Source organism: Stegodyphus dumicola, chromosome 2 (assembly GCF_044657685.1).
Source record: "Stegodyphus dumicola isolate Sdum_Otavi_A_Nest chromosome 2, ASM4465768v1".
Classification (NCBI taxonomy): Eukaryota; Metazoa; Arthropoda; class Arachnida; order Araneae; family Eresidae; genus Stegodyphus; species Stegodyphus dumicola.
Window position 1 is genome coordinate 209,895,611 of NC_140769.1, and position 1,081,332 is coordinate 210,976,942.

The window sequence follows — 1,081,332 nt, forward strand, 5'->3', positions numbered from 1 at the left end:
ATTAATAACCAAATGCGAAAGGAATACTAAAAAATAAAAACTATTGTAGAGACGTAAAATGATAAAAAGAGGAAAAGATGATACTAAAATAAGTGTAATCTCAGAGGAAGTGAGTAGGCTATGGTCGGGGGAGGAGAATCTTAAGACTTTCATATTTAAAACGGTAAAATACCTTTATTAACCCATTAATCGCCAAAACTACAAGGAATGTTTCTTTTCTCATGAAAATAATAACAAATATCAAATTAAGCATTTATAATATAAATTTACATTGAAAATAAAAAAAAAAAAAAAAAAAAAAATGCTCTCACCTGTGGAAAACGCGAGTGTTGCGTTCGCGCAACGTCAGCGGAATAAGACTACGGATGTTTAGTGAGTAGGATTGTACTCGTGTGATGTTTCTTTTGAGTGGAGCGCAGGATTACATTTTTGATGTATAACGTTTTATAAATCTACCAAATCACTTTACTTTTAATTAATTTAATATTAAAATATACATTGTATTTCTTTTACAAATACAGATTATTTCAATGGAAAGATTCAAGCATGACAAGCTTGATTACAATCATGATGTAAAGCTACATTACATACTTCGCATCTATAAATAGTCTGGCTATGGTACTCTTTACAACAAAGTCTTTTGTTATCAACGGACTTTACGATAAAATGTCTACCATCTCCATACAATGGTTTTTGAATGCTGAATATACTAGGTCTTGCCATTCCTTTCTTGTTCGCCACCAGATTCTGCAATTTCTGGGGGAACAACAACAATATCAGTTTCATTCTGGTCATTATTAACATTATCATCATCTATTTCTTCATCAAAAAATCTTTGAAGGGTAGGGCTTTTTCTAATGTAAGATACCTCGTTCTAGGCATTTTTAAACAACCAGAACATCGAAAGGAATGAGTGAAAAAGAAGATAGACTACCCTTTTCCTGCTGACGTCAGCGCAACACTTATTTTCCTTTCCTTTCCAAATCAAATTTAAACATCTGAGTGATGTAATGTTCTGATAAACGGTGACCTTGACTAAAAATAGATCACTCATAAAGACGGCGATTCTTTCTTTAAATATTTTCAGCAAAAATACACGGTCGAAAATTTTGCTTAAATTTGCTTAAAGTATGAGATTAATTATTATAAACAAAATGAATTGTTGAAGGCAAATATTTTTTACAGATATAATCTTCATAATATTCCCTACACAAAATCATCTGCTGGTATAAAATATTTTAGGTAGTTATATTTATATACGCATTTATTTTAACCGTTGCGTGAACGCAACACCAGCGGTTAATGGGTTAACAAAAATAAATTATTGTATGTTACATATCCAGTATGTAAAAACAGGATTTGTAAACATTGCAAGAATACGATTAATCATTTAAAGTGTCAATTGTTTCAAACAAATAGTAAATGTTTTCTCATAAAGCTAAGCATAAAATTAATTTCGGTAATATAAGAAAACATTTTTGAATGAAAGTGATTCTGAAGGGCATTTGTCAGTTATATTCGAGTATTTCGTAAATTGTATATCTGATATTCGAACTAAAATTGGTTTGGTAATCGCGAATAAATATGTCACTGCGCAGTTAGGGAGGAGCCTTGCAAAAAGTTAGCATCTTTCAGAGATGATATTTTGTCACCATACAGAATCTGAAGTGTAACACAGGATGGCGTCTAAATGAGGTTATCTCTAAATTTTTGAGTTAAATTTTTCCCTGTGATGGTGAAATTGGCTGTTATGTCGAGGGTCATACTGCAAGGAACTCCTTTGATACTGCCCGTTGATGATACGCGTTCTCTGCTTGGCAAAAGAAATCGAATTTACCCATTATCGAAGTAGAACAGTCTTCACATTTGTTAATTTTCTTGAAATTATCACAACGAAATTGTTGCTCACACGCCTGAAGGTCATTGGATTGAGGTAAATTATAGTAATGCAACAGAGAACCGATATTATCCTTAAGAGCGAAAGCGTATGCTTCAATACCGATACGTTTCAAATTTTCGATGAGCAAGTCAACACGTGCACAGCGCGAAGTATCACATTTTGAAACATCCAGAGATAATAATTTATCCAAATAATTATGGTCGAACATCTTATTATTCGGAAATAGCCAAAATGTCTGAAGTGTCACACGAAAAAAATTAGTAGAAGATTACACATCCAGGGACATAGTATCTTTATACGAAGAGCACGAGGTATCGGCTTACGAACTAGGTCTGGTGCCATTTTAGCTCGTAAAATTCGAAGAATGTCCCAGCGGGAAAATTCAATATCTATGGCCGAAATAATATTCATAGTAATCCAAAAATATCGCAGCAATTAAACACAGCAAAACGATCACTCAAAAAATACAAAACAGCAAGGATCGCAACAGGCATAAATACCCAGGGAACGGTGGGGAGCTATATAGCGAAATGCGGCATGAAACTTCGAACGCGCACGTGAAAGAAATCTTGAAACCAAGCGTATGCTCTGACCGTCTTAAAGGGCTACATAAAAAGCGGTCCTCAACTAAACATAATTCAGCTTTTGAAGGCATAAATCAATTTTTAATCAAAAAATATTAAAATCTTCAACACTCTGCAAATCAAACATAAGCTTTACATTTTTATTATCTTTTGTGATGGGCATAAAACTGTAGAAATAATTTAGGGACAGAACCTAGCATACAAATTAATACAAAAATAGAATTTATTCATAAGCCACCGCTCTGCCTTAAAAAGACAAAGCAGTTTCATTTAAAACAAAATGTTTATTTATTGTTATGTGTTGCAGTCTCCAACTCCAACTCGCTTTATTTGCCGCGATTAACCTGCGAAATCGCAGGTTGTGTTCCGGCTATCGAACTTTGGTGCTTCTAGGAGCGCTGCAGGTAAGGAAATGCCGAACGTAGTTCTCGTGGAGACAGGATAGCAGATGCAGGGGGTGTGACCAATGTCACGTGATGAGCGATAAGACATCTGGTTGGCGATGAGGTATCCAGGCATCGTAGCGCTGTAAATCTGAAGTTTTACAATAGTTATACATAAAATAGTACTAAATCAGTTCATAAAAGGTGTGTGTTGCAGTCATAAATGCAGAAAATAAAATACGATTCCAAAAAGTAAAATAGTATATACAGGAAAAATATAAGTAATATCTTGTGGGCATGGCTGTGTGTGTCACATGATCATCCGGCTAAGATTTCTAAACATCATTATTTACAAGTCAAATAAGTTTTTCAGAGTACTACATACTTAAAAACACAAATTATGTTGGAAAATCCTGGTTTCCACTGAGTAGAAAAGCGGCATATGGACGGAGGTGCCTGTCCTCGTGTAAAATTTCATAGTGAAATAGGTTGAAAATGTCCGTATGTTGGCACTCCTTAGCGGCGTCATAAAATGCCGTGTTAGTTCTTCTTAAATATTGTGTTGTAGTTCGCAATTTTAATAATGTATGTACCTCAAGAATGTACGAAAAAACCACTGAGTAAGAAATTGGTAATAACTTTTCTCATAATAATTTCAAATTTGAAATAAACTTTTAAAAATCCATAGCAATATCGTATCGAAACCTGTTTCCATGTCACATGTATTGCATAAAGAGATGTGAAATTTGAAGAACTAATTTTCCTAAATATTTAATACTCGAATCCGTATAAGTTGCATGCATTTGTTTTAGTAAAGTGTTATGACAGATTTTTTTAAGAGCTGTCGGAGACAAATGATAATATTCCTCGACAGTAATGAACGAGAATACCATGCATTTGTTCAAAAACAGAAACGAAGTATTTGTGAGATTTATTCAACATCCAAGTCTTAATTTTAACAGTTTTATATTATTTTTCTCTACTAGCCAGGTATAGTTTAAGTGTCTCAATCGGGTATCAAAACGCGTGTGTGAAAACACTGATCTGCACTTTGTTACTAGATATTTTTTCCTTAAATTTAGTTTTTTATATATCAAGGTGTCTGTAGTCAATGTGTATATTGTATTAATTCGGGAAGTTCCCTGATTCTTTAAACATGAGTATACAAGCAGCAGTGAAAGTAAAAAATAATTATGAAAACCAAATAGTCTATAACGATTTTAATGCCAAGTCATAAATAATCAAATGAATAACTTCAAATTTCTGAATTTGTTTAATATCACAATTTTCAGTTCCGGTTTTGGTGAGAATCGAAATAATATAAATTTGAATTCAAAATCATGAAAATCCTCAGGATTTTCACGATTTTGTTCTTACAAATCCTTGACATGATAAATAGTATCATAATAATGCTAAATAACTGAAGAAAAATGCATTTGCTGGCTCTCTAAGATTACTTGGATGGCCTCTAGGTTCAGACCAATAGCTTTTAAGATTAGTGTTTTTGAGCAGAATGAAACATTAATTTTTAACAGAGTTTTGGTCTAATAGTTCATGGTATCGATCTATTAGACTTTGCTGTATTTTCAGCACAAAGACCATATTCTATTTGTTAATCTGTCACAGCTCAAACAGCACGGTAACCTAATCTGCAAACTATGTTCGCTTGAGATGAGTAAACCTTGTTAGAAAGCTAAACTATTTGTGAAAACTGCATCTAACGTCTATCATTCAAATTTACTTTAACTTGTTGACGAATTTCTGGCCTTAAAAGCTATGTAACTGGAATCAGAAAACAAGTTTGATGAAAAAACAAATAACCCACATAGCACAAAAACATGCCTGGGATATCCCGAAGATGTTGCTCGCGGGGTATGCGCACATCCTCAGGACATCGCGGAATATCTCTCGAACCTCCTAAACACCTCCTCCAGAGTTCTTAGTGTCACATCCCAGTATATCCTCAGGACATCCTAACTAAGTCCCATCGACAGCGTACGGCATGTTATTAGGATATGAACTCTTACTTATTACATCCTCAGGACATCCCACTCACCTCCTAAACACAACCCATTTTATCCAAAAATCATCCTATCTATGTCCCATCAACAGCGTATGGGATGTTGGTAGGATTTAAAGTCCTACTTACTACATCCTCAGGACATCCCACAATATCCCAATTTCCTCCTAAACTCATCTTCCCGAGTGCTTAATGTCACATCCCAGTATATCCTTTGGACATCCTATCTAGGTTCCACCGACAGTGTATGGGATGTTATCAGGATTTTAAATACTAATTACAATATACCTTTGACCTCTTAAATACATACTGTCAACTACTTAGTGTCACATCCCAGTATATATACAGAGAAAACTTCCAGTGAAAGTATATGAAGGTGTAGTGATGATCTAAAACCTAATTACTTTACACAGATAGTCTCAAATCCTTCTCCTATGGTTACTATCGAAAAATCAGAAATGTTGAAAATATTTATACAACATATTTATGTATTTATGAATCAAAATACATGAGAAATCGCAGTGAGAAAAAGCACTGCTACCTTAATCTGTGATTATATATAACAAATTCAGTGAATTATAGTTAACAAACAGTGAAAATATTTATATTTCTGAAATATTTTATATATAACATTTTCAGTTTCGCATATGTGGCAGCTTGAGATTTTTTTTAAGTATACCAATTTTTTTAAATGTCTAAAAATTTTTGTATTTTCAAGGAAAGCTTATTCTTTCACCTTTAGTATATAAGTAATGGTAATTTACCAGATAAATTTACGTAATGGGGAATACAGAAAAATATCTAACCACTTACTTTTGACTTCATCTGCAGAGAGACTAAACATGTAGTTCAGCTAAATCTGTTATAATAAATATTTATAATAATGCTAAATCCTGCAATAACTATTAATATGACAAATTTTTGTAAACCTATTTATTTGGATGAAAACTAAACACATTCAGAAATTTATGGCACTATATTATGGTTAACAGAGGAAAAACACTTTTCAAAATTCAAAATAGTTTTTATAAATCCAATTTATCACATTTTCCTTAAATTCCTGAAAAATAATCTTATATCCATGTAAAAGAGGAATATGTATTCATCTGTATATAAAAACTCTAAATACTGGAGTTAAACTGGAGCTTAGCCATTGCCAAAAATAAATAAAATGCAATTACTACATGTGAATATAATTCATAATTAAATTTAAACAAATCACTATTAGAATGCAAATTAAAGGAAGCTTTTAAAATATTTTAACATATAGTACCTATAAACAGAGTAGCCATTATTTGTGTTGTATCATAAATTATAATACGACGTTTAGCTTAAGAGAGCTTCTCCTGACGCATGCGCCGTTCGCGTTTATCCGCGCGGTGTATGATGACGTAACTGTTTATTACGTATGTATGTATATGTATACCATTCTTACTTCTTCGCCCTTTTTTCTCTGCTGTATGCAACTATGTTTAAGTTAATCTCTGTCATTAAAAATGTTCATTGATATTACAATCTATTTAGGCTCATTTATTTCTTCAATTTGACTATTCGATTATAGTAAAATAAACATGGGGTATGCCTTTTAAATTTTTTATGTCAGAAATTAAACTCAACCTACCAGCTGAACCATATGAGCAGTTGTATCAGTCAGCCACTGGTAGGTAACCTAAATAACGAATCAACATATAAAGTTGCCAAAATAAGGAGAGAAACAAAATTATGATAATCACATCTTACCTAATCATAAAATTTAATGTGTAGGCAAGTCTAAAAAGAGTGAGAAGGAATTTATTTTGCAACACAAAGTAAAGCTGTCTTGCAGGAGCAAAAAAACTTGTCTCATGAGATAGTAAAAAATAATTAACTGTATCTGGTAACATTTATCTGACAACACATAAGTAATTGTTAACTACGTGCAGAAAATAAAATCTGGTCATGATAAGCAAAATGCAATTTTAAACTTTTGAGTTTAACTGCAGAAATCTACGAAAGACGTATATTTTATGTTGTAGCAGTAGTAAATCAAGATGCGGCTAATCTTTACTGTATGGTACACCTTGTTTTTTGTCTGAAAAAATCGCCAAGTGGTATTGGTTGTTCGTGAAATCTGGAAGCCCATTGCGACAAATAAGTTTTTCCGTTATTGTAATGTTGATAATGTTGGCGAAAATAGCCTTTGAAAAAAATAAGTTTTTGTCAATATAAAGGGGTTATTTCTGGAAATATTGCCAACGTGTTGTGATAAATTTAGTTTTGGGCTACATTTTGTAATAGTAACCCTTTTGTACGGACCCGTGTTTTTGGTTCTTACCATTCTTTTTAATTGCTATGTTTGGTTGCACGTAAGTGGTATGGTCTTGTATTTTGAACTTGCTATTATTTTGGTGTGGGTACCATCGTTTGAGTATGTCTGAGGTGAATAACAGACGATGAATTTAATTGAATTGCTTATCTGGAGGATGGAGGAAATGGTGGTGGAAAGCCTAAACGTATGCATGTGAAAAAAAAGGTATGTTAAAAAAATGACGCTTCATTTATTTATTCGTCTCTGTGTGTTAATTTTTCTTTTTGTTGTTTAATATTTTTATGTTAGAAAATATGTATTTTTGGTAACTTATTCCTCTCTGTTTTTGTATTTTTGGTTGTCTCTGTGTGTTAAGACAGTGGCGAATATTTTCTTGTAAACATGATATTTTTAACTTTCTGGTTTTCTTAAAGTGAAAATAGATCAATGTGTACATGTGCAAAGTTAAGGCAGTGCACAATACCTAGTTTGTGCAGTTTTCTGTTTTTTTTTTTTTAAGTTAAAATAGGTCGATGTGTACATGGACACCAAGTTTGTGTATGTCTTTGACTTCTTATTTTGGCCATCTTGAAATTTGTGCCGATTCTTCCAGGTGACGATCTTGATATAAAATAAGAAACGATTTGCCAAGGGTTACCGTAGAGTAAATTTTTACCAAAGATGTTCTACCATAATCACCATTTCAGTGGTTTAAACACTAGTGGAACAGTATTCAGAGATGAAGATTTCAGTTTTGTTTACACAGCATGATGGTTTAGGCACTCCAGCCGTTACGGTGAACAAGATTATAATAAACATAGCCAAAACAATTATCTATAAATATCGACGTATAAAACTGCATGAACTAATATATTTCTTATGCTAGTATGTACAGAATCCTTAATCGAAGTGAAAATGAGAAGACTGTGCCTGACTTACGTGATTACAAACTTACTCTGAGCCGTTTTTCTGTGACTCTTTTACTGTGTAGAGCTGTATAGAGATTTAGAATTAATCAGTAAAGGCTTGCAACGTAATAACGTCACAAGAGGCTTTTTTCTCGACAAAGCTAAGACTTTCGATCGTGTTTGGCTGGGTGCTCTTATTTACAATTTACACATTTCGGGGCTCCAAGAGTACATTAAACACATAATTAAATCCTGCATGACAGGTAGACACTTTGTCTTTCGTGTCACAGGAATTCTCTCTACACCTAAACTTTTCCTTGCAGGCGTCCCCCAGGGAAGTCTTCGCGGACCTATACTTTTTAATATATACGTGAATGACATACCCACTCTGAACAACACAAAACTCGCAATGTATGCTGATGACACTGCGATCCTTACACAAGGCCGGCTATACAACAGCTACAAAACCACATACATGCATTAGAGACTTGACTCATCAGATGGAAAATTAAGGTTAATGTGGAAAAGACTCAGGCAATCCTGTTAACAAAAAAGGAGAAGTTCAATAAAAACCTACATTTCTACGGAGTGTCAATTCCCTGGTACAGGCAAGTCCGACCAGGCCCGGTCGTTACAAAAACATAATACAAAAATTTCACCCTTTGGTGAAATTTATCGAACTTCTTAGTAGCTGAGTTTAAGGTCAGGTACATGTCATTCACAATCATTTCCGGAATTTATCCCTCCATCTTTTCTCAGAAACTGAGTAGCCGGGCTTCCCAGGCCCGAGACCCTCGCTAGCATTGTCATTTAAAAATGTGAAAGATGTCAGGCAGTTGCAAAAATGTCACGCTATTTGATTTATGACGATGAAATGAAAAGATTACAGAAACTATTAGCCGAAATGTTGACTGATGAAGATTCAGTTAATGAAGAAGACGAAGAAATAATTGATGAAGAACAGTTTAGTGATCACCAATCGAATTCTGAAGAGACATTAGATTCAAGCGATGAATCTAGTAATGAATTCAGCATTTCTGTTTCCGTGAATTGATATCTTGTCAAAGATAGCCATCAAATTTGAAAGGTAGAGAGCTGCTCGACACAAGAATATTACAGAAATCAGATCATTTATCTGTCTTCTTTGTTTTGGAGAATTTTGTTTTAAAATAGAAGGCTTCTCACGTAAATGTTGCGAAGTTTGGGCGACTGACGGGACAGGTCTTGACATTTTTCATCGAACAGTGTCTCATAAACGTTTTTTAATCCTAATGAGATGTTTGGGATTTGATGACCTAAGAGATCGTCCTTCTAGAAGAGAAATGGATAAACTGGCTCCGGTAAGAAATGATTTTGAAAAGTTCGTTAAAAATGCTGGCGAATACATCACAACTGACGAAAAATTAGAACCTTTTATAAGAAGATGCTCCTTTCTTCAATACATTCCAAGTAAACCTGCAAAATATGGAATTAAAGTTTTTGCTGTTTTTGATGCAAGGACATTTTGTACTTCAAATCTTGAAATTCATGCAGGAACACAACCCAAACGGTCGTGCAGCTCAGAAAATGGTCTTGATAAAGTAGTCAAGAGGTTTAGAGAGCCTATTTGGAATCCAGGGCGCAACCTTACCGTGTACAACTGGTTTACCAGTTATACCTTGGTAAAGAATCACCTTGAAAAGAAAATTACGCTCGTGGGAACTATCAGAAAAAATAAAAAAGAACTGCCAATATATTTTACTTGTGGCAGAAAAAGAGAAGTTTGATCATCATTATTTGGATTTCAAAGAAATATGACATTAGTTTCCTACACACCAAACAAAAATAAATGCGTTGTTCTATTGTCCACCATGCATAATGACAGAGCCATCGATGTTTCGACTGGAGAAGCAAATAAAAAAAACAGAAATTATGACTTTTAATGATTTAACAAAGGGTGCTATAGATGTAGTAACCATTTATAGTACTGCTAGAATTAGCAACAGATGACCAATGGCAGTATTCTTTAGTATGTTCAACATTGCAGCTATGAATACTAGAATATTATTGTTATCTTCGAGGACGCCAGTAGTGCAATATAGAAAACGAAGTTTATTTATCAAAGAATTTGCATTAGAACTTTTCAAGGATCACATTCAAGAAAGAAGCTCGCAGCAAAATTTCCACGCGAATTGAGTGAAAAATGAAATTGCAGATATAGGGAAAATTGGGAAGGACACTCGCCAAAAAAACAGGAGTGTTCTAGGGAAAGATGCCATATATGTAATAGCGTAAAGGACCGAAAACCACAAATTTGCTGCGCTAAGTGAGAGAAAAATGTTTGCGGTAAACACAGCGCGATTTTTTGCAAAAAAAATGTGAAATGTAAGTTTTTTTTTGAAAATATTTCTGTAAAAATTTAATATTACATAAATTAGTATTAAATTTCGTTTGCTCACAAAAAGAAATCAGTCTGATTTTTTCTGTTAATGATAAATAATTTCAATCTTAAAAGTGTATTAAAATACAATTTTTTTAGAATTATTAAATTCAAAGTATATTTTTATATTTTATATACTTTTTATTATTTAATTTTTTTCTTCGATTACACAAACAATTTTATTTTTATTTCGTTAAGAAATAACGTTTCGGACCTACGGAGCCCGACGCGCGTCCTCGCGTAGCTAAAAGCAGCGCGCGTCTTCGCGGGTTAACAGCGTGAAATAGCATTCTTTCTATAGACAACAAGTTACTCATTTAACAAGTCCCTTCTACGTCCAATATTGCCTTATGCTTGCTCTGTTTGGGCTTATTCTAGTTGATCCTTAAGGAAGAAATTGAAAACTGCACAAAACGGGGTTTTGAGACAAATTAGTAATGTTTTATGGTAGCTTCGGATTTACAGATTTGCATGCTGAACTGAAAATTGACCACATTTTAACCTTTTACTATCGCCTTGCTAAGAAATTCTATAAAGACATAGAGTTTATTAACAACACTGCAATTAAAATTTATGATTACGACGCAAATGATCAATGTAATATCAAAAGGCCTATGGCCGTTCTTAGTTACACTCTTGATTAAGCTTAACTGCACCATGGCTACCTTATATATAGTATGATTTTGTATTGTATGTAACTGTTTACTTTTAACTTGAGCTCCTTACTTAATTTATTCTATGATTATGATCACATTTTTAATAATGCTGACTGGGTCTTGTATTTACCAAATGTTTGCTTGACAATTTTCATGTGTTCATTTATTATTGTTCCCAATGGCTCGACGGAGTTTGCAGCTTTTCTGGACAGCATTTTCATCACCGAATCATGTATGCGTGTTACAAATATTCATCTTACAAATATTCATCAAGTCATTTATTAAGGCCATTATAAATAATTATTTGAAAAAAAACCCTTAAGATATCCTGGGCATATTTATATAATACTATAAGTTGTAACTTTGTATTGTACCCGAAGTGGCATATTTTCATTTGTGGATAGGGTCTAAGACCCAGGCACCCCGGTGCTACACCATCACTCGTTGCGTAATCTGTTAAAAGATGCCTAACACTCACAAAGACCTCACAAAAACTGAGTACTATCAGCCCTCTTTTCGATGCGAGCAAAATTTTGAAAAGGTTATCCATGCCAGAATACATCCTTTTTTGACAGATTTCCCGCACAGCAATTTGGCTTTAGAAAAAATCTCTGTGACGAAGCAGTTGGTGCGTCTGACAGAACTTATTAGAGGTGCCTTTAATAATAAACAATGTGTTGTCTTAGTCATGATAAACGTGGCTAAAGTGTTCGATAGCGTCGGCCCGAGGGTTAATTTTCAGGCTTATTTAAGCTCGAGTTCTCTAGGGAATTAACCCTAATTGTGAGTTTATTTATCACTGAGAACATTTCATATCTGCATTTCATATACTTTGAACAGGAAGCAGGTGTGCACTAATGATGGTCAGAATTCAGTTTGATGTCCCATATTGTGCACTACTACATATTTGAAAAGATAAAATTATTTTATTAACAAAGGCAAATATTGTGTGTAATATATCCAATTTGTACAGAGTAGAATTTGTAAAGTGCAGGACTATGTACAAAGCAGAATGTTTTAAACAGTGTAAGAATACAAGTAATCCTTTAAACTGTCCTGAGTCACAAACCACTAATAAACCTTTTCCCGCTAATCTGATAAAATTAATTTCTAAAATATAGGAAAACTCATACGCATGAAAGTGTTTGTGGAGAGAGGAGATTTTTCAATTATATGCTGTCACAGGGGGTGATTAATAGTTATTAAATTCATTTTATCGCTTAGGCTGTGAAGCAGATATTGTTAAAATGTTTGCATGTCAGTTTAAACTTGTGTTCATTTCTCATATTAAGCAGTATCATGAATGAATAACTTTATTTACCAGTCGACAATGCAAGTTTTTAATTTTCTGCGTTCTTTTTTCAACGGTTTTATTGGAACGTTTTTATTATGTAAAAGGCTAAAACACTTGTCTGACGCCTACACTTCACTGAAGATTAACATTTATTTGCATTCTTTCCTATCGGATTTCACAAACAGAAAATCAGTTACTGTTCTTTTTAATTTCACGGTGGTTTAATTCTTCTACTCCAACTTAACGTTTATCAAAACTACGTGATGATGCAATAAATCGAATCGATGCGATCGAAGCCAACTCTACATCAATGGCATTCCTTTAAAAGAAATTCTCAATTATTAAACCTATGATTCTATGCCCGGATTTACATTAACATGCTCTCGTTTGATATTTTATTACAAATACTTAATTTTCACTTGTAATTAATAATTAAAATTTTGCCTCAATGTATAGCTTAATGCCTTAATGTTTGACTATCATATGGGAGTGTCTACTCTAGATTATGTATCCTGACGGGTTTCCAAATATCAACCACCTGCCTTTTAAACTGGTAGTTTTCATCTATCACATTTATCTCGCATTTAGTTCTCAATTTTTCGCACTACTTATAAAACTCAGAATTAAAGCATGTTTACTTTCATTATCGGAATTCGAACATTCGTCAGTTGTCTCGTACTATCTTTCAAGCTTGTTATTTAAACTACAATTAAATTCCTGTGTTTACTTCCACCAAGCATAATCATCCTATAAGCCACGCCTCTCCGCTATGTTGGGTTACCATCCCGAACATAACTTTGCATTACGCTGTGTCGGCGAAGCGGTTATCGTTTGTAATTTCAATTTTACACCATCGCTTAAGCTGCAGAGGGCAACACAAAGAACTGTGATATAGCATGACCGACTCATCCGCGACCATGATCGCAAACACGCATGCGCATTTCGGACCGAATTATTCTCAAAATAGGGTGAAAGGATGGGGACTTTCTTTCCCTCCAGCATAGCTTTTCCGGAGATGAGAAGACCTTTCACGTCGCAGCAAATAATACCACCCCTTTTGGACGAGTCTATGTGTTTTGGCACAATGCCAACCAGGGTTGCGCTTGAGAGGGTGATCGATTCATAACAGGCATCCTAGATTTATTATTATGTTAACGAAACTAGTAGTCTCTACAAAACATTACTACTTGTTTATTACTCACCAGATTTCTCGTACACTTTTACGTTAGAACAATTCAGCTAGTGTTACGATTTTAATATTACGTGGCCGTATCTTCTCTTTTTTTAATCAAATTGCGTTGTCTCTTGAGGCGAAGCGGTGTTTATATAAAGTGTGGCATTACAGCACTCCTGTCTACATCTCGAAACGTCAGTATGTATGTGAGGCGGTTCTATAACTTTCATCCAAGAGGGAAGCTAGAATTCTTGCACATGCGATTTTCCCGTCTATTTTTCCATCGCTAACGTTTAAAAAATTTTCAATGCTACGACAATTTTCCGAAGAATATACACAGACGTCTTTGCCTTTTCAGGGCCAACTCAACAGCTCTTCTCGAAACAATCGGATACACTAGCCCGTATCGGATTGTTTGTGGAAAGAACCAAACAATGTTTACCCAGCGAAAACGTTTGTACTCGTTTTCGTAAAACATACATACACACAAAGACACTACTTGTGTTTTTTTCTTTTCCCTCTGCTGAAGATTTTCCCTCTGCTGAAGATTTTCCCTTGCTGAAGGTTTACTTGAAACATATGATTTAAAGTTTCCAATAATAAATGCTTTTTATGTTTATAACAACTTTTAGATGTTTAATGTAGATGGGATGTATCTGATTTTAAACTGCTGTAACTGTTAATATAATTTTACGGATGTCAATTTACTAAACTGCTTAGAAAGTTACTTATAACTCCACCGACTTGAAATGCAGCAACTAATTTGGGACAAAATTTTCGACCTAAACGTAACAACTAATTTGGGACGGATGGAGTATAATTCAACATTTTGTTTTAATTCCTTTTAAGAAATTTCGTCATCACGAATTATAAAGCTATCATATTAAAAAATCACTGTTTTCAAAAAGGCTTTTAACGTAATAATATTAAGAATAATAAATAGAAAAACGATTGGGATGACAAGCCAAATCTTCTTTCCAAGAATTTTGAATATAAATATATTAATTTCAATTAAAATACTTTTAATATATTTTAAAAGTGTAAAATGAGGTTAAATATTTTGAAATACTTTAATTTCCTGTAAAATTGCCTTTATTAAAATTCTACTATTAGCTCACACTCTGCCTATATCTTGTTCGAATTTCCAATCGTTCATAAAATACTCAAGTTTATCCACTCGAGTTCAAATACAATTTTTTAAGCTTGTAATGTATGACACTTGATATTAATATAAGGTATTTTCTCCCTCCTTCTAGAATGCCTTCATGGTGTAACGGTTAGTACAATTGGCTCGTATTCGAAAGATCCAGGCTCGAGTCTCGAAGAGGGCATTGCTTATTTTTCCTTTCTCCTGCATATATATATATAATAATTTATTTCCTAAACAGTATTGATTAATTGATTATATTATCTCCTAAGTTTAATTAAAGTAGAATTATTTTAAAAGCGTGCATCCATACTGGTAAGTTATATTTTGAAAGATGTTTTGAAGTAATTTGAAAGCAAAATGTTAATAATGTTTTAACGGGGACTGGAGTTAAATCATCATGAAGAATAAAATTTCAATTGTAAAAGGAAAAATTAAAACATGTAATCATTGTCATTGATCGGAAATTAGTTGACTTTTCAAGGGAAACAAACCATCTCCCGTTCAATGAACAATAATTGATAAAAATACGTAAATACGAAAGTGTTTCGTCTTTACTCGAGTTATAAGTTAAAGGCAAACCGGCAATTCTAGTCAGGCCAAATATTTCCGCGAATAGAAGGAATTATGAACCAATGCTGATATTCAAAGAACTTATTCTTATGAAGCATTTTAGTCAATTCAATTTGGAGTAAAAATCAATTACTGTAGAGAAATCCTATTTAACTCGAGTAATCGTCCCCGACACTTTCATGTTTATGCATTTGAGTACCATATTATTTGTAGAAATTAAACATTGGAAATTGTCATTATGAAATCGAATTCAAAGTAAAGTTGAAATAAACATAGAAGATTATAAAAAAAGATAAATAATGCAAAATTTGTAAAAACAAATCAAAGACAATATAAAAATAATATAAAAAATAATATAGAAAATAATATATAATAAGAACAGTGAATGTACAGGAAGATATAAAGGCCAGAAAAGGTATTAAGTAACTTACATTCTTTCTAGTGGGGGAGTTGGCAAAGTGTTCTCTTCGTGTCTGACTCAGAAGTGTAGGGTGTCCGAAAATTCTTAACGGCAGTAGGGGCTTTGAATAATATCAGTCGGTAAAACTTGAAGCAATTTATGGTAGTGGGTGGGACTTGGAATTCTTGAGGGATGTATTTTGTGGAGTTCTTATCTGAGAGACACCATCTGTTAAGATTTTTTTGAAAATACTAGTGAATGGAAATTAATTAATTTCTGGCTAATTGTCGTGTCGCAATGATTAAGAATTTAAGAAAGGAAAAAAGCATTTTCACTGTCCAAGAGCTAATAGACAGTTACTTAATACCTTTTCTGGCCTTTATATCTTCATGTACATTCACTGATCTTATTTATATTATTTTCTATATTATTTTTTATATTATTTTTATATCGTCTTTGATTTGTTTTTACAAATTTTGCATTATTTATCTTTTTTTATAATCTTCTATGTTTATTTCAACTTTACTTTGAATTCGATTTCATAATGACAATTTCCAATGTTTAATTTCTACAAATAATATAGTACTCAAATGCATAAACATCAAAGTGTCGGGGACGATTACTCGAGTTAAATAGGATTTCTCTACAGTAATTGATTTTTACTCCAAATTGAATTGACTAAAATGCTTCATAAGAATAAGTTCTTTGAATATCAGCATTGGTTCATAATTCCTTCTATTCGCGGAAATATTTGGCCTGACTAGAATTGCCGGTTTGGCTTTAACTTATAACTCGAGTAAAGACGAAACGGTTACAGCCGAAAACATCGCGGCAAAAACATCGCGGACGAAAACATCGCGGAGAAAACAACGCAAGGCGAAAACATCGTGGGAGAAAACATCGCAGTTCTAAAACATCGTGGTACAAAACATCGTCGTCGAAAATAAAGCGGTTCAAAAACTTCGCAGTTTAAAAATATCGCCGTCGAAAATATCGTGGTAAGAAATAAAGTATCTATTAATCATCGCATGACGATAACATCGCAGACATGCTTTTTTCAGGCTTTAATAACTGTAAATGGATATTCCCATAATGATTTGTGAGCGCAAGTGATGTAAGGAAGGATAATTTTTACTTTCACATTTTTTTATTAACTAATAAATTTTTGCTGAAAAAATAAGAAGGAAACTTAAGCATAGAAAATTAAATGCAACTTAATAGATTATACTTTTTATGAAAAATTACCTGTAAAATCTTTATTAAAAATAATTTATTATGGTCTTTGTTAGTTAACTATGTCGATTTAAAATTCTATTAAGTGCTATAAGTTGCATTAATTTTCTATACTTAAGTTTCCTTTTTATTTTCTCAGCAAAAATGTATTAATAAAAAATATGAAAGTAAAAATTATCCTTCTTACCCTCTTGCGCTCACGAATCATTATGGGAATATCCATTTACAGTTATTAAAGCATGTCTGAAAAAAGCATGTCTGCGATGTTATCGTCATGCGATGATTTGTAGATACTTTATTTTTTATCACGATATTTTCGACGACTATGTTTTTAAATTGCGAAGTTTTTGAACCGCTTTATTTTCGACGACGATATTTTGTACCACGATGTTTTAGAACTGCGATGTTTTTCTCTTTGCGATGTGTTCTCCCACGATGTTTTGTAGCACGACGTTTTCGCCTTGCGTTGTTTTCTCCGCGACGTTTTCCTCCGCGATGTTGTCGGCGGACACCAGACGAAACACTTTCGTATTTACGTATTTTTATCAATTATTGTTCATTGAACGGGAGTTGGTTTGATTCCCTTGAAAAGTCAACTAATTTTCGATCAATGACAATGATTACATGTTTATATTTTCCTTTTACAATTGAAATTTTATTCTTCGTGATGATTTAACTCCAGTCCCCGTTAAAACATTATTAACATTTTGCTTTCAAATTACTTCAAAACATCTTTCAAAATATAACTTACCAGTATTAACCAGTAACTTACCAGTTTTTAGAATTAAAATAAGCAGTGTGGCCAGTATTCCCTTTCACCTCCCTTTGTCACACTGATACAAAGGCACTTCCATTTCTTGCGTAAATATAAAAACAAAGATACACATACATGTATATGTATGTGTATCTTTGTATACCTATATACAGTATAGATTCACACTTTTAAAATAATTCTACTTTAATTAAACTCGGGAGATAATATAATCAATTAATCAATACTGTTTAGGAAATAAATTATTATTAACTAACTTTGCAGCAATTGCGCAAGTAATAATAACTTGTATTCGCACTAAATGGATTTAAGATCATACAACATTATATATATATATATATATAAAACCTAATGACTCTACAGTAAGAACTAAAGATTCGTATAAAATTCTATATAGAGTATAAAATTCTATATTTAAATCAAGTTGGCTCAGTCTAGACCAGTGATTCTCACCAGCTTTTTCCCCATATACCCTTTCCACCATTGCTAAATGATCATTCAACCTCTCCTTCCCAAAACTTGAAAAGTAGATATGTGTTTGTTTAAATACGGATTATTTTTTAAGTAAATTAAACAAGTATCAAACATGTTGGTAAATACCAAAATTTGAATAAATGTTCTTTTTTGTATTCATAAACTAAATCTAAATACTTAATACGTAAAGAAAAGGTGGACTAAATTACTCTCTGAAACTTTGAAATTCCCCTTAGGGCTATTCCTCCTGATTGAGGACCCATAGTCTAGCCAGAATTCGTTTTTAATAGTGACTAAATATACAGATAATTTAATTTGTCCCACTTTTCTTATACTAACTTTTGTCACAGAAACTTCGGATTACGTGCATGTTTTTTGAAAATAAAAGACACAAATTTAAAAAAAAATATATGTTTAAAATTTGATGTTGAATTCAAAAACAGTTATTTGGTAGCCAGACCTAATAAACCTAAGAGATCAAATTTGAAGTACACCTTACTTGTTCTTACTAACTTCTGCTTAATGAATTAGAATTATTCTTAGAAAAGAACCTTAAAAACTGGTGAAACATTTCATGCTAGAAAACAAGATATTAGAAACTTTGAACTCATTCAATAGAAGAAAAAAGTTATTCAAAACGTAACTCCATAACAAAACATTTTTTTTCTACTTGATCGTCAACACATGAGGCTTTTAAGAAATACCTCCTACAAGATATGTGGCCACTATTTCTGTGCTGTCAGAATATGAAATTCGTATAAGGAAATCAATGCACTTCGAGGAGAAGAAAATGACCTTAATTTGATAGTTTTTCTACCTAATAAATTTTTACATGTTATGAGTTTCTTTTTCTTAATCTAGGCGAAATAATATTCAACACGTAATAACAGCATAAAACCCACAAAAGAAGTGTTCCAGTGAATTTTCAGTTTCTAAATGCTGTTTAAATTTGCTTCAATCAAAGTTTTTGTATATAAATAATTACGGTAAATTGAAATGAACTGTTTTTTAAGCGTTTACAGTTAATCGAGTAATATAATATTTTTATTGAAATAAAAATTATTTTTAATGTGCAAGATTACTTTTCTTACAACGCTGGGCTCATGGTTCTTAAATCCTCTTGTTGCTAAGTTCAGAAACCTGTGTTATTAAAATTATTCGAATAGTTTAACTTTTATTACGGTTTCATATTTTTCATTTTAACTTTCACATGGTTGCGTTTTCAACCATATGAAAGTTAAAATGAAAAATATTACTTGTACGTAAATTTTAATATATGTAATAATTTAATGTTTTTAGAAATAGTTCAGTAGTTTTACTTTTAAACAATGGCTTTGATATAACAAGCATGTTTAATTAGTTCATCAAAAAGTTGTTAGAGACACTATCAAATCAGGAACTAGCATATTTTTCCACTCTGCAGTTTTACTGCAAAAACAGTGAATTATCCCTTTAAAAATGGTTAAAAAATATTTAATTCCTTTCATTTTCCAATTATTGAAATTTTTAAAATAATTGAAATTCTAACTAAATCCTTAGACAAAAGGTTATTCAAGAACTATACTAAAGAAATGTAAGAAAGGGGTTAACTTCAGTTACAAGCGGAATTTCAGATAATGTTATTTTCTAGTAGGTAACTAACAAAAAACATTTAAAATCCTCTTTAATTGTTCTCCTGCCACACCCTCCCTTCTGAGGCCTTCTTTGGCGCCCCAGGTTCCATAGGGAATAAAGCAATTAAGCAAGGCTCTCCTCTCTTTAACTGCTTTTTCACACAGCTGGGGGCAAAAGAAAAGGAAGGCAATGGTTTCCTGCCTGAATAGCCAGCGGCCAGTTAGAAAACTACATGACAAAAGCCCACAAGACGAATGCCCACTTAAAACCAGCACACATTTTCAGGAAATCCAAAATAACTATGACTTCCTGAAAAATTTTACGAGTAATTATTATGATTAAAAAAATTAAATTTCAAGTGGGAATGAAATTAATTTATGTAAAATCCAAGTTGTCAAAATTTAACTGGATTATTTGAAACCATGCTTTTTATTCACCATTAAAACGGTGTTTGCGCTTAATCATAATAGAATACTGTACTTTTATTTTTTTTCGTTAAAATGAAAGTTCGGCTTTAATTCTCCATATTAAATTCATATAATGCAAAATTTTCTGTAGTGTTAAATTATTCATAAATTATTCTCTGTATATGATGAAAATTTACATACATATTATACTCCTTATAATTTTGTAGAATTAAAATAAGCTGTGTGGCCAGTATTCCCTTTCACCTCCCTTTGTCACACTTATACAAAGGCACTTCCATTTCTTGCGTAAATATAAAAACAAAGATACATACATGTATATGTTTTTAATTATATTATTTTGATTGACTCTCTGTACTATATATATATATACGAATTTAATTCAGCCGGAGACGAAAATGAAATGTGTTCCGCTACTTAAATTTATTGTTCAATTATTTCTTATTCATTTATTTTTTATTTTATCTCTATTCATGACGTATATATCGGTGTGGGTTTTTGTTAGTGTGGACTTTTATCAGCGTGCCCTTCTATCTATGTGGGCTTTTATCTGTGTGGGCTTTCATCAATGTGCGCTTTCATCGGTGTGGGTATTAGTCGCGTGGGCAATTATCCCAGTGGGGTCATTTTTGTGGGCTTTTGTCGTGTGCACTTTCGTCCTTTTGTCTGGTCACCGCATGGACTTTATGTATTTCCTTCACAATGCATTTTGCTGTGAAATGACAAACATTGTACAGTTAATAATTAAAAATAAAAGTATGTTTTGACTAACAAAACTAAAGAAAGGAATATTTATACATGATTAATAAAAATTAATTATTCATGTAATATTATATCTAGAGTAAGGTACCATCCTTATACTCATTATTGGAATTGTCGTATATTGATACTTTGATACCCCCCTTACTTTGTTTAAAAATTTGAAATTAGATTCCATTTACTCAAAAACCAGTATTATATTTATTTGTTCCATCTGCTTAGTTACACTTAAGTGCTTAAAGTTCTAGTCATTGTACAAGGCATATATAATAAATATGTTTTTCTCCTATCTAAAATATCTATTTGTAAAATATCTTTTGAAGTAAATCTTTTAATTATAATAATGATTAATCTTTTATGTGATAAGATTATGTAAATTATGTATGGATATTAGATTTAAGTGACTGAAATTTAAAAATTTCAATGGGAAAGTGGTGTTTACTTGGAATATTCCCATGATTCTCGAGTTACCTGGAGTCTTGTTAGACAACAATGCTGCATAAATGTACTAGACCGTTTGGCAGATGAAGCTACTATGTATTTTTCTGCATTGCATGGAAAATAGAGGTGTGTTCTTATACCTGTTACCCATCATCTGGCTCATAAGTATGAATAAAATATTAAGATACTTATTTATTGATCTATTATTTATTGAAAAATATTTTTATGATATAAATCCAGATGTATTGCATAGTTACAAGAACTATCTATTAGTTTTCATGTTAGTTCTAAGCTTTATTGTAAATTTTATTTTTTTACTTTGAAAAAGAATAATTGTGATGAAATATTATATTCTGGACGATTATATATCTCTAAACCACAGAATTTCTAGCAGCAATTTGCCATCAGTGTCAACATTAAAAAATCATTATACTGAATAATTCACCTTATAGCTGTAAACTGCTAATATTTTGATACAATTGGACATATTATTTTAGGATATGTCTCTTAATCTTCTCTTAACTCGTTCCATACTCAAATCATCCCCTTAGAAGCTAAGATTGAGAATACTCGTCTCCTCAAGCAACAATTGGATGCTGTACGAGTCGCATCGGACATGGACCAGCATACACCTCTTACGGCAAAAGCAAACTGTGATACATTGAAAGTACTGGAGCCCCTTAAGGGTAAGTGTGTTTTTAAATATCTCAGTATGCTAAAAAAAACCCTTAGATAGCCTTGCTAATGCTTTTAATGATAATTTTAAGTTAAATATAAAAAGAAAACAACATGAAATCTCGGATAATTCAAACGCTAATTCTAACCACGAGGATGGTAAGCCTATAAGGCATACATACGTATAGTATATTTTTCAGTTGCAATACCTTATTACCACTGAGAATTTTTTGCGATTCCCAGGACGCCATAATACAGTCAAAAAGTCATTAATTCAGACACCCATAATCCGGAATGATCTATAATCCGGACCTCAAAGCTACAAACTTTCTGCGCATGCATCGCGTTTACGTGTGCTCGTAAGACCTTTACGGCTGTGACTTTGCCTGTGCACATGCGCATAATACGTTTACGCATGCGCATTTAACGTATAACGGACGGTATAAGCTGAGCTAAAATTATCTAATTCAGTTAATGTTGCAGATTGCGTTGTTCCTTAATCTTCGAATTGGATCAGGCTTATTATTTTTTGCAGACTGTTAGAGCAATTTTATAAAAGTAAGCTTGAACTTTCGATTATGTCAAACAGAATTTCCGATATATATTTACTAATATGTACAGGATCTACAAAGCAAAAGTATGTTTCGAAGTCCATTAAACAAAAAGTGGAATTGCTGCAAAAAATGGAAAAAGGCATATCCTTTGTTTCTTAACCATTCCGAAATCTGTTTATCAATTTCATGCTGCTCTGCGGGGGGGACATCGCAGCGCGCAATGAACTGGAAGTTGATTTGTCAGCACTATCCTTATCTTCAGGGCAAATGTTTTTATTTTATTCGGCTTATAATTCCTTACTAAATGTAGTATTTCCTCTCGATGTATTCCGTCTTTGATATGATTTAAATCAAATTCCTTGTCATTATAAATATCACAAGTACACATCAAATAGTTTTCTGGTTGCAATTTTCTAATTTCGACTATGCTTAATGTATGCTTTACGCATGTGCTTGTTGAAAGAAATGTTTAATAAAGTAAACAAATAAATATTAAGCTTTTTTTTGTAAATTTTGATACCCTTTAGATCATAATTGTTCTTTATTTCATAAATAACGGTTTCATATTTTTAACTGTATAATTTCTGCATGCCATCTTACCAGATTTAAACTGATGATCTATAATCCGGAATCGCCAAAGTCCCGACGAGTCCGGATTAACTACTTTTGACTGTATTTACAAAAATTCTGTGGAACCCAATAAGTACTGCGCAAATCCGACACATGCGTGAGTGAAACTGTCAATTTTTTCTTTTGTACACTTGCAGTTTTAGGTCACTACATTTAATTTCTAATTTTAAGACATAGAACAATGTGAACATTTTAAATAAGTAACAGATGAAATGACAGCGTCACGTGCAAAGCAAGAAAAATGAACGTTTCTATTATAAAATGAAGGCGTCGAAACGGATTCATTTTTTTTTTCTTTGTCTGTATTGCCATATCTATTTTAAGATGTATTGTATTATGTAAAAATATTTGGTAATTGTAAAAGTATTATAATAAATTAAAGAAATATCAAAACTGCTAAAATTCTAGGCAACCCCCTGCTGCAAGTCCAGCGACTCCAGTTTAAGAAACCCTGGTATAGACAGACAACCCGGCGAAATTACGCCCTAATTGAGATACAGACATAAAACTTATATCAAAATGATGGGGCATGCATTTGCAGTTGAAAGCAGCAAAACGCATCAAAATGGATCATTAACTTTCGAGTCGTGTGATTTTGATGCGGCTTGCTGCTTTCAAAAGCATTTTCCTACAACTTGCATCCTATTTGAGATGCAGATATAAAATTTGTGGAGCATGAAATTGCTATTGAATGCAGGAAACCGCATCAAAATCGGACAATCGGTTCCCGTGTAAAACAGATTTTAAAAAACTGTAATTCTTAGAGATGCATCAAATTTCATTGCCATGAAAAATATATTTCGTCCTCTGGACCCTGAAAACGATACTAATTATGTCCAGAATGCAGTTAACACTGTAAATCAACGAAGCACTTCAAGTCAAAATTTACCTACACCACCACAACCAAAAGTTGTTCCTCCAGTCAAAAATTCTACAATGATATAACCAGGGCAAACAAGTCCACAATACCAATTTTAAATCATATCAAATCCGAAGAACACAGGAAAAGGCCTAAAACCATCCTCAGAGACATACAATAAAGGTTTTTGATAAACGTTTAATTACTGTAAAGGCCCTTATTTTTGCAGGCCGTAATTTTCACAAAAATGAATATATCGGTGATTTCGCGAGTTGAAAATTTCACGAATTTTATATGAACAGAACAGAAAGTTGAAAAATTTTAAAAGTACTTAAGTAAAGTTGGGGGAAAAAAAAAGTATTTCGCAAAGCTTTGATTTTTGCGATTACGACGGGCTCACGAAAATAAGGGCCTTTACACCAGTTTAAAAAAGACCCAAAAAACTAATTAATTATTCTTTAACTAATTATTGTAATATACCTAATTGCCTAGCTTAGCACCAAAAATTGGGAAAATTAAAATTTTTATTCCTATCGGATCACTAATTAATATTGAAGCAGGCTTAATTTAATTTTTCCATCATGTCCTCTACCCCCTCATTCACTCAGCCATCCCTTTAAATTAGTATGGATTGAAGACAAGAAAGAATTTCAACCAATCACAAAAAATGCTGGTGGAAAAAATTGAAATAAGTGAGAGATGGAGCGCTTAACGAGGATCCTTAAGCGCTCCATCTCTCACTTTGTAATCACAGTTCAACAGCTTTCGGCCATGAAGGCGGTAGCTATCATAATCATACCACACACTCTACAACCAATCACGTTCGTCTCGATCTAGTTACTCAACCGTAAACCACAGAAGGATTTTTCGCCGATTTAATGGCTATATCCAAACTAAACAATAAAATTATCATAGGTAGAGACTTTAACTCACACCACAAAAATCGGAACTGCAGAAATGATAATTCAAATGGTCACATTGTTAATCAATTTGCCTCAACGGCCAACTTTACTGTTGTAGCTCCCTCCTACCCAACATGCTATAGATCTGCAAGCATTATTGAATTTTTCCTGCTAAAAAATATTTATCAACCATCAAGGATAGAAAGATTACGTGAACTATTCTCTGATTATAACCCTGTTTTAATGGAGGTGAATATCAGTAGCTATAGTACATCACACAAAAGAGCCTTTATTATGAACTGGGTAGCTCTAAACAACACTCAGTACCCGTTACCCGCGATACACAGTGAAGACGAGTTAGACGCAGTTATCGAAGATTTTACTAGCACACTTAACCGTGCTCTGAAAAATAGCAAGGCGGTCCCGTTGACTGGTAGGGCCAGAGATCCTGCTATTAGAGAACTTTTAGCTAACAGAAAGAGAGCTAGAAAAATATGGCAGAGGACCAGATGCCCAGAAGTTAAGAGAATTTTAAATCGGCTGAATCAGGAAGTCAGTACACGCACAAAACAAATGGTCTAGATATTTAGAATCACTCTCTACTGATGATCATGTATATGGAAAGCTGCTTCTAGATATAATAGATGCTACACAAATATTCTGCCCCTTAATGGCCCCTCTGGGATCACATACACAGAAACTGAGAAAGCTGAGTCACTAGCTGATCACTACGCTACTCAGTTTTACATTAACATCTCACACCCAGACACAGAACGCACAGTTAGTTACACTAACAATTTATACTTTTCATAACCAAAAACAGACAACATCCGTCTTGCTAAACCTTCGGAAGTTAACACCGCCACCTCCATACCTGTCCCTTTCAATGATGTTCGATCGATTATTGCGGCTTCCCCGCTCTCTCCAGATGAGTATGCGATGAGAATCGCTACTCAGACTGAATCTGCTCTCATCTGTAAAGAGTACTCGTCCCCATTCATTGTCTCTCCAATTCCGGTGTTCCCGGCACCACAGAGAACGCCTTCTCCGATGGGCAGGCGTTAGAGGTACACACCGTACAGGGCGTCGTGCAAACAGACCACCACCCTGCAGTCTTCTGGCCACGGTAAAACGCGATATCTGTCGTCCAGTCGCCTGCGTCGTGTGTCTAGCGATTTCTCCCGCTGTCTGCCGCCTGTTTCTTCTGGCCTGTAAGGCAATATACCGGTCATCTGCAGGTGTGGTTCCTCGTGAACGACCACTACTAAACCCCCGGATAGCTGTTCCTGTAGTTTTAAATTGTCTCCAAAGTCGTGAAACGATGCTGTGAGCAATTCCGATCTCTGCAGCCACACTTGTCACACGGCGGCCTTCCTCCAACTTCCCAATGACCTCGGGTAAAAGCATCCAGATGTCATCTAACAGATTGATTATTCGCCATTTCTCGCCGAGGCAGCAACTCAGTGTGATTTTAACTGCTATACGGTGTGCAATCTCTTTGCCAGAAATACTGATCTTTCACCGAGAACATGCTTTATACAACTCAGACACTCCCCCATTATGTCTACCTGCATATCTGCGCAAGTGCTACCGTAGATCACCTTACTTAATCTCGGGATTGGTCTTTCTGTCCGCTCTGCCTCTTCGTTCAGCTGATATGCTAATTTTTCGACTTCGTCCTTAATTTTTGCACACCAGTGTATTTCACGTGCTATACACAGGATAAGGTACAACCCAGAAACCTGGAAATGATGTGTGTCTTTGTACCCTTCTAAAGGAGTATGGATTGAAAACAGCCTAGGCCTTCCCCGTAGCACACTGTAAATCACACTTCACCCAATAGGATTACTCCTCTGCCAGCCAACAGAAGTTCAACAAGCTCCCGCCTACCACCTGACTACTGAACCATTCAGCCTTGAATACTCGAGGAGAGGGGGAAGAAAAAAGAAGAAAAGGGCTTTTTCTTCTCTCTCCGCCCCCGATTGCCTCTGCTGCTCACACTCCAACTAGCTCTAGGTTTTAACTTCAAAACTCATCATCTTATATTTGCTGCAAACTCTGCCATTACTACTGATTATAATGTCACAATTGCTTTCATTTCATTTCACTGCCATAACTGCTCTTCGAATTTTTATTTTTACGAACTTCAGCAACATTATTTCTTTAACATTCGTAAAAGTATTAACTTACTACACTGGGATAAGGCTATGCCCAGGAACCCACTACAACTGAACATTAGTTCATCGAGGAAGGGCATACTCTAAATGAAGCTGCAGATGTCCAAATAAAAAAGGAAAAGAAAACCTATTCACAATAAATTGTTTCAACAAAGGAAACGATTGTGTGATTTTAGATGACAGTCGGAGAGTATTAGTATCAAATATTTTATTTCATCATACCACCAACAAATATTTTCTTTTGTTTCAGAAGCCCATCAAAAACTTACATGACAGCAAATGCAAATCTAGTATAAATAACGTTTATGTTGCTAAAATAAATTCTGATTTCCAAAGATGGCCTGTTTCTCGCATTGTTGGTAAATCATGGTTGATGGGCATTAAGAATGGTCTTTCCTCTAATTCACTGGACACACACAAATTAGCAGCACGTTGGTGTTAATTCTTTTTAATTCTGTATTAAAATATACAACTTTAAACTTAGTTGACATATGCGGCATTTGAAGTGCAAATAATAAAAATTTTTCTTAAATACTATGCTTTGTTGCTTATCTTTTAGAAATTTAAAGACCTGGAATTCTGCAATTCTGAGTAAAAAATGAAAATAAAAAACAATTAACACCAACAAAAACTTGTGGTAACATGACAGACAAATTATTACAAATACTACAAAAGATCATGCCTTTTCATTTTATTTAACCATATGTTAAAGCAGTATTCTTTATTAGACCTGGAAAAGTTAGAAACAGGAATATATTTTACTACAAAAACTACACGACAATTTTGAAATTAGAAGCTTTTCTGTATGAATTCCACTCTAAAACAATGCAAGTGCAGTCTTGACGATAAGAAAGTCAAATTTATTGAAATTTAAATTTGTATTTCCATTTTAATTTTCATTTTCCTAAAAACATTTGTCAACTTTGCAGGATTTCATCTTCAAGTATATATGTACAGACATTTAAGGTTCTGATGTATTAACATCTCGTGGAAATACACCTATCCCTCAATTTATACAGTACTTACCTGTTTTACATGATTTCAGTTTTACACAGTTTAAAAATTAACAGATTTCAAAAACTTAGTAAAATAGTATTTGCTGCATAAATGCAAATACATACATTTGAAGTCATTTTTTAATCTCATTTCTTTGGTAACACTGGTGGCAACAACAAGGATGGGGATTCCCCGTGTTAGTGGAATCTCAATAGTATGTATATGTATTTATATTTAATTTTACAGTAAAATTTTAAATTATATGGTTCACGCGAACTAATGCAGTATCAGTATTTTAGCAGCAAGGATTACATCATTTTTATCTACATATCTGAATGTTTACTAGCAAGTTTTCAACATTTATAGTTTTTGTGGCATTTTTTATAATTTATGTAAATTTTTTAAAGTATTATAATGCCAAAACGATTTTTAAAAAAAAATCAAAAATGAAATTAGAAGCAAAAATTAAAATATTAGATCATCTATGTAATAGAGAAGGAGTAACAAATGTTGCTAAATTTTACTCCATGAACGAAGCCACAATAAGGACAATTAAAAAAAAAAAATGAAGACTCTACTAGAAAAAGAATTAGATATGGGTAGAAGACGAAAATTTAAAATGGATTCCAATTGATACTGATGCTATTAGAAACAAGGCTTTAAAAATTTATAAAGCACTTAAGAATCGGTCACTATCGACTTTGTCAGATGAAAAAAAGGTATCTTTTTCCACAAGTCATGGTTGGTTTGAGAGATTTAATAATATTTAAACAAAGGCATTCTTTACATAATCTAAGATTGAAAGGAGAAAGTGCATCTGCTGATTCGAATGTAACAACAATATCCAGCAAAATTTGCTGAAATCAATTGCCACGATCTCCTACATTTCTGATCAGATCTTCAATGCTGACGTGTCTACGTTGTTCTGAAAAAAAAAAAAAAAAAAAAATACAGTCAAAAGTCGTTAATCCGGACTCGTCGGGACTTCGGCGATTCCGGATTATCGATTTTTCTGGATTATAGATCATCAGTTTAAATCTCGTAAGATGGCATGCAGAAATTCTAAAATTAAAAATATGAAACCGTAATTTATGAAATAAAGAACAATTATGATCTAAAGGATATCAAAATTTACAAAAAAAAAAGCTTAATATTTATTTGTTTACTTTATTAAACATTTCTTTCAATGTAAGTTGTTTAAGTTGCTTCATTTTATGTGATACTAATACTTTCTCTTTAATTCTATAAACAGACATAATTTCTTTTCAGTTAAAGAGTTCTGCTGTTCAAGTCCCGTTAATTGCTGTGCCGAGAATACCGACTAACTGGTCAATGGAAATTTTTTCGTTTTCACTAACCTCTCTGTCACATTCTTCATGTCTTTATCCATTTTTTTCAGCAATTTCACTTTTTGTTTGTTGGACATTGAAACATACTTTCGTTTTGTAGATCCTTTGGAAGTTCCAGCATAGGAAATTCTATTTGACATAATCGAAAGTTCAAGTTTACTTTTATAAAATTGCTCTTACAGTCTGCAAAAAATAATAAGCGGGATCCTATTCGAAGATTAAGGAACAACGCAATCATTAACATTAACTGAAATAGATAATTAGATAATTTTAGCCTACACCATCCGTTATACATTAAACGCGCAGGCGAAAACGTATTCTGCGCTTGCTCACACGCATATGCGCAGTAGTCAAGTTCTTACGCGCTCGCGTAAAACGCCTGTGCGCATGTGCTAACGCGGCACATGCGCAGAAAGTTTTTAGCTTTGAGGTCCGGATTATAGATCATTCCGGATTATAGGTGTCCGAATTAACGACTTTTGACTGTACCTTGCAAATCAGCTAGTGGTCATAAGGTAGTGAAAAGTCATACAATTTTTTTCTGTTGCAATGCTTCAGGCAATTATATAATGAAACCATTGGTTATTAACAAATCAAAAACACCATGTTCATTTAAAGGAACAAATATAAATAACCTTCCCTTTTATTGGATGCCTAACAGGAAAGCACGGGTCACTGCCATAAGGTTCAATGAATGATTTCTTACCATGTTTGTCCCAGATGTCAAAAATTATTTAGGTAAAAAAGGATTGCCTTTTAAGACTCTTCTTTTAATAGATAATGCACCTGGTCATCTTTAAAATTTACAACACAAAAAAGTAGAAATAGTCTTTTTGCCCAAAAAATACAACTTCTTTATTACAGCCATTGAATCAAGTAATATTTTCTGGCTTTTACAACATTGTGTATATCAAACAAACCTTTAGGTATATTTTAGAAAAAATGGAGAATAATGAATCTTACTCTTATGGATGCTTGGAAGAAATTTACAATCTTAGATTGTGTTGGACTGTCATATACTCAGATTAAACAATCAATGCTCAACTCATGCTGGAAAGCAATACGCTGGATGTTGCTAAAGATGAGAATGATAGATTACCATTAGAGTGTGAATATTCTCAGATCACTAAATTGGCTCAAACTGTAGTAGGAGAAGGTTTTGAGGATTTAGCTCAAGCATATATTAAAGGAATAATGGTTGATGAAGAACTAAATGAGGATGAGTTAGTTAACATGATTCATGAAACAAATAAACATGATGAAGACCAATCTGAACCAGCTGCATTCACAGCTAAAGTCATCAGTGTAGGACTTGAATTGGGAAGAAAATTAGGTAATCATTTTTTACAATATGACACAAATGTCGAATGAAATCTCCGATTCCAAGGGGAGCTTAGTAAGTGTTTAAATCTATATACGGATGTTTAAAAAGATTTAGGGGGACAAAAAAACAACAGGCAATTGTTAATTATGGATTTCATCATGAAGTCTAGTCGATGTGAGATCTCCCCTAATTTATCATCTATTGAAGCAGAATTGTATCACGAATACTCAAGTGATGAAAGAGACATCATACCAATCAAGAAGAAAAAACTAATAATTCATGAAAGTGATGTCAGTCCAAAATCAACTCTAAATATGAGAATATTTGTAGAAATTTCCTGTTCTTTCAATTCGAGCCACAATTTTTCATAAATGCTACATACTTTCATTACATTATCAGGTTGCATACTTCTGATGTCTGTGTAATTTATTTAATTGATGATGTAATTTATTTAATTGATAACTAAATATACTCGATTATGTTTTCACAAGGCTTGCTAATGCTTTTTTAAAGACCACGAAAATAATCATGCAATGCAATAAAAATAGAACATCACTTTCCTGCCTCAGAATATACTACTAATAACAGGTTGTTTAAAGAGCAAAATATACAAAATTTAAATTAAATAATTATTTCCTTTTACTCAGTTGAATATACATTTAATTCATAAACATGTATATGCAGATAAAATTAGCTATGTCAATAAAGTTCTGCAAAGAATAATGAACGTGATCCTATTAGTTAAGTGTTGCAACTTTATTTCATATGAAATATTTTCTATATAGTCATTCCTTAAAAGTAGTCTCTGAATAATTAAACCAATTAAATTTGTTTCTAAATGTACTTGGGTTAATTGATAAAAGCAAGGCTTTTTTTTAAATGGCAAACTGATTTTTAATTGATTTCATACTTAGATACATCATTATACATACATTAATAAAATAAATAAAATTCTAATTATGTTAGGGCAGTTTCCATTTTGCTGGTGTTTACTAAAGAAAATTTTACAGATAGCATTTTTAACAAAAACGCTGTTTATGATCATTTAAGATTTAAAAATAAATAAATAAATAAATAAAGAGAGAGAGAGATTATTTTGTAAGTATTCATCAAGAATATTTCTTCCAATTTATGTTTTCGAAGAAACGCCTTTATTACACCAAAGTAAAAAAAAATTATCCCTCTACCAAAACTTAAATCTGTATCGATTAAAAAAGAACAGTAATGCGTATTTAATAAGAACACAGGAATAAATTGTATTAAAACTCAAATCTATTTGTAAATTGTTCTTCTCTAAACTTATGCTTTGAACCTGAAATATTTTGAATGAAATAGTGCTTTTTTTATTTATTTTAAGACGATCTATTTTAAATTTACCTAAAATACCTAAAATAATTATTTTAGCTTTTCAAGAGTTTCTTTTACATTGCTGAATTTGATGAAGGTGTACAAACGGTGCCAAATTCTTGGTTTTGGGCTGATATGGATAAATGACATATGTAATATGAAAAAATGAATCAAACTGAACAAAATGATTGCATCACATCAAGCCCCAGATTATTGAGAACTTTGGCAATTTCACCGGGGTCTCTAAATTTTTGCATCGACAAGTATGATATTTTCTATAATTATGTGTTCTTGTTGCTCATTTTTCTCACTGTATAATTTAGAAAGCTGAATAGAACATGGAAAATGCTGTTATGAATGACATCAGTACCAAAATATTTTTAAAATATAGTAACATCTCCATTTTTAGTACTTTTATCCATAAATTATTAGTACGAGTTGGTAGTTTGGTTTTTGAATCTTAACATTATTTTAATTACCAGACTAGTTGTTTAAAAATAGGAATGCATGTATTAAAAAATTCAAAAATTAACAATCATATCAGGATATAATATATATTTGCTTTAACATTTAACTGCATTTTTTTATACAAATTTGATGCTCTCAAAATCTATTCGGTCACCTTAATTTTGCAGTGGAAAAATAATGAAATAGTATAATCCTACAATTCGAAACCATAAAAATTCTATTTGATTTATTTATTGAATAAATTGTTGCAAAATATCTGAAATTTGCAGAATTTTATAAAATAATGTAGGCATGACTGTTAATTTAATTTTACATCAAATATTTCGATAATTATACATGAGCAAATAAATGCTGCTAGAACATTTAGATGTTTAATCTAACATTAAACGATTATTTAATTCATTCTTTTTGCTTTATGTTAAATTATTGTTTATGAGTGATAACGGAAATTTAAAATTTTCAGTGAAAAAGGCATAGAAAAGTTAAAGTTGGCTATGAAGTTTTCAGACATCGAAAAGTGCAGAATTTGGTGCGGAAACAAAAAAAAAAAAAAAAAAAAAAAAAAAAAACACCAGCGATTTAAATTCTCCGATTCTTCAGATGAGTAAAAAAAGTAAACAAGTAAAAAACAGTAAAAAAGTACTATAGTAAAAAAGCTAGCAGAGCTGTGCTTGCCATTGCTACCAGAGTGCACACAAGGAAAATATTTTCAACCAGAATTTTCTGCATCTGTTTTAGCTAGTCCTCACTGCAAATCTGAGGACTAATACTCCAAAAGCAGGCTCATCAGAAAGACCCAATAAAGGTTTCGTACTGTTGCATTCCTGTACAGGTTCATGCAATTTGGAGTGATTAACGATGACACTTAATAAACACACAATGTATTTGCCAGTATTATTCAGGACATCTCCAAAAACATGTTTACAGTCGTCCAAAAACTGCGACAAGCACATTGAAACAATCAGCAACAGAGCCTTTAGGCTATAACAGTGAAGACAGCTTCACAGCAAAGTGCTAGAGTACAGCTCCCGACTAGGTTCAGTCTTCTCAGAACTCGACGTACTGTCGAGATTCTCGACGCTACAACTCGCGATGCACTCCACAATAAGCACTAGAATACAGCTTCTGACTCAGTTCAATCGTTCTTGGAGCTCAACACACTCCAAGATAAGACTCGATGATGCACTAACTCGCGATACATTAAGAGACTCTCTCTACGCACTCCCCAATCAACTCAATACTAGACTGAAAATCAACTCGATAGACTCGAGATACTACTGCTATTCCGCATACAGGCAGGGTTTATATAGCTTTTAGCATGCATTCGAGAACATTCTAAGTCAAACCAGTAAGAACTCGTTCTAAATGGTTCTCCATCTGTCTACGGCATATTGCCAATTTCGCTGAAAGATGTTGCCAAATGGGTGATTTCTCGCCAAATCTAGCAAATCCTAAACCTGCTTTGTGGGAAATCTATCTTACCGCAGCTGGAAATTTTTTAACAGTAACTTTCTGAATTTGCCAATAGTCAATTTTTTAAAAGTGTTCTGTTTTCAGGTTTTTAGAATAATTATGTAATAAAGACACAATAACACGCCGAATAAATACTAATTCAGAAGTCAAACAACAAAAATCAGCGTTATATTTACAAAATTTTCACAGTGACTGTTTACTGTGAAAATTTTGTAAATATAACGCTGATTTTTGTTGTTTGACTTCTGAATTAAATATGTAATACCCTGACCTTTTCTCTTCCGCAGAACTTCAACATCTAATCTTAAAAAATTTAAATTCTTTATCAAGTAGATTACAAATATTGCAAGAAAAGGTGGAGTTGCTGAAAACTCCTAACTGTGCAATCAACCGAAAAATTCAGAATTAAATATATTCCAATTAAAAACTGAATTAGAACTTCAATTTTTAGAGAGAATGTTTCTCAACAACATAGCTCCTGTGGTATTGTAAAATAATATTTTACATTAATCCTAATAGTTTTTTTTTTTTTATTTTATTTTGTTTACTTTTTGCACACATTTTCATTTTATAAAGTAATTTCTGTTACGTTTTTGCTTAAATGAAATTTTCTATTTCAGTATTATCTTATTTTCTTTATATAAAAACTAACTGCATAAAATGTACTAAAATACAAATATGGAACTCAAAGCAATGAAAACGTTATGATTTTATAAATAAGTTTCCATTACATTTGCATTTTATTTTGAGGAAAGTTAGATTTCTTGAGTGTTCTGTGAAGTTGAAATAATTTTCTTAAATGATAGAATAAGAAATCTTGTTGGTTATGCATTTATAGATTAAAGTCAATTTTTATTTATATATTTATTTATTTAGGTCAATGAATTGAAACATATTAATGTTAAAGGAGACTAACGTAAACATATTAATAGTAATCGTAACAAATATTTTGAAGTGATGTCGGACATGCTAGCCGAAGAGTACAGTTGGGTAAGTGAAAAAAAAAGGGGGGCATTTAAATCCCTGAAGTTATCATAGGTTATTTTACATAAGTCAACATTTATAAATATATTTTTATGTACATCATCATTTACAAAATATCTTGATAACTTACATTACGTATAATATGAAATCTGCCAAATTAAGTCACACCCAGCACCCGTAGCTCTCAGCCTGAGTCAAATCTTAATTATTCAAAAAATCGAATAAAATAAGACCAGACTTCCATGAATAGTGCATAGTGCTACTAAATGCATATGTGACCATCCCAGAAGAAATAAAGCAGGTAGATATTAGCATCTGGAAAGATATCCCAATGCATGAAGGAAGAGTAATATATTTAGTGTATGAACCTGTTATGTCAAGAAGACTTTAAATGAATTAGAAAACAACATAAAATAGCAGTTTTATCTGATCGCAAATGTTTAAAATGTTATTTAAAATGTCTAACTTTTTTTTATTCTTAAAATGATGTTTAATCCTCATTTGTTCTGCTATTTAATTTTTATGATGTATTGTTACTTAGTTTGTTATCTATCCATTTGTCAGTAATTGAGCTGAATTAAGTAAAGCTTTGTTCTTTTACATTATATTTTACCGCTCGATCAGGCCGACTGCCGTACCAAAGCACTCGGGTTCGAATCTCGAAAAAGGTTCGGGGGGTTGTAAATGCATAGTGTCTGTGCATCATGGGGGCACCCAAAATATGCTGCAAGCCGAAAAGTTCTTTCAAGAAGCTGATCGTAGGGAAAGAGAACTTGAAAATCCTTGGACTCGTCCTCCGTGTGATAGTTGCATCGCAAAAATGTTATGGTTTTTAATTAATTGACTTTCTGTTTAAATATGCAGTAATTATAATTAAAAATTCACAAGTAAATTTTCCATTTAATGTATTTTTTAGAGATAGTGCAAACTCATCTCCCTGCAACAATTGAAAAGAAAGGTGCTACTATAACAGTTAATGTCAAAAAGGTTGGTGGGTGGTAAATGTATAGTGTCTGTGCAGCATGGGGGCACCCAAAATATGCTGCAACAAAGTTGCTACTACACTCATGTCCATAAATTAAGGATAATTCGGAGTCACGCGGAAATCGAACTCTAAAATATACTAAAATATCACCTGTAACATCACTACACACATCTTCAAGAATCATATGCAAATTTTAGGAAGTAACCAGATGACACCGATGGTACTTCACAATGACGAGAATGTAAGAAAGTGATATATAACGAATACAGGCAAAGAAGTAAAATTGTTCACAGGCACTTTATAAGCATTTCAGTGCAATAACCAAATAGTTCGCAGGGGCTTTATAAGCATTTCAGTGCAATAACCAACAAAGGACGCATTTGGATGATTTTTTACGTGGTAGAATTATCGGCCGTCTGGAATGTGGGCGTACCCAACTGGAAGTATCAGACAAACTTGGAATTGCCCAGAGTGTCATCTCCAGGCTTTGGCAACGATTCCCAGATGATGGTAATGTGAGTAGACGTTACAGCACAGGTCGCCCCAGAGTTACAGCGCCGAATAAGGACCGGTATTTGGCAGTTACTGCCAAAACAAACAGGTGGAGCACAGCCTGAGACCTGCCTCGTCAGCTCTCTTCAGCCACTGGTACGACAATTTCAAGGCAGACCGTGTACAGACGCTTAGGGCAGATTGGTTTATATGTTCGTAGACCTGTCAGATGCGTTCCACTTACTGCAACTCACTGTCGCCTGCGGTTAGCCTGGAGTAGAGAGCATGCACTGTGGACACCGCAACAGTGGGCTTGTGTGATGTTTTCCGACGAGTCCAGGTTTAGCTTGCAGTCTGATTCTCGCCGGACTTTCATATGGAGAGCTCCAGGTATTCGTTACCACCAAGAAAGCATCATTGAACGACACCGTTACGGTGGTGTAGGAGTGCTCGTTTGGGGTGGAATTATTCTGGGTTCCAGAACTGACCTTCATGTTCAAATTGGAATCATGACAAGCCATATCTATCGGGACGTCATTCTGGAACAACATGTACATTTGTTTCGGGGTGCCATGGGCACACAATTTGTTTATGGATGACAACGCCAGTCCTCACCGTGCAAATATCGTAAGCGAATGCCTTCAATCGGAGGATATCACCCGTACAGACTGGCCAGCATTCTCACCAGACTTGAACCAGTAGAACACGTGTGGGACATGCTTGGCCGACGAGTTGCAGCCCGTCAACCTCCTTCTACATGTCTACCGGAACTTCGGAGTGCATTGCTTTTTGAGTGATGTAATATCCCCCAAGATCAGATCGATAATTTGATACTCAGATGCCTAGGCGTTGTACGGACTGTATTGCATCGTCTGGGAGACATACAATGTATTAACAATCAAACCAACCATGTAATATTGGTTTTTTGTAAGTAAGTTTTTTTTTTTTTTTTTTTTTTGGTAATTTGCTCCAGGGAGAAAAAAAATCGCTAATTTTTTTAATAATATCAAACATATAGCATCTGTTTTTGCTCTTTACCTTTTGTTTAATAAATAAGCTTTACAAATAAGTCAAATTTGTTTTGCTTCTAACTTTTCCTTTGCCTGATTTTGCATTATCCTTAATTTATGGACATGAGTGTATAACAGCGAGTACTTTTGTGTACAGAAGCTGTCTTGAAAGCTTAGAATCTAAAATTTTAAGTTTGTATTTGTTTTTACTGAATTGTAAGTATTATAAATTCATATGTTTGGAAGCGTCCGAGTTTCAAAAATAATAAAAGTATAAATGATAAATAATAAAGCTTCAAAATAGTAAATCAAACAATCATCAAAATGTTTAGTACCTATTTAAAAATTTGGAGCTTTCTTTCAATTTTAAAGTAATTTAAAATTTAATAAATAGCTTTAAAACTCTTGCCAGTCACTGCTCATCTCAATGCATATAATAGCATTACAATTTTTTATAATAATAATGCATATTTTGTTTAATTTCATGAGGCTGAAGGAGACATTGTAAACTTATATTATGAATACGAGTCATATTTTGTAAAATTCGATGAAAGGCCATTCGAAAAACATGTATACATTGACAGAATTGCCGATATAAATAAAATATGTTATTAACAATATTAACTTCTTATTAATTAAGAAAAGGCTGCATTAAATATATTAAAAGGATCTTTTAAAATTTTTGCAGGAAATGAATTTAAGTTTCTCTTAAGTGAATGGATATTTTTATATCTTTATTACCGTATTTGCAGGCGCATAAGGCACATCCCCCTTTTTTTATACACATTTCATTATAATGAATTTACAGTATTTTAAATATAAATACAAAGTAATACTTTATACCCACAATTCATCTGGGGAAGAGCTTTTAATTTTCTTCATCAAAACCTAAACACTCATCACCATAGCTAAATGAAAAGTCACTTGAAACCTCTCCTAAATCAGCATTCGAGTCCTCATACAACAGATTGTCCTCTGTACCATCCAGTGTATTAATAATGCCACACTTCATACATGATTTAACCTCTGCCTCTGTTTTCACAGCATCCCAAGATGCTTTGACCCATTCACAAACTTTCCAAATGTTAGGCCTTCCCCTTCTTCTTGATGGTGTAACCTCAAAATTTGAAGCCTGCATCCAGCTTGCATGCTTTGTTACAGCAATTTCAACATTGTTTTTGAACCATAATTTGCCAACAAACTTAAGAAACACCAAACAGTTGAAATTTCCCACACTTAAAAGTCGTTCGCAAAAATTGCAGTTTTCATGCCAGATGCACATTTACTAAGCTCTCCGTAACTGTAATATTCCCACACATCGCAAGGAAACAAGAAAAAAATCACATAACTCCAAAAAAAGAGGAAATTTCCAGAAATTAATGCAATCAAAAACTGAGTATCGACATACAAGATGCACCTCCTTTTTTTCCCCGACTTATTTTCAAAGAAAAAAAGTGCGTCTTATACACTAGAAAATTTGCTATTTAAAACTTTCTTACATTTATTGGAAAACAAATTGTTTTATATGCTTAATTTCATTCACATAACTATGCTCACTGTAGTTATTGGCTATACTAAATATTTGAATGAAGAAATGTAAGTTTTATTTGCACAAAAACTATTAGCATATGTTTTATAGCAATACACGCAAGTACACAAAAGTGATACACAAAAACTATGAGCATATAGTTTTATAGCAATTTATGAGAGCAAAGTTTTACATAAAAATGTAAATTAATCATAAACGCATCTGTTATATAATTTCAATACAATGAGATATAACAATAATCACTGAGGAAATCTGATATGATTGTGATGACTATATTCAATAATTAAAAAATTCCTAAGATTCCAGTAAGATTTTAATAACTGGAAGAGTAACTTCTTACTGGATCAATAAAACGCTTTTCTGCTGTTATCAGTTTTACTGGAGGAGATGTCTGAAATACTGCTATTGCGACATTATACTGATTAAACTAATGTAACACTGTGCGACACCCACACAGATCTTTAAAGCAGCAATTCTCAACAGGTGGTACACAAGATAAAAAATAGGTGGTAGGCAAAGAAACAAAGTTCAAAAATTCTATGAAGAAAAAAAGAACAATTGTTAGAAAATTCCTGTGATTGCACTTTCACTGAAGATTTCATAAATAACAACTTTTGGCTACACCGAAAAAAAGAATTTAAAGGCATTTCAAATAAAGCTAAATTTTTATTGCCTTTTCGCACAACCTATTTGTGTGAACAAGGATTTTCTTCCATGTTTTATTTGAAAAATAAATACAGAATAAAATTAAAAGTGGATCACACTTAAAGCTAAGTGAAATAAGGCCAGACAAAGAAATTGATCTCTCTTAAACAGGCCCAAATTTTACACTAAATTTAAGTATATAACTTAAATTTTGATAATTAAAATGGTAAACAATTCTTAATTAATATTTTTTATGTGTGCCTATTTAATACAGATAGCCAATAGCTTGTGCAAATGGCAAAACATTTATTTTTTCTATTTATATTGAGAAACTGAATAAGTATTATAAAATGTACAATAATTATACTGGTTGTACTAAGGTTTTTAAATTTTTGTTTAGATGGTATGTGTTAGTCAAAAGGTTGAGAACCGCTGCTTTAAAGCAATTAAATTTATGTCACTTTGTGAAGTTATACAAAAGTCGCAGTGTGACATTAACATCATTATCGCAGCATGACTTTACTACCATACTCAAAGACAAAGAAGCAACAATAACAAAAAAAAGAAGCCAAGAGAAAAAATTGGTATCTTACCTCTCAGCCTCCACATCCACAGGGCTTGTTTGCTCACATCCTCTTCTTGGGCGCTTCGCATTCCTATAATAAACAAAAATAAGTACAATTTTATTACCGAGACCATAATAAACCACAGTGACAGTACATGCATAAAAGCACCAAACTTGGCACACACATCCATTTAAATCATAAATTGACATCACATAAATTTAGATACTTCTAAATGCAAGTGAATTATGACTGCACATAAATTTAGATAGCTCTAAATTTTAATTTACCACTGAAATACTGGTATACTTTTTAAACTTTTTAAAAGTGCATCGAATCTATCTATTTAGAAATTGCCAGAGATGAAAAATTTGCAATAAAATTTTGACAAAGAAAAGGCATCATTCATGATTGTGTGTGATTATGACAAAGCCTCAAGGGCTATCTGCCTGTGCCTTTGTGGAGCACTTTCTAAGGGAAACTGGCTTGTATACACGTTACACATGGGGAAAACCACGAAAACGCCCAGCCCGTTCCTGGGATTCGAACCTCGGACCGACTACCAGCGTTCGGCGACTCCACCGCTCGGCCGCTGGTGGGCCTCATTCGTGATAGAAAATTAGGCTTAAACTATAGTCCAAGAACCATGAAATGAAACCATTTCATCGATAACTCAACAACTAAATGGCACCTTTAATCTTCTAGGTGTATCTACAGATTATTTCGTATTGAAAGATGGCTTTCCAAATCACGACACGCAGAATATTCTTGTCAGATTTTGATAAATACGAAATGGTTTCGAATGAATGCGGCAACTGGCAGTAGGGAAATAGCAATCAATAGAGAAAGATGTTACAGCGCGAGGTTCATAAATAAAAACCTCGTATCCAGCCACACTATCTGCCGACCTGTAGGCGATTTTCGTGCCGAAACCGAAAAATACTAAGAAGCCTTCGACCGAAAGCTTTGTGTATGCAAAAAGTTTGTGAAACAAAATTTCTTCTATAAAATAAAATGCAATTTGCACTGAACCCATGAATTACTTTTAAAGAAATTAATATCACCTAATTTACAAATAATTTCTTTTAGCATGGAATAAATACTTAAACAGGTATCTTACAATTACATGAAATAACGTAATCTTTAAAGGCATTGATGTATACAATATAAATATTTGCTTGTTATTTTATGAAATAACAGTGTCTGGGAAGCCCACTCAAATATCCTGTAGAATTTTAACAAATTATTTTAAAGGATACAAATATGCATCTGTTTTTTTATGAAATATGTGAAATTCAAGCAAATAAAATTAAGGATTATGAAATTTATTTTAATATAAATAACTCTGCAAAAAGAAATATTCAGGAGACTTTATTCCCCTTATTTTCCTATTATTGTCATCATAAAAAAATAATAGCATTTATCTTAAAGATAATTAGCTTATTTAAAAAATACAATCTGTAAGCACTTTCTTTGACTCGATATAAGATCCATTTATTTTAAATACTTTTCTAAAACTTTTTATAAAAAGTAAGAAAATAATGTAAGCACAAACCTTGTGGTTGAAAAGTTATGCAAACCTTGGGTTCAGTACCCCTCAAATAAATAATGAAAACAATCTCAGATTTTATAGGATAAAAATTAGGTCCAAACGGGCAATTTTTTTCATTTACAGACAATCATTAGATGTTTGGGCTAATGCTACTTTGGACTAAAAGTATTTAAAAGCTACAATTTCAGACAGACTGTCTTGCACACTTAAAATACAAATGTTTTATTAATTACACTGCTTGCCTTAAAAATATGTTTCTTAATCAAAAATTTGCTAAATTTTTATAAAACATAAACTAATACTTATAAAAGAGCCTGAGGCAATTTGTTACAATTAATTAAATTGTTCAACGTTGTTTAATTAATTGTTTAGGCGGTCAGAGCCGGAACAGCTAATGAAGTTTATGAGACTGTGATATTACTTTCGGTTTTGTGAAATGAAGAATTACATAGGATACTTTCAGATTGAAGTTCTGTAGAAACAAAAAAGTAAGTACCATCCCTCTTTCTGAAGCTCTTTATTTGTTTATTGACTTTTGGTAATTAAAAGGTCACTAAAGGAGATATCAGCGAAAAAACATACATTGAAAACAAAGTTAAAACAAAACGTTGCCGACAAAAATATCCAAAGAAGTGATTTGGAAGTGCTGAAGAATAAGTTTAAAGTATTCGAGACAAAGATAAATTCCAATTTCGATTCTTTGTTCGGGTTATGTATTGAAGAAAGTGCAGTCAAAAGTCTTTAATCCGGACATCCATGATCCGGAATGATCTATAATCCGGACCTCAAAGCTACAAATTTTCCGTGCATGCGTTTACGCATATGCATGCGCGTTTAATGTATAACGGACGGTATAAGCTAAGCTAAAATAATCTATTTCAGTTAATGTTGCAGATTGTGTTGTTCCTTAATCTTCTAATTGGATACGGCTTATTATTTTCTTTTAGACTATTAGAGCAATTTAATAAAAGTAAGTTGGAACTTTCGATTATGTCAAACACAATTTCCGATACTGGAGCTGCAAAGAATCTACAAAGGGAAAGCATGTTTCGATGTCCATCAAACAAAAAGTGGAATTGCTGCAAAAAATGGATAAAGGCATATCCTTTGTTTCTCTAACCATTCCAAAATCTGTTTATCAATTTCAAGCTGCTCTGCGGGGGAGGGGGGGGACGTCACGGCGTGCAATGAACTGGAAATTGATCTCTCAGCACTATCCTCATCTTCATGGCAGATGTTTTTATTTTAATCAGCTTATAATTCCTTATTAAATGTAGTATTTCATCTCGATTTGCTCCCTCTTTGATATGATTTAAATCAAATTCCTCGTCATTATAAATATCACGAATACACATCAAATAGTTTTCTGGTTGCAATTTTCTAATTTCTATGCATAATGTATGCTTTACGCATGCGCGGGTTGAAAGAAATGTTTAATAAAGTAAACAAATAAATATTAAGATTTTTTTGTAAATTTTGATACCCTTTAGATCATAATTGCTCTTTATTTCATAAATTACGGTTTTATATTTTTAATTTTATAATTTATGCATGCCATTTTACCAGATTTAAACTGATGATCTATAATCCGGGAAAACCGATAATCTGGAATCGCTGAAGTCCTGACAAGTCCGGATTAAAGACTTTTGATTGTATTGATGCTTATGTAAAAGAGAAAGAAGAGATTGACGATATTGTCTTAGATGTAGAAGTCGAATTAAATCGTAAATTAGCTAAGCTTTCCAAAGAAATTGAATAGGAACCTTTGGTTTTCACGAATGCTTAGGTCAATGTTAAATTATCCAAAATTATTTTGCCAACGTTTTCGGGTAACTTACACGAGTAGCTTTCACTTAAAGATATTTTTTAGCCAGTGTTGATTCAAATCCTAATTTAACAGATGTGGTCAAATTACAGTACTTAAAATCTGCGCTAAGAGGAGATGCTAATGGTATTGTTCAGTCAATATCCATAGTTGACTCTAATTATAAATTAGCCTTTTCATTACTAGAAGAAAGGTTCTCTAATCACCACGAACAAGTGTATGTTCATCTGAAACGATTTATGAATATGCATCCTACGCAAAATGAGTCTGCGTCAGCAACATTAAATGTAATTGACATTTAGAGACTCTTTCACTGAACTGTGTTATCTTCAGTACAGTGGCTTTGTTTTGTATTAGCTGAGAAATACTTGGCGACAGAGCAGAATCTTGTCTAATAGCGCATGCGCCACTAGAATCGCCGCTGAAATATATTTTCGATAAACTTGATTCTTGTTGTACACATTCGGAGTTGCGAATCATATGTTACTCTGTAAGAAAGAAAGCTAGCGCTAGACTGTCGCCATGGAAAATAAATGTATTGAAAGTAAAAGTGTTATTTTCTGTAATGTGTGTGTGGTGTTATTTTATTGCGATATATAGCTATTGACGAGAAATAGAATAATTCAATTCACCAAACACACTTGAATTGAATTATTCTATTTCTCATGAATAGCTATATATCACAATAAAATAACACCACACACATTACAGAAAATAACACTTTTACTTTCAATACATTTATTTACCATAGTGACACTCTGGCACTACGTTTCTTTCTTACAGCGTAACATACGAATCGCAACTCCGAATGTACGTTTTTCTGCTCATATCTCCTTTAGTGACATTTTAATAAGCAAAAGTCAATAAACAAATAAAGAGCTTCAGAAAGGGGGAGGGTACTTAAACTTTTGTTTCTACAGAACTTCAATCTGAAAGTATCCTAGTAATCCTTCGTTTCACAAAACCAAAAGTAATATCACAGTCTCATAACATTCATTAGCTGTTCCGGCTCTGACTTACTGAGTTGGATCTTTTAATTTCTTATTTAACTACTTTTATTAAATTTCAGTTTACAATATAAAATTAGTTAAATTTTTACAAAATGTAAAATAATTACACTGCTCACTTTAAAACTATGATTTTTAATCAAAAATTTGTTAAATTTCTACAAAGTATAAAATAGATAATAAAAATATGTTAATTCCAAATTCAGGCTTCCAAGTGCCTATATGTTCGGGTGGAGGACTATGTTATCCAAAATTTAATGACTATAGGCAACATTGTTTTTCAACAATGCGTAAACATACATATGTTCATGCAAATTATCATTATTTAGTTTCATGAAATATGATACAGGGTGATAATATTTGGTGACAACAATTAGAAAAGTGCTTCGGACATTTAAAGTGATTTGACACAAAATGCCATTTTGAAACTAATAGCCCTTCTGGGGTAATTCACATTTGTGCTTTAGAAAAAAATATAAAATTAAAAATATTAAAATAAAAGCTGAAAGATTTCAAATTTTATATTACACCCAAAGGGAATTCTTTTAATGTTTTGTGTGTTACCTTTAATTCTCAAATAGCCTGTTCTTCGTACATAAATCACATAAAATTCAAGTAAACAGCTATATAAAAAAAATATTTAAAAAAGGCCTATCTTCAAAATTTCCAATAGCCTTGCATGCTAGAGGTAAAGAAATTTTTTTCCCATACAGCAATACCATTGCTCACTTTTATTCCATTATAACTGATGAAGTCACTTCAAATAATAAGGAAACTTTATGATGGTGTACAAGATGATTTGTGAACAGTCAAAAAATATTAGATAAGAAAGACATCCTACATTTTCTCAGACTAGCTAAGATTACAGGTCCACTCAATAATAATTCTATAATCTCAATAATTTCAAAATCCGGGTTAGATGGTAGCAACATTAGCTATGAGTTATGATGGAGCAGGTAACGTGATAAAAAAGGGAATTGGAGCTCAGATTAAAGCTTTTGCTCCAAAAGCAATCCATATGCACTGCACTTCTCATTACATGAATCTTGTGTTCATATACTCATGCAACATTTCTGAAATTCACAATATGCTGAACAAACTTTAAAAAAAATATTCAAATCGGCAAAAAATATTAGACCTTTTCCGGACAAGATAGATAGCCTATACGGCATTGAGGCGTACCGCCACTTCTATCACAGCTTTTCCGATATCACCGAATTTAAAGGATCCGAAATTCGATCGAAAGCAAGTCTATCGAAATACTGTTCATTGTGATTCTGTGTTTTGTTAATACAAAGCTGCATTTTAGCAGTACCTTAACTTGTCTAGCTCATTTTCCAACTAAAATCTCAGTTTTTCAAATTTAGAAAAGATTGTATATCACCGTTTTGCATCAGTTTGCGCTGATCATGTAAATGAAATTTGTGACATATAAAGATGATTTACCCTATCCGGTAACACATCGACGTATTTTCACTTAAAAAAACATCAGAGAATTGCACAATATCGGCAATGTGCATCTTCCTTTGTTCAAGTACACATTGATGTAAAAAAGTCAAAGGAAATTGACAAAAATCCAGTTTTTCTTACTCTTGTAAAAAGCGCCAAATAAGTGGGCGATTCTGCACTTCACACCCTAATTTTATATTTGCTGCGTTGTTTCAAACAGAGGATTAAACCAATTGTTTCCTTTTCCTAATATACTGTGAAAGCATCGATTTATCCGTTTATAGTTATATTTATAGTAAATTAATTGAATTCTGCTGCTATGCTCAACGATATATATAGTTAACAAAATAGCTCTAGACAAACGTTACGCAAATCAAACGACGCCAACTGTACTTTTAAATACGATGAAAATAAAATTAATAATCATGTACATACTAATGAGTGGATGAACTTTCGTTAAGTAACAATTACTGATGTAAAAAATTAAACACAAATATTAACACTTAATTAAATAGATAACCAATAGAATAGACTGATGCAATACATTAAAAGAATTTAACTACAGTTTATTATGAAAAACTTAATGCAGATAATTTAATTTTCATCAACAAAGATTTAACCGGGACATTGGTAGTACCGACAAACCGAGTGAAGTGCTAAAAAATAAATAAAACAATATAAATACGCAAATATACATTACCTGGAGCTGAAAGGCTCGGACTCCATTTCAGAAATTTTTATTTTTATTACACAAGTAAATTACAATATATATACTACAATACAAAAATTTTAATGGCAAGAAAAAAAGTATTTATTACAAAGATTATTTACAAAAATATTATATACAAATGTTAATAGTTAGTAAGAAAAATTAGTATTTATATACAAATGTTAGTAAGGTTAGTTATGTACGAAGATATTAAAGCTTAAATATCTGAAAAAGAATTAGAAAATTATATAAAAAAATATATCAAATACAAAGATAAAATATCTGAAAAAGGAATTAGAAAATTTATAAAAAATATATCAAATACAAAAATATTAAAGATTCTTAAAAAGAATTAGAAAATTATATTAAAAAAAATCAAAAATACAAAGATATTTAAGATTAAATATCTTAAAAAGAATTAGAAAATTATACAAAAAATATATCAAACAGAAAGCTATTAAAGATCTTAAAAAGAATTAGAAAATTAGATCAAATTAGACAATGAAAAATATATAGAGAATTTATAATCGCAAGAATAGCACCTAGATCCAACAAAGTTAAAGTCTAGTATGAGCTAAGGCTCCTCTAAACCTTAGTATAGCCTTAGTATGAGCCGTAAAGCTTTTGCACTTCGTCGCGAAGTCAGTGGCGAACGGTCATGTGCCCTTTCTAGCCAATCAGAAAAATCAGTTAAAAATTACACTAAAATTTCATTGGATGGATTTGCACCGTTTGCTAATTGTAAATTTCGGCCCCCTCCCAGACCCGAAGCACTTGGCGACATAAAGTTCGAGCGTTTTCACTCTGCTCTTGTTAACAACCACTGATCAAGGAAACGTCGATGCTTGTCAAAATTCATGATGTAACCCCTCACAAAATTGATTCTGGCCCTTTTTTGACACAAAAAAATTTACTAAATTAAGTCCTTCAGTGTTTTTACCTTTTTTTCACTGTAGAAGGCAGTTACTCTTGTTAAATTTAACATTTGGCACTAAATTTTACCTCTTTGCGGAACCCTCTTTTTGGCGATAAAAATAATTCTTTGATGATGTGGGGATAAAGGCATTGGTCATTGCAAATTCGAATCCTTTGTTACCATTTCAATTAATGCTGGTGATTTTTTTAGTCTAAAACAAACACTTCGCTTCCGAAAACTGTCAGATTTAAATTGAAATGAGTTTCACTTCAGTTTTAGACAAACGAAATAATTTGACTAGCTACTCGGGAGAGGCGGAATATCTTATTGTAGCAAGTACGGTTATATAAATGGCAGGGAAAACTTTCTACTACCACCTTGCAATAAACTTTCATTTAAACCTCAGGACCCCGTAATATTTACACAAATTTTGTGGGACTCCATAAGTATTGCGCAAATAAGACACACGCGTGAGTGAAACTCTCAATTTTTTTCACTTGTACTGTAATATACTATTGCAGTTTCAGGTCATTCCCTTTAATTTCTAATTTTAAGACATAGAACGATGTGAAATTTTTAAATATGTAACAAACGAAATGACAGCTTCACGTGCAAAGCAAGGAAAATGAAAGTTTATATTATAAAAAGAATGCGTCGAAACGTTTTCGTTTTTCCCTTTGTCTGTATTGTCTAGCTTTTTTTATTTTCAGATACATTGTGTAAAAATATTTGATAACTGTAAAATTATTATATTAAGTTAAAGAAATATCAAAACTGCTAAAATTTTGGCAACATCCTACTGCAGGTCCCGCGACCAACACGGGAGTCGTGACCTACAGTTTAAAAAACCCTGTTCTAGGTAAAATCCTAGTATACGGAACAGCATTTGACGCGACTTTAAAAATCGTCGCCAACACCAAAATGACACATAATGCCGCCGAATCCCGTATGTACTGCAAACTAGAATTAAAACGTGTTCTCTCTCTCACACACACACATACCATATCCATATATATATATATATATATATATATAATTTATTTACTAAATAATATTGATTATATTTATCTTCTAAGATTAATTATAGTAGATTTATCTGAAAAGAGTGAATCCATACTTAGTAAGTTCTATTTCGAAAGATGTTTTTAAGCAACTTGAATGAAAATTGTTAAAAATGTTTAACGGGGACTGGAATTAAATCATGAATAACAAAATTTCAATTGTAAAAGGAATAAATTAAAAGCAAGAATTAAATTAGATACAAATATACATATAAATTATATGCGTTGCTCTAGTTATTTCGTGCACTATTTAGGAATTTTTTACTTGTTGTAGAAGGGTTAAGGCGACTGTGCCTGGGCACCCTGTTGTGTCCAAACACCGTTCCATCGTGATACACCAAGACTCCATTAAATGTGATCACATTTTTCCAACCGGGATAGTGATTAGTGACTCTGAGTACCGTACCGAAAGACTCGCGCTCGAATCCCGGAGACTGCATGGATGTTTGTAAATGTATAGTGTCTGTGCGGCATGGGGGGCACTCTAAATACGCGGCGGGCCGAAAGTCTTTTTTCGTTTTGGAATATATGAAAGATGTTATATTATATGTTAGTCTAAACGCATATTCATCTAATATCCTGTAGAATGTGTCGCTATTCCACTTGACCCATGTCCATCCATAAACTCTATTGATATACCATATTAAAATTTAAAAGAAACCTTGTTTAAAAAAATGTATTTGTAATATTTGGATCGTATTAACCGAACTGTTGATCACAATAAGCGATGTATTTTCCATGTTTTCGTATACAAACTGAAGGGCGTTCTGCAATTCGATAACAATATCCAAATGATAACATTATTTTTCACATTGGACAGCTGATGTTTATCCATTTTCACAGTCGCACTTTCCCGTAATTCTGATAATACTCTGTTACATGCAGTTGAAAACAAGTCTGAAATCATTTTTTCCAAATGCAATTGAAAAATAGATCACTTGTACTGTTTCTGACAGAATTTAAACCACTTCAGAATTAATCAGGTTTACATGAATACAAAGCGTTATTATGGCAATGGTACGCAAGTCGCGAAGAAATTTTGGGGGGTCGCTAAATTCAAAAAAAATTTATTTGACAACAAAAAATATAACGGCATTTGAAAAGAATTTTGGATGTTTAACATTTACTAGGAATTTTAAATTAATCATTTCCATATATTAATTTTGATTGTATTGTTTTCCCCTTGATTCAGGCGTTATGCTTGAACAATTCGAGAATCGAATTTCAAAGCGCGCAGCGATAATTGTAATATGCATAGTTTACACACTTGTGTTCCCTATTTCTAACCAAATTTGTTGTCAAGCAAGCATATAACATTTTCGAAGTATTGGAAAATTCGAATGCGTGCTTGAAGAATGATAAAAAAAAAAAAAAAAAAAAAAAAAAAAAAAAAAAAAAAAAAATTCAGTTTTGTTCGATGGATAAATGGCTACACAAAGAGGGTACAATCCTAGAACGCGGTATGGTCTTGGCGCGAGTTTGAAAATTTTCGCCAACACCAAAATGACCCGTTTACTGCTTATAATAATGTCGCAAAATTCACCCAATCCCGTGTGTAACGTATACTGGGATTAAATCGGCAAGAGTGAAAATGGGAATGATGGCCAGACATCTAATAAACATTTTTCTTTCTACTTCTAATAAAAAATCAAGTAAATATCAAGAAGAGTTTATTAGATACTGTTTTACATGTTGCATTATCAGTGGAAAATGAATATCCGTTGTGTGTTAAATGCAATGAAAAATCAATGCATGAAACCTGTTAAATTAAAACTATATTTGGAAACTAAACATAACGATTTAGTAAATAAATCTGATTAATTTTTAAGAAATTAACTAACAGCGTGAAATATCAAAATGTATTTTTGAGAAAATATACAACAGTTCCTGAGGTTTCATCGGCATCCTTACAAATTTCATATTTAATTACGAAAAATCTAAAACCTCATACAATTGGAGAATCGCTCAATCTTCCTTTTCGGCAATAAAAATGACATCAATTATCCATGGAGAAAAATACAATAACGACTTAAATGATACGAAACAGTCACGATTTTATTTGAATTCGAAAAGGGGGTGGGATAGAATTCGGAAATATGCAACCGGGAAAAACCGGCAACTATGAAAAAACGAAATAAATAGGCGTAAAATGGACGAAATACGTTAGTCTAAACGCATAATTCATCTAATATCCTGTAAAATGTGTCGCTATTCCACTTGAGCCATGTTTATACATAAACTCAAACTGATAAACCATATTAAACTTTAAAAGAAACCTTTGTTTAAAAAATGTATTTGTAATATTTGGATCGTATTAACCGAACTGTTAATCGCAATGAGTGATGTATTTTTCATGTTTTCATATACAAATTAGAGGAATTTCTGCAGTTCGATAACAATATCCAAATGATAACATTAAGGGGCATTTACTGTATTTTACAATTTCTGATTAACAGGGGGGGGATTCAAACTCTTGGTTGACAGAATGACAGTTTGCATGATTTTCCTTTCAAGAAAATATGATTTTTTTTTTCATCTGGAATTGGATCATTATCCATTTTTTGGCGCATGGCTGTAATATTCTGTCACTAAATTCCAAATTCTTTAGAAGCAAATCTGGCTCCACTGTACCCGAGTAGTTAAAACTGTTGACTACTGCGTTGGCTTTTGTGATTTTTACTATGCAATCAGTTTTCCTTAGAAATTACTCCACGAAATCAAACCTACGTTATTTGGCCAATGTGCTTGGCCAAATAACCTAACCTAACATTTGAAGGAAATCAGCGTGAAACCAATTTTGAAAAATACATAAACAAATAAGTAAGTAAAATTTTAAAAAAATTCTGAAAGTTTTCAGATTTTATATGACATTCAAAACTGCGTCTTTTAACGTTTTGTGTGTTCACACTCAGGCCACATAATATTCAATTCAACAGCAATATCGCAAAATGTTTAAAAACAGAACATCTGTAGACAGTGTCGCGCGCAGGAGATAAAAACACTTTTTTTCTGTACGGTGTTGCCACTACTGGCTTTAAAATCGTTGAGTTTGTTAATCAAAAATTCCTTAAAATTTTCCAAAATATGGAAAAAATTCGAAATTCAAAATTCGGGGGTCCAGGTGCTCATGTTCGGGTGGAGGATTACGTTATTAAAAATTGGATGACTGTAGGTACCGTACTTTCTTCACAGTGCTAGAAACATGCATACATTCATGCAGCTTCTTCATTATTTAATTTCTTTAAATATAATACAGGTCGGTAATATTTGGTGGCAACAATTTAAAGAGTGATTCGCCGTTTATAGTGAAACGCCATAAAATGCCGTTTTGAGACTAATAGCCCTTCTGGCTCACCGCCCGCTCGGGTTAAAAAATTAGGTTATGTTAACTGAATACACACAGTACTGTAGGGGTATCACCTTCAGGGATGGGACGCCTTTGTGGAGGTCTTTCTCAGGAAACTAGATTATACTCGTTTTACAGACAAGTGAAAAACCAAGAGAAGTTACTCATGTAGTCCACTAGTTCGAAGAGGTTTGCAATTTTAGTCGAACTACCGGTATTGAGTGGTCACTCGTGGGGTTTTGGAAAAGCTAAGATTGATTTTTTTAAAAAAAATATTTTTATTTATTTATTTAACCAAGATTAAACTAAATGTGTTCCACATTTTCAAAGCAACTGAATATGATTCTTACTTCGTTACTTGTTTACAGATCGTTACAGCTAGCTCAAGACAGGGATAAAAACTAAAGATAACTAAAGACAGCTTTAGTTTAGAAACTAAAGATAACTTCAGTAACTAATTAAAATAGAGATTTCTAAACTAAACTTTAGTTTAGAAAAATTAACCTTGATCGAAACTTAGTCTAGAGAAAATTGTTTGGCGCGTGTTGTCTTGCCTCTGTCGCCCCCCCCCCCGCTTGAAACAAGATTTTTCGTTGTTTCACTTTTCATGCGAGTCAGTTGCCTTTCGGAAAAACGGAAGATATAATTCTTTCGTTTGTCCAGTATTAACAACTAAGCTATTTAAAAGAAATAGATGCAATTCTAAAGAATATTATCTATTTACATTTTAATATGTTTAAGTAAAAATGCACTTAATTCATGATACATCTAATTATATAGAATTGCATTTTATATTTCCTTCAGTTTTTAAGTACACAAGAGATACAGAACATTCCTGTGTTACCCTAAATGTATTATGTACCTGTATTATCCTTTAAAATATTCCGTTATTCCACCTGGGACGTCTCTGCCCATAATCTCCACTTTCAAAGGGAAAAAAAGGCCCTTCTGGACGATCGGTAAAATCAACCCTTTCAGATTTTTCATTATTATTTTTTAAATTGGCGATATTGGCGACATAAACAATTTCGAAAAAAATTAAAAACTGAAGACCATTTTGACACTAAATCCAGGTAGTCGTAAATTCTAATAAAAACTACCTGAAGTGGACTGAAGTTTAGCTTTCCTATTTTTTTTAGCCCAAAGGGCGTTGGCTCAGCAGGGCTATTAATTTCGTTTTGGCATTTTGCGTGGATTCACTATAAACAGCGAATCACTTTTTAAATTGTTGCCCCCAAATATTAGAGCCTGTATTATATTTAAAGAAATTAAATAATGCAGAATCTGCATGAATGCATGTATGGTTCTCGCATCGTGCGGGAAAAAAAAAGGGGGGGTTACTTAGAGACGTTAAACTCTGAATATCGTAGTTCTCTATCCGAATATGGATACCCGGAAACCCGAATTTAGAATTTCTTTTATTGTCTATTTCATATTTTGTAAAACTTGTCAAAACGAATTTTTGATTAGCAAACTCAACGATTTCAAATCAAGTAACGGTAACATTGTATTGAAAAATCTTTTATCTCCAGCGCGCAAGACTATCTGTCGGAAATTCTAAAGATATGCTGTTTCTAAATATTTTTAGCCCAAATGCTCTCGAAATATGTATGTGTAACGTAATGTAATATATACGAGTGTACTGCAACCCTCCTGGCCGATAATAATAGGCCTCATGGTTAACGCAGCACAACCAACACAAACGTGTATATGTACGTAATTAAAAAAAAAAAAAAAAAAAAAAAAAAAAAAAAAAGCCCCTTTGAGAGTAATATAACACGTGAAAGCCTTTCTATTTTATTTTATTTATTTATTTATTTTTTAAATTATGGCGGGCACTAACCGATTATAGGCGTTGCCCCCTACTAAGGTCAGAAAAGGAGGTCGTTTTATTATGGGGCCGGCGGCCACCGTTACGTCCTATGAAGGCACAGACAATTTACATACATGCCTTCTCCGGGATTCGAAATCAGGCTCTTCGGTTACGGTTACGTTCCCGTCTGGACGGCAGGTTTCCTAAATTAATGTTTTGTTAAATTACTGCAAAGTACACGAGGACTATCTGCCTGAGAGAAGGGATGCCTTCGTGGAGGAGTTCCTAAGTGAAATTGGCTCAAACTGGGGAAAACTAAGAAAACACCCATGCCAGCCCGTTAGCCAGGACTCGAACTACCAGTCTTCAGCGACTTTAGCGCTCGGCAGCTGGTGGACCTCCTACGTTAAAATTTAACTGCTATGAATAGGAATGGCATAACTGTTAAGCATTGATAGGGGATGTTTACAGGCTACATTTAAAATGGTTTATTTTACTCTGACAAAAAATGAATAAAGTTTTTGGAACCTAAACAATGAGTAATAAAAAAGATGTAAAACCAATCCTTTTTATGCCAGTCATATTTTATGTTGATTTTACTTTCTTACTTATATCATTTTCTTCTTTCACATAATTTCAAAATTGAGCGTGAGTCGTTGTAATGACAAATCAGAATTGCTTCAACTGCCTCCACTGCAAACTTGTTACTTTTATCCGATTCCTGAGGACCATTAATGAAAATATTCTCTGGAAATTTGCATCGTGGGCTAGAATGACAATTAGCTTAGCTTTCTTGGATATGATTTCCGATCAGTATGCTTTGTATCTGTAAGAAATTTAGCCATTTTCAAAGTAATCACACAGTTTTAAATAGTATTCTTTTTTTTTTTCCTAATTAATCTTAGTTACCTTATGGCAACCCTAGCTACTATACGAAAACGTTGGAAACGAAAAGGTAGATGTAAGGAAATTCATGAATCACGAAGTTAGTTCACTTCAACTGCAGTGTTTTAAAAGGCAGATGCAAAGCTCATAAACAGTATCTATTTTTCCGCTTTGGCGCGTATCGAAAGATGCAAAGTCAACAGAATTTTATTCGTATTTTCTGTTATTATATTCAGACATGTCCTTTAGTTACTCGCTGGGAATTTAACTTTGCTCTTGCTGTTGCCTTTCACCCTAAAGAACTCGGATATATCTTTAACGAAATGAAAGAACTTTGTTTCTTTCTTCTTTTTTCCGGTTGGCTAGGTACAGTGGCTCCCAAAAGTGTTCGAACACTTATGATTTTCATTGAAATAGGGCTCTATCCATTAATCAAAAGTAAACTTTTTCAATGAGATTTTAATAATAAGATCTATAACATATTCATAACAAAATTACATGATTTTTAAAATATAGCGAAACTTTATTTTTAAGAAATTAATAATAAAAAAATGACAAACATTTTATCTCGCAAAAGTCTTTGTACACTGAAATATTTTTAGATAAAATCAAAATTAGAATTACAGTTCGCCGCTTTTTTTAACTTTTGCAATGTGGTGACATTTAAAAAATCGCTTGCTTTAATTTTTTATTGTTTACTTCATAATATTCTATTTATTATTGAAAAATGGGTTGCAGTCGTAAAGAAATTACAAACAGCATTCGAATATTGATAATTTGTCACCACAGTAGAGTTAAATCAATTCGAAATATCGCTAAATTAGTTAACGTATCACATTCTACAGTGCAGTATGTGATAAAACGCTTTAAAGAAGAAAATCGGATTGAAAACAAGGTAAAAAAAGGTCGACCGAGAAAGTTAACTAAACGTGATGAGACTATTTAAACGTGATATACGAACTATTTAAACGTGATGAGAGATTTATTATTAGAAAATTTGTGAAAAACCCACATTTGAGTGCTGTAAAAGTTTCTGCAGAAATTAATGCAAAGTTTTCTACTTCAATTTCACCTTAAACTGTTCGACAAGTTCTCAGAGAAGCTGGATTACATGGGCGTTCACCCCGTAAAAAAATTTTGTTAGTGAGAAAAACAGAAAGCTTAGGCATTCATTCGCAAAATCAGAGATAAATACACCCGAAACGTACTGGAATAATGTCCTATTCGCTGAGGAAAGCAAATTTAACATTTTTGGTTCCGATGGTCGAATAACTGTATGGAGAAGAAAAAATGAGGAACTTTATTCTAAGAACTTAGTTGGAACAGTTAAGCAAAGCGGTGGAGGTGTACTTGTGTGGGGGGAGGGCATAACAGCATCAGGACTAAGTAATTTGGTATTAATTGATGCATAATGAATCATTCTCTTTATTTAAATATTTTAAGAGACAATTTAAAATTATCAGCCCAAAATTTGGGTATTGGAAACAACTTTATTTTTATTCATAATAACGATTCTAAGTTCTCTCAACGTTCGCCTGTAGTGTCTCTACAATTGTCCACAGGTTTTGAAAACACCAACTCAGTCGCCAGATTTAAACCTCATAGAACACATTTGGAAAGAGCTAGAGGTTAAAGTACAAAAACACGACATCAAAACGAAAAGCGAACTCAAAACAGCCATGATGGAAGAATGGATGAACATTGATACAGAAATTACAAAAAAAATTAAAATCTATTCCCAGACATTTAAAAGCTGTTGTGGATGCTAAAGGATATCCTACTAATATTAATTGAACGAAAAATGAAAATATTTAATAATATGTCAAGATTTTTTTGAAGTGTACGAAGACTTTTGTGAGATAAAATGTTTGTCATTTTTTGATTATTATTTCCTTAAAAATAAAGTTTCGCTTATTTTAAATATATTACATGTCATTTTGTTACGAATAGATTATAGTTTCTTATTATTAAAATCTGATTCAGAAAGTTTACTTTTAATTAATGGATAGAGCCCTATTTCAATGAAAATCATAAGTGTAAGAACACTTTTGGGAGCCACTTTTGGGATCAAGAGAAACAAAGTATTTTTAAATATTAAATTCAAAAATCTCGTTGTGATAGCCCTCGAGGCTTTGCCATAATCACACACACACACACACACAAAAATCTCGTGAAGAAAACTGGCTAACTAGCGGCTCAACCGTGGAAAAAAATTAAAGGCATTTCAAATAAAGTTATTAAAATTTTATTGCCTTTTTGCAAAACCTATTTGTGTGAATAAGGATTTTCTTCCATGCTGTATTTTAAAAATAAATACAGAACTAAATTAAAAGTGGATCCTAATTTACGGTTAAAACTAAGTGAAATAAAACCAGAAATAATGAAAATTATCTCTCTTAAATGGGCCCCAATTTCGCACTCAATTTTAGAATTTAATTATTATAACTTAAATTTTGATAATTAAAATGGAAACCCATTTTTAATCGAATATTTTTTATGCGTGCATATTTAATGCAAATAGCCAACAGGTTGTGCAAATGGCAAACTTTTTTTTCCTCCATTTGAGAAATTGAAAAATAATCAATGTAAAATGTAGTGGTGGAACTAAAGTTTTTCAATTTTTGTTTAGGGCCTACCAGCGGCCGAGCGGTAAAGACGCTGAACACTGGTAGTTCGGTCCGAGATTCGAATCCCACGAACGGGCTGGCTGCATAGGCGTTTTCGTGGTTTTCCCCATGTGTAACGTGTATACGAGCCAGTTTCCCTTAAGTCCTCCACAAAGGCATCCCTACCTTTAGGCAGATAGCCCTCGTGTGCTTTGTCATAATTAAATAATCCAATCCAATCAATTTTTGTTTAGATGGTACGCGTTAGACAAAAGGTTGAAAACTGCTGTTCTAACGTTTCACACAGGGCTTAATTTCTAAGATTAGGAGAGCCGAAGCCCTACCGTAGACCCACAGGAAAGAGGAACAAGAAGAAATAAATAAATAAAATAATTAATAAAATTGTTAATCATTAAAATAATTAATGATCAAAGTGATAAATAATAAAAGAAATATATTAAAATTTATTTCTTTGGTGATTTTAAATATAACTTAATCTAATAACTTTATTATTAGATAATAATTTAATCTAATAATTTATTATTCGATTAAATATACGAGTACTATATATTAGATTATTAGTCCAAAGGGGCTTTGTCTCTGAAAGACTATTGTTTTCGTTTGCGATTTTGTGTCGAATCACTCTGAATGCCCGCTTCACTTTTCAAACTGTAGTCACCTAATATTATCGCCCTGTATTATATTTGAAGAAATTAAATAATGAAGAATCTGCATAAATGTAAGTATGTGTTTCGCATTGTGATAAAAGAACGATACCTAGAGCCATCCAATTTTGAATGACGTAATCCTACTGCGAATATGGGCATCTGAAAGCACAGATTTGTAATTTGTTTCATTATCGATTTCATATTTTGTAAAACTTTAACGAATTTTTGATTTACAAACTCTACGATTTCAAAGCGAGCTATGGCAACGTTGTACAGAAAAAACATTTTTATCTCCAGCGCGTGAGACTGTGTCTCGGAAACAAAGATATGTTCAATTTAAAATTATTTTGCGATATTTATCTTGAACTGAATTTTATGGTTTAAGTGCAAAGAACAGGATATTAAATAAGTAAAGGTAACACACAAAATGTTTAAAAAAACGCCTCTTTGGACGTACTTTAGAATCTGAAACCTTTCAGATTTTCTTTTTTGTCTTTTTTTTTAAATTCATCTCTAATTTTAATAAATCTAATAAGTAATTTTTAATATAATTTTATTGCTTAAAATAAAATTTTCGATATCAAATTTCCACTGAAATTGTTGTTCAGTTCCATAGAAGAAGTACCGAAGCCTTCTTTTTTAGGGCTCCGGCTAGCATTATTATTTATCCTAAAAACTAAGAAGTACCGGAACCCGGTACTTAATAGCCGAGTTCCGGTAATTAAGTACCAGAACCCGTGCAATTTAAGCTCTGATTTCGCAACAATATAAAGGTATGTGAGACAGCGGCCAGCCGCTACCCGACTTTTTTCGTATCCTCTAAAGAAGCGGCCTACCAGCGGCCGAGCGGTAAAGTCGCTGACACTGGTAGTTCGGTCCGAGGTTCGAATCCCGCGAACGGGCTGGCTGCATGGGTGTTTTCGTGGTTTTTACCCATGTGTAACGTGTATACGAGCCAGTTTTCCTTAGAACGTCCTCCACGAAGGTATCCCTCCCCTTAGGCAGATAGCCCTAGTGTGCTTTGCCATAATTAATTACACCACCACCACCTCTAAAGAAGCAAACAGCGTTGCCATGTATTACAACATACCTTGAAATTTGTTAGACAGTTCCAAGAATTAATGGCAAAATGCAAAAACGGCAAAAATTACGGAAAAAGAACACTCAAATCCTTGAAGAGAACAGGAAAGATAAACGCGTAAACAATAATTATATGTACTGTACGTAATATTTGCTCTGTTTGGCCTAGAAATATCTTAAAAAGGTTGTCGAGTTATACGGAATGTCTGGATATGGGGAGTCATGTTTGCGGGATTCTACTGTACTTAATTTTAATTAGATTTATACGCATTTTCGCAATCCATTTTGTTATCACACATTTAGAACATGGGTGTCTAAAGTGCGGCCCAAACGCAAATTGTGAAAGTATTTAAATTTATACTTTTTTATTAAAAAATAAATGTTTGAACTCGATTCGTTGGCATTTATTTTAAAATAAAAATTTAAATAAAAACATCTTAGTATGTCATGTTGATATGCAAAGTGACATTCAACTGAAAGAAAAATTTGAAATTTTTTTTTTACTGGAGTTTTATAAAGATTACCTACCCCGCGATAAATATCCTAATTTTAACAATCATGCTTTATTAATGTCTTCACTTATATTCGTGAACAATTATTTTCAAGAATGAAGTATACAAATATAGAACAAAGATCACTGACAAACATCTTGAAAATGCATTAAGAATTGCTATCTCGTCTATTGAACCCGATATCGATTTGCTTGTTCAACAAAAGCAAATTCAACCATCTTCATTAATTCGAACTTTTCCCATTTGTATGAAATCCGAACTAAATGAAATGAAACTTTTACTAATTAATAATAACATAAATATCTAATTCAAATATTAATAAATTAATAATAAAAAGAAATTAATTTATTTTAATAAAACAACATAGAGCTAATTTTTATTTCAATTTGTTAAAAATATTGTACGTGTGGCCCAGCAAATTTTTCTTTCTTTGCAATGCGGCCTCGCAAATTTTTATCCTTTACAAAGTGGCCCTCAAACGGTCCTAGTTTAGATACCCATGATTTAGAACAAGGAAGAGAAATTGAGCCATGTGGATTTATGTGTCGTCGACATCGTACCAAAAATCAAGAATATTTAAAACAGATAGTACAGATTAGGCGACTTTGGCGTGATTCTACTGAGCCGATTAACAAAATTCAAATTGCGTTTTTCATGTCTCGAAAGCGCGACTTAGGATACGTACAGTGGGTACAAAAAGTATTTGCACACATACATTTTTGTTCACAATTTATAAGAAAATGCATTAAGAAATACAAAAATTGGCATTTAAAAATAGAATAAGCTTATTTATATAAATTAATTAAAAAATACAATAATATTAATAAAAAAACATTTTTTGCAACAATATTAAAATAGCTTATGTCAAAAAAGTATTTGCACACTCAACTCAACTTTAGCAAATTTGCATTTTTATGCTATTATTTGACAGTCATCCCGCAGTAAATAACGTACGTAAGACGACTAGGTGTTGTCGAAACGTTATCAGTTGATTGTCGATTCAAATTGTAATGGCACCTAAGAAATCTGAATTGCCGATTTCGTTGCGAGAAAAAATTGTGTCTCTACGTGAAAATGGCCTAAGTTATCGAGAAATAGGTAAAAAAGTAAATGTTTGCTTCTCTACTGTTCGGTATATTATAAAACGTTATAAAGAAAGAGGATCTACATCAAATAACTTGCGCTCTGGACGCCCAAAGAAACTTTCACTGCGAATGAAGCGAAAATTCATAAGAGAAGCATCAAAAAGTCCATTTGTTAGTGCAATTACTTTAGCCAATGATGTCGCTTCAACATCTGGAGTTCAAACCTGTGCCCAAAGTGTTCGAAATGTCCTGCATGAAGCACACATTTATGGGAGATCACCAAGGAAAAAAAACCTCTCATAACTGAACGAAATAGTCTGAAGAGACTTGAATTCGCTAAGGAATATAACAATAAGCCAATTCATTTCTGGAAAAATGTCATATTCTCCGACGAGAGTAAGTTCAATATCTTTAAATCAGATGGCAGGAAAATAATTTGGAGAAAACCTTGTACTGCTTTTCATACCCAAAATGTGTTACCTACAGTTAAACATGGAGGAGGTTATGTTATGATTTGGGGGTGCATGGCTAGCAAAGGAGTTGGTAATTTGTGTTTTATTGATGGGAATATGATAGCTCGAACCTATATTGATGTGTTGCGAGATAATTTGCCACAAAGTGCAATAAAATTGGTATCAGTAATTCGTACTATTTTCAGCAAGACAATGATCCCAAGAACACTGCCGGTATAACACGTATGTGGTTGCTTTATAATGTACCCAGAAAACTTGCCACTTCACCACAATCACCAGACTTAAATCCTTTGGAAAATTTGTGGAATTCTTTGGATTTAAAAATAAGAAAAAGGAAGATTTCAAGCAAATCTGCTCTTAAGCCCTTATTGAAGAGTGGTCGAATACTGACCCTACTGTTACAGAAAATTTAATTAAATCAATGCCAGCAAGATTACAAGCAGTAATAGATGCTAAAGGAATGCATACTAAATACTAGTTATTTGAAATTTGCTTATATATTTTATTTCTTTTGTATTCATGCAGGTGTGCAAATATTTTTTGATATGAGATATTTTAATTTTGTTACAAAAAAGCATTGTTATTTATATTATTGTAATTTTTCTGTTTGTTTCGGATGATTAAACTTATTCTGATTTGGAAATACCAATTTTTTTATTTCTTAATGCTTCTTTTTATGAATTGCAAACAAAAATGTAGGTGTGCAAATACTTTTTTTTACCCACAGTATGTTACTTCTTTCCATATTTCGATTCTACGACTCAAATGATGCCAGATTGCCGAGTTTTGTAAAAACTCGCACGGGAATTTTTAAAAAATTCGCTCTCAAAATTTTAGCTCCTCCATGTTAATTGAATTTAATATATATATTTATTAATATCTCTTTTTTATTAAACTTTTTGTATTTTTCCTTCCACATTTCGAAATTTAAGTTCATTCCAAATCAAATTCACCCATTTTTTATGATTTATTTGTTAATTTGTATTTTTAAACAAATTTTATCAATTTTTCGAAACAAATTTTGAATTCTGACCTATAAAATTTTTACCATCATCTTAAAGTAGTTGTATTTCTAAGCATATCTACGAAAATTCGAGTTTTTTTTATCCAGAATTTCCTAAGATATACGTGAATTTACACATTGGGGCGTTTTGAAATTTGGCATATTTGCTATAAGCGATAATAACGCCAAATCTCATTTACGCACTTTGTTAAAATTACTTGAAAGTAAGAACGATGACTTTTTCCCGCTCCTGTATAATTAAAAAAAAAGGAACGGAAAATAGATTGCAATAAATTAAGAGGTACTTACGTATTATCGCAACCAGGCCAAAATTCGCATAAATTGCCAAATTTGGCTACCCTACTTACGGCACCCCTACGTGTTATACGTAGTTTTGTAAAAAGAGCATGTGGAAATTCACAAAATTTTCCTGCATTTTCGTGCAAATTTTTGTAATTTATGAGAAAATAGCAGTGTACATGGATAAAGTCAACAGTGTGCGCAGTGCCATTTTTGTGCAATTCTGGGATGTTTTTTTAAGTAAAAATAAGTCGACGTGTACATGGTTATGGCGAATACGGTTTTCAATCAGTGCTAAAAGCAATAGCCAAAAGATTTCCGCCGAAAAAATAATTCTGCAACTTATTCAAATTCGAAATCGGAAGGGTTTAATTGCTATTTTATATTTTAAAACAAAATAATATAAAAAACTGTATTAAAAATTATCTGTAATTAATAAATGTACATTTTCTTTCTATTCATACTTTTTTACTCAAACTTACAAATAGCGCCAACCTGGTTGCGATAATACGTAAGTACCAATTAAGAAGTTCGCTGAGTGAATTAATCTTGGCTCAAACTGGGAAACAAAAAAAAAAAAAAAAAAAATGCTCCAAGGTGGATTTTTGAAATTTCTCCATAAATTTTTCACCAAAAATTAGAAAATTTAATATTAACTCGTAGAATAAATTAGAAAATTTAATATTAACTCGTAGAATCGAAATATAGAGGGGAAAAAAATTGGTACGTTATTTCAGAAAAAGTCCGATTTTGTGTCAAAATGCCTATGTTAGAGCAATGCTATATATAACTCTAATACATATCCTAAGTCGCGCTTTCGAGACATGAAAAACGCAAGTTGAATTTTGTCAATCGGCCCAGTAGAACAAGGTATAAAGAACTTCCCCCCCCCGCTTTTCGCGCAGTGTAAAAACGTATGCATGTCTGTGTATACACGCACACATACAGGCACCTACATACAGTTAGTCACGAAAGTCTGCATACAGACTAAATTTTAAATTAAAAAAACACTTAAAGCATAGAAAAATGTATTTTAATCATTGCATTTTTTTTCTTCTATTATCTAAAATTGTAAGCTTAAATAAAAAGTAAATAATATCAGTGTAATACTTTTTACATTTTTTCAAAAATATATTTTGTCAAAAAAACTCAGAAATTCCCTCCAGTTAAGTCTGCGTACACTTTAAAAAAAAAGCAAAATATAAGTTTTTTACATTACTTCAATACTTTGTAGGATATCCTTTATTCTTCAAAACAGCTTGCAGACGTCTGGGCATTGACTGAACTAGTTTTTCAGTGTCATCCGACGTAAATTTCGCCCATTCTTCCTGCAATTTACTAATTAGCTTATTTCGCGACGTAATATTGTGTTTTCGAATTCATTTCTCCAATTTTGCCCACAAATATTCGATTGGATTGAGGTCTGGTGACTGTGGTGGAGTACGCAACTGTTTTGGAGTGTGATAGAGGAGATATTCCTTCACAATTTTAGCTGTATGTTTCGGGTCGTTGTCTTGTTGGAAAATAAAGGTATTAGAAAGGTTTAAATTTCGGGCACTGTCTCGTAGATTTTTCTTCAGAATATCCAGATAAACATACTTATCCATGACTTCATCAATAATGTGAAAATTTCCTACTCCTTTCGACGACATACACCACCATACTACCACACCGCCAACTCCATGTTTGACAGTTGGATTTAAATTTCTCAGATTCAGTTCTGTTCCTGGTTTTCTCCATACAATAGGGTGGTCATTAACTTTAAATATTGTAAATTTACTTTCATCTGACCAAATTACATTGTTCCAGAAGTCCTGCGAAGAGTTTAAATATGTTTTGGCAAAAGCAATTCTTTTCTTTCTATTTGTCTCGGAAATGTATGGCTTAGACCTAGGTTTGCGTCTATGATATTTGGACTTTCGCAGCACTTTTCGTACAGTTTCAGTAGAAATTTCCTTGTTGCTAGTTAAAAAAATGTCTTTTGCAATGCTTGCAGAAGAAAGTTTAGGATTTTGTTTAATTCGTAAAAGAATTTTTCTTTCTTCTCTCTGCGTTAGCTTCTTCGGTCTCCCACATCTTGGTTTTACAGCAAGACTACCAGTGTCAAGATAGTTTTGAATAACTCTTTGCACACTAGAAAATGGTTTTCTAATGGTTTTACCAATATAACGAAGAGTTTTACCTTCATCTCTCAATTTGATAATTAGTTGTCTCGTAACTAAAGGAATTTCTTTATTGGTTGTCATTTTCGTCAAAGAAAATAGAAATAGCAACTTCCAATCAACGTGAAATTTGCTTCGGAAGTCAATGACCTTCAAAGTGTAACCTTCTTTGCATTCTCAAGTTTGAAGTTTAAAAGTTAGATAAGAAATCCCCTGCCTCCTTCGCGTTGTACGCAAACTTTATAGGCTTTAATTTCTGGCCACTTATCTTTTAAAAATTAGTGTGCATAAATTATTAGATATGAAAATATTACAGTTAAATAATTTCAAAGTCCCTTATTGAAACTAAATATTTAAAAAATAAAACTTTAAGAAACTACCCTTTTCGCACCTTAAAATTTGGATTTGATATTACTTTTCTTGATGTACGCAGACTTTATTGACTAACTGTAAGTCCGCACATACATATACACATATAAGCACATACATAGTATGTATGCCTCTTAAAGAGGAGAATGAAATTCCGACTTTTCCAGATTTTCCAGGTGTGTTTTGAGAAAATTCCAGTCTATTCGCATAGTGCGTGTTGGCTGCGCTGAGAAGTAAATTAATTATAGTACCATTTGTAAACACAAAAGTTTGTCAATTGCATCAGAGGCATTATATAATAAAATCCTGAAAGAATTACTATTATAGCTATAATAGGAGCTGTTTTCTCCACTGAAGATTGAGATTAGAATCTGCCCGATCTGGATTAAAAAACGAGTTTTTTTGCAGACATTTTGCAGCTAAACGAAATAAATAAATCTATTTAATGATATTTTAAAATAAATTCAGGTATTTTATATTTATTTAGCAGCATACATAAACAAAAATATGTGCATTAAATTTCGTGATAGTATGTCATCATACTGCTAGATTTAGTTTCAGAATTATGCCAGAGAAATTTGCCTAAATTTGAAAGTATTGTTAACTAATAATAAATAAATTTAGAGGATTTAAACATTAAATGCTATAAATAACAATAAAATGAAGTTAATTACTTAAAAATTGAATTACCATAATCAATGATATTTTGGCGAATATAGTCAGATTAAACGATTACTATTTTTACTGACTGATTACGATTTTTTATTTTACTGCAAAATGAAAAATAAGGCATTTATTAAAATGAAAAAAAAAAAAAAAAGTTTAAAAGATTTTGCGATAAAATCCTAGTCTTTGCTACGGCCTTGGTAGAATTTTGAAAACTGCCGCCAACACCAAAATGACCGGTTTACTGCCCAACATCTTCTTAAACAGAGACTAAGAGACAGAAAAAGGTAACTGTTGTTACTGCTCATCATAATATCACCAAATCCTGTGTGTACCGTACATGGAGGTTAGAATAAACTAAATATGTATTGTTAAGATAAAAAAAACTTCTCTGCAACAGAAATGGCTCCGTCTCAACGTTGAGGGAAACAGCTCCGTATGCGCGAAATATCTGTCGCCGGAGCTCGCGAAATTCAAAGGTCAAGTTTATCAAGAGTACATAAAACGAATATCGTTTTAAATTTCCTTTAAAGGAAAAGAAAATAATTTTTGTGCGAGTAAATTAATTAATAGATTAGCTATTTTGAGCAAAAAAAAGTACGAAAATCCGAGTATAAATTATCACGAAAGTCTAAGAACATCGCGGAAAGGGAAATTCTGGCCGTCAGGTTCCGTCGCCAAATCCCCTTGGCATTCTTTTCCCTTGGCGAGTTTTTCCCTCCGCTTTCTACCGACACTCTAGCAAACTGATTTACATTACGTCTATGGAACCTTTCTTTCTTTACATAGACATTCTTACATTAGATCAGAGTCCATGGTACCGTATATTAGGATTAAACCGATTTTGTTGCATACGAGAATGGAAAAGTATTTTCTTCAGTTCAACATAATCTGCACAAGCGAGTCTTTAGGATTCTCGCGGTTCGAAAACTTGCTTTGCCTTTCTAAAAGACAATGCGAAAATTGGCTCTACGCCAGCTGGCCGAATGACACTCATCCGATACATAAGTCGCCAACAAAGTGATCGTTTCCAACATTGGCGCAAAACTCGCTTTTTGGAGGATCACCGTATGACATAGCAAGCCCCGGCACTGCGACCTGCATCACAGCCAGCACCACCGGCCCAGGCTCTAGCCCCAACTCCTGAGGACTGCAGCTGTACTGACACTCTCCGTTGAGTATTCCAGATCTCATCTGAGTTCGGAATCGACCACAAAACCTTACTACAAGCCTTCAGAAATGCCCTGCCTCAGCTACGGACAGTCTCCACCGGACCTGAGCGAGCATTTTTTATCTACGAGGCCTACGTTGGACTCCTCAACTAAACCAGCACGTTCAACGATCCAAATAGAGATGAAGAGCTACTGATTTCGTTCTGGAATGCCAACGGAATAAAGAACAAGATCCACGAAGTCCGGGATTTTATTAATGAGCACCACATGGACCTCTTCCTCGTACAGGATTGTACATCTGGTTGAGGGACTTAGCGCGAACATCGCGAATTATGTTATGCTACCGAAATGATAGAGAGGTATGCATCAGTGACACTGTTCGTGCTAGTGGCGGTACTAGCATATATGTAAAACGCTCATTAAAGCATTCTAGAATACCCACGCCACCACTGGAGGCCCTAGAAGCGACAATTATTCAAATTCATATTCAAAATTCCCCCCCCCCCCAATAGCAGTAGCGTCCTGCTATATGCCTCCGAGACAGGGACCTGCCTTTCTCTCTGATCTCAGAAAATTAAGTGGTGTAGCAAATAACCTGATTATCGCAGGAGACTTAAATGCCCGTCATAGAAGTTGGGATTGTGTCAATGCCAACAACTATGGCGATAAACTCAAAATTTGGGCTCAGGACGCCCGTACCCAAATTATAGCGCCGAACTCACCTACCCATTACCAGTTTCCTGGGGGGTTAGGTGCTCCTTCCATTATTGATTTGGCTTTATTTAAAAATATTCCATTAGATTATTCGATCAAAGTGATTCCGGAATTGTCCTCTGACCATTATCCGGTTCACCTCACCCTTAAAACTACCAAAATCAATCAAAATTTACCGGCGCAAGTCTCGACTAACTGGGACAACTTTCGGTATGTTTTGGAAAATAGTATTCTCCCCCCTATCAAAATTAACGATAATCAGGAGGTTGACTTAGCCATTGACAGGCTCAACCAAACCCTGGGAAGTGCGTTCACGGCTGCTTCCAAACCCAAATTCAGGCCTAATCACTATAAATTACCTGACTTCATTAAGGATAAAATCAAAATTAAAAACCGTCTTCGCAGAGATTGGCAAAACACACTTTTAGAATCCTTTCGAGTACAACTGCGAAGAATCCAGAATGAGATCAAGTCTGACATTAAAAAGTACGCAGATGATAAATACTCAAATTATCTTAAGTCCTTAAAGACTTCTGACAATAGCCTTTGGGTTGCTAGCGCACGGCTTCGCAAACCTAAACATGACATTCCCCCCCTAATGAGCACGGTCAATGACCGGATGGCATTAACAGATACTGAGAAGGCTGAACGCATAGCGGACAGTCTTCAAACACAATTCTCATTAAACACTGGACTCATGTTCGATACCTGTGCAACGCACACGCATGAAGTCCAACACCAAGTTGAAGAATTTCTCTCCTCAGATACACATTCTGAGGAACCCATTACCACAACCATGACTGAGATTTTTGCAATTGTCAAAAATCTCACCCCTGCAAAAGCACCTGGCCTTGATAGGATTTCTAATCGCATGATTAAAAATTTGCCTATTAAATTCATATTTTACCTAGCAGTTTTGATTAACTCAATGCTAAGGTTAAAATATTATCCTAATAGCTGGAAGAATGCTTTAGTCATTCCTATTCTAAAACCTGGTATGGACCCAAAGTCCCTCAAAATTACAGACCGATCAGCCTCCTGTCTTCACTTAGTAAAATCTACGAAGCTATACTGCTTAGATACCTGAATGATTTCTGCCGAAACCGAAATATTATTATTCCTCAACAATTCGGTTTTCGCGCAAAACACTCAACTCAGACCCAGCTACTGAGGGTAGTAGAAATCATTCACACAGGATCTCGCAGTGGAAAGCCTACAACTATAGTCTATTTAGACGTAGCAAAGGCTTTCGACAGGTGTTGGCATATCGGAATTTTATTCAAGCTCATGCGACTTGAAATTTCGGCTAATTTCGTGCACATAATGCACTCTTACCTCAATAATCGTACCTTTTCTGTCAAAGTTAAATATTCTGTTTCTTCTCCTCGGCCTATCCTGGCGGGGGTGCCTCAGGGAGGAATTCTTAGCGCTACGCTCTTCAACTTGTATGTAAATGACATACCACAATCACCAAGTGTCGATCTAGCCCTTTGTGCGGACGACACAGCCATCATTTCTCAGCAGCCAACACTTAACGCCACTCTCAATCACCTTCAACTTTATTTAACAGACATGGAGTCCTGGCTCATTACCTGGAAAATCAAAATTAACGTCGCAAAAAGTGCCGCCACCGTTTTCTTTTCCAGAAAGAGGAACGTCCATAGTCAACTCCAACCACTCAGGTTATTTGAAGAGGAGATACCCTGGGTGGATTCCTATAAATATCTGGGAGTTTATCTAGATGCGAAGCTGCTCTGGAGTACCCATATCAACTATACAATAGCCAAAGCAAGAACTGTCAGAACCCAACTAATGTCACTTATCAACCGAACCAGCAACCTCTCTCTCAGCAACAAGATCCTCCTTTATCGCAGTACCATCCTTCCCATCCTCACCTATGCAGCTATCATCTGGTCAACCGCAGCCAAAAGCCACCTACAGAAACTCCAAGTATTCCAGAGCGTCACGCTTCGCATACTCACCAATGCTCATTATTTCGTCCGGAATGAAGTGCTCCATAACGATCTCAAAATTTTACCCCTAGATGCCTTTTTTCGGCAAAATTCGGCCAAGTTTTTCAATAGACTTTCTCAGATTGAAAACCCAGTCTTGCATTCACTTCCTGCCTATAATCCAGCAGAGCCCAGCTCTGCTAAGCGACCTAAGAGCGTTCTTGATAGAACATTTAACATCTTTCCTAAGAAGCCAAAGCGGAGGTGCTTGCTTGACTAGGAATTCTTTCTAATCTTAAACTTTAAACTTTAACCAGCACTTCACGGGCCTAACCCGGCGACCCTTAACTAACTCTCCTTTTTACATCACTGCCCGCCGGATCTAATCTGGCCTCGTTCATCGCGACCTACACCTGTACCACTAAACATGACCTCCCCCCATTTATCAGGACCTCACCTTTTCATTTTTCACGGACCAGACTTATAGCATTAAAGTTAACTTTAAAAATAAGCAATATTAAACATCAACTTATTAAACTAATTTAACTTCTAGTAAAATTTCGTTAAATTTGAGACTTAAATAATCCTGCAATAAATTATCTTTAATTTAATCATTCCTGCAGACCACCTTTTACTTAAATTTAAGTTCCAATTCCTTATTTTTTCACAGGTATTACAAGCTTGCATTTCATCACTTCACGACCCTTTTCCATAATTAAATTTAATATAATTTCTCTTTTTAATCCTTCCTTTATTTTCCCTGCTTTCCTTCTTTTGCTCAATACCAGTCCCTTTAAATCCTCTTCTAAAAATTTCTCCGTCTTTTTCGCAGTTAACTTTCTTCACGGTTCTCTTCCGCTCGAAAAGTTGCTCCCATTCTCTACTCGCCACGGGCGGTCGGAGAACTTTTCGCCTTCCTGAATAGGCTATCCCCTCCCTCCTCTTCGCATGGAGGTAGGAAGTTCCTTTCCTACCTCCATACCTCTTCGCTCCTTCTTCCCTGGATTCCAGTTTAGTCGCAAGACTCTTCCCCCCCCCCGTTCATCCCCAAGGCATCAGCCATCACTGCGGCTGTCTGTATTACCTAATATTACCTTTCCCAAGCCCTGGAACAACATGTTTCCCGGCTGTTCTCTTCCAACCTTTCCGATTCCATTAATGCAATGCGTTCTGGAATTCGCCTCAATCAACACCTCTCTCTCTTTCAATCTTGGATTACAAGTTGAAAGCAGAGAGAATTACTCGTCCCTTGCGCGGACTCCTTATTCATTTCTTTCATAGTAAAACCTTAACGGTTTGTTCATTTTTCTTTAGCCATTGCTTTTTCTTATTCAACTCAGTTTTCCTTATCGAAGTTGTGGAGGTAATTGCATTAAGTTGCGAAGGTACTCCGGAAGTCAAACGCCTTGGGCCTTGGGCCGTATGACATTCCCTGACTTTTCCCGATTTTGACTAAAATATTTAAATTCCCTGACTTTTCCCCGACTTTTTTGGTCAATTTTCGAATGCCCTGACTTTTTCCGGTTTTCCCGATTTTGCAGGTAGCGTGGCAACTCTAACATATATACGTCCATACATACATACATACATAGTATGTATGGACGTATATATGTTACATACACACACATACATTTCTGAATACATACATTTCTTACATGCATACATACACACACATACATACATTTCTGAATCCAGTCCCGATAACAGAAGAGTGCCGTTATTGTTTGATATTTTAACACTTTTATCAGTATTTTTAATTAATATTCCTGTACACCTGGAAAAAAAATTCTCAGAATTTAAAATTTGAGTTTCCCTTGAAGATTTACTACGCTGGAAGAGCATAATCTGCAGAAAACTCTGGTCAGTGATGGTATCAGCGGAAAACTAGTGATGCACCTCCTTTTACGTCAGAAGCAGCGAATCTTCTGTAAAAACTAACTACGTCGGGAAAAACAAAGCTTATGTGGGTCCAAGCTTTGTGTTTCCCAACCTCGGAAGTGAATAATTTATGAGGTGGGGTGAATTTCTCTTTCGGTCAAGAAGAGCAATTTTAACTAAGGATAAGAAACAACTGCAGGATAAAAAATACAGTAAGACCCCGCTTAACGCGGGGGATACGTTCCATCAAAGTAGAGCGTAATGCGAAACAACGCTAAACGAGGCTATCTTTACATGTAAATATTGGGGTTAGGGGAAGATGGCTAGGAAATTGGTTAGGTATTAAATTTAAAAAGTATGTTTTTTTTAATAAAAATAAAACCAAACATTTATTTCTTAAAGCCCAAATTAATACCACATTATTATTTCTTGCAAAAATAAAAACAAAATATAAATAACAAAACGAATATTCTTAAAAAAAAAACAAATAAAATTCTCAGTCAGTCATATTTAGTTAGCCTTCCGCGTTTTCAGTGTTCTGCCTTTTTGTGACAAAAGCATCTAATGTTGTTTGCTTTTTTCTTTTGCGTTGTTCTCTTAAAAGTTCTTCATAAACGGATAGAGCATCTCTAACACCACGCCTTACTTTTGAGCTCCTGTCAAAATTCGGATCATTTTCAATGAATTGATCCATTATTTCAGTTATGGTAGACAAACTCCTTTTTACAAACGCCATCGAAAGTTCTTTTTGCTCTTCTTCTGAATCACTGCTGTCAACATTTTTGTTTTCTTCTTGTTCAGTTAATTCCTTGAGCTCATCATTAGAAAGACTAGCCGCTGCTTCTTGAATTATTTCTACGACATCTTCCACATTTACCCCTTCAAAACCGGTTTGCTTCGTTAATTTCACTATCTCTTCCACTATTTCATCCACATCGACAGAGTGTCCAACGTCATCGCTCTTACTTAAATCCGGCCAAATATTCTTCCATACTCCTTTCAAAGATCTTTCTGTTACCTCATTCCAAGAAAGGCCTATGTTTTCTACAGCATCCACGATGTTGTAGTTTTTCCAAAATTCTCTTATGGACTGGTTCTCTTCTCCGTCTGTTTTTTCAAACATTTGCTTAAAGGTTCGCCGCAAGTAATAAGCCTTAAAATTTGATATAACGCCTTGGTCCATTGGTTGAATTAAGGCAGTTGTGTTAGGCGGCAAGAAAACCACTTCGACTGGAATGCATGTTGTTAAGTCTGATAAATTTGTTGGGTGCCTTGGAGCATTATCAATTAACAGAAGTGCTTTTTGTTCAAGTTTTTTAACGTTTAACAGACGGGCAGAAATGTTCAGTGAACCAATCCTGGAAAATTTTCGCAGTTATCCATGATTTTTTATTAGACTCCCAAATTACAAGTAAAGTTGATTTAGATATGCCTTTCATCGCTCTTGGGTTTTTGGAATGGTAAATTAGTAATGGTTTTAATTTAAAATCTCTGCTTGCGTTACCACCTAGTAGAAGGGTTAAGCGATCTTTTGCAGCTTTAAATCCTGGTGCCCGTTTCTCTTCACGGGATAGAAATGTTCGTTTCGGCATTCTTTTCCAAAACAAGCCTGTTTCATCAACATTAAAAACCAATTCTGGAGGATAGTTTCCTTCTTCAATTATTTTTTTTTTTTTAATATCGCTGGAAATTCAGCCGCCGCTTTTGTATCACCACTTGCTGCTTCTCCTGTAATCTTTATGTTGTGAAGGTTATTTCGATGTTTAAATCTATTAAACCATCTTCGACTAGCAACGAAAGTTTCACTTTTGTCAATTGTCTCAGCCTGAATGTAATAAAAAATTCTTCTAGCTTTTTCCATTATGATAGATTGGCTTAATGGCATATTGCGGTCAATTTTTGCAAATTTTAATGCAAATTTTTGCAGAAAATTTCGCTGAATAAAATTTGTTTAAAGACATATACCATTAATTTCATGTTCAATAGACTAGCCTGTTCAAATTCATCGAATTTCTAAACCTAATTTACGTAGAAGGAAAGATTTATTTGCAGAAGTAAAAAGATAATAAAAAAAATATCTATCTGTAGTTTAGAACAGTGTTTCTCTACTAGATTTACTCCAAAGACCGGTAAAATATTTCGGTACGTTCTAGCGGACCGGTAAGTTTAATAATTCGACCCATTGGCACAATTTTTGGACACATAGCTGGATATTTCGCGGACGGCAAATATTTTTTTGCGGACCGGCGGTTGAGAAACATTGGTTTAGAACACATTTTGTGTCTTGTGCTAATTAACATACGATGTCATTTTTTTTTTTTTTTTTCCTTTTGTAGTATGAAGTATATTAGCACACGAGACTGTGTTTTGGAAATTCTAAAAATATGCTGATTTTAAAATTATTTTGGATATTGCTGTTGAACTGAATTTTATGGTTTAAGTGCGAAGAACACGATATTTAATAAATAAAGGCAACACACAAAATGTTAAAAAAACGCCCCTTAAATTACTTAAAAGTTGCATCTGCATGTGTGGAAGAGTGAATCATGAGAAAAGAAGTTAAATATTTGTTTATATTTGGTGAAAAATCGTCCACTGCAGCAACTATGCTTTAAATGAGAAGGAAGAGTGAAAACGCGAAAAATTATCACTATGATTGTATCGTTGACAGTTGTACCGCTGGGTAGGCCCAGGTTTACATTTGTATTTAATAATGCGGACCCATAGTCCTCGAAAAAATCATAAGACTATGGGTCCGCATTATTAAATACAAATCTAAACCTGGGCCTACCCAGTGTTATAACTGTCAACGATACAATCATACACAGCGAGCGTGTCATAATACACCTCGCTGTGTTCAGGCGCGGCAGGAATCATATGGTACTATAGTGTCTGTTCTTTGTAAGATGTGCTGAAAATCACAGATCCCATCTCTGCTCTTTTAAGGGCACCCAAAATTATAATGCAAAGTGTATCCTATGCCTGGGACCGCACCTAGCATCCTCTATCTCTTGCCCACGCAGACCAGGAAATCTAAATAGTAACGATAACCACAATGAAGAAATAAAAAAATATTAAATATTCTGAAATGGAAAATATTCAAAGCAATGCTACCTCAGAAAACTCTCAAAAAAGTTATGACAGGTCACGTGATACTGCTAACCAATCTGAAAACACTAACTCATATGCAACTGAAGTTTAAAATAAAATAAATCCCATCAAAAATTCCAATTCTAATGCCAAAAAGGAACAATCCCGAGAAAAAATATAAATAACAGGCATGAACGACGTACAGGGGAAAACCTAGACAAATTCATAGCTTTCATGGCTTCAATATATGATCTTTATGATGACTTCTGTAATGCTAAATTTGTCACTGACAAAATGACTGTAGGATTTGAAGCACTCAGGATCTACAAAAATATCAATAATGACTAATACAAACAATTTCCAAAATTATTCAAATTTTAATAGACTAAACTACACCAAGATAATTTTCTACAATTGTGATGGTTTACTAAGGCAGCATTTACAAAATACTAAATTTTTGTTTGAAAACAACCTAGATATGATGTTACTCAATGAAACATCTCAAGCCCAATAAAAAATTCAAAGTTGCAAATTATGGAGTCTATAGAAATGATAAAATGCACAAAAGTGGAGGAGGTACAGCTATCATTGTAAAAAATTCTGTCAAACATACTGAATATCTTCTGCCAAATTTTTCTACAATAGAAGCTTGTGCCTGCCTAATCTAAAGCAATAATTATACTCCATATCTAATTGTTTCAGTGCACAAACCACCTCAAAAAATTATCAATACTGCCGAAATTGACTATATCTCCAACTTGGGATACCCTATCATCTTTGCAGGTGATCTAAATTGCAAACACCCAGCATGGCACTCCAGACTTACTAACAGTAATGGAGTTAGATTGTATAATTATATGCAAAACTCTCCTATCAATATTCTAGCTACCACAGAGCCAACACACATTTCGGCTAATAATAACCACATCTCTTATGTTATAGACATACTTATTACCTGCAATATCCCTCAAATTCCAGACCTTATCAATATCACAGACCTGGACTCTGATCATAATCCCATTATGTTCATTTTGAATAATATTAAGCATTATATGCCCCCACAGCCTACTCAAGTAAACTCGACTGACTTTAAATATACTAGTTTAATATCTTATACAACAATATCTCTGCTGCAGCTAAAATGACTACTCCAGACTTAATAGAAGAAGCAACTACTAAATTTAACAATAAAATTCTGGATGCCATCAATAAAGCAACTAGAAATTCATCCAAAAAAGACTACTCCCTTCCTATCAATATTGTAGAAGAAATTAGAAACAAGAACAGATTAAGGAAGATCTGGCAGAGAACTAGAGACCAGAGAGATCATAATAATTATAAAAGATGTGACTACACAGTCAAAAAATTATGCTTTGAATTTAAAAAAGACAGCTGGAACGACTCTGTAGAAAACTTATCTCATACAGATCATTCTATCTTTGAATTTAAAAAAGACAGCTGGAACGACTCTGTAGAAAACTTATCTCATACAGATCATTCTGTTTGAAAATTAGCCAGAAAACTAAGAAATACCAACCAGAAAATTGGACCTATTGAGAACAACAACACAGTTATTTATCATCCTGTAGATATTGCCAATGAATTTGCAGATGTCTATGAAGAACAATTCAAAAATAACTTTTCGCATCCGGAAGACAACAACATTAAAGAACAAGTTCATAACTTTATTAATTCCAATAGGAGCACAGCTAATCCTCCTAACACTCCCTCTGAAGTATTCTATCTGATTAAGCATTTAAATCCTAAAAAAGCCAGCGGTTATGACAAAATTTCAAATACTGCCATACAGAATCTTCCTAAAAAAGCTATGATCTTTCTTGTCAACTTATTCAATGACAGCCTGAGGAATAATTACATCCCTAATGTCTGGAAAATTGCTACTATTATTGTCATTAAAAAACCTGGAAAGGACAAAAAATTAACTACAAGTTACACCATTTTCTCTTTTACCTACTATTTCCAAATTATTTGAAAAAATCATTCAAAAAAGATTGCAACAATATGCTCAAGATAATAGCATAATTTCTCCTTATCAGTTTGGCTTCAGGAAAAATTACTCCACCACTCACCAAGTCTCCCGCATCGTTGAAAAGATCGGTGAAGCCTTTAATAAAAAGGAAACAGTAGCTGCTCTTTTCCTCGATGTGGAAAAAGCATTTGACAAAGTTTGGCATACTGGCCTTATATTCAAACTTATTACCTACAATTTCCCTCCTGCTCTAATCATCATTATCTTCAATTATCTGCAAAACAGATACTTCCAAGTTAGAATCAACTCTGACTACTCAAACAAAAGAAAAATTAATGCTGGCGTCCCTCAGGGAGCAAATTTGGCTCCTTATCTCTACATTATTTATATAAATGATTTCCCAAATTATCCAGGTACTGAGTTAGCTCAGTATGCTGATAGTACTGCTATCTTTTCTACATCCATCAACCTTACCTATGCTCAACACAAATTGCAAAATGCTGTTAATAATATCCAAGATTGACTCCAAAAATGGAAGATTAAAATTAATTCACAGGAAAGTACTAATATCATCTTCAAACGCACTAATAGAAGACCTGTATGCGATCATCTGTACATTAATAATCAACCGGTCAATACAGATAACTCGGTCAAATATCTTGGCATTAACCTAGATTCCAAACTTAATTTTAAAATTCATCCACAAGCTACCAAAGCCAAAACTATGCAAGCTTTTATGAGTGTATATTCAATAATCAATAGACACTCGAAACTGAGCATAAATACAAAAAAAATTATCTATTTACAACTCATAAGTCCTGTAATGCTTTACGGTTCGCCAGTGGGCAGCAGCAGCACGCACGAACAGAAAGCCTCTGCAAACATTGCAAAATAAAATCATAAGAACCATGCTGGGTGCTCCGTGGTTCGTAAGAAATGAAGTCCTACATAGACATATGAAAATTAACACAACTAACGAAGAAATACTAAAGACCGTCTATAAATTCTACAATAAAATCGAAAATCATCCCTCAAATCTCGTCAAAAACATGGGCAATTACGATTACATTATAGAACAGCCGTACAAAAGACCAAGGACAATTCATCACAATGTTCGTTGGTAACATATGTATATACTCATCATCGTATTTTATTATTTTATTATTCAGTATTTACTCAAGATTTTTGCTATACTTCAATTCTTTTGAACCTTGAATGAACTTTTATTGAAGGAATTACCTTATTTATCTGCAACTGTATTGGCCGATTAGCAGCTACACCTCTATACTCAAGTTATATTTTTCTTTAATCATCATGCATCAGCATCATCATACTGATATTTTTCTAAGTTTACTGATAATGTTAGAATACAATTCTATTCATCAGATTTGTAAATAGTCTATTATTTATTTTAATATAAAGCAAAATATGTCATCTTGAGCATCTCTCGACTCTGCCAATCAACATCACGGAAATAGCACACGTGACCAGCACCTCTGACTTACGTTAGTAAATTGAAATTACATCCCTGGCATAGATGTCACTTTTGTAATCAACATCTCGAATTAACACTGTGATTCAGGAATCTATTTTACCACTTACATGCATCCTTATGAGATAAGCACCAATACATTTCTAAGGCCTTTAATGGATAATATAACAGGTCAAGTAATGTACTTTTATTAGTACAAAACTTGAAGTATAACGTTATGACCTGACCTGACCTGAAAGGTCAGATCCCACTCCAACATTCAGAATAATCAATTCGGCTTTCGTCAAGGACATTCAACAACTAATTCTCAATTTTAGCAGAAAAAAATTGCAGAAGCTTTTAATAATAAATCTTGTTTCGTTGCCTGCTTCCTGGACATCGCATTTGACAAAATTTGGCCTAATGGTTTACTCTACAAAATCATCTAAATTAAAAGCGACATTAATAAAGCATGTAGAATCATTAGGATTTTTTGGAAGCCAGAGAGATGAAAAATTAACAACCGCCTTCGCCGGGAATCGAACCACGGACCTCTGGAATACCGGCCCAACGTGCAGAACCATTACACCCGAAGAACGCTAGGAAAGTGGGAGAAATACATTATATACTCCCCTTTTTGAAAGGGTGACTAGGGTTTTAGGGGACCTAGTCGCCAAATCCTGGGTGTGGAGAATCTTCATCCACAACCCTTTTAATTTGGGTGTCACTTGTAGAGTCATTAGGTTAATTAGAAGCAGAAAAGATGCAAAAATATGCAACCGCCTTCACTTGGAATCGAACCACGGACCTCTGGAATACCGGCCCAGCGTACTACCATTACACCACGAAGGCACGCTAGGGAAGTGGGAGAAATACCTTATAAGCATTTCTGAATAAATTAATGTCCCAATATTCCGCTTTTCGTTCCCATCATTGTAATAAATTGTATTTTTATTTTTCCAAAGAGGCGATTTGCCCAGAAGGACTATTAATTTCGTTTCAGCATTCTACGTTGGCTCACTATAAATGTCGGTTCACTTTTTAAATTGTTGCCGCCGAATATTAGAGCCCCGTTGTGTTATATTTAATGAAGAGTCTGCATGAATGTTATGTACAGTGGATGGACAAAAATATGGAAACACCTTGTGAAATGCACGTTTGAAAAGAAAGATTGATTTTAATGAAATATGTAGGTGGCGCTGGCATTTTTGACTACTGACGCCACCTATACAACTTCGTAAATGTGGTAAACAGTTCAGTTGTTGTCGGAGTACAGTTATGTGAGGTTGTCATTGCATTATGTCAGAGTTAAGAGACTTCGAACGTGGGCAAAGTGTTGGAGCACGTATGGTAGGTGCTTCCGTAAGCAAGGTAGCCGAGGTGTTTAGTGTTTCAAGAGGTACTGTATCAAAGATTTATTCCGCATATTTGAAAAGCGGAAAAACATCATCTGCTAAATCACAGCGCGGACGAAAGTGTGTCCTGAGTGATCGTGACAGACGATCATTAAGGGCAATTGTGACGAAAAATAAGAAGACCACAGCTGCAAAAGTTACTGCTGAAATGAATGTTGTGTTATTAAACCCTGTGAGTACCAAAACAATTAGAAGGGAGCTTCATAAACAGGGAATTGCTGGCCGTGCTGCAATTGAGAAGCCACTCATCAGTGATGCTAATGCCCGTAACAGGAAAAGGTGGTGTTTAAGTCATAAAGCCTGGACTACAGAGCAGTGGAAGCGAGTAATATGGTCTGACGAGTCTTCTTTCACATTGTTTCCCACTTCTGGCCGAGTTTACGTCTGAAGAACGCCATCTCAAGCCTATAATACAGACTGCTTGTTGCCAAGAGTGAAACATGGCAGGGGTTCTGTTATGGTTTGGGCAGCCATATCGTGGTTCTCTGCTAGCCCCATGATAACTGTGTCAGAGCACATGACTGCCAAGACTTATGTGACCATTTTGGCCGATCAAGTTCATCCCATGGTACAAACTTTGTTCCCCGATGGTGATGGTGTCTTCCAAGATGACAAAGCCCCTGTTCACACAGCTCACATTGTCCAGGACTGGTTTTCTGAGCACGAGGATGAGTTGTCCCATCTCCCCTGGCCACCACAGTCACCAGACCTGAATATTATCGAACCTTTGTGGTCTACATTGGAACGGAAAGTGCGTTCTCGTTATCCACCGCCAACATCGTTACCTGAACTTGCCACCGTTTTGCAGGAAGAATGGTATAATATTCCCTTGGCAAACATACAGGAACTGTATTTATCCATTCCGAGAAGACTGCAAGCTGTTTTGGATGCCAACGGGTTTCCTACCTCATATTAAGCAAAGAAACATGTTTTTTTAAAGGTGTTTCCATATTTTTGTCCAACCCCTGTATGTTTCTCGCATTGTGATAAAACAACAATACCTAGAGTCATCAAACTTTGAATACTGAACATTTCCACCCAAATATGGGCATTTGGAAGCCGAAATTTAGAATTTGTTTAATTCTCGATTTTATATTTTGTAAAACTTTAACAAATTTTTTATTAACAAACTCCACGATTTCAAAGCGAACAACGGCAAGACTGTAAGGAAAAATCATTTTTATCTCCAGAGCGCGAGACTGTGTATTGGAAATTCTAAAGCTATGCCCCGTTTAACATTATTTTGCAATATTGCTGACGAACTGAATTTTATGGTTTAAATGCGAAGAACATGATATTTAATAAGTAAAGGTAACATACAAAATGTTAAAAAAGCGCCCCTTTGGGCCTAATGTAAAATCTGAATGCTTTCAAAATTTTTTTTATTTATATTTATTTGATTTTTTCCCTCACAATTATTATTTGAAAATAATGCTACTACTTAGTAATTTTCTTTCAAATAATAAACAAAAGCAAAAGATCAGATTTTCACTTTGAAGGTAGGCAGTTAAAAATACGACACAAATTTTGCAATCGACTTTTTTTACAACTTGCTAGAAAGAAACCTTCCTTATGGGTGATACTCGTAGGATAAAATAACACTCACTGTAAAAGTTAAATGATACTACCAGATAAAATGAATTTTAAACCATCAATTTACACTGTATTAAGACACACACTTCTTTAATAGCATATATAAGTAAAAGATATTTTTTTGCCCTTAGAACACAGAAAAGAGACTTTTCTTCGCGATTTTTTAACCTTTTTCTAATTTGATTCTTTATAGTGAAAGCATATAAACCGTATCCCAAATGATCTAGTTTTCGAAATATTTCTGTTAATTCCCAACAAAAAGTGAATGGTTAATTAAGTGTAATCGCCTTGAATGAGAAGAAATTAATACATTCCAATCAAACATTTTTTAATGCAGTATTTTATCTGGTCTTTAAAAAATTCTGTATTAAAATGCTGCACAATTAGCTTTCTCTCACACAGAATTTCCCTTTGTTCGCTCTAAGCTTGATCTTTCGACCTGCGAGGAGAGGCCCACTAGCGGCCGAGCGGTAAAAGTTGCTGAACACTGGCAGTTCGGGCGAGGTTCGAATCCTCTAGCCGCATGCACATTCTCGTGGTTTTCCGCACGTGTAATGTGTATACGAGCCAGTTTCCCTTAGAAAGACCTCCACAAATGCATCCCTTTCCTTAGGCAGATAGCTCTAGTGTGCTTTACCGTAATCTCAATACATCAATCAAAATCAACACCCTGCGGGAAGAAAGACTTCTGTCTGTCTTAGGTTGAAGCATAAACAGAAAACTTGCTGCTTAATATGTTGTGCGACTTTTAAAAAGTTCATACATGGACGATTAAATAATTATAATTTCTGTCTAATCACTTATTTAAGTAAATTACTAATCGAACGTAATCAACTTTTAGCTAACAGTTTATAATTTAATATTTCAAAGACCTTAGCGGGGACAAAGAGCTCTTTACGTTCAAACATAAAGAAAAGGTTTGCTTGTTACGACATGAACCTTTAAAAAGTCTAAACGTAATTTAGTTCTTAATTCTACAAACTGGAAAGGAACTAGATCGAAAGAAAACGCAGCCGATTTTTGTTTTATTCAGGGAGAATTGTTTATTTTTATTGCTTACAAATCTTGAGATATATCATATAAAGTCAAATAATTTCTTACATGGCTTTACCGCTTCTATCATGTTTAGCAACATTCAGTCATATAATCTTAAAAGTCTTCAATTCTGCCAGTTCCTTAATACAATTCATTTCAAATTGTATTTAGCTCACCAGAGGCAAAGCGGAAAAATAGGTGAAAACAGGTAGTTCGAACAGGGTTCATATCCTAGCTGCATCGCAGTTTCGTCGTTTTCTTCACATTTTTGGCTTGGTTTATTTGATTACGGCATAGCACACTACCTCAGTAAGGGCAGTGATACTTTCCTGGAGAAATGTCTGAGGAAAACTGACTCATACCCACGTTATGTATGGGGGAAAAGACGATAACGCCGATGCAGCCAGCCCGTTCGCCCAAAATTGAGTCCAGGTCAAACTACCAGCGTTCAGCGACTTTACTGCTGTACTGCTATGACCCGTTTTTCTCAACTATAAAGTGGCCGGGAGCCAGGAAAGGGGTATTGTCGTGACTTGCGATGTGGCGAATTTTGGTACTTAGTTATTACTTTTGTAACAGACAGCGCCACCACTTTTTCAAGTCATTTCATCACACAGTTGCCATTCGCCAATGTAACAGCCAATTAAAAAATATTCAGAACTACCTTTCAAATTTGCATAATAAGATTTATTCTTATTAAATATTAATATATATATATATATATATATATATATATATATATATATATTTTGTCTGTTTTGCAAAATATTTATTTCTTGTGCTGTGTTTTATATTACGGATAAGAAAATTTTCAGTGTACGAAAATACAAGTGTGAATTTTTTTTATTAAATTAGCTGGTTTAAGTATTTCACTGAATTATTTGGTATTAATATAACTGAAAGTGAGCTCCTAAATGTGATGGATATAGATAATATCAAGAACTTTACGCATATAGTGAATGAAACACACCCAATTTTGTACTGCTATATTTACTTGTCAAAATCTATTTCACTTCTTGTTGTAAGCACAGCATTAAAAAGTCTGATATGTAGACCACGACTTCCCTTGCGCGGAATATTAAATTATACGCACATTTTTTTTCTGCATTTCATTGAAACTTATTTCCTCTCTCATTAGAGATAGTTTTCTCTTTCAATTAATTCAATTCTCACTTTGCGACAAGACAAAAATACATAAAACCTCAAAATAGCTTTATTAAAAATTGCAAAATATAGAGACTTGAAACACCAAATACAATTAAAACAATTAAAAAAAAACAATTTTTACAATTAAAATTATTGTTTCTACGCAAAAACAAGTAGTTATGCCAGCGACAAGAAGGCAGATTTTTCGGTGCACAAAACTTTTACTTTGGGTCCCACTTGGCAAAAAGACACTAAAAGTGCAGAAACTGAATTCACTATTTCGCTAAGTTTCAAATGCAAACAAATATGGCAGCTATAGTAAAAAAAAATTAGGCTTAGCCGCACTTAAAAAACTTTTAAATAGCTAATAATTCTACAACTATTGCATGCAGATTAACTAAAGGCATAAGAACTTTAACTGGGAGATAAGAACAACATAATTCAATCATTTTTAAAGCAAAACATGCACAATTTACCAATATATAAAAATTATTTTTAAAAAAAACTGAGCTCACGCAGCTGAGTTACAAAGTGGGTATATTTGCTTATTTATACACTTTTGGTGCAGCCGAATCCAACCAAAAAGGTAGGTGCACAACTACATGTTATATCATATACAAAATTTCAACGTTTTGAGTCTACTCGTTTTTGATTTATGCGAGCTACATACTTACATACGTACATCTAGACATCACAAAAAAATCTGTCCTGAATCCATTTTAAATCCTTTTTGCAAACCGTTTTGGGAAAAAGAGTCCTTTATTCTGTTCTTACCTACAGATGTCATGCAAAAACATCGTTCATTGTATCTGATAGCAGTTAATATATGGGTATTTTCATTGAAATATGATACCCGAAAATTTTCATGGCTGCGACACTTCTTACAAAAGTACAACTTACTTCGTTTGATTTACTTACAACTTACTTCGTTCACTGTCTGTCTCATTATTTACAACTTACTTCGTACAAGGAAGTAAAAAAGTGAGTTCTCAAATATCAGTAAATAATTAATTTTATTCCTTTTGTTCTTTCATATTATAATAGTTTATCATTTATCAGTACAAAAACTGAGGTAACTAAAAAATTAACTTTTTAGATATTTTTAGTATTTTTTCATTAACGTTATAAGGTATTTTCTCCCTCCTTTCTGCATGCCTTCGTGGTGTAACCGTAGCACACTCGGCGCGTATTCGAGAGGTGCAGGTTCAAGTTCCGGCGACTCCTTTGCACATTTTTCACAGCTCCTTTAAAATAACCTAATGACTCTACAGTGGCGCTCGAACTAAAATGTTGTGAACGATGATTCTTCACAACCAGGATTTAACGATCGGGTTTCCTAATTTCCATTTGCCCTTTAAAAGGGATAATGTATTTTCTCTCTCCTTCCAGTATGCCTTTGTGGTGTGACGGTTAGCACACTAGGCGCGTATTCGAGAGGTTCAGGTTCGAGTCCTGGCAAAAGGCATTGCTCATTTTCAAAAATACCTCTCGGCGTATTATAAAAAAATAACCTAATAGATTCTAAAACGTAATTAATGAAAATCATTTCAACCCAAAATAGGATTTGTGTTAGTGAATTTTAGTTAAGAATAGTGGCTCCCCACTATTCTGAATATTATTGGAATAATTTAAAGATTAAATCCGATAGTATCTTAAGATGGTTTTGCAATCAGAAAACAAACTCATATTGATTCATCCTTATTTTCTTTACAAATGCCGAATATCTGTTTGCAAGTCTAATCTGTTTTCAAATCAAATGCCGAATATCTGTTTTCTATTTGAACTTGATCAAATAGTGTGTTAGTGTTTAATTCAGAAGATAATATTATGCATTGATTAACATTTCCTCTAACTTCTTTTTAACTAAGGTTGCCTATGAGCAACCCCTTTAATTCTGACTCGCAGCTTTTATTTTTAGGTCAGGATATGAATGTAATGTTAAGGCCAGGATATGAACGTCGGAAGGTTAAGGATATGAACCTTTAAACAATAGGATTTCTTTTGAAGCACAGCGGCATGACAATGATCAATAATCTTAGCATCACTAAGAATAATTTTCTGGGTTCTCATACTGAAATTTTCCCAGAGTATTAAAAGTTGTAAATGAAAACGTAAGCATATTATAAAGGAAAATGTAGCCGAAAAATGCTGTGACTGCTATTTAACTCTAAAGAGGGGTTATCAAAGAGAAAATGAGAATTAATATTGATTAAAATTGCATTTTAGGTAATTATTACTGATTATAATAGACTGCAATGTTTGAATATGAATTCTTTGAATATTTTTTTAAAAAATTATGATTGCGAAAATAGAAAAATAGTTTCTTGGATTGATTCCTTTCTCACAGAAGCCAGATGAATTCTGTTTTACTTAATGAAAACTAAAATTTATTTGCATATTAATCTGTCCTCTGTGAGCACTTTATTTCAGTGATCTCTATTAATCTGCCATTTGTTTTTCTTAATTTAAATGCTTCAAGAATAATTAGAAAAGGACCTAATTCTCTTCTTGCCTTTAAATTCTTCATTTGTAAAACTGCATTTTCAGCTATAATCATGTGAAATAATTCTCTAAATATAATTCAGTGCAGAAAAAATAAGATATATAAACAGCTTGCAAATGGGATCACCACTTAGATTCTGTTTTAGAAATATGATGAAGCTTACGAAAAATCTAGGAAGCGAAGTAATTCCGTACAATATTTTATAATTTTTTATCAATGATCAACCTGTAAATATAATTTATCGACATGCAAATATAATTTAATAATTTAATGTGTACGTATATGTTACCGTGAAACACCGAAATTGGAGAATATCGACTTTCACCGGAGAATGACAACATTTACCACATACATCGGTGAAAGATCGAATATTGCATTACATTCTTGTACATTCGGACCCTCACCGGTGTTATGTCGACAATCACAGATATGCTCTGGTGTAGGTCGAAAAGAGAGTTCATAAGAAGTCATAATAGTTTAAGTTGTTGCAATAAATAAGATTTGAGTCACATAATTTAGTAAGCTTTTTATTACTATTATTTTATTTTCTCATTTAGAACGCACTGTATAATTAAGTAAGTTTTTAACTTCTATTATTTTCCTTTCTCATTTTCAATGTACTGTGTGTTTTAAGTTCTTATTTTAAGTCTCAAGTGCTTTTTTTCGTGACTGAATTACGGAGAAGAAATATATTCTTATATGTTCAACATTCACCGGTGAAAGTCGACATTCTCCAGATTTCGGTATTTCACCATAACATATGTTCTACATGTAAATATTATAATATATATATGCATGTATATGTGAGGAGAAGGTTCATTAGCGTCTGAGTGGTAAAGCCGCTAAACAGTGATAGTTCGGTCCGGAGTTCGCATTCCAGTGAACGGAATGGCTGTATGGGCGTTTACGCTCCCCGGGGAAAGCGATTAGAAATACGATTTGTATGCGATTGAAATGCGATATTAATGTGCAAAATTGATATAATTTTGAATATTTGTTTCACCTGTTCATTCGTGCTTTCCCAGTGCTCGGGTACCTTGGCAAGGTCGGGGGGCTCCCTCTCCAAGGAGGGTCGAAAGCCTGAGCAAAAGTGCCTACTACTTACTGACTTGGTGTGAACCCCAGGGTACCAGGTCGGTCTACAGACCCAGTGCATCTTATTTAGTTAAGCGTTGAATAACTCTACCTACATCAAAATGAGTTCTAAAGACATTCTCAAAGAAGGACAGGCATATATTGCCACCTTAGAGACAATATTGACAAATAAAGCTTCTGGCATAAACAAGGCAGTAGCCGCTGATATTCGACATCAATTTCAATTGATGTTCAACCTTCTAACTGAACAGTGTGTCGAGATGGCACACATGGAAGGACAAATTCATCAAACGCCAAACATTAACGACTCTTATGCGGACGTACTTAAACGTCCAGCTCGTGACCGATCCAAAACATGGAGAAAACCAGATAAACAACATGTCACTATTTTATACCCCACAAATGAAGGGGATAAACCAGACAACATCAGAAAGAAGCTCTTAAAAACTATTGATCCCACAAAGCTCCACATTGGAGTGAAAAAACTTAAAAATGAGGCAAAAGGTGGTCTCTTAATAGAGACCAATAAAGCGGAAGACATAGAGACGCTAGAAAATGAAATAAATACTGTACCAGAACTTAAAAAGGACCTACAAATTGTTCGTCCTACACGTAGGCTTCCTAAAATTATAATATATGATATTCCAAGGGACTTGACTAAGGAAGAACTTAAGGAAGCCATTTTAGCCCAAAACGAAGGCATCGATGGTGATGGCCTACAGGTTAAATTTCCTATCAAGCATAAGAACGGAAATCATTGGGTTTGTGAAACCTCACCGGAGGTTTTCAAACACTTACTAAGTTACGCAAACTGTGCGTTAATTGGGAACGTTTCAATTTAAGAGAATACATCAGACCAACGCAGTGTTTTAAATGCTGCCAATACCGACATATTTCTAAACAATGCCAAACAGAAGAGGCATGTGGACATTGTGGAGAAGTGGGACATTCCCACAAAAATTGTGACAATAACTACCAAAGATGTATTCATTGTGCAGAAAGAAATGCGAATAGTGATAAGCACCTTGACGAGCAGCACTCAAGTTTCTCAAAAGACTGTCCTAGCAGACAGCTAGAAATTGAAGATCTTCGAAGAAAAATCAATTATGGCTAGAGAACTTATTCAAAATATAAAAGCGTTGCAAATTAATTTAGCGAGATCACATGTCGCAACAGCACAACTAAAGACTTGTATCTTTGAATACGACTTGATTTTTATTCAAGAACCATACTGTATCAATGACAAGCCGTCTGGCTTTCCGACTCAAACATTTTTTCTCCAAATGACCACCCCAAAACAGCCACAGTGGTGGTTAACCCACGACTTACGGTTCTGAATACTTACGCTTCTTCTACTTTAAATGTTATTACATTAAAGATTGAACATAGGACAATAACCATTTTTAACTGTTATACTCAACCTATAACGGACTTAACAGATTTAACTACTCTGTTAAACTTAGCTGAACGTTACTTTGACGATCAACATGATCTTCTTCTCCTTGGCGACTTAAACGCGTAAAGTGTGCTCTGGGGCTCCCCCTTCAAGGATCCCAGAAAACGCACACTTAGAGAATTCTTAACAATGCATAGACTGGCTGTTGAAAACGATCCGGATGGTCCCCCTACCTACAACTGCACAAGGGGAAAGAGCTGGATTGATATTACAGCTTCCAGATCAATCTCTTCCACGCCTTTCATTCATAATTGGAAAGTTATGGACTGTATCACTTTAAGTGATCATTGTTATATCTCTTTTGAAATTACGTATCAACATTCTAGCTCAACTCAAAGAGTCAAATATAAACTTACACAAATGGATTGGCTCTTACTGAAGGCAAAAATTGGTCACTTTTTTGGTTCAATGGAATCTTACTTGCCTAAAGATACAGTTGATCTTAATCAACTTATAATTAAGTGGACTCAGAAAATACAGGAATACTGTGACTTGGCAACCCACGCCAAGGGAAAATATGTTAAAACTCAACACAAAGGTGTCCCTTGGTGGACCCCGGAACTCTCAATATTACGAAAAAGAATCCTCGCTTTGAGAAAGCGTTATCACAAATGTATTCATGATGACGAACTAAGGGCACACTATAAGCAAGTCTATGAAAAAGACCTTGCTCTCTATAAAAGAAAGCTTATGCAAACCAAAAGAACAACCTGGAAAAGATATCTGGAGCGTCTAAGTCCTAGTTCACCCTTCGGGGTACACTATGACATTGCTAAGGGGACTATGCAATCCCCTCTACAATTAAAAGCGTTACTCAAACCAGATAAAACCAAGACTTCCACAATAGAAGAAACTATACGTTTCCTAATGGATTACCACTTTCCTAAAGATATAATCAGCGAAGACACGGAGTTTCATACGACAATTCGTAACAACTTAAGGAATCCATATAATTCAATAAATGATGTTCCGTTTACGATTCCAGAAGTGGAAAATGCTATCAAATCCCTCAATCCAGGCAAAGCACCTGGAATGGACAATATATCTAAAGAAATTATAGCTGAAGTTTTCTATGCTAACCCACAATTACAAGTAGCGTTACTTAATGAACTCTTCTGTCGAGGAATATTTCCTAACTGCTGGAAGACAGCGAAATTAGTATTATTCTCAAAAGAAGGAAAAAATGGTGAGCTTCCTGATGCTTACCGCCCTATTTGCTTGCTTAACGCATGGAGTAAAGTCTATGATAAATTAATCACTAACAGATTGACTTATTTCTTAGTATCGAATTCCAAATTAAGTGAACAACAATATGGCTTCACGGCGGGAAAATGCTCAGCAGATGCCATCAAGGACAACATAGTCTCACAAATAGAAGCAAACCGACGTAATAATAATTACACCAATGTTATCTCTTTGGATATCAAGAGTGCATTCAACAATATTTGGTGGCCGTTCCTACTACAGGAACTCCGCAATCTGGGATGTCCTCTAAATATTTATAAAGTTATTGAAAGTTTATTGGATAATAGACATATAATCTATGAAATAAATAATGTTCAATACTCCATAAAACAAGAAAAAGGATGTGTACAAGGATCCAACTCTGGACCACTATTCTGGAATATAGTAATGAATATAGCTTTAAAACTCGAATTTGAAGATGGAATCCACATCCAAGCTTATGCGGACTACGTTTCACTCCTAGTAACAGGATCTATGCATATGCAAATTCAAACCAAGGCAAAGTTGGCGCTTCAAAAACTATCAGAATGGGCACTCAAGTGCAAACTTCAATTCTCTCCCGAAAAGTCAAAGTCTATGTTTATAGCAATCAAAAAGCGTGGTGCAGCCTATTCAGCACCGACAATAAAGATGAACGATCATACCATTAAGCAACAAAAATCCATTCAATATCTTGGAATAGTCATAGATGAATGCCTTACCTGGCTACCTCATCTAGATTATATTAAATCTAAAGTTTGTAAAATAATGAACAATCTTCTTAGATTACTTGGGATGCCCAAACCAGTTCTGAAAGAACTTTATAAACGTGCAATAGAGCGTACCATAGTATACACATGTCCTGTCTGGTGGTACCCACCTACGGTAAAAATGCGAAACAAAACAAACTCTATACAACGCATAGCACTTCTTGCAATGACCAAAAGCTATAAGACTGCCCCTACTGCAGCTCTTCAAGTGATTGCTGGAATTATGCCGCTTGATCTTAAATTGGACATGGAAAGCATCATCCAACGTACCAAACGAGGATGGACTGACTTTAAATATGAGGACTTAGAACTTTCACGGGATCAGATTGAATTCCCAGTACCTAAATGGCATTCTCATCCAGCTCATATTCAAGTCTTCGGATGGGACAACAAGCCTCCAATCAATAAAGGTTTAGAAATTTATACGGACGGTTCAAAAAGTGAAGACGGCACTGGAGCTGGCTTCTGTTCCTTCATGAATGGAGTTTGTCACGATCAATTTATGTTTAAACTGGATAAGACTAGTACAGTATATCAAGCTGAAACTTTAGCATTAAAGTCGGCATTACTATGGTTAAAATCACACCCCAGTCCTGCGCATATATATTCGGATAGCCAGGCTGTTTTAAAGTCTATCCATAAATACAATATCTATAATCAGAACATTATCGCCATAAAGAAATTACTGCCTTTTACAAAAGCAAAGCTTCATTGGATAAGAGGACACCAAGGCACTGCCGGCAATGAAAAAGCCGACGAGCTAGCCAAACAAGGGATTTACTCGAACACGTACCTAGACTGCAAGATCCCTATGAGTAATAGCATCAGGACGACAAAGATGAAAGCTCTCGATCTATGGCAAAGACAATGGAACGATGAAGAAACAGGACGACATACGTTCACACTTCTACCGAATGTTTCGGAGAAACGGCATTTCAGTGATTTTTTTTAAATCAAGTTATCACTAATCACGGAGCCTTTCCGATTTATATTAACAGATTCAAACTAAAGGAATCTACATGCAAGTGTCAATGTGGTAGTGAATCCGCAGATGCACTTCATATGATTATAGACTGTTCCAGTGTATCAACAAAACGTAGAGAAATTTTCAAACAAAATATAACTTTAGAAACTCTAAAACAACTAATTAAGAACGACAAGGGACGATCTTTGTTATCAAGTTTTATGGAATACATATACCATAATGAATCAGATCTGTACTTATAAATTGATTGTATTATATAATATTATTGTACTTATATTGGAATACTCATATCACAATGAATTAGATCTGTACTTGTAAATTCAATCGTATCATGTAATATCTGTAATGCCATGTTATTAATCATTTAATTATTGTAATACTTAATATTGATTCTTTACTTTGTTCTTCCTATCATTCTATGTTGCATTGTATAACTCAATTTATGTTCAAAAAATAATTTGTTTTGTAAATATAAAAACATGCTATGTAATGTATTTTTTCAATAAAGACGTTGGCGAGGCCAACACATCTCCTAGTCAGAAGACCTCAAAATTCTAACTAGGTCTTTCAAAAATTCTAATTGGCATTATTTGATCTTTGAGCTCTTGCTCCAAAATTGAAAATTTCCTTAGCCTATTGGCTCTGGTGATACTTCTGCTTAAGAAGTGCGGACCAGACAATCCATTTTCATGTTCTAAATGTTGTATGGGCGTTTACGTGGTTTTCCCCATGTATAACGCATATACGATCCAGTTTTGCTTAGAAAGTCCTCTACAGAGGCATCCTTACCCTTAGGCAGATAGCCGTCGAGTGCTTTGCTATATTTAAATAAACCACAACAAACCATATAAGTAATTTAAAAATCGCTTTATTTTATATATGCTTATAAAATGTATATATATATGTGTGTGTATGTGTAATTAAAAATTTTCTAATTGCTTCAGAACCTAACATTTATATTGATATTATATACATATACATACATTAATGAACATTGTATATTTAAGATTTTTTTCTTTGATATTTTATACCTGGTAGAGACATTAGGTATTTTTTTCCGGAATCAGGCAAAATGAAAATTAACAGAGCCTTCGCCGGGAATCGAACCACCGACCTCTGACAATACCGGCTCAGCGTGCAGAACCACTACACCATGAAGGGATGCTAGGAAGGCACGAGAAATACCTTACATACTCCCCTTTTGAAAGGGCGACTGAGGTTTTTAGGGGACCCAATCGCCAAATCCTGGGCGCAGAGAATCCTCATGAAACACCCTTTTAGTTCGGGCGCCACTTTAGAGACATTAGGTATTTTTTTCTGGAAGCAGGCAAGATGAAAAATTAACAACGCCTTTGCTGGGAATCGAACCACGGACCTCTGACAATACCGGCTCAGCATGCAGAACCACTATACCACGAAGGGATGCTAGGAAGGCGGGAGAAATACCTTATAACCTTGTTCTTTATTTTGTTGCATTTATTTATGCCTATATACATACATATAAAAAAAAACATAATAATAGGCTAAAAATTAAAAGCAAAATTTTTAAACCCGTCCTGCACTATAGATATGTGTGTATTGGACGGCAGAATTTAGGGAAGTTGAAATTTTTGGAATTTGGGAAAGCACCGAGTGTCAAAATTAAGGGATGAGAAGTATTTATGATTTAGGGAAAGCACTGGGATCCAAAGTTTAGGCATGGTTAAAATTTAGAACTTACAAAAGCGCTTTGCAGCAGAATTTAGGACCTGTAGAGGCGATACCAGGCGGTTTCAAGCGCCAGCCCTAGATAAAGCCTTAAGTATATATGTGGGAGTTTATTTATTCAGGACTCATATTAGTTTGAAGCATGTGCAAGAAATAAACGTAGGTATAGTAAAAAACTAAACTATTACAATTCAGGCTTAATTCAGAACGCTATAGGAGCAAGACAAAATTTAGCGAAACCACTTGGGTTTCGTTGCCAATCTTGTGATACATAGCCAATAACGTATAACACACGCTATTAAGTTAGGCTAAAATTATCATTACTGATTCTAAGGCATTTTAAATTAATGTAGCAGACTGCGCTGCTCCCTGACCTTCTAATTTGACCCAGTTTATTAATTTTCGCAGACTGTTATTATTACAGAAATTTTATAAAAACTAAGCTTGAACTTTCGATTATGTCGAAAAGAGTTTCCAATTCTGGAGTTACAAAAGGGATCTACAAAGCGAAACCATGTTTAGAAGTCCATTAAACAAAATGTGGAATTGCTGCAAAAAATGCATACAGGCATATTCGTCTTAAAATTATGTGAGGAGTATGGCATTGGAAAGTCCACTGTATATGACACAAGAAAAAAGAAAAAGGAACTTTTTGAATTTTTTGTGGGAGCATCTTAAACAACTTGCATTGAACGAAATGTTTAATAAAGTAAACAAATATTAAGCTTTCTTTTGTAAATTTTGATACCCTTTAGATCATAATTGTTCTTTATTTCATAAATTACAATTTCATAATTTTAATTGTATAATTTCTGCATGCCATCTTACCAAATTTAAATTTATGATCTATTATTAGGGGGACCAAAAAGTAATGTCGTTTCTACGCATGTCGACAACAACGATAGACAACAACATGCTAAGGGCAGAAGTGGACGCAAATCAATGTCAAACAATCGAGGAACTGTCAAACACTCTTAACCAACCTTGGTCGACCAAAAACATTTAAAGCAGAATGGAAAAATAAGCAAAGCAGGTGTTTGAGTCCCCCATAATCTGTCCGAAGAGAACAAAGCCAACCTATCCATCACACGCAATGTATTGCTTCAACGGCACCATACAGAACCATTTTTTGATCGCTTGATTAGTGGAGACAGAAAAATAAGTCCTATATGATAATCCAAAACTCAAAAGGCAGTTTTAATAGGGGTTACAAAGGGTTTACATCCCGAAAAGGCACTTCTGGGTATTTGGTGGAGTATTCGTGGAATTGTTCATTTTGAATTGCTGAAATCTGGAAAAACTGTTAATGTAGACCTTTATTCTGAACAATTGGATCTAGTGAACCAATCTTTAATTGGAAAATATCCGGCGATTGTCAACGGAAAAGGCGTCATTCTGCAACACGACTGTGCAAGACGAACACTGGAAAAACATAATGAATTGGGGTGGGAGGTACTGCCTCACCCACCATATTCGCCCGATATCGCACCCTCGGATTTCCATTTATTCCAATCCCTACAACATTTTCTTAGTAACAAAAAATTTCAAAATTTTGATGATGTCCAAAATGCCATCTTGAGATATTTTACTCAAAAACCAATTGATTTTTATTGATCTGGGATTGAAATCTGCATACTAGATGGCAAAAGGTTGCTGATAACGAGGGTGATTATATTATTGCTTAAAAATAAAAACTTGTTACAAATTTATTTGTTTGAATTTAATGTAAGAAAGCAACATTACTTTACAGCCCCCCACAGGATTTGGAAATATCCCAAATCCGGAATCGGCTAGTGCGGATTTCGAACTTTGTACTGTATTTATTAATACTATATGAAGAGATACTTTTTTAAATTATAAAAAATATTGCTTAAATTTTTAATGCATTTTATTCTCACTTTTTTGAAGTGTTTGTAAGAGTAAATTTTTAATTTTGCAATGTTATTGTCTGTTATTTTACTTCAATATTTATAATTAAATTTTATATACAACAAAATTTATTTTGTAGATTTCAAAATTGTGCATCATATACATATTTAATACTTCTAAATATGTCAAACAATACATAAAAAGTATTATAAATTAAACATGCTTATCTTCTACTACAGAAATGTTTAACAGCAACAAAATTTAATTATAAGATTTTTCTTTTCTTTCATGTTTGCAGCAAATGCATAAAAATAATTCTGAAGATGTTTTTTATGTTGAAAGGTATCTAGTGGCATTAACTGCATAAGATACTTTTAAGCAAGTTGTAGCTTATATTTAAAAGAGTCGCTGATATTATCATCCAAGACTCATATTTTCAAACTACAGTAAATTTTTTTATAAACATGAGGTTTAGAATAATCACTTTCCTAAAAATCAAATAATGACACAAACATCAAGTTCTTAGGAGCCTGAATTAATCAGAATCACAGAAATTCAGTGGTTATGTAGAAATTATCCACAGCAGGACAACTCAGAAAGTTCTGGGGACAAGTAAAACATGCACCAAAAATTTTGGAATCATTTGCCATGATCTTTATTAAATAAATTTAAGATGATTTCTGAAAATAAAAATTCAACTTTTTTTAAAATTAAATACTGGAAAGCACTTTCCTGTTTTCTCACATGTGCTTAAAATTCTAATTTAGAATGCAGTTGTCAAGAACTGAATTTATTGCCTATGAAAAAATATTTCATTTTCAGATTAGATATAAAAGAATTTTTTTACCTCAGTAGTACATAGAGACTTCAAACTGCAAAATGTCCTGCAAAAAAGAAATAAAAATGCATTTCAATAGTCAGTACATAACAGAATATGCTATACAATATTTACATATAAGTTGCTTCAAAGGACTAAACTGGGAAGTAAATTTCTTCTGAAATTTAAGATGAATATGAAGAAGGTATACAATAAATAATTATGAAACTAAATTGAAGACCTTTAACTAAGAATTTAAACATGCTGCTAATTAATGTATACAGAATCATAGCCTTTAGTGCAGTAATAAGGAATAGCAAATGTAATAAACAGTAACTCTTTAATCAACACTAAGAAAACTGCTGAAACTGAACATAAAACACTAAGTTAATAATTTCAGAAACAGTTACAAAAAAATAATTGTTTAAAATCTTTACATATAACAACATAACACTGTTGGGCATAATAACAATTCAGCCTTTTAGGGCATAGTACATGCAGCAGAAAAGGTTTGAGATGGCACACAATTTGCTCTCAGTTCAGTTTTATATCCCTTTGGCCAGTGAAGGCAAACTCATTAGTCAACAGAGTCAATTATCAACAGTTCAGCACTGTATTTATTAATACTTGTATTCTCTTTTCAAGTATCTTCTTCCATTCATTCTCTGCATATGTCCAAACCATCTTATACCTTTCTCAACTCTACATCTTTTTTCGCTCCACAACACTCCCTAAAATTAACTCAATATTTCAGTTTTTAAGTCTTAGTTAAACTATATATATATGTCGAATAAAACTTGATATTATACTTAATAACGATACTATTTTATTGATAAAAGAGAATTGCAATATATTGAAAAACTTGAATCGCAATAATGACTAACAAAACACTAATGTAAACAATGGCCTTGCATCTTCTTGAAAAGTTTGCATTTTGTATGTTGTTTTTCATTTTAAGCCTTATTACAAGTTTTCATGAATAAGATGACTTCTCTATTTACTCTTGACAAAAAGTTCATGCTTGAAAATTATTGATCGTATGAATATGTAGACTCGAATAAGAAAAACATCAAACGTTAGTTTTTTAAGCTGATTACATGAGTCGGGAATAATATTATTCCACATGTTTTCCTTTTCCAGATTACTTGTGCTGTGAACTAAGCACACATTTATTTTTCTCCAATGTTTCTACATCAGCACTTAAAATGTTCAAATTTCAAGTTTCATAATTTTTTTTTTTTTAAATTCAGCAATTGATTTCAGAGTTGCCAATGTGAATATTAAACAGAGAAATGCAATTCCGTTGCACTAGTATTAAGAGGTTTTTTAACAAAGGCTAATGTTGCTTTGCTGATTCAGAATTCCTGAAACCTGCTGAGAAAAACTTCTGTCATAAAACTGTTGTTTTGAAATGGCAAATGTCAATATTAGATCTATTTTCTTGAGAATGTTTCAACAGGCTTGGAAAGTGAACCAAAGTTTCTGTTTCAAAAATCTTGAGCAGAAAGAGATAATTTGCTTTCAAATGAAATAACTTCTTCCAACATCAGAAAAATTGTGTTTCCTCTTCCCTATAGGAGGTTCGAATCCCGCGAACGGGCTGGCTGCATGGGTGTTTTCGTGGTTTTCCCCATGTGTAACGTGTTAAAAACGAGCCAGTTTCCCTTAGAAAGTCCTCCACAAAGGCATCCCTCCTCTTAGGCAGATAGCCCTCGAGGCTTTGCCATAATCACACACACACACACACACCTCTTCCCTATAGTTTTTTGATTAAGCTGATTTAGATGAGATGTAACGTCTACCATAAAATAAAATTTTTGGATCTACTGATCATTCATTAGTTCTGGATTATAAACACTCATTTCAAGGAGTAATGCTTTAACTTCTGTTAATAAGGATGCAAAACATTTCAAAACATTTCCTCTTGATAACCAACGCACTTTATTATTCAGCAGAAGATCTGAGTACTCGCTCTCCATTTCAACTAAAAATTCTTTAAACTGGCGATGATTAAAAGCTGTAGTAATAATGAGGTTAACAATAATATAATTATGAATTCCATAACTTTGCAAATTTCTTCTGGAAATGTCGAGCACAAAGCGCTTCTTGATGAATGATACAATGGTAAGTAAGATCTTGTCACTGATTTTTCCTTTCAAAATAATAACAAAAACGTTTCTTACCCCGGTCATTCTTTTCGCCCTGTTTGTTGCAACTGAGACAAGTTTATCGAGATTTGGTGATCTACCAGGAGACCAGAAGAAAAAGCAGAGTTGGCAGCTGTGGTTTATAAATATAAAAAACTATTTTTATTCGAATCCTGGTATATACCAACATTTTCTGTACTTTTTTTGGTTTAATTTATAAAGTAAGTTCAAAAGCAATCTAAATAAATATATATATGCATTTTTCAAGTACTGAAAAGGAAGGGCATGATGGGAATGATCTTCTAGCAATGGTGAAAGGGGTGGAATAGGGCAAAATAGGTTGAGAACCACAATGTTAGATCTTTTAAGTATTAGTTAAAAAAAAAATAAGTTTGAAGCTTTACACGGCATTTAATTATTATTAAATGAAATTTGTTTACATCTAATTAGAATTTCGGAACACTTCCGCAAAGAACCCGGCAAATGTAAACATCGCCAACTTTGGCGATAATAGTTCAAACCTGGTAATCCGGCAGATTCAACCTATTCGCTTGTAAGAAGGTTGCAACCATTCCTCTAACGTTCATTTTGTTGAATTATCACCGTCATTGTTCGCATTTGCCAATTTAAATTATTCTTCACTTATTTATTATTATTTTTTTGTATTTTCACGTTATTATTTATGAACTTTTAACAAATAGATAGAAATATTTTCATATAATAAAGGAAGTTTTCGGTGACAGATGCTAGTTTGTGGAAGAAAATATGGCGGGAGAGGGGTTAATGATAATTGGTAACATGGCTGTTAACGTAGCGTTAAGCACACAGAATCATGAGGTTTCCAACCGATAAAATATTTTGACTTCATCACCTGCCAAAATATGCATTTTAAATAATTAATTAAGTAATGTTTTTATTATTGGTATGGTCATCTAAAATTATGAGAAAAACAATATTTATGGCTTAAAACTTTAACCAGATAATATATTGTTAATGCTTTTCCAACAATAACATTTGAGAAGATTTCAGGTGTGACACACAAAGAGATGATTAAACTGAAATAAAAAGTATTATTGATTCTCTAAAATGACAGAATAGTTTTATGGATACTCAAAGTCATCAAAATTAGCAAACCACTACTTGTGTAATGAATCCAAGTGCAAATGACTCTTCAAAAGTTTTATTAACAATGCTACTGAATAGAATTTCAATACTGAAAATTATTGGCACTGTCAAATATACTATGAAAGACAGGCAGTTGTTTCAACATAAAATGCTTTAAACTGTTTACAAGTAAATTGATAAAAATAACATTGAAAAACTGTTTATGTAAAATGGATGTATTAAAAGTCATGCATTCATTAATTTATTACAGGCACATGGCTCTTATTGAACTAAGACTGTCACTGAATGATTGTTTGGAATCGACATTTCTTGCTGTCTGAAACCTACTTCACCTATGATGTAAATATGCAGTTGTGGTTCTCACTGACATAAAGTTTAGCCACTCCTGATCGATTATATATGTCTACTGTATTTATACCTATTATACTAATTATCAGATACAATTTTGAGAATATCAACAAGCAAAACACTTAAAAATTTTAAAAAGACACTTGTAGTAGAAATATTAATATTCTATATGAATTATGGAAAGTACATGTAATGAATAATACCATGACCAAACACTTAAAAAAAAGAATAGATTAAGTATTTCCTACCTCGATACTTGAGAAAGCAATCCTGTTACACAACACATAGTTAACTTTTGATTACATGATATTACATATTACATATTTAGTCCTACGAGTGGTTAAGAAGGCTGAATAGTGGTAGTTCAATCTCGGCTCAAATCCTGAAAAACGAGCTGGTTGTGCAGGTTATTTTTTTCGTATGTGTTTTGTGAATTTTGTGACATTTTCGTGGTTTTCCATGAGCCTATTTACCCTAGAAAATATTCACAAAAGCATGCCTTTTTCAGCTAGCTCTCACATGCTTTGTATATTGAATTAAGTACACACAAACCCTTCTTATTTTTAAAATGATAAAGTTATTAAGTTCACATTACATGCAACGAAGCTTTTTACAAGCCAGGATACTTTCTTTAACAATTACAGTGCTAATTAGTGCTGTACTTCTCAGTTATATGTGAAATAACATCTCAGTGTCACTGCTTGTGACACATTTGTTTCACTTGTCTTCTTATGCAGTCATAAGCATGAAATAAACAAAACAATAACATTTGAGAAGATTTCCGGTGTGACACACAAAGAGATGATTAAACTGAAATAAAAAGTATTATTGATTCTCTAAAATGACAGAATAGTTTTATGGATACTCAAAAACTCATGGTTATGCATGAAAAACCTAATCCATACATCCTTGGTGACTGATATTAACATAGTTTTTATGCTGCATTTGTGAACTACGCGGTTAAATTGAGTGAAATTGTGACTAAATTTCAGAAGACTTATAAAATTATGGTGTGAAAATTTAAATGTGAAATTAAAATCAAGGATACATTGGACAGAACAATCAAAAAAGAAATGTTGCCCATAAATATATTAATAATAATTAATGATAAAATGGACATTTAAAATATTCATATAATAAATATATACAATTAGTGTAATTAAAATAAATATATGCATTTAAAAATGATCTAACTTGGACCATATTTGCAATTTTTGTAATGTTATTAAATATGGACTTTAAATAAAATTTTTAGCAGCATACATCATTTGGGTTTGTTTAAATTATGGAAAAGCATGGGAGAGATATCTGCCTAAAAGAAAAGATGCCTTCAAGGAGGTCTTTCTGAAGGACACTGGTTTGAATCCACGTTACATATTGGGAATACCATGAAAACAATCATACAACTTGCCCATTAGCTTGGCTAACTAAACTACCAGAGTTCAGTCACTTTACTGTTTAGCTGCTGATGAGCTGTATATCAGTTGCAAAGCAGTGCACAAAAAATGATATATTCCTTGGTTCTCGTTATGAGTTACACAGGGTTCATAGCCACATTTTAGTTAAAAAAATAAGCACTTTTCAAGCACATTTTAAGAAAAAAAATAAGCACCTGTCTAATGACATTATACACAACTGCATAACCTTAATTAGACTTGTAATTTAAAATATGAGAAATGCAGTATTTATTAAGAGAGAATAAGCATTACCTCAACCATGGAAAATAATTACTTTTTTTTTCCCTTTAAATTTTAAATAACAGTTCAATTTACAGAACTAGTTTACAATGAGAGAAAAGAAAAAAAAACTATGCAGAACTAAACTATATTACAAGATTTAATGATGAAATTTCAGTTCAAAATAGAGAAAATAAATAATAATAAGGCATATTTATTGTATTTGCTTGGAACCTAATAATAAATACAATTTATTTTTCCACTCATATTAATATTTAAATAATTTAAATCTAAATTCTGAATATTTTCTAAATTTTCATTGTATATCAGTTTTCTCTTAACAGATATTGCAAGCAAAGTAATTTAAGTAAAAAAGAGGAACATTTCTGAAATCAGAAGACAGAAATTTGCTTCATGCAGTCATCCTTTAACAGTAAAAGCTTAACTAAGCCGCATACTTGGAAACTGGCGAATATTCGGACAGTTGAGCGTAACTTGAAAAAGAGGAGCGGAGGGGGGGGGTTGACTGTGGCCACTTTTTAGATTTTTCCGCTAAATAAATGCTTTTGACATTTTGATATGTGAATCATATAAAAATAAACCAATGGAACTGAAAAATATTCTGCTTAGCAAGCACAGTAAAACTCTTTTAAGTGTTCATAAACAAATCTCAAACAGAACATCAAAATTAATTAATTAATTATCTCTGCGAAATATCGCAAACGTTATTGCACAATACGTGTGCCATAATTCTTCCCTACGTGATATTACGCAATCGGAATCAACATCTGCTGAAATTGGGAGAATAAAGAACTAAATATGAGTAACTGGGGTGTTTTTCATTCTAATTTTCAACAGACGGCGTTAAATTTCCGCAATAGAATCATTCTTCGCTTGGGTTGGTAGACCGCAGAACTTTTAGTCCTATTCAATCCAGATTGGAAAGTGACAAAAAAAAAAGTCCGTTGCTTGTTTTGCAGCGAACTTGTAACAGTTTCAATATTTGAGATTTTGGGGAGAAAGGGGAGAACCTCCCAATCTTCGCACTATATAATGTATTGGCCAAAAAAAATTAAATTATTTTGACTATTCGATTACTTTCCCTTTATTTAAGCCATTCCGAGTATTATTCCTAAAACGCTATGTTAAAATACAACCATTTTTGGAAGTTTACTATATTTCAGCAGTTACTGCAACTGTTATTATAAACATTCATACATATACTCATAATATAAGCATAATGATCATAATAAACACAAATATGAACTGACCAAGCGGAACGAGAATGCAAATTATTAAGATCTGGATAGAAATTTAAACGTGTATAGTATTTGGGTGGGAGGAAAAGAATGCCGAATGTACCGAAATTTTCTACAGCTTTCGCAATTCTTTGACCAATATAACGACGGGCACCTGTCTGTACTCTTTGTGCGCACCAAAGGTTATGTTAATGCAGAGAAAGGGGGAAAAGCTATTTCCGGGAGTATGATTCACCACCTGACATTCAATATTAAGAAAAGTTGTTTATTTAGTTTCGGCTTTGGTAGGGGGAAAATAGCGCGTTCATTAAAAAAAAAGCACTAAAAGCAAAAAATAAGCACTAAAAACAAAAAAATAAGGGCTTTAAAGAAAAAGTAAGCACCTATAAGGGCCTTTATATTTTATTTTCAAATATAAGGACTTATAAGCACTTATAAGGACCGCTATGAACCCTGGTTACATGCAAAAAAGCAAGTCTTAATAAAAATATATATGCCAAATGTAAAGTTAATATGTTGGTTTTTTCGTGCAATACATGAACATATACATAAAATTTAAAAAAATAAGTCAGAGAAGAATATAATTTATTACTAAAAAAACTTTTATGTAATCAGTTGCAATTAAGTTTCTATTTAAATGAGAATATCTATTCATTTCATTTATGCGATCATAATGGATTTTCAATCGTAGTTTTGGAAGTACTTTAAAATTATGCAATGAAGATATTAATCGTAAATTCACAATTTCTTTAGAAACTGCACTGTTAAAAACATAAATATTTTGGAATTTTATAATACTGAAAGATATTCAAAGACAGATCTCAATTTTCCCAAGAAATTGCCAAGAAAAAGGGTCATTATTACAAAGCTCAATATTACATGATTTTTCTACTTCCATTAAGCTTTACATATTGTTTTCTGTGCTAACTTGAATTAAATACAAATTTATTTTCGTGCATCGTGTTTAACCAGTTAATTTTGAATTTTCACTTTCATATGCTTAATATATTGTTTTCTCTGCTAACGTGAATTTATGTTACTTATTCTTTAATTACTTTGATTATATTCTTTAAATATCATGTTTACGCGGCTTACTTCCATGTGTTTTAATATCTCATAACCAACGCCCATCAACCATAGGTGAACTTGGCGAGTAAAACAGCAACGGCGCCAACGGGTTCTCTGTGGATGAAAATTCAGAATTTCTAAATCAATCAAACACATTCATGAAAACAAGCAATTTCAAAAGTCATTATAATAACAGTAGTCAAGAAAGCATAAAGTTACCAGCAAGAAATCTCTAACAAAGTTAAAGATCATCCATATAATCCAATTGCTATATTAATCAAAATAAATAAGAAATTCAGTACAAAGTCTGAAATCCAGACGTCCATTATCCGAAATGATCTAAAATCCGGACCTCAAAACCACCAACAACATTTTTCTCCTAAGTTTTACGCATGCACATTTGATTCCACCCCCCTCCGAGCATAATAAAACATCTGGAGTGTGCCAATTCTTAATTTCACTTTGACACTAAATGAAATACATTGTTATTGAAGAAACAAACCTTTTAGCATAAATATGTACGATCAGGATCAGTAACTTGGTTTCATTCCTGCGTATCCGCTTTATGGTACACATCTCAAACTGAAACATTCCACATAGATACATCATTGATCTGACGCCAACCTTGGGAATCATTATTTATTATACTTTCCTTTCATCACCGCATGTTTATCAAAACATGACAACTTCAGTAATGACTCGTGTAGCGATGCCTAAACAATTTTTGGTACTTTTCCGTTTTGCCGGCGCAAGCGATAAAGTCGCCAATAATGGTACAATCGATGCCAAAAGGAATATTCTCGCTGGTAACCTTTTACGCCTCATTTTCAAAACAAGTCGCAGCTTTTTCTTATCAGATTGATTGGTTTTTTCAATACTGGCATATAATTACATAGAATTTTTATCAGATAGTTCAGTTTTATGTCTAAGGCCATTTTCAGTAGTTAAGTCAATTAGGATGCAATCACAGCTCTTACCCGAAGCCGAAAATATAGAAAAGGTAAAGTCAAGGGTTAAATTCATCAATTCTAATAAGGATACATTAGCGAAGTAAAGCACTGCAGTTTTACATAATTTCTAAGTAAGCTATTCGTACGAATTGAAATATTTCTTGCATTTAAACTTGTGTTCCAAATTAAGATTTAACTTGAAATTAATGTAGATAATTACTGAGAGCATTAGATTTTTGTAGAGTAGTTTACGTGAGATGAGATAGCTTGGGGTCACGTGATATAAACCGGCGAATTAGGATTTTGAACCATGAAAGCATAGTAAATTCTTAAATTAATGTCTTTTTACAAATTTATTGTCTTTATTTATCGGCTTTTTATAAAGTTTTAAGCGATATTAAAATGTTTATGCCTTCAAAAAATGAATTCTTAGAACTAAGATTTTTTTAATATTTTTTATGTGTATACTGTCTGTTGTCGCCAATAAAGTCTGCTTGGCGAGATTTGCGCCGGCGAAACGGAAAAGTACCCAATTTTTCTTGTTAGTAATTGAATAATAAAGGTGTATGGTAACCTTATATGTTGACATTACGCTTGGCGATGATTACAGATTTAAGTTAAATGTGCTAAAAAAATGTTTACGAGGAAACATTTACCAAACATTTCTTTCCATGTGATAAAAATAGATTTTGTTGATGATACTCACAGACTCAAAGATTAAATTTATGGCTATTTGAATTAAGAATAATTGATTTGTTATTCACATAAACCCAGAACCAGCACCAGGGCTCGTATGGCTGCAGAGACTCGGAGAATTTAGGACCCACAGAGACTGCATCAGGCGGTAAGATATCTAGCGCCGGCCTTCAATAAGGCTGAAATATATGTGGGAATTTATTTATTCAGAACTCTAATAAGCCTTAAGCACGTGAAAGAAATAGACATAAGTATGATAAATAACAAAACTAATATAATTCAGGCATAATTGTCTCAGTGCGTGATAGAAGCAAGATAAAATTTAACAGAACAACTTGTCGTTAGTCGTCATGCTTGTCAAGCTCATGATGCATAGCCAAATATGTACAGTGAAGGATAGCTAAATTTGATGATGATAGCCACTAATTTTAAAGGTTTTCGGATATAGCAAAACAAAGGCGAAATTTTCCAATTAACGGATTTTGTAAAGAAATGTGGACAAGCTGTAATAAATGAGGATGATATAAAAGAAGTTTTCATTGTGATGACAATCCTTCTCAATCATCAATCAATTAATGAATGGCGAAATCTGTAGTATAGTTCTAGATCCAGAAAATACGCTACTGATAGTGAAGAAAGTGACAGAGAAGTTACTGACAACGAGAAAATTTTGATTGACAAATTAATCGGAATTCTCGAAACAGCAGTTACAGGACTTCAACGATGTAACTAAGCAAAGGATTATGCCTGTCTACAGAATTAAAGAGAATGTATTAGCGCAACAAACGGAGCAACTTAAACAACTTGCATTGAGAGAAATGTTTAATAAGGCAAACAAATCAATATTAAGCTTCTTTTTTTTTTTTTTTTTTTTTTTTTTTTGTAAATTTTGATACCCTTTAGGTCATAAATACTTCGTTATTTCACAAACTTTATCCATGTACACGTCGATCTATTTTCACTTAAAAAAAAAAAATCCCCGAATTTCACAAAAATGGCATTGTGCACTCTTTTAACTTTATCCATGTACACGTCGACCTATTTTCACTTAAAAAAAATCCCAGAATTGCACAAACTTGCATTGCACACTCCCTTTACTTTGTCCATGTACACATTGATATATTTACACTTAAAAAGTCAAAGGAGCACCAAATTCTACAATATAGGGGGGAAAATGCAAAATCTCAATAAAATACATTTTAAACCAAAAAATAAAATAACATAGAAAAGAAAAAACATGTTATATATTTAAGCACTACCAAAAGCAAATATTCACTTACCATGATTTTCGAGTTCGCTTCGTACACCCCGAGCCACGTAAAAATCAAAATATCAATCATACTCAAATGACTTTTTTCAAACCAGGTACTCTTTCTGATCGAACACTTCACATAGTGACCATCTGAACTTTTCTTCCTACAAACCCATTCAAATCCATCTAAACGATTTTTACGTTTGACTAGACGCATATCCTTCCTACATACAGAACACTTATAATGGCTACTAAGTAAACCTACATTTACACACCAGTCAATTAAAGCTCTTTTCCCCTTTTGCTCCAAATTGTACAGAAACTTCAAATTAATCTTACTACATTCGGCCATTCTACTGTCTAAAGAATCAAACCAACACACACCACAAAAACGCTTACAAAACATCCCATGATTCAAAATTTCCCAGAATCATGCACCCGATTATGTCACAATAGGGTTTCCATAACATTCAACTACTCAGGCTACCATAAATGAAACAACAACTTGGTGATAAATCAAACAACAACTTCACCATAATACAAGGGGTACCTTAAAGTCTACTCTACCCCAATTTTTTTACTTGCTATTTTCAAGTTGGCAATTTTGAGAAACGTGCGGAGCAGTGGGTGATTCTGCACTCTCCCAGTTTGTCGCCAAGGGCTCTTATAGGATTTTACCCAAATTTTAATTAACATAATCTAATATTTTAAAGTTGCAATTGCATAACATTATGGGAAGAAACGTATTCATGGAAAGGTTGTTTCACATTACGGAAAGCTTCTATCAATCTACAACTTTTATTTATTTTTAATTAAAACAAATTTTAAGACTATTTAACAGGAAGAAAGAAATAAAATAGAATGGAAATATCCCCATTATAAATAATCAATAAAGATCCTGAATTATTAAAAAAAAGTGTGGAAATTTTTCTCTTCCTAAATATTTAACATTACTGGATAAATAGTAGCATTTAGGCTGATTAGCATATTTCAGCTAAATATCCACTGTATCCTTAATTCTTACTCATCTATTACAATATAAATATACCTAAGTTTGAAAAATAATATTAGGTACTTTTCCGTTTTGCCGGCACAAACGATAAAGTCGCCAATAATGGTACAACTGATGCCAAACGGAATATCTTCGCTGGCAAACTTTTACCCTTCATTTTCAAAACAAGTCGCAGCCATTTCTTATCAGATTGATTGTTTCTTTCAATACTGACATACAATTACATAGAATTTTTACAAGATAGTTAAATTTTTTGCCCTAAGACCATTCGCGGTAATTAATTACGATGCAATCACACCACTCACCTGAACGCAAAGATATAGAAAAGGAAAATCAAGGGTTAAATTCATCAAATCTAATGAGAATGCACTAGCGAAGTAAAGCACTGCGGTTTTACATAATTTCTGAGTAAGCTATTCGTACGAATTAAAATAATTCTTGCATTTGAACTTGTATTCCATAAGATTTAACTTGAAATTAATGTAGATAATTACTGAGAGAATTATATTTTTGTAGCGTAGTTTACATGAGATAAGATCACTTGGGGTCACGTGATATGAACCGGCGAATCAGGATGAAAGCAAAGTAAATTCTTAAATTAATGTCTTTTTACAAATTTATTGTCTTTATTTATTGGTTTTTTACAAAATTTTAAACCATACTAAAATGCTTATGCCTTCAAAATAAAAAAATTCTTAAAAGTAACATTGGTTAAATTTTTTATGTGTATACTGTATGTTGCTGCCAATAAAGTCTGCTTGGCGAGATTTGCGCCGGCGAAATGGAAAAGTACCCAATATTATAATTAAATTGTCTTGGACTAAATATCTCACAAGATTAGTAAAGTTCTGCTTCAAGTAAGAGAAAAGCAGTTATGTAATTAATTGATAATACTGTATTATATTCTACAAGACATCTTTGTGTGTTTTCCAAGAGGTTTCACCTTTCAAATTCTGCCCTGCTTCAGAAAATATGTTATAGTGTCAAAAGCTGTTAAATACATGATTTTAGAAATTTTCAGAAAGATCATTTCAAAAATTTGGTTAATCTTTGGAACATGGTAACAGGTAGTTTGGTGACATTTTGGTAAGGTGATAAAGGTTACTAGCTAGGATTTTAGCAATAATCTGAGAAGTACACAGTTCGAATCACAGATTATTTTGTCTCAGAGAAATGAGAGATCATGAGACATGTCATGTGACATTTTCCGGAAAATTCCAAACAGGATTTTAGCTAATAAGCACTTAGAAACAATTTCGCTGCTAAAGTGCAGAATCGCCCACTTATTTGTTTGGTGCTTTTTACAAGAGTAAGAAGAATTGGATTTTTGTAATTTTTTTTTTTTTTTTTAATTTTTATTTTTTAAGTGAAAATAGGTCAATGTGTACATGGATAAAGTCATTTTTGTGTGCGCAATACCAAAGTGTGCACAATGCCATTTTTGTGCAATTCTGGGATTTTTTTTAAGTTATAATAGGTTGATGTGTACATAGATATCGTGTATATGCAATTCTTAAAAACGCAGCAAGCAGTGGGCGATTCTACACTTCCTCCCAATTTCGCACCTAATCTTCGTCATGATTAAGCACTTTTGTTCCATAAAAGTTCTAGCATAAGCGTAATTCGGCTAGCAGATTGTTGGAAAAAATTTTGAGTAAAAAAAAAAAATAAAATAAAACATGGCTTTACTTCGTGAAAACAAAATGGCATCCAAAAAAAAAAAAAAACTAGCAGGTTGCTGTAGCGGGAATGGTCGCCAAAGTTTCGCCAAGTTACCATAATCCGAAGATTCACCAAAAATTTTACTAAAAAATTCCCTTTTTCTACTTGCAAACTAATAACAAATTTAAGAGTTTCTAGTTTATTTACAGTGTGAGCTCCATGTAAGGTATTTTGTGCGTTATGGCATTTTGTCCCATTTTTAACGAGCATTTTAAGCTAAACATACGGTTCTGAAGAATAATGGTCAACTTAATATAACATGTGACATGACGAAAATATAGTCAGCCTATTTTTGAACTTATACTTAACATCTGGATTTATTGTAAAATGAAGACTAAGAAAACGCATAATTCAAGGAAACTAACATTTTATACTTTTAGTTTCGCACATTTAAATATTCTGGCACTTTTTTAGGAAACTACACATATTCGATTACATTTGGATATCAAACATTTTACTTTAATTGTATATTGAATTCCTACATACAAACAGATCACGAATATAAATATTTTCGCTCTAGTGTAGAACTGAGTGCCCCTTCGCTTCACGACAACTTTTTTAAATTTTGGGGATGAAACCTTACTTCTGGTTACCATGATAGTTTTAACTCTGTTTTAGCTTCCTGATTTTATTTAAATGAAAATAGATTGATGTGTACATGGGCAAATTTAAGGCAGTGCGCAATGCCTAGTTTGTGCAATTCTAGGATTTTTTTTTAAGTGAAAACAGATCAATGTGTTCATGGACACAGAGTCTGTACAATTCTTTGACTTCTTATTTTTGTTTTGTGTAGCGACCATCAAGAAATTGTACCTTCCTGGTGCCGATCTTGGCATCAAAAAAAGAATCGCCAAAAAACAAGGGGCACCCAATTGTAAACTTTTACCAATATTTTGTGTATTTGAAAATATATATATATAAGTGAATACATACACAGCAAGCCTTTTGAAGCGTTCTTCTTCATCACCCGCATCAATATCCATTGAAGTCTCGGAACTTTTAAAAAGAAAAGCACATGGTAAATAACACATTTGTTCATTGGCGCAAACACAACCAGCGAATCAGCTTTACGTTTCAACGTTGCCAAATCGCGCAATTTTCGACAAAACTATGCTGCCAAAATTCATGTGCTTGCGTTTTTGGGAAATTTTCCCTGCTCTTTTTTCTTAAACGCACATATGTTAAAATAACTTTTCTATTAAAATTACTTTATAATAAAAAGATCTTGCCCCCCAGATGGTATAGTGTTTAGGAGCTACTCTAATTTTTCATTATTTAATTTCTTCAAATATAATGCAAGACTCTAACATTTGGTGGCAACAGTTTGAAAAGTAAAACGAACATTTATAATAGTGATTCAACGGGGAGATCAGAGATCATTATTCGTTAAGTAGTGTTCGACCCGAGGGCCTTTACCACTACATGTTTATCAATCCCCTAAGGACCTGTAAAAGTTCGTTAAATTCCATAAACTGGAAAAGTCGTATGCATTTGTAATAAAAGTGCAAAGTCTTCAGTAGTGAAGAAGTTGATCAGGGGTGACGCTGTAGCCTTGGCTACTAATGTTTAAAATTAATTTATGACTAGTAACAGCATGAATTATAAACAAATAGCTAAGTTATTGCATTTTATTTTCCAGCTATCGAAATGCGACGCTACGAGCAACGTTTTGAAACCAAAACCTAGCAATCATGAATCAGAACTAGAACTAGTTGCCATTCAGCATAAAGAAATTTAAATATAAATATGAATATTAACAAAATATTAAAGTTAATTTTATAAAATAATTAAACACATGAACAAATATATGAAATAAAAAATAATTATTTCTCATGCAATAACTGGGCCACTACACTACTCCCCCACCAGTAACTAAGTTACGTTACGAAGATGGAGAAATAGGTAGTAACTAGTATTGCAGTGTTAACCACTATCAAAATAATTTAGTCAGTCCTTGAATCTAACAGGTAAACGTATAGTTCTGCCTGTGCGAGAAGGTTTTTGATTCACATCCGAATTTGAGTCCGGTCTCTGCAAATTACTGTAGTCAGGTTGTATCAACTGAGAATTTTCCTCAGCTAAAATATATGCTGGTTTCAGGCGATCCAGGGATACATTAACATGTTTTCCTTTTGTGCTAATAGTAAAATATTTGTCCTTGCGATCAATAACAGGAAATGGTCCTTCATAAGGAGGTTCCAAAGGTTTTTTTTATCCGATCTATTCGCTGAAACACATGAGAACAAGTTTTTAAGTCTTTATGGACAAATATCTGTTCAGATGAATTTTTACGAATTAGTCTCGGTCCAACAACTTCCATCTGTTTCTGGAGTTTATTAGCAAAAGTCTCCGATGCTGTCTGGATACTTGGTTCGCTGAAAAACTCGCCAGGAAGTCTGAGACTCTGGCCATAAACTACTTGCGCAATAGAATGATTGGTATCTTCTTGAATAGTACTGTTGAATAGTTTACAAACCCAAAAGTACTGTTGGTAACGTGTCCGTCCAAGATATGTTGTTGTGGGCTTTTAATGCTGTTTTCAATGTTCGATGAAGGCGCTCAACATTGCCATTACACGAGGGGTGGTAGGCAGTAGTGTGTTGTAAATTGATGCCACAGATTTTGGACAAAGCTCGTAATGTATCACTCTTAAATTGGGATCCACGATCACTAATGAGTTTACTTGGCGTTCCGAAACGCGCAATCCAGTTGCTATAAAAGGTTCTTGCGACGTTCTCAGCAGAAATATTTTCTAAAGGAATTGCTTCCATCCAATTCGAAAATCTATCTATGCAAGTAAGACAATAAATATTCCCTTTAGATGGTGGAAGTGGTCCTATGAGATCGATATGGATGACAGAAAATCTTCCTGGTGATACTTCAAACACACCTAATTTTGTTTGGTGTGCCGATTGATTTTAGCTTTTTGGCAATGAATGCAGGTTCTTGTCCACAACTGTACATCTTTTTTTATGTTAGGCCAAATGAATTTTGATGTCATTAATTTCATAGTCGATTTTATTCCTGGATGTGATAAACCATGAATTCTTTGAAAGACGTGTTTTCTGAAAGCCTGAGGAATATACGGCCGAACATGTTTAGTTGATGTATCACACCACAAATATTTCCCCGATGGTAGAGAACATTGCTTGAAATTCAAGGAAGTAGTGGTTTGCAAACTCTTCAGTTCTTCATCTTGAGTTTGTTCATCAGCTATTTTATCATAATCTATCGATGAAATTTCATTAACTCTAGATAACGTATCCGCCACAATATTATTCTCACCTTTTAAATATTTGATATCAGTCGAAACCTGGGAGATGTATTGAAGTTGGCGAGCATGTCTAGGTGTTGCTTTGTCAAGTTTTTGACGAAAGGCGAATATTAAGGGCTTGTGATCTGTATAAATTGTAAATACTCTTCCTTCTAGATAATGCTTAAAGTGTCTAACTGAAAGATATATGCTTAATAGTTCTCTATCATAGGTGCTATATTTTTGCTGAGTATCACTTAATTTTTTAGAAAAAAAATGCTATTGGCTTCCACGAGGAGTTTTCATATTGTTGCAACACTGAGCCAATCGCCGTATCTGAAGCATCTGTAAATAACGCCAGAGGTAATTCAGAATTGGGAAAAGACAACAGTGCCGTGTTCACCAGGTCATTCTCGCACGTTTCAAACTGTTTTTCAGCTTCTTCAGTCCATTCGATTTTACGTTTGTCCCTCTTTTTAGCTCCCTTGAGATACGCATGTAACAATGCTTGATTCTTCGCTGCATCCTTTATATAACGACGATAAAAGTTAAGTATTCCAAGAAAGGTTCTAAGTTCATGAATTGTTTCTGGTCGTTTGTAGTTAGTAATAGCTTGAACTCTTTCTGGCAAAGGACGGGAACCCTTAGGTGTAATTAGGTAGCCTAGAAACTCGATTTGGGGAACAGCAAAGACAGATTTTGAAACATTAATTCTTAACCCAAATGTATGTAATCTTTCGAAAACTAATTTAAGGTGATTTTCGTGTTCTTCATGGGTACTGGATGCAATGAGTATATCGTCTAAATAGGGAAAAACGAATTCTAATCCTCTAAAGACTTCGTGAATAAATCTTTGGAACGTTGCAGGAGCATTTTTTAAACCGAAACTCATTACATTAAATTCGTATAAACCGAAAGGAGTGATGATAGCCGTTTTACATTTGTCTTCTTCTGCAATGGGAATTTGAAAATAAGCTTTGAATAAATCAATTTTAGAAAAAATATTTGTACCTCTTAAAATATGATGAAAATCTTCAATGCGAGGAATTGGGTATCGATCAGGTATCGTCTGCGCATTCAATCGTCGGTAGTCTCCGCAAGGACGATATGAACCATCCTTTTTCGTAACAAGGTGCAAGGGGCTTGACCACTGGGAGTTTGATGGACGAATTATTCCATTGTCAAGCATAAATTTAAATTCCTCTTTAGCTATAGCTAAGCGTTTTGGATCGAGCTGTCGTGCCTTTGAATAAACGGGTTGACCAACAGTCGAAATAAAATGTGTAACACCATGTTTAATTTGTGTAGGAAAAAGGTTAGGTTTAGAAATTTCGGGATATTTCGACAGTAAATCGAAAATTTTTATGGATTTATTTAATGTGGTTACTGAGTAATCACTGGAAATAGCAGCGACATCACACTGGACACAAAGCTGTGTTACGCCATCAATTAATTTTTTCTTATTTATATCGACAAGCAATTTATATTTGTGAAGAAAGTCAGCTCCTAAAATACCTTTTGTGACATCAGCAATTATGAATGGAAACTGAAAATCACGACGTAATCCCAAATCAAGAGTTAGCGTTTTTATGCCATAAGTGGAAATATCTGTGCCATTAGCTGCATACAGTTTATATTCAGTTTTACATTTATTCTGTGAAGTAGCAGGAATTATGCTTACGTCAGCTCCGCTATCAATAAGAAAGTGCAAATTTTATCTTCGGTCACGAACGAATAAACGAAATTTGCGACAATCCTTCATATTTTCTGCAGCAGCGTTTGCCGCTGAACCTACTGCAGATTCGAGTTTTCCTGGTTTTTGAAATCGTTTTTTACCCAAGCACACGGAGGCTTGCATTTCTCTAGAATGAATTTTGCTCCAAAACGAAAGTGATAAAAACAAAATTTGCCAGTAGGGTCATATCGTTTACGAGGTTGGCTTCGAGATCGTGAACGTGAATTACGTAAATCCGAGTCCCTTCGTCTTGAGCGAATGGTTACTTGATCAATTTTTTGTTCAAGAAAGGTAATTCTTTGCAACAAATCATTTGCGGGAACAGAAGGAGCATTAGTACTAAATACTTCTGGTTTCCGATTCATATCACTAATTTTATCTGCCATAGACGCTAACTTGGTTACATCTTCATCACTAACTAATAATATATTTTTTATGGAGTCAGGTAGCTTCTCCAGCCATAAAGTTTTGATTAGATTTTCAGACACATCTGTAGTAGCAACTGATCTCAACTTCTGCAAACGTTGGCTTGGTTTCATGTCTCCAAGTTCGATACCAGTAATCAAACGTTTAATCCGTACATTTTCACTTTCTTTGAATAAATGTAATAACCTAATTTTAGCATCCGAATATTTTGTGGCACTATCGTTCGTTACAATGTCCCAAATATTTTCGACGAACTTAGGTTCAAGCTGTGAAACTAAATAATTAAATTTCGTTTCTTCTGAAACGATATTTCTAAGTTTGAACTGAGCTTCAACTTGAAAAAACCATATTTCCGGTTTATCAATCCAAAAAGGAGGTATTTTCACACTCACCTTATGAAGCTCCGGTGACTGTATCGTATCTTTCATAGCAGTTTCAGAAGAGTCATTTGTTGACATTTCGAAAATTAATCAGGGTCACCACGATGTAGCCTTGGCTACTAATGTTTAAAATTAATTTATGACTAGTAACAGCATGAATTATAAACAAATAGCTAAGTTATTGCATTTTATTTTCCAGCTATCGAAATGCGACGCTACGAGCAACGTTTTGAAACCAAAACCTAGCAATCACGAATCAGAACTAGAACTAGTTGCCATTCAGCATAAAGAAATTTAAATATAAATATGAATATTAACAAAATATTAAAGTTAATTTTATAAAATAATTAAACACATGAACAAATATATGAAATAAAAAATAATTATTTCTCATGCAATAACTGGGTCACTACAACGCCATATATCGGCCACAGATGAAGTTTTCGTTGGATAAGCTATAATAGCAACTAATAATTTTGGCATATCTTTTACACATTATCGTAGATTTGACACAGTATCGTACAGTAAAAATGGAAAATAATATATACAAGTCCCAGAATTTTTTTTTCTTTCGTCTGAGGCGAAAGTACCTATATCTTAATACTCATAGGGAAGGAGACGCGTATTTCCAAACCCTACCCCACTTTTCAAATTTTTGACGTCACGGAAATATCGACTAGTTTGGCAAGACGCCTACCCCACTTTTGACTACTACGGTGCGCTTTCGAAAGAATTGTGCTCCTGAATAGTGTGTTTAGGTGCTAATTGTGAGATTTTCGCAATTTAAATTATTATGAGTGGAAATTTACGCAAAATCTTTAGTGAATGGTTATTGTTTAACGCCGTAGTGTATTTGAGGAAAGAGGAGAATAATTCACTGCTGATGTATACATTAACAGTATGAAAAGTCTGGAAGGTGATACTCGGCAATAAATGTGCTGCATTTCATCGCAAAATTCAGCGACGCCAGTAAAATAAACGAAAGTGTTTGAAACACTTATCCACATCTGAAGCCACTATACAAAAATTATATGTGTGCCAATACAGCAATTTAAATAAAAAAAAAATTGCAGAAAACTTCAGATCAAGGAATAAGAATTGCAGTGCCTCTATGTGCTTAAAAACTACGAAGCATTCTGCAGACTTTCGTGCCAAAATCAGTTTGACAAATAGATTAATACATTTTATTGTTTCTTTTAGTGTATATATTTCAAAATTATTAAAATAACTTGAACAGTTGTTTAATTGCTTAAAACAGCAATAAAGTTCATTTATAAAGATACACAAGGAACTTCATAATTCATTGCTTTGATGAACAACTGAAATTTACTAAACTACCTAACTTTATAACATTAAATATCTTTGTAACTGTGTTATTATGCTCTGTTTTATAAAAGCTTAACTACTTCTAAAAGCTAACTACTAACTAAAAGCTTAGTTACTTACTATTCATTTGTTATACATTAAAATATTTTCTGATTTATTTACTAAATGTATTAAGAATTTCCATACATGCTTGTGCAGTGTGAATGCATGTTTGTGTAATGAACTTTGATTTTCATGAACGAAAAAGAAATACAATCTCCGAATAAGTACTTTTTGTTTTCCAGTTCCTGTGTTTAGCTGTAAAAGTAAATTCACTTCAAGTATATGTCTGTGCAATTTTGACGATGTAAATGCTGAAATGTATGTATAGTAAAAACTCGACAAAAAAAATATCCGGAAAGCTCTTGAAATTTTGGATAGCCGAGCATATAAAAAATGAAATATTGTAATAAGTGAATGTAAGAATAAACTTAGTCTAAAATCATAAAAACAGTTCATCTTATTTGTATCAACTTGACTATCAAAAGCCAATATTTAATATTATGCACGATTTTGAAAAAAATGTATGCTGCTGATCTTTGGAATATGATAACGGGTGATTTTTACAATGGTTGTTATGTGGATTAAGACTGCAAGTTGAGACTTTAAATATGAACAATAGTAATCTGAAAATTTGAAGTAGTAATTTCATATCCAACAATCTCTGCCAAATAACTTCTATGTTTTAAGTAATTAAAAAATATATTTTAACCACTTATTATTAATTTTATAAAGTATATTCTATAATTTAAATTTTATTTACTTTCATCTATTTTTAATGTTTGCCATTATAAATTTCATACTATGTACTTTTTTAAGATTTCATAGTTGCTAATTAAACTTCCTTTACAATTTATTTAGTTATTCTATACTTACAGTTATATTTTATGTAAGAAAGGGATTTATGTGCAAGAGATATACAGTGAAAATCATTTAACACAAAACTGAGGGGACTGAAATATTTTTTCGTGTTAAAGAATATTGAAAAGAAAAAAAAAGCATATATTCAACAAAATTAAGGTTAGCTAAATTAAGCTAATCCGATCCCTAAAGATCCTTCACCTTCGGACTTATCCAAAATAAAAACTGCGATCAAATCTTCGCAAATCATTTCAAGCAACTTAAAACATTCGCTTATCCCATCTGTTGCGAATTGTGCCAGATTATATGTTCTTCCCAAAATTCATAAAAGTGGTATTCCTTTCCGCCCTATTGTATCAAATTTAGGTACTGCCTCGTATCCATTAGCTAAATATTTAGTTTCTAGATTTTCCACTCTATTAGACAATAACATTTACACCATAAAAAATTCAATAGAGTTTGTAAAAAAGGTTAAAACATTTCTCCTCGTAATTTACTCATGGTTTCTTTTGATGTAAAATCATTATTCACCAATGTCCCAGTGGAGGGTGCATTAAGATGTCTAGAAACCAGACTTCGCGAATTTCATTTCTCTTGCATCGAAATTGATGAGCTAATTTCTCTCACTCAACTCTGTTTGAAACAAACACATTTTGTTTTCCAAAATAAACATTACAAGCAAACTGAGGGATTAGCCATGGGAAGCCCCCTCAGTCCCATCCTGGCTGATATCTACATGCATTATTATGAATCAAAATTGTTTGAAACTTTAAACTTCCCGGCATGGTTCCGCTACGTAGACGATACTTTTACCCTGTTTGAAGGTAATAAAGATGATTTAAATAGAGTTCTTTCAACAATGAATTCTATTGATCCTGCTATTCAGTTCACTTTTGAACTTGAGACTTGCAATTCTCTTCCGTTTCTCGACATTCTGGTCACACGCAACACATCCAACTTCAGTACTACAGTTTACCGTAAACCTTCATCGGTTTGCCTTCCACCACACTTTAAATCATGTCATCCGACTAAACAAAAGTTAGCTTCATTTTATTCCTATGTTTTCCGTGCTCTTCAAGTTTGCTCCTCCAAACTAGCCCTTGATGAAGAACTAAATTATTTAAAAGCAATAGCTATTAACAGGGGCTTTTCACCTAACATTATTAATCAAGCAGTTAAAAAATTCTCATCTCAACACACTAAAAGCCACACTCTTATTTTAGGAGATTATAAAAATTCTGTTGTTATTCCCTTCTTTCCATCAATTAGCTATAAAGTTGCACATATTTTGCAGAAATTTAACTTTCGGGTTGTTTACTCTCCCATCAATAAAATTCCAACTTCTAAACTCAAGGACCCCATTCCGGATATGAATTCCTGGGGTATTTATAGGATTCCTTGCCAGTGCGGTTTAATTTACATTGGCCAAACTAAGAGAGCCTTAAAATTTCGCGTCAAAGAACATGAGGCATATGTTAGAAAAAAGGAAACACAGAAGTCTTCTGTTGCTCAACATTGTTGGTCCGAAAATCACACTTTCAATTTTTCTGCTGCCGAAATTATTCAAAAAACATCTTCCATTGGAGAACTGGATTTTCTAGAGGCATTTCACATTCATAAAAATCTTTCTGTTCTAGTTAACGATCCTAATTCCAATCCAAATTTGCCTTCGGCTTTTAGAGAAATTATGTTTTAGTTCTGGTTTCGCCAACAGATGACGCCACTAGCTTATTCTTGTCCAGGCTTTCTTATCTTATCTAAACATTATTTCCTATCTTGTTCATTTGCGGTTTTGCAGCTGAAGATGATGGTTCGGTAAAACCATCGAAACTAGTCCTGTGAAAATTTTGTAAATTAACGCTGATTTTTGTTGTTTGACTTCTGAATTAGTGTTATATATATTATATATATATATATATATATATATATATATATATATATATAATCGTATAAAAATATGTTACCTTGAAAGACCGAAATTAAAGAATGTCGACTTTCACCGGAGAATGTTAACATTCACCAAATACGTCGGTGAAAGATCGAATATTGCATTACATTCTTCTACATTCGGACCCTCACCTGTGTATGTCGACAATCACAGATATGCTCTGGTGTAGATTGAAAAGAGAGGAGTGTATGTACACAATGTTATTGCAAAAGGAAGTGTTCCACAAATAAATGCAGTTGTAAAAGCAAGGGCCTCTTGTGCAATTGAAAGTGACATAACAGTTTAAGTTGTTGCAATAAATAAGATTTGAATCACGTAATTTAGTAAACATAGCTTGAGTAAGCTCCCTGTTCCGAGTCAGGATAGTTCATGTTTTCAAAGCAAGTAAAGAGGAATACAAGTCCTGATAGTGGCGCCCGACGAAGAAGAATAACCATGGCCGAGTTTCAAGAAGAACCTTTGTTGCCTGCAGAAGCGGCTCAGAATCCAGAAATGCCAGCGGCAGCCCTGGAAGGATTTTGGTACATCGTACAGACCATGCGCGCATTCATGAAACCAGAAGCAACATTTAATGGAAACTCACCGGTAACCAGTTTTTTGGAAAAATTGGACGACCACTTCATGCTGTATCCAGTCCATGAGTTCCATCAAGTCACCTTAGCTACCAGCGCTTTGAGGGGCCAAGCGCTTAATTGGTTCAAATGTATAGGCAGAAGCCACTTGTTTCAAGCGGGAAGTCCCACCTATACTTACGAAAATTTTAAGACTGCCTTAGTAAAACCCTTCCCTGTCGTAAGAGATCGTGCAAGTTTAGAAACGGAACTCTTCAGTATATACCAGCAACGAAACGAAAATCTTTCCACCTTTATTTTAAGAAAAATTCACGTCTTTAAACTCTTGTATGGAAACCGTCCGGATCCTGAGATAATCCAAGTAATTTTGCCGACTTTAGTACCCCAAGTACAAGACTTTATTTAATTAAGGAATCCGACTACACTGGAAAAGTTATTTGAGCTAGCAATCCAGTTTGAAAGTAGAAGAACGGCGGACATCGAATGAAGACGCCAGTATGAGCAACGAAGCCAATTTGGTGCGCCAAGACCACAGCAAAGGCAAGAACACGGCTACGGAAGCAAATCGAATCAGAGGGCAAGGACCAAAAAGTATCCAAAAACAACCGGCGAACGTCGACAGTTCAATAGTAAGCCAGAAAAAAAGTCTGAAGGCCAGCGGAAAAACAAGGAAGGCATGGAAAGGAAGAAAGAAAATTTAAACTAAAACGGATTTCTGCTGACGGGAGGGTGCGGAAATCCGAAGGCCAAGAAAAGTCCTCTTATATACAAATACAGTTTTATACAAATACAGTTATTGTGAAAAATTTGACTCTTCCAAAGATTGAAGTTAGAGTTTTATAAAAGATTTTGCAGCTATTGTTGAACCATTGTTAAAATTAAAAAGGAAAAAGGCAAGATTTTCGTGGACGGCCGAAGCCAATAGTGCTTTCGAAAAATTAAAGCAAGCATTAACGCAAGCCCCTGTTTTGAAATTTCCTGAAAACGATGAGAATTTAGAAATTTCAGTGGATGCTTCGGATTATGCGGTAGGAGCGATACTTTCGCAAAATCAGAAGCCCGTGGCATTTTTTAGTAGAACTTTAAATCAAACGCAAAGAAATTATTCCGCGACTGAGAGAGATTCACTTGCAGTTCTGTTAGCAGTGCAAAAGTTCCGAGTCTATTTTGGAAAGGATCCAATAACAGTGTATTCTGATCATGCGGCGGGAACTAGATTGTACTCAGGGAAAAACTTATCCCCAAGGTTAATAAAATGGGCAATAAAGTTACAAGAGTATAATTTGGTAATTAAGCACACGCCCCGGAAAGGAAAATATCGTAGCAGATGCCCTATCCAGAATAAAAATAGATGAAGAAGGTGATACTGTAAAGGTGGCAATGCTCACAGCATGTAACTTACATTCCCGAGAAACTGTGATAACCGAACTGGGTAAGGATCCTGAATTTAAAAATATTTATGATTATTTAAAGGATTCTGAAAATTTTAGCCACCAAGTTATTGTGGCGATAAGAAATAGGGCGGCCCATTACGAACTAATAGATGGTCTATTATTTTATACAAAAACTACGAATTCCAACAACGAATTTCGACCTGTTATCCCAGCTAGTCTTAGATTAAATATACTGCAGGAGTTACACGACTCCCCTTTAGCTTCTCATGCTGGTATTCGAAAAACCATCCAACGCGTACGCGAAGCAGTTTATTTTCCTGAGCTGCAAAAGTTAACAAGGGCGTATGTCCAGTCCTGCCCAACATGTCAAGCAGTTAATTATATTAATTTCCGCCCGTCCGGGTTTCTAAATAGTATTAAATCCGAATTTCCAAATGAAATAATTGGCATCGATTTATTGGGCCCTTTCCCAAAAAGTCAGTTAAATAAATGTCGCTATCTTCTTGTTATGGTTGATCATTTTAGTAAGTGGATCGAAATTGTTCCCTTAAAACGAGCCTCCGCGAAAATAGTTACTGATTCTATTTTAAATAAATATATTTTAAAATACGGGGCGCCCCTAAAAGTAATATCGGATAATGGTCCTCAATTTGTAAGTAATGTATTTGAAGACATGTGCCAAAAACTGGGCATACGCCATTTAAAAATGGTCCCGTATCGGCCGCAATCAAATATAGCGGAACGGGTCAATAGAAATGTAATGAAAATTGTCCGTAGTTATGTTAAAAATTTTCATAAAAGCTGGGTTAACTATGTCAATGAATTAGGTTTCGCCCTTTGGACCGCAAAACATGATACGACGGGCAAAACTCCTGCTGAGTTATTTTTAGGCAGAAAGATTATAACGCCGTTAGATAAATTATTTTATGTTCAACAAAGAGCCCCAGAATTTAAAATGGGCAATATAGAAAAATAAATTAAAGAAGCAAAAAAGAACACTGAAGTAGCACAGAGAAAACAGAAGCTTTATTATGACATGAAACGACGGGGAGTAACTTATAAAGTAGGAGATGAAGTGTTAAAAATTAAGCATTAACTTTCTTCAGCACCAGAAGATAAAACTGCCAAATTTTATCCACGATTTGAAGGACCATATGTCATAGAAAAAGTAACTCAGGCTTAGTAGTGTTAAAAGCCAGGAATGGTGAAACCTGCACGCAAACGTAGACCAGATAAAACCATTTTATAATCGTAATAAAATGCCAATATTTCAAGATCTTTTGCAGGATCCGGCACGGCAGGCACAAGCTCCAGAGGTGGAACAACGACAATCCCAAGGGCAAGTCATTAGTAGACAGGAGCAATTGAAAAGAAAGTTCCCCCGTTGGAAAACTGAAGGTAACAAGAAAAAGAAGTCGTTCCACCGACCAGAGAAGAGAGAGCACGACCACCCCCAGAATGAAGAAGGGAGAAGTACGACTAATGCAAAGAAAGCCAGAAGAAATGACAGCAACTATAACACGGCTCCAAAACAGAAGATCTACCCATCGGATAGGAGTCTACGCAGCAAATGTCGACGAATTGATGAAGGAAGACCAGCTGCAGATGCAAAGACGCAAGAAAAATTTGAACAGCCAGCAACGAGATCCATGCAACAACGAGAGACAGTTGTCCCGGTTCCGCCAAGACCAGCTGCCATCAAACGGCCGTGACCACAGGCAGATGCTAAAGGAAGGGACCGAAGGGCGAACCCGCACAAGAAGGAAGATCAACCAGAAAGTAGTCTTCGCCACCTTCCAGGACTGGGCAGAAAAAAGGATGTCTGAATATCACAAAGATAAGTAAAACTTTATGTTACTTTGAAACCGTAAGTTAATTTTTCAATCTTACTGCAAGTGGCAGAATTCAAGAATTTTTACCTCATGTGAGGCCTACCTTTATCGCCAAAAAGGCGAGAAAGGAGTTGTTACCTATTTTGGTATTGTTTTTCAATTACTCGCGAGTAAAACTAAAATTAATGTATTATAGGAATGTGTAAATACTTGAATATTGAAAAAGCATTGATAATCTTTGAGAAAGGTACCTTAAGAAAATTGTAAAAATTATTGTATAAAATTTTATTTAAAAGATTCTGGCAAGAAAGAAGTTTTAATCTGAAAGACTTTTGAAATGTAGAATTTCAATGCAGAAGAATTGGCACTTGCTTGGAAAAGAATAGAAGTTAACAATGTACTACTAATGTATGTTTTAAAATGCGTAAAATTAACGGCATGTTAATATGTCCTTATATACAATGTGAACTGTTATCTTAAAAGTTAAGAAATATTGTGATATGTTAAAAGTAAAAATATTAGAGTAATGCCAAAAATTTTAACTTATTCGTGTGACTGTAAAAAGAGCAAATTATTGTGAATATGTGATAAAGGTTGAAAGAATGTAGTTAGGCTCTCTGACGCTACACTTCAGAGTTAGCCACTTTTCAGAATAGTACCTCAGGGTTTAGAGATGAATATAAGGTGTGTTCTGAGGTCTTGTTATGTTGAATTTTAACACGTTAGTGTTTTGATTGCAGGCGGTAGTGTTGAACACTTGTACATAGACACGCTCGTGCTTGGTGTTTTTCTTTACAACACAAGACAGAGAGCACGGGGAGATAATTAAATAACGTCATGAATGAAATATGAATTTTAAAGGAGAAATATAAATATTCAAGTTACTTGCCATTTGATTGTGTAACATTTCATTAAACTAGTTTTCCTTCCATAAGGAACCAGATTTCAACAAAGAAACTCCTGTTTATAGATGCAGTACAGATGAAAATACTTGTCCATAGAGATGATAATGTAAAAACGACTTTTTAATATCTAGTTTCTAGAGAGAAATGTTTGTAAAAGATTGGCCTCGCGTTAGATTCTAGAGCTAAAAGTTTTCAACAAGGTCGTTTTAGACCTCAGTTTCAAACTAATTAACTCTGGCGGGTAGTATGTAAGGATCCTAAGTTTTACTAACGTTTTTGATGTAATTTAAAACGCTTAATTACAGGGCCGTAGTACAATACACAACCCCCCCAACCCCAGAAGTATAGCGATATACAATAGTGACGTGATCGAAGATTCTTTGGAAATAATCGTTGTCATCGAATGACATGCATATTCTATTTAAGTAATCGTAGTCATCGGCTTTTAATATTCTTTGCAAATGATCATTGTCATCAAATAATCATTGTAAAGAATCATTCTCATCGGATAATCATTGAAAATAATCCTTGTCGTTACATAAAGGGGCATAGTAGCTGATGTATAAAGAATTGTACTCAAATTCTAATCAAAAGAATCGCATATGTATGCAATTTATCATATGATCATTATTTACAGCAATGATTCTTATATGTTTTCGACTTACGGCTCCTAATGACGCCACGGAAAACTTGCGCAACAGTGACAAAAAGAATATTTAAAAATACAATAAAAGCTTGAAAGCTAGGGAAAATGTGTGAATTTATTTTCCTTTTATTTAAATGAAGCTTAATGTTTTTAAAGGAAATTGAATATTGTAAACAGGAATCAGCAGTTTAAATATATTTGGGATTTTGCTACTTTGTTCTTTTTTTCTTCGTAACATCATATCCTCCGGAACGGGGGGGGGAGACTTGAGTTTAAAAGGAGGTACCCTCGGATTTCAAAAATTCTTGGTAAAACTTTTCGACTATTGTTATCTTCCTACGACTATCACTCGAGATGTTATATAAAATTTCGGAAAGCGCTGGAGATCAAATTGCTTTATTTAGAAAAATGATGGCTCTTCTCACTCTCAAATCGTATTGTTTAAGAGAAATTTTTAAGTTAAAAAAATATGAAATAAATAGTATTGCCAAACTCGAAACTTATTGTTATTATTTACGGTTATATTCTGAGTTGAAGAAAGCACGTGATTACATATAACGTCACTGTATGTCGAAAAATATTTAGTTAATTTTAGTATTTTAAATGAATAGCTGCTTTTGGCAACGTTTATGTTTCACCTTTAGATACGTGACACGATATGCTATCGCTACGTTAATTCTTTTATTGAGATTTTGCAAATTTGTTATATTAAAATTAATTTAAATCATAACTTCAAATGTATTACCCCAAGTGTCAAAGGTCTTTGTTTCCTGACTTGGCAAGAAAAATTTATTTACGAATAGCTGGTTGCTTGGAAAGAATGAATACATTTTCTTCATAGTGAAATGTTTCTATGCATTTTATGCTATTCTAATTTTATTTATAAAAATTTAATTTCTTTTATTGTATAGTTCCTTTCTGAGTAGAAGTTTAAACTTCTGTAGGTATTTAACATATTTTAGATGCAATGTTACTTTACTACAGTTACATAATTTTTTTTTTCAATTTACTAAAATGTCTGAACGCAAGAAGACAGCACAAACGTTACAGCGAGCTACAGAAAAAATGACGTAAAATGCACTAGGAGACTCAGCAGGCAAGTACAAGAAACTTGTCGCAAGTAAACGAAGTATACAATACTGTCCGCGTCATCGTCAGATTCGACAGGAAATACCAGAACAGCTCAAAAAGCTGCATAAACAACTCAAGACGCTGCAGATTACGGACAATTTCGGTTCGAAGAGGCAGAGCTCATACGAGGAAACAAGCTTCGCATGAACGCATCACGACATACACGTAGTACTCTTCACAATGCAGGAAGTTTACTTTGAGCAACACACTGTATACGTAGAGCTCGTAGACATATATAGTAAAGATTTTCTTTGTCAACAGCCCCCTAGTAAAATGTATGAATTTTATATTGACATCTCACAATACCTGAAAGAAATTTTTCTATTTACTTCTTTATTTACTATTTCCTTAAATTTCTTATCAGTAATCCTGTCTATATATTATAGATATCAAAATCAGAAAAAATTAATTAATTATCTTTAAATGTATCTAAGTGATGAATACTTCGCCACTGTTCGTACCGAAACAACACGATGTAATTGTAGATACCTAGAAAGTAAAATGTATTCAGCAGGCTGTACAGCAAGCGACAACTATAAATGGTGATAACACAAGAATGTTATATAATGTTATATACTGGCAGAATTTTAAAAAAAGAACATATACATCAGTGTTTTAAAAATACGAATTTTGCATCAAATTGCAAAACAAATATCTTAAAATCTGCTTTTCCATGCATAAGAGTTCAGGATTCGGAAAATTATATTTTCGTAAGCGGTTTAGCAAAAATATCAAAAATTATTGCCTTGAAAAATGGATAATCTTGGTATGAATACGAATTACGCCAAGACTACTCGTCAATGGTTGTTTTGAACACGCCCTTAATGTATATATATAACCCTTAAAAAACGTAAAGTGAGTGAATCTACTATTCGAGTGTGTCTTTATATCTTGTGTATTTAAGAATTAAGAATTGCATTTATCTATCTCGATAAAGCTAACGCTATTGCCCGAATAACAACGTTTATTTAACACTTGATATAACCAACTTCATATATATCTTGAAATAAAACATAAATTTCCTAATCAGATACTACCAATTGCAGAAAAAATACAAAAATAATGGAATTTCTAATAACACTACAAGTAACATACCGAGGAATAAATTGCGCTGCAAAACTGATGCAATCTACAATATGTAAACCACAAAATTTATGTACCGCTATAGAAATGCAATAGAATGAGAAATGAAACTGTGATGAGATTTATAATGAAAAATTTACCATAAAGTATTAGTATATGATATAAGTAAATATATACTTTTAATACTATTCATTTAAATATGTTCAAACGTTCATAATATTCATTACTTACAAACGCTTCTTCATCCATCGAAGCATAGCACAAGCCATTCTCAATTCTGTGCTGGTGCACGTCAATAAAATAAGGATAAATCCAAATTTTTACAAAAAATGAATCTCTTTGACTCGTTTCTCAAAAAACGTATATCTACAAATGCAGTATTAATATATCACATCAATATAATTCGGGATCATAAAATCACCAAACAACGCATTAAACGCAAAAAATCGCATTAAGGCAGAATGAAGAATTTTCACTCTTACAATGACTTTTACAACAATATATAATAGAATCGAATTTCTAAACTAAGTGTTCATTGTTACACCATATTTCATTCTTGGGGAACCTTTCATGGTTGTTCAGTAATTCTAACTGTTAACTGGTATAAAAAGAATTATGATTTCATATATATGCACAGACTTATATATGTATTATATTAACACGTATCTGTAGTAACATACATCATCTTATATTATATGTATTCGCATAATTCTAAATTAATTATACTAGTCAACATAATTTGTATATTGATAGCAGCAGAGTTTTAAAATTATTATTACTATCTGCTTGCTAACGATTATATAATTAAGTACAGTGGTACCTTGACATACGAGTTTAATATGTTTCGTAACCTTGCTCGTATCTCAAAGCAATTTTCCGCATTGAAAGAAATCGAAATGCCATTAATCCGTTCCAGCTCCCAAAACACGACCTCAGCTGTTTTTTTAAGTGTTTTTGAATAAGAAAAATGTAGTTTCTTATTCAAAAACAAGAAGAAACCTTTATTTATAAATAACAAATACATATTCTATAAAAACATAATTAAAAGAAAAAGTGCCTACGGAAGCGCTTAATTTTTGTCACTGGTCTTCGCTTTTTTTTGTCATGATCTGCTCATTTTCACCCGCAGATCGTTTAAAAAAACTGTCCAAGGAGGTTTGTTTCTTCCTACCTGTCAAGGTATTGCGTAATCGAGTTAGGCAAGTTTCGTTGAACAACTCCGATTTAGGACTAGTTGCAACTTTTTCGCGGTGATTTTTATCCACGAACTCTACAACTTTATCCCACATTCTCAAGATCTGTTTTATATCTCTTGCAGGGATAACCTCCTCCATCTCTGGCTCCTCTTCAAAACTAATTTTTCGTTGAACCACCGTATGCTGCTGCAAATGCAGATCGTGTAACTCCTCGGTTGTCAGCTCCTGAGACTGTTCCTCTACGAGTTCGTTCACATCTCTCTCCTCCACCTCCAGACTCATGGATTTTCCCAGAGAAACAAGCTCCTCTACCACTGACACTTTGGGTTCCAATCCTTCGAATTCTCTTTCAGCTACAGCCTCAGGCCACAGCTTCTTCCATGCAGACGTTGTAACACCCAGCCAGGCCTGAACAATAATTCTTAGGCACATCACGATGTTAAAGTGGTTTTTCCAGAACTCTCGAATGGTAAGGTTTGTGTTCTCTGTCACCTCAAAGCAGCGGCGAAAAATGTGCTTGGTGTACAAATTCTTAAAATTAGAAATCTCCTGCTGATCCATGGGCTGCAGGATAGGAGTGGTGTTGGGTGGTAGGTAGGGAAATTTTATATACTTGAACTCTTCGAGTAAATCATCTTCGAGATTTGATGGGTGAGTAGGGGCATTGTCGAGGCCAACACCAGAACAGAACACCAGAATTATCCACTCCACAAAGAAGTTCATTCTGTCCCACGCCTTCGGATTTGCCCTCCACATATCTTCTTAAAATTATAACTGGCAGGTTTTCTTTTAAAATATTATATGACTTAAAGCCTCTGGGGTTTTCCGAATGGTATACTAGCGGAGACTTGATTTTACAGTCGCCACTCGCATTGACACAAATTGCTAGATTTAATCTATCCTTAATGGGTTTGTGACCTGGCATCTTCTCCTCTGCCGTTATGTAAGTTCTATTCGGCATCCTTTTCCAGAAAAGCCCTGTCTCGTCACAGTTGAGGACTTGCTGGGGGGGGATGTATCCTTTGGCTACTATCTGTTCGGAAAACATTTTGATGTAAACATCAGCTGCCTTTACATCCGGATTTGCTCTCTCACCATGCCTGACGACGGAGTGAAGGTCGGTCCTTTACCTAAGGTTGTCAAACCAGCCCCGACTGGCTTTAAACGGGTCTTCCGATTCCACGTTTGTAGAAGAGTGTGGGATCTTCTTTAGAAAATAACCGTAAATCGCTCGTAAATAACTCGTAATAGTGCCTTCTCACATATGATGCTTTGTGTTAAGGTTCCTCCTTGAAGCTGCTTCTCTCTCACTCACACCATCAGTAGTTTCTCCATGTCTTGACGGAGAGAGGTCGGAGCTTAAAAATTATTGTAACGCCCTTAGTTGGCGTTATACTTTAGAACTCCTTTTGTTCAAGCACAGTAAATATCATTGATGTGTTACGCCCGTACATCCTCCCCAAGTCAATTACTCGCACACCTTGCTCATGGTTTTCTATTATTTAACACTTTAATTCAATAGACATCATCTTCTTCTTTGGACCCAGGTTTATAAAAACAAATATGATAATGTTTTCTAAATGTACAAAAAGCAAAAAACGAGAACCCAACTTATCAAAAATGCTTCCAAAACGAGGGAAACAAGCACTCAGACTGAGGACTACTCTGAGGTGGGAGAAACTGTTAGACGCTGCACACGACACCTACATGCGCGCGCATGTTGCGGTCGTGTACAGCGGTGTAGTGTGCGATTCCTCGTATCTCAAATCTTGCTCTCGTCTCAAAGCAAAAACATCGCTCACTCGGTAGTTCCTGTCTCAAAACACTCGTACGTTGGGGCACTCGTATATCGAGGTACCACTGTAAATACAGCTTATAGTTTTTTTAATGTGACAATCATTATAAGCCATGTAGATTTTTCCTTGTGGCTTCATTTGCTTTCTCTTCCAAAATTTCGAACGTCCAACAGTTTTGTCAGTTTCGCGCTTTTGGTATGGAGAGTGAGAAAATGAGATAAGACTAGAATCAACTTCAGTTCTGAACTTTGCAGTTCAGCATAGAGTAAGGAGTATTGACAGATTTATGTTCGCTCTTTACGTGCGCTTTTCATCGTATTTTCTTCATCATTCTCAGCACTTTAAAGTGATAACTACTAGCAGTGTTCCTTTATATTTCGTATATTTTTGGAATTATATTTTTTACTCGTACTTTTCGAAAAACTCCAGAATTGTTTAGTGTTTTTTCGGGACAAATAAATTCTGACAAGCTACCAGCTCTTCCGCATGCTTTACGAACCTTTATGCCAGGAACAATTTTGGGTGTTAGAAGTAGGACAGAATGCTAGTGACAAGAACAATTGAGGAGCATCTGAGGCAGCTTGTGACAGTCTTTGCTGCGTTCCAGGAAGATATAAAAGGAGAGGTTGATTCCTTTACAGAAGAGATAAATGCTTCCAACAAAAGAGGGAAAGGGGAAATAATACCAGTTCAAGGAAAGATGGAATCTATCCAAAATTGATACTTAAGCCTGTCAAGAAGAAATAAAAGACAACAGTAGAAGATTTTCGAGGATTTTGAAAGCAGAAATAACAACGAAAGGGGAGTTAGAGAAACTGGAGAACGTGTTTCTGCTGTCAAACAGCAAATCAAAGAAAGAGTTAATGCTGTCAAACTACAAATCAAAGGAAGAGTTTCTGATGACGAACAACAAATCGATGACAGAATTTCTGCTGTTGTCGCCAAAGAATCTGACAGCTTTAACACATTCATAATGACAACTGGAGACGATTCTGATACCTTTAAATTGGTACCTATGTTTTCCGACCCATTTCTCATGCTTTCCACGTGTGATGGAAAAAACATTTGGCATATGTACAAGGCTCAGTTCTGTATAGCTCCAAATGGAAATGGGTAGGATTCCGAAGACAAACCTGTAATTTCGCAGCTTCTCTGAGAATAGAAGAAGACGATATCGGTCCCACTCTTCTAGAAACCCAGAGGCTAGATTTTGATGCTGTACCCGGTACGCGAAAGCTCTACTAAGAAGTGTTTAAAAGGCTACAGAAGGCTGCAGTTAATATCTCGATAGCAGAAGCTCACCAAAATAATCCAGGAGCTCGCCACTGATATCGAAATTCTCTCCCATCTCTCCTTTTTGACTGCTCAACAGAAATACGTGAAGTACAATCCATGAAATACTTCCTCGGTGGCATACGGGAACCTGAGGTATAGAAACAACTGCGAATAGTGGATCTCAAGGATTTAAAAAATGCCTAGAGTGTACGCCATGAAAAAAGTGGCAGTCCTTTCAGAAACTTGCACACACCATTGCCCAATCGGAACTACTCCAACCCAGAAGCTAGTGGACAAGTGACAGCTCGTCCAGGCAGTCTACCCACTTAAGTAAGTGCCTTGAGGCGGAACAGACGTCAGACGAAAGCGACCTTAGTATGCTAGAACTGCAGTGGTGATGAACACTTACGAAAGAACTGCAGAACACATTAGGACACAGAAGATAATGCTGCTAATCAGCAAGAAGTCACGAAAACAAATCGTGGGTGTTGAGCGGAATTTGCCAGAGATTGCCAGATATTGAGAAGTCCCACATAAAATCCTTTCAGATTTCGGTTATGGTTGGTGGCAATAATGGAATTTTCGATCATGAGGCATACAAATAGAGTTCCCTTAGTATAACAATCGATACATGAGTAATTTACCATCATCCAAAACCTCAAGTCGAGATGATAGAACCAGCATGAACAGAACTTTTCCTTCCAGGATTATAGCTGAAAACAGAAATTTCCGGTAAGGCATTATGAAATATGCTAAGAACGTTAAGAGCACGAAATGAGTACTAATAATATGTTCTTTCGTTAATTATCTAGGCCGTCATTCGTTGAAACGTAAGTGCCAAAGCTAAAGTCATTGGGGAATGCGAAGTGGTTGCATCACGTTCTCCATTGAACTACGTTAAGGGGTCTCGTACACCTTAAAACCCTCAAAATCTCTGAATATGATCCTGTTGTAAGAATTGGGATAACATATTTATTTTTAAAGCTATTACTTCCAGTTTTTTACAGCTGACTACATAGCACAGCTGAATTAGTAAGCAAATAGTTTGTGTTGCCACAAATGTTTTTATAATTTAATCTTCTTTGTGAGGTAATTTTTTATATGTTCACGTAATACTCCCACTTTGCGTGCACAATTTAAAACATTCTGTTATATATTTTAACTTCATAGTTAATATACAGCTTGTATAGCATCTAAAGACTACTGTGAACCAAAAACCTTAAGAATTTCATGTTAAATTCTCATTTTATTTAGAACTAAATTTATAGAATGCATTTTAATAAAATTTTTTAATATTTCCATACGTAAAATTTTTGACTATTAAAATATTCAATATAATTTTGGTTCAGTTAGATGATAATACTCATATAAAGAAGTCCATTAAATTTAAAGTGTGTACCAAGAACCGTTTTTATAATATCATGCGCGCAACAGTGAAAATTTATGTTTTGAGATAATCAAGTTTTAATGTAAATATTTTTTTAAATACTTCTCTTGTTATAAAATATATAAAATGCTTATTTTCTGAGAGATATTTTAATATTATACAATTTCCAATAGTTGGTATAAGCATAATTAATGTAAAATAAGCTGCCATCATCAAAGTATAACATATCAACTAAAAATGATTTGAAACTTCTACGCTATCAATGATACAACTAAAAATTTTCTTACAAATTGGAACTTACTTATAAGCAAATGTTTCAGGTAAAGTTCTCTGTAATGTATTATTGTATATCAAACATATAAATCATTTAATAGTTCTTCCACAGGGTAACGTTAGCATACTCTAAATGCTATGTATACAACTGGGAAAAAATGCATTTTAAGAAAATCGAGTTTTGAAGCAAATATTTCAGTATACAACTTTCTAATAATAAAGTGCATAGTATATTTATTTTCAAAATGATATATTTAAAAAGTATAAATCCTAATAAATTGCATAAGCTTTTGTCAATATGAAACACATTAAAATTACCATACTATATAAAATACCATGACAGAATGATAGCCGTGTATTAAAATACGTGTAGCTTATTTGAACAAATAATTTATTTTTACATAACCACATCACTTAAGTACTTTCAAGCATTTAAGAATATGATATGTATCATATTATGCAATATTATTTAAACATAGGTGGGAAAAAACCTTTACGACTTATTTGAAATTGTATGCTAAACTGCTACATTCATTGAAGTATAACATATCGACTAAGAATGATAAAACTAAAACTTCTTTACAAATAAGAATTTACTTATAGCCAAATGTCTTAAAGTTCTCTGTAATATATTACTGTATATCAAACATATAAAACATTTAATAGTTCTTCCACAATGTAACTTTAGCATACTTTAAATGCTATGTATACAACTGTAAAAAACCATATTTTAAGAAATTTGAGTTTTAATATCAATACTTAAGTATATAACTTTCTAATAATAAAGTGCATAGTATATTTATTTTCAAAATATATTTAGAAAGTATAAATCCTAATAAATTGCAGAAGCTTTTGTTAGTATGAAACACGTTAAATTTACCTTGCTATATACATTACCATGACAGAATGATAGCCGTATATTAAAATACATGTGGCATATTTGCACAAAAATTTATTTTTACATAACCACTTTAGTTAAATAAACTCAAGCATTTAAGCATATGATATGTATTATATTGTATAATATACATATTATTTAACATGGGTGAAAAAATCTTTTACGACTTACTTCAAATTGTATGCTAAACTGCTAAAATTTTATTTACAAATTAAAACGCACCAGCACAATAAACATCCCCATCATTTTTATGGAGGCCTGCACTTCTTACATTTTTTGCTGCCTTTCAAGGTTACGCTGTTGTTTTGTTTCTGACAAGCCTTTCTTTTCTGCGTTATCTATTCTCTTGTTATCGATTTGTAAAAATCCTTCAATAGAAAACTTACTTCTAAAAAGCTGTAGCTCATTCATTACAGAATGTCTACCAACAGACCTTTCGTTAAAAGCAATTACTGCTTCATTTCCAGTAATTTGAACTATCCTGTTACCAGCACGACATGTCTTTGGACAAAATTTCCAAATTAAGGAATTTAATGATTCATTATTATTTTGTGTTTTGCCGCCAAGGCAACGTCTCAATTACGAAGGTTGTGACAAATCTATAAAAACTGGCTTTATTGCCTCCATTACAGCGACTGGTTCAGAATTTATATGCTTATAATCAGCTTTATTTTGCTTAGCTATATTGTATTTGCACCATGTGGTTTCATTTGTAGGACAAACGTCATGAATCGGCTTTTCATCACTCGATATTTTGTGGTAGTAAATTGCCCAAATGGCTTTTCTCATATCACTAACAGACTCATTATATTCTCTAATCGCATTACCATAATACGAAGTTATTTCATTTATTAACATATCTGTTGGTCTCCCTTTCCCAGGCAGATTTTACCGTCATTTAATTTTACTTTTTTTCTTTCAAGTTTTAATTTGCGTAGCCATATTCCCATTCGTTTTTGAATATGTCCAACACGCTCAATTTTTTCTATATTTAATGAACCATATGGTTTGGCGTCAGTGATACCTGCAAATGGTTTTGCATCACCTATGTAAGGATCTTAAGTTTTACTAACGTTTATTTTATTTTAAATCTTTACTATCACTTCTTATTTTCTACTTCCGGCCAGAATTAAAAGCGTTAACTTATTTATGCAAAATTTGTCTGTCGAACGCCAAGTACTTAAGTTGTGGCTTTTTGCCAAGCGAGAGAGAGGATGGAGTTAGTCGAAGCAGGCCGCTTACCTTAGAAGTTTTACTCAGTTGCTGGTTGCCTTCCAGGCCAGAGGTTTAATCCTCGTGATAATTTTTAAACGTATTGTAGTGTTAACAGTTCTCTGTACTACATACGGCTTCCTGTTAATATAAGGCCAATCTTCCACGTTTATTATTCCAAAGTTAAGTTAGAGTTTAGTTAAATATTTTTATATTCTTACGTTTAGACCACATGTAGTGGGTCTTTGTATTCCGAAGTACGGAAATTATTGTAAAGAGAGAAAAACAAAGGGTTTTGTATACCCTTCTTGTGTATCCTGTCTACTTCCCACAGTTATTGAACATAGCTTTAGTAAGCTCTCTGTTCCGAGTCAGGTCCTTGCATGTTCCCGAAGAAAGTAAGACAGAACATTGAACCTGATACCGTCACCAATATAAGAAGTATATTTTACACCTCTTTTTTCCATGGAACATGAAAAATTGTTTATCTTTCCATTCATTTCCATTTTTCCTGAAGAACCAGCATGATTCTCCAAACAGGCCTTGTGTTCACTTACGCCATTTCCTAGAAATGACTCGCAACCTTTGTAATATAAAGACAGTATTTCTGTATCGATTACTGTGTTGCTTTCTGACCCTATTACGGAACAGACTCCAACCAAAGACGTATGTCGAGTCTTCCATGTACCGTCTCCACTTACAGTCACATTTAACGACGAATTTGAAAGAACGATGTGCAATCACAGGAGGGAGATCCATAACGCAGCAGAATTTCTGCATAGCAGCTTTCCCTTGACCAAGAGTTCGCATTGCATACGTAAATCTTCTGTTTAGCTCTGATATATTTTTTCGGACACCCATCATATTAGAGTTTCTGAAAGTTCTTTTACATGAACACTTTGAGCATAGTAACTCAAATTTTGAGCTTAAACCATGATGAAATAGTTCACTTAAATGAACATTACAAATTTTACAACATAAATTATTTTCAATACATTGAAATAGGATATCCAAATCAAATAGTCTATAACCACTAAAATTAGGCTCTAAAGTTATCTTTATCTCTTGGTGGCAAAACAGTGTCACTATTTAATTTTTTAAACGAAGAACTGACACCACACTTCTTATTCATTGTATCATTATGCTGATTTCCCTGGAAATTTCTTTTCTTTGGTCGATGAATATAAGATCTTTTATTTTTTACATCTTCCTCACAATTTTCCATAATTATCAGGTGATAAAAATACTAAACAAAAACTGCAATGTTATAATAAAAACACCTTCAAAAAAGTCAAAAGAAATTTAGAAATCGCAAAAGAGCTTGTAAACAATCACGTTTCACGCTAATCCAAAGCTTGAGTAAGATTTCAACACATGCCTATGTTAGATTCCTACGTTAGAATAGTGCTATGTATAAATCTAATATATTCCTAAGTCGCGCTTTCGAGACATGAAAAACGCAGTTTGAATTTTGTCAATCGGCCCAGTAGAACGGGAGATATAGCAAAGTCCTCCTTTTTTTTTTTTTTTTTTTTTTTTAGCTTGATAACACGGCAGCACTGTTTTTCCACCATCTCAAAATAAATTATGAAGATTTGTGCTTATGCAACTAGTTGAATTTCAACAGAAATACACGTTCATATGAAAACGTTGAAGCTCTTTTAAAGGGCCGGTTTTATACCTTTATGCAAATGTAATTCTACCGCATATAGCAGTACTTCCCTGTTCGCTGAATTACTTTCACACTGAGTCTTCCGATGAGAATTTTCCTAATTAAATACCAAAGGATGAATGATTATAAATTTCAAAGCACCTACTATCTTAACGATCGTTTCACTCAAAATCAAATATTCGAAAAGTGAGCAGAAAGGCAAAATAGACAATAGCTAAACATGCGAACATTGAATGTGAATAGCACCTTATTGTTGGTCTGCTGCCTTTTAATAGCTAAGATAGTACTTGCCAGAAACCGAAGATTATCCAACTGTGGGCATTGTGGTAAGAAGTCCTTTACTGAGTTCTCCAGCCGAGTAAACGTAAATGCGATTAACCTCTCGAAGCCGGCTGGTACAGCAGTTGTACAAGGAGAATGACTTTCTCAGACGCCGGCATCGGTACAACTGTCGTACCATCCATGCCCTCCCCATTTTAGAGAATCGCCTATCTGTAGATCTTTGGGTGGTCCATTGTCGCTGCTCAGAGTAGCCGCTGGCTACGCATTATTTCCCTCTTCTTATCAGTTTAGCTACATTTTGGCAAAAACCGCAGGTTTCGTCTCGCGCCAATATACTTCAAAATTAAATAGAGGCCATCTCTTTCTCAATCTGTCTCATAATTTTAATGCTATTTTTTTTTAGTACTGACTTTTGCTATGATTAAAACGTCAGCGATTTTGCACGCTCTTGAAGCTTACCATATTTAATGTTCTTTAATCATAACAAATAAGAATAGATTAATATTTTAGATTTAATGCCCTTCTAGAAAATATTTAAAACCGTTTTTATCGTTTACTCGTTTACTTCCTTTTCATACTTATGAATAATAAGATTTTATTTTGACATTGTTTTGTGGAGTGCATAAAACCCTTAAGAACTGTCAACTCTTTCAAAGTGCTTCTATTATGCAGGCAATTTTGTCTGATTTATCAGGAGATAAATAAGAGACAATTGTATGCATAATAGTTTTTCTGATTTTCATTCATTCAGTGATTGCTTTCAATGATTTTCATTGATTGTAAATTAAATAAAATCAATTTATCTTTACACCCTCTTTTAGGATGAGATCTGCCAAAAAATATTTAAATATCAGTAAAGCTCACGTTACTTCTAAACTGAATCAAAACATCAGTTAAATGTTATAAAATTTTGGCCAGTTTTATTTGCTGAAATTCTTATACTCTTCAAGAGATAGAGAGAATTCAGACAAGTTGATAAAAAAATATCTTAAAAAAGTTGTTATTTTGTCTGTAATAAGGTGTATGTCAACTTACTACTAAATGTATGAAAATTAGGATTGGATTACGGAAAAGCACGCGAACGCTATCTGCTTAAGGGAATGGATGCTTTCGTGTAAACCTTTTTAAGAGAAAATTGCTCGCATTTACATTCCTGGTGGAAAACTCCACATGTAATCAACCCGTTCTTCGGTATTGATTGGATTAATTTGTTCGCTTACTGAATTACATCATAGCACCCAACGATTACCTGTATAAGGGGAGTTATGTCTTCGCGGAGGACTTTCTAAGAGAAGCTGGCTTGCATTTACGTTACACAAAAACCATGAATCCAACTATTTATCCGGGATTCAAATCCAAGCGAGCTATAAGTGTTCAGCCACCTTTACCGCTTTACTGAAGAGCAGGTAAAAATATTGATAAAGGAAAAGTATTAAATTAACCGGTTTCATTTACTAACCTATATTTCTCAATCGACAGTACATAAATTACGCATATGAGGGGGATTATTTGTGAATAAATAAACTGTATTGCACTTTTATCCACTATGTCATATTACAATGGAATTATTGCATTTCAAAGTTATTTCTCATGAATTAATTTTGCTCTTCATGATTTTTGATATTTTCAAAGAGAAAATTCCACACTTTAAATAAAAATATACACGAGAAGATACTTTATGCACAATTTGGCGTAAACGGTTTTCTTAATTTTGCTTTGAAAATATTGCAGGGTAATCGTTTTCATTACTGGAAGAAATATAAAAAACAAATTTACTACATGGTATCAACACCCAATATTTCCTTATTCTTTTGAAAACGTGAAAGATTACTCTTTCTAAAATAAATTGGAAAATATATTATGTGCAAATAGAATATTCGTTGAAAATGAAATAGACTTCAACTTTTGGATATAACGATAGTTTTAGACGAAATTTCTACCTATGGAAAGAAATTGACGTATAATTAATTCTTCATGAACATTTAAAACTGTTCTCAAAATTCTTTTGATGATTGCATGTATAAATCACGAATTTTTTTCTCGGCTAACATAAACAAAAGCCAATTTTACAAAGAAAAATTCTCGTTAAAGATATACCTTCTTTGCCTGATAGTCCAATGTAATATTTGTTAAAATTAATTATTAAACGCAACCAATGTATCTCGGATTTTGATTTTTATATTATAATAACAAAATTATCGAAAAAAGCAGATTTAAATCTCTGTTATTGTTATGTAAAGCTTTATTATTGCTGTAAGTTCATCTCAAAATCTATTTGTATTGAATCTCATTCTAATCATCTAATGGTAATAAATATTATTATTATTATTTCATTAAATTAGTCATTACCATTATTTTATTAATGAAAATATGTTATTAAAAATCGCATTCCGGCCTGCAGACTTACAGATCTAGTCTGTATTTACTATATTTTGTTAAATTTTGTTCTCGCTTGCTAATTTCTAATACGAAAATACGCGAATATAAATGAAGAGTGAAAACAAAGTTAAAAAATTCACAAATTATTTACGAGATTGATTAGAAATAGTGAATGAAATATAAACATTGCATACATTTTGTTCTAAATAAAGTGTGCACTGGATATGCATCCAGTACTGCACATTTATTTATGCACTATTTATTTAGAATTTTGCTTTCACTTAAATATGAAAGCAAAATAATCATCGAAAAAATTGCAAATCTAGCAACTCCTCTACTATGGGACGTAGGCGTCCGACAAACATGTAAATTTTACTTCATCCATGGAGGGGAACTGACGACTTTTCTCATTAGGAAAATGTCAAAGAGGGGGCAAAACTGTTTCGGATTGCGCTGGTCTGAAAGCTATAATATGAGAATTTCGGCCCGGTTTTAGAAGGTTAAGAGGGTAATGCTTGAGAACCTATTGTAATAATTTTGTGGAAACATTTATTTGGAAGAACGTTTATAAAAGTATAAAGAAACATTACAATGAGAGAGAAAATATAAATTATTATCAGGTTTTAGTCAAATTATCTGTATATGAAACGTCGAAATGGTAATATGAGGAGTATTTTATTCATTTGTGTAAGCATTTTATATATTTTTACCTCTATATTTCATATATTTCCTTTCATTAATAATTTTTTGCTAAAAATCCAAGAAGGAACTCTTGCATTGAAAAGTTGAAAGGAAGTAGAAAATTAATGATACGTATGGGAGTACTACGCAGTATTTAATTTTTATTTTAAGAGAATTTTAAATTTATTTACTTAACTATTAAACGTTATTATTTAATTAAGTCATTTCATAAAGTTGTATTGGCAGTTCTTCATGAACAATATATTTTTAAAAAATTAAAAAAGGGAAAAGGAGCATTTATTTTAGATTAAATGTATTTAAAAGTTTTATGCATGTCTGAAATTTCTAATATTATGTTCTTTGAATAAAATTAAGACTTCTTTTGTTCTTTTTCCTTCAGCTTCTTCAAAGTAATCCTTTTATATAAGTATCCTTTGCATGTTGCGATTCGTTAGTTGTGATGACACAAGTCAGGATGAACTACGTAATATTTCAGTACCGTATTTATATTTATTGGATTATTGGAAGAGCACGTTAGGGCTCTTTTCCTAAGGGGAAGGAAGCGTTTGGGGAGGACTTTCTCAGGAAAAGTTTCGTACGCACATTACACATTAGAAAAACCACAAAATTCTCAAGCAGCGTGTTTTTGTGCTGGGTCTAGCTACCAGCGTTCAACGAGTTTACCTCTGGACCCCTAAAGCCAGATAGAGTTATTAACGGAATAGATTATTAACGGAAATGCATTCATTTTCACACTATTTTTTTGAGAAAGATCAAATTTAAATTTAGATCTAGAAAATGTAAACGCAGAATTTTACAAAAAGAAAATATAGGTACAATAAATCCTCTTGTCGATTACCATCCTAAGATGACCGATGTTTCTGAGAAAATAAGTAAATATAGGTTTTTCACAATGTCTCTCTAAGATGACCGCATCAACGGAAGACTAAAGAGATATGGAATCGTCAACGATCGCTTTGAAACGAATATTTTATATTTAACTTTACATTTATATATTTTTATAAATGATTCTAAAATATGGTTAAGCTTTTGTGTCTCAGTGTGCCACTACATGGAACACCCAAATTGAATCGCTTCGAAAGCCTCTAAATTCAACCGTAAATAGATAAAAATGCTTTTATAATATACTTTGAACTTTTCTTTTTAAACCGTAGATAGCAGCATATCACAAGGAGACACATAACGTTAATTTATTATGTGTTATTAAAATCCATTTTTTCAAGTAATTTTCTCTATTTTTTTAATGATATAAAAATTTTATTTGGAGAAAAATAGGCATAATTTTGCTGGCTGTACTCCAAATTATTTTTTTAATCTTTCATACAAAAATCATACGCAGAATCATTGAATAAAACCAGGTGTTCCATTAGCGGGAACACTGCGCCTTTAGCAATCTCATGCTGTTACTAATCAGAACATGTGTCCTCTTAGGAGAGAACATCCGTTGTTTTCGTTTTCTGTTAATTTTTTTTGGGGAGGGAATGAATTCAAACAAAGCAGCATTGAGGGGCGAGGTGGTTTTTGTGTTATGAAAGCATTAATATTGGCATCTCGAAATTTTTGGGGGTAGTTTTTAGGCGGGAATTTCATTAGTAGCTTGACTCATCTTTACTTAGACCTACGCGAAATTTTTGCTGCCTTTTTAGTCTCATTCCCGTTTATTTTCAATAATTGTGTAGATATTTTTCGTGTATCTATATATTATAAGCTTATTTTTCTTTTTTGTTAATATTAATCGTAGTTAATTATTTTAGTCTTAGTTGGTTTGTGCTTCCATCAAAAAGGTGTGACTTGCTTTGAACAATTTCACGAAGCTAAGAAATAGGAAAATTTATAAACATTTTTGTATATAGGACTTGTGTATGTAGATATGTATCTCATTTATCCGTATATATTCAAGAATATTGTGTATATCCAGGAAACCATGTATACAGCCATAATACAGAGTTTTTTCATTCTTATGCAAACGCTTCTACTCATTTTCGTGCTTCACTGCAATGCTCGCTTAGTCGCACTTTTCAAAGCTCTGGCGGCGCAGTGTTCCACCTCATGGAACACCCACAGAATTAAAACGGTAAGTGCAATTTTTACAAAATTTTACCTGTATACTTATTTAGGACTAAATAGACTGAATACAACGTTTCTTGCTGAAATTCCGACTTTAACGTACAGTGCGCCGCAAAGGATTAAATATTTTAGTTCTATGTTACGCAAATTGTATTTCTCTCTTTGTACCGGGGAGAGGCGCAGACACAAATTTGTTAGGATCGTAAAGCTCGGGTTTAGAGCTTTTAATTTGCTGTGAGTTTCAACTAAGCAGAGGTTCTCCCGAGTTTACTTGGTGAGCCGCTACTGAAGTCAGAGGTGTCAAAGTGTTCTTCGCCGTTCCTCAGCCAACTTAATGTTTGAAAGCCAATAAAGTAGTTTCGGTCAACATTATGACTCTGAGGTTTCTTGGGTTCTAGACTGAGGGAACATCAAGTGAATTTACAGTCCACTACTTTTGAACGACGGGACTTACAGTTTTCACACACAATTTATTCGAAAATGTTTTAGTTATTGCTTGAACTTTTAGAACGAAGTTCTCAGCGAACCACTTTTTTTTACGACCACTTCTTAAAAGTATAGCTGTGGAATTCTGGTACTAATTCTCATCTATTTAAGATTTCCCATTTAGGTAATATTTTATTACTGCATTTTACAATATAAAGAAAGTATTATAATTACGAAAATTTTCAAGTATCACATTTCAGTGGAAATATCCATTTTGTCCATATCTGAATCCATTTGGATGATTTTTGTGCGACATCTCATACGGACAGAATAAAGACTTCTTCCTTTTCATAGTATATTTTATAATGCATTTAGAAGGGATTTTTTCGTGTTCTCTGTATGTATGTAGATATAATATATGTGTGTATGTATCTCGCATAACTCAAAAACGATTAGCCGAAGAATATTGAAATTTTCTAAAGAGTAGGCTTGCTTCTCTCTTTATATTGCAGGTTAGCTGTACCAACCGTATATGTATATGCTCACGTATATGTACACCAACATCCTTTATCCGGCTTAAAAGTCCCTACACGACCTTTATTTTTGCGATCGTTGCTTGTAGTAATATACTTCCAGTTATGGAAATGTTTTTAAATCACGAAAATATTCATGTTTTGACGATGTCAAATTTTTAAAAAAATTCTTTTTTGACAAATAAGTAAATCCAAATTTTAATACAGTCTCGCGGTTCGTATACTTACATTTGGGAAAGTTTCATACTTGTTATCTATATAGTATATAAAGAAGAAAGTTTGTGTGTTTGTCCTCTCATAACTCGGTCACTACTATAGCTATCACCACCAAACATTCTACAATTAGGTCGACGTCACGTTTCTCAAAAAAAAAAAAAAAAAAAAAAAAAAAAAAAAAAAAAAAAAAAAAAAGTAGCTAAAATCAGAGCTATAAATAAAAACTCGGAAAAACGATAATTTTCTTTCTCATTTTTCGAGTGGCAACAGTCTCGCAAGCTGGAGACGAAAATCTGCTTTATTTCGAAAGTTGTTACCATTGCTCTCTTTCAAATCCTAGAGTTTGTTAAAATACGAAAATAGATAAAAGATGAAATAAAAATAGCTTTCCCAAACATTAAATACGTTATTCCCGATTCCGAAAATTCGAGGGAAGCCATTTCGACTATTCTCATCTTAACCACTTTCATGAGCGAAAATACTAATTAAAAATTCTGAAAGTTCTAATTTTCGCACTCATTTTTCCTAGTGGTAACAGTCTCGGGCGTTGGAGATAGAATTGTTTTATTTCGAAAAGTGTTGCTACTGCTCGCTTGCAAATCTTACATTTTGTTAATAAAAACAATTGTCAATTTTACATAACCTATATATATAAAGAAGAATGTCTGTTTGTGTGTTTGTTTGTTTGTTTGCGTTATTGATTTCTGATCAATTATGATAAATATTTTGCGACATTGAATCGACTAAAGTTGAATATAGGTGAAATATTGGATGGAACTTGAGCTGTTATGGCCATTTGATTAGAAAGACGAAAATCACTAAAAGCTGAGTGACATTGCTTCTGATACAATGAGAGAGAATTATATTTTTCTATCGAAATTTTTTATGTGGGGTTGCATATCGCACCAGACTGAAAAATGTATAACTATGAATCGTATTTTTTACATCGTTAGAGAAGGATTACAACGGTATCGTTCTCTCTGTTGTTAGATACATTGCTTTCAATCTAACTTAATTGACATCGGGTACTTCCGCTAATAAAGAAATAAAATTAGAAAAAATTCATAAACGCACGACCAAAATTAAGCAGTATACATTATTTCAAAATCAGCAACTTTCTTTTAGGAATCGGGTATTCAAGTTTGAAAGAGCAATTCGAAGAAATAAATTTAAATGATCAGCAGCAAAAAGTGTGTATAATTTAATAGGCCTTATAAGGAAATTCACATAACTTATAAGGAACAATACATAAGGCCTTACAAGGCCTTATTTGTTGTTCGCCTGAGATTTTTGATTTTAGTAAGCACATAATTTTTCGATTTTTTTCATTCGAAAAAATATGCGTCTGTTTCTCGTACTTTTCTAATATACAGTGAATTATTTCATAAGAGCATTACGCGGAAGTTTCTAATTATTCGTTTATATATAGTATATAGACAATGTCAAAAATTCGTTTCCTCCAGATGTAAACCACCTGTTTCTCGACCGGGCCCAAACAGCTTTTTACATATTGTTAACTGCAAACAATCATTCGATTTACTGCATAGTTAAATGGAATGTACTCTGAGAGCTGAAAAATGTCAACTAAGCAATTTGCAATTTGATTCATTACTAGTAAATCTGAAATCAGTTTCGTTATTTTAACAAGAAAGGGCATTTTTATGCATAGTGCTGGAAATAGATTAAAGATTTAATAAAAATTAAATTTTAGGTTCGAGTTCCATTTGACGAACATCAAAATGTTTACCTTGAAATATTAATAAAGGTATTTTGAAAATAGGAATGTAATTTTTAATTATTTTAAATCTATTTACTCTAAAGCAAAATGCCGTTACATTAAATATCAGAGGCACAAGTAGAAGATATAGAACTGGATATAAATGGCTAGAAGTAAGAAACAAACAGAAAAGAAAGAGAGAGATCAGAGTAAAATTATTCATGTTAAATTCAAATGGAAAGAATTTGAAAATGCTATATTTCAATAGCTAAGATTTAGTTAACTCTAACAGGGAGAAGTACCTCATATGGGCATAGTCTACATCATAAGTGAAGTGGTGAAAGCATACGGTATCGTGTTTTTACTATTTGAACACTTTCGAAGATCTGAATGATGAGTTTATATATGTCAAATACTCTATTAATTACTTATCTCTATCTATCTGTAATTATACACGTACTGTCCAGCAATGAATGCTCGATGTATAGGTCACAGCCACTATCCCACCAAAAGAGAAAACTTTCATTTATGAAACTTCCTAGTACGTCTGCCAGGGAAACGAAAACAGGCTTTACATCTAACATTATCCTGCACATTTTTATGAAACATTAACATTTTGATTCGACCCTTTTGTTTTATTTTGTTTTGAGTTTAAGCAAACGTTTCGAAAATCATTCCTACTTGTAAATACCTGTTTGTTTCTTGTATGTTTGGGGCACCATTGGTCATGTGGTTAGGATTGCAGAATACTGAGAGTTTTATGGAACTGATCATCCCAATTGTAATTTCCATTATTTATATACAAAAACAATATAGGAGCATGAAAAACACCAATATGGATAGTTTAATAAGACGAAACTTCAGCTCGTAAGTGCTGATAAAAAACAATGTACAATAACTAAATGTTACTGTAGGATGTTTATTATAGCTTAAATAAACAATATTCTGTTTTTGCTCAAACACAGCGTTAAAAATACCAAGTGGTTGACACGAAGCCACATAAATTTCATTTGACTAATTATTAATATATTATTATATCATAATATTAGTTAGCAGTGGTAAATCTAGGTATTAAAAAACCGTAAACACGAATTTTTGAAAATTTTAATATTTCTCTTTTCGCCACGTTTGAATTATCCATTTGAAATTAGTCATCAAGAAGGTGGCAAGGGGCCTTCATTTTCAAGGAATGATTTCTACCGGCCGTAATTTTACAATAATATTATAAGATTAGACATAATAAATCTGACAGCATGAATGCATTATATGAAAAAAGCACGGAATTTGCAATGTTTTGCTGTAGAATGTTATACTAATTCTCGATTATCCGTGTGTGGAATACCCATCTTGCACTTTGGAACTAGGTACCGTTGAAGCAATTTTAAGCGACCAGCGAATATATATTTCATTTAGTCAATTTGTCGAAATTTTAATCTTTTTAATTGCAGTTTTACATTATTTTGATTACCTTTAAAAACGAACGTGAGTAACTCATCTGAAAATGTATAAGCTGTGAGAGAAATCATATTGAATGATCTGAGCATACAGAGGAGACTAGTTATATGCCTTTGGCTTTACAATCCTTGTTAGAATATTTCATTTTCAGAGTTGTGTTTTTGTGTTTATTGCAGCTTGTAGGATGATGAGTGAAATTGCTTGGAACTCCGTGCATTAAATAAGTGCAAACATTGGTTACAGACCTTGTTAATTAAAAAAAATTAAACTTTACAAAAAATAATGTTACAGAATACATATATTTCTTTTACATTCCGAATCAATTTTTCGTACCTAGTTGAGTCACATAAATTATGACAAACTTTGAGAAATTAATTTAAAAGAATTAAATATGAAAAAAAAGAAATAACAAAACAATTATAATTTGGCTGTGCGAGAAATCTCACAAATACTACGTTTATGTTTCTGAACAAATGCATAATATTCCCTCCATTTGTATCTATCAATTTTATCAATTATCTCTCACACCCTTTTTTATGAAAATCTGTGATAACACTTTACAAACATTTAAACAAATAAATGAAACTTATACAGATTGGACTGTCAAATACCTCGAAAAATTAGTTGTTAAATTTCAAAAAATATCAGATTTCATTACGAGATATATCTGACATCGAAACAGGTCTCAATTCGATAATGTCATGGATTTTTAGAATTATGTTTACAGTTTGAAATTATCCTTATTATATGAAAAATATTAAATAAATTTGTTATATATCAGTTTCCTTGCACACTCTTGTGCTATATGTACTTTAACGTACAAAGAACGTTATAGAATAATACGTTATAGAACGTTATAGAAAGAACGTTATAGAATAGTGTTATCAATGGTTATTTAAACCAAACTGCTGTGCGTTTTTAAGGCCGAGCGGTAGCTTTCTAATTAACACGCTGAGTTCGGCGCCGAATTTGCTGTCCTTTCCGTTCAGCCGGCAGCGAGCTAAGCCTTAAAGCTAAGCCGTATTTTTGTTTAGAATGTTTCAATACATTTCATTAATGCTAAATTTGATCACATTTCATTGAGACTATATTTATTTTTTAACTTATAGTGTCGGTTCCGTGGAACGACGCCAGGCAAACGAAAATTCCAGTGTCGGTTCCCAGGGACCGACGCCGGCCACACGGAAAGTTCACTGTCGGTCCCCAGAGACCGGCGCCCCGCTCAACGTGTTAAGAAAGTTTCGGGCCGGTAAGTAAATATGTATTTAATTCAAATATATGAATTGATATGTAATCTATATATATGATTGATTGTATTTGAGTTCCATTTCGAATACTCAAAACTTAAACACAAAGAACTAGAGGCAGCAGATACATAAATCAGTTTATTGAACGCAATTTAACAGAATCGTTACAGGTGATGAGATGTGGGTAGCTCACTTCACCACAGAAAACAGCAACTCACAATTGATTGGCGTCACAGGGATCCACGCGCCGGACGATCCTCAGTCTATGCACGGAAATTGAAGTCCACGGTATTCTGGGATAGTAAAGGCATTCTGCTCATTGACGTATTGGCGAGTGGTGCTCCGGTGAAAGCTGATCTTTATTGCGCTTTACTAGAGAACATCTGAAGAGCCATTCAGAACAAATGGTTTGGGATGCTCAGTGCTGGTGTTGTGGTGTCCTACGACAACATCGGACGCATACGGGGAATTCCACAAAATATATGTTGCAGACGTTTCGCTGGGAGATGTCTGACCATCCATTCTATGGCTTCGATCTTGCTGTTAAGTACTTCCACGTGTTATTGCACCTGAAGACGTTCTTGTCTGGGCACACTTTCCTACAGGTGAAATGTTGCAGACAAATGTGACGGGCTGCCTTTCTTCCCAGGCGACAGACTTCTATGACACTCTAATGGAAATAGGTAACCGACGCTATGACAATTGGTATAGTTCCGATGTTTCTTATGCTGAGAAGTAGCAGAAATATAGCTGTATCTTTGCAATAGGTTTTCCAGGTAATAAGACTTTGTTTTTTATGGTTTACGGCAAAGTAATTTTTCGGACGACCCTCTTATTGTTTAAATAATCATTATCAAATGAATATACCTTCATCTAAATCAATATCTAACTCATTGAAATCATCATCTATATAAATTTCCTTCTAAATCCAATCAACTTCATCTGCTAATCTAAGACATCTAACTAAGCATAACTACCCAAAACACATCTTCATGTTAAACCATCATATATATATATATATTATCATCATCATCGTCATTGAAAATATCGCCAAATTAAGATAAATCATTATAGCTCAAATCAACTAAATAAAAAGCAGTATCATCTAAATCACCACCATCAACAATATGATTCTCATTTGATCATCGTCTTCATCACCTCAAACTTCTAAATCACCATCAAAATTGTTATCTGAATAACCAAGAAAGAAATTATAAAATTATCACCAGATAATTCAAAACCATCATTTAAATAATCATCATCATCGAAATCATACCTTCAGTTTAAACCGTCGTATATGTCATCATCACCATTATCATCGTCGAGATAGATAAATCATAATCTTCCAGATCATCTAAATAGAAAGCAATATCAACCAAATCATCATCTTCTTCATCCTCATTTAATCATCGTCTTTATTGTCTAACTCCTCTAAAGTATTATATAAATCACTCTCACATCATGTATAAAATCGTCATCAGTCAAAACTATGTCACCATCAAATTCATCTAAATATTTATTATCACTTAATACACATCGTCATTTTAACCATCATGTATATCGCGTCACCATGATCATCGTCAGAATAAAATAAACCATCATCACCCAAATCACATCAGTCATTCTAAACCATCCTATGTATCATCTTCATCATCATCATTGAAGTCGTCGTCAGAATAAAAAAACTTCACCTAGATACAAAGCCCGATCACCTAAAGTTTTATTATCATCCTACTCAATTATTCATACTCTTCATCACTAAACCATATACTCACGACCACCTAAATAAAAAATCAGCAGCAGTTAATCTAAATTGTCGTCCTCAAAATTCCAGTTAAATTATTCAAACCATCGTCGTTTAAATCATGACTTTTTAGTGTTTCGCTAGTGTGCCGTCAAATAGAGCCAGTTTCATTCAGGTACAGACAGAAGGATATCACCGGAAGTTCACTATCGTTGGTTCAGGTGTAGTAACCAACCGCCCTCAGATGCCAGAGGCTTGGGTACGTAGCCGAAACCTATGCCATCTTAGATAACGTGACACTCGGAAGTGACGTAAGAGTTTGAATAACGTAATGTTTCAAAAAGTTTGGTTTTTGTGACAACGAAAATATTTTTTAAAGTTTCATTTCTTCCGGAAACGACGAATTGTTTTCTTTTTTTTTTAGGCAACGGCCTCTTGAACCCCTTGAAATCTTGTTTGTAATGACATTAAAAATTTCCCTTTTATCATTAAATCTGTATTTGTTTTTAATTGAGCATCTCATTATTTACTGTTTGTTCATTTTGCATAATTTTAATATAATAATAATAAGCCAAATGCAAAATGTTAATCGTTAAAGAGAAATGCGACCAGAGATATAAAATTAAAAATTAAAAGACAAAGAATTAAATTTATATATCAAGTTTTACCAGAATAGAAAAAAAAAGAGAAAGGACTTTAAAGAATAGAATAGTTGAAGGGGTGATGAAAGCCAAAACATTTCATAAAATGAGGATTTCTGATATTTGCATTTTCAAATTCTCTACAATTTTAGCTTTCTTAAAACACCGTTCTTTAATCTCTATGAAAATTAGGACTGTACAAAATCTAGCTTTAATTTGTCATTGAATACTTTGATAATTGAGAATTTTTACATAAAATCGCGTTTACCCCCGAACGTGATTTTTTATACTCGATGTAGTACCTGTTCTCAAGAACTACTGCTCACAGGTATCTGAAATTTTTATACCTTATTTACTACGCTTCCAAATATTTGCCGAAAAGAGCTTTTGATTATAATCAGTGCTAAATTTTACTAGGCGTAACAAAATATACTGTAAAATACTCTAAAATTTAAAATGATAAAAAAGCTCTTTTCAGTATATTCAGCTAGGTATTGTGATGTTACTTCCCTTAGCGAAAGACGTTTCCAGAACATTTTATCCGCGAGGGGCGAAAGAGGGTTAAAGGAAGGGACGTAGTTACGCCGGAAAACAGAGTGGAGGCAAGCTGGTGGGAAGAACACGAGACTTGTGACTTTTGCGGTTGGACCGGCAGTCATGCCGTGTGCAAAGAGATAACTTAAGCTAAATGTATAGTAGTGGTATTTGTTTTATTGTGTATTGTTTAATAAATTAGTGGATAAAATTTCAAAGCTGATGGAGATTATTTTCCTATTATGGCGAGTGCATGAGAAATGACCGAACCCGCCTCGGACTTGAAACGGCGCGAGTTGCAAATCGGCGCAGTCGATAGGATAAGATTGTGAAAAAGGAAATCACTAAATAGTGAAAATAATAAATAAATATGGTTGTAAAAAGTTACTGAAAGTTATAAAATGAAATTCGGTGATAGTTCACGAATGGATCTACGATGAGAGAAGATTTTTATGACGAAAGAAAATGGCGCGTTTAGGGCCATGTGTGCGAATAAATTCATCCGATTTGTGAAAGCGTGATGTGCTAAAAAGTTAACAGCCAGTGAGTGGTAAAATGGGATCATCAGTGTTCATCATCCTAGTGAAATCATGAAAAGTTAAATCAGGGATAATGTGAATTACCGTGTTGTAATCATGTCAAGTTACGTGCCACTGCAGTGTGCTCATGATTAAAGTTAACAGCGTCAAGTTGTGCTCTTCGTTCGATATTTTCACTATCGGGATCAAAGGTAAGTCCTTAATTTATATATTAACCATATTAACTTAGAAAATTATAATTGTTTTTATGTCTGTTAATAACATGATTCGAATGTCAGGCGTTAAAGCCAGTAGACACCGAGAAAGTATATTTTATATGGAAATGAGAAATTAAGGTTCTTATTTTTATCAAGATATAGGAGATTCTTAGAGCAAGGGAAACGATTATTGAAACATTTGAAAATAATGAAAGGAGTTATGTTTGACCCACCATCGAAAGCTGAGAAATGGCTGTTCTTTTTACATCATGATGAAGTGATTCTTATTCTCTATAAAATATCTGAAGAAGGGAAAATTATTTTGCAGAGTTTAAAAACAAAAGTTAAAAGTTTGATCGCGACTCTCGATGAAATGGATTGATATAACAATATTATGATTAAAGACACCGTATTAAAAGAATTCGAGATTCCTCGGAAAAACCGATCGAGGCAGGCTGGTGGCGTGAATACGAGACTTGGTACTTTAGCGATTGGACCGGCAGCCATGCCGTGTGGAAAGAGATTACTTAAAACATGTTTTGCGCGCCTTATATTATGTATATAGTTGAGATTACTTAAAACATGTTTTGCACGCCTTATATTATGTATATAATTAAATGTATACTATACTAGTGATATTTGTTTTATTGTATATTGTGTACCGTTATGTGTAATAAATTAGAGGATAAAATTTCAAAGATAGAGATTATTTTCCTACTATGGCGAGCGCATAGACGAACCTGCCTCGTGCTTGTAAGAGCGCGAGGTGATAGATGTACTTTAATTACGTAAAAACCTTCAAGCCTGTAAGAACAGCAGATTTTCAGAAAAGGTAATCCAAAAATTGCCAATTCAACATTGTTGCTATAGGGTTTCCAACACCCCTTAATGAAAAGGAGTAAAATATTTTTTGAAAAAATGGCATTTATGGAAATACAAAAAAGAAATATGTTTAGCTTATGAGAGTATATAATATTTCTGTAAAATAAATAAAGTGAGAATTTAAAAGCAATTTTTTAAAATAAAAAACCAAAAGGAAATATTTATAGTTTTTAAAATCAGTATTACTTTTGTAAAATGAAAGAACTTAAAATCTTTTTAAAGTAAAAATAGCGAAAAGAAAAATTTAAATTAAAGTTTCACGTTATTAAACTAAATATTGAAGAAAGAAACATTTTTGACACGAGAAAGGGAAAATAAAAGAATTAAAAGTCAAAATTGCATTTACACAAGTTGCAACTTTGATAGAGATTCGCGTTCCTTTAAGCCTCGGGCGTCTTCCTATGACGGTCGGTTACTATTAAGCTTGTTATTGTAAACTGGCTATTCAAATTACAGTCGGTATGCGCAAAGGGGGCCTGAATCTTCATCCTGAAAAATAAACAAAATTATTGTTACACATCACATAAAAATATCAGTTAAAATGATATTTCAATTCTGAGTCACAAGCATGAGAATATTTGAGAAGGTTACATGGCATACGCAAATAACCAAAATGAAAGGTACTCGAAACGCATGTCTGTGCACTGTCTGCAAAAGTTCAGACCGGATCTTGGTCGTTTGTGGTAGGCATTGACTTGCAAGTACAAATGTGTTTTGAAAAACGTAAATGTTTGCGCTTTGGTACTTTTAAATTTAAAGTCATTTGTTTTGTAAAAATTACGAAGCCTAGCTCTTCATATGTTTCTCCGACACTCATAATTTTATGAGGAAAAAGTTTGCACTCGTTATGAAATAATTTTGAACATAAGTATCTCCGTCTGATTTCGATTGACATCAGTCAATTGTTTTGTGATTTATTTCTTATAACCAAAAGGAAAGTTTCCGAAATGAAGTCTAGGTATTGGAGGAAAGAATAATTAGTAAAATGTAGAAAACTGATACTTTTATTTTCAGCTTTTTTGAAATGAACTCATTATGCAGCGTGCCAAAAAAATTAAAAAGACTTCTCTAAAATTTAATTTTCAATGTTCTATTTTGGAAATGAAAATACCAATTAACAATAGACAGAACTCGTCCTTGACTTTGTAAATTATTCTAGAAATCCTTGACTTCCTATAGCTGGTAAAAACCTGAAATCTCTTACTAAATTTGGCATGGAATATGCCAGTAAATTTCAAACGTAAAAATGTGCGCCATTTGTTTTTACATAAAATTTCTCATATAAATAATTCTTGGATTAGACTTTTTTTGAAAAGTATCTTGACCCAAAACGTTTAAACTGTTTTCTTAAAACTTTCGTTTGCTATTGAAAATTTTATAAATATAACTAGACTGAGTTTTGAATAAATGAAATTACAACCCATAAGCACCTTGTTGGAACATTTTGTATAAGAAAACGTAATCGCATATAAATCAAGTTCTTATATCGCTTAATTACAATGCATCAGGTCTTTAGTAAATAAAGAAAGCAATAAAATACACATGGTGGTTTGGCAATACCAAAAACATCATATCTCGCAACAGCTCTTCTTGATTATTTCATACCTTAGGAAAAACGAGCAAATATGTCAATTGCGGAAACATTGCAGTTTGGCAAGCGATAAGGTGGTGCGCAGGAGAAATGATTATCGGGGAAAATATTTCTTCAAGGTAGGAGGTGATTTGTATTCATTCTGGATGTGGAAGAGAATGTTATTCTAGGACTTCGAGAAATAAGGAACATCATTTGGATAAGAGTGCACTTTCGACCAAATGAATTTGCGGAATTAGGAGTCATGTTTCTTCTTTCTGTAGTCATTTGAAGCCGTGGTTCTGATGTCAACATCAAAGACTTAACGATATCACATTTGCTTTTAGTGAAGTGTAGTTCATCCAGTGCTTTCTTCACCAGTAGTTATGGCTTTCGCCGAACGAAACAAACACTATGCAAGTTTCAAATGTTAAGTCATTCAGTTTGCGAAAGAAAATGGAAATCATGCAGGATGGTTTTCGTGAATGCTTCGTACACGAGTGGAAGAGGCATGAAATTTTACAATGATTATTGCGCCAAAGAATAAATGTGTATTGCATAAAGAAGTAATGAAATAGCTTACCGTCGGCGAAAGTGTTGGAAACTGCATTGTAGAAAATCCCCATCATCACTAGAATGGATTAATTGTAACAAGAAACAGCGTACGTTTCTTTGCCTTAAAAATAGAAAAAACGAGTGCAAATGGAAGTGAAAACTCTAAAGCAAACTGAGGTTGTGTATTCGATTTACTTCACGGAATAATTCAGTTCTCCGAGAAAAAGAGATAAAATTTTTTCAAAGGCTTCGAAAATATAGAGATAAAACTTTGATGAGTTTTTAAAAATATGTTAAACTTTATTTACTATCACGTGTTGCAAATATCGATGTCATTCCTGAAGTTTTGATATAGTAGGAGATAAAGAAACAATGATATGAAAGAAAAATAACGGTTAACATAAAATCAATAGGCCAACGAGAAATCTCACCTCACCGTACTGATCTCCTGCTTAGCCGACCGTACGAAATTAAAAGCTCATCGATATCTTGAAAAGAAAGACTTTGCTGAAGTGCAGTTTCCCGAAAGTGTTTTCATCCGTATTCACGAGAAATGATCGGCGGAGAAAAATGTTGTGAAACTGTGGATAAGAAATATTTGGCAAAAGCTTCCTTTTGCCTCAGATAATCAAGAAAGTCTAATACTTTGGGACATGTTCATCCTCCATCTAACGGATAGCACAAATATGTTGTTGAAAGAGTGTTATACAGATATGACAGTTTATCCAGGCGGATTATTGCCATTAGTTCATATATTAGACATATATGTCAATAAATCATCGATAGAATATTTTAAACGTTAGTGGAATACTCGAACAAAAGTGAAGGTGAAAAAACTAATTACAAATGGAGACCAAATACGTCATGCCAGTGCATAAATAGTGTGTCAGTAGATAATAAAATCACGGAATAAAATTAAACCCGTTTAATTTATGTGGTATATCTGACGGTCTAGATGCAACGAAAGATGATTATTTATGTGTGGATCAGAGTAAAAGTTACGGCAAAACTGAAACAGAATTCGATGATGTGCTTTAAGTTATAGATTGAGACGTATATGAGGAACTTGGATCTGTCTATGCAAGTATGGATCAGAGGTGAAGGTGAAAATGAAACAGAATCCGATAACGAAAATTTTTAAGTACATAAACTATGTTATTCTCTTAAATAAAAAGCATTTAATTACACGCAGAAATCTAATTTTATCTAATTCTAATCACTTTTTCCATATTTTTAAACGTAACATTTTTATAGCTGGCGTACAGCGCGTACCCATAAATTTCAATCTTGCATTTTCTTTTAAAAGTGCGCCTTATACGCCTGAATATACTATAGCAAACATAGCTGAAACTTAAGTGATAGAGATATTTACATGCTTGCTGAAGCATTATATTCTGTTTTTTTTCCCTTCTATTAGTGTATAAATGTTTTCAAAATTTCGATGTTACGTTTTTCAATCTTTGTGTTTAGAAAAGGGATAAAGAATTCAAACTTTTATCTCCGAAAACAAAATTCTAAATCAGATTTCTAATGAAGAAGTGAAATTCTCTATAGCTTTACTTTCCGGACTAATTAAAATTAAGAAAAAGAAGAGAGAAAAAAAAAAAAAAAATAACTGATTTGGGTAAGCAGAATATTTAGCCATTCAGTATCTATTGATGGGAATGTATATAACTCTAATGAATAGTACAGAAATAAGATAAATTTACGTTTCAGTTTGTAGGCCTTACATTTCAAAATGGTTTTAATACAGCTTAAAGAGCATAGCCAAAGATTATGCTCTCAGCCGCTTTTTCAGTAATAACGTCAGAGAATAATTCTTACAGTTACAATGTTTTCAAATAATCCATTCCTTCAAAAGTAATCTATTGTACTAAGATAATGTGTTTTCGAGGGCAGAAAATGAAACAGAACGGCGAGATCCATCAGAGTATGATCCTGTAATGCTTTAACAAATCTTTCGCAGTCTTAAGTAATAGAGAAATGTGGTAGAGCATCATCTTACACTATATTCTTGTATTCATATTATTTGTATTATGTGACTATGTGTCTCTATTCGATGTGTGGGAAAAAAACGTCTCCAACAGGTTTATATATACGATACCATTCAGATAAACGCAAAGGAAACCAACATTTCCATCTAATAATATTCATTTTATTTTAATTATACCATTTTCTAGTTAGATAACCAATTTGTGAGCAAGAATTTGCATCGTAACAGTGAATCATATTGCTGCCAAATTCCAAATATAAAAAACTAAAGTTCACGAATCACAAACCGAGAGTTTCTGTGAGATTTGTGAGGTGCGAAGGAATTTCTATTTTGAAAGAAATCGAAATTGATATAAATTCGCTTTATAACATATTATTAAGTTTATTTATCTAATTATATTATGATTCTGATGTAATGTATACACACATTTTAAAAGTTATTTCTTTCGCTCATTTCAATTTGTAATCTTGAATTTTTACACTGAAAAAATCCTGAGTAGAGACGGAAACTGTGGTATGTCAAACTGAATTTAAACAAGGTGAAAGCAAATGAAAAGCTAATGTACATACTACAATAGCTTTTAATTTGTTTAGAATTACAATCTTAGTAATGCAAATCATGCTGATTAACACATAATTAAAAGTGGATAAACATTCCTTTTTGAACGTTTCTTTGAACCTTGATATAAAGTTCTATGAATATCTGCAGTTGGATAAGACAGCTCAGGGTCAAACAAATTTTAAAATGAAATTTGTATAAATTAATTTCATGAGTTCAATTATGAAAGATATGCCGTGCAATATTTATTTGCACAATTTAAAGCCAGTAGCACAACATAAATGTATTGTTGGAAAATATTGTCATGTGTAAAGCTATGTGTTAAAAAAGTCAATAAACTGTGACTTTCCAGGTAAAACCGGAAGACCTCGCAGCCATGAAAGGCACTGAAAACATAGATCTGAACTACGAAAGAGTGTACATAGTTGCTGCTAAAATAATACTGGTATCTTAAAGTTAGCATGACTAATTACTAGCTTATAATATATCAGTAGTTACACTTACCGAGCAAAATATTATCAAATGCCGTCCATATACTAAGAACACCATAAAGTTCTTGATAATAAAAATGTTGTTGATAATAAATTTTGGTAAAATTAAGCAGGTATATGATTTATTTGTTCTATTTTTCTTTTCCGGGTCTTGCTTCGTTTGGTCATTAAATCAATCGTTCTACAGTCGGTATCCAGTTCTGGCTCTTTTCGCAGTTCAACCGGTTTCCTTTTCGGGTTTGACAGTTCTTTTCCGGTTCCAGCTTGTCTTTCAGATTTGGAATCTTTTCCGTTTTTTGCTTCTTTTCCAGGTATTGCGTCTTTTCAGACTCCTCTATATTTTCCATTTCTGGCATCTTTTCCGGCTCTTGCTTCTTTTCCAGTTTTTGCATTTTTTCCAGTTCCTTCTTCATTTTCAGGTCTCTCTTTTTTGGTTTTTGCAATTTTTCCCTCAACTTTTGCCTTTCCAGTTCATTTTTGTGTGCTTGTTTTAGCATCTCTTCAATATGTTTCTCCATTTTCAGTTCTTCTTTCTTTTCTAGTTTTTGTATTCCTTCCCGTATTTTCTTCTTTTTCAGTTCTTCTTTCTTTTCTAGTTTTTGAATCCATTCCAGTAATTGCTTCTTTTCCAGTTCTTTCTTCTTTTCTAGTTTCTGTTGCTTTTCCAGTTTTTGTTTGTTTTTCAGTTCTTCCTTCTTTTCCAGTTTTTGCTTCTTTTTCTGCTCTTGTTTCATTTTCATTTCTTGCTTCTTTTCCAATTTTTGCTTCTTTTTCAGTTCTTGCTTCTGTTCTAATTCTTGTATCTTTTCCTGTTCCTGCTTCTTTTCTAGTTTTTGTATCTCTTCCAGCTTTTGTTTCTTTTTCAGTTCTTGCTTCTTTTCTAGTTTTTGTGTCATTTCCAGTTTTCTCTTGTTTTTGAGTTCTTGCTTCTTTTCCAGTTTCTCCTTCTTTTCCTGTTCTTCCTTTTTATTCAGTTTTTGATTCTTTTCCAGTTTTTGCATCTTTTCCGGTTCTCGCTTCTTTTCCAGTTCCTTCTCGTTTTCCAGTTCTTTCTCGTTTTCCAGTTTTTGCTCCTTTTCATGATCACAAGTAGGATTTTCCAATCTACAAAAAAATCGGTATATCTTTATTTCATTAGTAAAATAGTGAAAGTAATGCAATGACGATCACGTTTAACATGTACAACACTTCCATATTTAGATACTATATAACACTTTTGGCTCAGTTTCATAGGGAAAAAACTCCCCGTAGATTATTGCCTGGCAGAATTGTTTTCTACAAAGGGTGAATTTGTTGTTTTCGTTGTTCTGACCTAAAGCCAAGCAGATAAGTTAAAGTATTTTGCGTTATTTGTATGCAATAAGCGGCCTCCATGAATCTCACGTAGAGCGTAATAATTTGCAAAGTTTCAGTGCCTTACTTTTCCTTACTTAATTTTTACATAAGTTGCAATAATAATAACAGAAATAATAAACAGGTGGCTTAAAAACAGAGGGAAACAATGACGAAAATTGCAAAATAGGAGGAAAAAAGGAAACTGAAATGAAAAGGGAAACAACTACAAACAAAGGATGGAAAAAGCATTTTAGAAGATATACACGTAACGTTCTTTCTGAATCAGCCAAACCTGTATTTTAACGAGTCTCTTTGCATCGCTGGCTGCACAGATTTCAAATTTTCTCTCGTTATTCAAAATTCGGATCATATTGCTGGTCTTTTTCGTAGTCCATCAGAGCCGCACTAGGATTTTTGCCACCATTTGTTTCAATTGAAACTTTTATTCTCATTCTTCAGTTGCATTCTTAAAGTTTATTTATTTATACAGGAAGAAAGAAAGAAATCAATCAAATCAAAGTAAATTAGGAAAAGATATACCTGTTTTCTCCTATATTTATTGTTCCCTGTAATTTCTTTTGCCTGTTGCATTAAATTTATTGAAGGAAAATTTACAAAATCATTCAAAATGTATTTCCTAAATCCTTATGCGAATTTAGCCCTTCTGATCATTTCGGCCACACTTTAATGGCTTTTACAATTTGATGTTTGAATATTGACAGCTGCCTATACTGAAATATGCTCTCCATTGTCCTCGAAAAAAGAAAAATTAAAGTTCCAGGTAATTTTGCAATGAAGGACACATATATCTTATTTGAAGGGCAAGAGGAAAAGAAAAAGATATTTTCGGATGGGAATATGTAGCATTTTAAACACCGTGTTTGTAAATGTCATCATATAGTAGCAACACTTGAGTCATATGTAATTATACACATATATGAGAGAGACGACGATGACGAAAAATTAAATGGCAAAACATGGCCGAAAACACTTTCCTGGCCGGTGCAAACAACACAAAACACAAGAAAGATCGGACACCAGTTACGCTTAGCACAAGAGAAATTAAAAAGTAGGAACAAAATTAGACACTTATGGACCTCAAAAAAGGTGTTCGAAATTACGACCTGCACCCTGTTACGGGTATCCCATCTCTCGCACATCCAACATGAGATGCTCTGGAAAATACCGTGCATCCCCAGGACTTTCCCAGCACCTGCCACAATATGTGCCACAAGTTCCTGTTGGACTTCTAACTGGGGTTTCGTGCACTTATGTGTTGAAGTACCCCGAGACGAACTGATAATGCACGTTAGTTCTCGTGATCTTGCTGAACAATGCACTGGACTATCTCTACCAAACCCATGTTTAGGATACGTTCCGAAGGAACTTTCGAATACTTTCTTTGATGGCGATCCCCTGCTTTTGTTCTTATTTCTTGGTTTCCGCTGCGCTAAGGAAAATAAAAAAATATCTTTACAATGTTCGTACCATATTTTTCTTGTGTTGTCTCTCGTCACTATGGGCCAGGAATGCGTTTCCGACAATGCATTGCAATAAACGATTATATATATATATATATAAACAATATATATACAGGATATATATATATATATATATATATATATATATATATATATATATATATATATATATATATATAATCTTATAAACATATGTTACCGTGAAAGACCGAAATTGGAGAATATCGACATTCACCAAATACGTCAGTGAAAGATCAAATATTGCATTACATTCTTCTACATTCGGACCCTCACCGGTGTACTTCGATAATCACAGATATGCTCTGGTGTAGATTGAAAAGAGCGGAGTATATGTACACATTGTTATTGCAAAAGGAAGTGTTCCACAAATAAATGCAGTTGTAAAAGCAAGGGCCTCTTGTGCAATTTAAAGTGTTATATATATTATATATATATATATGTATATATATATGTATATAATCGTATAAAAATATGTTACCTCGAAAGACCGAAATTAAAGAATGTCGACTTTCACTGGAGAATGTTAACATTCACCAAATACGTCGGTGAAAGATCGAATATTGCATTACGTTCTTCTACATTCGGACCCTCACCGGTGTATGTCGACAATCACAGATATGCTCTGGTGTAGATTGAAAAGAGAGGAGTATATGTACACACTGTTATTGCAAAAGGAAGTGTTCCGCAAATAAATGCAGTTGTAAAAGCAAGGGCCTCTTGTGCAATTGAAAGTGTCATAACAGTTTAAGTTGTTGCAATAAATAAGATTTGAATCACGTAATTTAGTAAACATAGCTTGAGTAAGCTCCCTGTTCCGAGTCAGGATAGTTCATGTTTCCAAAGCAAGTAAAGAGGAATACAAATCCTGATAGTGGCGCCCAACGAAGAAGAATAACCATGGCCGAGTTTCAAGAAGAACCTGTGGTGCCTGCAGAAGCGACTCAGAATCCAGAAATGCCAGCTGCCGCCCTGGAAGGATTTGGGTACATCGTACAGACCATGCGCGCATCGATGAAACCAGAAGCAACATTTAATGGAAACTCACCGGTAACCAGTTTTTTGGAAAAATTGGATGACCACTTCATGCTGTATCCAGTCCATGAGTTCCATAAAGTCACCTTAGCTACCAGCGCTTAATTGGTTCAAATGTATAGGCAGAAGCCTCTTGGGTCAAGCGGGAAGTCCCACCTATACTTACGAAAATTTTAAGACTGCCTTAGTAAAACCCTTCCCTGTCGTAAGAGATCGTGCAAGTTTAGAAACGGAACTCTTCAGCATATACCAGCAACGAATCGAAAATCTTTCCACCTTTATTTTAAGAAAAATTCACGTCTTTAAACTCTTGTATGGAAACCGTCCGGATCCTGAGATAATTCAAGTGATTTTGCCGAGTTTAGTTCCCCAAGTACAAGACTTTATTTAATTAAGGAATCCGACTACACTGGAAAAGTTATTTGAGCTAACAATCCAGTTTGAAAATAGAAGAACGGCGGACATCGAATGAAGACGCCAGTATGAGCAACGAAGCCAATTTGGTGCGCCAAGACCACAGCAAAGGCAAGAACACGGCTACGGAAGCAAATCGAATCAGAGGGCAAGGACCAAAAAGTATCCAAAAACAACCGGCGAACGTCGACAGTTCAATAGTAAGCCAGAAAAAAAGTCTGAAGGCCAGCGGAAAAACAAGGAAGGCATGGAAAGGAAGAAAGAAAATTAAACTAAAACGGATTTCTGCTGACGGGAGGGTGCGGAAATCCGAAGGCCAAGAAAAGCCCTCTTTCTTCAAGTTAAATACAGTTATTGTGAAAAATTTGACTCTTCCAAAGATTGAAGTTAGAGTTTTATAAAAGATTTTGCAGCTATTGTTGAACCATTGTTAAAATTAAAAAGGAAAAAGGCAATTTTCTCGTCCACGGCCGAAGCCAATAGTGCTTTCGAGAAATTAAAGCAAGCATTAACGCAAGCCCCTGTTTTGAAATTTCCTGAAAACGATGAGAATTTAGAAATTTCAGTGGATGCTTCGGATTATGCGGTAGGAGCGGTACTTTCGCAAAATCAGCAGCCTGTGGCATTTTTTAGTAGAACATTAAATCAAACACAAAGAAATTATTCCGCGACTGAGAGAGAGGCACTTGCAGTTCTGTTAGCAGTGCAAAAGTTCCGAGTCTATTTTCGAAAGGTCCAATAACAGTGTATTCTGATCATGCGGCGGGAACTAGATTGTACTCAGGGAAAAACTTATCCACAAGGTTAATAAAATGTGCACTAAAGTTACAAGAGTATAATCTGGTAATTAAGCACACGCCCCGGAAAGGAAAATATCGTAGCAGATGCCCTATCCAGAATAAAAATAGATGAAGAAGTTAATACTGTAAAGGTGGCAATGCTCACAGCATGTAAGTTACATTCCCGAGAAACTGTGATAACCGAACTGGGTAAGGATCCTGAATTTAAAAATATTTATGATTATTTAAAGGATCCTGAAAATTTTAGCCACCAATATATTGTGGCGATAAGAAATAGGACGGCCCATTACGAACTAATAGATGGTCTATTATTTTATACAAAAACTACGAATTTCGACCTGTTATCCCAGCTAGTCTTAGATTAAATGTACTGCAGGAGTTACACGACTCCGCTTTAGCTTCTCATGCTGGTATTCGAAAAACCATCCAACGCGTACGCGAAGCAGTTTATTTTCCTGAGCTGCAAAAGTTAACAAGGGCGTATGTCCAGTCCTGCCCAACATGTCAAGCAGTTAATTATATTAATTTCCGCCCGGCCGGGTTTCTAAATAGTATTAAATCGGAATTTCCAAATGAAATAATTGGCATCGATTTATTGGGCCCTTTCCCAAAAAGTCAGTTAAATAAAAGTGGCTATCACCTTGTTATGGTTGATTATTTTAGTAAGTGGATCGAAATTGTTTCCTTAAAACGAGCCTCCTCGAAATTAGTTACTGATTCTATTTTAAATAAATATATTTTAAAATACGGGGCGCCCCTAAAAGTAATATCGGATAATGGTCCTCAATTTGTAAGTAATATATTTGAAGACATGTGCCAAAAACTGGGCATACGTCATTTAAAAATGGTCCCGTATCGGCCGCAATCAAATATAGCGGAACGGGTCAATAGAAATATAATGAAAATTGTCCGTAGTTATGTTAAAAATTTTCATAAAAGCTGGGTTAACTATGTCAATGAATTAGGTTTCTCCCTTAGGACCGCAAAACATGATACGACGGGCAAAACTCCTGCTGAGTTATTTTTAGGCAGAAAGATTATAACGCCGTTAGATAAATTATTTTATGTTCAACAAAGAGCCCCAGAATTTAAAATGGGCAATATAGAAAAATAAATTAAAAAAGCAAAAAAGAACACTGAAGTAGCACAGAGAAAACAGAAGCTTTATTATGATATGAAACGACGGGGAGTAACTTATAAAGTAGGAGATGAAGTGTTAAAAATTAAGCATTAACTTTCTTCAGCACCAGAAGATAAAACTGCCAAATTTTATCCACGATTTGAAGGACCATATGTCATAGAAAAAGTAACTCAGGCTTAGTGGTGTTAAAAGCCAGGAATGGTGAAACCTGCACCGCAAACGTAGACCAGATAAAACCATTTTATAATCGTAATAAAATGCCAATATTTCAAGATCTTTTGCAGGATCCGGCACGGCAGGCAAAAGCTCCAGAGGTGGAACAACGACAATCCCAAGGGCAAGCCATTAGTAGACAGGAGCAATTGAAAAGAAAGTTCCCCCGTTGGAAAACTGAAGGTAACAAGAAAAAGAAGTCGTTCCACCGACCAGAGAAGAGAGAGCACGACCACCCCCAGAATGAAGAAGGGAGAAGTACGACTAATGCAAAGAAAGCCAGGAGAAATGACAGCAACTATAACACGGCTCCAAAACAGAAGATCTACCCATCGGATAGGAGTCTACGCAGCAAATGTCGACGAATTGATGAAGGAAGACCAGCTGCAGATGCAAAGACGCAAGAAAAATTTGAACAGCCAGCAACGAGATCCATGCAACAACGAGAGACAGTTGTCCCGGTTCCGCCAAGACCAGCTGCCATCAAACGGCCGTGACCACAGGCAGATGCTAAAGGAAGGGACCGAAGGGCGAACCCGCACAAGAAGGAAGATCAACCAGAAAGTAGTCTTCGCCACCTTCCAGGACTGGGCAGAAAAAAGGATGTCTGAATATCAGAAAGATAAGTAAAACTTTATGTGAGGCCTACCTTTATCGCCAAAAAGGCGAGAAAGGAGTTGTTACCTATTTTGGTATTGTTTTTCAGTTACTCGCGAGTAAAACTAAAATTAATGTATAATAGGAATGTGTAAATACTTGAATATTGAAAAAGCATTGATAATCTTTGAGAAAGGTACCTTAAGAAAATTGTAAAAATTATTGTATAAAATTTTATTCAAAAGATTCTGGCAAGAAAGAAGTTTTAATCTGAAAGACTTTTGAAATGTAGAATTTCAATGCAGAAGAATTGGCACTTGCTTGGAAAAGAATAGAAGTTAACAATGTACTACTAATGTATGTTTTAAAATGCGTAAAATTAACGGCATGTTAATATGTCCTTATATACAATGTGAACTGTTATCTTAAAAGTTAAGAAATATTGTGATATGTTAAAAGTAAAAATATTAGAGTAATGCCAAAAATTTTAACTTATTTGTGTGACTGTAAAAAGAGCAAATTATTGTGAATATGTGATAAAGGTTGAATGAATGTAGTTAGGCTCTCTGACGCTACACTTCAGAGTTAGCCACTTTTCAGAATTGTAGCTCAGGGTTTAGAGATGAATATAAGGTGTGTTCTGAGGTTTTGTTATGTTGAATTTTAAGACGTTAGTGTTTTGATTGCAGGCGGTAGTGTTGAACACTTGTACATAGACACGCTCGTGTTTGGTGTTTTTCTTTACAACACAAGTCAGAGAGCACGGGGAGATAATTAAATAACGTCATGAATGAAATAAGAATTTTAAAGGAGAAATATAAATATTCATGTTACTTGCCATTTGATTGTGTAACATTTCATTAAACTAGTTTTCCTTCCATAAGGAACCAGATTTCAACTAAGAAACTCCTGTTTATAGATGCAGTACAGATGAAAATACTTGTCCATAAAGATGATAATGTAAAAACGACTTTTTAATATCTAGTTTCTAGAGAGAAATGTTTGAAAAAGATTGGCCTCGCGTTAGATTCTAGAGCTAAAAGTTTTCAACAAGGTCGTTTTAGACCTCAGTTTCAAACTAATTAACTCTGGCGGATAGTATGTAAGGATCCTAAGTTTTACTAACGTTTTTGATGTCATTTAAAACGCTTAATTACAGGGCCGTAGTATAATACACAACCCCCCCCAAACCCAGAAGTATAGCGATATACAATAGTGACGTGAACGAAGATTCTTTGGAAATAATCGTTGTCATCGAATGACATGCATATTCTATTTAAGTAATCGTAGTCATCGGCTTTAATATTTTTTGCAAATGATCTTTGTCATCAAATAATCATTGTAAAGAATCATTCTCATCGGATAATCATTGAAAATAATCCTTGTCGTTACATAAAGGGGCATAGTAGCTCATGTATAAAGAATTGTACTCAAATTCTAATCAAAAGAATCGCATATGTATGCAATTTATCATATGATCATTATTTACAGCAATGATTCTTATATGTTTTCGACCTACGGCTCCTAATGACGCCGCGGAAAACTTGCGCAACAGTGACAAAAAGAATATTTAAAAGTACAATAAAAGCTTGAAAGCTAGGGAAAATGTGTGAATTTATTTTCATTTTATTTAAATGAAGCTTAATGTTTTTAAAGGAAATTGAATATTGTAAACAGGAGTCAGCAGTTTAAATATATGTGGGATTTTGCCTCTTTGTTTTTTTTTTTTTTTTTTTTTCTTCGTAACATCATATCCTCCGGAACGGGGGGGGGGAGATTTGAGTTTAGAAGGAGGTACCCTCGGATTTCAAAAATTCTTGGTAAAACTTTTCGACTATTGTTATGTTCCTACGACTATCACTCGAGATGTTATATAAAATTTCGGAAAGCGCTGGAGATCAAATTGCTTTATTTAGAAAAATGATGGCTCTTCTCACTCTCAAATCGTATTGTTTAAGAGAAATTTTTAAGTTAAAAAAATATGAAATAAATAGTATTGCCAAACTCGAAACTTATTGTTATTATTTACGGTTATATTCTGAGTTGAAGAAAGCACGTGATTCCATATAACGTCACTGTATGTCGAAAAATATTTCGTTAATTTCAGTATTTTAAATGAATAGCTGCTTTTGGCAACTTTTATGTTTCACCTTTAGATACGTGACACGATATGCTATCGATACGTTAATTCTTTTATTGAGATTTTGCAAATTTGTTATATTAAAATAAATTTAAATCATAACTTCAAATGTATTACCCCAAGTGTCAAAGTTCTTTGTTTCCTGACTTGGCAAGAAAAATTTATTTACGAATAGCTGGTTGCTTGGAAAGAATGAATACATTTTCTTCATAATGAAATGTTTCTATGCATTTTATGCTATTCTAATTTTATTTATAAAAATTTAATTTCTTTTATTGTATAGTTCCTTTCTGAGTAGAAGTTTAAACTTCTGTAGGTATTTAACATATTTTAGATGAATGTTACTTTACTACAGTTACATAATTTTTTTTTCAATTTACTAAAATGTCTGAACGCAAGAAGACAGCACAAATGTTACAGCGAGCTACATAAAAAATGAAGTAAAAAGCACTAGGAGACTCAGCAGGCAAGTAGAAGAAAACGTGCATGCTTCAAAAATGAATGAAGATACAACTAGAAACTCAGCAGGCAAGCATAGTGACAAGAAAGGTTACGCATTCAAGAAACTGAAGAAGAAACGAATAGGAGTTCCAGCAGACAAGCAACAACTCAAGAAACTTCGCTTGCTCAAACTGTATCAGACACTAGTAGCAGACGCAAAAGACCTTCAGAAAACCAAGAATCACTGCGTGCTCCGGAAAGGTAAGCAGAAGCGAAACGGAGGCCCATTAGGAAAGCGGAACGTCAAAAGAATATGCGCGATGACGGGAAGAAGTCGCAAGTAAACGAAGGATGCAAGACTGTCCGCGTCATCGTCAGATTCGACAGGAAATACCAGAACAGCTCAAGAAGCTGCATAAACAACTCAAGACGCTGCAGATTACGGACAATTTCGGTTCGAAGAGGCAGAGCTCATACGAGGAAACAAGCTTCGCATGAACACATCACGACATACACGTAGTACTCTTCACAATGCAGGAAGTTTACTTTGAGCAACACACTGTATACGTAGAGCTCGTAGACATATATAGTAAAGATTTTGCTTTGTCAACAGCCCCCTAGTAAAATGTATGAAGTTTATATTGACATCTCACAATACCTGAAAGAAATTTTTCTATTTACTTCTTCATTTACTATTTTCTTAAATTTCTTATCAGTAATCCTGTCTATATATTATAGATATCAAAATCAGAAAAAAATTAATTAATTATCTTTAAATGTATCTAAGTGATGAATACTTCGCCCCTGTTCGTACCGAAACAACACGATGTTCTAGATACCTAGAAAGTAAAATGTATTCAGCAGGCTGTACAGCAAGCGACACCTATAAATGGTGATAACACAAGAATGTTATATAATGTTATATACTGGCAGAATTTTAAAAAAAGAACATATACATCGGTGTTTTAAAAATACGAATTTTGCATCAAATTGCAAAACAAATATCTTAAAATCTGCCTTTCCATGCATAAGAGTTCAGGATTCGGAAAATTATATTTTCGTAAACGGTTTAGCAAAAATAACAAAAATTATTGCCTTGAGAAATGGATAATCTTGGTATGAATACGAATTACGCCAAGACTACTCGTCAATGGTTGTTTTGAACACGCCCTTAATGTATATATATAACCCTTAAAAAACGTAAAGTGAGTGAATCTACTATTCGAGTGTGTCTTTATATCTTGAGTATTTAAGAAATAAGAATTGCATTTATCTATCTCGATAAAGCTAACGCTATTGCCCGAATAACAACGTTTATTTAACACTTGATATAACCAACTTCATATATATCTTGAAATAAAACATAAATTTCCTAATCAGATACTACCAATTGCAGAAAAAATACAAAAATAATGGAATTTCTAATAACACTACAAGTAACATACCGAGGAATAAATTGCGCTGCAAAACTGATGCAATCTACAATATGTAAACCACAAAATGTATGTACCGCTATAGAAATGCAATAGAATGAGAAATGAAACTGTGATGAGATTTATAATGAAAATTTACCATAAACTATTAGTATATGATATAAGTAAATATATACTTTTAATACTATTCATTTAAATATGTTCAAACGTTCATAATATTCATTACTTACAAACGCTTCTTCATCCATCGAAGCATAGCACAAGCCATTCTCAATTCTGTGCTGGTGCACGTCAATAAAATAAGGATAAATCCAAATTTTTACAAAAAATGAATCTCTTTGACTCGTTTCTCAAAAAACGTATATCTACAAATGCAGTATTAATATATCACATCAATATAATTCGGGATCATAAAATCACCAAACAACGCATTAAACGCAAAAAATCGCATTAAGGCAGAATGAAGAATTTTCACTCTTACAATGACTTTTACAACAATATATAATAGAATCGAATTTCTAAACTAAGTGTTCATTGTTACACCATATTTCATTCTTGGGGAACCTTTCATGGTTGTTCAGTAATTCTAAATGTTAACTGGTATAAAAAGAATTATGATTTCATATATATGCACAGACTTATATATGTATTATATTAACACGTATCTGTAGTAACATACATCATCTTATATTATATGTATTCGCATAATTCTAAATTAATTATACTAGTCAACATAATTTGTATATTGATAGCAGCACAGTTTTAAAATTATTTATTACTATCTGCTTGCTAACGATTATATAATTAAGTACAGTGGTTCCTCGACAAACGAGCTTAATATGTTTCGTAACCTTGCTCGTATCTCAAAGCAATTTTCCGCATTGAAAGTAATCGAAATGCCATTAATCCGTTCCAGCTCCCAAAACACGACCTCAGCTGTTTTTTTAAGTGTTTTTGAATAAGAAAAATGTAGTTTCTTATTCAAAAACAAGAAGAAACATTTATTTATAAATAACAAATACATATTCTATAAAAACATAATTAAAAGAAAAAGTGCCTACGGAAGCGCTTAATTTTTGTCACTGGTCTTCGCTCTTTTTGTCATGATCTGCTCATTTTCACCCGCAGATCGTTTAAAAAAACTGTCCAAGGAGGTTTGTTTCTTCCTACCTGTCAAGGTATTCCGGAATCGAGTTAGGCAAGTTTCGTTGAACAATTCCGATTTAGGAATAGTTAGGAGTAGTTGCAACATTTTCGCGGTGATTTTTATCCACGAACTCTACAACTTTATCCCACATTCTCAAGATCTGTTTTATATCTCTTTTAGGGATAACCTCCTCCATCTCTGGCTCCTCTTCAAAACCAATTTTTCGTTGAACCACCGTATGCTGCTGCAAATGCAGATCGTGTAACTCCTCGGTTGTCAGCTCCTGAGACTGTTCCTCTACGAGTTCGTTCACATCTCTCTCCTCCACCTCCAGACTCATGGATTTTCCCAGAGAAACAAGCTCCTCTACCACTGACACTTTGGGTTCCAATCCTTCGAATTCTCTTTCAGCTACAGCCTCAGGCCACAGCTTCTTCCATGCAGACGTTGTAACACCCAGCCAGGCCTGAACAATAATTCTTAGGCACATCACGATGTTAAAGTGGTTTTTCCAGAACTCTCGAATGGTAAGGTTTGTGTTCTCTGTCACCTCAAAGCAGCGGCGAAAAATGTGATTGGTGTACAAATTCTTAAAATTAGAAATCTCCTGCTGATCCATGGGCTGCAGGATAGGAGTGGTGTTGGGTGGTAGGTAGGAAAATTTTATATACTTGAACTCTTCGAGTAAATCATCTTCGAGATTTGATGGGTGAGTAGGGGCATTGTCGAGGCCAACACCAGAAGGGAACACCAGAATTATCCACTCCACAAAGAAGTTCATTCTGTCCCACGCCTTCGGATTTGCCCTCCACATATCTTCTTAAAATTATAACTGGCAGGTTTTCTTTTAAAATATTATATGACTTAAAGCCTCTGGGGTTTTCCGAATGGTATACTAACGGAGGCTTGATTTTACAGTCGCCATTCGCATTGACGCAAATTGCTAGATTTAATCTATCCTTAATGGGTTTGTGACCTGGCATCTTCTCCTCTGCCGTTATGTAAGTTCTATTCGGCATCCTTTTCCAGAAATGCCCTCTCTCGTCACAGTTGAGGATTTGCTGGGGGGATGTATCCTTTGGCTACTATCTGTTCGGAAAACATTTTGATGTAAACATCAGCTGCCTTTACATCCGGATTTGCTGCCTCACCATGCCTGACGACGGAGTGAAGGTCGGTCCTTTCCCTAAAGTTGTCAAACCAGCCCCGACTGGCTTTAAACGGGTCTTCCGATTCCACGTTTGTAGAAGTGTGTGGGATCTTCTTTAGAAAATAACCGTAAATCGCTCGTAAATAACTCGTAATAGTGCCTTCTCACATATGATGCTTTGTGTTAAGGTTCCTCCTTGAAACTGCTTCTCTCTCACTCACACCATCAGTAGTTTCTCCATGTCTTGACGGAGAGAGGTCGGAGCTTAAAAATTATTGTAACGCCCTTAGTTGGCGTTATACTTTAGAACTCCTTTTTTTAATGTGACAATCATTATAAGCCATGTAGATTTTTCCTTGTGGCTTCATTTGTTTTCTCTTCCAAAATTTCGAACGTCCAACAGTTTTGTCAGTTTCGGGCTTTTGGTATGGAGAGTGAGAAAATGAGATAAGACCAGAATGAACTTCAGTTCTGAACTCTGCAGTTCAGCATAGAGTAAGGAGTATTGACAGATTTATGTTCGCTCTTTACGTGCGCTTTTCATCGTATTTTCTTCATCATTCTCAGCACTTTAAAGTGATAACTACTAGCAGTGTTCCTTTATATTTCGTATATTTTTGGAATTATATTTTTTACTCGTACTTTTCGAAAAACTCCAGAATTGTTTAGTGTTTTTTCGGGACAAATAAATTCTAACAAACTACCAGCTCTTCCGCATGCTTTACGAACCTTTATGCCAGGAACAATTTTGGGTGTTAGAAGTAGGACAGAATGCTAGTGACAAGAACAATTGAGGAGCATCTGAGGCAGCTTGTGACAGTCTTTGCTGCGTTCCAGGAAGATATAAAAGGAGAGGTTGATTCCTTTACAGAAGAGATAAATGCGTCCAACAAAAGAGGGAAAGGGGAAATAATACCAGTTCAAGGAAAGATGGAATCTACAGTAGAAGATTTTCGAGGATTTTGAAAGCAGAAATAACATGGTCGAAAGGAGAGTTAGAGAAACTGGAGAACGTGTTTCTGCTGTCAAACAGCAAATCAAAGAAAGAGTTAATGCTGTCAAACTACAAATCAAAGGAAGAGTTTCTGATGTCGAACAACAAATCGATGACAAAGTCTCTGCTGTTGTCGCCAAAGAATCTGACAGCTTTAACACATTCATAATGACAACTGGAGACGATTCTGATACCTTTAAATAGGTACCTATGTTTTCCGACCCATTTTGTCATGCTTTCCACGTGTGATGGAAAAAACATGTGACATATGTACAAGGCTCAGTTCTGTATAGCTCCAAATGGAAATGGGTAGGATTCCGAAGACAAACCTGTAATTTCGCAGCTTCTCTGAGAATAGAAGAAGACGATATCGGTCCCACTCTTCTAGAAACCCAGAGGCTAGATTTTGATGCTGTACCCGGTACGCGAAAGCTCTACTAAGAAGTGTTTAAAAGACTACAGAAGGCTGCAGTTAATATCTCGACAGCAGAAGTTCAACAAAATAATCCAGAAGCTCGCCATTGTTATGGAAATGCTCTCCCATCTCTCCTTTTTTGACTGCTCAACAGAAATACGTGAAGTACAATCCATGAAATACTTCCTCGGTGGCATACGGGAACCTGAGGTATAGAAACAATTGCGAATAGTGGATCTCAAGGATTTAAAAAATGCCTAGAGTGTACGCCATGAAAAACGTGGCAGTCCTTTCAGAAACTTGCACACACCATTGCCCAATCGGAACTACTCCAACCCAGAAGCTAGTGGACAAGTGACAGCTCGTCCAGGCAGTCTACCCACTTAAGTAAGTGTCTTAAGGCGGAACAGACGTCAGACGAAAGCGACCTTAGTATGCTAGAACTGCAGTGGTGATGAACACTTACGAAAGAACTGCAGAACACATTAGGACACAGAAGATAATGCTGCTAATCAGCAAGAAGTCACGAAAACAAATCGTGGATGTTGAGCGGAATTTGCCAGAGATTGCCAGATATTGAGAAGTCCCACATAAAATCCTTTCAGATTTCGGTTATGGTTGGTGGCAATAATGGACTTCTCAATCATGAGGCATAAAAATAGAGTTCCCTTAGTATAACAATCGATACATGAGTAATTTACCATCATCCAAAACCTCAAGTCGAGATGATAGAACCAGCATGAACAGAACTTTTCCTTCCAGGATTATAGCTGAAAACAGAAATTTCCGGTAAGGCATTATGAAATATGCTAACAACGTTAAGAGCACGAAATGAGTACTAATAATATGTTCTTTCGTTGAATTATCAAGGCCGTCATTCCGGTGACGGTTGAAACGTAAGTGCCAAAGCTAAAGTCATTGGGGAATGAGAAGTGGTTGCATCACGTTCTCCATTGAACTACGTTAAGGGGTCTCGTACACCTTAAAACCCTCAAAATCTCTGAATATGATCCTGTTGTAAGAATTGGGATAGCATATTTATTTTTAAAGCTATTACTTCCAGTTTTTTACAGCTGACTACATAGCACAGCTGAATTAGTAAGCAAATAGTTTGTGTTGCCACAAATGTTTTTATAATTTAATCTTCTTTGTGAGGTAATTTTTTATATGTTCACGTAATACTCCCACTTTGCGTGCACAATTTAAAACATTCTGTTATATATTTTAACTTCATAGTTAATATACAGCTTGTATAGCATCTAAAGACTACTGTGAACCAAAAATCTTAAGAAATTTATACAATGCATTTTAATAAAAAATTTTTAATATTTCCATGCGTAAAATTTTTGACTATTAAAATATTCAATATATTTTTTGGTTCAGTTAGATGATAATACTCATATAAAGAAGCCCATTAAATTTAAAGTGTGTACCAAGAACCGTTTTTAAAATATCATGCGCGCAACAGTGAAAATTTATGTTTTGAGATAATCAAGTTTTAATGTAAATATTTTTTTTAAATACTTCTCTTGTTATAAAATATATAAAATGCTTATTTTCTGAGAGATATTGTAATATTATATAATTTCCAATAGTTGGTATAAGCATAATTAATGTAAAATAAGCTGCCATCATCAAAGTATAACATATCAACTAAAAATGATTTGAAACTTCTACGCTATCAATAATACAACTAAATTTTTCTTACAAATTGGAACTTACTTATAGGCAAATGTTTCAGTATGTTTCAAATGTTCAGCAAAAGTTCTCTGTAATGTGTTATTGTATATCAAACATATAAATCATTTAATAGTTCTTCCACAGAGTAACTTTAGCATACTCTAAATGCTATGTATACAACTGGGAAAAAATGCATTTTAGGAAAATCGAGTTTTGATGCAAATATTTCAGTATACAACTTTCTAATAATAAAGTGCATAGTATATTTATTTTCAAAATGATATATTTAAAATGTATAAATCCTAATAAATTGCATAAGCTTTTGTCAATATGAAACACATTAAAATTACCATACTATATAAAATACCATGACAGAATGATAGCCGTGTATTAAAATACGTGTAGCATATTTGAACAAATAATTTATTTTTACATAACCACATCAGTTAAGTACTTTCAAGCATTTAAGCATATGATATGTATCATATTATGCAATATTATTTAAACATAGGTGGGAAAAAAACCTTTAAGACTTATTTGAAATTGTATGCTAAACTGCTACATTCATCGAAGTATAACATATCGACTAAGAATGATAAAACTAAAACTTCCTTACAAATAAGAATTTACTTATAGACAAATGTCTTAGCCAAATGTCTTAGCTCAAGTTCTCTGTAATATATTACTGTATATCAAACATATAAAACATTTAATAGTTCTTCCACAATGTAACTTTAGCATACTTTAAATGCTATGTATACAACTGCGAAAAACCGTATTTTAAGAAATTTGAGTTTTAATGCCAATACTTCAGTATATAACTTTCTAATAATAAAGTGCATAGTATATTTATTTTCAAAATACATTTAAAAAGTATAAATCCTAATAAATTGCAGAAGCTTTTGTTAGTATGAAACACGTTAAATTTACTTTGCTATATACATTACCATGACAGAGTGATAGCCGTATATTAAAATACATGTAGCATATTTGCACAAAAATTTATTTTTACATAACCACTTTAGTTAAATAAACTCAAGCATTTAAGCATATGATATGTATTATATTGTATAATATACATATTATTTAACATGGGTGAAAAAATCTTTTACGACTTACTTCAAATTGTATGCTAAACTGCTAAAATTTTATTTACAAATTAAAACGCACCAGCACAATAAACATCCCCATCATTTTTATGGAGGCCTGCACTTCTGACATTTTTTGCTGCCTTTCAAGTTTACGCTGTTGTTTTGTTTCTGACAAGCCTTTCTTTTCTGCGTTATCTATTCTCTTGTTATCGATTTGTAAAAATCCTTCAATAGAAAACTTACTTCTAAAAAGCTGTAGCTCATTCATTACAGAATGACTACCAACAGACCTTTCGTTAAAAGCAATCACTGCTTCATTTCCAGCAATTTGAACTATCCTACTACCAGCACGACATGTCTTTGTACAAAATTTCGAAATTCAGGAATTAAATGATTCATTATTATTTTGTGTTTTGCCGCCAAGGCAACGTCTCAATAACGAAGGTTGTGACAAATCTATAAAAACTGGCTTTATTGCCTCCATTACAGCGACTGGTTCAGAATTTATATGCTTATAATCAGCTTTATTTTGCTTAGCTATATTGTATTTGCACCATGTGGTTTCATTTGTAGGACAAACGTCATGAATCGGCTTTTCATCACTCGATATTTTCTGGTAGTAAATTGCCCAAATGGCTTTTCTGATATCACTAACAGACTCATTATATTCTCTAATCGCATTACCATAATACGAAGTTATTTCATTTATTAACTTATCTGTTAGTCTCCCTTTCCCAGACAGATTTTACCGTCATTTAATTTTACTTTTTTTCTTTCAAGTTTTAATTTGCGTAGCCATATTCCCATTCGTTTTTGAATATGTCCAACACACTCAAATTTTTCTATATTTAATGAACCATATGGTTTGGCGTCAGTTATACCTGCAAATGGTTTTGCATCACCTATGTAAGGATCTTAAGTTTTACTAACGTTTATTTTATTTTAAATCTTTACTATCACTTCTTATTTTCTACTTCCGGCCAGAATTAAAAGCGTTAACTTATTTATGCAAAATTTGTGTAGCGAACGCCAAGTACTTAAGATGTGGCTTTTTGCCAAGCGAGAGAGAGGAAGGAGTTAGTCGAAGCAGGCCGCTTACCTTAGAAGTTTTACTCAGTTGCTGGTTGGCTTCCAGGCCAGAGGTTTAATCCTCGTGATAATTTTTAAACGTATTGTAGTGTTAACAGTTCTCTGTACTACATACGGCTTCCTGTTAATATAAGGCCAATCTTCCATGTTTATTATTCCAAAGTTAAGTTAGAGTTTAGTTTAATATTTTTATATTCTTACGTTTAGACCACAAGTAGTGGGTCTTTGTATTCCGAAGTACGGAAATTATTGTAAAGAGAGAAAAACAAAGGGTTTTGTATACCCTTCTTGTGTATCCTGTCTACTTCCCACAGTTATTGAACATAGATTTAGTAAGCTCTCTGTTCCGAGTCAGGTCCTTGCATGTTCCCGAAAAAAGTAAGACAGAACATTGAACCTGATACCGTCACCAATATAAGAAGTATATTTTACTTCTTATATTATTATTAATTAGTTTCTAGCAATAAGATGCTCTTCTATATGAATATAGGTTTCTACTTAATTAAATTTGGGACTGAAAACAAACAGATTAAAAATTTTTAAATAATTAACAGTCTTCTTTTAAATACATATATAGTAAGTGGTTCCCTTAAATTGAGAAAAGGATAGATGACACAGATGCAGTTCGTTTTGCAGTAAATTGTGTTTCCTGGTTTTGCTTTAAGCAATTAAGACAGACACTTATTTTTGCTACTTTGTGAATTAGATAAAAATATATAATTAACACAAATATTTCTAATTTGAATGAACATACATTCAAAGTAATTATTTATTAATTTTTTTTAAAAATTTTTAGATATTCAATCTTCAAGGTGCATTTAAACATTCAAAGCAATAAAAAATTATTTCTATTCTTAAGGCTATATAAAAAGTAGAAGTGCAGTAGAAATTGGTAAAAGCATTTACTGCTCTCTATATACTCTGCGAAATAGATGAAAATATGATGATGTTACTTACCATCCTGATACCTTACTAAGTGTCTATTACTGGCCACAGTCTTGGACATCTTCTTATAGACAAGATAACTTCCAACTCCATCCCACTTGTGAGAGAATCAACTTCTCGTAACAGAAAACTTCTCCAAAAAAGACTTCCTGTTCTGTACCGACTTTCATTACAGTAATTAACAGATTATGTATCTTACAGTGGCCATTTGTTTTAGATTAGTGTTAACTCGATATGGTAGCTATGGGCTGCAAAGTGAATTTTCACTCAGAAAGTTTCAGACTTTATACAGAAGAACTGCATATTACATGCAAAGTGCCACAAGATTTTATATATATAATATATGTAGATACAGTAGATGTGCAGTATCCCAGTAAGACCAATGAGAGATGCTTCTAGCTGCTAAGGTAGATTTAATAAGGCAGGTAATATTTTGGGTATTTAAAGTACATTATATTAATCAGTGGGTAACTGTTATTTTTGAAAATACAACGATTTCAAGCAATATAATGACAAAAAGAGATAACAATATCTTTATTAAAAACTTTTTCAGATTAACCAGTAACAAATCATTCAAGCTTACAGTGTTAGGGTGATGTTTCTAATGAGATAATTAGGAACTTATATTCATTGCATGTAGAAGCTTCTACAAGAGAACAGTTGTTTTAATATTTATTTTGTGTCAAAACGTAGGCTCCAATACTCATTATTTATGCTCTCAGAAAGTAGCTATTGACATTCCTTATGTGACAGCTTCTTAGAATTTAAGTAATAGATGTGCTTCATTAGAAATTTGTAATACTGAGCATGAAAAGAGACCTTAGCGAAAATGCCAATGTATTTCTAATACAAGTGCAAATAAAATTGCTTCTTATCAATGTAAAGGAATAAATTATGTTTATTTGTTTAAAGAATGGGTACCATTAAAATATTTAAATTTAAGGAATTAGATGTAACAGAGGGAAAGATAACATAAAAAATATATAATCCATGCTTTAATTGCCTCTGTGGTACTTAACATACTTGCATTAGTTTTTCGAAATTTAAGTAATACACACTGCTACATGAGAACAGTAAGTCAGTTTTTTTACAGCTGACTTAAATCCAGTTGTGATCTCAAATTCTTATAATTTAAAGCTTAACATGGAAAAAATAAGAAGTATTGTTTCCCACTGCAATCATTCAAGCACTTGATAGAATGGGAAACCAGCACAGTTGTTCTGTTCTGCATACTGGTAATGAATGCAGCTTTATTTTGGAGTCTTGTACACTGAAGTTACCACTGAAAAGAAGTTATGCTCTATCTACTGTTTATCCAGATGTGCTTTTCCGCTCATGATTCTAAAATTTCATTCTGCAAGAGAGTGTTATGCTAAATAAGTTACCTCTCCTCTTCCACCGAGGCATACGGATCATAATATTCTGTCATCTGAAGATTCTGTTGTTAGCTGATATTGAATATAGTGAGAAAAATTGACATTTTTATTGGCAGTTATAATGGATTTGCCTTTTGTTGCCAGGTATAAATAAAAATTCAGTAGTGGCACAACACACATATTTTGGTTGAGTACTTTCTGGAAGAATTCGAAACACATTTCGTGATAATGAAACCGCAATTGCACTAGACAACTTTTGGACTGAGTTAAACACTGACAAAGCCCTGAAGTGGTTTTGGGAAACTAGTGAGTTACTTCAAAGGGTTACAGTGCTAGCACACAAAGAGAAATATCATCTAAAGCTTTTCAAAGTGAATTCTGATTAGACTCTTCGTGAAGCTTCCGTTTTGAGATTCTGCTGAAAATATGAGAGAATATAAAGAAGTGGCAATTTCACACTTAATTGCCATTGATCACAAATTTAAGTGAAATCCTAGTTTGTAAAAAGGTTATAAAGAATACATGTCCGATTATGAAAAACTGAGTCTATGAGTCTAGTTAATTTAACACACAGGTTTACCTTATAATGCATAATACATTCCTCAACATTCTGCATTTATACCAAATAGTGCTATGGTTTTTCTAAACCTAATATAAAGGAAAGTCTTTGAATTCCATATTATTTGTAGGACTAACTATCAAGTGGGATTAGTTTTGGTACTTGGAAGTTTCATAATACATGTTGTAGTGTTTATGTCTGATACTGCCGAATTGTATGAGCACATTCTTATAGCTAAAGAAGGTAGAAATGCTTCGCAGAACAGAAGCATGGGATCGATTAATCATGGTAACTTATTTCATGCCTCCTTTTCATTTTTGCCAATGATACTTTAAAACAATTGCAGTGAGTGGGGGAAAAAGATTCAGAAGTATGGGATCGATTAATCATGGTAACTTATTTCATGCCTCCTTTTCATTTCTGCCAATGATACTTTGAAACAATTCCAGTGGATGGTGAAAAAGATTCGCCACGCATCAGAGATAATAAGAAATTATTTCTATGCGATGATCTTTTCTTTAGATTGAAAAGCACTGAAAAGGCTTTTGATACTTGTAGGCAGTTTATATATTGGAAGCTACGAAACAGGTGACTAAAGAAATTAAGGAACCAAAGAAGTGGTTTAAACTAAGGAAATGGTGAACCAATTAGCTTTTCCTAAAGCCAATATTTGTTGAACCAGGAAACTGGTTCTCTCAATGTGCAAATTATGCCTAATAAATTGTCTAAATTGTTGAAATTATAATCTGATTCAACATTATTATATAATGGGATTAAGACAGTCTTGGCTGTTGAAGAAAATTACAATTACAATCATCGGAGATTTTTTAACCTTTCAATAGCTGTAAAAGCGATGGAGATTACGTATCGACATCTTTGGATTTCCGATAGTGATTGGTATGATCTGGTTCCTAATAATATTAATGAAAAATGGATAAAGTTTCAGTATATTAAAATTCCTAGATGCATTCACTTCCAGACAATGCAGTTGAGATACATTTCGTAATGCATCAGATTTTGCATACCAAAAAGTGATTAATTATAACAGCAAGAACTTAATATTACAATAGCTGTCATAACTACAGTTATTCTTCTTTTCCTAGATTAGAACTGAATGCTATCAAAGTTTGTTGGTTCCATTCAAAATATTCTGAGTTACTATAAGTTTCAAATCTTTGCATGGTATGTTGTTGCACTAATAAGGTTATCATCACCTTGTCGCAGATGAAAAACATTTACTGTTAACTGAAGTACGGAAATCTCGGAGTTTTACTGAGGTCTCGATCAGAATTACATTCCATCAAAATTATACCCAACAGACTTTGCTTCCTGGGGAGTCTGTTAGAAAAGCTCAAAATAAACTGACTGTGGTGGTCAAAGAGGCCCCTTGAATTTGACTGAGTTTTGAATTCTGTAACATCACTGAGGATCAGATGCATTGATTGAAAAGAGAACTAATACCATACTTTCATGACACAGTTTAAAAATTGAAACTTTAAGTACTTTCTTAAATAGCACTTATCGAAAAGATACAAAACTGTTTGCCAAATTTCAAGGGTGAACATTTCCCTATAACTCTTTGGAATGTAGAAAAGCATCAAGGCATTATTTAGTATTGTGGGTATAGTAAGTGCATTTTAAAGATGGCATACAATTATTAAGTTGCAAGAAACCTTTGAAAATTATAGTGTTCGCAGCATCAAATAATTTTTTTGAAGATAGCCTCCTACAAGTGGCAGGTTGTATTCAGCATACTAGAATAAATTATAATGCTAACCATTCATTTATTATTCAGTCTCCTAATAGACTGGATGAACTCTTGATTGAGCTGAATGAAATTCCATATGCAAGTTGTATAGTGGTAAATTCCATATTAAAACACAACTGTTGTATCAATGGAGCAAAGAAAATTATTAAAAGTTTCAAAGCAAAATGCATAGTTTGCAAATTATAAGGGCCATTTGCTAACTGTAGTATTAATTATACGGTCCCAATGATTTAAAATTTAACTAAGGACATGGTAAATGGACTGCTAACAGCTATGCTGTATTACAGTCAAAAGTCGTTAATTCGGACACCCATAATCCGGAATGATCTATAATCCGGACCTCAAAGCTAAAAACTTTCTGCGCATGCGCATAAGCGTTTAAGCGTGCGCGTAAGACCTTTACGACTGCGCATTTGCGTGTGCACAAGCGCAGAATACGTTTTCACTGCGCGTTTAATGTATAACGGACGGTATAAGCTCAAATTATCTAATTGTCTATTTCAGTTAATGTTGATGATTGCGTTGTTCCTTAATCTTCGAATTGGATCCGGCTTATTATTTTTTACAGTCTGTAAGAGCAATTTTATAAAAGTAAGCTTGAACTTTCGATTATGTCAAATAGAATTTCCGATGCTGGAGCTCCCAAAGGATCTACGAAAACGAATGTATGTTTCGATGTCCATCAAACAAAAAGTGGAATTGCTCCAAAAAATGGATAAAGGCATATCCTTTGTTTATTTAACCGTTCGGAAATCTGTTTATCAATTTCACGCTGCTTTGCGCGGGGGGGGGGGGAAGGGGGAACGTGGCGGCGCGCAACGAACTGGAAGTTGATATGTCAACATTATCGTTATCTTCAGGGCAGATGTTTTTATTTTATTCGGCTTATAATTCCTTATTAAATGTAGTATTTCATCTCAATGTACTTCGTCTTTGATATGATTTAAATCAAATTCCTGGTCATTACAAATATCACGAATACAAATTAAATAGTTTTCTGGTTGCAATTTTCTAATTTCGGCTATGCATAATGTATGCTTTACGCATGCGCGCGTTGAAAGAAATGTTTAATAAAGTAAACAAATAAATATTAAGCTTTTTTTTTTGTAAATTTTGATACCCTTTAGATCATAATTGCTCATTATTTTATAAATTACTGTTTTATATTTTTAATTTTATAATTTCTGCATGCCATCTTACCAGATTTAAACTGATGATCTATAATCCGGAAAAATCAATAATCCGGAATCACCGAAGTCCCGACGAGTCCGGATTAAAGACTTTTGACTGTATTCGTTTGCATGGCAACAACAGCTAGCTAACAACAGCTCACCAAGAAGCTGTCTGAGATTTAACAATTGACTGTTGCATTCAAGAGGTTTGCTGCAAGCCAAGGCATACCTGACACATTTAATGTGATAAAGAAGTAACTTTATTGCAGCAAAGAGAAAACTGAATGAACTTTGAAAGAATTACGAGAAACTACTACAAGTGTTTCTGAATGTGATTTTATCAGGCCTCACACCTTCATTCCAAGAAGTTTCTGTTGCAGAAAATAAAGCTCTGGAAGAGATGCTTGCAAATGCTGCAATCCAGATGAGTATGGTCAACCTTGGAAATTGGGGATATCATTCTGCTAAAAGGTGACACTTTCCCAGCTACACAGCCATTACAAAGAATAGTAGAGGTTTATCCAGCACAACATGGACTTGTTTGTGTTTGTAACAATTACTGCTCATGTTTTATTTCAAGCAAGTTAATTCTCCTGCCTACATTCACATTTCCTGTGATAAGGAAGTAACTTTATTGCAGCAAAGAGAAAACTGAATGAACTTTGAAAGAATTACGAGAAACTACTACAAGTGTTTCTGAATGTGATTTTATCAGGCCTCACACCTTCATTCCAAGAAGTTTCTGTTGCAGAAAATAAAGCTCTGGAAGAGATGCTTGCAAATGCTGCAATCCAGATGAGTATGGTCAACCTTGGAAATTGGGGATATCATTCTGCTAAAAGGTGACACTTTCCCAGCTACACAGCCATTACAAAGAATAGTAGAGGTTTATCCAGCACAACATGGACTTGTTTGTGTTTGTAACAATTACTGCTCATGTTTTATTTCAAGCAAGTTAATTCTCCTGCCTACATTCACATTTCCTGTGATAAGGAAGTAACTTTATTGCAGCAAAGAGAAAACTGAGTGAACTTTGAAAGAATTATGAGAAACTACTACAAGTGTTCCTGAATGTGATTGTATCAGGCCTCCCCTTCATTCCATGAGGTTTCTGTTGCAGAAAATAAAGAAGATGAAGAAGAGAGATGGCACAGTGAATGCTTGCATATGCTGAAATCCAGATGAGAATGGTCATTCCTGGAAATTGGTGATATTATTCTGCTAAAAGGTGACATTTTCCCAGCTACATGGCCATTAAAAAGAATAGTAGAGATATATCCAGCACAACATGGACTTGCTCTTGTAAGCTTAAGTTTTATTTCAAGCAAGTTAATTAAGAATCCACTTCTTCAGGACAGGTGTGATGGCTGTGTGCCACATGGGATCTGTGTTTTTACCCACATTTGCAGCATATTACAAGTGATGAAGATGGTTCATTACTGCCATGTCAAATAGCCACGTCATCATAGCAGTGCTGCTGTATTCTCCGGACTGATTTACACTTTCGGTCATGCAGTGCTGCTGACTGTCCATTTATTCCTCTTTACATTGTGTTAATAAATGTTCTTTTTTATTTTATAGCATTTTGTAACCTGGTTTATATTTCAAAAATTCTACATCCATCATAATTATTACATTCAGATACCAAAACATTGCAATAAACTCTCAAGATAATTGGTAAACTGGTGATTGGTAAACAAGATATGTAGATAATTGGATATCATTAGCTATCATGAATATTTATATATTCAGTGAAGAGATGTTGTTGAAAAGGTGAAACAAATTATGAATTCCTGTATTTCTTTTATCACAGCAGCAAAATAAATTTTTACATTTTTATTTAATTTAATTTTATAATTACATATTTCAAAACATCAACTATTTAATATACAAATCTTTTCCTTTAATACATATTAAGCAGTTTAAAATGATTGTCGTCTCAGAATTTCATATTTATGCTTAATCTCATATTATTTTAATTGAAAAAAGAATTAAAAATTTGTTAAAAGACTATTCATTATTAAAGTCTCTCAACAATAAAATTCCAAAACTTGTCTCAAGACAGAACTAACAATATTTTATTCTACTAGATATGCAGTCCTCTGTCCATGAGGTTGCCTTTGATGTATTAAATTTTATTGTCATTTTGATTATTTAAAATTGTCATTAGTATTTCATGTACAAAGTAACATACGCATTGAAGCATAGTTCATTCCAATAAGTATCAATTTTTAAATGTTCAATTATATTCTGCCTATTTTCTATTCTTATTACTGAATTAATAATATTTATCCCTCCTTATTTAAGCCTTCTGCTCAAAATGTATAAATTTATGCAAATATGATACATTTTGGTATAATTAACATATGAAACCCAAAATATGTTCTATTTTTAGCAGCTATATTATTAATTCTGACATTAAATGGCAAGTAATGTATTTCTACACAGTACATAACATATATTTCAGCGTATAACATGCACTTTTGCCAAAAATATGATTGAAATTTACGAGTGCATGTTATACGAGTGCACGACGGATATAAAAATAATAAATTAAAAATATGGAAAAAAATCGGCATACATAAGTTACATTTTTGTGTTTACTTATACTGTTTTAAAAGAAATGACATACCTCTTAAATTTAAAATCTTTTCATTATCGGATAGCATAAAATGTTCAACATGCTGGTATTCCGTTATATCCTCAGGCACATCATCGATTTCTGTTTTATCTTCACCGTCACTGCAAATCTGGTACATAAACAAACATCATTGTTGGTGAATCATTATCATTCACCAACACCAAACACCCTTGCTGCAGCACAATTTCCATTTTCTTTCACAAACTGAATGACTTTGCATTTAAAACTAGCAGTGTGTTTTTTGCAGGAACCATATTTACTACTAAAATTAACACAAGATCAACTGTATTTCAACTAAAACCTTCGATGTTCACTTGAAAATCACAGCTTCACAGAAAGAGAAAACATCTGAAATCTAATTCCATGACTTCTTTCGTGTTGGAAGTGCATTCTTTCTCCAGATTATATCCACCTTCTCTCGAAACCCTACCATAGCATTCTTTTGGACATTTGCATTGAATCCATCCTCTTTGCAGGAATATTTACTCCCTCAAGCATTTAACCCACACACATATTGTTCCTCTTAAGACTTGTCAATGCAGTACATTATTGTTCGAATGGCGCGTTATACAGATATACAAACAAAAATTTAAAAATCTAGCGTAAAATTATAGATGCACATTATACACTGGTGGGCGTCCCACGCCGAAAAATACGGTAATTAATATGCAGTAATCTTTGACTTAAATCAGCAACCATAGAGAGCAAATATTTTTTATTTATAATTTAGAAAAAGTCATTTTAAAAGTTTATTCATTTTGTTTACTTATTTATATTTTAACTATATAATTTTTCAGCGGACATTTAAATATTTTCAACAATATAAATTTCAAACATAGCTTTTTATTAGAAAAGGTGTTATTCCTGTGAAAGCCAGAAACAAAAACACATAATAACTAAAGTTATTAAATATATAACTGTTGATTTGCCTTGAGGGGTTGTAGGATGAAATATTCATATCAGAACATTTATTCATATATATTAGAACAGAACTGCATATCAGGTCTATGCATAGAAAAATAAGTTGTTCAAAAATGTCTGCTAAAATCATAGACTTATTTTCATTTTGCAAAATAAACAGTATCACTCACATTAAATATGGGGTGGGGGGAATACATTAAAAATCAAAATAAGAAGAAAAGACTAAAAATAAAAATCGTTTAAGGCTATCTGTACAATTTCCTGAGATTTTATACACAGAATATAAAAGCTTTCACTTATGAATCTGTGATTTTAGAACCTCTCCCTATCATAGAAATACTGATATAACTGCATGCTCTGTTATCTTCAACTATTATGAACTTCATATTCACATGTACTGTAAATAATTTTTAAGATTACTGAACAGTAAGGACAAAGCTAATCATAATAAAGTAACTTGCTATAGTACACAGACAGTAGCTCAGCAAAATGAAAATGATGAATGCAGAAAAAAAGTGTAGAAATTTAAAGTGGGGTAATTCTCATAAGCATAAATATAAAACACAATTTAAAAGCAGAAATTCTCAGAGTACTTTTCTTTCAAATAGTTCAAATATAGATCTAAAGTGAAAAAGTCGGATTTTTCATTCACTTCATTGCAACAGAGATATTAAGCTATCAATTTTTTAAAAAAATTACGTAAGAAGGGTTCGGAATGAATGCAACTATTATTTAATAATTAAAATCATTTAAGATTTAATTTCTTAAATATCTCATGATTATTCATGCCTCACATGCTATGTGTAAGCCTGGGTAAATGATAACACATGTGAAAACTCAAGCCTAGTTTTGAGTATTTGGTGGAGAAATTAGAAAACTGCTTTAAATTAAATTTATTCTAAAACAAAAATCAACATTTTCTATTAGCAAGTGAATGGATGCAATCCTTTCATAAAATTATTTGTAAAGAAATTTTACAACTTACCAAAATAAATGTTTTAGAAATTTTATAAATTATTCTCCCTATATAAATTAAAAACTGTTGTTTTGAGTTTTATTTCAATAACACCTGCACAATGTTCAATTAAATTATTCCTTCTCCTTGCAAATTCAATTCACAGAATGCCTTTTCATTAGTTAAGCAAAAACGCACATTTTTAAATCTTTATTAAGGCTTATCATTTGTGCCCCAAAATGTTAAATAAAAACAATATGCACATGGAGAGGTAGAAATGATTTGTTTAAGACTAAACTAATAAATTATTCCCTTGAAATGATTTATCTGGTATCTCAGTAATATAGTTACACAATTAAAATATATATGAACTAAAAATTAATTCTCTACATCTTAATTCTCGTAATTAATAAACTTAATTCTCTTAATTCTCTAAGCTAAAGGGTATTTTTATGTTTCAGACATTCAAGTTTTAAAACTTTCAATCTAGTTCCTCATGAATATTAGACAAAATATTCGATAACAACATGCAAATAAATTATTTAAAAAGGACAGGATACAGTCCTTCTATAATTAATTTGTTTTTTCATCTAAATTTGTTTGACTTGTCCTTTTCTTGATACATGACACTGACATGATACATGATATTGACTGATGAAAAGGACTGCCTTCATGAAGAAATTTCCAATGCAAAATTGATCAAATTCACAGTACATATCTATGAAGGGAAAAAAGTGATTCCCCTCCTTTCTCACAATTATTTTTTTTTAATAAAATATCATTTTATGACTAGTTTTTCACAAAAACGTATTTTACAACAATTCTTTTACCTTAACTAACCATTTTAAAAAACTTGGATAAAATTATTTTGAAGCATTATTTTCCCCCCTCTCCTGTAGTGAAAATTGCATTTCATCAATTTTATTGTATGAATCGTGCTGATTAAAAAAAAAAAAAAAAAAAAAAAAAAAAAAAAAAAAACATGAAAGATGTTTAGGAACAAAGGAATTGAAGGAAGAAAATTACTTCATGTCTCCCTTTCACCAGGTGCATTATCCTCTGAAGAGAGTTTGATGCACATGCATACTACTCCTCAAAGATTAGCTTTGCCTCCTTACAAAATACTTATTTATAATTAAAATAATATATTTTTATTATTTAATATATAAAATAATATATATTTATTATTTAATATATTATTAATATTAAAATAATATACTGTTTTACAATTAAAAAGTATATGCAGAATGTTTCAAAGCATAATTTGTTTAAAGCTAAACGTTAAGGCACGTAAGAATAAAAAATTATATTTTTCCTTAACACTTAGCTGTGAACTCTACAGATTTCACAGCTAAATGAAGTATTTCAGAATGAAAGACAACAGAAAAGTTTTAAAAAATTCCACATGGTCTTATATTTAAAGGAAAAAATTAACAAAAAAAGTGGATTTCTTTTATCCTGTGCTTTGATTTATCCTGCATAAAAATTCATGGGTTTTAACAAAAAACAATTAATTATAGGTTGAAACACTAATATTAAAATCCTCTTAGACTTCATTTTTTAGCCTAAGATCTTATTTAAAAAAAAAAAATTAAATACAAGACCTGAAATACTTCTTGAATGCTAAAAATTAGCCCAGCTTTAAAATGCAAAACTGTCATTTCCCATTTGAAATTTTCAGAGAAATGTAGTATTTAATACTATGTAAATTTAAGTTTCACAAATATATAATTACAACAAAAAATATCAAATATATTTCTTATGAAATATGAAATAGATGCAAAGTTTTTCTACGTAATTCTTAGGTAATACATGCATTTCCATAGTAACACAAGGTACCAGGGTTTGGTTTACATAATAACAGACAATTTTGCCAGCCTCCTTAATTTTTTTTCCACAACATATAAAATTTATTTCTGAAGCAATATTTTGTTGTAATAATTTTCAGATATATAAAATAAAATGTTGAGGTAATAAATTTAGTTCATATTAACAATTACTGAATATTAGTTATTAATGAGAAATTTTCAAGACAGAAGCAATTCTATGATTAGAAAAAAAAATAATAAATTGAGAAAAATGTTCCCACACTTCCTGCTTTTTTTTAATAAAACTCTTGGAAATATGAAAAAAACCTTTATTTTGTTAAATAATGTTTACAGATTTAGAAAATAAAAATATATTAATAACTTCTGAATTAATATTAGGAATTAACGTTTCTCAGTAACAGAGAAAATTATAATTAGAAATAATTTTTTTCCACAAGAAATGCTTCTTCTTTCTTTCTTTTTTTTTTAAATAGCTGTCATTGTCATACCTACTGTTTAGTGCAAGATATCTTGCATTAAATATATTGAACAACATAAAGCAATTGATAAAATTCAGAATAAATCTAATAATAGCTCTTCGAAAACTGACTGTAATTGTCAAAAAGAATAAATTTTAAAATCTTAAAAATATGTCTTGTGACATACTTTTTTGCATCCATTTTTTTTTTCACAGAAAACAAAAAATTCAGATATCAAATTCAAAAATATCTTCTTTTAACAACTAATTAACATTAGATATTAATTGGAAAATTTCAAGGAGGAGACAAAAAATATAAATGTAAGAAATATAAAGTATTGAAAAGATTTTTCTCCTTTTTCAAAATATTTGTAAAATAATGCTTCCAAATTAAGAAAATTAAACATTTCATGGCACAATTCTGAAATATTGAATTTTAGGAATTATTCATTCTGAATAATAATTCAATTCTCAATATTGAAATTACAAAGCATTATGTTGTTATTTAGTGCTTCTAATTTACACAGAAATGCCAAATGAAGTTGCACTTTTGCAAGCAGAAAAACATGATCAGATATAACAACAAATATCAATAACAAAGACAACATATATCTTGGAGATTTTTTTTTTTTTTTGTGACAAATTTCATCTTTATCTCCCGATTTCTTAGTTTTCTAAATCAAAATAATTCTAAAAATAAAAGAATTATATATAATTTCATATAATATAAATTTTTAAAATGTTAAAAATAGAAAGTTATTTTAAATATGAATGTTCAGAGCATTAAATGTTTATCAACAGCAGAAAAAGTTAATAAAAATTAATTTCAATATTTAAATTGAAAATTAATCAAGATAAATAAACTTTAAAAAATTGGTTATTTATTAAATACACAAAATTCTTCTAAACATGTTCATCTATTCACATTTCTTTTTTTTAATTCATTTACATAAATTTTCTGTACATGTTTAAACAATACAGATCACTGGGGAGTGATGAATTTGTCACAAACATCAGTTATTTAACACAATACAAAAAGATAATAGATGCAAAAACTCATTGCCATCATGTACCTGTATCAATAAGTATTAAACAAATACTATGGGAGCTCGAAATACATACAGTTTCTCCCACTTAAATACTACGGAATCTCGAAACACAGTTTCTCCTGCTTAAGTAATGTTAGAAATACATTGTGAGTATTTCTGTCAGCAGGAGCAAGGAAACATACATTTGAACAATGCAGACTGCAAGTCCTGAGTTAAATAACAAATAAGTGTTCTCTTTCATAATAAGTGTCCTTGCCTTTCAGGTAGTTAACCTAGAAAGGAACTGCTACGAAAACACACAGTGAACTTACAAACTTAGGCAAATCACAGCTGCAGTGATACTTCGCAGACATTCAGAGTGTTTCTTACGGAGTCTGGCAGTAAAATGTACCTGATTTGATTCCTCTGTTGGGGGGGGTATGAAAAATCAATACAGATAGGCACTTCTTGCCTGTTTGCTCAGGAACTGTCCAGGCGAATCATTATTATGGAAATTGTCGACACCTTTACAGTTTTTTCTCGAAACAATTCGCCAAACATAAGTGAACACAATTTTACAGTCTCTAAAATTTTGCACAGAAAGTCCTAAATCGTGGAGGACCTTAAAACCGAAATTTTGGTCAAATTCCTTATTTTCAAATTGTTCGACAAAGTTTGCCTCGATTTTCGGGAGTCGTTTCGATAAAGTCCAAAACTCTAGGCTTTCAGTTGAAGCTGGAATTTTCCCAGCTATGGCTGTGATGGAAAGGACATTTTGTAAAAGTCACCAAATTTGTATGAGTTACATTTTATGCAGGTATTTTGCATCTCCTGGGAACTTGCAGGTACATGATAAGCAGTAAAGACATCCAGAATGGTTAGGACATCCAGTTTGCATATGCCCAAAGTGCTGACACCTGAAACAGCTGCTGGTTGTTTGCTCTTCCCTGATCTGTATTTTGCTTCTGGTGGAGTCAGAGTTTTCATCCACTGATTAAGCCACATACGACAACCTTAAGTGGAAGTTGTTCTTTTGCACCGAAAGGCACTGACAGCCCGTTCTCTGCTGTGCCAGTCATGGAACATTCAGGAACATTCTCCTAAACATTTACGATTTTGTAGTCTCACCTTCTTTGGGAACATATAAAGGTGACACTGCAGAGGAATGGGGGCATCGATATTATTTTTGCCGAAAACAGATTTCTTTCCACATGACTTGAGGTCGCAGGCACATTACGGGAAGCAGACAACATTTCTTTTCCATGGGAGGTGGGACGTTGTATCCAATAAATCCATCTGCCCTAGGCAACAAAAAGAGTTCATAGAAATGTTGAAAGCTCTCATGTCGGAATTGATGCAGTCAAGAAAGAATGCATGATGAAGGCAACAGATTTTACTGTGGTTAAGAAGTTCATTTTTGATTTACAAAAGATCTCTTTTGAAAAGAGAAGCTTTAAAATCATATCACACAGTGTTGGCGCTCAATAACTCTCATCCAGTTTTCCAGACGATGTTGAAGTAGCAAATTCAGTCATAATTAGTAAACTGCTGGAGCTGGCAGTCCTGTGAGGTTGATGATTTCTAACATCAGAAAAAAAAAGTCAAAGAGAGACAAGAATTGGTGACTTAATTTTAATGCACCAGTAATATCTCTCATTTCTGGCTGAGCATAAAAGTTTTTTTTTTTTCTCCTTGCGGTCCAAACTTGTGTATTACAGCTCAGCTGATGAGTGTCTAATGCATATATGTGAGGGAATGAGCAGTGTGCCCTATTCAGTGCCCTCCCCCCACCTACTGGAGATGCATAAGCGAAAAAATGTTTTTCACAAATGGTAGCAAATTTATTCAAAAATATGAATAACATTTCAAGTGCATAGAGGATCATTTAAAAGCAAAATGCTTAGATTTTATCATCAAAATATAACATAAGATGAAACTGCAGAATTAAGCAGAATATACTGAGTTAATGTGTAAAACAAATACACAGAAATATAACCTAACATGATGAAAGTTATAACAGATTATGCCAGAATGGGTCAACATAGCCAAGAACTGTGTATAATTTATTCTAAATTACAAATGTTCAATAAAATGAGAAAAATGTATTAAAATACATAAAACAAAATATTTTTGCATGCAAATGTAGTTTGGCTCATCAATATATAAAGAAAAAACAATTAAAAAAATACTCAGTTCTAATAAAATAGAACTTTTATGGAAAGTTAGCATTTCTGATAAAATATTTTTAGTTGTAAGAGATACACAAAAAATAAAGATGGACATAATTATCTCAATAAAAAGTAAATTTGTTTTTTTTTTATATAAATATAATACAAATGCATGTTAAAATTTCATTCAAAAATTGTATTTATGCATCTTCATAATACAATAATTTCGCTAATTATTTCAAACAATAAAATCTGTTAAATTCACAAATTTTTATAAAACAACCGATTTCCTTAAACAGTCATGTTTCAACTAAGTGCAGTCATGTTTTTATATTTTACAGAATTAGTACATACTGCACATAAAAATAAGAAAATGCACAAATTAAAGCATACAATTTTATTATTTCCACTCCTCATAATAAAATGACATTTTTTTTTTCCAACAAACATTGATATTATTAAATTGATTAAAATTTCCCCAGAAAAGATTTACACATTTCTATATATTGTGCCACGCAAATTTTCTTCCTCTAATAACCTAATAACTGACTTTTCATAAACTACTTTGCATCTATTTAATAATTTTTTAAACATGACGATTTTTTAAAACAAAAATATTTACTTAGAAATTATATGCATAAAGGAAAAGATTTTTACTAAAAAATTATTGTATAGATTTTCAATAGCCTTAACACAATAAACTTTTTCTTTAAAAAATTTTCTATGATGAATTGTATTTAAATATAGTGTCAAGAATTATAACAGTGTGCTTTGACAACTGTTTTAATGCACACACAAATTTAAAATGCCTAAAATGTTGAAATTATATAATTACAGTTTAAGCTTTACACAAAAGACATGCCAACATTTAAAATTTAAATTAATTAAGGATAAAAGGAGTAATTTATAAGTGACTGAATAGTATAAGAGGCTTTCGAATTAAAGTATTAGCTCAATACTCTGAGGTCAGCAAAATCATAGAGAAGGTAGTTTAATAATGTCATGAATAATATGAAATTTTTGTTCCACTTCATGTTTAAAAAAGTGAAATAAAATATTTGAAATAAAAATATATCATCAACCTTCATAAAATTTGTAATAAATTCTCAGATGAATACTTTACTGGAGTAAAACTCAGACAATCTTGCATATTACAGTCAAAAGTCGTTAATCCGGACTCGTCGGGACTTCAGCGATTCCGGATTATCGATTTTTCCGGATTATAGATCATCAGTTTAAATCTGGTAAAATGGCATGCAGAAATTATAAAATTAAAAATATGAAACCGTAATTTACGAAATAAAGAACAATTATGATCTAAAGGGTATCAAAATTTACAAAAAAAAAAAAAGCTTAATATTTATTTGTTTACTTTATTAAATATTTCTTTCAGTGTAAGTTGTTTAAGTTGCTTCGTTTTTTATGTGATAATACATTCTCTTTAATTCCATAAACAGACATAATTTCTTGTTCAGTTACAAAGTTCCGCTGTTCAAGTCCTATAATTGCTGTGTCGAGAATACCGACTAATTTGTCAATCGAAATTTTTTCGTTTTCAATAACCTCTGTCACTTTCTTCGCTATTGGAAGCGAATTATAATGACGAGGCATTTGATTTAAATCATATCAAAGCCGGAGTACATCGAGAGGAAATACCACATTTAGTAAGCAATTATGAGCCAAATAAAATAAAAACATCTGCCCTTAAGATAAGGATAGTGTTGACAGATCAACTTCCAATTCATTGCGCTCCGCGGCGTTAAAGATAAACAAAGTTTAGGTAAACAAACGTTAAAGTTTAGATAAAAGAAGGATATGCCTTTATCCAAAGGATATGCCACGTCCCCCCCCCCCCACACACGCAGAGCAGCGTGAAATTGATAAACAGATTTCGGAATGGTTAGATAAACAAATCCTTTATCCTTTATCCATTTTTTGCAGCAATTCCACTTTTTGTTTAATGGACTCCGAAAGATACTTTCCCTTTGTATATCCTTTACATATTAGTAAATATATATCAGAAATTATGTTTGACATAATCGAAAGTTCAAGCTTACTTTTATAAAATTGCTCCAATTCGAAGATTAAGGAACAACGCAATCTGCAACATTAACTAAAATAGATAATTAGATAATTTTAGCTTAGCTTATCCCGTCCGTTATACATTAAACGCGCATTCGTAAACGTATTTTGGGCACGCGCACACGCAAATTCGCAGCCGTAAAGGTCTTACGCGCATGCGTCAACATGACGCATGCGCGTAAGACCTTTAGTTTGTAGCTTTGAGGTCCGGATTATAGATCATTCCGGATTACGGGTGTCCGAATTAACGACTTTTGACTGTACTATATTATATTAGCTTTTATAATATTAAAAAATTATATAAGAATGCAATTCATGCATAATAAATTACTTAACCCTTTGCGGCATGGTGGGTCAATATATGCCCCACCTAATTAATATTTATTTTCTCAGTTAGCAATTTCCGTTAGAAATTTTCTAATCTTTTAAAAATAATCTATTTTAGTTATTATTTTTCTCAGTAGATGTTACTACTATACCAGGGCTTAAGTTTATAAGCAAAAAATATTCAAAATAGGATCACAAGAGTGATATCCCTGTATCTCGCATTTTTCAATATTTTAAAAATTTTGGTATACAGTTTATGATATGTATGATACTTTTTAATATTCAAAAGTACTTTATTTTCAAAAATCTTAATTGTATTCAATATTTTATAACATTAATTTTGCAGTTGAAATAAGTGGGTTAAAATTTGTCCCACCACACACTTGAATTTCCGCTCAATAGATGGCAGCACTCACGATTATTTTTTCTTTTCTTTTTTGCATCTACTTTTTTCGTGATTGCGCGCGCTTTTACATCCGTTGTATGCTCTGATGTGCTAAAATGTCTAGGAAAAAATTAACAACTCAGGAAGCTTTGGATCTTTTTGCTGAATTGCCATCTGATTGCGACTCAAATGCTTCAGATGTCAGTTTCTGATTCAGATGAAATTGAAATCCAGGAGAGAATAACTGAGGTTGAAGTTATTGCTGAAGAAGAAAGGGAAGTAGTCATAATTTGTTTCGCTTTTTAAAGACACAGATGCATCTATGCATGTGGCACTGTAAATATGAATCGGAAGTATCTACCCACAAATTTATGTCAAGAGGATATATAGACTTTTCAGTTAGCGATGATTCAATTTATTGCATAAAATGGAAGGATAAAAGATCCGTTTCTATCCTGTCTTGCCTGGAAAAGGCAACTGAAATGAAAGAAATTAATAGAAAGGAACGAGATGGAAAGACAAAAAAAAAAAAAAAAAAAAAAAAGTACTGTGCCCAAACAGCATTATTTCATACAATAAGAATATGGGATATGTCGACTGATTGATCAACTGAAAGGACTATATGAAATAGACCGCAAAAGCAAGAAATGGTGGCACATGATTTTTTTTTTTTTTTTACTTTTTAGATGCGAGTATAGTAAACACATTTATTCAAGTTTGTTCGCGAACCTGATCATGATGTAAAAACAATGAAAGGTTTTCTTCTCTCAGTTACAGAAGGTCTAATGGCACTTGCAGGCAAGAAAGAGCTGAAAAGAAAACTGAAATCCCCAGTTCAAATAAAACTAAAAACCCGTTCGTACAACCAGAAAAGACACTAAAAAATGTAAGTAAAACGCCAAAGAGAACGAGCAGGAGAAGATGTGCATATTGCAGCATATCGAAAGAATAACGACGAACATTTTGCATGTGTGAAACATGTGAAGTGCCTCTATGCTTACAAAAGAATGAAATAACATGTTTTTCAAAGTTTCATGAAAGTGACTTTTTTTTCAATTTTAGTCATATATAAATGTTTTTGAATCAAGTGCCAATTTTAATATTTTATTTAGTATCATATGTACGAGTATCAAATTTTAATCTTAAAATAATATTCAAGAAAATATTTTCTTTTGTTCCTAAAATTTAAAAATATTAAATATATACTACATGCAAAATGTGCATATGCAAAATTTTACAAGTCATGCATATATGCAATAAGTACAAAATGCATTTTAGTGTGTTTATTATGAATATTTTAGAATGCACGCTTTATTTTGTTTATTCATTCCACATATAATTTTTTTTCCCTGCTATACACCAATATGCTATAAGACATGTGCTAGTTGCATGGTGGGACAAATGGTATCCCACCTTCCACCGTAAAAAATAAAAGCGCAGAATTTTTTTCAAGCCTTAAAGGCACTTAAGTAAGTCCATCTGACTTATTCTAAGGCATTTTTTTAAAGATTAAAATATATTTTAAATATGCGTGTCGCAAAGGGTTAAACCAGACTTAAAAAATTTGACAGAAAGGTATTTTTTTATAAATTTTGTCAGTGTTTTAAAAGAAAGGCAAAGATTTCCTACACAGAATTAAAAGCGTTCTGTTGCAAAGAAATCAGAACTTAGTATTAGTTCTGGTGAATTGGGGGGGGGGGAGAGTTTAAACATAATTTTGTCTGCATTTTGAATGACAATAATTTTGTCTCGGTCTTTTAGATGGTTTAGTGAAGCATGTGAATCTGAAATTTATGAAAAACTGGTTACACAATTATAATATTTTATTACAAAAAATAATAGTAGGACTGGAAGGGAATTAACTTTTTTCCTTTCCTAGGTATGTAGTGTGAATATGATCTGATTTGCATAATATATTTAGCCACTGAGTGAATAAATTCCTACTAGTGCCAGACCTGGTCAAAAGACATGTTGCCATTCATACATTACTGCATTCATTGCACTGTTTTTAAAATGATTTGTTTATTTTCTTTACAACAACTATGTAATTCTGCAAAACTCAGGAATCATGCAAACATGTGCCACAGAAAGTGGCCTAAAATGCTTGGTATAAGGATGAAGTAACTTCTTTTAGATATGTTGTGGTTTATCTTATTTGGAAAAGTCTAAAAAAATATCATACCAATTTAACCCCAGAACAGCCGAGAGATGGCAGCACATGATTACAGACCACAAAATTCTATCCCAAGATTCTCAAGGAGAGAGTCAGTCGTCGAACGCGCGCGATGGTGCACGTGTGTAGTTTGGAGGTGAAGATGAAATAAAAATTGTTAAGTTTGAAATGTTGAATCTAATTTGATCTTCCTAAATAATTATCATAGATTCTTAACAATGGTGACCCGGCCTTGCAGCAACCAAGCGTTATTGTTTTAAACTAATATTTGCACGGAAAAAAAAAAAAAAAAAAAAAAAAAAAATTCTCTTTTTTTTTTACATATTACTTGGGACTTAGCCACGTGACTGGAAATGACTGAAGGAACAGCAATAATCGGAGCAGTAAAGATACCTGTGTACAACTTCGCCGATCCTTCACTATGGTTCACTATGTGCGAAGCAACATTTGAATTGGGAACACCGAAAGCGATATCGGAGTCTCGCACGAAGTATAATTACATTGTTTCGCACCTGCCCGCCGAAGCCGCATCAATTGTGAGAGATGTAATCAAAGCCCCCAACTCCACGGATCCTTACAATCACATTAAAACTGAGCTAATCAAGCGGTGCGGAGAATCGACGCATCAAGAAATGAAAAAACTCCTCGGCGGCGAACAGTTGGGAGATCGCCGGCCAAGTGAACTCTTACGCATAATGCGACGACGCGCTGAGTCATACAGCATTTCCGATGAACTAATGCTAACTGTTTTTACAGCATATCCCGAGTTTCGTACAGGTCGATACTCGCAGCGAACACGCCTTTAACCTTGGATAAAGCTGCGGAAGTTGCGGATCGTGTCATCGATGTATCACCATCTCCTGTAGCGGTAAGTGCCACAAATATTTGTTCTGCTAATATTTCAGATTCCATTGAAGAACGTTTACTCGCAGAGATAAAAAAATTGCACGTAAGAATCGATAATATCTCGCGTGATCGTCGCCGCACTCGTAGTCAGAATAAATATCGCGGCTAAAGAGAACGCAGCCTCTCTCAAAATAAAAACAAGTTTGATACCTGTTGGTACCACCTTAAATTTGGTGAGAGAGCTATAAAGTGTACCCCGCCCTGTAAATTTTCAAAAAACGGCCCAGGCGAGGCATAGCGGCGACTACAGCCTTGCCCTCCAATTCTCGTCGCCTTTTTGTTAGAGATGCGCGCACAAATGTCAACTTCCTCATCGACACGGGTTCTGACGTATCTATAATTCCAGCAACAGCATTGCAAAGGCGAAATCGCATCCAAATGACCCTTTCAGCAGCAAACACTACACCAATTTCCGTCTACACTAGCCAAAATCTCTCCTTAGACTTAGGTTTAAGACGCATATTCAGATGGACCTTTCTTGTCGGCAGTGTTTCAACCCCTATTATTGGTGCAGATTTTTTGTATAATTTCAACTTGATGTCTAACCTCCACACAAAAAGATTAATCGACGGTAACACTAATCTTGGCTCTAAATGCAGTTTACGAGTTAGTGCAATACATTCAATAAAGACAGTATCTGGCGACAGTATATACCATAAATTATTATTAAAATTTCCAGAAATCACAAAACCACCCCGTGCTGACCAAGAAATTAAGCACACAGTAGTGCATCACATCCAAACCACAGGACCTCCCGTCACTGCTAAAGCACGACGTCTTGCCCCAGACCGCCTACGAATCGCCAAAGAAGAATTCCAAAATATGATAGAATTAGGCCACATTCGTCCTTCAAAAAGTAACTACGCATCACCTTTGCATATGGTCCCTAAAAAGGACAGCACGGAATGGCGTCCTGTAGGAGATTACAGAGCCCTCAATGCACAAACAATAAAAGATAATTATAACATTCCTAATATCTTAGATTTTACTTCTGAACTACATGGCTGCAAAATTTTCTCGTACCTTGATTTAATTAAAGCCTATCATCAAATCCCTATACATCCTGATGATATCCACAAAAGTGCTATAATCACCCCCTTCGGCTTATTTGAAAGCTGTCGCATGCAATTTGGCCTATGTAACGCTGCAGCCACATTCCAAAGATTCATCGATGAAGTTACTCGAGATTTAAAATTTGTTTATGCATTCGTAGACGATATATTAGTAGCATCTAAATCTCAGGAAGAGCATATCTCGCATCTAAGAATACTTTTTGAAAGATTGCAAAATTATGGCCTTAGCCTTAAACCTTCTAAGTGTGTTTTTGGTGTTTCCTCAATAAATTTCTTAGGTGTCAAAGTATCTGAAGAAGGAACAGAACCCCTGAAAGATAGAGTAGACTGTATTTTGAATTTTCCTAAACCTACTACCATAATTCAATTAAGACGCTTCTTAGGTCTATTCAGTTTCTATAGACGTTTCGTTCCTAGAGCAGCACACATATTAGCACCCTTAAATAAATTTTCAGAAGGTATCAAAAATAATAAAAAGAGCAGAAAACCTAAACAAAACGATCCCAAAGAAACACTTCAATGGTCTGAGGCTAGCGAACAGGCATTTACAAATGCCAAAAATTCACTAGCTACCGCAACTCTTCTTCGTCACCCAATTCCAGGAGCCAAACTTAGTGTTTGGGTTGATGCCAGTGACCTGGCAGTTGATGGTTCCTTGATGCAACTCAACACAACCAACTGGGAACCGATTGCATTCTTCTCTGTTAAGCTCACCAACAGTCAACAAAAATTCTCCACCTATGATCGAGAACTATTGGCCATTTACACTGCGGTGAAGAGATTCCGGCACATGCTCGAAGGTCGGAACTTTATCATTTTCACTGATCAAAAGCCTCTTATCTACGCCTTTAAGCAAAATTCAGAGAAGTGCAGTCCGCGCCAATGGCGTCGACTTGATTTCATTTCTCAGTTTAGCACTGACATTCGTCATACCAGTGGTGTTAATAATAGCGTTGCAGATGCATTATCCAGAATTGAGATAAACAACATCTCAAATTCCTCATTTCTTGATTTTGAAGCCTTTAGTCACGCTCAGAAAGCTGATGATTTACAAAATCTGCAAAACAGCAATCATTCACTAGAAATAAAGTCCATGCCCAGCCCAGTGTCAGCAACAGAACTCATCTGTGATGTATCAACCGGAATTCCAAGACCTATTGTGCCAGCATCTTTTCGTAAAATAGTGTTTGACCATTTTCAGAACCTCTCGCATCCAGGAACAACAGGATCTTGCAAATTAATTTCTGCTCGCTATGTTTGGCCCAATATGAAAAAGAATATTAAAGACTGGGTAAAAAGTTGTGATGCATGCCAGCGATCCAAAGTTCACAAACACACAAAAACACCTCTGGGTACATTTGCTACACCAGACGCACGATTTTCTCATCTGCATGTGGATTTAATCGGACCCTTGCCTCCTTCAGAGGGCAAAATGTACTGCCTCACCATCATCGACAGGTTCACCAGATGGCCTGAAGTGATACCCATCGCTGATATGACAGCAGCAACAGCATGCAGAGCCTTGTTCGAAGGATGGATATCCCGCTTTGGATGCCCATCTACCATCACCACAGATCAGGGTCGCCAGTTTGAGTCACCTCTGTTCAGTGAGCTCACACAAATTATGGGAACAACAAGAATTCGTACTACAGCCTTTCATCCCCAAGCAAATGGCTTAGTAGAACGTTTTCACAGAGTCTTGAAAAATTCTTTAAAAGCCCATGAAAACCCAAGATGGACTGAATCATTACCAACAGTTCTCCTTGGCATTCGAGCTGCTGTTAAAACAGACATACAAGCATCAAGTGCTGATCTTGTGTATGGAACTTCACTAAGACTTCCAGCAGATTTATTTTCCCAAAGTGCCCAAAATACAACTCCATCTTATGAGTATGTGCAGAAACTCCAGGCACAAATGCAGCAGTTAAAGCCATTTCCCAACCAAAATCACCAAACAAGAATCTTTGTGCACCCAGAATTGCAAAAGTGTACACATGTTTTCCTTCGTGTGGACAAAATAACACCACCGCTCACTCAACCATATACAGGTCCCCACAAAGTCATAAGTCGAAGCGACAAAGTTATAAAAATATCCATAAATGTCAGGCAAAGCAATGTTTCCCTAGACAGAGTGAAACCTGCATTCATATATAATGATGAAATACAACAAATTCCTCACGAGCATGAACCTAAAGTCCCAGGAAATACTACTGGAAACTCTGTCAACAATTCCAAAACCACAAAATCTGGATGAATTGTGAAATTTAGCAAGAGACTCATCACAGAAATTGGTTAACTTGATCATAATTACTCTTGAGTTACTCGATTTTCAATGTTCATCATATCACAATTATTCTCTACAAATTTCAGAACTGAAAAACCTTTATTTTCATTTATTCATGTCAATTAGATTTAACCTGTATTACTTTATTTTGTTTTCTACTTTTATTTAATTTCATGTATGTAAGTGATTTCAGCAACTGACACAACCCAGCATCCCAATTCCCTTTTGTTTATGCTATGTATGTGTAAATACTGTCGTTCTTTCACTTCGCTTGTTCACTGGGGGGATACTCTTGTTGTGGTTTATCTTATTTGAAAAAGTCTAAAAAAATATCATACCAATTTAACCCCAGAACAGCTGAGAGATGGCAGCATATAATTACAGACCACAAAATTCTATCCCAAGATTCTCAAGGAGAGAGTCAGTCGTCGAACGCGCGCGATGGTGCACGTGTGTAGTTTGGAGGTGAAGATGAAATAAAAATTGTTAGGTTTGAAATGTTGAATCTAATTTGATCTTCCTAAATAATTATCATAGATTCTTAACAGATATTTCACTTGTCACACAGAAAAAGAAAACTCAAAATAATTTTCAATTTTTTTCTTAAAATTATCCATTTGCCTTATAAAATAAATATTTAATTAAACTAAATTTTAAAATTTACATTTCCATGTGCATATTATGAAGATTATTATTATTTTATATATACATACTGTATATATAAAATATGTAGACCCAGATTTAGACTAAGCCTCATATACATTTACTTCTCCCCCCCCATTTCTTCTTTCTTGGTCTTGGTTCAATCCACAGTAAAACTGGCATAAATTTTTTTTTATGCCAGTTTTACTGCATCCTTTCCTTTAAAAGTACATCCTTTCCTCGAGTTTCTAACGACGTTTTGTTCCTAATGACCATTTCCTTGTTGCCCTAAAAATATGCTTATTTTGCTAAATGGTTTATCCAGTTCTAACTGTTTGCATGTATCATATAATAACAGAGCTGTGTCAGACACATATACTAGTGTTAAAATATTTTGTTCTTGATGTGAAATGCCATTCATGTTACAATACTGAGGATAATAATAAAATTTACATGTCTTTTTTTTATTATATGCTTGCCTACCTACTGAATTTAATTTTATATTATCATTTTTATTTTTCAAAATTGTATTTTAGAACGCCCCTCTCATTCTTTAACTTCATTTTTCTTTACTTTGAAATTCTTCATTTGAGACATATACAATTTCCTCCAATTTTAGTACAAAATCGAGGGGAAAAAAAAAGTACCTGGAAAATCTCAGTAACGATGGTGAGGTCCAAATTAAGTTAGAAATTAAGCAATTCATTTCACAGCTGCATTTTCAGCAGTGAAATTTCTTTTAAGGGTCAAAAATGTTACAACTATTACGTGTTTTGTTAGAAAAATTCTGTGTTTTAATAAATAAATGCATTATTTTCTTGACGAAAAGGAATTTCTTATAATGCTTTGTATCCATATTGTTAATTACTGGACATGCATTTGTTTTTTTATTTAATTCAGTTGGGGAAATATTCAACCACATTTTTCTGTATATCTTGCATAGAGATTGCTCATATTTAGGGTTTTCATAGATGCTAACTCTACTGGTTTTCAATCACGTTACAAAAATCTCCAGTTTTTGAGATTTCATTGTTGACAGCTGTGGATTTTCTTCAGATGAAAAATAGACATTTTTATGACTTTATTGTTTATCAATTATTTTTGTATGCTTTTGTAATTTTATTATTAAAATATTTTCCCTTTTACAAAGTTCTAAACTTTTTCTTTTTTCAGATTCACCTCACCGATGATATCGGAACAACATTATTGATGTTTGTTGTATTCAGATCTGCTTTCGACGAAATAAATTCAGGTAGTGAAAAATATTCATATGCAGATTTATTTACGCTCTTCATAGAACGGGGATGTGACGTTAATGCCACTAGGTTGGGTAGTACTGTTCTTCACTTGGCAGTTATCGAAAAACAAGAAATTTTAGTGCGAAAATTGCTCATTTCCGGAGCTGAAATCGACAGGCGTGATGAGTATGGTTTTACCCCATTGTTCTATGCATGTAGAAGAGGTAGCCAGAGATTTGTGGATTTACTTATAATTGCTGGTGCTAAATTATGCACACAGAATTGGAGAAATAATTTGATAATCTCTGGAAATGAAGAAAGCATTAAGATGCTTATATATATAAATGATAAATCCAAGCAGTGTCATACGCTGGAAAACTTGTGTTACATTAGTATCAGGAAAAGACTTCAGAATGTAGAAAGAGATGCCTTTCAACTGGGTTTACCTCCATTATTAATAAGACGCTTACAACTCAAAGACTGTTCTAATTATGTACGATGATTATTCTAATTATGTATGATGTACTGAATTGTAAAGTTTAATAAAGGGTAAAATATTGCTAAGTTTGCATTTTCCTTTTTTGAGGGGGCTGAAATAACACTTCTTTTATTATTTTACATTCTTACAATATTTGCTGTCATAATTTATAAAAGTTGCGCTATATCTATAGTATAAACAAGCAAGAAGAAAGGTGTGCATATATCATATGTTAACAACAAAACAATGCACAAATGGAAAAGTTTGTAACCCAATAAAAGCACTTTTGTTATAAATAACACCAAGCAAGAAATAACATTTGCATGGAAGGAAAGCTTTTTTAGAATTATATTTAAATTATCTGCGACAATAAAAGCATGATCAAGTTTTCTTGCCAATTAACAGAACCAGTCCAGTCCTCCTGTATACAGATTTGGGAGATATTTTAAAATTTTATTGCCTTTTAGTCCACTTTCACATTACTTTGATTACCATTAAAAATTAACATGAGTCCGGCCTCTGAAAATTTACATCTTATTCAAAAATTACAAATCTTTGGATAAGATTACAATCACAGATACAAATCTTGTTCAAAGAGTTGAAGTTATATATTTAATTATTTATATGACTTATCGTTATTATCGTTGCTAGAATATTTTATTTTGATAATTATATTTTACTTTTATTGGAGCTGGAATAATGATTGCAGTTTGTGTTTTCCAGCAGTTAATTAATTAAACTAAAAAAGTATTGCTTCTTATCATCTTTCGTTTTTTAATATAACCGTTACATGAAATTAATTCAGTTTCAGAATCCTTACTTCTTCAGAAATATTTGCAAGAAATTTCTGAAACAAAGTATACAAATGATTTCAAATGCTAAAAACTGAAAAATTCGAATAACTAGATAAATAATTATAAAATAATACAGCAAACAATTTTTAATGCCTAATCTTTTATACCTAATTCATTTTTAAAGCATCAACAGTCCAAGTCTTCTCAATTTTACTCACAAGATAAATATGTATTACTATTATTTTGGCGTGTGTTTTGGGGTTTGGCTGTATTATGAAACGCTAATACCACACAACGTAAACTGTTGGTACATCACATGATATTCTTCCGAGATGTGAAGAACACAAGTCCGGCCCACTCAGTCTCTTTCGTGCAAGGTCCAAAGAAGCCACTATTGAGATTGATGGAAGAAATTTTTTTTTTGTTAAAGTATATTTTGCCAAACAGATCTCTTCTAAATATCTGATATCACGTAATAGAAAATAAGGTAGAAAAGAAATCTCATAGTTTTCTGAATAGAAGCTCAACGTTAAGATAGGATAATCATTCTTTTTATAAATAACAGAGGTCGCTTTCAACACAAGTGCCTCAACAAATCACTTTGCTGTTAGTTTTCTATCGCTGATATCTGTCACCGTTTTTCCTTTATACAGAACAACATGTCTCAGGTATTATAATTATGATACTAAAAAGATTTTTTAGAAAGTTTAAGCATTCATCCAATAATCATGTAAATCACAGCTCAAAATAGCTCTTTAAGCTAAATCATTTAATAACAGGTAGCACATTGAAATTCGGACTGTCTCGTTTAACTAACCAAAACCCTCAAGTAACTCGAAACTCTCCTTCCCTCCGAAAAAGCCAACAGTAGAAACATTTCTAAGAAAACGACTCATGTTCCATATACAGAAATTTTGCCTGGGACCTAATAATAATTTAGAGTTGCTCTCTGAGTGTCATGTTTGTTTATACTCTTTTAAATTTTGTTCCACATAAATGTTTCCTCAGAATTGTTACAACATTAAGCATTTCCCCCCCCCTAACTCTTATTCAGGTTCACTTGGCTCTAGAACTCAACAGCAGAAACTCAGTATAATCACGTATGTGTCAAAGTACTAATTACATCTCACTTGATATGAGCTGGTAAAGCGCGTGGAATGAAACGATATTTAAGATAGTAGGTGCTTGGAAATTTATATCGTTGGTCCTTTGGTATTTAATTAGGAAAATTCTCAAAGATCCATTGTGGAAGTATTTCAGATTACTGAGAATTACCTGCTATGTGCAGTATCCTTATATCTGCATCAAGGTATAAAACAGGCCCTTTAATTTCTCTTTCAAAGTTTCCATGTAAACGTGGATTGCAGATAAAATTCAACTAGTTTCAAAAGAATAAAACTTGCAAATTTATTTTGAGATTAGCGGAAGTACAAGTTGGATTGAGAGCAATGCATCTAACAGCACAGATCTGTAATACCGCTATAATCCTTCTCTAAAAACGATAAAAAAAAGTACAATTCACATTCATACATTTTTCAGTCTGATGCGATATGGAACCCACATAAAAATTTTCGATAGAAAAATAAGCTAATTCTGTTTCATTATATCAGCAACAATGGCACGCAGTTTTGAATGATTTTTGTTTTTCTTATCAAATAGTCCTAAAAGCTTAATTTCCATTCAATATTTCACCTATAATTAATTTTAGTTGATTAAATGTGGCAAAATCTTGACCTTTATTCATCAGAAATTAATAACATGAACAAACAAACATACATTCTTCTTTATATGTATAGATTTTGTAAAACTTACAAATTTTTATTAAAAAACTCCATGATTTGAAAGCGAGCGGTAGCAACACTTCGAAATAAAGCATTTTTATCTCCAAAGCTCGAGACTGTTGCCACTCGGAAAAATGTGTGCGAAAATCAGCGCTTTCAGAGTTTCTAATTAGTATGTCAGCTGATTAAATTCGAAAGAAGATGGGACCAGTCGAAATGGCTTACCACGGATTTTTGGAATCGGGAATAATGTATTTAATGTTTGGCAATTCTATTTTTATTTCATTGTCAAACTTAGAAATTTTTTATTAATAATCTCTAGGATTTGATTGCGAGAGGGTTGCCACTCGGAAATATTAGGGCGAAAATTATCATTTTCACCAAGTTTTTAATTAATATCTCTGATTTTAGCTATTTCATTTTGGAAAAAAGTGGTGGTCGACCTTTGCAAGACCCAGAAAACAATTGTAGAAAGTTTGGTGAGAAACGCACAAATTTTCTTCTTTATATATATAGATGGTGTGAAAACAGAGTTGTTGTGTTATCCAGCTACATTGACCTATGAGCAGCCGTGCAATAATGATGCTGAACACTGGTACTTCGACCTGAGCTCGATTCTAGACAGACGGGCTGATTGCATCGGCGTTTTCATGATTTGTCTACTGTTTAAGGAATATACTATCTAGTTTCCCTTAAAACTCCTTCCAAGAAGACATTTCCCCTTAGGCAGACAACCCATGCATGCTTTGTCGTAATCAAATAATATACATATTATGTTACACAAATCATTTTGCCAGTGGGTATATTTTTGTCTTAAAGATATAAATTGAACGAATAGAAAACCTCATTACTTGCAACCGTAATGTATAATCAATACATTGTAAATAAAGGTTTCTCTTCGACAGACTTTCTTCAACTACATATAATTAAGTAAATATTTATTTGCTTGTATAATACACTGCTGACAAAAAATTGACAAGAAATGCAATTTTGAACGTTAAATAAGTACTTGAATTTCATTGCCATTGCAGAAAGGAATACTGAAGTATCATACAATATTATCAACGCAACTGGATATTCTTCACAACTACACATCAACAGCATTCAGGGCAGAGATACTTTCTTGATTTGAAAAGATGTGTCAAATAATGTTGCATCTTGAAATTTTCCAAAACAGATAAATACGTCATCTTGAAAGACCCAAATAGAATAAAAGTATTGTTTTAAAGCTGAGAAATGTAAACTTAAAGTACATGGGCATTTGGCGTTAAAAACTATAAACGGCGAATCACTTTTCAAATTGTTCCCACCCAATATTATCGCCCTATATTATATTTAAAGAAATTAAATAGTGAAGAATCTGCATAAATGTATGTATATTCCTCGCACTGTAAAATAGCGTAACCTAAAGCCATTGAAATTTGGAATAACGTAATCTTCCATAGAATATGGGCATGTGGAAGCCCTAGTTTGAATTTGAAATTTGTTTTATTATCAATTTCTTGTTCAGAAACACTTCAACGTGTTATTGACCAAAACACTAAACGATTTGAAGCAAGTAGTGGCAACACTGTGCGAAAGAAAAACATTTTTATCTCCAGGGCACGAGACTCTGTATCGGAATTTCTAAAGATATACTCATTTAAAAATTATTTTGTGATATTGCTGTTGAACTGAGTTTCATGGTTTGAATACAAAGAACATGATATTTAAAAAATAAGGAAAACGTTAAAAAAGTAATTTAACGCAATTAAATTTTTAATTAATTTAAAATCTGAAACCTTTGAATTTTTTTTCTTACTGCTTTTAACCTTTTTTCCACTTTTCACTTCACCATATTTCTTCATTCGCCTCATATACTGGTGATTATTTTATTGTCGGCACACATATGCAGTTTCCAGTGACATAATAATTGTTACTAACGCTGAATACTGTAATTTTTTTATTTCATTTTACGTAATATTGACTTTCATAGACTAATATGGTCTTTCGTTGTGTTTTGCATCGGAACGCATATATATTATACGAATCACAGCCAACTTATAAGGAGATTTTGAAGTATAGAAGATATTCCTCGTTGAAATCGTCTCTGTTAAAGACAAGTCTGAAAATGCGAATGTCGTCCGTTTTCAGACATACAAAGATAAATTTTGAAACATTTTAGAAAATTATCGAACAGTTTTGAATCGAGCATGAATAGTTATTCCTATAAGTTATTGTACAAAACTAAGCGGAGAGATTCCAGATGAACGTTAAAATAACCAAAGAAATAGTAGAGCAGGTATTAGTGCAATCGCGATGCGCATGTGAAGGGTCACAGAAATATGGCTCCACACTTAACCATTGCGGTCGCAGTTCAAAGCTGGCTTTCAGCATAATAAACCTCATACAAATGGCAACCACTTCAATCGAAATGAACATTAATTCATTATTTTCTCAAACTTCGAAAGTAACTCAAATTTTATGGGGTCTAATCATTGCCGCTGAATTTATTATAATGTTTTATGTATAAAATGTCAAACAAGTCAGCAAATTAACTCGATGTTGCTGCCATTACTTTAATGTAGGGTTCTTCAACCCGTAGCCCGCTGAAGGTGTTTTAGTGGCCCCACATTTGAATTTGAAGAAACATTGAAGAATTTTTGATTTCAAGAAAACTTGCCTTGTCAGCTTTTTCTCGTAAAAAAAAATCCCTCCTATTCTTGATATTTAAAACATTTTATTGACATGCCTCATATTATTTGAGGTAAAATTTTCTGAAAATGACGAAATTTAGGCAGTTTGCCTTATTTGCAACGGCAGTGTATCCGTGATGAAGGAATACAACATTAAGAGATATGATACTAAGCACAGTGAGACACATTCTGCACTGGAAGGTCATTTTCGAAGTGATAAGGTGAGTGAATTAAAATCAAAACTAAATTTTCAGCAGTCTTTCTTCACCACAGCGAATAAAGAATATGAAAATAGTGTTCGTGTTAGTTACGTAATAGCAGAAAAATTGCTAAGGGTGGAAAACCATTTTCTTATGGAGAATTTCAAAAGAATGTCTTCAGAGTGCAGTTGATGTACTTTGGCTTTCGAGTCATATCGAATATTAGCTTGTCTGGTGTGACAGTAGCCAAGCGCATATAGGATCTCGCAAGAGATATATTCAGAAAATTAAAATGTAAATGCAAAAAATTTGAGTCTTATTCTGTAGCGATAGATGAATCGACAGATGCAACAATTTAGATATTGCACAAGTAACCATTTTTATTCGTTGCGTTGATAGAGACTTCACAATAGTAGAGGAATAAGCCAGAGTTGTTGCACTTAAAAGTACAATACGAGGAATGGATTTATATTCCAGTCTGACACAAACTTTGGATAAATGTAATGTTGACTTCGGTAATATATCTGCTATAACCACGGATGGTGCTACATCTATGACTGGAGACAAAATGAAATTAAGAACATTACTCATATCTCATATGAAGGCTAGTGGAAATAATACTATGATGATTTTCCACTGCATCATTCTTCAAGAAAATTTGTGCAAGAAGTTATTCTCAAACTTTGAACAATGTGATGAGTGTTGTTGTAAAAGTGGTTAATTTCATTCGGTCTAGAGGACTTAATCACAGGTAATTTGAACAGTTCTTGATTGATTTGGAAGCTGAATATGGTGATGTTGTGTATTATGTGGAAGTACCTTGGTTGAGGCCACTCTTGTTTGATCTTGTCCACTCTTGAAGAAAGATGCTTCAGCGTCTGTTTTGTTTGAAGAGCGAAATTCAACAATTCATGGAATCTAAAGGAAACTCTATTCACGAGTTCAGTGATGAGATATGGTTGAGAGACTTTGCATTTCTTGCAGACATTGCAGGTCATCTCAATGATATGAACTACCGCTTACAGGGAAAAGATCTACCTATATTAATTTAGAAGTCAAACAACGAAAATCAGCGTTATATTTTCAAATATCGCAGGACTAGTTTCGATGGTTTTACCGAACCATCATATTCAGCTGCAAAAGAGCAAATGAACGAGATAAGATATAATGACAACATAAGACAAGAAAAGCCAGGACAAGAAACAAGCTACTGGCGCCATCTGTTGAAGAAACCAGAACTAAAACATAATTTCTTTAAAGGCTGAAGGCAAGTGGATTGGAATCAGGGTCATTAACTAGAACAGAAAGATTTTTTTAATGTGAAATGCCTCAAGAAAATCCAGTTCACCAATGGAAGATGCTTTTTGAATAATTTTGGCAGCAGAAACATTTAAATTGTGATTTTCATACCAACAATGTTGGGCAACAGAAGACTTCTGTGTTTCCTTTTTCCTAACATATGCCTCATGTTCTTTAACGCGAAATTTTAAGGCTCTCTTAGTTTGGGCGATGTAATTTAAACCAAACTGGCAAGGAATCCTATAAATACCCCAGGAATTCATATCCGGAATGGGGTCCTTGAGTAAAGAACTCGGAATTTTATTGATCGGAGAATAAATGACCCGAAAGTCAATTTTCTGCAAAATACTTGCAACCTTATAAGAATGGAACCTTATAAGATGGAAAGAAGGGAATGGCAACGGAATTTTTATAATCTCCTAAAACAAGAGTGGGCTTTTTTGTGTGTTGAGATGAGAAGTTTTTAACTGCTTCATTAATAATGTTAGGTGAAAAGCCCCTGTCAATAGCTATCGCTTTTAAATAATTTAGTTCTTCATCAAAGGATAGTTTGGAGGAGCAAACTTGAAGAGCCCGGAAAACATAGGAATAAAATGAAGCTAACTTTTGTTTAGTCGGATGACATGATTTGAAGTGAGGTGGAAGGCTTCAGTAAACCGTAGTACTGAAGATGGATGTGTTTTGCGTGACTAGAGTGTCGAGAAACGGAAGAGATTTTCAAGTCTCAAGTTCAAAAGTGAATTGAATAGCAGGATCAATGGAATTCATTGTTGAAAGAACTTTATTTAAATCATCTTTATTACCTTCAAACAGGGTAAAAGTATCGTCTACTATATTTGTTCGACGTTTTATTGCGTCTTAATTAAAAGATCTACTTGTTCATAATCTTTGTTATATTGTAAAAAGCTTTTAATACAAAATTAATCCTCTGGGAAAGTCAATAGTTAAATAAGAATCCCACTCACTTTTCTAAAATTGGTGGAGTGTGCAAAGAACTCTACAGCGTGGAATACAAATAATTATGTACAATGCATTTCAAATTTCAATTCAAAAGCAGATTTTGTGATTTTCGTAAAAATGAAATTAGATTGTTCTCCTTACCATTTTCAGTAGACGTTGCAAGTGTTTCACCTGAACTTCAATTAGAATTTATAGATTTAGAGTGTGACTGCAGTAAAACACAAGTTTCTTGAAAATCCTACACTAATTAATTTTTATTCGAAGTACGTGACCGAAGACAAGTATCCAGGGAATTCGTAAACATACACACTTCTTGTCTTCTTTCTTTGGCAGTACCTACATATGTGAACAGCTCTGTAGTAAAATTAAAATCCTAAAATCGAAAACAAGAACACGGCTGACAAACAGACATTTGGAGGAAACTCAGCAAGACAGATTAAACCAGATATTGAAGCTCTAATCAAGCAAAAACAACGTCAAATTTTACTTTAAAACTAAAGTATCTACCATATCCCGCCAGTAATGTAATTTGTTTTCTTTTTTTATTGTAAATGCATTTTGTAACATCGTTCCGTACAATCATCTTTACGCTTTTTTTTTCATAGTTAAAAAAAAGTTCCAAAACGTTTTAATTCAATTTCCATTTGATGTTTTGGTTCCAAAAAGTCATATATATATATATATATATATATGCAAATCTGTAACACTATATCTTTGGCTAGAATGAGTTATAGTCTTACAAAACAAAGCTCCCTTTTTTATAAATTTTCAGACTACACTATTTTTTTGTCAGACACGTGGCCCGCGGATCTTTATGAATTTATCCATGTGGCTCTCAGGCGTGAAACGTTGAAAACCCCTACTTTAATGGAAACATGAAATAATACAAAATTTTAATTTCTTAAATAAATGTTTGATTTTTCTTATCAGATATCGTAAGTGACAGGCAGTGGCGGCTTGCCATATGGATCAGGCAAATGACTGATTTGCAAGTTCATCATTAGATGTGGGAATTAAAGCAAATATGTGGAAATATATTAGTAATTAATTTATCTAGCTTAATGAGCTGCATGAGGTCTTCAGGTGGAGAGGTAAAGTGTGATATTCTTTGGGGAGGAAATCCCATCAGTCATGAAGTTCGTAATTTCTTGATCCAGAGGGTTGTTAGCTGGAAAAACGTTTGGCTTGAACTGATTTTTGAGAGAGTTGGCAAAAAGCTCTGCTTTTTCTTAATCAGTGCAAGCAGTATTCTTGTTTCTGGCAAATATTTTAAAATTTAATGGGGACAGCTAAAGGTTTTTCTTTGAAAGGAAATATAAGCAGTATTGATATTTGAAATCACTTTCAAACTTCTATACAGTTAAATGTTTGATATAAACACTCTATTCACTTCTCAACCCGTAGTAAACATGTTTCAGTCAAAGAAAAATAATCTGCGAAATTATTTTAATTGTAGATATTGGAAAAAGTAATTCTTCCATAAAACAAAAAATATTTTAGATTCCCATTTTTAATGACTTTACATGGAAAAGAACATTACCATCTTATAAAAGCATGTCATATATCAGTATAATATAAAAATTCACTTTCCTAGAAGGACATAAAATCTGCAAAAATTTCCAATGCTGTTATTTTATTTATTTTAGATATCATAGACCAAGAAGAAATTGCAGCATCTCAGATGCTCATTTAAATCGTCAAATCGTTTTTCCTAGAGAACTACAGTAGTCCCTGAATACAGTTGCAATACATTTTGCAACTGTATTAAAAAAAAATGGCACTCAAAAGTCAAATTTAGCATCATGTAAAACAAAAAAGTCTGTTTTTAGCATGCAAAAATTCCACAAAAATTCATAAATTCAATTCAACTCAATAGAAAAAGACTTTCATAAAGGATTTAAGAAAAATGTCTTATTTATGCAGTTAGGAAGCATCTTGTGTCAAATCATAGTCCTTTCTCAGCACAAGGGACAAAATTAATTTAATAACAAAGGAATTCTGGAATGCTTGTTGCTAGTTTATGAAAGATTCCCTATTAACGCAATTTGAAATTAACCAGGCCTTTTCTAAAAAGAGTTTGTTATTGAGAAAAGATGGAAAAATTACTATTCCAAACGTTTAGCTTATAAAAGAAAGCTGTTCATGAAAAGTACAAAAAGAAAAAGTTAAAATAAAGTATTAATTTTACCCAGGTCGCTCCTTGGAGGCACATTTTGTGTCTCAGTCCCAACTCGAGGGGACATCGGTGGTGTCTCCTCTGGATCCTCACATCACCTCCTACGCCACCAGGTTTTGAAACGACAGGGAGTCTAACATCCTGCCTGGCCTAAATTACACAGTATTATATTATAATTCGTTTAAACAGAAGAATTTGTAAAGAATACTGTTCAGCAATTGTAAAAACTACAATATGAATTATAATAACATTAATACATACTCTTTTCTTACAGAAATACTCAATGGATCAAGAAAATAGTTAGCATCATAGAAATTAGAGATGAATTTATTAGCCCAAATGGGCCAATAGTCTTGAAATGCAATTTTTATGTTATTTTACTTTAACACATTTACTAGCCTATGGCCATTCGAAAAAATACAAGATAATTATGTTTTAAAGTTATTTGGTCTCCTACTGATGAATAAACTAAGACATTAAGAAACAGATTAATAATATTAATAACAAAGCAATAGATTAATTTTTTTAACTTTTGAATATAATTCAGTTAAATAAAAATTCACAATATAGCTAATTTAAAACATTTAATTCATGCAGAATTGCTGATGAACCACCAAAACCATATAAAAAGGATGATGTTAATTTCGAAAATGAAATAAAAACTTGGGAAATATGGGATGATAATAACGCGATAGCAAGAAATATAATGAATCAAACTATGACAGCTCCACAAGCGTTAAAACATGCGAATGAAAAGAACGCAAAGAAGTTATGGGAGAAAATCAAAAATGAAATGGCGGCAAGAACAGACATTTCATTCATTTGGTGTATTTAATTATGGCAAAGCACACTAGGGCTATCTGCCTAAGAGGAGGGATGCCTTCGTGGAGAACTTTCTAAGGGAAACTGGCTCGTATACATGTTACACATGGGGAAAACCACGAAAACGCCCATGCAGCCAGCCCGTTCGCGGGATTCGAACCTCGGACCGAACTACCAGTGTTCAGTGACTTTACTGCTCGGCTGCTGGTGGGCCCACAGCAAGAACAGAAGATATTCAAATCAAATGTAGAATAGAATTAGTTCAACTGAAAATGACTCAAAATGAATCCGTAGATGATTATATGAATAGAGCTGTAATTCTAAAGTAAAAGTATTCAAGTTGGAGATGAAATAAGAGATAAAGAATTAATTTACTTCATACTAGAAGGACTTAGAAAGGAATTTGATGTTAAAATTATTAAAAGCAATAAAGAGAAAGATCTAGCTTCAATTAGACAAGCTTTAAAAGAAACAGAAGGAAAAAATAAACAAAGAGGAAAAGAAATAGAAGTAAGTTCTAAGGCAAAAGAAAACTGGATAAAATCGAAATATGAAAGAAGATGCTTTAATTGTGGAAAATTAGGACAATTAATAAAAGAATGTCGAAATAATAATAATATTATAAAATGCTTTTGCTGTGGAAAATTCGGCCACAAATCAACTGAATGTAAAATGAAAACTAAACAAGAACACCGACAGCAGAGAAATGTAACAAATAAAACTTATAGAATGTCAAGGAAAGAGAATATGAATCAGCTACATGCTTATTTGAAGTACCTAAGAAAATAGAAAGCACATATCTTAATCAAGATAGAAATGATGGAAAGAATAAAATAAATGAACAACAGAATAGAAAAATTAAATGGATTATTGATTCAGGAGCCACATCTCACATGGCAACTAATAAAGAAATATTTACTCATTTTAAAGATGAAGAACGACAAATAATGACGGCTGAAAAAGGGGCCATGATCAAATAGAGTTGTATTGGTAACATTAAAATGCAAACTGATAGAAATAAGAACTGATAGAAAATGTTCTGCAAGTACCGAATTTAAGGGAAAATCTGCTGTCAGTATCAAAAATTGTAGATCATGATTTAAAAGTAATTTTTATCAAGAATAAAGCAGAAGTGATCATAAACAGGGAAACATTCTATATATAGCTAACAGAAATGGAAATAAATTTGAAGTTGAAGGAAATATTGTTGAAGAAGCTAAAATTAGTTATGTTAATGATGTACTATGGCATCAGAGACTAGGTCATATAAATTATCAAAGGCTGATAGAAATGAAAAAACACTCATCGGTCATTGGGTTAGAAAATGTAAAAATTTCTGAAAACAATTGTCAACCTTATACATTAGGTAAAATAACACAAACATCTTATAAAAGTGTGAAATTTAAGCAATCTGAAGATATTTTAGAATTATGGCACATAGATTTAGTTGAGCTGTTATTTTTTAACAGTGGTAGATGATTACAGTAATTTCATATTTGTGATAACAATTGAGAAGAAGAGTGAAACTTGAGAAGCTCTAATCAAACTTATCATTCAAGTAGAAAGACATACAGGAAACAAACTAAAAAGAATTCGTAGTGATAATAGTAGTGAGTTTTTAGCTAAAAATATAAGTTTTTTTTTTTTTGAAAAAATGGGAATTAAACATGAACTTACAACGCCTTATACTCTGGAAAGTAACGAAAAAGCTGAAGGTTTTAATCGTACTATAATTGAATCTGCTAGAACTATGTTAATTGATGCAGAATTACCGATAAAATTTTGGTCTGAAAGCGTTAAGGTAGCTGTACATGTGAATAACAGGAGTCACAAAAATGATAAAAGGTTTACACCATATGAACTATATAAAGAACGCAAGCCTAACATTACTTATCTTACAAGATTTGGATGTGAAGCATATGTTCATATAAGACGAGAGAAACATAGAAAGATGGATCTAAAAGCTAAAAAAGGAATTATGATAGGCTATAGCATGAAGAGAAAAGCATACAAAATTTATAGCCCTGAACTAAATAAAATTCAAGAAGTGAGGGATGTAAAATTTGATGAACAGAAACATAGATCACCTTTACTAAAAGAAAATTATTTAAAATTCGATAAAAATCAAATATTAGAAGAACTTATTATTTTTTATAAGGAACAAACTAATGGAAATGTAAATAATTCAGAAATAACTGACAGATACTATAGAGAAGATAATACAACAGATGAAGAAGCTGAGAAAATTTTGCCATCCAACAGTGATGATGAACACGATGATAACAATTCATTGGAAAAGCCAACCGAGTATCCACAAATAAATGAAGAACCTGGAAATGATAGTCATGGAAATTCTGTACAGAAAAGACCAGCACGAACTATGAAGCCCCCAGAAAAATTAAAAGATTCGTGAGAAAAAGTCGGGAGAAATATATTGTAAATCGGATTGGCGGGAGAGCGGTCAAAAATCGGGAGTCTCCCGCCTAAATCGGGAGAGTTGGCAACTCTGCATTTCACAAGTGATTTCAATATACACATTCCAAAATTTTCCAAAAAGTTAATGTGCATTGGATGTACACGTATTATGATGTGTATTTTATAAACTATTTGTTATTCTTACTTATTCATTGCATTAAACAACAGTCTGTTTCTTATTCTATCTTACTGACACACACAGTTATACTTTATATTAGATAATTTTTATTTTTTGCCATTTACTGTTATGTTTAATGTTTATCAAAAGAAGCTTTAATGATATGCATGGACTGGTTAACAGACAAAGCCCACAAAAAAAAAAGGCCCACTATGATAATTGACCATGCGACAAATACCCACAGCGATGAAAGCGCACATTGATAAAAGTCCACACAGATATAAGCACACGCCGATAAAAGGGGCTTATTTTTTTATTACTAAATCGTGTATTTATAATTTTAATTATAATAAATGGAGTACTCAAATCTGAATTTCAATGTTTCAAATATATGTCTAGTTTGTATTTTATCACTTCTTTATTTGTTTAATTTATTACATTGAAAGCAAACTTTATACTCTCTGATTAAGTGATTAGCTATAACGTTTGGATGATAAATCTGAAATTGCATTTTATTATTTATTTACTTATTTAACTTTGGTATGAGTATGTGAAAATGAAAAATATCATTGCGGAGTTTCTCACATGCCATTTTTAAGGTAATATGACTGAGATTAAATATAATTATGTTTCATTATTAAAACCATTAACTTTTTAATTAAAAACACTTGAATTTTATTTTTAGTCCAAAGGGATTTGAATCCCGAAGGACTATTAGTTTCGTTTTGGCATTTTGCGTCGGACTCATAAACGTCGGTTCACTTTTCAAACTGTTGCCACAAAATGTTAGAGTCCTGCATTATATTTGAAGAAATTAAATAATGAAAAATCTGCATAAATGTATGTATATTTCTCGTATTGTGATAAAACAATGGTACATAGAGTCATCGAATTTTGAATAACGTAATCCTCCAACGAATATGAGCATGTGGAAGACCAAATTTGAAATTTGAAATTTGTTTTATGATCGATTTCCTATTTTTTAAAACTTTGACGAATTTTTGATTAACAAACTCAAGGATTTCAAAGCGAGCAATGGCAACGTTGTGCAGAAAAAACATTTTTATCTCCAGCGCGTGAGTCTCTGTATCGGAAATTCTAAAGATATGCTCGTTTTAAAACTACGAGTATTTTGCGATATTGCTGTTGCACTGGATCTTATGGTTTAAGTGCGAGGAACATGATATTTGATAAAGAAAGGTAACACACAAAATGTTAAAAAACGCCCCTTTGGACGTAATTTAAAATCTGAAACATTTCAGATTTTTTTTTTTTTTTTTTAAATTTCTTTTTAGTTTTTCCTTTAGTTCATTTTAGTTCCTTTTTAGTTTAGGAATATTAAAACAGTTAAGCACAATGAAAACTTGGCTAAGAGATACTTTATTCTTTACTTTAGACTGAGCTTATTATCAAAGTTTAAACATATTTCTCACTGAAAGCTTTTTTGAATGTAACAATTATAATTTGGTGATTTTCTAGAAATAGTTTCTTTTAGACTTCAGAATAAATTAAAATTGTCAGCTGACACCCTGTCAAAAAAATGAATTCCAAATGTAACCTCTTAATCTTTAAACTACAGCAATTCGGAATAGTGTTTTTAATTTTTATTTTATTTATTTATTTATTTTGGGTGGGGATGGAACAACTCTCAGAAGTCAGCATATCTACAAATTTAAGTAAAATCATCTCAAACTGTAGTAATAAATATGTAACATTTCATTAGAGATTGGGAAGATTATAAAGAACTATGCATATAATAACATCTAATAAAATTTTGTAACTACATAAATATATATTTATAGAGTCATCAAAGTTCATCGCTTTTAGATTCTAAGTATACATATTATATAAATTCATCATTCATTAACAGTATTATATATAGTAATAGAAAAATAGTATTAATGTTTCAGATTGTAATTTTTTAATAATTTCTCTTGCATTTGCTGTATATTTGTTCAAGATTTATGGATATCAGTTACATAACATGAAAAATACACAGAAACCAGCTAATCTTATATTACAGCTGATTGTGAAGGAACAATTACAGTGCTCTTAATTACAGTTACAGTGCTTTTAAATCTCCCTACGGTAAATAGCTGTTTTCTAGACATTAGATTAAATTAATTCCATTATCCATTAGAAAATAATTACAGTGAATTATATCTATTGACGACATTTCTAAGAGGTCACCTTTTGAAAGAAACCTGTATTTTTTGTGAACATAAACAAACATTGCCAGTGAATATCACATTTCTAAGATCACCATATCTACAACCAAAATCCTTTAAAACCATGAACGGTTGCGTTATAGAGGGCTCGCTATATTTTTAATAAAACATGTACATCTTCGTTATACACTTGCTACATTTTGATTTTCTGTCAAAGCAGAGGAACAGGCGTTCTATTTTTATTTAGAAGTATGTGAAATTGAAAAAAAAAGACACTATATGACAAAAATGGAATTACATTCAAACACACACCTCTTGAACATGTCTGAAATTCATTATTCTGCTCAGAATAAATTTATCTAAAGAAAATGTTTAATAAATATTAGAATACAAAGGCTAACTTAGGTCAAAGTAGTAAGGGTCAGTTCGTTTGAATTATATCTTTTCTTAATCATAATGTGACTTTTCGAACATCGAATGAAATGGGAAAGACAGAATAAGTGCGAATGGCAGCAGACGAACGACACTATTTCAAACTCGGCATGAAAAGAGAACGGACGAAATGACACTAAGCCAAGGGAAGGCATGCCTTCGTGGAGGACATTTTAAAGGAAACTCGCTCGTACACATGTTACGCAAGGGAAAAACCACGAAAGTGCCCATGCTGTCAGCCTTTCCATCGGAATTTAAACCCCGGACCGAGCTACCAGTGTTCAGCGTTTTTTAGCATGGAGGTAGGAAAGGGAGGAGGGGCCATTCCGCGGTAGAAGTGAAGCACTGCTTTGAAGCTTGGGTCACCAGACGGGGTGTTCTTTGTTTACATTCAGAAGCTCGCTTGACAAGATTCTGATAGTATTTCGACACAAGACAGTTCCATAGAAATCGAAAAAGGGACACTTTCGCATGAAAGAAACATTCATAGTGTGATGGATAATAGCGATTTTGATTATGAATTTGTTTTATAAAATTCTAAGCTGTTGCACTACAAAAATATAGATTTTAAGAAAATTGCTAAAAGAGATCTGCCAAAATTTATTTTCTAGAAGATTTGAAAAGTTTGAAACTTGATGGCTAAATGTAAATATAAAATTATGTATGTTAAAATATTTGTAATTAGGCACATAGGTCAGATTAAGTTTTTATTAAATAGAGTAACGCATGCAAGGGCTATCTGCCTAAAGAGATAGATGCCATCGTGGAGGAATTTTGAAGAAAAACTGACCTTTGAGTGGGTATTTAAAATAATACTTATAATTTTCATTCAAATTATATTCATATATATTTTTTATGTAAAACTTTCGGGTGTATGCTAAATTAGTGTAAATTACTTTACACGAAAAATATAGTGAATGCACAGAAATTAAAGATTTGCACATGCCGGAAATGATAAATAGGAAATATGTATGGGTATTTATGCACGTGCTTGCAAAAAGCATATATCTGCCTTTGACAAAATACTTAAATATTCATTAAATTATTTATAAATGTATTTGAAATGAAGAATTTATTCACTTATAAACAACTGTGAAAGTACTGTGAAGAAATCTAATGATTAAATGTATCTAATTTATAATGATTATAAATGTTATCTAAATATATAATAACTTTAATATTGAATTGTAAACATAAATTGAAATCCTGTTGACAAATACGTTATAAAACTATTTAAGCAAGAATTGTTCGTATTGGAAAGCAATCTGCTAAAAGGTATTGTAAAGCAAATGCTATGAGATGTGCACTTAAGAACGTAATAAAGAGTTTTGGAATATGTATTGTTGAAATGAAGGGTAAAAAAAAAAAAAAAAAAAAAAAAAAAAAATCTGATAAGTATAATTAAAAGAATTATTCCCTTTTCGCTAATTCCTAATAATTCTCTAATTTAAAATGAACCGAATAGAGCATTAATTATAAATTGACTTACATTTTTCGATTTAAAAGAAGCCAAAAAACCATGTCATATTTAAGAAAGAATTTTAGGAAGAAGCTCTATAAATAGAAAAGAAATAATGCATAATTTTAATATTAATAATACAATAAACTTTGATCTTAATTTTTGTACCTTAACCGAATAAAATCGAATTACCTTAATTTTTTTTCCTAATGTAATTAACGAAAACTTGTGAAAATATTTCATTCAAATTAAACCGTCCTGTGAAAAGTATAGCATTTAATTCAGTTCAGAATGAAATGCTGTTTAAAAATATGTTGTTTTCACATACTTAGGACTCTGAAGTGTTGTAGAAAAAGAAAATATATACATTTATATGTATATTTGCGACGTAATTACAAAATATTTACACCAGAACGCGTCAAATCCCATAGAACTCAATGGTAAATGACCCAATTTTTTGGTCACCACGTTTGGATCGCCGGTGCTTCAGAGCAGGGTACGGAGAAACTTGTTTAGGGCGACTCCATCTTACTTCCTACCTCCATGTTTTTTACCGCTTAGCCGCTGTTGAGCCTTGTGCCTACATGAAAAGCTTGAGAATTGGATGACTGACGCTTGCTTAATGTACAGCTTTTACTCCATTATTTATTAATTTTTATTTGTCTAACTAATTATTTATTTTTTCTGATATTTGAACTTTTTCAAAGGAACAATGTCTAGAAAGTTTTGCGAATCCAAAATAAATGATTAAGTCTTAGATGAGATACGTTCTACCAATCAAAAATTTTTTTTTCACGTTTAGAATGTAACATATGTAAGTTGTTATGCATACTGCTTATCTCAACTATTCTTATCTCAAAAAATGCTCAATTTTTTTTTCTCTTTTGAAATCAATAGAAATTTTTTTTATGAAACTAACCCCAGTAAAACATAGAATTTTATGTTTGAATGTTAGCTTCAAGAATGGAGCTAACAAACAAGTTATAATCCTTCACAGGAGCATGCAAACTGTCAATGACCTTCTGTAAGATTGCTGGTGACTTCTCACTAGTCAAAAGAGTCCGCCAAGCGGTAAAGTCGTGGAACACTGGAAGTTCAGTCAGAGTTTCCAATCCCGCAGACGGGCTGACTGCATGGGCCTTTTCGTAGTTTTCCCCATGTGTAATTTGTACATGAGCCAGTATCTCTTAGAAAGACTTCCACGAAGGCATCCCTCTACTCAGGCAGATAGCCCTCGAGGCTTTGTTGTGCTCACATACACTAAACCAAACCAAACTCACTAATCAACTTGATGTTCAGTAACAATAGAATAAGGTTAAAGGTTGAAACCTTTTATTCAAGAGTACACCTTGTGCTTAACATATAGACTACTGCTTGTGATGTTATGTTACGTAGAAGTAAAGGAGCCACCTAATATTTACCTGAAGTAAGTACACATTAGCTCTAAACACAAACTAGAAAAACAACAACATTCCGGCGTCTTCGAGTCACAATGAAATTGTGACTCCAGCCAACACCGCAAGTTCTGCACCGTCGGGCGTTAAATTAAAATGCATTACATTACATGATATATATAGCGATACATAGTTGTACATGTATATGTTTTATGGCATTATTTATTGTAATGGTACAGGCATCATCTTTCAGGACATTGCATATTGCAGTAGATAAAGGCATGATGTAGATGATGTTCTTTTAGGGCGTGTTTGCAAACATGATCTGTTTACATGAGTGTTTGCTATCAAAATTAAGTTAGCTATAAAATTGTTTACAAAGCTTACTTCATTCTGCATATTTATGCTTACTGCTTACATTTAAATATTGTTGTACAGATGTGCTGATACTTTAGCTACTCAGTATTGACGAATGAGTTGCTAAAGTTTCAGCACAACCATACAACAATACTTAAATTGTTGTGTTGATATTTTAACAACTCAATCGACAAAATATTGAGTTGCTAAAGCATCAGCACAACCAATAAACCTAAATTTTCAAGGTAATAAATAGAGGATTTCAAGATTAGCCTAACAGGCCTTTTCAGAAAATTAACTTACTGGTGCACTTAATGCAACGGCTAAACCCTGACAGCAAAAGTTGACATAGCCAATTCTCGCAATTCCTTTCAATCGCAAAAGCTTCGCCATAAATACTCTTCACTCATTTGCATTCTAAACATGTTTACTTACTAACTTATTTACATCCGGGTGAGGAAGCGGAAAGTAGAATTGACAGTACAGGCTGAAATAATACATAACAGGATCGTATTTTCTCACTTCTTCCAGCATGCCTTCGCGGTGTAATGGTTAGCACACTCGGCGCGTATTCGAGAGGTTCAAGTTAAGAGTCCAGGCAAGCACATTGCTAAATTTTCATATCTCCTGCATGATGCCTGAACTAAAAAAAAGGTGGTGGATGATGATTCTTCTCCACCAAGATTTGACGACTGGGTCCCCTAATACCCAGTGGCCTTTAAAAGGGGGAGTAAATAAGGTATTTTCTCCCTCCTTCTAGAATGCCTTCATGGTGTAACGGTTAGTACAATTGGCTCGTATTCGAAAGATCCAGGCTCGAGTCTCGAAGAGGGCATTGCTTATTTTTCCTTTCTCCCGCATATATATATATATATATAATAATTTATTTCCTAAACAGTATTGATTAATTGATTATATTATCTCCTAAGTTTAATTAAAGTAGAATTATTTTAAAAGCGTGCATCCATACTGGTAAGTTATATTTTGAAAGATGTTTTGAAGTAATTTGAAAGCAAAATGTTAATAATGTTTTAACGGGGACTGGAGTTAAATCATCATCAAGAATAAAATTTCAATTGTAAAAGGAAAAATTAAAACATGTAATCATTGTCATTGATCGGAAATTAGTTGACTTTTCAAGGGGAACAAACCAACTCCCGTTCAATGAACAATAATTGATAAAAATATGTAAATACGAAAGTGTTTCGTCTTTACTCGAGTTATAAGTTAAAGCCAAACCGGCAATTCTAGTCAGGCCAAATATTTCCGCGAATAGAAGGAATTATGAACCAATGCTGATATTCAAAGAACTTATTCTTATGAAGCATTTTAGTCAATTCAGTTTGGAGTAAAAATCAATTACTGTAGAGAAATCCTATTTAACTCGAGTAATCGTCCCCGACACTTTCATGTTTATGCATTTGAGTACCATATTATTTGTAGAAATTAAACATTGGAAATTGTCATTATGAAATCGAATTCAAAGTAAAGTTGAAATAAACATAGAAGATTATAAAAAAAGATAAATAATGCAAAATTTGTAAAAACAAATCAAAGACAATATAAAAATAATATAAAAAATAATATAGAAAATAATATATAATAAGAACAGTGAATGTACAGGAAGATATAAAGGCCAGAAAAGGTATTAAGTAACTTACATTCTTTCTAGTGGGGGAGTTGGCAAAGTGTTCTCTTCGTGTCTGACTCAGAAGTGTAGGGTGTCCGAAAATTCTTAACGGCAGTAGGGGCTTTGAATAATATCAGTCGGTAAAACTTGAAGCAATTTATGGTAGTGGGTGGGACTTGGAATTCTTGAGGGATGTATTTTGTGGAGTTCTTATCTGAGAGACACCATCTGTTAAGATTTTTTTGAAAATACTAGTGAATGGAAATTAATTAATTTCTGGCTAATTGTCGTGTCGCAATGATTAAGAATTTAAGAAAGGAAAAAAGCATTTTCACTGTCCAAGAGCTAATAGACAGTTACTTAATACCTTTTCTGGCCTTTATATCTTCATGTACATTCACTGATCTTATTTATATTATTTTCTATATTATTTTTTATATTATTTTTATATTGTCTTTGATTTGTTTTTACAAATTTTGCATTATTTATCTTTTTTTATAATCTTCTATGTTTATTTCAACTTTACTTTGAATTCGATTTCATAATGACAATTTCCAATGTTTAATTTCTACAAATAATATAGTACTCAAATGCATAAACATCAAAGTGTCGGGGACGATTACTCGAGTTAAATAGGATTTCTCTACAGTAATTGATTTTTACTCCAAATTGAATTGACTAAAATGCTTCATAAGAATAAGTTCTTTCAATATCAGCATTGGTTCATAATTCCTTCTATTCGCGGAAATATTTGGCCTGACTAGAATTGCCGGTTTGGCTTTAACTTATAACTCGAGTAAAGACGAAACGGTTACAGCCGAAAACATCGCGGCAAAAACATCGCGGACGAAAACATCGCGGAGAAAACAACGCAAGGCGAAAACATCGTGGGAGAAAACATCGCAGTTCTAAAACATCGTGGTACAAAACATCGTCGTCGAAAATAAAGCGGTTCAAAAACTTCGCAGTTTAAAAATATCGCCGTCGAAAATATCGTGGTAAGAAATAAAGTATCTATTAATCATCGCATGACGATAACATCGCAGACATGCTTTTTTCAGGCTTTAATAACTGTAAATGGATATTCCCATAATGATTTGTGAGCGCAAGTGATGTAAGGAAGGATAATTTTTACTTTCACATTTTTTTATTAACTAATAAATTTTTGCTGAAAAAATAAGAAGGAAACTTAAGCATAGAAAATTAAATGCAACTTAATAGATTATACTTTTTATGAAAAATTACCTGTAAAATCTTTATTAAAAATAATTTATTATGGTCTTTGTTAGTTAACTATGTCGATTTAAAATTCCATTAAGTGCTGTAAGTTGCATTAATTTTCTATGCTTAAGTTTCCTTTTTATTTTCTCAGCAAAAATGTATTAATAAAAAATATGAAAGTAAAAATTATCCTTCTTACCCTCTTGCGCTCACGAATCATTATGGGAATATCCATTTACACTTATTAAAGCATGTCTGCGATGTTATCGTCATGCGATGATTTGTAGATACTTTATTTTTTATCACGATATTTTCGACGACTATGTTTTTAAATTGCGAAGTTTTTGAACCGCTTTATTTTCGACGACGATATTTTGTACCACGATGTTTTAGAACTGCGATGTTTTTCTCTTTGCGATGTGTTCTCCCACGATGTTTTGTAGCACGACGTTTTCGCCTTGCGTTGTTTTCTCCGCGACGTTTTCCTCCGCGATGTTTTTGCCGCGATGTTGTCGGCGGACACCAGACGAAACACTTTCGTATTTACGTATTTTTATCAATTATTGTTCATTGAACGGGAGTTGGTTTGATTCCCTTGAAAAGTCAACTAATTTTCGATCAATGACAATGATTACATGTTTTAATTTTCCTTTTACAATTGAAATTTTATTCTTCGTGATGATTTAACTCCAGTCCCCGTTAAAACATTATTAACATTTTGCTTTCAAATTACTTCAAAACATCTTTCAAAATATAACTTACCAGTATTAACCAGTAACTTACCAGTTATAACTTACCAGTTTTTAGAATTAAAATAAGCAGTGTGGCCAGTATTCCCTTTCACCTCCCTTTGTCACACTGATACAAAGGCACTTCCATTTCTTGCGTAAATATAAAAACAAAGATACACATATATGTATATGTATGTGTATCTTTGTATACCTATATACAGTATAGATTCACACTTTTAAAATAATTCTACTTTAATTAAACTCGGGAGATAATATAATCAATTAATCAATACTGTTTAGGAAATAAATTATTATTAACTAACTTTGCAGCAATTGCGCAAGTAATAATAACTTGTATTCGCACTAAATGGATTTAAGATCATACAACATTATATATATATATATAAAACCTAATGACTCTACAGTAAGAACTAAAGATTCGTATAAAATTCTATATAGAGTATAAAATTCTATATTTAAATCAAGTTGGCTCAGTCTAGACCAGTGATTCTCACCAGCTTTTTCCCCATATACCCTTTCCACCATTGCTAAATGATCATTCAACCTCTCCTTCCCAAAACTTGAAAAGTAGATATGTGTTTGTTTAAATACGGATTATTTTTTAAGTAAATTAAACAAGTATCAAACATGTTGGTAAATACCAAAATTTGAATAAATGTTCTTTTTTGTATTCATAAACTAAATCTAAATACTTAATACGTAAAGAAAAGGTGGACTAAATTACTCTCTGAAACTTTGAAATTCCCCTTAGGGCTATTCCTCCTGATTGAGGACCCATAGTCTAGCCAGAATTCGTTTTTAATAGTGACTAAATATACAGATAATTTAATTTGTCCCACTTTTCTTATACTAACTTTTGTCACAGAAACTTCGGATTACGTGCATGTTTTTTGAAAATAAAAGACACAAATTTAAAAAAAAATATATGTTTAAAATTTGATGTTGAATTCAAAAACAGTTATTTGGTAGCCAGACCTAATAAACCTAAGAGATCAAATTTGAAGTACACCTTACTTGTTCTTACTAACTTCTGCTTAATGAATTAGAATTATTCTTAGAAAAGAACCTTAAAAACTGGTGAAACATTTCATGCTAGAAAACAAGATATTAGAAACTTTGAACTCATTCAATAGAAGAAAAAAGTTATTCAAAACGTAACTCCATAACAAAACATTTTTTTTCTACTTGATCGTCAACACATGAGGCTTTTAAGAAATACCTCCTACAAGATATGTGGCCACTATTTCTGTGCTGTCAGAATATGAAATTCGTATAAGGAAATCAATGCACTTCGAGGAGAAGAAAATGACCTTAATTTGATAGTTTTTCTACCTAATAAATTTTTACATGTTATGAGTTTCTTTTTCTTAATCTAGGCGAAATAATATTCAACACGTAATAACAGCATAAAACCCACAAAAGAAGTGTTCCAGTGAATTTTCAGTTTCTAAATGCTGTTTAAATTTGCTTCAATCAAAGTTTTTGTATATAAATAATTACGGTAAATTGAAATGAACTGTTTTTTAAGCGTTTACAGTTAATCGAGTAATATAATATTTTTATTGAAATAAAAATTATTTTTAATGTGCAAGATTACTTTTCTTACAACGCTGGGCTCATGGTTCTTAAATCCTCTTGTTGCTAAGTTCAGAAACCTGTGTTATTAAAATTATTCGAATAGTTTAACTTTTATTACGGTTTCATATTTTTCATTTTAACTTTCACATGGTTGCGTTTTCAACCATATGAAAGTTAAAATGAAAAATATTACTTGTACGTAAATTTTAATATATGTAATAATTTAATGTTTTTAGAAATAGTTCAGTAGTTTTACTTTTAAACAATGGCTTTGATATAACAAGCATGTTTAATTAGTTCATCAAAAAGTTGTTAGAGACACTATCAAATCAGGAACTAGCATATTTTTCCACTCTGCAGTTTTACTGCAAAAACAGTGAATTATCCCTTTAAAAATGGTTAAAAAATATTTAATTCCTTTCATTTTCCAATTATTGAAATTTTTAAAATAATTGAAATTCTAACTAAATCCTTAGACAAAAGGTTATTCAAGAACTATACTAAAGAAATGTAAGAAAGGGGTTAACTTCAGTTACAAGCGGAATTTCAGATAATGTTATTTTCTAGTAGGTAACTAACAAAAAACATTTAAAATCCTCTTTAATTGTTCTCCTGCCACACCCTCCCTTCTGAGGCCTTCTTTGGCGCCCCAGGTTCCATAGGGAATAAAGCAATTAAGCAAGGCTCTCCTCTCTTTAACTGCTTTTTCACACAGCTGGGGGCAAAAGAAAAGGAAGGCAATGGTTTCCTGCCTGAATAGCCAGCGGCCAGTTAGAAAACTACATGACAAAAGCCCACAAGACGAATGCCCACTTAAAACCAGCACACATTTTCAGGAAATCCAAAATAACTATGACTTCCTGAAAAATTTTACGAGTAATTATTATGATTAAAAAAATTAAATTTCAAGTGGGAATGAAATTAATTTATGTAAAATCCAAGTTGTCAAAATTTAACTGGATTATTTGAAACCATGCTTTTTATTCACCACTAAAACGGTGTTTGCGCTTAATCATAATAGAATACTGTACTTTTATTTTTTTTCGTTAAAATGAAAGTTCGGCTTTAATTCTCCATATTAAATTCATATAATGCAAAATTTTCTGTAGTGTTAAATTATTCATAAATTATTCTCTGTATATGATGAAAATTTACATACATATTATACTCCTTATAATTTTGTAGAATTAAAATAAGCTGTGTGGCCAGTATTCCCTTTCACCTCCCTTTGTCACACTTATACAAAGGCACTTCCATTTCTTGCGTAAATATAAAAACAAAGATACATACATGTATATGTTTTTAATTATATTATTTTGATTGACTCTCTGTACTATATATATATATACGAATTTAATTCAGCCGGAGACGAAAATGAAATGTGTTCCGCTACTTAAATTTATTGTTCAATTATTTCTTATTCATTTATTTTTTATTTTATCTCTATTCATGACGTATATATCGGTGTGGGTTTTTGTTAGTGTGGACTTTTATCAGCGTGCCCTTCTATCTATGTGGGCTTTTATCTGTGTGGGCTTTCATCAATGTGCGCTTTCATCGGTGTGGGTATTAGTCGCGTGGGCAATTATCCCAGTGGGGTCATTTTTGTGGGCTTTTGTCGTGTGCACTTTCGTCCTTTTGTCTGGTCACCGCATGGACTTTATGTATTTCCTTCACAATGCATTTTGCTGTGAAATGACAAACATTGTACAGTTAATAATTAAAAATAAAAGTATGTTTTGACTAACAAAACTAAAGAAAGGAATATTTATACATGATTAATAAAAATTAATTATTCATGTAATATTATATCTAGAGTAAGGTACCATCCTTATACTCATTATTGGAATTGTCGTATATTGATACTTTGATACCCCCCTTACTTTGTTTAAAAATTTGAAATTAGATTCCATTTACTCAAAAACCAGTATTATATTTATTTGTTCCATCTGCTTAGTTACACTTAAGTGCTTAAAGTTCTAGTCATTGTACAAGGCATATATAATAAATATGTTTTTCTCCTATCTAAAATATCTATTTGTAAAATATCTTTTGAAGTAAATCTTTTAATTATAATAATGATTAATCTTTTATGTGATAAGATTATGTAAATTATGTATGGATATTAGATTTAAGTGACTGAAATTTAAAAATTTCAATGGGAAAGTGGTGTTTACTTGGAATATTCCCATGATTCTCGAGTTACCTGGAGTCTTGTTAGACAACAATGCTGCATAAATGTACTAGACCGTTTGGCAGATGAAGCTACTATGTATTTTTCTGCATTGCATGGAAAATAGAGGTGTGTTCTTATACCTGTTACCCATCATCTGGCTCATAAGTATGAATAAAATATTAAGATACTTATTTATTGATCTATTATTTATTGAAAAATATTTTTATGATATAAATCCAGATGTATTGCATAGTTACAAGAACTATCTATTAGTTTTCATGTTAGTTCTAAGCTTTATTGTAAATTTTATTTTTTTACTTTGAAAAAGAATAATTGTGATGAAATATTATATTCTGGACGATTATATATCTCTAAACCACAGAATTTCTAGCAGCAATTTGCCATCAGTGTCAACATTAAAAAATCATTATACTGAATAATTCACCTTATAGCTGTAAACTGCTAATATTTTGATACAATTGGACATATTATTTTAGGATATGTCTCTTAATCTTCTCTTAACTCGTTCCATACTCAAATCATCCCCTTAGAAGCTAAGATTGAGAATACTCGTCTCCTCAAGCAACAATTGGATGCTGTACGAGTCGCATCGGACATGGACCAGCATACACCTCTTACGGCAAAAGCAAACTGTGATACATTGAAAGTACTGGAGCCCCTTAAGGGTAAGTGTGTTTTTAAATATCTCAGTATGCTAAAAAAACCCTTAGATAGCCTTGCTAATGCTTTTAATGATAATTTTAAGTTAAATATAAAAAGAAAACAACATGAAATCTCGGATAATTCAAACGCTAATTCTAACCACGAGGATGGTAAGCCTATAAGGCATACATACGTATAGTATATTTTTCAGTTGCAATACCTTATTACCACTGAGAATTTTTTGCGATTCCCAGGACGCCATAATACAGTCAAAAAGTCATTAATTCAGACACCCATAATCCGGACCTCAAAGCTACAAACTTTCTGCGCATGCGTCGCGTTTACGTGTGCTCGTAAGACCTTTACGGCTGTGACTTTGCCTGTGCACATGCGCATAATACGTTTACGCATGCGCGTTTAACGTATAACGGACGGTATAAGCTGAGCTAAAATTATCTAATTCAGTTAATGTTGCAGATTGCGTTGTTCCTTAATCTTCGAATTGGATCAGGCTTATTATTTTTTGCAGACTGTTAGAGAAATTTTATAAAAGTAAGCTTGAACTTTCGATTATGTCAAACAGAATTTCCGATATATATTTACTAATATGTACAGGATCTACAAAGCAAAAGTATGTTTCGAAGTCCATTAAACAAAAAGTGGAATTGCTGCAAAAAATGGAAAAAGGCATATCCTTTGTTTCTTAACCATTCCGAAATCTGTTTATCAATTTCATGCTGCTCTGCGGGGGGGGGGACATCGCAGCGCGCAATGAACTGGAAGTTGATTTGTCAGCACTATCCTTATCTTCAGGGCAAATGTTTTTATTTTATTCGGCTTATAATTCCTTACTAAATGTAGTATTTCATCTCGATGTATTCCGTCTTTGATATGATTTAAATCAAATTCCTTGTCATTATAAATATCACAAGTACACATCAAATAGTTTTCTGGTTGCAATTTTCTAATTTCGACTATGCTTAATGTATGCTTTACGCATGTGCTTGTTGAAAGAAATGTTTAATAAAGTAAACAAATAAATATTAAGCTTTTTTTTGTAAATTTTGATACCCTTTAGATCATAATTGTTCTTTATTTCATAAATAACGGTTTCATATTTTTAATTGTATAATTTCTGCATGCCATCTTACCAGATTTAAACTGATGATCTATAATCCGGAATCGCCAAAGTCCCGACGAGTCCGGATTAACTACTTTTGACTGTATTTACAAAAATTCTGTGGAACCCAATAAGTACTGCGCAAATCCGACACATGCGTGAGTGAAACTGTCAATTTTTTCTTTTGTACACTTGCAGTTTTAGGTCACTACATTTAATTTCTAATTTTAAGACATAGAACAATGTGAACATTTTAAATAAGTAACAGATGAAATGACAGCGTCACGTGGAAAGCAAGAAAAATGAACGTTTCTATTATAAAATGAAGGCGTCGAAACGGATTCATTTTTTTTTCTTTGTCTGTATTGCCATATCTATTTTAAGATGTATTGTATTATGTAAAAATATTTGGTAATTGTAAAAGTATTATAATAAATTAAAGAAATATCAAAACTGCTAAAATTCTAGGCAACCCCCTGCTGCAAGTCCAGCGACTCCAGTTTAAGAAACCCTGGTATAGACAGACAACCCGGCGAAATTACGCCCTAATTGAGATACAGACATAAAACTTATATCAAAATGATGGGGCATGCATTTGCAGTTGAAAGCAGCAAAACGCATCAAAATGGATCATTAACTTTCGAGTCGTGTGATTTTGATGCGGCTTGCTGCTTTCAAAAGCATTTTCCTACAACTTGCATCCTATTTGAGATGCAGATATAAAATTTGTGGAGCATGAAATTGCTACTGAATGCAGGAAACCGCATCAAAATCGGACAATCGGTTCCCGTGTAAAACAGATTTTAAAAAACTGTAATTCTTAGAGATGCATCAAATTTCATTGCCATGAAAAATATATTTCGTCCTCTGGACCCTGAAAACGATACTAATTATGTCCAGAATGCAGTTAACACTGTAAATCAACGAAGCACTTCAAGTCAAAATTTACCTACACCACCACAACCAAAAGTTGTTCCTCCAGTCAAAAATTCTACAATGATATAACCAGGGCAAACAAGTCCACAATACCAATTTTAAATCATATCAAATCCGAAGAACACAGGAAAAGGCCTAAAACCATCCTCAGAGACATACAATAAAGGTTTTTGATAAACGTTTAATTACTGTAAAGGCCCTTATTTTTGCAGGCCGTAATTTTCACAAAAATGAATATATCGGTGATTTCGCGAGTTGAAAATTTCACGAATTTTATATGAACAGAACAGAAAGTTGAAAAATTTTAAAAGTACTTAAGTAAAGTTGGGGGAAAAAAAAGTATTTCGCAAAGCTTTGATTTTTGCGATTACGACGGGCTCACGAAAATAAGGGCCTTTACACCAGTTTAAAAAAGACCCAAAAAACTAATTAATTATTCTTTAACTAATTATTGTAATATACCTAATTGCCTAGCTTAGCACCAAAAATTGGGAAAATTAAAATTTTTATTCCTATCGGATCACTAATTAATATTGAAGCAGGCTTAATTTAATTTTTCCATCATGTCCTCTACCCCCTCATTCACTCAGCCATCCCTTTAAATTAGTATGGATTGAAGAGAAGAAAGAATTTCAACCAATCACAAAAAATGCTGGTGGAAAAAATTGAAATAAGTGAGAGATGGAGCGCTTAACGAGGATCCTTAAGCGCTCCATCTCTCACTTTGTAATCACAGTTCAACAGCTTTCGGCCATGAAGGCGGTAGCTATCATAATCATACCACACACTCTACAACCAATCACGTTCGTCTCGATCTAGTTACTCAACCGTAAACCACAGAAGGATTTTTCGCCGATTTAATGGCTATATCCAAACTAAACAATAAAATTATCATAGGTAGAGACTTTAACTCACACCACAAAAATCGGAACTGCAGAAATGATAATTCAAATGGTCACATTGTTAATCAATTTGCCTCAACGGCCAACTTTACTGTTGTAGCTCCCTCCTACCCAACATGCTATAGATCTGCAAGCATTATTGAATTTTTCCTGCTAAAAAATATTTATCAACCATCAAGGATAGAAAGATTACGTGAACTATTCTCTGATTATAACCCTGTTTTAATAGAGGTGAATATCAGTAGCTATAGTACATCACACAAAAGAGCCTTTATTATGAACTGGGTAGCTCTAAACAACACTCAGTACCCGTTACCCGCGATACACAGTGAAGACGAGTTAGACGCAGTTATCGAAGATTTTACTAGCACACTTAACCGTGCTCTGAAAAATAGCAAGGCGGTCCCGTTGACTGGTAGGGCCAGAGATCCTGCTATTAGAGAACTTTTAGCTAACAGAAAGAGAGCTAGAAAAATATGGCAGAGGACCAGATGCCCAGAAGTTAAGAGAATTTTAAATTGGCTGAATCAGGAAGTCAGTACACGCACAAAACAAATGGTCTAGATATTTAGAATCACTCTCTACTGATGATCATGTATATGGAAAGCTGCTTCTAGATATAATAGATGCTACACAAATATTCTGCCCCTTAATGGCCCCTCTGGGATCACATACACAGAAACTGAGAAAGCTGAGTCACTAGCTGATCACTACGCTACTCAGTTTTACATTAACATCTCACACCCAGACACAGAACGCACAGTTAGTTACACTAACAATTTATACTTTTCATAACCAAAAACAGACAACATCCGTCTTGCTAAACCTTCGGAAGTTAACACCGCCACCTCCATACCTGTCCCTTTCAATGATGTTCGATCGATTATTGCGGCTTCCCCGCTCTCTCCAGATGAGTATGCGATGAGAATCGCTACTCAGACTGAATCTGCTCTCATCTGTAAAGAGTACTCGTCCCCATTCATTGTCTCTCCAATTCCGGTGTTCCCGGCACCACAGAGAACGCCTTCTCCGATGGGCAGGCGTTAGAGGTACACACCGTACAGGGCGTCGTGCAAACAGACCACCACCCTGCAGTCTTCTTGCCACGGTAAAACGCGATATCTGTCGTCCAGTCGCCTGCGTCGTGTGTCTAGCGATTTCTCCCGCTGTCTGCCGCCTGTTTCTTCTGGCCTGTAAGGCAATATACCGGTCATCTGCAGGTGTGGTTCCTCGTGAACGACCACTACTAAACCCCCGGATAGCTGTTCCTGTAGTTTTAAATTGTCTCCAAAGTCGTGAAACGATGCTGTGAGCAATTCCGATCTCTGCAGCCACACTTGTCACACGGCGGCCTTCCTCCAACTTCCCAATGACCTCGGGTAAAAGCATCCAGATGTCATCTAACAGATTGATTATTCGCCATTTCTCGCCGAGGCAGCAACTCAGTGTGATTTTAACTGCTATACGGTGTGCAATCTCTTTGCCAGAAATACTGATCTTTCACCGAGAACATGCTTTATACAACTCAGACACTCCCCCATTATGTCTACCTGCATATCTGCGCAAGTGCTACCGTAGATCACCTTACTTAATCTCGGGATTGGTCTTTCTGTCCGCTCTGCCTCTTCGTTCAGCTGATATGCTAATTTTTCGACTTCGTCCTTAATTTTTGCACACCAGTGTATTTCACGTGCTATACACAGGATAAGGTACAACCCAGAAACCTGGAAATGATGTGTGTCTTTGTACCCTTCTAAAGGAGTATGGATTGAAAACAGCCTAGGCCTTCCCCGTAGCACACTGTAAATCACACTTCACCCAATAGGATTACTCCTCTGCCAGCCAACAGAAGTTCAACAAGCTCCCGCCTACCACCTGACTACTGAACCATTCAGCCTTGAATACTCGAGGAGAGGGGGAAGAAAAAAGAAGAAAAGGGCTTTTTCTTCTCTCTCCGCCCCCGATTGCCTCTGCTGCTCACACTCCAACTAGCTCTAGGTTTTAACTTCAAAACTCATCATCTTATATTTGCTGCAAACTCTGCCATTACTACTGATTATAATGTCACAATTGCTTTCATTTCATTTCACTGCCATAACTGCTCTTCGAATTTTTATTTTTACGAACTTCAGCAACATTATTTCTTTAACATTCGTAAAAGTATTAACTTACTACACTGGGATAAGGCTATGCCCAGGAACCCACTACAACTGAACATTAGTTCATCGAGGAAGGGCATACTCTAAATGAAGCTGCAGATGTCCAAATAAAAAAGGAAAAGAAAACCTATTCACAATAAATTGTTTCAACAAAGGAAACGATTGTGTGATTTTAGATGACAGTCGGAGAGTATTAGTATCAAATATTTTATTTCATCATACCACCAACAAATATTTTCTTTTGTTTCAGAAGCCCATCAAAAACTTACATGACAGCAAATGCAAATCTAGTATAAATAACGTTTATGTTGCTAAAATAAATTCTGATTTCCAAAGATGGCCTGTTTCTCGCATTGTTGGTAAATCATGGTTGATGGGCATTAAGAATGGTCTTTCCTCTAATTCACTGGACACACACAAATTAGCAGCACGTTGGTGTTAATTCTTTTTAATTCTGTATTAAAATATACAACTTTAAACTTAGTTGACATATGCGGCATTTGAAGTGCAAATAATAAAAATTTTTCTTAAATACTATGCTTTGTTGCTTATCTTTTAGAAATTTAAAGACCTGGAATTCTGCAATTCTGAGTAAAAAATGAAAATAAAAAACAATTAACACCAACAAAAACTTGTGGTAACATGACAGACAAATTATTACAAATACTACAAAAGATCATGCCTTTTCATTTTATTTAACCATATGTTAAAGCAGTATTCTTTATTAGACCTGGAAAAGTTAGAAACAGGAATATATTTTACTACAAAAACTACACGACAATTTTGAAATTAGAAGCTTTTCTGTATGAATTCCACTCTAAAACAATGCAAGTGCAGTCTTGACGATAAGAAAGTCAAATTTATTGAAATTTAAATTTGTATTTCCATTTTAATTTTCATTTTCCTAAAAACATTTGTCAACTTTGCAGGATTTCATCTTCAAGTATATATGTACAGACATTTAAGGTTCTGATGTATTAACATCTCGTGGAAATACACCTATCCCTCAATTTATACAGTACTTACCTGTTTTACATGATTTCAGTTTTACACAGTTTAAAAATTAACAGATTTCAAAAACTTAGTAAAATAGTATTTGCTGCATAAATGCAAATACATACATTTGAAGTCATTTTTTAATCTCATTTCTTTGGTAACACTGGTGGCAACAACAAGGATGGGGATTCTCCGTGTTAGTGGAATCTCAATAGTATGTATATGTATTTATATTTAATTTTACAGTAAAATTTTAAATTATATGGTTCACGCGAACTAATGCAGTATCAGTATTTTAGCAGCAAGGATTACATCATTTTTATCTACATATCTGAATGTTTACTAGCAAGTTTTCAACATTTATAGTTTTTGTGGCATTTTTTATAATTTATGTAAATTTTTTAAAGTATTATAATGCCAAAACGATTTTTAAAAAAAAATCAAAAATGAAATTAGAAGCAAAAATTAAAATATTAGATCATCTATGTAATAGAGAAGGAGTAACAAATGTTGCTAAATTTTACTCCATGAATGAAGCCACAATAAGGACAATTAAAAAAAAAAAATGAAGACTCTACTAGAAAAAGAATTATATATGGGTAGAAGACGAAAATTTAAAATGGATTCCAATTGATACTGATGCTATTAGAAACAAGGCTTTAAAAATTTATAAAGCACTTAAGAATCGGTCACTATCGACTTTGTCAGATGAAAAAAAGGTATCTTTTTCCACAAGTCATGGTTGGTTTGAGAGATTTAATAATATTTAAACAAAGGCATTCTTTACATAATCTAAGATTGAAAGGAGAAAGTGCATCTGCTGATTCGAATGTAACAACAATATCCAGCAAAATTTGCTGAAATCATTTGCCACGATCTCCTACATTTCTGATCAGATCTTCAATGCTGACGTGTCTACGTTGTTCTGAAAAAAAAAAAAAAAAAAAAAAAAAAAAAAAAAAAAAAATACAGTCAAAAGTCGTTAATCCGGACTCGTCGGGACTTCGGCGATTCCGGATTATCGATTTTTCTGGATTATAGATCATCAGTTTAAATCTCGTAAGATGGCATGCAGAAATTCTAAAATTAAAAATATGAAACCGTAATTTATGAAATAAAGAACAATTATGATCTAAAGGATATCAAAATTTACAAAAAAAAAAGCTTAATATTTATTTGTTTACTTTATTAAACATTTCTTTCAATGTAAGTTGTTTAAGTTGCTTCATTTTATGTGATACTAATACTTTCTCTTTAATTCTATAAACAGACATAATTTCTTTTCAGTTAAAGAGTTCTGCTGTTCAAGTCCCGTTAATTGCTGTGCCGAGAATACCGACTAACTGGTCAATGGAAATTTTTTCGTTTTCACTAACCTCTCTGTCACATTCTTCATGTCTTTATCCATTTTTTTCAGCAATTTCACTTTTTGTTTGTTGGACATTGAAACATACTTTCGTTTTGTAGATCCTTTGGAAGTTCCAGCATCGGAAATTCTATTTGACATAATCGAAAGTTCAAGTTTACTTTTATAAAATTGCTCTTACAGTCTGCAAAAAATAATAAGCGGGATCCTGTTCGAAGATTAAGGAACAACGCAATCATTAACATTAACTGAAATAGATAATTAGATAATTTTAGCCTACACCGTCCGTTATACATTAAACGCGCAGGCGAAAACGTATTCTGCGCTTGCTCACACGCATATGCGCAGTAGTCAAGTTCTTACGCGCTCGCGTAAAACGCCTGTGAGCATGTGCTAACGCGGCACATGCGCAGAAAGTTTTTAGCTTTGAGGTCCGGATTATAGATCATTCCGGATTATAGGTGTCCGAATTAACGACTTTTGACTGTACCTTGCAAATCAACTAGTGGTCATAAGGTAGTGAAAAGTCATACAATTTTTTTCTGTTGCAATGCTTCAGGCAATTATATAATGAAACCATTGGTTATTAACAAATCAAAAACACCATGTTCATTTAAAGGAACAAATAAAAATAACCTTCCCTTTTATTGGATGCCTAACAGGAAAGCACGGGTCACTGCTGAATTCAATGAATGATTTCTTACCATGTTTGTCCCAGATATCAAAAATTATTTAGGTAAAAAAGGATTGCCTTTTAAGACTCTTCTTTTAATAGATAATGCACCTGGTCATCTTCAAAATTTACAACACAAAAAAGTAGAAATAGTCTTTTTGCCCAAAAAATACAACTTCTTTATTACAGCCATTGAATCAAGTAATATTTTCTGGCTTTTACAACATTGTGTATATCAAACAAACCTTTAGGTATATTTTAGAAAAAATGGAGAATAATGAATCTTACTCTTATGGATGCTTGGAAGAAATTTACAATCTTAGATTGTGTTGGACTGTCATATACTCAGATTAAACAATCAATGCTCAACGCATGCTGGAAAGCAATACGCTGGATGTTGCTAAAGATGAGAATGATAGATTACCATTAGAGTGTGAATATTCTCAGATCACTAAATTGGCTCAAACTGTAGTAGGAGAAGGTTTTGAGGATTTAGCTCAAGCATATATTAAAGGAATAATGGTTGATGAAGAACTAAATGAGGATGAGTTAGTTAACATGATTCATGAAACAAATAAACATGATGAAGACCAATCTGAACCAGCTGCATTCACAGCTAAAGTCATCAGTGTAGGACTTGAATTGGGAAGAAAATTAGGTAATCATTTTTTACAATATGACACAAATGTCGAATGAAATCTCCGATTCCAAGGGGAGCTTAGTAAGTGTTTAAATCTATATACGGATGTTTAAAAAGATTTAGGGGGACAAAAAAACAACAGGCAATTGTTAATTATGGATTTCATCATGAAGTCTAGTCGATGTGAGATCTCCCCTAATTTATCATCTATTGAAGCAGAATTGTATCACGAATACTCAAGTGATGAAAGAGACATCATACCAATCAAGAAGAAAAAACTAATAATTCATGAAAGTGATGTCAGTCCAAAATCAACTCTAAATATGAGAATATTTGTAGAAATTTCCTGTTCTTTCAATTCGAGCCACAATTTTTCATAAATGCTACATACTTTCATTACATTATCAGGTTGCATACTTCTGATGTCTGTGTAATTTATTTAATTGATGATGTAATTTATTTAATTGATAACTAAATATACTCGATTATGTTTTCACAAGGCTTGCTAATGTTTTTTTTAAATAACACGAAAATAATCATGCAATGCAATAAAAATAGAGCATCACTTTCCTGCCTCAGAATATACTACTAATAACAGGTTGTTTAAAGAGCAAAATATACAAAATTTAAATTAAATAATTATTTCCTTTTACTCAGTTGAATATACATTTAATTCATAAACATGTATATGCAGATAAAATTAGCTATGTCAATAAAGTTCTGCAAAGAATAATGAACGTGATCCTATTAGTTAAGTGTTGCAACTTTATTTCATATGAAATATTTTCTATATAGTCATTCCTTAAAAGTAGTCTCTGAATAATTAAACCAATTAAATTTGTTTCTAAATGTACTTGGGTTAATTGATAAAAGCAAGGCTTTTTTTTAAATGGCAAGCTGATTTTTAATTGATTTCATACTTAGATACATCATTATACATACATTAATAAAATAAATAAAATTCTAATTATGTTAGGGCAGTTTCCATTTTGCTGGTGTTTACTAAAGAAAATTTTACAGATAGCATTTTTAACAAAAACGCTGTTTATGATCATTTAAGATTTAAAAATAAATAAATAAATAAATAAAGAGAGAGAGAGATTATTTTGTAAGTATTCATCAAGAATATTTCTTCCAATTTATGTTTTCGAAGAAACGCCTTTATTACACCAAAGTAAAAAAAAATTATCCCTCTACCAAAACTTAAATCTGTATCGATTAAAAAAGAACAGTAATGCGTATTTAATAAGAACACAGGAATAAATTGTATTAAAACTCAAATCTATTTGTAAATTGTTCTTCTCTAAACTTATGCTTTGAACCTGAAATATTTTGAATGAAATAGTGCTTTTTTATTTATTTTAAGACTTGATCTATTTTAAATTTACCTAAAATACCTAAAATAATTATTTTAGCTTTTCAAGAGTTTCTTTTACATTGCTGAATTTGATGAAGGTGTACAAACGGTGCCAAATTCTTGGTTTTGGGCTGATTTGGATAAATGACATATGTAATATGAAAAAATGAATCAAACTGAACAAAATGATTGCATCACATCAAGCCCCAGATTATTGAGAACTTTGGCAATTTCACCGGGGTCTCTAAATTTTTGCATCGACAAGTATGATATTTTCTATAATTATGTGTTCTTGTTGCTCATTTTTCTCACTGTATAATTTAGAAAGCTGAATAGAACATGGAAAATGCTGTTATGAATGACATCAGTACCAAAATATTTTTAAAATATAGTAACATCTCCATTTTTAGTACTTTTATCCATAAATTATTAGTACGAGTTGGTAGTTTGGTTTTTGAATCTTAACATTATTTTAATTACCAGACTAGTTGTTTAAAAATAGGAATGCATGTATTAAAAAATTCAAAAATTAACAATCATATCAAGATATAATATATATTTGCTTTAACATTTAACTGCATTTTTTTTATACAAATTTGATGCTCTCAAAATCTATTCGGTCACCTTAATTTTGCAGTGGAAAAATAATGAAATAGTATAATCCTACAATTCGAAACCATAAAAATTCTATTTGATTTATTTATTGAATAAATTGTTGCAAAATATCTGAAATTTGCAGAATTTTATAAAATAATGTAGCCATGACTGTTAATTTAATTTTACATCAAATATTTCGATAATTATACATGAGCAAATAAATGCTGCTAGAACATTTAGATGTTTAATCTAACATTAAACGATTATTTAATTCATTCTTTTTGCTTTATGTTAAATTATTGTTTATGAGTGATAACGGAAATTTAAAATTTTCAGTGAAAAAGGCATAGAAAAGTTAAAGTTGGCTATGAAGTTTTCAGACATCGAAAAGTGCAGAATTTGGTGCGGAAACAAAAAAAAAAAAAAAAAAAAAAAAAAAAAAAAAAAAAAACCAGCGATTTAAATTCTCCGATTCTTCAGATGAGTAAAAAAAGTAAACAAGTAAAAAACAGTAAAAAAGTAGTACTATAGTAAAAAAGCTAGCAGAGCTGTGCTTGCCATTGCTACCAGAGTGCACACAAGGAAAATATTTTCAACCAGAATTTTCTGCATCTGTTTTAGCTAGTCCTCACTGCAAATCTGAGGACTAATACTCCAAAAGCAGGCTCATCAGAAAGACCCAATAAAGGTTTCGTACTGTTGCATTCCTGTACAGGTTCATGCAATTTGGAGTGATTAACGATGACACTTAATAAACACACAATGTATTTGCCAGTATTATTCAGGACATCTCCAAAAACATGTTTACAGTCGTCCAAAAACTGCGACAAGCACATTGAAACAATCAGCAACAGAGCCTTTAGGCTGTAACAGTGAAGACAGCTTCACAGCAAAGTGCTAGAGTACAGCTCCCGACTAGGTTCAGTCTTCTCAGAACTCGACGTACTGTCGAGATTCTCGACGCTACAACTCGCGATGCACTCCACAATAAGCACTAGAATACAGCTTCTGACTCAGTTCAATCGTTCTTGGAGCTCAACACACTCCAAGATAAGACTCGATGATGCACTAACTCGCGATACATTAAGAGACTCTCTCTACGCACTCCCCAATCAACTCAATACTAGACTGAAAATCAACTCGATAGACTCGAGATACTACTGCTATTCCGCATACAGGCAGGGTTTATATAGCTTTTAGCATGCATTCGAGAACATTCTAAGTCAAACCAGTAAGAACTCGTTCTAAATGGTTCTCCATCCGTCTACGGCATATTGCCAATTTCGCTGAAAGATGTTGCCAAATGGGTGATTTCTCGCCAAATCTAGCAAATCCTAAACCTGCTTTGTGGGAAATCTATCTTACCGCAGCTGGAAATTTTTTAACAGTAACTTTCTGAATTTGCCAATAGTCAATTTTTTAAAAGTGTTCTGTTTTCAGGTTTTTAGAATAATTATGTAATAAAGACACAATAACACGCCGAATAAATACTAATTCAGAAGTCAAACAACAAAAATCAGCGTTATATTTACAAAATTTTCACAGTGACTGTTTACTGTGAAAATTTTGTAAATATAACGCTGATTTTTGTTGTTTGACTTCTGAATTAAATATGTAATACCCTGACCTTTTCTCTTCCGCAGAACTTCAACATCTAATCTTAAAAAATTTAAATTCTTTATCAAGTAGATTACAAATATTGCAAGAAAAGGTGGAGTTGCTGAAAACTCCTAACTGTGCAATCAACCGAAAAATTCAGAATTAAATATATTCCAATTAAAAACTGAATTAGAACTTCAATTTTTAGAGAGAATGTTTCTCAACAACATAGCTCCTGTGGTATTGTAAAATAATATTTTACATTAATCCTAATAGTTTTTTTTTTTTTTATTTTATTTTGTTTACTTTTTGCACACATTTTCATTTTATAAAGTAATTTCTGTTACGTTTTTGCTTAAATGAAATTTTCTATTTCAGTATTATCTTATTTTCTTTATATAAAAACTAACTGCATAAAATGTACTAAAATACAAATATGGAACTCAAAGCAATGAAAACGTTATGATTTTATAAATAAGTTTCCATTACATTTGCATTTTATTTTGAGGAAAGTTAGATTTCTTGAGTGTTCTGTGAAGTTGAAATAATTTTCTTAAATGATAGAATAAGAAATCTTGTTGGTTATGCATTTATAGATTAAAGTCAATTTTTATTTATATATTTATTTATTTAGGTCAATGAATTGAAACATATTAATGTTAAAGGAGACTAACGTAAACATATTAATAGTAATCGTAACAAATATTTTGAAGTGATGTCGGACACGCTAGCCGAAGAGTACAGTTGGGTAAGTGAAAAAAAAAGGGGGGCATTTAAATCCCTGAAGTTATCATAGGTTATTTTACATAAGTCAACATTTATAAATATATTTTTATGTACATCATCATTTACAAAATATCTTGATAACTTACATTACGTATAATATGAAATCTGCCAAATTAAGTCACACCCAGCACCCGTAGCTCTCAGCCTGAGTCAAATCTTAATTATTCAAAAAATCGAATAAAATAAGACCAGACTTCCATGAATAGTGCATAGTGCTACTAAATGCATATGTGACCATCCCAGAAGAAATAAAACAGGTAGATATTAGCATCTGGAAAGATATCCCAATGCATGAAGGAAGAGTAATATATTTAGTGTATGAACCTGTTATGTCAAGAAGACTTTAAATGAATTAGAAAACAACATAAAATAGCAGTTTTATCTGATCGCAAATGTTTAAAATGTTATTTAAAATGTCTAACTTTTTTTAATTCTTAAAATGATGTTTAATCCTCATTTGTTCTGCTATTTAATTTTTATGATGTATTGTTACTTAGTTTGTTATCTATCCATTTGTCAGTAATTGAGCTGAATTAAGTAAAGCTTTGTTCTTTTACATTATATTTTACCGCTCGATCAGGCCGACTGCCGTACCAAAGCACTCGGGTTCGAATCTCGAAAAAGGTTCGGGGGTTGTAAATGCATAGTGTCTGTGCATCATGGGGGCACCCAAAATATGCTGCAAGCCGAAAAGTTCTTTCAAGAAGCTGATCGTAGGGAAAGAGAACTTGAAAATCCTTGGACTCGTCCTCTGTGTGATAGTTGCATCGCAAAAATGTTATGGTTTTTAATTAATTGACTTTCTGTTTAAATATGCAGTAATTATAATTAAAAATTCACAAGTAAATTTTCCATTTAATGTATTTTTTAGAGATAGTGCAAACTCATCTCCCTGCAACAATTGAAAAGAAAGGTGCTACTATAACAGTTAATCTCAAAAAGGTTGGTGGGTGGTAAATGTATAGTGTCTGTGCAGCATGGGGGCACCCAAAATATGCTGCAACAAAGTTGCTACTACACTCATGTCCATAAATTAAAGATAATTCGGAGTCACGCGGAAATCGAACTCTAAAATATACTAAAATATCACCTGTAATATCACTACACACATCTTCAAGAATCATACGCAAATTTTAGGAAGTAACCAGATGACACCGATGGTACTTCACAATGACGAGAATGTAAGAAAGTGATATATAACGAATACAGGCAAAGAAGTAAAATTGTTTGCAGGCACTTTATAAGCATTTCAGTGCAATAACCAAATAGTTCACAGGGGCTTTATAAGCATTTCAGTGCAATAACCGACAAAGGACGCATTTGGATGATTTTTTACGTGGTAGAATTATCGGCCGTCTGGAATGTGGGCGTACCCAACTGGAAGTATCAGACAAACTTGGAATTGCCCAGAGTGTCATCTCCAGGCTTTGGCAACGATTCCCAGATGATGGTAATGTGAGTAGACGTTACAGCACAGGTCGCCCCAGAGTTACAGCGCCGAATAAGGACCGGTATTTGGCAGTTACTGCCAAAACAAACAGGTGGAGCACAGCCTGAGACCTGCCTCGTCAGCTCTCTTCAGCCACTGGTACGGCAATTTCAAGGCAGACCGTGTACAGACGCTTAGGGCAGATTGGTTTATATGTTCGTAGACCTGTCAGATGCGTTCCACTTACTGCAACTCACTGTCGCCTGCGGTTAGCCTGGAGTAGAGAGCATGCACTGTGGACACCGCAACAGTGGGCTTGTGTGATGTTTTCCGACGAGTCCAGGTTTAGCTTGCAGTCTGATTCTCGCCGGACTTTCATATGGAGAGCTCCAGGTATTTGTTACCACCAAGAAAGCATCATTGAACGACACCGTTACGGTGGTGTAGGAGTGCTCGTTTGGGGTGGAATTATTCTGGGTTCCAGAACTGACCTTCATGTTCAAATTGGAATCATGACAAGCCATATCTATCGGGACGTCATTCTGGAACAACATGTACATTTGTTTCGGGGTGCCATGGGCACACAATTTGTTTATGGATGACAACGCCAGTCCTCACCGTGCAAATATCGTAAGCGAATGCCTTCAATCAGAGGATATCACCCGTACAGACTGGCCAGCATTCTCACCAGACTTGAACCAGTAGAACACGTGTGGGACATGCTTGGCCGACGAGTTGCAGCCCGTCAACCTCCTTCTACATGTCTACCGGAACTTCGGAGTGCATTGCTTTTTGAGTGATGTAATATCCCCCAAGATCAGATCGATAATTTGATACTCAGATGCCTAGGCGTTGTACGGACTGTATTGCATCGTCTGGGAGACATACAATGTATTAACAATCAAACCAACCATGTAATATTGGTTTTTTGTAAATAAGTTTTTTTTTTTTTTTTTTTTTTGGTAATTTGCTCCAGGGAGAAAAAAAATCGCTAATTTTTTTAATAATATCAAACATATAGCATCTGTTTTTGCTCTTTACCTTTTGTTTAATAAATAAGCTTTACAAATAAGTCAAATTTGTTTTGCTTCTAACTTTTCCTTTGCCTGATTTTGCATTATCCTTAATTTATGGACATGAGTGTATAACAGCGAGTACTTTTGTGTACAGAAGCTGTATTGAAAGCTTAGAATCTAAAATTTTAAGTTTGTATTTGTTTTTACTGAATTGTAAGTATTATAAATTCATATGTTTGGAAGCGTCCGAGTTTCAAAAATAATAAAAGTATAAATGATAAATAATAAAGCTTCAAAATAGTAAATCAAACAATCATCAAAATGTTTAGTACCTATTTAAAAATTTGGAGCTTTCTTTCAATTTTAAAGTAATTTAAAATTTAATAAATAGCTTTAAAACTCTTGCCAGTCACTGCTCATCTCAATGCATATAATAGCATTATAATTTTTTATAATAATAATGCATATTTTGTTTAATTTCATGAGGCTGAAGGAGACATTGTAAACTTATATTATGAATACGAGTCATATTTTGTAAAATTCGATGAAAGGCCATTCGAAAAACATGTATACATTGACAGAATTGCCGATATAAATAAAATATGTTATTAACAATATTAACTTCTTATTAATTAAGAAAAGGCTGCATTAAATATATTAAAAGGATCTTTTAAAATTTTTGCAGGAAATGAATTTAAGTTTCTCTTAAGTGAATGGATATTTTTATATCTTTATTACCGTATTTGCAGGCGCATAAGGCACATCCCCCTTTTTTTATACACATTTCATTATAATGAATTTACAGTATTTTAAATATAAATACAAAGTAATACTTTATACCCACAATTCATCTGGGGAAGAGCTTTTAATTTTCTTCATCAAAACCTAAACACTCATCACCATAGCTAAATGAAAAGTCACTTGAAACCTCTCCTAAATCAGCATTCGAGTCCTCATACAACAGATTGTCCTCTGTACCATCCAGTGTATTAATAATGCCACACTTCATACATGATTTAACCTCTGCCTCTGTTTTCACAGCATCCCAAGATGCTTTGACCCATTCACAAACTTTCCAAATGTTAGGCCTTCCCCTTCTTCTTGATGGTGTAACCTCAAAATTTGAAGCCTGCATCCAGCTTGCATGCTTTGTTACAGCAATTTCAACATTGTTTTTGAACCATAATTTGCCAACAAACTTAAGAAACACCAAACAGTTGAAATTTCCCACACTTAAAAGTCGTTCGCAAAAATTGCAGTTTTCATGCCAGATGCACATTTACTAAGCTCTCCGTAACTGTAATATTCCCACACATCGCAAGAAAACAAGAAAAAAATCACATAACTCCAAAAAAAGAGGAAATTTCCAGAAATTAATGCAATCAAAAACTGAGTATCGACATACAAGATGCACCTCCTTTTTTTCCCGACTTATTTTCAAAGAAAAAAAGTGCGTCTTATACACTAGAAAATTTGCTATTTAAAACTTTCTTACATTTATTGGAAAACAAATTGTTTTATATGCTTAATTTCATTCACATAACTATGCTCACTGTAGTTATTGGCTATACTAAATATTTGAATGAAGAAATGTAAGTTTTATTTGCACAAAAACTATTAGCATATGTTTTATAGCAATACACGCAAGTACATAAAAGTGATACACAAAAACTATGAGCATATAGTTTTATAGCAATTTATGAGAGCAAAGTTTTACATAAAAATGTAAATTAATCATAAACGCATCTGTTATATAATTTCAATACAATGAGATATAACAATAATCACTGAGGAAATCTGATATGATTGTGATGACTATATTCAATAATTAAAAAATTCCAAAGATTCCAGTAAGATTTTAATAACTGGAAGAGTAACTTCTTACTGGATCAATAAAACGCTTTTCTGCTGTTATCAGTTTTACTGGAGGAGATGTCTGAAATACTGCTATTGCGTCATTATACTGATTAAACTAATGTAACACTGTGCGACACCCACACAGATCTTTAAAGCAGCAATTCTCAACAGGTGGTACACAAGATAAAAAGTAGGTGGTAGGCAAAGAAACAAAGTTCAAAAATTCTATGAAGAAAAAAAAGAACAATTGTTAGAAAATTCCTGTGATTGCACTTCCACTGAAGATTTCATAAATAACAACTTTTGGCTACACCGAAAAAAAGAATTTAAAGGCATTTCAAATAAAGCTAAATTTTTATTGCCTTTTCGCACAACCTATTTGTGTGAACAAGGATTTTCTTCCATGTTTTATTTGAAAAATAAATACAGACTAAAATTAAAAGTGGATCACACTTAAAGCTAAGTGAAATAAGGCCAGACAAAGAAATTGATCTCTCTTAAACAGGCCCAAATTTTACACTAAATTTAAGTATATAACTTAAATTTTGATAATTAAAATGGTAACCAATTCTTAATTAATATTTTTTATGTGTGCCTATTTAATACAGATAGCCAATAGCTTGTGCAAATGGCAAAACATTTATTTTTTCTATTTATATTGAGAAACTGAATAAGTATTATAAAATGTACAATAATTATACTGGTTGTACTAAGGTTTTTAAATTTTTGTTTAGATGGTATGTGTTAGTCAAAAGGTTGAGAACCGCTGCTTTAAAGCAATTAAATTTATGTCACTTTGTGAAGTTATACAAAAGTCGCAGTGTGACATTAACATCATTATCGCAGCATGACTTTACTACCATACTCAAAGACAAAGAAGCAACAATAACAAAAAAAAAAGAAGCCAAGAGAAAAAATTGGTATCTTACCTCTCAGCCTCCACATCCACAGGGCTTGTTTGCTCACATCCTCTTCTTGGGCGCTTCGCATTCCTATAATAAACAAAAATAGGTACAATTTTATTACCGAGACCATAATAAACCACAGTGACAGTACATGCATAAAAGCACCAAACTTGGCACACACATCCATTTAAATCATAAACTGACATCACATAAATTTAGATACTTCTAAATGCAAGTGAATTATGACTGCACATAAATTTAGATAGCTCTAAATTTTAATTTACCACTGAAATACTGGTATACTTTTTAAACTTTTTAAAAGTGCATCGAATCTATCTATTTAGAAATTGCCAGAGATGAAAAATTTGCAATAAAATTTTGACAAAGAAAAGGCATCATTCATGATTGTGTGTGATTATGACAAAGCCTCAAGGGCTATCTGCCTGTGCCTTTGTGGAGCACTTTCTAAGGGAAACTGGCTTGTATACACGTTACACATGGGGAAAACCACGAAAACGCCCAGCCCGTTCCTGGGATTCGAACCTCGGACCGACTACCAGCGTTCGGCGACTCCACCGCTCGGCCGCTGGTGGGCCTCATTCGTGATAGAAAATTAGGCTTAAACTATAGTCCAAGAACCATGAAATGAAACCATTTCATCGATAACTCAACAACTAAATGGCACCTTTAATCTTCTAGGTGTATCTACAGATTATTTCGTATTGAAAGATGGCTTTCCAAATCACGACACGCAGAATATTCTTGTCAGATTTTGATAAATACGAAATGGTTTCGAATGAATGCGGCAACTGGCAGTAGGGAAATAGCAATCAATAGAGAAAGATGTTACAGCGCGAGGTTCATAAATAAAAACCTCGTATCCAGCCACACTATCTGCCGACCTGTAGGCGATTTTCGTGCCGAAACCGAAAAATACTAAGAAGCCTTCGACCGAAAGCTTTGTGTATGCAAAAAGTTTGTGAAACAAAATTTCTTCTATAAAATAAAATGCAATTTGCACTGAACCCATGAATTACTTTTAAAGAAATTAATATCACCTAATTTACAAATAATTTCTTTTAGCATGGAATAAATACTTAAATAGGTATCTTACAATTACATGAAATAACGTAATCTTTAAAGGCATTGATGTATACAATATAAATATTTGCTTGTTATTTTATGAAATAACAGTGTCTGGGAAGCCCACTCAAATATCCTGTAGAATTTTAACAAATTATTTTATAGGATACAAATATGCATCTGTTTTTTTTATGAAATATGTGAAATTCATGCAAATAAAATTAAGGATTATGAAATTTATTTTAATATAAATAACTCTGCAAAAAGAAATATTCAGGAGACTTTATTCCCCTTATTTTCCTATTATTGTCATCATAAAAAAATAATAGCATTTATCTTAAAGATAATTAGCTTATTTAAAAAATACAATCCGTAAGCACTTTCTTTAACTCGATATAAGATCCATTTATTTTAAATACTTTTCTAAAACTTTTTATAAAAAATAAGAAAGTAATGTAAGCACAAACCTTGTGGTTGAAAAGTTATGCAAACCTTGGGTTCAGTACCCCTCAAATAAATAATGAAAACAATCTCAGATTTTATAGGATAAAAATTAGGTCCAAACGGGCAATTTTTTTCATTTACAGACAATCATTAGATGTTTGGGCTAATGCTACTTTGGACTAAAAGTATTTAAAAGCTACAATTTCAGACAGACTGTCTTGCACACTTAAAATACAAATGTTTTATTAATTACACTGCTTGCCTTAAAAATATGTTTCTTAATCAAAAATTTGCTAAATTTTTATAAAACATAAACTAATACTTATAAAAGAGCCTGAGGCAATTTGTTACAATTAATTAAATTGTTCAACGTTGTTTAATTAATTGTTTAGGCGGTCAGAGCCGGAACAGCTAATGAAGTTTATGAGACTGTGATATTACTTTCGGTTTTGTGAAATGAAGAATTACATAGGATACTTTCAGATTGAAGTTCTGTAGAAACAAAAAAGTAAGTACCATCCCTCTTTCTGAAGCTCTTTATTTGTTTATTGACTTTTGGTAATTAAAAGGTCACTAAAGGAGATATCAGCGAAAAAACATACATTGAAAACAAAGTTAAAACAAAACGTTGCCGACAAAAATATCCAAAGAAGTGATTTGGAAGTGCTGAAGAATAAGTTTAAAGTGTTCGAGACAAAGATAAATTCCAATTTCGATTCTTTGTTCGGGTTATGTATTGAAGAAAGTGCAGTCAAAAGTCTTTAATCCGGACATCCATAATCCGGAATGATCTATAATCCGGACCTCAAAGCTACAAATTTTCCGCGCATGCGTTTACGCATATGCATAATACGTTTACGCATGCGCGTTTAATGTATAACGGACGGTATAAGCTAAGCTAAAATAATCTATTTCAGTTAATGTTGCAGATTGTGTTGTTCCTTAATCTTCTAATTGGATACGGCTTATTATTTTCTTTTAGACTATTAGAGCAATTTAATAAAAGTAAGTTGGAACTTTCGATTATGTCAAACACAATTTCCGATACTGGAGATGATGGTAATGTGAGTAGACGTTACAGCACAGGTCGCCCCAGAGTTACAGCGCCGAATAAGGACCGGTATTTGGCAGTTACTGCCAAAACAAACAGGTGGAGCACAGCCTGAGACCTGCCTCGTCAGCTCTCTTCAGCCACTGGTACGACAATTTCAAGGCAGACCGTGTACAGACGCTTAGGGCAGATTGGTTTATATGTTCGTAGACCTGTCAGATGCGTTCCACTTACTGCAACTCACTGTCGCCTGCGGTTAGCCTGGAGTAGAGAGCATGCACTGTGGACACCGCAACAGTGGGCTTGTGTGATGTTTTCCGACGAGTCCAGGTTTAGCTTGCAGTCTGATTCTCGCCGGACTTTCATATGGAGAGCTCCAGGTATTCGTTACCACCAAGAAAGCATCATTGAACGACACCGTTACGGTGGTGTAGGAGTGCTCGTTTGGGGTGGAATTATTCTGGGTTCCAGAACTGACCTTCATGTTCAAATTGGAATCATGACAAGCCATATCTATCGGGACGTCATTCTGGAACAACATGTACATTTGTTTCGGGGTGCCATGGGCACACAATTTGTTTATGGATGACAACGCCAGTCCTCACCGTGCAAATATCGTAAGCGAATGCCTTCAATCGGAGGATATCACCCGTACAGACTGGCCAGCATTCTCACCAGACTTGAACCAGTAGAACACGTGTGGGACATGCTTGGCCGACGAGTTGCAGCCCGTCAACCTCCTTCTACATGTCTACCGGAACTTCGGAGTGCATTGCTTTTTGAGTGATGTAATATCCCCCAAGATCAGATCGATAATTTGATAGATACTCAGATGCCTAGGCGTTGTACGGACTGTATTGCATCGTCTGGGAGACATACAATGTATTAACAATCAAACCAACCATGTAATATTGGTTTTTTGTAAATAAGTTTTTTTTTTTTTTTTTTTTTTTTTTTTTTTTTTTTTTTTTTTTTTTGGTAATTTGCTCCAGGGAGAAAAAAAATCGCTAATTTTTTTAATAATATCAAACATATAGCATCTGTTTTTGCTCTTTACTTTTGTTTAATAAATAAGCTTTACAAATAAGTCAAATTTGTTTTGCTTCTAACTTTTCCTTTGCCTGATTTTGCATTATCCTTAATTTATGGACATTAGTGTATAACAGCGAGTACTTTTGTGTACAGAAGCTGTCTTGACAGCTTAGAATCTAAAATTTTAAGTTTGTATTTGTTTTTACTGAATTATAGATAGATTAAATATGATATTATAAATTCATATGTTTGGAAGCGTCCGAGTTTCAAAAATAATAAAAGTATAAATGATAAATAATAAAGCTTCGAATCGAACCACAGACGTCTGGAATACCGGCCCAGCGTGCAGAACCACTACACCACGAAGGCACGCTAGGAAGGCGGAAGAAATACCTTATAAATGTAAAATTTTCATTTGAAGTTCAATATGGGGTTTTTTTTCCATACCTCACACCATTCGATTTCTATCACTCCCAAAAATGCTGACTTCATTTTTACCTACAAATATCATAGGGTTTTACTTACATAGAAGCTTATGTTAACTCAATGTGAAAAGCTTCACTTGTAAGACAATAACAAACTTGTAAGACCTATCCCAGATCCTATTATAATGACAATAAGTTATCGCTCCAGCTTGAATTCAAATGACAGAAATTTTTTTAAGGTTTCTTAAAAAGGTCTTTTTTAAAGTTCTTTTTTTTTAAGGCAATAACGTTTTTATTGAACTGTTGAAATTAACAGGAGGCACTGCTTGTGTACAGATGAAACTCTACCACCTCCGGTACTTAAAATAACATAGAACTGAGCGTTTAAATTCAAGTAAAGAAGGCTGATACTACACACAAAATAGTTTACTTAAGTAAATAACGGCGCGCTTTTTCAAAAGTCGGCTAGCAAAATATCTAAAGCCGGATTAAATTCTGGCAGAGCTGGCGATAATATGTAACTGTAAGCGAGCTCTAATTCTGAAACATTCAAAACATCAACTTAAATAATCATCAAGTTTCATTTTGATAAAGATTAATAGTAAAATTTCAAATCATAACCGGTTAATTTTACCATAAAATCCTACAATTTGACTGAATACGAAGAACCTTGAAGGTTTTCAAAACATCTTAACGAAGTGTAAATTTGCCTTTCAATTCGCTTCAACGAGAAATGGTTATTTCAAGTTATTTGGTCATGAAAATTATTTTTTCTTAAAATAGGCCCAACGGTTTCTTAATTAGCGGATTTTCTAAATATTCGTTCAGTTTAACTGCTATCGTTTTAAAAGATTACTAATATTATTTTTAATGATCCAGCTTCCACGGCTATTGAAATGCCTTGGACGCTTTGTTCGCAATTTATTTTTTTAAAAAAAATTTCTGCTGTATTTCGAAGTAAATATTTTGAATTAGTAGATTTCATGCACGCTTACTTTACACTTATTTTTCTCTTCAATTTTCCACGATTATAAAAAGCAAGTTGTATATTTTCTCTCGTCAAAAAAATATCTCAGAATTTTTTCGACGCATTTTAACAAAGAAAAACTAGAACCTTATATTTTCAAAAGTTTAAAATTCTTCCAGCTGTTTTACAAGAAAAGCCTATCAGAACTGGTTCTTTCTCATACCTATTACCGCAATGTTCCAAGACATTTTTAACTTTAATTTTCCAACGATAAAATAAATAAAATAAACAAAATACTTAAATACACAAAATAACTAATTCCTTTATTAGTTTTATTTAATTTCATCCTTTATTAGTTTTATCAATTTCATCGTAAAAGATTTAATACAGTATTACCTACAAAAAACATTTTTTTTAATAATAGTTGAATTTTTAATTACTAAATGTCCTGTACCCAGTTACCTTTCTCTTTTTTTACTTAAAAGGGCTATTGGTCTCGAAAAGAGATTTTGCGTCGTTTCTATTTATTTCGAGTCAGTTCCCGTTCGCAAACGTGACATTCTTATTTCATATTTAATCTATCTATTATTCATGAACAAACTAAACTGTTTAAGAGAAATATTATTTTCCTCCCTTTTTAATCCGACTTATTTAAAAAAATAAGCATATTTCGTTCATGATATATATAATAAAAAACATTCAGTACTTTTATAGAATTACTTTCCACACCTTGTCATTTTTTAAATATAGAGAAGATACATAACGTCCCCATGTTATCCATGGACATCTCGATCGATAATTCCTACTGTTAAAAAATATTAACTTTAAAATGGTCCATCTGGACAATCATTAAAATCTGAACTTTATTTTTATTTTTTTTTTTACTTACTCTATTCAAACGCGCTTATTCCTACAGATAAACACATTTTTAGCCCAAAGGGCGTTAGCCAAGAAGGGTTGTTAGTTTCGTTTTTATATTTTGCGTTTATTCACTATAAACGGCGAATCACTTTTTATATTGTTCCCACCAAATATTAGAGCCCTGTATTATATTTAAAGAAATTAAATAGTGAAGAATCTGCATAAATGTATGCTTGTTTCTCGCATTGTGATAAAACAACGGTACGTAGTGCCATCCAATTTTGAATAACGCACGTCTCCATCCGAATATAGGCAACTGGAAGCCCAAATTGGGAATCTGGAATTTGCTTTATTATCTGTTTCATATTTTGTAAAACATTTATGAGTTTTTTGATTAAGAAACTCAACGATTTCAAAGCGAGAATTGGCAACAACAACAACAACAACAAAAAAAAAAAAAAAAAAAAAAAAAAAAAAACACTCCAGCACACGAGACTGTGTTTTGGAAATTCTAAAAATATGCTGATTTTAAAATTATTTTGGATATTGCTGTTGAACTGAATTTTATGGTTTAAGTGCGAAGAACACGATATTTAATAAATAAAGGCAACACACAAAATGTTAAAAAAACGCCCCTTAAATTACTTAAAAGTTGCATCTGCATGTGTGGAAGAGTGAATCATGAGAAAAGAAGTTAAATATTTGTTTATATTTGGTGAAAAATCGTCCACTGCAGCAACTATGCTTTAAATGAGAAGAGTGAAAACGCGAAAAATTATCACTATGATTGTATCGTTGACAGTTGTACCGCTGGGTAGGCCCAGGTTTAGATTTGTATTTAATAATGCGGACCCATAGTCCTCGAAAAAATCATAAGACTATGGGTCCGCATTATTAAATACAAATCTAAACCTGGGCCTACCCAGTGTTATAACTGTCAACGATACAATCATACACAGCGAGCGTGTCATAATACACCTCGCTGTGATCAGGCGCGGCAAGAATCATATGGTACTATAGTGTCTGTTCTTTGTAAGATGTGCTGAAAATCACAGATCCCATCTCTGCTCTTTTAAGTGCACCCAAAATTATAATGCAAAGTGTATCCTATGCCTGGGACCGCACCTAGCATCCTCTATCTCTTGCCCACGCAGACCAGGAAATCTAAATAGTAACGATAACCACAATGAAGAAATAAAAAAATATTAAATATTCTGAAATGGAAAATATTCAAAGCAATGCTACCTCAGAAAACTCTCAAAAAAGTTATGACAGGTCACGTGATACTGCTAACCAATCTGAAAACACTAACTCATATGCAACTGAAGTTTAAAATAAAATAAATCCCATCAAAAATTCCAATTCTAATGCCAAAAAGGAACAATCCCGAGAAAAAATATAAATAACAGGCATGAACGACGTACAGGGGAAAACCTAGACAAATTCATAGCTTTCATGGCTTCAATATATGATCTTTATGATGACTTCTGTAATGCTAAATTTGTCACTGACAAAATGACTGTAGGATTTGAAGCACTCAGGATCTACAAAAATATCAATAATGACTAATACAAACAATTTCCAAAATTATTCAAATTTTAATAGACTAAACTACACCAAGATAATTTTCTACAATTGTGATGGTTTACTAAGGCAGCATTTACAAAATACTAAATTTTTGTTTGAAAACAACCTAGATATGATGTTACTCAATGAAACATCTCAAGCCCAATAAAAAATTCAAAGTTGCAAATTATGGAGTCTATAGAAATGATAAAATGCACAAAAGTGGAGGAGGTACAGCTATCATTGTAAAAAATTCTGTCAAACATACTGAATATCTTCTGCCAAATTTTTCTACAATAGAAGCTTGTGCCTGCCTAATCTAAAGCAATAATTATACTCCATATCTAATTGTTTCAGTGCGCAAACCACCTCAAAAAATTATCAATACTGCCGAAATTGACTATATCTCCAACTTGGGATACCCTATCATCATTGCAGGTGATCTAAATTGCAAACACCCAGCATGGCACTCCAGACTTACTAACAGTAATGGAGTTAGATTGTATAATTATATGCAAAACTCTCCTATCAATATTCTAGCTACCACAGAGCCAACACACATTTCGGCTAATAATAACCACATCTCTTATGTTATAGACATACTTATTACCTGCAATATCCCTCAAATTCCAGACCTTATCAATATCACAGACCTGGACTCTGATCATAATCCCATTATGTTCATTTTGAATAATATTAAGCATTATATGCCCCCACAGCCTACTCAAGTAAACTCGACTGACTTTAAATATACTAGTTTAATATCTTATACAACAATATCTCTGCTGCAGCTAAAATGACTACTCCAGACTTAATAGAAGAAGCAACTACTAAATTTAACAATAAAATTCTGGATGCCATCAATAAAGCAACTAGAAATTCATCCAAAAAAGACTACTCCCTTCCTATCAATATTGTAGAAGAAATTAGAAACAAGAACAGATTAAGGAAGATCTGGCAGAGAACTAGAGACCAGAGAGATCATAATAATTATAAAAGATGTGACTACACAGTCAAAAAATTATGCTTTGAATTTAAAAAAGACAGCTGGAACGACTCTGTAGAAAACTTATCTCATACAGATCATTCTATCTTTGAATTTAAAAAAGACAGCTGGAACGACTCTGTAGAAAACTTATCTCATACAGATCATTCTGTTTGAAAATTAGCCAGAAAACTAAGAAATACCAACCAGAAAATTGGACCTATTGAGAACAACAACACAGTTATTTATCATCCTGTAGATATTGCCAATGAATTTGCAGATGTCTATGAAGAACAATTCAAAAATAACTTTTCGCATCCGGAAGACAACAACATTAAAGAACAAGTTCATAACTTTATTAATTCCAATAGGAGCACAGCTAATCCTCCTAACACTCCCTCTGAAGTATTCCATCTGATTAAGCATTTAAATCCTAAAAAAGCCAGCGGTTATGACAAAATTTCAAATACTGCCATACAGAATCTTCCTAAAAAAGCTATGATCTTTCTTGTCAACTTATTCAATGACAGCCTGAGGAATAATTACATCCCTAATGTCTGGAAAATTGCTACTATTATTGTCATTAAAAAACCTGGAAAGGACAAAAAATTAACCACAAGTTACACCATTTTCTCTTTTACCTACTATTTCCAAATTATTTGAAAAAATCATTCAAAAAAGATTGCAACAATATGCTCAAGATAATAGCATAATTTCTCCTTATCAGTTTGGCTTCAGGAAAAATTACTCCACCACTCACCAAGTCTCCCGCATCGTTGAAAAGATCGGTGAAGCCTTTAATAAAAAGGAAACAGTAGCTGCTCTTTTCCTCGATGTGGAAAAAGCATTTGACAAAGTTTGGCATACTGGCCTTATATTCAAACTTATTACCTACAATTTCCCTCCTGCTCTAATCATCATTATCTTCAATTATCTGCAAAACAGATACTTCCAAGTTAGAATCAACTCTGACTACTCAAACAAAAGAAAAATTAATGCTGGCGTCCCTCAGGGAGCAAATTTGGCTCCTTATCTCTACATTATTTATATAAATGATTTCCCAAATTATCCAGGTACTGAGTTAGCTCAGTATGCTGATAGTACTGCTATCTTTTCTACATCCATCAACCTTACCTATGCTCAACACAAATTGCAAAATGCTGTTAATAATATCCAAGATTGACTCCAAAAATGGAAGACTAAAATTAATTCACAGGAAAGTACTAATATCATCTTCAAACGCACTAATAGAAGACCTGTATGCGATCATCTGTACATTAATAATCAACCGGTCAATACAGATAACTCAGTCAAATATCTTGGCATTAACCTAGATTCCAAACTTAATTTTAAAATTCATCCACAAGCTACCAAAGCCAAAACTATGCAAGCTTTTATGAGTGTATATTCAATAATCAATAGACACTCGAAACTGAGCATAAATACAAAAAAAATTATCTATTTACAACTCATAAGTCCTGTAATGCTTTACGGTTCGCCAGTGGGCAGCAGCAGCACGCACGAACAGAAAGCCTCTGCAAACATTGCAAAATAAAATCATAAGAACCATGCTGGGTGCTCCGTGGTTCGTAAGAAATGAAGTCCTACATAGACATATGAAAATTAACACAACTAACGAAGAAATACTAAAGACCGTCTATAAATTCTACAATAAAATCGAAAATCATCCCTCAAATCTCGTCAAAAACATGGGCAATTACGATTACATTATAGAACAGCCGTACAAAAGACCAAGGACAATTCATCACAATGTTCGTTGGTAACATATGTATATACTCATCATCGTATTTTATTATTTTATTATTCAGTATTTACTCAAGATTTTTGCTATACTTCAATTCTTTTGAACCTTGAATGAACTTTTATTGAAGGAATTACCTTATTTATCTGCAACTGTATTGGCCGATTAGCAGCTACACCTCTATACTCAAGTTATATTTTTCTTTAATCATCATGCATCAGCATCATCATACTGATATTTTTCTAAGTTTACTGATAATGTTAGAATACAATTCTATTCATCAGATTTGTAAATAGTCTATTATTTATTTTAATATAAAGCAAAATATGTCATCTTGAGCATCTCTCGACTCTGCCAATCAACATCACGGAAATAGCACACGTGACCAGCACCTCTGACTTACGTTAGTAAATTGAAATTACATCCCTGGCATAGATGTCACTTTTGTAATCAACATCTCGAATTAACACTGTGATTCAGGAATCTATTTTACTAGTTACATGCATCCCTATGAGACAAGCACCAATACATTTCTAAGGCCTTTAATGGATAATATAACAGGTCAAGTAATGTACTTTTATTAGTACAAAACTTGAAGTATAACGTTATGACCTGACCTGACCTGACCTGAAAGGTCAGATCCCACTCCAACATTCAGAATAATCAATTCGGCTTTCGTCAAGGACATTCAACAACTAATTCTCAATTTTAGCAGAAAAAAATTGCAGAAGCTTTTAATAATAAATCTTGTTTCGTTGCCTGCTTCCTGGACATCGCATTTGACAAAATTTGGCCTAATGGTTTACTCTACAAAATCATCTAAATTAAAAGCGACATTAATAAAGCATGTAGAATCATTAGGATTTTTTGGAAGCCAGAGAGATGAAAAATTAACAACCGCCTTCGCCGGGAATCGAACCACGGACCTCTGGAATACCGGCCCAACGTGCAGAACCACTACACCCGAAGAACGCTAGGAAAGTGGGAGAAATACATTATATACTCCCCTTTTTGAAAGGGTGACTAGGGTTTTAGGGGACCTAGTCGCCAAATCCTGGGTGTGGAGAATCTTCATCCACAACCCTTTTAATTTGGGTGTCACTTGTAGAGTCATTAGGTTAATTAGAAGCAGAAAAGATGAAAAATATGCAACCGCCTTCACTTGGAATCGAACCACGGACCTCTGGAATACCGGCCCAGCGTACTACCATTACACCACGAAGGCACGCTAGGGAAGTGGGAGAAATACCTTATAAGCATTTCTGAATAAATTAATGTCCCAATATTCCGCTTTTCGTTCCCATCATTGTAATAAATTGTATTTTTATTTTTCCAAAGAGGCGATTTGCCCAGAAGGACTATTAATTTCGTTTCAGCATTCTACGTTGGCTCACTATAAATGTCGGTTCACTTTTTAAATTGTTGCCGCCGAATATTAGAGCCCCGTTGTGTTATATTTAATGAAGAGTCTGCATGAATGTTATGTACAGTGGATGGACAAAAATATGGAAACACCTTGTGAAATGCACGTTTGAAAAGAAAGATTGATTTTAATGAAATATGTAGGTGGCGCTGGCATTTTTGACTACTGACGCCACTATACAACTTCGTAAATGTGGTAAACAGTTCAGTTGTTGTCGGAGTACAGTTATGTGAGGTTGTCATTGCATTATGTCAGAGTTAAGAGACTTCGAACGTGGGCAAAGTGTTGGAGCACGTATGGTAGGTGCTTCCGTAAGCAAGGTAGCCGAGGTGTTTAGTGTTTCAAGAGGTACTGTATCAAAGATTTATTCCGCATATTTGAAAAGCGGAAAAACATCATCTGCTAAATCACAGCGCGGACGAAAGTGTGTCCTGAGTGATCGTGACAGACGATCATTAAGGGCAACTGTGACGAAAAATAAGAAGACCACAGCTGCAAAAGTTACTGCTGAAATGAATGTTGTGTTATTAAACCCTGTGAGTACCAAAACAATTAGAAGGGAGCTTCATAAACAGGGAATTGCTGGCCGTGCTGCAATTGAGAAGCCACTCATCAGTGATGCTAATGCCCGTAACAGGAAAAGGTGGTGTTTAAGTCATAAAGCCTGGACTACAGAGCAGTGGAAGCGAGTAATATGGTCTGACGAGTCTTCTTTCACATTGTTTCCCACTTCTGGCCGAGTTTACGTCTGAAGAACGCCATCTCAAGCCTATAATACAGACTGCTTGTTGCCAAGAGTGAAACATGGCAGGGGTTCTGTTATGGTTTGGGCAGCCATATCGTGGTTCTCTGCTAGCCCCATGATAACTGTGTCAGAGCACATGACTGCCAAGACTTATGTGACCATTTTGGCCGATCAAGTTCATCCCATGGTACAAACTTTGTTCCCCGATGGTGATGGTGTCTTCCAAGATGACAAAGCCCCTGTTCACACAGCTCACATTGTCCAGGACTGGTTTTCTGAGCACGAGGATGAGTTGTCCCATCTCCCCTGGCCACCACAGTCACCAGACCTGAATATTATCGAACCTTTGTGGTCTACATTGGAACGGAAAGTGCGTTCTCGTTATCCACCGCCAACATCGTTACCTGAACTTGCCACCGTTTTGCAGGAAGAATGGTATAATATTCCCTTGGCAAACATACAGGAACTGTATTTATCCATTCCGAGAAGACTGCAAGCTGTTTTGGATGCCAACGGGTTTCCTACCTCATATTAAGCAAAGAAACATGTTTTTTTAAAGGTGTTTCCATATTTTTGTCCAACCCCTGTATGTTTCTCGCATTGTGATAAAACAACAATACCTAGAGTCATCAAACTTTGAATACTGAACATTTCCACCCAAATATGGGCATTTGGAAGCCGAAATTTAGAATTTGTTTAATTCTCGATTTTATATTTTGTAAAACTTTAACAAATTTTTTATTAACAAACTCCACGATTTCAAAGCGAACAACGGCAAGACTGTAAGGAAAAATCATTTTTATCTCCAGAGCGCGAGACTGTGTATTGGAAATTCTAAAGCTATGCCCCGTTTAACATTATTTTGCAATATTGCTGACGAACTGAATTTTATGGTTTAAATGCGAAGAACATGATATTTAATAAGTAAAGGTAACATACAAAATGTTAAAAAAGCGCCCCTTTGGGCGTAATGTAAAATCTGAATGCTTTCAAAATTTTTTTTATTTATATTTATTTGATTTTTTCCCTCACAATTATTATTTGAAAATAATGCTACTACTTAGTAATTTTCTTTCAAATAATAAACAAAAGCAAAAGATCAGATTTTCACTTTGAAGGTAGGCAGTTAAAAATACGACACAAATTTTGCAATCGACTTTTTTTACAACTTGCTAGAAAGAAACCTTCCTTATGGGTGATACTCGTAGGATAAAATAACACTCACTGTAAAAGTTAAATGATACTACCAGATAAAATGAATTTTAAACCATCAATTTACACTGTATTAAGACACACACTTCTTTAATAGCATATATAAGTAAAAGATATTTTTTTGCCCTTATAACACAGAAAAGAGACTTTTCTTCGCGATTTTTTAACCTTTTTCCAATTTGATTCTTTATAGTGAAAGCATATAAACCGTATCCCAAATGATCTAGTTTTCGAAATATTTCTGTTAATTCCCAACAAAAAGTGAATGGTTAATTAAGTGTAATCGCCTTGAATGAGAAGAAATTAATACATTCCAATCAAACATTTTTTAATGCAGTATTTTATCTGGTCTTTAAAAAATTCTGTATTAAAATGCTGCACAATTAGCTTTCTCTCACACAGAATTTCCCTTTGTTCGCTCTAAGCTTGATCTTTCGACCTGCGAGGAGAGGCCCACTAGCGGCCGAGCGGTAAAAGTTGCTGAACACTGGCAGTTCGGGCGAGGTTCGAATCCTCTAGCCGCATGCACATTCTCGTGGTTTTCCGCACGTGTAATGTGTATACGAGCCAGTTTCCCTTAGAAAGACCTCCACAAATGCATCCCTTTCCTTAGGCAGATAGCTCTAGTGTGCTTTACCGTAATCTCAATACATCAATCAAAATCAACACCCTGCGGGAAGAAAGACTTCTGTCTGTCTTAGGTTGAAGCATAAACAGAAAACTTGCTGCTTAATATGTTGTGCGACTTTTAAAAAGTTCATACATGGACGATTAAATAATTATAATTTCTGTCTAATCACTTATTTAAGTAAATTACTAATCGAACGTAATCAACTTTTAGCTAACAGTTTATAATTTAATATTTCAAAGACCTTAGCGGGGACAAAGAGCTCTTTACGTTCAAACATAAAGAAAAGGTTTGCTTGTTACGACATGAACCTTTAAAAAGTCTAAACGTAATTTAGTTCTTAATTCTACAAACTGGAAAGGAACTAGATCGAAAGAAAACGCAGCCGATTTTTGTTTTATTCAGGGAGAATTGTTTATTTTTATTGCTTACAAATCTTGAGATATATCATATAAAGTCAAATAATTTCTTACATGGCTTTACCGCTTCTATCATGTTTAGCAACATTCAGTCATATAATCTTAAAAGTCTTCAATTCTGCCAGTTCCTTAATACAATTCATTTCAAATTGTATTTAGCTCACCAGAGGCAAAGCGGAAAAATAGGTGAAAACAGGTAGTTCGAACAGGGTTCATATCCTAGCTGCATCGCAGTTTCGTCGTTTTCTTCACATGTTTGGCTTGGTTTATTTGATTACGGCATAGCACACTACCTCAGTAAGGGCAGTGATACTTTCCTGGAGAAATGTCTGAGGAAAACTGACTCATACCCACGTTATGTATGGGGGAAAAGACGATAACGCCGATGCAGCCAGCCCGTTCGCCCAAAATTGAGTCCAGGTCAAACTACCAGCGTTCAGCGACTTTACTGCTGTACTGCTATGACCCGTTTTTCTCAACTATAAAGTGGCCGGGAGCCAGGAAAGGGGTATTGTCGTGACTTGCGATGTGGCGAATTTCGGTACTTAGTTATTACTTTTGTAACAGACAGCGCCACCACTTTTTCAAGTCATTTCATCACACAGTTGCCATTCGCCAATGTAACAGCCAATTAAAAAATATTCAGAACTACCTTTCAAATTTGCATAATAAGATTTATTCTTATTAAATATTAATATATATATATATATATATATATATATAATAAGATTTATTCTTATTAAATATTAATATATATATATATATATATATATTTTTTGTCTGTTTTGCAAAATATTTATTTCTTGTGCTGTGTTTTATATTACGGATAAGAAAATTTTCAGTGTACGAAAATACAAGTGTGAATTTTTTTTATTAAATTAGCTGGTTTAAGTATTTCACTGAATTATTTGGTATTAATATAACTGAAAGTGAGCTCCTAAATGTGATGGATGTAGATAATATCAAGAACTTTACGCATATAGTGAATGAAACACACCCAATTTTGTACTGCTATATTTACTTGTCAAAATCTATTTCACTTCTTGTTGTAAGCACAGCATTAAAAAGTCTGATATGTAGACCACGACTTCCCTTGCGCGGAATATTAAATTATACGCACATTTTTTTTCTGCATTTTATTGAAACTTATTTCCTCTCTCATTAGAGATAGTTTTCTCTTTCAATTAATTCAATTCTCACTTTGCGACAAGACAAAAATACATAAAACCTCAAAATAGCTTTATTAAAAATTGCAAAATATAGAGACTTGAAACACCAAATACAATTAAAACAATTAAAAAAAAACAATTTTTACAATTAAAATTATTGTTTCTACGCAAAAATAAGTAGTTATGCCAGCGACAAGAAGGCAGATTTTTCGGTGCACAAAACTTTTACTTTGGGTCCCACTTGGCAAAAAGACACTAAAAGTGCAGAAACTGAATTCACTATTTCGCTAAGTTTCAAATGCAAACAAATATGGCAGCTATAGTAAAAAAAAAAAATTAGGCTTAGCCGCACTTAAAAAACTTTTAAATAGCTAATAATTCTACAACTATTGCATGCAGATTAACTAAAGGCATAAGAACTTTAACTGGGAGATAAGAACAACATAATTCAATCATTTTTAAAGCAAAACATGCACAATTTACCAATATATAAAAATTATTTTTAAAAAAAACTGAGCTCACGCAGCTGAGTTACAAAGTGGGTATATTTGCTTATTTATACACTTTTGGTGCAGCCGAATCCAACCAAAAAGGTAGGTGCACAACTACATGTTATATCATATACAAGATAAAATAAAATCGAGAAGCACAGGGACTAATTGCGTAAAAAGACGCAGGTTTCAAGCTGTATATTTTTTATGACATCAGTACCTGTGCTTTTCGAATTTACTCTATGTTGTGTTGTGTGATTTTATTTTATCTTACGTTCCGTGTTGATTCTGAATTGGATTTAATTGCAATACCATGTGTTAAAAGATATAAGGCATATATAGAAAATATACAAATAAAAAATATTACAATACGTATAAAATAGTTCATACACATACAGATAAATTGCAAAATAAAAGGCAGTTCCAAATCTAATTCAACTATGCCCTGACAGCTGCATCTTTTTATGTAAATTAGTCCCTTTGCTTCTCGGTTTCATTTTATCTTTAATGGCATATTCCGGGTTGATTATGAATTCGATTTAAATACTTCACCTTTATTTTGGAGTATATAGGCATATATAGAAAATATTGTTGCGTGCGTACGAGTTCGTAACAGATTGAATGCACAAGTCTGATAGATACCAGGTCAATAAAATTTATTCATATCAAATGAAATTCAATATCTATGGCCGAAATAATATTCATGGTAATCCAAAAATATCGCAGCACTTAAACACAGCAAAAAGATCACTTACAAAAATGCAAAAGAGCAAGGATCGCAACAGGCATAATTACCCAGGGGCAGTGGGGAGTTATATAGCTAAATGCAGCATGAATCTTTGAATCCGCACGTGAAAGCAATCTCGACACCAAGCGGATGCTCTGACTGTCTTAACGAGCAACAGAAAAAATCTTCGCGGATCGCCATTTGCCCACTAAATACTTTAACTTATGTAACTTTCCAATGGAGGTTTTAGAAAGCGGTCCTCAACTAAACATAATTCAGCTTTTGAAAGCATAAATGAATTGTTTTTTCAAAAATATTAAAATCTTCACCACGCTGCAAATCAAACATGTGATTTAAATTTTTTTTAGTTTTTGTGGTGAATATACTGAAGAAATAATTTAAGGACAGAACCTAGCACACAAATTAATACAAAAATAGGATTTATCCGAAAGCCACCGCTCTGTCTTAAAAAGACAAAGTAGTTTCATTTAATACATTGGATGCTATCCATTATGTACCTCAAGCATGTACGAAAAAACTGCTGAGTAAGAAATTTGTTATATTTTTTCTCATAACAATATTAATCTCAAATTTGAAATATTCTTTTAAAAATCCATAGCATCATCGTATCGAAACCTGTTTCAATTTCACATGTATTTCACGAAGAAATGTCAAATTTGAAGTACTAATTTTCCTAAATATTTAATACTCGAATCCATATAAGCTGCATGCATTTGTTTTAGCAAAGTGTTATGACAGATTTTCTTTAAAAGCTATAGGAGACAAATGATAATATTTCTCGACAGTAGTGCACGAGAATACCATGTATTTGTTAAGAAACAGAAACGAAGTATTTGTGAGATTTATTGAACATCCAAGTCTCAATTTTAATAGTTTTATATTATTTTTCTCTACTAGTCTTGTATAGTTTAAGTGTCTCAACTGGGTATCGAAAAGTGTGTGTGAAAACACTGATCTGCATTATGTTCCTACACATTTTTTCCTTAAATTTAGTGTTTTTTATATCAACATGTCTGTAGTCAATGTGTACGTTGTATTAATTCCGGAAGTTCCCTGATTCTTCAAACATGAGTATACAAGCAGCAGTGAAAGTAAACAATAATTATGAAAATAAAGTATTCTACAACGATTTTTAATGCCAAGTCATAAATAATCAAACGAATAATTTGAAATCTCTGAATAAGTTTAATATCACAGTTTTCAGATTTTCAGAAGCGTTACTCATGTTCGGTTTTAGTGAGAATCAAAATAATATAAAATTGGATTCAAAATTGTGAAACTCTTGAAATTACAAATCCTTAACATAACAATTAGTATCATAATAATGCTAATTAACTGACGAAAAATGCATTTGCTGGCTCTGTAAGATTGCTTGGAAGGCCTCTAGCTTCAGACCACTAGCTTATAAGATTACTGTTTTTGAGCAGAATGATACATTAATTTTTAACAGAGTTTTAGTGTAATAGATCATGGTATCGATCTATTAGACTTTGCTGTAATTTGAGCTCAAAGACCAAATTCATTTTGTTAATCCGTCACAGCTCAAACAGTTCGGTAACCTAATCTGCGAACTATGTTGGCTTGAGATGAGTAAACCCTCCTAGAAAGCCAGACTATTTGTGAAAACTGCATCCAACGTCTTACATTCAAAATTACTTTAACCTGGTGACGAATTTCTGACCTAATATTTGCTGCAAAATATATTCTTTATAAACATATAGAAGAAAATCCCCGACCTCTCATCGTTCATTATTAAATCACCGCTTTGCCTTTAACACGCAATGCAGTTTCATTGAAAAACTGTTTCATCTATTTCAGGTTATGTTTTTGCCAAATGTAGCTAAATTTTTATACAACACAAATTGAGAGGAAAACTGGTTTGCAATAATTTGTTTTTCTACCAGTAATTTAATAGACTCCCCGTCCCAAATTAGTACCTACACTTAGGAAAACATTATGATGTCAGATGGGGGCAACTCGTACAAAATAACCCATCTCTCCAAGGAAAAACTTTGTAGTCAAACTTTTCTTCCCCGAAACTTGGCATGTAATCCCGAAACTATATTATCAGGGAGATTTTCCTTAAATATCAATTAAAATTTATTTATTTGCAATTAAAGTTATCTTAACTTGACATTTTCGCTCTCAATTTTTACTTTCCACAACTGTAGCACTTATTTTAAAACACATTTTCGGCGCGAATTTACAACTATCGCATTCTGTTAAGACACGCCCCATTTAGTAAGAACTCTACCCAAGGACCTTATAAGATATGGACTAACCCAAACTAACCCAAACGTTGCCGGCTGTCACCTTGATCACATCCGGAGGAGTAGGGACGACTTTCAGAAATTTAACATTGGTTGGCTATTGCAGTGTGTATAATTATCAAGAAAAAGCTGTATGTAGCGCCTCATTTCACAAATTAGAATTTCTAGATATTTTTATTTTTGAAATTGAGATTGATTTTTAAAATTTTAGCATATTTATCAAGCATAATTAAAGTTCCAAATAATTATAAAGCTATTCCATGCTATCATGGCTCGATATTTTTTTAGCTTTTCCTATACTGTTAGGATATTTGCAACTACTTCTTTTAGAAAATAATATTTTAAATCTCAACTAATAGAAAATTTCGAACAAGCAATTTTCTCTTGCAACTTTGATGCTTTTTATGGGTGTAAATAAGTAAAAAGTACTAAAATATTTAAATACGAATTTTTGAAATTTTTGTTTAAAATTCTAAATTATGCTGCTTGTTTAAAATTATAGATGAGTATTATAGCACAATTTCTATAACGGAATTTTATTTCAACTATATTTCATAATACATCATAGTGATAAACACTTTTGACTCCTTAAAAATTTTTATACATTTTATTCTAATATTGAAATTATATTTAACCGTAATAATTAATTTTGCTTGTATTTTATACTGATTATTTTTTTTAATTTATTTTTAGTTCCTAATAAGATTTTTTTATTTACTGTTCATTTAATTTATGAGCCTAAAGGGGCTGTTAGTTTCAAAGCGGCATTTTGCGCTGTTTTACTATAAATGTCCGTGTCTCCTTGCAAATTGTTGTTACCAAATAATATCGCCCTAAATTATATGTAAAGAAATTAAATAATGAAGAAATCTGCACGAATACATGTATGTTTCTTGCACTGTGACAAAAACGACAGTATCTAGAGCCATCAAATTTTGAATAATGTAATCCTCCAACCGAACATGGGCATCTGGATGGCCGAATTTCGAATTTCTTTTAATCTATTTCATATTTTGTAAAACTTTAACGAATTTTTTATTAACAAACTCAACGAGTTCAGAGCGAGCACTGTACAGAAAATAATAGTTTTATCTCCAGTGCGGAAATTCTAAAGATATGCTGTTTTCAAATGTATGTGGGTTACGGGCGAAGAACATGATAATCAATAAATATAGGTAACGCACAAAACTTTAAAAAAAGCTTCCTATAATATAAAAAATATCAGATCTTGTTTAATTTTACCTTATTTATTTCAAAGCATCACGTATTATCAATCTTATTTAATTTTAATTTATTCGTACGCAAAATTAAGTTCATAAATTTTGTGCTTAGATTTTTTACCGTTTTACTAAAGTAAAGATGTTTGTACAAGAATTACGCGTGAAAAAAATGCGCGAAATGCAGTAAAAAGTGCTTATGAGATAGATTAAATCCTATTTGGAAAAAACTGAGGCTTTCATAATCTCATCACTATACAACGTATCACATTTAATAATTAAAAAGAGTTATGTGATACAAACGCCATAGGTTTCAATGTTAAAGTAAACAAGATCGTCCCTACTCTTTCTTGCCGACATATCGGTGACGCGCGCCCCGCCCACTGGGTTAGTCTATTTCTTAGGTCCATGGTATCAAAGCGTTGACTTCTCTGGCTAAATCATCTAAACGAGCCATCAATTGATCAACTGGCTCGTGGACTCGCACAGCTCTGACTGGGTAACGATCTCTACGAGTTGCTTGCTGGGCTGCTTCGAATTTCATGGCGTAGACTAAAGCGCTTTTCAAATCTTAAATAACCGCCATTCGCAGTGCCATTTTGTATTTCAGGGTCCCAGATGCCATCGATGAAAAAAATGCAGCGACAGGATTTCATTTGTTTGTGTCGGGCACTCCGAAAAGGCGAGATAGTACAGCCTTTCAACATCCGTGGCGAGCTCCTGAAGTGTTTCTGTGGGCCTCTGTTGTCGGGGTTTTAATTGAAGCCTGCTGTAGTCTTTTAAACACTTCTCCCCAAAGCGCAGCTCCAACGCGCCGGACAGAGCTTCGAAATCTAGCCTTTTTCTTTCAGGAAGAGTCTGAAGGATATCCGCCGCGTCTCCTCTCAAAGAAACGGCAAGATGACAGGCCTTAACTTTGGGATCCCATCCATTGGCTTTTGCCACTGTAGAAAACTGTGTCTTATATACTTGCCAGGAGGTCTTCCCATCATATGCAGAAAGCTTCAGAGAGGGACAAGCAGGCATAGATAGCAATTAAAAACATTCAGAATTGTTTCCTGCCGTCGCTATGCACTTCTTTAGGCTGTCAACTTCTTTGGCGACGGCATCAAAAACCCTGTCATCAATTTGTTGTTGGACGGCAGAAACCTTTTCAATTTCTACAACTCTGTTTTCAACCGTGTCAATTCTGTCTCCTATAGTTTCAAATTTGCTTTCTATTATGCATGTGCTTTCTCTCTTAATTTCCTATTCGCCCACTTTCATTTCTGCTTTAACAGCTTACATCTTTGCTTGAAAGGCTTCCTGTGTCGCTTTAATCTCTGCTTTAACAGATGTCACATCTGCTTTAACATAATCTTCCATGTCTTCTTTAAATGATGCTTGGCCAGCTTCCATCTTTTCCTGGCTAGATTTCATCTGTACTTTAAACGAGGCAAAGGCTGCTATCAATTGCCTCAACAGTTGCTCCGTCTCTCTTGTTATTGGCGTTCAAATCCCATTTCTGACACCAAACATTGTTGCGTGCGTACGGGTCCGTTATGAATTGAATGCACATGTCCGATGAAAAAAAAAGGAATAAGATTTATTATTATCACAAATAAATAAATCAAAACTCTTAAATTTCCTCAGATATTCGTGCAGCTTTACAATATCTCACAGTAGTTACCTTTCACATACTCGAACGTTCAACAGAACTTAATTCAAAACAGCTAGAGAAAGCTAACCTTCGAATTCGCTACAATCAACAAAAGCAGTTCTCTAAACAAACTCATAAAACAACAACCAACTAAATAACAACAACGAAGTGAGAAGTTTTCATGTCGCTTATATAAGCTTTTTAAATGCGTGAGAACTTTCTGGTATTTTCTCGAAATCAAAAAGAGATATTTATTTATTAAATGTTAAACGCACGTGCTCTTGCATTTTTAATTTTCTGGCTTAGCTTTCTTTTAATATTTGTCACGAGAAAACACTTCACGGAGAATAAAACAATTTAATTTATAATTCAACTAGCATAAGCTATTTAAATACCAAATCCGTAACAATACTTTTGTACTGTTTATTGATCCTGATTATGATGTCGTTTGAGCATTTTAAGAACTTTCAAGGTTCTACGTAATCAGTCAACAACATTTAACTGCGAAGCGCTTCCTTCTTAAATCTGTATCAAATTAGTTTATAAAATCCAGGGTTTGCACAACCTTAATCCACACCGATTTCTTAAGGACTCTTCCACAGTAATCGCACTATCTAATGAATTGTGAATTCAATGATCTTATCGCGCCCAGAAGCTGAATACTGGGTACCCCAAATCTATTTTACTTTCACTGCATTTTACGTTACCATATGTTCCTGTAGGCACTTTTTGATCATAACCTATACTGTTACGAACATTTTAAGAGGTTAGTTGCATAACCTGAACATTTGGGCATTAGGTGCACCTAATTCAAGTTTTTTGCATCGGTTTCTACCTGCGAGTGCGATGACGTCCCGCTCTGTAAGTGTATTCATTATTACCTGTATATACTGCTGTAAATATTTATATATTTTACACACGTTTTATTTAATTTGATAGACGATTTTGGTTTGGTTTGGTTTATTTAATTATGGCAAAGCACACTAGGCCTATCTGCCTAAGGGTGCCTTAGTGGAGGACTTTCTAAGGAAAACTGGCTCTTATATACGTTGCACATGGGGAAACCACGAAAACGCCCATGTAGCCAGTTCGTTCGTGGGATTCAAACCTTGGACTGAACTACCAGTGTTCAACGACTTTGCCGCTCTGGCGCTGGTGGGCTAATTTGATAAATACAATTTATATCTGTCCTGGCCTGTAATGATCTGCGGTCCCCCTTCTACCCTTCACTGCTACTCTTCGGTGAGGCACGCTCACGAGCACATGACCGTCAAGTGGCCTTCGTGCCTAATTTTTAAGCTGCCGGGAAAAGTCCTACCAACTGTGCGATATCTCCTTCATAAAGTGAAACCTGGAAATGACCGTTACTGTGTATACGAGCCAGTTTCCCTTAGAAAAACCTCGATGAAGAAACCTATCCCTCCCCTTAGGCAGATAGAAAAAACTATCACTCCTCAGATAAAAAAGAAAAAAAAAAAAAAAAAAAAAAACTATCCCTGTCTGAGGAAGGATGTTAGCCCTCGAGGCTTTGGGGTAATTACATAAACATGATCCTTGTGATATGCCAGTGGTAAGAGTCCTTACGAAATGGGGCGTGGCTTAACAGATTGCGAAAGCTGTAAATACGGGTCGGAAAATTTGTCCTAAAACACGTGCTACAGTTGTGGAAAGTAAAAATTGAGAATAAAAATGGCAAGTTGAGATAATTCCGGGATTACATGACAAGTTTCGAGGAAAAAGAGTTGGACGACGAATGTTTTTCTTAGAGAGATGGGTTATTTTGTAGGAATTGCCTCCATGTGACATCATAATGTGTTTTTAAATGTAGCTACTAATTTGGAATGGCGAGACTATTAAATTACTGATTATAGAAAAAAATATTGCAAACCAGTTTTCTCCTCAATTTATGCGGTATAAAGTTTTAGCTACTTTTGCTAAAATAACCCAAAATGAAACGGGAAGTGTATTTTTTTTTATGAAACTGAGTTTCTTCGTGGAGGCAAAGCGGTGGTTTTGCAACGGCAGTTGCGACAGTTCGGAAATTTTTCTGATTTTACATGAATTGCGTATTTTTCAGCAAGATACTTCGGAACTTTTGTTGGAAACTAGTGTCGACAATTTTCCATGCAGTGTGAAGTGTTCGAATTCATAAGAATACTCGAAATCCCCGATTTAGAGAAATATTTCACAAACGTATGCGTAAAACAAAACGTTTTCTTCAACTAAGAAAAAATAGCAATGTCAGCATTTCAGCAGGTTTTCGCAAAGTCTTTTTTGCCTGGAAGACATTGCACTAAGATTTATTTTCTATTGATTCCATTGATGGGAATGTTATAGGCTAAAGAACACCCAACCCAGTGAACCAACAAACCTGTCTCTGGCGAAATGAAAGACACTAACTGCTATAACTGCTGATTAATTTTAAATTCTCCATTTCGACTAAGAGCTTTTTATTCCTTGTTTATTGATGCAAAAAAATACACTGTATAGATTTGAGATGATGGGATGAACATAAAGCTGAAACAAATTATCTAAAAGAGGGAGACTGGATTAATTGCGAAAGATTCCTTGGGACATGCGTTGTATATTGCGTATGTTGGTATTTTTGACTTCCTCGTTAACAGTAACTTATAAATGAAACTTCCATTAAATTTCTTCAAGAGTGCCTTATTGTCTCAAAATTCAGTATCTCTGTGCAGATACTCACTTCAGAATTGAACAAAGCTGAATTTATTATATAAAATTTCAAGTGGCAGATCGAGCAGTAATTGTGTATAAAATTGAAGTAATTTTGTTCCGGGCAGAAATTTGCTTACATTAAGAAAAGTAGCAGTATTACATTTTTAGGTTCCTCCTTTCGTTATATACAATGCTACAGTTTTAAAACATTATTTTTCGTCTTTCACTTTTCAGTTAAAATTATCAGTGAAATTCAGTTAATATCCATTGTGATCGTGGGCAAAGCAAACAAGGAAAGGTATCTTCACTCTGGATGCAGTGGTTAATGGGTAAAATTTGTCAGAAGCAAATATATAGAAATAAAATAGTTCGAAATAAGATTATTCTGGAAAATATAGGAATAATACTCCTATGAACGAATGTGACTTCAGATGGAGATTGCAAGAACGTAATAAAAACTCTCAACAAATTGAACAGCAAAATTTAGTTTTCGGGCATCTGTACTTCTTTGCATTTCAGAAAATTCGAAACTCTAAAAATGCATGTGCGTCTGTATGTAAGAGTATTACCTTGTTTATATATGTAATATACACATACATAGATAGACAGATAGATTTAAAATATATATTTTTAATACAGAAATTTTACTATCCTGGAAATTAAAAAAATATTTTAAATGTAAATTACGTTAAGAAAACATCGTGCAACTAAAAAGCATTTTGATCTATATGTTAAAGCAATTTGATGGAAATAATTAACCAGAAAAAAACTGCTTTTTAAGAGAAACTTCTTTTTAAGAGAAACTTTTTTTAAAGAGAAACTTTTTTTAAAGAGAAACTTCTTTTTAATTAAGAAAATCGGCATCTGGAACCCAACAGCTTTCGCATGTGTGGTTACAGCAAGAGAAAAATCGCAAATGATAAAAGAGACCAGTACGAAAAATATAAAGAAAAGCGATTTTTCGAAAAACAATAACTGACAAAATATATAAGGATAAAGGTCATAGAAGGATAAGATATAAGGATATAAGGATAAGATTTTGAAAAGAACAGACAGAGAGGAGTATACGTTTCAGGAGTTCTGTGATGTTTGTTTTCTGGATTTACGCTTTTACATGACTAGTATTCCTTTTTTTTTTTTATGATGTGATGACACATACCCTCAGTGCAATATAAGTTTTAAAAGAGAAGAATAAAATATTTAAGAAGCTAACATCGCTTGGAATTATGGCATTCCGGTTAAGCATACTAATTACTCATATTTTATTGCTATAAGTATACACATTGGGGAATAATTATTTAAAATAATAAAATTGAGCAGTTAAATATTACTGCATATTATGCAGATCCACAAATTCTTATATAGGTGTTCAGATTGGTATTGCCCTTACTATCTGCTTAAATAGTACAAACACTCCCTTGAAAAAGTATCTACTTTTAAAATAGATTTCCCAAGCTAAGATAAAATGATGCTCAACTTTTAGTATCAAAATGATATCTCCTAAGCTAAGAGATTAATAATGTTCGCCGATTGTAGCGATGATCCGGAAATATCACACAAATACACATATACACGATCACATCGATGACATACACATACACATCCACGCCCTCATAGCGTACATACTTAGTATTGAATTGTAGGTTAAGGAGAGATAAGTATGACTAATGAATACTCATATGGGGTGTGACACAAAAAAAAGCGAGACTAGCTGTGTTCCTTGAAAGCCAAATGGTGTTCTAATGTCGCCTAAAAGGTTGCAACTTTTAATTGCAATATCATGTTTCTAGACACGGTAGAAAGTTGGATAAATTACGCCCATTATGTGTTTGAAGACAATATGAAAGTACCACCCAGTGGCTTGGGTGGAGCTTTCGCAAAGAGCTAAATTGTACAAGCAAATAAACAGTATTGTGCATTATACACATTGATACAAAGTTTGCCTGAAAGGATTATGACTTTACAAAAATGCCATGAAATTTTTGAAGGCGAATGAAATTCCTTTTCACACTTATCTGGCGGAAAACGAAAAACCACTGAGAGTCACTTTGAAGAATCTCCCATATAATTTTGCATTTAGAACATTTGGGAGAATTATTCTTAAATTTAAGGAAAACTTAAATTTTGAGTTGTTTTATCTTTCTTTACTGATGTCACAATTTTCGCACACATCAGAAACTTGCACAATTTAATGTCTGTGTCACAGAGCTTAGATGTATGATTTTAATTCAGCTGATGTAATGTTCTTCATTATCTAACTAAAAGGTTGTTCCTGCTAAATCTATATGAGAACACTAAATTTAAATAGTGTTTGTGATACTGGTAAGCTACTTAACAGTTTACCTGGAGTGTAGACCTAAATTTAAGGGCCAAAATGAGAGGGTGATTGTGATATTGGTAAGATGCGTTAAAGTTTAATTGTAGTTTAGATTTACCAGATGTTGTACTTAAAGAAACTTTGTTTATAATTTTTTAAATTTAACTACAACCGAAAACGCTCATCTTGGTCATCCTATTTCTATGCCACCCAAAGGGGACGATGGTAAGAGACACTGACTGCAGTATCACTGGTATACGAATTCCAGTGAAGGCATATAGATATTTGTAAATGAGTAGTATGTTTGCAACATGAGAAAATCTATATATGCGACTAGCCGAAAATCCTCTCGAGAGGTTGGAGGTAGGGCAGTAGGGATGGGAGGCTTTCGGACACATTAATTTGGGGTGCTGTCCTTCAATGTAGCGGCGGAATTGAGGATAGTCAAACTGTTACATATATGCTCTCCAACGTACCTGTTTGCTAGGGACAGGGGCAAATTTGACTGCTTGACATAATGCATTTCGTTGGCTTGATCTGAAACACACAACAAAAATTAGTAACGAAATAAACTATTTTGATTGCAACAAACTATTGTTTCAGATTTGTATTAATATTCTGTTATAAACCACAAGAATGGCTTAATGAACGTTTATTTGCATTTTTATCAAGCTTGTTTTCTTATTACATTGCTACTAAGAGCAGAAATTCTTAAACAAGTTAAGGTAATTTACATGTTAGCCGTTCGATTGAATGTTCACTGAGAGTTCAGGTTTGTAAGAAGGTTTAACCATCACTTGCAGATTAGGTTCCCGTGAAGTTTGCGCTTTGTCATATTAACAAAATGAATGTGTTTTCTGAGCGGATAATACAGCATTATAGAGTCCTTGATCCTTTTGACTGAAGCTGTGTTAAAAATTAATATTTCATAGGCGCACAAAAAAAAAAATAATTCTTTAAGCTAGTGGTGTAAACCTGGAGGCCGTCCAAGCAATCATATACACCCAGCGAATGCATTTTCCATTCTGTTAATTAGCATGATTATGTTACTAAGTATTATGGCAAGGATTTATAACAATTATAGGAATCAAACGTTTTTCAGTCTAATTTTATATTATTTTGATTATCATTAAAACCGAACATGAGTACCTCCTGTGGAAATCGACAAACTGTGATATTAAAGAAATTCAGAAATTTTAAGTTATGCATTTGGTTATTTATATGACCTGATATTTAAATCGTTGCAGAATATTTTATTTTCATAATTACGTTTTACGTTTACAGCTGCTTGTATACTGATGTTTGAAGAATCAGGGAACTTCAGGTATTATGACAACGCACACATTGACTACAGACATGTTGGCTAAAAAATATTAAATTTAAGCAAAACATATCTACTAATAAAATGCAGATCAATGTTTTTACACTCAAGTGTCCATACCTAATTGAAACACATGCATTACATGAGACTTGTAGAGGATAATAATATAAAACTATTAAAATTGAGATTTGGGTATTTTATAAATTTCACTATGTCTATAAATCTCACTAATGTCTTCTGTTTCTAAACTAATGCATGGTATTCTCGTTTACTGCTGTCGATCAAATTTAAGGTTAATATCTGATAGCTTTTTAAAAACGTCTATGAATACGCTTTACTAAAATAAATATGTGCTGCGTATACAGATTGGACTATTAAGGACTTGGGACAATTACTTCTTCAAATTTCTTCATACGTGACATGGAAACAGGTTTCGATTCGATGATGCCATGGATTTTTAAAAGTACAATTACAATTTGAGATTATAATTATTATGAAAATATTCATAACCATTTTTACTCACGAGTTTTTTCGTATAATCTTGCGGTATATAGAGATTTTAGAACTAAAAGACACATAAGTAAAACACTGCACCACGCACCAGCTGCTGAGGACAGTGGAGTTCATTCACGAAGGGTTTCGTAACAAAATGCTTACTGGCGCTTTATTTCTTGACATAGCCAAAGCATTTGATAGGACTTGGCATATAGGAATTATTATCAAGCTCATACGACTTGACGTTTCGGCCCATTTAATTCATATAATTAATTCGTACCTCACTAATAGATCTTTTTCTGTACGAGTTAATTCTTTCATTTCGGCACCCCGTCCTATACTAAGCGGCGTCCCCCAAGGGTCACTTTTAGGCCCAATTTTGTTCAACATTTTCATAAATGACATACCAAAATCACCTAGTATCACTCTTGCACTTTATGCAGATGATACGGCCATCCTAGCTCAACACACACGCCTTGAAAACTTGGTCCAAATCATTCAGAGATATCTCTCTAGCCTTGAGCACTGGCTCATCACTTGGAAAATAAAAATTAATGTTGCTAAATGCGCTGCTATGATATTCAAACGTAGCCCCCTCCCGTACCCTTCCATTAATATTAAATTCTTTGATGACTATGTTCCCTGGTCAAATTCTTACAAGTACCTAGGAGTTGTACTTGATTCAAAATTAACCTGGCGCCTTCACATTGAAAATGTTCTCAACAAAGCGAAAGGTGCTAGAGCCCAACTTTACCCATTTTTAGCTCGAAAGAGCAATCTGTCAATTAAAAACAAAATCCTTCTCTATACATCCATTATAAGACCTGTCTTTATGTATGCATGTACAATCTGGGGTACTGCTGCAAAAACTCATGTGAAAAAACTTCAATCTTTTCAAAGTAAAACCTTACGTATGGCCCTGAATGCAGCCTGGTACGTCCGTACAGATGTGATTCATTCGGACCTAAATATTAAACCTGTAGATTATCATATTAAAAAGCTTAGTCAAAATTTATTCCTCAAAATTGAACAGATTGATAACCGAGCACTTCAGCAGATTCCAGCATACGATCCTGCTATTCGCAGCTCACAGAAGAGACCGAGAGCCGTGATTGGCCGAGAGTTTGGCATCTATCCGCCATCTAAAAGGGCAAGACACGCCCTCTCAACTTCAGTTCCAGCCCCCGCGCCATGAAGGAAGGACGTCTCTTCAGCGAGCTGCCATATAATTGCTTATTTCATCCTCTGCTACTACTATCAAGATCTTCAAGCAAAGTTATCAATCTGTTTACTTAAGAATCACATCTCCCGCAGATTTCAAATCTGCCTATGAATATTTTCATCGCGATCTCAATAATTATTTGCACTCTCCAACACAAGCCACATGCCAATGAGCCTATTAATCGTAAAATCTTTCCTATCCACTTTTTGCTTTAGTGTTTGTACTGTGTATAAAAAATTATAAAAAACCAAAAAAAGTATAAAATATAAAATACAAAAAAATTTTAAAACCCTAAAAACTTATAAAAAGATTATGATACTTAAGTTTTTATTTCTCTTCTCTATCCCTAAACTTTCTTGAGCCTGTGGCTCCTTCTAGTGTGCATCAAGTAAATCACTTATGCAAAATTTTTCCTATTTCTGCTCGCTTTTAGTAATTCTGATGTGGAGGTAGATGGTTTTGAACCATAGGAACTCCGAAATTTTTAAATCATTGGCAGACACATAAGTTATAAAACAAGAAACTGAAGCAATTCTTAAATGAAACTGCGTTGCCTGTTATAGGCAGAGCGGTGGCTTTGGAATAAATTATATATATATATATTGTTTTGCTTGGTTCTGTGTTAAATTTTTTTTTTTCCACTTATCTGTTTAACTCAAATCGTTCTAAAAGCGTAATGCACATGTTTCATTTACAGCGTGCTGAAGATCTTAATATTTTTGAAAAAGAACTGATTTGTGCTTTTAAAATCTGAATAATGTTTAATTGAGGAGCGATTTCAAAGAATGCTCCCCCGGAAAGAATTATAAGTTAAAATATTTAGCGGGCAAATAGCGGCCCGCGAAGACTTTCCTGTGGCCCGCCTAAGAATGTCAGAATATTTTGCTATGATTCGAGATTTCCTTCAAGTGCGCGATCAAAGATACACATAGCATTTCGCTATATATTTCTTCAAAGTTAGATACTCCGCATAACACTAGAATAAAGTGATCTCTGGATGTTTGACGTGTGAATGTCTGTGCACTTTTTTTATTTATATGTGCCCTTTTTGCATTTTTGTGAGAGCTCGTTTGCTGCGTTTAAGTGCTACGAAGTTTTTGGATTACCCTTGAATATTATTTCGGCCAGAGATAGTGAATTTCCGCAGTTGGGAAATACTTCGAATAGAGATAGAGTATATGAAAATGGCGCTAAGCATACTTCTTAGACCGATCCCTCGTGCTCTTCGCATGAACATGATATGTTCCTTGATTTGGAATCTTCAACGAATTTTTATGTGTGTGAGATTTTCCAGATATTTAGGTATATTTGAATAATAAGATATACGATGACATTTATTTGGATAAATTACTCACTGCGGATTTTTTCAAAGTCCGATACTTTTCCCAAGTAGCACGGCAACAACGTAACGACGTTGCAAACTCGTCGCGGATGTCGTTGCAAAAACGTTGCAATATGTCGTCTAGTCGCCTAGATCTCCGCTAACATCCCCTGTTTTGCAAACGTTCCAAAGACGTCTTTATTATTTTGCAAATGAGGTTTTTATCGCATAGATGCCATTATTGTGTCTTTCTTAGGTTATAATACGGTTGTGAAAGCATCCTACCACGACGTCTTAGCGACGCCTAAATGTTCGCAGTATTCGACCTTTTTGAAACAGTTGTGAAAACGTCGTTATTATGTCCATGTGTTACATATTGATTTACGTAGAAAAATAAGCTTAATAATTAACGTATTTTTCTTTTTCTTTTTTTTTTTTTTTAAATTTTGTATTTCTTGTATTTTTCTAAAGTTTAAATATATTATCATTTCCTGAAAACCAGAAGATTATACATGTTTTTATTTTTAGAATAATTATGCATAATTAATAATAGCCTTAATTATTTTCAGTACTTTAAACTATATTTTTAAATAAGTTAAATTCCAAGTTACAATTATTTAATATTTCATTATTTTTGTTCTTAATCCTTTAGTATGTAAGTGAGAGTAATTATGAATGCGGTTATTATAAATATATAACATTAGTAGCAGTAAGAACCTTCGGGTGAAGTAATTACACTAATTCCGAGCTAAATTCCTACTTTTCAGCTCTGCCGCACGGACATTGAATTTTTATAACTTTCTGATGAGAGTAAAATTGTGACATGAGTAAAGAAGGATGGAACACCTCAAAATATTAGTTAAATGCTTCAATAATTATCACAAATGTTCTAAATGGAAAATTCGTTTTAGCTCATAGATCTTTTGCACTTATTTTTGAACCGAATGAAAATGAGTGATAGTGTTCTGATATTTAAAAAGTTCAAAGATTTAAATTAATCACAATATGCTTCGAAGAAATTTGGAGTAGAAAACTTTGAAATATATGATACCCGTAAATTTAATTAATTTAACTTTTAAATTTGCAACTGTGTAGGGTTTATGTGTTGTTTTCAGGAGAATTTACAGTAAACCCTAAATGAAAGACTGCGTAGGGAATACTCGCTATTGAATGAAGTGAAATTTATTGTGGCAAGAAGCCAATTTTGCGGCTTAGTTAGTTGTGTGCGTTATATAATTACATTATATATAAAGTAAGCACATTATATACCACAATAAAATGCCTGTGTCAGTATATATAATGACTATTCAAGGCATTATATATAATGACATATTAAATCGAGTAAGAAAACAAAAACGTTGGCTCTTTCCTGAGCAATGCGAGCAAGCTGATAGTCTTTCCCCTTCTGTAATAATGTTTTAATGTTACTTTTTAATTAACCAAGAAAGCTTATGTTAAATTTCAAAAAAAAAAAAAAAAAAAAAAAAAAAAAAAAAAAAAAAAAATCCTAACGAAATAAGCATAAACGCCCTTTAAATAACAGGCGCACTTATAAAGAGCCGTAATTTCCAGTTTGTTTATTTCAATAAATCTCCAAAACGCAGAAGCACAAAACAGACACTAATGCCAGTATATGACGGTCAAATGTCGTTTGAATCAATCCATGTGAAAACAATTAACACTTAGCTCCATTTACTGGCTTTTAAAAATTCAAATAAATCGGTCCGTTTTAATGCAGCCTATACGCGACGCTAGGATCGTAGGAGCAGAATCGTTGCGTCTATACAGGATGCTGGGCTGGTAGGCGTGGAATCGTTGCGTCGCGTATACGCGACGCTGGTCCTGAATGGGTTAAAGTTATATACAAAAATAAACCCATCTATAAAAACTTCCAAAGTCAAATAAAGTAAAAGAAATTAATTAGACACCTTTTGAATATGTAGTTGAGAAAGAGCTCAAAATTTTCAAGTGAACTTTTATAATCAAATAAGCTAGAATGGCTCATCTGCGAATTTTGCATGAACAGAAACGTAGTGGTTTTCCAAGAAAAAGATGTTCAATGCTGATCTGGCTCTTCTTGATAATTGATGAATTAGATTTTGATTGCATTCCTTCACCAATTTGAATTTTTATGACAATTTCTATCAATAATTTTTCTCGTTTGAGATTTACTGGTTGTTTTTTACATATATATAGGCAATTTTGTATTTTACTGATATTCTCTTTCAATGCTTTTGAGTCTCTCTGGATATGGTTCTAAATTTCTTAGTTCTTGTATATAGAGAGATAGGTACTATTAATATATAACATAGATAGATAAATATTGCTGCGTGCGTACGGGTTCGTAATATATTGAATGAACACAGGTACGTTGATTGGTTGATGAAATATATTTCTATCAAAGAAAACACATTAGATATCCGTATCTTTCCATGGAATTATTCCTACAACTCTCGATCATATCACAGAGTTCAATCAATGCTCGTATATTTCTGAAGAGGAAGCTAAGCCGGAGATAGTGAAACGTTGCGCTAACAGCTAACAACAACTGAGAGCAGATGCTCTCACCAGCCTTATATAGTTCGCACCTGACCACCGAGATAACTGTAATTCCTTTTCCTTCTCGAAATTACTGGAAGGCCATATCCGAGTCGAATTACGGTTGGAGGAAATATGGTGATATATTCGTTTACAATACCTACTACGGTGATACAGGGACCGGACCAAAATGTCATTAAATGCTGACCAAGTTGGGCGAGTTTTGGCGATTTTTGGTCAAATTACTGAGATACCCATTTCTTCATTACTAAATGGGCTTGCCTTTAAGGCAGATCTTACTGCTTTAGGTACTTCATGTTACATTACACAAAAGAAATTTTACAATTTTGCATGTAACTTCATTAAAATCATCTGTCTATGTAAAACATTTATAACAATTTATGTTTATTGCTGCGAAATGGCTAGTTACAAAGCGAGTCTAGGGTTCCCAGAGAGTTGCAAGAAAGGACAGAGTTGCCGGATTTCGCGCGAAATTGCCCATTTGGCGCCAGACCTGGCAATATGCCAAAGATGGAAAGAGAAGCTTCTAGAGCGAATTCTTACTGGTCTTCCGGAGTATCCATTCGTGGTGGTCTTCTCGAAGGTAGGTCAAAACCTATAAATATCCTGCCTTTACGCGGAGTAGCAGTTTACCGTGGAGAGTATCTTGAGTGTGTTGAGTTCGGTAGTAGTGCTTAGAGTTCAGAGATTAGCTTGAGAGCGATCGGCTGAGTTCGGAGTTGTACTTTAGCGCTTTGCCATTAAGCTGTCTTCACTGTTGCAGCCTGATAGCCTTAAGTCTGTATTGCTGATTATTTCAGCGTGTTTATCGTAGTTTTTCGGAGGCTGGAAACGTGTCTTTCGAACTCTCCTGTATAATACTGACGATTTTTGGTTCTTCATCAAAACATGTCGTCAATCACTGCCAATCCAGGAACCCTTAGAACACAAGAATAGGTAGCATAGATAACGTAGAATGTAGAATGATAAATGCATAATGAAAAGCAAGGAGTTTGATTGCGTAGAACGTTGATCTATAAGGAATAGCAAACTTGGCAGACGAGGTGATTTAAATATTCCTCTTTACTATAAAAACATGTTGCATCTGCAAACAACTTCACACATTACTAGGGTTTATTACAAATTTTTACATTTCGGTAGCTTCGCAATAAGAAGAGAGCAGCAGTCGAGCTAGGCTGAAGTGCAGAAACCACGTGCAGTTGTGTTCAGGATGAAATCTTACGTTAGAATGAGTTAGCTCTGGTTTTAATGCATTCGATTAGATAATGATTACTGCCATAAAGTTATTTCTGGCTGCTTGAGTGTTAGTTCCATTTACATCACCAGTGGTATGTTACAGTAATAAAGGTTTAGACCTAAAATAACACATTTAGAAAAACGGTATCATCTTTTTAGAGCAGAAAGAGGAAATACTGTCTTCAAATTAAACATAAATGGACTATTGCTAATTTAAATTATAATTAATATTTACATATATTTTTTATTATATATTTATACATAATTTTAATAAGGTGTATGTAATACTAAGCCTATTATTTTTTAAATGTCAGTGCTTTTAAGAGAATTAAGATGAAACTCTGGGTTAACCCCAAAGATTAGGCTTTAACTAATTCAACACTTGGTAACCCTTACACCACGCTTCTAAGTTCTTTGTACTTTCCTGGACGATTTTATTTAATTCAGTGGCTATTTGCATTTTCACGTTCTTGGGGCAGATTAATGAACTGAGCAGAAGATTACAGAACTGATTAGCACAGTGATCTGCAAGCGACTCAGCTTTCTCAGTCTCGAAGTAAGCAATGCCGCGTTGGCCAGTTAAGGGCAGAATGTTGTTGTGGCATCTCTGAAGTTTGGAAGTGGCCTCGCAACCAGCGTTATAGTTAGTTCCCTGAGTGAGAAGATAGGCAAGTGACTCAGTCATTTTCAGCGCATTTGCTTGTAAGGAGCCTGACTTCGTGGTTAAGTTATTTAATCACTGTTTTGTCTTGTTGATCTCTAGCACGTTGTCATTGATTGTAAGCGAAATTACGCCTCTAATTGAGATTTTCGAGTTCTTTTCCGCAAATTTGTTTTTTAATTTCCGCCGATGTGCTATCTACCTTGATAGCATTTTTAAGTTGCAAGGTGAACTTCCTAACTCATCACCCGTATGTGGTGCTGGAATGAATAGAGGAATGATGTTTTAAAAAATCGACCGCATACGTCAATGAATATTTTGAACGATATTTTTATATATTAACGTGTAATCTTAAAATATGGGCAGACAATGACCAATGTTTAGAAGAAAAAAATAAATGTAAAAGCCAGCCGTATTTACACGTAAAACATGTAAGAACCTGCCAAAAAGTACTAGTGGTATTTTTTAACCATGATCACTGTCTTTTCCATGCCGCTGTGGAAGGTACGGCGGTTTCAGAGCCAAACATTAAAACAGTTTTCGAGTTTTAGTGAATATTCAGTTGTCGTGCAATTACCAAAACCGTTAGGTTTGTTAGGTAAAAATTTAAATTTTCTTTCTTTGCAGCCAAAGTGAAATGGGCCAAATGTTATGCACACAGTTTTATTCTCTTATTAAGTTGCTTGCCATTGACATTAGCGGAATGATTGCTGAGGATATGTTTTGGATGCCAAGTTCTTGCTATTGCAAATCGAGCCCTTCAGATACGCCAAGGAAACATTTCATTGGAATGGACATCTAAGTGTAAACAAGCCAACCACTGTACTGTTTCGAAAACTTGCTTTACAATTTGTGTTTCCAGAAATTGTGTACTTCATATGGTATGGAGTGGTTTCTGAGAGCTCTCAGTAATGTATCTTTGCTAACATTTCTACATAGAATTTATTCTATTTTGACATATTTATAGATTTTTGAACTAATAAATGTCTTCGCCGCAAAAGTTCTCAGTTTGGTTACCAACTTTCTGTCTTTGTGTAGCAATTATTGCCTTAACGTCTTTATTTGGGAGCATATTTTATTTAGTTTTTTATTATTACCTCATATCTATTTTTCATTTCGTATACATGTAAATATGCTACTTCACAAAAATGTAAATATGTTAGTCAGGTTATAAAAAAGAATTATGCTTGAAAATTCGTTGCTATGTATTTTTATGCCGCGATGTTTTGATAAATTTTGGTTATAGTATTAGACGATCGCGTTTAGAATATACATGATTTGCTGAAAGAAAGAAATCAACTATAACTTAACGCACATTTTTCTTTTTGTCAGTTTTCTTTCCTGTATACCTTTTACTTTGAACATCGCTATAATCCCTACATATATCACACTCTACCTGGAACTGTATTACGGAACAGATAAGAGCAAAGAAACATTTATTTCCTCTCAACATTAGTGTAAATCTAAAGTACCAAAGTATAATATTTTGGTCAATTTACTGACTTGAGAAAATGTCAGCATAATCGACCTTGACTATAACGATCTCACCTTAGTCGAGCAGTCTCGCGACATATTTATATAAATATTCAAAAAGGATGCTTCAATGTCATAAATGCTACCTTCGAACCATATATACCAAAATCAGTCCAAAACTTTGACGAATAATTTCATATACTGATTATGATTTTAATATAAATACATCACTTTACCATCATGATTATAACGTAAATCCTACGATAATCGCAATCCTGCTTTATTTCGCCTACTCACCACAAAAAAACTTGAAAATATTTTCCGCTTAGCGGTTTTCTGGCATGGAGATAGGAAAGCCGGTTTCCACAACCTTCGTATTCGTCCTCGAATCTTAGGATTCTAGCTTCGGTGCTCGACAAGTGTTTAGTCTGTCTGTGCCACACAGGCAATTCTGGTGTTTGGTTTGATTTAGTTGATTATAACGAAGCACACTTGCGCTATCTGCCTAGGATGAAGGATGCCTTCGTGGAGAACATTCTAAGGGAATCTGGCTAATATACACGTTACACATAGGAAAAACTCCGAAACCTCCCATGCAGTCAACCTATTCGCCTAGAATCGAAACCAGTTTGAAACTACCAGTGCTCAGCGATTTTACCCCTCCGCCACTGTTGGGCGACAACTGCTGTCGAGCCGAAATTCTTCTAGAGAGCGTGATCTTAGGTCTTGGGAATGTGGGAGAAAGTTGTAGAGTGCGTGGATAAAAATCAACGCGAAAAAGTTGCAACTAGTCGTGCATCCTTGACACGGAGGAAGAAACAAACCTCCTTCGACAGTTTTTTTAAACGATCTGCGGGTGGAAATGAGCAGAGCATGACGAAAAAAGCGAAGACCAGTGACAAAAATTAAGCTCTTCCGTAGGCACTTCACTTTTTCTTTTAATTATGTTTTTATAGAATATGTATTTGTTATTTATAAATAAATGTTTCTTCTTGTTATTGATTCTTATTTAAAAACACTTAACAAACAACTGAGGTCTTGTTTTGGGATCTGGAACGGATTAATGGCATTTCCATTAATTTCAATGGGGAAATTGTTTGAGATACGAGCAATTTGACATACGAGCAAGGTTACGAAACGCATTAAACTCGTATGTCGAGGTACCACTGTACGTAATTATATAATCGTTAGCAAGCAGATAGTAATAAATAATTTTAAAAGTCTGATGCTATCAATATATAAATTATGTTGACTAGTATAATTAATTTAGAATTATGCGCCTACATATAATAAGATGATGTATGTTACTACAGATACGTATTAATATATACATACGTAAGTCTGTGCATATATATGAAATCATAATTCGACTTAAACCAGTTAACAGTTAGAATTACTGAACAACCATGAAAGATTCCTCAAGAATGAAATATGGTGTAACAATAAACACTTAGTTTAGAAATTCTATTCTATTTTATATTGTTGTAAAAGCCATTGTAAGAGTGAAAATTCTTCATTCTGCCTTAATGCGATTTTTTGCGTTTAATGCGTTGTTTGGAGATTTTATGATCCCGAATTATATTGATGTGATATATTAATACTGCATTTGTAGATATACGTTTTTTGAGAAACGAGTCAAAGAGATTCATTTTTTGTAAAAATTTGGATTTATCCTTATTTTATTGACGTGCACCAGCACAGAATTGAGAATGGCTTGTGCTATGCTTCGATGGATGAAGAAGCGTTTGTAAGTAATGAATATTATGAACGTTTGAACATATTTAAATGAATAGTATTAAAAGTATATATTTACTTATATCATATACTAATAGTTTATGGTAAATTTTCATTATAAATCTCATCACAGTTTCATTTCTCATTCTATTGCATTTCTATAGCGGTACATACATTTTGTGGTTTACATATTGTAGATTGCATCAGTTTTGCAGCGCAATTTATTCCTCGGTATGTTACTTGTAGTGTTATTAGAAATTCCATTATTTTTGTATTTTTTCTGCAATTGGTAGTATCTGATTAGGAAATTTATGTTTTATTTCAAGATATATATGAAGTTGGTTATATCAAGTGTTAAATAAACGTTGTTATTCGGGCAATAGCGTTAGCTTTATCGAGATAGATAAATGCAATTCTTATTTCTTAAATACTCAAGATATAAAGACACACTCGAATAGTAGATTCACTCACTTTACGTTTTTTAAGGGTTATATATATACATTAAGGGCGTGTTCAAAACAACCATTGACGAGTAGTCTTGGCGTAATTCGTATTCATACCAAGATTATCCATTTCTCAAGGCAATAATTTTTGTTATTTTTGCTAAACCGTTTACGAAAATATAATTTTCCGAATCCTGAACTCTTATGCATGGAAAGGCAGATTTTAAGATATTTGTTTTGCAATTTGATGCAAAATTCGTATTTTTAAAACACTGATGTATATGTTCTTTTTTTAAAATTCTGCCAGTATATAACATTATATAACATTCTTGTGTTATCACCATTTATAGTTGTCGCTTGCTGTACAGCCTGCTGAAGACATTTTACTTTCTAGGTATCTACAATTACATCGTTTTGTTTCGGTATGAACAGGGGCGAAGTATTCATCACTTAGATACATTTAAAGATAATTAATTAAATTTTTCTGGTTTTTATATCTATAATATATAGGCAGGATTACTGATAAAAAATTTAAGAAAATAGTAAATGAAGAAGTAAATAGAAAAATTTCGTTCAGGTATTGTGAGATGCCATTATAAACTTCATATATTTTACTAGGGGGCTGTTGCCAAAGCAAAATCTTTACTATATATGTCTACGAGCTCTATGTATACAGTGTGTTGCTCAAAGTAAACTTCCTGCATTGTGAAGAGTACTACGTGCATGTCTTGATGCATTCATGCGAAGCTTGTTTTCTCGTACAAGCTCTGCCTCTTCGAACCGAAATTGTTCGTAATCTGCAGCGTCTTGAGTTGTTTATGCAGGTTCTTGAGCTGTTCTGGTATTTCCTGTCGAATCTTAGAAGACGCGGAGAGTCTTGTATCCTTCGTTTACTTGCAACGTATCTTCATCGCGCAACTTATCTTCATCGCGCATATTCTGTTGACGTTCCACTTACCTAATGGGCCTCCGTTTCGCTTCGGCCTCCCTTTCCGGAGCACGCAGTGTTTCTTGGTTTTCTGAATGTCTTTTGTGTGTTCTACTAGTTTCTGATACAGTTTGAGCACGCGAAGTTTCTTGAGTTGCTGCTTGTCTGCTGTAACTCCTATTCGTTTCTGCTTCACTTTCTTGAATGTATAAGCTTTCTTGTCACTATGCTTGCCTGCTGAGTTTCTAGTTGTATCTTCTTTCATTTTTGAAGTACGCAAGTTTTCTTGTACTTGCCTGCTGAGTCTCCTAGTGTTTTTTACTTCATTTTTCTGTAGCTCGCTGTAACATTTGTGCTGTCTTCTTGTGTTCAGGCATTTTAGTAAATTGAAAAAAAAATTATGTAACTGTAGTAAAGTAACATTGCATCTAAATTACATTAAATACCTACAGAAGTTTAAACTTCTACTCAGAAAGGAACTATACAATAAAAGAAATTAAATTTTTATAAATAAAATTAGAATAGCATAAACTGCATAGAAGCATTTCATTATGAAGAAAATGTGTTCATTCTTTCAAGCAACCAGCGATTCGTAAATAAATTTTTCTTGCCAACTCAGGAAACAAAGACCTTTGACACTTCAGGTAATACATTAGAGTTTATGATTTAAATTTATTTCAATATAACAAATTTTCAAAATCTCAATAAAGGAATTAACGTAGCGATAGCATATCGTGTGCCGTATCTAAAGGTGAAACATTAAAGTTGCCAAAAGCAGCTATTCATTTAAAATACTGACATAAACGAAAGATTTTCGGCATAGAATGACGTTATATGGAATCACGTGCTTTCTTCAACTTCAGAATATAACCGTAAATAATAATAACAATAAGTTTCACGTTAGGCAATACTTTTTATTTCATATTTTTTTTTAACTTAAAAATTTCTCTTAAACAAACTCTACGATTTGAAAGTGAGAAGGGCCAACATTTTTCCAAGTAAAACATTTTGATGTCCAGTGCGCTAGACATCGGCCACTTGGAAAAATAAATACGAAAAATTAGCGTTTTCCGAAATTTTATATAATATCTCGAGTGATAGTCGTAGGAAGATAACAATAGTCGAAAAGTTTTACCAAGAATTTTTGAAATTCGAGGGTACCTCCTTCCAATCTCAAATTCCCCGTTCCGGATATATGATGATACGAAGAAAAAAACAAAGAGGCAAAAATCCACAGATATTTATATTGTTGATTCCTGTTTATAATATTCAGTTTCCTTTAAAAACATTAAGCTTCATTTAAATAAAAGGAAATTAAATTCAGACATTTTTCCTAGCTTTCAAGCTTTTATTGTATTTTTAAATATTCTTTTTGTCAGAGTTGCGCAAGTTTTCCTCGGCGTCATTAGGAGCCGTAGGTCGAAGACATTTAAGAATCATTGCTGTAAATAATGATCATATGATATATTGCAATACATGTTCGATTGTTTTGTTGAGAATTTGAATGCAATTCATTATACATCAGCTACTATGCCCCTTTATGTAACGACAAAGATTATTTTCAATGATTATCCGATGCGAATGATTCTTTACAGTGATTATTCGATGACAATGATTATTTGCAACAAATATTAAAAGCTGATGACTATGATTACTTAAATAGAATATGCATGTCATTCGATGACAGCGATTATTTCCAAAGAATCTTCGATCATATCACGATTGTATATCGCTATACCCTTGGAGTTGGGGCCAGTTGGGAATTGTACTACTGCCGTGTAATTAAGCGTTTTAAATGACGTCAAAAAGTCACTGATCCAGATATTTTACTACTAACTGCTGTGCATTGTGATCGAAACCGTTATTTAAATCTTCTGAATAAAATTTGGGATAATTCATTTTACATCAGAGAATAAAGCAATTTATAACACTAATTTCAACAAAACTACATGCATCGAATAACAAGAATTATATAAACGGAAGTATCAGTACAACAAATCGCTCTTTGCAGCTCCGCTTTAGTCCGACACTTGTTTTTCAGCTATCGTATCTACCCATTTGAAGATACCATGTGAAGAATACTTTTTTTAGTGTAAATTAATTACATGTATGTTATGTATATATATATGGAGATATTTTTTTGAATTAGAAAAGCACCAACTTCTTTTAACGAAACCAACCGAGACATTATCTCCAGTCCAATTTAATTTTTCAGCTAAATCATTTCTTAATTACAAAAGTTAATATTAATTTTCTTTGCAAAGGAGACTAGGTGTTGCTGGAAACAAATGAAATACCAAACAACATAAATTTATTGAAGTCAACAGCAGAAAACTGTTAAACAATTGATAGATCACTTCAATGAAATGTAATTGCATTTAAACGTATTAAATTGTTTTCAGCAGATGTTATAATCAGGAACATAGGAAGATCCGAAGAGATATTGTGCGTTTAAATACTTCTTTTGTTTTCGCTAATTTTTTATACTTTTCAGTTAACGTGTTAATCTGTGTTTTGAACGCATGGGCCGTTAAGTGAAGAAGTCTGTAGGAAGGCAATTTTTAATCCTGTGCGGAAATTGTCTAAATGGATGATCAGTCATCGACTCAGCATACGCAGCCATCAGGTTAAGATCCCAAACATTGATTAATTGCGCTCGACTGGAAATTTGATCAGCCTGATCAACGGAAGCCACCGTTTAAAAACATTTCTTGTTCTTAACAATATGCTTATTCACTTTTGTAAGATGATTAGATACTTATAATCACAGTTCCTTCACTTTCAATAATATATTTCATAAATTGTTGAAGTGCAGACACACACTTTATATTGTAGAAAAACGTTTCTCTGGAATTTTTGATGCAAATACTGGTTATTTTTTCTAAGAAGGGAAAGTAAGGGAGAGTGCCATTTATAAAGCTTAGGTTTTGCTAGATTTGCAGGTTTTTCGCGCTCGCATTTTACGTGCTTCTTAAGAATCTCTGGAAATAAAATGGGAACTTTCCATGACTTGTTGCCTATCTAATTATAGAAAAAAATTTATTCTTTATGGGGATACTTGCGGGAGGTAACCGTCGAGCAATCGTCTTATATCTGCCTCGTCCTATCCTGTTTGTTATTTTATTAAAACGTATTTGGAAAATTTTTTCCTGATTGCATTGTTTGATTTGAGATGATAGATGTCAATCAGACCTTTTAATATGGCATCCTGAGCTGTTGGTGCCAGCAGCTTCATTTCCTATTATACCTGTATATTCTCATAATGGAATTTAGGCTAATAAGAGGAATATTCATTTCCATATTTATTGTTTTTAAAAGATTTTGAATAAGTAAAGATATTTTCTTCGTGGAACATTGAGCGTTTAAAAATCTTTGACAATCTGTAAAAATGCTCGCAAACTGTAACTTACTACTTTTGACAAAAACGTGTAAATAATCATTTATTAAATTAATCAAACATCAAACATATGAACATATATATTTAATAAAATAAAAATATTTCAGCGCAAATAATTATCGACGTATATTTGAAGAAGAAGAAGGAGAAGCAGGAATATACTACAGCGATCAACTACTAGAAGAATTGGATCCCCAATGTTTAAGATTGCAATACGTGTCGGAGACGTAAGTCTTTTCGGAAAAAATAATAAAACAAAACATAATGTTTCAGGTCCAGTTTAATTATACCTTTAATAATTTTTTGACAAAAACGCTGGTCTGGAAAATAATACGTTTTCAGATTTATAATGCTTAATGTTTTTTTCATTCCTTCATTACAAAAATATATTATAAATGTTTAAGATGGAAAATCCTATTGTGAAGAATTCAAATTTATTGTCATACCTTTTGATTATGAGGAAACGTTATTGCATTAACTAATGAAATATCTAAACAGAAAGCTAATATACAAAATACACGTGTTTAAACGGCCAGTTTGTAAAATTTGTGAATGAGAAGTTGTTATGAAGTTAGTTGTTGAATGTCAAATAGTTGATATAATTAGAGTAACAAAGACAAAAAGGACTTTATGTTTATAAATAATAATATATATGTATGTAAAACAAATTACGTAAACACTGAAATCCATCCTATACTCTATTCGGAACAAATCTAATATAAATTGTTCTCTTCATCTGTTTCTGTTAGACTATATATTTCTAGATTTACAGAGATTTAGAATATTATTTAGCTCGAGTTTTGAGAATGTACTCATCAAACATAATAAAAATTTCCAGATTCCAACTTTTCATTGTAATTATTTTTTTAATATATAATATTAAATAATTTTGAATTAATAGAAAATTAAAAAATAAAAATTAATTAATTAAAATATATTTATGTAGATATATATATCCCCATCACATGATTTACATAAAGATGATGACCTAGCTAAGTGGGAATTTAAATTTCCTGAATCAAATATTTCTCTTACTAAGCCACAATGTTGTCGAACTATGCACATTTTTTCTATCTCTGTCACCGCTGACACGAAGTCGTGCTACTTTCTTCCTATTCCAACAATATGAGAAATATAAATATTCTAGAAATAGGTAGGTTTAGAATTTCAAATGAATTGTGGCCGCAAATGTGAATTGAAATAAATCTGAATATTTTATCTTATTCATCTGCCAAATTTGCTCTGTATTATAGATCAATATGTGCGATCAGAATTCCTAACATTAATTCACACACACACACATATACATATATATCTATATATATACGTTTATCGTATATATGTTATGGTGAAACGCCGAAATCTGGAGAATGTCGACTTTCACCGGTGAATGTCAACATTCACATAGTCGCTTGTTGTATGTCCGAAATATTTTCCAAATACTCTTCTGACTTACACCGGTATTATTTATTTTATTATTCTTACTTTTATATCTTGCTTGTTTATCTGAAATTGAAATCATTTAATGTCATTCCACTAGATGAAAAACTTGAAAATTTAACGCCATGCCTGCTACAGATAAACCCAAAATACAATTTTTATGAAAAACATTTAACTGTATTTACATGATTACATGCGGCACTTGACATATAAAATATATAGGACAGACTAAAAACAATCCTAACTTTCGAATCAATAACCATAGAGCTTAAATCAAAACATTCAACGCACAAAAAATAGCATTAAAATAAGTACACCATCACAACTCAATACAGCAGAATTAGAGCACTTTAAACACCATGACTTCAACTCTATTCAACTTCAGATACTAGATATAATACCCAATCACAAAACACGAATTTTTCAGGAATCTCTCTATATACTAAAACAACGTTCACTTTATCCATATGGACTTAACACTTATATACATAGTCATAGAGATACTTCTAAGAAGTCTATTTTCAGCCAATTTAAGCACTACAGCAACAAAACGCAGAGAGGAATAAGAGGAAGCAAAATAAAAAATAATGCGAGATTTTTATCCACTTTGGATACATTTGCATTGAAAAAACAATTGAAATGTTTCTTTGACTCAGACAACTTTCCCAAGAAACTTCTCAACTGTTACACTCCTGTACTAATAAATTCCTTATCAAACTAAAAAAATTCATTCAATAAAGCTACGACGACACACAAATCATTAAAGACATGATTCTCGATTTAGTTTCTTCGGACTCTCTAATAGTCTCACTCAACGCAAAATTTATTTTAAAGTCAATTTTCTACATCCGCAGTTTGACAATATTCATTTCTCAAGAATCATCAGAGATTGTAAAGATTACTTCCCCGCAGTTGATACATTAACTATGGTTGCATTTAAATATCAAAGGACCTTAAGCAACTTGCTGACTAACCACCATGAAATAGATGAAACAGCAGAATGACATTGTAAGACACCAATTTACAGCAATTACGTGGATTCTCATCACCAGCGCATAATTACTGGCAACCTGAATATCATACAGAACCATCAACTTAAAACACTAATGAGTTATGGTACAAAATTTAGACCAGTCAGAAACATGACTACAAATTTCTGTTACAAGACTTTCGAAAACAACATCAACAAAGTTATAGTTAAAGCAAGCTATGAACTGAATTTACCCATAGATACCTTATAAAAATGGAAAGCCAAAATTCTTCAACGCATATCCACCGAAATCAGTCACCTCAAGTTTAAAAGTACACTGAATTGGTCGCAACTTACATCAGATATTAAAAAATTAAAACAGCTCTTTACTATTACAAAAATAGTTAAACAACTAATAACTTTAGCATTATATGAAAACAATTCTACGCAGAAATTATTCATAAAGAACTTCTCAACGCGACTACTTATCAATTAGCCAACCTTACAGAAACATCTATAATAAACAGGTTTAAAACTTTTCATAAGAAACTCAATATTACTTTCAATGCAAACTACAACAGATTTACTAATCTTTATGCGATTCCCAAATTCCATAAAACACAATTAAAATTCAGATTTATTGCTAATGGAACTAATAAATTACAAGAAAAATATAGACTATTATTTTTCAATTCAACTTAATAAAATCTGTAAATTTATTTTCAATGATTGTAACACTAATCATAACAATCCTGGATCATTCATAATAACACTCCTGTCATTAATACTATTCAAACCATAAACATCCAAAACATTAATTGCTATGACTTTGAAAACTTATATACCTCACTTCCTCTAGAAGAAATCTATACCAGTCTACTTGATCTAACTAAACTCTTCCCTGATATGCTCAATATCATGACTCTTGACAAATGGGAAACCTACCTAAAATGCACACTTTTTCATAACTACATCAAGTTTCAAAATCAAATTTTTAAACAAGTCAGAGGATTGCCAATGGGCTTACATTCCAGCACCTTGATCTGTAATATCTTTTTATTTGTCAAAGACTTTAACTTCCAAAAAAATCTACAACCACAAGAGTTAAATTACTACAAACATACCTACAGATATATTGATGACCTTATTACAATTAATAATTTTGATAAAATTGAACACTCCGAGATTTATCCGAATTGTCTTACACTTAATAAAACTAATAATTCACAAAATAGCATAGACTTTCTAGATCTTCAAATCATTAACTACAAAAAAATTTTACTTTTTGACAAAACAAGAAACTTCAATTTCAGTACTAACAAATTAATAAATTGGAACTCCAACATATCCAAAAAAGTAATTAACAATACTATAATTAATCAAATACAACGAATTAAAATTATATGGACAGATACAATAGATTTACAACGCGAAATTTTGCTCCTTATTAAAATTCTCAAAAATAATCTAATACCCATTCAATTTATCAACCATTGCCTTAAAAGAGCAGGCGTTAAATACTCACCCTAAATCATGTAACTGATAGGGATATGATAATTTGTTCCTAAACCTGAGAAGGCGGTATAAGTTGGATGACTATCAGTTGAAGGATTTGTATATAGTGTAATTACTCAATTGTATATATTGTAAAAACCTAATTGTCTTCAGACTCATGCTGTTACTATACTGTTACTAAAAAAATGGGCCTATTTCATGACTTTAGTCTGTCTAATAGCTCTTGGACAGTGAAAAATTCCTTTTTTCCTTTCTTAAATTCTTAATCATTGCGACACGACAATTAGCCAGAAATTAATTAATTTCCATTCACTAGTATTTTCAAAAAAATCTTAACAGACATTCTCCCTCAAATAAGAACTCCACATAATACATCCCTCAAGAATTCCGAGTCCAACCCACTACCATAAATTACTTCACCCAAGTCTTACCCACTGATATTATTCAAAGCCCCCACTGCCGCTAAGAATTTTCGGACACCCAACACTTATGAGTCAGACATGAAGAGAATACTTTGCCAACTCCCCCACTAGAAAGAATGTAAGTTACTTAATACCTTTTCTGGCCTTTATATCTCCATGTACATTCACTGTTCTTATTATATATTATTTTTTACATTTTTTTATATTACTTTATATAGTCTTTGATTTGTTTTTACAAACTTTGCATTATTTATCTTATTTTGTAATCTTCTATGTTTATTTCAACTTTACTTTGAATTCGATTTCATAATAACAATTTCCAATGTTTAATTTTTACAAATAATATAGAACTCAAAAGCATAAACATGAAGGAGTCGGGGACGGTTACTCGGGTTATATCGGCTTTCTCTACAGATTTTGCTTTTTACTCCAAATTGAATTTCCAATGTTTAATTTTTAAAAATAATATAGAACTCAAATGCATAAACATGAAGGTGTCGGGGACGGTTACTCGGGTTATATCGAATTTCTCTACAGATTTTGCTTTTTACTCCAAATTGAATTGACTAAATTGCTTCATAAGAATAAGTTCTTTGAGTATAAGCATTGGATCATAATCCCTTCTATTCGCGGAGATATTTGGCCTGACTAGAATTGCCGGTTCGGCTTTAACTTATAACTCGAGTAAAGACGAAACACCTTCGTATTTACGTATTTTTATCAATTATTGTTCGTTGAATGGGAGTTGGTTTGTTCCCATTGAAAAGTCAATTAATTTCCGATCAATGACAATGATTACATGGTTTTAATTTTCCTTTTACAATTGAAATTTTATTCTTCATGATGATTTAACTCTAGTCCCCATTATTAACATTTTGCATTTTGCTAAACATTATTAACATTATTAACCAAAAACATTATTAACATTTTGCTTTCAAATTACTTCAAAACATATTTCGAAATATAACTTACCAGTATGGATTCATTCTTTTAAAATAATTCTACTTTAATTAAACATAGGAGATAATATAATCAATTAATCAATATTGTTTAGGAAATAAATTATATATATATATAATCGTTTATTGCAATGCATGGTCGGAAACGCTTTCCTGGCGCTATAGTGACGAGAGACAACACAAGAAAAATAGGGTACGAACAGTGTAAAGATATTTCTTTATTATTCTTAGCGCAGCGAAAACTAAGAAATAAGAACAAAAACATTGGATTGTCATCAAAGAAAGTATTCGAAAGTTCCTTAGGAAAGTATCCTAAACATGGGTTTGGTAGGGGTAGTCCAATGCATTGTTCAGCAAGATCACGAGACCTCACTTGCATTATCACTGCCGCTCGGGGTACGTCAACACATTAGTGCACGAAATCCCTGTTAGAAGTCCAACAGGAACTTGTGGCACATATCGTGGCAGCTGCTGGGAAAGTCCTCAGGATGCACAGTATTTTCCAGAACATCTTATGGTCGATGTGCGAGAGATGTGATACCTGCATCAGGGTGCAGGTCGTAATTTCGAACACCTTCTTTGAGGTCCATAAGTGTCTAATTTTGTTCCTATTTTTTAATTTCTCTTGTGCTAAGCATAATTGGTGTCCGTTCTTTCTTGTGTTTTGTGTTGTTTGTACCGGCCATGAAAGTTGTTTCGGCCCTGTTTTGCCATTTCATTTTTCCTCGATGTCGTCTCTCTCATATATGTGCATAATTACTTATGACTCAAGTGTTGCTACTATATGATGAAATTTACAAACACGGTGTTTACAATGCTACATATTCCCATCCGAAAATATCTTTTTTTTCCCTCTTGCCCTTCAAATAAGAAATGTGTGTCTTTCATTGTAAAATCTCCTGGAACTTTAATACTTCTTTTTTCGAGGACAATGGAGAAAATATTTCAGTATAGGCAGCTGTCAATATTCAAACATTACATTGTGAAAGCCATTAAAGTGATTTCGGCCATTAGCCGAAACGCTCAGAAAGGCTTAATTCGCATAAGGATTTAGGAAATACATTTTGAAAAACTTAGCAAAATTGAAGAAATTTAAAATATCTAGCAAGCGTAAGAAATAGTAATTGATTCAAAACCTAAATGAATCTAAAGCTCTCAAACTTATACTCGTTTAAATACAGGTTTTTCTGATTCAGAAAGAACGTTACGTGTATATCTTCTAAGATGCTTTTTCCATCCTTTTTTTTTTTTTTTTTTGTAGTTGTTTCATTTTTGATTTCAGTTTCCTTTTTTTCTCCTATTTTGCAATTTTCCCCATTGTTTCCCTCTGTTTTTAAGCCACCTGTTTATTATTACTATTATTATTATTACAACTTATGTAAAAATTAAGTAAGGAAAAGTAAGGCACTGAAACTTTGCAAATTATCACACTCTACGTGAGATTCATGGTGGTCGCTTATTGCATACATATCACGCCAAATTCTTTAACTTCTCTGCTTGGCTTTAGGTCCTTATAACGAAAACAACAAATTCGCCCTTTGTAGAAAAATATTCTGTCAGGCAATAAATCTACGGGGAGATTTTTCCCTATGAAACTGAGCCCAAAGTGTTATATAGTATCTAAATATTAAAGTGTTGTACATGTTAAACGTGATCGTCGTTGCATTACTTTCACTTTTTTACTACTGAAATAAAGATATACTGATTATTTTGTAGATTGGAAAACCCTCCTTGTGATCATGAAAAGGAGCAAAAACTGGAAACCGAGAGAGAACTAGAAAAGGAGCGAGAACCGGAAAAGATGCAAGAACTGGAAAAGAAACAAGAACTGAATAAAAAGGAAGAACCGGAAAAGAAGGAGAAACTGGAAAAGAAACAAGAACTGAATAAAAAGGAAGAACCGGAAAAGAAGGAGAAACTGGAAAAGAAGCAAGAACTGGAAAAGAAACAAGAACTGAATAAAAAGGAAGAACCGGAAAAGAAGGAGAAACTGGAAAAGAAGGAGAAACTGGAAAAGAAGCAAGAACTGAAAAACAAGAAAAAACTGGAATTGACACAAAAACTAGAAAAGAAGCAAGAAATGAAAAAGAAGCAAAAGCTGGAAAAGATACAAAAACTAGAAAAGAAGCAAGAACCGGAGAAGATACAAGAACTGGAAAAGAAGCAAGAACTGAAAACGAAGCAAGAGCAGGAAGCGAAGCAAAAAATGGAAAAGAAGCAAGAACTGAAAATGAAACAAGAGCAGAAAAAGAAGCAAAAACTGGAAAAGAAGGAAGAACTGAAAAACAAACAAAAACTGGAGAAGCAACAGAAACTAGAAAAGAAGCAAGAACTGAAAAAGAAGCAAACACTGGAATGGATTCAAAAACTAGAAAAGAAAGAAGAACTGAAAAACAAGAAAAAACTGGAAGAGATACAAAAACTAGAAAAGAAAGAAGAACTGAAAATGGAGAAACTACTAGAAGAGATGCAAAAACAAGTGAACAAAGAAGAACTGAAAAGGCAGAAGGAACTGGAAAAAATGCAAATACTAAAAAACAAAGAAGAACTGAAAAAGCAGAAAAAGAAGCAAAAACTGGAAAAAAAGGAAGAACTGAAAAACAAACAAAAACTGGAGAAGCAACAGAAACTAGAAAAGAAGCAAGAACTGAAAAAGAAGCAAACACTGGAATGGATTAAAAAACTAGAAAAGAAAGAAGAACTGAAAAACAAGAAAAAACTGGAAGAGATACAAAAACTAGAAAAGAAAGAAGAACTGAAAATAGAGAAACAACTGGAAGAGATACAAAAACAAGTGAACAAAGAAGAACTGAAAAGGCAGAAGAAACTGGAAAAAATGCAAAAACTAAAAAACAAAGAAGAACTGAAAAAGAAGAAGAAACTGGAAAAAATGCAAAAAATGGAAAAGAAGCAAGAGCCGGAAAAGATGCCAGAACTGGAAAGATAGATGAGTCAGAAAAGACGCAATACCTGGAAAAGAAGCAAAAAACGGAAAATAATCCAAATCTGCAAAACCAGCAGGAACCGGAAAAGAACTGTCAAACCCGAAAAGGAAACCGGATGAACTGCAAAAAGAGCCAGAACTGGATAACGACTGTAGAACGATTGATTTAATGACCAAACGAAGCAAGACCCGAAAAAGAAAAATAGAACAAATAAATCATATACCACTGCAAATAATACCACTGCAAGCATTAAATATCAACGTCAAAAGAATAAACACCTTTCTTCAAGGAAGCTTTGCAATACACTGTCATAAGCCAGAAGGTATAGAAAAAATCAGCTATAACCTCATTGCCAAAACAGTTGCAAAAGATATAGTTAACGTAAAACTTCCGGAAGCCACAATACCAAAATGCACAATTCATAATACTCCAAAAAATTTCAACTCTGATGAACTGATTCAAATTATAGCCCAAGAAACATAATCAAATATTTCCCACCTAAGGCCTTTATTTAAACTGAATTATCAAAATAATATCGATAAATGGATCATAAAATGTCACGGTCAAACTTTCCAAAATTTTATGAGTAAAAAACAAATATATATTGGATGGCGCACCAATAAAATAACCGAGTTTATCGGTGTACGCAGATGTCAAGTCTGTCAGGATTTCTCTCATAAGACAAACCAACCAAAATGCTCATTCTACGGCGGAAAATATGTTTCTTGCTGTTATTCCCAAACTCCGTACTGCATAATCTGTTGGATTAACAATAAAAAGTATGAAACAAAATTTGACTGTAAACATCCAGCTTTAGCTATTTCCTGGTCCACATATCAAACAGAAGTTAGACGAGTAAAATCCAATACATATTATCAACAATAATGCAAGATCCTGCAGACTATCTATAGACCCTTTCCATCAATAAAAAGAATAACAATGGCATCCGCTTTCTCAAAATAAATCTTCAAAGAGCAAAGACCGCCACCGACCAACTATGTCAGTATCAAGTAGATTATCTGGCAGATTTTATTATAAATCAAGAACATTATTGCATCACTGGCAAATTAGGAAGAAGTCCAAATAACTGGGCAATTATTCAACGTCATGCTTCAACGGGTGTTTTATCTCCTCGTACAGCCATATTCATTCCAAACAATAAATGGAATTCTACAATAATTATTAATACTCGAGATATAATCACAATTTCAATCAATACTAATGCATCTCAGCTTCTTATTACTAGTATCTATATATCTCCGTCAAAAATCCAAATCAAACCTTATCCATACTAAATGAAATCTTACAACAATAATAATAGTCCGCATGTTTTTTGTGGAGACTTTAACTCGCAAAGTATTTAATGGGGATACTTACAAACCGATCACAGAGGAAGAATACTTGAAGAATTTTTAAATGCAAACAATCTCATTCTACATAATCATTTTACTGACCGACCTACCTTTGATAATACCTACAATAATTATTGGACTGATCTTCTTATTTCTACAACACATCTTGATAATAAAATTAACAACAGATCAATACTAGATGAACATACCGAATCTTATAACAAATATATCTCTTTTGATATAACTGAATATACGTCCTTTACTGCACTTACCAGATTTAAAATCAATAATAACAAAAAAAAAAAAAAAAAAAAGAAATTTCAACAAAAGTTCAATCCAATTTCAAATGACTTTCTAAATGCTATTATTCTGTGTACAACCAAAACAGAACTTAATAATATTACCAAGGAACTTATCAGAAAGTTTCAAGATACCTACGAACGTACCTTCTTCAAAAGATCATCAATACCCATTATAAAAATCAACTGGTGACGAAAGAACTCCGCTAAGTCAAACGCAAAACACGAGCATTACGAAGAAAACTGAAATCATCGCAAACTAATGAAGAACGACTCAACCTACTTCAAAAATACAAAAAACGAAAAGCCTCATATAAAAAGCAAATAATGTCTGCAAAGCTTTAAGCATGGTGCAACTATTGTTCAAACAACCAGTATACGTATGGCTCATTGTACAAAATTGAAACCAACAAAATCTTCCACCCAACGCAACTTACAGTCACTAATAGGGGAAATAATGATAAAAATGTTACGAAGATCACTTTAGAAAACATTCTAGATGTTATTCTACCAAAAGAAAACATATATGATGATTTAACTGAACAAAGATTAATTCGTTGTAATCTACTTCCAAGAAAATGATAACACATTTACAGCCATGGAACTCAATCTATTTATTAAAAAACTCAATAACGAAAATGCTCTTGGACCAGATAGAATCTGCTATCAAATTATACATAAAAGTAATCCTAAGCTAATTCTAATCTGCAATAAATGTCTCCAACTTGGTATTTTTCAAGACTGCTATAAGACAAGACAAAACATACTCTTCCTCAAAAAGAACAAAGCTCATGAAAATCCTAATTCCTATCGGCCAATTAACCTTCTACCATCCCTTGGAGAAAATCTGAAAGTTGTATTATAGGAAGACTTGAATACCATTTTCACCATCATAAATTCATTAATGAAAATCAGTGTGGATTTAGGCAGCAAAAATCTACCATTCATGCAACCAGTGCAGTCCTAAACCAAATCCATGTTAATAAAATCAATAACCTACACTCCGCAATAATCAGCTTAGGTCTCAAATCAGCCTTTGATTCATTATGGCGGCCCTCAATTAAAGAAGCACTTAGAAATATTGAATGTACTTATAATATCTATTAAATTATCAATAATTTCCTTGATAATCGGCATAGTCTCATTTTATATAATAATTCTTTAATCAGAAGAAAACAAGTTCGTGGATGTTCACAAGGCGCATGTATAAGCGCAGAATTATGGAATATTACATTTAATAAAATTATAAAAAGTGCTTGGCTTCCTTTTGCTAAAATTACTGCTTTCGCCGATGATGTCGCATTTGTTATGAGTGGAAGGTCCCATTTAATCCTTCGAAGAAATTGTCAAGAAATAATAGCCATATTCCAGCAAGAATGCAAGAAAATTAAACTTGAAATTTCATCCTCCAAATCTAGAATCATGACAAATAATAAACCTGGACAAAATCTTACTAAGCAACTTTCTGTTAAAATAAATGGCGAAAAAAAATCAAGCATACTAAATTCTTTTCTATTACTTTTAGATCTTCCCGTTGCTTAAAAAACTACCTTATATTCACCTAACTGATTTTCTCATCAATTCGTCGACACATTCTTTTGTGACTTTTAAAGGTCATAGATTTATTGTTAGGTAACAGAATTTCAAATTTAAAGGATGGTGGCAATTCATATCGGCCATCGGAAAGAAAATTTAATATCTCTTTGAATTGCTTAACTGTGTTGGTGTGAGCAAGTTCTAGTTTAACATCTTCGGTTGGGTCTGTTATGTCAATGGCATCTAAATTCCAGAGTTCGGTTACACAAGATTAGAGGAATGCAACGACACTATATTGTTGAACAAATTATTTTCCAGTAATGCTAGAATAGTAGCTGAAGTAGATTTTTCAGATAAGCTGTTTACTTTACCAATCACAGTGTATCCGAATTCTGTCGCCACTACAGACACACCCGAGTGCAGTTTCAGAGAGCTGCCAGCAATAATGTCCCCGATGGCATCTGCTCCTAAAAGTAATTCAATGTTATATTCCTTAGCTTGCAAATCAGACAAGGTGATATTTCTACCTTTTAATTTAGGGTATTGTGATCAACTATTTTTGGAACAGATTCGCATATTTTGTTATGAGTAAGTACTTCAAAGTTATGTTCATACGTTCCCTCAAAATTTCTTAAATTAACATCAAACACTAAATGGCAATTAGGACTTGTCTCTCTCTCCCCAAGAATGGTTTGTTTCTATTTGGGACGCAGTTGCAAAAACGTGATGACCCTTTCTGAAAGATAAGATTATGTGAACTACTGTCGAAAATCGTACGAACTGTAAGTTGTGTACCTTCGAAAACTATTTTTAAATCAAATGTTTGCAAATACACATTTTTATTAACAGTTGGCTGATTAGACAATGCATTACTTGAAAAAAACAGTACTTTCAGTTTCATTTCGCTTTACAGTTACGCTATTAGAGCACATATTGGTATAGTGAAATTTATACACATGTTAAACATTTTACTTTTTTTCTGAAGGCCTGTGAGCTATGTCCAACTCGTAGGCGGCGAAAATAGACAGGCGTTTGCACCAAAGGCTTTAGTTTATCTTCTAAACACATTTTGCGAGCAGAAAAACGTTCGGCAGAATTGTGGGATTTCTAACAAAAAATACAACCTAAATTCCGCCTACCTGTATTGCCTTGGAAATTTACGAAGGCAGCAGCTGTAGAGCAATAGGGAACATCAGAATGTGGACGTGAATGAGCAGAAAGGGAAGCTCCCGACCCGGCTACGTGCGAGCTTAATCCTTTCCTCCCTTTGCACTTGGTTTCGAAGAAAGCACAAACGTTTATCCAAAGAGCGCGCACTATCTTGCTGGGACGAAGCATCATCCATTGAACAGTTTCTGGTAAGCAGGACTCAACAAGTGGCTCCAAAAATTCAGCAAACTCTTCCTTAGTTCTACCTTTGAGCTTTCGAGGGCCATGAGCTTGCTCTCAAGTAAATCATAAAGTTCAGCTAAATCTCATTTAATCCGACCAGCAGCATTTTTCGTTACTATGGAAAATGGATCCCGTACATAAATCTGAACCAAACCATCATTAAATCAAACCATCTTTAAAACTTTCGTTTTCAATCTTCTGAGCTATATCTGGGCGACTAATATCTGTAACCTAAATGCGATTTTATTCTAAATCTGCCCCCTAAATACGACTGAGCTATTTCTGTACCCTAAACGCGACTTTCGTTTTGCTTTCAAAATTTTGGTATCCGTACTTAACGAAAAATAAAATCGCGGACTCTATGTTCTCGAGATTCAATATATTGCAACCCACTAGGTTACAAAGTGCACGTTACAGTTGAAATAATCGGAGCACGGATCATTCAATGTCGAGATCTTTTTCGATATTTCACACAAGTGGAAATGTTACATTACTCTAATTTATACATAGACATAAAAAGGGATTTCCCCGTTTTGTTCGCAGAAAAGAAAAAAATGATAATAATGAAAACTAATCGAGTCACAAGCCTCTCTCCTCCTGTCGAATCCTCCGAGCAGATCATCCGTAATTATGGCAAAGCACACGAGAGCTATCTGCCTAAAGGGAGGGATGCCTTCGTGGAGGACTTTCTAAGGGAAACTGGCTCGTATGCACGTTACACATGGGGAAAACCACGAAAACGCCCATGCAGCCAGCCCGTTCGCGGGATTTGAACCTTTAAATTTGCATCCGAGTTTTTATTTTAAATTAACTTTACGAAACACTCGTTGAAGTAGCACTCGTTCATAGTAATCTCATTCCTAAATATTTTATTTCTAAATCTTTGCTTCTGTCAAATTTTTCCTATTCACCACTGCATCGATATTGAAGGTAGCTTTTCTTATTTGTTTCCGCTCGACCACAATGTTTAGTGACTGAATTTCACTGACAGTTTTAGTTGAAATGGGAAGGAATAAAAATAATGCTTTAAAACTGCAATACGAGAGGAGGAAACTGGAAAGTGTAATAGTACTAGCTATTTCACTTTGTAAGAAAATTTTATCCCGGAATAAAACTACATCAATTTTCTACACAATTCCTGCTCGCTCTGCCACTTAGAATTTTGCATAAAAAATTCAGGTTTGCTGAATTATGCAATAAATAACTGCACCGGGATCCTGAATTTGGGAATAGTAAAGCATTCTTAAAGAAATTTAGTAGGAGTTTCATCTGTAAATTCAATGTCAGCGAAAATGTCAAAAATACGCTAGTAAACGGAAGTAGGCCGTTTGCAACACATCTCCCAAGGAATCTTTCACTGTTTATTCGGCTTCCCTCTTTCATGTAATTTTATTCAGACTTATGTTCATCCCATCATCTCTAATCTACACAGTTTAATTTTTCAGCGTCAATAAGCAAGGAAGAACAAGCACGGAGTCTAAATCGTGGGAGTGGAGAGTTCAAAATTAAGCAACTTTTATAGCAATTTATTGTCTGCCTTCTTCCTTTTCGCCATCGACACAACAGCTGGTTCACTGGGTTACGTGCTCATTAGCCTTCTTAATCCCCGTAAATGGAACAATAAAAAACTGGAGCTTGGTGCAATGTCCTCCGGGAAAGAACGTTTCGCAATAAAACGTTCAAATTGCTGAAATTTTTACTTCATGAAGCCGGTCTGGTTTACCCATATTTTTGAGAAAAATTTCCTTAGATAAGAATTTCGGAAGTTTCTTATAAGTTCACACATGTAACACTAAAAGGAGAAATGTCGGCACTCACCTTTCCAAAAAGTTCGGATATATGTTACATAAAATTAGTAATCACGGAAAAACATTTTCTCCACACCAAGACATTACAAAACCACCGCTTTACATCTAAGAAGCAATGCAGTTTCATTCAAAAAAGTAAAACAATTAAACTTAGAAACTAAATGTGTCCTGAGCAAGAAAGAGACAAACTTTTATACCGTATAGGCGGACGAGAAAACTGGTATGCAATAAGCGGGCAATACTTTCTATATATAGAGTACAAGATTTGTTTATTTAATATTAAAATACAATGCGTCTACGCTGTCTTCAGAAATTCCCTGTGTTGCCATCTACGGCTTTATATTCTTCGACTACAGATATTCACGGACACTTTACTTAAATTACCGTATTGGGTTTGGGGTGAGCATGGATATAATAACTATAAAAATATGCATTCTCAGAAATAAAAGCAATGCAATTGTAGAGCCATATACTAAGGCAAAAGTTTTGTTATTAACTGCAAAGGAAAATTAAATATTTATATTAAAATATCAAACGTGTGGATGTTGATGTAAACAGCGGCATAAAATCTTGTTTATAAAAACCTATAATATTGATAATTTCCTATAAAGGAACACTACTAATATAGTAGTGTCGTTTCGATGACATCGATTTATTGCATCATCATCTAGTTTCTGATAAAGTTCAGTTGAAGTGGAAAAATTAGAACACCATGAAATGAAAAAGAACAATGCCTGGTTTCCTATTTGTGAATTTCGATATGAGAAATGAAAATTAAATGTTAATTTTATCGGAGTCAGAGAAATGTTTAGCATTTTCTTAAATTCTTGACACTTCATTCGATCTTATCAAATCTATTTCAAAAAATTTTAATGAAATAATATAAGTTCCCATACAAAAGTTTTAAAAAAGATCATTAAAGGAAAAATAATTAAAAACATGCATTTTCGACTGGTAAGCAATCTCTTTCTTTCATGATTCGGCTTATTATGAAAAATGAAAACAAATTTAAACTATTTAACAGTACCTTAATAAATGTAAAAATTTAAAATATCGACTTAGTAGCCTAAACGATAAAATGAATTTAACAAATATTAATTCTCCTTTTCTACAAACATTTATAAAATAGCATCTCTGAAGGCTACTAATTTTTCCAAGAGCACTCGATACGTATAATTCTAATGTTGATCTTTGCAAGGCCCCTCTCTAAATGCGCTGTGGCTCTAAAAATATTTATTAAGTATTACGAAACCCATATTAATTTGGATATCAGACTTGCAAGTCAAGAAATACTCTTGTGAAACTGAAAGAGCCCTTTCCTGAAGAAACACTTTCATACCAAAAATCTTTTCGTATATTTCCGAAATTACTTAACTTATTGGTAAAATGTTTGCGAGTCGTTTGACACAAGGGACTGTTTAAATGATTAAATGCATTCTTGCACTGTTTACGAATTCTGCTTGTACAGATTGGATATTATACATACAACAATAGCTAATAACAGTTAATAAAGGAAATTTACCATTTCAAATAAAAAAGTCAAAACATTCTCAACCTCGCCTGTAGCCTAATCACCTCCTCCGTAATTACACGTAATTTGGTGTCATCTCTTTTTGCGATTGAATCATTCTCTTTTTGCGATTGAATTCTCTACAATAGCTTTTTTTTGTTAATTTTGCAGTTGTTTCGCATATTGTACTTATTACCCCAAAATGGACGTTTATCTTGAACGGGATATCAGTCTCGAAACGACAGTTTGATTCGAAACATTTAAATGCGCTGTATCAGTTTTCAGATTATTCCCACCAAATATTATCGCACTGTATTTTATTTAAAGGAATTCAATAAGAAGAATCTGCGTGGATATATGTAGGTTTTCCGCACTGTGAAGAAACAACTGTTCCGATAACCATCAGATTTAGAGTAGCGCTGCCCTTCACCCCAGCAAGGCCCCATGGAAAGCCGAATTTGGAATTATTACCTATTTCATATTTTGTAAAACAAATTTTTTATTAACAAACCCAGCGAGCAGTGGCAACACTGTACCGAATAAAACATTTTTATTTCCAGCACGCGAGACCGTTTATCGGATATTCTAAATTTATGCTGCTGTGAAATATATTGTAATTTTGTAGTTGAATCCAATTTTAGGTGGTTTAAGGGGCAAAAAGTATCATATTTAATAAATAAAGTAAACGCACAGAGTGTTAATATTAAGAAGGCAAAATAAGTTTTTAAAGCCATCTTAGTAAGAAAACTGAGCGTTGAGGTGATTAGCTGAAAAACGACTGAATAGAAAAATGAAAAGAAAAAAAAAAAAAAAAAAAAAATATATATATATATATATGCCACCAGTTAAGACTGCATCGCGATTTTTAAACGCATGTTTTTTTATTTTTTTTTTGCAATTTAAAAGTAAGGTATTTCTATTAAAAAAAATTAGCTAAATATTAAGCTAGCCCAAAGGCTGCAGAGAAATTATTAACGCGAAGTTCACTGAATCATATACGAGGAGGACAAGTACTATTGCCAAGAATATACAACAATAACGACAGACTGCTATCGTAGAATTCGAACTGGTAATGTGTCCTTCAGCAAGCCGTACACGTTCTAATCTAAAACCTCCCTTAATACTACCTTTTTCTACCTCATTTAAATACGCACGAACTAAGGTTTACATTTTGACAGGGAAGAGGTAAGAGAGAACTCACAGTAAAGATGCGTAACCATAAAATACCTGGTAAATTAAAATGAATAAATATTTTACAACTTTCATCTATTTTACCGAATCCCATGTCGACAAAGTGACTATATCTAACAGATTATGTTCTATCGTTTACAGATTAGGTCAAAAGTTTTCTTTGATGTAGAAAAAATTAGCTCTTGATTTAATGATTGACTTCAGTTTTTTCTTCTTTCCGAGAATCTGACAATTTCCATTTTCAGACAGCCATTTGGGTTCAGAATTACATTGGATTGCCCATGCCACCAGATCTGTAATAAAAGTTTCCCGGAAAATTACGTTTGTTTCAACGATATTATATCTTGCCAATTTATATACATCCAGCTTCATTTATTTCACGCTCTGATATAACTTCCGAGAAGTGAGTATCTAACTGCTACTGTTGATTTCATGAGTAAATACGTTTAGGTCATATTTTGAGCTTGCTTTATTTCATGCTCTAAAGCCAATATACCAAAATATGAAAATGATGGAAGATTTTTCATCACCCAGTCCAATTAAACCAGTTATTACATTTTCTGTAAATGGTTACAAAGAAGTTATCTTTCGATTCTTGTCCTTCATTCGCTCGTTGCTTTCTACATTTCTTTAACTCATACAGATATTAATTTAAAGTGACCGCAACATATATTAAAAAATCGAGCGCATACGTCAATGAATATTTTGAACGATACTTTTATATATTAACGTGTAATCTTAAAATATGGGCAGACAATGACCAATGTTTAGAAGAAAAAAATAAATGTAAAAGCCAGCCGTATTTACACGTAAATCATGTAAGAACCTGCCAAAAAGTACTAGCGGTATTTTTTAACAATGATCACTGTCTTTTCCACGCCGTTGTGGAAGGTACGGCGGTTTCAGAGCCAAACATTAAAACAGTTTTCGAGTTTTAGTGAATATTTAGTTGTCATGCAATTACCAAAACCGTTAGGTTTGTTAGGTAAACATTTAAATTTTCTTTCTTTGCAGTCAAAGTGAAATGGGCCAAATGTTATGCATACAGTTTTATTCTCTTATTAAGTTGCTTGCCATTGACATTAGCGGAATGATTGCTGAGGATATGTTTTGGATGCCAAGTTCTTGCTATTGCAAATCGAGCCCTTCAAATACGCCATGGAAACATTTCATTGCAATGGACATCTAAGTGTAAACAAGCCAACCACTGTACTGTTTCGAAAACTCGTTTTACAATTTGTGCTTGCAGGCTCTCAGTAATGTATTGTTGCGTGCGTACGAGTTCGTTATGAAATGAATGCACAAGTCCGATGAAAAATGAACAAAAATTTATTATTATCACAACAAAAATGCTTACATTTTCTCAAATTATCATGCAGTATTACAATATCTCACAGTTGTTATCTTTTAACTACTCAAATGTCCAGTAGAACGTAATTCAAAACAGCTAAAGAACGCTAATCCGCGAATTCGCTACAATCAACAAGAGTAGTTTTCTAAACAACAACAAACTTAGCAACTACTGCGAACTGAGATGTTTGCCTCCTTTTATAAGATTTTAAAATCACTAGAATTTTCCAGTACTTTCTCGAAATCAAAAAGAGATATTTATTTATTTAATGCACGCGCTCTTGTATTTTCAATTCTCCTGCTTAGCTTTCTTTTAATATTCGTCACGCGCTGCACTGCGCGAGAAATAAAACCATTTAATTTATAATTGAACTAACATTAGCTTTTTAAATACCAAATTCGTAACACTGCCCCCTTCCCAAGGACTGCACGTCCCGGGCAGTACAATCCCTGGACAGGAAGCTAAACTTACAACTGTGGCATACATGCATTAATAAGCATTACATTACAATAATGAACAACATGAACAATAAATGCAATAAATAAAACAAATCAAATGCTATCAAATACAAATCAAATACTAAATGCAAATCAAATACTAAATACAAATCAAATCAAATATACATTTAAAAACAAAAAGGACCATGGTCTTATACTATTTACAATTATTTACATTACGTACTATGGCCATAGTAATGAGCTAACCTGTCGTAATGAACGACTTTAGAGTTCGAAGGTTTTTTAGGTTTAGAGTTCGAAGACTTACGAATCCGAACCACGATGTCATTCAGCCTATTTAGGACTGTGTACGGGCCATCCCAAGGTGACTGTAATTTCGGACAAAGTCCTTTCCGTCGAGTCGGATTCCACAACCACACCTTGTCTCCTTCGTGGAATTGATGTTCAGTAGCTCTTGTGTCGTAGCGGGTCTTAATCTTCTCTGTCGCCAATTTGACTCTCTCTCGTGCAAAGTTGTGCATCACTTCAAACCGGGCCTGGAGATCTTGAATATATTCCTCAGACGATGAAGGAGAATCCGGAGGGCGTCCAAACAATAGATCACAAGGCAGACGAAGGTCACGACCGAAGACCATCTGTGATGGGGAATAGCCGGTAGTCTCGTGCACAGCACTGCGGTAAGCCAGTAAAAAGAGTGGTAATTTCTTGTCCCAGTCCTGCTGGCTTCTGGAAACCACTAATGAGAGGTTATTAAGGATGGTTCGATTGAACCTCTCTACCATGCCGTCCGACTGGGGATGTAATGGCGTCGTTTGGGTTTTGTCAATGCCGAGTAGTTTGCATAGTTCTTTGATTACTACCGAGGTAAAATTCCTTCCCTGATCGGAATGTAACTGAAGAGGCACCCCGAACCTGGAAATCCAGTGCTGTATCATCACCTCAGCTACTGTAACAGCCTCTTGATCAGGAATAGGATACGCTTCAGGCCACTTGGTGAAGTAATCAATGACAACGAGTATGTATTTGTTACCATCAGCAGTTCGTGGCAGAGGTCCCACGTCTTCCCATCATCCGACTCGAATTTCCGGTATAAGACGCCGTTTCGAATGTGAAGTGAATCCCAGAGTGCCCAGTATTGTTTTGTTGTAGGACTACAGATAGAAATGTCCTGCCATGTAGGTTTTCTGTTTGATGACTCTATTAAATCAAGTATGGGTTTAATGTCACGGTCTTCCAGCTGGTCTTTCCTGACTTCATCATCACTCCACGGGTCTCGATCAGCCGATGTTGATGTTGTAATTTGTCTTGCGACCGGAGTCAGCAGCTCGTATTTCGCTTCCACCCTGGAACAATATCGGCAGCTTTCTGGCAAAGGTCTTCTAGACAGGGCGTCGGCGTTCCCGTGTGATGATCCCTTTCGATGACGGATAGTGATGTCATATTCTTGCAGTCTCTGTATCCACCTGGCTATTTGACCCTCAAGATTCTTAAAATTTAAAAGCCAGGCTAATGATGCATGGTCCGTGCGGAGGAGGAATTTTCTGCCGTATAGATAATGATGGAAATGTTCTACAGCTTTGACTATGGCGAGCAACTCTTTCCTGGTGACACAGTAATTCCTCTCCGGTTTAGACCAGCACTTGCTTCAGTACGCTACTACACGTTCTTGGCCGTCTATTTCTTAGGACAAAACCGCACCGACACTGTCATTGCTCGCGTCCGTGTCGAGAATAAATGGTCTGTCGAGCTGAGGATACGTCAGGATTGGAGCAGATGTTAAAGCTTCCTTTAAGTTGTTAAATGCATCCTCGCATTCTTTTGTCCACAAGAACGTTTGCTTGCTCTCTGTCAGCTTGTGAAGGGGTCTTGCGATGGAAGAAAAGTCCTTCACGAATCTCCTATAGTAGGTGCAAAGCCCTAGGAAGCTTCTCAGCTGATGGAAATTTTCGGGACGTGTCCTGGATTTAACCGCTGATATCTTTTCAGGATCCGTGCGTACACCTTCTGCAGAGATGACATGTCCCAGATAAGTCACTTCCTTTCGGAACAATTTGCATTTAGCGGGGCTCAGCTTCAGATTGGCTTTTTTCAGTTTCTGAAGCACCTTCCTAAAATTTTCTATATGTTCTTCAAAACTCTTCCGACGATGATGATGTCGTCCAGGTATATCAGGCAGGCTTCGTAGGAAAGGCCTTTCAAAACAGTCTCCATAAGACGTTCGAATGTTGCCGGCGCATTACACAGTCCAAACGGCATCGCCTTGAATTGCCAAAGCCCTTGTCCCGTAGTAAATGCCGTCTTTTCTCGGTCATCAGGGTGTATTTCTACCTGCCAATACCCACTCTTTAAATCAAGTGTTGAGAACCACTTGCTTCCAGAAAGAGTGTCCAAAATGTCGTCAATTCTAGGAAGAGGGTAACTGTCTTTCTTCGTAACCTCATTCAACCGGCGATAGTCAACGCAAAATCTTGTTGAGCCGTCTTTCTTTCTGACAAGAACGATGGGAGATGCCCATGGACTTGCTGAAGGCTCGATAACATCGCTTTCTTCCATATCCTTTAAAAGTGTTCGTACCTCTTCCTGTTTAGCAAACGGTAGGCGTCTTGGATGTTGCTTGATCGGGTGATGATCGCCTGTATCGATTCTATGTTGCGTCAAACTAGTTCGACCCACGTCAGAAGACGAGCGGGAGAAAACAACTTGAAGATCTTTAATGACGCGATCGGCAGCATTCTTCTCTTCATCGTTTAATTGCGCATTCTGCAATAACTCCGATGTAATGCTCTCTGAGGACACGGGTTCTGGGATGTTGCTCTTTCTTTCAACGCTGGTTACTGGAGTACATGCTGCAACCACGTCGCCTTTCTTAATAACTCTCGCCTTCTCAGTTACATTGGCAACTCTCACAGGAATAACCATTCTCGATAAGTCGACGAGTGTTGAGGCTACTAGTACTCCTTTCGGGGTATTAGAGTTATTGGGATATTCTATGATGCCGTAGCGAAAATCTCTGTTTTCGGCTATAGATCCAGGGAGTAAAATTTCTGTTCTTGCCGGTATTGTGATATTGTCTTGTGCTATGATTCTGTGGACAGATTTAACTTCTTCATTATTAATTCCAAATAACGTTATGTCCTCAGACGCAGAATGCAATTCATTATTTTTAAAGTCCAAGGAAAAATTATATTTCCTTAAAAAGTCTAATCCGGGTATGCAAGGATCTGTAACGTCTGCTACATATGCTATGTGATGGTAAGCGGCACTTCCAAACCTGATATTAACGTTCACTTTCCCCGCGATATCGATCTTCTCACCGGACACAGTCTGGAGGGTAACGCAGGGCGGCGTCCAGATAAGTTTGCTTCCCAATTGTTGAGCCAAATCTTTTCGGATGATGGTAACGTTGGCTCCTGTATCTATTGTCATATTGCAGGGAACTCCATTAATATGTCCTATTACAAAACGTCCATTACTGCCGCCTCTCACTGCAGAAATCTGAAGCGCTTTAAACTGGGGCTTTTCATTATCTGGCAACCTCCGCCCCACGAGATGGCCACTAATTAGTTTCCCTGCTGATTGCTAGGAGCGGTCTTAACATCCGTGCCCTGGGGTGTTCTGAAGTTTCGTCGTATGTGTCCTTCAGCACCGCAGTTCCAGCACTTAACGGTCGGTTTCTTATCACCAATATTCCGTCTCAAGGCGTTGAGTTGTCTAGTTAAATCGTCTAGACGAGCAGTGACTTGATTCTCTGGCTGCTGGACTTGAGCAGCTCTCACGGGGTGGCGGTCTCGACGAGTGGCTTGCTGGGCTGCCTCGAATTTCATGGCGTACACTAAAGCACTTTTCAAATCTTTAACATCCGCCATTCGTAGAGCCTTCTGTATTTCGGGATCCCGGATGCCATTGATAAAGTACTGCAGGGACAGGATTTCCCTCGTTTCTCTCGGGCACTCCGTAAAGGCGAGGTGGGACAGCTTTTCAACATCTGTGGCGAGTTCCTGGAGTGATTCGGTGGGCTTCTGTTGACGGGATTTTAATTGAAGCCTGCTGTAGTCTTTTAAACATTTCTCGCCAAAGCGCAGTTCCAATGCGCCGGATAAAGCTTCGAAGTCAAGTCTTTGGTTTTCTGGAAGCGTCTGCAGGATATCCGCTGCGTCTGCTCTCAGAGAAGCGGCGAGATGGCAGGCCTTAGTTTGGGAATCCCATCCATTCGCATCCTAAACGATAGAAAATTGTGTTTTATACACTTGCCAGGATGTATTCCCATCATATGTGGATATCTTCAGAGATGGACGAGCAGGCATCGGTAAGAATTTAAAACCCTCAGAATTGCTTCTTTCGTTCGCTATGCTCTTCTTTAAAGTGTCAACTTCTTTCGCAACGGCTGAAACCCTATCATCAATTTGTTGCTCGACGGCAGAAACTCGCTCTTCTATATGGTCTTTTACAGAAGGAACTCTTTCTTCTATTTCTTCTTTCACCGAAGAAACTCTTTCTTCAATTTGACCTTTTACGGAAGAAACCTTTTCTTCAATTTGCCCAACTTTATTTTCAACCACATCTATTCTGCCTTCCATAGCATCGAATTTGGTTTCCATTATGCAGGCAATTTCTCTTTTCATTTCGTATTGACTTTTTTCAATCTTTACTTGTACGGCTTTTATTTCGTCTTTAAAAGTTAATTGACCAGCTTGAATGGCCTTTATCTCTTCCTTAACGGATTCTTGTCCCGCTTCAATCCTTTCCTGATTAGATTTCATATCTTCTTTCAACGAGGTAAAGGCTGAGATCAACTGCCTTAATTGCTCTTCCATCGCTCTTGTTATTGGCATTCAAATCCCACTTCTGACACCAAAAATTGTTGCGTGCGTACGAGTTCGTTATGAAATGAATGCACAAGTCCGATGAAAAATGAACAAAAATTTATTATTATCACAACAAAAATGCTTACATTTTCTCAAATTATCATGCAGTATTACAATATCTCACAGTAGTTATCTTTTAACTACTCAAATGTCCAATAGAACGTAATTCAAAACAGCTAAAGAACGCTAATCCGCGAATTCGCTACAATCAACAAGAGCAGTTTTCTAAACAACAACAAACTAAGCAACTACTGCGAACTGAGACGTTTTCCTCCTTTTATAAGATTTTAAAATCACGCGCTAGAATTTTCCAGTACTTTCTCGAAATCAAAAAGAGATATTTATTTATTTAATGCACGCCATCTTGTATTTTCAATTTTCCTGCTTAGCTTTCTTTTAATATTCGTCACGCCCTGCACTGCGCGAGAAATAAAACCATTTAATTTATAATTGAAGTAACATTAGCTTTTTAAATACCAAATTCGTAACAGTATCTTTGCTAACATTTCTACATAGAATTTATTCTATTTTGACATATTTATAGATTTTTGAACTAATAAATTGTCTTCGCCGCAAAAGTTCTCAGTTTAGTTACCAACTTTCTGTCTTTGTGTAGCAATTATTGCCTTAACGTCTTTATTTGGGAGCATATTTTATTTAGTTTTTTATTATTACCTCATATCTATTTTTCATTTCGTATACATGTAAATATGCTACTTCACAAAAATGTAAATATGTTAGACAGTTTATAAAAAAAAATTATGCTTGAAAATTCGTTGCTATGTATTTTTATGCCGCGATGTTTCGATAAATTTTGGTTATAGTATTAGACGATCGCGTTTAGAATATACATGATTTGCTGAAAGAAAGAAATCAACTATAACTTAAGGCACATTTTTCTTTTTGTCACTTTTCTTTCCTGTATACCTTTTACTTTGAACATCGCTATAATCCCTACATATATCACACTCTACCTGGAACTCTATTACGGAACAGATAAGAGCAAAGAAACATTTATTTCCTCTCAACATTAGTGTAAAACTAAAGTACCAAAGTATAATACTTTGGTCAATTTACTGACTTGAGAAAATGTCAGCATAATCGACCTTGCCTATAACGATCTCACCTTAGTTGAGCAGTCTCGCGACATATTTATATAAATATTCAAAAAGGATGCTTCAATGTCATAAATGCTACCTTCGAACCATATATACCAAAATCATTCCAAAACTTTGACGAATAATTTCATATACTGGTCATGATTTTAATATAATTACATCACTTTACCATCATGATTATAACGTAAATCCTACGATAATCGTAATCCTGCTTTATTTCGCCTACTCACCACAAAAAACTTGAAAATATTTTCCGCTTAGCGGTTTTCTGGCATGGAGATAGGAAAGCCGGTTTCCACAACCTTCGTATTCGTCCTCGAATCTTAGGATTCTAGCTTCGGTGCTCGACAAGTGTCTGTCTGTGCCACACAGGCAATTCTGGTGTTTGGTTTGATTTAGTTGATTATAACGAAGCACACTTGCGCTATCTGCCTAGGATGAAGGATGCCTTCGTGGAGAACATTCTAAGGGAATCTGGCTAATATACACGTTACACATAGGAAAAACTCCGAAACCTCCCATGCAGTCAACCTATTCGCCTAGAATCGAAACCAGTTTGAAACTACCAGTGCTCAGCGATTTTACCCCTCCGCCACTGTTGGGCGACAACTGCTGTCGAGCCGAAATTCTTCTAGAGAGCGTGATCTTAGGTCTTGGGAATGTGGGAGAAAGTTGTAGAGTGCGTGGATAAAAATGAACGCGCGAAAATGTTGCAACTAGTCGTGCATCCTTGACACGGAGGAAGAAACAAACCTCCTTCGACAGTTTTTTAAACGATCTGCGGGTGAAAATGAGCAGAGCATGACGAAAAAAGCGAAGACCAGAGACAAAAATTAAGCGCTTCCGTAGGCACTTCACTTTTTCTTTTAATTATGTTTTTATAGAATATGTATTTGTTATTTATAAATAATTGTTTCTTCTTGTTTTTGAATAAGAAAATACATATTTCTTATTCGAAAACACTTAACAAAAACAACTGAGGTCGTGATTTGAGAGCTGGCACAGATTAATGGCATTTCGAATTATTTCAATGGGGAAAATTGCTTTGAGATACGAGCAAGGTTACGAAACGAATTAAACTCGTATGTCGAGGTACCACTGTACGTAATTATATAATAGTTAGCAAGCAGATAGTAATAAATAATTTTTAAAGTCTGATGCTATCAATATATAAATTATGTTGACTAGTATAATTAATTTAGAATTATGCGCCTACATATAATAAGATGATGTATGTTACTACAGATACGTATTAATATATACATATATAAGTCTGTGCATATATATGAAATCATAATTCGATTTAAACCAGTTAACAGTTAGAATTACTGAACAACCATGAAAGATTCCTCAAGAATGAAATATGGTGTAACAATGAACACTTAGTTTAGAAATTAGATTCTATTGTATATTGTTGTAAAAGCCATTGTAAGAGTGAAAATTCTTCATTCTGCCTTAATGCGATTTTTTGCGTTTAATGCGTTGTTTGGAGATTTTATGATCCAGAATTATATTAATGTGATATATTAATACTGCATTTGTAGATAAACGTTTTTGAGAAACGAGTCAAAGCGACTGACTTTTTGTGAAAATTTGGATTTATCCTTATTTTATTGACGTGCACCAGCACTGAATTGAGAATGGCTTGTGGTATGCTTCGATGGATGAAAAAGCGTTTGTAAGTAATGAATATTATGAAAGTTTCAGCATATTTAAATGAGTAGTATTAAAAGTATATATTTACTAATACCATATATTAATACTTTATGGTAAATTTTTCATTATAAATCTCATCATAGTTTCATTTCTCATTCTATTGCATTTCTATAGCGGAACCTAAATTTTTTGGTTTACATATTGTAGATTGCATCAGTTTTGCCGCGCAATTTATTCCTCGGTATGTTACTTGTAGTGTTATTAGAAATTCCATTATTTCTGTCTTTTTTCTGCAATTGGTAGAATCTGATTAGGAAATTTATGTTTTTCTTTCAAGATGTATATGAAATTGGTTATATCAAGTGTTAAATAAACGTTGTTATTCGGGCAATAGCGTTAGCTTTATCCAGATTGATAAATGCATTTCTTATTTCTTAAAATCTCAAGACATAAAGACACACTCGGATAGGACAGGACAGGACAGGACAGGAACAAGTACAGGGGGCACCACGCCATCGCCATTGACAAAAATGGTATAGCCCCCATGTACTAGCTCTCTGGACACAGGGGACCTGATTACAGTAAACATAGGACATAGCACTAACAACGTTTAGGTCATAGCGCAACTTACTGTTACAACATACTTCAACACATAGCACATAGCATTATCATAATATTACAGATTATTTACAATGCAAGAAGTTATGTTCATAGGACATAGCATTATCATACTATTACAGATTATTTACAATGCAAAACGTTATGTTCATACGACATAGCATTATCATAATATTACAGATTATTTACAATGCAAGAAGTTATGTTCATACGACATAGCATTATCATACTATTACACACTCGGATAGTAGATTCACTCACTTTACGTTTTTTAAGGGTTATATATATATACATTTAGGGCGTGTTCAAAACAACCATTGACGGGTAGTCTTGGCGTAATTCGGATTCATACCAAGATTATCCATTTCTCAAGGCAATAATTTTTGTTATTTTTGCTAAACCGTTTACGAAAATATAATTTTCCGAATGCTGAACTCTTATGCATGAAAAGGCAGATTTTAAGATATTTGTTTTGCAATTTGATGCAAAATTAGTATTTTTAAAACACTGATGTATATGTTCTTATTTTAAAACTCTGCCAGTATATAACATTAAATACCATTCTTGTGTTATCACCATTTATACATGCCGCTTGCTGTACAGCCTGCTGAATACATTTTACTTTCTAGCTATCTACAATTACATCGTGTTGTTTCGGTATGAACAGGGGCGAAGTTTTCATTACTTAGATACATTTAAAGATAATTAATTAAATGTTTCTGATTTTGATATCTATAATAGATAGACAGGATTACTGATAAAAAATTTAAGAAAATAGTAAATGAAGAAGTAAATAGAAAAATTTCGTTCAGGTATTGTGAGATACCAATATAAACTTCATACATTTTACTAGGGGGCTGTTGCCAAAGCAAAATCTTTACTATATATGTCTACCAGTTCTATGTATACAGTGTGTTGCTCAAAGTAAACTTCCTGCATTGTGAAGAGTACTTAATGCGTTCTTGCGAAGCTTGTTTTCTCGTACAAGCTCTGCCTCTTCGAACCGAAATTGTTCGTAATCTGCAGCGTCTTGAGTTGTTTATGCAGGTTCTTGAGCTGTTCTGGTATTTCCTGTCGAATCTTACGGTGACGCGGAGAGTCTTGTATCCTTCGTTTACTTGCAACGTATCTTCATCGCGCAACTTATCTTCATCGCTTCTCTTCATCGCGCATATTCTGTTGACGTTCCACTTATCTAATGGGCCTCCGTTTCGCTTCGGCTTCCCTTTCCGAAGCACGCAGTGTTTCTTGGTTTTCTGAATGTCTTTTGTGTGTTCTACTAGTTTCTGATACAGTTTGAGCACGCGAAGTTTCTTGAGTTGCTGCTTGTCTGCTGGAACTCCTATTCGTTTCTTCTTCACTTTCTTGAATGTGTAAGCTTTCTTGTCACTATGCTTGCCTGCTGAGTTTCTAGTTGTATCTTCATTCATTTTTGAAGCTCGCAAGTTTTCTTGTACTTGCCTGCTGAGTTTCCCAGTGTTTCTTACTTCATTTTTATGTAGCTCGCTGTAACATTTGTGCTGTCTTCTTGCGTTCAGGCATTTTAGTAAATTAAAAAAAAATTATGTAACTGTAGTAAAGTAACATTGCATCTAAATTACGTTAAATACCTACAGAAGTTTAAACTTCTACTCAGAAAGGAACTATACAATAAAAGAAATTAAATTTTTATAAATAAAATTAGAATAGCATAAACTGCATAGAAACATTTCATTATGAAGAAAATGTATTCATTCTTTCCAAGCAACCAGCGATTCGTAAATAAATTTTTCTTGCCAACTCAGGAAACAAAGACCTTTGACACTTCAGGTAATACATTAGAGTTTATGATTTAAATTTATTTCAATATAACAAAATTTCAAAATCTCAATAAAGGAATTAACGTAGCGATAGCATATCGTGTCACGTATCCAAAGGTGAAACATAAAAGTTGCCAAAAGCAGCTATTCATTTAAAATACTGATATTAACGAAAGATTTTCGACATACAATGACGTTATATTCAGTTTCCTTTAAAAACATTAAGCTTCATTTAAACAAAAGGAAATTAAATTCAGACATTTTTCCTAGCTTTCAAGCTTTTATTGTATTTTAAAATCTTCTTTTTGTCACAGTTGCGCAAGTTTTTCTCGGCGTCATTAGGAGCCGTAGGTCGAAATCATTTAAGAATCATTCCTGTAAATAATGATCATATGATAAACTGCAATACATATTCGATTGTTTTATTGAGAATTTGAGTACAATTCTTTATACATCAGCTATTATGCCCCTTTATGTAACGACAAAGATTATTTTCAATGATTATCCGATGAGAATAATTCTTTACAATGATTATTCGATGACAATGATTATTTGCAACGCATATTAAAAGCTGATGACTATGATTACTTAAATAGAATATGCATGTCATTCGATGATAGCGATTATTTCCAAAGAATCTTCGATCATGTCACTATTGTATATCGCTATACCCCTGGGTTTGGGGCCGGTTGGGAATTGTACTACGGCCCTGTAATTAAGCGTTTTAAATGACGTCAAAAAGTCACTGATCCAGATATTTTACTAGTAACTGCTGTGTATTGTGATCGAAACCGTTATTTAAATCTTCTGAATAAAATTTGGGATAATTCATTTTACATCAGAGAATAAAGCAATTTGTAACACGAATTTCAACAAAACTACATGCATCGAATAACAAGAATTATATAAACGGAAGTATCAGTACAACAAATCGCTCTTTGCAGCTCCGCTTTAGTCCGACACTTGTTTTTCAGCTATCGTATCTACCCATTTGAAGATACCATGTGAAGAATACTTTTTTTAAGTGTGTAAGTTAATTACATGTATGTTATGTATATATATGGAGATATTTTTTGAATTAGGAAAGCACCAACTTCTTTTAACGAAAACAACCGAGACATTATCTCCAGTCCAATTTAATTTTTCATCTAAATCATTTCTTAATTACAAAAGTTAATATTAATTTTCTTTGCAAAGGAGACTAGGTGTTGCTGGAAACAAATGAAATACCAAACATTATTAAATTTATTGAAGTCAACAGCAGAAAACTGTTAAACATTTAATAGATCACTTCAATGAAATGTAGTTGCATTTAAACGTATTAAATTGTTTTCAGCAGATGTAATAATCAGGAACATAGGAAGATCCGAAGAGATATTGTGCGTTTAAATACTTTTTTTGTTTTCGCTAATTTTTTTATACATTTCAGTTAACGTGTAAATCTGTGTTTTGAACGCATGGCCCGTTAAGTGAAGAAGTCTGTAGGAAGGCAATTTTTAATCCTGTGCGGAAATTGTCCAAATGAATGATCAGTCATCGACTCAGCATACGCAGCCATCAGGTTGAGATCCCAAACATTGATTAATTGCGCTCGACTGGAAATTTCATCAGCATGGTCAACGGAAGCCACCGTTTAAAAAATTTTCTTGTTCTTAAATATATGCTTATTCACTTTTGTAATATTACTAGATACTTATAATCACGGTTTCTTCACTTTCAATAATATATTTCATAAATTGTTGAAGTGCAGACACACACTTCATATTGTAGAAACACGTTTCTCTGGAATTTTTGATGCAAATACTGGTTATTTTTTCTAAGAAGGGAAAGTAAGGGAGAGTGCCATTTATAAAGCTTAGGTTTTCCAGATTTGCAGGTTTTTCGCGCTCGCATTTTACGTGCTTCTTAAGAATCTCTGGTAGTAAAATGGGAACTTTCCATGACTTGTTGCCAATCTAATTGGAGAAAAAAATTTATTCTTTATAGGGATACTTGCGGGAGGTAACCGTCGAGCAATCTTCTTGTATCTGTCTCGTCCCATCCTGTTTGTTATTTTATTAAAACGTGTTTGGAAAATTTTTTCCTGATTGCATGGTTTGATTTGAGATGATAGATGTCAATCAGACCTTTTAATATGGCATCCTGAGCTGTTGGTGCCAGCAGCTTCATTTCCTATTATACCTGTATATTCTCATAATGGAATTTAGGCTAATAAGAGGAATATTCATTTCCATATTTATTGTTTTTAAAAGATTTTGAATAAGTAAAGATATTTTCTTCGTGGAACATTGAGCGTTTAAAAATCTTTGACAATCTGTAAAAATGCTCGCAAACTGTAACTTACTACTTTTGACAAAAACGTGTAAATAATCATTTATTAAATTAATCAAACATCAAACATATGAACATATATATTTAATAAAATAAAAATATTTCAGCGCAAATAATTATCGACGTATATTTGAAGAAGAAGAAGGAGAAGCAGGAATATACTACAGCGATCAACTACTAGAAGAATTGGATCCCCAATGTTTAAGATTGCAATACGTGTCGGAGACGTAAGTCTTTTCGGAAAAAATAATAAAACAAAACATAATGTTTCAGGTCCAGTTTAATTATACCTTTAATAATTTTTTGACAAAAACGCTGGTCTGGAAAATAATACGTTTTCAGATTTATAATGCTTAATGTTTTTTTCATTCCTTCATTACAAAAATATATTATAAATGTTTAAGATGGAAAATCCTATTGTGAAGAATTCAAATTTATTGTCATACCTTTTGATTATGAGGAAACGTTATTGCATTAACTAATGAAATATCTAAACAGAAAGCTAATATACAAAATACACGTGTTTAAACGGCCAGTTTGTAAAATTTGTGAATGAGAAGTTGTTATGAAGTTAGTTGTTGAATGTCAAATAGTTGATATAATTAGAGTAACAAAGACAAAAAGGACTTTATGTTTATAAATAATAATATATATGTATGTAAAACAAATTACGTAAACACTGAAATCCATCCTATACTCTATTCGGAACAAATCTAATATAAATTGTTCTCTTCATCTGTTTCTGTTAGACTATATATTTCTAGATTTACAGAGATTTAGAATATTATTTAGCTCGAGTTTTGAGAATGTACTCATCAAACATAATAAAAATTTCCAGATTCCAACTTTTCATTGTAATTATTTTTTTAATATATAATATTAAATAATTTAGAATTAATAGAAAATTAAAAAATAAAAATTAATTAATTAAAATATATTTATGTAGATATATATATCCCCATCACATGATTTACATAAAGATGATGATCTAGCTAAGTGGGAATTTAAATTTCCTGAATCAAATATTTCTCTTACTAAGCCACAATATTGTCGAACTATGCACATTTTTTTCTATCTCTGTCACCGCTGACACGACGTCGTGCTACTTTCTTCCTATTCCAACAATATGAGAAATATAAATATTCTAGAAATAGGTAGGTTTAGAATTTCAAATGAATTGGAGCCGCAAATATGAATTGAAATAAATCTGAATATTTTATCTTATTCATCTGCCAAATTTGCTCTGTATTATAGATCAATATGTGCGATCAGAATTCCTAACATTAATTCACACACACACACATTTACATATATATCTATATATATACGTTTATCGTATATATGTTATGGTGAAACGCCGAAATCTGGAGAATGTCGACTTTCACCGGTGAATGTCAACATTCACGTAGTCGCTTGTTGTATGTCCGAAATATTTTCCAAATACTCTTATTTCTGACTTACACCGGTAAATGTCCACATTCACCATCTACTTATGGTGAATGTTGAACACATAAAAATATTATATTTTCTCCGTAATTCGGTCACGAAAAAACGCACTTAAATTAAGAACTTAAGAATATAAGAACTTAAAACACACTGTACATTCAAAATGAGAAAGGAAAATAATAGAAGTTTAAAACTTACTAAATTACGTGATTCAAATCTTATTTATTGCAACAACTTAAACTCTTATGACACTTTCAATTGCACAAGAGGCCCTTGCTTTTACAACAGCATATATTTGTGGAACACTTCCTTTTGCAATGACAGCGTGTACATATACTCCTCTCTTTTCAACCTACACCACAGCACATCCGTGAGTGTCGACATACACCGGTGAGGGTCCGAATGTACGAGTACAAGAATGTAATGCAATATTCGATCTTTCACCGACGTATTTGGTGAATGTTGACATTCTCCGGTGAAAGTCGACATTCTCCAATTTCGGTCTTTTACGGTAACATATATATATATATATATATTTATATAAGGATTATATATATATATATATATATATATATATATATATATGATATATGACAAAGATTACATGTTTTTAATTTTCCTTTTACAATTGAAATTTTATTCTTCATGATGATTTAACTCTAGTCCCCGTTAAAACATTATTAACATTTTGCTTTGAAATTACTTCAAAACATCTTTCGAAATATAACTTACCAGTATGGATTCACTCTTTTAAAATAATTCTACTTTAATTAAACTTAGGAGATAATATAATCAATTAATCAATATTGTTTAGGAAATAAATTATTATTAACTAACTTTGCAGCAATTGCGCAAGTAATAGTAACTTGTTTTCGCACTTAATGAATTTAAGATCATACAACATTTGATATGCTAAATAGCAGCTATTAGCGCTATTTATCTCTTGCCTAATGTACCCACTTTATATATTACCTCCATTCTTCTTTTTTAATATTTCAATTTTTAAAATTTATAAAGTTCTTATACAAAACCTTTACTGTATTGAAGGTTAGCAGCCTCCTTACTTTTATATCTTGCTAGTTTATCTCAAATTGAAATCATTAAATGTCATTCCACGAGATGAAAAACTTGAAAATTTAACGCCATGCCTGCTACAGATAAACCCAAAAAACAATTTTTATAAAAAACATTTAACTGTATTTACATGATTACATGCGGCACTTGACATATAAAATATATAGGACAGACTAAAAACAATCTTAACTTTCGAATCAATAACCATAGAGCTCAAATCAAAAAATTCAACGCACAAAAAATAGCATTAAAATAAGTACACCATCACAACTCAATACAGCAGAATTAGAGCACTTTAAACACCATGACTTCAACTCTATTCAACTTCAGATACTAGATATAATACCCAATCACAAAACACGAATTTTTTAGGAATCTCTCTATATACTAAAACAACGTTCACTTTATCCATATGGACTTAACACTTATATACATAGTCATAGAGATACTTCTAAGAAGTCTATTTTCAGCCAATTTAAGCACTACAGCAACAAAACGCAGAGAGAAATAAGAGGAAGCAAAATAAAAAATAATGCAAGATTTTTATCCACTTTGGATACATTTGCATTGAAAAAACAATTGAAATGTTTTTTTGACTCAGACAACTTTCCCAAGAAACTGTTCAACTGTTACACTCCTGTACTAATAAATTCCTTATCAAACTAAAAAAATTCATTCAAGAAAGCTACGATGATATACAAATCATTAAAGACATGATTCTCCATTTTAGTCTTTTCGGACTCTCTAATAGTCTCACTCAACGCAAAATTTATTTTAAAGTCAATTTTCTACATCCGCAGTTTGACAATATTCATTTCTCAAGAATAATCAGAGATTGTAAAGATTACTTCCCCGCAGTTTACACATTACCTATGGTTGCATTTAAATATCAAAGGACCTTAAGCAACTTGCTGACTAACCACCATGAAATAGATGAAACAGCAGAATGACATTGTAAGACACCAATTTACAGCAATTACGTGAATTCTCATCACCAGCACATAATTACTGGCAACCTGAATATCATATAAAACCATCAACTTAAAACACTAATGAGTTATGGTACAAAATTTAGACCAGTCAGAAACATGACTACAAATTTCTGTTACAAGACTTTCGAAAACACTATCAACAAAGTTATAGTTAAAGCAAGCTATCAACTGAATTTACCCATAGATACCTTCTAAAAATGGAAAGCTAAAATTCTTCAACGCATATCCACCGAAATCAGTCACCTCAAGTTTAAAAGTACACTGAATTGGTCACAAATTACGTCAGATATTAAAACATTAAAACACCTTTTTACTATTACAAAAATAGATAAAGCAACTAATAACTTATTATATGAAAACAATTCTACGCAGAAATTATTCATAAAGAACTTCTCAACGCAACTACTTATCAATTAGCCAACCTTACAGAAACATCTATAATAAACAGGTTTAAAACTTTTCATAAGAAACTCAATATTACTTTCAATGCAAACTACAACAGATTTACTAATCTTTAGGCGATTCCCAATTTCCATAAAACACAATTAAAATTCAGATTTATTGCTAATGGAACTAATAAATTACAAGAAAAATGTAGACTATTATTTTTTAATTCAACTTAATAAAATCTGTAAATTTATTTTCAATGATTGTAAGACTAATCATAACAATCCTGGATCATTCATAATAACACTCCTGTCATTAATACCATTCAAACCATTAACATCCAAAACATTAATTGCTATGACTTTGAAAACTTATATACCTCACTTCCTCTAGAAGAAATCTATACCAGTCTACTTGATCTAACTAAACTCTTCCCTGATATGCTCAATATCATGACTCTTGACAAATGGGAAACCTACCTAAAATGCACACTTTTTCATAACTACATCAAGTTTCAAAATCAAATTTTTAAACAAGTCAGAGGATTGCCAATGGGCTTACATTCCAGCACCTCGATCTGTAATATCTTTTTATTTGTCAAAGAATTTAACTTCCAAAAAAATCTACAACTACAAGATTTAAATTACTACAAACACACCTACAGATATATTGATGACCTTATTACAATTAATAATTTTGATAAAATTGAACACTCCGAGATTTATCCGAATTGTCTTACACTTAATAAAACTAATAATTCACAAAATAGCATAGACTTTCTAGATCTTCAAATCATTAACTACAAAAAAATTTTACTTTTTGACAAAACAAGAAACTTCAATTTCAATACTAAGAAATTAATAAATTGGAACTCCAACATATCCAAAAAAGTAATTAACAATAGTATAATTAATCAAATACAACGAATTAAAATTATATGCACAGATACAATAGATTTACAACGCGAAATTTTGCTCCTTATTAAAATTCTCAAAAATAATCTAATACCCATTCAATTTATAAACCATTGCCTTAAAAGAGCAGGCGTTAAATACTCACTCTAAATCATGTAACTGATAGGGATATGATAATTTGTTCCTAAACCTGAGAAGGCGGTATAAGTTGTATGACTATCAGTTGAAGGATTTGTATATAATGCAATTACTCAATTGTATATATTGTAAAAAGCTAATTGTCTTCAGACTCATGCTGTTATTATACTGTTACTAAAAAAATGGGCCTATTTCATGACTTTAGCTAAAAAAAATGGGCCTATTTCATGACTGTCTAATAGCTCTCTGAGAGTGAAAATTATTTTTTCCTTTCTTAAATTCTTAATCATTGTGACACGACAATTAGCCAAAAATTAATAATTTCCATTCAATAGTATTTTCAAAAAAATCTTAACACACAGTCTCCCTCAAATAAGAACTCCACATAATACATCCCTCAAGAATTCCGAGTCCAACCCACTACCATAAATTACTTCACCCAAGTCTTACCGACTGATATTATTCAAAGCCCCCACTGCCGCTAAGAATTTTCGGACACCCAACACTTATGAGTCAGACATGAAGAGAATACTTTGCCAACTCCCCCACTAGAAAGAATGTAAGTTACTTAATACCTTTTCTGGCCTTTATATCTCCATGTACATTCACTGTTCTTATTATATATTATTTTTTACATTTTTCTATATTACTTTATATTGTCTTTGATTTGTTTTTACAAACTTTGCATTATTTATCTTATTTTGTAATCGTCTATGTTTATTTCAACTTTACTTTGAATTCGATTTCATAATAACAATTTCCAATGTTTAATTTTTACAAATAATATAGAACTCAAATGCATAAACATGAAGGTGTCGGGGACGGTTACTCGGGTTATATCGGATTTCTCTACAGATTTTGCTTTGTACTTCAAATTGAATTGACAAAATTGCTTCATAAGAATAAGTTCTTTGACTATAAGCTTTGGATCATAATCCCTTCTATTCGCGAAGATATTTAGGATATTTGACTAGAATTGCCGGTTTGGCTTTAACTTATAACTCGAGTAAAGACGAAACACCTTCGTATTTACGTATTTTTATCAATTATTGTTCGTTGAACGGGAGTTGGTTTGTTCCCCTTGAAAAGTCAATTAATTTCCGATCAATGACAATGATTACATGTTTTTAATTTTCCTTTTACAATTGAAATTTTATTCTTCATGATGGTTTAACTCTAGTCCCCGTTAAAACATTTTTAACATTTTGCTTTCAAATTACTTCAAAACATCTTTCGAAATATAACTTACCAGTATGGATTCACTCTTTTAAAATAATTCTACTTTAATTAAACTTAGGAGATAATATAATCAATTAATCAATATTGTTTAGGAAATAAATTTAATATATATATAATCGTTTATTGCAACGCATGGTCGGAAATGCTTTCCTGGCGCCATAGTGACGAGAGACTACACAAGAAAAATAGGGTACGAACAGAGTAAAGATATTTCTTTATTATTCTTAGCGCAGCGGAAACTATGAAATAAGAACAAAAACATTGGATCGTCATCAAAGAAAGTATTCGAAAGTTCCTTAGGAAAGTATCCTAAACATGGGTTTGGTAGGGGTAGTCCAGTGCATTGTTCAGCAAGATCACGAGACTTCACTTGCATTATCACTTCCGCTCGGGGTACGTCAACACATTAGTGCACGAAATCCCTGTTAGAAGTCCAACAGGAACTTGTGGCACATATCGTGGCAGCTGCTGGGAAAGTCCTCAGGATGCACAGTATTTTCCAGAACATCTTATGGTCGATGTGCGAGAGATGTGATACCTGCATCAGGGTGCAGGTCGTAATTTCGAACACCTTCTTTGAGGTCCATAAGTGTCTAATTTTGTTCCTATTTTTTAATTTCTCTTGTGCTAAGCATAATTGGTGTCCGTTCTTTCTTGTGTTTTGTGTTGTTTGTAGCGGCCAGGAAAGTTGTTTCGGCCCTGTTTTGCCATTTCATTTTTCCTCGATGTCGTCTCTCTCATATATGTGCATAATTACTTATGACTCAAGCATCGCTACTATATGATGAAATTTACAAACACGGTGTTTACAATGCTACATATTCCCATCCGAAAATATCTTTTTTTTTCCTCTTGCCCTTCAAATAAGAAATGTGTGTCCTTCATTAAAAAAATCTCCTGGAACTTTAATTCTTCTTTTTTTAAAGACTATGGAGAAAATATTTCAGTATAGGCAGCTGTCAATATTCAAACATTACATTTTAAAAACCATTAAAGTGTAGCCGAAACGCTCCGAAAGGCTTAATTCGCATAAGGATTTAGGAAATACATTCTGAAAAACTTAGCAAATTTTCCTTCAATAAATTTAATGGACCAGGCAAAAGAAATTACAGGGAACAATAAATATAGGAGAAAACAGATATTTCTTTTCCTAATTTGTTTTACTGAGTTTGATTTCTTTCTTTCTTCCTGTATAAATGATTAAAACTTAAAGAATGTAACTGAAGAATGAGAATAAAATTTTCAATTCAATACAAATGGTGGCAAGACTACTAGTGCTGCTCTGCTGGACGACGAAATAGACCAGCAAAATGTTCTGAATTTGGAATAACGAGAGAAAATTTGAAACCTGTGCAGCCAGCGATGCAAAGAGATTGTTCTGAGAGAAAGATGACTTAAATGATGAAACTCGGAGATAATTTAATGATGTGTAAGGTTACCTCTACTGGGATAATAATAAGAAAAGGTTAAAATACAAAATACGTAAGTAAATTATACAAAAATTGAAGAAATTTAAAATATCTGGCATGCGTAAGAAATAGTAATTGATTCAAAAAATAAATGAATCTAAAGCTCTCAAACTTATACTCGTTTAAATACAGGTTTTGCTGATTCAGAAAGTACGTTAGGTGTATATCTTCTAAAATGCTTTTTCCATCCTTTGTTTGTAGTTGTTTCATTTTTCATTTCAGTTTCATTTTTTCCTCCTATTTTGCAATTTTCGCCATTCTTTCCCTCTGTTTTTAAGACACCTGTTTATTATTACTATTATTATTATTACAACATATGTAAAAATTAAGTAAGGAAAAGTAAGGCAGTGAAACTTTGCAAATTATCACGCTCTACGTGAGATTCATGGTGGTAGCTTATTGCATACAAATCACGCCAAATTCTTTAACTTCTTTGCTTGGCTTTAGGTCCTTATAACGAAAACAACAAATTCGCCCTTTGTAGAAAAACATTCTGTCAAACAATAAACCTACGGGGAGATTTTTCTCTATGAAACTGAGCCCAAAGTGTTATATAGTATCTAAATATGGAAGTGTTGTACATGTTAAACGTGATCGTCGTTGCATTACTTTCACTTTTTTACTACTGAAATAAAGATATACTGATTATTTTGTAGATTGGAAAACCCTCCTTCTGATCATGAAAAGGAGCAAAAACTGGAAAACGAGAAAGAACTAGAAAAGAAGCGAGAACCGGAAAAGATGCAAGAACTGGAAAAGAAACAAGAACTGAATAAAAAGGTAGAACAGGAAAAGAAGGAGAAACTGGAAAAGAAGCAAGAACTGAAAAAGAAGAAAAAACTGGAATTGACACAAAAACTAGAAAAGAAGCAAGAACTGAAAAAGAAGAAAAAGCTGGAAAAGATACAAAAACTAGAAAAGAATCAAGAACCGGAGAAGATACAAGAACTGGAAAAGAAGCAAGAACTGAAAAAGAAGCAAGAGCAGGAAGCGAAACAAAAACTGGAAAAGAAGCAAGAACTGAAAATGAAACAAGAGCAGAAAAAGAAGCAAAAACTGGAAAAGAAGGGAGAACTGAAAAACAAACAAAAACTGGAAAAGCAACAGGAACTAGAAAAGAAGCAAGAACTGAAAAAGAAGCAAACACTGGAATGGATTCAAAAATTAGAAAAGAAAGAAGAACTAAAAAACAAGAAAAAACTGGAGGAGATACAAAAACTAGAAAAGAAAGAAGAACTGAAAATGGAGAAACAACTGGAAGAGATACAAAAACAAGTAAACAAAGAAGAACTGAAAAGGCAGAAGAAACTGGAAAAAATGCAAAAACTAAAAAACAAAGAAGAACTCAAAAAGAAGAAGAAACTGGAAAAAATGCAAAAAATAAAAAACAAAGAACTGAAAATGAAGAAGAAACTGGAAAAAATGCAAAAAATGGAAAAGAAGCAAGAGCCGGAAAAGATGCCAGAACTGGAAAATATAGACGAGTCAGAAAAGACGCAATACCTGGAAAAGAAGCAAAAAACGGAAAAGAATCCAAATCTGAAAAACAAGCTGGAACCGAAAAAGAACTGTCAAACCCGAAAAGGAAACCGGATGAACACCGAAAAGAGCCAGAACTGGATAACGACTGTAGAACGATTGATTTAATGACCAAACGAAGCAAGACCCGAAAAAGAAAGATAGAACAAATAAATCATATACCACTGCAAATAATACCACTGCAAGCATTAAATATCAACGTCAAAAGAATAAACACCTTTCTTCAAGGAAGCTTTGCAATACACTGTCATAAGCCAGAAGGTATAGGAAAAATCAGCTATAACCTCATTGCCAAAACAGTTGTAAAAGATATAGTTAACGTAAAATTTCCTGAAGCCAGAATACCAAAATGTACAATTCATAATATTCCAAAAACATTTCAACTCTGACGCCTTGATTCAAATTATAGCCCAAGAAACATAATCAAATATTTCCGAGCTAAGACCTTTATTTAAACTGAATGATCAAAATAATACTGATAAATGGATCATAAAATGTCACGGTCAAACTTTCCAAAATCTTATGAGTAAAAAACAAATATATATTGGATGGCGCACCAATAAAATAACCGAGTTTATCGGTGTACGCAGATGTCAAGTCTGTCAGGATTTCTCTCATAAGACAAACAAACCAAAATGCTCATTCTGCGGCGGAAAATATCATGTTTCTTGCTGTTATTCCCAAACTCCGTACTGCATAAACTGTTGGATTAACAATGAAAAGTATGAAACAAAATTTGACTGTAAACATCCAGCTTTAGCTATTTCCTGGTCCACATATCAAACAGAAGTTAGACGAGTAAAATCCAATACATATTATCAACAATAATGCAAGATCCTGCAGACTATCTATAGACCCTTTCCTTCAATAAAAAGAATAACAATGGCATCCGCTTTCTCAAAATAACTCTTCAAAGAGCAAAGACCGCCACCGACCAACTATGTCAGTATCAAGTAGATTATCTGGCAGATTTTATTATAAAACAAGAACATTATTGCATCACTGGCAAATTAGTAAGAAGTCCAAATAACTGGGCAATTATTCAACGTCATGCTTCAACTGCTGTTTTAACTCCTCGTACAGCCATATTCATTCCAAACAATGAATGGAATTCTACAATAATTATTAATACTCGAGATATAATCACAATTTCAATCAATACTAATGCATCTCAGCTTCTTATTACTAGTATCTATATATCTCCGTCAAAAATCCAAATCAAACCTTATCCATACTAAATGAAATCTTACAACAATAATAATAGTCCGCATGTTTTAGTGGAGACTTTAACTCCCATAGTACTTAATGGGGATACTTACAAACCGATCACAGAGGAGAAATACTTGAAGAATTTTTAAATGCAAACAATCTCATTCTACATAATCATTTTACTGACCGACCTACCTTTGATAATACCTACAATAAAGATTGGACTGATCTTCTTATTTCTACAACACATCTTGATAATAAAATTAACAACAGATCAATACTAAATGAACACTGAATCTGATAACAAATATATCTCTTTTGATATAACTGAATATACGTCCTTTACTGCACTTACAAGATTTAAAATCAATAATAACAAAGAAAAGAAAGTTCAATCCAATTTCAAATGACTTTCTAAATTCTATTATTCTGTGTACAACTAAAACAGAACTTAATAATATTACCAAGGAACTTATCAGAAAGTTTCAAGATACCTAAGAACGTACCTTCTTCAAAAGATCAAGAAAACTTAAATCATCGCAAACTGATGAAGAACGACTCAACCTACTTCAAAAATACAAAAAACGAAAAGCCTCACATAAAAAGCAAATAATATCTGCAAAACGTTAAGCATGGTGCAACTATTGTTCAAACAACCAGGATACGTATGGCTCATTGTACGAAATTGAAACCAACAAAATCTTCCACCCAACGCAACTTACAGTCACTAATACGGGAAATAATGATAAAAATGTTACGAAGATGACTTTAGAAAACATCCTAGATGTTATTCTACCAAACGAAAGCATATATGATGATTCAACTGAACAAAGATTAATTCGTTTTAATCTACTTCCACGAAAATGATATCCCATTTACATCCATGGAACTCAATCGAATTATTAAAAAACTCAATAACAAAAATGCTCCTGGACCAGATAGAATCTGCATCCAAATTATACATAAAACTAATCGTAAGCTAATTCTAATCTGCAATAAATGTCTTCAACTTTGTATTTTTCAAGACTGCTTAAAAACAGGACAAATCACACTCTTCCTCAAAACGAAAAAAGTTCCTCATATTCCTAATTCCTATCGGCCAATTAACCTTCTTCAAGCTCTTGGAGAAATTCTTGAACGTTGTATTATAGGAAGACTTGAATACCATTTTCACCATCATAAATTCATTAATGAAAATCAGTAGGGATTTAGGCAGCAAAAATCTACCATTCATGCAACCAGTGCAGTCCTAAACCAAATCAATGTTAATAAAATCAATAACCTACACTCCGCAATAATCAGCTTAGATCTTAAATCAGCCTTTGATTCATTATGGCAGCCCTCAATTAAAGAAGCACTTAGAAATATTGAATGTCCTTATAATATCTATCAAATTATCAATAATTTCCTTGATAATCGGCATAGTCTCATTTTATATAATAATACTTTAATCAGAAGAAAACAAGTTCGTGGATGTTCACAAGGCGCATGTATGAGCGCAGAATTATGGAATATTACATTTAATAAAATTATAAAAAGTGCCTGGCTTCCTTTTGCTAAAATTACTGCTTTCGCCGATGATGTCGCATTTGTTATTAGTGGAAGGTCCCATTTAATCCTTCGAAGAAATTGTCAAGAAATAATAGCCATATTCCAGCAAGAATGCAAGAAAATTAAACTTGATATTTCATCCTCCAAATCTAGAATCATGACAAATAATAAACCTGGACAAAATCTTACTAAGCAACTTTCTCTTAAAATAAATGGCAAAAAAAATCAAGCATACTAAATCAATCAAATACCTAGGAAATTATAATACATCAAAACAAAATTTTATCGAATATCTCAAAGAACTTAAAATTCGTACACATTCTATAAGTCAAAATCTTCGACATGTGCATGGCACAAACTGGGGTTTAAATCGCCATATCACCAAATTACTATATCGTACAGTAATAACCAAAATTATTACATACGGCTCTGCCATCTGGCCATTCCCTATAACAACAAGAAAAGAAAAAATTCTTACCTCAACACAACGACAATTTACGCTTAATATTACCAGAGGCTTTGGAACTACCTCCAGTACTGCTCTTAATATCTTAGCTGGAACTATTCTACTCCATGTGGAATCCATTCAAGAAGCAATTTATTCTACAATATATCAACTTCGCCATAATATTACTTATAACAAAACCATATACATCACAGAGGATTACGAAATGCGCCCTGCTCCTTACAATAGACATCTCCTGCTGTATCACACCCAAAAATGAAAACATCAATAAAAACTAAAACTAAAAACAATTCAATTGAAGTATTTAATTATAGAATCAAATATTAATACTGACCGTCAATCTGCCATCTATGCTATCTCTAACCCAGAAAATCAGTCTTTTACTGCTCATGACATCAATAACCTCTCTAAGAAACAGATAATTTAAAAATTCATATATCATGGATAAGAGGCCATACCAGAAATGCCGGTAACGAAACATTCGACAAACTTGCAAAGAAGCTGTTCCTAATCAAGAAAGCAATTTCCTATATACGAAATTTCCCAAATCTTATCTTCGATTCTCCATAAAAGAACAAATTACCCAAATATGCCAAGAACAATGGAATAACGCATCTACAGGTCGACGAAATTACTAGTTCTACCCCTATTGCAATACTGACACCAAGAGTACAAAATCCTTTTTAACATGTAATATTACTGGCCATGGGCCATATCATGTTTATTTTCGTCAAAGAAACTTAATAGACACTGACTTCTGTATATGCTGCTAGAAAGGAGACAGTGATCACTATCTTTTCTCATCTCCTCTCAAGAAAACGTATCCTGTTCGCGCACCCAGAAATATTGATATATCATTCAAAAGAACGATCAGCAAATTTCAACATGTTCATTCTAATATGAAACAAATTCACCAAAACTTAACACAATTGGATTAAATCCATGCAGAGTAACCCCATCTACAACAGACGAAATATAACAAAATATTTAATTTTCACCCTTGTAGAATTTTAAGATAATTATCGATCTTTGTCACAAATACTTATTTCTACTGATCGTAATAAAAAAAGCCTTGCAAAATCCATAATAAACAGAATGAAATATAAAAATTGAGTCGTGAGAGTAAACTAGAACTGAATAGGTGAGTCATGATACTGATTTGCTGTGTCATGACAAAAATGAGCTATGAATATTGTATGAATCATGTAAAATATATGAACTTAAACGAGGAACTTTTTATGATCTCTCTAATCATGAACACTTTACTGACTTATGAACTCTGCCTAATGAATACTGAAAACTATTTGAGATCATGAATTCTAAAATACAATTTTATTCTCTTCTACATGTTATACTTATATTTTATTAATTTTATTATATGATTCATCATGTATTATCCTATATTTTAGCACTTTATTCAAAATTATAATTTTATTATAATGGCACATTATGTGTTATTGTATACTTGATGTATTATTCTACATATATTTTTCTTCTATTTTAAGAATTATTCCAAATTTGCCATATGATATCTCTACATATAATAAAAGAAAGAGTCTGTCTGTGTGTTCTGTGTGTTTCTTTCCTTTGCACTGCGCGTAAGCTAATAGACACACGGCTACAAAATTTGCTACATAGGTGTATCTAGACAAGGGCCAGTGCACCTCGAAGCGATTGTTTCGAAATTCTAATTCGAATTTTTTTTTAATTTTATGTTTTGTGACGAAATCGCGTCGTTTTGAGACATAATGGCCTATAGGAAAGCGAGATTTTACTCTACACACTCCATTTTCAAATAGTCATGAAACGTAAGGACTTAGATATTTTACGATTTTAAAATATATTTCTTGTTTCAATAAATCGATTAAATACGATTTTATTTAACAAATGGAGCTTAACACATTTTCAAAGGGATATTTTCTAAAAAAGTTTATTTTTAAAAATGTACAGTTTATTTTTCTTTGATTTTTGGACACGTTAAACTTTCATCCTTGCGACTGCTTTTACAAAAGTAATTTTGGAAAACTGATAATATTTTGTACTTTTAAAAAAATTTTTAAATGAAGTTTCCGAGTACACTTCGCACATCTCACATCTTTAAAAATGTGATTTTGGAAACAATTTTCCTGTCTTATTGTTGTTGATAGATTTTTGATGAAATCGCATCATTTTGAATAGTTTCATTCTTTTAGGGCGCACCAGCGGCCGAGCGGTAAAGTCGCTGAACACTGGTAGTTCGGTCTGAGGTTCGAATCCCGCGAACGGGCTGGCTGCATGGGTGTTTTCGTGGTTTTCCCCACGTGTATACGACCAAGTTTCCCTTAGAAAGTCCTCCACGAAGGCATCCCTCCTCTTAGGCAGATAGCTCTAGTGTGCTTTGCCATAATTAAAATACACACCAATACACCATTGTTTTAGAAATATGGGTTTGGCAACAAGTTTTCATCGTATTTCTTATGTCACTGTTTTTAAGAGATTGGCATATTTCATTGTCATTTATATATATGTAATAATAATATTCCATAATCAAGAATACACTTGAAATTCTATCTGTATGTCTTTTCATTTTTAATGGCGACGTGCTCTTATTTGAAAGTACGCGGAATTAAATCCACAGCCCCGTAGTCAAGTTGTTTTTCCCGCCTTTTCTACACGTACAGTTATAGAATGTTCTCGAAATATTTAAAGCGAACTGGATTGGCTGACGTCATTTTTGGAAGCTCCGCCTTTCCAGAGGCTATAAAAAGACTCGCAAAAGGAATATCGGGGCTTTTTGTTAAATGTTACGATGCAGTAAACTTCATACAAAAAGTTATTAGTAATTCTTTTTTATTTACTCCGCATATCTGATTTTTGTAACTGCTATTTCGCCTGAATAATAATAAATGGATCCTGTTTTTTAAACTTATCATCTGATAATTTAAGCTAAGACTACATTTATGATTCTTCAAAAAAAAAATAATAATTTCTTAAAATATGTTCTTACTTGGCTGTTGAGTACACTATTTAATCTTGCTCGTTTTTGTGCTGCTAAAAAAAACACAGCATAAATGATTGAAATTCTTCACATATATATATATATAATACATTTTTATTAATTTTTTTTGATAAAGTTGTTCTGTAGAGTAAAATTCTGCGCGGAATTTTATGTTTTTTGAGTTGTTTTCATGTTATTTTTTGCTTATTTCACTTTTTGTAAGATACTGAAAAGTTTTGCATATTTTTTTTTTCTTAAACGGAAAGTTCGTTAATTTTTTATTAGGTTAATAATTATTTGCATTAAGAGATATAGCTTATTTCATTGTAATTTTTTTCTCTTGAAAATATAAGATAAAATATCATTAATTATACTTTGTTTTCAAGAAATTTTTTGTTTCTTGTATTATTTTGTGTTATTTATTGCTCATTTCACTGTTTTTAAGATTTTGAAAAGTTCTGAGTGATTTTTTTAGGAAACAAAGTTCTTAACCTCCTTTATACCATTTGAGTTCTTAAGATTTTGCAAAGAGAAGTTGGTTAATTTATTTATTAGGATAATTAATATTTGTATTAAGGGATATTGCTTATTTCATTGTAGTTTTGTTACACGTAATAACTTTTTTTATGAAGTTGTTCTGCAGAGTAAAATTCTACGCTGTTTTTAAATTTACCGTTTGGTGTTTCTTTCAGCCATTTTTCCGGTACATTTATAGCCAGACGAAGCTGCTAATGTTCTATACAAGCTTGATGTAAAACCTGTTTTATTAGATTTCCCTCCTTTCCCAACAGCACAAAGTTTCGAGTTCTGGTCTCATCCGATGGGCTAATAATTGATTTACCCACTACAATATTACTACTACCTTCTAATGACCCTTTTTCTAGTTTTTTTCATTTCTTCTATTAACCGTTCTCCCTTTTTGTCCTCCTCACTTAAAAACTAACTTCTAAATCTCTCTTTAAAGAACTATCAGCAGGTTTATTCTTCTTCTGGGCTTCCGTCCGTGCTCTATTCGGTTAGTGATTGGGAGCTATAGATGTGCAATCTTTAATGAAGCTCCAACACTTTTACCTGTACATGTATGTATCTAAATGAAAGTGGCTCGTTTTGATGTTATACTAGCGAAACACCAAAAAAAAAAAACCTTGATTTAAATGATGATGATTTAAATAATATAGCTGGAATTTTAAGGATTAGGATTTACACTAACTGCTGATGATATTTTATTTAAGTTATCGTGATTATATGTTATAGTGATGAAGAATATGATTAATTGAGCATGATGGTAATAAATGTTTAGGTGATAGTACTTTGTATTTAGGTGATTTTTTTTTATTTGACGACTTCATTGATGATGGTGTAGATGATATATAGTTTCGTATGATTAGTATGGGAATGATGATGTGATTTGTGTGATTGTGGTTTATTTTATTCTGACGATGGTGATAGTGATCCGATGGTTTAAAATGATGATGTGTTTTGTGTGGTGAGGAATATTTAGATGATTTTGATGATGATATAGATTTGACTGATGAGGATTTTATAGCTGATATGATAGTGATCTATAGAATAGTTTAGAGGGTTTCGGCAGTGGAGACGATGGTTAAATGACGATGAAGAAGAAGATGATTTGGGTTACATTGCTTTCTATTTAGGTGAACTGGAGGATTATAATTTATCTATCTCGACGATGAGGTTAGTGACGATGTTAAACTGATGTTAAACCGACGGTTTAACCTGATGATATGTTTTGGATGATGGGGATAATTTAAATGATTTAGATGATAATTTTGATTTATCTGGTGATAATTTTATAATCTATATTCTGGTGATTTAGATAAAAATTTAGATGATCATTTACATGGTTTAGATGATGAAGATACTGATCAAATGAGAATGGTGTTCTTGATGATGAAGCTTTAGATTATACTGATTTTTTTATTTAATTTGAACGATGATGATTTATCTTAATTTGGCGATGTTTTCAATGATGATGAAATGATATATATATGATGGTTTGAAATGATGATATCTTTTGGATAGTTATGATTATTTAGCTGACTTAGATGCTGATTTAAATTTAGCGGATGAATTTGATTGGATTTTGAAGATTTATATTTAGATGATCATTTCAATGGGTTAGATACTGATTTAGATGATGATTATTTAAACAATACTAGGGTCATCTGAAAAATCAATTTTCCGCACACCATAAAAAAAACAAAGCACTATAACTTTTAAAGACCTACTGCAAAAGATACAGCTATATTTCAGCTGCTTCTCAGCATAACAAGCATCGGAACTGTATCAATTGTTATATCGTCGGTTAAGTATATGCAGTCCAGTCTCATAGAAGTCTGCCGCCTGGGAAGGAAGGCAGCCTGTCATAGTTGCCTGCAACATTTCTCTTGTGGTAAAGTGATGCCCGGACAGGAAAGTCTTCAGATGCAAGAACCAGTGGAAATACTTGAAAGCAACATGGGAGCTATAGGATGGAGGCTCAGACACCTATGGAATTCGCCGTATGCGTCAGATGTTGTCGGGGTACAACACAACACCAGCACTGATCACGTAGTGAAAACATAAAAATTGAGCAATACCGCAGCCGGGACTCGAACCAGGATCTCTCGAATACGCTCCGAGTATGCTATTGTTACATCACGAAGGCATGCAGAAAGTCAAAATCAAGAAAACGCCCTTGCAGCTGGCCCTTTCGTTCGCGTGGATTGGAACTAGTGCCCAGCGACTTTAATTCTCTATTGCTAGTGGGACCCTCACATGCTGAGCGTATAGAAATAGCTTCTAAAATTGTATATAACAGTGCAAACAAAATTTCAGAGCAGTTTAAATCCGTATGTACTGATACTACAATTATTTTCAAATAATTTTCATATTTAATGCAATTTAATAATAGAAAGGAATTTGCCTTAATATATATCTTTACAAATCTATTGCTTTTATTTCTGTGATTGCAAATTTTTATAATTAATGTACTGGTGCGCAATATGGTAATCAAACCCAATATGGTAATCTGAGTAAAGCGTTCATCAACATCTGTAGATTCATACAGAACACATAGCTGGAAACAGCAACAAAGGGAATTCTGGAAACAGGCATCCACATGCCAACGCAATATACACTCATTGCCATAAAAATTTGCACACCAAGAAGTAACTGTGAGATCGTAAGGAGATTTGGCATGAAGATACATGTCGGGTAAATATGGAAATGCTTAGAAATGCAGCGTTAGAAATAGCCAATTGCGTAATGCCACTTGATGGCGTTGAACTTGGTTCTTCTTGGGGTATAAAACAGGTAAGCAGAGATTGTTTGAGTGTCTTCTCAATGATAGAGAAAAATTCCAGAGTGGACCTGAAGAAGAAAAACTTATTTATACTTTAACCTTTAGGCCTATCCTAATTTACGCCTCATCTGCTTGCGCTGTGGTTACGGATAAGAGCATCTGTAAACTGAAAATTTTACAATCTAAATTTCTCCGTCTGGTAATTAATGCACACTATTACGTGCGTAACGACCAGCTGCATAAAGACCTCAAATTGGACGTAAAAATATCTCAATCGAAGAAATGAAGGTTTTTTTACGAAAGCCCTTGAGTGCGATACTCTGAGCTATTTCGCTACCTTCCATTATGAACTGTTAGACGAAAATCGAACACTAAGACCCTTTGTAGCTCATATGATTGATACAAATTTTCCTAACTAATTTGCGAATATTGAAATGCTATCGTGACCTGTATATAGTGTAAATAAATTTATCTTATCCATCTTAAGTTTCATATTGTATTACTGTTTGTAAAAAATGCTGTATAATATCCTCACAACAAATCAGCAGACATTATCAACTCACGAGACACAGGACAGCAAATCAAAACTCCTCCAGACCAATGAGTTGAAATTTCCCCACCCACGTGGCAATGGTCACACTCCTTACCTCACCCTCAGCGCTCCTTCAAACACGACAGCAGTTAGTCAAGAAATGCCACACCCAGGCTTCGAACGGCACTACTTCAGAGAGACGGATCACGTTACGCAGGTTCGCATGATAATTCTAGCATATCAGCGGAACTAGGAATTGTTTGAGTGTACTTAATATTTTACTCAGGAAACGCTGAGGTTGACATGCCGTTACGCTGCCATCGAAGCCAATATCAGCAGCTGTCACAGTTCGAGAGGTGGAGAATCATCCGGATGATGGAAGCTGGGTGGTTAGCTCGGCGAGCAGCTCGTCAGGTTGGCCGTTCTGAGTTTTCTTTGAGGAGGTGTTCGACCCAGTGGACATGCGACGGAGGACGTGGGCACCACCCCTCCACCATAGGTTAATTGGTGTAGCACCACGTCCACCTTTATCTAAAACAGCCGTGAAGCCACACAAGGGCCCCACACCTGGCGCCCAAACCCAACGCCTAATTCACCCCGGTGGCGGTCCTACTGTCTAAAACTGCCCCCGGGAGCTCACTCCATCCTACCGCCCGGGCACATTATTTATTTAATCATAGAAATAATATACAGATGGCATTACAATGGCTACTCATATGATTACATGCATTTTCTGGTTTTACATACAGATTTTTCTTTCTGGCACATTATATTGCTTTCTAGTACATTATAATTCTGTTTGTTACATTGTTATTCGATTATTACATATGATTGTCTGTAATTACTGATACATATAGTACAGTCATTGGATTTCTGTTTATTAGTTCGGTTCATTGGTAGTAGTTCATGTGTTATAAGCTTTGAGACATTCATAGTGTCGTCCATCCTCGGGTTCCTGCTAAACTTATTCGCTGCAGTTTATATTCACATCCCTTATTTGCTGCAGTTTTATATTCATATCCTGTTGTGAACGTTTGTTTTTGCACCTGTAATAGTGCTTGCTATCAATAGAAACTTATTTACATATTTACACCATTACATAACTCTCTTTCCACATTGAGGCAACACTTGTAATGTTGCTTGCTAGACTGAGGAGGCTTAATTACATATTTGCACTATTTATGCTGAAATCAATTTGCGACGCACTCGATTAATACTTTTGCATCAATCATATTTACATATTTACTTACGCGGAGCATATTACATATTACAAGCGATGCTTATGAAATCTATTTACATAGTTACATTCTTGAGTATTCTCTTAAATACTAGATGTATAATCTTTACTGATACCATTGGGCCTTATGATTGCATAAGATTTCTTATATTAAGGATGGCCTATATGCACATTTTCGAGTATACAGTGCACATTTTCGGGTACATATGTGATAATGCTGTGTGCCAGTAAATTGGAGTACACTTGAAAACACACTTGATTAACACGCTTGCTTAATAAACACATTTGCACTGAGCATATTTACGTTGTACTTTGAGGGGGATGCACTGTACATTGCTTGCTTGCACCACTCTACATTTCTGTTTGTATTGCTTGTTGAAGGTATGACTCATGCAAATTTATATAGTATTACTCGCGAGCTTATTATATTTATTTACATATTTACATTCTTAATACTCTCATTGATTCTGGGTCTATAATTTTTACTGCTGAAATTAAATCTTATAGTTGCATAGGGTATTTTATTTTGAGGATAACATACGGTTTATGTGACGGAGCTCAATTTGGCACAAATCCAGATTAAGTTCCGCTAATTTGTCCATTAGCTGCACAATCTTTTTAATTAGGTGCCGTTGCTTAATCAGATATTTACAGAACGGTTGTCTGTTATTATCTGGTAGTCTAATGTGGAGACCCTCAGTCAGCGGGCATGTCTCCAAGTAATGCTCTGGCGAGCCCGGTTCTCCACATGCGCACTGACTTGTATTGCAGAAACCACATTTGTAGAAAATGTCAGGAAAGGGACCATGCCCTGAGATAAACCTTGCGAGCTGCGTGTTTGCTATATTTCTGTCTGTGTCCACATAACCACAGAAGTAATGGGTCCTCCTCTCTGTGTTGCTCTCGTCCCATTCACATTGCCACTTCCCCATGGCTTTCAATCTCAGCGTACGCTTAAAGTAAGAACGCGGCCATGGTATAACTGTCTCTGCTATTGCTGTTTCTGTGGTGGCCTCCTTTGCAAGCTGATCTGCCATTTCATTCCCTTCATGGCCCTCGTGTGCTTTTATCCATTCTAATGTGATCTTAAAATTTGGATTATTTCTAAGGGCCTTCTGTATCTCTTGAATAATTTCAGAGGGATGGTCGGGGTTCCATATCGCATGTAATGTTGACAAGCTGTCAGTTTTTATTGTGGCCTGCCTGCATCTTATGGAATGTACATAGTGGATTGCTTGCAATATGGCCAAGGCTTCACTTTGGAAAACGCTGTTGTTTTGTCTGAGCCGGCCCTTCCATTTTTCTATGATGAACCCTGCCTCATGGCGGCGTAGGCACAGCCCACTTTCTAGTCCAACTTTGACCCGTCCGTGTAAGCTGTCAGGCCAAGTGGCTGGTTATTATCCTTAGGCTTCACCGAGACGTATACCCCTCTTCCTTTAGCCGCTGGGTGTACATCCAACGGGTTGCAGCTTTCCTCATACTCCTCAGGGGAGTAAATTTCTTCATCAAATGTGACCATTTTTTTAGTTGTAAGACTTGCTGTCGTGCCGCCTCCTCCTCAGCACGGATGTGCAGGGGCAGTAAGCCTGCCAGCACATTAATTTCTTCGCTTGAAGTGGTGCGATAGGCCCGGGTAATACCCAATGCAAAGGGTCGTTGAATGGCATTAAGGTGTGTTTAACCTTTCTCCCTTGCATTGGATAGGCCCATACTGCCGCAGCATACGTGACTATTCTTTCTACCACTGTGGAATACAGCACCTTTTATATGTGGGGGTTCAGTCCCCATTTATATCCATAGAACATCTTCATTTGTCGAGCTATTGCAGTTGTCCTTAGTTTAAGGCTTTGCACGTGGGGGATCCAATTCATTTTTTCGTCAAAAATGACGCCAAGGTATCTGAGTTTCGACACTATCTTAATTCGCTCTCCATTAATTTTTATTGTGGGCCTGCGTGACGTCATTTACAGGGCGACGACCTGGTCAGACCAGTCGTCGAGACGACCGTCACATCATACAACATGCACGCGTAGAGCCAACTGCCTCATTGGCCGCTATCCGGACACAGGCAGCTGCTTCAATACGGAATCCTGTGTCTTCCCGAACCATCGCAAAGCGCCTGGTTTGAGGGACATCCAGTATAGTAGCACCCATTACGTGTGCTGCCAACTACACCCACCCGACGACGCCTCCGTTTCGAGTGATTTCGCGCACAACAAGATTGTACTTTAACGGAATGGAACCAGGTCACCTTCAGCGACGAATCTAGATTCAATTTGACCAGTGATGACAATCCCTTTCGTGTGTGGAGCACTCGTGGTGAACGCCTCAATCCTGGATCCGCTTTACAGCGACAGACCGTTCCCACAGCTGGTGTGACGGTAAGGGGTGCCATTGCTTACGATACACGGTCACGCCTAATATTGATCCATGGCACAATGGTAGGCCAGCGGTACGTCCATGACATCCTTCAGCCACATGTGTTGCCACTCATGGCAGGGCACCCAAAAGCCTGTTTTCAACAAGACAATGCTCGGCCACACACAGCACGGATCTCACAAGACTGCCTTCGGCACATTACCATCCTTATCTGGCCTGCTCGATCCCCAGATTCGTCATCAAGCGGGTCCATCTGGGATCATTTGGGATGGCGAGTTGGACAGCCGACGAGATTAGCCGAAGCAGAGGCGCATTTACAGCAACTGTGTAACGATATGTCTCAGGACACCGTACGGAACTTGTATGCCACAATGCTCGCTCGTATTGCATCGTGCATTCGCGCTACAGGTGGTTTAACAGAGTACTAAAACTTCCGTTCATGTGTACTTTTTTCTGCAATAAATTATCCTCTTTTCTTTGATTTTCTAATCACTTACTTATATCAAAGTAATAATTATATATGTAAAATTTCGTTTAATTCTGACAACTCTCTCTTTACACAAATTTTTATGGCAATGGTTGTATTTTAATATTAACAAAACGAATCCTGTACTTTCAATTAAAAAATATTGCTCGTTTTTTGCATATCAGTTTTCGAGTATTTTTTATACGGTATAAAACTTTATATACTCTCCTTGATTTCGCATCAAGAAATGTTCTATTTCTCATTTTTGGAATGGAACTGCATTGTCTCTTAGAGATGAAGCGGTGGTTTTCTAATGTTTTCTGTCACAGCTGGAAAATTTTTCTGCATGTTTATTACTTCTATGCGTTGCAGCAACGTAATTCCGAACGTAGATTGGAAACTTCAGTGCCAACAATGCTGCATTTAATGTATAGTGTGCGAATATATAGGAAAATTTCAAAATTATTTTATAGTAATAATTTTCACAGCAGTATGGCAATCCAGACTTGTTTCTTTAAATAAAAGAACTAAGAGGCAAAAGTTAGCAATTTGAACATTTTATTGTGAAAAGTGTTTTCCTGGAATATAGCTCCAGTTTTTATTTTTTCCATTCACGAGGATCTAACGGGCTGAAAATGAGCACCTAACCCAGGGATGTTTCATATAATTTCTTTAAATATAGTACAGCGCGATAATATCGTGTGTGATCAACATGAAAAGTAATACATCGGATATAAGTGCTTCGACAAAAATGCTGTTTCGAGTCTAATGTCCCATCAGGGACAAACGTCCGTTTCTGCTCATTAATAACCAAATGCGAAAGGAATACTAAAAAATAAAAACTATTGTAGAGACGTAAAATGATAAAAAGAGGAAAAGATGATACTAAAATAAGTGTAATCTCAGAGGAAGTGAGTAGGCTATGGTCGGGGGAGGAGAATCTTAAGACTTTCATATTTAAAACGGTAAAATACCTTTATTAACCCATTAATCGCCAAAACTACAAGGAATGTTTCTTTTCTCATGCAAATAATAACAAATATCAAATTAAGCATTTATAATATAAATTTACATTGAAAATAAAAAAAAAAAAAAAAAAAATGCTCTCACCTGTGGAAAACGCGAGTGTTGCGTTCGCGCAACGTCAGCGGAATAAGACTACGGATGTTTAGTGAGTAGGATTGTACTCGTGTGATGTTTCTTTTGAGTGGAGCGCAGGATTACATTTTTGATGTATAACGTTTTATAAATCTACCAAATCACTTTACTTTTAATTAATTTAATATTAAAATATACATTGTATTTCTTTTACAAATACAGATTATTTCAATGGAAAGATTCAAGCATGACAAGCTTGATTACAATCATGATGTAAAGCTACATTACATACTTCGCATCTATAAATAGTCTGGCTATGGTACTCTTTACAACAAAGTCTTTTGTTATCAACGGACTTTACGATAAAATGTCTACCATCTCCATACAATGGTTTTTGAATGCTGAATATACTAGGTCTTGCCATTCCTTTCTTGTTCGCCACCAGATTCTGCAATTTCTGGGGGAACAACAACAATATCAGTTTCATTCTGGTCATTATTAACATTATCATCATCTATTTCTTCATCAAAAAATCTTTGAAGGGTAGGGCTTCTTCTAATGTAAGATACCTCGTTCTAGGCATTTTTAAACAACCAGAACATGAACCAGAACATCGAAAGGAATGAGTGAAAAAGAAGATCGACTACCCTTTTCCTGCTGACGTCAGCGCAACACTTATTTTCCTTTCCTTTCCAAATCAAATTTAAACATCTGAGTGATGTAATGTTCTGATAAACGGTGATATTGACTAAAAATAGATCACTCATAAAGACGGCGATTCTTTCTTTAAATATTTTCAGCAAAAATACACGGTCGATAATTTTGCTTAAATTTGCTTAAAGTATGAGATTAATTATTATAAACAAAATGAATTGTTGAAGGCAAATATTTTTTACAGATATAATCTTCATAATATTCCCTACACAAAATCATCTGCTGGTATAAAATATTTTAGGTAGTTATATTTATATACGCATTTATTTTGACCGTTGCGTGAACGCAACACCAGCGGTTAATGGGTTAACAAAAATAAATTATTGTATGCTACATATCCAGTATGTAAAAACAGGATTTGTAAACATTGCAAGAATACGATTAATCATTTAAAGTGTCAATTGTTTCAAACAAATAGTAAATGTTTTCTCATAAAGCTAAGCATAAAATTAATTTCGGTAATATAAGAAAACATTTTTGAATGAAAGTGATTCTGAAGGGCATTTGTCAGTTATATTCGAGTATTTCGTAAATTGTATATCTGATATTCGAACTAAAATTGGTTTGGTAATCGCGAATAAATATGTCACTGCGCAGTTAGGGAGGAGCCTTGCAAAAAGTTAGCATCTTTCAGAGATGATATTTTGTCACCATACAGAATCTGAAGTGTAACACAGGATGGCGTCTAAATGAGGTTATCTCTAAATTTTTGAGTTAAATTTTTCCCTGTGATATTGAAATTGGCTGTTATGTCGAGGGTCATACTGCAAGGAACTCCTTTGATACTGCCCGTTGATGATACGCGTTCTCTGCTTGGCAAAAGAAATCGAATTTACCCATTATCGAAGTAGAACAGTCTTCACATTTGTTAATTTTCTTGAAATTATCACAACGAAATTGTTGCTCACACGCCTGAAGGTCATTGGATTGAGGTAAATTATAGTAATGCAACAGAGAACCGATATTATCCTTAAGAGCGAAAGCGTATGCTTCAATACCGATACGTTTCAAATTTTCGATGAGCAAGTCAACACGTGCACAGCGCGAAGTATCACATTTTGAAACATCCAGAGATAATAATTTATCCAAATAATTATGGTCGAACATCTTATTATTCGGAAATAGCCAAAATGTCTGAAGTGTCACACGAAAAAAATTAGTAGAAGATTACACATCCAGGGACATAGTATCTTTATACGAAGAGCACGAGGTATCGGCTTACGAACTAGGTCTGGTGCCATTTTAGCTCGTAAAATTCGAAGAATGTCCCAGCGGGAAAATTCAATATCTATGGCCGAAATAATATTCATAGTAATCCAAAAATATCGCAGCAATTAAACACAGCAAAACGATCACTCAAAAAATACAAAACAGCAAGGATCGCAACAGGCATAAATACCCAGGGAACGGTGGGGAGCTATATAGCGAAATGCGGCATGAAACTTCGAACGCGCACGTGAAAGAAATCTTGAAACCAAGCGTATGCTCTGACCGTCTTAAAGGGCTACATAAAAAGCGGTCCTCAACTAAACATAATTCAGCTTTTGAAGGCATAAATCAATTTTTAATCAAAAAATATTAAAATCTTCAACACGCTGCAAATCAAACATAAGCTTTACATTTTTATTATCTTTTGTGATGGGCATAAAACTGTAGAAATAATTTAGGGACAGAACCTAGCATACAAATTAATACAAAAATAGAATTTATTCATAAGCCACCGCTCTGCCTTAAAAAGACAAAGCAGTTTCATTTAAAACAAAATGTTTATTTATTGTTATGTGTTGCAGTCTCCAACTCCAACTCGCTTTATTTGCCGCGATTAACCTGCGAAATCGCAGGTTGTGTTCCGGCTATCGAACTTTGGTGCTTCTAGGAGCGCTGCAGGTAAGGAAATGCCGAACGTAGTTCTCGTGGAGACAGGATAGCAGATGCAGGGGGTGTGACCAATGTCACGTGATGAGCGATAAGACATCTGGTTGGCGATGAGGTATCCAGGCATCGTAGCGCTGTAAATCTGAAGTTTTACAATAGTTATACATAAAATAGTACTAAATCAGTTCATAAAAGGTGTGTGTTGCAGTCATAAATGCAGAAAATAAAATACGATTCCAAAAAGTAAAATAGTATATACAGGAAAAATATAAGTAATATCTTGTGGGCATGGCTGTGTGTGTCACATGATCATCCGGCTAAGATTTCTAAACATCATTATTTACAAGTCAAATAAGTTTTTCAGAGTACTACATACTTAAAAACACAAATTATGTTGGAAAATCCTGGTTTCCACTGAGTAGAAAAGCGGCATATGGACGGAGGTGCCTGTCCTCGTGTAAAATTTCATAGTGAAATAGGTTGAAAATGTCCATATGTTGGCACTCCTTAGCGGCGTCATAAAATGCCGTGTTAGTTCTTCTTAAATATTGTGTTGTAGTTCGCAATTTTAATAATGTATGTACCTCAAGAATGTACGAAAAAACCACTGAGTAAGAAATTGGTAATAACTTTTCTCATAATAATTTCAAATTTGAAATAAACTTTTAAAAATCCATAGCAATATCGTATCGAAACCTGTTTCCATGTCACATGTATTGCATAAAGAAATGTGAAATTTGAAGAACTAATTTTCCTAAATATTTAATACTCGAATCCGTATAAGTTGCATGCATTTGTTTTAGTAAAGTGTTATGACAGATTTTTTTAAGAGCTGTCGGAGACAAATGATAATATTCCTCGACAGTAATGAACGAGAATACCATGCATTTGTTCAAAAACAGAAACGAAGTATTTGTGAGATTTATTCAACATCCAAGTCTTAATTTTAACAGTTTTATATTATTTTTCTCTACTAGCCAGGTATAGTTTAAGTGTCTCAATTGGGTATCAAAACGCGTGTGTGAAAACACTGATCTGCACTTTGTTACTAGATATTTTTTCCTTAAATCTAGTTTTTTATATATCAAGGTGTCTGTAGTCAATGTGTATATTGTATTAATTCGGGAAGTTCCCTGATTCTTTAAACATGAGTATACAAGCAGCAGTGAAAGTAAAAAATAATTATGAAAACCAAATAGTCTATAACGATTTTAATGCCAAGTCATAAATAATCAAATGAATAACTTCAAATTTCTGAATTTGTTTAATATCACAATTTTCAGTTCCGGTTTTGGTGAGAATCGAAATAATATAAATTTGAATTCAAAATCATGAAAATCCTCAGGATTTTCACGATTTTGTTCTTACAAATCCTTGACATGATAAATAGTATCATAATAATGCTAAATAACTGAAGAAAAATGCATTTGCTGGCTCTCTAAGATTACTTGGATGGCCTCTAGGTTCAGACCAATAGCTTTTAAGATTAGTGTTTTTGAGCAGAATGAAACATTAATTTTTAACAGAGTTTTGGTCTAATAGTTCATGGTATCGATCTATTAGACTTTGCTGTATTTTCAGCACAAAGACCATATTCTATTTGTTAATCTGTCACAGCTCAAACAGCACGGTAACCTAATCTGCAAACTATGTTCGCTTGAGATGAGTAAACCTTGTTAGAAAGCTAAACTATTTGTGAAAACTGCATCTAACGTCTATCATTCAAATTTACTTTAACTTGTTGACGAATTTCTGGCCTTAAAAGCTATGTAACTGGAATCAGAAAACAAGTTTGATGAAAAAACAAATAACCCACATAGCACAAAAACATGCCTGGGATATCCCGAAGATGTTGCTCGCGGGGTATGCGCACATCCTCAGGACATCGCGGAATATCTCTCGAACCTCCTAAACACCTCCTCCAGAGTTCTTAGTGTCACATCCCAGTATATCCTCAGGACATCCTAACTAAGTCCCATCGACAGCGTACGGCATGTTATTAGGATATGAACTCTTACTTATTACATCCTCAGGACATCCCACTCACCTCCTAAACACAACCCATTTTATCCAAAAATCATCCTATCTATGTCCCATCAACAGCGTATGGGATATTGGTAGGATTTAAAGTCCTACTTACTACATCCTCAGGACATCCCACAATATCCCAATTTCCTCCTAAACTCATCTTCCCGAGTGCTTAATGTCACATCCCAGTATATCCTTTGGACATCCTATCTAGGTTCCACCGACAGTGTATGGGATGTTATCAGGATTTTAAATACTAATTACAATATACCTTTGACCTCTTAAATACATACTGTCAACTGCTTAGTGTCACATCCCAGTATATATACAGAGAAAACTTCCAGTGAAAGTATATGAAGGTGTAGTGATGATCTAAAACCTAATTACTTTACACAGATAGTCTCAAATCCTTCTCCTATGGTTACTATCGAAAAATCAGAAATGTTGAAAATATTTATACAACATATTTATGTATTTATGAATCAAAATACATGAGAAATCGCAGTGAGAAAAAGCACTGCTACCTTAATCTGTGATTATATATAACAAATTCAGTGAATTATAGTTAACAAACAGTGAAAATATTTATATTTCTGAAATATTTTATATATAACATTTTCAGTTTCGCATATGTGGCAGCTTGAGATTTTTTTTAAGTATACCAATTTTTTTAAATGTCTAAAAATTTTTGTATTTTCAAGGAAAGCTTATTCTTTCACCTTTAGTATATAAGTAATGGTAATTTACCAGATAAATTTACGTAATGGGGAATACAGAAAAATATCTAACCACTTACTTTTGACTTCATCTGCAGAGAGACTAAACATGTAGTTCAGCTAAATCTGTTATAATAAATATTTATAATAATGCTAAATCCTGCAATAACTATTAATATGACAAATTTTTGTAAACCTATTTATTTGGATGAAAACTAAACACATTCAGAAATTTATGGCACTATATTATGGTTAACAGAGGAAAAACACTTTTCAAAATTCAAAATAGTTTTTATAAATCCAATTTATCACATTTTCCTTAAATTCCTGAAAAATAATCTTATATCCATGTAAAAGAGGAATATGTATTCATCTGTATATAAAAACTCTAAATACTGGAGTTAAACTGGAGCTTAGCCATTGCCAAAAATAAATAAAATGCAATTACTACATGTGAATATAATTCATAATTAAATTTAAACAAATCACTATTAGAATGCAAATTAAAGGAAGCTTTTAAAATATTTTAACATATAGTACCTATAAACAGAGTAGCCATTATTTGTGTTGTATCATAAATTATAATACGACGTTTAGCTTAAGAGAGCTTCTCCTGACGCATGCGCCGTTCGCGTTTATCCGCGCGGTGTATGATGACGTAACTGTTTATTACGTATGTATGTATATGTATACCATTCTTACTTCTTCGCCCTTTTTTCTCTGCTGTATGCAACTATGTTTAAGTTAATCTCTGTCATTAAAAATGTTCATTGATATTACAATCTATTTAGGCTCATTTATTTCTTCAATTTGACTATTCGATTATAGTAAAATAAACATGGGGTATGCCTTTTAAATTTTTTATGTCAGAAATTAAACTCAACCTACCAGCTGAACCATATGAGCAGTTGTATCAGTCAGCCACTGGTAGGTAACCTAAATAACGAATCAACATATAAAGTTGCCAAAATAAGGAGAGAAACAAAATTATGATAATCACATCTTACCTAATCATAAAATTTAATGTGTAGGCAAGTCTAAAAAGAGTGAGAAGGAATTTATTTTGCAACACAAAGTAAAGCTGTCTTGCAGGAGCAAAAAAACTTGTCTCATGAGATAGTAAAAAATAATTAACTGTATCTGGTAACATTTATCTGACAACACATAAGTAATTGTTAACTACGTGCAGAAAATAAAATCTGGTCATGATAAGCAAAATGCAATTTTAAACTTTTGAGTTTAACTGCAGAAATCTACGAAAGACGTATATTTTATGTTGTAGCAGTAGTAAATCAAGATGCGGCTAATCTTTACTGTATGGTACACCTTGTTTTTTGTCTGAAAAAATCGCCAAGTGGTATTGGTTGTTCGTGAAATCTGGAAGCCCATTGCGACAAATAAGTTTTTCCGTTATTGTAATGTTGATAATGTTGGCGAAAATAGCCTTTGAAAAAATAAGTTTTTGTCAATATAAAGGGGTTATTTCTGGAAATATTGCCAACGTGTTGTGATAAATTTAGTTTTGGGCTACATTTTGTAATAGTAACCCTTTTGTACGGACCCGTGTTTTTGGTTCTTACCATTCTTTTTAATTGCTATGTTTGGTTGCACGTAAGTGGTATGGTCTTGTATTTTTGAACTTGCTATTATTTTGGTGTGGGTACCATCGTTTGAGTATGTCTGAGGTGAATAACAGACGATGAATTTAATTGAATTGCTTATCCTGGAGGATGGAGGAAATGGTGGTGGAAAGCCTAAACGTATGCATGTGAAAAAAAAGGTATGTTAAAAAAATGACGCTTCATTTATTTATTCGTCTCTGTGTGTTAATTTTTCTTTTTGTTGTTTAATATTTTTATGTTAGAAAATATGTATTTTTGGTAACTTATTCCTCTCTGTTTTTGTATTTTTGGTTGTCTCTGTGTGTTAAGACAGTGGCGAATATTTTCTTGTAAACATGATATTTTTAACTTTCTGGTTTTCTTAAAGTGAAAATAGATCAATGTGTACATGTGCAAAGTTAAGGCAGTGCACAATACCTAGTTTGTGCAGTTTTCTGTTTTTTTTTTTTTAAGTTAAAATAGGTCGATGTGTACATGGACACCAAGTTTGTGTATGTCCTTTGACTTCTTATTTTGGCCATCTTGAAATTTGTGCGATTCTTCCAGGTGACGATCTTGATATAAAATAAGAAACGATTTGCCAAGGGTTACCGTAGAGTAAATTTTTACCAAAGGATGTTCTACCATAATCACCATTTCAGTGGTTTAAACACTAGTGGAACAGTATTCAGAGATGAAGATTTCAGTTTTGTTTTACACAGCATGATGGTTTAGGCACTCCAGCCGTTACGGTGAACAAGATTATAATAAACATAGCCAAAACAATTATCTATAAATATCGACGTATAAAACTGCATGAACTAATATATTTCTTATGCTAGTATGTACAGAATCCTTAATCGAAGTGAAAATGAGAAGACTGTGCCTGACTTACATGATTACAAACTTACTCTGAGCCGTTTTTCTGTGACTCTTTTACTGTGTAGAGCTGTATAGAGATTTAGAATTAATCAGTAAAGGCTTGCAACGTAATAACGTCACAAGAGGCTTTTTTCTCGACAAAGCTAAGACTTTCGATCGTGTTTGGCTGGGTGCTCTTATTTACAATTTACACATTTCGGGGCTCCAAGAGTACATTAAACACATAATTAAATCCTGCATGACAGGTAGACACTTTGTCTTTCGTGTCACAGGAATTCTCTCTACACCTAAACTTTTCCTTGCAGGCGTCCCCCAGGGAAGTCTTCGCGGACCTATACTTTTTAATATATACGTGAATGACATACCCACTCTGAACAACACAAAACTCGCAATGTATGCTGATGACACTGCGATCCTTACACAAGGCCGGCTATACAACAGCTACAAAACCACATACATGCATTAGAGACTTGACTCATCAGATGGAAAATTAAGGTTAATGTGGAAAAGACTCAGGCAATCCTGTTAACAAAAAAGGGGAAGTTCAATAAAAACCTACATTTCTACGGAGTGTCAATTCCCTGGTACAGGCAAGTCCGACCAGGCCCGGTCGTTACAAAAACATAATACAAAAATTTCACCCTTTGGTGAAATTTATCGAACTTCTTAGTAGCTGAGTTTAAGGTCAGGTACATGTCATTCACAATCATTTCCGGAATTTATCCCTCCATCTTTTCTCAGAAACTGAGTAGCCGGGCTTCCCAGGCCCGAGACCCTCGCTAGCATTGTCATTTAAAAATGTGAAAGATGTCAGGCAGTTGCAAAAATGTCACGCTATTTGATTTATGACGATGAAATGAAAAGATTACAGAAACTATTAGCCGAAATGTTGACTGATGAAGATTCAGTTAATGAAGAAGACGAAGAAATAATTGATGAAGAACAGTTTAGTGATCACCAATCGAATTCTGAAGAGACATTAGATTCAAGCGATGAATCTAGTAATGAATTCAGCATTTCTGTTTCCGTGAATTGATATCTTGTCAAAGATAGCCATCAAATTTGAAAGGTAGAGAGCTGCTCGACACAAGAATATTACAGAAATCAGATCATTTATCTGTCTTCTTTGTTTTGGAGAATTTTGTTTTAAAATAGAAGGCTTCTCACGTAAATGTTGCGAAGTTTGGGCGACTGACGGGACAGGTCTTGACATTTTTCATCGAACAGTGTCTCATAAACGTTTTTTAATCCTAATGAGATGTTTGGGATTTGATGACCTAAGAGATCGTCCTTCTAGAAGAGAAATGGATAAACTGGCTCCGGTAAGAAATGATTTTGAAAAGTTCGTTAAAAATGCTGGCGAATACATCACAACTGACGAAAAATTAGAACCTTTTATAAGAAGATGCTCCTTTCTTCAATACATTCCAAGTAAACCTGCAAAATATGGAATTAAAGTTTTTGCTGTTTTTGATGCAAGGACATTTTGTACTTCAAATCTTGAAATTCATGCAGGAACACAACCCAAACGGTCGTGCAGCTCAGAAAATGGTCTTGATAAAGTAGTCAAGAGGTTTAGAGAGCCTATTTGGAATCCAGGGCGCAACCTTACCGTGTACAACTGGTTTACCAGTTATACCTTGGTAAAGAATCACCTTGAAAAGAAAATTACGCTCGTGGGAACTATCAGAAAAAATAAAAAAGAACTGCCAATATATTTTACTTGTGGCAGAAAAAGAGAAGTTTGATCATCATTATTTGGATTTCAAAGAAATATGACATTAGTTTCCTACACACCAAACAAAAATAAATGCGTTGTTCTATTGTCCACCATGCATAATGACAGAGCCATCGATGTTTCGACTGGAGAAGCAAATAAAAAAAACAGAAATTATGACTTTTAATGATTTAACAAAGGGTGCTATAGATGTAGTAACCATTTATAGTACTGCTAGAATCAGCAACAGATGACCAATGGCAGTATTCTTTAGTATGTTCAACATTGCAGCTATGAATACTAGAATATTATTGTTATCTTCGAGGACGCCAGTAGTGCAATATAGAAAACGAAGTTTATTTATCAAAGAATTTGCATTAGAACTTTTCAAGGATCACATTCAAGAAAGAAGCTCGCAGCAAAATTTCCACGCGAATTGAGTGAAAAATGAAATTGCAGATATAGGGAAAATTGGGAAGGACACTCGCCAAAAAAACAGGAGTGTTCTAGGGAAAGATGCCATATATGTAATAGCGTAAAGGACCGAAAACCACAAATTTGCTGCGCTAAGTGAGAGAAAAATGTTTGCGGTAAACACAGCGCGATTTTTTGCAAAAAAAATGTGAAATGTTAAGTTTTTTTTTTGAAAATATTTCTGTAAAAATTTAATATTACATAAATTAGTATTAAATTTCGTTTGCTCACAAAAAGAAATCAGTCTGATTTTTTCTGTTAATGATAAATAATTTCAATCTTAAAAGTGTATTAAAATACAATTTTTTTAGAATTATTAAATTCAAAGTATATTTTTATATTTTATATACTTTTTATTATTTAATTTTTTTCTTCGATTACACAAACAATTTTATTTTTATTTCGTTAAGAAATAACGTTTCGGACCTACGCAGCCCGACGCGCGTCCTCGCGTAGCTAAAAGCAGCGCGCGTCTTCGCGGGTTAACAGCGTGAAATAGCATTCTTTCTATAGACAACAAGTTACTCATTTAACAAGTCCCTTCTACGTCCAATATTGCCTTATGCTTGCTCTGTTTGGGCTTATTCTAGTTGATCCTTAAGGAAGAAATTGAAAACTGCACAAAACGGGGTTTTGAGACAAATTAGTAATGTTTTATGGTAGCTTCGGATTTACAGATTTGCATGCTGAACTGAAAATTGACCACATTTTAACCTTTTACTATCGCCTTGCTAAGAAATTCTATAAAGACATAGAGTTTATTAACAACACTGCAATTAAAATTTATGATTACGACGCAAATGATCAATGTAATATCAAAAGGCCTATGGCCGTTCTTAGTTACACTCTTGATTAAGCTTAACTGCACCATGGCTACCTTATATATAGTATGATTTTGTATTGTATGTAACTGTTTACTTTTAACTTGAGCTCCTTACTTAATTTATTCTATGATTATGATCACATTTTTAATAATGCTGACTGGGTCTTGTATTTACCAAATGTTTGCTTGACAATTTTCATGTGTTCATTTATTATTGTTCCCAATGGCTCGACGGAGTTTGCAGCTTTTCTGGACAGCATTTTCATCACCGAATCATGTATGCGTGTTACAAATATTCATCTTACAAATATTCATCAAGTCATTTATTAAGGCCATTATAAATAATTATTTGAAAAAAAAACCCTTAAGATATCCTGGGCATATTTATATAATACTATAAGTTGTAACTTTGTATTGTACCCGAAGTGGCATATTTTCATTTGTGGATAGGGTCTAAGACCCAGGCACCCCGGTGCTACACCATCACTCGTTGCGTAATCTGTTAAAAGATGCCTAACACTCACAAAGACCTCACAAAAACTGAGTACTATCAGCCCTCTTTTCGATGCGAGCAAAATTTTGAAAAGGTTATCCATGCCAGAATACATCCTTTTTTGACAGATTTCCCGCACAGCAATTTGGCTTTAGAAAAAATCTCTGTGACGAAGCAGTTGGTGCGTCTGACAGAATTTATTAGAGGTGCCTTTAATAATAAACAATGTGTTGTCTTAGTCATGATAAACGTGGCTAAAGTGTTCGATAGCGTCGGCCCGAGGGTTAATTTTCAGGCTTATTTAAGCTCGAGTTCTCTAGGGAATTAACCCTAATTGTGAGTTTATTTATCACTGAGAACATTTCATATCTGCATTTCATATACTTTGAACAGGAAGCAGGTGTGCACTAATGATGGTCAGAGTTCAGTTTGATGTCTCATATTGTGCACTACTACATATTTGAAAAGATAAAATTATTTTATTAACAAAGGCAAATATTGTGTGTAATATATCCAATTTGTACAGAGTAGAATTTGTAAAGTGTAGGACTATGTACAAAGCAGAATGTTTTAAACAGTGTAAGAATACAAGTAATCCTTTAAACTGTCCTGAGTCACAAACCACTAATAAACCTTTTCCCGCTAATCTGATAAAATTAATTTCTAAAATATAGGAAAACTCATACGCATGAAAGTGTTTGTGGAGAGAGGAGATTTTTCAATTATATGCTGTCACAGGGGGTGATTAATAGTTATTAAATTCATTTTATCGCTTAGGCTGTGAAGCAGATATTGTTAAAATGTTTGCATGTCAGTTTAAACTTGTGTTCATTTCTCATATTAAGCAGTATCATGAATGAATAACTTTATTTACCAGTCGACAATGCAAGTTTTTAATTTTCTGCGTTCTTTTTTCAACGGTTTTATTGGAACGTTTTTATTATGTAAAAGGCTAAAACACTTGTCTGACGCCTACACTTCACTGAAGATTAACATTTATTTGCATTCTTTCCTATCGGATTTCACAAACAGAAAATCAGTTACTGTTCTTTTTAATTTCACGGTGGTTTAATTCTTCTACTCCAACTTAACGTTTATCAAAACTACGTGATGATGCAATAAATCGAATCGATGCGATCGAAGCCAACTCTACATCAATGGCATTCCTTTAAAAGAAATTCTCAATTATTAAACCTATGATTCTATGCCCGGATTTACATTAACATGCTCTCGTTTGATATTTTATTACAAATACTTAATTTTCACTTGTAATTAATAATTAAAATTTTGCCTCAATGTATAGCTTAATGCCTTAATGTTTGACTATCATATGGGAGTGTCTACTCTAGATTATGTATCCTGACGGGTTTCCAAATATCAACCACCTGCCTTTTAAACTGGTAGTTTTCATCTATCACATTTATCTCGCATTTAGTTCTCAATTTTTCGCACTACTTATAAAACTCGGAATTAAAGCATGTTTACTTTCATTATCGGAATTCGAACATTCGTCAGTTGTCTCGTACCATCTTTCAAGCTTGTTATTTAAACTACAATTAAATTCCTGTGTTTACTTCCACCAAGCATAATCATCCTATAAGCCACGCCTCTCCGCTATGTTGGGTTACCAGCCCGAACATAACTTTGCATTACGCTGTGTCGGCGAAGCGGTTATCGTTTGTAATTTCAATTTTACACCATCGCTTAAGCTGCAGAGGGCAACACAAAGAACTGTGATATAGCATGACCGACTCATCCGCGACCATGATCGCAAACACGCATGCGCATTTCGGACCGAATTATTCTCAAAATAGGGTGAAAGGATGGGGACTTTCTTTCCCTCCAGCATAGCTTTTCCGGAGATGAGAAGACCTTTCACGTCGCAGCAAGTAATACCACCCCTTTTGGACGAGTCTATGTGTTTTGGCACAATGCCAACTAGGGTTGCGCTTGAGAGGGTGATCGATTCATAACAGGCATCCTCGATTTATTATTATGTTAACGAAACTAGTAGTCTCTACAAAACATTACTACTTGTTTATTACTCACCAGATTTCTCGTACACTTTTACGTTAGAACAATTCAGCTAGTGTTACGATTTTAATATTACGTGGCCGTATCTTCTCTTTTTTTAATCAAATTGCGTTGTCTCTTGAGGCGAAGCGGTGTTTATATAAAGTGTGGCATTACAGCACTCCTGTCTACATCTCGAAACGTCAGTATGTATGTGAGGCGGTTCTATAACTTTCATCCAAGAGGGAAGCTAGAATTCTTGCACATGCGATTTTCCCGTCTATTTTTCCATCGCTAACGTTTAAAAAATTTTCAATGCTACGACAATTTTCCGAAGAATATACACAGACGTCTTTGCCTTTTCAGGGCCAACTCAACAGCTCTTCTCGAAACAATCGGATACACTAGCCCGTATCGGATTGTTTGTGGAAAGAACCAAACAATGTTTACCCAGCGAAAACGTTTGTACTCGTTTTCGTAAAACATACATACACACAAAGACACTACTTGTGTTTTTTTCTTTTCCCTCTGCTGAAGATTTTCCCTCTGCTGAAGATTTTCCCTTGCTGAAGGTTTACTTGAAACATATGATTTAAAGTTTCCAATAATAAATGCTTTTTATGTTTATAACAACTTTTAGATGTTTAATGTAGATGGGATGTATCTGATTTTAAACTGCTGTAACTGTTAATATAATTTTACGGATGTCAATTTACTAAACTGCTTAGAAAGTTACTTATAACTCCACCGACTTGAAATGTAGCAACTAATTTGGGACGGATGGAGTATAATTCAACATTTTGTTTTAATTCCTTTTAAGAAATTTCGTCATCACGAATTATAAAGCTATCATATTAAAAAATCACTGTTTTCAAAAAGGCTTTTAACGTAATAATATTAAGAATAATAAATAGAAAAACGATTGGGATGACAAGCCAAATCTTCTTTCCAAGAATTTTGAATATAAATATATTAATTTCAATTAAAATACTTTTAATATATTTTAAAAGTGTAAAATGAGGTTAAATATTTTGAAATACTTTAATTTCCTGTAAAATTGCCTTTATTAAAATTCTACTATTAGCTCACACTCTGCCTATATCTTGTTCGAATTTCCAATCGTTCATAAAATACTCAAGTTTATCCACTCGAGTTCAAATACAATTTTTTAAACTTGTAATGTATGACACTTGATATTAATATAAGGTATTTTCTCCCTCCTTCTAGAATGCCTTCATGGTGTAACGTTTAGTACAATTGGCTCATATTCGAAAGATCCAGGCTCGAGTCTCGAAGAGGGCATTGCTTATTTTTCCTTTCTCCCGCATATATATATATATATATATATATATATATATATAATTTATTTCCTAAACAGTATTGATTAATTGATTATATTATCTCCTAAGTTTAATTAAAGTAGAATTATTTTAAAAGCGTGCATCCATACTGGTAAGTTATATTTTGAAAGATGTTTTGAAGTAATTTGAAAGCAAAATGTTAATAATGTTTTAACGGGGACTGGAGTTAAATCATCATGAAGAATAAAATTTCAATTGTAAAAGGAAAAATTAAAACATGTAATCATTGTCATTGATCGGAAATTAGTTGACTTTTCAAGGGGAACAAACCAACTCCCGTTCAATGAACAATAATTGATAAAAATACGTAAATACGAAAGTGTTTCGTCTTTACTCGAGTTATAAGTTAAAGCCAAACCGGCAATTCTAGTCAGGCCAAATATTTCCGCGAATAGAAGGAATTATGAACCAATGCTGATATTCAAAGAACTTATTCTTATGAAGCATTTTAGTCAATTCAATTTGGAGTAAAAATCAATTACTGTAGAGAAATCCTATTTAACTCGAGTAATCGTCCCCGACACTTTCATGTTTATGCATTTGAGTACCATATTATTTGTAGAAATTAAACATTGGAAATTGTCATTATGAAATCGAATTCAAAGTAAAGTTGAAATAAACATAGAAGATTATAAAAAAAGATAAATAATGCAAAATTTGTAAAAACAAATCAAAGACAATATAAAAATAATATAAAAAATAATATAGAAAATAATATATAATAAGAACAGTGAATGTACAGGAAGATATAAAGGCCAGAAAAGGTATTAAGTAACTTACATTCTTTCTAGTGGGGGAGTTGGCAAAGTGTTCTCTTCGTGTCTGACTCAGAAGTGTAGGGTGTCCGAAAATTCTTAACGGCAGTAGGGGCTTTGAATAATATCAGTCGGTAAAACTTGAAGCAATTTATGGTAGTGGGTGGGACTTGGAATTCTTGAGGGATGTATTTTGTGGAGTTCTTATCTGAGAGACACCATCTGTTAAGATTTTTTTGAAAATACTAGTGAATGGAAATTAATTAATTTCTGGCTAATTGTCGTGTCGCAATGATTAAGAATTTAATAAAGGAAAAAAGCATTTTCACTGTCCAAGAGCTAATAGACAGTTACTTAATACCTTTTCTGGCCTTTATATCTTCATGTACATTCACTGATCTTATTTATATTATTTTCTATATTATTTTTTATATTATTTTTATATTGTCTTTGATTTGTTTTTACAAATTTTGCATTATTTATCTTTTTTTTATAATCTTCTATGTTTATTTCAACTTTACTTTGAATTCGATTTCATAATGACAATTTCCAATGTTTAATTTCTACAAATAATATAGTACTCAAATGCATAAACATCAAAGTGTCGGGGACGATTACTCGAGTTAAATAGGATTTCTCTACAGTAATTGATTTTTACTCCAAATTGAATTGACTAAAATGCTTCATAAGAATAAGTTCTTTCAATATCAGCATTGGTTCATAATTCCTTCTATTCGCGGAAATATTTGGCCTGACTAGAATTGCCGGTTTGGCTTTAACTTATAACTCGAGTAAAGACGAAACGGTTACAGCCGAAAACATCGCGGCAAAAACATCGCGGACGAAAACATCGCGGAGAAAACAACGCAAGGCGAAAACATCGTGGGAGAAAACATCGCAGTTCTAAAACATCGTGGTACAAAACATCGTCGTCGAAAATAAAGCGGTTCAAAAACTTCGCAGTTTAAAAATATCGCCGTCGAAAATATCGTGGTAAGAAATAAAGTATCTATTAATCATCGCATGACGATAACATCGCAGACATGCTTTTTTCAGGCTTTAATAACTGTAAATGGATATTCCCATAATGATTTGTGAGCGCAAGTGATGTAAGGAAGGATAATTTTTACTTTCACATTTTTTTATTAACTAATAAATTTTTGCTGAAAAAATAAGAAGGAAACTTAAGCATAGAAAATTAAATGCAACTTAATAGATTATACTTTTTATGAAAAATTACCTGTAAAATCTTTATTAAAAATAATTTATTATGGTCTTTGTTAGTTAACTATGTCGATTTAAAATTCTATTAAGTGCTATAAGTTGCATTAATTTTCTATACTTAAGTTTCCTTTTTATTTTCTCAGCAAAAATGTATTAATAAAAAATATGAAAGTAAAAATTATCCTTCTTACCCTCTTGCGCTCACGAATCATTATGGGAATATCCATTTACAGTTATTAAAGCATGTCTGAAAAAAGCATGTCTGCGATGTTATCGTCATGCGATGATTTGTAGATACTTTATTTTTTATCACGATATTTTCGACGACTATGTTTTTAAATTGCGAAGTTTTTGAACCGCTTTATTTTCGACGACGATATTTTGTACCACGATGTTTTAGAACTGCGATGTTTTTCTCTTTGCGATGTGTTCTCCCACGATGTTTTGTAGCACGACGTTTTCGCCTTGCGTTGTTTTCTCCGCGACGTTTTCCTCCGCGATGTTTTTGCCGCGATGTTGTCGGCGGACACCAGACGAAACACTTTCGTATTTACGTATTTTTATCAATTATTGTTCATTGAACGGGAGTTGGTTTGATTCCCTTGAAAAGTCAACTAATTTTCGATCAATGACAATGATTACATGTTTTAATTTTCCTTTTACAATTGAAATTTTATTCTTCGTGATGATTTAACTCCAGTCCCCGTTAAAACATTATTAACATTTTGCTTTCAAATTACTTCAAAACATCTTTCAAAATATAACTTACCAGTATTAACCAGTAACTTACCAGTTTTTAGAATTAAAATAAGCAGTGTGGCCAGTATTCCCTTTCACCTCCCTTTGTCACACTGATACAAAGGCACTTCCATTTCTTGCGTAAATATAAAAACAAAGATACACATACATGTATATGTATGTGTATCTTTGTATACCTATATACAGTATAGATTCACACTTTTAAAATAATTCTACTTTAATTAAACTCGGGAGATAATATAATCAATTAATCAATACTGTTTAGGAAATAAATTATTATTAACTAACTTTGCAGCAATTGCGCAAGTAATAATAACTTGTATTCGCACTAAATGGATTTAAGATCATACAACATTATATATATATATATATATAAAACCTAATGACTCTACAGTAAGAACTAAAGATTCGTATAAAATTCTATATAGAGTATAAAATTCTATATTTAAATCAAGTTGGCTCAGTCTAGACCAGTGATTCTCACCAGCTTTTTCCCCATATACCCTTTCCACCATTGCTAAATGATCATTCAACCTCTCCTTCCCAAAACTTGAAAAGTAGATATGTGTTTGTTTAAATACGGATTATTTTTTAAGTAAATTAAACAAGTATCAAACATGTTGGTAAATACCAAAATTTGAATAAATGTTCTTTTTTGTATTCATAAACTAAATCTAAATACTTAATACGTAAAGAAAAGGTGGACTAAATTACTCTCTGAAACTTTGAAATTCCCCTTAGGGCTATTCCTCCTGATTGAGGACCCATAGTCTAGCCAGAATTCGTTTTTAATAGTGACTAAATATACAGATAATTTAATTTGTCCCACTTTTCTTATACTAACTTTTGTCACAGAAACTTCGGATTACGTGCATGTTTTTTGAAAATAAAAGACACAAATTTAAAAAAAAATATATGTTTAAAATTTGATGTTGAATTCAAAAACAGTTATTTGGTAGCCAGACCTAATAAACCTAAGAGATCAAATTTGAAGTACACCTTACTTGTTCTTACTAACTTCTGCTTAATGAATTAGAATTATTCTTAGAAAAGAACCTTAAAAACTGGTGAAACATTTCATGCTAGAAAACAAGATATTAGAAACTTTGAACTCATTCAATAGAAGAAAAAAGTTATTCAAAACGTAACTCCATAACAAAACATTTTTTTTCTACTTGATCGTCAACACATGAGGCTTTTAAGAAATACCTCCTACAAGATATGTGGCCACTATTTCTGTGCTGTCAGAATATGAAATTCGTATAAGGAAATCAATGCACTTCGAGGAGAAGAAAATGACCTTAATTTGATAGTTTTTCTACCTAATAAATTTTTACATGTTATGAGTTTCTTTTTCTTAATCTAGGCGAAATAATATTCAACACGTAATAACAGCATAAAACCCACAAAAGAAGTGTTCCAGTGAATTTTCAGTTTCTAAATGCTGTTTAAATTTGCTTCAATCAAAGTTTTTGTATATAAATAATTACGGTAAATTGAAATGAACTGTTTTTTAAGCGTTTACAGTTAATCGAGTAATATAATATTTTTATTGAAATAAAAATTATTTTTAATGTGCAAGATTACTTTTCTTACAACGCTGGGCTCATGGTTCTTAAATCCTCTTGTTGCTAAGTTCAGAAACCTGTGTTATTAAAATTATTCGAATAGTTTAACTTTTATTACGGTTTCATATTTTTCATTTTAACTTTCACATGGTTGCGTTTTCAACCATATGAAAGTTAAAATGAAAAATATTACTTGTACGTAAATTTTAATATATGTAATAATTTAATGTTTTTAGAAATAGTTCAGTAGTTTTACTTTTAAACAATGGCTTTGATATAACAAGCATGTTTAATTAGTTCATCAAAAAGTTGTTAGAGACACTATCAAATCAGGAACTAGCATATTTTTCCACTCTGCAGTTTTACTGCAAAAACAGTGAATTATCCCTTTAAAAATGGTTAAAAAATATTTAATTCCTTTCATTTTCCAATTATTGAAATTTTTAAAATAATTGAAATTCTAACTAAATCCTTAGACAAAAGGTTATTCAAGAACTATACTAAAGAAATGTAAGAAAGGGGTTAACTTCAGTTACAAGCGGAATTTCAGATAATGTTATTTTCTAGTAGGTAACTAACAAAAAACATTTAAAATCCTCTTTAATTGTTCTCCTGCCACACCCTCCCTTCTGAGGCCTTCTTTGGCGCCCCAGGTTCCATAGGGAATAAAGCAATTAAGCAAGGCTCTCCTCTCTTTAACTGCTTTTTCACACAGCTGGGGGCAAAAGAAAAGGAAGGCAATGGTTTCCTGCCTGAATAGCCAGCGGCCAGTTAGAAAACTACATGACAAAAGCCCACAAGACGAATGCCCACTTAAAACCAGCACACATTTTCAGGAAATCCAAAATAACTATGACTTCCTGAAAAATTTTACGAGTAATTATTATGATTAAAAAAATTAAATTTCAAGTGGGAATGAAATTAATTTATGTAAAATCCAAGTTGTCAAAATTTAACTGGATTATTTGAAACCATGCTTTTTATTCACCATTAAAACGGTGTTTGCGCTTAATCATAATAGAATACTGTACTTTTATTTTTTTTCGTTAAAATGAAAGTTCGGCTTTAATTCTCCATATTAAATTCATATAATGCAAAATTTTCTGTAGTGTTAAATTATTCATAAATTATTCTCTGTATATGATGAAAATTTACATACATATTATACTCCTTATAATTTTGTAGAATTAAAATAAGCTGTGTGGCCAGTATTCCCTTTCACCTCCCTTTGTCACACTTATACAAAGGCACTTCCATTTCTTGCGTAAATATAAAAACAAAGATACATACATGTATATGTTTTTAATTATATTATTTTGATTGACTCTCTGTACTATATATATATATACGAATTTAATTCAGCCGGAGACGAAAATGAAATGTGTTCCGCTACTTAAATTTATTGTTCAATTATTTCTTATTCATTTATTTTTTATTTTATCTCTATTCATGACGTATATATCGGTGTGGGTTTTTGTTAGTGTGGACTTTTATCAGCGTGCCCTTCTATCTATGTGGGCTTTTATCTGTGTGGGCTTTCATCAATGTGCGCTTTCATCGGTGTGGGTATTAGTCGCGTGGGCAATTATCCCAGTGGGGTCATTTTTGTGGGCTTTTGTCGTGTGCACTTTCGTCCTTTTGTCTGGTCACCGCATGGACTTTATGTATTTCCTTCACAATGCATTTTGCTGTGAAATGACAAACATTGTACAGTTAATAATTAAAAATAAAAGTATGTTTTGACTAACAAAACTAAAGAAAGGAATATTTATACATGATTAATAAAAATTAATTATTCATGTAATATTATATCTAGAGTAAGGTACCATCCTTATACTCATTATTGGAATTGTCGTATATTGATACTTTGATACCCCCCTTACTTTGTTTAAAAATTTGAAATTAGATTCCATTTACTCAAAAACCAGTATTATATTTATTTGTTCCATCTGCTTAGTTACACTTAAGTGATTAAAGTTCTAGTCATTGTACAAGGCATATATAATAAATATGTTTTTCTCCTATCTAAAATATCTATTTGTAAAATATCTTTTGAAGTAAATCTTTTAATTATAATAATGATTAATCTTTTATGTGATAAGATTATGTAAATTATGTATGGATATTAGATTTAAGTGACTGAAATTTAAAAATTTCAATGGGAAAGTGGTGTTTACTTGGAATATTCCCATGATTCTCGAGTTACCTGGAGTCTTGTTAGACAACAATGCTGCATAAATGTACTAGACCATTTGGCAGATGAAGCTACTATGTATTTTTCTGCATTGCATGGAAAATAGAGGTGTGTTCTTATACCTGTTACCCATCATCTGGCTCGTAAGTATGAATAAAATATTAAGATACTTATTTATTGATCTATTATTTATTGAAAAATATTTTTATGATATAAATCCAGATGTATTGCATAGTTACAAGAACTATCTATTAGTTTTCATGTTAGTTCTAAGCTTTATTGTAAATTTTATTTTTTTACTTTGAAAAAGAATAATTGTGATGAAATATTATATTCTGGACGATTATATATCTCTAAACCACAGAATTTCTAGCAGCAATTTGCCATCAGTGTCAACATTAAAAAATCATTATACTGAATAATTCACCTTATAGCTGTAAACTGCTAATATTTTGATACAATTGGACATATTATTTTAGGATATGTCTCTTAATCTTCTCTTAACTCGTTCCATACTCAAATCATCCCCTTAGAAGCTAAGATTGAGAATACTCGTCTCCTCAAGCAACAATTGGATGCTGTACGAGTCGCATCGGACATGGACCAGCATACACCTCTTACGGCAAAAGCAAACTGTGATACATTGAAAGTACTGGAGCCCCTTAAGGGTAAGTGTGTTTTTAAATATCTCAGTATGCTAAAAAAACCCTTAGATAGCCTTGCTAATGCTTTTAATGATAATTTTAAGTTAAATATAAAAAGAAAACAACATGAAATCTCGGATAATTCAAACGCTAATTCTAACCACGAGGATGGTAAGCCTATAAGGCATACATACGTATAGTATATTTTTCAGTTGCAATACCTTATTACCACTGAGAATTTTTTGCGATTCCCAGGACGCCATAATACAGTCAAAAAGTCATTAATTCAGACACCCATAATCCGGACCTCAAAGCTACAAACTTTCTGCGCATGCGTCGCGTTTACGTGTGCTCGTAAGACCTTTACGGCTGTGACTTTGCCTGTGCACATGCGCATAATACGTTTACGCATGCGCGTTTAACGTATAACGGACGGTATAAGCTGAGCTAAAATTATCTAATTCAGTTAATGTTGTAGATTGCGTTGTTCCTTAATCTTCGAATTGGATCAGGCTTATTATTTTTTGCAGACTGTTAGAGCAATTTTATAAAAGTAAGCTTGAACTTTCGATTATGTCAAACAGAATTTCCGACATATATTTACTAATATGTACAGGATCTACAAAGCAAAAGTATGTTTCGAAGTCCATTAAACAAAAAGTGGAATTGCTGCAAAAAATGGAAAAAGGCATATCCTTTGTTTCTTAACCATTCCGAAATCTGTTTATCAATTTCATGCTGCTCTGCGGGGGGGACATCGCAGCGCGCAATGAACTGGAAGTTGATTTGTCAGCACTATCCTTATCTTCAGGGCAAATGTTTTTATTTTATTCGGCTTATAATTCCTTACTAAATGTAGTATTTCATCTCGATGTATTCCGTCTTTGATATGATTTAAATCAAATTCCTTGTCATTATAAATATCACAAGTACACATCAAATAGTTTTCTGGTTGCAATTTTCTAATTTCGACTATGCTTAATGTATGCTTTACGCATGTGTTTGTTGAAAGAAATGTTTAATAAAGTAAACAAATAAATATTAAGCTTTTTTTTTGTAAATTTTGATATCCTTTAGATCATAATTGTTCTTTATTTCATAAATAACGGTTTCATATTTTTAATTGTATAATTTCTTCATGCCATCTTACCAGATTTAAACTGATGATCTATAATCCGGAATCGCCAAAGTCCCGACGAGTCCGGATTAACTACTTTTGACTGTATTTACAAAAATTCTGTGGAACCCAATAAGTACTGCGCAAATCCGACACATGCGTGAGTGAAACTGTCAATTTTTTCTTTTGTACACTTGCAGTTTTAGGTCACTACATTTAATTTCTAATTTTAAGACATAGAACAATGTGAACATTTTAAATAAGTAACAGATGAAATGACAGCGTCACGTGCAAAGCAAGAAAAATGAACGTTTCTATTATAAAATGAAGGCGTCGAAACGGATTCATTTTTTTTTCTTTGTCTGTATTGCCATATCTATTTTAAGATGTATTGTATTATGTAAAAATATTTGGTAATTGTAAAAGTATTATAATAAATTAAAGAAATATCAAAACTGCTAAAATTCTAGGCAACCCCCTGCTGCAAGTCCAGCGACTCCAGTTTAAGAAACCCTGGTATAGACAGACAACCCGGCGAAATTACGCCCTAATTGAGATACAGACATAAAACTTATATCAAAATGATGGGGCATGCATTTGCAGTTGAAAGCAGCAAAACGCATCAAAATGGATCATTAACTTTCGAGTCGTGTGATTTTGATGCGGCTTGCTGCTTTCAAAAGCATTTTCCTACAACTTGCATCCTATTTGAGATGCAGATATAAAATTTGTGGAGCATGAAATTGCTATTGAATGCAGGAAACCGCATCAAAATCGGACAATCGGTTCCCGTGTAAAACAGATTTTAAAAAACTGTAATTCTTAGAGATGCATCAAATTTCATTGCCATGAAAAATATATTTCGTCCTCTGGACCCTGAAAACGATACTAATTATGTCCAGAATGCAGTTAACACTGTAAATCAACGAAGCACTTCAAGTCAAAATTTACCTACACCACCACAACCAAAAGTTGTTCCTCCAGTCAAAAATTCTACAATGATATAACCAGGGCAAACAAGTCCACAATACCAATTTTAAATCATATCAAATCCGAAGAACACAGGAAAAGGCCTAAAACCATCCTCAGAGACATACAATAAAGGTTTTTGATAAACGTTTAATTACTGTAAAGGCCCTTATTTTTGCAGGCCGTAATTTTCACAAAAATGAATATATCGGTGATTTCGCGAGTTGAAAATTTCACGAATTTTATATGAACAGAACAGAAAGTTGAAAAATTTTAAAAGTACTTAAGTAAAGTTGGGGGAAAAAAAAGTATTTCGCAAAGCTTTGATTTTTGCGATTACGACGGGCTCACGAAAATAAGGGCCTTTACACCAGTTTAAAAAAGACCCAAAAAACTAATTAATTATTCTTTAACTAATTATTGTAATATACCTAATTGCCTAGCTTAGCACCAAAAATTGGGAAAATTAAAATTTTTATTCCTATCACATCACTAATTAATATTGAAGCAGGCTTAATTTAATTTTTCCATCATGTCCTCTAGCCCCTCATTCACTCAGCCATCCCTTTAAATTAGTATGGATTGAAGACAAGAAAGAATTTCAACCAATCACAAAAAATGCTGGTGGAAAAAATTGAAATAAGTGAGAGATGGAGCGCTTAACGAGGATCCTTAAGCGCTCCATCTCTCACTTTGTAATCACAGTTCAACAGCTTTCGGCCATGAAGGCGGTAGCTATCATAATCATACCACATACTCTACAACCAATCACGTTCGTCTCGATCTAGTTACTCAACCGTAAACCACAGAAGGATTTTTCGCCGATTTAATGGCTATATCCAAACTAAACAATAAAATTATCATAGGTAGAGACTTTAACTCACACCACAAAAATCGGAACTGCAGAAATGATAATTCAAATGGTCACATTGTTAATCAATTTGCCTCAACGGCCAACTTTACTGTTGTAGCTCCCTCCTACCCAACATGCTATAGATCTGCAAGCATTATTGAATTTTTCCTGCTAAAAAATATTTATCAACCATCAAGGATAGAAAGATTACGTGAACTATTCTCTGATTATAACCCTGTTTTAATGGAGGTGAATATCAGTAGCTATAGTACATCACACAAAAGAGCCTTTATTATGAACTGGGTAGCTCTAAACAACACTCAGTACCCGTTACCCGCGATACACAGTGAAGACGAGTTAGACGCAGTTATCGAAGATTTTACTAGCACACTTAACCGTGCTCTGAAAAATAGCAAGGCGGTCCCGTTGACTGGTAGGGCCAGAGATCCTGCTATTAGAGAACTTTTAGCTAACAGAAAGAGAGCTAGAAAAATATGGCAGAGGACCAGATGCCCAGAAGTTAAGAGAATTTTAAATCGGCTGAATCAGGAAGTCAGTACACGCACAAAACAAATGGTCTAGATATTTAGAATCACTCTCTACTGATGATCATGTATATGGAAAGCTGCTTCTAGATATAATAGATGCTTCACAAATATTCTGCCCCTTAATGGCCCCTCTGGGATCACATACACAGAAACTGAGAAAGCTGAGTCACTAGCTGATCACTACGCTACTCAGTTTTACATTAACATCTCACACCCAGACACAGAACGCACAGTTAGTTACACTAACAATTTATACTTTTCATAACCAAAAACAGACAACATCCGTCTTGCTAAACCTTCGGAAGTTAACACCGCCACCTCCATACCTGTCCCTTTCAATGATGTTCGATCGATTATTGCGGCTTCCCCGCTCTCTCCAGATGAGTATGCGATGAGAATCGCTACTCAGACTGAATCTGCTCTCATCTGTAAAGAGTACTTGTCCCCATTCATTGTCTCTCCAATTCCGGTGTTCCCGGCACCACAGAGAACGCCTTCTCCGATGGGCAGGCGTTAGAGGTACACACCGTACAGGGCGTCGTGCAAACAGACCACCACCCTGCAGTCTTCTGGCCACGGTAAAACGCGATATCTGTCGTCCAGTCGCCTGCGTCGTGTGTCTAGCGATTTCTCCCGCTGTCTGCCGCCTGTTTCTTCTGGCCTGTAAGGCAATATACCGGTCATCTGCAGGTGTGGTTCCTCGTGAACGACCACTACTAAACCCCTGGATAGCTGTTCCTGTAGTTTTAAATTGTCTCCAAAGTCGTGAAACGATGCTGTGAGCAATTCCGATCTCTGCAGCCACACTTGTCACGCGGCGGCCTTCCTCCAACTTCCCAATGACCTCGGGTAAAAGCATCCAGATGTCATCTAACAGATTGATTATTCGCCATAATTGTTCTTTATTTCATAAATAACGGTTTCATATTTTTAATTGTATAATTTCTGCATGCCATCTTACCAGATTTAAACTGATGATCTATAATCCGGAATCGCCAAAGTCCCGACGAGTCCGGATTAACTACTTTTGACTGTATTTACAAAAATTCTGTGGAACCCAATAAGTACTGCGCAAATCCGACACATGCGTGAGTGAAACTGTCAATTTTTTCTTTTGTACACTTGCAGTTTTAGGTCACTACATTTAATTTCTAATTTTAAGACATAGAACAATGTGAACATTTTAAATAAGTAACAGATGAAATGACAGCGTCACGTGCAAAGCAAGAAAAATGAACGTTTATTATAAAATGAAGGCGTCGAAACGGATTCATTTTTTTTTCTTTGTCTGTATTGCCATATCTATTTTAAGATGTATTGTATTATGTAAAAATATTTGGTAATTGTAAAAGTATTATAATAAATTAAAGAAATATCAAAACTGCTAAAATTCTAGGCAACCCCCTGCTGCAAGTCCAGCGACTCCAGTTTAAGAAACCCTGGTATAGACAGACAACCCGGCGAAATTACGCCCTAATTGAGATACAGACATAAAACTTATATCAAAATGATGGGGCATGCATTTGCAGTTGAAAGCAGCAAAACGCATCAAAATGGATCATTAACTTTCGAGTCGTGTGATTTTGATGCGGCTTGCTGCTTTCAAAAGCATTTTCCTACAACTTGCATCCTATTTGAGATGCAGATATAAAATTTGTGGAGCATGAAATTGCTATTGAATGCAGGAAACCGCATCAAAATCGGACAATCGGTTCCCGTGTAAAACAGATTTTAAAAAACTGTAATTCTTAGAGATGCATCAAATTTCATTGCCATGAAAAATATATTTCGTCCTCTGGACCCTGAAAACGATACTAATTATGTCCAGAATGCAGTTAACACTGTAAATCAACGAAGCACTTCAAGTCAAAATTTACCTACACCACCACAACCAAAAGTTGTTCCTCCAGTCAAAAATTCTACAATGATATAACCAGGGCAAACAAGTCCACAATACCAATTTTAAATCATATCAAATCTGAAGAACACAGGAAAAGGCCTAAAACCATCCTCAGAGACATACAATAAAGGTTTTTGATAAACGTTTAATTACTGTAAAGGCCCTTATTTTTGCAGGCCGTAATTTTCACAAAAATGAATATATCGGTGATTTCGCGAGTTGAAAATTTCACGAATTTTATATGAACAGAACAGAAAGTTGAAAAATTTTAAAAGTACTTAAGTAAAGTTGGGGGAAAAAAAAGTATTTCGCAAAGCTTTGATTTTTGCGATTACGACGGGCTCACGAAAATAAGGGCCTTTACACCAGTTTAAAAAAGACCCAAAAAACTAATTAATTATTCTTTAACTAATTATTGTAATATACCTAATTGCCTAGCTTAGCACCAAAAATTGGGAAAATTAAAATTTTTATTCCTATCACATCACTAATTAATATTGAAGCAGGCTTAATTTAATTTTTCCATCATGTCCTCTAGCCCCTCATTCACTCAGCCATCCCTTTAAATTAGTATGGATTGAAGACAAGAAAGAATTTCAACCAATCACAAAAAATGCTGGTGGAAAAAATTGAAATAAGTGAGAGATGGAGCGCTTAACGAGGATCCTTAAGCGCTCCATCTCTCACTTTGTAATCACAGTTCAACAGCTTTCGGCCATGAAGGCGGTAGCTATCATAATCATACCACATACTCTACAACCAATCACGTTCGTCTCGATCTAGTTACTCAACCGTAAACCACAGAAGGATTTTTCGCCGATTTAATGGCTATATCCAAACTAAACAATAAAATTATCATAGGTAGAGACTTTAACTCACACCACAAAAATCGGAACTGCAGAAATGATAATTCAAATGGTCACATTGTTAATCAATTTGCCTCAACGGCCAACTTTACTGTTGTAGCTCCCTCCTACCCAACATGCTATAGATCTGCAAGCATTATTGAATTTTTCCTGCTAAAAAATATTTATCAACCATCAAGGATAGAAAGATTACGTGAACTATTCTCTGATTATAACCCTGTTTTAATGGAGGTGAATATCAGTAGCTATAGTACATCACACAAAAGAGCCTTTATTATGAACTGGGTAGCTCTAAACAACACTCAGTACCCGTTACCCGCGATACACAGTGAAGACGAGTTAGACGCAGTTATCGAAGATTTTACTAGCACACTTAACCGTGCTCTGAAAAATAGCAAGGCGGTCCCGTTGACTGGTAGGGCCAGAGATCCTGCTATTAGAGAACTTTTAGCTAACAGAAAGAGAGCTAGAAAAATATGGCAGAGGACCAGATGCCCAGAAGTTAAGAGAATTTTAAATCGGCTGAATCAGGAAGTCAGTACACGCACAAAACAAATGGTCTAGATATTTAGAATCACTCTCTACTGATGATCATGTATATGGAAAGCTGCTTCTAGATATAATAGATGCTTCACAAATATTCTGCCCCTTAATGGCCCCTCTGGGATCACATACACAGAAACTGAGAAAGCTGAGTCACTAGCTGATCACTACGCTACTCAGTTTTACATTAACATCTCACACCCAGACACAGAACGCACAGTTAGTTACACTAACAATTTATACTTTTCATAACCAAAAACAGACAACATCCGTCTTGCTAAACCTTCGGAAGTTAACACCGCCACCTCCATACCTGTCCCTTTCAATGATGTTCGATCGATTATTGCGGCTTCCCCGCTCTCTCCAGATGAGTATGCGATGAGAATCGCTACTCAGACTGAATCTGCTCTCATCTGTAAAGAGTACTTGTCCCCATTCATTGTCTCTCCAATTCCGGTGTTCCCGGCACCACAGAGAACGCCTTCTCCGATGGGCAGGCGTTAGAGGTACACACCGTACAGGGCGTCGTGCAAACAGACCACCACCCTGCAGTCTTCTGGCCACGGTAAAACGCGATATCTGTCGTCCAGTCGCCTGCGTCGTGTGTCTAGCGATTTCTCCCGCTGTCTGCCGCCTGTTTCTTCTGGCCTGTAAGGCAATATACCGGTCATCTGCAGGTGTGGTTCCTCGTGAACGACCACTACTAAACCCCTGGATAGCTGTTCCTGTAGTTTTAAATTGTCTCCAAAGTCGTGAAACGATGCTGTGAGCAATTCCGATCTCTGCAGCCACACTTGTCACGCGGCGGCCTTCCTCCAACTTCCCAATGACCTCGGGTAAAAGCATCCAGATGTCATCTAACAGATTGATTATTCGCCATAATTGTTCTTTATTTCATAAATAACGGTTTCATATTTTTAATTGTATAATTTCTGCATGCCATCTTACCAGATTTAAACTGATGATCTATAATCCGGAATCGCCAAAGTCCCGACGAGTCCGGATTAACTACTTTTGACTGTATTTACAAAAATTCTGTGGAACCCAATAAGTACTGCGCAAATCCGACACATGCGTGAGTGAAACTGTCAATTTTTTCTTTTGTACACTTGCAGTTTTAGGTCACTACATTTAATTTCTAATTTTAAGACATAGAACAATGTGAACATTTTAAATAAGTAACAGATGAAATGACAGCGTCACGTGCAAAGCAAGAAAAATGAACGTTTCTATTATAAAATGAAGGCGTCGAAACGGATTCATTTTTTTTTTCTTTGTCTGTATTGCCATATCTATTTTAAGATGTATTGTATTATGTAAAAATATTTGGTAATTGTAAAAGTATTATAATAAATTAAAGAAATATCAAAACTGCTAAAATTCTAGGCAACCCCCTGCTGCAAGTCCAGCGACTCCAGTTTAAGAAACCCTGGTATAGACAGACAACCCGGCGAAATTACGCCCTAATTGAGATACAGACATAAAACTTATATCAAAATGATGGGGCATGCATTTGCAGTTGAAAGCAGCAAAACGCATCAAAATGGATCATTAACTTTCGAGTCGTGTGATTTTGATGCGGCTTGCTGCTTTCAAAAGCATTTTCCTACAACTTGCATCCTATTTGAGATGCAGATATAAAATTTGTGGAGCATGAAATTGCTATTGAATGCAGGAAACCGCATCAAAACCGATTGCCTCTGCTGCTCACACTCCAACTAGCTCTAGGTTTTAACTTCAAAACTCATCATCTTATATTTGCTGCAAACTCTGCCATTACTACTGATTATAATGTCACAATTGCTTTCATTTCATTTCACTGCCATAACTGCTCTTCGAATTTTTATTTTTACGAACTTCAGCAACATTATTTCTTTAACATTCGTAAAAGTATTAACTTACTACACTGGGATAAGGCTATGCCCAGGAACCCACTACAACTGAACATTAGTTCATCGAGGAAGGGCATACTCTAAATGAAGCTGCAGATGTCCAAATAAAAAAGGAAAAGAAAACCTATTCACAATAAATTGTTTCAACAAAGGAAACGATTGTGTGATTTTAGATGACAGTCGGAGAGTATTAGTATCAAATATTTTATTTCATCATACCACCAACAAATATTTTCTTTTGTTTCAGAAGCCCATCAAAAACTTACATGACAGCAAATGCAAATCTAGTATAAATAACGTTTATGTTGCTAAAATAAATTCTGATTTCCAAAGATGGCCTGTTTCTCGCATTGCTGGTAAATCATGGTTGATGGGCATTAAGAATGGTCTTTCCTCTAATTCACTGGACACACACAAATTAGCAGCACGTTGGTGTTAATTCTTTTTAATTCTGTATTAAAATATACAACTTTAAACTTAGTTGACATATGCGGCATTTGAAGTGCAAATAATAAAAATTTTTCTTAAATACTATGCTTTGTTGCTTATCTTTTAGAAATTTAAAGACCTGGAATTCTGCAATTCTGAGTAAAAAATGAAAATAAAAAACAATTAACACCAACAAAAACTTGTGGTAACATGACAGACAAATTATTACAAATACTACAAAAGATCATGCCTTTTCATTTTATTTAACCATATGTTAAAGCAGTATTCTTTATTAGACCTGGAAAAGTTAGAAACAGGAATATATTTTACTACAAAAACTACACGACAGTTTTGAAATTAGAAGCTTTTCTGTATGAATTCCACTCTAAAACAATGCAAGTGCAGTCTTGACGATAAGAAAGTCAAATTTATTGAAATTTAAATTTGTATTTCCATTTTAATTTTCATTTTCCTAAAAACATTTGTCAACTTTGCAGGATTTCATCTTCAAGTATATATGTACAGACATTTAAAGTTCTGATGTATTAACATCTCGTGGAAATACACCTATCCCTCGATTTATACAGTACTTACCTGTTTTACATGATTTCAGTTTTACACAGTTTAAAAATTAACAGATTTCAAAAACTTAGTAAAATAGTATTTGCTGCATAAATGCAAATACATACATTTGAAGTCATTTTTTAATCTCATTTCTTTGGTAACACTGGTGGCAACAACAAGGATGGGGATTCCCCGTGTTAGGGGAATCTCAATAGTATGTATATGTATTTCATAACAGTAAAATTTTAAATTATATGGTTCACGCGAACTAATGCAGTATCAGTATTTTAGCAGCAAGGATTACATCATTTTTATCTACATATCTGAATGTTTACTAGCAAGTTTTCAACATTTATAGTTTTTGTGGCATTTTTTATAATTTATGTAAATTTTTTAAAGTATTATAATGCCAAAACGATTTTTAAAAAAAAAATCAAAAATGAAATTAGAAGCAAAAATTAAAATATTAGATCATCTATGTAATAGAGAAGGAGTAACAAATGTTGCTACATTTTACTCCATGAATGAAGCCACAATAAGGACAATTAAATAAAAAAAAATGAAGACTCTACTAGAAAAAGAATTAGATATGGGTAGAAGACGAAAATTTAAAATGGATTCCAATTGATACTGATGCTATTAGAAACAAGGCTTTAAAAATTTATAAAGCACTTAAGAATCGGTCACTATCGACTTTGTCAGATGAAAAAAAGGTATCTTTTTCCACAAGTCATGGTTGGTTTGAGAGATTTAATAATATTTAAACAAAGGCATTCTTTACATAATCTAAGATTGAAAGGAGAAAGTGCATCTGCTGTTTCGAATGTAACAACAATATCCAGCAAAATTTGCTGAAATCAATTGCCACGATCTCCTACATTTCTGATCAGATCTTCAATGCTGACGTGTCTACGTTGTTCTGAAAAAAAATACAGTCAAAAGTCGTTAATCCGGACTCGTCGGGACTTCGGCGATTCCGGATTATCGATTTTTCCGGATTATAGATCATCAGTTTAAATCTCGTAAGATGGCATGCAGAAATTCTAAAATTAAAAATATGAAACCGTAATTTATGAAATAAAGAACAATTATGATCTAAAGGGTATCAAAATTTACAAAAAAAAAAGCTTAATATTTATTTGTTTACTTTATTAAACATTTCTTTCAATGTAAGTTGTTTAAGTTGCTTCATTTTATGTGATACTAATACTTTCTCTTTAATTCTATAAACAGACATAATTTCTTTTCAGTTAAAGAGTTCTGCTGTTCAAGTCCCGTTAATTGCTGTGCCGAGAATACCGACTAACTGGTCAATGGAAATTTTTTCGTTTTCACTAACCTCTCTGTCACATTCTTCATGTCTTTATCCATTTTTTTCAGCAATTTCACTTTTTGTTTGTTGGACATTGAAACATACTTTCGTTTTGTAGATCCTTTGGAAGTTCCAGCATCGGAAATTCTATTTGACATAATCGAAAGTTCAAGTTTACTTTTATAAAATTGCTCTTACAGTCTGCAAAAAATAATAAGCGGGATCCTATTCGAAGATTAAGGAACAACGCAATCATTAACATTAACTGAAATAGATAATTAGATAATTTTAGCCTACACCGTCCGTTATACATTAAACGCGCAGGCGAAAACGTATTCTGCGCTTGCTCACACGCATATGCGCAGTAGTCAAGTTCTTACGCGCTCGCGTAAAACGCCTGTGCGCATGTGCTAACGCGGCACATGCGCAGAGAGTTTTTAGCTTTGAGGTCCGGATTATAGGTGTCCGAATTAACGACTTTTGACTGTACCTTGCAAATCAGCTAGTGGTCATAAGGTAGTGAAAAGTCATACAATTTTTTTCTGTTGCAATGCTTCAGGCAATTATATAATGAAACCATTGGTTATTAACAAATCAAAAACACCATGTTCATTTAAAGGAACAAATATAAATAACCTTCCCTTTTATTGGATGCCTAACAGGAAAGCACGGGTCACTGCCATAAGGTTCAATGAATGATTTCGTACCATGTTTGTCCCAGATGTCAAAAATTATTTAGGTAAAAAAGGATTGCCTTTTAAGACTCTTCTTTTAATAGATAATGCACCTGGTCATCTTCAAAATTTACAACACAAAAAAGTAGAAATAGTCTTTTTGCCCAAAAAATACAACTTCTTTATTACAGCCATTGAATCAAGTAATATTTTCTGGCTTTTACAACATTGTGTATATCAAACAAACCTTTAGGTATATTTTAGAAAAAATGGAGAATAATGAATCTTACTCTTATGGATGCTTGGAAGAAATTTACAATCTTAGATTGTGTTGGACTGTCATATACTCAGATTAAACAATCAATGCTCAACTCATGCTGGAAAGCAATACGCTGGATGTTGCTAAAGATGAGAATGATAGATTACCATTAGAATGTGAATATTCTCAGATCACTAAATTGGCTCAAACTGTAGTAGGAGAAGGTTTTGAGGATTTAGCTCAAGCATATATTAAAGGAATAATGGTTGATGAAGAACTAAATGAGGATGAGTTAGTTAACATGATTCATGAAACAAATAAACATGATGAAGACCAATCTGAACCAGCTGCATTCACAGCTAAAGTCATCAGTGTAGGACTTGAATTGGGAAGAAAATTAGGTAATCATTTTTTACAATATGACACAAATGTCGAATGAAATCTCCGATTCCAAGGGGAGCTTAGTAAGTGTTTAAATCTATATACGGATGTTTAAAAAGATTTAGGGGGACAAAAAAACAACAGGCAATTGTTAATTATGGATTTCATCATGAAGTCTAGTCGATGTGAGATCTCCCCTAATTTATCATCTATTGAAGCAGAATTGTATCACGAATACTCAAGTGATGAAAGAGACATCATACCAATCAAGAAGAAAAAACTAATAATTCATGAAAGTGATGTCAGTCCAAAATCAACTCTAAATATGAGAATATTTGTAGAAATTTCCTGTTCTTTCAATTCGAGCCACAATTTTTCATAAATGCTACATACTTTCATTACATTATCAGGTTGCATACTTCTGATGTCTGTGTAATTTATTTAATTGATGATGTAATTTATTTAATTGATAACTAAATATACTCGATTATGTTTTCACAAGGCTTGCTAATGTTTTTTTTAAATAACACGAAAATAATCATGCAATGCAATAAAAATAGAGCATCACTTTCCTGCCTCAGAATATACTACTAATAACAGGTTGTTTAAAGAGCAAAATATACAAAATTTAAATTAAATAATTATTTCCTTTTACTCAGTTGAATATACATTTAATTCATAAACATGTATATGCAGATAAAATTAGCTATGTCAATAAAGTTCTGCAAAGAATAATGAACGTGATCCTATTAGTTAAGTGTTGCAACTTTATTTCATATGAAATATTTTCTATATAGTCATTCCTTAAAAGTAGTCTCTGAATAATTAAACCAATTAAATTTGTTTCTAAATGTACTTGGGTTAATTGATAAAAGCAAGGCTTTTTTTTAAATGGCAAGCTGATTTTTAATTGATTTCATACTTAGATACATCATTATACATACATTAATAAAATAAATAAAATTCTAATTATGTTAGGGCAGTTTCCATTTTGCTGGTGTTTACTAAAGAAAATTTTACAGATAGCATTTTTAACAAAAACGCTGTTTATGATCATTTAAGATTTAAAAATAAATAAATAAAGAGAGAGAGAGATTATTTTGTAAGTATTCATCAAGAATATTTCTTCCAATTTATGTTTTCGAAGAAACGCCTTTATTACACCAAAGTAAAAAAAAATTATCCCTCTACCAAAACTTAAATCTGTATCGATTAAAAAAGAACAGTAATGCGTATTTAATAAGAACACAGGAATAAATTGTATTAAAACTCAAATCTATTTGTAAATTGTTCTTCTCTAAACTTATGCTTTGAACCTGAAATATTTTGAATGAAATAGTGCTTTTTTATTTATTTTAAGACTTGATCTATTTTAAATTTACCTAAAATACCTAAAATAATTATTTTAGCTTTTCAAGAGTTTCTTTTACATTGCTGAATTTGATGAAGGTGTACAAACGGTGCCAAATTCTTGGTTTTGGGCTAATATGGATAAATGACATATGTAATATGAAAAAATGAATCAAACTGAACAAAATGATTGCATCACATCAAGCCCCAGATTATTGAGAACTTGGGCAATTTCACCGGGTTCTCTAAATTTTTGCATCGACAAGTATGATATTTTCTATAATTATGTGTTCTTGTTGCTCATTTTTCTCACTGTATAATTTAGAAAGCTGAATAGAACATGGAAAATGCTGTTATGAATGACATCAGTACCAAAATATTTTTAAAATATAGTAACATCTCCATTTTTAGTACTTTTATCCATAAATTATTAGTACGAGTTGGTAGTTTGGTTTTTGAATCTTAACATTATTTTAATTACCAGACTAGTTGTTTAAAAATAGGAATGCATGTATTAAAAAATTCAAAAATTAACAATCATATCAGGATATAATATATATTTGCTTTAACATTTAACTGCATTTTTTTTATACAAATTTGATGCTCTCAAAATCTATTCGGTCACCTTAATTTTGCAGTGGAAAAATAATGAAATAGTATAATCCTACAATTCGAAACCATAAAAATTCTATTTGATTTATTTATTGAATAAATTGTTGCAAAATATCTGAAATTTGCAGAATTTTATAAAATAATGTAGCCATGACTGTTAATTTAATTTTACATCAAATATTTCGATAATTATACATGAGCAAATAAATGCTGCTAGAACATTTAGATGTTTAATCTAACATTAAACGATTATTTAATTCATTCTTTTTGCTTTATGTTAAATTATTGTTTATGAGTGATAACGGAAATTTAAAATTTTCAGTGAAAAAGGCATAGAAAAGTTAAAGTTGGCTATGAAGTTTTCAGACATCGAAAAGTGCAGAATTTGGTGCGGAAAAAAAAAAAAAAAAAAAAAAAAAAAAAACCAGCGATTTAAATTCTCTGATTCTTCAGATGAGTAAAAAAAGTAAACAAGTAAAAAACAGTAAAAAAGTACTATAGTAAAAAAGCTAGCAGAGCTGTGCTTGCCATTGCTACCAGAGTGCACACAAGGAAAATATTTTCAACCAGAATTTTCTGCATCTGTTTTAGCTAGTCCTCACTGCAAATCTGAGGACTAATACTCCAAAAGCAGGCTCATCAGAAAGACCCAATAAAGGTTTCGTACTGTTGCATTCCTGTACAGGTTCATGCAATTTGGAGTGATTAACGATGACACTTAATAAACACACAATGTATTTGCCAGTATTATTCAGGACATCTCCAAAAACATGTTTACAGTCGTCCAAAAACTGCGACAAGCACATTGAAACAATCAGCAACAGAGCCTTTAGGCTATAACAGTGAAGACAGCTTCACAGCAAAGTGCTAGAGTACAGCTCCCGACTAGGTTCAGTCTTCTCAGAACTCGACGTACTGTCGAGATTCTCGACGCTACAACTCGCGATGCACTCCACAATAAGCACTAGAATACAGCTTCTGACTCAGTTCAATCGTTCTTGGAGCTCAACACACTCCAAGATAAGACTCGATGATGCACTAACTCGCGATACATTAAGAGACTCTCTCTACGCACTCCCCAATCAACTCAATACTAGACTGAAAATCAACTCGATAGACTCGAGATACTACTGCTATTCCGCATACAGGCAGGGTTTATATAGCTTTTAGCATGCATTCGAGAACATTCTAAGTCAAACCAGTAAGAACTCGTTCTAAATGGTTCTCCATCCGTCTACGGCATATTGCCAATTTCGCTGAAAGATGTTGCCAAATGGGTGATTTCTCGCCAAATCTAGCAAATCCTAAACCTGCTTTGTGGGAAATCTATCTTACCGCAGCTGGAAATTTTTTAACAGTAACTTTCTGAATTTGCCAATAGTCAATTTTTTAAGTGTTCTGTTTTCAGGTTTTTAGAATAATTATGTAATAAAGACACAATAACACGCCGAATAAATACTAATTCAGAAGTCAAACAACAAAAATCAGCGTTATATTTACAAAATTTTCACAGTGACTGTTTACTGTGAAAATTTTGTAAATATAACGCTGATTTTTGTTGTTTGACTTCTGAATTAAATATGTAATACCCTTACCTTTTCTCTTCCGCAGAACTTCAACATCTAATCTTAAAAAATTTAAATTCTTTATCAAGTAGATTACAAATATTGCAAGAAAAGGTGGAGTTGCTGAAAACTCCTAACTGTGCAATCAACCGAAAAATTCAGAATTAAATATATTCCAATTAAAAACTGAATTAGAACTTCAATTTTTAGAGAGAATGTTTCTCAACAACATAGCTCCTGTGGTATTGTAAAATAATATTTTACATTAATCCTAATAGTTTTTTTTTTTTTTTTTTTATTTTATTTTGTTTACTTTTTGCACACATTTTCATTTTATAAAGTAATTTCTGTTACGTTTTTGCTTAAATGAAATTTTCTATTTCAGTATTATCTTATTTTCTTTATATAAAAACTAACTGCATAAAATGTACTAAAATACAAATATGGAACTCAAAGCAATGAAAACGTTATGATTTTATAAATAAGTTTCCATTACATTTGCATTTTATTTTGAGGAAAGTTAGATTTCTTGAGTGTTCTGTGAAGTTGAAATAATTTTCTTAAATGATAGAATAAGAAATCTTGTTGGTTATGCATTTATAGATTAAAGTCAATTTTTATTTATATATTTATTTATTTAGGTCAATGAATTGAAACATATTAATGTTAAAGGAGACTAACGTAAACATATTAATAGTAATCGTAACAAATATTTTGAAGTGATGTCGGACACGCTAGCCGAAGAGTACAGTTGGGTAAGTGAAAAAAAAAGGAGGGCATTTAAATCCCTGAAGTTATCATAGGTTATTTTACATAAGTCAACATTTATAAATATATTTTTATGTACATCATCATTTACAAAATATCTTGATAACTTACATTACGTATAATATGAAATCTGCCAAATTAAGTCACACCCAGCACCCGTAGCTCTCAGCCTGAGTCAAATCTTAATTATTCAAAAAATCGAATAAAATAAGACCAGACTTCCATGAATAGTGCATAGTGCTACTAAATGCATATGTGACCATCCCAGAAGAAATAAAACAGGTAGATATTAGCATCTGGAAAGATATCCCAATGCATGAAGGAAGAGTAATATATTTAGTGTATGAACCTGTTATGTCAAGAAGACTTTAAATGAATTAGAAAACAACATAAAATAGCAGTTTTATCTGATCGCAAATGTTTAAAATGTTATTTAAAATGTCTAACTTTTTTTTATTCTTAAAATGATGTTTAATCCTCATTTGTTCTGCTATTTAATTTTTATGATGTATTGTTACTTAGTTTGTTATCTATCCATTTGTCAGTAATTGAGCTGAATTAAGTAAAGCTTTGTTCTTTTACATTATATTTTACCGCTCGATCAGGCCGACTGCCGTACCAAAGCACTCGGGTTCGAATCTCGAAAAAGGTTCGGGGGTTGTAAATGCATAGTGTCTGTGCATCATGGGGGCACCCAAAATATGCTGCAAGCCGAAAAGTTCTTTCAAGAAGCTGATCGTAGGGAAAGAGAACTTGAAAATCCTTGGACTCGTCCTCCGTGTGATAGTTGCATCGCAAAAATGTTATGGTTTTTAATTAATTGACTTTCTGTTTAAATATGCAGTAATTATAATTAAAAATTCACAAGTAAATTTTCCATTTAATGTATTTTTTAGAGATAGTGCAAACTCATCTCCCTGCAACAATTGAAAAGAAAGGTGCTACTATAACAGTTAATCTCAAAAAGGTTGGTGGGTGGTAAATGTATAGTGTCTGTGCAGCATGGGGGCACCCAAAATATGCTGCAACAAAGTTGCTACTACACTCATGTCCATAAATTAAGGATAATTCGGAGTCACGCGGAAATCGAACTCTAAAATATACTAAAATATCACCTGTAACATCACAACACACATCTTCAAGAATCATATGCAAATTTTAGGAAGTAACCAGATGACACCGATGGTACTTCACAATGACGAGAATGTAAGAAAGTGATATATAACGAATACAGGCAAAGAAGTAAAATTGTTCGCAGGCACTTTATAAGCATTTCAGTGCAATAACCAAATAGTTCGCAGGGGCTTTATGAGCATTTCAGTGCAATAACCGACAAAGGACGCATTTGGATGATTTTTTACGTGGTAGAATTATCGGCCGTCTGGAATGTGGGCGTACCCAACTGGAAGTATCAGACAAACTTGGAATTGCCCAGAGTGTCATCTCCAGGCTTTGGCAACGATTCCCAGATGATGGTAATGTGAGTAGACGTTACAGCACAGGTCGCCCCAGAGTTACAGCGCCGAATAAGGACCGGTATTTGGCAGTTACTGCCAAAACAAACAGGTGGAGCACAGCCTGAGACCTGCCTCGTCAGCTCTCTTCAGCCACTGGTACGACAATTTCAAGGCAGACCGTGTACAGACGCTTAGGGCAGATTGGTTTATATGTTCGTAGACCTGTCAGATGCGTTCCACTTACTGCAACTCACTGTCGCCTGCGGTTAGCCTGGAGTAGAGAGCATGCACTGTGGACACCGCAACAGTGGGCTTGTGTGATGTTTTCCGACGAGTCCAGGTTTAGCTTGCAGTGTGATTCTCGCCGGACTTTCATATGGAGAGCTCCAGGTATTCGTTACCATCAAGAAAGCATCATTGAACGACACCGTTACGGTGGTGTAGGAGTGCTCGTTTGGGGTGGAATTATTCTGGGTTCCAGAACTGACCTTCATGTTCAAATTGGAATCATGACAAGCCATATCTATCGGGACGTCATTCTGGAACAACATGTACATTTGTTTCGGGGTGCCATGGGCACACAATTTGTTTATGGATGACAACGCCAGTCCTCACCGTGCAAATATCGTAAGCGAATGCCTTCAATCGGAGGATATCACCCGTACAGACTGGCCAGCATTCTCACCAGACTTGAACCAGTAGAACACGTGTGGGACATGCTTGGCCGACGAGTTGCAGCCCGTCAACCTCCTTCTACATGTCTACTGGAACTTCGGAGTGCATTGCTTTTTGAGTGATGTAATATCCCCCAAGATCAGATCGATAATTTGATACTCAGATGCCTAGGCGTTGTACGGACTGTATTGCATCGTCTGGGAGACATACAATGTATTAACAATCAAACCAACCATGTAATATTGGTTTTTTGTAAATAAGTTTTTTTTTTTTTTTTTTTTTTTTTTTTGGTAATTTGCTCCAGGGAGAAAAAAAATCGCTAATTTTTTTAATAATATCAAACATATAGCATCTGTTTTTGCTCTTTACCTTTTGTTTAATAAATAAGCTTTACAAATAAGTCAAATTTGTTTTGCTTCTAACTTTTCCTTTGCCTGATTTTGCATTATCCTTAATTTATGGACATGAGTGTATAACAGCGAGTACTTTTGTGTACAGAAGCTGTCTTGAAAGCTTAGAATCTAAAATTTTAAGTTTGTATTTGTTTTTACTGAATTGTAAGTATTATAAATTCATATGTTTGGAAGCGTCCGAGTTTCAAAAATAATAAAAGTATAAATGATAAATAATAAAGCTTCAAAATAGTAAATCAAACAATCATCAAAATGTTTAGTACCTATTTAAAAATTTGGAGCTTTCTTTCAATTTTAAAGTAATTTAAAATTTAATAAATAGCTTTAAAACTCTTGCCAGTCACTGCTCATCTCAATGCATATAATAGCATTATAATTTTTTATAATAATAATGCATATTTTGTTTAATTTCATGAGGCTGAAGGAGACATTGTAAACTTATATTATGAATACGAGTCATATTTTGTAAAATTCGATGAAAGGCCATTCGAAAAACATGTATACATTGACAGAATTGCCGATATAAATAAAATATGTTATTAACAATATTAACTTCTTATTAATTAAGAAAAGGCTGCATTAAATATATTAAAAGGATCTTTTAAAATTTTTGCAGAAAATGAATTTAAGTTTCTCTTAAGTGAATGGATATTTTTATATCTTTATTACCGTATTTGCAGGCGCATAAGGCACATCCCCCTTTTTTTATACACATTTCATTATAATGAATTTACAGTATTTTAAATATAAATACAAAGTAATACTTTATACCCACAATTCATCTGGGGAAGAGCTTTTAATTTTCTTCATCAAAACCTAAACACTCATCACCATAGCTAAATGAAAAGTCACTTGAAACCTCTCCTAAATCAGCATTCGAGTCCTCATACAACAGATTGTCCTCTGTACCATCCAGTGTATTAATAATGCCACACTTCATACATGATTTAACCTCTGCCTCTGTTTTCACAGCATCCCAAGATGCTTTGACCCATTCACAAACTTTCCAAATGTTAGGCCTTCCCCTTCTTCTTGATGGTGTAACCTCAAAATTTGAAGCCTGCATCCAGCTTGCATGCTTTGTTACAGCAATTTCAACATTGTTTTTGAACCATAATTTGCCAACAAACTTAAGAAACACCAAACAGTTGAAATTTCCCACACTTAAAAGTCGTTCGCAAAAATTGCAGTTTTCATGCCAGATGCACATTTACTAAGCTCTCCGTAACTGTAATATTCCCACACATCGCAAGGAAACAAGAAAAAAATCACATAACTCCAAAAAAAGAGGAAATTTCCAGAAATTAATGCAATCAAAAACTGAGTATCGACATACAAGATGCACCTCCTTTTTTTCCCGACTTATTTTCAAAGAAAAAAAGTGCGTCTTATACACTAGAAAATTTGCTATTTAAAACTTTCTTACATTTATTGGAAAACAAATTGTTTTATATGCTTAATTTCATTCACATAACTATGCTCACTGTAGTTATTGGCTATACTAAATATTTGAATGAAGAAATGTAAGTTTTATTTGCACAAAAACTATTAGCATATGTTTTATAGCAATACACGCAAGTACACAAAAGTGATACACAAAAACTATGAGCATATAGTTTTATAGCAATTTATGAGAGCAAAGTTTTACATAAAAATGTAAATTAATCATAAACGCATCTGTTATATAATTTCAATACAATGAGATATAACAATAATCACTGAGGAAATCTGATATGATTGTGATGACTATATTCAATAATTAAAAAATTCCAAAGATTCCAGTAAGATTTTAATAACTGGAAGAGTAACTTCTTACTGGATCAATAAAACGCTTTTCTGCTGTTATCAGTTTTACTGGAGGAGATGTCTGAAATACTGCTATTGCGACATTATACTGATTAAACTAATGTAACACTGTGCGACACCCACACAGATCTTTAAAGCAGCAATTCTCAACAGGTGGTACACAAGATAAAAAATAGGTGGTAGGCAAAGAAACAAAGTTCAAAAATTCTATGAAGAAAAAAAGAACAATTGTTAGAAAATTCCTGTGATTGCACTTCCACTGAAGATTTCATAAATAACAACTTTTGGCTACACCGAAAAAAAGAATTTAAAGGCATTTCAAATAAAGCTAAATTTTTATTGCCTTTTCGCACAACCTATTTGTGTGAACAAGGATTTTCTTCCATGTTTTATTTGAAAAATAAATACAGAATAAAATTAAAAGTGGATCACACTTAAAGCTAAGTGAAATAAGGCCAGACAAAGAAATTGATCTCTCTTAAACAGGCCCAAATTTTACACTAAATTTAAGTATATAACTTAAATTTTGATAATTAAAATGGTAACCAATTCTTAATTAATATTTTTTATGTGTGCCTATTTAATACAGATAGCCAATAGCTTGTGCAAATGGCAAAACGTTTAAATTTTCTATTTATATTGAGAAACTGAATAAGTATTATAAAATGTACAATAATTATACTGGTTGTACTAAGGTTTTTAAATTTTTGTTTAGATGGTATGTGTTAGTCAAAAGGTTGAGAACCGCTGCTTTAAAGCAATTAAATTTATGTCACTTTGTGAAGTTATACAAAAGTCGCAGTGTGACATTAACATCATTATCGCAGCATGACTTTACTACCATACTCAAAGACAAAGAAGCAACAATAACAAAAAAAAGAAGCCAAGAGAAAAAATTGGTATCTTACCTCTCAGCCTCCACATCCACAGGGCTTGTTTGCTCACATCCTCTTCTTGGGCGCTTCGCATTCCTATAATAAACAAAAATAGGTACAATTTTATTACCGAGACCATAATAAACCACAGTGACAGTACATGCATAAAAGCACCAAACTTGGCACACACATCCATTTAAATCATAAATTGACATCACATAAATTTAGATACTTCTAAATGCAAGTGAATTATGACTGCACATAAATTTAGATAGCTCTAAATTTTAATTTACCACTGAAATACTGGTATACTTTTTAAACTTTTTAAAAGTGCATCGAATCTATCTATTTAGAAATTGCCAGAGATGAAAAATTTGCAATAAAATTTTGACAAAGAAAAGGCATCATTCATGATTGTGTGTGATTATGACAAAGCCTCAAGGGCTATCTGCCTGTGCCTTTGTGGAGCACTTTCTAAGGGAAACTGGCTTGTATACACGTTACACATGGGGAAAACCACGAAAACGCCCAGCCCGTTCCTGGGATTCGAACCTCGGACCGACTACCAGCGTTCGGTGACTCCACCGCTCGGCCGCTGGTGGGCCTCATTCGTGATAGAAAATTAGGCTTAAACTATAGTCCAAGAACCATGAAATGAAACCATTTCATCGATAACTCAACAACTAAATGGCACCCTTAATCTTCTAGGTGTATCTACGGATTATTTCGTATTGAAAGATGGCTTTCCAAATCACGACACGCAGAATATTCTTGTCAGATTTTGATAAATACGAAATGGTTTCGAATGAATGCGGCAACTGGCAGTAGGGAAATAGCAATCAATAGAGAAAGATGTTACAGCGTGAGGTTCATAAATAAAAACCTCGTATCCAGCCACACTATCTGCCGACCTGTAGGCGATTTTCGTGCCGAAACCGAAAAATACTAAGAAGCCTTCGACCGAAAGCTTTGTGTATGCAAAAAGTTTGTGAAACAAAATTTCTTCTATAAAATAAAATGCAATTTGCACTGAACCCATGAATTACTTTTAAAGAAATTAATATCACCTAATTTACAAATAATTTCTTTTAGCATGGAATAAATACTTAAATAGGTATCTTACAATTACATGAAATAACGTAATCTTTAAAGGCATTGATGTATACAATATAAATATTTGCTTGTTATTTTATGAAATAACAGTGTCTGGGAAGCCCACTCAAATATCCTGTAGAATTTTAACAAATTATTTTATAGGATACAAATATGCATCTGTTTTTTTATGAAATATGTGAAATTCATGCAAATAAAATTAAGGATTATGAAATTTATTTTAATATAAATAACTCTGCAAAAAGAAATATTCAGGAGACTTTATTCCCCTTATTTTCCTATTATTGTCATCATAAAAAAATAATAGCATTTATCTTAAAGATAATTAGCTTATTTAAAAAATACAATCTGTAAGCACTTTCTTTAACTCGATATAAGATCCATTTATTTTAAATACTTTTCTAAAACTTTTTATAAAAAATAAGAAAATAATGTAAGCACAAACCTTGTGGTTGAAAAGTTATGCAAACCTTGGGTTCAGTACCCCTCAAATAAATAATGAAAACAATCTCAGATTTTATAGGATAAAAATTAGGTCCAAACGGGCAATTTTTTTCATTTACAGACAATCATTAGATGTTTGGGCTAATGCTACTTTGGACTAAAAGTATTTAAAAGCTACAATTTCAGACAGACTGTCTTGCACACTTAAAATACAAATGTTTTATTAATTACACTGCTTGCCTTAAAAATATGTTTCTTAATCAAAAATTTGCTAAATTTTTATAAAACATAAACTAATACTTATAAAAGAGCCTGAGGCAATTTGTTACAATTAATTAAATTGTTCAACGTTGTTTAATTAATTGTTTAGGCGGTCAGAGCCGGAACAGCTAATGAAGTTTATGAGACTGTGATATTACTTTCGGTTTTGTGAAATGAAGAATTACATAGGATACTTTCAGATTGAAGTTCTGTAGAAACAAAAAAGTAAGTACCATCCCTCTTTCTGAAGCTCTTTATTTGTTTATTGACTTTTGGTAATTAAAAGGTCACTAAAGGAGATATCAGCGAAAAAACATACATTGAAAACAAAGTTAAAACAAAACGTTGCCGACAAAAATATCCAAAGAAGTGATTTGGAAGTGCTGAAGAATAAGTTTAAAGTGTTCGAGACAAAGATAAATTCCAATTTCGATTCTTTGTTCGGGTTATGTATTGAAGAAAGTGCAGTCAAAAGTCTTTAATCCGGACATCCATAATCCGGAATGATCTATAATCCGGACCTCAAAGCTACAAATTTTCCGCGCATGCGTTTACGCATATGCATAATACGTTTACGCATGCGCGTTTAATGTATAACGGACGGTATAAGCTAAGCTAAAATAATCTATTTCAGTTAATGTTGCAGATTGTGTTGTTCCTTAATCTTCTAATTGGATACGGCTTATTATTTTCTTTTAGACTATTAGAGCAATTTAATAAAAGTAAGTTGGAACTTTCGATTATGTCAAACACAATTTCCGATACTGGAGCTGCAAAGAATCTACAAAGGGAAAGCATGTTTCGATGTCCATCAAACAAAAAGTGGAATTGCTGCAAAAAATGGATAAAGGCATATCCTTTGTTTCTCTAACCATTCCAAAATCTGTTTATCAATTTCAAGCTGCTCTGCGGGGGGGGGGGACGTCACGGCGTGCAATGAACTGGAAATTGATCTCTCAGCACTATCCTCATCTTCATGGCAGATGTTTTTATTTTAATCGGCTTATAATTCCTTATTAAATGTAGTATTTCATCTCGATTTGCTCCCTCTTTGATATGATTTAAATCAAATTCCTCGTCATTATAAATATCACGAATACACATCAAATAGTTTTCTGGTTGCAATTTTCTAATTTCTATGCATAATGTATGCTTTACGCACGCGCGGGTTGAAAGAAATGTTTAATAAAGTAAACAAATAAATATTAAGATTTTTTTTGTAAATTTTGATACCCTTTAGATCATAATTGCTCTTTATTTCATAAATTACGGTTTTATATTTTTAATTTTATAATTTATGCATGCCATTTTACCAGATTTAAACTGATGATCTATAATCCGGGAAAACCGATAATCTGGAATCGCTGAAGTCCTGACAAGTCCGGATTAAAGACTTTTGATTGTATTGATGCTTATGTAAAAGAGAAAGAAGAGATTGACGATATTGTCTTAGATGTAGAAGTCGAATTAAATCGTAAATTAGCTAAGCTTTCCAAAGAAATTGAATAGGAACCTTTGGTTTTCACGAATGCTTAGGTCAATGTTAAATTATCCAAAATTATTTTGCCAACGTTTGCGGGTAACTTACACGAGTAGCTTCCACTTAAAGATATTTTTTAGCCAGTGTTGATTCAAATCCTAATTTAACAGATGTGGTCAAATTACAGTACTTAAAATCTGCGCTAAGAGGAGATGCTAATCGTATTGTTCAGTCAATATCCATAGTTGACTCTAATTATAAATTAGCCTTTTCATTACTAGAAGAAAGGTTCTCTAATCACCACGAACAAGTGTATGTTCATCTGAAACGATTTATGAATATGCATCCTACGCAAAATGAGTCTGCGTCAGCAACATTAAATGTAATTGACATTTAGAGACTCTTTCACTGAACTGTGTTATCTTCAGTACAGTGGCTTTGTTTTGTATTAGCTGAGAAATACTTGGCGACAGAGCAGAATCTTGTCTAATAGCGCATGCGCCACTAGAATCGCCGCTGAAATATATTTTCGATAAACTTGATTCTTGTTGTACACATTCGGAGATGCGAATCATATGTTACTCTGTAAGAAAGAAAGCTAGCGCTAGACTGTCGCCATGGAAAATAAATGTATTGAAAGTAAAAGTGTTATTTTCTGTAATGTGTGTGTGGTGTTATTTTATTGCGATATATAGCTATTGACGAGAAATAGAATAATTCAATTCACCAAACACACTTGAATTGAATTATTCTATTTCTCATGAATAGCTATATATCACAATAAAATAACACCACACACATTACAGAAAATAACACTTTTACTTTCAATACATTTATTTACCATAGTGACACTCTGGCACTACGTTTCTTTCTTACAGCGTAACATACGAATCGCAACTCCGAATGTACGTTTTTCTGCTCATATCTCCTTTAGTGACATTTTAATAAGCAAAAGTCAATAAACAAATAAAGAGCTTCAGAAAGGGGGAGGGTACTTAAACTTTTGTTTCTACAGAACTTCAATCTGAAAGTATCCTAGTAATCCTTCGTTTCACAAAACCAAAAGTAATATCACAGTCTCATAACCTTCATTAGCTGTTCCGGCTCTGACTTACTGAGTTGGATCTTTTAATTTCTTATTTAACTACTTTTATTAAATTTCAGTTTACAATATAAAATTAGTTAAATTTTTACAAAATGTAAAATAATTACACTGCTCACTTTAAAACTATGATTTTTAATCAAAAATTTGTTAAATTTCTACAAAGTATAAAATAGATAATAAAAATATGTTAATTCCAAATTCAGGCTTCCAAGTGCCTATATGTTCGGGTGGAGGACTATGTTATCCAAAATTTAATGACTATAGGCAACATTGTTTTTCAACAATGCGTAAACATACATATGTTCATGCAAATTATCATTATTTAGTTTCATGAAATATGATACAGGGTGATAATATTTGGTGACAACAATTAGAAAAGTGCTTCGGACATTTAGAGTGATTTGACACAAAATGCCATTTTGAAACTAATAGCCCTTCTGGGGTAATTCACATTTGTGCTTTAGAAAAAAATATAAAATTAAAAATATTAAAATAAAAGCTGAAAGATTTCAAATTTTATATTACACCCAAAGGGAATTCTTTTAATGTTTTGTGTGTTACCTTTAATTCTCAAATAGCCTGTTCTTCGTACATAAATCACATAAAATTCAAGTAAACAGCTATATAAAAAAAATATTTAAAAAAGGCCTATCTTCAAAATTTCCAATAGCCTTGCGTGCTAGAGGTAAAGAAATTTTTTTCCCATACAGCAATACCATTGCTCACTTTTATTCCATTATAACTGATGAAGTCACTTCAAATAATAAGGAAACTTTATGATGGTGTACAAGATGATTTGTGAACAGTCAAAAAATATTAGATAAGAAAGACATCCTACATTTTCTCAGACTAGCTAAGATTACAGGTCCACTCAATAATAATTCTATAATCTCAATAATTTCAAAATCCGGGTTAGATGGTAGCAACATTAGCTATGAGTTATGATGGAGCAGGTAACGTGATAAAAAAGGGAATTGGAGCTCAGATTAAAGCTTTTGCTCCAAAAGCAATCCATATGCACTGCACTTCTCATTACATGAATCTTGTGTTCATATACTCATGCAACATTTCTGAAATTCACAATATGCTGAACAAACTTTAAAAAAAATATTCAAATCGGCAAAAAATATTAGACCTTTTCCGGACAAGATAGATAGCCTATACGGCATTGAGGCGTACCGCCACTTCTATCACAGCTTTTCCGATATCACCGAATTTAAAGGATCCGAAATTCGATCGAAAGCAAGTCTATCGAAATACTGTTCATTGTGATTCTGTGTTTTGTTAATACAAAGCTGCATTTTAGCAGTACCTTAACTTGTCTAGCTCATTTTCCAACTAAAATCTCAGTTTTTCAAATTTAGAAAAGATTGTATATCACCGTTTTGCATCAGTTTGCGCTGATCATGTAAATGAAATTTGTGACATATAAAGATGATTTACCCTATCCGGTAACACATCGACGTATTTTCACTTAAAAAAACATCAGAGAATTGCACAATATCGGCAATGTGCATCTTTCTTTGTTCAAGTACACATTGATGTAAAAAAGTCAAAGGAAATTGACAAAAATCCAGTTTTTCTTACTCTTGTAAAAAGCGCCAAATAAGTGGGCGATTCTGCACTTCACACCCTAATTTTATATTTGCTGCGTTGTTTCAAACAGAGGATTAAACCAATTGTTTCCTTTTCCTAATATACTGTGAAAGCATCGATTTATCCGTTTATAGTTATATTTATAGTAAATTAATTGAATTCTGCTGCTATGCTCAACGATATATATAGTTAACAAAATAGCTCTAGACAAACGTTACGCAAATCAAACGACGCCAACTGTACTTTTAAATACGATGAAAATAAAATTAATAATCATGTACATACTAGTGAGTGGATGAACTTTCGTTAAGTAACAATTACTGATGTAAAAAATTAAACACAAATATTAACACTTAATTAAATAGATAACCAATAGAATAGACTGATGCAATACATTAAAAGAATTTAACTACAGTTTATTATGAAAAACTTAATGCAGATAATTTAATTTTCATCAACAAAGATTTAACCGGGACATTGGTAGTACCGACAAACCGAGTGAAGTGCTAAAAAATAAATAAAACAATATAAATACGCAAATATACATTACCTGGAGCTGAAAGGCTCGGACTCCATTTCAGAAATTTTTATTTTTATTACACAAGTAAATTACAATATATATACTACAATACAAAAATTTTAATGGCAAGAAAAAAAGTATTTATTACAAAGATTATTTACAAAAATATTATATACAAATGTTAATAGTTAGTAAGAAAAATTAGTATTTATATACAAATGTTAGTAAGGTTAGTTATGTACGAAGATATTAAAGCTTAAATATCTGAAAAAGAATTAGAAAATTATATAAAAAAATATATCAAATACAAAGATAAAATATCTGAAAAAGGAATTAGAAAATTTATAAAAAATATATCAAATACAAAAATATTAAAGATTCTTAAAAAGAATTAGAAAATTATATTAAAAAAAATCAAAAATACAAAGATATTTAAGATTAAATATCTTAAAAAGAATTAGAAAATTATACAAAAAATATATCAAACAGAAAGCTATTAAAGATCTTAAAAAGAATTAGAAAATTAGATCAAATTAGACAATGAAAAATATATAGAGAATTTATAATCGCAAGAATAGCACCTAGATCCAACAAAGTTAAAGTCTAGTATGAGCTAAGGCTCCTCTAAACCTTAGTATAGCCTTAGTATGAGCCGTAAAGCTTTTGCACTTCGTCGCGAAGTTAGTGGCGAACGGTCATGTGCCCTTTCTAGCCAATCAGAAAAATCAGTTAAAAATTACACTAAAATTTCATTGGATGGATTTGCACCGTTTGCTAATAGTAAATTTCGGCCCCCTCCCAGACCCGAAGCACTTGGCGACATAAAGTTCGAGCGTTTTCACTCTGCTCTTGTTAACAACCACTGATCAAGGAAACGTCGATGCTTGTCAAAATTCATGATGTAACCCCTCACGAAATTGATTCTGGCCCTTTTTTGACACAAAAAAATTTACTAAATTAAGTCCTTCAGTGTTTTTACCTTTTTTTCACTGTAGAAGGCAGTTACTCTTGTTAAATTTAACATTTGGCACTAAATTTTACCTCTTTGCGGAACCCTCTTTTTGGCGATAAAAATAATTCTTTGATGATGTGGGGATAAAGGCATTGGTCATTGCAAATTCGAATCCTTTGTTACCATTTCAATTAATGCTGGTGATTTTTTTAGTCTAAAACAAACACTTCGCTTCCGAAAACTGTCAGATTTAAATTGAAATGAGTTTCACTTCAGTTTTAGACAAACGAAATAATTTGACTAGCTACTCGGGAGAGGCGGAATATCTTATTGTAGCAAGTACGGTTATATAAATGGCAGGGAAAACTTTCTACTACCACCTTGCAATAAACTTTCATTTAAATCTCAGGACCCCGTAATATTTACACAAATTTTGTGGGACTCCATAAGTATTGCGCAAATAAGACACACGCGTGAGTGAAACTCTCAATTTTTTTCACTTGTACTGTAATATACTATTGCAGTTTCAGGTCATTCCCTTTAATTTCTAATTTTAAGACATAGAACGATGTGAAATTTTTAAATATGTAACAAACGAAATGACAGCTTCACGTGCAAAGCAAGGAAAATGAACGTTTATATTATAAAAAGAATGCGTCGAAACGTTTTCGTTTTTCCCTTTGTCTGTATTGTCTAGCTTTTTTTATTTTCAGATACATTGTGTAAAAATATTTGATAACTGTAAAATTATTATATTAAGTTAAAGAAATATCAAAACTGCTAAAATTTTGGCAACATCCTACTGCAGGTCCCGCGACCAACACGGGAGTCGTGACCTACAGTTTAAAAAACCCTGTTCTAGGTAAAATCCTAGTATACGGAACAGCATTTGACGCGACTTTAAAAATCGTCGCCAACACCAAAATGACACATAATGCCGCCGAATCCCGTATGTACTGCAAACTAGAATTAAAACGTGTTCTCTCTCTCACACACACACATACCATATCCATATATATATATATATATATATATATATATATATATAATTTATTTACTAAATAATATTGATTATATTTATCTTCTAAGATTAATTATAGTAGATTTATCTGAAAAGAGTGAATCCATACTTAGTAAGTTCTATTTCGAAAGATGTTTTTAAGCAACTTGAATGAAAATTGTTAAAAATGTTTAACGGGGACTGGAATTAAATCATGAATAACAAAATTTCAATTGTAAAAGGAATAAATTAAAAGCAAGAATTAAATTAGATACAAATATGCATATAAATTATATGCGTTGCTCTAGTTATTTCGTGCACTATTTAGGAATTTTTTACTTGTTGTAGAAGGGTTAAGGCGACTGTGCCTGGGCACCTTGTTGTGTCCAAACACCGTTCCATCGTGATACACCAAGACTCCATTAAATGTGATCACATTTTTCCAACCGGGATAGTGATTAGTGACTCTGAGTACCGTACCGAAAGACTCGCGCTCGAATCCCGGAGACTGCATGGATGTTTGTAAATGTATAGTGTCTGTGCGGCATGGGGGGCACTCTAAATACGCGGCGGGCCGAAAGTCTTTTTTCGTTTTGGAATATATGAAAGATGTTATATTATATGTTAGTCTAAACGCATATTCATCTAATATCCTGTAGAATGTGTCGCTATTCCACTTGACCCATGTCCATCCATAAACTCTATTGATATACCATATTAAAATTTAAAAGAAACCTTGTTTAAAAAAATGTATTTGTAATATTTGGATCGTATTAACCGAACTGTTGATCACAATAAGCGATGTATTTTCCATGTTTTCGTATACAAACTGAAGGGCGTTCTGCAATTCGATAACAATATCCAAATGATAACATTATTTTTCACATTGGACAGCTGATGTTTATCCATTTTCACAGTCGCACTTTCCCGTAATTCTGATAATACTCTGTTACATGCAGTTGAAAACAAGTCTGAAATCATTTTTTCCAAATGCAATTGAAAAATAGATCACTTGTACTGTTTCTGACAGAATTTAAACCACTTCAGAATTAATCAGGTTTACATGAATACAAAGCGTTATTATGGCAATGGTACGCAAGTCGCGAAGAAATTTTGGGGGGTCGCTAAATTCAAAAAAAATTTATTTGACAACAAAAAATATAACGGCATTTGAAAAGAATTTTGGATGTTTAACATTTACTAGGAATTTTAAATTAATCATTTCCATATATTAATTTTGATTGTATTGTTTTCCCCTTGATTCAGGCGTTATGCTTGAACAATTCGAGAATCGATATTCAAAGCGCGCAGCGATAATTGTAATATGCATAGTTTACACACTTGTGTTCCCTATTTCTAACCAAATTTGTTGTCAAGCAAGCATATAACATTTTCGAAGTATTGGAAAATTCGATTGCGTGCTTGAAGGATGATAAAAAAAAAAAAAAAAAAAAAAAAAATCAGTTTTGTTTGATGGATAAATGGCTACACAAGAGGGTACAATCCTAGAACGCGGTATGGTCTTGGCGCGAGTTTGAAAATTTTCGCCAACACCAAAATGACCCGTTTACTGCTTATAATAATGTCGCAAAATTCACCCAATCCCGTGTGTAACGTATACTGGGATTAAATCGGCAAGAGTGAAAATGGGAATGATGGCCAGACATCTAATAAACATTTTTCTTTCTACTTCTAATAAAAAATCAAGTAAATATCAAGAAGAGTTTATTAGATACTGTTTTACATGTTGCATTATCAGTGGAAAATGAATATCCGTTGTGTGTTAAATGCAATGAAAAATCAATGCATGAAACCTGTTAAATTAAAACTATATTTGGAAACTAAACATAACGATTTAGTAAATAAATCTGATTAATTTTTAAGAAATTAACTAACAGCGTGAAATATCAAAATGTATTTTTGAGAAAATATACAACAGTTCCTGAGGTTTCATCGGCATCCTTACAAATTTCATATTTAATTACGAAAAATCTAAAACCTCATACAATTGGAGAATCGCTCAATCTTCCTTTTCGGCAATAAAAATGACATCAATTATCCATGGAGAAAAATACAATAACGACTTAAATGATACGAAACAGTCACGATTTTATTTGAATTCGAAAAGGGGGTGGGATAGAATTCGGAAATATGCAACCGGGAAAAACCGGCAACTATGAAAAAACGAAATAAATAGGCGTAAAATGGACGAAATACGTTAGTCTAAACGCATAATTCATCTAATATCCTGTAAAATGTGTCGCTATTCCACTTGAGCCATGTTTATACATAAACTCAAACTGATAAACCATATTAAACTTTAAAAGAAACCTTTGTTTAAAAAATGTATTTGTAATATTTGGATCGTATTAACCGAACTGTTAATCGCAATGAGTGATGTATTTTTCATGTTTTCATATACAAATTAGAGGAATTTCTGCAGTTCGATAACAATATCCAAATGATAACATTAAGGGGCATTTACTGTATTTTACAATTTCTGATTAACAGGGGGGGGATTCAAACTCTTGGTTGACAGAATGACAGTTTGCATGATTTTCCTTTCAAGAAAATATGATTTTTTTTTTCATCTGGAATTGGATCATTATCCATTTTTTTTGGCGCATGGCTGTAATATTCTGTCACTAAATTCCAAATTCTTTAGAAGCAAATCTGGCTCCACTGTACCCGAGTAGTTAAAACTGTTGACTACTGCGTTGGCTTTTGTGATTTTTACTATGCAATCAGTTTTCCTTAGAAATTACTCCACGAAATCAAACCTACGTTATTTGGCCAATGTGCTTGGCCAAATAACCTAACCTAACATTTGAAGGAAATCAGCGTGAAACCAATTTTGAAAAATACATAAACAAATAAGTAAGTAAAATTTTAAAAAAATTCTGAAAGTTTTCAGATTTTATATGACATTCAAAACTGCGTCTTTTAACGTTTTGTGTGTTCACACTCAGGCCACATAATATTCAATTCAACAGCAATATCGCAAAATGTTTAAAAACAGAACATCTGTAGACAGTGTCGCGCGCAGGAGATAAAAACACTTTTCTTCTGTACGGTGTTGCCACTACTGGCTTTAAAATCGTTGAGTTTGTTAATCAAAAATTCCTTAAAATTTTCCAAAATATGGAAAAAATTCGAAATTCAAAATTCGGGGGTCCAGGTGCTCATGTTCGGGTGGAGGATTACGTTATTAAAAATTGGATGACTGTAGGTACCGTACTTTCTTCACAGTGCTAGAAACATGCATACATTCATGCAGCTTCTTCATTATTTAATTTCTTTAAATATAATACAGGTCGGTAATATTTGGTGGCAACAATTTAAAGAGTGATTCGCCGTTTATAGTGAAACGCCATAAAATGCCGTTTTGAGACTAATAGCCCTTCTGGCTCACCGCCCGCTCGGGTTAAAAAATTAGGTTATGTTAACTGAATACACACAGTACTGTAGGGGTATCACCTTCAGGGATGGGACGCCTTTGTGGAGGTCTTTCTCAGGAAACTAGATTATACTCATGTTACAGACAAGTGAAAAACCAAGAGAAGTACTCATGTAGCCCACTAGTTCGAAGAGGTTTGCAATTTTAGTCGAACTACCGGTATTGAGTGGTCACTCGTGGGGTTTTGGAAAAGCTAAGATTGATTTTTTAAAAAAAAATATTTTTATTTATTTATTTAACCAAGATTAAACTAAATGTGTTCCACATTTTCAAAGCAACTGAATATGATTCTTACTTCGTTACTTGTTTACAGATCGTTACAGCTAGCTCAAGACAGGGATAAAAACTAAAGATAACTAAAGACAGCTTTAGTTTAGAAACTAAAGATAACTTCAGTAACTAATTAAAATAGAGATTTCTAAACTAAACTTTAGTTTAGAAAAATTAACCTTGATCGAAACTTAGTCTAGAGAAAATTGTTTGGCGCGTGTTGTCTTGCCTCTGTCGCCCCCCCCCCCCCGCTTGAAACAAGATTTTTCGTTGTTTCACTTTTCATGCGAGTCAGTTGCCTTTCGGAAAAACGGAAGATATAATTCTTTCGTTTGTCCAGTATTAACAACTAAGCTATTTAAAAGAAATAGATGCAATTCTAAAGAATATTATCTATTTACATTTTAATATGTTTAAGTAAAAATGCACTTAATTCATGATACATCTAATTATATAGAATTGCATTTTATATTTCCTTCAGTTTTTAAGTACACAAGAGATACAGAACATTCCTGTGTTACCCTAAATGTATTATGTACCTGTATTATCCTTTAAAATATTCCGTTATTCCACCTGGGACGTCTCTGCCCATAATCTCCACTTTCAAAGGGAAAAAAAGGCCCTTCTGGACGATCGGTAAAATCAACCCTTTCAGATTTTTCATTATTATTTTTTAAATTGGCGATATTGGCGACATAAACAATTTCGAAAAAAATTAAAAACTGAAGACCATTTTGACACTAAATCCAGGTAGTCGTAAATTCTAATAAAAACTACCTGAAGTGGACTGAAGTTTAGCTTTCCTATTTTTTTTAGCCCAAAGGGCGTTGGCTCAGCAGGGCTATTAATTTCGTTTTGGCATTTTGCGTGGATTCACTATAAACAGCGAATCACTTTTTAAATTGTTGCCCCCAAATATTAGAGCCTGTATTATATTTAAAGAAATTAAATAATGCAGAATCTGCATGAATGCATGTATGGTTCTCGCATCGTGCGGGAAAAAAAAAGGGGGGGTTACTTAGAGACGTTAAACTCTGAATATCGTAGTTCTCTACCCGAATATGGATACCCGGAAACCCGAATTTAGAATTTCTTTTATTGTCTATTTCATATTTTGTAAAACTTGTCAAAACGAATTTTTGATTAGCAAACTCAACGATTTCAAATCAAGTAACGGTAACATTGTATTGAAAAAACACTTTTATCTCCAGCGCGCAAGACTATCTGTCGGAAATTCTAAAGATATGCTGTTTTTAAATATTTTTAGCCCAAATGCTCTCGAAATGTGTATGTGTAACGTAATGTAATATATACGAGTGTACTGCAACCCTCCTGGCCGATAATAATAGGCCTCATGGTTAACGCAGCACAACCAACACAAACGTGTATATGTACGTAATTAAAAAAAAAAAAAAAAAAAAAAAAAAAAAAAAAGCCCCTTTGAGAGTAATATAACACGTGAAAGCCTTTCTATTTTATTTTATTTATTTATTTATTTTTTAAATTATGGCGGGCACTAACCGATTATAGGCGTTGCCCCCTACTAAGGTCAGAAAAGGAGGTCGTTTTATTATGGGGCCGGCGGCCACCGTTACGTCCTATGAAGGCACAGACAATTTACATACATGCCTTCTCCGGGATTCGAAATCAGGCTCTTCGGTTACGGTTACGTTCCGTCTGGACGGCAGGTTTCCTAAATTAATGTTTTGTTAAATTACTGCAAAGTACACGAGGACTATCTGCCTGAGAGAAGGGATGCCTTCGTGGAGGAGTTCCTAAGTGAAATTGGCTCAAACTGGGGAAAACTAAGAAAACACCCATGCCAGCCCGTTAGCCAGGACTCGAACTACCAGTCTTCAGCGACTTTAGCGCTCGGCAGCTGGTGGACCTCCTACGTTAAAATTTAACTGCTATGAATAGGAATGGCATAACTGTTAAGCATTGATAGGGGATGTTTACAGGCTACATTTAAAATGGTTTATTTTACTCTGACAAAAAATGAATAAAGTTTTTGGAACCTAAACAATGAGTAATAAAAAAGATGTAAAACCAATCCTTTTTATGCCAGTCATATTTTATGTTGATTTTACTTTCTTACTTATATCATTTTCTTCTTTCACATAATTTCAAAATTGAGCGTGAGTCATTGCAATGACAAATCAGAATTGCTTCAACTGCCTCCACTGCAAACTTGTTACTTTTATCCGATTCCTGAGGACCATTAATGAAAATATTCTCTGGAAATTTGCATCGTGGGCTAGAATGACAATTAGCTTAGCTTTCTTGGATATGATTTCCGATCAGTATGCTTTGTATCTGTAAGAAATTTAGCCATTTTCAAAGTAATCACACAGTTTTAAATAGTATTCTTTTTTTTTTCCTAATTAATCTTAGTTACCTTATGGCAACCCTAGCTACTATACGAAAACGTTGGAAACGAAAAGGTAGATGTAAGGAAATTCATGAATCACGAAGTTAGTTCACTTCAACTGCAGTGTTTTAAAAGGCAGATGCAAAGCTCATAAACAGTATCTATTTTTCCGCTTTGGCGCGTATCGAAAGATGCAAAGTCAACAGAATTTTATTCGTATTTTCTGTTATTATATTCAGACATGTCCTTTAGTTACTCGCTGGGAATTTAACTTTGCTCTTGCTGTTGCCTTTCACCCTAAAGAACTCGGATATATCTCTAACGAAATGAAAGAACTTTGTTTCTTTCTTCTTTTTTCCGGTTGGCTAGGTACAGTGGCTCCCAAAAGTGTTCGAACACTTATGATTTTCATTGAAATAGGGCTCTATCCATTAATCAAAAGTAAACTTTTTCAATGAGATTTTAATAATAAGATCTATAACATATTCATAACAAAATTACATGATTTTTAAAATATAGCGAAACTTTATTTTTAAGAAATTAATAATAAAAAAATGACAAACATTTTATCTCACAAAAGTTTGTACACTGAAATATTTTTAGATAAAATCAAAATTAGAATTACAGTTCGCCGCTTTTTTTTAACTTTTGCAATGTGGTGACATTTAAAAAATCGCTTGCTTTAATTTTTTATTGTTTACTTCATAATATTCTATTTATTATTGAAAAATGGGTTGCAGTCGTAAAGAAATTACAAACAGCATTCGAATATTGATAATTTGTCACCACAGTAGAGTTAAATCAATTCGAAATATCGCTAAATTAGTTAACGTATCACATTCTACAGTGCAGTATGTGATAAAACGCTTTAAAGAAGAAAATCGGATTGAAAACAAGGTAAAAAAAGGTCGACCGAGAAAGTTAACTAAACGTGATGAGACTATTTAAACGTGATATACGAACTATTTAAACGTGATGAGAGATTTATTATTAGAAAATTTGTGAAAAACCCATATTTGAGTGCTGTAAAAGTTTCTGCAGAAATTAATGCAAAGTTTTCTACTTCAATTTCACCTTAAACTGTTCGACAAGTTCTCAGAGAAGCTGGATTACATGGGCGTTCACCCCGTAAAAAAATTTTGTTAGTGAGAAAAACAGAAAGCTTAGGCATTCATTCGCAAAATCAGAGATAAATACACCCGAAACGTACTGGAATAATGTCCTATTCGCTGAGGAAAGCAAATTTAACATTTTTGGTTCCGATGGTCGAATAACTGTATGGAGAAGAAAAAATGAGGAACTTTATTCTAAGAACTTAGTTGGAACAGTTAAGCAAAGCGGTGGAGGTGTACTTGTGTGGGGGAAGGGCATAACAGCATCAGGACTAAGTAATTTGGTATTGATTGATGCATAATGAATCATTCTCTTTATTTAAATATTTTAAGAGACAATTTAAAATTATCAGCCCAAAATTTGGGTATTGGAAACAACTTTATTTTTATTCATGATAACGATTCTAAGTTCTCTCAACGTTCGCCTGTAGTGTCTCTACAATTGTCCACAGGTTTTGAAAACACCAACTCAGTCGCCAGATTTAAACCTCATAGAACACATTTGGAAAGAGCTAGAGGTTAAAGTACAAAAACACGACATCAAAACGAAAAGCGAACTCAAAACAGCCATGATGGAAGAATGGATGAACATTGATACAGAAATTACAAAAAAAATTAAAATCTATTCCCAGACATTTAAAAGCTGTTGTGGATGCTAAAGGATATCCTACTAATATTAATTGAATGAAAAATGAAAATATTTAATAATATGTCAAGATTTTTTTGAAGTGTACGAAGACTTTTGTGAGATAAAATGTTTGTCATTTTTTGATTATTATTTCCTTAAAAATAAAGTTTCGCTTATTTTAAATATATTACATGTCATTTTGTTACGAATAGATTATAGTTTCTTATTATTAAAATCTGATTCAGAAAGTTTACTTTTAATTAATGGATAGAGCCCTATTTCAATGAAAATCATAAGTGTAAGAACACTTTTGGGATCAAGAGAAACAAAGTATTTTTAAATATTAAATTCAAAAATCTCGTTGTGATAGCCCTCGAGGCTTTGCCATAATCACACACACACACACAAAAATCTCGTGAAGAAAACTGGCTAACTAGCGGCTCAACCGTGGAAAAAAATTAAAGGCATTTCAAATAAAGTTATTAAAATTTTATTGCCTTTTTGCAAAACCTATTTGTGTGAATAAGGATTTTCTTCCATGCTGTATTTTAAAAATAAATACAGAACTAAATTAAAAGTGGATCCTAATTTACGGTTAAAACTAAGTGAAATAAAACCAGAAATAATGAAAATTATCTCTCTTAAATGGGCCCCAATTTCGCACTCAATTTTAGAATTTAATTATTATAACTTAAATTTTGATAATTAAAATGGAAACCCATTTTTAATCGAATATTTTTTATGCGTGCATATTTAATGCAAATAGCCAACAGGTTGTGCAAATGGCAAACTTTTTTTTCCTCCATTTGAGAAATTGAAAAATAATCAATGTAAAATGTAGTGGTGGAACTAAAGTTTTTCAATTTTTGTTTAGGGCCTACCAGCGGCCGAGCGGTAAAGACACTGAACACTGGTAGTTCGGTCCGAGATTCGAATCCCACGAACGGGCTGGCTGCATAGGCGTTTTCGTGGTTTTCTCCATGTGTAACGTGTATACGAGCCAGTTTCCCTTAAGTCCTCCACAAAGGCATCCCTACCTTTAGGCAGATAGCCCTCGTGTGCTTTGTCATAATTAAATAATCCAATCCAATCAATTTTTGTTTAGATGGTACGCGTTAGACAAAAGGTTGAAAACTGCTGTTCTAACGTTTCACACAGGGCTTAATTTCTAAGATTAGGAGAGCCGAAGCCCTACCGTAGACCCTCAGGAAAGAGGAACAAGAATAAATAAATAAATAAAATAATAAATAAAATAATTAATAAAATTGTTAATCATTAAAATAATTAATGATCAAAGTGATAAATAATAAAAGAAATATATTAAAATTTATTTCTTTGGTGATTTTAAATATAACTTAATCTAATAACTTTATTATTAGATAATAATTTAATCGAATAATTTATTATTCGATTAAATATACGAGGGCTATCCAGAAAGTAGATTACGTTTTGGAATAAAAAAATAAACAAAGTATAGGAAACAAATTTTATTATATACAGATGAAAGCCACACTCAAATACTACTTTTCTACATAGTCACCATACAAATTAAGGCATTTATCGTAGCGATGTACGAGCTTGGAAATTCCTTCGTCGAAAAATTCGGCCGCCTGCGCCTTCAACCACTTCGTTACCTCTTCTTGCAGCTGTGCGTCGTCATCAAAACGCTGCATAGCCAGCCACTTCTTCATTGCTGGGAATAGGTGGAAGTCGCTCGGTGCCAGGTCGGGACTGTACGGCGGATGAGGAAACAACTCCCACTTAAAAGATTCAAGAACTTTACGAGTGACATTTGCCGTGTGGGGCCGGGCGTTGTCGTGAATCAACAAGTTCTTAGAGCTCAACATTCCTCTGCGCTTGTTTTGAATTGCTCTTCTGAGTTTTTGGAGAGTTTGGCAATACCTTTGAGAGTTTATTGTAGTGCCTCTTTCCAGGAAGTCCACCAAAATTACACCTTTTCTGTCCCAAAAAACAGTTGCCATCATCTTCCTTGCCGACATTGTTTGCATGCATTTCTTGGGTTTTTGGGGAGAACTTGTGTGCCCCCACTGCATTGATTGCAATTTCGTTTCACAGTTCACATGTTTCACCCATGTTTCGTCACCAGTAACGATGCGATCGAGTAAAGAGTCACCATCCTTATGGTAAGCGTCCAAAAAGTTCAACGCTGCAGCCATTCCCTGATTTTTGTGGTCCTCTGTCAAGATTTTTGGAATCCATCTTGCACAAAACTTGTGGTAACCAAGCTTTTCGCTGATGATTTCGTGCAACAAACTTCGCGAAATTTGTGGAAAACTCAAAGAAAGTTCCATTATTGTGAAATTTCGATTTTCACGGACTTTAGCATCGACTTTTTCGAGAAGTTCGGCGGTCACTATGCTGGGTCTCCCACTTCGATCTTCGTCGTGAACATTGGTTCGGCCATTTTGAAATCTTATGACCCACTGACGCACTCCACCTTCAGTGATAATGTTGTCCCCATACACTTCACGAAGCTGCCGATAGATTTCTATCGGTTTACAGTTTTTTGCAGTCAGAAACCTTATTACTGAGCGCACCTCGCAGCTCGCGGGATTTTCAATTAACGCAGACATTTCAAACCGTCACAGTATCTGAACGGAGCACAGCACGAACCTCTCACTAGCACGGCTAGATGCAGACTGAGCTGCGCAACGCTCTGACCCCAAGATGGCCGCGCTAGCCCCGCCCCTAGCGGACACAGACGGAAACGTAATCTACTTCCTGGATGGCCCTCGTACTATATATTAGATTATTAGTCCAAAGGGGCTTTGTCTCTGAAAGACTATTGTTTTCGTTTGCGATTTTGTGTCGAATCACTCTGAATGCCCGCTTCACTTTTCAAACTGTAGTCACCTAATATTATCGCCCTGTATTATATTTGAAGAAATTAAATAATGAAGAATCTGCATAAATGTAAGTATGTGTTTCGCATTGTGATAAAAGAACGATACCTAGAGCCATCCAATTTTGAATGACGTAATCCTACTGCGAATATGGGCATCTGAAAGCACAGATTTGAAATTTGTTTCATTATCGATTTCATATTTTGTAAAACTTTAACGAATTTTTGATTTACAAACTCTACGATTTCAAAGCGAGCTATGGCAACGTTGTACAGAAAAAACATTTTTATCTCCAGCGCGTGAGACTGTGTCTCGGAAACAAAGATGTGTTCAATTTAAAATTATTTTGCGATATTTATCTTGAACTGAATTTTATGGTTTAAGTGCAAAGAACAGGATATTAAATAAGTAAAGGTAACACACAAAATGTTTAAAAAAACGCCTCTTTGGACGTACTTTAGAATCTGAAACCTTTCAGATTTTCTTTTTTGTCTTTTTTTTTTAAATTTATCTCTAATTTTAATAAATCTAATAAGTAATTTTTAATATAATTTTATTGCTTAAAATAAAATTTTCGATATCAAATTTCCACTGAAATTGTTGTTCAGTTCCATAGAAGAAGTACCGAAGCCTTCTTTTTTAGGGCTCCGGCTAGCATTATTATTTATCCTAAAAACTAAGAAGTACCGGAACCCGGTACTTAATAGCCGAGTTCCGGTAATTAAGTACCAGAACCCGTGCAATTTAAGCTCTGATTTCGCAACAATATAAAGGTATGTGAGACAGCGGCCAGCCGCTACCCGACTTTTTTCGTATCCTCTAAAGAAGCGGCCTACCAGCGGCCGAGAGGTAAAGTCGCTGACACTGGTAGTTCGGTCCGAGGTTCGAATCCCGCGAACGGGCTGGCTGCATGGGTGTTTTCATGGTTTTTACCCATGTGTAACGTGTATACGAGCCAGTTTTCCTTAGAACGTCCTCCACGAAGGTATCCCTCCCCTTAGGCAGATAGCCCTAGTGTGCTTTGCCATAATTAATTACACCACCACCACCTCTAAAGAAGCAATCAGCGTTGCCATGTATTACAACATACCTTGAAATTTGTTAGACAGTTCCAAGAATTAATGGCAAAATGCAAAAACGGCAAAAATTACGGAAAAAGAACACTCAAATCCTTGAAGAGAACAGGAAAGATAAACGCGTAAACAATAATTATATGTACTGTACGTAATATTTGCTCTGTTTGGCCTAGAAATATCTTAAAAAGGTTGTCGAGTTATACGGAATGTCTGGATATGGGGAGTCATGTTTGCGGGATTTAATTTTAATTAGATTTATACGCATTTTCGCAATCCATTTTGTTATCACACATTTAGAACATGGGTGTCTAAAGTGCGGCCCAAACGCAAATTGTGAAAGTATTTAAATTTATACTTTTTTATTAAAAAAATAAATGTTTGAACTCGATTCGTTGGCATTTATTTTAAAATAAAAATTTAAATAAAAACATCTTAGTATGTCATGTTGATATGCAAAGTGACATTCAACTGAAAGAAAAATTTGAAATTTTTTTTTTACTGGAGTTTTATAAAGATTACCTACCCCGCGATAAATATCCTAATTTTAACAATCATGCTTTATTAATGTCTTCACTTATATTCGTGAACAATTATTTTCAAGAATGAAGTATACAAATATAGAACAAAGATCACTGACAAACATCCTGAAAATGCATTAAGAATTGCTATCTCGTCTATTGAACCCGATATCGATTTGCTTGTTCAACAAAAGCAAATTCAACCATCTTCATTAATTCGAACTTTTTCCATTTGTATGAAATCCGAACTAAATGAAATGAAACTTTTACTAATTAATAATAACATAAATATCTAATTCAAATATTAATAAATTAATAATAAAAAATTAATTTATTTTAATAAAACAACATAGAGCTAATTTTTATTTCAATTTGTTAAAAATATTGTACGTGTGGCCCAGCAAATTTTTCTTTCTTTGCAATGCGGCCTCGCAAATTTTTATCCTTTACAAAGTGGCCCTCAAACGGTCCTAGTTTAGATACCCATGATTTAGAACAAGGAAGAGAAATTGAGCCATGTGGATTTATGTGTCGTCGACATCGTACCAAAAATCAAGAATATTTAAAAATGTTTGCTTCAAGAGACTGAAAACCGAACAAGTTATCGTTCCTAGAAAAAATATCTCTTCTAATACTATCACAAAATATGCGTGTTCCCTTCTGATACAATGCGAAGCATTGAAAATAATACAAGAAATGCGTTTAAGTGAAAATAGTAAAAGTACAGATTAGGCGACTTTGGCGTGATGTTGGCGAAGTACACTGCGCAAAAACACAAAATGGGACACTTCCCGTATCTGCCGTTCTACTGAGCCGATTAACAAAATTCAAATTGCGTTTTTCATGTCTCGAAAGCGCGACTTAGGATACGTACAGTGGGTACAAAAAGTATTTGCACACATACATTTTTGTTCACAATTTATAAGAAAATGCATTAAGAAATACAAAAATTGGCATTTAAAAATAGAATAAGCTTATTTATATAAATTAATTAAAAAATACAATAGCAACTCAACTTTAGCAAATTTGCATTTTTATGCTATTATTTGACAGTCATCCCGCAGTAAATAACGTACGTAAGACGACTAGGTGTTGTCGAAACGTTATCAGTTGATTGTCGATTCAAATTGTAATGGCACCTAAGAAATCTGAATTGCCGATTTCGTTGCGAGAAAAAATTGTATCTCTACGTGAAAATGGCCTAAGTTATCGAGAAATAGGTAAAAAAGTAAATGTTTGCTTCTCTACTGTTCGGTATATTATAAAACGTTATAAAGAAAGAGGATCTACATCAAATAACTTGCGCTCTGGACGCCCAAAGAAACTTTCACTGCGAATGAAGCGAAAATTCATAAGAGAAGCATCAAAAAGTCCATTTGTTAGTGCAATTACTTTAGCCAATGATGTCGCTTCAACATCTGGAGTTCAAACCTGTGCCCAAAGTGTTCGAAATGTCCTGCATGAAGCACACATTTATGGGAGATCACCAAGGAAAAAAAACCTCTCATAACTGAACGAAATAGTCTGAAGAGACTTGAATTCGCTAAGGAATATAACAATAAGCCAATTCATTTCTGGAAAAATGTCATATTCTCCGACGAGAGTAAGTTCAATATCTTTAAATCAGATGGCAGGAAAATAATTTGGAGAAAACCTTGTACTGCTTTTCATACCCAAAATGCGTTACCTACAGTTAAACATGGAGGAGGTTATGTTATGATTTGGGGGTGCATGGCTAGCAAAGGAGTTGGTGATTTGTGTTTTATTGATGGGAATATGATAGCTCGAACCTATATTGATGTGTTGCGAGAAAATTTGCCACAAAGTGCAATAAAATTGGTATCAGTAATTCGTACTATTTTCAGCAAGACAATGATCCCAAGAACACTGCCGGTATAACACGTATGTGGTTGCTTTATAATGTACCCAGAAAACTTGCCACTTCACCACAATCACCAGACTTAAATCCTTTGGAAAATTTGTGGAATTCTTTGGATTTAAAAATAAGAAAAAGGAAGATTTCAAGCAAATCTGCTCTTAAGCCCTTATTGAAGAGTGGTCGAATACTGACCCTACTGTTACAGAAAATTTAATTAAATCAATGCCAGCAAGATTACAAGCAGTAATAGATGCTAAAGGAATGCATACTAAATATTAGTTATTTGAAATTTGCTTATATATTTTATTTCTTTTGTATTCATGCAGGTGTGCAAATATTTTTTGATATGAGATATTTTAATTTTGTTACAAAAAAGCATTGTTATTTATATTATTGTAATTTTTCTGTTTGTTTCGGATGATTAAACTTATTCTGATTTGGAAATACCATTTTTTTTTATTTCTTAATGCTTCTTTTTATGAATTGCAAACAAAAATGTAGGTGTGCAAATACTTTTTTTTACCCACAGTATGTTACTTCTTTCCATATTTCGATTCTACGACTCAAATGATGCCAGATTGCCAAGTTTTGTAAAAACTCGCACGGGAATTTTTAAAAAATTCGCTCTCAAAATTTTAGCTCCTCCATGTTAATTGAATTTAATATATATATTTATTAATATCTCTTTTTTATTAAACTTTTTGTATTTTTCCTTCCACATTTCGAAATTTAAGTTCATTCCAAATCAAATTCACCCATTTTTTATGATTTATTTGTTAATTTGTATTTTTAAACAAATTTTATCAATTTTTCGAAACAAATTTTGAATTCTGACCTATAAAATTTTTACCATCATCTTAAAGTAGTTGTATTTCTAAGCATATCTACGAAAATTCGAGTTTTTTTTATCCAGAATTTCCTAAGATATACGTGAATTTACACATTGGGGCGTTTTGAAATTTGGCATATTTGCTATAAGCGATAATAACGCCAAATCTCATTTACGCACTTTGTTAAAATTAGTTGAAAGTAAGAACGATGACTTTTTCCCGCTCCTGTATAATTAAAAAAAAAAGGAACGGAAAATAGATTGCAATAAATTAAGAGGTACTTACGTATTATCGCAACCAGGCCAAAATTCGCATAAATTGCCAAATTTGGCTACCCTACTTACGGCACCCCTACGTGTTATACGTAGTTTTGTAAAAAGAGCATGTGGAAATTCACAAAATTTTCCTGCATTTTCGTGCAAATTTTTGTAATTTATGAGAAAATAGCAGTGTACATGGATAAAGTCAACAGTGTGCGCAGTGCCATTTTTGTGCAATTCTGGGATGTTTTTTTAGGTAAAAATAAGTCGACGTGTACATGGTTATGGCGAATACGGTTTTCAATCAGTGCTAAAAGCAATAGCCAAAAGATTTCCGCCGAAAAAATAATTCTGCAACTTATTCAAATTCGAAACCGGAAGGGTTTAATTGCTATTTTATATTTTAAAACAAAATAATATAAAAAACTGTATTAAAAATTATCTGTAATTAATAAATGTACATTTTCTTTCTATTCATACTTTTTTACTCAAACTTACAAATAGCGCCAACCTGGTTGCGATAATACGTAAGTACCAATTAAGAAGTTCGCTGAGTGAATTAATCTTGGCTCAAACTGGGAAACAAAAAAAAAAAAAAAAAAAAAAATGCTCCAAGGTGGGTTTTTGAAATTTCTCCATAAATTTTTCACCAAAAATTAGAAAATTTAATATTAACTCGTAGAATAAATTAGAAAATTTAATATTAACTCGTAGAATCGAAATATAGAGGGGAAAAAAATTGGTACGTTATTTCAGAAAAAGTCCGATTTTGTGTCAAAATGCCTATGTTAGAGCAATGCTATATATAACTCTAATACATATCCTAAGTCGCGCTTTCGAGACATGAAAAACGCAAGTTGAATTTTGTCAATCGGCCCAGTAGAACAAGGTATAAAGAACTCCCCCCCCCCCCCGCTTTTCGCGCAGTGTAAAAACGTATGCATGTCTGTGTATACACGCACACATACAGGCACCTACATACAGTTAGTCACGAAAGTCTGCATACAGACTAAATTTTAAATTAAAAAAACACTTAAAGCATAGAAAAATGTATTTTAATCATTGCATTTTTTTTCTTCTATTATCTAAAATTGTAAGCTTAAATAAAAAGTAAATAATATCAGTGTAATACTTTTTACATTTTTTCAAAAATATATTTTGTCAAAAAAACTCAGAAATTCCCTCCAGTTAAGTCTGCGTACACTTTAAAAAAAAAGCAAAATATAAGTTTTTTACATTACTTCAATACTTTGTAGGATATCCTTTATTCTTCAAAACAGCTTGCAGACGTCTGGGCATTGACTGAACTAGTTTTTCAGTGTCATCCGACGTAAATTTCGCCCATTCTTCCTGCAATTTACTAATTAGCTTATTTCGCGACGTAATATTGTGTTTTCGAATTCATTTCTACAATTTTGCCCACAAATATTCGATTGGATTGAGGTCTGGTGACTGTGGTGGAGTACGCAACTGTTTTGGAGTGTGATAGAGGAGATATTCCTTCACAATTTTAGCTGTATGTTTCGGGTCGTTGTCTTGTTGGAAAATAAAGGTATTAGAAAGGTTTAAATTTCGGGCACTGTCTCGTAGATTTTTCTTCAGAATATCCAGATAAACATACTTATCCATGACTTCATCAATAATGTGAAAATTTCCTACTCCTTTCGACGACATACACCACCATACTACCACACCGCCAACTCCATGTTTGACAGTTGGATTTAAATTTCTCAGATTCAGTTCTGTTCCTGGTTTTCTCCATACAATAGGGTGGTCATTAACTTTAAATATTGTACATTTACTTTCATCTGACTAAATTACATTGTTCCAGAAGTCCTGCGAAGAGTTTAAATATGTTTTGGCAAAAGCAATTCTTTTCTTTCTATTTGTCTCGGAAATGTATGGCTTAGACCTAGGTTTGCGTCTATGATATTTGGACTTTCGCAGCACTTTTCGTACAGTTTCAGTAGAAATTTCCTTGTTGCTAGTTAAAAAAATGTCTTTTGCAATGCTTGCAGAAGAAAGTTTAGGATTTTGTTTAATTCGTAAAAGAATTTTTCTTTCTTCTCTCTGCGTTAGCTTCTTCGGTCTCCCACATCTTGGTTTTACAGCAAGACTACCAGTGTCAAGATAGTTTTGAATAACTCTTTGCACACTAGAAAATGGTTTTCTAATGGTTTTACCAATATAACGAAGAGGTTTACCTTCATCTCTCAATTTGATAATTAGTTGTCTCGTAACTAAAGGAATTTCTTTATTGGTTGTCATTTTCGTCAAAGAAAATAGAAATAGCAACTTCCAATCAACGTGAAATTTGCTTCGGAAGTCAATGACCTTCAAAGTGTAACCTTCTTTGCATTCTCAAGTTTGAAGTTTAAAAGTTAGATAAGAAATCCCCTGCCTCCTTCGCGTTGTACGCAAACTTTATAGGCTTTAATTTCTGGCCACTTATCTTTTAAAAATTAGTGTGCATAAATTATTAGATATGAAAATATTACAGTTAAATAATTTCAAAGTCCCTTATTGAAACTAAATATTTAAAAAATAAAACTTTAAGAAACTACCCTTTTCGCACCTTAAAATTTGGATTTGATACTACTTTTCTTGATGTACGCAGACTTTATTGACTAACTGTAAGTCCGCACATACATATACACATATAAGCACATACATAGTATGTATGCCTCTTAAAGAGGAGAATGAAATTCCGACTTTTCCAGATTTTCCAGGTGTGTTTTGAGAAAACTCCAGTCTATTCGCATAGTGCGTGTTGGCTGCGCTGAGAAGTAAATTAATTATAGTACCATTTGTAAACACAAAAGTTTGTCAATTGCATCAGAGGCATTATATAATAAAATCCTGAAAGAATTACTATTATAGCTATAATAGGAGCTGTTTTCTCCACTGAAGATTAAGATTAGAATCTGCCCGATCTGGATTAAAAAACGAGTTTTTTTGCAGACATTTTGCAGCTAAACGAAATAAATAAATCTATTTAATGATATTTTAAAATAAATTCAGGTATTTTATATTTATTTAGCAGCATACATAAACAAAAATATGTGCATTAAATTTCGTGATAGTATGTCATCATACTGCTAGATTTAGTTTCAGAATTATGCCAGAGAAATTTGCCTAAATTTGAAAGTATTGTTAACTAATAATAAATAAATTTAGAGGATTTAAACATTAAATGCTATAAATAACATTAAAATGAAGTTAATTACTTAAAAATTGAATTACCATAATCAATGATATTTTGGCGAATATAGTCAGATTAAACGATTACTATTTTTACTGACTGATTACGATTTTTTATTTTACTGCAAAATGAAAAATAAGGCATTTATTAAAATGAAAAAAAAAAAAAAAGTTTAAAAGATTTTGCGATAAAATCCTAGTCTTTGCTACGGCCTTGGTAGAATTTTGAAAACTGCCGCCAACACCAAAATGACCGGTTTACTGCCCAACATGTTCTTAAACAGAGACTAAGAGACAGAAAAAGGTAACTGTTGTTACTGCTCATCATAATATCACCAAATCCTGTGTGTACCGTACATGGAGGTTAGAATAAACTAAATATGTATTGTTAAGATAAAAAAAACTTCTCTGCAACAGAAATGGCTCCGTCTCAACGTTGAGGGAAACAGCTCCGTATGCGCGAAATATCTGTCGCCGGAGCTCGCGAAATTCAAAGGTCAAGTTTATCAAGAGTACATAAAACGAATATCGTTTTAAATTTCCTTTAAAGGAAAAGAAAATAATTTTTGTGCGAGTAAATTAATTAATAGATTAGCTATTTTGAGCAAAAAAAAGTACGAAAATCCGAGTATAAATTATCACGAAAGTCTAAGAACATCGCGGAAAGGGAAATTCTGGCCGTCAGGTTCCGTCGCCAAATCCCCTTGGCATTCTTTTCCCTTGGCGAGTTTTTCCCTCCGCTTTCTACCGACACTCTAGCAAACTGATTTACATTACGTCTATGGAACCTTTCTTTCTTTACATAGACATTCTTACATTAGATCAGAGTCCATGGTACCGTATATTAGGATTAAACCGATTTTGTTGCATACGAGAATGGAAAAGTATTTTCTTCAGTTCAACATAATCTGCACAAGCGAGTCTTTAGGATTCTCGCGGTTCGAAAACTTGCTTTGCCTTTCTAAAAGACAATGCGAAAATTGGCTCTACGCCAGCTGGCCGAATGACACTCATCCGATACATAAGTCGCCAACAAAGTGATCGTTTCCAACATTGGCGCAAAACTCGCTTTTTGGAGGATCACCGTATGACATAGCAAGCCCCGGCACTGCGACCTGCATCACAGCCAGCACCACCGGCCCAGGCTCTAGCCCCAACTCCTGAGGACTGCAGCTGTACCGACACTCTCCGTTGAGTATTCCAGATCTCATCTGAGTTCGGAATCGACCACAAAACCTTACTACAAGCCTTCAGAAATGCCCTGCCTCAGCTACGGACAGTCTCCACCGGACCTGAGCGAGCATTTTTTATCTACGAGGCCTACGTTGGACTCCTCAACTAAACCAGCACGTTCAACGATCCAAATAGAGATGAAGAGCTACTGATTTCGTTCTGGAATGCCAACGGAATAAAGAACAAGATCCACGAAGTCCGGGATTTTATTAATGAGCACCACATGGACCTCTTCCTCGTACAGGATTGTACATCTGGTTGAGGGACTTAGCGCGAACATCGCGAATTATGTTATGCTACCGAAATGATAGAGAGGTATGCATCAGTGACACTGTTCGTGCTAGTGGCGGTACTAGCATATATGTAAAACGCTCATTAAAGCATTCTAGAATACCCACGCCACCACTGGAGGCCCTAGAAGCGACAATTATTCAAATTCATATTCAAAATTCCCCCCCCCCCAATAGCAGTAGCGTCCTGCTATATGCCTCCGAGACAGGGACCTGCCTTTCTCTCTGATCTCAGAAAATTAAGTGGTGTAGCAAATAACCTGATTATCGCAGGAGACTTAAATGCCCGTCATAGAAGTTGGGATTGTGTCAATGCCAACAACTATGGCGATAAACTCAAAATTTGGGCTCAGGACGCCCGTACCCAAATTATAGCGCCGAACTCACCTACCCATTACCAGTTTCCTGGGGGGTTAGGTGCTCCTTCCATTATTGATTTGGCTTTATTTAAAAATATTCCATTAGATTATTCGATCAAAGTGATTCCGGAATTGTCCTCTGACCATTATTCGGTTCACCTCACCCTTAAAACTACCAAAATCAATCAAAATTTACCGGCGCAAGTCTCGACTAACTGGGACAACTTTCGGTATGTTTTGGAAAATAGTATTCTCCCCCCTATCAAAATTAACGATAATCAGGAGGTTGACTTAGCCATTGACAGGCTCAACCAAACCCTGGGAAGTGCGTTCACGGCTGCTTCCAAACCCAAATTCAGGCCTAATCACTATAAATTACCTGACTTCATTAAGGATAAAATCAAAATTAAAAACCGTCTTCGCAGAGATTGGCAAAACACACTTTTAGAATCCTTTCGAGTACAACTGCGAAGAATCCAGAATGAGATCAAGTCTGACATTAAAAAGTACGCTGATAAATACTCAAATTATCTTAAGTCCTTAAAGACTTCTGACAATAGCCTTTGGGTTGCTAGCGCACGGCTTCGCAAACCTAAACATGACATTCCCCCCCTAATGAGCACGGTCAATGACCGGATGGCATTAACAGATACTGAGAAGGCTGAACGCATAGCGGACAGTCTTCAAACACAATCCTCATTAAACACTGGACTCATGTTCGATACCTGTGCAACGCACACGCATGAAGTCCAACACCAAGTTGAAGAATTTCTCTCCTCAGATACACATTCTGAGGAACCCATTACCACAACCATGACTGAGATTTCTGCAATTGTCAAAAATCTCACCCCTGCAAAAGCACCTGGCCTTGATAGGATTTCTAATCGCATGATTAAAAATTTGCCTATTAAATTCATATTTTACCTAGCAGTTTTGATTAACTCAATGCTAAGGTTAAAATATTATCCTAATAGCTGGAAGAATGCTTTAGTCATTCCTATTCTAAAACCTGGTATGGACCCAAAGTCCCTCAAAATTACAGACCGATCAGCCTCCTGTCTTCACTTAGTAAAATCTACGAAGCTATACTGCTTAGATACCTGAATGATTTCTGCCGAAACCGAAATATTATTATTCCTCAACAATTCGGTTTTCGCGCAAAACACTCAACTCAGACCCAGCTACTGAGGGTAGTAGAAATCATTCACACAGGATCTCGCAGTGGAAAGCCTACAACTATAGTCTATTTAGACGTAGCAAAGGCTTTCGACAGGTGTTGGCATATCGGAATTTTATTCAAGCTCATGCGACTTGAAATTTCGGCTGATTTCGTGCACATAATGCACTCTTACCTCAATAATCGTACCTTTTCTGTCAAAGTTAAATATTCTGTTTCTTCTCCTCGGCCTATCCTGGCGGGGGTGCCTCAGGGAGGAATTCTTAGCGCTACGCTCTTCAACTTGTATGTAAATGACATACCACAATCACCAAGTGTCGATCTAGCCCTTTGTGCGGACGACACAGCCATCATTTCTCAGCAGCCAACACTTAACGCCACTCTCAATCACCTTCAACTTTATTTAACAGACTTGGAGTCCTGGCTCATTACCTGGAAAATCAAAATTAACGTCGCAAAAAGTGCCGCCACCGTTTTCTTTTCCAGAAAGAGGAACGTCCATAGTCAACTCCAACCACTCAGGTTATTTGAAGAGGAGATACCCTGGGTGGATTCCTATAAATATCTGGGAGTTTATCTAGATGCGAAGCTGCTCTGGAGTACCCATATCAACTATACAATAGCCAAAGCAAGAACTGTCAGAACCCAACTAATGTCACTTATCAACCGAACCAGCAACCTCTCTCTCAGCAACAAGATCCTCCTTTATCGCAGTACCATCCTTCCCATCCTCACCTATGCAGCTATCATCTGGTCAACCGCAGCCAACAGCCACCTAAAGAAACTCCAAGTATTCCAGAGCGTCACGCTTCGCATACTCACCAATGCTCATTATTTCGTCCGGAATGAAGTGCTCCATAACGATCTCAAAATTTTACCCCTAGATGCCTTTTTTCGGCAAAATTCGGCCAAGTTTTTCAATAGACTTTCTCAGATTGAAAACCCAGTCTTGCATTCACTTCCTGCCTATAATCCAGCAGAGCCCAGCTCTGCTAAGCGACCTAAGAGCGTTCTTGATAGAACATTTAACATCTTTCCTAAGAAGCCAAAGCGGAGGTGCTTGCTTGACTAGGAATTCTTTCTAATCTTAAACTTTAAACTTTAACCAGCACTTCACGGGCCTAACCCGGCGACCCTTAACTAACTCTCCTTTTTACATCACTGCCCGCCGGATCTAATCTGGCCTCGTTCATCGCGACCTACACCTGTACCACTAAACATGACCTCCCCCCATTTATCAGGACCTCACCTTTTCATTTTTCACGGACCAGACTTATAGCATTAAAGTTAACTTTAAAAATAAGCAATATTAAACATCAACTTATTAAACTAATTTAACTTCTAGTAAAATTTCGTTAAATTTGAGACTTAAATAATCCTGCAATAAATTATCTTTAATTTAATCATTCCTGCAGACCACCTTTTACTTAAATTTAAGTTCCAATTCCTTATTTTTTCACAGGTATTACAAGCTTGCATTTCATCACTTCACGACCCTTTTCCATAATTAAATTTAATATAATTTCTCTTTTTAATCCTTCCTTTATTTTCCCTGCTTTCCTTCTTTTGCTCAATACCAGTCCCTTTAAATCCTCTTCTAAAAATTTCTCCGTCTTTTTCGCAGTTAACTTTCTTCACGGTTCTCTTCCGCTCGAAAAGTTGCTCCCATTCTCTACTCGCCACGGGCGGTCGGAGAACTTTTCGCCTTCCTGAATAGGCTATCCCCTCCCTCCTCTTCGCATGGAGGTAGGAAGTTCCTTTCCTACCTCCATGCCTCTTCGCTCCTTCTTCCCTGGATTCCAGTTTAGTCGCAAGACTCTTCCCCATCCGTTCATCCCCAAGGCATCAGCCATCACTGCGGCTGTCCGTATTACCTAATATTACCTTTCCCAAGCCCTGGAACAACATGTTTCCCGGCTGTTCTCTTCCAACCTTTCCGATTCCATTAATGCAATGCGTTCTGGAATTCGCCTCAATCAACACCTCTCTCTCTTTCAATCTTGGATTACAAGTTGAAAGCAGAGAGAATTACTCGTCCCTTGCGCGGACTCCTTATTCATTTCTTTCATAGTAAACCCTTAACGGTTTGTTCATTTTTCTTTAGCCATTGCTTTTTCTTATTCAACTCAGTTTTCCTTATCGAAGTTGTGGAGGTAATTGCATTAAGTTGCGAAGGTACTCCGGAAGTCAAACGCCTTGGGCCTTGGGCCGTATGACATTCCCTGACTTTTCCCGATTTTGACTAAAATATTTAAATTCCCTGACTTTTCCCCGACTTTTTTGGTCAATTTTCGAATGCCCTGACTTTTTCCGGTTTTCCCGATTTTGCAGGTAGCGTGGCAACTCTAACATATATACGTCCATACATACATACATACATAGTATGTATGGACGTATATATGTTACATACACACACATACATTTCTGAATACATACATTTCTTACATGCATACATACACACACATACATACATTTCTGAATCCAGTCCCGATAACAGAAGAGTGCCGTTATTGTTTGATATTAAAACACTTTTATCAGTATTTTTAATTAATATTCCTGTACACCTGAAAAAAAAAATTCTCAGAATTTAAAATTTGAGTTTCCCTTGAAGATTTACTACGCTGGAAGAGCATAATCTGCAGAAAACTCTGGTCAGTGATGGTATCAGCGGAAAACTAGTGATGCACCTCCTTTTACGTCAGAAGCAGCGAATCTTCTGTAAAAACTAACTACGTCGGGAAAAACAAAGCTTATGTGGGTCCAAGCTTTGTGTTTCCCAACCTCGGAAGTGAATAATTTATGAGATGGGGTGAATTTCTCTTTCGGTCAAGAAGAGCAATTTTAACTAAGGATAAGAAACAACTGCAGGATAAAAAATACAGTAAGACCCCGCTTAACGCGGGGGATACGTTCCATCAAAGTAGAGCGTAATGCGAAACAACGCTAAACGAGGCTATCTTTACATGTAAATATTGGGGTTAGGGGAAGATGGCTAGGAAATTGGTTAGGTATTAAATTTAAAAAGTATGTTTTTTTTAATAAAAATAAAACCAAACATTTATTTCTTAAAGCCCAAATTAATACCACATTATTATTTCTTGCAAAAATAAAAACAAAATATAAATAACAAAACGAATATTCTTAAAAAAAAACAAATAAAATTCTCAGTGCTTCTTGAATTATTTCTACGACATCTTCCACATTTACCCCTTCAAAACCGGTTTGCTTCGTTAATTTCACTATCTCTTCCACTATTTCATCCACATCGACAGAGTGTCCAACGTCATCGCTCTTACTTAAATCCGGCCAAATATTCTTCCATACTCCTTTCAAAGATCTTTCTGTTACCTCATTCCAAGAAAGGCCTATGTTTTCTACAGCATCCACGATGTTGTAGTTTTTCCAAAATTCTCTTATGGACTGGTTCTCTTCTCCGTCTGTTTTTTCAAACATTTGCTTAAAGGTTCGCCGCAAGTAATAAGCCTTAAAATTTGATATAACGCCTTGGTCCATTGGTTGAATTAAGGCAGTTGTGTTAGGCGGCAAGAAAACCACTTCGACTGGAATGCATGTTGTTAAGTCTGATAAATTTGTTGGGTGGCTTGGAGCATTATCAATTAACAGAAGTGCTTTTTGTTCAAGTTTTTTAATTTTGCAATAACGTTTAACAGACGGGCAGAAATGTTCAGTGAACCAATCCTGGAAAATTTTTGCAGTTATCCATGATTTTTTATTAGACTCCCAAATTACAAGTAAAGTTGATTTAGATATGCCTTTCATCGCTCTTGGGTTTTTGGAATGGTAAATTAGTAATGGTTTTAATTTAAAATCTCCGCTTGCGTTACCACCTAGTAGAAGGGTTAAGCGATCTTTTGCAGCTTTAAATCCTGGTGCCCGTTTCTCTTCACGGGATAGAAATGTTCGTTTCGGCATTCTTTTCCAAAACAAGCCTGTTTCATCAACATTAAAAACCAATTCTGGAGGATAGTTTCCTTCTTCAATTATTTTTTTTTTTTTTTTTTTAATATCGCTGGAAATTCAGCCGCCGCTTTTGTATCACCACTTGCTGCTTCTCCTGTAATCTTTATGTTGTGAAGGTTATTTCGATGTTTAAATCTATTAAACCATCTTCGACTAGCAACGAAAGTTTCACTTTTGTCAATTGTCTCAGCCTGAATGTAATAAAAAATGTCATATTTAGTTAGCCTTCCGCGTTTTCAGTGTTCTGCCTTTTTGTGACAAAAGCATCTAATGTTGTTTGCTTTTTTCTTTTGCGTTGTTCTCTTAAAAGTTCTTCATAAACGGATAGAGCATCTCTAACACCACGCCTTACTTTTGAGCTCCTGTCAAAATTCGGATCATTTTCAATGAATTGATCCATTATTTCAGTTATGGTAGACAAACTCCTTTTTACAAACGCCATCAAAAGTTCTTTTTGCTCTTCTTCTGAATCACTGCTGTCAACATTTTTGTTTTCTTCTTGTTCAGTTAATTCCTTGAGCTCATCATTAGAAAGACTAGCCGCTGCTTCTTGAATTATTTCTACGACATCTTCCACATTTACCCCTTCAAAACCGGTTTGCTTCGTTAATTTCACTATCTCTTCCACTATTTCATCCACATCGACAGAGTGTCCAACGTCATCGCTCTTACTTAAATCCGGCCAAATATTCTTCCATACTCCTTTCAAAGATCTTTCTGTTACCTCATTCCAAGAAAGGCCTATGTTTTCTACAGCATCCACGATGTTGTAGTTTTTCCAAAATTCTCTTATGGACTGGTTCTCTTCTCCGTCTGTTTTTTCAAACATTTGCTTAAAGGTTCGCCGCAAGTAATAAGCCTTAAAATTTGATATAACGCCTTGGTCCATTGGTTGAATTAAGGCAGTTGTGTTAGGCGGCAAGAAAACCACTTCGACTGGAATGCATGTTGTTAAGTCTGATAAATTTGTTGGGTGGCTTGGAGCATTATCAATTAACAGAAGTGCTTTTTGTTCAAGTTTTTTAATTTTGCAATAACGTTTAACAGACGGGCAGAAATGTTCAGTGAACCAATCCTGGAAAATTTTTGCAGTTATCCATGATTTTTTATTAGACTCCCAAATTACAAGTAAAGTTGATTTAGATATGCCTTTCATCGCTCTTGGGTTTTTGGAATGGTAAATTAGTAATGGTTTTAATTTAAAATCTCCGCTTGCGTTACCACCTAGTAGAAGGGTTAAGCGATCTTTTGCAGCTTTAAATCCTGGTGCCCGTTTCTCTTCACGGGATAGAAATGTTCGTTTCGGCATTCTTTTCCAAAACAAGCCTGTTTCATCAACATTAAAAACCAATTCTGGAGGATAGTTTCCTTCTTCAATTATTTTTTTTTTTTTTTTTTTAATATCGCTGGAAATTCAGCCGCCGCTTTTGTATCACCACTTGCTGCTTCTCCTGTAATCTTTATGTTGTGAAGGTTATTTCGATGTTTAAATCTATTAAACCATCTTCGACTAGCAACGAAAGTTTCACTTTTGTCAATTGTCTCAGCCTGAATGTAATAAAAAATGTCATATTTAGTTAGCCTTCCGCGTTTTCAGTGTTCTGCCTTTTTGTGACAAAAGCATCTAATGTTGTTTGCTTTTTTCTTTTGCGTTGTTCTCTTAAAAGTTCTTCATAAACGGATAGAGCATCTCTAACACCACGCCTTACTTTTGAGCTCCTGTCAAAATTCGGATCATTTTCAATGAATTGATCCATTATTTCAGTTATGGTAGACAAACTCCTTTTTACAAACGCCATCAAAAGTTCTTTTTGCTCTTCTTCTGAATCACTGCTGTCAACATTTTTGTTTTCTTCTTGTTCAGTTAATTCCTTGAGCTCATCATTAGAAAGACTAGCCGCTGCTTCTTGAATTATTTCTACGACATCTTCCACATTTACCCCTTCAAAACCGGTTTGCTTCGTTAATTTCACTATCTCTTCCACTATTTCATCCACATCGACAGAGTGTCCAACGTCATCGCTCTTACTTAAATCCGGCCAAATATTCTTCCATACTCCTTTCAAAGATCTTTCTGTTACCTCATTCCAAGAAAGGCCTATGTTTTCTACAGCATCCACGATGTTGTAGTTTTTCCAAAATTCTCTTATGGACTGGTTCTCTTCTCCGTCTGTTTTTTCAAACATTTGCTTAAAGGTTCGCCGCAAGTAATAAGCCTTAAAATTTGATATAACGCCTTGGTCCATTGGTTGAATTAAGGCAGTTGTGTTAGGCGGCAAGAAAACCACTTCGACTGGAATGCATGTTGTTAAGTCTGATAAATTTGTTGGGTGGCTTGGAGCATTATCAATTAACAGAAGTGCTTTTTGTTCAAGTTTTTTAATTTTGCAATAACGTTTAACAGACGGGCAGAAATGTTCAGTGAACCAATCCTGGAAAATTTTTGCAGTTATCCATGATTTTTTATTAGACTCCCAAATTACAAGTAAAGTTGATTTAGATATGCCTTTCATCGCTCTTGGGTTTTTGGAATGGTAAATTAGTAATGGTTTTAATTTAAAATCTCCGCTTGCGTTACCACCTAGTAGAAGGGTTAAGCGATCTTTTGCAGCTTTAAATCCTGGTGCCCGTTTCTCTTCACGGGATAGAAATGTTCGTTTCGGCATTCTTTTCCAAAACAAGCCTGTTTCATCAACATTAAAAACCAATTCTGGAGGATAGTTTCCTTCTTCAATTATTTTTTTTTTTTTTTTTTTAATATCGCTGGAAATTCAGCCGCCGCTTTTGTATCACCACTTGCTGCTTCTCCTGTAATCTTTATGTTGTGAAGGTTATTTCGATGTTTAAATCTATTAAACCATCTTCGACTAGCAACGAAAGTTTCACTTTTGTCAATTGTCTCAGCCTGAATGTAATAAAAAATTCTTCTAGCTTTTTCCATTATGATAGATTGGCTTAATGGCATATTGCGGTCAATTTCGTCGTCAATCCATATAGACAGTCGTTTTTCCATTTCCCCTATGATATTATTTCTAGAACGGGTAATTTTAGTTGCAGAGCTTGACGTAGTTGCAGTTGCCGATGACAGTATTTTTTCTTTATTCTTCATGATGGTCCTTATTGTTGAAGTTGGCAAATTCAATGAAGCACTAATTAGAGTTTGACGTTCACCAGAATCTAATCTTCTAATCACTTCCATTTTAGTTTTGAGTGAAATGCTTTTTCTGGTTGCTTTCTTTTCTTTTTCATTATCACCCATAGTAAAAAACTAAAGATCAAAATATTTGACACTGTAATATAGTATTAAATATGTAAATTAATACTTACAATAATGTCAACAAATATTTTCAATAATAAAAATATGTCTGTACAATACCGCACCAAACAAGAAATACAAGTACACTCTTTCGGATATGTATTTGAAACCTATCGCTGCATAATATTTCGGGGAATCCCCTTATGCTGCGAGCGATTTCGTGGAATCCCCGGGTTGAAATAAAAGAGCGCTAAACCGAAACAGCGCTAAACGAAACAGCGTTAAGCGGGGTCTTACTGTGTATATATATATATATATATATATTTTATTTTTTATTTTATTTTTTTTTTTTTATTTCTTTCCCTGTACAACGTTGCCATTGCTCGCTTTCAAATCGTAGAGTTTGTTAATCAAATTCGTAAAAGTTTTACAAAATATGAAATCGATAATGAAACAAATTTCAAATCTGGGCTTTCAGATGTCCATATTCGCAGTAGGATTACGTCATTCAAAACTGGATGGCCCTAGGTCTCGTTGTTTTATCACAATGCGAAAAACATACTTATATTTATGCAGATTCTTCATTATTTAATTTCTTCAAATATAATGCAGGTCTCTAACATTTGGTGGCAACAGTTTGAAAAGTGAAACGGACATTTATAGTGATCCAACGCAAAATCGCAAAGCGAAAACAACAGTTCTTCAGGGACAAAGCCCCTATGGGCTAATTGTCTCCAGCGCGCGAGACTCTATATCGGAAATTCTAAAGATAGGCTCATTTTAAAAATTATTTTGCGATAGTGCCGTTGAATTGAATTTTATGGTTAAGTGCGAAGAATATGATATTTAATAAATAAAGGTAACACACAAAACGTTAAAAAAAAAAACGGCTGTGTGGCCGTAATGTAAAATCTGAATTTTTTATTACAGTCTCTCTTTCTTACGGAATTAAAAATCTGATGTGTACACCATGACTTCCTTGTATTGGAATATTAAATTATACGCATTTTTTCTTGCATTTCATTTAAACTTATTGGATTGAATTAAATCTACTTCGCCGACAGCGCATAAACCACAATAGAATAAATGCATTCTTTAAAATTAACTCTAGTATTTGTTTACCATAGCGACACTCTGGCGCTAGGTTCACTTAACAGTATTAATAATTATATAACAGTTAACTTATATAATAATTTTATAACGGAAACTAAGTTAACTGTTATATAATCCAATAATTATATAACAGTTAACTCATATATTTCGTTCATATTATAACTCATGCACAAAATTTATATCATTTAAAGAATAGAATTATCTAATCGTTGCCACATGTTCTATTCAAATACTATAATAAAGCTAGAATGATGTATAAAAGAAATTAAGCAAAAAAAAAAAAAAAGAAATAGTTTTTCACAGACGATTGAGTGTTTCTCATTTAATTAATTCAGTTCTCACTTCGCGAGAAGGCAAAAATACATAAAAACTCAAAATATCTATATTAAAAATTACGAAGTAAATTTTAAACGCTTATTTCCTCGAAAAAATTCCAGAAAGGATTAAGCATGATTTAAATAATAAATGAAGGCGTTATCTTTGTTGTTGCGAAGCTAAGTTTCTCTAGATTGGCAACAAATCCACTAGTCTCCTGTTTCAAATGTAAACATCAAATGGCCGCCATTAAAAAAAGCTTAGCGGCAATTAAATAACTTTAAAATTGCTGATAATTCTAAAAATATTGCACACAGATTTACTAAAGGCATAAAATCCTTAACCGGAAGATAAAAACAACATAATTCAATTATTTTTAAAGCAAAAAATGTACAATTTACAAACATATAAGAGTAAAGAAACTGAGATTACTGAGCCGGGTAACATAGTGGATATATATATAAATATACGTTTGGTGCGGCCGATTGCACCAAAATACGAGGTGCACATCTAAATGTTATAGCAGTCCTATATACAAGATTTCAACGTTCTAAGGCTACTCGTTTTTGAGTTATGCGAGATACGTACGTACGCATGCACGTACGTACATACGTTCGTACAGACGCGACGAAAAATTCTCTTCAGAATTAATTTTAAAGCAGTTTTATAATTTTTTTGAAGGAAAAGAGTATTTTATTCTGTCCTCACGTACAGATATCGCGCAAAAACATCGTTAAATTGCATTCGATAGCGGTCAAAATGGATATTTTCGTTGAAATATGCTGCCTGAAACTTTTCGCGATTACAATACTTCCTTTTTACTTCGTACAAGGAAGTAAAAAGGGCTTGCAAAAAATTCTTACACAGTATTTTATTATTAATACTCTAACATGTTTTACTTCATCAGAAGCATTTAAGCCTTATACATTGACGAGAGAATATAGCCTCTGAACATAAACAACGTGTTCCAAAATTGTATTTCTAGAACTTTTTTTTGTTTTTCACTCCAGTCTGATTTGGCAATTTGTTATCATTATATTCCTAAAATATTTTCTAAATTTATTAGTTCTTGAGAATAAATAACGCTAAGTGCGGTGATTTTAATGAACTAAACAATTACATTCTGCTTGACATCATCCTTTTTAACGGAGCTTTTACCTTATAAAACTATTTGAAAATCTGTAGCATCAATAACGTTTAACTTTTTAAATTACAATTTATTGTTTTTAGATAAGATAAATGTAAACGATTTCGTAAAAGGAAAACAGAATTTCCAAGTAAGAGTAATTATTACTCCTGATTTTATTTCTAGGAATCAGGCAAACAAAAATATTTATGGGAAAAAAGATGTTTTTTTTAATTATAAATCTGAAAGCTTTTAGATTTTACATTACGCCCTAAGGTGCGCTTTTTTTAAAGTTTTGTGTGTCACCGTTATTTATTAAATAAATTTTCTTCGCACTTAAACCATAAATTCAACAACAATAACGCAAAATAATTTTAAAATGAGCATATCTTTAGAATTTCCGATACACAGTCTCGCGCGCTGGAGATGAAAGTGCTCCCCCCTCTCCCTATAGTGTTGCCATTGCTCGCTTTGAAATCGTTCAGTTATTAATCAAAAATTCGTTAAAGTGTTGTAAAATATGAAATCGATAATAAAATGAATTTTAAATCCCAAATTAAGGCTTCTAGATGCCCATATTCGAGGGAGGATTACGTTATTCAAAATTAGATGGCTCTAGGTACCGTTGTTTGAAGACAGAGCGAGAAACATACACACATTTATGTAAATTCTTTATTATATAATTTATTTAAATGTAACGCAGGGTGATAATATTTGGTGCCAAAAATTTGAAAAGTCAAACGAACATTTAAAGTTTTCGACGCAAAATGCCAAACGAAATTAATAGCCCTTCTGGGCTCAAAAAAAAAAAAAAAAAAAAAAAAAAAAACAGATTTTTATATTACGTCCAGAGGGGCGTTTTTTAACGTTTTGTGTGTTACCTTTATTCTTTATTAAATATCATGTTCTTACTTAAACAATAAAAATCTGTTCAATAGCAGTATCACAAAATGTTTTAAAGAGCATATTGTTGGAATTTCCGATAGACAGTCTCGTGCGCTGGAATTTTTTTTTTTTTTTTTTTTTTTTGTAATAGTTTTCAGTTATGTGATTATAGTTTAGATTTCTATCATAAATTATTTGAGATAGACCGAGTTCTTCTCTTAAAAAATTAACTTTTCTCAAATGCGAATTAAATGAAAAAAAAAAATCATCTGAATTGTAAAGAGCGATTAACGATTTTCAAGAAGTAAAGCTGGGATATTACAGTCACAAACACTTGTATGAATATAATAAACATGATCTTAATGCAAATTTTTGCAGAAAATTTCGCTGAATAAAATTTGTTTAAAGACATATACCATTAATTTCATGTTCAATAGACTAGCCTGTTCAAATTCATCGAATTTCTAAACCTAATTTACGTAGAAGGAAAGATTTATTTGCAGAAGTAAAAAGATAATAAAAATAATATCTATCTGTAGTTTAGAACAGTGTTTCTCTACTAGATTTACTCCAAAGACCGGTAAAATATTTCGGTACGTTCTAGCGGACCGGTAAGTTTAATAATTCGACCCATTGGCACAATTTTTGGACACATAGCTGGATATTTCGCGGACGGCAAATATTTTTTTGCGGACCGGCGGTTGAGAAACATTGGTTTAGAACACATTTTGTGTCTTGTGCTAATTAACATACGATGTCATTTTTTTTTTTTTTTTTCCTTTTGTAGTATGAAGTATATTAGCAACTGGGTGCGTAATCTAGAGGTCCAGGTTCGAGTCCCGGCGACGGCAGTGGCGGGAGACATCTGTCACCGGGCGCAGCAACGAGGGAGCGCCAAATTGATGTTACCGAATTTTAAAATGAAATGTTTTCCATTCTTGCACACAGAAATGGGCGCAAAATCTTCAGTTGTCCCCGAGCGCTCAAAACCTTAGCTACGTCTCCGGGAGAGGGCACTGCTCATTTTTCATGTCTCCTTCAAAAATCCCAAGAACTCTACACCGTTATGCAGCGAATATACCTAAAAATTAAAAAATGCAATTTGAAATTACAGGTGCCTGTTATGCGCGGGAATATGGTATGTATTCCTGGTAAAAAGGGAGTAAAATAAATATGTACACTGGGAAAAAAAAAAAGAGACAGTTCTAAAGCTCCCATTTCTATCTAATATATATCATAAGTCGCACTTTCGAGACATGAAAAATACAGTTTGAATTTCGTCAATAGGCCCAGTAGAATGGGAGATTTAGAATTGTCCTTGTATTTTTATTTATTTATTTATTTGCGCAGTGTACAAAGGGACCAAAATAAGCAAATTTTATAATAGAATACGCTCGCGGAAATCGCGCGCTAAGGTGGTACAGGACTCTTTATAATCGGTAGATAGAGCATTTTGCTGGCGTAAATCCTGAACTCCATGCGCATATCGAGCCAGTTTACCTTACAATATCCTCAATGAAGGCATCTCTCCCCTTGGACAAGTGCGCTTTACCATATTTATAACCTAACCTGTAGAGACATTAGGTATTTCTTGGAAGCCGGAGAGATAAAAAATGAGCAATCGCCTTCGCCGGGAATCGAACCAGGACCTCTGGAATACCGGCCCAGCGTGCAGAACCACTACACCACGAAGGCAAGCTAGGAAGCTGGGAGAAATACCTTATACACTCCCTTTTTAAGGGCGACTGGGGTTTTTGGAGGGCCCAATCGCCAAATCCTGGGTGTGGAGAATCCTCATCCAACACCCTTTTAGTTCCGGCGCCACTGTAGAAACATTAGGCATTTTTGGAAGCAGGCAAGATGAAAAATGAGCAATGCCTTCGCCGGGAATCGAACCACAGACGTCTGGAATACCGGCCCAGCGTGCAGAACCACTACACCACGAAGGCACGCTAGGAAGGCGGAAGAAATACCTTATAAATGTAAAATTTTCATTTGAAGTTCAATATGGGGTTTTTTTCCATACCTCACACCATTCGATTTCTATCACTCCCAAAAATGCTGACTTCATTTTTACCTACAAATATCATAGGGTTTTACTTACATAGAAGCTTATGTTAACTCAATGTGAAAAGCTTCACTTGTAAGACAATAACAAACTTGTAAGACCTATCCCAGATCCTATTATAATGACAATAAGTTATCGCTCCAGCTTGAATTCAAATGACAGAAATTTTTTTAAGGTTTCTTAAAAAGGTCTTTTTTAAAGTTCTTTTTTTTTAAGGCAATAACGTTTTTATTGAACTGTTGAAATTAACAGGAGGCACTGCTTGTGTACAGATGAAACTCTACCACCTCCGGTACTTAAAATAACATAGAACTGAGCGTTTAAATTCAAGTAAAGAAGGCTGATACTACACACAAAATAGTTTACTTAAGTAAATAACGGCGCGCTTTTTCAAAAGTCGGCTAGCAAAATATCTAAAGCCGGATTAAATTCTGGCAGAGCTGGCGATAATATGTAACTGTAAGCGAGCTCTAATTCTGAAACATTCAAAACATCAACTTAAATAATCATCAAGTTTCATTTTGATAAAGATTAATAGTAAAATTTCAAATCATAACCGGTTAATTTTACCATAAAATCCTACAATTTGACTGAATACGAAGAACCTTGAAGGTTTTCAAAACATCTTAACGAAGTGTAAATTTGCCTTTCAATTCGCTTCAACGAGAAATGGTTATTTCAAGTTATTTGGTCATGAAAATTATTTTTTCTTAAAATAGGCCCAACGGTTTCTTAATTAGCGGATTTTCTAAATATTCGTTCAGTTTAACTGCTATCGTTTTAAAAGATTACTAATATTATTTTTAATGATCCAGCTTCCACGGCTATTGAAATGCCTTGGACGCTTTGTTCGCAATTTATTTTTTTAAAAAAAATTTCTGCTGTATTTCGAAGTAAATATTTTGAATTAGTAGATTTCATGCACGCTTACTTTACACTTATTTTTCTCTTCAATTTTCCACGATTATAAAAAGCAAGTTGTATATTTTCTCTCGTCAAAAAAATATCTCAGAATTTTTTCGACGCATTTTAACAAAGAAAAACTAGAACCTTATATTTTCAAAAGTTTAAAATTCTTCCAGCTGTTTTACAAGAAAAGCCTATCAGAACTGGTTCTTTCTCATACCTATTACCGCAATGTTCCAAGACATTTTTAACTTTAATTTTCCAACGATAAAATAAATAAAATAAACAAAATACTTAAATACACAAAATAACTAAATCCTTTATTAGTTTTATTTAATTTCATCCTTTATTAGTTTTATCAATTTCATCGTAAAAGATTTAATACAGTATTACCTACAAAAAACATTTTTTTTAATAATAGTTGAATTTTTAATTACTAAATGTCCTGTACCCAGTTACCTTTCTCTTTTTTTACTAAAAAGGGCTATTGGTCTCGAAAAGAGATTTTGCGTCGTTTCTATTTATTTCGAGTCTGTTCCCGTTCGCAAACGTGACATTCTTATTTCATATTTAATCTATCTATTATTCATGAACAAACTAAACTGTTTAAGAGAAATATTATTTTCCTCCCTTTTTAATCCGACTTATTTAAAAAAATAAGCATATTTCGTTCATGATATATATAATAAAAAACATTCAGTACTTTTATAGAATTACTTTCCACACCTTGTCATTTTTTAAATATAGAGAAGATACATAACGTCCCCATGTTATCCATGGACATCTCGATCGATAATTCCTACTGTTAAAAAATATTAACTTTAAAATAGTCCATCTGGGCAATCATTAAAATCTGAACTTTTTTTTTTATTTTTTTTTTTTACTTACTCTATTCAAACGCGCTTATTCCTACAGATAAACACATTTTTAGCCCAAAGGGCGTTAGCCAAGAAGGGTTGTTAGTTTCGTTTTTATATTTTGCGTTTATTCACTATAAACGGCGAATCACTTTTTATATTGTTCCCACCAAATATTAGAGCCCTGTATTATATTTAAAGAAATTAAATAGTGAAGAATCTGCATAAATGTATGCTTGTTTCTCGCATTGTGATAAAACAACGGTACGTAGTGCCATCCAATTTTGAATAACGCACGTCTCCATCCGAATATAGGCAACTGGAAGCCCAAATTGGGAATCTGGAATTTGCTTTATTATCTGTTTCATATTTTGTAAAACATTTATGAGTTTTTTGATTAAGAAACTCAACGATTTCAAAGCGAGAATTGGCAACAACAACAACAACAACAACAAAAAAAAAAAAAAAAAACACTCCAGCACACGAGACTGTGTTTTGGAAATTCTAAAAATATGCTGATTTTAAAATTATTTTGGATATTGCTGTTGAACTGAATTTTATGGTTTAAGTGCGAAGAACACGATATTTAATAAATAAAGGCAACACACAAAATGTTAAAAAAACGCCCCTTAAATTACTTAAAAGTTGCATCTGCATGTGTGGAAGAGTGAATCATGAGAAAAGAAGTGAAATATTTGTTTATATTTGGTGAAAAATCGTCCACTGCAGCAACTATGCTTTAAATGAGAAGAGTGAAAACGCGAAAAATTATCACTATGATTGTATCGTTGACAGTTGTACCGCTGGGTAGGCCCAGGTTTAGATTTGTATTTAATAATGCGGACCCATAGTCCTCGAAAAAATCATAAGACTATGGGTCCGCATTATTAAATACAAATCTAAACCTGGGCCTACCCAGTGTTATAACTGTCAACGATACAATCATACACAGCGAGCGTGTCATAATACACCTCGCTGTGTTCAGGCGCGGCAGGAATCATATGGTACTATAGTGTCTGTTCTTTGTAAGATGTGCTGAAAATCACAGATCCCATCTCTGCTCTTTTAAGGGCACCCAAAATTATAATGCAAAGTGTATCCTATGCCTGGGACCGCACCTAGCATCCTCTATCTCTTGCCCACGCAGACCAGGAAATCTAAATAGTAACGATAACCACAATGAAGAAATAAAAAAATATTAAATATTCTGAAATGGAAAATACGAGTATTCAAAGCAATGCTACCTCAGAAAACTCTCAAAAAAGTTATGACAGGTCACGTGATACTGCTAACCAATCTGAAAACACTAACTCATATGCAACTGAAGTTTAAAATAAAATAAATCCCATCAAAAATTCCAATTCTAATGCCAAAAAGGAACAATCCCGAGAAAAAATATAAATAACAGGCATGAACGACGTACAGGGGAAAACCTAGACAAATTCATAGCTTTCATGGCTTCAATATATGATCTTTATGATGACTTCTGTAATGCTAAATTTGTCACTGACAAAATGACTGTAGGATTTGAAGCACTCAGGATCTACAAAAATATCAATAATGACTAATACAAACAATTTCCAAAATTATTCAAATTTTAATAGACTAAACTACACCAAGATAATTTTCTACAATTGTGATGGTTTACTAAGGCAGCATTTACAAAATACTAAATTTTTGTTTGAAAACAACCTAGATATGATGTTACTCAATGAAACATCTCAAGCCCAATAAAAAATTCAAAGTTGCAAATTATGGAGTCTATAGAAATGATAAAATGCACAAAAGTGGAGGAGGTACAGCTATCATTGTAAAAAATTCTGTCAAACATACTGAATATCTTCTGCCAAATTTTTCTACAATAGAAGCTTGTGCCTGCCTAATCTAAAGCAATAATTATACTCCATATCTAATTGTTTCAGTGCACAAACCACCTCAAAAAATTATCAATACTGCCGAAATTGACTATATCTCCAACTTGGGATACCCTATCATCATTGCAGGTGATCTAAATTGCAAACACCCAGCATGGCACTCCAGACTTACTAACAGTAATGGAGTTAGATTGTATAATTATATGCAAAACTCTCCTATCAATATTCTAGCTACCACAGAGCCAACACACATTTCGGCTAATAATAACCACATCTCTTATGTTATAGACATACTTATTACCTGCAATATCCCTCAAATTCCAGACCTTATCAATATCACAGACCTGGACTCTGATCATAATCCCATTATGTTCATTTTGAATAATATTAAGCATTATATGCCCCCACAGCCTACTCAAGTAAACTCGACTGACTTTAAATATACTAGTTTAATATCTTATACAACAATATCTCTGCTGCAGCTAAAATGACTACTCCAGACTTAATAGAAGAAGCAACTACTAAATTTAACAATAAAATTCTGGATGCCATCAATAAAGCAACTAGAAATTCATCCAAAAAAGACTACTCCCTTCCTATCAATATTGTAGAAGAAATTAGAAACAAGAACAGATTAAGGAAGATCTGGCAGAGAACTAGAGACCAGAGAGATCATAATAATTATAAAAGATGTGACTACACAGTCAAAAAATTATGCTTTGAATTTAAAAAAGACAGCTGGAACGACTCTGTAGAAAACTTATCTCATACAGATCATTCTATCTTTGAATTTAAAAAAGACAGCTGCAACGACTCTGTAGAAAACTTATCTCATACAGATCATTCTGTTTGAAAATTAGCCAGAAAACTAAGAAATACCAACCAGAAAATTGGACCTATTGAGAACAACAACACAGTTATTTATCATCCTGTAGATATTGCCAATGAATTTGCAGATGTCTATGAAGAACAATTCAAAAATAACTTTTCGCATCCGGAAGACAACAACATTAAAGAACAAGTTCATAACTTTATTAATTCCAATAGGAGCACAGCTAATCCTCCTAACACTCCCTCTGAAGTATTCTATCTGATTAAGCATTTAAATCCTAAAAAAGCCAGCGGTTATGACAAAATTTCAAATACTGCCATACAGAATCTTCCTAAAAAAGCTATGATCTTTCTTGTCAACTTATTCAATGACAGCCTGAGGAATAATTACATCCTTAATGTCTGGAAAATTGCTACTATTATTGTCATTAAAAAACCTGGAAAGGACAAAAAATTAACCACAAGTTACACCATTTTCTCTTTTACCTACTATTTCCAAATTATTTGAAAAAATCATTCAAAAAAGATTGCAACAATATGCTCAAGATAATAGCATAATTTCTCCTTATCAGTTTGGCTTCAGGAAAAATTACTCCACCACTCACCAAGTCTCCCGCATTGTTGAAAAGATCGGTGAAGCCTTTAATAAAAAGGAAACAGTAGCTGCTCTTTTCCTCGATGTGGAAAAAGCATTTGACAAAGTTTGGCATACTGGCCTTATATTCAAACTTATTACCTACAATTTCCCTCCTGCTCTAATCATCATTATCTTCAATTATCTGCAAAACAGATACTTCCAAGTTAGAATCAACTCTGACTACTCAAACAAAAGAAAAATTAATGCTGGCGTCCCTCAGGGAGCAAATTTGGCTCCTTATCTCTACATTATTTATATAAATGATTTCCCAAATTATCCAGGTACTGAGTTAGCTCAGTATGCTGATAGTACTGCTATCTTTTCTACATCCATCAACCTTACCTATGCTCAACACAAATTGCAAAATGCTGTTAATAATATCCAAGATTGACTCCAAAAATGGAAGATTAAAATTAATTCACAGGAAAGTACTAATATCATCTTCAAACGCACTAATAGAAGACCTGTATGCGATCATCTGTACATTAATAATCAACCGGTCAATACAGATAACTCAGTCAAATATCTTGGCATTAACCTAGATTCCAAACTTAATTTTAAAATTCATCCACAAGCTACCAAAGCCAAAACTATGCAAGCTTTTATGAGTGTATATTCAATAATCAATAGACACTCGAAACTGAGCATAAATACAAAAAAAATTATCTATTTACAACTCATAAGTCCTGTAATGCTTTACGGTTCGCCAGTGGGCAGCAGCAGCACGCACGAACAGAAAGCCTCTGCAAACATTGCAAAATAAAATCATAAGAACCATGCTGGGTGCTCCGTGGTTCGTAAGAAATGAAGTCCTACATAGACATATGAAAATTAACACAACTAACGAAGAAATACTAAAGACCGTCTGTAAATTCTACAATAAAATCGAAAATCATCCCTCAAATCTCGTCAAAAACATGGGCAATTACGATTACATTATAGAACAGCCGTACAAAAGACCAAGGACAATTCATCACAATGTTCGTTGGTAACATATGTATATACTCATCATCGTATTTTATTATTTTATTATTCAGTATTTACTCAAGATTTTTGCTATACTTCAATTCTTCTGAACCTTGAATGAACTTTTATTGAAGGAATTACCTTATTTATCTGCAACTGTATTGGCCGATTAGCAGCTACACCTCTATACTCAAGTTATATTTTTCTTTAATCATCATGCATCAGCATCATCATACTGATATTTTTCTAAGTTTACTGATAATGTTAGAATACAATTCTATTCATCAGATTTGTAAATAGTCTATTATTTATTTTAATATAAAGCAAAATATGTCATCTTGAGCATCTCTCGACTCTGCCAATCAACATCACGGAAATAGCACACGTGACCAGCACCTCTGACTTACGTTAGTAAATTGAAATTACATCCCTGGCATATATGTCACTTTTGTAATCAACATCTCGAATTAACACTGTGATTCAGGAATCTATTTTACTACTTACATGCATCCTTATGAGACAAGCACCAATACATTTCTAAGGCCTTTAATGGATAATATAACAGGTCAAGTAATGTACTTTTATTAGTACAAAACTTGAAGTATAACGTTATGACCTGACCTGACCTGAAAGGTCAGATCCCACTCCAACATTCAGAATAATCAATTCGGCTTTCGTCAAGGACATTCAACAACTAATTCTCAATTTTAGCAGAAAAAAATTGCAGAAGCTTTTAATAATAAATCTTGTTTCGTTGCCTGCTTCCTGGACATCGCATTTGACAAAATTTGGCCTAATGGTTTACTCTACAAAATCATCTAAATTAAAAGCGACATTAATAAAGCATGTAGAATCATTAGGATTTTTTGGAAGCCAGAGAGATGAAAAATTAACAACCGCCTTCGCCGGGAATCGAACCACGGACCTCTGGAATACCGGCCCAACGTGCAGAACCATTACACCCGAAGAACGCTAGGAAAGTGGGAGAAATACATTATATACTCCCCTTTTTGAAAGGGTGACTAGGGTTTTAGGGGACCTAGTCGCCAAATCCTGGGTGTGGAGAATCTTCATCCACAACCCTTTTAATTTGGGTGTCACTTGTAGGGTCATTAGGTTAATTAGAAGCAGAAAAGATGCAAAAATATGCAACCGCCTTCACTTGGAATCGAGCCACGGACCTCTGGAATACCGGCCCAGCGTACTACCATTACACCACGAAGGCACGCTAGGGAAGTGGGAGAAATACCTTATAAGCATTTCTGAATAAATTAATGTCCCAATATTCCGCTTTTCGTTCCCATCATTGTAATAAATTGTATTTTTATTTTTCCAAAGAGGCGATTTGCCCAGAAGGACTATTAATTTCGTTTCAGCATTCTACGTTGGCTCACTATAAATGTCGGTTCACTTTTTAAATTGTTGCCGCCGAATATTAGAGCCCCGTTGTGTTATATTTAATGAAGAGTCTGCATGAATGTTATGTACAGTGGATGGACAAAAATATGGAAACACCTTGTGAAATGCACGTTTGAAAAGAAAGATTGATTTTAATGAAATATGTAGGTGGCGCTGGCATTTTTGACTACTGACGCCACCTATAAAACTTCGTAAATGTGGTAAACAGTTCAGTTGTTGTCGGAGTACAGTTATGTGAGGTTGTCATTGCATTATGTCAGAGTTAAGAGACTTCGAACGTGGGCAAAGTGTTGGAGCACGTATGGTAGGTGCTTCCGTAAGCAAGGTAGCCGAGGTGTTTAGTGTTTCAAGAGGTACTGTATCAAAGATTTATTCCGCATATTTGAAAAGCGGAAAAACATCATCTGCTAAATCACAGCGCGGACGAAAGTGTGTCCTGAGTGATCGTGACAGACGATCATTAAGGGCAATTGTGACGAAAAATAAGAAGACCACAGCTGCAAAAGTTACTGCCTGAATGAATGTTGTGTTATTAAACCCTGTGAGTACCAAAACAATTAGAAGGGAGCTTCATAAACAGGGAATTGCTGACCGTGCTGCAATTGAGAAGCCACTCATCAGTGATGCTAATGCCCGTAACAGGAAAAGGTGGTGTTTAAGTCATAAAGCCTGGACTACAGAGCAGTGGAAGCGAGTAATATGGTCTGACGAGTCTTCTTTCACATTGTTTCCCACTTCTGGCCGAGTTTACGTCTGAAGAACGCCATCTCAAGCCTATAATACAGACTGCTTGTTGCCAAGAGTGAAACATGGCAGGGGTTCTGTTATGGTTTGGGCAGCCATATCGTGGTTCTCTGCTAGCCCCATGATAACTGTGTCAGAGCACATGACTGCCAAGACTTATGTGAACATTTTGGCCGATCAAGTTCATCCCATGGTACAAACTTTGTTCCCCGATGGTGATGGTGTCTTCCAAGATGACAAAGCCCCTGTTCACACAGCTCACATTGTCCAGGACTGGTTTTCTGAGCACGAGGATGAGTTGTCCCATCTCCCCTGGCCACCACAGTCACCAGACCTGAATATTATCGAACCTTTGTGGTCTACATTGGAACGGAAAGTGCGTTCTCGTTATCCACCGCCAACATCGTTATCTGAACTTGCCACCGTTTTGCAGGAAGAATGGTATAATATTCCCTTGGCAAACAAACAGGAACTGTATTTATCCATTCCGAGAAGACTGCAAGCTGTTTTGGATGCCAACGGGTTTCCTACCTCATATTAAGCAAAGAAACATGTTTTTTTAAAGGTGTTTCCATATTTTTGTCCAACCCCTGTATGTTTCTCGCATTGTGATAAAACAACAATACCTAGAGTCATCAAACTTTGAATACTGAACATTTCCACCCAAATATGGGCATTTGGAAGCCGAAATTTAGAATTTGTTTAATTCTCGATTTTATATTTTGTAAAACTTTAACAAATTTTTTATTAACAAACTCCACGATTTCAAAGCGAACAACGGCAAGACTGTAAGGAAAAATCATTTTTATCTCCAGAGCGCGAGACTGTGTATTGGAAATTCTAAAGCTATGCCCCGTTTAACATTATTTTGCAATATTGCTGACGAACTGAATTTTATGGTTTAAATGCGAAGAACATGATATTTAATAAGTAAAGGTAACATACAAAATGTTAAAAAAGCGCCCCTTTGGGCGTAATGTAAAATCTGAATGCTTTCAAAATTTTTTTTATTTATATTTATTTGATTTTTTCCCTCACAATTATTATTTGAAAATAATGCTACTACTTAGTAATTTTCTTTCAAATAATAAACAAAAGCAAAAGATCAGATTTTCACTTTGAAGGTAGGCAGTTAAAAATACGACACAAATTTTGCAATCGACTTTTTTTACAACTTGCTAGAAAGAAACCTTCCTTATGGGTGATACTCGTAGGATAAAATAACACTCACTGTAAAAGTTAAATGATACTACCAGATAAAATGAATTTTAAACCATCAATTTACACTGTATTAAGACACACACTTCTTTAATAGCATATATAAGTAAAAGATATTTTTTTGCCCTTATAACACAGAAAAGAGACTTTTCTTCGCGACTTTTTAACCTTTTTCCAATTTGATTCTTTATAGTGAAAGCATATAAACCATATCCCAAATGATCTAGTTTTCGAAATATTTCTGTTAATTCCCAACAAAAAGTGAATGGTTAATTAAGTGTAATCGCCTTGAATGAGAAGAAATTAATACATTCCAATCAAACATTTTTTTAATGCAGTATTTTATCTGGTCTTTAAAAAATTCTGTATTAAAATGCTGCACAATTAGCTTTCTCTCACACAGAATTTCCCTTTGTTCGCTCTAAGCTTGATCTTTCGACCTGCGAGGAGAGGCCCACTAGCGGCCGAGCGGTAAAAGTTGCTGAACACTGGCAGTTCGGGCGAGGTTCGAATCCTCTAGCTGCATGCACGTTCTCGTGGTTTTCCGCACGTGTAATGTGTATACGAGCCAGTTTCCCTTAGAAAGACCTCCACAAAGGCATCCCTTTCCTTAGGCAGATAGCTCTAGTGTGCTTTACCGTAATCTCAATACATCAATCAAAATCAACACCCTGCGGGAAGAAAGACTTCTGTCTGTCTTAGGTTGAAGCATAAACAGAAAACTTGCTGCTTAATATGTTGTGCGACTTTTAAAAAGTTCATACATGGACGATTAAATAATTATAATTTCTGTCTAATCACTTATTTAAGTAAATTACTAATCGAACGTAATCAACTTTTAGCTAACAGTTTATAATTTAATATTTCAAAGACCTTAGCGGGGACAAAGAGCTCTTTACGTTCAAACATAAAGAAAAGGTTTGCTTGTTACGACATGAACCTTTAAAAAGTCTAAACGTAATTTAGTTCTTAATTCTACAAACTGGAAAGGAACTAGATCGAAAGAAAACGCAGCCGATTTTTGTTTTATTCAGGGAGAATTGTTTATTTTTATTGCTTACAAATCTTGAGATATATCATATAAAGTCAAATAATTTCTTACATGGCTTTACCGCTTCTATCATGTTTAGCAACATTCAGTCATATAATCTTAAAAGTCTTCAATTCTGCCAGTTCCTTAATACAATTCATTTCAAATTGTATTTAGCTCACCAGAGGCAAAGCGGAAAAATAGGTGAAAACAGGTAGTTCGAACAGGGTTCATATCCTAGCTGCATCGCAGTTTCGTCGTTTTCTTCACATTTTTGGCTTGGTTTATTTGATTACGGCATAGCACACTACCTCAGTAAGGGCAGTGATACTTTCCTGGAGAAATGTCTAAGGAAAACTGACTCATACCCACGTTATGTATGGGGGAAAAGACGATAACGCCGATGCAGCCAGCCCGTTCGCCCAAAATTGAGTCCAGGTCAAACTACCAGCGTTCAGCGACTTTACTGCTGTACTGCTATGACCCGTTTTTCTCAACTATAAAATGGCCGGGAGCCAGGAAAGGGGTATTGTCGTGACTTGCGATGTGGCGAATTTTGGTACTTAGTTATTACTTTTGTAACAGACAGCGCCACCACTTTTTCAAGTCATTTCATCACACAGTTGCCATTCGCCAATGTAACAGCCAATTAAAAAATATTCAGAACTACCTTTCAAATTTGCATAATAAGATTTATTCTTATTAAATATTAATATATATATATATATATATATATATATATATATTGTCTGTTTTGCAAAATATTTATTTCTTGTGCTGTGTTTTATATTACGGATAAGAAAATTTTCAGTGTACGAAAATACAAGTGTGAATTTTTTTTATTAAATTAGCTGGTTTAAGTATTTCACTGAATTATTTGGTATTAATATAACTGAAAGTGAGCTCCTAAATGTGATGGATATAGATAATATCAAGAACTTTACGCATATAGTGAATGAAACACACCCAATTTTGTACTGCTATATTTACTTGTCAAAATCTATTTCAAACGATTTGTTGTAAGCACAGCATTAAAAAGTCTGATATGTAGACCACGACTTCCCTTGCGCGGAATATTAAATTATACGCACATTTTTTTTTCTGCATTTCATTGAAACTTATTTCCTCTCTCATTAGAGATAGTTTTCTCTTTCAATTAATTCAATTCTCACTTTGCGACAAGACAAAAATACATAAAACCTCAAAATAGCTTTATTAAAAATTGCAAAATATAGAGACTTGAAACACCAAATACAATTAAAACAATTAAAAAAAAACAATTTTTACAATTAAAATTATTGTTTCTACGCAAAAACAAGTAGTTATGCCAGCGACAAGAAGGCAGATTTTTCGGTGCACAAAACTTTTACTTTGGGTCCCACTCGGCAAAAAGACACTAAAAGTGCAGAAACTGAATTCACTATTTCGCTAAGTTTCAAATGCAAACAAATATGGCAGCTATAGTAAAAAAAAATTAGGCTTAGCCGCACTTAAAAAACTTTTAAATAGCTAATAATTCTACAACTATTGCATGCAGATTAACTAAAGGCATAAGAACTTTAACTGGGAGATAAGAACAACATAATTCAATCATTTTTAAAGCAAAACATGCACAATTTACCAATATATAAAAATTAATTTTAAAAAAAACTGAGCTCACGCAGCTGAGTTACAAAGTGGGTATATTTGCTTATTTATACACTTTTGGTGCAGCCGAATCCAACCAAAAAGGTAGGTGCACAACTACATGTTATATCATATACAAAATTTCAACGTTTTGAGTCTACTCGTTTTTGATTTATGCGAGCTACATACTTACATACGTACATCTAGACATCACAAAAATATCTGTCCTGAATCCATTTTAAATCCTTTTTGCAAACCGTTTTGGGAAAAAGAGTCCTTTATTCTGTTCTTACCTACAGATGTCATGCAAAAACATCGTTCATTGTATCTGATAGCAGTTAATATATGGGTATTTTCATTGAAATATGATACCCGAAAATTTTCATGGCTGCGACACTTCTTACAAAAGTACAACTTACTTCGTTTGATTTACTTACAACTTACTTCGTTCACTGTCTGTCTCATTATTTACAACTTACTTCGTACAAGGAAGTAAAAAAGTGAGTTCTCAAATATCAGTAAATAATTAATTTTATTCCTTTTGTTCTTTCATATTATAATAGTTTATCATTTATCAGTACAAAAACTGAGGTAATTAAAAAATTAACTTTTTAGATATTTTTAGTATTTTTTCATTAACGTTATAAGGTATTTTCTCCCTCCTTTCTGCATGCCTTCGTGGTGTAACCGTAGCACACTCGGCGCGTATTCGAGAGGTGCAGGTTCAAGTTCCGGCGACTCCTTTGCACATTTTTCACAGCTCCTTTAAAATAACCTAATGACTCTACAGTGGCGCTCGAACTAAAATGTTGTGAACGATGATTCTTCACAACCAGGATTTAACGATCGGGTTTCCTAATTTCCATTTGCCCTTTAAAAGGGATAATGTATTTTCTCTCTCCTTCCAGTATGCCTTTGTGGTGTGACGGTTAGCACACTAGGCGCGTATTCGAGAGGTTCAGGTTCGAGTCCTGGCAAAAGGCATTGCTCATTTTCAAAAATACCTCTCGGCGTATTATAAAAAAATAACCTAATAGATTCTAAAACGTAATTAATGAAAATCATTTCAACCCAAAATAGGATTTGTGTTAGTGAATTTTAGTTAAGAATAGTGGCTCCCCACTATTCTGAATATTATTGGAATAATTTAAAGATTAAATCCGATAGTATCTTAAGATGGTTTTGCAATCAGAAAACAAACTCATATTGATTCATCCTTATTTTCTTTACAAATGCCGAATATCTGTTTGCAAGTCTAATCTGTTTTCAAATCAAATGCCGAATATCTGTTTTCTATTTGAACTTGATCAAATAGTGTGTTAGTGTTTAATTCAAAAGATAATATTATGCATTGATTAACATTTCCTCTAACTTCTTTTTAACTAAGGTTGCCTATGAGCAACCCCTTTAATTCTGACTCGCAGCTTTTATTTTTAGGTCAGGATATGAATGTAATGTTAAGGCCAGGATATGAACGTCGGAAGGTTAAGGATATGAACCTTTAAACAATAGGATTTCTTTTGAAGCACAGCGGCATGACAATGATCAATAATCTTAGCATCACTAAGAATAATTTTCTGGGTTCTCATACTGAAATTTTCCCAGAGTATTAAAAGTTGTAAATGAAAACGTAAGCATATTATAAAGGAAAATGTAGCCGAAAAATGCTGTGACTGCTATTTAACTCTAAAGAGGGGTTATCAAAGAGAAAATGAGAATTAATATTGATTAAAATTGCATTTTAGGTAATTATTACTGATTATAATAGACTGCAATGTTTGAATATGAATTCTTTGAATATTTTTTTAAAAAATTATGATTGCGAAAATAGAAAAATAGTTTCTTGGATTGATTCCTTTCTCACAGAAGCCAGATGAATTCTGTTTTACTTAATGAAAACTAAAATTTATTTGCATATTAATCTGTCCTCTGTGAGCACTTTATTTCAGTGATCTCTATTAATCTGCCATTTGTTTTTCTTAATTTAAATGCTTCAAGAATAATTAGAAAAGGACCTAATTCTCTTCTTGCCTTTAAATTCTTCATTTGTAAAACTGCATTTTCAGCTATAATCATGTGAAATAATTCTCTAAATATAATTCAGTGCAGAAAAAATAAGATATATAAACAGCTTGCAAATGGGATCACCACTTAGATTCTGTTTTAGAAATATGATGAAGCTTACGAAAAATCTAGGAAGCGAAGTAATTCCGTACAATATTTTATAATTTTTTATCAATGATCAACCTGTAAATATAATTTATCGACATGCAAATATAATTTAATAATTTAATGTGTACGTATATGTTACCGTGAAACACCGAAATTGGAGAATATCGACTTTCACCGGAGAATGACAACATTTACCACATACATCGGTGAAAGATCGAATATTGCATTACATTCTTGTACATTCGGACCCTCACCGGTGTTATGTCGACAATCACAGATATGCTCTGGTGTAGGTCGAAAAGAGAGTTCATAAGAAGTCATAATAGTTTAAGTTGTTGCAATAAATAAGATTTGAGTCACATAATTTAGTAAGCTTTTTATTACTATTATTTTATTTTCTCATTTAGAACGCACTGTATAATTAAGTAAGTTTTTAACTTCTATTATTTTCCTTTCTCATTTTCAATGTACTGTGTGTTTTAAGTTCTTATTTTAAGTCTCAAGTGCTTTTTTCCGTGACTGAATTACGGAGAAGAAATATATTCTTATATGTTCAACATTCACCGGTGAAAGTCGACATTCTCCAGATTTCGGTATTTCACCATAACATATGTTCTACATGTAAATATTATAATATATATATGCATGTATATGTGAGGAGAAGGTTCATTAGCGTCTGAGTGGAAAAGCCGCTAAACAGTGATAGTTCGGTCCGGAGTTCGCATTCCAGTGAACGGAATGGCTGTATGGGCGTTTACGCTCCCCGGGAAAAGCGATTAGAAATACGATTTGTATGCGATTGAAATGCGATATTAATGTGCAAAATTGATATAATTTTGAATATTTGTTTCACCTGTTCATTCGTGCTTTCCCAGTGCTCGGGTACCTTGGCAAGGTCGGGGGGCTCCCTCTCCAAGGACGGTCGAAAGCCTGAGCAAAAGTGCCTACTACTTACTGACTTGGTGTGAACCCCAGGGTACCAGGTCGGTCTACAGACCCAGTGCATCTTATTTAGTTAAGCGTTGAATAACTCTACCTACATCAAAATGAGTTCTAAAGACATTCTCAAAGAAGGACAGGCATATATTGCCACCTTAGAGACAATATTGACAAATAAAGCTTCTGGCATAAACAAGGCAGTAGCCGCTGATATTCGACATCAATTTCAATTGATGTTCAACCTTCTAACTGAACAGTGTGTCGAGATGGCACACATGGAAGGACAAATTCATCAAACGCCAAACATTAAAGACTCTTATGCGGACGTACTTAAACATCCAGCTCGTGACCGATCCAAAACATGGAGAAAACCAGATAAACAACATGTCACTATTTTATACCCCACAAATGAAGGGGATAAACCAGACAACATCAGAAAGAAGCTCTTAAAAACTATTGATCCCACAAAGCTCCACATTGGAGTGAAAAGACTTAAAAATGAGGCAAAAGGTGGTCTCTTAATAGAGACCAATAAAGCGGAAGACATAGAGACGCTAGAAAATGAAATAAATACTGTACCAGAACTTAAAAAGGACCTACAAATTGTTCGTCCTACACGTAGGCTTCCTAAAATTATAATATATGATATTCCAAGGGACTTGACTAAGGAAGAACTTAAGGAAGCCATTTTAGCCCAAAACGAAGGCATCGATGGTGATGGCCTACAGGTTAAATTTCCTATCAAGCATAAGAACGGAAATCATTGGGTTTGTGAAACCTCACCGGAGGTTTTCAAACACTTACTAAGTTACGCAAACTGTGCGTTAATTGGGAACGTTTCAATTTAAGAGAATACATCAGACCAACGCAGTGTTTTAAATGCTGCCAATACCGACATATTTCTAAACAATGCCAAACAGAAGAGGCATGTGGACATTGTGGAGAAGTGGGACATTCCCACAAAAATTGTGACAATAACTACTAAAGATGTATTCATTGTGCAGAAAGAAATGCGAATAGTGATAAGCACCTTGACGAGCAGCACTCAAGTTTCTCAAAAGACTGTCCTAGCAGACAGCTAGAAATTGAAGATCTTCGAAGAAAAATCAATTATGGCTAGAGAACTTATTCAAAATATAAAAGCGTTGCAAATTAATTTAGCGAGATCACATGTCGCAACAGCACAACTAAAGACTTGTATCTTTGAATACGACTTGATTTTTATTCAAGAACCATACTGTATCAATGACAAGCCGTCTGGCTTTCCGACTCAAACATTTTTTCTCCAAATGACCACCCCAAAACAGCCACAGTGGTGGTTAACCCACGACTTACGGTTCTGAATACTTACGCTTCTTCTACTTTAAATGTTATTACATTAAAGATTGAACATAGGACAATAACCATTTTTAACTGTTATACTCAACCTATAACGGACTTAACAGATTTAACTACTCTGTTAAACTTAGCTGAACGTTACTTTGACGATCAACATGATCTTCTTCTCCTTGGCGACTTAAACGCGAAAAGTGTGCTCTGGGGCTCCCCCTTCAAGGATCCCAGAAAACGCACACTTAGAGAACTCTTAACAATGCATAGACTGGCTGTTGAAAACGATCCGGATGGTCCCCCTACCTACAACTGCACAAGGGGAAAGAGCTGGATTGATATTACAGCTTCCAGATCAATCTCTTCTACGTCTTTCATTCATAATTGGAAAGTTATGGACTGTATCACTTTAAGTGATCATTGTTATATCTCTTTTGAAATTACGTATCAACATTCTAGCTCAACTCAAAGAGTCAAATATAAACTTACACAAATGGATTGGCTCTTACTGAAGGCAAAAATTGGTCACTTTTTTGGTTCAATGGAATCTTACTTGCCTAAAGATACAGTTGATCTTAATCAACTTATAATTAAGTGGACTCAGAAAATACAGGAATACTGTGACTTGGCAACCCACGCCAAGGGAAAATATGTTAAAACTCAACACAAAGGTGTCCCTTGGTGGACCCCGGAACTCTCAATATTACGAAAAAGAATCCTCGCTTTGAGAAAGCGTTATCACAAATGTATTCATGATGACGAACTAAGGGCACACTATAAGCAAGTCTATGAAAAAGACCTTGCTCTCTATAAAAGAAAGCTTATGCAAGCCAAAAGAACAACCTGGAAAAGATATCTGGAGCGTCTAAGTCCTAGTTCACCCTTCGGGGTACACTATGACATTGCTAAGGGGACTATGCAATCCCCTCTACAATTAAAAGCGTTACTCAAACCAGATAAAACCAAGACTTCCACAATAGAAGAAACTATACGTTTCCTAATGGATTACCACTTTCCTAAAGATATAATCAGCGAAGACACGGAGTTTCATACGACAATTCGTAACAACTTAAGGAATCCATATAATTCAATAAATGATGTTCCGTTTACGATTCCAGAAGTGGAAAATGCTATCAAATCCCTCAATCCAGGCAAAGCACCTGGAATGGACAATATACCTAAAGAAATTATAGCTGAAGTTTTCTATGCTAACCCACAATTACAAGTAGCGTTACTTAATGAACTCTTCCGTCGAGGAATATTTCCTAACTGCTGGAAGACAGCGAAATTAGTATTATTCTCAAAAGAAGGAAAAAATGGTGAGCTTCCTGATGCTTACCGCCCTATTTGCTTGCTTAACGCATGGAGTAAAGTCTATGATAAATTAATCACTAACAGATTGACTTATTTCTTAGTATCGAATTCCAAATTAAGTGAACAACAATATGGCTTCACGGCGGGAAAATGCTCAGCAGATGCCATCAAGGACAACATAGTCTCACAAATAGAAGCAAACCGACGTAATAATAATTACACCAATGTTATCTCTTTGGATATCAAGAGTGCATTCAACAATATTTGGTGGCCGTTCCTACTACAGGAACTCCGCAATCTGGGATGTCCTCTAAATATTTATAAAGTTATTGAAAGTTTATTGGATAATAGACATATAATCTATGAAATAAATAATGTTCAATACTCCATAAAACAAGAAAAAGGATGTGTACAAAGATCCAACTCTGGACCACTATTCTGGAATATAGTAATGAATATAGCTTTAAAACTCGAATTTGAAGATGGAATCCACATCCAAGCTTATGCGGACGACGTTTCACTCCTAGTAACAGGATCTATGCATATGCAAATTCAAACCAAGGCAAAGTTGGCGCTTCAAAAACTATCAGAATGGGCACTCAAGTGCAAACTTCAATTCTCTCCCGAAAAGTCAAAGTCTATGTTTATAGCAATCAAAAAGCGTGGTGCAGCCTATTCAGCACCGACAATAAAGATGAACGATCATACCATTAAGCAACAAAAATCCATTCAATATCTTGGAATAGTCATAGATGAATGCCTTACCTGGCTACCTCATCTAGATTATATTAAATCTAAAGTTTGTAAAATAATGAACAATCTTCTTAGATTACTTGGGATGCACAAACCAGTTCTGAAAGAACTTTATAAACGTGCAATAGAGCGTACCATAGTATACACATGTCCTGCCTGGTGGTACCCACCTACGGTAAAAATGCGAAACAAAACAAACTCTATACAACGCATAGCACTTCTTGCAATGACCAAAAGCTATAAGACTGCCCCTACTGCAGCTCTTCAAGTGATTGCTGGAATTATGCCGCTTGATCTTAAATTGGACATGGAAAGCATCATCCAACGTACCAAACGAGGATGGACTGACTTTAAATATGAGGACTTAGAACTTTCACGGGATCAGATTGAATTCCCAGTACCTAAATGGCATTCTCATCCAGTTCATATTCAAGTCTTCGGATGGGACAACAAGCCTCCAATCAATAAAGGTTTAGAAATTTATACGGACGGTTCAAAAAGTGAAGACGGCACTGGAGCTGGCTTCTGTTCCTTCATGAATGGAGTTTGTCACGATCAATTTATGTTTAAACTGGATAAGACTAGTACAGTATATCAAGCTGAAACTTTAGCATTAAAGTCGGCATTACTATGGTTAAAATCACACCCCAGTCCTGCGCATATATATTCGGATAGCCAGGCTGTTTTAAAGTCTATCCATAAACACAATATCTATAATCAGAACATTATCGCCATAAAGAAATTACTGGCTTTTACAAAAGCAAAGCTTCATTGGATAAGAGGACACCAAGGCACTGCCGGCAATGAAAAAGCCGACGAGCTAGCCAAACAAGGGATTTACTCGAACACGTACCTAGACTGCAAGATCCCTATGAGTAATAGCATCAAGACGACAAAGATGAAAGCTCTCGATCTATGGCAAAGACAATGGAACGATGAAGAAACAGGACGACAAACGTTCACACTTCTACCGAATGTTTCGGAGAAACGGCATTTCAGTGATTTTTTTTAAATCAAGTTATCACTAATCACGGAGCCTTTCCGATTTATATTAACAGATTCAAACTAAAGGAATCTACATGCAAGTGTCAATGTGGTAGTGAATCCGCAGATGCACTTCATATGATTATAGACTGTTCCAGTGTATCAACAAAACGTAGAGAAATTTTCAAACAAAATATAACTTTAGAAACTCTAAAACAACTAATTAAGAACGACAAGGGACGATCTTTATTATCAAGTTTTATGGAATACATATACCATAATGAATCAGATCTGTACTTATAAATTGATTGTATTATATAATATTATTGTACTTATATTGGAATACTCATATCACAATGAATTAGATCTGTACTTGTAAATTCAATCGTATCATGTAATATCTTTGTACTTTTATTTGCCATGTTATTAATCATTTAATTATTGTAATACTTAATATTGATTCTTTACTTTGTTCTTCCTATCATTCTATGTTGCATTGTATAACTCAATTTATGTTCAAAAAATAATTTGTTTTGTAAATATAAAAACATGCTATGTAATGTATTTTTTCAATAAAGACGTTGGCGAGGCCACCACATCTCCTAGTCAGAAGACCTCAAAATTCTAACTAGGTCTTTCAAAAATTCTAATTGGCATTATTTGATCTTTGAGCTCTTGCTCCAAAATTGAAAATTTCCTTAGCCTATTGGCTCTGGTGATACTTCTGCTTAAGAAGTGCGGACCAGACAATCCATTTTCATGTTGTATGGGCGTTTACGTGGTTTTCCCCATGTATAACGCATATACGATCCAGTTTTGCTTAGAAAGTCCTCTACAGAGGCATCCTTACCCTTAGGCAGATAGCCGTCGAGTGCTTTGCTATATTTAAATAAACCACAACAAACCATATAAGTAATTTAAAAATCGCTTTATTTTATATATGCTTATAAAATGTATATATATATGTGTGTGTATGCGTAATTAAAAATTTTCTAATTGCTTCAGAACCTAACATTTATATTGATATTATATACATATACATACATTAATGAACATTGTATATTTAAGATTTTTTTCTTTCATATTTTATACCTGGTAGAGACATTAGGTATTTTTTTCCGGAATCAGGCAAAATGAAAATTAACAGAGCCTTCGCCGGGAATCGAACCACGGACCTCTGACAATACCGGCTCAGCGTGCAGAACCACTACACCATGAAGGGATGCTAGGAAGGCACGAGAAATACCTTACATACTCCCCTTTTGAAAGGGCGACTGAGGTTTTTAGGGGACCCAATCGCCAAATCCTGGGCGCAGAGAATCCTCATGAAACACCCTTTTAGTTCGGGCGCCACTTTAGAGACATTAGGTATTTTTTTCTGGAAGCAGGCAAGATGAAAAATTAACAACGCCTTTGCTGGGAATCGAACCACGGACCTCTGACAATACCGGCTCAGCATGCAGAACCACTATACCACGAAGGGATGCTAGGAAGGCGGGAGAAATACCTTATAACCTTGTTCTTTATTTTGTTGCATTTATTTATGCCTATATACATACATATAAAAAAAACATAATAATAGGCTAAAAATTAAAAGCAAAATTTTTAAACCCGTCCTGCACTATAGATATGTGTGTATTGGACGGCAGAATTTAGGGAAGTTGAAATTTTTGGAATTTGGGAAAGCACCGAGTGTCAAAATTAAGGGATGAGAAGTATTTATGATTTAGGGAAAGCACTGGGATCCAAAGTTTAGGCATGGTTAAAATTTAGAACTTACAAAAGTGCTTTGCAGCAGAATTTAGGACCTGTAGAGGCGATACCAGGCGGTTTCAAGCGCCAGCCCTAGATAAAGCCTTAAGTATATATGTGGGAGTTTATTTATTCAGGACTCATATTAGTTTGAAGCATGTGCAAGAAATAAACGTAGGTATAGTAAAAAACTAAACTATTACAATTCAGGCTTAATTCAGAACGCTATAGGAGCAAGACAAAATTTAGCGAAACCACTTGGGTTTCGTTGCCAATCTTGTGATACATAGCCAATAACGTATAACACACGCTATTAAGTTAGGCTAAAATTATCATTACTGATTCTAAGGCATTTTAAATTAATGTAGCAGACTGCGCTGCTCCCTGACCTTCTAATTTGACCCAGTTTATTAATTTTCGCAGACTGTTATTATTACAGAAATTTTATAAAAACTAAGCTTGAACTTTCGATTATGTCGAAAAGAGTTTCCAATTCTGGAGTTACAAAAGGGATCTACAAAGCGAAACCATGTTTAGAAGTCCATTAAACAAAATGTGGAATTGCTGCAAAAAATGCATACAGGCATATTCGTCTTAAAATTATGTGAGGAGTATGGCATTGGAAAGTCCACTGTATATGACACAAGAAAAAAGAAAAAGGAACTTTTTGAATTTTTTGTGGGAGCATCTTAAACAACTTGCATTGAACGAAATGTTTAATAAAGTAAACAAATATTAAGCTTTCTTTTGTAAATTTTGATACCCTTTAGATCATAATTGTTCTTTATTTCATAAATTACAATTTCGTAATTTTAATTGTATAATTTCTGCATGCCATCTTACCAGATTTAAATTGATGATCTATTATTAGGGGGACCAAAAAGTAATGTCGTTTCTACGCATGTCGACAACAACGATAGACAACAACATGCTAAGGGCAGAAGTGGACGCAAATCAATGTCAAACAATCGAGGAACTGTCAAACACTCTTAACCAACCTTGGTCGACCAAAAACATTTAAAGCAGAATGGAAAAATAAGCAAAGCAGGTGTTTGAGTCCCCCATAATCTGTCCGAAGAGAACAAAGCCAACCTATCCATCACACGCAATGTATTGCTTCAACGGCACCATACAGAACCATTTTTTGATCGCTTGATTAGTGGAGACTGAAAAATAAGTCCTATATGATAATCCAAAACTCAAAAGGCAGTTTTAATAGGGGTTACAAAGGGTTTACATCCCGAAAAGGCACTTCTGGGTATTTGGTGGAGTATTCGTGGAATTGTTCATTTTGAATTGCTGAAATCTGGAAAAACTGTTAATGTAGACCTTTATTCTGAACAATTGGATCTAGTGAACCAATCTTTAATTGGAAAATATCCGGCGATTGTCAACGGAAAAGGCGTCATTCTGCAACACGACTGTGCAAGACGAACACTGGAAAAACATAATGAATTGGGGTGGGAGGTACTGCCTCACCCACCATATTCGCCCGATATCGCACCCTCGGATTTCCATTTATTCCAATCCCTACAACATTTTCTTAGTAACAAAAAATTTCAAAATTTTGATGATGTCCAAAATGCCATCTTGAGATATTTTACTCAAAAACCAATTGATTTTTATTGATCTGGGATTGAAATCTGCATACTAGATGGCAAAAGGTTGCTGATAACGAGGGTGATTATATTATTGCTTAAAAATAAAAACTTGTTACAAATTTATTTGTTTGAATTTAATGTAAGAAAGCAACATTACTTTACAGCCCCCCACAGGATTTGGAAATATCCCAAATCCGGAATCGGCTAGTGCGGATTTCGAACTTTGTACTGTATTTATTAATACTATATGAAGAGATACTTTTTTAAATTATAAAAAATATTGCTTAAATTTTTAATGCATTTTATTCTCACTTTTTTGAAGTGTTTGTAAGAGTAAATTTTTAATTTTGCAATGTTATTGTCTGTTATTTTACATCAATATTTATAATTAAATTTTATATACAACAAAATTTATTTTGTAGATTTCAAAATTCTGCATCATATACATATTTAATACTTCTAAATATGTCAAACAATACATAAAAAGTATTATAAATTAAACATGCTTATCTTCTACTACAGAAATGTTTAACAGCAACAAAATTTAATTATAAGATTTTTCTTTTCTTTCATGTTTGCAGCAAATGCAAGAAATAAAAATAATTCTGAAGATTTTTTTTTATGTTGAAAGGTATCTAGTGGCATTAACTGCATAAGATACTTTTAAGCAAGTTGTAGCTTATATTTAAAAGAGTCGCTGATATTATCATCCAAGACTCATATTTTCAAACTACAGTAAATTTTTTTATAAACATGAGGTTTAGAATAATCACTTTCCTAAAAATCAAATAATGACACAAACATCAAGTTCTTAGGAGCCTGAATTAATCAGAATCACAGAAATTCAGTGGTTATGTAGAAATTATCCACAGCAGGACAACTCAGAAAGTTCTGGGGACAAGTAAAACATGCACCAAAAATTTTGGAATCATTTGCCATGATCTTTATTAAATAAATTTAAGATGATTTCTGAAAATAAAAATTCAACTTTTTTTAAAATTAAATACTGGAAAGCACTTTCCTGTTTTCTCACATGTGCTTAAAATTCTAATTTAGAATGCAGTTGTCAAGAACTGAATTTATTGCCTATGAAAAAATATTTCATTTTCAGATTAGATATAAAAGAATTTTTTTACCTCAGTAGTACATAGAGACTTCAAACTGCAAAATGTCCTGCAAAAAAGAAATAAAAATGCATTTCAATAGTCAGTACATAACAGAATATGCTATACAATATTTACATATAAGTTGCTTCAAAGGACTAAACTGGGAAGTAAATTTCTTCTGAAATTTAAGATGAATATGAAGAAGGTATACAATAAATAATTATGAAACTAAATTGAAGACCTTTAACTAAGAATTTAAACATGCTGCTAATTAATGTACACAGAATCATAGCCTTTAGTGCAGTAATAAGGAATAGCAAATGTAATAAACAGTAACTCTTTAATCAACACTAAGAAAACTGCTGAAACTGAACATAAAACACTAAGTTAATAATTTCAGAAACAGTTACAAAAAAATAATTGTTTAAAATCTTTACATATAACAACATAACACTGTTGGGCATAATAACAATTCAGCCTTTTAGGGCATAGTACATGCAGCAGAAAAGGTTTGAGATGGCACACAATTTGCTCTCAGTTCAGTTTTATATCCCTTTGGCCAGTGAAGGCAAACTCATTAGTCAACAGAGTCAATTATCAACAGTTCAGCACTGTATTTATTAATACTTGTATTCTCTTTTCAAGTATCTTCTTCCATTCATTCTCTGCATATGTCCAAACCATCTTATACCTTTCTCAACACTACATCTTTTTTCGCTCCACAACACTCCCTAAAATTAACTCAATATTTCAGTTTTTAAGTCTTAGTTAAACTATATATATATGTCGAATAAAACTTGATATTATACTTAATAACGATACTATTTTATTGATAAAAGAGAATTGCAATATATTGAAAAACTTGAATCGCAATAATGACTAACAAAACACTAATGTAAACAATGGCCTTGCATCTTCTTGAAAAGTTTGCATTTTGTATGTTGTTTTTCATTTTAAGCCTTATTACAAGTTTTCATGAATAAGATGACTTCTCTATTTACTCTTGACAAAAAGTTCATGCTTGAAAATTATTGATCGTATGAATATGTAGACTCGAATAAGAAAAACATCAAACGTTAGTTTTTTAAGCTGATTACATGAGTCGGGAATAATATTATTCCACATGTTTTCCTTCTCCAGATTACTTGTGCTGTGAACTAAGCACACATTTATTTTTCTCCAATGTTTCTACATCAGCACTTAAAATGTTCAAATTTCAAGTTTCATAATTTTTTTTTTTTTTTTAAATTCAGCAATTGATTTCAGAGTTGCCAATGTGAATATTAAACAGAGAAATGCAATTCCGTTGCACTAGTATTAAGAGGTTTTTTAACAAAGGCTAATGTTGCTTTGCTGATTCAGAATTCCTGAAACCTGCTGAGAAAAACTTCTGTCATAAAACTGTTGTTTTGAAATGGCAAATGTCAATATTAGATCTATTTTCTTGAGAATGTTTCAACAGGCTTGGAAAGTGAACCAAAGTTTCTGTTTCAAAAATCTTGAGCAGAAAGAGATAATTTGCTTTCAAATGAAATAACTTCTTCCAACATCAGAAAAATTGTGTTTCCTCTTCCCTATAGGAGGTTCGAATCCCGCGAACGGGCTGGCTGCATGGGTGTTTTCGTGGTTTTCCCCATGTGTAACGTGTTAAAAACGAGCCAGTTTCCCTTAGAAAGTCCTCCACAAAGGCATCCCTCCTCTTAGGCAGATAGCCCTCGAGGCTTTGCCATAATCACACACACACACACACACCTCTTCCCTATAGTTTTTTGATTAAGCTGATTTAGATGAGATGTAACGTCTACCATAAAATAAAATTTTTGGATCTACTGATCATTCATTAGTTCTGGATTATAAACACTCATTTCAAGGAGTAATGCTTTAACTTCTGTTAATAAGGATGCAAAACATTTCAAAACATTTCCTCTTGATAACCAACGCACTTTATTATTCAGCAGAAGATCTGAGTACTCGCTCTCCATTTCAACTAAAAATTCTTTAAACTGGCGATGATTAAAAGCTGTAGTAATAATGAGGTTAACAATAATATAATTATGAATTCCATAACTTTGCAAATTTCTTCTGGAAATGTCGAGCACAAAGCGCTTCTTGATGAATGATACAATGGTAAGTAAGATCTTGTCACTGATTTTTCCTTTCAAAATAATAACAAAAACGTTTCTTACCCCGGTCATTCTTTTCGCCCTGTTTGTTGCAACTGAGACAAGTTTATCGAGATTTGGTGATCTACCAGGAGACCAGAAGAAAAAGCAGAGTTGGCAGCTGTGGTTTATAAATATAAAAAACTATTTTTATTCGAATCCTGGTATATACCAACATTTTCTGTACTTTTTTTGGTTTAATTTATAAAGTAAGTTCAAAAGCAATCTAAATAAATATATATATGCATTTTTCAAGTACTGAAAAGGAAGGGCATGATGGGAATGATCTTCTAGCAATGGTGAAAGGGGTGGAATAGGGCAAAATAGGTTGAGAACCACAATGTTAGATCTTTTAAGTATTAGTTAAAAAAAAAATAAGTTTGAACCTTTACACGGCATTTAATTATTATTAAATGAAATTTGTTTACATCTAATTAGAATTTCGGAACACTTCCGCAAAGAACCCGGCAAATGTAAACATCGCCAACTTTGGCGATAATAGTTCAAACCTGGTAATCCGGCAGATTCAACCTATTCGCTTGTAAGAAGGTTGCAACCATTCCTCTAACGTTCATTTTGTTGAATTATCACCGTCATTGTTCGCATTTGCCAATTTAAATTATTCTTCACTTATTTTTTTGTATTTTCACGTTATTATTTATGAACTTTTAACAAATAGATAGAAATATTTTCATATAATAAAGGAAGTTTTCGGTGACAGATGCTAGTTTGTGGAAGAAAATATGGCGGGGAGGGGTTAATGATAATTGGTAACATGGCTGTTAACGTAGCGTTAAGCACACAGAATCATGAGGTTTCCAACCGATAAAATATTTTGACTTCATCACCTGCCAAAATATGCATTTTAAATAATTAATTAAGTAATGCTTTTATTATTGGTATGGTCATCTAAAATTATGAGAAAAACAATATTTATGGCTTAAAACTTTAACCAGATAATATATTGTTAATGCTTTTCCAACAATAACATTTGAGAAGATTTCAGGTGTGACACACAAAGGGATGATTAAACTGAAATAAAAAGTATTATTGATTCTCTAAAATGACAGAATAGTTTTATGGATACTCAAAGTCATCAAAATTAGCAAACCACTACTTGTGTAATGAATCCAAGTGCAAATGACTCTTCAAAAGTTTTATTAACAATGCTACTGAATAGAATTTCAATACTGAAAATTATTGGCACTGTCAAATATACTATGAAAGACAGGCAGTTATTTCAACATAAAATGCTTTAAACTGTTTACAAGTAAATTGATAAAAATAACATTGAAAAACTGTTTATGTAAAATGGATGTATTAAAAGTCATGCATTCATTAATTTATTACAGGCACATGGCTCTTATTGAACTAAGACTGTCACTGAATGATTGTTTGGAATCGACATTTCTTGCTGTCTGAAACTTACTTCACCTATGATGTAAATATGCAGTTGTGGTTCTCACTGACATAAAGTTTAGCCACTCCTGATCGATTATATATGTCTACTGTATTTATACCTATTATACTAATTATCAGATACAATTTTGAGAATATCAACAAGCAAAACACTTAAAAATTTAAAAAAGACACTTGTAGTAGAAATATTAATATTCTATATGAATTATGGAAAGTACATGTAATGAATAATACCATGACCAAACACTTAAAAAAAAGAATAGATTAAGTATTTCCTACCTCGATACTTGAGAAAGCAATCCTGTTACACAACACATAGTTAACTTTTGATTACATGATATTACATATTACATATTTAGTCCTACGAGTGGTTAAGAAGGCTGAATAGTGGTAGTTCAATCTCGGCTCAAATCCTGAAAAACGAGCTGGTTGTGCAGTTTATTTTTTTCGTATGTGTTTTGTGAATTTTGTGACATTTTCGTGGTTTTCCATGAGCCTATTTACCCTAGAAAATATTCACAAAAGCATGCCTTTTTCAGCTAGCTCTCACATGCTTTGTATATTGAATTAAGTACACACAAACCCTTCTTAATTTTAAAATGATAAAGTTATTAAGTTCACATTACATGCAACGAAGCTTTTTACAAGCCAGGATACTTTCTTTAACAATTACAGTGCTAATTAGTGCTGTACTTCTCAGTTATATGTGAAATAACATCTCAGTGTCACTGCTTGTGATACATTTGTTTCACTTAAGTCTTCTTATGCAGTGATAAGCATGAAATAAACAAAACAATAACATTTGAGAAGATTTCAGGTGTGACACACAAAGAGACGATTAAACTGAAATAAAAAGTATTATTGATTCTCTAAAATGACAGAATAGTTTTATGGATACTCAAAAACTCATGGTTATGCATGAAAAACCTAATCCATACATCCTTGGTGACTGATATTAACATAGTTTTTATGCTGCATTTGTGAACTACGCGGTTAAATTGAGTGAAATTGTGACTAAATTTCAGAAGACTTATAAAATTATGGTGTGAAAATTTAAATGTGAAATTAAAATCAAGGATACATTGGACAGAACAATCAAAAAAGAAATGTTGTCCATAAATATATTAATAATAATTAATGATAAAATGGACATTTAAAATATTCATATAATAAATATATACAATTAGTGTAATTAAAATAAATATATGCATTTAAAAATGATCTAACTTGGACCATATTTGCAATTTTTGTAATGTTATTAAATATGGACTTTAAATAAAATTTTTAGCAGCATACATCATTTGGGTTTGTTTAAATTATGGAAAAGCATGGGAGAGATATCTGCCTAAAAGAAAAGATGCCTTCAAGGAGGTCTTTCTGAAGGACACTGGTTTGAATCCACGTTACATATTGGGAATACCATGAAAACAATCATACAACTTGCCCATTAGCTTGGCTAACTAAACTACCAGAGTTCAGTCACTTTACTGTTTAGCTGCTGATGAGCTGTATATCAGTTGCAAAGCAGTGCACAAAAAATGATATATTCCTTGGTTCTCGTTATGAGTTACACAGGGTTCATAGCCACATTTTAGTTAAAAAAATAAGCACTTTTCAAGCACATTTTAAGAAAAAAAATAAGCACCTGTCTAATGACATTATACACAACTGCATAACCTTAATTAGACTTGTAATTTAAAATATGAGAAATGCAGTATTTATTAAGAGAGAATAAGCATTACCTCAACCATGGAAAATAATTACTTTTTTTTTCCCTTTAAATTTTAAATAACAGTTCAATTTACAGAACTAGTTTACAATGAGAGAAAAGAAAAAAAACTATGCAGAACTAAACTATATTACAAGATTTAATGATGAAATTTCAGTTCAAAATAGAGAAAATAAATAATAATAAGGCATATTTATTGTATTTGCTTGGAACCTAATAATAAATACAATTTATTTTTCCACTCATATTAATATTTAAATAATTTAAATCTAAATTCTGAATATTTTCTAAATTTTCATTGTATATCAGTTTTCTCTTAACAGATATTGCAAGCAAAGTAATTTAAGTAAAAAAGAGGAACATTTCTGAAATCAGAAGACAGAAATTTGCTTCATGCAGTCATCCTTTAACAGTAAAAGCTTAACTAAGCCGCATACTTGGAAACTGGCGAATATTCGGACAGTTGAGCGTAACTTGAAAAAGAGGAGCGGAGGGGGGGGGGTTGACTGTAGCCACTTTTTAGATTTTTCCGCTAAATAAATGCTTTTGACATTTTGATATGTGAATCATATAAAAATAAACCAATGGAACTGAAAAATATTCTGCTTAGCAAGCACAGTAAAACTCTTTTAAGTGTTCATAAACAAATCTCAAACAGAACATCAAAATTAATTAATTAATTATCTCTGCGAAATATCGCAAACCTTATTGCACAATACGTGTGCCATAATTCTTCCCTACGTGATATTACGCAATCGGAATCAACAACTGCTGAAATTGGGAGAATAAAGAACTAAATATGAGTAACTGGGGTGTTTTTCATTCTAATTTTCAACAGACGGCGTTAAATTTCCGCAATAGAATCATTCTTCGCTTGGGTTGGTAGACCACAGAACTTTTAGTCCTATTCAATCCAGATTGGAAAGTGACAAAAAAAAAAAAAAAGTCCGTTGCTTGTTTTGCAGCGAACTTGTAACAGTTTCAATATTTGAGATTTTGCGGAGAAAGGGGAGAACCTCCCAATCTTCGCACTATATAATATATTGGCCAAAAAAAATTAAATTATTTTGACTATTCGATTACTTTCCCTTTATTTAAGCCATTCCGAGTATTATTCCTAAAACGCTGTGTTAAAATACAACCATTTTTGGAAGTTTACTATACTTCAGCAGTTACTGCAACTGTTATTATAAACATTCATACATATACTCATAATATAAGCATAATGATCATAATAAACACAAATATGAACTGACCAAGCGGAACGAGAATGCAAATTATTAAGATCTGGATAGAAATTTAAACGTGTATAGTATTTGGGTGAGAGGAAAAGAATGCCGAATGTACCGAAATTTTCTACTGCTTTCGCAATTCTTTGACCAATATAACGACGGGCACCTGTCTGTACTCTTTGTGCGCACCAAAGGTTATGTTAATGCAGAGAAAGGGGGAAAAGCTATTTCCGGGAGTATGATTCACCACCTGACATTCAATATTAAGAAAAGTTGTTTATTTAGTTTCGGCTTTGGTAGGGGGAAAATAGCGCGTTCATTAAAAAAAAAGCACTAAAAGCAAAAAATAAGCATTAAAAACAAAAAAATAAGGGCTTTAAAGAAAAAGTAAGCACCTATAAGGGCCTTTATATTTTATTTTCAAATATAAGGACTTATAAGCACTTATAAGGACCGCTATGAACCCTGGTTACATGCAAAAAAGCAAGTCTTAATAAAAATCGATATGCCAAATGTAAAGTTAATATGTTGGTTTTTTCGTGCAATACATGAACATATACATAAAATTTAAAAAAATAAGTCAGAGCAGAATATAATTTATTACTAAAAAAACTTTTATGTAATCAGTTGCAATTAAGTTTCTATTTAAATGAGAATATCTATTCATTTCATTTATGCGATCATAATGGATTTTCAATCGTAGTTTTGGAAGTACTTTAAAATTATGCAATGAAGATATTAATCGTAAATTCACAATTTCTTTAGAAACTGCACTGTTAAAAACATAAATATTTTGGAATTTTATAATACTGAAAGATATTCAAAGACAGATCTCAATTTTCCCAAGAAATTGCCAAGAAAAAGGGTCATTATTACAAAGCTCAATATTACATGATTTTTCTACTTCCATTAAGCTTTACATATTGTTTTCTGTGCTAACTTGAATTAAATACAAATTTATTTTCGTGCATCGTGTTTAACCAGTTAATTTTGAATTTTCACTTTCATATGCTTAATATATTGTTTTCTCTGCTAACGTGAATTTACGTTACTTATTCTTTAATTACTTTGATTATATTCTTTAAATATCATGTTTACGCGGCTTACTTCCATGTGTTTTAATATCTCATAACCAACGCCCATCAACCATAGGTGAACTTGGCGAGTAAAACAGCAACGGCGCCAACGGGTTCTCTGTGGATGAAAATTCAGAATTTCTAAATCAATCAAACACATTCATGAAAACAAGCAATTTCAAAAGTCATTATAATAACAGTAGTCAAGAAAGCATAAAGTTAATAGCAAGAAATCTCTAACAAAGTTAAAGATCATCCATATAATCCAATTGCTATATTAATCAAAATAAATAAGAAATTCAGTACAAAGTCTGAAATCCAGACGTCCATTATCCGAAATGATCTAAAATCCGGACCTCAAAACCACCAACAACATTTTTCTCCTAGGTTTTACGCATGCACATTTGATTCCACCCCCCTCCGAGCATAATAAAACATCTGGAGTGTGCCAATTCTTAATTTCACTTTGACACTAAATGAAATACATTGTTATTGAAGAAACAAACCTTTTAGCATAAATGTGTACGATCAGGATCAGTAACTTGGTTTCATTCCTGCGTATCCGCTTTATGGTACACATCTCAAACTGAAACATTCCACATAGATACATCATTGATCTGACGCCAACCTTGGGAATCATTATTTATTATACTTTCCTTTCATCACCGCATGTTTATCAAAACATGACAACTTCAGTAATGACTCGTGTAGCGATGCCTAAACAATTTTTGGTACTTTTCCGTTTTGCCGGCGCAAGCGATAAAGTCGCCAATAATGGTACAATCGATGCCAAAAGGAATATTCTCGCTGGTAACCTTTTACGCCTCATTTTCAAAACAAGTCGCAGCTTTTTCTTATCAGATTGATTGTTTTTTTCAATACTGGCATATAATTACATAGAATTTTTATCAGATAGTTCAGTTTTATGTCTAAGGCCATTTTCAGTAGTTAAGTCAATTAGGATGCAATCACAGCTCTTACCCGAAGCCGAAAATATAGAAAAGGTAAAGTCAAGGGTTAAATTCATCAATTCTAATAAGGATACATTAGCGAAGTAAAGCACTGCAGTTTTACATAATTTCTAAGTAAGCTATTCGTACGAATTGAAATATTTCTTGCATTTAAACTTGTGTTCCAAATTAAGATTTAACTTGAAATTAATGTAGATAATTACTGAGAGCATTAGATTTTTGTAGAGTAGTTTACGTGAGATGAGATAGCTTGGGGTCACGTGATATAAACCGGCGAATTAGGATTTTGAACCATGAAAGCATAGTAAATTCTTAAATTAATGTCTTTTTACAAATTTATTGTCTTTATTTATCGGCTTTTTATAAAGTTTTAAGCGATATTAAAATGTTTATGCCTTCAAAAAATGAATTCTTAGAACTAAGATTTTTTTAATATTTTTTATGTGTATACTGTCTGTTGTCGCCAATAAAGTCTGCTTGGCGAGATTTGCGCCGGCGAAACGGAAAAGTACCCAATTTTTCTTGTTAGTAATTGAATAATAAAGGTGTATGGTAACCTTATATGTTGACATTACGCTTGGCGATGATTACAGATTTAAGTTAAATGTGCTAAAAAAATGTTTACGAGGAAACATTTACCAAACATTTCTTTCCATGTGATAAAAATAGATTTTGTTGATGATACTCATAGACTCAAAGATTAAATTTATGGCTATTTGAATTAAGAATAATTGATTTGTTATTCACATAAACCCAGAACCAGCACCAGGGCTCGTATGGCTGCAGAGACTCGGAGAATTTAGGACCCACAGAGACTGCATCAGGCGGTAAAATATCTAGCGCCGGCCTTCAATAAGGCTGAAATATATGTGGGAATTTATTTATTCAGAACTCTAATAAGCCTTAAGCACGTGAAAGAAATAGACATAAGTATGATAAATAACAAAACTAATATAATTCAGGCATAATTGTCTCAGTGCGTGATAGAAGCAAGATAAAATTTAACAGAACAACTTGTCGTTAGTCGCCAAGCTCATGATGCATAGCCAAATATGTACAGTGAAGGATAGCTAAATTTGATGATGATAGCCACTAATTTTAAAGGTTTTCGGATATAGCAAAACAAAGGCGAAATTTTCCAATTAACGGATTTTGTAAAGAAATGTGGACAAGCTGTAATAAATGAGGATGATATAAAAGAAGTTTTCATTGTGATGACAATCCTTCTCAATCATCAATCAATTAATGAATGGCGAAATCTGTAGTATAGTTCTAGATCCAGAAAATACGCTACTGATAGTGAAGAAAGTGACAGAGAAGTTACTGACAACGAGAAAATTTTGATTGACAAATTAATCGGAATTCTCGAAACAGCAGTTACAGGACATCAACAATGTAACTAAGCAAAGGATTATGCCTGTCTACAGAATTAAAGAGAATGTATTAGCGCAACAAACGGAGCAACTTAAACAACTTGCATTGAGAGAAATGTTTAATAAGGCAAACAAATCAATATTAAGCTTCTTTTTTTTTTTTTTTTTTTTTTTTTTTTGTAAATTTTGATACCCTTTAGGTCATAAATACTTCATTATTTCACAAACTTTATCCATGTACACGTCGATCTATTTTCACTTAAAAAAAAAAAATCCCCGAATTTCACAAAAATGGCATTGTGCACTCTTTTAACTTTATCCATGTACACGTCGACCTATTTTCACTTAAAAAAAATCCCAGAATTGCACAAACTTGCATTGCACACTCCCTTTACTTTGTCCATGTACACATTGATATATTTACACTTAAAAAGTCAAAGGAGCACCAAATTCTACAATATAGGGGAAAAAAATGCAAAATCTCAATAAAATACATTTTAAACCAAAAAATAAAATAACATAGAAAAGAAAAAACATGTTATATATTTAAGCACTACCAAAAGCAAATATTCACTTACCATGATTTTCGAGTTCGCTTCGTACACCCCGAGCCATGTAAAAATCAAAATATCAATCATACTCAAATGACTTTTTCAAACCAGGTACTCTTTCTGATCGAACACTTCACATAGTGACCATCTGAACTTTTCTTCCTACAAACCCATTCAAATCCATCTAAACGATTTTTACGTTCGACTAGACGCATATCCTTCCTACATACAGAACACTTATAATGGCTACTAAGTAAACCTACATTTACACACCAGTCAATTAAAGCTCTTTTCCCCTTTTGCTCCAAATTGTACAGAAACTTCAAATTAATCTTACTACATTCGGCCATTCTACTGTCTAAAGAATCAAACCAACACACACCACAAAAACGCTTACAAAACATCCCATGATTCAAAATTTCCCAGAATCATGCACCCGATTATGTCACAATAGGGTTTCCATAACATTCAACTACTCAGGCTACCATAAATGAAACAACAACTTGGTGATAAATCAAACAACAACTTCACCATAATACAAGGGGTACCTTAAAGTCTACTCTACCCCAATTTTTTTACTTGCTATTTTCAAGTTGGCAATTTTGAGAAACGTGCGGAGCAGTGGGTGATTCTGCACTCTCCCAGTTTGTCGCCAAGGGCTCTTATAGGATTTTACCCAAATTTTAATTAACATAATCTAATATTTTAAAGTTGCAATTGCATAACATTATGGGAAGAAACGTATTCATGGAAAGGTTGTTTCACATTACGGAAAGCTTCTACCAATCTACAACTTTTATTTATTTTTAATTAAAACAAATTTTAAGACTATTTAACAGGAAGAAAGAAATAAAATAGAATGGAAATATCCCCATTATAAATAATCAATAAAGATCCTGAATTATTAAAAAAAAGTGTGGAAATTTTTCTCTTCCTAAATATTTAACATTACTGGATAAATAGTAGCATTTAGGCTGATTAGCATATTTCAGCTAAATATCCACTGTATCCTTAATTCTTACTCATCTATTACAATATAAATATACCTAAGTTTGAAAAATAATATTAGGTACTTTTCCGTTTTGCCGGCACAAACGATAAAGTCGCCAATAATGGTACAACTGATGCCAAACGGAATATCTTCGCCGGCAAACTTTTACCCTTCATTTTCAAAACAAGTCGCAGCCATTTCTTATCAGATTGATTGTTTCTTTCAATACTGACATACAATTACATAGAATTTTTACAAGATAGTTAAATTTTTTGCCCTAAGACCATTTGCGGTAATTAATTACGATGCAATCACACCACTCACCTGAACGCAAAGATATAGAAAAGGAAAATCAAGGGTTAAATTCATCAAATCTAATGAGAATGCACTAGCGAAGTAAAGCACTGCGGTTTTACATAATTTCTGAGTAAGCTATTCGTACGAATTAAAATAATTCTTGCATTTGAACTTGTATTCCATAAGATTTAACTTGAAATTAATGTAGATAATTACTGAGAGAATTATATTTTTGTAGCGAAGTTTACATGAGATAAGATCACTTGGGGTCACGTGATATGAACCGGCGAATCAGGATGAAAGCAAAGTAAATTCTTAAATTAATGTCTTTTTACAAATTTATTGTCTTTATTTATTGGTTTTTTACAAAATTTTAAACCATACTAAAATGCTTATGCCTTCAAAATAAAAAATTCTTAAAACTAACATTGGTTAAATTTTTTATGTGTATACTGTATGTTGCTGTCAATAAAGTCTGCTTGGCGAGATTTGCGCCGGCGAAACGGAAAAGTACCCAATATTATAATTAAATTGTCTTGGACTAAATATCTCACAAGATTAGTAAAGTTCTGCTTCAAGTAAGAGAAAAGCAGTTATGTAATTAATTTATAATACTGTATTATATTCTACAAGACATCTTTGTGTGTTTTCCAAGAGGTTTCACCTTTCAAATTCTGCCCTGCTTCAGAAAATATGTTATAGTGTCAAAAGCTGTTAAATACATGATTTTAGAAATTTTCAGAAAGATCATTTCAAAAATTTGGTTAATCTTTGGAACATGGTAACAGGTAGTTTGGTGACATTTTGGTAAGGTGATAAAGGTTACTAGCTAGGATTTTAGCAATAATCTGAGAAGTACACAGTTCGAATCACAGATTATTTTGTCTCAGAGAAATGAGAGATCATGAGACATGTCATGTGACATTTTCCGGAAAATTCCAAACAGGATTTTAGCTAATAAGCACTTAGAAACAATTTCGCTGCTAAAGTGCAGAATCGCCCACTTATTTGTTTGGTGCTTTTTACAAGAGTAAGAAGAATTGGATTTTTGTAATTTTTTTTTTTTTTTTAATTTTTATTTTTTAAGTGAAAATAGGTCAATGTGTACATGGATAAAGTCATTTTTGTGTGCGCAATACCAAAGTGTGCACAATGCCATTTTTGTGCAATTCTGGGATTTTTTTTAAGTTATAATAGGTTGATGTGTACATAGATATCGTGTATATGCAATTCTTAAAAACGCAGCAAGCAGTGGGCGATTCTACACTTCCTCCCAATTTCGCACCTAATCTTCGTCATGATTAAGCACTTTTGTTCCATAAAAGTTCTAGCATAAGCGTAATTCGGCTAGCAGATTGTTGGAAAAAATTTTGAGTAAAAAAAAAATAAAATAAAACATGGCTTTACTTCGTGAAAACAAAATGGCATCCAAAAAAAAAAAAAAAACTAGCAGGTTGCTGTAGCAGGGATGGTCGCCAAAGTTTCGCCAAGTTACCATAATCCGAAGATTCACCAAAAATTTTACTAAAAAATTCCCTTTTTCTACTTGCAAACTAATAACAAATTTAAGAGTTTCTAGTTTATTTACAGTGTGAGCTCCATCTAAGGTATTTTGTGCGTTATGGCATTTTGTCCCATTTTTAACGAGCATTTTAAGCTAAACATACGGTTCTGAAGAATAATGGTCAACTTAATATAACATGTGACATGACGAAAATATAGTCAGCCTATTTTTGAACTTATACTTAACATCTGGATTTATTGTAAAATGAAGACTAAGAAAACGCATAATTCAAGGAAACTAACATTTTATACTTTTAGTTTCGCACATTTAAATATTCTGGCACTTTTTTAGGAAACTACACATATTCGATTACATTTGGATATCAAACATTTTACTTTAATTGTATATTGAATTCCTACATACAAACAGATCACGAATATAAATATTTTCGCTCTAGTGTAGAACTGAGTGCCCCTTCGCTTCACGACAACTTTTTTAAATTTTGGCGATGAAACCTTACTTCTGGTTACCATGATAGTTTTAACTCTGTTTTAGCTTCCTGATTTTATTTAAATGAAAATAGATTGATGTGTACATGGGCAAATTTAAGGCAGTGCGCAATGCCTAGTTTGTGCAATTCTAGGATTTTTTTTTAAGTGAAAACAGATCAATGTGTTCATGGACACAGAGTCTGTACAATTCTTTGACTTCTTATTTTTGTTTTGTGTAGCGACCATCAAGAAATTGTACCTTCCTGGTGCCGATCTTGGCATCAAAAAAAGAATCGAGAAAAAACAAGGGGCACCCAATTGTAAACTTTTACCAATATTTTGTGTATTTGAAAAAATATATATATAAGTGAATACATACACAGCAAGCCTTTTGAAGCGTTCTTCTTCATCACCCGCATCAATATCCATTGAAGTCTCGGAACTTTTAAAAAGAAAAGCACACGGTAAATAAGACATTTGTTCATTGGCGCAAACACAACCAGCGAATCAGCTTTACGTTTCAACGTTGCCAAATCGCGCAATTTTCGACAAAACTATGCTGCCAAAATTCATGTGCTTGCGTTTTTGGGAAATTTTCGCTGCTCTTTTTTCTTAAACGCACATATGTTAAAATAACTTTTCTATTAAAATTAATTTATAATAAAAAGATCTTGCCCCCCAGATGGTATAGTGTTTAGGAGCTACTCTAATTTTTCATTATTTAATTTCTTCAAATATAATGCAAGACTCTAACATTTGGTGGCAACAGTTTGAAAAGTAAAACGAACATTTATAATAGTGATTCAACGGGGAGATCAGAGATCATTATTCGTTAAGTAGTGTTCGACCCGAGGGCCTTTACCACTACATGTTTATCAATCCCCTAAGGACCTGTAAAAGTTCGTTAAATTCCATAAACTGGAAAAGTCGTATGCATTTGTAATAAAAGTGCAAAGTCTTCAGTTGCGAAGAAGTTGATCAGGGGTGACGCTGTAGCCTTGGCTACTAATGTTTAAAATTAATTTATGACTAGTAACAGCATGAATTATAAACAAATAGCTAAGTTATTGCATTTTATTTTCGAGCTATCGAAATGCGACGCTACGAGCAACGTTTTGAAACCAAAACCTACCAATCATGAATCAGAACTAGAACTAGTTGCCATTCAGCATAAAGAAATTTAAATATAAATATGAATATTAACAAAATATTAAAGTTAATTTTATAAAATAATTAAACACATGAACAAATATATGAAATAAAAAATAATTATTTCTCATGCAATAACTGGGCCACTACACTACTCCCCCACCAGTAACTAAGTTACGTTACGAAGATGGAGAAATAGGTAGTAACTAGTATTGCAGTGTTAACCACTATCAAAATAATTTAGTCAGTCCTTGAATCTAACAGGTAAACGTATAGTTCTGCCTGTGCGAGAAGGTTTTTGATTCACATCCGAATTTGAGTCCGGTCTCTGCAAATTACTGTAGTCAGGTTGTATCAACTGAGAATTTTCCTCAGCTAAAATATATGCTGGTTTCAGGCGATCCAGGGATACATTAACATGTTTTCCTTTTGTGCTAATAGTAAAATATTTGTCCTTGCGATCAATAACAGGAAATGGTCCTTCATAAGGAGGTTCCAAAGGTTTTTTTTATCCGATCTATTCGCTGAAACACATGAGAACAAGTTTTTAAGTCTTTATGGACAAATATCTGTTCAGATGAATTTTTACGAATTAGTCTCGGTCCAACAACTTCCATCTGTTTCTGGAGTTTATTAGCAAAAGTCTCCGATGCTGTCTGGATACTTGGTTCGCTGAAAAACTCGCCAGGAAGTCTGAGACTCTGGCCATAAACTACTTGCGCAATAGAATGATTGGTATCTTCTTGAATAGTACTGTTGAATAGTTTACAAACCCAAAAGTACTGTTGGTAACGTGTCCGTCCAAGATATGTTGTTGTGGGCTTTTAATGCTGTTTTCAATGTTCGATGAAGGCGCTCAACATTGCCATTACACGAGGGGTGGTAGGCAGTAGTGTGTTGTAAATTGATGCCACAGATTTTGGACAAAGCTCGTAATGTATCACTTTTAAATTGGGATCCACGATCACTAATGAGTTTACTTGGCGTTCCGAAACGCGCAATCCAGTTGCTATAAAAGGTTCTTGCGACGTTCTCAGCAGAAATATTTTCTAAAGGAATTGCTTCCATCCAATTCGAAAATCTATCTATGCAAGTAAGACAATAAATATTCCCTTTAGATGGTGGAAGTGGTCCTATGAGATCGATATGGATGACAGAAAATCTTCCTGGTGATACTTCAAACTCACCTAATTTTGTTTTGGTGTGCCGATTGATTTTAGCTTTTTGGCAATGAATGCAGGTTCTTGTCCACAACTGTACATCCTTTTTTATGTTAGGCCAAATGAATTTTGATGTCATTAATTTCATAGTCGATTTTATTCCTGGATGTGATAAACCATGAATTCTTTGAAAGACGTGTTTTCTGAAAGCCTGAGGAATATACGGCCGAACATGTTTAGTTGATGTATCACACCACAAATATTTCCCCGATGGTAGAGAACATTGCTTGAAATTCAAGGAAGTAGTGGTTTGCAAACTCTTCAGTTCTTCATCTTGAGTTTGTTCATCAGCTATTTTATCATAATCTATCGATGAAATTTCATTAACTCTAGATAACGTATCCGCCACAATATTATTCTCACCTTTTAAATATTTGATATCAGTCGAAACCTGGGAGATGTATTGAAGTTGGCGAGCATGTCTAGGTGTTGCTTTGTCAAGTTTTTGACGAAAGGCGAATATTAAGGGCTTGTGATCTGTATAAATTGTAAATACTCTTCCTTCTAGATAATGCTTAAAGTGTCTAACTGAAAGATATATGCTTAATAGTTCTCTATCATAGGTGCTATATTTTTGCTGAGTATCACTTAATTTTTTAGAAAAAAATGCTATTGGCTTCCACGAGGAGTTTTCATATTGTTGCAACACTGAGCCAATCGCCGTATCTGAAGCATCTGTAAATAACGCCAGAGGTAATTCAGAATTGGGAAAAGACAACAGTGCCGTGTTCACCAGGTCATTCTTGCACGTTTCAAACTGTTTTTCAGCTTCTTCAGTCCATTCGATTTTACGTTTGTCCCTCTTTTTAGCTCCCTTGAGATACGCATGTAACAATGCTTGATTCTTCGCTGCATCCTTTATATAACGACGATAAAAGTTAAGTATTCCAAGAAAGGTTCTAAGTTCATGAATTGTTTCTGGTCGTTTGTAGTTAGTAATAGCTTGAACTCTTTCTGGCAAAGGACGGGAACCCTTAGGTGTAATTAGGTAGCCTAGAAACTCGATTTGGGGAACAGCAAAGACAGATTTTGAAACATTAATTCTTAACCCAAATGTATGTAATCTTTCGAAAACTAATTTAAGGTGATTTTCGTGTTCTTCATGGGTACTGGATGCAATGAGTATATCGTCTAAATAGGGAAAAACGAATTCTAATCCTCTAAAGACTTCGTGAATAAATCTTTGGAACGTTGCAGGAGCATTTTTTAAACCGAAACTCATTACATTAAATTCGTATAAACCGAAAGGAGTGATGATAGCCGTTTTACATTTGTCTTCTTCTGCAATGGGAATTTGAAAATAAGCTTTGAATAAATCAATTTTAGAAAAAATATTTGTACCTCTTAAAATATGATGAAAATCTTCAATGCGAGGAATTGGGTATCGATCAGGTATCGTCTGCGCATTCAATCGTCGGTAGTCTTCGCAAGGACGATATGAACCATCCTTTTTCGTAATAAGGTGCAAGGGGCTTGACCACTGGGAGTTTGATGGACGAATTATTCCATTGTCAAGCATAAATTTAAATTCCTCTTTAGCTATAGCTAAGCGTTTTGGATCGAGCTGTCGTGCCTTTGAATAAACGGGTTGACCAACAGTCGAAATAAAATGTGTAACACCATGTTTAATTTGTGTAGGAAAAAGGTTAGGTTTAGAAATTTCGGGATATTTCGACAGTAAATCGAAAATTTTATGGATTTATTTAATGTGGTTACTGAGTAATCACTGGAAATAGCAGCGACATCACACTGGACACAAAGCTGTGTTACGCCATCAATTAATTTTTTCTTATTTATATCGACAAGCAATTTATATTTGTGAAGAAAGTCAGCTCCTAAAATACCTTTTGTGACATCAGCAATTATGAATGGAAACTGAAAATCACGACGTAATCCCAAATCAAGAGTTAGCGTTTTTATGCCATAAGTGGAAATATCTGTGCCATTAGCTGCATACAGTTTATATTCAGTTTTACATTTATTCTGTGAAGTAGCAGGAATTATGCTTACGTCAGCTCCGCTATCAATAAGAAAGTGCAAATTTGATCTTCGGTCACGAACGAATAAACGAAATTTGCGACAATCCTTCATATTTTCTGCAGCAGCGTTTGCCGCTGAACCTACTGCAGATTCGAGTTTTCCTGGTTTTTGAAATCGTTTTTTACCCAAGCACACGGAGGCTTGCATTTCTCTAGAATGAATTTTGCTCCAAAACGAAAGTGATAAAAACAAAATTTGCCAGTAGGGTCATATCGTTTACGAGGTTGGCTTCGAGATCGTGAACGTGAATTACGTAAATCCGAGTCCCTTCGTCTTGAGCGAATGGTTACTTGATCAATTTTTTGTTCAAGAAAGGTAATTCTTTGCAACAAATCATTTGCGGGAACAGAAGGAGCATTAGTACTAAATACTTCTGGTTTCCGATTCATATCACTAATTTTATCTGCCATAGACGCTAACTTGGTTACATCTTCATCACTAACTAATAATATATTTTTTATGGAGTCAGGTAGCTTCTCCAGCCATAAAGTTTTGATTAGATTTTCAGACACATCTGTAGTAGCAACTGATCTCAACTTCTGCAAACGTTGGCTTGGTTTCATGTCTCCAAGTTCGATACCAGTAATCAAACGTTTAATCCGTACATTTTCACTTTCTTTGAATAAATGTAATAACCTAATTTTAGCATTCGAATATTTTGTGGCACTATCGTTCGTTACAATGTCCCAAATATTTTCGACGAACTTAGGTTCAAGCTGTGAAACTAAATAATTAAATTTCGTTTCTTCTGAAACGATATTTCTAAGTTTGAACTGAGCTTCAACTTGAAAAAACCATATTTCCGGTTTATCAATCCAAAAAGGAGGTATTTTCACACTCACCTTATGAAGCTCCGGTGACTGTATCGTATCTTTCATAGCAGTTTCAGAAGAGTCATTTGTTGACATTTCGAAAATTAATCAGGGTCACCACGATGTAGCCTTGGCTACTAATGTTTAAAATTAATTTATGACTAGTAACAGCATGAATTATAAACAAATAGCTAAGTTATTGCATTTTATTTTCCAGCTATCGAAATGCGACGCTACGAGCAACGTTTTGAAACCAAAACCTAGCAATCATGAATCAGAACTAGAACTAGTTGCCATTCAGCATAAAGAAATTTAAATATAAATATGAATATTAACAAAATATTAAAGTTAATTTTATAAAATAATTAAACACATGAACAAATATATGAAATAAAAAATAATTATTTCTCATGCAATAACTGGGCCACTACAACGCCATATATCGGCCACAAATGAAGTTTTCGTTGGATAAGCTATAATAGCAACTAATAATTTTGGCATATCTTTTACACATTATCGTAGATTTGACACAGTATCGTACAGTAAAAATGGAAAATAATATATACAAGTCCCAGATTTTTTTTTTCTTCCGTCTGAGGCGAAAGTACCTATATCTTAATACTCATAGGGAAGGAGACGCGTATTTCCAAACCCTACCCCACTTTTCAAATTTTTGACGTCACGGAAATATCGACTAGTTTGGCAAGACGCCTACCCCACTTTTGACTATTACGGTGCGCTTTCGAAAGAATTGTGCTCCTGAATAGTGTGTTTAGGTGCTAATTGTGAGATTTTCGCAATTTAAATTATTATGTGTGGAAATTTACGCAAAATCTTTAGTGAATGGTTATTGTTTAACGCCGTAGTGTATTTGAGGAAAGAGGAGAATAATTCACTGCTGATGTATACATTAACAGTATGAAAAGTCTGGAAGGTGATACTCGGCAATAAATGTGCTGCATTTCATCGCAAAATTCAGCGACGCCAGTAAAATAAACGAAAGTGTTTGAAAAACTTATCTACATCTGAAGCCACTATACAAAAATTATATGTGTGCCAATACAGCAATTTAAATAAATAAAAAAAAAATTGCAGAAAACTTCAGATCAAGGAATAAGAATTGCAGTGCCTCTATGTGCTTAAAAACTACGAAGCATTCTGCAGACTTTCGTGCCAAAATCAAGTTTGACAAATAGATTAATACATTTTATTGTTTCTTTTAGTGTATATATTTCAAAATTATTAAAATAACTTGAACAGTTGTTTAATTGCTTAAAACAGCAATAAAGTTCATTTATAAAGATACACAAGGAACTTCATAATTCATTGCTTTGATGAACAACTGAAATTTACTAAACTACCTAACTTTATAACATTAAATATCTTTGTAACTGTGTTATTATGCTCTGTTTTATAAAAGCTTAACTACTTCTAAAAGCTAACTACTAACTAAAAGCTTAGTTACTTACTATTCATTTGTTATACATTAAAATATTTTCTGATTTATTTACTAAATGTATTAAGAATTTCCATATATGCTTGTGCAGTGTGAATGCATGTTTGTGTAATGAACTTTGATTTTCATGAACGAAAAAGAAATACAATCTCCGAATAAGTACTTTTTGTTTTCCAGTTCCTGTGTTTAGCTGTAAAAGTAAATTCACTTCAAGTATATGTCTGTGCAATTTTGACGATGTAAATGCTGAAATGTATGTATAGTAAAAACTCGACAAAAAAAATATCCGGAAAGCTCTTGAAATTTTGGATAGCCGAGCATATAAAAAATGAAATATTGTAATAAGTGAATGTAAGAATAAACTTAGTCTAAAATCATAAAAACAGTTCATCTTATTTGTATCAACTTGACTATCAAAAGCCAATATTTAATATTATGCACGATTTTGAAAAAAATGTATGCTGCTGATCTTTGGAATATGATAACGGGTGATTTTTACAATGGTTGTTATGTGGATTAAGACTGCAAGTTGAGACTTTAAATATGAACAATAGTAATCTGAAAATTTGAAGTAGTAATTTCATATCCAACAATCTCTGCCAAATAACTTCTATGTTTTAAGTAATTAAAAAATATATTTTAACCACTTATTATTAATTTTATAAAGTATATTCTATAATTTAAATTTTATTTACTTTCATCTATTTTTAATGTTTGCCATTATAAATTTCATACTATGTACTTTTTTAAGATTTCATAGTTGCTAATTAAACTTCCTTTACAATTTATTTAGTTATTCTATACTTACAGTTATATTTTATGTAAGAAAGGGATTTATGTGCAAGAGATATACAGTGAAAATCATTTAACACAAAACTGAGGGGACTGAAATATTTTTTCGTGTTAAACAATATTGAAAAGAAAAAAAAAGCATATATTCAACAAAATTAAGCTTAGCTAAATTAAGCTAATCCGATCCCTAAAGATCCTTCACCTTCGGACTTATCCAAAATAAAAACTGCGATCAAATCTTCGCAAATCATTTCAAGCAACTTAAAACATTCGCTTATCCCATCTGTTGCGAATTGTGCCAGATTATATGTTCTTCCCAAAATTCATAAAAGTGGTATTCCTTTCCGCCCTATTGTATCAAATTTAGGTACTGCCTCGTATCCATTAGCTAAATATTTAGTTTCTAGATTTTCCACTCTATTAGACAATAATATTTACACCATAAAAAATTCAATAGAGTTTGTAAAAAAGGTTAAAAACATTTCTCCTCGTAATTTACTCATGGTTTCTTTTGATGTAAAATCATTATTCACCAATGTCCCAATGGAGGGTGCATTAAGATGTCTAGAAACCAGACTTCGCGAATTTCATTTCTCTTGCATCGAAATTGATGAGCTAATTTCTCTCACTCAACTCTGTTTGAAACAAACACATTTTGTTTTCCAAAATAAATATTACAAGCAAACTGAGGGATTAGCCATGGGAAGCCCCCTCAGTCCCATCCTGGCTGATATCTACATGCATTATTATGAATCAAAATTGTTTGAAACTTTAAACTTCCCGGCATGGTTCCGCTACGTAGACGATACTTTTACCCTGTTTGAAGGTAATAAAGATGATTTAAATAGAGTTCTTTCAACAATGAATTCTATTGATCCTGCTATTCAGTTCACTTTTGAACTTGAGACTTGCAATTCTCTTCCGTTTCTCGACATTCTGGTCACACGCAACACATCCAACTTCAGTACTACAGTTTACCGTAAACCTTCATCGGTTTGCCTTCCACCACACTTTAAATCATGTCATCCGACTAAACAAAAGTTAGCTTCATTTTATTCCTATGTTTTCCGTGCTCTTCAAAGTTTGCTCCTCCAAACTAGCCCTTGATGAAGAACTAAATTATTTAAAAGCAATAGCTATTGACAGGGGCTTTTCACCTAACATTATTAATCAAGCAGTTAAAAAATTCTCATCTCAACACACTAAAAGCCACACTCTTATTTTAGGAGATTATAAAAATTCTGTTGTTATTCCCTTCTTTCCATCAATTAGCTATAAAGTTGCACATATTTTGCAGAAATTTAACTTTCGGGTTGTTTACTCTCCCATCAATAAAATTCCAACTTCTAAACTCAAGGACCCCATTCCGGATATGAATTCCTGGGGTATTTATAGGATTCCTAGCCAGTGCGGTTTAATTTACATTGGCCAAACTAAGAGAGCCTTAAAATTTCGCGTCAAAGAACATGAGGCATATGTTAGAAAAAAGGAAACACAGAAGTCTTCTGTTGCTCAACATTGTTGGTCCGAAAATCACACTTTCAATTTTTCTGCTGCCAAAATTATTCAAAAAACATCTTCCATTGGAGAACTGGATTTTCTAGAGGCATTTCACATTCATAAAAATCTTTCTGTTCTAGTTAACGATCCTAATTCCAATCCAAATTTGCCTTCGGCTTTTAGAGAAATTATGTTTTAGTTCTGGTTTCGCCAACAGATGACGCCACTTGCTTATTCCTGTCCAGGCTTTCTTATCTTATCTAAACATTATTTCCTATCTTGTTCATTTGCGGTTTTGCAGCTGAAGATGATGGTTCGGTAAAACCATCGAAACTAGTCCTGTGAAAATTTTGTAAATTAACGCTGATTTTTGTTGTTTGACTTCTGAATTAGTGTTATATATATTATATATATATATATATATATATATGTATATAATCGTATAAAAATATGTTACCTTGAAAGACCGAAATTAAAGAATGTCGACTTTCACCGGAGAATGTTAACATTCACCAAATACGTCGGTGAAAGATCGAATATTGCATTACATTCTTCTACATTCGGACCCTCACCTGTGTATGTCGACAATCACAGATATGCTCTGGTGTAGATTGAAAAGAGAGGAGTATATGTACACACTGTTATTGCAAAAGGAAGTGTTCCACAAATAAATGCAATTGTAAATGCAAGGGCCTATTGCGCAATTTAAAGTGTTATATATATATATATATATGTATATAATCGTATAAAAATATGTTACCTTGAAAGACCGAAATTAAAGAATGTCGACTTTCACCGGAGAATGTTAACATTCACCAAAGACGTCGGTGAAAGATCGAATATTGCATTACATTCTTCTACATTCGGACCCTCACCGGTGTATGTCGACAATCACAGATATGCTCTGGTGTAGATTGAAAAGAGAGGAGTATATGTACACACTGTTATTGCAAAAGGAAGTGTTCCGCAAATAAATGCAGTTGTAAAAGCAAGGGCCTCTTGTGCAATTGAAAGTGACATAACAGTTTAAGTTGTTGCAATAAATAAGATTTGAATCACGTAATTTAGTAAACATAGCTTGAGTAAGCTCCCTGTTCCGAGTCAGGATAGTTCATGTTTTCAAAGCAAGTAAAGAGGAATACAAGTCCTGATAGTGGCGCCCGACGAAGAAGAATAACCATGGCCGAGTTTCAAGAAGAAGCTTTGTTGCCTGCAGAAGCGGCTCAGAATCCAGAAATGCCAGAAGCCGCCCTGGAAGGATTTGGGTACATCGTACAGACCATGCGCGCATTGATGAAACCAGAAGCAACATTTAATGGAAACTCACCGGTAACCAGTTTTTTGGAAAAATTGGACGACCACTTCATGCTGTATCCAGTCCATGAGTTCCATAAAGTCACCTTAGCTACCAGCGCTTTGAGGGGCCAAGCGCTTAATTGGTTCAAATGTATAGGCAGAAGCCACTTGTTTCAAGCGGGAAGTCCCACCTATACTTACGAAAATTTTAAGACTGCCTTAGTAAAAGCCTTCCCTGTCGTAAGAGATCGTGCAAGTTTAGAAACGGAACACTTCAGTATATACCAGCAACGAATCGAAAATCTTTCCACCTTTATTTTAAGAAAAATTCACATCTTTAAACTCTTGTATGGAAACCGTCCGGATCCTGAGATAATCCAAGTGATTTTGCCGACTTTAGTACCCCAAGTACAAGACTTTATTTAATTAAGGAATCCGACTACACTGGAAAAGTTATTTGAGCTAGCAATCCAGTTTGAAAGTAGAAGAACGGCGGACATCGAATGAAGACGCCAGTATGAGCAACGAAGCCAATTTGGTGCGCCAAGACCACAGCAAAGGCAAGAACACGGCTACGGAAGCAAATCGAATCAGAGGGCAAGGACCAAAAAGTATCCAAAAACAACCGGCGAACGTCGACAGTTGAATAGTAAGCCAGAAAAAAAGTCTGAAGGCCAGCGGAAAAACAAGGAAGGCATGGAAAGGAAGAAAGAAAATTTAAACTAAAACGGATTTCTGCTGACGGGAGGGTGCGGAAATCCGAAGGCCAAGAAAAGTCCTCTTATATACAAATACAGTTTGATACAAATACAGTTATTGTGAAAAATTTGACTCTTCCAAAGATTGAAGTTAGAGTTTTATAAAAGATTTTGCAGCTATTGTTGAACCATTGTTAAAATTAAAAAGGAAAAAGGCAAGATTCTCGTGGACGGCCGAAGCCAATAGTGCTTTCGAAAAATTAAAGCAAGCATTAACGCAAGCCCCTGTTTTGAAATTTCCTGAAAACGATGAGAATTTAGAAATTTCAGTGGATGCTTCGGATTATGCGGTAGGAGCGATACTTTCGCAAAATCAGAAGCCCGTGGCATTTTTTAGTAGAACTTTAAATCAAACGCAAAGAAATTATTCCGCGACTGAGAGAGATTCACTTGCAGTTCTGTTAGCAGTGCAAAAGTTCCGAGTCTATTTTGGAAAGGATCCAATAACAGTGTATTCTGATCATGCGGCGGGAACTAGATTGTACTCAGGGAAAAACTTATCCCCAAGGTTAATAAGATGGGCACTAAAGTTACAAGAGTATAATCTGGTAATTAAGCACACGCCCCGGAAAGGAAAATATCGTAGTTAATGCCCTATCCAGAATAAAAATAGATGAAGAAGGTGATAATGTAAAGGTGGCAATGCTCACAGCATGTAAGTTACATTCCCGAGAAACTGTGATAACCGAACTGGGTAAGGATCCTGAATTTAAAAATATTTATGATTATTTAAAGGATCCTGAAAATTTTAGCCACCAAGTTATTGTGGCGATAAGAAATAGGGCGGCCCATTACGAACTAATAGATGGCCTATTATTTTATACAAAAACTACGAATTCCAACAACGAATTTCGACCTGTTATCCCAGCTAGTCTTAGATTAAATATACTGCAGGAGTTACACGACTCCCGTTTAGCTTCTCATGCTGGTATTCGAAAAACCATCCAACGCGTACGCGAAGCAGTTTATTTTCCTGAGCTGCAAAAGTTAACAAGTGCGTATGTCCAGTCCTGCCCAACATGTCAAGCAGTTAATTATATTAATTTCCGCCCGGCCGGGTTTCTAAATAGTATTAAATCCGAATTTCCAAATGAAATAATTGGCATCGATTTATTGGGCCCTTTCCCGAAAAGTCAGTTAAATAAATGTCGCTATCTTCTTGTTATGGTTGATCATTTTATTAAGTGGATCGAAATTGTTCCCTTAAAACGAGCCTCCGCGAAATTAGTTACTGATTCTATTTTAAATAAATATATTTTAAAATACGGGGCGCCCCTAAAAGTAATATCGGATAATGGTCCTCAATTTGTAAGTAATGTATTTGAAGACATGTGCCAAAAACTGGGCATACGCCATTTAAAAATGGTCCCGTATCGGCCGCAATCAAATATAGCGGAACGGGTCAATAGAAATGTAATGAAAATTGTCCGTAGTTATGTTAAAAATTTTCATAAAAGCTGGGTTAACTATGTCAATGAATTAGGTTTCGCCCTTAGGACCGCAAAACATGATACGACGGGCAAAACTCCTGCTGAGTTATTTTTAGGCAGAAAGATTATAACGCCGTTAGATAAATTATTTTATGTTCAACAAAGAGCCCCAGAATTTAAAATGGGCAATATAGAAAAATAAATTAAAGAAGCAAAAAAGAACACTGAAGTAGCACAGAGAAAACAGAAGCTTTATTATGATATGAAACGACGGGGAGTAACTTATAAAGTAGGAGATGAAGTGTTAAAAATTAAGCATTAACTTTCTTCAGCACCAGAAGATAAAACTGCCAAATTTTATCCACGATTTGAAGGACCATATGTCATAGAAAAAGTAACTCAGGCTTAGTGGTGTTAAAAGCCAGGAATGGTGAAACCTGCACCGCAAACGTAGACCAGATAAAACCATTTTATAATCGTAATAAAATGCCACTATTTCAAGATCTTTTGCAGGATCCGGCACGGCAGGCACAAGCTCCAGAGGTGGAACAACGACAATCCCAAGGGCAAGCCATTAGTAGACAGGAGGAATTGAAAAGAAAGTTCCCCCGTTGGAAAACTGAAGGTAACAAGAAAAAGAAGTCGTTCCACCGACCAGAAAAGAGAGGGCACGACCACCCCCAGAATGAAGAAGGGAGAAGTACGACTAATGCAAAGAAAGCCAGGAGAAATGACAGCAACTATAACACGGCTCCAAAACAGAAGATCTACCCATCGGTTAGGAGTCTACGCAGCAAATGTCGACGAATTGATGAAGGAAGACCAGCTGCAGATGCAAAGACGCAAGAAAAATTTGAACAGCCAGCAACGAGATCCATGCAACAACGAGAGACAGTTGTCCGGGTTCCGCCAAGACCAGCTGCCATCAAACGGCCGAGACCACAGGCAGATGCTAAAAAAAAGGTCTTCAAGGGTGACCGAACTGGAAGAAAAAGAAAGCTCGTGGAGGAAGGAACCGAAAGGCGAACCCGCACAAGAAGGAAGATCAACCAGACCGTAGTCTTCGCTACCTTCCAAGACTGGGCAGAAAAAAGGATGTCTGAATATCACAAAGATAAGTAAAACTTTATGTTACTTTGAAACCGTAAGTTAATTTTTCAATCTTACTGCAAGTGGCAGAATTCAAGAATTTTTACCTCATGTGAGGCCTACCTTTATCGCCAAAAAGGCGAGAAAGGAGTTGTTACCTATTTTGGTATTGTTTTTCAATTACTCGCGAGTAAAACTAAAATTAATGTATTATAGGAATGTGTAAATACTTGAATATTGAAAAAGCATTGATAATCTTTGAGAAAGGTACCTTAAGAAAATTGTAAAAATTATTGTATAAAATTTTATTTAAAAGATTCTGGCAAGAAAGAAGTTTTAATCTGAAAGACTTTTGAAATGTAGAATTTCAATGCAGAAGAATTGGCACTTGCTTGGAAAAGAATAGAAGTTAACAATGTACTACTAATGTATGTTTTAAAATGCGTAAAATTAACGGCATGTTAATATGTCCTTATATACAATGTGAACTGTTATCTTAAAAGTTAAGAAATATTGTGATATGATAAAAGTAAAAATATTAGAGTAATGCCAAAAATTTTAACTTATTCGTGTGACTGTAAAAAGAGCAAATTATTGTGAATATGTGATAAAGGTTGAATGAATGTAGTTAGGCTCTCTGACGCTACACTTCAGAGTTAGCCACTTTTCAGAATAGTACCTCAGGGTTTAGAGATGAATATAAGGTGTGTTCTGAGGTCTTGTTATGTTGAATTTTAACACGTTAGTGTTTTGATTGCAGGCGGTAGTGTTGAACACTTGTACATAGACACGCTCGTGTTTGGTGTTTTTCTTTACAACACAAGTCAGAGAGCACGGGGAGATAATTAAATAACGTCATGAATGAAATATGAATTTTAAAGGAGAAATATAAATATTCAAGTTACTTGCCATTTGATTGTATAACATTTCATTAAACTAGTTTTCCTTCCATAAGGAACCAGATTTCAACAAAGAAACTCCTGTTTATAGATGCAGTACAGATGAAAATACTTGTCCATAGAGATGATAATGTAAAAACGACTTTTTAATATCTAGTTTCTAGAGAGAAATGTTTGTAAAAGATTGGCCTCGCGTTAGATTCTAGAGCTAAAAGTTTTCAACAAGGTCGTTTTAGACCTCAGTTTCAAACTAATTAACTCTTGCGGGTAGTATGTAAGGATCCTAAGTTTTACTAACGTTTTTGATGTAATTTAAAACGCTTAATTACAGGGCCGTAGTACAATACACAACCCCCCCAACCCCAGAAGTATAGCGATATACAATAGTGACGTGATCGAAGATTCTTTGGAAATAATCGTTGTCATCGAATGACATGCATATTCTATTTAAGTAATCGTAGTCATCGGCTTTTAATATTCTTTGCAAATGATCATTGTCATCAAATAATCATTGTAAAGAATCATTCTCATCGGATAATCATTGAAAATAATCCTTGTCGTTACATAAAGGGGCATAGTAGCTGATGTATAAAGAATTGTACTCAAATTCTAATCAAAAGAATCGCATATGTATGCAATTTATCATATGATCATTATTTATAGCAATGATTCTTATATGTTTTCGACCTACGGCTCCTAATGACGCCACGGAAAACTTGCGCAACAGTGACAAAAAGAATATTTAAAAATACAATAAAAGCTTGAAAGCTAGGGAAAATGTGTGAATTTATTTTCCTTTTATTTAAATGAAGCTTAATGTTTTTAAAGGAAATTGAATATTGTAAACAGGAATCAGCAGTTTAAATATATTTGGGATTTTGCCTCTTTGTTTTTTTTTTCTTCTTCGTAACATCATATCCTCCGGAACGGGGGGGGGAGATTTGAGTTTAAAAGGAGGTACCCTCGGATTTCAAAAATTCTTGGTAAAACTTTTCGACTATTGTTATCTTCCTACGACTATCACTCGAGATGTTATATAAAATTTCGGAAAGCGCTGGAGATCAAATTGCTTTATTTAGAAAAATGATGGCTCTTCTCACTCTCAAATCGTATTGTTTAAGAGAAATTTTTAAGTTAAAAAAATATGAAATAAATAGTATTGCCAAACTCGAAACTTATTGTTATTATTTACGGTTATATTCTGAGTTGAAGAAAGCCCGTGATTACATATAACGTCACTGTATGTCGAAAAATATTTCGTTAATTTCAGTATTTTAAATGAATAGCTGCTTTTGGCAACGTTTATGTTTCACCTTTAGATCCGTGACACGATATGCTATCGCTACGTTAATTCTTTTATTGAGATTTTGCAAATTTGTTATATTAAAATTAATTTAAATCATAACTTCAAATGTATTACCCCAAGTGTCAAAGGTCTTTGTTTCCTGACTTGGCAAGAAAAATTTATTTACGAATAGCTGGTTGCTTGGAAAGAATGAATACATTTTCTTCATAGTGAAATGTTTCTATGCATTTTATGCTATTCTAATTTTATTTATAAAAATTTAATTTCTTTTATTGTATAGTTCCTTTCTGAGTAGAAGTTTAAACTTCTGTAGGTATTTAACATATTTTAGATGCAATGTTACTTTACTACAGTTACATAATTTTTTTTTTCAATTTACTAAAATGTCTGAACGCAAGAAGACAGCACAAACGTTACAGCGAGCTACAGAAAAAATGACGTAAAAAGCACTAGGAGACTCAGCAGGCAAGTACAAGAAACTTGTCGCAAGTAAACGAAGGATACAATACTGTCCGCGTCATCGTCAGATTCGACAGGAAATACCAGAACAGCTCAAGAAGCTGCATAAACAACTCAAGACGCTGCAGATTACGGGCAATTTCGGTTCGAAGAGGCAGAGCTCATACGAGGAAACAAGCTTCGCATGAACGCATCACGACATACACGTAGTACTCTTCACAATGCAGGAAGTTTACTTTGAGCAACACACTGTATACGTAGAGCTCGTAGACATATATAGTAAGGATTTTCTTTGTCAACAGCCCCCTAGTAAAATGTATGAAGTTTATATTGACATCTCACAATACAATCAGATACTACCAATTGCAGAAAAAATACAAAAATAATGGAATTTCTAATAACACTACAAGTAACATACCGAGGAATAAATTGCGCTGCAAAACTGATGCAATCTACAATATGTAAACCGCAAAATTTATGTTACGCTATAGAAATGCAATAGAATGAGAAATGAAACTGTGATGAGATTTATAATGAAAAATTTACCATAAACTATTAGTATATGATATAAGTAAATATATACTTTTAATACTATTCATTTAAATATGTTCAAACGTTCATAATATTCATTACTTACAAACGCTTCTTCATCCATTGAAGCATAGCACAAGCCATTCTCAATTCAGTGCTGGTGCACGTCAATAAAATAAGGATAAATCAAAATTTTTACAAAAAAATCAATCGCCTTGACTCGTTTCTCAGAAAACGTATGTCTACAAATGCAGTATTAATATATCACATCAATATAATTCGGGATCATAAAATCACCAAACAACGCATTAAACGCAAAAAATCGCATTAAGGCAGAATGAAGAATTTTCACTCTAAAAAGAATTATGATTTCATATATATGCACAGACTTATATATGTATTATATTAACACGTATCTGTAGTAACATACATCATCTTATATTATATGTATTCGCATAATTCTAAATTAATTATACTAGTCAACATAATTTGTATATTGATAGGAGCAGAGTTTTAAAATTATTATTACTATCTGCTTGCTAACGATTATATAATTAAGTACAGTGGTACCTTGACATACGAGTTTAATATGTTTCGTAACCTTGCTCGTATCTCAAAGCAATTTTCCGCATTGAAAGAAATCGAAATGCCATTAATCCGTTCCAGCTCCCAAAACACGACCTCAGCTGTTTTTTTAAGTGTTTTTGAATAAGAAAAATGTAGTTTCTTATTCAAAAACAAGAAGAAACCTTTATTTATAAATAACAAATACATATTCTATAAAAACATAATTAAAAGAAAAAGTGCCTACGGAAGCGCTTAATTTTTGTCACTGGTCTTCGCTCTTTTTGTCATGATCTGCTCATTTTCACCCGCAGATCGTTTAAAAAAACTGTCCAAGGAGGTTTGTTTCTTCCTACCTGTCAAGGTATTGCGTAATCGAGTTAGGCAAGTTTCGTTGAACAACTCCGATTTAGGACTAGTTGCAACTTTTTCGCGGTGATTTTTATCCACGAACTCTACAACTTTATCCCACATTCTCAAGATCTGTTTTATATCTCTTGCAGGGATAACCTCCTCCATCTCTGGCTCCTCTTCAAAACTAATTTTTCGTTGAACCACCGTATGCTGCTGCAAATGCAGATCGTGTAACTCCTCGGTTGTCAGCTCCTGAGACTGTTCCTCTACGAGTTCGTTCACATCTCTCTCCTCCATCTCCAGACTCATGGATTTTCCCAGAGAAACAAGCTCCTCTACCACTGACACTTTGGGTTCCAATCCTTCGAATTCTCTTTCAGCTACAGCCTCAGGCCACAGCTTCTTCCATGCAGACGTTGTAACACCCAGCCAGGCCTGAACAATAATTCTTAGGCACATCATGATGTTAAAGTGGTTTTTCCAGAACTCTCGAATGGTACGGTTTGTGTTCTCTGTCACCTCAAAGCAGCGGCAAAAAATGTGCTTGGTGTACAAATTCTTAAAATCAGAAATCTCCTGCTGATCCATGGGCTGCAGGATAGGAGTGGTGTTGCGTGGTAGGTAGGGAAATTTTATATACTTGAACTCTTCGAGTAAATCATCTTCGAGATTTGATGGGTGAGTAAGGGCATTGTCGAGGCCAACACCAGAACAGAACACCAGAATTATCCACTCCACAAAGAAGTTCATTCTGTCCCACGCCTTCGGATTTGCCCTCCACATATCTTCTTAAAATTATAACTGGCAGGTTTTCTTTTAAAATATTATATGACTTAAAGCCTCTGGGGTTTTCCGAATGGTATACTAGCGGAGACTTGATTTTACAGTCGCCACTCGCATTGACGCAAATTGCTAGATTTAATCTATCCTTAATGGGTTTGTGACCTGGCATCTTCTGCTCTGCCGTTATGTAAGTTCTATTCGGCATCCTTTTCCAGAAAAGCCCTGTCTCGTCACAGTTGAGGACTTGCTGGGGGGGGGATGTATCCTTTGGCTACTATCTGTTCGGAAAACATTTTCATGTAAACATCAGCTGCCTTTACATCCGGATTTGCTGTCTCACCATGCCTGACGACGGAGTGAAGGTCGGTCCTTTACCTAAGGTTGTCAAACCAGCCCCGACTGGCTTTAAACGGGTCTTCCGATTCCACGTTTGTAGAAGAGTGTGGGATCTTCTCTAGAAAATAACCGTAAATCTCTCGTAAATAACTCGTAATAGTGCCTTCTCACATATGATGCTTTGTGTTAAGGTTCCTCCTTGAAGCTGCTTCTCTCTCACTCACACCATCAGTAGTTTCTCCATGTCTTGACGGAGAGAGGTCGGAGCTTAAAAATTATTGTAACGCCCTTAGTTGGCGTTATACTTTAGAACTCGTTTTGTTCAAGCACAGTAAATATCATTGATGTGTTACGCCCGTACATCCTCCCCAAGTCAATTACTCGCACACCTTGCTCATGGTTTTCTATTATTTAACGCTTTAATTCAATAGACATCATCATCTTCTTTGGACCCAGGGTTATAAAAATAAATATGATAATGTTTTCTAAATGTACAAAAAGCAAAAAACGCGAACCCAACTTATCTAAAATGCTTCCAAAACGAGGGAAACAAGCACTCAGAGTGAAGACTAGTCTGAGGTGGGAGAAACTGTTAGACGCTGCACACGACACCTACATGCGCGCGCATGTTGCGGTCGTGTATAGCGGTGTAGTGTGCAATTCCTTGTATCTCAAATCTTGCTCTCGTCTCAAAGCAAAAACATCGCTCGCTCGGTAGCTCCTATCTCAAACCACTCGTACGTTGGGGCACTCGTATATCGAGGTACCACTATAAATACAGCTTATAGTTTTTTTTAATGTGACAATCATTATAAGCCATGTAGATTTTTCCTTGTGGCTTCATTTGTTTTCTCTTCCAAAATTTCGAACGTCCAACAGTTTTGTCAGTTTCGCGCTTTTGGTATGGAGAGTGAGAAAATGAGATAAGACTAGAATCAACTTCAGTTCTGAACTTTGCAGTTCAGCATAGAGTAAGAAGTATTGACAGATTTATGTTCTCTCTTTACGTTCGCTTTTCATCGTATTTTCTTCATCATTCTCAGCACTTTAAAGTGATAACTACTAGCAGTGTTCCTTTATATTTCGTATATTTTTGGAATTATATTTTTTTACTCGTACTTTTCGAAAAACTCCAGAATTGTTTAGTGTTTTTTCGGGACAAATAAATTCTAACAAGCTACCAGCTCTTCCGCATGCTTTACGAACCTTTATGCCAGGAACAATTTTGGGTGTTAGAAGTAGGACAGAATGCTAGTGACAAGAACAATTGAGGAGCATCTGAGGCAGCTTGTGACAGTCTTTGCTGCGTTCCAGGAAGATATAAAAGGAGAGGTTGATTCCTTTACAGAAGAGATAAATGCTTCCAACAAAAGAGGGAAAGGGGAAATAATACCAGTTCAAGGAAAGATGGAGTCTATCCAAAATTGATACTTAAGCCTGTCAAGAAGAAATAAAAGACAACAGTAGAAGATTTTCGAGGATTTTGAAAGCAGAAATAACATGGTCGAAAGGAGAGTTAGAGAAACTGGAGAACGTGTTTCTGCTGTCAAACAACAAATCAAAGAAAGAGTTAATGCTGCCAAACTACAAATCAAAGGAAGAGTTTCTGATGACGAACAACAAATCGATGACAGAGTTTCTGCTGTTGTCGCCAAAGAATCTGACAGCTTTAACACATTCATAATGACAACTGGAGACGATTATGATACCTTTAAATTGGTACCTATGTTTTCCGACCCATTTCTCATGCTTTCCACGTGTGATGGAAAAAACATTTGGCATATGTACAAGGCTCAGTTCTGTATAGCTCCAAATGGAAATGGGTAGGATTCCGAAGACAAACCTGTAATTTCGCAGCTTCTCTGAGAATAGAAGAAGACGATATCGGTCCCACTCTTCTAGAAACCCAGAGGCTAGATTTTGATGCTGTACCCGGTACGCGAAAGCTCTACTAAGAAGTGTTTAAAAGGCTACAGAAGGCTGCAGTTAATATCTCGATAGCAGAAGCTCACCAAAATAATCCAGAAGCTCGCCACTGATATCGAAATTCTCTCCCATCTCTCCTTTTTGACTGCTCAACAGAAATACGGGAAGTACAATCCATGAAATACTTCCTCGGTGGCATACGGGAACCTGAGGTATAGAAACAACTGCGAATAGTGGATCTCAAGGATTTAAAAAATGCCTAGAGTGTACGCCATGAAAAAAGTGGCAGTCCTTTCAGAAACTTGCACACACCATTGCCCAATCGGAACTACTCCAACCCAGAAGCTAGTGGACAAGTGACAGCTCGTCCAGGCAGTCTACCCACTTAAGTAAGTGCCTTGAGGCGGAACAGACGTCAGACGAAAGCAACCTTAGTATGCTAGAACTGCAGTGGTGATGAACACTTACGAAAGAACTGCAGAACACATTAGGACACAGAAGATAATGCTGCTAATCAGCAAGAAGTCACGAAAACAAATCGTGGGTGTTGAGCGGAAATTGCCAGAGATTGCCAGATATTGAGAAGTCCCACATAAAATCCTTTCAGATTTCGGTTATGGTTGGTTGCAATAATGGAATTTTCAATCATGAGGCATACAAATAGAGTTTCCTTAGTATAACAATCGATACATGAGTAATTTACCATCATCCAAAACCTCAAGTCGAGATGATAGAACCAGCATGAACAGAACTTTTCCTTCCAGGATTATAGCTGAAAACAGAAATTTCCGGTAAGGCATTATGAAATATGCTAAAAACGTTAAGAGCACGAAATGAGTACTAATAATATGTTCTTTCGTTAATTATCTAGGCCGTCATTCGTTGAAACGTAAGTGCCAAAGCTAAAGTCATTGGGGAATGCGAAGTGGTTGCATCACGTTCTCCATTGAACGACGTTAAGGGGTCTCGTACACCTTAAAACCCTCAAAATCTCTGAATATGATCCTGTTGTAAGAATTGGGATAACATATTTATTTTTAAAGCTATTACTTCCAGTTTTTTATAGCTGACTACATAGCACAGCTGAATTAGTAAGCAAATAGTTTGTGTTGCCACAAATGTTTTTATAATTTAATCTTCTTTGTGAGGTAATTTTTTATATGTTCACGTAATACTCCCACTTTGCGTGCACAATTTAAAACATTCTGTTATATATTTTAACTTCATAGTTAATATACAGCTTGTATAGCATCTAAAGACTACTGTGAACCAAAAACCTTAAGAATTTCATGTTAAATTCTCATTTTATTTAGAACTAAATTTATACAATGCATTTTAATAAAATTTTTTAATATTTCCATACGTAAAATTTTTGACTATTAAAATATTCAATATAATTTTGGTTCAGTTAGATGATAATACTCATATAAAGAAGTCCATTAAATTTAAAGTGTGTACCAAGAACCGTTTTTATAATATCATGCGCGCAACAGTGAAAATTTATGTTTTGAGATAATCAAGTTTTAATGTAAATATTTTTTAAATACTTCTCTTGTTATAAAATATATAAAATGCTTATTTTCTGAGAGATATTTTAATATTATACAATTTCCAATAGTTGGTATAAGCATAATTAATGTAAAATAAGCTGCCATCATCAAAGTAAAACATATCAACTAAAAATGATTTGAAACTTCTACGCTATCAATGATACAACTAAAATTTTTCTTACAAATTGGAAGTTACTTATAGGCAAATGTTTCAGGTAAAGTTCTCTGTAATGTATTATTGTATATCAAACATATAAATCATTTAATAGTTCTTCCACAGGGTAACGTTAGCATACTCTAAATGCTATGTATACAACTGGGAAAAAATGCATTTTAAGAAAATCGAGTTTTGAAGCAAATATTTCAGTATACAACTTTCTAATAATAAAGTGCATAGTATATTTATTTTCAAAATGATATATTTAAAAAGTATAAATCCTAATAAATTGCATAAGCTTTTGTCAATATGAAACACATTAAAATTACCATACTATATAAAATACCATGACAGAATGATAGCCGTGTATTAAAATACGTGAAGCTTATTTGAACAAATAATTTATTTTTACATAACCACATCACTTAAGTACTTTCAAGCATTTAAGCATATGATATGTATCATATTATGCAATATTATTTAAACATAGGTGGGAAAAAACCTTTACGACTTATTTGAAATTGTATGCTAAACTGCTACATTCATTGAAGTATAACATATCGACTAAGAATGATAAAACTAAAACTTCCTTACAAATAAGAAGTTACTTATAGCCAAATGTCTTAAAGTTCTCTGTAATATATTACTGTATATCAAACATATAAAACATTTAATAGTTCTTCCACAATGTAACTTTAGCATACTTTAAATGCTATGTATACAACTGTAAAAAACCATATTTTAAGAAATTTGAGTTTTAATGCCAATACTTAAGTATATAACTTTCTAATAATAAAGTGCATAGTATATTTATTTTCAAAATATATTTAGAAAGTATAAATCCTAATAAATTGCAGAAGCTTTTGTTAGTATGAAACACGTTAAATTTACCTTGCTATATACATTACCATGACAGAATGATAGCCGTATATTAAAATACATGTGGCATATTTGCACAAAAATTTATTTTTACATAACCACTTTAGTTAAATAAACTCAAGCATTTAAGCATATGATATGTATTATATTGTATAATATACATATTATTTAACATGGGTGAAAAAATCTTTTACGACTTACTTCAAATTGTATGCTAAACTGCTAAAATTTTATTTACAAATTAAAACGCACCAGCACAATAAACATCCCCATCATTTTTATGGAGGCCTGCACTTCTTACATTTTTTGCTGCCTTTCAAGGTTACGCTGTTGTTTTGTTTCTGACAAGCCTTTCTTTTCTGCGTTATCTATTCTCTTGTTATCAAGTTGTAAAAATCCTTCAATAGAATACTTAATTCTAAAAAGCTGTAGCTCATTCATTACAGAATGTCTACCAACAGACCTTTCGTTAAAAGCAATTACTGCTTCATTTCCAGCAATTTGAACTATCCTGTTACCAGCACGACATGTCTTTGGACAAAATTTCCAAATTAAGGAATTAAATGATTCATTATTATTTTGTGTTTTGCCGCCAAGGCAACGTCTCAATTACGAAGGTTGTGACAAATCTATAAAAACTGGCTTTATTGCCTCCATTACAGCGACTGGTTCAGAATTTATATGCTTATAATCAGCTTTATTTTGCTTAGATTTATTGTATTTGCACCATGTGGTTTCATTTGTAGGACAAACGTCATGAATCGGCTTTTCATCACTCCATATTTTGTGGTAGTAAATTGCCCAAATGGCTTTTCTCATATCACTAACAGACTCATTATATTCTCTAATCGCATTACCATAATACGAAGTTATTTCATTTATTAACTTATCTGTTGGTCTCCCTTTCCCAGGCAGATTTTACCGTCATTTAATTTTACTTTTTTTCTTTCAAGTTTTAATTTGCGTAGCCATATTCCCATTCGTTTTTGAATATGTCCAACACGCTCAATTTTTTCTATATTTAATGAACCATATGGTTTGGCGTCAGTGATACCTGCAAATGGTTTTGCATCACCTATGTAAGGATCTTAAGTTTTACTAACGTTTATTTTATTTTAAATCTTTACTATCACTTCTTATTTTCTACTTCCGGCCAGAATTAAAAGCGTTAACTTATTTATGCAAAATTTGTCTGTCGAACGCCAAGTACTTAAGTTGTGGCTTTTTGCCAAGCGAGAGAGAGGATGGAGTTAGTCGAAGCAGGCCGCTAACCTTAGAAGTGTTACTCAGTTGCTGGTTGCCTTCCAGGCCAGAGGTTTAATCCTCGTGATAGTTTTTAAACGTATTGTAGTGTTAACAGTTCTCTGTACTACATACGGCTTCCTGTTAATATAAGGCCAATCTTCCACGTTTATTATTCCAAAGTTAAGTTAGAGTTTAGTGAAATATTTTTATATTCTTACGTTTAGACCACAAGTAGTGGGTCTTTGTATTCCGAAGTACGGAAATTATTGTAAAGAGAGAAAACAAAGGGTTTTGTATACCCTTCTTGTGTATCCTGTCTACTTCCCACAGTTATTGAACATAGCTTTCGTAAGCTCTCTGTTCCGAGTCAGGTCCTTGCATGTTCCCGAAGAAAGTAAGACAGAACATTGAACCTGATACCGTCACCAATATAAGAAGTATATTTTACACCTCTTTTTTCCATGGAACATGAAAAATTGTTTATCTTTCCATTCATTTCCATTTTTCCTGAAGAACCAGCATGATTCTCCAAACAGGCCTTGTGTTCACTTACGCCATTTCCTAGAAATGACTCGCAACCTTTGTAATATAAAAACAGTATTTCTGTATCGATTACTGTGTTGCTTTCTGACCCTATTACGGAACAGACTCCAACCAAAGACGTATGTCCTCGAGTCTTCCATGTACCGTCTCCACTTACAGTCACATTTAACGACGAATTTGAAAGAACGATGTGCAATCACAGGAGGGAGATCCATAACGCAGCAGAATTTCTGCATAGCAGCTTTCCCTTGACCAAGAGTTCGCATTGCATACGTAAATCTTCTGTTTAGCTCTGATATATTTTTTCGGACACCCATCATATTAGAGTTTCTGAAAGTTCTTTTACATGAACACTTTGAGCATAGTAACTCAAATTTTGAGCTTAAACCATGATGAAATAGTTCACTTAAATGAACATTACAAATTTTACAACATAAATTATTTTCAATACATAAAAATAGGATATCCAAATCAAATAGTCTATAACCACTAAAATTAGGCTCTAAAGTCATCTTTATCTCTTGGTGGCAAAACAGTGTCACTATTTAATTTTTTAAACGAAGAACTGACACCACACTTCTTATTCATTGTATCATTATGCTGATTTGCCTGGAACTTTCTTTTCTTTGGTCGATGAATATAAGATCTTTTATTTTTTACATCTTCCTCACAATTTTCCATAATTATCAGGTGATAAAAATACTAAACAAAAACTGCAATGTTATAATAAAAACACCTTCAAAAAAGTCAAAAGAAATTTAGAAATCGCAAAAGAGTTTGTAAACAATCACGTTTCACGCTAATCCAAAGCTGGAGTAAGATTTCAACACATGCCTATGTTAGATTCCTACGTTAGAATAGTGCTATGTATAAATCTAATATATTCCTAAGTCGCGCTTTCGAGACATGAAAAACGCAGTTTGAATTTTGTCAATCGGCCGAGTAGAACGGGAGATATAGCACAGTCCTCCTTTTTTTTTTTTTTTTTTTTTTTTTTAGCTTGATAACACATCAGCACTGTTTTTCCACCATCTCAAAATAAATTATGAAGATTTGTGCTTATGCAACTAGTTGAATTTCAACAGAAATACACGTTCATATGAAAACGTTGAAGCTCTTTTAAAGGGCCGGTTTTATAACTTTATGCAAATGTAATTCTACCGCATATAGCAGTACTTCCCTGTTAGCTGAATTACTTTCACACTGAGTCTTCCGATGAGAATTTTCCTAATTAAATACCAAAGGATGAATGATTATAAATCTACTATCTTAACGATCCTTTCACTCAAATCAAATATTCGAAAAGTGAGCAGAAAGGCAAAATAGACAATAGCTAAACATGCGAACATTGAATGTGAATAGCACTTTATTGTTGGTCTGCTGCCTTTTAATAGCTAAGATAGTACTTGCCAGAAACCGAAGATTATCCAACTGTGGGCATTGTGGTAAGAAGTCCTTTACTGAGTTCTCCAGCCGAGTAAACGTAAATGCGATTAACCTCTCGAAGCCGGCTCGTACAGCAGTTGTACAAGGAGAATGACTTTCTCAGACGCCGGCATCGGTACAGCTGTCGTACCATCCATGCCCTCCCCATTTTAGAGAATCGCCTATCTGTAGATCTTTGGGTGGTCCATTGTCGCTGCTCAGAGTAGCCGCTGGCTACGCATTATTTCCCTCTTCTTATCAGTTTAGCTACATTTTGGCAAAAACGGCAGGTTTCGTCTCGCGCCAATATACTTCAAAATTAAATAGAGGCCATCTCTTTCTCAATCTGTCTCATAATTTTAATGCTATTTTTTTTAGTACTGACTTTTGCTATGATTAAAACGTCAGCGATTTTGCACGCTCTTTAAGCTTACCATATTTAATGTTCTTTAATCATAACAAATAAGAATAGATTAATATTTTAGATTTAATGCCCTTCTAGAAAATAGGTAAAACCGTTTTTATCGTTTACTCGTTTACTTCCTTTTCATACTTATGAATAATAAGATTTTATTTTGACATTGTTTTGTGGAGTGCATAAAACCCTTAAGAACTGTCAACTCTTTCAAAGTGCTTCTATTATGCAGGCAATTTTGTCTGATTTATCAGGAGATAAATAAGAGACAATTGTATGCATAATAGTTTTTCTGATTTTCATTCATTCAGTGATTGCTTTCAATGATTTTCATTGATTGTAAATTAAATAAAATCAATTTATCTTTACACCCTCTTTTATGATGAGATCTGCCAAAAAATATTTAAATATCAGTAAAGCTCACGTTACTTCTAAACTGAATCAAAACATCAGTTAAATGTTATAAAATTTTGGCCAGTTTTATTTGCTGAAATTCTTATACTCTTCAAGAGATAGAGAGAATTCAGACAAGTTGATAAAAAAATATCTTAAAAAAGTTGTTATTTTGTCTGTAATAAGGTGTATGTCAACTTACTACTAAATGTATGAAAATTAGGATTGGATTACGGAAAAGCACGCGAACGCTATCTGCTTAAGGGAATGGATGCTTTCGTGTAAACCTTTTTAAGAGAAAATTGCTCGCATTTACATTCCTGGTGGAAAAATCCACATGTAATCCACCCGTTCTTCGGTATTGATTGGATTAATTTGTTCGCTTACTGAATTACATCAAAGCACCCAACGATTACCTGTATAAGGGGAGTTATGTCTTCGCGGAGGACTTTCTAAGAGAAGCTGGCTTGCATTTACGTTACACAAAAACCATGACTCCAACTATTTATCCGGGATTCAAATCCAAGCGAGCTATAAGTGTTCAGCCACCTTTACCGCTTTCGTGAAGAGCAGGTAAAAATATTGATAAAGGAAAAGTATTGAATTAACCGGTTTCATTGCAGCATTGAGCATTGAGGGGCGAGGTGGTTTTTGTGTTATGAAAGCATTAATATTGGCATCTCGAAATTTTTGGTGGTAGTTTTTAGGCGGGAATTTCATTAGTAGCTTGACTCATCTTTACTTAGACCTACGCGAAATTTTTGCTGCCTTTTTAGTCTCATTCCCGTTTATTTTCAATAATTGTGTAGATATTTTTCGTGTATCTATATATTATAAGCTTATTTTTCTTTTTTGTTAATATTAATCGTAGTTAATTATTTTAGTCTTAGTTGGTTTGTGCTTCCATCAAAAAGGTGTGACTTGCTTTGAACAATTTCACGAAGCTAAGAAATAGGAAAATTTATAAACATTTTTGTATATAGGACTTGTGTATGTAGATATGTATCTCATTTATCCGTATATATTCAAGAATATTGTGTATATCCAGGAAACCATGTATACAGCCATAATACAGAGTTTTTTCATTCTTATGCAAACGCTTCTACTCATTTTCGTGCTTCACTGCAATGCTCGCTTAGTCGCACTTTTCAAAGCTCTGGCGGCGCAGTGTTCCACCTCATGGAACACCCACAGAATTAAAACGGTAAGTGCAATTTTTACAAAATTTTACCTGTATACTTATTTAGGACTAAATAGACTGAATACAACGTTTCTTGCTGAAATTCCGACTTTAACGTACAGTGCGCCGCAAAGGATTAAATATTTTAGTTCTATGTTACGCAAATTGTATTTCTCTCTTTGTATCGGGGAGAGGCGCAGACACAAATTTGTTAGGATCGTAAAGCTCGGGTTTAGAGCTTTTAATTTGCTGTGAGTTTCAACTAAGCAGAGGTTCTCCCGAGTTTACTTGGTGAGCCGCTACTGAAGTCAGAGGTGTCAAAGTGTTCTTCGCCATTCCTCAGCCAACTTAATGTTTGAAAGCCAATAAAGTAGTTTCGGTCAACATTATGACTCTGAGGTTTCTTGGGTTCTAGACTGAGGGAACATCAAGTGAATTTACAGTCCACTACTTTTGAACGACGGGACATACAGTTTTCACACACAATTTATTCGAAAATGTTTTAGTTATTGCTTGAACTTTTAGAACGAAGTTCTCAGCGAACCACTTTTTTTTACGACCACTTCTTAAAAGTATAGCTGTGGAATTCTGGTACTAATTCTCATCTATTTAAGATTTCCCATTTAGGTAATATTTTATTACTGCATTTTACAATATAAAGGAAGTATTATAATTACGAAAATTTTCAAGTATCACATTTCAGTGGAAATATCCATTTTGTCCATATCTGAATACATTTGGATGATTTTTGTGCGACATCTCATACGGACAGAATAAAGACTTCTTCCTTTTCATAGTATATATTATAATGCATTTAAAAGGGATTTTTTCGTGTTCTCTGTATGTATGTAAATATAATATATGTGTGTATGTATCTCGCATAACTCAAAAACGATTAGCCGAAGAATATTGAAATTTTCTAAAGAGTAGGCTTGCTTCTCTCTTTATATTGCAGGTTAGCTGTACCAACCGTATATGTATATGCTCACGTATATGTACACCAACATCCTTTATCCGGCTTAAAAGTCCCTACACGACCTTTATTTTTGCAATCGTTGCTTGTAGTAATATACTTCCAGTTATCGAAATGTTTTTAAATCACGAAAATATTCATGTTTTGACGATGTCGAATAATTAAAAAAATTCTTTTTTGACAAATAAGTAAATCCAAATTTTAATACAGTCTCGCGGTTCGTATACTTACATTTGGGAACGTTTCATACTTGTTATCTATATAGTATATAAAGAAGAAAGTTTGTGTGTTTGTCCTCTCATAACTCGGTCACTACTATAGCTATCACCACCAAACTTTCTACAATTAGGTCGACGTCACTTTTCTCAAAAAAAAAAAAAAAAAAAAAAAAAAAAAGTAGCTAAAATTAGAGCTATAAATAAAAACTCGGAAAAACGATAATTTTCTTTCTCATTTTTCGAGTGGCAACAGTCTCGCAAGCTGGAGACGAAAATCTGCTTTATTTCGAAAGTTGTTACCATTGCTCTCTTTCAAATCCTAGAGTTTGTTAAAATACGAAAATAGATAAAAGATGAAATAAAAATAGCTTTCCCAAACATTAAATACGTTATTCCCGATTCCGAAAATTCGAGGGAAGCCATTTCGACTATTCTCATCTTAACCACTTTCATGAGCGAAAATACTAATTAAAAATTCTGAAAGTTCTAATTTTCGCACTCATTTTTCCTAGTGGTAACAGTCTCGGGCGTTGGAGATAGAATTGTTTTATTTCGAAAAGTGTTGCTACTGCTCGCTTGCAAATCTTACATTTTGTTAATAAAAAAAATTGTCAATTTTACATAACCTATATATATAAAGAAGAATGTCTGTTTGTGTGTTTGTTTGTTTGTTTGCGTTATTGATTTCTCATCAATTATGATAAATATTTTGCGACATTGAATCGACTAAAGTTGAATATAGGTGAAATATTGGATGGAACTTGAGCTGTTATGGCCATTTGATTAGAAAGACGAAAATCACTAAAAGCTGAGTGACATTGCTTCTGATACAATGAGAGAGAATTATATTTTTCTATCGAAATTTTTCATGTGGGGTTGCATATCGCACCAGACTGAAAAATGTATAACTATGAATCGTATTTTTTACATCGTTAGAGAAGGATTACAACGGTATCGTTCTCTCTGTTGTTAGATACATTGCTTTCAATCTAACTTAATTTACATCGGGTACTTCCGCTAATAAAGAAATAAAATTAGAAAAAATTCATAAACGCACGACCAAAATTAAGCAGTATACATTATTTCAAAATCAGCAACTTTCTTTTAGGAATCGGGTATTCAAGTTTGAAAGAGCAATTCGAAGAAATAAATTTAAATGATCAGCAGCAAAAAGTGTGTATAATTTAATAGGCCTTATAAGGAAATTCATATAACTTATAAGGAACAATACATAAGGCCTTACAAGGCCTTATTTGTTGTTCGCCTGAGATTTTTGATTTTAGTAAGCACATAATTTCTCGATTTTTTTCATTCGAAAAAATATGCGTCTGTTTCTCGTACTTTTCTAATATACAGTGAATTATTTCATAAGAGCATTACGCGGAAGTTTCTAATTATTCGTTTATATATAGTATATAGACATTGTCAAAAATTCGTTTCCTCCAGATGTAAACCACCTGTTTCTCGACCGGGCCCAAACAGCTTTTTACATATTGTTAACTGCAAACAATCATTCGATTTACTGCATAGTTAAATGGAATGTACTCTGAGAGCTGAAAAATGTCAACTAAGCAATTTGCAATTTGATTCATTACTAGTAAATCTGAAATCAGTTTCGTTATTTTAACAAGAAAGGGCATTTTTATGCATAGTGCTGGAAATAGATTAAAGATTTAATAAAAATTAAATTTTAGGTTCGAGTTCCATTTGACGAATATCAAAATGTTTACCTTGAAATATTAATAAAAGTATTTTGAAAATAGGAATGTAATTTTTAATTAATTTAAATCTATTTACTCTAAAGCAAAATGCCGTTACATTAAATATCAGAGGCACAAGTAGAAGATATAGAACTGGATATAGATGGCTAGAAGTAAGAAACAAACAGAAAAGAAAGAGAGAGATCAGAGTAAAATTATTCATGTTAAATTCAAATGGAAAGAATTTGAAAATGCTATATTTCAATAGCTAAGATTTAGTTAACTCTAACAGGGAAGTACCTCATATGGGCATAGTCTACATCATAAGTGAAGTGGTGAAAGCATACGGTATCGTGTTTTTACTATTTGAACACTTTCGAAGATCTGAATGATGAGTTTATATATGTCAAATACTCTATTAATTACTTATCTCTATCTATCTCTAATTTTACACGTACTGTCCACCAATGAATGCTCGATGTATAGGTCACAGCCACTATCCCACCAAAAGAGAAAACTTTCATTTATGAAACTTCCTAGTACGTCTGCCAGGGAAACGAAAACAGGCTTTACATCTAACATTATCCTGCACATTTTTATGAAACATTAACATTTTGATTCGACCCTTTTGTTTTATTTTGTTTTGTGTTTAAGCAAACGTTTCGAAAATCATTCCTACTTGTAAATACCTGTTTGTTTCTTGTATGTTTGGGGCACCATTGGTCATGTGGTTAGGATTGCAGAATACTGAGAGTTTTATGGAACTGATCATCCCAATTGTAATTTCCATTATTTATATACAAAAACAATATAGGAGCATGAAAAACACCAATATGGATAGTTTAATAAGACGAAACTTCAGCTCGTAAGTGCTGATAAAAAACAATGTACAATAACTAAATGTTACTGTAGGATGTTTATTATAGCTTAAATAAACAATATTCTGTTTTTGCTCAAACACAGCGTTAAAAATACCAAGTGGTTGACACGAAGCCACATAAATTTCATTTGACTAATTATTAATATATTATTATATCATAATATTAGTTAGCAGTGGTAAATCTAGGTATTAAAAAACCGTAAACACGAATTTTTGAAAATTTTAATATTTCTCTTTTCGCCACGTTTGAATTATCCATTTGAAATTAGGCATCAAGAAGGTGGCAAGGGGCCTTCATTTTCAAGGAATGATTTCTACCGGCAGTAATTTTACAATAATATTATAAGATTAGACATAATAAATCTGACAGCATGAATGCATTATATGAAAAAAGCACGGAATTTGCAATGTTTTGCTGTAGAATGTTATACTAATTCTCGATTATCCGTGTGTGGAATACCCGTCTTGCAATTTGGAACTAGGTACCGTTGAAGCAATTTTAAGCGACCAGCGAATATATTTTTCATTTAGTCAATTTGTCGAAATTTTAATCTTTTTAATTGCAGTTTTACATTATTTTGATTACCTTTAAAAACGAACGTGAGTAACTCATCTGAAAATGTATAAGCTGTGAGAGAAATCATATTGAATGATCTGAGCATACAGAGGAGACTAGTTATATGCCTTTGGCTTTACAATCCTTGTTAGAATATTTCATTTTCAGAGTTGTGTTTTTGTGTTTATTGCAGCTTGTAGGATGATGAGTGAAATTGCTTGGAACTCCGTGCATTAAATAAGTGCAAACATTGGTTACAGACCTTGTTAATTAAAAAAAATTAAACTTTACAAAAAATAATGTTACAGAATACATATATTTCTTTTACATTCCGAATCAATTTTTCGTACCTAGTTGAGTCACATAAATTATGACAAACTTTGAGAAATTAATTTAAAAGAATTAAATATGAAAAAAAAGAAATAACAAAACAATTATAATTTGGCTGTGCGAGAAATCTCACAAATACTACGTTTATGTTTCTGAACAAATGCATAATATTCCCTCCATTTCTATCTATCAATTTTATCAATTATCTCTCACACCCTTTTTTATGAAAATCTGTGATAACACTTTACAAACATTTAAACAAATAAATGAAACTTATACAGATTGGACTGTCAAATACCTCGAAAAATTAGTTGTTAAATTTCAAAAAATATCAGATTTCATTACGAGATATATCTGACATCGAAACGAGTCTCAATTCGATAATGTCATGGATTTTTAGAATTATGATTACAGTTTGAAATTATCCTTATTATATGAAAAATATTAAATAAATTTGTTATATATCAGTTTCCTTGCACACTCTTGTGCTATATGTACTTTAACGTACAAAGAACGTTATAGAATAATACGTTATAGAAAGAACGTTATAGAATAATACGTTATAGAACGTTATAGAAAGAACGTTATAGAATAATACGTTATAGAACGTTATAGAAAGAAGTTATAGAATAATACGTTATAGAACGTTATAGAAAGAACGTTATAGAATAATACGTTATAGAACGTTATAGAAAGAACGTTATAGAATAGTGTTATCAATGGTTATTTAAACCAAACTGCTGTGCATTTTTAAGGCCGAGCGGTAGCTTTCTAATTAACACGCTGAGTTCGGCGCCGAATTTGCTGTCCTTTCCGTTCAGCCGGCAGCGAGCTAAGCCTTAAAGCTAAGCCGTATTTTTGTTTAGAATGTTTCAATACATTTCATTAATGCTAAATTTGATCACATTTCATTGAGACTATATTTATTTTTTAACTTATAGTGTCGGTTCCGTGGAACGACGCCAGGCAAACGAAAATTCCAGTGTCGGTTCTCAGGGACCGACGCCGGCCACACGGAAAGTTCACTGTCGGTCCCCAGAGACCGGCGCCTCGCTCAACGTGTTAAGAAAGTTTCGGGCCGGTAAGTAAATATGTATTTAATTCAAATATATGAATTGATATGTAATCTATATATATGATTGATTGTATTTGAGTTCTATTTCGAATACTCAAAACTTAAACACAAAGAACTAGAGGCAGCAGATACATAAATCAGTTTATTGAACGCAATTTAACAGAATCGTTACAGGTGATGAGATGTGGGTAGCTCACTTCACCACAGAAAACAGCAACTCACAATTGATTGGCGTCACAGGGATCCACGCGCCGGACGATCCTCAGTCTATGCACGGAAATTGAAGTCCACGGTATTCTGGGATAGTAAAGGCATTCTGCTCATTGACGTATTGGCGAGTGGTGCTCCGGTGAAAGCTGATCTTTATTGCGCTTTACTAGAGAACATCTGAAGAGCCATTCAGAACAAATGGTTTGGGATGCTCAGTGCTGGTGTTGTGGTGTCCTACGACAACATCGGACGCATACGGGGAATTCCACAAAATATATGTTGCAGACGTTTCGCTGGGAGATGTCTGACCATCCATTCTATGGCTGCGATCTTGCTGTTAAGTACTTCCACGTGTTATTGCACCTGAAGACGTTCTTGTCTGGGCACACTTTCCTACAGGTGAAATGTTGCAGACAAATGTGACAGGCTGCCTTTCTTCCAAGGCGACAGACTTCTATGACACTTTAATGGAAATAGGTAATCGACGCCATGACAATTGGTATAGTTCCGATGTTTCTTATGCTGAGAAGTAGCAGAAATATAGCTGTATCTTTTGCAATAGGTTTTTCCAGGTAATAAGACTTTGTTTTTTATGGTTTACGGCAAAGTAATTTTTCGGACGACCCTCTTATTGTTTAAATAATCATTATCAAATGAATATACCTTCATCTAAATCAATATCTAACTCATTGAAATCATCATATATATAAATTTCCTTCTAAATCCAATCAACTTCATCTGCTAATCTAAGACATCTAACTAAGCATAACTACCCAAAACACATCTTTATGTTAAACCATCATATATATATATATTATCATCATCATCGTCATTGAAAATATCGCCAAATTAAGATAAATCATTATAGCTCAAATCAACTAAATAAAAAGCAGTATCATCTAAATCACCACCATCAACAATATGATTCTCATTTGATCATCGTCTTCATCACCTCAAACTTCTAAATCACCATCAAAATTGTTATCTGAATAACCAAGAAAGAAATTATAAAATTATCACCAGATAATTGAAAACCATCATTTAAATAATCATCATCATCGAAATCATACCTTCAGTTTAAACCGTCGTATATGTCATCATCACCATTATCATCGTCGAGATAGATAAATCATAATCTTCCAGATCATCTAAATAGAAAGCAATATCAACCAAATCATCATCTTCTTCATCCTCATTTAATCATCGTCTTTATTGTCTAACTCCTCTAAAGTATTATATAAATCACTCTCACATCATGTATAAAATCGTCATCAGTCAAAACTATGTCACCATCAAATTCATCTAAATATTTATTATCACTTAATACACATCGTCATTTTAACCATCATGTATATCGCGTCACCATGATCATCGTCAGAATAAGATAAACCATCATCACCCAAATCACATCAGTCATTCTAAACCATCCTATGTATCATCTTCATCATCATCATTGAAGTCGTCGTCAGAATAAAAAAACTTCACCTAGATACAAAGCCCGATTACCTAAAGTTTTATTATCATCCTACTCAATTATTCATACTCTTCATCACTAAACCATATACTCACGACCACCTAAATAAAAAATCAGCAGCAGTTAATCTAAATTGTCGTCCTCAAAATTCCAGTTAAATTATTCAAATCATCGTCGTTTAAATCATGACTTTTTAGTGTTCGCTAGTGTGCCGTCAAATAGAGCCAGTTTCATTCAGGTACAGACAGAAGGATATCACCGGAAGTTCACTATCGTTGGTTCAGGTGTAGTAACCAACCGCCCTCAGGAGATGCCAGAGGCTTGGGTACGTAGCCGAAACCTATGCCATCTTAGATAACGTGACACTCGGAAGTGACGTAAGAGTTTGAATAACGTAATGTTTCAAAAAGTTTGGTTTTTGTGACAACGAAAATATTTTTTAAAGTTTCATTTCTTCCGGAAACGACGAATTGTTTTCTTTTTTTTTTAGGCAACGGCCTCTTGAACCCCTTGAAATCTTGTTTGTAATGACATTAAAAATTTCCCTTTTATCATTAAATCTGTATTTGTTTTTAATTGAGCATCTCATTATTTACTGTTTGTTCATTTTGCATAATTTTAATATAATAATAATAAGCCAAATGCAAAATGTTAATCGTTAAAGAGAAATGCGACCAGAGATATAAAATTAAAAATTAAAAGACAAAGAATTAAATTTATATATCAAGTTTTACCAGAATAGAAAAAAAAGAGAAAGGACTTTAAAGAATAGAATAGTTGAAGGGGTGATGAAAGCCAAAACATTTCATAAAATGAGGATTTCTGATATTTGCATTTTCAAATTCTCTACAATTTTAGCTTTCTTAAAACACCGTTCTTTAATCTCTATGAAAATTAGGACTGTACAAAATCTAGCTTTAATTTGTCATTGAATACTTTGATAATTGAGAATTTTTACATAAAATCGCGTTTTCCCCCGAACGTGATTTTTTATACTCGATGTAGTACCTGTTCTCAAGAACTACTGCTCACAGGTATCTGAAATTTTTATACCTTATTTACTACGCTTCCAAATATTTGCCGAAAAGAGCTTTTGATTATAATCAGTGCTAAATTTTACTATGCGTAACAAAATATACTGTAAAATACTCTAAAATTTAAAATGATAAAAAAGCTCTTTTCAGTATATTCAGCTAGGTATTGTGATGTTACTTCCCTTAGCGAAAGACGTTTCCAGAACATTTTATCCGCGAGGGGCGAAAGACGGTTAAAGGAAGGGACGTAGTTACGCCGGAAAACAGAGTGGAGGCAAGCTGGTGGGAAGAATACCAGACTTGTGACTTTTGCGGTTGGACACGCAGTCATGCCGTGTGCAAAGAGATAACTTAAGCTAAATGTATAGTAGTGGTATTTGTTTTATTGTGTATTGTTTAATAAATTAGTGGATAAAATTTCAAAGCTGATGGAGATTATTTTCCTATTATGGCGAGTGCATGAGAAATGACCGAACCCGCCTCGGACTTGAAACGGCGCGAGGTGCAAATCGGCGCAGTCGATAGGATAAGATTGTGAAAAAGGAAATCACTAAATAGTGAAAATAATAAATAAATATGGTTGTAAAAAGTTACTGAAAGTTATAAAATGAAATTCGGTGATAGTTCACGAATGGATCTACGATGAGAGAAGATTTTTATGACGAAAGAAAATGGCGCGTTTAGGGCCATGTGTGCGAATAAATTCATCCGATTTGTGAAAGCGTGATGTGCTAAAAAGTTAACAGCCAGTGAGTGGTAAAATGGGATCATCAGTGTTCATCATCCTAGTGAAATCATGAAAAGTTAAATCAGGGATAATGTGAATTACCGTGTTGTAATCATGTCAAGTTACGTGCCACTGCAGTGTGCTCATGATTAAAGTTATCAGCGTCAAGTTGTGCTCTTCGTTCGATATTTTCACTATCGGGATCAAAGGTAAGTCCTTCTTAATTTATATATTAACCATATTAACTTAGAAAATTATAATTGTTTTTATGTCTGTTAATAACATGATTCGAATGTCAGGCGTTAAAACCAGTAGACACCGAGAAAGTATATTTTATATGGAAATGAGAAATTAAGGTTCTTATTTTTATCAAGATATAGGAGATTCTTAGAGCAAGGGAAACGATTATTGAAACATTTGAAAATAATGAAAGGAGTTATGTTTGACCCACCATCGAAAGCTGAGAAATGGCTGTTCTTTTTACATCATGATGAAGTGATTCTTAATCTCTATAAAATATCTGAAGAAGGGAAAATTATTTTGCAGAGTTTAAAAACAAAAGTTAAAAGTTTGATCGCGACTCTCGATGAAATGGATTGATATAACAATATTATGATTAAAGACACCGTATTAAAAGAATTCGAGATTCCTCGGAAAAACCGATCGAGGCAGGCTGGTGGCGTGAATACGAGACTTGGTACTTTAGCGATTGGACCGGCAGCCATGCCGTGTGGAAAGAGATTACTTAAAACATGTTTTGCGCGCCTTATATTATGTATATAGTTGAGATTACTTAAAACATGTTTTGCACGCCTTATATTATGTATATAATTAAATGTATACTATACTAGTGATATTTGTTTTATTGTATATTGTGTACCGTTATGTGTAATAAATTAGAGGATAAAATTTCAAAGATAGAGATTATTTTCCTACTATGGCGAGCGCATAGACGAACCTGCCTCGTGCTTGTAAGAGCGCGAGGTGATAGATGTACTTTAATTACGTAAAAACCTTCAAGCCTGTAAGAACAGCAGATTTTCAGAAAAGGTAATCCAAAAATTGCCAATTCAACATTGTTGCTATAGGGTTTCCAACACCCCTTAATGAAAAGGAGTAAAATATTTTTTGAAAAAATGGCATTTATGGAAATACAAAAAAGAAATATGTTTAGCTTATAAGAGTATATAATATTTCTGTAAAATAAATAAAGTGAGAATTTAAAAGCAATTTTTTAAAATAAAAAACCAAAAGGAAATATTTATAGTTTTTAAAATCAGTATTACTTTTGTAAAATGAAAGAACTTAAAATCTTTTTAAAGTAAAAATAGCGAAAAGAAAAATTTAAATTAAAGTTTCACGTTATTAAACTAAATATTGAAGAAAGAAACATTTTTGACACGAGAAAGGGAAAATAAAAGAATTTAAAAGTCAAAATTGCATTTACACAAGTTGCAACTTTGATAGAGATTCGCGTTCCTTTAAGCCTCGGGCGTCTTCCTATGACGGTCGGTTACTATTAAGCTTGTTATTGTAAACTGGCTATTCAAATTACAGTCGGTATGCGCAAAGGGGGCCTGAATCTTCATCCTGAAAAATAAACAAAATTATTGTTACACATCACATAAAAATATCAGTTAAAATGATATTTCAATTCTGAGTCACAAGCATGAGAATATTTGAGAAGGTTACTTGGCATACGCAAATAACCAAAATGAAAGGTACTCGAAACGCATGTCTGTGCACTGTCTGCAAAAGTTCAGACCGGATCTTGGTCGTTTGTGGTAGGCATTGACTTGCAAGTACAAATGTGTTTTGAAAAACGTAAATGTTTGCGCTTTGGTACTTTTAAATTTAAAGTCATTTGTTTTGTAAAAATTACGAAGCCTAGCTCTTCATATGTTTCTCCGACACTCATAATTTTATGAGGAAAAAGTTTGCACTCGTTATGAAATAATTTTGAACATAAGTATCTCCGTCTGATTTCGATTGACACCAGTCAATTGTTTTGTGATTTATTTCTTATAACCAAAAGGAAAGTTTCCGAAATGAAGTCTAGGTATTGGAGGAAAGAATAATTAGTAAAATGTAGAAAACTGATACTTTTATTTTGAGCTTTTTTGAAATGAACTCATTATGCAGCGTGCCAAAAAAATTAAAAAGACTTCTCTCAAAATTTAATTTTCAATGTTCTATTTTGGAAATGAAAATACCAATTAACAATAGACAGAACTCGTCCTTGACTTTGTAAATTATTCTAGAAATCCTTGACTTCCTATAGCTGGTAAAAACCTGAAATCTCTTACTAAATTTGGCATGGAATATGCCAGTAAATTTCAAACCTAAAAATGTGCGCCATTTGTTTTTACATAAAATTTCTCATATAAATAATTCTTGGATTAGACTTTTTTTGAAAAGTATCTTGACCCAAAACGTTTAAACTGTTTTCTTAAAACTTTCGTTTGCTATTGAAAATTTTATAAATATAACTAGACTGAGTTTTGAATAAATGAAATTACAACCCATAAGCACCTTGTTGGAACATTTTGTTTAAGAAAACGTAATCGCATATAAATCAAGTTCTTATATCGCTTAATTACAATGCATCAGGTCTTTAGTAAATAAAGAAAGCAATAAAATACACATGGTGGTTTGGCAATACCAAAAACATCATATCTCGCAACAGCTCTTCTTGATTATTTCATACCTTAGGAAACACGAGCAAATATGTCAATTGCGGAAACATTGCAGTTTGGCAAGCGATAAGGTGGTGCGCAGGAGAAATGATTATCGGGGAAAATATTTCTGCAAGGTAGGAGGTGATTTGTATTCATTCTGGATGTGGAAGAGAATGTTATTCTAGGACTTCGAGAAATAAGGAACATAATTTGGATAAGAGTGCACTTTCGACCAAAGTGAGTTTGCGGAATTAGGAGTCATGTTTCTTCTTTCTGAAGTCATTTGAAGCCGTGGTTCTGATGTCAACATCAAAGACTTAACGATATCACATTTGCTTTTAGTGAAGTGTAGTTCATCCAGTGCTTTCTTCAGCAGTAGTTATGGCTTTCGCCGAACAAAACAAACACTATGCAAGTTTCAAATGTTAAGTCATTCAGTTTGCGAAAGAAAATGGAAATCATGCAGGATGGTTTTCGTGAATGCTTCGTACACGAGTGGAAGAGGCATGAAATTTTACAATGATTATTGCGCCAAAGAATAAATGTGTATTGCATAAAGAAGTAATGAAATAGCTTACCGTCGGCGAAAGTGTTGGAAACTGCATTGTAGAAAATCCCCATCATCACTAGAATGGATTAATTGTAACAAGAAACAGCGTACGTTTCTTTGCCTTAAAAATAGAAAAAACGAGTGCAAATGGAAGTGAAAACTCTAAAGCAAACTGAGGTTGTGTATTCGATTTACTTCACGGAATAATTCAGTTCTCCGAGAAAAAGAGATAAAATTTTTTCAAAGGCTTCGAAAATATAGAGATAAAACTTTGATGAGTTTTTAAAAATATGTTAAACTTTATTTACTATCACGTGTTGCAAATATCGATGTCATTCCTGAAGTTTTGATATAGTAGGAGATAAAGAAACAATGATATGAAAGAAAAATAACGGTTAACATAAAATCAATAGGCCAACGAGAAATCTCACCTCACCGTACTGATCTCCTGCTTAGCCGACCGTACGAAATTAAAAGCTCATCGATATCTTGAAAAGAAAGACTTTGCTGAAGTGCAGGTTCCCGAAAGTGTTTTCATCCGTATTCACGAGAAATGATCGGCGGAGAAAAATGTTGTGAAACTGTGGATAAGAAATATTTGGCAAAAGCTTCCTTTTGCCTCAGATAATCAAGAAAGTATAATACTTTGGGACATGCTCAGCCTCCATCTAACGGATAACACAAATATGTTGTTGAAAGAGTGTTATACAGATATGACAGTTTATCCAGGCGGATTATTGCCATTATTTCAGATATTAGACATATATGTCAATAAATCATCGATAGAATATTTTAAACGTTAGTGGAATACTCGAACAAAAGTGAAGGTGAAAAAAACAATTACAAATGGAGACCAAATACGTCATGCCAGTGCATAAATAGTGTGTCAGTAGATAATAAAATCACGTAATAAAATTAAATCTATTAGTGTATAAATGTTTTCAAAATTTCGATGTTACGTTTTTCAATCTTTGTGTTTAGAAAAGGGATAAAGAATTCAAACTTTTATCTCCGAAAACAAAATTCTAAATCAGATTTCTAATGAAGAAGTGAAAGGAAGCTTTACTTTCCGGACTAATTAAAATTAAGAAAAAGAAGAGAGAAAAAAAATAACTGATTTGGGTAAGCAGAATATTTAGCCATTCAGTATCTATTGATGGGAATGTATATAACTCTAATGAATAGTACAGAAATAAGATAAAGTTACGTTTCAGTTTGTAGGCCTTACATTTCAAAATGGTTTTAATACAGCTTAAAGCGCATAGCCAAAGATTATGCTCTCAGCCGCTTTTTCAGTAATAACGTCAGAGAATAATTCTTACAGTTACAATGTTTTCAAATAATCCATTCCTTCAAAAGTAATCTATTGTACTAAGATAATGTGTTTTCGAGGGCAGAAAATGAAACAGAACGGCGAGATCCATCAGAGTATGATCCTGTAATGCTTTAACAAATCTTCTTTCTTAAGTAATAGAGAAATGTGGTAGAGCTTCATCTTACACTATATTCTTGTATTCATATTATTTGTAATATGTGACTATGTGTCTCTATTCGATGTGTGGGAAAAAAACGTCTCCAACAGGTTTATATATACGATACCATTCAGATAAACGCAAAGGAAACCAACATTTTCATCTAATAATATTCATTTTATTTTAATTATACCATTTTCTAGTTAGATAACCAATTTGTGAGCAAGAATTTGCATCGTAACAGTGAATCATATTGCTGCCAAATTCCAAATATAAAAAACTAAAGCTCACGAATCACAAACCGAGAGTTTCTGTGAATTTATGAGGTGCGAAGGAATTTCTATTTTGAAAGAAATCGAAATTGATATAAATTCGCTTTATAACATATTATTCAGTTTATTTATCTAATTATATTATGATTCTGATGTAATGTATACACACATTTTAAAAGTTATTTCTTTCGCTCATTTCAATTTGTAATCTTGAATTTTTACACTGAAAAATTCCTGAGTAGAGACGGAAACTGTGGTATGTCAGACTGAATTTAAACAAGGTGAAAGCAAATGAAAAGCTAATGTACATACTACAATAGCTTTTAGTTTGTTTAGAATTACAATCTTAGTAATGCAAATCATGCTGATTAACACATAATTAAAAGTGGATAAACATTCCTTTTTGAACGTTTCTTTGAACCTTGATATAAAGTTCTATGAATATCTGCAGTTGGATAAGACAGCTCAGGGTCAAACAAATTTTAAAATGAAATTTGTATAAATTAATTTCATGAGTTCAATTATGAAAGATATGCCGTGCAATATTTATTTGCACAATTTAAAGCCAGTAGCACAACATAAATTTATAGTTGAAAAATACTGTCATGTGACTATGTGTTAAAAAAGTCAATAAACTGTGACTTTCCAGGTAAAACCGGAAGACCTCGCAGCCATGAAAGGCACTGAAAACATAGATCTGAACTACGAAAGAGTGTACTTAGTTGCTGCTAAAATAATACTGGTATCTTAAAGTTAGCATCACTAATTACTAGCTTATAATATATCAGTAGTTACAGTTACCGAGCAAAATATTATCAAATGCCGTCCATATACTAAGAACACCATAAAGTTCTTGATAATAAAAATGTTGTTGATAATAAATTTTGGTAAAATGAAGCAGGTATATGATTTATTTGTTCTATTTTTCTTTTCCGGGTCTTGCTTCGTTTGGTCATTAAATCAATCGTTCTACAGTCGGTATCCAGTTCTGGCTCTTTTCGCAGTTCAACCGGTTTCCTTTTCGGGTTTGACAGTTCTTTTCCGGTTCCAGCTTGTCTTTCAGATTTGGAATCTTTTCCGTTTTTTGCTTCTTTTCCAGGTATTGCGTCTTTTCAGACTCCTCTATATTTTCCATTTCTGGCATCTTTTCCGGCTCTTGCTTCTTTTCCAGTTTTTGCAATTTTTCCAGTTCCTTCTTCATTTTCAGGTCTCTCTTTTTTGGTTTTTGCAATTTTTCCCTCAACTTTTGCCTTTCCAGTTCATTTTTGTGTGCTTGTTTTAGCATCTCTTCAATATGTTTCTCCATTTTCAGTTCTTCTTTCTTTTCTAGATTTTGTATTCCTTCCCGTATTTTCTTCTTTTTCAGTTCTTCTTTCTTTTCTAGTTTTTGAATCCATTCCAGTAATTGCTTCTTTTCCAGTTCTTTCTTCTTTTCTAGTTTCTGTTGCTTTTCCAGTTTTTGTTTGTTTTTCAGTTCTTCCTTCTTTTCCAGTTTTTCCTTCTTTTTCTGCTCTTGTTTCATTTTCATTTCTTGCTTCTTTTCCAATTTTTGCTTCTTTTTCAGTTCTTGCTTCTGTTCTAATTCTTGTATCTTTTCCTGTTCTTGATTCTTTTCTAGTTTTTGTATCTCTTCCAGCTTTTGTTTCTTTTTGAGTTCTTGCTTCTTTTCTAGTTTTTGTGTCAATTCCAGTTTTCTCTTGTTTTTGAGTTCTTGCTTCTTTTCCAGTTTCTCCTTCTTTTCCTGTTCTTCCTTTTTATTCAGTTTTTGATTCTTTTCCAGTTTTTGCATCTTTTCCGGTTCTCGCTTCTTTTCCAGTTCCTTCTCGTTTTCCAGTTCTTTCTCGTTTTCCAGTTTTTGCTCCTTTTCATGATCACAAGGAGGATTTTCCAATCTACAAAAAAATCGGTATATCTTTATTTCATTAGTAAAATAGTGAAAGTAATGCAATGACGATCACGTTTAACATGTACAACACTTCCATATTTAGATACTATATAACACTTTTGGCTCAGTTTCATAGGGAAAAAACTCCCCGTAGATTATTGCCTGGCAGAATTGTTTTCTACAAAGGGTGAATTTGTTGTTTTCGTTGTTCTGACCTAAAGCCAAGCAGATAAGTTAAAGTATTTTGCGTTATTTGTATGCAATAAGCGGCCTCCATGAATCTCACGTAGAGCGTAATAATTTGAAAAGTTTCAGTGCCTTACTTTTCCTTACTTAATTTTTACATAAGTTGCAATAATAATAACAGAAATAATAAACAGGTGGCTTAAAAACAGAGGGAAACAATGACGAAAATTGCAAAATAGGAGGAAAAAAGGAAACTGAAATGAAAAGGGAAACAACTACAAACAAAGGATGGAAAAAGCATTTTAGAAGATATACACGTAACGTTCTTTCTGAATCAGCCAAACCTGTATTTTAACGAGTCTCTTTGCATCGCTGGCTGCACAGATTTCAAATTTTCTCTCGTTATTCAAAATTCGGATCATATTGCTGGTCTTTTTCGTAGTCCATCAGAGCCGCACTAGGATTTTTGCCACCATTTGTTTCAATTGAAACTTTTATTCTCATTCTTCAGTTGCATTCTTAAAGTTTATTTATTTATACAGGAAGAAAGAAAGAAATCAATCAAATCAAAGTAAATTAGGAAAAGATATACCTGTTTTCTCCTATATTTATTGTTCCCTGTAATTTCTTTTGCCTGTTGCATTAAATTTATTGAAGGAAAATTTACAAAATCATTCAAAATGTATTTCCTAAATCCTTATGCGAATTTAGCCCTTCTGATCATTTCGGCCACACTTTAATGGCTTTTACAATTTGATGTTTGAATATTGACAGCTGCCTATACTGAAATATGCTCTCCATTGCTCTCGAAAAAAGAAAAATTAAAGTTCCAGGTAATTTTGCAATGAAGGACACATATATCTTATTTGAAGGGCAAGAGGAAAAGAAAAAGATATTTTCGGATGGGAATATGTAGCATTTTAAACACCGTGTTTGTAAATGTCATCATATAGTAGCAACACTTGAGTCATATGTAATTATACACATATATGAGAGAGACGACGATGACGAAAAATTAAATGGCAAAACATGGCCGAAAACACTTTCCTGGTCGGTGCAAACAACACAAAACACAAGAAAGATCGGACACCAGTTACGCTTAGCACAAGAGAAATTAAAAAGTAGGAACAAAATTAGACACTTATGGACCTCAAAAAAGGTGTTCGAAATTACGACCTGCACCCTGTTACGGGTATCCCATCTCTCGCACATCCAACTGACTATCTCTACCAAATATCTATCCAATGCACTATGACTATCCAATGCACTGGACTATCTCTACCAAACCCATGTTTAGGATACGTTCCGAAGGAACTTTCGAATACTTTCTTTGATGGCGATCCCCTGCTTTTGTTCTTATTTCTTGGTTTCCGCTGCGCTAAGGAAAATAAAAAAATATCTTTACAATGTTCGTACCATATTTTTCTTGTGTTGTCTCTCGTCACTATGGGCCAGGAAAGCGTTTCCGACAATGCATTGCAATAAACGATTATATATATATATATATATATATATATATATATATATATATATATAAACAATATATATATATATATATAATCTTATAAACATATGTTACCGTGAAAGACCGAAATTGGAGAATATCGACATTCACCGGAGAATGTCAACATTCACCAAATACGTCGGTGAAAGATCAAATATTGCATTACATTCTTCTACATTCGGACCCTCACCGGTGTACGTCGATAATCACAGATATGCTCTGGTGTAGATTGAAAAGAGCGGAGTATATGTACACATTGTTATTGCAAAAGGAAGTGTTCCACAAATAAATGCAGTTGTAAAAGCAAGGGCCTCTTGTGCAATTGAAAGTGTTATATATTATATATATATATATATATATATATATATAATCGTATAAACATATGTTACTGTGAAAGACCGAAATTGGAGAATGTCGACTTTCGGTAGATTGAAAACAGAAGAGTATATGTACACACTGTTATTGCAAAAGGAAGTGTTCCACAAATAAATGCAATTGTAAATGCAAGGGCCTATTGCGCAATTTAAAGTGTTATATATATATATATATATGTATATAATCGTATAAAAATATGTTACCTTGAAAGACCGAAATTAAAGAATGTCGACTTTCACCGGAGAATGTTAACATTCACCAAAGACGTCGGTGAAAGATCGAATATTGCATTACATTCTTCTACATTCGGACCCTCACCGGTGTATGTCGACAATCACAGATATGCTCTGGTGTAGATTGAAAAGAGAAGAGTATATGTACACACTGTTATTGCAAAAGGAAGTGTTCCGCAAATAAATGCAGTTGTAAAAGCAAGGGCCTCTTGTGCAATTGAAAGTGTCATAACAGTTTAAGTTGTTGCAATAAATAAGATTTGAATCACGTAATTTAGTAAACATAGCTTGAGTAAGCTCCCTGTTCCGAGTCAGGATAGTTCATGTTTCCAAAGCAAGTAAAGAGGAATACAAGTCCTGATAGTGGCGCCCGACGAAGAAGAATAACCATGGCCGAGTTTCAAGAAGAACCTGTGGTGCCTGCAGAAGCGACTCAGAATCCAGAAATGCCAGCTGCCGCCCTGGAAGGATTTGGGTACATCGTACAGACCATGCGCGCATCGATGTAACCAGAAGCAACATTTAATGGAAACTCACCGGTAACCAGTTTTTTGGAAAAATTGGATGACCACTTCATGCTGTATCCAGTCCATGAGTTCCATAAAGTCACCTTAGCTACCAGCGCTTTGAGGGGCCAAGCGCTTAATTGGTTCAAATGTATAGGCAGAAGCCTCTTGGGTCAAGCGGGAAGTCCCACCTATACTTACGAAAATTTTAAGACTGCCTTAGTAAAACCCTTCCCTGTCGTAAGAGATCGTGCAAGTTTAGAAACGGAACTCTTCAGCATATACCAGCAACGAATCGAAAATCTTTCCACCTTTATTTTAAGAAAAATTCACGTCTTTAAACTCAACCGTCCGGATCCTGAGATAATTCAAGTGATTTTGCCTAGTTTAGTTCCCCAAGTACAAGACTTTATTTAATTAAGGAATCCGACTACACTGGAAAAGTTATTTGAGCTAACAATCCAGTTTGAAAATAGAAGAACGGCGGACATCGAATGAAGACGCCAGTTTGAGCAACGAAGCCAATTTGGTGCGCCAAGACCACAGCAAAGGCAAGAACACGGCTACGGAAGCAAATCGAATCAGAGGGCAAGGACCAAAAAGTATCCAAAAACAACCGGCGAACGTCGACAGTTCAATAGTAAGCCAGAAAAAAAGTCTGAACGCCAGCGGAAAAACAAGGAAGGCATGGAAAGGAAGAAAGAAAATTAAACTAAAACGGATTTCTGCTGACGGGAGGGTGCGGAAATCCGAAGGCCAAGAAAAGCCCTCTTTCTTCAAGTTAAATACAGTTATTGTGAAAAATTTGACTCTTCCAAAGATTGAAGTTAGAGTTTTATAAAAGATTTTGCAGCTATTGTTGAACCATTGTTAAAATTAAAAAGGAAAAAGGCAATTTTCTCGTCCACGGCCGAAGCCAATAGTGCTTTCGAGAAATTAAAGCAAGCATTAACGCAAGCCCCTGTTTTGAAATTTCCTGAAAACGATGAGAATTTAGAAATTTCAGTGGATGCTTCGGATTATGCGCTAGGAGCGGTACTTTCGCAAAATCAGCAGCCCGTGGCATTTTTTAGTAGAACTTTAAATCAAACACAAAAAAATTATTCCGCGACTGAGAGAGAGGCACTTGCAGTTCTGTTAGCAGTGCAAAAGTTCCGAGTCTATTTTCGAAAGGTCCAATAACAGTGTATTCTGATCATGCGGCGGAAACTAGATTGTACTCAGGGAAAAACTTATCCACAAGGTTAATAAAATGGGCACTAAAGTTACAAGAGTATAATCTGGTAATTAAGCACACGCCCCGGAAAGTAAAATATCGTAGCAGATGCCCTATCCAGAATAAAAATAGATGAAGAAGTTAATACTGTAAAGGTGGCAATGCTCACAGCATGTAAGTTACATTCCCGAGAAACTGTGATAACCGAACTGAGTAAGGATCCTGAATTTAAAAATATTTATGATTATTTAAAGGATCCTGAAAATTTTAGCCACCAATATATTGTCGCGATAAGAAATAGGACGGCCCATTACGAACTAATAGATGGTCTATTATTTTATACAAAAACTACGAATTCCAACAACGAATTTCGACCTGTTATCCCAGCTAGTCTTAGATTAAATGTACTGCAGGAGTTACACGACTCCGCTTTAGCTTCTCATGCTGGTATTCGAAAAACCATCCAACGCGTACGCGAAGCAGTTTATTTTCCTGAGCTGCAAAAGTTAACAAGTGCGTATGTCCAGTCCTGCCCAACATGTCAAGCAGTTAATTATATTAATTTCCGCCCGGCCGGGTTTCTAAATAGTATTAAATCGGAATTTCCAAATGAAATAATTGGCATCGATTTATTGGGCCCTTTCCCAAAAAGTCAGTTAAATAAAAGTGGCTATCACCTTGTTATGGTTGATTATTTTAGTAAGTGGATCGAAATTGTTTCCTTAAAACGAGCCTCCGCGAAATTAGTTACTGATTCTATTTTAAATAAATATATTTTAAAATACGGGGCGCCCCTAAAAGTAATATCGGATAATGGTCCTCAATTTGTAAGTAATATATTTGAAGACATGTGCCAAAAACTGGGCATACGTCATTTAAAAATGGTCCCGTATCGGCCGCAATCAAATATAGCGGAACGGGTCAATAGAAATATAATGAAAATTGTCCGTAGTTATGTTAAAAATTTTCATAAAAGCTGGGTTAACTATGTCAATGAATTAGGTTTCTCCCTTAGGACCGCAAAACATGATACGACGGGCAAAACTCCTGCTGAGTTATTTTTAGGCAGAAAGATTATAACACCGTTAGATAAATTATTTTATGTTCAACAAAGAGCTCCAGAATTTAAAATGGGCAATATAGAAAAATAAATTAAAAAAGCAAAAAAGGACACTGAAGTAGCACAGAGAAAACAGAAGCTTTATTATGATATGAAACGACGGGGAGTAACTTATAAAGTAGGACATGAAGTGTTAAAAATTAAGCATTCACTTTCTTCAGCACCAGAAGATAAAACTGCTAAATTTTATCCACGATTTGAAGGATCATATGTCATAGAAAAAGTAACTCAGGCTTAGTGGTGTTAAAAGCCAGGAATGGTGAAACCTGCACGCAAACGTAGACCAGATAAAACCATTTTATAATCGTAATAAAATGCCAATATTTCAAGATCTTTTGCAGGATCCGGCACGGCAGGCACAAGCTCCAGAGGTGGAACAATGACAATCGCAAGGGCAAGCCATTAGTAGACAGGAGCAATTGAAAAGAAAGTTCCCCCGTTGGAAAACTGAAGGTAACAAGAAAAAGAAGTCGTTCCACCGACCAGAGAAGAGAGAGCACGACCACCCCCAGAATGAAGAAGGGACAAGTACGACTAATGCAAAGAAAGCCACCAGGAGAAATGACAGCAACTATAACACGGCTCCAAAACAGAAGATCTACCCATCGGATAGGAGTCTACGCAGCAAATGTCGACGAATTGATGAAGGAAGACCAGCTGCAGATGCAAAGACGCAAGAAAAATTTGAACAGCCAGCAACGAGATCCAGGCAACAACGAGAGACAGTTGTCCCGGTTCCGCCAAGACCAGCTGCCATCAAACGGCCGAGCCCACAGGCAGATGCTAAAAAAAAGGTCTTCAAGGGTGACCGAACTGGAAGAAAAAGAAAGCTCATGGAGGAAGGAACCGAAAGGCGAACCCGCACAAGAAGGAAGATCAACCAGACCGTAGTCTTCGCTACCTTCCAGGACTGGGCAGAAAAAAGGATGTCTGAATATCACAAAGATAAGTAAAACTTTATGTTACTTTGAAACCGTAAGTTAATTTTTCAATCTTACTGCAAGTGGCAGAATTCAAGAATTTTTACCTCATGTGAGGCCTACCTTTATCGCCAAAAAGGCGAGAAAGGAGTTGTTACCTATTTTGGTATTGTTTTTCAGTTACTCGCGAGTAAAACTAAAATTAATGTATAATAGGAATGTGTAAATACTTGAATATTGAAAAAGCATTGATAATCTTTGAGAAAGGTACCTTAAGAAAATTGTAAAAATTACTGTATAAAATTTTATTTAAAAGATTCTGGCAAGAAAGAAGTTTTAATCTGAAAGACTTTTGAAATGTAGAATTTCAATGCAGAAGAATTGGCACTTGCTTGGAAAAGAATAGAAGTTAACAATGTACTACTAATGTATGTTTTAAAATGCGTAAAATTAACGGCATGTTAATATGTCCTTATATACAATGTGAACTGTTATCTTAAAAGTTAAGAAATATTGTGATATGTTAAAAGTAAAAATATTAGAGTAATGCCAAAAATTTTAACTTATTCGTGTGACTGTAAAAAGAGCAAATTATTGTGAATATGTGATAAAGGTTGAATGAATGTAGTTAGGCTCTCTGACGCTACACTTCAGAGTTAGCCACTTTTCAGAATAGTACCTCAGGGTTTAGAGATGAATATAAGGTGTGTTCTGAGGTTTTGTTATGTTGAATTTTAAGACGTTAGTGTTTTGATTGCAGGCGGTAGTGTTGAACACTTGTACATAGACACGCTCGTGTTTGGTGTTTTTCTTTACAACACAAGTCAGAGAGTACGGGGAGATAATTAAATAACGTCATGAATGAAATAAGAATTTTAAAGGAGAAATATAAATATTCATGTTACTTGCCATTTGATTGTGTAACATTTCATTAAACTAGTTTTCCTTCCATAAGGAACCAGATTTCAACTAAGAAACTCCTGTTTATAGATGCAGTACAGATGAAAATACTTGTCCATAGAGATGATAATGTAAAAACGACTTTTTAATATCTAGTTTCTAGAGAGAAATGTTTGAAAAAGATTGGCCTCGCGTTAGATTCTAGAGCTAAAAGTTTTCAACAAGGTCGTTTTAGACCTCAGTTTCAAACTAATTAACTCTGGCGGATAGTATGTAAGGATCCTAAGTTTTACTAACGTTTTTGATGTCATTTAGAACGCTTAATTACAGGGCCGTAGTATAATACACAACCCCCCCAAACCCAGAAGTATAGCGATATACAATAGTGACGTGATCGAAGATTCTTTGGAAATAATCGTTGTCATCGAATGACATGCATATTCTATTTAAGTAATCGTAGTCATCGGCTTTAATATTCTTTGCAAATGATCATTGACATCAAATAATCATTGTAAAGAATCATTCTCATCGGATAATCATTGAAAATAATCCTTGTCGTTACATAAAGGGGCATAGTAGCTGATGTATGAAGAATTGTACTCAAATTCTAATCAAAAGAATCGCATATGTATGCAATTTATCATATGATCATTATTTACAGCAATGATTCTTATATGTTTTCGACCTACGGCTCCTAATGACGCCGCGGAAAACTTGCGCAACAGTGACAAAAAGAATATTTAAAAATACAATAAAAGCTTGAAAGCTAGGGAAAATGTGTGAATTTATTTTCCTTTTATTTAAATGAAGCTTAATGTTTTTAAAGGAAATTGAATATTGTAAACAGGAGTCAGCAGTTTAAATATATGTGGGATTTTGTCTCTTTGTTTTTTTTTTTTTTCTTCGTAACATCATATCCTCCGGAACGGGGGGGGGAGATTTGAGTTTAGAAGGAGGTACCCTCGGATTTCAAAAATTCTTGGTAAAACTTTTCGACTATTGTTATCTTCCTACGACTATCACTCGAGATGTTATATAAAATTTCGGAAAGCGCTGGAGATCAAATTGCTTTATTTAGAAAAATGATGGCTCTTCTCACTCTCAAATCGTATTGTTTAAGAGAAATTTTTAAGTTAAAAAAATATGAAATAAATAGTATTGCCAAACTCGAAACTTATTGTTATTATTTACGGTTATATTCTGAGTTGAAGAAAGCACGTAATTCCATATAACGTCACTGTATGTCGAAAAATATTTCGTTAATTTCAGTATTTTAAATGAATAGCTGCTTTTGGCAACTTTTATGTTTCACCTTTAGATACGTGACACGATATGCTATCGCTACGTTAATTCTTTTATTGAGATTTTGCAAATTTGTTATATTAAAATAAATTTAAATCATAACTTCAAATGTATTACCCCAAGTGTCAAAGTTCTTTGTTTCCTGACTTGGCAAGAAAAATTTATTTACGAATAGCTGGTTGCTTGGAAAGAATGAATACATTTTCTTCATAATGAAATGTTTCTATGCATTTTATGCTATTCTAATTTTATTTATAAAAATTTAATTTCTTTTATTGTATAGTTCCTATCTGAGTAGAAGTTCAAACTTCTGTAGGTATTTAACATATTTTAGATGAATGTTACTTTACTACAGTTACATAATTTTTTTTTCAATTTACTAAAATGTCTGAACGCAAGAAGACAGCACAAATGTTACAGCGAGCTACATAAAAAATGAAGTAAAAAGCACTAGGAGACTCAGCAGGCAAGTAGAAGAAAACTTGCATGCTTCAAAAATGAATGAAGATACAACTAGAAACTCAGCAGGCAAGCATAGTGACAAGAAAGGTTACGCATTCAAGAAACTGAAGAAGAAACGAATAGGAGTTCCAGCAGACAAGCAACAACTCAAGAAACTTCGCTGGCTCAAACTGTATCAGAAACTAGTAGCAGACGCAAAAGACCTTCAGAAAACCAAGAATCACTGCGTGCTCCGGAAAGGTAAGCAGAAGCGAAACGGAGGCCCATTAGGAAAGCGGAACGTCAAAAGAATATGCGCGATGACGGGAAGAAGTCGCAAGTAAACGAAGGATGCAAGACTGTCCGCGTCATCGTCAGATTCGACAGGAAATACCAGAACAGCTCAAGAAGCTGCATAAACAACTCAAGACGCTGCAGATTACGGACAATTTCGGTTCGAAGAGGCAGAGCTCATACGAGGAAACAAGCTTCGCATGAACACATCACGACATACACGTAGTACTCTTCACAATGCAGGAAGTTTACTTTGAGCAACACACTGTATACGTAGAGCTCGTAGACATATATAGTAAAGATTTTGCTTTGTCAACAGCCCCCTAGTAAAATGTATGAAGTTTATATTGACATCTCACAATACCTGAAAGAAATTTTTCTATTTACTTCTTCATTTACTATTTTCTTAAATTTCTTATCAGTAATCCTGTCTATATATTATAGATATCAAAATCAGAAAAAAATTAATTAATTATCTTTAAATGTATCTAAGTGATGAATACTTCGCCCCTGTTCGTACCGAAACAACACGATGTAATTGTAGATACCTAGAAAGTAAAATGTATTCAGCAGGCTGTACAGCAAGCGACACCTATAAATGGTGATAACACAAGAATGGTATTTAATGTTATATACTGGCAGAGTTTTAAAATAAGAACATATACATCAGTGTTTTAAAAATACTAATTTTGCATCAAATTGCAAAACAAATATCTTAAAATCTGCCTTTCCATGCATAAGAGTTTAGGATTCGGAAAATTATATTTTCGTAAACGGTTTAGCAAAAATAACAAAAATTATTGCCTTGAGAAATGGATAATCTTGGTATGAATACGAATTACGCCAAGACTACTCGTCAATGGTTGTTTTGAACACGCCCTTAATGTATATATATAACCCTTAAAAAACGTAAAGTGAGTGAATCTACTATTCGAGTGTGTCTTTATATCTTGAGTATTTAAGAAATAAGAATTGCATTTATCTATCTCGAAAGAGCTAACGCTATTGCCCGAATAACAACGTTTATTTAACACTTGATATAACCAACTTCATATATATCTTGAAATAAAACATAAATTTCCTAATCAGATACTACCAATTGCAGAAAAAATACAAAAATAATGGAATTTCTAATAACACTACAAGTAACATACCGAGGAATAAATTGCGCTGCAAAACTGATGCAATCTACAATATGTAAACCACAAAATGTATGTACCGCTATAGAAATGCAATAGAATGAGAAATGAAACTGTGATGAAATTTATAATGAAAAATTTACCATAAACTATTAGTATATGATATAAGTAAATATATACTTTTAATACTATTCATTTAAATATGTTCAAACGTTCATAATATTCATTACTTACAAACGCTTCTTCATCCATTGAAGCATAGCACAAGCCATTCTCAATTCTGTGCTGGTGCACGTCAATAAAATAAGGATAAATCCAAATTTTTACAAAAAATCAATCGCCTTGACTCGTTTCTCAGAAAACGTATGTCTACAAATGCAGTATTAATATATCACATCAATATAATTCGGGATCATAAAATCTCCAAACAACGCATTAAACGCAAAAAATCGCATTAAGGCAGAATGAAGAATTTTCACTCTTACAATGACTTTTACAACAATATATAATAGAATCGAATTTCTAAACTAAGTGTTCATTGTTACACCATATTTCATTCTTGGGGAACCTTTCATGGTTGTTCAGTAATTCTAACTGTTAACTGGTATAAAAAGAATTATGATTTCATATATATGCACAGACTTATGTATATATTATATTAACATGTATCTGTAGTAACATACATCATCTTATATTATATGTATTCGCATAATTCTAAATTAATTATACTAGTCAACATAATTTGTATATTGATAGCAGCACAGTTTTAAAATTATTTATTACTATCTGCTTGCTAACGATTATATAATTAAGTACAGTGGTTCCTCGACAAACGAGTTTAATATGTTTCGTAACCTTGCTCGTATCTCAAAGCAATTTTCCGATTTGAAAGTAATCGAAATGCCATAAATCCGTTCCAGCTCCCAAAACACGACCTCAGCTGTTTTTTTAAGTGTTTTTGAATAAGAAAAATGTAGTTTCTTATTCAAAAACAAGAAGAAACATTTATTTATAAATAACAAATACATATTCTATAAAAACATAATTAAAAGAAAAAGTGCCTACGGAAGCGCTTAATTTTTGTCACTGGTCTTCGCTCTTTTTGTCATGATCTGCTCATTTTCACCCGCAGATCGTTTAAAAAAACTGTCCAAGGAGGTTTGTTTCTTCCTACCTGTCAAGGTATTGCGTAATCGAGTTAGGCAAGTTTCGTTGAACAACTCCGATTTAGGACTAGTTGCAACTTTTTCGCGGTGATTTTTATCCACGAACTCTACAACTTTATCCCACATTCTCAAGATCTGTTTTATATCTCTTGCAGGGATAACCTCCTCCATCTCTGGCTCCTCTTCAAAACTAATTTTTCGTTGAACCACCGTATGCTGCTGCAAATGCAGATCGTGTAACTCCTCGGTTGTCAGCTCCTGAGACTGTTCCTCTACGAGTTCTTTCACATCTCTCTCCTCCACCTCCAGACTCATGGATTTTCCCAGAGAAACAAGCTCCTCTACCACTGACACTTTGGGTTCCAATCCTTCGAATTCTCTTTCAGCTACAGCCTCAGGCCACAGCTTCTTCCATGCAGACGTTGTAACACCCAGCCAGGCCTGAACAATAATTCTTAGGCACATCACGATGTTAAAGTGGTTTTTCCAGAACTCTCGAATGGTAAGGTTTGTGTTCTCTGTCACCTCAAAGCAGCGGCGAAAAATGTGATTGGTGTACAAATTCTTAAAATTAGAAATCTCCTGCTGATCCATGGGCTGCAAGATAGGAGTGGTGTTGGGTGGTAGGTAGGGAAATTTTATATACTTGAACTCTTCGAGTAAATCATCTTCGAGATTTGATGGGTGAGTAGGGGCATTGTCGAGGCCAACACCAGAACGGAACACCAGAATTATCCACTCCACAAAGAAGTTCATTCTGTCCCACGCCTTCGGATTTGCCCTCCACATATCTACTTAAAATTATAACTGGCAGGTTTTCTTTTAAAATATTATATGACTTAAAGCCTCTGGGGTTTTCCGAATGGTATACTAACGGAGGCTTGATTTTACAGTCGCCATTCGCATTGACGCAAATTGCTAGATTTAATCTATCCTTAATGGGTTTGTGACCTGGCATCTTCTCCTCTGCCGTTATGTAAGTTCTATTCGGCATCCTTTTCCAGAAAAGCCCTGTCTGGTCACAGTTGAGGACTTGCTGGGGGGATGTATCCTTTGGCTACTATCTGTTCGGAAAACATTTTGATGTAAACATCAGCTGCCTTTACATCCGGATTTGCTGCCTCACCATGCCTGACGACGGAGTGAAGGTCGGTCCTTTCCCTAAAGTTGTCAAACCAGCCCCGACTGGCTTTAAACGGGTCTTCCGATTCCACGTTTGTAGAAGTGTGTGGGATCTTCTTTAGAAAATAACCGTAAATCGCTCGTAAATAACTCGTAATAGTGCCTTCTCACATATGATGCTTTGTGTTAAGGTTCCTCCTTGAAGCTGCTTCTCTCTCACTCACACCATCAGTAGTTTCTCCATGTCTTGACGGAGAGAGGTCGGAGCTTAAAAATTATTGTAACGCCCTTAGTTGGCGTTATACTTTAGAACTCCTTTTGTTCAAGCACAGTAAATATCATTGATGTGTTACGCCCGTACATCCTCCCCAAGTCAATTACTCGCACACCTTGCTCATGGTTTTCTATTATTTAACGCTTTAATTCAATAGACATCATCATCTTCTTTGGACCCAGGTTTATGAAAATAAATATGATAATGTTTTCTAAATGTACAAAAAGCAAAAAACGCGAACCCAACTTATCAAAAATGCTTCCAAAACGAGGGAAACAAGCACTCAGACTGAGGACTAGTCTGAGGTGGGAGAAACTGCTAGACGCTGCACACGACACCTACATGCGCGCGCATGTTGCGGTCGTGTACAACGGTGTAGTGTGCGATTCCTCGTATCTCAAATCTTGCTCTCGTCTCAAAGCAAAAACATCGCTCGCTCGGTAGTTCCTGTCTCAAAACACTCGTATGTTGGGGCACTCGTATATCGAGGTACCACTGTAAATACAGTTTATAGTTTTTTAATTGTGACAATCATTATAAGCCATGTAGATTTTTCCTTGTGGCTTCATTTGTTTTCTCTTCCAAAATTTCGAACGTCCAACAGTTTTGTCAGTTTCGGGCTTTTGGTATGGAGAGTGAGAAAATGAGATAAGACCAGAATGAACTTCAGTTCTGAACTCTGCAGTTCAGCATAGAGTAAGGAGTATTGACAGATTTATGTTCGCTCTTTACGTGCGCTTTTCATCGTATTTTCTTCATCATTCTCAGCACTTTAATGTGATAACTACTAGCAGTGTTTCTTCATATTTCGTATATTTTTGGAATTATATTTTTTTACTCGTACTTTTCGAAAAACTCCAGAATTGTTTAGTGTTTTTTCGGGACAAATAAATTCTAACAATCTACCAGCTCTTCCGCATGCTTTACGAACCTTTATGCCAGGAACAATTTTGGGTGTTAGAAGTAGGACAGAATGCTAGTGACAAGAACAATTGAGGAGCATCTGAGGCAGCTTGTGACAGTCTTTGCTGCGTTCCAGGAAGATATAAAAGGAGAGGTTGATTCCTTTACAGAAGAGATAAATGCGTCCAACAAAAGAGGGAAAGCTGAAATAATACCAGTTCAAGAAAAGATGGAATCGATCCAAAATTGATACTTAAGCCTGTCAAGAAGAAATAAAAGACAACAGTAGAAGATTTTCGAGGATTTTGAAAGCAGAAATAACATGGTCGAAAGGAGAGTTAGAGAAACTGCAGAACGTGTTTCTGCTGTCAAACAGCAAATCAAAGAAAGAGTTAATGCTGTCAAACTACAAATCAAAGGAAGAGTTTCTGATGTCGAACAACAAATCGATGACAAAGTTTCTGCTGTTGTCGCCAAAGAATCTGACAGCTTTAACACATTCATAATGACAACTGGAGACGATTCTGATACCTTTAAATAGGTACCTATGTTTTCCGACTCATTTTGTCATGCTTTCCACGTGTGATGGAAAAAACACGTGACATATGTACAAGGCTCAGTTCTGTATAGCTCCAAATGGAAATGGGTAGGATTCCGAAGACAAACCTGTAATTTCGCAGCTTCTCTGAGAATAGAAGAAGACGATATCGGTCCCACTCTTCTAGAAACCCAGAGGCTAGATTTTGATGCTGTACCCGGTACGCGAAAGCTCTACTAAGAAGTGTTTAAAAGGCTACAGAAGGCTGCAGTTAATATCTCGATAGCAGAAGCTCACCAAAATAATCCAGAAGCTCGCCACTGATATCGAAATTCTCTCCCATCTCTCCTTTTTGACTGCTCAACAGAAATACGTGAAGTACAATCCATGAAATACTTCCTCGGTGGCATACGGGAACCTGAGGTATAGAAACAACTGCGAATAGTGGATCTCAAGGATTTAAAAAATGCCTAGAGTGTACGCCATGAAAAAAGTGGCAGTCCTTTCAGAAACTTGCACACACCATTGCCCAATCGGAACTACTCCAACCCAGAAGCTAGTGGACAAGTGACAGCTCGTCCAGGCAGTCTACCCACTTAAGTAAGTGCCTTGAGGCGGAACAGACGTCAGACGAAAGCAACCTTAGTATGCTAGAACTGCAGTGGTGATGAACACTTACGAAAGAACTGCAGAACACATTAGGACACAGAAGATAATGCTGCTAATCAGCAAGAAGTCACGAAAACAAATCGTGGATGTTGAGCGGAATTTGCCAGAGATTGCCAGATATTGAGAAGTCCCACATAAAATCCTTTCAGATTTCGGTTATGGTTGGTGGCAATAATGGACTTCTCAATCATGAGGCATAAAAATAGAGTTCCCTTAGTATAACAATCGATACATGAGTAATTTACCATCATCCAAAACCTCAAGTCGAGATGATAGAACCAGCATGAACAGAACTTTTCCTTCCAGGATTATAGCTGAAAACAGAAATTTCCGGTAAGGCATTATGAAATATGCTAAGAACGTTAAGAGCACGAAATGAGTACTAATAATATGTCCTTTCGTTGAATTATCAAGGCCGTCATTCCGGTGACGGTTGAAACGTAAGTGCCAAAGCTAAAGTCATTGGGGAATGAGAAGTGGTTGCATCACGTTCTCCATTGAACTACGTTAAGGGGTCTCATATACCTTAAAACCCTCAAAATCTCTGAATATGATCCTGTTGTAAGAATTGGGATAGCATATTTATTTTTAAAGCTATTACTTCCAGTTTTTTACAGCTGACTACATAGCACAGCTGAATTAGTAAGCAAATAGTTTGTGTTGCCACAAATGTTTTTATAATTTAATCTTCTTTGTGAGGTAATTTTTTATATGTTCACGTAATACTCCCACTTTGCGTGCACAATTTAAAACATTCTGTTATATATTTTAACTTCATAGTTAATATACAGCTTGTATAGCATCTAAAGACTACTGTGAACCAAAAATCTTAAGAAATTTATACAATGCATTTTAATAAAAAAATTTTAATATTTCCATGCGTAAAATTTTTGACTATTAAAATATTCAATATATTTTTTGGTTCAGTTAGATGATAATACTCATATAAAGAAGTCCATTAAATTTAAAGTGTGTACCAAGAACCGTTTTTAAAATATCATGCGCGCAACAGTGAAAATTTATGTTTTGAGATAATCAAGTTTTAATGTAAATATTTTTTTAAATACTTCTCTTGTTATAAAATATATAAAATGCTTATTTTCTGAGAGATATTGTAATATTATACAATTTCCAATAGTTGGTATAAGCATAATTAATGTAAAATAAGCTGCCATCATCAAAGTATAACATATCAACTAAAAATGATTTGAAACTTCTACGCTATCAATGATACAACTAAATTTTTCTTACAAATTGGAACTTACTTATAGGCAAATGTTTCAGGTAAAGTTCTCTGTAATGTGTTATTGTATATCAAACATATAAATCATTTAATAGTTCTTCCACAGAGTAACTTTAGCATACTCTAAATGCTATGTATACAACTGGGAAAAATGCATTTTAAGAAAATCGAGTTTTGATGCAAATATTTCAGTATACAACTTTTTAATAATAAAGTGCATAGTATATTTATTTTCAAAATGATATATTTAAAATGTATAAATCCTAATAAATTGCATAAGCTTTTGTCAATATGAAACACATTAAAATTACCATACTATATAAAATACCATGACAGAATGATAGCCGTGTATTAAAATACGTGTAGCATATTTGAACAAATAATTTATTTTTACACAACCACATCAGTTAAGTACTTTCAAGCATTTAAGCATATGATATGTATCATATTATGCAATATTATTTAAACATAGGTGGGAAAAAAACCTTTACGACTTATTTGAAATTGTATGCTAAACTGCTACATTCATCGAAGTATAACATATCGACTAAGAATGATAAAACTAAAACTTCCTTACAAATAAGAATTTACTTATAGCCAAATGTCTTAGCCAAATGTCTTAGCTCAAGTTCTCTGTAATATATTACTGTATATCAAACATATAAAACATTTAATAGTTCTTCCACAATGTAACTTTAGCATACTTTAAATGCTATGTATACAACTGCGAAAAATCGTGTTTTAAGAAATTTGAGTTTTAATGCCAATACTTCAGTATATAACTTTCTAATAATAAAGTGCATAGTATATTTATTTTCAAAATACATTTAAAAAGTATAAATCCTAATAAATTGCAGAAGCTTTTGTTAGTATGAAACACGTTAAATTTACCTTGCTATATACATTACCATGACAGAGTGATAACCGTATATTAAAATACATGTAGCATATTTGCACAAAAATTTATTTTTACATAACCACTTTAGTTAAATAAACTCAAGCATTTAAGCATATGATATGTATTATATTGTATAATATACATATTATTTAACATGTGTGAAAAAATCTTTTACGACTTACTTCAAATTGTATGCTAAACTGCTAAAATTTTATTTACAAATTAAAACGCACCAGCACAATAAACATCCCCATCATTTTTATGGAGGCCTGCACTTCTGACATTTTTTGCTGCCTTTCAAGTTTACGCTGTTGTTTTGTTTCTGACAAGCCTTTCTTTTCTGCGTTATCTATTCTCTTGTTATCAATTTGTAAAAATCCTTCAATAGAAAACTTACTTCTAAAAAGCTGTAGCTCATTCATTACAGAATGTCTACCAACAGACCTTTCGTTAAAAGCAATCACTGCTTCATTTCCAGCAATTTGAACTATCCTACTACCAGCACGACATGTCTTTGTACAAAATTTCGAAATTAAGGAATTAAATGATTCATTATTATTTTGTGTTTTGCCGCCAAGGCAACGTCTCAATAACGAAGGTTGTGACAAATCTATAAAAACTGGCTTTATTGCCTCCATTACAGCGACTGGTTCAGAATTTATATGCTTATAATCAGCTTTATTTTGCTTAGCTATATTGTATTTGCACCATGTGGTTTCATTTGTAGGACAAACGTCATGAATCGGCTTTTCATCACTCGATATTTTCTGGTAGTAAATTGCCCAAATGGCTTTTCTGATATCACTAACAGACTCATTATATTCTCTAATCGCATTACCATAATACGAAGTTATTTCATTTATTAACTTATCTGTTATTCTCCCTTTCCCAGACAGATTTTACCGTCATTTAATTTTACTTTTTTTCTTTCAAGTTTTAATTTGCGTAGCCATATTCCCATTCGTTTTTGAATATGTCCAACACACTCAAATTTTTCTATATTTAATGAACCATATGGTTTGGCGTCAGTTATACCTGCAAATGGTTTTGCATCACCTATGTAAGGATCTTAAGTTTTACTAACGTTTATTTTATTTTAAATCTTTACTATCACTTCTTATTTTCTACTTCCGGCCAGAATTAAAAGCGTTAACTTATTTATGCAAAATTTGTGTAGCGAACGCCAAGTACTTAAGATGTGGCTTTTTGCCAAGCAAGAGAGAGGAAGGAGTTAGTCGAAGCAGGCCGCTTACCTTAGAAGTTTTACTCAGTTGCTGGTTACCTTCCAGGCCAGAGGTTTAATCCTCGTGATAATTTTTAAACGTATTGTAGTGTTAACAGTTCTCTGTACTACATACGGCTTCCTGTTAATATAAGGCCAATCTTCCACGTTTATTATTCCAAAGTTAAGTTAGAGTTTAGTTAAATATTTTTATATTCTTACGTTTAGACCACAAGTAGTTTGTCTTTGTATTCCGAAGTACGGAAATTATTGTAAAGAGAGAAAAATAAAGGGTTTTGTATACCTTTCTTGTGTATCCTGTCTACTTCCCACAGTTATTGAACATAGCTTTAGTAAGCTCTCTGTTCCGAGTCAGGTCCTTGCATATACCCGAAGAAAGTAAGACGGAACATTGAACCTGAGAGTGGCGCCCAACGAAGAAGAATAACCATGGCCGAGTTTCAAGAAGAACCTGTGCTGCCTGCAGAAGCGGCTCAGAATCCAGAAATGCCAGCTGCCGCCCTGGAAAGATTTGGTTACATCGTCCAGACCATGTGCGCTTCGATGAAACCAGAAGCAACATTTAATGGAAACTCACCGGTAACCAGTTTTTTGGAAAAATTGGATGACCACTTCATGCTCTACCCCGTGCGCGAATTTCAAAAAGTTACCTTAGCTACCAGGCTTTGAGGGGCCAAGTGCTTAATTGGTTCAAATGTATAGGCAGAAGTCTCTTGGGTCAAGCAGGAAGTCCCACCTATACTTACGAGAATTTCAAGACTGCCCTAGTAAAAGCCTTCCCTGTCGTAAGGGATCGTGCGAAACTAGAAACGGAACTTTTCAGCATATATCAGCAAAGAATCGAAAATCTCTCAAGCTGTATTTTAAGAAAAATTCACGTCTTCAAAATCTTGTTAGGAAACCGTCCGGATCCTGAGATAATTCAAGTGATTTTGCCGAGGTTACTGCCCCAAGTGCAAGACTTTATTGAATTAAGAAATCCGACTACACTGGAAAAGTTATTTTATGCTAGCAATCCAGTTTGAAAGTAGAAGAACGGCGGACATTGAAAGAAGACGCCATTATCAACAGCGAAACCAATTTGGTGCGCCAAGACTACAGCAAACTGAAGCACACGGCTACGGAAGCAAAGCGAATCAGTGGGCAAGGAAACCCGAGCATTCAAAAACAGCCGGCGAACGTCCACAGTTCAATAGCAATCCAGGAAAAAAGTCTCAAGGCCAGTGGAAAAAGAAGGAAAGCACGGAAATGAAAAATAATTTAAACTAAAACGAATTTCTGCTGACGGGAGGGTGCGGAAATCCGAAGGCCACGAAAACCCCTCTTCCTTCAAGTTAAATACAGTAATGGTGAAAAATTTGACTCTTCCGAAGATTGAAGTGTTGATGAATAATATCCCAGCCACCGCACTCCTGGATACAGGCGCGCAGTGTTCCTGTGTGGCAGAAGATTTTTTTAGGAAGTATTTTCGTAAATATCGTATATATAATTCGGATAATACGACAGTGTTAGCTGCGCAAGGAGAAAGATGTAAGTGTATAGGTAAATTACCGCTGTATGTCCGTATCAAGGACGAACAAGTAAAGGTTATGTTTTTCATAGTAAAGAATCTGCAAGCACATATTATCTTAGGAATAGATTTTCTTTCAGAGGCACAAGCAACGCTAGATTTTTAAGAAGCGTCCCTTAAGCTGACAATGAAACCAGTTCGTGAAGAAAAGACTGAACCGCCGATATTAAAGCTTGACCACCTGCCTAATGAAGAGCAACGAAGAATCCGACAAGTGGTAAGTGAATTTGCTTCGTTATTTAGTGATATTCCAGGATTTACTCAGGTTACTAACCATAGTATTGACACCGGAGATTCAATGCCAGTTCGCCACAAAGCATACCGGTATGATAAGAATAAGGAAAAAATTATAGAATGGCATATCACCGATATGCTACGTAAAAAGATCATAACGCCCATCTGAAATAGTTATTCTAGCCCGGTGGTTTTATGTAAGATAAATAATGACTATCCATTGACACATCCAAAAAGGTGGAGATTCGCAATTGACTACCGTAAATTAAACTCCATAACTAAATATCCGGTATATCCGTTACCTATTATTGAAGAAATTCTAAGGAACATAACATCCACCAAATATATGACGACTTTAGACTTAACGACTGGTTATTTTCAAATAGGGGTTAGGCCTGAGGACGTGCCTAAGACTGCTTTTATAACCACGTCTGGCACTTATGCATTTCTGCGTATGCCGTTTGGCCTTTCAGGGGCACCGGCAACATTTCAGCGATATATGGACATTGTGTTAAGGCCTGTTCATGGAAAGTCCACATTTATCTATTTAGAGGATATCATTATTACTAGTGATAATCTCGACCAACATGTACAGGATTTAAGACAGGTGTTTTCTTTATTAAATGAAGCCGGTCTAAAAGTTAATGTCGAAAAGTGCAAATTTGCAGCCCCTCAATTAAAATATTTAGGTTACAAAATATCTCAGAAAGGAATAGAGACAGACGAATCAAAAATAATAGCTGTACAAAAGTATCCGACTCCAAACACGGCGAAGAAGCTCTCTTCTTTTCTAGGACTTTGTTCATATTATAGGTCCTTTATAAAAGATTTTGCAGCTATTGCTGAACCATTGTTAAAATTAAAAAGGAAAAAGGCGAGATTCTAGTGGACGGCCGAAGCCAATAGTTCTTTCGAAAAATTAAAACAAGCATTAACGCAAGCCCCTCTGTTGAAATTTCCTGAAAAGGATGAGAATTTAGAAATTTCAGCGGATGCTTCGGATTATGCGGTAGGAGCGCTACTTTCGCAAAATCAGCAGCCCGTGGCATTTTTTAGCCGAACTTTAAATCAAACACAAAGAAATTATTCCGCGACCGAGAGAGAGGCACTTGCAGTTCTGTTAGTAGTGCAAAAGTTCCGAGTCTATTTTGGAAAGGCGCCAATAACAGTGTACTCTGATCATGGGCGGTAACTAGATTGTACTCAGGGAAAAACTTATCCCCAAGGTTAATAAGATGGGCACTCAAGCTACAAGAATATAATCTGGTAATCAAGCATACCCCCGGAAAGGAAAATATCGTAGCAGATGCCCTATCCAGAATTAAAATAGATGAAGAAGGTAATACTGTAAAGGTGGCAATGCTCACAGCATGTACAATAAATTCCCGAGAAACTGTAATAACCGAACTGGGTAAGGATCCTGAATTTAAAAATATTTATGATTATTTAAAGGATCCTGAAAATTTTAGCCACCAAGATATTGTGGCGATAAGAAATAGGGCGGCCCATTACGAACTAATAGATGGTCTATTAATTTATACAAAAACTACGAATTCCAACAACGAATTTCGACCTGTTATCCCAGCTAGTCTTAGATTAAATATCCTGTAGGAGCTCCATGACAGCCCTTTAGCTTCTCATGCTGGTATTCGAAAACCTATCCAACGCGTACGCGAGGCAGTCTATTTTCCTGAACTGCAAAAGTTAACAAGGGCGTATGTCCAGTCCTGCCCAACATGTCAAGCAGTTAATTATATTAATTTCCGCCCGGCCGAGTTTCTAAATAGTATTAAATCCGAATTTCCAAATGAAATAATTGGCATCGATTTATTGGGCCCTTTCCCAAAAAGTCAGTTAAATAAAAGTCGCTATCTCCTTGTTATGGTTGATCATTTTAGTAAGTGGACCGAAATTGTTCCCTTAAAACGAGCCTCCGCGAAATTAGTTACTGATTCTATTTTAAATAAATATATTTTAAAATACGGAGCGCCCCTAAAAGTTATATCGGATAATGGTCCTCAATTTGTAAGTAATGTATTTGAAGACATGTGCCAAAAACTGGGCATTTGTCATTTAAAAATGGTCCCGTATCGGCCGCAATCAAATATAGCGGAACGGGGGAATAGAAATATAGTGAAAATTATCCGTAGTTATGTTAACAATTTTCATAAAAGCTGGGATAACTATGTCAATGAATTTGCTTTCGCCCTTAGGACCGCAAAACATGATACAACGGGCAAAACTCCTGCTGAGTTATTTTTAGGCAGAAAGATTATAACGCCGTTAGATAAATTATTTTATGTGCAACAAAGAGCCCCAGAATTTAAAATGGGTGATATAGAAAAACTAATTAAAGAAGCAAAAAAGAATACTGAAGTAGCACAGAGAAAACAAAAGCTGTATTATGACTTGAAACGACGGGGAGTAACTTATAAAGTAGGGGATGAAGTGTTAAAAATTAAGCATTCACTTTCTTCAGCACCAGAAGATAAAACTGCCAAATTTTATCCACGATTTGAAGGATCATATGTCATAGAAAAAGTAACTCAGGCTTAGTGGTGTTAAAAGCCAGGAATGGTGAAACCTGCTCCGCAAACATTGATCAAATCAAACCCTACTATGATCGTAATAAAATGCAAATATTTACAGATCTTTTGCAGGATCCGGCACGGCAGACACGGCGGGCACAAGCTCCAGAGGTGGAACAACGACAAGTACAAGGGCAAGCCATTAAGAGGCAGGAGCAAGTGAAAGGAAAGTTTCCCCGCGGGAAAATTAAAGGTAACAAGAAAAAGAAGCCGTTCCACCGTCCAGAAAAGAGAGCTCACGAACACCCCCAGAATGAAGAAGGGAGAAGGACGACGTATGCAAAGAGAGCCAGGAGAAAAGACGGCAACTATAATCCGGCTCTAAAACGGAAGATCTACTCATCCGACAGGACTCTCCGCAGCAAATGTCGCCGAACTGCGGAAGGGCCACCAGCGGCGGAGGAAAAGTTACAAGGAAAATTTGAACGGCCAGCAACGAGGTCCAAGCAGGAACGCGAAAGAAGTCTCCCGGTTCCGCCAAGACCAGCTGCCATCAAACGGCCAAGACCACAGGCAGAGGCGAAAAAGAAGGTATTCAAGGGTGACCGAACGGGAGAAAAAGAGAAAGCTTCTAGAGGAAGGCACTGAAGGGCGAGCCCGCACAAGAAGGAGGATAAATCAAACGAGAATCTTTGCTACCTTCCAGGACTGGGCTCAGAAAAGAATGTCCGAATATAACAAAGATAAGTAAAATTTTATGTTACTTTGCAAACTTAAGTTAATCTTTCATTCTTACTGCAAGTGGCAGATTTCAAGAAGTTTTACGTCATGCGAGGTCTACCTTTATCGCCAAAAAGGCGAGAAATGAGTTGTTACCGATTTTGGTATTATGTTTTTCAATTACTCGCGCGTAAAACTAAAGTTGATGTATAATAGGAATATGTAAAGACTTAAATATTGTAAAAGTTATTGTATAAATTTTATTTAAAACATTCTGGCAAGAAAGAAGTTTTAGTCTGAAAGACTTTTTGAAATGTAGTATTTCAATGTAGAAGAATTAGCACTTGATTTGAAAAGAATAGAAGTTAACAATGTACTACTAATGTATGTCTTCAAATGCGTAAAATTAACGGCATGTTAATATGTTCTTATATACAATGTGAACTGTTATTTTAAATGTTAAGAAATACTGTGATATGGTAAAAGTGAAAGTAATGTTAAAAATTTTTTTTATTCATGTTACTGTAAAAAGACCAAATCATGGTGAATATGTGTTAAAGGTTGAATGAATGTTGTTAGGCTCTCTGACGCTACACTTCAGAGTTAGCCACTTTCAGAATAGTACCTCAGGGTTTAGAGTTGAAGTTAGGGTGTGTTACGAGGTCTTGGTATGTTGAATTTTTAACACGTTAGGGTTTTGATTGTAGGAGGAAGTGTTGAACACGTATACATAAACACATTCGTGTTTGGTGTTCTTTTACAACACATGTCAGAGAGCACGGGGAGAGATAATTAAAATAGTCATGAATGAAATAAGAATGTTAAGAGAAATATAAATATGCATGTTACTTGCCATTTCATTGTGTAACATTTCATTAAACTAGTTTTCCTTCCAGATCTCTGGAAGGAACCAGATTTGAATAAAAGCTCCTGTTTAGATGCAGTACAGATGAAAAATTGCGTGTCCTTGGAGCTGCTATTGTAAAAACAAATTTCTTTTTTTTTTTTAATTTCTAGTTTCTAGTGAGAAATGTTTGTAAAAGATTGGCCTCGCGTTAGATTCTAGAGCTAAATGTTTTCAACAAGGTCGTTTTAGACCTCAGTTTAAAACTAATTAACACTGGCGGGAAGTATGTAAGGATCTTAAGTTTTACTAACGTTTATTTTATTTTAAATCTTTACTATCACTTCTTATTTTCTACTTCCGGCCAGAATTAAAAGCGTTAACTTATTTATGCAAAATTTGTCTGGCGAACTCCAAGTACTTAAGTTGTGGCTTTTTGCCAAGCGAGAGAGAGGATGGAGTTAGTCGAAGCAGGCCGCTTACCTTAGAAGTTTTACTCAGTTGCTGGTTGGCTTCCAGGCCAGAGGTTTAATCCTCGTGATAATTTTTAAACGTATTGTAGTGTTAACAGTTCTCTGTACTACATACGGCTTCCTCTTAATATAAGGCCAATCTTAGAGTTTAGTTAAATATTTTTATATTCTTACGTTTAGACCACAAGTAGTGGGTCTTTGTATTCCGAAGTACGGAAATTATTGTAAAGAGAGAAAAACAAAGGGTTTTGTATACCCTTCTTGTGTATCCTGTCTACTTCCCACAGTTATTGAACATAGATTTAGTAAGCTCTCTGTTCCGAGTCAGGTCCTTGCATGTTCCCGAAAAAAGTAAGACAGAACATTGAACCTGATACCGTCACCAATATAAGAAGTATATTTTACACCTCTTTTTTCCATGGAACATGAAAAATTGTTTATCTTTCCATTCATTTCCATTTTTCCTGAAGAACCAGCATTATTCCCCAAACAGGCCTTGTGTTCACTTACGCCATTTCCTAGAAATGACTCGCAACCTTTGCAATATAAGACAGTATTTCTGTATCGATTACTCTGTTGCTTTCTGACCCTATTACGGAACAGACTCCAACCAAAGACGTATGTCCTCGATTCTTCCATGTACCGTCTCCACTTACAGTCACATTTAACGACGAATTTGAAAGAACGATGTGCAATCACAGGAGGGAGATCCATAACGCAGCAGAATTTCTGCATAGCAGCTTTCCCTTGACCAAGAGTTCGCATTGCATACGTAAATCTTCTGTTTAGCTCTGATATATTTTTTCGGACACCCATCATATTAGAGTTTCTGAAAGTTCTTTTACATGAACACTTTGAGCATAGTAACTCAAATTTTGAGCTTAAACCATGATGAAATAGTTCACTTAAATGAACATTACAAATTTTACAACATAAATTATTTTCAATACATTGAAATAGGATATCCAAATCAAATAGTCTATAACCACTAAAATTAGGCTCTAAAGTTATCTTTATCTCTTGGTGGCAAAACAGTGTCACTATTTAATTTTTTAAACGAAAAACTGACACCACACTTCTTATTCATTGTATCATTATGCTGATTTGCCTGGAACTTTCATTTCTTTGGTCGATGAATATAAGATCTTTTATTTTTTACATCTTACTCACAATTTTCCATAATTATCAGGTGATAAAAATACTAAACAAGAACTGCAATGTTATAATAAAAACACCTTCAAAAAAGTCAAAAGAAATTTAGAAATCGCAAAAGAGCTTGTAAACAATCACGTTTCACGCAAATCCAAAGCTGGAGTAAGATTTCAACACATGCCTATGTTAGAATAGTGCTATGTGTAAATCTAATATATTCCTAAGTCGCGCTTTCGAGACATGAAAAACGCAGTTTGAATTTTGTCAATCGGCCCAGTAGAACGGGAGATGTAGCACAGTCCTCCCCCCCCTTTTTTTTTTTTTAGCTTGATAGCATATCAGCACTGTTTTTCCACCATCTCAAAATAAATTATGAAGATTTGTGCTTATGCAACTAGTTGAATTTCAACAGAAATACACGTTCATATGAAAACGTTGAAGCTCTTTTAAAGTGCCGGTTTTATACCTTTATGCAAATGTAATTCTACCGCATATAGCAGTACTTCCCTGTTAGCTGAATTACTTTCACACTGAGTCTTCCGATGAGAATTTTCCTAATTAAATACCAAAGGATGAATGATTATAAATTTCAAAGTACCTACTATCTTAACGATCGTTTCACTCAAAATCAAATATTCGAAAAGTGAGCAGAAAGGCAAAATAGACAATAGCTAAACATGGGAACATTGAATGTGAACAGCACTTTATTGTTGGTCTGCTGCCTTTTACCAGCTAAGATAGTACTTGCCAGAAACCGTAGATTATCCAACTGTGGGCATAGTGGTAAGAAGTCCTTTACTGAGTTCTCCAGCCGAGTAAACGTAAATGCGATTAACCTCTCGAAGCCGGCTGGTACAGCAGTTGTACAAGGAGAATGACTTTCTCAGACGCCGGCATTGGTACAACTGTCGTACCATTAATGCCCTCCCCATTTTAGAGAATCGCCTATCTGTAGATCTTTGGGTGGTCCATTGTCGCTGCTCAGAGTAGCCGCTGGCTACGCATTATTTCCCTCTTCTTATCAGTTTAGCTACATTTTGGCAAAAACGGCAGGTTTCGTCTCTCGCCAATATACTTGAAAATTAAATAGAGGCCATCTCTTTCTCAATCTGTCTGATAATTTTAATGCTATTTTTTTTTTTAGTACTGACTTTTGCTATGATTAAAACGTCAGCGATTTTGCACGCTCTTGAAGCTTACCATATTTAATGTTCTTTAATCATAACAAATAAGAATAGATTAATATTTTAGATTTAATGCCCTTCTAAAAAATATTTAAAACCGTTTTTATCGTTTACTCGTTTACTTCCTTTTCATACTTATGAATAATAAGATTTTATTTTGACATTGTTTTGTGGAGTGCATAAAACCCTTAAGAACTGTCAACTCTTTCAAAGTGCTTCTATTATGCAGGCAATTTTGTCTGATTTATCAGGAGATAAATCACACCCTCTTTTATGATGAAATCTGCCAAAAAATATTTAAATATCAGTAAAGCTCACGTTACTTCTAAACTGAATTAAAACATCAGTTAAATGTTATAAAATTTTGGCCAGTTTTATTTGCTGAAATTCTTATACTCTTCAAGAGATAGAGAGAATTCAGACAAGTTGATAAAAAAAATATCTTAAAAAAGTTGTTATTTTGTCTGTAATAAGGTGTATGTCAACTTACTACTAAATGTATGAAAATTAGGATTGGATTACGGAAAAGCACGCGAACGCTACCTGCTTAAGGGAATGGATGCTTTCGTGTAAACCTTTTTAAGAGAAAATTGCTCGCATTTACATTCCTGGTGGAAAACTCCACATGTAATCAACCCGTTCTTCGGTATTGATTGGATTAATTTGTTCGCTTACTGAATTACATCATAGCACCCAACGATTACCTGTATAAGGGGAGTTATGTCTTCGCGGAGGACTTTCTAAGAGAAGCTGGCTTGCATTTACGTTACACAAAAACCATGAATCCAACTATTTATCCGGGATTCAATTCCAAGCGAGCTATAAGTGTTCAGCCACCTTTACCGCTTTACTGAAGAGCAGGTAAAAATATTGATAAAGGAAAAGTATTGAATTAACCGGTTTCATTTACTAACCTATATTTCTCAATCGACAGTACATAAATTACGCATATGAGGGGGATTATTTGTGAATAAATAAACTGTATTGCACTTTTATCCACTATGTCATATTACAATGGAATTATTGCATTTCAAAGTTATTTCTCATGAATTAATTTTGCTCTTCATTATTTTTGATATTTTCAAAGAGAAAATTCCACACTTTAAATAAAAATATACACGAGAAGATACTTTATGCAAAATTTGGCGTAAACGGTTTTCTTAATTTTGCTTTGAAAATATTGCAGGGTAATCGTTTTCATTACTGGAAGAAATATAAAAAACAAATTTACTACATGGTATCAACACCCAATATTTCCTTATTCTTTTGAAAACGTGAAAGATTACTCTTTCTAAAATAAATTGGAAAATATATTATGTGCAAATAGAATATTCGTTGAAAATGAAATAGACTTCAACTTTTGGATATAACGATAGTTTTAGACGAAATTTCTACCTATGGAAAGAAATTGACGTATAATTAATTCTTCATGAACATTTAAAACTGTTCTCAAAATTCTTTTGATGATTGCATGTATAAGTCACGAATTTTTTTCTCGGCTAACATAAACAAAAGCCAATTTTACAAAGAAAAATTCTCGTTAAAGATATACCTTCTTTGCCTGATAGTCCAATGTAATATTTGTTAAAATTAATTATTAAACGCAACCAATGTATCTCGGATTTTGATTTTTATATTATAATAACAAAATTATCGAAAAAAGCAGATTTAAATCTCTGTTATTGTTATGTAAAGCTTTATTATTGCTGTAAGTTCATCTCAAAATCTATTTGTATTGAATCTCATTCTAATCATCTAATGGTAATAAATATTATTATTATTATTTCATTAAATTAGTCATTACCATTATTTTATTAATGAAAATATGTTATTAAAAATCGCATTCCGGCCTGCAGACTTACAGATCTAGTCTGTATTTACTATATTTTGTTAAATTTTGTTCTCGCTTTCTAATTTCTAATACGAAAATACGCGAATATAAATGAAGAGTGAAAACAAAGTTAAAAAATTCACAAATTATTTACGAGATTGATTAGAAATAATGAATGAAATATAAACATTGCATACATTTTGTTCTAAATAAAGTGTGCACTGGATATGCATCCAGTACTGCACATTTATTTACGCACTATTTATTTAGAATTTTGCTTTCATTTAAATATGAAAACAAAATAATCATCGAAAAATTTGCAAATCTTTCATCTCCTCTACTATGGGACGTAGGCGTCCGACAAACATGTAAATTTTACTTCATCCATGGAGGGGAACTGACGACTTTTCTCATTAGGAAAATGTCAAAGAGGGGGCAAAACTGTTTCGGATCGCGCTGGTCTGAAAGCTATAATATGAGAATTTCGGCTCGGTTTTAGAAGGTTAAGAGGGTAATGCTTTAGAACCTATTGTAATAATTTTGTGGAAACATTTATTTGGAAGAACGTTTATAAAAGTATAAAGAAACATTACAATGAGAGAGAAAATATAAATTATTATCAGGTTTTAGTCAAATTATCTGTATATGAAACGTCGAAATGGTAATATGAGGAGTATTTTATTCATTTGTGTAAGCATTTTATTTACTTGCATACCAACGAGTTCTGACGAAAAGTCTGCATAGATTTATTACCTAATTATTGGCACTTCTTGCAGACGCAAATGAGATCTAATCAGAAAATAATCAAGCATCTGAATCAGTCAATCATCAACACGCACATTCTAAATCAGATTTCTGAATTACTTTCTTGAAGCGTTTACGGTCCAAATAAAACTGAAGAAACATTTTAAACACAAAACAAAGCAGCAGAAGTGTGATAAGTATATATTACTATAAAGCCAACACTCTGTCAGTTAAAGACAAAGTAGTTTGATTAAATAAACAAGGTGAACAGAGACACAGTTGTAGCCGTTTGTAATTTTAAAGTACATAAAGCGCAGGAGTATATCAGAAAACTAGTGAGTAGCACATTGGTTACAAATTTTATTATAAACATGCTGAAACTGTGAATAAATTTTCAAGCATCGGTGGCATCATCGAATGGAGACATGCTTCAGTGTCAGATGTATTTCATTAAAAGATATGAAATATTTTTAAACGTTTAAGAACACAGTTTCTGAAGTACTTGACAGCTCACCCTGTATAAGCTTCATTCCTTTGTTTAAACGTCGGTAAAAAGTTATCACAGATTTTCTTAAAAATTATCGGTGATCAATACTGGTATTGATCAATCATAACGACAATAACATACATTGTTATGGAAAGAGAGAAAGTACTTGTGAGGCCTTTCTGAAAGACCGAGTCTCAGTTTTAATATTTTAATATTAATCTCTACAAGTCTGACCTAACTGACACTACTGAAATAGTTACGAAAAATTGATTCCCACTGTTAAAAAATTGATCTGCATTTTTTTTTCGTAAATTTTATTTTTTAAACAACATGTCTGTAATCAATGTGCGCACCGCTTTGAACACTAAAACACTGGAAAAACACTAAAATTTGAATCATCGTTGTACAAACTAAAAAAAAAAACAATATTTAATTGTGAGAATAAAATATTCTAACGACTATAATGATAAGTCAAGAATAAAATCAAATCTGTAGCTGCAAGCCTTTTTTAGCGTTATGGTGGTTAGGGAAAACTGAGTGCGATACCGAAGGGCTCGGGTTCGAATCCCGGAGAAGGCATGGATGTAAAATTGTCTGTCCCTTCATAGGAGGCAATGATGGCCCGCCTACTAGGCGCCTCCATGATAAAGAGACTACCGATCTGGCCTTAGGGCAGGACGATGCCGACATAGGCAAGTGGCAACCATAAGAAAAAAAAATTTGATTGTAATCTTATTCAAAAATTCCTAATTATAAGACGCAAATTTTTAGACACCTTTCTCATGTTCGTTTTTAATGGTAATCAAACTAATATGAAAGTGGACTGAAAAGTCATTTTTAAATGAACCCCATAATCTTATACGTCTCTGTACATTTGCATAAATCCATAATGGGCCAGGTATTATTTTGTCGAAGGACAAGAGTCTAAATGGAACGATTACTTCGCTTGCTTGCGAGTGAATTCTAGGAGGTCCGACGAAGACATCGCGGACGAAAACGTAGCGGAGAAAACAACGTAAGACGGAAACTTCGTTGTAGAAAACATGTGGGAGAAAAGAAGGCAGGAAAACATATCGTAAGTCTAAAACATCATCGAAAAAATCAATCGTGGTACAAAACATCGACGAAGAACAGAAAGCGGTTCCAAAACTTCGCAGTTTAAAAATATCGTCGTGGAAAATATATTCCTATAAAAGAGAGTAAATAAAATAATCGCATGACGATTATTCTGCAGATATATCTTTTCTACTTTTAAAAGGTGGTGGTGCGTATTCGAGTAATGAATTCTAGGTGCGAGTAAGAATGAGGAATATTTTTACCTCTATATTTCATATATTTCCTTTCATTAATAATTTTTTGCTAAAAATCCAAGAAGGAACTCTTGCATTGAAAAGTTGAAAGGAAGTAGAAAATTAATGATACGTATGGGAGTACTACGCAGTTTTTTATTTTTTATTTTAAGAGAATTTTAAATTTATTTACTTAACTATTAAACGTTATTATTTAATTAAGTCATTTCATAAAGTTGTATTGGCAGTTCTTCATGAACAATATATTTTTAAAAAATTAAAAAAGCGAAAAGGAGCATTTACTTTAGATTAAATGTATTTAAAAGTTTTATGCATGTCTGAAATTTCTAATATTATGTTCTTTGCATAAAATTAAGACTTCTTTTGTTCTTTTTCTTTCAGCTTCTTCAAAGTAATCCTTTTATATAAGTATCCTTTGCATGTTGCGATTCGTTAGTTGTGATGACACAAGTCAGGATGAACTACGTAATATTTCAGTACCGTATTTATATTTATTGGATTATTGGAAGGGCTCTTTTCCCGTTAGGGCTCTTTTCCTAAGGGGAGGGAAGCGTTTGGGGAGGACTTTCTCAGGAAAAGTTTCGTACGCACATTACACATTAGAAAACCACAAAATTCTCAAGCAGCGTGTTTTTGTGCTGGGTCTAGCTACCAGCGTTCAACGACTTTACCTCTGGACCACTGCAGCCAGATAGAGTTATTAACGGAATAGATTATTAACGGAAATGCATTCATTTTCACACTATTTTTTTGAGAAAGATCAAATTTAAATTTAGATCTAGAAAATGTAAAGGCAGAATTTTACAAAAAGAAAATATAGGTACAATAAATCCTCTTGTCGATTACCATCCTAAGATGACCGATGTTTCTGAGAAAATAAGTAAATATAGGTTTTTCACAATGTCTCTCTAAGATGACCGCATCAACGGAAGACTAAAGAGATATGGAATCGTCAACGATCGCTTTGAAACGAATATTTTATATTTAACTTTACATTTCAACTAAGACGAGGTTCTCCCGAGTTTACTTGGTGAGCCGCTACTGAAGTCAGAGGTGTCAAAGTGTTCTTCGCCGTTCCTCAGCCAACTTAATGTTTGAAAGCCAATAAAGTAGTTTCGGTCAACATTATGACTCTGAGGTTTCTTGGGTTCTAAACTGAGGGAACATCAAGTGAATTTACAGTCCACTACTTTTGAACGACGGGACATACAGTTTTCACACACAATTTATTCGAAAATGTTTTAGTTATTGCTTGAACTTTTAGAACGAAGTTCTCAGCGAACCACTTTTTTTTACGACCACTTCTTAAAAGTATAGCTGTGGAATTCTGGTACTAATTCTCATCTATTTAAGATTTCCCATTTAGGTAATATTTTATTACTGCATTTTACAATATAAAGGAAGTATTATAATTACGAAAATTTTCAAGTATCACATTTCAGTGGAAATATCCATTTTCTCCATATCTGAATCCATTTGGATGATTTTTGTGCGACATCTCATACGGACAGAATAAAGACTTCTTCCTTTTCATAGTATATTTTATAATGCATTTAAAAGGGATTTTTTCGTGTTCTCTGTATGTATGTAGATATAATATATGTGTGTATGTATCTCGCATAACTCAAAAACGATTAGCCGAAGAATATTGAAATTTTCTAAAGAGTAGGCTTGCTTCTCTCTTTATATTGCAGGTTAGCTGTACCAACCGTATATGTATATGCTCACGTATATGTACACCAACATCCTTTATCCGGCTTAAAAGTCCCTACACGACCTTTATTTTTGCGATCGTTGCTTGTAGTAATATACTTCCAGTTATCGAAATGTTTTTAAATCACGAAAATATTCATGTTTTGGCGATGTCAAATTTTAACAAAAATTCTTTTTTGACAAATAAGTAAATCCAAATTTTAATACAGTCTCGCGGTTCGTATACTTACATTTGGGAAAGTTTCATACTTGTTATCTATATAGTATATAAAGAAGAAAGTTTGTGTGTTTGTCCTCTCATAACTAGGTCACTACTATAGCTATCACCACCAAACTTTCTACAATTCTTTTATCGTTCCCGGAATAAGTCGACGTCACTTTTCTCAAAAAAAAAAAAAAAAAAAAAAAAAAAAAAGTAGCTAAAATCAGAGCTATAAATTAAAAACTCGGAAAAACGATAATTTTCTTTCTCATTTTTCGAGTGGCAACAGTCTCGCAAGCTGGAGACGAAAATCTGCTTTACTTCGAAAGTTGTTACCATTGCTCTCTTTCAAATCCTAGAGTTTGTTAAAATACGAAAATAGACAAAAGATGAAATAAAAATAGCTTTCCCAGACATTAAATACGTTATTCCCGACTCCGAAAATTCGAGGGAAGCCATTTCGACTATACTCATCTTAACTACTTTCATGAGCCAAAATACTAATTAAAAATTCTGAAAGTTCTAATTTTCGCACTCATTTTTCCTAGTGGTAACAGTCTCGGGCGTTGGAGATAGAATTGTTTTATTTCGAAAAGTGTTGCTACTGCTCGCTTGCAAATCGTACATTTTGTTAATAAAAAAATTTGTAAATTTTACATAACCTATATATATATAAAGAAGAATGTCTGTTTGTGTGTTTGTTTGTTTGTTTGCGTTATTGATTTCTGATCAATTATGATAAATATTTTGCGACATTGAATCGACTAAAGTTGAAATTAGGTGAAATATTGGATGGAACTTGAGCTGTTATGGCCATTTGATTAGAAAGACGAAAATCACTAAAAGCTTAGTGACATTGCTTCTGATACAATGAGAGAGAATTATATTTTTCTATCGAAATTTTTTATGTGGGGTTGCATATCGCACCAGACTGAAAAATATATAACTATGAATCGTATTTTTTACATCGTTAGAGAAGGATTACAACGGTATTTCTCTCTGTTGTTAGATACATTGCTTTCAATCTAACTTAATTGACATCGGGTACTTCCGCTAATAAAGAAATAAAATTAGAAAAAATTCATAAACGCACGACCAAAATTGTGCAGTATACGTAATTTCAAAATCAGCAACTTTCTTTTAGGAATCGGGTATTCAAGTTTGAAAGAGCAATTCGAAGAAATAAATTTAAATGATCAGCAGCAAAAAGTGTGTATAATTTAATAGGCCTTATAAGGAAATTCACATAACTTATAAGGAACAACACATAAGGCCTTACAAGGCCTTATGTGTTGTTCGCCTGAGATTTTTTATTTTAGTAAGCACATAATTTTTCGATTTTTTTCATTCGAAAAAATATGCGTCTGTTTCTCGTACTTTTCTAATATACAGTGAATTATTTCATAAGGGCATTACGCGGAAGTTTCTAATTATTAGTTTATATATAGTATATAGACATTGTCAAACATTCGTTTCCTCCAGATGTAAACCACCTGTTTCTCGACCTGGCCCAAACAGCTTTTTGCATATTGTTAACTGCAAACAATCATTCGATTTACTGCATAGTTAAATGGAATGTATTCTGAGAGCTGAAAAATGTCATCTAAGCAATTTGAAATTTGATTCATTACTAGTAAATCTGAAATCAGTTTCGTTATTTTAACAAGAAAGGGCATTTTTATGCATAGTGCTGGAAATAGAATAAAGATTTAATAAAAATTAAATTTTAGGTTTGAGTTCCATTTGACGAATATCAAAATGTTTACCTTGAAATATTAATAAAAGTTTTTTGAAAATAGGAATGTAATTTTTAATTATATTAAATCTATTTACTCTAAAGCAAAATGCCGTTACATTAAATATCAGAGGCACAAGTAGAAGATATAAAACTGGATATAGATGGCTAGAAGTAAGAAACAAACAGAAAAGAAAGAGAGAGATCAGAGTAAAATTATTCATGTTAAATTCAAATGGAAAGAATTTGAAAATGCTATATTTCAATAGCTAAGATTTAGTTAACTCTAACAGGGAGAAGTACCTCATATGGGCATAGTATACATCACAAGTGAAGTGGTGAAAGCATACGGTATCGTGTTTTTACTATTTGAACACTTTCGAAGATCTGAATGATGAGTTTATATATGTCAAATACTCTATTAATTACTTATCTCTATCTATCTCTAATTTTACACGTACTGTCCACCAATGAATGCTCGATGTATAGGTCACAGCCACTATCCCACCAAAAGAGAAAACTTTCATTTATGAAACTTCCTAGTACGTCTGCCAGGGAAACGAAAACAGGCTTTACATCTAACATTATCCTGCACATTTTTATGAAACATTAACATTTTGATTCGACCCTTTTGTTTTATTTTGTTTTGAGTTTTGTTCAAGCAAACGTTTCGAAAATCATTCCTACTTGTAAATACCTGTTTGTTTCTTGTATGTTTGGGGCACCATTGGTCATGTGGTTAGGATTGCAGAATACTGAGAGTTTTATGGAACTGATCATCCCAATTGTAATTTCCATTATTTATATACAAAAACAATATAGGAGCATGAAAAACACCAATATGGATAGTTTAATAAGACGAAACTTCAGCTCGTAAGTGCTGATAAAAAACAATATACAATAACTAAATGTTACTGTAGGATGTTTATTATAGCTTAAATAAACAATATTCTGTTTTTGCTCAAACACAGCGTTAAAAATACCAAGTGGTTGACACGAAGCCACATAAATTTCATTTGACTAATTATTAATATATTATTATATCATAATATTAGTTAGCAGTGGTAAATCTAGGTATTAAAAAACCGTAAACACGAATTTTTGAAAATTTTAATATTTCTCCTTTGACCACGTTTGAATTATCCATTTGAAATTAGGCATCAAGAAGGTGGCAAGGGGCCTTCATTTTCAAGGAATGATTTCTACCGGCAGTAATTTTACAATAATATTATAAGATTAGACATAATAAATCTGACAGCATGAATGCATTATATGAAAAAAACCAGGAATTTGCATTATTTTGCTGTAGAATGTTATACTAATTCTCGATTATCCGTGTGTGGAATACCCGTCTTGCAATTTGGAAATAGGTACCGTTGAAGCAATTTTAAGCGACCAGCGAATATATTTTTCATTTAGTCAATTTGTCGAAATTTTAATCTTTTTAATTGCAGTTTTACATATTTTGATTACCATTAAAAACGAACGTGAGTAACTCATCTGAAAATGTATAAGCTGTGAGAGAAATCATATTGAATGATCTGAGCATACAGAGGAGACTAATTATATGCCTTTGGCTTTACAATCCTTGTTAGAATATTTCATTTTCAGAGTTGTGTTTTTGTGTTTATTGCAGCTTGTAGGATGATGAGTGAAATTGCTTGGAACTCCGTGCATTAAATAAGTGCAAACATTGATTACAGACCTTGTTAATTAAAAAAAAATAAACTTTACAAAAAATAATATTACAGAATACATATATTTCTTTTACATTCCGAATCAATTTTCCGTACCTAGTTGAGTCACATAAATTATGACAAACTTTGAGAAATGAATTTAAAAGAATTAAATATGAAAAAAAGAATTTAACAAAACAATTATAACTTGGCTGTGCGAGAAATCTCACAAATACTACGTTTATGTTTCTGAACAAATGCATAATATTCCCTTCATTTCTATCCATCAATTTTATCATTTATCTCTCACACACTTTTTTATAAAAATCTGTGATAACACTTTACAAACATTTAAACAAATAAATGAAACTTATACAGATTGGACTGTCAAATACCTCGAAAAATTAGTTGTTAAATTTCAAAAAATTTCAGATTTCATTACGAGATATATCTGACATCGAAACAGGTCTCAATTCGATAATGTCATGGATTTTTAGAATTATGTTTACAGTTTGAAATTATCCTCATTATACGAAAAATATTAAATAAATTTGTTAATTATTAGTTTCCTTGCACACTCTTGTGCTATATGTACTTTAACGTACAAAGAACGTTATAGAATAGTGTTATCAAGGGTTATTTAAATCAAACTGCTCTGCGTTTTAAGGCTGAGCGGTGGCTTTCCAATTAACACGCTGAGTTCGGCCCCGAATTTGCTGTCCTTTCCATTCAGCCGGCAGCGAGTTAAACCTTAAAGCTAAGCCGTATTATTGTTTAGAATGTTTCAATACATTTCATTAAAGCTAAATTTGATCACATTTCATTGACACTATGTTTATTAACTTATACTGTCGGTCCCGTGGAACGACGCCAGGCAAACGAAAATTCCAGTGCCGGTCCCTAGAGAGCGGCGCCGCGATCAACGTGTTAAGAAAGTTTTGGGCCGGTAAGTAAATATGTATTTAATTCAAATATATGAATTAATATGTAATCTATATATATGATTGATTGCATTTGAGTTCCATTTCGAATACTCAAAACTTAAACACAAAGAACTAGAGCCAGCAGATACATAAATCAGTTTATTGAACGCAATTTAACAGAATCGTTACAGGTGATGAGATGTGGGTAGCTCACTTCACCACAGAAACCAGCAACTCACGATTGATTGGCGTCACAGGGGTCCACGCGCCGGACGATCCTCAGTCTATGCACGGAAATTGATGTGCACGGTATTCTGGGATAGTAAAGGCATTCTGCTCATTGACGTATTGGCGAGTGGTGCTCCGGTGAAAGCTGATCTTTATTACGCTTTACTAGAGAACATCTGAAGAGCCATTCAGAACAAATGGCTTGGGATGTTCAGTGCTGGTGTTGTGGTGTCCTACGACAACATCGGACGCATACGGGGAATTCCACAAAATGTATGTTGTAGACGTTTCGCTGGGAGATGTCTGACCATCATGGCTCCGATCTTGCTGTCAAGTACTTTCACGTGTTATTGCACCTGAAGACGTTCTTGTCTGGGCACACTTTCCTACAGGTGAAATGTTGCAGACAACTGTGACGGGCTTCCTTTCTTCCCAGGCGACAGACTTCTATGACACTCTAATGGAAATAGGTAACCGACGCTATGACAATTGGTATAGTTCCGATGTTTCTTATGCTGAGAAGTAGCAGAAATATAGCTGTATCTTTTGCAATAGATCTTTCCAGGTAATAAGACTTTGTTTTTATGGTTTACGGCAAAGTAATTTTTCGGACGACCCTCTTATTGTTTAAATAATCATTATCAAATGAATATACCTTCATCTAAATAAATATCTAACTCATTGAAATCATCATCTATATAAATTTCCTTCTAAATCCAATCAACTTCATCTGCTAAATTTAAATCATCATCTAAGACATCTAACTAAGCATAACTACCCAAAACACATCTTCATGTTAAACCATCATATATATATTATCATCATCATCGTCATTGAAAATATCGCCAAATTAAGATAAATCATCATAGCTCAAATCAACTAAATAAAAAGCAGTATCATCTAAATCACCACCATCAACAATATGATTCTCATTTGATCATCGTCTTCATCACCTCAACCGTCTAAATCACCATCAAAATTGTTATCTGAATAACCAAGAAAGAAATTCTAAAATTATCACCAGATAATTCAAAACCATCATTTAAATAATCATCATCATCGAAATCATACCTTCAGTTTAAACCGTCGTATGTGTCATCATCACCATTATCATCGTCGAGATAGATAAATCATAATCCTCCAGATCATCTAAATAGAAAGCAATATCAACCAAATCATCATCTTCTTCATCCTCATTTAATCATCGTCTTCATTGCCTAACTCCTCTAAATTATTATATAAATCACTCTCACATCATGTATAAAATCGTCATCAGTCAAAACTATGTCACCATCAAATTCATCTAAATATTTATTATCACTTAATACACATCGTCATTTTAACCATCATGTATATCGCGTCACCATGATCATCGTCAGAATAAGATAAACCATCATCACCCAAATCACAAAATTTTAAACCATCCTATGTATCATCTTCATCATCATCATTGAAGTGGTCGTCAAAATAAAAGATCTTCACCTAGATACAAAGCCCAATCACCTCAAGTTTTATTATCATCCTACTCAAATATTCATACTCTTCATCATTAAACCATATACTCACGATCACCTAAATAAAAAATCATCAGCAGTTAATCTAAATCCTCGTCCTTAAAATACCAGTTAAATTATTTAAATCATGATTTTTTAGTGTTTCGCTAGAGTGCCGTCAAAAAGAGCCAGTTTCGTTCAGGTACAGACAGAAGGATATCACCGGAAGTTCACTATCTTTGGTACAGGTGTAGTAACCAAACGCCCTCAGGAGATGCCAGAGGCTTGGGTACGTAGCCGAAACCTATGCCATCTTAGATAACGTGACACTCGGAAGTGACATAAGAGTTTGAATAACGTAATGTTTCAAAAAGTTTTGTTTTTGTGACAACGAAAATATTTTTTTAAGTTTCATGTCAAAACGACGAATTGTTTTCTTTTTTTTTAGGCAACGGCCTCTTCCATCTCTTGAAATCTTGTTTGTAAGGACATTAAAAATTTCCCTTTTATCATTAAATCTGTATTTGATTTTAATTGAGCATCTCATTACTTACTGTTTGTTCATTTTGCATAATTTTAATATAATAATAATAAGCAAAATGCAAAATGTTAATCGTTAATGAAAAATGCGACCAGAGATATAAAATAAAAAATTAAAAGACAAAGAATTAAATTTATATATAAAGTTTTACCAGAATAGAAAAAAAAGAGAAAGGACTTTAAAGAATAGAATAGTTGAAGGGGTGTTGTTTATGTGAGTATCGTTTGCTTCATTTTATTGTTGCAAACAGCGTAAATTCCTTTTGCTTTTCTTCCTTTAGTTTTGAACTTTATGTGTGGCAACAAGATAATTGATTGATAGAATTGTGTTTGTGACAGCCATGTAGAATGGCTCGCTTATTTTGTATCAATTATTTTGCATCGCTGACAAGTGTAATTTAATAAAAGTGTAGGAATACAGTTCATTTGTTGATTGATTATAGTTTGTGAAACATATTAATTTAATAGAATACAGGTGTTGAAAGCCAAAACATTTCATAAAATGAGGATTTCTGATATTTGCATTTTCAAATTCTCTATAATTTTAGCTTTCTTAAAACACCATTCTTTAATCTCTATGAAAATTAGGACTCTACAAAATCTAGCTTTAATTTGTCATTGAATGCTTTGATAATTGAGAATTTTTACATAAAATCGCCTTTTTCGAACGTGATTTTTTTATACTCGATGTAGTACCTGTTCTCAAGAACTACTGCTCACAGGTATCTGAAATTTTTATACCTTATTTACTACGCTTCCAAATATTTGCCGAAATGAGCTTTTGATTATAATCAGTGCTAAATTTTACTATGCGTAACAAAATATACTGTAAAATACTCTAAAATTTAAAATGATAAAAAAGCTCGTTTCAGGATATTCAGCTAGGTATTGTGATGTTCCTTCCCTTAGCGAAAGACGTTTCCAGAACATTTTATCTGCGAGGGGCTAAAGACGGTTAAAGGAAGGGACGTAGTTACGCCGGAAAACAGAGTGGAGGCAAGCTGGTGGGAAGAATACGAGACTTGTGACTTTTGCGGTTGGACCGGCAGTCATGCCGTGTGCAAAGGGATAACTTAAGCTAAATGTATGGTAGTGGTATTTGTTTTATTGTGTATTGTTTAATAAATTAGTGGATAAAATTTCAAAGCTGATCGAGATTATTTTCCTATTATGGCGAGTGCATTAGAAATGACCGAACCCGCCTCGGAGTTGAAACGGCGCGAGGTGCAAATCGGCGCAGTCGATTGGATAAGATTGTGAAAAAGGAAATCACTAAATAGTGAAAATAATAAATAAATATGGTTGTAAAAAGTTACTGAAAGTTATAAAATGAAATTCGGTGATAGTTCACGAATGGATCTACGATGAGAGAAGATTTTTATGACGAAAGAAAATGGCGCGTTTAGGGCCATGTGTGCGAATAAATTCATCCGATTTGTGAAAGCGTGATGTGCTAAAAAGTTAACAGCCAGTGAGTGGTAAAATGGGATCATCAGTGTTGATCATCCTAGTGAAATCGTGAAAAGTTAAATCAGGGGTAATGTGAATTACCGTGTTGTAATCATGTCAAGTTACGTGCCACTGCAGTGTGCTCATGATTAAAGTTAACAGCGTCAAGTTGTGCTCTTCGTTCGATATTTTCACTATCGGGATCAAAGGTAAGTCCTTCTTAATTTATATATTAACCATATTAACTTAGAAAATTATAATTGTTTTTATGTCTGTTAATAACATGATTCGAATGTCAGGCGTTAAAGCCAGTAGACACCGAGAAAGTATATTTTATATGGAAATGAGAAATTAAGGTTCTTATTTTTATCAAGATATAGGAGATTCTTAGAGATTCTTAGAGCAAGGGAAACGATTATTGAAACATTTGAAAATAATGAAAGGAGTTATGTTTGACCCACCATCGAAAGCTGATAAATGGCTGTTCTTTTTACATCATGCTGAAGTGATTCTTAATCTCTATAAAATATCTGAAGAAGGGAAAATTATTTTGCAGAGTTTAAAAACAAAAGTTAAAAGTTTGATCGCGACTCTCGATGAAATGGATTGAAATAACAATATTATGATTAAAGACACCGTATTAAAAGAATTCGAGATTCCTCGGAAAAACCGATCGAGGCAGGCTGGTGGCGTGAATACGAGACTTGGTACTTTAGCGATTGGACCGGCAGCCATGCCGTGTGGAAAGAGATTACTTAAAACATGTTTTGCGCGCCTTATATTATGTATATAGTTGAGATTACTTAAAGAATGTTTTGCACGCCTTATATTATGTATATAATTAAATGTATACTATACTAGTGATATTTGTTTTACTGTATATTGTGTACCGTTATGTGTAATAAATTAGAGGATAAAGATAGAGATTATTTTCCTACTATGGCGAGTGCATAGACGTCCTGCCTTCGTGGTGGAAAGGGCGCGAGGTGATAGATGTACTTTAATTATGTAAAAACCTTCAAGCCTGTAAGAACAGTAGATTTTCAGAAAAGGTAATCCAAAAATGGCCAATTTAACATTGCCGCTATAGGGTTTCCAACACCCCTTAATAAAAAGGAGTAAAATATTTTTTAAAAAATGCCATTTGTGGAAATACAAAAAAGAAATATATTTTGCTTATAAGAGTATATAATATTTCTGTAAAATAAATAAAGTGAGCATTTAAAAGCAAATTTTAAAATAAAAAACCAAAAGGAAATATTTATAGTTTTCAAAATCAGTATTACTTTTGTAAAATGAAAGAACTTAAAACCTTTTTAAAGTAAAAATAGTGAAAAGGAAAATTTAAATTAAAGTTTCACGTTATTAAAGTTAAATATTGAAGAGAAAAACATTTTTGACACGAGAAAGGGAAAATAAAAGAATTTTAAAGTCAAAATTACATTTGCACAAGTTGCAAATTTGATAGAGATTCGCGTTCCTTTAAGCCTCGGGCGCATCCCTATGACGGTCGGTTACTATTAAGCTTGTTATTGTAAACTGGCTATTCAAATTACAGTCGGTATGCGCAAAGGGGGCCTGAATCTTCATCCTGAAAAATAAACAAAATTATTGTTACACATCACATAAAAATATCAGTTAAAATGATAATTCAATTCTGAGTCACAAGCATGAGAATATTTGAAAAGGTTATATCGCATACGCAAATAACCAAAATGAAAGATACTCGAAACGGATGACTGTGCACTGTCTGCAAAATTTCAGACCGGATCTTGGTCGTTTGTGGTGGGCATTGACTTCCAAGTACAAAATGTTTTGAAAAACGTAAATGTTTGCGCTTTGGTACTTTTAAATTTAAAATAATTTGTTTTGTAAAAATTACGAAGCCTAGCTCTTCATATGTTTCTCCGACACTCATGATTTTATGAGGAAAAAGTTTGCACTCGTTATGAAATAATTTTGAACATAAATATCTCCGTCTGATTTCGATTGACACCAGTCAATTGTTTTGTGATTTATTTCTTATAACCAAATACCTAGACAGAAGTCTAGGTATTGGAGGAAAAAATAATTAGTCAGATTTCGTACTTTGTGCAATAATAACCGTTTATTATTCGAAAAGACAAAAAGTTGCGTCATTTAAAACAGATTATTAATTGAAGTATATCCACGGTTGCACAAATAAAGAGCGAGTGAATATTTTGTGGACAGAGCGTGTACAATTTGATGAAAGGCATATGCAGTAGAAAAGTGCCCAAACTGGCGTAAATGGATAAAACGGCTTTTGTGGGAGTAAAATCTTTTTTATAATTAAATTTTAAATTAGTAAGTTATTTATTATGATATAAATAGTAAAATATAGATAACTGGTACTTTTATTTTCAGCTTTTTTGAAGTAAACTCATTACGCATCGTGCCAAAAGAAAATAAAAAACTTCTTTCAAAATTTAATGCTTAACGTTCTTTTTTGGAAATGAAAATATCAATTAACAATAGACAAAACTCTTCCTTGACCTTGCAAATTATTCTAGAAATCCTTGACTTCCTTTAGCTGGTAAAAACCTGAAATCTCTTACTAAATTTGGCATGGAATATGCCAGTAAATTTCAAACGTAAAAATGTGCGCCATTTGTTTTTACATAAAATTTCTCATATAAATAACTCTTGGATTAGACATTTTTTGAAAAGTATCTTGACCCAAAACGTCTAAACTGTTTTCTTAAAACATTCGTTTGCTATTGAAAATTTTATAAATATAACTAGACTGAGTTTTGAATAAATGAAATTACAACGCATAAGTACATTGTTGGAACATTTTGTATAAGAAAACGTAATCGCATATAAATCAAGTTCTTATATCGCTTAATTACAATGCATCAGGTCTTTAGTAAATAAAGAAAGCAATAAAATACACATGGTGGTTTGGCAATACCAAAAACATCATATCCCGCAACAGCTCTTCTTGATTATTTCATACCTTAGGAAACACGAGCAAATATGTCAATTGCGGAAACATTGCAGTTTGGCAAGCGATAAGGTGGTGCGCAGGAGAAATGATTATCGGGGAAAATATTTCTGCAAGGTAGGAGGTGATTTGTATTCATTCTGGATGTGGAAGAGAATGTTATTCTAGGACTTCGAGAAACAAGGAGCATAATTTGGATAAGAGTGCACTTTCGACCAAAGTGAATTTGCGGAATTAGGAGTCATGTTCTTCTTTCTGTAGTCATTTGAAACCGTGGTTCTGATGTCAACATCAAAGACTTAACGATATCACATTTGATTTTAGTGAAGTGTAGTTCATCCAGTGCTTTCTTCAGCAGTAGTTATGGCTTTCGCCGAACGAAACAAACACAATGCAAGTTTCAAATGTTAAGTCATTCAGTTTGCGAAAGAAAATGGAAATCATGCAGTTTGGTTTTCGTGAGTGCTTCGTACACGAGTGGAGGAAACATGAAATTTTACAATGATTATTGCGCCAAAGAATAACTGTGCATTGCATAAAGAAGTAATGAAATAGCTTACCGTCGGCGAAAGTGTTGGAAACTGCATTGTAGAAAATCCCCATCATCGCTAGAATGAATTAATTGTAACAAGAAACAGCGTACGTTTCTTTGACTTAAAAATAGAAAAAAGGAGTGCAAATGGAAGTGAAAACTCTAAAGTAAACTGAGTTTGTGTTTTCGATTTACTTCACGGAATAATTCAGTTCTCCGAGAAAAAAAGACAAAATTTTTTCAAAGGCTTCGCAAATATAGAGATAAAACTTTGATGAGTTTTTAAAAATATGGAAAAATTTAATTACTATCACGTGTTGCAAATATGGATGTCATTCCAGTAGTTTTTATACGGTAGGAGATAAATAAACAATGATATGAAAGAAAAATAACGGTTAACATAGAAACAATAGTCCAACGAGAAATCTCACCTCACCGTACTGATCTCCTGCTTAGCCGACCGTACGAAATTAAAATCCCATCGATATCTTTAAAAGAAAGATTTTGCAGAAGTGCAGTTTCCCGAAAGTGTTTTCATCCGTATTCAAGAGAAATGATCGGCGGAGAAAAATGTCGTGAAACTGTGGATAAGAAATATTTGGCAAAAGCTTCCTTTTGTCTCAGATAATCAAGAAAATCCAATACTTTGGGACATGTTCAGCCTCCATCTAACGGATAACACAAATATGTTGTTGAAATAATGTTATACAGATATGACAGTTTATCCAGGCGGATTATTGCCATTAGTTCAGATATTAGACATATATGTCAATATATCATCGATAGAATATTTTTAACGTCAGTGGAATACTCGAGCAAACGTGAAGGTGAAAAAAACAGTTACAAATGGAGACCAAATACGTCATGCCAGTCCATAAATAGTGTGTCAGTAAATAATAAAAGCACGGAATAAAATTAAACCCATTTAATATATGTGGTATATCTGACGGTCTAGTTGAAACGGAAGATGATTATTTATCTGTTGATCAGAGAAAAAGTGACGGCGAAAATGAAACAGAATCCGATGATGTGCTTGAAGATATAACTTAAGCCGAATATGAGGAACTTGGATCTATGGAAGTATGGATCAGATGTGAAGGTGAAAATGAAACAGAATTTTTATAACGAAAATTTTTAAGTACATAAACTGTGTTATTTCTTTTAAAGAAAAAAAATTTAATTACACGCAGAAATCTAATTTTCGTATGCTCACTTTTTCCATATTTCCAAACATAAAATTTTTATAGCTGGCGTACAGAGCGCACGCATAAATTTCCATCTTACATTTTGTTTTAAAAGTGCGTCTTATACGCCTGAATATACTATAACAAACATAGCTGAAACTTAAGTGATAGAGATATTTACATGCTTGCTGAACCATTGTATTCTGCTTTTTCCCTTCTATTAGTTTACAAATGTTTTCAAAATGTCGATGTTACGTTTTTCGATCTTTGTGTTGAGAAAAGAGATAAGGAATTAAAATTTTTATCTCGGAAAACAAAATTCCAAATCAGATTTCTAATGAAGAAGTGAAATTTTCTATAGCTTTACTTTCCGGATTATTTAAAATTAAGAAAAAGAAGAGAGGAAAAAAAGAACTGATTTGGGTAACCAGAATATTTAGCCATTGAGTATCTATTGATGGGAATGTATATAACTCTAATGAATAGTACAGAAATAAGATAAAGTTACGTTTCGGTTTGTAGGCCTTACATTTCAAAATGCTTTTATACATCTTAAAGCGCATAGCAAAAGATTAGGCTCTCAACCGCTTTTTGTGTAATAACGTCAGAGAATAATTCTTACAGTTACAAGGTTTTCAAATAATACATTCCTTCAAAAGTAATCTATTGTATTAAGATAATGCGTTTTCGAGGCGGAAGAAAATGAAACAGAACGGCGAGATCCTTCAGAGTATGATCCTGTAATGCTTTAGCAAATCTTTCGCAGTCTAAAGTAATAGAGAAATGTGGTAGAGCTTCATCTTACACTATAGTAATGTAGTCAGATTATTTATATTATGTGACTATGTGTCTCTATTCGATGTGTGGGAAAAAAACGTCTCCAACAGGTTTATATATACGATACCATTCAGATAAACGCAAAGCAAACCAACATTTCCATCTAATAATATTTATTTTATTTTAGTTATACCATTTTCTAGTTAGATAACCAATTTGTGAGCAAGAATTTGTATCGTAACAGTGAATCATATTGCTGCCAAATTCCAAATATAAAAAACTAAAGCTCACGAATCACAAACCGAGAGTTTCTGTGAGATTTGTGAGGTGCGAAGGAATCTCTATTTTGAAAGAAATCGAAATTGATATAAATTCGCTTTATAATATATTATTCAGTTTTTTTCTCTAATTATATTATGATTCTGATTTAATGTATACACACATTTTAAAAGTTATTTTTTCGCTCATTTTAATTTGTAATCTTGAATTTTTACACTAGAAAAATCCTGAGTAGAAACGGAAACTGTGGTATGTCAAACTACATTTAAACAAGGTGAAAGCAAATTAAAAGCTAATGTACATACTACAATACCTTTTAATTTGTTTAGAATTACAATCTTGGTAATGCAACTCAAGCTGATTAACACATAATTAAAAGCGGATAAACATTCCTTTTTGAGCGTTTCTTTGAATCTTGATATAAAGTCCTATAAATATCTGCAGTTGGATAAGACAGCTCAGGGTCAAACAAATTTTAAAATGAAATCTGTATAAATTAATTTCATGAGTTCAATTATGAAAGATATGACGTGCAATATTTATTTGCACAATTTAAAGCCAGTAGCATAACATAAATTTATAGTTGAAAAATACTGTCATGTGACTATGTGTTAAAAAAGTCAATAAACTGTGACTTTCCAGGTAAAACCGGAAGACCTCGCAGCCATGAAAGGCACTGAAAACATAGATCTGAACTACGAAAGAGTGTACTTAGTTGCTGCTAAAATAATGCTGATATCTTAAAGTTAGCATGACTAATTACTAGCTAATAATATATCAGTAGTTACACTTACCGAGCAAAATATTATCAAATGCTGTCCATATACTAAGAATACCATAAAGTTCTTCATAATAAAAATGTTATTGATAATAAATTTTGGTAAAATGAAGCAGGTGTATGATTTATTTGTTCTATTTTTCTTTTCCGGGTCTTGCTTCGTTTGGTCATTAAATCAATCGTTCTACAGTTGTTATCGAGTTCTGGCTCTTTTCGCAGTTCATCCGGTTTCCTTTTCGGGTTTGACAGTTCTTTTCCGGTTCCAGCTTGTTTTTCAGATGAGGATTCTTTTCCGTTTTTTGCTTTTTTTCCAGGTATTGCGTCTTTTCTGACTCGTCTATATTTTCCAGTTCTGGCATCTTTTCCGGCTCTTGCTTCTTTTCCAGTTTTTGCATTTTTTCCAGTTTCTTATTCTTTTTCAGTTCTTCTTTGTTTGTTGTTTTTTGCATTTTTTCCAGTTTCTTCTTCTTTTTCAGTTCTTCTTTGTTTTTTAGTTTTTGCATTTTTTCCAGTTTCTTTTGACTTTTCAGTTCTTCTTTGTTTACTAGTTTTTGTATCTCTTTCAGTTGTTTCTCCATTTTCAGTTCTTCTTTCTTTTCTAGTTTTAGTATCTCTTCCCGTTTTTTCTTCTTTTTCAGTTCTTCTTTCTTTTCTAGTTTTTGAATCCATTCTAGTGTTTGTTTCTCTTTCAGTTCTTGCTTCTTTTCTAGTTTCTGTTGCTTTTCCAGTTTTTGTTTGTTTTTCAGTTCTTCCTTGTTTTCCAATTTTTGCTTCTTTTTCTGCTCTTGTTTCATTTTCAGTTCTTGCTTCTTTTCCAGTTTTTGCTTCTTTTTCAGCTCTTGCTTCTTTTTCAGTTCTTGCTTCTTTTCTAATTCTTGTATCTTTTCCTGCTCTTGCTTCTTTTCTAGTTTTTGTATCTTTTCCAGCTTTTGCTTCTTTTTCAGTTCTTGCTTCTTTTCTAGTTTTTGTGTCAATTCCAGTTTTTTCTTGTTTTTCAGTTCTTGCTTCTTTTCCAGTTTCTCCTTCTTTTCATGTTCTTCCTTTTTATCCAGTTCTTGATTCTTTTCCAGTTTTTGCATCTTTTCGGGTTCTGGCTTCTTTTCCAGTTCTTTCTCGTTTTCCAGTTTTTGCTCCTTTTCATGATCACAAGGATCATGAAAATCCAATCTACAAAATAATCAGTATATCTTTATTTCAGTAGTAAAAAAGTGAAAGTAATGCAACGACTATCACGTTTAACATGCACAACACTTCCATATTTAGATACTATATAACACTTTTGGCTCAGTTTCATAGGGAAAAATCTCCCCGTAGATTTATTGCCTGACAGAATGTTTTTCTACAAAAGGCGAATTTGTTGCTTTTGTTCTTCTGACCTAAAGCCAAGCAGAAAAGTTAAAGCATTTGGCGTGATTTGTATGCAATAAGCGACCTCCATGAATCTCACGTAGAGCGTAATAATTTGCAAAGTTTCAGTGCCTTACTTTTCCTTACTTAATTTTGACATAAGTTGAAATAATAATAATAGTAATAATAAACAGGTGGCTTAAAACAGAGGGAAACAATGGCGAAAATTGCAAAATAGGAGGAAAAATGAAACTGAAATGAAAAATAAAACAACTACAAACAAAGGATGGAAAAAGCATTTTAGAAGATATACACGTAACGTTCTTTCTGAATCAGCAAAACCTGTATTTAAACGAGTATAAGTTTGAAAGCTTTGGATTCATTTATTTTTTCAATCAATTACTATTTCTTACGCATGCCAGATATTTTAAATTTCTTCAATTTTGGTATAATTTACTTACGTATTTTACCATTTCTTATTATTATCCAGTAGAGGTAACCTTACACATCATTAAAATATCTCCGAGTTTCCTCATTTAAGTCATCTTTCTCGCAGATCAATCTCTTTGCATCGCTGGCTGCACAGGTTTCAAATTTTCTCTCGTTATTCCGAATTCGGAACATAATGCTGGTCTATTTTGTCGTCCAGCAAGAAGAACTAGGATTTTTGCCATCATTTGTTTTCAATTGAAAAATTTATTCTCATCTTCAGTTGCATTCTTAAAGTTTTATTATTTATACAGGAATAAAGAAAGAAATCAAACAAAGCAAAACAAATTAGGAAAAGAAATATCTGTTTTCTCCTATATTTATTGTTCCCTGTAATTTCTTTTGCCTGTTCCATTAAATTTATTGAAGGAAAATTTGCTAAATCTTTCAAAATGTATTTCCTAAATCCTTATGCGAATTAAACCTTTCTGAGCGTTTCGGCTACACTTTAATGGCTTTTACAATTTAATGTTTGAATACTGACAGCTGCCTATGCTGAAATAATTTCTCCATTGACCTCGAAAAAAGAAGAATTAAAGTTCCAGGAGATTTTACAATGAAGGACACATATTTCCTATTTGAAGGGCAAGAAGATAAAAAAAAGATATTTTCGGATGGGAATATGTAGCATTTTAAACACCGTGTTTGTATATTTCATCATATAGTAGCAACACTTGAGTCATAAGTATTTATGCACATATATGAGAGAGACTACGATGACGAAAAATGAAATGGCAAAACATGGCCGAAAACACTTTCCTGGCCGGTACAAACAACACAAAACACAAGAAAGAACGGACACCAGTTATGCTTAGCGCAAGAGAAATTAAAAAATAGGAACAAAATTAGACACTTATGGACCTGAAAGAAGGTGTTCGAAATTACGACCTGCACCCTGATGCAGGTATCACATCTCTCGCACATCGAACATAAGATGTTCTCGAAAATACCGTGCATTCCCAGGACTTTCCCAGCAGCTGCCACGATATGTGTCACAAGTTCCTGTGTGACTTCTAACAGAGGTTTCGTGCAATAATGTGTTGACGTATCCCGAGAGGAAGTCACCGAAGGAACTTTCGAATACTTTCTTTGATGACGATCCCCTGTTTTTGTTCTTATTTCTTAGTTTCCGCTGCGCTAAGAATAATAAACAAATACCTTTACACTGTTCGTACCCTATTTTTCTTGTGTTGTGTCTCGTCACTATGGGGCCAGGAAAGCGTTTTCGATCATGAATTGCAATAAACGATTATATGTATATATATATATATACGGGAGTTGGTTTGTTCCCCTTGAAAAGTCAACTATTTTCTGATCAATGACAATGATTACATGTTTTTAATTTAATTTTTCCTTTTAAAATTGAAATTTTGTTCTTCATGATGATTTAATTCTAGTCCCCGTTAAAACATTATTAACAATTTACTTTCAAGTTACCTCAAAACATCTTTCAAAATATAACTTACCAGTATTGATTCACTATTTTAAAATAATTCTACTTTAAATAAACTTAGGAGACAATATAATCAATTAATCAATATTGTTTAGGAAATAAATTATATATATATAATCGTATATATATATATATATATATATGTTACCGTGAAAGATCGAAACTGGAGAATGTCGACTTTCACCGGAGAATGTCAACATTCACCAAATACGTCGGTGAATGATCGAATATTGCATTACATTTTTGTACATTCGGACCCTCACCGGTGTATGTCGACAATCACAGATATGCTCTGGTGTAGGTCAAAAAGAGAGGAGTATATGTACACGCTCTCGTTGCAAAAGGAAGTGTTCCACAAATAAATGCAGTTGTAAAAGCAAGGGCCTCTTGTGCAATTGAAAGTGTCCTAATAGTTTAAGTTGTTGCAAATAATAAGATTTGAATCACGTAATTTAGTAAATTTTTAACTTCTATTATTTTCCTTTCTCATTTTGAATGTACAGTGTGTTTCAAGTTCTTATATTCTTAAGTTCTTATTTTAAGTCCCAAGTGCGTTTTTTCGCGACCGAATTACGGAGAAGAAAATGTAATATTCTTATGTGTTCAACATTCACCATTAGTAGATGGTGAATGTCGACATTTACCGGTGTAAGTCAGAAATAAGTGTTTTTGAAAAATATTTCGGACATACAACAAGCGAATATGTGAATGTTGACATTCACCGGTGAAAGCCGACATTCTCCAGATTTCGGTGTTTCACCGTAACATATATACGATAAACGTATATATATAGATATATATGCATATGTGTGTGTGTGTGTGTGTGTGAATTAATGTTAGGAATTCTGATCGCACATATTGATCTATAATACAGAGCAAATTTGGCAGATGAATAAGATAAAATATTCAGATTTATTTCAATTCACATTTGCGCCCCCAATTCATTTGAAATTCTAAACTTACCTATTTCTAGAATATTTATATTTCTCATATTGTTGGAATAGGAAGAAAGTAGCACGACAGAGATAGGAATACCGTGCCAGCGTTGACAGAGATAGAAAAAATATGCATAGTTCTACAATATTGTGGTTTAGTAAGAGAAATATTTGTTTCAGGAAAATTTATATTCCCACTTAGCTAAGTCATCATCTTTAACTGAAATCATGTGATGGGGATATATAATATTAGATTTTTTTTCATAGATAGATTTTGCACTTGATTTGCTTATGCTTCTGAATTTAAATGATATTGTAGATTAGTTCGAGAATTAAATCGTTTACATGTTTGCATATTTTTAAATTATTTTAAATTATTTGGCTTTTTTCCTTTTTTTAGAATTTAAATTTGCATTTTTATATTTTTATTTTTTACTTTTTTACTTTTATACGTATTTGTTAAGAATTTAAATTTGTTTAAATATATATATATATATATATATATACATATATATTATATATATATATATATATATATATACATATATATTATATATATATATATATATATATATATATACATAAACATATATTTTAATTAATTAATTTTTATTTTTTAATTTGTTATTAATTCAAAATTATTTAATATTATATATTAAAAAAATAATTGCAATGAAAAGTTAGAATCTCGAAATTTTTATTATGTTTGATGAGTAAATTCTCAAAACTATAGCTAAATAATATCATAAATCTCTGTAAATCTAGAAATATGTAGTCTAACAGAAACAGGTGAAGAGAACAATTTATATGAGTTTTGTTCCGAATAGAGTATGGGATGGATTTCAGTGTTTACTTAATTTGTTTTACATACATATATATATGCATATTATTTATAAACATAAAGTCCTTTTTGTCTTTGTTACTCTAATTATATCAACTATTTCACACTTACTTCTCATTCACAAATTTTACAAACTGGCCGTTTAAACACGTGTATTTTGTATATTAGCTTTCTGTTTAGGTATTTCATTAGTTAATGCAATAAAGTTTCCTCATAATCAAAAGGTATTACAATAAATTTGAATTCTTCACAATGTGATTTTCCAACTTAAACATTTATAATCTATTTTTGTAATGAAGGAATGAAAAAACATTACGCATTACAAATCTGAAAACGTATTATTTTCCAGACCAGCGTTTTTGTCAAAAAATTATTAAACGTATAATTAAACTGGACATGAAACATTATGTTTTGTTTTATTATTTTTTCCGAAATGACTTACGTCTCCGACACGTATTGCAATCTTAAACATTGCGGATCCAATTCTTCTAGTAATTGTTCGCTGAAGTATATTTTTGCTTCTTCTTCTTCTTCAAATATACGTCGATAATTATTTGCGCTGAAATATTTTTATTTTATTAAATATATATGTTCATATGTTTGAATTCATTAATTTAATAAATGATTATTTATACGTTTTTTGTCAAAAGTAGTAAGTCACATTTTGCGAGCATTTTTACATTACATTTTTACATTTTTGTCAAAGATTTTTAAAGGCGCTATGTTCCACGAAGAAAATAGCTTTACTTATTCAAAATCTTCAAAAAACAGTAAATATGGAAATGAATATTCGTCTTATTAGCCTAAATTCCATTATGAGGATATACAGGTATAATAGGAAATGAAGCTGCTGCCATCAGCAGCTCAGGATGCCATATTAGAAGGTCTGATTGACATCTATCATCTCAGATCAAACTTTGCAATCAGGAAAAAAATTTCCAAACACGTTTTGATAAAATAACAAACAGGATGGGACGAGGCAGATACAAGAAGATTGCTCCACAGTTACTTTCCGCAAGTATCCCTATAAAGAATACATTTTTTTCTCCAATTAGATTGGCAACAAATCATGGAAAGTTTCCATTTTATTTCCAGAGATTCTTAAGAAGGCACGTAAAATGCGAGCGCGAAAAACCTGCAAATCTAGCAAAACCTAAGCTTTATAAATGGCACTCTCCATTACTTTCCATTCTTAGAAAAAGAAAACTAGGATTTGCATCAAAAATTCCAGAGAATGTTTTTTCTACAATATGAAGTGTGTGTCTGCACTTGAACAATTTATGAAATATATTATTGAAAGTGATAGAACTGTGACTATAAGTATCTAATCATATTACAAGAGTTAATAAGCAAGTATTTAAGAACATGTAAATTTTTTAAACCGTGGCTTCCGTTGACCAGGCTGATCAAATTTCCAGTCGAGCGCAACTAAGCAATGATTGGGCTCTCAACCTTATGGCTGCGTATGCTGAGCCGATGAATGATCAATCGTTTGGACAATTTCCGCACAGGATTAAAAATTGCCTTCCCACAGACTTCTTCACTTAACGGGCCATGTGTTCAAAACATAGATTTACACGTTAACTGAAATGTATAAAAATTTAGCGAAAAAAAAAATATTAAACGCACAATATCTCTTCGGATCTTCCTGATTATTACATCTGCTGAAAACAATTTAATACGTTTAAATGCAATTACGTTTCACTGAAGTAATCTATTAATTGTTTAACACTTTTCTGCTGTTGACTTCAATAAATTTAATAATGTTTGGTATTTCATTTGTTTGCAGCAACACCTAGTCTCCTTTGCAACGAAAATTAATATGAACTTTTGCAATTAAGAAATGATTTAGATGAAAAATTAAATTGGACTGAATTTAATGTCTCGGTTGTTTCCGTTAAAAGAAGTTGGTGCTTTCCTAATTCGAAAAAATATCTCCATATATATACATAACATACATTTAATTAATTTGCACACTAAAAAAGGATTCTTCACATGGTATCTTCAAATGGGTAGATACGATAGCTGAAAAACAAGTGTCGGACAAAAGCCGAGCTGCAAAGAGCGATTTGTTGTACTGTTCTTTCCGTTTAAGTAATCCTGTTATTCGATGCATGTAATTTTGTTGAAATTCGTATTACAAGTTGCTTTATTTTCTGACGTACAAGGAATTATCCCAAATTTTATTCAGAAGATTTAAATAACGGTTTCGATCCCAATACGCAGCAGTTACTAATAAAATATCTGGCTCAGTGGCTTTTTTGACGTCATTTAAAACGCTTAATTACAGGGCCGTAGTACAATTCCCAACCCCAGGAGTATAGCGATATACTACAATAGTGACGTGATCGAAGCGTTTTTGGAAAAAATCGTTGTCATCGCATATTCTATTTAAGTAATCATAGTCATCAGCTTTTAATATTCGTTGCAAATAATCATTGTAAAGAATCATTCTCATCGGATAATCATTGAAAATAATCTTTGTCATTACATAAAGGGGCATAGTAGCTGATGTATAAAGAATTGCACTCAAATTCTAATCAAAAGAATCGAATATGTATTGCAATTTATCATATGATCATTATTTACAGCAATGATTCTTAAATGTCTTCGACCTACGGCTCCTAATGACGCCGCGGAAAACTTGCGCAACACTGACAAAAAGAATATTTAAAAATACAATAAAAGCTTGAATGCTAGGGAAAATGTCTGAATTTAATTTCTTTTTATCTAAATGAAGCTAAATGTTTTTAAAGGAAATTGAATATTGTAAAGAGTAATCAACAATATAAATATATGCGGGTATTTGCCTCTTTGTTTTTTTTTTTTTTTTTTTTTTTTCGTAACATCATATCCTTCGGAACCGGTGGGGGAATTTGAGTTTGGAAGGAGGTACCCTCAAATTTCAAAAATCCATGGTAAAACGTTTCGACTATTGTTATCTTCCTACGACTATCACTCGAGATATTATATAAAATTTCTTAAAACGCTAATTTTTCGCATTCATTTTTCCAAGTGGCCGATGTCTAGCGCGCTGGAAATCAAAATGCTTTATTTGGAAAAATGTTGGCCCTTCTCACTTTCATATCGTAGAGTTTGTTTAAGAGAAATTTTTAAGTTAAAAAAATATGAAATAAATAGCATTGACAAACGTGAAACTTATGGTTATTATTATTTACGGTTATATTCTGAGTTGAAGAAAGCACGTGATTCCATATAACGTCATTGTACGTCGAAAATCTTTCGTTAATGTAAGTATTTTAAATGAATAGCTGCTTTTGGCAACTTTTATGTTTCACCTTTAGATACGTGATACGATATGCTATCGCTACGTTAATTCTTTTATTGAGATTTTGAAAATTTGTTATATTAAAATAAATTTAAATCATAACCTCAAATGTATTACCTGAAGTGTCAAAGGTCTTTGTTTCCTGACTTGGCAAGAAACATTTATTTAAGAATCACTTTTTGCTTGGAAAGAATGAATACATTTTCTTCATAATGAAATGTTTTATGCATATTATGCTATTCTAAATTTATTTATAAAAATTTAATTTCTTTTATTGCACAGTTCCTTTCTGAGTAGAAGTTTAAACTTCTGTAAGTATTTAACGTTTTAGATGCAATGTTACTTTACTACAGTTACATAATTTTTTTTTCAATTTACGAAAATGTCTGAACGCAAGAAGACAGCACAAATGTTACAGCGAGCTACAGAAAAAATGAAGTAAAAAGCACTAGGAGACTCAGCAGGCAAGTACAAGAAAACTTGCATGCTTCAAAAATGAATGAAGATACAACTAGAAACTCAGCAGGCAAGCATAGTGACAAGAAAGGTTACGCATTCAAGAAACTGAAGAAGAAACGAATAGGAGTTCCAGCAGACAAGCAACAACTCAAGAAACTTCGCTTGCTCAAACTGTATCAGAAACTAGTAGCAGACGCAAAAGACATTCAGAAAACCAAGAATCACTGCGTGCTCCGGAAAGGTAAGCAGAAGCGAAACGGAGGCCCATTAGGCAAGCGGAACGTCAAAAGAATATGCGCGATGACGGGAAGAAGTCGCAAGTAAACGAAGGATGCAAGACTGTCCGCGTCATCGTCAGATTCGACAGGAAATACCAGAACAGCTCAAGAAGCTGCATAAACAACTCAAGACGCTGCAGATTACGGACAATTTCGGTTCGAAGAGGCAGAGCTCATACGAGGGAACAAGCTTCGCATGAACGCATCACGACATACACGTAGTACTCTTCACAATGCAGGAAGTTTACTTTGAGCAACACACTGTATACGTAGAGCTCGTAGACATATATAGTAAAGATTTTGCTTTGTCAACAGCCCCCTAGTAAAATGTATGAAGTTTATATTGACATCTCACAATACCTGAAAGAAATTTTTCTATTTACTTCTTCATTTACTATTTTCTTACATTTCTTATCAGTAATCCTGTCTATATATTATAGATATCAAAATCAGAAAAAATTAATTAATTATCTTTAAATGTATCTAAGTGATGAATACTTCGCCCCTGTTCGTACCGAAACAACACGATGTAATTGTAGATACCTAGAAAGTAAAATGTATTCAGCATGCTGTACAGCAAGCGACAACTATAAATGGTGATAACACAAGAATGTTATATAATGTTATACACTGGCAGAATTTAAAAAAGAGAACACATACATCGGTGTTTTAAAAATACGAATTTTTCATCAAATTGCAAAACAAATATCTTAAAATCTGCCTTTCCATGCATAAGAGTTCAGGATTCGGAAAATTATATTTTCGTAAACGGTTTAGCAAAAATAACAAAAATTATTGCCTTGAGAAATGGATAATCTTGGTATGAATACGAATTACGCCAAGACTACTCGTCAATGGTTGTTTTGAACACGCCCTTAATGTATATATATAACCCTTAAAAAACGTAAAGTGAGTGAATCTCCTATTCGAGTGTGTCTTTATATCTTGACTATTTAAGAAATAAGAATTGCATTTATCTATCTCGATAAAGCTAACGCTATTGCCCGAATAACAAAGTTTATTTAACACTTGATATAACCAACTTCATATATATCTTGAAATAAAACATAAATTTCCTAATCAGATACTACCAATTGCAGAAAAAATACAAAAATAATGGAATTTCTAATAACACTACAAGTAACATACCGAGGAATAAATTGCGCTGCAAAACTGATGCAATCTACAATATGTAAACCACAAAATTTATGTTACGCTATAGAAATGCAATAGAATGAGAAATGAAACTGTGATGAGATTTATAATGAAAAATTTACCATAAACTATTAGTATATGATATAAGTAAATATATACTTTTAATACTATTCATTTAAATATGTTCAAACGTTCATAATATTCATTACTTACAAACGCTTCTTCATGCATCGAAGCATAGCACAAGCCATTCTCAATTCTGTGCTGGTGCACGTCAATAAAATAAGGATAAATCCAAATTTTTACAAAAAATCAATCGCCTTGACTCGTTTCTCAGAAAACGTATGTCTACAAATGCAGTATTAATATATCACATCAATATAATTCTGGATCATAAAATCACCAAACAACGCATTAAACGCAAAAACTCGCATTAAGGCAGAATGAAGAATTTTCACTCTTACAATGACTTTTACAACAATATATAATAGAATCGAATTTCTAAACTAAGTGTTCATTGTTACACCATATTTCATTCTTGGGGAACCTTTCATGGTTGAACTGTTAACTGGTATAAAAAGAATTATGATTTCATATATATGCACAGACTTATATATGTATTATATTAATACGTATCTGTAGTAACACACATCATCTTATATTATATGTATTCGCATAATTCTAAATCAATTATACTAGTCAACATAATTTGTATATTGATAGCAGCACAGTTTTAAAATTATTTATTACTATCTGCTTGCTAACGATTATATAATTAAGTACAGTGGTACCTCGACATACGAGTTTAATATGTTTCGTAACCTTGCTCGTATCTCAAAGCAATTTTCCGCATTGAAAGTAATCGAAATGCCATTAATCCGTTCCAGCTCCCAAAACACGACCTCAGCTGTTTTTTTAAGTGTTTTTGAATAAGAAAAATGTAGTTTCTTATTCAAAAACAAGAAGAAACATTTATTTATAAATAACAAATACATATTCTATAAAAACATAATTAAAAGAAAAAGTGCCTACGGAAGCGCTTAATTTTTGTCACTGGTCTTCGCTCTTTTTGTCATGATCTGCTCATTTTCACCCGCAGATCGTTTAAAAAAACTGTCCAAGGATGTTTGTTTCTTCCTACCTGTCAAGGTATTGCGGAATCGAGTTAGGCAAGTTTCGTTGAACAACTCCGATTTAGGATTAGTTGCAACTTTTTCGCGGTGATTTTTATCCACGAACTCTACAACTTTATCCCACATTCTCAAGATCTGTTTTATATCTCTTGCAGGGATAACCTCCTCCATCTCTGGCTCCTCTTCAAAACTAATTTTTCGTTGAACCACCGTATGCTGCTGCAAATGCAGATCGTGTAACTCCTCGGTTGTCAGCTCCTGAGACTGTTCCTCTACGAGTTCGTTCACATCTCTCTCCTCCACCTCCAGACTCATGGATTTTCCCAGAGAAACAAGCTCCTCTACCACTGACACTTTGGGTTCCAATCCTTCGAATTCTCTTTCAGCTACAGCCTCAGGCCACAGCTTCTTCCATGCAGACGTTGTAACACCCAGCCAGGCCTGAACAATAATTCTTAGGCACATCACGATGTTAAAGTGGTTTTTCCAGAACTCTCGAATGGTAAGGTTTGTGTTCTCTGTCACCTCAAAGCAGCGGCGGAAAATTTGCTTGGTGTACAAATTCTTAAAATTAGAAATCTCCTGCTGATCCATGGGCTGCAGGATAGGAGTGGTGTTGGGTGGTAGGTAGGGAAATTTTATATACTTGAACTCTTCGAGTAAATCATCTTCGAGATTTGATGGGTGAGTAGGGGCATTGTCGAGGCCAACACCAGAACAGAACACCAGAATTATCCACTCCACAAAGAAGTTCATTCTGTCCCACGCCTTCGGATTTGCCCTCGACATATCTTCTTAAAATTATAACTGGCAGGTTTTCTTTTAAAATATTATATGACTTAAAGCCTCTGGGGTTTTCCGAATAATATACTAGCGGAGGCTTGATTTTACAGTCGCCACTCGCATTGACGCAAATTGCTAGATTTAATCTATCCTTAATGGGTTTGTGACCTGGCATCTTCTCCTCTGCCGTTATGTAAGTTCTATTCGGCATCCTTTTCCAGAAAAGCCCTGTCTGGTCACAGTTGAGGACTTGCTGGGGGGGATGTATCCTTTGGCTACTATCTGTTCGGAAAACATTTTGATGTAAACATCAGCTGCCTTTACATCCGGATTTGCTGCCTCACCATGCCTGACGACGGAGTGAAGGTCGGTCCTTTCCCTAAAGTTGTCAAACCAGCCCCGACTGGCTTTAAACGGGTCTTCCGATTCCACGTTTGTAGAAGTGTGTGGGATCTTCTTTAGAAAATAACCGTAAATCGCTCGTAAATAACTCGTAATAGTGCCTTCTCACATATGATGCTTTGTGTTAAGTTTCCTCCTTGAAGCTGCTTCTCTCTCACTCACACCATCAGTAGTTTCTCCATGTCTTGACGGAGAGAGGTCGGAGCTTAAAAGTTATTGTAACGCCCTTAGTTGGCGTTATACTTTATCAACTCCTTTTGTTCAAGCACAGTAAATATCATTGATGTGTTACGCCCGTACATCCTCCCCAAGTCAATTACTCGCACACCTTGCTCATGGTTTTCTATTATTTAACGCTTTCATTCAATAGACATCATCATCTTCTTTGGACCCAGGGTTATAAAAATAAATATGATAATGTTTTCTAAATGTACAAAAAGGGAAAAACGCGAACCCAACTTACCAAAAATGCTTCCAAAACGAGGGAAACAAGCACTCAGACTGAGGACTAGTCTGAGGTGGCAGAAACTGTTAGACGCTGCACACGACACCTACATGCGCGCGCATGTTGCGGTCGTGTACAGCGGTGTAGTGTGCGATTCCTCGTATCTCAAATCTTGCTCTCGTCTCAAAGCAAAAACATCGCTCGCTCGGTAGCTCCTGCCTCAAAACACTCGTATGTTGGGGCACTCGTATATCGAGGTACCACTGTAAATACAGTTTATAGTTTTTTTAATGTGACAATCATTATAAGCCATGTAGATTTTTCCTTGTGGCTTCATTTGTTTTCTCTTCCAAAATTTCGGACGTCCAACAGTTTTGTCAGTTTCGGGCTTTTGGTATGGAGATTGAGAAAATGAGATAAGACCAGAATGAACTTCAGTTCTGAACTTTGCAGTTCCGCATAGAGTAAGGAGTATTGACAGATTTATGTTCGCTCTTTACGTGCGCTTTTCATCGTATTTTCTTCATCATTCTCAGCACTTTAAAGTGATAACTACTAGCAGTGTTCCTTTATATTTCGTATATTTTTGGAATTATATTTTTTTACTCGTACTTTTCGAAAAACTCCAGAATTGTTTAGTGTTTTTTCGGGACAAATAAATTCTAACAAGCTACCAGCTCTTCCGCATGCTTTACGAACCTATGTGCCAGGAACAATTTTGGGTGTTAGAAGTAGGACAGAATGCTAGTGACAAGAACAATTGAGGAGCATCTGAGGCAGTTTGTGACAGTCTTTGCTGCGTTCCAGGAAGATATAAAAGGAGAGGTTGATTCCTTTACAGAAGAGATAAATGCGTCCAACAAAAGAGGGAAAGCTGAAATAATACCAGTTCAAGGAAAGATGGAATCTATCCAAATTTGATACTTAAGCGTGTCAAGAAGAAATAAAAGACAACAGTAGAAGATTTTCGAGGATTTTGAAAGCAGAAATAACATGGTCGAAAGGAGAGTTAGAGAAACTGGAGAACGTGTTTCTGTTGTCAAACAGCAAATCAAAGAAAGAGTTAATGCTGTCAAACTACAAATCAAAGGAAGAGTTTCTGATGTCGAACAACAAATCGATGACAGAGTTTCTGCTGTTGTCGCCAAAGAATCTGACAGCTTGAACACATTCTTAATGCAACTGGAGACGATTCTGATACCTTTAAATTGGTACCTATGTTTTCCAACCCATTTCTCATGCTTTCCACGTGTGATGGAAAAAACATTTGGCATATGTACAAGGCTCAGTTCTGTATAGCTCCAAATGAAATGGGTAGGATTCCGAAGACAAACCTGTAATTTCGCAGCTTCTCTGAGAATAGAAGAAGACGATATCGATCCCACTCTTCTAGAAAACCAGAGGCTAGATTTTGATGCTGTACCCGGTACGCGAAAGCTCTACTAAGAAGTGTTTAAAAGGCTACAGAAGGCTGCAGTTAATATCTCGATAGCAGAAGCACACCAAAATAATCCAGATGCTCGCCACTGATATCGAAATGCTCTCCCATCTCTCCTTTTTTTACTGCTCAACAGAAATACGTGAAGTACAATCCATGAAATACTTCCTCGGTGGCATACGGGAACCTGAGGTACAGAAACAACTGCGAATAGTGGATATCAAGGATTTAAAAAATGCCTAGAGTGTACGCCATGAAAAACGTGGCAGTCCTTTCAGAAACTTGCACACACCATTGCCCAATCGGAACTACTCCAATCCAGAAGCTAGTGGACAAGTGACAGCTCGTCCAGGCAGTCTACCCACTTAAGTAAGTGCCTTGAGGCGGAACAGACGTCAGACGAAAGCGACCTTAGTATGCTAGAACTGCAGTGGTGATGAACACTTACGAAAGAACTGCAGAACACATTAGGACACAGAAGATAATGCTTCTAATCAGCACGAAAACAAATCGTGGATGTTGAGCGGAATTTGCCAGAGATTGCCAGATATTGAGAAGTCCCACATAAAATCCTTTCAGATTCCGGTTATGGTTGGTGGCAATAATGGACTTTTCAATCATGAGGCATACAAATAGAGTTCCCTTAGTATAACAATCGATGTGTAATTTACCATCATCCAAAACCTCAAGTCGAGATGATAGAACCAGCATGAAAAGAACTTTTCCTTCAAGGATTATAGCTGAAAACAGAAATTTCCGGTAAGGCATCATGAAATATGCTAAGAACGTTAAGAGCACGAAATGAGTACTGATAATATGTTCTTTCGTTGAATTATCAAGGCCGTCATTCCGGTGACGGTTGAAACGTAAGTGCCAAAGCTAAAGTCATTGGGGAATGCGAAGTGGTTGCATCACTTTCTCCATTGAACTACGTTAAGGGGTCTCGTACACCTTAGAACCCTCAAAACCTCTGAATATGATCCTGTTGTAAGAATTGGGATAACATATTTATTTTTAAAGCTATTACTTCCAGTTTTTTACAGCTCTCTACATAGCACAGCTGAATTAGTAAGCAAATAGTTTGTGTTGCCACAAATGCTTTTATAATTTATCTTCTTTGTGAGGTAATTTTTTATATGTTCACGTAATACTCCCACTTTGCGTGCACAATTTAAAACATTCTGTTATATATTTTAACTTCATAGTTAATATACAGCTTGTATAGCATCTAAAGACTACTGTGAACCAAAAATCTTAAGCATTTCATGTTAAATTCTCATTTTATTTTGAACTAAATTTATACAATGCATTTTAATAAAAAATTTTTAATATTTCCATGCGTAAAATTTTTTACTATTAAAATATTCAATATATTTTTGGTTCAGTTAGATGATAATACTCATATAAAGAAGTCCATTAAATTTAAAGTGTGTACCAAGAACCGTTTTTAAAATATCATGCGCGCAACAGTGAAAATTTATGTTTTGATATAATCAAGTTTTAATGTAAATATTTTTTTAAATACTTCTGTTGTTATAAAATATATAAAATGCTTATTTTCTGAGAGATATTGTAATATTATACAATTTCCAATAGTTGGTATAAGCATAATTAATGTAAAATAAGCTGCCATCATCAAAGTATAACATATCAACTAAAAATGATTTGAAACTTCTACGCTATCAATGATACAACTAAAATTTTTCTTACAAATTGGAACTTACTTATAGGCAAATGTTTCAGGTAAAGTTCTCTGTAATGTATTATTGTATATCAAACATATAAATCATTTAATAGTTCTTCCACAGGGTAACTTTAGCATACTCTAAATGCTATGTATACAACTGGGAAAAAATGCACTTTAAGAAAATCGAGTTTTGATGCAAATATTTCAGTATACAACTTTTTAATAATAAAGTGCATAGTATATTTATTTTCAAAATGATATATTTAAAAAGTATAAATCCTAATAAATTGCATAAGCTTTTGTCAATATGAAACACATTAAAATTACCATACTATATAAAATACCATGACAGAATGATAGCCGTGTATTAAAATACGTGTAGCATATTTGAACAAATAATTTATTTTTACATAACCACATCAGTTGAGTACTTTCAAGCATTTAAGCATATGATATGTATCATATTATGCAATATTATTTAAACATAGGTGGGAAAAAACCTTTACGACTTATTTGAAATTGTATGCTAAACTGCTACATTCATCGAAGTATAACATATCGACTAAGAATGATAAAACTAAAACTTCCTTACAAATAAGAATTTACTTATAGCCAAATGTCTTAGCTAAAGTTCTCTGTAATATATTACTGTATATCAAACATATAAAACATTTAATAGTTCTTCCATAATGTAACTTTATCATACTTTAAATGCTATGTATAAAACTGCGAAAAACCGTATTTTAAGAAATTTGAGTTTTAATGCCAATACTTCAGTATATAACTTTCTAATAATAATGTGCATAGTATATTTATTTTCAAAATATATTTAAAAAGTATAAATCCTAATAAATTGCAGAAGCTTTTGTTAGTATAAAACACGTTAAATTTACCTTGCTATATACATTACCATGACAGAATGATAGCCGTATATTAAAATACATGTGGCATATTTGCACAAAAATTTATTTTTACATAACCACTTTAGTTAAATAAACTCAAGCATTAAAGCATATGATATGTATTATAATGTATAATATACATATTATTTAACATGGGCGAAAAAATCTTTTACGACTTACTTCAAATTGTATGCTAAACTGCAAAAATTTTATTTACAAATTAAAACGCACCAGCACAATAAACATCCCCATCATTTTTATGAAGGCCTGCACTTCTGACATTTTTTGCTGCCTTTCAAGCTTAGCTGTTGTTTTGTTTCTGACAAGCCTTTCTTTTCTGCGTTATCTATTCTCTTGTTATCAATTTGTAAAAATCCTTCAATAGAAAACTTACTTCTAAAAAGCTGTAGCTCATTCATTACAGAATGTCTACCAACAGACCTTTCGTTAAAAGCAATTACTGCTTCATTTCCAGCAATTTGAACTATCCTACTACCAGCACGACATGTCTTTGGACAAAATTTCCAAATTAAGGAATTAAATGATTCATTATTATTTTGTGTTTTGCCGCCAAGGCAACGTCTCAATAACGAAGGTTGTGACAAATCTATAAAAACTGGCTTTATTGCCTCCATTACAGCGACTGGTTCAGAATTTATATGCTTATAATCAGCTTTATTTAGCTTAGCTTTATTGTATTTGCACCATGTGGTTTCATTTGTAGGACAAACGTCATGAATCGGCTTTTCATCACTCGATATTTTGTGGTAGTAAATTGCCCAAATGGCTTTTCTCATATCACTAACAGACTCATTATATTCTCTAATCACATTACCATAATACGAAGTTATTTCATTTATTAACTTATCTGTTAGTCTCCCTTTTCCAGACAGATTTTACCGTCATTTAATTTTACTTTTTTTCTTTCAAGTTTTAATTTGCGTAGCCATATTCCCATTCGTTTTTGAATATGTCCAACACACTCAATTTTTCTATATTTAATGAACCATATGGTTTGGCGTCAGTTATACCTGCAAATGGTTTTGCATCACCTAGGTAAGGATATTAAGTTTTACTAACGTTTATTTTATTTTAAATCTTTACTATCACTTCTTACTTTCTACTTCCGGCCAGAATTAAAAGCGTTAACTTATTTATGCAAAATTTGCGTGGCGAACGCCAAGTACTTAAGATGTGGCTTTTTGCCAAGCGAGAGAGAGGAAGGAGTTAGTCGAAGCAGGCCGCTTACCTTAGAAGTTTTACTCAGTTGCTGGTTGCCTTCCAGGCCAGAGGTTTAATCCTCGTGATAATTTTTAAACGTATTGTAGAGTTAACAGTTCTCTGTACTACATACGGCTTCCTGTTAATATAAGGCCAATCTTCCACGTTTATTATTCCAAAGTTAAGTTAGAGTTTAGTTAAATATTTTTATATTCTTACGTTTAGACCACAAGTAGTTTGTCTTTGTATTCCGAAGTACGGAAATTATTGTAAAGAGAGAAAAATAAAGGGTTTTGTATACCTTTCTTGTGTATCCTGTCTACTTCCCACAGTTATTGAACATAGCTTTAGTAAGCTCTCTGTTCCGAGTCAGGTCCTTGCATATACCCGAAGAAAGTAAGACGGAACATTGAACCTGAGAGTGGCGCCCAACGAAGAAGAATAACCATGGCCGAGTTTCAAGAAGAACCTGTGCTGCCTGCAGAAGCGGCTCAGAATCCAGAAATGCCAGCTGCCGCCCTGGAAAGATTTGGTTACATCGTCCAGACCATGTGCGCTTCGATGAAACGAGAAGCAACATTTAATGGAAACTCACCGGTAACCAGTTTTTTGGAAAATTTGGATGACCACTTCATGCTCTACCCCGTGCACGAATTTCAAAAAGTTACCTTAGCTACCAGCGCTTTGAGGGGCCAAGCGCTTAATTGGTTCAAATGTATAGGCAGAAGTCTCTTGGGTCAAGCAGGAAGTCCCACCTATACTTACGAGAATTTCAAGACTGCCCTAGTAAAAGCCTTCCCTGTCGTAAGGGATCGTGCGAAACTAGAAACGGAACTTTTCAGCATATATCAGCAAAGAATCGAAAATCTCTCAAGCTGTATTTTAAGAAAAATTCACGTCTTCAAAATCTTGTTAGGAAACCGTCCGGATCCTGAGATAATTCAAGTGATTTTGCCGAGGTTACTGCCCCAAGTGCAAGACTTTATTGAATTAAGAAATCCGACTACACTGGAAAAGTTATTTTATGCTAGCAATCCAGTTTGAAAGTAGAAGAACGGCGGACATTGAAAGAAGACGCCATTATCAACAGCGAAACCAATTTGGTGCGCCAAGACTACAGCAAACTGAAGCACACGGCTACGGAAGCAAAGCAAATCAGTGGGCAAGGAAACCCGGGCATTCAAAAACAGCCGGCGAACGTCCACAGTTCAATAGCAATCCAGGAAAAAAGTCTCAAGGCCAGTGGAAAAAGAAGAAAAGCACGGAAATGAAAAATAATTTAAACTAAAACGAATTTCTGCTGACGGGAGGGTGCGGAAATCCGAAGGCCACGAAAACCCCTCTTCCTTCAAGTTAAATACAGTAATGGTGAAAAATTTGACTCTTCCGAAGATTGAAGTGTTGGTGAATAATATCCCAGCCACCGCACTCCTGGATACAGGCGCGCAGTGTTCCTGTGTGGCAGAAGATTTTTTTAGGAAGTATTTTCGTAAATATCGTATATATAATTCGGATAATACGACAGTGTTAGCTGCGCAAGGAGAAAGATGTAAGTGTATAGGTAAATTACCGCTGTATGTCCGTATCAAGGACGAACAAGTAAAGGTTATGTTTTTCATAGTAAAGAATCTGCAAGCACATATTATCTTAGGAATAGATTTTCTTTCAGAGGCACAAGCAACGCTAGATTTTAATGAAGCGTCTCTTAAGCTGACAATGAAACCAGTTCGTGAAGAGAAGGGTGAACCGCCGATGTTAAACCATGACTACCTGCCTAATGAAGAGCAACAAAGAATCCGACAAGTGGTAAGTGAATTTGCTTCGTTATTTAGTGATATTCCAGGATTTACTCAGGTTACTAACCATAGTATTGAAACCGGAGATTCAATGCCAGTTCGCCACAAAGCATACCGGTATGATAAGAATAAGGAAAAAATTATAGAATGGCATATCACCGATATGCTACGTAAAAAGATCATAACGCCCATCTGAAATAGTTATTCTAGCCCGGTGGTTTTATGTAAGATAAATAATGACTATCCATTGACACATCCAAAAAGGTGGAGATTCGCAATTGACTACGGTATATTAAACTCCATAACTAAATATCCGGTATATCCGTTACCTATTATTGAAGAAATTCTAAAGAACATAACATCCACCAAATATATGACGACTTTAGACTTAACGACTGGTTATTTTCAAATAGGGATTAGGCCTGAGGACGTGCCTAAGACTGCTTTTATAACCAAGTCTGGCACTTATGCATTTCTGCGCATGCCGTTTGGCCTTTCAGGGGCACCGGCAACATTTCAGCGATGCATGGACATTGTGTTAAGGACTGTTCATGGAAAGTCCACATTTATCTATTTAGAGGATATCATTATTACTAGTGATAATCTCGACCAACATGTACAGGATTTAAGACAGGTGTTTTCTTTATTAAATGAGGCCGGTCTAAAAGTTAATGTCGAAAAGTGCAAATTAGCAGCACTTGAATTAAAATATTTAGGTTACAAAATATCTCAGAAAGGAATAGAGACAGACGAATCAAAAATAATCGCTGTACAAAAGTATCCGACTCCAAACACGGCGAAGAAGCTCTCTTCTTTTCTAGGACTTTCTTCATATTATAGGTCCTATATAAAAGATTTTGCAGCTATTGCTGAACCATTGTTAAAATTAAAAAGGAAAAAGGCAAGATTCTCGTGGACGGCCGAAGCCAATAGTGCTTTCGAAAAATTAAAACAAGCATTAACGCAAGCCCCTGTGCTGAAATTTCCTGAAAACGATGAGAATATAGAAATTTCAGCGGATGCTTCGGATTATGCGGTAGGAGCGCTACTTTCGCAAAATCAGCAGCCCGTGGCATTTTTTAGCCGAACTTTAAATCAAACACAAAGAAACTATTCCGCGACCGAGAGAGAGGCATTTGCAGTTCTGTTAGTAGTGCAAAAGTTCCGAGTCTATTTTGGAAAGGCGCCAATAACAGTGTACTCTGATCATGGGCGGTAACTAGATTGTACTCAGGGAAAAACTTATCCCCAAGGTTAATAAGATGGGCACTCAAGCTACAAGAATATAATCTGGTAATCAAGCATACCCCCGGAAAGGAAAATATCGTAGCAGATGCCCTATCCAGAATTAAAATAGATGAAGAAGGTAATACTGTAAAGGTGGCAATGCTCACAGCATGTACAATAAATTCCCGAGAAACTGTCATAACCGAACTGGGTAAGGATCCTGAATTTAAAAATATTTATGATTATTTAAAGGATCCTGAAAATTTTAGCCACCAAGATATTGTGGCGATAAGGAATAGGGCGGCCCATAACGAACTAATAGATGGTCTATTATTTTATACAAAAACTACGAATTCCAACAACGAATTTCGACCTGTTATCCCAGCTAGTCTTAGATTAAATATCCTGCAGGAGCTCCATGACAGCCCTTTAGCTTTTCATGCTGGTATTCGAAAACGCGTACGCGAGGCAGTCTATTTTCCTGAACTGCAAAAGTTAACAAGGGCGTATGTCCAGTCCTGCCCAACATGTCAAGCAGTTAATTATATTAATTTCCGCCCGGCCGGGTTTCTAAATAGTATTAAATCCGAATTTCCAAATGAAATAATTGGCATCGATTTATTGGGCCCTTTCCCAAAAAGTCAGTTAAATAAAAGTCGCTATCTCCTTGTTATGGTTGATCATTTTAGTAAGTGGATCGAAATTGTTCCCTTAAAGCGAGCCTCCGCGAAATTAGTTACTGATTCTATTTTAAATAAACATATTTTAAAATACGGAGCACCCCTATAAGTTATATCGGATAATGGTCCTCAATTTGTAAGTAATGTATTTGAAGACATGTGCCAAAAACTGGGCATACGTCATTTAAAAATGGTCCCGTATCGGCCGCAATCAAATATAGCTGAACGGGTGAATAGAAATATAGTGAAAATTATCCGTAGTTATGTTAACAATTTTCATAAAAGCTGGGATAACTATGTCAATGAATTTGCTTTCGCCCTTAGGACCGCAAAACATGATACAACGGGCAAAACTCCTGCTGAGTTATTTTTAATTAGAAAGATTATAACGCCGTTAGATAAATTAATTTATGTGCAACAAAGAGCCACATAATTTAAAATGGGTGATATAGAAAAACTAATTAAAGAAGCAAAAAAGAATACTGAAGTAGCACAGAGAAAACAAAAGCTGTATTATGACTTGAAACGACGGGGAGTAACTTATAAAGTAGGGGATGAAGTGTTAAAAATTAAGCATTCACTTTCTTCAGCACCAGAAGATAAAACTGCCAAATTTTTTCCACGATTTGAAGATCCATATGTCATAGAAAAAATAACTCACGCTGTAGTAGTGTTAAAAGCAAGGAATGGTGAAACCTGCTCCGCAAACATTGATCAAATCAAACCCTACTATGATCGTAATAAAATGCAAATATTTACAGATCTTTTGCACGATCCGGCACGGCAAACACGGCGGGCACAAGCTCCAGAGGTGGAACAACGACAAGTACAAGGGCAAGCCATTAAGAGGCAGGAGCAAGTGAAAAGAAAGTTTCCCCGCGGGAAAATTAAAGGTAACAAGAAAAAGAAGCCGTTCCACCGTCCAGAAAAGAGAGCTCACGAACACCCCCAGAATGAAGAAGGGAGAAGGACGACGTATGCAAAGAGAGCCAGGAGAAAAGACGGCAACTATAATCCGGCTCTAAAACGGAAGATCTACTCATCCGACAGGACTCTCCGCAGCAAATGTCGCCGAACTGCGGAAGGGCCACCAGCGGCGGAGGAAAAGTTACAAGGAAAATTTGAACGGCCAGCAACGAGGTCCAAGCAGGAACGCGAAAGAAGTCTCCCGGTTCCGCCAAGACCAGCTGCCATCAAACGGCCAAGACCACAGGCAGAGGCGAAAAAGAAGGTATTCAAGGGTGACCGAACGGGAGAAAAAGAGAAAGCTTCTAGAGGAAGGCACTGAAGGGCGAGCCCGCACAAGAAGGAGGATAAATCAAACGAGAATCTTTGCTACCTTCCAGGACTGGGCTCAGAAAAGAATGTCCGAATATAACAAAGATAAGTAAAATTTTATGTTACTTTGCAAACTTAAGTTAATCTTTCATTCTTACTGCAAGTGGCAGATTTCAAGAAGTTTTACGTCATGCGAGGTCTACCTTTATCGCCAAAAAGGCGAGAAATGAGTTGTTACCGATTTTGGTATTATGTTTTTCAATTACTCGCGCGTAAAACTAAAGTTGATGTATAATAGGAATATGTAAAGACTTAAATATTGTAAAAGTTACTGTATAAATTTTATTTAAAACATTCTGGCAAGAAAGAAGTTTTAGTCTGAAAGACTTTTTGAAATGTACTATTTCAATGTAGAAGAATTGGCACTTGATTTGAAAAGAATAGAAGTTAACAATGTGCTACTAATGTATGTTTTCAAATGCGTAAAATTAACGGCATGTTAATATGTTCTTATAAACAATGTGAACTGTTATTTTAAATGTTAAGAAATACCGTGATATGGTAAAAGTGAAAGTAATGTTAAATTTTTTTTTATTCGTGTGACTGTAAAAAGACCAAATCATGGTGAATATGTGTTAAAGGTTGAATGAATGTAGTTAGGCTCTCTGACGCTACACTTCAGAGTTAGCCACTTTCAGAATAGTACCTCAGGGTTTAGAGTTGAAGTTAGGGTGTGTTATGAGGTCTTGGTATGTTGAAGTTTTAACACGTTAGTGTTTTGATTGTAGGAGGAAGTGTTGAACACGTATACATAAACACATTCGTGTTTGGTGTTCTTTTACAACACATGTCAGAGAGCACGGGGAGAGATAATTAAAATAAAGTCATGAATGAAATAAGAATGTTAAGAGAAATATAAATATGCATGTTACTTGCCATTTCATTGTGTAACATTTCATTAAACTAGTTTTCCTTCCAGATCTCTGGAAGGAACCAGATTTGAATAAAAGCTCCTGTTTAGATGCAGTACAGATGAAAAATTGCGTGTCCTTGGAGCTGCTATTGTAAAAACAAATTTCTTTTTTTTTTTTTTTTTAAATTTCTAGTTTCTAATGAGAAATGTTTGTAAAAGATTGGCCTCGCGTTAGATTCTAGAGCTAAAAGTTTTCAACAAAGTCGTTTTAGACCTCAGTTTAAAACTAATTAACTCTGGCGGGAAGTATGTAAGGATCTTAAGTTTTACTAACGTTTATTTTATTTTAAATCTTTACTATCACTTCTTATTTTCTACTTCCGGCCAGAATTAAAAGCGTTAACTTATTTATGCAAAATTTGTCTGGCGAACGCCAAGTACTTAAGTTGTGGCTTTTTGCCAAGCGAGAGAGAGGATGGAGTTAGTCGAAGCAGGCCGCTTACCTTAGAAGTTTTACTCAGTTGCTGGTTGCCTTCCAGGTCAGAGGTTTAATCCTCGTGATAATTTTTAAACGTATTGTAGTGTTAACAGTTCTCTGTACTACATACGGCTTCCTGTTAATATAAGGCCAATCTTCCACGTTTATTATTCCAAAGTAAATTTAGAGTTTAGTTAAATATTTTTATATTCTTACGTTTAGACCACAAGTAGTTTGTCCTTGTATTCCGAAGTACGGAAATTATTGTAAAGAGAGAAAAACAAAGGGTTTTGTATACCCTTCTTGTGTATCCTGTCTACTTGCCACAGTTATTGAACATAGCTTTAGTAAGCTCTCTGTTCCGAGTCAGGTCCTTGCATGTTCCCGAAGAAAGTAAGACAGAACATTGAACCTGATACCGTCACCAATATAAGAAGTATATTTTACACCTCTTTTTTCCATGGAACATGAAAAATTGTTTATCTTTCCATTCATTTCCATTTTTCCTGAAGAACCAGCATGATTCTCTAAACAGGCCTTGTGTTCACTTACGCCATTTCCTAGAAATGACTCGCAACCTTTGCAATATAAAGACAGTATTTCTGTATCGATTACTGTGTTGCTTTCTGACCCTATTACGGAACAGACTCCAACCAAAGACGTATGTCCTCGAGTCTTCCACGTACCGTCTCCACTTACAGTCACATATAACGACGAATTTGAAAGAACGATGTGCAATCACAGGAGGGAGATCCATAACGCAGCAGAATTTCTGCATAGCAGCTTTCCCTTGACCAAGAGTTCGCATTGCATACGTAAATCTTCTGTTTAGCTCTGATATATTTTTTCGGACACCCATCATATTAGAGTTTCTGAAAGTTCTTTTACATGAACACTTTGAGCATAGTAACTCAAATTTTGAGCTTAAACCATGATGAAATAGTTCACTTAAATGAACATTACAAATTTTACAACATAAATTATTTTCAATAAATTGAAATAGGATATCCAAATCAAATAGTCTATAACCACTAAAATTAGGCTCTAAAGTTATCTTTATCTCTTGGTGGCAAAACAGTGTCACTATTTAATTTTTTAAACGAAGAACTGACACCACACTTCTTATTCATTGTATCATTATGCTGATTTCCCTGGAACTTTCTTTTCTTTGGTCGATGACCATAAGATCTTTTATTTTTTACATCTTCCTCACAATTTTCCATAATTATCAGGTGATAAAAATACTAAACAAAAACTGCAATGTTATAATAAAAACACCTTCAATAAAGTCAAAAGAAATTTAGAAATCGCAAAAGAGCTTGTAAACAATCACGTTTCACGCTAATCCAAAGCTGGAGTAAGATTTCAACACATGCCTATGTTAGATGCCTATGTTAGAATAGTGCTATGTATAAATCTAATATATTCCTAAGTCGCGCTTTCGAGACATGAAAAACGCAGTTTGAATTTTGTCAATCGGCCGATATAGCACAGTCCTCCTTTTTTTTTTTTCTTTTTTTTTTTTTTCTTTTTTTAGCTTGATAACACATCAGCACTGTTTTTCCACCATCTCAAAATAAATTATGAAGATTTGTGCTTATGCAACTAGTTGAATTTCAACAGAAATACACGTTCATATGAAAACGTTGAAGCTCTTTTAAGGGGCCGGTTTTATACCTTTATGCAAATGTAATTCTACCGCATATAGCAGTACTTCCCTGTTAGCTGAATTACTTTCACACTGAGTCTTCCGATGAGAATTTTCCTAATTAAATACCAAAGGATGAATGATTATAAATTTCAAAGCACCTACTATCTTAACGATATTTTCACTCAAAATCAAATATTCGAAAAGTGAGCAGAAAGGCAAAATAGACAATAGCTAAACATGGGAACATTGAATGTGAACAGCACTTTATTGTTGGTCTGCTGCCTTTTACCAGCTAAGATAGTACTTGCCAGAAACCGAAGATTATCCAACTGTGGGCATTGTGGTAAGAAGTCCTTTACTGAGTTCTCCAGCCGAGTAAATGTAAATGCGATTAACCTCTCGAAGCCGGCTCGTACAGCAGTTGTACAAGGAGAATGACTTTCTCAGACGCCGGCATTGGTACAACTGTCGTACCATCCATGCCCTCCCCATTTTAGAGAATCGCCTATCTGTAGAACTTTGGGTGGTCCATTGTCGCTGCTCAGAGTAGCCGCTGGCTACGCATTATTTCCCTCTTATTATCAGTTTAGCTACATTTTGGAAAAAACCGCAGGTTTCGTCTCGCGCCAATATACTTGAAAATTAAATAGAGGCCATCTCTTTCTCAATCTGTCTCATAATTTTAATGCTCCTTTTTTTAGTACTGACTTTTGCTATGATTAAAACGTCAGCGATTTTGCACGCTCTTTAAGCATACCATATTTAATGTTCTTTAATCATAACAAATAAGAATAGATTAATATTTTAGATTTAATGCCCTTCTAGAAAATAGGTAAAACCGTTTTTATCGTTTACTCGTTTACTTCATTTTCATAGTTATGAATAATAAGATTTTATTTTGACATTGTTTTGTGGAGTGCATAAAACCCTTAAGAACTGTCAACTCTTTCAAAGTGCTTCTATTATGCAGGCAATTTTGTCTGATTTATCAGGAGATAAATAAGAGACAATTGTATGCATAATAGTTTTTCTGATTTTCATTCATTCAGTGATTGCTTTCAATGATTTTCATTGATTGTAAATTAAATAAAATCAATTTATCTTTACACCCTATTTTAGGATGAGATCTGCCAAAAAATATTTAAATATCGGTAAAGCTCACGTTACTTCTAAACTGAATCAAAACATCAGTTAAATGTTATAAAATTTTGGCCAGTTTTATTTGCTGAAATTCTTATACTCTTCAAGAGATAGAGAGAATTCAGACAAGTTGATAAAAAATATCTTAAAAAAGTTGTTATTTTGTTTGTAATAAGGTGTATGTAAACTTACTACTAAATGTATGAAAATTAGGATTGGATTACGGAAAAGCACGCGAAAGCTATCTGCTTAAGGGAATGGATGCTTTCGTGTAAACCTTTTTAAGAGAAACTTGCTCGCATTTAAATTCCTGGTGGAAACCTCCACATGTAATCAACCCGTTCTTCGGTATTGATTGGATTAATTTGTTCGCTTACTGAATTACATCAAAGCACCGAACGATTACCTGTATAAGGGGAGTTATGTCTTCGCGGAGGACTTTCTAAGAGAAGCTGGCTTGCATTTACGTTACACAAAAACCATGAATCCAACTATTTATCCGGGATTCAAATCCAAGCGAGCTATAAGTGTTCAGCCACCTTTACCGCTTTACTGAAGAGCAGGTAAAAATATTGATAAAGGAAAAGTATTGAATTAACGGGTTTAATTTACTAACCTATATTTCTCAATCGGCAGTATATAAATTACGCATATGAGGGGGATTATTTGTGAATAAATAAACTGTATTGGACTTTTATCCACTATGTCATATTACAATGGAATTATTGCATTTCAAAGTTATTTCTCATGAATTAATTTTGCTCTTCATGATTTTTGATATTTTCAAAGAGAAAATTCCACACTTTAAATAAAAATATACACGAGAAGATACTTTATGCAAAATTTGGCGTAAACGGTTTTCTTAATTTTGCTTTGAAAATATTGCAGGGTAATCGTTTTCATTACTGGAAGAAATATAAAAAACAAATTTACTACATGGTATCAACACCCAATATTTCCTTATTCTTTTGAAAACGTGAAAGATTACTCTTTCTAAAATAAATTGGAAAATATATTATGTGCAAATAGAATATTCGTTGAAAATGAAATAGACTTCAACTTTTGGATATAACGATAGTTTTAGACGAAATTTCTACCTATGGAAAGAAATTGACGTATAATTAATTCTTCATGAACATTTAAAACTGTTCTCAAAATTCTTTTGATGATTGCATGTATAAGTCACGAATTTTTTTCTCGGCTAACATAAACAAAAGCCAATTTTACAAAGAAAAATTCTCGTTAAAGATATACCTTCTTTGCCTGATAGTCCAATGTAATATTTGTTAAAATTAATTATTAAACGCAACCAATGTATCTCGGATTTTGATTTTTATATTATAATAACAAAATTATCGAAAAAAGCAGATTTAAATCTCTGTTATTGTTATGTAAAGCTTTATTATTGCTGTCAGTTCATCTCAAAATCTATTTGTATTGAATCTTATTCTAATCATCTAATGGTAATAAATATTATTATTATTATTTCATTAAATTAGTCATTACCATTATTTTATTAATGAAAATATGTTATTAAAAATCGCATTCCGGCCTGCAGACTTACAGATCTAGTCTGTATTTACTATATTTTGTTAAATTTTGTTCTCGCTTTCTAATTTCTAATACGAAAATACGCGAATATAAATGAAGAGTGAAAACTTAAGTTAAAATAAGTTAAAAATAAGTTAAAAAAGTTAAAAAATTCAAATAAATAATAATAAATAAGTTAAAAAATTCACAAATTATTTACGAGATTGATTAGAAATAATGAATGAAATATAAACATTGCATACATTTTGTTCTAAATAAAGTGTGCACTGGATATGCATCCAGTACTGCACATTTATTTACGCACTATTTATTTAGAATTTTGCTTTCATTTAAATATGAAAACAAAATAATCATCGAAAAAATTGCAAATCTTTCATCTCCTCTACTATGGGACGTAGGCGTCCGACAAACATGTAAATTTTACTTCATCCATGGAGGGGAACTGACGACTTTTCTCATTAGGAAAATGTCAAAGAGGGGGCAAAACTGTTTCGGATCGCGCTGGTCTGAAAGCTATAATATGAGAATTTCGGCTCGGTTTTAGAAGGTTAAGAGGGTAATGCTTCAGAACCTATTGTAATAATTTTGTGGAAACATTTATTTGGAAGAACGTTTATAAAAGTATAAAGAAACATTACAATGAGAGAGAAAATATAAATTATTATCAGGTTTTAGTCAAATTATCTGTATATGAAACGTCGAAATGGTAATATGAGGAGTATTTTATTCATTTGTGTAAGCATTTTATTTACTTGCATACCAACGAGTTCTGACGAAAAGTCTGCATAGATTTATTACCTAATTATTGGCACTTCTTGCAGACGCAAATGAGATCTAATCAGAAAATAATCAAGCATCTGAATCAGTCAATCATCAACACGCACATTCTAAATCAGATTTCTGAATTACTTTCTTGAAGAGTTTACGGTCCAAATAAAACTGAAGAAACATTTTAAACACAAAACAAAGCAGCAGAAGTGTGAGAAGTATATATTACTATAAAGCCAACACTCTGTCAGTTAAAGACAAAGTAGTTTGATTAAATAAACAAGGTGAACAGAGACACAGCTGTAGCCGTTTGTAATTTTAAAGTACATAAAGCGCAGGAGTATATGAGAAAACTAGTGAGTAGCACATTGGTTACAATTTTTATTATAAACATGCTGAAACTGTGAATATAATTTCAAGCATTGGTGGCAATATCGAATGGAGACATGCTTCAGTGTCAGATGTATTTCATTAAAAGATATGAAATATTTTTAAACGTTTAAGAACACAGTTTCTGAAGTACTTGACAGCTCACCCTGTATAAGCTTCATTCCTTTGTTTAAAAGTCGGTAAAGAGTTATCACAGATTTTCTTAAAAATTATCGGTGATCAATACTGGTATTGATCAATCATAACGACAATAACATACATTGTTATGGAAAGAGAGAAAGTACTTGTGAGGCTTTCTGAAAGACCGAGTCTCAGTTTTAATATTTTAATATTAATCTCTACAAGTCTGACCTAACTGACACTACTGAAATAGTTACGAAAAATTGATTCCCACTGTTAAAAAATTGATCTGCATTTTTTTTCGTAAATTTTATTTTTTTAAACAACATGTCTGAAATCAATGTGCGCACCGCATTGATGCTGGAAAAACACTAAAATTTGAATCATCGTTGTACAAGCTAAAGAAAAAAAAAGAATATTTAATTGTGAGAATAAAATATTCTAACGACTATAATGATAAGTCAAGAATAAAATCAAATCTGTAGCTGCAAGCCTTTTTTAGCGTTATGGTGGTTGGGGAAAACTGAGTGCGATACCGAAGGGCTCGGGTTCGAATCCCGGAGAAGGCATGGATGTAAAATTGTATGTCCCTTCATAGGAGGCAATGATGGCCCGCCTACTAGGCGCCTCCATGATAAAGAGACTACCGATCTGGCCTTAGGGCAGGACGATGCCGACATAGGCAAGTGCCAACCATAAGAAAAAAAATTTGATTGTAATTTTATTCAAAAATTCCTAATTATAAGACGCAAATTTTTAGACACCTTTCTCATGTTCGTTTTTAATGGTAATCAAACTAATATGAAAGTGGACTGAAAAGTCATTTTTAAATGAACCCCATAATCTTATACGTCTCTGTACATTTGCATAAATCCATAATGGGCCAGGTATTATTTTGTCGAAGGACAAGAGTCTAAATGGAACGATTACTTCGCTTGCTTGCGAGTGAATTCTAGGAGGTCCGACGAAGACATCGCGGACGAAAACGTAGCGGAGAAAACAACGTAAGACGGAAACTTCGTTGTAGAAAACATGTGGGAGAAAAGAAGGCAGGAAAACATATCGTAAGTCTAAAACATCATCGAAGAAAACAATCGTGGTACAAAACATCGACGAAGAACAGAAAGCGGTTCCAAAACTTCGCAGTTTAAAAATATCGTCGTGGAAAATATATTCCTGTAAAAGAGAGTAAATAAAATAATCGCATGACGATTATTCTGCAGATATATCTTTTCTACTTTTAAAAGGTGCTGGTGCGTATTCGAGTAATGAATTCTAGGTGCGAGTAAGAATGAGGAATATTTTTACCTCTATATTTCATATATTTCCTTTCATTAATAATTTTTTGCTAAAAATCCAAGAAGGAACTCTTGCATTGAAAAGTTGAAAGGAAGTAGAAAATTAATGATACGTATGGGAGTACTACGCAGTTTTTATTTTTTATTTTAAGAGAATTTTAAATTTATTTACTTAACTATTAAACGTTATTATTTAATTAAGTCATTTCATAAAGTTGTATTGGCAGTTCTTCATGAACAATATATTTTTAAAAAATTAAAAAAGGGAAAAGGAGCATTTACTTTAGATTAAATGTATTTAAAAGTTTTATGCATGTCTGAAATTTCTAATATTATGTTCTTTGAATAAAATTAAGACTTCTTTTGTTCTTTTTCCTTCAGCTTCTTCAAAGTAATCCTTTTATATGAGTATCCTTTGCATGTTGCGATTCGTTAGTTGTGATGACACAAGTCAGGATGAACTACGTAATATTTCAGTACCGTTTTTATATTTATTGGATTATTGGAAGAGCACGTTAGGGCTCTTTTCCTAAGGGGAGGGAAGCGTTTGGGGAGGACTTTCTTAGGAAAAGTTTCGTACGCACATTACACATTAGAAAAACCACAAAATTATCAAGCAGCGTGTTTTTGTGCTGGGTCTAGCTACCAGCGTTCAACGACTTTACCTCTGGACCACTGCAGCCAGATAGAGTTATTAACGGAATAGATTATTAACGGAAATGCATTCATTTTCACACTATTTTTTTGAGAAAGATCAAATTTAAATTTAGATCTAGAAAATGTAAACGCAGAATTTTACAAAAAGAAAACATAGGTACAATAAATCCTCTTGTCGATTACCATCCTAAGATGACCGATGTTTCTGAGAAAATAAGTAAATATAGGTTTTTCACAATGTCTCTCTAAGATGACCGCATCAACGGAAGACTAAAGAGATATGGAATCGTCAACGATCGCTTTGAAACGAATATTTTATATTTAACTTTACATTTATATATTTTTATAAATGATTCTAAAATATGGTTAAGCTTTTGTGTCTCAGTGTGCCACTACATGGAACACCCAAATTGAATCGCTTCGAAAGCCTCTAAATTCAACCGTAAATAGATAAAAATTCTTTTATAATATACTTTGAACTTTTCTTTTTAAACCGTAGATAGCAGCATATCACAAGGAGACACATAACTTTAATTTATTATGTGTTATTAAAATCCATTTTTTCAAGTAATTTTCTCTGTTTTTTTAATGATATAAAAATTTTATTTGGAGAAAAAATAGGCATAATTTTGCTGGCTGTACTCCAAATTATTTTTTTAATCTTTCATACAAAAATCATACGCAGAATCATTGAATAAAACCAGGTGTTCCATTAGCGGGAACACTGCGCCTTTAGCAATCTCATGCTCTTACTAATCAGAACATCTGTGCTCTTAGGAGAGAACATCCGTTGTTTTCGTTTTCTGTTTCCGTTGATTTTTTTTGGCGAGGGAATGAATTGAAACAAAGCAGCATTGAGGGGCGAGGTGGTTTTTGTGTTATGAAAGCATTAATATTGGCATCTCGAAATTTTTGGGGGCAATTTTTAGGCGGGAATTTCATTAGTAGCTTGACTCATCTTTACTTAGACCTACGCGAATTTTTTGCTGTCTTTTGAGTCTCATTCCCGTTTATTTTCAATAATTGTGTAGATATATTTCGTGTATCTCTCTATTATAAGCTTATTTTTCTTTTTTGTTAATATTAATCGTAGTTAATTATTTTAATCTTAGTTGGTTTGTGCTTCCATCAAAAAGGTGTGACTTGCTTTGAACAATTTCACGAAGCTAAGAAATAGGAAAATTTATAAACATTTTTGTATATAGGACTTGTGTATATAGATATGTATCTCATTTATCCGTATATATTCAAGAATATTGTGTATATCCAGGAAACCATGTATACAGCCATAATACAGAGTTTTTTCATTCTTATGCAAACGCTTCTACTCATTTTCGTGCTTCACTGCAATGCTCGCTTAGTCGCACTTTTCAAAGCTCTGGCGGCGCAGTGTTCCACCTCATGGAACACCCACAGAATTAAAACGGTAAGTGCAATTTTTACAATATTTTACCTGTATACTTATTTAGGACTAAATAGACTGAATACAACGTTTCTTGCTGAAATTCCGACTTTAACGTACAGTGCGCCGCAAAGGATTAAATATTTTAGTTCTATGTTACGCAAATTGTATTTCTCTCTTTGTACCGAGGAGAGGCGCAGACACAAATTTGTTAGGATCGTAAAGCTCGGGTTTAGAGCTTTTAAGTTGCGGTGAGTTTCAACTAAGACGAGGTTCTCCTGAGTTTACTTGGTGAGCCGCTACTGAAGGCGGAGATTTCAAAGTGTTCTTCGCCGTTCCTCAGCCAACTTAATGTTTGAAAGCCAATAAAGTAGTTTCGGTCAACATTATGACTCTGAGGTTTCTTGGGTTCTACACTGAGGGAACATCAAGTGAATTTACAGTCCACTACTTTTGAACGACGGGACATACAGTTTTCACACACAATTTATTCGAAAATGTTTTAGTTATTGCTTGAACTTTTAGAACGAAGTTCTCAGCGAACCACTTTTTTTTACGACCACTTCTTTAAAGTATAGCTGTGGAATTCTGGTACTAATTCTCATCTTTTTAAGATTTCCCATTTAGGTAATATTTTATTACTGTATTTTACAATATAAAGGAAGTATTATAATTACGAAAATTTTTAAATATCACATTTCAGTGGAAATATCCATTTTGTCCATATCTGATTCCATTTGGATGATTTTTGTGCGACATCTCATACGGACAGAATAAAGACATCTTCCTTTTCATAATATATTTTATAATGCATTCAAAAGGGATTTTTTCGTGTTCTCTGTATGTATGTAGATATAATATATGTGTGTATGTATCTCGCATAACTCAAAAACGTTTAGCCGAAGAATATTGAAATTTTCTAAAGAGTAGGCTTGCTTCTCTCTTTATATTGCAGGTTAGCTGTACCAACCGTATATGTATATGCTCACGTATATGTACACCAACATCCTTTATCCGGCTTAAAAGTCCCTACACGACCTTTATTTTTGCAATCGTTGCTTGTAGTAATATACTTCCAGTTATCGAAATGTTTTTAAATCACGAAAATATTCATGTTTTGGCGATGTCAAATTTTAACAAAAATTCTTTTTTGACAAATAAGTAAATCCAAATTTTAATACAGTCTCGCGGTTCGTATACTTACATTTGGGAAAGTTTCATACTTGTTATCTAAATAGTATATAAAGAAGAAAGTTTGTGTGTTTGTCCTCTCATAACTAGGTCACTACTATAGCTATCACCACCAAACTTTCTACAATTCTTTTATCGTTCCCGGAATAGGTCGACGTCACTTTTCTCCAAAAAAAAAAAAAAAAAAAAAAAAAAAAAAAAAAAAAAAAGTAGCTAAAATCAGAGCTATAAATTAAAAACTCGGAAAAACGATAATTTTCTTTCTCATTTTTCGAGTGGCAACAGTCTCGCAAGCTGGAGACGAAAATCTGCTTTATTTCGAAAGTTGTTACCATTGCTCTCTTTCAAATCCTAGAGTTTGTTAAAATACGAAAATAGACAAAAGATGAAATAAAAATAGCTTTCCCAGACATTAAATACGTTATTCCCGACTCCGAAAATTCGAGGGAAGCCATTTCGACTATACTCATCTTAACTACTTTCACGAGCCAAAATACTAATTAAAAATTCTGAAAGTTCTAATTTTCGCACTCATTTTTCCTAGTGGTAACAGTCTCGGGCGTTGGAGATAGAATTGTTTTATTTCGAAAAGTGTTGCTACTGCTCGCTTGCAAATCGTACATTTTGTTAATAAAAAAATTTGTAAATTTTACATAACCTATATATATAAAGAAGAATGTCTGTTTGTGTGTTTGTTTGTTTGTTTGCGTTATTGATTTCTGATCAATTATGATAAATATTATGCGACATTGAATCGACTAAAGTTGAAATTAGGTGAAATATTGGATGGAACTTGAGCTGTTATGGCCATTTGATTAGAAAGACGAAAATCACTAAAAGCTTAGTGACATTGCTTCTGATACAATGAGAGAGAATTATATTTTTCTATCGAAATTTTTTATGTGGGGTTGCATATCGCAACAGACTGAAAAATATATAACTATGAATCGTATTTTTTACATCGTTAGAGAAGGATTACAACGGTATCGTTCTCTCTGTTGTTAGATACATTGCTTTCAATCTAACTTAATTGACATCGGGTACTTCCGTTAATAAAGAAATAAAATTAGAAAAAATTCATAAACGCACGACCAAAATTGTGCAGTATACGTAATTTCAAAATCAGCAACTTTCTTTTAGGAATCGGGTATTCAAGTTTGAAAGAGCAATTCGAAGAAATAAATTTAAATGATCAGCAGCAAAAAGTGTGTATAATTTAATAGGCCTTATAAGGAAATTCACATAACTTATAAGGAACAACACATAAGGCCTTACAAGGCCTTATTTGTTGTTCGCCTGAGATTTTTTATTTTAGTAAGCACATAATTTTTCGATTTTTTTCATTCGAAAAAATATGCGTCTGTTTCTCGTACTTTTCTAATATACAGTGAATTATTTCATAAGGGCATTACGCGGAAATTTCTAATTATTAGTTTATATATAGTATATAGACATTGTCAAACATTCGTTTCCTCCAGATGTAAACCACCTGTTTCTCGACCTGGCCCAAACAGCTTTTTACATATTGTTAACTGCAAACAATCATTCGATTTACTGCATAGTTAAATGGAATGTATTCTGAGAGCTGAAAAATGTCATCTAAGCAATTTGCAATTTGATTCATTACTAGTAAATCTGAAATCAGTTTCGTTATTTTAACAAGAAAGGGCATTTTTATGCATAGTGCTGGAAATAGAATAAAGATTTAATAAAAATTAAATTTTAGGTTCGAGTTCCATTTGATGAATATCAAAATGTTTACCTTGAAATATTAATAAAAGTTTTTTGAAAATAGGAATGTAATTTTTAATTATATTAAATCTATTTACTCTAAAGCAAAATGCCGTTACATTAAATATCAGAGGCACAAGTAGAAGATATAGAACTGGATATAGATGGCTAGAAGTAAGAAACAAACAGAAAAGAAAGAGAGAGATCAGAGTAAAATTATTCATGTTAAATTCAAATGGAAAGAATTTGAAAATGCTATATTTCAATAGCTAAGATTTAGTTAACTCTAACAGGGAGAAGTACCTCATATGGGCATAGTATACATCACAAGTGAAGTGGTGAAAGCATACGGTATCGTGTTTTTACTATTTGAACACTTTCGAAGATCTGAATGATGAGTTTATATATGTCAAATACTCTATTAATTACTTATCTCTATCTATCTCTAATTTTACACGTACTGTCCACCAATGAATGCTCGATGTATAGGTCACAGCCACTATCCCACCAAAAGAGAAAACTTTCATTTATGAAACTTCCTAGTACGTCTGCCAGGGAAACGAAAAATGGCTTTACATCTAACATTATCCTGCACATTTTTATGAAACATTAACATTTTGATTCGACCCTTTTGTTTTATTTTGTTTTGAGTTTTGTTCAAGCAAATGTTTCGAAAATCATTCCTACTTGTAAATACCTGTTTGTTTCTTGTATGTTTGGGGCACCATTGGTCATGTGGTTAGGATTGCAGAATACTGAGAGTTTTATGGAAATGATCATCCCAATTGTAATTTCCATTATTTATATACAAAAACAATATAGGAACATGAAAAACACCAATATGGATAGTTTAATAAGACGAAACTTCAGCTCGTAAGTGCTGATAAAAAACAATATACAATAACTAAATGTTACTGTAGGATGTTTATTATAGCTTAAATAAACAATATTCTGTTTTTGCTCAAACACAGCGTTAAAAATACCAAGTGGTTGACACGAAGCCACATAAATTTCATTTGACTAATTATTAATATATTATTATATCATAATATTAGTTAGCAGTGGTAAATCTAGGTATTAAAAAACCGTAAACACGAATTTTTGAAAATTTTAATATTTCTCCTTTGACCACGTTTGAATTATCCATTTGAAATTAGGCATCAAGAAGGTGGCAAGGGGCCTTCATTTTCAAGGAATGATTTCTACCGGCAGTAATTTTACAATAATATTATAAGATTAGACATAATAAATCTGACAGCATGAATGCATTATATGAAAAAAACCAGGAATTTGCATTATTTTGCTGTAGAATGTTATACTAATTCTCGATTATCCGTGTGTGGAATACCCGTCTTGCAATTTGGAACTAGGTACCGTTGAAGCAATTTTAAGCGACCAGCGAATATATTTTTCATTTAGTCAATTTGTCGAAATTTTAATCTTTTTAATTGCAGTTTTACATATTTTGATTACCATTAAAAACGAACGTGAGTAACTCATCTGAAAATGTATAAGCTGTGAGAGAAATCATATTGAATGATCTGAGCATACAGAGGAGACTAATTATATGCCTTTGGCTTTACAATCCTTGTTAGAATATTTCATTTTCAGAGTTGTGTTTTTGTGTTTATTGCAGCTTGTAGGATGATGAGTGAAATTGCTTGGAACTCCGTGCATTAAATAAGTGCAAACATTGATTACAGACCTTGTTAATTAAAAAAAAATAAACTTTACAAAAAATAATATTACAGAATACATATATTTCTTTTACATTCCGAATCAATTTTCCGTACCTAGTTGAGTCACATAAATTATGACAAACTTTGAGAAATGAATTTAAAAGAATTAAATATAAAAAAAAGAATTTAACAAAACAATTATAACTTGGCTGTGCGAGAAATCTCACAAATACTACGTTTATGTTTCTGAACAAATGCATAATATTCCCTTCATTTCTATCCATCAATTTTATCATTTATCTCTCACACACTTTTTTATAAAAATCTGTGATAACACTTTACAAACATTTAAACAAATAAATGAAACTTATACAGATTGGACTGTCAAATACCTCGAAAAATTAGTTGTTAAATTTCAAAAAATTTCAGATTTCATTACGAGATATATCTGACATCGAAACAGGTCTCAATTCGATAATGTCATGGATTTTTAGAATTATGTTTACAGTTTGAAATTATCCTCATTATACGAAAAATATTAAATAAATTTGTTAATTATTAGTTTCCTTGCACACTCTTGTGCTATATGTACTTTAACGTACAAAGAACGTTATAGAATAGTGTTATCAAGGGTTATTTAAATCAAACTGCTCTGCGTTTTAAGGCTGAGCGGTGGCTTTCCAATTAACACGCTGAGTTCGGCGCCGAATTTGCTGTCCTTTCCATTCAGCCGGCAGCGAGTTAAACCTTAAAGCTAAGCCGTATTATTGTTTAGAATGTTTCAATACATTTCATTAAAGCTAAATTTGATCACATTTCATTGACACTATGTTTATTAACTTATACTGTCGGTCCCGTGGAACGACGCCAGGCAAACGAAAATTCCAGTGCCGGTCCCCAGGAACCGACGCCGGCCACACGGAAAGTTCACTGTCGGTCCCCAGAGAGCGGCGCCGCGATCAACGTGTTAAGAAAGTTTCGGGCTGGTAAGTAAATATGTATTTAATTCAAATATATGAATTAATATGTAATCTATATATATGATTGATTGCATTTGAGTTCCATTTCGAATACTCAAAACTTAAACACAAAGAACTAGAGCCAGCAGATACATAAATCAGTTTATTGAACGCAATTTAACAGAATCGTTACAGGTGATGAGATGTGGGTAGCTCACTTCACCACAGAAACCAGCAACTCACGATTGATTGGCGTCACAGGGATCCACGCGCCGGACGATCCTCAGTCTATGCACGGAAATTGATGTGCACGGTATTCTGGGATAGTAAAGGCATTCTGCTCATTGACGTATTGGCGAGTGGTGCTCCGGTGAAAGCTGATCTTTATTACGCTTTACTAGAGAACATCTGAAGAGCCATTCAGAACAAATAGCTTGGGATGTTCAGTGCTGGTGTTGTGGTGTCCTACGACAACATCGGACGCATACGGGGAATTCCACAAAATGTATGTTGTAGACGTTTCGCTGGGAGATGTCTGACCATCATGGCTCCGATCTTGCTGTCAAGTACTTTCACGTGTTATTGCACCTGAAGACGTTCTTGTCTGGGCACACTTTCCTACAGGTGAAATGTTGCAGACAACTGTGACGGGCTTCCTTTCTTCCCAGGCGACAGACTTCTATGACACTCTAATGGAAATAGGTAACCGACGCTATGACAATTGGTATAGTTCCGATGTTTCTTATGCTGAGAAGTAGCAGAAATATAGCTGTATCTTTTGCAATAGATCTTTCCAGGTAATAAGACTTTGTTTTTATGGTTTACGGCAAAGTAATTTTTCGGACGACCCTCTTATTGTTTAAATAATCATTATCAAATGAATATACCTTCATCTAAATAAATATCTAACTCATTGAAATCATCATCTATATAAATTTCCTTCTAAATCCAATCAACTTCATCTGCTAAATTTAAATCATCATCTAAGACATCTAACTAAGCATAACTACCCAAAACACATCTTCATGTTAAACCATCATATATATATTATCATCATCATCGTCATTGAAAATATCGCCAAATTAAGATAAATCATCATAGCTCAAATCAACTAAATAAAAAGCAGTATCATCTAAATCACCACCATCAACAATATGATTCTCATTTGATCATCGTCTTCATCACCTCAACCGTCTAAATCACCATCAAATTGTTATCTGAATAACCAAGAAAGAAATTCTAAAATTATCACCAGATAATTCAAAACCATCATTTAAATAATCATCATCATCGAAATCATACCTTCAGTTTAAACCGTCGTATGTGTCGTCATCACCATTATCATCGTCGAGATAGATAAATCATAATCCTCCAGATCATCTAAATAGAAAGCAATATCAACCAAATCATCATCTTCTTCATCCTCATTTAATCATCGTCTTCATTGCCTAACTCCTCTAAATTATTATATAAATCACTCTCACATCATGTATAAAATCGTCATCAGTCAAAACTATGTCACCATCAAATTCATCTAAATATTTATTATCACTTAATACACATCGTCATTTTAACCTTCATGTATATCGCGTCACCATGATCATCGTCAGAATAAGATAAACCATCATCACCCTAATCACAAAATTTTTAACCATCCTATGTATCATCTTCATCATCATCATTGAAGTGGTCGTCAAAATAAAAGATCTTCACCTAGATACAAAGCCCAATCACCTCAAGTTTTATTATCATCCTACTCAAATATTCATACTCTTCATCATTAAACCATATACTCACGATCACCTAAATAAAAAATCATCAGCAGTTAATCTAAATCCTCGTCCTTAAAATACCAGTTAAATTATTTAAATCATGATTTTTTAGAGTTTCGCTAGAGTGCCGTCAAAAAGAGCCAGTTTTGTTCAGGTACAGACAGAAGGATATCACCGGAAGTTCACTATCTTTGGTACAGGTGTAGTAACCAAACGCCCTCAGGAGATGCCAGAGGCTTGGGTACGTAGCCGAAACCTATGCCATCTTAGATAACGTGACACTCGGAAGTGACATAAGAGTTTGAATAACGTAATGTTTCAAAAAGTTTTGTTTTTGTGACAACGAAAATATTTTTTTAAGTTTCATGTCAAAACGACGAATTGTTTTCTTTTTTTTTAGGCAACGGCCTCTGAATCTCTTGAAATCTTGTTTGTAATGACATTAAAAATTTCCCTTTTATCATTAAATCTGATTTTAATTGAGCATCTCATTACTTACTGTTTGTTCATTTTGCATAATTTTAATATAATAATAATAAGCAAAATGCAAAATGTTAATCGTTAATGAAAAATGCGACCAGAGATATAAAATAAAAAATTAAAAGACAAAGAATTAAATTTATATATAAAGTTTTACCAGAATAGAAAAAAAAGAGAAAGGACTTTAAAGAATAGAATAGTTGAAGGGGTGTTGTTTATGTGAGTATCGTTTGCTTCATTTTATTGTTGCAAACAGCGTAAATTCCTTTTGCTTTTCTTCCTTTAGTTTTGAACTTTATGTGTGGCAACAAGATAATTGATTGATAGAATTGTGTTTGTGACAGCCATGTAGAATGGCTCGCTTATTTTGTATCAATTATTTTGCATCGCTGACAAGTGTAATTTAATAAAAGTGTAGGAATACAGTTCATTTGTTGATTGATTATAGTTTGTGAAACATATTAATTTAATAGAATACAGGTGTTGAAAGCCAAAACATTTCATAAAATGAGGATTTCTGATATTTGCATTTTCAAATTCTCTATAATTTTAGCTTTCTTAAAACACCATTCTTTAATCTCTATGAAAATTAGGACTGTACAAAATCTAGCTTTAATTTGTCATTGAATGCTTTGATAATTGAGAATTTTTACATAAAATCGCCTTTTTCGAACGTGATTTTTTTATACTCTATGTAGTACCTATTCTCAAGAACTACTGCTCACAGGTATCCGAAATGTTTATACCTTATTTACTACGTTTCCAAATATTTGCCGAATTGAGCTTTTGATTATAATCAGTGCTAAATTTTACTATGCGTAACAAAATATTCTGTAAAATACTCTAAAATTTAAAATGATAAAAAAGCTCGTTTCAGGATATTCAGCTAGGTATTGTGATGTTCCTTCCCTTAGCGAAAGACGTTTCCAGAACATTTTATCCGCGAGGGGCGAAAGACGTTTCCAGAACATTTTATCCGCGAGGGGCGAAAGACGGTTAAAGGAAGGGACGTAGTTACGCCGGAAAACAGAGTGGAGGCAAGCTGGTGGGAAGAATACGAGACTTGTGACTTTTGCGGTTGGACCGGCAGTCATGCCGTGTGCAAAGAGGTAACTTGAGCTAAATGTATAGTAGTGGTATTTGTTTTATTGTGTATTGTGTAATAAATTAGTGGATAAAATTTCAAAGCTGATGGAGATTATTTTCCTATTATGGCGAGTGCATGAGAAATAGACGAACCCGCCTCGGAGTTGAAACGGTGCGAGGTGCAAATAGGAGCAGTCCATAGGATAAGATTGTGAAAAAGGAAATCACTGAATAGTGAAAATAATAAATAAATATTATCGTAAAAAGTTACTGAAAATTATAAAATGAAATTCGGTGATAGTTCACGAATGGATCTACGGTATGAGAAGATTTTTATGACGAAAGAAAATGGCGCGTTTAAGGCAATGTGTGCGAATAAATCATCAGATTTTGAAAGCGTGATGTGCTAAAACGTTCACAGCCAGTAAGTGGTAAAATGTGATCATCAGTGTTCATCATCCTAGTGAAATCGTGAAAAGTTAAATCAGGGTAACGTGAATTACCGTGTTGTAATCATGTCAAGTTACGTGCCAGTGCAGTGTGCTCATGATTAAAGTTTACAACGTCAAGTTGTGCTCTTCGTTCGACATTTTCACTATCGGGATCAAAGGTAAGTCCTTCTTAATTTATATATTAACCATATTAACTTGGAAAATTAAAATTGTTTTTATGTCTGGTAATAACATGATTCGAATGTCAGGCGTTAAAACCAGTAGACGCCGAGAAAGTATTTTTTATATGCAAATGAGAAATTAAGGTTCTTATTTTTATCAAGATATAGGAGATATTGATTGTTAAATGAAAGTTAAAATAGTTCGGAAATATGATATCAGAAGTGATTCTGAAGCATTTGATTGTTTACACAGATTACTAAGCAAGGTCGAACGGACTTGTTTGTTGTCTTGTTTTACCAAAATGTTTTAGTCACTGAAGTTAATAAGTTGATTAAAAATTAATTCGTTTAACCATTTGAAACAATACGTTTAATATGTGTGTCAAAAAGAGCCAGTTTCATTCAGGTACAGACAGAAAGATATCACCGGAAGTTCACTATCGTTGGTACAGGTGTAGTAACCAACCGCCCTCAGGAGATGCCAGAGGCTTGGGTACGTAGCCGAAACCTATGCCATCTTAGATAACGTGACACTCGGAAGTGACATAAGAGTTTGAATAACGTAATGTTTCAAAAAGTTTTGTTTTTGTGACAACGAAAATATTTTTTAAAGTTTCATGTCAAAACGACGAATTGTTTTCTTTTTTTTTAGGCAACGGCCTCTTACAGGAATGCGTAAATGCGATACGGCGCAATGCAGCAGTATTCAAAACATTTTATTTTCAGGATAATTTAAAAGATTAGCATATTTCTTTTTGCATTTATGTGTTTAACAGTATATGGTTAAATATATGTTAAAAGTTTAATATGAGAATCTATTATTCATTATTGTGTTCCCTAATGATATTGTATGCTAAGTGAATAATGGTAGTATTCAGTAGTAATGAACTTTGTACGTTTGCCTATAATCAAGTGTTATTATTGTATTGCATGTGTAACGCTGTAAAACGGAAATATCACAGATTAATAAGGGTCTTAAAAGGAGAAATAGGGTGGCAGAAGAATCAGACGAAGTCATAAAATCCATGCAGACTTAAATTAAGTTAAAGGAAATGGGGCTACAGCTAGAAAAGTGTAAGTTGGAGGCAGATGCGGCTAAAAAGCGGTTAAAAGAGATGGGATTTAGGGAAACACAATTAGAGAGAGAGCGAGATAAAAATTAAAGAAATAGAGCGTAGGAAAATAGATAAAGAAGGAAGCGTATCGCAATCAGAGGAGGATGGGGTTTCAGATTCTTAGAGCAAGGGAAACGATTATTGAAACATTTGAAAATAATGAAAGGAGTTATGATTGACCCACCATCGAAAGCTGAGAAATGGCCGTTCTTTTTACATCATGCTGAAGTGATTCTTAATCTCTATAAAATTTCTGAAGAAGGGAAAATTATTTTGCAGAGTTTAAAAAAAAAAGTTAAAAATTTGGTCGCGACTCTCGATGAAATGGATTTAAATAACTATATTATGATTAAAGACACCGTATTAAAAAAGTTCGAGATTCCTCGGAAAAACCGATCGAGGCAGGGTGGTGGGGTGAATACGAGACTTGGTACATTAGCGATTGGACCGGCAGCCATGCCCTGTGGAAAGAGATTACTTAAAACATGTTTTGCGCGTCTTATATTATGTATATAGATGATATTACTTAAAACATGTTTTGCACGCCTTATATTATGTATATAATTGAATGTATACTATACTAGTGATATTTGTTTTATTGTGTATTGCGTACCGTTATGTGTAATAAATTAGAGGATAAAATTTCAAAGATAGAGATTATTTTTTTACTATGGCGAGTGCATAGACGAACCTGCCTCGTGCTTGAAAGAGCGCGAGGTGATAGATGTACTTTAATTACGTAAAAACCTTAAAGCCTGTAAGAACAGTAGATTTTTCAGAAAAGGTAATCCAAAAATGGCCAATTTAACATTGTTGCTATAGGGTTTCCAACACCCCTTAATAAAAAGGAGTAAAATATTTTTAAAAAATGGTATTTATGGAAATAAGAAAAAGAAATATGTTTAGCTTATAAGAGTATATAATATTTCTGTAAAATAAATAAAGTGAGCATTTAAAAGTAATTTTTTAAAATAAAAAACCAAAAGGAAATATTTATAGTTTTTAAAATCAGTATTACGTTTATAAAATGAAAGAACTTAAAATCTTTTTAAAGTAAAAATAGCGAAAAGAAAAATTTAAATGAAAGTTTCACGTTGGTAAAGTTAAATATTAAAGAGAAAAACATTTTTGACACGAGAAAGGGAAAATAAAAGAATTTTAAAGTCAAAATTACATTTGCACAAGTTGCAAATTTGATAGAGATTCGCGTTCCTTTAAGCCTCGGGCGCATCCCTATGACGGTCGGTTACTATTAAGCTTGTTATTGTAAACTGGCTATTCAAATTACAGTCGGTATGCGCAAAGGGGGCCTGAATCTTCATCCTGAACAATAAACAAAATTATTGTTACACATCACATAAAAATATCAGTTAAAATGATAATTCAATTCTGAGTCACAAGCATGAGAATATTTGAGAAGGTTATATCGCATACGCAAATAACCAAAATGAAAGATACTCGAAACGGATGACTGTGCACTGTCTGCAAAATTTCAGACCGGATCTTGGTCGTTTGTGGTGGGCATTGACTTCCAAGTACAAAAGTGTTTTGAAAAACGTAAATGTTTGCGCTTTGGTACTTTTAAATTTAAAATAATTTGTTTTGTAAAAATTACGAAACCTAGCTCTTCATATGTTTCTCCGACACTCATAATTTTATGAGGAAAAAGTTTGCACTCGTTATGAAATAATTTTGAACATAAGTATCTCCGTCTGATTTCGATGGACATCAGTCAATTGTTTTGTGATTTATTTCTTATAACCAAATACCTAGACAGAAGTCTAGGTATTGGAGGAAAAAATAATTAGTCAGATTTCGTACTTTGTGCAATAATAACCGTTTATTATTCGAAAAGACAAAAAGTTGCGTCATTTAAAACAGATTATTAATTGAAGTATATCCACGGTTGCACAAATAAAGAGCGAGTGAATATTTTGTGGACAGAGCGTGTACAATTTGATGAAAGGCATATGCAGTAGAAAAGTGCCCAAACTGGCGTAAATGGATAAAACGGCTTTTGTGGGAGTAAAATCTTTTTTATAAATAAATTTTAAATTAGTAAGTTATTTATTATGATATAAATAGTAAAATATAGATAACTGGTACTTTTATTTTCAGCTTTTTTGAAATAAACTCATTACGCATCGTGCCAAAAGAAAATAAAAAACTTCTTTCAAAATTTAATGCTTAACGTTCTTTTTTGGAAATGAAAATATCAATTAACAATAGACAAAACTCTTCCTTGACCTTGCAAATTATTCTAGATATCCTTAACTTCCTTTAGCTGGTAAAAACCTGAAATCTCTTACTAAATTTGGCATGGAATATGCCAGTAAATTTCAAACGTAAAAATGTGCGCCATTTGTTTTTACATAAAATTTCTCATATAAATAACTCTTGGATTAGACTTTTTTTGAAAAGTATCTTGACCCAAAACGTCTAAACTGTTTTCTTAAAACATTCGTTTGCTATTGAAAATTTTATAAATATAACTAGACTGAGTTTTGAATAAAGGAAATTACAACGCATAAGCACATTGTTGGAACATTTTGTATAAGAAAACGTAATCGCATATAAATCAAGTTCTTATATCGCTTAATTACAATGCATCAGGTCTTTAGTAAATAAAGAAAGCAATAAAATACACATGGTGGTTTGGCAATACCAAAAACATCATATCCCGCAACAGCTCTTCTTGATTATTTCATACCTTAGAAAACACGAGCAAATATGTCAATTGCGGAAACATTGCAGTTTCGCAAGCGATAAGGTGGTGCGCAGGAGAAATGATTATCGGGGAAAATATTTCTGCAAGGTAGGAGGTGATTTGTATTCATTCTGGATGTGGAAGAGAATGTTATTCTAGGACTTCGAGAAACAAGGAACATAATTTGGATAAGAGTGCACTTTCGACCAAAGTGAATTTGCGGAATTAGGAGTCATGTTCTTCTTTCTGTAGTCATTTGAAACCGTGGTTCTGATGTCAACATCAAAGACTTAACGATATCACATTTGATTTTAGTGAAGTGTAGTTCATCCAGTGGTTTCTTCAGCAGTAGTTATGGCTTTTGCCGAACGAAACAAACACAATGCAAGTTTCAAATGTTAAGTCATTCAGTTTGCGAAAGAAAATGGAAATCATGCAGTTTGGTTTTCGTGAGTGCTTCGTACACGAGTGGAGGAAACATGAAATTTTACAATGATTATTGCGCCAAAGAATAACTGTGCATTGCATAAAGAAGTAATGAAATAGCTTACCGTCGGCGAAAGTGTTGGAAACTGCATTGTAGAAAATCCCCATCATCGCTAGAATGAATTAATTGTAACAAGAAACAGCGTACGTTTCTTTGACTTAAAAATAGAAAAAAGGAGTGCAAATGGAAGTGAAAACTCTAAAGCAAACTGAGTTTGTGTTTTCGATTTACTTCACGGAATAATTCAGTTCTCCGAGAAAAAAAGACAAAATTTTTTCAAAGGCTTCGCAAATATAGAGATAAAACTTTGATGAGTTTTTAAAAATATGGAAAAATTTAATTACTATCACGTGTTGCAAATATGGATGTCATTCCAGTAGTTTTTATACGGTAGGAGATAAATAAACAATGATATGAAAGAAAAATAACGGTTAACATAGAAACAATAGTCCAACGAGAAATCTCACCTCACCGTACTGATCTCCTGCTTAGCCGACCGTACGAAATTAAAATCCCATCGATATCTTTAAAAGAAAGATTTTGCAGAAGTGCAGTTTCCCGAAAGTGTTTTCATCCGTATTCAAGAGAAATGATCGGCGGAGAAAAATGTCGTGAAACTGTGGATAAGAAATATTTGGCAAAAGCTTCCTTTTGTCTCAGATAATCAAGAAAATCCAATACTTTGGGACATGTTCAGCCTCCATCTAACGGATAACACAAATATGTTGTTGAAATAATGTTATACAGATATGACAGTTTATCCAGGCGGATTATTGCCATTAGTTCAGATATTAGACATATATGTCAATATATCATCGATAGAATATTTTTAACGTCAGTGGAATACTCGAGCAAACGTGAAGGTGAAAAAAACAGTTACAAATGGAGACCAAATACGTCATGCCAGTCCATAAATAGTGTGTCAGTAAATAATAAAAGCACGGAATAAAATTAAACCCATTTAATATATGTGGTATATCTGACGGTCTAGTTGAAACGGAAGATGATTATTTATCTGTGGATCAGAGAAAAAGTGACGGCGAAAATGAAACAGAATCCGATGATGTGCTTGAAGATATAACTTAAGCCGAATATGAGGAACTTGGATCTATGGAAGTATGGATCAGATGTGAAGGTGAAAATGAAAGAGAATTTTTAAGTACATAAACTGTGTTATTTCTTTTAAAGAAAAAAAATTTAATTACACGCAGAAATCTAATTTTCGTATGCTCACTTTTTCCATATTTCCAAACATAAAATTTTTATATCTGGCGTACAGCGCGCACGCATAAATTTCCATCTTACATTTTGTTTTAAAAGTGCGTCTTATACGCCTGAATATACTATAACAAACATAGCTGAAACTTAAGTGATAGAGATATTTACATGCTTGCTGAACCATTGTATTCTGCTTTTTCCCTTCTATTAGTTTACAAATGTTTTCAAAATGTCGATGTTACGTTTTTCGATCTTTGTGTTGAGAAAAGAGATAAGGAATTAAAATTTTTATCTCGGAAAACAAAATTCCAAATCAGATTTCTAATGAAGAAGTGAAATTTTCTATAGCTTTACTTTCCGGATTATTTAAAATTAAGAAAAAGAAGAGAGGAAAAAAAGAACTGATTTGGGTAACCAGAATATTTAGCCATTGAGTATCTATTGATGGGAATGTATATAACTCTAATGAATAGTACAGAAATAAGATAAAGTTACGTTTCGGTTTGTAGGCCTTACATTTCAAAATGCTTTTATACATCTTAAAGCGCATAGCAAAAGATTAGGCTCTCAACCGCTTTTTGTGTAATAACGTCAGAGAATAATTCTTACAGTTACAAGGTTTTCAAATAATACATTCCTTCAAAAGTAATCTATTGTATTAAGATAATGTGTTTTCGAGGCGGAAGAAAATGAAACAGAACGGCGAGATCCTTCAGAGTATGATCCTGTAATGCTTTAGCAAATCTTTCGCAGTCTAAAGTAATAGAGAAATGTGGTAGAGCTTCATCTAACACTATAGTAATGTAGTCAGATTATTTATATTATGTGACTATGTGTCTCTATTCGATGTGTGGGAAAAAAACGTCTCCAACAGGTTTATATATACGATACCATTCAGATAAACGCAAAGCAAACCAACATTTCCATCTAATAATATTTATTTTATTTTAGTTATACCATTTTCTAGTTAGATAACCAATTTGTGAGCAAGAATTTGTATCGTAACAGTGAATCATATTGCTGCCAAATTCCAAATATAAAAAACTAAAGCTCACGAATCACAAACCGAGAGTTTCTGTGAGATTTGTGAGGTGCGAAGGAATCTCTATTTTGAAAGAAATCGAAATTGATATAAATTCGCTTTATAATATATTATTCAGTTTTTTTCTCTAATTATATTATGATTCTGATTTAATGTATACACACATTTTAAAAGTTATTTTTTCGCTCATTTTAATTTGTAATCTTGAATTTTTACACTAGAAAAATCCTGAGTAGAAACGGAAACTGTGGTATGTCAAACTACATTTAAACAAGGTGAAAGCAAATTAAAAGCTAATGTACATACTACAATACCTTTTAATTTGTTTAGAATTACAATCTTGGTAATGCAACTCAAGCTGATTAACACATAATTAAAAGCGGATAAACATTCCTTTTTGAGCGTTTCTTTGAATCTTGATATAAAGTCCTATAAATATCTGCAGTTGGATAAGACAGCTCAGGGTCAAACAAATTTTAAAATGAAATCTGTATAAATTAATTTCATGAGTTCAATTATGAAAGATATGACGTGCAATATTTATTTGCACAATTTAAAGCCAGTAGCATAACATAAATTTATAGTTGAAAAATACTGTCATGTGACTATGTGTTAAAAAAGTCAATAAACTGTGACTTTCCAGGTAAAACCGGAAGACCTCGCAGCCATGAAAGGCACTGAAAACATAGATCTGAACTACGAAAGAGTGTACTTAGTTGCTGCTAAAATAATGCTGATATCTTAAAGTTAGCATGACTAATTACTAGCTAATAATATATCAGTAGTTACACTTACCGAGCAAAATATTATCAAATGCTGTCCATATACTAAGAATACCATAAAGTTCTTCATAATAAAAATGTTATTGATAATAAATTTTGGTAAAATGAAGCAGGTGTATGATTTATTTGTTCTATTTTTCTTTTCCGGGTCTTGCTTCGTTTGGTCATTAAATCAATCGTTCTACAGTTGTTATCGAGTTCTGGCTCTTTTCGCAGTTCATCCGGTTTCCTTTTCGGGTTTGACAGTTCTTTTCCGGTTCCAGCTTGTTTTTCAGATGAGGATTCTTTTCCGTTTTTTGCTTTTTTTCCAGGTATTGCGTCTTTTCTGACTCGTCTATATTTTCCAGTTCTGGCATCTTTTCCGGCTCTTGCTTCTTTTCCAGTTTTTGCATTTTTTCCAGTTTCTTATTCTTTTTCAGTTCTTCTTTGTTTGTTGTTTTTTGCATTTTTTCCAGTTTCTTCTTCTTTTTCAGTTCTTCTTTGTTTTTTAGTTTTTGCATTTTTTCCAGTTTCTTTTGACTTTTCAGTTCTTCTTTGTTTACTAGTTTTTGTATCTCTTTCAGTTGTTTCTCCATTTTCAGTTCTTCTTTCTTTTCTAGTTTTAGTATCTCTTCCCGTTTTTTCTTCTTTTTCAGTTCTTCTTTCTTTTCTAGTTTTTGAATCCATTCTAGTGTTTGTTTCTCTTTCAGTTCTTGCTTCTTTTCTAGTTTCTGTTGCTTTTCCAGTTTTTGTTTGTTTTTCAGTTCTTCCTTCTTTTCCAATTTTTGCTTCTTTTTCTGCTCTTGTTTCATTTTCAGTTCTTGCTTCTTTTCCAGTTTTTGCTTCTTTTTCAGCACTTGCTTCTTTTTCAGTTCTTGCTTCTTTTCTAATTCTTGTATCTTTTCCTGCTCTTGCTTCTTTTCTAGTTTTTGTATCTTTTCCAGCTTTTGCTTCTTTTTCAGTTCTTGCTTCTTTTCTAGTTTTTGTGTCAATTCCAGTTTTTTCTTGTTTTTCAGTTCTTGCTTCTTTTCCAGTTTCTCCTTCTTTTCATGTTCTTCCTTTTTATCCAGTTCTTGATTATTTTCCAGTTTTTGCATCTTTTCGGGTTCTGGCTTCTTTTCCAGTTCTTTCTCGTTTTCCAGTTTTTGCTCCTTTTCATGATCACAAGGATCATGAAAATCCAATCTACAAAATAATCAGTATATCTTTATTTCAGTAGTAAAAAAGTGAAAGTAATGCAACGACTATCACGTTTAACATGCACAACACTTCCATATTTAGATACTATATAACACTTTTGGCTCAGTTTCATAGGGAAAAATCTCCCCGTAGATTTATTGCCTGACAGAATGTTTTTCTACAAAAGGCGAATTTGTTGCTTTTGTTCTTCTGACCTAAAGCCAAGCAGAAAAGTTAAAGCATTTGGCGTGATTTGTATGCAATAAGCGACCTCCATGAATCTCACGTAGAGCGTAATAATTTGCAAAGTTTCAGTGCCTTACTTTTCCTTACTTAATTTTGACATAAGTTGAAATAATAATAATAGTAATAATAAACAGGTGGCTTAAAACAGAGGGAAACAATGGCGAAAATTGCAAAATAGGAGGAAAAATGAAACTGAAATGAAAAATAAAACAACTACAAACAAAGGATGGAAAAAGCATTTTAGAAGATATACACGTAACGTTCTTTCTGAATCAGCAAAACCTGTATTTAAACGAGTATAAGTTTGAAAGCTTTGGATTCATTTATTTTTTCAATCAATTACTATTTCTTACGCATGCCAGATATTTTAAATTTCTTCAATTTTGGTATAATTTACTTACGTATTTTACCATTTCTTATTATTATCCAGTAGAGGTAACCTTACACATCATTAAAATATCTCCGAGTTTCCTCATTTAAGTCATCTTTCTCGCAGATCAATCTCTTTGCATCGCTGGCTGCACAGGTTTCAAATTTTCTCTCGTTATTCCGAATTCGGAACATAATGCTGGTCTATTTTGTCGTCCAGCAAGAAGAACTAGGATTTTTGCCATCATTTGTTTTCAATTGAAAAATTTATTCTCATCTTCAGTTGCATTCTTAAAGTTTTATTATTTATACAGGAATAAAGAAAGAAATCAAACAAAGCAAAACAAATTAGGAAAAGAAATATCTGTTTTCTCCTATATTTATTGTTCCCTGTAATTTCTTTTGCCTGTTCCATTAAATTTATTGAAGGAAAATTTGCTAAATCTTTCAAAATGTATTTCCTAAATCCTTATGCGAATTAAACCTTTCTGAGCGTTTCGGCTACACTTTAATGGCTTTTACAATTTAATGTTTGAATACTGACAGCTGCCTATGCTGAAATAATTTCTCCATTGACCTCGAAAAAAGAAGAATTAAAGTTCCAGGAGATTTTACAATGAAGGACACATATTTCCTATTTGAAGGGCAAGAAGATAAAAAAAAGATATTTTCGGATGGGAATATGTAGCATTTTAAACACCGTGTTTGTATATTTCATCATATAGTAGCAACACTTGAGTCATAAGTATTTATGCACATATATGAGAGAGACTACGATGACGAAAAATGAAATGGCAAAACATGGCCGAAAACACTTTCCTGGCCGGTACAAACAACACAAAACACAAGAAAGAACGGACACCAGTTATGCTTAGCGCAAGAGAAATTAAAAAATAGGAACAAAATTAGACACTTATGGACCTGAAAGAAGGTGTTCGAAATTACGACCTGCACCCTGATGCAGGTATCACATCTCTCGCACATCGAACATAAGATGTTCTCGAAAATACCGTGCATTCCCAGGACTTTCCCAGCAGCTGCCACGATATGTGTCACAAGTTCCTGTGTGACTTCTAACAGAGGTTTCGTGCAATAATGTGTTGACGTATCCCGAGAGGAAGTCACCGAAGGAACTTTCGAATACTTTCTTTGATGACGATCCCCTGTTTTTGTTCTTATTTCTTAGTTTCCGCTGCGCTAAGAATAATAAACAAATACCTTTACACTGTTCGTACCCTATTTTTCTTGTGTTGTGTCTCGTCACTATGGGGCCAGGAAAGCGTTTTCGATCATGAATTGCAATAAACGATTATATATATATATATATACGGGAGTTGGTTTGTTCCCCTTGAAAAGTCAACTATTTTCCGATCAATGACAATGATTACATGTTTTTAATTTAATTTTTCCTTTTAAAATTGAAATTTTGTTCTTCATGATGATTTAATTCTAGTCCCCGTTAAAACATTATTAACAATTTACTTTCAAGTTACCTCAAAACATCTTTCAAAATATAACTTACCAGTATTGATTCACTATTTTAAAATAATTCTACTTTAAATAAACTTAGGAGACAATATAATCAATTAATCAATATTGTTTAGGAAATAAATTATATATATATAATCGTATATATATATATATATATATATGTTACCGTGAAAGATCGAAACTGGAGAATGTCGACTTTCACCGGAGAATGTCAACATTCACCAAATACGTCGGTGAATGATCGAATATTGCATTACATTTTTGTACATTCGGACCCTCACCGGTGTATGTCGACAATCACAGATATGCTCTGGTGTAGGTCAAAAAGAGAGGAGTATATGTACACGCTCTCGTTGCAAAAGGAAGTGTTCCACAAATAAATGCAGTTGTAAAAGCAAGGGCCTCTTGTGCAATTGAAAGTGTCCTAATAGTTTAAGTTGTTGCAAATAATAAGATTTGAATCACGTAATTTAGTAAATTTTTAACTTCTATTATTTTCCTTTCTCATTTTGAATGTACAGTGTGTTTCAAGTTCTTATATTCTTAAGTTCTTATTTTAAGTCCCAAGTGCGTTTTTTCGCGACCGAATTACGGAGAAGAAAATGTAATATTCTTATGTGTTCAACATTCACCATTAGTAGATGGTGAATGTCGACATTTACCGGTGTAAGTCAGAAATAAGTGTTTTTGAAAAATATTTCGGACATACAACAAGCGACTATGTGAATGTTGACATTCACCGGTGAAAGCCGACATTCTCCAGATTTCGGTGTTTCACCGTAACATATATACGATAAACGTATATATATAGATATATACGCATATGTGTGTGTGTGTATGTGTGTGAATTAATGTTAGGAATTCTGATCGCACATATTGATCTATAATACAGAGCAAATTTGGCAGATGAATAAGATAAAATATTCAGATTTATTTCAATTCACATTTGCGCCCCCAATTCATTTGAAATTCTAAACTTACCTATTTCTAGAATATTTATATTTCTCATATTGTTGGGAAAATTTATATTCCCACTTAGCTAAGTCATCATCTTTAACTGAAATCATGTGATGGGGATATATAATATTAGATTTTTTTTCATAGATAGATTTTGCACTTGATTTGCTTATGCTTCTGAATTTAAATGATATTGTAGATTAGTTCGAGAATTAAATCGTTTACATGTTTGCATATTTTTAAATTATTTTAAATTATTTGGCTTTTTTCCTTTTTTTAGAATTTAAATTTGCTTTTTTATATTTTTATTTTTTTACTTTTTTACTTTTATACGTATTTGTTAAGAATTTAAATTTGTTTAAATATATATATATATATATATACATAAACATATATTTTAATTAATTAATTTTTATTTTTTAATTTGTTATTAATTCAAAATTATTTAATATTATATATTAAAAAAATAATTGCAATGAAAAGTTAGAATCTCGAAATTTTTATTATGTTTCATGAGTAAATTCTCAAGACTATAGCTAAATAATATCATAAATCTCTGTAAATCTAGAAATATATAGTCTAACAGAAACAGGTGAAGAGAACAATTTATATGAGTTTTGTTCCGAATAGAGTATGGGATGGATTTCAGTGTTTACTTAATTTGTTTTACATACATATATATATGCATATTATTTATAAACATAAAGTCCTTTTTGTCTTTGTTACTCTAATTATATCAACTATTTCACACTTACTTCTCATTCACAAATTTTACAAACTGGCCGTTTAAACACGTGTATTTTGTATATTAGCTTTCTGTTTAGGTATTTCATTAGTTAATGCAATAAAGTTTCCTCATAATCAAAAGGTATTACAATAAATTTGAATTCTTCACAATGTGATTTTCCAACTTAAACATTTATAATCTATTTTTGTAATGAAGGAATGAAAAAACATTACGCATTACAAATCTGAAAACGTATTATTTTCCAGACCAGCGTTTTTGTCAAAAAATTATTAAACGTATAATTAAACTGGACATGAAACATTATGTTTTGTTTTATTATTTTTTCCGAAATGACTTACGTCTCCGACACGTATTGCAATCTTAAACATTGCGGATCCAATTCTTCTAGTAATTGTTCGCTGAAGTATATTTTTGCTTCTTCTTCTTCTTCAAATATACGTCGATAATTATTTGCGCTGAAATATTTTTATTTTATTAAATATATATGTTCATATGTTTGAATTCATTAATTTAATAAATGATTATTTATACGTTTTTTGTCAAAAGTAGTAAATCACATTTTGCGAGCATTTTTACATTACATTTTTACATTTTTGTCAAAGATTTTTAAAGGCGCTATGTTCCACGAAGAAAATAGCTTTACTTATTCAAAATCTTCAAAAAACAGTAAATATGGAAATGAATATTCGTCTTATTAGCCTAAATTCCATTATGAGGATATACAGGTATAATAGGAAATGAAGCTGCTGGCATCAGCAGCTCAGGATGCCATATTAGAAGGTCTGATTGACATCTATCATCTCAGATCAAACATTGCAATCAGGAAAAAAATTTCCAAACACGTTTTGATAAAATAACAAACAGGATGGGACGAGGCAGATACAAGAAGATTGCTCCACAGTTACTTTCCGCAAGTATCCCTATAAAGAATACATTATTTTCTCCAATTAGATTGGCAACAAATCATGGAAAGTTTCCATTTTATTTCCAGAGATTCTTAAGAAGGCACGTAAAATGCGAGCGCGAAAAACCTGCAAATCTAGCAAAACCTAAGCTTTATAAATGGCACTCTCCATTACTTTCCATTCTTAGAAAAAGAAAACTAGGATTTGCATCAAAAATTCCAGAGAATGTTTTTTCTACAATATGAAGTGTGTGTCTGCACTTGAACAATTTATGAAATATATTATTGAAAGTGATAGAACTGTGACTATAAGTATCTAATCATATTACAAGAGTTAATAAGCAAGTATTTAAGAACATGTAAATTTTTTAAACCGTGGCTTCCGTTGACCAGGCTGATCAAATTTCCAGTCGAGCGCAACTAAGCAATGATTGGGCTCTCAACCTTATGGCTGCGTATGCTGAGCCGATGAATGATCAATCGTTTGGACAATTTCCGCACAGGATTAAAAATTGCCTTCCCACAGACTTCTTCACTTAACGGGCCATGTGTTCAAAACATAGATTTACACGTTAACTGAAATGTATAAAAATTTAGCGAAAAAAAAGAAATATTAAACGCACAATATCTCTTCGGATCTTCCTGATTATTACATCTGCTGAAAACAATTTAATACGTTTAAATGCAATTACGTTTCACTGAAGTAATCTATTAATTGTTTAACACTTTTCTGCTGTTGACTTCAATAAATTTATGATGTTTGGTATTTCATTTGTTTGCAGCAACACCTAGTCTCCTTTGCAACGAAAATTAATATGAACTTTTGCAATTAAGAAATGATTTAGATGAAAAATTAAATTGGACTGAATTTAATGTCTCGGTTGTTTCCGTTAAAAGAAGTTGGTGCTTTCCTAATTCGAAAAAATATCTCCATATATATACGTAACATACATTTAATTAATTTGCACACTAAAAAAGGATTCTTCACATGGTATCTTCAAATGGGTAGATACGATAACTGAAAAACAAGTGTCGGACAAAAGCCGAGCTGCAAAGAGCGATTTGTTGTACTGTTCTTTCCGTTTAAGTAATCCTGTTATTCGATGCATGTAATTTTGTTGAAATTCGTGTTACAAATTGCTTTATTTTCTGACGTAGAAGGAATTATCCCAAATTTTATTCAGAAGATTTAAATAACGGTTTCGATCCCAATGCGCAGCAGTTACTAATAAAATATCTGGCTCAGTGGCTTTTTTGACGTCATTTAAAACGCTTAATTACAGGGCCGTAGTACAATTCCCAACCCCAGGAGTATAGCGATATACTACAATAGAGACGTGATCGAAGCGTTTTTGGAAAAAATCGTTGTCATCGCATATTCTATTTAAGTAATCATAGTCATCAGCTTTTAATATTCGTTGCAAATAATCATTGTCATCGAATAATCATTGTAAAGAATCATTCTCATCGGATAATCATTGAAAATAATCTTTGTCATTACATAAAGGGGCATAGTAGCTGATGTATAAAGAATTGCACTCAAATTCTAATCAAAAGAATCGAATATGTATTGCAATTTATCATATGATCATTATTTACAGCAATGATTCTTAAATGTCTTCGACCTACGGCTCCTAATGACGCCGCGGAAAACTTGCGCAACACTGACAAAAAGAATATTTAAAAATACAATAAAAGCTTGAAAGCTAGGGAAAATGTCTGAATTTAATTTCTTTTTATCTAAATGAAGCTAAATGTTTTTAAAGGAAATTGAATATTGTAAAGAGTAATCAACAATATAAATATATGCGGGTTTTTGCCTCTTTGTTTTTTTTTTTTTTTTTCGTAACATCATATCCTTCGGAACCGGTGGGGGAATTTGAGTTTGGAAGGAGGTACCCTCAAATTTCAAAAATCCATGGTAAAACGTTTCGACTATTGTTATCTTCCTACGACTATCACTCGAGATATTATATAAAATTTCTTAAAACGCTAATTTTTCGCATTCATTTTTCCAAGTGGCCGATGTCTAGCGCGCTGGAAATCAAAATGCTTTATTTGGAAAAATGTTGGCCCTTCTCACTTTCATATCGTAGAGTTTGTTTAAGAGAAATTTTTAAGTTAAAAAAATATGAAATAAATAGCATTGACAAACGTGAAACTTATGGTTATTATTATTTACGGTTATATTCCGAGTTGAAGAAAGCACGTGATTCCATATAACGTCATTGTACGTCGAAAATCTTTCGTTAATGTAAGTATTTTAAATGAATAGCTGCTTTTGGCAACTTTTATGTTTCACCTTTAGATACATGATACGATATGCTATCGCTACGTTAATTGTTTTATTGAGATTTTGAAAATTTGTTATATTAAAATAAATTTAAATCATGACCTCAAATGTATTACCTGAAGTGTCAAAGGTCTTTGTTTCCTGACTTGGCAAGAAACATTTATTTAAGAAACACTTTTTGCTTGGAAAGAATGAATACATTTTCTTCATAATGAAATGTTTTATGCATATTATGCTATTCTAAATTTATTTATAAAAATTTAATTTCTTTTATTGTACAGTTCCTTTCTGAGTAGAAGTTTAAACTTCTGTAAGTATTTAACGTTTTAGATGCAATGTTACTTTACTACAGTTACATAATTTTTTTTTCAATTTACGAAAATGTCTGAACGCAAGAAGACAGCACAAATGTTACAGCGAGCTACAGACAAAATGAAGTAAAAAGCACTAGGAGACTCAGCAGGCAAGTACAAGAAAACTTGCATGCTTCAAAAATGAATGAAGATACAACTAGAAACTCAGCAGGCAAGCATAGTGACAAGAAAGGTTACGCATTCAAGAAACTGAAGAAGAAACGAATAGGAGTTCCAGCAGACAAGCAACAACTCAAGAAACTTCGCTTGCTCAAACTGTATCAGAAACTAGTAGCAGACGCAAAAGACATTCAGAAAACCAAGAATCACTGCGTGCTCCGGAAAGGTAAGCAGAAGCGAAACGGAGGCCCATTAGGCAAGCGGAACGTCAAAAGAATATGCGCGATGACGGGAAGAAGTCGCAAGTAAACGAAGGATGCAAGACTGTCCGCGTCATCGTCAGATTCGACAGGAAATACCAGAACAGCTCAAGAAGCTGCATAAACAACTCAAGACGCTGCAGATTACGGACAATTTCGGTTCGAAGAGGCAGAGCTCATACGAGGGAACAAGCTTCGCATGAACGCATCACGACATACACGTAGTACTCTTCACAATGCAGGAAGTTTACTTTGAGCAACACATTGTATACGTAGAGCTCATAGACATATATAGTAAAGATTTTGTTTTGTCAACAGCCCCCTAGTAAAATGTATGAAGTTTATATTGACATCTCACAATACCTGAAAGAAATTTTTCTATTTACTTCTTCATTTACTATTTTCTTACATTTCTTATCGGTAATCCTGTCTATATATTATAGATATCAAAATCAGAAAAAATTAACTAATTATCTTTAAATGTATCTAAGTGATGAATACTTCGCCCCTGTTCGTACCGAAACAACACGATGTAATTGTACATACCTAGAAAGTAAAATGTATTCAGCAGGCTGTACAGCAAGCGACAACTATAAATGGTGATAACACAAAAATGTTATATAATGTTATATACTGGCAGAATTTTAAAAAAAGAACATATACATCAGTGTTTTAAAAATACGAATTTTGCATCAAATTGCAAAACAAATATCTTAAAATCTGCCTTTCCATGCATAAGAGTTCAGGATTCGGAAAATTATATTTTCGTAAACGGTTTAGCAAAAATAACAAAAATTATTGCCTTGAGAAATGGATAATCTTGGTATGAATACGAATTACGCCAAGACTACTCGTCAATGGTTGTTTTGAACACGCCCTTAATGTATATATATAACCCTTAAAAAACGTAAAGTGAGTGAATCTACTATTCGAGTGTGTCTTTATATCTTGAGTATTTAAGAAATAAGAATTGCATTTATCTATCTCGATAAAGCTAACGCTATTGCCCGAATAACAACGTTTATTTAACACTTGATATAACCAACTTCATATATATCTTGAAATAAAACATAAATTTCCTAATCAGATACTACCAATTGCAGAAAAAATACAAAAATAATGGAATTTCTAATAACACTACAAGTAACATACCGAGGAATAAATTGCGCTGCAAAACTGATGCAATCTACAATATGTAAACCACAAAATTTATGTTACGCTATAGAAATGCAATAGAATGAGAAATGAAACTGTGATGAGATTTATAATGAAAAATTTACCATAAACTATTAGTATATGATATAAGTAAATATATACTTTTAATACTATTCATTTAAATATGTTCAAACGTTCATAATATTCATTACTTACAAACGCTTCTTCATCCATTGAAGCATAGCACAAGCCATTCTCAATTCAGTGCTGGTGCACGTCAATAAAATAAGGATAAATCAAAATTTTTACAAAAAAATCAATCGCCTTGACTCGTTTCTCAGAAAACGTATGTCTACAAATGCAGTATTAATATATCACATCAATATAATTCGGGATCATAAAATCACCAAACAACGCATTAAACGCAAAAAATCGCACTAAGGCAGAATGAAGAATTTTCACTCTTACAATGACTTTTACAACAATATATAATAGAATCGAATTTCTAAACTAAGTGTTCATTGTTACACCATATTTCATTCTTGGGGAACCTTTCATGGTTGTTCAGTAATTCTAACTGTTAACTGGTATAAAAAGAATTATGATTTCATATATATGCACAGACTTATATATGTATTATATTAACACGTATCTGTAGTAACATACATCATCTTATATTATATGTATTCGCATAATTCTAAATTAATTATACTAGTCAACATAATTTGTATATTGATAGCAGCAGAGTTTTAAAATTATTATGACTATCTGCTTGCTAACGGTTATATAATTAAGTACAGTGGTTCCTCGACAAACGAGTTTAATATGTTTCGTAACCTTGCTCGTATCTCAAAGCAATTTTCCGCATTGAAAGAAATCGAAATGTCATTAATCCGTTCCAGCTCCCAAAACACGACCTCAGCTGTTTTTTTAAGTGTTTTTGAATAAGAAAAATGTAGTTTCTTATTCAAAAACAAGAAGAAACCTTTATTTATAAATAACAAATACATATTCTATAAAAACATAATTAAAAGAAAAAGTGCCTACGGAAGCGCTTAATTTTTGTCACTGGTCTTCGCTCTTTTTGTCATGATCTGCTCATTTTCACCCGCAGATCGTTTAAAAAAACTGTCCAAGGAGGTTTGTTTCTTCCTACCTGTCAAGGTATTGCGTAATCGAGTTAGGCAAGTTTCGTTGAACAACTCCGATTTAGGACTAGTTGCAACTTTTTCGCGGTGATTTTTATCCACGAACTCTACAACTTTATCCCACATTCTCAAGATCTGTTTTATATCTCTTGCAGGGATAACCTCCTCCATCTCTGGCTCCTCTTCAAAACTAATTTTTCGTTGAACCACCGTATGCTGCTGCAAATGCAGATCGTGTAACTCCTCGGTTGTCAGCTCCTGAGACTGTTCCTCTACGAGTTCGTTCACATCTCTCTCCTCCACCTCCAGACTCATGGATTTTCCCAGAGAAACAAGCTCCTCTACCACTGACACTTTGGGTTCCAATCCTTCGAATTCTCTTTCAGCTACAGCCTCAGGCCACAGCTTCTTCCATGCAGACGTTGTAACACCCAGCCAGGCCTGAACAATAATTCTTAGGCACATCATGATGTTAAAGTGGTTTTTCCAGAACTCTCGAATGGTAAGGTTTGTGTTCTCTGTCACCTCAAAGCAGCGGCGAAAAATGTGCTTGGTGTACAAATTCTTAAAATTAGAAATCTCCTGCTGATCCATGGGCTGCAGGATAGGAGTGGTGTTGGGTGGTAGGTAGGGAAATTTTATATACTTGAACTCTTCGAGTAAATCATCTTCGAGATTTGATGGGTGAGTAGGGGCATTGTCGAGGCCAACACCAGAACAGAACACCAGAATTATCCACTCCACAAAGAAGTTCATTCTGTCCCACGCTTTCGGATTTGCCCTCCACATATTTTCTTAAAATTATAACTGGCAGGTTTTCTTTTAAAATATTATATGACTTAAAGCCTCTGGGGTTTTCCGAATGGTATACTAGCGGAGACTTGATTTTACAGTCGCCACTCGCATTGACGCAAATTGCTAGATTTAATCTATCCTTAATGGGTTTGTGACCTGGCATCTTCTCCTCTGCCGTTATGTAAGTTCTATTCGGCATCCTTTTCCAGAAAAGCCCTGTCTCGTCACAGTTGAGGACTTGCTGGGGGGGATGTATCCTTTGGCTACTATCTGTTCGGAAAACATTTTGATGTAAACATCAGCTGCCTTTACATCCGGATTTGCTGTCTCACCATGCCTGACGACGGAGTGAAGGTCGGTCCTTTACCTAAGGTTGTCAAACCAGCCCCGACTGGCTTTAAACGTGTCTTCCGATTCCACGTTTGTAGAAGAGTGTGGGATCTTCTTTAGAAAATAACCGTAAATCGCTCGTAAATAACTCGTAATAGTGCCTTCTCACATATGATGCTTTGTGTTAAGGTTCCTCCTTGAAGCTGCTTCTCTCTCACTCACACCATCAGTAGTTTCTCCATGTCTTGACGGAGAGAGGTCGGAGCTTAAAAATTATTGTAACGCCCTTAGTTGGCGTTATACTTTAGAACTCCTTTTGTTCAAGCACAGTAAATATCATTGATGTGTTACGCTGTACATCCTCCCCAAGTCAATTACTCGCACACATTGCTCATGGTTTTCTATTATTTAACACTTTAATTCAATAGACATCATCTTCTTCTTTGGACCCAGGTTTATAAAAACAAATATGATAATGTTTTCTAAATGTACAAAAAGCAAAAAACGCGAACCCAACTTATCAAAAATGCTTCCAAAACGAGGGAAACAAGCACTCAGACTGAGGACTAGTCTGAGGTGGGAGAAACTGTTAGACGCTGCACACGACACCTACATGCGCGCGCATGTTGCGGTCGTTACAGCGGTGTAGTGTGCGATTCCTCGTATCTCAAATCTTGCTCTCGTATCAAAGCAAAAACATCGCTCGCTCGGTAGTTCCTGTCTCAAAACACTCGTACGTTGGGGCACTCGTATATCGAGGTACCACTGTAAATACAGCTTATAGTTTTTTTAATGTGACAATCATTATAAGCCATGTAGATGTTTCCTTGTGGCTTCATTTGCTTTCTCTTCCAAAATTTCGAGCGTCCAACAGTTTTGTCAGTTTCGCTCTTTTGGTAAGGAGAGTGAGAAAATGAGATAAGACTAGAATCAACTTCAGTTCTGAACTTTGCAGTTCCGCATAGAGTAAGGAGTATTGACAGATTTATGTTCGCTCTTTACGTTCGCTTTTCATCGTATTTTCTTCATCATTCTCAGCACTTTAAAGTGATAACTACTAGCAGTGTTCCTTTATATTTCGTATATTTTTGGAATTATATTTTTTTACTCGTACTTTTCGAAAAACTCCAGAATTGTTTAGTGTTTTTTCGGGACAAATAAATTCTAACAAGCTACCAGCTCTTCCGCATGCTTTACGAACCTTTATGCCAGGAACAATTTTGGGTGTTAGAAGTAGGACAGAATGCTAGTGACAAGAACAATTGAGGAGCATCTGAGGCAGCTGGTGACAGTCTTTGCTGCGTTCCAGGAAGATATAAAAGGAGAGGTTGATTCCTTTACAGAAGAGATAAATGCTTCCAACAAAAGAGGGAAAGGGGAAATAATACCAGTTCAAGGAAAGATGGAATCTATCCAAAATTGATACTTAAGCCTGTCAAGAAGAAATAAAAGACAACAGTAGAAGATTTTCGAGGATTTTGAAAGCAGAAATAACATGGTCGAAAGGAGAGTTAGAGAAACTGGAGAACGTGTTTCTGCTGTCAAACAGCAAATCAAAGAAAGAGTTAATGCTGTCAAACTACAAATCAAAGGAAGAGTTTCTGATGACGAACAACAAATCGATGACAGAGTTTCTGCTGTTGTCGCCAAAGAATCTGACAGCTTTAACACATTCATAATGACAACTGGAGACGATTCTGATACCTTTAAATAGGTACCTATGTTTTCCGACTCATTTTGTCATGCTTTCCACGTGTGATGGAAAAAACACGTGACATATGTACAAGGCTCAGTTCTGTATAGCTCCAAATGGAAATGGGTAGGATTCCGAAGACAAACCTGTAATTTCGCAGCTTCTCTGAGAATAGAAGAAGACGATATCGGTCCCACTCTTCTAGAAACCCAGAGGCTAGATTTTGATGCTGTACCCGGTACGCGAAAGCTCTACTAAGAAGTGTTTAAAAGGCTACAGAAGGCTGCAGTTAATATCTCGATAGCAGAAGCTCACCAAAATAATCCAGAAGCTCGCCACTGATATCGAAATTCTCTCCCATCTCTCCTTTTTGACTGCTCAACAGAAATACGTGAAGTACAATCCATGAAATACTTCCTCGGTGGCATACGGGAACCTGAGGTACAGAAACAACTGCGAATAGTGGATATCAAGGATTTAAAAAATGCCTAGAGTGTACGCCATGAAAAAAGTGGCAGTCCTTTCAGAAACTTGCACACACCATTGCCCAATCGGAACTACTCCAACCCAGAAGCTAGTGGACAAGTGACAGCTCGTCCAGGCAGTCTACCCACTTAAGTAAGTGCCTTGAGGCGGAACAGACGTCAGACGAAAGCAACCTTAGTATGCTAGAACTGCAGTGGTGATGAACACTTACGAAAGAACTGCAGAACACATTAGGACACAGAAGATAATGCTGCTAATCAGCAAGAAGTCACGAAAACAAATCGTGGGTGTTGAGCGGAATTTGCCAGATATTGAGAAGTCCCACATAAAATCCTTTCAGATTTCGGTTATGGTTGGTGGCAATAATGGAATTTTCAATCATGAGGCATACAAATAGAGTTTCCTTAGTATAACAATCGATACATGAGTAATTTATAATCATCCAAAACCTCAAGTCGAGATGATAGAACCAGCATGAACAGAACTTTTCCTTCCAGGATTATAGCTGAAAACAGAAATTTCCGGTAAGGCATTATGAAATATGCTAAGAACGTTAAGAGCACGAAATGAGTACTAATAATATGTTCTTTCGTTAATTATCTAGGCCGTCATTCGTTGAAACGTAAGTGCCAAAGCTAGTCATTGGGGAATGCGAAGTGGTTGCATCACGTTCTCCATTGAACTACGTTAAGGGGTCTCGTACACCTTAAAACCCTCAAAATCTCTGAATATGATCCTGTTGTAAGAATTGGGATAACATATTTGTTTTTAAAGCTATTACTTCCAGTTTTTTACAGCTGACTACATAGCACAGCTGAATTAGTAAGCAAATAGTTTGTGTTGCCACAAATGTTTTTATAATTTAATCTTCTTTGTGAGGTAATTTTTTATATGTTCACGTAATACTCCCACTTTGCGTGCACAATTTAAAACATTCTGTTATATATTTTAACTTCATAGTTAATATACAGCTTGTATAGCATCTAAAGACTACTGTGAACCAAAAACCTTAAGAATTTCATGTTAAATTCTCATTATATTTAGAACTAAATTTATACAATGCATTTTAATAAAATTTTTTAATATTTCCATACGTAAAATTTTTGACTATTAAAATATTCAATATAATTTTGGTTCAGTTAGATGATAATACTCATATAAAGAAGTCCATTAAATTTAAAGTGTGTACCAAGAACAGTTTTTATAATATCATGCGCGCAACAGTGAAAATTTATGTTTTGAGATAATCAAGTTTTAATGTAAATATTTTTTTAAATACTTCTCTTGTTATAAAATATATAAAATGCTTATTTTCTGAGAGATATTTTAATATTATACAATTTCAAATAGTTGGTATAAGCATAATTAATGTAAAATAAGCTGCCATCATCAAAGTATAACATATCAACTAAAAATGATTTGAAACTTCTACGCTATCAATGATACAACTAAAATTTTTCTTACAAATTGGAACTTACTTATAGGCAAATGTTTCAGGTAAAGTTCTCTGTAATGTATTATTGTATATCAAACATATAAATCATTTAATAGTTCTTCCACAGGGTAACGTTAGCATACTCTAAATGCTATGTATACAACTGGGAAAAAATGCATTTTAAGAAAATCGAGTTTTGAAGCAAATATTTCAGTATACAACTTTCTAATAATAAAGTGCATAGTATATTTATTTTCAAAATGATATATTTAAAAAGTATAAATCCTAATAAATTGCATAAGCTTTTGTCAATATGAAACACATTAAAATTACCATACTATATAAAATACCATGACAGAATGATAGCCGTGTATTAAAATACGTGTAGCTTATTTGAACAAATAATTTATTTTTACATAACCACATCACTTAATTACTTTCAAGCATTTAAGAATATGATATGTATCATATTATGCAATATTATTTAAACATAGGTGGGAAAAAACCTTTACGACTTATTTGAAATTGTATGCTAAACTGCTACATTCATTGAAGTATAACATATCGACTAAGAATGATAAAACTAAAACTTCTTTACAAATAAGAATTTACTTATAGCCAAATGTCTTAAAGTTCTCTGTAATATATTACTGTATATCAAACATATAAAACATTTAATAGTTCTTCCACAATGTAACTTTAGCATACTTTAAATGCTATGTATACAACTGTAAAAAACCATATTTTAAGAAATTTGAGTTTTAATATCAATACTTAAGTATATAACTTTCTAATAATAAAGTGCATAGTATATTTATTTTCAAAATATATTTAGAAAGTATAAATCCTAATAAATTGCAGAAGCTTTTGTTAGTATGAAACACGTTAAATTTACCTTGCTATATACATTACCATGACAGAATGATAGCCGTATATTAAAATACATGTGGCATATTTGCACAAAAATTTATTTTTACATAACCACTTTAGTTAAATAAACTCAAGCATTTAAGCATATGATATGTATTATATTGTATAATATACATATTATTTAACATGGGTGAAAAAATCTTTTACGACTTACTTCAAATTGTATGCTAAACTGCTAAAATTTTATTTACAAATTAAAACGCACCAGCACAATAAACATCCCCATCATTTTTATGGAGGCCTGCACTTCTTACATTTTTTGCTGCCTTTCAAGGTTACGCTGTTGTTTTGTTTCTGACAAGCCTTTCTTTTCTGAGTTATCTATTCTCTTGTTATCAAGTTGTAAAAATCCTTCAATAGAAAACTTAATTCTAAAAAGCTGTAGCTCATTCATTACAGAATGTCTACCAACAGACCTTTCGTTAAAAGCAATTACTGCTTCATTTCCAGCAATTTGAACTATCCTGTTACCAGCACGACATGTCTTTGGACAAAATTTCCAAATTAAGGAATTAAATGATTCATTATTATTTTGTGTTTTGCCGCCAAGGCAACGTCTCAATTACGAAGGTTGTGACAAATCTATAAAAACTGGCTTTATTGCCTCCATTACAGCGACTGGTTCAGAATTTATATGCTTATAATCAGCTTTATTTTGCTTAGCTATATTGTATTTGCACCATGTGGTTTCATTTGTAGGACAAACGTCATGAATCGGCTTTTCATCACTCGATATTTTGTGGTAGTAAATTGCCCAAATGGCTTTTCTCATATCATTAACAGACTCATTATATTCTCTAATCGCATTACCATAATACGAAGTTATTTCATTTATTAACTTATCTGTTGGTCTCCCTTTCCCAGGCAGATTTTACCGTCATTTAATTTTACTTTTTCTCTTTCAAGTTTTAATTTGCGTAGCCATATTCCCATTCGTTTTTGAATATGTCCAACACACTCAAATTTTTCTATATTTAATGAACCATATGGTTTGGCGTCAGTGATACCTGCAAATGGTTTTGCATCACCTATGTAAGGATCTTAAGTTTTACTAACGTTTATTTTATTTTAAATCTTTACTATCACTTCTTATTTTCTACTTCCGGCCAGAATTAAAAGCGTTAAATTATTTATGCAAAATTTGTCTGTCGAACGCCAAGTACTTAAGTTGTGGCTTTTTGCCAAGCGAGAGAGAGGATGGAGTTAGTCGAAGCAGGCCGGTAACCTTAGAAGTTTTACTCAGTTGCTGGTTGCCTTCCAGGCCAGAGGTTTAATCCTCGTGATAATTTTTAAACGTATTGTAGTGTTAACAATTCTCTGTACTACATACGGCTTCCTGTTAATATAAGGCCAATCTTCCACGTTTATTATTCCAAACTTAAGTTAGAGTTTAGTTAAATATTTTTATATTCTTACGTTTAGACCACAAGTAGTGGGTCTTTGTATTCCGAAGTACGGAAATTATTGTAAAGAGAGAAAAACAAAGGGTTTTGTATACCCTTCTTGTGTATCCTGTCTACTTCCCACAGTTATTGAACATAGATTTAGTAAGCTCTCTGTTCCGAGTCAGGTCCTTGCATGTTCCCGAAAAAAGTAAGACAGAACATTGAACCTGATACCGTCACCAATATAAGAAGTATATTTTACACCTCTTTTTTCCATGGAACATGAAAAATTGTTTATCTTTCCATTCATTTCCATTTTTCCTGAAGAACCAGCATGATTCTCTAAACAGGCCTTGTGTTCACTTACGCCATTTCCTAGAAATGACTCGCAACCTTTGTAATATAAAGACAGTATTTCTGTATCGATTACTGTGTTGCTTTCTGACCCTATTACGGAACAGACTCCAACCAAAGACGTATGTCCTCGAGTCTTCCATGTACCGTCTCCACTTACAGTCACATTTAACGACGAATTTGAAAGAACGATGTGCAATCACAGGACGGAGATCCATAACGCAGCAGAATTTCTGCATAGCAGCTTTCCCTTGACCAAGAGTTCGCATTGCATACGTAAATCTTCTGTTTAGCTCTGATATATTTTTTCGGACACCCATCATATTAGAGTTTCTGAAAGTTCTTTTACATGAACACTTTGAGCATAGTAACTCAAATTTTGAGCTTAAACCATGATGAAATAGTTCACTTAAATGAACATTACAAATTTTACAACATAAATTATTTTCAATACATTGAAATAGGATATCCAAATCAAATAGTCTATAACCACTAAAATTAGGCTCTAAAGTTATCTTTATCTCTTGGTGGCAAAACAGTGTCACTATTTAATTTTTTAAACGAAGAACTGACACCACACTTCTTATTCATTGTATCATTATGCTGATTTCCCTGGAACTTTCTTTTCTTTGGTCGATGAATATAAGATCTTTTATTTTTTACATCTTCCTCACAATTTTCCATAATTATCAGGTGATAAAAATACTAAACAAAAACTGCAATGTTATAATAAAAACACCTTCAAAAAAGTCAAAAGAAATTTAGAAATCGCAAAAGAGCTTGTAAACAATCACGTTTCACGCTAATCCAAAGCTGGAGTAAGATTTCAACACATGCCTATGTTAGATTCCTACGTTAGAATAGTGCTATGTATAAATCTAATATATTCATAAGTCGCGCTTTCGAGACATGAAAAACGCAGTTTGAATTTTGTCAATCGGCCGATATAGCACAGTCCTCCTTTTTTTTTTTTTTTTTTTTTTTTTCTTTTTTTAGCTTGATAACACATCAGCACTGTTTTTCCACCATCTCAAAATAAATTATGAAGATTTGTGCTTATGCAACTAGTTGAATTTCAACAGAAATACACGTTCATATGAAAACGTTGAAGCTCTTTTAAAGGGCCGGTTTTATAACTTTATGCAAATGTAATTCTACCGCATATAGCAGTACTTCCCTGTTAGCTGAATTACTTTCACACTGAGTCTTCCGATGAGAATTTTCCTAATTAAATACCAAAGGATGAATGATTATAAATTTCAAAGTACCTACTATCTTAACGATCGTTTCACTCAAAATCAAATATTCGAAAAGTGAGCAGAAAGGCAAAATAGACAATAGCTAAACATGCGAACATTGAATGTGAATAGCACTTTATTGTTGGTCTGCTGCCTTTTAATAGCTAAGATAGTACTTGCCAGAAACCGAAGATTATCCAACTGTGGGCATTGTGGTAAGAAGTCCTTTACTGAGTTCTCCAGCCGAGTAAACGTAAATGCGATTAACCTTTCGAAGCCGGCTGGTACAGCAGTTGTACAAGGAGAATGACTTTCTCAGACGCCGGCATTGGTACAACTGTCGTACCATCCATGCCCTCCCCATTTTAGAGAATCGCCTATCTGTAGAACTTTGGGTGGTCCATTGTCGCTGCTCAGAGTAGCCGCTGGCTACGCATTATTTCCCTCTTCTTATCAGTTTAGTTACATTTTGGCAAAAACCGCAGGTTTCGTCTCGCGCCAATATACTTGAAAATTAAATAGAGGCCATCTCTTTCTCAATCTGTCTCATAATTTTAATGCTATTTTTTTTAGTACTGACTTTTGCTATGATTAAAACGTCAGCGATTTTGCACGCTCTTTAAGCTTACCATATTTAATGTTCTTTAATCATAACAAATAAGAATAGATTAATATTTTAGATTTAATGCCCTTCTAGAAAATAGGTAAAACCGTTTTTATCGTTTACTCGTTTACTTCCTTTTCATACTTATGAATAATAAGATTTTATTTTGACATTGTTTTGTGGAGTGCATAAAACCCTTAAGAACTGTCAACTCTTTCAAAGTGCTTCTATTATGCAGGCAATTTTGTCTGATTTATCAGGAGATAAATAAGAGACAATTGTATGCATAATAGTTTTTCTGATTTTCATTCATTCAGTGATTGCTTTCAATGATTTTCATTGATTGTAAATTAAATAAAATCAATTTATCTTTACACCCTCTTTTAGGATGAGATCTGCCAAAAAATATTTAAATATCGGTAAAGCTCACGTTACTTCTAAACTGAATCAAAACATCAGTTAAATGTTATAAAATTTTGGCCAGTTTTATTTGCTGAAATTCTTATACTCTTCAAGAGATAGAGAGAATTCAGACAAGTTGATAAAAAAATATCTTAAAAAAGTTGTTATTTTGTCTGTAATAAGGTGGATGTCAACTTACTACTAAATGTATGAAAATTAGGATTGCATTACGGAAAAGCACGCGAACGCTATCTGCTTAAGGGAATGGATGCTTTCGTGTAAACCTTTTTAAGAGAAAATTGCTCGCATTTACATTCCTGGTGGAAAACTCCACATGTAATCAACCCGTTCTTCGGTATTGATTGGATTAATTTGTTCGCTTACTGAATTACATCAAAGCACCCAACGATTACCTGTATAAGGGGAGTTATGTCTTCGCGGAGGACTTTCTAAGAGAAGCTGGCTTGCATTTACGTTACACAAAAACCATGACTCCAACTATTTATCCGGGATTCAAATCCAAGCGAGCTATAAGTGTTCAGCCACCTTTACCGCTTTCCTGAAGAGCAGGTAAAAATATTGATAAAGGAAAAGTATTGAATTAACCGGTTTAATTTACTAACCTATATTTCTCAATCGACAGTACATAAATTACGCATATGAGGGGGATTATTTGTGAATAAATAAACTGTATTGCACTTTTATCCACTATGTCATATTACAATGGAATTATTGCATTTCAAAGTTATTTCTCATGAATTAATTTTGCTCTTCATGATTTTTGATATTTTCAAAGAGAAAATTCCACACTTTAAATAAAAATATACACGAGAAGATACTTTATGCACAATTTGGCGTAAACGGTTTTCTTAATTTTGCTTTGAAAATATTGCAGGGTAATCGTTTTCATTACTGGAAGAAATATAAAAAACAAATTTACTACATGGTATCAACACCCAATATTTCCTTATTCTTTTGAAAACGTGAAAGATTACTCTTTCTAAAATAAATTGGAAAATATATTATGTGCAAATAGAATATTCGTTGAAAATGAAATAGACTTCAACTTTTGGATATAACGATAGTTTTAGACGAAATTTCTACCTATGGAAAGAAATTGACGTATAATTAATTCTTCATGAACATTTAAAACTGTTCTCAAAATTCTTTTGATGATTGCATGTATAAGTCACGAATTTTTTTCTCGGCTAACATAAACAAAAGCCAATTTTACAAAGAAAAATTCTCGTTAAAGATATACCTTCTTTGCCTGATAGTCCAATGTAATATTTGTTAAAATTAATTATTAAACGCAACCAATGTATCTCGGATTTTGATTTTTATATTATAATAACAAAATTATCGAAAAAAGCAGATTTAAATCTCTGTTATTGTTATGTAAAGCTTTATTATTGCTGTAAGTTCATCTCAAAATCTATTTGTATTGAATCTCATTCTAATCATCTAATGGTAATAAATATTATTATTATTATTTCATTAAATTAGTCATTACCATTATTTTATTAATGAAAATATGTTATTAAAAATCGCATTCCGGCCTGCAGACTTACAGATCTAGTCTGTATTTACTATATTTTGTTAAATTTTGTTCTCGCTTGCTAATTTCTAATACGAAAATACGCGAATATAAATGAAGAGTGAAAACAAAGTTAAAAAATTCACAAATTATTTACGAGATTGATTAGAAATAGTGAATGAAATATAAACATTGCATACATTTTGTTCTAAATAAAGTGTGCACTGGATATGCATCCAGTACTGCACATTTATTTATGCACTATTTATTTAGAATTTTGCTTTCACTTAAATATGAAAGCAAAATAATCATCGAAAAAATTGCAAATCTAGCAACTCCTCTACTATGGGACGTAGGCGTCCGACAAACATGTAAATTTTACTTCATCCATGGAGGGGAACTGACGACTTTTCTCATTAGGAAAATGTCAAAGAGGGGGCAAAACTGTTTCGGATTGCGCTGGTCTGAAAGCTATAATATGAGAATTTCGGCCTGGTTTTAGAAGGTTAAGAGGGTAATGCTTGAGAACCTATTGTAATAATTTTGTGGAAACATTTATTTGGAAGAACGTTTATAAAAGTATAAAAAACATTACAATGAGAGAGAAAATATAAATTATTATCAGGTTTTAGTCAAATTATCTGTATATGAAACGTCGAAATAGTAATATGAGGAGTATTTTATTCATTTGTGTAAGCATTTTATTTACTTGCATACCAACGAGTTCTGACGAAAAGTCTGCATAGATTTATCACCTAATTATTGGCACTTTTTGCAGACGCAAATGAGATCTAATCAGAAAATAATCAAGAATCTGAATCAGTCAATCATCAACACGCACATTCTAAATCAGATTTCTGAATTACTTTCTTGAAGCGTTTACGGTCCAAATAAAACTGAAGAAACATTTTAAACACAAAACAAAGCAGCAGAAGTGTGATAAGTATATATTACTATAAAGCCAACACTCTGTCAGTTAAAGACAAAGTAGTTTGATTAAATAAACAAGGTGAACAGAGACACAGTTGTAGCCGTTTGTAATTTTAAAGTACATAAAGCGCAGGAGTATATGAGAAAACTAGTGAGTAGCACATTGGTTACAATTTTTATTATAAACATGCTGAAACTGTGAATATAATTTCAAGCATCGGTGGCATCATCGAATGGAGACATGCTTCAGTGTCAGATGTATTTCATTAAAAGATATGAAATATTTTTAAACGTTTAAGAACACAGTTTCTGAAGTACTTGACAGCTCACCCTGTATAAGCTTCATTCCTTTGTTTAAAAGTCGGTAAAGCGTTATCACAGATTTTCTTAAAAATTATCGGTGATCAATACTGGTATTGATCAATCATAACGACAATAACATACATTGTTATGGAAAGAGAGAAAGTACTTGTGAGGCTTTCTGAAAGACCGAGTCTCAGTTTTAATATTTGAATATTAATCTCTACAAGTCTGAATTAACTGACACTACTGAAATAGTTACGAAAAATTGATTCCCACTGTTAAAAAATTGATCTGCATTTTTTTTTCGTAAATTTTATTTTTTTAAACAACATGTCTGTAATCAATGTGCGCAACCGCTTTGATGCTGGAAAAACACTAAAATTTGAATCATCGTTGTACAAGCTAAAAAAAAAAAAAAAAAAAAAAAAAAAAAAAAAAAAAATATTGTGAGAATAAAATATTCTAACGACTATAATGATAAATCATGAATAAAATCAAATCTGTAGCTGCAAGCCTTTTTTTAGCGTTATGGTGGTTAGGGAAACCTGAGTGCGATACCGTAGGGCTCAGGTTCGAATCCCGGAGAAGGCATGGATGTAAAATTGTCTGTCCCTTCATAGGAGGCAATGATGTCCCGCCTACTAGGCGCCTCCATGATAAAGAGACTACCGATCTGGCCTTAGGGCAGGACGATGCCGACATAGGCAAGTGCCAACCATAAGAAAAAAAAAATTGATTGTAATCTTATTCAAAAATTCCTAATTATAAGACGCAAATTTTTAGACACCTTTCTCATGTTCGTTTTTAATGGTAATCAAACTAATATGAAAGTGGACTGAAAAGTCATTTTTAAATGAACCCCATAATCTTATACGTCTCTGTACATTTGCATTAATCCATAATGGGCCAGGTATTATTTTGTCGAAGGACAAGAGTCTAAATGGAACGATTATTTCGCTTGCTTGCGAGTGAATTCTAGGAGGTCCGACGAAGACATCGCGGACGAAAACGTAGCGGAGAAAACAACGTAAGAGGGAAACTTCGTTGTAGAAAACATGTGGGAGAAAAGAAGGCAGGAAAACATATCGTAAGTCTAAAACATCATCGAAGAAAACAATCGTGGTACAAAACATCGACGAAGAACAGAAAGACGTTCCAAAACTTCGCAGTTTAAAAATATCGTCGTGGAAAATATATTCCTATAAAAGAGAGTAAATAAAATAATCGCATGACGATTATTCTGCAGATATATCTTTTCTACATTTAAAAGGTGCTGGTGCGTATTCGAGTAATGAATTATAGGTGCGAGTAAGAATGAGGAATATTTTTACCTCTATATTTCATATATTTCCTTTCATTAATAATTTTTTGCTAAAAATCCAAGAAGGAACTCTTGCATTGAAAAGTTGAAAGGAAGTAGAAAATTAATGATACGTATGGGAGTACTACGCAGTATTTAATTTTTATTTTAAGAGAATTTTAAATTTATTTACTTAACTATTAAACGTTATTATTTAATTAAGTCATTTCATAAAGTTGTATTGGCAGTTCTTCATGAACAATATATTTTTAAAAAATTAAAAAAGGGAAAATAAGCATTTATTTTAGATTAAATGTATTTAAAAGTTTTATGCATGTCTGAAATTTCTAATATTATGTTCTTTGCATAAAATTAAGACTTCTTTTGTTCTTTTTCTTTCAGCTTCTTCAAAGTAATCCTTTTATATAAGTATCCTTTGCATGTTGCGATTCGTTAGTTGTGATGACACAAGTCAGGATGAACTACGTAATATTTCAGTACCGTATTTATATTTATTGGATTATTGGAAGGGCTCTTTTCCCGTTAGGGCTCTTTTCCTAAGGGGAGGGAAGCGTTTGGGGAGGACTTTCTCAGGAAAAGTTTCGTACGCACATTACACATTAGAAAAACCACAAAATTCTCAAGCAGCGTGTTTTTGTGCTGGGTCTAGCTACCAGCGTTCAACGACTTTACCTCTGGACCACTGCAGCCAGATAGAGTTATTAACGGAATAGATTATTAACGGAAATGCATTCATTTTCACACTATTTTTTTGAGAAAGATCAAATTTAAATTTAGATCTAGAAAATGTAAAGGCAGAATTTTACAAAAAGAAAATATAGGTACAATAAATCCTCTTGTCGATTACCATCCTAAGATGACCGATGTTTCTGAGAAAATAAGTAAATATAGGTTTTTCACAATGTCTCTCTAAGATGACCGCATCAACGGAAGACTAAAGAGATATGGAATCGTCAACGATCGCTTTGAAACGAATATTTTATATTTAACTTTACATTTCAACTAAGACGAGGTTCTCCCGAGTTTACTTGGTGAGCCGCTACTGAAGTCAGAGGTGTCAAAGTGTTCTTCGCCGTTCCTCAGCCAACTTAATGTTTGAAAGCCAATAAAGTAGTTTCGGTCAACATTATGACTCTGAGCTTTCTTGGGTTCTAAACTGAGGGAACATCAAGTGAATTTACAGTCCACTACTTTTGAACGACGGGACATACAGTTTTCACACACAATTTATTCGAAAATGTTTTAGTTATTGCTTGAACTTTTAGAACGAAGTTCTCAGCGAACCACTTTTTTTTACGACCACTTCTTAAAAGTATAGCTGTGGAATTCTGGTACTAATTCTCATCTATTTAAGATTTCCCATTTAGGTAATATTTTATTACTGCATTTTACAATATAAAGGAAGTATTATAATTACGAAAATTTTCAAGTATCACATTTCAGTGGAAATATCCATTTTGTCCATATCTGAATCCATTTGGATGATTTTTGTGCGACATCTCATACGGACAGAATAAAGACTTCTTCCTTTTCATAGTATATTTTATAATGCATTTAAAAGGGATTTTTTCGTGTTCTCTGTATGTATGTAGATATAATATATGTGTGTATGTATCTCGCATAACTCAAAAACGATTAGCCGAAGAATATTGAAATTTTCTAAAGAGTAGGCTTGCTTCTCTCTTTATATTGCAGGTTAGCTGTACCAACCGTATATGTATATGCTCACGTATATGTACACCAACATCCTTTATCCGGCTTAAAAGTCCCTACACGACCTTTATTTTTGCGATCGTTGCTTGTAGTAATATACTTCCAGTTATGGAAATGTTTTGAAATCACGAAAATATTCATGTTTTGGCGATGTCAAATTTTTAAAAAAATTCTTTTTTGACAAATAAGTAAATCCAAATTTTAATACAGTCTCGCGGTTCGTATACTTACATTTGGGAAAGTTTCATACTTGTTATCTATATAGTATATAAAGAAGAAAGTTTGTGTGTTTGTCCTCTCATAACTCGGTCACTACTATAGCTATCACCACCAAACATTCTACAATTAGGTGGACGTCACGTTTCTCAAAAAAAAAAAAAAAAAAAAAAAAAAAAAAGTAGCTAAAATCAGAGCTATAAATAAAAACTCGGAAAAACGATAATTTTCTTTCTCATTTTTCGAGTGGCAACAGTCTCGCAAGCTGGAGACGAAAATCTGCTTTATTTCGAAAGTTGTTACCATTGCTCTCTTTCAAATCCTAGAGTTTGTTAAAATACGAAAATAGATAAAAGATGAAATAAAAATTGCTTTCCCAAACATTAAATACGTTATTCCCGATTCCGAAAATTCGAGGGAAGCCATTTCGACTATTCTCATCTTAACCACTTTCATGAGCAAAAATACTAATTAAAAATTCTGAAAGTTCTAATTTTCGCACTCATTTTTCCTAGTGGTAACAGTCTCGGGCGTTGAAGATAGAATTGTTTTATTTCGAAAAGTGTTGCTACTACTCGCTTGCAAATCAAACAAATACATTTTGTTAATAAAAAAAAATTGTCAATTTTACATAACCTATATATATAAAGAAGAATGTCTGTTTGTGTGTTTGTTTGTTTGTTTGCGTTATTGATTTCTCATCAATTATGATAAATATTTTGTGACATTGAATCGACTAAAGTTGAATATAGGTGAAATATTGGATGGAACTTGAGCTGTTATGGCCATTTGATTAGAAAGACGAAAATCACTAAAAGCTGAGTGACATTGCTTCTGATACAATGAGAGAGAATTATATTTTTCTATCGAAATTTTTTATGTGGGGTTGCATATCGCACCAGACTGAAAAATGTATAACTATGAATCGTATTTTTTACATCGTTAGAGAAGGATTACAACGGTATCGTTCTCTCTGTTGTTAGATACATTGCTTTCAATCTAACTTAATTGACATCGGGTACTTCCGCTAAAAAAGAAATAAAATTAGAAAAAATTCATAAACGCACGACCAAAATTAAGCAGTATACATTATTTCAAAATCAGCAACTTTCTTTTAGGAATCGGGTATTCAAGTTTGAAAGAGCAATTCGAAGAAATAAATTTAAATGATCAGCAGCAAAAAGTGTGTATAATTTAATAGGCCTTATAAGGAAATTCACATAACTTATAAGGAACAATACATAAGGCCTTACAAGGCCTTATTTGTTGTTCGCCTGAGATTTTTGATTTTAGTAAGCACATAATTTTTCGATTTTTTTCATTTGAAAAAATATGCGTCTGTTTCTCGTACTTTTCTAATATACAGTGAATTATTTCATAAGAGCATTACGCGGAAGTTTCTAATTATTCGTTTATATATAGTATATAGACATTGTCAAACATTCGTTTCCTCCAGATGTAAACCACCTGTTTCTCGACCTGGCCCAAACAGCTTTTTACATATTGTTAACTGCAAACAATCATTCGATTTACTGCATAGTTAAATGGAATGTATTCTGAGAGCTGAAAAATGTCAACTAAGCAATTTGCAATTTGATTCATTACTAGTAAATCTAAAATCAGTTTCGTTATTTTAACAAGAAAGGGCATTTTTATGCATAGTGCTGGAAATAGATTAAAGATTTAATAAAAATTAAATTTTAGGTTCGAGTTCCATTTGACGAATATCAAAATGTTTACCTTGAAATATTAATAAAAGTATTTTGAAAATAGGAATGTAATTTTTAATTAATTTAAATCTATTTACTCTAAAGCAAAATGCCGTTACATTAAATATCAGAGGCACAAGTAGAAGATATAGAACTGGATATAGATGGCTAGAAGTAAGAAACAAACAGAAAAGAAAGAGAGAGATCAGAGTAAAATTATTCATGTTAAATTCAAATGGAAAGAATTTGAAAATGCTATATTTCAATAGCTAAGATTTAGTTAACTCTAACAGGGAGAAGTACCTCATATGGGCATAGTCTACATCATAAGTGAAGTGGTGAAAGCATACGGTATCGTGTTTTTACTATTTGAACACTTTCGAAGATCTGAATGATGAGTTTATATATGTCAAATACTCTATTAATTACTTATCTCTATCTATCTGTAATTATACACGTACTGTCCAGCAATGAATGCTCGATGTATAGGTCACAGCCACTATCCCACCAAAAGAGAAAACTTTCATTTATGAAACTTCCTAGTACGTGTGCCAGGGAAACGAAAAATGGCTTTACATCTAACATTATCCTGCACACTTTTATGAAACATTAACATTTTCATTCGACCCTTTTGTTTTATTTTGTTTTGAGTTTAAGCAAAAGTTTCGAAAATCATTCCTACTTGTAAATACCTGTTTGTTTCTTGTATGTTTGGGGCACCATTGGTCATGTGATTAGGATTGCAGAATACTGAGAGTTTTATGGAACTGATCATCCCAATTGTAATTTCCATTATTTATATACAAAAACAATATAGGAGCATGAAAAACACCAATATGGATAGTTTAATAAGACGAAACTTCAGCTCGTAAGTGCTGATAAAAAACAATGTACAATAACTAAATGTTACTGTAGGATGTTTATTATAGCTTAAATAAACAATATTCTGTTTTTGCTCAAACACAGCGTTAAAAATACCAAGTGGTTGACACGAAGCCACATAAATTTCATTTGACTAATTATTAATATATTATTATATCATAATATTAGTTAGCAGTGGTAAATCTAGGTATTAAAAAACCGTAAACACGAATTTTTGAAAATTTTAATATTTCTCTTTTCGCCACGTTTGAATTATCCATTTGAAATTAGTCATCAAGAAGGTGGCAAGGGGCCTTCATTTTCAAGGAATGATTTCCACCGGCCGTAATTTTACAATAATATTATAAGATTAGACATAATAAATCTGACAGCATGAATGCATTATATGAAAAAAGCACGGAATTTGCAATGTTTTGCTGTAGAATGTTATACTAATTCTCGATTATCCGTGTGTGGAATACCCATCTTGCAATTTGGAACTAGGTACCGTTGAAGCAATTTTAAGCGACCAGCGAATATATATTTCATTTAGTCAATTTGTCGAAATTTTAATCTTTTTAATTGCAGTTTTACATTATTTTGATTACCTTTAAAAACGAACGTGAGTAACTCATCTGAAAATGTATAAGCTGTGAGAGAAATCATATTGAATGATCTAAGCATACAGAGGAGACTAGTTATATGCCTTTGGCTTTACAATCCTTGTTAGAATATTTCATTTTCAGAGTTGTGTTTTTGTGTTTATTGCAGCTTGTAGGATGATGAGTGAAACTGCTTGGAACTCCGTGCATTAAATAAGTGCAAACATTGGTTACAGACCTTGTTAATTAAAAAAAATTAAACTTTACAAAAAATAATGTTACAGAATACATATATTTCTTTTACATTCCGAATCAATTTTTCGTACCTAGTTGAGTCACATAAATTATGACAAACTTTGAGAAATTAATTTAAAAGAATTAAATATGAAAAAAAAGAAATAACAAAACAATTATAATTTGGCTGTGCGAGAAATCTCACAAATACTACGTTTATGTTTCTGAACAAATGCATACTTTCCCTCCATTTCTATCTATCAATTTTATCAATTATCTCTCACACCCTTTTTTATGAAAATCTGTGATAACACTTTACAAACATTTAAACAAATAAATGAAACTTATACAGATTGGACTGTCAAATACCTCGAAAAATTAGTTGTTAAATTTCAAAAAATATCAGATTTCATTACGAGATATATCTGACATCGAAACAGGTCTCAATTCGATAATGTCATGGATTTTTAGAATTATGATTACAGTTTGAAATTATCCTTATTATATGAAAAATATTAAATAAATTTGTTATATATCAGTTTCCTTGCACACTCTTGTGCTATATGTACTTTAACGTACAAAGAACGTTATAGAATAATACGTTATAGAACGTTATAGAAAGAACGTTATAGAATAGTGTTATCAATGGTTATTTAAACCAAACTGCTGTGCGTTTTTAAGGCCGAGCGGTAGCTTTCTAATTAACACGCTGAGTTCGGCGCCGAATTTGCTGTCCTTTCCGTTCAGCCGGCAGCGAGCTAAGCCTTAAAGCTAAGCCGTGTTTTTGTTTAGAATGTTTCAATACATTTCATTAATGCTAAATTTGATCACATTTCATTGAGACTATATTTATTTTTTAACTTATACTGTCGGTTCCGTGGAACGACGCCAGGCAAACGAAAATTCCAGTGCCGGTTCCCAGGGACCGACGCCGGCCACACGGAAAGTTCACTGTCAATCCCCAGAGACCGGCGCCGCGCTCAACGTGTTAAGAAAGTTTCGGGCCGGTAAGTAAATATGTATTTAATTCAAATATATGAATTGATATGTAATCTATATATATGATTGATTGTATTTGAGTTCCATTTCGAATACTCAAAACTTAAACACAAAGAACTAGAGGCAGCAGATACATAAATCAGTTTATTGAACGCAATTTAACAGAATCGTTACAGGTGATGAGATGTGGGTAGCTCACTTCACCACAGAAAACAGCAACTCACAATTGATTGGCGTCACAGGGATCCACGCGCCGGACGATCCTCAGTCTATGCACGGAAATTGAAGTCCACGGTATTCTGGGATAGTAAAGGCATTCTGCTCATTGACGTATTGGCGAGTGGTGCTCCGGTGAAAGCTGATCTTTATTGCGCTTTACTAGAGAACATCTGAAGAGCCATTCAGAACAAATGGTTTGGGATGCTCAGTGCTGGTGTTGTGGTGTCCTACGACAACATCGGACGCATACGGGGAATTCCACAAAATATATGTTGCAGACGTTTCGCTGGGAGATGTCTGACCATCCATTCTATGGCTTCGATCTTGCTGTTAAGTACTTCCACGTGTTATTGCACCTGAAGACGTTCTTGTCTGGGCACACTTTCCTACAGGTGAAATGTTGCAGACAAATGTGACGGGCTGCCTTTCTTCCCAGGCGACAGACTTCTATGACACTCTAATGGAAATAGGTAACCGACGCTATGACAATTGGTATAGTTCCGATGTTTCTTATGCTGAGAAGTAGCAGAAATATAGCTGTATCTTTTGCAATAGGTTTTTCCAGGTAATAAGACTTTGTTTTTTATGGTTTACGGCAAAGTAATTTTTCGGACGACCCTCTTATTGTTTAAATAATCATTATCAAATGAATATACCTTCATCTAAATCAATATCTAACTCATTGAAATCATCATATATATAAATTTCCTTCTAAATCCAATCAACTTCATCTGCTAATCTAAGACATCTAACTAAGCATAACTACCCAAAACACATCTTCATGTTAAACCATCATATATATATATATTATCATCATCATCGTCATTGAAAATATCGCCAAATTAAGATAAATCATTATAGCTCAAATCAACTAAATAAAAAGCAGTATCATCTAAATCACCACCATCAACAATATGATTCTCATTTGATCATCGTCTTCATCACCTCAAACTTCTAAATCACCATCAAAATTGTTATCTGAATAACCAAGAAAGAAATTATAAAATTATCACCAGATAATTGAAAACCATCATTTAAATAATCATCATCATCGAAATCATACCTTCAGTTTAAACCGTCGTATATGTCATCATCACCATTATCATCGTCGAGATAGATAAATCATAATCTTCCAGATCATCTAAATAGAAAGCAATATCAACCAAATCATCATCTTCTTCATCCTCATTTAATCATCGTCTTTATTGTCTAACTCCTCTAAAGTATTATATAAATCACTCTCACATCATGTATAAAATCGTCATCAGTCAAAACTATGTCACCATCAAATTCATCTAAATATTTATTATCACTTAATACACATCGTCATTTTAATCATCATGTATATCGCGTCACCATGATCATCGTCAGAATAAGATAAACCATCATCACCCAAATCACATCAGTCATTCTAAACCATCCTATGTATCATCTTCATCATCATCATTGAAGTCGTCGTCAGAATAAAAAAACTTCACCTAGATACAAAGCCCGATCACCTAAAGTTTTATTATCATCCTACTCAATTATTCATACTCTTCATCACTAAACCATATACTCACGACCACCTAAATAAAAAATCAGCAGCAGTTAATCTAAATTGTCGTCCTCAAAATTCCAGTTAAATTATTCAAATCATCGTCGTTTAAATCATGACTTTTTAGTGTTTCGCTAGTGTGCCGTCAAATAGAGCCAGTTTCATTCAGGTACAGACAGAAGGATATCACCGGAAGTTCACTATCGTTGGTTCAGGTGTAGTAACCAACCGCCCTCAGGAGATGCCAGAGGCTTGGGTACGTAGCCGAAACCTATGCCATCTTAGATAACGTGACACTCGGAAGTGACGTAAGAGTTTGAATAACGTAATGTTTCAAAAAGTTTGGTTTTTGTGACAACGAAAATATTTTTTAAAGTTTCATTTCTTCCGGAAACGACGAATTGTTTTCTTTTTTTTTTAGGCAACGGCCTCTTGAACCCCTTGAAATCTTGTTTGTAATGACATTAAAAATTTCCCTTTTATCATTAAATCTGTATTTGTTTTTAATTGAGCATCTCATTATTTACTGTTTGTTCATTTTGCATAATTTTAATATAATAATAATAAGCCAAATGCAAAATGTTAATCGTTAAAGAGAAATGCGACCAGAGATATAAAATTAAAAATTAAAAGACAAAGAATTAAATTTATATATCAAGTTTTACCAGAATAGAAAAAAAAGAGAAAGGACTTTAAAGAATAGAATAGTTGAAGGGGTGATGAAAGCCAAAACATTTCATAAAATGAGGATTTCTGATATTTGCATTTTCAAATTCTCTACAATTTTAGCTTTCTTAAAACACCGTTCTTTAATCTCTATGAAAATTAGGACTGTACAAAATCTAGCTTTAATTTGTCATTGAATACTTTGATAATTGAGAATTTTTACATAAAATCGCGTTTTCCCCCGAACGTGATTTTTTATACTCGATGTAGTACCTGTTCTCAAGAACTACTGCTCACAGGTATCTGAAATTTTTATACCTTATTTACTACGCTTCCAAATATTTGCCGAAAAGAGCTTTGGATTATAATCAGTGCTAAATTTTACTATGCGTAACAAAATATACTGTAAAATACTCTAAAATTTAAAATGATAAAAAAGCTCGTTTCAGGATATTCAGCTAGGTATTGTGATGTTCCTTCCCTTAGCGAAAGACGTTTCCAGAACATTTTATCTGCGAGGGGCTAAAGACGGTTAAAGGAAGGGACGTAGTTACGCCGGAAAACAGAGTGGAGGCAAGCTGGTGGGAAGAATACGAGACTTGTGACTTTTGCGGTTGGACCGGCAGTCATGCCGTGTGCAAAGAGATAACTTAAGCTAAATGTATAGTAGTGGTATTTGTTTTATTGTGTATTGTTTAATAAATTAGTGGATAAAATTTCAAAGCTGATGGAGATTATTTTCCTATTATGGCGAGTGCATGAGAAATGACCGAACCCGCCTCGGACTTGAAACGGCGCGAGGTGCAAATCGGCGCAGTCGATAGGATAAGATTGTGAAAAAGGAAATCACTAAATAGTGAAAATAATCACTAAATAGTGAAAATAATAAATAAATATGGTTGTAAAAAGTTACTGAAAGTTATAAAATGAAATTCGGTGATAGTTCACGAATGGATCTACGATGAGAGAAGATTTTTATGACGAAAGAAAATGGCGCGTTTAGGGCCATGTGTGCGAATAAATTCATCCGATTTGTGAAAGCGTGATGTGCTAAAAAGTTAACAGCCAGTGAGTGGTAAAATGGGATCATCAGTGTTCATCATCCTAGTGAAATCATGAAAAGTTAAATCAGGGATAATGTGAATTACCGTGTTGTAATCATGTCAAGTTACGTGCCACTGCAGTGTGCTCATGATTAAAGTTAACAGCGTCAAGTTGTGCTCTTCGTTCGATATTTTCACTATCGGGATCAAAGGTAAGTCCTTCTTAATTTATATATTAACCATATTAACTTAGAAAATTATAATTGTTTTTATGTCTGTTAATAACATGATTCGAATGTCAGGCGTTAAAGCCAGTAGACACCGAGAAAGTATATTTTATATGGAAATGAGAAATTAAGGTTCTTATTTTTATCAAGATATAGGAGATTCTTAGAGCAAGGGAAACGATTATTGAAACATTTGAAAATAATGAAAGGAGTTATGTTTGACCCACCATCGAAAGCTGAGAAATGGCTGTTCTTTTTACATCATGATGAAGTGATTCTTAATCTCTATAAAATATCTGAAGAAGGGAAAATTATTTTGCAGAGTTTAAAAACAAAAGTTAAAAGTTTGATCGCGACTCTCGATGAAATGGATTGATATAACAATATTATGATTAAAGACACCGTATTAAAAGAATTCGAGATTCCTCGGAAAAACCGATCGAGGCAGGATGGTGGGGTGAATACGAGACTTGGTACATTAGCGATTGGACCGGCAGCCATGCCCTGTGGAAAGAGATTACTTAAAACATGTTTTGCGCGCCTTATATTATGTATATAGTTGAGATTACTTAAAACATGTTTTGCACGCCTTATATTATGTATATAATTAAATGTATACTATACTAGTGATATTTGTTTTATTGTATATTGTGTACCGTTATGTGTAATAAATTAGAGGATAAAATTTCAAAGATAGAGATTATTTTCCTACTATGGCGAGCGCATAGACGAACCTGCCTCGTGCTTGTAAGAGCGCGAGGTGATAGATGTACTTTAATTACGTAAAAACCTTCAAGCCTGTAAGAACAGCAGATTTTCAGAAAAGGTAATCCAAAAATTGCCAATTCAACATTGTTGCTATAGGGTTTCCAACACCCCTTAATGAAAAGGAGTAAAATATTTTTTGAAAAAATGGCATTTATGGAAATACAAAAAAGAAATATGTTTAGCTTATAAGAGTATATAATATTTCTGTAAAATAAATAAAGTGAGAATTTAAAAGCAATTTTTTAAAATAAAAAACCAAAAGGAAATATTTATAGTTTTTAAAATCAGTATTACTTTTGTAAAATGAAAGAACTTAAAATCTTTTTAAAGTAAAAATAGCGAAAAGAAAAATTTAAATTAAAGTTTCACGTTATTAAACTAAATATTGAAGAAAGAAACATTTTTGACACGAGAAAGGGAAAATAAAAGAATTTAAAAGTCAAAATTGCATTTACACAAGTTGCAACTTTGATAGAGATTCGCGTTCCTTTAAGCCTCGGGCGTCTTCCTATGACGGTCGGTTACTATTAAGCTTGTTATTGTAAACTGGCTATTCAAATTACAGTCGGTATGCGCAAAGGGGGCCTGAATCTTCATCCTGAAAAATAAACAAAATTATTGTTACACATCACATAAAAATATCAGTTAAAATGATATTTCAATTCTGAGTCACAAGCATGAGAATATTTGAGAAGGTTACATGGCATACGCAAATAACCAAAATGAAAGGTACTCGAAACGCATGTCTGTGCACTGTCTGCAAAAGTTCAGACCGGATCTTGGTCGTTTGTGGTAGGCATTGACTTGCAAGTACAAATGTGTTTTGAAAAACGTAAATGTTTGCGCTTTGGTACTTTTAAATTTAAAGTCATTTGTTTTGTAAAAATTACGAAGCCTAGCTCTTCATATGTTTCTCCGACACTCATAATTTTATGAGGAAAAAGTTTGCACTCGTTATGAAATAATTTTGAACATAAGTATCTCCGTCTGATTTCGATTGACATCAGTCAATTGTTTTGTGATTTATTTCTTATAACCAAAAGGAAAGTTTCCGAAATGAAGTCTAGGTATTAGAGGAAAGAATAATTAGTAAAATGTAGAAAACTGATACTTTTATTTTCAGCTTTTTTGAAATGAACTCATTATGCAGCGTGCCAAAAAAATTAAAAAGACTTCTCTCAAAATTTAATTTTCAATGTTCTATTTTGGAAATGAAAATACCAATTAACAATAGACAGAACTCGTCCTTGACTTTGTAAATTATTCTAGAAATCCTTGACTTCCTATAGCTGGTAAAAACCTGAAATCTCTTACTAAATTTGGCATGGAATATGCCAGTAAATTTCAAACGTAAAAATGTGCGCCATTTGTTTTTACATAAAATTTCTCATATAAATAATTCTTGGATTAGACTTTTTTTGAAAAGTATCTTGACCCAAAACGTTTAAACTGTTTTCTTAAAACTTTCGTTTGCTATTGAAAATTTTATAAATATAACTAGACTGAGTTTTGAATAAATGAAATTACAACCCATAAGCACCTTGTTGGAACATTTTGTATAAGAAAACGTAATCGCATATAAATCAAGTTCTTATATCGCTTAATTACAATGCATCAGGTCTTTAGTAAATAAAGAAAGCAATAAAATACACATGGTGGTTTGGCAATACCAAAAACATCATATCTCGCAACAGCTCTTCTTGATTATTTCATACGTTAGGAAACACGAGCAAATATGTCAATTGCGGAAACATTGCAGTTTGGCAAGCGATAAGGTGGTGCGCAGGAGAAATGATTATCGGGGAAAATATTTCTTCAAGGTAGGAGGTGATTTGTATTCATTCTGGATGTGGAAGAGAATGTTATTCTAGGACTTCGAGAAATAAGGAACATCATTTGGATAAGAGTGCACTTTCGACCAAAGTGAATTTGCGGAATTAGGAATCATGTTTCTTCTTTCTGTAGTCATTTGAAGCCGTGGTTCTGATGTCAACATCAAAGACTTAACGATATCACATTTGATTTTAGTGAAGTGTAGTTCATCCAGTGCTTTCTTCACCAGCAGTTATGGCTTTCGCCGAACGAAACAAACACTATGCAAGTTTCAAATGTTAAGTCATTCAGTTTGCGAAAGAAAATGGAAATCATGCAGGATGGTTTTCGTGAATGCTTCGTACACGAGTGGAAGAGGCATGAAATTTTACAATGATTATTGCGCCAAAGAATAAATGTGTATTGCATAAAGAAGTAATGAAATAGCTTACCGTCGGCGAAAGTGTTGGAAACTGCATTGTAGAAAATCCCCATCATCACTAGAATGGATTAATTGTAACAAGAAACAGCGTACGTTTCTTTGCCTTAAAAATAGAAAAAACGAGTGCAAATGGAAGTGAAAACTCTAAAGCAAACTGAGGTTGTGTATTCGATTTACTTCACGGAATAATTCAGTTCTCCGAGAAAAAGAGATAAAATTTTTTCAAAGGCTTCGAAAATATAGAGATAAAACTTTGATGAGTTTTTAAAAATATGTTAAACTTTATTTACTATCACGTGTTGCAAATATCCATGTCATTCCTGAAGTTTTGATATAGTAGGAGATAAAGAAACAATGATATGAAAGAAAAATAACGGTTAACATAAAATCAATAGGCCAACGAGAAATCTCACCTCACCGTACTGATCTCCTGCTTAGCCGACCGTACGAAATTAAAAGCTCATCGATATCTTGAAAAGAAAGACTTTGCTGAAGTGCAGGTTCCCGAAAGTGTTTTCATCCGTATTCACGAGAAATGATCGGCGGAGAAAAATGTTGTGAAACTGTGGATAAGAAATATTTGGCAAAAGCTTCCTTTTGCCTCAGATAATCAAGAAAGTATAATACTTTGGGACATGCTCAGCCTCCATCTAACGGATAACACAAATATGTTGTTGAAAGAGTGTTATACAGATATGACAGTTTATCCAGGCGGATTATTGCCATTATTTCAGATATTAGACATATATGTCAATAAATCATCGATAGAATATTTTAAACGTTAGTGGAATACTCGAACAAAAGTGAAGGTGAAAAAACTGGTTACAAATGGAGACCAAATACGTCATGTCAGTGCATAAATAGTGTGTCAGTAGATAATAAAATCACGGAATAAAATTAAACCCGTTTAATTTATGTGGTATATCTGACGGTCTAGATGCAACGAAAGATGATTATTTATGTGTGGATCAGAGTAAAAGTTACGGCAAAACTGAAACAGAATTCGATGATGTGCTTGAAGTTATAGATTGAGACGTATATGAGGAACTTGGATCTGTCTATGCAAGTATGGATCAGAGGTGAAGGTGAAAATGAAACAGAATCCGATAACGAAAATTTTTAAGTACATAAACTATGTTATTTCTCTTAAATAAAAAGCATTTAATTACATGCAGAAATCTAATTTTATCTAATTCTAATCACTTTTTCCATATTTCTAAACATAACATTTTTATAGCTGGCGTACAGCGCGTACCCATAAATTTCAATCTTGCATTTTCTTTTAAAAGTGCGCCTTATACGCCTGAATATACTATAGCAAACATAGCTGAAACTTAAGTGATAGAGATATTTACATGCTTGCTGAAGCATTATATTCTGTTTTTTTTCCCTTCTATTAGTGTATAAATGTTTTCAAAATTTCGATGTTACGTTTTTCAATCTTTGTGTTTAGAAAAGGGATAAAGAATTCAAACTTTTATCTCCGAAAACAAAATTCTAAATCAGATTTCTAATGAAGAAGTGAAATTCTCTATAGCTTTACTTGCCGGACTAATTAAAATTAAGAAAAAGAAGAGAGAAAAAAAATAACTGATTTGGGTAAGCAGAATATTTAGCCATTCAGTATCTATTGATGGGAATGTATATAACTCTAATGAATAGTACAGAAATAAGATAAATTTACGTTTCAGTTTGTAGGCCTTACATTTCAAAATGGTTTTAATACAGCTTAAAGAGCATAGCCAAAGATTATGCTCTCAGCCGCTTTTTCAGTAATAACGTCAGAGAATAATTCTTACAGTTACAATGTTTTCAAATAATCCATTCCTTCAAAAGTAATCTATTGTACTAAGATAATGTGTTTTCGAGGGCAGAAAATGAAACAGAACGGCGAGATCCATCAGAGTATGATCCTGTAATGCTTTAACAAATCTTTCGCAGTCTTAAGTAATAGAGAAATGTGGTAGAGCATCATCTTACACTATATTCTTGTATTCATATTATTTGTATTATGTGACTATGTGTCTCTATTCGATGTGCGGGAAAAAAACGTCTCCAACAGGTTTATATATACGATACCATTCAGATAAACGCAAAGGAAACCAACATTTCCATCTAATAATATTCATTTTATTTTAATTATACCATTTTCTAGTTAGATAACCAATTTGTGAGCAAGAATTTGCATCGTAACAGTGAATCATATTGCTGCCAAATTCCAAATATAAAAAACTAAAGCTCACGAATCACAAACCGAGAGTTTCTGTGAGATTTATGAGGTGCGAAGGAATTTCTATTTTGAAAGAAATCGAAATTGATATAAATTCGCTTTATAACATATTATTCAGTTTATTTATCTAATTATATTATGATTCTGATGTAATGTATACACACATTTTAAAAGTTATTTCTTTCGCTCATTTCAATTTGTAATCTTGAATTTTTACACTGAAAAAATCCTGAGTAGAGACGGAAACTGTGGTATGTCAAACTGAATTTAAACAAGGTGAAAGCAAATGAAAAGCTAATGTACTACAATAGCTTTTAATTTGTTTAGAATTACAATCTTAGTAATGCAAATCATGCTGATTAACACATAATTAAAAGTGGATAAACATTCCTTTTTGAACGTTTCTTTGAACCTTGATATAAAGTTCTATGAATATCTGCAGTTGGATAAGACAGCTCAGGGTCAAACAAATTTTAAAATGAAATTTGTATAAATTAATTTCATGAGTTCAATTATGAAAGATATGCCGTGCAATATTTATTTGCACAATTTAAAGCCAGTAGCACAACATAAATTTATAGTTGAAAAATACTGTCATGTGACTATGTGTTAAAAAAGTCAATAAACTGTGACTTTCCAGGTAAAACCGGAAGACCTCGCAGCCATGAAAGGCACTGAAAACATAGATCTGAACTACGAAAGAGTGTACTTAGTTGCTGCTAAAATAATACTGGTATCTTAAAGTTAGCATCACTAATTACTAGCTTATAATATATCAGTAGTTACACTTACCGAGCAAAATATTATCAAATGCCGTCCATATACTAAGAACACCATAAAGTTCTTGATAATAAAAATGTTGTTGATAATAAATTTTGGTAAAATGAAGCAGGTATATGATTTATTTGTTCTATTTTTCTTTTCCGGGTCTTGCTTCGTTTGGTCATTAAATCAATCGTTCTACAGTCGGTATCCAGTTCTGGCTCTTTTCGCAGTTCAACCGGTTTCCTTTTCGGGTTTGACAGTTCTTTTCCGGTTCCAGCTTGTCTTTCAGATTTGGAATCTTTTCCGTTTTTTGCTTCTTTTCCAGGTATTGCGTCTTTTCAGACTCCTCTATATTTTCCATTTCTGGCATCTTTTCCGGCTCTTGCTTCTTTTCCAGTTTTTGCATTTTTTCCAGTTCCTTCTTCATTTTCAGGTCTCTCTTTTTTGGTTTTTGCAATTTTTCCCTCAACTTTTGCCTTTCCAGTTCATTTTTGTGTGCTTGTATTAGCATCTCTTCAATATGTTTCTCCATTTTCAGTTCTTCTTTCTTTTCTAGTTTTTGTATTCCTTCCCGTATTTTCTTCTTTTTCAGTTCTTCTTTCTTTTCTAGTTTTTGAATCCATTCCAGTAATTGCTTCTTTTCCAGTTCTTTCTTCTTTTCTAGTTTCTGTTGCTTTTCCAGTTTTTGTTTGTTTTTCAGTTCTTCCTTCTTTTCCAGTTTTTGCTTCTTTTTCTGCTCTTGTTTCATTTTCATTTCTTGCTTCTTTTCCAATTTTTGCTTCTTTTTCAGTTCTTGCTTCTGTTCTAATTCTTGTATCTTTTCCTGTTCCTGCTTCTTTTCTAGTTTTTGTATCTCTTCCAGCTTTTGTTTCTTTTTCAGTTCTTGCTTCTTTTCTAGTTTTTGTGTCATTTCCAGTTTTCTCTTGTTTTCGAGTTCTTGCTTCTTTTCCAGTTTCTCCTTCTTTTCCTGTTCTTCCTTTTTATTCAGTTTTTGATTCTTTTCCAGTTTTTGCATCTTTTCCGGTTCTCGCTTCTTTTCCAGTTCCTTCTCGTTTTCCAGTTTTTGCTCCTTTTCATGATCACAAGGAGGATTTTCCAATCTACAAAAAAATCGGTATATCTTTATTTCATTAGTAAAATAGTGAAAGTAATGCAATGACGATCACGTTTAACATGTACAACACTTCCATATTTAGATACTATATAACACTTTTGGCTCAGTTTCATAGGGAAAAAACTCCCCGTAGATTATTGCCTGGCAGAATTGTTTTCTACAAAGGGTGAATTTGTTGTTTTCGTTGTTCTGACCTAAAGCCAAGCAGATAAGTTAAAGTATTTTGCGTTATTTGTATGCAATAAGCGGCCTTCATGAATCTCACGTAGAGCGTAATAATTTGAAAAGTTTCAGTGCCTTACTTTTCCTTACTTAATTTTTACATAAGTTGCAATAATAATAACAGAAATAATAAACAGGTGGCTTAAAAACAGAGGGAAACAATGACGAAAATTGCAAAATAGGAGGAAAAAAGGAAACTGAAATGAAAAGGGAAACAACTAGAAACAAAGGATGGAAAAAGCATTTTAGAAGATATACACCTAACGTTCTTTCTGAATCAGCCAAACCTGTATTTTAACGAGTCTCTTTGCATCGCTGGCTGCACAGATTTCAAATTTTCTCTCGTTATTCAAAATTCGGATCATATTGCTGGTCTTTTTCGTAGTCCATCAGAGCCGCACTAGGATTTTTGCCACCATTTGTTTCAATTGAAACTTTTATTCTCATTCTTCAGTTGCATTCTTAAAGTTTATTTATTTATACAGGAAGAAAGAAAGAAATCAATCAAATCAAAGTAAATTAGGAAAAGATATACCTGTTTTCTCCTATATTTATTGTTCCCTGTAATTTCTTTTGCCTGTTGCATTAAATTTATTGAAGGAAAATTTACAAAATCATTCAAAATGTATTTCCTAAATCCTTATGCGAATTTAGCCCTTCTGATCATTTCGGCCACACTTTAATGGCTTTTACAATTTGATGTTTGAATATTGACAGCTGCCTATACTGAAATATGCTCTCCATTGTCCTCGAAAAAAGAAAAATTAAAGTTCCAGGTAATTTTGCAATGAAGGACACATATATCTTATTTGAAGGGCAAGAGGAAAAGAAAAAGATATTTTCGGATGGGAATATGTAGCATTTTAAACACCGTGTTTGTAAATGTCATCATATAGTAGCAACACTTGAGTCATATGTAATTATACACATATATGAGAGAGACGACGATGACGAAAAATTAAATGGCAAAACATGGCCGAAAACACTTTCCTGGCCGGTGCAAACAACACAAAACACAAGAAAGATCGGACACCAGTTACGCTTAGCACAAGAGAAATTAAAAAGTAGGAACAAAATTAGACACTTATGGACCTCAAAAAAGGTGTTCGAAATTACGACCTGCACCCTGTTACGGGTATCCCATCTCTCGTACATCCAACATGAGATGCTCTGGAAAATACCGTGCATCCCCAGGACTTTACCAGCACCTGCCACAATATGTGCCACAAGTTCCTGTTGGACTTCTAACTGGGGTTTCGTGCACTTATGTGTTGAAGTACCCCGAGACGAACTGATAATGCAAGTTAGTTCTCGTGATCTTGCTGAACAATGCACTGGACTATCTCTACCAAACCCATGTTTAGGATACGTTCCGAAGGAACTTTCGAATACTTTCTTTGATGGCGATCCCCTGCTTTTGTTCTTATTTCTTGGTTTCCGCTGCGCTAAGGAAAATAAAAAAATATCTTTACAATGTTCGTACCATATTTTTCTTGTGTTGTCTCTCGTCACTATGGGCCAGGAAAGCCTTTCCGACAATGCATTGCAATAAACGATTATATATATATATATATATATATAAACAATATATATACACGATATATATATATATATATAATCTTATAAACATATGTTACCGTGAAAGACCGAAATTGGAGAATATCGACATTCACCGGAGAATGTCAACATTCACCAAATACGTCGGTGAAAGATCAAATATTGCATTACATTCTTCTACATTCGGACCCTCACCGGTGTACTTCGATAATCACAGATATGCTCTGGTGTAGATTGAAAAGAGCGGAGTATATGTACACATTGTTATTGCAAAAGGAAGTGTTCCACAAATAAATGCAGTTGTAAAAGCAAGGGCCTCTTGTGCAATTTAAAGTGTTATATATATTATATATATATATATATATATATATGTATATAATCGTATAAAAATATGTTACCTCGAAAGACCGAAATTAAAGAATGTCCACTTTCACCGGAGAATGTTAACATTCACCAAATACGTCGGTGAAAGATCGAATATTGCATTACATTCTTCTACATTCAGACCCTCACCGGTGTATGTCGACAATCACAGATATGCTCTGGTGTAGATTGAAAAGAGAGGAGTATATGTACACACTGTTATTGCAAAAGGAAGTGTTCCGCAAATAAATGCAGTTGTAAAAGCAAGGGCCTCTTGTGCAATTGAAAGTGTCATAACAGTTTAAGTTGTTGCAATAAATAAGATTTGAATCACGTAATTTAGTAAACATAGCTTGAGTAAGCTCCCTGTTCCGAGTCAGGATAGTTCATGTTTCCAAAGCAAGTAAAGAGGAATACAAGTCCTGATAGTGGCGCCCGACGAAGAAGAATAACCATGGCCGAGTTTCAAGAAGAACCTGTGGTGCCTGCAGAAGCGACTCAGAATCCAGAAATGCCAGCTGCCGCCCTGGAAGGATTTGGGTACATCGTACAGACCATGCGCGCATCGATGTAACCAGAAGCAACATTTAATGGAAACTCACCGGTAACCAGTTTTTTGGAAAAATTGGATGACCACTTCATGCTGTATCCAGTCCATGAGTTCCATAAAGTCACCTTAGCTACCAGCGCTTTGAGGGGCCAAGCGCTTAATTGGTTCAAATGTATAGGCAGAAGCCTCTTGGGTCAAGCGGGAAGTCCCACCTATACTTACGAAAATTTTAAGACTGCCTTAGTAAAACCCTTCCCTGTCGTAAGAGATCGTGCAAGTTTAGAAACGGAACTCTTCAGCATATACCAGCAACGAATCGAAAATCTTTCCACCTTTATTTTAAGAAAAATTCACGTCTTTAAACTCTTGTATGGAAACCGTCCGGATCCTGAGATAATTCAAGTGATTTTGCCTAGTTTAGTTCCCCAAGTACAAGACTTTATTTAATTAAGGAATCCGACTACACTGGAAAAGTTATTTGAGCTAACAATCCAGTTTGAAAATAGAAGAACGGCGGACATCGAATGAAGACGCCAGTTTGAGCAACGAAGCCAATTTGGTGCGCCAAGACCACAGCAAAGGCAAGAACACGGCTACGGAAGCAAATCGAATCAGAGGGCAAGGACCAAAAAGTATCCAAAAACAACCGGCGAACGTCGACAGTTCAATAGTAAGCCAGAAAAAAAGTCTGAACGCCAGCGGAAAAACAAGGAAGGCATGGAAAGGAAGAAAGAAAATTAAACTAAAACGGATTTCTGCTGACGGGAGGGTGCGGAAATCCGAAGGCCAAGAAAAGCCCTCTTTCTTCAAGTTAAATACAGTTATTGTGAAAAATTTGACTCTTCCAAAGATTGAAGTTAGAGTTTTATAAAAGATTTTGCAGCTATTGTTGAACCATTGTTAAAATTAAAAAGGAAAAAGGCAATTTTCTCGTCCACGGCCGAAGCCAATAGTGCTTTCGAGAAATTAAAGCAAGCATTAACGCAAGCCCCTGTTTTGAAATTTCCTGAAAACGATGAGAATTTAGAAATTTCAGTGGATGCTTCGGATTATGCGCTAGGAGCGGTACTTTCGCAAAATCAGCAGCCCGTGGCATTTTTTAGTAGAACTTTAAATCAAACACAAAAAAATTATTCCGCGACTGAGAGAGAGGCACTTGCAGTTCTGTTAGCAGTGCAAAAGTTCCGAGTCTATTTTCGAAAGGTCCAATAACAGTGTATTCTGATCATGCGGCGGAAACTAGATTGTACTCAGGGAAAAACTTATCCACAAGGTTAATAAAATGGGCACTAAAGTTACAAGAGTATAATCTGGTAATTAAGCACACGCCCCGGAAAGGAAAATATCCTAGCAGATGCCCTATCCAGAATAAAAATAGATGAAGAAGTTAATACTGTAAAGGTGGCAATGCTCACAGCATGTAAGTTACATTCCCGAGAAACTGTGATAACCGAACTGAGTAAGGATCCTGAATTTAAAAATATTTATGATTATTTAAAGGATCCTGAAAATTTTAGCCACCAATATATTGTCGCGATAAGAAATAGGACGGCCCATTACGAACTAATAGATGGTCTATTATTTTATACAAAAACTACGAATTCCAACAACGAATTTCGACCTGTTATCCCAGCTAGTCTTAGATTAAATGTACTGCAGGAGTTACACGACTCCGCTTTAGCTTCTCATGCTGGTATTCGAAAAACCATCCAACGCGTACGCGAAGCAGTTTATTTTCCTGAGCTGCAAAAGTTAACAAGGGCGTATGTCCAGTCCTGCCCAACATGTCAAGCAGTTAATTATATTAATTTCCGCCCGGACGGGTTTCTAAATAGTATTAAATCGGAATTTCCAAATGAAATAATTGGCATCGATTTATTGGGCCCTTTCCCAAAAAGTCAGTTAAATAAAAGTGGCTATCACCTTGTTATGGTTGATTATTTTAGTAAGTGGATCGAAATTGTTTCCTTAAAACGAGCCTCCTCGAAATTAGTTACTGATTCTATTTTAAATAAATATATTTTAAAATACGGGGCGCCCCTAAAAGTAATATCGGATAATGGTCCTCAATTTGTAAGTAATATATTTGAAGACATGTGCCAAAAACTGGGCATACGTCATTTAAAAATGGTCCCGTATCGGCCGCAATCAAATATAGCGGAACGGGTCAATAGAAATATAATGAAAATTGTCCGTAGTTATGTTAAAAATTTTCATAAAAGCTGGGTTAACTATGTCAATGAATTAGGTTTCTCCCTTAGGACTGCAAAACATGATACGACGGGCAAAACTCCTGCTGAGTTATTTTTAGGCAGAAAGATTATAACGCCGTTAGATAAATTATTTTATGTTCAACAAAGAGCCCCAGAATTTAAAATGGGCAATATAGAAAAATAAATTAAAAAAGCAAAAAAGAACACTGAAGTAGCACAGAGAAAACAGAAGCTTTATTATGATATGAAACGACGGGGAGTAACTTATAAAGTAGGAGATGAAGTGTTAAAAATTAAGCATTAACTTTCTTCAGCACCAGAAGATAAAACTGCCAAATTTTATCCACGATTTGAAGGACCATATGTCATAGAAAAAGTAACTCAGGCTTAGTGGTGTTAAAAGCCAGGAATGGTGAAACCTGCACCGCAAACGTAGACCAGATAAAACCATTTTATAATCGTAATAAAATGCCAATATTTCAAGATCTTTTGCAGGATCCGGCACGGCAGGCACAAGCTCCAGAGGTGGAACAACGACAATCCCAAGGGCAAGCCATTAGTAGACAGGAGCAATTGAAAAGAAAGTTCCCCCGTTGGAAAACTGAAGGTAACAAGAAAAAGAAGTCGTTCCACCGACCAGAGAAGAGAGAGCACGACCACACCCAGAATGAAGAAGGGAGAAGTACGACTAATGCAAAGAAAGCCAGGAGAAATGACAGCAACTATAACACGGCTCCAAAACAGAAGATCTACCCATCGGATAGGAGTCTACGCAGCAAATGTCGACGAACTGATGAAGGAAGACCAGCTGCAGATGCAAAGACGCAAGAAAAATTTGAACAGCCAGCAACGAGATCCAGGCAACAACGAGAGACAGTTGTCCCGGTTCCGCCAAGACCAGCTGCCATCAAACGGCCGAGACCACAGGCAGATGCTAAAAAAAAGGTCTTCAAGGGTGACCGAACTGGAAGAAAAAGAAAGCTCATGGAGGAAGGAACCGAAGGGCGAACCCGCACAAGAAGGAAGATCAACCAGAAAGTAGTCTTCGCCACCTTCCAGGACTGGGCAGAAAAAAGGATGTCCGAATATAACAAAGATAAGTAAAATTTTATGTTACTTTGCAAACTTAAGTTAATCTTTCATTCTTACTGCAAGTGGCAGATTTCAAGAAGTTTTACGTCATGCGAGGTCTACCTTTATCGCCAAAAAGGCGAGAAATGAGTTGTTACCGATTTTGGTATTATGTTTTTCAATTACTCGCGCGTAAAACTAAAGTTGATGTATAATAGGAATATGTAAAGACTTAAATATTGTAAAAGTTACTGTATAAATTTTATTTAAAACATTCTGGCAAGAAAGAAGTTTTAGTCTGAAAGACTTTTTGAAATGTACTATTTCAATGCAGAAGAATTGGCACTTGCTTGGAAAAGAATAGAAGTTAACAATGTACTACTAATGTATGTTTTAAAATGCGTAAAATTAACGGCATGTTAATATGTCCTTATATACAATGTGAACTGTTATCTTAAAAGTTAAGAAATATTGTGATATGTTAAAAGTAAAAATATTAGAGTAATGCCAAAAATTTTAACTTATTCGTGTGACTGTAAAAAGAGCAAATTATTGTGAATATGTGATAAAGGTTGAATGAATGTAGTTAGGCTCTCTGACGCTACACTTCAGAGTTAGCCACTTTTCAGAATAGTACCTCAGGGTTTAGAGATGAATATAAGGTGTGTTCTGAGGTTTTGTTATGTTGAATTTTAAGACGTTAGTGTTTTGATTGCAGGCGGTAGTGTTGAACACTTGTACATAGACACGCTCGTGTTTGGTGTTTTTCTTTACAACACAAGTCAGAGAGCACGGGGAGATAATTAAATAACGTCATGAATGAAATAAGAATTTTAAAGGAGAAATATAAATATTCATGTTACTTGCCATTTGATTGTGTAACATTTCATTAAACTAGATTTCCTTCCATAAGGAACCAGATTTCAACTAAGAAACTGCTGTTTATAGATGCAGTACAGATGAAAATACTTGTCCATAGAGATGATAATGTAAAAACGACTTTTTAATATCTAGTTTCTAGAGAGAAATGTTTGAAAAAGATTGGCCTCGCGTTAGATTCTAGAGCTAAAAGTTTTCAACAAGGTCGTTTTAGACCTCAGTTTCAAACTAATTAACTCTGGCGGATAGTATGTAAGGATCCTAAGTTTTACTAACGTTTTTGATGTCATTTAAAACGCTTAATTACAGGGCCGTAGTATAATACACAACCCCCCCCCCAAACCCAGAAGTATAGCGATATACAATAGTGACGTGATCGAAGATTCTTTGGAAATAATCGTTGTCATCGAATGACATGCATATTCTATTTAAGTAATCGTAGTCATCGGCTTTAATATTCTTTGCAAATGATCTTTGTCATCAAATAATCATTGTAAAGAATCATTCTCATCGGATAATCATTGAAAATAATCCTTGTCGTTACATAAAGGGGCATAGTAGCTGATGTATAAAGAATTGTACTCAAATTCTAATCAAAAGAATCGCATATGTATGCAATTTATCATATGATCATTATTTACAGCAATGATTCTTATATGTTTTCGACCTACGGCTCCTAATGACGCCGCGGAAAACTTGCGCAACAGTGACAAAAAGAATATTTAAAAGTACAATAAAAGCTTGAAAGCTAGGGAAAATGTGTGAATTTATTTTCCTTTTATTTAAATGAAGCTTAATGTTTTTAAAGGAAATTGAATATTGTAAACAGGAGTCAGCAGTTTAAATATATGTGGGATTTTGCCTCTTTGTTTTTTTTTTTTTTTTTTTTCTTCGTAACATCATATCCTCCGGAACGGGGGGGGGGGAGATTTGAGTTTAGAAGGAGGTACCCTCGGATTTCAAAAATTCTTGGTAAAACTTTTCGACTATTGTTATCTTCCTACGACTATCACTCGAGATGTTATATAAAATTTCGGAAAGCGCTGGAGATCAAATTGCTTTATTTAGAAAAATGATGGCTCTTCTCACTCTCAAATCGTATTGTTTAAGAGAAATTTTTAATTTAAAAAAATATGAAATAAATAGTATTGCCAAACTCGAAACTTATTGTTATTATTTACGGTTATATTCTGAGTTGAACAAAGCACGTGATTCCATATAACGTCACTGTATGTCGAAAAATATTTCGTTAATTTCAGTATTTTAAATGAATAGCTGCTTTTGGCAACTTTTATGTTTCAGCTTTAGATACGTGACACGATATGCTATCGCCACGTTAATTCTTTTATTGAGATTTTGCAAATTTGTTATATTAAAATAAATTTAAATCATAACTTCAAATGTATTACCCCAAGTGTCAAAGTTCTTTGTTTCCTGACTTGGCAAGAAAAATTTATTTACGAATAGCTGGTTGCTTGGAAAGAATGAATACATTTTCTTCATAATGAAAAGTTTCTATGCATTTTATGCTATTCTAATTTTATTTATAAAAATTTAATTTCTTTTATTGTATAGTTCCTTTCTGAGTAGAAGTTTAAACTTCTGTAGGTATTTAACATATTTTAGATGAATGTTACTTTACTACAGTTACATAATTTTTTTTCAATTTACTAAAATGTCTGAACGCAAGAAGATAGCACAAATGTTACAGCGAGCTACATAAAAAATGAAGTAAAAAGCACTAGGAGACTCAGCAGGCAAGTAGAAGAAAACTTGCATGCTTCAAAAATGAATGAAGATACAACTAGAAACTCAGCAGGCAAGCATAGTGACAAGAAAGGTTACGCATTCAAGAAACTGAAGAAGAAACGAATAGGAGTTCCAGCAGACAAGCAACAACTCAAGAAACTTCGCTGGCTCAAACTGTATCAGAAACTAGTAGTAGACGCAAAAGACCTTCAGAAAACCAAGAATCACTGCGTGCTCCGGAAAGGTAAGCAGAAGCGAAACGGAGGCCCATTAGGAAAGCGGAACGTCAAAAGAATATGCGCGATGACGGGAAGAAGTCGCAAGTAAACGAAGGATGCAAGACTGTCCGCGTCATCGTCAGATTCGACAGGAAATACCAGAACAGCTCAAGAAGCTGCATAAACAACTCAAGACGCTGCAGATTACGGACAATTTCGGTTCGAAGAGGCAGAGCTCATACGAGGAAACAAGCTTCGCATGAACACATCACGACATACACGTAGTACTCTTCACAATGCAGGAAGTTTACTTTGAGCAACACACTGTATACGTAGAGCTCGTAGACATATATAGTAAAGATTTTGCTTTGTCAACAGCCCCCTAGTAAAATGTATGAAGTTTATATTGACATCTCACAATACCTGAAAGAAATTTTTCTATTTACTTCTTCATTTACTATTTTCTTAAATTTCTTATCAGTAATCCTGTCTATATATTATAGATATCAAAATCAGAAAAAAATTAATTAATTATCTTTAAATGTATCTAAGTGATGAATACTTCGCCCCTGTTCGTACCGAAACAACACGATGTAATTGTAGATACCTAGAAAGTAAAATGTATTCAGCAGGCTGTACAGCAAGCGACAACTATAAATGGTGATAACACAAGAATGTTATATAATGTTATATACTGGCAGAATTTTAAAAAAAGAACATATACATCACTGTTTTAAAAATACGAATTTTGCATCAAATTGCAAAACAAATATCTTAAAAGCTGCCTTTCCATGCATAAGAGTTCAGGATTCGGAAAATTATATTTTCGTAAACGGTTTAGCAAAAATAACAAAAATTATTGCCTTGAGAAATGGATAATCTTGGTATGAATACGAATTACGCCAAGACTACTCGTCAATGGTTGTTTTCATCACGCTTTAATGTATATATATAACCCTTAAAAAACGTAAAGTGAGTGAATCTACTATTCGAGTGTGTCTTTATATCTTGAGTATTTAAGAAATAAGAATTGCATTTATCTATCTCGAAAGAGCTAACGCTATTGCCCGAATAACAAAGTTTATTTAACACTTGATATAACCAACTTCATATATATCTTGAAATAAAACATAAATTTCCTAATCAGATACTACCAATTGCAGAAAAAATACAAAAATAATGGAATTTCTAATAACACTACAAGTAACATACCGAGGAATAAATTGCGCTGCAAAACTGATGCAATCTACAATATGTAAACCACAAAATTTATGTACCGCTATAGAAATGCAATAGAATGAGAAATGAAACTGTGATGAGATTTATAATGAAAAATTTACCATAAACTATTAGTATATGATATAAGTAAATATATACTTTTAATACTATTCATTTAAATATGTTCAAACGTTCATAATATTCATTACTTACAAACGCTTCTTCATCCATCGAAGCATAGCACAAGCCATTCTCAATTCTGTGCTGGTGCACGTCAATAAAATAAGGATAAATCCAAATTTTTACAAAAAATCAATCGCCTTGACTCGTTTCTCAGAAAACGTATGTCTACAAATACAGTATTAATATATCACATCAATATAATTCGGGATCATAAAATCTCCAAACAACGCATTAAACGCAAAAAATCGCATTAAGGCAGAATGAAGAATTTTCACTCTTACAATGACTTTTACAACAATATATAATAGAATCGAATTTCTAAACTAAGTGTTCATTGTTACACCATATTTCATTCTTGGGGAACCTTTCATGGTTGTTCAGTAATTCTAACTGTTAACTGGTATAAAAAGAATTATGATTTCATATATATGCACAGACTTATATATGTATTATATTAACACGTATCTGTAGTAACATACATCATCTTATATTATATGTATTCGCATAATTCTAAATTAATTATACTAGTCAACATAATTTGTATATTGATAGCAGCACAGTTTTAAAATTATTTATTACTATCTGCTTGCTAACGGTTATATAATTAAGTACAGTGGTTCCTCGACAAACGAGTTTAATATGTTTCGTAACCTTGCTCGTATCTCAAAGCAATTTTCCGCATTGAAAGTAATCGAAATGCCATTAATCCGTTCCAGCTCCCAAAACACGACCTCAGCTGTTTTTTTAAGTGTTTTTGAATAAGAAAAATGTAGTTTCTTATTCAAAAACAAGAAGAAACCTTTATTTATAAATAACAAATACATATTCTATAAAAACATAATTAAAAGAAAAAGTGCCTACGGAAGCGCTTAATTTTTGTCACTGGTCTTCGCTCTTTTTGTCATGATCTGCTCATTTTCACCCGCAGATCGTTTAAAAAAACTGTCCAAGGAGGTTTGTTTCTTCCTACCTGTCAAGGTATTGCGTAATCGAGTTAGGCAAGTTTCGTTGAACAACTCCGATTTAGGACTAGTTGCAACTTTTTCGCGGTGATTTTTATCCACGAACTCTACAACTTTATCCCACATTCTCAAGATCTGTTTTATATCTCTTGCAGGGATAACCTCCTCCATCTCTGGCTCCTCTTCAAAACTAATTTTTCGTTGAACCACCGTATGCTGCTGCAAATGCAGATCGTGTAACTCCTCGGTTGTCAGCTCCTGAGACTGTTCCTCTACGAGTTCGTTCACATCTCTCTCCTCCACCTCCAGACTCATGGATTTTCCCAGAGAAACAAGCTCCTCTACCACTGACACTTTGGGTTCCAATCCTTCGAATTCTCTTTCAGCTACAGCCTCAGGCCACAGCTTCTTCCATGCAGACGTTGTAACACCCAGCCAGGCCTGAACAATAATTCTTAGGCACATCACGATGTTAAAGTGGTTTTTCCAGAACTCTCGAATGGTAAGGTTTGTGTTCTCTGTCACCTCAAAGCAGCGGCGAAAAATGTGCTTGGTGTACAAATTCTTAAAATTAGAAATCTCCTGCTGATCCATGGGCTGCAGGATAGGAGTGGTGTTGGGTGGTAGGTAGGGAAATTTTATATACTTGAACTCTTCGAGTAAATCATCTTCGAGATTTGATGGGTGAGTAGGGGCATTGTCGAGGCCAACACCAGAACAGAACACCAGAATTATCCACTCCACAAAGAAGTTCATTCTGTCCCACGCCTTCGGATTTGCCCTCCACATATCTTCTTAAAATTATAACTGGCAGGTTTTCTTTTAAAATATTATATGACTTAAAGCCTCTGGGGTTTTCCGAATGGTATACTAACGGAGGCTTGATTTTACAGTCGCCATTCGCATTGACGCAAATTGCTAGATTTAATCTATCCTTAATGGGTTTGTGACCTGGCATCTTCTCCTCTGCCGTTATGTAAGTTCTATTCGGCATCCTTTTCCAGAAATGCCCTGTCTCGTCACAGTTGAGGACTTGCTGGGGGGATGTATCCTTTGGCTACTATCTGTTCGGAAAACATTTTGATGTAAACATCAGCTGCCTTTACATCCGGATTTGCTGCCTCACCATGCCTGACGACGGAGTGAAGGTCGGTCCTTTCCCTAAAGTTGTCAAACCAGCCCCGACTGGCTTTAAACGGGTCTTCCGATTCCACGTTTGTAGAAGTGTGTGGGATCTTCTTTAGAAAATAACCGTAAATCGCTCGTAAATAACTCGTAATAGTGCCTTCTCACAAAAGATGCTTTGTGTTAAGGTTCCTCCTTGAAGCTGCTTCTCTCTCACTCACACCATCAGTAGTTTCTCCATGTCTTGACGGAGAGAGGTCGGAGCTTAAAAATTATTGTAACGCCCTTAGTTGGCGTTATACTTTAGAACTCCTTTTTTTAATGTGACAATCATTATAAGCCATGTAGATTTTTCCTTGTGGCTTCATTTGTTTTCTCTTCCAAAATTTCGAACGTCCAACAGTTTTGTCAGTTTCGGGCTTTTGGTATGGAGAGTGAGAAAATGAGATAAGACCAGAATGAACTTCAGTTCTGAACTCTGCAGTTCAGCATAGAGTAAGGAGTATTGACAGATTTATGTTCGCTCTTTACGTGCGCTTTTCATCGTATTTTCTTCATCATTCTCAGCACTTTAATGTGATAACTACTAGCAGTGTTCCTTTATATTTCGTATATTTTTGGAATTATATTTTTTACTCGTACTTTTCGAAAAACTCCAGAATTGTTTAGTGTTTTTTCGGGACAAATAAATTCTAACAAACTACCAGCTCTTCCGCATGCTTTACGAACCTTTATGCCAGGAACAATTTTGGGTGTTAGAAGTAGGACAGAATGCTAGTGACAAGAACAATTGAGGAGCATCTGAGGCAGCTTGTGACAGTCTTTGCTGCGTTCCAGGAAGATATAAAAGGAGAGGTTGATTCCTTTACAGAAGAGATAAATGCGTCCAACAAAAGAGGGAAAGGGGAAATAATACCAGTTCAAGGAAAGATGGAATCTATCCAAAATTGATACTTAAGCCTGTCAAGAAGAAATAAAAGACAACAGTAGAAGATTTTCGAGGATTTTGAAAGCAGAAATAACATGGTCGAAAGGAGAGTTAGAGAAACTGGAGAACTTGTTTCTGCTGTCAAACAGCAAATCAAAGAAAGAGTTAATGCTGTCAAACTACAAATCAAAGGAAGAGTTTCTGATGTCGAACAACAAATCGATGACAAAGTCTCTGCTGTTGTCGCCAAAGAATCTGACAGCTTTAACACATTCATAATGACAACTGGAGACGATTCTTATACCTTTAAATAGGTACCTATGTTTTCCGACCCATTTTGTCATGCTTTCCACGTGTGATGGAAAAAACATGTGACATATGTACAAGGCTCAGTTCTGTATAGCTCCAAATGGAAATGGGTAGGATTCCGAAGACAAACCTGTAATTTCGCAGCTTCTCTGAGAATAGAAGAAGACGATATCGGTCCCACTCTTCTAGAAACCCAGAGGCTAGATTTTGATGCTGTACCCGGTACGCGAAAGCTCTACTAAGAAGTGTTTAAAAGACTACAGAAGGCTGCAGTTAATATCTCGACAGCAGAAGCTCAACAAAATAATCCAGAAGCTCGCCATTGTTATGGAAATCCTCTCCCATCTCTCCTTTTTTGACTGCTCAACAGAAATACGTGAAGTACAATCCATGAAATACTTCCTCGGTGGCATACGGGAACCTGAGGTATAGAAACAATTGCGAATAGTGGATCTCAAGGATTTAAAAAATGCCTAGAGTGTACGCCATGAAAAACGTGGCAGTCCTTTCAGAAACTTGCACACACCATTGCCCAATCGGAACTACTCCAACCCAGAAGCTAGTGGACAAGTGACAGCTCGTCCAGGCAGTCTACCCACTTAAGTAAGTGTCTTAAGGCGGAACAGACGTCAGACGAAAGCGACCTTAGTATGCTAGAACTGCAGTGGTGATGAACACTTACGAAAGAACTGCAGAACACATTAGGACACAGAAGATAATGCTGCTAATCAGCAAGAAGTCACGAAAACAAATCGTGGATGTTGAGCGGAATTTGCCAGAGATTGCCAGATATTGAGAAGTCCCACATAAAATCCTTTCAGATTTCGGTTATGGTTGGTGGCAATAATGGACTTCTCAATCATGAGGCATAAAAATAGAGTTCCCTTAGTATAACAATCGATACATGAGTAATTTACCATCATCCAAAACCTCAAGTCGAGATGATAGAACCAGCATGAACAGAACTTTTCCTTCCAGGATTATAGCTGAAAACAGAAATTTCCGGTAAGGCATTATGAAATATGCTAAGAACGTTAAGAGCACGAAATGAGTACTAATAATATGTTCTTTCGTTGAATTATCAAGGCCGTCATTCCTGTGACGGTTGAAACGTAAGTGCCAAAGCTAAAGTCATTGGGGAATGAGAAGTGGTTGCATCACGTTCTCCATTGAACTACGTTAAGGGGTCTCGTACACCTTAAAACCCTCAAAATCTCTGAATATGATCCTGTTGTAAGAATTGGGATAGCATATTTATTTTTAAAGCTATTACTTCCAGTTTTTTACAGCTGACTACATAGCACAGCTGAATTAGTAAGCAAATAGTTTGTGTTGCCACAAATGTTTTTATAATTTAATCTTCTTTGTGAGGTAATTTTTTATATGTTCACGTAATACTCCCACTTTGCGTGCACAATTTAAAACATTCTGTTATATATTTTAACTTCATAGTTAATATACAGCTTGTATAGCATCTAAAGACTACTGTGAACCAAAAATCTTAAGAAATTTATACAATGCATTTTAATAAAAAATTTTTAATATTTCCATGCGTAAAATTTTTGACTATTAAAATATTCAATATATTTTTTGGTTCAGTTAGATGATAATACTCATATAAAGAAGTCCATTAAATTTAAAGTGTGTACCAAGAACCGTTTTTAAAACATCATGCGCGCAACAGTGAAAATTTATGTTTTGAGATAATCAAGTTTTAATGTAAATATTTTTTTTAAATACTTCTCTTGTTATAAAATATATAAAATGCTTATGTTCTGAGAGATATTGTAATATTATATAATTTCCAATAGTTGGTATAAGCATAATTAATGTAAAATAAGCTGCCATCATCAAAGTATAACATATCAACTAAAAATGATTTGAAACTTCTACGCTATCAATAATACAACTAAATTTTTCTTACAAACTGGAACTTACTTATAGGCAAATGTTTCAGGTAAAGTTCTCTGTAATGTATTATTGTATATCAAACATATAAATCATTTAATAGTTCTTCCACAGAGTAACTTTAGCATACTCTAAATGCTATGTATACAACTGCGAAAAACCGTATTTTAAGAAATTTGAGTTTTAATGCCAATACTTCAGTATATAACTTTCTAATAATAAAGTGCATAGGATATTTATTTTCAAAATACATTTAAAAAGTATAAATCCTAATAAATTGCAGAAGCTTTTGTTAGTATGAAACACGTTAAATTTACTTTGCTATATACATTACCATGACAGAGTGATAGCCGTATATTAAAATACATGTAGCATATTTGCACAAAAATTTATTTTTACATAACCACTTTAGTTAAATAAACTCAAGCATTTAAGCATATGATATGTATTATATTGTATAATATACATATTATTTAACATGTGTGAAAAAATCTTTTACGACTTACTTCAAATTGTATGCTAAACTGCTAAAATTTTATTTACAAATTAAAACGCACCAGCACAATAAACATCCCCATCATTTTTATGGAGGCCTGCACTTCTGACATTTTTTGCTGCCTTTCAAGTTTACGCTGTTGTTTTGTTTCTGACAAGCCTTTCTTTTCTGCGTTATCTATTCTCTTGTTATCGATTTGTAAAAATCCTTCAATAGAAAACTTACTTCTAAAAAGCTGTAGCTCATTCATTACAGAATGTCTACCAACAGACCTTTCGTTAAAAGCAATCACTGCTTCATTTCCAGCAATTTGAACTATCCTACTACCAGCACGACATGTCTTTGGACAAAATTTCCAAATTAAGGAATTAAATGATTCATTATTATTTTGTGTTTTGCCGCCAAGGCAACGTCTCAATTACGAAGGTTGTGACAAATCTATAAAAACTGGCTTTATTGCCTCCATTACAGCGACTGGTTCAGAATTTATATGCTTATAATCAGCTTTATTTTGCTTAGCTATATTGTATTTGCACCATGTGGTTTCATTTGTAGGACAAACGTCATAAATCGGCTTTTCATCACTCGATATTTTGTGGTAGTAAATTGCCCAAATGGCTTTTCTGATATCACTAACAGACTCATTATATTCTCTAATCGCATTACCATAATACGAAGTTATTTCATTTATTAACTTATCTGTTAGTCTCCCTTTCCCAGACAGATTTTACCGTCATTTAATTTTACTTTTTTTCTTTCAAGTTTTAATTTGCGTAGCCATATTCCCATTCGTTTTTGAATATGTCCAACACACTCAAATTTTTCTATATTTAATGAACCATATGGTTTGGCGTCAGTTATACCTGCAAATGGTTTTGCATCACCTATGTAAGGATCTTATGTTTTACTAACGTTTATTTTATTTTAAATCTTTACTATCACTTCTTATTTTCTACTTCCGGCCACAATTAAAAGCGTTAACTTATTTATGCAAAATTTGTGTAGCGAACGCCGTTACTTAAGATGTGGCTTTTTGCCAAGCGAGAGAGAGGAAGGAGTTAGTCGAAGCAGGCCGCTTACCTTAGAAGTTTTACTCAGTTGCTGGTTGCCTTCCAGGCCAGAGGTTTAATCCTCGTGATAATTTTTAAACGTATATGTAGTGTTAACAGTTCTCTGTACTACATACGGCTTCCTGTTAATATAAGGCCAATCTTCCACGTTTATTATTCCAAAGTTAAGTTAGAGTTTAGTTAAATATTTTTATATTCTTACGTTTAGACCACAAGTAGTTTGTCTTTGTATTCCGAAGTACGGAAATTATTGTAAAGAGAGAAAAATAAAGGGTTTTGTATACCTTTCTTGTGTATCCTGTCTACTTCCCACAGTTATTGAACATAGCTTTAGTAAGCTCTCTGTTCCGAGTCAGGTCCTTGCATATACCCGAAGAAAGTAAGACGGAACATTGAACCTGAGAGTGGCGCCCAACGAAGAAGAATAACCATGGCCGAGTTTCAAGAAGAACCTGTGCTGCCTGCAGAAGCGGCTCAGAATCCAGAAATGCCAGCTGCCGCCCTGGAAAGATTTGGTTACATCGTCCAGACCATGTGCGCTTCGATGAAACGAGAAGCAACATTTAATGGAAACTCACCGGTAACCAGTTTTTTGGAAAATTTGGATGACCACTTCATGCTCTACCCCGTGCACGAATTTCAAAAAGTTACCTTAGCTACCAGCGCTTTGAGGGGCCAAGCGCTTAATTGGTTCAAATGTATAGGCAGAAGTCTCTTGGGTCAAGCAGGAAGTCCCACCTATACTTACGAGAATTTCAAGACTGCCCTAGTAAAAGCCTTCCCTGTCGTAAGGGATCGTGCGAAACTAGAAACGGAACTTTTCAGCATATATCAGCAAAGAATCGAAAATCTCTCAAGCTGTATTTTAAGAAAAATTCACGTCTTCAAAATCTTGTTAGGAAACCGTCCGGATCCTGAGATAATTCAAGTGATTTTGCCGAGGTTACTGCCCCAAGTGCAAGACTTTATTCAATTAAGAAATCCGATTACACTGGAAAAGTTATTTTATGCTAGCAATCCAGTTTGAAAGTAGAAGAACGGCGGACATTGAAAGAAGACGCCATTATCAACAGCGAAACCAATTTGGTGCGCCAAGACTACAGCAAACTGAAGCACACGGCTACGGAAGCAAAGCGAATCAGTGGGCAAGGAAACCCGAGCATTCAAAAACAGCCGGCGAACGTCCACAGTTCAATAGCAATCCAGGAAAAAAGTCTCAAGGCCAGTGGAAAAAGAAGAAAAGCACGGAAATGAAAAATAATTTAAACTAAAACGAATTTCTGCTGACGGGAGGGTGCGGAAATCGGAAGGCCACGAAAACCCCTCTTCCTTCAAGTTAAATACAGTAATGGTGAAAAATTTGACTCTTCCGAAGATTGAAGTGTTGGTGAATAATATCCCAGCCACCGCACTCCTGGATACAGGCGCGCAGTGTTCCTGTGTGGCAGAAGATTTTTTTAGGAAGTATTTTCGTAAATATCGTATATATAATTCGGATAATACGACAGTGTTAGCTGCGCAAGGAGAAAGATGTAAGTGTATAGGTAAATTACCGCTGTATGTCCGTATCAAGGACGAACAAGTAAAGGTTATGTTTTTCATAGTAAAGAATCTGCAAGCACATATTATCTTAGGAATAGATTTTCTTTCAGAGGCACAAGCAACGCTAGATTTTTAAGAAGCGTCCCTTAAGCTGACAATGAAACCAGTTCGTGAAGAAAAGGCTGAACCGCCGATATTAAACCTTGACCACCTGCCTAATGAAGAGCAACGAAGAATCCGACAAGTGGTAAGTGAATTTGCTTCGTTATTTAGTGATATTCCAGGATTTACTCAGGTTACTAACCAAGTATTGACACCGGAGATTCAATGCCAGTTCGCCACAAAGCATACCGGTATGATAAGAATAAAGAAAAAACTATAGAATGGCATATCACCGATAAGCTACGTAAAAAGATCATAACGCACATCTTAAGTAGTTATGCTAGCCCGGTGGTTTTATGTAAGAAAAATAATGACTATCCATTGACACATCCAAAAAGGTGGAGATTCGCAATTGACTACCGTAAATTAAACTCCATAACTAAATATCCGGTATATCCGTTACCTATTATTGAAGAAATTCTAAGGAACATAACATCCACCAAATATATGACGACTTTAGACTTAACGACTGGTTATTTTCAAATAGGGGTTAGGCCTGAGGACGTGCCTAAGACTGCTTTTATAACCACGTCTGGCACTTATGCATTTCTGCGTATGCCATTTGGCCTTTCAGGGGCACCGGCAACATTTCAGCGATATATGGACATTGTGTTAAGGCCTGTTCATGGAAAGTCCACATTTATCTATTTAGAGGATATCATTATTACTAGTGATAATCTCGACCAACATGTACAGGATTTAAGACAGGTGTTTTCTTTATTAAATGAAGCCGGTCTAAAAGTTAATGTCGAAAAGTGCAAATTTGCAGCCCCTCAATTAAAATATTTAGGTTACAAAGTATCTCAGAAAGGAATAGAGACAGACGAATCAAAAATAATCGCTGTACAAAAGTATCCGACTCCAAACACGGCGAAGAAGCTCTCTTCTTTTCTAGGACTTTGTTCATATTATAGGTCCTTTATAAAAGATTTTGCAGCTATTGCTGAACCATTGTTAAAATTAAAAAGGAAAAAGGCGAGATTCTAGTGGACGGCCGAAGCCAATAGTTCTTTCGAAAAATTAAAACAAGCATTAACGCAAGCCCCTCTGTTGAAATTTCCTGAAAAGGATGAGAATTTAGAAATTTCAGCGGATGCTTCGGATTATGCGGTAGGAGCGCTACTTTCGCAAAATCAGCAGCCCGTGGCATTTTTTAGCCGAACTTTAAATCAAACACAAAGAAATTATTCCGCGACCGAGAGAGAGGCACTTGCAGTTCTGTTAGTAGTGCAAAAGTTCCGAGTCTATTTTGGGAAGGCGCCAATAACAGTGTACACTGATCATGCGGCGGTAACTAGATTGTACTCAGGGAAAAACTTATCCCCAAGGTTAATAAGATGGGCACTCAAGCTACAAGAATATAATCTGGTAATCAAGCATACCCCCGGAAAGGAAAATATCGTAGCAGATGCCCTATCCAGAGTTAAAATAGATGAAGAAGGTAATACTGTAAAGGTGGCAATGCTCACAGCATGTAACTTACATTCCCGAGAAACTGTGATAACCGAACTGGGTAAGGATCCTGAATTTAAAAATATTTATGATTATTTAAAGGATCCTGAAAATTTTAGCCACCAAGATATTGTGGCGATAAGAAATAGGGCGGCCCATTACGAACTAATAGATGGTCTATTAATTTATACAAAAACTACGAATTCCAACAACGAATTTCGACCTGTTATCCCAGCTAGTCTTAGATTAAATATCCTGTAGGAGCTCCATGACAGCCCTTTAGCTTCTCATGCTGGTATTCGAAAACCTATCCAACGCGTACGCGAGGCAGTCTATTTTCCTGAACTGCAAAAGTTAACAAGGGCGTATGTCCAGTCCTGCTCAACATGTCAAGCAGTTAATTATATTAATTTCCGCCCGGCCGAGTTTCTAAATAGTATTAAATCGGAATTTCCAAATGAAATAATTGGCATCGATTTATTGGGCCCTTTCCCAAAAAGTCAGTTAAATAAAAGTCGCTATCTCCTTGTTATGGTTGATCATTTTAGTAAGTGGACCGAAATTGTTCCCTTAAAACGAGCCTCCGCGAAATTAGTTAAAAATTAAGCATTCACTTTGTTCAGCACCAGAAGATAAAACTGCCAAATTTTTTCCACGATTTGAAGATCCATATGTCATAGAAAAAATAACTCACGCTGTAGTAGTGTTAAAAGCAAGGAATGGTGAAACCTGCTCCGCAAACATTGATCAAATCAAACCCTACTATGATCGTAATAAAATGCAAATATTTACAGATCTTTTGCAGGATCCGGCACGGCAAACACGGCGGGCACAAGCTCCAGAGGTGGAACAACGACAAGTACAAGGGCAAGCCATTAAGAGGCAGGAGCAAGTGAAAAGAAAGTTTCCCCGCGGGAAAATTAAAGGTAACAAGAAAAAGAAGCCGTTCCACCGTCCAGAAAAGAGAGCTCACGAACACCCCCAGAATGAAGAAGGGAGAAGGACGACGTATGCAAAGAGAGCCAGGAGAAAAGACGGCAACTATAATCCGGCTCTAAAACGGAAGATCTACTCATCCGACAGGACTCTCCGCAGCAAATGTCGCCGAACTGCGGAAGGGCCACCAGCGGCGGAGGAAAAGTTACAAGGAAAATTTGAACGGCCAGCAACGAGGTCCAAGCAGGAACGCGAAAGGATTCTCCCGGTTCCGCCAAGACCAGCTGCCATCAAACGGCCAAGACCACAGGCAGCGGCGAAAAAGAAGGTATTCAAGGGTGACCGAACTGGAGAAAAAAGAAAGCTTCTAGAGGAAGGCCCTGAAGGGCGAGCCCGCACAAGAAGGAGGATAAAACAAACGAGAATCTTTGCTACCTTCCAGGACTGGGCTCAGAAAAGAATGTCCGAATATAACAAAGATAAGTAAAATTTTATGTTACTTTGCAAACTTAAGTTAATCTTTCATTCTTACTGCAAGTGGCAGATTTCAAGAAGTTTTACGTCATGCGAGGTCTACCTTTATCGCCAAAAAGGCGAGAAATGAGTTGTTACCGATTTTGGTATTATGTTTTTCAATTACTCGCGCGTAAAACAAAAGTTGATGTATAATAGGAATATGTAAAGACTTAAGTATTGTAAAAGTTATTGTATAAATTTTATTTAAAACATTCTGGCAAGAAAGAAGTTTTAGTCTGAAAGACTTTTTGAAATGTAGTATTTCAATGTAGAAGAATTAGCACTTGATTTGAAAAGAATAGAAGTTAACAATGTACTACTAATGTATGTTTTCAAATGCGTAAAATTAACGGCATGTTAATATGTTCTTATATACAATGTGGACTGTTATTTTAAATGTTAAGAAATACTGTGATATGGTAAAAGTGAAAGTAATGTTAAAAATTTTTTTTATTCGTGTTACTGTAAAAAGACCAAATCATGGTGAATATGTGTTAAAGGTTGAATGAATGTTGTTAGGCTCTCTGACGCTACACTTCAGAGTTAGCCACTTTCAGAATAGTACCTCAGGGTTTAGAGTTGAAGTTAGGGTGTGTTACGAGGTCTTGGTATGTTGAATTTTTAACACGTTAGTGTTTTGATTGTAGGAGGAAGTGTTGAACACGTATACATAAACACATTCGCGTTTGGTGTTCTTTTACAACACATGGCAGAGAGCACGGGGAGAGATAATTAAAATAGTCATGAATGAAATAAGAATGTTAAGAGAAATATAAATATGCATGTTACTTGCCATTTCATTGTGTAACATTTCATTAAACTAGTTTTCCTTCCAGATCTCTGGAAGGAAACAGATTTGAATAAAAGCTCCTGTTTAGATGCAGTACAGATGAAAAATTGCGTGTCCTTGGAGCTGCTATTGTAAAAACAAATTTCTTTTTTTTTTTAATTTCTAGTTTCTAGTGAGAAATGTTTGTAAAAGATTAGCCTCGCGTTAGATTCTAGAGCTAAATGTTTTCAACAAGGTCGTTTTAGACCTCAGTTTAAAACTAATTAACTCTGGCGGGAAGTATGTAAGGATCTTAAGTTTTACTAGCGTTTATTTTATTTTAAATCTTTACTATCACTTCTTATTTTCTACTTCCGGCCAGAATTAAAAGCGTTAACTTATTTATGCAAAATTTGTCTGGTGAACGCCAAGTACTTAAGTTGTGGCTTTTTGCCAAGCGAGATAGAGGATGGAGTTAGTTGAAGCAGGCCGCTTACCTTAGAAGTTTTACTCAGTTGCTGGTTGCCTTCCAGGCCAGAGGTTTAATCCTCGTGATAATTTTTAAACGTATTGTAGTGTTAACAGTTCTCTGTACTACATACGGCTTCCTGTTAATATAAGGCCAATCTTCCACGTTTATTATTCCAAAGTTAAGTTAGAGTTTAGTTAAATATTTTTATATTCTTACGTTTAGACCACAAGTAGTGGGTCTTTGCATTCCGAAGTACGGAAATTATTGTAAAGAGAGGAAAACAAAGGGTTTTGTATACCCTTCTTGTGTATCCTGTCTACTTCCCACAGTTATTGAACATAGCTTTAGTAAGCTCTCTGTTCCGAGTCAGGTCCTTGCATGTTCCCGAAAAAAGTAAGACAGAACATTGAACCTGATACCGTCACCAATATAAGAAGTATATTTTACTTCTTATATTATTATTAATTAGTTTCTAGCAATAAGATGCTCTTCTATATGAATATAGGTTTCTACTTAATTAAATTTGGGATTGAAAACAAACAGATTAAAAATTTTTAAATAATTAACAGTCTTCTTTTAAATACATATATAGTAAGTGGTTCCCTTAAATTGAGAAAAGGATAGATGACACAGATGCAGTTCGTTTTGCAGTAAATTGTGTTTCCTGGTTTTGCTTTAAGCAATTAAGACAGACACTTATTTTTGCTACTTTGTGAATTAGATAAAAATATATAATTAACACAAATATTTCTAATTTGAATGAACATACATTCAAAGTAATTATTTATTAATTTTTTTTAAAAATTTTTAGATATTCAATCTTCAAGGTGCATTTAAACATTCAAAGCAATAAAAAATTATTTCTATTCTTAAGGCTATATAAAAAGTAGAAGTGCAGTAGAAATTGGTAAAAGCATTTACTGCTCTCTATATACTCTGCGAAATAGATGAAAATATGATGATGTTACTTACCATCCTGATACCTTACTAAGTGTCTATTACTGGCCACAGTCTTGGACATCTTCTTATAGACAAGATAACTTCCAACTCCATCCCACTTGTGAGAGAATCAACTTCTCGTAACAGAAAACTTCTCCAAAAAAGACTTCCTGTTCTGTACCGACTTTCATTACAGTAATTAACAGATTATGTATCTTACAGTGGCCATTTGTTTTAGATTAATGTTAACTCGATATGGTAGCTATGGGCTGCAAAGTGAATTTTCACTCAGAAAGTTTCAGACTTTATACAGAAGAACTGCATATTACATGCAAAGTGCCACAAGATTTTATATATATAATATATGTAGATACAGTAGATGTGCAGTATCCCAGTAAGACCAATGAGAGATGCTTCTAGCTGCTAAGGTAGATTTAATAAGGCAGGTAATATTTTGGGTATTTAAAGTACATTATATTAATCAGTGGGTAACTGTTATTTTTGAAAATACAACGATTTCAAGCAATATAATGACAAAAAGAGATAACAATATCTTTATTAAAAACTTTTTCAGATTAACCAGTAACAAATCATTCAAGCTTACAGTGTTAGGGTGATGTTTCTAATGAGATAATTCGGAACTTATATTCATTGCATGTAGAAGCTTCTACAAGAGAACAGTTGTTTTAATATTTATTTTGTGTCAAAACGTAGGCTCCAATACTCATTATTTATGGTCTCAGAAAGTAGCTATTGACATTCCTTATGTGACAGCTTCTTAGAATTTAAGTAATAGATGTGCTTCATTAGAAATTTGTAATACTGAGCATGAAAAGAGACCTTAGCGAAAATGCCAATGTATTTCTAATACAAGTGCAAATAAAATTGCTTCTTATCAATGTAAAGGAATAAATTATGTTTATTTGTTTAAAGAATGGGTACCATTAAAATATTTAAATTTAAGGAATTAGATGTAACAGAGGGAAAGATAACATAAAAAATATATAATCCATGCTTTAATTGCCTCTGTGGTACTTAACATACTTGCATTAGTTTTTCGAAATTTAAGTAATACACACTGCTACATGAGAACAGTAAGTCAGTTTTTTTACAGCTGACTTAAATCCAGTTGTGATCTCAAATTCTTATAATTTAAAGCTTAACATGGAAAAAATAAGAAGTATTGTTTCCCACTGCAATCATTCAAGCACTTGATAGAATGGGAAACCAGCACAGTTGTTCTGTTCTGCATACTGGTAATGAATGCAGCTTTATTTTGGAGTCTTGTACACTGAAGTTACCACTGAAAAGAAGTTATGCTCTATCTACTGTTTATCCAGATGTGCTTTTCCGCTCATGATTCTAAAATTTCATTCTGCAAGAGAGTGTTATGCTAAATAAGTTACCTCTCCTCTTCCACCGAGGCATACGGATCATAATATTCTGTCATCTGAAGATTCTGTTGTTAGCTGATATTGAATATAGTGAGAAAAATTGACATTTTTATTGGCAGTTATAATGGATTTGCCTTTTGTTGCCAGGTATAAATAAAAATTCAGTAGTGGCACAACACACATATTTTGGTTGAGTACTTTCTGGAAGAATTCGAAACACATTTCGTGATAATGAAACCGCAATTGCACTAGACAACTTTTGGACTGAGTTAAACACTGACAAAGCCCTGAAGTGGTTTTGGGAAACTAGTGAGTTACTTCAAAGGGTTACAGTGCTAGCACACAAAGAGAAATATCATCTAAAGCTTTTCAAAGTGAATTCTGATTAGACTCTTCGTGAAGCTTCCGTTTTGAGATTCTGCTGAAAATATGAGAGAATATAAAGAAGTGGCAATTTCACACTTAATTGCCATTGATCACAAATTTAAGTGAAATCCTAGTTTGTAAAAAAGGTTATAAAGAATACATGTCCGATTATGAAAAACTGAGTCTATGAGTCTAGTTAATTTAACACACAGGTTTACCTGATAATGCATAATACATTCCTCAACATTCTGCATTTATACCAAATAGTGCTATGGTTTTTCTAAACCTAATATAAAGGAAAGTCTTTGAATTCCATATTATTTGTAGGACTAACTATCAAGTGGGATTAGTTTTGGTACTTGGAAGTTTCATAATACATGTTGTAGTGTTTATGTCTGATACTGCCGAATTGTATGAGCACATTCTTATAGCTAAAGAAGGTAGAAATGCTTCGCAGAACAGAAGCATGGGATCGATTAATCATGGTAACTTATTTCATGCCTCCTTTTCATTTTTGCCAATGATACTTTAAAACAATTGCAGTGAGTGGGGGAAAAAGATTCAGAAGTATGGGATCGATTAATCATGGTAACTTATTTCATGCCTCCTTTTCATTTCTGCCAATGATACTTTGAAACAATTCCAGTGGATGGTGAAAAAGATTCGCCACGCATCAGAGATAATAAGAAATTATTTCTATGCGATGATCTTTTCTTTAGATTGAAAAGCACTGAAAAGGCTTTTGATACTTGTAGGCAGTTTATATATTGGAAGCTACGAAACAGGTGACTAAAGAAATTAAGGAACCAAAGAAGTGGTTTAAACTAAGGAAATGGTGAACCAATTAGCTTTTCCTAAAGCCAATATTTGTTGAACCAGGAAACTGGTTCTCTCAATGTGCAAATTATGCCTAATAAATTGTCTAAATTGTTGAAATTATAATCTGATTCAACATTATTATATAATGGGATTAAGACAGTCTTGGCTGTTGAAGAAAATTACAATTACAATCATCGGAGATTTTTTAACCTTTCAATAGCTGTAAAAGCGATGGAGATTACGTATCGACATCTTTGGATTTCCGATAGTGATTGGTATGATCTGGTTCCTAATAGTATTAATGAAAAATGGATAAAGTTTCAGTATATTAAAATTCCTAGATGCATTCACTTCCAGACAATGCAGTTCAGATACATTTCGTAATGCATCAGATTTTGCATACCAAAAAGTGATTAATTATAACAGCAAGAACTTAATATTACAATAGCTGTCATAACTACAGTTATTCTTCTTTTCCTAGATTAGAACTGAATGCTATCAAAGTTTGTTGGTTCCATTCAAAATATTCTGAGTTACTATAAGTTTCAAATCTTTGCATGGTATGTTGTTGCACTAATAAGGTTATCATCACCTTGTCGCAGATGAAAAACATTTACTGTTAACTGAAGTACGGAAATCTCGGAGTTTTACTGAGGTCTCGATCAGAATTACATTCCATCAAAATTATACCCAACAGACCTTGCTTCCTGGGGAGTCTGTTAGAAAAGCTCAAAATAAACTGACTGTGGTGGTAAAAGAGGCCCCTTGAATTTGACTGAGTTTTGAATTCTGTAACATCACTGAGGATCAGATGCATTGATTGAAAAGAGAACTAATACCATACTTTCATGACACAGTTTAAAAATTGAAACTTTAAGTACTTTCTTAAATAGCACTTATCGAAAAGATACAAAACTGTTTGCCAAATTTCAAGGGTGAACATTTCCCTATAACACTTTGGAATGTAGAAAAGCATTTAGTATTGTGGGTATAGTAAGTGCATTTTAAAGATGGCATACAATTATTAAGTTGCAAGAAACCTTTGAAAGTTATAGTGTTCGCAGCATCAAATAATTTTTTTGAAGACAGCCTCCTACAAGTGGCAGGTTGTATTCAGCATACTAGAATAAATTATAATGCTAACCATTCATTTATTATTCAGTCTCCTAATAGACTGGATGAACTCTTGATTGAGCTGAATGAAATTCCATATGCAAGTTGTATAGTGGTAAATTCCATTTTAAAACACAACTGTTGTATCAATGGAGCAAAGAAAATTATTAAAAGTTTCAAAGCAAAATGCATAGTTTGCAAATTATAAGGGCCATTTGCTAACTGTAGTATTAATTATACGGTCCCAATGATTTAAAATTTAACTAAGGACATGGTAAATGGACTGCTAACAGCTATGCTGTATTACAGTCAAAAGTCGTTAATTCGGACACCCATAATCCGGAATGATCTATAATCCGGACCTCAAAGCTAAAAACTTTCTGCGCATGCGCATAAGCGTTTAAGCGTGCGCGTAAGACCTTTACGACTGCGCATTTGCGTGTGCACAAGCGCAGAATACGTTTTCACTGCGCGTTTAATGTATAACGGACGGTATAAGCTCAAATTATCTAATTGTCTATTTCAGTTAATGTTGATGATTGCGTTGTTCCTTAATCTTCGAATTGGATCCGGCTTATTATTTTTTACAGACTGTAAGAGCAATTTTATAAAAGTAAGCTTGAACTTTCGATTATGTCAAATAGAATTTCCGATGCTGGAGCTCCCAAAGGATCTACGAAAACGAATGTATGTTTCGATGTCCATCAAACAAAAAGTGGAATTGCTCCAAGAAATGGATAAAGGCATATCCTTTGTTTATTTAACCGTTCGGAAATCTGTTTATCAATTTCACGCTGCTTTGCGCGGGGGGGGGAGGGGGAACGTGGCGGCGCGCAATGAACTGGAAGTTGATATGTCAACATTATCGTTATCTTCAGGGCAGATGTTTTTATTTTATTCGGCTTATAATTCCTTATTAAATGTAGTATTTCATCTCAATGTACTTCGTCTTTGATATGATTTAAATCAAATTCCTGGTCATTACAAATATCACGAATACAAATTAAATAGTTTTCTGGTTGCAATTTTCTAATTTCGGCTATGCATAATGTATGCTTTACGCATGCGCGCGTTGAAAGAAATGTTTAATAAAGTAAACAAATAAATATTAAGCTTTTTTTTTGCAAATTTTGATACCCTTTAGATCATAATTGCTCATTATTTTATAAATTACTGTTTTATATTTTTAATTTTATAATTTCTGCATGCCATCTTACCAGATTTAAACTGATGATCTATAATCCGGAAAAATCAATAATCCGGAATCACAGAAGTCCCGACGAGTCCGGATTAAAGACTTTTGACTGTATTCGTTTGCATGGCAACAACAGCTAGCTAACAACAGCTCACCAAGAAGCTGTCTGAGATTTAACAATTGACTGTTGCATTCAAGAGGTTTGCTGCAAGCCAAGGCATACCTGACACATTTAATGTGATAAGGAAGTAACTTTATTGCAGCAAAGAGAAAACTGAATGAACTTTGAAAGAATTACGAGAAACTACTACAAGTGTTTCTGAATGTGATTTTATCAGGCCTCACACCTTCATTCCAAGAAGTTTCTGTTGCAGAAAATAAAGCTCTGGAAGAGATGCTTGCAAATGCTGCAATCCAGATGAGTATGGTCAATCTTGGAAATTGGGGATATCATTCTGCTAAAAGGTGACACTTTCCCAGCTACACAGCCATTACAAAGAATAGTAGAGGTTTATCCAGCACAACATGGACTTGTTTGTGTTTGTAACAATTACTGCTCATGTTTTATTTCAAGCAAGTTAATTCTCCTGCCTACATTCACATTTCCTGTGATAAGGAAGTAACTTTATTGCAGCAAAGAGAAAACTGAGTGAACTTTGAAAGAATTATGAGAAACTACTACAAGTGTTCCTGAATGTGATTGTATCAGGCCTCCCCTTCATTCCATGAGGTTTCTGTTGCAGAAAATAAAGAAGATGAAGAAGAGAGATGGCACAGTGAATGCTTGCATATGCTGAAATCCAGATGAGAATGGTCATTCCTGGAAATTGGTGATATTATTCTGCTAAAAGGTGACATTTTCCCAGCTACATGGCCATTAAAAAGAATAGTAGAGATATATCCAGCACAACATGGACTTGCTCTTGTAAGCTCAAGTTCTATTTCAAGCAAGTTAATTAAGAATCCACTTCTTCAGGACAGGTGTGATGGCTGTGTGCCACATGGGATCTGTGTTTTTACCCACATTTGCAGCATATTACAAGTGATGAAGATGGCTCATTACTGCCATGTCAAATAGCCACGTCATCATAGCAGTGCTGCTGTATTCTCCGGACTGATTTACACTTTCGGTCATGCAGTGCTGCTGACTGTCCATTTATTCCTCTTTACATTGTGTTAATAAATGTTCTTTTTTATTTTATAGCATTTTGTAACCTGGTTTATATTTCAAAAATTCTACATCCATCATAATTATTACATTCAGATACCAAAACATTGCAATAAACTCTCAAGATAATTGGTAAACTGGTGATTGGTAAACAGGATATGTAGATAATTGGATATCATTAGCTATCATGAATATTTATATATTCAGTGAAGAGATGTTGTTGAAAAGGTGAAACAAATTATGAATTCCTGTATTTCTTTTATGACAGCAGCAAAATAAATTTTTACATTTTTATTTAATTTAATTTTATAATTACATATTTCAAAATATCAACTATTTAATAGACAAATCTTTTCCTTTAATACATATTAAGCAGTTTAAAATGATTGTCGTCTCAGAATTTCATATTTATGCTTAATCTCATATTATTTTAATTGAAAAAAGAATTAAAAATTTGTTAAAAGACTATTCATTATTAAAGTCTCTCAACAATAAAATTCCAAAACTTGTCTCAAGACAGAACTAACAATATTTTATTCTACTAGATATGCAGTCCTCTGTCCATGAGGTTGCCTTTGATGTATTAAATTTTATTGTCATTTTGATTATTTAAAATTGTCATTAGTATTTCATGTACAAAGTAACATACGCATTGAAGCATAGTTCATTCCAATAAGTATCAATTTTTAAATGTTCAATTATATTCTGCCTATTTTCTATTCTTATTACTGAATTAATAATATTTATCCCTCCTTATTTAAGCCTTCTGCTCAAAATGTATAAATTTATGCAAATATGATACATTTTGGTATAATTAACATATGAAACCCAAAATATGTTCTATTTTTAGCAGCTTTATTATTAATTCTGACATTAAATGGCAAGTAATGTATTTCTACACAGTACATAACATATATTTCAGCGTATAACATGCACTTTTGCCAAAAATATGATTGAAATTTACGAGTGCATGTTATACGAGTGCACGACGGATATAAAAATAATAAATTAAAAATATGGAAAAAAATCGGCATACATAAGTTACATTTTTGTGTTTACTTATACTGTTTTAAAAGAAATGACATATCTCTTAAATTTAAAATCTTTTCATTATCGGATAGCATAAAATGTTCAACATGCTGGTATTCCGTTATATCCTCAGGCACATCATCGATTTCTGTTTTATCTTCACCGTCACTGCAAATCTGGTACATAAACAAACATCATTGTTGGTGAATCATTATCATTCACCAACACCAAACACCCTTGCTGCAGCACAATTTCCATTTTCTTTCACAAACTGAATGACTTTGCATTTAAAACTAGCAGTGTGTTTTTTGCAGGAACCATATTTACTACTAAAATTAACACAATATCAACTGTATTTCAACTAAAACCTTCGATGTTCACTTGAAAATCACAGCTTCACAGAAAGAGAAAACATCTGAAATCTAATTCCATGACTTCTTTCGTGTTGGAAGTGCATTCTTTCTCCAGATTATATCCACCTTCTCTCGAAACCCTACCACAGCATTCTTTTGGACATTTGCATTGAATCCATCCTCTTTGCAGGAATATTTACTCCCTCAAGCATTTAACCCACACACATATTGTTCCTCTTAAGACTTGTCAATGCAGTACATTATTGTTCGAATGGCGCGTTATACAGATATACAAACAAAAATTTAAAAATCTAGCGTAAAATTCTAGATGCACATTATACACTGGTGGGCGTCCCACGCCGAAAAATACGGTAATTAATATGCAGTAATCTTTGACTTAAATCAGCAACCATAGAGAGCAAATATTTTTTATTTATAATTTAGAAAAAGTCATTTTAAAAGTTTATTCATTTTGTTTACTTATTTATATTTTAACTATATAATTTTTCAGCGGACATTTAAATATTTTCAACAATATAAATTTCAAACATAGCTTTTTATTAGAAAAGGTGTTATTCCTGTGAAAGCCAGAAACAAAAACACATAATAACTAAAGTTATTAAATATATAACTGTTGATTTGCCTTGAGGGGTTGTAGGATGAAATATTCATATCAGAACATTTATTCATATATATTAGAACAGAACTGCATATCAGGTCTATGCATAGAAAAATAAGTTGTTCAAAAATGTCTGCTAAAATCATAGACTTATTTTCATTTTGCAAAATAAACAGTATCACTCACATTAAATATGGGGTGGGGGGAATACATTAAAAATCAAAATAAGAAGAAAAGACTAAAAATAAAAATCGTTTAAGGCTATCTGTACAATTTCCTGAGATTTTATACACAGAATATAAAAGCTTTCACTTATGAATCTGTGATTTTAGAACCTCTCCCTATCATAGAAATACTGATATAACTGCATGCTCTGTTATCTTCAACTATTATGAACTTCATATTCACATGTACTGTAAATAATTTTTAAGATTACTGAACAGTAAGGACAAAGCTAATCATAATAAAGTAACTTGCTATAGTACACAGACAGTAGCTCAGCAAAATGAAAATGATGAATGCAGAAAAAAAGTGTAGAAATTTAAAGTGGGGTAATTCTCATAAGCATAAATATAAAACACAATTTAAAAGCAGAAATTCTCAGAGTACTTTTCTTTCAAATAGTTCAAATATAGATCTAAAGTGAAAAAGTCGGATTTTTCATTCACTTCATTGCAACAGAGATATTAAGCTATCAATTTTTTAAAAAAATTACGTAAGAAGGGTTCGGAATGAATGCAACTATTATTTAATAATTAAAATCATTTAAGATTTAATTCTTAAATATCTCATGATTATTCATGCCTCACATGCTATGTGTAAGCCTGGGTAAATGATAACACATGTGAAAACTCAAGCCTAGTTTTGAGTATTTGGTGGAGAAATTAGAAAACTGCTTTAAATTAAATTTATTCTAAAACAAAAATCAACATTTTCTATTAGCAAGTGAATGGATGCAATCCTTCCATAAAATTATTTGTAAAGAAATTTTACAACTTACCAAAATAAATGTTTTAGAAATTTTATAAATTATTCTCCCTATATAAATTAAAAACTGTTGTTTTGAGTTTTATTTCAATAACACCTGCACAATGTTCAATTAAATTATTCCTTTTCCTTGCAAATTCAATTCACAGAATGCCTTTTCATTAGTTAAGCAAAAACGCACATTTTTAAATCTTTATTAAGGCTTATCATTTGTGCCCCAAAATGTTAAATAAAAACAATATGCACATGGAGAGGTAGAAATGATTTGTTTAAGACTAAACTAATAAATTATTCCCTTGAAATGATTTATCTGGTATCTCAGTAATATAGTTACACAATTAAAATATATATGAACTAAAAATTAATTCTCTACATCTTAATTCTCGTAATTAATAAACTTAATTCTCTTAATTCTCTAAGCTAAAGGGTATTTTTATGTTTCAGACATTCAAGTTTTAAAACTTTCAATCTAGTTCCTCATGAATATTAGACAAAATATTCGATAACAACATGCAAATAAATTATTTAAAAAGGACAGGATACAGTCCTTCTATAATTAATTTGTTTTTTCATCTAAATTTGTTTGACTTGTCCTTTTCTTGATACATGACACTGACATGATACATGATATTGACTGATGAAAAGGACTGCCTTCATGAAGAAATTTCCAATGCAAAATTGATCAAATTCACAGTACATATCTATGAAGGGAAAAAAGTGATTCCCCTCCTTTCTCACAATTATTTTTTTTTAATAAAATATCATTTTATGACTAGTTTTTCACAAAAACGTATTTTACAACAATTCTTTTACCTTAACTAACCATTTTAAAAAACTTGGATAAAATTATTTTGAAGCATTATTTTCCCCCCTCTCCTGTAGTGAAAATTGCATTTCATCAATTTTATTGTATGAATCGTGCTGATTAAAAAAAAAAAAAAAAAAAAAAACATGAAAGATGTTTAGGAACAAAGGAATTGAAGGAAGAAAATTACTTCATGTCTCCCTTTCACCAGGTGCATTATCCTCTGAAGAGAGTTTGATGCACATGCATACTACTCCTCAAAGATTAGCTTTGCCTCCTTACAAAATACTTATTTATAATTAAAATAATATATTTTTATTATTTAATATATAAAATAATATATATTTATTATTTAATATATTATTAATATTAAAATAATATACTGTTTTACAATTAAAAACTATATGCAGAATGTTTCAAAGCATAATTTGTTTAAAGCTAAACGTTAAGGCACGTAAGAATAAAAAATTATATTTTTCCTTAACACTTAGCTGTGAACTCTACAGATTTCACAGCTAAATGAAGTATTTCAGAATGAAAGACAACAGAAAAGTTTTAAAAAATTCCACATGGTCTTATATTTAAAGGAAAAAATTAACAAAAAAAGTGGATTTCTTTTATCCTGTGCTTTGATTTATCCTGCATAAAAATTCATGGGTTTTAACAAAAAACAATTAATTATAGGTTGAAACACTAATATTAAAATCCTCTTAGACTTCATTTTTTAGCCTAAGATCTTATTTAAAAAAAAAAAAAAAATTAAATACAAGACCTGAAATACTTCTTGAATGCTAAAAATTAGCCCAGCTTTAAAATGCAAAACTGTCATTTCCCATTTGAAATTTTCAGAGAAATGTAGTATTTAATACTATGTAAATTTAAGTTTCACAAATATATAATTACAACAAAAAATATCAAATATATTTCTTATGAAATATGAAATAGATGCAAAGTTTTTCTACGTAATTCTTAGGTAATACATGCATTTCCATAGTAACACAAGGTACCAGGGTTTGGTTTACATAATAACAGACAATTTTGCCAACCTCCTTAATTTTTTTTCCACAACATATAAAATTTATTTCTGAAGCAATATTTTGTTGTAATAATTTTCAGATATATAAAATAAAATGTTGAGGTAATAAATTTAATTCATATTAACAATTACTGAATATTAGTTATTAATGAGAAATTTTCAAGACAGAAGCAATTCTATGATTAGAAAAAAAAATAATAAATTGAGAAAAATGTTCCCACACTTCCTGCTTTTTTTTAATAAAACTCTTGGAAATATGAAAAAAACCTTTATTTTGTTAAATAATGTTTACAGATTTAGAAAATAAAAATATATTAATAACTTCTGAATTAATATTAGGAATTAACGTTTCTCAGTAACAGAGAAAATTATAATTAGAAATAATTTTTTTCCACAAGAAATGCTTCTTCTTTCTTTCTTTTTTTTTAAATAGCTGTCATTGTCATACCTACTGTTTAGTGCAAGATATCTTGCATTAAATATATTGAACAACATAAAGCAATTAATAAAATTCAGAATAAATCTAATAATAGCTCTTCGAAAACTGACTGTAATTGTCAAAAAGAATAAATTTTAAAATCTTAAAAATATGTCTTGTGACATACTTTTTTGCATCCATTTTTTTTTTCACAGAAAACAAAAAATTCAGATATCAAATTCAAAAATATCTTCTTTTAACAACTAATTAACATTAGATATTAATTGGAAAATTTCAAGGAGGAGGCAAAAAATATAAATGTAAGAAATATAAAGTATTGAAAAGATTTTTCTCCTTTTTCAAAATATTTGTAAAATAATGCTTCCAAATTAAGAAAATTAAACATTTCATGGCACAATTCTGAAATATTGAATTTTAGGAATTATTCATTCTGAATAATAATTCAATTCTCAATATTGAAATTACAAAGCATTATGTTGTTATTTAGTGCTTCTAATTTACACAGAAATGCCAAATGAAGTTGCACTTTTGAAAGCAGAAAAACATGATCAGATATAACAACAAATATCAATAACAAAGACAACATATATCTTGGAGTTTTTTTTTTTTTTTTTTTTTTGTGACAAATTTCATCTTTATCTCCCGATTTCTTAGTTTTCTAAATCAAAATAATTCTAAAAATAAAAGAATTATATATAATTTCATATAATATAAATTTTTAAAATGTTAAAAATAGAAAGTTATTTTAAATATGAATGTTCAGAGCATTAAATGTTTATCAACAGCAGAAAAAGTTAATAAAAATTTCAATATTTAAATTGAAAATTAATCAAGATAAATAAACTTTAAAAAATTGGTTATTTATTAAATACACAAAATTATTTGCCTTCTAAAACATGTTCATCTATTCACATTTCCTTTTTTTAATTCATTTACATAAATTTTCTGTACATGTTTAAACAATACAGATCACTGGGGAGTGATGAATTTGTCACAAACATCAGTTATTTAACACAATACAAAAAGATAATAGATGCAAAAACTCATTGCCATCATGTACCTGTATCAATAAGTATTAAACAAATACTATGGGAGCTCGAAATACATACAGTTTCTCCCACTTAAATACTACGGAATCTCGAAACACAGTTTCTCCTGCTTAAGTAATGTTAGAAATACATTGTGAGTATTTCTGTCAGCAGGAGCAAGGAAACATACATTTGAACAATGCAGACTGCAAGTCCTGAGTTAAATAACAAATAAGTGTTCTCTTTCATAATAAGTGTCCTTGCCTTTCAGGTAGTTAACCTAGAAAGGAACTGCTACGAAAACACACAGTGAACTTACAAACTTAGGCAAATCACAGCTGCAGTGATACTTCGCAGACATTCAGAGTGTTTCTTACGGAGTCTGGCAGTAAAATGTACCTGATTTGATTCCTCTGTTGGGGGGGGGTATGAAAAATCAATACAGATAGGCACTTCTTGCCTGTTTGCTCAGGAACTGTCCAGGCGAATCATTATTATGGAAATTGTCGACACCTTTACAGTTTTTTCTCGAAACAATTCGCCAAACATAAGTGAACACAATTTTACAGTCTCTAAAATTTTGCACAGAAAGTCCTAAATCGTGGAGGACCTTAAAACCGAAATTTTGGTCAAATTCCTTATTTTCAAATTGTTCGACAAAGTTTGCCTCGATTTTCGGGAGTCGTTTCGATAAAGTCCAAAACTCTAGGCTTTCAGTTGAAGCTGGAATTTTCCCAGCTATGGCTGTGATGGAAAGGACATTTTGTAAAAGTCACCAAATTTGTATGAGTTACATTTTATGCAGGTATTTTGCATCTCCTGGGAACTTGCAGGTACATGATAAGCAGTAAAGACATCCAGAATGGTTAGGACATCCAGTTTGCATATGCCCAAAGTGCTGACACCTGAAACAGCTGCTGGTTGTTTGCTTCCCTGATCTGTATTTTGCTTCTGGTGGAGTCAGAGTTTTCATCCACTGATTAAGCCACATACGACAACCTTAAGTGGAAGTTGTTCTTTTGCACCGAAAGGTACTGACAGCCCGTTTTCTGCTGTGCCAGTCATGGAACATTCAGGAACATTCTCCTAAACATTTACGATTTTGTAGAGTCTCACCTTCTTTGGGAACATATAAAGGTGACACTGCAGAGGAATGGGGGCATCGATATTATTTTTGCCGAAAACAGATTTCTTTCCACATGACTTGAGGTCGCAGGCACATTACGGGAAGCAGACAACATTTCTTTTCCACGGGAGGTGGGACGCTGTATCCAATAAATCCATCTGCCCTAGGCAACAAAAAGAGTTCATAGAAATGTTGAAAGCTCTCATGTCGGAATTGATGCAGTCAAGAAAGAATGCATGATGAAGGCAACAGATTTTACTGTGGTTAAGAAGTTCATTTTTGATTTACAAAAGATCTCTTTTGAAAAGAGAAGCTTTAAAATCATATCACGCAGTGTTGGCGCTCAATAACTCTCATCCAGTTTTCCAGACGATGTTGAAGTAGCAAATTCAGTCATAATTAGTAAACTGCTGGAGCTGGCAGTCCTGTGAGGTTGATGATTTCTAACATCAGAAAAAAAAAGTCAAAGAGAGACAAGAATTGGTGACTTAATTTTAATGCACCAGTAATATCTCTCATTTCTGGCTGAGCATAAAAGTTTTTTTTTTTTTTCTCCTTGCGGTCCAAACTTGTGTATTACAGCTCAGCTGATGAGTGTCTAATGCATATATGTGAGGGAATGAGCAGTGTGCCCTATTCAGTGCCCTCCCCCCACCTACTGGAGATGCATAAGCGAAAAAATGTTTTTCACAAATGGTAGCAAATTTATTCAAAAATATGAATAACATTTCAAGTGCATAGAGGATCATTTAAAAGCAAAATGCTTAGATTTTATCATCAAAATATAACATAAGATGAAACTGCAGAATTAAGCAGAATATACTGAGTTAATGTGTAAAACAAATACACAGAAATATAACCTAATATGATGAAAGTTATAACAGATTATGCCAGAATGGGTCAACATAGCCAAGAACTGTGTATAATTTATTCTAAATTACAAATGTTCAATAAAATGAGAAAAATGTATTAAAATACATAAAACAAAATATTTTTGCATGCAAATGTAGTTTGGCTCATCAATATATAAAGAAAAAACAATTAAAAAAATACTCAGTTCTAATAAAATAGAACTTTTATGGAAAGTTAGCATTTCTGATAAAATATTTTTAGTTGTAAGAGATACACAAAAAATAAAGATGGACATAATTATCTCAATAAAAAGTAAATTTGTTTTTTTATATAAATATAATACAAATGCATGTTAAAATTTCATTCAAAAATTGTATTTATGCATCTTCATAATACAATAATTTCGCTAATTATTTCAAACAATAAAATCTGTTAAATTCACAAATTTTTATAAAACAACCGATTTCCTTAAACAGTCATGTTTCAACTAAGTGCAGTCATGTTTTTATATTTTACAGAATTAGTACATACTGCACATAAAAATAAGAAAATGCACAAATTAAAGCATACAATTTTATTATTTCCACTCCTCATAATAAAATGACATTTTTTTTTTTCAACAAACATTGATATTATTAAATTGATTAAAATTTCCCCAGAAAAGATTTATACATTTCTATATATTGTGCCACGCAAATTTTCTTCCTCTAATAACCTAATAACTGACTTTTCATAAACTACTTTGCATCTATTTAATAATTTTTTAAAAACAAAAATATTTACTTAGAAATTATATGCATAAAGGAAAAGATTTTTACTAAAAAATTATTGTATAGATTTTCAATAGCCTTAACACAATAAACTTTTTCTTTAAAAAATTTTCTATGATGAATTGTATTTAAATATAGTGTCAAGAATTATAACAGTGTGCTTTGACAACTGTTTTAATGCACACACAAATTTAAAATGCCTAAAATGTTGAAATTATATAATTACAGTTTAAGCTTTACACAAAAGACATGCCAACATTTAAAATTTAAATTAATTAAGGATAAAAGGAGTAATTTATAAGTGACTGAATAGTATAAGAGGCTTTCGAATTAAAGTATTAGCTCAATACTCTGAGGTCAGCAAAACCATAGAGAAGGTAGTTTAATAATGTCATGAATAATATGAAATTTTTGTTCCACTTCATGTTTAAAAAAGTGAAATAAAATATTTGAAATAAAAATATATCATCAACCTTCATAAAATTTGTAATAAATTCTCAGATGAATACTTTACTGGAGTAAAACTCAGACAATCTTGCATATTACAGTCAAAAGTCGTTAATCCGGACTCGTCGGGACTTCAGCGATTCCGGATTATCGATTTTTCCGGATTATAGATCATCAGTTTAAATCTGGTAAAATGGCATGCAGAAATTATAAAATTAAAAATATGAAACCGTAATTTACGAAATAAAGAACAATTATGATCTAAAGGGTATCAAAATTTACAAAAAAAAAAAAAGCTTAATATTTATTTGTTTACTTTATTAAATATTTCTTTCAGTGTAAGTTGTTTAAGTTGCTTCGTTTTTTATGTGATAATACATTCTCTTTAATTCCATAAACAGACATAATTTCTTGTTCAGTTACAAAGTTCCGCTGTTCAAGTCCTATAATTGCTGTGTCGAGAATACCGACTAATTTGTCAATCGAAATTTTTTCGTTTTCAATAACCTCTGTCACTTTCTTCGCTATTGGAAGCGAATTATAATGACGAGGCATTTGATTTAAATCATATCAAAGCCGGAGTACATCGAGAGGAAATACAGTAAGCAATTATGAGCCAAATAAAATAAAAACATCTGCCCTTAAGATAAGGATAGTGTTGACAGATCAACTTCCAATTCATTGCGCTCCGCGGCGTTAAAGATAAACAAAGTTTAGGTAAACAAACGTTAAAGTTTAGATAAAAGAAGGATATGCCTTTATCCAAAGGATATGCCACGTTCCCCCCCCCCACACACACACACGCAGAGCAGCGTGAAATTGATAAACAGATTTCTGAATGGTTAGATAAACAAATCCTTTATCCATTTTTTGCAGCAATTCCACTTTTTGTTTAATGGACTCCGAAAGATACTTTCCCTTTGTATATCCTTTACATATTAGTAAATATATATCAGAAATTATGTTTGACATAATCGAAAGTTCAAGCTTACTTTTATAAAATTGCTCCAATTCGAAGATTAAGGAACAACGCAATCTGCAACATTAACTAAAATAGATAATTAGATAATTTTAGCTTAGCTTATCCCGTCCGTTATACATTAAACGCGCATTTGTAAACGTATTTTGGGCACGCGCACACGCAAATTCGCAGCCGTAAAGGTCTTACGCGCATGCGTCAACACGACGCATGCGCAGAAAGTTTGTAGCTTTGAGGTCCGGATTATAGATCATTCCGGATTACGGGTGTCCGAATTAACGACTTTTGACTGTACTATATTATATTAGCTTTTATAATATTAAAAAATTATATAAGAATGCAATTCATGCATAATAAATTACTTAACCCTTTGCGGCATGGTGGGTCAATATATGCCCCACCTAATTAATATTTATTTTCTCAGTTAGCAATTTCCGTTAGAAATTTTCTAATCTTTTAAAAATAATCTATTTTAGTTATTATTTTTCTCAGTAGATGTTACTACTATACCAGGGCTTAAGTTTATAAGCAAAAAATATTCAAAATAGGATCACAAGAGTGATATCCCTGTATCTCGCATTTTTCAATATTTTAAAAATTTTGGTATACAGTTTATGATATGTATGATACTTTTTAATATTCAAAAGTACTTTATTTTCAAAAATCTTAATTGTATTCAATATTTTATAACATTAATTTTGCAGTTGAAATAAGTGGGTTAAAATTTGTCCCACCACACACTTGAATTTCCGCTCAATAGATGGCAGCACTCACGATTATTTTTTTTCTTTTTTGCATCTACTTTTTTCGTGATTGCGCGCGCTTTTACATCCGTTGTATGCTCTGATGTGCTAAAATGTCTAGGAAAAAATTAACAACTCAGGAAGCTTTGGATCTTTTTGCTGAATTGCCATCTGATTGCGACTCAAATGCTTCAGATGTCAGTTTCTGATTCAGATGAAATTGAAATCCAGGAGAGAATAACTGAGGTTGAAGTTATTGCTGAAGAAGAAAGGGAAGTAGTCATAATTTGTTTCGCTTTTTAAAGACACAGATGCATCTATGCATGTGGCACTGTAAATATGAATCGGAAGTATCTACCCACAAATTTATGTCAAGAGGATATATAGACTTTTCAGTTAGCGATGATTCAATTTATTGCATAAAATGGAAGGATAAAAGATCCGTTTCTATCCTGTCTTGCCTGGAAAAGGCAACTGAAATGAAAGAAATTAATAGAAAGGAACGAGATGGAAAGACAAAAAAAAAAAAAAAAAAAAAAGTACTGTGCCCAAACAGCATTATTTCATACAATAAGAATATGGGATATGTCGACTGATTGATCAACTGAAAGGACTATATGAAATAGACCGCAAAAGCAAGAAATGGTGGCACATGATTTTTTTTTTTTTTTTTACTTTTTAGATGCGAGTATAGTAAACACATTTATTCAAGTTTGTTCGCGAACCTGATCATGATGTAAAAACAATGAAAGGTTTTCTTCTCTCAGTTACAGAAGGTCTAATGGCACTTGCAGGCAAGAAAGAGCTGAAAAGAAAACTGAAATCCCCAGTTCAAATAAAACTAAAAACCCGTTCGTACAACCAGAAAAGACACTAAAAAATGTAAGTAAAACGCCAAAGAGAACGAGCAGGAGGAGATGTGCATATTGCAGCATATCGAAAGAATAACGACGAACATTTTGCATGTGTGAAACATGTGAAGTGCCTCTATGCTTACAAAAGAATGAAATAACATGTTTTTCAAAGTTTCATGAAAGTGACTTTTTTTTCAATTTTAGTCACATATAAATGTTTTTGAATCAAGTGCCAATTTTAATATTTTATTTAGTATCATATGTACGAGTATCAAATTTTAATCTTAAAATAATATTCAAGAAAATATTTTCTTTTGTTCCGCAAAATTTTACAAGTCATGCATATATGCAATAAGTACAAAATGCATTTTAGTGTGTTTATTATGAATATTTTAGAATGCACGCTTTATTTTGTTTATTCATTCCACATATAATTTTTTTTCCCCGCTATACACCAATATGCTATAAGACATGTGCTAGTTGCATGGTGGGACAAATGGTATCCCACCTTCCACCGTAAAAAATAAAAGCGCAGAATTTTTTTCAAGCCTTAAAGGCACTTAAGTAAGTCCATCTGACTTATTCTAAGGCATTTTTTTAAAGATTAAAATATATTTTAAATATGCGTGTCGCAAAGGGTTAAACCAGACTTAAAAAATTTGACAGAAAGGTATTTTTTTATAAATTTTGTCAGTGTTTTAAAAGAAAGGCAAAGATTTCCTACACAGAATTAAAAGCGTTCTGTTGCAAAGAAATCAGAACTTAGTATTAGTTCTGGTGAATTGGGGGGGGGGGAGTTTAAACATAATTTTGTCTGTATTTTGAATGACAATAATTTTGTCTCGGTCTTTTAGATGGTTTAGTGAAGCATGTGAATCTGAAATTTATGAAAAACTGGTTACACAATTATAATATTTTATTACAAAAAATAATAGTAGGACTGGAAGGGAATTAACTTTTTTCCTTTCCTAGGTATGTAGTGTGAATATGATCTGATTTGCATAATATATTTAGCCACTGAGTGAATAAATTCCTACTAGTGCCAGACCTGGTCAAAAGACATGTTGCCATTCATACATTACTGCATTCATTGCACTGTTTTTTAAATGATTTGTTTATTTTCTTTACAACAACTATGTAATTCTGCAAAACTCAGGAATCATGCAAACATCATGCAAAAAAAAAAACAAAGAAAGTGGCCTAAAATGCTTGGTATAAGGATGAAGTAACTTCTTTTAGATATGTTGTGGTTTATCTTATTTGGAAAAGTCTAAAAAAATATCATACCAATTTAACCCCAGAACAGCCGAGAGATGGCAGCACATGATTACAGACCACAAAATTCTATCCCAAGATTCTCAAGGAGAGAGTCAGTCGTCGAACGCGCGCGATGGTGCACGTGTGTAGTTTGGAGGTGAAGATGAAATAAAAATTGTTAAGTTTGAAATGTTGAATCTAATTTGATCTTCCTAAATAATTATCATAGATTCTTAACAATGGTGACCCGGCCTTGCAGCAACCAAGCGTTATTGTTTTAAACTAATATTTGCACGGAAAAAAAAAAAAATTCTCTTTTTTTTTTACATATTACTTGGGACTTAGCCACGTGACTGGAAATGACTGAAGGAACAGCAATAATCGGAGCAGTAAAGATACCTGTGTACAACTTCGCCGATCCTTCACTATGGTTCACTATGTGCGAAGCAACATTTGAATTGGGAACACCGAAAGCGATATCGGAGTCTCGCACGAAGTATAATTACATTGTTTCGCACCTGCCCGCCGAAGCCGCATCAATTGTGAGAGATGTAATCAAAGCCCCCAACTCCACGGATCCTTACAATCACATTAAAACTGAGCTAATCAAGCGGTGCGGAGAATCGACGCATCAAGAAATGAAAAAACTCCTCGGCGGCAAACAGTTGGGATATCGCCGGCCAAGTGAACTCTTACGCATAATGCAACGACGCGCTGAGTCATACAGCATTTCCGATGAACTAATGCTAACTGTTTTTACAGCATATCCCGAGTTTCGTACAGGTCGATACTCGCAGCGAACACGCCTTTAACCTTGGATAAAGCTGCGGAAGTTGCGGATCGTGTCATCGATGTATCACCATCTCCTGTAGCGGTAAGTGCCACAAATATTTGTTCTGCTAATATTTCAGATTCCATTGAAGAACGTTTACTCGCAGAGATAAAAAAATTGCACGTAAGAATCGATAATATCTCGCGTGATCGTCGCCGCACTCGTAGTCAGAATAAATATCGCGGCTAAAGAGAACGCAGCCCCTCTCAAAATAAAAACAAGTTTGATACCTGTTGGTACCACCTTAAATTTGGTGAGAGAGCTATAAAGTGTACCCCGCCCTGTAAATTTTCAAAAAACGGCCCAGGCGAGGCATAGCGGCGACTACAGCCTTGCCCTCCAATTCTCGTCGCCTTTTTGTTAGAGATGCGCGCACAAATGTCAACTTCCTCATCGACACGGGTTCTGACGTATCTATAATTCCAGCAACAGCATTGCAAAGGCGAAATCGCATCCAAATGACCCTTTCAGCAGCAAACACTACACCAATTTCCGTCTACACTAGCCAAAATCTCTCCTTAGACTTAGGTTTAAGACGCATATTCAGATGGACCTTTCTTGTCGGCAGTGTTTCAACCCCTATTATTGGTGCAGATTTTTTGTATAATTTCAACTTGATGCCTAACCTCCACACAAAAAGATTAATCGACGGTAACACTAATCTTGGCTCTAAATGCAGTTTACGAGTTAGTGCAATACATTCAATAAAGACAGTGTCTGGCGACAGTATATACCATAAATTATTATTAAAATTTCCAGAAATCACAAAACCACCCCGTGCTGACCAAGAAATTAAGCACACAGTAGTGCATCACATCCAAACCACAGGACCTCCCGTCACTGCTAAAGCACGACGTCTTGCCCCAGACCGCCTACGAATCGCCAAAGAAGAATTCCAAAATATGATAGAATTAGGCCACATTCGTCCTTCAAAAAGTAACTACGCATCACCTTTGCATATGGTCCCTAAAAAGGACAGCACGGAATGGCGTCCTGTAGGAGATTACAGAGCCCTCAATGCACAAACAATAAAAGATAATTATAACATTCCTAATATCTTAGATTTTACTTCTGAACTACATGGCTGCAAAATTTTCTCGTACCTTGATTTAATTAAAGCCTATCATCAAATCCCTATACATCCTGATGATATCCACAAAAGTGCTATAATCACCCCCTTCGGCTTATTTGAAAGCTGTCGCATGCAATTTGGCCTATGTAACGCTGCAGCCACATTCCAAAGATTCATCGATGAAGTTACTCGAGATTTAAAATTTGTTTATGCATTCGTAGACGATATATTAGTAGCATCTAAATCTGAGGAAGAGCATATCTCGCATCTAAGAATACTTTTTGAAAGATTGCAAAATTATGGCCTTAGCCTTAAACCTTCTAAGTGTGTTTTTGGTGTTTCCTCAATAAATTTCTTAGGTGTCAAAGTATCTGAAGAAGGAACAGAACCCCTGAAAGATAGAGTAGACTGTATTTTGAATTTTCCTAAACCTACTACCATAATTCAATTAAGACGCTTCTTAGGTCTATTCAATTTCTATAGACGTTTCGTTCCTAGAGCAGCACACATATTAGCACCCTTAAATAAATTTTCAGAAGGTATCAAAAATAATAAAAAGAGCAGAAAACCTAAACAAAACGATCCCAAAGAAACACTTCAATGGTCTGAGGCTAGCGAACAGGCATTTACAGATGCCAAAAATTCACTAGCTACCGCAACTCTTCTTCGTCACCCAATTCCAGGAGCCAAACTTAGTGTTTGGGTTGATGCCAGTGACCTGGCAGTTGATGGTTCCTTGATGCAACTCAACACAACCAACTGGGAACCGATTGCATTCTTCTCTGTTAAGCTCACCAACAGTCAACAAAAATTCTCCACCTATGATCGAGAACTATTGGCCATTTACACTGCGGTGAAGAGATTCCGGCACATGCTCGAAGGTCGGAACTTTATCATTTTCACTGATCAAAAGCCTCTTATCTACGCCTTTAAGCAAAATTCAGAGAAGTGCAGTCCGCGCCAATGGCGTCGACTTGATTTCATTTCTCAGTTTAGCACTGACATTCGTCATACCAGTGGTGTTAATAATAGCGTTGCAGATGCATTATCCAGAATTGAGATAAACAACATCTCAAATTCCTGATTTCTTGATTTTGAAGCCTTTAGTCACGCTCAGAAAGCTGATGATTTACAAAATCTGCAAAACAGCAATCATTCACTAGAAATAAAGTCCATGCCCAGCCCAGTGTCAGCAACAGAACTCATCTGTGATGTATCAACCGGAATTCCAAGACCTATTGTGCCAGCATCTTTTCGTAAAATAGTGTTTGACCATTTTCAGAACCTCTCGCATCCAGGAACAACAGGATCTTGCAAATTAATTTCTGCTCGCTATGTTTGGCCCAATATGAAAAAGAATATTAAAGACTGGGTAAAAAGTTGTGATGCATGCCAGCGATCCAAAGTTCACAAACACACAAAAACACCTCTGGGTACATTTGCTACACCAGACGCACGATTTTCTCATCTGCATGTGGATTTAATCGGACCCTTGCCTCCTTCAGAGGGCAAAATGTACTGCCTCACCATCATCGACAGGTTCACCAGATGGCCTGAAGTGATACCCATCGCTGATATGACAGCAGCAACAGCATGCAGAGCCTTGTTCGAAGGATGGATATCCCGCTTTGGATGCCCATCTACCATCACCACAGATCAGGGTCGCCAGTTTGAGTCACCTCTGTTCAGTGAGCTCACACAAATTATGGGAACAAGAAGAATTCGTACTACAGCCTTTCATCCCCAAGCAAATGGCTTAGTAGAACGTTTTCACAGAGTCTTGAAAAATTCTTTAAAAGCCCATGAAAACCCAAGATGGACTGAATCATTACCAACAGTTCTCCTTGGCATTCGAGCTGCTGTTAAAACAGACATACAAGCATCAAGTGCTGATCTTGTGTATGGAACTTCACTAAGACTTCCAGCAGATTTATTTTCCCAAAGTGCCCAAAATACAACTCCATCTTATGAGTATGTGCAGAAACTCCAGGCACAAATGCAGCAGTTAAAGCCATTTCCCAACCAAAATCACCAAACAAGAATCTTTGTGCACCCAGAATTGCAAAAGTGTACACATGTTTTCCTTCGTGTGGACAAAATAACACCACCGCTCACTCAACCATATACAGGTCCCCACAAAGTCATAAGTCGAAGCGACAAAGTTATAAAAATATCCATAAATGTCAGGCAAAGCAATGTTTCCCTAGACAGAGTGAAACCTGCATTCATATATAATGATGAAATACAACAAATTCCTCACGAGCATGAACCTAAAGTCCCAGGAAATACTACTGGAAACTCTGTCAACAATTCCAAAACCACAAAATCTGGATGAATTGTGAAATTTAGCAAGAGACTCATCACAGAAATTGGTTAACTTGATCATAATTACTCTTGAGTTACTCGATTTTCAATGTTCATCATATCACAATTATTCTCTACAAATTTCAGAACTGAAAAACCTTTATTTTCATTTATTCATGTCAATTAGATTTAACCTGTATTACTTTATTTTGTTTTCTACTTTTATTTAATTTCATGTATGTAAGTGATTTCAGCAACTGACACAACCCAGCATCCCAATTCCCTTTTGTTTATGCTATGTATGTGTAAATACTGTCGTTCTTTCACTTCGCTTGTTCACTGGGGGGATACTCTTGTTGTGGTTTATCTTATTTGAAAAAGTCTAAAAAAATATCATACCAATTTAACCCCAGAACAGCTGAGAGATGGCAGCATATAATTACAGACCACAAAATTCTATCCCAAGATTCTCAAGGAGAGAGTCAGTCGTCGAACGCGCGCGATGGTGCACGTGTGTAGTTTGGAGGTGAAGATGAAATAAAAATTGTTAGGTTTGAAATGTTGAATCTAATTTGATCTTCCTAAATAATTATCATAGATTCTTAACAGATATTTCACTTGTCACACAGAAAAAGAAAACTCAAAATAATTTTCAATTTTTTTCTTAAAATTATCCATTTGCCTTATAAAATAAATATTTAATTAAACTAAATTTTAAAATTTACATTTCCATGTGCATATTATGAAGATTATTATTATTTTATATATACATACTGTATATATAAAATATGTAGACCCAGATTTAGACTAAGCCTCATATACATTTACTTCTCCCCCCCCCCATTTCTTCTTTCTTGGTCTTGGTTCAATCCACAGTAAAACTGGCATAAATTTTTTTTTATGCCAGTTTTACTGCATCCTTTCCTTTAAAAGTACATCCTTTCCTCGAGTTTCTAACGACGTTTTGTTCCTAATGACCATTTCCTTGTTGCCCTAAAAATATGCTTATTTTGCTAAATGGTTTATCCAGTTCTAACTGTTTGCATGTATCATATAATAACAGAGCTGTGACAGACACATATACTAGTGTTAAAATATTTTGTTCTTGATGTGAAATGCCATTCATGTTACAATACTGAGGATAATAATAAAATTTACATGTCTTTTTTTTATTATATGCTTGCCTACCTACTGAATTTAATTTTATATTATCATTTTTATTTTTCAAAATTGTATTTTAGAACGCCCCTCTCATTCTTTAACTTCATTTTTCTTTACTTTGAAATTCTTCATTTGAGACATATACAATTTCCTCCAATTTTAGTACAAAATCGAGGGGAAAAAAAAAGTACCTGGAAAATCTCAGTAACGATGGTGAGGTCCAAATTAAGTTAGAAATTAAGCAATTCATTTCACAGCTGCATTTTCAGCAGTGAAATTTCTTTTAAGGGTAAAAAATGTTACAACTATTAGGTGTTTTGTTAGAAAAATTCTGTGTTTTAATAAATAAATGCATTATTTTCTTGACGAAAAGGAATTTCTAATAATGCTTTGTATCCATATTGTTAATTACTGGACATGCATTTGTTTTTTTATTTAATTCAGTTGGGGAAATATTCAACCACATTTTTCTGTATATCTTGCATAGAGATTGCTCATATTTAGGGTTTTCATAGATGCTAACTCTACTGGTTTTCAATCACGTTACAAAAATCTCCAGTTTTTGAGATTTCATTGTTGACAGCTGTGGATTTTCTTCAGATGAAAAATAGACATTTTTATGACTTTATTGTTTATCAATTATTTTTGTATGCTTTTGTAATTTTTTTATTATTAAAATATTTTCCCTTTTACAAAGTTCTAAACTTTTTCTTTTTTCAGATTCACCTCACCGATGATATCGGAACAACATTATTGATGTTTGTTGTATTCAGATCTGCCTTTCGACGAAATAAATTCAGGTAGTGAAAAATATTCATATGCAGATTTATTTACGCTCTTCATAGAACGGGGATGTGACGTTAATGCCACTAGGTTGGGTAGTACTGTTCTTCACTTGGCAGTTATCGAAAAACAAGAAATTTTAGTGCGAAAATTGCTCATTTCTGGAGCTGAAATCGAGAGGCGTGATGAGTATGGTTTTACCCCATTGTTCTATGCATGTAGAAGAGGTAGCCAGAGATTTGTGGATTTACTTATAATTGCTGGTGCTAAATTATGCACACAGAATTGGAGAAATAATTTGATAATCTCTGGAAATGAAGAAAGCATTAAGATGCTTATATATATAAATGATAAATCCAAGCAGTGTCATACGCTGGAAAACTTGTGTTACATTAGTATCAGGAAAAGACTTCAGAATGTAGAAAGAGATGCCTTTCAACTGGGTTTACCTCCATTATTAATAAGACGCTTACAACTCAAAGACTGTTCTAATTATGTAGGATGATTATTCTAATTATGTATGATGTACTGAGTTGTAAAGTTTAATAAAGGGTAAAATATTGCTAAGTATGCATTTTCCTTTTTTGAGGGGGCTGAAATAACACTTCTTTTATTATTTTACATTCTTACAATATTTGCTGTCATAATTTATAAAAGTTGCGCTATATCTATAGTATAAACAAGCAAGAAGAAAGGTGTGCATATATCATATGTTAACAACAAAACAATGCACAAATGGAAAAGTTTGTAACCCAATAAAAGCACTTTTGTTATAAATAACTCCAAGCAAGAAATAACATTTGCATGGAAGGAAAGCTTTTTTAGAATTATATTTAAATTATCTGCGACAATAAAAGCATGATCAAGTTTTCTTGCCAATTAACAGAACCAGTCCAGTCCTCCTGTATACAGATTTGGGAGATATTTTAAAATTTTATTGCCTTTTAGTCCACTTTCACATTACTTTGATTACCATTAAAAATTAACATGAGTCCGGCCTCTGAAAATTTACATCTTATTCAAAAATTACAAATCTTTGGATAAGATTACAATCACAGATACAAATCTTGTTCAAAGAGTTGAAGTTATATATTTAATTATTTATATGACTTATCGTTATTATCGTTGCTAGAATATTTTATTTTGATAATTATATTTTACTTTTATTGGAGCTGGAATAATGATTGCAGTTTGTGTTTTCCAGCAGTTAATTAATTAAACTAAAAAAGTATTGCTTCTTATCATCTTTCGTTTTTTAATATAACCGTTACATGAAATTAATTCAGTTTCAGAATCCTTACTTCTTCAGAAATATTTGCAAGAAATTTCTGAAACAAAGTATACAAATGATTTCAAATGCTAAAAACTGAAAAATTCGAATAACTAGATAAATAATTATAAAATAATACAGCAAACAATTTTTAATGCCTAATCTTTTATACCTAATTCATTTTTAAAGCATCAACAGTCCAAATCTTCTCAATTTTACTCACAAGATAAATATGTATTACTATTATTTTGGCGTGTGTTTTGGGGTTTGGCTGTATTATGAAACGCTAATACCACACAACGTAAATTGTTGGTACATCACATGATATTCTTCCGAGATGTGAAGAACACAAGTCCGGCCCACTCAGTCTCTTTCGTGCAAGGTCCAAAGAAGCCACTATTGAGATTGATGGAAGAAATTTTTTTTTTGTTAAAGTATATTTTGCCAAACAGATCTCTTCTAAATATCTGATATCACGTAATAGAAAATAAGGTAGAAAAGAAATCTCATAGTTTTCTGAATAGAAGCTCAACGTTAAGATAGGATAATCATTCTTTTTATAAATAACAGAGGTCGCTTTCAACACAAGTGCCTCAACAAATCACTTTGCTGTTAGTTTTCTATCACTGATATCTGTCACCGTTTTTCCTTTATACAGAACAACATGTCTCAGGTATTATAATTATGATACTAAAAAGATTTTTTAGAAAGTTTAAGCATTCATCCAATAACCATGTAAATCACAGCTCAAAATAGCTCTTTAAGCTAAATCATTTAATAACAGGTAGCACATTGAAATTCGGACTGTCTCGTTTAACTAACCAAAACCCTCAAGTAACTCGAAACTCTCCTTCCCTCCGAAAAAGCCAACAGTAGAAACATTTCTAAGAAAACGACTCATGTTCCATATACAGAAATTTTGCCTGGGACCTAATAATAATTTAGAGTTGCTCTCTGAGTGTCATGTTTGTTTATACTCTTTTAAATTTTGTTCCACATAAATGTTTCCTCAGAATTGTTACAACATTAAGTATTTCCCCCCCTAACTCTTATTCAGGTTCACTTGGCTCTAGAACTCAACAGCAGAAACTCAGTATAATCACGTATGTGTCAAAGTACTAATTACATCTCACTTGATATGAGCTGGTAAAGCGCGTGGAATGAAACGATATTTAAGATAGTAGGTGCTTGGAAATTTATATCGTTGGTCCTTTGGTATTTAATTAGGAAAATTCTCAAAGATCCATTGTGGAAGTATTTCAGATTACTGAGAATTACCTGCTATGTGCAGTATCCTTATATCTGCATCAAGGTATAAAACAGGCCCTTTAATTTCTCTTTCAAAGTTTCCATGTAAACGTGGATTGCAGATAAAATTCAACTAGTTTCAAAAGAATAAAACTTGCAAATTTATTTTGAGATTAGCGGAAGTACAAGTTGGATTGAGAGCAATGCATCTAACAGCACAGATCTGTAATACCGCTATAATCCTTCTCTAAAAACGATAAAAAAAAGTACAATTCACATTCATACATTTTTCAGTCTGATGCGATATGGAACCCACATAAAAATTTTCGATAGAAAAATAAGCTAATTCTGTTTCATTATATCAGCAACAATGGCACACAGTTTTGAATGATTTTTGTTTTTCTTATCAAATAGTCCTAAAAGCTTAATTTCCATTCAATATTTCACCTATAATTAATTTTAGTTGATTAAATGTGGCAAAATCTTGACCTTTATTCATCAGAAATTAATAACATGAACAAACAAACATACATTCTTCTTTATATGTATAGATTTTGTAAAACTTACAAATTTTTATTAAAAAACTCCATGATTTGAAAGCGAGCGGTAGCAACACTTCGAAATAAAGCATTTTTATCTCCAAAGCTCGAGACTGTTGCCACTCGGAAAAATGTGTGCGAAAATCAGCGCTTTCAGAGTTTCTAATTAGTATGTCAGCTGATTAAATTCGAAAGAAGATGGGACCAGTCGAAATGGCTTACCACGGATTTTTGGAATCGGGAATAATGTATTTAATGTTTGGCAATTCTATTTTTATTTCATTGTCAAACTTAGAAATTTTTTATTAATAATCTCTAGGATTTGATTGCGAGAGGGTTGCCACTCGGAAATATTAGGGCGAAAATTATCATTTTCCCAAGTTTTTAATTAATATCTCTGATTTTAGCTACTTCATTTTGGAAAAAAGTAGTGGTCGACCTTTGCAAGACCCAGAAAACAATTGTAGAAAGTTTGGTGAGAAACGCACAAATTTTCTTCTTTATATATATAGATGGTGTGAAAACAGAGTTGTTGTGTTATCCAGCTACATTGACCTATGAGCAGCCGTGCAATAATGATGCTGAACACTGGTACTTTGACCTGAGCTCGATTCTAGACAGACGGGCTGATTGCATCGGCGTTTTCATGATTTGTCTACTGTTTAAGGAATATACTAGCTAGTTTCCCTTAAAACTCCTTCCAAGAAGACATTTCCCCTTAGGCAGACAACCCATGCATGCTTTGTCGTAATCAAATAATATACATATTATGTTACACAAATCATTTTGCCAGTGGGTATATTTTTGTCTTAAAGATATAAATTGAACGAATAGAAAACCTCATTACTTGCAACCGTAATGTATAATCAATACATTGTAAATAAAGGTTTCTCTTCGACAGACTTTCTTCAACTACATATAATTAAGTAAATATTTATTTGCTTGTATAATACACTGCTGACAAAAAATTGACAAGAAATGCAATTTTGAACGTTAAATAAGTACTTGAATTTCATTGCCATTGCAGAAAGGAATACTGAAGTATCATACAATATTATCAACGCAACTGGATATTCTTCACAACTACACATCAACAGCATTCAGGGCAGAGATACTTTCTTGATTTGAAAAGATGTGTCAAATAATGTTGCATCTTGAAATTTTCCAAAACAGATAAATACGTCATCTTGAAAGACCCAAATAGAATAAAAGTATTATTTTAAAGCTGAGAAATGTAAACTTAAAGTACATGGGCATTTGGCGTTAAAAACTATAAACGGCGAATCACTTTTCAAATTGTTCCCACCCAATATTATCGCCCTATATTATATTTAAAGAAATTAAATAGTGAAGAATCTGCATAAATGTATGTATATTCCTCGCACTGTAAAATAGCGTAACCTAAAGCCATTGAAATTTGGAATAACGTAATCTTCCATAGAATATGGGCATGTGGAAGCCCTAGTTTGAATTTGAAATTTGTTTTATTATCAATTTCTTGTTCAGAAACACTTCAACGTGTTATTGACCAAAACACTAAACGATTTGAAGCAAGTAGTGGCAACACTGTGCGAAAGAAAAACATTTTTATCTCCAGGGCACGAGACTCTGTATCGGAATTTCTAAAGATATACTCATTTAAAAATTATTTTGTGATATTGCTGTTGAACTGAGTTTCATGGTTTGAATACAAAGAACATGATATTTAAAAAATAAGGAAAACGTTAAAAAAGTAATTTAACGCAATTAAATTTTTAATTAATTTAAAATCTGAAACCTTTGAATTTTTTTTCTTACTGCTTTTAACCTTTTTTCCACTTTTCACTTCACCATATTTCTTCATTCGCCTCATATACTGGTGATTATTTTATTGTCGGCACACATATGCAGTTTCCAGTGACATAATAATTGTTACTAACGCTGAATACTGTAATTTTTTTATTTCATTTTACGTAATATTGACTTTCATAGACTAATATGGTCTTTCATTGTGTTTTGCATTGGAACGCATATATATTATACGAATCACAGCCAACTTATAAGGAGATTTTGAAGTATAGAAGATATTCCTCGTTGAAATCGTCTCTGTTAAAGACAAGTCTGAAAATGCGAATGTCGTCCGTTTTCAGACATACAAAGATAATTTTTGAAACATTTTAGAAAATTATCGAACAGTTTTGAATCGAGCATGAATAGTTATTCCTATAAGTTATTGTACAAAACTAAGCGGAGAGATTCCAGATGAACGTTAAAATAACCAAAGAAATAGTAGAGCAGGTATTAGTGCAATCGCGATGCGCATGTGAAGGGTCACAGAAATATGGCTCCACACTTAACCATTGCGGTCGCAGTTCAAAGCTGGCTTTCAGCATAATAAACCTCATACAAATGGCAACCACTTCAATCGAAATGAACATTAATTCATTATTTTCTCAAACTTCGAAAGTAACTCAAATTTTATGGGGTCTAATCATTGCCGCTGAATTTATTATAATGTTTTATGTATAAAATGTCAAACAAGTCAGCAAATTAACTCGATGTTGCTGCCATTACTTTAATGTAGGGTTCTTCAACCCGTAGCCCGCTGAAGGTGTTTTAGTGGCCCCACATTTGAATTTGAAGAAACATTGAAGAATTTTTGATTTCAAGAAAACTTGCCTTGTCAGCTTTTTCTCGTAAAAAAAAATCCCTCCTATTCTTGATATTTAAAACATTTTATTGACATGCCTCATATTATTTGAGGTAAAATTTTCTGAAAATGACGAAATTTAGGCAGTTTGCCTTATTTGCAACGGCAGTGTATCTGTGATGAAGGAATACAACATTAAGAGATATGATACTAAGCACAGTGAGACACATTCTGCACTGGAAGGTCATTTTCGAAGTGATAAGGTGAGTGAATTAAAATCAAAACTAAATTTTCAGCAGTCTTTCTTCACCACAGCGAATAAAGAATATGAAAATAGTGTTCGTGTTAGTTACGTAATAGCAGAAAAATTGCTAAGGGTGGAAAACCATTTTCTTATGGAGAATTTCAAAAGAATGTCTTCAGAGTGCAGTTGATGTACTTTGGCTTTCGAGTCATATCGAATATTAGCTTGTCTGGTGTGACAGTAGCCAAGCGCATATAGGATCTCGCAAGAGATATATTCAGAAAATTAAAATGTAAATGCAAAAAATTTGAGTCTTATTCTGTAGCGATAGATGAATCGACAGATGCAACAATTTAGATATTGCACAAGTAACCATTTTTATTCGTTGCGTTGATAGAGACTTCACAATAGTAGAGGAATAAGCCAGAGTTGTTGCACTTAAAAGTACAATACGAGGAATGGATTTATATTCCAGTCTGACACAAACTTTGGATAAATGTAATGTTGACTTCGGTAATATATCTGCTATAACCACGGATGGTGCTACATCTATGACTGGAGACAAAATGAAATTAAGAACATTACTCATATCTCATATGAAGGCTAGTGGAAATAATACTATGATGATTTTCCACTGCATCATTCTTCAAGAAAATTTGTGCAAGAAGTTATTCTCAAACTTTGAACAATGTGATGAGTGTTGTTGTAAAAGTGGTTAATTTCATTCGGTCTAGAGGACTTAATCACAGGTAATTTGAACAGTTCTTGATTGATTTGGAAGCTGAATATGGTGATGTTGTGTATTATGTGGAAGTACCTTGGTTGAGGCCACTCTTGTTTGATCTTGTCCACTCTTGAAGAAAGATGCTTCAGCGTCTGTTTTGTTTGAAGAGCGAAATTCAACAATTCATGGAATCTAAAGGAAACTCTATTCACGAGTTCAGTGATGAGATATGGTTGAGAGACTTTGCATTTCTTGCAGACATTGCAGGTCATCTCAATGATATGAACTACCGCTTACAGGGAAAAGATCTACCTATATTAATTTAGAAGTCAAACAACGAAAATCAGCGTTATATTTTCAAATATCGCAGGACTAGTTTCGATGGTTTTACCGAACCATCATATTCAGCTGCAAAAGAGCAAATGAACGAGATAAGATATAATGACAACATAAGACAAGAAAAGCCAGGACAAGAAACAAGCTACTGGCGCCATCTGTTGAAGAAACCAGAACTAAAACATAATTTCTTTAAAGGCTGAAGGCAAGTGGATTGGAATCAGGGTCATTAACTAGAACAGAAAGATTTTTTTAATGTGAAATGCCTCAAGAAAATCCAGTTCACCAATGGAAGATGCTTTTTGAATAATTTTGGCAGCAGAAACATTTAAATTGTGATTTTCATACCAACAATGTTGGGCAACAGAAGACTTCTGTGTTTCCTTTTTCCTAACATATGCCTCATGTTCTTTAACGCGAAATTTTAAGGCTCTCTTAGTTTGGGCGATGTAATTTAAACCAAACTGGCAAGGAATCCTATAAATACCCCAGGAATTCATATCCGGAATGGGGTCCTTGAGTAAAGAACTCGGAATTTTATTGATCGGAGAATAAATGACCCGAAAGTCAATTTTCTGCAAAATACTTGCAACCTTATAAGAATGGAACCTTATAAGATGGAAAGAAGGGAATGGCAACGGAATTTTTATAATCTCCTAAAACAAGAGTGGGCTTTTTTGTGTGTTGAGATGAGAAGTTTTTAACTGCTTCATTAATAATGTTAGGTGAAAAGCCCCTGTCAATAGCTATCGCTTTTAAATAATTTAGTTCTTCATCAAAGGATAGTTTGGAGGAGCAAACTTGAAGAGCCCGGAAAACATAGGAATAAAATGAAGCTAACTTTTGTTTAGTCGGATGACATGATTTGAAGTGAGGTGGAAGGCTTCAGTAAACCGTAGTACTGAAGATGGATGTGTTTTGCGTGACTAGAGTGTCGAGAAACGGAAGAGATTTTCAAGTCTCAAGTTCAAAAGTGAATTGAATAGCAGGATCAATGGAATTCATTGTTGAAAGAACTTTATTTAAATCATCTTTATTACCTTCAAACAGGGTAAAAGTATCGTCTACTATATTTGTTCGACGTTTTATTGCGTCTTAATTAAAAGATCTACTTGTTCATAATCTTTGTTATATTGTAAAAAGCTTTTAATACAAAATTAATCCTCTGGGAAAGTCAATAGTTAAATAAGAATCCCACTCACTTTTCTAAAATTGGTGGAGTGTGCAAAGAACTCTACAGCGTGGAATACAAATAATTATGTACAATGCATTTCAAATTTCAATTCAAAAGCAGATTTTGTGATTTTCGTAAAAATGAAATTAGATTGTTCTCCTTACCATTTTCAGTAGACGTTGCAAGTGTTTCACCTGAACTTCAATTAGAATTTATAGATTTAGAGTGTGACTACAGTAAAACACAAGTTTCTTGAAAATCCTACACTAATTAATTTTTATTCGAAGTACGTGACCGAAGACAAGTATCCAGGGAATTCGTAAACATACACACTTCTTGTCTTCTTTCTTTGGCAGTACCTACATATGTGAACAGCTCTGTAGTAAAATTAAAATCCTAAAATCGAAAACAAGAACACGGCTGACAAACAGACATTTGGAGGAAACTCAGCAAGACAGATTAAACCAGATATTGAAGCTCTAATCAAGCAAAAACAACGTCAAATTTTACTTTAAAACTAAAGTATCTACCATATCCCGCCAGTAATGTAATTTGTTTTCTTTTTTTATTGTAAATGCATTTTGTAACATCGTTCCGTACAATCATCTTTACGCTTTTTTTTTCATAGTTAAAAAAAAGTTCCAAAACGTTTTAATTCAATTTCCATTTGATGTTTTGGTTCCAAAAAGTCATATATATATATATATATATATATATATGCAAATCTGTAACACTATATCTTTGGCTAGAATGAGTTATAGTGTTACAAAACAAAGCTCCCTTTTTTATAAATTTTCAGACTACACTATTTTTTTGTCAGACACGTGGCCCGCGGATCTTTATGAATTTATCCATGTGGCTCTCAGGCGTGAAACGTTGAAAACCCCTACTTTAATGGAAACATGAAATAATACAAAATTTTAATTTCTTAAATAAATGTTTGATTTTTCTTATCAGATATCGTAAGTGACAGGCAGTGGCGGCTTGCCATATGGATCAGGCAAATGACTGATTTGCAAGTTCATCATTAGATGTGGGAATTAAAGCAAATATGTGGAAATATATTAGTAATTAATTTATCTAGCTTAATGAGCTGCATGAGGTCTTCAGGTGGAGAGGTAAAGTGTGATATTCTTTGGGGAGGAAATCCCATCAGTCATGAAGTTCGTAATTTCTTGATCCAGAGGGTTGTTAGCTGGAAAAACGTTTGGCTTGAACTGATTTTTGAGAGAGTTGGCAAAAAGCTCTGCTTTTTCTTAATCAGTGCAAGCAGTATTCTTGTTTCTGGCAAGTATTTTAAAATTTAATGGGGACAGCTAAAGGTTTTTCTTTGAAAGGAAATATAAGCAGTATTGATATTTGAAATCACTTTCAAACTTCTATACAGTTAAATGTTTGATATAAACACTCTATTCACTTCTCAACCCGTAGTAAACATGTTTCAGTCAAAGAAAAATAATCTGCAAAATTATTTTAATTGTAGATATTGGAAAAAGTAATTCTTCCATAAAACAAAAAATATTTTAGATTCCCATTTTTAATGACTTTACATGGAAAAGAACATTACCATCTTATAAAAGCATGTCATATATCAGTATAATATAAAAATTCACTTTCCTAGAAGGACATAAAATCTGCAAAAATTTCCAATGCTGTTATTTTATTTATTTTAGATATCATAGACCAAGAAGAAATTGCAGCATCTCAGATGCTCATTTAAATCGTCAAATCGTTTTTCCTAGAGAACTACAGTAGTCCCTGAATACAGTTGCAATACATTTTGCAACTGTATTAAAAAAAAATGGCACTCAAAAGTCAAATTTAGCATCATGTAAAACAAAAAAGTCTGTTTTTAGCATGCAAAAATTCCACAAAAATTCATAAATTCAATTCAACTCAATAGAAAAAGACTTTCATAAAGGATTTAAGAAAAATGTCTTATTTATGCAGTTAGGAAGCATCTTGTGTCAAATCATAGTCCTTTCTCAGCACAAGGGACAAAATTAATTTAATAACAAAGGAATTCTGGAATGCTTGTTGCTAGTTTATGAAAGATTCCCTATTAACGCAATTTGAAATTAACCAGGCCTTTTCTAAAAAGAGTTTGTTATTGAGAAAAGATGGAAAAATTACTATTCCAAACGTTTAGCTTATAAAAGAAAGCTGTTCATGAAAAGTACAAAAAGAAAAAGTTAAAATAAAGTATTAATTTTACCCAGGTCGCTCCTTGGAGGCACATTTTGTGTCTCAGTCCCAACTCGAGGGGACATCGGTGGTGTCTCCTCTGGATCCTCACATCACCTCCTACGCCACCAGGTTTTGAAACGACAGGGAGTCTAACATCCTGCCTGGCCTAAATTACACAGTATTATATTATAATTCGTTTAAACAGAAGAATTTGTAAAGAATACTGTTCAGCAATTGTAAAAACTACAATATGAATTATAATAACATTAATACATACTCTTTTCTTACAGAAATACTCAATGGATCAAGAAAATAGTTAGCATCATAGAAATTAGAGATGAATTTATTAGCCCAAATGGGCCAATAGTCTTGAAATGCAATTTTTATGTTATTTTACTTTAACACATTTACTAGCCTATGGCCATTCGAAAAAATACAAGATAATTATGTTTTAAAGTTATTTGGTCTCCTACTGATGAATAAACTAAGACATTAAGAAACAGATTAATAATATTAATAACAAAGCAATAGATTAATTTTTTTAACTTTTGAATATAATTCAGTTAAATAAAAATTCACAATATAGCTAATTTAAAACATTTAATTCATGCAGAATTATTTATAATATATATTTTCTCCCTTTTTAGGTATAACCATTGTTCCCATGTTAGTCTAAACGCATATTCATCTAGCTGCTAGCACAGACTCTTCATCTAGTAATGCTACCGAATGCCAAAGATTCGTGTTACAATCTCGAAGCATAGGTCACTTCCATAACGTTCAATGAATGGTTTCTAAACATATTTCTCCCAGATGTCAAAAATTATTTAAGTAAAAAGGGATTGCCTTTTAAGACTCTTCTTTTAATTGAAAATGCGACTATTCATCTTCAAGATTTACAACACAAAAAATAGAAATTGTCTTTTTACCCAAAAAATACAACTTCCTTATTACAGCCATTGAATCAAGTAATAATTCCGACTTTTATGACATTGTATATCAAACAAACCTTTGGGTATATTTGAGAAAAAATGGAGAATGATGAATCTCTTACACTTATGGATGGCTTGGAAGAAATTTACAATCTTAGATTGTGTTGGACTGTCATATACTCAGATTAAACAATCAATGCTCAACACATGCTAGAAAGCAATATGGCTGGATGCTGCTAAAGATGAGAATGATAGATTTCCATTAGAGTATGAATATTATCAGATCACTAAATTGGCCCAAACTATAGGAGGAGAAGGTTTTTGAGGATTTAGCTCAAGCACATATTGAAGAAAAAATGGTTGACGAAGAACTAAATGAGGATGAGTTAACATGATTCCCGAAACAAATAAACATGACGAAGACCAATTCGTACCAGCTGCATTCACAGCTAGAGTCATCAGCGTAGGACTTGAATTGGGAAGAAAATTAGGTATCATTTTTTGCAATATGACGCAAATGTTGAACGAGCTCTTCGATTCCAATAGCAGCTTAGTAAGAGTTTAAATCAATATGAGGATGTTTACAAAGATTTAGGGGAAAAAATGATAGTATTTGTTTATAAAGCATAATTTTAAGTTTTAATATTTTGGCAACATTGATAGTAAATTGTAAAATGAATAAGTTAAAAATGTATCTGGAAGACGGAGAGTTTCATTATAACTTTCAGAACATTAATGTTGTTTAGGCTTAACAAAATCGCCAATTTCTCTAAGAGAAAAATTAGACTTGTATTATAATTAGTGAATATAAATCAGAAAATATGGCATATAATATGATAAATTTGAGTCATACAGAAAAATTAAGTGATGATAATTATTTTATTTGGGCCAACAGAATTGAAAGTGAATTAAAAAGTTTAAAAATATGGAGAAGTATGATAGAAGCTGATGAACCACCAAAACCATATAAAAAGGATGATGTTAATTTCGAAAATGAAATAAAAACTTGGGAAATATGGGATGATAATAACGCGATAGCAAGAAATATAATGAATCAAACTATGACAGCTCCACAAGCGTTAAAACATGCGAATGAAAAGAACGCAAAGAAGTTATGGGAAAAAATCAAAAATGAAATGGCGGCAAGAACAGACATTTCATTCATTTGGTGCATTTAATTATGGCAAAGCACACTAGGGCTATCTGCCTAAGAGGAGGGATGCCTTCGTGGAGAACTTTCTAAGGGAAACTGGCTCGTATACATGTTACACATGGGGAAAACCACGAAAACGCCCATGCAGCCAGCCCGTTCGCGGGATTCGAACCTCGGACCGAACTACCAGTGTTCAGCGACTTTACTGCTCGGCTGCTGGTGGGCCCACAGCAAGAACAGAAGATATTCAAATCAAATGTAGAATAGAATTAGTTCAACTGAAAATGACTCAAAATGAATCAGTAGATGATTATATGAATAGAGCTGTAATTCTAAAGTAAAAGTATTCAAGTTGGAGATGAAATAAGAGATAAAGAATTAATTTACTTCATACTAGAAGGACTTAGAAAGGAATTTGATGTTAAAATTATTAAAAGCAATAAAGAGAAAGATCTAGCTTCAATTAGACAAGCTTTAAAAGAAACAGAAGGAAAAAATAAACAAAGAGGAAAAGAAATAGAAGTAAGTTCTAAGGCAAAAGAAAACTGGATAAAATCGAAATATGAAAGAAGATGCTTTAATTGTGGAAAATTAGGACAATTAATAAAAGAATGTCGAAATAATAATAATATTATAAAATGCTTTTGGTTTGGAAAATTCGGCCACAAATCAACTGAATGTAAAATGAAAACTAAACAAGAACACCGACAGCAGAGAAATGTAACAAATAAAACTTATAGAATGTCAAGGAAAGAGAATATGAATCAGCTACATGCTTATTTGAAGTACCTAAGAAAATAGAAAGCACATATCTTAATCAAGATAGAAATGATGGAAAGAATAAAATAAATGAACAACAGAATAGAAAAATTAAATGGATTATTGATTCAGGAGCCACATCTCACATGGCAACTAATAAAGAAATATTTACTCATTTTAAAGATGAAGAACGACAAATAATGACGGCTGAAAAAGGGGCCATGATCAAATAGAGTTGTATTGGTAACATTAAAATGCAAACTGATAGAAATAAGAACTGATAGAAAATGTTCTGCAAGTACCGAATTTAAGGGAAAATCTGCTGTCAGTATCAAAAATTGTAGATCATGATTTAAAAGTAATTTTTATCAAGAATAAAGCAGAAGTGATCATAAACAGGGAAACATTCTATATATAGCTAACAGAAATGGAAATAAATTTGAAGTTGAAGGAAATATTGTTGAAGAAGCTAAAATTAGTTATGTTAATGATGTACTATGGCATCAGAGACTAGGTCATATAAATTATCAAAGGCTGATAGAAATGAAAAAACACTCATCGGTCATTGGGTTAGAAAATGTAAAAATTTCTGAAAACAATTGTCAACCTTATACATTAGGTAAAATAACACAAACATCTTATAAAAGTGTGAAATTTAAGCAATCTGAAGATATTTTAGAATTATGGCACATAGATTTAGTTGGACCAATTAAGAAATCAATAGATGGAAGCTGTTATTTTTTAACAGTGGTAGATGATTACAGTAATTTCATATTTGTGATAACAATTGAGAAGAAGAGTGAAACTTGAGAAGCTCTAATCAAACTTATCATTCAAGTAGAAAGACATACAGGAAACAAACTAAAAAGAATTCGTAGTGATAATGGTAGTGAGTTTTTAGCTAAAAATATAAGTTTTTTTTTTTTTTTTTTTTTTTTTTTTGAAAAAATGGGAATTAAACATGAACTTACAACGCCTTATACTCTGGAAAGTAACGAAAAAGCTGAAGGTTTTAATCGTACTATAATTGAATCTGCTAGAACTATGTTAATTGATGCAGAATTACCGATAAAATTTTGGTCTGAAAGCTTTAAGGTAGCTGTACATGTGAATAACAGGAGTCACAAAAATGATAAAAGGTTTACACCACATGAACTATATAAAGAACGCAAGCCTAACATTACTTATCTTACAAGATTTGGATGTGAAGCATATGTTCATATAAGACGAGAGAAACATAGAAAGATGGATCTAAAAGCTAAAAAAGGAATTATGATAGGCTATAGCATGAAGAGAAAAGCATACAAAATTTATAGCCCTGAACTAAATAAAATTCAAGAAGTGAGGGATGTAAAATTTGATGAACAGAAACATAGATCACCTTTACTAAAAGAAAATTATTTAAAATTCGATAAAAATCAAATATTAGAAGAACTTATTATTTTTTATAAGGAACAAACTAATGGAAATGTAAATAATTCAGAAATAACTGACAGATACTATAGAGAAGATAATACAACAGATGAAGAAGCTGAGAAAATTTTGCCATCCAACAGTGATGATGAACACGATGATAACAATTCATTGGAAAAGCCAACCGAGTATCCACAAATAAATGAAGAACCTGGAAATGATAGTCATGGAAATTCTGTACAGAAAAGACCAGCACGAACTATGAAGCCCCCAGAAAAATTAAAAGATTCGTGAGAAAAAGTCGGGAGAAATATATTGTAAATCGGATTGGCGGGAGAGCGGTCGAAAATCGGGAGTCTCCCGCCTAAATCGGGAGAGTTGGCAACTCTGCATTTCACAAGTGATTTCAATATACACATTCCAAAATTTTCCAAAAAGTTAATGTGCATTGGATGTACACGTATTATGGTGTGTATTTTATAAACTATTTGTTATTCTTACTTATTCATTGCATTAAACAACAGTCTGTTTCTTATTCTATCTTACTGACACACACAGTTATACTTTATATTAGATAATTTTTATTTTTTGCCATTTACTGTTATGTTTAATGTTTATCAAAAGAAGCTTTAATGATATGCATGGACTGGTTAACAGACAAAAGCCCACAAAAAAAAAGGCCCACTATGATAATTGACCATGCGACAAATACCCACAGCGATGAAAGCGCACATTGATAAAAGTCCACACAGATATAAGCACACGCCGATAAAAGGGGCTTATTTTTTTATTACTAAATCGTGTATTTATAATTTTAATTATAATAAATGGAGTACTCAAATCTGAATTTCAATGTTTCAAATATATGTCTAGTTTGTATTTTATCATTTCTTTATTTGTTTAATTTATTACATTGAAAGCAAACTTTATACTCTCTGATTAAGTGATTAGCTATAACGTTTGGATGATAAATCTGAAATTGCATTTTATTATTTATTTACTTATTTAACTTTGGTATGAGTATGTGAAAATGAAAAATATCATTGCGGAGTTTCTCACATGCCATTTTTAAGGTAATATGACTGAGATTAAATATAATTATGTTTCATTATTAAAACCATTAACTTTTTAATTAAAAACACTTGAATTTTATTTTTAGTCCAAAGGGATTTGAATCCCGAAGGACTATTAGTTTCGTTTTGGCATTTTGCGTCGGACTCATAAACGTCGGTTCACTTTTCAAACTGTTGCCACAAAATGTTAGAGTCCTGCATTATATTTGAAGAAATTAAATAATGAAAAATCTGCATAAATGTATGTATATTTCTCGTATTGTGATAAAACAATGGTACATAGAGTCATCGAATTTTGAATAACGTAATCGTCCAACGAATATGAGCATGTGGAAGACCAAATTTGAAATTTGAAATTTGTTTTATGATCGATTTCCTATTTTTTAAAACTTTGACGAATTTTTGATTAACAAACTCAAGGATTTCAAAGCGAGCAATGGCAACGTTGTGCAGAAAAAACATTTTTATCTCCAGCGCGTGAGTCTCTGTATCGGAAATTCTAAAGATATGCTCGTTTTAAAACTACGAGTATTTTGCGATATTGCTGTTGCACTGGATCTTATGGTTTAAGTGCGAGGAACATGATATTTGATAAAGAAAGGTAACACACAAAATGTTAAAAAACGCCCCTTTGGACGTAATTTAAAATCTGAAACATTTCAGATTTTTTTTTTTTTTTTTTTAAATTTCTTTTTAGTTTTTCCTTTAGTTCATTTTAGTTCCTTTTTAGTTTAGGAATATTAAAACAGTTAAGCACAATGAAAACTTGGCTAAGAGATACTTTATTCTTTACTTTAGACTGAGCTTATTATCAAAGTTTAAACATATTTCTCACTGAAAGCTTTTTTGAATGTAACAATTATAATTTGGTGATTTTCTAGAAATAGTTTCTTTTCGACTTCAGAATAAATTAAAATTGTCAGCTGACACCCTGTCAAAAAAATGAATTCCAAATGTAACCTCTTAATCTTTAAACTACAGCAATTCGGAATAGTGTTTTTAATTTTTATTTTATTCATTTATTTATTTTGGGTGGGGATGGAACAACTCTCAGAAGTCAGCATATCTACAAATTTAAGTAAAATCATCTCAAACTGTAGTAATAAATATGTAACATTTCATTAGAGATTGGGAAGATTATAAAGAACTATGCATATAATAACATCTAATAAAATTTTGTAACTACATAAATATATATTTATAGAGTCATCAAAGTTCATCGCTTTTAGATTCTAAGTATACATATTATATAAATTCATCATTCATTAATAGTATTATATATAGTAATAGAAAAATAGTATTAATGTTTCAAATTGTAATTTTTTAATAATTTCTCTTGCATTTGCTGTATATTTGTTCAAGATTTATGGATATCAGTTACATAACATGAAAAATACACAGAAACCAGCTAATCTTATATTACAGCTGATTGTGAAGGAACAATTACAGTGCTCTTAATTACAGTTATAGTGCTTTTAAATCTCCCTACGGTAAATAGCTGTTTTCTAGACATTAGATTAAATTAATTCCATTATCCATTAGAAAATAATTACAGTGAATTATATCTATTGACGACATTTCTAAGAGGTCACCTTTTGAAAGAAACCTGTATTTTTTGTGAACATAAACAAACATTGCCAGTGAATATCACATTTCTAAGATCACCATATCTACAACCAAAATCCTTTAAAACCATGAACGGTTGCGTTATAGAGGGCTCGCTATATTTTTAATAAAACATGTACATCTTCGTTATACACTTGCTACATTTTGATTTTCTGTCAAAGCACAGGAACAGGCGTTCTATTTTTATTTAGAAGTATGTGAAATTGAAAAAAAAGACACTATATGACAAAAATGGAATTACATTCAAACACACACCTCTTGAACATGTCTGAAATTCATTATTCTGCTCAGAATAAATTTATCTAAAGAAAATGTTTAATAAATATTAGAACACAAAGGCTAACTTAATTCAAAGTAGTAAGGGTCAGTTCGTTTGAATAATATCTTTTCTTAATCATAATGTGACTTTTCGAACATCGAATGAAATGGGAAAGACAGAATAAGTGCGAATGGCAGCAGACGAACGACACTATTTCAAACTCGGCATGAAAAGAGAACGGACGAAATGACACTAAGCCAAGGGAAGGCATGCCTTCGTGGAGGACATTTTAAAGGAAACTCGCTCGTACACATGTTACGCAAGGGGAAAACCACGAAAGTGCCCATGCTGTCAGCCTTTCCATCGGAATTTAAACCCCGGACCGAGCTACCAGTGTTCAGCGTTTTTTAGCATGGAGGTAGGAAAGGGAGGAGGGGCCATTCCGCGGTAGAAGTGAAGCACTGCTTTGAAGCTTGGGTCACCAGACGGGGTGTTCTTTGTTTACATTCAGAAGCTCGCTTGACAAGATTCTGATAGTATTTCGACACACGACAGTTCCATAGAAATCGAAAAAGGGACACTTTCGCATGAAAGAAACATTCATAGTGTGATGGATAATAGCAATTTGTATAGTTTACTGACATTTACGCAAAAATCGCATCTTGGTTATTTTTCGATAACTAACAACAGCGATTTTGATTATGAATTTGTTTTATAAAATTCTAAGCTGTTGCACTACAAAAATATAGATTTTAAGAAAATTGCTAAAAGAGATCTGCCAAAATTTATTTTCTAGAAGATTTGAAAAGTTTGAAACTTGATGGCTAAATGTAAATATAAAATTATGTATGTTAAAATATTTGTAATTAGGCACATAGGTCAGATTAAGTTTTTATTAAATAGAGTAACGCATGCAAGGGCTATCTGCCTAAAGAGATAGATGCCATCGTGGAGGAATTTTGAAGAAAAACTGACCTTTGAGTGGGTATTAAAAATAATACTTATAATTTTCATTCAAATTATATTCATATATATTTTTTATGTAAAACTTTCGGGTGTATGCTAAATTAGTGTAAATTACTTTACACGAAAAATATAGTGAATGCACAGAAATTAAAGATTTGCACATGCCGGAAATGATAAATAGGAAATATGTATGGGTATTTATGCACGTGCTTGCAAAAAGCATATATCTGCCTTTGACAAAATACTTAAATATTCATTAAATTATTTATAAATGTATTTGAAATGAAGAATTTATTCACTTATAAACAACTGTGAAAGTACTGTGAAGAAATCTAATGATTAAATGTATCTAATTTATAATGATTATAAATGTTATCTAAATATATAATAACTTTAATATTGAATTGTAAACATAAATTGAAATCCTGTTGACAAATACGTTATAAAATTATTTAAGCAAGAATTGTTCGTATTGGAAAGCAATCTGCTAAAAGGTATTGTAAAGCAAATGCTATGAGATGTGCACTTAAGAACGTAATAAAGAGTTTTGGAATATGTATTGTTGAAATGAAGGGTAAAAAAAAAAAAAAAAAAAAAAAAAAAAATCTGATAAGTATAATTAAAAGAATTATTCCCTTTTCGCTAATTCCTAATAATTCTCTAATTTAAAATGAACCGAATAGAGCATTAATTATAAATTGACTTACATTTTTCGATTTAAAAGAAGCCAAAAAACCATGTCATATTTAAGAAAGAATTTTAGGAAGAAGCTCTATAAATAGAAAAGAAATAATGCATAATTTTAATATTAATAATACAATAAACTTTGATCTTAATTTTTGTACCTTAACCGAATAAAATCGAATTACCTTAATTTTTTTTCCTAATGTAATTAACGAAAACTTGTGAAAATATTTCATTCAAATTAAACCGTCCTGTGAAAAGTATAGCATTTAATTCAGTTCAGAATGAAATGCTGTTTAAAAATATGTTGTTTTCACATACTTAGGACTCTGAAGTGTTGTAGAAAAAGAAAATATATACATTTATATGTATATTTGCGACGTAATTACAAAATATTTACACCAGAACGCGTCAAATCCCATAGAACTCAATGGTAAATGACCCAATTTTTTGGTCACCACGTTTGGATCGCCGGTGCTTCAGAGCAGGGTACGGAGAAACTTGTTTAGGGCGACTCCATCTTACTTCCTACCTCCATGTTTTTTACCGCTTAGCCGCTGTTGAGCCTTGTGCCTACATGAAAAGCTTGAGAATTGGATGACTGACGCTTGCTTAATGTACAGCTTTTACTCCATTATTTATTAATTTTTATTTGTCTAACTAATTATTTATTTTTTCTGATATTTGAACTTTTTCAAAGGAACAATGTCTAGAAAGTTTTGCGAATCCAAAATAAATGATTAAGTCTTAGATGAGATACGTTCTACCAATCAAAAATTTTTTTTTCACGTTTAGAATGTAACATATGTAAGTTGTTATGCATACTGCTTATCTCAACTATTCTTATCTCAAAAAATGCTCAATTTTTTTTTCTCTTTTGAAATCAATAGAAATTTTTTTTATGAAACTAACCCCAGTAAAACATAGAATTTTATGTTTGAATGTTAGCTTCAAGAATGGAGCTAACAAACAAGTTATAATCCTTCACAGGAGCATGCAAACTGTCAATGACCTTCTGTAAGATTGCTGGTGACTTCTCACTAGTCAAAAGAGTCCGCCAAGCGGTAAAGTCGTGGAACACTGGAAGTTCAGTCAGAGTTTCCAATCCCGCAGACGGGCTGACTGCATGGGCCTTTTCGTAGTTTTCCCCATGTGTAATTTGTACATGAGCCAGTATCTCTTAGAAAGACTTCCACGAAGGCATCCCTCTACTCAGGCAGATAGCCCTCGAGGCTTTGTTGTGCTCACATACACTAAACCAAACCAAACTCACTAATCAACTTGATGTTCAGTAACAATAGAATAAGGTTAAAGGTTGAAACCTTTTATTCAAGAGTACACCTTGTGCTTAACATATAGACTACTGCTTGTGATGTTATGTTACGTAGAAGTAAAGGAGCCACCTAATATTTACCTGAAGTAAGTACACATTAGCTCTAAACACAAACTAGAAAAACAACAACATTCCGGCGTCTTCGAGTCACAATGAAATTGTGACTCCAGCCAACACCGCAAGTTCTGCACCGTCGGGCGTTAAATTAAAATGCATTACATTACATGATATATATAGCGATACATAGTTGTACATGTATATGTTTTATGGCATTATTTATTGTAATGGTACAGGCATCATCTTTCAGGACATTGCATATTGCAGTAGATAAAGGCATGATGTAGATGATGTTCTTTTAGGGCGTGTTTGCAAACATGATCTGTTTACATGAGTGTTTGCTATCAAAATTAAGTTAGCTATAAAATTGCTTACAAAGCTTACTTCATTCTGCATATTTATGCTTACTGCTTACATTTAAATATTGTTGTACAGATGTGCTGATACTTTAGCTACTCAGTATTGACGAATGAGTTGCTAAAGTTTCAGCACAACCATACAACAATACTTAAATTGTTGTGTTGATATTTTAACAACTCAATCGACAAAATATTGAGTTGCTAAAGCATCAGCACAACCAATAAACCTAAATTTTCAAGGTAATAAATAGAGGATTTCAAGATTAGCCTAACAGGCCTTTTCAGAAAATTAACTTACTGGTGCACTTAATGCAACGGCTAAACCCTGACAGCAAAAGTTGACATAGCCAATTCTCGCAATTCCTTTCAATCGCAAAAGCTTCGCCATAAATACTCTTCACTCATTTGCATTCTAAACATGTTTACTTACTAACTTATTTACATCCGGGTGAGGAAGCGGAAAGTAGAATTGACAGTACAGGCTGAAATAATACATAACAGGATAGTATTTTCTCACTTCTTCCAGCATGCCTTCGCGGTGTAATGGTTAGCACACTCGGCGCGTATTCGAGAGGTTCAAGTTAAGAGTCCAGGCAAGCACATTGCTAAATTTTCATATCTCCTGCATGATGCCTGAACTAAAAAAAAGGTGGTGGATGATGATTCTTCTCCACCAAGATTTGACGACTGGGTCCCCTAATACCCAGTGGCCTTTAAAAGGGGGAGTAAATAAGGTATTTTCTCCCTCCTTCTAGAATGCCTTCATGGTGTAACGGTTAGTACAATTGGCTCGTATTCGAAAGATCCAGGCTCGAGTCTCGAAGAGGGCATTGCTTATTTTTCCTTTCTCCCGCATATATATATATATATATATATATAATTTATTTCCTAAACCGTATTGATTAATTGATTATATTATCTCCTAAGTTTAATTAAAGTAGAATTATTTTAAAAGTGTGCATCCATACTGGTAAGTTATATTTTGAAAGATGTTTTGAAGTAATTTGAAAGCAAAATGTTAATAATGTTTTAACGGGGACTGGAGTTAAATCATCACGAAGAATAATATTACAATTGTAAAAGTAAAAATTAAAACATGTAATTATTGTCATTGATCGGAAATTAGTTGACTTTTCAAGGGGAACAAACCAACTCCCGTTCAATGATCAATAATTGATAGAAATACGTAAATATGAAAGTGTTTCGTCTTTACTCGAGTTATAAATTAAAGCCAAACCGGCAATTCTAGTCAGGCCAAATATTTCCGCGAATAGTTGTTACTCAAAGAACTGATTCTCATGAAGCATTTTAGTCAATTCAATTTGGAGTAAAAATCAATTACTGTAGAGAAATCTTGTAAAACTCGAGTAATCGTCCCCGACACTATCATCTTTATGTATTTGAGTACTATATTATTTGTAGAAATTAAACATTGGAAATTGTCATTATGAAATCGAAATCAAAGTAAAGTTGAAATAAACATAGAAGATTATAAAAAAGATAAATAATGCAAACTTTGCAAAAACAAATCAAAGAGAACATAAAAATAATATAAAAATAAAATAGAAAATAATATAAATAAGATCAGTGAATGTACATGAAGATATAAAGGCCAGAAAGGTATTAAGTAACTTACATTCTTTCTAGTGGGGGAGTTGGCAGTGTGTTCTCTTCGTGTCTGACTCAGAAGTGTAGGGTGTCCGAAAATTCTTAGCGGCAGTAGGGGCTTTGAATTATATCAGTCGGCAAGACTTGGGTGAAGAAATTTATGGTAGTGGGTGGGACTTGGAATTCTTGAGGGATGTATTTTGTGGAGTTCTTATCTGAGAGAGACCGTCTGTTAAGATTTTTTTAAAAATACTAGTGAATGGAAATTAATTAATTTCTGGCTAATTGTCGTGTCGCAATGATTAAGAATTTAAGAAAGGAAAAAGGCATTTTCGCTATCCAAGAGCTAGTAGACAGTCTAAAGGCAGGAAATAGGCCCATTTTTTTAGTAACAGTATAGTAACAGTATATGTCTGAAGACAATTAGCTTTTTACAATATATACAATTGAGCAATTACACTATATACAAATCTTTCAACTGACAGTCATCCAACTTATACCGCCTTCTCAGGTTTAGGAATAAATTATCATATCCCTATCAGTTAAATGATTTAGAGTGAGTATTTAACGCCTGCTCTTTTAAGGCAATGGTTGATAAATTGAAAGGGAATTAGATTATTTTTGAGAATTTTGATAAGGATCAAAATTTCGCGTTGTGAATCTATTGTATCTGTGCATATAGTTTTAATTCGTTGTATTTGATTAATTATAGTATTGTTAATTACTTTTTTGGATATGTTGGAGTTCCAATTTATTAATTTGTTAGTATTGAAATTGAAGTTTCTTGTTTTGTCAAAAAGTAAAATTTTTTTGTAGTTAATGATTTGAAGATCTAGAAAGTCTATGCTATTTTGTGAATTATTAGTTTTATTAAGTTTAAGACAATTCGGATAAATGTCGGAGTTTTCAATTTTACCAAAATTATTAATTGTAATAAGGTCATCAATAAATCTGTAGGTGTGTTTGTAGTAATTTAACTCTTGTGGTTGTAGATTTTTTTGGAAGTTAAATTCTTTGACAAATAAAAAGATATTACAGATCGAGGTGCTGGAATGTAAGCCCATTGGCAATCCTCTGACTTGTTTAAAAAGTTGATTTTGAAACTTGATGTAGTTATGAAAAAGTGTGCATTTTAGGTAGGTTTTCCATTTGTCAAGAGTCATGATATTGAGTATATTAGGGAAAAGTTTTGGTAGATCAAGTAGACTGGTATAGCAGTTAATGTTTTGGATGTTAATGGTATGAATGGTATTAATGACAGGAGTGTTATTATGAATGATCCAGCAATAGTTATGATTAGTGTTACAATCATTGAAAATAAATTTACAGATTTTATTAAGTTGAATTGAAAAATAATAGTCTATATTTTTCTTGTAATTATTAGTTCCATTAGCTATAAATCTAAATTTTAATGGTGTTTTATGGAATTTGGGAATCGCATAAAGATTAGTAAATCTGTTGTAGTTTGCATTGAAAGTAATATTGAGTTTCTTATGAAAAGTTTTAATCCTGTTTATTATAGATGTTTCTGTAAGGTTGGCTGATTGATAAGTAGTTGCGTTGAGAAGTTCTTTATGAATAATCTCAGTGTAGAATTGTTTTCATATAATGCTAAAGTTATTAGTTGCTTTATCTATTTTTGTAATAGTAAAAAGCTGTTTTAATTTACTAATATCAGATGTAAGTTGCGACCAGTTCAGTGTACTTTTAAATTTGAGGTGACTGATTTCTGTGGATATGCGTTGAAGAATTTTAGCTTTCCATTTTAAGAAGGTATCTATGGGAAAATTCAGTTGATAGCTTGCTTTAACTATAAATTCGTTGATGTTGTTTTCGAAAGTCTTGTAACAGTAATTTGTAGTCATGTTTCTGACTGGTCTAAATTTTGTACCATAACTCATTAGTGTTTTTAGTTGATGGTTTTGTATGATATTCAGGTTGCCAGTAATTATGTGCTGGTGATGAGAATCTACGTAATTGCTGTAAATTGGTGTCTTACAATGTCATTCTGCAGTTTCATCTATTTCATGGTGGTTAGTAAGCAAGTTGCTTAAGGTCCTTTGATATTTAAATGCAATCATTGGTATAGTGTCAACTGCGGGGAAGTAATCTTTACAATCTCTGATGATTCTTGAGAAATGAATATTGTCAAACTGCGGATGCAGAAAATTGACTTTAAAATAAATTTTGCGTTGAGTGAGACTATTAGAGAGTCTGAAAAGACTAAAATCAAGAATCATGTCTTTAATGATTTGTATGTCGTCGTAGCTTTCTTGAATGAATTTTTTTAGTTTGATAAGGAATTTATTAGTACAGGAGTGTAACCAGTTGAGAAGTTTCTTGGGAAAACAGTCTGAGTCAAAAAAACATTTCAATTGTTTTTTCAATGCAAGTGTATCCAAAGTGGATAAAAATCTCGCATTATTTTTTATTTTGCTTCCTCTTTTTCCTCTCTGCGTTTTGATGCTGTAGAGTTTAAATTGGCTGAAAATAGACTTCTTAGAAGTATCTCTATGACTATGTATATAAGTGTTAAGTCCATATGGATAAAGTGAACGTTGTTTTAGTATATAGAGAGATTCCTGAAAAATTCGTGTTTTGTGATTGGGTATTATATCTAGTATCTGAAGTTGAATAGAGTTGAAGTCATGGTGTTTAAAGTGTTCTAATTCTGCTGTATTAAGTTGTGATGGTGTACTTATTTTAATGTTATTTTTTTGTGCGTTGAATTTTTTGATTTGAGCTCTATGGTTATTGATTCGAAAGTTAAGATTGTTTTTAGTCTGTCCTATATATTTAATATGTCAAGTACCGCATGTAATCATGTAAATACAGTTAAATGTTTTTCATAGAAATTGTTTTTTGGGTTTACCTGTAGCAGGCATGGCGTTAAATTTTCAAGTTTGTCATCTAGTGGAATGACATTTAGTGATTTCAATATGAGTTAAACTAGCAAGATATAAAAGTAAGGAGGCTGCTAACCTTCAATACAGTAAAGTTTTTGTATAAGAACTTTAAAACTTAAAAAGGTTGGAGATAATATATAAAGTGGGTACATTAGGTAAGAGATAAATAGCGCTAATAGTAGCTGCTATTTAGCATATCAAATGTTGTATGAACTTAAATCCATTTAGTGCGAATACAAGTTATTATTACTTGCGCAATTGCTGCAAAGTTAGTTAATAATAATTTATTTCCTAAACCGTATTGATTAATTGATTATATTATCTCCTAAGTTTAATTAAAGTAGAATTATTTTAAAAGTGTGCATCCATACTGGTAAGTTATATTTTGAAAGATGTTTTGAAGTAATTTGAAAGCAAAATGTTAATAATGTTTTAACGGGGACTGGAGTTAAATCATCACGAAGAATAATATTACAATTGTAAAAGTAAAAATTAAAACATGTAATTATTGTCATTGATCGGAAATTAGTTGACTTTTCAAGGGGAACAAACCAACTCCCGTTCAATGATCAATAATTGATAGAAATACGTAAATATGAAAGTGTTTCGTCTTTACTCGAGTTATAAATTAAAGCCAAACCGGCAATTCTAGTCAGGCCAAATATTTCCGCGAATAGTTGTTACTCAAAGAACTGATTCTCATGAAGCATTTTAGTCAATTCAATTTGGAGTAAAAATCAATTACTGTAGAGAAATCTTGTAAAACTCGAGTAATCGTCCCCGACACTATCATCTTTATGTATTTGAGTACTATATTATTTGTAGAAATTAAACATTGGAAATTGTCATTATGAAATCGAAATCAAAGTAAAGTTGAAATAAACATAGAAGATTATAAAAAAGATAAATAATGCAAACTTTGCAAAAACAAATCAAAGAGAACATAAAAATAATATAAAAATAAAATAGAAAATAATATAAATAAGATCAGTGAATGTACATGAAGATATAAAGGCCAGAAAGGTATTAAGTAACTTACATTCTTTCTAGTGGGGGAGTTGGCAGTGTGTTCTCTTCGTGTCTGACTCAGAAGTGTAGGGTGTCCGAAAATTCTTAGCGGCAGTAGGGGCTTTGAATTATATCAGTCGGCAAGACTTGGGTGAAGAAATTTATGGTAGTGGGTGGGACTTGGAATTCTTGAGGGATGTATTTTGTGGAGTTCTTATCTGAGAGAGACCGTCTGTTAAGATTTTTTTAAAAATACTAGTGAATGGAAATTAATTAATTTCTGGCTAATTGTCGTGTCGCAATGATTAAGAATTTAAGAAAGGAAAAAGGCATTTTCGCTATCCAAGAGCTAGTAGACAGTCTAAAGGCAGGAAATAGGCCCATTTTTTTAGTAACAGTATAGTAACAGTATATGTCTGAAGACAATTAGCTTTTTACAATATATACAATTGAGCAATTACACTATATACAAATCTTTCAACTGACAGTCATCCAACTTATACCGCCTTCTCAGGTTTAGGAATAAATTATCATATCCCTATCAGTTAAATGATTTAGAGTGAGTATTTAACGCCTGCTCTTTTAAGGCAATGGTTGATAAATTGAAAGGGAATTAGATTATTTTTGAGAATTTTGATAAGGATCAAAATTTCGCGTTGTGAATCTATTGTATCTGTGCATATAGTTTTAATTCGTTGTATTTGATTAATTATAGTATTGTTAATTACTTTTTTGGATATGTTGGAGTTCCAATTTATTAATTTGTTAGTATTGAAATTGAAGTTTCTTGTTTTGTCAAAAAGTAAAATTTTTTTGTAGTTAATGATTTGAAGATCTAGAAAGTCTATGCTATTTTGTGAATTATTAGTTTTATTAAGTTTAAGACAATTCGGATAAATGTCGGAGTTTTCAATTTTACCAAAATTATTAATTGTAATAAGGTCATCAATAAATCTGTAGGTGTGTTTGTAGTAATTTAACTCTTGTGGTTGTAGATTTTTTTGGAAGTTAAATTCTTTGACAAATAAAAAGATATTACAGATCGAGGTGCTGGAATGTAAGCCCATTGGCAATCCTCTGACTTGTTTAAAAAGTTGATTTTGAAACTTGATGTAGTTATGAAAAAGTGTGCATTTTAGGTAGGTTTTCCATTTGTCAAGAGTCATGATATTGAGTATATTAGGGAAAAGTTTTGGTAGATCAAGTAGACTGGTATAGATTTCTTCTAGAGGAAGTGAGGTATATAAGTTTTCAAAATCATAGCAGTTAATGTTTTGGATGTTAATGGTATGAATGGTATTAATGACAGGAGTGTTATTATGAATGATCCAGCAATAGTTATGATTAGTGTTACAATCATTGAAAATAAATTTACAGATTTTATTAAGTTGAATTGAAAAATAATAGTCTATATTTTTCTTGTAATTATTAGTTCCATTAGCTATAAATCTAAATTTTAATGGTGTTTTATGGAATTTGGGAATCGCATAAAGATTAGTAAATCTGTTGTAGTTTGCATTGAAAGTAATATTGAGTTTCTTATGAAAAGTTTTAATCCTGTTTATTATAGATGTTTCTGTAAGGTTGGCTGATTGATAAGTAGTTGCGTTGAGAAGTTCTTTATGAATAATCTCAGTGTAGAATTGTTTTCATATAATGCTAAAGTTATTAGTTGCTTTATCTATTTTTGTAATAGTAAAAAGCTGTTTTAATTTACTAATATCAGATGTAAGTTGCGACCAGTTCAGTGTACTTTTAAATTTGAGGTGACTGATTTCTGTGGATATGCGTTGAAGAATTTTAGCTTTCCATTTTAAGAAGGTATCTATGGGAAAATTCAGTTGATAGCTTGCTTTAACTATAAATTCGTTGATGTTGTTTTCGAAAGTCTTGTAACAGTAATTTGTAGTCATGTTTCTGACTGGTCTAAATTTTGTACCATAACTCATTAGTGTTTTTAGTTGATGGTTTTGTATGATATTCAGGTTGCCAGTAATTATGTGCTGGTGATGAGAATCTACGTAATTGCTGTAAATTGGTGTCTTACAATGTCATTCTGCAGTTTCATCTATTTCATGGTGGTTAGTAAGCAAGTTGCTTAAGGTCCTTTGATATTTAAATGCAATCATTGGTATAGTGTCAACTGCGGGGAAGTAATCTTTACAATCTCTGATGATTCTTGAGAAATGAATATTGTCAAACTGCGGATGCAGAAAATTGACTTTAAAATAAATTTTGCGTTGAGTGAGACTATTAGAGAGTCTGAAAAGACTAAAATCAAGAATCATGTCTTTAATGATTTGTATGTCGTCGTAGCTTTCTTGAATGAATTTTTTTAGTTTGATAAGGAATTTATTAGTACAGGAGTGTAACCAGTTGAGAAGTTTCTTGGGAAAACAGTCTGAGTCAAAAAAACATTTCAATTGTTTTTTCAATGCAAGTGTATCCAAAGTGGATAAAAATCTCGCATTATTTTTTATTTTGCTTCCTCTTTTTCCTCTCTGCGTTTTGATGCTGTAGAGTTTAAATTGGCTGAAAATAGACTTCTTAGAAGTATCTCTATGACTATGTATATAAGTGTTAAGTCCATATGGATAAAGTGAACGTTGTTTTAGTATATAGAGAGATTCCTGAAAAATTCGTGTTTTGTGATTGGGTATTATATCTAGTATCTGAAGTTGAATAGAGTTGAAGTCATGGTGTTTAAAGTGTTCTAATTCTGCTGTATTAAGTTGTGATGGTGTACTTATTTTAATGTTATTTTTTTGTGCGTTGAATTTTTTGATTTGAGCTCTATGGTTATTGATTCGAAAGTTAAGATTGTTTTTAGTCTGTCCTATATATTTAATATGTCAAGTACCGCATGTAATCATGTAAATACAGTTAAATGTTTTTCATAGAAATTGTTTTTTGGGTTTACCTGTAGCAGGCATGGCGTTAAATTTTCAAGTTTGTCATCTAGTGGAATGACATTTAGTGATTTCAATATGAGTTAAACTAGCAAGATATAAAAGTAAGGAGGCTGCTAACCTTCAATACAGTAAAGTTTTTGTATAAGAACTTTAAAACTTAAAAAGGTTGGAGATAATATATAAAGTGGGTACATTAGGTAAGAGATAAATAGCGCTAATAGTAGCTGCTATTTAGCATATCAAATGTTGTATGAACTTAAATCCATTTAGTGCGAATACAAGTTATTATTACTTGCGCAATTGCTGCAAAGTTAGTTAATAATAATTTATTTCCTAAACCGTATTGATTAATTGATTATATTATCTCCTAAGTTTAATTAAAGTAGAATTATTTTAAAAGTGTGCATCCATACTGGTAAGTTATATTTTGAAAGATGTTTTGAAGTAATTTGAAAGCAAAATGTTAATAATGTTTTAACGGGGACTGGAGTTAAATCATCACGAAGAATAATATTACAATTGTAAAAGTAAAAATTAAAACATGTAATTATTGTCATTGATCGGAAATTAGTTGACTTTTCAAGGGGAACAAACCAACTCCCGTTCAATGATCAATAATTGATAGAAATACGTAAATATGAAAGTGTTTCGTCTTTACTCGAGTTATAAATTAAAGCCAAACCGGCAATTCTAGTCAGGCCAAATATTTCCGCGAATAGTTGTTACTCAAAGAACTGATTCTCATGAAGCATTTTAGTCAATTCAATTTGGAGTAAAAATCAATTACTGTAGAGAAATCTTGTAAAACTCGAGTAATCGTCCCCGACACTATCATCTTTATGTATTTGAGTACTATATTATTTGTAGAAATTAAACATTGGAAATTGTCATTATGAAATCGAAATCAAAGTAAAGTTGAAATAAACATAGAAGATTATAAAAAAGATAAATAATGCAAACTTTGCAAAAACAAATCAAAGAGAACATAAAAATAATATAAAAATAAAATAGAAAATAATATAAATAAGATCAGTGAATGTACATGAAGATATAAAGGCCAGAAAGGTATTAAGTAACTTACATTCTTTCTAGTGGGGGAGTTGGCAGTGTGTTCTCTTCGTGTCTGACTCAGAAGTGTAGGGTGTCCGAAAATTCTTAGCGGCAGTAGGGGCTTTGAATTATATCAGTCGGCAAGACTTGGGTGAAGAAATTTATGGTAGTGGGTGGGACTTGGAATTCTTGAGGGATGTATTTTGTGGAGTTCTTATCTGAGAGAGACCGTCTGTTAAGATTTTTTTAAAAATACTAGTGAATGGAAATTAATTAATTTCTGGCTAATTGTCGTGTCGCAATGATTAAGAATTTAAGAAAGGAAAAAGGCATTTTCGCTATCCAAGAGCTAGTAGACAGTCTAAAGGCAGGAAATAGGCCCATTTTTTTAGTAACAGTATAGTAACAGTATATGTCTGAAGACAATTAGCTTTTTACAATATATACAATTGAGCAATTACACTATATACAAATCTTTCAACTGACAGTCATCCAACTTATACCGCCTTCTCAGGTTTAGGAATAAATTATCATATCCCTATCAGTTAAATGATTTAGAGTGAGTATTTAACGCCTGCTCTTTTAAGGCAATGGTTGATAAATTGAAAGGGAATTAGATTATTTTTGAGAATTTTGATAAGGATCAAAATTTCGCGTTGTGAATCTATTGTATCTGTGCATATAGTTTTAATTCGTTGTATTTGATTAATTATAGTATTGTTAATTACTTTTTTGGATATGTTGGAGTTCCAATTTATTAATTTGTTAGTATTGAAATTGAAGTTTCTTGTTTTGTCAAAAAGTAAAATTTTTTTGTAGTTAATGATTTGAAGATCTAGAAAGTCTATGCTATTTTGTGAATTATTAGTTTTATTAAGTTTAAGACAATTCGGATAAATGTCGGAGTTTTCAATTTTACCAAAATTATTAATTGTAATAAGGTCATCAATAAATCTGTAGGTGTGTTTGTAGTAATTTAACTCTTGTGGTTGTAGATTTTTTTGGAAGTTAAATTCTTTGACAAATAAAAAGATATTACAGATCGAGGTGCTGGAATGTAAGCCCATTGGCAATCCTCTGACTTGTTTAAAAAGTTGATTTTGAAACTTGATGTAGTTATGAAAAAGTGTGCATTTTAGGTAGGTTTTCCATTTGTCAAGAGTCATGATATTGAGTATATTAGGGAAAAGTTTTGGTAGATCAAGTAGACTGGTATAGATTTCTTCTAGAGGAAGTGAGGTATATAAGTTTTCAAAATCATAGCAGTTAATGTTTTGGATGTTAATGGTATGAATGGTATTAATGACAGGAGTGTTATTATGAATGATCCAGCAATAGTTATGATTAGTGTTACAATCATTGAAAATAAATTTACAGATTTTATTAAGTTGAATTGAAAAATAATAGTCTATATTTTTCTTGTAATTATTAGTTCCATTAGCTATAAATCTAAATTTTAATGGTGTTTTATGGAATTTGGGAATCGCATAAAGATTAGTAAATCTGTTGTAGTTTGCATTGAAAGTAATATTGAGTTTCTTATGAAAAGTTTTAATCCTGTTTATTATAGATGTTTCTGTAAGGTTGGCTGATTGATAAGTAGTTGCGTTGAGAAGTTCTTTATGAATAATCTCAGTGTAGAATTGTTTTCATATAATGCTAAAGTTATTAGTTGCTTTATCTATTTTTGTAATAGTAAAAAGCTGTTTTAATTTACTAATATCAGATGTAAGTTGCGACCAGTTCAGTGTACTTTTAAATTTGAGGTGACTGATTTCTGTGGATATGCGTTGAAGAATTTTAGCTTTCCATTTTAAGAAGGTATCTATGGGAAAATTCAGTTGATAGCTTGCTTTAACTATAAATTCGTTGATGTTGTTTTCGAAAGTCTTGTAACAGTAATTTGTAGTCATGTTTCTGACTGGTCTAAATTTTGTACCATAACTCATTAGTGTTTTTAGTTGATGGTTTTGTATGATATTCAGGTTGCCAGTAATTATGTGCTGGTGATGAGAATCTACGTAATTGCTGTAAATTGGTGTCTTACAATGTCATTCTGCAGTTTCATCTATTTCATGGTGGTTAGTAAGCAAGTTGCTTAAGGTCCTTTGATATTTAAATGCAATCATTGGTATAGTGTCAACTGCGGGGAAGTAATCTTTACAATCTCTGATGATTCTTGAGAAATGAATATTGTCAAACTGCGGATGCAGAAAATTGACTTTAAAATAAATTTTGCGTTGAGTGAGACTATTAGAGAGTCTGAAAAGACTAAAATCAAGAATCATGTCTTTAATGATTTGTATGTCGTCGTAGCTTTCTTGAATGAATTTTTTTAGTTTGATAAGGAATTTATTAGTACAGGAGTGTAACCAGTTGAGAAGTTTCTTGGGAAAACAGTCTGAGTCAAAAAAACATTTCAATTGTTTTTTCAATGCAAGTGTATCCAAAGTGGATAAAAATCTCGCATTATTTTTTATTTTGCTTCCTCTTTTTCCTCTCTGCGTTTTGATGCTGTAGAGTTTAAATTGGCTGAAAATAGACTTCTTAGAAGTATCTCTATGACTATGTATATAAGTGTTAAGTCCATATGGATAAAGTGAACGTTGTTTTAGTATATAGAGAGATTCCTGAAAAATTCGTGTTTTGTGATTGGGTATTATATCTAGTATCTGAAGTTGAATAGAGTTGAAGTCATGGTGTTTAAAGTGTTCTAATTCTGCTGTATTAAGTTGTGATGGTGTACTTATTTTAATGTTATTTTTTTGTGCGTTGAATTTTTTGATTTGAGCTCTATGGTTATTGATTCGAAAGTTAAGATTGTTTTTAGTCTGTCCTATATATTTAATATGTCAAGTACCGCATGTAATCATGTAAATACAGTTAAATGTTTTTCATAGAAATTGTTTTTTGGGTTTACCTGTAGCAGGCATGGCGTTAAATTTTCAAGTTTGTCATCTAGTGGAATGACATTTAGTGATTTCAATATGAGTTAAACTAGCAAGATATAAAAGTAAGGAGGCTGCTAACCTTCAATACAGTAAAGTTTTTGTATAAGAACTTTAAAACTTAAAAAGGTTGGAGATAATATATAAAGTGGGTACATTAGGTAAGAGATAAATAGCGCTAATAGTAGCTGCTATTTAGCATATCAAATGTTGTATGAACTTAAATCCATTTAGTGCGAATACAAGTTATTATTACTTGCGCAATTGCTGCAAAGTTAGTTAATAATAATTTATTTCCTAAACCGTATTGATTAATTGATTATATTATCTCCTAAGTTTAATTAAAGTAGAATTATTTTAAAAGTGTGCATCCATACTGGTAAGTTATATTTTGAAAGATGTTTTGAAGTAATTTGAAAGCAAAATGTTAATAATGTTTTAACGGGGACTGGAGTTAAATCATCACGAAGAATAATATTACAATTGTAAAAGTAAAAATTAAAACATGTAATTATTGTCATTGATCGGAAATTAGTTGACTTTTCAAGGGGAACAAACCAACTCCCGTTCAATGATCAATAATTGATAGAAATACGTAAATATGAAAGTGTTTCGTCTTTACTCGAGTTATAAATTAAAGCCAAACCGGCAATTCTAGTCAGGCCAAATATTTCCGCGAATAGTTGTTACTCAAAGAACTGATTCTCATGAAGCATTTTAGTCAATTCAATTTGGAGTAAAAATCAATTACTGTAGAGAAATCTTGTAAAACTCGAGTAATCGTCCCCGACACTATCATCTTTATGTATTTGAGTACTATATTATTTGTAGAAATTAAACATTGGAAATTGTCATTATGAAATCGAAATCAAAGTAAAGTTGAAATAAACATAGAAGATTATAAAAAAGATAAATAATGCAAACTTTGCAAAAACAAATCAAAGAGAACATAAAAATAATATAAAAATAAAATAGAAAATAATATAAATAAGATCAGTGAATGTACATGAAGATATAAAGGCCAGAAAGGTATTAAGTAACTTACATTCTTTCTAGTGGGGGAGTTGGCAGTGTGTTCTCTTCGTGTCTGACTCAGAAGTGTAGGGTGTCCGAAAATTCTTAGCGGCAGTAGGGGCTTTGAATTATATCAGTCGGCAAGACTTGGGTGAAGAAATTTATGGTAGTGGGTGGGACTTGGAATTCTTGAGGGATGTATTTTGTGGAGTTCTTATCTGAGAGAGACCGTCTGTTAAGATTTTTTTAAAAATACTAGTGAATGGAAATTAATTAATTTCTGGCTAATTGTCGTGTCGCAATGATTAAGAATTTAAGAAAGGAAAAAGGCATTTTCGCTATCCAAGAGCTAGTAGACAGTCTAAAGGCAGGAAATAGGCCCATTTTTTTAGTAACAGTATAGTAACAGTATATGTCTGAAGACAATTAGCTTTTTACAATATATACAATTGAGCAATTACACTATATACAAATCTTTCAACTGACAGTCATCCAACTTATACCGCCTTCTCAGGTTTAGGAATAAATTATCATATCCCTATCAGTTAAATGATTTAGAGTGAGTATTTAACGCCTGCTCTTTTAAGGCAATGGTTGATAAATTGAAAGGGAATTAGATTATTTTTGAGAATTTTGATAAGGATCAAAATTTCGCGTTGTGAATCTATTGTATCTGTGCATATAGTTTTAATTCGTTGTATTTGATTAATTATAGTATTGTTAATTACTTTTTTGGATATGTTGGAGTTCCAATTTATTAATTTGTTAGTATTGAAATTGAAGTTTCTTGTTTTGTCAAAAAGTAAAATTTTTTTGTAGTTAATGATTTGAAGATCTAGAAAGTCTATGCTATTTTGTGAATTATTAGTTTTATTAAGTTTAAGACAATTCGGATAAATGTCGGAGTTTTCAATTTTACCAAAATTATTAATTGTAATAAGGTCATCAATAAATCTGTAGGTGTGTTTGTAGTAATTTAACTCTTGTGGTTGTAGATTTTTTTGGAAGTTAAATTCTTTGACAAATAAAAAGATATTACAGATCGAGGTGCTGGAATGTAAGCCCATTGGCAATCCTCTGACTTGTTTAAAAAGTTGATTTTGAAACTTGATGTAGTTATGAAAAAGTGTGCATTTTAGGTAGGTTTTCCATTTGTCAAGAGTCATGATATTGAGTATATTAGGGAAAAGTTTTGGTAGATCAAGTAGACTGGTATAGATTTCTTCTAGAGGAAGTGAGGTATATAAGTTTTCAAAATCATAGCAGTTAATGTTTTGGATGTTAATGGTATGAATGGTATTAATGACAGGAGTGTTATTATGAATGATCCAGCAATAGTTATGATTAGTGTTACAATCATTGAAAATAAATTTACAGATTTTATTAAGTTGAATTGAAAAATAATAGTCTATATTTTTCTTGTAATTATTAGTTCCATTAGCTATAAATCTAAATTTTAATGGTGTTTTATGGAATTTGGGAATCGCATAAAGATTAGTAAATCTGTTGTAGTTTGCATTGAAAGTAATATTGAGTTTCTTATGAAAAGTTTTAATCCTGTTTATTATAGATGTTTCTGTAAGGTTGGCTGATTGATAAGTAGTTGCGTTGAGAAGTTCTTTATGAATAATCTCAGTGTAGAATTGTTTTCATATAATGCTAAAGTTATTAGTTGCTTTATCTATTTTTGTAATAGTAAAAAGCTGTTTTAATTTACTAATATCAGATGTAAGTTGCGACCAGTTCAGTGTACTTTTAAATTTGAGGTGACTGATTTCTGTGGATATGCGTTGAAGAATTTTAGCTTTCCATTTTAAGAAGGTATCTATGGGAAAATTCAGTTGATAGCTTGCTTTAACTATAAATTCGTTGATGTTGTTTTCGAAAGTCTTGTAACAGTAATTTGTAGTCATGTTTCTGACTGGTCTAAATTTTGTACCATAACTCATTAGTGTTTTTAGTTGATGGTTTTGTATGATATTCAGGTTGCCAGTAATTATGTGCTGGTGATGAGAATCTACGTAATTGCTGTAAATTGGTGTCTTACAATGTCATTCTGCAGTTTCATCTATTTCATGGTGGTTAGTAAGCAAGTTGCTTAAGGTCCTTTGATATTTAAATGCAATCATTGGTATAGTGTCAACTGCGGGGAAGTAATCTTTACAATCTCTGATGATTCTTGAGAAATGAATATTGTCAAACTGCGGATGCAGAAAATTGACTTTAAAATAAATTTTGCGTTGAGTGAGACTATTAGAGAGTCTGAAAAGACTAAAATCAAGAATCATGTCTTTAATGATTTGTATGTCGTCGTAGCTTTCTTGAATGAATTTTTTTAGTTTGATAAGGAATTTATTAGTACAGGAGTGTAACCAGTTGAGAAGTTTCTTGGGAAAACAGTCTGAGTCAAAAAAACATTTCAATTGTTTTTTCAATGCAAGTGTATCCAAAGTGGATAAAAATCTCGCATTATTTTTTATTTTGCTTCCTCTTTTTCCTCTCTGCGTTTTGATGCTGTAGAGTTTAAATTGGCTGAAAATAGACTTCTTAGAAGTATCTCTATGACTATGTATATAAGTGTTAAGTCCATATGGATAAAGTGAACGTTGTTTTAGTATATAGAGAGATTCCTGAAAAATTCGTGTTTTGTGATTGGGTATTATATCTAGTATCTGAAGTTGAATAGAGTTGAAGTCATGGTGTTTAAAGTGTTCTAATTCTGCTGTATTAAGTTGTGATGGTGTACTTATTTTAATGTTATTTTTTTGTGCGTTGAATTTTTTGATTTGAGCTCTATGGTTATTGATTCGAAAGTTAAGATTGTTTTTAGTCTGTCCTATATATTTAATATGTCAAGTACCGCATGTAATCATGTAAATACAGTTAAATGTTTTTCATAGAAATTGTTTTTTGGGTTTACCTGTAGCAGGCATGGCGTTAAATTTTCAAGTTTGTCATCTAGTGGAATGACATTTAGTGATTTCAATATGAGTTAAACTAGCAAGATATAAAAGTAAGGAGGCTGCTAACCTTCAATACAGTAAAGTTTTTGTATAAGAACTTTAAAACTTAAAAAGGTTGGAGATAATATATAAAGTGGGTACATTAGGTAAGAGATAAATAGCGCTAATAGTAGCTGCTATTTAGCATATCAAATGTTGTATGAACTTAAATCCATTTAGTGCGAATACAAGTTATTATTACTTGCGCAATTGCTGCAAAGTTAGTTAATAATAATTTATTTCCTAAACCGTATTGATTAATTGATTATATTATCTCCTAAGTTTAATTAAAGTAGAATTATTTTAAAAGTGTGCATCCATACTGGTAAGTTATATTTTGAAAGATGTTTTGAAGTAATTTGAAAGCAAAATGTTAATAATGTTTTAACGGGGACTGGAGTTAAATCATCACGAAGAATAATATTACAATTGTAAAAGTAAAAATTAAAACATGTAATTATTGTCATTGATCGGAAATTAGTTGACTTTTCAAGGGGAACAAACCAACTCCCGTTCAATGATCAATAATTGATAGAAATACGTAAATATGAAAGTGTTTCGTCTTTACTCGAGTTATAAATTAAAGCCAAACCGGCTATTCTAGTCAGGCCAAATATTTCCGCGAATAGTTGTTACTCAAAGAACTGATTCTCATGAAGCATTTTAGTCAATTCAATTTGGAGTAAAAATCAATTACTGTAGAGAAATCTTGTAAAACTCGAGTAATCGTCCCCGACACTATCATCTTTATGTATTTGAGTACTATATTATTTGTAGAAATTAAACATTGGAAATTGTCATTATGAAATCGAAATCAAAGTAAAGTTGAAATAAACATAGAAGATTATAAAAAAGATAAATAATGCAAACTTTGCAAAAACAAATCAAAGAGAACATAAAAATAATATAAAAATAAAATAGAAAATAATATAAATAAGATCAGTGAATGTACATGAAGATATAAAGGCCAGAAAGGTATTAAGTAACTTACATTCTTTCTAGTGGGGGAGTTGGCAGTGTGTTCTCTTCGTGTCTGACTCAGAAGTGTAGGGTGTCCGAAAATTCTTAGCGGCAGTAGGGGCTTTGAATTATATCAGTCGGCAAGACTTGGGTGAAGAAATTTATGGTAGTGGGTGGGACTTGGAATTCTTGAGGGATGTATTTTGTGGAGTTCTTATCTGAGAGAGACCGTCTGTTAAGATTTTTTTAAAAATACTAGTGAATGGAAATTAATTAATTTCTGGCTAATTGTCGTGTCGCAATGATTAAGAATTTAAGAAAGGAAAAAGGCATTTTCGCTATCCAAGAGCTAGTAGACAGTCTAAAGGCAGGAAATAGGCCCATTTTTTTAGTAACAGTATAGTAACAGTATATGTCTGAAGACAATTAGCTTTTTACAATATATACAATTGAGCAATTACACTATATACAAATCTTTCAACTGACAGTCATCCAACTTATACCGCCTTCTCAGGTTTAGGAATAAATTATCATATCCCTATCAGTTAAATGATTTAGAGTGAGTATTTAACGCCTGCTCTTTTAAGGCAATGGTTGATAAATTGAAAGGGAATTAGATTATTTTTGAGAATTTTGATAAGGATCAAAATTTCGCGTTGTGAATCTATTGTATCTGTGCATATAGTTTTAATTCGTTGTATTTGTTTAATTATAGTATTGTTAATTACTTTTTTGGATATGTTGGAGTTCCAATTTATTAATTTGTTAGTATTGAAATTGAAGTTTCTTGTTTTGTCAAAAAGTAAAATTTTTTTGTAGTTAATGATTTGAAGATCTAGAAAGTCTATGCTATTTTGTGAATTATTAGTTTTATTAAGTTTAAGACAATTCGGATAAATGTCGGAGTTTTCAATTTTACCAAAATTATTAATTGTAATAAGGTCATCAATAAATCTGTAGGTGTGTTTGTAGTAATTTAACTCTTGTGGTTGTAGATTTTTTTGGAAGTTAAATTCTTTGACAAATAAAAAGATATTACAGATCGAGGTGCTGGAATGTAAGCCCATTGGCAATCCTCTGACTTGTTTAAAAAGTTGATTTTGAAACTTGATGTAGTTATGAAAAAGTGTGCATTTTAGGTAGGTTTTCCATTTGTCAAGAGTCATGATATTGAGTATATTAGGGAAAAGTTTTGGTAGATCAAGTAGACTGGTATAGATTTCTTCTAGAGGAAGTGAGGTATATAAGTTTTCAAAATCATAGCAGTTAATGTTTTGGATGTTAATGGTATGAATGGTATTAATGACAGGAGTGTTATTATGAATGATCCAGCAATAGTTATGATTAGTGTTACAATCATTGAAAATAAATTTACAGATTTTATTAAGTTGAATTGAAAAATAATAGTCTATATTTTTCTTGTAATTATTAGTTCCATTAGCTATAAATCTAAATTTTAATGGTGTTTTATGGAATTTGGGAATCGCATAAAGATTAGTAAATCTGTTGTAGTTTGCATTGAAAGTAATATTGAGTTTCTTATGAAAAGTTTTAATCCTGTTTATTATAGATGTTTCTGTAAGGTTGGCTGATTGATAAGTAGTTGCGTTGAGAAGTTCTTTATGAATAATCTCAGTGTAGAATTGTTTTCATATAATGCTAAAGTTATTAGTTGCTTTATCTATTTTTGTAATAGTAAAAAGCTGTTTTAATTTACTAATATCAGATGTAAGTTGCGACCAGTTCAGTGTACTTTTAAATTTGAGGTGACTGATTTCTGTGGATATGCGTTGAAGAATTTTAGCTTTCCATTTTAAGAAGGTATCTATGGGAAAATTCAGTTGATAGCTTGCTTTAACTATAAATTCGTTGATGTTGTTTTCGAAAGTCTTGTAACAGTAATTTGTAGTCATGTTTCTGACTGGTCTAAATTTTGTACCATAACTCATTAGTGTTTTTAGTTGATGGTTTTGTATGATATTCAGGTTGCCAGTAATTATGTGCTGGTGATGAGAATCTACGTAATTGCTGTAAATTGGTGTCTTACAATGTCATTCTGCAGTTTCATCTATTTCATGGTGGTTAGTAAGCAAGTTGCTTAAGGTCCTTTGATATTTAAATGCAATCATTGGTATAGTGTCAACTGCGGGGAAGTAATCTTTACAATCTCTGATGATTCTTGAGAAATGAATATTGTCAAACTGCGGATGCAGAAAATTGACTTTAAAATAAATTTTGCGTTGAGTGAGACTATTAGAGAGTCTGAAAAGACTAAAATCAAGAATCATGTCTTTAATGATTTGTATGTCGTCGTAGCTTTCTTGAATGAATTTTTTTAGTTTGATAAGGAATTTATTAGTACAGGAGTGTAACCAGTTGAGAAGTTTCTTGGGAAAACAGTCTGAGTCAAAAAAACATTTCAATTGTTTTTTCAATGCAAGTGTATCCAAAGTGGATAAAAATCTCGCATTATTTTTTATTTTGCTTCCTCTTTTTCCTCTCTGCGTTTTGATGCTGTAGAGTTTAAATTGGCTGAAAATAGACTTCTTAGAAGTATCTCTATGACTATGTATATAAGTGTTAAGTCCATATGGATAAAGTGAACGTTGTTTTAGTATATAGAGAGATTCCTGAAAAATTCGTGTTTTGTGATTGGGTATTATATCTAGTATCTGAAGTTGAATAGAGTTGAAGTCATGGTGTTTAAAGTGTTCTAATTCTGCTGTATTAAGTTGTGATGGTGTACTTATTTTAATGTTATTTTTTTGTGCGTTGAATTTTTTGATTTGAGCTCTATTGTTATTGATTCGAAAGTTAAGATTGTTTTTAGTCTGTCCTATATATTTAATATGTCAAGTACCGCATGTAATCATGTAAATACAGTTAAATGTTTTTCATAGAAATTGTTTTTTGGGTTTACCTGTAGCAGGCATGGCGTTAAATTTTCAAGTTTGTCATCTAGTGGAATGACATTTAGTGATTTCAATATGAGTTAAACTAGCAAGATATAAAAGTAAGGAGGCTGCTAACCTTCAATACAGTAAAGTTTTTGTATAAGAACTTTAAAACTTAAAAAGGTTGGAGATAATATATAAAGTGGGTACATTAGGTAAGAGATAAATAGCGCTAATAGTAGCTGCTATTTAGCATATCAAATGTTGTATGAACTTAAATCCATTTAGTGCGAATACAAGTTATTATTACTTGCGCAATTGCTGCAAAGTTAGTTAATAATAATTTATTTCCTAAACCGTATTGATTAATTGATTATATTATCTCCTAAGTTTAATTAAAGTAGAATTATTTTAAAAGTGTGCATCCATACTGGTAAGTTATATTTTGAAAGATGTTTTGAAGTAATTTGAAAGCAAAATGTTAATAATGTTTTAACGGGGACTGGAGTTAAATCATCACGAAGAATAATATTACAATTGTAAAAGTAAAAATTAAAACATGTAATTATTGTCATTGATCGGAAATTAGTTGACTTTTCAAGGGGAACAAACCAACTCCCGTTCAATGATCAATAATTGATAGAAATACGTAAATATGAAAGTGTTTCGTCTTTACTCGAGTTATAAATTAAAGCCAAACCGGCAATTCTAGTCAGGCCAAATATTTCCGCGAATAGTTGTTACTCAAAGAACTGATTCTCATGAAGCATTTTAGTCAATTCAATTTGGAGTAAAAATCAATTACTGTAGAGAAATCTTGTAAAACTCGAGTAATCGTCCCCGACACTATCATCTTTATGTATTTGAGTACTATATTATTTGTAGAAATTAAACATTGGAAATTGTCATTATGAAATCGAAATCAAAGTAAAGTTGAAATAAACATAGAAGATTATAAAAAAGATAAATAATGCAAACTTTGCAAAAACAAATCAAAGAGAACATAAAAATAATATAAAAATAAAATAGAAAATAATATAAATAAGATCAGTGAATGTACATGAAGATATAAAGGCCAGAAAGGTATTAAGTAACTTACATTCTTTCTAGTGGGGGAGTTGGCAGTGTGTTCTCTTCGTGTCTGACTCAGAAGTGTAGGGTGTCCGAAAATTCTTAGCGGCAGTAGGGGCTTTGAATTATATCAGTCGGCAAGACTTGGGTGAAGAAATTTATGGTAGTGGGTGGGACTTGGAATTCTTGAGGGATGTATTTTGTGGAGTTCTTATCTGAGAGAGACCGTCTGTTAAGATTTTTTTAAAAATACTAGTGAATGGAAATTAATTAATTTCTGGCTAATTGTCGTGTCGCAATGATTAAGAATTTAAGAAAGGAAAAAGGCATTTTCGCTATCCAAGAGCTAGTAGACAGTCTAAAGGCAGGAAATAGGCCCATTTTTTTAGTAACAGTATAGTAACAGTATATGTCTGAAGACAATTAGCTTTTTACAATATATACAATTGAGCAATTACACTATATACAAATCTTTCAACTGACAGTCATCCAACTTATACCGCCTTCTCAGGTTTAGGAATAAATTATCATATCCCTATCAGTTAAATGATTTAGAGTGAGTATTTAACGCCTGCTCTTTTAAGGCAATGGTTGATAAATTGAAAGGGAATTAGATTATTTTTGAGAATTTTGATAAGGATCAAAATTTCGCGTTGTGAATCTATTGTATCTGTGCATATAGTTTTAATTCGTTGTATTTGATTAATTATAGTATTGTTAATTACTTTTTTGGATATGTTGGAGTTCCAATTTATTAATTTGTTAGTATTGAAATTGAAGTTTCTTGTTTTGTCAAAAAGTAAAATTTTTTTGTAGTTAATGATTTGAAGATCTAGAAAGTCTATGCTATTTTGTGAATTATTAGTTTTATTAAGTTTAAGACAATTCGGATAAATGTCGGAGTTTTCAATTTTACCAAAATTATTAATTGTAATAAGGTCATCAATAAATCTGTAGGTGTGTTTGTAGTAATTTAACTCTTGTGGTTGTAGATTTTTTTGGAAGTTAAATTCTTTGACAAATAAAAAGATATTACAGATCGAGGTGCTGGAATGTAAGCCCATTGGCAATCCTCTGACTTGTTTAAAAAGTTGATTTTGAAACTTGATGTAGTTATGAAAAAGTGTGCATTTTAGGTAGGTTTTCCATTTGTCAAGAGTCATGATATTGAGTATATTAGGGAAAAGTTTTGGTAGATCAAGTAGACTGGTATAGATTTCTTCTAGAGGAAGTGAGGTATATAAGTTTTCAAAATCATAGCAGTTAATGTTTTGGATGTTAATGGTATGAATGGTATTAATGACAGGAGTGTTATTATGAATGATCCAGCAATAGTTATGATTAGTGTTACAATCATTGAAAATAAATTTACAGATTTTATTAAGTTGAATTGAAAAATAATAGTCTATATTTTTCTTGTAATTATTAGTTCCATTAGCTATAAATCTAAATTTTAATGGTGTTTTATGGAATTTGGGAATCGCATAAAGATTAGTAAATCTGTTGTAGTTTGCATTGAAAGTAATATTGAGTTTCTTATGAAAAGTTTTAATCCTGTTTATTATAGATGTTTCTGTAAGGTTGGCTGATTGATAAGTAGTTGCGTTGAGAAGTTCTTTATGAATAATCTCAGTGTAGAATTGTTTTCATATAATGCTAAAGTTATTAGTTGCTTTATCTATTTTTGTAATAGTAAAAAGCTGTTTTAATTTACTAATATCAGATGTAAGTTGCGACCAGTTCAGTGTACTTTTAAATTTGAGGTGACTGATTTCTGTGGATATGCGTTGAAGAATTTTAGCTTTCCATTTTAAGAAGGTATCTATGGGAAAATTCAGTTGATAGCTTGCTTTAACTATAAATTCGTTGATGTTGTTTTCGAAAGTCTTGTAACAGTAATTTGTAGTCATGTTTCTGACTGGTCTAAATTTTGTACCATAACTCATTAGTGTTTTTAGTTGATGGTTTTGTATGATATTCAGGTTGCCAGTAATTATGTGCTGGTGATGAGAATCTACGTAATTGCTGTAAATTGGTGTCTTACAATGTCATTCTGCAGTTTCATCTATTTCATGGTGGTTAGTAAGCAAGTTGCTTAAGGTCCTTTGATATTTAAATGCAATCATTGGTATAGTGTCAACTGCGGGGAAGTAATCTTTACAATCTCTGATGATTCTTGAGAAATGAATATTGTCAAACTGCGGATGCAGAAAATTGACTTTAAAATAAATTTTGCGTTGAGTGAGACTATTAGAGAGTCTGAAAAGACTAAAATCAAGAATCATGTCTTTAATGATTTGTATGTCGTCGTAGCTTTCTTGAATGAATTTTTTTAGTTTGATAAGGAATTTATTAGTACAGGAGTGTAACCAGTTGAGAAGTTTCTTGGGAAAACAGTCTGAGTCAAAAAAACATTTCAATTGTTTTTTCAATGCAAGTGTATCCAAAGTGGATAAAAATCTCGCATTATTTTTTATTTTGCTTCCTCTTTTTCCTCTCTGCGTTTTGATGCTGTAGAGTTTAAATTGGCTGAAAATAGACTTCTTAGAAGTATCTCTATGACTATGTATATAAGTGTTAAGTCCATATGGATAAAGTGAACGTTGTTTTAGTATATAGAGAGATTCCTGAAAAATTCGTGTTTTGTGATTGGGTATTATATCTAGTATCTGAAGTTGAATAGAGTTGAAGTCATGGTGTTTAAAGTGTTCTAATTCTGCTGTATTAAGTTGTGATGGTGTACTTATTTTAATGTTATTTTTTTGTGCGTTGAATTTTTTGATTTGAGCTCTATGGTTATTGATTCGAAAGTTAAGATTGTTTTTAGTCTGTCCTATATATTTAATATGTCAAGTACCGCATGTAATCATGTAAATACAGTTAAATGTTTTTCATAGAAATTGTTTTTTGGGTTTACCTGTAGCAGGCATGGCGTTAAATTTTCAAGTTTGTCATCTAGTGGAATGACATTTAGTGATTTCAATATGAGTTAAACTAGCAAGATATAAAAGTAAGGAGGCTGCTAACCTTCAATACAGTAAAGTTTTTGTATAAGAACTTTAAAACTTAATTCCGCTATTAGGTGTTTTCTTTGAAAAGGGTAATATCTTTTTCAGCACATAACCAGAAATAAGAGTTTATGTTTTCATTACTTAATCTTCAAAGCTGTATAATTTGGAGCATCTGCTCGAAAAACTGTTAACTTATTTTTCATCCTTCATGAAAAGAATACACATCTGCGTAAATGTCTTGGAGAAATAATATCGTTAACAATTTTGCTACAAAGAATTTTTTTTTTTTTGGTTTCTATTAACATCTCGATAATGCACGTAGTATATAAATACTTGCATTGTAACTCATATATAGCTAATTACAAGGAAATTGCATTGTAACTCGAAAATACATTTATTTTCTCAAGAAGCTCCTTTGTCCAAGCTGTTTACTTGTTTTCTACCCCCAAAGTGATTTTATTCTATGAAAGCCGAACTGCCTGATCTCATTCATCAGCCACTTCATCTATTCTGCTGTTGAGTTATGCGATATACATGCATACATACGTCGCGCTAAAACTAGTCATAAGTCCCAAATATAAAATTTCAACATTTTATGTTAAGTTATGCGACATACGTACGTTTAAACGTCATGATGGAACTATTCAAAATGGAAATTTCCTTTGAAATATGAAAATCGAAATGTTTCGCGATTACAATACTTTATTTATTTCTCACAAGTCAAAACGGTGTCATAAATAACTAACTACTAATAAATTTATGGTGCAATCTAAAGAATTATTTAAATCTAACATTTTAAACTGGAATAAACTTATAATATTTAAAAATTAAATACAAACATAATACTAAAATAAGTTGCGAATAATTTGTATTCGAAAAATTGGAACACGAGAGAAAAAAATTCTCACAAAATCCCTTTGTATATTAAAAAATATTTCCTCAGAAAATAAGGATAAAAAAATGCAAGATTAATTTTTCACCATTATCGAAGCAATTCCTTAAAGAAACTGGAAATTTAAAGCATTTTACGTAGTTTCTCTTACTGATGTATATTGACTAACTTTCTGTATTCGGCACATATCTTGATTTTAAGGTACGAGTAATATACAGTAATATGTGTTAGTGTGCAAATTATATAAAGTAGCCAAATAGGAGATAAAATACTATTTTAGCAACCAGTCTCGTGACGAAGATACCATAGGGAGAAAAAATAATTTCACTCGCTAAATTCAACGGAGGGGAGAATTAGCTTAATTATATCCACATGGTAAGGGGGTCCGCTTTTGAAGCAGTTTGAGTAAAAATGCTTGCCGCTTTTGCGACAGACATGGTAACAAAACACGATTATTTTTACGTCGTTTCCTGAAAAAACCCGTAACGCTCGGGGTGTTAAACTTCCGCGGTTAAACATTCCGAGTTTCAATGGTAAATATACTGATTGGCTTAATTTTAAAGATCTGTACATGGCGACAGTTCATACCAATCAGTCATTAGCGAAAATTCAGAAATTCCAATATTTGATAGGACTTTTAAAAGACGAACCAGCTGCTATTATTAAGCATATTCCGATTTCCGAAACTACATACGATGAGGCTTGGGACAAATTGATGAATCGTTATGATAGAAAAAATCAAATTGTAATGTCGCTTGTCAGAACATTTCTTGAGCAACCAAAAATTACTAGCGCTGATTCTGTTAATCTAAGAAAACTATCTGATACATCTGATGAAGTTATCCGTGGATTAAAATCTCTTGGCGAAAAGGCTTCGTCTAGAGATGTTTGGCTAATTTATTTTTTGTTAGAAAAAGTCGATCCAGAAACGCGCCATTTATGGTCACAAAAAAATGGTGAAGAAGAATTTCCTACCTTAGAATGTTTTTTGGAATTCTTAAACTCAAGATGTGTTTCACTTGAAATGTTAAACACTCATAATAATGAAAAGCGAGTATCGCATAAAAATCAGTGCTCTGTTTCGAAGAATGTTTCACATAATAATAAAAATTCTGTTCTAAAATGTCAGCATTGCAATGGTTCTCATTTTTTATCAAAGTGTTATAAATTTAAAGGTGCAGATATTACGACTAGGAAAAATATCATTCGCAAGAATTTATTATGCTTCAATTGTTTCGGAAATCATCAATTAAAATTTTGTTCATCGCAGAATGTGTGTTCTATTTGCAAAGCAAAACACCATACTTTACTGCATGAAGATATTAAAAGTGTTAACGTAGTTGTGTCAAATTCATCTCCATCTGATGAACAAATTTCTAATTCAGACGAACAAAATAATATTTCGAGTTTTTCTATTCAGGGTCAGAGTACTTCATTTTTACCAACGGCGGCAGTAATAATTTACGATTCTGCTGGTCAAGGTCACGAATGTATCATTCTTTTTGACAGTGGAAGTGAAGCTTCTTTTATCAGTGAATCATTTATTCGACAATTAAATATACGCAGACAAAATGCCCGTATTTGCGTAAAGGGACTTGGTGATTCTGAAGCAGCTTTGACTCGTGGTTATGTAAATGTAAAATTGTTTCCCAAATCTGAGTTGAAAAAAAATGGTGTTTTAATACAAGCATATATTCTTAAAAAATTAACTTCGCATTTGCCTTCAGTAAAGATTGATAGCAAGGACCTTGATTATTTGAATTCAATTAATCTTGCAGATCCAAATTTCAGTACGCCCAAACAAATAGACATGATAATTGGAGCTGACTATTTCTTTTCTCTGCTTCAGCCAGGGCAGATTTTTGGCTATAAAAATGTAATTGCGCAAAATACTATTTTTGGTTGGGTTGTATCAGGCAGAATTAAAACAGAAGGCAATACTCCGCATCCCATTAGTGTTAATCGCATTAGTTTACATATTGAGGATAACGTCGATGCAACACTTAAGCGTTTTTGGGAGTTGGAAGAATTAACGTTCCAAAATCAGAAATCAACGATTGAAGAAGAGTTTTGTGAGAAGCATTTTAAAGAAAATTATCGAGTAAACGGAAATGGCAGATTTGTTGTCCGACTGCCCGTTTTCAGTAATGCTGAAGAGTTAGGCGACTCCAAACCTTTGGCTATTTCTCGTCTTCTATCCATGGAAAGAAAATTTGATTTAGATAAAGAACTTGGTAGGCAATAATAGGAGTTCATGCAAGAATACGAAACTTTAAATCATATGGTTCCAGTTGTTGAGAATGAAGAAAATAAGCAAGTATATTATCTACCGCATCATGCTGTTGTTAAACCAAGTAGCTCTACCACTAAACTTCGTGTAGTATTTGACGGTTCATGTAAACCTAAAAATTCAGTTTCTTTGAACTCTGTTTTAGGGGTAGGTGCAACACTACAACGAGATATATTTTCAATATTGCTCAACTTTTGTATACATAAAATAGCTTTTTCTGCTGACATAGAAAAAATGTACCGCCAGATTTTAGTAGATAATGAGGATCAACATTTACAAAGAATTGTTTGGAGAGAATCTATTAATTCAAAAATGCAGACATATAAATTATGTACAGTTAGTTATGGCACTGCATCTGCACCATTTTTAGCAACACGCTGTTTGTGGCAAATTGCTTTGGATGCAGAACAGGATCATCCTCATGTATCCTCCGTTCTTAAAAATGATTTCTATGTAGATGATTGTTTATCTGGAGCAAACAGTTTAGAGGAAGCAGTTGACCTATGCTCTAAGCTTTCACAGCTATTACAGAAACGTGGATTTAATTTAAGGAAATGGAGGTCAAACTGCTCAAAGCTTCTCGAAAATTTATCCATTGATAATCATGAAGAAGATGACCTGGAAGTTCACTCAGATGAATGTGCCAAGGCTTTAGGGCTGTTTTGGAACTCTACAGAAGAAGTATTTTTATTTAACATTTCTATGGATTTTGGGACTGAAATTACTAAAAGAAGGTTCATTTCTCAATCTTCTAAAATCTTTGATCCTCTTGGCTTGCTATCACCATGTACAGTCAAGTTGAAAATGTTTTATCAGCAATTGTGGTTTTTAAAACTTGACTGGGATGCCCCACTGCCTAAAGAATGGGAAGAGAAGTTGCAGCGACTTCAAAAAGATCTTAAGGCTCTCAAAAATGTTAAAATTTCGAGGTGGCTTCAAACTACGTCTAACCACATCTATCTGCATGGTTTTTGTGACGCGTCAGAATCTCCTTACGCTGCTGTTATCTACTGTGTTCAACCAACATCTCACGACAGAAATGAAGTCAATTTGGTGGTTGCTAAAACCAAAGTTGCTCCCATTAAACAAGTGTCCATACCTAGACTGGAACTCCTAGGTGCATTGCTCCTTGCCAGATTAATCAAAGCTGTTCGTAAAGCCTTCTCCACCACTGAAATTTCCTTTCACGCTTGGACTGACTCTAAGGTTGTTCTCTGTTGGTTAGCAGCTCATCCTCTAAAATGGAAGCTTTTTGTGGCAAACAGGACTTCAGAAATATTAGATGCTGTTCCCTATCAACAGTGGAGCTATATTTCGTCGAAACAGAATCCTGCCGATCTTCCTTCTAGAGGAATCGATCCTAAAGTTCTACCGAACATATCCCTATGGTGGCATGGGCCATCATTCTTAGCGTTCGACAGTTCAAAGTGGCCTCTACAATGTTCTGTCAGTAATGAGACTAACAGCGATGCAACTGTCTTAACTGAACAAAGGACAAAATCATTTTTTTGTACAACAGCTTATTTGACTAATGACACTCTGGACAATTTATTTCAGAACTGTTCTTCTTTATCTAAAATAGTTAATGTAATTTCTTTTTGTTTAAGATTTATTTCTAGGTGCAAAGAACGGGTCTTTGGTTCTGAAGATAATAGGTTAAAAAGTCCTGCAGTAGTACCTTCATCTAATGAAAGGCAAGCAGCTATGAAGTTGATCATTAAATGGATCCAGTTTGTGCACTTCCATAAAGATATAAAGGATCTCAAAAATAATTCATCTTTAAGTCCTAAAAGTGTTTTAAGTTCACTTTTTCCTTTTCTAGATGATGATGGTGTTTTACGGGTGGGAGGTAGGCTGCAAAATTCTGACTTGTCATTCAATGCTAAGCATCCCATAATTATACCAGGTCAACACAGGATTGCTTTGTTGCTTGTTAAACAATATCATGTAACTTATATGCATGCAGGGCCCAGTTTACTAGCTAACATTTTAAAGCAAAGCTATTGGATTGTAAATGGTAAGAAACTTATTCAGTCCTTTATCCATAAATGTATTGTTTGTCACAGATATAAATTGTCATCTAATAATCAATTAATGGCAATATTAGAGTTGTTACAGTGAAAACTGTTAATGGTTATTTTAAAATACCCGTAGTAAAACTTTTACCGTTGCCATTGCATCGGGAATGATCTATGTTAATGCAATGGCAAGGGTGGGAGTTAATGTTGGATGCATATTTAATATTTGCTTTTCTTTTTTTTTTTGTATATTTTATTTCCTCACTGCTTAATTTTATGTTATGATTTTTGCAATAATCTTGTTACTGGCAACGTGCTTTATTTTACTATAAAGTTTGTGTGAATTGCAACAGTTGTTCATGTTTATGTTTCAGTAGAATAGCGTTCTTAGCCGCACTGCGCTGCAGGCAATATTTCTCTTAAAGAATTTTATGTTTTAGAATAAGAATAAAGTTTATTATACAAAGCTGATGCTTTTTAGTTCAAGGCAACTAAACGGCAAATCACAATACTACGGGAAAACCCCAGCAGAATTATTTTTAGGACGAAAGTTAATTTCGCCATTAGATAAATTATTCTTTGTACAACAAAGAGAGCAAGAATTTAAACAGAAAGATGTGCAAACACTTATTGACCAGGCGGTTAAAAGATCGGATACGGCAAGAAATAGGCAAAAGTTATACTATGATAGAAAACGCCGTGAAGCAGATTTTAAAGTTGGAGATAAAGTGTTGAAGCGGAAATTTTCTTTATCAAGTGCCCCAGATAATTTTACTGCAAAGTTAGCTCCAAAATTTGAAGGCCCATATGTAATTCAGGAAATCAAGGGAGTCGTATTGTACCTTAAGAACGAGAGAGGGGAAATCTGTAAAGCAAGTCCCGACCAGGTGAAAAATATTATAATCAAAATGATTTTGAAATCCTTAGAAGTTTCTTGCAGGACTCAAGCGTAAATGAAGTAGAAGGTCCAGAAGTAACGTCACCCGTTCCACAACCCAAGAAGCAGAGAACTGAAGAGAAACCTAGCCCTTCTATAAGTCATGCGGCGGTACCGAAAAGAAGAAATGAAAACGTCAGACTCCAGCATTTAAGAAATACAAGAAAGCAAAGCCGCCGCGTAAAGACACTTTGGTAAAGAGGAAAATGCTACTTACAACGTATCGCAGTAGAAATTCTACATCGAGTAGAACGCTTCCAGGGCCAGAGAGTCAGGTGCAAACAAGGCCGCCGTTTCCGAGAACAAAAACACAGCAGGAGGAACGAAAAGACCACCACCAACAGAAGAAATCCAAGCACGATTCCAGACGGGAGGACGCCAAGACCAGCCGTCCAGGGGCAGAACGGAAAAGACAGCAACCCGACGACTACCACTCCAAGAGGCCAGCATGCTCAGGGCAAAAAAGAAGAAGCAACGTGGACGACACTCGAAGGACCCTAAGGAAACGACTGACGTCGATGAAATCTATAACGTGGGAGCAGTTCTGCCAGAAGAGGATGTCGGAGTTACAATCATCGAAAAATCAAAGATAAGTTAAAAATCTTCTATAACATTTTTTTCTTTTGTTATGCATAAATACAAAGTTCTATGTTTTGACGGAAGTCAATGTGTCTCGGTTGAGATTTAGTTTTCTTTTCTTTATTTAGCTAAGGCAAAAGTATTATTTTCTTTAAGTATAAAATCTAGGAACAAGTAGTTTCTGTTGGTCGAAAGACTAATTCTGTTATTTTAAAGCCAAAATTTGGCCGAAGATAAAAATAACTTCGTATTCTTGTATTAATAACTACTTTAGTTTCAGTGCCTCCAGCTTGGCGAAGAATGAGTAAAGTAAAAATTTATTTTTCTCTTATTCATTTTATGGTAAATTGTAAAAATCATATTTATTAGAATTTTGTAAAAAATACGTAAATGCTTGAAAGTTATGTAAAAGTAGAATTTAGTCTAGAAGCATAAAACTTTAAATGCTAAAAGTAAAGGCTCAATAGCAATGAATTCAAATTTAAGTATTAAACTGTAGATAAAATCATGCTTTAGAGCGAAAGCCTGCATGTCTAAGGATAAATGAGAGGGAAGTTAGAATGAATGTGCTTTGCAGGGTTCTCCACCTAGACTTGAATTTTAAGAATGTTAAAGTAGCTCATCGAGTTGTAGAATGTCGAGTAAGGTGTGTCTATTTGGTCGTTGAATTCTAACAAATCATTGTGGTTAGGAGAAGTGTTGCAATACTAAAACACGAATATTCTCGTTTGACACCACACATGGTGGAGAGCCAGGGTAAAGTTAAATTCATGTTTGAATACTTGAATGTATGTGCATTAAGCAGTAACTAAGGAAAATAAATCGTTCAAAAAATTCTTTTTTTAGTTTCTTATTTTTATTTTACCTCCGGGTCGGCGTAGTTTGCGAGCGTCAAGAGCACGCATTTGTAATTTCTAAAGCTGAATGAAAAGGGATTTAAACCCTTCTCAAGAATTTGTCTACTTTCCAGTTCTTTGCAGTCACCACTATTGTTGCGTGCAGGTAGGAAGCGCGCAACATTACAAGGGATATCATTAATTATACTTTGCATTATCATTAATTATACTTTGCTTTCCAGAATTTTTTTTTTTTTTTTTTGTATTCTTTTGTGTTCTTTGTTGCTCATTTCACTGATTTTAAGATACTGAAAAGTTTTGAGTGATTTTTTTGGAAACAAAGTTCTTAACCTCCTTTATACCATTTGAGTTCTTAAGATTTTGCAAAGGGAAGTTGGTTAATTTATTTATTAGGATCATTAATATTTGAATTAAGGGATATTGCTTATTTCATGGTAATTTTGTTATACGTAATAACTTTTTTGATAGTGATTTATAGAATAGTTTAGAGGGTTTCGGCAGTGAAGACGATGGTTATTTATATTTAGATGCAGCGTCTAACAGTTTCTCCCACCTCAGACAAGATCTCAGTCTGTGTGCTTGTTTCCCTCGTTTTGGAAGCATCTTTGATAAGCTGGGTTGGCGCTTTTTGCTTTTTGTACATTTAGAAAACATTATCATATTTATTTTTACAACCATGGGTACAAAGAAGAAGATGATGTCTATTGAATTACAGCGTAAAATCATAGAAAACCATGAGCAAGGAGTGCAAGTAATTGACTTGGCGATGATGTACGGTCGTAGCACATCAATGATATGTACTGTGCTTAAACAAAAGGAGTTGATAAAGGGTATAACGCCATCTAAGGCCGATAAAATAATGTCTAAACTCTGGACCTCTCTCCGTGAATAGATGGAGAAACTACTGATGGGGTGGGTGAGAGAGAAGCAGCTTCAAGGAGGAACCTTAACATAAAGCATCATATGTGAGAAGGCACGAGCAATTTACGGTTATTTGCTAAAGAAGATCCCACACACTTCTAAAAATGAGGAATCGGAAGACTTGTTTAAATCCAGTAGGGCTGGCTTGACATCTTTAGGAAAAGGACCGGCATTCACTCCGTCGTCAGACATGGTGAGGCAGCTGAGGTTTACATGAAAATGTTTTCCGAACTGATACTAGCCAAAGGATACATCCCCCCAGCAAGTCTTCAACTGTGACGAGACAGTGCTTTTCTGGAAAAGGATGGCGAATAGAACTGACATAACGGCAGAGGAGAAGACGATGCCAGGTCTCAAACCCATGAAGGATAGATTAACTCTAGCAATTTGCGCCAATGAGATTGGCGACTGTAAAATCAAGCCTCTGCTAGTATACCATTCGGAAAATCCCAGAGTCTTTAAGTCATATAATATTTCAAAAGAAAATCTGCCAGTTATGTGGAGGACAAATCCGAAGGCGTGGGTCACCAGGAAATTCTTTGCGGAGTGGATAAACCTGGTGTTTGGCCCTTCTGTTAAAAAATACCCACAGAAAAACAACCTACCCATGCAACCCCTTCTCTTCCTCGACAATGCCCCTACTCACCCACCAAATCTCGAAGATGATTTACTCCAAGAGTTCAAGTTTATAAAAGTTCCCTACCTACCACCCAACACCACTCCTATCCTGCAGACCATGGATCAGCAGGTGATTTCTAATTTTAAGAAATTGTACACCAAGCACATTTTTTGGGGCTGCTTTGAGGTGACGGAGAACACAAACCTTACCCTTCGAGAGTTCTGGAAAGGCCACTTTAAGATCGTCATATGCCTAGGAATTATTGATCAGGCCTGGCTGGGTGTTACAACGAGGACCTTAACCTCTGCATGGAAGAAGCTGTGGCCTGAGGCTGTTGCTGAAAGGGCCTTCGAACGATTGGAACCCAAAGTCGCATAGGTAGTGGAGCTTGTTTCTCTGGGAAAATCCATGAGTCTGGAGGTGGATGGGAGAGATATGAACGAACTCGTCGAACAACAGTCTCAGGAGCTGACAACCGATTAGTTACACGATCTGTATTTGCAGCAGCATACGTTGGGTTAACGAAAAATTAGTTTTGAAGAGGAGCTAGAGGTGGACAAGGTTATCCCTACAAGAGATATAAAACAGGTCTTGGGAATGTGGGAGAAAGTTGTAGAGTTCGTGGATAAACATCACCGCGAAAACGTTGCAACTAGTCGTGCATCCTTGACACGGAGGAAGAAACAAACTTCCTTGGAAAGTTTTTTTAAACGATCTGCGGGTGGAAATAAGCAGATCATGACGAAAAAAGCGAAGACCAGTGACAAAAATTAAGCTCTTCCGTAGGCACTTCACTTTTTCTTTTAATTATGTTTTTATAGAATATGTATTTGTTATTTATAAATAAATGTTTCTTCTTGTTTTTGATTCTTATTTAAAAACACTTAAAAAACAACTGAGGTCTTGTTTTGGGATCTGGAACGGATTAATGGCATTTCGATTAATTTCAATGTGGAAAATTGCTTTGAGATACGAGCAATTTGACATACGAGCAAGGTTACGAAACGAATTAAACACGTATGTCGAGGTACCACTGTACGTAATTATCTAATCGTTAGCAAGCAGAGAGTAATAAATAATTTTAAAAGTCTGATGCTATCAATATATAAATTCTGTTGACTAGTATAATTAATTTAGAATTATACGCCTACATATAATAATAGGATGTATGTTACTACAGATACGTATTAATATATACATATATAAGTCTGTGCATATATATGAAATCATAATTCTATTTAAACAAGTAAACAGTTAGAATTACTGAACAACCATGAAAGATTCCCCAAAAAATGAAATATGGTGTAACAATGAACACTTAGTTTAGAAATTAGATTCTATTGTATATTGTTGTAAAAGCCATTGTAAGAGTGAAAATTCTTCATTCTGCCTTAATGCGATTTTTTGCGTTTAATGCGTTGTTTGGAGATTTTATGATCCCGAATTATATTGATGTGATATATTAATACTGCATTTGTAGACATACGTTTTCTGAGAAACGAGTCAAGGCGATTGATTTTTTGTAAAAATTTGGATTTATCCTTATTTTATTGACGTGCACCAGCACTGAATTGAGAATGGCTTGTGCTATGTTTCGATGGATGAAAAAGCGTTCGTAAGTAATGAATATTATGAAAGTTTCAGCATATTTAAATGAATAGTATTAAAAGCATATATTTATTAACATATATCAATAGTTTATGGTAAATTTTTCATTATAAATCTCATGATAGTTTCATTTCTCATTCTTTTGCATTTCTATTGCGGTACATAAATTTTTTGGTATACATATTGTAGATTGCATCAGTTTTGCTGCGCAATTTATTCCTCGGTATGTTACTTGTAGTGTTATTAGAAATTCCATTATTTTTGTATTTTTTCTGCAATTTTTAGTATCTTATTAAGAAATTTATGTTTTATTTCAAGATGTATATGAAGTTGGTTATATCAAATGTTAAATAAACGTTGTTATTCAGGCAATAGCGTTAGCTTTATCCAGATAGATAAATGCATTTCTTAAATACTCAAGATATAAAGACACACTCGGATAGTAGATTCACTGACTTTACGTTTGTTAAGGGTTATATATATTCATTAAGGGCGTGTTCAAAACAACCATTGACGGGTAGTCTTGGCGTAATTCGGATTCATACCAAGCTTATCCATTTCTCAGGGCAATAATTTTCGTTATTTTTGCTAAACCATTTACGAAAATATAATTTTCCGAATGCTGAACTCTTATGCATGAAAAGACAGAAGTTAAGATATTTGTTTTGCAATTTGATGCAAAATTCTTATTATTAAAACACTGATGTATATGTTCTTAATTTAAAACTCTGCCAGTATATAACATTATATAACATTATTGTGTTATCACCATTTATAGATGTCGCTTGCTGCACAGCCTGCTGAATACATTTTACTTTCTAGCTATCTACAATTACATCATGTTGTTTCGGTATGAACAGGGGCGAAGTATTCATTACTTAATTACATTTAAAGATAATTAATTAAATTTTTCTGATTTTGATATCTATATTATATAGACAGGATTACTGATAAAAAATTTCAGAAAATTGTAAATGAAGAAGTAAATAGAAAAATTTCGTTCAGGTATTGTGAGATGCTAATATAAACTTCATACATTTTACTAGAGGGCTGTTGCCAAAGCAAAATCTTTACTATATATGTCTACGAGCTCTATGTATACAGTGTGTTGCTCAAAGTAAACTTCCTGCATTGTGAAGAGTACTACGTGTATGTCTTGATGCGTTCATGAGAAGCTTGTTCCCTCGTATACGCTCTGCCACTTCGAACAAAAATTGTCCGTAAACTGCAGCGTCTTGAGTTGTTTATATAGGTTCTTGAGCTGTTCTGTTATTTCCTATCGAATCTGACGCTGACGCGGAGAGTCTTGTATCCTTCGTTTACTTGCTACTTCTTCTATTCATCGCGCATGGTCTGTTGACGTTCCACTTGCCTAATGGGCCTCCGTTTCCCTTCTGCTTCCCTTTCCGGAGCACGCAGTGTTTCTTGGTTTTCTGAATGTCTTTTGTGTTTTCTACTAGTTTCTGATACAGTTTGAGCACGCGAAGTTTCTTGAGTTGCTGCTTGTCTCCTGGAACTCCTATTCGTTTCTTCTTCAGTTTCTTGAATGCGTAAGCTGTCTTGTCACTATGCTTGCCTGCTGAGTTTCTAGTTGTGTCTTCATTCATTTTTGAAGCTCGCAAATTTTATTGTACTTGCCTGTTGAGTCTCCTAGTGTTTTTTACTTCATTTTTCTGTAGCTCGCTGTACCATTTGTGCTCTCTTCTTGCGTTCAGACATTTTAGTAAATTGGAAAAAAAAAATTATTTAACTGTAGTAAAGTAACATTGCATCTAAAATACGTTAAATATCTACAGATGTTTAAACTTCTACTCAGAAAGTAAGTATACAATAAAAGAAATTAAATTTTTATAAATAAATTTAGAATAGCATAAAATGCATAGAAACATTTCATTATGAAGAAAATGTATTCATTCTTTCCAAGCAACCAGCGATTCGTAAATACATTTTTCTTGCCAACTCAGGAAACAAAGACCTTTGACACTTCAGGTAATACATTGGAGGTTATGATTTAAATTTATTTCAATATAACAAATTTTCAAAATCTCAATAAAGGAATTAACGTAGCGATAGCATATCGTGTCACGTATCCAAAGGTGAAACATAAAAGTTGCCAAAAGCAGCTATTCATTTAAAATACTGATATTAACGAAAGATTTTCGACATACAATGACGTTATATGGAATCACGTGCTTTCTTCAACTTCAGAATATAACCGTAAATAATAATAACAATAAGTTTCACGTTTGGCAATACTATTTATTTCATATTTTTTTTAACTTAAAAATATCTCTTAAACAAACTCTACGATTTGAAAGTGAGAAGGGCCAACATTTTTCCAAGTAAAGCATTTTGATGTCCAGTGCGCTAGACTTCGGCCACTTGGAAAAATAAATACGAAAAATTACCGTTTTCCGAAATTTTATATAATATCTCGAGTGATAGTCGTAGGAAGATAACAATAGTCGGAAAGTTTAACCAAGAAGTTTTGAAATCCGGGGATACCTCCTTCCAAACTCAAACTCCCCGTTCCGGAGATATGATGTTACGAAGAAAAAAACAAAGAGGCAAAAATCCACAGATATTTATATTGTTGATTCCTGTTTACAATATTCAATTTCCTTTAAAAAAATTAAGCTTCATTTAAATAAAAGGAAATTAAATTCAGGCATTTTTATTACCTTTCAAGCTTTTATTGTATTTTTAAATATTCTTTTTGTCACAGTTGCGCAAGTTTTCCTCGGCATCATTAGGAGCCTTAGGTCGAAGACATTTAAGAATCATTGCTGTAAATAATGATCATATGATAAATTGCAATACATATGAAGGAAAGGAAAGTATACATATGAAGGAATAGGAAGTGTGCCATTTATAAAGCTTAAATGTTGCTAGATTTGCAGGTTTTTCGCGCTCGCATTTTACGTGCTTCTTAAGAATCTCTGGAAATAAAATGGGAACTTTCCATGACTTGTTGCCAATCTAATTGGAGAAAAAATTTATTCTTTATAGGGATACTTGCGGGAGGTAACCGTCGAGCAATCTTCTTGTATCTGCCTCGTCCCATCCTGTTTGTTATTTTATTAAAACGTGTTTGGAAATTATTTCCCTCATTGCAAGGTTTGATTTGAGATGATAGATGTCAATCAGACCTTATAATATAGCATCTTGAGCTGCTGGTCCCAGCAACTTTATTTCCTTTTATACCTGTATATCCTCATAATGGAATTTAGGCTAATAAGAGGAATATTCATTTCCATATTTATTGTTTTTAAAAGATTTTGAATAAGTAAAGATATTTTCTTCGTGGAACATTGAGCGTTTAGAAATCTTTGACAATCTGTAAAAATGTTCGCAAACTGTAACTTACTACTTTTGACAAAAAACGTATAAGTAATCATTTATTAAATTAATTAATTCAAACATATGAACATATATATTTAATAAAATAAAAATATTTCAGCGCAAATAATTATCGACGTATATTTGAAGAAGAAGAAGGAGAAGCAGGAATATACTACAGCGATCAACTACTAGAAGAATTGGATCCCCAATGTTTAAGATTGCAATACGTGTCGGAAACGTAAGTCTTTTCGGAAAAAATAATAAAACAAAACATAATGTTTCAGGTCCAGTTTAATTATACCTTTAATAATTTTTTGACAAAAACGCTGGTCTGGAAAATAATACGTTTTCAGATTTATAATGCTTAATGTTTTTTTCATTCCTTCATTACAAAAATATATTATAAATGTTTAAGATGGAAAATCCTATTGTGAAGAATTCAAATTTATTGTCATACCTTTTGATTATGAGGAAACGTTATTGCATTAACTAATGAAATATCTAAACAGAAAGCTAATATACAAAATACACGTGTTTAAACGGCCAGTTTGTAAAATTTGTGAATGAGAAGTTGTTATGAAGTTAGTTGTTGAATGTCAAATAGTTGATATAATTAGAGTAACAAAGACAAAAAGGACTTTATGTTTATAAATAATAATATATATGTATGTAAAACAAATTACGTAAACACTGAAATCCATCCTATACTCTATTCGGAACAAATCTAATATAAATTGTTCTCTTCATCTGTTTCTGTTAGACTATATATTTCTAGATTTACAGAGATTTAGAATATTATTTAACTCGAGTTTTGAGAATGTACTCATCAAACATAATAAAAATTTCCAGATTCCAACTTTTCATTGTAATTATTTTTTTAATATATAATATTAAATAATTTTGAATTAATAGAAAATTAAAAAATAAAAATTAATTAATTAAAATATATTTATGTAGATATATATATCCCCATCACATGATTTACATAAAGATGATGATCTAGCTAAGTGGGAATTTAAATTTCATGAATCAAATATTTCTCTTACTAAGCCACAATATTGTCGAACTATGCACATTTTTTTCTATCTCTGTCACCGCTGACACGACGTCGTGCTACTTTCTTCCTATTCCAACAGTATGAGAAATATAAATATTCTAGAAATAGGTAGGTTTAGAATTTCAAATGAATTGGAGCCGCAAATATGAATTGAAATAAATCTGAATATTTTATCTTATTCATCTGCCAAATTTGCTCTGTATTATAGATCAATATGTGCGATCAGAATTCCTAACATTAATTCACACACACACACATTTACATATATATCTATATATATACGTTTATCGTATATATGTTATGGTGAAACGCCGAAATCTGGAGAATGTCGACTTTCACCGGTGAATGTCAACATTCACGTAGTCGCTTGTTGTATGTCCGAAATATTTTCCAAATACTCTTATTTCTGACTTACACCGGTAAATGTCCACATTCACCATCTACTTATGGGGAATGTTGAACACATAAGAATATTATATTTTCTCCGTAATTCGGTCACGAAAAAACGCACTTAAATTAAGAACTTAAGAATATAAGAACTTAAAACACACTGTACATTCAAAATGCGAAAGGAAAATAATAGAAGTTTAAAACTTACTAAATTACGTGATTAAAATCTTATTTATTGCAACAACTTAAACTCTTATGACACTTTCAATTGCACAAGAGGCCCTTGCTTTTACAACAGCATATATTTGTGGAACACTTCCTTTTGCAATGACAGCGTGTACATATACTCCTCTCTTTTCAACCTACACCAGAGCACATCCGTGAGTGTCGACATACACCGTGAGGGTCCGAAAGTACGAGTACAAGAATGTAATGCAATATTCGATCTTTCACCGACGTATTTGGTGAATGTTGACATTCTCCGGTGAAAGTCGACATTCTCCAATTTCGGTCTTTTACGGTAACATATATATATATATATATATATATATATATATATATATATTTATATAAGGATTATATATATATATATATATGATATATGACAATGATTACATGTTTTTAATTTTCCTTTTACAATTGAAATTTTATACTTCATGATGATTTAACTCTAGTCCCCGTTAAAACATTATTAACATTTTGCTTTGAAATTACTTCAAAACATCTTTCGAAATATAACTTACCAGTATGGATTCACTCTTTTAAAATAATTCTACTTTAATTAAACTTAGGAGATAATATAATCAATTAATCAATATTGTTTAGGAAATAAATTATTATTAACTAACTTTGCAGCAATTGCGCAAGTAATAGTAACTTGTTTTCGCACTTAATGAATTTAAGATCATACAACATTTGATATGCTAAATAGCAGCTATTAACGCTATTTATCTCTTGCCTAATGTACCCACTTTATATATTACCTCCATTCTTCTTTTTTAATATTTCAATTTTTAAAATTTATAAAGTTCTTATACAAAACCTTTACTGTATTGAAGGTTAGCAGCCTCCTTACTTTTATATCTTGCTAGTTTATCTCAAATTGAAATCATTAAATGTCATTCCACGAGATGAAAAACTTGAAAATTTAACGCCATGCCTGCTACAGATAAACCTAAAAAACAATTTTTATAAAAAACATTTAACTGTATTTACATGATTATATGCGGCACTTGACATATAAAATATATAGGACAGACTAAAAACAATCTTAACTTTCGAATCAATAACCATAGAGCTCAAATCAAAAAATTCAACGCACAAAAAATAGCATTAAAATAAGTACACCATCACAACTCAATACAGCAGAATTAGAGCACTTTAAACACCATGACTTCAACTCTATTCAACTTCAGATACTAGATATAATACCCAATCACAAAACACGAATTTTTTAGGAATCTCTCTATATACTAAAACAACGTTCACTTTATCCATATGGACTTAACACTTATATACATAGTCATAGAGATACTTCTAAGAAGTCTATTTGCAGCCAATTTAAGCACTACAGCAACAAAACGCAGAGAGAAATAAGAGGAAGCAAAATAAAAAATAATGCAAGATTTTTATCCACTTTGGATACATTTGCATTGAAAAAACAATTGAAATGTTTTTTTGACTCAGATAACTTTCCCAAGAAACTTTTCAACTGTTACACTCCTGTACTAATAAATTCCTTATCAAACTAAAAAAATTCATTCAAGAAAGCTACGATGATATACAAATCATTAAAGACATGATTCTCCATTTTAGTCTTTTCGGACTCTCTAATAGTCTCACTCAACGCAAAATTTATTTTAAAGTCAATTTTCTACATCCGCAGTTTGACAATATTCATTTCTCAAGAATAATCAGAGATTGTAAAGATTACTTCCCCGCAGTTTACACATTACCTATGGTTGCATTTAAATATCAAAGGACCTTAAGCAACTTGCTGACTAACCACCATGAAATAGATGAAACAGCAGAATGACATTGTAAAACACCAATTTACAGCAATTACGTGAATTCTCATCACCAGCACATAATTACTGGCAACCTGAATATCATATAAAACCATCAACTTAAAACACTAATGAGTTATGGTACAAAATTTAGACCAGTCAGAAACATGACTACAAATTTCTGTTACAAGACTTTCGAAAACACTATCAACAAAGTTATAGTTAAAGCAAGCTATCAACTGAATTTACCCATAGATACCTTCTAAAAATGGAAAGCTAAAATTCTTCAACGCATATCCACCGAAATCAGTCATCTCAAGTTTAAAAGTACACTGAATTGGTCACAAATTACATCAGATATTAAAACATTAAAACAGCTTTTTACTATTACAAAAATAGATAAAGCAACTAATAACTTATTATATGAAAACAATTCTACGCAGAAATTATTCATAAAGAACTTCTCAACGCAACTACTTATCAATTAGCCAACCTTACAGAAACATCTATAATAAACAGGTTTAAAACTTTTCATAAGAAACTCAATATTACTTTCAATGCAAACTACAACAGATTTACTAATCTTTAGGCGATTCCCAATTTCCATAAAACACAATTAAAATTCAATTAAAATTCAGATTTATTGCTAATGGAACTAATAAATTACAAGAAAAATGTAGACTATTATTTTTTAATTCAACTTAATAAAATCTGTAAATTTATTTTCAATGATTGTAAGACTAATCATAACAATCCTGGATCATTCATAATAACACTCCTGTCATATATACCATTCAAACCATTAACATCCAAAACATTAATTGCTATGACTTTGAAAACTTATATACCTCACTTCCTCTAGAAGAAATCTATACCAGTCTACTTGATCTAACTAAACTCTTCCCTGATATGCTCAATATCATGACTCTTGACAAATGGGAAACCTACCTAAAATGCACACTTTTTCATAACTACATCAAGTTTCAAAATCAAATTTTTAAACAAGTCAGAGGATTGCCAATGGGCTTACATTCCAGCACCTCGATCTGTAATATCTTTTTATTTGTCAAAGAATTTAACTTCCAAAAAAATCTACAACTACAAGATTTAAATTACTACAAACACACCTACAGATATATTGATGACCTTATTACAATTAATAATTTTGATAAAATTGAACACTCCGAGATTTATCCGAATTGTCTTACACTTAATAAAACTAATAATTCACAAAATAGCATAGACTTTCTAGATCTTCAAATCATTAACTACAAAAAAATTTTACTTTTTGACAAAACAAGAAACTTCAATTTCAATACTAAGAAATTAATAAATTGGAACTCCAACATATCCAAAAAAGTAATTAACAATAGTATAATTAATCAAATACAACGAATTAAAATTATATGCACAGATACAATAGATTTACAACGCGAAATTTTGCTCCTTATTAAAATTCTCAAAAATAATCTAATACCCATTCAATTTATCAACCATTGCCTTAAAAGAGCAGGCGTTAAATACTCACTCTAAATCATGTAACTGATAGGGATATGATAATTTGTTCCTAAACCTGAGAAGGCGGTATAAGTTGTATGACTATCAGTTGAAGGATTTGTATATAATGTAATTACTCAATTGTATATATTGTAAAAAGCTAATTGTCTTCAGACTCATGCTGTTATTATACTGTTACTAAAAAAATGGGCCTATTTCATGACTTTAGCTAAAAAAAATGGGCCTATTTCATGACTGTCTAATAGCTCTCTGACAGTGAAAATTATTTTTTCCTTTCTTAAATTCTTAATCATTGTGACACGACAATTAGCCAAAAATTAATAATTTCCATTCAATAGTATTTTCAAAAAAATCTTAACACACAGTCTCCCTCAAATAAGAACTCCACATAATACATCCCTCAAGAATTCCGAGTCCAACCCACTACCATAAATTACTTCACCCAAGTCTTACCGACTGATATTATTCAAAGCCCCCACTGCCGCTAAGAATTTTCGGACACCCAACACTTATGAGTCAGACATGAAGAGAATACTTTGCCAACTCCCCCACTAGAAAGAATGTAAGTTACTTAATACCTTTTCTGGCCTTTATATCTTCATGTACATTCACTGTTTTTATTATATATTATTTTTTACATTTTTCTATATTACTTTATATTGTCTTTGATTTGTTTTTACAAACTTTGCATTATTTATCTTATTTTGTAATCTTCTATGTTTATTTCAACTTTACTTTGAATTCGATTTCATAATAACAATTTCCAATGTTTAATTTTTACAAATAATATAGAACTCAAATGCATAAACATGAAGGTGTCGGGGACGGTTACTCGGGTTATATCGGATTTCTCTACAGATTTTGCTTTTTACTTCAAATTGAATTGACAAAATTGCTTCATAAGAATAAGTTCTTTGACTATAAGCTTTGGATCATAATCCCTTCTATTCGCGAAGATATTTAGGATATTTGACTAGAATTGCCGGTTTGGCTTTAACTTATAACTCGAGTAAAGACGAAACACCTTCGTATTTACGTATTTTTATCAATTATTGTTCGTTGAACGGGAGTTGGTTTGTTCCCCTTGAAAAGTCAATTAATTTCCGATCAATGACAATGATTACATGTTTTTAATTTTCCTTTTACAATTGAAATTTTATTCTTCATGATGGTTTAACTCTAGTCCCCGTTAAAACATTTTTAACATTTTGCTTTCAAATTACTTCAAAACATCTTTCGAAATATAACTTACCAGTATGGATTCACTCTTTTAAAATAATTCTACTTTAATTAAACTTAGGAGATAATATAATCAATTAATCAATATTGTTTAGGAAATAAATTATATATATATATAATCGTTTATTGCAATGCATGGTCGGAAATGCTTTCCTGGCGCCATAGTGACGAGAGACTACACAAGAAAAATAGGGTACGAACAGTGTAAAGATATTTCTTTATTATTCTTAGCGCAGCGGAAACTATGAAATAAGAACAAAAACATTGGATCGTCATCAAAGAAAGTATTCGAAAGTTCCTTAGGAAAGTATCCTAAACATGGGTTTGGTAGGGGTAGTCCAGTGCATTGTTCAGCAAGATCACGAGAGTTCACTTGCATTATCACTTCCGCTCGGGGTACGTCAACACATTAGTGCACGAAATCCCTGTTAGAAGTCCAACAGGAACTTGTGGCACATATCGTGGCAGCTGCTGGGAAAGTCCTCAGGATGCACAGTATTTTCCAGAACATCTTATGGTCGATGTGCGAGAGATGTGATACCTGCATCAGGGCGCAGGTCGTAATTTCGAACACCTTCTTTGAGGTCCATAAGTGTCTAATTTTGTTCCTATTTTTTAATTTCTCTTGTGCTAAGCATAATTGGTGTCCGTTCTTTCTTGTGTTTTGTGTTGTTTGTAGCGGCCAGGAAAGTTGTTTCGGCCCTGTTTTGCCATTTCATTTTTCCTCGATGTCGTCTCTCTCATATATGTGCATAATTACTTATGACTCAAGTGTCGCTACTATATGATGAAATTTACAAACACGGTGTTTACAATGCTACATATTCCCATCCGAAAATATCTTTTTTTTTCCTCTTGCCCTTCAAATAAGAAATGTGTGTCCTTCATTAAAAAAATCTCCTGGAACTTTAATTCTTCTTTTTTTAAAGACTATGGAGAAAATATTTCAGTATAGGCAGCTGTCAATATTCAAACATTACATTTTAAAAACCATTAAAGTGTAGCCGAAACGCTCCGAAAGGCTTAATTCGCATAAGGATTTAGGAAATACATTTTGAAAAACTTAGCAAATTTTCCTTCAATAAATTTAATGGAACAGGCAAAAGAAATTACAGGGAACAATAAATATAGGAGAAAACAGATATTTCTTTTCCTAATTTGTTTTACTGTGTTTGATTTCTTTCTTTCTTCCTGTATAAATAATTAAAACTTAAAGAATGTAACTGAAGAATGAGAATAAAATTTTCAATTGAAAACAAATGGTGGCAAAACTCCTAGTGCTGCTCTGCTGGACGACGAAATAGACCAGCAATATTTTCCGAATTTGGAATAACAAGAGAAAATTTGAAACCTGTGCAGCCAGCGATGCAAAGAGATTGTTCTGAGAGAAAGATGACTTAAATGATGAAACTCGGAGATAATTTAATGATGTGTAAGGTTACCTCTACTGGGATAATAATAAGAAAAGGTTAAAATACAAAATACGTAAGTAAATTATACAAAAATTGAAGAAATTTAAAATATCTGGCATGCGTAAGAAATAGTAATTGATTCAAAAAATAAATGAATCTAAAGCTCTCAAACTTATACTCGTTTAAATACAGGTTTTGCTGATTCAGAAAGTACGTTAGGTGTATATCTTCTGAAATGCTTTTTCCATCCTTTGTTTGTAGTTGTTTCATTTTTCATTTCAGTTTCATTTTTTCCTCCTATTTTGCAATTTTCGCCATTCTTTCCCTCTGTTTTTAAGACACCTGTTTATTATTACTATTATTATTATTACAACATATGTAAAAATTAAGTAAGGAAAAGTAAGGCAGTGAAACTTTGCAAATTATCACGCTCTACGTGAGATTCATGGTGGTAGCTTATTGCATACAAATCACGCCAAATTCTTTAACTTCTTTGCTTGGCTTTAGGTCCTTATAACGAAAACAACAAATTCGCCCTTTGTAGAAAAACATTCTGTCAAACAATAAACCTACGGGGAGATTTTTCTCTATGAAACTGAGCCCAAAGTGTTATATAGTATCTAAATATGGAAGTGTTGTACATGTTAAACGTGATCGTCGTTGCATTACTTTCACTTTTTTACTACTGAAATAAAGATATATTGATTATTTTGTAGATTGGAAAACCCTCCTTCTGATCATGAAAAGGAGCAAAAACTGGAAAACGAGAAAGAACTAGAAAAGAAGCGAGAACCGGAAAAGATGCAAGAACTGGAAAAGAAACAAGAACTGAATAAAAAGGAAGAACCGGAAAAGAAGGAGAAACTGCAAAAGAAGGAGAAACTGCAAAAGAAGCAAGAACTGGAAAAGAAACAAGAACTGAATAAAAAGGAAGAACCGGAAAAGAAGGAGAAACTGGAAAAGAAGGAGAAACTGGAAAAGAAGCAAGAACTGAAAAACAAGAAAAAACTGGAATTGACACAAAAACTAGAAAAGAAGCAAAAGCTGGAAAAGATACAAAAACTAGAAAAGAAGCAAGAACCGGAGAAGATACAAGAACTGGAAAAGAAGCAAGAACTGAAAACGAAGCAAGAGCAGGAAGCGAAGCAAAAAATGGAAAAGAAGCAAGAACTGAAAATGAAACAAGAGCAGAAAAAGAAGCAAAAACTGGAAAAGAAGGAAGAACTGAAAAACAAACAAAAACTGGAGAAGCAACAGAAACTAGAAAAGAAGCAAGAACTGAAAAAGAAGCAAACACTGGAATGGATTCAAAAACTAGAAAAGAAAGAAGAACTGAAAAACAAGAAAAAACTGGAAGAGATACAAAAACTAGAAAAGAAAGAAGAACTGAAAATGGAGAAACTACTAGAAGAGATGCAAAAACAAGTGAACAAAGAAGAACTGAAAAGGCAGAAGGAACTGGAAAAAATGCAAAAACTAAAAAACAAAGAAGAACTGAAAAAGCAGAAAAAGAAGCAAAAACTGGAAAAAAAGGAAGAACTGAAAAACAAACAAAAACTGGAGAAGCAACAGAAACTAGAAAAGAAGCAAGAACTGAAAAAGAAGCAAACACTGGAATGGATTCAAAAACTAGAAAAGAAAGAAGAACTGAAAAACAAGAAAAAACTGGAAGAGATACAAAAACTAGAAAAGAAAGAAGAACTGAAAATAGAGAAACAACTGGAAGAGATACAAAAACAAGTGAACAAAGAAGAACTGAAAAGGCAGAAGAAACTGGAAAAAATGCAAAAACTAAAAAACAAAGAAGAACTCAAAAAGAAGAAGAAACTGGAAAAAATGCAAAAAATAAAAAACAAAGAACTGAAAATGAAGAAGAAACTGGAAAAAATGCAAAAAATGGAAAAGAAGCAAGAGCCGGAAAAGATGCCAGAACTGGAAAATATAGACGAGTCAGAAAAGTCGCAATACCTGGAAAAGAAGCAAAAAACGGAAAAGAATCCAAATCTGAAAAACAAGCTGGAACCGAAAAAGAACTGTCAAACCCGAAAAGGAAACCGGATAAACACCGAAAAGAGCCAGAACTGGATAACGACGGTAGAACGATTGATTTAATGACCAAACGAAGCAAGATCCGGAAAAGAAAAATAGAACAAATAAATCATATACCACTGCAAATAATACCACTGCAAGCATTAAATATCAACGTCAAAAGAATAAACACCTTTCTTCAAGGAAGCTTTGCAATACACTGTCATAAGCCAGAAGGTATAGAAAAAATCAGCTATAACCTCATTGCCAAAACAGTTGCAAAAGATATAGTTAACGTAAAACTTCCGGAAGCCACAATACCAAAATGCACAATTCATAATACTCCAAAAAATTTCAACTCTGATGAACTGATTCAAATTATAGCCCAAGAAACATAATCAAATATTTCCCACCTAAGGCCTTTATTTAAACTGAATTATCAAAATAATATCGATAAATGGATCATAAAATGTCACGGTCAAACTTTCCAAAATTTTATGAGTAAAAAACAAATATATATTGGATGGCGCACCAATAAAATAACCGAGTTTATCGGTGTACGCAGATGTCAAGTCTGTCAGGATTTCTCTCATAAGACAAACCAACCAAAATGCTCATTCTACGGCGGAAAATATGTTTCTTGCTGTTATTCCCAAACTCCGTCCTGCATAATCTGTTGGATTAACAATAAAAAGTATGAAACAAAATTTGACTGTAAACATCCAGCTTTAGCTATTTCCTGGTCCACATATCAAACAAAAGTTAGACGAGTAAAATCCAATACATATTATCAACAATAATGCAAGATCCTGCAGACTATCTATAGACCCTTTCCATCAATAAAAAGAATAACAATGGCATCCGCTTTCTCAAAATAAATCTTCAAAGAGCAAAGACCGCCACCGACCAACTATGTCAGTATCAAGTAGATTATCTGGCAGATTTTATTATAAATCAAGAACATTATTGCATCACTGGCAAATTAGGAAGAAGTCCAAATAACTGGGCAATTATTCAACGTCATGCTTCAACGGGTGTTTTATCTCCTCGTACAGCCATATTCATTCCAAACAATAAATGGAATTCTACAATAATTATTAATACTCGAGATATAATCACAATTTCAATCAATACTAATGCATCTCAGCTTCTTATTACTAGTATCTATATATCTCCGTCAAAAATCCAAATCAAACCTTATCCATACTAAATGAAATCTTACAACAATAATAATAGTCCGCATGTTTTTTGTGGAGACTTTAACTCGCAAAGTACTTAATGAGGATACTTACAAACCGATCACAGAGGAAGAATACTTGAAGAATTTTTAAATGCAAACAATCTCATTCTACATAATCATTTTACTGACCGACCTACCTTTGATAATACCTACAATAATTATTGGACTGATCTTCTTATTTCTACAACACATCTTGATAATAAAATTAACAACAGATCAATACTAGATGAACATACCGAATCTTATAACAAATATATCTCTTTTGATATAACTGAATATACGTCCTTTACTGCACTTACCAGATTTAAAATCAATAATAACAAAAAAAAAAGAAATTTCAACAAAAGTTCAATCCAATTTCAAATGACTTTCTAAATGCTATTATTCTGTGTACAACCAAAACAGAACTTAATAATATTACCAAGGAACTTATCAGAAAGTTTCAAGATACCTACGAACGTACCTTCTTCAAAAGATCATCAATACCCATTATAAAAATCAACTGGTGTCGAAAGAACTCCGCTAAGTCAAACACAAAACACGAGCATTACGAAGAAAACTGAAATCATCGCAAACGAATGAAGAACGACTCAACCTACTTCAAAAATACAAAAAACGAAAAGCCGCATATAAAAAGCAAATAATGTCTGCAAAGCTTTAAGCATGGTGCAACTATTGTTCAAACAACCAGTATACGTATGGCTCATTGTACAAAATTGAAACCAACAAAATCTTCCACCCAACGCAACTTACAGTCACTAATAGGGGAAATAATGATAAAAATGTTACGAAGATCACTTTAGAAAACATTGTAGATGTTATTCTACCAAAAGAAAACATATATGATGATTTAACTGAACAAAGATTAATTCGTTGTAATCTACTTCCAAGAAAATGATAACACATTTACAGCCATGGAACTCAATCTATTTATTAAAAAACTCAATAACGAAAATGCTCCTGGACCAGATAGAATCTGCTATCAAATTATACATAAAAGTAATCCTAAGCTAATTCTAATCTGCAATAAATGTCTCCAACTTGGTATTTTTCAAGACTGCTATAAAACAAGACAAAACATACTCTTCCTCAAAAAGAACAAAGCTCATGAAAATCCTAATTCCTATCGGCCAATTAACCTTCTACCATCCCTTGGAGAAAATCTGAAAGTTGTATTATAGGAAGACTTGAATACCATTTTCACCATCATAAATTCATTAATGAAAATCAGTGTGGATTTAGGCAGCAAAAATCTACCATTCATGCAACCAGTGCAGTCCTAAACCAAATCCATGTTAATAAAATCAATAACCTACACTCCGCAATAATCAGCTTAGGTCTCAAATCAGCCTTTGATTCATTATGGCGGCCCTCAATTAAAGAAGCACTTAGAAATATTGAATGTACTTATAATATCTATTAAATTATCAATAATTTCCTTGATAATCGGCATAGTCTCATTTTATATAATAATTCTTTAATCAGAAGAAAACAAGTTCGTGGATGTTCACAAGGCGCATGTATAAGCGCAGAATTATGGAATATTACATTTAATAAAATTATAAAAAGTGCTTGGCTTCCTTTTGCTAAAATTACTGCTTTCGCCGATGATGTCGCATTTGTTATGAGTGGAAGGTCCCATTTAATCCTTCGAAGAAATTGTCAAGAAATAATAGCCATATTCCAGCAAGAATGCAAGAAAATTAAACTTGAAATTTCATCCTCCAAATCTAGAATCATGACAAATAATAAACCTGGACAAAATCTTACTAAGCAACTTTCTGTTAAAATAAATGGCGAAAAAAATCAAGCATACTAAATTCTTTTCTATTACTTTTAGATCTTCCCGTTGCTTCAAAAACTACCTTATATTCACCTAACTGATTTTCTCATCAATTCGTCGACACATTCTTTTGTGACTTTTAAAGATCATAGATTTATTGTTAGGTAACAGAATTTCAAATTTAAAGGATGGTGGCAATTCATATCGGCCATCGGAAAGAAAATTTAATATCTCTTTGAATTGCTTAACTGTGTTGGTGTGAGCAAGTTCTAGTTTAACATCTTCGGTTGGGTCTGTTATGTCAATGGCATCTAAATTCCAGAGTTCGGTTACACAAGATTAGAGGAATGCAACGACACTATATTGTTGAACAAATTATTTTCCAGTAATGCTAGAATAGTAGCTGAAGTAGATTTTTCAGATAAGCTGTTTACTTTACCAATCACAGTGTATCCGAATTCAGTCGCCACTACAGACACACCCGAGTGCAGTTTCAGAGAGCTGCCAGCAATAATGTCCCCGATGGCATCTGCTCCTAAAAGTAATTCAATGTTATATTCCTTAGCTTGCAAATCAGACAAGGTGATATTTCTACCTTTTAATTTAGGGTATTGTGATCAACTATTTTTGGAACAGATTCGCATATTTTGTTATGAGTAAGTACTTCAAAGTTATGTTCATACGTTCCCTCAAAATTTCTTAAATTAACATCAAACACTAAATGGCAATTAGGACTTGTCTCTCTCTCCCCAAGAATGGTTTGTTTCTATTTGGGACGCAGTTGCAAAAACGTGATGACCCTTTCTGAAAGATAAGATTATGTGAACTACTGTCGAAAATCGTACGAACTGTAAGTTGTGTACCTTCGAAAACTATTTTTAAATCAAATGTTTGCAAATACACATTTTTATTAACAGTTAGCTGATTAGACAATGCATTACTTGAAAAAACAGTACTTTCAGTTTCATTTCGCTTTACAGTTTCGCTATTAGAGCACATATTGGTATAGTGAAATTTATACACATGTTAAACATTTTACTTTTTTTCTGAAGGCCTGTGAGCTATGTCCAACTCGTAGGCGGCGAAAATAGACAGGCGTTTGCACCAAAGGCTTTAGTTTATCTTCTAAACACATTTTGCGAGCAGAAAAACATTCGGCAGAATTGTGGGATTTCTAACAAAAAATACAACCTAAATTCCGCCTACCTGTATTGCCTTGGAAATTTACGAAGGCAGCAGCTGTAGAGCAATAGGGAACATCAGAATGTGGACGTGAATGAGCAGAAAGGGAAGCTCCCGACCCGGCTACGTGCGAGCTTAATCCTTTCCTCCCTTTGCACTTGGTTTCGAAGAAAGCACAAACGTTTATCCAAAGAGCGCGCACTATCTTGCTGGGACGAAGCATCATCCATTGAACAGTTTCTGGTAAGCAGGACTCAACAAGTGGCTCCAAAAATTCAGCAAACTCTTCCTTAGTTCTACCTTTGAGCTTTCGAGGGCCATGAGCTTGCTCTCAAGTAAATCATAAAGTTCAGCTAAATCTCATTTAATCCGACCAGCAGCATTTTTCGTTACTATGGAAAATGGATCCCGTACATAAATCTGAACCAAACCATCATTAAATCAAACCATCTTTAAAACTTTCGTTTTCAATCTTCTGAGCTATATCTGGGCGACTAATATCTGTAACCTAAATGCGATTTTATTCTAAATCTGCACCCTAAATACGACTGAGCTATTTCTGTACCCTAAACGCGACTTTCGTTTTGCTTTCAAAATTTTGGTATCCGTACTTAACGAAAAATAAAATCGCGGACTCTATGTTCTCGAGATTCAATATATTGCAACCCACTAGGTTACAAAGTGCACGTTACAGTTGAAATAATCGGAGCACGGATCATTCAATGTCGAGATGTTTTTCGATATTTCACACAAGTGGAAATGTTACATTACTCTAATTTATACATAGACATAAAAAGGGATTTCCCCGTTTTGTTCGCAGAAAAGAAAAAAATGATAATAATGAAAACTAATCGAGTCACAAGCCTCTCTCCTTCTGTCGAATCCTCCGAGCAGATCATCCGTAATTATGGCAAAGCACACGAGAGCTATCTGCCTAAAGGGAGGGATGCCTTCGTGGAGGACTTTCTAAGGGAAACTGGCTCGTATGCACGTTACACATGGGGAAAACCACGAAAACGCCCATGCATCCAGCCCGTTCGCGGGATTTGAACCTTTAAATTTGCATCCGAGTTTTTATTTTAAATTAACTTTACGAAACACTCGTTGAAGTAGCACTCGTTCATAGTAATCTCATTCCTAAATATTTTATTTCTAAATCTTTGCTTCTGTCAAATTTTTCCTATTCACCACTGCATCGATATTGAAGGTAGCTTTTCTTATTTGTTTCCGCTCGACCACAATGTTTAGTGACTGAATTTCACTGACAGTTTTAGTTGAAATGGGAAGGAATAAAAATAATGCTTTAAAACTGCAATACGAGAGGAGGAAACTGGAAAGTGTAATAGTACTAGCTATTTCACTTTGTAAGAAAATTTTATCCCGGAATAAAACTACATCAATTTTCTACACAATTCCTGCTCGCTCTGCCACTTAGAATTTTGCATAAAAAATTCAGGTTTGCTGAATTATGCAATAAATAACTGCACCGGGATCCTGAATTTGGGAATAGTAAAGCATTCTTAAAGAAATTTAGTAGGAGTTTCATCTGTAAATTCAATGTCAGCGAAAATGTCAAAAATACGCTAGTAAACGGAAGTAGGCCGTTTGCAACACATCTCCCAAGGAATCTTTCACTGTTTATTCGGCTTCCCTCTTTCATGTAATTTTATTCAGACTTATGTTCATCCCATCATCTCTAATCTACACAGTTTAATTTTTCAGCGTCAATAAGCAAGGAAGAACAAGCACGGAGTCTAAATCGTGGGAGTGGAGAGTTCAAAATTAAGCAACTTTTATAGCAATTTATTGTCTGCCTTCTTCCTTTTCGCCATCGACACAACAGCTGGTTCACTGGGTTACGTGCTCATTAGCCTTCTTAATCCCCGTAAATGGAACAATAAAAAACTGGAGCTTGGTGCAATGTCCTCCGGGAAAGAACGTTTCGCAATAAAACGTTCAAATTGCTGAATTTTTTACTTCATGAAGCCGGTCTGGTTTACCCATATTTTTGAGAAAAATTTCCTTAGATAAGAATTTCGGAAGTTTCTTATAAGTTCACACATGTAACACTAAAAGGAACTACACTAAAAGGAGAAATGTCGGCACTCACCTTTCCAAAAAGTTCGGATATATGTTACATAAAATTAGTAATCACGGAAAAACATTTTCTCCACACCAAGACATTACAAAACCACCGCTTTACATCTAAGAAGCAATGCAGTTTCATTCAAAAAAGTAAAACAATTAAACTTAGAAACTAAATGTATCCTGAGCAAGAAAGAGACAAACTTTTATACCGTATAGGCGGACGAGAAAACTGGTATGCAATAAGCGGGCAATACTTTCTATATATAGAGTACAAGATTTGTTTATTTAATATTAAAATACAATGCGTCTACGCTGTCTTCAGAAATTCCCTGTGTTGCCATCTACGGCTTTATATTCTTCGACTACAGATATTCACGGACACTTTACTTAAATTACCGTATTGGGTTTGGGGTGAGCATGGATATAATAACTATAAAAATATGCATTCTCAGAAATAAAAGCAATGCAATTGTAGAGCCATATACTAAGGCAAAAGTTTTGTTATTAACTGCAAAGGAAAATTAAATATTTATATTAAAATATCAAACGTGTGGATGTTGATGTAAACAGCGGCATAAAATCTTGTTTATAAAAACCTATAATATTGATAATTTCCTATAAAGGAACACTACTAATATAGTAGTGTCGTTTCGATGACATCGATTTATTGCATCATCATCTAGTTTCTGATAAAGTTCAGTTGAAGTGGAAAAATTAGAACACCATGAAATGAAAAAGAACAATGCCTGGTTTCCTATTTGTGAATTTCGATATGAGAAATGAAAATTAAATGTTAATTTTATCGGAGTCAGAGAAATGTTTAGCATTTTCTTAAATTCTTGACACTTCATTCGATCTTATCAAATCTATTTCAAAAAATTTTAATGAAATAATATAAGTTCCCATACAAAAGTTTTAAAAAAGATCATTAAAGGAAAAATAATTAAAAACATGCATTTTCGACTGGTAAGCAATCTCTTTCTTTCATGATTCGGCTTATTATGAAAAATGAAAACAAATTTAAACTATTTAACAGTACCTTAATAAACGTAAAAATTTAAAATATCGACTTAGTAGCCTAAACGATAAAATGAATTTAACAAATATTAATTCTCCTTTTCTACAAACATTTATAAAATAGCATCTCTGAAGGCTACTAATTTTTCCAAGAGCACTCGATACGTATAATTCTAATGTTGATCTTTGCAAGGCCCCTCTCTAAATGCGCTGTGGCTCTAAAAATATTTATTAAGTATTACGAAACCCATATTAATTTGGATATCAGACTTGCAAGTCAAGAAATACTCTTGTGAAACTGAAAGAGCCCTTTCCTGAAGAAACACTTTCATACCAAAAATCTTTTCGTATATTTCCGAAATTACTTAACTTATTGGTAAAATGTTTGCGAGTCGTTTGACACAAGGGACTGTTTAAATGATTAAATGCATTCTTGCACTGTTTACGAATTCTGCTTGTACAGATTGGATATTATACATACAACAATAGCTAATAACAGTTAATAAAGGAAATTTACCATTTCAAATATAAAAGTCAAAACATTCTCAACCTCGCCTGTAGCCTAATCACCTCCTCCGTAATTACACGTAATTTGGTGTCATCTCTTTTTGCGATTGAATCATTCTCTTTTTGCGATTGAATTCTCTACAATAGCTTTTTTTTGTTAATTTTGCAGTTGTTTCGCATATTGTACTTATTACCCCAAAATGGACGTTTATCTTGAACGGGATATCAGTCTCGAAACGACAGTTTGATTCGAAACATTTAAATGCGCTGTATCAGTTTTCAGATTATTCCCACCAAATATTATCGCACTGTATTTTATTTAAAGGAATTCAATAAGAAGAATCTGCGTGGATGTATGTAGGTTTTCCGCACTGTGAAGAAACAACTGTTCCGATAACCATCAGATTTAGAGTAGCGCTGCCCTTCACCCCAGCAAGGCCCCATGGAAAGCCGAATTTGGAATTATTACCTATTTCATATTTTGTAAAACAAATTTTTTATTAACAAACCCAGCGAGCAGTGGCAACACTGTACCGAATAAAACATTTTTATTTCCAGCACGCGAGACCGTTTATCGGATATTCTAAATTTATGCTGCTGTGAAATATATTGTAATTTTGTAGTTGAATCCAATTTTAGGTGGTTTAAGGGGCAAAAAGTATCATATTTAATAAATAAAGTAAACGCACAGAGTGTTAATATTAAGAAGGCAAAATAAGTTTTTAAAGCCATCTTAGTAAGAAAACTGAGCGTTGAAGTGATTAGCTGAAAAACGACTGAATAGAAAAATGAAAAAAAAAAATATATATATATATATATGCCACCAGTTAAGACTGCATCGCGATTTTTAAACGCATGTTTTTTTATTTTTTTTTTGCAATTTAAAAGTAAGGTATTTCTATTAAAAAAAATTAGCTAAATATTAAGCTAGCCCAAAGGCTGCAGAGAAATTATTAACGCGAAGTTCACTGAATCATATACGAGGAGGACAAGTACTATTGCCAAGAATATACAACAATAACGACAGACTGCTATCGTAGAATTCGAACTGGTAATGTGTCCTTCAGCAAGCCGTACACGTTCTAATCTAAAACCTCCCTTAATACTACCTTTTTCTACCTCATTTAAATACGCACGAACTAAGGTTTACATTTTGACAGGGAAGAGGTAAGAGAGAACTCACAGTAAAGATGCGTAACCATAAAATACCTGGTAAATTAAAATGAATAAATATTTTACAACTTTCATCTATTTTACCGAATCCCATGTCGACAAAGTGACTATATCTAACAGATTATGTTCTATCGTTTACAGATTAGGTCAAAAGTTTTCTTTGATGTAGAAAAAATTAGCTCTTGATTTAATGATTGACTTCAGTTTTTTCTTCTTTCCGAGAATCTGACAATTTCCATTTTCAGACAGCCATTTGGGTTCAGAATTACATTGGATTGCCCATGCCACCAGATCTGTAACAAAAGTTTCCCGGAAAATTACGTTTGTTTCAACGATATTATATCTTGCCAATTTATATACATCCAGCTTCATTTATTTCACGCTCTGATATAACTTCCGAGAAGTGAGTATCTAACTGCTACTGTTGATTTCATGATGACGTTTAGGTCATATTTTGAGCTTGCTTTATTTCATGCTCTAAAGCCAATATACCAAAATATGAAAATGATGGAAGATTTTTCATCACCCAGTCCAATTAAACCAGTTATTACATTTTCTGTAAATGGTTACAAAGAAGTTATCTTTCGATTCTTGTCCTTCATTCGCTCGTTGCTTTCTACATTTCTTTAACTCATACAGATATTAATTTAAAGTGACCGCAACATATATTAAAAAATCGAGCGCATACGTCAATGAATATTTTGAACGATACTTTTATATATTAACGTGTAATCTTAAAATATGGGCAGACAATGACCAATGTTTAGAAGAAAAAAATAAATGTAAAAGCCAGCCGTATTTACACGTAAATCATGTAAGAACCTGCCAAAAAGTACTAGCGGTATTTTTTAACAATGATCACTGTCTTTTCCACGCCGTTGTGGAAGGTACGGCGGTTTCAGAGCCAAACATTAAAACAGTTTTCGAGTTTTAGTGAATATTTAGTTGTCATGCAATTACTAAAACCGTTAGGTTTGTTAGGTAAACATTTAAATTTTCTTTCTTTGCAGTCAAAGTGAAATGGGCCAAATGTTATGCATACAGTTTTATTCTCTTATTAAGTTGCTTGCCATTGACATTAGCGGAATGATTGCTGAGGATATGTTTTGGATGCCAAGTTCTTGCTATTGCAAATCGAGCCCTTCAAATACGCCATGGAAACATTTCATTGCAATGGACATCTAAGTGTAAACAAGCCAACCACTGTACTGTTTCGAAAACTCGTTTTACAATTTGTGTTTGCAGGCTCTCAGTAATGTATTGTTGCGTGCGTACGAGTTCGTTATGAAATGAATGCACAAGTCCGATGAAAAATGAACAAAAATTTATTATTATCACAACAAAAATGCTTACATTTTCTCAAATTATCATTCAGTATTACAATATCTCACAGTAGTTATCTTTTAACTACTCAAATGTCCAGTAGAACGTAATTCAAAACAGCTAAAGAACGCTAATCCGCGAATTCGCTACAATCAACAAGAGTAGTTTTCTAAACAACAACAAACTTAGCAACTACTGCGAACTGAGATGTTTGCCTCCTTTTATAAGATTTTAAAATCACGCGCTAGAATTTTCCAGTACTTTCTCGAAATCAAAAAGAGATATTTATTTATTTAATGCACGCGCTCTTGTATTTTCAATTTTCCTGCTTAGCTTTCTTTTAATATTCGTCACGCGCTGCACTGCGCGAGAAATAAAACCATTTAATTTATAATTGAACTAACATTAGCTTTTTAAATACCAAATTCGTAACACTGCCCCCTTCCCAAGGACTGCACGTCCCGGGCAGTACAATCCCTGGACAGGAAGCTAAACTTACAACTGTGGCATACATGCATTAATAAGCATTACATTACAATAATGAACAACATGAACAATAAATGCAATAAATAAAACAAATCAAATGCTATCAAATACAAATCAAATACTAAATGCAAATCAAATACTAAATACAAATCAAATCAAATATACATTTAAAAACAAAAAGGACCATGGTCTTATACTATTTACAATTATTTACATTACGTACTATGGCCATAGTAATGAGCTAACCTGTCGTAATGAACGACTTTAGAGTTCGAAGGTTTTTTAGGTTTAGAGTTCGAAGACTTACGAATCCGAACCACGATGTCATTCAGCCTATTTAGGACTGTGTACGGGCCATCCCAAGGTGACTGTAATTTCGGACAAAGTCCTTTCCGTCGAGTCGGATTCCACAACCACACCTTGTCTCCTTCGTGGAATTGATGTTCAGTAGCTCTTGTGTCGTAGCGGGTCTTAATCTTCTCTGTCGCCAATTTGACTCTCTCTCGTGCAAAGTTGTGCATCACTTCAAACCGGGCCTGGAGATCTTGAATATATTCCTCAGACGATGAAGGAGAATCCGGAGGGCGTCCAAACAATAGATCACAAGGCAGACGAAGGTCACGACCGAAGACCATCTGTGATGGGGAATAGCCGGTAGTCTCGTGAACAGCACTGCGGTAAGCCAGTAAAAAGAGTGGTAATTTCTTGTCCCAGTCCTGCTGGCTTCTGGAAACCACTAATGAGAGGTTATTAAGGATGGTTCGATTGAACCTCTCTACCATGCCGTCCGACTGGGGATGTAATGGCGTCGTTTGGGTTTTGTCAATGCCGAGTAGTTTGCATAGTTCTTTGATTACTACCGAGGTAAAATTCCTTCCCTGATCGGAATGTAACTGAAGAGGCACCCCGAACCTGGAAATCCAGTGCTGTATCATCACCTCAGCTACTGTAACAGCCTCTTGATCAGGAATAGGATACGCTTCAGGCCACTTGGTGAAGTAATCAATGACAACGAGTATGTATTTGTTACCATCAGCAGTTCGTGGCAGAGGTCCCACGTCTTCCCATCATCCGACTCGAATTTCCGGTATAAGACGCCGTTTCGAATGTGAAGTGAATCCCAGAGTGCCCAGTATTGTTTTGTTGTAGGACTACAGATAGAAATGTCCTGCCATGTAGGTTTTCTGTTTGATGACTCTATTAAATCAAGTATGGGTTTAATGTCACGGTCTTCCAGCTGGTCTTTCCTGACTTCATCATCACTCCACGGGTCTCGATCAGCCGATGTTGATGTTGTAATTTGTCTTGCGACCGGAGTCAGCAGCTCGTATTTCGCTTCCACCCTGGAACAATATCGGCAGCTTTCTGGCAAAGGTCTTCTAGACAGGGCGTCGGCGTTCCCGTGTGATGATCCCTTTCGATGACGGATAGTGATGTCATATTCTTGCAGTCTCTGTATCCACCTGGCTATTTGACCCTCAAGATTCTTAAAATTTAAAAGCCAGGCTAATGATGCATGGTCCGTGCGGAGGAGGAATTTTCTGCCGTATAGATAATGATGGAAATGTTCTACAGCTTTGACTATGGCGAGCAACTCTTTCCTGGTGACACAGTAATTCCTCTCCGGTTTAGACCAGCACTTGCTCCAGTACGCTACTACACGTTCTTGGCCGTCTATTTCTTAGGACAAAACCGCACCGACACTGTCATTGCTCGCGTCCGTGTCGAGAATAAATGGTCTGTCGAGCTGAGGATACGTCAGGATTGGAGCAGATGTTAAAGCTTCCTTTAAGTTGTTAAATGCATCCTCGCATTCTTTTGTCCACAAGAACGTTTGCTTGCTCTCTGTCAGCTTGTGAAGGGGTCTTGCGATGGAAGAAAAGTCCTTCACGAATCTCCTATAGTAGGTGCAAAGCCCTAGGAAGCTTCTCAGCTGATGGACATTTTCGGGACGTGCCCTGGATTTAACCGCTGATATCTTTTCAGGATCCGTGCGTACACCTTCTGCAGAGATGACATGTCCCAGATAAGTCACTTCCTTTCGGAACAATTTGCATTTAGCGGGGCTCAGCTTCAGATTGGCTTTTTTCAGTTTCTGAAGCACCTTCCTAAAATTTTCTAAATGTTCTTCAAAACTCTTTCCGACGATGATGATGTCGTCCAGGTATATCAGGCAGGCTTCGTAGGAAAGGCCTTTCAAAACAGTCTCCATAAGACGTTCGAATGTTGCCGGCGCATTACACAGTCCAAACGGCATCGCCTTGAATTGCCAAAGCCCTTGTCCCGTAGTAAATGCCGTCTTTTCTCGGTCATCAGGGTGTTATTCTACCTGCCAATACCCACTCTTTAAATCAAGTGTTGAGAACCACTTGCTTCCAGAAAGAGTGTCCAAAATGTCGTCAATTCTAGGAAGAGGGTAACTGTCTTTCTTCGTAACCTCATTCAACCGGCGATAGTCAACGCAAAATCTTGTTGAGCCGTCTTTCTTTCTGACAAGAACGATGGGAGATGCCCATGGACTTGCTGAAGGCTCGATAACATCGCTTTCTTCCATATCCTTTAAAAGTGTTCGTACCTCTTCCTGTTTAGCAAACGGTAGGCGTCTTGGATGTTGCTTGATCGGGTGATGATCGCCTGTATCGATTCTATGTTGCGTCAAACTAGTTCGACCCACGTCAGAAGACGAGCGGGAGAAAACAACTTGAAGATCTTTAATGACGCGATCGGCAGCATTCTTCTCTTCATCGTTTAATTGCGCATTCTGCAATAACTCCGATGTAATGCTCTCTGAGGACACGGGTTCTGGGATGTTGCTCTTTCTTTCAACGCTGGTTACTGGAGTACATGCTGCAACCACGTCGCCTTTCTTAATAACTCTCGCCTTCTCAGTTACATTGGCAACTCTCACAGGAATAACCATTCTCGATAAGTCGACGAGTGTTGAGGCTACTAGTACTCCTTTCGGGGTATTAGAGTTATTGGGATATTCTATGATGCCGTAGCGAAAATCTCTGTTTTCGGCTATAGATCCAGGGAGTAAAATTTCTGTTCTTGCCGGTATTGTGATATTGTCTTGTGCTATGATTCTGTGGACAGATTTAACTTCTTCATTATTAATTCCAAATAACGTTATGTCCTCAGACGCAGAATGCAATTCATTATTTTTAAAGTCCAAGGAAAAATTATATTTCCTTAAAAAGTCTAATCCGGGTATGCAAGGATCTGTAACGTCTGCTACATATGCTATGTGATGGTAAGCGGTACTTCCAAACCTGATATTAACGTTCACTTTCCCCGCGATATCGATCTTCTCACCGGACACAGTCTGGAGGGTAACGCAGGGCGGCGTCCAGATAAGTTTGCTTCCCAATTGTTGAGCCAAATCTTTTCGGATGATGGTAACGTTGGCTCCTGTATCTATTGTCATATTGCAGGGAACTCCATTAATATGTCCTATTACAAAAAGTCCATTACTGCCGCCTCTCACTGCAGAAATCTGAAGCGCTTTAAACTGGGGCTTTTCATTATCTGGCAACCTCCGCCCCACGAGATGGCCACTAATTAGTTTCCCTGCTGCTTGCTAGGAGCGGTCTTAACATCCGTGCCCTGGGGTGTTCTGAAGTTTCGTCGTATGTGTCCTTCAGCACCGCAGTTTCAGCACTTAACGGTCGGTTTCTTATCACCAATATTCCGTCTCAAGGCGTTGAGTTGTCTAGTTAAATCGTCTAGACGAGCAGTGACTTGATTCTCTGGCTGCTGGACTTGAGCAGCTCTCACGGGGTGGCGGTCTCGACGAGTGGCTTGCTGGGCTGCCTCGAATTTCATGGCGTACACTAAAGCACTTTTCAAATCTTTAACATCCGCCATTCGTAGAGCCTTCTGTATTTCGGGATCCCGGATGCCATCGATAAAGTACTGCAGGGACAGGATTTCCCTCGTTTCTCTCGGGCACTCCGTAAAGGCGAGGTGGGACAGCTTTTCAACATCTGTGGCGAGTTCCTGGAGTGATTCGGTGGGCTTCTGTTGACGGGATTTTAATTGAAGCCTGCTGTAGTCTTTTAAACATTTCTCGCCAAAGCGCAGTTCCAATGCGCCGGATAAAGCTTCGAAGTCAAGTCTTTGGTTTTCTGGAAGCGTCTGCAGGATATCCGCTGCGTCTGCTCTCAGAGAAGCGGCGAGATGGCAGGCCTTAGTTTGGGAATCCCATCCATTCGCATCCTAAACGATAGAAAATTGTGTTTTATACACTTGCCAGGATGTATTCCCATCATATGTGGATATCTTCAGAGATGGACGAGCAGGCATCGGTAAGAATTTAAAACCCTCAGAATTGCTTCTTTCGTTCGCTATGCTCTTCTTTAAAGTGTCAACTTCTTTCGCAACGGCTGAAACCCTATCATCAATTTGTTGCTCGACGGCAGAAACTCGCTCTTCTATATGGTCTTTTACAGAAGGAACTCTTTCTTCTATTTCTTCTTTCACCGAAGAAACTCTTTCTTCAATTTGACCTTTTACGGAAGAAACCTTTTCTTCAATTTGCCCAACTTTATTTTCAACCACATCTATTCTGCCTTCCATAGCATCGAATTTGGTTTCCATTATGCAGGCAATTTCTCTTTTCATTTCGTATTGACTTTTTTCAATCTTTACTTGTACGGCTTTTATTTCGTCTTTAAAAGTTAATTGACCAGCTTGAATGGCCTTTATCTCTTCCTTAACGGATTCTTGTCCCGCTTCAATCCTTTCCTGATTAGATTTCATTTCTTCTTTCAACGAGGTAAAGGCTGAGATCAACTGCCTTAATTGCTCTTCCATCGCTCTTGTTATTGGCATTCAAATCCCACTTCTGACACCAAAAATTGTTGCGTGCGTACGAGTTCGTTATGAAATGAATGCACAAGTCCGATGAAAAATGAACAAAAATTTATTATTATCACAACAAAAATGCTTACATTTTCTCAAATTATCATGCAGTATTACAATATCTCACAGTAGTTATCTTTTAACTACTCAAATGTCCAATAGAACGTAATTCAAAACAGCTAAAGAACGCTAATCCGCGAATTCGCTACAATCAACAAGAGCAGTTTTCTAAACAACAACAAACTAAGCAACTACTGCGAACTGAGACGTTTTCCTCCTTTTATAAGATTTTAAAATCACGCGCTAGAATTTTCCAGTACTTTCTCGAAATCAAAAAGAGATATTTATTTATTTAATGCACGCCATCTTGTATTTTCAATTTTCCTGCTTAGCTTTCTTTTAATATTCGTCACGCCCTGCACTGCGCGAGAAATAAAACCATTTAATTTATAATTGAAGTAACATTAGCTTTTTAAATACCAAATTCGTAACAGTATCTTTGCTAACATTTCTACATAGAATTTATTCTATTTTGACATATTTATAGATTTTTGAACTAATAAATTGTCTTCGCCGCAAAAGTTCTCAGTTTAGTTACCAACTTTCTGTCTTTGTCTAGCAATTATTGCCTTAACGTCTTTATTTGGGAGCATATTTTATTTAGTTTTTTATTATTACCTCATATCTATTTTTCATTTCGTATACATGTAAATATGCTACTTCACAAAAATGTAAATATGTTAGTCAGTTTATAAAAAAAAATTATGCTTGAAAATTCGTTGCTATGTATTTTTATGCCGCGATGTTTCGATAAATTTTGGCTATAGTATTAGACGATCGCGTTTAGAATATACATGATTTGCTGAAAGAAAGAAATCAACTATAACTTAAGGCACATTTTTCTTTTTGTCACTTTTCTTTCCTGTATACCTTTTACTTTGAACATCGCTATAATCCCTACATATATCACACTCTACCTGGAACTCTATTACGGAACAGATAAGAGCAAAGAAACATTTATTTCCTCTCAACATTAGTGTAAAACTAAAGTACCAAAGTATAATACTTTGGTCAATTTACTGACTTGAGAAAATGTCAGCATAATCGACCTTGCCTATAACGATCTCACCTTAGTTGAGCAGTCTCGCGACATATTTATATAAATATTCAAAAAGGATGCTTCAATGTCATAAATGCTACCTTCGAACCATATATACCAAAATCATTCCAAAACTTTGACGAATAATTTCATATACTGGTCATGATTTTAATATAATTACATCACTTTACCATCATGATTATAACGTAAATCCTACGATAATCGTAATCCTGCTTTATTTCGCCTACTCACCACAAAAAACTTGAAAATATTTCCCGCTTAGCGGTTTTCTGGCATGGAGATAGGAAAGCCGGTTTCCACAACCTTCGTATTCGTCCTCGAATCTTAGGATTCTAGCTTCGGTGCTCGACAAGTGTTTAGTCTGTCTGTGCCACACAGGCAATTCTGGTGTTTGGTTTGATTTAGTTGATTATAACGAAGCACACTTGCGCTATCTGCCTAGGATGAAGGATGCCTTCGTGGAGAACATTCTAAGGGAATCTGGCTAATATACACGTTACACATAGGAAAAACTCCGAAACCTCCCATGCAGTCAACCTATTCGCCTAGAATCGAAACCAGTTTGAAACTACCAGTGCTCAGCGATTTTACCCCTCCGCCACTGTTGGGCGACAACTGCTGTCGAGCCGAAATTCTTCTAGAGAGCGTGATCTTAGGTCTTGGGAATGTGGGAGAAAGTTGTAGAGTGCGTGGATAAAAATCAACGCGCGAAAATGTTGCAACTAGTCGTGCATCCTTGACACGGAGGAAGAAACAAACCTGCTTCGACAGTTTTTTAAACGATCTGCGGGTGAAAATGAGCAGAGCATGACGAAAAAAGCGAAGACCAGAGACAAAAATTAAGCGCTTCCGTAGGCACTTCACTTTTTCTTTTAATTATGTTTTTATAGAATATGTATTTGTTATTTATAAATAATTGTTTCTTCTTGTTTTTGAATAAGAAAATACATATTTCTTATTCGAAAACACTTAACAAAAACAACTGAGGTCGTGATTTGAGAGCTGGCACAGATTAATGGCATTTCGAATTATTTCAATGGGGAAAATTGCTTTGAGATACGAGCAAGGTTACGAAACGAATTAAACTCGTATGTCGAGGTACCACTGTACGTAATTATATAATAGTTAGCAAGCAGATAGTAATAAATAATTTTTAAAGTCTGATGCTATCAATATATAAATTATGTTGACTAGTATAATTAATTTAGAATTATGCGCCTACATATAATAAGATGATGTATGTTACTACAGATACGTATTAATATATACATATATAAGTCTGTGCATATATATGAAATCATAATTCGATTTAAACCAGTTAACAGTTAGAATTACTGAACAACCATGAAAGATTCCTCAAGAATGAAATATGGTGTAACAATGAACACTTAGTTTAGAAATTAGATTCTATTGTATATTGTTGTAAAAGCCATTGTAAGAGTGAAAATTCTTCATTCTGCCTTAATGCGATTTTTTGCGTTTAATGCGTTGTTTGGAGATTTTATGATCCCGAATTATATTGATGTGATATATTAATACTGCATTTGTAGACATACGTTTTCTGAGAAACGAGTCAAGGCGATTGATTTTTTGTAAAAATTTGGATTTATCCTTATTTTATTGACGTGCACCAGCACTGAATTGAGAATGGCTTGTGCTATGCTTCGATGGATGAAAAAGCGTTTGTAAGTAATGAATATTATGAAAGTTTCAGCATATTTAAATGAGTAGTATTAAAAGTATATATTTACTAATACCATATATTAATACTTTATGGTAAATTTTTCATTATAAATCTCATCATAGTTTCATTTCTCATTCTATTGCATTTCTATAGCGGAACCTAAATTTTTTGGTTTACATATTGTAGATTGCATCAGTTTTGCAGCGCAATTTATTCCTCGGTATGTTACTTGTAGTGTTATTAGAAATTCCATTATTTCTGTCTTTTTTCTGCAATTGGTAGAATCTGATTAGGAAATTTATGTTTTTCTTTCAAGATGTATATGAAATTGGTTATATCAAGTGTTAAATAAACGTTGTTATTCGGGCAATAGCGTTAGCTTTATCCAGATTGATAAATGCATTTCTTATTTCTTAAAATCTCAAGACATAAAGACACACTCGGATAGGACAGGACAGGACAGGAACAAGTACAGGGGGCACCACGCCATCGCCATTGACAAAAATGGTATAGCCCCCATGTACTAGCTCTCTGGACACAGGGGACCTGATTACAGTAAACATAGGACATAGCACTAACAACGTTTAGGACATAGCGCAACTTACTGTTACAACATACTTCAACACATAGGACATAGCATTATCATAATATTACAGATTATTTACAATGCAAGAAGTTATGTTCATACGACATAGCATTATCATACTATTACACACTCGGATAGTAGATTCACTCACTTTACGTTTTTTAAGGGTTATATATATATATACATTTAGGGCGTGTTCAAAACAACCACTGACGGGTAGTCTTGGCGTAATTCGGATTCATACCAAGATTATCCATTTCTCAAGGCAATAATTTTTGTTATTTTTGCTAAACCGTTTACGAAAATATAATTTTCCGAATGCTGAACTCTTATGCATGAAAAGGCAGATTTTAAGATATTTGTTTTGCAATTTGATGCAAAATTCGTATTTTTAAAACACTGATGTATATGTTCTTATTTTAAAACTCTGCCAGTATATAACATTAAATACCATTCTTGTGTTATCACCATTTATACATGCCGCTTGCTGTACAGCCTGCTGAATACATTTTACTTTCTAGCTATCTACAATTACATCGTGTTGTTTCGGTATGAATAGGGGCGAAGTTTTCATTACTTAGATACATTTAAAGATAATTAATTAAATTTTTCTGATTTTGATATCTATAATAGATAGACAGGATTACTGATAAAAAATTTAAGAAAATAGTAAATGAAGAAGTAAATAGAAAAATTTCGTTCAGGTATTGTGAGATACCAATATAAACTTCATACATTTTACTAGGGGGCTGTTGCCAAAGCAAAATCTTTACTATATATGTCTACCAGTTCTATATATACAGTGTGTTGCTCAAAGTAAACTTCCTGCATTGTGAAGAGTACTTAATGCGTTCTTGCGAAGCTTGTTTTCTCGTACAAGTTCTGCCTCTTCGAACCGAAATTGTTCGTAATCTGCAGCGTCTTGAGTTGTTTATGCAGGTTCTTGAGCTGTTCTGTTATTTCCTGTCGAATCTTACGGTGACGCGGAGAGTCTTGTATCCTTCGTTTACTTGCAACGTATCTTCATCGCGCAACTTATCTTCGTCGCTTCTCTTCATCGCGCATATTCTGTTGACGTTCCACTTATCTAATGGGCCTCCGTTTCGCTTCGGCTTCCCTTTCCGAAGCACGCAGTGTTTCTTGGTTTTCTGAATGTCTTTTGTGTGTTCTACTAGTTTCTGATACAGTTTGAGCACGCGAAGTTTCTTGAGTTGCTGCTTGTCTGCTGGAACTCCTATTCGTTTCTTCTTCACTTTCTTGAATGTGTAAGCTTTCTTGTCACTATGCTTGCCTGCTGAGTTTCTAGTTGTATCTTCATTCATTTTTGAAGCTCGCAAGTTTTCTTGTACTTGCCTGCTGAGTTTCCCAGTGTTTCTTACTTCATTTTTATGTAGCTCGCTGTAACATTTGTGCTGTCTTCTTGCGTTCAGGCATTTTAGTAAATTAAAAAAAAAATTATGTAACTGTAGTAAAGTAACATTGCATCTAAATTACGTTAAATACCTACAGAAGTTTAAACTTCTACTCAGAAAGGAACTATACAATAAAAGAAATTAAATTTTTATAAATAAAATTAGAATAGCATAAACTGCATAGAAACATTTCATTATGAAGAAAATGTATTCATTCTTTCCAAGCAACCAGCGATTCGTAAATAAATTTTTCTTGCCAACTCAGGAAACAAAGACCTTTGACACTTCAGGTAATACATTAGAGTTTATGATTTAAATTTATTTCAATATAACAAAATTTCAAAATCTCAATAAAGGAATTAACGTAGCGATAGCATATCGTGTGACGTATCCAAAGGTGAAACATAAAAGTTGCCAAAAGCAGCTATTCATTTAAAATACTGATATTAACGAAAGATTTTCGACATACAATGACGTTATATTCAGTTTCCTTTAAAAACATTAAGCTTCATTTAAACAAAAGGAAATTAAATTCAGACATTTTTCCTAGCTTTCAAGCTTTTATTGTATTTTAAAATCTTCTTTTTGTCACAGTTGCGCAAGTTTTTCTCGGCGTCATTAGGAGCCGTAGGTCGAAATCATTTAAGAATCATTCCTGTAAATAATGATCATATGATAAATTGCAATACATATTCGATTGTTTTATTGAGAATTTGAGTACAATTCTTTATACATCAGCTATTATGCCCCTTTATGTAACGACAAAGATTATTTTCAATGATTATCCGATGAGAATAATTCTTTACAATGATTATTCGATGACAATGATTATTTGCAACGAATATTAAAAGCTGATGACTATGATTACTTAAATAGAATATGCATGTCATTCGATGATAGCGATTATTTCCAAAGAATCTTCGATCATTTCACTATTGTATATCGCTATACCCCTGGGTTTGGGGCCGGTTGGGAATTGTACTACGGCCCTGTAATTAAGCGTTTTAAATGACGTCAAAAAGTCACTGATCCAGATATTTTACTAGTAACTGCTGTGTATTGTGATCGAAACCGTTATTTAAATCTTCTGAATAAAATTTGGGATAATTCATTTTACATCAGAGAATAAAGCAATTTGTAACACGAATTTCAACAAAACTACATGCATCGAATAACAAGAATTATATAAACGGAAGTATCAGTACAACAAATCGCTCTTTGCAGCTCCGCTTTAGTCCGACACTTGTTTTTCAGCTATCGTATCTACCCATTTGAAGATACCATGTGAAGAATACTTTTTTTAAGTGTGTAAATTAATTACATGTATGTTATGTATATATATGGAGATATTTTTTGAATTAGGAAAGCACCAACTTCTTTTAACGAAAACAACCGAGACATTATCTCCAGTCCAATTTAATTTTTCATCTAAATCATTTCTTAATTACAAAAGTTAATATTAATTTTCTTTGCAAAGGAGACTAGGTGTTGCTGGAAACAAATGAAATACCAAACATTATTAAATTTATTGAAGTCAACAGCAGAAAACTGTTAAACATTTAATAGATCACTTCAATGAAATGTAGTTGCATTTAAACGTATTAAATTGTTTTCAGCAGATGTAATAATCAGGAACATAGGAAGATCCGAAGAGATATTGTGCGTTTAAATACTTTTTTTGTTTTCGCTAATTTTTTTATACATTTCAGTTAACGTGTAAATCTGTGTTTTGAACGCATGGCCCGTTAAGTGAAGAAGTCTGTAGGAAGGCAATTTTTAATCCTGTGCGGAAATTGTCCAAATGAATGATCAGTCATCGACTCAGCATACGCAGCCATCAGGTTGAGATCCCAAACATTGATTAATTGCGCTCGACTGGAAATTTCATCAGCATGGTCAACGGAAGCCACCGTTTAAAAAATTTTCTTGTTCTTAAATATATGCTTATTCACTTTTGTAATATGATTAGATACTTATAATCACAGTTCCTTCACTTTCAATAATATATTTCATAAATTGTTGAAGTGCAGACACACACTTCATATTGTAGAAACACGTTTCTCTGGAATTTTTGATGCAAATCCTGGTTATTTTTTCTAAGAAGGGAAAGTAAGGGAGAGTGCCATTTATAAAGCTTAGGTTTTCCAGATTTGCAGGTTTTTCGCGCTCGCATTTTACGTGCTTCTTAAGAATCTCTGGTAATAAAATGGGAACTTTCCATGACTTGTTGCCAATCTAATTGGAGAAAAAAATTTATTCTTTATAGGGATACTTGCGGGAGGTAACCGTCGAGCAATCTTCTTGTATCTGTCTCGTCCCATCCTGTTTGTTATTTTATTAAAACGTGTTTGGAAAATTTTTTCCTGATTGCATGGTTTGATTTGAGATGATAGATGTCAATCAGACCTTTTAATATGGCATCCTGAGCTGTTGGTGCCAGCAGCTTCATTTCCTATTATACCTGTATATTCTCATAATGGAATTTAGGTTAATAAGAGGAATATTCATTTCCATATTTATTGTTTTTAAAAGATTTTGAATAAGTAAAGATATTTTCTTCGTGGAACATTGAGCGTTTAAAAATCTTTGACAATCTGTAAAAATGCTCGCAAACTGTAACTTACTACTTTTGACAAAAAACGTATAAGTAATCATTTATTAAATTAATGAATTCAAACATATGAACATATATATTTAATAAAATAAAAATATTTCAGCGCAAATAATTATCGACGTATATTTGAAGAAGAAGAAGGAGAAGCAGGAATATACTACAGCGATCAACTACTAGAAGAATTGGATCCCCAATGTTTAAGATTGCAATACGTGTCGGAAACGTAAGTCTTTTCGGAAAAAATAATAAAACAAAACATAATGTTTCAGGTCCAGTTTAATTATACCTTTAATAATTTTTTGACAAAAACGCTGGTCTGGAAAATAATACGTTTTCAGATTTATAATGCTTAATGTTTTTTTCAATCCTTCATTACAAAAATATATTATAAATGTTTAAGATGGAAAATCCTATTGTGAAGAATTCAAATTTATTGTCATAACTTTTGATTATGAGGAAACGTTATTGCATTAACTAATGAAATATCTAAACAGAAAGCTAATATACAAAATACACGTGTTTAAACGGCCAGTTTGTAAAATTTGTGAATGAGAAGTTGTTATGAAGTTAGTTGTTGAATGTCAAATAGTTGATATAATTAGAGTAACAAAGACAAAAAGGACTTTATGTTTATAAATAATAATATATATGTATGTAAAACAAATTACGTAAACACTGAAATCCATCCTATACTCTATTCGGAACAAATCTAATATAAATTGTTCTCTTCATCTGTTTCTGTTAGACTATATATTTCTAGATTTACAGAGATTTAGAATATTATTTAGCTCGAGTTTAGAGAATGTACTCATCAAACATAATAAAAATTTCCAGATTCCAACTTTTCATTGTAATTATTTTTTTAATATATAATATTAAATAATTTTGAATTAATAGAAAATTAAAAAATAAAAATTAATTAATTAAAATATATTTATGTAGATATATATATCCCCATCACATGATTTACATAAAGATGATGATCCAGCTAAGTGGGAATTTAAATTTCCTGAATCAAATATTTCTCTTACTAAACCACAATATTGTCGAACTATGCACATTTTTTTCTATCTCTGTCACCCCTGACACGACGTCGTGCTACTTTCTTCCTATTCCAACAATATGAGAAATATAAATATTCTAGAAATAGGTAGGTTTAGAATTTCAAATGAATTGGAGCCGCAAATATGAATTGAAATAAATCTGAATATTTTATCTTATTCATCTGCCAAATTTGCTCTGTATTATAGATCAATATGTGCGATCAGAATTCCTAACATTAATTCACACACACACACATTTACATATATATCTATATATATACGTTTATCGTATATATGTTATGGTGAAACGCCGAAATCTGGAGAATGTCGACTTTCACCGGTGAATGTCAACATTCACGTAGTCGCTTGTTGTATGTCCGAAATATTTTCCAAATACTCTTATTTCTGACTTACACCGGTAAATGTCCACATTCACCATCTACTTATGGGGAATGTTGAACACATAAGAATATTATATTTTCTCCGTAATTCGGTCACGAAAAAACGCACTTAAATTAAGAACTTAAGAATATAAGAACTTAAAACACACTGTACATTCAAAATGAGAAAGGAAAATAATAGAAGTTTAAAACTTACTAAATTACGTGATTAAAATCTTATTTATTGCAACAACTTAAACTCTTATGACACTTTCAATTGCACAAGAGGCCCTTGCTTTTACAACAGCATATATTTGTGGAACACTTCCTTTTGCAATGACAGCGTGTACATATACTCCTCTCTTTTCAACCTACACCAGAGCACATCCGTGAGTGTCGACATACACCGGTGAGGGTCCGAATGTACGAGTACAAGAATGTAATGCAATATTCGATCTTTCACCGACGTATTTGGTGAATGTTGACATTCTCCGGTGAAAGTCGACATTCTCCAATTTCGGTCTTTTACGGTAACATATATATATATATATATTTATATAAGGATTATATATATATATATATTTATATATATATATATATGATATATGACAATGATTACATGTTTTTAATTTTCCTTTTACAATTGAAATTTTATTCTTCATGATGATTTAACTCTAGTCCCCGTTAAAACATTATTAACATTTTGCTTTGAAATTACTTCAAAACATCTTTCGAAATATAACTTACCAGTATGGATTCACTCTTTTAAAATAATTCTACTTTAATTAAACTTAGGAGATAATATAATCAATTAATCAATATTGTTTAGGAAATAAATTATTATTAACTAACTTTGCAGCAATTGCGCAAGTAATAGTAACTTGTTTTCGCACTTAATGAATTTAAGATCATACAACATTTGATATGCTAAATAGCAGCTATTAGCGCTATTTATCTCTTGCCTAATGTACCCACTTTATATATTACCTCCATTCTTCTTTTTTAATATTTCAATTTTTAAAATTTATAAAGTTCTTATACAAAACCTTTACTGTATTGAAGGTTAGCAGCCTCCTTACTTTTATATCTTGCTAGTTTATCTCAAATTGAAATCATTAAATGTCATTCCACGAGATGAAAAACTTGAAAATTTAACGCCATGCCTGCTACAGATAAACCCAAAAAACAATTTTTATAAAAAACATTTAACTGTATTTACATGATTACATGCGGCACTTGACATATAAAATATATAGGACAGACTAAAAACAATCTTAACTTTCGAATCAATAACCATAGAGCTCAAATCAAAAAATTCAACGCACAAAAAATAGCATTAAAATAAGTACACCATCACAACTCAATACAGCAGAATTAGAGCACTTTAAACACCATGACTTCAACTCTATTCAACTTCAGATACTAGATATAATACCCAATCACAAAACACGAATTTTTTAGGAATCTCTCTATATACTAAAACAACGTTCACTTTATCCATATGGACTTAACACTTATATACATAGTCATAGAGATACTTCTAAGAAGTCTATTTTCAGCCAATTTAAGCACTACAGCAACAAAACGCAGAGAGAAATAAGAGGAAGCAAAATAAAAAATAATGCAAGATTTTTATCCACTTTGGATACATTTGCATTGAAAAAACAATTGAAATGTTTTTTTGACTCAGACAACTTTCCCAAGAAACTTTTCAACTGTTACACTCCTGTACTAATAAATTCCTTATCAAACTAAAAAAATTCATTCAAGAAAGCTACGATGATATACAAATCATTAAAGACATGATTCTCCATTTTAGTCTTTTCGGACTCTCTAATAGTCTCACTCAACGCAAAATTTATTTTAAAGTCAATTTTCTACATCCGCAGTTTGACAATATTCATTTCTCAAGAATAATCAGAGATTGTAAAGATTACTTCCCCGCAGTTTACACATTACCTATGGTTGCATTTAAATATCAAAGGACCTTAAGCAACTTGCTGACTAACCACCATGAAATAGATGAAACAGCAGAATGACATTGTAAGACACCAATTTACAGCAATTACGTGAATTCTCATCACCAGCACATAATTACTGGCAACCTGAATATCATATAAAACCATCAACTTAAAACACTAATGAGTTATGGTACAAAATTTAGACCAGTCAGAAACATGACTACAAATTTCTGTTACAAGACTTTCGAAAACACTATCAACAAAGTTATAGTTAAAGCAAGCTATCAACTGAATTTACCCATAGATACCTTCTAAAAATGGAAAGCTAAAATTCTTCAACGCATATCCACCGAAATCAGTCACCTCAAGTTTAAAAGTACACTGAATTGGTCACAAATTACATCAGATATTAAAACATTAAAACAGCTTTTTACTATTACAAAAATAGATAAAGCAACTAATAACTTATTATATGAAAACAATTCTACGCAGAAATTATTCATAAAGAACTTCTCAACGCAACTACTTATCAATTAGCCAACCTTACAGAAACATCTATAATAAACAGGTTTAAAACTTTTCATAAGAAACTCAATATTACTTTCAATGCAAACTACAACAGATTTACTAATCTTTAGGCGATTCCCAATTTCCATAAAACACAATTAAAATTCAATTAAAATTCAGATTTATTGCTAATGGAACTAATAAATTACAAGAAAAATGTAGACTATTATTTTTTAATTCAACTTAATAAAATCTGTAAATTTATTTTCAATGATTGTAAGACTAATCATAACAATCCTGGATCATTCATAATAACACTCCTGTCATTAATACCATTCAAACCATTAACATCCAAAACATTAATTGCTATGACTTTGAAAACTTATATACCTCACTTCCTCTAGAAGAAATCTATACCAGTCTACTTGATCTAACTAAACTCTTCCCTGATATGCTCAATATCATGACTCTTGACAAATGGGAAACCTACCTAAAATGCACACTTTTTCATAACTACATCAAGTTTCAAAATCAAATTTTTAAACAAGTCAGAGGATTGCCAATGGGCTTACATTCCAGCACCTCGATCTGTAATATCTTTTTATTTGTCAAAGACTTTAACTTCCAAAAAAATCTACAACCACAAGAGTTAAATTACTACAAACACACCTACAGATATATTGATGACCTTATTACAATTAATAATTTTGATAAAATTGAACACTCCGAGATTTATCCGAATTGTCTTACACTTAATAAAACTAATAATTCACAAAATAGCATAGACTTTCTAGATCTTCAAATCATTAACTACAAAAAAATTTTACTTTTTGACAAAACAAGAAACTTCAATTTCAATACTAAGAAATTAATAAATTGGAACTCCAACATATCCAAAAAAGTAATTAACAATAGTATAATTAATCAAATACAACGAATTAAAATTATATGCACAGATACAATAGATTTACAACGCGAAATTTTGCTCCTTATTAAAATTCTCAAAAATAATCTAATACCCATTCAATTTATCAACCATTGCCTTAAAAGAGCAGGCGTTAAATACTCACTCTAAATCATGTAACTGATAGGGATATGATAATTTGTTCCTAAACCTGAGAAGGCGGTATAAGTTGTATGACTATCAGTTGAAGGATTTGTATATAATGTAATTACTCAATTGTATATATTGTAAAAAGCTAATTGTCTTCAGACTCATGCTGTTATTATACTGTTACTAAAAAAATGGGCCTATTTCATGACTTTAGCTAAAAAAAATGGGCCTATTTCATGACTGTCTAATAGCTCTCTGACAGTGAAAATTATTTTTTCCTTTCTTAAATTCTTAATCATTGTGACACGACAATTAGCCAAAAATTAATAATTTCCATTCAATAGTATTTTCAAAAAAATCTTAACACACAGTCTCCCTCAAATAAGAACTCCACATAATACATCCCTCAAGAATTCCGAGTCCAACCCACTACCATAAATTACTTCACCCAAGTCTTACCGACTGATATTATTCAAAGCCCCCACTGCCGCTAAGAATTTTCGGACACCCAACACTTATGAGTCAGACATGAAGAGAATACTTTGCCAACTCCCCCACTAGAAAGAATGTAAGTTACTTAATACCTTTTCTGGCCTTTATATCTTCATGTACATTCACTGTTTTTATTATATATTATTTTTTACATTTTTCTATATTACTTTATATTGTCTTTGATTTGTTTTTACAAACTTTGCATTATTTATCTTATTTTGTAATCTTCTATGTTTATTTCAACTTTACTTTGAATTCGATTTCATAATAACAATTTCCAATGTTTAATTTTTACAAATAATATAGAACTCAAATGCATAAACATGAAGGTGTCGGGGACGGTTACTCGGGTTATATCGGATTTCTCTACAGATTTTGCTTTTTACTTCAAATTGAATTGACAAAATTGCTTCATAAGAATAAGTTCTTTGACTATAAGCTTTGGATCATAATCCCTTCTATTCGCGAAGATATTTAGGATATTTGACTAGAATTGCCGGTTTGGCTTTAACTTATAACTCGAGTAAAGACGAAACACCTTCGTATTTACGTATTTTTATCAATTATTGTTCGTTGAACGGGAGTTGGTTTGTTCCCCTTGAAAAGTCAATTAATTTCCGATCAATGACAATGATTACATGTTTTTAATTTTCCTTTTACAATTGAAATTTTATTCTTCATGATGGTTTAACTCTAGTCCCCGTTAAAACATTTTTAACATTTTGCTTTCAAATTACTTCAAAACATCTTTCGAAATATAACTTACCAGTATGGATTCACTCTTTTAAAATAATTCTACTTTAATTAAACTTAGGAGATAATATAATCAATTAATCAATATTGTTTAGGAAATAAATTATATATATATATAATCGTTTATTGCAATGCATGGTCGGAAATGCTTTCCTGGGGCCATAGTGACGAGAGACTACACAAGAAAAATAGGGTACGAACAGTGTAAAGATATTTCTTTATTATTCTTAGCGCAGCGGAAACTATGAAATAAGAACAAAAACATTGGATCGTCATCAAAGAAAGTATTCGAAAGTTCCTTAGGAAAGTATCCTAAACATGGGTTTGGTAGGGGTAGTCCAGTGCATTGTTCAGCAAGATCACGAGACTTCACTTGCATTATCACTTCCGCTCGGGGTACGTCAACACATTAGTGCACGAAATCCCTGTTAGAAGTCCAACAGGAACTTGTGGCACATATCGTGGCAGCTGCTGGGAAAGTCCTCAGGATGCACAGTATTTTCCAGAACATCTTATGGTCGATGTGCGAGAGATGTGATACCTGCATCAGGGCGCAGGTCGTAATTTCGAACACCTTCTTTGAGGTCCATAAGTGTCTAATTTTGTTCCTATTTTTTAATTTCTCTTGTGCTAAGCATAATTGGTGTCCGTTCTTTCTTGTGTTTTGTGTTGTTTGTAGCGGCCAGGAAAGTTGTTTCGGCCCTGTTTTGCCATTTCATTTTTCCACGATGTCGTCTCTCTCATATATGTGCATAATTACTTATGACTCAAGTGTCGCTACTATATGATGAAATTTACAAACACGGTGTTTACAATGCTACATATTCCCATCCGAAAATATCTTTTTTTTTCCTCTTGCCCTTCAAATAAGAAATGTGTGTCCTTCATTAAAAAAATCTCCTGGAACTTTAATTCTTCTTTTTTTAAAGACTATGGAGAAAATATTTCAGTATAGGCAGCTGTCAATATTCAAACATTACATTTTAAAAACCATTAAAGTGTAGCCGAAACGCTCCGAAAGGCTTAATTCGCATAAGGATTTAGGAAATACATTCTGAAAAACTTAGCAAATTTTCCTTCAATAAATTTAATGGAACAGGCAAAAGAAATTACAGGGAACAATAAATATAGGAGAAAACAGATATTTCTTTTCCTAATTTGTTTTACTGTGTTTGATTTCTTTCTTTCTTCCTGTATAAATGATTAAAACTTAAAGAATGTAACTGAAGAATGAGAATAAAATTTTCAATTGAATACAAATGGTGGCAAGACTCCTAGTGCTGCTCTGCTGGACCACGAAATAGACCAGCAAAATGTTCTGAATTTGGAATAACGAGAGAAAATTTGAAACCTGTGCAGCCAGCGATGCAAAGAGATTGTTCTGAGAGAAAGATGACTTAAATGATGAAACTCGGAGATAATTTAATGATGTGTAAGGTTACCTCTACTGGGATAATAATAAGAAAAGGTTAAAATACAAAATACGTAAGTAAATTATACAAAAATTGAAGAAATTTAAAATATCTGGCATGCGTAAGAAATAGTAATTGATTCAAAAAATAAATGAATCTAAAGCTCTCAAACTTATACTCGTTTAAATACAGGTTTTGCTGATTCAGAAAGTACGTTAGGTGTATATCTTCTGAAATGCTTTTTCCATCCTTTGTTTGTAGTTGTTTCATTTTTCATTTCAGTTTCATTTTTTCCTCCTATTTTGCAATTTTCGCCATTCTTTCCCTCTGTTTTTAAGACACCTGTTTATTATTACTATTATTATTATTACAACATATGTAAAAATTAAGTAAGGAAAAGTAAGGCAGTGAAACTTTGCAAATTATCACGCTCTACGTGAGATTCATGGTGGTAGCTTATTGCATACAAATCACACCAAATTCTTTAACTTCTTTGCTTGGCTTTAGGTCCTTATAACGAAAACAACCAATTCGCCCTTTGTAGAAAAACATTCTGTCAAACAATAAACCTACGGGGAGATTTTTCTCTATGAAACTGAGCCCAAAGTGTTATATAGTATCTAAATATGGAAGTGTTGTACATGTTAAACGTGATCGTCGTTGCATTACTTTCACTTTTTTACTACTGAAATAAAGATATACTGATTATTTTGTAGATTGGAAAACCCTCCTTCTGATCATGAAAAGGAGCAAAAACTGGAAAACGAGAAAGAACTAGAAAAGAAGCGAGAACCGGAAAAGATGCAAGAACTGGAAAAGAAACAAGAACTGAATAAAAAGGTAGAACAGGAAAAGAAGGAGAAACTGGAAAAGAAGCAAGAACTGAAAAAGAAGAAAAAACTGGAATTGACACAAAAACTAGAAAAGAAGCAAGAACTGAAAAAGAAGAAAAAGCTGGAAAAGATACAAAAACTAGAAAAGAATCAAGAACCGGAGAAGATACAAGAACTGGAAAAGAAGCAAGAACTGAAAAAGAAGGAAGACCAGGAAGCGAAACAAAAACTGGAAAAGAAGCAAGAACTGAAAATGAAACAAGAGCAGAAAAAGAAGCAAAAACTGGAAAAGAAGGGAGAACTGAAAAACAAACAAAAACTGGAAAAGCAACAGAAACTAGAAAAGAAGCAAGAACTGAAAAAGAAGCAAACACTGGAATGGATTCAAAAATTAGAAAAGAAAGAAGAACTAAAAAACAAGAAAAAACTGGAGGAGATACAAAAACTAGAAAAGAAAGAAGAACTGAAAATGGAGAAACAACTGGAAGAGATACAAAAACAAGTAAACAAAGAAGAACTGAAAAGGCAGAAGAAACTGGAAAAAATGCAAAAACTAAAAAACAAAGAAGAACTCAAAAAGAAGAAGAAACTGGAAAAAATGCAAAAAATAAAAAACAAAGAACTGAAAATGAAGAAGAAACTGGAAAAAATGCAAAAAATGGAAAAGAAGCAAGAGCCGGAAAAGATGCCAGAACTGGAAAATATAGACGAGTCAGAAAAGTCGCAATACCTGGAAAAGAAGCAAAAAACGGAAAAGAATCCAAATCTGAAAAACAAGCTGGAACCGAAAAAGAACTGTCAAACCCGAAAAGGAAACCGGATGAACACCGAAAAGAGCCAGAAATGGATAACGACGGTAGAACGATTGATTTAATGACCAAACGAAGCAAGATCCGGAAAAGAAAAATAGAACAAATAAATCATATACCACTGCAAATAATACCACTGCAAGCATTAAATATCAACGTCAAAAAAATAAACACCCTTCTTCAAGGAAGCCTTGCAATACACTGTCATAACCTAGAAGGTATAGGAAAAATCAGCTATAACCTCATTGCCAAAACAGTTGTAAAAGATATAGTTAACGTAAAATTTCCTGAAGCCAGAATACCAAAATGTACAATTCATAATATTCCAAAAACATTTCAACTCTGACGCCTTGATTCAAATTATAGCCCAAGAAACATAATCAAATATTTCCGAGCTAAGACCTTTATTTAAACTGAATGATCAAAATAATACTGATAAATGGATCATAAAATGTCACGGTCAAACTTTCCAAAATCTTATGAGTAAAAAACAAATATATATTGGATGGCGCACCAATAAAATAACCGAGTTTATCGGTGTACGCAGATGTCAAGTCTGTCAGGATTTCTCTCATAAGACAAACAAACCAAAATGCTCATTCTGCGGCGGAAAATATCATGTTTCTTGCTGTTATTCCCAAACTCCGTACCGCATAAACTGTTGGATTAACAATGAAAAGTATGAAACAAAATTTGACTGTAAACATCCAGCTTTAGCTATTTCCTGGTCCACATATCAAACAAAAGTTAGACGAGTAAAATCCAATACATATTATCAACAATAATGCAAGATCCTGCAGACTATCTATAGACCCTTTCCATCAATAAAAAGAATAACAATGGCATCCGCTTTCTCAAAATAAATCTTCAAAGAGCAAAGACCGCCACCGACCAACTATGTCAGTATCAAGTAGATTATCTGGCAGATTTTATTATAAAACAAGAACATTATTGCATCACTGGCAAATTAGTAAGAAGTCCAAATAACTGGGCAATTATTCAACGTCATGCTTCAACTGCTGTTTTAACTCCTCGTACAGCCATATTCATTCCAAACAATGAATGGAATTCTACAATAATTATTAATACTCGAGATATAATCACAATTTCAATCAATACTAATGCATCTCAGCTTCTTATTACTAGTATCTATATATCTCCGTCAAAAATCCAAATCAAACCTTATCCATACTAAATGAAATCTTACAACAATAATAATAGTCCGCATGTTTTAGTGGAGACTTTAACTCCCATAGTACTTAATGGGGATACTTACAAACCGATCACAGAGGAGAAATACTTGAAGAATTTTTAAATGCAAACAATCTCATTCTACATAATCATTTTACTGACCGACCTACCTTTGATAATACCTACAATAAAGATTGGACTGATCTTCTTATTTCTACAACACATCTTGATAATAAAATTAACAACAGATCAATACTAAATGAACACTGAATCTGATAACAAATATATCTCTTTTGATATAACTGAATATACGTCCTTTACTGCACTTACAAGATTTAAAATCAATAATAACAAAGAAAAGAAAGTTCAATCCAATTTCAAATGACTTTCTAAATTCTATTATTCTGTGCACAACTAAAACAGAACTTAATAATATTACCAAGGAGTTTATCAGAAAGTTTCAAGATACCTAAGAACGTACCTTCTTCAAAAGATCAAGAAAACTCAAATCATCGCAAACTGATGAAGAACGACTCAACCTACTTCAAAAATACAAAAAACGAAAAGCCTCACATAAAAAGCAAATAATATCTGCAAAACGTTAAGCATGGTGCAACTATTGTTCAAACAACCAGGATACGTATGGCTCATTGTACGAAATTGAAACCAACAAAATCTTCCACCCAACGCAACTTACAGTCACTAATACGGGAAATAATGATAAAAATGTTACGAAGATGACTTTAGAAAACATCCTAGATGTTATTCTACCAAACGAAAGCATATATGATGATTCAACTGAACAAAGATTAATTCGTTTTAATCTACTTCCACGAAAATGATATCCCATTTACATCCATGGAACTCAATCGAATTATTAAAAAACTCAATAACAAAAATGCTCCTGGACCAGATAGAATCTGCATCCAAATTATACATAAAACTAATCGTAAGCTAATTCTAATCTGCAATAAATGTCTTCAAATTTGTATTTTTCAAGACTGCTTAAAAACAGGACAAATCACACTCTTCCTCAAAACGAAAAAAGTTCCTGATATTCCTAATTCCTATCGGCCAATTAACCTTCTTCAAGCTCTTGGAGAAATTCTTGAACGTTGTATTATAGGAAGACTTGAATACCATTTTCACCATCATAAATTCATTAATGAAAATCAGTAGGGATTTAGGCAGCAAAAATCTACCATTCATGCAACCAGTGCAGTCCTAAACCAAATCAATGTTAATAAAATCAATAACCTACACTCCGCAATAATCAACTTAGATCTTAAATCAGCCTTTGATTCATTATGGCAGCCCTCAATTAAAGAAGCACTTAGAAATATTGAATGTCCTTATAATATCTATCAAATTATCAATAATTTCCTTGATAATCGGCATAGTCTCATTTTATATAATAATACTTTAATCAGAAGAAAACAAGTTCGTGGATGTTCACAAGGCGCATGTATGAGCGCAGAATTATGGAATATTACATTTAATAAAATTATAAAAAGTGCCTGGCTTCCTTTTGCTAAAATTACTGCTTTCGCCGATGATGTCGCATTTGTTATTAGTGGAAGGTCCCATTTAATCCTTCGAAGAAATTGTCAAGAAATAATAGCCATATTCCAGCAAGAATGCAAGAAAATTAAACTTGATATTTCATCCTCCAAATCTAGAATCATGACAAATAATAAACCTGGACAAAATCTTACTAAGCAACTTTCTCTTAAAATAAATGGCAAAAAAAATCAAGCATACTAAATCAATCAAATACCTAGGAAAGTATAATACATCAAAACAAAATTTTATCGAATATCTCAAAGAACTTAAAATTCGTACACATTCTATAAGTCAAAATCTTCGACATGTGCATGGCACAAACTGGGGTTTAAATCGCCATATCACCAAATTACTATATCGTACAGTAATAACCAAAATTATTACATACGGCTCTGCCATCTGGCCATTCCCTATAACAACAAGAAAAGAAAAAATTCTTACCTCAACACAACGACAATTTACGCTTAATATTACCAGAGGCTTTGGAACTACCTCCAGTACTGCTCTTAATATCTTAGCTGGAACTATTCTACTCCATGTGGAATCCATTCAAGAAGCAATTTATTCTACAATATATCAACTTCGCCATAATATTACTTATAACAAAACCATATACATCACAGAGGATTACGAAATGCGCCCTGCTCCTTACAATAGACATCTCCTGCTGTATCACACCCAAAAATGAAAACATCAATAAAAACTAAAACTAAAAACAATTCAATTGAAGTATTTAATTATAGAATCAAATATTAATACTGACCGTCAATCTGCCATCTATGCTATCTCTAACCCAGAAAATCAGTCTTTTATTGCTCATGACATCAATAACCTCTCTAAGAAACAGATAATTTAAAAATTCATATATCATGGATAAGAGGCCATAGCAGAAATGCCGGTAACGAAACATTCGACAAACTTGCAAAGAAGCTGTTCCTAATCAAGAAAGCAATTTCCTATATACGAAATTTCCCAAATCTTATCTTCGATTCTCCATAAAAGAACAAATTACCCAAATATGCCAAGAACAATGGAATAACGCATCTACAGGTCGACGAAATTACTAGTTCTACCCCTATTGCAATACTGACACCAAGAGTACAAAATCCTTTTTAACATGTAATATTACTGGCCATGGGCCATATCGTGTTTATTTTCGTCAAAGAAACTTAATAAACACTGACTTCTGTATATGCTGCTAGAAAGGAGACAGTGATCACTATCTTTTCTCATCTCCTCTCAAGAAAACGTATCCTGTTCGCGCACCCAGAAATATTGATATATCATTCAAAAGAACGATCAGCAAATTTCAACATGTTCATTCTAATATGAAACAAATTCACCAAAACTTAACACAATTGGATTAAATCCATGCAGAGTAACCCCATCTACAACAGACGAAATATAACAAAATATTTAATTTTCACCCTTGTAGAATTTTAAGATAATTATCGATCTTTGTCACAAATACTTATTTCTACTGATCGTAATAAAAAAAGCCTTGCAAAATCCATAATAAACAGAATGAAATATAAAAATTGAGTCGTGAGAGTAAACTAGAACTGAATAGGTGAGTCATGATACTGATTTGCTGTGTCATGACAAAAATGAGCTATGAATATTGTATGAATCATGTAAAATATATGAACTTAAACGAGGAACTTTTTATGATCTCTCTAATCATGAACACTTTACTGACTTATGAACTCTGCCTAATGAATACTGAAAACTATTTGAGATTATGAATTCTAAAATACAATTTTATTCTCTTCTACATGTTATACTTATATTTTATTAATTTTATTATATGATTCATCATGTATTATCCTATATTTTAGCACTTTATTCAAAATTATAATTTTATTATAATGGCACATTATGTGTTATTGTATACTTGATGTATTATTCTACATATATTTTTCTTCTATTTTAAGAATTATTCCAAATTTGCCATATGATATCTCTACATATAATAAAAGAAAGAGTCTGTCTGTGTGTTCTGTGTGTTTCTTTCCTTTGCACTGCGCGTAAGCTAATAGACACACGGCTACAAAATTTGCTACATAGGTGTATCTAGACAAGGGCCAGTGCACCTCGAAGCGATTGTTTCGAAATTCTAATTCGAATTTTTTTTTAATTTTATGTTTTGTGACGAAATCGCGTCGTTTTGAGACATAATGGCCTATAGGAAAGCGAGATTTTACTCTACACACTCCATTTTCAAATCGTCATGAAACGTAAGCACTTAGATATTTTACGATTTTAAAATATATTTCTTGTTTCAATAAATCGATTAAATACGATTTTATTTAACAAATGGAGCTTAACACATTTTCAAAGGGATATTTTCTAAAAAAGTTTATTTTTAAAAATGTACAGTTTATTTTTCTTTGATTTTTGGACACGTTAAACTTTCATCCTTGCGACTGCTTTTACAAAAGTAATTTTGGAAAACTGATAATATTTTGTACTTTTAAAAATATGTTTAAATGAAGCTTCCGAGTACACTTCACACATCTCACATCTTTAAAAATGTGATTTTGGAAACAATTTTCCTGTCTTATTGTTGTTGATAGATTTTTGATGAAATCGCATCATTTTGAATAGTTTCATTCTTTTAGGGCGCACCAGCGGCCGAGCGGTAAAGTCGCTGAACACTGGTAGTTCGGTCTGAGGTTCGAATCCCGCGAACGGGCTGGCTGCATGGGTGTTTTCGTGGTTTTCCCCACGTGTATACGACCAAGTTTCCCTTAGAAAGTCCTCCACGAAGGCATCCCTCCTCTTAGGCAGATAGCTCTAGTGTGCTTTGCCATAATTAAAATACACACCAATACACCATTGTTTTAGAAATATGGGTTTGGCAACAAGTTTTCATCGTATTTCTTATGTCACTGTTTTTAAGAGATTGGCATATTTCATTGTCATTTATATATATGTAATAATAATATTCCATAATCAAGAATACACTTGAAATTCTATCTGTATGTCTTTTCATTTTTAATGGCGACGTGCTCTTATTTGAAAGTACGCGGAATTAAATCCACAGCCCCGTAGTCAAGTTGTTTTTCCCGCCTTTTCTACATGTACAGTTATAGAATGTTCTCGAAATATTTAAAGCGAACTGGATTGGCTGACGTCATTTTTGGAAGCTCCGCCTTTCCAGAGGCTATAAAAAGACTCGCAAAAGGAATATCGGGGCTTTTTGTTAAATGTTACGATGCAGTAAACTTCATACAAAAAGTTATTAATAATTCTTTTTTATTTACTCCGCATATCTGATTTTTGTAACTGCTATTTCGCCTGAATAATAATAAATGGATCCTGTTTTTTAAACTTATCATCTGATAATTTAAGCTAAGACTACATTTATGATTCTTCAAAAAAAAAAATAATAATTTCTTAAAATATGTTCTTACTTGGCTGTTGAGTACACTATTTAATCTTGCTCGTTTTTGTGCTGCTAAAAAAAACACAGCATAAATGATTGAAATTCTTCACATATATATATATATAATACATTTTTATTAATTTTTTTTGATAAAGTTGTTCTGTAGAGTAAAATTCTGCGCGGAATTTTATGTTTTTTGAGTTGTTTTCATGTTATTTTTTGCTTATTTCACTTTTTGTAAGATACTGAAAAGTTTTGCATATTTTTTTTTTCTTAAACGGAAAGTTCGTTAATTTTTTATTAGGTTAATAATTATTTGCATTAAGAGATATAGCTTATTTCATTGTAATTTTTTTCTCTTGAAAATATAAGATAAAATATCATTAATTATACTTTGTTTTCAAGAAATTTTTTGTTTCTTGTATTATTTTGTGTTATTTATTGCTCATTTCACTGTTTTTAAGATTTTGAAAAGTTCTGAGTGATTTTTTTAGGAAACAAAGTTCTTAACCTCCTTTATACCATTTGAGTTCTTAAGATTTTGCAAAGAGAAGTTGGTTAATTTATTTATTAGGATAATTAATATTTGTATTAAGGGATATTGCTTATTTCATTGTAGTTTTGTTACACGTAATAACTTTTTTTATGAAGTTGTTCTGCAGAGTAAAATTCTACGCTGTTTTTAAATTTACCGTTTGGTGTTTCTTTCAGCCATTTTTCCGGTACATTTATAGCCAGACGAAGCTGCTAGTGTTCTATACAAGCTTGATGTAAAACCTGTTTTATTAGATTTCCCTCCTTTCCCAACAGCACAAAGTTTCGAGTTCTGGTCTCATCCGATGGGCTAATAATTGATTTACCCACTACAATATTACTACTACCTTCTAATGACCCTTTTTCTAGTTTTTTTCATTTCTTCTATTAACCGTTCTCCCTTTTTGTCCTCCTCACTTAAAAACTAACTTCTAAATCTCTCTTTAAAGAACTATCAGCAGGTTTATTCTTCTTCTGGGCTTCCGTCCGTGCTCTATTCGGTTAGTGATTGGGAGCTATAGATGTGCAATCTTTAATGAAGCTCCAACACTTTTACCTGTACATGTATGTATCTAAATGAAAGTGGCTCGTTTTGATGTTATACTAGCGAAACACCAAAAAAAAAAATCTTGATTTAAATGATGATGATTTAAATAATTTAGCTGGTATTTTAAGGATGAGGATTTATACTAACTGCTGATGATTTTTTATTTAAGTTATCGTGATTATATGTTATAGTGATGAAGAATGTGATTAAATGAGTATGATGGTAATAAAACTTTAGGTGATAGTACTTTGTATTCAGGTGATTTTATTATTTGACGACTTCAATGATGATGGTGTATATGATATATAGTTTCGTATGATTAGTATGGGAATGATGATGTGATTTGTGTGATTGTGGTTTATTTTATTCTGACGATGGTGATAGTGATCCGATGGTTTAAAATGATGATGTGTTTTGTGTGGTGAGGAATATTTAGATGATTTTGATGATGATATAGATTTGACTCATGAGGATTTTATAGCTGATATGATAGTGATCTATAGAATAGTTTAGAGGGTTTCGGCAGTGGAGACGATGGTTAAATGACGATGAAGAAGAAGATGATTTGGGTTACATTGCTTTCTATTTAGGTGAACTGGAGGATTATAATTTATCTATCTCGACGATGAGGTTAGTGACGATGTTAAACTGATGTTAAACCGACGGTTTAACCTGATGATATGTTTTGGATGATGGGGATAATTTAAATGATTTAGATGATAATTTTGATTTATCTGGTGATAATTTTATAATCTATATTCTGGTGATTTAGATAAAAATTTAGATGATCATTTACATGGTTTAGATGATGAAGATACTGATCAAATGAGAATGGTGTTCTTGATGATGAAGCTTTAGATTATACTGATTTTTTTATTTAATTTGAACGATGATGATTTATCTTAATTTGGCGATGTTTTCAATGATGATGAAATGATATATATATGATGGTTTGAAATGATGATATCTTTTGGATAGTTATGATTATTTAGCTGACTTAGATGCTGATTTAAATTTAGCGGATGAATTTGATTGGATTTTGAAGATTTATATTTAGATGATCATTTCAATGGGTTAGATACTGATTTAGATGATGATTATTTAAACAATACTAGGGTCATCTGAAAAATCAATTTTCCGCACACCATAAAAAAAACAAAGCACTATAACTTTTAAAGACCTACTGCAAAAGATACAGCTATATTTCAGCTGCTTCTCAGCATAACAAGCATCGGAACTGTATCAATTGTTATATCGTCGGTTAAGTATATGCAGTCCAGTCTCATAGAAGTCTGCCGCCTGGGAAGGAAGGCAGCCTGTCATAGTTGCCTGCAACATTTCTCTTGTGGTAAAGTGATGCCCGGACAGGAAAGTCTTCAGATGCAAGAACCAGTGGAAATACTTGAAAGCAACATGGGAGCTATAGGATGGAGGCTCAGACACCTATGGAATTCGCCGTATGCGTCAGATGTTGTCGGGGTACAACACAACACCAGCACTGATCACGTAGTGAAAACATAAAAATTGAGCAATACCGCAGCCGGGACTCGAACCAGGATCTCTCGAATACGCTCCGAGTATGCTATTGTTACATCACGAAGGCATGCAGAAAGTCAAAATCAAGAAAACGCCCTTGCAGCTGGCCCTTTCGTTCGCGTGGATTGGAACTAGTGCCCAGCGACTTTAATTCTCTATTGCTAGTGGGACCCTCACATGCTGAGCGTATAGAAATAGCTTCTAAAATTGTATATAACAGTGTAAACAAAATTTCAGAGCAGTTTAAATCCGTATGTACTGATACTACAATTATTTTCAAATAATTTTCATATTTAATGCAATTTAATAATAGAAAGGAATTTGCCTTAATATATATCTTTACAAATCTATTGCTTTTATTTCTGTGATTGCAAATTTTTATAATTAATGTACTGGTGCGCAATATGGTAATCAAACCCAATATGGTAATCTGAGTAAAGCGTTCATCAACATCTGTAGATTCATACAGAACACATAGCTGGAAACAGCAACAAAGGGAATTCTGGAAACAGGCCAACGCAATATACACTCATTGCCATAAAAATTTGCACACCAAGAAGTAACTGTGAGATCGTAAGGAGATTTGGCATGAAGATACATGTCGGGTAAATATGGAAATGCTTAGAAATGCAGCGTTAGAAATAGCCAATTGCGTAATGCCACTTGATGGCGTTGAACTTGGTTCTTCTTGGGGTATAAAACAGGTAAGCAGAGATTGTTTGAGTGTCTTCTCAATGATAGAGAAAAATTCCAGAGTGGACCTGAAGAAGAAAAACTTATTTATACTTTAACCTTTAGGCCTATCCTAATTTACGCCTCATCTGCTTGCGCTGTGGTTACGGATAAGAGCATCTGTAAACTGAAAATTTTACAATCTAAATTTCTCCGTCTGGTAATTAATGCACACTATTACGTGCGTAACGACCAGCTGCATAAAGACCTCAAATTGGACGTAAAAATATCTCAATCGAAGAAATGAAGGTTTTTTTACGAAAGCCCTTGAGTGCGATACTCTGAGCTATTTCGCTACCTTCCATTATGAACTGTTAGACGAAAATCGAACACTAAGACCCTTTGTAGCTCATATGATTGATACAAATTTTCCTAACTAATTTGCGAATATTGAAATGCTATCGTGACCTGTATATAGTGTAAATAAATTTATCTTATCCATCTTAAGTTTCATATTGTATTACTGTTTGTAAAAAATGCTGTATAATATCCTCACAACAAATCAGCAGACATTATCAACTCACGAGACACAGGACAGCAAATCAAAACTCCTCCAGACCAATGAGTTGAAATTTCCCCACCCACGTGGCAATGGTCACACTCCTTACCTCACCCTCAGCGCTCCTTCAAACACGACAGCAGTTAGTCAAGAAATGCCACACCCAGGCTTCGAACGGCACTACTTCAGAGAGACGGATCACGTTACGCAGGTTCGCATGATAATTCTAGCATATCAGCGGAACTAGGAATTGTTTGAGTGTACTTAATATTTTACTCAGGAAACGCTGAGGTTGACATGCCGTTACGCTGCCATCGAAGCCAATATCAGCAGCTGTCACAGTTCGAGAGGTGGAGAATCATCCGGATGATGGAAGCTGGGTGGTTAGCTCGGCGAGCAGCTCGTCAGGTTGGCCGTTCTGAGTTTTCTTTGAGGAGGTGTTCGACCCAGTGGACATGCGACATGCGACGGAGGACGTGGGCACCACCCCTCCACCATAGGTTAATTGGTGTAGCATCACGTCCACCTTTATCTAAAACAGCCGTGAAGCCACACAAGGGCCCCACACCTGGCGCCCAAACCCAACGCCTAATTCACCCCGGTGGCGGTCCTACTGTCTAAAACTGCCCCCGGGAGCTCACTCCATCCTACCGCCCGGGCACATTATTTATTTAATCATAGAAATAATATACAGATGGCATTACAATGGCTACTCATATGATTACATGCATTTTCTGGTTTTACATACAGATTTTTCTTTCTGGCACATTATATTGCTTTCTAGTACATTATAATTCTGTTTGTTACATTGTTATTCGATTATTACATATGATTGTCTGTAATTACTGATACATATAGTACAGTCATTGGATTTCTGTTTATTAGTTCGGTTCATTGGTAGTAGTTCATGTGTTATAAGCTTTGAGACATTCATAGTGTCGTCCATCCTCGGGTTCCTGCTAAACTTATTCGCTGCAGTTTATATTCACATCCCTTATTTGCTGCAGTTTTATATTCATATCCTGTTGTGAACGTTTGTTTTTGCACCTGTAATAGTGCTTGCTATCAATAGAAACTTATTTACATATTTACACCATTGCATAACTCTCTTTCCACATTGAGGCAACACTTGTAATGTTGCTTGCTAGACTGAGGAGGCTTAATTACATATTTGCACTATTTATGCTGAAATCAATTTGCGACGCACTCGATTAATACTTTCGCATCAATCATATTTACATATTTACTTACGCGGAGCATATTACATATTACAAGCGATGCTTATGAAATCTATTTACATAGTTACATTCTTGAGTATTCTCTTAAATACTAGATGTATAATCTTTACTGATACCATTGGGCCTTATGATTGCATAAGATTTCTTATATTAAGGATGGCCTATATGCACATTTTCGAGTATACAGTGCACATTTTCGGGTACATATGTGATAATGCTGTGTGCCAGTAAATTGGAGTACACTTGAAAACACACTTGATTAACACGCTTGCTTAATAAACACATTTGCACTGAGCATATTTACGTTGTACTTTGAGGGGGATGCACTGTACATTGCTTGCTTGCACCACTCTACATTTCTGTTTGTATTGCTTGTTGAAGGTATGACTCATGCAAATTTATATAGTATTACTCGCGAGCTTATTATATTTATTTACATATTTACATTCTTAATACTCTCATTGATTCTGGGTCTATAATTTTTACTGCTGAAATTAAATCTTATAGTTGCATAGGGTATTTTATTTTGAGGATAACATACGGTTTATGTGACGGAGCTCAATTTGGCACAAATCCAGATTAAGTTCCGCTAATTTGTCCATTAGCTGCACAATCTTTTTAATTAGGTGCCGTTGCTTAATCAGATATTTACAGAACGGTTGTCTGTTATTATCTGGTAGTCTAATGTGGAGACCCTCAGTCAGCGGGCATGTCTCCAAGTAATGCTCTGGCGAGCCCGGTTCTCCACATGCGCACTGACTTGTATTGCAGAAACCACATTTGTAGAAAATGTCAGGAAAGGGACCATGCCCTGAGATAAACCTTGCGAGCTGCGTGTTTGCTATATTTCTGTCTGTGTCCACATAACCACAGAAGTAATGGGTCCTCCTCTCTGTGTTGCTCTCGTCCCATTCACATTGCCACTTCCCCATGGCTTTCAATCTCAGCGTACGCTTAAAGTAAGAACGCGGCCATGGTATAACTGTCTCTGCTATTGCTGTTTCTGTGGTGGCCTCCTTTGCAAGCTGATCTGCCATTTCATTCCCTTCATGGCCCTCGTGTGCTTTTATCCATTCTAATGTGATCTTAAAATTTGGATTATTTCTAAGGGCCTTCTGTATCTCTTGAATAATTTCAGAGGGATGGTCGGGGTTCCATATCGCATGTAATGTTGACAAGCTGTCAGTTTTTATTGTGGCCTGCCTGCATCTTATGGAATATACATAGTGGATTGCTTGCAATATGGCCAAGGCTTCACTTTGGAAAACGCTGTTGTTTTGTCTGAGCCGGCCCTTCCATTTTTCTATGATGAACCCTGCCTCATGGCGGCGTAGGCACAGCCCACTTTCTAGTCCAACTTTGACCCGTCCGTGTAAGCTGTCAGGCCAAGTGGCTGGTTATTATCCTTAGGCTTCACCGAGACGTATACCCCTCTTCCTTTAGCCGCTGGGTGTACATCCAACGGGTTGCAGCTTTCCTCATACTCCTCAGGGGAGTAAATTTCTTCATCAAATGTGACCATTTTTTTAGTTGTAAGACTTGCTGTCGTGCCGCCTCCTCCTCAGCACGGATGTGCAGGGGCAGTAAGCCTGCCAGCACATTAATTTCTTCGCTTGAAGTGGTGCGATAGGCCCGGGTAATACCCAATGCAAAGGGTCGTTGAATGGCATTAAGGTGTGTTTAACCTTTCTCCCTTGCATTGGATAGGCCCATACTGCCGCAGCATACGTGACTATTCTTTCTACCACTGTGGAATACAGCACCTTTTGTATGTGGGGGTTCAGTCCCCATTTATATCCATAGAACATCTTCATTTGTCGAGCTATTGCAGTTGTCCTTAGTTTAAGGCTTTGCACGTGGGGGATCCAATTCATTTTTTCGTCAAAAATGACGCCAAGGTATCTGAGTTTCGACACTATCTTAATCCGCTCTCCATTAATTTTTATTGTGGGCCTGCGTGACGTCATTTACAGGGCGACGACCTGGTCAGACCAGTCGCCGAGACGACCGTCACATCATACAACATGCACGCGTAGAGCCAACTGCCTCATTGGCCGCTATCCGGACACAGGCAGCTGCTTCAATACGGAATCCTGTGTCTTCCCGAACCATCGCAAAGCGCCTGGTTTGAGGGACATCCAGTATAGTAGCACCCATTACGTGTGCTGCCAACTACACCCACCCGACGACGCCTCCGTTTCGAGTGATTTCGCGCACAACAAGATTGTACTTTAACGGAATGGAACCAGGTCACCTTCAGCGACGAATCTAGATTCAATTTGACCAGTGATGACAATCCCTTTCGTGTGTGGAGCACTCGTGGTGAACGCCTCAATCCTGGATCCGCTTTACAGCGACAGACCGTTCCCACAGTTGGTGTGACGGTAAGGGGTGCCATTGCTTACGATACACGGTCACGCCTAATATTGATCCATGGCACAATGGCAGGCCAGCGGTACGTCCATGACATCCTTCAGCCACATGTGTTGCCACTCATGGCAGGGCACCCAAAAGCCTGTTTTCAACAAGACAATGCTCGGCCACACACAGCACGGATCTCACAAGACTGCCTTCGGCACATTACCATCCTTATCTGGCCTGCTCGATCCCCAGATTCGTCACCAAGCGGGTCCATCTGGGATCATTTGGGATGGCGAGTTGGACAGCCGACGAGATTAGCCGAAGCAGAGGCGCATTTACAGCAACTGTGTAACGATATGTCTCAGGACACCGTACGGAACTTGTATGCCACAATGCTCGCTCGTATTGCATCGTGCATTCGCGCTACAGGTGGTTTAACAGAGTACTAAAACTTCCGTTCATGTGTACTTTTTTCTGCAATAAATTATCCTCTTTTCTTTGATTTTCTAATCACTTACTTATATCAAAGTAATAATTATATATGTAAAATTTCGTTTAATTCTGACAACTCTCTCTTTACACAAATTTTTATGGCAATGGTTGTATTTTAATATTAACAAAACGAATCCTGTACTTTCAATTAAAAAATATTGCTCGTTTTTTCCATATCAGTTTTCGAGTATTTTTTATACGGTATAAAACTTTATATACTCTCCTTGATTTCGCATCAAGAAATGTTCTATTTCTCATTTTTGGAATGGAACTGCATTATCTCTTAGAGATGAAGCGGTGGTTTTCTAATGTTTTCTGTCACAGCTGGAAAATTTTTCTGCATGTTTATTACTTCTATGCGTTGCAGCAACGTAATTCCGAACGTAGATTGGAAACTTCAGTGCCAACAATGCTGCATTTAATGTATAGTGTGCGAATATATAGGAAAATTTCAAAATTATTTTATAGTAATAATTTTCACAGCAGTATGGCAATCCAGACTTGTTTCTTTAAATAAAAGAACTAAGAGGCAAAAGTTAGCAATTTGAACATTTTATTGTGAAAAGTGTTTTCCTGGAATATAGCTCCAGTTTTTATTTTTTCCATTCACGAGGATCTAACGGGCTGAAAATGAGCACCTAACCCAGGGATGTTTCATATAATTTCTTTAAATATAGTACAGCGCGATAATATCGTGTGTGATCAACATGAAAAGTAATACAACGGATATAAGTGCTTCGACAAAAATGCTGTTTCGAGTCTAATGTCCCATCAGGGACAAACGTCCGTTTCTGCTCATTAATAACCAAATGCGAAAGGAATACTAAAAAATAAAAACTATTATAGAGACGTAAAATGATAAAAAGAGGAAAAGATGATACTAAAATAAGTGTAATCTCAGAGGAAGTGAGTAGGCTATGGTCGGGGGAGGAGAATCTTAAGACTTTCATATTTAAAACGGTAAAATACCTTTATTAACCCATTAATCGCCAAAACTACAAGGAATGTTTCTTTTCTCATGAAAATAATAACAAATATCAAATTAAGCATTTATAATATAAATTTACATTGAAAATAAAAAAAAAAAAAAAAAAAAAAAAATGCTCTCACCTGTGGAAAACGCGAGTGTTGCGTTCGCGCAACGTCAGCGGAATAAGACTACGGATGTTTAGTGAGTAGGATTGTACTCGTGTGATGTTTCTTTTGAGTGGAGCGCAGGATTACATTTTTGATGTATAACGTTTTATAAATCTACCAAATCACTTTACTTTTAATTAATTTAATATTAAAATATACATTGTATTTCTTTTACAAATACAGATTATTTCAATGGAAAGATTCAAGCATGACAAGCTTGATTATAATCATGATGTAAAGCTACATTACATACTTCGCATCTATAAATAGTCTGGCTATGGTACTCTTTACAACAAAGTCTTTTGTTATCAACGGACTTTACGATAAAATGTCTACCATCTCCATACAATGGTTTTTGAATGCTGAATATACTAGGTCTTGCCATTCCTTTCTTGTTCGCCACCAGATTCTGCAATTTCTGGGGGAACAACAACAATATCAGTTTCATTCTGGTCATTATTAACATTATCATCATCTATTTCTTCATCAAAAAATCTTTGAAGGGTAGGGCTTCTTCTAATGTAAGATACCTCGTTCTAGGCATTTTTAAACAACCAGAACATGAACCAGAACATCGAAAGGAATGAGTGAAAAAGAAGATCGACTACCCTTTTCCTGCTGACGTCAGCGCAACACTTATTTTCCTTTCCTTTCCAAATCAAATTTAAACATCTGAGTGATGTAATGTTCTGATAAACGGTGACCTTGACTAAAAATAGATCACTCATAAAGACGGCGATTCTTTCTTTAAATATTTTCAGCAAAAATACACGGTCGATAATTTTGCTTAAAGTATGAGATTAATTATTATAAACAAAATGAATTGTTGAAGGCAAATATTTTTTACAGATATAATCTTCATAATATTCCCTACACAAAATCATCTGCTGGTATAAAATATTTTAGGTAGTTATATTTATATACGCATTTATTTTGACCGTTGCGTGAACGCAACACCAGCGGTTAATGGGTTAACAAAAATAAATTATTGTATGTTACATATCCAGTATGTAAAAACAGGATTTGTAAACATTGCAAGAATACGATTAATCATTTAAAGTGTCAATTGTTTCAAACAAATAGTAAATGTTTTCTCATAAAGCTAAGCATAAAATTAATTTCGGTAATATAAGAAAACATTTTTGAATGAAAGTGATTCTGAAGGGCATTTGTCAGTTATATTCGAGTATTTCGTAAATTGTATATCTGATATTCGAACTAAAATTGGTTTGGTAATCGCGAATAAATATGTCACTGCGCAGTTAGGGAGGACCCTTGCAAAAAGTTAGCATCTTTCAGAGATGATATTTTGTCACCATACAGAATCTGAAGTGTAACACAGGATGGCGTCTAAATGAGGTTATCTCTAAATTTTTGAGTTAAATTTTCCCCTGTGATGGTGAAATTGGCTGTTATGTCGAGGGTCATACTGCAAGGAACTCCTTTGATACTGCCCGTTGATGATACGCGTTCTCTGCTTGGCAAAAGAAATCGAATTTACCCATTATCGAAGTAGAACAGTCTTCACATTTGTTAATTTTCTTGAAATTATCACAACGAAATTGTTGCTCACACGCCTGAAGGTCATTGGATTGAGGTAAATTATAGTAATGCAACAGAGAACCGATATTATCCTTAAGAGCGAAAGCGTATGCTTCAATACCGATACGTTTCAAATTTTCGATGAGCAAGTCAACACGTGCACAGCGCGAAGTATCACATTTTGAAACATCCAGAGATAATAATTTATCCAAATAATTATGGTCGAACATCTTATTATTCGGAAATAGCCAAAATGTCTGAAGTGTCACACGAAAAAAATTAGTAGAAGATTACACATCCAGGGACATAGTATCTTTATACGAAGAGCACGAGGTATCGGCTTACGAACTAGGTCTGGTGCCATTTTAGCTCGTAAAATTCGAAGAATGTCCCAGCGGGAAAATTCAATATCTATGGCCGAAATAATATTCATAGTAATCCAAAAATATCGCAGCAATTAAACACAGCAAAACGATCACTCAAAAAATACAAAACAGCAAGGATCGCAACAGGCATAAATACCCAGGGAACGGTGGGGAGCTATATAGCGAAATGCGGCATGAAACTTCGAACGCGCACGTGAAAGAAATCTTGAAACCAAGCGTATGCTCTGACCGTCTTAAAGGGCTACATAAAAAGCGGTCCTCAACTAAACATAATTCAGCTTTTGAAGGCATAAATCAAATTTTTAATCAAAAAATATTAAAATCTTCAACACGCTGCAAATCAAACATAAGCTTTACATTTTTATTATCTTTTGTGATGGGCATAAAACTGTAGAAATAATTTAGGGACAGAACCTAGCATACAAATTAATACAAAAATAGAATTTATTCATAAGCCACCGCTCTGCCTTAAAAAGACAAAGCAGTTTCATTTAAAACAAAATGTTTATTTATTGTTATGTGTTGCAGTCTCCAACTCCAACTCGCTTATTTGCCGCGATTAACCTGCGAAATCGCAGGTTGTGTTCCGGCTATCGAACTTTGGTGCTTCTAGGAGCGCTGCAGGTAAGGAAATGCCGAACGTAGTTCTCGTGGAGACAGGATAGCAGATGCAGGGGGTGAGACCAATGTCACGTGATGAGCGATAAGACATCTGGTTGGCGATGAGGTATCCAGGCATCGTAGCGCTGTAAATCTGAAGTTTTACAATAGTTATACATAAAATAGTACTAAATCAGTTCATAAAAGGTGTGTGTTGCAGTCATAAATGCAGAAAATAAAATACGATTCCAAAAAGTAAAATAGTATATACAGGAAAAATATAAGTAATATCTTGTGGGCATGGCTGTGTGTGTCACATGATCATCCGGCTAAGATTTCTAAACATCATTATTTACAAGTCAAATAAGTTTTTCAGAGTACTACATACTTAAAAACACAAATTATGTTGGAAAATCCTGGTTTCCACTGAGTAGAAAAGCGGCATATGGACGGAGGTGCCTGTCCTCGTGTAAAATTTCATAGTGAAATAGGTTGAAAATGTCCATATGTTGGCACTCCTTAGCGGCGTCATAAAATGCCGTGTTAGTTCTTCTTAAATATTGTGTTGTAGTTCGCAATTTTAATAATGTATGTACCTCAAGAATGTACGAAAAAACCACTGAGTAAGAAATTGGTAATAACTTTTCTCATAATAATTTCAAATTTGAAATAAACTTTTAAAAATCCATAGCAATATCGTATCGAAACCTGTTTCCATGTCACATGTATTGCATAAAGAAATGTGAAATTTGAAGAACTAATTTTCCTAAATATTTAATACTCGAATCCGTATAAGTTGCATGCATTTGTTTTAGTAAAGTGTTATGACAGATTTTTTTAAGAGCTGTCGGAGACAAATGATAATATTCCTCGACAGTAATGAACGAGAATACCATGCATTTGTTCAAAAACAGAAACGAAGTATTTGTGAGATTTATTCAACATCCAAGTCTTAATTTTAACAGTTTTATATTATTTTTCTCTACTAGCCAGGTATAGTTTAAGTGTCTCAATTGGGTATCAAAACGCGTGTGTGAAAACACTGATCTGCGCTTTGTTACTAGATATTTTTTCCTTAAATTTAGTTTTTTATATATCAAGGTGTCTGTAGTCAATGTGTATATTGTATTAATTCGGGAAGTTCCCTGATTCTTTAAACATGAGTATACAAGCAGCAGTGAAAGTAAAAAATAATTATGAAAACCAAATAGTCTATAACGATTTTAATGCCAAGTCATAAATAATCAAATGAATAACTTCAAATTTCTGAATTTGTTTAATATCACAATTTTCAGTTCCGGTTTTGGTGAGAATCGAAATAATATAAATTTGAATTCAAAATCATGAAAATCCTCATGATTTTCACGATTTTGTTCTTACAAATCCTTGACATGATAAATAGTATCATAATAATGCTAAATAACTGAAGAAAAATGCATTTGCTGGCTCTCTAAGATTACTTGGATGGCCTCTAGGTTCAGACCAATAGCTTTTAAGATTAGTGTTTTTGAGCAGAATGAAACATTAATTTTTAACAGAGTTTTGGTCTAATAGTTCATGGTATCGATCTATTAGACTTTGCTGTATTTTCAGCACAAAGACCATATTCTATTTGTTAATCTGTCACAGCTCAAACAGCACGGTAACCTAATCTGCAAACTATGTTCGCTTGAGATGAGTAAACCTTGTTAGAAAGCTAAACTATTTGTGAAAACTGCATCTAACGTCTATCATTCAAATTTACTTTAACTTGTTGACGAATTTCTGGCCTTAAAAGCTATGTAACTGGAATCAGAAAACAAGTTTGATGAAAAAACAAATAACCCACATAGCACAAAAACATGCCTGGGATATCCCGAAGATGTTGCTCGCGGGGTATGCGCACATCCTCAGGACATCGCGGAATATCTCTCGAACCTCCTAAACACCTCCTCCAGAGTTCTTAGTGTCACATCCCAGTATATCCTCAGGACATCCTAACTAAGTCCCATCGACAGCGTACGGCATGTTATTAGGATATGAACTCTTACTTATTACATCCTCAGGACATCCCACTCACCTCCTAAACACAACCCATTTTATCCAAAAATCATCCTATCTATGTCCCATCAACAGCGTATGGGATGTTGGTAGGATTTAAAGTCCTACTTACTACATCCTCAGGACATCCCACAATATCCCAATTTCCTCCTAAACTCATCTTCCCGAGTGCTTAATGTCACATCCCAGTATATCCTTTGCACATCCTATCTAGGTTCCACCGACAGTGTATGGGATGTTATCAGGATTTTAAATACTAATTACAATATACCTTTGACCTCTTAAATACATACTGTCAACTGCTTAGTGTCACATCCCAGTATATATACAGAGAAAACTTCCAGTGAAAGTATATGAAGGTGTAGTGATGATCTAAAACCTAATTACTTTACACAGATAGTCTCAAATCCTTCTCCTATGGTTACTATCGAAAAATCAGAAATGTTGAAAATATTTATACAACATATTTATGTATTTATGAATCAAAATACATGAGAAATCGCAGTGAGAAAAAGCACTGCTACCTTAATCTGTGATTATATATAACAAATTCAGTGAATTATAGTTAACAAACAGTGAAAATATTTATATTTCTGAAATATTTTATATATAACATTTTCAGTTTCGCATATGTGGCAGCTTGAGATTTTTTTTAAGTATACCAATTTTTTTAAATGTCTAAAAATTTTTGTATTTTCAAGGAAAGCTTATTCTTTCACCTTTAGTATATAAGTAATGGTAATTTACCAGATAAAATTACGTAATGGGGAATACAGAAAAATATCTAACCACTTACTTTTGACTTCATCTGCAGAGAGACTAAACATGTAGTTCAGCTAAATCTGTTATAATAAATATTTATAATAATGCTAAATCCTGCAATAACTATTAATATGACAAATTTTTGTAAACCTATTTATTTGGATGAAAACTAAACACATTCAGAAATTTATGGCACTATATTATGGTTAACAGAGGAAAAACACTTTTCAAAATTCAAAATAGTTTTTATAAATCCAATTTATCACATTTTCCTTAAATTCCTGAAAAATAATCTTATATCCATGTAAAAGAGGAATATGTATTCATCTGTATATAAAAACTCTAAATACTGGAGTTAAACTGGAGCTTAGCCATTGCCAAAAATAAATAAAATGCAATTACTACATGTGAATATAATTCATAATTAAATTTAAACAAATCACTATTAGAATGCAAATTAAAGGAAGCTTTTAAAATAGTTTAACATATAGTACCTATAAACAGAGTAGCCATTATTTGTGTTGTATCATAAATTATAATACGACGTTTAGCTTAAGAGAGCTTCTCCTGACGCATGCGCCGTTCGCGTTTATCAGCGCGGTGTATGATGACGTAACTGTTTATTACGTATGTATGTATATGTATACCATTCTTACTTCTTCGCCCTTTTTTCTCTGCTGTATGCAACTATGTTTAAGTTAATCTCTGTCATTAAAAATGTTCATTGATATTACAATCTATTTAGGCTCATTTATTTCTTCAATTTGACTATTCGATTATAGTAAAATAAACATGGGGTATGCCTTTTAAATTTTTTATGTCAGAAATTAAACTCAACCTTCCAGCTGAACCATATGAGCAGTTGTATCAGTCAGCCACTGGTAGGTAACCTAAATAACGAATCAACATATAAAGTTGCCAAAATAAGGAGAGAAACAAAATTATGATAATCACATCTTACCTAATCATAAAATTTAATGTGTAGGCAAGTCTAAAAAGAGTGAGAAGGAATTTATTTTGCAACACAAAGTAAAGCTGTCTTGCAGGAGCAAAAAAACTTGTCTCATGAGATAGTAAAAAATAATTAACTGTATCTGGTAACATTTATCTGACAACACATAAGTAATTGTTAACTACGTGCAGAAAATAAAATCTGGTCATGATAAGCAAAATGCAATTTTAAACTTTTGAGTTTAACTGCAGAAATCTACGAAAGACGTATATTTTATGTTGTAGCAGTAGTAAATCAAGATGCGGCTAATCTTTACTGTATGGTACACCTTGTTTTTTGTCTGAAAAAATCGCCAAGTGGTATTGGTTGTTCGTGAAATCTGGAAGCCCATTGCGACAAATAAGTTTTTCCGTTATTGTAATGTTGATAATGTTGGCGAAAATAGCCTTTGAAAAAAATAAGTTTTTGTCAATATAAAGGGGTTATTTCTGGAAATATTGCCAACGTGTTGTGATAAATTTAGTTTTGGGCTACATTTTGTAATAGTAACCCTTTTGTACGGACCCGTGTTTTTGGTTCTTACCATTCTTTTTAATTGCTATGTTTGGTTGCACGTAAGTGGTATGGTCTTGTATTTTGAACTTGCTATTATTTTGGTGTGGGTACCATCGTTTGAGTATGTCTGAGGTGAATAACAGACGATGAATTTAATTGAATTGCTTATCTGGAGGATGGAGGAAATGGTGGTGGAAAGCCTAAACGTATGCATGTGAAAAAAAAGGTATGTTAAAAAAATGACGCTTCATTTATTTATTCGTCTCTGTGTGTTAATTTTTCTTTTTGTTGTTTAATATTTTTATGTTAGAAAATATGTATTTTTGGTAACTTATTCCTCTCTGTTTTTGTATTTTTGGTTGTCTCTGTGTGTTAAGACAGTGGCGAATATTTTCTTGTAAACATGATATTTTTAACTTTCTGGTTTTCTTAAAGTGAAAATAGATCAATGTGTACATGTGCAAAGTTAAGGCAGTGCACAATACCTAGTTTGTGCAGTTTTCTGTTTTTTTTTTTTTTTAAGTTAAAATAGGTCGATGTGTACATGGACACCAAGTTTGTGTATGTCTTTGACTTCTTATTTTGGTTTTGTGTAACGGCAATCTTGAAATTTGTGCCGATTCTTCCAGGTGACGATCTTGATATAAAATAAGAAACGATTTGCCAAGGGTTACCGTAGAGTAAATTTTTACCAAAGATGTTCTACCATAATCACCATTTCAGTGGTTTAAACACTAGTGGAACAGTATTCAGAGATGAAGATTTCAGTTTTGTTTACACAGCATGATGGTTTAGGCACTCCAGCCGTTACGGTGAACAAGATTATAATAAACATAGCCAAAACAATTATCTATAAATATCGACGTATAAAACTGCATGAACTAATATATTTCTTATGCTAGTATGTACAGAATCCTTAATCGAAGTGAAAATGAGAAGACTGTGCCTGACTTACGTGATTACAAACTTACTCTGAGCCGTTTTTCTGTGACTCTTTTACTGTGTAGAGCTGTATAGAGATTTAGAATTAATCAGTAAAGGCTTGCAACGTAATAACGTCACAAGAGGCTTTTTTCTCGACAAAGCTAAGACTTTCGATCGTGTTTGGCTGGGTGCTCTTATTTACAATTTACACATTTCGGGGCTCCAAGAGTACATTAAACACATAATTAAATGCTGCATGACAGGTAGACACTTTGTCTTTCGTGTCACAGGAATTCTCTCTACACCTAAACTTTTCCTTGCAGGCGTCCCCCAGGGAAGTCTTCGCGGACCTATACTTTTTAATATATACGTGAATGACATACCCACTCTGAACAACACAAAACTCGCAATGTATGCTGATGACACTGTGATCCTTACACAAGGCCGGCTATACAACAGCTACAAAACCACATACATGCATTAGAGACTTGACTCATCAGATGGAAAATTAAGGTTAATGTGGAAAAGACTCAGGCAATCCTGTTAACAAAAAAGGAGAAGTTCAATAAAAACCTACATTTCTACGGAGTGTCAATTCCCTGGTACAGGCAAGTCCGACCAGGCCCGGTCGTTACAAAAACATAATACAAAAATTTCACCCTTTGGTGAAATTTATCGAACTTCTTAGTAGCTGAGTTTAAGGTCAGGTACATGTCATTCACAATCATTTCCGGAATTTATCCCTCCATCTTTTCTCAGAAACTGAGTAGCCGGGCTTCCCAGGCCCGAGACCCTCGCTAGCATTGTCATTTAAAAATGTGAAAGATGTCAGGCAGTTGCAAAAATGTCACGCTATTTGATTTATGACGATGAAATGAAAAGATTACAGAAACTATTAGCCGAAATGTTGACTGATGAAAATTCAGTTAATGAAGAAGACGAAGAAATAATTGATGAAGAACAGTTTAGTGATCACCAATCGAATTCTGAAGAGACATTAGATTCAAGCGATGAATCTAGTAATGAATTCAGCATTTCTGTTTCCGTGAATTGATATCTTGTCAAAGATAGCCATCAAATTTGAAAGGTAGAGAGCTGCTCGACACAAGAATATTACAGAAATCAGATCATTTATCTGTCTTCTTTGTTTTGGAGAATTTTGTTTTAAAATAGAAGGCTTCTCACGTAAATGTTGCGAAGTTTGGGCGACTGACGGGACAGGGCTTGACATTTTTCATCGAACAGTGTCTCATAAACGTTTTTTAATCCTAATGAGATGTTTGGGATTTGATGACCTAAGAGATCGTCCTTCTAGAAGAGAAATGGATAAACTGGCTCCGGTAAGAAATGATTTTGAAAAGTTCGTTAAAAATGCTGGCGAATACATCACAACTGACGAAAAATTAGGACCTTTTATAAGAAGATGCTCCTTTCTTCAATACATTCCAAGTAAACCTGCAAATTATGGAATTAAAGTTTTTGCTGTTTTTGATGCAAGGACATTTTGTACTTCAAATCTTGAAATTCATGCAGGAACACAACCCAAACGGTCGTGCAGCTCAGAAAATGGTCTTGATAAAGTAGTCAAGAGGTTTAGAGAGCCTATTTTGAATCCAGGGCGCAACCTTACCGTGTACAACTGGTTTACCAGTTATACCTTGGTAAAGAATCACCTTGAAAAGAAAATTACGCTCGTGGGAACTATCAGAAAAAATAAAAAAGAACTGCCAATATATTTTACTTGTGGCAGAAAAAGAGAAGTTTGATCATCATTATTTGGATTTCAAAGAAATATGACATTAGTTTCCTACACACCAAACAAAAATAAATGCGTTGTTCTATTGTCCACCATGCATAATGACAGAGCCATCGATGTTTCGACTGGAGAAGCAAATAAAAAAAACAGAAATTATGACTTTTAATGATTTAACAAAGGGTGCTATAGATGTAGTAACCATTTATAGTACTGCTAGAATTAGCAACAGATGACCAATGGCAGTATTCTTTAGTATGTTCAACATTGCAGCTATGAATACTAGAATATTATTGTTATCTTCGAGGACGCCAGTAGTGCAATATAGAAAACGAAGTTTATTTATCAAAGAATTTGCATTAGAACTTTTCAAGGATCACATTCAAGAAAGAAGCTCGCAGCAAAATTTCCACGCGAATTGAGTGAAAAATGAAATTGCAGATATAGGGAAAATTGGGAAGGACACTCGCCAAAAAAACAGGAGTGTTCTAGGGAAAGATGCCATATATGTAATAGCGTAAAGGACCGAAAACCACAAATTTGCTGCGCTAAGTGAGAGAAAAATGTTTGCGGTAAACACAGCGCGATTTTTTGCAAAAAAAATGTGAAATGTAAGTTTTTTTTTGAAAATATTTCTGTAAAAATTTAATATTACATAAATTAGTATTAAATTTCGTTTGCTCACAAAAAGAAATCAGTCTGATTTTTTCTGTTAATGATAAATAATTTCAATCTTAAAAGTGTATTAAAATACAATTTTTTTAGAATTATTAAATTCAAAGTATATTTTTATATTTTATATACTTTTTATTATTTAATTTTTTTCTTCGATTACACAAACAATTTTATTTTTATTTCGTTAAGAAATAACGTTTCGGACCTACGGAGCCCGACGCGCGTCCTCGCGTAGCTAAAAGCAGCGCGCGTCTTCGCGGGTTAACAGCGTGAAATAGCATTCTTTCTATAGACAACAAGTTACTCATTTAACAAGTCCCTTCTACGTCCAATATTGCCTTATGCTTGCTCTGTTTGGGCTTATTCTAGTTGATCCTTAAGGAAGAAATTGAAAACTGCACAAAACGGGGTTTTGAGACAAATTAGTAATGTTTTATGGTAGCTTCGGATTTACAGATTTGCATGCTGAACTGAAAATTGACCACATTTTAACCTTTTACTATCGCCTTGCTAAGAAATTCTATAAAGACATAGAGTTTATTAACAACACTGCAATTAAAATTTATGATTACGACGCAAATGATCAATGTAATATCAAAAGTCCTATGGCCGTTCTTAGTTACACTCTTGATTAAGCTTAACTGCACCATGGCTACCTTATATATAGTATGATTTTGTATTGTATGTAACTGTTTACTTTTAACTTGAGCTCCTTACTTAATTTATTCTATGATTATGATCACATTTTTAATAATGCTGACTGGGTCTTGTATTTACCAAATGTTTGCTTGACAATTTTCATGTGTTCATTTATTATTGTTCCCAATGGCTCGACGGAGTTTGCAGCTTTTCTGGACAGCATTTTCATCACCGAATCATGTATGCGTGTTACAAATATTCATCAAGTCATTTATTAAGGCCATTATAAATAATTATTTGAAAAAAAACCCTTAAGATATCCTGGGCATATTTATATAATACTATAAGTTGTAACTTTGTATTGTACCCGAAGTGGCATATTTTCATTTGTGGATAGGGTCTAAGACCCAGGCACCCCGGTGCTACACCATCACTCGTTGCGTAATCTGTTAAAAGATGCCTAACACTCACAAAGACCTCACAAAAACTGAGTACTATCAGCCCTCTTTTCGATGCGAGCAAAATTTTGAAAAGGTTATCCATGCCAGAATACATCCTTTTTTGACAGATTTCCCGCACAGCAATTTGGCTTTAGAAAAAATCTCTGTGACGAAGCAGTTGGTGCGTCTGACAGAATTTATTAGAGGTGCCTTTAATAATAAACAATGTGTTGTCTTAGTCATGATAAACGTGGCTAAAGTGTTCGATAGCGTCGGCCCGAGGGTTAATTTTCAGGCTTATTTAAGCTCGAGTTCTCTAGGGAATTAACCCTAATTGTGAGTTTATTTATCACTGAGAACATTTCATATCTGCATTTCATATACTTTGAACAGGAAGCAGGTGTGCACTAATGATGGTCAGAGTTCAGTTTGATGTCCCATATTGTGCACTACTACATATTTGAAAAGATAAAATTATTTTATTAACAAAGGCAAATATTGTGTGTAATATATCCAATTTGTACAGAGTAGAATTTGTAAAGTGTAGGACTATGTACAAAGCAGAATGTTTTAAACAGTGTAAGAATACAAGTAATCCTTTAAACTGTCCTGAGTCACAAACCACTAATAAACCTTTTCCCACTAATCTAATAAAATTAATTTCTAAAATATAGGAAAACTCATACGCATGAAAGTGTTTGTGGAGAGAGGAGATTTTTCAATTATATGCTGTCACAGGGGGTGATTAATAGTTATTAAATTCATTTTATCGCTTAGGCTGTGAAGCAGATATTGTTAAAATGTTTGCATGTCAGTTTAAACTTGTGTTCATTTCTCATATTAAGCAGTATCATGAATGAATAACTTTATTTACCAGTCGACAATGCAAGTTTTTAATTTTCTGCATTCTTTTTTCAACGGTTTTATTGGAACGTTTTTATTATGTAAAAGGCTAAAACACTTGTCTGACGCCTACACTTCACTGAAGATTAACATTTATTTGCATTCTTTCCTATCGGATTTCACAAACAGAAAATCAGTTACTGTTCTTTTTAATTTCACGGTGGTTTAATTCTTCTACTCCAACTTAACGTTTATCAAAACTACGTGATGATGCAATAAATCGAATCGATGCGATCGAAGCCAACTCTACATCAATGGCATTCCTTTAAAAGAAATTCTCAATTATTAAACCTATGATTCTATGCCCGGATTTACATTAACATGCTCTCGTTTGATATTTTATTACAAATACTTAATTTTCACTTGTAATTAATAATTAAAATTTTGCCTCAATGTATAGCTTAATGCCTTAATGTTTGACTATCATATGGGAGTGTCTACTCTAGATTATGTATCCTGACGGGTTTCCAAATATCAACCACCTGCCTTTTAAACTGGTAGTTTTCATCTATCACATTTATCTCGCATTTAGTTCTCAATTTTTCGCACTACTTATAAAACTCGGAATTAAAGCATGTTTACTTTCATTATCGGAATTCGAACATTCGTCAGTTGTCTCGTACCATCTTTCAAGCTTGTTATTTAAACTACAATTAAATTCCTGTGTTTACTTCCACCAAGCATAATCATCCTATAAGCCACGCCTCTCCGCTATGTTGGGTTACCAGCCCGAACATAACTTTGCATTACGCTGTGTCGGCGAAGCGGTTATCGTTTGTAATTTCAATTTTACACCATCGCTTAAGCTGCAGAGGGCAACACAAAGAACTGTGATATAGCATGACCGACTCATCCGCGACCATGATCGCAAACACGCATGCGCATTTCGGACCGAATTATTCTCAAAATAGGGTGAAAGGATGGGGACTTTCTTTCCCTCCAGCATAGCTTTTCCGGAGATGAGAAGACCTTTCACGTCGCAGCAAGTAATACCACCCCTTTTGGACGAGTCTATGTGTTTTGGCACAATGCCAACCAGGGTTGCGCTTGAGAGGGTGATCGATTCATAACAGGCATCCTAGATTTATTATTATGTTAACGAAACTAGTAGTCTCTACAAAACATTACTACTTGTTTATTACTCACCAGATTTCTCGTACACTTTTACGTTAGAACAATTCAGCTAGTGTTACGATTTTAATATTACGTGGCCGTATCTTCTCTTTTTTTAATCAAATTGCGTTGTCTCTTGAGGCGAAGCGGTGTTTATATAAAGTGTGGCATTACAGCACTCCTGTCTACATCTCGAAACGTCAGTATGTATGTGAGGCGGTTCTATAACTTTCATCCAAGAGGGAAGCTAGAATTCTTGCACATGCGATTTTCCCGTCTATTTTTCCATCGCTAACGTTTAAAAAATTTTCAATGCTACGACAATTTTCCAAAGAATATACACAGACGTCTTTGCCTTTTCAGGGCCAACTCAACAGCTCTTCTCGAAACAATCGGATACACTAGCCCGTATCGGATTGTTTGTGGAAAGAACCAAACAATGTTTACCCAGCGAAAACGTTTGTACTCGTTTTCGTAAAACATACATACACACAAAGACACTACTTGTGTTTTTTTCTTTTCCCTCTGCTGAAGATTTTCCCTTGCTGAAGGTTTACTTGAAACATATGATTTAAAGTTTCCAATAATAAATGCTTTTTATGTTTATAACAACTTTTAGATGTTTAATGTAGATGGGATGTATCTGATTTTAAACTGCTGTAACTGTTAATATAATTTTACGGATGTCAATTTACTAAACTGCTTAGAAAGTTACTTATAACTCCACCGACTTGAAATGTAGCAACTAATTTGGGACAAAATTTTCGACCTAAACGTAACAACTAATTTGGGACGGATGGAGTATAATTCAACATTTTGTTTTAATTCCTTTTAAGAAATTTCGTCATCACGAATTATAAAGCTATCATATTAAAAAATCACTGTTTTCAAAAAGGCTTTTAACGTAATAATATTAAGAATAATAAATAGAAAAACGATTGGGATGACAAGCCAAATCTTCTTTCCAAGAATTTTGAATATAAATATATTAATTTCAATTAAAATACTTTTAATATATTTTAAAAGTGTAAAATGAGGTTAAATATTTTGAAATACTTTAATTTCCTGTAAAATTGCCTTTATTAAAATTCTACTATTAGCTCACACTCTGCCTATATCTTGTTCGAATTTCCAATCGTTCATAAAATACTCAAGTTTATCCACTCGAGTTCAAATACAATTTTTTAAACTTGTAATGTATGACACTTGATATTAATATAAGGTATTTTCTCCCTCCTTCTAGAATGCCTTCATGGTGTAACGGTTAGTACAATTGGCTCGTATTCGAAAGATCCAGGCTCGAGTCTCGAAGAGGGCATTGCTTATTTTTCCTTTCTCCCGCATATATATATATATATATATATAATAATTTATTTCCTAAACAGTATTGATTAATTGATTATATTATCTCCTAAGTTTAATTAAAGTAGAATTATTTTAAAAGCGTGCATCCATACTGGTAAGTTATATTTTGAAAGATGTTTTGAAGTAATTTGAAAGCAAAATGTTAATAATGTTTTAACGGGGACTGGAGTTAAATCATCATGAAGAATAAAATTTCAATTGTAAAAGGAAAAATTAAAACATGTAATCATTGTCATTGATCGGAAATTAGTTGACTTTTCAAGGGGAACAAACCAACTCCCGTTCAATGAACAATAATTGATAAAAATACGTAAATACGAAAGTGTTTCGTCTTTACTCGAGTTATAAGTTAAAGGCAAACCGGCAATTCTAGTCAGGCCAAATATTTCCGCGAATAGAAGGAATTATGAACCAATGCTGATATTCAAAGAACTTATTCTTATGAAGCATTTTAGTCAATTCAATTTGGAGTAAAAATCAATTACTGTAGAGAAATCCTATTTAACTCGAGTAATCGTCCCCGACACTTTCATGTTTATGCATTTGAGTACCATATTATTTGTAGAAATTAAACATTGGAAATTGTCATTATGAAATCGAATTCAAAGTAAAGTTGAAATAAACATAGAAGATTATAAAAAAAGATAAATAATGCAAAATTTGTAAAAACAAATCAAAGACAATATAAAAATAATATAAAAAATAATATAGAAAATAATATATAATAAGAACAGTGAATGTACAGGAAGATATAAAGGCCAGAAAAGGTATTAAGTAACTTACATTCTTTCTAGTGGGGGAGTTGGCAAAGTGTTCTCTTCGTGTCTGACTCAGAAGTGTAGGGTGTCCGAAAATTCTTAACGGCAGTAGGGGCTTTGAATAATATCAGTCGGTAAAACTTGAAGCAATTTATGGTAGTGGGTGGGACTTGGAATTCTTGAGGGATGTATTTTGTGGAGTTCTTATCTGAGAGACACCATCTGTTAAGATTTTTTTGAAAATACTAGTGAATGGAAATTAATTAATTTCTGGCTAATTGTCGTGTCGCAATGATTAAGAATTTAAGAAAGGAAAAAAGCATTTTCACTGTCCAAGAGCTAATAGACAGTTACTTAATACCTTTTCTGGCCTTTATATCTTCATGTACATTCACTGATCTTATTTATATTATTTTCTATATTATTTTTTATATTATTTTTATATTGTCTTTGATTTGTTTTTACAAATTTTGCATTATTTATCTTTTTTTATAATCTTCTATGTTTATTTCAACTTTACTTTGAATTCGATTTCATAATGACAATTTCCAATGTTTAATTTCTACAAATAATATAGTACTCAAATGCATAAACATCAAAGTGTCGGGGACGATTACTCGAGTTAAATAGGATTTCTCTACAGTAATTGATTTTTACTCCAAATTGAATTGACTAAAATGCTTCATAAGAATAAGTTCTTTCAATATCAGCATTGGTTCATAATTCCTTCTATTCGCGGAAATATTTGGCCTGACTAGAATTGCCGGTTTGGCTTTAACTTATAACTCGAGTAAAGACGAAACGGTTACAGCCGAAAACATCGCGGCAAAAACATCGCGGACGAAAACATCGCGGAGAAAACAACGCAAGGCGAAAACATCGTGGGAGAAAACATCGCAGTTCTAAAACATCGTGGTACAAAACATCGTCGTCGAAAATAAAGCGGTTCAAAAACTTCGCAGTTTAAAAATATCGCCGTCGAAAATATCGTGGTAAGAAATAAAGTATCTATTAATCATCGCATGACGATAACATCGCAGACATGCTTTTTTCAGGCTTTAATAACTGTAAATGGATATTCCCATAATGATTTGTGAGCGCAAGTGATGTAAGGAAGGATAATTTTTACTTTCACATTTTTTTATTAACTAATAAATTTTTGCTGAAAAAATAAGAAGGAAACTTAAGCATAGAAAATTAAATGCAACTTAATAGATTATACTTTTTATGAAAAATTACCTGTAAAATCTTTATTAAAAATAATTTATTATGGTCTTTGTTAGTTAACTATGTCGATTTAAAATTCTATTAAGTGCTATAAGTTGCATTAATTTTCTATACTTAAGTTTCCTTTTTATTTTCTCAGCAAAAATGTATTAATAAAAAATATGAAAGTAAAAATTATCCTTCTTACCCTCTTGCGCTCACGAATCATTATGGGAATATCCATTTACAGTTATTAAAGCATGTCTGAAAAAAGCATGTCTGCGATGTTATCGTCATGCGATGATTTGTAGATACTTTATTTTTTATCACGATATTTTCGACGACTATGTTTTTAAATTGCGAAGTTTTTGAACCGCTTTATTTTCGACGACGATATTTTGCACCACGATGTTTTAGAACTGCGATGTTTTTCTCTTTGCGATGTGTTCTCCCACGATGTTTTGTAGCACGACGTTTTCGCCTTGCGTTGTTTTCTCCGCGACGTTTTCCTCCGCGATGTTTTTGCCGCGATGTTGTCGGCGGACACCAGACGAAACACTTTCGTATTTACGTATTTTTATCAATTATTGTTCATTGAACGGGAGTTGGTTTGATTCCCTTGAAAAGTCAACTAATTTTCGATCAATGACAATGATTACATGTTTTAATTTTCCTTTTACAATTGAAATTTTATTCTTCGTGATGATTTAACTCCAGTCCCCGTTAAAACATTATTAACATTTTGCTTTCAAATTACTTCAAAACATCTTTCAAAATATAACTTACCAGTATTAACCAGTAACTTACCAGTTATAACTTACCAGTTTTTAGAATTAAAATAAGCAGTGTGGCCAGTATTCCCTTTCACCTCCCTTTGTCACACTGATACAAAGGCACTTCCATTTCTTGCGTAAATATAAAAACAAAGATACACATACATGTATATGTATGTGTATCTTTGTATACCTATATACAGTATAGATTCACACTTTTAAAATAATTCTACTTTAATTAAACTCGGGAGATAATATAATCAATTAATCAATACTGTTTAGGAAATAAATTATTATTAACTAACTTTGCAGCAATTGCGCAAGTAATAATAACTTGTATTCGCACTAAATGGATTTAAGATCATACAACATTATATATATATATATATATAAAACCTAATGACTCTACAGTAAGAACTAAAGATTCGTATAAAATTCTATATAGAGTATAAAATTCTAAATTTAAATCAAGTTGGCTCAGTCTAGACCAGTGATTCTCACCAGCTTTTTCCCCATATACCCTTTCCACCATTGCTAAATGATCATTCAACCTCTCCTTCCCAAAACTTGAAAAGTAGATATGTGTTTGTTTAAATACGGATTATTTTTTAAGTAAATTAAACAAGTATCAAACATGTTGGTAAATACCAAAATTTGAATAAATGTTCTTTTTTGTATTCATAAACTAAATCTAAATACTTAATACGTAAAGAAAAGGTGGACTAAATTACTCTCTGAAACTTTGAAATTCCCCTTAGGGCTATTCCTCCTGATTGAGGACCCATAGTCTAGCCAGAATTCGTTTTTAATAGTGACTAAATATACAGATAATTTAATTTGTCCCACTTTTCTTATACTAACTTTTGTCACAGAAACTTCGGATTACGTGCATGTTTTTTGAAAATAAAAGACACAAATTTAAAAAAAAATATATGTTTAAAATTTGATGTTGAATTCAAAAACAGTTATTTGGTAGCCAGACCTAATAAACCTAAGAGATCAAATTTGAAGTACACCTTACTTGTTCTTACTAACTTCTGCTTAATGAATTAGAATTATTCTTAGAAAAGAACCTTAAAAACTGGTGAAACATTTCATGCTAGAAAACAAGATATTAGAAACTTTGAACTCATTCAATAGAAGAAAAAAGTTATTCAAAACGTAACTCCATAACAAAACATTTTTTTTTCTACTTGATCGTCAACACATGAGGCTTTTAAGAAATACCTCCTACAAGATATGTGGCCACTATTTCTGTGCTGTCAGAATATGAAATTCGTATAAGGAAATCAATGCACTTCGAGGAGAAGAAAATGACCTTAATTTGATAGTTTTTCTACCTAATAAATTTTTACATGTTATGAGTTTCTTTTTCTTAATCTAGGCGAAATAATATTCAACACATAATAACAGCATAAAACCCACAAAAGAAGTGTTCCAGTGAATTTTCAGTTTCTAAATGCTGTTTAAATTTGCTTCAATCAAAGTTTTTGTATATAAATAATTACGGTAAATTGAAATGAACTGTTTTTTAAGCGTTTACAGTTAATCGAGTAATATAATATTTTTATTGAAATAAAAATTATTTTTAATGTGCAAGATTACTTTTCTTACAACGCTGGGCTCATGGTTCTTAAATCCTCTTGTTGCTAAGTTCAGAAACCTGTGTTATTAAAATTATTCGAATAGTGTAACTTTTATTACGGTTTCATATTTTTCATTTTAACTTTCACATGGTTGCGTTTTCAACCATATGAAAGTTAAAATGAAAAATATTACTTGTACGTAAATTTTAATATATGTAATAATTTAATGTTTTTAGAAATAGTTCAGTAGTTTTACTTTTAAACAATGGCTTTGATATAACAAGCATGTTTAATTAGTTCATCAAAAAGTTGTTAGAGGCACTATCAAATCAGGAACTAGCATATTTTTCCACTCTGCAGTTTTACTGCAAAAACAGTGAATTATCCCTTTAAAAATGGTTAAAAAATATTTAATTCCTTTCATTTTCCAATTATTGAAATTTTTAAAATAATTGAAATTCTAACTGAATCCTTAGACAAAAGGTTATTCAAGAACTATACTAAAGAAATGTAAGAAAGGGGTTAACTTCAGTTACAAGCGGAATTTCAGATAATGTTATTTTCTAGTAGGTAACTAACAAAAAACATTTAAAATCCTCTTTAATTGTTCTCCTGCCACACCCTCCCTTCTGAGGCCTTCTTTGGCGCCCCAGGTTCCATAGGGAATAAAGCAATTAAGCAAGGCTCTCCTCTCTTTAACTGCTTTTTCACACAGCTGGGGGCAAAAGAAAAGGAAGGCAATGGTTTCCTGCCTGAATAGCCAGCGGCCAGTTAGAAAACTACATGATAAAAGCCCACAAGACGAATGCCCACTTAAAACCAGCACACATTTTCAGGAAATCCAAAATAACTATGACTTCCTGAAAAATTTTACGAGTAATTATTATGATTAAAAAAATTAAATTTCAAGTGGGAATGAAATTAATTTATGTAAAATCCAAGTTGTCAAAATTTAACTGGATTATTTGAAACCATGCTTTTTATTCACCATTAAAACGGTGTTTGCGCTTAATCATAATAGAATACTGTACTTTTATTTTTTTTCGTTAAAATGAAAGTTCGGCTTTAATTCTCCATATTAAATTCATATAATGCAAAATTTTCTGTAGTGTTAAATTATTCATAAATTATTCTCTGTATATGATGAAAATTTACATACATATTATACTCCTTATAATTTTGTAGAATTAAAATACGCTGTGTGGCCAGTATTCCCTTTCACCTCCCTTTGTCACACTTATACAAAGGCACTTCCATTTCTTGCGTAAATATAAAAACAAAGATACATACATGTATATGTTTTTAATTATATTATTTTGATTGACTCTCTGTACTATATATATATATATACGAATTTAATTCAGCCGGAGACGAAAATGAAATGTGTTCCGCTACTTAAATTTATTGTTCAATTATTTCTTATTCATTTATTTTTTATTTTATCTCTAATCATGACGTATATATCGGTGTGGGTTTTTGTTAGTGTGGACTTTTATCAGCGTGCCCTTCTATCTATGTGGGCTTTTATCTGTGTGGGCTTTCATCAATGTGCGCTTTCATCGGTGTGGGTATTAGTCGCGTGGGCAATTATCCCAGTGGGGTCATTTTTGTGGGCTTTTGTCGTGTGCACTTTCGTCCTTTTGTCTGGTCACCGCATGGACTTTATGTATTTCCTTCACAATGCATTTTGCTGTGAAATGACAAACATTGTACAGTTAATAATTAAAAATAAAAGTATGTTTTGACTAACAAAACTAAAGAAAGGAATATTTATACATGATTAATAAAAATTAATTATTCATGTAATATTATATCTAGAGTAAGGTACCATCCTTATACTCATTATTGGAATTGTCGTATATTGATACTTTGATACCCCCCTTACTTTGTTTAAAAATTTGAAATTAGATTCCATTTACTCAAAAACCAGTATTATATTTATTTGTTCCATCTGCTTAGTTACACTTAAGTGCTTAAAGTTCTAGTCATTGTACAAGGCATATATAATAAATATGTTTTTCTCCTATCTAAAATATCTATTTGTAAAATATCTTTTGAAGTAAATCTTTTAATTATAATAATGATTAATCTTTTATGTGGTAAGATTATGTAAATTATGTATGGATATTAGATTTAAGTGACTGAAATTTAAAAATTTCAATGGGAAAGTGGTGTTTACTTGGAATATTCCCATGATTCTCGAGTTACCTGGAGTCTTGTTAGACAACAATGCTGCATAAATGTACTAGACCGTTTGGCAGATGAAGCTACTATGTATTTTTCTGCATTGCATGGAAAATAGAGGTGTGTTCTTATACCTGTTACCCATCATCTGGCTTGTAAGTATGAATAAAATATTAAGATACTTATTTATTGATCTATTATTTATTGAAAAATATTTTTATGATATAAATCCAGATGTATTGCATAGTTACAAGAACTATCTATTAGTTTTCATGTTAGTTCTAAGCTTTATTGTAAATTTTATTTTTTTACTTTGAAAAAGAATAATTGTGATGAAATATTATATTCTGGACGATTATATATCTCTAAACCACAGAATTTCTAGCAGCAATTTGCCATCAGTGTCAACATTAAAAAATCATTATACTGAATAATTCACCTTATAGCTGTAAACTGCTAATATTTTGATACAATTGGACATATTATTTTAGGATATGTCTCTTAATCTTCTCTTAACTCGTTCCATACTCAAATCATCCCCTTAGAAGCTAAGATTGAGAATACTCGTCTCCTCAAGCAACAATTGGATGCTGTACGAGTCGCATCGGACATGGACCAGCATACACCTCTTACGGCAAAAGCAAACTGTGATACATTGAAAGTACTGGAGCCCCTTAAGGGTAAGTGTGTTTTTAAATATCTCAGTATGCTAAAAAAACCCTTAGATAGCCTTGCTAATGCTTTTAATGATAATTTTAAGTTAAATATAAAAAGAAAACAACATGAAATCTCGGATAATTCAAACGCTAATTCTAACCACGAGGATGGTAAGCCTATAAGGCATACATACGTATAGTATATTTTTCAGTTGCAATACCTTATTACCACTGAGAATTTTTTGCGATTCCCAGGACGCCATAATACAGTCAAAAAGTCATTAATTCAGACACCCATACTCCGGAATGATCTATAATCCGGACCTCAAAGCTACAAACTTTCTGCGCATACGTCGCGTTTACGTGTGCTCATAAGACCTTTACGGCTGTGACTTTGCCTGTGCACATGCGCATAATACGTTTACGCATGCGCGTTTAACGTATAACAGACGGTATAAGCTGAGCTAAAATTATCTAATTCAGTTAATGTTGCAGATTGCGTTGTTCCTTAATCTTTGAATTGGATCAGGCTTATTATTTTTTGCAGACTGTTAGAGCAATTTTATAAAAGTAAGCTTGAACTTTCGATTATGTCAAACAGAATTTCCGATATATATTTACTAATATGTACAGGATCTACAAAGCAAAAGTATGTTTCGAAGTCCATTAAACAAAAAGTGGAATTGCTGCAAAAATTGGAAAAAGGCATATCCTTTGTTTCTTAACCATTCCGAAATCTGTTTATCAATTTCATGCTGCTCTGCGGGGGGGACATCGCAGCGCGCAATGAACTGGAAGTTGATTTGTCAGCACTATCCTTATCTTCAGGGCAAATGTTTTTATTTTATTCGGCTTATAATTCCTTACTAAATGTAGTATTTCATCTCGATGTATTCCGTCTTTGATATGATTTAAATCAAATTCCTTGTCATTATAAATACCACAAGTACACATCAAATAGTTTTCTGGTTGCAATTTTCTAATTTCGACTATGCTTAATGTATGCTTTACGCATGTGCTTGTTGAAAGAAATGTTTAATAAAGTAAACAAATAAATATTAAGCTTTTTTTTTGTAAATTTTGATACCCTTTAGATCATAATTGTTCTTTATTTCATAAATAACGGTTTCATATTTTTAATTGTATAATTTCTTCATGCCATCTTACCAGATTTAAACTGATGATCTATAATCCGGAATCGCCAAAGTCCCGACGAGTCCGGATTAACTACTTTTGACTGTATTTACAAAAATTCTGTGGAACCCAATAAGTACTGCGCAAATCCGACACATGCGTGAGTGAAACTGTCAATTTTTTCTTTTGTACACTTGCAGTTTTAGGTCACTACATTTAATTTCTAATTTTAAGACATAGAACAATGTGAACATTTTAAATAAGTAACAGATGAAATGACAGCGTCACGTGCAAAGCAAGAAAAATGAACGTTTCTATTATAAAATGAAGGCGTCGAAACGGATTCATTTTTTTTTTCTTTGTCTGTATTGCCATATCTATTTTAAGATGTATTGTATTATGTAAAAATATTTGGTAATTGTAAAAGTATTATAATAAATTAAAGAAATATCAAAACTGCTAAAATTCTAGGCAACCCCCTGCTGCAAGTCCAGCGACTCCAGTTTAAGAAACCCTGGTATAGACAGACAACCCGGCGAAATTACGCCCTAATTGAGATACAGACATAAAACTTATATCAAAATGATGGGGCATGCATTTGCAGTTGAAAGCAGCAAAACGCATCAAAATGGATCATTAACTTTCGAGTCGTGTGATTTTGATGCGGCTTGCTGCTTTCAAAAGCATTTTCCTACAACTTGCATCCTATTTGAGATGCAGATATAAAATTTGTGGAGCATGAAATTGCTATTGAATGCAGGAAACCGCATCAAAATCGGACAATCGGTTCCCGTGTAAAACAGATTTTAAAAAACTGTAATTCTTAGAGATGCATCTAATTTCATTGCCATGAAAAATATATTTCGTCCTCTGGACCCTGAAAACGATACTAATTATGTCCAGAATGCAGTTAACACTGTAAATCAACGAAGCACTTCAAGTCAAAATTTACCTACACCACCACAACCAAAAGTTGTTCCTCCAGTCAAAAATTCTACAATGATATAACCAGGGCAAACAAGTCCACAATACCAATTTTAAATCATATCAAATCCGAAGAACACAGGAAAAGGCCTAAAACCATCCTCAGAGACATACAATAAAGGTTTTTGATAAACGTTTAATTACTGTAAAGGCCCTTATTTTTGCAGGCCGTAATTTTCACAAAAATGAATATATCGGTGATTTCGCGAGTTGAAAATTTCACGAATTTTATATGAACAGAACAGAAAGTTGAAAAATTTTAAAAGTACTTAAGTAAAGTTGGGGGGGAAAAAAAGTATTTCGCAAAGCTTTGATTTTTGCGATTACGACGGGCTCACGAAAATAAGGGCCTTTACACCAGTTTAAAAAAGACCCAAAAAACTAATTAATTATTCTTTAACTAATTATTGTAATATACCTAATTGCCTAGCTTAGCACCAAAAATTGGGAAAATTAAAATTTTTATTCCTATCGCATCACTAATTAATATTGAAGCAGGCTTAATTTAATTTGTCCATCATGTCCTCTAGCCCCTCATTCACTCAGCCATCCCTTTAAATTAGTATGGATTGAAGACAAGAAAGAATTTCAACCAATCACAAAAAATGCTGGTGGAAAAAATTGAAATAAGTGAGAGATGGAGCGCTTAACGAGGATCCTTAAGCGCTCCATCTCTCACTTTGTAATCACAGTTCAACAGCTTTCGGCCATGAAGGCGGTAGCTATCATAATCATACCACACACTCTACAACCAATCACGTTCGTCTCGATCTAGTTACTCAACCGTAAACCACAGAAGGATTTTTCGCCGATTTAATGGCTATATCCAAACTAAACAATAAAATTATCATAGGTAGAGACTTTAACTCACACCACAAAAATCGGAACTGCAGAAATGATAATTCAAATGGTCACATTGTTAATCAATTTGCCTCAACGGCCAACTTTACTGTTGTAGCTCCCTCCTACCCAACATGCTATAGATCTGCAAGCATTATTGAATTTTTCCTGCTAAAAAATATTTATCAACCATCAAGGATAGAAAGATTACGTGAACTATTCTCTGATTATAACCCTGTTTTAATGGAGGTGAATATCAGTAGCTATAGTACATCACACAAAAGAGCCTTTATTATGAACTGGGTAGCTCTAAACAACACTCAGTACCCGTTACCCGCGATACACAGTGAAGACGAGTTAGACGCAGTTATCGAAGATTTTACTAGCACACTTAACCGTGCTCTGAAAAATAGCAAGGCGGTCCCGTTGACTGGTAGGGCCAGAGATCCTGCTATTAGAGAACTTTTAGCTAACAGAAAGAGAGCTAGAAAAATATGGCAGAGGACCAGATGCCCAGAAGTTAAGAGAATTTTAAATCGGCTGAATCAGGAAGTCAGTACACGCACAAAACAAATGGTCTAGATATTTAGAATCACTCTCTACTGATGATCATGTATATGGAAAGCTGCTTCTAGATATAATAGATGCTACACAAATATTCTGCCCCTTAATGGCCCCTCTGGGATCACATACACAGAAACTGAGAAAGCTGAGTCACTAGCTGATCACTACGCTACTCAGTTTTACATTAACATCTCACACCCAGACACAGAACGCACAGTTAGTTACACTAACAATTTATACTTTTCATAACCAAAAACAGACAACATCCGTCTTGCTAAACCTTCGGAAGTTAACACCGCCACCTCCATACCTGTCCCTTTCAATGATGTTCGATCGATTATTGCGGCTTCCCCGCTCTCTCCAGATGAGTATGCGATGAGAATCGCTACTCAGACTGAATCTGCTCTCATCTGTAAAGAGTACTCGTCCCCATTCATTGTCTCTCCAATACCGGTGTTCCCGGCACCACAGAGAACGCCTTCTCCGATGGGCAGGCGTTAGAGGTACACACCGTACAGGGCATCGTGCAAACAGACCACCACCCTGCAGTCTTCTGGCCACGGTAAAACGCGATATCTGTCGTCCAGTCGCCTGCGTCGTGTGTCTAGCGATTTCTCCCGCTGTCTGCCGCCTGTTTCTTCTGGCCTGTAAGGCAATATACCGGTCATCTGCAGGTGTGGTTCCTCGTGAACGACCACTACTAAACCCCCGGATAGCTGTTCCTGTAGTTTTAAATTGTCTCCAAAGTCGTGAAACGATGCTGTGAGCAATTCCGATCTCTGCAGCCACACTTGTCACACGGCGGCCTTCCTCCAACTTCCCAATGACCTCGGGTAAAAGCATCCAGATGTCATCTAACAGATTGATTATTCGCCATTTCTCGCCGAGGCAGCAACTCAGTGTGATTTTAACTGCTATACGGTGTGCAATCTCTTTGCCAGAAATACTGATCTTTCACCGAGAACATGCTTTATACAACTCAGACACTCCCCCATTATGTCTACCTGCATATCTGCGCAAGTGCTACCGTAGATCACCTTACTTAATCTCGGGATTGGTCTTTCTGTCCGCTCTGCCTCTTCGTTCAGCTGATATGCTAATTTTTCGACTTCGTCCTTAATTTTTGCACACCAGTGTATTTCACGTGCTATACACAGGATAAGGTACAACCCAGGAACCTGGAAATGATGTGTGTCTTTGTACCCTTGTAAAGGAGTATGGATTGAAAACAGCCTAGGCCTTCCCCGTAGCACACTGTAAATCACACTTCACCCAATAGGATTACTCCTCTGCCAGCCAACAGAAGTTCAACAAGCTCCCGCCTACCACCTGACTACTGAACCATTCAGCCTTGAATACTCGAGGAGAGGGGGAAGAAAAAAGAAGAAAAGGGCTTTTTCTTCTCTCTCCGCCCCCGATTGCCTCTGCTGCTCACACTCCAACTAGCTCTAGGTTTTAACTTCAAAACTCATCATCTTATATTTGCTGCAAACTCTGCCATTACTACTGATTATAATGTCACAATTGCTTTCATTTCATTTCACTGCCATAACTGCTCTTCGAATTTTTATTTTTACGAACTTCAGCAACACTATTTCTTTAACATTCGTAAAAGTATTAACTTACTACACTGGGATAAGGCTATGCCCAGGAACCCACTACAACTGAACATTAGTTCATCGAGGAAGGGCATACTCTAAATGAAGCTGCAGATGTCCAAATAAAAAAGGAAAAGAAAACCTATTCACAATAAATTGTTTCAACAAAGGAAACGATTGTGTGATTTTAGATGACAGTCTGAGAGTATTAGTATCAAATATTTTATTTCATCATACCACCAACAAATATTTTCTTTTGTTTCAGAAGCCCATCAAAAACTTACATGACAGCAAATGCAAATCTAGTATAAATAACGTTTATGTTGCTAAAATAAATTCTGATTTCCAAAGATGGCCTGTTTCTCGCATTGTTGGTAAATCATGGTTGATGGGCATTAAGAATGGTCTTTCCTCTAATTCACTGGACACACACAAATTAGCAGCACGTTGGTGTTAATTCTTTTTAATTCTGTATTAAAATATACAACTTTAAACTTAGTTGACATATGCGGCATTTGAAGTGCAAATAATAAAAATTTTTCTTAAATACTATGCTTTGTTGCTTATCTTTTAGAAATTTAAAGACCTGGAATTCTGCAATTCTGAGTAAAAAATGAAAATAAAAAACAATTAACACCAACAAAAACTTGTGGTAACATGACAGACAAATTATTACAAATACTACAAAAGATCATGCCTTTTCATTTTATTTAACCATATGTTAAAGCAGTATTCTTTATTAGACCTGGAAAAGTTAGAAACAGGAATATATTTTACTACAAAAACTACACGACAATTTTGAAATTAGAAGCTTTTCTGTATGAATTCCACTCTAAAACAATGCAAGTGCAGTCTTGACGATAAGAAAGTCAAATTTATTGAAATTTAAATTTGTATTTCCATTTTAATTTTCATTTTCCTAAAAACATTTGTCAACTTTGCAGGATTTCATCTTCAAGTATATATGTACAGACATTTAAAGTTCTGATGTATTAACATCTCGTGGAAATACACCTATCCCTCGATTTATACAGTACTTACCTGTTTTACATGATTTCAGTTTTACACAGTTTAAAAATTAACAGATTTCAAAAACTTAGTAAAATAGTATTTGCTGCATAAATGCAAATACATACATTTGAAGTCATTTTTTAATCTCATTTCTTTGGTAACACTGGTGGCAACAACAAGGATGGGGATTCCCCGTGTTAGGGGAATCTCAATAGTATGTATATGTATTTCATAACAGTAAAATTTTAAATTATATGGTTCACGCGAACTAATGCAGTATCAGTATTTTAGCAGCAAGGATTACATCATTTTTATCTACATATCTGAATGTTTACTAGCAAGTTTTCAACATTTATAGTTTTTGTGGCATTTTTTATAATTTATGTAAATTTTTTAAAGTATTATAATGCCAAAACGATTTTTAAAAAAAAATCAAAAATGAAATTAGAAGCAAAAATTAAAATATTAGATCATCTATGTAATAGAGAAGGAGTAACAAATGTTGCTAAATTTTACTCCATGAACGAAGCCACAATAAGGACAATTAAAAAAAAAAAAAATGAAGACTCTACTAGAAAAAGAATTAGATATGGGTAGAAGACGAAAATTTAAAATGGATTCCAATTGATACTGATGCTATTAGAAACAAGGCTTTAAAAATTTATAAAGCACTTAAGAATCGGTCACTATCGACTTTGTCAGATGAAAAAAAGGTATCTTTTTCCACAAGTCATGGTTGGTTTGAGAGATTTAATAATATTTAAACAAAGGCATTCTTTACATAATCTAAGATTGAAAGGAGAAAGTGCATCTGCTGATTCGAATGTAACAACAATATCCAGCAAAATTTGCTGAAATCAATTGCCACGATCTCCTACATTTCTGATCAGATCTTCAATGCTGACGTGTCTACGTTGTTCTGAAAAAAAAAAAAAAATACAGTCAAAAGTCGTTAATCCGGACTCGTCGGGACTTCGGCGATTCCGGATTATCGATTTTTCCGGATTATAGATCATCAGTTTAAATCTCGTAAGATGGCATGCAGAAATTCTAAAATTAAAAATATGAAACCGTAATTTATGAAATAAAGAACAATTATGATCTAAAGGGTATCAAAATTTACAAAAAAAAAAAGCTTAATATTTATTTGTTTACTTTATTAAACATTTCTTTCAATGTAAGTTGTTTAAGTTGCTTCATTTTATGTGATACTAATACTTTCTCTTTAATTCTATAAACAGACATAATTTCTTTTCAGTTAAAGAGTTCTGCTGTTCAAGTCCCGTTAATTGCTGTGCCGAGAATACCGACTAACTGGTCAATGGAAATTTTTTCGTTTTCACTAACCTCTCTGTCACATTCTTCATGTCTTTATCCATTTTTTTCAGCAATTTCACTTTTTGTTTGTTGGACATTGAAACATACTTTCGTTTTGTAGATCCTTTGGAAGTTCCAGCATCGGAAATTCTATTTGACATAATCGAAAGTTCAAGTTTACTTTTATAAAATTGCTCTTACAGTCTGCAAAAAATAATAAGCGGGATCCTATTCGAAGATTAAGGAACAACGCAATCATTAACATTAACTGAAATAGATAATTAGATAATTTTAGCCTACACCGTCCGTTACACATTAAACGCGCAGGCGAAAACGTATTCTGCGCTTGCTCACACGCATATGCGCAGTAGTCAAGTTCTTACGCGCTCGCGTAAAACGCCTGTGCGCATGTGCTAACGCGGCACATGCGCAGAAAGTTTTTAGCTTTGAGGTCCGGATTATAGATCATTCCGGATTATAGGTGTCCGAATTAACGACTTTTGACTGTACCTTGCAAATCAGCTAGTGGTCATAAGGTAGTGAAAAGTCATACAATTTTTTTCTGTTGCAATGCTTCAGGCAATTATATAATGAAACCATTGGTTATTAACAAATCAAAAACACCATGTTCATTTAAAGGAACAAATATAAATAACCTTCCCTTTTATTGGATGACTAACAGGAAAGCACAGGTCACTGCCATAAGGTTCAATGAATGATTTCTTACCATGTTTGTCCCAGATGTCAAAAATTATTTAGGTAAAAAAGGATTGCCTTTTAAGACTCTTCTTTTAATAGATAATGCACCTGGTCATCTTCAAAATTTACAACACAAAAAAGTAGAAATAGTCTTTTTGCCCAAAAAATACAACTTCTTTATTACAGCCATTGAATCAAGTAATATTTTCTGGCTTTTACAACATTGTGTATATCAAACAAACCTTTAGGTATATTTTAGAAAAAATGGAGAATAATGAATCTTACTCTTATGGATGCTTGGAAGAAATTTACAATCTTAGATTGTGTTGGACTGTCATATACTCAGATTAAACAATCAATGCTCAACGCATGCTGGAAAGCAATACGCTGGATGTTGCTAAAGATGAGAATGATAGATTACCATTAGAGTGTGAATATTCTCAGATCACTAAATTGGCTCAAACTGTAGTAGGAGAAGGTTTTGAGGATTTAGCTCAAGCATATATTAAAGGAATAATGGTTGATGAAAAACTAAATGAGGATGAGTTAGTTAACATGATTCATGAAACAAATAAACATGATGAAGACCAATCTGAACCAGCTGCATTCACAGCTAAAGTCATCAGTGTAGGACTTGAATTGGGAAGAAAATTAGGTAATCATTTTTTACAATATGACACAAATGTCGAATGAAATCTCCGATTCCAAGGGGAGCTTAGTAAGTGTTTAAATCTATATACGGATGTTTAAAAAGATTTAGGGGGACAAAAAAACAACAGGCAATTGTTAATTATGGATTTCATCATGAAGTCTAGTCGATGTGAGATCTCCCCTAATTTATCATCTATTGAAGCAGAATTGTATCACGAATACTCAAGTGATGAAAGAGACATCATACCAATCAAGAAGAAAAAACTAATAATTCATGAAAGTGATGTCAGTCCAAAATCAACTCTAAATATGAGAATATTTGTAGAAATTTCCTGTTCTTTCAATTCGAGCCACAATTTTTCATAAATGCTACATACTTTCATTACATTATCAGGTTGCATACTTCTGATGTCTGTGTAATTTATTTAATTGATGATGTAATTTATTTAATTGATAACTAAATATACTCGATTATGTTTTCACAAGGCTTGCTAATGTTTTTTTAAATAACACGAAAATAATCATGCAATGCAATAAAAATAGAACATCATTTTCCTGCCTCAGAATATACTACTAATAACAGGTTGTTTAAAGAGCAAAATATACAAAATTTAAATTAAATAATTATTTCCTTTTACTCAGTTGAATATACATTTAATTCATAAACATGTATATGCAGATAAAATTAGCTATGTCAATAAAGTTCTGCAAAGAATAATGAACGTGATCCTATTAGTTAAGTGTTGCAACTTTATTTCATATGAAATATTTTCTATATAGTCATTCCTTAAAAGTAGTCTCTGAATAATTAAACCAATTAAATTTGTTTCTAAATGTACTTGGGTTAATTGATAAAAGCAAGGCTTTTTTTTAAATGGCAAGCTGATTTTTAATTGATTTCATACTTAGATACATCATTATACATACATTAATAAAATAAATAAAATTCTAATTATGTTAGGGCAGTTTCCATTTTGCTGGTGTTTACTAAAGAAAATTTTACAGATAGCATTTTTAACAAAAACGCTGTTTATGATCATTTAAGATTTAAAAATAAATAAATAAATAAATAAATAAAGAGAGAGATTATTTTGTAAGTATTCATCAAGAATATTTCTTCCAATTTATGTTTTCGAAGAAACGCCTTTATTACACCAAAGTAAAAAAAAATTATCCCTCTACCAAAACTTAAATCTGTATCGATTAAAAAAGAACAGTAATGCGTATTTAATAAGAACACAGGAATAAATTGTATTAAAACTCAAATCTATTTGTAAATTGTTCTTCTCTAAACTTATGCTTTGAACCTGAAATATTTTGAATGAAATAGTGCTTTTTTATTTATTTTAAGACTTGATCTATTTTAAATTTACCTAAAATACCTAAAATAATTATTTTAGCTTTTCAAGAGTTTCTTTTACATTGCTGAATTTGATGAAGGTGTACAAACGGTGCCAAATTCTTGGTTTTGGGCTGATATGGATAAATGACATATGTAATATGAAAAAATGAATCAAACTGAACAAAATGATTGCATCACATCAAGCCCCAGATTATTGAGAACTTTGGCAATTTCACCGGGTTCTCTAAATTTTTGCATCGACAAGTATGATATTTTCTATAATTATGTGTTCTTGTTGCTCATTTTTCTCACTGTATAATTTAGAAAGCTGAATAGAACATGGAAAATGCTGTTATGAATGACATCAGTACCAAAATATTTTTAAAATATAGTAACATCTCCATTTTTAGTACTTTTATCCATAAATTATTAGTACGAGTTGGTAGTTTGGTTTTTGAATCTTAACATTATTTTAATTACCAGACTAGTTGTTTAAAAATAGGAATGCATGTATTAAAAAATTCAAAAATTAACAATCATATCAGGATATAATATATATTTGCTTTAACATTTAACTGCATTTTTTTTATACAAATTTGATGCTCTCAAAATCTATTCGGTCACCTTAATTTTGCAGTGGAAAAATAATGAAATAGTATAATCCTACAATTCGAAACCATAAAAATTCTATTTGATTTATTTATTGAATAAATTGTTGCAAAATATCTGAAATTTGCAGAATTTTATAAAATAATGTAGCCATGACTGTTAATTTAATTTTACATCAAATATTTCGATAATTATACATGAGCAAATAAATGCTGCTAGAACATTTAGATGTTTAATCTAACATTAAACGATTATTTAATTCATTCTTTTTGCTTTATGTTAAATTATTGTTTATGAGTGATAACGGAAATTTAAAATTTTCAGTGAAAAAGGCATAGAAAAGTTAAAGTTGGCTATGAAGTTTTCAGACATCGAAAAGTGCAGAATTTGGTGCGGAAACAACAACAACAAAAAAAAAAAAAAAAAAAAAAAAACACCAGCGATTTAAATTCTCCGATTCTTCAGATGAGTAAAAAAAGTAAACAAGTAAAAAACAGTAAAAAAGTACTATAGTAAAAAAGCTAGCAGAGCTGTGCTTGCCATTGCTACCAGAGTGCACACAAGGAAAATATTTTCAACCAGAATTTTCTGCATCTGTTTTAGCTAGTCCTCACTGCAAATCTGAGGACTAATACTCCAAAAGCAGGCTCATCAGAAAGACCCAATAAAGGTTTCGTACTGTTGCATTCCTGTACAGGTTCATGCAATTTGGAGTGATTAACGATGACACTTAATAAACACACAATGTATTTGCCAGTATTATTCAGGACATCTCCAAAAACATGTTTACAGTCGTCCAAAAACTGCGACAAGCACATTGAAACAATCAGCAACAGAGCCTTTAGGCTGTAACAGTGAAGACAGCTTCACAGCAAAGTGCTAGAGTACAGCTCCCGACTAGGTTCAGTCTTCTCAGAACTCGACGTACTGTCGAGATTCTCGACGCTACAACTCGCGATGCACTCCACAATAAGCACTAGAATACAGCTTCTGACTCAGTTCAATCGTTCTTGGAGCTCAACACACTCCAAGATAAGACTCGATGATGCACTAACTCGCGATACATTAAGAGACTCTCTCTACGCACTCCCCAATCAACTCAATACTAGACTGAAAATCAACTCGATAGACTCGAGATACTACTGCTACTCCGCATACAGGCAGGGTTTATATAGCTTTTAGCATGCATTCGAGAACATTCTAAGTCAAACCAGTAAGAACTCGTTCTAAATGGTTCTCCATCCGTCTACGGCATATTGCCAATTTCGCTGAAAGATGTTGCCAAATGGGTGATTTCTCGCCAAATCTAGCAAATCCTAAACCTGCTTTGTGGGAAATCTATCTTACCGCAGCTGGAAATTTTTTAACAGTAACTTTCTGAATTTGCCAATAGTCAATTTTTTAAAAGTGTTCTGTTTTCAGGTTTTTAGAATAATTATGTAATAAAGACACAATAACACGCCGAATAAATACTAATTCAGAAGTCAAACAACAAAAATCAGCGTTATATTTACAAAATTTTCACAGTGACTGTTTACTGTGAAAATTTTGTAAATATAACGCTGATTTTTGTTGTTTGACTTCTGAATTAAATATGTAATACCCTGACCTTTTCTCTTCCGCAGAACTTCAACATCTAATCTTAAAAAATTTAAATTCTTTATCTAGATTACAAATATTGCAAGAAAAGGTGGAGTTGCTGAAAACTCCTAACTGTGCAATCAACCGAAAAATTCAGAATTAAATATATTCCAATTAAAAACTGAATTAGAACTTCAATTTTTAGAGAGAATGTTTCTCAACAACATAGCTCCTGTGGTATTGTAAAATAATATTTTACATTAATCCTAATAGTTTTTTTTTTTATTTTATTTTATTTTATTTTATTTTGTTTACTTTTTGCACACATTTTCATTTTATAAAGTAATTTCTGTTACGTTTTTGCTTAAATGAAATTTTCTATTTCAGTATTATCTTATTTTCTTTATATAAAAACTAACTGCATAAAATGTACTAAAATACAAATATGGAACTCAAAGCAATGAAAACGTTATGATTTTATAAATAAGTTTCCATTACATTTGCATTTTATTTTGAGGAAAGTTAGATTTCTTGAGTGTTCTGTGAAGTTGAAATAATTTTCTTAAATGATAGAATAAGAAATCTTGTTGGTTATGCATTTATAGATTAAAGTCAATTTTTATTTATATATTTATTTATTTAGGTCAATGAATTGAAACATATTAATGTTAAAGGAGACTAACGTAAACATATTAATAGTAATTGTAACAAATATTTTGAAGTGATGTTGGACACGCTAGCCGAAGAGTACAGTTGGGTAAGTGAAAAAAAAAAGGGGGGGCATTTAAATCCCTGAAGTTATCATAGGTTATTTTACATAAGTCAACATTTATAAATATATTTTTATGTACATCATCATTTACAAAATATCTTGATAACTTACATTACGTATAATATGAAATCTGCCAAATTAAATCACACCCAGCACCCGTAGCTCTCAGCCTGAGTCAAATCTTAATTATTCAAAAAATCGAATAAAATAAGACCAGACTTCCATGAATAGTGCATAGTGCTACTAAATGCATATGTGACCATCCCAGAAGAAATAAAGCAGGTAGATATTAGCATCTGGAAAGATATCCCAATGCATGAAGGAAGAGTAATATATTTAGTGTATGAACCTGTTATGTCAAGAAGACTTTAAATGAATTAGAAGACAACATAAAATAGCAGTTTTATCTGATCGCAAATGTTTAAAATGTTATTTAAAATGTCTAACTTTTTTTTATTCTTAAAATGATGTTTAATCCTCATTTGTTCTGCTATTTAATTTTTATGATGTATTGTTACTTAGTTTGTTATCTATCCACTTGTCAGTAATTGAGCTGAATTAAGTAAAGCTTTGTTCTTTTACATTATATTTTACCGCTCGATCAGGCCGACTGCCGTACCAAAGCACTCGGGTTCGAATCTCGGAAAAGGTTCGGGGGTTGTAAATGCATAGTGTCTGTGCATCATGGGGGCACCCAAAATATGCTGCAAGCCGAAAAGTTCTTTCAAGAAGCTGATCGTAGGGAAAGAGAACTTGAAAATCCTTGGACTCGTCCTCCGTGTGATAGTTGCATCGCAAAAATGTTATGGTTTTTAATTAATTGACTTTCTGTTTAAATATGCAGTAATTATAATTAAAAATTCACAAGTAAATTTTCCATTTAATGTATTTTTTAGAGATAGTGCAAACTCATCTCCCTGCAACAATTGAAAAGAAAGGTGCTACTATAACAGTTAATCTCAAAAAGGTTGGTGGGTGGTAAATGTATAGTGTCTGTGCAGCATGGGGGCACCCAAAATATGGTGCAACAAAGTTGCTACTACACTCATGTCCATAAATTAAGGATAATTCGGAGTCACGCGGAAATCGAACTCTAAAATATACTAAAATATCACCTGTAACATCACAACACACATCTTCAAGAATCATATGCAAATTTTAGGAAGTAACCAGATGACACCGATGGTACTTCACAATGACGAGAATGTAAGAAAGTGATATATAACGAATACAGGCAAAGAAGTAAAATTGTTCGCAGGCACTTTATAAGCATTTCAGTGCAATAACCAAATAGTTCGCAGGGGCTTTATAAGCATTTCAGTGCAATAACCGACAAAGGACGCATTTGGATGATTTTTTACGTGGTAGAATTATCGGCCATCTGGAATGTGGGCGTACCCAACTGGAAGTATCAGACAAACTTGGAATTGCCCAGAGTGTCATCTCCAGCCTTTGGCAACGATTCCCAGATGATGGTAATGTGAGTAGACGTTACAGCACAGGTCGCCCCAGAGTTACAGCGCCGAATAAGGACCGGTATTTGGCAGTTACTGCCAAAACAAACAGGTGGAGCACAGCCTGAGACCTGCCTCGTCAGCTCTCTTCAGCCACTGGTACGACAATTTCAAGGCAGACCGTGTACAGACGCTTAGGGCAGATTGGTTTATATGTTTGTAGACCTGTCAGATGCGTTCCACTTACTGCAACTCACTGTCGCCTGCGGTTAGCCTGGAGTAGAGAGCATGCACTGTGGACACCGCAACAGTGGGCTTTTGTGATGTTTTCCGACGAGTCCAGGTTTAGCTTGCAGTCTGATTCTTGCCGGACTTTCATATGGAGAGCTCCAGGTATTCGTTACCACCAAGAAAGCATCATTGAACGACACCGTTACGGTGGTGTAGGAGTGCTCGTTTGGGGTGGAATTATTCTGGGTTCCAGAACTGACCTTCATGTTCAAATTGGAATCATGACAAGCCATATCTATCGGGACGTCATTCTGGAACAACATGTACATTTGTTTCGGGGTGCCATGGGCACACAATTTGTTTATGGATGACAACGCCAGTCCTCACCGTGCAAATATCGTAAGCGAATGCCTTCAATCGGAGGATATCACCCGTACAGACTGGCCAGCATTCTCACCAGACTTGAACCAGTAGAACACGTGTGGGACATGCTTGGCCGACGAGTTGCAGCCCGTCAACCTCCTTCTACATGTCTACCGGAACTTCGGAGTGCATTGCTTTTTGAGTGATGTAATATCCCCCAAGATCAGATCGATAATTTGATACTCAGATGCCTAGGCGTTGTACGGACTGTATTGCATCGTCTGGGAGACATACAATGTATTAACAATCAAACCAACCATGTAATATTGGTTTTTTGTAAATAAGTTTTTTTTTTTTTTTTTTTGGTAATTTGCTCCAGGGAGAAAAAAAATCGCTAATTTTTTTAATAATATCAAACATATAGCATCTGTTTTTGCTCTTTACCTTTTGTTTAATAAATAAGCTTTACAAATAAGTCAAATTTGTTTTGCTTCTAACTTTTCCTTTGCCTGATTTTGCATTATCCTTAATTTATGGACATGAGTGTATAACAGCGAGTACTTTTGTGTACAGAAGCTGTCTTGAAAGCTTAGAATCTAAAATTTTAAGTTTGTATTTGTTTTTACTGAATTGTAAGTATTATAAATTCATATGTTTGGAAGCGTCCGAGTTTCAAAAATAATAAAAGTATAAATGATAAATAATAAAGCTTCAAAATAGTAAATCAAACAATCATCAAAATGTTTAGTACCTATTTAAAAATTTGGAGCTTTCTTTCAATTTTAAAGTAATTTAAAATTTAATAAATAGCTTTAAAACTCTTGCCAGTCACTGCTCATCTCAATGCATATAATAGCATTATAATTTTTTATAATAATAATGCATATTTTGTTTAATTTCATGAGGCTGAAGGAGACATTGTAAACTTATATTATGAATACGAGTCATATTTTGTAAAATTCGATGAAAGGCCATTCGAAAAACATGTATACATTGACAGAATTGCCGATATAAATAAAATATGTTATTAACAATATTAACTTCTTATTAATTAAGAAAAGGCTGCATTAAATATATTAAAAGGATCTTTTAAAATTTTTGCAGGAAATGAATTTAAGTTTCTCTTAAGTGAATGGATATTTTTATATCTTTATTACCGTATTTGCAGGCGCATAAGGCACATCCCCCTTTTTTTATACACATTTCATTATAATGAATTTACAGTATTTTAAATATAAATACAAAGTAATACTTTATACCCACAATTCATCTGAGGAAGAGCTTTTAATTTTCTTCATCAAAACCTAAACACTCATCACCATAGCTAAATGAAAAGTCACTTGAAACCTCTCCTAAATCAGCATTCGAGTCCTCATACAACAGATTGTCCTCTGTACCATCCAGTGTATTAATAATGCCACACTTCATACATGATTTAACCTCTGCCTCTGTTTTCACAGCATCCCAAGATGCTTTGACCCATTCACAAACTTTCCAAATGTTAGGCCTTCCCCTTCTACTTGATGGTGTAACCTCAAAATTTGAAGCCTGCATCCAGCTTGCATGCTTTGTTACAGCAATTTCAACATTGTGTTTGAACCATAATTTGCCAACAAACTTAAGAAACACCAAACAGTTGAAATTTCCCACACTTAAAAGTCGTTCGCAAAAATTGCAGTTTTCATGCCAGATGCACATTTACTAAGCTCTCCGTAACTGTAATATTCCCACACATCGCAAGGAAACAAGAAAAAAACCACATAACTCCAAAAAAAGAGGAAATTTCCAGAAATTAATGCAATCAAAAACTGAGTATCGACATACAAGATGCACCTCCTTTTTTTCCCGACTTATTTTCAAAGAAAAAAAGTGCGTCTTATACACTAGAAAATTTGCTATTTAAAACTTTCTTACATTTATTGGAAAACAAATTGTTTTATATGCTTAATTTCATTCACATAACTATGCTCACTGTAGTTATTGGCTATACTAAATATTTGAATGAAGAAATGTAAGTTTTATTTGCACAAAAACTATTAGCATATGTTTTATAGCAATACACGCAAGTACACAAAAGTGATACACAAAAACTATGAGCATATAGTTTTATAGCAATTTATGAGAGCAAAGTTTTACATAAAAATGTAAATGAATCATAAACGCATCTGTTATATAATTTCAATACAATGAGATATAACAATAATCACTGAGGAAATCTGATATGATTGTGATGACTATATTCAATAATTAAAAAATTCCAAAGATTCCAGTAAGATTTTAATAACTGGAAGAGTAACTTCTTACTGGATCAATAAAACGCTTTTCTGCTGTTATCAGTTTTACTGGAGGAGATGTCTGAAATACTGCTATTGCGACATTATACTGATTAAACTAATGTAACACTGTGCGACACCCACACAAATCTTTAAAGCAGCAATTCTCAACAGGTGGTACACAAGATAAAAAATAGGTGGTAGGCAAAGAAACAAAGTTCAAAAATTCTATGAAGAAAAAAAGAACAATTGTTAGAAAATTCCTGTGATTGCACTTCCACTGAAGATTTCATAAATAACAACTTTTGGCTACACCGAAAAAAAGAATTTAAAGGCATTTCAAATAAAGCTAAATTTTTATTGCCTTTTCGCACAACCTATTTGTGTGAACAAGGATTTTCTTCCATGTTTTATTTGAAAAATAAATACAGAATAAAATTAAAAGTGGATCACACTTAAAGCTAAGTGAAATAAGGCCAGACAAAGAAATTGATCTCTCTTAAACAGGCCCAAATTTTACACTAAATTTAAGTATATAACTTAAATTTTGATAATTAAAATGGTAACCAATTCTTAATTAATATTTTTTATGTGTGCCTATTTAATACAGATAGCCAATAGCTTGTGCAAATGGCAAAACATTTATTTTTTCTATTTATATTGAGAAACTGAATAAGTATTATAAAATGTACAATAATTATACTGGTTGTACTAAGGTTTTTAAATTTTTGTTTAGATGGTATGTGTTAGTCAAAAGGTTGAGAACCGCTGCTTTAAAGCAATTAAATTTATGTCACTTTGTGAAGTTATACAAAAGTCGCAGTGTGACATTAACATCATTATCGCAGCATGACTTTACTACCATACTCAAAGACAAAGAAGCAACAATAACAAAAAAAAGAAGCCAAGAGAAAAAATTGGTATCTTACCTCTCAGCCTCCACATCCACAGGGCTTGTTTGCTCACATCCTCTTCTTGGGCGCTTCGCATTCCTATAATAAACAAAAATAGGTACAATTTTATTACCGAGACCATAATAAACCACAGTGACAGTACATGCATAAAAGCACCAAACTTGGCACACACATCCATTTAAATCATAAATTGACATCACATAAATTTAGATACTTCTAAATGCAAGTGAATTATGACTGCACATAAATTTAGATAGCTCTAAATTTTAATTTACCACTGAAATACTGGTATACTTTTTAAACTTTTTAAAAGTGCATCGAATCTATCTATTTAGAAATTGCCAGAGATGAAAAATTTGCAATAAAATTTTGACAAAGAAAAGGCATCATTCATGATTGTGTGTGATTATGACAAAGCCTCAAGGGCTATCTGCCTGTGCCTTTGTGGAGCACTTTCTAAGGGAAACTGGCTTGTATACACGTTACACATGGGGAAAACCACGAAAACGCCCAGCCCGTTCCTGGGATTCGAACCTCGGACCGACTACCAGCGTTCGGTGACTCCACCGCTCGGCCGCTGGTGGGCCTCATTCGTGATAGAAAATTAGGCTTAAACTATAGTCCAAGAACCATGAAATGAAACCATTTCATCGATAACTCAACAACTAAATGGCACCTTTAATCTTCTAGGTGTATCTACGGATTATTTCGTATTGAAAGATGGCTTTCCAAATCACGACACGCAGAATATTCTTGTCAGATTTTGATAAATACGAAATGGTTTCGAATGAATGCGGCAACTGGCAGTAGGGAAATAGCAATCAATAGAGAAAGATGTTACAGCGTGAGGTTCATAAATAAAAACCTCGTATCCAGCCACACTATCTGCCGACCTGTAGGCGATTTTCGTGCCGAAACCGAAAAATACTAAGAAGCCTTCGACCGAAAGCTTTGTGTATGCAAAAAGTTTGTGAAACAAAATTTCTTCTATAAAATAAAATGCAATTTGCACTGAACCCATGAATTACTTTTAAAGAAATTAATATCACCTAATTTACAAATAATTTCTTTTAGCATGGAATAAATACTTAAACAGGTATCTTACAATTACATGAAATAACGTAATCTTTAAAGGCATTGATGTATACAATATAAATATTTGCTTGTTATTTTATGAAATAACAGTGTCTGGGAAGCCCACTCAAATATCCTGTAGAATTTTAACAAATTATTTTATAGGATACAAATATGCATCTGTTTTTTTATGAAATATGTGAAATTCATGCAAATAAAATTAAGGATTATGAAATTTATTTTAATATAAATAACTCTGCAAAAAGAAATATTCAGGAGACTTTATTCCCCTTATTTTCCTATTATTGTCATCATAAAAAAATAATAGCATTTATCTTAAAGATAATTAGCTTATTTAAAAAATACAATCTGTAAGCACTTTCTTTAACTCGATATAAGATCCATTTATTTTAAATACTTTTCTAAAACTTTTTATAAAAAATAAGAAAATAATGTAAGCACAAACCTTGTGGTTGAAAAGTTATGCAAACCTTGGGTTCAGTACCCCTCAAATAAATAATGAAAACAATCTCAGATTTTATAGGATAAAAATTAGGTCCAAACGGGCAATTTTTTTCATTTACAGACAATCATTAGATGTTTGGGCTAATGCTACTTTGGACTAAAAGTATTTAAAAGCTACAATTTCAGACAGACTGTCTTGCACACTTAAAATACAAATGTTTTATTAATTACACTGCTTGCCTTAAAAATATGTTTCTTAATCAAAAATTTGCTAAATTTTTATAAAACATAAACTAATACTTATAAAAGAGCCTGAGGCAATTTGTTACAATTAATTAAATTGTTCAACGTTGTTTAATTAATTGTTTAGGCGGTCAGAGCCGGAACAGCTAATGAAGTTTATGAGACTGATATTACTTTCGGTTTTGTGAAATGAAGAATTACATAGGATACTTTCAGATTGAAGTTCTGTAGAAACAAAAAAGTAAGTACCATCCCTCTTTCTGAAGCTCTTTATTTGTTTATTGACTTTTGGTAATTAAAAGGTCACTAAAGGAGATATCAGCGAAAAAACATACATTGAAAACAAAGTTAAAACAAAACGTTGCCGACAAAAATATCCAAAGAAGTGATTTGGAAGTGCTGAAGAATAAGTTTAAAGTGTTCGAGACAAAGATAAATTCCAATTTCGATTCTTTGTTCGGGTTATGTATTGAAGAAAGTGCAGTCAAAAGTCTTTAATCCGGACATCCATAATCCGGAATGATCTATAATCCGGACCTCAAAGCTACAAATTTTCCGCGCATGCGTTTACGCATATGCATAATACGTTTACGCATGCGCGTTTAATGTATAACGGACGGTATAAGCTAAGCTAAAATAATCTATTTCAGTTAATGTTGCAGATTGTGTTGTTCCTTAATCTTCTAATTGGATACGGCTTATTATTTTCTTTTAGACTATTAGAGCAATTTAATAAAAGTAAGTTGGAACTTTCGATTATGTCAAACACAATTTCCGATACTGGAGCTGCAAAGAATCTACAAAGGGAAAGCATGTTTCGATGTCCATCAAACAAAAAGTGGAATTGCTGCAAAAAATGGATAAAGGCATATCCTTTGTTTCTCTAACCATTCCAAAATCTGTTTATCAATTTCAAGCTGCTCTGCGGGGGGGGGGGGACGTCACGGCGTGCAATGAACTGGAAATTGATCTCTCAGCACTATCCTCATCTTCATGGCAGATGTTTTTATTTTAATCGGCTTATAATTCCTTATTAAATGTAGTATTTCATCTCGATTTGCTCCCTCTTTGATATGATTTAAATCAAATTCCTTGTCATTATAAATATCACAAGTACACATCAAATAGTTTTCTGGTTGCAATTTTCTAATTTCGACTATGCTTAATGTATGCTTTACGCATGTGCTTGTTGAAAGAAATGTTTAATAAAGTAAACAAATAAATATTAAGATTTTTTTGTAAATTTTGATACCCTTTAGATCATAATTGCTCTTTATTTCATAAATTACGGTTTTATATTTTTAATTTTATAATTTATGCATGCCATTTTACCAGATTTAAACTGATGATCTATAATCCGGGAAAACCGATAATCTGGAATCGCTGAAGTCCTGACAAGTCCGGATTAAAGACTTTTGATTGTATTGATGCTTATGTAAAAGAGAAAGAAGAGATTGACGATATTGTCTTAGATGTAGAAGTCGAATTAAATCGTAAATTAGCTAAGCTTTCCAAAGAAATTGAATAGGAACCTTTGGTTTTCACGAATGCTTAGGTCAATGTTAAATTATCCAAAATTATTTTGCCAACGTTTTCGGGTAACTTACACGAGTAGCTTTCACTTAAAGATATTTTTTAGCCAGTGTTGATTCAAATCCTAATTTAACAGATGTGGTCAAATTACAGTACTTAAAATCTGAGCTAAGAGGAGATGCTAATCGTATTGTTCAGTCAATATCCATAGTTGACTCTAATTATAAATTAGCCTTTTCATTACTAGAAGAAAGGTTCTCTAATCACCACGAACAAGTGTATGTTCATCTGAAACGATTTATGAATATGCATCCTACGCAAAATGAGTCTGCGTCAGCAACATTAAATGTAATTGACATTTAGAGACTCTTTCACTGAACTGTGTTATCTTCAGTACAGTGGCTTTGTTTTGTATTAGCTGAGAAATACTTGGTGACAGAGCAGAATCTTGTCTAATAGCGCATGCGCCACTAGAATCGCCGCTGAAATATATTTTCGATAAACTTGATTCTTGTTGTACACATTCGGAGTTGCGAATCATATGTTACTCTGTAAGAAAGAAAGCTAGCGCTAGACTGTCGCCATGGAAAATAAATGTATTGAAAGTAAAAGTGTTATTTTCTGTAATGTGTGTGTGGTGTTATTTTATTGCGATATATAGCTATTGACGAGAAATAGAATAATTCAATTCACCAAACACACTTGAATTATTCTATTTCTCATGAATAGCTATATATCACAATAAAATAACACCACACACATTACAGAAAATAACACTTTTACTTTCAATACATTTATTTACCATAGTGACACTCTGGCACTACGTTTCTTTCTTACAGCGTAACATACGAATCGCAACTCCGAATGTACGTTTTTCTGCTCATATCTCCTTTAGTGACATTTTAATAAGCAAAAGTCAATAAACAAATAAAGAGCTTCAGAAAGGCGGAGGGTACTTAAACTTTTGTTTCTACAGAACTTCAATCTGAAAGTATCCTAGTAATCCTTCGTTTCACAAAACCAAAAGTAATATCACAGTCTCATAACCTTCATTAGCTGTTCCGGCTCTGACTTACTGAGTTGGATCTTTTAATTTCTTATTTAACTACTTTTATTAAATTCAGTTTACAATATAAAATTAGTTAAATTTTTACAAAATGTAAAATAATTACACTGCTCACTTTAAAACTATGATTTTTAATCAAAAATTTGTTAAATTTCTACAAAGTATAAAATAGATAATAAAAATATGTTAATTCCAAATTCAGGCTTCCAAGTGCCTATATGTTCGGGTGGAGGACTACATTATCCAAAATTTAATGACTATAGGCAACATTGTTTTTCAACAATGCGTAAACATACATATGTTCATGCAAATTATCATTATTTAGTTTCATGAAATATGATACAGGGTGATAATATTTGGTGACAACAATTAGAAAAGTGCTTCGGACATTTAAAGTGATTTGACACAAAATGCCATTTTGAAACTAATAGCCCTTCTGGGGTAATTCACATTTGTGCTTTAGAAAAAAATATAAAATTAAAAATATTAAAATAAAAGCTGAAAGATTTCAAATTTTATATTACACCCAAAGGGAATTCTTTTAATGTTTTGTGTGTTACCTTTAATTCTCAAATAGCCTGTTCTTCGTACATAAATCACATAAAATTCAAGTAAACAGCTATATAAAAAAAATATTTAAAAAAGGCCTATCTTCAAAATTTCCAATAGCCTTGCGTGCTAGAGGTAACAAAATTTTTTTCTCATACAGCAATACCATTGCTCACTTTTATTCCATTATAACTGATGAAGTCACTTCAAATAATAAGGAAACTTTATGATGGTGTACAAGATGATTTGTGAACAGTCAAAAAATATTAGATAAGAAAGACATCCTACATTTTCTCAGACTAGCTAAGATTACAGGTCCACTCAATAATAATTCTATAATCTCAATAATTTCAAAATCCGGGTTAGATGGTAGCAACATTAGCTATGAGTTATGATGGAGCAGGTAACGTGATAAAAAAGGGAATTGGAGCTCAGATTAAAGCTTTTGCTCCAAAAGCAATCCATATGCACTGCACTTCTCATTACATGAATCTTGTGTTCATATACTCATGCAACATTTCTGAAATTCACAATATGCTGAACAAACTTTAAAAAAAATATTCAAATCGGCAAAAAATATTAGACCTTTTCCGGACAAGATAGATAGCCTATACGGCATTGAGGCGTACCGCCACTTCTATCACAGCTTTTCCGATATCACCGAATTTAAAGGATCCGAAATTCGATCGAAAGCAAGTCTATCGAAATACTGTTCATTGTGATTCTGTGTTTTGTTAATACAAAGCTGCATTTTAGCAGTACCTTAACTTGTCTAGCTCATTTTCCAACTAAAATCTCAGTTTTTCAAATTTAGAAAAGATTGTATATCACCGTTTTGCATCAGTTTGCGCTGATCATGTAAATGAAATTTGTGACATATAAAGATGATTTACCCTATCCGGTAACACATCGACGTATTTTCACTTAAAAAAACATCAGAGAATTGCACAATATCGGCAATGTGCATCTTCCTTTGTTCAAGTACACATTGATGTAAAAAAGTCAAAGGAAATTGACAAAAATCCAGTTTTTCTTACTCTTGTAAAAAGCGCCAAATAAGTGGGCGATTCTGCACTTCACACCCTAATTTTATATTTGCTGCGTTGTTTCAAACAGAGGATTAAACCAATTGTTTCCTTTTCCTAATATACTGTGAAAGCATCGATTTATCCGTTTATAGTTATATTTATAGTAAATTAATTGAATTCTGCTGCTATGCTCAACGATATATATAGTTAACAAAATAGCTCTAGACAAACGTTACGCAAATCAAACGACGCCAACTGTACTTTTAAATACGATGAAAATAAAATTAATAATCATGTACATACTAATGAGTGGATGAACTTTCGTTAAGTAACAATTACTGATGTAAAAAATTAAACACAAATATTAACACTTAATTAAATAGATAACCAATAGAATAGACTGATGCAATACATTAAAAGAATTTAACTACAGTTTATTATGAAAAACTTAATGCAGATAATTTAATTTTCATCAACAAAGATTTAACCGGGACATTGGTAGTACCGACAAACCGAGTGAAGTGCTAAAAAATAAATAAAACAATATAAATACGCAAATATACATTACCTGGAGCTGAAAGGCTCGGACTCCATTTCAGAAATTTTTATTTTTATTACACAAGTAAATTACAATATATATACTACAATACAAAAATTTTAATGGCAAGAAAAAAAGTATTTATTACAAAGATTACTTACAAAAATATTATATACAAATGTTAATAGTTAGTAAGAAAAATTAGTATTTATATACAAATGTTAGTAAGGTTAGCTATGTACGAAGATATTAAAGCTTAAATATCTGAAAAAGAATTAGAAAATTATATAAAAAAATATATCAAATACAAAGATAAAATATCTGAAAAAGGAATTAGAAAATTTATAAAAAATATATCAAATACAAAAATATTAAAGATTCTTAAAAAGAATTAGAAAATTATATTAAAAAAAATCAAAAATACAAAGATATTTAAGATTAAATATCTTAAAAAGAATTAGAAAATTATACAAAAAATATATCAAACAGAAAGCTATTAAAGATCTTAAAAAGAATTAGAAAATTAGATCAAATTAGACAATGAAAAATATACAGAGAATTTATAATCGCAAGAATAGCACCTAGATCCAACAAAGTTAAAGTCTAGTATGAGCTAAGGCTCCTCTAAACCTTAGTATAGCCTTAGTATGAGCCGTAAAGCTTTTGCACTTCGTCGCGAAGTCAGTGGCGAACGGTCATGTGCCCTTTCTAGCCAATCAGAAAAATCAGTTAAAAATTACACTAAAATTTCATTGGATGGATTTGCACCGTTTGCTAATTGTAAATTTCGGCCCCCTCCCAGACCCGAAGCACTTGGCGACATAAAGTTCGAGCGTTTTCACTCTGCTCTTGTTAACAACCACTGATCAAGGAAACGTCGATGCTTGTCAAAATTCATGATGTAACCCCTCACAAAATTGATTCTGGCCCTTTTTTGACACAAAAAAATTTACTAAATTAAGTCCTTCAGTGTTTTTACCTTTTTTTCACTGTAGAAGGCAGTTACTCTTGTTAAATTTAACATTTGGCACTAAATTTTACCTCTTTGCGGAACCCTCTTTTTGGCGATAAAAATAATTCTTTGATGATGTGGGGATAAAGGCATTGGTCATTGCAAATTCGAATCCTTTGTTACCATTTCAATTAATGCTGGTGATTTTTTTAGTCTAAAACAAACACTTCGCTTCCGAAAACTGTCAGATTTAAATTGAAATGAGTTTCACTTCAGTTTTAGACAAACGAAATAATTTGACTAGCTACTCGGGAGAGGCGGAATATCTTATTGTAGCAAGTACGGTTATATAAATGGCAGGGAAAACTTTCTACTACCACCTTGCAATAAACTTTCATTTAAACCTCAGGACCCCGTAATATTTACACAAATTTTGTGGGACTCCATAAGTATTGCGCAAATAAGACACACGCGTGAGTGAAACTCTCAATTTTTTTCACTTGTACTGTAATATACTATTGCAGTTTCAGGTCATTCCCTTTAATTTCTAATTTTAAGACATAGAACGATGTGAAATTTTTAAATATGTAACAAACGAAATGACAGCTTCACGTGCAAAGCAAGGAAAATGAACGTTTATATTATAAAAAGAATGCGTCGAAACGTTTTCGTTTTTCCCTTTGTCTGTATTGTCTAGCTTTTTTTATTTTCAGATACATTGTGTAAAAATATTTGATAACTGTAAAATTATTATATTAAGTTAAAGAAATATCAAAACTGCTAAAATTTTGGCAACATCCTACTGCAGGTCCCGCGACCAACACGGGAGTCGTGACCTACAGTTTAAGAAACCCTGTTCTAGGTAAAATCCTAGTATACGGAACAGCATTTGACGCGACTTTAAAAATCGTCGCCAACAACAAAATGACACATAATGCCGCCGAATCCCGTATGTACTGCAAACTAGAATTAAAACGTGTTCTCTCTCTCACACACACACATACCATATCCATATATATATATATATATATATATATATATATATATATATAATTTATTTACTAAATAATATTGATTATATTTATCTTCTAAGATTAATTATAGTAGATTTATCTGAAAAGAGTGAATCCATACTTAGTAAGTTCTATTTCGAAAGATGTTTTTAAGCAACTTGAATGAAAATTGTTAAAAATGTTTAACGGGGACTGGAATTAAATCATGAATAACAAAATTTCAATTGTAAAAGGAATAAATTAAAAGCAAGAATTAAATTAGATACAAATATACATATAAATTATATGCGTTGCTCTAGTTATTTCGTGCACTATTTAGGAATTTTTTACTTGTTGTAGAAGGGTTAAGGCGACTGTGCCTGGGCACCTTGTTGTGTCCAAACACCGTTCCATCGTGATACACCAAGACTCCATTAAATGTGATCACATTTTTCCAACCGGGATAGTGATTAGTGACTCTGAGTACCGTACCGAAAGACTCGCGCTCGAATCCCGGAGACTGCATGGATGTTTGTAAATGTATAGTGTCTGTGCGGTATGGGGGGCACTCTAAATACGCGGCGGGCCGAAAGTCTTTTTTCGTTTTGGAATATATGAAAGATGTTATATTATATGTTAGTCTAAACGCATATTCATCTAATATCCTGTAGAATGTGTCGCTATTCCACTTGACCCATGTCCATCCATAAACTCTATTGATATACCATATTAAAATTTAAAAGAAACCTTGTTTAAAAAAATGTATTTGTAATATTTGGATCGTATTAACCGAACTGTTGATCACAATAAGCGATGCATTTTCCATGTTTTCGTATACAAACTGAAGGGCGTTCTGCAATTCGATAACAATATCCAAATGATAACATTATTTTTCACATTGGACAGCTGATGTTTATCCATTTTCACAGTCGCACTTTCCCGTAATTCTGATAATACTCTGTTACATGCAGTTGAAAACAAGTCTGAAATCATTTTTTCCAAATGCAATTGAAAAATAGATCACTTGTACTGTTTCTGACAGAATTTAAACCACTTCAGAATTAATCAGGTTTACATGAATACAAAGCGTTATTATGGCAATGGTACGCAAGTCGCGAAGAAATTTTGGGGGGTCGCTAAATTCAAAAAAAATTTATTTGACAACAAAAAATATAACGGCATTTGAAAAGAATTTTGGATGTTTAACATTTACTAGGAATTTTAAATTAATCATTTCCATATATTAATTTTGATTGTATTGTTTTCCCCTTGATTCAGGCGTTATGCTTGAACAATTCGAGAATCGAATTTCAAAGCGCGCAGCGATAATTGTAATATGCATAGTTTACACACTTGTGTTCCCTATTTCTAACCAAATTTGTTGTCAAGCAAGCATATAACATTTTCGAAGTATTGGAAAATTCGATTGCGTGCTTGAAGGATGATAAAAAAAAAAAAAATAAAAAAAAAAAAAAACCAGTTTTGTTTGATGGATAAATGGCTACACAAGAGGGTACAATCCTAGAACGCGGTATGGTCTTGGCGCGAGTTTGAAAATTTTCGCCAACACCAAAATGACCCGTTTACTGCTTATAATAATGTCGCAAAATTCACCCAATCCCGTGTGTAACGTATACTGGGATTAAATCGGCAAGAGTGAAAATGGGAATGATGGCCAGACATCTAATAAACATTTTTCTTTCTACTTCTAATAAAAAATCAAGTAAATATCAAGAAGAGTTTATTAGATACTGTTTTACATGTTGCATTATCAGTGGAAAATGAATATCCGTTGTGTGTTAAATGCAATGAAAAATCAATGCATGAAACCTGTTAAATTAAAACTATATTTGGAAACTAAACATAACGATTTAGTAAATAAATCTGATTAATTTTTAAGAAATTAACTAACAGCGTGAAATATCAAAATGTATTTTTGAGAAAATATACAACAGTTCCTGAGGTTTCATCGGCATCCTTACAAATTTCATATTTAATTACGAAAAATCTAAAACCTCATACAATTGGAGAATCGCTCAATCTTCCTTTTCGGCAATAAAAATGACATCAATTATCCATGGAGAAAAATACAATAACGACTTAAATGATACGAAACAGTCACGATTTTATTTGAATTCGAAAAGGGGGTGGGATAGAATTCGGAAATATGCAACCGGGAAAAACCGGCAACTATGAAAAAACGAAATAAATAGGCGTAAAATGGACGAAATACGTTAGTCTAAACGCATAATTCATCTAATATCCTGTAAAATGTGTCGCTATTCCACTTGAGCCATGTTTATACATAAACTCAAACTGATAAACCATATTAAACTTTAAAAGAAACCTTTGTTTAAAAAATGTATTTGTAATATTTGGATCGTATTAACCGAACTGTTAATCGCAATGAGTGATGTATTTTTCATGTTTTCATATACAAATTAGAGGAATTTCTGCAGTTCGATAACAATATCCAAATGATAACATTAAGGGGCATTTACTGTATTTTACAATTTCTGATTAACAGGGGGGGGGGATTCAAACTCTTGGTTGACAGAATGACAGTTTGCATGATTTTCCTTTCAAGAAAATATGATTTTTTTTTTCATCTGGAATTGGATCATTATCCATTTTTTTTGGCGCATGGCTGTAATATTCTGTCACTAAATTCCAAATTCTTTAGAAGCAAATCTGGCTCCACTGTACCCGAGTAGTTAAAACTGTTGACTACTGCGTTGGCTTTTGTGATTTTTACTATGCAATCAGTTTTCCTTAGAAATTACTCCACGAAATCAAACCTACGTTATTTGGCCAATGTGCTTGGCCAAATAACCTAACCTAACATTTGAAGGAAATCAGCGTGAAACCAATTTTGAAAAATACATAAACAAATAAGTAAGTAAAATTTTAAAAAAATTCTGAAAGTTTTCAGATTTTATATGACATTCAAAACTGCGTCTTTTAACGTTTTGTGTGTTCACACTCAGGCCACATAATATTCAATTCAACAGCAATATCGCAAAATGTTTAAAAACAGAACATCTGTAGACAGTGTCGCGCGCAGGAGATAAAAACACTTTTCTTCTGTACGGTGTTGCCACTACTGGCTTTAAAATCGTTGAGTTTGTTAATCAAAAATTCCTTAAAATTTTCCAAAATATGGAAAAAATTCGAAATTCAAAATTCGGGGGTCCAGGTGCTCATGTTCGGGTGGAGGATTACGTTATTAAAAATTGGATGACTGTAGGTACCGTACTTTCTTCACAGTGCTAGAAACATGCATACATTCATGCAGCTTCTTCATTATTTAATTTCTTTAAATATAATACAGGTCGGTAATATTTGGTGGCAACAATTTAAAGAGTGATTCGCCGTTTATAGTGAAACGCCATAAAATGCCGTTTTGAGACTAATAGCCCTTCTGGCTCACCGCCCGCTCGGGTTAAAAAATTAGGTTATGTTAACTGAATACACACAGTACTGTAGGGGTATCACCTTCAGGGATGGGACGCCTTTGTGGAGGTCTTTCTCAGGAAACTAGATTATACTCATGTTACAGACAAGTGAAAAACCAAGAGAAGTACTCATGTAGCCCACTAGTTCGAAGAGGTTTGCAATTTTAGTCGAACTACCGGTATTGAGTGGTCACTCGTGGGGTTTTGGAAAAGCTAAGATTGATTTTTTAAAAAAAAATATTTTTATTTATTTATTTAACCAAGATTAAACTAAATGTGTTCCACATTTTCAAAGCAACTGAATATGATTCTTACTTCGTTACTTGTTTACAGATCGTTACAGCTAGCTCAAGACAGGGATAAAAACTAAAGATAACTAAAGACAGCTTTAGTTTAGAAACTAAAGATAACTTCAGTAACTAATTAAAATAGAGATTTCTAAACTAAACTTTAGTTTAGAAAAATTAACCTTGATCGAAACTTAGTCTAGAGAAAATTGTTTGGCGCGTGTTGTCTTGCCTCTGTCGCCCCCCCCCCCGCTTGAAACAAGATTTTTCGTTGTTTCACTTTTCATGCGAGTCAGTTGCCTTTCGGAAAAACGGAAGATATAATTCTTTCGTTTGTCCAGTATTAACAACTAAGCTATTTAAAAGAAATAGATGCAATTCTAAAGAATATTATCTATTTACATTTTAATATGTTTAAGTAAAAATGCACTTAATTCATGATACATCTAATTATATAGAATTGCATTTTATATTTCCTTCAGTTTTTAAGTACACAAGAGATACAGAACATTCCTGTGTTACCCTAAATGTATTATGTACCTGTATTATCCTTTAAAATATTCCGTTATTCCACCTGGGACGTCTCTGCCCATAATCTCCACTTTCAAGGGGAAAAAAAGGCCCTTCTGGACGATCGGTAAAATCAACCCTTTCAGATTTTTCATTATTATTTTTTAAATTGGCGATATTGGCGACATAAACAATTTCGAAAAAAATTAAAAACTGAAGACCATTTTGACACTAAATCCAGGTAGTCGTAAATTCTAATAAAAACTACCTGAAGTGGACTGAAGTTTAGCTTTCCTATTTTTTTTAGCCCAAAGGGCGTTGGCTCAGCAGGGCTATTAATTTCGTTTTGGCATTTTGCGTGGATTCACTATAAACAGCGAATCACTTTTTAAATTGTTGCCCCCAAATATTAGAGCCTGTATTATATTTAAAGAAATTAAATAATGCAGAATCTGCATGAATGCATGTATGGTTCTCGCATCGTGCGGGAAAAAAAAGGGGGGGGTTACTTAGAGACGTTAAACTCTGAATATCGTAGTTCTCTACCCGAATATGGATACCCGGAAACCGGAATTTAGAATTTCTTTTATTGTCTATTTCATATTTTGTAAAACTTGTCAAAACGAATTTTTGATTAGCAAACTCAACGATTTCAAATCAAGTAACGGTAACATTGTATTGAAAAAACACTTTTATCTCCAGCGCGCAAGACTATCTGTCGGAAATTCTAAAGATATGCTGTTTTTAAATATTTTTAGCCCAAATGCTCTCGAAATGTGTATGTGTAACGTAATGTAATATATACGAGTGTACTGCAACCCTCCTGGCCGATAATAATAGGCCTCATGGTTAACGCAGCACAACCAACACAAACGTGTATATGTACGTAATTAAAAAAAAAAAAAAAAAAGCCCCTTTGAGAGTAATATAACACGTGAAAGCCTTTCTATTTTATTTTATTTATTTATTTATTTTTTAAATTATGGCGGGCACTAACCGATTATAGGCGTTGCCCCCTACTAAGGTCAGAAAAGGAGGTCGTTTTATTATGGGGCCGGCGGCCACCGTTACGTCCTATGAAGGCACAGACAATTTACATACATGCCTTCTCCGGGATTCGAAATCAGGCTCTTCGGTTACGGTTACGTTCCCGTCTGGACGGCAGGTTTCCTAAATTAATGTTTTGTTAAATTACTGCAAAGTACACGAGGACTATCTGCCTGAGAGAAGGGATGCCTTCGTGGAGGAGTTCCTAAGCCTAAGTGAAATTGGCTCAAACTGGGGAAAACTAAGAAAACACCCATGCCAGCCCGTTAGCCAGGACTCGAACTACCAGTGTTCAGCGACTTTAGCGCTCGGCAGCTGGTGGACCTCCTACGTTAAAATTTAACTGCTATGAATAGGAATGGCATAACTGTTAAGCATTGATAGGGGATGTTTACAGGCTACATTTAAAATGGTTTATTTTACTCTGACAAAAAATGAATAAAGTTTTTGGAACCTAAACAATGAGTAATAAAAAAGATGTAAAACCAATCCTTTTTATGCCAGTCATATTTTATGTTGATTTTACTTTCTTACTTATATCATTTTCTTCTTTCACATAATTTCAAAATTGAGCGTGAGTCATTGTAATGACAAATCAGAATTGCTTCAACTGCCTCCACTGCAAACTTGTTACTTTTATCCGATTCCTGAGGACCATTAATGAAAATATTCTCTGGAAATTTGCATCGTGGGCTAGAATGACAATTAGCTTAGCTTTCTTGGATATGATTTCCGATCAGTATGCTTTGTATCTGTAAGAAATTTAGCCATTTTCAAAGTAATCACACAGTTTTAAATAGTATTCTTTTTTTTTTTCCTAATTAATCTTAGTTACCTTATGGCAACCCTAGCTACTATACGAAAACGTTGGAAACGAAAAGGTAGATGTAAGGAAATTCATGAATCACAAAGTTAGTTCACTTCAACTGCAGTGTTTTAAAAGGCAGATGCAAAGCTCATAAACAGTATCTATTTTTCCGCTTTGGCGCGTATCGAAAGATGCAAAGTCAACAGAATTTTATTCGTATTTTCTGTTATTATATTCAGACATGTCCTTTAGTTACTCGCTGGGAATTTAACTTTGCTCTTGCTGTTGCCTTTCACCCTAAAGAACTCGGATATATCTCTAACGAAATGAAAGAACTTTGTTTCTTTCTTCTTTTTTCCGGTTGGCTAGGTACAGTGGCTCCCAAAAGTGTTCGAACACTTATGATTTTCATTGAAATAGGGCTCTATCCATTAATCAAAAGTAAACTTTTTCAATGAGATTTTAATAATAAGATCTATAACATATTCATAACAAAATTACATGATTTTTAAAATATAGCGAAACTTTATTTTTAAGAAATTAACAATAAAAAAATGACAAACATTTTATCTCACAAAAGTCTTTGTACACTGAAATATTTTTAGATAAAATCAAAATTAGAATTACAGTTCGCCGCTTTTTTTTAACTTTTGCAATGTGGTGACATTTAAAAAATCGCTTGCTTTAATTTTTTATTGTTTACTTCATAATATTCTATTTATTATTGAAAAATGGGTTGCAGTCGTAAAGAAATTACAAACAGCATTCGAATATTGATAATTTGTCACCACAGTAGAGTTAAATCAATTCGAAATATCGCTAAATTAGTTAACGTATCACATTCTACAGTGCAGTATGTGATAAAACGCTTTAAGAAGAAAATCGGATTGAAAACAAGGTAAAAAAAGGTCGACCGAGAAAGTTAACTAAACGTGATGAGACTATTTAAACGTGATATACGAACTATTTAAACGTGATGAGAGATTTATTATTAGAAAATTTGTGAAAAACCCACATTTGAGTGCTGTAAAAGTTTCTGCAGAAATTAATGCAAAATTTTCTACTTCAATTTCACCTTAAACTGTTCGACAAGTTCTCAGAGAAGCTGGATTACATGGGCGTTCACCCCGTAAAAAAATTTTGTTAGTGAGAAAAACAGAAAGCTTAGGCATTCATTCGCAAAATCAGAGATAAATACACCCGAAACGTACTGGAATAATGTCCTATTCGCTGAGGAAAGCAAATTTAACATTTTTGGTTCCGATGGTCGAATAACTGTATGGAGAAGAAAAAATGAGGAACTTTATTCTAAGAACTTAGTTGGAACAGTTAAGCAAAGCGGTGGAGGTGTACTTGTGTGGGGGAAGGGCATAACAGCATCAGGACTAAGTAATTTGGTATTAATTGATGCATAATGAATCATTCTCTTTATTTAAATATTTTAAGAGACAATTTAAAATTATCAGCCCAAAATTTGGGTATTGGAAACAACTTTATTTTTATTCATGATAACGATTCTAAGTTCTCTCAACGTTCGCCTGTAGTGTCTCTACAATTGTCCACAGGTTTTGAAAACACCAACTCAGTCGCCAGATTTAAACCTCATAGAACACATTTGGAAAGAGCTAGAGGTTAAAGTACAAAAACACGACATCAAAACGAAAAGCGAACTCAAAACAGCCATGATGGAAGAATGGATGAACATTGATACAGAAATTACAAAAAAAAATTAAAATCTGTTCCCAGACATTTAAAAGCTGTTGTGGATGCTAAAGGATATCCTACTAATATTAATTGAACGAAAAATGAAAATATTTAATAATATGTCAAGATTTTTTTGAAGTGTACGAAGACTTTTGTGAGATAAAATGTTTGTCATTTTTTGATTATTATTTCCTTAAAAATAAAGTTTCGCTTATTTTAAATATATTACATGTCATTTTGTTACGAATAGATTATAGTTTCTTATTATTAAAATCTGATTCAGAAAGTTTACTTTTAATTAATGGATAGAGCCCTATTTCAATGAAAATCATAAGTGTAAGAACACTTTTGGGAGCCACTTTTGGGATCAAGAGAAACAAAGTATTTTTAAATATTAAATTCAAAAATCTCGTTGTGATAGCCCTCGAGGCTTTGCCATAATCACACACACACAAAAATCTCGTGAAGAAAACTGGCTAACTAGCGGCTCAACCGTGGAAAAAAATTAAAGGCATTTCAAATAAAGTTATTAAAATTTTATTGCCTTTTTGCAAAACCTATTTGTGTGAATAAGGATTTTCTTCCATGCTGTATTTTAAAAATAAATACAGAACTAAATTAAAAGTGGATCCTAATTTACGGTTAAAACTAAGTGAAATAAAACCAGAAATAATGAAAATTATCTCTCTTAAATGGGCCCCAATTTCGCACTCAATTTTAGAATTTAATTATTATAACTTAAATTTTGATAATTAAAATGGAAACCCATTTTTAATCGAATATTTTTTATGCGTGCATATTTAATGCAAATAGCCAACAGGTTGTGCAAATGGCAAACTTTTTTTTCCTCCATTTGAGAAATTGAAAAATAATCAATGTAAAATGTAGTGGTGGAACTAAAGTTTTTCAATTTTTGTTTAGGGCCTACCAGCGGCCGAGCGGTAAAGACGCTGAACACTGGTAGTTCGGTCCGAGATTCGAATCCCACGAACGGGCTGGCTGCATAGGCGTTTTCGTGGTTTTCCCCATGTGTAACGTGTATACGAGCCAGTTTCCCTTAAGTCCTCCACAAAGGCATCCCTACCTTTAGGCAGATAGCCCTCGTGTGCTTTGTCATAATTAAATAATCCAATCCAATCAATTTTTGTTTAGATGGTACGCGTTAGACAAAAGGTTGAAAACTGCTGTTCTAACGTTTCACACAGGGCTTAATTTCTAAGATTAGGAGAGCCGAAGCCCTACCGTAGACCCTCAGGAAAGAGGAACAAGAATAAATAAATAAATAAAATAATTAATAAAATTGTTAATCATTAAAATAATTAATGATCAAAGTGATAAATAATAAAAGAAATATATTAAAATTTATTTCTTTGGTGATTTTAAATATAACTTAATCTAATAACTTTATTATTAGATAATAATTTAATCGAATAATTTATTATTCGATTAAATATACGAGGGCTATCCAGAAAGTAGATTACGTTTTGGAATAAAAAAATAAACAAAGTATAGGAAACAAATTTTATTATATACAGATGAAAGCCACACTCAAATACTACTTTTCTACATAGTCACCATACAAATTAAGGCATTTATCGTAGCGATGTACGAGCTTGGAAATTCCTTCGTCGAAAAATTCGGCCGCCTGCGCCTTCAACCACTTCGTTACCTCTTCTTGCAGCTGTGCGTCGTCATCAAAACGCTGCATAGCCAGCCACTTCTTCATTGCTGGGAATAGGTGGAAGTCGCTCGGTGCCAGGTCGGGACTGTACGGCGGATGAGGAAACAACTCCCACTTAAAAGATTCAAGAACTTTACGAGTGACATTTGCCGTGTGGGGCCGGGCGTTGTCGTGAATCAACAAGATCTTAGAGCTCAACATTCCTCTGAGCTTGTTTTGAATTGCTCTTCTGAGTTTTTGGAGAGTTTGGCAATACCTTTGAGAGTTTATTGTAGTGCCTCTTTCCAGGAAGTCCACCAAAATTACACCTTTTCTGTCCCAAAAAACAGTCGCCATCATCTTCCTTGCCGACATTGTTTGCATGCATTTCTTGGGTTTTTGGGGAGAACTTGTGTGCCCCCACTGCATTGATTGCAATTTCGTTTCACAGTTCACATGTTTCACCCATGTTTCGTCACCAGTAACGATGCGATCGAGTAAAGAGTCACCATCCTTATGGTAAGCGTCCAAAAAGTTCAACGCTGCAGCCATTCGCTGATTTTTGTGGTCCTCTGTCAAGATTTTTGGAATCCATCTTGCACAAAACTTGTGGTAACCAAGCTTTTCGCTGATGATTTCGTGCAACAAACTTCGCGAAATTTGTGGAAAACTCAAAGAAAGTTCCATTATTGTGAAATTTCGATTTTCACGGACTTTAGCATCGACTTTTTCGAGAAGTTCGGCGGTCACTATGCTGGGTCTCCCACTTCGATCTTCGTCGTGAACATTGGTTCGGCCATTTTCAAATCTTATGACCCACTGACGCACTCCACCTTCAGTGATAATGTTGTCCCCATACACTTCACGAAGCTGCCGATAGATTTCTATCGGTTTACAGTTTTTTGCAGTCAGAAACCTTATTACTGAGCGCACCTCGCGGGATTTTCAATTAACGCAGACATTTCAAACCGTCACAGTATCTGAACGGAGCACAGCACGAACCTCTCACTAGCACGGCTAGATGCAGACTGAGCTGCGCAACGCTCTGACCCCAAGATGGCCGCGCTAGCCCCGCCCCTAGCGGACACAGACGGAAACGTAATCTACTTCCTGGATGGCCCTCGTACTATATATTAGATTATTAGTCCAAAGGGGCTTTGTCTCTGAAAGACTATTGTTTTCGTTTGCGATTTTGTGTCGAATCACTCTGAATGCCCGCTTCACTTTTCAAACTGTAGTCACCTAATATTATCGCCCTGTATTATATTTGAAGAAATTAAATAATGAAGAATCTGCATAAATGTAAGTATGTGTTTCGCATTGTGATAAAAGAACGATACCTAGAGCCATCCAATTTTGAATGACGTAATCCTACTGCGAATATGGGCATCTGAAAGCACAGATTTGAAATTTGTTTCATTATCGATTTCATATTTTGTAAAACTTTAACGAATTTTTGATTTACAAACTCTACGATTTCAAAGCGAGCTATGGCAACGTTGTACAGAAAAAACATTTTTATCTCCAGCGCGTGAGACTGTGTCTCGGAAACAAAGATATGTTCAATTTAAAATTATTTTGCGATATTTATCTTGAACTGAATTTTATGGTTTAAGTGCAAAGAACAGGATATTAAATAAGTAAAGGTAACACACAAAATGTTTAAAAAAACGCCTCTTTGGACGTACTTTAGAATCTGAAACCTTTCAGATTTTCTTTTTTGTCTTTTTTTTTAAATTTATCTCTAATTTTAATAAATCTAATAAGTAATTTTTAATATAATTTTATTGCTTAAAATAAAATTTTCGATATCAAATTTCCACTGAAATTGTTGTTCAGTTCCATAGAAGAAGTACCGAAGCCTTCTTTTTTAGGGCTCCGGCTAGCATTATTATTTATCCTAAAAACTAAGAAGTACCGGAACCCGGTACTTAATAGCCGAGTTACGGTAATTAAGTACCAGAACCTGTGCAATTTAAGCTCTGATTTCGCAACAATATAAAGGTATGTGAGACAGCGGCCAGCCGCTACCCGACTTTTTTCGTATCCTCTAAAGAAGCGGCCTACCAGCGGCCGAGCGGTAAAGTCGCTGACACTGGTAGTTCGGTCCGAGGTTCGAATCCCGCGAACGGGCTGGCTGCATGGGTGTTTTCGTGGTTTTTACCCATGTGTAACGTGTATACGAGCCAGTTTTCCTTAGAACGTCCTCCACGAAGGTATCCCTGCCCTTAGGCAGATAGCCCTAGTGTGCTTTGCCATAATTAATTACACCACCACCACCTCTAAAGAAGCAAACAGCGTTGCCATGTATTACAACATACCTTGAAATTTGTTAGACAGTTCCAAGAATTAATGGCAAAATGCAAAAACGGCAAAAATTACGGAAAAAGAACACTCAAATCCTTGAAGAGAACAGGAAAGATAAACAATAATTATATGTACTGTACGTAATATTTGCTCTGTTTGGCCTAGAAATATCTTAAAAAGGTTGTCGAGTTATACGGAATGTCTGGATATGGGGAGTCATGTTTGCGGGATTTAATTTTAATTAGATTTATACGCATTTTCGCAATCCATTTTGTTATCACACATTTAGAACATGGGTGTCTAAAGTACGCAAATTGTGAAAGTATTTAAATTTTTATTAAAAAAATAAATGTTTGAACTCGATTCGTTGGCATTTATTTTAAAATAAAAATTTAAATAAAAACATCTTAGTATGTCATGTTGATATGCAAAGTGACATTCAACTGAAAGAAAAATTTGAAATTTTTTTTTTACTGGAGTTTTATAAAGATTACCTACCCCGCGATAAATATCCTAATTTTAACAATCATGCTTTATTAATGTCTTCACTTATATTCGTGAACAATTATTTTCAAGAATGAAGTATACAAATATAGAACAAAGATCACTGACAAACATCCTGAAAATGCATTAAGAATTGCTATCTCGTCTATTGAACCCGATATCGATTTGCTTGTTCAACAAAAGCAAATTCAACCATCTTCATTAATTCGAACTTTTTCCATTTGTATGAAATCCGAACTAAATGAAATGAAACTTTTACTAATTAATAATAACATAAATATCTAATTCAAATATTAATAAATTAATAATAAAAAGAAATTAATTTATTTTAATAAAACAACATAGAGCTAATTTTTATTTCAATTTGTTAAAAATATTGTACGTGTGGCCCAGCAAATTTTTCTTTCTTTGCAATGCGGCCTCGCAAATTTTTATCCTTTACAAAGTGGCCCTCAAACGGTCCTAGTTTAGATACCCATGATTTAGAACAAGGAAGAGAAATTGAGCCATGTGGATTTATGTGTCGTCGACATCGTACCAAAAATCAAGAATATTTAAAAATGTTTGCTTCAAGAGACTGAAAACCGAACAAGTTATCGTTCCTAGAAAAAATATCTCTTCTAATACTATCACAAAATATGCGTGTTCCCTTCTGATACAATGCGAAGCATTGAAAATAATACAAGAAATGCGTTTAAGTGAAAATAGTAAAAGTACAGATTAGGCGACTTTGGCGTGATGTTGGCGAAGTACACTGCGCAAAAACACAAAATGGGACACTTCCCGTATCTGCCGTTCTACTGAGCCGATTAACAAAATTCAAATTGCGTTTTTCATGTCTCGAAAGCGCGACTTAGGATACGTACAGTGGGTACAAAAAGTATTTGCACACATACATTTTTGTTCACAATTTATAAGAAAATGCATTAAGAAATACAAAAATTGGCATTTAAAAATAGAATAAGCTTATTTATATAAATTAATTAAAAAATACAATAATATTAATAAAAAAAACATTTTTTGCAACAATATTAAAATAGCTTATGTCAAAAAAGTATTTGCACACTCAACTCAACTTTAGCAAATTTGCATTTTTATGCTATTATTTGACAGTCATCCCGCAGTAAATAACGTACGTAAGACGACTAGGTGTTGTCGAAACGTTATCAGTTGATTGTCGATTCAAATTGTAATGGCACCTAAGAAATCTGAATTGCCGATTTCGTTGCGAGAAAAAATTGTGTCTCTACGTGAAAATGGCCTAAGTTATCGAGAAATAGGTAAAAAAGTAAATGTTTGCTTCTCTACTGTTCGGTATATTATAAAACGTTATAAAGAAAGAGGATCTACATCAAATAACTTGCGCTCTGGACGCCCAAAGAAACTTTCACTGCGAATGAAGCGAAAATTCATAAGAGAAGCATCAAAAAGTCCATTTGTTAGTGCAATTACTTTAGCCAATGATGTCGCTTCAACATCTGGAGTTCAAACCTGTGCCCAAAGTGTTCGAAATGTCCTGCATGAAGCACACATTTATGGAAGATCACCAAGGAAAAAAAACCTCTCATAACTGAACGAAATAGTCTGAAGAGACTTGAATTCGCTAAGGAATATAACAATAAGCCAATTCATTTCTGGAAAAATGTCATATTCTCCGACGAGAGTAAGTTCAATATCTTTAAATCAGATGGCAGGAAAATAATTTGGAGAAAACCTTGTACTGCTTTTCATACCCAAAATGTGTTACCTACAGTTAAACATGGAGGAGGTTATGTTATGATTTGGGGGTGCATGGCTAGCAAAGGAGTTGGTGATTTGTGTTTTATTGATGGGAATATGATAGCTCGAACCTATATTGATGTGTTGCGAGATAATTTGCCACAAAGTGCAATAAAATTGGTATCAGTAATTCGTACTATTTTCAGCAAGACAATGATCCCAAAAACACTGCCGGTATAACACGTATGTGGTTGCTTTATAATGTACCCAGAAAACTTGCCACTTCACCACAATCACCAGACTTAAATCCTTTGGAAAATTTGTGGAATTCTTTGGATTTAAAAATAAGAAAAAGGAAGATTTCAAGCAAATCTGCTCTTAAGCCCTTATTGAAGAGTGGTCGAATACTGACCCTACTGTTACAGAAAATTTAATTAAATCAATGCCAGCAAGATTACAAGCAGTAATAGATGCTAAAGGAATGCATACTAAATATTAGTTATTTGAAATTTGCTTATATATTTTATTTCTTTTGTATTCATGCAGGTGTGCAAATATTTTTTGATATGAGATATTTTAATTTTGTTACAAAAAAGCATTGTTATTTATATTATTGTAATTTTTCTGTTTGTTTCGGATGATTAAACTTATTCTGATTTGGAAATACCAATTTTTTTATTTCTTAATGCTTCTGTTTATGAACTGCAAACAAAAATGTAGGTGTGCAAATACTTTTTTTTACCCACAGTATGTTACTTCTTTCCATATTTCGATTCTACGACTCAAATGATGCCAGATTGCCAAGTTTTGTAAAAACTCGCACGGGAATTTTTAAAAAATTCGCTCTCAAAATTTTAGCTCCTCCATGTTAATTGAATTTAATATATATATTTATTAATATCTCTTTTTTATTAAACTTTTTGTATTTTTCCTTCCACATTTCGAAATTTAAGTTCATTCCAAATCAAATTCACCCATTTTTTATGATTTATTTGTTAATTTGTATTTTTAAACAAATTTTATCAATTTTTCGAAACAAATTTTGAATTCTGACCTATAAAATTTTTACCATCATCTTAAAGTAGTTGTATTTCTAAGCATATCTACGAAAATTCGAGTTTTTTTTATCCAGAATTTCCTAAGATATACGTGAATTTACACATTGGGGCGTTTTGAAATTTGGCATATTTGCTATAAGCGATAATAACGCCAAATCTCATTTACGCACTTTGTTAAAATTAGTTGAAAGTAAGAACGATGACTTTTTCCCGCTCCTGTATAATTAAAAAAAAAAAGGAACGGAAAATAGATTGCAATAAATTAAGAGGTACTTACGTATTATCGCAACCAGGCCAAAATTCGCATAAATTGCCAAATTTGGCTACCCTACTTACGGCACCCCTACGTGTTATACGTAGTTTTGTAAAAAGAGCATGTGGAAATTCACAAAATTTTCCTGCATTTTCGTGCAAATTTTTGTAATTTATGAGAAAATAGCAGTGTACATGGATAAAGTCAACAGTGTGCGCAGTGCCATTTTTGTGCAATTCTGGGATGTTTTTTTAAGTAAAAATAAGTCGACGTGTACATGGTTATGGCGAATACGGTTTTCAATCAGTGCTAAAAGCAATAGCCAAAAGATTTCCGCCGAAAAAATAATTCTGCAACTTATTCAAATTGGAAACCGGAAGGGTTTAATTGCTATTTTATATTTTAAAACAAAATAATATAAAAAACTGTATTAAAAATTATCTGTAATTAATAAATGTACATTTTCTTTCTATTCATACTTTTTTACTCAAACTTACAAATAGCGCCAACCTGGTTGCGATAATACGTAAGTACCAATTAAGAAGTTCGCTGAGTGAATTAATCTTGGCTCAAACTGGGAAACAAAAAAAAAAAAAAAAAAAAAAAAAAAAAATGCTCCAAGGTGGATTTTTGAAATTTCTCCATAAATTTTTCACCAAAAATTAGAAAATTTAATATTAACTCGTAGAATAAATTAGAAAATTTAATATTAACTCGTAGAATCGAAATATAGAGGGGAAAAAAAATGGTACGTTATTTCAGAAAAAGTCCGATTTTGTGTCAAAATGCCTATGTTAGAGCAATGCTATATATAACTCTAATACATATCCTAAGTCGCGCTTTCGAGACATGAAAAACGCAAGTTGAATTTTGTCAATCGGCCCAGTAGAACAAGGTATAAAGAACTCCCCCCCCCCCGCTTTTCGCGCAGTGTAAAAACGTATGCATGTCTGTGTATACACGCACACATACAGGCACCTACATACAGTTAGTCACGAAAGTCTGCATACAGACTAAATTTTAAATTAAAAAAACACTTAAAGCATAGAAAAATGTATTTTAATCATTGCATTTTTTTTCTTCTGTTATCTAAAATTGTAAGCTTAAATAAAAAGTAAATAATATCAGTGTAATACTTTTTACATTTTTTCAAAAATATATTTTGTCAAAAAAACTCAGAAATTCCCTCCAGTTAAGTCTGCGTACACTTTAAAAAAAAAGCAAAATATAAGTTTTTTACATTACTTCAATACTTTGTACGATATCCTTTATTCTTCAAAACAGCTTGCAGACGTCTGGGCATTGACTGAACTAGTTTTTCAGTGTCATCCGACGTAAATTTCGCCCATTCTTCCTGCAATTTACTAATTAGCTTATTTCGCGACGTAACATTGTGTTTTCGAATTCATTTCTCCAATTTTGCCCACAAATATTCGATTGGATTGAGGTCTGGTGACTGTGGTGGAGTACGCAACTGTTTTGGAGTGTGATAGAGGAGATATTCCTTCACAATTTTAGCTGTATGTTTCGGGTCGTTGTCTTGTTGGAAAATAAAGGTATTAGAAAGGTTTAAATTTCGGGCACTGTCTCGTAGATTTTTCTTCAGAATATCCAGATAAACATACTTATCCATGACTTCATCAATAATGTGAAAATTTCCTACTCCTTTCGACGACATACACCACCATACTACCACACCGCCAACTCCATGTTTGACAGTTGGATTTAAATTTCTCAGATTCAGTTCTGTTCCTGGTTTTCTCCATACAATAGGGTGGTCATTAACTTTAAATATTGTACATTTACTTTCATCTGACCAAATTACATTGTTCCAGAAGTCCTGCGAAGAGTTTAAATATGTTTTGGCAAAAGCAATTCTTTTCTTTCTATTTGTCTCGGAAATGTATGGCTTAGACCTAGGTTTGCGTCTATGATATTTGGACTTTCGCAGCACTTTTCGTACAGTTTCAGTAGAAATTTCCTTGTTGCTAGTTAAAAAAATGTCTTTTGCAATGCTTGCAGAAGAAAGTTTAGGATTTTGTTTAATTCGTAAAAGAATTTTTCTTTCTTCTCTCTGCGTTAGCTTCTTCGGTCTCCCACATCTTGGTTTTACAGCAAGACTACCAGTGTCAAGATAGTTTTGAATAACTCTTTGCACACTAGAAAATGGTTTTCTAATGGTTTTACCAATATAACGAAGAGGTTTACCTTCATCTCTCAATTTGATAATTAGTTGTCTCGTAACTAAAGGAATTTCTTTATTGGTTGTCATTTTCGTCAAAGAAAATAGAAATAGCAACTTCCAATCAACGTGAAATTTGCTTCGGAAGTCAATGACCTTCAAAGTGTAACCTTCTTTGCATTCTCAAGTTTGAAGTTTAAAAGTTAGATAAGAAATCCCCTGCCTCCTTCGCGTTGTACGCAAACTTTATAGGCTTTAATTTCTGGCCACTTATCTTTTAAAAATTAGTGTGCATAAATTATTAGATATGAAAATATTACAGTTAAATAATTTCAAAGTCCCTTATTGAAACTAAATATTTAAAAAATAGAACTTTAAGAAACTACCCTTTTCGCACCTTAAAATTTGGATTTGATACTACTTTTCTTGATGTACGCAGACTTTATTGATTAACTGTAAGTCCGCACATACATATACACATATAAGCACATACATAGTATGTATGCCTCTTAAAGAGGAGAATGAAATTCCGACTTTTCCAGATTTTCCAGGTGTGTTTTGAGAAAACTCCAGTCTATTCGCATAGTGCGTGTTGGCTGCGCTGAGAAGTAAATTAATTATAGTACCATTTGTAAACACAAAAGTTTGTCAATTGCATCAGAGGCATTATATAATAAAATCCTGAAAGAATTACTATTATAGCTATAATAGGAGCTGTTTTCTCCACTGAAGATTGAGATTAGAATCTGCCCGATCTGGATTAAAAAACGAGTTTTTTTGCAGACATTTTGCAGCTAAACGAAATAAATAAATCTATTTAATGATATTTTAAAATAAATTCAGGTATTTTATATTTATTTAGCAGCATACATAAACAAAAATATGTGCATTAAATTTCGTGATAGTATGTCATCATACTGCTAGATTTAGTTTCAGAATTATGCCAGAGAAATTTGCCTAAATTTGAAAGTATTGTTAACTAATAATAAATAAATTTAGAGGATTTAAACATTAAATGCTATAAATAACTTTAAAATGAAGTTAATTACTTAAAAATTGAATTACCATAATCAATGATATTTTGGCGAATATAGTCAGATTAAACGATTACTATTTTTACTGACTGATTACGATTTTTTATTTTACTGCAAAATGAAAAATAAGGCATTTATTAAAATGAAAAAAAAAAAAAAGTTTAAAAGATTTTGCGATAAAATCCTAGTCTTTGCTACGGCCTTGGTAGAATTTTGAAAACTGCCGCCAACACCAAAATGACCGGTTTACTGCCCAACATCTTCTTAAACAGAGACTAAGAGACAGGAAAAGGTAACTGTTGTTACTGCTCATCATAATATCACCAAATCCTGTGTGTAAAAACTTCTCTGCAACAGAAATGGCTCCGTCTCAACGTTGAGGGAAACAGCTCCGTATGCGCGAAATATCTGTCGCCGGAGCTCGCGAAATTCAAAGGTCAAGTTTATCAAGAGTACATAAAACGAATATCGTTTTAAATTTCCTTTAAAGGAAAAGAAAATAATTTTTGTGCGAGTAAATTAATTAATAGATTAGCTATTTTGAGCAAAAAAAAGTACGAAAATCCGAGTATAAATTATCACGAAAGTCTAAGAACATCGCGGAAAGGGAAATTCTGGCCGTCAGATTCCGTCGCCAAATCCCCTTGGCATTCTTTTCCCTTGGCGAGTTTTTCCCTCCGCTTTCTACCGACACTCTAGCAAACTGATTTACATTACGTCTATGGAACCTTTCTTTCTTTACATAGACATTCTTACATTAGATCAGAGTCCATGGTACCGTATATTAGGATTAAACCGATTTTGTTGCATACGAGAATGGAAAAGTATTTTCTTCAGTTTAACATAATCTGCACAAGCGAGTCTTTAGGATTCTCGCGGTTCGAAAACTTGCTTTGCCTTTCTAAAAGACAATGCGAAAATTGGCTCTACGCCAGCTGGCCGAATGACACTCATCCGATACATAAGTCGCCAACAAAGTGATCGTTTCCAACATTGGCGCAAAACTCGCTTTTTGGAGGATCACCGTATGACATAGCAAGCCCCGGCACTGCGACCTGCATCACAGCCAGCACCACCGGCCCAGGCTCTAGCCCCAACTCCTGAGGACTGCAGCTGTACCGACACTCTCCGTTGAGTATTCCAGATCTCATCTGAGTTCGGAATCGACCACAAAACCTTACTACAAGCCTTCAGAAATGCCCTGCCTCAGCTACGGACAGTCTCCACCGGACCTGAGCGAGCATTTTTTATCTACGAGGCCTACGTTGGACTCCTCAACTAAACCAGCACGTTCAACGATCCAAATAGAGATGAAGAGCTACTGATTTCGTTCTGGAATGCCAACGGAATAAAGAACAAGATCCACGAAGTCCGGGATTTTATTAATAAGCACCACATGGACCTCTTCCTCGTACAGGATTGTACATCTGGTTGAGGGACTTAGCGCGAACATCGCGAATTATGTTATGCTACCGAAATGATAGAGAGGTATGCATCAGTGACACTGTTCGTGCTAGTGGCGGTACTAGCATATATGTAAAACGCTCATTAAAGCATTCTAGAATACCCACGCCACCACTGGAGGCCCTAGAAGCGACAATTATTCAAATTCATATTCAAAATTCCCCCCCCCCAATAGCAGTAGCGTCCTGCTATATGCCTCCGAGACAGGGACCTGCCTTTCTCTCTGATCTCAGAAAATTAAGTGGTGTAGCAAATAACCTGATTATCGCAGGAGACTTAAATGCCCGTCATAGAAGTTGGGATTGTGTCAATGCCAACAACTATGGCGATAAACTCAAAATTTGGGCTCAGGACGCCCGTACCCAAATTATAGCGCCGAACTCACCTACCCATTACCAGTTTCCTGGGGGGTTAGGTGCTCCTTCCATTATTGATTTGGCTTTATTTAAAAATATTCCATTAGATTATTCGATCAAAGTGATTCCGGAATTGTCCTCTGACCATTATCCGGTTCACCTCACCCTTAAAACTACCAAAATCAATCAAAATTTACCGGCGCAAGTCTCGACTAACTGGGACAACTTTCGGTATGTTTTGGAAAATAGTATTCTCCCCCCTATCAAAATTAACGATAATCAGGAGGTTGACTTAACCATTGACAGGCTCAACCAAACCCTGGGAAGTGCGTTCACGGCTGCTTCCAAACCCAAATTCAGGCCTAATCACTATAAATTACCTGACTTCATTAAGGATAAAATCAAAATTAAAAACCGTCTTCGCAGAGATTGGCAAAACACACTTTTAGAATCCTTTCGAGTACAACTGCGAAGAATCCAGAATGAGATCAAGTCTGACATTAAAAAGTACGCAGATGATAAATACTCAAATTATCTTAAGTCCTTAAAGACTTCTGACAATAGCCTTTGGGTTGCTAGCGCACGGCTTCGCAAACCTAAACATGACATTCCCCCCCTAATGAGCACGGTCAATGACCGGATGGCATTAACAGATACTGAGAAGGCTGAACGCATAGCGGACAGTCTTCAAACACAATTCTCATTAAACACTGGACTCATGTTCGATACCTGTGCAACGCACACGCATGAAGTCCAACACCAAGTTGAAGAATTTCTCTCCTCAGATACACATTCTGAGGAACCCATTACCACAACCATGACTGAGATTTCTGCAATTGTCAAAAATCTCACCCCTGCAAAAACACCTGGCCTTGATAGGATTTCTAATCGCATGATTAAAAATTTGCCTATTAAATTCATATTTTACCTAGCAGTTTTGATTAACTCAATGCTAAGGTTAAAATATTATCCTAATAGCTGGAAGAATGCTTTAGTCATTCCTATTCTAAAACCTGGTATGGACCCAAAGTCCCTCAAAATTACAGACCGATCAGCCTCCTGTCTTCACTTAGTAAAATCTACGAAGCTATACTGCTTAGATACCTGAATGATTTCTGCCGAAACCGAAATATTATTATTCCTCAACAATTCGGTTTTCGCGCAAAACACTCAACTCAGACCCAGCTACTGAGGGTAGTAGAAATCATTCACACAGGATCTCGCAGTGGAAAGCCTACAACTATAGTCTATTTAGACGTAGCAAAGGCTTTCGACAGGTGTTGGCATATCGGAATTTTATTCAAGCTCATGCGACTTGAAATTTCGGCTAATTTCGTGCACATAATGCACTCTTACCTCAATAATCGTACCTTTTCTGTCAAAGTTAAATATTCTGTTTCTTCTCCTCGGCCTATCCTGGCGGGGGTGCCTCAGGGAGGAATTCTTAGCGCTACGCTCTTCAACTTGTATGTAAATGACATACCACAATCACCAAGTGTCGATCTAGCCCTTTGTGCGGACGACACAGCCATCATTTCTCAGCAGCCAACACTTAACGCCACTCTCAATCACCTTCAACTTTATTTAACAGACTTGGAGTCCTGGCTCATTACCTGGAAAATCAAAATTAACGTCGCAAAAAGTGCCGCCACCGTTTTCTTTTCCAGAAAGAGGAACGTCCATAGTCAACTCCAACCACTCAGGTTATTTGAAGAGGAGATACCCTGGGTGGATTCCTATAAATATCTGGGAGTTTATCTAGATGCGAAGCTGCTCTGGAGTACCCATATCAACTATACAATAGCCAAAGCAAGAACTGTCAGAACCCAACTAATGTCACTTATCAACCGAACCAGCAACCTCTCTCTCAGCAACAAGATCCTCCTTTATCGCAGTACCATCCTTCCCATCCTCACCTATGCAGCTATCATCTGGTCAACCGCAGCCAACAGCCACCTAAAGAAACTCCAAGTATTCCAGAGCGTCACGCTTCGCATACTCACCAATGCTCATTATTTCGTCCGGAATGAAGTGCTCCATAACGATCTCAAAATTTTACCCCTAGATGCCTTTTTTCGGCAAAATTCGGCCAAGTTTTTCAATAGACTTTCTCAGATTGAAAACCCAGTCTTGCATTCACTTCCTGCCTATAATCCAGCAGAGCCCAGCTCTGCTAAGCGACCTAAGAGCGTTCTTGATAGAACATTTAACATCTTTCCTAGGAAGCCAAAGCGGAGGTGCTTGCTTGACTAGGAATTCTTTCTAATCTTAAACTTTAACCAGCACTTCACGGGCCTAACCCGGCGACCCTTAACTAACTCTCCTTTTTACATCACTGCCCGCCGGATCTAATCTGGCCTCGTTCATCGCGACCTACACCTGTACCACTAAACATGACCTCCCCCCATTTATCAGGACCTCACCTTTTCATTTTTCACGGACCAGACTTATAGCATTAAAGTTAACTTTAAAAATAAGCAATATTAAACATCAACTTATTAAACTAATTTAACTTCTAGTAAAATTTCGTTAAATTTGAGACTTAAATAATCCTGCAATAAATTATCTTTAATTTAATCATTCCTGCAGACCACTTTTTACTTAAATTTAAGTTCCAATTCCTTATTTTTTCACAGGTATTACAAGCTTGCATTTCATCACTTCACGACCCTTTTCCATAATTAAATTTAATATAATTTCTCTTTTTAATCCTTCCTTTATTTTCCCTGCTTTCCTTCTTTTGCTCAATACCAGTCCCTTTAAATCCTCTTCTAAAAATTTCTCCGTCTTTTTCGCAGTTAACTTTCTTCACGGTTCTCTTCCGCTCGAAAAGTTGCTCCCATTCTCTACTCGCCACGGGCGGTCGGAGAACTTTTCGCCTTCCTGAATAGGCTATCCCCTCCCTCCTCTTCGCATGGAGGTAGGAAGTTCCTTTCCTACCTCCATGCCTCTTCGCTCCTTCTTCCCTGGATTCCAGTTTAGTCGCAAGACTCTTCCCCCCCCGTTCATCCCCAAGGCATCAGCCATCACTGCGGCTGTCCGTATTACCTAATATTACCTTTCCCAAGCCCTGGAACAACATGTTTCCCGGCTGTTCTCTTCCAACCTTTCCGATTCCATTAATGCAATGCGTTCTGGAATTCGCCTCAATCAACACCTCTCTCTCTTTCAATCTTGGATTACAAGTTGAAAGCAGAGAGAATTACTCGTCCCTTGCGCGGACTCCTTATTCATTTCTTTCATAGTAAACCCTTAACGGTTTGTTCATTTTTCTTTAGCCATTGCTTTTTCTTATTCAACTCAGTTTTCCTTATCGAAGTTGTGGAGGTAATTGCATTAAGTTGCGAAGGTACTCCGGAAGTCAAACGCCTTGGGCCTTGGGCCGTATGACATTCCCTGACTTTTCCCGATTTTGACTAAAATATTTAAATTCCCTGACTTTTCCCCGACTTTTTTGGTCAATTTTCGAATGCCCTGACTTTTTCCGGTTTTCCCGATTTTGCAGGTAGCGTGGCAACTCTAACATATATACGTCCATACATACATACATACATAGTATGTATGGACGTATATATGTTACATACACACACATACATTTCTGAATACATACATTTCTTACATGCATACATACACACACATACATACATTTCTGAATCCAGTCCCGATAACAGAAGAGTGCCGTTATTGTTTGATATTTTAACACTTTTATCAGTATTTTTAATTAATATTCCTGTACACCTGAAAAAAAAAATTCTCAGAATTTAAAATTTGAGTTTCCCTTGAAGATTTACTACGCTGGAAGAGCATAATCTGCAGAAAACTCTGGTCAGTGATGGTATCAGCGGAAAACTAGTGATGCACCTCCTTTTACGTCAGAAGCAGCGAATCTTCTGTAAAAACTAACTACGTCGGGAAAAACAAAGCTTATGTGGGTCCAAGCTTTGTGTTTCCCAACCTCGGAAGTGAATAATTTATGAGGTGGGGTGAATTTCTCTTTCGGTCAAGAAGAGCAATTTTAACTAAGGATCAGAAACAACTGCAGGATAAAAAATACAGTAAGACCCCGCTTAACGCGGGGGATACGTTCCATCAAAGTAGAGCGTAATGCGAAACAACGCTAAACGAGGCTATCTTTACATGTAAATATTGGGGTTAGGGGAAGATGGCTAGGAAATTGGTTAGGTATTAAATTTAAACAGTATGTTTTTTTTAATAAAAATAAAACCAAACATTTATTTCTTAAAGCCCAAATTAATACCACATTATTATTTCTTGCAAAAATAAAAACAAAATATAAATAACAAAACGAATATTCTTAAAAAAAAACAAATAAAATTCTCAGTCAGTCATATTTAGTTAGCCTTCCGCGTTTTCAGTGTTCTGCCTTTTTGTGACAAAAGCATCTAATGTTGTTTGCTTTTTTCTTTTGCGTTGTTCTCTTAAAAGTTCTTCATAAACGGATAGAGCATCTCTAACACCACGCCTTACTTTTGAGCTCCTGTCAAAATTCGGATCATTTTCAATGAATTGATCCATTATTTCAGTTATGGTAGACAAACTCCTTTTTACAAACGCCATCGAAAGTTCTTTTTGCTCTTCTTCTGAATCACTGCTGTCAACATTTTTGTTTTCTTCTTGTTCAGTTAATTCCTTGAGCTCATCATTAGAAAGACTAGCCGCTGCTTCTTGAATTATTTCTACGACATCTTCCACATTTACCCCTTCAAAACCGGTTTGCTTCGTTAATTTCACTATCTCTTCCACTATTTCATCCACATCGACAGAGTGTCCAACGTCATCGCTCTTACTTAAATCCGGCCAAATATTCTTCCATACTCCTTTCAAAGATCTTTCTGTTACCTCATTCCAAGAAAGGCCTATGTTTTCTACAGCATCTACGATGTTGTAGTTTTTCCAAAATTCTCTTATGGACTGGTTCTCTTCTCCGTCTGTTTTTTCAAACATTTGCTTAAAGGTTCGCCGCAAGTAATAAGCCTTAAAATTTGATATAACGCCTTGGTCCATTGGTTGAATTAAGGCAGTTGTGTTAGGCGGCAAGAAAACCACTTCGACTGGAATGCATGTTGTTAAGTCTGATAAATTTGTTGGGTGGCTTGGAGCATTATCAATTAAGAGAAGTGCTTTTTGTTCAAGTTTTTTAATTTTGCAATAACGTTTAACAGACGGGCAGAAATGTTCAGTGAACCAATCCTGGAAAATTTTCGCAGTTATCCATGATTTTTTATTAGACTCCCAAATTACAAGTAAAGTTGATTTAGATATGCCTTTCATCGCTCTTGGGTTTTTGGAATGGTAAATTAGTAATGGTTTTAATTTAAAATCTCCGCTTGCGTTACCACCTAGTAGAAGGGTTAAGCGATCTTTTGCAGCTTTAAATCCTGGTGCCCGTTTCTCTTCACGGGATAGAAATGTTCGTTTCGGCATTCTTTTCCAAAACAAGCCTGTTTCATCAACATTAAAAACCAATTCTGGAGGATAGTTTCCTTCTTCAATTATTATTTTTTTTTTTTTAATATCGCTGGAAATTCAGCCGCCGCTTTTGTATCACCACTTGCTGCTTCTCCTGTAATCTTTATGTTGTGAAGGTTATTTCGATGTTTAAATCTATTAAACCATCTTCGACTAGCAACGAAAGTTTCACTTTTGTCAATTGTCTCAGCCTGAATGTAATAAAAAATTCTTCTAGCTTTTTCCATTATAATAGATTGGCTTAATGGCATATTGCGGTCAATTTCGTCGTCAATCCATATAGACAGTCGTTTTTCCATTTCCTCTATGATATTATTTCTAGAACGGGTAATTTTAGTTGCAGAGCTTGACGTAGTTGCAGTTGCCGATGACAGTATTTTTTCTTTATTCTTCATGATGGTCCTTATTGTTGAAGTTGGCAAATTCAATGAAGCACTAATTAGAGTTTGACGTTCACCAGAATCTAATCTTCTAATCACTTCCATTTTAGTTTTGAGTGAAATGCTTTTTCTGGTTGCTTTCTTTTCTTTTTCATTATCACCCATAGTAAAAAACTAAAGATCAAAATATTTGACACTGTAATATAGTATTAAATATGTAAATTAATACTTACAATAATGTCAACAAATGTTTTCAATAATAAAAATATGTCTGTGCAATACCGCACCAAACAAGAAATACAAGTACACTCTTTCGGATATGTATTTGAAACCTATCGCTGCATAATATTTCGGGGAATCCCCTTATGCTGCGAGCGATTTCGTGGAATCCCCGGGTTGAAATAAAAGAGCGCTAAACCGAAACAGCGCTAAACGAAACAGCGTTAAGCGGGGTCTTACTGTGTGTATATATATATATATATTTTTTTTTTTCTTTCCCTGTACAACGTTGCCATTGCTCGCTTTCAAATCGTAGAGTTTGTTAATCAAATTCGTAAAAGTTTTACAAAATATGAAATCGATAATGAAACAAATTTCAAATCTGGGCTTTCAGATGTCCATATTCGCAGTAGGATTACGTCATTCAAAACTGGATGGCCCTAGGTCTCGTTGTTTTATCACAATGCGAAAAACATACTTATATTTATGCAGATTCTTCATTATTTAATTTCTTCAAATATAATGCAGGTCTCTAACATTTGGTGGCAACAGTTTGAAAAGTGAAACGGACATTTATAGTGATCCAACGCAAAATCGCAAAGCGAAAACAACAGTTCTTCAGGGACAAAGCCCCTATGGGCTAATTGTCTCCAGCGCGCGAGACTGTATATCGGAAATTCTAAAGATAGGCTCATTTTAAAAATTATTTTGCGATAGTGCCGTTGAATTGAATTTTATGGTTAAGTGCGAAGAATATGATATTTAATAAATAAAGGTAACACACAAAACGTTAAAAAAAAACGGCTGTGTGGCCGTAATGTAAAATCTGAATTTTTTATTACAGTCTCTCTTTCTTACGGAATTAAAAATCTGATGTGTACACCATGACTTCCTTGTATTGGAATATTAAATTATACGCATTTTTTCTTGCATTTCATTTAAACTTATTGGATTGAATTAAATCTACTTCGCCGACAGCGCATAAACCACAATAGAATAAATGCATTCTTTAAAATTAACTCTAGTATTTGTTTACCATAGCGACACTCTGGCGCTAGGTTCACTTAACAGTATTAATAATTATATAACAGTTAACTTATATAATAATTTTATAACGGAAACTAAGTTAACTGTTATATAATCCAATAATTACATAACAGTTAACTCATATATTTCGTTCATATTATAACTCATAATGCACAAAATTTATATCATTTAAAGAATAGAATTATCTAATCGTTGCCACATGTTCTATTCAAATACTATAATAAAGCTAGAATGATGTATAAAAGAAATTAAGCAAAAAAAAAAAAAAAAAAAAAAAAAAGAAATAGTTTTTCACAGACGATTGAGTGTTTCTCATTTAATTAATTCAGTTCTCACTTCGCGAGAAGGCAAAAATACATAAAAACTCAAAATATCTATATTAAAAATTACGAAGTAAATTTTAAACGCTTATTTCCTCGAAAAAATTCCAGAAAGGATTAAGCATGATTTAAATAATAAATGAAGGCGTTATCTTTGTTGTTGCGAAGCTAAGTTTCTCTAGATTGGCAACAAATCCACTAGTCTCCTGTTTCAAATGTAAACATCAAATGGCCGCCATTAAAAAAAGCTTAGCGGCAATTAAATAACTTTAAAATTGCTGATAATTCTAAAAATATTGCACACAGATTTACTAAAGGCATAAAATCCTTAACCGGAAGATAAAAACAACATAATTCAATTATTTTTAAAGCAAAAAATGTACAATTTACAAACATATAAGAGTAAAGAAACTGAGATTACTGAGCCGGGTAACATAGTGGATATATATATAAATATACGTTTGGTGCGGCCGATTGCACCAAAATACGAGGTGCACATCTAAATGTTATAGCAGTCCTATATACAAGATTTCAACGTTCTGAGGCTACTCGTTTTTGAGTTATGCGAGATACGTACGTACGCATGCACGTACGTACATACGTTCGTACAGACGCGACGAAAAATTCTCTTCAGAATTAATTTTAAAGCAGTTTTATAATTTTTTTGAAGGAAAAGAGTATTTTATTCTGTCCTCACGTACAGATATCGCGCAAAAACATCGTTAAATTGCATTCGATAGCGGTCAAAATGGATATTTTCGTTGAAATATGCTGCCTGAAACTTTTCGCGATTACAATACTTCCTTTTTACTTCGTACAAGGAAGTAAAAAGGGCTTGCAAAAAATTCTTACACAGTATTTTATTATTAATACTCTAACATGTTTTACTTCATCAGAAGCATTTAAGCCTTATACATTGACGAGAGAATATAGCCTCTGAACATAAACAACGTGTTCCAAAATTGTATTTCTAGAACTTTTTTTTTGTTTTTCACTCCAGTCTGATTTGGCAATTTGTTATCATTATATTCCTAAAATATTTTCTAAATTTATTAGTTCTTGAGAATAAATAACGCTAAGTGCGGTGATTTTAATGAACTAAACAATTACATTCTGCTTGACATCATCCTTTTTAACGGAGCTTTTACCTTATAAAACTATTTGAAAATCTGTAGCATCAATAACGTTTAACTTTTTAAATTACAATTTATTGTTTTTAGATAAGATAAATGTAAACGATTTCGTAAAAGGAAAACAGAATTTCCAAGTAAGAGTGATTATTACTCCTGATTTTATTTCTAGGAATCAGGCAAACAAAAATATTTATGGGAAAAAAGATGTTTTTTTTAATTACAAATCTGAAAGCTTTTAGATTTTACATTACGCCCTAAGGTGCGCTTTTTTAAAGTTTTGTGTGTCACCGTTATTTATTAAATAAATTTTCTTCGCACTTAAACCATAAATTCAACAACAATAACGCAAAATAATTTTAAAATGAGCATATCTTTAGAATTTCCGATACACAGTCTCGCGCGCTGGAGATGAAAGTGCTCCCCCCTCTCTCTCCCTATAGTGTTGCCATTGCTCGCTTTGAAATCGTTCAGTTATTAATCAAAAATTCGTTAAAGTGTTGTAAAATATGAAATCGATAATAAAATGAATTTTAAATCCCAAATTAGGGCTTCTAGATGCCCATATTCGAGGGAGGATTACGTTATTCAAAATTAGATGGCTCTAGGTACCGTTGTTTGAAGACAGAGCGAGAAACATACACACATTTATGTAAATTCTTTATTATATAATTTATTTAAATGTAACGCAGGGTGATAATATTTGGTGCCAAAAATTTGAAAAGTCAAACGAACATTTAAAGTTTTCGACGCAAAATGCCAAACGAAATTAATAGCCCTTCTGGGCTAACGCCATTTGGGCTCAAAAAAAAAAAAAAAAAAAAAAAAAAAAAAAAAAAAAAAAACAGATTTTTATATTACGTCCAGAGGGGCGTTTTTTAACGTTTTGTGTGTTACCTTTATTCTTTATTAAATATCATGTTCTTACTTAAACCATAAAAATCTGTTCAATAGCAGTATCACAAAATGTTTTAAAGAGCATATTGTTGGAATTTCCGATAGACAGTCTCGTGCGCTGGAATTTTTTTTTTTTTTTTTTTTTTTTTTTTGTAATAGTTTTCAGTTATGTGATTATAGTTTAGATTTCTATCATAAATTATTTGAGATAGACCGAGTTCTTCTCTTAAAAAATTAACTTTTCTAAAATGCGAATTAAATGAAAAAAAAAATCATCTGAATTGTAAAGAGCGATTAACGATTTTCAAGAAGTAAAGCTGGGATATTACAGCCACAAACACTTGTATGAATATAATAAACATGATCTTAATGCAAATTTTTGCAGAAAATTTCGCTGAATAAAATTTGTTTAAAGACATATACCATTAATTTCATGTTCAATAGACTAGCCTGTTCAAATTCATCGAATTTCTAAACCTAATTTACGTAGAAGGAAAGATTTATTTGCAGAAGTAAAAAGATAATAAAAATAATATCTATCTGTAGTTTAGAACAGTGTTTCTCTACTAGATTTACTCCAAAGACCGGTAAAATATTTCGGTACGTTCTAGCGGACCGGTAAGTTTAATAATTTGACCCATTGGCTCAATTTTTGGACACATAGCTGGATATTTCGCGGACGGCAAATATTTTTTTGCGGACCGGCGGTTGAGAAACATTGGTTTAGAACACATTTTGTGTCTTGTGCTAATTAACATACGATGTCATTTTTTTTTTTCCTTTTGTAGTATGAAGTATATTAGCAACTGGGTGCGTAATCTAGAGGTCCAGGTTCGAGTCCCGGCGACGGCAGTGGCGGGAGACATCTGTCACCGGGCGCAGCAACGAGGGAGCGCCAAATTGATGTTACCGAATTTTAAAATGAAATGTTTTCCATTCTTGCACACAGAAATGGGCGCAAAATCTTCAGTTGTCCCCGAGCGCTCAAAACCTTAGCTACGTCTCCGGGAGAGGGCACTGCTCATTTTTCATGTCTCCTTCAAAAATCCCAAGAACTCTACACCGTTATGCAGCGAATATACCTAAAAATTAAAAAATGCAATTTGAAATTAAAGGTGCCTGTTATGCGCGGGAATATGGTATGTATTCCTGGTAAAAAGGGAGTAAAATAAATATGTACACTGGGAAAAAAAAAAGAGACAGTTCTAAAGCTCCCATTTCTATCTAATATATATCATAAGTCGCACTTTCGAGACATGAAAAATACAGTTTGAATTTCGTCAATAGGCCCAGTAGAATGGGAGATTTAGAATTGTCCTTGTATTTTTATTTATTTATTTATTTGCGCAGTGTACAAAGGGACCAAAATAAGCAAATTTTATAATAGAATACGCTCGCGGAAATCGCGCGCTAAGGTGGTACAGGACTCTTTTTAATCGGTAGATAGAGCATTTTGCTGGCGTAAATCCTGAACTCCATGCGCATATCGAGCCAGTTTACCTTACAATATCCTCAATGAAGGCATCTCTCCCCTTGGACAAGTGCGCTTTACCATATTTATAACCTAACCTGTAGAGACATTAGGTATTTCTTGGAAGCCGGAGAGATAAAAAATGAGCAATCGCCTTCGCCAGGAATCAAACCAGGACCTCTGGAATACCGGCCCAGCGTGCAGAACCACTACACCACGAAGGCAAGCTAGGAAGCTGGGAGAAATACCTTATACACTCCCTTTTTAAGGGCGACTGGGGTTTTTGGAGGGCCCAATCGCCAAATCCTGGGTGTGGAGAATCCTCATCCAACACCCTTTTAGTTCCGGCGCCACTGTAGAATCATTAGGCATTTTTGGAAGCAGGCAAGATGAAAAATGAGCAATGCCTTCGCCGGGAATCGAACCACAGACGTCTGGAATACCGGCCCAGCGTGCAGAACCACTACACCACGAAGGCACGCTAGGAAGGCGGGAGAAATACCTTATAAATGTAAAATTTTCATTTGAAGTTCAATATGGGGTTTTTTTTCCATACCTCACACCATTCGATTTCTATCACTCCCAAAAATGCTGACTTCATTTTTACCTACAAATATCATAGGGTTTTACTTACATTGAAGCTTATGTTAACTCAATGTGAAAAGCTTCACTTGTAAGACAATAACAAACTTGTAAGACCTATCCCAGATCCTATTATAATGACAATAAGTTATCGCTCCAGCTTGAATTCAAATGACAGAAATTTTTTTAAGGTTTCTTAAAAAGGTCTTTTTTAAAGTTTTTTTTTTTTTTTTTTTTTTTTTAAGGCAATAACATTTTTATTGAACTGTTGAAATTAACAGGAGGCACTGCTTGTGTACAGATGAAACTCTACCACCTCCGGTACTTAAAATAACATAGAACTGAGCGTTTAAATTCAAGTAAAGAAGGCTGATACTACACACAAAATAGTTTACTTAAGTAAATAACGGCGCGCTTTTTCAAAAGTCGGCTAGCAAAATATCTAAAGCCGGATTAAATTCTGGCAGAGCTGGCGATAATATGTAACTGTAAGCGAGCTCTAATTCTGAAACATTCAAAACATCAACTTAAATAATCATCAAGTTTCATTTTGATAAAGATTAATAGTAAAATTTCAAATCATAACCGGTTAATTTTACCATAAAATCCTACAATTTGACTGAATACGAAGAACCTTGAAGGTTTTCAAAACATCTTAACGAAGTGTAAATTTGCCTTTCAATTCGCTTCAACGAGAAATGGTTATTTCAAGTTATTTGGTCATGAAAATTATTTTTTCTTAAAATAGGCCCAACGGTTTCTTAATTAGCGGATTTTCTAAATATTCGTTCAGTTTAACTGCTATCGTTTTAAAAGATTACTAATATTATTTTTAATGATCCAGCTTCCACGGCTATTGAAATGCCTTAGACGCTTTGTTCGCAATTTATTTTTTTAAAAAAAATTTCTGCTGTATTTCGAAGTAAATATTTTGAATTAATAGATTTCATGCACGTTTACTTTACACTTATTTTTCTCTTCAATTTTCCACGATTATAAAAAGCAAGTTGTATATTTTCTCTCGTCAAAAAAATATCTCAGAATTTTTTCGACGCATTTTAACAAAGAAAAACTAGAACCTTATATTTTCAAAAGTTTAAAATTCTTCCAGCTGTTTTACAAGAAAAGCCTATCAGAACTGGTTCTTTCTCATACCTATTACCGCAATGTTCCAAGACATTTTTAACTTTAATTTTCCAACGATAAAATAAATAAAATAAACAAAATACTTAAATACACAAAATAACTAATTCCTTTATTAGTTTTATTTAATTTCATCCTTTATTAGTTTTATCAATTTCATCGTAAAAGATTTAATACAGTATTACCTACAAAAAACATTTTTTTAATAATAGTTGAATTTTTAATTACTAAATGTCCTGTACCCAGTTACCTTTCTCTTTTTTTACTTAAAAGGGCTATTGGTCTCGAAAAGAGATTTTGCGTCGTTTCTATTTATTTCGAGTCTGTTCCCGTTCGCAAACGTGACATTCTTATTTCATATTTAATCTGTCTATTATTCATGAACAAACTAAACTGTTTAAGAGAAATATTATTTTCCTCCCTTTTTAATCCGACTTATTTAAAAAAATAAGCATATTTCGTTCATGATATATATAATAAAAAACATTCAGTACTTTTACAGAATTACTTTCCACACCTTGTCATTTTTTAAATATAGAGAAGATACATAACGTCCCCATGTTATCCATGGACATCTCGATCGATAATTCCTACTGTTAAAAAATATTAACTTTAAAATAGTTCATCTGGGCAATCATTAAAATCTGAACTTTTTTTTTATTTTTTTTTTTTACTTACTCTATTCAAACGCGCTTATTCCTACAGATAAACACATTTTTAGCCCAAAGGGCGTTAGCCAAGAAGGGTTGTTAGTTTCGTTTTTATATTTTGCGTTTATTCACTATAAACGGCGAATCACTTTTTATATTGTTCCCACCAAATATTAGAGCCCTGTATTATATTTAAAGAAATTAAATAGTGAAGAATCTGCATAAATGTATGCTTGTTTCTCGCATTGTGATAAAACAACGGTACGTAGTGCCATCCAATTTTGAATAACGCACGTCTCCATCCGAATATAGGCAACTGGAAGCCCAAATTGGGAATCTGGAATTTGCTTTATTATCTGTTTCATATTTTGTAAAACATTTATGAGTTTTTTGATTAAGAAACTCAACGATTTCAAAGCGAGAATTGGCAACAACAACAAAACAAAAAAAAAAAAAAAAGAAACACTCCAGCACACGAGACTGTGTTTTGGAAATTCTAAAAATATGCTGATTTTAAAATTATTTTGGATATTGCTGTTGAACTGAATTTTATGGTTTAAGTGCGAAGAACACGATATTTAATAAATAAAGGCAACACACAAAATGTTAAAAAAACGCCCCTTAAATTACTTAAAAGTTGCATCTGCATGTGTGGAAGAGTGAATCATGAGAAAAGAAGTGAAATATTTGTTTATATTTGGTGAAAAATCGTCCACTGCAGCAACTATGCTTTAAATCAGAAGAGTGAAAACGCGAAAAATTATCACTATGATTGTATCGTTGACAGTTGTACCGCTGGGTAGGCCCAGGTTTAGATTTGTATTTAATAATGCGGACCCATAGTCCTCGAAAAAATCATAAGACTATGGGTCCGCATTATTAAATACAAATCTAAACCTGGGCCTACCCAGTGTTATAACTGTCAACGATACAATCATACACAGCGAGCGTGTCATAATACACCTCGCTGTGTTCAGGCGCGGCAGGAATCATATGGTACTATAGTGTCTGTTCTTGGTAAGATGTGCTGAAAATCACAGATCCCATCTCTGCTCTTTTAAGGGCACCCAAAATTATAATGCAAAGTGTATCCTATGCCTGGGACCGCACCTAGCATCCTCTATCTCTTGCCCACGCAGACCAGGAAATCTAAATAGTAACGATAACCACAATGAAGAAATAAAAAAATATTAAATATTCTGAAATGGAAAATATTCAAAGCAATGCTACCTCAGAAAACTCTCAAAAAAGTTATGACAGGTCACGTGATACTGCTAACCAATCTGAAAACACTAACTCATATGCAACTGAAGTTTAAAATAAAATAAATCCCATCAAAAATTCCAATTCTAATGCCAAAAAGGAACAATCCCGAGAAAAAATATAAATAACAGGCATGAACGTACAGGGGAAAACCTAGACAAATTCATAGCTTTCATGGCTTCAATATATGATCTTTATGATGACTTCTGTAATGCTAAATTTGTCACTGACAAAATGACTGTAGGATTTGAAGCACTCAGGATCTACAAAAATATCAATAATGACTAATACAAACAATTTCCAAAATTATTCAAATTTTAATAGACTAAACTACACCAAGATAATTTTCTACAATTGTGATGGTTTACTAAGGCAGCATTTACAAAATACTAAATTTTTGTTTGAAAACAACCTAGATATGATGTTACTCAATGAAACATCTCAAGCCCAATAAAAAATTCAAAGTTGCAAATTATGGAGTCTATAGAAATGATAAAATGCACAAAAGTGGAGGAGGTACAGCTATCATTGTAAAAAATTCAGTCAAACATACTGAATATCTTCTGCCAAATTTTTCTACAATAGAAGCTTGTGCCTGCCTAATCTAAAGCAATAATTATACTCCATATCTAATTGTTTCAGTGCACAAACCACCTCAAAAAATTATCAATACTGCCGAAATTGACTATATCTCCAACTTGGGATACCCTATCATCATTGCAGGTGATCTAAATTGCAAACACCCAGCATGGCACTCCAGACTTACTAACAGTAATGGAGTTAGATTGTATAATTATATGCAAAACTCTCCTATCAATATTCTAGCTACCACAGAGCCAACACACATTTCGGCTAATAATAACCACATCTCTTATGTTATAGACATACTTATTACCTGCAATATCCCTCAAATTCCAGACCTTATCAATATCACAGACCTGGACTCTGATCATAATCCCATTATGTTCATTTTGAATAATATTAAGCATTATATGCCCCCACAGCCTACTCAAGTAAACTCGACTGACTTTAAATATACTAGTTTAATATCTTATACAACAATATCTCTGCTGCAGCTAAAATGACTACTCCAGACTTAATAGAAGAAGCAACTACTAAATTTAACAATAAAATTCTGGATGCCATCAATAAAGCAACTAGAAATTCATCCAAAAAAGACTACTCCCTTCCTATCAATATTGTAGAAGAAATTAGAAACAAGAACAGATTAAGGAAGATCTGGCAGAGAACTAGAGACCAGAGAGATCATAATAATTATAAAAGATGTGACTACACAGTCAAAAAATTATGCTTTGAATTTAAAAAAGACAGCTGGAACGACTCTGTAGAAAACTTATCTCATACAGATCATTCTATCTTTGAATTTAAAAAAGACAGCTGGAACGACTCTGTAGAAAACTTATCTCATACAGATCATTCTGTTTGAAAATTAGCCAGAAAACTAAGAAATACCAACCAGAAAATTGGACCTATTGAGAACAACAACACAGTTATTTATCATCCTGTAGATAAATCATCCTGTAGATGAATTTGCAGATGTCTATGAAGAACAATTCAAAAATAACTTTTCGCATCCGGAAGACAACAACATTAAAGAACAAGTTCATAACTTTATTAATTCCAATAGGAGCACAGCTAATCCTCCTAACACTCCCTCTGAAGTATTCTATCTGATTAAGCATTTAAATCCTAAAAAAGCCAGCGGTTATGACAAAATTTCAAATACTGCCATACAGAATCTTCCTAAAAAAGCTATGATCTTTCTTGTCAACTTATTCAATGACAGCCTGAGGAATAATTACATCCCTAATGTCTGGAAAATTGCTACTATTATTGTCATTAAAAAACCTGGAAAGGACAAAAAATTAACCACAAGTTACACCATTTTCTCTTTTACCTACTATTTCCAAATTATTTGAAAAAATCATTCAAAAAATATTGCAACAATATGCTCAAGATAATAGCATAATTTCTCCTTATCAGTTTGGCTTCAGGAAAAATTACTCCACCACTCACCAAGTCTCCCGCATCGTTGAAAAGATCGGTGAAGCCTTTAATAAAAAGGAAACAGTAGCTGCTCTTTTCCTCGATGTGGAAAAAGCATTTGACAAAGTTTGGCATACTGGCCTTATATTCAAACTTATTACCTACAATTTCCCTCCTGCTCTAATCATCATTATCTTCAATTATCTGCAAAACAGATACTTCCAAGTTAGAATCAACTCTGACTACTCAAACAAAAGAAAAATTAATGCTGGCGTCCCTCAGGGAGCAAATTTGGCTCCTTATCTCTACATTATTTATATAAATGATTTCCCAAATTATCCAGGTACTGAGTTAGCTCAGTATGCTGATAGTACTGCTATCTTTTCTACATCCATCAACCTTACCTATGCTCAACACAAATTGCAAAATGCTGTTAATAATATCCAAGATTGACTCCAAAAATGGAAGATTAAAATTAATTCACAGGAAAGTACTAATATCATCTTCAAACGCACTAATAGAAGACCTGTATGCGATCATCTGTACATTAATAATCAACCGGTCAATACAGATAACTCAGTCAAATATCTTGGCATTAACCTAGATTCCAAACTTAATTTTAAAATTCATCCACAAGCTACCAAAGCCAAAACTATGCAAGCTTTTATGAGTGTATATTCAATAATCAATAGACACTCGAAACTGAGCATAAATACAAAAAAAAATATCTATTTACAACTCATAAGTCCTGTAATGCTTTACGGTTCGCCAGTGGGCAGCAGCAGCACGCACGAACAGAAAGCCTCTGCAAACATTGCAAAATGAAATCATAAGAACCATGCTGGGTGCTCCGTGGTTCGTAAGAAATGAAGTCCTACATAGACATATGAAAATTAACACAACTAACGAAGAAATACTAAAGACCGTCTATAAATTCTACAATAAAATCGAAAATCATCCCTCAAATCTCGTCAAAAACATGGGCAATTACGATTACATTATAGAACAGCCGTACAAAAGACCAAGGACAATTCATCACAATGTTCGTTGGTAACATATGTATATACTCATCATCGTATTTTATTATTTTATTATTCAGTATTTACTCAAGATTTTTGCTATACTTCAATTCTTTTGAACCTTGAATGAATTTTTATTGAAGGAATTACCTTATTTATCTGCAACTGTATTGGCCGATTAGCAGCTACACCTCTATACTCAAGTTATATTTTTCTTTAATCATCATGCATCAGCATCATCATACTGATATTTTTCTAAGTTTACTGATAATGTTAGAATACAATTCTATTCATCAGATTTGTAAATAGTCTATTATTTATTTTAATATAGAGCAAAATATGTCATCTTGAGCATCTCTCGACTCTGCCAATCAACATCACGGAAATAGCACACGTGACCAGCACCTCTGACTTACGTTAGTAAATTGAAATTACATCCCTGGCATAGATGTCACTTTTGTAATCAACATCTCGAATTAACACTGTGATTCAGGAATCTATTTTACTACTTACATGCATCCCTATGAGACAAGCACCAATACATTTCTAAGGCCTTTAATGGATAATATAACAGGTCAAGTAATGTACTTTTATTAGTACAAAACTTGAAGTATAACGTTATGACCTGACCTGACCTGAAAGGTCAGATCCCACTCCAACATTCAGAATAATCAATTCGGCTTTCGTCAAGGACATTCAACAACTAATTCTCAATTTTAGCAGAAAAAAATTGCAGAAGCTTTTAATAATAAATCTTGTTTCGTTGCCTGCTTCCTGGACATCGCATTTGACAAAATTTGGCCTAATGGTTTACTCTACAAAATCATCTAAATTAAAAGCGACATTAATAAAGCATGTAGAATCATTAGGATTTTTTGGAAGCCAGAGAGATGAAAAATTAACAACCGCCTTCGCCGGGAATCGAACCACGGACCTCTGGAATACCGGCCCAACGTGCAGAACCACTACACCCGAAGAACGCTAGGAAAGTGGGAGAAATACATTATATACTCCCCTTTTTGAAAGGGTGACTAGGGTTTTAGGGGACCTAGTCGCCAAATCCTGGGTGTGGAGAATCTTCATCCACAACCCTTTTAATTTGGGTGTCACTTGTAGAGTCATTAGGTTAATTAGAAGCAGAAAAGATGAAAAATATGCAACCGCCTTCACTTGGAATCGAACCACGGACCTCTGGAATACCGGCCCAGCGTACTACCATTACACCACGAAGGCACGCTAGGGAAGTGGGAGAAATACCTTATAAGCATTTCTGAATAAATTAATGTCCCAATATTCCGCTTTTCGTTCCCATCATTGTAATAAATTGTATTTTTATTTTTCCAAAGAGGCGATTTGCCCAGAAGGACTATTAATTTCGTTTCAGCATTCTACGTTGGCTCACTATAAATGTCGGTTCACTTTTTAAATTGTTGCCGCCGAATATTAGAGCCCCGTTGTGTTATATTTAATGAAGAGTCTGCATGAATGTTATGTACAGTGGATGGACAAAAATATGGAAACACCTTGTGAAATGCACGTTTGAAAAGAAAGATTGATTTTAATGAAATATGTAGGTGGCGCTGGCATTTTTGACTACTGACGCCACCTATACAACTTCGTAAATGTGGTAAACAGTTCAGTTGTTGTCGGAGTACAGTTATGTGAGGTTGTCATTGCATTATGTCAGAGTTAAGAGACTTCGAACGTGGGCAAAGTGTTGGAGCACGTATGGTAGGTGCTTCCGTAAGCAAGGTAGCCGAGGTGTTTAGTGTTTCAAGAGGTACTGTATCAAAGATTTATTCCGCATATTTGAAAAGCGGAAAAACATCATCTGCTAAATCACAGCGCGGACGAAAGTGTGTCCTGAGTGATCGTGACAGACGATCATTAAGGGCAATTGTGACGAAAAATAAGAAGACCACAGCTGCAAAAGTTACTGCCTGAATGAATGTTGTGTTATTAAACCCTGTGAGTACCAAAACAATTAGAAGGGAGCTTCATAAACAGGGAATTGCTGACCGTGCTGCAATTGAGAAGCCACTCATCAGTGATGCTAATGCCCGTAACAGGAAAAGGTGGTGTTTAAGTCATAAAGCCTGGACTACAGAGCAGTGGAAGCGAGTAATATGGTCTGACGAGTCTTCTTTCACATTGTTTCCCACTTCTGGCCGAGTTTACGTCTGAAGAACGCCATCTCAAGCCTATAATACAGACTGCTTGTTGCCAAGAGTGAAACATGGCAGGGGTTCTGTTATGGTTTGGGCAGCCATATCGTGGTTCTCTGCTAGCCCCATGATAACTGTGTCAGAGCACATGACTGCCAAGACTTATGTGAACATTTTGGCCGATCAAGTTCATCCCATGGTACAAACTTTGTTCCCCGATGGTGATGGTGTCTTCCAAGATGACAAAGCCCCTGTTCACACAGCTCACATTGTCCAGGACTGGTTTTCTGAGCACGAGGATGAGTTGTCCCATCTCCCCTGGCCACCACAGTCACCAGACCTGAATATTATCGAACCTTTGTGGTCTACATTGGAACGGAAAGTGCGTTCTCGTTATCCACCGCCAACATCGTTATCTGAACTTGCCACCGTTTTGCAGGAAGAATGGTATAATATTCCCTTGGCAAACAAACAGGAACTGTATTTATCCATTCCGAGAAGACTGCAAGCTGTTTTGGATGCCAACGGGTTTCCTACCTCATATTAAGCAAAGAAACATGTTTTTTTAAAGGTGTTTCCATATTTTTGTCCAACCCCTGTATGTTTCTCGCATTGTGATAAAACAACAATACCTAGAGTCATCAAACTTTGAATACTGAACATTTCCACCCAAATATGGGCATTTGGAAGCCGAAATTTAGAATTTGTTTAATTCTCGATTTTATATTTTGTAAAACTTTAACAAATTTTTTATTAACAAACTCCACGATTTCAAAGCGAACAACGGCAAGACTGTAAGGAAAAATCATTTTTATCTCCAGAGCGCGAGACTGTGTATTGGAAATTCTAAAGCTATGCCCCGTTTAACATTATTTTGCAATATTGCTGACGAACTGAATTTTATGGTTTAAATGCGAAGAACATGATATTTAATAAGTAAAGGTAACATACAAAATGTTAAAAAAGCGCCCCTTTGGGCGTAATGTAAAATCTGAATGCTTTCAAAAATTTTTTTATTTATATTTATTTGATTTTTTCCCTCACAATTATTATTTGAAAATAATGCTACTACTTAGTAATTTTCTTTCAAATAATAAACAAAAGCAAAAGATCAGATTTTCACTTTGAAGGTAGGCAGTTAAAAATACGACACAAATTTTGCAATCGACTTTTTTTACAACTTGCTAGAAAGAAACCTTCCTTATGGGTGATACTCGTAGGATAAAATAACACTCACTGTAAAAGTTAAATGATACTACCAGATAAAATGAATTTTAAACCATCAATTTACACTGTATTAAGACACACACTTCTTTAATAGCATATATAAGTAAAAGATATTTTTTTGCCCTTATAACACAGAAAAGAGACTTTTCTTCGCGACTTTTTAACCTTTTTCCAATTTGATTCTTTATAGTGAAAGCATATAAACCGTATCCCAAATGATCTAGTTTTCGAAATATTTCTGTTAATTCCCAACAAAAAGTGAATGGTTAATTAAGTGTAATCGCCTTGAATGAGAAGAAATTAATACATTCCAATCAAACATTTTTTTAATGCAGTATTTTATCTGGTCTTTAAAAAATTCTGTATTAAAATGCTGCACAATTAGCTTTCTCTCACACAGAATTTCCCTTTGTTCGCTCTAAGCTTGATCTTTCGACCTGCGAGGAGAGGCCCACTAGCGGCCGAGCGGTAAAAGTTGCTGAACACTGGCAGTTCGGGCGAGGTTCGAATCCTCTAGCTGCATGCACATTCTCGTGGTTTTCCGCACGTGTAATGTGTATACGAGCCAGTTTCCCTTAGAAAGACCTCCACAAAGGCATCCCTTTCCTTAGGCAGATAGCTCTAGTGTGCTTTACCGTAATCTCAATACATCAATCAAAATCAACACCCTGCGGGAAGAAAGACTTCTGTCTGTCTTAGGTTGAAGCATAAACAGAAAACTTGCTGCTTAATATGTTGTGCGACTTTTAAAAAGTTCATACATGGACGATTAAATAATTATAATTTCTGTCTAATCACTTATTTAAGTAAATTACTAATCGAACGTAATCAACTTTTAGCTAACAGTTTATAATTTAATATTTCAAAGACCTTAGCGGGGACAAAGAGCTCTTTACGTTCAAACATAAAGAAAAGGTTTGCTTGTTACGACATGAACCTTTAAAAAGTCTAAACGTAATTTAGTTCTTAATTCTACAAACTGGAAAGGAACTAGATCGAAAGAAAACGCAGCCGATTTTTGTTTTATTCAGGGAGAATTGTTTATTTTTATTGCTTACAAATCTTGAGATATATCATATAAAGTCAAATAATTTCTTACATGGCTTTACCGCTTCTATCATGTTTAGCAACATTCAGTCATATAATCTTAAAAGTCTTCAATTCTGCCAGTTCCTTAATACAATTCATTTCAAATTGTATTTAGCTCACCAGAGGCAAAGCGGAAAAATAGGTGAAAACAGGTAGTTCGAACAGGGTTCATATCCTAGCTGCATCGCAGTTTCGTCGTTTTCTTCACATTTTTGGCTTGGTTTATTTGATTACGGCATAGCACACTACCTCAGTAAGGGCAGTGATACTTTCCTGGAGAAATGTCTAAGGAAAACTGACTCATACCCACGTTATGTATGGGGGAAAAGACGATAACGCCGATGCAGCCAGCCCGTTCGCCCAAAATTGAGTCCAGGTCAAACTACCAGCGTTCAGCGACTTTACTGCTGTACTGCTATGACCCGTTTTTCTCAACTATAAAGTGGCCGGGAGCCAGGAAAGGGGTATTGTCGTGACTTGCGATGTGGCGAATTTTGGTACTTAGTTATTACTTTTGTAACAGACAGCGCCACCACTTTTTCAAGTCATTTCATCACACAGTTGCCATTCGCCAATGTAACAGCCAATTAAAAAATATTCAGAACTACCTTTCAAATTTGCATAATAAGATTTATTCTTATTAAATATTAATATATATATATATATATATATATATTGTCTGTTTTGCAAAATATTTATTTCTTGTGCTGTGTTTTATATTACGGATAAGAAAATTTTCAGTGTACGAAAATACAAGTGTGAATTTTTTTTATTAAATTAGCTGGTTTAAGTATTTCACTGAATTATTTGGTATTAATATAACTGAAAGTGAGCTCCTAAATGTGATGGATATAGATAATATCAAGAACTTTACGCATATAGTGAATGAAACACACCCAATTTTGTACTGCTATATTTACTTGTCAAAATCTATTTCACTTCTTGTTGTAAGCACAGCATTAAAAAGTCTGATATGTAGACCACGACTTCCCTTGCGCGGAATATTAAATTATACGCACATTTTTTTTCTGCATTTCATTGAAACTTATTTCCTCTCTCATTAGAGATAGTTTTCTCTTTCAATTAATTCAATTCTCACTTTGCGACAAGACAAAAATACATAAAACCTCAAAATAGCTTTATTAAAAATTGCAAAATATAGAGACTTGAAACACCAAATACAATTAAAACAATTAAAAAAAAACAATTTTTACAATTAAAATTATTGTTTCTACGCAAAAACAAGTAGTTATGCCAGCGACAAGAAGGCAGATTTTTCGGTGCACAAAACTTTTACTTTGGGTCCCACTTGGCAAAAAGACACTAAAAGTGCAGAAACTGAATTCACTATTTCGCTAAGTTTCAAATGCAAACAAATATGGCAGCTATAGTAAAAAAAAATTAGGCTTAGCCGCACTTAAAAAACTTTTAAATAGCTAATAATTCTACAACTATTGCATGCAGATTAACTAAAGGCATAAGAACTTTAACTGGGAGATAAGAACAACATAATTCAATCATTTTTAAAGCAAAACATGCACAATTTACCAATATATAAAAATTATTTTTAAAAAAAACTGAGCTCACGCAGCTGAGTTACAAAGTGGGTATATTTGCTTATTTATACACTTTTGGTGCAGCCGAATCCAACCAAAAAGGTAGGTGCACAACTACATGTTATATCATATACAAAATTTCAACGTTTTGAGTCTACTCGTTTTTGATTTGTGCGAGCTACATACTTACATACGTACATCTAGACATCACAAAAAAATCTGTCCTGAATCCATTTTAAATCCTTTTTGCAAACCGTTTTGGGAAAAAGAGTCCTTTATTCTGTTCTTACCTACAGATGTCATGCAAAAACATCGTTCATTGTATCTGATAGCAGTTAATATATGGGTATTTTCATTGAAATATGATACCCGAAAATTTTCATGGCTGCGACACTTCTTACAAAAGTACAACTTACTTCGTTTGATTTACTTACAACTTACTTCGTTCACTGTCTGTCTCATTATTTACAACTTACTTCGTACAAGGAAGTAAAAAAGTGAGTTCTCAAATATCAGTAAATAATTAATTTTATTCCTTTTGTTCTTTCATATTATAATAGTTTATCATTTATCAGTACAAAAACTGAGGTAATTAAAAAATTAACTTTTTAGATATTTTTAGTATTTTTTCATTAACGTTATAAGGTATTTTCTCCCTCCTTTCTGCATGCCTTCGTGGTGTAACCGTAGCACACTCGGCGCGTATTCGAGAGGTGCAGGTTCAAGTTCCGGCGACTCCTTTGCACATTTTTCACAGCTCCTTTAAAATAACCTAATGACTCTACAGTGGCGCTCGAACTAAAATGTTGTGAACGATGATTCTTCACAACCAGGATTTAACGATCGGGTTTCCTAATTTCCATTTGCCCTTTAAAAGGGATAATGTATTTTCTCTCTCCTTCCAGTATGCCTTTGTGGTGTGACGGTTAGCACACTAGGCGCGTATTCGAGAGGTTCAGGTTCGAGTCCTGGCAAAAGGCATTGCTCATTTTCAAAAATACCTCTCGGCGTATTATAAAAAAATGACCTAATAGATTCCAAAACGTAATTAATGAAAATCATTTCAACCCAAAATAGGATTTGCGTTAGTGAATTTTAGTTAAGAATAGTGGCTCCCCACTATTCTGAATATTATTGGAATAATTTAAAGATTAAATCCGATAGTATCTTAAGATGGTTTTGCAATCAGAAAACAAACTCATATTGATTCATCCTTATTTTCTTTACAAATGCCGAATATCTGTTTGCAAGTCTAATCTGTTTTCAAATCAAATGCCGAATATCTGTTTTCTATTTGAACTTGATCAAATAGTGTGTTAGTGTTTAATTCAAAAGATAATATTATGCATTGATTAACATTTCCTCTAACTTCTTTTTAACTAAGGTTGCCTATGAGCAACCCCTTTAATTCTGACTCGCAGCTTTTATTTTTAGGTCAGGATATGAATGTAATGTTAAGGCCAGGATATGAACGTCGGAAGGTTAAGGATATGAACCTTTAAACAATAGGATTTCTTTTGAAGCACAGCGGCATGACAATGATCAATAATCTTAGCATCACTAAGAATAATTTTCTGGGTTCTCATACTGAAATTTTCCCAGAGTATTAAAAGTTGTAAATGAAAACGTAAGCATATTATAAAGGAAAATGTAGCCGAAAAATGCTGTGACTGCTATTTAACTCTAAAGAGGGGTTATCAAAGAGAAAATGAGAATTAATATTGATTAAAATTGCATTTTAGGTAATTATTACTGATTATAATAGACTGCAATGTTTGAATATGAATTCTTTGAATATTTTTTTAAAAAATTATGATTGCGAAAATAGAAAAATAGTTTCTTGGATTGATTCCTTTCTCACAGAAGCCAGATGAATTCTGTTTTACTTAATGAAAACTAAAATTTATTTGCATATTAATCTGTCCTCTATGAGCACTTTATTTCAGTGATCTCTATTAATCTGCCATTTGTTTTTCTTAATTTAAATGCTTCAAGAATAATTAGAAAAGGACCTAATTCTCTTCTTGCCTTTAAATTCTTCATTTGTAAAACTGCATTTTCAGCTATAATCATGTGAAATAATTCTCTAAATATAATTCAGTGCAGAAAAAATAAGATATATAAACAGCTTGCAAATGGGATCACCACTTAGATTCTGTTTTAGAAATATGATGAAGCTTACGAAAAATCTAGGAAGCGAAGTAATTCCGTACAATATTTTATAATTTTTTATCAATGATCAACCTGTAAATATAATTTATCGACATGCAAATATAATTTAATAATTTAATGTGTACGTATATGTTACCGTGAAACACCGAAATTGGAGGATATCGACTTTCACCGGAGAATGACAACATTTACCACATACATCGGTGAAAGATCGAATATTGCATTACATTCTTGTACATTCGGACCCTCACCGGTGTTATGTCGACAATCACAGATATGCTCTGGTGTAGGTCGAAAAGAGAGTTCATAAGAAGTCATAATAGTTTAAGTTGTTGCAATAAATAAGATTTGAGTCACATAATTTAGTAAGCTTTTTATTACTATTATTTTATTTTCTCATTTAGAACGCACTGTATAATTAAGTAAGTTTTTAACTTCTATTATTTTCCTTTCTCATTTTCAATGTACTGTGTGTTTTAAGTTCTTATTTTAAGTCTCAAGTGCTTTTTTTCGTGACTGAATTACGGAGAAGAAATATATTCTTATATGTTCAACATTCACCGGTGAAAGTCGACATTCTCCAGATTTCGGTATTTCACCATAACATATGTTCTACATGTAAATATTATAATATATATATGCATGTATATGTGAGGAGAAGGTTCATTAGCGTCTGAGTGGTAAAGCCGCTAAACAGTGATAGTTCGGTCCGGAGTTCGCATTCCAGTGAACGGAATGGCTGTATGGGCGTTTACGCTCCCCGGGGAAAGCGATTAGAAATACGATTTGTATGCGATTGAAATGCGATATTAATGTGCAAAATTGATATAATTTTGAATATTTGTTTCACCTGTTCATTCGTGCTTTCCCAGTGCTCGGGTACCTTGGCAAGGTCAGGGGGCTCCCTCTCCAAGGAGGGTCGAAAGCCTGAGCAAAAGTGCCTACTACTTACTGACTTGGTGTGAACCCCAGGGTACCAGGTCGGTCTACAGACCCAGTGCATCTTATTTAGTTAAGCGTTGAATAACTCTACCTACATCAAAATGAGTTCTAAAGACATTCTCAAAGAAGGACAGGCATATACCTTAGAGACAATATTGACAAATTCTGGCATATTCTGGCATAAACAAGGCAGTAGCCGCTGATATTCGACATCAATTTCAATTGATGTTCAACCTTCTAACTGAACAGTGTGTCGAGATGGCACACATGGAAGGACAAATTCATCAAACGCCAAACATTAAAGACTCTTATGCGGACGTACTTAAACGTCCAGCTCGTGACCGATCCAAAACATGGAGAAAACCAGATAAACAACATGTCACTATTTTATACCCCACAAATGAAGGGGATAAACCAGACAACATCAGAAAGAAGCTCTTAAAAACTATTGATCCCACAAAGCTCCACATTGGAGTGAAAAGACTTAAAAATGAGGCAAAAGGTGGTCTCTTAATAGAGACCAATAAAGCGGAAGACATAGAGACGCTAGAAAATGAAATAAATACTGTACCAGAACTTAAAAAGGACCTACAAATTGTTCGTCCTACACGTAGGCTTCCTAAAATTATAATATATGATATTCCAAGGGACTTGACTAAGGAAGAACTTAAGGAAGCCATTTTAGCCCAAAACGAAGGCATCGATGGTGATGGCCTACAGGTTAAATTTCCTATCAAGCATAAGAACAGAAATCATTGGGTTTGTGAAACCTCACCGGAGGTTTTCAAACACTTACTAAGTTACGCAAACTGTGCGTTAATTGGGAACGTTTCAATTTAAGAGAATACATCAGACCAACGCAGTGTTTTAAATGCTGCCAATACCGACATATTTCTAAACAATGCCAAACAGAAGAGGCATGTGGACATTGTGGAGAAGTGGGACATTCCCACAAAAATTGTGACAATAACTACCAAAGATGTATTCATTGTGCAGAAAGAAATGCGAATAGTGATAAGCACCTTGACGAGCAGCACTCAAGTTTCTCAAAAGACTGTCCTAGCAGACAGCTAGAAATTGAAGATCTTCGAAGAAAAATCAATTATGGCTAGAGAACTTATTCAAAATATAAAAGCGTTGCAAATTAATTTAGCGAGATCACATGTCGCAACAGCACAACTAAAGACTTGTATCTTTGAATACGACTTGATTTTTATTCAAGAACCATACTGTATCAATGACAAGCCGTCTGGCTTTCCGACTCAAACATTTTTTCTCCAAATGACCACCCCAAAACAGCCACAGTGGTGGTTAACCCACGACTTACGGTTCTGAATACTTACGCTTCTTCTACTTTAAATGTTATTACATTAAAGATTGAACATAGGACAATAACCATTTTTAACTGTTATACTCAACCTATAACGGACTTAACAGATTTAACTACTCTGTTAAACTTAGCTGAACGTTACTTTGACGATCAACATGATCTTCTTCTCCTTGGCGACTTAAACGCGAAAAGTGTGCTCTGGGGCTCCCCCTTCAAGGATCCCAGAAAACGCACACTTAGAGAATTCTTAACAATGCATAGACTGGCTGTTGAAAACGATCCGGGTGGTCCCCCTACCTACAACTGCACAAGGGGAAAGAGCTGGGTTGATATTACAGCTTCCAGATCAATCTCTTCCACGTCTTTCATTCATAATTCGAAAGTTATGGACTGTATCACTTTAAGTGATCATTGTTATATCTCTTTTGAAATTACGTATCAACATTCTAGCTCAACTCAAAGAGTCAAATATAAACTTACACAAATGGATTGGCTCTTACTGAAGGCAAAAATTGGTCACTTTTTTGGTTCAATGGAATCTTACTTGCCTAAAGATACAGTTGATCTTAATCAACTTATAATTAAGTGGACTCAGAAAATAAAGGAATACTGTGACTTGGCAACCCACGCCAAGGGAAAATATGTTAAAACTCAACACAAAGGTGTCCCTTGGTGGACCCCGGAACTCTCAATATTACGAAAAAGAATCCTCGCTTTGAGAAAGCGTTATCACAAATGTATTCATGATGACGAACTAAGGGCACACTATAAGCAAGTCTATGAAAAAGACCTTGCTCTCTATAAAAGAAAGCTTATGCAAGCCAAAAGAACAACCTGGAAAAGATATCTGGAGCGTCTAAGTCCTAGTTCACCCTTCGGGGTACACTATGACATTGCTAAGGGGACTATGCAATCCCCTCTACAATTAAAAGCGTTACTCAAACCAGATAAAACCAAGACTTCCACAATAGAAGAAACTATACGTTTCCTAATGGATTACCACTTTCCTAAAGATATAATCAGCGAAGACACGGAGTTTCATACGACAATTCGTAACAACTTAAGGAATCCATATAATTCAATAAATGATGTTCCGTTTACGATTCCAGAAGTGGAAAATGCTATCAAATCCCTCAATCCAGGCAAAGCACCTGGAATGGACAATATATCTAAAGAAATTATAGCTGAAGTTTTCTATGCTAACCCACAATTACAAGTAGCGTTACTTAATGAACTCTTCCGTCGAGGAATATTTCCTAACTGCTGGAAGACAGCGAAATTAGTATTATTCTCAAAAGAAGGAAAAAATGGTGAGCTTCCTGATGCTTACCGCCCTATTTGCTTGCTTAACGCATGGAGTAAAGTCTATGATAAATTAATCACTAACAGATTGACTTATTTCTTAGTATCGAATTCCAAATTAAGTGAACAACAATATGGCTTCACGGCGGGAAAATGCTCAGCAGATGCCATCAAGGACAACATAGTCTCACAAATAGAAGCAAACCGACGTAATAATAATTACACCAACGTTATCTCTTTGGATATCAAGAGTGCATTCAACAATATTTGGTGGCCGTTCCTACTACAGGAACTCCGCAATCTGGGATGTCCTCTAAATATTTATAAAGTTATTGAAAGTTTATTGGATAATAGACATATAATCTATGAAATAAATAATGTTCAATACTCCATAAAACAAGAAAAAGGATGTGTACAAGGATCCAACTCTGGACCACTATTCTGGAATATAGTAATGAATATAGCTTTAAAACTCGAATTTGAAGATGGAATCCACATCCAAGCTTATGCGGACGACGTTTCACTCCTAGTAACAGGATCTATGCATATGCAAATTCAAACCAAGGCAAAGTTGGCGCTTCAAAAACTATCAGAATGGGCACTCAAGTGCAAACTTCAATTCTCTCCCGAAAAGTCAAAGTCTATGTTTATAGCAATCAAAAAGCGTGGTGCAGCCTATTCAGCACCGACAATAAAGATGAACGATCATACCATTAAGCAACAAAAATCCATTCAATATCTTGGAATAGTCATAGATGAATGCCTTACCTGGCTACCTCATCTAGATTATATTAAATCTAAAGTTTGTAAAATAATGAACAATCTTCTTAGATTACTTGGGATGCCCAAACCAGTTCTGAAAGAACTTTATAAACGTGCAATAGAGCGTACCATAGTATACACATGTCCTGCCTGGTGGTACCCACCTACGGTAAAAATGCGAAACAAAACAAACTCTATACAACGCATAGCACTTCTTGCAATGACCAAAAGCTATAAGACTGCCCCTACTGCAGCTCTTCAAGTGATTGCTGGAATTATGCCGCTTGATCTTAAATTGGACATGGAAAGCATCATCCAACGTACCAAACGAGGATGGACTGACTTTAAATATGAGGACTTAGAACTTTCACGGGATCAGATTGAATTCCCAGTACCTAAATGGCATTCTCATCCAGCTCATATTCAAGTCTTCGGATGGGACAACAAGCCTCCAATCAATAAAGGTTTAGAAATTTATACGGACGGTTCAAAAAGTGAAGACGGCACTGGAGCTGGCTTCTGTTCCTTCATGAATGGAGTTTGTCACGATCAATTTATGTTTAAACTGGATAAGACTAGTACAGTATATCAAGCTGAAACTTTAGCATTAAAGTCGGCATTACTATGGTTAAAATCACACCCCAGTCCTGCGCATATATATTCGGATAGCCAGGCTGTTTTAAAGTCTATCCATAAATACAATATCTATAATCAGAACATTATCGCCATAAAGAAATTACTGGCTTTTACAAAAGCAAAGCTTCATTGGATAAGAGGACACCAAGGCACTGCCGGCAATGAAAAAGCCGACGAGCTAGCCAAACAAGGGATTTACTCGAACACGTACCTAGACTGCAAGATCCCTATGAGTAATAGCATCAGGACGACAAACGTTCACACTTCTACCGAATGTTTCGGAGAAACGGCATTTCAGTGATTTTTTTTAAATCAAGTTATCACTAATCACGGAGCCTTTCCGATTTATATTAACAGATTCAAACTAAAGGAATCTACATGCAAGTGTCAATGTGGTAGTGAATCCGCAGATGCACTTCATATGATTATAGACTGTTCCAGTGTATCAACAAAACGTAGAGAAATTTTCAAACAAAATATAACTTTAGAAACTCTAAAACAACTAATTAAGAACGACAAGGGACGATCTTTGTTATCAAGTTTTATGGAATACATATACCATAATGAATCAGATCTGTACTTATAAATTGATTGTATTATATAATATTATTGTACTTATATTGGAATACTCATATCACAATGAATTAGATCTGTACTTGTAAATTCAATCGTATCATGTAATATCTTTGTACTTTTATTTGCCATGTTATTAATCATTTAATTATTGTAATACTTAATATTGATTCTTTACTTTGTTCTTCCTATCATTCTATGTTGCATTGTATAACTCAATTTATGTTCAAAAAATAATTTGTTTTGTAAATATAAAAACATGCTATGTAATGTATTTTTTCAATAAAGACGTTGGCGAGGCCAACACATCTCCTAGTCAGAAGACCTCAAAATTCTAACTAGGTCTTTCAAAAATTCTAATTGGCATTATTTGATCTTTGAGCTCTTGCTCCAAAATTGAAAATTTCCTTAGCCTATTGGCTCTGGTGATACTTCTGCTTAAGAAGTGCGGACCAGACAATCCATTTTCATGTTGTATGGGCGTTTACGTGGTTTTCCCCATGTATAACGCATATACGATCCAGTTTTGCTTAGAAAGTCCTCTACAGAGGCATCCTTACCCTTAGGCAGATAGCCGTCGAGTGCTTTGCTATATTTAAATAAACCACAACAAACCATATAAGTAATTTAAAAATCGCTTTATTTTATATATGCTTATAAAATGTATATATATATGTGTGTGTATGCGTAATTAAAAATTTTCTAATTGCTTCAGAACCTAACATTTATATTGATATTATATACATATACATACATTAATGAACATTGTATATTTAAGATTTTTTCTTTCATATTTTATACCTGGTAGAGACATTAGGTATTTTTTTCCGGAATCAGGCAAAATGAAAATTAACAGAGCCTTCGCCGGGAATCGAACCACGGACCTCTGACAATACCGGCTCAGCGTGCAGAACCACTACACCATGAAGGGATGCTAGGAAGGCACGAGAAATACCTTACATACTCCCCTTTTGAAACGGCGACTGAGGTTTTTAGGGGACCCAATCGCCAAATCCTGGGCGCAGAGAATCCTTATGAAACACCCTTTTAGTTCGGGCGCCACTTTAGAGACATTAGGTATTTTTTTCTGGAAGCAGGCAAGATGAAAAATTAACAACGCCTTTGCTGGGAATCGAACCACGGACCTCTGACAATACCGGCTCAGCATGCAGAACCACTATACCACGAAGGGATGCTAGGAAGGCGGGAGAAATACCTTATAACCTTGTTCTTTATTTTGTTGCATTTATTTATGCCTATATACATACATATAAAAAAAAACATAATAATAGGCTAAAAATTAAAAGCAAAATTTTTAAACCCGTCCTGCACTATAGATATGTGTGTATTGGACGGCAGAATTTAGGGAAGTTGAAATTTTTGGAATTTGGGAAAGCACCGAGTGTCAAAATTAAGGGATGAGAAGTATTTATGATTTAGGGAAAGCACTGGGATCCAAAGTTTAGGCATGGTTAAAATTTAGAACTTACAAAAGCGCTTTGCAGCAGAATTTAGGACCTGTAGAGGCGATACCAGGCGGTTTCAAGCGCCAGCCCTAGATAAAGCCTTAAGTATATATGTGGGAGTTTATTTATTCAGGACTCATATTAGTTTGAAGCATGTGCAAGAAATAAACGTAGGTATAGTAAAAAACTAAACTATTACAATTCAGGCTTAATTCAGAACGCTATAGGAGCAAGACAAAATTTAGCGAAACCACTTGGGTTTCGTTGCCAATCTTGTGATACATAGCCAATAACGTATAACACACGCTATTAAGTTAGGCTAAAATTATCATTACTGATTCTAAGGCATTTTAAATTAATGTAGCAGACTGCGCTGCTCCCTGACCTTCTAATTTGACCCAGTTTATTAATTTTCGCAGACTGTTATTATTACAGAAATTTTATAAAAACTAAGCTTGAACTTTCGATTATGTCGAAAAGAGTTTCCAATTCTGGAGTTACAAAAGGGATCTACAAAGCGAAACCATGTTTAGAAGTCCATTAAACAAAATGTGGAATTGCTGCAAAAAATGCATACAGGCATATTCGTCTTAAAATTATGTGAGGAGTATGGCATTGGAAAGTCCACTGTATATGACACAAGAAAAAAGAAAAAGGAACTTTTTGAATTTTTTGTGGGAGCATCTTAAACAACTTGCATTGAACGAAATGTTTAATAAAGTAAACAAATATTAAGCTTTCTTTTGTAAATTTTGATACCCTTTAGATCATAATTGTTCTTTATTTCATAAATTACAATTTCATAATTTTAATTGTATAATTTCTGCATGCCATCTTACCAGATTTAAATTGATGATCTATTATTAGGGGGACCAAAAAGTAATGTCGTTTCTACGCATGTCGACAACAACGATAGACAACAACATGCTAAGGGCAGAAGTGGACGCAAATCAATGTCAAACAATCGAGGAACTGTCAAACACTCTTAACCAACCTTGGTCGACCAAAAACATTTAAAGCAGAATGGAAAAATAAGCAAAGCAGGTGTTTGAGTCCCCCATAATCTGTCCGAAGAGAACAAGGCCAACCTATCCATCACACGCAATGTATTGCTTCAACGGCACCATACAGAACCATTTTTTGATCGCTTGATTAGTGGAGACAGAAAAATAAGTCCTATATGATAATCCAAAACTCAAAAGGCAGTTTTAATAGGGGTTACAAAGGGTTTACATCCCGAAAAGGCACTTCTGGGTATTTGGTGGAGTATTCGTGGAATTGTTCATTTTGAATTGCTGAAATCTGGAAAAACTGTTAATGTAGACCTTTATTCTGAACAATTGGATCTAGTGAACCAATCTTTAATTGGAAAATATCCGGCGATTGTCAACGGAAAAGGCGTCATTCTGCAACACGACTGTGCAAGACGAACACTGGAAAAACATAATGAATTGGGGTGGGAGGTACTGCCTCACCCACCATATTCGCCCGATATCGCACCCTCGGATTTCCATTTATTCCAATCCCTACAACATTTTCTTAGTAACAAAAAATTTCAAAATTTTGATGATGTCCAAAATGCCATCTTGAGATATTTTACTCAAAAACCAATTGATTTTTATTGATCTGGGATTGAAATCTGCATACTAGATGGCAAAAGGTTGCTGATAACGAGGGTGATTATATTATTGCTTAAAAATAAAAACTTGTTACAAATTTATTTGTTTGAATTTAATGTAAGAAAGCAACATTACTTTACAGCCCCCCACAGGATTTGGAAATATCCCAAATCCGGAATCGGCTAGTGTGGATTTCGAACTTTGTACTGTATTTATTAATACTATATGAAGAGATACTTTTTTAAATTATAAAAAATATTGCTTAAATTTTTAATGCATTTTATTCTCACTTTTTTGAAGTGTTTGTAAGAGTAAATTTTTAATTTTGCAATGTTATTGTCTGTTATTTTACTTCAATATTTATAATTAAATTTTATATACAACAAAATTTATTTTGTAGATTTCAAAATTGTGCATCATATACATATTTAATACTTCTAAATATGTCAAACAATACATAAAAAGTATTATAAATTAAACATGCTTATCTTCTACTACAGAAATGTTTAACAGCAACAAAATTTAATTATAAGATTTTTCTTTTCTTTCATGTTTGCAGCAAATGCAAGAAATAAAAATAATTCTGAAGATGTTTTTTATGTTGAAAGGTATCTAGTGGCATTAACTGCATAAGATACTTTTAAGCAAGTTGTAGCTTATATTTAAAAGAGTCGCTGATATTATCATCCAAGACTCATATTTTCAAACTACAGTAAATTTTTTTATAAACATGAGGTTTAGAATAATCACTTTCCTAAAAATCAAATAATGACACAAACATCAAGTTCTTAGGAGCCTGAATTAATCAGAATCACAGAAATTCAGTGGTTATGTAGAAATTATCCACAGCAGGACAACTCAGAAAGTTCTGGGGACAAGTAAAACATGCACCAAAAATTTTGGAATCATTTGCCATGATCTTTATTAAATAAATTTAAGATGATTTCTGAAAATAAAAATTCAACTTTTTTTAAAATTAAATACTGGAAAGCACTTTCCTGTTTTCTCACATGTGCTTAAAATTCTAATTTAGAATGCAGTTGTCAAGAACTGAATTTATTGCCTATGAAAAAATATTTCATTTTCAGATTAGATATAAAAGAATTTTTTTACCTCAGTAGTACATAAAGACTTCAAACTGCAAAATGTCCTGCAAAAAAGAAATAAAAATGCATTTCAATAGTCAGTACATAACAGAATATGCTATACAATATTTACATATAAGTTGCTTCAAAGGACTAAACTGGGAAGTAAATTTCTTCTGAAATTTAAGATGAATATGAAGAAGGTATACAATAAATAATTATGAAACTAAATTGAAGACCTTTAACTAAGAATTTAAACATGCTGCTAATTAATGTATACAGAATCATAGCCTTTAGTGCAGTAATAAGGAATAGCAAATGTAATAAACAGTAACTCTTTAATCAACACTAAGAAAACTGCTGAAACTGAACATAAAACACTAAGTTAATAATTTCAGAAACAGTTACAAAAAAATAATTGTTTAAAATCTTTACATATAACAACATAACACTGTTGGGCATAATAACAATTCAGCCTTTTAGGGCATAGTACATGCAACAGAAAAGGTTTGAGATGGCACACAATTTGCTCTCAGTTCAGTTTTATATCCCTTTGGCCAGTGAAGGCAAACTCATTAGTCAACAGAGTCAATTATCAACAGTTCAGCACTGTATTTATTAATACTTGTATTCTCTTTTCAAGTATCTTCTTCCATTCATTCTCTGCATATGTCCAAACCATCTTATACCTTTCTCAACACTACATCTTTTTTCGCTCCACAACACTCCCTAAAATTAACTCAATATTTCAGTTTTTAAGTCTTAGTTAAACTATATATATATGTCGAATAAAACTTGATATTATACTTAATAACGATACTATTTTATTGATAAAAGAGAATTGCAATATATTGAAAAACTTGAATCGCAATAATGACTAACAAAACACTAATGTAAACAATGGCCTTGCATCTTCTTGAAAAGTTTGCATTTTGTATGTTGTTTTTCATTTTAAGCCTTATTACAAGTTTTCATGAATAAGATGACTTCTCTATTTACTCTTGACAAAAAGTTCATGCTTGAAAATTATTGATCGTATGAATATGTAGACTCGAATAAGAAAAACATCAAACGTTAGTTTTTTAAGCTGATTACATGAGTCGGGAATAATATTATTCCACATGTTTTCCTTCTCCAGATTACTTGTGCTGTGAACTAAGCACACATTTATTTTTCTCCAATGTTTCTACATCAGCACTTAAAATGTTCAAATTTCAAGTTTCATAATTTTTTTTTTTTTTTTTTAAATTCAGCAATTGATTTCAGAGTTGCCAATGTGAATATTAAACAGAGAAATGCAATTCCGTTGCACTAGTATTAAGAGGTTTTTTAACAAAGGCTAATGTTGCTTTGCTGATTCAGAATTCCTGAAACCTGCTGAGAAAAACTTCTGTCATAAAACTGTTGTTTTGAAATGGCAAATGTCAATATTAGATCTATTTTCTTGAGAATGTTTCAACAGGCTTGGAAAGTGAACCAAAGTTTCTGTTTCAAAAATCTTGAGCAGAAAGAGATAATTTGCTTTCAAATGAAATAACTTCTTCCAACATCAGAAAAATTGTGTTTCCTCTTCCCTATAGGAGGTTCGAATCCCGCGAACGGGCTGGCTGCATGGGCGTTTTCGTGGTTTTCCCCATGTGTAACGTGTTAAAAATGAGCCAGTTTCCCTTAGAAAGTCCTCCACGAAGGCATCCCTCCTCTTAGGCAGATAGCCCTCGAGGCTTTGCCATAATCACACACACACACACACACCTCTTCCCTATAGTTTTTTGATTAAGCTGATTTAGATGAGATGTAACGTCTACCATAAAATAAAATTTTTGGATCTACTGATCATTCATTAGTTCTGGATTATAAACACTCATTTCAAGGAGTAATGCTTTAACTTCTGTTAATAAGGATGCAAAACATTTCAAAACATTTCCTCTTGATAACCAACGCACTTTATTATTCAGCAGAAGATCTGAGTACTCGCTCTCCATTTCAACTAAAAATTCTTTAAACTGGCGATGATTAAAAGCTGTAGTAATAATGAGGTTAACAATAATATAATTATGAATTCCATAACTTTGCAAATTTCTTCTGGAAATGTCGAGCACAAAGCGCTTCTTGATGAATGATACAATGGTAAGTAAGATCTTGTCACTGATTTTTCCTTTCAAAATAATAACAAAAACGTTTCTTACCCCGGTCATTCTTTTCGCCCTGTTTGTTGCAACTGAGACAAGTTTATCGAGATTTGGTGATCTACCAGGAGACCAGAAGAAAAAGCAGAGTTGGCAGCTGTGGTTTATAAATATAAAAAACTATTTTTATTCGAATCCTGGTATATACCAACATTTTCTGTACTTTTTTTGGTTTAATTTATAAAGTAAGTTCAAAAGCAATCTAAATAAATATATATATGCATTTTTCAAGTACTGAAAAGGAAGGGCATGATGGGAATGATCTTCTAGCAATGGTGAAAGGGGTGGAATAGGGCAAAATAGGTTGAGAACCACAATGTTAGATCTTTTAAGTATTAGTTAAAAAAAAAATAAGTTTGAAGCTTTACACGGCATTTAATTATTATTAAATGAAATTTGTTTACATCTAATTAGAATTTCGGAACACTTCCGCAAAGAACCCGGCAAATGTAAACATCGCCAACTCTGGCGATAATAGTTCAAACCTGGTAATCCGGCAGATTCAACCTATTCGCTTGTAAGAAGGTTGCAACCATTCCTCTAACGTTCATTTTGTTGAATTATCACCGTCATTGTTCGCATTTGCCAATTTAAATTATTCTTCACTTATTTATTATTATTTTTTTTTTGTATTTTCACGTTATTATTTATGAACTTTTAACAAATAGATAGAAATATTTTCATATAATAAAGGAAGTTTTCGGTGACAGATGCTAGTTTGTGGAAGAAAATATGGCGGGAGAGGGGTTAATGATAATTGGTAACATGGCTGTTAACGTAGCGTTAAGCACACAGAATCATGAGGTTTCCAACCGATAAAATATTTTGACTTCATCACCTGCCAAAATATGCATTTTAAATAATTAATTAAGTAATGTTTTTATTATTGGTATGGTCATCTAAAATTATGAGAAAAACAATATTTATGGCTTAAAACTTTAACCAGATAATATATTGTTAATGCTTTTCCAACAATAACATTTGAGAAGATTTCAGGTGTGACACACAAAGAGATGATTAAACTGAAATAAAAAGTATTATTGATTCTCTAAAATGACAGAATAGTTTTATGGATACTCAAAGTCATCAAAATTAGCAAACCACTACTTGTGTAATGAATCCAAGTGCAAATGACTCTTCAAAAGTTTTATTAACAATGCTACTGAATAGAATTTCAATACTGAAAATTATTGGCACTGTCAAATATACTATGAAAGACAGGCAGTTGTTTCAACATAAAATGCTTTAAACTGTTTACAAGTAAATTGATAAAAATAACATTGAAAAACTGTTTATGTAAAATGGATGTATTAAAAGTCATGCATTCATTAATTTATTACAGGCACATGGCTCTTATTGAACTAAGACTGTCACTGAATGATTGTTTGGAATCGACATTTCTTGCTGTCTGAAACCTACTTCACCTATGATGTAAATATGCAGTTGTGGTTCTCACTTACATAAAGTTTAGCCACTCCTGATCGATTATATATGTCTACTGTATTTATACCTATTATACTAATTATCAGATACAATTTTGAGAATATCAACAAGCAAAACACTTAAAAATTTAAAAAAGACACTTGTAGTAGAAATATTAATATTCTATATGAATTATGGAAAGTACATGTAATGAATAATACCATGACCAAACACTTAAAAAAAAGAATAGATTAAGTATTTCCTACCTCGATACTTGAGAAAGCAATCCTGTTACACAACACATAGTTAACTTTTGATTACATGATATTACATATTACATATTTAGTCCTACGAGTGGTTAAGAAGGCTGAATAGTGGTAGTTCAATCTCGGCTCAAATCCTGAAAAACGAGCTGGTTGTGCAGGTTATTTTTTTCGTATGTGTTTTGTGAATTTTGTGACATTTTCGTGGTTTTCCATGAGCCTATTTACCCTAGAAAATATTCACAAAAGCATGCCTTTTTCAGCTAGCTCTCACATGCTTTGTATATTGAATTAAGTACACACAAACCCTTCTTAATTTTAAAATGATAAAGTTATTAAGTTCACATTACATGCAACGAAGCTTTTTACAAGCCAGGATACTTTCTTTAACAATTACAGTGCTAATTAGTGCTGTACTTCTCAGTTATATGTGAAATAACATCTCAGTGTCACTGCTTGTGACACATTTGTTTCACTTAAGTCTTCTTATGCAGTCATAAGCATGAAATAAACAAAACAATAACATTTGAGAAGATTTCAGGTGTGACACACAAAGAGATGATTAAACTGAAATAAAAAGTATTATTGATTCTCTAAAATGACAGAATAGTTTTATGGATACTCAAAAACTCATGGTTATGCATGAAAAACCTAATCCATACATCCTTGGTGACTGATATTAACATAGTTTTTATGCTGCATTTGTGAACTACGCGGTTAAATTGAGTGAAATTGTGACTAAATTTCAGAAGACTTATAAAATTATGGTGTGAAAATTTAAATGTGAAATTAAAATCAAGGATACATTGGACAGAACAATCAAAAAAGAAATGTTGTCCATAAATATATTAATAATAATTAATGATAAAATGGACATTTAAAATATTCATATAATAAATATATACAATTAGTGTAATTAAAATAAATATATGCATTTAAAAATGATCTAACTTGGACCATATTTGCAATTTTTGTAATGTTATTAAATATGGACTTTAAATAAAATTTTTAGCAGCATACATCATTTGGGTTTGTTTAAATTATGGAAAAGCATGGGAGAGATATCTGCCTAAAAGAAAAGATGCCTTCAAGGAGGTCTTTCTGAAGGACACTGGTTTGAATCCACGTTACATATTGGGAATACCATGAAAACAATCATACAACTTGCCCATTAGCTTGGCTAACTAAACTACCAGAGTTCAGTCACTTTACTGTTTAGCTGCTGATGAGCTGTATATCAGTTGCAAAGCAGTGCACAAAAAATGATATATTCCTTGGTTCTCGTTATGAGTTACACAGGGTTCATAGCCACATTTTAGTTAAAAAAATAAGCACTTTTCAAGCACATTTTAAGAAAAAAAATAAGCACCTGTCTAATGACATTATACACAACTGCATAACCTTAATTAGACTTGTAATTTAAAATATGAGAAATGCAGTATTTATTAAGAGAGAATAAGCATTACCTCAACCATGGAAAATAATTACTTTTTTTTTTCCCTTTAAATTTTAAATAACAGTTCAATTTACAGAACTAGTTTACAATGAGAGAAAAAAAAAAAAAAAAAAACTATGCAGAACTAAACTATATTACAAGATTTAATGATGAAATTTCAGTTCAAAATAGAGAAAATAAATAATAATAAGGCATATTTATTGTATTTGCTTGGAACCTAATAATAAATACAATTTATTTTTCCACTCATATTAATATTTAAATAATTTAAATCTAAATTCTGAATATTTTCTAAATTTTCATTGTATATCAGTTTTCTCTTAACAGATATTGCAAGCAAAGTAATTTAAGTAAAAAAGAGGAACATTTCTGAAATCAGAAGACAGAAATTTGCTTCATGCAGTCATCCTTTAACAGTAAAAGCTTAACTAAGCCGCATACTTGGAAACTGGCGAATATTCGGACAGTTGAGCGTAACTTGAAAAAGAGGAGCGGAGGGGGGGGTTGACTGTAGCCACTTTTTAGATTTTTCCGCTAAATAAATGCTTTTGACATTTTGATATCTGAATCATATAAAAATAAACCAATGGAACTGAAAAATATTCTGCTTAGCAAGCACAGTAAAACTCTTTTAAGTGTTCATAAACAAATCTCAAACAGAACATCAAAATTAATTAATTAATTATCTCTGCGAAATATCGCAAACGTTATTGCACAATACGTGTGCCATAATTCTTCCCTACGTGATATTACGCAATCGGAATCAACAGCTGCTGAAATTGGGAGAATAAAGAACTAAATATGAGTAACTGGGGTGTTTTTCATTCTAATTTTCAACAGACGGCGTTAAATTTCCGCAATAGAATCATTCTTCGCTTGGGTTGGTAGACCACAGAACTTTTAGTCCTATTCAATCCAGATTGGAAAGTGACAAAAAAAAAAAAAAAAAAGTCCGTTGCTTGTTTTGCAGCGAACTTGTAACAGTTTCAATATTTGAGATTTTGCGGAGAAAGGGGAGAACCTCCCAATCTTCGCACTATATAATGTATTGGCCAAAAAAATTTTAATTATTTTGACTATTCGATTACTTTCCCTTTATTTAAGCCATTCCGAGTATTATTCCTAAAACGCTGTGTTAAAATACAACCATTTTTGGAAGTTTACTATACTTCAGCAGTTACTGCAACTGTTATTATAAACATTCATACATATACTCATAATATAAGCATAATGATCATAATAAACACAAATATGAACTGACCAAGCGGAACGAGAATGCAAATTATTAAGATCTGGATAGAAATTTAAACGTGTATAGTATTTGGGTGAGAGGAAAAGAATGCCGAATGTACCGAAATTTTCTACTGCTTTCGCAATTCTTTGACCAATATAACGACGGGCACCTGTCTGTACTCTTTGTGCGCACCAAAGGTTATGTTAATGCAGAGAAAGGGGGAAAAGCTATTTCCGGGAGTATGATTCACCACCTGACATTCAATATTAAGAAAAGTTGTTTATTTAGTTTCGGCTTTGGTAGGGGGAAAATAGCGCGTTCATTAAAAAAAAAGCACTAAAAGCAAAAAATAAGCACTAAAAACAAAAAAATAAGGGCTTTAAAGAAAAAGTAAGCACCTATAAGGGCCTTTATATTTTATTTTCAAATATAAGGACTTATAAGCACTTATAAGGACCGCTATGAACCCTGGTTACATGCAAAAAAGCAAGTCTTAATAAAAATCGATATGCCAAATGTAAAGTTAATATGTTGGTTTTTTCGTGCAATACATGAACATATACATAAAATTTAAAAAAATAAGTCAGAGCAGAATATAATTTATTACTAAAAAAACTTTTATGTAATCAGTTGCAATTAAGTTTCTATTTAAATGAGAATATCTATTCATTTCATTTATGCGATCATAATGGATTTTCAATCGTAGTTTTGGAAGTACTTTAAAATTATGCAATGAAGATATTAATCGTAAATTCACAATTTCTTTAGAAACTGCACTGTTAAAAACATAAATATTTTGGAATTTTATAATACTGAAAGATATTCAAAGACAGATCTCAATTTTCCCAAGAAATTGCCAAGAAAAAGGGTCATTATTACAAAGCTCAATATTACATGATTTTTCTACTTCCATTAAGCTTTACATATTGTTTTCTGTGCTAACTTGAATTAAATACAAATTTATTTTCGTGCATCGTGTTTAACCAGTTAATTTTGAATTTTCACTTTCGTATGCTTAATATATTGTTTTCTCTGCTAACGTGAATTTATGTTACTTATTCTTTAATTACTTTGATTATATTCTTTAAATATCATGTTTACGCGGCTTACTTCCATGTGTTTTAATATCTCATAACCAACGCCCATCAACCATAGGTGAACTTGGCGAGTAAAACAGCAACGGCGCCAACGGGTTCTCTGTGGATGAAAATTCAGAATTTCTAAATCAATCAAACACATTCATGAAAACAAGCAATTTCAAAAGTCATTATAATAACAGTAGTCAAGAAAGCATAAAGTTACCAGCAAGAAATCTCTAACAAAGTTAAAGATCATCCATATAATCCAATTGCTATATTAATCAAAATAAATAAGAAATTCAGTACAAAGTCTGAAATCCAGACGTCCATTATCCGAAATGATCTAAAATCCGGACCTCAAAACCACCAACAACATTTTTCTCCTAAGTTTTACGCATGCACATTTGATTCCACCCCCCTCCGAGCATAATAAAACATCTGGAGTGTGCCAATTCTTAATTTCACTTTGACACTAAATGAAATACATTGTTATTGAAGAAACAAAACTTTTAGCATAAATATGTACGATCAGGATCAGTAACTTGGTTTCATTCCTGCGTATCCGCTTTATGGTACACATCTCAAACTGAAACATTCCACATAGATACATCATTGATCTGACGCCAACCTTGGGAATCATTATTTATTATACTTTCCTTTCATCACCGCATGTTTATCAAAACATGACAACTTCAGTAATGACTCATGTAGCGATGCCTAAACAATTTTTGGTACTTTTCCGTTTTGCCGGCGCAAGCGATAAAGTCGCCAATAATGGTACAATCGATGCCAAAAGGAATATTCTCGCTGGTAACCTTTTACGCCTCATTTTCAAAACAAGTTGCAGCTTTTTCTTATCAGATTGATTGGTTTTTTCAATACTGGCATATAATTACATAGAATTTTTATCAGATAGTTCAGTTTTATGTCTAAGGCCATTTTCAGTAGTTAAGTCAATTAGGATGCAATCACAGCTCTTACCCGAAGCCGAAAATATAGAAAAGGTAAAGTCAAGGGTTAAATTCATCAATTCTAATAAGGATACATTAGCGAAGTAAAGCACTGCAGTTTTACATAATTTCTAAGTAAGCTATTCGTACGAATTGAAATATTTCTTGCATTTAAACTTGTGTTCCAAATTAAGATTTAACTTGAAATTAATGTAGATAATTACTGAGAGCATTAGATTTTTGTAGAGTAGTTTACGTGAGATGAGATAGCTTGGGGTCACGTGATATAAACCGGCGAATTAGGATTTTGAACCATGAAAGCATAGTAAATTCTTAAATTAATGTCTTTTTACAAATTTATTGTCTTTATTTATCGGCTTTTTATAAAGTTTTAAGTGATATTAAAATGTTTATGCCTTCAAAAAATGAATTCTTAGAACTAAGATTTTTTTAATATTTTTTATGTGTATACTGTCTGTTGTCGCCAATAAAGTCTGCTTGGCGAGATTTGCGCCGGCGAAACGGAAAAGTACCCAATTTTTCTTGTTAGTAATTGAATAATAAAGGTGTATGGTAACCTTATATGTTGACATTACGCTTGGCGATGATTACAGATTTAAGTTAAATGTGCTAAAAAAATGTTTACGAGGAAACATTTACCAAACATTTCTTTCCATGTGATAAAAATAGATTTTGTTGATGATACTCATAGACTCAAAGATTAAATTTATGGCTATTTGAATTAAGAATAATTGATTTGTTATTCACATAAACCCAGAACCAGCACCAGGGCTCGTATGGCTGCAGAGACTCGGAGAATTTAGGACCCACAGAGACTGCATCAGGCGGTAAGATATCTAGCGCCGGCCTTCAATAAGGCTGAAATATATGTGGGAATTTATTTATTCAGAACTCTAATAAGCCTTAAGCACGTGAAAGAAATAGACATAAGTATGATAAATAACAAAACTAATATAATTCAGGCATAATTGTCTCAGTGCGTGATAGAAGCAAGATAAAATTTAACAGAACAACTTGTCGTTAGTCGCCAAGCTCATGATGCATAGCCAAATATGTACAGTGAAGGATAGCTAAATTTGATGATGATAGCCACTAATTTTAAAGGTTTTCGGATATAGCAAAACAAAGGCGAAATTTTCCAATTAACGGATTTTGTAAAGAAATGTGGACAAGCTGTAATAAATGAGGATGATATAAAAGAAGTTTTCATTGTGATGACAATCCTTCTCAATCATCAATCAATTAATGAATGGCGAAATCTGTAGTATAGTTCTAGATCCAGAAAATACGCTACTGATAGTGAAGAAAGTGACAGAGAAGTTACTGACAACGAGAAAATTTTGATTGACAAATTAATCGGAATTCTCGAAACAGCAGTTACAGGACTTCAACAATGTAACTAAGCAAAGGATTATGCCTGTCTACAGAATTAAAGAGAATGTATTAGCGCAACAAACGGAGCAACTTAAACAACTTGCATTGAGAGAAATGTTTAATAAGGCAAACAAATCAATATTAAGCTTCTTTTTTTTTTTTTTTTTTTTTTTTTTTTTGTAAATTTTGATACCCTTTAGGTCATAAATACTTCATTATTTCACGAACTTTATCCATGTACACGTCGATCTATTTTCACTTAAAAAAAAAAAATCCCCGAATTTCACAAAAATAGCATTGTGCACTCTTTTAACTTTATCCATGTACACGTCGACCTATTTTCACTTAAAAAAAATCCCAGAATTGCACAAACTTGCATTGCACACTCCCTTTACTTTGTCCATGTACACATTGATATATTTACACTTAAAAAGTCAAAGGAGCACCAAATTCTACAATATAGGGGAAAAAAATGCAAAATCTCAATAAAATACATTTTAAACCAAAAAATAAAATAACATAGAAAAGAAAAAACATGTTATATATTTAAGCACTACCAAAAGCAAATATTCACTTACCATGATTTTCGAGTTCGCTTCGTACACCCCGAGCCACGTAAAAATCAAAATATCAATCATACTCAAATGACTTTTTTCAAACCAGGTACTCTTTCTGATCGAACACTTCACATAGTGACCATCTGAACTTTTCTTCCTACAAACCCATTCAAATCCATCTAAACGATTTTTACGTTCGACTAGACGCATATCCTTCCTACATACAAAACACTTATAATGGCTACTAAGTAAACCTACATTTACACACCAGTCAATTAAAGCTCTTTTCCCCTTTTGCTCCAAATTGTACAGAAACTTCAAATTAATCTTACTACATTCGGCCATTCTACTGTCTAAAGAATCAAACCAACACACACCACAAAAACGCTTACAAAACATCCCATGATTCAAAATTTCCCAGAATCATGCACCTGATTATGTCACAATAGGATTTCCATAACATTCAACTACTCAGGCTACCATAAATGAAACAACAACTTGGTGATAAATCAAACAACAACTTCACCATAATACAAGGGGTACCTTAAAGTCTACTCTACCCCAATTTTTTTACTTGCTATTTTCAAGTTGGCAATTTTGAGAAACGTGCGGATCAGTGGGTGATTCTGCACTCTCCCAGTTTGTCGCAAGGGCTCTTATAGGATTTTACCCAAATTTTAATTAACATAATCTAATATTTTAAAGTTGCAATTGCATAACATTATGGGAAGAAACGTATTCATGGAAAGGTTGTTTCACATTACGGAAAGCTTCTATCAATCTACAACTTTTATTTATTTTTAATTAAAACAAATTTTAAGACTATTTAACAGGAAGAAAGAAATAAAATAGAATGGAAATATCCCCATTATAAATAATCAATAAAGATCCTGAATTATTAAAAAAAAGTGTGGAAATTTTTCTCTTCCTAAATATTTAACATTACTGGATAAATAGTAGCATTTAGGCTGATTAGCATATTTCAGCTAAATATCCACTGTATCCTTAATTCTTACTCATCTATTACAATATAAATATACCTAAGTTTGAAAAATAATATTAGGTACTTTTCCGTTTTGCCGGCACAAACGATAAAGTCGCCAATAATGGTACAACTGATGCCAAACGGAATATCTTCGCAGGCAAACTTTTACCCTTCATTTTCAAAACAAGTCGCAGCCATTTCTTATCAGATTGATTGTTTCTTTCAATACTGACATACAATTACATAGAATTTTTACAAGATAGTTAAATTTTTTGCCCTAAGACCATTCGCGGTAATTAATTACGATGCAATCACACCACTCACCTGAACGCAAAGATATAGAAAAGGAAAATCAAGGGTTAAATTCATCAAATCTAATGAGAATGCACTAGCGAAGTAAAGCACTGCGGTTTTACATAATTTCTGAGTAAGCTATTCGTACGAATTAAAATAATTCTTGCATTTGAACTTGTATTCCATAAGATTTAACTTGAAATTAATGTAGATAATTACTGAGAGAATTATATTTTTGTAGCGTAGTTTACATGAGATAAGATCACTTGGGGTCACGTGATATGAACCGGCGAATCAGGATGAAAGCAAAGTAAATTCTTAAATTAATGTCTTTTTACAAATTTATTGTCTTTATTTATTGGTTTTTTACAAAATTTTAAACCATACTAAAATGCTTATGCCTTCAAAATAAAAAATTCTTAAAACTAACATTGGTTAAATTTTTTATGTGTATACTGTATGTTGCTGCCAATAAAGTCTGCTTGGCGAGATTTGCGCCGGCGAAATGGAAAAGTACCCAATATTATAATTAAATTGTCTTGGACTAAATATCTCACAAGATTAGTAAAGTTCTGCTTCAAGTAAGAGAAAAGCAGTTATGTAATTAATTGATAATACTGTATTATATTCTACAAGACATCTTTGTGTGTTTTCCAAGAGGTTTCACCTTTCAAATTCTGCCCTGCTTCAGAAAATATGTTATAGTGTCAAAAGCTGTTAAATACATGATTTTAGAAATTTTCAGAAAGATCATTTCAAAAATTTGGTTAATCTTTGGAACATGGTAACAGGTAGTTTGGTGACATTTTGGTAAGGTGATAAAGGTTACTAGCTAGGATTTTAGCAATAATCTGAGAAGTACACAGTTCGAATCACAGATTATTTTGTCTCAGAGAAATGAGAGATCATGAGACATGTCATGTGACATTTTCCGGAAAATTCCAAACAGGATTTTAGCTAATAAGCACTTAGAAACAATTTCGCTGCTGAAGTGCAGAATCGCCCACTTATTTGTTTGGTGCTTTTTACAAGAGTAAGAAGAATTGGATTTTTGTAATTTTTTTTTTTTTTTTTTTTTTAATTTTTATTTTTTAAGTGAAAATAGGTCAATGTGTACATGGATAAAGTCATTTTTGTGTGCGCAATACCAAAGTGTGCACAATGCCATTTTTGTGCAATTCTGGGATTTTTTTTAAGTTATAATAGGTTGATGTGTACATAGATATCGTGTATATGCAATTCTTAAAAACGCAGCAAGCAGTGGGCGATTCTACACTTCCTCCCAATTTCGCACCTAATCTTCGTCATGATTAAGCACTTTTGTTCCATAAAAGTTCTAGCATAAGCGTAATTCGGCTAGCAGATTGTTGGAAAAAATTTTGAGTAAAAAAAAAAAATAAAATAAAACATGGCTTTACTTCGTGAAAACAAAATGGCATCCAAAAAAAAAAAAAACTAGCAGGTTGCTGTAGCAGGGATGGTCGCCAAAGTTTCCCCAAGTTACCATAATCCGAAGATTCACCAAAAATTTTACTAAAAAATTCCCTTTTTCTACTTGCAAACTAATAACAAATTTAAGAGTTTCTAGTTTATTTACAGTGTGAGCTCCATCTAAGGTATTTTGTGCATTATGGCATTTTGTCCCATTTTTAACGAGCATTTTAAGCTAAACATACAGTTCTGAAGAATAATGGTCAACTTAATATAACATGTGACATGACGAAAATATAGTCAGCCTATTTTTGAACTTATACTTAACATCTGGATTTATTGTAAAATGAAGACTAAGAAAACGCATAATTCAAGGAAACTAACATTTTATACTTTTAGTTTCGCACATTTAAATATTCTGGCACTTTTTTAGGAAACTACACATATTCGATTACATTTGGATATCAAACATTTTACTTTAATTGTATATTGAATTCCTACATACAAACAGATCACGAATATAAATATTTTCGCTCTAGCGTAGAACTGAGTGCCCCTTCGCTTCCCGACAACTTTTTTAAATTTTGGCGATGAAACCTTACTTCTGGTTACCATGATAGTTTTAACTCTGTTTTAGCTTCCTGATTTTATTTAAATGAAAATAGATTGATGTGTACATGGGCAAATTTAAGGCAGTGCGCAATGCCTAGTTTGTGCAATTCTAGGATTTTTTTTTAAGTGAAAACAGATCAATGTGTTCATGGACACAGAGTCTGTACAATTCTTTGACTTCTTATTTTTGTTTTGTGTAGCGACCATCAAGAAATTGTACCTTCCTGGTGCCGATCTTGGCATCAAAAAAAGAATCGCCAAAAAACAAGGGGCACCCAATTGTAAACTTTTACCAATATTTTGTGTATTTGAAAAAATATATATATAAGTGAATACATACACAGCAAGCCTTTTGAAGCGTTCTTCTTCATCACCCGCATCAATATCCATTGAAGTCTCGGAACTTTTAAAAAGAAAAGCACACGGTAAATAACACATTTGTTCATTGGCGCAAACACAACCAGCGAATCAGCTTTACGTTTCAACGTTGCCAAATCGCGCAATTTTCGACAAAACTATGCTGCCAAAATTCATGTGCTTGCGTTTTTGGGAAATTTTCCCTGCTCTTTTTTCTTAAACGCACATATGTTAAAATAACTTTTCTATTAAAATTAATTTATAATAAAAAGATCTTGCCCCCCAGATGGTATAGTGTTTAGGAGCTACTCTAATTTTTCATTATTTAATTTCTTCAAATATAATGCAAGACTCTAACATTTGGTGGCAACAGTTTGAAAAGTAAAACGAACATTTATAATAGTGATTCAACGGGGAGATCAGAGATCATTATTCGTTAAGTAGTGTTCGACCCGAGGGCCTTTACCACTACATGTTTATCAATCCCCTAAGGACCTGTAAAAGTTCGTTAAATTCCATAAACTGGAAAAGTCGTATGCATTTGTAATAAAAGTGCAAAGTCTTCAGTTGCGAAGAAGTTGATCAGGGGTGACGCTGTAGCCTTGGCTACTAATGTTTAAAATTAATTTATGACTAGTAACAGCATGAATTATAAACAAATAGCTAAGTTATTGCATTTTATTTTCCAGCTATCGAAATGCGACGCTACGAGCAACGTTTTGAAACCAAAACCTAGCAATCATGAATCAGAACTAGAACTAGTTGCCATTCAGCATAAAGAAATTTAAATATAAATATGAATATTAACAAAATATTAAAGTTAATTTTATAAAATAATTAAACACATGAACAAATATATGAAATAAAAAATAATTATTTCTCATGCAATAACTGGGCCACTACACTACTCCCCCACCAGTAACTAAGTTACGTTACGAAGATGGAGAAATAGGTAGTAACTAGTATTGCAGTGTTAACCACTATCAAAATAATTTAGTCAGTCCTTGAATCTAACAGGTAAACGTATAGTTCTGCCTGTGCGAGAAGGTTTTTGATTCACATCCGAATTTGAGTCCGGTCTCTGCAAATTACTGTAGTCAGGTTGTATCAACTGAGAATTTTCCTCAGCTAAAATATATGCTGGTTTCAGGCGATCCAGGGATACATTAACATGTTTTCCTTTTGTGCTAATAGTAAAATATTTGTCCTTGCGATCAATAACAGGAAATGGTCCTTCATAAGGAGGTTCCAAAGGTTTTTTTTATCCGATCTATTCGCTGAAACACATGAGAACAAGTTTTTAAGTCTTTATGGACAAATATCTGTTCAGATGAATTTTTACGAATTAGTCTCGGTCCAACAACTTCCATCTGTTTCTGGAGTTTATTAGCAAAAGTCTCCGATGCTGTCTGGATACTTGGTTCGCTGAAAAACTCGCCAGGAAGTCTGAGACTCTGGCCATAAACTACTTGCGCAATAGAATGATTGGTATCTTCTTGAATAGTGCTGTTGAATAGTTTACAAACCCAAAAGTACTGTTGGTAACGTGTCCGTCCAAGATATGTTGTTGTGGGCTTTTAATGCTGTTTTCAATGTTCGATGAAGGCGCTCAACATTGCCATTACACGAGGGGTGGTAGGCAGTAGTGTGTTGTAAATTGATGCCACAGATTTTGGACAAAGCTCGTAATGTATCACTTTTAAATTGGGATCCACGATCACTAATGAGTTTACTTGGCGTTCCGAAACGCGCAATCCAGTTGCTATAAAAGGTTCTTGCGACGTTCTCAGCAGAAATATTTTCTAAAGGAATTGCTTCCATCCAATTCGAAAATCTATCTATGCAAGTAAGACAATAAATATTCCCTTTAGATGGTGGAAGTGGTCCTATGAGATCGATATGGATGACAGAAAATCTTCCTGGTGATACTTCAAACTCACCTAATTTTGTTTTGGTGTGCCGATTGATTTTAGCTTTTTGGCAATGAATGCAGGTTCTTGTCCACAACTGTACATCTTTTTTTATGTTAGGCCAAATGAATTTTGATGTCATTAATTTCATAGTCGATTTTATTCCTGGATGTGATAAACCATGAATTCTTTGAAAGACGTGTTTTCTGAAAGCCTGAGGAATATACGGCCGAACATGTTTAGTTGATGTATCACACCACAAATATTTCCCCGATGGTAGAGAACATTGCTTGAAATTCAAGGAAGTAGTGGTTTGCAAACTCTTCAGTTCTTCATCTTGAGTTTGTTCATCAGCTATTTTATCATAATCTATCGATGAAATTTCATTAACTCTAGATAACGTATCCGCCACAATATTATTCTCACCTTTTAAATATTTGATATCAGTCGAAACCTGGGAGATGTATTGAAGTTGGCGAGCATGTCTAGGTGTTGCTTTGTCAAGTTTTTGACGAAAGGCGAATATTAAGGGCTTGTGATCTGTATAAATTGTAAATACTCTTCCTTCTAGATAATGCTTAAAGTGTCTAACTGAAAGATATATGCTTAATAGTTCTCTATCATAGGTGCTATATTTTTGCTGAGTATCACTTAATTTTTTTTTCATATTGTTGCAACACTGAGCCAATCGCCGTATCTGAAGCATCTGTAAATAACGCCAGAGGTAATTCAGAATTGGGAAAAGACAACAGTGCCGTGTTCACCAGGTCATTCTTGCACGTTTCAAACTGTTTTTCAGCTTCTTCAGTCCATTCGATTTTACGTTTGTCCCTCTTTTTAGCTCCCTTGAGATACGCATGTAACAATGCTTGATTCTTCGCTGCATCCTTTATATAACGACGATAAAAGTTAAGTATTCCAAGAAAGGTTCTAAGTTCATGAATTGTTTCTGGTCGTTTGTAGTTAGTAATAGCTTGAACTCTTTCTGGCAAAGGACGGGAACCCTTAGGTGTAATTAGGTAGCCTAGAAACTCGATTTGGGGAACAGCAAAGACAGATTTTGAAACATTAATTCTTAACCCAAATGTATGTAATCTTTCGAAAACTAATTTAAGGTGATTTTCGTGTTCTTCATGGGTACTGGATGCAATGAGTATATCGTCTAAATAGGGAAAAACGAATTCTAATCCTCTAAAGACTTCGTGAATAAATCTTTGGAACGTTGCAGGAGCATTTTTTAAACCGAAACTCATTACATTAAATTCGTATAAACCGAAAGGAGTGATGATAGCCGTTTTACATTTGTCTTCTTCTGCAATGGGAATTTGAAAATAAGCTTTGAATAAATCAATTTTAGAAAAAATATTTTTACCTCTTAAAATATGATGAAAATCTTCAATGCGAGGAATTGGGTATCGATCAGGTATCGTCTGCGCATTCAATCGTCGGTAGTCTCCGCAAGGACGATATGAACCATCCTTTTTCGTAACAAGGTGCAAGGGGCTTGACCACTGGGAGTTTGATGGACGAATTATTCCATTGTCAAGCATAAATTTAAATTCCTCTTTAGCTATAGCTAAGCGTTTTGGATCGAGCTGTCGTGCCTTTGAATAAACGGGTTGACCAACAGTCGAAATAAAATGTGTAACACCATGTTTAATTTGTGTAGGAAAAAGGTTAGGTTTAGAAATTTTGGGATATTTCGACAGTAAATCGAAAATTTTTATGGATTTATTTAATGTGGTTACTGAGTAATCACTGGAAATAGCAGCGACATCACACTGGACACAAAGCTGTGTTACGCCATCAATTAATTTTTTCTTATTTATATCGACAAGCAATTTATATTTGTGAAGAAAGTCAGCTCCTAAAATACCTTTTGTGACATCAGCAATTATGAATGGAAACAGAAAATCACGACGTAATCCCAAATCAAGAGTTAGCGTTTTTATGCCATAAGTGGAAATATCTGTGCCATTAGCTGCATACAGTTTATATTCAGTTTTACATTTATTCTGTGAAGTAGCAGGAATTATGCTTACGTCAGCTCCGCTATCAATAAGAAAGTGCAAATTTGATCTTCGGTCACGAACGAATAAACGAAATTTGCGACAATCCTTCATATTTTCTGCAGCAGCGTTTGCCGCTGAACCTACTGCAGATTCGAGTTTTCCTGGTTTTTGAAATCGTTTTTTACCCAAGCACACGGAGGCTTGCATTTCTCTAGAATGAATTTTGCTCCAAAACGAAAGTGATAAAAACAAAATTTGCCAGTAGGGTCATATCGTTTACGAGGTTGGCTTCGAGATCGTGAACGTGAATTACGTAAATCCGAGTCCCTTCGTCTTGAGCGAATGGTTATTTGATCAATTTTTTGTTCAAGAAAGGTAATTCTTTGCAACAAATCATTTGCGGGAACAGAAGGAGCATTAGTACTAAATACTTCTGGTTTCCGATTCATATCACTAATTTTATCTGCCATAGACGCTAACTTGGTTACATCTTCATCACTAACTAATAATATATTTTTATGGAGTCAAGGTAGCTTCTCCAGCCATAATGTTTTGATTAGATTTTCAGACACATCTGTAGTAGCAACTGATCTCAACTTCTGCAAACGTTGGCTTGGTTTCATGTCTCCAAGTTCGATACCAGTAATCAAACGTTTAATCCGTACATTTTCACTTTCTTTGAATAAATGTAATAACCTAATTTTAGCATCCGAATATTTTGTGGCACTATCGTTCGTTACAATGTCCCAAATATTTTCGACGAACTTAGGTTCAAGCTGTGAAACTAAATAATTAAATTTCGTTTCTTCTGAAACGATATTTCTAAGTTTGAACTGAGCTTCAACTTGAAAAAACCATATTTCCGGTTTATCAATCCAAAAAGGAGGTATTTTCACACTCACCTTATGAAGCTCCGGTGACTGTATCGTATCTTTCATAGCAGTTTCAGAAGAGTCATTTGTTGACATTTCGAAAATTAATCAGGGTCACCACGATGTAGCCTTGGCTACTAATGTTTAAAATTAATTTATGACTAGTAACAGCATGAATTATAAACAAATAGCTAAGTTATTGCATTTTATTTTCCAGCTATCGAAATGCGACGCTACGAGCAACGTTTTGAAACCAAAACCTAGCAATCATGAATCAGAACTAGAACTAGTTGCCATTCAGCATAAAGAAATTTAAATATAAATATGAATATTAACAAAATATTAAAGTTAATTTTATAAAATAATTAAACACATGAACAAATATATGAAATAAAAAATAATTATTTCTCATGCAATAACTGGGTCACTACAACGCCATATATCGGCCACAGATGAAGTTTTCGTTGGATAAGCTATAATAGCAACTAATAATTTTGGCATATCTTTTACACATTATCGTAGATTTGACACAGTATCGTACAGTAAAAATGGAAAATAATATATACAAGTCCCAGAACTTTTTTTTCTTTCGTCTGAGGCGAAAGTACCTATATCTTAATACTCATAGGGAAGGAGACGCGTATTTCCAAACCCTACCCCACTTTTCAAATTTTTGACGTCACGGAAATATCGACTAGTTTGGCAAGACGCCTACCCCACTTTTGACTACTACGGTGCGCTTTCGAAAGAATTGTGCTCCTGAATAGTGTGTTTAGGTGCTAATTGTGAGATTTTCGCAATTTAAATTATTATGAGTGGAAATTTACGCAAAATCTTTAGTGAATGGTTATTGTTTAACGCCGTAGTGTATTTGAGGAAAGAGGAGAATAATTCACTGCTGATGTATACATTAACAGTATGAAAAGTCTGGAAGGTGATACTCGGCAATAAATGTGCTGCATTTCATCGCAAAATTCAGCGACGCCAGTAAAATAAACGAAAGTGTTTGAAAAACTTATCCACATCTGAAGCCACTATACAAAAATTATATGTGTGCCAATACAGCAATTTAAATAAAAAAAAAAAAAAAAAATTGCAGAAAACTTCAGATCAAGGAATAAGAATTGCAGTGCCTCTATGTGCTTAAAAACTACGAAGCATTCTGCAGACTTTCGTGCCAAAATCAAGTTTGACAAATAGATTAATACATTTTATTGTTTCTTTTAGTGTATATATTTCAAAATTATTAAAATAACTTGAACAGTTGTTCAAGTTGCTTAAAACAGCAATAAAGTTCATTTATAAAGATACACAAGGAACTTCATAATTCATTGCTTTGATGAACAACTGAAATTTACTAAATTACCTAACTTTATAACATTAAATATCTTTGTAACTGTGTTATTATGCTCTGTTTTATAAAAGTTTAACTAGTTCTAAAAGCTAACTACTAACTAAAAGCTTAGTTACTTACTATTCATTTGTTATACATTAAAATATTTTCTGATTTATTTACTAAATGTATTAAGAATTTCCATACATGCTTGTGCAGTGTGAATGCATGTTTGTGTAATGAACTTTGATTTTCATGAACGAAAAAGAAATACAATCTCCGAATAAGTACTTTTTGTTTTCCAGTTCCTGTGTTTAGCTGTAAAAGTAAATTCACTTCAAGTATGTGTCTGTGTAATTTTGACGATGTAAATGCTGAAATGTATGTATAGTAAAAACTCGACAAAAAAAATATCCGGAAAGCTCTTGAAATTTTGGATAGCCGAGCATATAAAAAATGAAATATTGTAATAAGTGAATGTAAGAATAAACTACTAGTCTAAAATCATAAAAACAGTTCATCTTATTTGTATCAACTTGACTATCAAAAGCCAATATTTAATATTATGCACGATTTTGAAAAAAATGTATGCTGCTGATCTTTGGAATATGATAACGGGTGATTTTTACAATGGTTGTTATGTGGATTAAGACTGCAAGTTGAGACTTTAAATACGAACAATAGTAATCTGAAAATTTGAAGTAGTAATTTCATATCCAACAATCTCTGCCAAATAACTTCTATGTTTTAAGTAATTAAAAAATATATTTTTAACCACTTATTATTAATTTTATAAAGTACATTCTATAATTTAAATTTTATTTACTTTCATCTATTTTTAATGTTTGCCATTATAAATTTCATACTATGTACTTTTTTAAGATTTCATAGTTGCTAATTAAACTTCCTTTACAATTTATTTAGTTATTCTATACATACATTTATATTTTATGTAAGAAAGGGATTTATGTGCAACAGGGTGTGCGGAAAAAATGTCACCCGGAAAAAAGGGAAACGGAAAGAATGTCCTCGGAAAATAAGGAACGGAAAAAATGTCACCCGGAAAATAAGGAACGGAAAAAAAGGAACTCTAAAATCTCGCCAAATAATGCCGCCAATCTTAGTTTTGTAAACCGGCCAAATTCTAATTTAACCGGCAGGGTTATAGCGAATTCTCTTGAGGGAGGTTTTAAGGGTAAGACGTTGAGCTGGCTGCAGCCGAGCAAGGTCATTTCGATGGGAGGTTTTTCCAACTTGCCTGCGGGAAAATGGTATGTTCTCCCCCGCGTTTGCTTCATCCGTTTCATTTAGGAAATCGACTCACATCACCCGGAAGGAAAGAATCCATGGGGAGCAAATGTTTCTTCTCTGTTATATCAATGATTGCCGCCCTTAAAACTAAATTTCATCCATCCCTAACTGGAAGTTAACAGTTTGTGTCACATTAAAGTGTTGATAAATGAGGAATCGTTAGTAAAGACGGCACGCGAAAGCTGCTTGTTTGCAGGACTAAATAGCTTAATAATTTGATAAGCTGTAAACATTTAAACAGAACTATTGGCGTAGTATAGTCTGTTATATTTTATTACGGTTTAGCGAATATAGCAATAATATTATATTACGCATTCCTTTATTATTTAATCTATCCGTAATATGAAATATAATTTTCTAAACACTAAGGATTTATCATCAGTTAATTTATAAAACGATAGATATTTTTTAGTGTCAATTTCTTTTTCACTTTAACGGTTTATCATTAGGTGGGGCTAAAGAGACTTTGCTCCTAGAGGACTATTCGTTTTGCGACTTTACGTTGAATCCCTATAAATGGCGAATCACTTTTCAAACTGTTGCCACCAAATGTTAGAGACCTGAATTATATTTGAAGAAATTAAATAATGAAAAATCTGCATAAATGTATGTGTATTTTTCGCATTGTGATAAAACAACAGTGCATAGAACCATCGAATTATGAATGACGTAATCCTCCTGCGAATATGGGCATCTGGAAGCCCAAATTTGAAATTTGTTTTATTATCAATTTCATATTTTGTAAAACTTTAATAAATTTTTGATTAACAAACTCAACGATTTAAAAGCGAAGAATGGCAACATTATACGAAAAAAAAATTATCTCCAGCGCGCGGAACTGTGTATCGGAAATTCTAAATATATGCTCATTTTAAAATTATTTTGCGACATTGCTATTGAACTGAATTTTATGATTTAAGCGCAAAGAACATGATATTTAATAAATAAAGGTAACACACAAAATTTAAAAAACCGCCCACTTTAGACGTAATTTAAAACCTGAAACCTTTCAGATTTTTTGGTTATTAAGTTTTCTTTTTTTTTTTTTTAATATGAATGATGGGCCTTCAGCCGACTTCGGCCAGAAGTAGTTGTCACTTTATTATGCATGCAGCTAATAAGTGGGCCACCTTTGCCTCCTATGAAGGGACGGGCAATTAGAACTATGCATTTTCTTGGACTCGAACCCAGGCCGTTAGGTATCGCAGCTGGCTCCCCTAACCACTACACCGTCTGTGCGGCATTTATCATTAGTTAGTTGATAGAATACTATATTCTATACAAATTAATATAGTTATTTTAAAATAATTAGCTTTGGCTAGTTTTTTCCCTGTCAAATACTCACATATTCGAGGAAATAACTGCATTATACGTTTTAACGGTAACATATTTTACACTATATTTATTTTATATTATAATTTTTACTATATATAAATATAGATACGGGCATACACGCAATCGAATCGGCTTAATGTATTTTCATTTATAGAATAATGCACTTCTGAATGTGAACAGTATTTTTTCTTCTGGTGATTATCTTCCTACTTTGATTAATATTTCTGAGAACTTGGACATTGGTGCTGAGAGCTATTTCTATAATTCGCAAAAGCCCAAAATCTTATGAACCTGTGCTAGTCATCTTAGAAAGGGTTTACTGTACTTTCGTTCTCTAACTGTAGCAATTTATTGCTATGAAAAAATTTCGTGTAGTAGAATATAATCCATTCATGCAAGCCCTGGTATAAGAATAATTTAATAAAGAAGCAAAATTATCATTGTATTCAAAATTGCATTTTTCGAGCGAGGTAGTAAGGAGTTCTGACTTTCTTATCGGTTAAATGTTGCTATTTCCGATTTTTAACTTGCTAATTTAATATTTATTTATTTATTTATTTTTTAGCCCAAAGGGGCGTTAGACCCAAAGGACTATTAGTCTCAAAACGACATTTTGCGTGGTTTCACTTTCTGCGTTGATTCACTTTTCAAACTGTTGCTACAAAATATTATTGCCATGCATTGTATTTAAAGAAACTAAATAATGAAGATTCTGCATAAACGCATGAATGTTTCCGCATTTTCAAAAAACAACGGTACCTAGAGCCATCCAATTTTGAATAACGTAGTACTCCAACCAAACATGAGCACTTGAAATTCCGAATTTGGAATTTGTTTTATTAGCTATTCCCAATTTTGCAAAACTTTAACGAATTTTTTAATTAACACACTCATCCATTTAAAAGCGTGCAACGGGAACACTGTACGAAAAAAGAAATGTATCTCCAGCGCCCGAAACTGTGTATTGGAAATTCTTAAATTTTGCGCTTTTTAAATATTTTGTGATATTGCTGTGGAATTGAATTTTATGGTAAAGTGCGAAGAACATTATATTTAATAAATAAAGGTAGCACACAAAACGTTAAAAAAAATCCTTTTGGGCGCAATATGAAATATGAAAGCTTTCAGATTTTCCTTTAAATAATGAAAAATCTGCATAAATGTATGTATATTTCTCGCATTGTGATAAAACAATTGTACATAGAGCCATCGAATTTTGAATGACGTAATCCTCCTTCGAATATGGGCATGTGGAAGACCAAATTTTAAATTTGGAATTTGATTTATTATCGATTTTATATTTTGCAAAACGTTAACGAATTTTTGAGTAACAAACTCAGCGATTTAAAAGGGAGCAATGGCAACACTCTACGGATGGGAAAAACCTTTTTGTCTCCAGCGCGCGGAACTGTGTATCGGAAATTCTAAAGATATGCTGCGGCATTGCTATTGAATAACATGATATTTAATAAATAAAGGTAACACACAAAACATTAAAAAAACGCCCTTTGGACGTAATTGAAAATCTGAAAACTCAGATATTTTTTTTTTCCCCAGTGGCGTGGTAAAATGAATCATTAAAAACGAAGCTGAGCTTCTTAATTACATTTTGCAGCTTTAGAATGATACCGCTAATTTGATTATCCAGAACTCGAAATATTGAATAAATTTGAGTTAAATAAAATTCAAAATTAATGCGAAAGAATTTGTTTTAGCAAATTTCGTGAGATAGATTATGTTCTGCTGTTCTGTAATTTTTAATTAGGACCGTAAAAGAAATTTTCTTGAAGAAGAGGTGAAAACTGTTGAAAACAGTCAATTTCCTATTTATGAGAAAACTTTATTATGACTTTTGAGATTAAAAAGTACATATAAATATTATAGTTCTCATTTTTCATATTTAAATAATTAGTAAGAAATATGGATTCTAATGCAGCGAACTAATTATAACATTGTTATCAATGAAGCAACAATCGTATAATTTAAAAAAAAAATGAACGCAAAATTCTATTCTTATTGTTTTGAGCTCAAGTTCTATGTTTCAAGAGCTTTCAAGTCTGAATTACAGAATTTTCAGACTTAAAATTGCAGTATAACTTTTGTATTTAAAATTTTGTTAGCAGTTTCTTAGCAGTTCTAAAAAAAATATCATGTTGAATTTTAGCAGTATTAGAAAAGGACTCAAAAAGACTGACAAGGAAACTTCCTATCTTTTGGCTTTTTTAATTGTTGAAGTGTATGGAGTCAAAATTAAAGCTACTAATAAGAGTTTTTAAGGTTGTTATTAATTAAAACATCTGTAATTTTTAGTAAGCATCATGTTTATGAGGAAATGACAATCCTAGTCATTCCTAGTATCATCAGGGCCGGTGCCAGAGCATATCCAATCGGTGCTGCCGCACCGGGCGGCAGAATTGAGAGAACGCAAAATTTTTAGAACTTTGGAAAGAGCTGGGCGGCAGAATTTTGAAGTTGTAAAGCAGGCACCGTGCGGCAAAACGTCTAGCGCCGGCCTTGAGCATCATTCCAAGTCTTAGTAAATCAGCTTAGAATAATTAGAACTGATTTATAGGAATTTAGCAAAACTGCGCTACAGTAACATATCATTGATGAAAGTATATCCCAGGAGAAAATATTCTTATTATTATACTATAATGTTCCCTTAAAAAGAACGTAATATTTAGCAATCATACTTAGTATTGCCGATTTTTCAAGAAACACAAAATTCACAAGGTTTTGCAAGCGAGTACACCATTCAATACTTTACAAATGAGTCGCACTTGATCAAACAAACCATAGGCTTATACACAACCGTCCAGGAGTAATTTAGTCAGGTATTTTTTTTAATGTTAATATGCAAAATATATAATTAATGCTAAATATGCATAAATTTTAGATTTGAGCCTTATTGACGTGCTTTCGTGGTGTAGTGGTCTGCACGCTGGGCGCGTATTCCAGAGATCCGCGGTTCGATTCCCGGAGAGGGGGTTGCTCATTTTTCAAGTCTCCTGCTTCCATAAAATATCGAATGTCTCTGCAATCTAAGTGAAGAAATATTCGACATAACAGACATTTAACTTTTTCTTATAATATAAATTTTGCTTGGGAACAGTTTTACATTGAGCTGAAAATAAGTTTATGTATTCTGCAGTAAAAATTTACATTCATTCAATTAATTATTTATGTGTACTGAAAATTGTTTTTTCATTTTATGGAAAATTTATCTGGCGAAATTGAATTTAGACATTGTAGAATTAAATGTTTTCCATCCTTGGCAAGCAGCAAGGGGCGCGAAATCTTCAGTTGTCCCTGGGCGCTGAAAACCCTAGCTACGACTCAGGCGGTCGCTTAACACTCATAGTTCGACAGGGGCTCAAATCCCAGCAAACAAGCTGGTTGCAAGATAATTTAGTTATTTCTTCATGTGTAAGGTAAATATAATCAAGTTTCCCTTTCTCGTACTTCGTTAAGTCCTCCACGAATTCATCCCTTCTCTTAGACAGACAGTTCCCGTGCTTTGCCATGATTCAAATAACCACCAAAGAAGAAATGAGAAGAAAATGCAGTAGATACTAGCTATTCAAGGGATAGAACAATTATTAATAGATGTAGAAGAGCATTTTTGAAATCATTTCTTGAGTACCAATTCCAGGGAGTTCCAAATCACCGAGAGTTCTTAAATGTTAAATAACTTCAGTGCCTTTAATTGAGTCTGAAAATTGGATTGATGGAGTTGAATTTTTTGAATTTTAAAATTTGCAATTTGCTAGAAAAGACGAATTTTCTGCTCAAGTGCTTCCAACAATATTGAAAATTCAAAATTTGCGAATCTATGGGTAAATCTATGGGCGACGTGCGTCGTTAATTACATCAAATGCTTTTAATAATTCTTCTAATAACTATTTTAGAGTTTAACATAAAAACTCTAAAATTGCAGGGACTGTAAATAATCTAATATTTAGAAATACAAGATTTGACAGTTGAGGAAAATTGAAAAATACACTAATTATCATAAAAGATGAACTGAAAATAATTATAATGTAAGAAAGAAAAATTTTCTCCTTTCTTTTTGTTTATTTTCACAATTTAAAAAAAATGATATAAATCTAAAATTTGGTTACTTACGGAAATTGCTATAAATTAAGCATAAAACAAATCAGTGCGAGAATGGTTTTGCATACGAACTGCGACTGCAACACATTTCAACTAGTTTTAACCAGCTTCAGATGTTAAAAAGTTCCAGAATTAAGATCTTCTTATTGTAAATGCACAAAGTTTAAATCTTGGCATAAAATTAAATAACTTGGGCATTTAAAGCCCGAATATCGGAAAATATCATAATTAAGAATTTTTAAATTTTTGCAATAGCATAGTACAAAATAATGATCAACAATTGATTCAAGGCTTTCATACGAATACAATAATCCGAATGGAATGTAAAAGATTATTACTATTCTAATTTATATTGAAAGTTGTTAAACGCCCTTGAAAAATCAATAAGGCAGACATGTAACTGAAATTATTAAATGCCACAAAAATGCAAATATAATGAGACTTTTCTAATGCGACCACTAACGGCCGCTTCAAGCGATTTTTAGGCCACTTCTATAGATGCTTGCATACGAGAGGCAAATGTATAAAAGCCTGTTTGTTTATGTTGTAGGAAACACTTTTAGAGTTCACCGTCATGAGATTCTCTGTACTTATATGTAAAACAGTTACAAATAATACGTCTTACTAAAACGATCTGACATATTTAGGCTTCTAAAATGATGTCAAAAATTTCAAGAAGGAAATGTAACAGAAAAAAAAAAAAAAAAAAAAAAAAAAAAATCCTGATTTGGTTAATTTAAAGCAGTTAACACAGTTTATGATAAATAAAACATCAATTAAAGCATCACAGGCTTCAGTATGAGAAAAAATTAGCATGATCATCAAATCAGATTATTTAGGTTATGACAAAGTACCATAAGATTATCTGCCGAAGTGAATATGGATGCCTTCATGGAGGACTGTTTATAGCGAGTAGTTGACAAAAATTATTTCATACGTCTGATAGAAACTGACTCGTATTTATGTTACACATGGAGAAAAACACGAAAATTTCCTGGTAAGCAGCACATCCGCCATGGTTTGAACGCCAGTCGAACTACCAATATTCAACGATTTTTACCTCTCGGCTGCTAGTGGTCGAAGGCCATTTAAGTTATTCTCTGAATTTCAAAGTTATCGGTCTATGCTTTATTACACAATTATTCATGCTCAGATTTTTGGAAACAAGAGATAAATTAAAAACTGGAATTCTAGATAACCAAGTTAAATAATTAAATTTATTTAATTTTCCGTTTTGATACGTTTTACGTTATGAATACGAAAAGCTCCCACGTATGACTTATTTGGAGCTCAATTTGGAGAGTAGAAGAAATAAGCTTCTTTAATTTGGTTTGATTTACTTTACTATAACAAAGCGCACGAAAGGTATCTGCCTAAGAGAATGGTTGCCTTCGTGGAGGGCTTCCTAAGGAAAACTAGCTCGTAACCACGTTATATCGGGGAAAAACCACGAAAAGCTGCTTTGATAGGAATCGAACCCAGATCTAACAACCAGGGTATTCAGCAACTTAACCGCTCGGCCGCTTTTAAGTTTCCATAAGCTTTACACGTAATTGTAATTAATATAACTACTATAAGTAAAAATACTTTCTAAGATATCCATCAGCCATCCATCAGATTTCAGCCTATCAGCGGCCGAGCGGTAAAGACGCTGAACATTGGTAGTTCGGTCCGAGATTCCAATACCGCGAATGGGCTGGCTGCATGGGCACTTTCGTGGTTTTCCCCATGTGTAATATGTATACGAGCCAGTTTCCCTTAGAAAGTTCTCCACGAAGGCATCCCTCCCTTTAGGTAGATAGCTCTCGTGCGCTTTGCCATAATTGAATAATCCTAATCCATCCATGTTTCTAGTTGATTTTTGGTATTCTGTGAAGATCACCACCCTAGAAAGATGATATTCAGTGCAAGCGTTTGTTTATACCTATAGAAATGCCTGTCACTTTTGGAAGTGATCGTCTTAAGGAGATGGTCACCAATCGTTTATGAGCTACTGGATAGTCAGGCTCTGAGTAGGTTAGCATTGGTGCATTGTAAAATGCATTAAATCCTCTCTAATACGATCATCCGCGTCTCTAATTATTTTGGCCTTTGGTGGAAGTGGTCGTCTTAAAGAGATAATGCTCGGTACAAGTGTTAATTTCTACTCTGAGAAATTATTTTGGAAGAGGTCGCCATAAGAGGGTTCATTGCATATTAAATGTTTAAATCCAGATCGCGTGGTTATAGGATCCATTTTAATTAGATTTTAAAATTTTAGTAAAATAAAAAATCTGAAAGGTTTCAGATTTTAAATTACGTCCAAATGGGCCTTTTTTTAACATTTTGTGTGTTACCTTTATTTATTAAATATCATATTCTTCGCACTTAAACCATAAAATTCAGTTCAAGAGCAGTATCGCAAAATAATTTTAAATTTAGCACATTTTTAGAATTTCCGATTCACAGTCTCACGCACTGGAGATAAAAATGTTTTTTCTGTACAACGTTGCCATGGCTCGCTTTGAAATTCTTGAGTTTGTTAATCAAAAATTCGTTACAAAATATAAAATCGATAATAAAACAAATTCCAAATTTGGGCTTCCAGTTGCCCATATTCGCAGTAGGATTACGTCATTCGAAACTCGATGGCTCTAGGTACCGTTGTTTTATCACAATATTTGGTGGCAACAGTTTCAAAAGTGAAACGGACATTCAGAGTGATTCGACGCAAAATCACAAAATGAAAACATTAGTCCCTCAGGAACTAATAATTTTGAAATAAACCTCTTAATTTTAATAACTGTGGTATTCTTGTTTTCAAACTTAAATGCAAAATTAAACAATTGTTTCCTGTGCAGAAGCGTTACTTTTAATTAAAATCAAATGAGAAAAAAAAAATTATGCGAAAATTAATTAGGTAAAAAATTTAGTCCTGTTCGTATCGCAAACCGTAACTTGAAATTGCATCTACAACTGTTTCTTATACCAAAGCTCAGGATGAATTAGTTTTCTGTTGTGCGTCAATACATGTTTCACTAAACCGCAGCTTATTCTCCATGGAAGAAACAAGCAGCCAACACATCTGCTTGCTTGCACATGTTTCCGGTCATCCGAGGTTACGGTTGTTGAGATAAAACTTTTATCACCCAGCTTGGCGATCTTTCTAAACATGCCTTATATTTCTCATTGCAAACGAAGGGTGACATTTTTTCCTTTCCTTATTTTCCGGGGACATTCTTTCCGTTTCCCTTTTTTCCGGGTGACATTTTTTCCTACAACCGTTAGAAAATATACATAAACTTTTCATTCAATTACAAGAGAGGCGTTACGAATCACGCCCTTTCCAACTAAGTGACAATTTATTCTGAATTGCATCGGAAGTTTAGCAAAGCAGGAAATTAGTCACGCCCTTTTTTTAAATGAACGGATTCTATTAAATATTAAAAATTTTAAGACTGCTAGAAACGCCGTTATCTTTGATTTTCTTTTGAGTTATTACTAAGAAAAATTAACACTTTCTTACATATATTTTAGAAAATGTACGTAAACTTTTCATTCATTTTCAAAAGAGGCGTTACTAGCCGCGCCCTTTCTAACCACATTAAGGGACAATTTATTCCGAAAAAAAAAAAACGTGGCTTAAATGGTGAAACTGAGGTGAAGGTTGTTTTCCTCCATGCTATTTAGAAATGTTAATACGCACTTATATTGAGCTAGTAACAGAAAAGTCTTAGAGAACGTCTAATTTTTGGTTTCAGTTGAAAATTCATGTTGATGGACAGAAAATTTGCTAGAAATCATTGTTATGTGGCGCCATCTAGAAGTCAAAATAAGAATGAAACTGTAACAGGAGATTATTAGAAGATGAAAATTATAGAAGCTTTAATTAAGTAACTGTACTATTAACTGGATAAGCATATTGTTCCAGCTGAAAGGTGAGTTCTCAAACAACTTAATTTTATCATGTTTCATAAAATTTAATAGCAGTTTCTAACGCCGTCGCTGATGTGTTCAGGTTTTAGATCCTTATCAATGACAGACAATTTGAAGGACTAAATTTTTTTTTCTGTAGAATTTGTATTATTTATGAAGGTTCATTTTTGCCGCATGGCTTCAGATCGAAAAGGCGGCCTTAGTACTTATATGTACTTGCTGCTCACTGTTCTAGTCGAGAAGTACAGCGAGCCTGCAACAAAGAATATGTATTGTTCCTTAATAATAGACGTTGGGTGCATGCAGGGTCGCCAACGGACTGTTCACTCACTAGCACTAATCAACGATGTCAATTTTTATTAATAATTATGTGTTTATAAACTAATATTTGGAAAAGAATTAAAATATAAAATTACGTAATGATATAAATTGCATTTAATACAAATATAAGATGTAAAATATCTTTACAATGAAATTAAAACTTATTGCGCATGAAGATGAAACTACAGGAAGAATTTAGGTGTTAAAAATTTTCAACTTTATGTACCAGGCTACACAGAAATTAAATTGGCGAATTTTGTTCACTTTGAAAAATCGAGACATGCCCCATCAGTGTCACGATACGGCATGACCCCCTTTTTTTTTTTTTTTTTTTACAAACCTTATGTTTTAAATTTTTAAATTAATAATCATTCTACCGCCCAGAAATTTGGCTTCTACGTGCTGTGCATCAACTTTGCCTCCGCTAGGATCGGCTCTGAGTAATCCAGCATTAAAAGGGATAATTAATTCGATAATAATAATTCATAAAACTTTGTTAACAATTTACATTATAAAAAGTCATTCACATTTTGCAATGCAAAGAAAAAGGGTCATTCAGAAGTCTTGAATACTTAGCAATATCATTTTTCAGAACTGTCAACCCTTTGAAACAGTCCACAGGGAGCAGTGGCCTTAGACACCACGGTGCCACGCACAATGCACTACCCCATCTAGAACTATTTTTAAATTCTAAAAACGTAACTTAAAGGTAAGTAAGTTATAACTCTATTTTAACACTAGATTGCACAAGGAAGTCATTTTGACTGCTTTTTAATTTCAATTAAAAAAACAATTATGTATATAATGACACAATTTCTTAGAATTTTGTGGCTTTTTGGACAACATTATAAATGCGTTTATTAATAATTGTAGTTACCCCTTTCTTTCATTTCCTGTATATATACAGTCAAAAGTCTTTAATCCGGACGTCAAAGCTACAAACATTCTGCGCATGCGTAAACGCATAACGCATGCGCGTTTAATGTATAACGGACGGTATAAGCCAAACTAATATTATCTAATTATCTATTTCAGTTAATGTTGCAGATTGCATTGTTCCTTAATCTTCTAATTGGATCCGGCTTATTATTTTTTGCAGACTGTTAGAGCAATTTTATAAAAGTAAGCTTCAACTTTCGATTATGTCAAAAAGAATTTCCGATTCTGGAGCTGCCAAAGGATCTGCAAAGCGAAAGCATGTTTCGATCGATGCCCATCAAACAAAAAGTGGAAATGCTGCAAAAAATGGATAAAGGCATATCCTTTGTTTCCTAACTATGAAATCTGTTTATCAATTTCACGCTGCTCTGCGGGGAAGGGGGGAAACATCGCGGTGCGCAATGAACTGGAAGTTGATCTGTCAGCACTAGCCTTATCTTCAGGGCAGATGTTTTTATTTTATTTATTTATTCCTTACTAAATGTAGTATTTCATCTCGATGTACTCCGTCTCAGATATGATTTAAATCAAATTCCTCGTAGTTATAAATATCACGAATACACATCAAATAGTTTTCTGGTTGCAATTTTCTAATTTCGACTATGCGTAATGTATGCTTTACGCATGCGCGCGTTAAAAGAAAGTTTAATAAAGTAAACAAATAAATATTAAGCTTCTTTTTTTTGTAAATTTTGATACCCTTTAGATCAAAATTGCTCTTTATTTCATAAATTACGATTTCATATTTTTAATTTTATAATTTCTGCATGTCATCTTACCAGATTTAAATTGAGGATCTATAATCCGGTAAAATCGATAATCCGGAATCGCCGAAGTCCCGACGAGTCCGGACTAAAGACTTTTGACTGTATATGTGTTACACCTATATTGCCCAAAAGCAGTCATTTTAACTGTTTGGGAAATTTTAAATAATCAAATGACTCTTCTTATTGAATTGAGTAAATTTCTTATATGACCAGTTTGGCTCTGTATTTAAATAACGGTTTTCATTTTTTTCGATTACCGTCACATGATAACATACAAATACATGATAAATTGTCGATTTCGGCGTATACTTGACAAGGTTCTCAACATGCTAAAGTAGTACTTGTTATTCGAATCTCAAAGAACACGTTCTGAAACTTGTCGAGCGATATACAAGCTGTGGAAGAAATATCACGACCGATAACTTTTCCACTAGCATGTCACTCGCGACATAATTATTGGCCAAAAAAAAAAGACTCTAATTGGTACTATCAAAGGAAACAAAAGAGAACTACCCAAATCAGCCAGACAAACGCAGAATAACATGCCTCGTTTTTCCACTCTGCTATATAAATCAGAGAATTGTGTTCTTACAATATACGACGGTTGGAACTTTAATAGTGGCAACACAGCTGAAAAAACGCTACGCAACAAAACCAAAGAATATCGCGTATACCACACGTAAACTACATAGCTACCTTACCTCTCAGCAAAAAGACTCGTCCTGCCTACGTCACGCGCATGCGGAGTGACGCGAAGAACGAATGCTTGTATTGCTGCTCGCGGTATAAAGTAAGTGTTGTCAGGATGTTTTCAAAACAAGAACAACAATGTTGAATAAAAATTGAATGTGCCAGAGGTCGTACAGCACGACAGTGTCATCAAGGGCTTCAAGAGGCTTGCGGGGAATCTGCATTGCCTTACAGAACCGTAGCAAGATGGGTGAAAGCATTCAATGAAGGACGCCAAAACGTGGCAGACATGCTGCGGCCAGGTCATCCGAGTGTTAGCGATGCAGACGTGCAAGCTGTTGCCGCACTAATGGACAGTGATCGCCGCCAAACGATTCGTCAGCTGGCCGGACAAACAGGATTAGCGCATACGACTGTGCTGCACATTCTGAAGGAACGCCTGTCCATGAGAAAAATTGCTTCATGATGGGTTCCACATCAGTTGACGGAAATGCAGAAATGGCTACGATACGATGCTGTCCGAACCCACCTGGAGCGCTATGAGCGCGAAAGAGATGCTTTTTTATGCCGTATCATTACGCTGGCTGAGACTTGGGCCCAATCATACCAGCCAGAACTGAAACGCCAATCAAACGAATGGCGTCGTCACGGGTCACCACGACGTTCGAAATTTCGTCAGAACCCCAGCAATGTGAAAGTTATGGTGATTCTCGTGTACGACTGTGATGGTGTCATCCTAACGCATACCGTTCCCCCACAGCAGACCGTCACTGCGCAGTATTACTGCTCATCTCCGACCAGCTTTGAGAAAATAACGGCGACACTTTCTGCAGAACGCTCCTCTCATTTTGCATGACAATGCTCGGCTACATGCAGCACAAGCTGTGACTGATTTTTTCAAGCGATGGGGGCTGGGAAGGGCTTTACCATCCACCATACTCCCCAGATCTAAACCCTTGTGACTATGACTTGATTCCTAAGATGAAGGAACCACTTCGTGGCACTCGCTTCCAAACTGTTCCTGAGATTCTTGCAGCAGTAGACCGGTCCATTCAAACTATCAACAAAACAGGCGCTGCTACAGGTATTTTGCAACTTCCACATCATTGGAAACGGGTTGTACACAATGCTGGCGACTATATTGAAGGACTGTAAAACATGGTAACATGAATCACTTTTGTATTCCTTGTAAATAAATAGTTGCCACTATTAAAGTTCCAACCCTCGTATAAAAGCAAACCAAATAAAAGAGTAGCCGTTTTAAATTCTAAGCATAAATTTGTGAAAATTGATACAAAATTTTCAAAAAATGGTACCGGATTTTATTCAATTTTATAACAGCACAAAATTTAGAGTTGATATGACAGATCAAATGGCCAGAAAATGAACATTAAAAGCTAGTTCTCGTAGATGGCCCCTCCAAATATTTTTCAATATTTTAGGATTGGTTGCTATAAATGCTTGGATCCTTTACAAAGAAACGACAGGAATACAAATACAACGGAAAGAGTTCCTGTTTCAATTAGCAGAACAGCTTTCCACCGAATACAGAGCTACAAGACAGAAAAAGTCATCAGAACATAACTCACAAAGATAAAATACTCGATTCAAACTCAAGACTGTAAAAAATCGTTTCTTTTTTAAAATTATAGAACTGTGGGAACGGTTGAGGGCATCACCTGACAGGGAAAACTCATCGCCTTCGACTTGGAGACAAAGCAGAGGACAGACTAGGAGATGATAAACCAAAGAATATGTATTGAATACATAACATGTTCTTTGGACAGACAACGAAAAGGTGGTAACAATGGACTTTGTTCTGATTGCGAGCGCGAGTAGGCACTGAATGACTGTGTTAACATTTAAAGTGATACAAAATTGTGCTTGTGTTCAACTAGCGCGAAAAGGAGCTAAGCCACTTGTTATACCCCAAATTAATCTACACCTTTTTACGTTATTAAATATTCTGTGGTGTGGAGAAAGAATTCCTCATTATTTACTGAGTGATATCTTCAAATTCCCGCACATATATATGTCTTTTAATTTAATAAAGACTGAAAAACTTTTAATTGAATTAATTTAAAATAAAAGCTTTTAAATGAATAAATTGTCTTTAGATTATTTTACGTTTAGAATGCACTATACATAATATAGCATTTAATACCTTTTGTGCCAATGTTTCTATCATATGTATGGCATTCATACTACTAACATCCCAGAAAACTAGTATACTAATTAAACCTCACATTAAAGGATACCTTTGGGACGGAAGTGAGTGTTCCGAAATGACAGATGTTCTTAAATTTGAGATTGTCAACAAATTTGTAATTCACTATCATTGAAAATAAAATTTTTGCTTTAATTTCGCCCTTAACATTTAATATTTTGTCAATATTAAAAAGATTAAAAACGTAATGATAAAAAAATTGTAAATTAACATGAATTAATGATTAAAATATACTTGCATTTTATTTTGGTTTAAAATAAATAGTAATATATTTCTGGTGGCATTTCGCATTTATAATATGATTTTCAACACAAACTTCTAATTCAGGAAATAATCTAAAACTTTCAGTAACATTATTACGAATAAAAAATGCTTTTTAAATGTTTAGTGTACTGCATGTTAAAATTAATTCGGTAACAGACGATTTGAATTAATGCAATATTCATAATTTTCCTCACCTGTTCCTATTCAAAACCACCAAGGTGTTTTGCTAATTTTATTACGTTTGATTCAAGACATTTTACTACTGCCATATCATCAATTAAAATGCATTCAGAACTCAAAATAGTATTTGGGCTATATACATGTAGGATATATTAAAACCAATTATTGTAAAACAATATATGATTACTTCTTGCTTAACTTCTTTCCATGCAGTATTAGACCATTGGATGGCATCAAAAACTGTGACTGCTTTTATAAAATCTGTTGCTGAAGATTCTTTCTCTAAAAAACTTTATAAATGAGTGAATGATGGCTTGATCTAAAGTATTAACAATACATTGGGAAGGAGGATTTATTTCACTATGAACTAACTAACCAATCAATCATTGTCTCTTAAGTCATCTATACTTTGCGATTAATTTTCAAATGATCTGGTATGTTCGATGAGTGAAATTTCTTAAAGATGTGATGTCGAGATACTTTGCCAATGGCAAACGATTTTTCTTTTGCACCAGCCATAATAACACCACACTGCATAGATCGCTAATCCCCCTTTAGAAAATTTGCCTTTACATTTTTGTCTTCTTTTAAGAAAAACTATTTTCCGGAAGTGCATGAACGAATACAAGTGTTTCTTCAGCATTATAACTAACTCTTTCAGAATATCTTTCTGTCAGTTCCAATTTTTTCACGCTTTTCAACATCAGCAGATTCACCAGAAAACACTCTTAATATCTGCTATGACGTGCATGGAAGTTTGCAAATCATATACTAGATTCTTTAAAGTTTCTATACCCTAGCAGTACCAGCTAAATGCAACTGATGCTACACAGCCTCGTAAATTGCATATCGCCTCTAATGCAGAATAGGAACTAGGATATCCTACGAAACAATGATTTCACTTTTAAATTATATAATATCATATGCTCGAAAAGAAGCGTCTTCGTTAAGCTACCCAAAAGGCATTTGCTGTAATTTTGAGTTAAACTGGATGATGCATCAATGTCTCGTTCTCTGATGTCATTTGATTTAGTCTGCAATCAGATGCTACATATCAGTTCATCTATGGCACAGCACACGAGGGAGGCTTTAGGAGGATTTTCTAAAGGAAACAGGATCATGTAAAAATTATGCATGGGTTACCACAAAAATGTCCATGCAGCAAAGCTCGTTTCTCCGCGTTTGAAGCCAATAACAAGCGACCAGTGTTCAGCGACTCTTACTGCTCGGCCGCTGTTTGGCTTGAGCTACAAGTGATAGACTATAATACCCTAACAGACAAACTATACGTAAGGAGGTTGTTGAATGCATTTACATTTGAACCATGGTGCCACTGACGAAGCATTCCTTTTCATGGATGATAATGTGACGTTTCATGAAGCCAAAGAAGTGGAGAATGTCTTGGTCGACCGATTGGCCAGTATGCTTTCTGCTTTATAATCCCATTGTGCATGTCAGAAGCACATTATTCGGCTACAAACTGCAATTTGATGTCTCTGGCTGGAAAACAAATGATGCCTAATAAATTCATACTCCAAAGAAGGAACAGAATAAACTGCTTCAAGATTTGGAGTTCTGTTATGCCTACCTTTCCCTGCTTTCATGATTGAGTAACAGGATTATGTTTTGAGATCTGGCCTATCCAGGAACCAAAGCTTGTCAGCGATTTTCTCCACAGCCATGCTTTAATTTATTGTGATGAAAAATAAAGACCAGCAGACACTTATTTTAACATTTCTAAAACAGTAAATTTCCATTCATTTCTTACTATTCGTCTAAGGAATTTATCTTTAAATTTTTTCCATGTTAAGTTATATAACACAAAACACTAATCAAGTGTCACATATCGATTACTGAAAATTTGGACCTTAGGCATTTATAATGATTCTGAATTAGTTTTGCTTCAGATTAAGGTTAAAATCACAGGAGTGCATCACTGCTGCTAATTAAGTTTGACCTTTATTAGCAAAATTCTTTAATAATATACAAACTCCTTGATTTACAGTTTGGTACTTTTTCATTAGTTACTCCTGAAAAGACGACTCGAAAATGTTGCATGAGCTTCTCTTCGTTCAGATCTTTTTTTCAGATTTGGGGGAAAAAAATCTGATGTTCAGAAGTTATCACAATTAACAGTGCTGTAGATTATCGAAATCTGAATTATTTAACTGTCATATAAAGTCCAAGTCTTCATGAGAACATATAGCGATTTTTTCCCTTTCGATTTGCAAATGACATGTGACAACTTTTTGTTATTGCCATAAAGTAATTGATATGAGCAAAATTTTAACATTAATTAACAGGCAAGTTCCTCTAATTTTTATAAGCCATGAGGAAAAAAATACATAGTCAAGCCAAATGAAAAATTTCTCTAACCGTATCTATGAGTCAAGTGATTTATTTTGCACTTTGACGCTTTAAAAGGAAGATTTTCCAAGATTGTGAAGCTGTTTGACTGCTTAATATGTAGATGATATAAGTATCGTCTCCAAATGATATTCTGCAAAAATGTGCTTTCTACAAAAAAACTTCATGAAGTGGAATTTAAAGGGACTGAAACTTGAAATCCATGAGCAACCAGATAATGTACATCAGCCTTCCAAGATTATTACTAAAAGAATTTTAATATAATATTCTGATAAATTTTCAGTACTTATATGTACAAGGTCGGCAATTTTTGGTAAAATATTTATTTAGCAACCATTATCAAAGCGAAAAGTAGTAAAATTGAAAGGAAAAATTTGGTTGCCAATAATGCCCAAAATTATTTCGTATACCCAACTAAATTAACCTTTCCTAACCTTATTTAAATGTTTAATAATTTTACTGTAAAATGCCTAGAAATAACTTGGGTAGACGCATTTTGCCTAAAATAAAATTAATGCAGTTTTCAAAGTGCCATGTCTAATCGTTTACCACTATACATAATTACTAATTACTACTTATGACATCATGCTCATTTGTTAACACATTTCTAACGTTTTCAAGTTAGCATTTGCCTATGCTTAAGATCACATCTATCAAAAGTAAAGTTTTTAAATGCTTATCTTATATTTTAAAAAACATACTGTTCCATAAACTGAATGTTTCGCCTAGATGTGGGGAAAAACACAAAAATATTATATGTGCGTGTGTATGTGTATTTATCCAATATATTTAATACAGTAATACACGAAAAAAATTTAAAATGCAATAATTCTTCCTCATTATACAGAAATATTCTCAAGTTAAAACAAAATAAATTGGGGAAAAATTTCAAAGAATTTGAAGTACAATTTGAACATTAGTGTTTATCACAAAATTGCAACTACTACATTATAAAAATCAGACCCCAATTCCCAATTTTCCCTGTTTGCTTATTAAGCTAAAAAATTACTGGCAACTCTTAATTAATACTCTTGTATTCGCCCTCTATCTCAAACGCAGACTGATAACAAGAGTCAAAAAAAAAAAAAAAAAAAAAAAAAAAAAAAAAAAAAGAGAGAGAGAGAGAGAGAGGCAAGATAATTCCCTTGGATTTTTCCAATACAGGAAAAAATCTTTCTTGATCAGGATCCCTTTCTTGCTTGACTTCAAGCGGAATTTGTCTCTCCCTAAAGCCCCAATCACATATATTTCCGCTACCAGAGACTGGACGTCGAAAGGGACAATTCTCAGAACCCGCACATTTCTACGAAACCTATGTAGCTAGGTTACCATTTTCAGCTACAAGGACTTAAACGCCAAACCGTTATTGATTATCGCAAAGATTGGGATAACGTGATCTTTCAGAAGCAGAACTTTCGTCTGATTGGTTGATCTCTACAAGGACAGAGCTGCAGCCGAAACATTTTCGACGCGGTTTCAAAAAATCCCGCGTAGCCGGTACATCGTTTCTGTAGCTAGGCGGGATTTCGCTTCCAGCGGAGCTGTTTTTTCTAGGAGTCCTCCCGTTTATACCAGGGTTATCAGAATTTCGTTTCTCAGAAAAGTCCCGTCTAGCAGGCACCGTCGCTAGATGTGATAACGTCTCAAGTTTATGGTGTCTGATTTCGTGATGGAAGAACGCGAGTTCCTAACCTTGCCTTCGACGGATCTACGGTTGCTGCACCATCTCACCTCGTGGAACGTGACAAGATTGCATCCTTCACAAGAATATTGGCCGAGGATTGGAAATTGCTGCTGACCAAGAAGTGATAATCAGGATCCTTGAGTCATTGACTAACCATGACTCAAGGACCCTGATTGACCTGATACCACCATGCTTACCATTACCCATTCTTATGGCTAAAATTCGCTCGATTGGAACCGAATCCAGAGAAACAGTTTTTACATACCTGTGTTTGAACGCCCACGCAGAGCTGCCAATCGGATCTTAAAATTGTCCAAGATAAATGCAATTCATTTACCAAATGAATTGCATTTACCTTGGACAATTTTAAGATCCGATTGGCAGCTCCTTGAAAAAATTGCAATTCCTTGAAAAAAAAAAATTCTGTTGCTGAAACTATTCATGAAAAAAATTGAAAGATTTGGCCGATTGCAACCAAAATACGAGGTGCAAATCTACATGTTATAGTAGTCCTATATACAAAATTTCAACGTTCTGAGGCTACTCGTTTTTGAGTTATGCGAGATGCGTACGTACATAAGTTCGTACAGACGCCACGAAAAATTCTCTTCAGAATTCATTTTAAAGCAGTTTTATAATTTTTTTGGAGGAAAAGTCTTTTATTCTGTCCTTACGTACAGATATCACGCAAAAACATCGTTAAATTGCATTCGAAAGCGGTCAAAATGGATATTTTCGTTGAAATATGCTGCCTGAAACTTTTCGCGATTACAATACTTCCTTTTTACTTCGTACAAGGAAGTAAAAAAGGCTGCCATGGTAGCAGAAGTAATGTACATGATTGGATTTCCAGATTCGGAGTGCCTCCTTAGTTGCAATGCGATCACAGAAGAAATTGTACCCGGGATTAAGAAACTCCGCATTCTACTTGGCATCGACAAAATCTAAACGACACTTTCATATGCCCAGTCAAACGGCATGATAGAGAGATTTAATCAAGCCATCCATGGTGGTTTCCAGAAACTAACAGGACTGGGACCGGAAGTTACCACTATTCCTACTGGCCTATCGCAGAATTGTCCACGAGACTACTGGCTGTTATCTATCTTAGATGCTCTTCGGTCGTGACCTTCGTCTGCTTTATGATCTCTTGTTTGCTCGCAATCCGGATGCGCCTTCATCGCCTGAGTACATTTAAGAACTTAGATACGATTTGAAGTGATGTACAATTTTGCATAACAGCGAGTAACCTAGGCGACGGAGAAGATGAAACCCGATACGACACGAGAGCTACTGGTGCACGAGTGCGAGTTAACTTGGCTACGGAAAAAAGGAGAAACCGATGCGGCAGGAGAGCTACAGGACATGGATTGAACGGTGAGAAGATATGCTTATGGGATCCGATTCGACGGAAATAACTTACTCCTTAATTGTTCCAGACACCTTTTAACAGTCCTAAATAAGCTGAACGACGGATCCGGAAGTCGTCAAATTTTAAGCCTAAAGTCGTTCATTACGACAAAGTCCCTTACTTCCCTTCAGTGTATATAATGTAACGGCACGGAAGAGGAAAATATTCTTATGCCCATAACTGCGAAACAAGAAAGAGTGTTTAAATAATCTCTTGTGGTCTAGTATTATCAGGTTTCGGTAATGAAACATTAGGGACTTTCGGATGTGACGATTTTATCAGACTAGCAGTGTTTTAGTGGGAAACGAAATGATTTATTTGTGTTACGTGTAGTTAGCTGTTTTCGGTTTTGTTCGATTTAGCTGTAGAGTTCCATACCCTTCGACTATGTTTATTCTAAGGTTATTGGAAAGGGGTTTTTCTGTGATGCGTTCTATAAGTTCTCCCATTTTTTTCCCTCTAGTTATGTATATTCTTCGTAAAATACAGCTGAAATGTTTTTTCGAGTGAGTTTGCTATTATTAAGGCATAAATTTTTATCTTTCAGTTATGAAAATATCAACTAAGTTTCAAAAGATTTTTATTATGCTAAGAGACACTGAGAAGATATAAGCCCTTTCTATTATGGGTTCTACTTTTGTTATTGCAATTACAATTAACAGAATTTAATATGCTGCCACAGCATATTAAAATTCTAAAATAGGTAGCTTCAGGCAACTTTTTGCAAGGATAGCTTTGCCTTCATATAACTAAAAATATTGACACTGAGTTATTGTGCAAATCTCGAGTGTTGATTCTGTTATTGTTCATTCTGTTAGAATTCAACTTAATCATGAGTCATGCGGCATCCAATCTGGTCATTTGTGCATCTTCATGACTTGGCCCTCCATGTAACTAAGGAGGTGGCCTTGGCGGGAGGCTGAGATGGAGTTGCTGAGGAATTGCTGAATGGAAGGTTAATAGTGTACTAAGTTCTGGTGTTGTTCTCCGTTGACAGTTCCGGTTCGGATGGAGACGCCCTAATCATATGTGCCTGAAGGTTGGTCCAGTCGTTTCAACATCTAGTCCTTCATCTGAGCTCGTAGTAGCTTCCAACTCAGGACAAATTCCTCTATGGGGGTGCGTCTATGTCCTGTACCTTTTCTTGAGGGCTTTAATAGTCGCCCCTTGATAGCCTTAACTGGCACTGCTTGAGTTGATCTTCGCTTTGGACCGGTCAATCCTTACTGTCCGGTTTTTCCTCTGGAATTAGAAGGTTCTACAAGTGAGGAATTGGCACGAGCTTTGTCACAGTAATCAATTATGGTGCCTTGAACTAGACTGACATAAGCTTCACTGCTGGGAACACCTTCTCGTAATCGCTGGACAAATTCTTCTCTTGTCATGGTTATACGAAACAGATCAACCATCTTGGGGACGACAGCAATTTCAGACTTATGAGTTACACCCTGCATTCTCCTTTTTTTTTTCTTGTTGGGTTAGCTGGTCTCCTTGGTATCCTGGGGGGAAAAACGGAGACATTAAAAAACACAGAAATTAACAAACCTCTTCTAATTAGTAATTCTTTCTTTTTGCTACTTACAATATAAAATTATAAATCTTTCCATAGACTGGATTATATTACATTTTTTCTCATAAGTAAAAATACAACCTCATAATTTTTTAACAAGGATAGATGAAGAGTGTGGAAGTAATTTAATCTTCTCTTTGAATTTTGTGGGCCGATCCTGCAAGTAGTGCAATAGCAGGCCAACCCGTGGCAAGGGCGGAATAAATTCCTAACCACAAGCCTCTCTGCAAAAATTAGTTTAATATCTTGACACCCTATGGATGTCGTATCAGATATTAAGCTGATAAGAACAGATACTACACTTTGATCTTAGCCAAAAGGCCGAGAAGCGATAACATGCGAAAACAGAAAATTTTTTATTAGAAACTTTTTCTAAAAATTTTAGTCCTGATTATAAGATTTAAATATAATATTTTTACAGTGAACGCTAACACATAAATTAAGACTTCAGTCGCTGCCTCAAAGAGCTCGTGCCCTTTTGGTTTGACCACTCAGGCATAGAGTTAACAAAGATTAGTTCCCCGGTTCGACCCGGTATCGATAAATTTGACATTTCGAATAGAGCAAGAAATTTGTCTCCATAGATGGCGCTACAACCGCAGACCTTAGCTTACATATCTTCAGACTCCAGATATAATAAACAGTAACGCGACATCCCAGCATATCGGATCACTTCCAAGATTTGTCAGCTATATGAGAACATTTATGTAATATCCACATCCAACTTTTTTTTAATAAAGAATAATTTTATACATATTTTTAATGCAAACACATTTTTACACATCCGTACACAGCGGGTGTAGTTAATTATTATTAGTTATCCTTATTAAAGGGGGAAAATACATAAATCACAAGAGGGGATCAAAAGATAAATAAATGCAACTGAACTACCAGAAAATAATTTGCGAAGCTATTCATACGTAACATTTATTAATATCATAAGCTAAAATCATTAAATATAATTTATAGAGGAGGGACGACCAACTCCACCCAAGGTTAACAAATAACGATCAGGCTTTCATTCATATCACGAAAATATCAACGCCAGAATTCAAAACCGACACTGTTTATAATAGCCATCACGTAGAAAGTACATAGTTACTATAATTGAAGTTTTAAAACATTTTCAAAATTCCTCTTTTATAGTCTAAGTCTTTCTGTTACTTCGGTAGGTGGAGCTATATAGCCACGCCTCTAATGAAGAGTCAGAAAATGGTGCAGAATAGTTCTTAAAAAATGCTGTTGAGTTATAAATTATAAATTACATATCTTCAGCGTCTTCATGAGAATTTTGACTGTGATTGTGATTGTTAACCACGTGAAAAAAATTCTTAAATGCATGAGATTTGATACTTCAATATTTCCTTTCTTTCTAAGAACTCTTTAAAAAAATGACCAGTTATGTTCAATGTAGTAATTTCAAATTCTATATAGAAATTTTAATTTTTTGTAAGATGGAATAAAGTTCCTTTCGCATAAAAACAGTAGAACAAAACCGAATTATAAAATCAAACCCTTGAATTCTGAAATAATACGTAAAAGATGTTTCAATTTTGATTATAAATTAAGGATTTTGATGCGTATTAAGCAAAATAATTTAGGTGACTTTTGTGATATATTTGATGTTTTATTTCGTATTTTTTAAAGATTTATTCATTCATGTTATATATTTTTGTTATTGCTGCTTGAAAAATTGCATTTACATTTTTATATTCTTGACATTTTACAGCGCGCGATAAAAAATTCTGTTTTATCATTTTAAGGCGTTCGAATGTTCTTTATTTTGAAATTTTACGCGGAGTTGAAACTTATTAATGGACATTAAACCGAGCGATGCCGCGTGTAAAGCTAGTTATAAATAATTTGACATCAGTAGAGTTATATTTGATGTACATAAGAGGTCAAGGCTATTGATGAGGCCACAGCCATCCCCAAAATATTCAAAAGGATACAAGCTAAAATGAAAGTAAGACTTCTTTCATCGTTCGTTCTATATGCATTGTGCTTCTCATTCCCTCATTTTGGCAATTTCTGATGCATGCCACATATTCGCAATTTATAGAAATGATAGAAAAATTATATATTCTTTTATGAACACTTCGAAAAAAATTCTAATTTGCAAACAACTCTATTGGAAGAATATCAAATTTGTGCCTGTGTTCAAGAGAAACTCTGAAAAAACTTGGTTCCACTCGTTGGATAGAGAGACATTAATCTGTTATATTTGTGGTTGAATTACTAAGATATTTGGTTCATGCGCTAGAAATAATACAGAATCGGCATGATAGGGAGTTATCTTCCGAAGCCGATACACTTTTGAATTTATTGAAATGCTATTTGTAATTGCATCATTTTTAATAGCAAATATATTCCCATATATGTTGGCATTAAGGAGTTTTCAGTTGAAATAAGAGATTTTGCTGCAGCAATTCAGTTATGTGATGACAGAGAACAAGAAATGAGTGGCAAATCAGAAAAAAAATTCAGTGCGGGTTACTCAAAGTCGATCATAGTTCTGAAGCAAATAAATGAAGAATAACCTGAATTTTATCTTATGCGACTGGGAGGTAAGCAAGCATGCTGTTTTGATATATTATGACTGTATCTAGCGAATTCTATTTCCGAATATCAATATTTAATCACTTCTTGGGAGATATGAACTTTCATTTAAAAAAATATTTTGTAAGGCTATTATTATTTTGCATTAATCAGACATTTCATATTTTGGACTCCCTTCCGTTATTTCTTCATTAGAATGCAAATTAGATTGAGTAGTTAAGTTGAGGTTTTTGGACTTTAAGACACAGCATGTTTCTGTCTTTGACTTCTAGCTATTTAAATTTAAATTTGCTGTTACTTTAAGTTATCTCGCCACAAGTGTCGGCTGAGTGTGTGAACATCAGGTGTGAATTGCGCTCCAATTAAGTCATAAAAAAGGGTTCTTTATTCCCTTCTCATGTCTCTGCTGTTAATTTTAGATTTCCGAGTAATTAATTCACTCTCAGTCTACCTAGAATTTAGTCGCCGTACAGCAAAGAAGATCAAACTCTATAGTTTTATTAACCGTTAACAAATAACCGTTAAATCTTTTAATATTTTTCTTCCCTAAAAGAAAAAATTCCCTTTCCAATCAGAATATGAAGGAAAACTCGATTTTATATATATATATATTTACCTAAAATGGTAAACATGTTAAAACTATTCTACTATTTACTATAAGATTTATTAATATTTATCTAGAAAAGAAAATTAATATAAACTGCACTACAAATTAATATTGGTATCTTCTCTCAAATTCAATATCTGATAGTTGATATGTATGTGAGATGATTTGAGAATGTCGCGCAGACATGACATACTGAAGCATGACGCAGTAACTTGAAGACAAAACATTTAATAAAAAGCCGTTCTGGCAAATTTAAATAATATTCTTTTAATTATAATTAAACATTTTGCAACCATAAGTAATTTGGCACATTAACCGTGCCCATTCCTTAATTTTTACATTTTTTATATTCAATGCCTGAATATCTTCAGACCACAATCCTGTGTTGGCAGAATTCAGTCCTGTAACTATGGTATAACACACAAAAGAGCCCTTATCACTAAATGGGCAGGTTATGCCAAACCTCTAAGCAAGACCCAATACACATTCCTCACAATACACACAAAGAACGAGTTTAACCAGTAGTCCCAAACTCAAATTGTATGCATGCACGACTCAAAAATAGCTGGCGGGCCACATGCACGACCGAAAAGCACCCGAGAGGCAGATTTTTTTTTTAACAAAACTTCAAATAATTAAGCAAATTTTAACTTAATATCTTAGTATTTCGAAGTGCACTTTGAACTGAAAAACTGAGAACTCTTCCTCTGAAGGAGCATACACTTTACTCCGGCCGCCAAGAAATCTCTAGAGCCTTCCATTTCTCAAAATCGCTGGAAGGCTTATACGGACAGACAAAAGTAAACGGAGGTTTTGTTTTGCACTTGCTAGGCCTTTCTTCCCGCAGTCTTTCACCTGCTAAGTCTTTCTGCTAGCTTAGGTGTGAAGGAAAGGTATAGAGAGAGAGGCCAATTTCATACTTCAGAAAAAAGTAAAATTTTGAAAGACCAGGAAGAAAAGATGGGACAAAATAAAACTAAATAAAGGGCTCAAAATTAATAAGAAAATAATTAAATAAACGTACAGATGAAAAAATTGAAAAGGACCTATAGAGAGAGAAAGGAAAAAGAAATTGAAAATTTTCTATCAAGGATTGTGCCTATGAGTGTAGTGAAAAGGGAAGGAACTGTGTTCACATACAGTAAATTGTGTCTCCCAGGGTAAGTGTGTTTGATAATGAGAGGAGTGATAATGATGATGAAAAAGATAAAAATGAACAGAGTTGAAAACAGATGCTTCGTTTGAAAGTTATAAAAATGTTATATCTGAACATTTGTTACTTATCAAAAGAGAAACGAGGCTGAAAATCCTAATCAGGAGTATGGCGCTACGGAGAGAATTTGTGTATTTGAGCTAGTTATAAGCGCTGGCAATAACAGAATTTGTGTATTTGAGCTAGTTATAAGCGCTGGCAATGACAAAGATAGAATGCAGTAAGCTACAAAGATAATGTTCCACAAACAAAAACAAAAGCATGCAGGTGACACCTCCAAAATATGCTCCTAGTTACAAAAATGTGGGTGCATGTAGAAGAGGAATAGAGAAATTTAGAACGGCAGATATAGTAGCAGGAAATTTAAATTAGATATAGTAACATTAAATTTAAATTAGAAACTAATAGACGGCAGATACGATAAGCAAGCAGATACACTCAATTACACATATGCACATGTTTACACAAATATATCAAATGCACAAAGGCACACATGTGCGTACATTTGTACATAATATTAAGAATACAAAAACTGTATCATGTAGTTGCACACAAGTACATTAGTAAATAAATTCAGTTTTACTCTAAGTGAGGAACATCAGCAGAATATATTAGATATCTTAAAGCCTACTGGAGGAGTAGAGCATCATGTTGCAGGTAAAAAGAACATGCAATCCATGATAATAAATAAATGGAATAAAAAGGAAAAATCTTATGGTCGTACAAGAGCATCTCAAACCATTCTTTGTGTTCGGATCTTCGTTTATCGCTTGATGTCCTGGACAGCTCCTGAAAGTTTGAGGATGCCAAAGCAGTTCCTCTTTAAACTCACAAAATAATAATAATAATAATTTAAACGTCAGTCTGGATTGGTTAATGCATGGGAAATCAACATTTCCTTCAAAAAAAGGCTGAGATTAAAGGAAGTAAGAAGAAGAGTTCATATAGGAAAGGAGGGGAACATAGAGAGAGAGAAATACCTGATGAGGAGTCCAGTGTCTGTGAGGTGAATACAGGTGCCAAAACATGAGACTGACACAAGTTTACCCAAATTTTTGCATTCTCACAAGACTTTTGTCCATACTTACTCATAAAAAGTGGGGATAAATAAGATCCCCCAAAACAGGGGTAGGATAATGTAAGAACGCAAGTACTCGTATAATAACAGTGCACTGAAGGAAAGTTTCGAAGGAGTAGGATAATGAATCAGATAGTTATAAAAGTGAAGAAAAAATGTGGAAATAATGAAACAGAGGGACCCAGAGTGGGAAGGCGAAGCAGGCAATGACAAGAGAAGTTCAGTAATAAAAATATTATAAAACAGAAAAGCTTAAACAAGATACTTACTTTTTCGGATTTTTTACCTGCCCTGAATGGAAGATATTCACGGTTCCTAGGAGAGGGATACTTCCCAGTTGTAAGGCACTTTTCAAGCAACTTCAATTCTTTTCTAATTATTAAAATGGGTGGTGGACTCATGGCCGTGTAAATACAGGAGAAGAAAAGAAAAGTAGGTAAATTGCAAATGCCCACCAAATGCTGAAAATGAGCAAAAAAAAAAGGGGGTAGACAGAAAGTGAGAGGCTGAGGGACGATGGTGGAAAACAGCCTAGCAGTAGTTTACAGTATGTTTATGAAATCGCAGTCCTTGATGAAGTCTTCTAGGAGTTTGAGAACAGTGAGGTGGAGGAATATAATGCAAGATAGACAGCAAGGAGATATTGAAAGTGCTAGAAGATGATTTTGAAGAGTGTTTCTGGGCAAAGAATAAAGTGAACAGTAAAGCAGGAGTTATTTAAGGGTATCAGGAACACTTGCAGCAGAAGCAAAGCGGGGGAGTCTATTAAACTTAATTAAAATTTCACTAGTTAAGATAGCACTTGTTTTAAGACGACGAAGACAGATGTCTGAATAAGCGAATGAATTTCATAGAGAAGTGAATGAAAAGAAGTGGAATAGGGAAGCCGCTGAAGAGCCAGTAGGCCAGATTGGTTACCAGTGAGAGTGGTTAGAAAAGAAAGCCTCAGGAAAGAAACAGGAAAATGTCACAAGTATGACAGAAATTCCAACTCCATAATGGTGTGTTTTTCTTGCTGTCTAAATATGTTGCTGAAAAGCCCAGAAGGCTACACTATACTTGCCAACCTATAACACTCAAAAATCAGGAGATTTTTCACAATGTTAAAAAGACTTTTTAAATGATGAAAATATAGTTTTTGATAATGAATTAACTTTAAATAGTAACTAATTCTTAAATGCAAGCAACACAGATACATAAAAAACATTTATATTACTTGCATCGTAAAAAAAAAAAAAAAAAAAAAAAAAAAAAAAACACTTTAATCAGTTTTTGTACAAATGTTATAAACAGTGGCAGATTTTGCTTTCTTTAAGAAAGAAACTTCATAATTTTGTTCCTAGCAATTGCCACATAGGCCTGCTTTCGCTTAATAAAAGTTTTTCTGATTTGTCATCACTAATATTAGATCTAAATTTAATCCTCATTTTCCAACAACACTGAAAATCCTTTCACACTCTGCATTACTATGGGAAACTGTCAAGATGGCCAACATAATTCTAGACAGTTCACTATATCTTAAAATTCCATCAGCATCTTTCAGTTTTCTAATTAAACTCCACTGGGTGTCAGTCCTAGCTGATTTTATAACTTCATCCAAGTTTTCTAATTGTAAACTGCTGTTATGCAGCTGTTGGAACTGTTTCAATTTTTCCTTCCTTTTAGAACTCCTTTCAAGATAATAATAAATATCAACAATGTGTTCATCCGCATTTATTGGTAAAGAAGCAGCCCCTTTTTCAGCTGCTAAATTTAAGAGGTGACAGGTGCACCTCATAATCTGCAAATCTGAATTTTCCTTTCTCAAGATGCCTGCAACACCAGTCTTCAAGCCTACCAATACTGGTGCATTATCGGCACCAAGTGCTAAGCAATTATCCAGAGGAACCGCATTTTCTTTTAAAGTTTTAATAATTAGCTGTGCTATATTAAAACCTGTCAAATGTCCTTCTAAAGTGGGGACAGAAAGTAAACTGCACTCAATTTCTAAAGACTCTGGATTAAAAAAAGAAACAACAATTGGATATAGTTTTGAATCGGTATTATTGCTTCCGTAGAGAGGCAGAACGGAGCTGTTTTAATGCAATCAATAACTGAAGATTTATTTTTAAAATCCAGTTCTTTAACAATTGCACCTGTTTTAATTCTTGAGTATTTCTTATCGATTTCACTATCGGGAAACATTTTTCTAAATAAAACTGCAGCGTGATCCGATGCATTCAGTGGCAGGTTGTGCTCTAGTAAAAAGGCAGAGAACAGATATTCTGCATTGATAACTTTTTTATCCTTTGCTTCCGAAGAAAAATTTAATTTTTCGTTTTTTTCAAAACAACTCCTGTTGTCCTTGTGTGTACGCACATTTTTTAGAACATCCGCCCTTCCAAAAGCGAAATCGAAAAATCGCAACGAGAGGCGGTACACATCGCAAATTTATTACATTTCCTTGAGAAAATAATGGAAAGAAAGTCAACTGTGTATGATTTTTGAAACGTACACGAGTATTTCACCTTTCTCACAGACATAACAAAAGATGATAATTTCTAAAACTATTTCCTGAAGGCACGTGTACTCACACAACTCAGGACAAAATGAGAAGAAGTAACTAAAGAAGCTACCGAAGAAGTAATTAAAGAACATCCAAATAACAGCTTGCTTTGTCCTCATTGGCTAATATATGCCAGATGACATGCAGGTGGAGCACGATGCCCATTGGAGAACTGGAGAACGAAGTTTCCGGATACGTATATGCTCTCACTCACAAAGCAGAAGTTATCTAATTCGCAAGGTTTTGTTTTAGATATAATCTAGAGAAAATTCAATTGCTTTCAGTTGTCCAAATCCACTTTTTTTTGGGGGGGGGTTCATATAACAAAGTAATTAAGCCAAGTTCCATAAAAATCGTGAGAAATTTTAAGAATAAGAAAAAGTCGGGAGAAATATATTGTAAATCGGGTTGGCGGGAGAGCGGTCGAAAATCGGGGGTCTCCCGCCTAAATCGGGAGAGTTGGCAACTCTGCTACACCATTGTGAGCTGGAGTGAGTAAGCCGTCGGTAAAGATGGTAATGAAGTCTTGTAGGTTATGGTAGTGCAGGGAAGTTAGCTAGTGTATCTATGGCAATGTGATTGAATGGCCAAATCAGGTAGAGAAGCTTTAGAAGGAAGGGAGGGGCATGTAGTATTGAGAGAGTGTAGGAGAGAATTCCCAGAGGGTGTTCATAGGAGAAGCTGGAGAATTTGCAAAGTAAGAAAAGTCCGGATCTTTAATTTTTCAGAATTCCATAATGTTGCCTGAAGGAGTTGGTGAAAGCAAACTATGGGATGTTCGTGAACCGAGATGTAGACTTTATGAAAAAGATGAAGGAGCTGATGTTCGGGTTCAAAAGGAGTAGAGGTTTAAGTTGGGATTCAATGTAAATTTCCAGAAGAGGAGGCAAAAAATGCTCTCCAAAAGCTCTCTTGATGGCCATTTTGTGGGTAATATCCAAGGGCTTTAGCCTATTAGTAGATAGGTTACAGAGCGAGGGAAGGTTATAAATAGAGATAGGACAGACAGCAGAGATATACAAAACGAACTACGAGGGTAGGTTAGGATCAGCAGAAGTGCCAGTGGTACAAAATAATGTTCATTGCAGATCTATTGGGTCTGAAGCCATACAGGTGGGGACTGTAAATGCAGAAATTTTCGAAAGCCAAAGGAGTCTACATTTTAACAAGTTCTTCAAACAGTTCGCGAAGACAGGAGCTTAGGCAGATGCAATGACAGGAAAAAGGGAAGGAGAGGTCTTTTCCTGGTTTAAGACTGGAAAGATCCAGGAGTGTTTCCAAGAAGGGGGAATTATGAGATGTTCCACAGGAAGTTGAAGGTGGAAAACAGAGAGCTGAGTTTCTTGACAGCAAAAAGTTTAAGGGATTTGTTTGGAATGTCATCTAGCCCTTCGGAAGAGTTGGCACGGAGGGTACGAATTGCAATGCATAGTTTCGATAGGGAGAAAAGGAGAATGAATGGCATGAAGTTTGTGAAGAAAGATGTAGGCCTCAATGACATGGAGAGAAAACGAGGAGATAGGACTGATAGGGCGGTTAAACTCTCAAGAGGAAAAGGAGCAAACAGAATTGAGGTCTAAATTTCTTTAGTGAGATAGAATGCTAAGCAGGTTTACAGATAGGTGAGGAGAGAGATTAAGGATTTTCCAGATTTTAGAATTGGGGATTTGGGGGTCCAAAGAGAGGCTCGCATGTTACCATTTTTTCTTAGTAAGGATTTTGATTTGACGGTTGATTTTTGTGTTAACCCGACGATAAGCACTTAGGTCTTAAGAGTTTTCAGACCCATAAGCAATTCTTTTAAGATGAGATCTAACGACGCAGTTATTGAGAGGTAATATTTTTCTTGCAGACAGATGGGTTCATTTTGTGGGTACTCTGACTAAGGTCTCACAGTTAGAGAGGGAAGTACAGTTGGAAAATTCAGCTATTTTAGCAACAAATTCAGAATGGCAAAATAGCTTTCTCTTGACAGTCAGAAGGGGAAAAGGAAAATGAAGATAGATGGGAATTAAAAGTAGGGATGTGCATGCCAAGCAGGCGAGACTGGAAGAAATTAGAGAACTGACAAAATTCTAAGTGCCAGAATGATTGAAATATAAGTTGGAGGAGGATAGTTCATGAGAGTTAACATGGATTGAAGAGGGAATTTTTCAAATGAGGCTCCACTAGTGTTGCTGCCAGTGGAACCCTATAAGGCCCATATCACACGGCGTTTGTTTCACACGAACAACTGTTTCGAACAATTTTTCTGCCTGGTTTACTATAGAAAGATAGACGTGCGATTTTTTCCTTCCTTTCCAAAAAAATTGCAAGTTGTTCGTTTTCAACCAATCAGCTTTCGGCTTCGAATGCTATCAGCTTGTTTGTAATGGGGAACCAGTTTCCCCTGTGTTAACCCCAAAGCGATCATTGGTGATTGGCTGACGTGACAAAGCAGAAAAATTGTTCCAAACAGTTATTCTTCCGAAACAAACTGACGTGTGATAGCAGCCTAAGGGTGAATGGGCATTAAAATCACTTTGAATAACGGTGGGCATAGTAGAAATGGAACAAAAGAACTAACACAAATCTTCAGAAAGGGGATGCTGAGGGGGTTGTAGACCTTTACAAGGAAAAGGGACTCTCCTTTAAAGGTGATTTTTACGGCACTAGCTTCCGTACAAGAGTCATGCACAAAGTGGTCGTCTAGGGAGTCTGTGCTGCGAGAGGTCACGATGTACTAGGCTGGCGACTCTGCCTGCGTTGCATTCTCTGTCCCTTAGGTAGAAAAGAAAGTTGTTAAAGCTGAAAAATTTTCTCATTCCCTGCTTAGTTTCAAGAAAAATGGCATTCGCTTTTGTGAAAAAAATGGCTACTACGCACGGCCGCCGAGTCCATCGCAATTGAAGTGAATGGACATCGAAGATGATGGGTGCCATGAAGAAAGGGAGAATGATTGCTTGACAAACAGAGCACAGAAGAGGCTCAGCAAGGTGCGGTACGATGGAAATGGCTGGAAGATGAAGTTAAAGTGAGAAGAGGACGAATATGGGGCGAAAACGGTTAAAAACCTGAAAACAGTGAATTCACGTAGTTAGATATAAAGGAGAAAACAGGGTAGGAAGGGAGCAAGGATGTGCCAAGCTACCAGTGATGGATGAGTAAAGGAATAAATAAAGGAGGAAAAGAAATTAACAACAATTAAAGTGTAAAGAAAAGAAATATACAAATAAATACAAGAGAAATTACATAAGATATGATGCATAAAAATATATAATATACATAAGTATGCATAAAATGTCTACAAGCAATAAAATAGAAAAGGGAAAAAAAAAAATCAAGATGAACAAGTATACGCGAGACTGCAGACCGAAGTTATGGTAGATTGCTACACGTTGACAACTATGTAATTCTCAAAATGCAGGAAAAAACATAAAGGTGTGATGAAAAGCTATTCTTATACTTACTCAATTCATGTTGGCTTCCTCTAGTTATTCCTGGACATTAATCCTGAATAGCATACTATTCCGCATAACAATCGTAATAAACGCGAATATGAACGGACCTCGTGGGATTTGGAACGTCTATAGATTCTTTGTCTATAGTCTGTATGTGCGAGGAAAAGTGTATGAAATATACCGGAATTTTCTACCCCTTTCACAACTCTTTGACCAATAGAACGACATGCACCTGTCTCTACTCGCGCGAATCAAAGATTAAAGGTTACGTTAATGCGGAGAAAGCTATTTCCGGAAGTATGATTCACAATCTGACGCTGCAGATAAGAAAGAAAAAGTTGTTTATTTAGTTGCGGCTTTGATGCGGGGGGGACAATAAAAACAAAAGTGCTTTAGAGAAAAAGTAAGCACCTATAAGAGCTTTTATAATTTTGTTTCAAATATAAGGACTTATAAGCACTTGTAAGGACCGCTAAGAACCCTGTTTATAGCATTATAGCTTGTTTATTTTTCTAATTCAAAATATTGCTTAATAAGTGGCCCAAATAGAACTTTACAATAATATGAGAGCGAAAATTAAAAAATTTTTATTTTAATGTTATTTTTTAAATATAATTTCAATATACTACCATTATTTTAATGAAATTAATCAATGTTACAATGTTTTAAAAAAATCCTCGAAAAATTCCAAGACCTCGGAATTTTAAATTTTCTACAAAAACTGGTCTTAAAATCGCCAAAATGTTGATAAGTCGAGAAATTTAGAACCGTTTAGTAACAGAATTCACATCACCAAAAAGCGAAAAGTTGTGTAAGAGCTCCTCATTGGAAAAAATGAAATAATTTCCAAATGCTTATGTTGCACTTCTTTCACTATGAAACTCAAGTATCCCATCATTTATATTAGAAACAGGAATGAATTATGAACCCCTTCAAAAGATAACCATATTTTGCCAGGGAATAGCCAAAAATATTCCTCCAAAATATTAATTCACAGTCAAAATAGCGGTCGTAAAAACAGACCGAAATTTCAGATGATTAAAATTAAGGATCTTCTGCCAATTTCGGCCGAAATTAAGGACTTTTAAGGACCGGACGAACCCTGGTAATCTTATTTTTACGGCACAGCTTCGTCTTTCAGACTTTTCATGTTATATTATACAAAAGATTCTACAATTTCACATATAATATTCACATAAAATTATTTATATATATACAAAATTTGTAATAATATTTTACATTTATAGTAGACCTACATATTTTAAGGATTTTGTTTACATATTACGTGCTCCGCCCTTAGGCACTGCACGAAAAGGAAGGGATGGCCCGTGGGGCTCTTTTTAAGAGAAAGTGGCTCACATCCACGTTGCACATGGGGAAAACCACGAAATAAATAAAATATAATATTATATAAATTATATTTATAAAGAATTTTCGCTGTAGACATGGACATTTAAATGCTTTTAAAGGGCATTTAAATAGCTGACACATTATGCTTTCCAGACGTTTTATTCTCACATACCAGCCACAGAATTTATTTTACTTTTTACTGTAAGAACAGCAACGGGTATATTATTCTTCCCTTGAACGGCAACAGCAGCTGCTTTCAACTTTGTTTATATTTAGCGGTGTGAAGAAGTTTTAAATTGATCTTATATTTATTTCTTTCAGCCCTTAGTAAAATAAGTGGTGCAAGTAAGAAAAAAGTTCGTCACTGTTCGGCGGAATATTTACAATGTGGTTTCATACCCGCTATACACGATGAACTGTGACCTTTTTATCTTTTATGCCAGCAATGCCTGATCAACGAATCAATGAAACGAGGTCGTCTTGAGGCACATTTGAAGGCGAAAAATAATGCTCATATTAATTTGAATTATTTTAAGACATCACAGAAAAATTTTGTATTAAAGAGTAGTATTAAAGTCCATATTTACTGCTCGTAATGCAGTTGTTAATCGTGCTCTTGAAGTTAATTATTATTAGAACTTTTCATAGTATAAAGGGCGCCGTTGCGCCAAAAGAATTCTGTGTTTTTAACATTATGTAACTGTGGTTCGCCATTGCTATGTATGTGTATTGCTGTGATATATTTTGGTGCTTTCATTAAATATATAAAAGATATCGTCATGAATATTTTGTATCCAAATCAAGATCAAATTTACCACTGATGCATATTCGTCAAAACAAAATTAGCGTTCGAACAAGAATCGTCAAGTTATCACTAGCCTTTCGAACTACGCATTAGATATCGTTATTCGCTTCGTAACATGTGGTGCTGTCGCCGGGAATTATCGTAATGGTGGGGTGAGTAAATAGTTTTGTTGAAAATTTGGTTGAATAGAATATTTTGTAATTGTTGAAGTAGTAGGGTTGTTTGATGTCGTTGATCTTGTTTGGTAAAAATTTACAACTTTAGGTTTCGCATTTACTGAATATTTGCAAGTAAGAAAATGTTGTGCTTTCTTAGAATTAGAATTTGTTGTTAATGCTTGAAGTGTGATTTGTTGTTGAAAATTACAGTTTGTTTTCTTAGAATTCTAGAATTAGAATTTATTGTTAAAGTATTTGAGGGGTAAAATTTGTTGCTAGAAACTGTGAAAATGGCTGAATTGTTAAAGCTTCGAACTAAGCGTGACACACATCGTGAACAAACATTAAAGTTAGTAGAAAAAATAAACATATATTTGAATGAATCAGATATTGATATAGATGTATGTGATTCATATTTAGAACAGTTGAATAGTAAAATTGAAATTATTAACATACTAAATAGTGACATTGATGAATTGTTGAAAGAAGAACAAGAAATTAAGGATGAAATTAACACAGTAGATGAATATAACGAAAAAATAATACCAGTTAAAGTAAAGTTGCAAAACAAAATTAAATCAATTGGAAAAGTTCCATATCAGTCAGGTGAACAAACAGTAAATCCAGAAAATGTTCACGTAGAAAATAAAACTTTGCATTTAGGAAACAGAACTAAACTTCCTAAACTTTCGCTTCCTCGATTCTATGGTGAGCCTTCAGAATATTTAGATTTTTGGAATCAGTTTGAGAATTCTGTGCATAATAATTTTAATTTAACTGAGGTTGACAAATTTTGCTATTTAAAGTCGTTATTAGGTGGTAAAGCCCTAGCTAGCATCAAAGGATTCTCAATTACTCCAGAGAATTATAAACAGGCTGTTAAATTAATTTCGGAAACATTTGGCCAAAGAGACATTTTAATAAATGCTCACTTGTCAAATCTGGCACCTGTAAAAAATGCTTCTAACATTCAGGCCCTTCGTAACCTTTATTTTGAAGCCCAAACTCAAATTAGATGTTTAGAGGAATTAAATGTCAAATCGGAAACATACACAACAATACTGACTAACATAATACTAAAAAATCTGCCAGGAGAATTGACTCTTGAATTTTCGAAGCAAAATATAAATAATTGTCATGATTTACAGGAATTGATGAAGTTTTTACACAATGCTATTAGTGCAAGAGAAAAGGCATTCCGTATTAATTCTAATAATGTATCTTCATATAATAATTTTCATTCTAACCAACACAAACAAAACAATTTTCGAAATCAGAAACGAAACTTCCCTCCGAGTCGCAATAATCAACACGCGTCAGTAACAGAATTTATGGCGAAAACTTCCGAAGTTTGTTTATTCTGCGGTCAAGGTCACTGTAAGACTGAATGTGAGAACATGACTGTGCAACAAAAAAGGGATAAATTAATTAAGGAAAGGAGATGTCTGTTATGTTGTAACACAAACTGTTTTGTCAAAAAATGTAATGCTAAACAGTGTTCATTCTGCTTTGGTAGACACGCCAAAGCTATTTGTTTTAAATTTGAAAATTCTAGCAAGTGTAAATCTAATTCAAAACCGGAAGAAGAAAAACCAAAGGAATTGGAAATTCAGCCTACTATTTCTAATTCAGTTGTAAATGATAGGAATGTGATTTTATTGCAGTGTGTTAGGACAGAAATTGTTGGTCGTAAATCGCCAGGTACAGTTATTGCAATGTTTGATAACGGTAGTGAGAAGAGTTTTATTAAAAGAAATGTATCTATGAAGTTGGGATTAAAATGTCTAGGGTCAGAAACATTAAAGATTTATTCATTTGGAGCAAAGGATCCTAGGTTGCAAACATGTCGCAGAGTTGAAGTGAGATTGCGAAATATTTTAGATGGAAATGAAGTCGTAATACAGGCGTTGGAAACAGATGAAATTTCGAGGGCGGCGATTAATTTGCCGAATGAGCGTACAAGAGCTGAAATGGAAGCCAAGGGATTAACTTTAACGTGGGGTTATAATCAAGCGTCAGATGATAATGAAATTTCCTTGTTAATAGGTATAGATTTTTATTGGAAATTGACAAAAGGTTTTGAAAGGTTAAATACGTCTTTGGTAGCTGTAAACACAGAACTTGGATGGTCCTTGCAGGGAAATTGTGGTGATATGAGTAAAACGACTGCTGTGAACTTAGTTTTAGGTGATCAAAGCACTGTATCAGCTGAACTCAGGCGTTTCTGGGAACTGGAAAGTTTAGGTATTGAAAACAAGGAAGCGGAGTGTTTGACTTTAGTGGAACAGGAGATACTTGATGAATTTAATAATTCTGTTGGGTTCGTAGATGGAAGGTATTGTGTAAAGTTGCCGTGGAAACCAGGTATGCAGGAGAAATTAGCAAATAATAGAGAAGTAGCTCGGAAACGTTTCGATGGTCTGGTTAGGAGATTTAAAAATGATACAGCTTTTTATGAGGATTATAAAAAGGTAATTGATGATTATCGTAGGGAAGGTATCATTGAGAATTCGTCGTCAGATACTGAAGTGTCATATTCTGAGCAGTCATTCTACTTACCCCACCACGCTGTCATTCGCGAGGACAAATCTACTAGTCGACTTCGAATCGTGTTTGATGGTTCTTCTCATGAAGGAGGACAACTTTCAATTAATGACTGTTTATTTAAAGGACTAAACTTGTATCCGAATCTATTTGAAATGATTTTAAAGTTTCGACAAAATACAATCACCTTCACAGCGGATATAAAGTAAGCGTATCTACAAATTTTGATCGATCCTAGTGACAGAAAATTTACTAGATTCTTCTGGATTGATGATATCGGTTCTAATTCATATCAAGAAATGAACTTTAGTAGAGTTTTATTTGGACTAAAACCAAGTCCATATTTATTAGCTGCAACTCTGAAATATCATTTTGATAAATGTAAACAAGAATTTCCTGATACTTGCAAATTACTGTCAGAATGGTTTTATGTCGACGATTTGATTGGAGGCGAAGAAGACTTGCAAGCGGCTTTGAAAATTACGACTGAAAGTGTAGAAATTCTCAAAAGATGTGGCATGATATTACGAAAATGGAAAACCAATTCCATGGAACTGCGTAAGCTGTGGAAAGATGCTGAGTTCGAAATCGATGAGGAAAAGAGCTCAAGTACAGGACTTGACTCACCATCCAAGGTGTTGGGTCTAGTTTGGGATCCAGATGCGGACAGTATATCTTTTAACGTGAAAGAATTATCAAAGTTTGTCAAGAACGGAACTGCTTCGAAAAGGTTTATTCTTCGAGTAGTGGGTTGTGTTTATGATCCTATCGGATTTCTTGGGCATTTCATCATAACGCTGAAGTGCATTCTACAGGAACTGTGGAGTCATGACATAGACTGGGATGATAAACTTCCATCGTCACTGGATCACAAGTGACAGTTGTGGTGCAGTGAAATCGAACACTTAGAAGATCTCCAGATTCCTAGATGTTATTTTTCAAATTTGAACTGTAAATTTATTTCATTTGAAATTCATTCTTTTTCAGATTCATCTCTTTTAGCCTATGGAACTGTATTGTATTTAAGAGCTATATCTGAATATGGGAGGATAAGTATCAGTTTTATTTGTTCTAAAAGTCGTGTAGCTCCTCTGAAAGGTCTTACATTACCAAGACTGGAATTAATGGGAGCTTTATTGTCCGCAAGATTAGTCCATCAAGTAAGTAAATGTCTTAAATTTAATACTTCTAGTTATTTTTGGACCGACTCGATGATTACATTATGTTGGATTAAGGGACAAGCTAGTAAATACAAAACTTTCGTAAAAAATAGAATAGAAGAAATTCAATCTTTATCAGATACCAATAATTGGGCTCATTGCCCTGGTAAGGATAACCCTGCAGATATCTTGTCCAGAGGAATTTCTGCAGCAAATTTAGCTACAAACCATCTTTGGTGGCACGGTCCACCGTGGCTAAGCCAATCACCTGAATACTGTCCTACTGAAAGAGACAACTTAAAATCTACAGACGTAGACTTAGAGCTAAAAAAAGAATTTGAAAGTACAGTGAAAAATAACTGTTTGGTAGAAAATTCGAAATTTATTTTAGATTTAAGGAAATATAGTTGTTTGTTAAAAGTACTAAGAGTAACTGCACTAGTTAAACGGTTTGTTAATAAACTTCAAAAACGACAAACGATTGCAGGTCCCCTCACAGCAGAAGAACTTCAAAATGCTGAAATAGACTGGATAAAACATGAGCAAAACATAGAGTTCAACTTAGAATTACAGAACCTTAAAAATGGTAAATCGATTCCTAAAAACTCTCCACTTTCAAATTTAGCCCCATTTCTCGACAGTTGTGGTGTTTTGCGCATAAAAGGAAGGTTAGAACAAGGAGCGTTTACAAAGGAGGAAGCTCATCCTATACTACTTCCTAAGCAGTCTAAATTTACAGAGTTAATTATTATTCGAGAACATAATAAAATTTTTCATGGTGGAGTTACATTGACGCTAGCCAAAATTAGGTCTAGATTTTGGATTCCACGAGGTAGACAAATTATAAAAAGAGTATTAGGTAACTGCCTAATTTGTCGAAAGTATAAGTTGAAACCAGCTAAACAAATAACTAGTCAACTACCTAAATGTAGAATTACTGAAAACCCTCCTTTTACTGTAACTGGCATAGATTTCACTGGCCCAGTTTTAATAAAATCAGGAAAGGATACGCCTCAAAAGGCTTACATAACATTATTTGCATGCAGTGTTACTAGAGCTGTGCACATAGAATTAATCACAAATATGTCAACAAAAAATTTTATTTTGTCATTAAGGAGATTTTTAGCTAGGAGAGGAAATTGTAAAGTTATCATTTCCGACAATGCTAAGAGCTTAAGAGCCACTAATGAAATTCTTAAAGAATTTGCAAAAATTATAATAGATTCAAAATTGAAAGATTTCATATCAATAAACGGCATAACTTGGCAATATATTGCGCCTCACGCGCCTTGGTGGGGTGGTTTTTATGAAAGGCTTATGAAAAGTATCAAAGATCCTTTGAGAAAGGTTCTCGGAAGGGCTCTTCTTAACTTTGAGGAAATGATGACTATTCTATCAGAAATTGAGTTAGTTTTAAATCATAGACCTCTTACTTATGTCCATAATGAAATAAAAGAGCCAGAAGCTCTTATACCTGCCCATTTCTTGTTTCCAGGGCAAGAAAATATTTCTTATCCTGTACATTTCGCCGACCTTTTCAGGAATGAACCATTGAACAGGCAGACTTTGACTAGGAGAAAACTGTATCAAACTAATCTTTTGAAACAAATTTGGAAAAAGTGGAAAGAGAATTATCTCCTCGAATTACGGTCTGCGCATACTTTTCTAAATCCATCTCCTGAAAGGAATCTTAAAATGGGTGAGGTTGTATTGCTGGAGGGGTCGACGAAATCAAAATTTTTATGGCCTATTGGAATTATAGAAGTTTATAAAGGTAGGGATGGGTATGTGCGTTCATGTTTGATTCGTACTTCTCAAGGACTTTATCGAAGACCCGTCCAATTAATCTATCCTTTTGAAGTTTAAAGTTATATATATATGTTTGTTTCGTGTATTGTATTTAATTTGCAATGTAGTTTTCAGTATTAATTTGTGCATATTGATTTTGATTATATCTAAATATATTATTCATATGTAAATTTAATGTGCTCTTAAAAGAGCACAGGTGGGGTGTGTTAGAACTTTTCATAGTATAGAGGGCGCCGTTGCGCCAAAAGAATTCTGTGTTTTTAACATTATGTAACTGTGGTTCGCCATTGCTATGTATGTGTATTGCTGTGATATATTTTGGTGCTTTCATTAAATATATAAAAGATATCATCATGAATATTTTGTATCCAAATCAAGATCAAATTTACCACTGATGCATATTCGTCAAAACAAAATTAGCGTTCGAACAAGAATCGTCAAGTTATCACTAGCCTTTCGAACTACGCATTAGATATCAATATTCGCTTCGTAACAATTATCAAATTTCATTACTCATCGCTAAATCTGGGGAAATGCATACTAAAGGAAGAATTTAATAAAACCATCAAAATCATCATTTCTTAAAATGATTATGGGAAAAGATGACAAAGACATTAAAAGCTATGCCACTAAGTAACAATACTGTTAGCAGAAGAATAGATGAAATGACTGAGTATACTGAAATCCAACTTGTTGGAAAGCTGAAAACAAGAAAATTTTACATGCAAATGGATGAATCAATATTGAGAGACAGTGAGGTCGTACTTATAACCTACGTAAAATATACTGATAAGGGTGATTTTGCCGTAGAAATGTTGTTCTGTAAATCATTGGAAAGCACCACTAACTCCAAAGATATTTACAGTAAGCTAAAAAATTGCTTAAATGTAAAAAATAAACCAACAAAAATGTAATATCTTGAGCTGCAGATGGTGCTTCTAATAGGATTTGGAAGAAAAAGGTTTGCTCAAAACTGATGAAAGATGAGAATCCAGAATGTTTCTGGTGCATTATGTTATTCATAGGGAAAACATGGTAGCTAAAAACATTTGGCCTGTTCTTAGCGAAGTACTAAATTCAGTTATAAAGTGTATCTATGGTATTAAAGCTAGTGCCAAATGCGAACGTCTCTTCAAGTTACTTTGTGAAGAGCAAAATGAAAACTATATGAGACTTATTACTTCATATTGAAGTACGATGTCTGTCGAAGGCATTTCTGAGTTATTTAGCCAATATTTTTGAAAAATTAAATATATTAAATAAACAACTTAAAGGAGCAAATAAAATTCTTGTCGATGTAAAAGCGAAGATATTTGGTTTCATTACCTTTAATTATGTCAGGTATATCTTTACAACAAAAATTTTGAAAAGTTTCATTGGATCCAAAAATGTGAAGTGACTGATACCGCTATACATGTTACTGTCGATCATCTGGCAATTTTATGGGCAATTTTATGAGTTTATTTAAAAGAAAGATTGATTTGAAACAAATTCACTTCCCAACCTGGATGATGCAGCCAATGTTAGTCGATTTGGCTGATATTTCAAATATGCAGTATCAAGAAGAACTCGCAGAAATGCATAATGATAAGTCAATTAAAACTTTATCTCTACATATAATAAAAGGAAGTCTGTGTGTTATGTCTTTCGTTCGTGCTGCGCGTAAGCTAATCGACCCAGGGCTCCGAAATTTAGTACATGGGTATCTAGACAAGGGCCAGTGCACCTTGAAGCGATTTTTTCAAAATTCAAATGAGGTCAAATCCATAATTCTCTCTTATTATATCAGAAACAATGGCACGCAGCCACTGATGCTGATATATCCACTGTTGCTATTGTTGCTGATATCAGCACTGTTGCCACTCGGAAAAATGAGGGCGATAATTCTCTGCAGTTTTTAAATTTAATACATTGGATATTCGACGTTTGTCGAGAGGTGCTTGGATACGACGTTTGTTACCTTTTCGGGTACGTTTAAAAGCCAGACGAAAGCTGGCCGAATATCGGCTCGTTTAATCTAAAAGGAGCAATGGCATGGTTTGTAAGCAATCCGAAATCAAATATCCAAATGCAACAAAATGTGCAAGACAACTATTGTTACCGTTTCCATCTTCCTACTTAGCTGAATGCGGATTTAGTGCCATAAATGATTTGCTGCTAAAAAAAAGAGAAAAAAAAAGGAGAGAGAGAGAGAAATCGGCTGGATATAATAAAATGGGGAGACTTGAGACCGATGCTAACTAAATTGGAACCTGACATAAAATTTCTTTGCAGAAAACATCAAGTACAAGGGATCTCCCCAAATTTAAATAATAAATAATTACTAATACTTAAAATAATACAGAAAAAACGTTCCTTAAAATTATTTTGTGCTTGAATTTCAATTCTCCATTATTTTGAAAGTTTACTTATTGGGTTTTCTCACAAAATTTCCTAGAAATTTCTTCCTAAAACCTATCATTCAAGTCCTTCTCCTATTTTCTTCTTTCTATGTATTTCTTTCTCCTGATGAGGAGGGACCTTTAGCTGCCCTCGAAATTGATTGAGTGTTTTATTATACCTACGCTAAATACAAGGTTGTTTTTTACGATTTTGACTGGTAGTTCGGTTCGAGGTTCGAATCCCGCGAACGGGCTGGCTGCAAGGTTGGTTTCGTGGTTTTCCCCATGTGTAACGTGTATACGAGCCAGTTTCCCTCAGAAAGTCCTCCACGAAGGCATCTCTCCCCTTAGGCAGATAGCCCTAGTGTGCTTTGCCATAATTAAATGCACAATACACTAACCGGAGCACACCGGAACCCTTAAATAAGAAGGTCATGGGACTTCTTTTATATACCTAAAGCAAAATTTCAGCAGAAAATTCTTTGAATTTTATTTAATAATACGCCAGTATTAAAAACTGGTTGTAACTGAATGTATGCCCGTCTATCTGTGGAAAACTAGCCCTTTGATGGTTAAGAATAGAAAAAACCACACCCCATGTCAAAGGGTTTTTTTTTTTTTTTTTTCCTTCCCTTTCCCTCCAGGAAGTGCAATGAATTTATTAGAGCAGGTTTTTAGTTCCCGAAAATATTAGAAGTGGAACTTTTGGAAGGATGTAATTAAATGAGGGGGACGAAAATTGTCACTTGCAAAGAACCTTACTTTTGTTTGTCACTATTAGTTTACAACTCGGATTTCGGAGGGTAATTCGGCCCAAGGCCCAAGGTGTTTGTCTTCCGGAGTACCTTTGCAACTTAATGCAATTACCTCCACAACTTCGATAAGGAAACTGAGTTAAATAAGAAAAAGCATTGGTTAAAGGAAAAATGAACAAACCGTTAAGGGTTTACTGTGAAAGAAATGAATAAGGAGTCCACGTAAGGGACGAGAAATTCTTTCTGCTTTCAACTTGTGCTTGGGTATTTCCTCTCTTTCAATCTTGGAGCACAAGTTGAAAGCAGAAAGAATTTCTGAAATACCCTTATATGGGGTCAGGTCCTAAATTTAGAACCCCTGTTTTCACCATGGAGGTAGGAAAGGAGTTTTCACCATGTTTCACCATGGAGGCTTACTTCCTACCTCCATGGTTTTCACAGGGGGGGCTGAAAAGTAGGGAATAATCTTGCTTGTGGTCTTGGGGGTCGTTTAAACATCTAACTTCTCTACATTCAGTTTTATACAGAGGAAAATACAAATTGAATTCTTCGAATGAATGCAATTTTGTACAATGAAAATGTATTACTTAACGATAAACTGTAAGATAAATAACATCTTTTTTTAAAGCGATAGGTGTAGAAAGACAGATATTTGTTACACGAATGAATTTGTAGTAAATATTGAGTTTTTCATTTCGAATGCTATGTTCCATGTATGCGAAGTAGCTGAGTATCTGAGATAATAGTCATAACCGAATAGCTTTCAACCTTTTCACGGCTAAGGACTGTTTCTCAATTACATTGTGGTCGCTGCTTTTTGGTTAATTTTCTAATGACATATAAACAATAGTTGTTTTTATTTGAGACTTATGAATAAAATAACGCAAACTAGACTGCAGAAAATTCTTAAGAAGGAAGTTAAATAATACTGAAAAATACATTATTGATGCACTTTTGTGTTTTATATGTAGTAGTATTAACTACTACTATAATCCTTAAATGGAATCCTTAAATTATATATATCTATGTGTAGGTATATATAAATGGAACCAAATATAGAACAAGGTATAAAATATCTTTATTATACAATGTTCATTACCATACGTATATTTACGTAATATCAATATAAATAGTTAGTTAGGTTTCGTACATATATAATTTATTTTTATATTTTGTATTTGTTGTATTAGATTCAGTATTGTATACGTATCTGAAGTTTAATTTGTTCTCTTTTTGGGTTACGACTTTAAGTGAGAAAGAATTGTTAGGGCCTTCATAGGGATTACATTATTATACAATCAGTTAGGATCCTACTTTTCCTTTCTTTTAATCATTATGTATATTGAAATACTACTTGATAAGTATACTTAAAATATAGCAGTTTTTAAGCTACTTATTTATATATCTATTGTTTGGTCTGGTTTGTTTGATTATAGCAAAGCATTCGACGGTTATTTGCCTAAGGGTAAGGGTGCCTCGTGGAGAACTTTCTAAGCAAAACTGACTCTTATGCACGTTACACGTGGGAAAAACCTCGAAAACGCCAATACAGCCATCCCCGTCGATCCAGATTCGAACCCCGGATCGACCTGCCAGAGTTCAATGGTTTTACAGCTCAGCCGCTAGTGAGCCACACACACACACATCCACACATATACATTAAATAGTATTTGCATGTCGTTTATAAAGTATAATTGAGTGCAATTATATCATAAAGAGAAAATATTCTATGGAATTACTTCACTTCGTAGACTTTTTGCTAAGCTTCACCATATTTCTTAAAGAGAATCGCAACGCTGATTCCATTTCCTAGACCTTTATGTATCTTATTTTTTTCTACACTGCATTATATTTAGAAAATTATTTCACTTGGTTATAGCTGAAAATGCAGTTTTTTTATTGAAGAATTTAAGGGTAAGAAGAGAATTATGCCCTTTTCTAATTATTCTTGAAGCATTTAATTAAAAAAAAAGCGCACATTAATACGGATCACTGAACTAAAGTGCTCGATACAGGACAGATTAATTAGCTACTAAATTTTGATTTTCTTTGAGTAAAAATGAATTCATCTGCATTCTATAAGAAAGCAAATATTCAAGAAAATCCCCCCCCGATTCTCGCAGTCATAATATTTTTCTTAAGTATTCAGCTAATTCATATTCAAATATTCCAATCCATTACAATAAGTAATAAATTGATACAGTAAATAAATAATTAAAATCAATTAAATGGAATTTTAATTGATTTTAATTGCCATTTTCCCTCTGATAAACCCCTCTTTAGAGTTCAATAGCAGTCGATCAGCTTTTGTTTGGGGTTCATTTTGCTTTATGGTATGCTTACATTATATATGTATGTATTATGCATTGCTCATACTCATCAATTGCAGCTTTTAATATTTTTTGGAAAAAAATCAATATGAGAATCCAGAAAATGATTCTTAGCGACGCTAAAACTATTATTACTAGGCACTCTCATGCCACATTGTTTAAAAAAAAAATCGCATTGTTTAAAGGTAGATTCTATGCACATATTTTAGTCTAAAATTAAAAGCTGAAAGTCAAAATTAAGGGGGTTGCTCTTAGAAAGCCTCAATTAGAAGTAGTTATAGGAAATGTTAATCAATACTTATAATCTTACGGATTAAACACTTATTCCCTATTTGATCACGTGTATGGCAAACAGATATTCGTCATTCATAAAGAAAAGAAAGGTGAATCAAAATGAGTTATATTCTTGTTTTTTCAATTGCAAAAACATCTTAAGATACTATCGGATTTAATCTTTAAATTATTCCAGTAATAATCAGAACAATGGAGGCCATTATTCTTAATTATAATTTACTAATGCAAATCCTATTTTGGTTTCAAATGGGTTTCATTAATTACGTTAATGATATACTGATACTGAATGAGACCTAAAAACACTTTTTTTTTAAATATATCTCCCCTTATGATCCCGGACACAGCCGTTTACTTTTCCCTTCCGTAATTAACGTCAGTCTCCTGCTGTTGACCGCATTTGCCAAGCCACCGAAACGAAAGAGAGAGAGGTGTTGATTGAGGCGAATTCCGGAACGCATTCGGAGGGCAATTCGGAGAACGCTTTTTATCCCTGTCAGATTCTGCTTGACAGGATGAGGCAGAGTTTGTGAACTGTTGCATTCTTCTTTCTTTCTTTGCGGTAGCCACACTCTTTCGCTCAAAAATTTCTTCCCCCTTCGCCGGTCAGTCATTGCCGGCAGGACTTTGAAAAGCACTGCGTGTGTTCCATTGCACAGCCTCTTTCTGTGATTTCTCTCTCCCTCCAGCACTCCTTCGCCCCTCGAAGGTCACGATAATACCCACTTCCTCTCTAGTTCTTGAATTCAAGCGCATTTGCTTGGCTTCCTTACAACTTCTTTGAATAAAATACACTATATAACAATACAGTGTAAATAACAGTATATCGCATTATTATATATTGATATGATTATGGCTGAACTTCGTGTACATATGTAATATTCTAAACTTTTAAGTTGATAACTACCTGCCTACATAAAGCATTTTTACGACTTTGCGAAATAAAGCAGGATTAGACTATGTTTGTTTAACTCATTTATTAGCAGTTTACGCGTTACATTAATAATGACGAATGCTTTGAAAATATCAAAAATCAAACTTCCTACTGAGGTTGAATTGTTTCTGATAAAACTTGCTATGAAACAATAGTTCTTCAAATCAGTTCTGTATAGTTCCCGGTACAACAGAATAGTTTCAAACATTTTAAAGCTACAGCGTTATTAATCACGTATCTCGCGAATGATTTGACTTTATTATACAGCCATGTATTTATTATACTGATTTTTAATATTAATTTAAAATTAAGTTATTTTTACATGAGCTACCAAAAACGTTGCAGTGACTCACTGATAGCTAACTTGTTGTATATATTACCTATCATAGTCTGAACAGAAAAAGTGTCATTACACACATTTCAGGGAACTTCGATGGTATTCAGAGTTAATTAAACTTCGATAATTAAAAAAAAATAATAAATAACCAAAAAATAGCGCCACTGAAATCGGCGAAAGCTCTGAGCTGTTTGAGCTAGGACAGAAAAGAAATAAATTCGACAATAATTGAAGACAAATGTGAATGTGATTTGATGTTTAATATAAATCTGAATTTTAATCGCATTGTCATATTTTTGTTTGGGCTAGGTTCTGATTAATTGCAGGGCACAAGTATAAACCTAGTAGAAGCGAACGATTTTTTTTTTTTTTTACCAGATATTGACTCGTCTTCATGTTACACATTTACATTATAGAAAATTCCGAGTAGCGAGTTAAGTTAAGAAGTTACTTTGTATGAAAATCTGCTAATTTTTCAAAAGTAAGGAGTTTAAAGATATTATTTATTGCTTTAAACTCAGACAGACGGAAAGATAATACTTAGCATCTTAATTGATTATTAAGAGTTTTAAACAGTATGACAGTATTGTTTAGCTAATTTTTTTTTTTTTTTTTTTTTTTTTTCTCCTTTGCGTGATTAAATTGCAAAATTCAAAAAATTTTACATTACTCTATTCATGCTCCTCTCACCTTCAGTAAGTTTCTAAAATAACCATTCTCGAAATGTTACTCTTCACTAATCATGTTGACATTAAAAAGAGAGAAGACATAAATGAAAAATAAATGGAAGGGTCTGTCTGTGTGTGTCTTTCGTTCGTGCTGCGCGTAAGCTAGACCCGGGGCTACGAAATTTGGTACATAGGTGCATCTAGACAAAAGCCAGTGCACCTCGAAGCGAATTTTTTTAAAACTCGAATCAGATTTTCTTTTACTTTATCTTTTTTGATGAAATCGCATGATTTTGAATAGTTTCATTCTTTGGCAAGTTTTTCATTCAATGCTTTGTATACTAGACTGCTGACTGTTGAAAATATGAGATAAAATATTACTAATTATACACGCATATCGCAATCTTTTTATTCTGACGCGCATGTGTTTCGCGAGGCACAACAGAAGGAATTTCCCTTCCCCTCCCTCTCTCTTTATTAGCTAATATTTGTATATTTTTAATTATCTCATCCACAGAGCACAATTTTGATTGGTTACAATTATATAAAAAGTTTTGCATGCTTTTTTTAGGAAACTAAATTCTTAACTTCCTATATACCATTTGAATTCTTAAGATTTGCAACAGAAAGTTGGTTAATTTTTTTATTAGGATAATTAATATTTGTGTTAAGAGATATTGCTTTTTACATTTATTACACAAGTATTGCATTATACACAAGTAGATTGCATTAGTACATTGCATTATACACAAGTAATTTTTGTATATATAATAAATTTTTATTTATTTATTTATTTATTTTCCCTGTAGGATATCTGTATCATGAAATTGGAAAAGGCATGGTAAAATTTCAAAAGTTAAAGCAACATTAGAAGCTGTTTTGAAATTAGTTTGTTTTCGGATGGTTAGTTTTCTAAGGCATAATGTAGCCATAAAACGGGAACAAGGGGAGAAGAAGTAGATGGTCAAATGCTGCAACACCTGTTTTACTGTGTCTGAAAAAAGATTTGCTTAACGGTTTTACTGGATTTCTAGAACAGATGTAATTAAAAACGGGAAGAAGAAAACAATAAAATTCAGAAGCTGAAATAGTACTGAACCTGCATTCGAAAATTATTTGTTTTCTAGAACATGAGTTATCATTAAACGGGAAGAAATGGCAACAAAATGTAAAAAATTGCAACATTTCTGAAAATGGACTAATGGACTATCTGTGTCCGGAAAGGTTTTACTTACCAATCTTGTCTTATTCCTGTGGGTGTAAAATGGGAAGGAAAAGTAACAAATTTGGGAAGGTTAAACATCTTTGCAGCATATGTTCAAAAATGTTTTAGCTGTCGATTTTGTTATTTTTTCTAGGATACGTGTAACGATGGAAAGAGAAAGAAAATAAATGTTGAAAAATTATTTTAGTTTTCTAAGACATGTGCAAAATATAATAAAGGCTGTAATCTGAACAACTTTTGAATGTGTGTTGGAAAATGATTTATTCTTCAGTTCTGTTAGTTTTTCAGCACATACTTAATCGTCAGAATGGAAGGAAAAAAACCATTACAAAATTTTGGAGGAAAACTTTTCTTTTCTTTTCTTTTTTTTTTTTTTTTTTTTGTATATAATGTATTTATTATTAAACTTAAAAAATATTTTAATTGTTTTCCAGCAATACATACTTTAATTCGTGTAATTCATTTGTTTAGCATAAAGTGCATGTGTATATCCATTATGAAGTTATTTTTAAATTTTTTACTTTTCATACATTTTGATACCGCACCAAGAGAAATACTACGTTTTTAGTTTCATAGGTAGCACCGTTAAACATACGAAGTTAAAAAAAAAGTATAAAAATAATTTTGTTCTTTGATACGTATAATATTCTATTTTTTAATATTTTACTCACGCTTTAATACCTCATTACTACATTCGGCTACTACCTTAGGATGTCTACTAAATTACGTATAGATAGGTATACATATTTTGTACCTAAGGTAGTTTAGTTGTACAGTAAAATATACAATGTTGAAATACTAATGTATTCTTTCAATTATATATGTATTTCAATTAGTGTCTTCATATCGCAGTGTCTTGAAACGTTGCCGTTGTGAGTGCACAGTGTGTTCTGAATGAATACCATCATCTATGCTTCAAAATATTATACTGAAATGTCACATCAACGATTAACATCACTGGAGAGACGATTTCAGTGAGTGAGCAATAATTCCCTTTACATAAAAGAATTTTGCAAACATTATTTTTGATATACTCTTTGATTTCCTTTTTTAGTCTAGGAAGAGCGTATTCCACAAGTCAGTTTCTTTTACTGAAGTTATTAAGTGTGAACTAAACTTTTGTCTCCTGTGACGACCGTATAAATGATATTACAAACATTTGATGAGTGCTTTCATGATTTAAATTCTAAAAATTCTATTAAATTTTTATGTTATAAAGAATAATGTGGAAACAAATAGTAGAATCAATAAAACTAAGCAACTTTGTCTAAATTTATACTATGCAAGTTTATTAAAATTAATAGTTGCTTGGGAAGAAACAGGAAAGAAATCTCTTAGATATTCTTTACACATTCTTGTGATGTGTAATTCTATTTCTCTATTTTTCTCTTCTCGGCTACTATTGGCTTCGGAAAGTAAAATTGTAACCCTCAGCTTTTAGAAAGTATGAAGCTCCTGTAATGTTTAAAAAAAAAACTTCTTTCGATGTACAAAGTCGTTAAATTCCCCGAGCAGGCGAAGGGGGAGGTTGAGCCGAAAAGGAAAATTGTGGATTTTTCGCGGAAAATTCTACTCCGCTTAAGGAAACACGTGCAAGTAACTGGACACCTGTCAGCGTTGGCCTGAAAGATGAGTTTTCTTCTCTATGATACCCATACGCGCAATTGTCCCCCCAGCTAAACTCGTGTTAATGAACAGCACTTCTTTCTTCGATAAAACAATCGAACAACGATGAAATACAATTTATATGAATTCGATCATGGTTAAAATTAATTCTAATTTATAATTAAAACGAAAGAAAACGGTCTTTAGTTTTGCTTTACTATTTCAAGCGCGAAATAACCCAACAATGGTAAAATACAATTCACATTAATTTGAGACTGATCAACAGTAAACGGTTATTAAAACTTAAATTGAAAACAAAAAATCTTTCTCACATATTCATTTCAAACTGAGATGCAGCAGTACCTTGCATAGCCTGGCTAACCATTTCCGCAATTATCTCACACTATTTGAAATTGGACTAAATGAAAAACTAAATGTATGCAAAATAATCTGATGTGCACACCACATGACTTTCTTATACGGAATATTAAATTATACCTATTTTTTGCTGCATTTCATTTAAACTTGTTTCTTCAAATTTCATTAGAGATATAGTTAATTCAGTTTTCACTTCGCGGCAAGCCAAAAATACATAAAACCTCAAAATACCTTTGTCAAAAATTGAAAAATATAAAACACAAAATACAGTTAAAACAATTAAAATTAGAGTTTAACGTAACAACAAGCAAATCGGCCAGCAGGCAAGAAGGCAGATTTTTAGATGCACAAAACTCAAAGTTTACTTTTTGTCCCACTCGGCAAAAAGACATAGAAGGTGCAGAAGCTGACTTAATTCACTATTCTGCTACGCTTCAAATGTTAACAAAAATGGCAGCTATGGTAAGAAAATCAGGTTTAGCCACACTTAAACAACTTTTAAATTGTTGATAATTCTACAACCAGATTAACTCAAGGCGTAAAAACTTTAACCGGAAGATAAAAACTTAAACCGGATAACAACATACTTCAATAATTTTTAAAGCAAATAATGCATAATTTACCAACATATAAGAATAAAAAAAAAAAAAAAACTGAGCTCACTGAGCAGAGTAACAGAATGGGAAACAAAACTTCGACGTTCTGAGGCTACCCGTTTTTGAGTTAGGCGAGATGGATTTAGTACATACGTGCGCACGTACGTACAGACATCACGAAAAAATCTCTTCTGAATCCATTTTAAACGCTTTGGGGAAAAAAAGTCCTTTATTTTGGCCTTACGTACAGATGTCATGCAAATACATCGTCAAACTGTATTCGATAGCGGTAAAAATGGATATTTTCGTTGAAAACTGATACCCGAAAGTTTTCGAGATTACAATACTTTCTTTACTTCGTACAAGAAAGTAAAAATAATAATACGTTCCTCCGAAAAAATCTTTCTTTCCCTTACGGTTTTTCAACAAATAAAATTTAAAAATTCAAATTTCTTTATTATGAATAATTTTTAAAATGCATATTTATTGTAATTTCATCGCATTGTCTAAAAATTTCAATATCGATGTCTGCAGGTGTTTCTTTGGCCTTTTCACTTCAGTCATTTCTCTGTAATAACGAACTATATCGTTTATCGTTCGGCAAAATGTAAAGCTATGTTCAGCTTTGGAATCCATTCCCATTATATACTCAAAGTTTCAAGCATTCTTTATACTATATTCGACTGTTGTCCAGAGAGAGCTGTTGGGAGTTCAAGAATGAAAGTCTTGAAAGTATAGGTATATATATATACATAAACAACGGAGAACCCCCCCCCAAAAAAAATGAAATATGCACCGTATCGTATATTTTAAAATCTTACAAAGAGTCTTGATGATAGAAAAAAAATCGATCACTTATGCATTAAAATTAATTTTGCCTACTATTTTATTAGAATTTATTTTATTTTATTATATTTTTTTATTTATTTTATTTTATTAGATTTAGTTTGTTTTGAGATTTTTAATTCGGACTACAGTGAATACGGACTAATCGAAGCCGGACTATGCGAGGTATTCCTGTAGATAGTTTTGGGTAGCTCTCCTTTTCTGTAATCTTATTCAGTAATCTTATCTACTCGGTCATTAGTTAGCACTGAAAATGTCAAGATAATCAAATTTTTGCCGTTTTGTATACACACTTATTAATTACTAATATTTGGTTCTCTTATCACATTATGATTAACTTCTAGTTAACCGACCCTGTTTTAATAAAGATGATTTTTTTTTTTTTTTTTTTTTTTTTTCCGTAACGATGGCAGAATTACTACCACAGAGCATCAGCGTAAAACTAAATTGTATACGGGAAATACGAAAAAGAAAAATGTACTGAATGACTGCAATAATAAAAAACAATGTTATGGTATTTCGGAGATTTTTTAGTCCAAAGGGGCTTTGTCCCTGAAGGACTATTGTTTTCGTTTTGCGATTTTGCGTCGGACGGATAAATGTCGGTTCACTTTTCAAACTGTTGCCACAAAATGTTAAGAGTCCTGCATTATATTTGAAGAAATTAAATAATGAAAAATCTGCATAAATGATTGTCTATTTCTCGCATTGTGATAAAACAATGGTACCTAGAGCCATCCAATTTTGAATGACGAAATCCTACTGCGAATATGGGCATCTGAAATCCCAAATTTGGAATTTGTTTTATTATAGATTTTATATTTTGTAAAACTTTAACGAATTTTTGATTTACAAACTCAATGCTTTAAAAGCGAGAAATGGCAACGTTATATAGAAAAAAAATACTTTTATCTCCAGCTCGCGAGACTGTGTATATCGGAAATTCTAAAGATATGCTTAATTTAACATTATTTTGCGATATTGCTCTTGAACTGAACTTTATGGTTTAAGTGCAAAGAACATGATATTTAATAAATAAAGGTAACACTCTAAACGTTAAAAAAACGCCCCTTTGGACGTAATTTAAAATCTGAAACATTTCAGATTTTTTTTTTTTTTTTTTTTCAGTCGTAACATTTAATTGGGCGTAATCCGGATATAAGCCTTGTACAGTAAAAAAACAGAAAGTTGTAATAATTTTTTTTGGAAATATTGTTCTTTAGGACCATTTATTTAATGATGTTTAATCTTCTGTTATTTACACTTTTGTTTTTAGCCAAAAACAGCTTTTATTTCCGAAAAGCGATTTTGCGTTATTTCACATTTCATTCGAGTCTTGCCATACAGAAAAACAAACGGAAGCTATTATTCTTTCATATTTAATCTGTCCGTTATTAATTAGCTAACTAACTACTTAAAAGCAATAGATGCAGTTTTTTAAAACATTATTTTTTTACTTTTTAATCTAATTGATTTAAATAAGAATGCGTTAATTCGTGATATATAATTAAAAAACATTAAATATTTTTTATAGAATTACATTATATATTTTTTCACTTTTTGAATATACAGAAAATAAATAATTTTCCCAGCTTAGTCTCAATGCATATTCATTTAATATCCTATACCATGATTCGATATTCTACTTATTCATAAAGATAATCTCAACTGATTAACTATAAAAAGAGGCCCTTTCAGGGATCGTTAACATCCAAAGCTTACCACCCCCCCCCCCCAAATTGTCTGTAATTTTTTTCTTTACTTTTTTCACAAAACAATAATTAAATTAAAAACTTTTCTAGATACTTTTTAAAACATACATAACAAGTCATAATAATAATGCAGGAGCATAAAATTCCAATTTATATTTTATTTTCTGTTTGAAATCCAAAAGACTGGTATCTGTAAGAAATTTCATGTTGGTAACACTTTAGCAACTAAATTTTATTCACTTTAGCAACTCAATTATTTTCACGCCTACTTATTCTAATAATTCTAAAATGCTGAATTAACTAATAAATAACTTAATTAAAATTAAAATAAACAAATTACCAAAACTTTTCAGGTCAGACCAGTAATAATGGTTCCAGCCCAGTTCCAGGTAAATAACGGTAATTTATTCCTATAGCGTCTTAATTTACATAAATCAAATGAATTTATTCTCCAGAATGAATTGCTTGAAAACTCAGACAAATCCTTAATACCATTTTTATATTAGTTACAACACGGGTTTTTAGGCTTTCCTTTGTTTTAACTGCCCTTGATTAAACGTGAAGCTAAGTAACCGGTGACTCTGTCCCCAATAAATTGAAAATTGATTGTACTGTTAAATTACCATTTTAAATTAAAAATTTAATTTGAATTTTTGTATTAAAATATGAAAATATAAATCTAAATAAAAATGCTCTTAATGAACTCACAATGGAATATGACTGAGTTATGGGAAACTGCACAATATCTGTGATGAGGGATGGTTCTATAATAAAGATATAAAGTAAGATAAACTGGAATATATATACAGGAAAAATACTATGAATGTGTCATGCAGCTAGCTTGCTTGATACATTCATAGTTTTCTTTTATTAAAGTGAGCCCGGTAGAACTATCAGTGAACTATTAGAAAGTGAGCGCGGTAGAACTATCAGTGAACTACTAGAAAGTGAGTCCGGTAGAACTATCAGTGAACTATTAGAAAGTGAGCGCGGTAGAACTATCAGTGAACTATTAGAAAGTGAGCCCGGTAGAACTATCAGTGTTTAGTGACTTTAGCCATTTGCCCACCAGCCGGCTGTAGTGTGTTCAGAACTTTTACTAATATATACAACTTAAAAAGTTATCTATCTGAATTATAAGCTCCTTTGAGATTTTCTGAACTAGTTTCAGAGATTTGGATTCATTTCGATTCTAATCCCAAAACGCCAAGGTCTTACATACACATATGATATATATGCATACTTATACATTCACCTTTTGAAATATTAGTTACATCAAATGCAGTGTCGAGAATCTGGTTTATACAAGGGCAATCGAGGAATCTGCTTTAGACCTCTGCTTTAAAAAGGGCCGCCAAATCATTTTATTTTATCATTTTTAAATTATGTTAAATTTTTAATAAATGCTTAGTTCTAGATTTTTAAAATATGTAATTACAAGCAGGAATAGAATTTTAAATTTCGCATTTTAATTTATTTAAGACTTTTTTCAAAAACCAGGTACTATGCTGCGGTATCCTTTCTTTGATGAAACCTCGCTTTGTTAACTGTCATTTAATCTAATATTATTTACCGGGGCTTCGATTTACATACTTGCATAACAAATCTCTACTTCTGCATGGCACCCATATTTGAAACTCATGAGGTCATGTAAATATGAGTGAACGTCTTTTGATAACCTTATGCGTGATGATATAATTAATTATTAAATTGATGAACAATTTAATTACATTATTTCAATTTTTTAGTTTAATTAATTAAATCAGTAAGAATCCTTCAGGATCTTTTCCTTATCAAGCAGCGGGGGGGGGGGGTTAAGGTACACAGGACGCTAATTTTAAATGTATAAGCTTACACTTTACGAAACACATGATAAACTGAAACCATGAAAATAAGGATTATGGAAAGCTGAAGTGCATTTTTTGGTTAAAAAACTTAAATATATTAACGTTCTATGTTGTTTACAGTTTTGTTGCCGCTCTCAAAAACAAGACAAAAAATTTCATCTATTTTCTTCGTCAGTTTCCTTATTAGGAATTGACGTTTTCCACATGTAACGTGCCTCTAACGCTCCCATTTACTACAGAGATAGATACATCGCAAATCTTGCAATATCGTGGCAAAACGTATTCGATTTGGTTATTTAACAGAATGTTTAATATGATTCACATAGGTGATATGTACTTAGAAAAGAATTAACAACTGTATTAAAAAGAATTAACGAACGACAATTAAAAGATTATAAAATATACGAAATATTAATTTTGCGTTTCAAGCAAACTTTTGTAATATTTTTTAGTTCAACTAATATTTAAATAATTTTATTCCAGGATATACCACTCTACAAACGTAATGCATCGACGTTTTGAAACTAAGGTCGAAAAAAATCGTAAACTGAAAGAAATAACATTCTTTCTTCTTACCCTTCAAAAAAATGTACAATCCTTGTTAGTCTATACCAGACATGGACAAACCGCCGCTCATTGATTCCTTTGCATTATAACAAGCCGTACTTTTATTTTTGAAACAGAAATCTCCCTTTGTAACAATCAATAATTTTATTCTTTAAATTACGTTACAGGCATGAGAGTTTTAAACAATTTCAAGACAAGCTAATCGACTCAAATGAGGAACAAAAGGGAATTAATTCGGTTCCTGCGATTCTCTGACGTCGTAATAAACAAATTATAAAAATTTAGCAAATTTTTACAGAAAATTTCCTCAGCAAAACACAACTTGAGAATAAATACTAACAACTTATTCTCTTTCCTTTATGTCTATAAATTTTCTTATCGACATATGATTTATTATAGTTTTATTATAGCGTAGCCTTAAAGAAAATTACCGGAAACTATCTTAATCCTGAATTGTAGACACTTATCAGTAAGCCGGACACTTTTTTGTTAAACTTTTGTTCATATTCAACGAACTAAGGACTGACTCGAGGAAAGCATACGAACTTTTTTTTGGGGGGAGGGGGAGGAACCTATATACCAAAATATAAAGCTTTACCAAATTTTGGCTAATAAATTTATTGATTGAACCGAAGTCATGCGGCCTGGCCGTGACCTTCCAGTGGGTCACGGCGTGGCATACAAGCACACAAAGTTTTCATTTAACTGACATCGTAAATCTATCCTTATGCACTAGCTATCACGCAAATAAACATAATCCACATGTTTCTTAATGTTTAGTCATAGCCTGAGATACGATGATTAATGCCCCCCCCCCCATTTAGCTTTCTTTCAGGTCTGTCAGAGTGTTGTTTATATGTGCCGCAAACGTAATTTTGGCTGTGGCCAGCGCTAGCTTCCAACTCGAATTGTATTGTTATGACTGATGAAATGTTTGCTTGAACTTTCCTATTTTCTCAAACATTGCCCAAATTTATGCTATTTTATTGTGCCATTATTATTATGCCAAATTTATGCTATTTTATTGTGCCATTATTATTATGCCACATTTATGCTATTTTATTGTGCCATTATTATTATGCCAAATTTATGCTATTTTATTGTGCCATTATTATTATGCCAAATTTATGCTATTTTATTGTGCCATTATTATTATGCCAAATTTATGCTATTTTATTGTGCCATTATTATTATGCCACATTTATGCTATTTTATTGTGCCATTATTATTATGCCAAATTTATGCTATTTTATTGTGCCATTATTATTATGCCACATTTATGCTATTTTATTGTGCCATTATTATTATGCCAAATTTATGCTATTTTATTGTGCCATTATTATTATGCCACATTTATGCTATTTTATTGTGCCATTATTATTATGCCAAATTTATGCTATTTTATTGTGCCATTATTATTATGCCAAATTTATGCTATTTTATTGTGCCATTATTATTATGCCAAATTTATGCTATTTTATTGTGCCATTATTATTATGCCCAAATTATACAAATTTATGCTATTTATTACAAATTTATGCTCCACTGTCCAGATTTATGCTATATCGAAATCTATAAGCACTGTATTAAAACAAATGCATAACTGAAATGCTACTTATTTTAAAATAGAACTCATGAGGATGAAAATATCCCTGAATGCCGTAACTTACAGAAAAATCAGAACGCATTGACAATTTGAAAGAAAAGCAATATTGTAATAAAATAATTCTGAAATACTGAAGAATGAAAAGAAGAAAAATTTTTAAGTGTTTGCTCAAAGATAAAAAGGTGAGAGACTAGAAAACATTTTATATCAGAAATTCAAAAATTAAAATTTTAAAACAGCGAAACTATTAAAAAAACACAAGCTAGTTGAACATTTTAGATAATTTATAATCATATAAAATATCAAAGTAATAGCGCATAAAAAAGAACCTTTTTCCTGAATCCCCTCTTTTGAAAAATTAAATAATTCTCTTTACATACTGTGAGTAGAGCTGTTTTGTGAAACTCAAGACAAATCTCGCGTATTGTATTTATTTAAATGTAATGCATGTAAAATAATTGTGAATATAAGTTAGAAAATTTGTTTTATTATATCGAATCGGAAGAGAAATACGCGAGTGTTAAATTTTTAACTAGGGCAAAAAGCAGTCTTAGATTAGATAGCAATTTGAATGAAACTATCAATTTTTACAAACAATCAAACATGAATTCCTCTTCTTTAGCAGAAGGAAAAAAGTACTGCCGTGGATGTTCAAAATTACACCAATTACCTAAAGTTGCTTTTTTGCATAACTTTAACAAGCTGTTATCATAGTTATCTTAGAAATAGTGGTAGAATTTTCCCACTTAATACTCAAATGAAGGGAAGAAAAAATTAAAAAAAAAAAAAAAAACTGAAAGCTTTCGTATTACGTTTTCGCGTTTTTTTAACTTCCCCCCCCCGTTTTTATTTGTCATGTTCTTCGCACTTAAACCATAAAATTCCATTCAACATTAATATCACAAAATATTTAAACAGAGCACAGCTTTATAATTTCCGATACACAGTCTCACGCGCTGGAAATAAAAACTTTTTCCTCCCCTCGTACAGTATTACCATTGCTCGCTTTGAAATCGTTGAGTTTGTTGATCAAAAATTCGTTTACAAAATTTTACAAAATATGTAAATGATAGTAAAACGTTTGGGCTTCCAGATGTCCATGTTCGCGTGGAGGTGTGCGTTATTCGGAATTGTCTCTAGGTATTGTTGTTTTTGCCAAGTGCGAGAAACTTACTTTTCATTATTTAATTTCTTTAAATATAGTCTTTGCGGTCAGTGTCATGATTTACAGAATACGTCTCATCATTCTTATAATTTGATGCCATTTTAAAGAGTTTACTGGAATAATATGTTTTACAACTGTTTTTTGTTTTATCTTTTTTTTATATAAGTGTTCCTCTCGACAGGTTAGAGAATAATATGGCCGAAGATTAGTTTTATGACTAATTTTCAAGATAAAACCGTTTGAATGACAGGGTCGCGTCGATAGGTTAACAGAGTATAACATCTTATGGTAATTTTTATGTTCGTTCTTGTAAGGATGTAGTACTATGTCCTTTCTCATGACGCTTTCTGTGAAATCACATATTTCCGACACCAATTTTCACGTCCGCCGGCCGGTAGCCGGGATTGGAGTTGTTCGCCCCTACATTCCAGCACAAAATGAAATTATTCTTTTAGATTTGAATCACAAATACGCATTTAAAAATAAGATTTAAAGCTGGGACACCATGACAAGGCCGGTAGCCGGTCTTGGCGTTGCTTGCCAAGTAAGTCGCCAAGAGTCGGTTATGGCAATAAATCGAAAACGAAATTATTCTCTTAGATTTGAATCATAAATGCACACTGAAAAATAAGATTTACAGCTGGGACACCAGGAGAAGACCGGCAGCCGGGCTTGGCATTGTTTGCCCCAGATTCGAGCTTAAGTCACCAAGAGTCGGTTATGGCAATAAATCGAAAACGAAATTATTTTCTTAGATTTGAATCATAAATGTACATTGAAAAATAAGATCTAAAGCTGGAACATTATGCCAAGACATAAAAATGTGTTTAAATTGTATAAGGGTTCTAATACCTTGCTTTTGAGTATATTTTTTTTTTTTCGAAAATTGTTCTTAAAGAAAAATAGTATTTCTGTGAACTTCATTTGGCTGACTTACTTAATATAAAATTCATTCTGTTAATATCAGATACATTTTTAATTTGACGAAAAAGAAATTTTCTGTTCTGAAATTTTGTCATTTGATAATGAAATTGGGCATGAATATGCTGAAAGAGACAAACTTCCACTATTTAGAGTTTTGGTAAAAACATGTGTATTATATGTGCTATGCATAACTTGAAACCAAAGAGTTAAACTGTAGTAATTTCCACTATCTGTACACTGCTAATAATTAATTCCTGAAATATGAACATATATTACATCCATTTGACGAATCAGGAAAAGTATTACTACAAATACAGACTTTTTTAACAATTTCCGATTTCTGATCAATTTGCTTCTTTGCTAAATTTAATTTGTTTCTATTACTGGAGCTACACTGTGCGCAATAATTTGCATTTTAATGAAAATTTAATCACATAAACATTTTCTGAAAAATAATAAGTACATAATATCTCATTTTACGAATTTATATATATATATATATATAAGGTCACCCTAAATCACTACACATTTATGACATTTTTTAAATGCTTATACATAACTTAGTTTTTTAAAATAACCTCAGATTTCCGTTTTCACATTTACAAATTAAGTAATATTTCTGAGTTGTTGATAATGGGTTATAAAATCATGAAATATAAACATGTGAACATATAAGATTATAAAAATTGTTTCATACTCGTACAACATAAAATTACTTTAGCAAAAATACAAAATTGTTAACATTGTTTGGTTGAATTTTTTCATGAATATTCTGTTTCTGGAAATTGATCTTAAATTTAGTTGTTATCACGTTTTAAATTATTAGATTACTATTTATATACCATAAATCAATAACTTACATATTAATCCTATATGCTGAAGAAGAGTTTTATCTTCCGTGTGAAAAGCAACCCCTGTATAACTAACAGAACTCCGAGATAAGAGCGACCGTTGACTAACGCGAACCAGCTTACTGTTCAAAAAGAGTAGTTTACACTTCTGATCCAACAGCCAATTACACTTCAGAGATAACAGTGGAGGGCTATTTCACATTTCAACACACATGTTCTGCGAAGAAAGGGACCCCGCCCACACAATTTCAGTATTTTTGTCTGACTTCCATAGGTCTTTCAGCCGCCGTCATTATTGCCTGCGGCCATCTAGAATTCTAGCCCTCTTTCCCACGCCTTTAATGCAAATGCGTCAGCAACGCTGAAGCTTTTGAGAATTTCTTGAATACATTCATACTGTTGAGATGCGAAATTATTTACGTCCTGTGAATAATATATCCTACTATTATTGTCCTGTGAAATGGGTCACTTCAGAATTGCTCATTACATGAAGTCCGTTGCCTTTATCGTACAAATCAGTAATTAGTAAATACTGAAGAGTGAAAATTATCAATATTCGAATAGTTTTTAGAAACATCGTTCTTAAGTATAATTAATAAATAGGTAAAAAAAATTCGATTATTCTTCATCAGGTGTTATATGAAATGAATTTATTAAAATAAAACCCAAAACATTTATGGTTTGGAGATTTATCTAAATTTAATCATCAACTGAGCGAGATTAAAATGATTCCATTCCAAATATCAAGTTTCCAGGATATGTTTATCTGAAGATAACTATTTATTCACTCGCATGGTTCTAAAAAAAGCACGAAACCTCAGTTTATTGTAAATTTGTATTTCGTATCGCAGGAGGATTGAACGGCTAACAGCAGTCATAGAGAAACAAATGTATTTTATAGGTATTTGTATTTTTTACTTTTGTCTAAAGGCATTAGGAAGGGAAGTACGAATATCCTAAAAAGGTAATCAGTAAATGACAGAAAACAATGTTAAAAATAGATTTAATTAGTAAGAAATCGGTTTTCCATGCATGGTTCAATTACTATTAAAACGCAAGTAATGAATAGTCAATAATTAAGCAAGAAAATTACCGGAAATGTTGCATTTAAAAGTGCAGATTTCTTGTTTATATTTTCAATCATTAAAAGAGTCTAGTAATGAAAACTGATCATTCTCTTTCCATATTCTCTTTCCCGCAGAAGATGTAAATGTGCAACTCAAGAGTTTTAGAACAGCAGGACGACTGGAATGCTTAATATTTACAGTTATTTACACAGTACTCTCTATACACTGCTTGAAATGCAAATTCATGAAATGATATGTTCATGTACGAACAGTGGAGCATAGTATGCCGTGGTAGGACAGCGTGTACAAAGATAATATGGGCGCAAAAAACAGTTCACTGTATGTGAAATCAAATGTTTTTAGCAGTCAAAAGTTATTGTTTTTGTTGTTGTGACTAGTCTAGCTCGTCAATGTGACAAGGCGGTGAGATTGCGTGATATCGTGGCAAGGTGGTGAGATGAAGGTGGCAAGACACTTGGGCACCATACAAGTCAGTACGACTTTGCTCTGTTCCGGCCACAACTTTGAAAGAGAGCTACCCGGGGGAGGGACGGATCCGAGAATCTCCCACCCCTCTTCCCTTTCACCAACTTCTTGAGAGGACTTTCGGCTCGTCGCATATTTTGAATGCCCCCATGCCGCACAGACACTATACATTTACAAACATCCACGCCTTCTTCGGGATTCGAGCCCAGGCCTTTCGGTTAGGTAGTCAGGATAACTAAACCACTATCCCGGTGAGATGGCGTCGAATGTTGATCCATCTAGTCATGTGCTAATTAATAGGTTATTAATTGAGGTTAAGATTCAGTTTTTGTCAGAAGTTTAATTATACAATTCTTATAATTGTTAAAATGGTGGTGATAAATATAAAAAATTTTTACTAGAATTTTTCATTAAAATTACTAGTATGCATTCATCAAATGTCTAAAATTTAGAATTTAGATGTTTGAATGGCAAGAACTTTAAAATTGCTTCTTGGGTACCGCTTTGCTCAGTCTTGATTTAATAGTTTCTATGATAAAATCTTACCTTCTTGTACAGAAAGCTTCATATTTCCATATCACTGAAAAGGAACTTCACGAAAAGCAAGAACAAACCGGCAAACGCAAAGCAATATCAATAAACTGAAAGTGTTATGCCGCCAATTTTTAATTATTGTAAGCATAATAATCATCGCTTACTCAGCAATTTCGCCATCGATCAACAGTTAGACAAAACAAAAATGGAAACTTCCAGTGATGCAATTATAAACAAGAATGCAGATGGTTTTCATAACAATCATTAAGATGCCTATTGAAACGGACAAAAACTTAGTTATTAACGACCACAATAGCATATGTTTGTAATTCAAAAGCAGCATATCCATGGATTCCAACTCTCACTTTCAAATGTCGCTAGATGCACCTGCAAAAGTAGCCAAAAAATTGCTAAATTCAGAAGGAATTTCGCTAAAAGTAGTAGCTGAAATTAAAAAAAAAAAAAAAAAAAAAAGTATAATTCATATTCCATTATAGGTTTTGTTACTTGTCATTTTTTAAACTGAATCTTCATAAAAATATAAACAATGCCTCAATTTTTCTGCGGAGCATCAAAAAGAGTTTTCACGGACCACCGGTTGGAGACCGCTGATTTAAAACACTTCTGTAATTGAAGGTATATAACTACGACCAATGATTGCGAAAATAAAATCCGAGTAAGGACTTTAAACCAGGTAAGGTGCGGGTATATTATATATATATATATATATATGTACGCGTTGCGCTGCTGGTGGCAATAAAAAAGGGAGGTGCACAACTAGATGTAGTAGCAGTCCATGTACAAAATTTCGAAGTTTTTTACGGCCAACCGTTTTGACTTACGGCGAGGACTTTTGAGAGAACTTTCGACTCGACACTAGTTTAAATGTCTCTAAACTACAAAGGTACCACATATTTAAAAAACATAAGTGACTTCTGTGAAATTGGAATCAGCAGAAAGCTATAACAGCCGACTTCCATACCAGCAAGGCGGCTCTTGAAGACTAATTAATTTTAATGGCACGGGCTCTGCAAAATATTAAGTCTTTTTCATTTTTATTATATTTACTGTATTTTTATTGGTTCAATTTTGTAACTAACTTATTATCAAGATTCGAACTGCAACTGCCTTGAAAATACAAACGAATTGTTCGAACCCCGCTGTAACAAACTTTAAACCGGTTCGAAAACCTGGTTCGCTATATCCGTTCTGATAAGAATAAAATGGGTCGTCTCAAAAAATAAAAAAAATTCTTTGATGAATCACAAAGAACGAATCATTAACATTATCATCATTTTTCAATAGCAATCAATGTTAATAGCAACTTTAAATTTTTTAAAGTTAATAAGTTTTAATAGCAACTTTAAATTTAATTTAAAAAAAACATATTAAAAGTTAATTATAATTATTGTTACGTGCAATTACTAAATTTCTTTTTCATTGTTCTTCGGTTTGACAATACGTTGATATGATTTATATAATAATTTTATCGTAAAAGTTGTTTTAGACCCATTCATCAAATTACATGTTTCCATCTAAAATATGCATTTACAATTATGAATAAGCATCAGCCTTGAACAAAATAATGTCTGATAATTCAGTCAGAGAATGCGAATAGAATCGAAGAATCGATTCAAGCTGTTTATCTCAAGGGATCAGTGGTTCTTTGGCTTAGGTATACTGTGCACACTTTAAAGGTGTAGAAGTTGTATTAGCACTGCTGGACTGGAAATCGATTTGTGTACCTTGGTTTTCCAAGAATTATGTGATTAAGAGGTAAACCTGCCTCCCATACAAAGAACGGGCATACAAAGCGCACACATGCTCTTTTCTTCCCTTGGCGTTTTGTTTTCAGAGAACGATGGAGGTGAAGATAAAAGAACAATAAGCTAAAAGAGACTTTTTATCCCTGAAGCTAAAGGTGTTTTTCGTTATTCTAATACCCTAAAGAGGATGAATTTAAGGATTAGTAATTTTCCGGTTGAAATCTGAAGGAATTATGGAAAACAGTTTGAAAAAAATGCAATAAGTTTTTAGTTTAGGATATTCACAAAGTTCGTTATATCCAGCTTTTATACATTTGGAAATTCGTTGTAGCCGTATAAAATGACATTCAGTTTATAGGGAACTGGATGGCTTGGCGCTGACTGAACACATTCTCAAAACAGCTTTAACAGTTTTATTCAAAAGGCAGTGCTTTCATAGCCCTACGATTGCAATTAACAAACTTCAGGAAATAATGCCTCACATTAAACATTGGTGTGTTAAATGGAGCATCGCTATTAACGCTGATCAAGTATCAGCTTCTAATCATAAGTAGAAAATGTTCCAGAACTCAAATAGATGCCAAATGTAAATTATTTGATACCGAAATCCCCATGGTTAATAAAGCCAAGTACTTAGGAGTGATTTTTAATAGAAAACTTACATTGGCTAACCATGTAAATAGTATTCGAAACAAAGTTATGGGATGTATGAAATGTAATTCATGCCACTTTTAGGCAAATACTCAAGTTTAGATTTAAAAAGAAAACGACATATTTGCATCGCTATTATTCGCCCTTTGCTCTGCTATGCCTCTCCTGTATGAGCACCTCCTGCTTTTGTCATAATTTTGAAACTGTAAAACAACTTCGTTTAATTTCATGCTTTTCAAAATTAAAGTGTTGAGTTTTGAAAATTTTTCATATTAAACTTCCACATTAAGTTTGCTGTAATTGATTACTTTAAAAAAATTTCAAAACTGATACGCTTCCCAACATTACATTACATTCAAAAGGAATCTGACTACTGCATACTGACCTCGCATTCAATTTCCTGTTATTCTAAGTAAGTTCATTTTAAGATTAAAATAAAAAGTAATGAAAAACGAAAAAAATAATATTACAAACTGATATGTGCAACAGAACCTGGATTAATTCAAAAGGTCATCCACCTCTTAGCAGAATAAGCTTTCTTATTCATTTTCAAGACGTAACGGAACTTTTAGCAAATCGGGCGATTTAAAAATAATATATGTACTTTTAAGAACATTGCTAAGTTTATATCTTTAGCAAAAATAACAAACATTATTCCTGTATACTATGTCGTTATTATAAATAATAAATGATTTGCAGAATCACACATTATTTATCTCAGCTAAAAACCCTTTTAAGTGGGATTAAACTCAATGAGGTAACAAAATGAGGCTTAAAATAATGCCTAAAAATTTTGTAAGAATTTATTAGCCTTTTAAAATGATTGCTATTTTCCATTTTATGTGAGATAGTACTGGGGCCTTCACTGTCGTTTTGTTCTTTTCCATTTCATTTCCAGCTCGAAATAGTGCCTTTTCATCTGCTGCCTATCTCCACGGATTCTTTCTTTCTGTTTTCGTCTTCTGGAAAGTCACTTGATGATAGAGCGAACAATATTTTCGTCAATTAAAACGGTTTATACGAGATGACCCTTACTACTTTGACATGATTTAGCTTTTGCTTTCTAATATTTATTAAATATTTCTTTTAGACAAATTCTTTTCAGCAGAAATGAATTTTAGGCATGTTCAAAAGATGTGTATCTGAATCCAGTATCGTTTTTGTTGTATAATGTCCATTTTTTTTTAATTTCACATATTTCTAAAGAAAATCAAAATGCAGCAAATGTACAATTAAGTTACTGTTCATACTTTGTTAAAAGTACAGTGAGCCCTCTTTAAACGCGAATATCCCGGTTTTAGAAGAATTTGAAGCTTTGTGGATGTCTGAGAAAGTTGATGTTCACTGCCGAAATTTTTTTATGTTCTCAAAAATACGGATTTCTTAAGGAAGCCGATCTCTTAGAGAGGTCGGCAGTTGAGGATTCACTATAACTATTTTCTACTAGATAAATGAAATTAATTTATCATCTAATATCAATAAAAAACGGCTCCTTATTATAAGACAGGTTTAACAGCTATATAATTTAAATTTTGCTGCCCAGACGGGAAACGGTTAGAGACTGAAACGCCACCAGGGCTGATCATTGACCTAAACTGTTTCAAGAAAAGTCTAACAGTGTAATATAACCCTGGCAGATGTTTTCCAGTTTAACAGGCCAGCCTTGCCTAGGTAGGGCAGAGGTCTAGACGGCATTCATTGAAATTCAGAGGAAAAAAAAAAAAACATTGGCAAACAAGGCCCATTTAAAATACATAGTTACACATACAGTAAAGCTACCAGTTGGGTTTCATTTATATATTTATTATTATTCCGCCTGCTTCACCCCTCAATGGGCACTACAGGTCAGTCATGTTATTCTGATCGTTGCTACAGCAATCTATTTTGGTTGTTTATTTTTTCAACCTTATTATAGATAAACAGATTTAACAATAGTTATTACTTTTGTTGGGTGCTCCAACTTACAATTTTTTGGGAATGTTAGTATAAAATTAGCAAAAACGGTTAGTTAGCTTAGAGATATTTACATATATACATGAGTTGAGGCTTGCTGCCTTTACATTTCGTCAAGTGCTTAGACCTGGTTACCTGCTATGATTATGTTTCTCTTAAAATAGACATATTCTATGATAGTTCTGACGCCCCGCTGTCCGTAGTAATCCTGAAGAAGATCTTTGAGGCTATGTGATCCCTGAAGCTGAGGAAAGAAGGCTCTGATGGGAGAAGTGAGTGGACAGTCGTGGATGTAATGTGAAACGTCTGCTGAAGATGCTGAAGCACCGCAGGCGCATTTCACGTTTTGATGGCAGATTCTGCTGAGGTACGCGGGAAATCTTCCGTGATTTGTGAAAGCTTGTTGTAGATAGAAATCTGTTTTCAGCCTTTTGGTGGAAACCACGGGAAAGATGGAGTGTGTCGACCGGTGTTTTTTCTGAGTCGTCCCAGCGAGCTTGACAGATGGACATGAAAGCGCAGAAGATCTTGTGTTTGGCAGCGACTATGGAAAGTGGTATCTCTGAGTCGATGAAGGGGTGACTTGTGGCTTCTTTCGCTAAAGAGTCGGCCCTTTCGTACCTTGGGTACCTTAATGACTACGTACCCAGTATAGAGACACTTGCCTGGAGACAGGGTAATAAGCCCTTCTTTTAATGAAGAGATGTGGATGGCTTGTGTCCCGTTCTTGTTCAGTGCCTGTAGGACGCTCAGTCCGTGTAGAAGCTGATGGATGGAAAAATGGTCTTGCCTGCCCAGAGAGCTGCCTTCTTTAAAGCGAAGGACTCAGCCTGGATAACCGAGGCGTGGTCACTAAGTCTGAACCGTGCTGAGTGAATTTCTGTATTGTTGTAGAAAGCGACATAGGCTGCACCTACTTGCCTGTCCTTTCGGTGGATGTTTAAGCCATTTTATATCTTTCATGAGAGATTGGTGGACGGGAGTGTAGTGGGAATGTGGCTCTAAGGAGCGCTGGTCTATGAATGAGGTGTCATCGAGCTGGGAGGTGTCCTTAAAATGAATTAACCTATAAGTATCACACTCAAATCCTGCTTTGAGATCTAAGGAGAGAAACCCTGCAAGGATTTGAAGAGCTGCTGTGGATGTGGTAGTGAAACACTTAGTGATCTTGAGAAGGGTGATGCGTTGAATTTGGAGTAGCTTCTGACGAACCCTAACCGTGCCAGTCATCCAGATGGGGGAGCCGTAAAGGATCATTCTTTCAATACCCCCCTGATATAGTTCTTTCAAAAGTTTCCTTTTTAGATTCCATTTATCTGTGACAATGCGATTTAAGCTATTAATAATATTGCAGGTTTTATCTCGTAACATCGTTAAGTGCGGTACCCAGGTGAGTTTTCTATCAAGTAAGAATCCTAGGTACTTCTATCAAGTAAGAATCCTAGGAAGTACTAGGTAAAGTAACTTCATGTTTTAGTGCACGGCCCTGCCATTTAATACGAGGTGGGCTATTTACAAGTTTATTACCGTTTGGAAAGGTGATCATTTTTGTCTTATCGATGCTGAATTTAAGCTTGTTAAATTATCGATGCTGAATTATCGATACTTAATTTAAGCTTGTTAACTGTATACCAGTTGGGTTATACAGTTCTTTTATTATCACAATCGCATACAGACATATAATTATTGATTTTACGTTGCCAGTGTAGATAACGTTACTACAGCTTGCAAAGGTGGTACTAAGAAAATTTCAAAATGCGGGTATATGCTTATATTTCTTATACATCAAAATTAGAGCACAGTTGTTGTAACATACTCTCTTCGATATTACACTAACAGAAATAATGTGTTGACTACAAAAAAAAAAAAAAAAAAAAAAAAAGAGAGAGAGAGAGAGAGAGAGAGAACTATGCAAACAAAATATCATAAAGATGCTTGAATACATACATGTTATATTATTCTGTTACGAATTTCGTATTTAAAAAGCTAATGTTAGTTCAATTATAAATTAAATGGTTTTATTTCTCGCGCAGTGCAGCGCGTAACGAATATTAAAAGAAAGCTAAGCCAGAAAATAGTAAATACAAGAGCGCGTGCATTAAATAAATAAATATCTCTTTTTGATTTCGAGAAAGTACTGGAAAATTCTAGCGCGTGATTTTTAAAATCTTATAAAAGGAGGAAAACATCTCAGTTCGTAGGAGTTGCTTAGTTTGTTGTTGTTTAGAAAACTGCTCTTGTTGATTGTAGCGAATTCGCGGATTAGCTTTCTTTAGCTGTTTTGAATTACGTTCTATTGGACATTTGAGTAGTTAAAAGATAACTACTGTGAGATATTGTAATACTGCATGATAATTTGAGAAAATTTAAGCATATTTGTTGTGATAATAATAAATTTTTGTTCATTTTTCATCGGACTTGTGCATTCATTTCATAACGAACCCGTACGCACGTAACAATTTTTGGTGTCAGGAGTGGGGTTTGAATGCCAATAACAATAGCGATGGAAGAACAATTCAGGCAAATGATAACTGCATTTGCTGCTTTCCAAGAAAAGATGGAAGGAGTTGTCAACTCCGTTAAGGAAGAAATGAAATTGGGCCAAGATTCCGTTAAAGGAGAGATGAGATCCGTTAAAAAGGGAATGGAAGCCGTTTGCAAAAAGTTGGAAGCTGGTCAAGTAACTTTTAAAGAAGACGTAAAAGCTGTACAAGAAAAGATTGAAGCAAGTCAAGACGAAATGAAAAAAGAAATAAGCTGCATAATAGAAAGTAAATTTGAGGCTATGGAAGACAGAATAGGAGCTATCGAAAATAAAGTCGGGAAAATTGAAGAAAAGGTTTCTTCTGTCAGAGATGAAATAGAAGATAGAGTGTCAGCTGTGGAGCTACGAGTCAAAGGAAGAGTTTCGGCCTTCCAACAACAACTTGAAAGAGTTCCTGCCGTTCAAGGACATATTGAACAACAAATCGAAGACAGAATTTCTACTGTCGTCGCCAAAGAAGTTGACACTTTAAAGAAATTCGTAGCGACGGCAGGGAGCACTTCGGATGGTTTAAAATTTCTACCCATGCCTGCTCGTCCCTCTCTGAAGCTATCGACATATGATGGGAAGACCTCCTGGCAGGTGTATAAAACACAATTTTCTATAGTGGCGGATGCGAATGGATGGGATTCCCAAACTAAGGCCTGTCATCTCGCCGCTTCTCTGAGAGCAGACGCACCGGATATCCTGCAAACTCTTCCCGAAAACCAAAGACCTGACTTCGAAGCTCTATCCGGCGCATTGGAGCTGCGCTTTGGCGAGAAATGTTTAAAAGACTACAGCAGGCTTCAATTAAAATCTCGTCAACAGAAGCCCACCGAATCACTCCAGGAACTCGCCACGGATGTTGAAAGGCTGTCCCACCTCGCCTTTACGGAGTGCCCGTGAGAAACGAGGGAAATCCTGTCGCTGCAATATTTCATCGATGGCATCCGGGACCCTGAAATACGGAAAGCGCAGCGAATGGCGGATGTTAAAGATTTGAAAAGCGCTTTAGTGTAGGCTATGAAATTGGAGGCAGCCCAGCAAGCCACTCGTCGAGACCGCCACCCAGTCAATTATATGTCACCCAGTCAGGCGGCAGTAATGGACGTTTCATAATAGGACATATTAATGGAGTTCCCTGCAATATGACTATAGATACAGAAGCCAACGTTACCATCATCCGAAAAGATTTGGCTCAGCAACTGGAAAGCAAACTTATCTGGACGCCGCCTTGCGTTACCCTACAGACTGTCCGGTGAGAAGATCGACATCGATGGAAAAGTAAATGTTAACATCACGTTTGGAAGTGCCGCTTACCATCACACGGCATATGTAGCAGAGATCACTGATTCTTGCATGCTCGGATTGGACTTTCTAAGGAAATACAATTTTTCCTTGGACTTTAAAAACTAGCGAATTGCATTCTACATCTGAGGACATAGCGTTGTGTGGAGTTAATGATGAAAAAGTTAAATCAGTCCATAAAATCATAGCACAAGACACTATCACAATACCGGCAAGAACAGAAATTTTACTTCCTGGTTCCATAGCCGAAAACAGAAATTTCCGCTACGGCATCATAGAATATCCCAATAACTGTAATAGAACAAAACGAGTACTAGTAGCCTCAACACTCGTCGACCTATCCAGAACGGTTATCCCGGTGAGAGTCGCCAATGTAACTGAGAAGGGGAGAATTATTAAGAAAGGTGAAGTGGTTGCAACATGTACTCCAGTAACCACCGTTGAAAGAAAGAGTAACATCCAAGAATTCGTGTCCTCAGAAAGTATTACAACAGAGTTACTTCAGAATACGCAATTAAACGATGAAGAGAAGAATTCTGCCGATCGCGTCATCAAAGATCTTCAAGTTGTTTTCTCCCGCTCGTCTTCTGACGTGGGTCGAACTAGTTTGACACAACATAGAATAGATACCGGCGATCATCCCCGATCAAGCAACATCCAAGACGTCTACCGTTTGCTAAACAGGAAGAGGTGCGAACACTGTTGAAGGATATGGAAGAAGGCGATGTCATCGAGCCTTCAGTAAGTCCATGGACATCTCCCATCGTCCTAGTCAGAAAAAAAGACGGCTCAAAAAGATTTTGCGTTGACTATCGCCGGTTGAATGAGGTTACGAAGAAAGACAGTTACCCTCTTCCTAGAATTGACGACATTCTAGACACTCTTTCTGGAAGCAAGTGGTTCTCAACACTTGATTTAAAGAGTGGGTATTGGCAGGTAGAAATACAGCCTGAAGACCGAGAAAAGGCGGCATTTACTACGGGACAAGGGCTTTGGCAATTGAAGGTGATGCCCTTTGGACTGTGTAATGCGCCGGCAACAATCGAACGTCTTATGGAGACTGTTTTGAAAGGCCTTTCCTACGAACCCTGCCTGATATACCTGGATGACATCATCATCGTCGGAAAGAGTTTTGAAGAACATTTAGAAAATCTTAGGAAGGTGCTTCAGAAACTGAAAGAAGCCAATCTGAAGCTGAGTCCCGCTAAATGCAAATTGTTCCGAAAGGAAGTGACTTACCTGGGACATGTTATCTCTGCAGAAGGTGTGCGCACGGATCCTGAAAAGGTATCAGCGGTTAAATCCTGGAAACGTCCCGAAAATGTCCATCAGCTGAGAAGCTTCCTAGGGCTTTGCACCTACTATAGGAGATTCGTGAAGGACTTTTCTTCCATCGCAAGACCCCTTCACAAGCTGACAGAAAGCAACCAAAAGTTCTTGTGGACAAAAGAATGCGAGGATGCATTTAACAACTTAAAGGAGGTTTTAACATCTGCTCCAACCCTGACGTACCCTCAGCTCGACCGACCATTTATTCTCGATACCGACGCGAGCAATGAAAGTGTCGGTGCTGTTTTGTCCCAAGAAATAGACGGCCAAGAACGTGTAGTGGCGTACTGGAGCAAGTGCCTGTCTAAACCGGAGAGGAATTATTGTGTCGCCAGGAAAGTGTTGCTCGCCATAGTCAAAGCTGTAGAACAGTTCCATCATTATCTATACGGCAGAAAATTCCTGCTCCGCACCAATCATGCATCATTGACCTGGCTTTTAAATTTCAAGAATCCTGAGGGTCAAATAGCCAGGTGGATACAGAGACTCCAAGAATATGACATCACTATCCGTCATCGTAAGGGATCATCACACGGAAACGCCGACGCCCTGTCTAGAAGACCTTGCCAAGAAAGCTGCCGATATTGTTCCAGGGTGGAAGCGAAATACGAGCTGCTGACTCCGGTCGCAAGACAAATTACAACATCAACATCGACTGATCGAGAACCGTGGAGTGATGATGAAGTCAGGAAAGACCAGCTGGAAGACCGCGACATTAAACCCATAATTGATTTAATGGAGTCATCAAACAGAAAACCTACCCGGCAGGACATTTCTATCTGTAGTCCTACAACCAAACAATATTGGGCACTCTGGGATTCACTTCACATTCGAAATGGGGTCTTATACCGGAAATTCGAATCGGATGATGGGAAGACGTTCCGATGGCAACTGATACTTCCAAGATCCCGCATTCCTGATGTCCTTAAAGAACTACATAACAGCCCTACAGGAGGTCACTTTGGAATTATGAAGACCTTACAGAGAGTTCGTGAGCGCTTTTACTGGAATAATGCAAAAGATGACGTGCAAAAGTGGTGCCGATCTTGCGATGCCTGTGCAGGTCGGAAAGGACCGAGGAAACGCAGCCGAGGCAAGCTGCAACGTTACAACGTAGGGGCGCCTTTTGAACGTATCGCCTTTGACATCTTGGGACATCTGCCACGAACTGCTGGATGGCAACAAATACATACTCGTTGTCATTGATTACTTCACCAAGTGGCTTGAAGCGTACCCTGTTCCTGATCAAGAGGCTGTCACAGTAGCTGAGGTAATGATACAGCACTGGATTTCAAGGTTCGGAGTGCCTCTTCAGTTATATTCCGATCAGGGAAGGAATTTTACGTCGGCAGTAATCAAAGAACTCTGTAAACTACTCGGCATTGACAAAACCCAAACGACGCCATTACATCCCCAGTCGGACGGCATGGTAGAGAGGTTCAATCGAACCATCCTTAATAACCTCTCATTACTGGTTTCCAGAAACCAACAGGACTGGGACAAGAAATTACCACTGTTTTTACTGGCTTACCGTAGTGCTGTCCACGAGAGTACCGGCTATTCTCCATCACAGATGCTCTTCGGTCGTGACCTTCGTCTGCCTTGTGATCTATCGTTTGGCCGCCCTCCGGATGCTCCTTCATCGTCTGAGGAATATATTCAAGATCTCCAGGCCCGGTTTGAAGTGATGCACAACTTTGCACGAGAGCGAGTCAACTTGGCGACGGAGAAGATGAAGACTCGATACGACACAAGAGCTACTGAACATCAATTCCACGAAGGAGACAAGGTGTGGTTGTGGAATCCGACTCGACGGGAAGGACTTTGTCCGAAATTACAGTCACCTTGGGATGGTCTGTACACGGTCCTAAACAGGCTGAATGACGTCGTGGTTCGGATCCGTAAGTCTTCGAACTCTAAACCTAAAGTCGTTCATTACGACAGGTTAGCTCATTAGTATGACCATAGTACGTAATGTAAATAATTGTAAATAGTATAAGACCATGGTACTTTTTGTTTTTAAATGTGTATTTGATTTGATTTGTATTTAGTATTTGATTTGCATTTAGTATTTGATTTGCATTTAGTATTTGATTTGTATTTGATAGCATTTGATTTGTTTTATTTAATGCATTTATGCCACAGTTGTAAGTTTAGCTTCCTGTCCAGGGATTGTACTGCCCGGGACGTACAGTCCTTGGGAAGGGGGCAGTGTTACGAATTTGGTATTTAAAAAGCCAATGTTAGTTCAATTATAAATTAAATGGTTTTATTTCTCGCGCAGTGCAGCGCGTGACGAATATTAAACGAAAGCTAAGCCGGAAAATTGAAAATACAAAAGCGCGTGCATTAAATAAATAAATATATCTTTTTGATTTCGAGAAAGTACTGGAAAATTCTAGCGCGTGATTTTTAAAATCTTATAAAAGGAGGAAAACATCTCAGTTCGTAGGAGTTGCTTAGTTTGTTGTTGTTTAGAAAACTGCTCTTGTTGATTGTAGCGAATTCGCGGATTAGCTTTCTTTAGCTGTTTTGAATTACGTTCTATTGGACATTTGAGTAGTTAAAAGATAACTACTGTGAGATATTGTAATACTGCATGATAATTTGAGAAAATTTAAGCATTTTTGTTGTGATAATAATAAATTTTTGTTCATTTTTCATCGGACTTGTGCATTCATTTCATAACGAACCCGTAGGCACGTAACAATTCATTGTTCCATTGCTGAAACGAAGTCAATAATTATTTACTATGGCTAGCCAGCCACTACTACTAGTAGAGCTACTAGTAGAGCATACTGGGAAGTACAACAGTTACTAACACTTTAGAATTTCCTTTTCATGGGGGCAGCCTTGAGAAGTTTATCTGCCCACTGTGGTTAATAATAAACTCATAGGGTGGTAGGTTACAGTCGGCTGTGCTATTACACTTGATGAGGTAGTGATCAGTGTCACCTAACCTCTCCGCAGTGGTCAAGTTCCGAAGTGCCCAGCTCAAAACTTTTCAGCTATTTCGGGAAAGGACCATGGCCTGTGAAGTACTACGTGAACAAACTATTGGGCACTTTGGAAATCAAGGCTGACTTTCGGAAAGATCGACTTCGCTGATTTCTTCTTGTTGACCAGTGGTCACAGTGAGCTTGCCACTGTTTCATCAGCTTCTGTATTGTTATCTTTTTCAAGTAGGAAACTGGTGTCTTTACCATTTATTATATCTTTTGTGTAAATATGTTATTACTGGCATTGGGTGATTAGCATTTACCTTATGAATTACGCATCAGCTCAGCAGTTTTCTCTCAGTTTTAGTAGTATAAATTCAATCATTAATTAAGATAATTTGTCTAAGTTATTAGCAGAATTTAATTAGTAACTTTCAATTTAATTATTAGCGATTAGGCCACCTTACCCCTATCGATGCCAATTTGCTTCTTTTATCCGCTTCTTCATTTCCTGCTACCCCTATATGAGCGGAGATCCACATCAACCGAGGACGATTATCTGAGTCAAAGCACGATATTCCTCATAATGTGGACTTGGCCTTTTTTGCTCTTTTCACCTCTAAAGCCCGTTCAGACTGGATTTTACATAAGCTAACGGAGACATCTCCAAACCCAGTTTTGCGCCATAGGGCAGCGAGTTCAAAAATCTGAACTGCAGGTACAGAGGAGCTAGTCGACAGATGGAACTGACTCCGATAGCTCAACCCCATTGTGAATGTCTTCTAAAGAACCGTTCAGACTGGTTTATCTGAGCTAACTGAGACAGCTGACTAAAGAAGTTATTACACATGGCTATAGTCCCTGCTAGAATTGACTTTTCTGAGAAACGAGATTCTGGTAGCACTGGTTTAGACGGGAGTATTCCTAGTAAAAAGAGCTCCCTACTGAAACAATGTTTAGGCAATGTTGCGGATTTTTTCAAACCTACCGAAAATGTCTCACTGGACCTCAATCTCGGGTAGACAACCAATCAGACGAAAGTTCTGCTTCTGAAGCCCCACGTGATCCCAATCTGAGCGATAATCGATTAGTGTTTGACGTTCAACTCTTTGTAGTAAGTGAAAATGGTAACCTAACTACGTGGGTTTCCTGGAATTGTGCGGGTTCTGAGAATTGTCCCTTTCGATGTAGCCGAAACATAATGTGATTGGGACTTTAACCGACCCATCTCCAAAACCAGTTTTTCTCCATAGAGCAGAGTTGAAAAATCTGAACTGCACGCACAGCGGCGCTAGTCAACACATGGAACTGACTCCGTTAGTTCAGATAAAACCCAATCTGAACGGCCGTTAGTAGCTTCCAGGTACGATGCTCAGTCAGTGAAGATTGACGCGTTGTCCAATTTGCTAATGCTGGCATACTGCAATACCAAAAATGTCGCTGTCCGCTCAGTCTGAAACACTAAATAGTAACCAATAAAACGTCTTACCCAAGAATGGATGACTTTACCTTCTTTTAAGACTCAAAAAGCACTTCCGTGACCTTATTCTGTTTTCAAGCCATCAGTATACATTGAAATGCTGTTCCATTTTGGAGCACCGTATTTCATACTGATAGCAATCCAGTAGATCTGTATTTGCAGGGTGACGTACAAACTGTGTAACGTCATAAATATGCTAGTAAGTAGCACCAGTGATGCATTAATAACTTTACTCACAACACCATCACAAGAAGACATAGATACAAAATTCAATCAGCATACATTTAGAAAACATTAACAGATACCCGAGTTTGTGTACCGATCACAGACGCTGGCCATGACAGCACTCGTCACCAAAGGACGAATAGTATCTCCAGATCTTCGCTCGCTGTGAGGAGCTTCCCATCTAAGAATATCTTAAGTTCGTGATAAAAATTGTGCCACGTAGAATCCGGATTTTTCTGAGTCTTAAAAAGAAGTTGCCAAAACATGTCAGCACTTAAATCTTTTAAGTAATAATTTTTTAGTATGTTGGTAATCTCTAGCCTGGTCTTAAAACAATTACATTATTTACCTCAATCGGTAGGACACCAATGAGATATGCCACCCATTGATCCGTGAGAAAAAGCAGAACTTTAGTTTGACTCTCAAAAAGTTCTAGGAATGAACTCATATCATCAGTTTTGAAATTAAACTTGGGCATAAGTTTCTGAAAATTTTGATTAAATACTATTTCACCTCTAGGTTTAGCAGATTTAGTGTTGTTCTGTTTTGCATTATTGATTATTTTACATCTATCATTTTCATATCTTCTATAGCTATTTCCCCAACTACTATCGCGACAAGGAATAGACACTTTTCTTTTAGCTTTTCCCGAAAACGCCATTTTCACAAAAGTAATTGCTGAAAAAAATAAGAAGTCAAGAAACAGTTATTCACAAATAATACACACAAAAATATATCAGAGATATAAAAACTTAATTTTCTTCTTTCTTACAAAATTAGGCAAATGAAAATAAAAAATTAAAAGAAACATTAATCATTTTGAATTTATTTCCATTAGAATATAAAAAGAATAAATATCCTTTAGAAACATTTTCGTATAAAAAAATAACGCTAATTTTTTTTCATTCAATACGGCCAGACAGAGAAAGAAACAGACTGGCGCCAGTAAGTACAAACACCGCTCTTTAACTTTCGCTTACATAAACAGCCATACTACATGATTTTATGGGAACAGGTTGAAATCAGAACACTATAAAACCTTTTCTTACTGCTAAAAGCTTTAAAATTTAAAATGATATGATAAAATTTAACATTCTACGTATCAGAAAATCCACATCATATTAAAACACAGCACTGGTATGCCTTCATGAGAAATCAAAAGTAATAAGTTCTCAAAAATTTTCAACAACTTATTTCTTTCAGACACATTTAACATCCAATTTTCTTCTACTGATATCTTAGAACTGAGAATTTCAATATTGCACTAATGTGCTCTCATACATACACAGAAATATACAGTTCAGATTATGCTGCACCGGGTTTTTGCCATTATATTGCGAAAGAAAAATATTTCATTAGATATATTAATGCAACACTTTGATTGTTTTAAAACTCTTATACACTGATGTGCTACTTTTGGAACTGATTTCCCGCATTCGTAAACAATATATAACCAAATTATATTTTTCATGCCTGGAAAAAATTACTGTGGAGAACAAACAACACATACCTTACGTCTCTTGTCTTATTTATACCTCTGATCTCGGTGGAACCTCCAATTTCTTTTAGTCTGTGACATCGTGAATGTGCCAGTAATAAGGAAGGTAGCACCAGTTGATGCATCAATCACTTTATTCACAACACCATCACAACGAGACACACATACAAAATTCAATCAGCATATTTTCATTCAATAAACATTAACAGATACCCGAGTTAGTGACACGATCAGAAGACTGGACGAATAATATGTCCGCACCTTCGTTCGCTGGCAGAGCTTTCCAGCTCTCTCTGCGACTTCATGTCGAAACCACTGCTGTTCTACTCGCGCAGGCGCAGTACTATGCAACGTCGTTGCCATCCATAGTTCATTATAGCTGAAACACTAAATAATAACCATTAAAACGTTGTAGAGGCATTAGAGATTTTTTGGAAACAGGAATGATGAAAAATTAACAATCCCTTCGCCGGTAATCGAACCACGGACCTCTGGAATACCGGCGCAGTGTGCAAACCACTACACCACGAAGGCTCGTTAAGAAGGCGGGAGAAATACCTTATAACGTCTTGTCCAAGAATGGCCGACTTTACCTTCTTTTATGACACGGAACTCATTTCCGGTACTTCTTTCTGTGTTCGAGGCACTAGTATGCACTGAAATGCTGCTCCATTTTGGAGCAGTGTATTTCATGCTGATAGCATCCGTTAGGTCTGTAACTTCAGGGTGGCGAAAAACTGTTTTTGTAGAGTTCGTGAACTTTACTCTCTCTGCAAAGTTCGTCCTCAAATTTATATTAAAAAAGAGCCAGTGTTATGTTTGCCTCTTTTTCTGCTACTAGATCATGGACCGGTAGATCCGCCAAGGGCTAACTGGTTGGTGACGCTGAAGGACCCAGATTTATATCCTAGAGAAGTTACGGCGATTTGTAAATTTAGCGTCTGTGTGGCATGGGACCGAGTGGAAAGTCTTCTATCTTCCTATCTCTATTTTCTATCTAGTTTTCTATCTCTATACGGTGTTATATTTCTATATTCTGTCTCTATAGGGCGAGCCAAAGGACTTCTCTAGAGGTTGATGAGGTGGGAGGGGTGGGAGACCCTCGGACCCGTCCCTCTGAGATGCTGTCCTTCGAAACTGGGGCGGAAATGAGTAAAGTCGGACCGTGACTTGAATGGTGTCCAGGGCTCTTACCAAAGATAGACGCAATCTTGTACTCCTTGCCACGATAGAACTCACGGACTTATTCGGATTAGGTCAGTCAAGTGAATTAGTCACAACAAGAAAAATACTACAACTTTTTATTCGCAATCAGTTTTATATAAACTTAATTGTTTTCTATATACCTTTCATTGTATATAACGAAAATATGTCCATGCACATTCAACAAATATACAACGAATACAAAGAAAATAATTAAAAAAATTAAAATTGGAAACATTATTAATAATTTTTCTATTATTATACATAATATTATTAATGAATGATGATTTTATATAATATTATAATTTATATAATATTATATATAGAGAGAATCTAAACATGCAAGCATTGAATTTTACGACTCGTATAATTACGAATATACAATTCATATAGTTACAATTTTTTTTATTATTTATCTTTGTTTATTTATTATTTATTATATTTATTTATTATTTATTTATTTTATTATTAAATATGTAGCAATTTGTAAATGCTTAAAAGTAGTAATAACACGATGCATTTATCACTACATTCCATCATGGGCAAAAAAGGGATGTTTTATATGCTTGCAAATATATGTATGTTTCTTACTACGTATACTTAAGTTATAATTTAGTTAAGTTACTGTGTATACTTAAGTTACTTATATCTAAGTTTTCTAAAGACGGCAATGCCGATTTCGTGGTATTAAGAAAGCCGATTCGTTGCATTAAAAAAGCAGCCACAGAAGCAGTTTCTTTTGTTATTGGAAAACTTTGTTTCTCACTTCTTCCGTTTAGGAAGCTCTAAGAAACGGGTATAAATTTCAGTGGCTACTTCCTTTAGTAGGAAAGCGAAACAAAAAAAGCATCCTTTGTTTTCTATCAGACGGTTAGGTTAGGTTATTTGAATATGGCAAAGCTACGAGGGCTATCTGCCTAAGAGGAGCTATGCCTTCATAAAGGACATTCTGAGGGAAACTGGCTTGTGTTTACGTTACATATGGGAAAAAACAGGAAAGCCAACCGTGCAGCCTGCCCGTTCGCCTCGGTTCGAATCCCAAAGCAGGTCGAACTATCAGTATTCAGCAGTCTTAACCCCTCTGCCGCTGATAGTGTCACTCGGCCACTATTGGATGAATTGACCTGAAGTCATAAATTCTCCTTTGTTAGTTTTTTGTAATTTGCTGCTGTCTGGAGCATTCTAGATCGTTTTCTTAGCAACATGCCAGAAATGTGTAACAAAATAGTACAAAAAGTAGAATAATTCATTCACTTAAAGACAGAATCTGATTCTTCAAATGTTGCACTTACTATATTAAAACCAGTTTATGTACACACGCGCAGTATTAATAATAATAATAAATCCTGTGTAAATGCAAAACACATTCTTCATTACAAAGAACATTCTTTCACATATACCGTCATCAATAATTAAGAAGTTTTCTTTGTATTATCTGATAAAATTCAATCACCTCGGGTCTCAGCTATAAAAGGTTATGTGTTACTTAAGTAGAACTCTTAAGCCTAATATTTTTTTTTTTTTTTTTTTTTTTTTTTTTTTTTTTTTTTAAGTTTTAAAAATTTGGGCTTTAGCTTTATAATTTCTAAAATAACGTTAAAAGGGCAAATAATGCCGAGCTCCCACATTTTTGAATAATGCTGGCTTTGATGAAAGGCTGGATTGATTGTTAACAAACAGGTTCATAATGCGTTATGTGCATAACTTGCTAAAGCGCATAACAGATTGTAAGGTATTTTTTTTTTTTTAATTAACGAGTTATTTTTATGTTCAAAATCTATATTGCCACTTCCGTTTTCCTGCCAGAACACAAATTTTATTTAACTCGTGTGTATTTAAGAAAGGGTTTGAGATTGCTTTAGCCAGAGCCTGTTCCGCCTGCTGAAGGTCATGTTGCTTGTTGGAATTCTCGACAGCATTCCTGTCTACAGCGTTGCTTTAAACTTTCAAATAGGGCTGTCATCCCGGTGTAGGTTTGAGTCAACGTGCACGGTAAATATTTCTGCATAGCCTTTGGGCTAATTAAAAACTTAGATTTAGTTTAAAAATGAATTCCTTACTTTTGAGTTTATGCTATAAATGTTGGCTGGTTTTGTATACACCAGGAATGCCTTCTATTCAGGTATTTGAGTTCTTAATAAAATGGTCTTTTACACCATTCTTACGTTTTGTTAACTTAACTAGACATAGCGATAAGTCGATTAGTTCTATTTACAGACATAACTTCGTGTATGTTACCAAAAACAGTGAGATTCTACAAGACTTTAATTCCCTCCCCCCTTTTTTTGTTACAAAAATTATGAACCGTCACCTCTTTTTCCTCTTTTGTTAGGTAAAAAGAATTTAAGAAGGGTGAAATCTGGGATACCGATTGTGGCATGAGCTTATGGCATCAGATGATCTTGAACAAACCTTTTTTTTTTTTTTTTTTTCCCTCGGGCGAAATCTATTTTGTACAAGATTTTCCTTTTATCAAGATATATATTGGTAATAAACAAAAACACATAAGTACATAAAACTACGTAGAAAAAAAATCATAATCAGGAAAAATATAGAATTAGAAGGGAAGGCTAAAAAGCCAGTGGTTTTATATAAAACTATACTCTGATTTTTATATTAAATCTTTGTCAGTCTAAGGTTCTTGAGGAAATAATTGGCAAATGAATAAATAAATAATTACGCTAACGATAGTAAGACAAGATAACAGGTAAACATACAAAAAAAAAAAAAAAAAAAAAAATCATGCTAATGTATCAGGATTTATTTACTTAGCTAATAAGTAGGAATTTCTCAATAATTTACCAGTAATAAACATAAGCTTTTTTTATAACATGAATAAATGTTGTTAAAGCTTAAGACATGTATTTATATCAGAAACAAAGTTATCTGAATGCATAAAAGGTATGTATGTTAAAGTTCCCCGGTCTTTCTTAAGAAGATAAGTAGGGATTTGTTCAATCCCAAATTATCTTCATCCCACCTCATCTAATTTTTTTCGTAAGTAAAATAAAATTGTAATTAACTGATGTGGCTAATAAAAATGGCGGTCAGAAGTCATCATTTAAAAATCCGTAATTTTTTAATAAAACCTCCTTTAATTTCACTAAAATTAAGTGCGCAGCAGATTAAAATTAAATGCTTGCATTTCTTGTTCGTTTCATTTAACTAACAAACCGCTATAGTAGCGTGGCAACCAACGGCTGAGTATTAAAATAGGTGAAAACTCATAGTTTCTTCTTGAGTCTTGGGAACAGAAAAATTTGGCTATATCGATGCTGCAAGGCCGACGCCAGAGTAAATGCAACCGGTGGGGATGCATTGGGCGGCAATAGTTCTAGAATTTAGAAGGGCACCGAACAGCAAAATTTAGGGATGACAAAATTTTTAGAATTTAGAGAGATACCGACCAGCAGAATTTGTTACCAGCATAGATGGTATCAGGCCGTAAAATGACTAGCGTCTTCCATGCAGTGCTGTTCTCTTCGTCTATAGCAGGGGTTCTCAACCGGTGGTAAGCGTACCACTGGTGGTACGCAAGAGATAAATAGGTGGAACGCAAAGAAGCAAAGTATTTTTAAAACTTAAATTCAAAAATTAAAACTCCAACATCCTGATTGAGTTTTTTCTCTAACACTCGCAAATTTATGCGATCTGAGCTTTGTTGAAGAGTGTTGGTGGTAGTAGTACTTTCTAGTGGTGGTAGTACTAAAGGTTTTCAATTTTTGTTTAGATGGTAGGCGTTATTCAAAAGGTTGAGAACCGCTAAAAATTAGAAAAATTCGCACGAATTTTTTTGTTTCGAAAGACAGTACTTAAAGTAAATTGAATACGTGTGATTCTCTTGATCTTTGTTGATTCAAAGTTGCACAAGTTAAATCTAAACCTTTATCTAATGGATGGGTAAAGATCTTTTTATCTCGAGATTAGCTGTTAATTTACCCGATATCTTTTAAAACAACTGCTAATTTTGTGTTTCTCTACTTTCTGTAATTTTTGATTTACCTCTTGTTCATCAATGACTTTTTCAGCTGTACTTATGAGAACACTTCTATTGCAATTGCTAAACCTGCAATATCGATGCTTGTTTCCACTTTTATATATATGTTTCAATCTAAAAAACCTGCTATCATACCTGGGGAGGCTGGTTCGCTATAACCGGTGGTTCGTTATGGATTATTATATCTAACGACGCGTGAGGCTTGGAAACGTTTTCGAAGAAACGGGCTTCTCCTACCATTGCAGAGTTTGTAGCCGAAACACGTTTCGCTGGAACCGGTGTCCCGACTAATTACTTGGGACTGTTTGAAATTGAACTGAAAATATTTCGTTTGAAGTTTTGTCCCTTATACGAATTCTCCAGAGATATGGTTTACTCATACATAAGTCAACCAATTAGATATCGCTAAAATTAAAATTCTGGAAAATGTTATTTTCGACGCATTACAGAAGTGATACCGGCTTTATATCAATATTTTAGTGAGAAAAAATGGATTATTTTCCAAAAACATGTAAAAACTGAAAGACAAATAAAAGGCATTATTAGCGTTGTCACACATATTTAAAAAGTGAATAATAAATCTAATTTTAAAAAAAAAATCATGTTCAGTCTTAATTACAATTATTATTTACGCACAGCTATTAAATATGTCGGTTGTTTTCTTTTTCCCAGTTTCACTGTAATAAATTTACACGACAATACTTAATAAATTTGCACGGTAATACTTAATAAATTAACACAGCAAATTACTTAGCATAAATATCACTATTTCGATTCTTCCGTCGAGTTACCCATTTATAAGAGTGAATAATTAGTTTATCCCTGATGTAAAAAGCTTACATTTTACTTAACTTCTATGTAAAAATGTAATCTAATTTTCGGCTGGCATGATGCGGATTTCAGAGAAATTTTATTCCTGGTTACAAAACAAAGATTTAATAACGCTTATAAAGAATATCCTATGTCTGTTGGAAAACTCTTATTCGAAAAAGATCTCATGCAGAGCATTTATAATCAAACAAAACAAACTGATAAGGGTGAAAATTTCATTTTCTATAAGACGCACCAATTGTATAGTCCGAATTTCATATGATTCACTACTTTCTATTTCCCTGAATAACAAAATTTCACAGTTTCCATAATTATAGAATGAGCTCTCAATAGAGCTATCTCTCGTATCTGAAACAAAGAATCTGAAGGAAATCACGGAACCATTAACATTTTTTGGTTCAATGGTCGTATACAATTAAGATATGTTTATTGTATGCACGTTCTCCTGATATTGGTTGGTGCAGGTAACGCCCGGATATCGCGCTAAGCGCGATGTATCCGGCTCAGTAACAATTGCCAAAAGGCCGATGACGTAGAGTAGTCTGAGCAAGTGGCAGAAAAGTCAAAGGTGAGAAGAGGGGGGGGCTGACTTTGCATCACAAAGCCACAAAGAGCCAAGCAAGATAGAAAGCGAACGATGGAGAAGCAAAGCAGTGAATCTAACAACTAATACTGTGAAGCCAAAGAATTTGTAATCCCTACAAATTTGTACATTTCTTTAGTTAGAACCATACCTTCTGCCGGATTCGAACCCGAGCCTTTCGATACCGCAGTAGTTCTCCTAAACACTATACCGTCTGAGCGGCTTCTAAGTCAATATAAAACAAGCTTATTAATGTAAATCACAATTGTTTAGCTTAATTGTTGATTTCTGGCGTCGTAAATGCGACGATGAATATGAGAAAATTTTTCGAGATGCATTAATGTACCTTATAAGTGCATTTGTGACTACAGCAGGCGTACTACAAAAGACAACTGAGAGTTACCCAGAATTCCTGAGAATAGTTTATTTTTTGACAAGACGCGATAAACTGCCCAGTGCCTTGGTTAGAATATTCTTTGAGGGGTCCTCAGTGCCCCTTTCTTTATTCTTTGCGGAGAAATGTCATGAAGAATTACAGCATGAGTTTGAGGCCCCTTAAAACATAGAGTCATAGACCTCTATGCTTTGTAGGTCTAGACTGTAACCAGGTCTTCATGTTCGATTTCTTAAATCAAAGGTGAGCATAAATGAGTGAATAATTACAGAACTTTATAATTTTGATATAATTTAAAAGATTATGTAACCAAAGCCTGAGGCTAATAGAATAAATAAAGGAACGCAAAGACATTTACTGAATTTAATCACCTCTCATACCACTTTTTGAAGTTAAAAATAAAACTAAACATGAAATTACTTTGATTTGTGTGCGTGTATTAGAACAAATGCACAAATTATTTTGCCTTATTTTTTTAAACACATAGATGGATTGTTTCAAGAACTTTTCTTCGATCTAACCAAGGAAATTACAAATTAGAAAACGGGTGTTAATACATTATGATTTATTAAATATCAATTTAAGTATTGCATGCGGCCTTCATAAAAATGACGAAAATGTGAAATGTAAACGGCCAACGGTTATGAAAATAAAAGCCTCATAAGGACTTTCCAATGTTTGAAATAGACCTTTGCAGAGAGCAAGGCTTGCTATTTCTATGAAGTAACACAGCAACAAGGAAACGGTTTTGGGTGCCAAACAATTTTTCAACGGTAGAAAAACAATACATTTGCACGGGAAGATTTTTAATAGGAATAATAAAGAAAATAATATTAACATAATTTTTAAGCAGCGCAGTTTAGGGGCTTCGCAACACACACATTTGGTTGGGAGGGGCCACAATAAATTTTCGCATTATATACGTTTCGTATACTAACTTATACATTACTAATCAGTCATAAGTATATTATCACAATACCATTATATAGTACCATAAGGCACTGTACGATTCGTAAGAAAAATGAAAGGTGAATGGCATTAGCAGTTGACAGAGACGGTTTATATAACAAGTATATGTAAATGTTTATAAAAATATCCCACTGAATTTTATCTACTGAAACAGTACTTTTTTAACTTGTCAGTCATGAGCGTCCGACAACTTGGCTGCTGGCATTTTCATATGAGCAGACGCCCATTACAATTGCTGTGCATTCTTTTGGTCTAGAGTACATTTACGCTTAAGAAATTTTCGCTCGAGGAACAAGAAAGAGATTGGAGATATTGCAATTTTTCTGTTTTGCAAACCGCTGCATAGGGTCCTGAAGACTTCATTATCCTCCTTTAATTAGATTTACATTAAACTCTAAATTTAGATATAAAATAGAAGCTGACACCCTTTTTCTTGCTTGTATAGAAACGTACTCATACATATGATGAAGCTGGCGGATCTTGAAGCTATGCAAAAATGAAACTATGCCGCATGAAAGCGAACTCGCGTACGAGACAAAAGAGGCTGAATATTTTTTCTCCTATTCCCCGTAAGACAAGTGTTTTCAAAACCTTAGCGATGGGGCTCGTTAACAATGATTAGGGATAATCAATAATATCTCGAGGGGAACACGTGACCAACAGCTGCAAAAAAAGGATGAGACAGGATGTCAAGACTATCTGTAATTCATTAGATTTTCTGATAACATGATCCATAAAAGATTTTTGCCCTATGGCATATGTTTCCGTAAATACGAAAAGAAGTAAGCTAGCTTAGGGTATGAATAATTGTTTCCCCAAACATTATTTACTATACAAATATTCTTGCTTTCAAAGTTTGGTTAGATAATTAATCTCCCTGCATAGCTCTCGTATCAATGGTTTAATGCTAAATATAATTTAAAAAGAAATTTTAAATTCCAGTAATCTTCCTTCCTTTCTTTCTGTTTAGAATTCATATTTTGTTCTAGAAAATGTAAGAAAATATATTTAAGTTCTTTTACTAGCACCAAAGTTATTTTTTTTTTTTTTTTTCTATTTATGAAATTTTAAGTTACATTATAAGGAAGTAATGAACCTTCGCGTTATATCTTCAGACATATTATGGAATTCTGATTCATCCTCACCATCACTAATCCATAAAAAACCATTTTCCGTTCTATCTAGATTGTTAGACATAATATTTTTTTAATTACTTTTGAATTAGGTCGGGTTTACTTTCCTTCCATGCTTTTATTATCAAACTCACACACTACTTCTAGACTGGCTTCGCCTCCTTTTCCTTCCTTCTCTTCGATGTTCACTCCAAAATCATATCTTCAAATGACGACAGAAAGAGAAAACGTCTAACTGCTTATTCCGCGAATTCATTCGGGTCCGAAGTACATTCTTTCCTCACATAACGTCCCCCTTTTTTTCTAAAGGCCTAGAATAACATTCTTGTGCACACTTGCATTGAATACAACGCACTCTCTTTTCAAAATTATAAACTCTTTCAAGCATTCCCACCCAGGTGCATATTGTTCCCCTTATCGCTATGCCAATTTAGTATACCTTTGAACGGAGTTCTGCGAAAAATTTTCCAATGAATGTCTTCAATAGATAACAGCATTGCACATGTATCTTTCAAGTTTCTGCGTAAAGAAGTAAGTGCGCGTTATACGGGGAATATGCCTAAAAACTATGAAAAGTATTTTGAAATTATAGGTGGGTACTATGCACCGTAATATGCGGTATTTAACTTAATAATTTTTTTTGGCCTTTGGGGGGAAAAAAAAAAGGTTTTTGTTACCGCATTTTAGACAAAAAATTATTGGATAATATATTTGTTCTTGTACGAGTATCTTACACTTTATAGGATACCGACCAAATTTGCACTTCTAAATTTTGCTGCCTGCGTGCGGAACATTCGCGGTGTATTCTCCGGAAACGAGACTAAAAGCTATGTTATCATTATAATTAAAAAAAAAAAAAAAAAAAAAAAAAAAAACTGAAATGTTTTGGATTTTAAGTTACGTCCAAAGGGGAGTTTTTTTAAACATTTTGTCTTTATTTATTAAATATCACGTTCTTCGCACTTAAACCATAAAATTCAGTTCAAGAGCAATATCGCAAAATAGTTTTAAAATGAGCATATAAAAGATATACTCAATTTAAAACTCAGTTTCCGATAAGGAGTCTCGCGCGGAAATAAAAATGTTTTTTTCAGTACAACGTTGCCATTGCTCGCTTTGAAATCTTTGAGTTTGTTAATCAAAAATTCGTTAAAGTTTTACAAAATATGAAATCGATAACAAAACAAATTCCAAATTTCAAATTTGGGCTTTCAAATGCCCATATTCGCAGTAGGATTAAATCATGCAAAACTGGATGGCTCTAGGTATCGTTGTTTTATCACAATGCGAGAAATATACATACATTTATGCAGATTTTTCATTATTTAATTTCTTCAAATATAATGCAGGACTCTAATATTTGGTGGCAACAGTTTAAAAAGTGAAACGGACATTCATAGTGAGCCAACGCAAAATCGCAAAACGAAAACAATAGTCCTTCAAGGACAAAGCCCCTTTGAACTAATAATAAAAATTTACATTTTTAAAATTTACACACAGCTAATAAATTCAAAAGATATAAACTGAGTCTGTAAATAAAGGCAAATAAAATACGTACATTCTTTGATAATGGAAACAATTTGTTTTTATTTTTTCCGATGATCAGTTAAAAAGGATTTTGGCTTGATTTTCTCGTTTGATAATTATTTTTCGCGATTTTTTATTTGATAATCATTTTTCGATTGGTACTTTTTTTTTTCTTATTTACCCAAGTTTATTCTAATAACTAACATTCACTAAAGAATTACGTTAATCGTTTCACGTACTTAAAAACTTCCTTAAAAGTCCTTGTATTGATTTTACAGTGGTACTCTTATCCGTCTTATTTGCACTGGAAAGATAATATAGTCTTATTTGCACTGGAAAGAAAACCTTAATATAAGTGCTTTCGCATTCACTTAAATACATACAGAAATCATCAAAGATGTAGAAATCATGAAATTGACTATTTAATTAATTAAAAAAAATTAAAATTTAAAAAAAGTGCAAACAATATATAATGTATTTAGAAACCGAATTGGTACTATTGCCATTAATCACAACGTTTCATTTTGACATCAATCTTACTAATAACATCACAAGAAATTAACTTTTCTACGCTACTATGCTTCTTATAAAAGCAAAAAAGAAACCTTATAGATTTCAGTCTTTAAAATGTACTTTAAATATTGCGATAATTTCTAAAAGTTTCTATTCTGGCATCAAAACTTTAATATAAGAAAATTGTTCAAGAGATGAATATTAAACGTTCAATTTAAATTCCATTAAAAGATATCAGGAGGAACTTTATTTCGATTCTTATATAAATAGCAGTCTTATGTATAGATAACATGTTTCAAGAAATCAACATCCAGATTAGATTATGTATTGAAAACAAATATCTGTTACAGTAATTCAGATCTAATAAAAGAAGTAACTTTATTTCCTAGGATTTTGTTTTGCTCAATGAACAAGCACTTCAACTGCAATAATTAAAACTCTAATCTTAGATATGACTGTAGACGTGCCGGTAAGTTCAGAAGAGGAATTCCATGTGGCAACTGGGAATTAAGATCCAGTGCATTCCTGATAACCCATCGAGAATAATGAGCTAGTTTCCTTGGCTGAAGGATATCACCGCTTGACATCCGAGAGTTACACCATTTTCTGTATCCATCGCATGCTTTTTCCATAAGATGATATCGGACCCAGGGTCTCAGCATTATGTACCAGCTTTTCATCTCCTCGTAGGTTACGAAGGGGTCGGGAATAGATCTCCAGCAATATTCTAGGCTCTTTAAATAAGCTGGAAAATTTGATCGATGCTGCAATTCGAATCTAAAACACAATTCAAAAATTAGAAATTCTCGTCGTTGTTTCTCTGTATCTGATATATGAAGTAATTGGTCGTGCTCTCTAGAAGGACTGAAAAAAAAAAAGTACTTGTATTCAGTAATCAGGAATTAGACAATAAAATACATACTGTAAAATTTACTCTTCACTCAAAAATTAAACACCGTATTTTGCCGGTGTATAAGACGCACCCTCTTTTTTTGTACCCATTTTTGAAGGAACTGTATTACTGATCATTATAATGAATTTACAGTATTTTATATATAAAATAATACACATACAAAGTAAAACTTTCTACAAATACCTAATCTATCTGGGAAAGAACACCTTTTAATCTCCTTCGTCAAAACCCAGACACTCATCTGCAGAGCTAAATGAAGAATCACTTGAAGCCTCAACATCTGAGTCCTCATTCAGCAAGTTGTCTTCTGTACGATCCAGTACATTACTAATGCCACGCTTCTTAAATGATTTAACCACTGTCTCTGTTTTCACAGCATCCCATGAAACTTTGACCTATTCACAAACGACGTATCGACACATAAGAGGCAGTATCGGCCTATAAGACGCACCCATTTTTTCAGACCTATTTTCAAAGAAAAAAAGGGCGTCTTATACGCTGGCAAATACGGTAATACATTTGAGTAGTATATTGCCATTAAAAATGCTTATATATGAAAATACATTTTAAATGTATTCCTCATTGATTCGCAAAAAGCCACCACCCAATCTTGCAAGAAACACACCCACCGTCTGCAGTAGGCTCCACAACGGAATCTAATCATCATTGATAAATCCTTCCCAAATTTATCAGTGATGATTAGATCGTCGACCTACAATTGGTTCCAAGTCATACTGGTATCCACGGTAATGAATTAGCTGATGAGTCAGCTAAGAAGAAAACAACCCTCTGCCAACCGGATGCGTTAACCTCCCTAACACATCATTGAAGCCTCAATCAGAAGCAAAATCAAGACCTCACGTGAAGAAACGTGTCGAGAAAAGAAATGGGAAAGCTTGTTTTCAGAGGGTCTCATTCTAAAGACTGTCCAGACCAGTCCCAATGGCAGAATTCAGACTACGCACGGGGCACGATTATCTCCAACCCCACTTACACCACTTTGGTCTAGCGGACAGCACCCCATGTCCACTCTCTTAGAACAGAAGAATGTATGGAGAGCATTTGTGGAGCTGCAATGATCTTGTGAACACACCAATCTTGCCGCAAACAGTCACGTCCAACCTATAGTGGGAAACTCGTCACCAAATAACAGAACTATAAAGGGCTGGTATTGGTTAAAAGACTTGCAAAAAACCTTTTACATGTATTAGATGTAGGTAATTTAGAATTTTAGAAATCTTAAGGAAATTAAAACTTAAAAAGTATTAGTAAAAAAAAAAAAAAAAAAACTTGTATTTTACGTAGACTTAAACATAAAAAACTCAGTCGATTTCGAAGACAAACAGATTTCTGTATCATCAGAAGCAAAGAAATTTATAAGACTGTAAAGCAGCGGGCACAATGCTCCTATTTATATCCTACTGCAATAAAGCAAAGTGGAAGGTAGCGCCATCTGTCGACAAAATTAGATTGCACTACATTCTCGTTTGCTTTACTGTAGTAGGGTATAAATAGGGCCATTACGCCTGCTGCTTTCCAGTCCTTCAAATTTCTTTGCTCCTGCCGAAGAGGGACTTGTTTGCCCTCGAAACCAACTTTTTTGTTTGTTTGTTTAAATCTATACTAAATATAAGGTTGTATCTTTACTAATTTTAAGTTTTATTTTAATGTGCGTCTCTTCGCATTTGATCTTTAGAAAGACCGATCACCCACTTCTGTTGAATACACAATCAACCTTTTTCCGATTCAAGAAAAATTCTTGAATTATTCTCAGCCAGGGGTATGTAAAATATAAATACGGTTTTCATGAACAACTGCAAGGTTTCTCTTGCAAACGGCTACTTTTGCTTACTCATATCGTCGTCATCAGATATAATTATTTGAAAGTTTAGTGGTTAGAGTTTGGAGTTTCACTAAAATCTTCATTATCTGCTGATTTATTTCAATTAGTCTTTCACAACATACATTAGTTGTACAAATTCAAATAAAAAGTTTGGTTTAAATTTCTTTTCACAAGGAAACGATATTTTAAAGACAATAGATGAAACACGTTAGTAACCATTGCAATAATTCTTATTTTGTAGATTTCCTACATCTGATCGAAATCTTTGCGAACGCTTGTGAGTTTTAAACGTTTGTGAGTTAGTTAAGTTTTCTTGCTTTTTAATTTATTTGAGTTTAGTAGCATCAGTCATTATCATAGTTTTAAGTTAAATCTCAGTGTTTTTATTCAAGGAAATACAGAAGGTGTTCACACATTTTTGTAACAGTTTTTCAAATATTTGTATATAAACAAACCTTAGCCCTTTTGTTGATCTATCATATCACATCTTGATTTCCAAGATAAAAGTTCTTTTCTTAAAATATCAAAGTTGATTTTAGTCCACTCCTCCTTCACAATCTTCCAGAGTCCACCCAATGTTTTGGGATGTCCCATACAAGAGCCTGCTTTAAAAGTCTTAATGCACAGTAATTCATAGGAGATACACATAGTAATTCATAGGACTTGGATGCACTTAAAGGAAATAGCTTCAATTTCGGTTTCATTTCTCAATTTTTCAAAAAATAAAGCACTAGACTTAGAGGTAGGGCTTGGAGCCTTATCCTGATGGAACTTAACGCACTGAAGATTCTTTGGATAAAGAGAGGGAATTTCTTCTTTAAAAAAAAAAAGGTGTTGAAACATATTTCTGATAGTAATCCAAATTCATTTCGACTTTTTTTTAATACTTTCCTTACTTTAAATTTTCCATTGTAAGAGAATCCAGTAATAGCCATAAAACCTTTAGAAAAACTTTCCTTGTTTTCTCTTAACCAACATATTGCACATTTTTCTTCTCTTTTCCCACAGTAAATGGATATTTTTCTAATTCGATCAGATAAGAATATATTAAAGTCTCATCAACTGTTACTATGTGATGTAGCCGTTCCTCAATAAAAACTAACGCCGGCTAGCTCTAAAAGCATTTATTGACAGAGCACGCAGGAACGGGTACAAACAAAATATACGAGTACATAAAAATAAAACATATTAAGCATTCAAATTACTGAGGCATCTAAATACATGGCAAGCTAAGCTTTGCATATTTAACGTGGAAAATCTATAAGAAAAACTGCTGAAACAGTTAACTTGAGTCATTCAACAGTTTTCAAGATCATTAAACGATATAAAAAGAATCATATGATTCAGGATAAAAGAAGACCTGGCCGACCATCAAAGCTATCCAATGGAATAAAGCGAATTATCGTTCGAAATATTAAAACAAAATCCAAGAATGAGTGCTCCTAAAGTTGCTGCTGATTTACAAGCATTATATGGAGTAATTGGTAATCCTGAGACTATTAGAAGAGTAATTCGATCTGCTGGATATCACGGTAGAGCAGCCGGGAAAAAATTCTTCGTAAGTGAAAAGAATAGAAAACTCAGACTGGCTTTCGCAAAATCCAACATCAATAAGAATTCTGATTACTGCAATGAAGTTATATTTGCTGATGAGAGTAAATTTAATATATTTGGTTCTGACGGTAGAATCTTGGTGTGGAGAAAACCCAGGGAAGAATTTCGTAAACAGAACTTGGTGCCAACAGTAAAACAGGGGGGAGGAGGAGTTATGATATGGGGGTGTATGTCGTCCGCTGGAGTTGGTAATCTTGTTTTTATTGACAGTATAATAAATTGGTACAAGTATATTGACATTTTAAATCAAAATTTGAAATCTTCAGCACGAAAATTGAACCTTCATAACGATTTTAAATTCTACCAGGGCAATGACCCCAAGCACATTGCTTTGAACGTTAGACTCTGGCTGCTGTATAACTATCCTGAAATAATAAAAACACCACCACAATCTCCAGACTTAAATCCCATAGAGAATATTTGGCAAGAATTGGAATCAAGAATTCGCAAACACACCATTTCTTCAAAACAACAATTAAAATAGGTGCTTCAAGAAGAATGGGGTAAAATCACTCCAGAAATCACAAAAAAAAAATTAGTCGAATCCATTCCAAGAATATTAAATCATGTTTTAAAAGTAAAAGGAAATCCAACAAAATATGAAAACCTTTTAAAAAGTAAAATTTTTGGATAAATATTTGATGGAAAAGTAAGTGTCCCATCACTTATGTGAGTCATTTTTTGCTCCGTTTTAAACAATTATATTTTTATTAAATTAATATTTTAAGAAAATGTATGTTATGTAATAATTGTTAGTAAATTAAAGTATGAAACACAGCCACAAAAAATTTTTACATGTTTTCTAAATTTATTTTACTACAGTTTCCTTTTGCAAAGCACAAGTGTCCCATCACTTTTGTGAGACACTGTAGTTCCGAGAAGAGATGGGATTTAGAACCAAAGTTGAGTACCAGAGAATTCTGAATTAAGCATTTCCGCTAATACAAATTTTGAGTGAAAAGCAACTAGTGAATGGAAATTAATTAATTTCTGGCTAATTGTCGTGTCGGAACGAGGTGGAAATTAAGAAAAGGAAAAAGGTAATTTTCACTGTCAAAGAGCTATTTCACAGACTAAATATTATGTGTTTAAGCAGATCCATGTAAACAAGTAAACATTATATGAAAAACAAATAAAAATCAGAAATTTTAGATTTATCTTTTCTGCATTTTTACTTCCTTGTACGAAGTAAAAAGGAAGTATTTTAATCGCGAAAAGTTTCAGGCAGCATATTTCAAATATATTTATACATCCATTTTGACCGCTATCGAATGCAATTTAACGATGTTTTTGCGTGATATCTGTACGTATGGACAGAATAAAATACTCTTTTCCTTCAAAAAAAATATAAAACTGCTTTAAAATTAATTCTGAAGAGAATTGTTCGTGGCGTCTGCGTATGTACGTACGTATCTCGCATAACTCAAAAACGAGTAGCCTCAGAACGTTGAAATTTTGTATATAGGACTGCTATAACATGTAGATGTGCACCTCGTTGCAATCGGCCGCACCAAACGTATATAAATATATTTATATATATATCCACTCTGTTACCCGGCTCAGTGATCTCAGTTTCTTTACTCTTATATATTTTTAAATTGCACATTTTTTTTTTGCTTTAAAAATGATTGAATTATGTTGTTTTTATCTTTCGGTTAAGGTTTTTATGCCTTTAGTAAATCTGTATGCAATATTTTTAGAATTATCAACAATTTTAAAGTTGTCTAAGTGCCGCTAAGCCTTTTTTTAATGGCGGCCATTGATGTTTACATTTGAAACAGGAGACTAGTGGATTTATTGCCAATCTACAGAAACTTAGCTTCGCAACAACAAAGATAACGCATTCATTTATTATTGCCAATTAAATCATGCTTAATTCTTTCTGGAATTTTTTCGAGGAAATAAGTGTTTTAGATTTACTTCGTAATTTTTAATACAGATATTTTGAGTTTTTATATATTTTTTCCTTCTCGCGAAGTGAGAACAGAATTAATTAAATGAGAAATACTCAATCGTCTGTGAAAAACTGTTTCTTTTTTGTTTTGTTTGCTTAATTTCTTTTATACATCATTCTAGCTTTATTATAGTATTTGAATAGAACATGTGGCAACGATTAGATAATTCTATTCTTTAAATGATATAAATTTTGTGCATTATGAGTTATAATATGAGCGAAATATATAAGTTAACTGTTATATAGTTATTGGATTATATAACAGTTAACTTAGTTTCCGTTTTATAATTATTATATAAGTTAACTGTTAAGTTAATCTAGCGCCAGAGTGTCACTATGGTAAACAAATACTAGAGTGAATTTTAAAGAATGCATTTATTCTATTGTGGTTTATGCTCTGTCGGCGAAGTAGATTTAATTCAATCCAATAAGTTTAAATGAAATGCAAGAAAAAATGCGTATAATTTAATATTCCAATACAAGGAAGTCATGTGGTGTACACATCAGATTTTTTAAATACGTAAGAGCTAGATTTATCTTTTCTACATTTTTTAAATATGTAAGAGCTAGATTTATAGAATAGGCATTATTAAATTTAGGAATTATCATATTTAGGCAAAATTTAATAGGAATAAATTGTAAAAAGAATACTTACCCTTGAAATGCTACCATGCCTCTCCTCATATATTCTCTTGTATCGAAAGTGTCCCCAGTATTGCCAGATTTGAAGATAATTCTAAATCCACTATTTAGAAACAAGAGCATGTGCTCAGGATATTTTCGGATTTCGCACTGAAATTTATAATTATCCATACAGCCTTGAAGTGCTATACGAGAAACAGAATTAAATTTTAACAAATGATGTAGGAGATATTCTGTTTCTGTGATGGTACATTCAAGAAATACACGTATGCTAAGTTCACCAGAAAGACATACTGCTCGTATAAACTCAGCCACTAGCTTCGAATCTGTGCAACTGTTCTTAAAAAGGAGTTTCCTCAATTTCTTTGCCAATTGCAATAATTCTTGTTCTTGGAACCTTGACTGCCATTTCTTCTCATAACGAAGAGGTCCTTCGTAATCGTCAATTGATCTAAGCACTAAACGATTTCCAGGAAAGGAAGGGACTCTGGATAAGCGTTGGATAGGTAACAAGGACTCTTTTACAAAAAGCTGACGCGCATTCAGATGTTTTATATACGATCTTGCTGTTTCTATTTGCCAACTGGAGTCGAGTTTTCTTAACATGTAGTTGCTGAAGTCTTGAAAAAATGAATGTTGAGCAACTATCGTCGGGAGCCCCCAATCGTCAAGTAAGTAGAAAAGTTGAAACAAAGGCACATTAGGGAGAAGTAACTCGTCTCTACAATACGTTAAATCTAAAGCCGAAATTGTAGATACTTTTCTTTTACGACGAAATTCATGGGCACTGAGGTCTAAATACCTCACTGAATCAGCATTAACAAGCCAGTATAACATGTTGGGACTGAGTGTAATAACACAAGTTGAAATGGGATTGAGTTTTTTAGCGAAAACGAAGTATTCCTAATGACCTTCAACTACTGCTTGAACCTAAAGCATACTTTCTAGTAAAGAAAAATTCTTTCCTTTGTTTCGTTTAACTTAGGGAGGGCATACTTTCCATTTTACAAGATAAGGAGCATGAAACTTCCTTTCAATTTCTGTGAATAAAGCTTTGTGAGGTCCAGTCAAAGAACCTGTTCCAGTATCCGAGAAGCGTAATGGCAGACCGCACATTGAGTTGAACAATGTTAAGCAAATTTCACTTACTGCGCATGCTTGATGGTGTACCTTTGGCGCGGGGAGAAATATTGGCGACTAAGCAACCCTACGCTAGCTTATTCGTGATCATCATGGCTGTCGAGTGTGTTCGAATGATGTTTACAACTGTAATGTTGTGGAACTTTGCTTATTAGTTATTTTTAATGTCCATACCGATTGCACTTGCTTATTTTTCTAATATATATTTCATTGTAATTTGTCAATAACACTGCATTTAATATTTGTTAACATATGTTCGTAATAATTCGTTATTTAAATGTAATTTGTTTACATGTTATAATTCAGTAATTGTAAACTGGTGTATCTCGCTTAGTTTGTTAGCGTATATTTGCGCTTTTATTTTCTCATTTCAAAGAATTTAATAACTAGCATTAAGGAATTGTAAAATTTCTTCAGTGTTATTTGCAAGCACTTGTTATATTCCTCAGTGTTTCTTTATGTATGTACGAATGGAACGTATGGTAAATCCTGAATTGTTTTATTGCTTAAAAGTATAATGAATAAATTTTCAACTAATATATCCTAAATTTCAGTCTTTTTCTGAACGAAAATTTGTACAGTTCCAAAGGAATGTGCAGAATTTCATAGGTATTATATTTTACATTTTGAATGAAAACACTGCTTCACATTACTTCGCAATAATTTCAGCTTTCTAGTTGTTTGAGCAGTACAGCAAAAAATAGTATTTTAACCCAGTGATTAATTTACATTTACATTATACTCTACGAAGATTTAAACGCCAAATTTGTTTACAAACAGATGGCGGTACATCTACCATATACCGTATTTATCTTCTTTTCAAATCGGCCAACATAGTAATTACGCCAAATTGTTTTCTGGGCATGCGCAGTATGCGACATTCGTTTAACACTGTTCAACTCAATGTGCGGTCTGCCATTACGCATCCGGGAACGTACCTTTTATGAAGTCATGATGAGCTGTATCGTCGCTATCGAACTTTACTTTTGACAGGTGCATTCCAGGACTTAAAAGAGAAGGACTAACTCATAGAACTTTTTCCCCTGAAACAGGCAGTGGGGAGTGATGACGTAGACATGATGACACTGAGCGCGGAGATGCAATTGACAACATAGAAATTAGCGTTTTAAATTTGAAGAACCAGCGTTTAAAATGAGCTGTGTGTGAAAGATAGCTATAATTTAGTAGAGACAATGTTACTGCAGTATGCATTTTACACTGAACATTAAAAAATTTAATATTACTTATTCAATTTAAAAATAACAGATAAAATGCGTTACTCTTAGCATAAAGTTCCTTTTTTTTTTTTTTTTTAATTTGCAGGGATTTTTTTCTTTAAATGCCCCTTTATTTCTAATCATTTCTTTATCTGCATGTTAACTAAGAGAACTCTACTACTGCTTCTAAGATAACTTAATAACAGCTATTTAAAATTAATCAAAAACAACCTTAAACTGGCATAGTTTTAAACATGTATGATTATATATGGCAAAATTTCTGCTAATCTAACTTTGAGTTTCAGCCTAATTGTAAATTTTACATTGGCATATTTTTCTCCGGATTCAATATAATAAAATATATATTTTAAAATGATTTTGTAACTTAGGCTTACATCAATATTACATTTAAATAAATACATGTAAGACTGTTATCTTAATCTTCACTAGTCCACCTGATTTTTTCCTTCTTTTCTAGCAATGCGTTAATCTGAGTCTTTGTAAAAATATGCTTAATACATTTTTCCAAATTCTCCGATCTGTGGTGTTTTTTCCTAAATTTCGCTGTTTGGGATTTTAATTTCTGAATTTCCGATACAAATTTCTTTCTATTAGATGTCGTTCACCTTCTTTGTCGCTGAGCAAACATTCTAAAATTTTTCTTTTCTCTATTTTTCAATATTTTATTTCAATTTTCTAAGGATATTATTTTGTTCTTCAAATTATCAATACATTCTTGTTTATCTTTACACGTAGGGCATTCAGGGATATTGTCACTTGTGAGTTTTATTTCAAAATCATTCACATTTGATTTATTATTGTCAGCTTCAATTTCGTTCTCGGCCTCGAAATAGATTTTCTTTAGGCTTAATTCATGTAGTCTTTCAAAAGCACTCTGCATTAGTTTTCTTTTCAAATGTCTCCGATTTCTTGGTGTTATTTCGTTTACTGCCCACGATAAATTTACTTTCGGCACAGTATTGCATTTCAACAGTTTCTTTTGCGGCAACCCAAGCAAGCGATTTCTCATGTCATGTTCATAATCACAGCACAGAAAATGTTCGCTGCAAATTCTTGTGTTTTTCACATTAATAACATCCTGTCTTCGACATTTATGTATTCATTCTTTCGTCAAAAGCAAATTGTCATTTGGGAAAGCATGAATTACAATATCTCTTCCTTTCGTATTTCTATCAGTGTTACGGCACGTTGCTACAGCACAAGAAGCCATATTACATAATGGATACTCTAAATATAGAATTTAAAAGGAAAACTGACTAAAAATATATAAATATACACAGATTATTTTAAATATTTGCATTATTAGAAAACAGTTATGTATGATTAAAATTAATTTGGGATATGCGACCTCCAGAAAATCGTCTCGCAACTGAATGAAACTGCAGTTTTAAACGCGCGAAATCAGAGCAGACGCAACACAGACACGTCAGATTACTTCCAGTTAACCCCCTCCATGAGGCTTGCGTCGGCGAGGAGTCGAACAAAGGAATCACCTAGCCCTTCTATTTATCCCTGGGTGCATTCGATCATAGAAACATATTTGAAATCACAGAGAATTCCAAAATCACATTTATTATACGAACTTCTCAAGTTACTGGATGTACTAGTAGTTTTTTCTTAAATGTTTATGTCATTTGATCCTGTAAATAATGCTATTTTCAGAAATAAAGTAACATATTAAAAAATTCATGATAAAAGTGCACCAAAAAGTATGCTAAAGGAGATAGTAAAAAGGGTAGAAGAATCTGATAGCGGGGGGGGGGGCTCGAAAAGAATAAAGACATATGAACAATCGTAATATAAAATTTGTTACGTATGAAAATTTCTTCATAATTCCTGATCGATAAATTTATGTCAGTTTATTCAAGAAACGAAATAAAATATGAGAATTTTTTAACTCCAAAGTAATAGTTTTGTTTCTTTGTTTAAAACAATATATAAAAGAGCATCTGCCTAAAATCTGCATGACTTCGAAGACATCTTCTCTACTTAGTGCCATTTCGTTCTTTCCCGTTTCATTCTCAGCTCGAATAGTGACATTTCGTCCTCTACCTCCTCCTCCGAATTCTTATTTTCTGTTTCATTTGCCCTTTGAAAAGACATTTTACGATAAATCAAACACCTATTTTCGTCGATTAAAAGAGATTAGAAGAGATGATCCTTATTACTTTGACCTTACTTTGATTTCTAATATTTATTAAATATTTCGTTCACCGCCGAGACAGCGGTTAGCAATGCTGACTGCAGTCAGCTCATTTAACAGAGGGTCCGGATTCAAATCTCAAAGAAGGCATGGATGTTTATAAATGTATAGTGTCTGTGCGGCATTGGGCACAGTAGATAGAAAACGTTGGTTTTGGGGCTGAGGCGCTCGGGATACGAAGCCTCCTGAGACGCTCACAGACGACAGGACTGCGTGGCGTTCACAGGGGCGGAGGGAATTTACCGAGGAGTACCTGGGATTGCTACGTCGCCAACTACGGACGCGTTGCATACTGTTCGTGATGTTATCACGCATTATCACCTCCGATTATCTTGCTATTGCTACGTCAGCCACATGTTTCATCCTGTTTGTGTTGTAATCCGGTTTCATGTCGGCTCTTATCTATTAACGCAATTCCGCCACGTGATTGCAACATGCTAAAAGTTTATAGAACATTCCTTTTAGTTCAGCAACGGCCGTTAGAGGGCAGTAGTCTTACCCATAGTGCATTCTGATTGGTATTCCTGGATCCAAGCCAAGTTATTAACTATTATTTTTAATCGATTATACTATTTGACTTAATATAGTAGTATTTTATGAAAAAAAATCATGTATTTGCACGAATTTTAAAAATAACCCCACGGCGGGGACTTGAACCCTGCGTCTAAGGCATGGGAAAACGTGGACGATAACACAAAGCCGTGCTTTTATCTTATGAATCCTGATATTTGACTGTGTCCATCCTCTTTGTTCATCTGACTTTGCGCAGCGAAAAACCAGCATGAGACTCATGGATTGCGCATAGGCAAATCTGTTCCAACTTGCTCAGACCTTTGTACATCCTCGATAATGAATGAATCCATAACTTTAAATTTATTTTGTTTCTATTAAGGTTAAGATATTTTAAATTTCTCATTTCTTTATCTTACAAACATAATTTACGTAATTTTCTTTTCTTCTCGCCGTTATATTAATTGTACTAATTCTCAGATATTTTTTATTATGTAAACATAAGATTTTCTTTTCTTTCCACATTTTAAAGTTTTACATTCATTCCCCTACGTTTAACTTGCAAAAGTAATAGATTTTATAAAAGTAATACGTTTTCACGATCTTAATTTTTCTCTTTTTATTCTATTTTTTTTCCTTCAGTTTAATCCTTCCTTTCCGTGCTTTATTTGTTTTACAAAAAGATGCACTTATTTTCATACGATTTTTTTTTCTATTTTTTATGAACTCAGTCTTTTTTCCTTCCTATATTTCACTTCAAGAAGTAATTTTTAATTTTTTTTTTTTTTTTTTTGTAAAATAATAATAATAATAATTATTATTATTTTTAAAATTCTTTGAAGAATTTTTCTTCTCTCATTTCGTTTTTCTTTCTTTTATTTTCCTCTAAGGTTTTTCTTAACGTTTTCCTCGTTTTTAATACTTATTGATGTTACACCTCCATTTCTCGATTCGCAAAGCTAAATGTATATTTCTCTGTCTATGAAATTTAAGCTGGAACTTACACGCATATAATTTCCCTCTAGAGGCTTTCATGGGTAATATTTTCTGTAAATTTAAACCAATAAGTACAATGTTCATTCTATATAGCTTAATTGGTATATTATATTTCTTATCTTTTTTACGCTACTAATACTTAAGCTATGTAAAAATATCTCTTCTAATTGTATTACACTATATTACTAACACTTAACAGGTGATACTCCGAACTTTCTCTTCTAACGTATTATACTAACTTTTTGAAACACTATACAAAAACGTTGCGGATTCTCAAAGTTCTCATTGTTCAAAGGATTCACGAAACGTGTCAAACAAATGTAAATTTTTAACTTTCTATTTTCCATTTAGACATTTTGCCTTACATTTAACCTTTATCATGTTTTTAAAACATATCGCTGTTAATATTTCTGATTCTCTTTTTCCTAAAAATAAATACAGACTTATACGGATTTTTTTAAGATATACTGACTTTGAACTAAACTTTATAATTCAGAACTAATAAATTTTCACAAAATAAAATTTACTTGAACTGATATATGGACATCTCTAGCCGGTTTAGTTCAAATACATACGAAACAATACGAAATTTCTTATTATTGTCTACCTTAGTCTAATACGTACCAACAGCATTTCATTTCCTATTATTTTACACTTCAGACATTTACATGAATATATTCAGAACACTCCTTTTTATTGAGCAGGAGGTTTCATATATATTACTAACACAGATTGACTCTGAAATATTTTACAAAAATATCTTGGATTTTCTTGTATACATCGTATTTAAATCACCGAACATATGTTAAATTTTCATTTCTATCATGTGAAAACTTCACCCGGATTCTTAATATAATCCCGCCATTTTCCGCAGACCTTCATAAACACTGCTATATTTGAACTTAACACAGCCTTAATTTTTTTAACAAGCTACGGAATTTTTAACTACAGAGAATATCCACATTGTAATATAATATTTTAAATTCGCCATACAGCCATACTTGTGTAAAACATCTAAAAAGAAAGGATGTCTACAATACACGTGGAATTAATATTCAGTCACGGAAGTGAAACTTTGTCATCTTTTTTACAACTTAGAATATAAAAATTTCTCAACTCGGAATAATTTTTTTTTCAAATAGTATGATCATTATTTTTACAAGTCTAAAAGCTTTTTAATATATTCCTTCTAACTTAAAATATGCATTTCAAATTGACAAACACTGAACTCTTACTTGAGAATGGTTTTTAAGTTATGATGCATAGCAAATAAAATCCTGCATAACAGGAAATATTGACATGAATTCCAAATAATAATATAACTTAACTTCAATATATTCAATTTAACTGAAGATACGCATTTCAAATTGACATTACTTTACTTAGAGTTCTTACAGCTCTTTAAGTACATCCGATATTTAATTTTTCACAGATATGAGAATCATTTTTGCATAAATACCATACAAAACATATAATATTGACATGAACTCCATATCATGATCCAACAACAATGAACTTTTAATACATTTTAGTATGAGTTAATTTAAAAAAGAAACATTCCAATGCAAGTATTCAAACAGAAATGCTTCACAAATTTTCAGATTAAGCAAACATTCAAGATAATACCTATATATCTAAAGATATTATTTACACTAGTTGGTAATGTAATTTATTAGAACAGTCGCAGACGTATAAAAGAGGTATACAATTTCCATGAAAAACCTTCCTTTCAAGTCAAAGAGCAATAGTGAAATATAACATGTAAGAAGGAAAAATAAATGTCAGATTTCCAATAAAATTAGTATCTGAGTATGGAAAACGTGAACAAGAAATGAATATTTTTTCTGAAAATGTTCCGAATGAGATAAGACAGGGGTAAGAACCTTAACCAGTTCCAGGAATAGGGCATGAAAAATAATGAAGTACTTTTAATCTTATTTTTGCCTTAATTTAATTAATTAAATTTAATGCATTTACTTATACTAAAATATTCTGTTTGAAGACTATATTCTACAGTTAGAAGGAATTTGATAAATCAAAGTGATTTCGTTTTCTGAAGACTCAGATTCAGAAATATTACAACTCAAAAGCAAAAAGGTTAGAACGATAACGAAGTATACCGTAACCAAAAAAAAAAAAAAAAAAAAAAAAAATCTTCTGAAAAAAAATAAAATGGAACTTTTTGACCTAAAAAAAATCTAGAGGAATTTTTTTTTTTTTTCGACTTTGAAGTGTAACTTTTCCCCCTTACATTTTGAATTTAACATGGGTTTTTCCATAGACAAAATAAAATTGGAGATTTTTCTCCCTAAAAGAATTAATGTGAAAATTTTTCGACCTAAAAAAGTCTAAATTCATCTTTTTTCGACTTTTTAAAATCTAAATGGCTAGAAAGCTCTGTAATAACTGAAGAAGAAGAAGGCTCGGAATGCTGGTTAAAATTGTGCTAACAGAAGGTAACAATATGAGTAGTGTACAAATGAGAGAGCTGGCGCAGTGACCTTTGGGGGCGAAACAATGACTGCGAAACCCTCCATTAAAATCGAACCCACTTTTAGAATGTGATGGCTCTCCAACCCTCCATTAAAATCGAACCCACTTTTACAAACGCTACTTTTCCAAAACGCCGCTTTTACAAACGCCACTTTTCCTCTTCATCGCATGCTTCTTTTGCAAGGGGACATTCGTCCCCCACATAATCCACTGGCATGGTATATTTAGTGAGGGTATTAATTTATACCATCAGTGCACCATTATGTATGGCTTCTAGAGCGTCAAAGGAGAGACAATGGGTAATTGATTAATAATACCTAGTGAATAATAAAAGCATTTAAAGAGAAGGTTTGCAGTATATAGAAAGACAAAATGGATTTTCAATCAAAAACAGTACAGATCTATGAATCTCATTAGAAGCACAAAACATAATATTCATTCCATACAAGTAAATAAGATTGCCCTTTCAGGAGATGATGACAAGCGGCACATATTACCAGATGGTATCCATACCTTGGATCACGGTCACTATGCGATAAAGAGCAACCTCAAAAGTCACCTCTACAGACGCCAGGCGAAGGATCAGCATTTTGGTAAGGCCCCCAAGAAACCTCTCCTCTATAATAGCTCGGCTACGTACTGAACATTTCAAGGGTATCACCAACTGGTCCTATCCCAACTGCTGTCCTGAATCCCTCATGCCTCTTCGAACTCCGCCAATAGAGATCCGCCCAAGAAACCTCTCCTCTATAATAGCTCGGCTACGTACTGAACATTTCAAGGGTATCACCAACTGGTCCTATCCCAACTGCTGTCCTGAATCCCTCATGCCTCTTCGAACTCCGCCAATAGAGATCCGCCCAAGAAACCTCTCCTCTATAATAGCTCGGCTACGTACTGAACATTTCAAGGGTATCACCAACTGGTCCTATCCCAACTGCTGTCCTGAATCCCTCATGCCTCTTCGAACTCCGCCAATAGAGATCCGCCCAAGAAACCTCTCCTCTATAATAGCTCGGCTACGTACTGAACATTTCAAGGGTATCACCAACTGGTCCTATCCCAACTGCTGTCCTGAATCCCTCATGCCTCTTCGAACTCCGCCAATAGAGATCCGCCCAAGAAACCTCTCCTCTATAATAGCTCGGCTACGTACTGAACATTTCAAGGGTATCACCAACTGGTCCTATCCCAACTGCTGTCCTGAATCCCTCATGCCTCTTAGAACTCCGCCAATAGAGATCCGCCCAAGAAACCTCTCCTCTATAATAGCTCGGCTACGTACTGATCATTTCAAGGGTATCACCAACTGGTCCTATCCCAACTGCTGTGCTGAATCCCTCATGCCTCTTCGAACTCCGCCAATAGAGATCCGCCCAAGAAACCTCTCCTCTATAATAGCTCGGCTACGTACTGAACATTTCAAGGGTATCACCAACTGGTCCTATCCCAACTGCTGTCCTGAATCCCTCATGCCTCTTCGAACTCCGCCAATAGAGATCCGCCCAAGAAACCTCTCCTCTATAATAGCTCGGCTACGTACTGAACATTTCAAGGGTATCACCAACTGGTCCTATCCCAACTGCTGTCCTGAATCCCTCATGCCTCTTCGAACTCCGCCAATAGAGATCCGCCCAAGAAACCTCTCCTCTATAATAGCTCGGCTACGTACTGAACATTTCAAGGGTATCACCAACTGGTCCTATCCCAACTGCTGTCCTGAATCCCTCATGCCTCTTAGAACTCCGCCAATAGAGATCCGCCCAAGAAACCTCTCCTCTATAATAGCTCGGCTACGTACTGATCATTTCAAGGGTATCACCAACTGGTCCTATCCCAACTGCTGTCCTGAATCCCTCATGCCTCTTCGAACTCCGCCAATAGAGATCCGCCCAAGAAACCTCTCCTCTATAATAGCTCGGCTACGTACTGAACATTTCAAGGGTATCACCAACTGGTCCTATCCCAACTGCTGTCCTGAATCCCTCATGCCTCTTCGAACTCCGCCAATAGAGATCCGCCCAAGAAACCTCTCCTCTATAATAGCTCGGCTACGTACTGAACATTTCAAGGGTATCACCAACTGGTCCTATCCCAACTGCTGTCCTGAATCCCTCATGCCTCTTCGAACTCCGCCAATAGAGATCCGCCCAAGAAACCTCTCCTCTATAATAGCTCGGCTATGTACTGAACATTTCAAGGGTATCACCAACTGGTCCTATCCCAACTGCTGTCCTGAATCCCTCATGCCTCTTCGAACTCCGCCAATAGAGATCCGCCTCCAGAACTGGCAGCACCAAGACTTTTTGATTTTTGCACCTCATGCACTTATGTATAGACATGACAACAACATTATCAATCAATTTAAAAGGGGTTAAAAGGAAGACTTATTAAAATAAATATGGACATGACGGAAGAAATGGAGGAAATAATGAGATTGTTTAGTCCAGACACAGAAGTTTCTTCAGACTTGAAAACTAAAGAGTGTGAACACAAATATGTAATTGGTGATGACTGGTACAATTGCCAAGCATGTGGTGAAGAACTGAGATATAATCCAAATAAACCCCCTATCAAATTAGAAGATTTATATTTCGAAAAGGCGCAGACAGCTAGAATGAAAAGCAGAATGACAAATCTTTTTAAATGGATAAGTAAGTATAACTTTCCTTTCGAAGAAGAGCTTATGATTGATTTGTCATCTTTTATCTCTAAATACATAGAGTTGTATCCGAAGCGTAAGAACTTAATTAGCAAAGACTATATTTTATACCAAATGTTACGGAAAAGAGGTGGTTATGAGGTCCCACTTAAGCTACCTAAACTGATGACAACGCTAGCTCAGAATGAAGAAATCTGCAGAACCATCTTCGATGCATTAAATTGGAGCACAAATATGGGTGCGATGACCCCAATGAGTGAATTATAATTTTTAATAGCTTTCGTCGGCTATTAAAAATAAACTAAATCCTTCTTATCAATCCAGCTAGTCTCAGGATAGCCTAACCATTTTACTAGATATTTGTCCCCTTTCTTTTTGATGACTTTTTCAATCTTATATACGTTGTCTTTCTTATCATACTTTACCAATTCATTTTCATAAAAAGTACCTTTAACCTCTTCATTATTTAAATCCTGAACTCTATAAGTGATTGGATCAGTTTCTAATACTTCAGAAATGACAAATATTTCTTCTGTAAAAGTTGCTTGATAACCTCTTCTGAAGGCAGACTTATATATTGATATTCTTACTTTATCTCCTACTTGGTATTTAGGTTTATGTATGACCTTTTCTTTAAACAAATTGTGATACACATCACCACTGTTTTCTTTTAGACTGGCTTCAACAGGTGTCATTTTGATACTTCTGTGGTAGGAATTGTTATAATTTTTTACTAACTGACTCAATACATCTATGTATCTTTTTGTATTGTTTGCTGCTAAATATTTTCTAATTTTACCGTTTAAAGTTCTGTTGAACCTTTCCACTATGGAGCACTTGATTTCGACATTTTCAGTAGTAAACCAGTGAATATTATTCTCTTTAAACAGTTGTTGCGTCTCTTTGTTAATGAACTCGGTCCCCTTGTCTGTCTGAATTTTTTGAGGAATTCTTTCCTTAAAGATCTTTTTAAACGCTATAGTAACTTCTTCTCCCGTTTTTCTGCGAACTGGTATAGCCCAAGCATATTTGCTAAAAATGTCTATGACTGTTAGTAAGTAGTTGTTACCATCATTAGAACTTGATAATGGTTTTAAAAATAGCAAGTCTGCTTGCCATTGGTCGTCAATGTGTGATACGTAAGTTCTCCTTCTTTTGAATTTACGGATAAGTGGTTTGTGTTTGGTATAAACATCTTGCTGGTGTAAGAACTCTTCGATATCCTTTCTAGGAACATGCACCTTCCTCTGAAGCTCCTTGATGCCGCAATATCCAGTTTCAGGATCATAGTACACATCTCTCAGTCTAGGGGTGTTCTGAGTTACCCCGTCAACTTTAAAAAAGAACTTTTCCTTGATCCACACTTTTCACACTTTCCTTTCATAATAGGCCTTCCGTTGCTTGTTACCGAATTTTCAACATTTAGTGTACCTGTCTTCTTTTTACAAATCAAGCAATATGTCACAATAGCACCTAGTCCAAAAACTCTTTTGGTTTTTATGATAGGTCGGATGATAGCCCTAGCTTGTTTTTCTCCGAGTGGATAAAATCCGCTGTTTGGGTTTTCAATGGCATCTAAATCCTTTAAAAGCTCTTCATCTGCAACATGTCTCTGTCTAGTGTCTTTTGTTTGACTGTATGCTATGTCATGCTTCTTACATGCTTTATCTACTCTGTTAACTCCTGGATCCCCTCTAGTCAATCTTTTAGAAAGCTTTGTAAAAGGTCCACAGTACTGATAACCAGGAAGATGCATTTCTGGTGGATTGAGCTTATCTTGCATCCAACCGACTAAATCTCCACCTTTAATCTTTCTATCTTGTTTGCTCATTTATTAAGAATAGAAAATTATTTTTCGTACCCGTTCAAACCTTTCTCCTTTAAATATTTTTCCATGGGGAAGTACTTCAAGTCCTTAATAAATTCTTGCTCTTTAATCAAAGCTTCCTCCTCCGAAATAGTCTTTGCTCTCAAGCAATTTAGTAAAGACTTATAAAACTTGTAGGCAAACTTGTATTCTTCTTTCCTTTCTGCGACATGCAAGGATTTATCAATAATCTCTATGACACTGGCCACGATGCTCAAGGATGCTAAGGGAAGCAGAGCGAAAGCTGTCAAACTCGAAGTACCAAACAAGAACTTCGCAATTGTCAGAGACAGACTAACATCACTGTAGAATTTGTAGCTTTTTCTGTATGCGTACAAGCATGACTCTAATTTTTGTTCCATGTTTTATTTAAAGAAGAAAAACATTTCCTATACCTCATTTCAGGGTTAACTAAATCAAGCATGAAAAAATCATGAGGTTTCGTGACACACTTTTTGTACATACTATCGAACTCCTCGCTGGTGAGACTACCATCGATTTCCCTCAGGATTTGTTTAACCTCTCTTGGTTGGAGTCTAAAGAAGATAAAGTAGTTACAGTTCTTGCGTATGTTGATGGGTGTTGAGTAATATGATTGAGATATATAGATGATGGACGCATTTTTCTTCCTACCTCTTATGAATAGGTCCTCTATGACTTTTTGCTTCTTTTCTGTCACGCAGTCATCGAATACAACTAGATTCTTAACGTTAGGATCAAGTTCATCTACTGTTATAAAATCGCCCAACTCTGACGTGAATAATGTTTCCTTCTTGAATTTGTGAAACATTTCTAAAACTTTTTCTTTATCAACCTTCTTAACTTTTTTAAGGCTAAGAATATCATCTTCCTCTATATCATTAAACTGCGTGTATGTTTCTTGTAGAGATGAATACTTGGGCTCAAAGATGTCTTTAGCACATACGTAGAGATTGTCAAACTTCAACCAATCATAGATGAAGTTAAGAAGCAAGTTTGTCTTACCACACCCTGAAGGTCCGGTGATTAAAAGTCTGAAGGGATGTTTGGGTAGCAAAGGATGCTGATCAGCATATGCAAACTCTTCAGGTTGCGTGTAATTCTTTATTCGAATCATATCTTTATTTAAGGTGAAAATATTTGCTTTAAGGCAAAAAATATTTACTTTAAGGCAAAAACATTTACTTTAAGGCAAAAACATTTACTTTAAGGCAAAACTTTATTTGCTAAGTAATAAAGATGAATCAATTAGAAAAGGAACGCATTGAAAAGATAAAGGGGCAGATACTAGCCCAAAAAAGATTGGGTGAGTTACAAAAAGATCTTAGAAGAAAAAACGAGCAGCAGCTTCAAGAAAAATTAGGTGTTCGAGAAATGTTAACAGAGTTTCATAAGCCTGTGACAGAAGAGATGACTAAGCAGGAAGTATCTAGAAACAAACACCTTAAAGCTGTTCAGGATGCAATACAGGAAATATCCTCTCCATCGTTAGAGTCCACAACAATTCCAGAATTGGATTATGGAATAAAAGATTTGGAGCGCAGGATTTATAATTTAAACTTAAATAAGGATATCGACGAGTCTTTCATTCGGGAAGAGGGTTTTGAACTACCATCGGAATTAGTGAACAAAAGTGAGGGCGAGCTGAATGAAATCATAAAACGCGCCAACGACAGAAATAAAGAATTCGGAACTAGAAAAGGGCCTATGAAAAAAGAATGGAAGAACAGTGCAGAAGATAATGAAGATAGGAAAAAATATTTAAGAAAAGAGTTGGACAAGTTCGACTACAAAATTCAAATGATGAGGAACTATACAAAAGCACTCAAAACACTCAGGGATGGAAATTATTATTCAGGCGAGGGTATCGATAGGGTGGAGCTGCTTTCGCGACTGACGGATAAAAGATGTGGAGGGAATAAAAGTAAAACGCTCTACAATAAAATCGTTACTCTGTTGGATGCGCTTTTGAAAAAGGGTGAGCTAACTAATGATTTTGTAAAAAGCTACTACGCAAAGTTTTTGAGCTAACTAAAATTTTCTCTACATATAATAAATGAGTAACTACATTAAAATAAAAGTGCATCTGACTGATCATCAGATCAACAAGTTAAAGACTGCACACAAGAAAAAAGAGGAGGTCACTCTACAGATCAATACCTCCAAGGCGCCAAATCATGATCTATATCTTACACAAACACAGATCGAGCAACTAAAGAAGGGCAAACGCATAAAGATCAGCAAAACACAACTGGAGACAAATGGTGGATTCTTGCCTTTTCTTCTTCCCATTCTTACTACTTTAGCTACCGGTGCTCTTTCGGGGGCAGCTGGATGGGGAGCCAAAAAGATTATGGATAAAGTGAGCGGATCCGGTTGCGGGGGAAAGAAAAAAAAGGGGAAAGGCGTTCTACAAAACTGGGAATCTCGAACAAAATGATTGAGGAATGCATGAATGGTGAGAGAGGATTTCGTGGCGTCTTCACATCAGACTTGCTACCCAAAAAGATGAGAAAGTTTGAAAGTGGAATTATTAATTTAGACTTGTCGACAGGGCCTGGAACACATTGGGTGGCTTACTACAACGATCCAAAAAATAATTTTGTAGAATATTTTGATTCATTCGGAGACTACAAATATAAAGGTACTACTTTAAAGGATGACACTATCCCGGCAAACATATTTCATTACCTGAGAACATCAAACAAAGAAGTTCGGTACAATTCAAGCTTCCTGCAGAAACCCACATCGGATCGTTGTGGCTACTTCAGTATGACATACATAAAAAAGAGAAATAGAGGACACCCTCCTTGGGACATCTTATACTCCCTAACTCAAGAACCAAGTGATCATAATGAGAAGAAAGTGCTACTTTAATGAAACATGTGTGTTATTTTAATAGGTAAAAGCCCATTAAAATAAAAAAAATAAAATGCTTATAATAAAATGACTCTGCTTATATTAAACTCAAAAGACTACCCGAAGTCAGAAGACTTTACTGTCGAATACGCTACGCCTCTGAGAATCAAGAGGGTTGCTTTGCAATCATTTTCCTTATGGGTTTCATGGTACAACATTTGCAAGGCCTATGAGAACAACATGCTTTCATTCTATGATGGAAGCCTTTGGTATGATCTAACTATTCTGGATGGAAATTATACTCTGGGGGAGCTAAACGATTACATGATGCAGTACTTCAAGGACGAAAGTTCTCCCATACAGTTTGGCGTGATATTCGCTCGACAGAGATTTGTGATAAAACTGAAAGAACACTACAAGCTTGATTTATCAAAGAGTAAGCTTCATGAGATTTTAGGATTTGAACCAAAGATTTACGAAGAAGTGAAACAAGAAGCCAAGTATGTGGCTAATATTTCTCGAAGCATCGATGATATTCATATCCATTGTGATATAATAGAGGGAGCTTATTTGAACCAATTTGCATCAGAAGTTATCCATTCTTTCACACCGGCTCAAGAGCCAGGCAGTTTGCTCTCTAAAGATTTTGACAGACCTATCTTTTTTAAGACAAAGAGTAACCACATATATAGGATCAGGATGCGTCTGACCAATCAGGATGGTGAACCTATTGAGCTCAATAATCAAAGGGTACTTTACAGGTTGCTGGTGGAGTGAAGAAAATTTTTGTACTTACAATAAATGAACAGACATAGACTTTACGGAGCAAGCAAGAGGATACAAGGGCGAGGTTTCTTTGGGAGAAAGCTTTTGAACCTAGCTAAGAAAGAGGTTGAACAAGAGGTGCAGCAAGCAGTGAATAGTAAATTGGAGTCAATCCTTAATAAAACGATTAAAAGAGGCACAGGTTTAAAAGTAGTGAACGAAGCTAAATTAGAAGCTATCCTTGGAAAGAATATGAAGCGAAAATAATTTTACTGCATATAATAAAGATGAACAATATTTGGGAGTTGAAACAAACGTCAGAAGACGTCATCAGAGATATAGAAAGTTTTGAGTATAGAGAAATCAAAGAAACGCACAACACTCAAGATACGAGTGAAGATGCCACGTATAACTTTCACATACTCGATACAAACGCTAAAATTCTCTACTCCAAAGGATATATTCACCAAGAACTCAGAGTCCTAAAAGCAAATGGAGATTCTGTAGGGGAAGAGAACGTGACATTGGTGAATGGTGGAGGTTTACTCAGGAGAAGTATCATGACCATCGGTGCCTACGAGATAGATTCAGATGTGCATGACACATCCTTGATGTTACAGGTTATGGGTTTAATTAACTTCACACCTGATTATGCAACTTCGGAAGCGACCAATATGTTTTACTATATAGATACCTCCGATTCTACCGAGAGAGGATCGTTCAAGTTTAACGGTGCCCTTACCGACGCTACAACAATAACAAATTTTTTCGCTAACTTAAGAGTGAATGATGACCATAACGAAGGTTTTACCAAAAGATGGATGTATACCCGAGATAGTCAGTCTGTGCACATATTTATACCGCTCAAATACATTTTCGGCTTCCTCAATGATTATGAAAAAGTCATTACAGGCTTTGATGTAAAATTTCAGTTTCAAAGAAACAGTCACAGGAACATGTTGTATACAAATGTACCTAATCCTAAATATAAAGTACAAGTCAAGAAACTTTCGCTTTGGCTACCTTATGTTAAATTCAATTCTTCTGTTGATGGTCAGTTTACAAAACTGATTCTGTCGGACCAATCCATCGACATTAACTGGAGGCAACCTAGAGTAGTCAAGTCCAACATTTTAGAAAATAGCAGCGGATCATGCAACATACCCGCCACTACTGATGAAGTGATGAGCCTTTACGTTGTGCCCCAATATGATAAAAGAAACGAAAACTTTTCTCAAAACAACATGCTGTTCGATAACTTAAACATGATTGATTGCTGGCTTATGGTCAATAACGTGAGGGTGCCAAACATCAATTATACTATGGACTTTGAGAAAAAAGATTATTCGAGACTCTACACCGCTCTCTTAGATGCAGGGCTTGACAATATCACTTCCGAAGCCGGATGTCTGATCAACTATGAAACCTTTAGAAGTCTCTATCCAATCATATGCTTCAACTTATCTTTTCACGAGCCGTACGTAAATGTTAGCAACCCGATGATTGAATTTCACTGGAGACTGAAGAGCAGCCCTGATGATAAGTATGTATTTTACTTTGTTTTGAATGAGAGAAAGAGATGCAAACTCAATATGGTAGAAAAGAAGATCATAGTGTTGAATACTTTAAGGATGTAATATTTAGAGATTATTTTTAGATTTTAATAGATTACAATCTATTAAAAACTTATTTATATAATAATAAAGATGGCTTGGTATCCTTTTGGAATATACTATCCCAGAAAAGCGGTGGGTCTTCGCGGTCCACCTGGAATAGGGTTTAAACTCACAAACGATGGGAATTATGATATGGAAAACAAGGTGCTGAAAAACTGTAAAGATCCAGTAGACGCCAACGATGTCACCACGAAGTCCTTCGTTTCCGGAGAATTGGAGGATTTAAAGCTGGAAATTAGGACACTTTATGATGTTATGACCAACAGAATAGAGGAATTAAAGCTGGAAGCTAGGAGAAGTAATGATGCTATGGTAAACAGCTTTAAAAATTATTCGTCACAGACTTCGAAGAAGCTTAAAAGCTTGGAAATAGGATTCAAGCATACTGAAGAAAAATTACAGGAATATACTCAAAGTGTTTATGTATGCGCAGATCCTCCTGAAAGCGGGTACAGCAGCTCAAAATTTCAGAAGGTGACATTTACTTCGTTCAGTAATAATTTACTGAATGGAGCACTTATGACATTGAATGAAAGTGTAAAGGCTAAAATAACCTTCTTCGCACTCATAGATAATAATGGTACTTATCTTGAAAGTGTGGTTGAAGCTCAAATTTTTAACGGTAATAAGATGCTGCGGGAGTTCAATTATAACACCGAACAGGTATCATTTATAAACTATATTAAGAAAGATAAAGAGATACAAGTATTCGTTAAGACTAAGGACCTAAAAACTTATGTATACTTGAAAGTAGAAATTCTTTTGTGTTTATAATAAATGGCTGACGTAAATTGGAACGATATTTCGAAGACCGGTTTGTTGGAAGGACAAATCAGGGCATTACAACAGAATATAAGTTGGTCGCTCGTGAGTCGATACTCGACTCTTTCGGAGGAGTTCATCGAAGAATTCTCAAATCAGGTGAACTGGAAGGTCATTTGTCAGTATCAGACGTTATCAGAACCATTTATAGAAAAACATGAAGGTTTAGTTGAATGGTATGAAATCTCCAAATACCAGAAATTGTCGGAACCCTTCATGGACAAATATGCCTATAGTTTAGACTGGGAACAAGCTTGCAGGTACCAAAAGATGACAGAACCTTTCCTCGATAAACATATAACAAAAGTGCATTGGATAACAGTTTCCCACTACCAAGTACTGAGCATAGACTTCATGCGGAAGCACAAAGACTATATCGATATGGTTCTTATCTCTTCCCAACAAACACTCACTGAAGATTTCATGAGGGAATTCGCAGAACAGCTGGAATGGGAACGAATTGTCAGATATCAAACCTTTAGCGAAGAGTTTATCTTAGAACACCAGGATAAGATAGACTTTTGTCATCTGATGACTTATAAACACCATTTACTATCGAATGCCTTTTACGAGATGCACTATAAAAAACTGATTTGCATCCTTCTAACTAACATATGCAACAGAAATTTATATAGATATAGCAGCGAAAATGAACCTTAAACCTAGTAATTTTTTAATGCTGTGTAGCATTAAAAATAAAATAACTACCCGCAATTTGTTATGATCGTGTTTCCGTTTTCAACGTCCCGCGTGGGGAAAAAAAATCGAAGCGAACGCTGATGAAATGACCTTGGAGTGAAACGTGTTCCTAGCTTGAGGAAATGATAAGTGCTTTTTTTTTTTTTTTTTTTTATTCTATCGTATACGTCACGACCTTGACTGCGTCTAAATGCGTAGTATTAGAAAGTGACAACAGATGGCAGCACTTCACAAAACATGTTTGATATGTTACATTTATAAGACAGTTAGCAATTATTGAATACGGGTACCCTGGCTGAACGGTTAGCGCGCAGGACTACTAACATCAAAGTCCCAAGTTCAAACCCCGACCTCTCCCGGATTGATGTCATTCAATCCGGATTGATGGTCTTAACCTAGCCAAAAAGACATGTCAGCTTACTCTCGCCGTTGAACCAATAGAGTAGCATTCACCGTTATTCATAAGTGGGATCCCCGACGCTAAAGCGTCAGAGTCTTACAGTGTATGTCCTCTATGTGTCTTATATATGTTGTGCGAGAGGTGGCCTGTGGAGGTGCAGCTGGCGCGCCTGTGAGCCCTGTGAGTCCAGTCAGACCACAACTCCAGGTGAAGGGCGCTGCGCCCTCCAACCTCTACATTGGGAAAAAGTATGATAGCTTATCTTATCATGATGGTAAGGCCGTCTATATTTACTGTGTATGTGCGTGTTGTAATGGCTGTTCGCTCAAAGTTTAGTCCAATGGGGGAGAGTGTCCGCGGGGTCCTTCGGTCATGCTTGCGGGGCCTTCCTGGCTTTCTTCTCGGTACCTCGGCGAGCGAGTCCTTGGTATCGTTGGTGAGTGTCATCATAGTTAATTACTACAGCTTATGAATATACTGATCTCAGAGTCATTTCAAACGAAGGTTTCGTAAAATTTCGAGGGGTCTGATGAAACCTAGTGAATAATAAAAGCATTTAAAGAGATGCATTCTATATGTAAAGATGGCAAATATTTATGACTTATTCGGTGATATTAGAGCTTTATATAGCTCAGGTAATAACAGCAGAATGTGCGGCCTTGCTAGAATGTGTCAGCATTTACTGACTGCTGTTGAAGAAGAAACAGATATGAATAATAATTATCCTGAAATTCATTCGCTAATTTTAAAATATATTATTCAAATGTATCAAATACTACACGAAGAAAAGAATAGTAAGGTACAGAATATGGGTTATGACACTCTATCAAAAATGACCAGATTTCTTTTGTGTAACTAAGCCTAATTTATTTTTTAATGATTCTAAAACCATTAAAAAAAAAAAGTTATTGCTCAAATTTAAACATGTTTCCAGGTTGGGCTTTCCCGACATCTTTACTTCCTAAATAAACAAAATAAAGAGGTTTAATGCCATTGAGCTTTAAATAATCAGATGCTTTGTTATCACATCGCTTCGGTAAAGATACAACACACTCAGGTAAATGGACTATTATTTTTTTACCATACTTTGTGTTTATTTCTCTAATTTCTGTAACCGGATACTTTTCATTGATATTAAGTTCGCTCATTTTCTTGAACTCATTGAGCGAACTAAATGTGTTTAATTCTTGTAACAATTCCATCTTTACATATAGAATGCATCTCTTTAAATGCTTTTATTATTCACTAGGTATTATTAATCAATTACCCATTGTCTCTCCTTTGACGCTCTAGAAGCCATACATAATGGTGCACTGATGGTATAAATTAATACCCTCACTAAATATACCATGCCAGTGGATTATGTGGGGGACGAATGTCCCCTTGCAAAAGAAGCATGCGATGAAGAGGAAAAGTGGCGTTTGTAAAAGCGGCGTTTTGGAAAAGTAGCGTTTGTAAAAGTGGGTTCGATTTTAATGGAGGGTTGGAGAGCCATCACATTCTAAAAGTGGGTTCGATTTTAATGGAGGGTTGGAGAGCCATCACATTCTAAAAGTGGGTTCGATTTTAATGGAGGGTTGGAGAGCCATCACATTCTAAAAGTGGGTTCGATTTTAATGGAGGGTTTCGCAGTCATTGTTTCGCCCCCAAAGGTCACTGCGCCAGCTCTCTCATTTGTACACTACTAATATGCCTTAAAAAAAATATATATTCGCATGATATGTAATAAAAATGGAAGCATGGTCCCGGTTAAAACTCTAATTGTTTTGCAGGTATACTTATAAATGCATCTACTTTAGGATGATGGTAAACATTTTATAGTTCAAAATATTTTTCTAAAAATTTATAAAAATTATTTAAAAGTACAAATTTTAAAAATAAATCATAAAAAAATGGGTGAATTTTATTTGTTCGAACCTAAATTTCGAATTCTGGAAGAAGGAATCAAGTAAGTTTAATAAAAAAAAGAGATATTAATAAATATATAACAAATTCAATTAACACTGAAAAGCTAAAATGTTGTGAGCTAATTTAAAAAAAAAAATACTCGTGCGGTTTTTGCAAAACTTGGCAATTCGGCATAATTTGAGTCGTAGAATGGAAATATGGAAAAAAATTGGTATGTCGCTTCAGAAAACATCCGCTTTTGTGTCAAAATACCTATATTAGAACAATGCTATAAATAAATCTAATACATATCCTAAGTCGCTCCTTCGAGACATGAAAACGCAAACTGAATTTCGTCAATCGGCCCAGTAGAACGGAAGATATAAAACTGGCCTTTTTTTTTTTTTTTTTTCCTCCGCAGTGTACATTCGGATCTATTGTATGTATCTTTCCATAAGTCAAAAATGAGTAGCCGTAGAACGTTTAAATTTTGTGTATGAGACTGCTATAACATGTAGTTGCGCATCTCTGCTTTTTCGCCGAAATTGGCTACACCCATCGTATATATATGTAAGAAAAATAAAGATTATGTAAAAAATTAAATTAGCAGCGTAAATTAATTTCCCTTCTCTATTCTAAAAATAGCAACATCTATTTGCTCTGCGTCATTTCGAGAAAAATCTATGTCATATGACTCTTACGTAATTCTGGTGATGTAAACTGAACTAAAACTCAAGCAGCCAATAATAATTTTACAGCAATATTAATATCCAATCAAAATGGTTTGAGAACCAAAACTAACTCAGTTCGACTTAAAATTTCATCCTGAACATTACGCATTTTCTTTCTACGCTTTGCGTTAGCTTTACTGCAGTCTGTCTGCTTCTTCTTTTTTGCTGCAAATCTATCAAAAATATTAAGCCCTTTGGAACAAGCACATTTAACGTGCCGACTTGTGTGTAGCCGCAATATGTTGCTGAAAATAAAACTGAAGATTTAATCTGCCTTCGTCTCCAGTTTCCTGGTCATTATGGATCGCCACTTCTAGGCCATCAAAATTCCAACTTCTGAATATATTACATATATAGATATATATATCGTATATAAGAAAGGATGTCTGAAACCTAGCAAAGGTCGTCGTATGTTTTTCTGTATTTTACAATTTTTAATGAAGATGTTTTGAGTTTTTATGTGTTTTTGCTTTGCCGTGAAGAAGGAACTAAATCAACTGAATAAGAAACACATTTCTAATGAAATTCGAGGAAATAACTTTAAATGAAATGCAGGAAAAAATGTGTATAATTTAATAGGCTATTTTGCATCTAATGGTTCTGTGAGGCTAAAGGTGCATCCAAGAGATAATAAGAGGTTTTGTAAACAATAACAACATTTATTTACAAGAAAATATTTGAAAATTTCAATCAATTAGAGATATATTATTAGGCATCTCTGCCTTCCATGTCCTACACCTTTAGTATCCTGCCTGCCACTGACTATTGGGACGAACACAGCGCCCTCTAGTCAGAATGACGCTGGAAATATGTAATACTCCCCACCTGAACTCACTTGAGTTCACTTACCATTGAATTTTAGCTAAATTTACATTCAGGAACCATTAAAATTACAAGAGTAAAAATATAAATAGCATATTATATCAAATACAAAGCTTCAAAATTATTCAGTCACTTGACATACAAAAACAAATTGCACTCTTAACTTCCAAATAAAAATGTTCAAATATCAAGCCTTAAAATATAAGCACAATTAAACTATTATTAATACACAGATAGAACATTAACAGGTTGCAACTCAATTAAACTAACGCAATTAAGGATTGATTTCCAAATTATACACAAGTTGTACTGAGCGTTTTATTTGTCCTTTAGGAGTCTGAATAAGAATAAGAGAACGAACTTTTCCATCTCTTCCTGGATATAGCTCTAAAATTTTTCCCATCATCCACATATTTCTGGGATAACGCTCATCATTAATCAAAACAATATCATTCACTTTAAATGAAACTACCTGGTTGTGGAGAAATATAAACTGATCTTAGATTAAGTAAATATTCCTTTCTCCACCTGTTCCAGAAGTGATTCAAAAGTGTTTGCTGATATTTACACGTCGTTACCAAAGAATTCCTATTAACATTTAAATTTTCATTTTTTTGTTTTATTACAGGTAAAGACACCAATCTTTTACCAATAAGAAAATGAGATGGGGAGAGTGGAGAGGGTTCTGAGGGTTCGTTGTACAGATACGTGATAGGCCTGGAATTAACCAGAGCTTCAATTTCCGAAAAAACAGTTTCCAATTCCTTCAAAGAGAGAGAGGATCGTCCAACAATTTTCTTTAAGCAGGCTTTAACCGTTCGTATCTGTCTCTCCAGAAACCTCCCCACCATTTGGACTTTTTTCAACTATAAAATTCCAAACTATACCTTTAGAAGCAAGCAAATTTTTAACTTGATCATTATCTATCTGATTCCACCATTTTTTCAATTCACAATTTGCTTTTTTAAAAGCTTCGGCGTTATCAGAATATATAGTGGAACATAATCCTTGGCGAGAAACAAATCGTCGGAATCCTAACAAAAAAAAAAAAAAAAAAAAAAAAAAATCAGCACTTATGTTAAGAACTATTTCTAAGTGGATACCTCTTGTCACTGCACAGCTGAATATAAGTAAATAACACTTTGAATTAAAATCACGAACAAAAAATGGTCCGGCAAAATCCACACCGCATATATCAAATGGTGGATGCTCTTGAATTCTATCAGGCGGTAAAGGGGCAACCACCTGCATTCCAGATTTCACTTTGAATCGTCTACAAATCAGACAGTTATTTAACACTTTTTTCACAAATTGACTACCTTTAACAATCCACAATTGTTCTCGTAAATGTGTTAAAGTTGCATCAACATCTAAATGGCACATTTTAGTATGAGAATCACAGATAAGTAGTTCAACAAATTTATCATTAGATGGAAGAAACCAAGGATGTTTGGCTCGCATATCGTTATCTGAAAACTGTAAACGTCCCTTTAGACAAAGTAAGTTATTATCATCAAGTTCAGGATTCAAATTAAATATGTGTGAACTCTTGTCAATAGTTCCTTTACAAAGAAGTTGGGTAACTTCTGTACTATAATGCTTGAATTGAGTAGCTTTGATCCAAAAACGCAAAGCTTGCTCGAGTTCTGGAGCACATATAGGTCCATTTAATTTAGTAGAATTAGGTTTAGAATTGTGCACAAACCTTTTAATCCAAGCAGTAACACGCAGTAATCTACTTATTTCTCTGAAGTCATTAACGTCCAGTAACGACGACATAGGTAAGTTTCCATTAGTTGAACTGGTTACCATGGAATTAACCAGTGCAGTCCGTCGCTCTTTCACTATAACGCGTTCATCACAGATGTCACTAAAATGATGTAGCGATTCTTGAAGAGGCCACGAATAAAGCGATTTAGACAACCAAACAGGGCCTAACCACCACAGAGAACTTGTAAGAATCTTCCTAGCCGATTCTCTTTTAGTAGTAAGGTCTGCGGGATTGTCGGAGCCACTGCAATGATTCCAACACTCTGGTAGAGTCAGCGACTGCACTTGAGCTACTCTGTTGGCGACAAATGGTTTCCATTGTTTTGAAGATCCTTTCAACCAATGAAGGACGATTTGAGAGTCGCTCCAGAAGAAAATTTGTTTCGCGAAATTAGGAAATAGACCTTGTAAATAATTTCCTAAACGTGCAGCGAGGAGTGCTGCCATTAACTCTAATCTTGCAAGAGTCAAAGTTTTTAAAGGAGCAACCTTACTTTTTGACATTATAAAGCTCACTTTGATTTGGCCATTGCAATTCACGTACCGTAAGAACGCAACAGCCCCATATACCTTGGGTCTGGCGTCACAAAACACATGAAGAGAAACTTCACTTATTTCTTCACTTTCAAAAAACCTTCTTTCAATAGATACTGATTCAAGTGCACAAAGTTCAGAACACCAGGTTCTCCATTTATTTTGTAGGTCACTTGGCAAATCTTCATCCCATTGTAAACCACGTTCCCTCATCTCTAGCAGAAGAATTTTCACAGTGATTACAAAGGGACTAATCAGTCCACATGGATCAAATATCTTTGAAATAACTCTCAAAACGTGACGCTTGGTGATTCTAGCATCAATGGAATCCCTAACATCTCTTAAATATAATTTAATTTTATTCTCAACCGGATCCCACTTCAATCCCAAAAAACCTGTTCCTTGCCCGAAGTCAGTATTTTCCTCATATCCGTTTTCATTCCAAAGTTTATGCGACTCCGGACAATTAGTTTTTAATTTCCTCAAATGAAATCCCGCTGCCTTTAATATCTCTATTGCCTTAGACGTCAAATGATAAGCATATTGAACGGTATTGGCTCTATAGCAGAGATCATCAACGTAAAGAAAAGAATTTAACATGTCATAACATTTTGGATGATGTTCCTTAAATTTCTTAATGTGAAATTTCAAAACGCAAGCCTAGGAAAATGGCGAAGTATTTAAACCGAATGGGAGACGATTTAAATGAAGAGTTTCGGTTGAATTACCTACCTCTTCGGGAAACCACAAAAATTTATGGTATTTTCTATCTTCCTCCGCAATCTCTATCATAAGAAAAGCTTTCTCTAAATCTCCTCAAAATGCAGCTTGATATTCTCGAAATTTAAGAATTATGTCCAATAAATTTGCATAAAGATTTACTCCCGATTCTAGAGACTCATTAAGAGATTTATTATTTTCATTAGCCTTACTGCTACAGTCATAAAAAATTCTAACTCGAGTTGTTTCCTTGTCATCCCTAATTACCGCTCTGTGGGGCATATAATATCCTGAATTTTTATCTTCATTAACACATTTTCCCACAATCTGACATTCTAACTGATCCGATATAATTTGTTTATACTGGTCATAAATTTCTTGATTTTTATTTAGTTTGCGCTTTAACGAATCAAAACGCTTTTTCGCAACCTCATATTTAGAATTCAACCCAGTTGCAGGTCCCAAGTTTTCCTTCCACATCAATCTACAACCGTACCTTTCCCCATTAAATTCCAGAGAATTTTCAAATTTTTCAATCAATTGATTGTCCCATTCAGAAAAGTTTTGTTTGTCTGACTGAAATTCTTCTATTTCCCAAAATTTTTTCAAATCGTACAAAATGGAAGAAGAGTCCATGACTAAACATACATTTTCATAATTATTAGTCAATTTATTACTTCCTTCCACTCCCGCTAATAACCAGCCGAAACAAGAATTTATCGCAGTAATGTTTTTATTTAACTTTACTCTCTCGTCATAAACAACATCCCAAAATGAATCGCATCCGATAAGTATTTCCGTCTGACAGTCGCCAGAAAATGAATCAGCCAAAGCTTTCCTTCAGCGCATAGATACATCAGGAATTTTCAAGGACAAATTAGATATATATTCCGTTATGACAGCTTCTAACTCGTACGATTTCGAACATTGATCCCTATTGCGCAACGTCAATGAAACGATACCGTATTCCTTCTCACGTGCCATTTTGTCTCCGAAAGCAAAAATAGCTATTCTTTCGTAGCGTATTGGCTTTAATTTTAATTCTTTAACTAATCGAGATGAAATAAAACTTCGATGACTACCATTGTCTAAAATAACATTAGTTAAGACTGAATTTTTATCCGAACAGGCTAAAACTGTACATGTTTGTAAAAAGGACTTATTTTTGGTACATATATTACTATGAGACACAGAAATATTCTCGGCGTTTTTATTAGATTTAGATTGTGAGTCATTCAAAACAGTTTCGCTTTCCACTTGCTTCTCACAACCTCTCATCGTAACATTACCGGGTTTATTTTTTCTACACACAGACTCATGATGAAAATTGCTACACGATATTTTTGCCCTACATACGCGAGACATGTGATATTTTTTAAAACAACACCAGCATCTAGCTTCAACCTTCAGCTTATTTATTTTTTGTTCTACATCGAATTTTTTACAACTTACGGAATCGTGATGACCGTCACAGAATAAACAAACATTTTTTATTTGTGTATTTAACGCTGAAGCGGTTGATATATTTTTAGGCTTTGAATAGTTTTTCTGATAAGTTTGACCACTTTGATAATTTTGGGAAAAGAATAGTTTCGTTTCGTAACTTTTTAGGGGGCTCATCACAGTTTCGGCAATTTCCCTAGATTCGACTTCCTTCCTCAAAAACGGAATAATTTCCGAAACCTCACAATTCACTTCCCTGTTTCGTTTTCGGTGAAAATCTAACACCAAATCTTGTGGTAGCAGCTTCAATAATACTGGATCCAATAAATGCCCATATGAACTCTCCGTTACATTTAATGAACGCAAATTTCTCATATTAACTTCTCTTTCATCGTATAATTTACGCAAACCCTTAACATTAGACTAACATCTCACGGGTTCTAAGCTTAATAATTTAATCATGTAAGAATTTATAATAGAATCAGTTCTACCATATCTTTTTTTTAAAAGCTCAAGACATGAGTCATAGTTTTTCTCATGTAATTCAAAACCCGCAACAACGTTATATGCAGGACCAGAAAGAAGAGATTTTAAATATTGGAATTTTTCAATTTTCGTAAGTGAATTGTTTGAATCGATTGCGCTATCAAAACAGTTTAAGAATTCCATAAATTTGCCAGAATCACCAGAGAATAGCGAAATTTCTAACTTTGGTAATTTTAAAGCCGTAACGGTGTTTTCCGAAACACTAGATGTGTTAAGAACTGAAGAAGTCCGCTGAACATTTTCTGTTGCTAATTCTTTAATTTTGCTCTTTAGTTTAATCTTAGCGAACAATGTTTTGTCATCGTATTCTTCCGAACCTTTTAATTCAATTTTAAATTTTTCCGGATCGTCTATGAGTGCTTCCACCTCTAAATCATGGCTTTTCAAGATCTGCTGCTTCGTTTCTAATAGCTCCAGTAGTTCTGATAATGAACTTACGTCTTCGACAGCTTCATCAGCTTCTGCACTCTTTTAACTAGTTTAGTAACACTAGCGCGAACGTTACTTCTTTTTTCAATTATTTTCGAAAGCTTATCCATATTAATTCAGAATTTGTGAATTCCAAAGATCTTACCTCCACAGTCCAGTATGCAATGTTACGTATCCAAAAGCGTACGTACAGTATCCAAACTTCTCAGAACTATAATAATGATGACTAATTACTTCCGATATTCCACATTCGCGGACAAGATGCACCAATTTTGCATCTAATGGTTCTGTGAGACTAAAGGTGCATCCAAGAGATAATAGGAGGTTTTGTAAACAATAACAACATTTATTTACAAGAAAATATTTGAAAATTTCAATCAATTAGAGATATATTATTTTATTAGGCATCTCTGCCTTCCATGTCCTACAGGTTTAGTATCCTGCCTGCCACTGACTATTGGGACGAACATAGCGCCCTCTAGTCAGAATGACGCTGGAAATATGTAATAGGCTATACAAGGAATTCATGTGGTATCCAGATCAGACGTTTTACTTGTAGCTTCACAGTTTCAGAAACCTAACACAAGTAATAATTTATAATTTTTAAATAAAATTGTTAAAAAGTGCCTTTCTGATAAATTACAAATGATATTGAAATTAATTAAATGAATATGTGTATGATTATGGCAAAGCCTCGAGGGCCATCTGCCTAAGGGGAGGGATGCCTTCGTGGAGGACTTTCTAAGGGAAACTGGCTCGTATACACGTTACACATGGGGAAAACCACGAAAACGCCCATGCAGCCAGCCCGTTCACGGGATTCGAACCTCGGACCGAACTACCAGTGTTCAGCGACTTTACCGCTCGGCCGCTGGTGGGCCCAATTAAATGAATATGAAAAGTATCGTAGTAATTAATAATCTTTTTTTGTAATTTAACACTTCTTGCTTTTAACTAAGCATATCGATAATAATTTTTTTTTCAAAATCTACTTAATTGCATAATGTATGTTCTATAGAAGGAATAACTACGTCTGAAAGTCCCCCCACCCCATCCAAAGGAAGTTTTTACGTAATTTTTTTATTATTTTAAGTTTACTTAAGCTTTTTTCACGCTGATAGTAACTGACAAACTAAAAATATTCTTAACACAGTTTCCAACTTTAGATGCCATTCTATAAAACTGTATTCTTGAATTAATCTTAAGCAATTTAATGTTCATTTTGTGATTAGAACTATTGAAACAGCGTAATTTTCAAAACTAGATCATTTCTAATGATATTTCAAGAGCACTTATATTATTTGGATATTTCAATGCTAAGTTATTGATTGGCACTCTTTCTGAAATACCTAAATCCATTGGCAATAAACTGATTGTTATCTCTTTTAATAAATTATACCTCTTTTAACTGTGAGATTAGAACAAATGCTATGAAAAAACATTTTCCTAAAAAATTAGCTCTTCTGTCAGTTGTTCATTATCAGTCTGAGTTAGTAAACATTTCCTTAAATTTTGTTGATACATTTTTTTTTACTTATTACGTGCTCCACCCTTAGTCATTACACGTGAAGGGAGGGATGCACCGTAGAGTATTTTTTAAGGGAAACTTGCTCGTATCCACGTTACACATGGCGAAAACCACGATAACGGCCATGCAGCCAGCCCTTTCGCCGGGACCATGGAGGTAGGAAATTACTGGAACTTTAGTGTTTAGTGAACCTTAGTGTATTAATGGAATCATGGAGGTAGGAACTTTCTTATCTCCTTGAAGCAGCCAACCGCTTCGCCGGGACTGGACCCCCCCGACCGAACTACCAGTGTTCAATGGCTCTTACTAATGAGAACTGCATTCACGTTACACATGTTGGAAACAACGGAAATACTACTGACGTGTGTTAAAAGAGTGTGATATCCTAGGTAAAGTTTTTGACTAAAAAACTTTATTTATCTTTTTTGTTCCTTTCAGTATTAAATTCTGCTCAGATAAAATACGTAAAATTTTATACCGATTTGCTTAAAAAAAGATTATTATTTTGAACCCATTGCAATGATTTATCATTTCTCACTTTATATATTAGATGCATTTATATAAATAAATCTATAATAAAGAGCAGAAATTTACGTAAAATTCATGATAATAGTTTTTCTCTGCTGTTAACAAAATTAATTTGTTAATATATGAGGTTTATTTAATTTACATAATAGTTATTAGTCCAAAGGGGCAATTTGCCCTGAAGGACTATTATTTTCATTTTGGCATTTTGTGTTGGTTATCTATAAATGTCAGATTCACTTTTCAAATTGTATAATTTTCAATATTGTATTGTCAACCACCAAATATTATCGCCCTGCATTATATTTAAAGAAATTAAATAATGAAAAATCTGCATTTGGACGTAATTTAAAATCTGAAACGTTTCAGATTTTATTTATTTATTTATTTTTTTGTTTATGTTTGGAATCTTTACTGTCATTTCTCTCTTTCTATTTTCTCGTCAGAATGCGAATGAACTCGTGTGGGGATCAGAGCGTGTTTGGCCGTTTGAAAACCACGTTACAAGGTTTTGGTATCTTGATAAGACTTCCTGTCTTCGGCGTTGCTTCTTGCCGATAGTTTAAATTAACGTTCATGTAGTCCAAGGCAATTTCGGATTAAATTGCTCTGTGTAGATTTTGGATATTAGGTATTTAAATTTAGCTTACATTTGAATTTCTACCTTTGAGCTCTCTCCATAAGTGTTGGCGGATTTGTAAGTAAGAGAAGTGCCTTCTGGTCATCTTCTCGAGTTTAAAATAAAAGGATCTTTTACACCCTTCTCAAATTTTTGTATTTAGTTTTAGACATTGTGATAAGTCATTTTATCTAATAAAAAGTTTAAGTTACATTTTACAGTAGTAAATGACATTAAACGTCATAAATAATTAGTAAACTTTTTGATTTGGTTCGAGTAGCTGATAAAGGAATGTAAACTGACTTGCAGTTACGTTGCATGTGGAAAAAATGCGAAAATATATATTAAGAATATCCATGCTGGACTTTGAACCTCGTATGAACTACCAGTGTTCAGTGGTTTTAACCAAAAGTCTTTGATAGTAATGATTTTCTAACCTTATTTACTTCCGAGCTAAACTTAGTTTTTTTTAGGGGGGTGTTTGCTTTCATTTTAATATAAATATTCATGCAGGGAAAAAATACCTTTTTACTATAGTTATATTTTAAAAACAATGTTAATTTACTAACAGAATTTAATGATTTGGAGACATTGTTTTTAGGGAGGACATTACTTGCTTTCGCAAAAGTCAGAGCTTTTTGTAATTTCCAGTAATCAATTACCCTAAAATCAGCCGGAACATTTTGTGTTAATTCCTGCACAATAAAACTCAAAATTTTAAAACTCCTGTTTTATTTCTGTAAAGCTAAAACATTCATGGAAAAAAAAAAAAAAAAAAAAGCCATGTCTTACCTTGACGCTTTAGATTCCAGTTTTTACTTAATCCGTCTAGCAATAATTGTAGCTATTCCATTAATAACCGTAAATGAATCCAAATGTTAGATTTCCGAAGAAATTTATATATTTAAATATGCTCCATTTAGAAAAATTTCGATAGAATTCAGTATTCCTGAAGAAATTTTACCACAGTTTCTTCCATTGCTGGCAAATTCCACAAATTCCATACTTTAAAACTAAGATCCAAAAATATGATGATTTGTTTATAAAAACCGTCTGAACTTGGAATACAATGAAAAAATGAAAATGGCGGACTTGCTTGACTGATGATAGTTATGGGCATGGTTGCCAGAAGAATGGTTATGTGCATGGTTGCCAGAGTTTGGCAGATTCTGAAAAGCTTCTGTTAAGGTGGTTGCGTTGTGAGTACCGAAAACATATATATATATATAGTATTCTAAAACTGCAGTACTTTTGACAGTAAATTAATGTCATCAATGTTTCTCTTAATTAAGCTACATTATTTTTAATAAAAAAATTCTAAACCCCTTTCTTGAAATTAATGGAAACTTTACAATAAAAATTGTTTATGAAAGAAGCGAGATTGCAAAAGCTAATAAATTAGATCAGTTAATTCGTATTTAAATAATTTTGCTCCTATTACGTTAACCATATGTTGCTAATGTTTTGTAGCCATTTTGGCTCCATTTTATTTGATTACCTGAGACAGTTGTCTTACTTGCCAAACCCTTTTCTAGGCTGTGTGTAATACGACAGCATCTATATATGGATATGAAAATATATCTTTGAAAAACCTTTGCAGCATTAGTTAAAAAACAAAGCATTTCCAGTATTTGCCTTCTTTGCATAATTAAACATTTTTTAGCAGATAATAATTGTATGATGCCAATTCAACCTCAGTAATTTTGAGTACAAGTAATTAATTCAATGTATTCAAATTCTTGCAACATTTTTCAGTTTGAAACAACCACTTTTTTTCCCCATTCCCACGTCATATCGTCTCTCTCCTTCCCTTCATCCTCATTGTCAGTTATGTCTGACAGCAAAATTCCTTTGACGATAGTTTGAATTTTGTTGCTAAGCGCGTACTTTTGAGATCGCGTAGTTCATATTTGGTTTTCAGCAATACCCTCAAAATATTC

The 1,081,332-nt window shown here is 33.6% G+C and overlaps 4 protein-coding genes, 3 long non-coding RNA genes and 1 other non-coding gene across 38 annotated transcripts; 4 read left to right on the plus strand and 4 right to left on the minus strand.

Moving 5' to 3' along the window:
* Positions 1–2,603: 2,603 nt before the first annotated feature.
* LOC146998813 (uncharacterized) lies at positions 2,604–942,841 on the minus strand. Of its 29 annotated transcripts, XR_015039727.1 has the most exons (7): positions 942,127–942,841; positions 863,608–863,670; positions 717,221–717,358; positions 458,902–458,938; positions 392,107–392,169; positions 354,626–354,673; positions 152,335–152,359 (listed from the first exon to the last, which is right to left on the minus strand). XR_015039727.1 is itself a non-coding variant. In XM_085811704.1 (6 exons), exons 1-6 carry the CDS (start codon positions 870,142–870,144, stop codon positions 2,874–2,876), a joined length of 423 nt encoding a protein of 140 aa, XP_085667830.1. In that variant the 5' UTR covers positions 870,145–870,226; the 3' UTR covers positions 2,604–2,873. The 29 variants fall into 29 exon arrangements, 19 of the variants coding, with proteins under 19 accessions (XP_085667830.1, XP_085667828.1, XP_085667822.1 ...); XM_085811704.1 differs by lacking the exons at positions 152,335–152,359; positions 354,626–354,673; positions 458,902–458,938; positions 717,221–717,358; positions 942,127–942,841 and adding exons at positions 2,604–3,018; positions 40,476–40,538; positions 248,551–248,613; positions 870,119–870,226; XM_085811696.1 differs by lacking the exons at positions 152,335–152,359; positions 354,626–354,673; positions 717,221–717,358; positions 863,608–863,670; positions 942,127–942,841 and adding exons at positions 152,948–158,141; positions 212,956–213,093; positions 466,521–466,607; positions 473,047–473,740.
* Positions 217,401–299,490, plus strand: LOC146998814 (uncharacterized). 3 transcript variants are annotated; one of them, XR_015039736.1, is made up of 3 exons: positions 217,401–217,558; positions 230,023–230,211; positions 299,472–299,490. It is a non-coding gene; the product is annotated as an uncharacterized LOC146998814 (long non-coding RNA). The 3 variants fall into 3 exon arrangements; XR_015039737.1 differs by lacking the exon at positions 299,472–299,490 and adding an exon at positions 292,557–292,575; XR_015039735.1 differs by lacking the exon at positions 299,472–299,490 and adding an exon at positions 240,396–241,459.
* LOC146998815 (uncharacterized) lies at positions 369,674–463,747 on the plus strand. The gene is made up of 2 exons (XR_015039738.1): positions 369,674–370,269; positions 462,386–463,747. It is a non-coding gene; the product is annotated as an uncharacterized LOC146998815 (long non-coding RNA).
* LOC146998816 (uncharacterized) lies at positions 558,881–566,090 on the minus strand. The gene is made up of 2 exons (XM_085810347.1): positions 564,948–566,090; positions 558,881–560,007 (listed from the first exon to the last, which is right to left on the minus strand). The coding sequence occupies exon 1, from the start codon at positions 566,008–566,010 to the stop codon at positions 565,102–565,104; it is 909 nt and encodes a 302-aa protein (XP_085666473.1). The 5' UTR covers positions 566,011–566,090; the 3' UTR covers positions 558,881–560,007; positions 564,948–565,101.
* LOC146998817 (uncharacterized) lies at positions 609,758–652,691 on the minus strand. The gene is made up of 3 exons (XM_085812273.1): positions 652,666–652,691; positions 615,413–616,563; positions 609,758–610,486 (listed from the first exon to the last, which is right to left on the minus strand). The coding sequence occupies exons 1-2, from the start codon at positions 652,689–652,691 to the stop codon at positions 615,567–615,569; spliced, it is 1,023 nt and encodes a 340-aa protein (XP_085668399.1). The 3' UTR covers positions 609,758–610,486; positions 615,413–615,566.
* Positions 701,407–707,408, plus strand: LOC118204801 (uncharacterized). The gene is made up of 2 exons (XR_015039741.1): positions 701,407–701,563; positions 706,779–707,408. It is a non-coding gene; the product is annotated as an uncharacterized LOC118204801 (long non-coding RNA).
* A 28,664-nt stretch (positions 942,842–971,505) lies between the features above and the next one.
* Positions 971,506–971,697, minus strand: LOC146998818 (U2 spliceosomal RNA). Its single transcript, XR_015039951.1, has one exon. It is a non-coding gene; the product is annotated as a U2 spliceosomal RNA (small nuclear RNA).
* A 12,703-nt stretch (positions 971,698–984,400) lies between these two features.
* LOC118201196 (uncharacterized) lies at positions 984,401–999,787 on the plus strand. The gene is made up of 2 exons (XM_085811683.1): positions 984,401–988,823; positions 999,138–999,787. The coding sequence occupies exon 1, from the start codon at positions 985,410–985,412 to the stop codon at positions 987,870–987,872; it is 2,463 nt and encodes an 820-aa protein (XP_085667809.1). The 5' UTR covers positions 984,401–985,409; the 3' UTR covers positions 987,873–988,823; positions 999,138–999,787.
* Positions 999,788–1,081,332: the final 81,545 nt, after the last annotated feature.

What these genes read in the sequence shown, in the direction of transcription:
- LOC146998817 (XM_085812273.1), bottom strand. Translation starts at nt 652,691, where the DNA reads ATGTTCCAACAAGGTGCTTATGGGTT. An exon ending in CAACAAGGTGCTTATGGGTT is followed by an intron (nt 616,564 to 652,665) that starts GTAATTTCATTT and finishes ATTATTTTGTAG; the next exon opens with ATTGGATTTTCATGATCCTT.
- LOC146998816 (XM_085810347.1), bottom strand. Translation starts at nt 566,010, where the DNA reads ATGCAAAAACTGGAAAAGAATCAAGAACTGGATAAAAAGGAAGAACAT.
- LOC146998813 (XM_085811700.1), bottom strand. Translation starts at nt 158,038, where the DNA reads ATGCAAAAACTGGAAAAGAATCAAAAACTGAATAAAAAGGAAGAACAG.
- LOC118201196 (XM_085811683.1), top strand. Translation starts at nt 985,410, where the DNA reads ATGGCTGAATTGTTAAAGCTTCGAACTAAGCGTGACACACATCGTGAA.